The 1105121-nt window shown below is 39.6% G+C and overlaps 28 protein-coding genes and 4 long non-coding RNA genes across 88 annotated transcripts; 14 read left to right on the top strand and 18 right to left on the bottom strand.

Moving 5' to 3' along the window:
- Window positions 1-50108: 50108 nt before the first annotated feature.
- On the bottom strand, window positions 50109-83758 carry LOC148190017 (uncharacterized). Of its 2 annotated transcripts, none has more exons than XR_015776290.1 (4): window positions 83637-83758; window positions 55803-55898; window positions 53737-53872; window positions 50109-52310 (listed from the first exon to the last, which is right to left on the bottom strand). It is a non-coding gene; the product is annotated as an uncharacterized LOC148190017 (long non-coding RNA). The 2 variants fall into 2 exon arrangements; XR_015776291.1 differs by having other exon boundaries at window positions 55799-55898.
- Window positions 83759-92127: 8369 nt separating this feature from the next.
- LOC148190018 (uncharacterized) lies at window positions 92128-225029 on the bottom strand. Of its 3 annotated transcripts, XR_015776295.1 has the most exons (7): window positions 224569-225029; window positions 223800-223883; window positions 169744-169881; window positions 136172-136305; window positions 122350-122433; window positions 100101-100229; window positions 92128-92680 (listed from the first exon to the last, which is right to left on the bottom strand). It is a non-coding gene; the product is annotated as an uncharacterized LOC148190018 (long non-coding RNA). The 3 variants fall into 3 exon arrangements; XR_015776296.1 differs by lacking the exon at window positions 122350-122433 and having other exon boundaries at window positions 224569-225027; XR_015776294.1 differs by lacking the exons at window positions 92128-92680; window positions 100101-100229; window positions 122350-122433; window positions 136172-136305; window positions 169744-169881 and adding an exon at window positions 174396-175155 and having other exon boundaries at window positions 224569-225010.
- On the top strand, window positions 177121-263066 carry neurl1aa (neuralized E3 ubiquitin protein ligase 1Aa). Of its 2 annotated transcripts, none has more exons than XM_088075995.1 (6): window positions 177121-177464; window positions 230818-231068; window positions 231793-232114; window positions 246232-246960; window positions 257356-257505; window positions 259061-263066. In XM_088075995.1, the coding sequence occupies exons 1-6, from the start codon at window positions 177383-177385 to the stop codon at window positions 259300-259302; spliced, it is 1776 nt and encodes a 591-aa protein (XP_087932121.1). In that variant the 5' UTR covers window positions 177121-177382; the 3' UTR covers window positions 259303-263066. The 2 variants fall into 2 exon arrangements, with proteins under 2 accessions (XP_087932121.1, XP_042341812.1); XM_042485878.2 differs by lacking the exon at window positions 177121-177464 and adding an exon at window positions 211023-211281.
- LOC148190019 (uncharacterized) lies at window positions 242701-268916 on the bottom strand. The gene is made up of 4 exons (XR_015776293.1): window positions 268797-268916; window positions 265751-265810; window positions 265516-265630; window positions 242701-243565 (listed from the first exon to the last, which is right to left on the bottom strand). It is a non-coding gene; the product is annotated as an uncharacterized LOC148190019 (long non-coding RNA).
- Window positions 268917-271342: 2426 nt separating this feature from the next.
- On the bottom strand, window positions 271343-404663 carry sh3pxd2aa (SH3 and PX domains 2Aa). 9 transcript variants are annotated; one of them, XM_088075996.1, is made up of 17 exons: window positions 402854-404663; window positions 402375-402784; window positions 384384-384464; window positions 362514-362589; window positions 357935-358011; window positions 356160-356251; window positions 334720-334745; window positions 322778-322822; window positions 317336-317464; window positions 299266-299379; window positions 294132-294215; window positions 286815-286932; window positions 284878-285278; window positions 284724-284738; window positions 283657-283706; window positions 283030-283149; window positions 271343-281428 (listed from the first exon to the last, which is right to left on the bottom strand). In XM_088075996.1, the coding sequence occupies exons 2-17, from the start codon at window positions 402468-402470 to the stop codon at window positions 279347-279349; spliced, it is 3606 nt and encodes a 1201-aa protein (XP_087932122.1). In that variant the 5' UTR covers window positions 402471-402784; window positions 402854-404663; the 3' UTR covers window positions 271343-279346. The 9 variants fall into 9 exon arrangements, with proteins under 9 accessions (XP_087932122.1, XP_042340698.1, XP_042340700.1 ...); XM_042484764.2 differs by having other exon boundaries at window positions 402375-404663; XM_042484766.2 differs by lacking the exon at window positions 322778-322822 and having other exon boundaries at window positions 402375-404663.
- A 140-nt stretch (window positions 404664-404803) lies between these two features.
- stn1 (STN1 subunit of CST complex) lies at window positions 404804-411632 on the bottom strand. Of its 2 annotated transcripts, XM_042484544.2 has the most exons (10): window positions 411499-411632; window positions 411041-411167; window positions 410439-410534; window positions 410019-410096; window positions 409050-409223; window positions 408555-408666; window positions 407829-407979; window positions 407221-407343; window positions 406548-406620; window positions 404804-406110 (listed from the first exon to the last, which is right to left on the bottom strand). In XM_042484544.2, exons 2-10 carry the CDS (start codon window positions 411156-411158, stop codon window positions 405953-405955), a joined length of 1083 nt encoding a protein of 360 aa, XP_042340478.1. In that variant the 5' UTR covers window positions 411159-411167; window positions 411499-411632; the 3' UTR covers window positions 404804-405952. The 2 variants fall into 2 exon arrangements, with proteins under 2 accessions (XP_042340478.1, XP_042340477.1); XM_042484543.2 differs by lacking the exon at window positions 411499-411632 and having other exon boundaries at window positions 411041-411299.
- Window positions 411633-411653: 21 nt separating this feature from the next.
- On the top strand, window positions 411654-438244 carry LOC121941700 (STE20-like serine/threonine-protein kinase). Of its 2 annotated transcripts, none has more exons than XM_042484540.2 (18): window positions 411654-412524; window positions 414726-414890; window positions 417816-417864; window positions 418111-418260; window positions 420879-420951; window positions 421641-421835; window positions 422776-422857; window positions 423894-424025; window positions 425397-426182; window positions 426274-426407; window positions 426554-426677; window positions 428936-429115; window positions 431572-431701; window positions 432635-432759; window positions 433807-433998; window positions 434119-434244; window positions 434389-434502; window positions 435209-438244. In XM_042484540.2, exons 1-18 carry the CDS (start codon window positions 412375-412377, stop codon window positions 435353-435355), a joined length of 3054 nt encoding a protein of 1017 aa, XP_042340474.1. In that variant the 5' UTR covers window positions 411654-412374; the 3' UTR covers window positions 435356-438244. The 2 variants fall into 2 exon arrangements, with proteins under 2 accessions (XP_042340474.1, XP_042340475.1); XM_042484541.2 differs by having other exon boundaries at window positions 426277-426407.
- On the bottom strand, window positions 438232-460637 carry LOC121942593 (uncharacterized). The gene is made up of 52 exons (XM_088076000.1): window positions 460515-460637; window positions 457986-458050; window positions 456654-457097; window positions 456135-456182; window positions 456016-456057; window positions 455499-455546; window positions 455252-455395; window positions 454983-455081; window positions 454044-454106; window positions 453863-453943; window positions 453431-453481; window positions 452974-453135; window positions 452762-452842; window positions 452620-452664; window positions 451126-451260; window positions 450735-451037; window positions 450575-450625; window positions 450467-450493; window positions 450262-450288; window positions 450115-450177; window positions 449923-450027; window positions 449785-449847; window positions 449577-449612; window positions 449430-449483; window positions 448585-448656; window positions 447945-448007; window positions 447687-447758; window positions 447226-447261; window positions 447026-447142; window positions 446815-446922; window positions 446656-446727; window positions 446511-446561; window positions 446332-446394; window positions 446149-446208; window positions 446035-446061; window positions 445898-445948; window positions 445438-445527; window positions 445250-445297; window positions 444358-444564; window positions 444121-444252; window positions 443946-444041; window positions 443698-443823; window positions 443523-443606; window positions 443209-443373; window positions 442963-443103; window positions 442294-442455; window positions 442030-442176; window positions 441579-441728; window positions 441327-441476; window positions 441142-441222; window positions 440036-440089; window positions 438232-439743 (listed from the first exon to the last, which is right to left on the bottom strand). Exons 2-52 carry the CDS (start codon window positions 458038-458040, stop codon window positions 439694-439696), a joined length of 4902 nt encoding a protein of 1633 aa, XP_087932126.1. The 5' UTR covers window positions 458041-458050; window positions 460515-460637; the 3' UTR covers window positions 438232-439693.
- A 2842-nt stretch (window positions 460638-463479) lies between these two features.
- smim26 (small integral membrane protein 26) lies at window positions 463480-465348 on the top strand. Its single transcript, XM_088075286.1, has 2 exons — window positions 463480-463732; window positions 464732-465348. The coding sequence occupies exons 1-2, from the start codon at window positions 463609-463611 to the stop codon at window positions 464884-464886; spliced, it is 279 nt and encodes a 92-aa protein (XP_087931412.1). The 5' UTR covers window positions 463480-463608; the 3' UTR covers window positions 464887-465348.
- An 858-nt stretch (window positions 465349-466206) lies between these two features.
- On the top strand, window positions 466207-483871 carry dtd1 (D-aminoacyl-tRNA deacylase 1). The gene is made up of 6 exons (XM_042485830.2): window positions 466207-466347; window positions 466780-466870; window positions 468019-468254; window positions 471202-471299; window positions 475754-475918; window positions 480227-483871. The coding sequence occupies exons 1-5, from the start codon at window positions 466305-466307 to the stop codon at window positions 475907-475909; spliced, it is 624 nt and encodes a 207-aa protein (XP_042341764.1). The 5' UTR covers window positions 466207-466304; the 3' UTR covers window positions 475910-475918; window positions 480227-483871.
- A 2837-nt stretch (window positions 483872-486708) lies between these two features.
- Window positions 486709-545943, top strand: LOC121942459 (sodium/potassium/calcium exchanger 3-like). Of its 2 annotated transcripts, XM_088072596.1 has the most exons (18): window positions 486719-486873; window positions 487036-487218; window positions 493207-493335; window positions 522661-522737; window positions 529730-529804; window positions 531117-531201; window positions 532278-532381; window positions 534325-534399; window positions 535920-535945; window positions 536023-536076; window positions 536165-536298; window positions 537257-537417; window positions 537984-538254; window positions 538352-538518; window positions 539478-539592; window positions 539766-539878; window positions 540253-540318; window positions 541829-545943. In XM_088072596.1, the coding sequence occupies exons 2-18, from the start codon at window positions 487047-487049 to the stop codon at window positions 541979-541981; spliced, it is 1977 nt and encodes a 658-aa protein (XP_087928722.1). In that variant the 5' UTR covers window positions 486719-486873; window positions 487036-487046; the 3' UTR covers window positions 541982-545943. The 2 variants fall into 2 exon arrangements, with proteins under 2 accessions (XP_042341607.2, XP_087928722.1); XM_042485673.2 differs by having other exon boundaries at window positions 486709-487218.
- A 1507-nt stretch (window positions 545944-547450) lies between these two features.
- On the top strand, window positions 547451-589143 carry rin2b (Ras and Rab interactor 2b). 2 transcript variants are annotated; one of them, XM_042484722.2, is made up of 13 exons: window positions 547451-547653; window positions 557899-558052; window positions 568117-568211; window positions 568459-568657; window positions 569446-569560; window positions 572805-572877; window positions 573523-573614; window positions 576951-578366; window positions 582896-582978; window positions 583303-583528; window positions 583762-583893; window positions 586256-586419; window positions 586795-589143. In XM_042484722.2, exons 2-13 carry the CDS (start codon window positions 557984-557986, stop codon window positions 587119-587121), a joined length of 2991 nt encoding a protein of 996 aa, XP_042340656.2. In that variant the 5' UTR covers window positions 547451-547653; window positions 557899-557983; the 3' UTR covers window positions 587122-589143. The 2 variants fall into 2 exon arrangements, with proteins under 2 accessions (XP_042340656.2, XP_042340657.2); XM_042484723.2 differs by having other exon boundaries at window positions 586256-586459; window positions 586795-586936.
- A 765-nt stretch (window positions 589144-589908) lies between these two features.
- On the top strand, window positions 589909-601010 carry LOC121941551 (NACHT, LRR and PYD domains-containing protein 3-like). 2 transcript variants are annotated; one of them, XM_042484372.2, is made up of 10 exons: window positions 589909-589986; window positions 590085-590146; window positions 594941-596573; window positions 597083-597427; window positions 597700-597867; window positions 597955-598125; window positions 598346-598561; window positions 598649-598822; window positions 599920-600093; window positions 600315-601010. In XM_042484372.2, the coding sequence occupies exons 2-10, from the start codon at window positions 590086-590088 to the stop codon at window positions 600328-600330; spliced, it is 2958 nt and encodes a 985-aa protein (XP_042340306.2). In that variant the 5' UTR covers window positions 589909-589986; window position 590085; the 3' UTR covers window positions 600331-601010. The 2 variants fall into 2 exon arrangements, with proteins under 2 accessions (XP_042340306.2, XP_042340305.2); XM_042484371.2 differs by lacking the exon at window positions 589909-589986 and having other exon boundaries at window positions 589993-590146.
- Window positions 601011-601055: 45 nt separating this feature from the next.
- Window positions 601056-609966, top strand: LOC121941552 (elongation factor 1-alpha 1). Of its 2 annotated transcripts, none has more exons than XM_042484374.2 (8): window positions 601056-601195; window positions 603056-603220; window positions 604753-604932; window positions 605086-605382; window positions 607128-607278; window positions 607621-607877; window positions 607957-608191; window positions 609272-609966. In XM_042484374.2, exons 2-8 carry the CDS (start codon window positions 603077-603079, stop codon window positions 609394-609396), a joined length of 1389 nt encoding a protein of 462 aa, XP_042340308.1. In that variant the 5' UTR covers window positions 601056-601195; window positions 603056-603076; the 3' UTR covers window positions 609397-609966. The 2 variants fall into 2 exon arrangements, with proteins under 2 accessions (XP_042340308.1, XP_042340310.1); XM_042484376.2 differs by having other exon boundaries at window positions 601071-601202.
- Window positions 609967-613993: 4027 nt separating this feature from the next.
- Window positions 613994-777494, bottom strand: kcnq5b (potassium voltage-gated channel, KQT-like subfamily, member 5b). 4 transcript variants are annotated; one of them, XM_088072624.1, is made up of 15 exons: window positions 776763-777494; window positions 675387-675477; window positions 673259-673385; window positions 664447-664622; window positions 663258-663383; window positions 660854-660964; window positions 657515-657610; window positions 656490-656584; window positions 653103-653129; window positions 647954-648177; window positions 643851-643959; window positions 641855-641986; window positions 641497-641604; window positions 638619-638745; window positions 613994-615311 (listed from the first exon to the last, which is right to left on the bottom strand). In XM_088072624.1, exons 1-15 carry the CDS (start codon window positions 777110-777112, stop codon window positions 614040-614042), a joined length of 3171 nt encoding a protein of 1056 aa, XP_087928750.1. In that variant the 5' UTR covers window positions 777113-777494; the 3' UTR covers window positions 613994-614039. The 4 variants fall into 4 exon arrangements, with proteins under 4 accessions (XP_087928750.1, XP_087928755.1, XP_087928740.1 ...); XM_088072629.1 differs by lacking the exon at window positions 641497-641604 and adding an exon at window positions 650900-650956; XM_088072614.1 differs by lacking the exon at window positions 641497-641604.
- Window positions 777495-784046: 6552 nt separating this feature from the next.
- Window positions 784047-870582, bottom strand: LOC121941544 (regulating synaptic membrane exocytosis protein 1). 23 transcript variants are annotated; one of them, XM_088072656.1, is made up of 35 exons: window positions 870151-870577; window positions 847361-847574; window positions 840893-840913; window positions 829488-829789; window positions 826855-827750; window positions 821203-821243; window positions 820903-821013; window positions 820548-820647; window positions 818954-819077; window positions 818798-818854; window positions 818425-818471; window positions 818167-818282; window positions 817470-817600; window positions 817020-817191; window positions 815848-816001; window positions 815571-815627; window positions 813615-813768; window positions 812514-812630; window positions 811038-811100; window positions 810465-810542; window positions 808389-808508; window positions 805921-806010; window positions 804145-804222; window positions 803608-803673; window positions 801791-801904; window positions 799858-799964; window positions 798813-798913; window positions 798502-798662; window positions 798063-798215; window positions 793466-793680; window positions 790230-790374; window positions 788925-789037; window positions 787778-787879; window positions 787384-787523; window positions 784047-786741 (listed from the first exon to the last, which is right to left on the bottom strand). In XM_088072656.1, exons 1-35 carry the CDS (start codon window positions 870315-870317, stop codon window positions 786523-786525), a joined length of 5046 nt encoding a protein of 1681 aa, XP_087928782.1. In that variant the 5' UTR covers window positions 870318-870577; the 3' UTR covers window positions 784047-786522. The 23 variants fall into 23 exon arrangements, with proteins under 23 accessions (XP_087928782.1, XP_087928785.1, XP_087928786.1 ...); XM_088072659.1 differs by lacking the exon at window positions 840893-840913; XM_088072660.1 differs by lacking the exon at window positions 818798-818854.
- A 6160-nt stretch (window positions 870583-876742) lies between these two features.
- krt97 (keratin 97) lies at window positions 876743-883505 on the bottom strand. 2 transcript variants are annotated; one of them, XM_042484367.2, is made up of 9 exons: window positions 883428-883505; window positions 881498-881852; window positions 880469-880551; window positions 880074-880230; window positions 879069-879233; window positions 878812-878937; window positions 877736-877956; window positions 877582-877616; window positions 876743-877477 (listed from the first exon to the last, which is right to left on the bottom strand). In XM_042484367.2, the coding sequence occupies exons 1-9, from the start codon at window positions 883460-883462 to the stop codon at window positions 877371-877373; spliced, it is 1284 nt and encodes a 427-aa protein (XP_042340301.2). In that variant the 5' UTR covers window positions 883463-883505; the 3' UTR covers window positions 876743-877370. The 2 variants fall into 2 exon arrangements, with proteins under 2 accessions (XP_042340301.2, XP_087928900.1); XM_088072774.1 differs by lacking the exons at window positions 876743-877477; window positions 877582-877616; window positions 883428-883505 and adding an exon at window positions 881932-881950 and having other exon boundaries at window positions 877732-877956.
- A 78-nt stretch (window positions 883506-883583) lies between these two features.
- On the top strand, window positions 883584-920765 carry krt222 (keratin 222). Of its 3 annotated transcripts, XM_042484366.2 has the most exons (12): window positions 883584-883723; window positions 883918-883959; window positions 894148-894324; window positions 894587-894790; window positions 899732-899814; window positions 901626-901779; window positions 903089-903367; window positions 907135-907260; window positions 908869-909089; window positions 913527-913747; window positions 913816-913918; window positions 917162-920765. In XM_042484366.2, the coding sequence occupies exons 4-12, from the start codon at window positions 894593-894595 to the stop codon at window positions 917373-917375; spliced, it is 1599 nt and encodes a 532-aa protein (XP_042340300.1). In that variant the 5' UTR covers window positions 883584-883723; window positions 883918-883959; window positions 894148-894324; window positions 894587-894592; the 3' UTR covers window positions 917376-920765. The 3 variants fall into 3 exon arrangements, with proteins under 3 accessions (XP_042340300.1, XP_087928885.1, XP_087928888.1); XM_088072759.1 differs by lacking the exons at window positions 883584-883723; window positions 883918-883959 and having other exon boundaries at window positions 893916-894324; XM_088072762.1 differs by lacking the exons at window positions 883584-883723; window positions 883918-883959; window positions 894148-894324 and having other exon boundaries at window positions 894401-894790.
- Window positions 920766-920900: 135 nt separating this feature from the next.
- LOC121942619 (tensin-4-like) lies at window positions 920901-933577 on the bottom strand. Its single transcript, XM_042485881.2, has 13 exons — window positions 933405-933577; window positions 931495-931777; window positions 928953-929283; window positions 927742-928052; window positions 927555-927650; window positions 927215-927346; window positions 925462-925551; window positions 924760-924837; window positions 924599-924661; window positions 922287-922458; window positions 922078-922146; window positions 921808-921837; window positions 920901-921685 (listed from the first exon to the last, which is right to left on the bottom strand). Exons 2-13 carry the CDS (start codon window positions 931745-931747, stop codon window positions 921553-921555), a joined length of 1758 nt encoding a protein of 585 aa, XP_042341815.2. The 5' UTR covers window positions 931748-931777; window positions 933405-933577; the 3' UTR covers window positions 920901-921552.
- LOC121941541 (zinc finger protein Aiolos-like) lies at window positions 926952-996676 on the top strand. Of its 5 annotated transcripts, XM_088072754.1 has the most exons (10): window positions 926952-927044; window positions 955926-956031; window positions 984290-984369; window positions 985255-985314; window positions 985655-985765; window positions 988817-989227; window positions 992638-992805; window positions 993213-993329; window positions 994131-994241; window positions 995533-996676. In XM_088072754.1, exons 2-10 carry the CDS (start codon window positions 955949-955951, stop codon window positions 996174-996176), a joined length of 1785 nt encoding a protein of 594 aa, XP_087928880.1. In that variant the 5' UTR covers window positions 926952-927044; window positions 955926-955948; the 3' UTR covers window positions 996177-996676. The 5 variants fall into 5 exon arrangements, with proteins under 5 accessions (XP_087928880.1, XP_087928864.1, XP_042340287.1 ...); XM_088072738.1 differs by lacking the exons at window positions 926952-927044; window positions 955926-956031 and adding an exon at window positions 981642-982613 and having other exon boundaries at window positions 984290-984361; window positions 985249-985314; XM_042484353.2 differs by lacking the exons at window positions 926952-927044; window positions 955926-956031 and having other exon boundaries at window positions 984079-984361; window positions 985249-985314.
- On the bottom strand, window positions 934880-939251 carry ccr7 (chemokine (C-C motif) receptor 7). Its single transcript, XM_042485340.2, has 3 exons — window positions 939100-939251; window positions 937546-937598; window positions 934880-937288 (listed from the first exon to the last, which is right to left on the bottom strand). The coding sequence occupies exons 1-3, from the start codon at window positions 939113-939115 to the stop codon at window positions 936203-936205; spliced, it is 1155 nt and encodes a 384-aa protein (XP_042341274.2). The 5' UTR covers window positions 939116-939251; the 3' UTR covers window positions 934880-936202.
- Window positions 942470-954182, bottom strand: LOC121941542 (SWI/SNF-related matrix-associated actin-dependent regulator of chromatin subfamily E member 1-like). 7 transcript variants are annotated; one of them, XM_042484358.2, is made up of 11 exons: window positions 953935-954182; window positions 953138-953191; window positions 951983-952026; window positions 951558-951656; window positions 949994-950074; window positions 949540-949671; window positions 949145-949316; window positions 945884-946056; window positions 945675-945776; window positions 944862-945123; window positions 942470-943704 (listed from the first exon to the last, which is right to left on the bottom strand). In XM_042484358.2, the coding sequence occupies exons 2-11, from the start codon at window positions 953142-953144 to the stop codon at window positions 943502-943504; spliced, it is 1275 nt and encodes a 424-aa protein (XP_042340292.1). In that variant the 5' UTR covers window positions 953145-953191; window positions 953935-954182; the 3' UTR covers window positions 942470-943501. The 7 variants fall into 7 exon arrangements, with proteins under 7 accessions (XP_042340292.1, XP_042340291.1, XP_087928925.1 ...); XM_042484357.2 differs by having other exon boundaries at window positions 951552-951656; window positions 953935-954181; XM_088072799.1 differs by lacking the exon at window positions 949540-949671.
- LOC121941543 (insulin-like growth factor-binding protein 4) lies at window positions 960155-981537 on the bottom strand. Its single transcript, XM_042484360.2, has 4 exons — window positions 980623-981537; window positions 969395-969558; window positions 967560-967685; window positions 960155-964667 (listed from the first exon to the last, which is right to left on the bottom strand). Exons 1-4 carry the CDS (start codon window positions 980978-980980, stop codon window positions 964530-964532), a joined length of 786 nt encoding a protein of 261 aa, XP_042340294.1. The 5' UTR covers window positions 980981-981537; the 3' UTR covers window positions 960155-964529.
- A 4500-nt stretch (window positions 996677-1001176) lies between the features above and the next one.
- LOC121941874 (protein AF-17-like) lies at window positions 1001177-1031601 on the top strand. Its single transcript, XM_042484799.2, has 20 exons — window positions 1001177-1001523; window positions 1003772-1003851; window positions 1004034-1004088; window positions 1005163-1005272; window positions 1009683-1009786; window positions 1010879-1010972; window positions 1011832-1011939; window positions 1013655-1013744; window positions 1013836-1013983; window positions 1014783-1015568; window positions 1016004-1016203; window positions 1017721-1017838; window positions 1018000-1018066; window positions 1018398-1018546; window positions 1020856-1021056; window positions 1022328-1022404; window positions 1024199-1024569; window positions 1024764-1024851; window positions 1027659-1027874; window positions 1028827-1031601. The coding sequence occupies exons 1-20, from the start codon at window positions 1001415-1001417 to the stop codon at window positions 1028860-1028862; spliced, it is 3207 nt and encodes a 1068-aa protein (XP_042340733.2). The 5' UTR covers window positions 1001177-1001414; the 3' UTR covers window positions 1028863-1031601.
- Window positions 1031602-1032773: 1172 nt separating this feature from the next.
- Window positions 1032774-1034727, top strand: LOC121942454 (CDGSH iron-sulfur domain-containing protein 3, mitochondrial-like). The gene is made up of 3 exons (XM_042485669.2): window positions 1032774-1033019; window positions 1033495-1033611; window positions 1034330-1034727. The coding sequence occupies exons 1-3, from the start codon at window positions 1032939-1032941 to the stop codon at window positions 1034516-1034518; spliced, it is 387 nt and encodes a 128-aa protein (XP_042341603.2). The 5' UTR covers window positions 1032774-1032938; the 3' UTR covers window positions 1034519-1034727.
- Window positions 1034728-1035763: 1036 nt separating this feature from the next.
- Window positions 1035764-1037980, top strand: LOC148190021 (uncharacterized). Its single transcript, XM_088072824.1, has 3 exons — window positions 1035764-1036162; window positions 1036806-1036922; window positions 1037010-1037980. The coding sequence occupies exons 1-3, from the start codon at window positions 1036076-1036078 to the stop codon at window positions 1037193-1037195; spliced, it is 390 nt and encodes a 129-aa protein (XP_087928950.1). The 5' UTR covers window positions 1035764-1036075; the 3' UTR covers window positions 1037196-1037980.
- A 1456-nt stretch (window positions 1037981-1039436) lies between these two features.
- Window positions 1039437-1049711, bottom strand: LOC121942453 (polycomb complex protein BMI-1-B-like). The gene is made up of 9 exons (XM_042485668.2): window positions 1049561-1049711; window positions 1048805-1048932; window positions 1048337-1048433; window positions 1047194-1047249; window positions 1046970-1047099; window positions 1046605-1046644; window positions 1046372-1046470; window positions 1043368-1043448; window positions 1039437-1040658 (listed from the first exon to the last, which is right to left on the bottom strand). The coding sequence occupies exons 2-9, from the start codon at window positions 1048920-1048922 to the stop codon at window positions 1040284-1040286; spliced, it is 996 nt and encodes a 331-aa protein (XP_042341602.1). The 5' UTR covers window positions 1048923-1048932; window positions 1049561-1049711; the 3' UTR covers window positions 1039437-1040283.
- A 5131-nt stretch (window positions 1049712-1054842) lies between these two features.
- Window positions 1054843-1055403, bottom strand: LOC148190022 (uncharacterized). The gene is made up of 2 exons (XR_015775554.1): window positions 1055268-1055403; window positions 1054843-1055166 (listed from the first exon to the last, which is right to left on the bottom strand). It is a non-coding gene; the product is annotated as an uncharacterized LOC148190022 (long non-coding RNA).
- Window positions 1055176-1068384, top strand: LOC121942184 (phosphatidylinositol 5-phosphate 4-kinase type-2 beta). The gene is made up of 10 exons (XM_042485321.2): window positions 1055176-1055799; window positions 1061027-1061124; window positions 1062749-1062845; window positions 1062988-1063140; window positions 1063509-1063655; window positions 1064500-1064538; window positions 1065013-1065126; window positions 1065465-1065726; window positions 1065935-1066038; window positions 1067177-1068384. The coding sequence occupies exons 1-10, from the start codon at window positions 1055656-1055658 to the stop codon at window positions 1067255-1067257; spliced, it is 1239 nt and encodes a 412-aa protein (XP_042341255.1). The 5' UTR covers window positions 1055176-1055655; the 3' UTR covers window positions 1067258-1068384.
- A 2047-nt stretch (window positions 1068385-1070431) lies between these two features.
- psmb3 (proteasome 20S subunit beta 3) lies at window positions 1070432-1073160 on the bottom strand. The gene is made up of 6 exons (XM_042485450.2): window positions 1073001-1073160; window positions 1071701-1071885; window positions 1071341-1071448; window positions 1071025-1071202; window positions 1070684-1070778; window positions 1070432-1070588 (listed from the first exon to the last, which is right to left on the bottom strand). The coding sequence occupies exons 1-6, from the start codon at window positions 1073001-1073003 to the stop codon at window positions 1070540-1070542; spliced, it is 618 nt and encodes a 205-aa protein (XP_042341384.1). The 5' UTR covers window positions 1073004-1073160; the 3' UTR covers window positions 1070432-1070539.
- Window positions 1073161-1075105: 1945 nt separating this feature from the next.
- cwc25 (CWC25 spliceosome associated protein) lies at window positions 1075106-1081537 on the bottom strand. The gene is made up of 9 exons (XM_042485355.2): window positions 1081353-1081537; window positions 1080013-1080185; window positions 1079682-1079918; window positions 1079531-1079600; window positions 1079271-1079416; window positions 1079048-1079120; window positions 1076987-1077192; window positions 1076412-1076579; window positions 1075106-1075625 (listed from the first exon to the last, which is right to left on the bottom strand). Exons 1-9 carry the CDS (start codon window positions 1081368-1081370, stop codon window positions 1075514-1075516), a joined length of 1203 nt encoding a protein of 400 aa, XP_042341289.1. The 5' UTR covers window positions 1081371-1081537; the 3' UTR covers window positions 1075106-1075513.
- Window positions 1081538-1083034: 1497 nt separating this feature from the next.
- On the bottom strand, window positions 1083035-1092273 carry sp6 (Sp6 transcription factor). The gene is made up of 2 exons (XM_042484335.2): window positions 1092068-1092273; window positions 1083035-1087223 (listed from the first exon to the last, which is right to left on the bottom strand). Exon 2 carries the CDS (start codon window positions 1087106-1087108, stop codon window positions 1086182-1086184), a length of 927 nt encoding a protein of 308 aa, XP_042340269.2. The 5' UTR covers window positions 1087109-1087223; window positions 1092068-1092273; the 3' UTR covers window positions 1083035-1086181.
- Window positions 1092274-1105121: the final 12848 nt, after the last annotated feature.

Below are 1105121 nucleotides of genomic sequence, written 5' to 3' on the forward strand. Positions count from 1 at the left end.
TTAAATTTAAAAATCCTATATTAATATCTTGATGTTTTTCTCTCTCGCTCCCTCTCTCTCTGCAGTTTTCGAATATAAATTTTTCATCTACCCGATATATACACCCACACATCTTTAATCACATAAAATGACAAAATCTCATATAATATGCAATGCAAGGCAAATTTATTTATATAGCGCATTTACCAAAGGCAACCCGACCTGCTTTACAGATTAGTCAAGTCAAAGTTCATTAGTAATAGTAATTTTAATTAATTTAAAATTGATCCATAAAGTCCAATTTCACAATAACAATTAAAAATATGCAATGCATTCTTACATTGTGTTGAACTTGTTATCATATGTAGGTCCACTGAAAGTTTTTTTGGGAAATAATGGGATCCTTTCTTATGGTATGACCACTGATGACTTGTATTCAGACACCAGTAAAACTATTTTTAATAAACTTTTTTTTCTGTTCGGTAAGCTCTCTTACACTGAAAAATACTGAATAATATGCCTATCTAAAATAAATATATATGCCAGACTGCAGTGTAACCTGTTTCATTTGTTTGTTTGTTTTTGCAAAAAAGTTCATAAAAGCATGCACATCCTGACAACATAAAAAAAACAAAACAGGTGCTGGACAAGAGATCATACAAGCAAAGAACAAACGAAGTCCATACACACGATCATGCTCCTATAAATATATGATACAAATAGCACCAAAGTAATTTTTCACGCTACATGCTTTTCTTCAGACACACAACTTTAAATACTCCCAGGTCACCTCTCAGGTGATCTGTCAGGTGTCCTGACAGATAAAGTTCACTGTACAATTTGACAATTTGATTGTAATTTTAAGCAAATTTAACATTTAGATCTAAAGTAAACATATATTAAGAATAATAGTTATATTTACTTTCCTCCTTCAAAGCAATCAGTTTCCAAGATTATTTTAAGTAAGATCAACTTGTCAGATTTCACAGTGTATTTGGAGATGTGCATCTGCATTGTTAACTTGTCTGATGAAGAGCATGTAGCTTGGACATCATGCTGGTGGTAATTAAATTAAATATCTATGGGAGCGCAATCTAGCGAGCAGACTTTGTTTTTTCCTCTCTTGATTTAAGAACAACATTTTGAGTAAGATTCCACATCATTGAGAGTGCACCATTAAGGGGTAAATTGTTCTAGCGTTACAGCCAAGAATCTCAAAATAATAATAAAGTCAAGTTTTAAATTGCTTAATGATCATAATCTCCATTTACTGATATACAGGCCCCCAGACAAAAGCCACCACCAATGTTGGATTATATTTTATGTTTCGCTTTGTGCTGTTACGACATGCAGCAAGCCAATCTCTCACTGTCACACGAAACTCAACATACAGTAAGAATGAAGCAGAAGCAGCTTCTTCGTTGTAAGAAGACCATACCTACGGTCAGTAGGACGGTATGAGTTTAAAAGAAAAAAAAAACATGGCGCTGCACAGTGCACATGAAGCCCCAGGAGGGCAGAACACTCACTGATGGATTGGGAAGAATTGGCAGGGAGTTGCACCACTCCTCCGGGGAAATAAGGCAGCGCCTTGAGGCATATGAGAGAGAGAGAGAGATGGAGGGAGGGCTGGGATACAGTGTTTCCGCGTTCTGCGTATCAAGGACTTACAGTGCGGATGGCCTGGTGATATAAAAGCAGGAAGTGTGTATGTGTGTGTGTGTGTGTGTGTGTGTGTGTGTGTGTGTGTGTGTGTGTGTGTGTGTGTGTGTGTGTGTGTGTAGGTGCTGTGGGTGTGTGAGAAACAGACACAGAGTTTGTCAGCCTGTGTATGAGTGAAAGCCTATGCCTAAGTGCAGCAGGGTTATTCATTAGTGATGGAGCATGTTGTGCCCTTGTCTATCAACTTGACTGCCCACAAATTGCCCATCAGGGAAAACTCAGGGGGCTGTGTCTGAATTTCAACAAATTTCCAATCATATCAGTGTGAAAAAGGGTTTTTTTTTGTGTGGATCTGTTGATTTCCAAATCCAGCTGCAGAGCAACCACAGACATTTTTCTTGTGTAAAAATATCAGATAGAGGGAATCAGCACAGCATTACATAGACTACAGAGATTGCTCAGTATTCCACAAAGCACATTTCACCCAAAATGTCTGAGTGTAGGGGAACTCAGCTGTCTTTACTGAACTCATAAAGACTTTATAATCTATATTTTTAAAATAACTATGAAATGACAGCATAAAAGCAGTGTGATGATGTGATGCTTGATGAACCTACAGAGAATTATCCATTGAATCTGAATCTCTTCTCAGGGAGTTTTATGTGAGTGTCATCTCAATGTTTAGCTGACCAGCCCCAAATTTACTGTTTTGGTGCACTCCCACCGCTCCCATAGCCATATTTTCAACAGCAGGCAGCTGTTTTCAACAAAAAAGCTCAAAAAGCACTGCAGCCCACCAGTCAGTACTAAACTGAGAGATGCATTTAGAGCTGTTGAACATTTAGCAGCCACAGAGACAGATATTTTTATGTAGAGAAAGAAACAGAGCTAAAAGAGATGGATAAAAACACAACTGCACCACAAACAGGAAGACTATTGTTTGCTGAAGTTTGCCAAAATAAATAGTGCTCTGTAATTGTTGAGTTCTTGTTTCAACTTGTTGCCATGTGGCAGAAAAAAATGAGTGATTGCTGGTTTAAAGGGACATGAGGTGTGATGATAATTTTTATGAATTCTGGTACCCACAAGGCTGGTTTGCCTAAGGCAGATGTTCCCATTCTGGAAGTCAGGCTGCAAGATAACTTTGAAGGGTCAAAACAGGATAGGAAAGCAGAAAAACTAGAATTACTGCCGTGCTGTTGGTTCCGCACATCAGTCAAGTTGCACTTACGGTTCAAATCCATGACTGTGAAAAAAGTTAATGCTTTACACATCTTCCCCCCGGCAGCAAAGAAGATTTACACAATCAGCACAGTTTCAAGGTCCAAGATTAGTGTCATCAATTCAGTATCTGAACAAATGTGTCCCCCTCTGTTCCTGACTTACGACGTTGAATAATGGCCAGAGAAGTGTTGTTTTTTTTCTGAATATTGAGATGTCACAGTGAAGTTGACCTCTGATCTTTTGGATATAAAATTTCATCATATCATATCATTAGACATTTGTTTTTTTTTTATAATTGGTATAAGAATTCTTGAGTTATAGCCAAAAATATGATTTGTAAAGTCCATGTGACCTTGACTTTTAACTTTCAACTTCAAATCAGTTCATTCTTCAGTCCAAGTGGATGTTTGTGCCAAATTTAAGGACACTCCCTCAAAGCCCTCTTGAGATAACCAATTCACAAGAATGAGACTGATGCAACGTCTAATTGCCCTTGACCTTCAACCACCAAATTCTAATAATTTCATTGTTAAGTCCAAGTGGATGTTTGTGCCAAACTAAAGGAAATGACCTGAAGCTTCTTGAGATATAGTGTTCATAAGAATGGGATGGTTGGACAAACCAAAAACAATATGCCTCCGGCCACGGCTATTGCTGGTGCAGAGGCATAAAAATGTCATTATCCATTCATTATCTGTAACTGCTTATCCTGTTAATGGTCACGGGGCACTGTGCAAGAGGCAGAGTACGCCCTGGAAAGGTCTCCAGACTACCACAGGGCTGACACACAGAGACAGACAACCATTCATGCTCACATTCACGGCCAATTTAAAGTCGCAAATTAACCTAGATTGCATGTCTTTGGACTGCTGTAAGAAGCCAGAGAAAACGGACATGTGGAGAACACGCAAATCCCACACAGACGCGCCCCGTGCTATAAGGCAGTACTAACCACCACACCACTGTGCCATCCCACAAAATTTATCACGCAAAACGATTACATTGTTTTTTTACAAGGATATTTTTTCAGACATTCCTGTAATCTATTTTGTTGTAAAATACTGACTGTTGTAGCTCTGTTGGTGTGAAAGTATTTCAATAAACATGCCATGGTCACAAGTAGACATAGCTTCATTTCAAAGGACGACATTTTGGGAATACGCTTAGGCTATTTGCTTCTTTTCCAAGAAACTGATGAGAAAAGCGATCACAATCTCACATCCATCCATCCATAACATTTAAACGCTTGTCCTATTAAGGGGTCGCAGGGGGGCTGGAGCTGATCCCAGCTAAAACTGGACAAAGGCGGTGTACACCCTAGACAGGTTGCCAGACTATCACAAGGCTGATACATAGAGACAGACAACTACACACTCTCATATTTACACCTGTGAGTGATTTAGAGTCACTCTCATGTCTGAAGCTAGAGCAGCAACCAAGCTTAGCATAAAGCTGTAGTCTTGCTGGTCAAGGAAATAGTACCACAGTTAACCCCCTGTAAAACAGTGATTACACCTAGGTTTTTGTTTGGATTAAACAAATGAGATATAATTTGCTAAGTAGTGGCCATAAGACGTGCTGGTAGGAAGATTTTGTTACCTTCAGACAAAGCTAGGCAAGCCATTTCCCCCTGATTCTGGTCCTTGTGCTAAGCTAAGCTAGCCTCTTTCAGGCTCTAGCAACATTTTTGTCACTAATACATAAGAGTGGTTTCATGCTTGTCATCTAACTCACAGCAAGAAAGTAGATAAGGCATTTCCTAAAAGGACTATGACCAAGCAGGCTGTCACCCAAGAAAAACTCGGAGCCACTCAGATCAACACAGAGACAGCGTCTGTGGACTGAATTATTTCAGAGAGGGACATTTAATGACATTTTAATGAAAGTGAATGAAAGTTCTCATCTCTTGTGATGATGCCATTCATCAATTACCGTGGCTTACTAATGGAGTGGAAATTACTAATCCCTTTTAACGATAAATCAGATGGAATTTTTCCAATCAATCCAAGTAAGATGTTACTTGGAGGAGCACTGCACCAAAAAAGGAGCTGGAACATTTTATACCTCAGATAACACTACACACACACGTATCTCACTGCTATAAGGCCATCTTTATAGGCAGGGTGGCCAGGTGCTAGAAGACCACCTTTAACAGAAGAAAGTGTCCTTGAGCAAGACACTTAATTCCTCCCTGAACCAGGGGTGCTGATCTGTAGCTGACCCTGCCCTCTGTCCTCCCTGCAGCCAGGCATCTGGAAATTTTAGCACAGAGACTAAGAAAAATGAGGTATCACGTTATATTATACTGTTACATAAAAACAGATTTTTTAAAATGAAACACTCCAGCTGTGAATGTCATATTTTCCAGTCATGATAGGTTTGTGTTAACATATTTATTGGAGGCGTACAATTGTCAAAACTGAATATGTTGAGTCTGAAATACTCAAATCCCCACCATATGTTGTTTCTTATATTATCTCTAATATTATTTTTCTCATCTTTTATTGCTTTTAGTCTTTTATTTTTTGAAAAATCATTCATTTAGTACTTTAACTGCATTTTGAGATCTTCCTGTTTTATCAGTTTTATTACTTCTATTTGCTTTATTCTTGTTGGACTTTTGGGTTCGGATCTTGGTCTTGCCTTTTATTTGACTTTTCTAGACCTTTCTCAGTTTGGCATGTTTGTTGATGTCAGTTAAAGCACTTTGTAAACATCTGTTTTTAAAGGTGCTATATACAAAAATGTATTATTATTATTATTATTATTATTATTATGTAAGTTTTTTTTAAATTGTTGAATGTAACTCTAGCCAGACTGATTAAAAAAATCCCAGAAAAATGACACAGGACATAACCTTGATATCTTTACATCCCAAGTTGGGTGAATGCATACTGCATGGCATGGTACTATTGTCATGTTGTTTCTTAGAATAACATTTGACTTTTTGTTAAACTTGAAACAAAAAAATAAAAAATAAAATCTTATATCTGACCCAAAACACATTACAGCTGTTTTGGTGTATCAACTTTCTAGATCTGTAGTTACTAGACAAAAAGGGCTAATTTATTCCCAGACGAGAAGTATATATACAGGAGATATACAAAACAATATTTTTCCTTTTTTATTGTAAATTTGTGACAATAATCTCAGAGAATATTCAAGTTTTTATTGCATAAATGTATGGCTTTCATACTTCATTTTCCCTCTCATAGCTCTGTATTTGTTTTTGTTTTGTTTTTTTAAATCTACAATGGCCCTAATATGGCCCTAGTTGTTGTCTTGTCCTGGACTAACTGGGTTTTCACAAGTCAACAAAGAGGAGCAAACATGTAAGTTTTAGTGACTGTCAGCATGTATCTTTACCTCTACATCGCCCTTGTGGGGAAAACAAATTCTTTAGTCAGCAGATCATGCAGTACTTTGTCAAAAAGAGGTGTCTTGTTCTGTGATATCACAAGAGGACAGTTACTGTGAGGTAGCAACACTTCACTCATTTAAGTCGTCATTTTATCGGGGAAATGTTACTGTAGATACACCAGGACATGAGCACAACACACCAGAGGTGTATCTCTTTTTTGTCCTCTGACAGGGAAAATGCCCTCACTCAATGATGGCATGCACACGTTACTATGGTTACCAAATTATCTTGCATTAATCTATACACCTCATACGCAGACAGCTAACAATCAGCAGATTGCTTTAACAGTCGTTTAGCTTTTGAACTGGAGCTGCTTTTTTTTATTTTGCCATCTTTGGACAGAGATAAAGGTTACGACTCTAAACTCCATGTATGACCATCAGCGGTGGCGGAAGTATTCAGTTCCTTTACTGAAGTAAATGTACTAATACCACGCTGTGAAAATATCTTGTTAAGGATAGGTAAAGTTACAGGTAAAGGTAAAGTTCTGCATCAAAAATGTTACTTGTGCAAAAGTAAGTAAGCCAAAGTACAATCAGGAAAATGCATGTGAAGTATTAACAGTACAAAAGTACTAAATTCAGGAAAATCTAAAAAAGAAAAAAAAAAGAAAAAAAACATAAATTGAAAATTTAAAAATTCAAATAGAAAATGACTTTAAAAATCATCATTTGTACAGTAGGTAGTAACTTAAGCTATCAGATAAATGTAGTGAAGCAAAAAATACAAAATTTCCGTCTGAAATTTGGTGAAATAAAAGTATAAAGTGGCATGAAAAAAAATACTCAAGTAAAGTAGCTCAAACTTAAGTACTGTACTTGAGTAAATGTAACATTCCACCACTGATGACCAAGTATTGTCATATGACCAAAATTTCACTCTTGACTAAATAAATGACACCTTAGGAAGTTTTATTTCTGGAAGAGGGTCATCTTGTATTTATGACAAAGAAAGTTACATCTTGATAATCAAAAGTTCCTGAAAGGAAAATTGTTCACACAATACCTAAGGTCCTGTTTTCCCTCTTCTTCTGAAAAATCTTAGTATTTCATAGCCATAAATCACCCCAGCTCTGAGAATGTCATATCTACAATCACAAATACATTATCTGTATGATAAGTGATGTTATTGAGGGTATTGCTGCCAGATTGTTATTACCTAAATTAGTTTTCCTGTTTAACGGTGGCTCCCACACAAACTTCCAAGCAGAACACATTGGCCTACTCAGCGTGTAAAAAAAATAAATAAATAAATTTGGCACTGCTTCCAGCAAAGCTAACAAAGTGCTTTGAAAGCCAATGACTCAATAAGTTGAGGTTCAAAGAGGTGCAAATTCAAATCTGTTTAATGATGAGTAAATGACGCTTAGCTGCTTTGAAGAACGCTCATTTATTACAGAGCGCGATCTCATACAGACAATATATGTGTAAAGTATTTAGGAGAACTATTTCACAGGAATCAAGCCAGAGGGTCATGCTGCTAGTTTTCCTGAGGACAGTTGAGAGGAAATGACTAAAAAGAACAATCTCTGTAATACGTAGATGTGTTTAAGTATTTTGATCCTTTACCGGAGTAAAAGTTCCGGTACTTTTCTAAAAATACTCAATATGCAAATATAAAAGTACTCAATGCAGAGAAATTACCCATATATCATAGGATATATCTAATTAATATTTTCATTATGATTTAATCTGCAGGGTTTATTACAGTCACAATTAAACAGAGCACAGACATTCAAATGTCTTGTTTTGTCCAACGGGTCCTCCAACTAATGCAACCACATATAAGTCATCTATTCATACCTCTGAATACAACTCACAGAAACGTTTCCAAAATTAGCGCACCTACCGCTGCACAACAGCAAAGCTTGTATATGACTGTTAAGACTCCGTTTTGAGCACCTGGGTAACGTTACGAAGCGGTCACATTTGCATCAGAACTACATGGTCAAAGTTTTGGCAACAAAAGTTTTTGTTTGGGTATAGGAAAACCATGAAGATTGGCTTAAAATAAGTATGTACTGTTACATAGTATGTAAAATCACTCATGTGACATTAGTCAACATACTACGTTTCACTATAATAACTCTACATTGATTTTTTTGTTTTCACATGGGACATAAACACTGATCTCCTGGATGAAAGTCTGGTGCTTGTTTGACCCATCCACCTCCCCTTCCTCAGTGCTTCCCAGCCAGACTTTATTGCTCTTTCTGCTATGTCTTCCGACTTCCTCCTTTGCCCCGTAATGTTTACTATGGCCACTAGAGGTCTCCACCAAAAAAGAAAAAGAAATAAATGTAAACGTGTCATAATTTTAAGTAAAACCACCCTGTGAGGTCATATTTATCATATAGACTATTTTATCCCAATAACAACAACCCACCCTCAAATTATTCAGTTAACAGTGACTTTTTTGTAATTTATACCACAGATTTGAATGACTAAATCCATAAAATCTTGGGTATGTTACATTTAAAAAATTACTTAAGTTTGTAGTTGCATATTATTTTTTTGATAACTGACAAATCAACTAATTAAATAAATAAGGAATAATTTATGCACAATTTCTGTATAATGTCAAATCTTGATTTGTAAAGTAATAAGTAACCTTAGCTTTCAGATTAATGTAGGGATGTAGAGGAGTATAAATGTGATAAACTGGAAATGCTCAAGTTTTCAGTTAGAGTAGGCTACTTGAGAAAGTGTTCTTTGCAACATTTCACGGCTATAAGGGACAATTCATCTTTTCAATATAAAATTTCACCTTCTCTCATCATATTGTTTATTTCAATGTTCTGAACACATGATGCTCACTGAAGATCACAGCACATTTAAATTCCATTTGTATCCAAAGAAAGACAGATGGCACATGAGCTGTGTAGTCTTTCAGACAACTTATTTGAGATAGTAAATTAAACGGTGAGACAAGCTTTATAAAATTGCTGGCCAAAAATATCCCAACAGTGACTGTATGGTCATTTCTGAACCAGAAACCATTAATGGATCCATGCTTTTGGCGTGCATGCTGCTGCCTGCAGCTCAGTACTGTCTGCTGGAGATTTGAAGCAAATCAAAGCTTCATCCTACAGGCTGAGACATGCACTTAAAGTTGCTAAGTGAATTCTTATTATTGCAAACAAACCTTTTAGCACAGTGCTTCAGAGCATGTCACCCACACATTACTGCACTTATTGAGAAATATGAATATGTGAAAAATAGATCCTAAATCTACATATATATGTGTGCAGTAGCTGTATTACACTATAAATTGATTATGGTCTTTGTCTATATTATTCATTCATGCCCTTTTTCAGAGATAACTTCTGTCCTCTGGATTTAACATAGCAAAGTCACGCTCAGTCTGATCGGTGGAGGACCTCTCAACCAAGGCATATACAAATAGAAATTAACCAAAGGAGTGGGAAGTTTAATTTCATTATTCTACCTACCACAAAATATGCAAATCCATTAGCATACCGTCTCTGGTGGTCATCCGTAATTTGTAGAAGCGTAGCTACATGAAACTTGTTTGGAGATATGATTTCTAAAAAAAGATGTTGAAAGGGAATTGCAGTTAAGCTTGAGTGGAATGAGACTCATTATTTCGCCAATGATAGCTGGACTGTGTGGGTGTAATTAGGAACAAGTCACGCTGCCTGTGTGTGTGTCGTAATGCGAGCTTTTCTGTATATTTTTGTGGTAAGGTCATCCTGCATGTGTTGTCCCACTGACTAGCTCATTGAAAGTACTCTGCACTGCGCTCATACATTCTTTATCACTAATATTTGGATAATGCTATCGCAGAAGCGTAGTGCTCACCCTCTTCCCCTCCCGGTTAACACTGTTAGCTCTGTCAACACTATTTATCTAGTCAGCATAATAACTGCTACCTGCTGGCCCAACCATCTCCATCTTAAGAACTTTGTCCAGATAATCCATATGCTCTGACTCCCCCCCTTTTAAATACTGTACATCTTCTGAATGTGTGAAACTGAAATTCGGTGTCAAGCGCTTTAAGTACTTCTTAAACAAAAGTACTTGCTTAGGATAAGCCTGATGTTTCATTGTTAAGTTTAAAAGCTCCCGAAAAAGCTAGTAAGTGGACCTTGAGTTTAGACTTTGTTCAAGTAGATTAGGGAAACCTTGTGGTCACTTTTTGCAAAGGTTAGGGGACAATTTTGGTTATGCCAACCACCCAAACTGTAAAAGCCAGATAATTATTATACTACGTCATCAGCCTTGATCTCCTCATTCTAAAGGTTTTGTCACTTTTGAGAGATTATTAACATAACGACAAGAGGCTGCTTTTTTAGGAACATGCAGAAATAAAAATAAAGAAAATAAGTATTTGAACCCCTAGCCACCAATACTGTCATTTTCCTGGAATGGACTGACTTGAAAGACCGACGGCAACACTGACTGATAACAGTGAGCAGCTTTCCAGGGTACGTCTTTTGTTTTTCCAAACTACATCAGATAATACCACGCCCACTTCTGCATGACAAATGCGGGCGACCAGATGTCAACGCCTGATGTATGTCTGCCAGCCTACTGCTGAAAGTAAAACTATGGCAGGCTGGGTGCCCCATGAAACTGCACAGCTTGAGTACATCAGTGGCTTTGAGCAACACATTTTGCAAAAAAACCTTCCCCTCTTATCCCTCTCCTTAAAGGCAGGACGTTGTGTTTTGATGCCCATCTACCTCCTTTACCAGTGGAGGTCCAACTGACTTTTGCCTGCACACACTGCCCTCACTACAATGACAAAGAGCTGGTTGAAAATCAGTAACACTTCCTCTTAACAACCCATATCGAAGTTTTCCAAGCTACTGTAGCTGCCACATTTTGCAGAGACTGAACTTCAATGCCTGAACGCCTTCTGACTCCCCATCAGATCAGCAAACTTTTGGAGGAAGTGAGAGGAATGTGCAATCAGACAGCCAACTTTCGTATGACGTCAAGTCCATCTAAAGTGGGCTAAAATGATAATGGACGCCTCTAAGGTTTATTTTTCCCAGTATGAAGTGTTTGGTCAAAATAACGTCATTTGTCACAAGAAAAAATACTGAACTATGAGTAAAAGATTTCCAAATAAATTGGGATATTTGCTGAAAGAATCAAAATAGGGCAGCTATTTCATAGCCTCTGGCTTTCTAACTAAACACATACATACACAGCCTAAGCAGTAATTGTAGATGTCATTAGAAGGAGGTCACACTTACTGAATCAATACAGACAGGGGACATGGTAAATACTCCAAAGCCTAGGGAATCAAGCACTGTCAGAACCATGTGACATTTGGATGAGGCTCTTGTGGCTTTCCTGGCACATCAAACTGAAAGGTCAGGCTATGATAGAGAGTCCTTGGACACGCAACTGTAATTGACCTTTTCCTTTGATAGTAGGGCATGGATTGACATATGCTTCTATAGGGGCTCGGCTTCATTCACTTCTGTACAAATATAATGAGTTATGTTGCTTGGGGAGTTATTAGGTACAGTAAGTATTAGGCTTAGAGGATGGGTGTTACCAGTGGGAACTGAAGTGAAACACAGGAGCTTTGTATATGATGTGGTGGTGGATAATCTGCCAACAGAAGATCTGAATTTGAAAACAACATACTCATCTTGTCATAGGGTATTTTTGTGTTTTACACTATTGACATGATGACTGCTGTGGCTTGCATACTCCTCTTAATGTTAATCATTTAAATTCTATGATGTAGTGACTGATGCAGGATGAATAGATGCCTTAATTAACACAGATATTTTCCAGTTATATAATTTTATTTTAATACCACACTGATTATATCCCGGTGACTTCCAAACTCACATTGTGACAGCTGACAGGTGTTTTCGAACGACTGCCAGAATCTCATAATCTAGCACTCCTCTGGTATCTCTGTAAGTATTACTCTGCTATATTTACCTTTTTGTACCTGTAACCTAGCAACATGTCAGCATCCATCAGGTAAGCTACACCCGCTAACTGAATTTCAATTGTGTGAAAATGCATCAAAGTAACTTTATTACATCTATTATCATTGAAAATCTGAATAGGGCTCAAGTTTGCTGTGGATGTTGATTAATGGCCGAGTTTGCATCCTCCCCTTAATGCAGAGTCAACCAGCTGTCAGTCATGCTGCTGGCGGGCACACCGTGTGTGTTCATCAGCCACAGCATAGGGACAAATACTATTCAAATCACGCTGACATAAAGGCAGAGAGATCAGACTGTAAGTGGACACAGATCAGTAACACCTCTGCAGACTGGAAGAGCAGGAGGTGATGGCGCGATAATTTTCAGTGCTTTTTAGAGTTGTTGTTTTTTTTTTATCACCAAGCTTTATTGTGTCACAGTTGTCTAAACAGGTTTTCACGAATGTCAGTAATCAAAGTGCAGCGTAATAACAATAATAGGCTTGAGAATGTGTGATACTGTGTGACAATACATGGACATATTATCCTGTTAGGAGGCCCTAGGGCAAAAACTGGCTTTTGGGATGGAGTAGAGACCTGTGAGTTTACTCTGGCAATATTTTCGCTGCATTTTTGAGTCACCCGTTCAATGGAACTAATGCGCTTCAGTCATCACCAGCCATGTAACAGCCTGTTGTACATGTTAAATTCTGACTAGATGTGTATTTTTATGCTTAAAGTGTATTTCTGCTCAAGCACATGAAAGCTTCATTTAAAACTCCCAGACAAGGCACTAAACTACTTCAAAGCTGAATTAATCAATATTCTTATGTTAACAATGGAGCAAATTACTATTTTTGATGTGAAAGGGATCACATGTTGTGATGAACCTGCTGAGAGCGAACATGCTTTGCAGTTGCCTACACCTCTAACAGTTTTTCAGCTCATCGTTTTAGTTTTACCAACAACAACTTTATTGTTTTGGTTCACCCTCCACTCAACCTCTCTTCCAGCTACAGATAAACGCAACGTACAGCAAACTACCTGCTCCACACCAAACGGCAAAGAGACAACTACCTAGCGTTCACAGCGAAGCATTTACTGGCTAAAGAACCAGATATTTCCCCCAGGAGTTGGTGAAGATAAAAAATGAGCTAAAAGCAGGGTGAATATTTGACAACTGATCACTTACCAGAGGCATGACTCAAAAGGAATGCTAATGTGGCATGGTATCTACTAAATGTGTTAATAGTAGGGATCAGCATTTTAAATAAAGTACATATTCAAGAACTTGCATTAACTTATTATAAAGTACTTGAGTACTTGCAAAAAAACAACAACAAACAAACAAAAAAAAACCTGTTAGAACAGAAATGTAAATTGGCCAATATTGGAAATAAAGTGCTATGTGAAATTAATCTATTGAGCGACTAGGATTCTGTTAGCCTACTGAACTATAAACTTATAGTTCTCATGAGAAAAATCAGCTATTTTTTTGTCGCTTCTCTTCTCTTCCTCAGGTCAGTTTAATGTCTGCCTGGTTAGCATGAGCTAACACAGCAGCAGTAGCTAACATCCAAGGCAGAGCTCTTTAATAGCCCAACAAACTTACTCTGACATCAATGGCTCAACTCTGTTATTAAACCTGTTAATAACCAGTAGGTAATGTCAGTAGTGTGATGCTAACACATTAGCTCTGTCACTGAGCGTGTGCAGGCAGACTCTCAACAACTGTTTCTCGGTTCTCCCACAACAGCAGTCTCACGATAAACAGAGAGAAAAAGAGAGAGCGACAGCAGGGCAAAACTGAGCTTAGCAATACACTACAACTGGCTTAACAGTAAAATTAGATCTTCCTCATTTTAAATGGTAAAAAATATAAATTTAAGTCATGTTTACATATATAAGGGGGAGTGGTGAGTAGTATATGTTGAACAAATACTGACATCCAAACGAGTTCTCATGTCTCTCTCTTGGGTAACACAAGTGATATATCTTGCTAAAAAATATGTTCAGACATACGCAGTAGCTTTAGCAATAAAAATGCTGCTGATAATAATAATAATAATAATAATAATAATAATAATAATAATAATAATAATAATAAACCTTTACTTTAGTAAAGAAAACAATTATGACAGGTGTGTTGTAATAAAAACGAGTGGATTCCACTGATTAAATGCAGTCTTTCTGCACTGTGAAGAGGGAAAACCTAGATATTCAAAAAGTGTGTGATTAATGACAGGTTGTCTCTTAATGCAAAATAGATTTGGGATTCAAAATTCAATCAAGCTGCTTTACTTTAGGGTTTTAGTGAAGGTGGGTCATTTTGACCCTTAGGACAAGTGGTGTGTACAGAGTGTCTGACTGTCCACACTTACAATGGTTATCCTCTAACATGGAGGTGAACATGCTGGTTCTGAAAGGGAAGTGTTATTCTATTGGATCCTATCCTATCCTTTCTGAATGGATTCTATTGCCATTCAGCGATCATTTTTGTTTTGTTTGGCCTGATGGTGGTGGGTGCTACGGAAAGGGCTTGTGGGTCATCTAAGATATAGGAATTCACTCATCTTTTTGACAGTAATGATAACAGTAATATTTATTATTATAGTCACTATTTATTCATTTAACCAGTATCAGTTCATCTTTTTATCCTATGTAGTCTCTATCGGCCTGGACAGCAGGCTGGGGGCATGGTTTGGGCAGATATGGGGATATTGGGGACACTATTATTTGGAACTTTTTCAACTGAATTTCCACAACAATTTCACCGAATTCCAGGCAAAAGTTTTTCAACAAAGTTGGTCACAGGGGCATTTTGATATGATGGCGGGGAAGAGGAAAGGGCAGGGTATCACCAGCATCATTAGGAATCATCATGCACTACATACACTATGGTATATCTATACCGAAGTTCATGGTAAATTGAGGAGTTGTTAAGATTATGGTTGAACAGACCACTAACAGTATGCAAAATAATATTGAGTAATTTTATTGTGCAATTGTGTCATTTGAAAACATGTAGGTCAGTTTAAAATAAATCACGAATAAGCTCCCTCAATGATACTGGTGGTTATTGTGGTTTTGACACGTTTGCTCTCACTGTTAGACTGGAAAGGACATAATTTACTGGACTTTTATTTCACACTGCACACTTGTGGAGACCAATACTGCACTGCAGAAAACAAATGTTTCTTTTCCAGTAGATTGAGGAAGACTAGAGTTAGTTAATAATTCAATGTACTCAACAGCTTTTGAGAGTATTGTCTGCAGCACATAGATAGACTAAAAAAAATAATGAGGAGGCACATCAGTTCAGTCGCTACCAGTGTAGTGGCCATGTGTTGGTTGAACTGAGCTAATAACATTTCTGTAAGGATTTTCTGGCACTTATCAGTTGTAACATGCATGGCGGTCTTAAATAGACATGCAACAGTTATAATGAGATTTATTGCCGATTGATCTTGATGGTCACTTTGTACAGCCGATATGAAACAGAAAGTGAAAGTAAATCTCTGCTCTTTGAACATTTAGCCAAGTGTATAGCACCATTGTTCATGTTGTGTTTCTTATACGAGAGCACTTAAATCCATTGCGTTGTGTCTCTCCCTTGTTCGCTTATCACTTGATCAGTCTACCACTAATTGCTTGTTCTTTGCACTATCACATCTGGCAGCCTAATTACTCGTATTGCTTTTGTGAGTTATTTTTCTTCAAGAGGAGCGCAGGTGATAAATCTACCCCTGAACAGTGTATTTTTTATGTGACTAATTGTTGCAGCCTTGAGGCATCGTTGCGGTGGATGTCATTTGTTAATGAGTAAGGATGCAAGAACTTAATAAACAAAGAAGTTTCTCAACATTATAAATTCAGCATTTGTGGATGTTAAGCCTTCCATGTAGTCGCAGACAGCATGAGGGGCAGGGTGAATGCTTGCTGTATCGATTACTGCTTTAATTCTAAATAGAGACTGACAGTTCAGGCAGCTGCTGGATGCTCCAACGGCTGAGTCAGTGCCTTGTCCCTGTCACAGCTGTGCTTGCCACTGGCAGGTTTGTTCCCCTATCAGTGGATAAGGATATCCATCTTCACACCTCAGGGTCCTCAGTAGGCAGCGGCTCTCCCAAACGGCCAACTTTGCTAAATCTAAGCAGGGCATTTCAGGTAACCAGCCTCTCTGGATGTATTATTTAGCCATACTTTGGGGACGTTTTATTGGGCTGGAGCAGGAAACTCTGGGGCAATGCTTTGAACTTTATAATACCTCTTTTTTTGTGTGTGAGAAAAATTTTAGGAGTTAGAAACTATGTCTAGAATCATGTCCTGCCAATACGTGGTGTTTTCAATGTGTTTAAGGAAGAAAGAAAGAGAATGCTGTGACAACGTGATAACAGGAAATCCCTGCTGAAGTATCCTTCAAAGAGTCATTGATCGACCTCAGTTCATTTGAAACAAATAGACAGAAAAGACCTCGACGAGGATTGATGGAAAATATAATGTTAATGGAACTTAGCAACAGTAAATCAGCAAATAAAGACAACTTCAATCATTCTCCCTGACTCCTTCATTCAATACTGCTGCCAAGCCACACCTCTTGGCTCACATCCCCACTTCCTTTATTGTTCCTTCAGTTTAAAATCAAGAAGGCAAGGCCCTCCTGTTAACTTTTTCCAAGCACGTAAGCCTAACAATACCAATCCTCTCGCTTACCCAAATGGGAGCCAATCACTAATCACAAACTTGTTTATCAATCAAATTAAGTGCACACGTTTCATTATGCCTCCAGCTTCTGATCAGGACACCAGATGGAGTCTCCTCTATCAACAATGCATTACATCCTCAAACTTGCCTCTCCTGACTTAATTATTTTTAGTGGTAGATGAAATAGTTGTGAGAGCAAAATGTTCTTACTAAGCACAGGGAGTGCTTAAAAAATTCAAATTTAAGCTGAATTTACTTGCACTGTTCTTCTGTGATGGGGTCCAGACAGATCGTAGCGGATCCCCAAAGTCACCTTGTCAACTTGGCTGGAATAAGATCCCCCGCAATGACGTACTGAATGTGGGAGCGATTTGTAATGCCCCTTGAAAACCAGTTGCAGTTTACATATCCACTGGGAGGGAAATTAGTTTAAGAGAGCAAAACCGGTTTTCATACCAGGCTTAGGGAGTATGCATCTCACACACAGAGCACAAACAACTTTCAATGATAAATATCATTTCATGATAATATCATGATGATTAGGTTATAAAAATAATATGCTGAGGCATTTTGTAAACTGACGCAGATGTTTTCATGCATAAAGTAAAACTTGCGAGATGACTGAAGGAGTTACTGATTATACCTTTTCTTCTCTTCTGTCCATGACAGCTATATGAGATGTGTTATTCAACAGAACGGCATCACATGACAGCAATATGGCTGGAAGTTAATGATATACAGTGAGAAATAACTGCGTGAACGACAGTCATCTGAGCAGCTGACTTTATCCGCAGTCAGTGATAGCATAACAGGCTGGAAAAACTGGCACAATGTTTTTATACAAAGACTAAAATAACAGAACATTTTGACATTTGCTGAATTTACAAGGCAAGATAATGACCAACTGAACAACAAACAATGAGTCTTTTTAGGTAAGTCTGGGGACTTTCTCTCCAGGCAACAAAGGATCAAACTGGTAGGGCTGGGTATTGTCATGAACCTCACAATTCAATTTGATTCTTTAGGCCACGATTCGATTCGATTTCGATTCGATTCAATTCGATATTGATCCAGTTGCTTTCATATCGATTCATATGAATTCAATAAAGTGTGCATTACCTGTATTGATTTAGAACAAACTGACACCAAAGCTTATTTTACCATTACATTATTCTTTATTAAATAAAAATAATTCTAAAATAAATTTAAACTACAGAAAAGTGCAAATTTTTGCCTGAGCCTAACTTAACAATAGTAATAAACTTTTATGCAGGATTTGTCAACCTGCATTTGTTTGTGATCCACAGCTGTAGCGTCAGCAATAGGTTGCAAAACATCTGCGTGGTGTCGGCTCAAACGGTTACGTAGGTTCGTCGTATTGTTGCAGTTTTTTAACACAGACTCACAAAGCTCATACATGATGTAGCTACTATCGACTTGTGTATCCAAACGTTGGCTTTTAAAGTTGTTGCCACTGATTTTAACACACAGCTACCTCCCACCACTGTCGCCATTTTAATGAATAAACAACAGACGTTGTTTGGGGGTCAAGTGGGGCCTCTGAACAACGTCAATCACACTCAGGCAGCACTCACACTGCCCCCAAGGGAGCGGGGCATTACATTACAACAGAAATAATCGATTTCAGGATTTTATGAAATGATGTTAACTTTGCAAAAAAACATATTGCAATGCATTGATGAATCTATTTTTTTTTTACCCAGCCCTACAAACTGGTGTTGATGTTTAGTGTATCTGTTGAACTTGATGTGTTTATTGTCAACAAAATCATGTCTTATACATAAATATAGTGTAATAGTGTAAACTGTTGGACAGTGTGAAACACAGGCTATTTTGCGCTGAATTAAAAGTCAACCCTGGAGCGTGGCGGCAGCAATGTGCCTCTATCATTTTTTCATTGAAAGAAGCGACAATCATCACAGTTAGATAACAGTGTTTACATGGACGGAGTATCCTGGTTGAGGCTTATCCCGTGGCGAGAGCGGTCAAGCGAGTAAGAGAGAGTGACGAGACACGGCTGATGTGCTCAGAGCGGGCAGCTGTTGGCGATCGGAGCAGAGAGGAAATTAGCAGTTAAGTTGTCAAGAGGTAATAAATGTTCTGTGTAGTGTTTTATATTTGCTGTCGCTCTCATATCCCATTGACAGTTTTGTTTTTATAAACATCACAGCTTCTGCGCAAATAGGGGTCATCAGAGTCATCTCTCTCAAAAACCACAGCAGTCATTATGCAAAAGTTTTCATGGGCTTTAGCACTCCTCATAAGGACTAAACAGATTTTCATGCGTAAAACCAGTTGAGTCCTTGTTCTCTTTTTACAGGAAACCTCAACATGAAGCTCCACACATTTGGCCACAATTCTCTAAAAGGCAGAGCTAAATTATCATTAGGGTTTCAGTAAGTGAAGAAATAAGGGTGCTCATCCTCAATGCTGTAATCAGGAAGAAAAGGAGAAAACAGTTTTGATCTGCAGTTGGCTTGCACATTGAGTGAGTGACCTTCATTTTCATCCTCCATTATCGGTGGAAACGATTTATGATTAAGAAAAACAAGACACCACAACAGCTTTTGAAATATAACCCCTTTTTGTTATTATCTATTGGTGGAAAAAATGTATTACACTACACTAACTTTAATCTATTACCAGCTGGGACTGGACTAAAATATAAAATCAGGGAGATATTGGACAATGAACAGACCATAAATTTTGGTCAGAAAGAAAATCCAGTTGATGACATTCACTTTTGTATTTTTTTCTTGTGTGTGTGTGTGTGTGTGTGTGTATGCCCCTTTGCATTATTCTGTGTATGCTGTATTTAGATTCTTGAATGCAGTACAGACAGAACTCTTCATGAGTTCTTTTTTTTCCACAGCAGCAGTTTGTGGATTTTGAGTCGTTGGTTGGATAACTGATCAGTTGATCCAATCAGAGCTGATCAGAGTAGACCAATGGATAAGAGGAGCAGCTGCTGCAGAGGTGAGTGAAATCAAACTTTTAGATTTAGCACAATAAATGTTTAAATATTTTCGCTGTAACTAATTCTCTCCTGCTCTGTGAGTACACTCTGCGCTCCCGGAGTGTGGTACAATGAATAACCGAATGGTAGGCTATAAATATTTCAACAGCACTCTTGATGGACGCTTCAGCTCCAAAAACAAAAATCAATATGTGGTGGCAGATATTGTTATCGTGGCAGGCCACCGCAGATTAATGACTTTGTAGTTTGTGACAGGCTCTAAGGGAAATCATATTTGTTAGTTTTAAACTTAAACCTCAAGGAAGACATGCTACTATAAAGGGAAATCCACCATTTATGTAATGGAGCTTTCCACTGCAGTCCATGACCAGTGGACAAACTGGGGACATATTGACTCCAGTGTTGCAAAGTCATTTCTCAGCATTTCAGTATTATCATTATATAACAGCTGCAGTACCCTTTGCGCTTGTGATGGTGGCTTTAACACCAGCTGATGCATTGATAAGGAGGAAATGAATAATTAATTTCAAGACAAAGTGCAACATGAATAGGAATAATCCAAGTGTTGCATCTGATTTTCTATAAAAGCCAGGAAACAACACTTACTGAGGCTGACTTTTTCCTCTTTTTAAATCTTTTAAAAGTGTTGTTTTTAATTGCACAAGCATTGGAATCGTCACCACTTCTGTGCCTTTTCATTTACGATTCTCTTTCCCCCTTAAAAGATAGAAGAGGCAAACTGCTTTATTTCAGTAGTTCTGAATAATTGATGTGTAATGCTGTTGTGAAGTGGAAAGCACCTCGTAGTGGCTGCTTGAGCGAGCAAGGGAGACACGGTGCACCTTTTCAAGCTTCCTCCTGCTGTCTCAAGAACAGAGAGAAAGTGAGGAGGGGGGGAGAAGAAGGGGCAGACAAACGAGAAAGGTACCAAAATAAAGGAAACAGAAATCTCCCCCATGGCCAGCAATGTCATTGACATGGCTGGCAGTATCCTTCTGCAGGTTCGACAGGAGTTTTTGACAGAGAGAGCAGAAAAACAAAGACTAGAACAAAGGTGGTTCTAGGGTCAGTGGAGATCCGGGACATTAACGTATACACTACTGGCACTTTTTTGGTACACCTATACAATCTAATGCAATCCAACACCACTGATTTGTCACAAAGTCTACTTTTATGATGCGTATAATGTTCAGCACTAATTCACCTGTTGAGGTATTTATTATTGAGGTTTTAGTTAGTTAGTAGTGTTGGTGTTGTGCTGGGCTGGGCTGCATTATATTGAAATATGTATTAAACCATATTTTCATGCTTGTAAATGAGGTGGGCAAAACATCTCTCAATATAGTGCAGGCCGGTTATACACAACTTTAAGTAATCTACAACTTTGTTAATAAAAAATAGAGTTAAATTAATAACTCTGACATTGTCATCCAAATTTGAACATAATTATCTTTGTAAAGTATTCATCACTGAATGTATCTTTAACCATTGAGTGTATTTGATAGAAATCAACGCAAAGTTTTATTTAAAACAAGAAACTCAACCTTGTTTGTAATGTCACTGAATTGCTATTTTTATTTCAGTTCAGTAAAATACTTCAGGTGGTGAGCCCTACACGCAATATATATTCAATAAGAAGAATCAACACAATAAAAAGCTACAAAGGCACACATTAGAATAAGTAAAAATAGCATCTGCCAATATTCACTGCGAAGTTCACATCATGTTCCTTCCAGTTTTGAACAATATTTCAAGCTCAGCCTGTTCCCTAGGTCATCAAATACCGACACTGTCACTCCCATCAGTGAGTGATCTCAAACCCAAAGGTGCCCTTTGGCATCTTTATGAGAAGCTTTAAACCAACTCCAATATAAAGGCATCTCTGGCAATACTTGACGGTGAGAGCAACTGACGTAGTGAAAATGGCAAAAAAAAAAGTCTGTGAAGGGTGATGTGGGGAGGTGGATGGCACAAAACAACATGACTTTCACCCAGTAGCCTGCTGCTCGTGTCTTGTGTGAAACCAAAAGTCAATGTCTTAAACACAGTCCAGTCACCACAAGAAAATGATGGCATTGTACGTTTCTGCAAACCACATAAAATGTTACATTTGTACCTTCTATACATATCATATCAATGTTTCTGAAGTGACGTAATACATGGGCTGATTTTGTCATCAGGAGCTGAAGGGGATGGTGGATTGCATGTAATCTTGGTAAGATGTCTACCGAGCTGCAGACTACTGTTCGAGACCAACAAAACATAGAACCGGTTGTTTTTCAGCAAGTCTTTGCTGTATTTCCAGCAGCTTTTAACGCATCCCCCACATACCCACCTAAAAACAGTTGCTATACACTGACGTTACATGTGCCACATTTAGGTCACGTTACGTTATCGTTACATCGTAAACATACCTATTTTCACCTAAATCTACATCTTTTCCCTCAACCTAACTGCGACTGTTTCAGAACATTAACTGTGTGTTAGTGTGTTTTAACTGTGCATCATACAGAGACACAAAAGGGTGCCCTGTGCATCACTATCACATGCTGATGGGTGTGAAAAATCATCAGCATATGACATCCTGGTGTCATAAACTGGTGTTCTCAACTGCTGTAGGGGGAGGGTAGGGTCTCTATTTTCCAATTCTTTCGTGCTTCGCTGTGACTGTTTTGGGTTTAGCATAAAAAATGCTATGCGTGATGAACTAACAATTTGTGGCTTGAGCTCCATAAGCCCAGCCCTGACGCCGCCTTTAGACTAGAACAACTTCTTTCTTTCCACCTGACTTCCTCCGACAGTTTCTGTTTCTGCCACCCCCGTGACTAGGTGTTCCTGGTGTGAGTAGATCTTATTTAAATGCTACGAGCTGTTTCAACCAGTGGGAGGCCTGAGACTAAGAGGGAGATTAAAGCGGCAATCACTGCTGAGCCAAAGAAGCGTCTGGAGCCGGGGAGCGGGAATTTCCATTTTTCAATTTCTCATCATCCAATATATTTCACAGACCAATTCATCTAAAAGCCCCCGCCCCCTTTGAGGAAGAGAGGAAAGCATTTGGTTCATGGCGGTTCTTAAGAAGAGCCTGTGTATGTGTGTGCATTCACAGAAGCATAGAATGGCAGTGCATGACATGAATGCATACTGCATGCATTTGAGTGTGTGTACAAATTGCGTAACTGTAACTGATCATTAAGAGCAGCAGCAAAATGTGACAGCCTTGGGAAAGAAAGTTTGGAAAAGAAAACATGAGAAAAAATGACATCTCTGAAATCTGCTCCTGCTATTCAAATGCAAGTATAAATATTAATGCAACTGTGCTGCCAACAAGCTTTTAAAAGACCCATACACTGAAACGTGGCACGGACTCCACTGACACACTTGTAGTCGACCGTGTGCTTTTAAGTGATTTGGGCAGACGCTGACAGAAACTATCACAATCATGAACTTTCAACAAGGGGAATCTGTTCGGTTGTCCTCAGTCAACTGTCTGTAGTTAACAATAACTGACTGTATTGTGTGAGCACATTAATGTGAGATTAAAGTACTTCCATTTACCGCTCTAGCCTCCATTCAATATCCAAGTTGAAGTTCAGCTGGTGTTTAGCTTTTGTAATGGCATGAGGGATTTTAAGCTCTTTGTACTGGGCAAATGTGTATGGTGTGTCAGAAACTAACATTTGAAATTCACTTTTTCTGATTACTACTTTTAAAACCTATAAAGCTGCATTATAAGGAGAAGACGCATGCCATCACATAGGAAAACAACACTGTAATTGTTCACAAGGGGGTTAATGGTTTTGGAAAATCTTTCCCCAAAGGAATTTATCACATTTTCCTTGAGCATACATATGAAACGTGACAGTAGCGGTTGTGTAAATAATTAAACTAGAATTACCGCCTCACGGTTGTATGCCTCCACAAACCATTCAAGTTGCGCTTACAGTTTACATCCATGTCTGTCTAGACTCATATGTAGCCATGACAGTTGACACTGTGTCAAATATGGATGTTGCTGCAAGGAGGCCAAAAATTCTACCACATGATACTACTCAAAACTCCTCAGCACAGAAGATCTATAACAAATGATACTCAACTTATGGCCCATGGTCGGGTGCTGGGTGACCCTCCGACCATTTTCTAATTCACATTAAAAATACATACATGAGGTGCCAGAGAGCATAAAACAGCATCAAAGTAGAGCTTGTTTATCAAAAGAAGTGCCATTGGAGGATCCCCCGCACCCCAGACAGAGGACATAGCTAAGCCCATCATGTCCTAAAATTCTGGAAACTACCTCATACAAATATCCTGAAATCCTAGCAACCTGTGAAAATGCTAGAAATGTCCTTAAATCACAAAAAAATGTCCTAAACTCCTAGAACATTCTAAACTAAAATAAAAAGGTCCTAAAATCAGACTGATGGTTTACAACCCCACAAGCATTTATCTAAATAGTTGTGGTATTTATCTTTTTTTTTTAGACTTGCACCTATATAATATATCAAATATTCTAATTTCTTAGGAATTTAGACTAATGAGGACACATATTTCAAATAAAACAAGACAAAAACAAACATTTTGTTTGAACTGTTCATAAATGGAAGGGAAATGCAACCAGTGGCCACTGAGACATCACAACTGTTTTAACCTTCACTCTTTTTGACCTGCAGATGACTAAAACCACACTTGCTGGGAAATGTCATTGTTGCATGGAAATCCAATCTTGGATGTTTCAGTCAGCTGAACACAAACAAATAATGCCAAATCTGAGCTAAACAAGGCTTTAATGTCATCAAATATCATTCACTGGAGCACTTTAGTTGATAAAAAAAAGGCTTTTCAGATAAATAATGGCTTATATCAGATGTCTGGAAAAACATCTCTGGCAATGTCACATTGCTAACTTGTTCCGTCAGCATGCTAACTCATAAAAAACTGACAGTTTACAATAGAAAAGAGATAATTTGCCTTCACAGTTTGATCAAAGACAATTCCCTGTTCTATTCACTGTGAAATCAGCAACTAAAGCTGTCATTGTATACTAGAGTACTTTTTGTTTGCAGAGATTTGCACAATAGATGCCTTTGGAAAAACTGTCTAGATACTGATTACCAGTCACTGCTGACACAAACGAGGGAGGAGTAACTGAGTGATACAATACCAGCGCTGTCACTGCTTCTTCCCTGATATTGTCTCCTTGTTTATAATTCAAGCATCTTACTTCAGATCAGAAATTCACACAATAATTCAGATTTTTAGAAGGAGAAACATAATCAATGTCAATCTTTTGTTTCACCACACTTTTCTGAGCTACTGATAACCACTCCCCCGAGATTTGTGACAGCCTGACAAAATGACACTCCAAAATCAATGTTTGATTGTGGCATTCATAAATTCAGAATGTGAAACTGTAAGGAGAGAGTCTGTGGTGTTTTGCACACAATCTGTACTGACAGACAGTAACAAGAACGCAAACTCTTTAAGCGTTCTGTTCCTCCACCGTCTCACTGGTCTTATACTGTATCGTCTCCACTCCACTCTGTGTCACTAAGCAGCACTGGCTAATTATCGTGGTAAGACGGTAGGTGTCAAGCAGCACAGAGGATTTGGAATGCCCGCTTCCGCCTCACCTTCCTCAGGCAGATTGTGTAATTAACGGCTTTGGATTGCACCTCTGATCTGCCTTTAATTTGGTCTACTGTCGTTTGCAGCAGGGCACTTTACTGTGACACTATTCTTTATATATCCAAGAGTAACTCCCTGTATCTATGCATACCATACTGATTTTGAATCAGTCTTCAACTATTCCTTCAGCCAAAAATGTGCTAAATCAGTAACTTTTATGGGATGTAAATTTATTCTGATTTGGAACAACGTATTAACCAGTTTGCACAACTTCCCTTTCAATATCCCCCCCAAAACTGATTTTAATATGGTCTTTGATAGCAAAGCTCTGTGAGAGTGCACAGCAGGGATTTTCATTGTGGTACAGAAGTGATGGATTCATTTTCACAGGCAGTTGAAGGATCAGTCTTAATTATCTCAGGTTCTGTCCCTTGATCTGATTCCTGCCCACGTCCCGTGGTGCCTCCGCTGTATTTACACATCGTATTGAATGTATTCGTGCGTGTGAGTGTGTGCGTCTTTGTGAGGACCCAAAGTCCTCCCGATTATACAGTAAAATGAGGTGAAACTTTTGTTCGTCCTCAGTAGGTTTTTTGTACAGGGGGAAAAGGGCTTTAGTCACACAAGCACACACTGACATCTGGCTTTTGTATTTAACAGGAAACATTACATTACATTAACAGTGCTCACTCCAATGACAAATGACAAATGACAGGGTTTTAACCATCAATCAGCAGTAATGAAAATATGATACTCAAGTGGATGCGCTCCTTTTAGCCCCAAAATTTGTTCAAAATTTAGTCTGCGCTGAGTATGAAAGTGAGACTGAATAACAAGAGAAATAAGTAAGAACCACCATAACATTTTCACACGCCTCCATGCTGCTTTCTACCGTTTAGTAACCCTTTTTTTCGGCACATCGGTGATGTTGAACATGACACTGGAAAAACTTGCCATGTAAATGGCTCTGGTCTGCTGGCAGTGCATCCACATTCATGCTTTAATTTTGCTTGAAAGTGGGTACAAGTGATATCAGGGTCATTTCTGGCCTGCTGGATAGGTCTAGACCAGTAGTAAAGTGAGATAGATTTTTTGTAAGTACAGAAACTATCTTACTACCCTGTTCTTGGTATTTTTGGCTAACTAACACACTGTCCCTTTAGAGCATTTTTACAGTGTTTTTGATGCAATAATATGCACGTTTTTATGGTTACTGTGCTATTTTTTTACTAAGTTTTAAGTTTGCACTTTATTCTTGCAATACGTTTAATGTTATTATGTTCTAAGCCCAGGTGTTGTTTACATTTTGTGAAATAAAATTGAATATGTGGTGATTTAGCTTATGAATAGACCTTGAACTAATGATTTTGGAGAAATCTGGACCCTATGGCTGGACCAGTCAGAAACCACTGGTTTAGACCTTACATTTGGGTGTAAGGTTAGGGGAGTTAGGGAAAGACTGGGACTGATTTTAGGGAAAGACTGGGACTGATTTTAGGAATCATATTTAGGAAAAGTAAGATCTGACTCAATTCTCATAGTCCTCTTAAGTAGTGATGATTTAACAGCAAGCAAGCGCCTCTATGTCCACACTGAATCTGTCAATAAAGCATTTATGTAACGTCATGTAAACAAACCACATAGGTTATCAGCTGAGCTCACAGGCCCCCACGATCACTTCAAAGATGTGTGAGCACCAGCTTTCTCTCTATATTTGTACTTTTTAAAACAAAATTTACACATTTTATGTTGTGATATATAACCGAAATGACAAACAATATAGCCAACAGCAAGTCAGTCATGACCAGAAACAGCAGCTCCAGTTTGCGGCTTTGCAGATTGGGTTCAAGTCATTGATTAAACGCAAATGTTTGCAAGTCGAGCAGGGCAGGTTGGCTCTCATAATGAGCCAGGATAAAGTGGGTTTTAAAATAAATTCCTTAACACGCGTATTACTGCCTTTAAGTCTATAAAGCAGCAGTGTCCAGAAGGACAGCTGATAAAGGAAGCAGGAGAAGCATATCAATCTCATTCATCAAATACATCAAATCATCATCAAAATACATTAGATAAGTGTATAACGTCTCCTCATCCCTGCCCAAAATCATGATTTGACTGTGCCGAAGCATAGCATGTTTTGTGCCGCTGTGCCTCTCTTTTAAGGGGATACTTTGCCGAATTTCAACCAGCCAATAGAACAAAGCAACACTGATCAAATATAAAACAAATTTCTGTGACTGAGTTGCATATTTCTTGCCTCAAATGTTTTTGGAAACATGTTTTAGCTTACCACTTGACCGTAATACAAGATCCGGCTGGCCGCCATTGTTTCACACGGACCAGTCCATATTACGTCACCCACCAGCGGGAAAGTAGCATTCTGGCAGTTGGAGATTTTCTACTTCTTGAGCAAAAGCACCCTTTTTGTCTTTTTTCTCTGTTCATGTAGCACCAGTTTGACAAGTATTTGCAACTTTCTACTGCAGAGACAGTCTAGTTTTATGTGAGGGCCCTCTTTATATTGGTGAAATACTTCTTTCAGCCAAAAGTGCAGCTACAGTGTCAGCATCAAGTAAACTCAATAGGCTTTTGTTTATCCATCTGCAACAGTAACTTCACTCTGAACACCTTGTTTCTTACAATGTTCAATTTCTCTACAGAGGTGTACTCTGATGGATAACGATCCCCTTGTGGTCGGACACTGCCACTTTTTTGCCACTTTTGAAGTCAGGATTTGGCCCAACTAACCACAGCGCCTTTTGCCCTATCACGTAGAAAAAAAGCTCGACTGCAACTAAGACCAAATCCTAGTTTGCTGGTTAGCTTTGACTGGAGCGTGGGCCCTCCACTTGGCTCCCTCCAATCATGTTTAAACAATGTCTACGACTTTATAATGAAGCATGATGAAGCCTAAGTAATGAGGTGGCAGTGAAAGGGCCTTGTATAGCTTTTCCCCAGCCCTTTAACACAGAGCCCTGACCTTTTTAACTAGCAGAATTAATTGGGCCGGGCTAACCTTTTAGAGGCTAGCTGTGGAATAAGACCAGTGTTCCCGGGTCGGCTCATTATACCACACCAGCTTTGGAGTGTGAGTGCTCCTTTTCGCCTATAGTTTAGGGACACGCAGCAGCCAGTCAGCAGCTCAGATGGGGAATAAATTTCAGGTCAGTCCAATTGAGCCCAGTGCTCTAAACCTGGTCTTTTAGACTCTTTGGTCGAGGGGGTAAGCTACTGTTCGCTCTCAGGGAGTGAATAGCAGTGCATCGAAATTGATTTCATGGGATGTAGCAGTACAGCGACAGTTGTCCTTTCAAGAAAACACATATTGAATAGCATTCTTTTGAAAATAATTATCATGGTTATGAAATGCTAGGTATAATGAGTTCCTATCACCCACAATTAATCAATTAACCCATTGTCCAGAATTATCTGAAAGCACACAAACATTAAGAGAGAGGAGTTCATACATTGTATTCTCAGGTAGAGGGGTTAGATGAAATGTAAACGTAGGAAATAAGCATAACATTTCAAGTGCATATAGCCGATACGCAAGAATGCACTATATGAAGTCATAATGTGATTAGGGATGCCCCAGATCGAATCTCAAACATCGGTATCAGGGCCGATCAAGGCATTGGGAATATTTAGTTAACAGAGCCTGATACATTATTTTATGTCAGCTTTCACACAGATGTTTTATTTTCATGCATAGCAACACGGAGCGCACCCTTTGTCAACATTCATCCACTCAGCTGTCCACTTCTTCTCTGTGTTGAGTTCCATATGTGTGTAAGCTGCACACCACACTGTACACCACAGACCATAAACAAAAAGGCAGAATAACACTGTTATTTACATTATTTACCGGAGTTTGGGCACTCTTTTCATTTCAGCTCAATGTGAGAAACTCACATTTTTACTTTAGAAAAACAGCAATGCTGAGTTTACTGTAACCTCACTCACCACTTGCCACGGCAAGTACATGGGCTTCATGAGCAAAAAATCATCACAGCTTATGTATTAATGAAGTGCAAAAGCTGTGAGGCTAAAGAAAAAAAAGGAGCACAGTATGTTCAGGTAACTGAAACAGAGGGTACACTAAGGCGGTAAACACTGGAGAATAGGCTGTTAACTTAAAGGGATGGACCCCCTAGACAGGCCAAGGGTTTGTCATTTTATATGTTATTTTTATGAAATAAATAAATAATAGTGATAAAATGTAAAATGCATTGCAGAGCTATTCATTCATTCACATTTCCAAGCACAGACTATACACTGGATTGATTTTAATACATTTAAAGAAACCTTGGCCCACTTAAAGTGTGCACAGTACAGCTGTATTATCTGGGAAAATAGAAGTATCTGCAGATACTCAATATTAAAGACTCAGATTGGGAGGCAAAAAACATGATCAGGATATTCCTAAATATGATTGGTGACGTGCTGCTGCAGCAGCCAATAGCTCCCTTAATTTTTTTTACCCTAGTTACTGGAGCTTGTAAGGCCTATAACTGAGATATGCTCATCAACTTTGGAGAAGGAAGCATAGGGACTGGACTGAGAAGAGCCCTGGAGATGATTGCTGCCCATGGCAGCTTCCAACCAACTGGACCAGTCAGACCAAATGCCACCAAGGGTGGTATGACCTCTAGGGCTTTTCCACTACCCTGCCCTCTCCTGGCTGATGTCAGAGGAATAGCAGACTGTATTTTCAACTCACTCTGTTTCCAGCCTGAGTCTGACATTGCGACCACTCTAACCAATTTCCATGAGAGAGGGGGTTTTGATTTTCGCTTACCAATCACTAGAGAACAATGTATGCCCCTGAAGCTTACGTTATTGTAAGTCCATAGTGATGCCTAACCATGCCAACTTCCCTCTTTGGGGGTTTTAAGGGTTGAGTGGAGTTAAGTAAAACAAACTACAATATCTGATAGCAGCCTTGATAGCAGCATCTATGTTGTCTACAGTCATTGTTGTTATAACTCCTAACTGGTTCTGGTGTTACTAACACCCATAGCCCAAGTTGACTAATCGAGAAACCGCTGTTAGAAGTCACAATGCAAACAAAGCTGACTAATCAGCCAGCTCAAACCAAGTGGAATAGGCTCATACAAAAGTCTGGATGAAGGCAAGGGGAAAAGACATCGACAGACAGGCTGTGCTCTACGTGTTCTGCGCCGACAGAGCAAAGGACTCCAGTGGGATGAGGGGAGGAAGACTTTATTCACACCAATGAAGCTTGGTACTCCAACGTAGTCAAAGTTGATGAAAAAAATGTCCCCGGTGTTTTATTTTTTATGTAAAGATGCCGGCTATATTATTTGCCAAGAGAATTCACCATTGTTTTAGCTGATGCTGTTTAGATTCCTCCTGAAAAAAAAGTAATACATAAATGCACAACTTTTTTTTTCTTGTGTAGCAATGGACTAAAACCGCCCTGTGCTGTACAAACGCAATAAATGAACCTTAAACCTCGATCTGCTGTGAAACATCAAGGTTCGGAGGGTAATTACAAAATTGTTTAGCCTGTTGTTTTGATCCTGAAGTGTTGTGGTTGAAACAATTCATTGATATTAGGAAAGCAGCCAAACAGGTTTGTGGCTAACTGCATGGACAGATGGAGTGCAGGAAAAGGAGCCATCCTCCAGGCAATCCCTGATATCTTCAGAGATTGCAGAAGCCACTCACAATCCTCATTTCATGTCTCCAGCATGCCAGCAGTTCAATGCTGGATAAAAACAGTTTAGCCGTCTTTGATGAGTTATGTGAATGGCTCTGCTTGTATATTAATCCTTTAAAACCTGGGCATACCTGCTTGATTTCTTTCAAATATAAGGGGAAAAGGTCACGAGCAACTTAAGAAATGAACCAGAAATTAGCAAGAAGTGAGAGAGAAAATACAAGTAGTTTAAAATTAGGGGGAAAAAAGGGAAGTAAAAAATAAATAGATAAATAAAATAAATATATAGTTAGTCAGAGATGCATTTCCTAGCTTTTATTTAAAAAAACAAAATTATCCACTAATTTCTTACAATTTGCAGGACACTTCATGCTAAATTTCTCATTGCCTTTTTCCCATGTTTCTGAAAGAAACTGCACCAAATTGATTTGGTGTTCAAAGGTTTAAAAACCTGTATAAGGTGTTTCAACACATCACAAGAAGAGTGCAGATGATCCAGCTTTTAAAGGGTTAACATACAAATAGTATAGTGTGCAGTAGTAGTAGTTTAAATATATTTAGCCAGGATTTTGCAGGCTTTTTGCAACATGTTTTTCTGTCATGATAAGGGTGGGTGGTGATGTGAACACAAATCCCAGTAATTACACTTGATGCGTGATTGTTGCTGGCATGAGATGCTGCCTTACAGCCACCAAACCACCCGGAGATTCACAGCAAGTCAAATTACCAAATGAACACGGATGGAAAAAAAAATCCAACATGTAACAAAAAATGTTACTTAAGCCCCTCAGTTGAAAATATTTTGTATCAAACTAAGAGACAAAGCATTCACATTATTGGAAAAAAATCAATCGCGTTGTCAGTGAGTGGGTGACTTTGCCAAGGCCGTCCCTTGTCACCCATTATATTGATGATTTCTGAGGCTATGTTACACTGCTGGAAAAGGATGGATTTCTCCATTGGAAACAAGTCGCTCCCCCAAGTGAGTGAATATCTTGGGGTTTTTTTCATGAGTGGTAAGAGAAGTAAGCTCGAGCATAAGATCAACGTGCGGATTGGCACCACTGCACTGCCAACATTTTACCAGACTCTCATGGTGAGGGGAGGGAGGGAGGAGGGGGCACAATAATGCCCAAGCTATAGATTAACAGCTGATCTATGTTGTAGCCCTCACATATGGTCATGAGTAGGGCTGGATATCCAATACCAGTACTCTTAAAGCGATACTGATACAGGGGTCGACAGATTATTGGCCTGGCTGATATTTGGCATTTGCCAGTTATCTGTATCTGCTTTTTCTTTTAACGATCACCAATATAGAGACCAGACCAGCAAAAACGGGTACTTTGCAAAACATGAAGGCCGTGCTATGTTTTTGGGGATAGATAACCAAACATCCAATCAACTGTCACACAGTGCAACACTAGATTTGAAATGCATCGTGTTTCTCATAATGTTAGACATGTTTGGGGATTTTTATGGACATATTTTAAACAATACCCCAAACAATGTATGTTCATTTTTTTTTCAAAACTTTGTTAATTTGAAAATATTTCTAAGCCTGGGCCCCCCCCCCCCCCCTCTAATTTTATGACTTTTCTGGGAATTTCATGACCATTTGAACCCTGGGATGTTGGTTGCAGCTGCTGTTTTAGCTCATGCTAACTGGGCAGCTTTAGAAACGACTGTTCACCAGAGGAGAACGGGTCCTGAGATGGCAGCAACAGAAAGTTTGCTGATCTGGCAGGGACACTATATGATTGGGATCAGACAGACGGCATAAAAGGATTGAATGCAGGTATGGTTTGATAGGAGATGTTTAAACTACTTGTCTGATACCTGAAAAGGAACCGAGTGCCAAGCCCTAGTCATAATCTTTGTCTGGAAACTGAAAGAGTGAGATTTTGGCTAAAAGTAACTTTTACAGGGTGTCTGGACGCTCCCTTAGGACAGAGGAGTTTGGACATCCGGAAAGAGCTCCAAGTTCACCGCTCCTTCACACTGAAAGAAGACAGTAAGGGTGGTTCAGGCATCTGATTATAATGCCCCTTGGATGCCTTTCTGTGGAGGTATTCCAAGCACATCCAATTGGAAGGAAACCCTGAGGCAGACCCAGAGCACACTGGAGGGATATTATATCCCATCTGGCCTTGGAAAGCCTTTGGGTCCCCCAAGAGAAGCTGAAGGAAGTAGCTATAGAAAATAGCATCTTTCATAGCCTGATACAACTGCAACTCAGATCGGACTGACGTCGGGAAGCAGATGAATCAAAAAACCTAGCTCCAGTTCAGCACACATATACTTATTTATGTCACTCAAAAACCTTTCCCAGGTAGAACTTATAGGGGTCTTTTTTTCACATAATAGAAGCAACTTGGGTAAACCAGACTTCATATTCAATGTTTTTCTGGTGAAAAAGGAATGCGTAACTTTCTAGCAAACAGCACTGTCAGGTGGACCAGGATAAAGTTCCTGTTAAAAACTTAACAGGAACAGACTTTCTGTACAAAAAAAAAATGACATAGCGCGAACTGAAAAAAAAATGTTTCTTTGTCCTTTGTGTCACACAGAGGTAAGAGTAAATACTTCTGCTGTCTGGGAGAAAAGGCACCTTTGCATGACCTTGACTTGTATCAGACTGACTGCATACACAGACTGAAATGTCACAAATATTTTCAAAACAAGCCTTCCAAATCTTGTCTGTGATTTTGGCTACTCACTGAGTGGATCAGGGCTGGAATTCAGCCTCAACCAAAGTGACTACACCAAGTCACTGTATCCATTTCAACATCTGTAAAAAACGACTCTAAAAAGACTCAAGGGAAGACTCTAACACACAACCTGTGTTTTATGTGACAGTTTTCTACTAATTGTAATTTACGCTAAACTGCTATTAACATGTGAGAGATACACTTGTTTACCATTTGTTTATAAGCCTAAATAACGTTAAATAAAGTATGTAACCGTTCACAGGTTATTTTAGAAACCAGGTCAAAAACAGAATTCTCTCTTCACAAAGGTGAAGGTCAGCTCTTACATAAACAGAGGTATATAAGGGATATAAAACAGAGGTCCATAAAGATTGTTTGACATCACATAGTATTCTCTGAAGTACCCCATTCAACAGAGCAGTGCAGGAAGGCAATATTATCTGCACTGTACAAGTCCACTGAGAGCACACCAAACTAAATAAGGGGCTTCTGCTTTGTCTCATGGCCAAGCATGTTGGTGCTGTGCTGGAGCTTGTCTAGAGGTAGTGACTGGGTGCTGAACATCTATTTTTATATTTTGCATGACATTTAATGTTGCTCTGCCCGTAAGCCTTTTTTTTTATCCAGGAAAAAGAACAGTGCAGCTATAGTCAGGAGTGCTAAGTCGACACAACTGAAAAATATGAAATCAGTCTGTGGCATTTATTTTGTGCCAATTGGTTTGCTTTGCAATTTACAAATACATGTGAAATTAAATAGATGTTATGGACTTTTTTGATCAGTGTCTCTCAAATGGGACCTAACATATCCCTACAAAGCTACACTAGATTTTTTTTTTGTGATCAAATTTTTATTTTGTTTTGTTTTTTTGAGCATAATAAATCATATATACATCCCTGCAGCAATTCCATATGTGCTCATATGTTTCCCAAATTTGCTGGTATTGATACTCCAAAAGAAAGGTTAACCTTTTGTCCAACCCTCCCCTCCCCTTCCCATCCCGGATGGCTTAGAATAAACCGTGATGTCTAAGTCATATAATTAAAAAAATAAAATAAAATAAAATAATAATATTAAATATCATAAAAATTTAAAGACAAACAAATAAACAAACAAAAACACAGAAATGAGTATGATGAAAAGCTGAATGATTACTAAAATAAATAAATGAATAAGGTATATTCGTTTTACAAATAAAATGTAAATTCACAAAAATCAGTTATGCAAAAATCCTGAAATAATTGTATTACTAAATTTTAAATGCAACTTCTCAATAAGACACATCAACGCAACTATGATGCTCTCTTTGTGTAACTGCATTGTTCCAAAGATTGGTTTGCCATGAATTTAGTAATGAGTTGTAAACATCTAGGCCTAAGTGTTTTTCAGTCACAAGGTTGTTTTTTTATCAAATATGACACTGACGGTGCCGCGCTGTATTGTGCCCTGGGTTGCAGCAATATATCGGCTTTAAGGTATATCATGATATAAAAGTTTACAATTATAATACCGTGTACATTTGCATATCTAAAGTCTTGAAAAAACAGTGAGAAATTCTCACCTTTATTTTAGTTATTTTAAAAAGGGAGAGTTTTTACACACACTTAAATTAACAGAATGGTTTCAAGGTTATTGCAGCTGATAATAATAACAATTCTGTAAAACCATGATATTTTTTTAAGATGGGTATCCTACCATGAAATCTCATACTGTTGCAACCCTTATTTTTGCCTCTTTTTGTAGGATTTCTTTTAACCAAAAATGTTTTCTTCTGGTTAGTAGGTATGGCTGGAAAAAAAATACTTCAAAGGGAGCACTATTAGATTATCATGAAAAGGGTTTTTTTTGCTACAGTGGCTGCAATGACTCATAGTCAGGTTTTTTCAAGAAAACAGCTCAACAGGTGGAAATTTAGGGTGGGTGGTAACTTTAAATTCTAGTGTCCATTTTAGCTGTTGATAGAAGTCTTTTTCCAGCCGTGTTTACAGTGCCTGATTCACAGCTGAAGTCACAGACGACAAAATGTCGAGGGCTTGTGTTCAAACTATTCCTGACAGTTAAGTCAGAGAAAGTCTCTCCTACCAGACTGCAGAAATGTTTACTTTTACTTTTCTGTCTGACATGAGAGGACAAGGCAACAATGTCACTTCAGCTCTGGTTATTTTACAACTTTTTTTCAAAGTCTTTTAACAAGAACTTTATTCCAGGAGCACCACTTGCCTTAAAGTTACTGTTACAATCTTAGTAATCTGAGAAGTCCTCCACACTTGACATGTGGCTAAGGGAATCAGGGAATCTGTTAGACCTGCAGAAAAATCTGTACACAAGGGCGCGCCAGAAAGAAAAATTGTTTTTCTTATTGTCAGCTGTCGTTGAGCCTCTGTCTATCACCTGCAGCACATATGCCATTTTTTCTAAAATATCTGAAACATTTTTTTTTAAGTGTAGCTACTATATATTTGTTGATTTTGTTATATGTCTGTATTTAGTTTTTTCAACAATTAATAAGAATGAAGTAGAGTATATTAAATGTAAGAATCTGCATTAATGTGCATTTGTTGCATGATTATCTGTATATTAGTCACGAAGCTGCGAAGATTGTATTTGCATTTCAACTCAAAACCCCATAACACTGAACCACCACTCTAACCAACCAGTAATCCCTTTAAGATCACTAATCCATATTTTCATAATAACAATGAACTTACAAACAACTATTTATAATGTGAAAGGGTCACTTGTATAGACAAACAAACAGAGAACCATCACACTACTCTGCAGCCCCCCTCACCTCTGCAGATTTTGGATTTTTTTTTCTGAGCAACTAGATTTGAAAAACATTCAACTTTGAATAAAAACGCTGCACTCGCCACTGTCACTTTTAACCCAGCCATTCAATCACAGTGGAGGAGGACGAATACCACGAAGACCAACTGCCTCTTTTTACATTTACAGCAAAAACAATGACAGATAAATATATCAATATACTGTATTTAAATTATTTGTCTCCTCTCGTGAACCCCCATAGATCGGCTGGTCTGTCTTCTCTCCCTTCGAGTCTCAGCCTTCCCTTTAACCAGAGCAAGAACTTAATCTTGTGCTAACATTTGTACTTCTGCGAATATTTCATATCAACGAAACACAACCAAATAGTCAAATGAAAAACTGTGTACAGCAAGAGGCCAATAAATCCTTCTGCAGGTTTAAAGAATTCACTGAGTGTCAGCTGACAACTGTAATTAATGGTCATACAAGCATTATTACAATATTTTAACTTGGCTCTTTTCTCACTCATTCCTCATTACACTTTTTACGATTAGTAATGAGCTTTGGACATGTCTTGAACGCAATCTGGTGTAAATACACCAGAAGATTAGTATTGTGAATCTCATATTGTCTGCCCACGAGTGTTCAAGATATGCTAATTGGAGACGGAGGTCACACTGAATACCTGAACCTTTAGACTGTTTAAGTTGTTTCTGAACTATTTGGGTTTTTAATACTGTTTAGATATTTCCAGTACATTCTTGTTGTATTTTAGTAAAGGGACTACTGGGAAATAAATATGTATGATCATTATAACCTTGCTAATTAATAAAGTTTAAGGTGGCCTAAGACTTTTGCACAGTACTGTAAGTCATTCAAAAATGAACTCTTTCTTGCCTAAAGTAAAAATCATGTGCAATGCAGATAATTACTGATAGTTTTAGTGTATATAAAGTCTGTATTGAGTGTACTGCATTTGTCTTACTTATGATGAAAAATGGCAATGACCTTTTTAATATTATTTAACACTCATGGGCACAATACGATTTGCGAGCATAATCCGTATAAAATAATTATTTATTTACTTTTCATGATTTTTCTAAGAAGGAAAAAGACTTAAATGTGCAGTCTATTTTAGCACAGGCTGTACTTGTGATGAAAAGATCCAACTACGTGCAGTTTTATGTTTGTGACAGTTTCTCCTGGGTGGCAATTTCCCCATCCCTGGCAGCTGGTAAAATGGCAGTCTGCATTAACAGTGTGATGTTTAGTTCACAGGGTATTAACTAGGCTTATCCCCGCAGTGTCTGATGAGCTACTTATCCCTACTAACCCGCCCAGTGATTTTTTTTTCCCCTCGTTTTAAGAGGACCTGGGAAAAAGCTAAACCAGCAGTAACGGTATCAAACACAGACCTGCATCAAGCTAAATATAGGACTGGCTGCGACTTAAATAAGAGCTTCAAGCTCCCAGAAAGGTGGCTAATATTTGGATGTTCACTGAGTTCCTTTCAGCATGTGAACGAATCCTTCCTCTGCGTGCACTTATTACTTTATTAGATGATTCATGCATGATTCATCCTGGAACAGTAGTATTTATGGGTTGAATTCAGCTTGACTGGGTAATTGCACAGTAGATATTGTCTTTCCAAACAGAGAAAATGCTCCGTTTTTGCATCCTCTTTAAGGCCTAATGAGTATTTGTCATTTGTAATTACATCCTCAAGTGGCACACTGACATTCTTGCCTTGAGTAAATTCCAGCCGCCACCCAAACTTTCAATTCAATTCAACCTCAAATTGTATGCCAGCTTTTGTCAGTATGATTCAGCTTGAAGAAAAATAAGAAGAAAAAAAAAACAACAAAAAAAAAACGTGCAGCTCTACTTTATATGCTAAAGATTTAGTCTAGGTAAGAATGCCTTATCTATATGCAAATGATAAGTTATCAACTTCAATAACTGTTGAACGAGGTGTCTCCAAACATGGTATTGCCTTCATTTGTCAGGCTGCCAGGGTGGCCCAGTTTTTAATGCAAAGCGTTCAATCTTGAGGGAGATGGCAGCAAACACAGACAAATAGCCCATGGAAAAAAGTGGAGAGGATAGGTAAGAGCACGAAATGCCAGCGATGATAATGAGTCCTGTTTGTGTTGCCTACTTCATCTTTATAGCAAATGATAAACCAACTAGTCAAAAGCAAATGAAAAACACCTCTGTAATGCTAATTGAAACAATTTCCCAGCACTGCGTGGGGAATTGTGCCGCTTTAGAAAAGCAGAGAGTCTGTCCTTGACAGGATCCTGAGACGCAACATCGTCCAACAACCGCCTCCAAAGAAGAAAAAAAAGTGTCAGGCATAATTCTAAAATAATGGCTGACATTTTCTTTATATATTGTTGGCCCACTTCATATTGTACAGAAGTTATTTCATGTGGCCCCGGGGCAGCTCCTTTCATAAGACTTATTGCTGGCACAGAACAGGCAATGACATCACTGAAAATATGGAAATACTTAATTTCTGCTCAACCAGCGTCATCAGGGCGAGTAATTGTAGCATTCCTTGATATGGAGTGCAATGTTTCATCATTGTATGTGTAAAAGCTGCATACCTGATGTGCAGCATTTTTCTTAGAATGTTTGTGATTGATATTCAGAATGCATTTTAGTATTTATATATGTTTTTTACTTTTGTGTGGGTTGCAGTATTTTGTAGCATTTTGAGTTTGAAGCGCATTTCTCTTAATGAAGCTTGAAGACAATGGATTGCCTTGTAAGTTTTTACTGGAAGCTGCAGTGGGACAGTAAAAAAAGTACTGGACAACAAATTCAGTGGCAGTAATTACAAATCGGAAAACGATGAGGTTGCATAAACAAGAGTTAAAAAAGAGTAAGTACATTAGCAAGGAAACTGTACAAGTAGAAAGAGTAAAGTATACAATTGTTATCCCAAAAGTAATTCAACAATAAATGGTCACTTTCCCATTGGTAATAAAATGATTCGGCCCTTAATAGGAGTGAGAATCATGACAGCCCCCAAAATTGTATATTATTATATTGTATATTATATTATATTGTATATTATATTATATTGTATATTATCATGACACTTTGTCACGATACAATATTATTGGGATTTGAAAAGTTGTTTTTTTTATATATTGAACATTGCAATAACATATACTGTGATATATTGCGATATATTCAATTTTTTCAACTGTAATATATGGCCCCAAAGGAAAAAATTGTCGACATATGTTTTATCGAATAGGAAACATTTTTAAAGATTAGGTTTCTCATTTGAATCATGTTGTTTTTGTGTTTTCTGGGTTTGTTTTTTTGCAGCAGCAGCAGCAGCAAATCAGCAAATCAGGTGAACGGAGAAACAACTTATTACGCTATTTTCATGGGTTACCAAAAGAGTAATGTACATTGTTATATTAAAAATGTATATTAAAAAAAATTACTGAACACATACTGTATTCACAGAGTCTTCACTCCCTGCTAAACAGCTCCAGGTTACATTAGAAAAATACACAGTTAAAACAGCTAAAGAGCAAAGAGATCAATGGCAAAAAGGACAGGGAGAAGAAAACACTGAAGTTTTTCTGAATATTATTGTTGGGAATTAAAAAATACACACACACATTCTACAGACAGAAATCTGCAAATACATGCACTCAAAATTCATCCAAATCACTCTTTTAACTCAAACATCCTGCAGTTATTGCATTCAAAATTTGCATTTTTGTACTGTGTTGTTAGTATGGATTGACGATGAAATATTCATACAAAAAAGTCACATAGTCTGGAGTTACCAGCGTAGTCAGGTAAAAAAGGGGTCCTTACAGAAAAACGCTGGGAACCACCCCTGCAGTCTAACGCTGCTGTTATAGGTTATTAGCAAAGGCTACTATCAAAATGTCAGCACCTGTAGTTTGTACAGGATTTACGCTGACTAATACAGTCTTTCAACTCAGCATGAAGGATAATATCAGCACCTGTAGATATCTTTTATCATACAGGATTTACATTTTCAAACTACGGCCTGTGATCACTGCATTAAGAGAATATCAACACCTGTAGATTTGCTCTATCGTACAGGATTTACAACAATACTACAACAATATCAATGCACTGGCCTACATTGTGTAGCTACATGGCATACAAAGACACAATCTGTCCCACCTCCACAATGCAGTACTTTGATTCAGATTCTTCCATCACTCTCTCTCACACACACACACACACACACACACACACAATATGAATAATGTGACATGAGAGAAACTGACAAGCAGTATTCTGCTCTTCTGTTGAATTATTTTGCTTTTACGGCTTAAACGGGATACAAACAGACGGGCAGACCTTAGCCAAAGGGGCAGATGCTTTAACCCTTTCAAACCCAAACATCACTTTTCTTGCGCTGCATACAGACGCCTTTCACAAATATTAAAATCTCTAAACTCTGAGCCAATTGGTGCGATTACTTTAAAAAAACATGGTAAAATACACAATGAACAACTTGGAAAGAAATGTTTCACAAACTGTAAGAAATTAGTACAGTTTGAAAATTACTTTGAAAAAGCTAGGGAATTAAATATAAACAAATTATCATTATTACATATATAAAAACATATTACAGAATGTATTATATTTTATTCCAGGTCATATACTTAGATTGTTTTTTTAGGTTTGTAGTTGTTTAATAGGCTAGTTTTCAGGAAATTTTTATTTCTTTTTTTTGTAACTTTTTAAATTTCTTACTAATTTATGGGGCTTTTTTCTTCAAATTTCAATGAAATTGCGCAGGTTTCATTTGGTTAAAGCAGTGAAATGCCACAGAACAGAGAAACAGTAACAGTATTTTGCTGTTATTTGGCCTTTTTGAGACTTTTTGGTTAGGCTCAATGAAATTTTGGAAAAAACAATGCACCCTCACAGTCTTGAACACACCTCTCTGTTCTGGCGGCCTGAATAGTTAAAAAGTCTGACTTCCACAGACAGGTACAGAGTTACGGGTAAACTGGGAGGTAGCCTACCGGTCTCTGGTCTCTGCCATCCGCCTCGGTGTCACCGTGGAGCCGCTGGGTGGCCGCCTCGGTGCCGGTGTCGCAGAGGCCGGCGGTGCAGCAGGTGAACAGGTGTCTGTCGCAGCCGGGCTGTGGTTGTCTGCCTCGGTGTCTCTGGTGCTCAGGTCCACCTGCTCGAGTCCTGGTGAGACAGCTGAACTCCTGGCAGGTAGAAAGTGCTCGTAAGTGTTGCGCAACGGTCCTTTTCGCCCGCAGTTAGCATCGTCCTTACACGACTCTTCACCTGCAAGACGACGTTTGAATAAGTCCACATAGTCGGTATGATTTTCCGAAGCACAGTGCGTCTGCTATCCCTTTCTTTTTGGCTTTTCCTGCCTTTCCGCCGTTTTTTTAAATCCGTGTTTGTTTGTACTCCGTCCGCACGCCGTCCATTCCGACTTCAGACGTTTGCACCACTTCCGGTAGGTAGCAAATTTCCCACGGTCACCTGACTTACGTCACGATACAGACAAAGCCAGCAAACCGATATTTTTCTTAATTGCAAAAAAAGTAACTTTGCACCCCCACACATGCGCGTGTAATTGATAAATTTGTTTGCTTTGATTTAAAAAAAAAAAAAAAAAAAACAGAAAGAAGCCCCTGCAGGGCTGACCCAGACCTTCCACAGCAGACATTTTGGCATTTCATGGCAGGAAACGCACAGGTGTATTTAATTACACATTAGCTGCATTCCACTTAGAGGCGGTTTAAAGGAGACCCTGGTGTTGTCCATGCTAGCTTATTGTAATAGTTTAATTGAAAACATAATGGAACTAAGCCATTGTTCATGTTATTGATTTTTACCTGTGCTTTTCCTACAATAACAAGATAAAATGTTGGCTGTGAGACAGTTAAATCCGTAGGTGAGGGGTGTTTTAACCATGGCCGGATTATGAGCCAGTGGCCTCCTGGGCACAGATATGCAAAAGGCCCCACCACCTGTCCTACAGTGAATCTATGCATATGGATTATGCTGAGCTTTGCCTCTTTTTGTTCTGAGTTCTGTGTGTCTTTTAAGTCATTCTTTGTTTCTTTTAGGTCATTATGTTTGTTTTTCTGCCATTTGGTGTCTCTTTAAAACATCTCTGGTTGTTTTGGGTTTTTTTCGCCCTTTTCGTTGTTATTTTGTGTCCTTTTTTGTTCCTTTTGTGTCTCTTTGTGGTTCTTTGCGCATTTTTGTGTGTCTTTGTGGTCATTTTGTGTGTCTTTGTGCTTGTTTTGCCCTTTTTCATCGTTATTTTGTGTCTCTTTGGATTTCTTTTGCTTCTCTTTGTGGTCTTTTTGTGTCTCTATAAAGTCATTTTGTTTATTTGTTGGTCATTTTGTGTCTCATAGCCATTTTGTGTTTCTTTGTAGTCATTTTGTGTCTCTTTGCAGTTTCTTTGCATCTTTTTGTGGTCTTTTTTGTGCCTCTTTGTCGTCATTTTGAGGGCCTGTGCCTGGTTGTCCCGTTCATTAATGCATCCATAATTAAAGCAGTATTTCCACTGTAAAATATGCTCCCCCTTTACCATCCTATCACCTTGTTTGGGACCTGCAGGTTCAGTGTGAGGGTGCAGGGACCTGGTCGCCAAAATACGCCTGCTGAGAAGAGCCTGGCTACATATTCTTCCATCTGTCTGCCTGCAGAAACTCCATCCATAAAGGCAAATTGTCAGAGAAATCCAAAAGGGAAAGGGTCTCTTTTTTCCAGCCTCTTTGAATGTCAGGCAGTTGCATATATCTAATACACTTGAAGGCAAAACTGTTGAGATCCAACGAGTCTGAGGCAGATGATTTGAGCCTTAGAAGCCCTAAGAGCTATAGTCCTTATCTGGTCCTCTTTCCGCCAGCCGACAGTAACTGTATGAACGTCTCCTCCAATCGTCTGTGCTGCAAATGCTCTTATCTCCGCCGCACTGCATACCTTCTCCCTGCTCTCACAAAATTGAGCCACAATTCATTTAACTGCATGTTAACGGTTTCATCCCAAAATGTGATACGTGATATATCCATCTGGAAGAAAAGGGACTTGATATTTTTCCCATTAACATATAAGATCGCATCGCCGAAAATATGACTACTTTAAGGGTCAAAGGATGGCTGATGACATGAGAAATGTTCTCTCTTTACTCAGTTTGTAAAGTAAGGTTAATTTCAAAATGTTACCATCTCTTTTAAAACCCCTTGATATAATCAATACTGCTAACATAGTTTTGGCATTACACAGCCCTTCAGAACTGTTGTAAGAGCTCAAACAACAACAAAAATCAATAGTATAAGGAAGATTAATACTTCAAAGTATTGCATCAGCTTAAACAATAACTTTGTTACAGTTGAATACTGACTTAAATTCCCTGCATGCCTCCTGCAAGGGTTATTAACAAAGGTAGTGTTTATCATGGTGCTCTCCGGCAAATAAAACAAAGGGAGAAATGTGTTTGTGCTTGTAGCAGTGTAACACTACATCACTGTAATTGAATGTATGCAGGCAGGGCAGGAAAAGATGTTGAGTGGCCACACTCGTGCTTGTGTGAAACGCGTGTACTGTAGACGTGCACACATACACACATGCACAGTTCAATGTAGAAATGATTATGAAGTCAAACTGTGAGACACAGAGGGCTGCACAATTCTTTCTCTCTGTCATTGTGAGCAAATATTATTCTTCTCACAGGTATTTGTTTCTCAGTGCTGCCAGACGTATGTGAGATTTAGGCACTGGAAAGAATGAACTGTACAATGCTGTGTGTCAAAATGTCAGTGCTTTGAGTTAGAAACTCAGCTCACTGTGCTGTAAAACTATAGAATGCTAAACAACAATAAAAAACACAATATGTTGAAGTATGTTTGGGTGAATCAAATTATTTGACAAATACTTTAATTTTTATTTTAGTTTCTATTTTAATATAACAATTAAAACACAGTGGTTTATTTCTGAGGCCATAGTCTGAAGTTACATAACACCTCAATTAATGAATACAGCATATTGTAGCCTATCATAACTGTACCTTAAAGGGATACTTTGCTGATTTTAATCCCAAAGCCAAAGCGTCCTTTCTCTCTCTTTTCTCTTGTCATCTGGTCTTTTCTCTGGTCAGCACCAATTTCCAAAGTATTTGCATCTTTACAGCCCAGTTTTATATGAGGATCCTCTTTATATATATATATATATATATATATATATATATATATATATATATATATATATATATATATATATATATATATATATATATATATACACACATATATACATATATACATATATATATATATATATTAGTGAAATGCAAATCAATCATGCCTCAGACTTCGTTTAAGTCCCGATGCAATGGAAGTTAACATCTTTAGCATCAGTGAGAGGTAAGTCTTGAGAGGGATTTGAATCAAATCCTAAAGATGTGATTTAATCACCCAAAAAATTTGCTTGGCAGATTCAGAGTTGTAGAAAGAAACCAGTCGCTCCAGGATTTTAGGATGTAGCCATCTCAACAAATAGCCTAACAAAAATTAGCCAATCCCCATGAATTGTGCATGACTTTGCAATTTTGTCCAGTCACTGTAACTTTAGCACAAATGTGGCTAAACGGGTAAAATCTCATTTCATTGTAGAGCTGTGTGCAGTGTATTGATTCACTGAGCACCTCTCCTAATATCATGAGACGACTGCTTCAGGACCAAAGTTCTGTGACTTCAGTCAGACACAAAGTGACAGGACTAACTGTTAGCACCACACATCTAACATCACCAAGTGGTAATTAACAGATTTAAGGACAGAGTTGAGTTGTTTCAGTAACGGTGTCAGAATAACGACTAGGTGTGGGATGTTAATCACTACTTTGGCCCAGGTAGCAAAAGTATGACGAGATAACGCAGTGCTGTGTGTCATGCCAACCAGGCAGAGAGGGCAGGAGGAGAGCAGTTTTGCAGTAAGTGTAACAGCAATAACATCTTGCTGCTGTTAAGTATTGATGTATATTGATAAATTAAGGTTTTTGCTCAAGTTCAAAGTGGAAAACAATGCTTTTTCTAATTTGCCATGACCCAAGGTAGAGTACTCTTCAAGAGTACTCTACCTTGGGTCCGAGGTAATTATTATTGTTATCCGAGGTAATTATTATTATCCAATGATTTCACTGAGATGCTTACAAGATTTCAGTTCTTATGTTGAGGATATTTAGTCCACCTTACTTGTTTCATTTCTCTGCTCTCACTGCCATCTGTTAACGTTTTCCTGCATCAGCCCTCCATCACTCCAAGTCACTTCCCATTTATGGCTCCCAGGAGGGGTCTTCAATTGGCTGCAATTTATGGAGGCCTATCCCTATAAATCTATCTAATCGATGGGTCCAAAGCTGAAATCTTTATAGTATGTAAAGCTTCTGCAAGATGTTGTTTTCCAGATAAAACACAGCTAGTAAACAAAGCTTTTTTAATTTAACTAGTTTAGCAGCCCAGCATAACAAAAAGAGATACAGCAAGAGTGCCTGTTAAAATACAATAAGAAAAACGTAACTGAGAAAGAAAGAAATACATCTGACTGATCAGTCTTCAGAGACTTGCATTCTCTTCTATTGTAGTTATACTGTTCATGAAAGAGCTGAAAAGACAACTCAACATGTGCAGTATTTCATTAAAGGAAACTAAATATTCAGAACTCTGACCTGTTTTCCATTTTACTCCATCAACATTTCAGCAGAACTGCCTCCCTTGTGATAAAATGCCAACCTGTTGTCAAAAACAGATTAATGTGAAGATTATATCAAAGTTGAAAGTGTGCTGCATCAGCCATGTCTCCTAGAAATTACTTTTGTATATTAACCAAATGTTTTCACATTAAGTTCTTTTTAGAGCATAATCGCTGCCTGGATTATGTTTAAAGATAACGCCTCTTTGAATTAATGAAACATTACATTTGGGCACCACATGGGAGGTGATTTAGATGGATGGGGACACACACAGTACAGGACTGTTACACTGGGATCATGGGTTCAGGTCCAGATTTTTGTCTGTAAGGTATACAGGCAATGCTTTGCTGATCTGTTCAGTATCAACATTTTTGCAATTTATTGTGCATGTTAATTAGCAACCTTTTCTCAATGAGTTTATTGGAACTGTAATTTGCTCGGCATTATGTTTTCCTTTAAAACATAGGCTGTTTACAGTGTCAAATTAGTTTCGTATAAACATACTTTCTTGAAAAGAACGCTGGAAACTGTATTTAAATAAAGTACAATAGGGCTCTTTGGCTCTGGTTTAAAGTGGATGTATTTCTCGGTTAGAGAGTCCAAAGTCTTTATACTTTAACACAAAGCATCTGTTTTAATAAAACACACCACAGTGAACACACACCTACTCTGCATATACAGTCTGTGTCTGTTGAACACCAAAGAACAAACAAGAACACGTAAAGCTAATGGATTGATCTACAGGGAAGGTCATGGTTGAAAACTGACTCGTACATAAAGCCCACAGACCGCAACTTACAGCTCAGAGCCGAGTCAGTCCCTCTCTGCTCTTCCCAAAGAGGCATATTCACCTTTACTTTTTATTCTGTTTGTTTTAATTGTTTTATTTTGTATTTTTCATGATTGCCTCAAACCCTTCAGTTCACCATAATTTATTTATATAATATTAACTACTAAAAAGACAGATTAACACTCTGTTGTGTAAATTACATAGAAGGAACAAATAGCTGTAGTTTCTAAGGACGATTCCTGCAGAGCGCTTTGTCCTTTGATTCAAAAAGAAATTGAGATGATGCTCAGTTGGCACGCTCTCAAATGAATTACAGTTAATTAGTAAACTTCTTTCACTAAAACGTAATTATCAAAGGATTGGTCAGCGCACAGCTCAGCATGAGAACATGTCAATTCAAATACTATGTAAAATGACATTTCCATTCAATGATGATTAGTTTAAGGCTTTAAAGGAAAAGCTCAACATTTTGGGCTAAGCCATAATTTGAGTTCTTGCTGAGAGCTTCAGGAGATGCAAAGAGTGTTACCAATCTTGTTAAATCTAAAGCTAATGTCAGCTAGCATTTAACAAAGTTTAGTAAACAGACAAAGCAAAGGTAAACAATTCGCCTGGCTCTGACCAAAAGTAGGTCCTTTTAATACCACAAGGTCCCTTTTTTAAATTTTTTTTCTATATCTTTTTTTTCATATACACATAAAACAAATGAGATATAACATTTTAGGAGCTGGATTGTAGATTTGTTTATCTTGGGACAGTCAGTCTTTGAGCTACGGAAAGCTATTTCCAACCCCAAAATAAATACACAAACATTAAGGCAGTATTCATCTTGTTATCCTATATTCTATAGGAAAGCAAATAAGCATGATTTCCCGAAATGTCAAACTAGTCCTTTAATGGTTCATTGGCAGTTTTCCAGTCTTTAATATTTTAACACATCTTTCACTGATATTTCTTAACAACTTCTAATATTATTTACTGGTTCTTTATTTAAAATGCAAAAAGGACAGTAGGAATAAGTATGTGTACTTTTTCAGACAGTTGTTTGCAATTTACCCATGACATAGCAGAGGTGAGGACTCAAATCACATTGTTGTTGTCAGAAACTGGATTACTTTAGACTCAGCTTGACAAATAAAAAAGACTTGCATGTCAACCTGCAACAAATAAGTAGGCTAAGTATTTTAAAAAGAATTCATGATTTTTGTTAATTTTAAATATTGGTATTACAACCGTTATGGAGCGCATCGTGCCTTGTTTTGGACTCAAAACGTAATTTTTAAGACTTGGGAATTATCTTTCTCGACTTGTAATTTGCAAAGCAATGACTTGGTCTCCACTCTGATACACAGGTCTTTAACCCTTTGAAAGCTGGAACTACATCACTTTTCTTGTGCTGCTTTTCGACACCTTTCACAAGTATTAAAACCTTTGAACGCTGAGCAAATTGGTGTTATTTCTTTTAAAAAACTGCAATGAGCAACTTGATAAGAAATGTTTCACAAACTGCAAGAAATCATCAGATTTAGATTTTTTTTTTAATTGGGTAAAAGTGTCTAGGGCTAGGAAGAAAAAAATAGGATTTTTTAAAAACTGATTTTCAGGTTATTTTCTTGTAATTTTTTACTAATTTCTTGGGGTTATTTCTTCTTTCGTTGCTCATTGCATTCTGCCCACCTCTTTGAAAGAAATCAAGCCACTTTTTAAGGGTTAAATTAAAATGATCAGAAAGTTACTGTGAAATGATGGGACCAGTGAAATGCAGCATTACCTAATAAGTATTATATCGTGGTCGTAGGGGCACAAGTTGTTATATTAAAAGTATTAGGCTGATATCTGAAAGGTAACATTTAAACAGAGGGTAATGGTTTTAAAAGGTGCTCTTTCGTTGTATTCAGTGCCTTGGTCCAAAGTTAAAAAAGAGTCTTTTCACTGAGTGAGGTCACAGGAGGATGTGTCATTGAGGAAAGGCCAGTATTGTCCATTAACAAAGAGATAAGAGCACATTATTGTGTTTTCTCTTAATCTTTGTCTAAAGCCCTCCAAAACACAAACACACACACACAGACACACACACACACACACACACACACACACACACACACACACACACACACACACACAGACACACACACACACAGAATGATGCCCGCTTGTAGCTTTTCATTCACCATCAAGGGCATGAAATCAGTCTCAATATTCATACGGAGTCTGGATGAGCTCCCTTCTCAGAGTAAAACATGAATCCCGAGAGATACCATCAAAGTGATGCTCACATGACCAGTAACCGTGGCACGAGCAGAAAAGGGGCTCATTTTACCTGAGACATGTCCTCTTCAATGTACGGAGCTATGCCCCCAGAGGACTCAAGGTTACCCTCTATCACCGGGAGAAATCATTACGGCGAGACGGGGAAACAAATCCACAGAGCCTACTGCCTATTCCCCACCATCACAGCTAACCTGATTGTTGATATTGTTACAATCAACACACGTGAATGTGGTCCCAGCGAGGCGAGCGTTTTCAGACCTCCTCTCTCTGCACAAATGGCTGTTCAGCACATTTATTACTCTAAAATATGCTTGGCAGCTTCCCCGTTGTTGCCCTCTCCTGCACCACATCCAGGGTGATGTCCATCAAAACGCTCACTGTGCTCATGTCTCTCAACGCTACTGCAATATTCACAGCAAAAAAAGTTTCGCGTTTGCTTTTTTCTTGCATTGAAATGCTAAATCGACAAAACTACGGAGTAGTTCCTGAAATACCTGACTCAGTCTACACAGGTCTCATGTGAGCCGGGATGCATATCTCACTGCAGTGTTAGATACTATAGGTAGCCACTTCGCTGTGGAGCATGGTTTAGTAAAGAAAAGAAAAAAAGGGCGAGTTCTTTTTCAAAGGGTTTATTGAATTCTTTAACTTGATCTTTTCTCTGGCATCGAGGCCTTTGCAATTAACAGGTCATTTGTATTTCTTTATTGTCGACTTGGCAGGTGCCTGAAGTCTGTTCATTTCCTCCTGAGAGCTGTAGCTGCGCTCTCCCTGATGCCTCCATTGATTATAGAGGCTGATACGACCGGGCCATCAGGGAGCCCATTCTATAAATGCAGCATGCTGTTTGTTCCCTCGTGTGCTGGCAAGGCTCTGCACTCCCTCAGCTGGAAGGTTATGTGTGGGGCTCATGATGTTTGTGTGTGTGCTGTTTTTGGACATGCAGTCAGACAATATGAGGCAGGAAAACCAAGTCAAGGATAATCTGAGGTGAAAGAAAGATGGCAGGAGAGTGAAATAAAGAGGCAGAAAAAGAGAAAGTCTCTGCTTCTTCAGGGTGCAGCTGCCACCGTCACTGCTGGTGTCAGCTCCGCAGACACACGTTTTCCTTTCTCCTTTCTTCGCTTCATCTTTCCTCAGTTTTTTTCCCTCCTCCTTCTCCTCCTGCCCCCCCCCCCTTCTCCTCCCTTCTCCCTTTTATCCTAGTTTTTCCCCTTCATTGCCTCCCTCGTCTTCTGTCCCATCCTCCATCCTTCCTTTCTTGTGCTATTATTACCAGCCACATTAATGCCAGGTGTGTAATTGTAATGATTCTCCGTCGTTTTGTAACATGGACAAACTCCTCATTATTAAACGCAGTGGAACGTGGCAGATTCAGGTCAGCTGTTGCGGTCATGGTGAATCTGGGAAGAAAAGGATAGCAGTCAACACGTTCTCATCCCAAGTCGTCCCATATTGCAACTTTTGTCAGTCAACTTCCACGTCTAAATAACAGGTTTTAGGTATCCTTATGCGTCTTCTTTTAATGCTACATAATGCCGCTACAGGTATATCAACAAATGCAGATGGTGGTATCACACTGCACGTGGTTATGTTTAGGCAACAACACTACATGGCAACTAACGCCGGGATGTCAACACACACATATTCTGGGCACAGATGGTTAGGATTAGGCAAAGACATCGATAGAAAGGTTTGGGCGAGGAGGCACATGGTAAGATGTAGAAAAAAGCATCACATTCAGACAGGAAGCAAACACCGGACTCCAGCATCAAAGTTCGGGTTTGTTCAATCTATCCACCTTTCTTCCCATCCTATGGGTTTCCTTGCATTCCTTACATGACATCATTACTGACAGCATTTCAACCTGATGCCATCCTGCCGCGTTTCATGTCTACGCAACAGGTTCCTTCCAGCCGCGTTTTTTAAGTGTTGCCCTTGTATGTATTGGGGCAGATGTGGCAGATGACGTCCCACCATTTGCTCATGTGTTTCATGCGCATGTGAAACTCGCCTTATGGCATTGCACTCTTACACCAAAAGCACTGACAAACCAGTGACTAATTCAGATAGAAAGCAAACACCAAACTCCCATATGAAAATCCAGTGTTTTTTGAACCCATACACAGCCCCTTCCTCCTGCCCTTGCACTCCTTATATTATATTATATTACTCGCTCCTTATATTATATTAAAGCACCATCACAGCGGTGATATTTTACAAATTGGTAATGAGAGCGGGCTGGTATAAAATTAATAAAGCAATCTTGGGAACAAGGCTAGTCCATTTGGCGCCCTTTGTATGTATTCCTTTCTTGATAATATTTCCTGTAGCTGTAGCAGAGTAAATAATCTTGCTTCACTCTCATGGTAGTATGGATTCCGTTTAGTTCACCATAACCTGAACTGTTGGCAAGCAATTTCTATTACCTTTGCAATACATTATTTATTACAGAGTATTAGAGTGCAGAATATGTGAAATCAGAAAACACGACACAATAACACACGCAACCACATTCTGAATGGGTTTCTGCGCTGAAAGTTAATGCAAGTCAGCCCCGGTCAGAGCTTCAGCGGAGGGTGGGAGGTCTTGCTCCCTCCCTTGCCGAAGGGATTCAGCAGCGCTTCAGTTGTTCATCTCCGGAGTTGGTCCACTGCACAGCTCCATTTGTAGCATCAACTGTCTGAATGCACAGCTTGTTAGCGGCTCCAGGCCAGCGAGCTCGCCGCAGTGCAATGGGGACGCAAACAGGGAAGCAGCAGGCCCACCGGCACCGCTGGCCCAGCTTTAATGACCATCATGCCAGACAGGTCAGACACTGGTTGAAGAAAGGGAAAGGCATGGGAAGAAATTAGGATACAGAGGGGAGAGCTGAACAGAGAAAGCAAAAACGGTCACGAGGAGATTCATCTTTGATTTTCTTTTTTTTTTAATGCAACCAAAAAAAAAAAAAAAAATTATCACAGGGCTTTCTGTCCATCAAAATACTGCCGTCTGCAGAAAAGGCCAGGAGAACTGTCAAATTAATATGGGCTGGGGGCTAAAGGGTACCACAGAAATGCTGTTAATGCTACAGACTCAGAAGCATGAGGGGCCTTTGTGAACAGTGAGGGTGAGGATTTTCTGCATAAAGCCCAAGATACTGGACCTGTGAATCTCTAAGAAAGTCACAACAGTGCATGACCTGAACAGAAATTCTATGAAATATGAAAAAGAAGTTCTGAAAGACGAACCTCGAGTCTACTCCATTCATTTTGACCCAAAACAAGATTTTTTTCCCCTAACCCTAACCAAGAAATACCTCTCTGGCAGAAAGCAGTCCAGGCAAACTTCTCCCAACAGTGTTTTTTGTGCTAATTTGCAAATTTTAGCATGCTAACAAACAGGAAACACCTACCAACATGGTGAAAATGGTAAGTATTGTACCTGTTTAACACCAAAATGCTGACATTAGCATTAAGCTAAAGGCACCGCTTTGTCACGGTCAAAAAGCAACCTCCTGGGCTGAATAATGAAGCCAATGTGGAAGTGCCAAAAACTGTAGCTCCTCAAGCGGCAACTTCAGCCTGGCTCCAGAGACAAGTCAATCCTCACAGAAACTCTGTTAAAATTTCAAACATTTCAGCAGAAATAAGCATGTTTACAGCCTGGCACAAAAATACTTTTGAACTCTTAGCTAATTTCATCATTCATGACAACTGTATGGGAACTCACCCGTTTACATTTTAATAAGTCTTCACATATTAAGGGCAGGGTCCTTTAGGTGACAACAGGCTGTCTGCAAAGCATTGCTACAGTCTATGAGTCAGGTACCTTTGACAGCTCCACCCCTCAACCAAACTGAATGCTCTAAGAATGAGCCCTAAAACTGGAAATGAGTTAGCATTTCTGCACTCCTGGTTCCTTCTCCTTGAACACAGACTGAGGATTTGTTGTGGAACAAAATATACGTCAGTATATACCCCACGCATGAACTTTGAACCTTGTGTCTTAAAAACCACAGTTGCTAACAAGTGTCTGAATGACACTACAGAACATCATTATACCGAGCTGTGCTGAACACGGCTTTACAGTCTTGTCGTGGTGATGATGTTAAGTCATGCGACTGTAGTGTACTTTTATTTATTGCGTAGTGTTTTACTTCTGTTGATTGCATTAAGGCTTCAAAAATCCTAAAAGCAGTGTTCATTTGTTAAGATTGTCTTGCTAAATGAAATATATAAGTATCGAAAATGTTTGCTTACCACAGAGCTTATTTTCTGCAATTCTCCAAACCCAGTGGAAAAATCCCGTAGGCTTTTTGATGGGCAAAGCTAACTTCTGCATTGGCCTACGGAACAACATCATCACACAGGCACTCTATGTGGTCACTTCTGGCTCCTAAGAGATGGCGAGGGCCGAAATAGCAAACTTTAGGCTTAAAAATGGAGCACCACAAACCAAATGGCAACATCATGATAGCTAAAGCCAATATTTTATAGTTTAAGTACAGCACAGTAAAGCTGCTAGCATGACTGTAGATGCTTACTCTAATTACTGTTTATAGTTATTTATCATTATCCAGCTGCCATGATGTGATGTAAGACCTTGTTAAAAAGTACAACAAACGTAACATTAAAAAAATCCTAAAAAGTACTTTACAGGTCACACATGAAGAGAAAGAATTGCCAGAATTACAGTAGCCAAGAGACAATTAATAGTTTATAAGAACAGAAAATAACTTGATTTACTCCAAAGATGAAAACAGTGATTAAAGTTATCAGCTGCAGCATTAACCAGCAGCGGGTACAGTACTAAACTTTTAATTAACTGCAGCTGCATTTTGGACCAAATAGCCAAGAGAGATCTCTGGATGGCAAATAATAAGTGGAATTACAGAAGAAAAAACAGAAAACTGTAATAACTTTCCTCAGGTCAGCAGTGGATGAAAACACTAAGTTTTTGTTAAGAGAGAAGCTTCTTTCTGAATCAGGGCATTGAAACTCAGGTCTGAGTCGATTAACACTGCCAGGTTTCAAGATACTGGCTGTGAATTGACTGTTTGACCAAGGTTATAGTGCAGGTGGATGGAATGGAGAGGGCCAAATAAAATCACCTCAGATTTAGAGTTTTTTAGTTGCAGGGAACTGATGGACGAAGTAACTGAATCACTGTTAAATATAGTATTAGTAAATGCTTGTCATTTTATGAGAATATTACATTTTTGTCATTGTAATAAAAAAAATGAAATCAACAAAAAATTAACAAAGTTGCAAAACCTTGATATATTTAAATCAGCAAAATTCTCACTGACAGTGTACTTCATTGTTTTTCTCTACAAAATCAGCTCATAGCAACTGGCATAGCAACCAACCTCAAAGCTGGACTAAGGAAAGGAGAGCACACATAAAACTTCATGACGCAGAAACACCAGCCGAGGCTGCCTCGTAATTGACATTTTTGAAAAGTTTTTGAAAGAAGAAGAAAAAATAAGTTTGTGGGTATTTTTGCTGCACTCTCAAAACATGAGATGGATGACGTGCAATTGATCACACAATCTGACATGCCTCAAAACTAATATTGTATTGTCTGTAACAGATTGCATCCAATAATCTTATATACCCATCTCACACAGAATGACATGCAATAAACCTACAAGCTTGCTCCTCTATCACAGTGTATAATGGCCTTTATGCTGAATGCAGCCTATCAGCATGTGTCAGCTATTAACCCTTTAAACCCTGGATCAGCATCTGTTTTCTTGTGCTTTCTTCAGGCCTTTCACAAGCATTTAAATTATGAGCAAATTTAGCTTTCAGAAATATGGGGGAAAAGGCACTCAGTAACTTGGCATGAAATGTCCCACAAATTGAAAAAAACAACACACAAAAAACAGTCAATATACATATATACACAGTATAAAGTAAAATGTGACAAAGAGATGATCTGAAAATTAGCATTAAAAGAGTTGGAGAATCATTAGACAATTATTAAATAACATGGAAAAATATTTATATTCATCATAATTATATATTTAAAATATAATTAGAGTAAAATATATATCATTATTTATTCATATTTATATTTTATTTTAATCATTATTTTACTTTTTTTGTGCTTATTTTTTTAGGTCATTTTCTTGTGACTTTTTAGTAATTTCTTAATAATTTTTTGGTAATTTCTTGTTCAGTTGCTCATTGCCTTTCCATGTCTTTGAAAGAAATCAAGCCAGTTTGCTCAGGTTTCAAAGGGTTAAAGAGGTCTGTCAATCAGTGATTCACGTGAATCCTTTTTTCATTGTTAAGTTAGCAGAAAATATATACTTACTTACTTTTGAGAGTTATTTTGCAAGATAATTTCATTCTTCTCTACTCTGGTGGCGACACAGCCTGCTGACCCTGTGCTCTCACCGGAGGAAATTCCATCTCTGAGGAATAAATAAAGTATTTCAAAATGAATGGAAAAAACATATCGGAGAGCCAGTGTCAGTTTGAAAGACAAAGCAAAGGAAGAAATGATGCTGTTTACAGTCTTTGGGCTGGATCAGATCCACCTCCAGCAGGAATTCAACAAACACTAATGAGTAAATAAAAATGAAGTTCTGGAAAGGAATCCATACCCACAACAGCCCGTGGAGACAAAATAAACCTGTTTGTAACATTGTAATTAACATAAAGTTACTGAGCCATGTTGAAGTCTAAACAGCACATTAGGAGAGAGGACGCAGTGGATGCCAGCGTTTGTTTTCTGAGGAAGGGCGAGACAAAGACTAAAACAAACAGCATCTGATAACAAAGGCAAACTGTACGTCCCACTTAGAGCCGGGCTCCGAATGCGGAGGTCTTCTCCTCGATGCTCTGTGCTCTCTGCACTTCAAAGTTGCTCTCTCATTACTCCCATTTGAACCCGGCCGACAAGACACTCCACTGACTCTCCACTCCGGCTCGACTTGTTTTCCACCGCACGCTCATGCCGTTCCATGTCCAGATGGAGCCGAGCATGGAGCGAGCGTTTGCACTCTCTGCGGGGGTTTAGACATCTGTGCCATGCTTTGAGCTCACTTTGAGCACACTTCCTGGCTTAAGAAAGCTTTGATACTGGAAACAGCAGGCACAGATCCACAAGTACCGACAGTTGTATGTGGAGCAAGAACAATGATGAATTTGTGAAATCAACCAATTAGCATGGAAACAGAACCAGGACAATGGTTGCCCGCAATGGCACTGTGTGGAAAATTGAAAAACGACCCACCTGGAGACGCCCAGCAGCATCCAGGTGGGTCGAATAACCACAGGAAACTCAAACAAATTAAGTCCTATTTGTGGCACGGTTGAGGTTTTGCCGTACCGGTGTTTTGTTGTGGAGACGAGAGAGAGAACACAAGACCGAGCACGGAGGGAGAGAGTGAGAGATACGAAATAGAACAACTCCCAAGGGCACGCACATTCATATTTGCAGGGTACAACACAAACGTAAAAGGGATTGTTGAAGAAATATAACAGCCATTAGCTGAGCAGAAAGTGGCTGCTGACAATGAGGAAAGCGTTTTCCCTCAGAGTGTGACTGTCCCTCAAAAGTGAATGGGATGATCCTTGTGGAGAAAAAATATTCCAGGGTCACAGGAGGAGGTAGGTGTGTGTGTACGGGTGTGTGTGGTTACATACTAAATGGGAGCTCTTCAGCCCTGTTCGTTCGTTTATTTGGCTCACTAAAATAGCCTTAAGGTACAAGTTGTAATAAGGAGCAGTAACAGGCAGTGAGCTTACCTCCCCAAGAAATTATCTTCAATCAATCAACCAATTTGTTTGTCACGTGAAACCCCAAAACTCAAGTGAAATGCAGTCCTGTCATTTTCCTCAATTTAGTTCATTTCGCCTCCTTTGCTGCTCCTCTTAAATTGCAGGCTGCTGTTTTATAATTGTCAATGTTTCCAGTAGAAGTGTACTGAGACATCATTACCTGTGTCTGTACTTGGAGAAAAGAACGGATGTGAGCTTTTAAGTGCTTGAATTGTACATCTTTTTTAAGACATGTATGCTATTAGTTTTCTTTTTTCCATGGTGGTACTTTTTTTTGAGTCTATGTGAGACTATGGTGATGTGTGGCTTCAATTTACTGATCAGGACGAGGAAATGAACTCACTAGTCTGTAAACTCTCTTCCTGATGACTTCTTCTAGCCCAACCAGGTTGCGGCATAGATATGTAAACATTAGTAAACATGGAGGAAAAGATGGTGAGGATGGGCACCTGTTAAAGAATCCTGATAGCCATTGTACAGGGGTTGTGAACTCAACGACCTTTGTGCCACATCAGTTTCCAGCGGGATGTCAGGAACTGTAATATATATATTTGATTGACCTAAACTGGACAGCGCCATTCAAGCAGCTGATTCTTTTTCTATGTGCCAATTTGACAGAGCAGAGGAGTCTGGGTAAGGAGAGATGTGTGGTTTATGGTGATTACGGACTGGTGTGACAGTGGGAATATGAGGTGCTGTCCTGTTCCTGCTGTTGGTCACTGCTATACACTGCTGCCTGTGTTGGGGGAAAACGACAATGTGGCAGACTTTTTGAGGTTGGGATGTGCAACACGTTCTCATCCCAAGTTGTCACATGTTGCCGCTTTTTTCAGTGGATTTCAGCATCTACATTTTATGCTCTAGGTATCTTTCTGCTTCTTTGTCTGCGTCTGCGCCTGTTCCTGCGTCTGCGTTGTGAACATTTGGGTTCATGTGCTGCAACAAAAGCACATGGCAACCAACGCTGGGTTGGCACATGGTGAAGGTCTGGCAACAAAAGCAAGAATGGTTAGGTTTAGGCAAAAAGGCATATGGTTATGTGTCGAAAAAACCCATCACATTCAGACAGAAAGGGGACACCTGCGTCAAAGTTTTGTGGTTTATTGAACCCATTTACAGCCCCTCCTGCCCGCTCCAAGGACCTTCATGCTCCTTATATTTCCTCATGACTGGCAGTGTTTCAACCTGACACCGACCAGCAGTGTATCATGCTGCTAAGGGAGGTGCCGCCTGGCTGTCTGTTAGCGTATCAGAACATCATGAACAGTTCTGTCTAGACGCAGTCTTAGCTCACGCTTCCTGACGCCGTATCATAGAGCAGTGAAAGGTGGCTTTTGACGTCGGGATCCTTCGGTGGTATTTGATGACTTCCGAATGAGAACAGGCTGGGATGTGTGGACAGTTAAATCATCCCACAACCAGAAACTATGGATTACCAGAACCCTCCAGACAAACGGACGACTAAAAAGTAGCCACCAAAGATGTAAGAGGAGACTAAAAAGGATTAAATTACAGTGTACAAGTTAAAGGAACTGACAGGATCCTTGTATAATGTGACATATAAATTACTGATTGATTGATTCATTGATAAAATTGTCATTATTCAGTGATTTAAAAAAAAGAAGTTAAAATGTATAATGGCAGTCTATGGGAGCAGATGGTCATCTGCTCGACTTCTGTCTACTACTTCTAGTCCTATAAATACTACTGTTGCTTCAATACTTCTACTACTACGACAACTACTGCAGCCTTACTGCCTCTTACTCCAATTTTTTTCTGTAGTATTCTTAAATTATCACCGTCTCAAAGAAATATTTCATCTGCTCTTGTTTCTGATGGTTTGGACCTCTCTCTCTCTTCAAATAATCAGACTGCCCTGAAGTGGGTACAGCATGTGCCAGTTGTCTGCATCCTTGTGGGACTGATGATCGGAGGTTCAAATTCTGTCCAATGCACCCATCCAAAAAATGCTAATTATCTAAACCCACACACAGATGATTGGATTATTCATTACACCTGAAGCAGCATCTGATTAGTTTTAAGATATTCTTAACACTTAAGACCTCTTTCTTTTATAATTGTACTTCCACTGAGCAGAATGTTTGGAGGCTCAGCCGGTACAGCTCACGGTGTAAATCAACATAGGAAGCACAGGGTTGACAGTTACAACCTCCACTCAGGAGAGCCTTTTTTGGTGTGTGTGTGTGTGTGTGTGTGTGTGTGTCAAACTCTGAGTCATTTCAACACACACATAGCAAATAATGCTCCAGTTTCTGACCTTGAAGCTTCCAAATCACCAGTAGCCTTATGTTGTCATCGTCTACTCCCACTCACAAAAACCATAACAAATATTTGAAGAAATACATGAGCACACATTTGCATTAGCCCTTTAAAACCTGAGCTAACTGGCCCAATTTCTTTCAAAAACACACATAGAGGGCAATGAGCAACTAAAGAGGAAATGACCCAAAAATTAACCAAAAAATAGTAGTAAAAAAAACAAAAAACAAAGTTATGAAAACCCCACAGAAAGTACTGAAAGTAGTGCTTTAAAAACTACAATATTTTTGTAACATGATTTTAAATATGTAATTATTCTAATATCTTATTTTTTCCTTTGCATTTGTAAAAACAGTTTTCTAGATTTGCTAATTTCTTTATTTATTATCAAGTTGCTCATTGCCTTTTTTTCCCTGTGATTTTCAAAGAAATCACATCGATTTGCTCAGGGTTCAGAGGTTTTTATACTTGTGAAAAGCATCTGAGAGCTGCACATGTGAAGTGATGTTGGCCCTGGTTTAAGGGTTAAGTTTTCACTCTGATGTGTATTACACATCAGGGCCTGTCAGCTGTGGCCAAACATTAAATCAAATGTTTATTCCCATTTTTCCCTGATTAAGACTACCTGAAAGGAGCACACATAGGTCTTATAGAGGAAGAAAAGTTGAGCGTACTTCACTTCTATCACTTCCAAAAGTTTAAATGTACAAAAAATACAAAATGCAAAAACAAATCCTCATCATTGATGCACATGGCCTGCTTTTTCTCAAACATTGTGCGATGTCTTTGTAGATCCTTGGCCTGATTCAGATGATGGATTTCTTTCCAAGCTGTCTGGCATTGATTCATTCTGGTTTCACAAACAGTAAATGCACCCAAGGGGCAAATAAAGTGAGGAGTTAAACAACACAAGTGTGACATGTAACATGATCTCAAATACTTAGAGTTGCATTACTAATGCATTCATGGGGAATAACGTTTTTAAGCACTGTTTGGAAATTAGAAAAATATTTTACAATTGAAATTCAGCTTATTAATGTACATAATTTTTAACCTCCCATTACTGTAGAATTAATGATAATGTAGCAGCATTTAATTCAGGCTTAAACTGTGTTGGAGTTGTTACTGCAATGTTTTCTGGTGAATGGAAAAAGTGACTGGCAGTTATTAAGACCAGCATATAAGGCTGCATTAAATTCAGTTAAGGAGCTGCACGTTTGAAGGACTTGATGAACAGTAAAAATGCATAAAAGTATAAACTACTAAGTCTACAGTAACAACTACGCGTCTTGTACATGGTGAAAGTCATTGTTTTCCTGTTTTGTCTGCAAGTTGGGTACTAGACAGTCTGGACCAGCATGTGTAAAGGGGGAGGATGAGAACCTGCACTTTGCACCTTAATGTCCAAAGTGTCCTATTGTCAAGACTTTTTTTCATGAAGGTCTCCTTGAGGCCCTTATCAAGTAGAACACTGAACAATGAATAAGAATTTTGCTATAAATAAAATTATATGACTGTAATCCTTCATTTTATGTCATATGATGACTTTACACCTCAATTGCAAAACAGGAACTAGCAGAAAGACACTCGACGGTTACGGTTAGATGATGAGTTTCATTTGTGCAATTGATTATCAGGACATATTTACAGTATTAGCAGCATCATCTTCAAATCAATCATCAGTCATCAGTCATCTGCTTCTTACTGTAGTCAAGTGAGCCATTGTTTGTGAACACCTGGAACAGTTTTTTTTTTAAAAATTAGAGGGAAAGTCAGCTTAAATGACATTTTAAAATTCAGAATTTAACTATCATAAACCCCCTCTGAATTCATTGTGCGGGGGACAATGACAGAAGTATACTGTTGTTAGCTGTAAGGATCCATGTTACATTGTTTGAATATGCGTCGCTGTAATTCAACAGGTTATGCTGTAAATTGTTTCATGTGGCCCTTTTTAACTTTGAGCACCTGCCCCTCTAAAGGTCTCTGCACAAACCTGGTCTACACCAGTTTACTGGTCCTCTGAAAGATAAACTGGATTATATATGGTGGAACTGAAAATATGCAGATTCAAATGTATTTGATGATGGTATTTGTTGGAGGCAAGTTCATGGCACAAGTTTCTACTTAAAAAAAATGAGAGCTGTACTAGGCGGAATTGTTGCAAGGTGCAAAGCAAATTCTTGAAAAAAAAACCAAGCCAAAAACATCTCAAAGGTGTACCATGCAGATCCTTTTCTAAAAAACTGTATAGACTCATACCAAAGTTATCCCTCTAAATTAACACATATGACCCACTGTAATGGTGTATTTTTCAGTGAAGACTCTCTCTGTCTGTATTTTCTTATTTTCTGTGTTCAGGACATGTACGGACGTATACCCCCACAGTGCTCAGATGAAGTCGGAGTTTTTTAAAAAGGTAGTAATCAGCTACTAGACTGTAAGCAGCAGGCATCCAAGAGACACAGTGCTGAAAAACGCAAATATAGTGAGTCGAAATGCCAAACGAGAGGAAATCTTGGAATGGTTTAACTTTCATTTTCTCTGGCTCGCATGTTTACAAACAATAACTGACAATCCTGCACAATATACCTTGAAAAATCCTGAAAAATGGGACAGTGCCAACACCTTGTTGAAGCATTTAGCAGCTAAAAAGGCAGCTATTTTAGTCAGTAGTTGGTGAAGATCAAACAGAGCTGACAGGAGTGTGAAGTCAGATTCATCAAGTGGGCAGATGAAACCAAATGAATGCTAATGTTGAGCAATGCTACTGCAACTATCTAACACTTTCACCATAACAACGTTATGAGGAGATGATGTGTAAATGTTTACAGCTTTAACTGCTGCCTTCAAATGAACAAAACATCAGTTCACTCTGCTTTAACTACGGTGACAGCAATGCTCTAAGGCTGGCTGTGATTTACATCCTGAAACTGAACCAGTTGAAAGTTAAAAAAAAAAGTAAGTAAATTATGTTATTTTGTGATTTCTCCCCCCAAATAGCAGAATAGTTGCAAACATTTTTTTGCCTGGGTAGGTTCCTATTCTTAACTGTAGGTTTGTCCAGGTTTGTCATTTGTGGGACGGGTGAGGACAATCTCTTCTCGTCACTCTCTTGATCTCCAGATTGGAAGCAGGCAGGCAATTCCTTTGTGCTGACAGGCAACGGCAGTCCCTCTGAAGAGGAAGAATCACACTTTGTAATGAGCTATCTTCCCCCAAATAGGCTCAGGAGGATGGGCAGAAGGGGGTAGCAGCGTGGGAGCTGACACAGGGGTATGATGGGAATTAAAATACCCTGCTTACGAGAGGAACATCACAAGTATGATAATGCTTCTTCGCTTTGACATAGAGTAGTAACAGTCACCACGACAGACTCAGCTAGAGCACTGTGACAGCCAGGATGAAGTTAATTTTACACTGCTGGCAAATCTCTCCGCAGAAGTATTTAACTTAATGCTCAGTTTGCATCTGATGCCAGGACCCACTGTGTGATTGCATTTGTATACTGCATTTATTTTCTCTGGTTAACACTGTACAGCAGCTTCTAAATATTAGATGTGGAAATGATAGTTGATTTGGAGAAAAACAGTGAATTAGACATGCAAAAATGCCCCTGAGGCAATTTGATTATTCCACAAAATTTAATCCACGCGGGAGCGCTTAAAATTTCACTAATTAATTATTGGCAAACACTATGAGATCCTCTGATGTGGCACAGCAATTAGCCGTTCCGTATTAATTTTTTATGCATTTGTTTTCTCACTTGTGGAGAATGATGGACCTTCATTTTGGTTATTAGGGTATTAGTTAAAGAAAGAGTCTTAAAAAACAAAGTGGACACTATGGCACCCTGCTGACTTTCAGTAGTAAGTTATATTCAAAGGAATAATAATCTAAATATATCAAGCTATGACACATTAACTGTTAATAAAATAATCTTAAGAGTAACAGATTTTAACCTTTTGAAAACTGGAGTGACATCACTTTTCTTGTGCTGCTATAAACGTCTCTCACAAGTAAAGACTATGAACCCAGAGCATGTATATATATATATATATATATACATATACACTTCAGGTAATTTCTTGGATAATTTCTTCTTTTGTTGCTCGTTTCCTTCTACCCATTTTTTCTGAAAGAAATCAAGCCAGTTTGCCCAGGTTTCAAAGGTTTAAACAATATAGTTTGAAGGTAATTCATAGAGTTCTGTACTCAGATTCACCTTTGTCAGAAGTTGCTGTTTGCCTTGTGAGACTTGCAGAACAAAATCCAATTGTGTATGTTTCTTTCTGAACAAGTGGTGGGTGGTTAATTAAAAGAAAATCAAGTTTCAGTCACTTTGCATCATTAGTGAGTAAAATACAAGCCCGTGAAGCTACAGTAATTTAAAAGACGAGCACCTTACAGGTTAAGGACAAACCGCAGGATTCAATTTGATGATAAAAACCTCCCGATTAAAACATGTGAAAGAGAGCACACTGAGAGAACACGTCCTCCTATCTATAATTCTCAATCAGGACTTGACTGTTAATCATGACAATCTAAGTTCCATGTGTTAATCAAATCATGTGGCAATTAGTGTCATTATGTGCACAATGAGTGCTGAGCTAAGTCTTGTGAATAATGAAGAGTTTTCCTTTAACCTTATCGCACACTTACTATTTTGAGCTCCACAAAAAGACAATGTGAGCTATTTAGGTGGAGGACGGGGGCTGAGTAGCACAGAGATCTCATTTTCTGTAATGCAGTTGTTCATTATGTAAAATAGAGTTGATGTAAGGAATTATGATTAGGCAACTGAAACTTGAGGAAAGTCTGCGGTCTTTCACTCAGTTTATTGCTTTTTATACTGCGGTAGGTTGACACGTACAAAATGATTAGCCTATCCAGTTGGGACCTAGGGTGGGTGCTGATAGTGTGGTTCTCTTGGCTTCATGGCACCATGACTTCCAGCATGCAATGGGGCGGTTTGCAGCTAAGTGTGAAGCATTTTGGGATGAGAGTCACACCTCCGAGTTTGAGGCCACGGTTCTCTGCTGGAAAACAATGGATTGTCCCCTCTGTCTTGGAAGAGAGTTGCTGCTCCAGATGAAGGAGTTGGAATATCTCAGGATCTTGTTAACAAGTGAGGATAAAACGTGAGATGAAGCGTGAGATGGATAGGTGGTTTGATGCGAGCGTTGTGCCGGGCTATAGTGGTGAAGAAGGAGCTAAACTGGAAGTAGAGCTCTCAATATACTGGTCCATCTATGTCCCAACCCTCACCTACAATCCTGAGCTTTGCGTAGTGACCGTAGTGATTTACAGTTATGTAAAGTGTAAAAAAAGAAGCAGAACTTCATATTTGTCAAAGCCAGAATGACCATAAACTCAGACTGACCTGAGAGAATGTCTGTTTAAAATAAGAGTAGCCTTACTTCTTTGGTGTTTTGGGACCAACACAGTCCACTCTCTTTGCAGTTGGAAGATTGGTGAAAATATCCTTGAGGTATACAAGTCTATCAAAAAGATTATTCTGTCTGAAGCACTCACGCTCGGCAACTTGCATGTTCAACTCAGTCCAACTGGGAATCCCTCAGCTTAGCAGAAGCCCATATGGAACAGGTCTGCTTGAATGCATTATTGGAGGCTATTTTCTTTTCTGTCATTGGAAGCACTGCTCTGTTGTTATGCAAGGAAAGGTGGACCACATGTGTTACCCCACTGACACTAACTTCATGTGGCATGTTGCCTGTATCCTGCTTATCTCACAGCTTTCTCAGAAAGGCCAAGATGCTTTCCCCTGCCTGTGCACACAGATCAATGGCATCCAAATGCTAGTCCCTAAACAAGTTTTAACCACTACTAAAGAAAAACAACAACAAAACAACACTTAGGCTATCACCTGAGTAGGGCACAAATGGTTTTAGAGGGAAGAAAGGTAGAGCAGGAGGAGGAATTAGATGCAGAATATTCATCAGCAACGTGACCTGCAGCAAGATCCTCTCTGGAGTCCCTGCCAGTCAGTAGTGGAGGGATTAGTGTAAAAGAGACACTACTTCTGCTCTTTTTTCAATGGCCAGTCCCTTTAAAGTACTGTTGGAAATTTTATTCTCAAAAATTAAACCCAATAAACTAGCTTTCACAATGCCTACTAGGCTTTATTATTAAGCTATTAATTACAGTCTGCTCGTGGGCAGACAGCACAATTAAGACAATTTATTGTTACAGCTGTTAAAATAAACTGTTAAAACCAGGTGCACGGCGCTGCACTGCGATGTCGATGAGCCACTCTTGTGTTTTCCATAGAGCAGGAATACTCAAATCACTTTGCTTGGGGGCCACTTTTGCAAAATGACAGGAGGCCAGGGGCCAATCGCAGCAGCCTTATACATGTTTCTAGGATATTAGGATGTTTCTAGAGTTTAAGGACATTTCTGCAATTTTTGACATTTTTAAAGATTTTAGGACACTCTAGGATTCAAGGATGTTTCTAGGATTTCAGGGCGTATTTTGAATTTTAGGGTGTTTCTCAGATTTCAGGACATGTCTAGGACTTCAGAATGTTTCTAGGATTTTGGGACATTTTTGTATTTTAGGACATTTCTAGGATTTTAGGATGTTTAGGATTTCAGGACAGGACATCACTAGAAGCAGATAATCATTATAACCAACTCTTTCTGTGCAAATATCTAAATAAACATATGAAGTAATAAAACTGACAGCTTCATAATTTACAGAATTACAGTACATCTGTTTCTATATGTGGTAAATATGGGTGACTTTTTCAGTGCATGTTCATTTTCTTTCTCTATCACTGGCAGGCAAAATCTTCAAGGAGAAGATGAATGTTTTTTTAATGAGAGAAAATGACTTTCTTTTTCCTGTCATGATTTCAGTGTGCATGCAGCACCAGCCTCATGTCGCCAGCTGGAAACAGACAGGTTGCAGTTTTTATATTTTATTTTTCATATGATGAAAAGCCCCAAAATGAACATTGTAAGTGGACTACTTGATTATAAGTGAATTATTTAAACAGCACTTTAGATGAATAATCCTCTCCAGTTTTTTGATCCATAAATGCGGTTGACCCTTCTAACTGTTATTACTATAAGCAGTTTACACTGTAGTTTCAAGCTGACATGCTGCATTTTTTCTCGTTTTCATCTTCCTCTTCATGTCTTTGCTGTGGTGTCACCGGGCTGGTTGGAATTTTTCTAGCTGGCACTCATCACCTAATTCATCAGTATTTGGGGTCTAGGACTCCACTTGAACTTTATTTTTAAGAAATTGACCTTTCTCTGTATTGCTTTCATATGTCTTTGGAGTTTCCTTTCCTTACATAACCAAGACTGGACGTGTCTGATTTAAATCTTTTTTTTAACTTGATTCATTGCTTTTCTTTTTATTTGATCTAATGGTGTATATGACCTACAATTATAAGCATAATATAAGCTTATAATATAAACATAATTAATAACCATTATTTTAATGTAATTTGCAGGCTGTAATCTAAAGTGTTACCAAAACAATATAATTAAATATGTAAATTTCACACTAAACATGTAAGGCTAAAGGTTTTGTTCTACTTGTGCCATGAGAGGCGACATAATTCATTACACTCTCACATGTAAAGTGTTGCGAATGATATAATGACATACGGACAATTTTAACATTCTATTCTGTTTCATTAAGGTCACTGAATCACCAACTCAGAAGTGTTTATATCCGAGTAGCTGAAATATATTTAGCAAATGTCAGTGAAATCACGCTTTATCTTGAGTAAATGGAAATGTTGCTGCAAGGGCAACACTACAATAAATGCCACATTCAAAAATTTGTGTGATATCTAACAAATTAGTGCCCCATGAATGATGTTTAGTATTTAAAATAATGTTTAGTAGGTTAGGTTTAAGAAAGGAAACATGGTGAGTGGCACACTTTAAAATAACAATAATCAAAGTTGATGAGCCCAAACACCGGTCTCCTGGGGCAAAGTCCTGTGTTTTTTGACCCACCTACAACCTGCAACCTGCCACCCTATGTGAACTTTCATTCTTAAACCCTTTTAAACCTGAACAAATTGATTTGATTTCTTTCAAAACATGAAAGGAATGAGCACCTCAAAAAGACATGGTCCAAAAAATCACAAGAAATGAGTAAAGTTACAAGAACATTAAACAAGCAAAAATAAATAAAATAAATGAAACTACAAACAAATGAAAAAAATAAAGGTTGGAAAAGAGGTGAAAATTTAAAAAAAATATGTATACTTTTTTTCTGTAAAAAAAAAAAAAAAAAAATAATACTTAATGTAGTTTTCTGGAACATTTTTTCCCTTTTTTAAAAAAAAAATCCCTCAATTTCTTAAACTAATTTTCAGGGCATTTTCTTGTCAACTTTTACTAATTTATTGCAATATGTGGGACATTTCTTGCCAAGTTGCTCGTTGCCTTTCCCCCATGATTTTGAAAGATATCAATTTGCTCGGGTTTCAAAGGGTTAAATGGCTTGTAAAAGCATCTGAATGCAGTACAAGAAAACTGATGTCCATCCAGGTTTCAAAGGGTTTATCTACCTACTTATTTACTTATTCAGCACATTGGGCATGCGATTACTGCCTTCCCGATTACATGTGTTATACACAAATTACTTGGCCATGAAAATGTGGAGTATTACTTTTTGTAGGTATGAACAAGGCATGTAAACAGCCTACAGCCAAACAGACAGAAAGACTTGCTTACCAGCATGGCCATCCTCAGGCCCTGCTGCTGGAGGGCAAAAGTGCACATATACTGTTGTGCATTTAGAATAAATGTTATAAATTCTAATGGAAATAAATATGAGTAGGCACGAATGCAATCACAATGTTTGCACGCAAAAACCTGTGTGCAAAATTCACATACACATAAATGTATACGCAACGCTGATGAATCCTGCATACGAAAACACCTCCACAGGCACATACACACATACAAATTCACTGCGTGTTGTTCTCTGAGCAGCTGGTGCTGGCAGAGACAGCTCTTTCAACTCTTCTCCACAGAGACAGGGAACTCATGGCAGTCTGTAAGGCTATCCAGCAGTGACTCCTTGGAGCCCCTCTCCTCAATTCGCCTGTGATAAACTTGTTATGACATGTAATCACACTTAACATTATTAATGTATTGCATCACACAAAGGGCATGGCCACTTGTTTAATCGAGATCCAGACCTCTGTCAAGCAGTCCTTCATTCAAGGCCTATTTGTTTTAACCCTCTAAATTCATTAGGGACATCCTCAGGGCCTATACTGGTATTTTTGCTTATTGTGATGTAATTTTTTGGAGTATTTTCAAATGCTTCATATCCCTAAAATCTGTACAGCCTAAGCTAGATGCATGTGTAAGTCAAAAAACCATAATAATTGATGAAAGTTGTGAAATTGTGCTAAATATAGAATAATTAACTAAATATTTCTCAATACTCAGTATTGTGCAAAGGTATTGTGATGCTTTTATCATTCAGTCCTCTTGCACTACTGACATTTTTGCATCATATTTATCATAACATATTGACGCCATTACAAGCATACAACGTGATGAAACGGACAATGGAAGCCTTAGATTTCTACAGCAAAAAGTATGCAGGTTGTGGCTATTACGGTTTTTGTTTTAGGTTGATATAAATGTATAGGATTATGCAAACAGCAATCTTCTGTGGCCACGACAGGGAATTACCAGGGATATTCCACTGTAATTACAGCAAAATACTATGTATGCACTGCATATAAAGTAAGGTAAGATGAGGTGATGAATTGATGACACGAAGTCTTAGCTCTCTGTTGGAAAAAAAAATCTAGCTATTATGGTTCTTATTTTATATCTGTTTAAACAGAATTATACAAACAGCAGTTAAATAATGAATGCTATTTGACCTCAGTAGGAGGATGGGGCATTTAACAGTGGAACACAAAGGGTTGGTGTTTCAGAGTACTGTAAGACTTTCTGGGTCTGTAGGGGCGGTGGATGTAAAGTGGCGTTTGGAGGGATAAAGTCAGCTGAATGAGGTTACGCTACATTGATGCCCAGTGTGCAGGAGAGATGGACTGGGGTGTTTAGAATTTGACATGGCTAAGTTATGGATCCAACTTGGATCTCGGATCATCCAAGGGTGGATAAGGAATGCAACAAAGTCAAAAGTGAGGTATGAGTCTGGTAGATCAGCACAAGGCAAACCCTGATGCAGTCCTCCCTTCTGGAAGATCGATGCCATGCCTTCAGTCTATCACGTGCACATGTGGCTGGCAAGTTTTTTTAAGGTGAAGACAGAAACTGCAAACCTCCTCCACACCTGACAGCAGCTGGTTAGGTGAGTGGGAGGCACAGTTAGCCAGCAAGTGGCAACAGCAACTACCCTACAATTAATCCTGTCCACTCCAAATGACTTCTTTGCCAGCTCTGAGATAAAAAAAAAAAAAAAAAATTGATGTAGTTGCCTGACCTGAAACAAAGAGCTGTAATTATTTCATGGGTTCTAGGGGGTAAAATTACTGTATTTTCAGCAGACATGTTGACTTGTCATAGAAGAAATGGGCAGACAGAGATTGGGTTTGCATGCACAATTCTAAGAACCTGGCACTGAAATGCACAAATATCAAACAGAGGTGGGAGTAAGTCATACATATGTGAAAGACAAGTTGCTATGGTGAGAATCGAGCAAGTCAGTTCGGGTCTGTGCTTAAAGTCAAGCACAAATCAAGTCATATGAAATTCTGTATAGCTGCTGCTGTACCTTCTCAGCTTTTTGGCCATTTAGACATTAATTAGAAAGCTAACATTTGAATGGCTAAAAGGCTTAGTGGGTATAGCTAAAGCTGAAGCAGTTATATGACTTGCCTACCATACCTACACATCAACTCCCTTTGCCCCTTAGTCTGGAAAATATTAAGTGAGTACATAGCTAGCTATTAAGTTTTAGGTTTTAAAAGAGGCGGTTAAGGTTACTGGTAGGAGGCCCTGTGGCACACCTAGAACATGCTTAAGGAATCATATATCTCATATGGCCTGGGAACACCTTGGGTCCCACAGGAGGAGCTGGAAAGCTCTGTGGGGAGAGGGACCTCTGGAGTACCTTGAGTACCAACCTGCTGCCCCAACGACCTGACCTCTGATACGTGGATAAAACTGGAATGGTGCTTGGTCAAGGTTAGGGTGTACAAAAGGTTTCATCCAGTTCTGTACAAAACTGCTCATAAAGTTAACCGGTCAAAGTCACATATTTATAGTTTCTTTTCATGACAGAGTTACTGAATAAAAAATGTTTGTGGCTTTTTTAAGTATATACATGCTGAATATTATAAAAGATAGTGGCACTTAGTAACCTTTGAAGGGAACTTTAATGCAAAAACTGATACTGATTCAGTCTGTGTAATTGGAGAGTCTGCACACTCACACCCAATTTCCTGTACACTTAGCCACTTCATGTGTCTTGGGCAGATTGGATTGCTGCTCCATATCAAAAACTCCAAGAATAAATGCAACCAAGTAGCCTTAGAGGAGAATTGAAATCCAATTGCCAACCATCTCAAGAGGTGCTTAAAGATACAATCCAGTTAGATGTTAAAAATGCTGTTATAATGCATCCGCCTGACCAAGACATATATGGCCCCATTTACACTTTTTATTTCAAGCGTCTGCTATTCAGACAAATCCCAAAACTTTGCCACATTTATTTGTCATTGTTGGCCAGATCAAGATCCGTCTATGAGGCCTTCATACAAATAGGGGTCGGCGCTACTAAGGGCCCTGACACACCAAACCTGATTCTCATTTTAAAAAAAACATTGCTTTGACAGTGCTTTTGGTGAAAATTCATTACTCCAAAAGCCACCTTTTGCTTCTGCATGAAACATTGTTGAATGGTGCGAGGTGGGAATGCAGCCAGACAGAACCAGTCGAGCTGTAATTATATGCTTACAGACGGCTAAACGGACAAATAGCACATGCTGTGTCATTTGAGAATAACATCACATCCGCATAAAACACGGCAGGACTGTGTCAGGTTGAAATGCTGCCAGTAACAATGTAATATAAGGAACACAAGGATGCTTATGGTGCGAGTGGGAAGGGTGACTGATAGGTCTAACAAACCGAACTTTCATACAGGAGTCCAGAGTTTGAATGTGATGTTTTTTTTCTACACCTTACCATGTGCCTCCTTCCCCTTATGCTAACCATAAGTGCCAGCATGTACATTTGTTGACATCCTGGCATTGGCTGCCATGTGCTTCTGTTGCCCAAACATAACCCGTGCAGCATTATGCCACCATGTGCTTGTGCTGACATGATGTTAGCAGCATCCCGGAGCGTAAAGAGTAGATGCAAAAGGTTGCCTAGGGCATAATATATAGTCGTGGAAGTCCACTGCAAAGTAGCAATATGTTAGGACTTCACCATGGGCCAATATCAGGCCATCAGTGAGCATCTGTTGCCCTTGTTTTTGCAGTGTGTCCCTCACTGTTGGCCCACGTCAGCCCCTGTCAACTTTTTTCTGGATGATTGGATTGAGTTAGCACCGGAGCCAGTGGAGCTGATCGGCAGTGCAACTCAGTGCACAAAAAAAAGAGAAACAGAAGTGAGGAAAGTAAACAAATGGCTAACTTCAAGAAGAAGTAAGACTGAAACAAACTTGTTTTATATGGTAAGATATTTTTTTAGCCATTTTACTCTGATGCAGAAGCAGTTTACAATTGTTAGTAAGAATTGTGACTTCTTTCAAGGATATGGCAACTGCTGACAAGATCGAAGCTATATAGGCTGTTCTAAATGAGCATATCTCCTTATTATTGCCCAACATTATAGCTTGTTTTACTTGGCTCTGCTCCACTCTTAAAATCTGGGCAAAACAGGTTGGCATGGCTACATATCGGTGTGGACTCAAAATAATGTTAGGTTCAGGCTGTTTGTTGGTCATTAATAATTGGTTAGTGTGGTGGTTCTTAATTTTTTTCTGAGATGCACCCCTTATGTCTTGCCGAAAAAAGTTGGTGTGTTGTTCTCATACAGCTGTTCACGGCAGCAGATCACTCTCTGTTCCTACAGGTAAAAGTGATGGCTGTGATAGAAAGTGTCGTGGAAGAGAAACAAAAAAAAAATCAAACATGCTAGAATTTCTGTCGCACACAGCGTTGTCTACAATGACACATTACATAAGATAAAACGATTGACTGTTGCAACGACACTTATTGTCATTCACGATCTGAGTTGACATCATAGGATGGCCGTGTCAGACTTTAATCAGGCTAATATTGTGTAGTCCGAACCTGGCATAAGTGTACAGAAAATCGGGGCATAAGTGTAGTGCGGTATCAGTGTAACTGACTGAATTATTATCAGTTTACAGAGTCCCTCTTAAGGGTGACTTAAATTGCAATTGTCAGCCACGACATGAAAGTGTGAATGACATCTTAGAAAAGACTGCTCCAGTCATATAATAAACATCTATAATGTTTGGTGAGAAACTGGAAGAAATATAAATATAATGAGAACATACAAGTCCTCAATCGATGTATTTAAGTAGGGCGAAGATTAAAACCCACAGCCTCAGTGTGAGGTTGCCTGTCACAAAAATCTCATGCATTTGTTGACAGCTCCACTTACAATTAAATTTAAACATATAGTGACGCAATGTAATTAATCTGATCATTGATTACGATTATTATGCGATAGATTCTTTAGCATTAAATGCTGTGAGTGTGTGTGCACTACTTTTCTACAGTTCCTGCTGTTTGAAGATTTATTTGGAGCCATTTTGCTCTGAAAACATCATAGATGCTAAACAGGAAAATGCGGCCATGGCAAATGAGATTAAGCTAATTGTTTATTCCTTGGGGTTTATATGAATAACATTACACACAAGGTTAATTATCTCAATAAAGTACGCTAACATAATCGACAAAGATCATGTCTTTGATTAGCAAACAAGAGTTCTGTTGCTTTATTCCAATTAAACACATGATAAATGGCGTGTGACAATCTGCTGGCTCCGTTCACTATGTTTACACAGGAACCCTCTGAACCTCTTTTAAAAATCGCAGTTTAGCAGTGACATACAGTATAAGTCACAGGCTTTACAACTGACAATAAAGTCACGGCTCATAAATCATTATGTCACGCCGCAGCTGTTTTGCTGTGTGCTGTGATAATGACTTATATTCTGACAGCGGGCGAGAAAAAAATGTTGGCCATTTACTGACTATTCATTAACATCTCAAAATGTAGTCAACCCTCTGCAGCGGCACTCAAAAACAGATAAAATGTTCTGTCAGTCAGCGTTTGTCAGGAGAGAAACTGAGACACATGACAGTGCGGGAGGATACCTAGATGTCACACACTTCCACCTCTTCCTTGAGTCATTAGCATCGGTTTGTGATGACAGCACCTGACACATGACAGGCAAAGGCCTTCTCTGCCGTTCATCCCAGGAGAGCACATCCGTCAACCAGCTGACTTGACTGACTCACTCACTCATACGCTGACTAACTGGCTGACAGAAGATCCTGCAGTCGAGGGCTGCGGCACTACACAGACGATAAGCGAAGAGGACAAACAAGCCGCAGACTGGAGGCGAAGAGCCGAATGGAAGAAATTGGCACACTGCAAACTGCTCTGTTTGCTTGGAAAGTAGCCTACGCTGCTTCACACCAAAGCTGGAGCCATTTGTGACCCTGGTGACACCCTCCCACACCGCCGCTGCTCCGCTACAATCCCCCTCCAAACTTGGAAAGTCAGAAATAGCAGCAGAAAAGGGTAGAGAGGCAAAGACACTGAAAGACTCAGAGAGACTAGTGGCGCTCTGTGCTAGCCTGCCAAGTGGCACCGGTGCCACTGCGCAGGGAGTTGGGTGCCAAAGCTTGTCAAACACGGGGCACCCATCCAATCCAATCCAGTGGCAGAGGGGAGTGCTGGCTGTCAGTCATGTCACCTATATAAGAGCCGTCACTACTCGCCGCTGCCAGGCCGTAAAAGCACCTGCTATCGAAAAGGTCCCTTTGTGGCATGAAGACACAAATTGCAGGTGCATGTTCACATGGGGGGATTAGATTACACTCACACTGAAGAGGCCGTACGTTTTGGTGGCGAAGAAATACGAGCGCTGAACTTTCAACTTTCTGCACATTCCTTCCGTAACAAACCATACGTCAAGACCGCTGCATTTGTCCTACGCTATAAATAAAAGGAGGCTTCTTGCTGAACCAGTAAATTTCATGGTGCACAAAGTTTATATGACAAATGTGTCTCGTGATTGTAATTGGGGTTGGCTCGCTCGCAAAGGCGCTTTGTTCTGGGTATTTACTGGGAAAAAGCACCTGAGGGATATAAAAGGAGAGTTGTATTCTCAATCGGGCACAGAGTCAAGACAAGAGTGTTTGTGTTCCTGTGTGTGTGTGTGTGCATGCAGATGTTTCTTGATTGGGTTTGGACTGGGCCTACCTGGGCATGATGTGTCTTAATTGTGTGTGAGTGAGTGTGAGTGTGTGTGAGTGTGAGAGTGTGTGTGTGTGTGTGTTTGTGCTCAAGTGCATGTATTTGCATAATCATCTTCAACAATGTTTCTCATTGTCACAGCAAAAGACAATTAACATTCTCCACACGTTTAACACCCCCCCCAGATAAATAAGTGAGATGTCCAAGAGAGATCATTATCGGAGAGGCTCTAAATCGATCCATCCTAATTAATTACCTGCTTGATAGATAGGAGTGAGGCCCGTCACACTCCAACGGCCCAGAGAACAGGACCGGCTGTTCAAATCCCACACGCTATACACACAGACAACTAACAAACTGTACAGACAAATGCACAGAAGTGTTGCAGTCGACAGTAAACTAAAACTATCGATTAAAAAACATTTTGTTAACAGAGAGTCTGTTTACACCTGGCATAAATAACGCATTCATTTGGTGTCTGAAAAATCCTAAAAATGAGTTGCCAAGTGGGAAAATTCACAAGTCGGAACAACAACTCAGAAAGTTTGCAGTTACATACTCACAAACATGGTGGGCAAAAGTAAATGTTTGGTTGAGGGTATGTGTAGAAACGTAACTCCAGCTGGATTATTTTAAAAGCTTCTACATGGGTACACCAGTTCAATCATGAGGACCAGAGATGAGAGCCATTCAACGGTTTAGTGTTCTTTCATAGGATTTCCAATTAAATATTTGATGAACACAGATGATTTAATAGCCAAAGGGCTGATGAAAGTAACACTCAGTTAATGAAGGTACTCTAATAAATCTTGATCAAAGCACTCATTCACCATTAAACAAAGAAACAGCATTAACTACAACAAATATCCATAATTTACTCAAATAATGCATCAGGTGCACAGTCAACTGGAGGAGATGGACCACACCACATGCAAATCAACATGCAACAAACAATGGAAGAGACTGAGAAGGCCCTGACGGTTTAGTTTAAGTCCCACCCTACTAGGACTGGGCAGAAAGACTGATTTTCAACAGTGAACGTTTTAATGATTGTTATATTGCATATCAAACCTGATAACAAGTCAGAAAAAGCAATATTTTAGTGGCTTTAGAGAATGCACTGGTGCAGCAACATCACTTTTCACATGACCACTGGAACGAATATTGTTTTTTTGAGCCAAAAACATCTTCTTTGTAGCATCCATATCGTTGCCACATTACGCCACATTAGAGTATATGAATGCAGCACAAGATGTGGTCTGTATCTGAAAATCTTATCTTTATCTTGTCTCTTATCTTAGCTTTAGATGTCGTCCTCTCAGCGTAATCAATTCAGAAAATAATCTACTCTACACGGTAAAGGCAACCTTACTCAGCCCAGCTAGCTCCAGCCATGTTTAGTCAAGTCAGTCAGATCTGCCTAACTAATATGCATAGGCTATTGATTAAGGAGGTGGAAGAAGTGTGTCCACACACTCCAACCTGACAGGCTGCCTGTCAGGATGTCAAGGATCCAAATGCACAGAGGTGTATAATCCCAGCTCCTTGAGCTTTGTGACCAGCCTGGAGGGAACTATGGTGTTATTCACTGAACTGTAGTCAATGAACAGCAATCTCATTTAGCTTCCAGTGTGCTGGGTACTGAAGAGCAGATGTAATCCTCGACCGGCTCCTCAAAGCTCTTCATCATCATAGAGGTGAGCGTGAATGGGCGTCAGTCATTCAGGCAAGCTGGTCCTGTTTTATTGGACAAAGGAATGATGGTTGACTTCTTGAAGCATGTACATCAGACTGAACCATGGACAAGTTGACATTATTGTGGGCATTTTAGATGTTGCTAGTTGGTCAGCACATAGTCTGAGGACCAGCCCACTGATACCATCTGGTCTTGCTGCTTTCTTGGTGTACATACACTTGAAAGCACCATCTGACTTTACCTGCAGAAGGGGTAATATCTGTGAAATGTGCACCTACCCATACATTAACCTCTGCTTCACCTGTATTTGCTTGTTGGCCTCAAAACAAGTTTACAGTTGTTAAAATTGCTTGCTATAGACACATTAGCACAAGACATAAGGGGTGACTGGCTGTCACCAGTTCAGTGTCTGACCAAATGTCCCCTTCTTTTCCTGAGTGACAGCTTTGAATAATGGCCAGTAAAAAGTTTTTGCAGAGCATTATGATGTCACAGTGAGGTTGATCTTTGACCTTTTGCATATATAATGTCAAGACTTCATCATTTTATCCTGTTAAACATTGGTTTGAAAAAATGTGGACAACCAAAATTTTATCAGTTCATTTTTGGGTCTAAGATTACGTTTGAGCCAAATCTGAAGAAATTCCATCCAGGTGTTCTAAAAAAATGCACTCAGAAGAAGGGGACAGACGAGGTTACGGTGACCGTGACCTATGACAACCAAAACTCATCGTTTGTCCAAGTGGATGTCTATGGCAAATTTGAAGAAATTCTCCCAAGGCATTCCTTAGGTATCGAGTTAACAAGAGTGGGATGGGCGGACAGACAGACAACCTGAAAACAGAATGCCTCCAGCCACAGCTATCGCCAGCACAAAAGCATCCAATTTAAGCCAACAAGTAGCTAAACTAACTCTAAAAAAAACCCCAACCCAATAAGAACAGTTAGACCTGTTTTAAAAAATGAAAAAGTATCATTACACCTCATGCACAAACTCATTCAGGGCACACCTACAGGCAGTCTTGAGTGCCTTTATCGGGGTGTACAATGTGTTCTCAGTGTAGCCGGACACGCTGCCTGTGTGGAGTGAAGGAACCTCCACACCACCTCCAGAGCACACAGACAGAGAGCAGCGAATCCAATAACTTTTCATTTTCCCGCTGAAAAGAACTCCGTTTCTCCTCTGTAATCCTGTCTGTGCAATGATCCCTACCTTTTTTACCCCCTAACACTTCCTTAGCCAAAGACACGTACCTATGAAGAGTATCAGCGGGCTCATCTGGGAGCTATCTGGACGACCAATGTCACATTAAAACCCTGCTAAGCTCTAATTATATAGTGTGTTAAGAGAGTGGCAGATGAAATACGGCCATACTGTAATCTGCTGCTGTACCGGGACACTACGTCAGTGGGAGGAAAAATAAGAGTGCAAATGTGAGACATAAACCAGCTCAAAATGGTTGAGTTCTGCTGGTCACATCCTCTCAGTGTGCTCTCTTGTAAGTGTGTGTGTGTGTGTGTGTTTTGTGTCTCTGGGCTTTTCCTTTGGTTTCTGGTGAGACTATCTATCTGCTGCCCTTGTATGCTCAGTTTCCCCCACCTCACTCGTCCCCTTCATAGACCAAAGCAATAGTTTCAACGTTATTTTCTGGAAAGTGCAAAATAATGCACTAGGCAAAAGTCTCTCTGTGGCTCATCATAAAGACAATAAAGATCAAAGCTTTAAAGTGGAAGTGAAATCTGAATTTTCTTCACATATTATGCATGTTCTCAAAACTGGACACCACCTTTTTTGAACATATTTGTTGAAAAAGTATCTGAGCTTTTTGCCTCTGGGTGGGTATTTCCCAATACAGATGTTATGTTACAAGAGCTGATGTTAGTAGGAGGCACTCACGTTATCTCAAGGCAAGGCCATAGCCATGGAGCCATGGAGCGGGGGTCCCAAAAGTAGAAAATTTCCATAAATATGCCATAAATAAAAGCTACTACTGTCTACATCAATTACACACATGGCACAACATAAATGATTGACATTAATCGACTGAGTAACTAATGGACAAAGGAACCCTGATGTCACCCAATGATTTGTGGACTGCCGTTTTGAAGCCCTGAGTTTGGCATTTTGGCCATTGCCATGTGGTTTTTGTGACCAAATTTGGACAAGATGCTGGTGCTGTGGAGGAATGAGGGGTGAATCTGACTCACAGACAACAAACAGCCCGTCACTAAAGCAGCCCAGCCTTCAACTATCAACATTTAAACAGTTGAGTCACTAATAAGTAAGTAATACTCATACAGTTGTTATGGATGCTGAAAATTAGCTAAATAATTATTTTGTATCAGGCTGTAAACATGCTTACTTTTGCGATAAAGTTGGGCAATTTAATATGCGGTCTGTTACGACCTCAAGTTGACATTTATGGAATTGCATTTTTTTTGCACTGCCAAATTGGTGTCATTTTTCTGCCTTGGAGAATGCCACTCGTTGATACTTTACCAGTTACACTAGGCTTCACGTGGGAAATCTGAAAGATATAACGTAATACATATATTAAAGTTTTTCAATATGCTCGTTCATTGTGTTTTGTTCTGGTATGGCATCACTTAGGAAGACCACATGCAGAACTGCAGCACACAGTAATACTAGAACTGTTGTTGTAATAATGGCAATTTGTTTTATTTATGGCTTTTATTAAAGGAATTTAGCGTGGCTCTAGTCTTTTTGTGACATTACCCACATGGGTCAGTCATTGCTCACTCCTCGAATCTAGTTTAAAAAGTGCAGTGATGAATAAATATGGTTGATCAGCAAATTTGTCAAGCTCCAGATATCATTGCCAAAATGATGCTGATCAATAACCAGGGGTGGCACGGGGGATAGCTTCTGGGATCACAGCCCTGATTGTTTTTTTCAAAAGCCTCAAATCTATGCTATTCCCTAAAGAAATCTAATATATAAATGAGTAAAGTTATGTTGGCATAAAATTCAAGTGCAGATAATTGAGGACTGCATTTACTCTGCATTATTGGAGATCCTTGATTTGCAATTAGAGCAGCTCAGATTATTATGGCATGGATCCAAATGGAGCAGATTTGTCAGCTTAACATTTATTCTGTGAACTCCACTCCGGCAGAGTTGAAAAAAGTAGGTTTCAAGATCAGTAATGTTGTTTACGTCAATTTGCTACCCTGACTATGTTATGCAACTTAAAAATAGTAACATCAGACAATGTTTCGATCTTTTAAGGTGGCAGGAGTGAAAATTAGTCATCCTCAACATTTGTTGTGTTGCAGTTTCAGAATGACGAACACAGTTTGAGAACATAAAAAGAGATACAGATACAAAACAGGATGCAGGGACTACAGGATGATTTTTCCTTGGCAACCATCATGATTTTTATTCAAATGATGAACAGATTTTTAGCCATTGTATTATCTCAAATGGCTTGAAAAATAGCGCATATTGCTGCTGTAAATGGGGGAAAAAAATCTGCCCTTACACTGGTGACTCTCTTTATGGCCATCTGAAGGCAGCAGGTATCCGTTCCATCTGCAGTCGACAGATCCTCTGATTAAATTTTGTGCAACCAGCATCAGACTGTTGTAAAAAAACACACACAACACCCCATGCTTATGTGCACATCAAACATGTCATTTTCATTAATTATTCTACACTGTTTATACTGCATATCAACAGGCGTGTTGGACCCTGACACACTGAGAACCGTTCACACATTTTCACGAAAAACTGTTAATCACTCGCTCCACATATAACTCCCGTCTGGACTGTTTTTTCTGATGCCACTCCGTGCCCAAGTGCCTCACAGGTGCAATAAGGGAGCCTGGCCATTAAACTTCTAAAAGTGTGTTTGGCACGCTCCTGATGCACTTGGCAGAGTGCATGTGACTGTGATTCGGCAGCATTGTTGGGTTTATAAGAATAGAGTCGACTTGTGGAGGTAAAGAATGAAAAGAAAACACATTTTGCAGAGAAATGTTGACAGTTGCTGAGTCTGAGGACAGACCGGATGGAGATCTGAAACAGGATGCATCATACATAACATGTTGAATAAAACACCACAACGAAAGTGGTAATCAGCCCACTCTTGTCATTGTTTTCTATCATTTTTCTTTTTTTGTGTTGGTGATTTGCCATGTAAAGAGGGGAATATTTTTAGGTTTTTAACAATTTTGAGATAGAGGTTATTTTAGTAACCACAGTTCCCTGAAACTTGAGACTACTATATTGGTGGTAGTGGGATTTGACAGTTACTATAAAGTACAATGAGAGACAATATATATATGACCATTCTCATTATTAAGCTGTCAAATAATGCTGCTTTGCTAGTGATTTCGATGTAAGATACCAGCGCCATAAGCCCCCTTTCATGGCTGGATGGAACCTGTTGCAGCTTTATGATACGCCGCTGGACCATGTAAGGTTGAAATGCTGCCGGTAACAATGTGATATAAGGTGCACAATGGTCCCTATAAGCCGGTAGGGAGGGGCAGTGGATGGGTACACCAAACCCCAATTTTCATTCAAAGGCCTGGTGTTCATTTCCTGTATGAATGTCAAGTTAAATCAGGATTTTTTTCTAAACCTAACCATGTGCTTTTGCTGCATAAACCTAACCATCTGTGCCTTTGTTGCATAATCCAAACCACATGCTTGTGTTGACGTCCTGGAGTTGGTTGCTGCATCCTGGAACGCCAACAGAATGCAAGACAATACCCAAAGCATAATAAGGAGACATAGAAGTCCATTGACAAAGTGACCATATGTGACGATTTGGGATGAGAACATGTTTTATATATCCCAGCTTTTATTTTGTGGTGCACTATTCCAGATGAGAAACATGAAGGTGAAGGCAGCAAACCCACTCTGCAGTGCAGTATAATGAACAAATAATACTTCTACAGTGGTACAACACAACTATCAGTTGGATGCATGGACTGAGTTCACATCAATGACAAAGTGACTAAAGGAAATTGGGGTCTAATTAAATCTTGAATCCCACTAGTAGAGGAGAGTCTGGAGGTTCTGGAAAGGTTAGACAGAGCGACCACGCAGTGACACAACACTGTGCCATGCTTGATCAGCTCTCATTACAGTTGTTCTTGCACAGCGGGCTTATAAACATGGCCACAGACGCAGGATCACACACACACACACACACACACACGCACACACGCACACACACACACACACACACACACACACGCACACACGCACACACACACACACTCCTGAACACTCACACCGGCAGATATAATAACCTGTGGCCTCATTTGCATACAGTTTATTGCAGACTTGTCATCCTTCTGCCCGACACCTCCTGCCTCGGCTTCTTTACACAAGAATTGGCGTCAAGCTGCGATCGCTCATCGCACATCATCCAAATCACAGGAAGTACCACAACACACTCACTTGTATACACATAGACAAACAAAGGACAAACCAGGCAGAAGTAAATCAAGCATCGGCTTTTAAATGAGGTAAATAAAAACCAAGAACTGCTTTCATGATAAAATGCATTACAGTAGCTGTCTTAATAGTCAAAATGAGTTCATCTCCTTCATGTTTCTTCATGTTCTTTTTGAATCTTCTGAAAAACAGGCATATGAGTATGATCTCTGCCAAGGATACGTGCTCCACCGAGAACAAGATGCAATCTTGATCCGCGGCTGATGTAGTTTAAAATGTCAATTTTCAGCCGTTATCAAGATAAACACAGAGAGCGCGCGGTATCGTTAAATGATTTAATTTCATGGTCTAATCGGTGTGGATTTCATGGACAACACCAGATCCGTATCTGAACACATCTCGTCTCAGGCTACCTGCTCGGATCAGACAATCGCTGTTTGAATAGTTCTTGATTGATTAAATTGATTTTCTGATTGTCATTAGCAGTTCAACACGTATGAGCCGTGAAAATGGATGACCTTCATTTTGAAGGGAAGAAAATGTTGGATTAGATAAAAACATTGAGGTTAGACTGGCTATCTCCTCCTGCCAACAATCAATAGATGCAGAAAGTGATGGAGGCTTATTACTGATGAAAGTTGAAGGTGGAAAAGAAAGCCAAGATAATCCAAACTTGCATTTGTGTTTGCTCTCTTGCAGAGGAATTTGACAGATCCTCAAAAAAATCTAATCCTTGAGGATGAGTTTAAAGTCTTCTTCTAAGTTCCTGGTTGAGCTTTTTGATGTGAGCATTAGCATTCAGGTGCTGGTGCTGCAATAATGTCAAAGGTCTCCATCTGAACTGCATGACTAATTTAACAGAGGTGCGACTTCACTAAAAAAGACTCTGTGCCATAATAGCTTCCAGTCAGTTTGCTCAAAAGAGACATTGATCTACATTTGATCTACACTCCTGGTGGCCCCAAGGACTTGATTCCTCAATAACTCTGCGCTGATGAACTGCCTAATTGTGTCATAGTTGACCCCAGACTCTATTAAAAAGGCATCCGACCCCAGCATTGAACAGACGCAACCTTCCCTAAGCCTCTGAGGGAAACAGAAGATGAAAATCAAAACCACAGTCCTCCCAGGGGAGATCAGAGCTCTCTAAGAAGTTGTAGATAGCTGTTGTGTTGCTTCTCTTTTCAGGATTGAGATTTTCACCTTTGGAAATAAGCCAGAGGAGTTTCCCATGGCATTAAGAACAGGTGGTAACACACACACACACACACTTGACTGTCAGCACACTCGCACACACTTCCCTTAATATCCCCCACTCTCCAGCACTGTCACCGCCACCACGTCAAAGCCGAAGCATGGGGGACAAGAGACGAGACAAGAAGGGTAATGGAGGGATTGATGAGGAGGGAGAGCAGAGGGCAGGAGGCAGATGGAAAAGGAGGGTGAGGGAGAAAACTGTCAGTCAGGAATTGTGGGAGGTAGGGAAAAAGAGAAATTGAGGAAGACTTACAGCGAGAGTTCTGCTACTTTTTCTTTTTCTTGCACGGTGGTAGCATAAAGCGCAGGATCATCAAGCTTCAAACACTACCAGGAGTCAAATGAGGACAATGAGGTGTGTGCAAATGTTGGGCACTTCAAACACTCAAGAGTGCTAGAAATATCTGTGAGTCTGAAGGTCACTGCATGCCTTTTGCACTGGCTAATGTGCGATAGCGTGTGCCAGTGCAAGCCTCCACAATGGCATCAGTTTGCTCAGCCTGCCAAATGCGATTGGCTCCTGTGTGAGCAACATATCTCATTAGCTGGTGGTTACTCAGAACAATGTTGTTTTATCCAGGTATAGAGAAATATCATTTAATAATGATATTCTCTATCTGCTTCTCAGTGGGTAAAAAAATACTGGGTTCTGTCAGTGAACATAGTATGTAGCCTCCATTTCAACATAAAAAACATGCTGTAGGAAATGTGGATAGACACAATAAGAATGATTACACGTATATATACATCTAACCCAGCTAACTGATTTTATTCCGCGAGTAGCAACTATGTATCTCTAAATCAAAACTAAAAAAAAAAAAAAACTACAAAAAAGTTCTAAGTGTCTTCAGACAGAATGGCAAGTGAACTTAAGAGGCGGTGCGATTACATACAAAGTCAATGGAAATACGCAATTAAAAGGGAATTCATCTGGGGCAGCGTGAGTTGAAAGTGTTTCAACTTGAGCGAAAAAAAAACTCATGCTTATCCTGGGGCTTTATGAATCTGCTTCTTAAATGTACAGAGATGAGAGGAAAAAGGAGAGACTGGAGGGAAATAACAGAAAGAAGCGATGTTTCAAGTGAGTTCAGACAGGCGGAGCTGAACACAAACACACACACACCCACACACACGGTCAGTGCATCGGTTATTACTGTAGCTAGCTCACAGCTCGTGTTTGTACAGTTGGAAGAATGTCTGTTTGTGGACGAATAACATAAATGGTCCAGAGTTCAAATTTTGCTCTCTGTTGAACGACAATGGAGATGTGGGCCTGAAAACCAAAAAAGCATTTCCTCTCACGAAGTCCTCTGTTTGGTCCGAAAACACCTTAGAAATGTGCCAGTTAGCCAAGATTGATGAGCAATTTCTTGCTGAAATTTTAAAAGGGAAATGTCCGCAAAGATGACGATTTTTGTATATTAGTTACATTTACAGTAGACACAGCACTTAACAAAAGTCTAACGACAACATAAAATAGCAAAGAACTCCTATAAAACCACACTCTGCACCACTATGAATCCAAACACAGTCCAGCTCTCCAACCTAATTAGGCATAAAAAACCAAAGGTAACGTCCCTATGGTCCGAAGTCCCACACACAATTTAGAAGTTAAACCTTTGACCTTAGATCTAAGCAGGTGCAGCAAGTCAGCAATATTCATCTTTATTTTATTCACTTTTTGATCCTCTGGCTCTGGTGACCTGATCAGAATCAAAAGCAGTTTTTTTTGTTTTTTCGCCAGCTAGGTTTTTGCATGCGAGAAATTTGCCTTAACTATTACAATACACATTGTAAGAGAAAAGAAACAAGTGCTGTAAGGACAAGAATCATAAATAAAAAGCAGACAATGTACAACAACATGTCAAAAATGTGTTTTAAAATGTCAAGAGCTGTACAGCTTTGTTGTCCTTGTTTTAAGCGGTATGTCTATTCTGTGTACATTGAGAGCAACTAAAAACTATGTCGACGAAGCCGATTCTGATATAGTGCTTAAAAGTTTGTGACATGTCCCCTATGCAGAGATTCTTGCCACACTGCGTGGGTGGGAGCAGCTCCACTGCTTGTTAGGGGGCATAGTTTGAGGTGATATTATGTTTACAGCGAGAGGAACTCCATGCCTCACAGCTCCCTCAGCATCAATGGAGAGGAAGAAGAAGAGGGAAAATGCTTTTCTTTCACTGATAGAACAGGCGATACACTTCATGAGCACAGCCTATAGAGAGGGAATGAAGTAGGAGAAAACAATGTGTCACCATGAGAGGCATAGATGAAATCTATCTTTTTTTTCTAATTTCAAACAAAGGCATATGGGAGGTGTGAAAATAAACAAATGCTTATGTGTGATATATTGGCACACTCTCTTGTTATTTCACACCTCTCATCTCTAATGGTCCCAGCTGTTCGGATAAAGCTGTCTAGACACTTCAACACCGTGAGTGGGATTAGTATCCGCTGCATTGCACAGGTTAACGTCAGGTTCAGAAGCAGCTTCCAGTGAATGTAAGTATTGTCTGTTGGGGTGTTCCGGCTCCGTGCTGAGGGAGCGCTCTGCACAAGGGACACCACAGAGGCCAGCTGGGGTGAACGGCCTGACATAAGCCCGGCTGGATCTGGTGCATCAAACCTCTGTGGCACAGCAATGGAGACAGCGCCCTGGTCTGCGTGCAGCGTCCAGAGAGGAAGCGCTCTCAAATGGAAGCGCTGGCTTTTGGATGCCATTAATTTGCGGTGACAGTTTGGCTTTCGTCGGACACAGTGCTGCATAAGAGAGGTCGACCTTAATATCGCGCTCGGCCTCTTATTTTATGTGCTTGGGAAAAAAAGGAGGGGAGGGAAGTGTCTCTCTTTACATACATTTGGTTAAACAGCAGCTGGCAGTCAGCCGTAATTATACACCTAAGCCCGTGCATTATTTATGCCACCTTTTAAAATCCATTAAAAGTCATTTGGTCTCCTCTAAAACCTGTCATTATCGATTGACTTTACTGTAATTGCTGCTTTAGGCCTTCAAAGATTTTCTGCCGGGTGATTAAGGATGTAGGCACGGCTGCAGGAGTGTGCAGCGGACATACGCTAATCAAGTCACTGTAAAACTCGCAGGCTCAAGTAGTATTTCACCTGGTGGTCTGCAGCCGAGGCAGAGGCCTGGATTCAGTCTCTGATTGGAGTGGATGGAGGTTTTACAACTCCAATCGCTCAGACTTACCGCGGCGCTTCTTCTCGGCTGATGATTTGTACACTAATAAGGCTGTGGTTAACTTCCACAGTATCAGCTACTAAACTTGAATCACATAAATCACCCCTACACTGCAAAAAATGCACAGTGCTGACTTTACACTCTGATTTTTTATTCAAAAAAACAAAATTAGCTGCTCAGATCTCTCTGTCTCACCCTCTCTGTTATGGACCTGCAGAGGAGCTTGAGTGAGAGAGAGTAATCAATACCGACATCATTAGCATGGCCGTGCTAGAGCAGCTGTCTCGACGCTCTGTGTTTAACATTTAACGTCATGAGTCATTGGAAATTGGGGGGGTATATTAATTCAAAAGCAGGTCCAGCAGCACAGTGAGAGGCCACCCGGCAGCTCAGTGATCTAAAGCTAAATGGGCTCTCGATTGCTTTAGTATGGTTTTTAACTGCCAAATGATTGAGTGCGAACTGAGTGCGGTGACGTTTGAGGACAGCTGTAGGTGTGCGGGGTGGTAATGATAACAGATGTGAGAACATCAGACTGCTGAATAGTTCCTGTGTATATAAGTGAGGTGATATATCCACTTTACCAATGTCCTTTGGCACTGAAGAATGATGTCACAAAAAAAATAATTGCACATTCATTGCAAGCCGGAAATAGAGATGCTCTTGATTCATTTTGCCTCTGGTAACTGAAAAAAAAAAATCTACAGCCTCGAGAGCAGGTGTATGAGGATGCAATGCTCAAAGGGATTTTACTTTTTAGTTTTTTGGTCCTTTGTACTCATAGTGACGTGAATGTAAAAACTGGCCTAAATATTTTGACTAAGAGATGTCTTTGGTAAACTTTGTACTTTTTAATAACACAAGACATGTGTGTGGCAGTATGACAGTACCTACAATTACAGACATAGCAACATACTTACAGACATAAAGTTTAATGTGTCTTTGATTATGATGCAAGCAGAAAAGGCAAAATGTTACAGGTTTTGAAATTCACAATGATTTTGTGTAAACAATGCATCCTAAGATGACTGTGGTATGAAATCCAAGAAACATAAAGAGACATAAAGTGATGCACTTTACGTAAAGTTATTGTGGTAAGGTTTACGAAAAGAAACGTGGTTCCAAACACTGGTCTCTTGTTTTGCATCCCATCAACGGTCCCCACCAAATTTCTTACAGGACTGCTTCCTCCTTTATTCTTTACTCCAGTGTGGTCATGTGATTGCAGCCTTCCAAAATATGTTGATTATGACCAAATTACCAGCTCATGTTTATGTGGGATATCTATGAATTTTAGTGCATTCCTTTCCGTAGGAAAATGTACACACAGTGCATTTGAGCAGCCTGTCTGTACTAAATGTTAAGGCAATCCATCCAGCGGTTGTTGGAGCATTCACTTTTAAACCAAAAATATCAACCTCACTGTGGTGCTAAATGAAAAGTTGAAGATGTATTTCACTGCTGGAGAGATGTTCTGTTTACAAAACTGAGCTGTCTATGCACTAGAGAGACGTAAATACTTTTGAAATTGGTGCTAAATGACCAGAGAAAACAGAGGAAAAGGAAAAGGTTTCTGGCATTTGCTTTTGCTCAAGAGGTAGAAAACCCACAACTAAAAGATTGCACTGCTGTAATATGAGTACCCCTCAAAAAACAATGTGGCAGCCGGTTGGTAACAAACAACCTCGTGTTACAGTTAAACAGTAAGCTAAAATATGCTCCTGAAAACATTTGAGGCAAGAAATCAGCAACGCACCAACAGAATCTTGTTTTACCGTTCGATCTTAATTTTAGCAGCCTCCGTTTCTACTATACGGGAAAGAGTAAAGTGCCCACTTCTTGCTCACAAACTCTCGTTTTATGGCCGAAAAGTGCACTAATATGTTTCTTAAAATATTTAGCGCAAGAAATAGGTAATACAGTAACAGAATTTTGGTATATATGTAACCAGTGGTGGTTAGTGATGTCTGTGTTGTGTTTGGATGATGAAGCGACAAGGATATCTTTGGAGGCAGTCTACGTTTATTCTGGCAACTGACATCAGGCGAACAACACAGATCCTCCGTTCAATATGCCCTCAAACTTCAGCTCCGTTTTCATGAAGCACATTAGCAGAAAGGGGGGACATTTTACAACATATCGAAAATATACACTCGCAAAACATACCCGACAACAGGCGAACAACACAGATCCTCCGGTCAATGTGCCCCAAAGCTTCAGCTTCTACACAAATTAAATAATACAGCAATATTTCAGCATGTTCACCACACGACAATATTTTTATCAGCACTGCGTAGTTTAACTTTTTGCTTTGATATGAACTGTGCATGAAATACTTTTTAAAGATCTGCCTTTCTGTCTACATTTAATGTGATTTTTTTTTTTTTGTTAAGTTTTTATTTTCAATAATTTGGATGTAGTAACTTCTTGAACATTGTCTGGATATGCTCCAGTGGTCGAATCGTGACCTAATGTCCATTGTTTTTAACCGAACCAAACAGGCAAAAGAATATGCAATCCAAAACAAACCACGTAGAGAAATCACAACCTCAGTATTTGTCACTATAGGTACCTTGGAATAACTATCAGTGAGAACCCATCTTGGTCATTACACATCACCACCCAGGTTAAAAAAAGCACTGCAAAGGCTCTACTTTCTACCGAATCTTAGGAAGGCGAAATTCCAGAGCAAGATCCTGGTTAACTTCTACAGAGAAGCAATAGAAAGCAAACTGACTCGAAACATTACAAACTGGCATGGTTTGTGCACGGCCAGAGACAGGAAGGCTCTAGAGCGGGTGATTAAAACTGCCCAGAACATCACTGGTTCCCATCTACAGAGCATCAGTGACCTCGGTGAAGTGAGGTGTCTGCACAGAGCCCAAAGGATACTGAAAGACAGCAGCAACCCCAGTCACAGTCTGTTCACCCTGTTGCAATCTGGGAAAAGATACAAAGTATCCTCTGCTGAACCATCAGACTACGAAGCAGCTTCATTCTCCGGGCTGTGAGACTCATCAGCTCCTCTTTCAACTCTAAAAGATGTAGCAGGAGCAAGGACACATTTTAATTTAATTTTTTAAACTATTTAAAAAAATGAGTAATGAATCAACCTTGTACCTTGTAAAATCTTTGCTATGGTCTTTTCAACAATTCTCATAATGAAATACTGGATAGTGAAAACCACTAAAATTTACAGAGAGGGAAACATCCATTTTCTGGTGCACTGCTTGCAACTCCTAGATGCATGCAGCAAGAGACAAGGGGTCTCTCTGAGCAGAGGATTTACTTTTAAGAGTCACAAGCCAAACCAATGGTACACACAGCTCTAGAGTCACGTGTGACCCCTCACAGGCCTCATATGTATCATCTCAGAGTCCAATCTCATACTACTTGTATAAGCAAACTTTCAATCTCGTTCTTCTCCCTCAATTTCCCTTCAAATTCCTGGTTTGGTTCAAACTGCATTGCTCTACAACTGAGAATCAAACTGTGCTTTGTTTCAGGCAGTAAACACATCAGATGAAGCTTAATTGGGCACTGGTTCAGAGATGACAGCATATGTAGCAGCCACCTGAACAGAGTCCAGGCCAGGCCTGGGCTGGGGCGGGTACAGTGGGGGGTCTATACACCAGACTCCCATGGTACCAGCAGATGGCTGAGAGGCTGACCAAGTATGGCGATTCAATCTGCTGCTATTATCCAAGGTGGGCCAACTTCCTCCCGCCAGCAGGTTGTCTCTTTCATCATGCGCTCGCTCTCCAAAACTAATGTCTCCTGTGTGTATCAGCTGTGATGTTGTATAGCTCCTGTGGGTGGAGAAATCTGAGAATTTCTGAGTCATGCTCACAATTGTGGGAATAGCACTTCATTGCAAATGAAAATGAGGCGAGCTAGTAAAATCTTGAAAATGATGAAGAGCACTTGGGAGCCTAGCAACAAGGGCTAATTTCTCCCAAAGATTTCCATATCTGTGTTTGGGGGGGAGATGATGAATTTGAAATGTTGAAAGGAAATAGTGGTTTGATTAAATCATATGTGCAATGGGACCGCATGTGGATCCAATTGTTTATGTGTGTTATTGTGTCTGTATAACTGCAAATGTGTGTGTGAGCAAGTCTGCAGGAAATCTTTCAATTGCTTTCCACAAGCCAAAAACTGAGTATCCTGGCACTGATGCCACAGAGATATGAACTCTTGTTTGGGTATACAATTAACTACAAATTCCCTAATTGCAAGCAAAGGCTAGAAAATACAGTATTGTGATGGTTAGCCTTCAGTTTCATACTTAAAAGTCCAGAGTGTAGGAGGATTTAGGGGGATTTAGTGGCGTCTAGTGGTGAGGGTTGCAGATTGCAACGTGCTTAAGCTTCTCCAGGTTTAGAATCCTTTAGTGTTCATTGTTCAGGTGGTTTTTGGCAGAAGCACATTGATCCACAGAGGTCTCTTCCACTCCATAACAAACAAACCAGGTGATTATACGTGCTAAAAACACTGAATAAAGTAGTTTCACGTTACAAATCAGTGATTCTCTGACACTATTTGGCATGTTGGAGACAGGCCAATAGCCGAACACTGGCCAATCTGTGCTCACCTTTTTCTCTGATAACTTAAGATCTAAAAGTATTTCACTGATTTAAGGAGAGTCCTCACATAAAACCGTCTATGCAGTAGGAAGAAATTGGTGCTACATGAACAGAGAAATAGAGATACAGGAAGGTAGAAAATCAACTACCACAATGCAATACACCACAGCAGACCAATAAATGCTCCGGGGTGAAGTAGTGGCACTTGTCCATTGGACGCAATAAAAAAAACAATACATCTCATATTACAGTTAGTTAAAATATCTTTCTGAAAACATTTTGGGAGAGAAATAGAATGCAGTAACAGAATCTTGGTTTATATTTTATCGGTGGTGTTTGATCTCCAATTTTTCGGCTACTGTTTTCACTGGGCAGGAAGTCATATGAAGACCACTTCCTCTGAACAAACTCACTATTATAGCTAAACAGGGCATAAAAATATGTTACTGAAAACAATTTAGACAAGAAATAGGCAGTGCAGTGACATTATCTTGATTTATATTCGATTTCTGCTGCCTAGTTTTACCCTTTAGAGTTTGAGAGAGACAGAGAGGGGCAGGTAACTCTCTTGGTCTACATCTTTATTCTTTGTCTCCACTGTAGCGGTGGGTGGGGGGACATTATGAAAATGTGGAAGTACAGCCAGTAATTCATTTTTTGAATAATTTAGTGTATTTATTAATAATAATTTTGATTAATGAATGTAATAACTTTTAAGACTTTTTAAGGATCTGTGGGAAACCTGTTATTTTCAGCTGAATATACACTAAAGAAAACTTACTTCTCATCTTATATTCCTGTTCTGCTGATATATCTCCCGAAATCCTACACACTGATTATTGAAGTATTTCCATGGTAGGAGCCACAGGTGATACACACAAGCTCAAGTGGACGTCTTCAGCAGCGCGTTAGCCTGTGTAAGAGCCTGTAATGAGGGCCATCCACATATCACTGTTAAATCTTCCATGGCGCAGTTTCTATTAGACGCCAGACAAATGATGGTAGGAAAAGGAAAAGGAAAGGTCAGCCGATTCTCTGGCTCATTGATTGTCTGATTTCATACCTAAGTTGCCTTCGTGTCCCCTTGTCTGACTTTATGATCTTAAGTATCGTTTGCCACATGTCAGGAGCTGGTGCTGACAGCTGCTGATCACCAAGGTCATCTGCAGTTACAAATGTACGCATACACAAGCGGCAGAAACACGTGTACGACGCTCCAAAAACCCACTGTAATTGTTCCACTGAAGTAATATACAGCACTGCACAGTCTGTCCTCCCCGCTCTCTACTTGGCTCAATCGTTCCTACTCAGTCGTCTCAGTCTCCTGCACAGTTCAAGTTCAGTTCTCGCCCGGGGGGGCTCAAGCACTTACCTAGCGGAGCAATCTCACTTTTCTCTGCAGTTTTTCACTCCTATTTCTTCTCTATGTTCTGCTCATCGGCCAACCTTTCACTCCTTCTTCATACTGCCTCATCTTGGACTCCACCATGTTCAGCTCTGTCGCTTCTCTGCCTGCAGGAAGAAATACATGGCGGTCAAAGAAATGGTGCTCAGAAACACATACGCGCAATGTTTTTTGCCTTTTGGCAATCTCAACATTATCTTTACAAGTAGTGTACATTCTTTATGCTGTAGCAGTACTGCATGATGGGAGCATGAGAACATTTTCAGCATTAGCTTTAAGAGCAGTGGTGATCCATAAAGGGTTAATAGACTCTTTTATAGTACATCCCCAATTCCAAAAAAGCTGGGTGTAAAACGTAAATAAAAACAAAATGTGATTTGCAAATCTTTTTTGACAAATGTTAAATAAAATGCAGTGCAAAGACAAGATATGTGATGTTAAAACTGATTAATGTTACATATTTTTTGTAAATATATACACTCATTCTGAGTTTGACTGAGCAACTGAAATCAAGCAAGAATAGGAAGGAATTTCACTTTCAAAACCACAGCAATTTGTGTCTTTAGTTCCCAAACACTTACTTAGTGTTGTTACAGAAAGGTGATGTAAACATGCCTCTGTCCCAGACTTTTTTGGAATATGGTGGAGGCATCAAATTCAGAACAAGAATATATTTACAAAACAAACAAACAACAATAACAACAACAAAAAAGTAAGTTTATCAGTTTTAACATCAGATATCTTGTCTCTGTACTGTTTTCAGCCCTTTGAAACCCGAGCTAATTGGTTTGGTTTCTTTAAAAAAAATAAAGTGGAGTAAAAAGGGCATTGACCAACTTTGCAAGAAGAAACGTCCCACAAACTGTGACAAATTGGTAAAAGGTGACGGGAAAATGACCTGAAATTTTTTTTTTTTTTTTTTTTACAAAGAGGGGATTACTATTAGAACATGATCTAAATAAATAAATAAATAAATAAATAAGGGAAAATGTCCAGAGAATGATATTTATAATTAAAATGATAAATTTTAAATTATATTGCAGAGCAAAAACATATACATATACACACACACACATATATAATTTTCTCCACTTTTACCAGGTCATTCTATTGTTTGTTTTTGTTTTATAACTTTTAATTTTCCTTTTTTTTTTTTTTTTTTGTTTTTACTTATTTTCATATGATTTTCTGTAACCATCTACTACTTTCTTGTTAATTTTTGAGCCATGTCTTGTTAAGTTGCCAGTTGCTTTTCCCATGTTTTTGGAAGAAATCAAACCAATTTGCTCAGGTTCCAAAGGGTTAATTGAACACAGGTTTAAGTCCTAACTTTTATGGAATAAGGTTGCATATGTGTGATTAACATGACAGCATAGTGTTGAGAAAGTGCCGGGGAACAAAATTACTGAATACATATTTGTATCTTGCAAATCTGAATTTAAATGCAAGGTTGGAATATGCATAAGTGGCAGAGTTCAGCAGGTTAATATGAATGTAGTAACTGTAAGCCTCAGGCATTACCAAACGGCAGACCACAGCCTGGATCCAAATCGAATTACGGCTGTATTTGGACACATTACCAAATTAAATTAATGAAAATAAACTATAATCATCACTGAGTTTTTTTCATCGCTGCAGCTGTAGACTCTGTCTGCGACTAGCACTACAAACCTTGACCATGTTTGGATCGACTTACAGCTGTGAATCAGATTTCACCACCGTGAACATTATTAAAGCAAAGCAAGCTTTCGTTCCGGCCTCAATAGTGGGCACCACACGCGTGCATGAGAATAAATCTTGTCTTGAATGGAGTTAGTGGCAAACTACTAGCAGGGAAGTTACAGGCTCATTTCTCTCTCTGAAAAAAAAGGAGAAAGAAATGAAAAAATAAACCAAGAGAAAAGCGGCTGCTCAAATCTTCATTTTACAGTTTCTCTAAGAGAGGCACTTTTTAAATTTTTTTCAGAAGATTCTGTCATGTTGTCTCTTATTTGAAATGCAGCCCTAAAGTTTGCTGTGCTAAGACTAATTTTAGTCATGGTAAATATAGCCATTAGTTTCCCATACAAATTGAATGTGTTAATGTTAATGTGTTATTGAACGTGTCTTATATAACACGTATCTTACTTTAAAAATGGACAAATATGGGTGAAATGATATAGAAATGCATGTTGTTTTTTTTATTTGATAGATGTAGGGGTAGCCTATGAGATGCAATTTAAAGATAACGAGTTTCTGACCTTAGCAGGGGAGGGAATTTCAGTAACTGAACCTCTTTAAATTGATCCCAGCTATATGGTTAATGTTTGTTTATGGCAGATTATCCCCAGCAGTTTAAATGCTATTAGTTTATAGCTTTTTACTGTGACATGTAGATACTCGTGTGTTTTTAGACTGTGTAAAAGTACAGCAAACGTTTCTAAAGGACAGAGTTAGTTAACAAAGTTTAACCGATTGGCCTGTGTAGACTCTCAAGAAGCATTTAAAGATGTATTATGACAGAGTGTGAAATAGACCTGTGTGGAGCATATAGAGTTTTAGTCAAACAGAAATTAAAATATACATTAAATAATATAAATGACATGTATTGTTCTATATTTGATTTATTGATTTGATTTATCATTGATTTGTAGTGTCTGGAATATTTTCTGTAATGTATTTGAAGTAAAGTCTGCGTTTGAAGTAAAGTGTCGAGTCTTGGGAAGCAAGTAGCAAGATTGGCCCCCGATGCAGACAACAGATGAGCAGCAGCAGGACAAATAAAAAGGTTTAAAAAGCAAAAAAAAAAAAAAAAGAAAAGCTCACAGTTTCTAAAATTAGGCAGATGAAAGCAGGAAAGCACGGGAAAACAGGTAACAGAACTAAACCTGAAGACAAACTGAAAAACAACAAAGGAACCAGAAAGTACAGAACATTAATTGGGGGAGTGAGAACAGGCGAGTAGACTGCAGAACTAGTGACAGACAGGTGAAACTCATCAGCGTGAGGCAGAGAAGCAAAAATGATGAGAAAACACAAGTGCAGGAAGTGATCTGAAATGAGAGAGTTGAATAACAAAATAAAACAAGAAACAATAAGCATGAATGAATAACAGAAGAATCAAACAAAGGGGAAAAATGACCTTAGGAGGAGATCAGGGCAGATGCACATAGACTTCTAGTGTAAATAATAATGTGATCAGCATTATTGATTATTGCCATGTCTGTTTACACTTGTTAAAAATGTGTAGCACCAGTCTGGATCCAGCGATTCATTCTGAGCTTATTTTTTATGCTATTTTGAATAGTTTGCATATAAATAAAGACAGCCTGTTATGTCTGTATGCTGAGCGTATAGCAGTGGCTGTCTCCCTTTTAATTATAGCTCTGTTGATGGTCTGCTATTCTGAATTCCTTTTTATTATATGGGACATTGTTAAAGGGGCATTTCGTCTCTAATGATGTGGTCGTCCGCTAAGTGCTGGCAGTCTCTGTGGTCCATTGAAATTATAACCCCACTGGAGCCATTAGTATTGGCAGGGGGATTGTCAGTGTCTTGCAAAAAGAGCCAGTCTCACAGTGCATGCATGTTTCCCTATGCACTGTAAGGATCACTGTAGTGACTTTCTTAGCTGACTGCTGGCTTGTGTTTGATGTCACGTCAATGTACTGAAAGATAGTTTGCTTCTTTTCTGGCAAATAAAAACATGTGGTGTTACATGTTTTGTTACAGTGGGTGTTTATGTGCAGTTGAAGCGAGCAGGTAAAACACATAGCTGCTCTAATGTTTACTGTCAGCTGTTACATAGGCAGCAATTTACAGTTTATTTCGGGCCGTATAAAACTACAGATTACAGAAACACCCGGTAATCAATGATCCTCTATTTCACATCGGCACTGTTTGTTCTAATCCACATGAGCTTGCACTCTGCTGTGAAATGTCCATGTACATCAACATCTTCATATACGAGCTAAATTTTGTGAGATTTCAGTGAACCCTTTTCACCCTGTTTTGATCAACAGCATGGACTCTGTGCATTTTGCGCCCCAGCACCAAGTACATCAGCACCTTGAGGGATGACAGGCTGAAGTGAGCTGCCAGCAGTTTCCCTATAGAAAGGCGATGGTATAGCACTATCATTATTTCCAGCACTCGAGTTTAGTTCGAGAACAGTCAGTCACCGAGTGGTGGCAACTTCTCAATTCCTAACTTTCTGAATATCACCTGATGATGCTCAACTACGGTTCGCTACTCTCTCACTGCTAAAGCACATGTAGAGCCACACCAGTGCAGACGGCATGTGTTGTCCTGGCGATACATCTGCTGCACAGTTGCCAGGAGATGATGTCGGCATTGTATGTTTCTGCAAACCATGGATACGTTAAGTTTGTATATTTCATACAGGTCTTATCACGATTCTAAAGTAACGCAGTATATGAGCTGACATTCACCCAGACATCCACCATGGTGGACGGCATGTCACCCATAGACCACTGTTTGAGACCAACAAACAAAACCAGTTGTTTATTAGAAAATCATTGCAACATTTTCAACACCTTTTTAATCACCAACCATGGTTTTTTTTTCAAATGTGGGTGTTTTTAAGTGACCCCTTGTTTTGTTTCCAGCAGCCTTTTAGTCAACAGATGTGTTTTTAAGCAACCTATCACTTTGTGTGGGTTTCAAGCCAACAAATGTGAAAGTTTTTCAGTTTAAGTGCCTACAAACATACTTGTTTTTGAGCAGCCTGCCGAGATAGTGACACTAAAGGTGTCTGTTTTTTTACAAAGCCATCACTGCATTTTCTGCAGAAATAGTGGTACAAGAAGTGATTGCTTCTTACGGAGACATTGCTTTTCCAGCTAGGTATGTGCCACTGAAAAATCAGTATTTTGAATCAAAACATGATCTTTTCCTTACCATAACTCAGATTTTGTGCCTAAAGCTATCCGTAGCTTAACCACAGAGTTGCTGAAACATTAAGAAACAAAGTTACCACACACACACTACATAATAACGTACAAATCAAACATATCTGTGCTTCTGTAACAGAAACGTACTATATCAACATTTATTCTGACATTTGGGTTGACATTTGGCACTGCTGCATTTCAGTGGAAGTTGTGTGGAGGTGATTTGAACCTGCCTTAATGCTTTTATTGCTGTATCAGGGTGAGGGTTTCTGAAGCAACTTCACCTACTTCCAAGGTGCATGAAGAGGTGAGATGAATCAAAGGCACCGAAACTCCAGCAACACTTGTATTATATAGAGGAACTTTATTAAAAGATCAACGCATTTCGGCTTGTGACCTTCATCAGGGTGTGGTGTTGCTGGAGTTTCTATGCCTTTGCTTTTCTTGTTGAACAGATCAGATAAAAGAGAAAGCCTTCATACAACCTGCAGTACCAGCATGGATCACATCATTGCCACTCACATAAAAACTTCATTTTGCATCCATAGTGAATCAAAAGATAATGTCCAAATGGTGAGTGTCATTATAATGACGCCGGGGGCTTCTGCCCAATCGTCAAAATATCATGAGTAGGGATGAGATGCCTCTGCTCAGGGACTGTACAGAACAGTTTGGTCCAAAAACACCCACAGAGATCCACTCCACATTGGAGCTCTTCATGTGGGTTGAAGATCTCGCACTAAAAATACATCAATGCCACCCAATTTATGAAAACCGTGCAATTACTCTGTAAAGGTGCTTTCCCTCTATTCTCTTTCCATTTTCTTATCTAAAGTGAAAACATAACTACAACTACAATTTCGGATGATAGCATTGTTCTGTAATTACTGTTCCTCATTCCCTATATTAGTATCCATAAAGTGCCGCAAGCTAAGAGTCAAAAAGGATGGTAGAGAATGAATAAAATAATTATCACAATAATGTGTGAAGGACACTGATAAAAACGTGAACCATTTACAGACTTTGATGGATATGTTTTTAGAAATGCAACAAGCGTCTCTGCAATACAAACTTGTAACGCAGCGAGTTCATTAAATCAGTCGTACAACCTGTTCATTTAACTTTGCAGCACAACAAATTGTTTTTTCAACATTTTTTTTTCCTCCTGTTTGTTTTTCAATTATTGTGGAAATTAGTGTCACGACTGCTGCCGGCGGCCCCGGCTACACAATACAACAATGGAGCTGAAAGGGAAAGGAAAATGTCTCTGTGAGTCTAAAAGTGCTATTTAATCTAATTCCTTCTTTGGCCATGACAGGCATTTATTTACAACTGTGTGCCATTTAATGTCAGGCTCCAAATTCTGTTTGTCCCGGTTTGTAGATAAAGGCTTCAATCTGTGTCAATCATTTTATAATCCCAATGAGCAAACATCAAGAGCACTGCTTTCCATTTGACATTGTATTACTAATATGACCACATCAAAAGGGCCAACAAAGCATATAATAGGGTATTAATTAGCAGCATTACGAATGAATTTCAAAAAAACAGATTCTTCAATTTTGGCTTACTGGAGGTCTAAACGGTGCTTACTTTATATTAGTTTGCCTGGATGCAAACTTGTTTAGCTAAAGCGTCGCCAATAGTACCAGGGGGCCACATTTAATTAAGCCTGGTAATAAATTATCAAATAATTCAGCTCAGAATGTCTTCACCTCTGGGCATGGGTAGGCTTTATATTCAACATGCGTTTAACGGTATCTGAGACTAACTCCAGATCCCTCACACTGTTCTGCACACCTGCAGTACTCTGACAAAATCCCTTTAAACATAGTAAGGCAACTTTTTTTTCACACTCAGCTCTCTTAATGACAACTGTGCGATCACCTACGGCGTCACAGAGAAAAAAATGCTAATGACTTTTTGAATTTGCCTGGCATTCATATGAATGTTTTTTTTTTTAAAAAGATCCCAAATGTGGGTTGCAAACCACCATAATTCTTTATGGTTGAGCTCTTAATTAGGCGATGGTGGTGGAGGTGGTGGTGGCGGTGGAGGGGGGCCTAATTATTCATTTAAGTGAACTGGCCCGAACTCACAACTAGTCTGTGAGGGAGAAATGATTTATGGGAGCCCTGAAAAGCCCTCTGCGGGATGGGCAATGGAGGCGAATGGAGAGGAAAGGCTGCTGGACATGGTGGCAGTGGTACTGTGAGGACAACAGAAGGCGAGGACAGACACACAGAGAGGAAGAGAAAAAAAGGCCCTTTGGGGCTGATGGGAAATACTGCTGCCTTAACATGCACCGCAGGACTACATCCAAACGGGTCTGCTGAGCCGCAAGCAGCATTTCTGTGCCAGTGGTCAGAGAAACCGGAAAAACAAAAAAGATAAAGTGAAGAGATAGAAGGAGAGAAAAGGGAGGGGTGGAGAGAGGTGGGACAGAGAGAGACAAAGAAGTGGAAAACATACAGGACTACAAGAGAAATAAAAATAAAGGTCAAAAAGACAGAAAACAAAAAAACATGTGTCTGTGTGACAGTGTGAGAGATGCTTTGACTGAAAAAAAAGTAGTAGGGTGGAGGAATGATAAAACAGGAGGGGCACAGAGACAGATATGAAAGTCAGTGAAGACCTTGAGCTTTTTGTTCCTCCCTCTGATGGTACTCTGGCACAGCTGGAGCTGTGCTCGGCCGCCTCTGGAATCTTGCAGCCGCACCAAAAATGTGCCTCGGCTCCACACACGCTTTCTCGAGTGGGAGGGCTGCAGAGAGAGAGAGAGAGCGAGAGATAAAACGAGTGAGTGAGCTGACAGTATCGAGCAGTCTTTTCAAAAACATGCCGCACAACATGCTGGCTGCTTTATTACCAGCTACAGGCTCTCACATTTACCCCATCCCTGTAGATCTGAGTAAAGATGTTTTATCGAGACAGACAGGGCTCGAGAGTTGCAGGCGTCAAGCAGACAAGAGCAGCCTTCTTATTTCTAGCTGGTAACCAAAGATGTTGCTAAAATGATGGCAGTTCTATCACGTGCAGCTAGCTTTTTAAGCTAATGTTAGCTCTATGACCTGGTTGAAATTGCTGCATGTATGAATTACTTAATGGGCCTAGCAGGCACAGCACAGGCACCCAAATTTTCAGGGGCCTCCCCTGGCCTTCACCTGCAACATGTTACTCAAATGAACATATACCCATCAGGAAGAAACTCAAAAAGATCACAAAGAGATGCACTGAAACTGCAAAGAGACACAGCTACACAAATTGTCAACCATAAAGACAGAAAGACAGAAATACAGAAAGAAAGGCAGACAGACAGGCTGAATGACTTTGTTGTCCACCTCAGCAGAAATTTGTCTTTGGCTAGGCTGAAACACAGCAAAGGTACATACAAACACAAATCATAATACACGATTAAAAACGCACAAATGTACAGTATAGAAGATATAACAGTGGAAACAGCCAGTGACACAAAACAGCCAAAAATGACACAATATTACCTCATAAGACTCAAAATTATCCCAAGAGAGTTAATTTAAGAGACCCAAACGACAACAGAAAGACGCAATACAACCACAAAGTCTGTGTATCTTGCTCCTATATTGGAGAGGTGGCGGGGCCCCTTGTACATCTGTGCCCAGGGGCCCCTATGTCTCATAATCCGCCTATGCCCAGCTGTCTTTTCAATAATTCCAGCTGAAAAAGAACCCTGCAAAAGGGTCATCAGTATAGATAGCTACATAGATAATATCATGCTAAAGATTGAGGCTGACACTGCATGTCCAAAACTCCTCACTCCCATGTCAATGATGCATGTAGAGGAAACACAAATAAAGAAATAGCGTCGCTCTGGTATTGCAGTGTAGAGCTAGCCCTGTGAGAATAGCAGCATTATGAGGAAAAATGTGAGATCATACTGTTATCGCGATATCATTTTACAGACTTTATATTTTCTAAAAAATATATTTGTTTTCACTTCCACATTACAAGAGAAAGACATATGCAGCGATGGACCTAGCACATTCTGTGCTTCTCCTGGCTTCCCCACACCCCCCCAAAAAAAATATTTTATTAATAGTGATAACTTGTAGTTGTTATTATCTTTTATATGCATTGTATTTATGACTATCAAGGATAAAAGCTAATGATAAATCATCAAAAATAACCAACTTAGCTATGGTGCTCTAGGTGACTGACTTTGTCCCTTAAAGGAACATCTATCAGTCAGCATAGGATGATAAAAATGTATAAACTTCCCCGAATCTTCCACACTGTAGGAAATATTACACATCAGATATGCTAGTAGTGAACATGCAGCTTTTAGACAAACCTGTAACCCACAAACTAATGTGGTTAGTCAATAATTTGCTCCATGGAATATGTGGATAAATGAAAAACTTACAGGATCCAATCTAATAAGAAAATGCGAACAACCATAGAGCAAATGTTTTACATAGTAACTGACGGACTAGTGTTTTCCCCAAAGTATCTCCTGAGTACATACATTGTTGAGTATAAGGCCCACTCATCCCTCTGACATCAGAATAAGAACAAAGTTTTTTGCCGGTATACCTTTTCATTTGCAATCCTGCCACCAAATTAGCATCAACTATTAAAATAAAACAATTTTAAGCTACAGACCAATTTGCAAAGACTATACTGCAGCAAAGAGCTGACCAAGAATTTTTTTATATTATAGCATTTTTTCTAGGGGAAGGTCTGACTCGCTCTCCTCTTTGTCTTTCCACCCAAAAACACTTTTTATAACGCACAGGATTTCTTTGTCGTCTTCAACCAAACAAGTTGCAGTCTCACACATTTTGGCAGAAACGTTGACATGTGCATTGAGACAATTTTGATTTAGGCTGTATCCAAAATCAACTAATCTGCTATTTAATTTGAGAATCTAGATTCTGAGTGTGTAGATGTACCCACTATATAGAGCCCTAAAAAATTCCACACTGGCACAAAAATATAATTAATAACTATAATAACTATAATATAATTAATAACGCCTGTCCATGACAGGCGTTGTTATGACTAGTCATGGCTGCTAAGCTATGATTGGACAGTCGCTGCTTGGAGAGAGATCTGTCAAACAGTCTATTAAACAGTGTCATGTGCTCGCTTACAATGTCAGACTTCCTCCTTCAAAGAATCACTAACAATTAAAACATATCTTTGCAGCCCATACGTGGAAAGGACAGCCCACTAAATTGAAGCAACAGTCTATTAAAAGTGTAATCAGGCACACTGTGGTGGGACTGCAGGCCTAGTTTGACCCCATCAAGTCTTAATGAGGTCCACTGAGTCGTTAACCCCCTCATTTAAATAACATGCATCAATATTAATAGGTTATTAATGACTCAAAGCAATTATGTGTACAGTGTACAGACAGTATCGGACAGAGAAAGAGAGAAAGACATCGCGACTTTTGAGAGGGTGCTAAATTAAGCATAATGTACATTACGTATATTTCCATAGCACTTACTCCATAAATAGAGCCATGTCATACTCACTTGTCTGATGATTTTTCTTTTCCTTTTTTTTAAAAGAGGTTGTTATGGTTCCTCAACACGCTCTCATCAAAATTCCCCAAATACCACACCTCTTTGTCAGTGGACTTAAACATCTAAATATGATGTTCTAGTTACCCTCCTGTATCTGTTGTTAAAGTTTTGGGACGGTGTCAATTAACTCTTGTTGTATCTTTTCAAAATACATCTCCGTTTTCACAGGAAATGTACAGTTTCTGCTCATTACATGCATACAGACTTCATCAAAATACTCTGACAACAAGGGTAAAACACCTTATTTTACGTTTCTTTCCTTGTGTAAAAAAAGTATGTGATTAAGTTTAGAAAAAAACAGCATCATGGGTTGCCACAGTATTCACGTGGGAAGCAAACAGCAGGCTCCTTGGTGAAAGACTGGGGTTGGCTGGACCCGTCTACTTCCCCTCCTGCCTGTCCTATAAGGACTTACAGCTCTGTACATTATGGTAATTTCTGGTGATGTTACAAAGTCCTGCTAACCAGTGTGTATCCCACTGCCACGAGGTGCCTCTTTGTGTTGGAGTCTGACACAGAGATTACTGACAGATCAGCAGTTTTTGATGATTTGGGAGTGAGAATGGCTGCAATCAGCCACAACAGGCAGCAATAAGCCTAATCTTGATAACTTGTGCTAACCACCCTGTTCTCATTCTGAAATCAACAAATACCACCACTTTGTCAGTGATTTTGACATAAGATACCAACGCCAAAGGCCACCTTTCCTGGCGGCATACGCCGGCAGGCATCGTCAATTTGTAATGCGGCCAGACGAAACCTATCTTAGTGTTATGATACATCACTGGTCTGCCAAATGGGACCTGGCACATCCGTTTGATATGCAGACGGGCACTGGTGCAATATAACAAAGTAAAAATACTTAATTGCAGTACTTAAGCATTTTCTTCAACTTAACCCTTTACAACCTGAGCCAAATGTATACTCTTACTCTCCACTACATTTCCCCTAAATATCTTGGTTACGTACTGCATAATAGAAGGAAGTGAGGAAGGGAGGATGGGCCAGACATACAAATGAATAAATGGAAGGAAAGGAAAACTGGATTTTGTTTTTTTAACACTTTAAGTTGTAAAAAAAAAAACAGTTTACCTTTAAGTATAATGTACCCTGCATTTTTAAATTGTTGTATGCTATGAAGAAATAAACTTTGTAATTCTCAAAATTCTGACAGCTTTCTTTTTATTAAAAACATTTAGAATGTAGTACTTGCACTTTTACTTTCTTACTTAATTACATTAAATCTAATACAATTACTTTTAATACTTACAGTAAGTACAGAAAATATGAAGACTTTTTCTCAAGTAATATTCTGATAGGTGACTTTACCTTCTTAACTTCAAAGTCATTTTCTGATAAGATATCTGTATTTTTACTCATGTATGGCTTGCAGGTACTCCATCAACCACTGCGGACGGGAGGGTTCAATTGATAATGCCACCAGACGAAACTTGTCTCGGTTGTATGATACGCTGCTGGACAGCATCAGGTTGAACACTGCTGGTAACAACCTTATATAAGAAGCTGGGAGATCTATATAGTGCAGGTTGTTGGGAGGGCCCAACATACCCCAGACTTTCATCCAGGAGCCTGGTGTTTGCTTCCTGTGTGACTGTAGAGACAAACCTTGATGTTTTTTTCTTGAACCTACCAACCTGCTTTGTTGCCTAACCAAGTGCTTTTGTTGACGTCCCAGCGTTAGTTGCAGCATCTTGGAACATCAACAGCAGATCCATGAGGAGAGTGTAATATGTAGGAAAGTCCACGAAAGTCCACTGACAAAGCAACTTAGGATGAGAATGTGTTGTATTAACTAATCGTGTTTAAGCAGCAGGAAAACAATCCATGTGAGGAGGCAGAACGCATTGGCTGAAATGCAACGCAGAACCCTTTGGCAATCGTCTGACTATGATTTAGCTTTATCTTTGCTTTTCTAAAATCTATCTGCATTAATATGCAAATATCTCTTTATAAAGATTAGTCAAATTGACTGGCAAACAAAAAAGGAAGACAAGATATCTGCTGGCTACACCAGTGTGTTTCAGATATTAAGAGAAAAGACTGTTTAGTTTGAGAAATCCTCTTTGCTAGGGAGCGTCTGGGTTGATAGCATTTTAGCTCATGTTTAATTATCCTCCTCAATGACTCAGGCCAAGTCTCACTGTCCTTGGGTTCTTTTTGGGCTGGGTCTCTTCATTTAAAAAAGTACTTATGAATAAAAGTTTTCGGTCTGTTTTCCACAGGTCTCTTTCAGACCTTTAAAGACCTTTATTCATGTGTTTTGAATTGCTGGGAGGCTTTCAATGTGAGGCATCTTTGCAGGAAGTGCTGAGTTTCATTGACATTCTCTCAATACAAATAGAAAAATGGCAAAGCTTAAGAAACTGCAAATAAATATTATTGAAAACAGTATGTCTCTTCAAATGATTTGAACTCAGAATTCAGAGTTGCAGATTAGTAAGTAAAACAGGACTGTGTTTTCACACTAATGGAATTTGTGCTTAGTTTCTTTTAAACTATATCCTGACAGTTCCTTTATCCTGACAGTAGTACATAAGACACAATCTGTGAAGAACAGTTATATTCCTCCAGCTCCCTCTGGTGCTCCTAATGGCATTTTAAAGAATAAACCATGCCTGAAAGAAAACTACCAATCAGAGCTGGGTGGAGTCTCTAACTCAATCACTACTAATGCACACACAGTGCTGGTAACAAGAGTGACCACGGCAAAGATAAGTAAAAAAAAGGAAGACTGACGGCGAAGAGCAAGCTAAAAAGGAGTCGATCTAAGCCTAAGATAAAATGAGTAAATATAGGAGTGGCTTTGTCGAGATGGAGAAAGCAACAGGACCTAAAGAGGTTTCAAAACCAAAGCTTAAGTAGCGCAAAATAAACTGAGCAATAATAGATACTGCTTTAGAGTCTCCTTCTGGATCTGATTGGTTGTTTATGTTTCCGTGGAATCTTGCAGATGCCATTAGAAGCACTAGAAGGAGCCAGAGGAACCTGTTTTTTTTTTATTTTTCACAGATTATCCGTCTCATGTGCTACTGTCAGGATCAATCTGATCTCATTCCCAAATTGTCAAATACCGATGCTTGCGCAGTAGTTGTAACTGTCACATACTGATGCACCATTTGGTGGCAGTATGAGATGCACCTCGTTACAGCATTTTTTGATGTTTTGAGAAACTGTGATAAGACAAAGAGTGAAAAACGTCAGAAAAAGACAGGTGTGAGAAAGGTGGATACAAATTCTGGACTTTGACCCGGGAGCCCGCTGTTAGAGTCCTATGTGAAACCAAAAGTAGGCACAATGTTTGAATAAAGATATAGTGTGCATAGAGATGCATGTGACATGATATTATGTTAGATGAGCAACAAACAAACTTATTTAAGCCAAACCATGATATTTTTTAAACCTAACTCCACACTATTATTGCGTGAACCTCATGAGGTGAACCTAAAAATTAAGTATTGTACCTACATTTTAAGTTTATTTTGAAAAGACTGTATGCATTGAATGAGTGGAAACTCTACATTACCTGTGAAAACAATTCATGTAACAAGCTTAAAATTACACACCATCCCTGAACATCCAAAACTGATGGTAGAGGGGTACCTAAGGTTTCCTAGTTTGGCATGTAGGGCCAATGATCAAGTGTGGGTATTTGGGAGTGAGAATGTGGATGTAGTGACAGTTTAGAGTGAGTCAGAGTAAGTGTTACATCAAATTAAAATCATCCTATTATAATATGATAAAATATAAAGATATAAAGCAGCAACTAATATCAGCCTGTTTCATTTACAGGTCTGGCTCTCTCTGCAGTTGAGGTAAATGGACCCTGCTACGATAAGAGAATTTACTTTATCTGCTGACTGCATTTGTGACAGCGTACCACTGGATAGACGGTGACCATGAGGTGAGGGATGTTCACTTCGTGCAAACTCATATACTCATGACTGGGGGGCAAACAGCAGTAAGCCCATTCATATGCAGCACCTTCACAGAAATGTGAAGCTGCAGTGAAAATAGCCTGTCTCTAAGTTGTGTATTTGTGCAAGTTTGCATCTCCACAACACAGAGGTGAATGACAGAGTTGCTCGGTTCAGATCAGTCTAAGCCAGGAAGGTTCACAGGGGGGTGAAACACTCCACAGAGGGAGAAAGTTGCAAAAGCTGAAAAGCTGGTCCTAAGCAAAGGCTTAATCCTTTTATGTGAGGCCGTTTTTTTATGTTGTGAGTGACAGATGCATGTGTGAACACCTACTGTAAGCAAATGTTTATTTACAGGTTTCAAATCTGCAGCATCAAAGCTTCAAGATTTGAATGCAGCAGCACGTTTCTCAGTCCAAGAGAATAAATCTAAGTCTGATTTTTTTTCATTTGTACTTTCAGTAAAGTGTAGGAGTAACCTTTAAGGGCAGCTCTCAAGTGATCACATGATTAATTACATGTGCGCTCAGAGCAGGAATCAGGCGCAGCAGCTAACTTACATTTTCTACAATGATACAAATGCATGTGTGATTTTTTTTATTTTCTAAAGTTAAAGAGTTTAACTGTGAGGTCTGTAACATCTCCACCATTGGCCGAAAAGGAAAAAGCAAACTAGTGAATTGAAGAAAAGTCTGTTGCAGGAAGTCAGACAAATATATATAATATCATTATTTTAGTATCAAGGGCAGACATATAATGCATGGAAATTGTAGATTTTCAAGGAACCTACTAAAAGAAGAACAGTCACAACTGATGGAGCAGAAACTGAGATATCCTGACCAGTGAAAAACACGTCCTACACTTCCCATAATTCAACTGCCTGCCCAGTTAATGTCTCATATAAAGCAACATCAAACAGTTTTTACTAAGTAGAACTTGCAGCGATGATTAAACTAATCATCCTCATCAACTAAAACCAACGGAGTGCCCCTCAGCTGTTTGATAAATACAGACCCAAGTAAGTAATTAAAATAAAGCTAATTTGGATCTTTAATGGTGGGAGTGATGTGAACTCCCAATAAGAAGCATCTTAAACCTGCATTCTGAATCAAAATCAGCACCTTGTAGTTTGCATTAAGCATGCATTAAGAACCCTCAAGAGATAACCATAGACTGTAATAATAATGGAATTAGCCACCGTGATGCCATCTCTTGGTTTGTAGACTTTCATCTTAAAGCCTCGAGTTTGGCATTTGGCCATTGCCATCTTGAATTTTTGGAGCCAGAATAGATAAGAAGGAGAGGGTGAATAAAATAATGAAACTAGCTGTTAACCTTTAGTGAGAAAGTGGCTTAAAACCATTTAAACAAAACGTACTTACTGTAAACTGAACATCTGCTTCCTTAGAACATTGATTTTCAATTTATGGACAGAATGCCAGGTGACTCACTGACCATTTTTAATACATAACGAAAATAAATTGATTCAGACTTGGATTATTTTTTTGTACTTTGTATGTAAAAACTTTGCCAAAGTGCATTAAAAAACCCATCAAAATAGAGCCTATTTATCAGAAAAAAAAGTGCCATGAAAGACTCTCCTTTACTGCCCCTGTCTGATATTGAATGGCCCCTGGCCTCCTCTCACCTTACAGAGGTAGCCCTCAGGCAAAGCAATTTGAACATCAGTGCCTTCGAGTTTCTTTTAGAACAACCAAATGCTGAAGATTTTTTTTGGTGGCTAACATGTTACAATTAACTTTCATGCTCTGAAAATACACTAAATGCTGACAGTTAAAGCTAACTCTAGATATGAATCTGAGGTTATGCCATATTTATGGTACTTAACCAATGTTGTTGCCATGTTAATTTATCAACAGATTACACCCACATGTCACTAAAAAGCGGCCACAACTCTCATTAAGTTAAACCCTGATACCATTTAAATGAGTTATATAAAAAAAATCACACCATGCATTTGTCATGGATTGGGAAAACAGCAACAGAGGCCAAAACTAGTTTTTGAACTAGGCTGTAAAAATGTTTATTTCTGTTGTAAAGTTGGGCAGTTTAGCCTGAGGGTCAATGGAGATGGACTTGCTTTTGAAGCCAGCCTCAAGTGGCCATTTAAGGAACTGCAGTTTTTGGCACTATGCATCAGCTTCATTTTTAAGCCCCATGGGCTGCCACTGAGAGGTAACATAAGGCAACATTTTTTTTTTTTACAGAGTATAGGGAGGAATGCATTTTTAATGTAATAAGCAAAAGATGGCCCGCGCATGTTAGATAGCAGCTTGGTGTTGAGGATAAGAGGACTGAGGCAGTCTTTGAATGTGCCATGAAAGCATAAATCTGTGCCTCCATGTGGTGTTTTTCCTCTGCTGTGTCCAGATGTTAATTGTCACAGTGAGCCACAATTACAACAATCAAAGCCCTTGTGTTGTAGCAGCCTTTTGCTGGACACATGAAAACAGTCAGTGTGTTTTCCACTTCAAAAGGAACAGTGTGGATCCTCAGCACATAAAAAAGGACATATGGTCCTTGCAGATTTAGTGTCAATTTTCAAAATGTATGTTTCCTGCTGAACAGAGAGAAAAAGCAGAGACCAACTGGTCTCTTTGCCATCATTATTTCTCCTTGCCGCTCGCCCTGTCTTGATTGAGTCCACATAGTGCATAGGAACAAATGACTGAGCCTTGCTGGCTGTGCCCCGAGCAACTGCAGGAAAATGTTTTCAAAATCCACTCATTTATCTCAGCTCACATGCCCGCTGGACATGAATTGAGAGGGTTTCATAAGGGAAGATCACAACAAGGGACAAAGGAGTGGCACCTGAAATACCACGGAAATGTTTTTAAAGGACTGCTAACAGACAGCATACCATACCTCCCTTGTGAAACAACATTAATGTGACCATGTAGACTGCCAAGCCATGCTGTGTGAGCGATTGGCTAGACGGGGGTGCTGAGGCAATTTGCCAGCTAAGTGACAGTGATCAATATGCATGTTATCAAGTCAAGTGTCCACTGTAGAAATGGCATTGTTATCTTCCCGGGAAGAACAATATTCTCCAAGCAGTTATTCTGGGCACAATGACTTGCTCTTTATTGGAGGCTCATGAAAATCTAAGCTGTCATACTGTCAAAAGGAAGCCAGCTTTTACTAATATATTTCAAAACTGACTGATTGCAATTCTGGTGCTGCAAGAGAGAAGGGAAAAAAAAGTGCAACCAAGAAAATTAAACCAGCGCCAGTATACTGACTGCCACTTTGCAAGAGAAGAAAGAGCAAATGAAAAAAAGGAGACAAATTTTTATGGCTGCATTGTAAATTAGCGGGACACAAATAAATGCAATCTCAATATGAGAGAGGCAAAGACCACGGGCAGACCATGGGACCCTGATGGACCAAAGGGCCAACCAAAGCAATCACAATTATGGCTGTTTATAATCAGCATAATGCATCTGAATGCCACCGCACGCCCAGCAGGGGACTAGCGACATCTACAGGTTGCCATTTTGATTGATATTAACAGGATGGGCTCCCAGTAACCGTGGCAACGGTTGCATATCATGCACAATGCCCGGGTCCGCCTTTGTCCTTTAATAGCGGGCTAATGAGCGGCCCCGGCATCGGAGTCAGAGATGACAGAGACAGAAGGAGCGAGTGAGTGAGTCGTGTGAAACAAGAGAATCACAGGCGGGCAGGATGAGGACCATTACTGCAGACTGAAATCATCTCAATTCCACAACAGCGTTCAGCCTCAGAGTATCTTGGTAACAGTAGCTGTCACCCGCGCTCCCTCCTACAGTTCCATTATCTTTCTCGCAACATAAAAAAATTTCAATCACAGCTGTAACAGTCTGAACCTCTGGAACACAAACTTGGCCAGGCGGTAGCATGTGTGGGAGAGGAGCAGAGAAGCAAGGCTGCTAGAAATAATTTTATAGGATAGACAACTGTGCATTTAAAGCAGAGAGGAGGAAAGCAAATCAATTAGAGCAAGCTGAAAGAAAGAACTAATTTTAAATTTTTAATATGAGAGACATAGATTTTTACCCAAATGAAGGAGCAAAAGCTAACTAATATCCTCTGTGTAATTATCCTGTCCTACCCTGCATTAGCTCTGTTAATAATATTATACAGTGGACCAAAAGTAGTACAGTTTGAAACGCGAAACACGAATGTTTCTTAGTCTTTAAACAATAGATTGTACCACAACCCAAGTGATAACAAAACCAACAAATTACCATCATCTTATAGGGGAAATGAGAGCAGAAATTGTGTCTTTTGAAGCACTTTTAAAGGTATAGTTTAAATCTTTTGGAGTGGGGTTTTATTGAGCTGGTTCTCTTTCAAAGTCAGTAAATACTACCGCTTTGTCAGTGATTTTGGTGTCAGATAGTGTAGCAAAAAGCCACCTTTCATGTTCATATGATATGCCGCTAGGGGACATGATTTTTTAACAAAGCTGGACATAATGTTATGATACACCACTAGACAGCAACAATTTAAAATCCTGCCGGTAAAGCTGTAATATAGGCAGCACAAAGGTCCCTGGAGGGTGGAAGGGATTGGTGGTGGAATCAAACGCTGGACTTTCACCTGGGAGTTCAGCGTGTGCTTCCCATATGAATGTAGAGTCAAACCATGTTGTTTTTTATTGAACCTAACCATGTGCTTTTGTGGGCGTCTCGGCATTGGCTGCGGCACTCTGAAACATGAACAGCAGACGCAGGAGGATACCTGGAGCGTATTAAATAGGCAGGCAGTCCACTGACAAAGCGGCATAATGTGATGACTTTGGATGAGAACATGTTTTTATATCCAGTGGTTATCCATTTGTTAGTCTGTATCCTTTTTGCTGTTTTACAAACAGTATATGTCTGTCAGCACGCCTCCAGTTTGCAGAAGGGAATAACACAACAGAAAGTAAGCAATTTACTTTTTTGACAGGAATTTTGCAACAGATGTTAAGGGCTTCAGTTCCCCACTTATGTGCCGGTCAAAGCCACCAGTCTCCACTGACAAAATCTGTAATGTAGTAAATAAGGGAGCTGCCACGTACCGCTGCTTTGATCAGTTAGTTATTGTTTTTTTGTGACTTTGTTTACTCTAACTTTTTAAAACGCCAAAGTTACACAACAACAACAACTAAATAATAGATTTGTACAGCGGTAGAAGGGCAGCTCTTTCGTTTTGCAAGTTAAATCACTGTTTTTCTCTATGGAATCTGGCTTTGAAGAGAAGAGTATAACCAGCTTCATTTCCCCAGCAGAAATCATGTCTGACGGTGATTAAAATATTCTCCATGTAGCGTACGCTTACACTGATATTGATGATATATTTTTGTTTATTTTCTTGGAGACTATAAAACCTTTTGTTGAGGCCTCCAGCCGAGCAGTTGCAGGTTGGACTCGAGCCTGCTTCTCCAAACTGGAGGTGTGCCGACTGACATCCAAAGTATGTAATACACTGACTATGGCTACGTACCTCATACAATCTCACTTTAAGAAACCAAAACTATCCCTTTAAGTAGTCAAAGGGCATCCTTTACTTATTCTCCAGAAAAAAAAGCCTGCAGACACATGTGTGTATGACATTGGGGTGCCAGAGATGGGTTCATAGACAGAATTTTGACTCTTGCATTCGTCACAAGCCTTTATACAGGATTTACAGGCCCAAACGAACCTGTAGGCCTTTTAGCATGTGACTGACACACGTCAGAGGTCCTCTGATTCACTTGCCAAAACCTGGAGCCATATTCACAACATTTTTTACCCAACTGTACCTCCGAGAGTCCAACTAAATGTCATTATTGGTTTCCTCTATGCATGCATTCACAACTCTCACAACATTTTCCCAAAAAATGGTAGAATGATACCTATAAAGAAAAGCATATTTGACCCCAAAACAACTAATTAGCTACATTTTGTTTTAAACTTACATGTTGGAGCATTTTAACTTATGCTGTGCATGGATGTGGCACGAGGAGCCACAGCCTGCAGGGACAGACACTGTCCCCCACCAAGTGACATCCAGCTGGGACATGATGTCTCTCACACAGCAGCCTCAGGCACAGGAGGATAAAGGAAGCATGAGTGCTGCAGCGCCACCCGATCACATTCACAAACCACATGTGTGTTATTCTAGCCGTCTCCATCTATTAATGGTGTAATTATTTAGGGATATGTTGCATGTGTAATACAAAACACACACGCCGCAACAGATACAGAGTGGGCGGTTTGATGTGATGCAGTCTTACTCTGTTGAGACTGCAGTTCACTACGCTTAACTTTATCAGTGCTTTAAAAAATGGGAATTTAGTTTGTATGTTGTGCTAAATTATAAACAGTGCATTACAAATGACAGTAAAATCCAATGTACAAGCTGAGGCTTTTATTTTGAAAGCCACAGCTAACAAACGCAGCATTTCCTGATTGTCATTTGCTTCGGACATAGTTGATTATATGTAGTGGTGGTATATGTGCTCTAATTTAGAAATCGTACAGTTTGTGACTTAAAAATTATGAAACAACTAAAGATTATCCTTTTAAGTGTTGTGACTGTTTTATTTTCTGAACTGTAGCCCATATGACATAATGATAAAAAACAATTCAAGTGCCCAAAGTGCGCAGGAATGCATGTAGATAGCTATATCATACACTGTAATTATTTAACTGTTTTCCATTTCTGCTCTCTGCCATAAAAATAAAGAAAAAGATGAAGGGGCCAAACAAATATCAACAAAAAAAAAATGTTCCATCTTCCATGGTAAATTGCAACTGGCTTTTGCAGTTTCAACTAAAAATGCCCCCACCCACCTACCACCAAGCGCACACACACACACACACACACACACACACACACACACACACACACACACACACACACACACACACACACACACACACACACACACACACAGGAAGACAGCTGTGAAAGCTTCAGAGAGAGAAGAAAGAAGTACATGCAATCCCATGCTATCAAAAAGCCAAACAAATAATGATGCTGTAATATTGTGAGCATTGGCCTAGAGGTTTCTGTTACAATGAAAATGCAGATTTGCATAAATACTACAGTATGTGTGGGTAGACGGTAACTCATATCTCCTCTGAGATGAATGAAAAAAAAAGATGCATCAAAGTGACTAGATGTGCTTGCATTGCTAAGAAATACAATTTGAGAATATATATTTTTAATTTTTAATGTATATAAAAGCCAGCCCAACTCATGGTAAACCAGACCAGATACCACCCATTTTACCCTACACGATGAAACACCCTACTGGGCGTAAAACTGCCCAATTGAATACTGAGTATACTGAACATCATCATACCCCCACATCCCTTCGCTCCAACTCCATGCTACCCAAAGAAACAATAAAACCCAACAAATAAAAAAGTATACTTAAGTATATGTTTTAAAACCAAACTTTATACCTCAGAATCCCTTGCATCTACTCAACTAAGGTTGTGATATATTGAAACCTCTCAGGTTGTACTTACTGTGTTAAATGTTGTAATTCAGATGTGCTTAAATATAATAAAATTAGACTAGTAATATTTGGTACTAGTATATTTAGTCACTTTTGCCAACCAAAATAGTAGTGCCTCAAATTGCATTAGTGTCTTACATTGCATTATAACCTTTGTTTATACATGTTGAAGTGTCCTCGGAAAAAGGAGTGAGTGTGTGTGTGTACGCGCGTGTGTGTGTGTACGCGCGTGCATACGTGCGTGCATGGAGTGAATGGTGCCTGTTCTGAGAGAGGCTATAAAGGGTTTGCTAAGACTAGAAAAGCACTACATAAATGCAGTTCATTTACCATATTATGACCCCCAAATGACAAAGTTACAGAGCCTTACTGGGATTGGATTCTGTAATGTATTCAGTGAATTTCAAATTGTAATCCCTTACTTTCGCTTAGGGACAGTGAGAAATATAAAAAAAAGAACGATATCTTGATTAATTGATGACAATGAGAAATATTTTAAATAGTATGATTCTCGATTAATTACTTCTGGTAACTAATTTGCTCATTTTGTTTAATTTGAAACATATTGTGCATAGAGGTTTGTTTCTGCCTAAAACAGGACTGGCTTTTTTAACCAGCAGACATTTAAATCTTTGAAAACATGAAAAAATGAAACATAAAAATAAGGTGAGAGATAGATGAAACCATGTATGTCTGAATGTGGATAAATTTAATTCTCAATTTCTACTGCTTTCCTTTTCAATCTATAACTTTCGCCTGATAAAGCCAAACCAATGAATGCTAGGATGATGTCAAAGTAAGTGGAACCCTTGAGGCTTCCTACAGCACTGAACGACGAGCTAATATCCACTGATTTATTTTCCCCATGTAGGTCCTCTGACTCTCCATCTAATGAATTAATGATGAACCTAAAAGCATCAAATGCAAGTCATCAACTAGTGATCAAAAGAGGACACGGAACATTTAGGCCTAAAAACACCCCTGTGAAGTCAAAGTGTGTGTATAATGGCCGGCGTTTGAGGGTATAGGTTCATACAAAATGAAAAATGAAAATATTTTTCTTTATTTCATGCCACGGAAATCCTAATTCTACTTAAATACAAATAGAGCCGCAGTGGCTCAGGAGTTAGAGCTGTTGTCCACTAATCAGAGGGCCGGTGGTTCGATTCTGGTCTCTGGAATCTACATTTGTGGCAAGAAGGCTGTGAATTGTTATCAGACCTTATAAGCCAGTGGCATCTTGCATGGTAGCCTCTGCCAACAATGTACGAATGGGTGAATGCTTGTGTTGTAAATTGCTTTAGATGGTTGCTAAAGCCTGGTTCAAACTGGACAACAATGAGCTGCCAAGCGCACCAATTATTAGCCCGCTTCCTTACAGGTTCATTGGGCTGTTCAAACAGGACGCTCTGCAGCGTTTTTCAGTTTTGGGATCTGATTTACCAAAATTCTCATCATCTCTCCAGTTTGACATTTTGTGGGCACAAACTTTGTTCATGATGGCTGGCAGCCTATAAAGTTCTTATAATGTCTGATCCAACTGATTAGGACATTTGTGTTCTCACATACAGCTCCTTCAGGTAATGTGTAGATAATTTCAGGTTTGCATTGCACGTGTGAAAAGGGGTTAAGGACATTTGATAAGACAAGAGCAGAGGAGCAGAATCGCTTGCTGGCTGGTGTGTAGAAATGCATTTTTGGTATGAACGGCTAGGTGACTGCACACGCGTAAATTCACATATCGGGGTGTTTCTGTGTCCAGTGTGAACGTGCCGTTAGACTAGAAAGTGCTATATAAATGTCTATATAAAAATCATTTACCAAACACTTAAAGAGATGATAATGCCACCAAAATTTACTTTAATGTGGCTCCAAAGCATTTCAGATTACATAAAGCACTGCACTGACATTTGTTTTTCAAATGAAAATCTTGCTTGAACATTAAAAATCACTGCATGCATGACTGGTGAAATTGATTACTTATTGCACATATGCTCACTTCTGCTGCAATATTTTATCATAAATTACTTTAGAAAATATGTTTCACAGGTTCACAAAATTTGTATGGACATTAAAGAGTGAAACTTGTGCAAGTTCCATTTAAACATTACTTAAAATAATAATAATCTTATTCACTATTAGCAGTGATTCCCAGTGAATTTCTCCTGCCAACAGATGCTGTCTCTGTGTCCACAGTCTGATAGCTGAATGGTTTTGTGCCACCAAACTGCATCCAAAACTTCTTCACACATAAAAAAGGCACACTGTTGCAGGTTAAGATTGACATGTTATGGTACTGCATATATAACTAGTCATGGGATTACACTGTTACATACACTGTATGCATCTCTTGGGGAAGCACTGATTCACATACTGTACAGTATTTGTCACCCAGAGGACCATGAAATGGTTGTGTGACATCTGTTTGATTTTGTTTCTTTTAAAGAGAAATTCTCAATTTGCGGGCTCTCTATATAAATACATGTCATGCTTGCTTAATTACTCTGTGTTGCACATTTGTCATAGTTTGTTTGTTTTTCTGTCAGACTTGGCTGCTGCAGCAAGTAGGACATGAACCCTCACTGGCTTCCCGTCACACTTCTGTGTTTGCCACTGGCTTTTATTGAATAAAATTTGAGACTATTTATTCATATTTTGCTCTACACTGTAGCTCCACCCCGAAATGCTATTTATATGTGAGTTTATATAAGTGAAGTCATATATGAGATTATTTTAAGAAATAAAAACAAAAAAATTAAATCCTCTATGATATTAGACCATGGTGTCTGCAGGTATCAGACACTTACATTCAGTGCCTTTTAAGACCATTTTAAGGTCATTTTTATCCAAATTTAAGACTTTTTTTGGACAAATCATCCATTTATTAAATCATTGCGGGACATCTGAGGACGTCATTTTGGGTTTTGGAAAACACTGATCAAACTTGCATTATCCACTGAGTGCTCAGACAACCAGCAGAAGTTGTAGCACTGTGAAAAGGACATGATCCCTCACTGACTTTATATCTACAAATGCTGCTGCTGTGGGTGAGCACTTTACCCTTCTATTATTTACATTTTATGCTTGCTTGTTTGCTGTTTGTTTTTGCGCATTTCTTGCATTTTGCTTTTGGTTCTTCCTGTATTGTACATTTGTGACACAATAACGTTTTTCTTTTTTCCTAAATTTCCTACTATTTTTCCTAGTTTTGATTGTCTATTTCCCTACACATCTTCTCTGTGGAGGCGTCCTGCCCAACCAATACAATTCAGGGACATGATCCCTCAGTGGACTCCCACCCACAAACACAGCAGAGCAGGGTGAGAGTGTTACCCCTCTATTTACATATATGCCTGCTTGTTGGCATTAGGTTGTATACTTTATTTGGTTTCTTCTTTTGCCACAGCATTTCTTTTTTATGTTTTCTTCCTGTTTTCCCATCTCCCAGATGAATACTGAAGTTGTGGGTTTGAACTTTAGTCCTCTATATACTGTACTTTTTATGCCCATCACTGTGCATTTTATGTCAATGTGTGCACCTTCTCCATGTGGGTGCCCAAACCAACATCGAGAAGATGCTCGTTAAATGCACATGATCCCTCACTGGATTCCCACCCACACACATTGCCTATTGTATTAGCTGAAACACAACATACATTTAGAAACCACTGCCAGCAATTCAATCACAGACTGTGTAAAATAATAGATGTAACGTGACTCATTTTGAAGTTTGTAGACTGCTGTTCCGAAGCTTCGTATCAGCATTTATGGTATGGCTATCTTGGGTTTTTGGAGCAAGGAGTGACCATATTCAACACAAACTCATCCTAAGTTGTCTCATATTGTTGCTTTGTCGGTAGACTTCCGGGTCTACATCATATGTTCTAGGTAATCTCCTGCGTCTGCTGCTGACATTCGGAGAAGCTGAAACCAACGCTGGGACGTCAACAAAAGCGCAGGGTTAGGATTACGGTTTGTTGGGCCCATTCACTACCCCTCCCTCCCATCCTATAGGGACCTTCTAGCTCATTTTATGATGTAATTACTGGCAGCATTTCACTTGATGCCATCCAGCGGCGTATCACAAGGCCCGAGGTTCCGTCTGGCCTCGTTATCAACTGCCGCCGCATGTCTGCATATCATACTGCTGCACCAGGTGCCATCTGGCTGAGCAGCGGCATTATAACACTACAAAAGCGGCAGTATTTGATGACTTGGGAATGAGAATAGGCTGCCATATTTGAACAGGATAGTAGGGTTGGAGAGGAGGGAAAGGTGAATCTGACAGCCAGTCACTCAAGTGGGCCCGCCCTTAAATATGCATAACTTTAAGCATTAGTAAAAATGTAAAAGGGTGAGTTAAATAAAAATTCACCCCTTGTACAGTCTTCATGAATGTTGAAATTAGCTATTAAGACCAAGCTATTACATAGCTATATATTATATAGCTATTTTTATATCAGGTTGTAAACATGTAAAGGTGGGCATTTTAACAATGTTGTCTATGGGGGTTGCCTCTCTTTTGGAGCCAGCCTCAAGTGGTCATTCAAGCAATTGCAGTTTTCAGCACTTCTGCATTGACTTCATTTTTAAGCCCTTGAGGTTGCTGCTTGATTTCAAGCTCAGTTCTTTGTTGTGGTGGGTGACAATTTCAACCCAGTGCCACCCATGCATCCTATTTCTACCACTGCATTCCACAGTATTGTACCACATTGTGGTGAACAGTTTCAAAAACAGGCTGTTTGACTTGGAATTGGAATAAATGGATTGTGTCAGCAACAGGGATGTCTGCTCAGCAGCTCTGACTGACGACGTCATCTCAAACGGATGACAGATAATTCACCACAGGACTGAAAAAAGCGACTACTGAAAATCAAGCCAAGCCTGCACACTGTAGCAATGTATTGCAATACTGAATGAGTTAGATAACCTGGACTACAGTTTATTGTGTTGAGCCTCTACGTGGGGCATTGTAAAATTGCACAAAAGAACTCTTCCCTCACTTACTACTCATTCTTAGCTGAGAAAAATCCACTGTGCTCAAAGAGGATCAAGTAAAATTGAGTTTGTGTCCTTTGCATCCTTTCTGCGATACGGTCTCAACAACAGCAAACATGCTGAAGGGCAGCAATGGTTTGTATGTCTGTGTGTGCTTACGTGTGATAGAAGAGGAAGATGATAGGGCATCATGCTCCATCTCTGGTGCCTTTCCATTTTCATTATTTCCATACAGGTAAATAAAACTCCACTTCAATCCTACTACATGCGACAACCTGTAAATAGGTTCATGTCACAACATCTCATACAGGACTTACCCACACACTCACAATCAGTCTGTCGGTCTTATGTCTCTGTGTCTTTCTCTATCACATGCTCTCTCTGTCGCCCCTCTGTTTTCTGATCCGCATAGACTGTATTATCACAGCATTTCTCTCAACGTAGCCAAAAGTATTGTGGTAACAAATCTCCCAGCCTAATCTCACATGGGTTTATGTCAGGGATGATGCTGCTTGTGTTTTCCAATCTCAGCACTGAACATTCGCATGATTAAATTACTGAGGCAAATCGGATATGGACCCGGCTCTCATTTCAGCTTCCTTGCAGATAGAGGGCCTACACGTGGAAGTGTGGAAGTCCACCCAACCCTGAAGAACAGCATTACCAGACAAAATCAGGCAGAGTAAAATAACAACTGACAAACAGAACAATGATTTTGGCAGAAGGGGATGTGGTGGCATTGATGCAATCTGCTGCAAGTCTGGCAACAGGGCGAGCAAAAGCCACGAGTAAAGCCGGGCAAAGCTGCATGGGCTACATCAAGCCGTGGATGTGAAATGATAGTGGAGAGGGGCTATGATGTCCTGCGACCTCAGACATGACATTATGGGGATAAATTCACTTTGATGAGTGAAAAACTATTCTTGTGTGATACGTGACATTTTCATTTTATGTTACAAAGCACAGACAGGACAAAAAAGCAGACACAACGTCTAGTTAATGAACATCACTTTGCAGTTGCAGCCTCTAGCGGGACTCTTCCACAATCTCTGCAAAGTAAAGCAAAACCTTAAGTTATACTTTTTTGTTCTCAGCGGGGAACTTTACTGACCCATGTTAACCTTTTAGGAAGTGGGCAGCCTCAGGGAAGAACCCAGAGAACAAAAAGGGCAATGGAAGAGTATTTCTAATACTTCAAATCCATTCATTATCAACAAAGAGCTCTGCAAATTTAAAGCTGCGACATTCAATATTTTCATATCAACAATGGATGAAATAATCATGACATGTGATAATGTGATAAACCCACAGAGAATCATCACCTGACTGTAGTTTTTCCTCAGCTCTGTAGGGTGTTTTTCACTCCTTTCAATTTTACAGCTGCGACTTAGCTGGTTCAGTCTCACTGCTCTCATTAAGTGCGTTTACATTGACATTAATAACCCAATCATGAACGGGTTTTTGGAGTGTCTGTTTATGTGTTTGAGCATGTAAACATTATATTCCATTTATGAAAAAACTGTATATGTTTATATACCACTATTTTGTAACAGCAAAAAAAAAAAAAAAATGTGTTTTGAATGAAAAAGTCAAAGATGACTGTCTATGTAGCACATGCTTTAATACAAAACACTGTTAATAAATGCAGTGGTGAAGTACTCATTTACTTATGTAAAATTACTAATATCTAATATCACAAAAAATAAAAATAATTTGTTAGTAACAAAGTAACAGTGCTGCATAGAAAACGGTACTTAATTAAAGGTACATAAGTACAATAAGAAAAATTGTATTAAGATATTAAAAGTAAAAATACTCATGCAAAAAATGCAAATCTGCTTAGTAAGTCAAAAAAAATTAAAAGGAAAAGCAGTATTATATATTATTGTATATATGTTGCAAGCTGAAACCATTAAATGTTTTTACATGATAATTGACAAACTATGTAAACAGTTTCCAATTAATTTTCTTATCAACTGACTGAATAATTTCAGTTGTACTTGTATATTTTCATGTGGTTTGTGTACAAAAATCCTAATTCATAAAGTAGGTAGCAATTAAAATGATCAAATAATTGTAGAGTAGTAAAAAGTACAATATTTAGAAAGTGGTGTAGAATAAAATACTCATGCACAGTAAAAGTACTTACAATTTAGTACATCCACACAGTACTTGCGTAAATGTACTTAGTAACATTCCTCCACTGAGTATATGTAATCCATGCAGCAAGAATGCCACAAAAGATTATACACAAAACAAAGTATTATATAAAGGTAACTAATACCGTGAATGTTTCTCCTTGCTGGTACAGTCAACATAAACACTTATGTAGTACATATTGTTAATGTTGAGTTTACTACTTACTACTTACTACTTACTACTAACTAATTTTAAATTAATTTAATGATCATTTTAAACCTTTTCTCTTCAAACTATTGACAAATAATTTTCTGTTGATCAACTGTTTGATTTAAAAACTAATTGTTTCAAAACTACAAAACTTGGGGTGAGCAGAAACTTGAGCAACTGAGGGAACCTTGCAACAATAGAAACAACTCTGCAAATAAAGGATGATCTGAACCAGGTGAGATCCAAAAGCCCTCACTCCAGGGAATGAAAGTTCCCAATGGAATATTATTCTCATGTAAGTAAAGCATGTAAAAAAGAAGCACGACTGAGAGCAGCGGTGTGGAAGAGAAACCTGAGCCTACAGCAGGGCCAAGAGAATGAGTCATGCTCTTAAAGGCTGTGTATATATACTGTATATGGCATACGTGCTTGTCAGGGAGTGTGTGTGTGTGTGTGTGTGTGTGTGTGTGTGTGTGTGTGTGTGTGTGTGTTTGTGTTTGTGTGTGTGTGTATGGCAGTGCATGGAGCACTTACCTTCAGTAAAGGTCCTTTCTACACAGTTCTTAGGTCTTAGAAATCAGGCATCTCGATAATCTTCAAAACCATCTAATCCTGGATCTGCGGGGGATGTGAAAGATGTTAAAAGCTGCTACTGACACACACGTAACCTTTTCCTTTTTACTTATCTCCTATGTATTCTGCTGAGCCTCTGTGAGGGTTATAATTCTTTTTGGAGAGGTAGCTTTGAACTTTGGTGACCAAATCCAAATATTACAAATGCCGGGCTTCACATTGATTTTTTTTTTCTTTTTCAGGACATTGCAGTACTGAAAAAAGATGCAGGACTCATGCCGAGAGGTTATATGAATTCTATTCCATGTTTTAACTCTGATATTTATGTACAAGCATACCATATTATACCAAAATTAAAAACTGTTAAAAATTTAGAAGTGGCATACTGCCCCCTCTTCCTGTTTAGGTGGCTTTGTCAACAGCAGTGGACCCACAATGGGCCACAGTGAAGCTGTCACATTCACCTCCATGCCAAAAAGCATTTGGCTGCCAAGCTTTTAAAAGCAATTTAACCAGAAAAATCCTCTTTTGCCAATCTCCAGTGGTTTCAATTCTCACCTTGCTGACATTATGTACAAAGTGTACCTCAGTATGTGTCAGTACACTATGACATAACTTTTGGGTGTGATTACAGATTCAGACTTTTAATGACATCTAAACCACCACCCTGGGCATGGATGGATTACTGAACAAAAGCAAAAGCATGCGCGCACATCCAATACAAACTTGGAGCTGGTGCTGAACCAAACGTGAGTGAAAAGTAAATAGGCTAAAAATGGTTTGCACACTGCAGTTAACACTTATTTAATGCACCAAAGTGAAGTTTCAGGCAAGACAGCTCTTCATTAGACTAGATTTGCACTGTGATACATAATCTTAAATAGGTATGTGAACAGTCATGTGACCAATCACATGAGCAGGATACACGTCAATGTATACAGAACAATAAATACAGGCATAATCACAAACATCCCTATTGTATCTAGACTCCTAACAGGCCAGGCACACGCCCAAAGTGGCCTTTGACTGCAAAATGCCCCTCACATTAACAAAATAATGACTAGAAACTCAAAAGGACCACAAAGAGACACAACAGAACTGAAAAAAGACACACAATAAATACAAATAGATGCAAAACTACTACAAGGTTACCACAGAGACACTTAACCACAAAAAGATGCATTAGAACTACAAAACCATACAAAACTAAAAAAAAAAACACCTGGCAAATCCTCCACAGTTTGTATGTCTTACGCCTATATAGAAGACGTGGTGGGGCCATTTGCATATCTGAGCCTAAGGGCCCATTGTTCTGTGATCCTGAGTGTGGTGAAACAATGCTTTTCAGCCTTGTATTAAGTCACCTTTTAATTTTTGGACAGGAAGTAGTCCAAGAAGTGTCCCTCACTCAGAGGGTGAGGGCGAGGAAAAAAAAAAACAGGGGGAGGAGGGAAACTTACACATATTTAAGGGCAATAGCTACTGCCATATTTTATACAATCTATGGCTGGTACCAATCGATGCCTCGGGTTGTCTAGTGTCATATAATCAGTATTTTCACTCTGGCTTTGAACCTGAGCCTGAGCCACCATATTTATTAGTCGCCCAGCTCCTCACCTTTGTCACATGTATGTTCTGAGCATCTGACCCCCGCTGTAATAGTGAAAATGGCTGGTCGAGTTGACAATAACTGCGAGGAGTGGAAGATCAGATAACAAGATGTGTTTTAATGGTAAAAGTAAAGTATTGCAAACACATATAACTTGTATTATCAGTAGTATAAGTCAGAAAATGAACTGTTTAATTTAATTTAAACCATTTAAGATCCCATCTGTACCCTTTGACCGTCCCTGGCGACCAACCTGAATGTGAATAATATAAAACAGCAAAACTAAGAACAAAATTAAAACCCTAAGTTCAGTGACGATATGATGGGATGTAAATGGAACTGTTTAAAATGAGAGAGGTGAGGCGGGCTAATGTGTTTGGGACCTCGCCACTCCGTTACTGTCCCCTTTCTTCATCATCGTGCCTCGTGCTGAAACGGAGGTAAGCAGATGAAATTGTGTCTCCGACAGCAGTGGTGGCCGAATCAATTGCTTTTCAGATGCTTGCATTACTGCCCAGGCATTTTAAACACTCGTCTGTGCCTTCATGCTTTTTTTCCAATGCGACATGTTTCTGCCGAGCCTCCTCCTTCTTTCAAATGATGCATCGATGGTGTCAAACCAGCCATATGCTGACCAATTGAGAGGCAAACCACAGACGTATACTGTCACACTTAAATTCAAATGCACAAGAGATTTAACGGTGATAAAAGATGGCTCATTAGGTAAATACAGCCCAAGAACCCAGGTGTTATCCTCAACCAACATTTACTTGATGTCATTAACACAGAAAAATCAAATTGTATTAATGTCTTTAAATAAGGTCACAACTTTGACCTTGATGCACCAAATCAACATCAAAGACATCAGACATTAAAGTCACGAAAGAGAAGCCAGAACAAATTCATAATGCATCTAAATTTGCAACAAGAATGTCAAGATATGAGTCTATCAGACATATCTATAGGGTCTATTCTGTGTCTGCAGTACATGAATGTGTCTGATTTATTCATTGAGATAATGCTGGTAGCCTCCAGCCTCTATGTTTAATCACTACCTTAGACTGGAAGCCAGAGCTGCAGCTATTTTTCTCATGTTTATTTCTACATTTCTATTCATCTTCTGTGTTCTAATACTTGTGCAGGCTCATATAAAGCTGTGTGGTCATGGCCTGCTGTGCATGTCACAGCATGGACACAAGTGTCTGATGAGAAATTGTTTATCAAAACTGTCCCTGATCTGATCCTTTCATCAGGCTGGGAAGACACAAACTATTTTGGGACAGTCTGTTTTGTTGATGACTACTTGTTTTATGAGAGATATAGATTGGACACAGCGAGAGGTCACAGTTGTCTTACAGAAGAGAAAAAGTTTAAGTCTATCATCAACATTCAGTTTCTCACAAAAACACAAAGACAGGAAGCTCTGAGGAAGTACTGAGCCACTATCAAAACACAGCACAAGGTCCAAGAACTATCCTTTATATGTGTCCTTTACAATGGCATGGATAATAGATACAGCCAATAGATGGCACTAGAGGGCGATGTGGAAAGTTTCACACAGCTTGAACGATGGTGGTCTGTGCAGCGATTGTATACGTCCCTACATGCTGACGGAGAATTCTTTTCACTAATTTCATCATATATTACCAATTTGTTCTGCTCTGCCCTGGGGCGTATCTAGGGAGTGGCCTGGGGTGGCACAGACCACCGCCAAAGTCTGATTGGCCACCCCGGGTGCCACCCCATTATGACTGGCTATGTTCTCAGTAAAATTGAAGTGTTTTACAATTAAAATATTTTTTGTTTATTTACTCTTAAACGGAACACTGAACAACTATTAACAAAGTTTGTTCACACAGGCTTACTTATTCAAATTTAGCTGACACTTGCTATTGTACTATTTAGTTTTGGAGAAACAATTTCTTTAATAAAGTTAACTTTTATAAAATAAATTTTATATTTGCATGGTGTGACTCTGTTGTTTTAGGATTGGTAGGTCTATTTATCTATTAAACTAAGCTATAAACAGGAAGAAAGACACTACAATATTAGTAATTCAAGTAGGTATGAAAGTGGAGACAGAAATGGTATATTAAAGCTGTGCTGACGCGCGTACTCGCAGCAGCGCTCATACTTCATGCCACCTCTGCATAGGTCAGTGCCCCATTTGGGCCACCCTCAGTAAAAAAAAGTTTTTCTTCTGGTTCTGCCATTATTTAAATTTCTTCTTCGTCTCCTACGGTCAGATTTCACTTGAACTATGCTACACACTACACTTTTTTTGTTTTGTTTGGTTTGGTTATTATCTTCATTTTGCTTTTTGTTTCTTTTCTTGTGAGGGGGGTCGGGGGGGTTGTTTTGGTATCATTACAATAGGTGTGCTTTTATTTATTTGAATATTATCCTTTTCTTCCTGATTGAAATATGAATGATTCTGTTGTTTTGTTTTAGTGTAAAACTGTTATAAATAACGTAAGAAAAACCAATAACTAGGCTACACTGCCCCACAATCTCCCCATGTACTGCTCCACTTTGTCTGTACAAAGTGCACAAAAATGGATGCAGAGAACAGAAAAAAGGCTCCGTCTGTCGTCATCTCTGAATGTAATTTTAAGCATAAAGACAAAAAACAAAATGCTGAAAAGAGAGTGAATATTGGACTAAAAACTCAACTCCAACTTTAGTTGCTCCCAGTCTGCTAAATCCTTGCTAATCTGTTAGCCTTAGCAACTTTTTCAGGTGATAATATGTTAAGTTTAAATTTTGTGTTTACAGCTTTCTCAAAGCCAGCCAAAAAAATCAGTGTCACACAATCAATATACTGATTTAGATCTCTTCATTTCAGTCTCAGAAAGGAAGGAGCATGATTAAAGTATTTCCAAAAATGCTCAGTTATTCCATCAATGCCATTTTCTCATGCACAAATGCAGAAAACCAAAGAGCCATCACAACACATCACTCCAAAGCCCTTTGAAAAATCAGATGTGTGCAATGGACACAATGGTTCAAAGCGATAGAGTGAGAGACCAGGGCCGAACCTAAGGTTGCACATCACTCTGAGGGGATGAAGTGGTGTGAATCACAGACACTGACAAGGTGATATGGTAATTATGGACCATGAGACCAGGAGGCGCTTAATGCACGCCATAGTTTAAGTGTCTACATATCTGCGTGCGGACAGCAGATTTTACTTTTTGTATGTGTTACTGCGTTTGTGTCTGCACATGTGTGCGTGTTTGTTTGTTTGTGCTTGTGTGAGAGTACAAGATGCATCTGGCTGTCATGATATTTCACATCTCAGGCAGAGACTAAGTAGGCTGGCACCTAATGAGCCGATTACTGCAAGCAGCATATGGTGTGTTCTGTATGGTTCTCTTGGCTCCACCTTTAGCGCTGATGAGAGCGGGGAGAGATGTGAGGAGTGGGTGGGTCAGCTTGGGGAGAAAATGCACAGACATGCGTCTACTTAGACACACAAAGCTGTTTCGTGATTGCACAATCTCTTTGGGATGGAATGTACAAAGACAGAGGATGCAGAAGGAGCTGGAGGGATTGGGAACTTCCTCCATTCATCTAATGTCATTATGAAATTCCTACAAGTCCACTTCACATGACAGCCAAATGTGTCACAGTGTTTAAAGAGCAGTTTTTAATTAATGAGCAAATGCTTCTGGCAGCTGAGATTAATGCATCTGTTCAGAATAGAGTAAAAAATGAAAACATTGACTTGTGTTTGTTTTTAAACCATTTCACATGTTCAGTCCTTGCTTATTAAAACTGTCAACTTTTCTACAGAAACAGGTGCATGTTTGCCCCTGCAAAGTGCAAATTGCTATATGAGTGCATTTACATTCAGTAATAATTAATGAAGTATGAAAGTGTTATCAGGTTACCAAAACACAAAGTCTCCCAACCCATGTTGCCCAGAGTGCCAAAATAACAAGTATTTTGACTCTGGAATTCACTCTTGCCAAAGTTTTGCCATATGTTGGTTGGTTTGTCAAAAATTTAATAAACCAAAATATGTTTAAAGCTGTTATAATCACCATGTTTATATCAACAAATGACTATGTCTATGTAAAAGCCATTACCACTATCAAAAATTGTCCTGTAAAATTATGGTAAACTACTGGCACCTGTATTTGCTGTTATTTTAAATTGTCCCTACCATGAATTACTTCAGCAGTATCTTAGCGTTAAATGTATTACAGTAATCTAAAGTAGGATTGGAGGTTTACTGTGTAATAATAGCGAAAAAAGCATCATCATTTTTGTTGTGTTTTACTGTGTTTTGGAAAAACTGTACATTACCATCAGAATTTGGCTGTATTTTCACATCAATTTCACTGTAACAACTTATCGCCTAAAATTACGGTAAACTAGTGGAAGCTGGAGTTTCAGGCATCCTACCCTTATTTTAAAGTGTCACTACAGATAATTACCTCAACAGTATTTTAACATTCAATTTACTATTGTATTTTATAGTGGAATGTGAGGTTTACAATGTGATATTGGCTCCAAAAAGCATCAAGATTTACAGTGTTTTACTGTTAGTTTGGTTGTTTTTTTTTAATGTATGTACATTATTGTGAGAATGTTGCTGTATTTTGACAACAATTTGTTACAGTGAACAGAGAATTAAGACCAAACTCTTTAGTTCTCTTCAAATCTGTGGAGTATTTCAGAATATTTTTGGTCAGTGTTTCATTTTTTTGGCTTGCACCTTTAGTGCAATTCTGTTCTGTTCTGTCTTCTGACATCCCCTGGAAGCATGTGGCTAGTGACAATATGAGACAAAAGCTCCCTATTACCCTTGGTTAGATAAAACACTAAAAATTGGGGAGAAACTTACAGCAGAATTATTAAACGACTGCCTGTGGGAGGCTATAAGGCTGCACTCTGAAACTGTCGCATGGCCATCAAACAAAGTGGAAAAGAGACAGCTCAAACAAACAAAACTCAGAAGAATGCAGGATGGTACAGCTGCTTCAGAGATTTACGGAAGACATTGCGGACAAATTGAAAAACTTCAGGAAAGACTTTAAATTATACCAGACTGAAATGAAAGAAGCCCTCACTGACCTGAGCACGTCCCATGTAAAAGATATAAAAAAGAGCTAAAAAAAAAAAAAAACAGAGCAGGTGGAGGAGTCAGAATCAGCATTTTGATCAGCAAAAGGTTGCTGTTTTCAGCAAAATGCTAAAAAAAAAAAAAACACCCACTCTATACAGCTTTTTGTCTGAAATCAGCTGCTGCCTGAAACTAGAAATTATATTATGGGAGCAATAAAAATAAACCAAACCATAAAGGTGGCTTCTGTAAAGCCAAAACAAGTAGCTGAAAGACATTAAATCATTAGCAGATTTCATGGGAACTTTAATGGCCAACGTGGATGCCGTTAAAGTATGATAATGGACAGTAAGAATATTTATATATGTTTTATGCTTTTTCCAATCAAAATCGAAAGTTTTTCCACAAGCCATAACTCTCACTACTCTTATAAATAAGACAAACTTTAGAAATGACGACCGGAATATTTTTCTCATCTGCTGAGCTCATTGAACTCGTGGCTCAACTTTTAGCCAGAAAACAAATCTTATGTTAGCAAGATGCAAACATGCTATCCAAACATGTCACTTTCCCCAAATCTGTCAAGATTTCCATGAACAATCGATGTGCCGCAGTCGGCCATAGACTGAAGCGGCGAGTTGGATAGAGAGTAATGAGAGTGAGATGTGGAATGATTGCTTTAGTTCAGAGGGGTGTAGTACCGGCAGCATGTTCTAGTCTCCATTATGTGGTGTTCAGAGGACAAGGTGCTGAAGGACAACATTTTAAATAAAGTCTTTGACTGTGACTCTTAATCATATTAGATACAGGCTGATACTCTTATGTAGCCAGCATATTAATTTGGAAAGATGAACAGACAAGTTTCACCAGAACTACTTAGTAGGTGTCCATTATGATTTTTTAACGGACATCCTGCAGCCACTCAGAACTGGGTAATCACCCAGACCATGGTATAAATTATTCGATACACTGTCATTGTAAAAATACCCCATGCAGTTTTAAGGATATGAACCATTTAAGCATTACCTGAAATATTGAAGGTGGTAAAATTGGGGCCCTTTCAAAAACACTTTTTAATTGTGCTTTAGTGGTGCATAGGACCAGAAAAAATTGTTGATTTACCAAAAACTAATTGCTACACTGCTGCCACTGCCCACTACCTGGGTCCTTTGGGCCCCTTGGGACATTGAAGGCCCCGAGGCAAGTTGTCTGCTTGCCTAACCCATTTTTGATTTAAATAGAAAAAGGTGATCGAAAATTACCAGGTAGCCTTTATGTAATTTTAAAGACCTCATTATCATTTGAATTAATAAAATGAATTAAAGCCATATAACAAACCATAAACCCAATGCCTTATGCTAAATCTGCATGTGCCAAGTGTGGCCATAACATCTCCCACGAGCGCCCGGGAAAACTTTGAAATATCTAAACTTTAATAATAAAATAATCCAAAATGAGAAGCCTTTTTATTAGTGCATAATTCAGGCTCATTGATTATTTATCGAAGCGGCTGGGGGCTGACTGCAGTCTGAAAGGTTATATAGCAATATTCCTGCTACAGAAATAACCCAGAAGTAGGAGGGACGATAGAGTTTTGATTTAAATGAATCCACCACGGGTTTGAGCTGGTGGGCTCTCAGTCTCTCTATCATGTCATCTCATTGTCAACTCAGTCTTTCTTTCATGTTTTTGCTGAATACAAAACCGTTTTTGTCTTCTGTCTCTGCCTCAGTATCTCTGTCTTCCCCTGAATCATTTTTACTGCACTCCCACTCCTATTATCCCATTTTGTCTTTGTCATTTACATGACAAGTGGAACTGGCAGAAAATATGTGTATTGATATTGTTAATGTCACAATAAAAGCAAACTTACAAAAGTGGTCTTTGTGATCTCAAATTATCAAAGTTATTGTAAAAAGCCAGCTTGCCCACGCAACTCAGATTGTCACACGACTGTGTAGAGAATAAGCTTCTCTTTTATGACAAATTGTTTTTTTTATTTTAAATCAATTTCTCAAAAAGAGCACCAAAGATTAGGCTAAATCAACTGTGAATACATGTTCATCTCAGCAACAGGACCACAGTATCTGTTCTCTCACAAGCTTGCAGGAGAGTACACATCTTCTGGCATCACAGGAGAACTGGGACTGACATTCAGCCCTGGACTTTGGGATGGAGAGGCCTTTCGTGCGAGAGTCCAAAGGGCGCGGGCAGAACATTTTCTTGGCATAAGTTTTAACAATACTACAGTTTTGTGATATGAAGAGAATCTGATGTTGCTGTAGACCTTCAAGACACTTTAGCATTTCTTGTTGACACCTGCCTCCTCAGTTTGTATAACACCACTGCCTTGAATCAAAACAAGACCAGTGTGGTAAACTAAGTCACAGTATACTGTATTACTAACCTCTATACCACAATGTGTCCAGTCAGTAAAGTGCAAAAAATAGTTACATATATGTATGCACACTCAGATACCATGTAGAACTATATAAACAGAGCAAATAAAAACTCTGCATATGTAATAAGAAATAATAACAAGCAGGCTATTAACAGCAAATATTTGGAAACAAAAACAACCAAACTCCAAGGTACAGGCTTACATCTTCTCAAAACCACAAAACAAATGTAAACTGTCCTGTTTCACGTCCACAGAAAGCCTAGAAGCAGTCCAACAGTTGTTGGTGACCTGGTTAACTGTGGTTACAGCAACCTTGGCTCTTAAAAGATTTGTCATTTTGACACATTTAGCTGCATCTTGCATCAACAATTTTCATTTTTAGCTTGTAATTTTTCTGCACTACACATTTCTTCCTCGGCTCCTGTTTTCTTTCTTTTCACCACATTTGTGCTTTACGTTTACAACAAAAGCTTCAGATTGAAACTCCTCACATTGGAAATGACTGAGATCAGATGTTAACCATTACCAGGGTAGTCCAAATTATGAGTGACTGCTTGTATCCCTCCTTCAATACTGAAACTATAATATAGGCCCAGTCTGACAGGCCGTTTTCACTCTGTGCTGTTTTGCAGTTGTGGTCCAGGCCAAAATTTGCACTTTGATAATTAAAAAATGAAAAACTTTGACCACTAGCTAAGTTACTCCAGAGTGGACTGGCTATTTGGGAGTCCTACCAATGGCATACTGATGACTAAAATCCCATACTACCTTATTTCAGTCCACACTGCGAGCGTGTTTATTTTTAGTACTCAGGAAGGCCAACCCTGAAAGTCTCTCACGGTTCTTCTAGGATTTGTTCAGACTGTACACTTCAACAGTCACAGGCAGAGTAAAAAACAGTTTAACAGCTGTAGCTACATCAGACACACTTGATAATATGTAGTGGTGCTTTATAAATACACAGAGCGCCAAATATTAAACTGAGCCTTGCTTGATTTTCTTTATTGTGGACACTAATGCGTGTCTAAATGAGAGCAATGGCGAGGTCAAGGAGAATAAAACCTGACTGAAAAGACAGTGATCAACAGGAAGAACACATTATAGATGACACTCCGGTAATGTTACCATCGGATGAGAGACCACCATGCAGCAACAGCGTCAGTCTCAGGTGAGGAAGAGCGCAGAGTAAACCTAATACAAAAACATAACTGTATTCCAAAAATGATCTCTTAAAAGGCCACTGTGAAGGTTTTAGGGGGACATAGTGGCATAAACTGAATAAAATATTCATTAGTTTATTATCAGCTGCAACTATGAGTTGTTGTGTGTTGTGACTGTGGAATAATCCATTTATACCTATACAGGGAGCGGGTCCTCCTCCACGGTGCACCACGATTTCTCCACAGTAGCCCAGAATGGACAAACCAAATCCTGGCTCTAGATAAGGCCTTTAGTATTTTTGCATCAGCTACCATAGTTCTCCTGCACGCTTGGCACACGATAGAAGTATCAATTGGTTGCAATCTGCAACTTCACCGCTAGATGACACATAATCCTTCACACTGGTCCTTCAGCACCCCAATGTCCTTCAAGCTCAAACACCTGTATTGTCAACACTAAATATATAACACTTGCTTTAGAAAGCTAGATGCCATCTACAATGCAGGCATTCAATTCCAGGATCACATTGACATAACATGCCGCAGGATCCAATAAGGATACATTTTCCAACACACACACTGCACACAAAAACAGTCACCTTCATCCCCAAAAACCAAAAAACAGCCTTCAGCCACCTTTGTCCTCACATGATTTTGATCATATTTGTCCCTGCAGTGTCTCGCTTCAGTAAACACAGCAAAGCAGAAATGTTGGAAACAGATTGTACATCTAGATATCAAATATAACACTGCCAGACCAAGGACATGACACTTCTTCTTTTTGTGGAGAAATGGATTTTTTTGTTGAAATTATCTACTGGTTTAATGGAGAATTGCAGACCCTCTCTCTTTCTCATTCTATAACCCTTCATAAGTGTTCAGATCTTCTGCTGCTGGGTTTTTAAATACACATAATTATACACACAAGAAAATAGGCAGCACAGCTTTTGTTAACTATGCTCCAAAATGATGGAATACCCTACCAAGAGCTATAAAAGAAGCAGGCTCTGTGAACATTTTTTTTCTTTTAAGATTTTTTTTGGCCTTTTCCTTTTATTATATAGGACAGGTTGAGTGTGAAAGGGGGAGGGAGAGGTGATGGCATGCAGCAAAGGGCTGCAGGTGGGAGTCAAACCCGTGGCTTCTGCGGCGAGGACACAGCATGAAGTGCTCGCTCTCCTATGTGCGCCCCATCTTTGAACAGTTTTAAAAGACTGCTGAAAACCTATTTATTTAGTCCTGCTTTTACTAATGACATTCTTGTAACATTATTTTATATTAATCCTCCTATTTTACTGTTCTCTGTTTGTTTAACATTGACTTTTATATCTTGTTTATCACTGCCCGTCTTTAAATTATCTAATCTTGTTTTTTTGTTTGATTTTATGTGTTGCTTTTTTTTATTGTGAAGCACTTTGAGCAGCATCCCTTGTATGAGAAGTGCTCTATAAATAAAGTTTATTATTAGTATTATTTTACTATATGTACTTCTTAGATTTTATTTTAATAAAACTTTTTGTAGGCTTACAATGGCTTGAGATGCATGTTGAGCATCATAGTAGCTAAATTTGCCACTATGGATGTTCAAACAACAGCTGGATAACTTGTGATAAGGCGAGGTCTTCAAAGATTCTGTTCAGCGTATCTATGCATGAAGATACAACATGCTCAGAAAAGTCTGCACACATGCAAATATGAGGTGCATCTGTGCATGAAGATACAATACTCGAAAGAAAATGAAGTGTGTGTGCTCTAATTTGACTAAGTTATGCGTTTCAGAAGAGGGGTTGCAAGTCTTTCAACCTTATTGCGTCAATCAGGTTCAAACGGTTAAAAAAAGTCACCGACATTATGACTTGAGATCTTTCTAGGAAAACAATATCCAGTGTTAAAGTCAGGTTCCACATGTGGTTCTGCTGCTACTGTCAGTGCTTAAAGTCACGAGTCATTACCCTGTTAAACAGTGATTCACCTCTCAGGAGGGAAAAATGAAAAGCCTTCATCAACACAATTATCTTTTGCTCTGTATAAAGAGATCGCACAATGAAAGTGGTAGTTGAGAGAAAAATCTTTGTACAGCTCCAAAGAGGTCAGTCACTATTTTTCTCTTTCAGAGAAAAGTTGCAGGCACACCAACAAAGACATAATCTCCAAGTAATTGTCTTGCAACTTTTTACTTATTTCTTGATAATTATTGGACCATTTCTTGCTCAGCTGCTTGACTCCATCTTGCTGAGGTGAAAGGGTTAAAGGTAGGGAATAACCACTTTTTTTGTCTTTGTTATTGAACATTGTGGTAAACGAATTATATTCCCATGCTCATGGTTTTAGTCAAAGAATTATACGACTGAAATGCTGAGATTAAAATCGAGCTAATGATATGTAGCATGTCCATATTGACAAAAATTTAAAGATTTAGACTATTTGTACACACAATTTAAGAAATTAACTAAGATCAGCTCTATAGCAAACTAGTGCTGTTTACTTGATATGTTTATCATTAGAGCAGTGGTTTCTCCTCATGAGGAGATTTTCAAATCATTTGTCAGACAACCTGGTCCTCCACAGTCAGCAGAGACTGCGCAGACTGAAGGCACTGGGTGCACACTGGGTGGCATTGCTATTGTTGGCAACTTTGAATTTTTTTTTCTGTCTGCTTATCATGCAGATACACTGCAAAAAGTGAGCTCTCAAAAAAAAGAAAAAAATGCAATAAAATGGGGCAAATATTATGTAAAATAGGCAAAATTATCTGCCAACATAATAGGAAAAATGTACCAAGATTTTTTGAAACAAGTAAAAAATATCTAGTCCCAAATTACAGCAATACTTAAACAGGTGCAATTTTCTAAATAAAAAGAAAAAAGTTTTTCAGTGTAATTAAGGAATAGCGTAATGAAAATAATGACATTAGTGTTTATTGGTAAACGTTACGTGATTACTGGGGCGGCCTGAGTAGAGCCTTTTTACCTATGTAGCCTGAGACCTCTGCAATGGTCTGGGTTCAGTTCCAACCTGTGGCCCCCTTGCTGCACATCATCCCCATTCTCTCTCCCTATTACCGTTATTAGCACAACTAAGAGTGACGGGAAAGGTCCTCTTCGCTCTTCACTCTTAGCTGCATTAATAAAGGCAATGAATAATCCTAAATATCATACTACTGAATTTAGAACAGTAAACTGCGTTTCACACAAATGAGATGTTATTACAGTAATGCCGTACACCCAATGCTGTGCTACGTCAACTGTTGACACCATCACTTTGTGTTATAAACGTTTCTTTCGGTATGTCCGGCATTTTATTTGTGTGGGTTAGAGAGATTGTGGAGGCCTTTCGGATTCAGTAGGAGAGGCTGGCTCTGTGTTTAATGAGCTTAAAGCGGACCAGACTCTGGTCTCTTTCATCCCTGTAGCAGTCAGTGCAGCCAGTTAGCTCACTGAAGCACGGAAAGACCCCTTTAACAACCCACCCCACCCCCACAGACAGTCCTCTCTTTATTTCTGACTCTCTGTCTCTGTACCTCTCTCATTCTGTTTCTTTACCTGGTCCAGTTGTTTCTTCTGTCGGATCCGCTCAGCATCAGTTATATTCGTGCGTAGTTTTGCTCCTCTGCCTTCTGGCTGTCAATGCAGCGCTTTGGTACTTCCTGCTGCTGCTTCATTAGCTGCGGTTCCGTCTGTATCGGGACACAAGAAAGGGGAGAGACAGTCACACGCAGACACTGGGTTTACACCAGAGCTGTGTCTCTAAAATGTGTCATATATGTGGAACAGAGGTCGCCTTGAGCTTTGAAATGCAGAGCAGTGCTTCTGGAGTTGTCATAGGTTAGATTCACCAGACCGGATGATCTGTTTGGGGGAAAGTAATTACCTGTTCTTTGACAAGCCCTTGACCAAGACATTTAATTGCCAGTAGAGATTCGTTAGCTGCACAGATGCAAAGGGCTATGGTGCCGGACATCTCCTGGGAGTGAATATGTGTTACTCTCTACCTGGTTCGAACCAAATATTTTACTCAAATATGATGTTTGTAGTTTCTACTGTTATATTTTCAGATTGACTTGTGCTAAAATCTGTATGAAATATGAAGATGAATGAGAGCATTTTGAGAAAACTGAAGAAAAGGGATCAGAGAGCAGCAGAGAATAGTGAAGTAATTTTCCTCTGTCTAATATACCCCAACTCCTGTCCTTTTATTCATCTTGGAGAGGCAGCAAGGGCAGGCTGCTGCTTGGAGAATGCCATACTGCTGTAGTTGAAAGGGCTAAAGAGCTTCGTTAATTCCTAGATCAGGTGTTGCTTGCCTGGTGTGTATGGGGGCTGTCCATTGTTTCAGTAGCCCACTATTCGGAGGCCCTGTTAGTTCAAAAAAAGTCCCATTGGACAGAAAGCCCATTACTCTGACGGCTGGTTACTCCTTGCTCTGAAGTCCTCTGAAGATACAAGTCCATTCTCATTCTAAAGTTGTCAAATACTGCCGCTGTGTCAGTGATTTTGGCATAATATAAAGCCACTTTTTGCTGTGGTACAATATGTCACCGGGCAGCGGGTTTATAATGCAGTCAGATAGAACCTTTCGCGGTGTTATAAAACAAGCGGGCCAGCTCATTTTCATTCCAAACTTAAAATACTGCCACTGTGTCAGTGTTTTGGCATAATTACGTGACACCAAAAGAGACCTTTTGCATGTGCATGGAATGCCATTGGACGGCATCAGCTGCCAGACAGAACTGGGTGCAGTGTTATCATACACTGGCAGATGGCTGGATGCCACTTGGTGCAACCACCCAATAAGCGCATGGCAGTTCATTTGACAGCACTGCCAGTTCGAAGCTGTCGTGTGTGCATGAAACATGGCAGGACGGCATAAGGTTGAAACGCTACTCGAAACAACGTAATACAAGAAACACAAGTCACCAATAGAGCGGGGGGTAGGAGAGGTGGATGGGTCGATCAAACCCAGACTTTGATGCAGAAGTCCGGTGTTCACTTCCCATTTGAATGTGATGTTTTTTTCTACCATATGCCTCTTTTTCCCTAATCTTTTCCCTTATCCTGTAGCATGTAGACTCGAAATTTCACAGACAAAGCGGCAACGTGACGAGATGGGATGAGAACGTGTTGTGCAGACAGGAGGGGCAGTGGATGGGTGCAACAAACCCCGGACTTTCACCAGAGAGCCCAGCATTTTAGGCTGTACTGGGGCCCCACCAACTGTGGATGGTGAGGTGGTGGTGAGATTTTCAACATGACATTCACCACTTTTGAAAGAAAATAGGGGGTGGTGGTGAAGTTACTTTCCAATACACTGAAATAGCTTTGGATTAACTGTTTTGTTTGACATTTGCATTTTGCAAAATTTTGCTTGTGCTACCATTTAGAGGTTTCTTTATGCTATGTCTTCACTCTGAGCAACACTGCACTTCACAAAGCACTTTTGTACAACATTACATCACTGCTGATTGTAGTCCAACCATATCGCAAGAGAGTCAGAATAATGGATGATTCTGCAAAGCCTAGACTTAATTAAACATTTTTAAAAAATCATCCTTTCTGCAATATCTACATGCTGCAACAACAGTTTAGGGAAAGATTGTGGTCATGGCAAGAGATTAGGCAACTGAGCACCCAGTTAAAGTTAGGGTACATTTGCTGTGCATTTTGTATTGAAGTCCAACAATGGAATGGGAAGGCCAGAGGGTTGAAAAAAAGAGGTTAATACACTGAAATGAAGTTTTTTTTAACTTGACTGAGGTAAACAAAGTTGATTTATTGATACAAGATGTGATAAATTGAAAAGAAAACAGACTTTGGAAATCGTGACTCATGAAGCATGTGACCTATTTCCCACTTCGCTTCACTTAAGAGAAAAAAAATGTAATCCCTGCTCACATTAAGTAACAGTAGGCATTTTTTACCTGTAAATAACAGCTTCTACATCATATAGATGATACACTGACTTGTAACAGGAAGAATAGTGCCTCTTTCATTCCCACTACTCACCCTGAACACCTGCTCCTGTACTATGCAACTTTGGTGAATTGGTACAATCTCACGAAAAAATATGTATTGCTTTATGGCACACAACAACACTGGGCTATAAAAAACTAGCTAGTTTTTATCTTTTTTGGAACCCAAAAATAGAACAAAATAAATAAAGCACAATTACATAAAATGTTACCATAGCTTTTGTGGGTGTCACAAATATATATAAAAATATGATATATATATATATATATATATATATATATATATACATGCATTTTATTATCAGACAATGTGAGCATGGTGGAGTGCTGAGAATTTCCACTTCTTGCTCACAGAGCTGTTTTTTCTCGTTCTCAAAGCCACCTCAGGCCGCACTGCTCTCAACTCAAATTTCACCCCACTGCACTCTGTTCGCTCACTGCAGCCCCCAAACAGAAAAAGCTTTTTTGTATGTATTTTTTGTTTTAGCTTAAACACCAGTAATCTCGCAAATAAAACCTGAGTGTTATATAAATTTGGAGCAGGAGAAAAATAGATCCTCCAGCTTTAAAAATAAATAAATAAATAAAAAATCCGCTCTGCACTACATCCAAATACCTTCCTTTTGTGCTCCCCAGTCACTTCCTTGGCACTCACATGCTCTGGTATTTGAAATATTTCATACCTTCCTGAAATTTCACTGGGGTATGACTGTAAAAGTGTCCAATGCTAACCCACCACAACCACCACCGTGGCAAGGAGTGCATGACTTACTTTCAGCTTTTTAGTAAAGCTTTTCCCTAATAAATACACAATAGAAACCCACAAAATGTTAAGAAAAGTAACACCTATTTTCCTTATTAAACAAAGAAATACAAATGTACACCTTTGAAATTCCAGTTTCTCTCTGTCACAGAAGACTGACGAGGCTTAATTGCTTTGTTAACTCATCTTGAAACACACTTCATTCAAACTTGACAAAAACAAAATAAAACTCACTCAAACCATCTTGGTTTCTCTTGCGAGTAATCTAGTTAGTAAGTCCACTGTTCCAAAAATCACCTACCGTTTGGTCAAAATAAATTCGTAATTCACCAAGTAAGATGTAAAAAACATGTCGTTACTTCCTACAGTCTCTCCTTGCCGTTGCTGGTCACTGGCTGTTTTCAGTCCTGCAACTTATCCCTCTACCACTGGATGTTGCTGTGTTTTTCAACTCAGCTGCCTGTACAAGTAGAAACTGCAGACTGAGCTCTGGTGGTGCATGCTGTGCACTACATACAATGAGTTTAATAGAAATAGGAGTGCCTCTATTGAAAAACATAGCTTCAGGACTTGTCAGCACCCTGCTATACCGTAATTCTGTACCGCTCAAGCCTAGTACATACTCTAATTTTAACATAAAATCACTTCACTGCTAAATACTTGCAGGTACTGTAATTAGCTGCTTCTGAACCTATAACAAAATCGTCCTAGTGTTACATCCCTTAGAATGTATTAGTGAAAGGTACAACAGCTAAGGGTCTCTTGGATGATAAATAGGCTTCATAAGGCTTAAATGGCACTGTAGGCTTTATGATTAGGACCTCACATAACAACTAAAGTATACATAAATACATACACCTACTAGCATAGGTGAAAGGAAACGATTTTCCTCTGTAGGTAATTAAACTAGAAAGAAAGAGAGAGAAGGAAAATCTTTTTTTTTTTCTTTTGTGTCTCCAACTCAAAGGTTTGGCAAAGAGCAGGCTCACACTTCAAAGAGTGACGGTTGAATCCCTCATTGAGGTAGAGCTGAGCAACCATAGAGCATTTATTGTGCACGGCTTCACAACACAGCATGAACGCAAAATAGAATAGCAGGTGGTCACTGAGAGATAAAGATGTTTAATTTAACATAATTTAACATGTGCCACAGAATGATGGTAAAAGGGCAGATATTACAATGCTGAAACATGAAATAAAGTTAAATTAAGCACATGCAAAATGTAATTATGTTCATGCACAAGTCATTTAAGCCAGTTTAGCGAATGCAAAATGCAATTCTGAGGTATTAACGAGTGCTTTGGTGATTTTGTGTGGTGTTGTTATTCACTGCAGTTCAAAGAGAAGCAGGACAAATCAAATCTTTATTTGCCAACTCTTTCACCTAGTGAACAGAGAAAATCAAAGTAGCGAGACAGTCTCTGACTACAGAAAGGAAGGCAGATGAGAGGAGGCAAAAAGTCAAACATTTAGGATCTATTTCAGCTGCATACATTAAAATCTAACATGGATGAGACAGACGGAGAATTTGCACTGACACCAAATCTTTTCAGGACTACATGATGGTGAGATGTTGGATTTGTTTTTCTGAGGAGAACAGCAAATGCAATCAAAGTGACAGGGTGGCACACGGGTGCTGGGAGGGTTTCAAGGCCACACACATGGGAAACCTGTACGGGGCAGCACTTACTGTGGAGTCATTCAGCTGGCACACTGTGTAGAAACTGACTAGAGCGCTTTCACGCAATTCTGAGGAAAACTTGCTGATGATGACGCTTTTTGACAGGGCAGAAAGTAGGAGCACGCTGGGAATTCAACAGCGATGGTTAAAAGGGGCAGAGTGGAATATGACAGGATGTTTTACCCGTTTTCGTTGGAAGTGTAAGGCTGAGCAGAATTTGTTAGCATCTCCAAAAAAGACCTATTGACATCCTGTCTTAGGACTGCTAGAAAGCTAATTGTTAAATGAGGAATGAAATACGAGAGGTTGACAGCAGCAGAGACTGACACGTGACAAAGTGGTAAGGACGACTTGAGAAGACAAATCATCTTTCTTTAATGGTAAGTCAGGATGTCAAAGAGTCATGCATTAAAAATGTATACTGTCATGCAATTTAAATAGTAACACATCTGTACTGCTTTTATCTCCACAACACATTTGTTTGCAAAGTGCCACCTCACACCCAAACAGATGTAAAGCCAATGACAAGCGATAATGCTGTCAGTCGAGCGCTAAACTCCTCCTTGCTGATCAGCTTTTCAGATAAGCCTTTTCTTTTATTCAGAATCCCTCCCTCCCTCCCTTTTCTTGCTCACTCCCTTCCCTGCCATTTCAAAACCAACTCAGCCAACCTCATCTACACCAATCTCAGCTGGAGACATAGAAAAGACAGAAGGATGGCTTTAAATTGAGCAGAGAAACAAAGCGAAAAATGGTTACCCACAGATCTGTCAGGAGGTAATGGCTTTTTCTAGGAATCACTATGGGAATGTGATTCATGAAATACACGTGGGATTATATCTGTCCTCAAGAGTCAGCAAGCCGTAGACTGTCTTCACCTAATGAATTCATTTAATCTAAAGCTGCACTGATAAACAATGTCTTAAATTTATGATGGACAGAAGCATAGCACCAAACACTGGGCCTTGTGCTTCAGCAATCTCTGTGGCTCCCCTGCCCTTCCTCTCTTGATCCGTGTCTCTGTCATGTACCTTTTAGAAAGCCTGTCAAAATATGTGGGTTATGCACAAATTGCTAGCTCATCATTATGTGGGATATGTCAACAAATTCTCATCCCAAGTTGTCACATATTGCTGCTTTGTCAGTGCCAGTGTCGGTACCAGAAGCGCTCCAACCTTACGCTATCCAGCAGCGTATTATGTGGACACAAAGGGCTCTATCTGGCCCAATTATTAACTGATGCTGTCCAGCCATCTGACCCGAAAATGTTTGATTTGGTTTGCTAAAATGGGTAGCAATCTGTAACAGCAACAGCAACGGCAGTGGTTGCTTTTAACATCCTGCAAAAGCCTCAAACAGACAAAGGCTGAAAAGCCTCAATCAAAGTTGTTCTTCAAGACTAGAAGCACAACTTACTTAAAACTATCCATTGAAGTTGATGACCCTGCTACTGAGATTCATGCACTGTAAATTACTTTTGTCAAAACACTTACAGATAACCTTGTCAAAAAGTTGTGTACTACCTTCACATGAATAGACCTTTCTTGCTAAAGACATCTGACTCATCAAAGGGAGGTGTAACTAAAAGCATGCTGGTGCTCCATTCCTTTTAATTGTGCGACCAAGATATTGTTAGGTTTGTGCGAGATGAACTGCGCCTCGCTATGGAAGTGTCAAGATCAGGCAGCAACAGAACATCCATCTGTAGGCTTCCCTTTGTTTGCAGACAATGTTGAGACAGCTTTGGCTGAAAAATTTGGGTATGTGTTCTTAATTGCTGATGAAGTAGAAGCAGAAGATGATGCCATTCCAGAATGTAATAAATAACCAATAAATTTATCAGATCTGAACTTTTACTCAGTGTAAATAATTATTTTTAGCAGTTACTGTTATGTGATATGTAGCCAGTGAATAATTTCTGCTTTGCTCATAAATTCCAACTTAATCATCCTAATGGGCACCAAACTTTGTACCAGTGAATTGATGATACTTTTTAGGTTCAAGGTTTTGAGACTCCACCTATGAAAAAAAAGAAAAAAAATGAGTCTACTTTTCATAGTGTTCCAAGTTTGTCTCTCAAAAGTTTTATTTGTTTAAATATGCCACTGGTGAAACTCGGCAGAGAATCTGAAAAACTGGGCCGATTTCAGCCTTTAGAAGATATGTTTATTGAATAAGCATGGATTGATAATGAAACAATGGGCCCATGGGCACAAATATGCAATAGACCCCACCACCTCTCCCACATATGAGCAAGAAACCCAGACTTTGTGGTGGTTTTGCATCTCTTTGTAGTCTTTATCAACATGTTTTGCTTTGCAGTGGACTTTCATGTCTACATATTACGCTCTAGGTATTCTTCTCTTCTGCATCTGCTCTTTGGGGGATGCCATTACCGTGATGTCATGATATATATATATATATATCCCCTTTATCTAACCAGGTAAAAGACTCATTGAGATTTAAAATCTCTTTTCCATGAGTGACCTGGCCAAGAGGGCAGCTCAAACAATGGTTACAACAATAATTACAAACAGACAAAAACAACTACCACACAAAGAGTGGCCATAACCTCCAGTTAAAATGCAATACAAAACAATCAAATACATTATTATGTGCAATTATCAATTTTGGTGAACATTAGAGTAGCAGTCACATTGACAAGGAGTGGTATTTTCTCAATCGTTTAAAAGTGACTTAAATTCCCCCAGAGTGATCAGCTCAGACAGTTTCATGTCCCTCTGTAAATTATTCCATGAAGAGGGGGTGGCAAATTTAAAAGCTTTTTTGCCAAGGTCTGTGCGAACCTTGGGGACCAACATCAAGAGAATACTGTGAGAGCTGTAGGATGCTAGCAAGGATGGTTAGGATTAGGCAGCAAAGGCAGGGATGGTTAGGTTTAGGGGAAGGAGGCACATGGTGAGATGCAGAAAAAAATCACATTTAAACCTCCAATATCAAAGTCCAGGGTTAGTTGGACCCATCTACTGCCTCTCCCACCCGCCCTACAGGCACCCTCACACTCTTTATATTGTGTTATTACCAGCAGCCTTCCTTCCTGACGGCATCCTGCCACGTTTCATGCAGACGCGACTGGTTCTCAAGTGACCCTGCCCATCTGCGTATTATGCAGATGCTGAAGGCGCTGTATGGCTATCCAGCAGTTTATAATAACACTGGCTGGTTCTGTGCAGCCAAATTCTTGACTGACGCCATCCAGTAGCTATTCATGCAGAGGCTTTTTGTTTGTTGCGATCTTTTGCCATAAGTACTGTCAAAGCGGTGGTAATTTACAAGTTTGGAATAAGAACAGGCTGTCTTTATGCATGTTTTTGTGGTTTTTAGTGTCCTTGTGTTAATTTCGTGTCAATTTGAGGCCACTTTTGGTTGTTCTGTGTCTCTTTATGGTTGTTATTGTTTTCTTTGAGGTCATTGTGTGTATCTTTGTAGCTATGTTGTGTCCCCTTGTGTTTGTTTCATGTCTCTTTGCAGTTCTCTTTTTTGAACTTATGAATATTAGTGTATCTTTGCGGTTCCTTTGTATCTCATATTGGTCTCTCTGCATCTCTTTGTGGTAGTATTGAATCTTTTCTTGGCCAGTCTTACTCGTTAATTGGAGAGACAATTTGCAGGTGAAGGCCGGGGGGCTACCTGACAATTCCGGCCCTGTGCCTGGTAGGCATGCTCAGTTTTCCATCCATGTGAATATGTATCGCTTACAAAGAAACTAATCAAACAACCCTAAATGAAGAAACTGAACTACTCAATCAATGGTCCAGACATTTTCTCATACATAGGCTACACATGGGGAGGATAAGCAACAATACTGACCACAAAAGATAAGTTTCCTTCAATGATAGACATAATTAGACTCGGTTCCAAAAACCTCTGTAATCCCTTTAATGTTTTCTGTCACTTCACAGCACCTATAACCTATGGACTAAACACACTCCACTTCTCTGGCTAACAAGCATCATCATTAAGTTGTAATGAGGCTTTCCTGTGATCTTTATTTATTTTATTGATTTATTTGTATTGTTTATAATAATATATATATAGATTATATGTGTGTGCATGTGTATGTATCTGACATTGTGTTCTGACCTTGTGTTCTTTTTATGTTCGCCTGGCAAAGCAATTTGTAATTGCTTGTTTTGATAAGTGCAATATAAATAACCTGGCAATAAATAACCTGCAGTGTCTGGCTCTTAAAAGCGAGGTTATGGCCATGTGTGCATGACGTCAGAGCGAGTTGAGATAAGTCAGACACAAATCTAACATAGTGCATTGTAAGGGTTTCACCAGTGATGGATTCAGTGCAGGTCTGGTTCGTCTCTAACAACCATTTACAAAGCCAGCTCCCTGGCATTAACACACCTATATGGAATTCAACCATTCTTAATGTCATTTACACTAAGCTGTGTTTGACAAAACAAAATGTCTGCTCCAACAAAGGTCCTATAGTATAGAGTATATAGTACTGATAAAAAGTAAATAAATCTTGGATCAAATAAATGGATAAATTGGTATGAGTAAATAAAATTAATTGAAAAAATGAGAATACAACTATATTAAATAATGTTAACAACAGTTATAAAAGTTAATAAAATACATATCAATTAAATAAAGGTATATAATAAATCACATGAAAACATAAGGCCATTGATTTGTTATCACAAAGCACTCAAACCAGACTTCCAGTTGCGCAGAAAAAGTCTCCTGGCTACAAATTAGGTAAATGCTATAGACTTGGCTTGGGGCATGGTTAAGATATAGGGAAATTTACCACACTTCGTCTACACATACTACCCAAATTGTTTTGACACAAAGCTGGTTTGAAATAGATGTAGCATCTCTTTAAATTAAAGGGAAAAATAGCTTTCTTTTTGAAAATTGTCTGTGCACTTCATGTTGCTCTAGTTGTAGCTTCATCATGCAGACATTCATGTCCTCTAAAAACTGGAGTAATTCACTCCATTGTAAAAGGAATCTCAAAGGTTTCCTGAATTGAGAAATTGATGTAACCCTCTTTCTGAGCTCACTGGCTACCGTATTTTAACAAAGTAAGGGACTCACCACCCTCCTGTCACACTTACTAAACCTGTCATGTAATGTCTGCATGTGATTAGAAAGATGAAGCCTACCTCTCCGCAGTGCCGCCAGCAAGTGTTACTCTTCATACAGCTCGCTACACACTCATTAATTCAGAGTTCTTAGAGCGGGGCTGGTTTGAGGGGTGGTGGAGAGGGCTCCTCAGGGCCCCTGGATGGTGCATATAGGGCCTGAGGTTGGCCTTCCTGCTGGTTTTATGTCCTCTCTTCCTAAGAGGCTGGACAGATAAAAGTGCAGCAGGCAGCCGCCATGCAAATCAGTTGCTGAGGGCACGAGCAGTCGTCCCTGCGGGTGAACGATAGCTGTTGGCCTCCAATGGATCATGGCGCGTCAGATGAGAGTGGGCACAACTGGACCCTGAAGCATGAAGCTGAAGGGTGGACATACAGTAAGTGCGCCGGGGAAGTTAAGATCGCATGGAAGAGGGTGAAGAGGTCTGGCAGAGATTTTGTGGCTGTAGCCGAGGGACAAGCTGATATTCATTCCACCATCAAACTCAAAAGTCATTGCTTTTTACCAGACAGGATGGATGGCCAGCAGGACTAATTGGTATCAGTTGCCGTGCAGCAGCTGTAGTTGACTGAAAATTAATCATCAGTCCACGCATTGGCTGACATTCCCACATTTTTGTCAGATGTAACTGCTAAAATCTCTCAGACGAACACCTACCTTTTGTGGAGACACACAAACAAACGCACCTCATGAATGATGGAAATATTTGATAGATTTTTGCCTCAAGTTTGGGATTTGCAAACCTGTGCATTTAATAAGCTGCCGTCTTTCCTATAAGTTTGTGCTTGTGTTTAAACTTATACTAAAAAGTACCTACAAAAACCAAATCTTTCACAGTCATAATTAGTCCACTACATTTGATTACACTCAAATAATAAAGCTATTAATTAATCATGTCGTAGTGCATGGTGAGCAATTTACAATTAGTGCTCATGGCACACAACAGGCATTACACATCCATTCTCACTACCCAGAATTCCTGTCAGGATATGATTTACAGTTTATCAAACCAACAGATGAGCCACGCCACACAGAATCCCCAACCAAAAATTTGTCCTTTTTACCGTGATGACCAAGCACACAAAAGCTGAGAGGCACAAAGACAAACTGAGAATTGAAAAACAAATATTAAAAGACGTAAAGCAAAAGACAGGTTATACGTTTCTTTGCATTTTACATTGCAGCTCATCATCATACTTTGGAAAGTTGCCGTTATTATTTCACGTTTATCAAGAACCTGGCAGACCAAAAATATAGTTCTGATCTGATTTTCTGCAATGAGTATAACGTTACAATGGTCAACACTATAATGTTTTATCGAAATTAGCTTAAAGTATTTTTTTAGCCAATACCAGAAATTAGTTTTTAAGGGTGGCAGTGATGGTCCGTCAGTCCACCACTGCAGTTCACATTTAAACATCTTGACGAATACTGAATGGGTGGATTGACATGGAATATTGTAGACAAGCACGGTCCCAAGGACGCTGTGACTTGTTGGTTGTATAACTTTTTACCTAACACCATTTAGTTTAGAATTACCCAATGTTATATCTCTACAACTACGACATAGATTGGCACACATATTGGTATAAATGACTGTGATTTTCAGAGGATGCATTATGGATTTTGGTGGTACTTCAACTTTTGAGTTTGAAATACCTCAGTAAATATTGGCAGGATTGCCACAAATGGTACAGGTTTCAATTTCCCCTCAGAATGAATTGTAATACCTTAGGTAATCCCTTAACTTTTCATCCAGTGCCATCATCAAGTCCAAATTTCCATTTGTCCAATACTTTTGTTTATAACAAAAACTTGTAAAACTATTGACATCATCGGCTTCAGCTTACGTGGGTTAGGAGCTAATTATAGCATATGTTAGCATGTTAACAAACTAAACTAAGATGAAGCCTCTGGTGGTGCTCACCCTAACATTTAGCTCAAAGCACCGCTGTACACAACCTGCCATGATTGCAAGCAGAGGACCTATATTTTTCAATTTAGCCGCAGTCATGTAGTTAAGAGTATGGCCTTTTACAGTACACCACTCTCAGCCAAAGAGCGATTGGAGTATATTGGTAGAGTACTCCCACTTCCTGCTCAGTAACCTACCCACCTTTGGATGTGTGCATGTGTGAAACAAACAAAAGCTGACATGTAAAAGGCATGCACATGGGAGTTGGACACAGTTTGATGCTCTTAATTCATAATCAACATAATTAAGTTCTCCTGTGTCGCTCCTCAAGTAATTAATAATGGCTTTTTATCTGTTTTTTAGTTACAACTGTCACCACAACTGCTAACGAGTGAAACAAAGTGACATGAGGCCCACTCTCCACATGGGAAATCACAGGCTCAATACTTTATACTGTTGCCCACACTTCTATGTACCTTTTGAACAAAATCATGTAATTCCGTCCATATTTTCTCTATCAGTGGCAGCAGCTTTGTTGTGGTGCCACCATCACTGAATGAATGATGGATGTACAGTGAATTTGTGGGGGATTCACATATCCCCTCTTATTATTATGACTAGTGCTGTGTCACTTCCTCCATTTGGACTGGAACTCATTTTGTTGGTTGAGGGCACTTTCAGTGATGTGCTCAGTCAGACAGATCATAATTGCTTTTTTGTAATCGTGGCCTGCTGTTTGACAGCTAAAACATGGAAAACATGAAAAAAAAAACCCAGAAGATCTGACCATTTTACCCTTCATATCACCAATACACAGACAAAAACACACATATTTCCCTTTTTTGAAATGTCCCGAGCTCCTCCGATCTTTTTCTGTAGCAAGCCCCCCAGTGGTTGAGTCAGCTAGCCGTGAACATCAGGACTACTCTCTCCCCCAAAAACCTTCCGGTGCGCCCTACCAGATCCATCTGTTCAGACCTCTGGTGCTGGGCAACCCCACAACGTCTCCACACAGCCGGGGAACTGTTGGACTCACACACCTTCCTGTTTGGCTGGCTGGCTGTTTGCTGTCTCTCACTCTCTCCCACATAGATACATCTCTTTCCTCCCTAGCTTCTCTTAGAGAAACGATGAATATGCATGCCACTGTGTTGTGCACACAAAGGGTAGCATTGGCATGTGTGAATGCATACATATTGTGATGAATATCTCATTTAGATGCCATTCCAAATATCTGTGAAATCATAGTAATGAGATAGCTCACCATAGTGAGCTAAATTTTATAATGATCTATGCTTCCTCCACTGAACACTGAAACATGTATTTCAATGTATCATGCAGAACCAACACACTAGCCTGTTTGAATATAAGGTCCATACAAACACTAAACAAATAAGCAGATTAGCACAAATATTCATTTTAAAGGTCAAGTGTGTAGGATTTAGGGGGATATACTGGCAGACATGGAATAGTGAATGGTGAAATGTACACTCCTGTGAGAACATCTGATGCAAATTTCCTCTGGACAAAATCAGGACAGCATCAAAACATGAGGTGCTCTAGATCTGGATGATGCAGATGCTTCTGTTCTTCCCAATGTTACAGTCCAGTCCTGGCAGCAAATTTAACGCCCCCTGTCCGGCATTATGAGATTGAGCAAGTCTCGCAGTTGCAGTTGAAATGTGTCCATTTTTCTGTCATTTGATTCCTAATCAAGACGATCTCGTAAGAATTGCTTTACTTTGTCAAAATTATTGAAAATATTGATGGATTAAACGCGATTACCCCTTTGAAACCTGGAGCGGCACCACTTTTCTTGTGCTGCTTTCAGGTGCCTTACACAAATATTGACCTTTGAACCCTGAGCAAATTGATGCGATTTCTTTCCAAAACATGGAAAAAAGGCAGTGAGCAACTTGATAAGAAATGTTCCACAATTTGCAAGAAATTACTAGATTTAAGAAAATTAGTTTTTAAAGCTAGGGAAAAATGTATATAAAAGAAAAATGCTGCAGACATTTTATAATTATACTAGTTACATAAGTAAAATTAGGTTACAGAATTAATTATTTAGTTAATTATTAATCATTTTAATTATTTTTTAAGCACGTTCCCCTGGTTTTTTTTTTTTATATTTTCTGTCTCATTTAATGTTATTATTATTATTAACTATTTCCCAGGTGCCAATTTTTGGGTCATTTCTTCTTTTGTTGCTTATTATCCTTTTCCCATATTTTAGAAACAAATTTGCTTAGGTTTCAAAGGGTTAACTATTAGTATTCTGTGATTAATCATGTTTTTAAAAGCGAATCATTTGACAGCCCTACTTTGGACTCTTTTTTTCTTGACCACTGCTGATTAATGAAAGTCATTAGATGATACAGCGCAGCCCTTAGTTTGGGAAGCAATAATATAAACTCAACTCAACTTATTTGATAATTTGCCTCCGGCCCCAATCTATTTATTAGATTTTTTGTTGCATGGCAGCATTCGTCTGCAGCCTCAAAACTGGCAATGACAAACTGACTTAGACTAAAAGGTGGACATGATTTTTGGCGTGTTATTTCTAGAATTTAACCTTGACAGGAAAGAAAAGGACAGAATGCCTGTCTGTCAGTCAGTCACTCAGCTGATTGATTGGTCGGTCAGTCAGACAGATGGTCAGACCAGAGACAGAGAAAGGACCAAAAGAACAAGTAAAGATCCAAGCGTAGATATCGCCGCACATGTAGTGGCAGGGAAAGGCGTGAGGTAGGGTCAGGCCAGGGTACATTGGGCTTCTCATTAAATAATTACAGCCTGTGGTCAAAAAGCTGTGAAAAAAATGTGACAAGGTCACTGTGGTTGTCAGCTGAGGACACTCAGAGAGTAGTGGGAGTCAAGCCTCAGCCTTCTTTTTAGACTATCAAAGATATGTTATAAAAAGATGATGAAACCAGAAAGGGAATCAAAAAAAGACTTTGATATATACTGTATCAGTGCTCTTCCTGTGATATGGCATTTTTTGACATGAAAGCTTTTTTGCAGTCATACTTTTCTGTTTTCCCTAACAGTCGGTGCAGTGCATTAATATTGGCAGCCCCCAATGGCAGCTTGGAAGGGTCCAATTGGATTGGAACAGCACTTTAATGGGGATCAAATGGAACAAGCTCAAACAAACAAACATTAGGCTCTGAGTTAATGAGCTTGGCTGCACAATATAAATGACCTGCAAAAGGCTGTCGCGTCCTTCGCTCTGTATAGTGCAGCTGCACTGTCTACGATGTGAAACACAGCTTTTTGACAAGAGGCAGCATGCAAAATTTAAAGTATGGGTGGGAGTGTGAATGAGTGAGCATGTGAGTGAATGAGAAAACTGCCAGACATTAGATTCAAACACGGGTCACCCACAGGTCTCTGATTAGCTCTGTTTCTTCAGTTTCTTCAGTTATTAGATAGAGTGAAGAATTCTGCAGCCTGACGCATACAGTCCGCCATGGTTTAAGTATAGCTCAACGTGTAGTCAGATGGCATATAGCTGAGATGATTATAGTGGTTTTTCAAGAGTTTTACATGTTTTCACTGCAACAAGGGGAGAAAATCAAATCTGACATGAGAAGCATCTCTTCAGCAACTTAATGCTGGCTCTGTGTTATCATGTGTCATTAAACTGATTTTTTGATATAACATTATTACAGTGTCCTTGAAGACATGGTGAAATGAGAAATATATTGTTCAAGTTCCAATCCTGTGTCTCTATGTGCCTACTGTGGGATCCTGCAGTGTTTCCCAAGCCAGATGAGATACTTAAGGTGCTGTCACACCTGTAGTTCGGTTCATTTTGTCTGGGCCCAAGGAAAAAAATGATAATGATTGTTGAAATTCAGTTCCGTTTCAGTTTCTGTTCACATTGACTTTTTACCAACAAACCAAAAGCAGTAAACATGAAGTTCTACTGACTGAACTAACTTGCTGATTGGACAGTTTTGGTGTTTATCATCCTGCATCATCAGGACTCATGTGAGGAATTCAAAATATGGTGATGGACAGAAGTTTATGCAGCACTTAAACGCTTCTAAAGTATTTATATTTATGTTCAGTGGCATCACAAAGAGCTCATAGAGAAATAAATGGTTGTAAGTATTATTAGTTGGCTATTATAATACTGCAAATCCATTGCATGTTATCAGGGCTCCTGCTGCCCTTGTATGTAGTGGTGTAATTGCTTGCGCACTTAAAAACTGCATATATGTTCCACTACAAAAGAACCACAGGCAGTTTCCAGCAGCTGCTGGAGGCTCTACAGAGGCACACATGTCTGCATTGTGTTCGTGTTGTGGTGCCCCTCCTGCACTTGTGCCCTATGCACAGTGCGTGATACGTGTGCCAGAGTGTCAGCTATAAAGTCTTTTACTGTTAGTAAACAGTATGACATTTTTGGTGGGCGGGGCTTAAGCTGGAGAAAAAACAATATTTTCACAGATTTCAACTAGCAAGTTTTGTTGGCTTGTTTTCGATAATGGAGGAAGATGATACCAGTCTATCTGAATATGTCAGGTACAACAAGTGTAAGTAATGAGCTAAAATTTACAACACTAGGCTGGCTAACCTACAGTATATGCTCTCACTCAGTGGATGGATAGAGACAGGACTGCCGAAGCTGGACTTTACATTTACCTGATAGAAAACAAAGGCATATAAGTATTCAGATGGCTATTACTATTTCTTAAACAGCCATGTGCAGGACTTGAAAAACCAATGAGTTTTGTGTCATTCCATACGAAGTTCAGCCCAGCCAATGGCACGGACAGAAGACAGCCATGTGCCAGGCTTTGGCCACTGTGAACAGAGGAAACAACTACATCTTGATGGCGAACTGCCTCTCACATGGTCAGGTAATTTGTGAACCTGAAGTGAGCGCCACATATGCAAGCACTGTCGATGATCCCCTCCATCCAGTCCTTACGTCTTATCGCATTTAAACATAGTCGTTTTAGTTTTTGATGACAGGAAGTGGCAGCTGTTATGTGGAAAAATTTCCATTTTGACCCATTACTCCTTCTTTTCTGGCACCCATATACATGCAAGACGACATTTGAACAATCTTATGTAGCCTACAACCCTGTGGTGGCGATTCATGTTTCCCTCCAGTTTTCTGTTTTGTTTTGCCTCAAGCGAATACAGCCATCATGATGTCGGCCCTAAAAGGACGTATATTTCTGATGAGCAGACTGTTGCTATAAATAACACATTATTGCTATGAATAACACACTATGAATATCTGTCAGTAGCTGTGTAATAAGCAACATAATGTACAATTAGTTGGTCATTTTTGTGAAATGAAAACCCTTTGGGATAGTTCTGCATCTGCATCACATGCAGTTTTTCAGGGTAAAGAGCTCCAATATATTAGTTTTAGTGGTAATGAGGTAATATTATTTGTTATTAGAATTTCTGTAATATTATCATTACATTTACTATGTCAGATTTACTAGGCTTTAAATACCTCTAACCTCATTGCAGCTATTCAAACTTAAGACTTGAGAAGAAATAAAGTTGCCAGCACCTTTATATTTATTTTCTGTGAAAAAGACCTAAATGACTGACATAATAAGTAATTTGTCACATCACTGACTGACTGGCTGGTGAGCTAATTGGCACAATAGCAGGTCTGTGACAGAAAGAGTGATTCACAAGCAACACCTCAGTTGTGGATGGCGGCACACATCATCTTTATCTGAACCCATAAAAGGTGTTTTTGATGTACAAGTTACTTACGTGCATGAAAGACTCCTGAAGAGACTGATGTTGCTTGAGCTCTTGCTCCGTCACATTTCTTTTATTTACGCTTAAATGCCTTCTTTTGCGCATCAGTGTCAGCCACATGTTGCTGCACATAAAGAGGGAGAGAGGGCGACGCTTATGACCAAGATGATGATTGTGTAATTTATTTTTTTGTTTTGGTCTCTAGTCAAGAGCTACCATCTTGCAGTACTGGGGGGAAATCAAGCAGCAACTGCGTAACACCAGTGTAAACTTAACAGCTCTCACTGCTGATGAAGAGATGATGTGTTCAAGGCTCTTTTTAAAAGCCTGTGCCAATTTCAATTGGTATGGGATCAATACAGCTTTCACATCAGCCTTACTGCTTTATGTTTTTTTTCACCTCTCTTCTGTCCGGCACTAAGAAAGATAAGAAACATCAAATTACATTCCTCGATCCTTTCCAAATCAAATTAGATTTCTGGGCTGTATTATAGCGCTCCCTGTGCATGGGTCTGCTAATCCAATCATGGAGTGCCAAGCTCACTTCACCCTAGTCCAAGATAACATGCAGAGAATCAAATGATTTTATTCAAGAGGGATTTATGAATGAAGCAATCGCAGAACGGTTTCCTATTCTTGTTAGAAACACTCTAAAGTAATTCTTACCCGTGCAGGGACGAATGACTGTGAGTGTTTTTATTTTTTATTATGCTTTCTTTTTTGTGATCAAAATATTCTTTTATTGAGCTTTGTTTTATATAGCGTAACAACGACAAACAGTAACTCTTGAAACAAGTAACAACAATGTGCGGAGTCACTATCAAAAAGATAAAAAAAAAAAAAAATAGATACAAGAGGGAAAAACAAAAACAGCCAAAGGAAACTTTGCTGATTTCCGACCAGATTTGTATCATAACAATGTGGGTATTATGTGTATGTGTAAATCAATTATGTTACACCTCCCTTCATCGCTCAGATCTCCCTGCTCATCTCTCAGCTCAATTTTTTTGGATAGAGCTGACCCGCTACCTGTGTCAAACTCAGACTAAATTGAGATCAAACTGCAAGTCCTGATCCAATATAAACCAAATTCTGTCACTGTATTGCCTATTACTTGTCTTTATGTTTCCAGAAACATATTCTAATGCTGATGTAGAACAACATCTACTCTCGTTAGTCTTGATTTATGTTTAATTACAACACAAATCAGATTCAAAAATTTTTGGTAAAGCACGCACATGAACAGAGACATACCCATAACTTAAAGTAAAAGCACAATGATTCAGCCTTATATAGTGTATCAAATGTGTCATACAGAAGCATATGTAGCCTTGCAATCTCAGGGAATTAAATTAAGTTTGAGTAACCCTTGGTCCAAACTGTTTACAACTGGAGTCAAATAATCTGCAAGGTCTCGATCTTACAGAATCTTAACCTTCAAACACACTGGAGCCTCCTAACATGCCTACATGCGCATGCGGTGAGTAAAAATACGTAAAGATGACCATGGATAAATCATACACTTTTATACAGTTATTGCTATTTATTTTCCACAACAAATGCTCTGTTTGGCCTTTAATATGAGAATCTGTGAACAGAAAGTGGATGCCATACTGTGTCCTGTATTGTAAAAACAGAGGCTGAAAAAAGAAAGAAAACAGTAAAACGGTAAGACTAAGCAATGCTAATCAAGTATGAACCAAGATTCTGTTACTGTCTTGCCTATTTCTTACCTAAAATGTTTTCAGAAACACATTTTAGCTTAGTGTTTTTACTGTAATTTGAGATAGTGTATCACCAGCCAGTCGGCATATTGTTTCCTGTGGAAAGACGTCCAAACTTGCATCGTTACACACACCAGCGGGAGATTTTATCGTACTGATGCATTGCAGAGCATTCTGGTAGTTGTAGGTTTTCTACATCTTGAGTAAAAACGAATGCCACAGTCCTCTCTGTCAGTTTTCTCTCATCATGTAGCAACAATTTTAATTTTCTACTGCATAGACTGTCCAGTTTTATGAAAAGACCATCTTTTAGTGTATTAGTTCTTTAAAAGCCACCCCCACACCACCTACACTTGAGAGACTAGCAGTATGTTGGATCAGATTTGTTCCAATGAAACGCTGTTTCCAGTTCCTGGATATTGGCCCCCTATAAAGCATCTACTGCCAGGAGTCTATAAGAATAATGCGAGATAAACCAATAGAGTTGAGAAAACAGGGCTCTTGTGTCTCTAGTGCTGTGCAGAATTTTTTCAAGTAAGGGTGCTGCTTTTTAACGTAATGCTGTGACTTCCAAAGTGTGCGCCTAAATGCAAGAATGCTCCTTTAATTGCAGCTGCTGCTCTGGATACCAAGTGAGATTAAAAAAAAAAATTGAAAAAAAATCAATTTTTAATATTTTCTGGAGCTCAGCTCAAGCACACAGCTCGTCTACAAAGCGAATAAGGTTAGTAGCACATATTGTTGTTCTCATTCAAGGAAGATCAATCTTCCTTATGAAATACTTGTTCTTGTTCAGCTGCTATGGCAAAACAAAAGGGTTGAACAACCATTTCCTTTCACCTCGCAGGTGACCCCTCAGACTATGAAGAAACAGGAATTAATGCTGCTGGAAGATGATTGATTAATGGAGGAACACTGGATTAAAATCAATAAATGCACTGCAATGTTCAAGTAGAATTTTATTGTTTTAACTCTGTTGACTGCCCCGGCTACAGTTTCAGATTGATTTATCGAGCAGCGTTTTGTGCTCTGGTGGCGGATTTTTAAGCAAGAAAGGAAATATTCATGAATGTTTAAGTGTTTTGGTGACTCAGGGAGTTAGTCAGAGGTAAAGGCACATTCAGAAAACCATTACGAGGACGCTGGCTGCAAATTTGTGCGTGGTGCTCTATGACAGCATTCATTGTGGTGGTTTAGGGTTGTAGTAGATGCTTTTCACCCAGAGCAAGGCATTGCTTTAATAACCAACATGGGAATATTGCCAGTCGGTTTAAAAGTTCAGATTGAAATGCAGAATTGTAACTTAAAAAGGAAATGGAAATAATAAACCCCAAACTCTGACTTACACTGGGTTAAAAATACAGAACTTTGAACATTTTTTCGCTTGAAAGCTGCAGTCAAGCTTTAGAAAGAGTAACTGGTGGTGTTTTTCTTGTGCTATTGTGCGACAGTGTAACACGATGACACAGTAGGAATGAAAGTAGATAATAAGGTGCAGTAACACTAGCCCTTTTATAATAATTAATCAGTGTACTTTGACGACTGTACACTGCCCATTAGAGACTGCAGAGCAGCACTGCGTCACGAGAGATTAATGCGAATGGCTTAGGGAAGTAAAGCTGCCTGCGACTGTAGTGCACTGTAGTACAAAGCCTTTCTGCAGGCTGTTGCTTTGAAGAGTGCCTTTTGGAAACTGTTTTCTACTCTCTTAGCGAGACATGAACCACGATGTCTTCCAGTGGTGGGGGACAGGGAAAATGACTGTAAATGGATACAGGGGCTCTGCTCTGCTGTGATTACCACCTGGATTGCTGGCTGTCCTCTCTCTCCAACATCAGTGTCAGTTCGCAGAAGCGATGTATCCAGCTGACAGAAACACGTTTGAAATTGTGAGACGAATGCGTCGAGCTGAGGATAACCGTCTGTGTTGCAACCAATAATCTGAACAAAGTGCCAGCGTATAGCCAGGAGTCATAGATGATAAATTGCCGTATTTAAATCAAGTTGCTTCCTCGCTCGTTTTTTTCTGCCTCATCAACAACACGTGTAAATGTTTTATGTTCTACGCCCTACATGTTGCAATTTATGGAGCACGTCATTAGAGCGTATGTCAGTGACGGTGAGTGGCTTGAATTCTAATGTCATCCGTGTTCTATCACTTATGCGCGTGTGCACTGAATGATAATAAACTAAATTCATAAATCCCGGAAACTATTCCAAACACAATGCATGGGACAAACGCCAAGTATATAAATTATTACTAATAAGAATCTGCTCATGAAATGAAGATTAATGTCGGCGACAAGCTGACAAACACATTCTGACAAACATTTAAATTTACATTAGAAAAACCTTAAGAGCAAATCTTTTGTATTCTGTGATTTCAGCACCTTTTTAAAATTAAACTAAATTACTTTTTTTTCCGTCTACATCGCATTTCTGTAACTTTTCTTGATTCCTTGGGCCTTTTCTTAACTTATACTGCGACACTGCCAGAAGGAACATTTTAGCCATGTGGGTCAATATCAGGGTGCCAGAAATTTGTGGCATAACAGAAAATATAATAGAGAAAACATATTTCAGTAGAACATTTTGGTTTTTTATTACCATAATTCTACACGGTCGGTGACTTTAAAAGAGTGTTTCAGCTATGTGGGGATAGCCCAACACCTGCTGCGTCAAGTGCCCTGAGTGTGAGAAAGCAACGATATGCATGTCCAAAGCCTTTGGCAATGAAAGCACATATTTGATGCCAACTGAGGCTGACTGAGTGTTGCATTGCTGCTCAGCTATTTGTCAAGTACTTTTGTCATCAGGTTCAGGTTACTTTATTTGTATGCGTAGGTAGATTTGTTTTGCAGTTGCTCATAGCTGGCAGAATTTATTTCTTTTAAAGGAGTCTGTAACTACAGTGAACAATATGAATTATCTCCTAGATCCCAGATTTCAAAACCTTTTTCTTGAAGGAAAAAATTAGATTAAACACCTCAGTGTCTACCACCTGCAGGATAATGTTACAAACCAAACCTCTGGTAAACAATAATCAGATTTAATGTGGAATGGTTCTCAAGAAAAAAAAACAAATAAAATAAAAGATAAGTCATTTTGCCTCCTGTGTGTTATTTGGTGGTAATAGCGTCTTGTCAAGAAGAGGCTTTAAGAATCTCAAGCATCTTTCTGAGATGATATTTGGTAAAATTGGGCTCACTTGGCAGAGCAAGCACCCGTAGCTACACAAATTGACAGCACATATGGTAAAATGGGAGATTAAGCAGTCAAACAGAAAATTGGAGAGAATAGGTAGATTCCCATCGATTACCATCCATATTAAATTGTGTGGAAAATTTGAAAAGCACATTATGTCAAATTGTAAAATTGTGTAATTTTCTGGTTTTGCATCTAAGGTTGTTGTTGACCAACCATTTCGGTCTCAGTGTTTCTGAAATGGTGCTGAACTCTGTCTGTTTCAAACAAAAGCTATAAATTATTAACAGTTTGACACGAATTGTTATGAACTATCTTTGACTGTGAGAGTTCATGACCAGGGCTGCCGACTCATACACACTGAGCGTGAAACTCACGCAATTGACACTTTTGACACGCTGTCACATCTTATGTCCATTTACTCACTACACAAGACAGAGTAGCACAGCGCAACATGAAACACTGTTAGTTGTCTCAGTCAAGTCCAGCGCTGCTTGGATTTGTGCTGCTGTGGTATGTATACTTGGAGCAGCCAAAACGGACTAACAAAGACTCATGTTGTAATAATTTCTCATATTTCAAATACCTAATAAAACCGGCACCAAGGAGTCCCATTTGAAAAAAATGGTTCCATAATTGGTTTGCTGAGAGATGCAATGAAATTCTGCTCAAAATGTTCCTGACCATGAACATAAGAAGTTTCACTGCACTTTACTGTACTGGGAAGGTAAGGTCAAATTATTGTAACACACTGAAAGAGCCCACATTGTTAAAATGTTAATGAAATAAATAGATGTTTTCCTTCAGAGGTTTGTGGAAATTTTCAATGCAACCCTTCTTCAGGATGACCCTGACTATCACCATGTATAATCTTTATATTTTGTTATCTTGTTATTTTTCTGTTAAGCTTTTTAAAAAGAAAATTTGAGTGTGTTGTCTTAACACATTGTGACACAAAGAAAATGTGCTCAATGTGTTCATGTTAAAACTCTTATTAAAGCTTTTTCATTCAGAGGTTTGCTGAAATTTTTTAATACAGTCCTGTTCAGGATGACTGTGATGATATAAAATCTGAAGTTGTTTTACTGTCTCACTCCAAACTAAATTTAAAAGTTGGCAAAAAAACCAAAAACAACAACAAACCTGTTGTGTGCATGACTCAGCTCTTTTGAAACACACACACTATGTCTTATTGTGAAGGTTGGCCAAAGAGCAGCAAGAAATGAAATTACAGAAATGAAGTGTTGGAAAGCTCCTGGTGCTATAGGCTACCTTCACTGGTTTTCAACCAGCCTTGTATCAATACAGCGTAGGTTGTATGCGTAGATGAACTGCAGTAAATGCCGCTCTATCTCACCAGTGCCAAGATATCAACGCCCTGGCAAAACTTGCCATAAGGGAAATTGGTGCAAAAAACATCAACTAGTAGTTTCGCTGGCTCTCCTTACCTGAACTACAAGCTGTACCTCAGCATTTTCTCATAACCCGCCACCCATGCTGCCACCACAACACAACGAGCACAGAAGTGCATCAAGAGACAGAACCACGCCTCTCTCTTTAACTCATACTCAGCCCAAAATCCAGACAAACAGTACAACTAGGTTGTGCTGATGGAATACAAATCAAGATTATGTAACTGCACTGCCTATTCCTCATCTAAATGTTCTTATAAACACATTTTAGTGCTGCTTTAGCTGTGAACAGGATATGAGCATGATACTGATTCCTGCACAGTGAAAACCGTGGCAGTAAAGACTGAGCAGCTCTGGTAGAATATGAACCAGGATTCTGTTAGTGAGTTACATATTACTCGCCTCAAATGTTTTCAGAAACATGTTTTAGATGATAGTTTATCTATAATATGAAATCGTTTCTCGCTGGACGTCATTGTTTCAAACCCACAAGTCATCCTTCCAGCAGTGAAATTCTTCTTTAAACTACAACAACTACCACACGTCCTTTGAAAGCATACAACATGCTGCTCAGAAAAACCTTCCTGCAACCATCAAATAAGTAATATCTACTGTTAAGCAGTGTAATAAACGAATGCATTCATTGTTTTGCAGTGTTCTTAACTACACAACAAAGCAAATTTGCAGCACGTAGTGTAGTAATGAACTACTTTGTGAGAAAAAGTTGCTAGTTTTCAGAAACTTTCAGAACTTGAGCTCATTCAGAAATAGTACCTCTGTTGCATTATTTGTCCAACAGAGAGCACCAGTGAGCACATTTTTGACTTCTACTTAGCGTTATATCTTAATATCTTATTTATACACTTTCCATATATATTAAAAAATGTTTTAGAAAAGGAGATAATACATGGACACTTTTGACTGTTTAAAACTCAAACATTTCAATGTGTCGGAATAAAAAGCCTTGTATAAGTTGGGTGCCTCACAAAAGTTTGATTAGACAAGTCAGATGCTTGTTAGATCTGTATTTTTGAACAGGACAACACAACACACTCAGGGCTACTCACACAATCCGGCCTCTCTCAGCACGCCAGAGTGTGGCGCAATGCTGCCCGGACCAATTAAATATGAATGGGCACTCATCTCCTTATACACAACAATGATACAATATTTAGCACATGATGATCTGTGTCAGGAGTACTCCTCTTTCTCTTGCATCTCATATCAAGAGCCTTGAAGAGCAATTAGGGCCCTTTTCTCAAGAAGAGGAGAGACGGCTGGGACTTTGTTTTAGAAGCAGCAATACTCCAGATCAAAGCCTGCCTGTCAGAGCCTCTTAGAAACCAATTTTGTGCTCCAGCTTGTGTCATATCAATGAAAAGTAGGCCATTGGTCCACACTTCTATGGCAGCTGTATATGTCTGCATATGTTTCTATATTGAGGAAAATGCACTGTTTCTGACTGAATGCTGCATTACATACACAAACACACATGCTGTGGGTTGCAGAGATTTACAGGCTTAATATGTTAGTTAACCAAAATTATAAGAATACATGTTCAACTTCAAGATTTCTGCCTCCATCTCAGTACAATGGAGGTCCATTCAATGCACTGCATTGACTAATTATACTTTTCAAAAAACCAACAATGTATCTTTACCGAAACAATGTCCTCATTACTCTTGGTCATCTACAGAACATGCTGTCAGCAGTTTTCATTGGGACTATTTCTTTGGTGCAAAGAAGTTCTTGTTAACTGGGCCAGTGGATTATGCAGAGTAACCAAAACCTGATAGACTGAACTCCTGTTTATTTTTTTATTCAGTCTGGCATTGTGTTCATGTGTTAGAGTGGATGTTATTTTGTCCTTATCTCCATTAAGAGAGACTCATTTATGCACAAAGAGCAGCGTAATTTCATTGGTTATTTCAGACGCTTAATGTTTAGCTTTGTTTCCCCTGTCACCTTTATAACGACAGCTTTTAGTTTTGCTACTTAAACGTCCCAAAGTGATTGTTGCAGTGACATCACTGCTCTTACTGCATTACTCTCAGCAGGAAACTTGCCAAGTCCTTTTACAAAAACCTAAGTAACTGTGTCTAATTTTTCTATTTTCAGTGCAATTTTCAGTTAACACTTTGGTAGCTCTGGCCTTAAGAATTGATGACCATTTCATTTCTTGAAAACACCTGAGATGTGGGCACTGATGCAGCTGTGTAAAACAAAGCTGTTGATTGGGAGGGACACTGAGAAATACATGTTGCTGCTTTTAGATGCCCCCCCCCCTTCACAGTATGCATGGCTAGATACCACTACAAGAGGTATGTATGTGTTTGTTGTTTCTGTAATTTGCATGAACTGACCCTTTAATAAAGAATCATCTGAACTGTCAGTACAGCACAGAGCAAACACATTTACAGGCACTTTACTGCATGTTAATAAATTCCATATGTGTTCCCGGGAAACAAATTTACTGCCAAGCAACTGGATGATATGACGCATGATGTTGTGCGTGAAATAACATGCCAGGTGGGTCTTATTGTAGCGCGGCAGTTACGTCACGGACCTGCAGGACGTGTGACCTTTACAATGAAACACAAAGGGTCTTCGTATGGGCTCAAACAGGAAGAGGTAAATAGAAGTGACAGGCTTATATACCTCGCACCACTTACTTCAGAAACCTGCGGTTTATTCAACATGTCTCTTGGGCCTCCTTCTCTGTCAGCCTCGGCTTTACTTTTGGGGGTTCTGCTCGGGGAGGGTGACAGGGAGTATGTATTGTAGTCAAAACAATTTGCTAGTGACATTTTGATAACTACTATTTTTCTTGCATGACGAGGAGTGTGCCAGTATGCCATTTGATTTTTGTAGCAGGATGCGGGCTATGAAGTCTGAAAGAAAGCTCACAGTGGTGAGAAAAAGCCTATTATTTTTTATGTCTAACAGAAAATGATGAGAGTATACATAACAGAAACAATACAAAGGGAGAGAGATGGTAAAATCAGGAAGCCAGTTGAAAAAGCACAAATCTTTTGAAAAAGTAAAAAGGTGAGAGGTGTAAAAACAGTCAGGAGCAAAAGGCAACCTGGATAAAAACGAAAAGATCTAAAGTACGACAGGTAGATAGATCAACAAGCAGGTATAGAGGGGAGAGAAAAAGTGAGAAACAGGAGAAAAACAAGCGAGTGATCATGTCTTTGAAAGCAGCAGAGAGCGCAGTGAACATTGCTAAGTGCATACACTGTCAGAAAGCATGAACATCTGCGTTGTCACAAGAAATGGGCATTTCGTGTTCTCCCCTTGGTCGCTGTGCAGTGGATCGTGGCTGTTGACCTCCATGTCAGATCCTGGGCTCTCGTCCATCACCTCAGGGAGACATATTAATGTGGCAGCATGTTTTAGCTCATCCATCACAACATCAGATGGCCCAAACAGTGCTCAGGTAAGGACACAGTCTAGTCACTCAGACAATTGATTAAGCAGACCTCGTCTGACTCTCCTAAAAGGTCTGTTCCTAAGTAGTCAAAGTAGATGAGCTGAAGTGTTGTTTTTTGCACCACAAGGCTAATCTGAATAAAAAATTAATGGGCCAACCAAAACAAACAGAGCATGTAAAGATAGTTCTGCTATGACGATGGCAGCCTACGTAGATGCAGCAGCCTATAGCTCCTCAAATCCTTGCTACTTTTTTCTGTTTTTTTCTGTATTTTTTTATTTTCTCTACACCATGGCCCCTTCTGCTGAAGCACGACTTTTCTAGATAAAGAAGCACCTATCAACATCAGGAAAAGCTGTGTGGGGCTTGGACTGAATGCAGCAGACTGTGAGAGGATCCCCACAAACGGCATATGCCGAGTGGCCAGTCAGACCAGGAGGGGAGAAACCAAACCGAAAGCACAAGACAAAGACAGGGAGGAGAGGAGGTATCAGGGCAAGGCTGACCCGACTTGGATCGAGGCTCACACAGGCTCACTCAGCAATAGGAGTTTGGGGACTGCTTCGCTTGCATCTTCACAGAGACATGGTTAACCCCTAACATCCTGGATCAAGCTGTTGCACTGGATGGGCAGACCTTGTTGGGAGCCATAAGGACACAAGACTCTGATGCAAATTGAAAAAACTGACTGCAGGAACTGAATGATGCCACCAGCAAAAACCTGCCCAAACAACCGGATGGAATCTTCATAGTAGAGGGGCACTGACCTGTGGGGTCACCAAAAGACCCCCAAAACACCTTTGCACCCTTTTTAGACCTGGCATCAACATGTGTTTTGATCTGATCACAACTGAATACAATATAAACAGCCTCTAACATGCATATTTGATCCGATAACTCAAAAAACTTGCTCTGGTGGTCTGAGACGCTTGTGACCACGTATGTTTGTAGTTTGAATGCTAACACCGCCCTGCTGCGTCACCAACAAGGACAACGTCATCAAAGCTTACCCATTTTATGGCAATTGGATGAAGTGTTTCATCCCTCATTTTTTCCTATGGAAGGAGACATTGTGATTTCTGCTGACACTGTTATCGACAGCTGTGCTGTTTTGCTAAAGTTAGTAGCAAGCATGCTACAGAGCGGCTATCATAAGCGTGGATGTAATTACTATATGCGGAGTAGTCCCGAAATCTGATCACAAGTGGTCAGCTGAAGACACAAGATAGACACGGGTATGAACAGCGATGTAGCTCGGCTGTCCACTTACGTTTGATCACCGAAATCAGGTCGAAAGTGTGACTACAGAAGGAAAACCTAAAGTCTGGACTGCAAAACCAGCAGTTCTTGCATCGCGATTCACTCATAAGAGACTTGGCCCTTTTTTATCAGAAGCCTAAGGGAACTCTGGCATCTGCAAATAAAACACAAGAAGACCACTGTTCATGTCATGTGTGAAACCAAAAGTCAACCAAGTTACATTAATAACAACGTAGCGTATCGTTATGTTTGTTCTGACATCCATGTTATATTAGTAACAATAACAAACATTCTAAATTTATGCCAAACAATGTTTTTTGTACAAACCTAATCAAATGCTTTTGTTGCCTAAACCTAAAATGAAGTAAACGTACATGGGAAATTTATTTTGAAAGACTACGGGCATGTACAAGTTGGAACTGTACATTACTTGCTTATTTTGAAAAGTAAGAACATGTAACATGTATGCATTGCATGTAACAATCGTAATTTACATGCTGTCCCTGAGTGTCAAAAAAAGACACTGGAGGGAAACCTTGAGTGTCATAGTTATTTGACTAGTTATTTGACAAGTATGTCTTGATGTAAACACACACTTCTTTTTATGCTGCCTTCTTGGTTGGGTCTGTCTTTAATCACATTTACTAGGCAAAGTAAGAGGAAAATGTAAGAAAAGGAAAATTAACTTCAAAAACTGAATCTATACTTGAGTTAAAGGTGCACTCCCCATATTTTACCTATGAAGATCAATTTGCTCAAAGTGGGTACTACTCAGGCAGTGATACATCTCTTTATTTTCTTCTGTGGCGCTGGGAGAGCTTTGTCAAGTCTGAGAAAAATAACCTTGATGACGTCATCAATGAAAGACAGGACATGCAGTAGCTGCATTACAGATAATGTGGGATTCTGCTTTGGAGTGTTAGGAGTAAAGAGGGGGACTTTGAGTTTCTTAAACATAGGAGAAAGTGGTGTGAAGACAAAGCGGCAGGAGAAATATACTCCAATCTCTGGATGACAGTGAGTTAATACATGCGAAAGATTAGATGGGACAAGGACAATGTTTGTGGTCGACCTCATTAGAGGCACACTCACATCTCCTACACAATGCAATATCGATGTAATGGCAGAAATAAAGTGATCACAACACTTGCAACTGGAAAATGTTGCTATGCAGCAGTGTGATCACACAAAATCCCCTTTCACAATCACATATTGTGACGCAGTTCATTTCATTTTCACTGGGTTTCAACACTTTGCAGGCTCTCAAAAGGGCATGTCTGTGACAACCAATCACATCTGTTAAAAGAACACATCATACATAGATACAGCTGTCAGTCAGTTTCTGTCTCTTCCTTGCTCAGAGATGCTCCAAGACCTTCCCTAAATCGCTACTAATCAAGGGCTCCTTGCTAGAAATGTTTACGCCAAGAGCTCTCTGAGAATATTCTCAGAATGTCTGTGAATATGGCTCCAGATTCTGAAAAAGATCAAACTTATTTACAAAGTATCTTAGCCTTTAAAAGGGTCCCTCAGGTGAAAAACTATTAAGAGGAGAGAGGAGGGCTTTAGTTTCTTAAGCAGAGGAGAAAATGATGGAAAGACAAAGAGGTAGGAGAAATAACGCTGAATGACAGTGAGTTAATGAAATGCTACAGATTGTGCCGGGATAATGTTTATGGTCAATCTTATTGGAGATGCGCTCACATCTTGCACCCAATGCATTAACACAATATTGCCAGCAATGAACGCGATCCTGTTTGGAACGGGAAAAACACCCTTTGATCAGAAGAGTGATCTCACAAACAATTACAGCGCTTTCTCAGTCTCGTATTATGACACAGTTTGTTTCATTTCCACGGGGTGTCCACGCCTTTCAAGGTCCCAAAAGGGCAACCAATCACAGCTTTTAAAAGAATGCATTACACCTAGCATTGGAGTCAAACACACCTCCTCGCTCAGCTAAAAGTTTCTGTCCCTTCTCTCCTAAACTGGGACATCTTTCTAATATTTTTAGTCCAAGGGCTCATTTATGCTCAATGTTATATACTGACACAGAGACAAATGGAGCCTTCTGCCTGTACTCTGCATTCATTCCATAATTGTACACATTATCTGAAAGCATACAGATACGGACAAAACACAGCAGTGCCACCAGAGATCATGGAGGCAGTGTAACGTAGTTCAAGCAAGATATAACTGTAGATTACAATGATGACATTTAAATTATAATGTAACAAAAGAATCAATAGTTTATAATAAAATACAGTAATATATATAATGAATAAGTGAATTCTCCATTCACATGTCTGGATGGCCGCACAGACCTCTGCCCTCTGCAATGCTGCCTCCTTTTAAAGGTACAACACTATGACCTCCGCTACCGTTGCTTTGTTTGTTGTTGACTCTGCCGACTATTGACATCTTTGGCTGTGTCTGTGTGATCATAAGGGACAAATGGAAGAATGCGGACAGTGACACTTACAACATCTGAAACGGACGCATCTATTTTCATACGTAAAGGGAACAAAAATGAGCCTCAAGTAAGGAGCTCTGCGAGAGTGTTTTCATAATGTTTGTGAATACAGCCCCATGGTGTTCAGATATCCTATTCCATTATACATTAGTCCTGTTGCTAAACCAAAATCAGCATGCCTCTAATTAAGATCGGAGTCTGAGGATATTATTTCATGTTTTCTATCATCATGACTGTTTGGTGTGTTTCTTTTGAGTATGTGCTGTTTATGTAATTGTATGTCTAATTTGTGTCTTTCATGAGCATAGCTGTCTGCGGACGCAAAATGAATTTTTGTGTTACCTGACAATTAAGTTATTGTATCATAACGTATCATATCATAGTATTTGCTGCTCATATTTTTACCAATCCTTATTCAGCTGTCTTTCTCAAGTCCCAGAAATGTATGAAAGTTAAATGCTAAATAGCTGGAGTACCCCTTTAATCTTGACATCATTGGCTGAAAAACCTATTAGAATTTTTTTTTGCTTTTTTCTAGAAACAGCTAATGAAGATGCCAGAGAGAGGAGATTGTTCTTGTTGAGACACTTGCAGCCATAACAGAAGGATGGACAAGAGAGAGTGTTAATGTCGTGTTAGCCAAGGTGTGTGTGTGTGTGTGTCCTGTGCCTCTCTGCAGTGTGCTGACCTGGGTTTCAGTGTCTCCCTCCACTGCAGCTCTGTGTGTGCCTAATAGCTCTCCATCTTATGAAACTTTTCTCCCCCTCTGGGTGATTTTTGGTCATTTTCAGCCTGGCAATCTCACGGCACATCTGACAAAACTCTTCTTTTATGTGACACCTGTATGGGAGGGGCAGGGGAAGCACTAAAGAAGAGGAGAAACTTATTAGACTTATCGCTGTATTTCCTTTGTCTCCCTGGTTGACCCCTTCATTTTCAAGAGGATTTGCTCGAGGTCGACAGCCATCACACTGGTTTGGGAAAATGTTATCACCTTTTTTTTTTTCTTCCTGTGTTTCACCACCCTCCCTCGCTTTCTCCTCTCTCTAACCTCTATCTATGTCTCTTATCTTCCTCTTTCTCTCTTTCATAAATTACTACCTCCAGTTCACAGGAAATGACAACAATCCCGCAGCGGTATGAAGAGAGCTTCTCATGTGAAATCAGAATGCACGTCATGTGCCAGCACATCAAAAGCACGCTGTGTTGGCATGCTCGTCCGCCTCACAAGACACATTAACGATGCTTGCTTGTAAAGATTTCCACTGGTCGATGCATCTAAAGAAAATGTTAAGTTAAATAGTAATTTTTTTTTTCATGCTCGAGATAAGAAATGATCTTCCATCTCCTGGTAGTGGAATACAAGTGTTGAAGCAGATGTGGTTGTTTTGTCTGGGGCCATTACATAATGAACTGTGTCCAAGCAGTGCCCCCTTGTGGCTGCATGTGACAGAGTCCCCCCCTCTGACAAATTATCAGTGGAAGCCTTTAGACATGTTTCCATTCAAAGGAGGAAACAAATTTGATCCTGCCTTTCGCACGATCACTGTGAATCCACTGCTGCCTTTATTAAATGAAATTAAGATGACATGTTTTAGAGATTTTCTGCTTCTGGAGATATGGAAAGAGGAATCCAGAGCTCTGCCTCTCGTTATGATTTTAAAGTGTATACCATAAAGTAAAGATGGCAGCAATATTAGACACCTTTAGCTGGGTATAAATGTAAAATCAATGGATGTGGGTGTGGTTGGGTGGGGGGGCTGAGTACGGTTAAGCTCCAGCTAAGCGTGAATCATACCCAACAGAGCAGTTATTTTCAAGCTCGACACGATACGAGCATACAGTGCAGCAGTCGGATGTCTCAGAATGCCAAACCAAAAGCTTTTCTTTTCACCATCCTGTCGCCTCAGGCTTCGAGGAGGCTTTTTTTTCCAATGGAGGTGAGTTGAGATTTTCCCGAAGAGGAATAACATCAGAAGCTCCTCCACCTTTCCAAAAAGGTCAAATATCATTCAGCTCCTGCCTAGCTGAGAGCTAAAGGAGAGGTAGCACCTAAAAAAGCAATACTGGACTCCCAGGACTGCTTAGTTCTCTCTGCTGGCAGCGCCACTGTCCACGCTTTGAAGTGAGAGTGCTCTGTGTGTGTGTGTGTGTGTGTGTGTGTGTGTGTGTGTGTGTGTGCGCGCATGCGTGTGTGTGTCTTTCATCTGTACAGTGTGAACCTATAGTCAGATCTGTTACTCCCGCTCCTCTTTCTCTCCCAGGCTCTCTCATAAACACATGTGCAGGCAAAGAAACACACAGGGAGAACATCAGAGCTGTGGTGTTGCTCCAACACGCAGAACGCCTACGCGCTTACACACCTGAGCAGCCTCAGGTGTGTAGGTGTGTTGGCGGTGGAGAGATTACCTTCAGGTCGTTTGCTGACACTCCACAGAGAGCTGAGCACTGGCCGATGGGAGCAGCTTGCCCCGGCGTTCTCACTCGTACAGTAACTGTTCGCTTTTTGGGTGATTCAAGATCTGTCAGATGCGAGGGAGGGCCGCACTGGAGAGGAGAAACAACAACACAGGACACGTCCAAATGAGATGTCCAAATGGCAGGTTTGTGCAACTTGTGTACTTGAGTGCAGGGGCAAAGCAACAAAGAGTAAATTAGTTTGTTTAACAGTTTTCAGCAGCGAGCTCAGCAGTGACCATTTGCAAAATGTCACTAAACACTTCAAGCTATGGCAAACCGCAAATGTCAACACAAAAATTAACCATGGCACGCTGACTCAGATTGAGTGCAGCCAAACGATGGAGGCAACAGCTGAGCGTTTATCACTCTTCAAGCCAGCAACACATCCGATTGGCACGGTGGGTAAACTTGGCTCGGCTACACCTCGCCACAGCCACGGGAACAGGCGGGAAGAAGCAATCGACTTTGAAAAAGAAGAAGAGGAGTGGGGAAGATTGGGAGACAGACGGGAATAAGACGGAGTGTGATTGCATGAGTCTGATCAGGTTTTATCTGTACTAAGCCAGAGAGTAATTTCCTGTGGTTACAATGTTGATGTGGTAAAGCAGCACACACTATGGACTTCCCAAAGCCTCTCTTAGTACCTGTTGCCAATGGAGACAGTTTAAAGGGAATTCTGGTATTTGTCAACCTGGGTTTTATGCTTGTATTTTGTCCATCTGGCAACATCAATTGGGACAAAAAGAAACACTTCTCTTTGAGTCTGACCAAAAGTAAACCCTGGAAGTAGTCCCCTGACATTCCCTGTAGCTGCAAACTGAGCAAAACAACATTTCCACTTCCAGGTGCACATGCCAGCTGATGTACCTGCTGTATTTGTTCACACATGCTAAAGCTCTGCTACCTGACCCACTGGGCTGTTTCTGTGCTAAGCTTTAAGCTTGGACTGGGTTTGGTCATTTTTCTGTCCTCTCTTTGACTATGCCAGTCGTCTGAATCCATGCATGACATGTATTGCAAGTTGTTACAAAATGATGATGCCTGTGACCATGGATGTTAAATTAAAGAGAAAATCAAAGGGATACTTTAGATTTCTTGAAGTGGAGTTGTATAAGGTTTTTAATCATTGCATTACATACAGGAGATATCAGTCGCCACACAGTTTGAAAACGAGTAACGCCTGAAACCATGGCTGTATTATAGGGAAGCATGGATACAGCCATGAGGGCGGGCCTTGTTCATTCCAATGACAGCTGCTCACTGGCGCATGAGGCAGAAAAAGCACTTTTTCCAGGTTTAGAAATGTGTACAATACCCAGATCCACTGGCCCATAGAGCACGTGTAGTAGAGATTAACAGCACCCCCTTCAAGTGGTCGACAAAAGGCACATTAACAGCACACCCTTCAGTTGTCGACAAAAGGCATTTTATTGTGAAACATTTGCAAGACCATGTTGTTGACAGTACAGGAGCTTGCACATCTTCATAAATGAGTGGAATAATGCCGAAATACTGTTCTCATGGCAGCAGGCAGCCCTGCAGAAGCATCATAGCAAGCGCACATTACGCTGCAGATCGGCTAAGTTTCTGTCACGTGCTGTTCACGCACGCAGTGAGTTCCAGGCGTAAGCAATTTACTACTCTGGAGTGCGGTGTGTTTTCGATTAATGGCAAGAAACATGGGGCATGTATGCAATGTGACATGTCTGCTGCAGCATGCCCACAGCTGAGCGCATCCATTATAATCAAATAGAGCTCCTTCACTGACTACTAAAATCAGTCTATTCACTTCTATTTTCACGCAGCATATCTAAATTTTTCACTCTTTTGTGCAGCTCCGTAGCCCTCAATAAGTCTTCAAGTGACGTTACTCATAGAAGACTACAACTTTGAAAATGAAACAAATCTGATTTGTTATTTTTTATGGAGTTAGTTGCCTAAGGCTAAAGGCTCGAGGCTACATTAGCTGCTGCTAACACACCTGAATCTCTGGCCAAACTGTAAGATAGGTGCCAGGTTTTGAGAAGGAAAAGAAATACTTTCTCTCTGCTTGTACTGCATTGATTTTGATCCTTTTATTTAAAATTGCCCAGTAGGAGTGCAACTACGTTATAGGACTGCAACACTAAATCGGTGAAGCACTCAAAAAGTAGTTTGGACTATTAGCACCAAGTCGAGGGTCTGAGAATAAAGGGTGCCCTTTGTTGTACAAACTGTAAAGACTTTTGAAGAAAATGTGCAATATTGAGCTATATAAATAAAAGCACCCTGACCAAAGTTAAAGTGGACAAAAATATGATATCATAACTCAGTTTGAAAAATATAGAAGTGTCTTTCTAAAGCAGGACAAGGGCCCTGAGTCGCCCCCTGACTTCTTTCTGCTTCTTTCTTCAGTTTGGCAAAGATCAGGCACCATGGCTTCCTGCTGTATAATGCCTAAACACTTCCATGTACGTAGTGAGATGACCATCCCTGCTTGTGCGTCTCTGTGCTTCATTGGCCTATATTCAAGTGTCAGTGTGCTTTTGTGTGTGCGGCTGCTTGTAAGTTTCTGCCCTCTTGTCCCTCTCCTTTATCCACTTTCAGCTCAGCACTGGAGACTCAGTGTTGTGTACTCCTTTTCAGCCCTCTCGGCTCTGTACGCTGTAAAGGCTTTTTATGGCCTTCACATCAGCAGCTGCTTCAGCTCCTCCTCCTTCATTTCTCTGGAGGACCTGACAGACCTGCAGGTCCTGCTAGAGCTGAATTTGGAAACACCAAAGAGCAAAGAGATGAAAAAGATGCCCAGATTCAGTGTGCTTCTCTTCTGGAGTTATATATGCCAGTGATGGCCAGTATGACTGTATCCTGCTGGGGCTTTCTACCTTTGTGAGTGCTGACTCTCTTCAAACAAAGTATCCTTTCTCTGTGCCAGTGTTCGGCAGTTACTCATGTGCAAAGTAACATTTCCCTTATTGATTTTGGGCCGTTTGTTTAGCAGAAAGCCCAGTGGCTCTGTCCTTTATCTACTACCTTTAAAAACATAGTAACAGCAAAGGTAAAAGGCAGTGTAGATGCGGAGTAATGAGCAGAAAATTAAACTCCTGGCAAGTCTGATTTACTGCATCTACAATGCAGTGCTGAGGTCAGGCCTATGCCAATATACTATGATGATTAAACGCCTGCAGCTCAGAGCTTTTGAAACATCTTCACTTTCTAACTTAAAGAATAATCTATGAAAAAGGGAACTCCACTGATTTTACACATGAAAGTCTGCTGGGGAGTACTTCTGCCTATGTGAAGCCTTTTGTGTCCCCAGGGGTAGCTGTGTGGAGCTAATATGATAAATTGCCTCAGGTGATGTCACGTGAGTCAGCAAGTTGGGTGTAAAGGTTAGAAGTTTGAAAATGAAATAAATCTGTGGGGGTATTGAGTTAGAAAAAGAAATAAGCTTACTGGACCTTTGTAGCCCGCTTTTTCTGATTGAGGCCAGCAGCTCGAGGCTACATTAGCCACTGTTGGCTGTTGGGTTGCATTGTGTAGGCACCAGGTTTTGAAAGTGGGATGGAAAAGAGAATACGTCCTGTTCTACTGCATCGGACTTGATCTTCTAATTTAATTTAATGAGCAATATTAGTGTGTCATGAGCAATATTAATGTGTGTATATATATACAATATCGATCATTTCACCCACGTATCTTACATTGTATCTTTTTCAAAATCTTTATTTACTTATTCATTATGTTTTTTATTTTACTTTTTTAATTTTTGTACGCAAGTAGAGCTGTGCTCATAATTTCATTGTATGCTCTGCTAACAATGACAATAATAATAAAGTATTTGTAAAATATTCGTACGGTGAGATTGACCATGTTAGGAGTGTAATGCTAAAATCAATGCTAAATCTTACAATCCCTCCACAGGTGTCAGTGGGTTTTTCCTTTTTCTTCATCAGTACTTAATCATTTTTACTTGATCATCAAAATGAAGATGAAATACAGTAATGCAAAACAGTGATGAAACTGTGATAGAATTAATAACAGTTAGCTTCATCTTTGTGGATGAAACTAGATCATACCAAGGACTCTCTTGACTTGCAATGTTTAACCATTATTCCACTTAACAGTCAACTATTAAAAGCTAAACCGCCAAGAATAATTTGGACCCTGTTTTGCATGTTGGTCAATAGATTCATTTTTCAGTTTTTCTTTGGTTTTCTGCACTTTGCATCAAACGGGTCTCATGGGAGCTCACATTAGCTGACGGCAGTGGTTGAGGGAGTATTCAGATACTTTACTTACTTTACTGAAATTGTAAAAACATGCTGTTTCAAGTAAAAGTCCTGCAATGAAATGTTAATTGAGTTTAAAAAAAAATAAGCAAGTATAATCTGAGATATTTAGTATGTAAAGTAACCAATGCCGTAAAAGTAATCAATGCAAAAAATCTTAAAAAATAAAACAATAAAACATAAAAATAAAAATAAATTACAAAATGACTGAAACATTTAACAAAATTGGTTGCTTATTAGTAAATACTTCACAAATGAAACCTTAGTCATGAACCATTCATTGCAGCTTTACTTGTATAGTTAATTTAAAACAAAACACATTTCATAAACTTTGTTTTTCATACAAAAAAAACTTAATTTGTAAAGTAACAAGTAACTTAAGCTTTTTGATAACCATAGTGAAGTAAAAAGTACAATATCTCACTCTGATATGTAGTGGAGTAGAAGTATAAAGTAGCATGTAAAGAATAGACCTTATGTAAAGCGAAAAGTACCTCACAACCTTACTTCAGTACAGTACTGCTTTTACTGCTTGTAACGCAATCCCAACACAACAGCATTGGTGTACAAACATTGGGCCCACTCTTCTTCCCATCACCAAATAAGTTGGGTCGCTAGCTAGCTCCCACCTGACCGGGTGGTGAGCAGTTCAGAGCAGACAAGGCTAACATCAGCTAACCAGTGGAGACTGGAGGGGGGGCAGTGGACACCATGTGTCCACATGTTGACACGGCTAGCCTGCTGTGTGTCAGCTAAGCAAACAGAAAAAAAGAGCAAGACATTTATATCACACAGCATTTAAACTCTATGGCCTCTAAATGAAGCTCAGAGTCAAAGGAGCACAGAACTAACAGGAAAGCTTGTATTCCACACCACTGTGTTTTACCAATTACCAATTAATAGGTCACAGGCTATCAAAAGCAAAATTAACTAAAACTAGCATCCCTCCACCGGAAACCACCTTATCTTAGGGCATAACGATTGCTTTCCAAGACTTTCTCAGCTCTCTGAATGCAGAGGACAGGGATATCCAGAAGAATAGGCTGGAATCCCTGAGGGATCCAGAGTGTCTTCTCCAGGTTTCTGCCTCCTGAGGATTGAAAAATGGAGTCACAAACTGTCTCTGTCAGAATGTTTTAAGGCTAATTGTGTAGGAAGCACAAACTAAATCACAGGCCTCCAGCGTCGGTCCCTATCCCCATGGATAAAAAAAATCAATCACACACACCTGAAATCCCTATGTAGAGGCGGGTGCTGCCTGTCCACTTGTTTCAGTGCAGCAAAATAACGTGAAGTGAATACCTGCAAGGTCACATGGACTGTTTATCATGAAATGTTTTTCCTCTTTTTCACTTTACCTGATTCTAACAGCTTAAAACACAGTCATTTAGCTGCCAAATGACACCACTGCAGTCATGTCGTTGATCTTACGCTACATCTGCTGAAACATCTGCAGCTTTTATTGTATACTCACACTTTGAATTGCAATCACTCTCATTCGGTATATTGTAGAAAAAAGATGATTACAAACTCTAAATATGATGGAAAAAAGACAGTAAAAGCTTCGTTTTTCACTTTGTATCATACATTAAATTCAACACAACTTGTTTTAGTACATGAAGGGACCATGAATAAAAAGTTCAATGTGAGAATTTTAAACTCCAACAGATTATAGGCCCCTATTTGCAACTAAATTACCCCACGAGTTTAGCCAAGTCTATCAATCAATTCTGAGAGCTGAATTGAATTGGCATTTAAACAGTAGTTGAAGAAATACTGACACCATTTACTTAAGTAAAACTGCCAGTGCAATAATATGAAAGCACTCCTTCACACAAAAGTGTGACGTGGTGTGATCATGATATGTTTAATGAGGTTGGACAGTAAGATAAAAATGATTTTTCTGGTATGGTATTGTTTACTGAATGATTATTTATGTATTATTTCATATTGTTTTTATTTCATTCTCACTGTTTAAAGTTTTCTATGTTTAACTGTAAAGCACATTAAGTTAACCTGTGTATGAAATGAGATATACAATAAAATTTGCTTGCCTTGTTCTGTTACCTCTTTTAGCCTTACATTTTTTACATGAAACATCTTAGAAGTTTAAAAGAAAAATTCCTCCAAAGTGGAACCACTATAAGCTCAAAGACATGTGAAAAGTGACTAGACACAACTAGACACTTATTTTATAAAAGGTCACAAGCCAAAAAAACCCCATGAATCATTATTTTAATCTTTAAAAGCGTTTTTTTTCTATATAAAATCTTTATCTGAGAGGTTACTTGTAAATACAGCTGTCAAATAAATGTAGTGCAGTAGAAAGTCAAGTATTTCCATCTGAAATGATTTATAAGTATAAAGCAGCACAAAATAAAACTAAAGTACAAGTACAATTTAAACTTCATTACAGTATATGAATTTGTACTATAGTTACATGCCCCCACTGGATTTCAACCATGCATGAAATACTTTTTAAACAACTTTACACAATGACACATAATATATGGTGGAGTTATTTGTCATTTTCATTTTAGGAAAATACACAAGGCATAAATGTAATGGATGTAGTTCTGAAGCTCGAAAAAATGTATTGCACTTGAAGGCGGGCAGGTCTAAAAAAGCACTGCTTTTACTCACCATTGTGAGTTTCATCATTCACAGAACGAAGTGAAGGTAAAAAGTGAACCCAAAGTGTCACTGGCTTCTTTTGTTTTTGTTGTTTATTGTTTATTTACACTAGATGGCAGCTTTACACAATTCATGAACCATGATAAAGTGCCCATTAGACATGTGTGTTTTGCATTTGTTTGATATTTAAATGAGACTGCACAGAATGCAGGGGGTCAGGCTGCAGGTCTAAATTTTAAGGTGTTATCTGAAAGCTATAGGCTTACACCTGCTCATTTACCTTTTTCTTTTGTTCCACAAATTACCCAGAATACTGACAGGAAATATTATAATTGATCTACAGATTGCAGCTTGCTATGTCACAAATGCGGTATGATGAACTTTTTTTTTTAAGTAATACAACGGTCTCAGCTGTTGTCCTGAAACACTTGCCGAAGAGGATTATTCAGTACCGCTGATGAAAAAAAAAAAGCCAAAAGCCTCATCCAGGATTCATCATCCTCGTATGATCGCTGCACTGTGACTCCACACACCTGCGCGCCTGTTGCCTCTTCTGCTTTCTCGCGTTTGTTACCGACCGGGACGTCTTTAAAAAAAACAACCTCGCTTTCACTCCGAGTGGCGGGAAAGTGTTTCTCTCTTTACCTCAAACTTCCGTCAAAAGCCGCGGTCAGCGTCTTGTCATGGGCAATAATGTATCGGGCATATCGACGCTGCAGAGAGGACAACAGCAGGGATTTCACAGACTGCGAAACTCTCACAAAGGTCAGTAAGCATCACAAAAAACACATTTCGGTCACCTCCACGCATCATTTGGCACCTTTTTATGAACGTTTATGGTGAAAAAAGAGTAGTTATAAGTTTCATACATCCTCAGGCACAGTACCGGACTTTGAATCGTTTTGCAGAAGCTTAATATGGAAAGGTGTTGAAATCTCGTGTTATCCGCATGGCGCTGCTGCTGATGCTCCTGTGAGAGCTGTGAGGAGGTGCTGAAGAACAGCTCCCGTCTCAGGCTGCAGGAGGCGGGCCTGGCCTGCTGGCTGTTGGGGTGGAAGGTGTTTGTATAGATGTAGAGGTGTGATCTGCACACAGGCACAGCTCATCACAGACACACCGGTATAATAAAAGCATTGCCTGATTGGATTTAGATTTAGTCTAAAAAGTTTGATGAACTGAGTTTGGGACATTAGGTGCGTAGATAACTTTTTTATTATTATTATTATTATTATTATATACAGAAAAATAAAACAGACTGCTTTATCCCTCTTACTTTTTGTATTTGATGTTTAATTATCTCCCTTGACCACTTTCCCTCACTCCGTGTCACCCATGGTTTTGGGCTCCAGTTTTGTTTTGCATGCTCTTTCTTTTGATCAAACACACTTTTATCTATTTTAAAAGATATACACCAACTACTTATGACTATAAAGGACTTAAAGACAAGATTTGGACACAGGGCTCCACTGCAAAATTCGACTATTATGTAAAAATGCAGGAGCTATTGTAGTTTATATACCCTTTGAAAGCTAAGCAGCAAGTTGGCTTTTTATCATGAGAACATGGAAAGAAGGCAATGAGTAACAAAAGACTAACCAAAAATGTGCAAGAAAGTAGTAAAAAAAAAAAAAAGAGAAAGTTTTGTAACTATACAGTATGTGATTGTCCTCATTTTAAATATATTCTTATTTTCTTTTTGCCCCTCTAGTTTTTCCTATTTTTAAAAAATCATTTTCTAATTCTGCTAATGTCTTGTAATTCATGGAACATTTCTTATGAAGTTGCTCAATGCCCTTTTTCCATTTTTTTTAAACAAATTGCACCAATTGGATCTGGGTTCAATGGTTTAAAGACACTTGAATAGATATTTTGGGGTCATCACCTACCCATTACTTTGCTCAGGAACAGTGTTCAAATAATATAAATCCCATTCTAAGCATACAAGCACAATCACAAGAAGAAAATGTTGGCACTGTATGTGTCTGCATACCATAAATACATTGCATTTACAGGTTTCAAATGTATCATATTAACGTTTCTTAAGTGGTGTAGTATATTAGCTGAGTGTCATTGTGAGTTAGAGGGGACAGTAGATGGCGATTCACCTGCCAAGCTACAGACTGCTGCAGACAACTGTTTAAGGCCAACAAATCACAAAACAGTTGGGCTGTAACAAGTCTTCGCTGCATTTCCAGCAGTTTTTTAGGCACCAAGTGTTTTTAGGAAAGCAGTTATGTTTTACTGACACATTGCTGCTTTTCTGGTAAGGATTGTGCCCCCAAAAAATGGGTGTTTTGTGTGAAAACATGATCTTTTCCTAACCTTAACCAAGTGGATTTTTAAGGTGCCTAAACCTAACAACACATTAACCCCATTGTTGCTTATTTACAAAGTATTTTGCAAATGTGAAGTATCCGTGGTTTGCAGAAACATACAATACATGTTTCTCTGGCGCCTAGGTGGGTGCATGTCAGGAATCTCAGTGCTGCAGTCATTCAAGTTAAAAGGTCTTTTACAGCTTTGGTCAAATTTATGCATAATTTAGAAAATGATCTCACTTTCAGGTACAATTAGGAGCTGCTCTGGAGCTTTCTATCACACGATCTTCAGCAGCAAATGGTAGTTTTGTTCCTTAACTGTTCAGAGCTCCATTTTTCCATGCACTTCTCATCCAATTTGGCTTAAAAGTTGATCTTCAAACTTTCATTTCTGTTGACAAAACAAAACTTTGACAAGAAGTGGTCGGAAAAAAATAAAAGTTTCATATCGTCTTCAGCAATTCCACCTGCTAGAGAAGATCATGTGATACAATCTAAAGCTCCAGAACAGCTACGGATTTGAGGTGAGGCTGTCTCAGCTGCTGTTTACGAGGTCAAGAATGAAATTTGAAGATGTCCATAAGTGTGTGGTTTTGAATCAGCATCAGTGACTTTTGTTTGACGGAGTTATTGGAGAAATATCCAATCGACATTGTAACTCGAGTTTTAGTGATGACTCATGGGAGGTTTCCAGCACTGAACTAAAGTCTTCTCTGCTGATTTTATTCATGTATTCTTTTGGAAATCGAAGTTTTAGAAGTTTTAAGTTGAAGGATGATGTTGACTAAGTTCAGTGGCTAGATGATGTAATTATTTAACTTTTCTTTTAATTGTCTTTCAGTCTATTGTGTGGGTTTGTTGATGTTAATTGGATCCTTGAAATAAAATGTGGATTTGTCCACAGCAAAGAGAACAAGACTGGAAACAAATACCTTAAATGCAATCCAGTTAATGATCATGGTCATTATGTGAGTTTCCAGTACATATGGGATTAGTTGGGATGTATGCTAAAAATACATTCATACACATGAGGAAATAATGAAGTCAGGCAGGTGTTTATAAGTACAAAGCCAAGCTAAAGTAACAAAATCCATGTGAGTGGTTTGATGGAAATTTAAACAATAAAATCTGCAGCCAAACTCATTATCACATGCCCACTCTAAAGCTCTTTCCACGACCTTTTGGGCTGACTCCCATGTGTAATACAATCATGTAAAGTACAAAAAAAAGTCCACCTCCACATTCCCCCATCCTGATCCCACTGTTACATCTGGATTACAGAGGGGGAAGATGAGCCTGGGGGAACATTTTAAAAAGGAGCTGTCATCGGCATAATCACCATAAGTACACAGTTTGCCCTTTCACATCCTCTTTCTCTATCTCGAACATGCTCTCTGAGAGCACACGGCTATTTTCACATCGCAGGAACACGGCGCAGAACAAGTGAGTCAGGCGAAGAGAGGCAAGGCGGTGCATGCGAGAAGAGAGACCATTATTCAGCCAGGTTGTCTTGACAACCACCCATAACATGTGCAACAGTTCCCATGGTGATGGTTTCCAGAGTGCATTATCAGCGGGAGATGATGGCTGATTGGGATGAGGACCAGACGACGTCACTGGCAGCCATTCAGTAATGAAAGGACAGGGATGTGTTTGTGCTGCTCTGCATCCCAGTTTATTAGGCTGGCGTTTGGACAGTGCGCAGTGATTGGATGGATACCGAACACAAATCTGCAGATCAATGCTCAGCCGAGGAGATGATGAATGCACTCAGTCACAAATGCAGCTTTTAACCCACACACACACACACACACCTCCAACTCACATCTCAAAGACACACACATCTTCGTTTTCAGCTGGATTAATGACCTTCTCTAAGCTCTGCTGACTCAGCTTTGTGGTGATGACTTTCAATACATTGCCAGCAATCTCATTTCTTACATAAACCACAAAAGTATATTGAAATACTCAATAATATTTGAACTACAGGTACTTCTCTGTAATGTCCTCTTCTGTGTATGATGTAATGGGGTTATGCTCAGGGCCTGATATTGTAAGAGAAATTAGTTTCAACAATCAATTCTTGGACAGAGTGGAGTTCAGTTTAGGGGTGAGCGATATGGACAAAGCTGTGTTTTAGAGAACAGTTTATAGTGAAAAAAGTGAGAGACAGATATTGGGGTTTTAGCGCTACATATTGAGCTCCAATAAACTCCAGAGATATGAAGGGCAAATGTTTGGACTTAGCAACCGCAATTTAGGAGAACATAATAGAGGCACAGCTGACATGATAGGGCCTCAGTTAGGTACAACAATGTTTTGAGAGAATTCTAAGTTTTAGAAAAATATATCCAGACAAAGGCCTCTATCATCTCATAGATTCCCAGGGCACCCTTTAGGGAATCTATGTAACTCACAGCTAAAACATGTTGTCACACATGGTAGCAATTGGGTTATGCAAAAAAACTGACTGAAAAAAATCCTAAAATCCTAGAAAAATCCTTAAATCCTAGTGGAACACCGTAAAATCCTAGAAATGTCCAAAAATCCTAGAAAGGTTTGAAAATCCTAGAATCAACCTAAAATCATAGTAATGTCCGAAAATAATAGAAACATCCTAAAATCATAGAAATGTCTTAAAAATCATAGAAACATGTATGGAGCTGCTGCCACTGGGCCCTGGCCTCCTGTCATTTTGCAAAAGTGCCCCCCAAGCAAACCAAGTTGAGTATCCGTGATACAGAGGAGCATCACCAGACTCTGCATCTCCTCTCAGATTTATGAAGCTTCATAGAGAGTTTCAGCTCATTGTTTTGGTTTTCTGGGACAGAACTTTATACTTTTTTTGGTTCAGTTTTACAGAGACAACATCAGGATCAGACAGCAAGCTGTAGCTATCTCCAGGAAGCGGCGCGTAACTCGAAAAAGACGAGGTATCAAAGATTTCTTTTTTTTTGTTCTTTTTACTTGCGCTATATCATATGGCAGTATATTTTGACCATTGATGTACGAGTCAGCATTGTAATCTATGATGCTTTAAATGCCACTAAGCACAGGTGGTCGTGTGACCGAGAGGTAGTGGGACAGCATTCAGAAAAGAGTCATCCTCAGGGATGCTGCAGCACCAAATGCACTTGAACATGGTGTTCAGTCGCAGCTCCTGACACAAACAGACTGTCTGAAAGTAGGCACCGCCGTATGTTCACACTAGGTGCATGCCGACAGACAAGAAAAACTGAGACACAAACAGATGTAGCTGAAGAAGACGTAGTGAGGCAAAGAGTGTGTGTGTGTGTGTATTCGTGGGTGTCTCCCTGGAAAAACAGAGTGAGTGCTAGACAAAGAGTGCGGCCGACATGGGGAATGCAAATGTACCACCAAACAAGATGTAGAGTAATTCCTCATGGGTAAACAACAGTTTAGTTCCAACCCATTTCTCCATTTTTTTTGTGAAGAGTCCGACCTCGCTCAGTAAAGGTATAACTGTGTAATGCCTGCAAACTGAGAAAGCAAATTCAATTATCTCTGTTAAATAGCTTATATAAATAGAATAAAGTTAATTTATCCAGCCAGGAAAATTAGTTAATTTAATGTCTTCTTCAAGGACACTTAAAACAGTGAGAAGGAGAGAAAAAGCACTTTCAATGCTTTGGAACGGCAGTCGTTACACTGAGAGGTCAAACTTACGCAGTTACCTTTCATCCTGATCAATTCACAGCAACTATGACAGGGCAGGAAATGCGTTTGTGGAAAGTGTTTTATAGGTTGGCATGGTTTGCTTCATTGAGTTGTGACACAGCCCATTTAGACAGAGACGGGAGTGCGGCGTTAAACAGCCAGACTGAGCTGTATATCATCGCTTTTTCATTAGAGCACAACTGACTCCAGCTCAGTTCATTCTACTACATGATACTACTGCGAGGGCACCACAAGGGCATGCTGTCACTTCATACTCACAACCACACACACACACACACACACACGCACGCAAACACACACATTTGCACATCTACAAACAGATGTACTGAGTAGTTTTCACACTGTACAGCAAGTATTAGTGACTAACAGAAGTAACTGTCAAATCAAATCAAAGATCAAGATAGTTTTGTTCATTTGGTCTAAAATCACAAATCAAACCTCCCAAACTAAACTCACTCAGTGATATCGGATGTTTCAGTGACCGCACCAAACTTCCACTCTGCACACTGTGGATAACGAACCCTCACACGTGCTGTCTTCAACCCATTTTTCCTCATCACGACCCCAGTTTCTACATATATCTCAGTTTCTAGAGCGACAAGGTTGATGCTGACATTTTTTTTATAATAAAAGAAATGGGATAATAGCACTGCATTCGCTTAAAGCATTCACTCAGTATATTCATATCAGGAGCAGGTCAAATGATTTGAAATGACGGAGAACAGTTTCCTTAGGTGCTACATAGCTTTTTAGCCTCTTTAAGGTAATTTTTTTTATAACAAAAAGCTTTGATTTTGCTACTTTCACATGATGTCAGAAGAATATGAAGGAAAAAAAAACATCATTCTGGCTTGCATGTATTACAGCATTTTTCCATTATTAATGCTTTAGTTTAAATTACTTTTGATGTAACTACTATGAAGGTCTGTTGAGCTGTGCTGCCCCAACTTCGAATTATGTCAGTTGAATCTGATTGGCAGTTCCACATAAACATTGGACCACTTGTTCTTTTTTTCATATAGATTTTAAAAGTTTGAACATCAGAGGTGACAGCCACTAATATAGGAAACACACCAAGTTAGCTATCTGAGCTAATGCGGGCTAACTATGCTAATGACAGATTGGAAAAGTGTAACATTTTTTGCTGACACTAGATATTAAACAAAAGCCAGAGATTGTGTAGTAATAATTTGCCATGAGCTGTAAATTCAGTTGGTGGAGACAAAACAGAGCTAAAAGGTCGTTCTGGAGACCTTGGTCAGATATGAGTTGTCAGCATGGTGTGGAAACCTTATTGTACATCTCAAAAATAAGCTTGCTCGTTTAGTAAATACAGCCGGGAAAGTGATGGGGATGAATGAATACCAGTCCCTCCAGTCCATATACAAGCAGTCGGTTGTCAGGCAGGTCCAGAGGACAGCAACTGACCCATTGCATGTCCTCTACTCAGAGTATGAGCTCTTGTCTTCTGGCAGACGATATAGAGTCCCACTTTGCAAAATTAACCGTTTTAAAAACCCATTTGTTCCTATCTCTGTCCAGCTTTTGTTGCTTGAGGAACTCTGTGCTATACAGTCTTATGTTTTTTTATTACTGGGTGTGTGCATTATGTGTATTTTATTACTGGGTGAGTGCAATGTGTTATGTCCAACGTATGCGCAATATTGTGTTAGGTGTGACTGGGATTACGTGCAATAGTACATCTGATGTTGTTTTCGTTTAGACTGTTGTATTTTTAATGTAATGGTGTGATTATTGTTTTTATTGTAACTGTGGAGGCATTGTCTGTGCAGCACTGCATCCAAGACAAATTCCCCTACAGGGACAAAAAAGTATATTGTATCATATATTATAAAAGCAGAGTAAATATTCCACTTACATTCATCAGGAGGTCAGAGCCTCAACTCTGAGTGAAGGCTACTGTTGTTCTGTGTTTACTGGATGTGTAAATGAGCAACTGCTTGCTATCAATGTAACAACGTTCATAATAAGTCTTCAGTTTGCTCAGCTGCACCAAAGAGGCCAAAAGATCAATTAACTGAAATCTAGTCTGCAATGCTACTTTTTCCCTCTATGCACATTGTATGTAGTATTTTTCCTATGTGTGGTAGAGTGGTGCTATGCAGTCCTTATTTAGTAGTCTGTGCAAAGTAGGAGCTACATAAGTATAACATAACTCCTTTATAGCATTTCTTAGAAAAAAAAATCCACATCTGGTGAAATGAAAGATTGTCAGAGTCTGGATGTAAAAGGAAACTGTTCGTCATATGAACTCAGGACAAAGCCTAATGAGAACTAAGTGTACTTAATCTTTGGGGAGTCGTCATTAAATGAAATTGCACTGTATTTGTTTTGTAATTAGAGAACCTGAGACCATATTTCAAGCGCTACACAGTCGAGTGGAGTCAGACTACAAAAGGCACTAATAATACACCCCAGGAAATATTCTGAAAACATTTCAACCATTCTCCACACTTCTTGCTGTAGCAGTGACCTCTCTGTTTTTTCTTTATGTGACAGTTGACCCTGCTTATGCAACGTGGCATCGACAGTACAGCTGCCTGCCCGCGGTGTTCTCGAACATCCTTAACACCTGCCTAAATAAGAAACACAAATACAGAGAGGTGATAGAGGCACATTGTCACTCCTGGGAGGATTCGAACTCCTCGGGCACTGTAATGCAGCGTTCACACTTTGTAAACATGAGTTATAAAAAAAACACTGCCTTAATTTTCCAACACAGACAGTTGCTGGTGCTGGATGAGCTCATCAGACATCGCAAAGGCAAGGAGCTACAGCAAGACTGTTATTAATGCATTTTGAAATAGCTTAAGAGTACCTCGGTGACAATGATGCATTGTTTTGCTTTTAAAAAATACAACAACCTGCTATATCCTGCTGTATTCATGTCATGTATTGTCTGAAACATTTGATGAAATTGATAAAAAATTATGCATTTTTGTTCCGAGAGGTTTGACACAGAGAAAAAATATATTCATGTAATGGCTTTATAGTTGATTTCCTTTTGTGCTTCCATAACAATATTTGTGATCCTGCCCCAACAACATGGTAATCAGGACAGAATTATGGCACTTGTAAACTTTGTAACTGTTATCCAAGAGTACAAATGTATTGACTTCCCCTCTATAAAGATGGAAATATTGCCTGTTTGTACGCACAGCAACAGATGTGGGGTTTTAATGGTACTTTCGTACATTGTGTGCTCCGCAAATTTTATATGGGAAGAAGAGGAATAATAAATCTCAGCTTGAATCGCAATCATGTTCCTTTTCTACATGCACAGTGAGTTCTGCAAAAACCCTCAAAATAGATACAGGAAACGGTGTGTTAAATTCAAGATTCAAGTCTTTAAAATGGTGTAAAATGACTGTTTGTCATTTTATGAACCTCTTTCAAATAACAGGATCAAGGTGAATTGTAAAGTCACAGGGGTCAGCAGGAGTGTTTAAGATCCTGATGGTTATGTGGTGTTGTGGTTTTCAAAGGGCACATTTTTAGCATTCTGGGCCTCAGGTGCAGTGGTGATGTTTTGTGGGAATGGAGCCAAAATGTGCTACTCTTTTTCAAAATGAAACTTGGTAAGTAAGGACTTTTTTCCTTTCAAACAATTTGCAAGTGAAGCAATACAAAATCCTTTCACTGATAACCATGAGTTTGGCACTAAATTTTTTTTTTTTTTTGTCAAGGTGAAGAATGACACGCAAACCAAAGAGACCACCTGCCTCTGGGCTAGCTCAAAGGCCCCAGGCTTAATTTGCAACTGAAAATGCCTTGCAAGGACAAGTTATGTCACCTGGGTTGTGTGTTTTTATCAACATGATAAAAACTCATGGCCATTCTGTTCAAGTTGAGGGAAGACCATAGACTTCTAATATTGATAAACTCTATAGCACAACTTTACTTTAATAACATGTCACAAAAAACACATCCTTAAACCTGCAATAACCAGGGTTTTTTTTTTTTTTTTGGCCGCTTAAAGGCAGCTGAAAAACTGTAAACACATCACTAACACACTATCATCTTTATATTAATATGGAAAACTTGTTTGCAAACAAATCTATTTACACATTCAGCAGACATCTAGCAACATTAGCATTTATTCTGATTCTGGTTTATAGTCACCTGATGAATGCAATTCCAATATTCACTCTGTTAGCTCTGGTTTTAGTTTCCTTCATCTCTATAGAAAAATATCAGGCTATTTCGCTGCTAAATGCTCCACGATGTTCACCAGCTATCTGCCAACATCTGCTGTTTGGGTTGGAGAGAGTCAGTTTTTAAAACTGTTTGTGCTCTTTGCTGCTCCTGATGAGAGCGATGTAAGTGAAACCAATCAGTAAAGTTTGGGGCCAGAAAACCAGAATAGTTACAACTGCTTTCTCGTAAAAGAATTCACGTGATTCATTGTTAATATAAAATATTGAAAAAAAAGCAGCCTTGACTGCAGTGCTTTTGAAGCCTTAAAATGAAGCTTTGCAAATGTGTTTGTTTTTTGTAAATAAACTGTAGCACAGCACAGTAACTGATATGATACAGGCCCTGTGGTGTTGGCATGTTTGTCCATATTTTTCCATTTATTGTGTCAAAATCTATTTTTTTTAATACCTTTAGTTTTTCAGTTTCTATTACATTTATATCATGCAAGTTCTTAAAGGAATTTTGTAATAAATAAGCATACCACACATACGTGGTGCCCCTAGAGTGGGATGGGGAGTCAGTGGGGGCACACAGCTAATTTTTGCCGCAGGGACTCCTGGCAGGTTAATGTGCGTCTGCAAGTTATTAGCCTTGTTATGTTTTACTTTTATTTTTGGCTCTCAGGACTTTTTAATTTTAGAAAATAGCTGTTCCATTCAGGTGGGACAATGCTGACAAAATGTTAATTTTCCAGATTTTGAATGTAATGACTTTAATGATTTGTGAAATAGAAATATTTGATGCAGGTTTTTGTTCTGAAATGTGTGTGTGGCACTGATAATAGCTTTACTCATGTAAGATCAACTCTTGCCACTCAACTAGGATCAAATGAAATAGAACATAAAGGCATTTTGTGGTTAGAGGCTCTACAGAGTGGAGCCATTGTGGTTGGAAACTGAACTGCCTAGGAGAGGCCAGTGCATCGTCCTTATGTGAACTTGCGCTTAAAATGTCGAAAAGTGTTGTTTTTCTTTCCGACCAGACCACCAGACAAATAGCTTTTCTATATGGCACCAGATCAAAAGAAGCATATCAACCACACAAATGTTTTTGATTGCACGATTAAAAAAGAGAAGAAGTTGGAATGGGAGTCAGAAATAAGGAAGTAAATGCTGGCTAAATGACAAGTCAGTCAGGATGTGAAGTGATGCTTTGCGTTTTGTTGCATGCTAACATTGAGAACATTGTGACAGGAAGGTGATTAATTTCAGATTAAAAAGGGTGAATAACAACTCATTTAACATTCATTTTGCATGCTGGAAAATAGTAGAGTCTTATTATGGTGTGCTAGTCTTAACAAGGAGTATAAAGTAAAAACAACATCTAAGTTACGTAGTATCTGTAGATAAACAATTTCCATTGTGTGCAGTTCAATGCAATTAAGTTCCAATTTGTGTGAGCTTTTTCTCTGCATGAGAAGAGAAAAGGATTTGGTACTGGATGACTGCATACTGTCAACTGTCATTGTTTTTGCAGAGAAACGGACAGCTTGATGTACTTCAGGCAAAGTCAGTTTTAAAATGTTTAAGATTTAATCAAAGTCTAACTTAGTTTAATATGTGGATCAAGTCTCCATTTAATGCCATACCATGTTTCAACTAACAGGGTTATAGTCATGTTAGCTTAAAGTAATGAGGCTTATCGACTAGTCTAAAAGATAAAAACTTGGGTTTTCTTTATTTAGTAATGCCCATTATTCTAATCAGAAATAATAACATTTGCCACAAAAGCCACACTCATAGAAGAAAGTTTGGAGTCTGTAACAAACTTTAAATTAACAACTTCCTGCTTCAACCAGCTAGCATACGAACCTTCACTGTGGATGCAAACATTTTTCCTCTTCACTGAGGGATATTATTAACATTTTAGGTGCACTCACATCAGTTTTATAGCCAAAACCAAACAGTTGACTTGTTTATTATCTTTTGCCATGACATGTCATTGTAGCAATATTGCTGTGCTCCAAGACCCCAGTGATTTCTGTTAGCCTAAATGTAAGATGATACTTTTAATGTCACCTTTCATACGTGTAACTGCCGCAGCAGCAAACTGTGTTGATGTTAAAATAACATGATTTATTTCTGTTTTCAAATAAGAAACAAACAACAGTCCAGAGTTTGTTTGAACCATCCACCCCACCTCCTGCCCCACATAGGTGGACTTTCTCGCCTTTTTTCCAATAATTGCTCAGAACGTCAATACACGCTGCCACTCAGTGTGTCTCATACAGCCACTAAAGGGCGTCTCTGTGCATCAGTGACTATTTGACTACTTGAGCGTAAGACCAGTTACATTTGACCTATTGTAGTTTCCGTGTTACGTGTTTTGCTGGCACAGAAGAAATATATTCCTAGCAAGGCTTCAAAGGTGAGGACGGAAAACTTCCCAACAGAAGCATGAAAAGTGTTTCTTATCTCCTAAAAGTCTGTCCAAAAGCAGCATACAGTGTTATCGTAACCAAAATGATGTCCAGAATTATTAACATAAGAATCAAATTGTAATAAGCTAGAGTTAGCCTTTAATGTTACTGTATTCATGTAATAATTAGTGCATATTTTGGTGAGCGAGGCAGCTGTTATTCCACTTACTCTCCCGTAATAAATTTTGAGGAGCTGCTGAGTACACAGTGAGCTGTTTGTTCTCATATCACAGAATGGTACCGGTAAAACACATCTGTCACTGTGCGTAAAAGCATGTAATGTTCCCATCTTTATAGAGGGAAGTCACTACATGTTTGTGTTTGGACAACAGGAACAAGTCGATTATAAAAGTGCCACAATTGTATTCTGGTTGCCATACAGGTAAAAAAGTCCCACAGAGAAAATCAAAGAACAAATGCAACTATAAATCACTTAAATTAAACATTTTTAGTGTTATTGGTGTGTGACTCTGCCTTATGTGCTGATAGATGAGAGCTTTTCCTTTCGCTTAATGATGACATAAAAAATAAGTACTCATATAATTTGTGAATGATCTGCCTCTCATCACCTCTGTCACTCAAAAAGCAAAGGCAGCCATTCAAACACACGCAGGCGATGCTTTCACATAATTTTATACACGCACGCATGCACGCACAAACACACACAGACACACACACAGACACACACAGAAAGAGGGATCTCCCCTCCGGCCTGCTGCTCTGCAGAGCTGTGGTAGTGTTTCTGATGGGATAATCTCTGCGTTGTGCTACGGCCCATGTGAGGAAGGGATTACATATTTATTTGGGGAGTTTTCATCCCGCCTTTACCATCTGTCACCAGTAGAGTGGCCATGGGACATTTACAAGAGCTTTATAGTGGAGTGATAGGATGAGAGTGGGTGTGAGAGAGATTGAGTGAGTGTGCATGAGTAAGCCAGAGGGAAAAAGAGGAAGTATATTGGAGTGGGAGCTGTACGGTAGCTTACTTGCATGTTCCAGGTCCCAGCTGTAAACCCTAAGGGCATAAAACCACCCGCACCTGCTGTGGGGGGAATATTCAGTTAAGTGAAAAGTGGTGGCTTTTGCAGCGGCAGTAATGTCTGGGACTTTTCTCATGCTCTCTGTTGGAAGAGAGAAGTCTCTCCATAGATTCTCTTTTTAGTCCCAGGGTGATTAAGAGCCAACTCAGCGCTGATGTCATAATCCACATCCCTGTCGCTTACATTATAGCTGCAACTTGATGGGTGGTCTGGCTTACTTAGCTGGCCCTGACTAACCCGGGAATTTCCATTTATTATGTAACATTTTTTAAAAAGTATTTAGGACTATTGTTTTTTTAGGTTATAATCCTCTGGGTTTTCATTTCAATAATATTCAAATTTCTGTGCTCTGTAATTACCTCACTGTTTGCTTTATCACAGGCAGTTACTGGCAGAGTCCACACATGATGCACGTATTGTATGAAATGTCAGGGCTGCTGCTGGATATATGGATCTCCTATGCATAATTACTTCATTATGCACCCACTACCCCCGCCCCAACTCTCCAAACACACACACACAAAAACACACACACACACACACACACACACACACACACACACACACACACACACAGCAATCTTAATTATCAAAATTATGAAAAATAAGTAAAACAGAACTATCAAACAAAAGCATATACCAGAGTGGGAGTAAGTTGTTGTTTTTCAAGTCACATGCAGACCTTAAATCTTTAAACTCCAAGTTCATAACTTTAACATACTGCACGCGTGAGCGCATGATGTCAACCTTACTGCTGCACCTGGCAAGCTTGTGGTGTTTACACTCACAGTGCCGTTGCTGTGATGCTGCTGCAGAGATGCCTGCTGCTGTAACTACTGTATTTCCAAAATTAAAAGCACATGCTCTACTCATTCATGAAACCCTGCCAGCCACTATATTGTTGACGATATAGCCATGCAAATATTTTCACAATAAAAAGCCTCTTGTCATCAACTGATGGGACTCTGTCAACAGAAACATTGTCAGAGGGCTTTTATTTTGAAAAGGAGACAGGAAAGGTTGAGTAAAACAGATGTGTATCTGTTCATGTCTATGACAGGTAAAGACACTAAAGCTATGGTGAAAGGACATATAAAGTCAGTATGACCATTACGAATTCCTCGTCTTAAGTCATAATACGCTTTTCCTTCACCGAATCTAATGCCATTTTAACAACAAAATAATATTGCATCAAATTTACAAACATTTTTAAAAAAAGGTAGAAAAAGTGCAACTGAGCTCAATTATTTCTAAAGTAGTGTTGACATTACATTTTCTCAACATATTGCGCTGTAAAGCAGTGTCAAAACTGAATGAATTTTGTATGTTTCTGTACTGTCTTGTTGTATTTAACTCAATTTATATCGTAAAAATGACTTGAACTTTTTCTTCCCAAATTGGCTTGGGGGAAGTCATCAAATAGTTAAAGTCAAAAGGATTTAGTGATAGTGAAGGCACAAGCCATTGGTGTTTAAGTCCAAGTCAAGTTAAAGGTCATTTTTTAATTTTGTCAAGTCGGGTCTAAAGTCATCATCAAAACGAGAGTCTGACTGGAGTCCATATTGAATGACTTGAGCCCACCTCTAGTTTGTATTGCACTACACAAGTGTGCTATTTCTGCCCCACAGCAGGGAAATCAAAAAGAGAGGGGGACCCTGAAACAGGCCAGTAACAGCCCATGCTCAGCAGTATGCCTTTGTGGTTAAGGTCACTATGCAGTTCTCACAGCATCACTTTTATCGATTTCAGATCTGTTCTGGCAGCACACGGTGGAGTCCGAACAAAAAGCCTAAGCAATCACACGTCATAAGCAAATATGTGTACCTTTTATTGTAAGTTCCCACTTTTGTCACCTGTGATCAGTGATTCTGCCTCTAGTACAGGATTATTCTCCAATAAAACTTTTATTCTAAATTGCTTTTAGATAAACAACTTATTTTTAATCTCTTTAATGAGATATTCTGTTGTGACTGTGATCTGGCTCAGTGTTGGCAAGTTCAGCCTACTGTGTGTAGTCTCTCTGCCAGACCTAAACTTCTTCAGCCCCTGCAGCACCCCTGGCTACAGTACAGGATAAGCTCATATTCTTAGAAATTGTTTGAAACGCTGCCACTTGCTCTGTGACTCCATTTTTAAGGTGTGACAGCTTCAACAGTCTACTGCAATGATCTCCTGCCTAGAGGCATACCATGTTTAACAAGGACTTTATTAAGGACTTCTCTGGCACAACTTTAACCTTCACATTTCTCTGCTATTCTAGTTGCTTGATGCAAATTTGCCTTGTCAGCTATTCAAACTCTGTATTCCTCTTTGTAGTTTGCATTTTCTTCACACTAAAACAGCCAGGCTATTCATTAACACCTACACATTTCAAGAGAGTCCAACTGCGTACCCTAAATCTGGGTACCTCAGGTCTGTGAGCCAATGGGACAATAGTAATAAGGGGCATCTCTTCATTAGCCTCGTCAGAAATAAGGTGCATTACTTCTGTTTCTGCTACATTATAAAAGCAAAGATGCTACTATTTTCACAATTAATTTAACTATTTTTAGCTCATATGATAAGAGGTGTTCCTCTTTAAGGGCCCTGACGTACCAAAACAAAGGTCAGAAGTTGGTCAATGCACTATTTTTTGCAATGTCTCCTGTACCATTGACACTGGTCAGCCGTTGTTTCCTTACTTTCAACTGATTTAGCATGTTGAATCCACATCGAAGACGGCCCACACATCTGTAAGTGAAGTCACTCTCATTGGCAGTGGACAAGAAGAGAAATAAAAGAGAGGAAAGTGAACAAATGGCTAAAGTCAAGAGGGCCTAAGATCGAAAAAAACGTGTTGTATAAGATGAAGTTGTTGTGTTGCTACTGAGCTCTTTTTTCTCTCTGTTTTCTAGCAGAAACATTACATAATTGTTTGTGTTATTGTCCGTAGGTGCACAATAAACATCCTTTGCTTTTTCATCCTTGAGTTAATGTGCTAACTGGCTAACTAGCATCTTATAGCCATCCTATTACTCTTCCAATTAATGACCAACTCAGACTACCACCACAGTTAGCCATGTTTGCAACCAGTTTTTCGATGTTGGTTTGGTGTGTCTGGGTCTTAAGAGAAAAATCCAAGAAAGCCACACAAAGTTTAACCGTTCAGTTATTACTCAGCAGATCTAATTTAATCTCCAATACGTTTAAGTAAAATGACAGATAAATCTACCTTGCACCTTGTACCTCGTTATGAAGATGTTTGAAGCTAACATTAGCATTTTAACATTAGAAAGGTGTGGAGAAAAATAATGAAGGATTCAACTTAACAATAAATGTTTGTCAGCTTCTAAGTTTAGTCCCAAATAATAACAAAAATCCAATAATAAAAGTACAAGAGATTCACTGAATGTTTTTGTTTGATTATGTATTAAATATAGGCCAAATATATTAAAATGTAGTAGATGCATGTAGTTTTAAAGAACTACTGACATCCACCTCTGATTACAAATCTTGACTTAAATTGCTGAGTTGCAACATGGTCTCTCTTTGAAAAAGCTGTAGGAAATCAGTAGGGAAATGGAAAGAGGGATAATCTCATGAGTCTTATGACTGTCCTCGAAACAGTCTGATTAAATACCACGAGGCTGGGAGAACAGCACAAACAGACCATCTTTCTAGCATCTGTTATTGTTGCTGATTTATACCAAGATTGCATGGGTGGCACTGCAGTTAGCACTGTAGCATCACAGTAAGAGGGTTTGAACCCACTGGCTGGCTAAGGCCGTTTTGTTTGGGGAGAAAATTTGCATGATCTCCTCATGTCAGCGTGGGTTTTTTCCAGGTTCTCCAGCTTTCAAACGCATTTAAAGACATGCAAGTAAGGTTCATGGCAGTTTAGGTTCATTGGTGATTTTAAATTGCTCGTAGGTGTGAATGTGAGTGTACATGGCTGTCTGTCTCTATAGCCTTTTGTGCAGAGACCAAAGCCCAAAGGCCCAATGTCCCTTCTTATCCCGCCTTTGCATTTTTACACAGAACCAAACAACGGTGGCACCATGCTGCCCCGTGAGTAATTTTAGATGCATGTCAGAATCGCAAAAGCAAAAAAAACATTCAACACAACAACGTTGGTGCTTTCATGTGACATATAATTAAGCCTCGACAGTGCATTATTAACATTATCAATTGCATAAAATAGCAATAACAGTCTTTGCCATCGTTGTTATATGGCAGCTGATCTTTTACTCTGCTCTGAGGGTAAAGACCTCCCATATCATATTGTTTTTCCAATTCACAGACAATTTCTGCCACTGTTCTTCTCTTTTGAGTTAGCTGCTAACTGGTGCTAGCTTCTCTAAATATCGTTGCGCTGAGTCGCATACAATACACGTTGCCAAACCCATTCTATCCGGTGTCTTGTGCTGCCAGCTGTTCATTTCACACAGATGTCTATTCAGCATTGTTACTGCCTGCCCTGCCGTCTTAAAAGTGAGACAACTCTGTCCTCCCATTCCACAATGTACCTTTTTATAAAGAACAGCAAAGCGGAATAAAGGTGTGAAATTGAACAGGTAGTGTAAAAAGGGGTTATTATGTCAGCCCTGTGATAGTCTGGCGACTTGTCTAGGGTGTACCCTGCCTCTCGCCCAGTGTCATATGGGATAGACTTCAGACCTCCCGAAACCCTAAATAGCATAAGCGGTTACAGATAATGGATGGAACAAGATTGTAAACATCAAGTCCTCCTTATCTCTGAAATCATTCTATTTATCTCAAGTCCTTCAAAAAGTGGCCTTGGCTCATCTACTGACCTTCTCTGGACAAAACCAGCATGAATGATCACCTACAGTCTCTGTTGAGTGGTCTTCATGTTACATAATCTGCTCTTTTATGAGTGCCAAATGATTATGAGCTGATTGTTGAGTCTCTTAATCACGCCACTCTCGCTGACAGTCTTCAACACTGAGTCGATTTTCAGACAACAGTTAAAAATCTTGGGAATTTCTTCCCCGTTTGTGTTTTTCTCATTTAAATCTGGCAAAGTGTTTATTGCATACGCTCCCCCCAGGATGTATCATTCAAAAACACAATGTCTCCTTTCTTCGCTACTCTGATGATGATGTACTGCAATGACTTTATTTCTCTGTAACCAAAGTGATAAAACACACTGGATGGAAGCACATTTTTTTGATGAATAAAATCATTCTCTGGCTTGTTCCAGTCTTAAAGAGGGAAACCTCAGATTGCAATAGTATTGAGCAATATGCCAAAATTACAGTCACATTTCAACTCCACCCTCCAATTTTTGCAGGGTTGTTCACTTGTGTTGGTTTCTTGTTCTTAGCTGCACCTAAATGTATTACCTCCGGCAGTTATGTTTTTGGTTTGATTTGTTTGTATGTCACCAGGATAATGGAAAAACTATCAGCCTGATTCGTGTGAAACTTGACAGAAAGTTGTAGCATGGGCCAAGGAGGTACACTTTGAAGCAGATCTTAATGATGAGGCGGATAAATAAATTATTTTACATGACTTTAACTCTGCGAGAAAAGGCATTTGACCTTGGTAGAATAAATGCCATACATCTTAAAAAACAGTCAATTTTTAAGTTTAGAAGAGAGAAAACAAAGCCAACTGTAGAACTGTTCCTCTCAAACTAAGGTAAGGCCTGTGGAAGCATAAATACACACATATCATGCAATTAATAATACTCTTTATCATGCGGCCGCATGCAGTGTGTCAAAAAGAAAGCCAGTTATGAAGCGCTTTTTCATGAAACGGTGGGGTGGGCGATACATTGACTATACTCAATGTATGGCAACTTGTTCATGTTCGATATAAAATGGCTTTATTGCAAACATAGAGTATGAACTGCAATGTTTTTTCAGCCACCAGAATAAGACATGCGATGGCGTTTTGGTTTTCTTGCTCTCTCCTATGGCTCTCTGCTTCTCACAGACGCACAAACAGAGCACAGCTTTTGCAGAATTCCAGACCAGGACTTTTTATTCACATCATGCAGCACTACTATGAATTTAAAATACTATTAATACATGGACTGGAGACCTGAATGATTCCAGCTTACAGAGAATAAATTCTCACGTTCACTAGCAGTCCTACTTAATGAGCGGCAATGGTGGTAGAGTGAGAAGGTAAGGCTGTGTGTTTTTGTATCTGCAGAGCTCTGATGGCAACTACATAGTTACATTATGCGACCTTTGTGCACTGATGCAATTTGAAAATCTTTGTAATGTATAAACTGAAGAGCCGTTAGTTTGTTATTAGCTCACAGTGAACAAATCCTCACAGTTAATACTCTGTCTGCTAACGCTAACATCTATGTCTTGACCCGAAGCTTCAAGTCCAGAGGAAAAACATAAACACCTCTGGCCATAGACTGGGTCCTTCAAAACAAAAGCACCATGGGTTCACCTTTGATTTATTTAAATAATGACACTACTTTATTTAACTGTAATGCAGCATTACTTTATTTACCCCTTATAATAAAATTTTATTAAAATCTATCATAACAGTAGTTTAACTCTTTTGTAAGGCAGGAGCTACTTTATTTAAATTTATTGTAACTGTAGTTTATTTAATAACTTTGTATTTTAGCAGTGTACATTAGCTTAGAGAAGATTTGAAAATACTGATTTATATATTTCGTGTATAGCAACATAGTCTAAAAATATTGTGATATTATTTTAAAGCCATATCGCCCAGCCCTAGGTGAGGTGAAGCACTCCCCAGCGCCCTGTCATCGACCATCTAATAGGAAAATGCTATATGGACACATGCCCATATTCTTCATGTGAGCTGATTGAAGCATGACTGGTTAAAAATGCATTGCAGCTTGGGTTAAGATGACCACTTCATTTTAAATGTGATTTAGATGAGGGGACCTTAGACATGACAGTTTAAAAAATAAACACTAAGGTATAGGACACCATCGTGGTCATGGGTAAAACTAGAGAAAATGATCAGCGGCCTCTTGTGTCCATCCACACAACCTCCTCCCGCTGTCAAACTTTGTGACCTTAAGATAACGTCACTCGACTTCATTTCCATTCTGACATTACAACATCGACTTTCCAGGAACAGTGTTGTCATTGCTCCAGATATACAGCTGCCACTGTTAACAGCTTTCTTTGGGACTCTTCCCTTTGTAGATAGTAGTTCTGTTCGAAACAGTCCACGGTAATGTCTGTGGGTTGTTTCTGGTGGAAAATGTTGCTGCAAAAAATTAAATGTAATTTTTCAAAACTTTTAGCACCAAAACCATCACTTTCAGTATCTGTCCATCTTTCTCTCCTCTTTCTGTCACGAGACAATTTTAAACCAGACACCCCAGAAAACTTAGACAAAACTAAACTAGACTAAATTTAGACATGCAACCTGAGGAAATTTTGATACTCTGAAACCATCAAATTAACCATAAAACATCACACATTAGTTGGTGTGATTAATAATCACATACACATAATGCTCCAGTCTCCCTCTTCTTTTTTTTTTTAAATATCTGTGATTCAAAAGCAGTTACTTTCCATATACTGCATTATAAGCGATTCACAAGTTTAACTTTCTACGAATGTTCCCTAACCCTCTATAAATACTGCTGAGCACATATTCCCTTGAAAATGACTATGTTTTTATCGAGCATACTCCAGCATATCTTGCACCCTGCTCCTCATGACTTCCTGATTCTTGTACCCTGAAGCAACCGGATCTCAGCTGAATCCTGTGACTCCTATTTTCTCTCAGTCTTTCTCAGGCTCAGAGAAAAGCATGAGACATCTTCATGTATTTTTTTCATGCTAGAAATGAAACTGAAACTCAGGGTCTGAGCTGTGGGAACCAGAGGAAAAGATGCCCTTAAAACAATCTACTTATCTCTGTTATGGTCCCCAGTGAGACGAGGAACAGATTAGCCCCCGGTAATATCTTTGGTGGCCTCTCCTGTGTCTAATTAAAAAGGCCATTGTTTTAGTGAGTACATATAAAGCAGTGATTGAGGTGATTTTCATTTTGAGGCGTGCCAGCTCTATGGGACAATCACAACACTTTCAAGAACTCCGTTTCTTTTGATCTCGCTCAGCTCAGCAGCTCCTCAAGGATCTAAACGCAGCATAAAAACCTGGAGAGAGAAGACTTACGCAGGTTGTAAATGTGATAAATTGGAGGAAAGATAAAGTGAGGGCCACAGAAATGGATAAAAGAAAGCTCTGGTAATCTGTCTCAGTGTCTGGAAGTATCTGCTTGCCAAACGTGACATGAGCCAGTGGGTGTCAAGAAGGATGCAGTGCGCTGAATCACAGAGGGCATGGTTTGGAAACCACTAAACCAGCAGGCCCACTGATTGATGGCGCCAAAAATCTATGCAAACACATTCATATGTTTCCCCAAGCAGCAGCTGTCCCATATTAATCTAATGTAATGAAGAATAAACACCCCATCATGATCGGAATTGCAATTTAAAAGTCGCAGTGATCTGTTCGGAGAGGAATTACAACCATATGTACTCCTGCCCGTAAGAGAGGGGAGAGCTACAGGAAACAATGAGTTTTCTCATAAAAGTTTTCTTTTTTCGATTTTGGACATATGTTTTTAGCTACAGTGTTTCTCTAGAGGTGACTGGTGGTCAATTGTTCAGTCAGTCAGTCGGTCGGTTAACGCTCTGCTTTGATCCAGACTAAAATATTCCAACAACTACTTTCATGACTTTTTTTTTTTTACAGAAATCAATAGTTTCCAAAGGCTGAATCCTACTGACTTGTGTGATCCCCTGAATGTTGCTCAATAGTGCATCCATAAGGCTGACAATTTTGTTTAAAGGAACATCTTGAAAAGTGAGTTAGTCGATCAGATCAATAGTATCATGCATGTACTGTAAATATGAAGCCAAAAACACTGGGAACCAAAATCCACCAAGCATCACTAATGCTCACTCATTAACATGTTACATCTTGTTGAGACTTTTACATGGTGGTTTTTGTGCAGAATGAACAAACAAAGGTATAGTATGTTGTTGATTAGTGTGCTGTGGAGGTGCTAGCAGGAGGATTTTGGACACAGCCAGGCAGGCTGTTTCCTCCTCTTTTCAGCTTCTCTGTAAAAAATGCATATAAGAGTGGATCAAACTTCTTATCTTAATCTCACCACGAGAGTCAAGCATGTTTTATAAAATGACAAACTTTTCCTTAAACTTTAATGCTGCTTTCGGATGAAAAAATGTTGGCATTGTATGTTTGGATACGGTACAGTTGTATGTTATATAGCGGATATGCTGAAACTTAATGCCTAAACCATCTTGTGGCTAACGTCTATTGTTAGGTTTAAGCACAAAATCCACTTGGTTATAGTTAGGAAAAGATCATGTTTTTTCTTAAAATACCCAGTTCTGGGGGCCCCATTTCTGGCAGCATCTCAGTAAAAAAGAACCGTCCTCTGTGTGGCTATCCTGTGTGGAAAGACAGCAACGATTGGGTAAAGAACACATATATTATTGCTATAAAGCATCTGGAAAAACAGCGCTGACTGGCAGCTCATACTACGTCACTTTAAAAACCTTGATCTTGATCTGATAAGTACAAACACTGTAAACTTAGCTTGTTAACTGGCTAAACATCAAAAATGTAGTACTGTCTGAATATGTTAGCATGCAGATGCCTGCATTTAGTTTAGAGCACAGCCTCACAGAATCACCAGCGTGACTGTAGATCAGTGATACTAAACTTAAGGCCTGCGGGCCAAATATGGTCCCAACATAGGGTGCCATGTGGTCCCTCAACCATTATCTAATTCACAACAAAAATAGTTATTTACACTGGGGAATTGTTTACATAAGGTACCAGAGTGCATGAAACAACAACAAAATAGATCTTGTTTATCAAAAAACAGCATCAGTGGAGGATCCCCACACCACCTAGCAGAGGTCCTACCTAAGCCCCTAATGTCCTGAAATCCTAGAAAAGTCCTAAAATCTGGTAAACATCCCTGAAATCCTAGAAACATCAAAAAGTCCTTGAAATGTCCTAAAATCCAAGAAATGGTCTAAAACCTGAGAAATGTCCTGAAATCCTGCAAACATCTTAAAATCAAAGAAATGCCTAAAATCTGAGACATATCCTAAAATCCAAGAAATGTGCCAAAATCCTAGAAACATCTTATCCTAGAAACATATATGGGGCTGCTGCTACTGGCCCCCAAGCAAAGCTAGTAGAGTATTCCTGCTGTAGACTCTTTTTTGACTCATAATACAGTGAGAATAAAGTACTGTATAGCATCAGCCAACATATAGCCTGTATTTAATTACCAGCGTCATTGATAATTCAAATCCTTTCATATCCACAGTTACCCCACTGAGGCCCATCACTCCACACCAGCACATTTTGGTGAAGTATATCAGACCTGGAAAACGGTATTTTCAGCTCCTGAGCTGTAGAGACAATGAGGCGTTTCTTTGCAACAATCCAGCCCAGAGCCGAGAGGGTCTGAGAGATATTAAAGCAGAGTGACAGATCTAATTATCACTTCCCCACTTCTTCTGCTCCAACTCTGATGAAAAGTACTACATTACACCAGACATCCTATGCCCTCAAACTAACTTTCACCTTTGCTAATAACTAAGAGTGTAGTTATTTGGAATACCTGCTGAGGGCATGTCTCAGAATAGACAGGAAGGGATTTGCAATAAGGCTGGATTTATGAAAGGAGACCATCATTATTCCAATGCTTGCTGTGGTAACTGTGCAAACGCCCCTTATACGCTATCTCTCACCTTTCCCGCCTCTCTTTTTCCATGTTTCTCATTTTCTCTTCTTCAGATTACATAAAGATCCAAAGTGACTTTTGAAAAATGTACATGGTGTCACAGTTCCCTGCAGTTCCTCCTCTTCTCATCGTGCGTCTAGATAATATGAGGTTCCACTGTTACTCGTATTGCAAATGGTCATGTGATGGGGCTCCAGAGGCTATGGTGAATAGGGGGGTTTTGTTTACACACACACCGAGCAGCGCTCTCAGACAATACCAACTGCAGAAGACCCACTCTGCTGACCTCCTTGCCACACAGCATCTGCTGCCAGATTCCCTTTCACTTCCATACAAATCACTTTAAAAGGCCCCATTCTGCTGGCAGGATGTCATGTCGCCCCTGTGGATTGGTATACTCGTGCACAGCTTACACCTCGCTATGCTATTACTCCACTAAACTGATTTCTGTTGTGTTGTTTCTCTTTGTCTCACTGTATGCTTACCATTCATGGACATCATGTTTCATTGGACTAATGGACTGTGTGCGTGTGTCTCCCTGTGTGCTTAAATATGCCCCCTTCTTGCCGTACATTATGCCTTTTGAGCAGTGGTTGTCGTGGAAACCTTGGTCAGGTCTGGTCTCCAGCTGCTGTAAAAGACTGAGGCATGCTGGGACATGTGGTGATGAGGGTTGGTTAATCATCAGCCACCATGTCAGATCAGCAGCCACATGATGTCTGATGGCTACACCCAATTCCAAAACCATGAAACACTTTAATTTGTATGCAGGGACACACAATATGTCAAAATCATACATTTGAATTTGTTTCATCCATTTTTACTGTGTATTAACTAAAGATGGAGGCCTGTGGGTGTGAGGACACCACATACCACTAACTATTCACATTTAGATGTGGATTTGCATTATTCAAAGAATCAGTGATTCAAGTCAAAGAGTGAAGCTGAGCAGCATGCCATCAGCTGGTTGTACTTGAAACTAAGAAGATAATAACACATGTATATGGTGTCATACGATGGCCTTGGTTGCTTTTATTTGTCTTTACTTAACTTGCTTGGACTGTAATAAGCCCCATTATTCTGATAAATGTCCCATTGATATCAGAGCCTATGTGTGCCAGCCAGTTGTTCAAAAAACAAACACCCTTTGCTCCGAAATCCTGTTTTTCCAAAAATACACACTCTCTGGAGTTACATTAAAATTTCCAGCTGCGTTTTAGCCAATTTACGTGGATGTTTTTCAGAGTCATCCCTACTTTTCCAGTGACTTTCGTGCCACCAAACGTGGGTGTTTAAAATAAAACATGAGCTTCTTCCAACCACAACCAAGTGCTTTGTATACCTGAACCTAACCACACATTCACCACAGTGTTGTTGAGAAAAATAAAGATTTAATGTGTCCCATCCGCTCCAAAATAATGTCGACTTGGCTTCAGAATTTTAGGCCTTCGGAGCAGTGGTTAGTCCCAATAAAAGAAGCTGATATCTAATAAAGAGTCAACTTAATTGATAAGGAATTTGACTCCAGTAGTGCTCAATGTTTATTCATAATATCTTCCTACTTGTTCTTTGCACTGTGTGATAAGAGTGAGATACAGAGAGGTCAGCAACAAAATGAAGACAGATAATATCAACAACAAACAAACAACAAAACAGAAATGTCTCATAAGGAGAAGCACATTGTATTGACATTGTTTTAAAATCTTTTGTTCTTTCAGTCAAGACGCTGTCAGACAAACTCAACGCAAATATCAGTGCTGCTGTGAGATCAGCGATATTGACATTTAGAATGAGTGAAACGTTATTTTCATGGACAGCCACAAAGCTCCTGTAACTACATGACTACTAGAATGAGCTGCAAACACGTATTACACAACTCTAAACTCCATAAGAAAAGCTGACGAACTAGACGCTGTGCTTCTGAGACGCTTCCCCTTGACATGAGGATGTGCGTTCCGATCAATTATAAAAGGCGCTAATCAGGCCCGAAACTGACCCTTCCGATCTGCTCGGTACATCTGTATTGGCTTCCATTCAACCTGGACAACAACATCAAGGCAACTTCAGTTTTGCCATCAAAAACCTGAGAAAACTGCTCATGTCATAAAAACCTACGTCACAAATCAACATTATTATACTGTATCCATCCAAACATCTGCAACCTTTGTTCAACAAACTCTAAAACGCATTGCCAGAAAGCTGAAATATCTAATGTTAAGAAAAAACACTCGAAACTTAAACAAAGCAGAAAAGCATCTGTTGGATGCGTAGTACCCTCTGATACTAGTTGACCTGCAGCGAACCATGAGCTCGTCGCATTATCTGAGTTAGTTATGTAATGCAATTTTATGTACAGACGCTCTATGATGCACCTCAAACATGTTGCAGAGAGGACTGCGGGCCAAAGGAGGCTTTCATGTTTAAAGGATCAGGCCGACAGAGTGGCTTCATTATTAAAACAGGAAGCAAATGGTACTGTGAAAAGGAAGGATGTTCTAGCAATGCATTCATGTACAGCACCCACGTCAAGCCAGCTGAGGAAGTGCACTTTACTTCAGGCCTTTCCTCTACTGCGTATCTGCAAGGTTACATGACATAGCTACGGTAAAACCGGGGTCTGATGTTTCTTCCTGAAACTTGTCTGGCTGGCGTCCAGTCACCACTCTTACAGCCGTGTCCCTTGCGTGCCAAAAAGCTGTTATACCTTAGTGCAATGATGTCATCCCTGGGGAGACTTTTTAAGACTGAACCAACTTGCCGATGTGTTTATCGCAGCTTTTTGTCAGGATAAAAGGTCAAGTTAGACCAGAACACTATCTCTTAACTTGCTATTAAAAAATTTATTCCCTAATTTATCGATATTAAATGTAACTGCTTTAAAATTGTGACACAATAGTTTTACCTTGATCTAACATATAAATTTTTATGAATGCATTGGGGAATTTAACTTCAGTTTAGTGATGTCTTCAAAGAATTCCCACATTGGCTTAAGTCAGCCAGGCTACAATTGTCTGCAGAGGTGATACATGAAACCAAATGTGGTTAGCCTCTCATTGTGCTATGAGTGCTTTCCACCAACTGTCTTCACCTCAAATGTGCACACCATGTGTGTGTCTACAGCGTCTCATTTAGCAAACCAAACCTTGAGGTTGTGGTCCTGATTTCATTTTGATCAACATCCCAGGCAGGCAGGACTATTTGTTATGGTTACACAGTCGTAATCGTTAAAAGTGATGGGGAAATGCTGACATGTAAATATTATTACCTGCAGGATTTACTGGGTGATGCTTTAAACATAAACAAGAATGTAGGCTACAGTGTTATGCAGCTAGATGTTTTACACTCATTAGGCTTCTCTGTTCTGTTCACACAAAGATGGTGCCTGAGACATTTCATTATATCCCTAAATGACTTCTGATGATCATGGGGCAACAAAACATCATCACAGTGAAGAGATTCTGTAACATTGTGGATCAACCCTGTCTGTTTATGAAGAACTTTTGGGAAATGTAATGCCAAGCAAGTTATGTTTTCTAGAAAAAAATACTGAAGAAATGCTGATAATTAATGTACGCTGCAAGTCACACAATTGTTGACGCTGAATTTATCAGCAAAGTTTTCACTGACAACATGTTTAAGCCATTTTTTCGCCAAAACAGGCAATCTTGCAGTGCATGATCCACTCATAGTAACCATAGCAGGTTCAGCCTCAGGTTACTATATTTGTAAGAGGAGGCATCGATCCTGACACAATTCAAAATTACCAGTCACTGACGAAAGACAAAACACAAGGAACCATGACATAAAGTGCTCAGATGTTCTACTAGCAATAAAAAATTTAGATAAGGTCAAAATCTAAATATGACACTGAATAAATAAAATAAAAATCTGCAGATGTTGCTAAGACTTGATCAAATGAACGATTGCAGCTGGAACAAAACTATTGCAGTAGTGTTGTGTTTACACCCCGGGACTATAAACCTTTGACCTGAGGGTAGAAGCTAAAATTCCCTCTGCAAAGGATGCGAGTCATCATTAGAAACAGAGCTGGTCATCCTCTGTAGCTGTCTGGTGTTCAGGGACTCTGGGCTCAGCTGGGACTCACCAATCAGCCGACTGGACCATTTCACAATCTGACTCTGTCTGTTCCTGTCCTTCAAAGACGGCTTACCAGACCATGACACTAATAAAAGCATAAAACGGACCCAGCAAAAGCACAATAAAACTGTGTTAGCATGGTTTTGTCAATGTGGAAATAAGACATTTTCCTCATGCAATACAAATGCTGGTGCCCCTTTTTGCACACAGCTTCACTGTTCAGTTTGGAATCAATTATAGTCCCGAGGAATTTATAAGATCGCACACATTCAACAGTTTAACCTTTAGTAATTGTGTCCTCATGTGTGTGGGCATGTCTTCTCAAATCCCTGACCATATCTGTGGTTTTTGATGTGTTTAACTGAAAGAATGACTCGTTGCACCACTTAAAGTGATCAACAATAGGGCCGCGGCTGTTCTCATTCACCCGAGGCAGACTAACGATCACAGAATCATCCGCATACATTAAAATTGTGCAATCTTTAAAAGTGCATCATTTTTTTGCGGTTCTCTTACATTTAACCAAAACCATGATATTTTCCTAACCTTAACAAAGGCGCTTTTGTTGGTTAAACTTAAAATGTCTGGATGGAGTCTGGATATGAACCTGAGGTTCTGCACTTCGTATGCCCACCATCCTCCCAAACAGCCTCCTTGCGAACACATATGTAGGGTTTTGTTAACTAAAATGAACATTTGTGAACGTGATCCAGGGACGAATTATATTGCGACAACAACATAATTAAAAAAGCAGTTAAGTAATATTTAAACATAATTTCTAGGAGACCGAGTTGCCTGGAGTGAATATGTATGAAAACACTGACACACTGTGGAGAGTCAAGCAAAAAGGGTTCGAAATGGATCCAAAACCTTATGAAACCTTATGAAACCTTTCTGCTCATCTTTGCACTGTATGCCTAACCTTTTTCCACTTTTAAACATGAAATATGTCCTTAAGCTCCAAGGAATGTGTGGGTGGGGCAGCTTACTTTCACTTTAAGTTTCTGTGTGTACGATTTAGGGGCATCTATTGGCAGAAATGGTATATTCAAAACTATGTTTCCATTAGTTTATAATCACCTGAAAACAAGGATTGTCTTGTTATGTGACCTTAGGACGAGCTGTTTATATCTACATTGCAAAGAATGTCTATTGCACAGAGTTTGCCATGTTGTTCTACAGTGGCCCAGAACGGACAAAAAAAAACGCATTTCAGCCAACAAGCTGTCTTTAGCATGTTGCGACACTGAGTTTCAAACTCGTCCATGTCCATTATTGCCCCAAATAACTAGGCGAAGTCTTATGAGTGCCGGTGGTATTTCTCTTTTTTGATTTTCACCTCTACTGTACACCTTTTTGACACTGTCAAATATATTTCGGAGCTGTGCACACTGCTATTTTTTTTCTACCAAAATGGACAAACCAAACAGCGGCTGCAGATAGGGCCACTCTCAGCCACCACTGTGGTCTCTTATATGCTTGAAGTTTCAGTTGATCGCAATCTGCAACCTCACCACTAGATGCCACTAAATCATTCACAATGGTATTTTAAGTCAAATTGCACAATGTGCTAAAAAAAGAGGCAAAATCAACAGTTCTACAGTAAAGAGTTACAATTCCTCCGGAAGGAACATAGAGAGCAACATGGAAACTTGGCTTAAGTACCCTCAAAGGGTAAAGGTTATTGACTATTTTTTAGAACAGTAGCTGAATGCATATCAAGTTTAATCCATTAAACAAACACCAGTCCAAAACCAAATTTGTCACGTACTGAGAATAAATAATTCCACACTATCCTATCAAATGTCTTCTCTGCATGCATTCTGGGTTTTCCCGCTTAGCAGAATAGCGTATGTTCAATAGGCAATATAAAAAAGAACGAGTGGCAGTTTTTAATCAACCAGTTCGGTCAGGGGATAAGATATCAGGTCAAGCATCCTCCGGTCTATGGGCCAAGGCTTTAGCTAAATTTATATGGCCTGCAGGAACAAACATTTCTTAGAGGCCTTATCTTTTGTAACCAAAAGGGTGATGCATGCTTGGAAGAGCCCCGTCCTGAAGGGAATCAGAGAGGACATACATAGAAATCAGTATGGGGGGTGAAAAGTGGAGAACTTTTTATAAAACTCAAAACGAAACCAGACAAGATACTGGGGATTTCCCACATTGCATACAAGACATAGCCTCCATTACTTTATTCTAAAAGCTGTTTCCAGCCTGACCCTCAAGTCTGAGGATAAAGAGGGAATATTTAGATTGACGTCGTCAAAAAACTGGATGAAAATTAAGATAAATTCTCAAGATTAATCAGTTAAAACCTGAGCAAATTGGCTTGGTGCTTATAGTACCAGCAAAAATAAGTTCATTTAAGTACATCTGCTGCTATCTGAATGCTCAACTTCTACAATATTTTAGTGGTAGGTGTGATAGAGCAACAATTCATCTGTTGTTTATAAGGCTACAGAACAGACTGTTATAGACGGGAGAGCAGGTAGCAGACGAAGAACACAAACAGATGAAACTGACAGACTGGTGCAGCTCAGTGACTTGTTGTATAAAAATGCTTACAGGCAGGAGCTGGTGGGCGGGCAGGTCACAGGTACTGGTTGACAGACAGGAGCAGAGTAAGAGTCAGGTTCAGGTTGTTTGAAATCCAGAGTACAATGTACACTGCAACGAGGATGAAATGGCAAAAGAACAAAGGAAGCGGGCTGGTATTTGTAGTGAGTGACTGATGAGAGGTGAGAACAGGTGAAGAGGTGAGAGAGCCGGAGGTTAGGTGACTGCAGGGCTGATGGGGAAAGTAAGAATAGTGCTGCTGTCCAATAGTCAAAAAAATTATTTAGCATGTTTGCTTCCTAAACACTTCTCCTTGAGTTTGATGGAAAATGTCATGAGGTCAAGGATTAAAAACGAAAGGCGGAAGTCGTTGTTTGCATGATCCTGTTTGAATCCATCTAACATAAATACCATGATATCAAGTGCTCTCATTCTTCCTGCACCAGAAAGCTGAGGCTTCTGATGTCATCACAAAATTACATTACATTAGGCTCATTCGAGCTGAGCCAGTCCTGTGCAAAATCGATCGCCGGTGATCGCTGCGTAATGCATGCCGGTTACATTTGCGTCCAACCTCATCTCGACTTTCTCTAAAGTCATGCAAAAGTGGATGATGATAATCTCGTGAGATCAAGGCAACCACAGTTTTTTGAGCAAGGCACCACAGTTGCTCTCCACTGACTGCAAGACCCAGGGCATGATGGGAAATACCTGGCTGTCCGCTGATAGAACAGCTGACTGGTTTAGATGTTGACTCAGCAATATGATGTTTTATATAAACGTTTCATTTTTGTTGGATTACAGGTAATTTGATTTTATTTGTATGATCTGAAGCTTTATTATGTTAACAGAACACATGTTGCAGCTGATGGTTAAATACATTCATCATAAACTATACATAGCCCATTGTATATGAACACTGGATTGTTTTCATTATTTTAAGTGGACCCATTAAACAACACAAAGACGTGTGGTAAGTAGATAAAGTGGGATATGAGGATTCTTCAAATAACATCTGTACAGATGTGAAGCCCTGACTGTAGGCTGTCTGACTGATGTTTACTAAAAGCTGTTGTGTGTTTGACTAACAGGCTGATGTTTTTGATTTATTTATGTAGTTTGAGGGGGACAGGTGTGCTCGGCAGATTTATATCCAGCAGCAAACTGATATGATTCTGATTTACATGAGAATTTGTGTGAAATTGAGACTGAACAACTGAAAAAAATATTCCCTGTATAGTATTTTAGAAGGCTAGTGAGTCATAATTACAACAATTGGAGACTGCAAATAAAGTGATATACAGATCTGATAAGATTTTACTGAATCTGAATCCAATCTAACAGGATGTGGGTGCTTCTGTGGCTTCCTGTACAGTGTGAAAGTTGCTGGAAATGCTGAAAACTGTCCATCTTGATCAAAGCTTTTTATCACCACCTCCAGCTGCAGCTGCCTCCTCTTGCCCACTGTACAGGCAAGGCACAGTTCATCTCAAACCAGTCTATGTGGCAACAGTTAACAGTGGTGGCAGTATTTACCCGTAATGGTGGTGGGAGATTGTTCAGTGCATAATCCAGTAAATATCTCTCTAAATTCAAACTAATAATAGCTAAAATATTAATTCTTTTTATAAGAGAATGCAAAGGCTTACTCTTCCATGTCAACACATTTTATCACATCAGTGTGTGATGTGCAGTGCAAAAACGCATAGTGGTGCCAGAGGAATGATTGATAATTATCAAAATGCCTTTGCACTCTGTTCATTAAAAATGAGCATATCTTAAAAACTAAGTAATGTATATAGTTCAAATAACTTTAGTGTTAGGAAATATTTTGTTCTTGTTCCTACATTTACAAATCTTTTTGATCAATATGTTTTGCGTGTTTTTTTAATGTAAAATTGTGTTTTAGGCTATGTAATTATGCTAGTTCGGATGTTATTGACCTGGGTGTGACGTGTTGGAACTTGCTTAAAGCATGGTAGATTTAAGACTTTAAGATTTTTTTAATGCCACTCAGAATAAAGTTTAATACCTCTTTTCTAATAACCAAATCTGAAGGACAATTTTATTTTGCCCCAGTGTTTACTGTAACATAAAATGACTTTTTTTTGTCCACTGAAATGTTAGATTAATTACGTCAAATGTTGAAAAAATAACCTTTTTTAGAGTGAAACACATGGAAGACAATAAAATTATTTAATAAAAGTATTTAGTTTGCCAATGTAAGTGGAAAATATCTGATATTTCTGGCTAATTTCTGGGCAATTGTGTTCCTCAATCTGCATGTGTGACTCCACTGAAATATATTTATTTATTTATTTACTTTACTTTTTTTTTTTTTTTTTACAAAAAAAATGATGTTACTAATTATTTCAAGATTTTACAATACACAGTCAGAAAAAAAAACGATTCATAACATCCTACTTCCCATGTCTGACCATTTTTAAGAGTTTCGAAAGATTAATATCATTCAGTGAAGGCCTTCTATTTAGAATATTGAATTCAACGCCTTTAAAGACTTTCTAAGGAGCCACGGGACCCCTACAGTGTTTCAAAGATAGAAAAGCACTTCTCAGATACTTGGGTGAAAAACAAAAATATGAACACCAGTAAAGGATTAGAAAAAAGATCTCAAAACTGTCCCCCAGTATACCTCTGCTCATATTCCATTAATTCATATATCTAATTTTCCTCACCCTGTCCTTCGCAGCGCCATTATCTAAGCCTCAGGCCCAAAGTAAACACAGTGGTGTCTGAGATTGAGGGCCATGAGGTCACCATGGATATGTGGTGACAGCTCAAGTCAGAGGCCTGACTCCTGAGGGGTCACCCTGTCTGTCTGCCAGGGGCCTGAGGCACATAAGGAAGTACGGAAGGTGAAAGAGTGAGTGCTGAAAGTGAGGAATGTGAGCACTTAGTCTCTGGATCCATACTTAGGCTTAGCTTGTATCTCTTGTATTTTTTTAAACAATGCACTGTATATAATAAAAAAATATTTTATGTATTCATTTAATTGCTTGTAAAAAAAAAAAATTAATACAGGTAAATATATCTTTGCAGTGTAAACAGCCTCATATTTTGTTTATTCCTCTTGGTCCACCTCGTGCTCCATAAATAGGATGCAGCTCAGCGCGGCAGTGACAGCGTTAAAGGCGCTCAGCCAGTCTCCACCTTTTATGTAAATGCCAGTGTGAGTGAGTGGGACCCGAGGCGGAGAGAGCGCTCAGTGAATGGGAGGGGGGGAGTTGCCTTCACGGATGTGTCCCTGCGCTCGCAACAAGGAGGTGTGGGTCTCTGTTTCCAGTGTTTGCATCTATTCGGAGGAAACAAGCGATAGGCTGCCTTTGGATGCGAACGTGCAATCATGTCACGAGCGCCGGACTGTGCAACGGGAGCATCTGAATAATCCATACAGGCGATAACCGGACTCTACAGGAATAAAGCAATGGGTGGCCAGATAACGCGAAATGCCTTTTACGGTAAGTAATTAACATTTGTGCGTGTATGATCTGGGTGTATATTGAAAGTGACGCTCTATTGTTTTGGCCTTTGCGTCAAGCTTTTGGTTGTAAAGAGTGTTTAAGTGTTTAATTCATAGACGGGTAATGCTCGCACTGGCTGTGTTATCACCGTCAGGTACCATATTGCCACTATAGCTTATTATTCAGTCACAATGACGTCACTCCGGTGATTAGAATAGGGGTCTCGAGACGCGCAGCTGTTCACTTTTGATAAGTGCGATGAAACAAACAGGATGTCACCACCTCCACGCGCTCTAACCTATATCCCATATTAAAGTGTTGTCAAGTGTTTATATTGTGTGGGCTCTGCAGCGCCAACAAGTCAGTTTCAGTGAGGGATGGAAAGTTGCGGGGTTTCCCTCTGCCCTGCTCGGTGCGCTGTGTTGTGGTTTCCCCTCATTAATAAAGAGGCACAGTGTGCGCAGCTGTGCTGTAGGAAATCAATACATTGATTACCAATTTCATTATCGGTAACAGACAGGTGGAAGGCATGATTTATTTCTGTAAGCAAAACAGCTGACTGTATTGAAAAATGACAAGTATTTGGTATTGATTTGGTCTTGAAGTGAGGTGATGTTTGATATTTTTTAAAGTGAAGAATGGACCTCAGGGCTTCAGTCATTGCGCATTAAAGTCTGAGGAGCTCCCAGTTCTCTGGAAAACAGTAAAGCTTCTGTGTAGATTCATTAACAAAATGTAGACCAGCTTCAGGCCTCTTATCTGTTGTTTAATGCTCCCTGTGGTGATAAACAGTGATAACTATCACGATGGTTTTAAATATAATTAGCATGCTATAAATATATTCTTGATAAATATATTTAAGTAAACCTATGGGAGTTTAGCCAAGGCCCTGTTCCTACAGCGTCTGCTGGTTTTGACCACCTGATCATTCTAATTAAAGCCTCAACATTAATCCAATTAGTTTAAGAGGGACAGACTAAGACAGCGTGAAGAGGAAGCTATAGCCACTTCCCTTTGTGATAGAGGTCAAACACTTCATAAAAATTCAAACACAATGTTACCCGCTTGATTTACTGTGGGCTCACTGTGGTAATATGAATATTTAACAGGTGAATTTTTCAGTTTATATTAAATCTCTTCAAATATTCCAGTGTAGTTACTATTGTTGTGGTTCAAACATGGTAGTCAGAATTAATATTGTCACCCTGTATTAGCTGGCATATTTATACAAGTTTGGTATAATTTAGGCATAAAATGTGTGTATTTTGCATAAAACCTCTGAACTCTATCCATAAAGTCTATTTTTCAGATACAGAACTGAATTTAGCTTGTGGATCAATAGAATATAGTTTCTATCCTTATTTATTGACAAGGTGAGAATCTGAGTGAGTAAGTTATCCACTTATACAACATAACATCACATTATGCATGGTCTATGTTTTTTCCACTGTTTCAGCGTGTGCTCTACAACATGGAATAAACTTAAGACTCAAGCTGTTTTTACCCTGCAACAAAGTTCTGAATGAATGGAGTTGTGTCAAAATTACCTTGTAACATAAACAAACAAGACACTTCTACATTTGCTACTGCAACTGACCATTCCTCCATGTTCGCAAGTTTAGCGATTTTATTATTTTGTCTATTTGCATATTAGATCCTCTCTGTTCTCCTAGACCCCAAACGTCTATGACAGAGCTGTTACACCTATATTGAAGACTTTGAATGTCTCTGGACTCATCAATTAATGCTAATAATTCAATGTGGACTTCTCCTGCTGTGGCAAGCTATAACACCTGCTTCAAAAACAGTCATTACCTTGCCTTATTGTCAGTCTAACCCACACTGCCGGACTTTCTTCTTGCCAACATTTCCTCAATCTCAGAACCTGTCACTGATTGTCATATTGTCTGACAATAATAAAGCCTCTAGGGGGCAAGGGCCAAAATTTAGGGCTAATTCGGTGCAGCCAAATTTTCTCTTCCATGTGCAGGTCATTTCAGCTATCTACATACAAATGCCGATAAATGAAAACAATAATAGTAATATACATCTAAGTTGTCATCAGACAATGTGATAGCAGATTGCATTTATGATGCATTCAAATTTTGTCGTGTTTACCTTAATCACAAGGAGAGTCCAACTTGTGGCATTCATGACCTTGTAAGTGTAAATTTTTGGAGGGCTGTAGTACACATGAGTTCATGAGTTCCATTTGAGCACAGCATAAAGCCAGTGCAGTCCACCTCTCCAAAATGACTATTTACCTGCTGTTCAAATATGATTGGTCAATATTACAAGGACTAAAAATGGACTGCAAACAGACACCAGAATACTTCTGATACCAAAATCCCATTGGCTGCAAATTCTGCACACATATGCAGAGTCTGTCTACATAAATCAATATTTTCTGAGCCCTCTCCTCTTTAGAATTCGGTCCCCATTGTCCCATGACAATGGTTTTTCCATCAGTGTATCTTTTATTTATTCAGTTACATTGTTTACAGACATGTCAATGCACATGCATTGCTCGAACTTCATCCATAATTCAATTGGCATCGATTATCTGGCTCTTAAGTTCTTCAAACAAAATTCACAGTGAGCTGGTTATTATTGCAAAACAGTTTGCAACAGGCTTTCTGTAAGTCTCACTGATTACATCACTTATTTGAAAAGAAATCAGTAATCTGGTACAATACAGTGAGTCAGAAATCGATTATTAGCCTAACAGAGTATTCCATTAAAAACTGTAATTCAAATTTATATCATAGTAACATAAAAATTAGCCTGCCAGTTACCACAACTAAAACTATTATCCTGAAAACAAACTGAAATTATAACAATTAATGTGTCATTTCTTGAGGTTTTCAATAAAACACTGAGCGGCTGACCTGATTTTTCCTCTACAGAGTGATGTGACCGGATGTGAAATATCCATAGCAACAGCCAGTCATTCATAACTATGCCTAGCTATTCATAAACAACTGCCGCCGACCGCCCTTATGGACCAAATAGAATCAGATATTCACTAAAGATATGGTTTAATCATGGCTAACTTGTGTTGACAAGAGAATGGAAATAGTCTGTTAATCCAGTGAGAAGAGGAGTGGGTTAATATTAAAGTACAAGCGTTGCTATGGTGACTAGCAGCCATTGATAGAAAGCTTCTGAGTGCTGCTTCTGCTTCTTTCTGAAACTGAAAACAGAGCAAAATTGAAGAGACCTGATATCATATTTGAGCCCTTTCGGTGACGTATTCCTCCATACTTGTACTCACTGAAAATGCAGCTGGTGAAGAACTAAAACTACTTAAAGTGAAATCTATTATCTAGAAAACTGCCACTGTTCTTATTACGTACTCACTGTATACATGTAGGTATGAGACAGGTGTGACTTACTGAGGAACAGATTATGCTTTTCTAAAGTTGCACCTCTGCAGGCTGCTGTTCTCAGGTGTGAAGCACCAGAGCACATCCAAACAGTGTTTTGCAGAGTTGGTTGCATAATTGAGTCTGCCGAGTATGTGGGAGCTCCACTTCTGTGCTCCCGATTGACTGAAAGTGGGCCAGTGTCTGAGGCTGCACAGGCTGATTCGATGGAGCGTCTGGCTCCACTCGATTTGAATTGGATTCAGTATCCAAATGCAAAGCGGAGAATGAGCTGAAGAGATGCCATTCAACAATGAAGATCTCTTTGCTTGCTAGAATTAGATCAGATAACAGTAATGTTATGGGATGTGCCTCAGGTTATTGGACGCTAAATAAAAGCAATGGATATTTAAAGGAACAGTAAGATTTAGGGGGATTTAGTGGCATCCAGCCATAACTTCTCCCGGTTATGAGTCTCTTACGCTCCTTGGACCAGGTAATTAAAACTAGTAATAACACTGAATGAAGCAGTTACTTATTAGTGTTTCTCTAATATACATCGTAGGGGCCGCTCTCCTAGCACCTGCTAATGTTAGCTTGCGTACTTTCTGTGATAGCTCAATGGGTGGCCAGATATTATTTTTACTGTGAGCTGAATTATCCGCAGAGGTCTCCTACTCTCAAAAAAAGGCATGCAGTAATTTAACTTGTAAAAAATGTTGAAATAAAAGCATTTTCATGTGACAAATCTATGTTTCTCCTATGGTGTTCAGCTCCTTGCAGACTGGCCATTAGCCTAACACCTGCTAATGTGTGCTCCCCTTTTTTACCTGATAACTTAAAATCCAGACATATAGGAGGTTTTAATCAAGAGCCGAATTCTTCACAGAGGTCTCTTCCTCTACAAAACAAACAGACCCGGTGAATTAAACTGGTCAAAACACTGAATATAGTATTTTTGTGTTAAAAATGCCATGTTTTGTCTCCTTCCTCACAGAGCGGCTGCTACACTGACCAACGCTAAAAGAGCCAGTGTTTGGTTTGTCTGTTCTGGGTTACTGTAGAAACATGGCCATGCAACATAGCAATCTTCGTACACCAAGATCCACTCCCCATGTAGATATTAAGAACTAACTGTAAGGTAACAACAACGATTCTTTTTTTTAGGTAATGCCATACAGTATCGGTCACAATAATACTGGTCTAATTTTTAGTATGATAAGAAAAATTCATCTCATGATACTGACAATATTTTGACTTTACATAATGATTTACTAGTTATAGTTTTAAGGGTACTTTTTTTTATTTGGCGACTTTTTATCCAGAATCTGAACCTTTTTGAGTTACTGTTGTTTACAAACTGAGCAAATGAGAGATCATTTTTGTTTAGTTTTTACTGAATATTTAAAGGCAAACTGTTACATTTGCAATGACATACATAATTATAACACTTATTTTGTTGCAATTGTACATTCTCTGAAAATTGTTATCGCAATAATACTCTCATTTTAGGGCCATATCATCCATCCCTAATACTAATATTCTGTTTCTGCAAATACATCCCCCTAAACCCTACACAGTGGATCTTTAATTCAGCATGCAGACCACCAATAGCCATAAAAAAATCAATTTTCTTCTCCCTCTATTTTTCCTCCCTTTTTCTTTGTGTGTATGAGACCAAAAGCTTGAAAGACAGTTTTAATCAGGCCTGAACAGTTGCTATGGAGTGACAGAAACACATGTCTCAGGGTCAGGTGGCATTGTTAAGAGAGCGTGTCAGTGCCGTCCGTATAATTCTTACTTCCTGCTCCTCAGCAGTTTGTCCTAAGGAAATAGTCTGTCACCTAATCAGGGGGTAGGTATGGTTGCACACATATATATGTACACACATATGTGCAACCCTAACCCTCCTTTGTCCAGCAGGCATGCAAAATCATGTGTGTGTGTGTGTGTGTGTGTGTGTGTGTGTGTTTGTGTGTGTCTGCAACCGGCCCTTTCATCCTCATCCTCATGACAGGTCACCTTCAAGGCAGCGCCCACATAATGACTCCCAGCCAGTACTGAATAGCATCTTGCCTGCTTTCAGTCAATACACACTGCATATCATTACGCCTCTCCATCAGCCTGCTCTCTTTCACTGCCAAAGAAGCATCAGTGGATTACATTGTGCTGCACTGTATGCGGCCTTGCAATATTATTACTTATTGATTGCTGTTGTGTAATCCTGCTCGTGAAGAGAATGCGGTAACAGCGGGAAGACTAGTGGGCCGTAGTGGATGACGTCAGCCAGAATTCATCATCTGCGCTGTCTCACCTTTCACTGCCAGGTCATTGCGGTTTGAATTATTGATAGCAGAGCGTCTCTGCAGTAGGGTTAGCCCAGAGTAGGAGATGAGATAGAGATGGTCCTTTGGGCAGTAAAGATTAGTCAGTCTACTGCTCGTAACCATAACCATATGTAATATTCTATATATTGAGTATAATATGTTTGGTTCTGAGACACTTTTCCATTAGGGGACAATAAAGGTAAAGTTGAGCTAAACTTGTGAAATACTAGAGGTCGGTTACCGGAGTGTTACAGTTGTAGTAAAAGGATGAATAAACAGAAGATTAAAAGGACAAATTTTAATACTATCATATTGACTTCATTCTTTGAAACTTGGACAGCCATCAGTTTTCATGTTCTGCCTTTCTCGCCTCGCCTTTCACAAGCATTTAAATCTTTAAATCATAAGAAAATTGGCTTGACTTCTTTCAAAAACATGAAAAAGATGGCAACCAGCAACTGAAATGTCCAAACTGCAAAAAATTTGTAAAAAGGTGACGAGAGAACAAATCGTTAGAAAATGATGAAATACCTGGGGTAAAATATCAAGAATTTAATTCAATATTCAATTTCAATATTCTTTAATTTTTCTTTTTGGCTAAATTCAGGTAATTTTCTTAAAGTTTAACTTTTTTTTTGCTAATTTAGGGGTAATGGTCTTGTTAAGTTGCTCATTGCTTCTTTCCGTGATTTCGAAAGAAATCAAACCAGTCTACTTGGGTTTCAAAGGGTTAAAGGTCTACTATGCAGCAATTGTTGGTTCCTGTTTGTAAACAAAATTGCCAGTGAAAGTAAAACTAAAAGCCAACTCCAGATTTTTTTTCAGCACTGCGTCCACGATTTTTGTAGGTTCCTCTTGGATGCATGCTGCTATAGTCTACAGTCTGTACTCAATAAAACATCTGAAAAGAAGTGAGAAATGCCCAATGCAACAGCAATCTGATCTAGTGGTTCTTTAGCTTTATCGTGCCAAGGACCTCTAAATACACACATATTAAATCACGGATCTCCATTTGATAGATTCTGCCCTCGGCACCTCCATCTGAAAATATTTTGGTTATGAGATATGATAAAGACCAGGATTCTACACTTGTCAGCTACAGTTGTGGAGGTAACTTTGGAGTAAGCAAAAACCTATGATCAGTATTCCATTATGAATCTGATTCAGATTGAGCTCACTTCTGTAATGAATTAAATAATGGAAATAAGCCATTCCCTATTTTTCTGGAACTCCCACTTGAACCCCAGGGGGTGCTTGGACCCCTCGTTGAGAAAAGCTGATGTAAGACAAGTGAAAGCAGCAAATTCTAACATTTCAGAACTATCAAAAGGACGAGACAATTTACTTTAATTACAGTTGTAAAGTAATTTTCCATGACATTCTAAAGGAATATAGTTCTTGAAACTTAACATTTGAATTTATTCATAATTTCAGGCTAATTTGGTTCCTATTGAGACTTCTTGTGTTTGATCGTTTTTTAGAAGCTTGTCTCATCTCTCTCCCTTTTCTCTCCCTTCTCCTCTCAACTCTCCTTTCTTGCTTCCTCTCTTCTTGCTGCTCATTTGTACCTCAATTAGGTCTCTCATCTTCCATCAACTCTTTGTTCAGTCCATGCCCCCCCTATGTGGCGGCCTTCCAAAGAAACACCACAATCTGAAGATATACTCAGGAAACTTGTCATTGAAAATTGTAAAATTGTGTTTGACCTTTTCACAATCAAAGCCTTTCTATTAACATGCAATTAAAATTTTATCGATGATGAAATATGGGGAAAAAACATCTGAATGATGATCTGATCATTTTTAGTTGCAGTCTTGCGTCACGGAAAGACTCAGATGTTAGCTTAGTTGATGGTGATTCAGACCTCTGATTCACTACCAACAACTTATCTATTCAGCAATTTAGACGTCTGCCGTGCTCAATAACAGATGTGTCTTCAGTCAGAAAAACAACTGACGCAATTAGAACTTAGTAGGCATGATTAAGAATGGGGAAATCATCCTACAGTGATTAAGACAACTAGATTCATTCATAAAATGTAGCAACAGGAAATTACCATAAAAACTGCGACAAGCATGCAATAGCTGCACAGGTTGTTGGAAGTCCACTTGGCAGAATAACAACTTTTAAATCAGCATATTAATGCTACTGTTTGGGGAAAACTGCTCCAAGCAACCGCCAAGACACATTACAGTATAAAGGAAAGTTATATTGGTGGCACTCTGTAAATTACTTTGTGATTTGATCACATAGCTTTTCACACATTAATATCAGAGGAAAAGTTGAGATGTTGTTTGTTTATCTGTAATCCAGCAGCAGGCTGTACCTTTGAAGGTATTCTCATGGTCCTACTGATGTAGCCTCCCTGCCTGGAATCAATAAATCAATTAGTTGTCAACTATCAAATTCATTAGCAACTAATCAGTTTAAGAAATGTTTTGAGAAAACAAGTCCAAATTCTTTTCTAGTGTCTTACTCCTCCATGACAGTTAACTGAATATACCCGGGTTGATGACAAAACAAAACATGTGAGGATCTCACCTTGGAGGAACAGAGATCTACATTTTTCACCCATTACTGACATTTTGTAGACCAAGCGAGTTATCATTGAATCAAGAAAATAACTCACAAAAAAACTGACATTGAAAATAATCCTGAAATGCAGACCTAGTATATAAGCACAAAGTGGTGTGTTGAAATGTTGGGCTTAAATTTTGTCAAGTAGACACCTATGAGTTCATGAAAATTCCTCTGAAGCCCCAATCTGCAGCCGGACAACATATAAAACAGGATAAACACCAAGATAAAGTCAGGATGACTGAATGAAAGAAAAACTAAATGGCTTGTCAGCCTAATGTGTAGGCTGTTGCAATGTCAACAATCATAAGTCAAAAAAAAGCAGCCATAAAACAGCAGCTAATGTAGAATAAACAGCTTAAATTACAGGATCACCTGATGCTGCTCTGACCGGAGTCATTATGGAAACCCCCAACATGCAACATAACCATGGCCATGAATCATCTATCAGTGCATCAACACGTAGGCAATAGATTTGTCATTATGTTGCCTAGCAGCTCGCCCAGCCCTGTGGTTACCACCAACATAATGACTGATGAGTCTAATGAGTTCCTGTGGGTACCTGTCCCCAGGTAGAATAGCAGCTACAGTTACTGCCACAGTGGTAGTCTCCCTGTCAATGAGTCACACACAGACTATTGGGTTTCACACACTCAGTATCTCTAAAGCATCTTTCACACATGTAGAAGTGCACATGTGAGGAACTGGAAGAACAAGAAATCTTGAACACAATGTAAGAAGCCCCGTATATAAACTGTGAGCTTACTGAGCGCATAAATCCATCTCGCCTGAGCTTTATATTCAAGCCTAAATGATAATGTGTGAGATTAATCGTCACTATTATTGCATGATTCATTAACAGTTGGTGCTACATCAGGCTGAAATGCCATTTTGTCATGAGTCAGTGGGATTGAATACATCATTCAGACACTGCTATGTAAACATCATTAAGATGTTGTTTGTCACTGCCCTCCAGGCTTGTTGACTGCGTTGTAAATTAAACCGTCAACAGATCCACAGAGTGCAAAACCAAATTTAAAAAATGAGAGTAACATTTTACCCTGGTAATCTTTGTAAAACAGGATATTCCTGCTTTTATCGCTATGAGACGGTAATGATTGCAATTATTCCAAGAAAACAAAATTAGCGTTAGAGCGTAACAGTCTACATGACCTGAAATGAATGCAAAATATGTTTTTTTAAAAGATTGTTTTGTTGATGGATCCAAAGTACTGCAGTGCATAATAGTAATTTACACTAATGGCTACATATGCACACAGTAATAGATTTACTTGACATGCAAACATTTAGGAATTTGTTATTTTATGTTACACCCAACGCTAGCCTGCATACTTTTATATTCCCAAAATGGCTTAAAGAAATAGGCTGCCTATGCAGCAGAAAGACAGAAACGCTTGAAATTGGAGCTACACAGACAAAACAGAGAAAAGGGCTGTGGGATTTGCTTTTTCCCTTAAAGAGGTAGAAAACCTACAACAATCACAATGAACTGTACTGCAGTGGACCATTAAACACTCCCGTTGGTGGGTGACGTAAAGCGAATTTGTCAGTTTCGACCCTGGGTGTAAAAAGAGAACCGGATACAGTGTGAAGGTGAGCCTCTATTTCTCCCTGTGAGACTTACTAAGTGGCACATGAAGCCAAAACTGCTCAATTTCCACAGTATGAAATTACCCGGATCTTCCTCATTGTGGAGCCCATGGAGGGAGTGCACTAGAGACCCACAGCAGCAGAGCACAGCTGAGTGCAGCAGGGCGGCTAATTTTCAGTATAGTGCTCCGCTATCTTGAATGGGAATGAAATGATTAAATCATGCAGTTCTTCTAGACTTTTTAAATATTATCAGACTGAATACATCAAATCACGATAGTGGAAAAAGTCATTTCAAGGGAGCTGTGGCACTCAAAAAAATGGATCCACTGATTTACAGACATCTCTTTCACAATGTAAGTCTATAGGCAAAAATCTTTTTGAGCCCCATGGCATAACATGACAGGCCTAGCAGTTATTCCACTGCTGGCCAATGCAAAAATAGACTTCAAAACCCATCACACTTCCTGGAAAGTTGGTTTTGACATAGGAGGAAACATATCAGCAGGCTTGTAACGAATGATCTTGAATTACAGTTAAACAGTAAGTTAAAATATGTATTTGGGATGAGAAATAGGCAGCGTAGTAAAAGAATCTTGTTTCATATTCGTTTTTAGCTTCCAATTTTACAATACAGGAAACGGATTGGCACCCATTTCCTGCTGAATTCTCATATTACAGATAAATAGTGCATTAAAGTATGTTTTTGAGGATAGGCAAGAAATACAGCAACAGAATCTTTGCTTAATACTTTAAAAGCACTGTCTAGTTTTACAATTGGATCTGAGTTTGAGCGGGGTGGATTTCTCTTTCGATCTGCTTTTATACTCTTTGTGTCCGTGGTAGCAAGAATATGAAAATACAGAAGGATAGACTGTAGTTCAGGCAACATCCCTAGAGCTAGCAAAAATTTGAGTTGGGTGATGAGCAGAGAGATCTGGGTGCCGATAAATGGAGCAAATTTCACAACCGTTCATTTACACAAACTACCCATTGTTTTGATTCAAAGCTAGTTGAAAATTGCAAAGTATCCCTTTAATTTTTTTAGATAAGAGGCAGAAAGATCACAGATCCACATAGGCTCTGTGTGTGTGTGTGTGTGTGTGTGTGTGTGTGTGTGTGTGTGTGTGTGTGTGTGCGTGTTTTCGCTAAAGTCTCTTAGTATGAGTGTTAAGCCAGGCTTTACATAGCAACAAGCACAGGGAGTGGGTTGGTATGTGGGCTACCTGTGCTTCATAAGTACTGCTGCTGGTGTTGTGACTGAATGTTATAGACTTACCATGTTTCCATGGTGCTAAGTTTAGCATTGATGGTTATCTATGGTGGCGATGTGAGTCAATGGTATTTTCAAGTATTAGTCAATAGAAAAACCTCAGAATAGATTCCTTAAACACAGTTAATTCATTTTGCGTTATCTGTATGTGAATCAGTATCTTTACGCTATTTCATTTACAACTCAAATGTTACAGTACATTCAGACCTCTTGGCACACATTTCAGAAATACTGAGGATTGATCCCCAATTTCTCAGTTTTGAGATCAATAAAGTCTATCTATCTATCTATCTATTAAGTGTGAATATTATTCGACTCAGTTTCATATAATACAGTTTCACTGTTGCCTTACAAAACTTTGTCATTTGGATAACAGCTTTTACAGTTGTTCCCCAGATCCAGGAAGTCATTTGGCAACCAAATGCTGAGCAAATATTTGAATAGTTTTCTCCCCCCTATAAAATCCTATTTGCATTGTAATGGTTGACGAGTAACGACTACACAGCTCCAGATAAAAGAAAATGCACAGGAACACACGCGCACCCCTCAACCCTCAAACACTCAGCCAAATGAAATGGTAAGAGATGAGCTCACTGCTCGACAGAGATGTTCATTGGTGTATGACAGGTATTAGCTGCACACAAGCCCGTGCATTGTTGTTAATAGTGGGATAAAGACCTCCATGCTCGGGGCAGAGGAATACAAGCTTTGCGCCCTGTTTGTTCATAACAAGACATCCTTGACCTTTGGCAAAATGGTTCCTGTGAGGCTGTTAAAGCTGCTTTTTCCCAGATAATACACACATAACACTGTGTGCACAAAGAGAGGTTTTTAAGAGGCAGCTGTCAGACTGATATTAACAGGAGCCATTTTCAAGCTGTTTACATCAAGGGGTCACATCTCAGGCTCTGTGGACAGGAGCATACTACAGGATTTGTGAGACTGAGGTAATTGGAGGGCTGAGAACAGCCGGTGGGCTTGAATGCTGCTTTGGTCTGTCTAATGACTTAAAACTACAACATGAGGTTTAAGAGTGCACACTGAATCTTAATGGTCCGGTGTGTAAGATTTAGGGGGATGTAGCTGGGAGGATTGCAGACTACAACCAGCCGAAGCTTCTCCTGGTTAGAATTCCTTCCATGTACAAATTTTTTGAAGGTCTTTAGAGGGAACAGAATTATCCACAGAGGTCTGTTCCTCTCCAAAACAAACTGACCAGCTGATTAAAACCGGTAAAATCACTGAAAACAGCACTTTCACATAACAAGTCAGTGTTTCTTGGCATGTTGCAGACGGCCTTTTTGCCCAGCACCTGCTAATATGTGCACACTAATTTCCTTTAACAACTTTATGTGTGCTCACCTTTTTTTCCGATCCAGATGTTCAAGAGGTTTTCACCAGGAACCGAAATGTCCACAAAAGTCCATCTCTACAAAACACAGGGACCTGTTGATATAAACCAGTAAAGACAATGAATCAAAATCAGCATAGACTTTATTGTCATTATGCAAAGTAAAACAAAACTTATAATGGCCTCTCTGCAAGGATCAAATAATAAAACAAACAAATAAAAAAAAATTCAAAAGTACATTTGTCATTTGTTGTATCTGCAGAACAGCAGAATAGTGTTGGATTGTGCATTTGAGCGTCCCTGAGGGAAAGTGCAAGACACTTCCTCCACCATGAATAACCATATTTCACAGTTTCTGGCTATGATAAATGGTGAGATTTTGGGAATTTAAAAAAAAAAAAAGCATGGCATTCAAATCTACTTGAGTTTCTGAGGGTATTTAAATAAATACAAAACACAACCATTTAAAGCTGAATGCGCATCCCCTAAGCTGAATTTAAAAACTATCTCAAGTGCCCCCCAACCCCCGTTTTACCCCCCTCATAAATAAGGAACAGTCCCTAATCACATTACTTTCCCGAGTAACAACTTGTGTAACGAATTACATTAAGTAATAAAATTACAGTTACCACCAAACCAAATCCCTCGTTACAACGTTACTTGTGTTATCATCCGGCTACTGACTTGAAATCCAACAATTATCCGCATCCCCAGATTAGGCTAATCGTCACACATGTGCATTACAAGCAACAAACTAGCTCGGAGGATGTAAACACTTACCTTCAGCTGCTGGAAATAATCCCATATCTTTGTTTTGTCCGGGTCGGATGACGGAAACATCGTTACTCCAGGTAGCAGTACTTATCCACTGCGAAAAACGCGTCCTCAAATCTCTGTCAACACCATATCCGACCGACAGCAAAACAACGTGAAGCTCCAGGAAATACACGGTACCGAAGGTGAGCCCTCGGCGGCCGGGATGGATAGCTGTAACCCTTTGCTAGCTAAACAACCCAAACTGGATTTTTGTTGACAGGCTACACGCGTCAGATTACTAATGAAGCGATGGATATCCGGTGGATAAACTGTGCCTAACTCCACATTTACTCAGATACATCCTTGAGAAAAACACCGGTCACCGGTAACAGATGACAGCAAGGTAAAAAATCACTGCAAGCTAGCAGGAGACGCTCAGGTGTATTTAACGATATCAATGATGGCTGCGTTCCATTAAGGGTAGGCCCTGGTATTGTGCATGCTGGCTCATAGGGAGCGTTTGCTGGCACACTTATTGGAACTAAGCCAATGCCTGCCGTGAAAAAAAAGGCAGAATGGACAAAATAAGCAATTATGCGGAGTGTAAAAGAAAAGTAATGTAGACTAACGAGTATTGTTAAAAAGAAATGTTTAAAAAACTTTGGAGAAATATTTAGCCTTATAAAAAATATTTTGAAATGAGTAAAGAGATATTAGTGAAATAAATAAATTTCCTCTCCACCTTAGCATGTTTTAACTAAACAGTATGACTAGCATATTGCTTCAAGCTGCACTGTTTTTTGTTGTTTTGTTTTTTTACCTGGTGTGCACTTGCAAAGCAGCTATCAGCCTGAATATTAATAACTCCCTCAATTTATTTAAGAGTAGAAAATAATTTGCAAAACAAAGCAATATTAATTGATTTGGGACAAGCTGTAAACAGCACTGATGTATTATTATTTTCAGACATGACCAACAAAGCATTCATTGTCTGTCAGTCAAGTGTCTTTTCACCTGACTGAAGGGATAGTTTGGATCCTTTGAAAAGAGGTTGTATGAAGAACTTTTCAGTGCATTACATACAGTAGATGAGAACAATATGAAAGCAATGCACTGCTGTGGAGGGGACAGCAACAAAACATATTTTTGCTTCTTTAAAAAAAAAAATCTTAATATTAATTAAACTGATAGAGCACAGCAGTATGTTGCCTAGCTTCTGTGTCAGCACTCCTGCCACCTCCCCAAACTGGGGGCCTGCTGGCATCTACTGTATGTAATACAATGACTATGGATAAGTACTCTTTATATGTGTAGCCCCACTTCAAAAGTCCAAACTATCCCTTTAACGTGAATCCAATAATGTCTTTCCTTTTAGCTCTGTTTTGCTCTCCACCAACGTAAGGAAGTATCTGTCTGTTTATCTGGTTAATATTCCACTGTGTTCACTAGCGAGTTGCTAAGTTGTCTGCCAATGTTGTGCATTTAGCGCACAACTGGTCTTTCTTTTTTTGTTTTTCTTTGGTTTTTTTGCTAAAAATATGTCAATACTGCAGCTGGAAACAAGGTTAGGTGTGGTGAGAGTTAACCATTAAGGTTGTATTTACTGTCAATGTAATTAAGGTCAAACATAGAAACCACACTCTTCCTTTACCGTACATGTAAACTTGAATAACAGGAAGGGTCAAAATGTCACAAAGCACCTGAAGACACTAGAATTTCTATTGAATCTGATGTAGCTGCTCAGCAGTTGACCCATTCGTCACAGGGTGTGAATCAGTATATCCTGCCATTGAACTACAAACAAATACTATTCGCATTGTTCGTGGAGATATTCTGTAAGAGGAAAGAGGCTTAAAAGAGATCTATCAAAATGATACAAATAAAGAAAGAAGTTAGCTTTGCTCTGTAATCTTATTCTTTTTTTTTTAATGGATTCTCAGAAACACAAGCTCAGTCGCAAAACGCTACAGTCTGAGACTATAAATATCATTTGTCGTGTCTGAGTAAACAAAAGGCATCTGTTGTATCCTCGCTGATAGCCGCAGAGTGAAAGAGTGCGCTGATCAAGACCTTTAGATACGAGGGGTTGCTAAGGAACATGAATTCACACATAGCCTATTTCCCTCCGCAGCAGCTGCGCCTCTTTAGAGCCCGGTAATGCATTCAGCTCAATCTGCCCAGGACCATGTGCACCACATTCAACAACTGCTCTCCTGTGGCTCCGCCTAAGACAAAAGACCACAACAGTGCTCTTAGGTTGGGGCCAGACTGAACGGTAGACACGCGCACGGGGTGAAAAACTGGAAGGGTCATTACACGATAAACACAGATGAGATGGAGAGGACGGAGACAATGAAGAGAGAAAACACAAAGTGTGCTGGTTTAGAGTCTTATCAGGACTCCACGGGACATCTGCTGCTGCTACAGTGTTAGCTTTCATCTGTTTGTCAAACTGTCTACTGTGATTATGACAGTGGGTATAGAGCGAGTCCAAAGCTCCATAAACTGAATATTACCTGTAATTTCACTTTGACATTTTCAAAAATAGATGTTTATTTTTGTAAGTGAGCACCTGACATAAGTAGGAATTAAGAAATCTTTATAACCATTATAATACTTTTAGAAGCAGTCATATACCTTATATATTGATGCTTTTCTTGTCCACTTTCTTATGTTCTTTTTTTCTGTGTACTTTTATTAGTTGTTTATTATCAGTTGTGAACACCAGAAATGCTGGATGTTTGTGTAAAGTGACTTGGATGAATTCTGAGGAGATTATTTTCTCTAAATATTGCATCAGAAATGCAGTTCTCCGTCTTCATCATGTTTTGTTTTGTTTTGTTTACAATCATAAATACATAATAAGCCTCTTATTGACAAATTTAGAGTTTTCTTCTTCCCCGACATTTGTTCTTTCAGCTTTTTGTTTAATATAAGTACAGGAAGAGGCTGTTAGCTGAAAGAAGGTTCAGTGAATATAGCTTGAGTTCAGGCCTTTTTCCTATGAGATTTTTTATTTGTTTATTTACATTTGAATAATAATCTACACTTTGAAAGTGTTTAGTTTTCTTTGCAGATTAGATTAAAATGCAGCTATAAAGGCCTTCTTTTCATTTAAAGAAAAAAAGTTGTCTTGTAATGGTCCAGACACACCAAACCGACATCAGAGAACTACCGGCTGTTAAAGCCGCATGCTGCGTTGTCTCAAATCGCCGTGTTTCAGCTAAAAAGTTGCACAAACATACGTCTCCATACCAGTAAACAATAACACAAACCACCAGGAAACATTTCTACTTAATAGCTAAAGAAAAACAATCTTACCTTATATAACAAGTTTGTTTCGACCTCATTCCCTCATAACTTTAGCCCTTTGTTTACATTTCATCATTTCTATTTCTCCTCTTGTGTGCTGAACTGAACAAACCAATCAGAGTGATTTCATTCACCATGTCCACTGCCAATTCAACATGTTGATTGGCGGGAAAAAGGCCAAAAGAGGGTCAACAAGGGCCAAAAGTGCAGCAACTAAGGCCAGGGACACTCACCAATGCTCCAAAATTGACTGATGGTCCTTGTGACCCATAATGAAGCTTTGGTGACCCCTGTTGGGGGTCGAGACATCCAGGTTGGGAACCACTGATTTGGAAAATAAACCACACCTGCCACCATAGCGCTTGTCAGCCTATTGTTGTGCACTATGTATAAATATAGGTGTGGTTTCCTCTTCTCAAACATTTTGACCTGCCAAAAATACAAGTAGGATCACAACACTGTCTTTATTAATCTTTTGTAGCATGGAATCAATGTGCAGGCGTTACCTTTTGTTCATTACGCTGTTTTTAATAGCTTTTGCACCTACCTGGTGTGCTTATAAAGTCTCCCTTACTCTGTTTTCTTATTCCCATGGATAGGTGGCCAAACATTTGTTGCAGTAATATACGCAGCATAGCTGACTGGAGTTTGATTGGAGAAAAAAAATCAAGTAACTGATACATCAGGGTAAACATCGGGTTTTGCTGATGTTTATGCTGATGTATCAGTTCCCCTGATTGGAAGAGTGTATGGTCTCTTTCTAGCCAGTATATCATAGCAAGAGAAATCAATCAAAGAGGAGACAGACATACCAATTTCTCCTCTGATAGAAGCTTGAATCGCCCATAATGCAACACAGCTGGGAGACATGTAGTGCTCTGAGCCGGGAATGAGACTATCTCTTAACCTGCAATCACTTCGCTATTGCTTGGATGCAGTACTCTGCTGAATATTAAATATCCAGGTGAGATGTGGATCACTAATGTTGTGTTCACATGGATTCAGGCAGACAGTAAAAGGAAGACACTTTCTGAATGGCATGGGAAAAATAAACAGAATGACAGGATGGTAATATCGAGTATACATGACAATGTTGCAATGGTGATTATGTATTGTTTCTAAGAAACTAAATAGAATATATTAAATACAGTTCTCTTTTCTTTATTATTTTATGTAATTTTCTAGTAATGTCTAGTAATTGCCCAGATTGTCTGGGTTTTCTCCTTGTGTGAAGGAGCTACTTAACCTGTGGTTGCAAATTTTGTCAGGTAGGGCAGCAAAAAGGAAAAATAAAGAACTTTGAATGGTAATGTCATCTACTATTCGGGACTGCACTTTTTTTTTTTTTTAATCAGACTTCAGCTCACCCTGGAGCTATATTTGTCCTTGAGCTTCTCTGAGTGACTGGGAGTAAAAATGAATGACCCTCCCTCCGCCATGAAACCGTATTCCACAGTTTCTGGTTATGATGAATGGTGTGATTTTGGAAATTTTTTGAGACAATATTCTAGAATTATTTTGATAAACATTGAAGTCTATTTCTATTTTCTTTTATATAAAATTGAGTTTAAGGGGGAAAGTAGTTGTAATAGATAGTTCTAGAAAGTTTTGGGGGTGTTTTTTTTCTATTTTTTTTTAAATAATTTTGAGTTTTTAGATTTTCCCTCATTGGGTACTTTTACTCTCTGGCTATGGTAAATAATGTGATTTTAGAGATTTCTAAAAGACATTATTCTTGTACAAAGGCGGCCGCTCCATAAATACTAACCAGCCAAATCATTTCTTTCCAACGTGCATAGTACGGCTTGACTGACTTGATAATAAGATGCATGCAAGTACATTTGTCTGAATGGAGTCTGGGTGTGAGTGGCTGAGAGGGGGATGACCACAGCACTTAAGGAGCCACTAGAAACAACACGTATTGAAGTAATTTCACAGATCTTCCAGAGCGGGTTACTGCCAGATTATAATAGCTGATTTAGTAGTCTGAGAGCGAGCTTCAGTCCTTGGCTTTGACAGAGAATCCTAAAAATTCCACCATCTGATACTCCTTCAATTTGTTATATATCATCATTCTGGGATGCTAAATGATTTCCAGAAGTTTTCACTTTTGAGCATTCCAGTACTTTGTGTTGAGATGGTTTAATTTATCTTCCTGTTGTGCCCACTTTCTTTCAACTTGTCAAGTCTAATTTTACATCAGTGATGCAGGATGGTAAAATTAGGTGAAAACTGGCAACATTTAGGGACTGTACGTTATTTAAAAAAAAAAAGGAGGGGGTGGTACAAAATATGGGAGGACTTAGGAGGTTTTATGTTTTAGGATTTAGAGGAAAGACATTCAACTTTAAAAGGTTGTACTTTATATTTATTTCAAATACCTTCAGAACCACCAAACCCAGTTTTAATGGTATGTTTTCTTAATTAATCAATATAGCCAAACAATGGATCATTGAATTAATACGTATGTGGTATGTTAACACTGCCAGTGCAAAGCTTCTCGTACAGATTTTTGTTGACAGATGTCCAACTGAACGGCTCGCAGTCGACGTGGACCATCTTGTCCTTTTGGCTTTCTAAGGGGCTGTTTGTCTGGGAACAGTTCAGCATGTGCAAAACTGAAGAGCCTAATTTCTGTCTTGTGTTGCAATCTGGACCTGCATAGAGATTTGCTATTCACCCTGTAGGGCCCAGTGTGATTATGGCTGATTAGCTCATTACTCCATTGCTCACAAATAATCAACCAAGAACCCCAAATGCAAGAACTCAGAAATCTTAGATTATGCCACAATATCTGATGTTGTTTTCTGCGATGCAGAGCTTTTCATCAAATTTGAAACAAATAACATCAGACACTAATTATAGTGACTAAACCTAACCTCCTGCTCCTAATTAGGACTCATTGTTTCACAGTAAAGCTCAACTCTCTCTGTGCTCTTCATTTCTCTCTCTCCACCACAGACTCCCTCGGTGGCCCATTCCCATCCACGTCACACCGATGCCACCACAAACCCAAGAGGTGCCTGCCTATCCAGTATGGCAGCATGGGCGGGCCCTTTCCCATCAGCCCACTCCTCTTCCACCCAAACGCTAAGGGATCCCAAATCGTCATGGACCTTGCACAGAAGATAGTCAAGAGGCAGGCCAGTTTCTGCAATGCCATCACCTTCAGCAACAGGCCCATAGCGCTCTATGAGCAAGTCCGCCTCAAGGTATTTGATGTCAGAGCTCCTAGAAGTCTGGGAACTATTGCACTGGTTTTATCTTCAGTTTACACTTAAAATGTGGACAGTGGTGGAAAGTACCTTTACACTCTTCCTTTTCTACTTTTTACTCCACTACAGGAAAATATTTTATTTTTTACTTCACTACATTTATTTATCTAACAGCTTTAGTTACTTTACATATTGAGATTTTTGCGTAAAAACATAAGATTTTATAAAATCTGATTCTTGCTAATAATTAAATTGTTTAATTATTTAATAATTGTGTTTTCTATTTTTATTTATACTTTTTAATAATTTTTAGTTCGGGCTGTAATTTTTTTCTATTGTTCTTTAAAATAATTTTCACTTTTTAGACTTTTTCAGCATCAGGTACTTTTACTTCTAATACGTTTGAGAACTTTGTCCTGATTATACTTACTTATTTTTACTTAAGTAACATTTTCAATGTAGCACTTTTACTTGTAACACAGTATTTTTACAGTGTGGTTTTAGTACTTTTACCTAAGTAAAGGAACAGAATTCCACCACTGAATGTAGAGTTCCTCACTAAATATTAAACTAAACTGTTTGTATTGCATGAAAACCATGTGGAGTCAGTGATTTACAGCCTTATGTCAAATGGTAGTCTACACTTTTTGTATCAGTTTTCTAGCAAATAAGCATATATTTTCAAAATATTATAGCCACCTTCCATCCATCTTCTCCCCAGATAACTAAAAAGCAGTGTTGCTGGAGCGGGGCTCTCCGTCTGGGCTTCACCGCCAAAGACCCCTCCAGGATAAACCCTGACAACCTGCCCAAGTATGCCTGCCCTGACTTGGTGTCTCAGAGTGGCTTCTGGGCTAAGGCCTTGCCTGAAGAGTTTGCCAACGAGGGCAATGTTATCGCCTTTTGGGTCGACAAGAAAGGCAGAGTCTTCTACCGCATTAACGAGTCCAGTCCCATGCTGTTCTTCAGTGGAGTCCGCACAGCTGAGCCCCTCTGGGCCCTCATTGATGTTTACGGTCTGACCCGCGGAGTGCAGCTGCTAGGTAAGATGGTTGAAGAAGCATAAAATGCAGAGCTGAATCACCAAACTGGCAAAGTGGCGCGACTGCCTCGGGGACCCAGATCCTCTGGGGACCTGAAAGCACCACATTTACTGTGTGGCATTTAGTTTGTGGTCATTTCATTAACTGACTAATATGAACGGGAAAGGGTTTAGCAGAATAGTATACAAGAGGGTTTATAAAAGAATATGATAAGGTAACTATCTCTTTGCAGTCATTATAGCTAACTACACAGGCATCTACAATGGGGATAACTTTCACTTTCGTTGACATGTGTGAGGCTGTTCACCTACAGCTTACCATTTAGTGATTTTTCATGCTAGAGAGGTAATAGCAACCAAGATGAAATGACTTGAAAGTTTCTGTACTGTATGAATAAAATTGCAAGAAACACACTGTTAAACACAACATTGTTACACACATTTCCACTTACAGAATGATCCGAATTTAGTTGGCAGCAACTGAAAAAGAGACTAAATAAGTACAAGATATTTTCAAATAGTAGCCACCACAACATTTTCACTGGCCTCCATGCTGCTTTCTTCTGATTACTAACCTTTTTTTGTCCTGTCTATGACTTTGAACAGACAGAACACACAAGTGGCTCTAGTCTACTGGCAATGGGAAAGGAGTCTATCTCCTGTTTTAATCAGGTTTTCCTGTATTACATGCTCATTTTGTTGGAATAGGGAAATGAATCTTCTGTGTGATGGCAAAAGCTCATATTCTTCAACTCAACTGTGAGGGGGATCTGACGTAATATTACCAGCCAGACAACATTCTTTTAGTACGCAGCTTGAAAGCTTGCGTCAAGAGTTTGACACATAATCTTTGAGCTAAATAGCAGTCTAGCCAGTTTAGCCTTAAGCTAAATAGAGAGACAACTCACATGCTAACAATCAAACGTTTTGATTTTTTTTAACAGAAGTATTGCCTTCAAATATCTTAATACGTTACAGTCTCTGGCTTTTGTTTGATATATAGTGTCGGTAAAAATGTTTTTATGCACATTTCCAATCTGTCATTAGTAGGGGTGGGACTCATCAGAGGCCCCAAAATCTGATTTTATAATGATACTTCAGCCACAATATAATATTATTGCAATTTAAAATGTGTTGCGACTATTTTGATAACATATATTGCAATAAAACCATTTTACCTTTTAAGATGAACTTGGTCAACATCTATCATAACAAATAAGTAAAACAAAGTTTTGAGTCTGTTCATCTCACTTCAGTCATATTTATAGCAATAAACTGTATCTTTTAGACTGAGAAAGCAATTGTTTGTTTGTTTTATTTCTAGAAGTATAGAAGTATTGTGTAATAAAAAGTAGATTCTTGGCATCTTTTTATATATTGCCATGCAAAAATATCCAGATTTTGTGCTGTACCGATTTTAGCCCTGACTCCTAGGTGTTAAATTAATCAGTTATGTCAGTTTCAAGTATTTTGGCACATGCTACCAAAACATAAACAATTTTGATCCTTTTTGCAGATAGCAAAGCAGGTTTCCTTTTGTCCACATGTTTACTGTAAACAAGCATTATTTCCATGAAGCAATAGAATTACACTGAACAAAGGCTGTCTATATATGATCAATATCTGGCCCTATGTTTACACAAAAGCAATGATGGTGGGGCTGCTGTGCATTATCAAAGTATGCTGGGTAGCTTAGCATGCATACCACAAAGACATAGGCCAGGGTAGTGTAGCCCAGGCTTTGATGTGGGAGAATGTATACACATATTTCTTCTCCGAGGAGATTCAGTGCTGTCATCCCCTCTGCTGTTGTAAAAATAGACCAGGGGTCACATGTCCCATAGATAGCACAATTGATTGTGCGCTGTGTTGATTGATACCTTCAGGGTGGTGGGGGTGGATGTTTGGTGTCTTGAGTACAAGGGAGCCCATATTCTTTGTTTTCCCTCCTCTGTGTTTGTCTTTCCCATCATGACAAATGCGACTTATAGTTCATAACTCAAAGTCTTGTTGCCATATTCAGTAGTCTGTCCTGATAAATTGTGGTTTGCAGATGGGGAAAAAACAAACAAATCAGATAATGGGACATGCATAAAATGGTTCAAATATCAAATAGTAGAGGCCCGCTGGTCGAGCTTACCACCCCGAGGTTTGCTCTGATTGAAGTCTCTGTAATGCATCTTTCTGAGAGATGTCTGACCCCTATGAAACACTGCTCCAAGCGGCATTTCAATCAAAAGCGGGCTTCTCCTTAGCCCTACTTAAGTCATTTCTACTGTCTTTTTTACAGCCAGGCCATATGCAGGGTTGCCTACAGAGCAGTGCTCATGTTCCTCAGGGGGCCAACTGACTGACATCTGCCCCCACAAACAGAGGCCTGTTCAGAGGGCTGGAACGCCACCGAAGGTTGAGATAGAAATACATCACCCAGACTAGACATGGCCGTTTGTGAAGCCGAATGGCCAATTGTGTCAGTTCTGTGCATCATGTTTCTATGTGCAACGCTTCATGAACCTTTCTCTATCCTCAGATAAGCCCCTGGGCTTTCACATCTGAGGCCGTTCCCTCGCTTTCTCTCCTTATTTTATCTGCCATTTGAGGAGCTGTTGTTTTTTTTTTCAGCCTAGGATTCTCAGTTAACCGTTTGAAATCTAAGCAAATTGGCTCGATTTCTTTCAAAAATGTGAAAAGAAGGCAATTAGCAACTTAACAAGAAATGCTTATGAAAAATTGTTAAAAGTTACAAGAGAATTACCTCAAATTCACTTAAGAAAAAGAACAAAAAGAAAAGAACAAAACAGGGAATGACCTCAAAAACAAAATCTAAATAGAATAAAAATAAGAAATATACATTTACATTCTTGTGAAGGGTGTCTTAATTCAACACAAGAAAACTGATGTCAACAACATGTAGCAATAGTGGTAAAAATGCAGCATTTTCTTCATTACTTTTATTAATTTGAAATCTTTCAATACTTATATAGCCATTTTAGTGCAAATTAAGCATGAGCTGCTGCTGAAAATGTTTTTTTAATTACTTTTTTTTTTTTACAATTGTTGTCTTTAAACCCCTTTCTACTTTAACCTAGAGCCTTATCACACTCACATTCAAAACCTCCATTCATCCAGAAACTATACTGCTATTCTTTTCAAACATTTCTATTCTCTCCATTTCAGCATTTTTCAACACAGAGTGAGATTATTCATTGTGCCTTTTTGGAAATACTATAATCCTTGCAACATAAAGATTGAATTAAAATTCTATGGTGGATTAAGTTTCTCGCTCAAAGCAGTACTTCTACAGCTTGTGTATGAAGGCCTTCCGTAATGTAAATTAACAGGGGACCTCTGGTGTTTCTAGTGTCTCCATGCAGCAGGGACAGTGCCACACATAAACTTGCCCACACAAACACGCACACACCTTGTAATCAGATGTTCTACTTGCCTTCATATCACATGATATTCTTCATCCAGCTGTTGCAGTTTGTTGCTCATTTTAGGTCATCCATGTTATTAAATGGACCCTGTGTATTCTCAGCTGTCAGTACAGTATGTGCTCTATTTGGTGCACATTTTTTAATGAGCATGCGGGTGCTTTTCTTTGTTATGACTAATGGTTAGACAAGCAGAAGACAAGTCTTTTCACAGGAGCTCACACACTGTTATTCTGCCATTTCTGCTCTTACAACAGAAAATGTATTGTATTTTTTGTCCTCACTCAGGACAAAATTAATATGGAGCTCAAGACAACTCATACATTAAAAATGCAGACATGGAGCAACATGAGCATTAACTTAGAGTCTAATTGGTGTCCATTTGATAAATGTAAATCCAATATTCACTTTTCTTTTAGCTGCTCTGTTCTCCACCAACTCTTAAAGAACCTTTCCCTCTTTAGCTACTTTTTCATGTAATCCAGTAGGGCTGGGTACCCACTGAAAGGTCCCAAAAAACTGACACCAACACCAAAACAACTCAACTTTGTCATTAAACCTGTTAAAAACCATAAGTTAAGGGCTGTGTGACGCCAACAGTTAGCCCTGTCACTTTGAGTGGGCAGGCTGAATCTCAGCAACTGTCTCCGGCGTGGAGCTCGCACTTCTGCAACAGCAGCAGTATGGGTTGTAGCCTATACAGTTGGTATTTCAGCATGCAGGAATGCCACCAAAACTTTTGAAAGTATTGCTGTACTACACCCCACTCCATTCACATTGTGGGTATTGAAATAAGTACAATATTGGGATCAGTATCACTTAAAGGGAACTGGTACTGTCTGGTACCAGTATTGTAACTTTTTAAACCACCCCGGCCCCATGCACAAGCTAGTCACTAACTTTGTCTGCTCTTTGGTGCTGGATAGAAAGGGTACAGTGGGTACAGGTAGCTTTTTGCTGCTAGTAAGAGCAGTAAGTGTGAGCAAAAATGGTACTTGTGCAAGCAGGACAACCAAAACAAAGGAGAAAATGCTAAAATGTTCCTTAAAACTAGGGAGAACTGCAGATGAGGGTAATAATACTCTATTTGTCTCTATGAATGACCCCATTTTGCATTGCACATTGTCTTTGACCCATTTCAATATAAAAAAATTGATTAGCATCTCTTTAATCAGATGGATAATGCTAATCATGAGCATTTAATCAGAGCTGATAATAACAGTCCCTTGCCCGCCCATACTAAACGAGTAGTCCTATGATCCATTGTTAATATGAAAATATTGATTGTTTCCTCTTTAACACATGTTCAGAGCAACGTCATGCATCTGCTGTTGTATTTTGAGATGTATCATCTGTCCAGCATCCTGAGGCTGTTCTGAGGTCAGAGCAGATGTAGAAAAGCAAAGGATGACTTGGCTTTGATGCAGAAAGATTGAAATAGGAGCCGTGTCATGTGATAATCCCCCCCAAAGGATGCATCAGGGGTATACATGACAAGAACAAGGGGGGCGGGGAAGATTTTGTGGTTTCACACCCCTGTGAGCTTATGACAGCAATTTAAGAGTTTCCCCTCCCACCTTCCAAATTTCTAATGAAGCTGAGATGGAAAAAAAAATGACGTGGCATCGGCAGTGACTCCATAAACAAAAGCGCATAGGCGAGTTTACTTGAGCAAATCCATGGTTATGTGCTTCTGCCACAAAGAAAAGGTGTCAGATGCAGTGGCGCCTTGCTCAGGTGCCCGAGGTAGCAGGTGATTGACTGCACCTGGCCGTGAACTGGGCAAATACAATATTGCAAAGGTTTGGCAGGATAATCTTTGGGGCAGACTGAAGCCGTCCCCATAGGCTTGAAATCCAACAAGCGAGAAAAGGTTGTTTAATATATACCCGTGTCCCAGTTCCTAAGGTTAGCTGTCACTCTCAAATGGACACACACACACATGCACAAAGCAGAACTTTACTTGACACCGGGAAGGAGGCTGAGTTACTGAGTAATTCCAGCTGTTATGAAGCCAGCAGGACTCAGATTGTATGAGTCAGTCACAGTGGAGCTTTAATCAAGAGGGGCCCTGTGGGACTTCCCTGAAGGACAAGAGAATAAAGTCTGATTGCTAAGCCTTGAGGCTGCTAACACCTTTCAACCAGGCTGAATCAGAGACGGGCTTTGCCAATCTTGCTGTCACCCCAAAGAAGCAAAGCAGTTAATTTAGTTCATACAAAACCCGGTGTCCTGGAAGAGAGGCTATCTCTGTAGTCCATCAGGAAGGCTGCGTTAACACGCCACGGCGGGAACACCGGAGAACTTCTGATGTCCGCGGTGTTATGAGAGATTTTGCTCACGTGATGGATTGAATTACACAGTAGCTCTTGTCAGGAGAATAAGGTCCCGTTGCACCATCAGGAAGCAACAATGTTTGCTGTCACTCCAGATGATTGGCAGAGCTGTTGTAGTAATGAGAGGACATTTTTTAAAATTTCAACAGACCAACCAGGAAATACCATGCAGAACTGTGTGCTCTTCCCTCTTGTACCTCCATATGTGATACCTCAATACCTCAATCTCCTCTTTTGTGTTTATTTTGCAGGACAATCTCTTTTGATTGCAGAAATTTGCTTTTGTGTGAAGATGGCAGATGTGTGCTTGGTGAAACTGGAAACTGAAGTGCTTTGGCGAGAGTAAAACAATGTGTGAAGCCTTGATGGATGAAGGCGCAGCAGGCCCAGACGCTTTGTTTACGTCTTTCACAAGATGTGTCAGAAGAGCTGGCTTATCTCTGACAGCGTGTCAGCGCACGAGGCAGGGTCGTCCTGTTTGAACCTTTCACAACATGTCAACGTTGGCAGGGCTAAAGTGAAGGATGCCATCTCTGATAGAAATGACATCCCTCATGTGTTTTCGAGTAGTTTTCCGGCTGGTTCGGTAGACGAGCGGCTTTTACCTGAATGTGTTCAGACTGGTTGCTGATTTTACAGGTGTAGGAAGTGGCGATCAAGCACAATTTGTCTAGGTGTCAAAATAAAATGTAGGCCTTGTCAAGCAGCATTTAGCGTTGAATATTTTGCAGTCTGGAGCCAAGAAATCCAGATATTCAGTACAAAAGAAAAGCAAAGGTAGAAAATTTCAAATGCTACTTATTATCAAAGGTGGAAGAAAAATGCAGATCCTTTATTTTAATAAAAGTACTAATACCACACTGTGAAAATACTCTGTTACAAGTAAATGTGCTGCACTGAAAATGTTAAGTAAAAGTAAGTACATAAGTATAATCAGGAAAAAAGTACTTGTGTATCTAAAGTAAAAGTAACCAGTGCATAGACACTAAAACAAACAAACACACAAATAAACACCTATTAACCTCAAAATGATTCAGAAAAGAAGAAAAAAAAAAACACCCCAAAAATATAAATTGTTAAAATAATGAAAAATGAAAAAAAAACCACCTAAAAAACTATTTTAATTGATTAATTGACTTATCTTTGCAGCTGTACTTATGTAAGGTTTTAGATGATTAAACTAATAACAAAACATCATATTTTATAAACTCTTCGTGCCTTTTGTGCAAAAACATTAATTTGTTAAGTAACTTAAACTGTCTGACAATGGAGTGGAGTAAAAAGTATAATATTTCCCTCCGAAATGTATTGGAGTAAAAGTGTAAATAGGCATGAAAAGAAAATTTACATTCCACCACTGACTGTTAAATATGTGGAGATTCTTGTAGCGACCAATTTTACAACAGCAACTTTACAAACCTCTCAGACTTGATTATTATGCATGAGTAGCAACTCAATCAGGACCGGCTATAGAGCATTATCCTATTAACGTATTAATGACATATGAAATTTTTGGATTAAACCAGTTGGTCTGGTGTTGGCCCACATGTAAATGCGATGTTAGCTGTCGCTCGTTGGTGTGAAGTAAGAGAGAAGTGGGTTGAGTGAACAGGAGAGTGTGTGAGTGGATTAGCACAACCTTCATCAGTGGTATAATTGGGTTTGCTTTTCTCTTCCCACGTCAGTTAGTTGAAAGCATTTTCTGTAGCCCACAGCTACACGGAGACTAATTACCATGAAAAACTTACTGAATATCTAATGACAATTACAAGAACTTAGCAAGGGACGAGATGAGAGAAATCTTAAACCCAACCCTAATTATGAAAGTCCCAAAGTGTTCAGTGAAACAAACACTTCTTAAACGTTACTGGATTCTAGACATTTATAATTAAAGAATATTGCAGGTTTTCTCAGGGAACATTGCAAAGGATATTTGCAAGAAAAGAACAAAACTACTTCTGTTTTTGCACTTTTAGTCTCTGACTGTGCTTTGGCTCTCTCCGTACTCCACTCTGGCTCCGCTCCACTAACATGAAGTCATCTGGACTGACAGAAGTCTATTAGGAACACGTTGTGTTATCCAGCTCGGAGAGATAGACAGACCGGGGTTCCCAAACTTCTGGGAGAAACCGATTACTTTCAGCGAAATGATGATTTGATTATTGCGCGCACTTGACTGGCACTGGTGTTTTACTTGGCAGGACTCAGCCTCCCAGTTAATAGCAGCACTTTACAAATCCTGACGCCTCACATGGACCCTCCAACACAAATACACAAAGCAGAAGAGTTGGTGTAAATCTGACTTTTTTCTTTTACTCATTTAGGAAATGTAGTTCAGTGTTGAAAAGACTTTGCAGCTTCAACCAAAGCAAATTTAGCAGCGTTGTGTTTTTTGGCTTTAGTTTGCTACATATTATTTATGATGGATGTTGGTCAGAGAGCTCAAAAGGCAACAAAGAAAAAAAACTGGATTTGTATGATTTGGTGTTTAGAATTTTAAATTACTGTATGTTGGCTGGAAACTACAGTTCACTTAATCCCTCTTCAAAGAAGCAGATCAGAAGAAATAATTCAGTTTTGAACTTTATCAGTAGGGAAAAACTCAGCAGATAACTTTTTAACGGGGGTAAACTAGAGGTAACTTGTCAAGATTTATGTTGTGAGTTTCCTGTTTTCCTCAGCTTTCTGTGTGTTTCCTCTTCTGAAAAAAATAAGTTATTTTATTAATAGTTCAGAGTGTGATGTTCAGTGAAATCCTCTGAAACATCCAGACATTGCTGCTCTTCTTACAAATTACGGCCAGAGGTATCAGCCATATATTTACTGTTCTGTGCTTATACACTTTTATTGTAGATTGACAACAGCAGTCACATGCTGACACAGTTTAAGCAAGTGGATGACCGTCAGCAATTACGATTCAAAAATAAGGCAGCCATGTTAGGCATGTGCTGTGATTATGCTCCTATTTAAAGGACTTGGGTCATATTTTCTTAGATTTGGCCATCACGCCTCTCCTACTGTTAATAATAACACTGCTCTCACCAGGTTAAGTACTGAATTCTGGGAACACGGCAACAGCAATAGAAAGAACTCTGATGAAACAGGAAATCTGAGTGCGCAAATGATCATACAGGTCTTAAACAAAACCTGAGGTTAGTAAAATGCGTTTTGAAAAGAGAAAAAAAGGCAGGGAATGAATACCTAAATTGTCCATTGTAAATACATTTATATATAATATATATTTATAATTTATATTTATGATATATTTATATACAACACTATTTTTTGTGCACTGAAAAATATCTTTGTGTAGTGTTTTATCTATAAAACAAGCAAGCTTTTGTGAATCATTTTGTGTGCTTTCATTAATATAGAGACTGATCTGACTCCATATCTGCTTGTGTTAGTCACTTCATCGACAGCTTTCATGATACACAGGGATCCATTTTGAAAATAAAAATGTGAATTAGTGCAGCTTTAAGAGTTAACCCAGTTTTCTATAAATATGATTGATAGCAGAGGGCTGGACATGCTTGTGTTGAGGGTGTCAGTAATAAATAATCAACCTCATATCAGCCTTCCTCGGTGCTCGAGCACAGGAATAAAACAGGGGGGCTTTAATGTAAGAACCTTATGATGGAAGTTATTAACACCGCGGCCCTGGCATGCTGATTGGCAGAGGCGGGGCGGCGCATGCTGAATTCTGCCGATGACCTAAGGGACAGGGCTTTTGTGACTTACCGGGCGTTTTGCCTGGCTCTTTGTTATGGCCATGTGTCGCCCCGGGAGCCTGCTGCTCTTTCCAAAAGCCCCGGGTTCAAAGCTGCCCGGCCTGATCAGGGACCGGGGATTGGGCCACCGCCAGGGAATAAAGAACATCCCAAACATCTAGCACAAAGACCCTTCTGACTCCATCTCTCGTTTCTGCAACCCCCTCTCTCTCTCTCTTAGCAGGTTTATATCTCGGCCTCTCACTTGCTCGGCCGGTCAGTTTGCGTTTCTTAATCCCTGGGTCGTTCACTGAGCTATACGCTGCCTCTTTCTCCCTCAAAGACCCTGTGCTGTCTCTGGCTCAGTGCTCTATCTGCTCATTGCAACATCTCTACCCTCTGCCTTCTGAGCTGATCCCAACACTTCCCTTTACACCTTCTGTCCCCCTCTCCCTTTTCATTTTCTCTTCCTATTTGCAGCTCTCTCTTCACCCTTTCCGACATTAGATGAAGCCCTCCAGAGACTATGGATAAAGATAAGCCCTGTGAGATAGATTGTGTGCGTGAGACAGAGTAAATCCTCCACCCCCCGTTCTCTCTCCAACACTGGCTCAAACCCCTTTCACGTTCCGTCTGCTCAGGCTAGCAAAGCCACTAAGCCAGCCTCTGCCTCTATCCACCTCCCCATGCACGGCATTAGCTAACCTGCTTTGCGGCTATTCCCTAATCAAAAACATTTACAGCGCGAGCCAATGCCTGTGCGGGCCAAAATAGACATGCAGCCATGCTCCCTCCTCCCCTTGTCCATGTATTTGCGATGGATTAGCCCAACAGGTGCTTAATTATTCTAATCAAAAAAACACTCCGAGAAGGGAGGGGGAAAAAAAGCTATCCAAATGGGTTTCAATTTTTAAATAGCCCAATGAAAGAGCTGACCCATAACTCTCCCCCTGCATGAATTAATTAATGGTTCAGCCCAACAGGTGCTACATTTGAAATTCAATCAAAAATGAAGAATCAGGTGATGATCGCCCCCCCTCCCCCCCCTTTCCCTCAACCCCTCCAGGGCTCACAGTGTCAGCAGCTGCATCTTCCATGGCCCTATTACAATGTCCTCCTACATGAGAGAAATGAACACTCACACACACACACACACACACACACACACACACACACACAGTCTTTCAAAGTGCAAAATTCTGGCCTGAGCCAATAGGAGAGAGCATCTGTGAGTGGTGGATTTGAAAGGGACCAATGGGACAAAGGGATTGTATCAGCTAAAAAACGCAGGTGCACCATGATTAGCGGGCAGCAGCTGGTGAGGTCACAAACGGATACAGAGTGCACAAACGCACACCCGTGCACACAAACTTTTTCAAATGCATGGTAAATGCTCCACAGTCCTTTCATTCCTCTTTCTGTCCTCCACGCTAAGCATTAGGGGTACATACAGTGCCTCGGTCTCACTAGCGTTTGATGAATAAAGAAGAAAAACGAAGAATACGTGGCACTGAGGCCAATATGGGTTTGAAATGACTACTCTTTGAAAAGCAAGCGAGAAAGAGGAGGATATTAAAAGGAACATAAACCCTCGGAGAAGCTTTTTGAAAATAGCTGATAAAGGATTTTTTTTCAAAGGAATCAATTTACTGTGTGTATGAGTTTGTGTTTGCACATCCCGCGTTTGAGTTGGAGTGACACACATGGAGAAAGCGAGATGATTTGCGGTTCTTTGGATGCCTCCACTGACTCCTTTCAGCATAAATCCAGCATTGTCACTGGCTGCCGTCCCTCCCTTCCTTCCTTGGCTTTACCTCTTCTCTGTGTTCTCTCTCCCATCCGCTGTTATCCCCCCGAGACATGTCATCATCCTCTCAGCAGCTCCACCGTGTCCCGGAGGTCTTGCAACAAAGTCTGTCCCATCGTAATCCAATTTAGGATGGAGTGATGGGCAGCGGAGAAATGGCCGGCTCTGGAAGACACACACAGATACAATTTAGTGTGGTGATGTCATTCAAATCCCTCAATAAGTCGAGTGAGCCGCCGGCGGCTCGCCATCACAATCAGTTTGTGGTTGAGCAGTTAGCATGACTCCGTCTGTGGCCAAAGGAGAGGCCTTCCCTAATCATCTGAAAGTCACATAAAGGTTTCTCTTCTTCATTAAAGGCCTCCCTTCAGCAAATGGCTCTTTGTCTGAAGAAATGGCATAAAATCAGGAAACAGACTGCATGGCAGATTGAGCTGTTCAATTAGAACTTAACAGCCATACATCGTCAGGCTCTGTTCATTTCCACAGCTCTTCCTCTTAAATTCAGATGAGGGTTTTCATGGAGGCCGACAGTCCATCAGGGGATTGATAGCAGAGGAAATAGTAGATGAAGTCCGGGCCGGCATGCTAGTCATCTTCGGCTAGCCTCTGGGACTCGCAGTTAACGGCTGCACACATCTGAGCGGAGAGGTGTTTAATGGTTGATTAGCAGTCTCTGGGAGCTGCCCTGTGCACCAAAGGCACTGTCCTTTCCATTTCATGCCTCTGTGAAAAATCAATTAGCACAATTACAGGGCCTTAGTTCCATTAAACATTAATCACAAAGCGTTGTGCTCTGGGTTAGCAGCTAACATTAATTGACGGCTGAAATGACTTTGAGGGAGCGGTGATAACATCACAGCTTTACGTGTACAAGGGCTCATCAGACAGCGTTTCAGTGATGATGCAGAAAATCAAATGCGTCACTACAAGGGGAACAGATACTGAGGAGACCGCTGTCATCTCTAATTCATTTTAAACTTACAGCATTACACTTGATGTCAGCCACTGTCTTTGTTGACTAAGGTACATATCTCTCAGTCTCTAGAGCTACAGCCCACTTTCCAACGGGTAAAGCGGTCTGTAGCAGCAGGGAATGTGGCGGAGGACACACAGGATTAGCAGCATTTTCTCAACATTGTTAAAACAATTTGCCAAGGTTAATGACATTTTATGTGGTTTATTGCAAGAGTCTCTTTTACACTCTCCTTTACACTGTCTTTTTAATAAGTCTGTCTTTGTTTCTTGTTTCTCTACATGGACCTAAGGGACACATGCATATGCATTTGTAGAACAGCAAATAGGAATGCCCTGTCTCTGCCAGAGAGGTAAACTCCAATCATGTTATTCAGCCATGTTATTATTGTTATATATTATATGTAATCATGTTATTATTTGTTTTTCTTTTCTTTTTTAGATTTTATTTATTGATTGCTATCAAGATATTAAGACATTTTCAAGAAATACAATTTAAAAAAATGCCTCTAAAATAAGTAGCTTTAACTTCACAGATGTGGAGTTTGATCTTTCTGGAATAATTGTAGGGCTCAGTCAAACCGTTTCTGTTTCAGCCAGTATAAAGTTGGCTTTCTTTAGGGCTGTCACAAATCTATCTTCCTTGGCTTGTGTCTCTCTCAGCTGTGGGAGGGCATCATAAGAGGCTTGGCTGCTCTGTTTTCACTGCTACAGCTTACAGTTAGCGGTGGTCCCACAGCCCTGGTAATTGAGGCTGAGAGGTTTATCTGGAGTCAGGCTCTCAGGTCCAGGTCAGATAGAGGGGCCCAGGGCTGACCAGGACTTGAGAGACTCTCCAGAGACAGCCAGCGGCTGCTCTTTGTCTTTTATCCTCCATTCTTCCCCCAGCCTCCCTTTTTTGTCTCAGTTGCTCTCCTCCATCTCTTGCTTTGACTGAGGAGGGTCTCTTGGTATTGTCATAACCTTCTGTGTGGGGGGAGAAGAGGTCATCATTCAGTCTTGTCCACCTTTTATTTTCTCTGTCTTTCACTCCTACAAATACACGTGTGCATACATCACACATAAACCCAGACAGCCCACTCCCACCCAAACCCAGAGTGAGCAGGGTGTCTCTCAGGACGACAGGCTAATTTTACTCCTGCCACTAGGCCCGGAGGGGGGAGGCAAGAGCACGTTTAGAGGTGTTATTTTGAGCCGCCGTGTCGAGGCGCAGGATGGGACTGTAAGCTGACCTGAGGGCAGCTTATCAGAGGTAGAGTCATTTGTGTGTGTATTTGAGTGCATGTGACCACTGTTGCTATTAGAGACATGTATTGGTGATAGAAATGGCTGGCGCTAGAGTGACACTGTACTATGGATTGCAAGGAATGCAGCCAACCCACACGTCCACTCACACATCCACGCCTGTATTACATTTTGTTTCGGGAAAGTAATTTGTTCTTTGCTAATTGACACCATGCAGCATTTTCTTGTCTCAAACTTCTGTAGATGATTCAGTTGCGTGCAGATATAGGAGCATCAGACTACTTTCTTTAATTTCGTTATCTTTAAATACACTTCCTGACACTCTCATTTGCAGCAGTGTTGAGTAATTACAGCTACCCAACATTGCATTCAACTTGTGCAACTGAAGTTAAATTGCTCTCTCTTTTTTATCATTATCTTGTTGTCAGACTAGCTGCAGATTCAGCTCTTCTCAGAACTGTATGCTCACAGTCGGGATTCAGCAGACTGCAAACTTCATCGCTATAGGCCTCGGGCAAATTGCTAATCAAAGCAAAACACAGAAAGAGCGCTATTAACCGCTGTTCTCTCCCTGTCTCAATCCCTCTTCCTTTTCTCTCCCCTCTTTCCAGACAGCGAGATTGTTCCTCCTGACTGCCTGCGCCCACGCTCCTTCACCACAGTGCGCTCCTCCTCCCTCCGCCGTGAAGCTGACGACTCCCGTCTGTCGGTCAGCCTGTGTGACCTCAACCTGCAGCAGGAGGACGGACGTAACGTCCACAATCACTCCCACCGCCACACTCTTCACCTGGCCTCAGCCTCCTCATCCTCCACCTGCCCCATCCCTCAGAACTCCATCAACTCCCAGCAGTCCTCTCTGCTGCCATCTGCCCTGGAGAGCGACCTCCACTTCCACCAGCTGCGCGGCGCCCACATTAAGACGCTGGATGAGCAGACGGTGGCACGATCTGAGCATGCACGAGAGGAACGCACTCTGGTCTTCACCAACCGGCCCCTGCGCACTGGAGAGACCGTCTTTATCAAAGTAACCAAGTCCAGCCCGGCACGCTCGGGGTCATTGTCCTACGGTGTGACGTCCTGTGACCCGGCAGTGCTGCGCCCAAGCGACTTGCCCTACAATCCAGAGGCCCTGGTGGACAGAAAGGAGTTCTGGGCGGTGTGTCGGGTGCCGACACCTCTCCAGAGCAGTGACATCCTGGGATTCTTGGTCAACCAGGAAGGAGAGGTCATTCTCAGCCACAACGGCACCAATGTGGGTATGCAGGTGTGTGTGGACAACTCCCGCCCGCTCTGGATGTTCTTTGGTCTACATGGGGCTGTAACTCAGCTGAGGATTCTGGGTAAGTGAGCACCGCATGAAGTCATTACATATATACTAGTTGGTCAGACAAAAATCATATGTAAAGCGTTTGGAAGAGGACACACAGGAGTACAGGTGCAATTTAGTATTGGACTTCCATACAGTTGGGGACTTGCAACACACAATAATAAATGCTCAAAATCAAAACAATAGAGGCTGAGGTACCCTGACCTTTAGTTCCCATAAATGCCAGATTCTGAACTTCCCGAAAAGCAACCAACAGCTTTTGTTTGGTAGACCAACTCCACCTGGTAAATTCTTACATTTTTTAACACTAAATCAAATGGTACAGTGTCAAAAAATTGCAAAGATGAATGTCCATTAGTCCATTTCTAAAAAAAATTATTATGGTCATCATCACATTGGCATATTGCCTATTTGATATACAAGATGGATTTGGCTTTGTGACATCATCAACAAAGGTTGCTGATGTAGACTACTTTTTAATTTGCTAGAAGCTGTTATGACACATGCTGGTTAAGTAAAATCAGACCAGTTTATGCTCATGCTATGCACTAATCTGAACTGGCAAAACCAGAAATCAACCCAACTCTGTGTGTTAACAATATTTAATCTATATCCTGTAAGTGTCCTAAGTGGAGTAATGAGCTTGCTTTAGTTCTTTGACCACATCCTTTGTCTTGTGAATAATCCCACTTGAAAGAGTAATTTATGGTGGAAATAACCATCCTTTAAGCCCAGCAATGAGTCAGGGTCAGGAACTTACAGATCAGGATATTGATCTTCATTTGGCTTGGCACACCACTGGTGAGACCTCTGAGCTCCACGCTTAATTCACTTGCTCCCAGGGGTTGAAATCTATTCACGCTAAGTGTTGATCGCTCTGACAGTATGCCAATTGAACCAAACCACGTCTACCCATTTGGAAGTTACAACCAAGGTCATGAGCAGCATCAAGGGGTCAAGAGTTTGGGAGCGCACTTTATTACTTTGTAACAATATTTACAGCACAGGAGACAGGAAGCATCTCCATACATTCACAGGATTAGTGAGGAAAATAGATGCTATGTCATGAAAAACAGGAAGCGAGCAAACAGACATGGAGAGAGGCTGCGGGAAGGAGGGCTGTGACCTGCACACAGCAGGGACAACAAGATGTCTCAGCGGGTGGACACTTTGCCTGTCAGAGGTGCGCTGTGACACTTCATTTCACTCTGCCAAGCATATTGCCTTCCCACGAGGAGCAGGCAGCTGTGGGGGGGCTGCACTCATGAGCATGAAAAGTGGAAGACAGCTCGGCAACGTACTATCTGGAATGAATGCCATCCTGAATGGCATTTGTTCCCACATCTGCCAAAGAAAGTCGGCAAAATCCTTTTTGAACGACAGCACCACAGAAAGTTACATGTGCATACGAGACATTCTTAAAACCATAATTTTAGCTATCATTGTATACATTCACACAGTGATAGCAAGGGGCTGACAGTAACGTGGCAACATCTTTGTCAGCTGTATAATGCAAATTGCTGCGTGCAGCAGTGGATGTGTCTTCTACTAATGCAGCTCTTAAAAGGCAGAACAGCCAAAACAGCACTAGCTTTTCAAAGGTGTCACAATTGTTTGTCTGTGGAGGAAAAGGCATCTATAAATATATCCTGCTTTCCTTCAGTGACAGCAGCGGAAAAGGGAAGCAGAGGTTAAAAGAGGTTAAAGAGGAACAACCTGCACTTAAACTAGACATGCAAGAGAGAGAGAAAGTGAAGAAGATGCTTAAACCTTTCTCTTGTCAAAATTCTATAAAACCTAATGTGAAAAGATTTCGCTCTTTGCATTTTACACAAGGGGATTCACCAAGTGGCAACCTTCAAGGGCTGAGAAATAAAGCCACTGGTGATGTGTCAAAAACTGCAGGTCATCGAATGACCACTTGAGGCTGGCTCGAGAACAGAGTAACTCCCATGTAAAAACGTCCAACTTAACAGCAGAAATGAACATGCTTACAGCCTGGTACAGAAATCGTTTTTGGTCTCTATAGTTCCTCCTTCATGATAACTGTATGATTTTGCAAACTGTGGACTTTTATGCAACTCACTGGTTTACATTTTATCAGGGCTTAGAGTTGCGCATAATTAAGGGCAGGCCACTTTGAGTCACCACAGTTTATGAGTCAGATCCACCCCTCGCTCTTCCACAGCTCCATCTCTCCACCTCTCATCCAACTTTGGTCACATCTGGCTCCAATTGCCAAACTTAAGGCTTAAAAACAATAGTCTACAACCCCAGTGGGTGACGTCATGGTGGCTACATCCATTATTTTGTACAATGAATGGGATTTACTGAGACCCCCAGGAAAGCTGCTCAATATTGCCTACAAGTTTTCTCCATTGCCACTCATGCTATTGCAGTGAAAAATCTCCATGCAGCCCAAAAAGACTACTATTACAAAAGACACTGTAAAATGTTGACAGTACACCTCAAACTGCAAATAAGGTCTGTCTATTATAAATTTTTGATCCATGGAGGTTTGATATTTGTTAAACTTTCCTCGAGACAAGAAAAGCAATTTAAAAATCTGTGACCTGAACACAATGTAAAGTCTATGAGTCGTGCACAGACTCGCAGGTGGGGCCAGCAGGTAAAACTCTACTGTGCATATTCAGTGTGCCACATATCCCAGAAGTAAACCCAGAAGCTAGAGACCTTTTTGACATATTCACCAGCTGAGCAATTCTATTTAACTGACTAGGCATTATGTTGGGGTCCAGTATCCATATCTAATAATATATTCAGGCTAATGTTGCCTTCTATTAGCTTGACCCACTCAGTGTATAAGTTATTAATTCAGAGATTGCCAAAAGTTCAGCAATTCAGCTTTTATGTGTTTCTATCTCCTCTTTACCTCCTTCTTTTCCATTGCAACAAAGTTACTTGATGGTACAGTGAGCACTTTTCCTAGATTCAGTGTTTTCACACAGAGAGATTGCCTACTTTATTGTTAAATTGCATTTTGGCTCAGCAACTGTGCATAACAGACCACCTGGTTTTTCTATGTACATCTCTAACAATTGCACTGAAACCAGAGAGCCTTGGCCACACAACAAAACAGGAATAGCATAACAATGAAAGAGGTCAGAGGCACATCTCCTTATCAGAGCAGATCTTGGAATTCCCACTGAGGTGTGAATCATCTCTACTTTCCAGCTGCTTTGAATTAGGAAGCATCTGTTATCTCTCTCTCCCAGCTCTTGATCTATTCCTTTATGTTGACTGGAGAGCAATTTAGCTTTCAGTTAAGCTGAATTCGAGCCATGCCTTCTACTTGGAGTGAGGGATGTTAAACTTGAAAGCTCGACTCTCCCAGTGGGCTTCTGCTTTCAGGATGGCAAGATAAAGCAGTCACCACAGAGGCCTCTCACTTCAAACAAAGCATGAAGCAATGGACCTTTCTAATAAGAACAGGCGTACTCAAACAGATGCATCAGTGGCGCTCAGGTCAGCCAAGAGCGCTTGGACAGGGTAATGATATTGGATGAAACATAGTGGCGCCCCGAAAAATTTTTCCTAGGAGTGGCCCGATGGAGCCACTGAAAATCCTGGGGTGGCACATGAAAACCAAAAGCCATAACTGAACTTCAGGAATTTTCTAATGCTGTTGAAGAGGCTAGCAAGCTTTCCTTTTTTAAATTTTTTTATTCAACTCACTCTGTTTTATCATTCTGTGTCCATTTTCTAAATTCAGTGGTTCTGAATGCTGCACAGGCTGAACTCTTCATCTGTGCTGTTTTTCCTTAGCAGCAGTTTGTACCCACAGAATCCATTTTCTTTCATATCTCGAGGTGAGAATATATGCCAGTCATTCCTTCATCAAAATTTAGCCTAAATTTGGAGCATTATCAACCCCCCTTTCTTTCAAGCTATTCTGACATGGTTGGCACCAATGAATGCTTTATATTGTCTGGTTCCACAATATATCACTGTCTATGCACTAGCTTGAAAAATGAGCGTGCTGCATCCTCTAATATACTTTTTCCACTAAAATTAGCATGTGTAAAGGGGTTTTTCAACATGGTAAAAACCATAAAAGAATTGGCGTTAGATTGTTTTTCCATTGCCAGTAGACCAGAGCTGTGTAGAGTATGCCTTTCTGTTTTTCCACATTCAATGTAACCGACGGGCACAAAAACAAAGTAGTGAACAGTGAAGGGAAGCATGGATGTCATTGAAAAAATAGCATTTTTTTAATTTTGTTATAGCCTCTCTCTTTTACTTATTAAGTCTCTTTCTGAAACTTGGAGGCAACTAATTTTAAACATTGTTGGTGAGCTGCTTGAACGAAGACAGATGGTATCGTGATGTGCCCCGTCATTGAATCACGCAGGAAAAGGGGTTAAAATTAACACGTCTGCCGGGATGAAATCCATAATGCATTCATTCTATCAACAGTAATGGTAGTTGAAGACATATTTATTTCATCTTTTTTAAATATAAATGTCTGCCTTTCTGTTTTAAATCTAGAAATTGTGCGCATCTTTGTGCCATAACAAATGTTTTGAATGATTTTTCTTCTGTCAACCATTTACAGAAGTGAGTTTTGAAAATTTTAATACTGTTTGCTATCATGTTTGCAAGTTTAGTCCTCAACTTCTCTGCCTTGGTTGGCACTTGTTTATGCAGCACTACCACCAACTGTCGACCAGTGGAAAAGAGTGAAACCACCTGCATGCTTTAACACGTGCATGTCTGTTCTTGTTCCATAGTAGTGGTCACATTCTTAAGAATTAAGATTCACTCAAATTAAATTGCAAGTGTGGTGCCAGAGGACAGACAATATTTTTACCAAAATATAAAAGAGTTAGCTTATCATGCTCAAATCAATATTGTCAGACTTAAACTTAAATAAGATCTTCCCCCCTCAGCCCAGCTGTGTTGGAAGCTGAGTGCTAACATTATCACTGTAACATGGCATACATGTTAAATATTGTATGTTAACATGCTGACCCCTAGCATGTCATATAGAATGCAAAAAACACACCCTTTTACGTGGGTGGTTAAGTCTGACACACATAAAAACTGGTGGAATCTGTGTTTTCTAAGCTCTCCATGTCACACTAGCTTATAAACTGCATGCTACACAGTATTTGTCTCTATTGTCCAAATCTCTCCTATTAGTGTGATTATACCAAAGAAATCTGAAATAAGACCAGCTGACAGTTGAACTTTGAGCGAGAGATATTGAGGGGACCTTGTGCCTCACGGCGTGGAAATAGGACACCCATCCAGTGACCCACTTCGCTGTATTATAGATTCCATTAAAATGTCAGCGCGCTCATGCTCAAGTGAAATGTCTCACCACCCACATCCTCATACACTGCAGCTGCCACACTCCTCTCTCCTCCTCTTCTCAACTTCTGTCATCTTTGTTGGCCTCTCCTCTCCTTTTCTCTCCTCTCCTCTCCTCTCCTCTCCTCTCCTCTCCTCTCCTCTCCTCTCCTCTCCCCTCCCTCACACAAGCTCATATGTAAACATATACACACCAACAGGCTCACTAGTCAACTATTGTTTATGATAAAGCACAAAGGGCAGCACTATGATGAGATCTTATAACACTGGGTGTTGTTCTAATAAATCGCTTTGCTCTCTCTCATGCATGCTCCACTTAACTTCATCTGAGTCTATCTTTCCACATTTGTACTAAGCAATGTTGAAGGTTTGGTTTTCAGAAGTGTGGGAAGGACAAATGAAGTCAGAAGTTCTTCAAAAAAAATACGTGAATGCCATTTTCTGCATATTTATCTTGCAAAGATAAATAGATATAATGCTCTCCAAAAGAATAATACTCTAATCTTTTTATAAAAATGCATGTAAATTATTATGTATTATTACTGCAATGCACCAACAACGTATAAACGTTTCCCTTACCCTTTTCCCTTTTTTGTGGCAAATTGACATTGTATTTGCCCACACCTTAGTTGCTGATATTATATACTACATATATACGACAGATAAATACAACAATGATACTGCTGGTTTTATTATTTTTCAGTTCAGTGGTTTGTCAAGGGTTGGTATTGTCTGCTGTGTAGGATAAAATTCATAATGAAGGGCAGATTGAAAAAACTAATTTCCCCAAATGTCAAATTTTAATTTCAGAAACACTGTCTAAACCTTCAAATCTCTATCTTTCTCTGCATACTGCATGCATGTATACATGTGTTTAAACGTGTATGGACGCAACACACTTTCCTCTCAACACTTACTAAAGAGATAAATAACTCAGGGATGTACGACTGTGTCCTCCCACCAAAACAGCTCTTTTGTCTCTCCAGATAATATCTCCACCACAGACAAAAAGAGACTATTAACATTTTATGCAGCAGGGTAAGCCATGACCTTAAACTACAACCCTCTGAGCTGCTTTCCTCTCATCTCATCTAAACACGCACAAAAACTGAGTGCACATTTGTCCTGATACCGCTGAACAAGAGATGCTATGCAATTAAATTAACAGCCATTCTAAAACCGTTTGTACTTTAGAATCTCATTTCACCGACGTTAAAAAACTATTTGAAATGGTCCTTTCTTTCTTTATGCTGCATGTTAGTTTATAAACAGGACTTTAGATTTTCTATATAACCCCTTGTCTGTCTTCAGGTTGTATTGGTAAAAGTGACCATAAGTGACTCACACAACCCTTAAGTCCATCAGGGGTGATCCTTACACACATGCTAAGCCCCCAGCCTTTGCCCTCCACTGTCCTCCTCTTCCCCACCCACCTCCCTTGTCACATATTCTACATACCACCCATGCTTTCAAGGAGGAGGCTCTCTCCATAGAAATACTTGTGCAGTATGTGCTAAAGCTGGATGAATAGTTAAAGTAGTTAGCAGCAGAGATGTGGCCACAGAGAGGCAGCCTGACTCTCACAGCTGTTCACACAGGTCGGTTTAATCTAGTGGTGAACAGGCGGGATCAGGGCTGGGCACCACAGATCCTGCCTCAGCTGCCCTGGATGGGAGGTGCCCGCCTGCCAGAGGGATTAACAGGGAGAGATGGACAGCGAGAAGAAGGGAGGGAGGGCAGGCATGTGGAGAGAAAGAGGATTCAGGTCCACAGGGAACCATTCATGCTACAAGGCTGCAGGGTGATCTTGAACGAGTAATCAGATGAAAGATTAAAACAAATTCAGTAAAACCTTGTAGGGGTGAATTTACTGATCAACACTTTGATTCAGAGCCTTTCTATACACTTGAATTTGACACCCAATCCACTCCCTCATGGGGGCCCCAATCACTAGCAACCAGTGCTACACATGTCTGTGTGTGTTTTGGGCCATAAGCCCCTTTTTCCACAAAGATCATGCTATAAGGCTGCTACAAAGTCCCTTCATTATGTTGCCTTTGTATTTACACACAGAACCAAACAATGGCATCATAATACCATCCAAGTGTGTGGTTTTAGATAGCATGCCAGTGTTCTGGAAGCAAAAGAGGCATGACAGGCATGGCATTTAACACAACAGCATTGGCCAGCAGCTCCGTAGTGCTTTACAATTTCAGCTGTCAGCATTCACACGCATTTTCTGCAGAAAATACATTTGAGTTTTAACTTGTATTTCCTTTTTGTACTTGATGGTATTCCTGTGTAACAAGGGAGTATTGGCATAATAATAGATGTCTTTACCAAATAAATTGGTTTAGACAATACAGCTAAACTGTTGGCTTTTCTTCAACCAGTGTGCTTTTACTTTTGACCTTGCTGAAGCTATTTTTAGTGAGGTTGCCACTAACCACTAACTTACACTTCCTTTCCTTGTGCCCAGTGTATGTTTATTGTACCAGTCTTGTATCTTTACATAGACAATTGGTTGAGCATTTCAAGCATCCTGCCTGGATAAGGAGAGTGATTCTGTTTGGGGTGTCCTGTGCTAAAAATGTATTTAATTATGTTGCTCCAGATGACCTATTACATCATGCTACACACTGCACATACAGTACAAATCATACACACTTTGTGGCGCCAGGAGCACCAGGGCAACCCCCGGTATGCAAACAAAAGAGATTCTTGACCAACTTCCCCCCCCTCAACATGCCACATCAAACAGCTCCTGATATAGAGTCATGGGAGCACAGAGACATGACGACACTACAACTGTGACTAAAACACTGCTGCTGCTTATGACCTGGAAGTGATGGGACATTTTCTCTAAATTCCAATGACCCGTTATTGGCTTGGTGTGACATAGGAGTCGGCCTCTGTTTGTTGGCCCTGGGCATCAGTTGGATTGATCCGACTGCTGGTGCAGATGGAGACAGAGAGATGCAGTCTGGCAGACTGCTGGGACATTCATCAGAGTGGGGCTGCCATCATGATGTTACTGGTCAGTGTTGACGATGACTCTGCCACACCAGATGATTCTCATTTCACTTTTTGGGTTTACTGTCAGTTGTCCTGGAGAACAGACACACTATGAAATGTTCCTCAGTGAGATCCACCACAGTGGAGTGATGCCATTTGAAAAAAGCAGGTCCAGAAATAGGATGGTTAAATATCTAATGCACAGCAGCTGATTTCTGATGCAGTTGTTAGTGTGCTATTTTTTGACAGCAGGCTTCAGGGAAGGTAATTAAGGTAATCTGCATTTATGCTGAGAAGCAGCAAAGCATTTGATGGGAATTCTTTGTTGATGATTACAGGCTTGCTCTGCAAGACAGCTCATTTGCATCTTAATTTGTAGGGTATTTCAGTGTCTCTGTCCTACCTGTGCAATGGTTAACTATTAAAGATATCTTAAATAAAAGAGCATGCCATTCATTTCTTAGACATATGACATCGCCCGCTAGAAACACTCAGCCTATTTGTGTATTTCATTCATTTTCATAAAAGCGCCACATATTGTAAAGCCCTGCTTATACTGCTCTTTTGGGTAAAATGGGAATACATCTTGAAGCTGCCTTAAGGGTTTTTTGTTGTTGTTGTTTTGCCACTTGAAGGCAGAAGAACAAGCTGAAAATACAACATTTCACCCCATATAAAGCTGCTGTGACTAATATGTTGGCAAAGAGTTGCCTTCATACACATCCAACAAACACAGCAATGATAGCACTCATCTGTAACTGCCAAACTTTCCCAACAGCACAGCAGAGGAGAGCGCAATGATATGGCAAACGCAGGTCAAACCTCAAACGAAGGAAAACAATGGATGTATAAAAACAGATAGCACATTGGACATTGTAAAAAGAGTTTTGAAAAACTAACAATATGCTCTTGGAAGAGTTTTTTAACCACCCTGTGTGCATAGACATGTTAAAAACCATCCAGACAGAGAGTTGCCTATGTAATGACAGTACGTAATTACGTCATCATTTATTTGCCCATATCTAATTTTTTCTCTCTCGAATTTTGGTGTTTCCACTCTGGTGTTTTTTGTTTGTTTTTTTTATGTGCAAATTTAAAATCCCTATTTAAAAAAAGCAGATGGAATCACAACTAATGTCCCTGGATAGGACATTATACTTGATATGACATCACATGTTTGAAGCTTACTTCTCTGGTTTCTGGCTTGAAAGAGAGTAGCTCATGATCACAAATATTGATTGAACTTAAGGCCATGGAAATGACATATTGGAGTTCTAAATTTGGGAGTTGCTCTCCTTTAATGACTTTGAATGCAGTCTGTCATGTCAATCACACAGCAGCTTGTAACAGCCTGACTTGTCTTTCTAGGCATCACTGGCATTTCAGCATGTGTTTCCTGAACTTGCTCTTGGTATTCCCATTTGTTTCCCCAACCGCCATGTCGAGACAGAATGTGGAATGAACGGAAGACTGCTTTGAAATACACTTTCCCAAAAAAGAAAGCGGGGGAGAAATCTTCAGTGATGAATGATGTGCACACTTACAAAAAGACTGCTCTCACAAATTGGAGTTCTCTCTGTCATGACTATAAATGTAACGCCTGGATAAAGGCAAAGGTGGATCCTGCTATAGTTCATTGTCTGTACTATTGTGGACAAAAGAGGAAACAAAAGAGGAAACAAAAGAAAAAACAAAAAGATGGGAAAAAAAGAGCAGCCATCTATGAGAAGACTATTTGCTGTAATGTTTTGTGCCTTTATGTCAGTTTAGACCATTGAAAGTCATTTTTAACTTTTTTACAAAAGGATTTTTTATTCTTATTTGGTTTTCTACACCTCTCTGAGACCCCCTCTCCCTCTCTGTGCTATTTCCTGTTGTGTCTTTCACACTGTATATCCGTCCATGTAGGTTAGCCTGTATACCAACTATACTCTGACTACTGTCACCAGTGATGTTGCCAAAACCATTTCCATTACATTTTTTGCAACAAGTGACTGAAGTGATTGGAGTTCTGATTAAAGTAAACATCTAATCCCAGGCCTGTTTCTACTACGAATAGGTTCCACTCATCTCGGAGATCCGCGGGCGACATCGAACCCCAGCTCGCCCTCCTCCTCCCCGCACACCCCCAGCGCCCTGGGCAGCGGCAGCTCTGATCCGGTGCTCAATGGAGGCCTGTGCTCTGCTGCTTACTGCAGCTCAGCAGGGGGTAGGTACACCCAGATAGGGAACTAACACTACAGAAGCTAAGAATCAATCACCCCACAGGGGACTCGGTGGAAACCATTATGCGATAGTGAGCAGATGTCATCCTGCTGTAGTTAGGAACAATGGCCAGCGTTTCATGGTCCCACCGCTGCTGCAGCTGCAGCTGGATGTAGGAAAATGTTTGGCACGTGTTATGTCACAGAGCGCTGTTATGTAAATGGAACTGATGCAATGTGCTTTTTTTTTGGATAGTGAAAGACAAATGTGATGCAAGACTTCCTAACTTCCTACACATAATTGATTTTTCAACCTGATTATCAGACTACATACCAGTTTAGTTTCACTTCATTCATTCAGCTGGATATTGTTTTCATGTGAGATCATTTCTTGATGGATTGAGGGAGGTATATTGTATTTTAAATGTACTTTCTTTTTTTTTTTTACAAAAAAAAAGTTTGAGAAAATACACTGCTCTTGCTCAACATCACAGTTTATTTGGTAAAGTTTTGGTCCCTCTGGAAGTTTGTCAAGAGTTTTTTTTACAAGTGGGACAGTTAAACTGCTGTGAGTGTTTCTTTCAGTAATTGGCAGCGGCATGTGTACCACCTGTCCCATTACAGTCCACATATAACAAATAAAAACATGGGCCAGATTATTTACAGAAATTTTTCACTTCACAAATTAAATTGGATTTGCAGATTGCAGCAAACTTGTGTAAAATATTCCTGAGAAAGGTCCACAGGGACCAGAACGTTAATATAAACAATAAACTGTAATAGCAATTTCAACTGGGGATGTTTTGGTCCCCATATTTAATTGCAGAGCGCTCCTCGCTTTCATGCAGCTCTTCAGTACAGGCAGCTGCAGACACAGAGGCAGCTGTCCACAGCAGGAGAGGCTTAGCCCAGTCAGACTCACACATGACCTTATATTTTACCTGCTGCTTAAAAAGTGGTGAATTTACAGCTCACAGCAACTTAGTGTAATACAGTGGCTTTTGCTTGATATCTAGGGTCTGCAAAAAGTGTTGCGTATTTCCGATTTGTTGTTAACATATCTTGCTTCCTTACTATAAGTTGATGTAACGGTCACCCTAAACCCAATTCAAACTCTCAGACTCTCAGATTTGACTAAAAATTTTCCTAATTAATTAAAACTACTGACTGTACTTTGTGATGCAGAGCAAGAGGAGTGTTGTGGATCTTAAATTTTAAATGTACTAAAAATGTACTGAAAATTAATTTGGCGGTATGGTTAAAGTCCACATTAGCTGCAGTGAGAGAAGCTATTAACTCCTATTAAAACAAGGAAATATTTCAATTTAATTGTCCACACTTAATCCACACTTACCGACCCTTTTATGACTATTTTTCTGTTGCTAATTTGTAATGGATATAGCTGGCTGGACACAGATAACCACAGTTTTTCTCTTTTTTGACTACCATTACATTGGCATCACGCAGTTCAAAAATAAAAGTATATCATATAAAGATGAAATCTGGCTACTTTACTTTTCTCATTTTTTTTAACTTTTTTTTTTTTCAATTTAATCACAGGAACAACCCCAAATTCACCAGTCAGCCTCCCCAAGTCACCTACGTTCCCATCAGGCCGCGGGCCGTGGTCCGACGAATGCTCCATCTGTTATGAGAACACGGTGGACACAGTCATCTACGCCTGTGGACACATGTGTCTGTGCTACACCTGTGGCCTCAAGCTCAAGAAGATGTCCAACGCCTGCTGTCCCATCTGCAGAAGGCAGATCAAAGACATTATCAAGACCTACAGGAGCACGTAAGGAGATGACCACTGACGAACATACGGCCTCCCTAAAAATCCCAGAGCCAGGGGAAGAAATGACTAAGTTCAGGGAATATGAACTCTGGTACTTTAATTTGGTATTTTCATGCAGTTTTTGTTGTTGTCATGCAGTACCTTTTTTCAAAGCCGGTACTGCTTTGCTGGGAAGGTCTCTTGTCACAGCCTTCTCATTTGATAGGAGGTTAAACTGAGAGCTCTTGCCAGAAGTGTTTTCTCTCACCTGGAAGACTTTGACGGAAAAAGACTGAAACAATTCCAAAATTTTTTCATGTGTTGAGCCATGTTGTAAGATTTAGGGACTGTCGCCCATTTGCACTGAAGCAAATGAGTCACTTTGGGGCTGAATGTCTCGATAATAGTTCTGTTAGAGGATGACTGAAGCTCTGAAATACGCTGTCAACCTGATGCGTACTTCGGACTTACACTCTGACAGGTAATCATCTCAGTATGTCACAACTTGTGTCTGTGTGTTACTGAGCATCAGAGAAGGAGTCAGTCTGGCATCGTAATGATGAAGTGATGGATTTCTGTTATTGTCGTGGTAATTATCAGTGTGTGATGTGCTTAGAGATGCAAGGGGGTGCTGGGTATACTAAGTAGGATTGTAACACCTCTTGTACTCGTATAATCTAATGTACCTTTATGGTAGTTTTATTGCAAATGTCGGTGGTAGCTATAATGTTGTGCTAGCTAGCTGCTTGCTCTGCAATGTGGTATGTTGCACTGAAATCAGCATTGTCCTCTCCAAAATGCCCCATAATAGACAGAGAGGATAAAGTTATTAATCTACAAACTTGTGTCCAGCCGACTTAGCAGCTCCGAATCTATGAAACGAAACAGAAAGTGGCAAAAATAAAAAAAAATTGGATTCTCCTCAGGGCCAGCAATCTTTTTTAAAAAGATGTGAACTATTTTCCCAAACTTTACCTAATGCACTGTGAGCAATCATGACGAATTGACAGGTCATCTAAAACAGTTTCCATAACATATTAAGTCAAAGGATTGTTGTCGCTACAGACACAACACAGCCTCCTGCCTTAAACCAGAGAAGGTTCACTCGTTACATGCGGATGTATCATGTTTTCTGACGTTTTCCAAAACCCTCAACACGTTACCAAATAATGCTGTTGTGTGGCGCAAACTGTCACAAAATGTTTACTCAGAGAAGAAAAAAAGCACACACATTTAAAATTATTTTTGTAACATAAATCAATGACATTTCCAATATTTAGGTAAAATGTTTAATAACCTTTGTGACAGGCCTTTCACCAGCAGCAAAGATCCTTTACAGAAATCAGTTCAGGGTAGGGGTGCACCGATTGTGAGATTTTGGACCTATCTGATGTTTATAATAATCATTTGGCCCATAGCCGATACTGATGTTTTTTTTGTTGTTGTTGTTGTTGTTGTTGTTGTTGTTTGTTCCCCCCTTTGTGCCAGGGAAAAAAGAAATCATCATTATAGAAAAAAAAAAAAACTGAATTATTTGGAAGTAATTTAGTTTGACTGAGCACAACTCCAATCATAACAATCTATGAAATAACCTTTAATATAACCTTCCTTCACATTAAAAACTTTTTTAAAAAATTCTTCAGAAGCCTTTTCACTATAAATAAAATATCATTTATATTGCTGTGAAAACAACAAATTTCTGTTTCAAACAACTGTATTTATTCAAGTTTTTCATCAAAAACTACATTTTACAATTTTACATTACAACACACCTTGAGTATGTAATAACTGACCATGGCCCAATACTCCTTTTTACTGAACAGAGCTTAAATGCATTGTAATGTAACTTAACGTGACCTCCGTTAGCTGTTAGTTCCAGCCATCTGCTGCTAAAAGCTAATGTTACTTAGCTCTCCTCCTGATGTCACCATGGATTTATAATTCACAATGTGGTGTTGTTGGGGACACAATAGGCTGTGTCCCCTGATGCGATGATAGTGACTTTACTGTGTCCTTTTGGGTGACAGAGAAGATCTCTGAAACATGTTTTATTATGTCCCCGTGACACCGTTATTTTCAAGATCTGCTTTTTAGTCTTTTTAGATTGATGTGACTCACAGAAAAACACTGGCCCCTGCCATTCATGAATGTTATCTTACTTCTTGATGTGTGGCCGATAAATCGGTGCATCCCTAATTCAGGGGCAGGGAAATTTTTGCAAATATTTCTACGATTCCTATACCCTTATTTCGGTATAAAAAGTCTTGATACATCCCCCAGAAATTTCATTCCTAAATGCAGCAACTCAGCAGTAAGCCATAGCTTATTCCACAACATCACTTGAAGCTGAGAGGTTTTTTGTTTCAATTTTTTTTTTTTAATGATATTTTACTTCATTTTGTAGATAATCACCAAACGGGGCTCAAACCTATGCTGCTATAGTATCTGCCAGCTGTCCTTTCAGGGAAAACGCTGACAGTGATGTTTCACTCAACCCTCCACCCATATTACAGTTTGATTACGCTACTGCTTGAAGTGTTAATTCACATTTGAATGTTAACTTATGTATTTAGAGAGATTTTTATCGGTGTGCTTGAACTGCAAAAAGAAAGAAAAAAAAGTTTTGTCTTTTTTTAATGTTTATTTTGATTGATAATCATAATTCTGAGATTTGTTTTCCTTTAATCCAAAACCATGAGAAGCTAAATTTATTCTAGTTTTCTAGTAGTGAGTATACAGAGAGTCACTTGTACCTTTCGGCAATAAGTGATATTGCAGTACACAATCAAAACCTCATTGTTTTGGGGTGCAAGATATAAACTCTTGGTTTTATGAATTTCAGGCGTTCTTTTTTGTAATTTATCTTCTTGTGTGTGAGCCCCTCTTAGAGAGCCCTGCTACCCATTCTGTATTTATATCTGTTATCATTATATAGTCTCAAAGCCATCTCTGTATGGTAATGATAAATGTCACTTTATAAAGCTACTGATTGTAATCTTGTAAACGTTTAGGCCAGCGTTGATCTCTGAGACTCAACTATGGCATGTTTTACTCTCACACTCCGACCAAATTGAATCTTTTCTTTTTCCTTCTCTTTTTTATACATTGTACAAACACAAATCCCTTGGTGCAAGACCTTGTATTCAGTTTGGGCTTCTTAAATTTTTACATCTATACATTTTTGGACCACATTAATTGCTAAATTACAGTTTATAAGAAGCTAAAACCCTTCGGCTGAATATTTTCACCAGTAAATATTTTGATACATATAATTTAGTGGAAAATATTTTAATTTTTATATTATTTTTTTGCATCCAGAATACTCCACAGGCTCCTTGAATGTTACTAATCCTGTAATGTATTATTTATTTGTCAAGCACTGATGTGCGGACTAATTCCTCCAAACTTGCTTTTCCCGTGTGTTTGCTTTCTTCTACATTGCCACTATATAACTCCTCTGTGTCCGGCCAATCGCAAAGCAGCACATTTAGAGGTTCTTTCTGTAAATCTTAGTACTTTTTGTCATGCATGAGTAATCTGTTCATTCTGCGTGAACATCGGGACCAACCAAGTAGACGAGCATCAGAGTGGAACGCTGTTAGTGTTTGTGTAGACTGGAACCTGCAGTGGCTAGAAATACTCTATATATATGGCCATTGTTGTAACACAGCAGCTGAAGTACTTTGCAAACCTGTATTTCCTTTTTTTTTTCATTTGAAACAAGTGTTTGTTTGTGAACTCTGTTCAGTGTGAGTCGGACGATTGTGGTTAATAAACTTTCCAAATGTGTTTGAGCAAAAATAGTTGGTTTCATAATTGAAATAACATTTACTCAGATACATGCATTATATTATCTTGTTGGGAGGGAGGGGTCTCTGATTTGTTTGCATTAGTGGTCCAATTGTATTGTGCTACAGGAAGTTAGCATTTAAAAAATTAACAAATGGATGAAGGAGTGTAATAAAGCTGCACATTTCCTCTAGAGTCAAAAGTTTGATGGCATGTCAATGCTAGCTGTGTACGATATAGAGTGCCTCTTCATTGAAAAAACAAATGCATCTTCGATGATTTAAACAAAAAAAAGTCTCTTCAATGCTAAACAAATGCTTCTTTGATTATAAACAAATGCCTCTTCAATAATAAATGAATTCCACAGATGATCAAATGTTTTAGTGATAATCAAATGCCTATTCAATGATAAAAACCTTTTCAATGAAAAAATGCTTCTTCGATGATAAACAGAGGTGTAAATGATAAAAAAAAAATGCATCTACAATTATAAACATATGCATAAATGATAAACAAATGTCTTCAATGATAAATGCCTTTTCAATGATAAATGTGTCACTGATAAACAAATGCCTCTTCAATGGCAAACAAATATGTCTTCAATAGTGAACAAGTGCCTCTACGATAATTAACAAATGCCTCTTCAATGCTAAATTGATGCCTAATCGATGACAAACAAATGTGTCCTCAATGATACACAAATGTCTCCTCAGTGATGAACAAATGCGTCTTCAATGAAAAACAAATATGTTTGATAAACAAAGGTGTTTACATATGGGGGTAGTGGTTATATTGTGTTTCAATGAAATAAACTAATGAACAAAATCACTTTAATAAGAACTGTCCTGATGTAGGTGACCTCGTGAAAAGGTGCTCTTTAATACTCCCTCCACTTAGGAGTCAAAATGCACAAAATCACCCTCAAACAGGACAACAAAGAAAAAAAGAGACCAAAGCTTCTAGAGGACAGTGTCTGCTAACGTGACGTCTGCATCAGACTGAAAAGGATCAGCATGTCCTCAGCGTTCATTTCCTCACCTCTCTTAAGCCCTCAGAAAGGATGGCGTCACAACCTGATTGGCCCAGAGGTGAAAAGCACCAAGCTTTCTCAGTTCTCACTCAGGAGTCAGTCTGCTCACCCTGCACAACAGGTGAGCGGAGTCACCCTCCAATCAACTCACAGGACATTCAGCCAAAATCAAGTGAGAAAAGAGAAAACAATGACAGGCTGAAGTAAATTACCAAGGTGTTTTGAACATGTGTTATTGTTATTGTGTTTTGTGCATTTAATGTATTTTCATATTTATCATATAATGTGATTTTAATGGTACTGAAAGTTGTATATTTTAATGACATAATAGCCTACAGAAGACAAGAGCCCAACTAGGGACAAGAGTTAAAAATTAGCAACAGCTATGAACTCTGTGCAGCACATCAGTTTCATGGTCTGATGGAACAATAACAAACTGTGTCATGCTTATCAAATGAATGAATACATTAATATATCAAATAAATAAATAAATACATACACAATAAATAAAAAATACATATTATCACTAGGCATATTTTCTTTTTTTTAAAAGAAGAAAATAATATAATTTAAAAAATTAATTATTAATTAATTAAATTATTTATTTAAAAATATTAATATGTATTAAATTGTGTGTTTGGCTAACAGACATCCAGGAATCCAAAATTTACTTTCCTTTTAGCTCTTCCACTAACTCCTCAGAAAAAAAATAATATCTGGCTTATTAGCTGGTAAACGCTTTATTATTATATAAGCTGGTCATTAATTCTATCTGGGTGCAGGGTTCCCAAACATTTTCATGGATAAAATTCAAAAACATTTCAAAGAAAACCACAATAATTTCAAAGAAACGTACGTGATGGTAAACAAAATATCACAATGTCAATGTCAAATTTGCGGTTATGTGAAATTTTATGTAAAATTATCGACAGGAGATTTTTGCAACAATTCCATGACAAACAACAAAATATCATTTCTTTTCTCACACTTTCAATAATTTTTAGCCATAGCTTTAACCCTTTGAAACCTGAGTAAATTGACTTGACTTTCTTTCAAAAACATGGGAAGAAGGCAATGTGAAGAAATGAATGACACAAAAATTTGCAAAAAGTAGTGAAAGGAAAAGAAAATTACCCGAAATTTTTGTTTTAAAAATTCTTAAGGAACATAGAATTGACCTGGAAATTTTTTTTTGAAATGTTTATTTCCAAGTTGCTCATTCGTGTTTTTGTGAGAAATCATACCAATTTGTTTAGGGTCGGAAGGTTTAAATACTTGTGAAAGGCCTTTGAAAGCAGCACAAGAAGTGACGTTGCTCCAGGTCTTATAGGGTTAACTGAGAGAAGTCCATTTGTTTTTAAGTCCTTGCAGCTTTTGCAATTACTGGTCACACAAAAGGTCATTAGTTGCACTTCTTACCTTTACAAGGTCCAGCTGGAACGATGTCTAATCCAGTCATCTGTAAATATCCAACTCATTTTGAGCTTGGATCATTGGAAGAAGAAATCCAGGTTTATACAGGTTGCTGTGCCATCTGGAATACATAAAAACATGTGAACAGGATAGTTTGCGGTTGTAATATATTGCCAGTTTCCACAATTAAAAATAGAAATACTCACATTGGCAAAAAGGTCACAACTTTAATTCCACTTACTGGCTTTTTCTGGAGCTTTTAATCGCATCAGCAGTCAAAGTTGGCTCAGTTATCATGGAACTGTAGATTAACAACAGCAGACGCTTTAAATTGTCATGGTAGAAAAAGCACAGGTGTTACTAATGATGCTAACGATGGCTCTGTTCTAGTCTAGAGCTCCACTGAGAGAGACAGTCAGCAAGCATGCACAATACCAGGATCCTGAAATCAAAGCAGCTACATGGAATTCAGCCATTATTACTTTTATCATTTACACCTGTGTGGTTCCTACTATGACATGCCAAGATGTCTTCTGTGAAAAATGCCTGTTGGACTGCAGATGCAAATTAAGTTTATAGTTTACCCTGGCTCAACATCTGTGCATGGTCCCTGTTAAGTAAACAAATAAACTAAACTTTTCATTGCTCTCATGTGGTATGAATAAAAGCTGCAGAACAAGTGAGTAAGTAAAACTCGAGTGGAGATTGTTTTTCAACTGCTGTTTGGTCAACAATGATCAGTAAAGATAAACTATCAAGCCAACATTAACAAAAAGTCCTTCAAGTTCTCAGAAAAGGGCAATTTTTTGACAGCGCAACATTATTGTCAGTTAGTTACACTCCATCTTTAGTCTGATATTGCGTCCACTCTAACTGATTTCTGCGGGGGGGAATTTTGGTTTTCCCTAACCAATCACTAGAGACCAACATATCCATCTGAATCTGAAGTCATTTTAAAATCACCCTGATGCTGCCATGCCTGCAGACTGGCTTTGTCAGGAAACCATAATATTGGGTGATATTGAGAAGACATTTCAATTTACAACAGTTTCATTAGCTTTTCTATAGAATTCGCCATTGTTACCCACAGGGAAATTTTGCTCTTCACAATAGTCTTTTTTTGTCTCCCAGAAATGAATCAGCTTCTTACTTAAAGATGACTGAATTCTAATCTGTTTCTCCTAAATTCCTCCATAGGAGAAATGAGGAGCAAAACAATCAATCAGCAGGAGTTCTTTTGCTGTGCTTATAGGCTTCTCAGGGGTTTCTCAACTCGTAGGACAGATAAAATACACAGTGTTGAGACTTGTTTAATTTCTTTTTTGGATCTTACTGTTATCTCAAGAACTTATCACTTCAGACAAATATCACTTCAGATAAATTACTAAAGTGAGAAAAGAAAAAATAGCATTTCAAGATCTTAAAGTAGGATTGGGCTGTGTCAAGACGGGGTAGTTCTTAGGAGCTGAATTTAAGAAAAATGAAAAATGGTCAAAATATCACAGTGGTGTTAAATTTAGCTCGGTTGTGTAGGCTGGACAAAGAAGAAATCTTATTTTGAATTTTCCTGTCCTCTGGGTACTATTCCTCATTGGTTCCGGCAAACTTTGACAATAGGCATTGGTCCCAGCCGTGGCACTGACTGGCCAGGCGAGTCCCCCTGTGGCGCTCTTTGTTCGTTATTTATTTTAAACGAGAAACCACAGTTTCATGTCACAATGCAAGATGAATGCGACAATGCTGACATGTGGATTGTGGACAGATTCCAAGGTCTGGACCCAGGCGCAAACTCCATCTGTTGATGAAGATTGTGTGATACGGTAGAAAGCTCAAGCACAAGCCAGTAAGACCTTGTGTGAAGATTGTTTCGTCAACTATTGATTCTAAGGTCAAGACCTGACCCTGTCAGTCAAGTACCCGAAGAATGAGTCCTAAAACCCAGAAATCCGTAAGCATTCAGCACCTTCGGTTCTCTTGTTTTAAAGTCACTGGGTTTTTTGAATGGGTTTTTGGTGAATATCCTTAAACTAGGTCTGTGGTTAACAAAAGCTTAAGGGACTTTCACATTCTGTTTTACGAAATAAAATGTGTCAGTTAATACCCCATCTGTGAAGCTTTTCTTGCATCTTTAAAAAGGTGGTTGCTAACAAGTGGATAAATCAGACTGCAGAGCGTCATCAGGATGAACCACTCCGAACACGGCTTTGCAGCCTTGCAGTGGTGGGGACGTCAAGTCATTTGACCGTAATGTAGTTTGTTCATAGCCTAAGATTAGCTTTTTACTTCTGGTGATTGCATTTAGGCTTCAAAAATAATAAAATGGTGTTCATTTGTGAAGATTATCTTGTTTGCCACAGAACTTATTTTCTGCAGTGATGTTTAGACTGTATGTATAGCTATGCATGTGACACACCTGTTAACTATAGCATGTTTGCTCCAAACAGATGGTCTTTGCCGGTGAAATAGTGGACATCCTAAATGAAGTGTTAATAGTGTTTGTATGCACTTGACCTCTGACACTGACACCTAAAGAAACTGAAATGTAACAGATGTCGCCAGCCGTGCCCTTTGAGGTTCAGGTGAAACACAATGCCAAGTCATCGGGGGGCCCCGGCCCTCTGTTACATCATGTGTTATACCCTCTGTCCCTGCCACAGCTGCTGGGGGGCTTCAGGGTGACAGGTAGGGGACTGAGGGATCAGTGAAAATACACTGCTGCACCATACTTTGAAACATAAGTTGTGGATGTGCTCCTGCCGAAATGACTGCACTATAAATTCATGAAGCACCTCATCCAGATGTCTCTTCAGAGCTCCCTGATAGCCATCTGTCTGACTCATGACATCTCCATATAAAAGACGCGACTGAGCAATATGAATAAAATGAGTAATAATGTCATGAAAAGAATAATCCAGACGAGTGTATCTAATACTTGTCCTTGTTCAGCTGAGCATTCATAACCCCGCCACAGATCATCATCCTTCAATGTTCACATCGAATGTTATTAGTTATGGTGTATAAAAAAAGGACCGATCATAATAGAATTTCATTTTGAGACTCAATGTCAACGTACATATTGAGTTTGTAATGTGCAGGTCTATTCATATGAAAATCTCTCTGTGCTCGCTGTCTGTCCTATCAGCACTGATGTTGTCTGGAGGGTTCAAAAAGAGACTGGTTCAAGAGAGACATCTAGTGGAGAGATATTGGTATGGTCACCTGAGTGTGTGGAAAAAAATGATAAAAAAATGTAATTAACTAGTTGACAAAAAGAGTGTCCCACTAACCAGCTTTTTCTGCAGAATCAACAGCATCTCAATGTCTTCTTCGGTGGATGGAAATACTTTTTCTTATACAGTGTTTCCCAAATCTCTCCATGAGCACCACTGCTGCATGCTTTAGAGCTGTCCCTGCTCCAACACAGCTGATTCAAATGATCAGCTCGTTTTGAGCTCCTGAAGCAGCTTGAAGATGGGCTGATCGTTTAATTCGGCTGTGTTGCAGCAGGGAGAGATCTAAAACATGCAGGACAAGTGGTACTCGAGGAGAGGTTTGGGAAACGCTGCCCTTCCACATAAAACTACAAGGGCACTTGCAGACAGAGTGAAAATGAGCAGAGAGAAGGATCTGACATGCAACAAAGGTCCCAATGATGGAATCAAACCCGAGACGCTGCAGTAATGAAGCATGTGCTGTAAGCACTCAGCTACCAAGGAACTTGGATTACCCCAAAATTTAATAGGTTCTTCCTTGGCCCTTGCTACTCCCTTACCCCAGCTTTCATGCAAATCAGGCCAGTAGCTTCTGCTCCTCCTTGGCTGAGTAATAAAACCATCTTTGAACAGAGAAAGGGGTTTCATTCTTGGGTTTTATATATATATTCGTTTATATCCTTTTGACATTTTACACCTCTTTTATTATTTATTGTGTTTTTTTCCCTCCTTTTTATGTCTGTACAACAAGCTGCTCTAAAAGCTGAATTTCCCTAACGGATACAGAGTCCTTACCTTTGTCACATGATGACAAATGAAATACTTCTAAAGATAACTCTGGAGACAGTTAATGGGTCTTGAGACAACTTTTATGTTTGTTTGTGTTTTTGACCTTGGAAGATTTCCCAGGTGATAGCTTGACAGTCATGTGATTTTAAATGTTCAACATTTACAAAATCCAAATGATAAAAGCTGCACTTATTTATATTTTACATTATTTTAACAATTTTAAATGTCTATAAGTAGTGGGAAAAGTAGTGCTTGTAGTAAATGGACCTGCACTTGTGCATTGCTTTTCAAGTCATTTTTGACCACTTAAGGCACTTTCACACTACAAGTCACATTCATCATTCACGCACACACACACACACACACACATTTATATACAGGTGGTCGAGGCTACCGCACAAGGTACCACCTGCACACTCACAAACTGATGGAACAGCCATCAGGAACAATTTGGGGCTCAGTATCTTGCACAATGATAGATGTTGACTGGTGGATACAGGGATTGAATCCCCACCCATTAGGGGTCAACCCGCTCTCCCTCTGAGCCTCAGCTGCCCCAAACCTACAGAAAATGATCACCCAGCTCTTGAGTTTCAGTTATATGGAGAGTTTTAGCAATTTTTGCAAACAGTTTAGGTTTTACATCCCACCATTTTACTGTTTTGATTTACTCTCACCACTGCATTTCCAGCATATAAAAAAAGCTCTGATATACTGGCTGTACCTACCTTGCACAAAAGATATTATCGAGCTAATAAAATAGAGCTTTTAGCAGCTGAAGTGATAGATATTTGTGGAAACCGAAACTAAGATAGAGTGAATATTGGACTTAGATCCCTGCAACTGTTTGCTAACATGTATACTGTGCACCCCCAACGTTTAAAAAATGCAACAGCTTAAAGGTCCGGAGGGTCTTAAAGTTGCTAAATCTAGCGAGAAAGTCGCCAAGTTGCCAAAATTGGGTAAAGATAAATTAATGCAGCTCCAAAGTTCCAGTGTTTAGCATTTTGTGGCCTCTAGCAGTGAAGTTGCAGAACTGATAATTCTGCCATGTGCCAAGGGGGTAAGAGCCAATAAAAATGCGAATGACCCGATCTAAAGCCAGTGTTTGGTTTGTCCATTTTGGGCTACTCTAAAAACAACACAGTAGGTCTCAGTCTTAGAGGAAAAGCTGTGTATGGACATGTAAACAGCTCATTCTAAGGTTATGCAAACACAATGAGTCTTACTTTCAGGTGATTATACACTAAAGAAAACATAGTCAATAGATGCCCCTAAATCCTACATGCTGGACCTTTAAGTCATCCAGTAGTCTATATCTCAGTCAGAAAAGCATGAATGATAGCCTGACCTGCCGAAACCTACTGAGAACCTTCAAGATTATTTCTCTTTGAGAGCTGAGGTTTTTGTGGTGCTTTTTGGGGACAGACGTGTAAGCGTATCTTTCATGTAACTTTGGACACAAGTGATAAATCTCTCCACCCACGTTCAGATCCAGGAGAGCAGAAATTCCTGTCTCTTCTCTTTAGTGGGAAACTGGGGCTCCGGGAGCTCGTTCGTCTTCATTCATCGCTCTGAACCTGCTCACACTTTTCTCTCATAACTCATACCTGGCTATATATAACCAGCTGCACAGCTCTGCTCCCACACGCCTAAACTCACTTAATCTGACCGGCACAATAAGGCGAATAAAGATAAATGTCTCAATCTGCAATATTACTGTCACATACTATCTAGCTATATCACGAGCAGGAAGGGGGTTTGCTGCTCTTTATCTGCACGAGAACATTTAACTGGAAGACTTTTGTGAGACAAATGAAAAGGAGCCAGTCTAAAACAACGAAGATAATACATTTAATATTGTTTCTCTTTTGGGCAATGCGAGATACAATGTAAACATGTACAAGATACAAAAGAAAAGGAACAAGACTTGTCAAAATGAAACGGTAGATAAGAAACTGTCCTGTTTTCAAAAGGAATGCACATGTGCAGAATGTCTCCAATCAGAAAAGAATTTGGATGGTATTTGCTCACATTGTCTTTTGTCCTGGTGTACAGTATAATGATGACCAATTAACAGTTTAGCATGTGGCCTCGTCACCATGACTCCTCATAGGATGATTCACTGACATTAACAGTGGAATAAAGCCTCCTTCGTCTCCTCATCATGGCATATCTTTTGAAAACAAGGAGCTTGCAAGAGTTAAACACAATTTGCATTACAACAATGGTAATAAAAAAAGAAAAGAAAAGAATAGCACCTCCTTTGGTCCAACTCGAGGCCTGTAGTTGTGTTTGTTAGTGTGGCTATCATGCTGGTAACGGATTGGTTTTGTCAGATTTTACAGATCAAGAGCTTGATGGCGTCAGGCTTCCAAGTATTTTTTTTGTGTTTTTTTGGCACACTGCTCTCCACAGCAGGGTGGTGACGAAATCTGTCCTACAAAAGGATCATCCAGGCTAAAAACTGGCGCCATCCTCTACCGAATCTACCTCACATCAATCACTTTTGACAGCTCGCCTCTGCCTCAAAAATATGGCGGAGCTCTGACCGCAACCGGAGGCTTCCCACGCTGAATGGCAGCGGTGTTCTTGATTAGGACGCTGTTAGTGCTGGAGTATCGTGTGACTGGCAAAGGTTAATTAAGACACACTGTTGTGCTAATTAGAAACAGGGATTCAAACAGAGACAAAGAGACACAGCTGTGTGCCTCATTCCTCGACACAGCCCCTTTTCGCAGGCTCGGAGACAGCTCCCGCTGATGCCCGCTGGCGCGTCAAACAATTCTGTGAGGAAGTTTTCAGAATGACAAATAATCAGCATTCCCTGATTCACAGGCCTGGGATTTATTCTTTTTTACCCCAAAGTCCCACAGCTTCGCTTATTCTTTTCTTCTCTCATGCTCAAACAAAAACTACATATTAATTAAAACAAAATCAACTCCCTAAATACCTCAAACCTGCTCCCACACACTTACAAAAACTTTCTTATCAAACCTACCCCTCCTTCTATCAAACAACTGCCTTTATTAACTCAGCAATCACTCCGTTCCAGAGCTGGGTGCTGTTGACTTCTGAAGCCCTTTACAAAAAAAGAAAATCTTTACATTATAAATTAAAGCTTGTTTCATTAGATGTGCAAAGAAACCTTCAAATCCTGTGTTACACTTTTACAACATTCAATTATTTTCTCAACAAAAACACTGAGGAATAAGGGAAAAAAAAAATCTTTTTTTTTTTTTTTTTGGCCTTATTCCAAAAAACTTTTTCAACACCAAGCTCAACTCTCACGCCCTCAGGGCTACATAAGATCTGAAGACACTGACAGTAAAAGAAGCTACAATGAGATGTGAGATCGGTTTTTTAAAGTTATTCTACGGACGGAAAGAGAGAAGCTTCTGTAGTTTGAACTTATTTGTCTCTTACTGACTTGCAGTTTCTCGCAGCTTCAAAAACATCAAGTGCTGCAATTAAAACGTTGTTTTAGAGAAATAAGATCACAACTTCAGACGTGGTGAGCTCATTAGGTCTGTTATAGGTGGGTAGACGGATAAAATGGGCTCCCTGTTGCAAGGAATTATTTTTCCGAGTTTTTCAGTAGAAACATTGCCCATAAGCCTTTCATCTCCCTCACTATCAAAGCTCCTCTCACCTCGTCCACGAGAATCCACTGTCTGATCCATCTCGTGTCTCTCTGCATCCTGCTCTCACAAATCTGCTCCTTGACCTCCAAATTCTCTTCTCCTCAGTGCACCTGCAAACACTCCATCTTATCATGCAAACACATATACACACTAACAACCCCCACCCAAACCCTCCTAGATATCTCAATCATTTCAGCGGGAATAGACTGCTCGGCTGTGTCGAGGAAGGAGGGAGATGGGGCTACGTGGCAATGGGGAAGAAATAGAAGTGGGGAGCAGAGAGGAAGTGTAGCCAGAAGGAATAGCTAGTGTTTGGGATTACAGAGCTTAAGATGCTTCACGCCTGAGAGGTGCCGTCCATTTGTTAAAATAAAAAGGAGAGCGAGGAATAGAACCGGGTGCCGGCGTAGTGGAGCCGTCTCACCTGGCTGACCTCCGGGAATATGGCAAAAAAAAATCATATATTTCCTCTGGCGTGAATGAATCCTCATCATCACTGAGTGTATGCTGGCATGTGCACACACGCGGAATGCAAAGATATTACCACCGCCGATTCAATTTCCATCCTGCCGCCCAGATGCACACAGGTTTAAGAGCGTTATAGCTGACATAGGCTGAGCTGGTATGATTAAAGAGGAAGCCTGTGACTTATAGAAACAGTGAGACTTTTTGGGGAATATGCTTATTTGCTTTAGATAAGAAGGTTGACACCACTCTCAAGTCTCTACGCTAAATATAAAGCTAAAGCCAGCAGATAGTTAGCTTAGTTTAACATAAAGACTGGAAAAGGGGTAAACAGCTAGCCTGGTTCTGTCCAAAAAAATGATCCACCTCCCAGCACTTCTAAGTTATTTGTGCTATTTCTCATTTAGCTGATCAATGCAAAAACCAAAGAGTAAATTAGGCAAGTTGTTATTTTATGAATGGGTTATGCACCTATTTCTTGCTACTTCTTGGCCGGGTGCAGTGACTTCCTAGCATCTTGTCGTCGACCATAAACCCTAACTTTTTCATTTACATAAGTAGTAATTATGAAATGCAAAATGACATGAAATACAAGAGGCCCTTCCTTTTAGTCATTGTTCTGGGAACATCATGGCCACCTTTCACACTTATTTCAGGTAGCCCCAGTGAGCAAACTCCTTCATTTTGAGTTGCAAAACTCCTTTAGAATTATTAATATTAGCACCACTAGCCTTGCTGGTACTTATAGTAGCTGATAGTAGCTGGCTAACAATGCTAAAGGAAGTTTGAGGCTAGAAATTGAGCCACTTACTCAGGACCGGAGGGTGGGCACAATGTTTTCACAGCAACACTGTTGTGTTGGGATGGTATTACAAGCAGTAATTGCTGAATGAGCAACACTGTTAGCTAACAATAGCCCCCTTCAGATCCCGAGAGTGTGCAGTGCCATAAACTGAAGACTAGCAAAATTAACCTACAGATGTGTAAGCAGACAAAAATGTTCTCCGCTAAACTGATTAACAGTTAATCGTTGACATGTCTACACTTGAATAAGTTGAACACTGGACCACAATTGTCTATCAGCTGTGATGGCACAGAATCATGCTGGTATGTACATGCTAGGCTTGGGCAGTAATTCCTCACACCTCCATACCTGAAATTTCACCAGGGTATGTGGTATATGACGGTATAAGTGTGTGGTGCTATGAAATAAATCCTTAATTCACTAAGTTAGATGTATAGAAACATGCTGTTATTCCCCACAAACTCTGAAGTTGCAGGCCGCCAGCTGTTTACAGTCCTATAACTTATCCCTCCACCATTACATGTCACGGTTCAGCTGCCTGTTTCACCAGTCAAGACCAGAGACTGAGCTGTGTTGGTGCATGCTGTGCACCACATACAATGAGTTAAGTAATAATAGGAGTGCCTGTATTTATGACGGTATTGAAAGACATACCCATGGGATTTCTAAATTCCCTGGCATACAGTAGTACCGTGGTACCACCCAAGCCTTGTACATGCCCTGAACTCAGCTCGAAACTTTGGAAACTCAAATGAGTGAAAAAAACAAACCTTTAGTGTAAAGCTCCACACATTTTGTACAGTGAAGCTCAAACATTCAAGTGAGCCAACAACAAGCACAAAGTTTGAGCAGAGGGGAATTTTTAGGACTTGTCTTGAAACATGAGAGTGGCATCGACCTTCTCATCTAACCCTCAGCAAGCGAGTAAATGAGAGTATTCCTCCGACTGTTTCTTTAAACTGGAGTTTAACCACAAACTACCCCAACAAAACAATTTTTGGACACAAGCCCTCTAAACAAGAGAGGGAACTCCTTGTTTTGGCCTGTACACGCAGAAAGTCTTTAGCACAAAGACATAATCGCACATGGTGAAGGCCTGCCTGGGGCTAAGCGGAGAGAAAAATAAAGGTTTTTCTATTTTTGGCGTACATCCTGGAAGTTGATGGATTGAACAGAAATGGCCTGAAGGAGGGTTCATCTCCCTGCTGTCGTGTTTACCGCAGAAACTCTCCCATCATCATCTCTTTGCCCGCCGTCTCCGATGGTTCAAAGTGTCACCTTTGCAGTGGTGATTGGTGAAGAAAAGTCTGACTCGATTTTGACAATGATGGGGAAAATGTCAAGAGAGGCATCTGCGTAGGTGCAGAGAGGACACACTCCAGAAAGCAAACAAAAAGAATAAGAAAACAACAACAACACAAAAACAAGAAACTGTTAAAATTCCATTCAGGCACAAACGTGACAGCTCAGAGCAGGGCCAATGAGGCCCCTGATGATGGGCCCATGACTCTCCATCTGTGAAGAAGACCCCAGAAGGCTGTAATGTCAGTACAGAACGGGTCAGCGGGTTTCTGCCATGCCATTCACAAATCGCTGTCCCCTGCTGATCCGGGTCATGAGGAGCAGAGATTCTCATGCTAGTTATTACAAAAGTCCATCACGTCAGGAGATAATGAGATGTCACACATGACTGCTTTGGTCCAATGAGTTTTCCAATGATTTTAGGGCCATTTACATTTGCTCTTTACGATCAATTTAAAATGATACACTTGAAATGACGGTAAAAGCTAATGACTGGCAGTTTGACTGGGAAAAATCTACTCCCAACAGATGAAATGGTGTCATTCAGGTTTTTCTGAACCTGTGACATCTTTCCTCTTGTTGAAGCATGATGTGTTCTTATCTATTGCACATTTCCTCGTGGGTACATTTCAGACTCTGACAAATAGGGCAAAAAAGGGAAATAAGAAAAACAAAAGCATGAATAAAGATAGATGCTACAAAGCTAAATGTATGCTTGACACAGAACGATTCCCTTGCTATTTTAGCCAAATAAATTCAGCTCAATCAAAAGAAGCAATATGCAATAATAATATGTGCTGGAGCGAAATGTACAAAGTGATTTAACACATTTACATAATGCCTTCGTCTGGATGGGAAGGGGCCTTGTTACTGGACATAAAAGACTTAGAATTTTTATTTTTCTATATTGAAATGAATGCAAATACTTGTCCAAATGATGACATGTAAATTTTTTTTTCTATTGGAATTATGCCTATTAAGGTAATTTAAGTCCAATTTGGGTAACAATCTGTATAATGCTGTGCAATTATATTTTGTGTGGGGTAATAAGGTGATTGTCAAACCGTGATAAGATACAAAACTAATCATAAATATATATATAAAATCAGGCATTATGTAAAGCACAATAAAGATGAAGGAAGTGCCCATGATTTGTTAAAGTTGCAGCACACAGCATAGAGAAAAAAAGTATTTTTTTTTTATTGTCAAAAACAAAGAAATAAATTATTACCCAATATAAAACATGTGCTACAAAAATAATTTTAGCTGCACTGAGAAAAAAAAAATAAAAAAAGAATTCTGTACAGTTTTTGGTGAGACTCACTGACCAGCAGTGCATTTCTTATTGCACTGAGGTAGGATGGCTGGTAAGCCTTGTGGGTGAGATTAAAAAAACAAAAAAACAAGCATTTTTGTAGTACCTTTGACCTCCCACCAGAGGTCTCTCTGTCTCTAATTCTACTCAGACTTTGTCATGGTCACTCTCATGTGGAGAACTCATTATAGAGTTCTACCTCTAATTTTGAGGTGAGGGGAAAAAAGTTAAGTAAGAGAAATTAAATAATTACAAAAACAATAAATAATATGCTGAGAATTTACTGCATCTTTACATTAATGCACCAAAAAACAAGTTTAAAGTGCACTAATTCACAAAACAGAACCACTTCATTCCTCATTATTGCCACTGTGTGATCACAGAGTAACAAATAATAACAAATAAAAACAAATATGATTTTGCTAAAATAGATAACTGCAATCTAGCAGGTACTGTACTTTGTTTAATACTGTCCAGCAGAAACATAATAAAACGTTAAGTGTTCAGCCTCACATTGAGAGCCCACACCACTCGTTAGAAAATGTATTTCAGCAGTCTTGAACATCAGCCATGAAAATTTGAAGTTGGATTGAAGCTCAGAATGTAAAATTCTCAAATTTCACCTCTGCATTTGGGGAGAATTATTTCTAAATTTATATCATTTATTTGAAGACCAAATATATATATGTTTGAAAGATGTGAAAAAATACCTTAACTTTGAAACTATTTATTTCATGACAAAACCATACTGCACAGCAATATCTAATATTACAATTTACTTTAATTTAATTTTAGAGAGCTATAATTTTGAGAAAATGTATCAAGTGCTTCCAGGTACTGGTTTCTGTTCAGTTCAGAAAACTCATTTTAGGCATTTTGTCAAATACATTGTATTACTTGTACCACAAATAAATAGTAAAATCACAAAAAATAGCCAATGAAATTACATTTTTTCTTTGGTTTGATCACATTTTGGGATAAATATGTCCCTGGGATTCAATTATTTCACCGCATTTCCAGTACTTATTCAATATATCTCCGCAACAGCGGTATTAATATATGTATACAAAACAAAATATATACAAAATCAATTGTTCCTGGAACTAAAAGCACTACAGTATAACCTAAACCACTGTAAACTAATTGTATTTTTTTTTTTAAAATCTTTTTGAGGTTATAAGCTACACATATGAGGTGGTTTTGTTCTAGAGAGCACTCAAGTTACAAGTTATTCCTTTAATTTTCCAGAAAACTAAATTGTTATTTTCAAGTTTCACAGTTTCTTTAAAAAATACATTTGCTATTCCCAGTAGTTACATCTGGGATTAAAAACATTGATATTAACATGTTTTTCTGGGGCTTGACAATCTACAAAAAAACTATGCCAATTTCTCAAACCTGAGCACATCCTGTATATTCTGCCAGTGTCAGGTGGTACATGACAGGAGGCAGGAGCTTTTCCAATTTTTGGCTGTCGGTGGAAAACAGATGTCGCAAGAAAGCAGAAACAATTCTCTAAGGAAGACTTGCATCAATACACAAGACATCATAACATGAACAATGAAACTAAATAAAATACCGATAACAAGATTTAACTGTTGTTTTAGTTTGCTTGTGTCTTAAAACAAATAAATTCTCTGTTGACTTGAGTCCCTTAATTCTGTTTTTCTTTCTATAATCTATGTTGGACCAGTTAGAGCGCTTTAGACTGAAACTTTGCACTTTGCGCTTTATAGTGGACTTCTCAATTAATTATGGAAATACTCTTGGTGGTGTTCATAGGCCTATGGCACTCTTAAAAGATTTGGTTGATTTAATGTTTTGCCATCCACCATTTAGGACCTCCATTCAGGTGATCAAATACAAAAGGCACTTATCGGCCATCAGAGTCAGTGATGGGCAGGAATAAGCATAACCATTACCCTGCTCAACTTCTGTATGACATGATGCAAACCTCTTTAAGAGATTATCACTCCCATTCATACCATTTTAGATCTCAAAGACACTCTTCTAAATTTCCTTACTTAAGAGTAACCGATCCCACATTTCTGCCTTTCATTCCCAGCCAAAATATTTAAAATCTTTACACTCCTCTTTGTATATATTTTAGTAAACCAGCACTAAAAGTGTCCTTCCTCATCAGATTAAAACATCTCTCTTTTTACACGCAGTCATAAATGTACATTTTCAAGGACATATTGCTTACGGGAGATTGCAGGTAACATTCTTAAGGAGTGATACCACCCACGTCCTTGGAGACATCAAAAGGGGGAGTTGGGGGGAAGAGCATGGGAAGGATGTGGGTTCATTTTTTTCGCTCTAGGTAGTTGGAGGGGACCCAGCCCTTGCGGGGAAGCAGGCTGTCCTGCACCTGGCAGTACCACCATCCATTGGGGTTTCTTTCCAACACCTCCAGACAGGTGCCCTCAGTGAAACCCATTGTTTCCTCATCGCCACGATAGTCAGCAATGGACACGTACACATCCCTGCCAAGGTTGTTGTGGATCAGTTGGCTCTTCTCGATGGGTTTGGGTCGAACTGTGGACACAGGGATGCCGTTGCGTTGGTTAACTCTGCTAAGGGCGTCCTGGACATTACTTGTGCTGAATGCGCTCCCCGAAGACCCCAGGCTGGAGCGCTCGGCAGGCCTCGTCTGACTTTCAACCACTACATGTGGTCGCACGGTACTGAAGGAGGCATTTCGGCGGACACCAAGAGTGGCAGAACCAGAGCCATAGTGATCGCTTCTACCAAGAGAGTCATTTCGCCTCAGAGACCCTGTCATGTAGTGCCCATCCTTGGCTGGCTGTGTTGTGGTCACAAAAACAGACTGAGGCCTCACTGCCACCTGGCGTACCCCGTTCCTCATCCGAACACCTCCGTTAACCATCCCGGACGGCTTTGAGAAGCCACCAGGAGGCTTAGAAGGAATTGGCGGAGAGTTCCTTCTCATGCTTTGATGCTGTTGGCTCAGTCCCTGGATGTTGATGTTATTGAGGGCCAAAACATGCTGCTCATTTTTCTCCAAGCTGTTGGACTTACTGCCCCCACTACCGTGACCATCTAGTTCTAACCCACCAGCATCAACCACTTGTCTGACAGGTTCCAGATAGTATGAAGGAGCCCAGCCCTCCTCTGATCCCCAGCGGATGTACCACCAACCGCTTTCCTGCTTCTCCAGAACCTCAACCTCTACATTGGCTGGAAAGCTGATCTCAGAGTCCTGCACCTTCTTGTAGGCATCGAGGGAGCGGTAAAGATTGGGGCCTTCCACATCTGAGTCGCCACGGCTCCCTTTGGAGTAAACAGAGGACAGATCTGAGGTACTGCGTGAGCACATAGAGTCCTCTGATGAGATGACAGAAGCTGTTTCAGAATCGTCCCCACGAGAAGGTTTAAGGCCATGTCGAAACTGACTTGTGGGCCTCAGCTGCCGTCTCAGAGAACTAATGTCCATCCTCTCAGGACTCTGGGGCTCTGATTTGGTCAGGAGTGGTTTAGGTCTGACCGACGGCTTGGGCCTGGTGGAGGGACTCTGGCCTATTCTCTGTTCCACATCCCTGCTGAAGACAGCGGATTTCCTGGGGCCTCTGCTCAATTCATCTGAAGAAGAGTGGGGGCTGTTGTCCTGCGACCTGAGGCTAATATCTATGTGTCTGCCCAGGGTCTGGCTTCTGCGGTTCATCTCTGGTGTCATGGTCTTCATGGGTCTACCAGCTAAGGGTGAGGATCCGGACGGTTTTCGTGGGACTGTGGAGGAATGGTAGCTCCTCGGGGAATTCGGTTCACTGGAACCTTTGACTGAAGTTCCTTCAACACCACTGGTTGGTCTGAAACCATCATTCTCATAGACACACTCCTCTTTTGCAACTTCCTCTCCAGATCTGAAGGAAGCTCTCCGATGGGTGAAAACAGGGGACGCCTTGCAAACGGGAGGAGAGGCCTTGCAGGAAGGTGGAGAGGCCTTGCAGACGGGAGGAGAGGCCTTACAGGTAGGAGGAGAGGCCTTTGAGGAAGGCGGGGAGTTGCGGTATTTGTCGCTTACCACGCTGCTGATCTTCACATCCAGGGGGCGCTCATCCTTCAGGGAATCTGTATCTGATTCCCCTTCGCAACCGATTGCAGGAACATCATATTCAGGTTCCTCGTACACGGGCCTGCTTGGTGGCTCTGAGACTTTAGAGGCAGAGTTAGGAGGAGGGGGAGCCTCCTCAGACTCTTGTTTTTTGACAGGTGGAGCTGGAGGTGGGACTTTGGGTCGTGTTAGGGTGCTGGTCCGACGACTAAGGTTGGGCTTCTTGCGCTTGTCGATGTAGGAGCAGGGGGCCCAGCCCTCCATCTCACCAATCTGCACATACCACCAGCCTCCAGGGTTCTTCTCTATGACCTGAAAAACAAGACATTGAAGATAAAAGCTATCCAAAAAATAGTTTTCTTTCTTTAGGATTTGTCAAATTCTTAACATGGAGATGGGTTAGGGGTTAGATGATCAGATGATCCAAAACATCCTGTTACCACATCTGCTGTCAAGTGGTGCAGGAAGTGAATTTTCACATCCTAGGATGGCAAAGTAATGGCCCACCTTACTCTGTCTCTGATTAGCTTTCCCTGACACTCTTACCCTAACTCTAAACTATTCAAGGGCTGTACCTACCTCAGAGTTATGCCAGTCAAATTGCATTTGGCTGTTTAATGTGGATATTTGATGATTCTTTTGTTTTCTGTACAAAGTTTTGAAGTTTGAGCAGACATTTAGTATCACAGCAGTATTCATGTCATATAGTAAACAAGCTAACAGCTCGAACGACGGCTCGTAAATGCTCAGAAACATTTTTTTGCCAACACAAGAGCCAGAGACTGTGTCTAATAAGCTTGCTGTAAGCTGTAAATTCACCACTTCGGTGAATCGCGGTCTCATTCTCCTTTCGAGCTGCTGCCTGCATGTCTGCAGCAGCAAAGAGTAACATGAAAGCCAAGTGCACTGCACAAAAAAAAAAAAACAGCTGCTTGACTTAAATCAATCTCAGTTGACTGAGGGTCTCTGACCGATGATTTGAGTCTTTTCTTTAAAAGGGCAGCCCTAAACCAATCCCACTCCTCTTGCCTAAATTTAACTAATCCAACCAACAGAGACAACAAGTACCAGCACTTCATAGGGACAGTACAGCTCGCAGTTCCTTCGATATCCTAGGATTCTCAATTTTTGCAAGCAGAAGTAAAACCTGGAAATTAGTTAGCATTTTTGCAGCCACTGCTGCCTTGTCTCAGACGTCAAGGTGTTTTTAGTAAGATGCCTGAAATAAGGTCTATGGTTAAAATAAGCGCTCGAGATTTTGCTCCATTACATAAAATATGTATATAAATACCCCACTCTCTTAAAAAGGCAGTTGCTAACAAGTGGCTAAATAAGACTACATAACTTCGCCACACTGATCGGGACATTTCAGACCTGTCATGATAATGACGTTGATGTAATGTTCATTTATAGCCTAACATTGGCTTTTTACTTCTGTCAGTTGCATTTACACTTCAGATAAAAAAAGGTGTAAAAAAAGGTGTCCATTAGTGAAGGATATCTTGCTAAACATTTAATGTTTCAAGTTCCATAAGCTTTTGTTGGCCACAGAGTTTATTTTCTGCAATAATCCAAATTATTATGGGCTTTTTGTGGGGAAAATCAGGGCGCTATTAACTTCTATGTTGGCCAACAGATAAACATCATCCCTGCACCACTCTATTACAGTCTTCTTGCTCAGACATTGACAAAAGTTATCAAAAAACCTTGAAGGATTCTATGTTGTTATCTTCATCTCTGAATCTCCACAGAGCAAATTCTGTCTACATCATCACGTTTAAACACAAATCTCAAGGTCGCATCTCTATTGCCTTAGCTTTCCTGTCTGTCTGGGGAGCACTCAGTTTACATACATATTCAATGAGCTCTGACTGTCTAATCTCAGTGACAACAATGTTGATCTGGCCTCTTACATCAGCCTTTTGTCCTCCACGGAAACTGATGCCATCAGAGATCGAGGACTGGAAATCTGCTATTGTGTAATACTCTGCTTCCACAGCAGGGGGCTCTGGTGGCTTTGGTAACTGGAATCCCTGCACAGCAAAGGAGGGAGAGATGTGAGCAGCTTACATCATATCCAGCCATCATTATATTGTATCTGACTGGGTCTTAAGAATGAGTATGACTAAAGACATGATAATGGTGACATCTTCAATTGTCTCAAGATAATGGCTGCACATTATTATAATATATACATATAATAGGATGTATAGTATTTAAGTGTGTGTGGTGGCAGATTCAGATGATCAAAGACATGCTGAAATTATACTAGCGCTGTAACTGTGCTTTAACGGTTGCTATGCCAACTCTCGCAGTAACCTAGAAGCTAGTTAATAATCTTTCTTTTTATGTTGTCATTCTTATTTACTGTATTTAGACTGCATTTGAAAAAATGTCAGCTAGAAACAGTTTTTTGTAAATGAAAATTCTTCATTGTGATCAAGGGTAGTTTTGTGATGCTGACATGTTTCTTTTGAACATACAGTCACTAAAAAGCCCTCTTGGGTATAATTAGGAAGGAGTAGCTTTTGAAGTCTTACCAAGTTGGGTTCTCTTCGTGGGGGAGGTTTTTGTCTCAGATTTGGAGACCCTGATAAAACAAAGAAACATCTCATTATTAGCAATCAGGAATCATAGATTTTTGTTTTGTGCCTCATCCCTGTGTGCAGAAAAGCAGAAATAGTTAATACAATGATATGAGCCCTGAGTCTTCCTTTATATACTGTATGACCGATGCAGTGTCATTCAAAATACGAACACCTCTTGTCACTTCTACAGTCCTGTGTGACATCTCACAAGTAACCTTTAGTGTTACAAGTGTTTGAGGGTTTGCCAGCACACAGTAAAGACATTCAGGGAGAAATAAGTAAAATTGAGTGAAAAACCTTATCACTGCGCACTTCTGTGGATATTAGCAAATATACAAACATATATAGAGCGCAAAATAGATTTTAATATTTTTCTCAAATTAACCCTTTGAAACCTGGAGCTACACCGATTTTCTTATGCTGCTTTCAAATGCCAAGTATTTAAAACTTTGAACCCAGAGAAATATTCCACAAATTGTAATAAATGACTGGATTTGGAAAATAATAAATAATATAAATATAATTATCATGATTACATATTTAAAAATTACATTATAGAATAATTTTAAACCTTCAATATATTTTTTATAATACTGTAATTTCCCTTATTTTTTTAATTTTCCTTTAAAAAAAATCCTGTAATTTTCTTGTACTTTTTACAATTATTTTTATCATGTCTTCTTTCATTGCTCAATGCCCTCCTCCCATGTTATTTTTCAAAAATTAAAGCAAATTCATTCCGGTCTCAAGGGGTTAAAATTTGCTTTGTTTTATGATTTCTGTACAAAATATAATTTATATAAAATCTTTTTCTTGGCTCAGCAGTAATGAGGCACACATAAAGTTCCACAAGGAGTGTTAGCTATTAATCACAAACTGGACATACATTCTTAGTATGTGAGTAAAATGGAAATCCATCCACCAAATATTTAAAACCCCATGTTAAATCACAGGTTAGTGTGATGTTATTACATTGCACCACCATCACCATTAGATACACCATCAGCCATGTAGCTTACCTATAGCATCAAAGCCTACACAAAAGGAAAATGACATGTCTTAATGTCTCATACAGAGACTAAACATCCTCCTCCCCTTAACTGCATTGCATTTACTACACTATTCACTGGTACAGAAAACTCAATTGTGTCCTAACACATGACAAATACTCACCAATTTCCACTCTATGCGGTGCCACTCTCGCAACAGCTGGGGACCCTGGCTCGCCCCTCGCTTTTTCATTTAGAGCGGCACTTGCTGCTATTCCCAGACATGGGCTGTTGGTGTCACGGCCCGCGCTCAGCCTCCTGCCCGTCTCGGCGTTGATTTCAGAGTTATAGGGCATGGGAAGGCTGATCTCGCTCTTGGAGATGTGGCGCTCTGGCGTGGTGCTGCCCTCTCCGTCTGTCTGGATGTCCTTCTCGCTGACAGACTTCTTTTGCAACAGGTTGCTGATCTCCATGATGTTGCCGATGATCTCCACAGGGCCTGTCAGGGTCTTCTTGCGGGGGGAGAAGTCGTCTTTCACCTTTTTCAAGTAGGAGGCAGGGGCCCAGCCCTCTTTTCCTAAGTATCTGCGGGTAGAAAACAAAAAGATTGTTTGAAATTGTATCCTTTAGAATCATACCCAGTCCTCTACCATTTAAAGGGACGGTGCACCAATTTTTCACATGCATGTCTCTAAAACTGCATATATGGCAACATTTTGGATTTAAAGGCTTGAAAAGAAGTTTCCTAAATGGCTGCAAGTGATGCAGTACGCTGTTTAGAGCTGAACTCCTATTGGACACCCTGTTTCTATTGCATTGCTCGCTCTGTAAGCTTAAATACCTAGAATTAATAAATAACTACATTTTCTCATGGTCTGCCATATAAGTATGTCACACGAAAGATCCTGTGTTTTGAAAAACAGACAATATTTTAAGCCTTGTGATGCAGAGGTAGCCAAAGGCAAGTAAACAGACTCAATAATATATGCAAAGAGACATTGCTTCCCCATATTTCAGTATTCATTGTTAATCTAAATGAGTCATTTTAGAGTGCTTTGTGAAACAATACATAATGTTTCCAAATGCAACTCTGACTCATTTGCCTCTAGGTTGGCAATTTTCTGCTCAGCAGAAATGTGATCATCTCTGTTTCCTGTTTCATGACTCAAACTGCGACCACGAGGAGTCCCCATGAAAGAAAAGGCCCCATGCTTGGACTTCCCTGTATAAAAATGTCCCACTGGGAGCAGCATGACTCTGATATACATCCGAAGGATTATTTCTTGTTGGACAGTATGCTCTAAAATGACCTCCTGTGCATTGCATTGAGGTCTGAGAAGTGAACAAGACAAGTTATAGAAAAAATAAATACATTTCCTCTATCTTTGGACGCTTCATTTTGGATATGGAAAAACTCTCCAGAAACTGTTTAACCAAGCAGTTTAAATTTACAACAAATTTCACACAAGCATGCATAAATGCCTCTAATAGGGACTCTGTGTGTATGTTCACGTGTCTATAAGCATGCACACTCTTTCAGTATGTGTGCATGTGTATGTCACATGCCACGAGGCAGCATGTGATAGTAATCAGCTGTGCAGTGGAGCTCCACACTCTTTTACCCCCGGGGGACACAAGGAAACAAACAACTGGCAGGAAATACACACTGGCTGGGTAAACAACACACACATGTGCACACACACACACACACACACACACAAAAACCCAGGCAGCATACACAATTGACCTGTGGAGAGCACCATATGGGAATCTCAATATCATTACGCAAATGAGAGCTGCAGGAAGCCGCCGCCTTGATCACAGCACTGAGCAGTGATGACTACAAATAATGTCACTGTTCTCCGAGAGCTTGCTCAAATCAGAAAGTCTTGGATGAGGGACCATCTGCCAGTTTCAGTTGCTCTTCCAGAGGTTTCAACCATTTTTCCCGTGTGAAAGGGTTTTTTTGGGGAGCTTCTCCTTATCAACTGTAAGGGTCCAAGGACATAGGGATGGAGTATGCTGTATTGTTATAATTGGTTTTAGAAATAAAACTGACTTGACTTGTAGCTGCTGTGCGTTGATCAACTAAGCAGCTTTTACCAATCAGCGTTTACTCACCTGATGTACCACCAGCCCTCCAAGTTCTTCTGGATGACCTCCACGGTGACCCCTTTCTCAAAGCTGACTTCATCCTTCCCTTGACTGGTGTGCGGCTGTATCGTCACGTATTTCTCCTCTACAGGTCAAGAGGGGTAAAGAGAAGAGAAAGAGGGGCAAAGTGAGTGCTATCATTAATCAGTCTTACATTGAGGGGCTAAACCACTGTTTAGTTTACATTTTTCCTGAGGGCCTTATGAGGGGAAAAATGGCGAACATGACCTACTTAAAATGCGCTGACTATTTCCATACCAACACAAACACAACTCTCTCCCCCTTGTCCAACACAATAATAACAACCGGCTCCCTCTACTGGCTGAACCTGCTTTCTTGTCCACACTAGACCTCATTCAAGCTGTTCGGACGGAGATCCAGCGTTGATCTCTCTCCAGAGGGATGTTCGTCTTCTAGCAGCAGCCCTACATCAGAGCCTCCCTTGAGGAGATAAGATATTTGGACCGATCTCTCCTCTCAGATCCCTATCTGACCGCCACTCCTCTCTCACGCTCTGTTAGGCTTCCAAGGCCCTGTAGGGAGGGAAACTCTACAATGAGCTTAGAAGGTAGCAAAAGAAGGTTAGGGGACTTTTAGACACTGAGGCAAAAGATGGGAGCAGAGGAGGAGAAAGAAGATAAGAAACACATCAGACCGAGGTCCCAGCACAGGGAGAGTCATCAGCGGACAGCACATCGGATGATTTCAGGAGCTGCTGAACTGATATGGCACGCAGAGGGAGGAAAATCATCTACATATGGAAGGTAATAACTTAAGTGTTGGATAATACATTCTTAGATTATCATAACACCTATAATTAATTATGGGAGTGGTACATGTTTATACAAGACAAAAGAAATCAATACATAAGTTATATACGATTTATGGTTTATAAATTAAATGATATTTTACAAGCCATATTTGGTTAGAAATGATATATACTTATGTGTTTATGTATGTATTTATGTGTGTATTTGCATTTCATATCTATTTATTTATGTATTTATAAGTTACGTTTCAATAAGGAAGCATATGCAGATTTATTAGCTAATGAATAATGGAGTATAGGTGGGATTAGATAAGTTCACACTTCTTCCCACTCCTTTCCTAACATGTAATTAGAGTTCACTGTTTTCTTACGCTTTTCTTAGATTTCAATCAATCAATCAATAAAAAAGTGGCAGAAAATATGACAGAAGAAAGGAGGAAGAAATGGTGGTAGGAAGGGATGTATAAGGTCTAGGTGCATGTTCAGAAATTCTAGGTACTAATCCGAAAGATTTTGATGGAAACACGGCTAATAGTCTGGGAGCTCCTTAGTCTCCAAGCAAAAGACGATTTCAGTCGCCTCTAACAGAGATGTAAATGACGGCTACTGCCATGTTATGCCATTAATATTGCATAGGAAGTATTGCCTGGCACATATTTTATAAGTCACACTAGATGCTGATGCTGTTGTGTTACACATCACACCTTTATTACTTCTAGCACACTGGCATGCTATCTAAAATCACAAAAAGGGGCAGCCTTATGCCAGCGAAGCTTGGTTCTTTACAAAAAGGAAAGGCAGCATATTACAGGGTCTTTGTAGTGGCAGTATTGCGTGATCTCTGCATAAAACGGGCTAATGTGACCTCAGATTGCTGGAGGTAATAAGATTTTTCAAGACAATGTGTGAGGTGCAGGGATGATATCTCAGAGGTGCTCATTCATCTAAATGCATGATTTCAATAGGTGGGGAGCATCCAGACGGCAGATTCAAGTTCCTCTCCTGCCCGTCACTGCAGAGCAGCTGAGGTCAATAATGTAGAGCAGAGTGGAATGTCTGGCCCTAAACCTCAGCTCGCAAAGCATGTTGAGTGGAGATGTGTGTGTGCACGTGTGTGTGTACGTGTGTGTGTGGAGGTTAGTGCTTGCAGATGGATAGGGAGTAACAAATGGGAAGGCTTACAGAGGAATCTGGAACGTACACATAAATGTGCGTGTTTGTTCTGCGTGTATTGATGTACTACTAACAAACTCTCTGGCACAGTGTGTGTTGTGGTTCATCATGTAGTCGTTTTTATTTCACTGGGGATCAAAATAAAAAATGAAAGTTCTGATTAATCACATATTTTTAATCACATCTGTGTGTCTTTAATGAGCCTTAGTGTCCATTTGTGTGTGTCGGTGCTGGCGTCACACTTCAGGGATCGAACAGTGAGTTGAGAGGGCGGTCAGTGGGTTTCTATAAATCAGATTAGGGACCTGTTGTAAATGATGGTGTTCTGTGAAAGCACAGACCACAGCCAGCAGGGCGGAGGGAGGTAAGCCCGTGTTGAACCTTGGAGTGCGAGACGTCACCCTGCCGAGCACACAATGAGGTCACTCTGCCGTCAGTGGCCAAGTAGCCAATCAACACCCCCAGAGAGGTCAAGACACCCCGACCTGGCTTTGTGTCACAGCACGGGGGAGTCAAAAAGAGATGTGCTGCAATTAAATTTAAGTCCTGAGCCCGCCGTTATTTTATTGTCAGGATCACGGGATCCCCTCCCCGTCTTCTTTCTGAAGCGTAACTTAAAAGGCAAAGAAGCCTGTGTCAGCAAATGGGCCGCAGAGTATACGACTGCTCTCTCCATTAGCAAATTACATCCGGCGAGAACATAAATCCTATGTGATCGCTCTTTGTTTTTGTCCTTTGCCAGCGCCACTAAATCAAACTGTATCTCAAGTGTCGGCGCAGAGCTGTAAAACCTCACTCACACGTTTCTTATCGCTAGCTCAGCAATGCATTATCAGGCAGGGACAGTGGTGCCTCCATTCACAAAGGAAAAAACGGGGGAAATGGGGACGAGAGCAGAGTGGGAAGGATAAAAAAGGTAGAAAAAGTGAAAGTTGGCATGGGTCGAATATTAGCTGCTAGAACTTTCAGGATGAAATACACAGAGTCTTTCTTGTGGTTGTCTTAACTTTCTGGCACTCACATTATTCCCCATAGAAAACCCTAGCCATCTGGTGTGCCGAGCAATTAAATACAAACACAAACCGCGGCTGTGAACGCTCAGGAGGTAGAGCTGCCGTCTACTAATCAGAAGATCAGTGGATTGATCCCTGGCCGCTGCAGTCTACATGTTAAAGTTTCCTTGGGCAAGAAAATGGACCCCACATTGTGAGTGTGAAGGTTTACAGCTTCCAATGTGCAGGTGGCACCTTGTATATTAGCCAGTGTATGAATGTATATGTGATTGGGTGAATGGTGCTTGTGTTGTAAAGCGTTGTGAGTGGTCGCAAACACTTGAAAAGCACTAAATAAGTGCATTTACTGTACCTGCACACAGTGGTTTGAAGCATAGTTGAACCGAGAACAGAGAAAAACAGCAGACAGTAATTGGTCAGACAGTAATACAGACAGAAAGTGAAGAGTGGTCATGAATGAAAAAGCTGGAAAATCCACAAAAGTCTGACATCACTTCAGTCAGCAGTAGCTGCAATTTTTTTTTGTGGAGAGACTATTTTCGCTGGTGGAAAAAGAGCTACTGGCCCGGGAGCCGTTAGCTTGTTTGCAACGGAGCCAGTAATACTCGCTGCCATGTGAAACTCCTCTGTCCTCAGGTTCTCTAAAGTCCTCTGTAACCTCACGTGTGGCTTTGTCAGCATTTCACATTTCGTTCAACTGACAAATCATAACAGTCACACGGCAGGGTTTTAAATTCTCTGAGCTAAACTGGGGCTGTCTTACTGAATATGCTCAAAGCAATATCCTCTGAAACAAAAGGTCCAAAACTTAAATGAACTCCAGTATACACAGCGTGCAAAGTTGTCATCCAACCAATCTTCATATATTTTGACCACCTGTGGGCCAGATGCCAGTGATGAAACACCAAGCGATTTATTTTACATGCAGAGCAGCTGCCTCTGATTTTAGAATATGTGCCTTTCAACTATAAACATGCAGAAACTGGTAACTGCATTAAACTGTCTATGTGCAGATTTGGCCAAATGATTTTTTTTGGTCACCTGTATTGACATTAACAATGTAGCAATGCTAACGCGACAGGCAAAGTGATCAACTGTAAACACTGCAGGTTAGCTATGCTCTGCAAATGCCTCAATGGTCAGTATGTTTGCACTGACATTCAATAGATGTAACTTTGGTATGCAAGAAATGATGATGCCAATGCTTGCAGTGAATGACTGCGAGCAAAACCATATAAATTGTTGTTTTTTTTTCTTGATCTGGCTATCAAAAGGACTGAATACAGGTACGTTTGATTGGAGAAGTTTTGATATTATTACTGGGTTATATCAGTCGATACCTTAAAGGTATTGCGTACCAATACCATGCCTTAAAGTTCATGTACCTGTTATTGGAATTGGATTTAATGGAACGTATTTCACGTGTTGCCGTTGCCTGAAGCAACACACACACCCCAACGCAGCCCTCTGTGTGGTATTAAACAGGCTGATTTTGTCTCAATGATTAATTGATCTCTTTTATTTTTGTGTCATGCACACAATGTGCCCAACCCTCATAGGTTTGTAAGACTGCAAAATTACAGTTGCAGCAATATAATAATTCACTACATTTCATTTCATCACAAAGATTACAGATTATTTTAAAGCTCAGTCTTAAACAAATAATCTGCCCTCTTTCCCAAGCTTGAGCAAGGACATTTGCTACAAAAAGGGTTCCCTTCCTGAAGCACAACTCAAGTTTTTCATATCCATCCATCCAAAAGAAATCAGCATAAATCAATCAGTGTCTGCTAAGCCTGGAGTTTTCAGGGTCCCTGAAATTCTGGGGCCCTGGGCCAGTTGCTGCTCGCCTCATTTGGAAATCCAGTCATGCAAGGTGGTGATTTTTTAAAAGAAAGTGATATGTTTAAGTGTGTACAAATGCGGCCTAAAAAATCAAAGCCCACACACACTGCACAAAAGAAAAAAGATTACAGATAAGAAATATATCTTACATATCTTAAATACAGTAACACCAAAATGTGAAAAAGTAACACTACCCTTTAAAGATAAAAAGCTAAGTGTTTTTTGGGTTGTTTTTTTTTAAAGAGTGCTGGAATTCAAGAACATGGCCTCCAAAAGTGTTTCATGCCCTCATTCTCTGGTGGCGACAACTAGCCGGGTGACTCATCCGTGCTGTGTAGAGGTTGAGGTCTGTGTGATTAAAACCAGTCCACAGATTGGGCTGCTGTCCCACTTTCACACTTTCCATTCTGGCCAAGCCTCACTGTTCGGGGAGACATATCTAGTTTAGTAAGATTCCTGCAGACCTGCGAGACACTGTTCCCTCAACCTGCCATATGCTTCATACAGTATGCTTCGATTCAAATCTCTTAATAATGATAACGGCAACTTACTTAGACTTGTGACAAAAAGTTTGTTAGTTTAAATTCCTAAATCAGCTGTGTGGGGGGAGTGAATGAGTAATGTTCCCCTGTCTGCTGCTATTCTTCCCCACAAAACCAAATAGGATTAACGACATAGGTATGTGGCCATGTGTGTAACTTACACTGCATCAACTACCTGAGGCTGTTGACTCTATAGGAATATTTCCTGTCAGTCAGTGTGTGTTTTAGAAGGAGCAGGGGCCCACGGTGTTTTTACACCAAAGTATTTCTCTCCTCTACAGTATAAGTTACTGCATGCTCTTTAGTAGAGGCACATAGCATTCGACCTGAGTCTGCCCTGTATTCAGTCTCCTCTGATTAATCACTGATGCCCGCTGGTCTGAGGGCAGGTGGTAACACAAGCCACTCCAGCCAGACTACACTAAGATAATGAGAAACAAAGCGTGTTTTAAAGGTTTTACAGACGCTGCACAGGTCCAGGAACAGCTTCCATAAACAAATTATAACTACAAGGCGTCTGTTTGAAGCCCTGACTAAGCCTGGAACCAGACAGGTGCCTGACAGACAGTCTGAGAAAAGTTTGAATTAGAAAGTGCCGACTCGCCCCCGAGTGAAGTGGCAGTTTTCTCAGACATAGACTCATGTCTCTCTTTCAGCATTAAAGCAATAATGACTTGACAAAACCGCAGCTAACTTGCCAAACACTAAAGTTAAAAGCCTATGAGAACATTTTCATGTTTGTCTGGGGTTTTTTTTTTTGTTTTTTAAGGGAGAATTACAAGCGAAATGCTAAAGTCATTAACAGCATTTTAAACCTAGAGGGGGCTTGCTTTAATTAAGAAGCAACACAGTTATACAATCATTTATGTTCACATGGCTCAGTGGTCGTCAAGGTTGTTGCGTTTGTGCTGTGAGAGCCGAGTAGCCTTAATTATCCAAATCTGTTTAATGCAGTCCAATTATTTTGCTGTGCCATGTAACCTGAAGAGCGTTCCAAGTTGATGGAGTGAGATTTTAGATTTTACTGTCAGAACTGACTCATGGCCACCCAATATGCTGCTCCCGGTACATACCCAAGGCCAGTTGTTGTTGGCTGGCTGGTGAGGATGTAAATAAGCTTATTTACCATGTGGCTGCATAATATGTGCGAGTACAGAGGAGTGGGTCCATGTGAGGGGCTCAGCAGTGGTGCTGTATATTTGTGTCTCACAGATTGTAGGAAAGGTGTGTACTGAATGTGTGGGTGAATCTCCGGCACTTGATAATTGTCTTGTTTTGACTATTAGCTTAACTTTTATAACAGAAAATCACATTTTCAGGATTCCTTCAGCTAAAGGCAGGTTAGATTTATGACTTAATCACTTGGAATGAAATTTTAGACCAACTACAAAACCCAACTACAAAAAATCTTTTGAAAGATTGATTAAAGTGATTTTGATAATATTTAAGGGCATTATTTTTAGATGAATGAATTACATGTATTTTAAGACTATTAAAGAATCCACAGGAAGCCTGATTTTCATTACATTACATAGAATAATATTTTATGTTGCATTTTCATAGTGAAAAGATTTAGCTTATAACGTAGCAAAAGTTAGGTCACATAATGACACCTGAGGCAGCTCTATTCAGAGATGAAAGTATGAGATGTGGTTTAAAACGCAGAAATAACTAATAAGTGGACCTTTAAGTTGAGATTGTTTTGCCACACATCATCTTTCCAAGACATCTGTGCACTATATGTGTATGTGTCCATATGCATGAGCTGCTTATCTACCCTATATGAAGAGAGAAAATGACTCAGGGTCTGAATTCTTGTGGGTACATGTGTGGGTTTGTACTGAAGTGTGCATGTGCAGGCCCCCTTCATGTGGTATATATATGCATTTTCCGTAACCGTGTAATGTGTGTGTGTGAGTGTGCAGACTGTCTCCATGTTCACCTCTGCTCTGCTGGCGGTTGACTATACCCCCCAGGGTCCAGCGGCGGTCCAGCCTCTTCAGATGCGCCTTGCGTCTTTTAGTAACTGATGATGATGAGGAGCAACCAAGAAGGAAAACAAAGAAACAAATGTGGAGTTAGTGTAAGAAGCGTAAGTTAGCAATGCTAACAAAGGCAAAAAAGTTGTTGTTAGTAGCATAAAGATAGTTTCCATGGAATATTGGCAAATAAACAATGTCTTCATGTAAAGTCTGAAGCCAGCAGATCATCTTCTGCAACAACTAGCTGGGTTTGTAACTATTTTACCTAAAGATGTGCTAAACGCAAAGTTAGCTGCTGTTCAATGAAAACAACCAAACATTTTTTGCATTTGAATATTACATGCAATTTCCACTACGGAGAGGGTGTGTGCCTAGGTCACAACTTTTAATTCCTGACGTATGGCGTGAATGGAGTCACAAGCAAAAATCCCCTTTCTATCCTTTCTATCTCCTTTTTATTTTGTATGAATTATAGATAACCACCACATGTTACACTGTTTCATTATTTATTGGCACATGTTCAGTGTACCATTTGGTGCATGTTTGTTATGTTATGTATATTATTTAATAAGATATGATGTTTGATTTTATGTTTAGGGAGCTTTTTACGTCTGACTTGTACAACAAACAATATAAGACAACCTGTACTTTGAGCTACAAGTTATTCAGGTAAATTTTTATGTCTTGTGTAGTTTTTAGGGGTCTCATGAACATGGAACCAAAACAAAAATTCCCTAGACATACAACCCATGTTCAAATGAAGTGTGGTGTTTTCGTTGCAACGCTGTAGTTGGTGTGCAGCCTGAGCATAATGTTCTGTAAGAATCCATTTATATATATCTATCTATAATCTATAACTGTGTCTAAAAGCATTACATGCTTAAAATAATCAACTGTGAAGTAAGACAAATCACAGATCATATCGATATTAACTAGGGCTGGCAAATGATTAATTTTTTTAATCGCAGAATTTCAAAAGTTAATTGTAATTAATTGTATTTTTTATCAAGTTCTGATTGCATTATTTTGCATTTCAAAACAGCTTTTTCTTACCACATTGTCTTGATCAGGAATCAAACGAAAGAAAAAAAAAATTGCATGAAGTGTGCATGTCTGTAAAGGGGAGACTCATGGGTATCCAAAGAACCCATTTTCATTCAGATAAGTTGAGGTCAAAGGTTGAGGGACCCCTGTGAAATGGTCATGCTGTTTTTCCAAATTTTAGACTAAATTTGAAGCATTATTTCAACCCCAGTATCCCCCAGTATCTGGTATCATATAATACCAATATCATCACTCTAGCTTTAAAACTCAGCCTGCTACGGCTTCAGCAAAGAATTGACATGAATTTAAAAAAATAATGCATGGACATGCTAATATTAACTGATGAAGTTTACATACGCTTTGCTGCTGTCTGCTGAACTCTTGAACTCTTTCACGACTTATTAGTTCAAAGTCTGTATGATAAAGCATCAGTCATAACATGATGAGTCATAATCCTATCTTAGTGCACTGTCTGAGGCCACATGAAGAGCAAACACATTAATGAGGGGAAGGATAGATGGAAACAGCACTTATCTACTATCTATCTTCCTACTGTGGTAATCGAATTCCTTCTCCATCTTCTGTCCTCTCTTCACCCTCTTGTCTCTCCAACTCTCTTCCTGCTCGACATCTGCCCTCTCTCTCTTTGTGTGCTTCTGCTACTTGTCATTTCCTCTCCCTTTTGATTCCTGTCTGCCTCCCATCCATCCCGCTGAGCACCACCCTACTCCTGTTGACCTCCTAATTGAAATATCAGCTAAGGGAAGGCACAAAGGGAAATGTTATTTCTAGGTAATTTCAGCAGGGCCGGGCTGTGCCTGTCGGTTCCTCTCCAGTGAGCTGAGCTGTCAGTGGAATTAGGTTACAGACCACGCAGAGATAATGAGATGTAAGGGACGACAGGAAACGGGAAGTGGGAGATCAGAAATAAGAAGTGACGATGTGTGCAAACACAAAGACACCAGGCCTAATTGGAAAATTGGAGCCACTGACAGAGGATGGGTAACTGCAGGGGAAAGTGTGTGTGCGTGCGTGCGTGTGTGTGTGGTTACGTATGTGTAGGTGTGAGCTCAGGCACTTTTCATAAATTCACTTGAGTGCATTGGTTAACAGAGGAGGAAGATGGTGAGAAAACCAAATACGATAAGAGTGTGTCACATAATGCCAAATCAAACCCACAGGCTTTAAGGATAATTCTAGTTTATTATAACTTGGGTCTTATTTTGGTGGATGTGGCCATGCTTCCGTTCTTTAAAAAGCCCATTTTACTCATCAAGTTAATTGCTTTGATGTGGTAAAACTTAGATGTTCACGTTCACTTTATTTCCACCTCTAAATAAAGTCCTCTTATAGAGATAGTTCACCCAAAAATGAAAATTCAACCATTATCTACTGACCCTCATGCTGATGGAAAGTCAGTTTAAGATTTATAGTCCACAAAACACTGCTGCAGATTTATAGTGTACTCATCTCCAAAACAATTGAAGCAAATGGTGCCCAAGATTCAAATGTTAAAACAAAAAATACATAAAAAAAACACAGAATGTCTCCATACTGCTCATCCAAAGTAATCCAAGTGTTCCAAAGCCCCAATGTGCCAAGCTGTTTTGAAAAACATCATGTTTTTAGCCTTGTTGTAGCCCTTAGCTGTAAGTGTGGGAGCCACGTTTACGTATGCACGCTCGCACAAAACCAATGACAGCTCACGGTATCTGCACCTGCAGTAGTGTTTACATGCTTCCTAGAAGCCTCACCCACATACAGAGAGAGACTTGTGGAGTTAGCAGTAAACAACAAGTCTATTTGTTGGATTTTAAAATACTGTGTGTTAACACGGCTCCCTCACTAAGAGCTACAGGCTACAAGGTTAAAATCATGGCACCAGTAGCATTTTTAAAATAAACTTGGCATGTCGGGGCTTCAGGACAATTGGAATTACTTTGGACGAGCAGTACAGAGACATTTTGAGGTTTTCTTTATGCATTTATTTTAGGTCTGAAACCTGCTTTGGCTTTGAGTGCAATACTTTTTTAACCATGAACCTCCAGCAGTATTTGTGGACTATAAAACTTAACCTGACTTTCCATCAGCATGAGGGTGAGTAGATAATGACCAAATGACCATTTGTACATCAGTTACTCACCTCATTTTACCCTGATTTCGGGAAGAATTTCTTTGTTTTTTCTTGATGAATAATAGCAAAACTATATCAAAACACCCAGTCATGAACTCTCACACAACTCATTCAGTGTAATCCAATCTAGCACTTATAATGCAGGAAATTCCTGCACATATTTATAGTGATGTATGCTTCATCTGACTTTTGTCCTGGACAACACACCCGGTGCTCTCTGTCTTTCTACGAGCCCCCTCTGCTGTTGCAGCATCTCTCACTACCATATACACACAGGTTTCAATCATGTGAAGGCAAGCAAGGATTGAAGGTATGCAAGCATGTCAGCCTGTTAGTGAATCACATAAGGACAACAGCAGTGCCAATGACTTCATCGTTATCAACGTTAATCCCTTGGGCTCCTCAAACACGTAACAGTATCATTGCAATGGCAAAGCAGAAGTCCAAAGACAACTGTCTCTGAATATATTCGTGGCTCATACTTAACAACGGTGAAATCAGCTGCTCGGTTTATAACATGTACGGTGCCATACATTTTGTTGGGGCTTTATCAAAAAACGCCTGCTGCTTTGACACATAAACATGAGGTGATCTTCCATTGTTGTAACTAAACATAGCCATGTCCCTGTTCCATTGTGTGATGCTGCTTGTTGGGATTGCCTTATATCAGAAGAAAATAGAAAAAACACTGAAAATTTCTCTTGCATTTGCTGTTTCTTTCAGTGATATGCTGACAAACGGCATTCAAGTAGTCGCCCTATAGATCACACTTTATAAAACGGCCGTAACTTGAATTAATGTTATTTTAACTGACAGAAACGATGGCAAAGCTACAAAAATATGACCAATGTTGTAATAAAGTCAAATTATCCTGTAAAGCGATGAATGAAGTCATCCCAATTTAATATTCTATAACACACTAAATTAAATCTAAGTACAAGACAAATTAAAAACCCATTAAAACATCTAATCCACAGGCAACCGACACTTCACATCTATTACGCTGTGATTTCACCTCCAGGATACAGGACTGTAAGAGATTCCACTGTTGCAGGCACTGACAACATCTATTAAGTGTGTGTGAGTATGTGCAAGAGGAAAAAAAAAATCCAAGAAACGAATGAGAGCAGCAAATAACAGTTACTGTGGCAGCTGTGTAGAAGCTGTCATCGTTCGAGCACAGCGTGTTTGTGTGTGTGTCTTGCAGAATGTGCACAGTTCAGTGAAGCATGGAGGTTTTCATGTCTTAACGAGACACAGAAAATGTCTGTTCGATAATCCAGTGGCACAAAACAACATAATAAACTATTGCACCATTTCATGATAACACACCACTGCAGGTAAACTGTGTGCATGTGTGTGCTGCATGCATTTCTAAGCATGCATATGAGCATACTTGTGCTTTATTTATCTCTGTAGGATTCCCCTGGTGTAAAAGCAGCAAGGGGCTTATGACACACTGATGAAATCCTCCATCCCAGCAGTCAGACTAAACATTAGGAAGGAAAGGGTCACAACAAAACGAGACTCCTGCAAGAGTTGCAGCCTCCCGAGGGAGTTGAAAGGAATTTTCTGTGGTGCCAAAATATTGCGAACCCTTTGGCTGCAGTCTGGTACCATTTCACCATGGAGCTGCGACTGTGGTCTTCAAGGTTCCTAATGTGTGACTGGAAATGTGTTTGCGAGTATTTGTTTAGCGCTAAATCTCTGTAAGCTGCTTTTGGTCTAAGATTGAGATGTGAGCACAGAAAAAAAAAAAAAAAATCGCCCACCAAAAACCATTATGGAGAAATCATGGTCTGTTTCATGCAGACGTTTCTCCAATAACGAGTCTGCCAGAATGACGTTTATGTCTTTCTTGTGTTTTATGAATCTAATAATGCTGCGTCTGTGCATGTGCATGTGCCTGCGCTAACCTTCCCCAGTCCTGGAAGTGCCCAGATCCAAATCGTCTCGGGTTACATTCTGGGAGTCCAGGTATGTGGCCGGCACCCAGCCCTGCTCCTCTGCTGTGCTGACAAACCACCAACCTAGAGAGAGAGAGGAGAGAGATGGGAAAAGACAGAAAATTTATTAGTATTATTAACAATACTGAAAGGTGACAGTGAGCATCATTCCCATGTGATGATTTACACCCAACAATGGAAACTGCACATTGTTGTTGCTCATCTCTGAAATGTTGCAAAATGTACTGTGACTGTGCATGAGCCAGTATTTACACTACAGCAGATTCAGGCTGCGTATGCATGGTAGAAGTGTTTTCATTCGATATCTTGGTCTTGTCTGTATCAGCGGGACAGACAAAGATCTGAGGCGGACTCACAATGGCTGGACGTTTCACCTACTTGGAAAGCTCTCATCATTACTAAACCAGACACTGAAAGTAAGGACAGACAGTAGAGGGAGGAAAGCGCTGATCTTCAAGCAACAGATCAACTCAGGTTTAAAAAGTACCTGTTGCATGAAGAAGTTGCCTCACTTTTTTACTATTGCTCAATATGAAATGTGATGTACAGCTGCTGTTTTGGTCAGACCAAACACCTTAAAAAATAAAACTCTAAAGTCACACTAACAGCACTGTGTGGTTGTACTTGAGTGAAGATCAGCATACTGTAGCAACAAGCAAACAAAACTTTATATATACAGCTCATTTCATTCCAGGTGGAAGCACAATGTGCTGATAAAGTGTGAGGTAAAAGTTGCAGGCACAAAACAAAGCCAGCAACCGACCATAAAACTGAATCAAATCTATATAAAATTGGAATATAACCTAATAAAACAATAATAATAAGATGGAGAATAAACCAATAAAAGATACAGTCATGCGAGTCAGAACTGACAAAAAAATGTTAAAATTAAATAAAACAGTAATATTAACAGTAAACCATTAAAAGAGAATAATACATATGAAATAAATTAAATAAAACAACTAAAAACAGATTAGAATAAATAAATGTTAGGTTAATAAATAAACAGACCAGTAAAAGATGTAAAATAAGATAAAATATTAGTCAAACCAACAAACCAATAAAAGAAATTAAAAAGTAAAACAAAATAAAATGATGGTTAAAATAGTCAAAGCAGACCATAGGAATAAGGAACATGCGGCTTAAAGAACAGGCTTGCAATAATAATATTAATATTGCAATGTTTACAACCATTTAAGATGAATGAACTTTGTGCGAGCATGATTACAGTTTTGTATTTCATTCGTTTTTCTTTTGTTTTTAATTGTTGCTTTCAATTCAGTTCACTTTTAATCTCCAGAGTCAGTTTACTGGTTTCAGTTTAGTTTTGAAATTTTAAAAATGTTACGTTTCAGCTTAGTTTTCATTAGTTTGAGTATTAGTTTTTTTATTATAATGTGGGACAGGGGCACTTCATGACAGTGATTGACTCACAGTCATGTCATGTAATGCCTCCTGATGCTTGTTGTGTTGACAGATTTGACCAGATTGACAAAGACAAAAACCTACATATTTCTTATATATTCATTTTATTTCAGTTAGTTTTCTAAGTGAACAACATACTTTCAATTAGAACAAATATTTCTAAATGGGGGGGAAATAAACTGTTGCAAAGAAAATTATTTAGGGTCTTCCAGTTAAGGATCACCGCGAAAAGCTGTACTGTGTGTGTTTTTATATGAATTTATTTGAATATATATATATATATATAAGTTATTGATTATTTGAAATGTATTTGCTGGTCTTGAAGACATTGGTGCTTTGTTGGAGGTGACCTGATTGTGTTCACACTCACTTCATTGATTGCACCTGTGACAATTATCCAGAGCTGCTCTGATTGCCTGCAGCTGACAGTGTCTGAGAATCACCCTCCACCACCTTCACCCAGCCAAAGTAGTTTCCCAGTCTTTGTTGTATCTGCATTTCCTTTTCCATCATATTCTGCTTAAATCTGCATAGCTTGTGACTTTTTAGTGACTCTCAATTTCCCCCATTGGGTGCAGCAGAGCAAAGACAGTGACAGGTTAACCTGCACTTGACCCACGCATACGCAGTCTTATTGATATCAAACACAACTTGTGGGGACAGCCTTCCCTGCTTTCTTTTTATAGCCACTGGATAAAAACTAGATTATAGAAAAGTGTCTATCCTGCAGCCAATGTGCCAGTCAAAATGTGAGACACTGTCTCAAGATGTGGCACGCAAGACAAAATACAAAAGTGCTTTACAGTCCCACATAAACACTTGGTCACACTAGTCTTAAGGGAATCTCAAAAAGCTGGAAAGGTTTCCAATCATGACTGAATAAAACATCATGGTATCACATGACATTACGCTTTGTCTGAATTTAACTTAACTCTTCATCCATACACTGACCAAAGTTGTGAAGCGGAGATCACACTTTGAGTATTACTGACAAATGAGATGTTTGTGGTCACGTGTGCGTTATTCTGTTACAGCGTTCACTGAGCTGACTTGACACAATGACAAAAAACACTTGTCACTTTGGGCGGCAACCAAAATGTAAAAGAACCAGCAGGCATGTCATTTACATTTGGGATTGTGTCAATGGTGCTTAAGAAGTTGAACATGTCACTGAAATGGGGTGATGTGACTTTTTATTGTCGTTGCTTCAGCTTCTGGCAAGAAACTGCAGCATGACACATTCTTCCATTACTGTACAGTGCAAGCTGGCATGACAGCTGACTAAGTCTGAGTAAAAAGTGACATTATGTATCACAGCATTTTACTTTTTAGTTGATAAAAGACATATTTCTACACAACAGACTGTGGCTCTTCTAATAATAACTGTTGCGTACTTTATATTTGCACTTTAATCTGGCAACCCTCTGGTCTTAAACATTAACTGTGGACATCTTATATATATGTATGTATGATTGACTATGTAAGTACATTGGAAGTGACAGAATTTGACAGATGGGTGGTGAAAGAAAGAAAAGTAAAAAGAAAATGGCAACAAACTTTTTTTTTCCTTTTACAAAATGAGTCCAACAATTACCTCATCACTGCTCCAATGTATTTACAGCCATATGGCTCACGCTCTAATGTGGTTGGAGAAGCCTGGGTGAATCAACTCCATCACGCCCTTTTCATTACCCGGCACGACACCAATCACATTAACACATATTTTGAATGATGTGGAAAATATGCCTGTAAAAGAGCTGTATCATAGGGAAAGTAACGGTAATGTTAACAAGGGGAATTTGTTCTACTATATAAAGCAGCTTACAGTATGAATATGGTCGCAGGTAAAACTGAGATTTACTAAATCTAACTTACTTGTGGTAAAAGTACAAATATCAAGAAAAAAAATCAGAAAAATCTGCTGATCAGCTTTGCATTCTATTTATATATAAAACACATCTTGGTAAACTTCCTGGGTATCTTGCATATCTTTTAAACTATAAATAAACATCTCGCATGTCTCTCATGTTTTGTCCATGTAATGTGCTTTTGTTGTTTTTAAATGTGATGTAATCAGGGTGCCCCTTTAAAAGAGCGCTTGCTCTAAATAGCCTTCCCTGTTAAAATAATGGTCAAATAAGCTAAACGCATGGTAATTACTTAATTGTACAACGGATCATCAAAATTGTTGCTAATCATTTTCATGTTAATCCACCTTTTCCCTGAGCTTTCTTCTCTCCTTTTACAAGTAATCTAGTTTACAGGTAATGTGAGTGTATTTAAGAGCATTTGCAACATTCCTCCTACAAAAGTGGTGCTAAGCTTCATTTATCGCAGACTATAACAACAACCACACTAACAGGCATTAATATATTACTGGGTTGACACCTAATAGACCTCAGCAGAGGAGGCAGCAGAGCAGCCCCCTGCATTTGGCCTCATCTCTCCTTATAACCATATAAGCACACTGAGGCCTGAACCACCCCGACTTTGACAGCTTATGTGCTGCATAAAAACACCCTCCTCCAACACACACACACACACACACACACACACACACACACAAAAACTCATACTGAAATACTGTCTGCCCTGAATTTCCCCACAGCGGGTCATGTCTCGTAGTCAACACAGGAGTTAATTCAACCTGAGGGCCTACAGACACACAGGGGGTTATGCACAGTAGCTGCAGTGTAGCTCCTCCAGCCTGAGCTTCCTCACAGTCACACTGTGGATGCTCTCTGCCCGCCTGTCGACTGCTGCAGAGACGTTACAGTGCAGTTTGGCTTCAGGAGGTCAGCGTAGTTCATTTTGACCTGTCAGAGTCAATTTAGGACCCCATTTGGCCTTGACTGGTGGAGGTAGTGGTCTCATATGAAATTGCGTTTGACACCATGGCAGTTATACTATGCTAATTAAATCTTACACCATACCTCCTACTTTAAAAAGCCCAGTGTTATTATGAATAGTGCTCGCCACAGTGTTAGGACTTGTAAACTCAGGAGGGGCTGTCAGGATTTTTCTGTAGGGGGCTCCTCTGCTGGGTAAAGGTTACAGAAGAGGCCAGACAATTTAAATTATGAATTTCACTCTGATTTTCTTTTGTATGTGTTCATGTATGATCTGTTCAAACAGCCCTGAGTGCTTCAGCGTGGAGTTTGTCTTTTGTATTCCTGGAGGTTTTAATTTAATTTCTGCTTTGCTGCAGTGTAAGAGGTCTGACTAGCAGTAAGAATAGCTTGCTCCATGTGAAACACATTAGGGCTTTCATAGGCTGATTCATTGCAACTACTTAAAAAGCTAAAAGAGAATTGGAGCCACCTGTACGGAGGAGAGCAGGAGTTTTCCACAGAGATAAATGCAGGAGTTCTTCCTCTCTTTAGCCCACCTGACATGCGGTAGAAAAACAAAATAATAATTCTCCTGCACTAATAGAGGATTAAGGTGACTGTTTGCCATCAGTAGTGTCGAATGTGAGACCCCCCAGCTGCTGAACACCTTCGGTAAGCACGCTGATAGAAGTGAGTGTTTATGGAGGAATCCTAAAGTGGCAAAACTGAAAAGGTCTGATAATTTGGAGACAGTATTCTTTCACTCCACCATGCAAAAATCAGGAATGATGTGACTTCATTCATGCGTGCTGGTTAGAATCACAGCTGCAGCACTGTCCACAATAAAGACATTTTTTATTGATGCCAGAGTTACTTTAGTTCAAATGTCTGTAATTAAAAACATGAATGGCTATATCTGGACCAGCAAATAATAATTGATTCAATTTTTTAAAGTTGTACATGACTGGAGACAGAAAGACTGTACAAGGTTACACTGGCCAGCAGGATTCATAGTTAATTATAAAACTTCTAGACGTTTGGGGAAAAATTACAGATTTGTCATTTTGCTTTTGCTGCTTCTGTTTCACAATAGTCCTCTGACAACGTCTTCAGTTGCTGACACAAGGCATTTTATTTCAAAACATTTGCAGAGCGTGTTGTCAACAATGCAGGAGCTTGCACAACTTCATAAATGACTTCATAAATTTGGAAATATGGTACTCGTAGCAGCAGGCAGCGACACAGCAGCGACATTGCAACAATGCTGCATGTGTGAACACCACAAGCATGAAACATGCAGCAGTTCGGCAAGGCTGCCGTCACACACTGCTGATGCGTGCTGTGTGAAATGGGCCTAAAAATGTCAGGCTAAGCCAATCAGAGGCTACATTTCCATGGTGACGCTGTCCTGATATCAGCTTCAACCACCATACAAGTACAATGCAAAGTTGAGGTGATGAGGTAACCAGTGGGATACACACATGCACTTACACATGGCTGGACAAGTTTACAACAACAAACCACAGAGAAGCTCTGACTGCAACACACACAAGTTAGCGTGACTTCATATTCTGCTCAGGACACCGTTAATCCGCTATATCTTTACACAGCAAACAGTGGTTTACTACGTTATTAATACCCTGAATGTCACACACAGAACGTTTAAATCATGCTCTGCAATACAATCAGATTTTCAGGGAAAAAATACGTTATACAGAGATGGCAGGACCAGTTGTGCAAATGGCCAAGTGATCTACTGTATATCACTTGGCCGTCACCAGGCTGGCAGATATTTTATTGTTTTTCTGTCTTCTTTACATATGCACACCAACACAAACCATCCCAAAGGCCAGAAACAGTCAAGCAGCCTCTCTCTCTTACTCACACACACCAAGCTTCAGACTCCATCGTGTGCACACATGTTAGGCAAAGTTTTGACAGGGCCCAGTTCCCCTATAAATCCAGCTCTGGAGAAAGTGGGCACAGTAAAAGCAGATAAATGAGGACCAGAAAGAGAGCTGGACCCCCTCAGATATATATATATATACACACACACACACACACACACACACACACACACACACACACGCGCGCACACACACACACACACACACACACACACACACACACACACACACACACACACACACACACACACCCCTCTCAGACTGTAGACAAAGGATAAGAAAAACAAAATGAAGATGCAGATGTGGTATAAGAGACTGACCGAAAAAAGATAGAAAAGCATACACTCTCTCACTGTAAAAGCCAGTTGGAAGCTTGGCAAACCTGGTCCCTGAGAGAACTGGGCTGACCCTCATGTGTGGGAAGACTGTAGTCAGATTACAGCTTTCACAGAAAATCTGTCCCGTAGGAGGAGATCTGGGCCAAAGATTGGCAGCCAGATGGAGAAAAATTACTCAGAGTCAATTAAAGCAAAGCATAACTTGGCTCAGCATATGCGAGGAGTGATGCATAAAGCGACCGGCGCGGTTCTGTGAGGGCGTGGTTGGCCATATGACTGCAACAGTGAACATCACTTGCAAAGAGATTGACTATGGACACTAAACAATTTCTTCATTGTGGTCCCCGTGGTGGCAATGCCAAATGGCCTAGGGAAGCTTTACTGTCCAAAGAGTGCCTCCTTTAAAGCATACTGACCCGTTGGGGCAGTCTTCAGACTAATATAAGAGAAGTTAGTGAAAAAAACACACGATTTTTTCAATAAGACTACACTGCATTGAGTGGAGGTGCCAAAACAGAGGACTCTGGTAAATAAAAAAAAACCACACACAATAGTGATCAACTAAAACATTGCTTGTGGTTTAACTTTTGCAACACAGTGCAACATCATCCAGCAACTATCTTCACTCGCCAATCAAGTACATGCAAGTGTACATTCCTAGCTGGATCATATTTTACCATCTTACTAAAAGATGAATCAACATGCCAAAACCGACTCAATCTCTTGTATCCTTATCTCTACAAAAAGATTCTACATATGTGTTCGGAATCTGTAGGGACAAGATTTTTTTGTTTGTAGTCCATTTGTAGTCTGTAGTTTTGACTAACCTCATCTGAACGGCAAGTAAACAGTCCGTGTGAAGAGGCAGAACACGCTGGTTGAAATGCAATCTCAGAACACAACGCCTTTTGTGTATCGGAATTGATATTGATTAATGCAGATATCTGTTTGCACAGATTAGCCGCTATGACCAACACACAGAACAGGGAGTGTTGGCTCAGATATCTGCAGCCTACACTGGATCAACCCCAAATATTGGCCTCCACTTCCAGAGGCTTTGTGACCGAAAGCCAATGGGTTCTGAGACTAGCGATATCCAAACACTTACCAGAAATCAGACATGCATCCACCCAGAGGATGAATCCCTACATTTTTGGTGACAATGGGACTCTTAAAAAGGTCCACAAAAGCATGCACATCCAGACAATATAAACTAAATGCTGAACAGGAGAACATGTAGAAAATGTAGACAAGACAATTCACACATGAGTTAATGCCCTCATGACACATTAAAGTTAAGTTACAAAAACATTCATGGAGGCGTTAAGTAGTGTGCAGACTCTATCTTAAAGTCTTTGACACTGGCACTTTCCCATAGCACCAATATTAGGCCAAATGTTTTTTTGCACATTCATGCTTCCCAAAGGATCAACCCTTTCCATATTGGACCTGCTGTGAGTTCTTCTTGCATCACCCTCAGGAAAATATCACCACTCAAAGTTTGTCCCTTTATCTGACAGCACATTGCTGTTAACTTTGCTGATCATGCTCCCAATGGGATATACCCTTGAGAGCCAAGACAAGACTTACATTGTTAATTCCATTCCTTGCTGAAAGAAAAACAAAATCACTAGTGTGTTGTTAATTCTGCACATTCACTTCCAACATATGGATGAAAAACAAATGTATTATGCTATTCTTGTCTACTGTGGAGTTTGGTGTGGCTTCAAATAAAGCCAAACTGCACCCTAGAGGGGCCTTAAGTTGTGATCAAAGTCCTACTCAAATAGGAGAAAACATATCACTTTTCCTCTGAAACATGACAAATAACTGCACATGTAAATGTACACGGCCTGCCGTGGAAAAACAAGAGTCTCGCTGGCCAAAGCCAGTTGGTGGGGTGGATGGGTTCGGGAGCAGTGGCAGCTGTGAAAATGTGGAACAGGACAAATAAAAGGTGTTCAGGTAATGAAGTGCATACTGTAGAGCCATCTGTACATACAGCAGAACGAAGGGGTGGACCGTTATTTTAACAGGTTGAAATCATCATACCTTGTTATTGGTGGCTGGATCTGCTCTGTGTGTGTGTGTGTGTGTGTGTGTGTGTGTTTGAGTGAGTCACACCAATGAGCAAGTCCTCTTGATTTGAACCTGAGTTATACCACGTAATATTAGATAGGATGAGAACATGAGTGCTCATTTCCTTTTAGGTGCCAGGTCTTTTTATTGTCCAGGTGCCTGCTGAAGTGGAACCCGGCCTCCTTTTTTACCTAAAGCGCACACTAAAATAGAACAGGTCCAACAATCGTGTTGTTGTTCTTTCTAAATTGATCTACACGCTCCTGCTAGTTTGTCTGACATAACAGACCCAACTATTCTGGAGGATTTATGAGGCGCTCAACAACTAATGACTAATATCCAGAAAGGTTATGCAGCAGCACCTGCTGTCCCCCACACAAACACACACACAGCACAAAATATGAATATGTAAGACAGTAGAGGGGCTGTATTTGACATTTCTTACAGCGTTGAGCTCTAATTGGAGTTTCTAGCTACACCATGTCTTGGCAGACATAATTGGCTGCTTTCTACTGCAAAGGGAAAGTGGAGGTCACGGTGAATACAGCGGTAACAGTAACTGAGCAGAGCGAGATCATCATTGACCGTCACAGGCACTGGAGAAGTACATGCATGAAGTGATGCCGTATCCAAAAAATAATGGTAAAAAAAAGACAATAGCTGAGAAAAAAAAAGCAAAATATTGAGGGGAAGACAGAGATTATAAGAGTGGTATGGGGAAGACAAAAGAGGGAGAGCCAGCAGATGTTTGGCTGGAGCTTCAAAGCTGTAGTATTCCACACTAATCCCCCATCCAAAAACAACACCGCACACTTTCCTTTTGGTTCCTGCTTTTGGGATCGTCAGGAGGGTCAGCAGATAGCTTTGACAATGATGTCTGTGAGAAATGTGACGTTAAGGGGGGACCCACAAGGTCACTGTCATCTTGTGTCCTCCTCTCAGCTTCTAATTAGGAACAGATCCCCTGGAGAGCAGCAAGCACTGGAACGCTGAGCTGCTTTTCAGGGCAACGTATTGAATTGCCGTCTTATCTTTCTGCTGAGTAGGCAGAAAGCAAGATTCAAAGAGTATGTCTAAAATAGCAGCACAACAATTGTTGATGTCTAAAACCAGCTGTGAAACCAGCTACAGTATTATGTTTGGCACAGACTGCACCAACTCCAGTAACAGTATTACACTGCAGTGATGATTTTCTGACATAGATCTTCATCATCATTTCTTAAAAATATTCTTTTGATCTATGCAGCGGACAAATAAAGGATAGTAAAACCATAGTAAAGTGACTGATTCTCATTTCCAACTTATAAATCACAATCCTCTGCAATAACAACAGCTGACACTTAGGAAAGATGGTTGCCAAGCTGCAGACCATACTGACGGTACTGACCAACTGTGCAACTGGGAAACTGTGTTGTGCTTTGGGAAAAACGTCAGATGTCCATGGGTGTGTGCATTAAAAAGTAAAATAATGAGTCAAGTCAACTACGTCTCCCATTAAATGCAACTACTTTGCGTTCTCGGAAAGATGTTGTGAAATACATATTACTTAGCTTACCAATTCTCCTCTTTAACACGCCTTTGATCCATCAATGCCGACAACAAAATATGCTCTTTTTGAACCTTTTTTCATGTAGGAGTTGAGTTGTAAGGAATAAAGTATTGGGGGAAATCCACATTCCTTTCTGAAATTAAGTTTCTTGATTGCCAACAAAAATATTAAACAGTTAGCGAGTGACTAAAATATTTAAAAATGAATACCCTCAACTATTGTATGGTCAAATTATCCAGGAAACCTCATTGTTTCCTCTTGTATTAAGAAATGTTAAGGTCATCAAGATAACCTTTAAATTTCAACTTACCATGGGAAATATCCACACACACTGAGTTTGGAGTTTAGATACACTGAAACTTTTTTCTGCTGTTAAAAACTGTCACTATTGGAACCGACTAATAACTCCTCTTGTAAGACATATTAATAAAAGTTTGGATATTTCGGTGTACCACTATAAAACACTTCAAAGCTTGTCTTAAGTTAAAAATAGGACTTATGATGGGGCACAACATACCTTCCATGCTGTTTCTTCCTAGAAAGTCAGAGCTGATTTCAAGGTTCTGGTCTTTATTGACACTGTAAGATGAAGCATTACATCCCAGTTTGAAGCTCATGTTACCTGGTTGAAGTTTTCATAAAACGCAGGGGTCTTGTTACTGAGCCAGACTTGTTACATGTGAAAGGGGATAGCCGCTGGTGGGGCTGTCAATAAGCAGTGTTGACTGTACATCACGTTCTGAAGGATCAGGCTAAACCTCTGCATTCATACTCCATGTGGTGTGTGTGTGCTACCTTGTAGGTAAAATACTCTCCTCTGACACGCACCCCTCTGTGCTAACACTATCATCATATTCATAAAGAAGACAGAAATTTCAGTTTTTGTATATGTACACATGTCTTTGCTATGCTTATTGAAACATGCAGTTTATAACCTGAACCCCCTGAAGGTGGCTCCCTGGTGGGCTTAGCGTTGACTCCTCTGAGCCTCTGCTATCCCCAGATTGTCTGAGCTCAACTCTAAGGGAAGGGACTGAAGCAGTTGTGAACTGTTTTACTGCCTGAGGCTGCAGCTAGCTAACACTGCTAAGCTCGGGCGGAGTGAGAATGATACTAGACCATCTGTTGGCTTAAGACGTACCACCCTGATTGATGCTGGCTGTCTGTTTTATAGCCTGGAGGCAATGCTAATGCTTGCCTCTGGCCTCCCATGTGAACTCTGTCCAAAACAGTCTCTTCTGGTCCAGATAATTTAAGATGGCTCTCAGTACACCTTGATTAAACACATAGGCTACATCTGACAGCCTAAGGCGAATGGTATGTCAAGATAGCTTTTAGGCAAAACCTTTTAAAGCTCCCTTGAGAGAAGACTTTAAAATGGAAATGATGCATCATTACACATTTCGGCATTTCAGTCATTTTTATGGTCTTTGACAATCCGCTGAATATTATATATAATTTTTAAGTTAATAGTGTCTGAATACATACCAATGATGTTGATTTCATATCTTTAGTCAACATTATTGGATATATTTATTGTATCGGTTGTATTCTCAATTTGGACAATAAGTTTATTAATGGATTAGTAGGTAGAACATGTAGTGGTAGAGGAAGCTGCATCTAATGGGAGACGTAGTTGACTTAACATGTATTTTTACTTTTTAATGCACAATGGCTTGGACATTTGACATTTTTGCCAAAACACCAGGTATTTTGTAACACAGTTGCTCATCTTGAACACTGATGATTTACCTGGACCCCTATTATGAACCCAACTGTCAAAGGAAATGTTCACATTGTACATCTCTGCAAACTATGGATACATAACATTTGTATCTGTAAACATTTATTTATTTCAGATATGTTGAAACTTTTTGTTTCTCAACAATGCTGTGGTTAATGTGTGGTTAGGTTAATGCACAAAAAACTCTTGCTTGTGTTTAGGAACAGATCATGTTTTGGCTTAATATAGTCATTTTTGCTGGCACCTGGATAAAAACACATCAGTGTCTTAGTAGAGGACAACCACTTTTTTGTTGCACTGACCCTTGCAGAAACACAGTTAAGGGTCGCTTTTGTTGTTTGTTTGTTTGTAACAGTGGTCCAAAGTGGACTGCAGCTCCCCTACAACATCCACTATCCCCTCAACCCTCCCGATGACAAAGTCAGCTCATATACTACGTCACTTTAGAAAAGTTTATATATCCGTTGTTTGCAGAAACAACTTCTTCTGGAAACTACTGCTGATAAAAACAGTGAAGCCTTAAGGGACAGGTTGTCCAACATATTGGTAATAATATAGAAAAATTGAACTCATCAATCCTTTAATTCAGAGGGATTTCTTCATTTCCAAGCCACTACAAATGCTGTAATTATTTTGTTGCCTAAAGGTAAGGTTTACCCAAACCTAACTTGTAGTGCAAATGACCAAATGCAATGTGATGTTCTCATATTAAATTTTAGCTCCAGGCGGTTTCCTTATGAAACTGATCCACACAGAGAACAGTGTTGAGCCAGACCAATTGAAGCACCGAGGACAAACCGTTGGAAAGGCGTAATGGGTTAGACTGAGTGCTGCCAGCCTCACCAGATCTCCTGGGCTCTGAGGAAGGTGTGGTGGGAAAATGTTGCCAAAATGCTTGGCATTGATTCTTTCTCAAACAGCACTGTGCCTGCTGACAAGTAACTGCCACATAACGGGAGATGCCTTTTATGTTTCCATGTAGAACACAGACATTTCTGACTGAAGTCCACAGAAACAAAACTGTTATCATTTTCCAAAACAGAGGATTAGTATTGTCCGACAACACAACAGGAGGTCAGACTCTCTGTGAGGTGCAGGGTGAGGTCCAGAGAGAGGTAAGCCAATCTGCCTAATCTCTTTAAATCAACTGTGACAAAATGCCCCTGAAACTTGGCAGCAAGGAGGGCCAAGATATTTGGGCAAATGGCTTCTCCGGCTGGTGTTGTGGTTTGGGCGGTACAGTAACCCAAAGGATCCTGTTTGCAGTTTAGCGTCAAAGTCCTCCTGGCAGATCCATTAGTCTCGGCTGATGAAACAAGGAAAAAAAGAGTATTTTTCCCCACATATATTCCCTCCTCTGTCACTGTGGACAGAGTGGAAGGCTGGTTGCTTAAATTAACAATTTATTCTTTGTGATGATATCAGAAAGTGAAGAAAAGAATTATCTGTAGGGTTACTGCTCATGAGGCCAAACCTTTTACATAACATCAAGAATTTGTTTGTGTCTATTAGCTAGTGGACAGTAGAGAGATAAAAGAAAATTAAGGTAGAAAGGGAGAGATTACGTGCAAAAAAAAGGTCCCCGATCACCAAACATCTGCAGTATAGTGCCCTTATAACCCATATGTAACCTGTTTGGACATTCACCTAAATCTTAGATATGTTGCATTTCCATTGCATACAGTACTCTTAACTATGGGCAGATGATAGCTGTGTAATGGCAACAATGGAAGACATATATATTTTGTGTTCTTTCTATTAGTTATGTGGCTGTTCACTACAAGTTAGAGACAAGATATGTGTGAGAAAAGGCTGCAGGCAGTCGGTAGAATTACTGCAGAAATTAAAAAAAACAACCAAAATCAAGAAAGTTTGGGAAATGCTATGATGCTGCTCTAATGACCAGTCAACGGACTTCAGTGTTTCTAGCTCCACCTTTAAGTATGGGATCAGTGTGCTAGGTGCCTCAACAGACGGGAAAAGAGAAAACAGGATGCAATTGAGTGGTTGGATTGGAACTAACCACAACTTCTGACAACAGAAATCCAAAAATAACCATTATTATGTGCAATGAACTAAACTGAACTGAACTGAACCGACTATTTGGTGGAAACAAGGCTTATGAGACCTGATCTGAAAAGGATCTGAGGGTAGTCTGGTCTATCCAAATAGATCCAATTCAACCAAAATGCGATCAGCCTGTAGACTTATCAAGACCGCCAACTGACAGGCAGTCATTGGTTTAAGGATAGCGTGTGGACAGTGTTCCTAAGGGTGGCAGGGTTTTGATACAGGTATCTATGGTCCCCAGAGGATAAATCCTTAGATAAGATAAAACTTTTTTCATCAGGAGGTATCCTAATGACTTTGGTGATCTAATGACCTTTCCTCTTAAACCACCAAGGTTGACATGTGGTTTTAAGTAGAATGTCTCAACAAGTTCTGGACGATTTGCCTAGAAATTTGATGCATATCAAGAGAGCATAGGGCTTTTTTGCCATCACTAGATATTAAATAAAAGCCAGAGATTGCACTGTATTAACTTGCTGTGAGATGTTATCTCACCACTTCTAAGCAAAAGAGCAGCCACTGTCTCCCACTGTGCCAAGTATCTCCTCTGTATTGCAACAGGCGCAGCTGAAGAAAGAGCAGCATGAAGGTCAAGAGCTCTCACTCCACAGCAAAATCTGGAGACCAGAAAGTCCCCAGAAGTACACTGCACAGCACACTAGTAAAACAAAACAAAAAACCCAAAACAACTGCCCAACTTGGAGCAATCTCAGTCGACAATGGGACTCAAATGTCCAACTTTCAAGGGGCAGTCCTATCAGAGTAAAGATAAATCTGAATGACGTTGATCCTTTGGCATGGATGGTGTGTCATGTAGATGAGATGCATGCCAAGCTGCAATCCCCTGTTTGAAACAAATAAACAACACCAGCAGTTTTCTTCTGGCAACCCTTCAACGCATGTCCAGCGGTGTTAGTGGTACCAGACCTGGCTGTTTTTAGCAGTAAATCATGGCGTTTCCAAGCAGCATTTGTGGTACCGAACCTAAGTGTTTTTTTAACTAACATACTGCTGAGTTTCCCAGCATTGTTTGTAGCACAGAGGCTGGGTGTTTTTTACTGAGACATCACAGCATTTCTCAGCTGAGTTTGAGCCCCTGAACCATTTTTTTTAACCAAACCTAAAAGTATTAAGCCATCCTAGCATTTCCAGCAGCTTTTGTTCAACCAAATATGGGTGTTTTAAACAAAAACTGATCTTTTCCTTACTATCTTACTATAACCAAATGGTTTCTGTGTCTCAACCTAACCACATCCTCACCACATCTCCAAAATAATTTCCAAATGTAACACATCGACTGTTTGCAGAAATGCTAACATTTCTTCTGCTGATTGGGATAGCTTGTTGATGTTAGCATTTAGCTAATATCACCATGCTGTGCTTGTATAGAGCCTCACAGAGCTATTAGCATGGCAGTAGACTCATGTTTTTATCTGCCTGCTCTGCATTATGCATAAGATTCAACATAACAGGACAACCTGGTTTTCATAAGGTAAATTGCTGATCACAGAACAGAAAAATAAACACTTCTTCAAAAACCTTCATCTTAACCTTCTAGTATTACTACCTACGACTCCTTCCAAGAGGCTTCTCAGAATTCTCATCAAGTTTATCGGACACAGGTCTGTGGCCTCTTGTCTCTCGTTAGTCCAACATATCGTTTAACTAGCCACATATGCAGATTTATTTTCTCCAGCTGGGACATTCCTCTCTCCAGATGCTCCATAGTTCCCATGTCCGAGGAGGAACAAGAGGGAGAAAACCGAGACAGTGGCCCAGACGAGGCCTCTACTCTTCTCACAGGGGATGATTCTGGCCTGTCCAACCCCCACCCACTGGGTGCTTCATAAATCACACTTTACTAGATAGCCATTCCTAAATTGCGAGTTCAAGTAAGATGTAAGTTCTGCAAGGAGATGTAGAAACAAAATCACACACACACACACACACACACACACACACACACACACACACACACACACACCGGTCTCACACATACACACACACACCGGTCTCACACACAGCTTATAATTGTATCAGTTTTCACCGTGACAATGGGTCTTCTTGACATTGTGCAGTGACACAGCTGGATCTTAACTTCCAAGGTCAATAACTTCTCACAGCAGCAAAACAATAACATCCTACTCTGGAATTGAACCCATAAATATATCACGTCAAGCCTGCATACACATACAACTGATAAAAATATTCTGTGTTGGAATGAGGAACAGCATATTAATGCATGATACCATTTGTGCTCAATATGTGGAGGGAATAAACAGCATTTGAAGAAAAAAGGAGGCGAAATATGGATTTCAGTCTTGCTTGGAGAGAATTAAAAGACATCACAGTTCTACGTTGGCAAGGACTGACGGGGATGTTTAAGAAAATAAGCTCTAATTAACAGCCGGACTGTCAGTGTCTCTACAGTGACAACGTCAAAGGAAATACTAAGCACGCACAGAACAGGAGGCTGCAGTAAAACCATGGAAGCGGGAAGGGGGCTGAGGGATATTATACTAGCTCTCAGATGTGTTTGTCTTGGCATAGCCTCCGAGTGATGTCATCATCATCATCATCATCATCATCATCATCATGGCTGTTGCTCCACTTCTTTGGCCCACTAAATGACGACAGCACACATATCCACCTCTTGGGCAAAAGTTCCTCTGAGTTCAGGAGTTGCTCATGTTGCCGTAAGTGCACTGATTAATGTTAAATGTTAACATTCGAAATGGAGCTTTCAGATGGGTCTGGTGAGCAGATGCTGTCAGGGCAGATATTTAGAAATGGCATCACAGAAAGAAAATGACTGTGTGGCTATGTCACAATTATGAACATTCACTATACAAAACATTCAATGATGCATGTACCTCAGTCCAAAGAGTTTCTGGTGATAAAAGTTGCATGAGAGAAATGAATGTCCCCTCGAGTCAAGAGCTAACAGGAACACTTGACATTTCGAAACCTCACAAACAACGCTAAAAGGAGAGCTGGATATTAAGACATCCTCGTTCTTGACGTCAGTTTTGAGAAGACGTCAACCAAAAGCCACATCAGAAAAGATATAACTTCCCATGCAACTTCTTCACTCTGTCAAAACTTAATTTAACAATTATCTCATTTCTGCTGACAGAGGACAAATTGGAAACGTACCAACTGCTATGTGAATCATAAAGGACGACACGACAAGCTGGTTCGAGACTGACTCATTAGAGCACATAATCACTCAAAGATGTTCAGGCCAAGATATCTCAAAGGAAATAAATTCACACATGTTTTAAGTATATAGATAAGAGCGAAGGAACCACGGGGACGCGGTGTGTTTGTGCTGAGCTCTCTTGAGTTGTGCAAGCTGCTGGCTGTCAGTGGCTGCTTGCACGGAAAAATCAAATCCAGCTCTGGGATTTCTGAACAGAATTTTCACAGTAGGGGGGAGGCAAGGTGAAAAGTGGAGTGCTGAATCTCTTGTAAATACTATCAGTGTCCAGTTGATCCACATTGTGAGTCAAATATTGTCACTGCAGTTCACAGTAAACATGCTGGATGTTAACATACACTTTTTGCTTCCAGTTCAACCAATCAAACATCTCAACTCTCACTTTCAGAGAGCTGAAACATGACTTCTGAATTTATTTGACATTCTTGTTGCAAAAGGCAACAGACTGGCCTGCAGCCACTGACTCCTGCCAGCCAAACTGCACCTCCAGGTGGTGCCAAGCCCCAGCTAGGAGGCCAGGAGATTGGGAGAAGAGGGGAGACAGCAGAGCAGCGGGAGGGAGGCTGGAGTGTGGGACTCTTGTGGACAAAGGGGTTAGAAAAGAGAGAGACAGAGGTGCTGAGTGAGCATGCCGCTCTGTGTATGTGACGAATATGTTTATGCTACTAATGTGTACTCAAACGGGGGAAGATACAAACAGGAAGAAACAAACCAAATGTCAGGCAGCTGTCTAACAGCAAGTCATTTTTTAAAAACTTATTTACCCAACATACGATAAAAGTCATGTGTGGATCAGATGTGTGTGTGAATCAGGTCAACATGCTTGGCATATAAACAAAAACAGGAATCCACTCACCGCTTTCACTCTTCTCAATCACGTCCACCGTCTCGCCAGCCTTGAGGCTGATCTCCGAGTTCTCCTGCCTCTCGTAGTTGGCCACGGCCACGTACTGCTCCAGCACCATGGGCTCCGAGCTGTCAATCCCTGAGGGAAAGAAACAGGCTGTCAGCCACCTGCCCGCCGTGGCACCCCTCGATCGCCCCCTGCAACCAACTACACTGCTGCTGCCGCTGTGCACCCGGTACGCCGCCATCGGCCAACCCCCGCTCCCTACCGCCGTTCCCCCTCCCTAACCAATCAGAACATGAGCTCACGACTTGGCTGCATAGTTCCAAACGTCTGGCCATATAGCTGAGTTGACCCCCGTCCCCCAGCGAAGGACTGAGGAGCATCGAAAGGAATCAAAACAAAAGGAGGGATGGAAATGTTTGCAGGGGCTGCATCTCGCACCTAAAGTGGATCCATGACCCGAACCAAACTTTAAGATCCAAAAAGAAAGAAACAGAGAAGTTAAAGGAAGAAGTAGAAGAGTTTTGAATGTGTACAGGGGAAGACCGGGGAGCGAATGAGTGGAAGAATGGAGAAGTTTCCCTGTGGAAAATCAACAGTGCGGTTGAGAGGAAAGGCCTCCCCTCCACTGCTTTTGGGAGCCAGCCGTTGGACGGCAAGTCGGGAGGGGGGGTGAACACACCAATCATGGCAGTCGGCACTGCTGGCCTTAAATAGAAACATATGAGTGGACTAGAGAGAGAGAGAAACAGGGAAGGAGGCTGGGTCCATGTTTATGTGAAACAAAAGAAGAAAGCATTTCAGTTGGGGTTAGGCTGCTCTGTTTTCTCTCTCCCCTTCTCCCTGATGTTTAACCTTTTCAGTGCCAGCGGTTTTTCATCTACTGACTTCATGTGGTGGATCTGAACATGAGTCGCAGAAACTCTTACTGGCTTGTTTGGCCAGGGAGAGATGACCCATGCAGATTACGCTTCACATCCTGTTGTGTTTTGTCTCAGTATGTCTGTGTTAGTGATGTGATCAGGAACAGAACACTTGTACAGTTAGAACAAATAAATGGATGTTGTGTGGCCAAACAAAAAAGATGACGAAAAAGCAAGTTTAAAAAGCGATGATGTGCAGTGAGTGGGTCATTACTTTGAAATGAACCCAGACAGGTCTTGAATTTACTGCTGCGCCGGGGACAGAGTAACACGGTGTCAGGGATAAATGTACTGTACTTGTACCAAAACGTTATTCACGGGTTTAATGACAGTCAAGGCGTTTCAGTTTCAGTCTTAGTCTGTTGGGACTGTTTCATAGCTAACTGTCATTTCAAGAAACAAAATATTATACAAAATACTTGGCCAGCAATCCTGGAAGCTATCTTCATGTCATTGTAAAGGTGTCATATAATCCCATGGGGGATGGGACACTAAAGTAAAAGAATATATTAATTCATTTATATTCTTATAGCATTAGTATATGTAATTTGCAGCATGGTTAAGGTTAGGGACATCATCAACAGTGTTAACATGGAACACATTTTTAAACTTTTGATCAGTTTTAATGCCTATATATAACATTTGATATGCACCTGGAATTCATAGATCCATAGTTACTGGAGGTTGACCAACATTGATTTTTCAGGGCTGATACCGATAACGTCTATAAGTACCTAATGAGTCCAATAACTGATATTTGGAACCCATCTGCATTTACAGTAAAAATGAAAATATTTCTGTCGCAATTTAAAATTTGGAATATAACAAACTCCAACATGAAACTTTGTTTAAATGCCTTTAGCAAATATTTAATCAAAACTGAAACTTTCAACATCAGATACATCAAGTTCCCGGCAACTTTCTTTAATAAAGTTCAGAGAAAATTTGTATAAAAAAATGAATATATAAATATGGCTCCCTGAGGTTTTACAAAGGAAACTTTCCTCCCATGCTGGCACTTTCTTTGCATGTATTACTCAAACGACCAAAAGTGTATTCCTTGCTGACAGTGACTTCAGCTTAAATGTGATGTTGCTTCGTAGATCAGAGATGAAGAGTTCCTTTATGTTTGTCATGGAGGTTTTCACTGATTTTTGGGTGGTCTTAACAACTAATTACTGTATTTTCTCTGCTAAAAGGAAACCGGCTGAAAAGAAGATTATAAATAGGAACATGCTGATCACTGATCTGTGAGAAATGTGACTATACATGTAATTTATTGACTCAAAAATGAAGTTAGAGTTATGTTTACTTTTTATATGAATAGTTTAACATTTTGGGAAACAAACTTATTTGTATTCTTTTATTAAGAAAGTGAGTAGGATCGATATGATGTCATTAGCCTAGATAAGCATTAAGACTGGAAGCAAGGGAAAACTGGCCCTTTTAAAAAAGTCAATAAATATGCCTACAAGCACCTCTAAAGCTCAGTAATTAACCTGTGGAATCATATTTGTTTAATCACAAACAGAAAGTGCTGTAACTATTTATTGGTGAACAACAGCAAGGCTCCAGACCGCAAGACCCCTGGAGTTTCCCGCAGGACTTCCAACTCAGAAAGCAGCCCAGTCACCATGAGAAAATGTTGGCATTTAAACATTTCTGCAAACCACTAATTTGTTGCAGTTTCACGTTTCATATGTATAATTTCAACGTTGCTGAAGTACCACTGCATAGAGCTGACTTTGTCATTGGGAGATGGAGGGGAAGGCGAATGGAGTGTCACCCAGGTGAGATGTCCGTCCAGCTGCAGACCATTGTTGAAACCAACAAACAACAAAACTGGTGGTGAGTCACTGCTGTTTCCAAGGAAATTTTAGGCACAAAACGTGGGTGTTAGCAACCTGTTGCTGCATTTCCAGAGGGAACAGTGGCACGAAAAGCAGTTGCTTTTTTACCAAGACATCATTGCATTTCCAGCTAGGACTGTGCTCCCAAAACCAAGTCAAAACACGATCGTTTCCAAACCAAAACCAAGTTGTTTTTGTGCCTATACCTAACCACCTTAACCACACTGTTGTTAAGAAACTTTCAACATGCTCACTAAATGTAAAATATTTGTTGTTTGCAGAAATGTACAGCACCAAAACTTCTTCTGCAACATAAGCAAATAATATTGAAAAGCACCTAAAAAACAGCACTTATCCTTGATCTGAGCCAAGATGTGAACCCCCAGTCTTCGGCGTCAAACAAGAATGTGTTTACACATCCATCGACCAGCTTTAACTCTGACTGCATCAGTATCCACATCATACATAAAGGGAAAAGGCATGTCAGCACCAGCAATGACACAAAGCAGAAATCACATGGAGTCTCTGATGAGCAAAAACACGAGCGCCGGCTAATTACTGCTGCTCAGAGGAAAAGTAAGTCTCCTACTTTGTCAGCAAATCTCTCCATCTCCCCACTTACGACTGCATCTGAGACGGTGAATTCTCTGCTGTCAGCCTCTTTGTCCTTTTGTAAATGGGATTGGACCTTGAACGTTGATTGTATTTGTAAGTGTAAAGCAGTGCAAATCCTTTACATTAGATGCCACTGTCCTTTAAGACCAAAGAGAAGATCTCCCTTGCAAAGAACCTAGTTTGTCTTGTGAAGCTCACAATAAGGAATGTACATCTAAATCCTACATCGTATCTTTACAGTGGCCTTGTAATATATTTATGAGAATGAAACAGGTTGCATTGCACTTATGTATTAAAGCAGCCTGGAAGAATAAAAAGTGGGATGATGCTTTTGCACAGTGCTTAAAACACAATTAAGCATCTCTACATGTTGTTACTCAAATAAACAGGCAGGGAACACCAGGGAACACTCATAACCTCACTTCCCCACTGGGTGAGGCTGGGCATTCATCCCTGTCTTTCTTCAGCGTTCTCCCACGAGGAGAAATAAAGAAAAGAAACATATTGCAGAAAATGCAATGTGGAGGGAGCAATCAAAGTCAGCCTGAGGTAATAAAGCAGCACAGATCCAGCTATTCAAACGTTTTTTACTGTTGTAATGGCAACCACGCCTTGTTGAGAAATGAATCCTTAAGACCTGTTACATTCTGCCTTCAATATTCCAAATCTTTTATTGCACAGGATTTCTTGATTAAATTAGGGGGAGTGGTTTTCTCCAAGTTCTGCAACTTTGAAATACGGTCATTTTTTTGATTTGCTCAAAGGTGATTTGTCTTTGTCGTTCCAAACTCATACTGACACACTGATGGAGGGAAACAACATATCTGCGTCTTTTACCATCAATGCCTCAATTACAGTTAAACGTCTCAAAGAACGTTGGCTAAATGTTCACCAGATGGGCAATGCTGTGATTGTACTTATGTAAAAATGCCTGTTTGTATCTGCAGGACACAGCATTTGTCTTTATGAAACGTTTCGCAGTCTACAATAACCTGTGCTGATAAACAACGTGAATAATATAATATTATGTTTGGAAACGGACTAACAGAGCCACAAGTGTCTGACAGATTGTGTTTAAACACACTGCTGAGACCAGCAACATGAAGATTTCAGAGATTCGATTTCAGTACAGCGCATTATATAAACAATACTTACTTTTTCCACAAAAAAACCCCAAAATAACGTGCCAGATGGATGGAGGGAGATTGCCAAAACGCAAAAAGTTTTTGGTAAACTAATAACAAGCGAGGTTACTTACTGTTGCCTATATTGTATGTAATTTCCAGTAAAAAAAAAAATTTACAAAAATGTGTTTTCTATTTTAAAAAGTAATGTTGCAAACACAGAAAGATGGCAAGTGAGCTACTGACAGATCTTTAAGTGTTAATCTCAAACACAACTGATAGCTTTGTGGTTTGTTTACATGATGTAATGGAAGTGCAAATTTAAAGGATTTGATGTGGATAGAGAGCTTAGATGTTACACATTGCAATACAACACACGGTTGTTTGCTGTTTCGTGAATTCGGTATACTGGTCTGGTCCAGTGTTTGGCATAATATCAGCCAGGTTTAAAAACTATCACACCAGCCCCACCCTTTTTTACTCGGATGTTTATCTGCAATAGCAACAACTAATTCCACTTGTTCCCTCTACACTGATCATTCCTATATGCTCAAAGTTGAATGAGGTCACAGGTGGTGATCTACAGCCATATTGCAGACAAATGTACAGAACCAAACTTGACACCTCATTTCAGTCTAAGGCGCTTCGCCACATGCAGACCTAGGGTCCATGTTAAGGCCCTCTGGCACCGTGCCAAGCTGTTTTTGGCCAACCACATCTGCAGAGATGGATGGATAGACTGCAGAGAAAAGAGAGGCTGACTCTGAGCAGATGGGTGGAAGGAGAAGCCGGTGACAGCGCATGCAAAGCAGATGTCGAGAGAAAGCTGAAGTGTGAAAAGAAATAAACTGAAAAACCAAAAGGGATGCGGCTGGCGTGTCGCTCTCACAGTAGCGCATGCATAATCAACATGTTGACATAGACACACAAGTCTACCTGAGGCCTCTTTCCTCGGGCTGTCTGTAAAGCCGTACATCCATACTGCAGACGAAGAGAAGGAAGGAAGAAGAGAAGGAGAGAGAGATTATTCAGTTGGACAGCATGCAGAAGCAACAGTATGGTAAAGCACACCTTTATCACATCTAATGAACACAAAAAAGAAGCGGCAGAGAAAAAACGTCTGGGCATACTGATTTGGGGACAATACGTAACGGCCTGTTTTTTTAAGCCACTGTTTTTTTCATGCTAAGGAGTATAAAATGCATCTGAGGGCACATAACTGACAAATGTTTCTGTACTGCAAGAACCCAATTCCACCCTCCCCACGATCCCCTTTCCTCCATCTCTTCATATCTTCCCCCATTTCTTCCATCCCTCTATCTGGACCTCCTGGAATGTCTGAGATGGGCGTCAGCCACTTTTTAAAGTCATTCCTAACTCCCCAACCCCCCTTCTTCAAAAACATCTCAGGACCGAACCAGGAAATTAAACTCCATGCATCAGAGAAGACAGGGACAGAGGAGGTGGTGACCAAGATATGGAATCCAGCAGAGCCACCTTGGCATATATGAAGCTTGGTTTGAGGCCAAAATTACACCTTATTGTCAGGGTGTCATCTTGTCCTGGAGGTGACCAGGCATTAGCACTGCAGCACATAGCAAGAATAAAGTTCATAAAAATATGAAGGAACTGGAACAGCACTGGGGCAGGTTACTGAGAACAAGACACAACGTCCTTTACAGGACTAACGGAAATGCCCATCGTCATTTACTATAGGCTTGAATTTGGTCTTAGAATCATGTTTTGCTTAACTTTTGCACAAATAATAAAGTACTTCACTTGTTTGACTGCAGCTAATCTTGTTTTAAGAACTCGTTATAAGAAAATCTTTGCATTAACTTTGTTATATGAGTGGAAATTTTTAGGACTGCCCATTGGAAGTCGCAGGTTCGAAACATCAGTCGTAGACCTGCAGTCGTCTGAGATTACTTCAAGTTAATTTCTTTCTGTGCTAGTGTACTTCAGGGGACAATTTGAGATATTTTTGCTGTGGAGTAAGCACTCTTGACTTTAACACTAATCTTTGCAGTTGCGGACACACAGACAGACGGCACAAAGGGACAGAAAGACCGCACTCTGAGGTGAATGAGTGGTGAATTTACAGCTCACAGCAACTTAATAAGATACAGTCTCTGGCTTTTGTTTGACATCTAGTGTCGGCAAAATATGTTGTTGTGCATTTGTAATCTGTTGTTAGTGCCGTTGGCTTGATTACTACATTACGTGAAGGCTGCTGTCACACTGAAGGTCACACTGAACCCTGTTTAGATAGATAAACAAAATGAGTCATCAAATATTCGTATTGAACAGCCAAATGTAATTTAATGGGTATAATTCTGAGTCGGATACAGCCCTAGAAAGTTTTCTCTGTTTAGGCATTTTCACATAAAAGAAATAGTAACATATGCATAAAGAAACTCTACGACATTCAGAACATTACACAGAAAACCACTATTTGCTATGTAAAGATGTAGCTGATATGTAGTGTCCTGAACAGAGAATGAGGTCACACTCCCGTTGTGTGCGTTGTGAGTCGCGGTCCTCTGTGGGTTGTTGTCGTAGACGGTCCGTTCTCTTTGCATGTTAGTCTATAGTGAGCCCCTGTGAGTCGATTTTACTGGCTAGCTCATTGCCACTGCTTTGCACTGATATTAAGACAGCAATTTGGAAGAAGCGTAGTAACCATTCTCTGTTGCCATTGTTATATCTGTTTATTGAGTTAACACTATGTGCTGCTAGCCATCAGTTCAGCCACCTTCATGTTGAGAACTGTGTACAGATTATCCCGCCCCAGACTCAGACACCCCAGATCCTAGATTTGCTCTGAGTGCTGCATACAGTTCCTTTAAATATCTGAAGATGTATATGGAAACTGCAGTATAAATAAGCAAACCAGGAGGTTCTCCTTCCAACATATTTCAAACTGGAAGCCCCAGGGGCAGGCAGGCTAAACACACCACAACTAAATTATCTCACAAATCTCTATATATTTAACTGTAGATTTTAGGCACCTATTAAAGCTGCAGTGAGTAGAATTACCCTGAAACTTGTCCAAAAAGGGTTTATTTCAAGACAATAAGTGTTTTCAGACCAGAGGACCATAGTTCTATAAACTCTCCTTTTTTTTATTGTGTTTACACAACAAAAACTAGGAATGATTTCTTATGCCAATTTTAGGGCCTTTTCTTTAGCTTCTACTTAAGAGAAGGTACTCTCTCAACACAAAAGTAACCTTAAATGACACATGTGTACATCAGCTGTTCAAAAACATGGGTCATCCCAGCATTGGCATCTGCCATACTTAAAATTACGCTTGCCGTGAAAACAACAGATACGAAAAACAAACAAAAGCTTGTAACGAAAAAAATGGAAGAAAACAAGACACTGACTTTGAAGTCAGAGCTTTACTGAGCATGTGACGGGGGGAATATACAATGTGATTTTGACACGTCATATCAAAATAGGCAAAGGTCTGGTTATGTAACAGCCTCCCTATTTGCGGGGTAAACGCAAAAACAACAACGCCCTTAAAGGTATGTAGTTTTCAGCTCCATGTTAGGCAGCTCCTCTCAGGGAGTAAGCTGTTCGGTTCAAAAATGCTGAATAAAACTCCACAAATTCAGGTGTATCTACTGCTCTTTACTTTCTATGTTGTGTTACATCACTCACTCCCATCCAGCCCTCTCCATCCCAGACAAAAATAAAGATGTAGTCAAACAAAGATGGTGGGGGCAAATGGATAACGTCTCTGAAAAATACCGTCTAACCCCAAGTTTTGTTTTCACTCAAATTAAAGGATTATGGCCTTAAACAAGTGTTTCTCCTTTCATCAGTCTGGGGTCTATGAAAACACTATAAACCCATGGAAAAGGTTCAAAATTTAACAATCTGAAAATAGGGTGGCTCCCTAAACAATCAACTCATCTTTTGAACAGACCGTGTTTGTATACTTCATGATCCTGGCGAGCGCTACCCCTGTTGTGAAGCCGACAGCTCCTCTCCGTTGACTCACGTGAGATAATAAAAGCCAAATCCCCGCTCGCTATCCACCAGAGCCTCAGGAGCTTTGCTGGATTGATGTTGGCCCCAGAGGGAGGGATACAGGCTGGTCCCAGGTCAGCCAGGGTCAAACCCCACTCACTAACGCCCTACCGTGATTATTACCCACCCGGCTGCTCTCAGTGTAGCGCTCAACATCTGATTGATATTAACTCCACTCTTGGCCTCCATGCTAACTCACTCCCCCTCCGTACAAACACACACACACATATATGGAGGCTTAATTCCTTTCAGGTTTCGGTGATGACGCCACAAACCGGCCAAACCAGCAGTGTTTTCTCTGTCCCTTTGCTGCCGAGGGTAATTTTCCTAGAATTCTGACCCCAAACGTCTCCATTACTCTGCAATTGAGGGCCTAGAGATGGTGAAAAATGGCATCTCTGATGTCTGTCTTGCTGGGTTTGGATTGGAGGGGCTTATTAGCCATCTATCTTGTTTTCCTGTGGACATAGTAGATTGTGTATTGAAAGAAAAGTTCCTGTTGCTGACATCACCAGACAAACCACAGTCCATCAACAAGCTGAGACCAGCGGCCTGAAGACTTAATGGAGTTGAAACTGTTCCACATGACTGATATATATCTTTCTGCAGTTTTGGAGATCACACAAACTAGTTGATGCAGAAAACTTTAGAGATGCACTTCCTGTAGGGTTGCCACCCTCTGGCTGGAAAAATAAGGGACAGTTCGCGGTGCATGTGTGGCCAGCTCCACAGTGACAGCGATAGCCTATACTTCAGCAGTTCAACAACCAGGTGCAAATGAATCTACGCATAACTTATAGCCAGCAAGTCAGAGAGCGCTCCCGGTGCTCCTGTCGAGTCACATTAGTTTACCTTGTACTCTTTTCCTCTGATGGGACTGACCCAGCGGTGGTCTGTTTGTCAATCTGTTCTTATAACAGACAGCATTTATCTTTTTATGATTGGAATCTGACATTTTTAAACACCCCGCGTCTTAGTCGCCGCAACCATGGCAACGGTGCAGCTGGGTGACAGGCCTGTCATTCTGTGTCAGTCTCCCCTGCAACTTCTGATTTGATACTTCTCAGCTATGTTGCGTGAAACTCTTTTGGTTCTCTCATTCTCACGTCTTTCAAAGCATGTGAAAACATAGTCTGTGAGTTACAGTAGAGTGTGTACAGATATACGGGACAAATTGCGTCCCGTTTTGATTCAGTATTCCGTATTATCTGGAACGGGTGGCAACACTAACTGATTTTGTTATAGTGCCCCAAAATTTCCTTTCAACTCACTGTCAATGTTTCCAAACCTGAATGTGAGCAGTGTTGGGTCTCTACAGAACCCTCACTATTTCTATCCCTAAAATGACTTAATCATACTCCCAGATTCTTTATCTGTCTCCAACTTTCTCTCTTGTTTATGGCAGCTACATGCCTTCACCATGTCTAATTAAAGGCAATGTCAAAAATAACACCACAGCCAAAACCTAAAGCATCTTTATTAATTTGGAAATATATTTTAGTAAATCAAGTGTATAAATTCCTCCTTCAGGGGAACAAATTCATTTACAGACCCAACTGACTTACCGACAAGACAAAAAATAGTAGTCAATAGCTAGTGCTAAGGCACTGTAGTATTTTGAGCTGAATGCTACTGTCAGCATGCTGACATGATAACAATGTGACAATGTTTACATGTTTAGCAGGTATATTGTTTAGAGCTAGATGATAAACCAGGCTGGGTGTTAAATTGGCAGATACATCATATTAGTGTGCATGTCAGCCGATAAGTAACAAGAATTTGCAGTGAAAACGTAGTCAATGTTTCATCTAGCTGGAGTACAAATGTAAGATAAGTGTTGACAGTCTGTAACCACTGTGTACTCTTCTCTACAAAAGCAAAAAAGCAGGGAAAAAGTCAAATTTGTACCTTATGAATAGGTGAACAAAGTTAATTATAAAACAGCCAGGCTGAATCTTCAGCCTCAGGATGGCACTCCCTGCACACAGCTGAAACTGCTGCCACCACACAATCAGCAGCTTAAATGATAACCCCCTTGTCACCTGCTACCAAGACAAAGGCCACCAATAACAAATTACAGCTAACCAGTATTGATGTGACACTTGTGAAAAAGCACAGTGGCCGAGAGTGACATCAACGCTAACAATGTCAAACCACAGGCAGAAGCTAACTAGTATTGATACAGTGTTTAACAAGGAGAGGAGAGAACAACAGAGACAAGACAATTCATCCCTGACTGTGACACGAACGTTTGCGGTGACAAATGACATTTGTGTGCAGACAGAGCGGCGAGAGTGGGGGAGAAGCGCCGCTTGATGGGCCCTAGCCTTGATGCAGCGCTGGCAAAAATACAGCCGTTAGCAATGACAAACAGTTCCCAAACCAGGCTGGGAGAGTGACACGGTGTGGGTGCTCGCTTCAGGATGGGGTCAAATCACATCACAGGCCACATCTGTTCCACAGTGAGTGCTGTCACATCCCTCCTCTTCCTGTTCTCTTACTTTGTGCTTCACTCACTAATTTTTGCTTTAAACATCACCTCCTTCATATTTAACGGAGACCATCCACAGAGATGCAACACCGTCACCCCCATGGGAGGAACTCTAACTGCTCCGTCATACTGAGATAGCTGCGCCTCGTGGCTATAAAGCTGGAAAAGACAATTATCATTTTTCTGCGTAAATCAATATTCACCTTACTGTATAATTAACAGTGATGTGATATGTGTGTGCTGACATTATTATTGCCACAATTAGTTGCTCAGTGCGATGATGAATGTGTTACGGTCAACAAAAGGGTTTTATTCTTATGGGTTCTTATATGGGGGAAAGTAACGGAGGGTTTTAGTGTCATATAAATGAGTCTGTTGACAGAGGAGTTCCTAATTAGCACAGACAGCCTAACAGAAAAGTACAAACACAAACTGCCCCTGTCCACTAAACCTACACTTGTAAAAACACTGGCACACATTAAGGCACAGCCCTCCTCCGTGTAAACACGAGTGGCCATTCCGATGTCAGCCTGAAATAGTATCCATTGTGCCACGTAAACAAACTAGCGCCTGTCAGACAGTCCTAACCCCTGCGGCCTCCGCAGCCCAAACAGCACCCTCCTCCGTTCCCTCTCAATCTGGCTCTCATATGGAGGAGTACGAGCTCCACTTGCACTCTGCGGAGCAAAGGGGAGGAATACAGAGCTGTGACCCCGGAGACTCCCTGGACCTGACCGTGTGTTTTTAAAAAAACATGTCTGACATCTTTTTCCTCCGCTAACTAGAGGTGAAATGAATCAGTGTTTGGTTTATATTGGGAGGCACCGAAATAAAATAAAAAAAAAAACAGAAAAGTTTATTTTTTTAAGGTTGAAATTATTTTGAAAATTTAGCAATGATTTCAGCTGTTGCAACACCATTTCCAAATCATTTCTTCCCCCCTGTCACGTTCAGTACAGGGAAGTCAAGCTATGGTTATAGCTCAGTTAGGCCATTTATGGGACTACTGTCGTTGTCCCAGTATACAAGCACAAAGGGAGAATGTATTTACTGACAGAAGTGTGTCCGACTCTACCACGGTATGTGGCGATATGCCCCCTTTGAGCTAGTTGCTATGAAAGTGACAGTTAACCTTTCATTGTGTTAAGTCTCAAAGTTTGCTTTCCCTCGCCTCTGCAGCAGCTGCTCCTCTCATCCATCAATCTGATCTGGTCTGATTGGATCAACGGATCAGTTATCCACTCTAAGAGTGGATCACTTATTTTCCTCCAGTTTATATTTCTTGACTCAAATCCCAGTCAACTAAGTTCTTGTGTTCTCCAAATAGGTTAAATAAATGTTGAATCACTCACTGATCTAAGTAGATGTTAGCTTTGCAATGTGTTTTAATAAATTGTAATCCCTGTTGCTATGGTTACTCATTTTAAATACAGGCTGAATGTAAACAGGCAGCTTCACTGGAACTACTAAGTAGGTTGCCATTATCAGGAATTAATAGAGATCCTGCAGCCGAGCAGAATTGAGTATTCACATAGACCACAGTAAACACAAACAGTCACCTGACCCTATCTCAGACAGCTCATCCACCAGGACACCCCAACCACTTTTTCCATTTCGCTACTTTTGCACAGCAGTGAACAACAAAAACCCAGTTTATATGTGCTGTTCCAAACATCCTCTCTTTCTTCAGAAAAATGCTCTGGTGCAATGGAAGTGACACATTTATTTTTCCAGCAGCAACAGAAATTTGTTTGCAATTAACAGGAGAACAGCAGGGTAGACATTGAAAGCACCAACAGTCATCATAGCCCAACAGACAAAACATAAATATGTAAAAACACGATTAAAAGTAACTTAAGGACACAGTTCTTATTCGCTTTCTTTCCATCAGTTGAGTAAAAAGATCTTCATCAAAGTCATGTTTGTTCAGTTTAGTTTAGCATTAAGACTGAAAGTAGGTAAACAGCTAAACTGTCTCTGTCTAAATTTCAAAACTATGCTTCCAGCAGCTCCGTCAGGTTTTGTATTTCATATATGCACCTTACTCTTATCCAGTTTATATGTAGTTATTAATTTGCTATATTTTGTATTTTGTATTTGTTATACATTGCTTTTCTACTGTGCTATGTTAGTCGTTACTGCATTCTTTGTATCTGCACTGCTATCTCTGATTACAACAACAGCACATTTCCCTCAGGATGAATAAAGTTATATCTTATGTCTTATCTTAAAACTATGCTTCCAGAGGACTCACTAGTTGATATGATATGTCTCATTTAATTAATACATGCACTAACGGAGATGTTTGTGTTGTTAGGGGGAGTTAAATATTTTGTGACAAACAGCATCTCTCCACAGTGTGTCCAGCTACAACGTGGGTAGCCAGTTTTGGTATGGATCTCTTTACAGGCAACATAGCACCAAATTTGGCAACCTCACTGTTACAAGACAAGACTGAAGAATGTGCGTGTAGTCACTGTTCTCAGCTATTGGCTACCAAGAAATAGTGACATCAGAGAATTCCCCCTAAAATCACAAAAATTGTCATTTCTACACCTCTGTTTATGCACAAATCAAATAAAGAGGATGCAAAGTGTTAATTAGTGAGCTTTAAAGGTGCTGGAAGAGAGGATTGTTTTGTTTTTTTTGTTTTGTTTTTTAAAGTGGCAGTATCTCATCCCCACTAATAGTAAAAAAAAAAAAAAAGAAAAAACTGGAATTAAATTATTTCTTCTCTGTCTGTGTCCTTGAGTGAACACACAGTTTGTACAACAGTGACAGGAAAAGAAGATTTCACTAAAAGTTGATGGGTAATGTGCTAAAAGCTATGATTATATGAAAGCAAATGAACAGGAAAAACCACGAGTGGACGTTGAGAGGGTTGTAATGGCTCGGAAACACTACACTGGAAATCCCTCAAAAGCCTCTCAGGGATTTACACTGAGAGCAGCAGCAAGAAAAGACCATAAACAAAGGAATGGAACACCAAAATCTTTCCTTTAGGATTTCTGGAGAGTGTGATCTACTTTATGTCACCATATCTTCATATAGTATGTATATAATATACTTAAAAATAACATCCTGATTAAACAAACTCTGAAGTGTATGGAATATGGAAACTTAGATTTGTTCCATAATGTTGACACCATTTTAAGAATAAGCCATACCAGAAAGGAGGGGCAGAGGGCACCTTATTGAGAAAATGTGACACCATTTGTTAATTAAGGCCCCAGGTTAAAAAAAAAAAATCATCCACACGAGCATCATTTTACAAAAATACTTCCATAAAAATGACAAAACCAACTTCATACACTCTTGGGTATTAGGTGTCTTCTGCAGTCTGTGTTACCTTTTTCAAAATGATGACCGGGGATCTCATCACTGTCAATTCCCCCTCGATATAAGGACCAAGAAACTCACTCGACGACAAGAGCGTTTTCCTTCCGCTCCAAGTACAAAGTAGTTATTAGACCAAGAAGCGCTAACGAAACAGACAAACCAGCAGTCCGATGTTGTTGCTATTGTTTCTTGCGCCTTCTCATTACACAAAGCTGTGTGCTCTCTTACAGGCAGGTGCTCGTTAGGGAAACTGGCAACACCTGAGCTGCTCAGGTTATGTCCATTTGCAGCTAGTAATTCTCTGTCTCTCGTCTGTGGCTGAACCTCCACTCTACTGCTGCATCTCCCTGCCCCTTTTTGTTTTGGTTTGGTTTTCTTAGCTCTTTCTTTTGCTTTTATGCACCTTTTCACCTGAACACATTCCAGACTAATACACACACAACTGACACCACTAACTGTAAATATGAAGTCAATGTTATAGCAGTAACAGGGGGCATTTTACTGCAAAACGGGTTCATTTACTTTGACTACAATGCACTGATATTACTTCTTACTTTTACTAAAGGAGGGTTTTGAAGGCACATATTGTTCAACCCTTCAAAACTTAGGGCAACTTCACTTTTCTTGTGCTGCTTTCAGATGCCTTTCACAAGTATTTAAACCTCTGAATTCAAAAACATCGGAAAAAGGTAATCAGCAACATGGTAGAAATGTTCCACAAATTGCAAATTCTATGTGTAATTATCAGAATTGCACAGTTAAAATTATGTTGCAGAATCACTATTTTTTGAAGCACTTTTCTGAAGGTCTTTTCTTGGTTTTGTTTTTAACTTTTTTCTTTCTTTCTTGTAATTTTTTTTTTTACTGATGAAACTTCAAGATTCTGTTGTTGCTCATTGGCTTCTTCACACATTTTTGAAAAAAATCAAGACAGTTTGCTCAGATTTTTAAATGGTCAAAATGTGTTGAAAAATCCCCTTTTCAAAAGTATCCGTACATGAGTGGACAGGGCCTAAGGGACAGTGTTTCCACTCATAGACATATTGCAGATGTTATGTAACCATCCAAAGGTTTAAAAATAGACAGTCTCTTGTCATCCCGACTGACTCTTTTACTTCAGGTCGTAGCAGAGATCACTGGGTCAGTGGAGTGGCTTCCAACTGGGCAAAATCCTAAAGATCTAGCTTTGCTGACACAATAGGTATGAAGACCACCTGTTTCAAAGCATAAACTGACACTGAAGGGATGTAGAGAAGAAAAACACAAGCTGGCTTATCTGCAGCAGCAATCAGCTTCCAAGAAATCAAATCACTTTAAGGAATGTGGATGTAATTGAATTGATATTGAGCTCCCCTCTGGGACTACGACAAACTGATTCCTTGCAGGAGGGTGACACAGCTCCTCTGCTTTCGGTCCAAAAATAAATTCACCATCAATTTTAGGAATTGTTTACTTGAATACCACATCATATGAATTACTTTTTCCATTGCTGTAGCCCCACCGATAACCAAAAGCTATCTCAAGATGTTTCCATTCACAAACACAACCTTTAAGCTACTTAAATAACACAACAGAGCAGTCTTTTAGGGCATCTGTAGCAAGAGAATCATATTCTCCACTAACCACAAGCTATTTCCTGCATTTTCTCCTCAATAATTCATAAGAGGTATGACTGATATTTCCCTAAGTTTCCTCAGTCTACCTCACCATAAACACACAGGGTTCCCAGATCCATATATTAGTGACTCACATGTACCAATGCTTTTGTTAAGCAGCTATACTGCAGTTAATACTCTAAGAGCCATACGTTTGCTAAGATGGATAATAAGGCTAAAAATCCTTGACAGTAAGGAATGGATGAATAGTGTTATAGTGGTTTGTCGGCCTGTGCTAATTCACATGTGGGATACAGTGGAACAAATTCAGGATCTGTCCGTAGTTAAATGTTTTCACTCTATATTCTACTGTATAGCAAGTGTGGCATCTAGTAAAGTATACAGCTACAGTTGTCAGTTTCTGATAGTTTGATTTAGTTTAAGGGATGATGCTCCAGATTTATACTTATTCAGTGGGAAGCGCCACCTCCTAACAGTAGTAGGAAACATAAACAAAAACAAAGAAAAAGCATGTGTATATTTAGAAGAAATATATCAGTTCCCCTGCACTTCCATCTCCACTGGTTAGCAAATTTTATGGCTGTTAAGCATTGTGATTGGGAAAAATACACATGTATTCATTTACTAGCGGATCTTGACCTCCCCAATATGGCGCTGGCGCAGATTCATATTAAACCGGGAATGTGGTATCTATGTTTCTATTTCTACTTTTAAAATGTCTGCCACCGAATGACTTGCATTACTGGTCAAAAGATTCTTGGTAGTTTAACCAATTAACGTTTAACTGTTGACATCCCAAATTACAACTTCTGTTTAAGTCTTTAGTCCAATGAGACCACACAGATGAGGATAAAACCAAAGCCCCTTACAAGCACATTCAAAGGTATCTCTGTGAGAGTGAAGCCAGTCTTCCTTATTGAATTATTTAGAATACTAAACATGTGTCATACAAAAAGCTCTTCCTAGAACTTCAGCTGAAGTCAAACAATCTTTCAAACTGCCACATCAGAGAATAATACTTTCTCTTAACAAAACACACGTTAATGACTTTGTTTTGACATCCCAAAGAACTATCAGGCTGCTCTGAAACCCCACCCCGGACTGCGAGGAAAATCTACAGCCAGAAGGAGAAGGCTTGACAGCTTTTTGATCCCACCCCAAAACACAGTCGACAGCAAGTCAGCGTCCCGCAGCGGGACAAGTAAACAAACCACACATTGCAATCACATGGATAACAGACAAGTCGCAGAGAGAGTTAAACAGTCATACGTCATGCAGCATAACATCCTTTGGATCTGAGGGAGCAGTTCTGTTAGCAGCAACAAGTTGAAAGAAAAAAGAGAATGAATAAGCTTTTGGGGAAGGAAAGTGAAGAAAAACAAATGACTTACCCGACTTGCGCTTGGAGCCATAGTCCCTGAGGGAGAAGCAACACAGGAGGGACATAGTTAGTGACAGCAGATGCCGCTCGGTCAACAACAAAGCATGCGGTCACTGCATATGGATTGTGTCACTCCTAAATAAACTGGCAACTACACTCAGGCAAAAAAAAAAAAACATGCATGCAATCGGCTTTAGCACACTAACAACTGCATGTGTTTGAGGGCGAGGGAGAGACGGAGAGTAAAGGATGGAGAGAGAGGGAGGAACGACTTTGGCCAGCTGCCCGTACTCCCCGCAACAGACACAAATTAGTCATGTGACTCCAAAGCGGCACCACCATCCTCTTCCTATACTCCTTCTCTTCCTCCCTCCCTCCCTTCCTTGCCCTGTCAGAGAAGACGGCGACCTCTCCCCACATTTGTAAGAAGGAGGATCAGTTGCTTAATGGATTCTAATGGGATTATGCCACAAGGCTAAGCTATAGATGGGGGGTGACAGAGAGCTGTGTGTGAGGTTTGCTGTGCTGAGCGTGTCCGCCTCTGTCCTCGTCAATAGTGACTTTCGGACTCGGGCAGCGTGGCAATTGAGTTAAAAAAGATAGAAGGAAGGAGAGATCAGGTGAAGACAGCCTGTGCTATTTATAAAAACGCAGACCTGACAATCTGTCCATCGTCGCTCCTTATTCTTCCTCCCTCCCTCCTCCCGTCCTCTGACTCTACTGCTACTCAGACTCAATGTGTCCTTTCCTGAAGCCTAATCAAATCCCTCGTCTAACCTCAAATTTAGCCACGTCATCCTGCCGCAGTGAAAATCAGACACAGTCAGAACAATAAAACTAAAGCACGATGCTGTAGTGAAGAGCTGGATCCCACTTCTCTCCCATCCCCTCTGTCGTTTAAAATATAACCATATAGGCAGTGTTATCAACCCCCAGACAGCAACACGGGATATAGAGACCAGAAGGTGGAGTGGTTTGTGGATGAGTAACAACAACATGACTCTCATTTCAAGAGGAGCACCAGATTGCAGATAATGGCTGTCGGGGACATCTCAGTATAACAGAGGGATGTGTGTGAGGTAAGTAGTTTATGTATGCATATCAGCGTGGATGCTAATTAAGTCTGCCCGCCAACAGGCGTCAGGTGAAGTGTGCAATCCATCATAGATGTTCTTCTAATGGATTGTTTCCACCAGCAGATGGTTCGGTTCAGTTCAGTTCGGTATGATATTTTTTTTTTTTTTTTTTGCATTTCCTTTGTGAAAAGTTGTGGATTGTTCCTTTAGTGGAACAGTTGGAACCATCCCCATTTTCCACCACCCCTCAGCTTGGGGTACCTAGCACATAGATCCGGTACTAAAAGGTGGAGCTAGAAACACTGCAGTCCATAGTTTAGTCAGTAGTCACTGAACTGAGCTACGGCTGGTTTAACCGCTGTTCATACTGTCACAAGCTTTTCACACAATAGTTAAGTATAACTATAAAATAAAAAGATGTTTCACAGCCTCTAGCAGCAGCTGTAGACTGAGAAAAAATAATTTAATTCACTGCCGGCAACTTTAAAGGTGGAATGTTTACTTATAATGTAATGCATGAGCTGACGATGTGAATCCATTAGTACGCCTTAAATTTCAGTATGACAACTTCGACCAATCCATTTGTTTTTAATCTCTCTGTTAGATGACACATACTCTTAGTAATGAGTGGATTTTCAAGCGTTTAAGAATGTAAACAGCATATGTAAATCTTCACTTGAAGTGTCGTTGTTTCGGTACACTCCAGCGGCACTAAACCACTGCAGTCAACATACAAACCCGCCACTTATAAAGTGGAAGAGAGAGAGAGAAACTCTTGCTCAATAAATGATAAACAGAGGGCAGACTTTACTCTGTATCACCGGTGAACAAGGAAATACAGCGAGAGCTGATGGACAGAGCAATGAGTGACAACAACCCCGCCCACATACAAGAGCACTGTATGCAGTGGACATCTAGGATCTATACCTCTTCGTTGGTGGTACTTTTGGTTCCAAAGGTACGACACCAAAATCTTTTTGTGGAAATGCAAGTAAAGATTCAGGATCACTACCCAGCAGCAGAAGCATTGTTCATTGGGACAGTTGACCTCACTGGCCCTTGTGAAACAGCCCATTTCATTAATGAGGGCGTTCTTATCTTGTCAGGTGTGATGCACAGCAAATAGGCCTGGAAGTTTATACTGCAGTGCCAGGAGAATACATACTGCTCAGGGCAGCGTTGCCAGCAGTCGAGGTAGTGCCCTCTCACTGCATGAGGTTAATGAAAACCTCCTCTTGGCTTTTGCTGCGACCGCATTCAAGCTAATAAAGAGACACAAGTGCTTTACAAGAAGACAGAGAAACGGCAGACAGCACACATGCACGAGCAAAAGTCATGTCAGATACAACAGCTCTGGATTCTTGAGTGTCACTATCCTCGCTCTGTTTTTCTCTATCCGTTCATCCGTTCCCCTGTGATCTGATGTGTCTGTCTCTTTGTGACTGGCCAAAGCAGATGAATAAAGCCTTTATACCGACATCTCCACCATGATCACTGCGTGCTAGCAGCCAGAATATGCTTCATTGTCACCAAAGTGGGACGCAGAGAGAGCGGGACTTAACCCCTCGCCTCACCCCTTCCATTTAAAGCCATGTGGGACATGACCTCTAATACATGGGGAATGGATCATATTCAAGTCAGTGTTCAACAACTTTGAGTATACTGCAGTGTCTGGATGTGTCTCAGTGGAAAGTATGCTGTGGACAGACCGAGCCTCGGAATTGGCAGGGTGTTTGCCAGGATGTTTGCCCTTTTCGCTCCAGGCTTGCCGCAGTGGTATTAAAGATGCTGATTTCCTCTGTTCAGGCGTAAAAGAATGTTTTACATCTCCAGGGAATGTAAATGTGCTTACATTTACCCGGTACTCTTCTCTTGTCGATTCTCAATCATTTGCTGGCTCTATTAAACTCACGTTCAATTTCATTCCAAAATAAAGTCAATATGTAAAGGGACACGGACGAAGCCTTCATGTTGTTGATGTTTGTGCACACATTCCTGAAAGCTTACGGATACTGACGAAGTAGAGCAGTACAATCGCAACTTGTGGAAGGCAGTGAAGCATAGGTCAAGCGAGACACTTCAATAGGACATGACACAGACATTTTAAAAATAGCAAAGAGGAATGAATATGTAATCTATTTTAAAAAATGCCCGCACAGACCCCTGCCTACAATGCCTTCTTGATTAAAAAGTACGTTATTACGACAACCTGCACTGTCACCATATTTCTCATGTTACTGTCATGTCACAAAACAAATACCTCTTTTAGAAATTGGAGGTTGAATTTTGGCACATAACACAGTGGCTATAGATAAAAGCACATCAATATCCCCCTATTATTTCGAATATGACAATACTCATGAACTGCATTTTCCATATAAATATGAAGAATTAGGCCATTTTCATGATTTAGCATATTTCAATTAAGACATGTGGGATATGCCTGTATTATTTGGTTTTTAGGAGCATTATTTGGGCTTATTCAGGAAATGCTTCTCAAGTGGGGTTTTTACTGCAGTTTGAGACACACGGCCTGTTGTCTGTTTATGGTCATCTCTATGCGTTGTCATAGATACATTGTACACAAACCATTGGCCAACAGTTTGCATGGCTGGGGTAGAGATAAATGGACTGCACTTGTTTAGTGTTTTTCTAGTCTCCAATCATCTGTGTTTTGTAACAACTTTTCAGTGGGAATAGTGCCACAAAAATCTGTTGTTTTTTACAGAGCCATTGTCGCCTTTACAGCCAAAGACTGTGCCACCAAAAGCGGGTATTTTTCCCCAAAAAATGCTCTTTTCCTAACCATGACCAAGTAGTTTTTGTTCTTAAACCTAACCACACATTAACCATAGCATTGTTGAAATCTAAAGTTTCTGCAACATGACAACAAGCAAATGTAACATATCTTTGGTTTGCAGAAATTTTGCTAATAAATGAATACAAGGACAAATATAAAATAATTTTGATTTTTCACTCTACTGTATATTTTGTTGTTTTTTCAGCAGTGCAAAAATGGTACACATCTGGTATGAAAAAAGAGAAAAAGCAGCCTGCTCAAAGTATATATACATGACCACAGTACAAGTGACCCAATGTGTAAAAGGATTTCCTCTTCATCAGCAAAACTGCAAAGGTAGTTTTCATATGCATGCGGGATGCCTGCTGGGTTAATTGAACAAGCAAACGGTAAATGATCTACACAGAGTGACAATACAATAGGTGTAAGTGTGGGACCTGGAAATGGCTGGTTGTAACTTATCAAGGAGGTGAGGACAGGGGCCAATGAATGAGTTTTGTTTGATGGAGAACAGCAGCAGCATGAAAAGTACTTTGCTATAGCAAACTCCCAGGGAGCCTGTTAAGCTATTCCTGCTGTGCATGGTTTGAAAGGCAAATACGACCTCGAAGCTCTATAAACAAGTCCCAATCAGGAGAAACGCAGAGGTGTAAGCAGTTTCTGGTCCAACTGTAGATGTCTATACAAATCGCTCAGCTTCCAAGTAAACTGAAGCTGCCCCATATCTGAATCTCCTGGGGTTAATCTTGCTTAATAAATGATCAGATGCAGTTGCAGAAGACACAGCTGTTGAAGCCCTTTGTTAATCCTGACGCTGCTGATTGGATCAATAGCCTGTGCTTCAACTGTTGCTACAGAAAGCAGGTCAAAGTAAAGGTTATCTTGTATCATGTGTAGCATTAAACATTCACAGAGGGATTTAAAACAACATGCCTGCATGACATCTACGCATTATCCCACTGAAACATCTCAGGAGGCAAACATTAGTCAACACAAACACATTAACCATGCTAGCAGCAACTAGTAACAGAAGTGGCTAATTAGCACCAACAATGACCTAGTTTCGACAAAGTGGAGGCATTATTTCCGCAACAAAGAAAAAATAAAGATGTTTATCTTGTTAGCTAAGCAACTAACATTTAACGTTACATTAGGACATGCCAGTGGGAGTGCAGCTGGCTATTTTGGGCTTTATTTTTAGAGGTATCGGTTTGGAGGCATCTGCAAAGCATTAGGGTACAAAGGAGGGGCAGGGGCAGCAAAATGTAGAGAGAGGGTGGGAGGATGAGGAGGGAAAGCAGAAACACAGGGTCCAGGCTCTATCCTGTGACCCGGGTCCCTGAGGCTGAAATCAAACGCTTCCCTCGAGGGCTGAACAACCAGCTCCGGCTGCCAGCTCTTTTTCCTACGTCGGCTGGAGGTACGGAGAGGAGGAAGCGAGGGGTGAAAGGCGACGTGAGGAATACATACTGCGGTGGTAGAGAAAAGGGTGTTTTATGTGGTTAGGTGGAATCTCAAGGCCATTTTTTGTAGCCAGTAGAGAAAAGCTACACTGATTCTGGTGACAGTTTGTTTTTGCAGAGAAGTTACCAAGAATTTACAGTTTTAAGTATGCTTCCAGTATGAGGAGCATACAAAATTTCACAGTCCTGAAGTTATTTGCTGCTGTAGAAGTGAGAAATGATCATGCACATATCAACACAATCCAATTATGTTGAACTGCTATGAGCCAGAGAATCTGCAATGACATGACTAATGTTCACACACCTGATTTCCCATTTCAGAATTGAAGTTAAAAAATGATGGCATCAGAATATTAAATGCGCAGTTTTAATGTTAACTTATCATGCACAAATGTGAAATTAAGAACTGATGTTATTTTGACAGCTGCGATGTTTTAGTGACACTGAGTATAAAACAGAGATGGGCATTTTAGGAATTTCCATATTCAAGCAGCTTACATGCATTTAGGTATATAGAGTACTCAAGTACTCGCAAAAAAAACCCCAGAAACTTAATTTTATAGATATGTACATTGGCCAGCAACAGAAAACAAGTACATCTTGAAATGTATTTATTAAAAAGCCAGGCTCCAATAGGCCTATTAAACCATAAATTCAAAGCTAACATGAGAAAAATCAATACTGAATACCGCATGAATACTGCTGTCCAAATTAAGCATCCGAGTACTCACGGCCACTCCTAGACAAAAGTACATACTAACTGACCAAATGGCAGCTGTATTAATGTGTGTATAAATCTCTCAGGCATAGTAAAGAAAGGTATGTATATCCTGAACAAAAACATCAACAGATGGGCCAGTTGCAAACATGGGACACACACATACACACATTTCGTCACACTTTTCATCACATACTGACATTTCGTCACAGTGTATTCACTGACTACGGCTCCATGAAGCAGGAGCGCCTTCATGCACGTCTTATCAGTTCCAGAGCTTCAACCTCTAGACATTGATTGTCAAGCAAAAACAGATGTGAGAGAGTATGGGAGGTGGGCCATGTGGTCTAAGGGTCAGGCAGGTCAGCTCTGTGGTCAGCTGACTACAGAGGTCTTAGTCAAGGGATTTTCAGCTGTTTGCTCATGAATAAGCATGTGTACAGCAAACTTAGAAATCTGTATTTTTCTGGCGGCTCTCTTGCCTTCTGTTTATCATGACATCACCTCTTTCTTGACTTTTCTCCACAGCACATAGTAGTGCATCTGAACTAGGATTATGTTGATGTTTAATCCTTTGATACCGGAGCAAATTGGCTTGATTTCTTTCAAAAAAATGGGAAAAGGGCGACAAACAACTTAACTAGAAACGGCCTAAAATAGCAAGACTCAAGTAAAAAGTTACAAGAAAATTACCTGAAAAAATGCCAAGAAAAAAGTAACGTAAAATGAAAAACTAACAAAGAAAGGGAAATAAACAAACATGAAAATGACCTCATAAAAAATGTCCCTTTTTTCAGGAATTACTTTTACAAATACATAATCAAGAAAAGTATGAATGTAGTTTTCTGGACATTTTTCCCAACATTCATTTTTATTTATTCATTTATTTTAATATATAATAATTTCCCCAGCTAATTTTTCAGATAGGAGTTTGCATGTTCTCCCTGTGTCAGTGTGGGTTCTCTTTGGGTTCTCTGGCTCCCACAGTCCAAAGACATGCATGTCAGGTTCATTGGTGACTCTAAATTGCCGTAGGTGTGTATGAGAGCGTGAATGGTTGTCTGTCTCTATGAGTCAGCAATATGATAGTCTGGCGACCTGTGTTGGGTGTACCCCACCTTTCAATCAATGACAGCTGGGACAGGCTCCAGCTCCAGCCCCCCCCCACGACCCTCATGAGGACAAGCGGTTACAATGAATGAATGAATGAATAATTTTTAGATAATTTCCTTGTCACACTGAGTACTTTTTTGCATTTCCTGTGTTTTTGAAAGACATCAAACCAATTTTCTCAGGTTTAAGAAATGTAAATGCTAGTGAAAGGCGTCTGAATGAAGCACGTGAAAATGTATGTCAATCCAAGCGTTAAAGGGTTAAGAGCGAATGAAATGAGGTGGTCAAATGTGTTAAGCCTCTTAAAGAAAATGACTAGCTCTGGTTTAAATATCACTAGCATGGTTCAGTTTTTATCCTCCAAAAGAAAAATAAACACTTGAGTTTGCCATTTGTTTTAACAAATACTGTATGACTTAATCCTTCTTGCATAATAAAACTGAATCAATCTGATTGGAAAGGTGAGAAAACTCAATGTTTGCTTTTGGTGCAAAAAGAAAACCTTCAGTGGAAAAAAGAAAAAAAGAATATTTAACAGCACATTATGTCAAGTATGCAGTTTTATCTCCCAATCGCTGCGGGCCGGTCAGCTTTTGGTTCCATACAGTGTTGCGTGCTTGGACCACATTACACTCCCTTGCAAGTGTCGTAGTGTTGTTTTGATTAGATTTGTTTGTGGACAGAATTGAACTCGAACTTCATTTTTTAAATAAACTTTCAGTTGCTTCAAATTGTAAAACAGACTTAAAAAGTGTTCTATGAAGGAAATGGATTTATTCATTAAGCGTATATGAGTGGGTTGGCAGATAAAGGGCTAATCAATGTGTTTACAAGCATTAGCATGTGGCTGCAAGTTAATGGCTCCTAATGGCCCCCTGCTAGGCTACCCTGCAAGACCAGTAAATAAACACTTCCCGAGATTATCGCCTTATCCTGTCTCTCTCTCTCTCTCTCTCTCCCTTCCTTGCCTTGTCCCTGAACGACACACCCCAGTTCATCCCTCAGCGTCACCAAATCCGGACTTCAGCCCTAACCCTCCCACCTACTAAGTCCCTCAAGGGCCCCAAATTACCCTCAGCCGTCCCCTGTCTTTTAGCCCTTATGGCCATGACAAGGCTAAAGCTCAGTGTGGGCATTAGCACTCCAGATGGGGTTCAAGGAATCAATTAACCTCAACACTCCCCTGTACACACCGTGCAGACACACTCATTGTACACACACATACAGGTTGCAGATTTACAAAAGAAAAGGCAGCTGAGGAATGTTTAAGCAAATAAATACACACAGGTTTTCTACCCTTGTGAGAAGTGTCAAGGCCCTGAAATACCTGGCTGACAGAAAAGTGCACAGTTAACAGTTTATTACTACATTTGGTATCTGTATGTGCAGTCGCTACGTACTATCCAGCCTACAATTGGACACACGTGATACATTTTGGTCCGTACATGGACAATCTGCATAGACCAATGCATAAACGAAAAAAATAAATAAATAAATTTACGTCTCGTGGACAGTTGGGGCTTTGTTTGTTTAATTTAATCTTATTTTACTACATTTTTAAATATCCTGACTTTATCCTGCCCAAATGACTGTGTTTATTGCAATTATTTTATTAATAAGAGAAAACAGAGCCCATATCAGCACTGTGTGCAGTACAAACAACTTATATTATATAACGCAACTTGCCACATGTCTGCAATATGTAAATCATGAACAAAGTTAACATAAATCTAAACAAAAATGGGCACTTTAAACAGAATTTCGATGGTACCATCGGCTTTATATAAAGATGGATGAAAGGACTGCTTCACGTTAGCGGGTGGGACATGGGCAAAATAAAATGTCCAAGTACACGCCAAAGAAGTTTTTCTCAAAGATGTTTTCTATCATTTAAGGTAGTTCTTATCACCTTAATGTTTGTCCCAATTTCATTTATATGCTAAGTTTGGTTTTAATTAGTTATTCACTGTTATAAAAAGCGGATTTTATGCACATGATTGACAGCTGTGTGTGCCAATCAGTGTGCTCGTGTTGAATGGCGCAGCTCACAGTTGGGTGGACGGGTGTATAAGTGGGAACTCCACCACTGCAGAGATTGCCAGTGCCCAGACTCTGGCTACAAATGACATCATCAGCGCAAGATGGCAGCAGCCGTATCTGGGATATATTTGGCTGAACTTATGCATAGCAGGGTTAAGTGGCATTGCAACGTTTATGATTTGTAGTTTTACTATTTTCACAATGCTTATCGTACATTCTTAAAGGGATACTTCACTGATTTTCAGCTTTGTATCATAACAATGTGAGTAGTGTGTGTAAATTAACTATGTTGACCTTCCCTCCACCTTACCAGCGTCTAGACGTTCCTGCTCATTCGCCAGTGAAATTCTGCCAGATGATGCAAATTGTCTCATCGCTGGCTCCTGGACTGTTACTCAAACTATAGATTTTACTTCCCTGTTTTTGTATGCCTGGTGCTAGTCTCGTGTAGCCAGACCATTTGCCACAGTGCTGTGCCTAGTCCGCTAACAGTTAACAGCAGATCGCCATGTTGTATCGGACTAGCCGAAACCAATAACCATTATGTCACCCATAAGCAGGAGTGGTTATTGGTCCGGTGCGGCAAAGTGCATTCTGGTAGTTGAATGTTTTCTACCTCTCGAGTAAAGGCGAATGGCACAGCCCTTTTTTCTCTGTTTTCTCAATGAAATACTTGCAATTCAAACAGAACCTAGCACCCATGCCCAGACTGTCATCACAAGGTGATAACAGTAAAGTTGCAAATAGAGTGATGTGTAAACACATGTATATAAGCCTTAATCTAGATCCTGGTTGGTGATGGTTTTCAAAGGTTAATGCAAGACTGTATAACATTAGCTGAGCATGGCTAAAGCCAAGAATTATAGCAAAACTGACAGTACACTGCAACATCCATCTAAAGTTTAAAACATTAAGGAACTAAGCTCTAATAAGACTTCACCCCGTCACCAGGAACAAACCTGCTTTTTAGGCAATCCCCTTAAAGAGCCCAAAAGCTGACCAATCACATGAGTTCATGACTTATCCCACTAATAATCTGATAATCTTGCAGCATCTCTCTCCTCGAGGCACAAGCCAAGGTCGATCCCTATTGTTATTCATGGGGAGGGTTGTGAGGGGGCATGATGAATGATGATAACATCACCCGTGTCTCGCACCACGGTAGCCTATGGGGGCAGTGGCCAATATTTTCATCATGGCTGAAATGTGGTATGCGCATATTAATAGAGAAATTTGTCACTGTTATGGTCTGCAGAGGACAGATAATGCCATTTAGGCTGATAGTTATATGATTGCTAAACCACGGCCCAGACAGATAAAACAAATCACAGCTCACGTCCCATGCAAATCGACTCGGTAAAAATGCAAGATGCTGGGCAAAAAAAAAAAAAATAGCTCAGTAAGAGAGGGAAAAAGTCTCACAAAAGGGAAAGGGGAGATAAATTCCATCCAGTGGAAATAGATCTCACACAGGAAGAGCAGGGTGCCAAAATGGACATAAATACAGAAAGAAAGACAGAAAAAGACTCCAAGAAATGCTTGAGAAGCTGGTCAGACAGGGGATACATTTATAGAGGAGGGGAAGCCCTGGGGAGGGTTGTAAGTGGACAACAGATTAGACCAGTGGCTGAACTGGATACAGCAGCTGAGGGGTGCAGAGGACTCTATTTGCAGCTGTTTGTATTGTGAAGTATGCCACCATGTGGAGAGTTACCAAAGAGTAGAATAATGTAGCTTGATGGAAAGATGCGATTTCATACTTTTCTGACAGTAGTTTGATGGTGCCACTTCACCACCTACGCACTGCCAAGGTGCCCTTGAGAAAGGCACCGAACCCCTGGTGCAGTAAAGAAAAGATGCAGCACTCTGTCACCCCATACACTAAAACATAGGTATTACTCATAGTCATGCACAAGGCACCCTTTAGCATTGCTATTCTGACATACAGCTGAAAAACGTTGTACAAGTGGTTAATGTGGTGAAACAGTTACAGGTTTTGGCAATAAAACTAAGATCATGTTTTCAGGTTAAAATAAGAATGTCATGCTAAATACGGCACCTGACTGACCTCAGTGCCTGTTGACCGTGTGTATGCATACATACATATCTTTAAATTTAAAAAACATTTGGTTTCACATTAGACTTTGGTACGTAAGTGGTCTAATTTTATCTTAAAACAACACACTTTTGGATCCAAATGAGACAAAAACTGCAGTCTCCTACATGAAAATCCGGCTTTGTTTGATGTATCTACCTCCACACCCTTCCAACCCATGTGGACATTCTTGCTCTTTATACTATTTAAGCTTACAAATATTGTCGCAGAAGGTTTGACATTGGAGTTAGCGGAAAGCCTGGCATGTCTCATAAAGTTGTTAATGGACGTCTTTGGCATCAATATCACAGGCCAAGGGGTGTCACAAAGTGGTGGTATTTGCCGCCCTGGAAATTGAAATGTGCTCTCTATTTATACTAATAATTTCGATATTCGTTTAATGTGTTTAATGTGTTCTTAACTAGTGAATATCTTAAAGACAAGACTTAAACAATAAGAGCGATTTCCACTTGACAGACTTTTCATTTAAATAATTTCAAGAGACCTAACAAGATAAAACTACATGTATAAGCATTTACAAAGACAAAAAACAGAAAAATAAACACAGCAGAATATTTTCTCAAACTCTACTCTAACAATCATCTCATGACTCCTTGTGGGGGCCATAACCCACAGGCTGGGAACCACTGAACGAGAGGGTGCCACACAAAAAAGAATCAGCTACAGTAGGCAGTTCCCATGTGTGTGAAAATGCCTAAAAATATCTCCAACTGTGCAAATGTGTGTACACAATGTCCGAGTTTTGACACATAAAAATGTCATGGAGCTGTTATGAGGAAGTCGGCTCTTTGATTTCAGGCTTTTGTACCGCAGGAGAGAAATATCCATGTTTTTGTAGTTCTTTCTACTGCAGGACATCAGAAAGCAAACAAAAAACCCAGAGATCCTGCTGAAGGGTCCACTCAAAATACATTAAACATCAAGGGCACTCGGCTTCAAACAGCAGCAACTGATTGCACAAGAGTGACATCAGATTGGGGTCTCACTTCCCTCTGAGCTGCAGTTCTTTGCTCCGCAGACAGGGGTCGGTGCACCTCAAACGCAAGCAGACAGGAGAGGAAACTGTGGCTGATGGTAGGATCTGCTAGAGGTCTGTGTGCTTTCTGAGCTTTGATTGATGGGATTGATTCCTGTGCTGCATTGTGAGGCACGTGGCTCCTTTTTCTAATCAGATCATAGTCTGAAAATTCAATCTTAGAAGGTAGAGTAGGAGAGGCGCTGGGTATTGTCAAGGCATGACTCATTTAATGAGATTTTATGGAGACGGTATAAAAAATAAGATGTCACAGTTTGATCCGGTCATAAAAAAAAAATGGTGTTAAGGTCAATTCACCTTCTACCCTTTAACCAAAATGTCAATAAATTGCATCCACTGTCTCATGTATATAGTCATGTGCTCCCCTGTTTCTGACCTCCTCATCACCCTTGGGATCTCCCACATTCACTTCATCTCCTCTTTTTCCAGGAAGTGATGAAGTGGACACATTTCATCACCCTGGTAGCTACAGCTGTCCTGGCCCACTCTATTCATCACACTCATGTACAGTCAGGCCCTCCAAGAGCTATTACTGTAGCAAACCGAACCCCACCTTGACAACACCCTGTGAGTAAGTGTGTGAGGACGCACAAGTGAGTCAGACACCGCATCGGGTGGGTGGGTTGGTTTGTGGGTGAATGGGTGCATCCATGTAAGATGATGGCGAGGGAAAAAATAGAACGAAGACAGTAGAGCACAGACGGCAGGTGCTCTGAAATAACCTGATAACAACAAAGCTGCTGTATACAACAAGCACAACCAAATTAGTCCTGGAATAAACAGTCAGCTCTCCGCTGTGTCTCCTGAATGCAAACATTTTGAGATATAATTGCCTGAAGTGTACAACTGCTCCATTTCAGACGGATCAATAAATGCGTACACATGAAAGCGCATACATGTACACACAAAACCTCCCACAGGCCACACGCTCGGCTGACCACTCCTCTCCACTCTGACACACTTAAAGCGTTTAACCCGATCGACGCCGGCACTGTGCACCGCTAGTGTTGTGCTGTGCCGTCTCCAGTGAGTGCTATTGATCCTAATAGTGTGGGAGAATGGAGCAGCTTATCCATTAAGGCTGAGTGAGTCTGTCGCCTGTCTCCTGCTCGCAGCAGACAGAGTGGAACGGACAGATGACTGGGAGGAGAAAGACAGAGGTGGGAGACTGGGAGGAAGGGGAGAGATGCTTCATAACTCCTGGACAGTGAAGAGGATCAGCACAAGATGGGAGAAGAAGGGATAGAAGTGAGGAAAGAGAAAGTAGAAAAATTGCAGCAGGAGAGGAAGTAAGTTTATTTATATTGCATCTTTCAAGTGCAGAACATCACAAAGTGCTTTCCAATAAGGCAGCAGACATAAAATGCAGCCTTAAGAAGAATAAAAACAACATAAAATAGAAACATAAAATATAAATAACACATGGGGCTAATCAGGTGGATCTTGAGCAGCCTTTTAAAGGCGTCCACAGATCTTAGAGTTCCAAACTTTAACAGCCATAAACTCAAAAGCAAAGTCTCCTTCGGTTTTTAAGGGCTGGCCACACAAGGATTGATACCTCTACCAATGTGAGCATCCACACTGATGAACATTAATATTCTGTAAAAAGTGGCACAAATCACGCACTGCGCACTCCAACTGTGTCTGCAGCTTAATAATAACAAAACACTTCCCAATGATTCAGAGGGGAGCCCAATTGCCTTTCTTCTTGATAGCACCCTTACAAAGACTGTTTGTTTGATGAAGTGGGTGTATTTTTTTTTCACCTAAATGAATTAAGCTTAATCTGTAGGGTCCTTTCAGATCCATTTTTTTAGAGTTTATGTATGTAAACAGACAATTTCACTTAGTTTTGAGGTTCAGATAAGTTGTACTGCTTAATATCATCTGCACAGACGTGATAGGAGATACCTTTAAAGTGGCCTGTTATCTGCTCAAGGGGACGCATATACAAGGTGAATAGGATGAGTCCCAGGACAGAACCTTGGGGTACACCACAATAGCAGCAACTGAGAAACTACTAGTAGCTCACCTGGTAGAGCGGGCGCCCCATGTACAAAGCCTTTGTCCTTGCCACAGCGGTTGGATTCCAACCTCTGCTGTTTGCTACATGTCATCCCCTCTCTCTCCCCTTTTCACCCTATCTGTCCTATTAAATAAAGGGGAAAACCCCCTCAAAAAATATTTTTTTTAATTGGGGTACCGTGTGTACGGTGTTAAAAACTCCACAGAGATCTAACAACAACATATCATTTTAGACTGTGAGAAAAGCTGTTTTTTCTTCTTTTTTTTTTAGTATACCTGACAGGAACAGCCCCTTACCCTGCTTACACAAAAAAGAATAAAGGTTTCAGGTTCAATTCTTTGAAAAATTATAATATAACCTGAACCCTAATCAGAGCTTAGAATTGATCAGTGTTAAATAATTGTTATTTAGGACGATCCTATGATGCATTAAGTTTGTTGCATGTTAGAAGTCAGCATCAGATCATTTGGATATAATAGACAAGCTGAAAAGATGCACACTCACACAGCCATGATGGAGTACTATTACTCTACAGCATCCTCCTTGTGGTTTCACATCCCTTTGCTTCCTCTACAACTCTCAGGCCACATTGGTACTTGAACATAAACATAAAAAAACAAACAAACAAACAAACACAACAAACACACACACACACACACACACACACACACACACACACTACTAACACACAATCACCACTTTAAATGAATGGCCAGTCTCATTCCTGAGCACACTCCCCCATGATTCATTTTCATTTAGCAGTTGCATTATGGGTAGGGAATAAAAGGAACTCATCAAATTTAGCCCTGACACAAGTCAAGTCCTGTGGGCCATGACGTCTTACTAACCATTAACTGAGCAGTCTTTTCTTTTTTTTTCCAAACAGAGAGCGGGAAATTCACCCTTCTGTGCATTTTCTTCTTTTAGTGAGGCGAAGTGAGACTCTGCAGGGATACAGAGAAGCCAGAAGAGGTTCTGGCTCAATTTGATCTGAAGCTGACTGGAGTACAGGGCTTCCTCAGGCAGAGGTCACCAGCAGCAACTGAGAAAAGTCCTATCAGTGAGGAAGGAGGAGTACCATAGGTACCCACCTACTGACTTAGTCTGCTGATTAGGATACTCTGGTCTACAGTATCAAACACTGCAGTAAGATTCAACAGCCGCAAACCAGAGTGTTCACCTGATTCACCTGCATCAAGATACCACTTACAGGTACGCAGGAATTATAAATTGCTTTTAAAAACACGCTCTCTAAAGAAAGTGTAAGCAAACCTAAGATACACTCTCGTCTTGGAATGAGCTTTGTTTGCTTGGTATTTCACCTTGCTGTATTTGATTTTTTTTTCAGCAATGTGTCTCTTGTTTTGTATTTTTATAACTTCCTCTTAGATGTGCACTTACAGTCTGACAGTCCACACCAAACAGCAACCTCTGAGGCTGAAAAATTAAGCCAATGCAGGAGTGCCAAAAACTGCAGTTCATCAACTGGCCACTTGAGGCTGGCTCCAAAACAGAGCTAATCCCCATAGACCCCCATGTTAAAATGCCAAACTTTGCACCAGAATAAACATGCTTACAGCCTGGTACAGAAAAAAGTTTTGCCAATAGTGTCCTCAGCTTAAGTCAAATCCTCCTCTCGCTCCTTCACACCTCTAACCTCTCGTCCAAATATGGTCACTAATGGCTAAAAAAAAAAAAACAAGGTAGCAGCCGAAATGCCGAATTCGATGCAGCCCACAAACACATCGGTGATTTCTCAGTCGCTACGCCCGTTATTTATACAGTCTATGTGCCGAGGAACATCCTGGACACCAATAACTTAGAAAAAAGGAGAAAAATACAGGCAGAGGGCAGAGACTTTGCAGATACACCACCACACACGTAGTGGATCATAAGTACAGAAGCTCTGAGAGGCAAGGTAAAAAAAAAAAAAATACATGTTGTGGACAATGTTGGTCAAAACCTAAGTTTATCTCACAAGTAAGTGATATTATCTTCTAAGTACTAGCTATTATCTTGTGGTGCAAGATAGGTCAACTTTAATTATGGTGTTTTGAGACTGAGAAAGTCATGCAGAATGAAATGCTTAATGTGGGGAAAAAACGGAATTGAATGTTCAGCCAATTGCAGCATAAACAAAGGGTTTTACCTTGTCAGTTAACTAACTATAAATGTCTGCTATAAAATGTGAGGGAACTGTGCAGTGGTGATGACAGGATCCTACTTCACATGCACAAGAACTGCCTGCCAGCATTTACGGTACCAAATGCACAAATAAGCAGTCCAATCTGCAAGTGAGGGAGGGAACAAAAAAAAGAGAGTGTTATGGATACAACATCGCCGTAACAACACCTTCTGTGCATGAAATAAACGTATATTTTGGCCAATATTGTCCATAAAAAAAATTATTAATTAATTATTAAAAAAATAGCACTGCCACTCTTCCAGGCTTCTGTTAGTAAGTGATAACTGAGTGAGATTACTTTTTTATGTGTTTATACATTGATTTTAGGAGAATCCTGCATGATATACATGAGACTGTGAGAAGAGTCCCCCAAACTCCATTAATTTCTTGAATAACCAGTCAAACTACACAGTCAACAAGATGAGAATACTTCCCCGCTGCTGGACTTTTTACAGCAAACGTTCTTGTTTTGCTTTCCAGAGCTGCGGTTCAAAGTGGATGAGAGTTTGATGTCATTGAACTGCTTCCTAATTAGCACTTGCTACCAAACTCTGTTGACATGTCAGAACGGTGCACCATTATGAATCATGAGAGGAAAGCAGGAAAGAAGATAAGTATCTGTATCTGTCTTTCACCTGTTTAGTTTCAGCTTGTGATTGTCTGATAATCACCTAAACACCTCCAATTCAGACACAGCTTATTTGGTCTCTTTAAGGCTGTGTTGATTGTCTCATGCTGCTGTGAAAATTCATATCAATGTGTTGATTGCCAGAGCTGTTACTATTTCAACCCATTGTTACCCAACTTTATAGCAGTATTTCTAATTGGAGTGGTGGTGTTCAGATCATTTACATAAGAAATGCAGCAGTGCCATGATGTCCCTAAGTGTGTAAGTATTATCAGAAAACTGAATTTAAGTACCAAAATAAATTCGGCAGAATGGCACTGTTCAGATTGTTCCCTTATTACTTTCCTGTATTAATATTATTGATTCATTAATATGTAAACAGAATCTTGATATTGATACTGCTTGTCAAGTTGGGGGTCATTTTGACTATTTCAACATTTGGCCATTTTTGTCAATAGTTTTAAAATGAACCAGAATCACCATTCCTGGCTTTGTAAGTATTTTTCCCTTTCTTTTGTGTCCAAAGTTATTTTAAATATGTATATATTTTATATTTTGTGTTTTAGTTGTAGTGTTACAATGAAGGATCTTCCTCTGAAACATGGCCAAGGTCTTAAATAATGACGTTAACTTATGTAGAAATGTAATCCATATGAGTACAAAACCTCGAGCCTCTTCTTGTTCTGAGCAACTGTTTTTCTACTCTGGCTACAGTATGATGTCGTCATGTAGTGGATTTCTTCATATGGTCAACTGCTCCAGGGACACTTCTGCTAATGTTTATATTACATTGCTTACACTGCTAAATGAAGCTACATGCTGTTGTCAGGGAAACATGTAGATTTGGTTGCCAATGTGGTTAATTTCTCACCTATTTTTCAGATCATATTCCTCCGAGAACATGTTAAGCTTGGTTTAGAAGATTAATTTCTGATTTTTCACAATAAATAGTGCCACTGTTGTCCAATATACCCATTCTCTTGCTGTAATAATGGTGCAAAGATATGGAACACCTTAAAATGTTGACCTATCAGAGCACACTGGGCTTTTAAAGGAGGGGGGCATTATAGAGACAGACGGTGGGTCCTCTTAGGTCTTCTTTAAAGCCACCTCCAGTCAGATTCTGCTGACGCTACAACTACAGACACATCTCAAAGCTGTGTTTAATTTCTAAAATTTTAGAACAATTTTAGTGCAATTAACTTTTGTTATTTGCAGAGAAATGCACTTGTTTGGTAAGTTCAACAGTGACGTCATGTTGCTGTCCAATCATGACAGAAGTTGCAGTTTGGATTTCTGCTTTAATAAAGCACTGATCATTAAAAGGAGTGGGTTTGGATCTCTGGTAAAGCACTTTCCTCCTATTTATGTAGTCACAATGTGTGAGCGTGCTCTTTTGACCTGTGGAGTTCCTCAAGGGTCAGCCCTTGGACCTCTCTGTTTTTTCCCTCTAAATATTTTCTTTAGGGCACATAATCTGTCTTTTATCACTTCTATGATATGTGCTCAGATATAAGAAGAAAAAACAAAGTTCACACATTCAATTATACTCCCATGAATATTTAAAATAATTACCACTGAGGCGATGTCTCAAGCAAAATACTCTTCTGTTTGTCTTTTGTTTTTCTTCTCTTGTCCAGTACCTAGCCTTTTTGTCATCTGGATGTGCATGCTTTTGTGAATTTTTCAAACATCAGCTTGATTCCAGTGGAAGAAAATTAAATATCCAAAGCATGAACACACATTTATGGTTTATCTCGCACAACAAAATGAATGCTATTTCTTTGTGCACCACGGTGGCAATCTGACATATACAGGACACAGAAAATAGAGTGTGAGAAAAAAGAGAGAGAATGAGATGGAGAGAATAAAAGGGTTTAAAGACATAAAGGGCATAAGTCAGATGAGAAACAGGAGGACAGACAGACAGTAAAAGAGAGATGAGAACACAGGTAAGATGGAAAGCTGAATGGACAGCGAGGAAACAAAAGCTGTTGATCAAAGAATGATTGCGTTGGCGGTGGTAACCTTGAGCTGTCGCGTCAATTAAATGTATCTGAATTTATGAGGCCGAGTGAGATACAAAGAATTAGAGGCGGGAGGAAGGACGATAGGGAGAGATACCACATTATGCTGTGCTGAAAAACACTGGCAGGCAGAGGTCACCAAATCCTGCCTGCTTCACTTCTCTCCTCTCATCCAAGAGACAAAGGTGAGGACAAAACTCTAAAGTACAGATTGACGGCAGAGGAGGAAACGCTGAGAAAAGTAATTAAAATACAAAAAAAGGACATAGCCTGGGTCTAACAAGAGTGCTCGGTTGCAGCGCCTCGGGTGCAGCTGTCTCTGTGCATACAGGAACACATTACAAATGAATAGTGCGATACTGGCATTTGAGGTTTGGAGAGGAGAGTGTGTTCTCTAATTAAAAACTACCCAAAGGGGCTATCTCCTGCTATGAAACAAGTCATTCTCCTCCTCCCACTCTCACATCCATCAAATCCTCTCTCTCCGTACCCCCCCACCCCCCAGCCTGGCCTTGTAGGAGGTTTGTAGAACTCGGAAAGAAAGACCTGATATGGGAATAGACTAGAAAGTGGTAACAGACAGAGAACTAATGAGCGTAGCCACTGTACAATCATGCTGTATATTTGACACAATGACATGCAAAAGATGCTGAAATTCATAACATGATAAACAGGTATTTAAGCATGTGTGTTAAGTGTATTAGTATCTGAGCTACTGTGAGTAACTTTATTAATTTCAAAAGGATTATTTAAACAACATCATGTTTACATTTTGTGCCTGTAATAAGTATGAGCAAGTTTATACATTGTACGCATGCGTTTAAATCTGTGTGTGATTTCATATAATGTATGTCTGTATAGACTAATCCAGGTTATGGGAAAAGTAAATAAGCCATCGTTACTGTGGTGGCAACTCAAGCCCAGTCAACAGAGGAAAATGTTGGCACTGTACATTTTTGCAAACCATGAATATGTTACATATGCATGCTTCAAACGTTTCTTATCAACATCTCTGAAGTGACGTAGTAAATGAGCTGACGTTGTCATCAGGAGTTAGAGGTAATGTTGACAGCTGAGTGCGAGACGCCTGCCAGGCTTTGAGACCAACCAACAACAAAACTGGTTGTTTGTTCGCGACATGTCTCTGTTTTTCTAGCGGCTTTTAAGCCCCCAAATATGGGTGTTTTTTGAAACTCACAGATCTGTTTCCACCAAGGATAGTGCCATAAAAAGGAATAGTATTATACTGTGACATTGCTGCATTTCTAGGTGGGACTATGCTCCAAAAAAATGGGTATTTAAAGCCAAAACAAGATCTTTTACTAGCCATAACCAAAGTAGATTTTATGCATAAACCTAACCCTGAGGTAACCCCAGCATTGTTGAAGTTTTAATGTATGCACTACATAATAACATGTAACATGCAAATGTAAAATATCTGTAGTTTTCAGCAATGTAAAATGCCAAACGTTTTATTGTAATTGGGTTTGGCACCTGTAAGCTGGTGCAATTATGGTTTTTTTTGTAAAGAATTTAAATTCTTAGCCGATTTTGTACAACTTTTGTAAGAAACATATCCAGGAGATCTTGTACAACCTGTGAACAAGCTGAAATACTGTCAGCAAAATGCCATGAATGAAGCTAACTTTACAATAAAAAAAGCTTAGCATATGCATATAAAAAACTCTGTGACCAAATTCAGTCCAATATCTCATTGACAACTAGATGTCTTTTTATCTGCAAATCACCAAAATGAAGATTTTAGATTTTGAATTGAGATTTTATGATGCTCCCTCCGCAATACAATACAGCTATACAATAAAAACAATAAGTTTCATCCACAGACCTCTGCTCTGTGTAGTCATTTTAATTTTAATGAATCTAGCCTAGCCTGTCCACAGTGTCTGCATATGACCTGATCACATAAAATTAGACATTTTTTCTTTTACAATTTTAAGTTCCAGATGTTTATTTCATGATCTGTGTTTAATATGACTAGGATGCAATAAATAATGAATTGTAAGTTTATTTATTTATGTTCATAAGCTCATCACGAGCAGAAAACATCAAAGAGCCTGCTTCTACTTGGTATTAACATGCGTTTTGGTATGTAATGATGCTGTCACTAGAGAGCCTGAGACATAAATCTGGTGATGGATTAGTCTATACACACAGTATGTGTACAGTAACAATGTGTTTGGTGACACGTGTGTGACACTTACTCCACTGGGGGGTTGACGTCCTCGGCTTTAGTCTCAAAGAAGCGCAGCACCTCCTCACTCTGAGAGATCTGAGGGGGGAGTCGCACCAGCGCCTACAGAGAGAGAACAAGGGGTTAAAGAGACTGCAGCTTAATTGCAATTGATTAGTCACGCTCTTTACTTTTTCACTTTCAAGTATCAAGGCAGACATATCTACGGCCGATATCTCCAACACTCAGCAGCTCACACCAAAACAATTGCGACTGATAAATAGCAAGACAGGTAAGAGAAGAAAAGAAGCATTTTTGAGTTTGGGTTGTACAGTCCCTTAACGGTGAAAAACTTTTGGCTTTTTTGGAAAAATAAATGGAGTCCTGGTCTGCAATAGGACTTGATCATGCATCCACCAAAAGGCATTCAACCATCCGTCCTCCACTTTATGCTCATTGACAAAGCCACACTGCAGTCAAAGAGGGGATCATATGTCTGACTTTACATCTATATTTAATGATCCAGCGAGCTCCAACCAAAGTAATAGCTCATGTACAGTACCGGGGTGCTGGACTGTGGAGATATGTGACGACACATGTACAGCATGGACTTTTCATTTGAATCGGCACAGACCGGGGCCACCTTCATATTTCATTCATCGGATCCTATATTATTGAAAGAGCCATGTGGTTGTGATTGAAGTGTCCGTATCTCGCTGTGCACCCACAGCTGACTGGACCCAGCATCCTGCAATCTCCAGAGAGCAGATCCTTTGAGAACACTGGGTAATTACTCTTCCTCTCTGTTGTTTGCCTCATAAACAGGATGTAGGAAGTAAACAGTGCAGCACACTCCAGCATCAGGCAAAAAAAAAAAAAAACAGGCCCACTATGGCAACTGTAAACATTAGAGCCGCTTCAGGTTATTTGGGTAATGAGGAAACCTTTGCCTGTGCTGAGCTAAGGATCAGGTTCATTCAGATGTGTGTAATTGCTTTTGGATTTTAAACTTCTTTGGTCCCAATTACCAAGTTGATACTGTGGGTAACCTTTCCTGATGCAGGCCAGCAATACTGCTTCCTAATTGTGTTTGCAGAGACAATCACAAAATCAGATTTTATGCACCCTCTTCCCTTCTGCTAGTGTGGTTTTGTGCCAAGAGAAGGGAAGGAAGGAAGTGGGGAGGGCAACACCGAGGAAAGAATCTGAAGCGGGTATAAATAAAAAAAACTATTAAGAGAGAGAACAGGAGGTGATAAGGCGAGTCTGCCTTGAACTAAAGAATGACGAAAGGCCGTCGCTTTCAAGGTTTCTTTTTTCCTTTGGGAAGGGGATGTTAATTTGAAGGAGAACTTTCTTTCCTGAGTTTATCAAATGAGGGGATAAGGTCGTTAGCGAGTGTGACTTTGAAATAATGGAAGAGCTCAGAGCCTGTCTCATGGCGTGCAGCGACTGAGAAGTCTGATGTGCAACTAGGTCGCCCCGCTTCTCTGTCTGTGGCACACATGAAAATAAACAACCCTTCAACTGCGGTGGGAAAAGATCATAACATTTCCCCACCAAGCCGAGTCCTTCACAGCCTCAGAATACTCAAGCGTCAGAGCGCATTACAGACTCTTCAAATTTCTCAGAATAGCTTGAATACTCAGCTCTTCACTGCGAGGAAACATTTGCATGACCGCAATTGTGTCTCAGTATGTGAAAGGACGGTATGAGCTGTGATCTTTGACCCCCTCACAGGCTAGGGGACATTCCCCAGAGTCAGATGGGGGGAACTTAAGGATGTTTACAGTGAGGCCTCTTTACCCTGCAGTAGTCGTCGATGAAACGCAGCCGCTTCATGGCCACGTCTCGCACATGACTCCTCCGGAACAGGATTTTGCCTTAAAGGGGAGCAAAAGAAGAAAACAAATTAAATTGCAGTTAGAGGTGAAGTAAAACAGAGAGAAAGTGTGATGACAGATGTAAATGGAGAGGAGGCAGAGAATAGAAATATTTGACAGCTAGACGTTAATAGATACCAAGAAAGCCTGAGAGGTGACATGGATGTGTGGGTTTTTTTTTTTTAAATGTGTGCACAAATTACGCAAACATATTTATTCGTATTTAGATTTGAACAGGTAAAAGGGACTTGGTAGGCTATAATCTGTCAAATATAATCAGTATGAATGAAATCAATTCTGTCTGAGGCAGAAATAGACAAGATAGCAAGATAGGGGCTGCAATAACTTTTTGGCAGGCTGAAAAAGTGCATTTTATGTGTATTGTGGTATTAGTAATTTTACGTGCACATAAAAAAACACACGCACACACACATCTATGTCACCTCCAAGGCTTTGTAGAAAAACCATGATGGGAAGATGTTGATCTTGCAATTCATTTTACCCATCTTTTTGGGTTACTGTGCACTTTATTTATCATTGTGTTCTTGCTGCTAAATTATTCTGTTTGTATGGGATGTTTTTACATTGAAATGTCTGTATTCCAGTGTCCACTGTTGTTTCAGCTCACTGTATTTGCCTCCCCAAATGTTATGTTTGTACATTTTCATGTGTTTTTACTTGCTGTGTATCCAATTGTCCTCCAGGGACGAAACTAAAGTCCAAGATGACACATGTTTATAGCAGCTTTGAGGTGATTTGGTAGTTCTGACTGCTTCATGTAATACCCAAGCTGAGCAGCAGATGTCACTAATGTACACTTTTTATTCTTCATGGCCCAAGCAATCTCAGTCCCTCACTCAAGGCCCCAGCTGCCCCCCTATGGATACCATGACCTCTGCCTGTGACATGGCTTTCAATATAACAAATAGGATTTAGTCATGCATTTTAAGCACTCCTCTCATCCCACCCTGTGGGAACATTAAAGTCACACCACCAAGAATCCCGACCCCCTGCCATCAAAATCTTTGCAATGCATTCTGTTGCAGAAGTATAAAATGATGAGTGTTTCTTGCATAATCAGCTCATCTGTGTATACTATTTAAGGAACTATATATGAAATATGAAAAAAGTTAGTTTTTAGGCACCATCAGGGATTTCTGACATGTAAAAATTTGCAAAGCCTCTGGGAACCCACGGAACAACAAAAACTTTCTTAATATATGTAATTTAATCAAAAATCAAAAATTTCAAGTCAGGTGTCAGTTTATACTTATTTGAAATGCCAAATGAAATCCCTCAATGCTCCTTCAGTACTGTAGATGTAATGTTCCCAGATGTGACAGCGTCATTCTGGCAAGTCTTCAGCTAACGTAACATTACATGTGCAGCACGCAGTGTTTGTGTATGTTACCTGGCTTTTACCATCATTACACAGATCGTCACCAGTGAGTTTGAAAAGCAATAAAATAATAAGAATAAATTAATAATATGACACTGGCATTAGCTAACTCTACAGTGACATAAATTATCACTGGATTCATAGCTTTGGTAAAAAACAGATGCACCTCAGCTCATGGTACATTATGCTAACTGTTTGCTCAATAAGTAATATCGAAAACACTGATTTTGTGCCTGAGTAGAGGAGCACAATGGCACAAACTTGACAGTTCATAGATTTGGAGCGCTGTTGGAATGAACTGTTCTGTTATCCAGAGCAACGCACTCTGGCCACTCTGTCTGGGGAGAAGGAGCAGCAAAGCACCAAACTGAGTGAATGTGTAATGAACTTAACTGTTGGTTAATTCATGGAGAAATGAAACACTCAGTGGCTTTTAGAAACAGTTCTCTCATTTTAGCATAGAGCGTCAGATTGGATTTATGAGCGCACCCAGAGTCAGAGGGCTGGAACAGACAGGGTTGTACCACACCGATTCTTCTTTGCTCCATGGCTGTTGTGGAGACGAGACAGCTGACAAAAGTGGGATCCAAAGAGGCAAAAACTTCATCTGCCACGCCCACACAGTCTAGAGAAATGTTGTTACCCTAAAAATGAGCTGTTTTCTAATATCTGGGAAGATTTATTTTCACTCAAAATTTTTGTTGATACTTAATGTGACACTCAACTTTGATATATGTGCATTCTTACTGTTTCAAGCCAAATTTCCAGAGACTTTAAATGACCATCTAAAATCTGAGCATTTTAAGTGAATATGCTTTCAGTGCATCAGCATCACTGGTCCTAACATTGTTTGCAGCTCACTTTTACTCATGGTGACCAATAATAGAGAGTAACTCAGTACATTCACTTAAGTATTGTATCATTTGCAGGGACGCCGGCATCTTCGCTCGACATTACTGTCCTTCAGAGGCTGTAGTTGGTATTTAAAGCTAGAGTGAAACTAGGACACTTTAGGAATCCATTAGTACCAACCACATCATGCTAGCTTGTCAGGGTGGCTGGTTAAATAACGTTATAAAGTTAGGCTAAATTTTGGTGTGTGAAAGAAAAAACTTGCATTGCCATTTTCACAAGGGTCCCTTGACCTCTCACGTCAAGAGATCTGAATAAAAATGGGTTTTATGGATAGTCAAGAGTCTCACCGTTACAGACATGCCACCTTTATGCTGGCCTCATGTAATTTGTGCAAAAAGATGCAGTTTTTTCCATGCAGAAAAAATGTGCTTTATTTGCTTATTGTATTTGAATATTTCTGCATACAGGGTCCCTAAACAGTCTTGGAATTGCATAAATTGGGTATTACTGGAAAACTGAGACTCTTGTGGATTCAATGAGCCAAATCATATTCATGTGTGATTATGTTAGCCTCCCTAGTAGCCATGTCATTGTAGTGAGACGGACATCGCTGCATTAAATGACCTACTGTGACCTATAGGATAGGTCACAATAGGATAATCACAGCCTCATGAAACTTTACAGCCACAAACTAGAAACATGCTTACCATCTAATCGCTAAGAAATGTAGAAATCTGAATATGTTAAAGTTCCTGATACCAAATCACAGCATGTTTTTTTTAATGGTGTTCTCCAAGGTCTCGTTGTCTTTATGTGGTATTTTGAAGGACTTTTAAAACTATTTTTATTAACTGTCGAGTGCACCAAATCTGTGTTACAAGTGGTATCAACCCAAAAATTGCTACAACTTATGAGATATAATTGAGCACAGCCACCATATACTTTCATCATAATGTTCTAAGCCCCTACACACTCTCAATTTGAAGTTTGAACAGGAGTCTAACAAAACACAATACTTGTTACAGTGTTATGATTATGAAGTCACACACAATACTGAGCTGCATCTCAAATGAATCTTCAGGCTCCCATCTTTCAGATGATGTATACCACTTCTATGTGGCATATATTGTTGATCTGCCATCTCCCCCTAATGATTCCCCATCTCCTTTAAAAAATATTATTATTATGATTCTAGTTATACTTTTGCTCTACAACATGATAGAGGCAATTATTGTACTTTTGAGCTTTAGTTACTTTGCAGATTCAGAATGATGTTACAAAATGTAATAAATAAATAAATCATTATTGTACTTTAAGTATATTTTGATGCTTATACTTTAACCTGAACAGAACTTTAACAGAGTATTTCTACATACTGATAGTTTTATGTGAGTAAAAAGGACTTCCAGAAGTGTCATACAGCCAGAGGAGTTTATACTCAAACAACGCACACAGTCAATAATGTTTGCATCTGGCGCCACTGACTTCATAGACAAGAGGTAGGTGGATCCCTGGTTGGTTTCCAAAATGGTTTTGTGTGAGTGTGTGTCAGCAAAAGAGACTCAGAAGAGGAGGAGGAGGGCTTGAGGGGAGACAGAGAGCATTTACAGTAGATGCTGGGACCATGTGCCTGCCACAGGGCTCAAACAGAGCGTGTACTCAAATAAACTGCTCTAAACAGGCAGGAGCGTGTTACTCACAAATTAATCTGCAGAAATCTGCATCACAGACGTACAGGTGTACACATGCGCACACAACCATCAGTGTGATTAGCGGAGTCACTGTCAGCTCTTCTACCCCGGACACTGAACTGCCGCAAACACCATCATCAATCACTGCCACACTGTAGGTCGCCATGAGCCTGAATGTCAGCCGACGACTTACAGCAGCAGAGACAAGCAGGTGTGGCATGACACAAATCAACATTACAACACACACACATACTGTATATCCATGTTATTAATTGATCAAATATTTTCATAATGTCAGTTAGAAACATACACAGAATTGATCGAAAAATGCCATAAAAACAAAAGAATCTCACAGACATACAGGGATGAAAACACAGCTGAGATCTGAAAGTCACAGAGAGCGCCTCGTCAGCATTACCACAGGAACACACATGCACACACATGCAGCACAGGCAGGCATCAGTAACCAGCTCATATTGGCGCCCCGCGAGTGCCAGCCATACATTATTAATATGGGAGCCTGTTCAGATAACTGGCGCTCTGGAGCAGGCTATTACCTGGGAGAAATGGGATGATCCTCTTCTTTGGGTCTTTCTGCCCTCCCTCAATTGGGAACTTGTCAAGTATCTGCATCTGTAAAAAGGGCAGAAGAGAGAGAACAGTTTAAGACACGTGGCTTCAACATTTTGGTAAATGTGCTTTCTTTGTGAGGGGATAAGAGGACCAATCTCATGTCTCATGTATTATGTGTAGAGCTGAAGCACAGAGGCAGCTAGCTTTAAAAGTATCCCTACCAGCACTTAATACACTATTCTGTTTGTTTAATCCACACACAAAGAGAAATATAAAACAACAGTAAGTGGTTTTACAAGGAGTTACACCCTGTAACTTTTTCTTGCTGGGCAATGGACAAGAGTAGCTTCACTTCAATGGTAAAGTGTGAGGTTGAATAGCAAACAGCAGAAACACTGTACAGGATTTCTGAACAGACAAATAAAACATTTTTGTTAAAGAAAAATGGTTCTGGTAATACCTAAAGCCCAAAACTTGTCATTTTTGAATTTCTGGTTTTGTGCAACCATCTTCAGGGCCTCCAACCGAGCAAAACATCTCCTCCGTGTGAGTGCCGCTGGTGGTTATTGTTCTGATGGTACGTCGATTCCCTGCCTGTCCTTGTTGATCCCGCTGCCTGCTCCTATTGAATTCATCTGCTCTGCTGTCTGTCTGCCTGATGCCAACTCTGCTTCCTCCTTGACCAGGAGTCCTGACTGCCCCTCTCAGGAGTCCCTGCTTTTCCCACAAGCTGCAAGTGTTACTGCAACTTACCTAATACATTCAGCTGTTAGTCCACTCCACGTTCACAATTTCCCCACTCAAACTCTGAACTATCACCTGTGAACGTGAGCTCACCCCAGTCTCTCTACCAACTGCTCGACCCATGAACTCTGCTCCACCCTAGAACTGATAACTGTCGTACCTATGTAACCTACGAACATGCAACCTGATTATACTCACCTTTGCTCCATTCAACCTGACAAACGATTAAATGAAGGCCATTACCAACTACTCACCTGCTCACACCCTGTTACACTTCATACTTGACACACTGACTTGAAACTGATGGCAAAGTTTTCATTTGTCCTTGAAATTTCATTTTTTTCTTAAGACTGATATTAGACAGAGCTGTCAACTTATTACTCTCCATTTCCATCTTCAATATGACACTGTGTCCACTGTAACCAAGGGGGATTTGATTTTCCCTGAGGGACTGTTGTTTACTATCAGAGGAGGGGTGTGACCATCATCCCCGTTCACTCATGACATTAGTCTTTCTAAGGGTTACACATTGCAAGTTTTGTGGTGCCACTGCATGACTGAGGGAGCTTTGTCACTTATCCATTGCTTTAAGATACATCTCCTAGCAAAGACTTTGCTTTGTTTTTTTGTTTTTTTATCTTGACCCTCCCCAGAGCTACAAATATTTTTCCTCAAGCCTTCCTGAGTGACTGGAGGATAACTGAAGGTACTGAAGTAAATGCAATGAGCAAACAGTGAGAGTAATCATCAAAACAAAGCAAAAAGTAAATCCTGCTTACTAATTGCATACTTATCACAAGTTTTTACACTTTCTGTCAATAAGAAATCGTGTGATATTGGCAATTTTAAAGAAAACATGGCGTTTAAGAGTGGAGTGAAGTACAACAAACTTTGATGTCGGGCGATATTGAGAAGACGTGTAAATTTAAAACTGCCTCGATAGCAGGATCTTTAATGTCTATAGATCATGCCATTGTTGTTACTACTCCTCATTGGTTACAGTTCTTCTTGACAACGCATGACAACATTTTTGCCTCATTGGATTGTTAATTCTACTTCAACCAAAAAACTACTGTGTTATGTCACAATGCCAGACGAAGCCGTAGTTTTGGTGGATCGGGCAGATTCAAAGGCCTGGACCCAGGCAAAATATCTTTTTAAATTGTATTTGTATGATTTGATGTTTAACTCATTTCAGGTGGTTTATTATATGCCAAAAAGTCTCCTGTGGAAAAAATAAATAAATTCTTTATTTTTTCTTATTAACTGGTAAACATCAAGTAATACCTTTTTTCCCTTTTCAAGAGGTTGTGCAGCGTTTTGGTATGGCACCCTTCCTATGCACTTCATCCCCACATATCGCACATATTCTAAAAATCAAAGCCTGTCAACGTGTCTTTGGTCCCAAGGGTGCAGAGCAGCGGTGGCTCGGTGAGCTGTGGGGCTCACGGGAGTCAAACGAGCTCCGATTTATTCATAAAGCACGGCGACAGGAACACGGGGAGAGGAGAAGTGCTGACACTAGAGCTGGAGGTGCAGGCGGAGAGAAAGAGAACGGCAGGATGGAGGGAAGGAGAGAAACAGAGAGAAGACAAAGCTGGAAAAGGGAAAGAGACGAGAGAGATGCAACAGAGGTCAAGGGGTGTGGATGAGCATGTCAGCCCTATTGTGTTTACCCAGTTTCACCCTTCAAATAAATCATTCAAAAGAGGGATTAGAGAGAAAGTAAAAGCAAAGCAGAGGAGAGATGCAGACGGCTTGCAAACGTACAGTACAGCAATGCAGCAAACAGTTTCTTATGGGGGTATGCGTAGGGGGTGGGAGTTCAGAAAGGAATATAATTAAAGGGAGAAGAGAGGAACATATGTGATGTATGTGATGGTGGAGGGCTGTAAAAGAGCCCAGGGAACTAATAGAGTTAACAGACAGGTGGGACTTAAAGACGTCTAAATACACACACACACACAGAAATACACACTCAAATCCCCAGTGCCCCTCTCTGACACAACCATCCCCAGATCCAGTTCCTCCTGTCCATCTGTCAATCTGCATGGACCCCTCTAGTGAGCTCCTTTTGTCTTCTTTACACAGTTCCACTTGGGTGGAGAGTTAGAGGACATGAGGAGAGAGAGTCAATGCTACACAGGTCATGATTCAGATTTATGGTCCGTCTCCCAGCCCCCACAAGTCCTATGGTTTGTCTCAATTCAGGTACTTCAGTCAGTACACCTCCATGCTACGCACTGTGGTCGCTAGTGTGTCTCAATTTAGAAAACAGCTGAAGATTGTCAGGAAGGGTGAAAAAGAGAGAGGATGACATGCAGCAAAAGACCACGGATCAGAATAGCATCCTGACCACCGCAAAGTATTCAGCCTAGACGGGGTGCACGCTTTAACAGGTGAGCTAGAGGTCGCCCTCTTCTTCTTTTTAGTGGCAAATCGCAACCAGACAGAGCGCTTTAGCCACCATTTGACCACGATTGTCACCTGCCAAAATTTTAGCCAGTTTGTTTGCTTGTTCACTAGAGAATCAGCAACCACTGCAGCTTCCTCGGCTACCTTTTCACGAGTTTGGTTAGGGATGGGAATCAATGACCAGTTCCAAATCGGAATCGCAATTATTATATCCATAAGTTGCACATTGGAAAACAATGATGTGTCTACGCTCCTGGAAGCTTGCAACAAGGAATTATGACAGAGAGGAAGAAACGGTCCCAATCGTGGCTTCATTTAAAAAAGAAAGATGACAACAGTGCTGCAATAATGTCTATATGCTGAAAAATCTTGACATAGGCTTAAATTCCAGAAATGCCTTGTATTTGGCACTAAGTATCTTCTGTTATGTTATGATAGTATAACACACACACACATCAGGCTTGGCACATTCTTCTTTGACTTAGAAAACAGTTAAACAGTGGAGCTTTTGCACACCTGAGTCACATGCAAGCCCTTTTTCTACTCTCCACACTATGCTCAGACTCAGAGATGATAAAACAGTCACACTGTTGTTGAAGACCTGTGAAAGTCAGGAACAGGAATCAGAAAGGGAATGGATAAAACATCAGATCAATATGCCAGAATTGATAATGGCACTGGTATCAAAGAAATCTTTTCAATTCCTATCCCTAAAGTTTGGTGGTCCTTTCCCTTTTGCTACATAGCCAAGACAGAGACCATCAATGATCTGCACTCAACTTTTTGATCTTCATAAATACACCATACACCATACTGTGACCGCACTTAACACCCAAACACTCAAAAATGTAAGTTTACGTACAGAAGAACACAAACCGAGATACAGCACTGGTCTTTGCAGGAGGATTTTTCTTTTGCTGCCAGGTTCCTGCATCTACACCATAACTTATACCTGCTGCGGCAGCACAAAACTTGCAGCAGCCCCAGCTGTTTGGACCCCTCCACCCATGCTGCCTGGGACAAAAGAAATCCTGCTGAATTCACAAACCAATCTGAAAGACACAGAGGGATGGATGGATGACGGACCGGCGACCAAACATTTAGCAGGGAGGCAGGTGCTGAGTTTGCAGCACAGATTTGAAATGTGACTGCACTCTTTTTTCCACTTTCTTAATAAAACTGAATGATGAGGTGGAGGAAAAGTGAAAACCTGTGAGTGTGTGGTTGTGTGTGTTCAAGTTTACTGTAAAGAACAGAAGCACCTCAAAAGCTTGTCAGCTCTTGACTCATCCTAAATCAGCTGACTTTTTTGCTAGCTTTCTTTTTCCCAGAGTTCCAATTGTTAAGTGAGTCCAACCCCCATTCTCTGTCTTGGACAACCGCTCCGGCTCAAACTGACCCACTTGGATCAAGGTCAAGTCATTAGTCAAAACGCTCTCTGGTTGGTTCAAGCTCGCCCTAAAATAAACGCTTTCCTGATGCTGCTGACAGATTCCTGGCAAGAAGAAGTGAGATCCATCTCGCCAGGAATTGTGGGATCACAGAGAGAGAAAATGGTGAGAACAGGTGGGACGGTGGGAATCGGGTGACAGAGCCTGTGAGACGACTGCTCTTTTACATGCATGTGCACAGGCAGTGCCTTGCTTCCTAAACTTCAAATATGACAGATGCAGTCATTAGTCTGGGTAGTTTAATTCCATTTTCACAGTGTCGAAAGAGAGAGAAAAGAAATGAAATAAATAAAAAATGTACAAAAAAAAAGAAAACACTCATGCCAAACCATTGCTCCACTTCCCAGACTTCACTTCACTGTCTCCTTGGTAACCAGCACAGAGCGAGTGTGAAGAAGAGTTGTGAACGGACGTGATTGGATGATGCTGCGCAGCTCTGGACCACTGGTGTAAATGTTGGGAGTCAGGTAAAAAAAAAAAAAAAAAAGGCAAGAGGATAAGGTTCTTTTATCTCTTGTCAGAGTGAGTAAAGATAACCATGACGTAATGTTTACTCTGCTGTCCAATACATACTTAAGCTTTTCTGCAAAGCTTTTACACATTACGCCTCTGAGGAGATCAGGATTTTGTTGCTGGTTTTTCCTTTTCACACTTATTTCAAGATGGTTTAAATGCTGGTTTACAGAACTCTGGATAAGAACATTAGCTTAAAACAGTGAAAAGGAAATGCAATAAGGGTTAAATATTAGTCAGTAAAAGAGAGACAAATCACTTTCTGTGTGCATAATTGATACTTAAACAGACCCCATCAGTCAGTGTTTTGATGCTTAGTGTTCAAAAACCTGGTCCCACTCCACGGTTTGGGGTCTCCAGGATTCAGACATTTTGGACCTAATCCAAAACGGGCTCATGAAAAAGCCACCAAAACCCAACATTCACGAATTTGTCTTTTCAAAAACGAGCTCAGTCACCAGAGGAAAATGTTGGTATTTGCATTTCTTTAAACCACAGACAAGTTCAAAAAAGCCCTCTCAAGGTGCTGGTTACTTCCTCTTGTTTTTATGCAGACAGCGGTGTGTTTCCAGCTGGGAACGTGCCATACAAAGTAGTTGCATTTCACCCAGACATTGCTGCTTTTCAAGCCAGGATAGTGGAACAAAAAGCATTTTCTTTTCTGAGACATTGCTGCCTTTTACAACCCCAGATTGTGCCGTTAAAAAAAGGTATTTTAAGTGCCTGTGCCTAAACCTAAAAACATGTTAATGGCATTGTTGTTAAAATGTATCACTGAAAACACACCAAGCAGCTGTGAAGTGCAGCTGGTCGCAATATTTACATTTTTCTGTGGACAGGAAGCGTTTTCATGTATTTCAGGCTGGAAGAATTTCTTAGTATCATAGGTCAAATCTCACAGGACTCTGTTTACTGATTGGCTGTCTGTACTCTGGCAGCAATTTGCAGCTAAATGTAAAATTATTCCCAACTTTCATTATGGCCACACTTATTTTCGCATTACCAAGCAGCCACAGTCCAGAGCAGTCGTCACACCATGACAGCACTTTGCCACCGCTGGGTGTGCTTTCTGCGTAAAGGAACATAAAAGTTCACCATATCCACTACATAATAAAGTACAAGTTTAACATATCCATGGTTTGCAGAAAAATACATCGTCAACATTTTTTTGTGGTGGTTGAGTTGGTTTATCACGTCTTAGTAGTGAGGCCTCTGAGATCTGTTCAGGCGGTGATGATATTGACAAAAACCTGAGACTGTGGGATAGCATTTTTTCTCCAACCAACAGTTCAAACTCCAAAGGTATTTCATTTAAATTGATGAGACACAAAAAAAGAAGCATAACCTAGTTTCAGGGAATCTTAAGCTGTATTATATTTGACTTAAAAACAACCGATTTGTCACCAAACCTTTTTAGAACCTATTTTGGGTCATTTTTGAACAATCCCAACAGATCAAGCAACCAAAATGGTTTGAAAATTCAAGTTCTGTACAACAGCTTTTCAACTAATTAACACATAATTCACTTAGAGCAAACAACTTCCCACAAACTGCAATATACAGGATAATACATAGCAATCATTTTCTTAGTTCCAGTCAAAGATACATGTGGAGTTCGAGGAACAACTGACAACAGGGCCGAGGCTGGACTGCAGCAGCTCCGTCTTCATATCATGCATATGTGCTAAGAATAGAGCCTCCATATAAGGAACTGAGTCTGGTGGTATAAACTTGGGGGATGCCATACTGTTATTGTGCGGTGGATTCATGCCTCACTTCCTGTTGGTGGTCATGTGACTGTGAGGGTTTACCCCAGGCTCCGCAGCAGTGGACCAGAATGGAGTGGAAACAAACACACACACATTAAAACTCTGGAACAACTCATGACCAGCACGACAACAAGGCGGCGGCCATGTGATCTTCACGCCAATTCCATGGCAACATGGTGAGAGTCAGCGAGGCCACAGGCTCAGCATGCTTGTTGTCGCTGGTCTCCGGGCATGACATGATAAGGTCATTGCACTTACTGCGCTACAGTTAATTATAAAACCAACACGTATCCTCTCTGCAGGATGTAAACATGTTGTTTTCCTCTGACATTTGAGACCTTTTTTCTTCCTCGGGAGTACAAGTTCTGGAAGGAAATTCTAGCACAAATATTTCACACGTTAAGATCCGCTATGGCCACAACATTTACTTTCTTTATGGTTCACAAATCCTAAAAAAGGAAGGATGGAAAGTAATGGAGCGCATGCATCAAGTCTCAACATGCATTAGCGCCCGGTGGTATTCAGTTTCAGAGAGACAGATGTCTGCGATGGACTCGAGGGGGGGAAGGCGTTCATTTTCCAGCCACAATCACTCACAGTTGTGCCTCTAAATATAAACTGGCACCAGATCTGGACAAATCACTGTCCACGGTTGGCACATTATTTGGATGGAACATGATATCCTGCATGCTTCTATGCAGTGAATGCATGTGTGGGAGTGACATGGGGGGGTTGGCTTTGTCCAAAAAATTTGAGCTCTGTTCCTGTTGTTATGTCCCATGTGGCAATCAGGCTCCCCTAAGTTACAATAAGGCAACAGGTGCAGGGATGTGGTGGCTCGTGTCTGTCCACAGTCGCTCATTTGTCACTCCCAAATCTCAGGCTGCAGAGCCTGCTGTGGCCTTTAGAACGAGGCTCTGGGGAGGGACTTTGACTGCACTATAAAAACCCATGCTGTGGTCTCTTAGTTTGGAGACATGATTATCAGGTAAAAATGTTTAATATATACGAGTAACCATTTACTTACATTGTTTTTACTTTCTCAATAATCAAAAAGACTTAAAAAAAAATCATAGTTAATATTCTTTATTCAATCTTCAGCATTTTTCTTAGGACAGGTTTTAATTATTTAACATGATTTATTAAAATAATTAAACTCAAATCAAAGTCACTCTCCTGCTCTTGTCCTTTCCTTCACCTGCCCATTTGTCATATGCAGACTTATTCATTCCCTCATAACATAACTTACTTACTTACGAACAACATAATTTCAACATGTAAAACCTAATAATATACTCAAAATATAGAAAATTCTTTTGTCGAGTGGATATGAGTAGATACTTAACACTTAACACAATTAAGCTGAAGTTATTTAGTTGGAGTGACACAAATTGGCTTGTATTGTTTACAGGTATGGTACACACTTTAAAGCCAAGTGTACTTGGACCTAGGCCCGGGTCTCTGATGTGGAAGCCCCATAAATTGCTTGTTTTGTCAAACAGTCGAAAACCCAATAACACACAATTTGCATGAAGTAAATCAGAGAAACCAGCAAATACTAAATCAGTTGTCAAAACTGTGGTCAATTCATTTTCCTGTTGACACACTAATAGATCAATTAAATAATTCTTTCCGGACTGTTTGCACTCGCCAATTTAGTGTTGTGCTTCCAACTTTAGGTCAAGGAAGAAAAATAGCAGTGGAAGGTGCTGATGAATGATTTCGGCAAAACAACATAATTAAATTTCACCCAAGTGCTAACACTGAAACAAATTAAAGACTGAGCCAGTTTGCTAATTGTGTCAATTTTGTTAACACTAAACCTCGACTGCTGGAGGAGAACGCTGGCAGGGAAATGCAGAGTTTTCAAACCACTGGAACAATCCATACATCTCTCTCCATCCCCCGAGTTCAGCAGGAGTGGTGGTGCTGAAGTTTGGACAACTGGATGCTTTACTCACACGCACACTCACAGTCATTAAAAATACATTAATCAAAGAGATAAAACTGCATAAGCTGTGAGAAAGCCTAGAGGACGGAACAGGTCCATTGGGCAAACAAGGGTAGTAGAGAATGAAAAACGAGCAGTGCTTGCTTTTCACTTTACATACTGTAATTTACAGGCATTAAGGCGCACATTATTTATATTTGGCTCGTAATAAACTGCAGGTTTAGAGGAATGAGTGAGAGGGACAGCACCAGTGAATTTAAATTTAAACGAAGATCCATTTGAGCTTTGCCCTTCAATCGTGCCCAAAGTTTTTAACCCAACTTCATATTTAATAGAGGCACTGACTATATGTTCCGGTGGCATTTTAAGGCCATTTACCTCCTCGGCTGCTTGGCTCAGTTCTGCCTGAACAACAGCTTCACTTTCCAGAGCAGCCGCAACCTCAATCTGAGGAAAAGAACAGTGTCAGCTTACACAGAGACTGCTTCAGTTCGGGTTAAGTAAGTAGGCCAGCCAACTTACAGTTCACTACAGGCGAAGGCAGGCAGGAAGGGCTCTCACCTGTGCCAGGGTTCAGTGCTAACAGAGTAGCGTAGGACCTAATTTAGCCATGCTGACGGTCTCAAGAGTTTCCATGCTGACAGCCAGGACAAACCTTGGGCAGTGTGGCCAAACCACAGACTCTCCCAGATGGGGTGAATCGGATGGCAGTGCCCTCCCTGTGTGTGTGAGCTCAAAGCTCTCCACGGCCCACATTTACAAGGGCGTGGAAGGGAAACGAGAAATGAGTTTCGGAATATAACCACGAGTGGGCCGAGAGAAGTGAAGAAAGCATGAAAAAGAAAGACAAAAACACTGGAAACTAAATAAGAGGGACCAGAAAGAGGAAAAATGTGAATTTAATTACACTGTTTTTCTTTGTCCAGTCAAGTTACTACATGACAAGAAGACCAGAGTAAAGCTGGAGGTGTTTTATCGATCAAAAAAAAAAAAAAAAAACCACTGCAGTTTGTTATCATTGACTTTTGTTAGCAAATAACTAACTTTGCAGTTTGAAGATTAGGGCTACCTTCACCCGAAACTGGCTAAAGTTTAGCAACACTCTTCTGATAAAAAAGAGGTATTGGATTCATTAGTCTTTGCATTTCATATTTTTGGACTTCATATTCGGCACGTATCATACTCTGTGGTGGTAATTTAGTTTGCTTTTGACCCTTTGGACGCCTTTCACAAGCGTTTAAACCAATGAAATCCAAGCAAATGTCTGTGCAAATCTGACAAGAAAATAAACAGAAAATCAGAAAGACAGAGAGATAGAGAAATATTAGAAAATAGTTATTAAAAAATATTAATAGAAAACAATTATTTAACTATAATTATATATTTAGTGACAAATTTTATGTTTTTTGCATTATTTTCAGGTTCAGGCTAAACTCTGGTTAGGGAAAAAGTGGCATTACTGTTTTGTTTTAAATTGTACTTACATATTTCTGCACATTGGGGTCTCTAAACAGCATTAGAATTGCAGAAATTGAGTATGTCTGGAAAGCGAAGTGGATTCAAGTGGACCCCCCCCCCCGTCTTTATTTTCTAATGGCTGGTCTGGGCCTTAATTTCCTTGTGCTAGAACTACTTTAGTCATGGTAAAGATAGCTTTTTGTGTTAAGTAAGTGTTATACAGGTAAAATGTGTACGTACATTAAAGGTATCCTTCTCTAAAAATTGACAATAAATACTGTTTAAATGCTATGAAAATGCAAGTTGCTGATTTCATTAGACAGGCACTGAGGTCGGCTACAGCAGGCTTAAGAAGAAAATTTTAGTATTATGAGGTTCTGAACTCTGCTGACCTCTTTGAGGTCTATTAAATACCCGTGCTCTAGAGGCTAACTTTCTAACTGTGATGGCACTGCGATGTGTTGAAGGGTTTTTAATTTGGAGGTCTTTTATTGCCTTTAGAGCTCATTCTGTGATTATAGTATATAATGTAATCCGACTGAGATGGAGATGGCCCAGCGGGAGGAAATTGGATCATCAGGTAATAGAAAGACTGCCTGAGTAATCAGGAGAAACAGGCATCTCACACACACACACACACACACACACACACACACACACGCACACACACACACACGCACACACACACACACTAACAAATAAAGTACATGCATGTAAAACAGTCTTACATAGAAAACAGAAACCTCTGTAGCCTGTAGATCAGAAAGCTAATGCACTTGACCCCCAGAACGTGCAGGTCGAGGCGGATTAACCAGGAAACACTCACAACAGACCAGAGGGGGTGAGGGTGGGAAGACAGGGAAGGGTTTCTAAGGAGGGACAGAGACAGATGGAGGAGAGGAGAGAGCTATGTGAGGAGAGTGAGAGAGACGGTGAGAAATTGTGGGAATAACATATGAATAGCGGTGGAGCGAGGCAAAGACAAATAGGGAAAAGACTGATGTGAACAACAGAGCGAGAGATAGACACCTGAGTTTCACTCTGAATTCCAGCGGCAACTCTCACCTCTTATCTCTGAGTGTCTCTATCTCACTTTTGTCTCTCTCTCTTTTTTCAACCTGACCGGGTGGCACTGAAAGCCAGCATGTCTCGTCCTACCTGCTGTTTACCCAATCACTGTTCATTAACCCGCGGACAAACGGGCGAGGCAGGGCATTGGCTGGCTGGACGGGGACTGGCCACTGCCACCGATACTCAGATAAGCAGTCCACAAATTCTGCATATTCAGCAATAAACCTGCAGGGGAGTTTTATTTTACATGTTTGGAAGACTAGATGGTTGAGGTTTCAGGCATAAGGAGAGCACAATGTCAGAATGGTTGATAAACAACAGAAAGTTTTCCTTCAGATACATGGCGTTTTGCCTTTTACTTAGTGCTAACCACTACACTGAAGCTATCAAGTGGTCAGAAGAGGGTAAAAAAGTGGCACTAACGATGTAAGTCATCAACAGACAATAAGTTTAATTAAACTAAAAAAACATTTTTTTCTTTTTTTTTTTCTTTTCCAAAAAACATTTATATTTCATCCAAAATCTAAAGTCACCATTTTTTATATTTTGTGATTTAGCAGCTTTAAAACTTAATGTATGCTAGCCCAATTGGCAGAAAAAATGTTGGCATATTACATTTCTGCAAACCACAGATATGTTACATTTGTACATTATTATTATGTGGTGGATATGTTAAAGTTTGATGTTTCAACAACGCTATAGTTATCGAGTGGTTAGGTTTAGACACAAAAAAAAACCCTAGTTAGCTTTAGGAAAAGATCATGTTTTGGTATAAAATACCCAGTTTTGTTGACACGGTCCTGCCTGAAACACAGCAATGTCTCAGTAAAAAACTAGTGCTTTGTAGGAAACAGGAGGTTAAAAAAAAAAAAAAAAAAAAGTTTTTGTGGCACTATGCCGCCTGGAAATGCAGTGATGTCCCTGTAAAACATTATCACTTTTTGTAGCACCGTTCCCACAGGAAACGCAATGTAGTTTTCTTAAAGACAACCACTTTTCATGGTGCTATCCCACCAGGAAACACAGCGATGTCTCTGTAATAAAAAACTGCTTTTTGTGCCACTATCCTGGCAGGAAATGCATCAGTGTCTCAGTAAAAACCAACCGCTTTTATTGCACAATCCCCACTGGAAACACAGCAACACCCCACTGAAAAAAAATGTTTGGTGACTCGCTGGAAGTCACAACAATGACTTGTAACAAAACACCCACTTTTGGGTCACACCCATCTCAAGCAGTAGTCTGCAGCTTGGCAGCCACTTCAGTGCATCACCATCTACCATCCCCTGCCGATGACAATGACTTCTCATATACCACAAAACATCAAAAACTTAAGAAATGCACACTGAACGAAGTGTACTGTGAAAATTGGCATAGCCTATTTGTCACTAGTTCTCAGTGTTCCCTGGTCAAATTGGTGTGGGACAAAGGGACACCCAAGCAGTTTTGGACTACTAAAAGCACTTTGGACCAATGATTTTGAAAGTGGGCCCGTTTTTTTTGTATGAGGATGCACATAAACGCAGGCGGCACGATACATATTCCTAACATGCTTTTCATGCTACCTTGCTAACTGATAGCTGATGCCTAGAAACATAGCAATGTCCTAAAAATGCAGTAAAGAAAAAGACTGCAAGCTAACAAATTTTAAAAGTTGCTTTTGCAAATGTTTTATGGGAAAAGAAAATATATGTAACACAGACTTTAAGAATACCGAATTTCAGGGAGTATGAACGTGACTTTTGTTTGTTTTTGAAAAAACTCCAAAGGGCACCTTTAGGGCCCAGTATGGCTCAAAGAAAGTTCAACACCCTTGTTTTTGTTACAACCACTACTGGGTGCTAAAGCTGGAAATATTGAAAAGCTACTCACGGTGGTTTTTAAAAGTAACTGTTAAGACAAGGGCCTGTATGTTTGAATGCAAGAGCTATGAATGGCATATAAACATGTTATCATTGATCCAGCAAGCAGGCAGGACTCTATTTTTTCTATGAGTGTCAATATGACATTTCTAATGTTCACTGACTTAATATAAGAGAGGAGAAATGTCAGAAGTCCTCTTATCCCTGACTTGTTCCTACACATCAAGGAATTCACTTCATGCTGTTTTAACATTCCTTTTCATCACATGTCGTTGATAACATAGGTCCTTCAGTCATTCAACAGTGCAAAGTGCTCTGTGCTCAATATCCACATATGCAGAACAAAAACAACCCTGGCCCTCGCCCAAAAAGATACAGTAGGAGTATAAAATGAGTACAGCATGATTTATCAAATGGAGAACAAAGGCAGCGGAGGCTTGGCTAGAAATGCAATGAAAAAGAAAAAACCTTGAGCAGCCCTCTCTCTGTTCAAGGCTCAATGTGAGGCAGAGCTGCCAAATATCCAGGAGCACAAGAGCTCAAAAGTTTTCATTGACTCTCCTCCCCATCCTGTTTGAGCAGAGGAGACCTTGAGCTGAACAGAAACATGAGGGCTGTCCAGCCGAGCAGAGAGAAGAGAAGGAAAGAAAACAAGACGGAGACGGATAGAGAGCAGCGGCGGACGTCTGTCAGCTGCCACATACGTCTCCAGATAACAGGCAGCAGTGTAAACACAGGAAGCAAACAGGGACTATATACTTGGCCGGTTCAGTATATATTGAATGTAAATCATATATGGTGATAACCACCAGCAGAAGTCATGAGAGAAGGAGTCTGACATGGATGTAAGAGAGGAGGGATATACAAAACTTCTAAACTAAGAAATAGATGATTGAACATGCAATGACCTCTTGAGAGTCCTGCTAAAAAAAGATGTGACAATAGGGAATAACTGACAGACACTTCTTCTTCATGAACTCCCAGCGCGTCTTCCTCTGCCTTCATGCTCCTACACGCACTGGGAGGGCCTCTCCGCCTCGACATGAAGAACACAAGCCCAGAGAGGAACAATACTTCCACTCTTCTCCACACACTCCATATAAATATACAGGATCAATGTAGCAAAGGCCTGAGCTTCGAACTTAAGAGTGATAGCTGTATTGATCTACTACAGCACACTGTCTGTTATTTAAGTCTGCTTCTTCACTTAGTGTAAATCATCCTGAATAGGAGGTTTGAGATTTGCTGTTTGGAAAAATAACAGATCTGTATTGATTTATGCATATTGATGTCCAATCAACATCTTCTTCAGGTGATTCAAACGTGACTGCTTTATGAGATGTGATCTGGCAATAGTCTACTCGCCTTTTTCTTGGTGTGTTGTTGACTGCACTTCATGAAACAAGACCCTCACTACATAGCCATGGATGAGGCTAAGTTGAATAAATCCACGAGCGATTATCCACCACTTTCTACATGGCAACATCGAACCAGAATATCTATCTAGAATCTAAATTTCTCAACTAAAACCAAAGCTACTTGCTGCTGAGGTTGATGTGAGCGGGATTTTCAGGCTGGAAAACTGAGGAAATGAACTTAAAGAGGCTAAAGGCTCTTCAGAGCTGAGAGAAATTGCAGATATGGGTGATATTTCACTGTGGGTTTGTCAATATGAGCAACAGCTACCATTTAGAGATAACGTCACTTGTTCTGGACCACCACGGTACCTCACTTTGGAGAAAATATAGGATATTAAAAAGCAAGAGGCAACTACTTTTTTTCAGCCTGGTTGAATAGTGCCAAGAATTACACATTTGTCATTTTGCAAGTCCAGAAAGTTGCAGTTCATTGCAAAACTTCTGAAATATAAGAAATATGTAACTGTAAAAAATACAAAAGTTGCAAGGTGACATCATATTTTTCTCTCATGGTGAAGCTGTGAAGCCTGCAAGTGTCATGCAAGGATGTACTTACACGAGCAACGGGTCTTGCTCGTTCTTTCGAGTCGCTGGTCTTTTTCAAGTAAAAAGACGTTACATTGGTGCGTGGAAAATAGCTAAGTTACCTAACAAGCTAGCCAGCTATTGTTGGTGACATATTCAAGATTCAAGATTCAACAAGGTTTGTTGTCATTCCAGAGAACAGAGGTTCATGAGCGTGAACAAAACTAAGTACTGAGGTCCTGGTGAAGCAACAATAAAATAGGACACTAAAATCTAACACCAGCAGAAACAACAAATAAATACAATAAAATAAAACAATAGTCTTACAAGTAATAAAACATGTCTAAAGGCAGACAAGGGATACAGTTCACTGCGCCGTTTCACACAAAACTAAAAGGTGCAATGACACAACTACAACATTATATATAGAAAGAGTATATCCTCATACCAAAAACACAGGCATCATATGTGCAACTTATGTATATTTTCACATTGTTATATCTCAACAGTTTTATAACAAACTGAATACTTTCAAAAGTATCTTTTCAATTGACAAACACTTAATGTGTAATTCATGGCATTATTCAAATAAGGTCCGATGGGAAGGGGAGGAACTTCATCTCTCTATTATTCAATCCATTGATCCATTGTCAATATAGAATAGTGACTGTTGCTTCAGGTATCTCTTAAGGATGGTTGCTTTTTTTTGCTAATTAGTCATAAACTAAGTCATAAATTAGTTCAAAACATTGCACACATATCCCATTACTGTCTTTTATTCATGCAGACCCAACTCAGCCAAGCCTACCAAATAACATTTTTTAACATTTTCTAATAAATAAACTAATTTAGAGGATTGTGAAGGCCTGTCATGTGCTCTCTAGGTGCTTTGTTGATTAGGTTTATTTAACAAGCTCAGTTTACAAGCCCCTTTATCTTTAGATTAACTAGCCTGCAGCTTTGTATCCAGCATGGCTTGTTTTCAAAACTGTTTTAATCAGAAAATCTCATCTCTTTGTCATCTTTTCAGATATCCCTATTAAAAGTTTTTTTCAATCAAATTTCTGATGGACATCATACATAAAACCTCAAGTTTGCTCTGTCCACTCTGGACACTTCTCTATCTTCTGTCTGTCCCTGAATGTGTCCCAGTCACCTCACAGTCACACTGCTGAGTTTTTTAAGCCGTGGAAATGTCCCACAAACGGCTGAACTGTGCTCATTCATCCTAAATTTAGCCCACTCTCCTGATCCCTTCGCCACGGCTGTGGGAAACACTGCATACTTTCCCCCCTCCGCTCCCAACCCAGCAAGGACCTGGCCAGGGCCGTCCTGTCAAATGAACGATTGTAACTCACAAGAACAGTTCCTGTGTTTGGCGTGTAGGTGTCCTTCCTCCACCTCTCAGACGGGGCTTAAAACTATGTTTCCTACTCCTCTCTCTCTCTCGCACACATAAATTAAATAAAATACTCCTTTATCCTCAACCTGAAACAATGGGCTCCCTCATTCGACTGAGTTACAGTATGTCCACAGAACACCTCAAGGACAAAGAGGCTGAGCTAGTGGCCCCGCTATTCAGCAATTTATCCTCGAGGATGGCATACCGATAATGCCTTGTGGTCTAGACATATGTTTCCATCAGACGGCCCACTTAGAGGTTAGAGATTCCCAATTCAGTGACCTTCCTCTTAAGCGCTTTGACCACAGCTACTGTATAATTTTCTGCGCTGAATAGAAGATGCTGTGTGCCGAAAGCCTGCTGCTAGCATCTGTAAAGCTATTTCCAAACTGAATACTGACCTTGAGAATGATTCTCGGTGCAAATCAATCTAATATCGTCTGTTGGTTCTTCAAAGATTCACTAAACACTGAAAAAAAGAGAAGCTGGAGAGATGTAACATGAAAATCTCCCCGAAACTAAATATTCAGTTGCTTTGGGGAGGCTCATACGAGGGCAGACTTGGAAACAGAAAAGAGAGGGTTTGTGTGAGCGCGTGCGGACAGAATATAAACCGAAATGCCTCGTAAAAAGCTTGAGTCAGAGCGTGTCCTTCTTTCAGATGGTGAGCCACGCCGCAGCTTTAAATATGCCAACTTCGCTCAGGGGCCCAAGGACACCCAGGGCGCATCACCCACTCCTCAGAGGTTCCTCAAACTTATGAAGGCGACTTTGTAACAAGTGACCCTGAAGAAACCCACAATATCACAACATCTTTATTTCCTCCCATCTGCATCATCAGTGTCGTCAGCATCAACAGCCTCAGTCTTAGTCATCTGCACCACTAGTGTTGCTGGCTTTCTCATTACCATCATTGCTTTCATATCTTTCATCACTGCCCTCCTCTGCCTCATTATCACCACAACAATAATCATCATCCTACTCTGACTCCTCATTGCTCCGTTCCTCCCTCAGGCCGACCTGTTTCTCTCCATGTCCCGGTTTCTTCAATGATGGTGAGTAACTTGGGCGGAGACTTCTGACAGAAGGACAAACTGTTTGACTCACTAGTTTGGCTGAGACAAAACCACATCAGTGCACAGCAGAGCAGCCAGGAAGATGACAAGGAAGATGAGCTCAACAGAAAATATGCAAGGGTGTGGAGATGGTGATCGCTAAGGCATGCAGTATTCTGAATATTTAGGTGATGTACAAACTAGGGATGGGCATTACTACTCAATTTGGACATCATAGTTGATTTGATGTGCGGAGAATTTGCTACCCAACCTCTTACGTGTGAACATGGCTTATTTATTTTATTAATTATTTTTTTAAATGTGTAAAAACCTTTTTTTTTTTTAGCTGTGCACAGTGTATTGCTTCACTTAGTGCCTCCCAGCCCTGCTGACACCCTCTCTCTGTTTATTATGAGACAGATAATTACTGCTGCGGGAGTGTGAGTCTCACACACTCTTGACTTTAGCTGTTTGTTTGCTCTACTCACTTCCGTTTCGGTTTTTTGGGATCGTTTAACGGCTCAGTGTCACATGTTAGCTACTGTTTTAGCTTTTCCTAACATGTTGTACTGACCAGGAGGAGAGTAGCTCTGAAGATAGTCTTTCAGTGCTGTGTTTAACCCGTGTAATGGCAGCAACAGAAAGTTTGCTGATTTTTCTTGGGTAAGCTTTTAATTTACGGTTTACTAAGCTAACTCAAGCTCAATGTTCAAAAAATGAATTTAAAATTTCACTTGTTTTTCATTATTGGCCAATTTACATTCCCATTCTGACATTAGATTTTTTATTTAACAAGTACTCAAGTACTCTATATTAATGTGAGTACTTGAATATGAAAATTGATTAAAATGTCCACTCTAGGACATACTGTACTTTTTGATGTGGCTATCATGTGTATGTGAAAGACAATGTTTCTTGACCTGCTTTTGTTTTCCTTGTTTCCTGCCTATAATTGAGTTATGTCAATTGTTCAACTGGTGAAGTATCAGTAATAGCAAAAAAAAAAATCCACCTTTTAGCAGTTCAACTTTAGCCCTCCAAACTTCCGTCAAATAAAGAACTAATAGAAATACTATGGCAAAGGATGGCGGAAAGAGAGATCCTACTTTCTCCCCAAAGAAGTGGACAGTGTGTGATCCAACCCACTCTTAACAGAATAAAAGTACACAGACAAAATGTCTCCCCACAGGGCAATTCTGGCTACATTTTGCATTAATATATTCATTCTATTAGCCGTGAATTACTTCTTTTTCACAGAGGGCCACTAAATAGCGCTTACATGGCTCTGATTATTTTTACCTTAACACATTCTCTACATCTCTGGCTTCAAAATGGCAGAGGCACTTTAAAGCATGACTGGATCCATTAAATTTCATAATTTCTGGGAGGTATTGGCAGACAGCAATCATGTGAAACGCTGATTTAAGGGTGATACAGACTGAGACGAACAGACATTGAATGGTAAGTGCTAAATTCAGTTCATCACACAACTTTTTATGTATGTGTCTGAAGCCCCTTTCCCACTGGACAAAAAAAAACTTTAATCACCCATTAACATCTGGCTTTTTTATTTTAAATAGAAAGGTTACAATCAGCATTTATTCCTGTGTCAAATGACTCTGCAGTAGTCACAGGTAGCCTATATATCAACTCCGGCTCCGATTGGCTCTAATCAGCAGTGATGAAAAAGCAACAGGAAGTTTGCTTAACTTTAAATTTATGCTTTAATATTAATAGGCTGATTGAAATTTAATTGTTCAATAAAGGAATTTAAAACTGCACTTGTTTTCTGTTATTGGCCAATTTACATTCCTATTCTTACTCTTAAGCTTTTATTTTGCAAGTGCACAAAGACTATAACATAGTAAAACAAGTATTCTACAATGGAAATCACTCAAAATGTTTATTCCTAATTTTAGCCACTTTGCCAGCACAATGCAACAACAGTCGAGCACAAAATACCATCCACCTCCATCCAAGCAGCGCTCGAACATTGTTCCAAATGTAGTCGAGTTTGAGAGAGACTGGCTAAGGCAGAGATGTTTAAGAAAAAAAGGAGTGACCATTATATCATTTTCACTGGTCTCCACGCTGCTTTCTACTGTCTACTAACCTGTTTTCTGGACTGTCCATGATATGGAACGTGACATGACAAAAAATAAAAACAGAAAGATGTACTTGTCTCCAGCAAAGTGCTGCGATAGGCTCTGGTCCAATGGCAATGGGAAACGAGTCTATTTCCTATTTTTAGTGGGTTTTCCTGTGAAAATTACGTACGCTCGCCAATTTCAGTGCAGCTTTTATGTTCATGCATTCTACGCATTACATGAAGAGTTGAGTTTGGGTAAAAAAATCTAAACAAAGTCAGTCAAAACAACATCTGTGGCCCCTCTTATTCTTGACGCCAGCCCAGAACCAGGGCCAGTGTGTTTCCAGGAAGACAGCCTGTTCTGGTTATTACTAGGACACAGTCTTGAAATCCCCAGCGATCTTTGCCAAAGCTTCGGTTAAAGCACTCTCCAATGGTTTCAGAGCGGCCATCCATGTTTTTCTCCCCCTAGGGTTAGTGGGGCCGCTGAGAGCAGCGGGTCTCTGCACCAGATAAATGTTTGGACAGGAGAGGCTCCAGGTTGCTCTGAAAACAATAGGATCAAACACGACCATCAAAGGAATCTAGGGAGTTCAAAGGCTGGCAGAGAGGACTTTACTTTCGGCCCATATACCGGCAGAGACAGAGGATTACTGAGCATTAGAAAGCCAGTCTGTCAGTATTGCCAGTGGTAGTTTTATTCATGAGTGTCACAGTGCAAATGGAAACATCAAGGAACCAGGCAAAGTAGGATGTGAGCGATGCAGTTCTGGTGGTGATATATTGCAGTACGCTTTAAAAGGGACATCTGGTAAATCCCATAAATATGTAGCAAGGGGTTTTGCACAATAGAACTCAGTTAACAGCAGCCTGGCCAAACTTTGCCAAACTTTGGCCATGTGAGAGCCGCTGTCTCTGACAACTCAATAAAGCGCAACCAATTTGGGTGACCTTTGCCCCACGCCATCTGACAAAGCTAACAAAATCAATCTTGCCGCTGCTGACTGGGAGTGATTTTGTGCCAAGCCATCCATGAACCATTAAGGTTCATTAGTTTCCTCCCAGGCAATTTAGAGGGGCTGAATATCGGGAGGACGACACACATCCACACCTATGTCTCAGACTTTTCCAGAATGTGTTTATTATTCTACCTCTGTCCTTTATTCTACGTTGGGAGTAATCAGTTGCAGGGGGGCGTCTATTTTCCACCTCACACTGCCCCTCGGCTTATCAATGGGACCTTTCAGAAAGGACCTTTCCTCCACTGATTGAAACATCATTTCCTGCTGGACTTGCACACTGGGGCTATTGAGATGTGCCCCCCGTACCTCTCTCACTACAGCCCTTTCATATTCACTGGTGACCCGGAGACCTCTGGTCCAATATACATATGGTATCAGCTTGCAGTGGGCCGAGGGTGCAAGGCACATAAATGCATACAAACATTGCCTCAGTATGGAATAGTCAATGTGAGAGACACAGGGCAGGGTTTTCACTGCAACTCCTGCTCTGTTCCAAAATAAATAGTCCCGAAGAGAGACCTCGACACTTTAAACATTAGAGTGAAGCATCCGAGCCAAGAAAACAGAAAAAGACCTCCTCCGTATAAGAGTATATTTAAAGAACCCACCAATCAGAGCAGCCTGCGCTGGAGAATCAAACGGCGACCCACTATAAAGCATGGTACATTAAAATGACTTCCATGTGGATTTCTTGCTTGTACTATAAAAAAGGTCTGTCAGCTCCCTGACGTTTTGAGGGTAAGGCAGAGATTAGATGAGAGAGGGGGAGAGCAGAAAGGAGGGGTGGCGATATAAAGAGAGCAGAGAGAGATGCGGCGCATTGCTGCATCTCTACGAGGCTGAGGGATACAAACCATGTCTCCACCGCTCCCCGACCAATTACTAACACACACATTGATTCATTGAGGCGACGAGGTGTGGAGAACACAGGCATAGACACGGCGGCAGTGAACAGTCACAAGGCTTACACATTAATCCATACAAAACAATGCTGCAAGTTCACAGGGTTGACATGTTCAAAATGCATCTGAGTCGATGTAATTAGGGATTTCTCTGCAAACACGCCCCGCAAGGAGCATGCAGGGAAGCATATAATGGCGAAAGATTACCTGTAGGTCAAAGAATTTGCTGTATCTTCTGTAGATGATGTGCGAGGTGTTGTCAGAGTAGGTGACATTGATGAGATATACCTATCAAGAAAAGAAAAGCAGGAGAGAGTTAACATTTGGGCTAAAACTAAATTTTTACATTAGTTTTTAATAGGCTTGTTTTGTCCAGCCAACAGTGCAAAACCAAAAGGTATTAAGCCTTAAACACCTGGATTGATGTCAGTTTTCTTATGCAGGCACTTAAAACTCTGAAATCTGAGAAAATTGGTTTGATTTTTTTTAAATATGGAGAAAAATGCAATGAGCAACTTGGCAAGAAATGGCAAAAACAAAAATTTGTAAAAGGTGACAAAAAGTGACATGAAAGTTAGCTGGGGCAATTATTATATATTATAAAATAGAGAAAAATTCCAGAAAACTATATATTGTGTTCATCTTATAATCATATTTTTAAAATTAGGTTACCTAAAAAAAACAAACATTACAAGAAAATGACAAAATAAAAGTAAAAAACAAAAACAAAAAACAAAATGGCATGAAAAAAGTATAAAATAAGTATAAAAAGATATATATATATATATATATATATATATATATATATATATATATATATATATATATTTTTTTTTTCTGTAACATAATGTCAAATATATAATTAGAATTATTATGAATGTAGTTTTCTGGGCATTTTCCCCTATTTTTGATAATTTTCTAATAATTATTATAAAACAAATTTTCAGGTCGTTCTTCGTAACCTTTTACTAATTTCTTGCAATTTGTGAGACATCTCTTGCCAAGTTGGTCGTTCCTTTTTTGTGCCCATAGTTTGTTTGTTTTTTATAGAAATTAAACCAATTTGATCAGGTTTTAAATGGTTAAATAGCTTGTGAGAGGTGTCTGAACGCAGCACAAGAAAACAGATGTCAAACTAGGTTTTAAAGAATTAACTGACATGTAAAAGTAACCAATCCTCACATTTGAGGAGCTGCAACTCGCGAATGTTTTTCATTTTTGCATGATAAATGACTAACAATCAATAGATTATACTGGCAGTCATTTTCTGTCAATCAACTGATCTATCACTCAACATTATTAGCATTCAAAACAATAAATGCTATGGACTGATTGCAATGGCATGCATCTGTAGTACCAACAAACTCACAAGCAACATGCTTACACAGTCCAGGACCAAATGCCCCGACATGGACCTTCAGTGACACACACTCATAAATCTGTCAGCGGCTGATACTTCGGGATAGATGGTGACATCATCCCTCCTTTGTCAGCACACTGACCTGCTGGCCTTTACCCTTGGCTCCAGCAATGCTGCAGCCCTGGGAGGCCTGATAAGATTGAGACAGAGTCCATTTATCCGTCAAGAGGAGGTAAGTGATGCTGCCATCATTTCTGATCTAATGAAACATAGATAACCAAGGTTATACATCCAGAGGCCAGGAATTTTTCATCAGAGACGTTAAGAGAAGGTGGGATCTTTCATCTGCTGATATACACTTGTTCAGCAAAAGGTTCTGGTTACCAAACTACTCCAACAGGTAAGTTATAATATTATGATACAAGGTCTGGAAGAGGAAATTACACTGAATTTACAGTTTATTGGGTACACCTGTAGTGACTGTTTTAAGGCCTCAATCCCACCAACATGCATCACTTTTGTCTTTCTGGCAAGGACAGACAGAGGTATTATGAGACTCCACAGGTGTACCACATAAACTGGTAACACTGGACATTTTATTCTGACTGGTACTCTACCTTTGCTTTTATCATTACAAACTCATGATTTTTAATTAGGATATGACATAGATTTGCTTTTTTTATTGTTGTTGCCAGATCACAGCAGCCTGTACAAAAAGCATCCATGCTGTTTCCGGATATATTTTGTACTGAGCACTTCAAAGCTGTATAGATCTGGCATGTACTCAACGTACAGCTAAAATAGCCATTATGAAGTGATTTGCAATAAAACAAGATGTTGTCAACCAGCCAAAGAATTCCAGCTAAGTGGCCCAAACACAGCGCAAATAGAAATCCACTTAGCATCAAGCCGCCGTGAACACAGAGAGAATTGACTTTGCCTCTTGTATAGCATTCAGATTAAATAAAGGCAATGTGTTTCCCTGGTGAGGCATTCCTGCTCCTTATTGCAGAAGACTCCATCTTTCTGACTGATCTTACGCTGTCACTCCAACCCCCTGTACCTGCCAAGAGCCTTCGGAGCAGAGCCGAGATGAATGAGGTCGAGTGAAAGACCCTGACGTTGACGTACGAAGGGCAGGAGCTTGAAACAAAAGAGGTTCCACAACAAAGCCGAGGGTTAAAAGGCCTTGTTGCTGCTGGAAGGGGCTCGGCTGCTGCTGGCATGGAGCCACCCCAGTATGTTCACCCCCATGCAAACACAGTTACTGGCATCCAGACGCTGTGACTGTCACACTACACTGACAAACTTGTTCTTAGCACAGTGGGGTGTCAACACAGCGATTAGCGTTGGCATTTATTGCTATGAAAATGTCCTCCCCGGGGTACCAGCAAGTCACAAAAATCACAAAAGTCAAAAACTGGCTTACTGCCACAGTCAGCTATAATTCCAAGTGTCTTTGCAACTTTTATTGCTCATTAACAAAGCATCTCTTAGAGAAAAGAGCGCACATTTTAGAAAACTGAAAGGGCACAAATGGAAGAGTGAATTAACTGGTGGCTAAGGTGACTGGTGGGGCTTCATCCTAGCTTTTAAAGCTTTATGTAAAGGCCAGACTTGACTTCACTGACACAAATACCCAAAATATCTTTATGCTATTAGTGCATACCAGTCAACACTGATGGGACTTATTTAAATGACTCAGAAAGAAATGCCCCAGAGGGAATAGCGGAGCTGCCCCAGCACTTGTCAGAGCTTGTTGGAGTGCATGGAAGTACAATATATACAATTTTGAGGATAATACCAAAATGTATGTTTTAGTGCTTTAAAAAATCCCATAAATATATTGGTTAACATTCAGCATTTATCCACTGTTGTGATGCGGCTTTATGGACGGCAATGCCGATCAGTCGGCCAACTTTGGTGATCTCCTGACTGTTTTTCTCGCCTGACCATGACACCCATGCCACACTGCATGCGTGAGCAGTGCGTGTTCGTCACCAAACCAGATGTTTCTTATTTCGGTACCCATGTTAACAGGTTAGAGCAGCCACACTGCTGGCGTGAGCAGTGCTATTCAGGCACTGCTCAGCTGATTCTCAGCTGCGGCATATCTAGAGAGTCTCACTGGGGTTTTTTTCATGTGATGCTTGCAGTTGTCAGCAAAAACAGACAGTGAAGACTGTGTTTTGATAATTATAATGACAGTGTACCATCTTTTTACTTCAGTTTCAATGTCTGTATCTGTCACAGACATGAGGAAACACAAATATATCTGTTTTACTCAACCTTTCCTGTTTCCGTTTCAAAATCAAAGCCCTCTGAGACCGTTTTTGAACAGACAGAATCCCTGCAGTTGTTAACACAAAGCCTTTTATTGTTAAATATTTCTAGGACCATGTTGTTGCCAATGCAGTAACTTGCATGGCTTTATAATAAAGTGGAGTATGTGCTTCTAATTCTGGTTGTGTTAACCACAGACCTTTTTTCAAGCTACTAAACAAAAGTCCATTCAAAAAACTCACTGACTTAAGACGAGGTGCTGAAATGCTAACTCTTTGCCAGGTTATGAGCCTCCTTACGCGGGCACTCTACAGAGCAGACAGAGGAATATGATTTCTTTGTCTGGTCAGGCTTTAATGTACTGTACACATTAGTCATGAATCTATGTGGAACTTACTCCACTTCCACTATGCGGTTCTATTTGAGTGCTCCACAAACTCCTCCCATAATGCCTCTGGGCTACTGTATTCGACTCAGAAGCAAATCCATGCTGAGCTGAGGTGTAAGATAGCAGCCAGGCTGGAAGATGTGGACTGTCTGACACGATCCAAACCCCAGAAGCAGATGGGTATGTGATGGCAACCGCAGTGGAAAACACAACCAAAAACCATCCACGGTCTGCCCATGCCCAAAATATCAAGCTTAAACCTAATGCCCCCCCAGTCCCCAGAATAGACTCTATTCACTCAACACTCCCAGTAAATTACAACAGTCTGGGCTGCTGCCTCTCACTCTGAATGAAGAGACATCTAGCAGTAAACATCCTCTTATCTGTCCATAATGAAATCTGAGTCTCAGTTTGCGTGTTACATGGTAGCTGTTTTTTTACCTTTTCATGAGGAATGGGACACACTCACGCAACAACTAAAATAAGCCGACATGGACTGACTCAGAGCTCAAGCACATTCAGTCGTGAGTGCTAAGTGCAGCCAAAATGCCCTCAATCAAGCATCTGTTGAACAAAATATGTAACACTGTACCACAATTTAGCATCTACAAGCAGTATATAAACAATTCTAACACACTATAATGTAATATAAGCAGATATAAGGACATTTTTAAGTTTTTATTAATAAAAAGTATTGGTCAACACTTAGAACTTCTACTATGAAGACACATTTTATATTATTATCACTGTTTTTTACTCCATTGGATTGTCATTCATTCAGCTGTGTGCACCCACACATGGCTAGGCACATGAGGAGTTACAGTTGTTGACAAATGCATTAACCCTTTAAAACCTGAGCAAATGTGCTTGATTTCTTTCAAAAACAAGGAAATGACCTGAAAAAAAGTGCTTAAAAGTGATGTTAATTCTGTGACATAATCTTAGACATGTAAAAAATGTTAACTATAAATACAGTTCAGAAGTCGCTCATTGCCTTTATTCCCATGTTTTTGAAAGAAATCGCACCAATTTTCTCAGGGTTCAAATTGTTAATTAACCCTTAGAGCTCCTCACACCTTTGTAATAATGTGCTGTAACCCATTTATTAAATATCTATATACTATTCATGAATGATAAAAAGAGGTAATGTAACAGTTACAAAAACAAATGACTCCCTGACACGTCAGTTAATATATAATCTCTCAATTATGCAATATCCATAATATAAGATTAAATCAAATGAGCCATTTTCACAGCAACAAATCCAGTTATTTGCAAGCATGAAAACGACATTGAAAACAAGTCTCCAATTTATCTTCCTTGTCCTTGTGGCAGCAATCGAACCACAGAAATCAAGATAAGGAAGTCCAAGTTTATCTTATGACTCCTTGCACAGAAGGCAAGTCCGGACCAATAAAGCATTGCAGCCATTCCAACATGAAGGTTGAGATTTGGGCGAGGAGGCAACATCACGTGGAGAAGCATGATGCGTCGATTTCTAACACTCAGCTGTTAATGAACACGCCTCCATTTGGAAACAGGAAGGTGTTGGAAACTGATATGATCATCGAGGGATTTGGGAAACAATGAGGAGGCTGAGCCATAACTCACTGTAGATGACTATAAAGAGCCTAATATGAGTAGGTTTGACCACATGTACCACAGTTTTAGTGCTACTAAAAATGCAACAGCGGCAGCGCTGTGATGAAGGTGGTCTATGAAGTTTCGCTCCATTTCACCTTTTTTAAAAATGTCATCTACTACGGTCATACCTTGCTTAACTATATGCTACACTTCCATCACGTTCTCCAGTATTGATCTGTTTGGTCCATAAGCTTTCAGAAAACGTGCACAAATACGTATGAAATGATCATATACTGTATACATATCTAACACTGAGCCAAAATAAGCCTTCAGGGGGATATACTGGCAGAAATGGAATTATAATATACCTTTTCTTTAGTTTATAATAACCTGAAAATAAGAATAGTTGTGTTTTTGTTTGCTTAGAATGAGATGTTTTCGATCTACGTGGGGAGGAGGAGTCCGCCATGTTGCACCACCATGTTTCAACAGTAGCCCAAATCGGACAAACCCATACTGGCTCTGGATAGCGCCATTCACATTTTTGTATTGGCTACTGTAGTTAGCAGCCTCTTCAAGACTAGCATCATTCTAAAAATACGGATTTTTAAACTGTATTTGTATCAGTTTAAATAACCAGGTCCATTTGTTCTGGAGAGAAGGCAAACTGTAGATATTTCAGCCCCTGGAAAAAACTTCCTGATGGTCTGGAGCTTAAGTTATCAGAGAAAAAGTTGAGCACACAATAACGCCCATCTTTGACATGCCAAAAAGCATCGGAGAAACTTTGATTGGTAATGTGAAACTGCTTCATTCAGTGTTTTTATGAGCTGATCCTTTTGTTTTACTGAGAATAATTCAGCTCCAGGCAAAATCCTCCCAAAAAATTAATACTTAAGGAACTCTAACTGGGAGAAGTTGAGTGCAATCTCCAGTCCTCACTGCTATATGTGACAAAAAAACCCCTAAATCTAACATACTGAGCTTTTGATGAACAATATCTTTCATTTAAGAGACATTTAATAATTCAGTGGAAAACACAAGTCCTGTCTTGATCACAGACTAGTCGAGTTTTTCCTCAGATTCCACAGCAGTCACGTGCCAACACTCCATTTCTGACATGTCAACTTTCTTTTCAAAGGAGTCTAAAAACTCATTCATAAACAGGGAAAACACAAAAAAAGGGGCGGAAAAAACTAAACAATTCAAAGAAGGCTTTGGGGGCTTGAATGTCCCAGATAGCAAGAAAAGACCTTGTACGTCCGTTATTCCCAGGAAGGGAAGCGGGACTTGAAAACAAAAGTTTTATTCATGCTCAGAAGCAGAGAGAGAAACATGAATTCTTACGACAGAACAAATTAGACCTCTGATTATTTCATCATGTTCTTCTGAAATAGCTATGAATATTCATGTCGAGTTTACAGCTTTTCCCCTCTGACTGAAGAATCATTTCTCTAACAACAACATCATAAACATAATTCAGTGACCATAGGAGATAACTTACAGTTTCGGAGAGAAAGCCTGGACCCAGTCTCTCAGTTTTCAAATGAAGAAGGCAAAAGAGAGCAGTGCTCGGAGGGGCAGAGAATGTGGGCCTAGCCACTAAATTGCAGTGAACCCCGCCTAAACTACTATATTTAAATCTAACTATAAAACAGACGCACATCATACGTCCAGACCATAAAAAGTGCAAATGCTCAGACTACAAAAAGTCAGATTGGAAAAAAACTCTTTGCATGGGAGTTAAGTCTTTCCACATGGAACCAAAACCTAAATATACTCTAATACAGTCAGTTATTCTCTCAGTTTAGCCAGAGAGGTTAACAAATGACAATAAAGCCTGACAAATTCTTCTAAGCTGTTTCTCAGCAAAAGCCAACAAAAATGTCACAAGAGTGAAATAAACTGTAGGATGATTCCATTCATAAGCTTTGGCAGGGGGTCTCTGAAAATCCCCTAAAGATGGGGTTTTTGTATCTGCTGCCAAAGCAGTGCCCTTTATTAACCACACACCAGGCCGACGCCGCAACTTTGCCTTAACTGCGGTCACTTCCACTTTGAAATGGACCGATTACGCCTTCTGTGCCTTTGTGGTGGGTGCAAGGAAGTCAGGGGGTGCCGAGGAAAAGTGTCTATTCAGCAGCCACGTCCTGTGCACCTTTGATGGCGTCTTGATACCATTTCTGTTTAACAAAAGAACAATTCTGAAGTGATTCTGTATCAGATCCCAACAAAGGTGAAAGAAGGTCAGAGGCCATGTATTCATGTGAACAGTGTTTACAATCGCAAACACTGCTTCACAGGAAGGCCTTTCTTGAATTAATCCAGTTAACTGCTTTTTAAACAAATATAAGACAACCGACAGACCTCCAAAGAGGACCAAACTGTGTCCATACAGTATTATATAATAACCTGTGCCACACAAAGATAACCTGCATCAGCAGAGGAACTGTGGTAACAACTTTCAGCTAAATAACAGGAATACTATGGACATATGGCTTTTTTTTTTAAGTCTTTTGGCACAAGTCCAATTTAAGTTCAAGTCAAGTTCAAGTGTCAAGTCTGTAAAAGGAAGTTTGAGGTCAAGTCTCAAGTTCTTTGCAGGAAAGCCCAAGTCATAAAGTCTTCATCTTGAGAGATGAATGACTTGCAGTTTGTTTATGAACATTAAAATGATACCAGGACTTTTTTTTCAAAGCTTTTACAAAGTTATTTCAATGTACAGGCCCAATAAGTAAATGCAGTAAGATGTATGCCTGTGTAGTGCCTGCACAGCAATGTCTTATGTGTCTTTTATTGTTACATATAAGATTTTACTAGGTCAAAGATAATACTTTAATGTTTTTGCATTAAAGTCTACAGTCAAACTAAGTCTTCAGGATGAAGCCAAAAAAGTAAAATTACCTGAATCTTTTGCATCGTTTAGCCTTTAAGCAAGTCCATTAACGACTGTCAGACGCACAGCTGACTTTCAAAATGTTATCAGACTAAATAGATCAAATGCTGATAGTGAAAGTCATTCAGCGTTGACTGTGACAGTCAAAGAATGTATCCACTGATGTTTCTTTTACAATGTAAGTCTATGGTTTGGCTACTAAGTCAAACCAAAACCTGGCACAATATTGCAAACTGATCCGCTGTCAACAAATGCTGAAAATAACCGCTATGTTGTTTTGATGAACGATATCAAAGTGCTAACATCACTGACAAACATATTTCATTTCCTGTGGCTACTTCATAATAAAAGTCATTTTTCACCAGTTAAATGTTTTAATGTGAAGCTGCAGCAGTAGGGAAATTTTCTGTTTGCTCTAACAGTAACTTAATTCAACACTACAGATATTAAACTTCATTGACAAATATCGTTTCTCATAAGATAAGAAAGGAATGTCCTCACTGTGGCAACAACACAAAGATATAAAAAATTGGGGCATAGAGTTAAAAAGACATTAGCATTTTCCATCAAAAGACACTATCAAGTTAAATTGTGGGAATTGTGGGATCTGGTGATGTTGGAGCTTGACCTATATTGGGGAGTAGAAGCTGGGACCAAACAGCGAGGGTCCTAACTTAACGCAAGGGCAATACTAAATCACTAAAGTATCCCTTTAAGTTGACGTATTTGTGTAAATATTTTAGTTTCTGGTGGGTATCTTATTATCAAATGTTTCGAATAAATCATTCTTAAATGCTTTGGTGGAGAAAGAATATCTTCTCATGCTAATCAGACAAGTCTGATTCTAATAACTTTTTAGCCAATTTCCCTGACTATCTAGTAATCTCATAAAGAGAGCTGCGAGCAAGACAACTGTGTCTCTTTTTTTCTTTCCATTGCTCTCTTCCTCCTCCTCTGTCTCTCAGTCTTTAACACATATCACACCGCACTAAAACGGCACGACACATCCAGTGATGTTAAGAACGATCAGCTCAGGTCATTTTCCCATGAAAACAAAACCACAGCCTGCCACGTGCCCACACATGCTCTATCTCTCCAAAGTGCATCGCCATATCTGGATGACGTCATCCTAAATTAAGCTGTTGAGAGCAATGCCAGGGAGCTGGAGGCCCATGTGCATTTACCCAGAATGCAGACAGAAGAGTATCAGAGACGTCTTGCTATGAGAAGAGATCTGCCAACTGCTGCAGGAGACAAATAAAACCCTTCACAATCAAAAACAACATCTGGTATAAAGCACATGAAAACAACCCCCAGCATGTGTGAGGTCCCGGTAATAACAGTGCGAAAACATCCGCCACTTTTTTTCAACCACTCGTGTCAGTGCATGAAACACAGATTTTGTTGGTATCGGAGTTGGGGCTCTGCAAACAAAACCTCAAAACCTTTTCATGACTTTTCAAGGACAGATAAGGCAAATTCCAATTTGTGAAACCATGCGCTTCACTATGTCTGCAGCACTTGACGGCCCAGTTGTGATACTTTTCAACACAGACACACACACGGAGGACAGTCTCGCCTCCCATTACAAACACACTCTGTCACATATAACCTGTCTTAAAGGGGTATAACCTTTCTTGAAGGGGAAGGCTTGGTGGGTATTAACCATGGGAAATAAGAACTGTGTACGTTTTCAATGAAATTTGCCTTACTTCACATTGCACGTCCTTTGATGTGACTAATATGAATCGCAATGTTGATGCTGAAACAACATTGTGCGGCCCTAACCGCTGATTCCACCGGATGCATGTCGATTAAGTTATATCTGTGATGCAGTTTTGCTCCATCCTCAATCCCTCAGGGAGCGTTTCAGAAGCAGAGTGTCCTGCCAGCTGATACAGTAGACTCGCTGAGATTGTTCTTATTTTGTCATTTTCCCTTGATTTTGTGGTCATCTTTCCTTGATTTTTGTGATTCTACCGTAGCTGAGTGGGCTGCATATATAAATGCTTTCCTTCTCTGTCTGTTTAAATAGTGTTTACTGATGTTTTTAACCACTTTGTTGTGCTGTAGCCAACAGTCCATCCAGGAACAAAGTGAATCAAAGAATTTTGGCGTTGTTTCAGTCAAAAAACATGCTCATCTTGATAGTTATACAGATCAGTGAAATAGATGTAGGTTTTCCATGACCGTGGGAACCCTGACTTCACTCACAGATGTCAGCAAAGACCCTAACTCACCCTCTGCTCTGTCTTACACACGCATAGCCCTTGAGCACTTCCAGTTAGCCGTCCAACTCACAAACAATGGCCAATCCAAAAAAAAAGCTTCCGTCATAAACCTCTCCACACATCAGCCTCACAGTTAAGGGTGAGCATCTGAAAACAGGGGACCCTTTTCACCGAGATATCACTCGGTGTTTGATAGGCCAATAAATATTTGAGTGGGGAACAGCTCTCTGAAGGGATGTTTTATGGTGCCAAATAACAACACCGTCTTCCAGTCTGTGCCTCTGCGCTGCACAGGAGTCTCTAGAAAATGAAATGTTATGGGACTGGGACTTGTAGGGGGAAACAGAAGCTTAAAGTAAACATGGCCATGCCCAACCTCGCTCTCCCTTTTATCACCTCCTCCTGCAAACACACAAAACCGTTCACAGGAGGACACTGTGTGTGTGCACGATGATGTGTGTTTGCGACTCAGCGGTCCAGCTTTCCCTACGGTCCGACGAGCACTTCCCTTTTGACAAAACCCCGAGTCTCATTCCCCCTCGTCTCACAAGATAAGCATTTCCAGCTGGTTTCACAAACATTACAAATGAGATTCAATGGGTGCCACAGATTGTGTTGTTCTCTCTCCCTCCCTCTCTTTTTCTCTTCTCACAGTGACTAGCCTTGTCTCCAGAGACAGGGTAGCTAGGGAAACTAGGCCACAGACTGGCCCGCTGAGACAGAAGAGCCCAAAACACAGCACAGCTCAGCTCAGCTCAGCTCCGAGAAGCTCATGTTACACTTTAACTGTACTTATAGTAGCCTGGATACTCCTCAACAAGCCTCTCTACAGAGCTGGACTGATTTGGGAATCTCATGTTACACTAAACTACTCTGTGGAAGCAATAGCTGTGCATTAAGAGTCAGAGCTGCATTAAAAACATATTTCAGCATAGCCTGTGTCATGAAAAGCAGATCATTAATTCACTGTCTCTAAGCACTAGAGAATTCTGCCTGCGAGTGTATTTTGTCACTTTAGCTTGCCAAGAAGAAATATTTGTTTTCAGATTGTGGTTTTAAGGAATACTTCAATATCTTTTTAAGAGTATGATGGAGCTAGAGATGCTAACTAGCATAAAAAACAACTAACAGCAGGGGGAAACAGCTAGACTGGCTCTCTCCTAAAAACAAATTACAAAACCTAGGGTTAACCCTTGATACTCGGAGATTCAAATCATCAGTCAGAGTTGACTGAGGTTGCTTCAAGTCAAGTAATCATTTTTTTTCTCCCAACGTTAGCGCAGTTAGTTTGACTTCTATGTCCTATGTTTCTATGTAAGCAAGTCATCAAATATTCATATTGAACAGCCAAATCCTATTTGACTGGCATAATTCTGAATCACACAGCTCTAGTAAAACCATAGCTTCATGTTTTTACATGGCAGATACACCGAGTTGATAATAAGCAAGCCTTAGAGGTGCTTTAGGCATATTTTTGAACGTTGGACCAAACCAGGCTAACTGTTTGCCATGCCTTTATTTTTAATGCTAAGACGGAACAGCTGTCTTTTGCAAGTCATGTTTCCCCCACATATACGATATGCTAACGTTTTTAGCATGACTGTCATTTTACATTACATCAATTAGCTTAGTGGCTAGTGGACTTTTCCTTCACCAGACTACATGTATTATTTATGTTTTCTCTTACTCACCGCTGGTTTAAGTCACAGCATCTCCTGAAAGAACAGCGTGGATGAATTTCAGCCTGCATGCACGTTTTTTTTCCGTCTAACATTGTTGAAACAGAGCAGCTAATGTAACGTTAGCAAGAAGCTAGCGAAGTGCAGTGCCCGGCATGTACATCGTGTTTCCTAAGTATGGCTTTTGTGTACATATGACATGCACTCTGTCTGTTAACCCTGAGTTTCTCCGAAAACAAAACATGTCGACACTGATGATTTACTCCCAAGTAAATACCAATATCCTCATCGTCTTTCTCTTGTCTGCTTGGCGTCATCTGCCTGACACTGTGTTACTGCGACACAGAATTTCAAAAATAAAGGCGCATCTAGAAGAGGATGATATGGATTGATGTTTACACTTTGCATCAATGACAGGTGATCATTGCTCATTTAATATGTATATTAATATATATATCGATGCAGATTGATGAACCCCTACTATAATATTAGTCAGTCAGTTGTTATCACCATGTCCCCAGCAGAAACTATGCTAGGTGATAACTATAATAACAGTAATAGAAACATGACTGATGATAGTTGTATATGACAGCATATGTGAGAGGTATCAACCATCTAATCTTACTCAACACGAGAAAGCCAATAATCATATTTCCCAAAATGTCAAAGTATTCTTTTAATCATTACACAAGGATATGTGTCATTATTCCGCATGGGAGGTTAATGACACTGAATTGAACTTTTGTTTGTGGAGCTCACAGCACTGAAACATGACATTTAAAAACTTCAGCAGCTATGTGTCATCCTGAAACAGCGTCCTGATTACTCTACATAATCCACTGAACACGCTTATTGCTGGTAGAAAATTCTTCCAATGAAACTGTTGACTGTGGATCATCAAGGGCAACCATGATTGTTCTGCAAAGAGATGTATGAAATGTTATTTAACATTACATATAATTGGCAGACGCTTCTGCACGAAGGGGATCACAAGAAGTATATATAGCAAATAATAACAGAGATATTAGTCTCTGTTTCCTACCCAGGGACTACAGGTGTGAATTAGCTTATGGCTAACTCTGGTACAGCTCAAAAGCTGCATATCATCCCAGCCAAATAGACTGGTGCAGGAATGAGTCCTAAAACCCAGAAATAAGTTTTCATATTTGTACTCCTGGACATATTCCACAGGACCAAAGCCAATCTGGAGCTTTTATACTAAACAATATGATTAGTTCGCTGTCATCTGAATACACACATACATACATTTGATTGGCAATATGCACCACTAAAGCACCTTGACACACATTTCACATTATTATCTCATCTTAAAGCCATGTTAACATCTAGTTTTAACCCCGTTATTATTTCGGCTGATATCGTTCTTAGGTGGGGCATAAATAAGTTTGTGTTTAATCAAATAAACACAAACTAATTGGCAGACAGAGAACCTGGGGGCAGGTAGTTCTCCAGTATGGGAGTGCCAATGGGTTTCAAGAGCTCCAGGCGAACTATAATTAAGCTGTCATGTGGAGTCTACTGCGTGCACTGTACTTGATGGGTACTTGAAGGCTACAGAGTACATACACAATACCCACAGAACGAGAGGAAGGGGGGTTGGGATTGTCAATCGGGGCCCAGAGCTCATTTTTGCCCCGGAGCTCTGTATAGTGATGCTTCGACAGTGTCAGAGTTTGGGTATCAGTTTCACGGAGGCCACCCCATGTTAAAAATATATACTGATAGTCCAGTACTGTGTCTGGGTGGTATTAGCTACTCAGTCAAGTTCACAGATGATGTTTTGTTCTGGATGAGAGAATCTATTTCATGTTGAAAATTCAAATCATAATTCCATGTCTTGTAAAGCAGCTACAGTACATCTGATAAAAGGACACATATGGCGAGAGCCCTGTGAATTCCTCCTTTCAAAGCAGAATAAGCGTGCTAATTGTGTGCACATATCGTTAGACTCAAGGGCATGCAGGGCTGAAAGTGCATATGAGCAAGTCATTTATTATGACTTGTTTATGGGCTCAAAATAGGATCTGAACTGGGGCCATGAAGTGCACAGGCCCAACACAGCCTCTCACTTATAACAAGTGCAGTATTGATGAAGATGGCCACAGGAGGGAAAAATCAGAAAGGTAATAATAATCGCTGTGACATACGTCCTTTAAAAATGATTGACACAAGCGTTAAAAACAAAAAACGGCTATCAGATGGAGTTGAAGCTACTAAATAGAAGGTTAGATTATTTGTCAACTGCTGATTCCAACGTCACTTTCAATCTCAACTTTTACCACGGACAAATGAAAAAACGGAAATTTCTAATGTTCAACTGCGCAAACTCCATCTGCTGTTGGAGATCAGGTCATACGATTGAACATTTCCTGAACAGCAACTAGATGGACTTTGTGGTGAGATTATTTTGTCAACTGGATACCAGATAATTCAAGTTTTTTGTTGACTACATCACTTCAGTCTGGTGATTAAGAATACTGAATAAAGCAGGTCCACATGACAAATCAGTGTTTCTCCGATGCTGTTTGGCATGTTAGAGAAGTCCCAGCACACGTGTGTTCACCTTTTTTCTCTGATAACTTATGATTACGCAAGTATTCAGGAGGTTTTTACTGGGAGACGAATTATTAGCAGAGGTCTCCTCCTCTTCAAAACAAACTGACCCAGTGTTGTAACTAGTAAAAACAAAAACACTAAAAAAAAAACATCAAAACACTAATGGCTCATCTCGAGATATTGTTTGTCTGTTCTGGGCTACTGTAGAAACATGGTAGTGCAACAGAGCGACCTCTGTAGTCAAGAACTTACTTTCTATTGAGACATAAACAGCTCATTCTAGATAAAAACACACATTAGTTATTATTTTCAGATAATTATACACTCAAAAAATATACTTATTATATTATATTTTATTTTATATTTAGTTTCTGCCAATATATCCCCCTAAACCCTACACACTGGACCTGGAAAAAATATGGTCTGTTCCTATGTAACGAAACACAAAACTGAAATGTAAATAGTGTCCAAATAACTCTAAATTAAGTATCTTAAACTGAGAATATTTTCATTCTAAAGTGAGGTTTTGATCATAACTTGTACTACTAGTATGACAATTTGTAACCCAACAGAGGCTGCCTCCATTTCACACTTAGTAAATCCATTATTGCACAAAACCTGAACAACTGATGAGGCAGTACATTTTTGATTGATTTCTTGGAAAACTTTTGAGTGGTCTTTCAATAAAGGAGATATTTCTGTGTGTGCTGCCTTCGTTCTTTTAGTGCCGAATGGGAGGAGAACTTGTATATCTCAACAGACCTTCATTTGTTCGAGGTGTAACCAATCATTTAAGAATGGAGAATATATTCTGAAGTAGAGACACTTTGAGTTATGTGGACTCAACTAATTTGTGTTGTTTTACCTAAGAATAGACAATATTAAGTAAGTGTTATTAAGGGAGAATGACTATTCTTGTGTCCACCTTATAAGGCCCAAACTGAGCAAAACAAATTAAGATCGTAAGATATGTGCAACAACTTCCTTACCTACTACCATCAGGTAATAGTTTCATTTTAAGGACCACTAAATTGACACACATTAGGCTCGTCAACTCCCATTTGATAAGATATGGCTTTAAGGACCTCCAAATGAAATTACTTTGGTTGCTGAATGTGGTTAAGACATGAATTCATAGTTGTCCTCTACAGTTAAGGAGTTAACTGTGAAGGAAGTGATCAAAATTTTCTAACTTTCAATCACATTGGGCTCAACTCTATAGTGAATTAAATAGTGAAAATAAACTAGTCCTCATTTTTTCTGGGGACCCCCTTGAACTCCAAGGACCCCTAGTTGAGAACCCTTGAATTAGCCAAACACTGTATATGACCTAACAGTTTTGATTCTAAACGTCACTGATTTGTCTGAAGACTAGTTTTTCATTTAGTTATGATTATATTGACATATTGAAAATAATAACCAGGTTACAGTGCTGATGTTGCTGAGGCTATTTGTTCGACAGTTGGGAGGAACAGGGTTTGCTGTCACATTCATAAGATCTCGTTCCTCGGAGAGCGCTGTTAAACAATGTTGGTACTGACATTTTCAGAGTTGAGGTCATTGGGGTCACCTACACGGTCATTTCAGGAGTGAGACAGTAGAAGTTGAGGTCAGAGGACTTGAGCGTTTTTAATGTCAAAATGTAAATATTTGACTCCTCTGTGTTTCTCTTCTAGGCTTTTACACAATGATTTTATGATTAAAAACTTAAAAATTATACAAAGTATGAAGGGAGAGCTATAGTTTTCATAGTACTGTCTTAGGTTATGACATGTAGTTATTAGTTTGCAGTTGCGGATGTCTGTCACGTTCTCTTTGGGTTTAGTTGACACACGTATTGTAGTTTTGTTCCTTATAAAGTCATATAAGAATGAAAAAATGCACATATAGGAATGATTTTTCCAGCTTATGCTCTCTGCATGATGCATGAGCTGGCTAGGTTGTTGAATTTCAACTAAAGATTTTCATTGAATATAAACTTTTTAAACTGATTTTTTTTAAGATTGCCTCCATCCAGCGACCAATCACTGCTCTCCATTCCACGTACACAGTAAAAAAACCAAAGGTCACCGAGCATTTTCAGTAGTTGGCCATAGTAAACTATGGAGTAGTCTCCCTATGACAATTTGAATTTCCCCGTGCATTGCTACCTTTAAAACCTGTCTTTAAGACCCATCTCTTTTCTTTAGCCAATATGATGATGTATTTTATTTGGCTGTTTGTCAACGTATTTTCTGTGTTATGTTTTCATAAAGATATTGTATGTTTTTATTCATTTAGGCTGCTTACATTCTCTCATTTATGACTGTATGTATTTGATCAAATTGATCTCTGTGAGGCACTTAGGTCAATGTTTGTTGTTTTTAAATGTGCTCTATAAACGAACCTGACTTGGCTTGACTTTTGTTTTCCCCCATTAAAATAAAGTATACATTTATTGGTTTTATTGTTTGTATTCATTTTGTTGACAGTCGAACTAAATGTGTAGATATTCCACTGACATCCTTGGCATATTTCTAGTTTTATTTCTATGCAATGCTAATCTATTTATGCGTCTGCATGTTACTGTATGTGTACACACCAAGCTGCTCAAACAAATTGCCCCTGGCGCCAATTAGTCTTAATCTGATCACATAGGGACAACCAATCCTATAGTGCATGACAAGCAATCAAACGATAAGGATGGTTATGCAAGTATACAAAACATATTTGACAGTCTGTAGTTTCTTATTAGGCTAAGGTTAGGGAGAGTAAGGTCCCTTAACTCCTAACTGACATTTAAGACTTCCATTTGGCTACACGTTGAATGTACTAAATATGCAGCTTTTTTAAGGGGGTTAAATGAAAGTAAAAAGTGTTACTACCAACCCTGTTCCTCCCCACAGGTATGACAGCTCACTTGTGATGATGAACTACGTCTGCTGAAACACCATGAGAAGGTTTAGCTCGGACTTGCTTGGTTTGTTATTTAAAAAATCTTCCTAAATCAGAGTAGCTTAGCCGAGCTGTGGTCTTCACTTAGCAGCTAGGCTACATTAATTGGACTAAATGCAGTGTTTAGGTGTCACGCTGAGACTGGTAACAGGCCAGACACACACACACACACACACACAGAGAGAGAGAAACACACACCGCTGACACATCTGAACGGGACAAGGTGGGATATAAGGTGACATGGATGAAGCATGCAGGCAACTCACGTAGTGCTTAGACGGATTGCGCCTCTTCTCCACGTCCACGACTTTCACGTCCAGCACAGTCCGAAACTGCATCTTGACCCTGCAAAGGCTATGCATAAAAGCGGCAGGCAAGGCGGGCAGGCTGGCAGGCAGCTGCTGCGGCTCCAGATAATGCTATCTTGGTATCACGAGAGGGAGATCACAACATTCATCGCTGTGTCATTTAACAATTCAGCGGTCCATTAAGAGATCAGCTCGCTCGCGGCCAATTTGGCAGCTCTTGCTCCGGCTCCGTTGACGCAACGAGCATCAATCTGATTAGAAACTTATCGATAAGCCTGGTGCTGGTCGCTGACGGTGAAATATCCAAAGCAGAGAGCGATGTTCAGCCACACACCGGTGGCGGGCGGCGCGCTGATGAAGGCGGTCACCTTAAAAATAGAAAAAAAAAGTCAAGAGTTCCTTTGTGTCTGATGCCTACAGAGGAGGCATATGCATACCTGAAGGTTACAAGGGGGGGCTGGATGAATGCAAGGAAGCCGGCAAATCCAGCGCCAAACGCCTCCCGTGCTACAGCAGGCGCAGTGAATTTAGGGAACGGAGTGGGATGGGCTTCACGCACGTCCTCAGGGCTACTTGGAATAAAGCACATACACTGGCAAAAAAAAAAAACATTTGGCTTTTCTTTTCTCGACAAGAAACGTGCTCTTGTGTGGCAAAATTATGAAGCTGCCGAGATCAACATAATCATTTCATCCCCGTAACTTTTCCTCCTTCCTTATAAGAGCACGCAATAATGTTACATAAATGTGCCAAAAAAAAAGCTTTTGATTTCGACACAAACTACATGTTATTCGTTGAAATGTTGCACAACAGCGTGGTAATGAAGCCCCGATCAGTTTGTTCACACTCTCCAGGCTCTGAGTCATGAGCAGCTTTCTGGCCGGAGACACGAGCAACTGGAAATATGGATACAGATGTTTCACAGGCGACCAATCAGCAGCAGCCTGCTCTACATGAGAGAGCCAATTAACGACCAAACACTGCCCCCCTGTGCACACAGCAACATGAGCCCGCACGACTGTAAAGAAGCCCAGTTAGAGACTGGACTTTTTTTTTTCCTTTTGGCCTTTTTATGTATAGTTCATAAAATAAATACAGCTAGGATGCATTATGACCCATCACAGGTTTTTAAAGTGAGATTAGATCTTTCAAGTCACATATGAAAACCAAACTTGTATACTGAACAAACATTTCCCACTGAGCAATTTAACGCTGAAAAGAATCGAAGTATTTTATACCTCTATTTGTCTTTACACATTTAGCTTTTTTTTTGTCTTTAGACGTTTAGATTTTGGTTATTCAAGGCTGAAAAGTGAAAATCTAGTAGATGTTTCAGTCTAAATTCAAGAGTAAACAAAATCTGTGTATATGACAAGAAATAAACTTAAAAATGTATAATGTGAACACAGATATTCAGGACTTTTGTTAATTATTTACAGTTTTTTTTATGCGTTATTAATGTATTTTCAAATACGGTCTAAATTTGGGCTATATGTATCTGAGAAATCCTGCACTACAACAGGGCTAAAGCTAAAGATGGTGTTTAAATGGTGTCTTTTGCTCAGTGGGTTAAATGCAACACTTCTGTAGTGCTCCCATTTTCACAGTTAGACTTTTAATGTATTAAATTTATATATTTTTCACAATTTTTAGTCACAACTTTGTTTAAATCTGTGTTAGTGAGCACTTCACAGGTGTGCCTCGGGATGGTCAAGGCAACCCTAAACTGTGCAGTGAATTCCCCATGCCACCCTCATTTAAAGCTTGCCTGCATGATATTTTGTTAGTCTTAAAAGTGAAAAAAATAAGTTTACACTTAGAGGTTCTGGTATATTTTTTATTACCACTGGAAGCCACTGACTAATTATGCTGTTTGGCTTGCCCCTAATGAAGTGTCAGCTTAGTGACACTACCATAAGACGTCTCGGTGTTGTTTCCCTGAACTTGTTAGAACATCCAACCGGCCTCACAACCGCACAAGTCAGTTACGATGAAGAACTGCTGCCTTGTGAGGATGATGAACATCATTAGCATCACAGCTCATCATTATCTTGGAAAAGGAGAAGTGCTCACTAACACAGATTTGACCAAATTTGCGATCAAAATTGGAGAATAACATATCTATTAACTCTATTAAATGGTCACTTAAAACTGTGAAAAATGGGAGCAAAAACAAATTTGCTGCTTTTACAGTTTTCTGAGTGTTTTTTATTGACTTTTCGATATCCATGAGCCCAAGGCTCCAACTCGGTAACTGCCACAGGACTCCAGGGGCCCTGAAAACTCCAGCCTCAATGTGTGTCAACTGCTTACTTGTAACTGAATATGCATATGGGAATATGCAAGGCTGGATTAACAACTAGACAGAGAGGGCAACCGCCCTGTGGCCCTGTATCTATAGGGGCTCCAAACACCTCTAGTTTATTGTGAGGCAGCTCATTTGTGGATTTCAATTTAATGGATTAAAATAACGTATAATGAAAGAGCTTTCAAGCAAATCATATATTTGTAACTGAAGAGGCACTCCACCAATTTTACGCACAAAGTTTAGTTTAGTTATGGTGATGACTGTAAAAACAGTCGTACTTCTCTATAGCTCTGCTGGGACCTTTCTGAAGTCTCAGAAAACTTTATACTTTTATTTAGAAATGGCCCCAGGAAAGGTCCGGTGAATGGGCCCCAGGCCTTGCAAATCTGACATAGTGGCCAGACCGTGGAATTACAACTGACATGACGTGAAGCCACTGGGCTCAAAAAGACAGGTCCCCATAGACTTTCATTGTAAACAAGACATCTGTAAATCAGTGGATACACTTTTTTGAGCATCACTACCTCTGCAAAATATCTCGTTTCACTATCAGAATTTGAACAGTTCCACTGATAACATTTTATAACATTTTCGCCGCAGGACGAAATCACTTTATCCCCATTCAAGTTAGCGGAGGGCCAAACTGGAAGTTAGCCGCTTGTCCAGCTGAAGTCTATAATACATAGTGCCATGTTTATTGCGGCAAATTGACATATTTCCTGTTGCTCTGTCTAAAGAAAAACACAATATAAAGAAAAGCTATACAAATTGGACATAATGTCAGAGGGATGGGGCCTACAGGGGGGCCAGAAGCTCAATTTTGCCCCAGGGCCCTGTTGCAGATAAACATGGCCATGCATGAGCCTTATCTTTGTTGCCTGGTCTGCCATTAATTTCCTGTTTATTTAAACATTTATATCATAATACATATTTACAAAAGCGGCGTGCACAGTGATCCTGAAAGCTTCCCTGATGCCCATTTTCTTTGGCATGGGCATAAATTTATATTTAACTTAAAATTCAACCTGAAAACACTAACATTAAGTAGTATTTTAAAATTCATATAAAAAAGATGGAGTTGACTACTTTTAGCAAGTGCTACGTTTCACAACAGTCATGATGAAGAAAGGCATGATTTTCGTATTCAGTGCTCACATGTTGGAGCAATAAGCCACATTAGCCATAGTATATACAGTAACACTGGATTCCTGACCGCACCGTGCTCAAGTTAAAACGCAGTGTAGTGACTGTCGCTGGTGCTGACAATGTCACTGTTGCACTCCAGTGATTTGAGGACCAGCTCCAGGGCCACTTTGCTCACATTGAGGCTGTGGCGCTGCCTGACTGCAGACAGGATGTGCAGGATGTGGCAACCCTTCTCTGCATCTGGAGGCACACAGGAAGAAGCAACTGTCAGCACACAGACATGTATGCAGCCATGGACACTAAGGTTATATGGAGACCTTAGAGTATCACTTGAAGAAAGGAATTTATGGAGTTAAGTTTTTCAAATGTTCCATAAGTTATTTAATATTTTCATTGGAATTATTTTTGTATAAATATCCCGCATAACAATGAGAAATTGTTTTTACAAGTTGTTTCACCAAAAGGCATCTGCTCCTCTACATAAAGAGGCGATTACAAAGTGACATGCGGTAGGTGAAATTATTGTACTAATTTGATATTTGACAAGCAGCTAAGAAAAGCTTTCATTCTTGACAACATTCACAAAGGAGATTGTCACTGAGTTAAACTGAAACTACAGTAGGTCCACATTTATAAGTCCGAGACTTAATTTAGAGCAAAACAGTTAGTGCACTTACACTTCTCTCTCTTTGAGTCCTCCCTGATAATGTCCTTGACGGCTATGAGCAGATCTTTATCGTGCGCGGTCACCTGGTGAAGTACAACAGCATCAAACAGACATCCATAATGAATCCTCCCAGTAATAACCTACTCAAGTGGGAGGAAGTTAATGAAAGGGGACCTCTTGTGCTTTTCCATATTTTGTGTCTGATATATAAAGCGAGTTGAACCAACAAGGATTAATTTAATCTGAGATTAGCTCTAATAGTAGTTTAGTTAAACTAGGTTTAAATGAGTACATTTAAAATTAAAATTAAGCAGAACTCTGCAGCACCATTTAATCAATTTATTTATTTAAACAGTGATTCAACTGTGAAAACAGAGATTAAACTGAGTTTAATCAATATATCATATTGAAATTAAAATAATAAATAAATAAAACTTAAATAATTAAATAAATACATAGCATGCTGTCTGCAAGTGTTAAAGAGAGGTGGGGGGGGGCATTAACTGTCCAATCATTGGCTTTTCTATTACAATAAATGTTACAGATGTTCCAGCACAGACAAAATGAGGAAAATAGTGTTTTTGACTATTAAATGATGTAAACATGTTCTAGTACAATACCAAATACAAGTATTTGGCTGAAAATGAGCACAATTGGTCAGTTTTTAAGATATCTCGGCTTACATGATAGATTTCATCCTGGGATTTGACCTTGCGGTACACGACGCCCTCATCCTGTAAAACTTGCAGGGCCTCCTTCAGAAGCTGGCGTAGCTGCTGGCATGCAGATGGACCCGCCACAGGCTCCTAAAACAGCAGCAGAGAACGATGATAACGCAACAGCACTGGAGTGAAGTTAAAAATGGCACAAACATCCACTATGGTTTTATCAAACCACCTTACAGTCAATATTTAAATGTGGAGGTGGGATGAAGCATTAAATAGAAACAGTGGGAAAAAAACTGTGCAACATCTATTACTGTTTTTGTTTCAGTTATAGAAATCTGAATAATTTTCTGCTGTGAAATTGCACTGCAGTGTGGAAATATCTCAGTGTATCCTGTCTAGTTTTGTGAGGAAAAAGTAACACCCAAACATCAAATGAAAGAATACAAATTAGCTTCTGTGCTTGAAATCAAATCATGGCTGTATTTCTTTATTCCATTCGTCAGCCTCACTTTAGAATGACACTTCAAATAAAGTCTGACGTTGGAATACGTTTCATCCCATCACCACCACACGTCTTCAAAAAGAAACAGTTCCCATATTATTATTATTATTCTGGCGTGTACCTGGTCTGCTGATGCTGTTTGAGGCTGGCTGGAGATCAGAGGCTGCAGGAGGTCTTGAACATCATACGGTCTGAACCTGGTCACCGACTTCTGCTTGAAGAACTCCTTGATCATATTTGTTGCCTTGCTGAGGGAACTGATGGTTGAGTCACTGAACAACAGACAAAGAATCGGGCCTCAGTGAAATGTATACTTATCCTTAAGCCCTTGAGACCTCGTTTCTGTCAAAAACATGGGGAAAAAGCAACGAGCAACTTAAGAAGACATGGCTCTAAAAGAAGCAAGAAAATCATAAAAAGTCACGGGAAAAGTATGTATATGTATATTTTTTTTCCTGTAAAATAAATAAATAAATATTTAGAAAAAATATATACTTAGAAAATAAATTCTAACATACATGAAGCATGCGACTTAATAGTCCACCGGAGCTTCCAATGAAGAGGCTAAAAATTGCAGCAGAAGATATCAGATATGTATGGCACAATGCGGTCACATTAATGGATGAAACAAAACACAAAGGCCTTTTTTCCATCATGCTTTCCACCATTGAAGCTTTGACGCTTTTTGAAATTTGTCACGTCACTACATCCCCTTCTTCTGCAATGATTTGGCAGCACCTGACTGAGCATGAGTGCCACTAACTGTTTATCTTGGTGTACCAATTGACATTCATTTGGATGGAAACCTGGCTGTAGTGTTGTTATCTACTGTGATGGATGTTTGTACCCGGTTGCATCGGATTGCAGCTGGAATGGTTTGTCATAGCACTGTCTGTAGAGCTGAGGAACCTCCATCATCCACGCTATCTGGACCGCCATCACTGGGTCGTCCACTTTATCTGGGAACACACACAAACACAGATATACACATGACGAATGGGCAGAGCATATAGATGGTGTGTCCTCTCAAATAAAGAATAAGCTGTGTGTGGTTGTGTGTGTGTGTGCGAGAAAGGGAGACACATGTAGGCTACCATAAAACAGGACCGCAGTGCTCGGAAAAAGAATGACCTTGTAGGCAGGAGGGTGTGGATAAGGACTGCGTGACCGAATACATGTTCTTGTTTTAGCATTTGTAGTTTCTAATGAACCATCGGATTAATGTTGGGCATTTTATTCCAATATTTAAAACATACCTGGTCGCTAGATTAGTAAAAATGAGTGGTAAAATTTGACATTAAACTGCCACTGTGGCTTTTAAAGGACAATTCTCTGCACTCACAGAAGATGGAGGCCATGATTTCTCTCTGTTGTCTCGACGTCTTCACCGGTCCTCTGACTCGCAGCAGCTCCCCGATCTCCAGACGGCAGCGGCTCTGCTGGGCCTCTCTCAGCTTCTTCAGTTCAGCAACCGGGTTGAAACCTCCCTGAGCGCCATCACTGTCCCCCCCCCCTGCTGCAGATGACAAATTGACAAAGGATAATAAACAATGGGTCTCATGTGAGAAACAGGTTCTCTCTTATTTTTGCTTGTATGCACAATTTATTTATTAGTAAGAGGACTGCTTTTCCTTTTAAACATTTAAGTCATCTTGATCTATGAAATGTATTTAAACCTTTTTGCATGCATACTTTTACTACTCCAATACATTTCTCTAAAATCACAATTACTTTAAGTTTATTTGTCACTTTCATTACTGCAGAAGTTCTTCTTATTACAACATTTTTGATGTTGTAATAGTTACAAATATATATCATATCATGTGCTGTTTGAGTCTTTGCACACGGTACAAAACCTGCCCTTATACAGTGTTCAGGGAGTGTTACCTGCGCTAATAAGTGACTTATGATCAAGTGGGATTCATCATTGAGCACACCTGGGTAAGAGCAGCTATGGATGTTTAAGAAGGTTTGGTGCATCTGGAGTTGACATCTGTTATACCTACCCTCCCCGTAATATTAAGACAAAATATGAGAGAAATTTAAGAGATTGTTGCTGGATTAGGCCATATGATTTGTGGATATAAATTAAAGCATTAATAACTAATTTCTGAAGTACATGTAGGTGTAGGGGCCATGCGCACTGTCATAACATCCACACTCTAATTAGCTGCTTGCTGGCCACCTTAGCAGTTGTGTCTGTATCACTGGAGATATCGCTGTCAGTAGAATTGAACACGCTGTCAACAAACTTTAACATGTACAAAACACAACTGTGCTAACAGTGAAATTCATGCAAATGCAGACTCACATTTTGTAGGATCCCCCTCCTCTTTCAGCAGGTCACTTTTCCAGCAAAGGCAGTTTATTACGCCAGTACCATCATCCACTGTGAACAAAAGGACAGATACTCAAAATCAGAAAAGGACTTTTTGCTTGTAAAGAGAATGAGAAGTCAAGGCAATGCTATTTTTAGGCCTTCATATAATAGTTGGGTGTGTTAGTTTGTGAAATGTAAACAAAACTGGTGTATTGTCAAGGATGGAGACTTTGCTAGTGTTTAGCCAACACTGCCATAGTGGATCCCAAAATGACTCCCAAAGACAGCATTTACAGTAAGAATATTGCTAAAAAAACTTATATCAGCACATAACTGTTACATGCATACAAACACACATACTTTATGAAATATGAACAAGCAAAATAGCTTTGCTCCACACAGCAAGAATACCTCCATAACAGAAGAAGTCATCTCTTTCTCTCTTGTAAACAACCGTCCCAAGTACATCGACTTTATAGATTGGATGTGAGTTGTAGAAGTAAATACCTGTGGGACATAAAACGCAGAATAAAAATAATGATCTCAAAGCATCAATTGTTAGCATTAGCATCACTCACTGAGTCTAAAAAACACACACACAACTGAGTCAACTATTAACCATATAAAGACCTTCAATGGTTAAGATAGACTTCAATAGATAGATAAATAGACAGATAGATAGATATAACGCATATAGCCTATAGAATTAAAACCATTTTAAGACACTTTAAGGACCTGTAGACTCAAAGCTGTCAAAGTTGTGACAACGATGTGACAATGATGATATTGATGTAAAAGGGAACATTAAATGAAACAATGACATGATAAGTTAAATATAAACATGACAGAATAAACACTTCGAAACGTCTGATAAAGTTGGCTATGAACTTACAAAGTAGATCATTTGTAGCTAACTTGCTAACATCGCATTTACAGTTGTTGAACTTCAGACCAACAACAACACAAAAAACTTTTTTGTGTTTGTGTCTATATGTCTCTATCGGTGTTATTACCTGGCACCTGTGTGGACTCCGTCATCTGCAGGATGTCTTTGACATAGAGCCTGGCGAAGGCAGAAAAGATCGGGTCCAGTCCCCACAACATCGACGGGGGTTCTTCGGCTGGATCCATCGTAGCAGCCTGCATTTCATCATGGAGAGTGAAAGCACAGGTTTTCGTTATTTATACAAGGAAACGGAGCCAGTTAGCTAACTAACCGTAGAGTCGCGTGGAGTGTCTTGACAGGAACCCAAATATTGGTCACGTGACGTATTCTTAACTAAATATATTATTTATTTTATTTTTGTTATTTACTTTGACTCGGCAACATGCACGCAAACATGCTAGAAAGTATCAAGTTGATTAATAGCGTTAAAATATTTATGTTTTAAAAAAAAATTACTAGTTGGCGCGTTCCTGTTTCGCAATGGTGTATGGGACATGTAGTTTCAGGGACACAAAGAAACCTGACCGTGTTCTGTTTCTTGAGGCGATGGTGGCAGACTGACGCCGCAACGCTGCAATTAACAAGTAACACATGGTCGACTGCTTCTTTTTCTTGAGAAAAGCATGCTAAAATGTCGTCGTGAATGCTTAAATGGTCTGGAAATGGCCGGTTGTGTTTGGTCTCCCGTGCGGACGAGGGCAGCAGAAGACTGAAATTACCCCGCCAACTGCCAAAGCACGAGGAGCACGAAGAGAAAGAAGGGCAGCTGCGCGCAGTCGTGAACGCGCATTGACACTAAATCCGCTAGATTACTAAACCCGTCTCACAGCAAGGGGAAGATGACTGTTTTTTAGCGTTTTAGCGAATGTAAATGTATGGACTAACTGTACCCGGTGTATCCTGGAGGAAATTAATGAATTCTTCTGTGGAATACAACTATTTTGGAGGACGCCTTACTCATCTTCTTTTTCTTTTGGTTTAAAAAGAGACCCGCAGGGTTGTCGGGCCAGTGGGTCGTCAGGAGTTGGAACAACGGCGAGCTTCCCTTACTACTTTGCATTCAAATAAACTCTTCTTTTTAGCGGATACCAGATGGTAGGACACGTCTACGTTTACTGTTAGCTATCAGTTTTGGGGTTATCATGACCCGAAGAGAAAGAGCTATTCTCCGACCTGGCCAAAACAGTGTCAAAAGGCTAGGCTAGGTTTTGATCCGAACTATTATGAAAGCTGTGTTGACCAAGCGGATATTTATAACTAGCGTTAATGGGACACCTACAGTATGTTACTCAAAGGGCTAATGCTAAAGTAAACTGTTCAACTAACTACTGCGACACTACTTTGGTGGTTTAAAGTTTAATTCCTTTCTCAACTTTCTAATTGAATGCCCCTGGATTCAGTATGTCGTTTTTTAATTTCCGTAAAATATTTAAATTGGGAGCAGAGAAGAAGAAGAAACAGTATGAACACGTGCGCAGAGATGAAAATCCGGAGGAAATATGGGAGATAATCGGTGAATTAGGAGATGGAGCCTTTGGGAAAGTGTTCAAGGTAGGTAATGTATCCTGCAGAGCTGTTCTTTGTAGAGAGTAACGTTAGCATTTTCTCTGTTTGTTTGTCATTTAAATGGGTCAAAACTTTAGTCTTGTAGTTCTCCATAACTAAGTCTCTGTTTCTGAATCCTGTCACAAAGTGCTAGCAGTGTCACCTCAGTCTTGTATTGCTTTGACCCACCCATCTTCAAACCAGTGCATTGTGGAAGAGGTGGTGACAATTACGACTGCCGTGTTGTACAATATAAACCAATTTATCTTACCCCTCTCCCTGTAAAGTTTGTTAACATGTGAGAGACTTGCTAAAATGGTCTCAATGGAATTGAGAGGTGAGAACTGGCATTATTTTTATTGTATTCGTATGTAAACAATGACTTGACCTTGTGACATTTTCAGAGCAGGGGCACTTTTATGGTGCTGGTGGTGATGTTTTTGTCCCCTCTGTATGGGAGCAAATAAGCAACATAAACATTTGAATTTGTTAACACCCGGTGAATACTCAATATTGAAGTTTAAACACTACTGAATACATAGCATTGAAATATTTTACATTGAAAACCATGTATCTGATTTTTTTCAGTCTGAATTCACCTCTTTGAAATTATAGCATTATTTTTCTTAGTTTGCAATTTTGAAAGCTACATTTGAGTTTTCTTTGATGTTTACAAATTCAGAGCCAAATATTCAAGATCCATTATTTATAAAAAAAGATTAAGTTTGCTCAAAGACATTCAGGACCAATTCAGATCTAAAAATTCAAGTTAAAATGTTTTCAAATAAAATATTAGTCAAATTTGATTAGTCAAAACATCCAATCTTGATTGCCTGTCCTGTCCTGAGGATTAATTTTAGCCTTTGTAATTGCAAATCAGGAAATTTAATATTTTATTTTCAAAGAGTTGAATTCAGAACAAATAGATTAAGGTGCATGATTCTCAAAGTACTATGTTTAAATGCTATTTATTCAGTGGTGTTTGAATTTCAAGATAAAGTTTCCGGTGGCTGTTAAAATTCAAATACCTACAGTATATCTCTCATTTGCTTCCATATATCTGCTCTTAAGCTGTTTTTGAAGCCCCAGCAAGCCAGCCAAATAACTGCCCCTTTACATTTTGAGAAAGCGGACTTAATGTCAAAACAACCCCCTTGTCATCATTTTAATAGTGCCATTGTTTTGTTTGACCCCAGCGCATAGCTGTACCCCGAAGCTTCATTTGCATGAGTGACAGTAAATTTCATTACACAGGAGGCCTCAACCAAGTCTAATACCATAAGTCTGTGGCTAATGAACGCAGTCTACGTGCTCTGTTTTTGTTCTTTACTGCCAAATGCTATTTTTGGACACTTTGAAATAGTTGGATTTACCCAAGATTTCAAGCCGGTGTTACTTTGTATCATACTTAAATTAAGCCTAATCTTCTTGCACAATGATTTAGTCACAGGTTGCCAGTTTCCCAGCATTCTAGCAGCAAGGCTCACGTGAGCTGGGCCTATGAAAGGAAAAGTACAAAAACAGATCCTTTATTATTGTAATTTCATGGAAGCAGTTCATGTTTGTCCAACTGGCAGTGAATTTCCAGAGTCAAGCTGAAGGAGATCTACAAATAGTAAATTGCAGTGTATGTCTGGGCTTTTGGCCATACCAATTGTTATGCCCCACTGCACTGATGCATCACTGTGATAGTAAATACTTTATTGATTCATAGTGAAATACAAGCTGTCTGCTTTAGTCCTGATGAGTAAATTATGTGGGTTTGTGTTTTTTTAAATGGCGTGTATGGCTGACCACGGAACCCGGGCAGGTCACCAGGAAGTAGCTGCATCCCATATCGCAGCGGCGACTTCATTGAGCACATCCTGCCTGCAGAGGAGCCAAAAAAAACAGGAGAAATTTCCACTTTAGCAAGACATGTCTCATGTTCTGCTAACTTACACAGACCTAAAACAAAGCAGTGTTTATTTGTTGTTTTTAGATGCTCTTAATGTCTGCGTGAGGTGGTTTTTGCTGGTCTTAGGTCAAGACAAGTTAAAGTCCAACATAAATTATAACCAAGTTTGGCCCTAAATGGGTTTTCAGATTGTATGTGTTCATCCAGAGCAGTAAAATAAGAACAAACACATATTATCTGAACTAGATCATAAGACTGTGACCCGAATAACTGCATGAATCCCTTGGCCATAACATTCTCTATCCTACAGGCTCAGAACAAACAGACGGGAATCCTAGCTGCAGCCAAAGTTATTGACACAAAGACTGAGGAGGAGTTGGAGGACTACATGGTGGAGATTGACATCCTGGCCTCCTGCGACCACCAAAACATTGTCAAACTGCTCGACGCTTTCTATTATGAGAGCAAACTTTGGGTGAGTTAAAGGAAGAGCTCTCTGGAGAGACATGTCATCAGTGTTTCCTCTGTATTACCACCCAAAGAGAGGAACATATGGACATAATACGGCAGTTTGATTTAGCAAAGTTTCCCTCTGAAACACAAGTTAGACCAGTTTTTAAATTATGATGGTGCAATGAATGTTTTTAGCAGTGCAGCTTATGCAGCCTTTATCAAACAAAGCGAATGTTGTTATGATAATGGCAATATAGCCTTCAGAGTGTGCCTTCACAATTGTATCTATGCCTTTAGTTTGCATCACTGTACTGCTACTGCAAGGCTTTTGCAGTATTATGCAAGTTCCTCTCCTACTGTAGTATTCTTATCAAAATATGACACCAAAGTTCACAAGCAGCAGAAACGAGAAGCTTTTAGAGCTGTTAATCATCATACCAGTTTATAGTCCATCCGTTTTTGTTTTTTTTTATATGAGCCTCATCTTAAATGCCTTTGGTTGTAGCCCCTATAGCCACAGAAACATGCATATTTGGCAATTTGTTGAATTTGAAAACTACCACAAGTTAGTCCATTCCTTGCAAAACAAAGTAGAATTTTAGGTGTCACACTTTTTGAACATCTCCAGTGCATATTGACTAGTTGTGTGAAATCATGCCTAAATGCCTCCTACCTTGGCCCTGGGGAAAACCTGTGTCAGTAGATATGGATTATACCACCTGAGGCCTAAATGCAAGGGAAGTGTTCATGAATAGATAAACAGTTAGTGAGAGGAACTTAGTGACTGAGGTTGATGACAGGTTGGTCCAACACAGTAATTCAGGCTTTTTCTATTTCACATTCACCATACTAAAGACAGTGTCTGACGCATGTAGAAAGACTGTGCTGTCATTCTAACCTCTGGTGATTATCTGAGTAGTTAATTTCAGTGCATTTTATTGAGCACACAGCCCTTTTCCTCCCCATTGTCCTCTGAACAATGGCCACCGCCTGATTGAGGTTGTCTGTTGATTTTTATCTTGGCCTGTGTGGCACCTGTTCATGCAAAGAAGAGAAAGTGTCCAGAATATTTCCTCCTGGAAATGAAAGTCTTCATTCCACATAATCCCAAGAGGATTGGGAGGCGTGCTAAAATGTGTCACCGATTTTATCTTTGTTTTCCTTTTTGCTATTATGCTACAATTTTGATAGCACAGCAACAGTGTCTAGGCTGTGATGTCACTTATATATTCTGCCTTTTAGGTGTTAAAACATGCAGGTGTGATCATATACAGTCTCACATCCCCTCTGTGTGTGCCACATGAATGGAGTAGAAAATATGTGGGTGCACACTTATGCATGTATTTGTGTGTGTCAAATAAACAAGTGGGAGAGGAAGCCACAGCCCTGGCCTGTGGTTCCTCTCTCACTGCTGCCACTCTGAAAAACCACTGTAGAGGCCATTGTACAGCAGCAGAGCCATTAAAACAACAGCACGCCTACAGAGAAACACTAGAATGGTGTGCGTGTTGAATAGCCAAGACTGTTCTGAGACTCCAGGCATTGTATGTCCTTTAAGGGCTTTGTTGTTGTAAGAACAGTCTTGAAAAGCTCAACTGAATAATGGAATGCCATTGAACTTTGGTGAAAAGTTATTGAGGCTGCGTTCACAACAAATCAGGCGTTGCGGCTGACACACCAGTCCTTCCAGTCATTTGAATGTGGGTAGTGTGGTACAGCCACAGGGGATACCAAAGTTGAAACAGAATCATATTTTGGAGAAATAAAGCCTGATATTACAGCATAATAGACAGTCACATAATCTGCAATTAGACCAAAAGATGCCCGCAGTCCACGGGAATAAGCAATGCACTCTCTTTCTACTGTTAAATATTATAGTGCTGAAAATAAATAAAGTGTTTAATAACAGCTGATGTGTACTATCCAAAAAAAGAGAGCGCTTGCTTCAGTCGCAGCAATGGGGAGATTGGCTTTCTAAAATTGGTCTACACTCCCCCAAAAATGGGCCATTTAAGTGACACTCCCATACCACTGCACAACCCTGCTGTTAATTGCCACAATTTTTTATTTATTTATTTATTTATTTTTAGGAAACAGGCTCTAGAAGATTTTGTCACTTATTAATTTGAATGCAGGTTGACCCTGTCACATAAGCAGGGCCTTAACCAGTGAATCAACTACAAATAGTTTCTCAATGGATACAAAGTTGCAGAACTGTGGCCTAACTTCCTCTTCCTTAATGTGTCACATTTGGCCAAATGTTTCCCAAATTTCAGTGTAGAGGAGAGAGCCTCGTGGCTTTGCTTAAGACACCGCTCCAGATGCTGTACCTTTTCTACTGCCGTTATCATACTCCCCCCTGCCTGAAGTGCTGTGTCCATAGAAACTTTAATCCTATTTACAGAATAAGGCCGAGGTCTGGCAATATAGCTAGCTAGCTACCCAGCAGCTGTGTGAAACCTTTTCCACAATGTGGCCCCAACTGGGCCAATCCTCTTACGTCAACTTCCAACCTGAAAGCTCTTAAATGCCTTTAAGGGCTCAGAGTGTTTCATTCACGCAGGCTGGTTGGAAGTTCATTCTCAAATTGTTTTAGTCAAGTGAGTATTCAGGGTATGCTACGATGATGATGTGGAGTCTCTTTGATATCATGCATGTTGCAGCAGACTAAATGCATGGAGGTGGGCATGTCTCTCTGGACTTGAGAACTTTCCAGGCCCTCACTATAGATTTGACAGGTCACAGGGTTCAGCCGAAGCATTACTGCTCCATGAATGCCCTGCTATCACCTCTGTTAGAAATTTTCATTGCATAGCTCACTGCTAATCTCTAAATAATGAACGCTCAGTGAAGACTATTTGATGCCACGGTTTTACATAAACAAATACCTGTGTTGCCAGTTTTGAAAAACACACTGACTGTGTGTTCCTTTTCCCCTTATCGGCAGATTCTCATCGAGTTCTGTGCAGGAGGGGCTGTGGATGCAGTCATGCTCGGTGAGTCAGCATTTCCACTTTGCATACAGGTTGTCACGTGAAAACAGAAACTGTTCACAGAGCAGCAAAGTGGAAAAAAAGGCCATTTTAAGATATCAAAACACCTCTGTAGACCACCCACACACTACAGTTTTCAATTATTAATACAATGAATGTAGCTAAGCCCATCTTACCATCTACGATTAGGTTGCATGAGTGTTTTCTAAGTAAGGAATTCTAAGCATGTGTTTGTGTGATCCCCGGTAGAACTGGAGAGACCCCTGACAGAGCCTCAGATCCGGGTGGTGTGCAAGCAGACCCTGGAGGCCCTCGTCTACCTCCACGATAACAAAATCATCCACAGAGACCTGAAGGCTGGAAACATCCTCCTCACGCTGGACGGTGATGTCAAGCTGGGTAAGGGCAAAGTCTGTTTTTTGGGGGTTTTTTTTAACAATATTTTGTTGAATTTTTGAAAATACCAAACACACATGACAGCAATAGCACATAAGTTATAAAATGATAATTAAAAACAACAAAAAAACACAATCAAACAAATGAACAAACAAAAGAAACAGCATGGTATACTTACATAGGGCAATACTACATAGGACCTTACATGGACATTTCTTTCAGTGCTCACAGCTTAGATATTTCACATGTATCAGGGAATACTTAGCTAAGGCAGAGAGAAACAATAATCGATACCCAGGAGAAAGTATTAGGCATTCACAGAGGTGCTGGAGGGATGCCATTTAATGTTGCAGCACCCTCTACGTTCTAAGTCCGCTGTGCAGTCCAGTAGGTTATTGTAGGGAAGGTGCCCACATCTTGTAGAAAACCCTCTCGTTCCCCTTTAAAACTGAGCTTTGGTAAAGGCGAAGTTAAATCCAAGTATACTATGCAGGTATTGTTAGTTATTGTTTGTATTCAGCGTTGTCAGCAAAAGTGAAAGCCAACCCCAGATTCACTGTCATTTCGGAACGAGTTTTGTCCACCTGTCGTTTCCCCGAACTTTAGTTGAGTATTTTGTGTAATTTCTTCTTGGATACATGCAGCTTACACTACATTTACACCAAATCCGGTGAGGCTGCTAGGGGATGCATGTTGCACCTAACTGTCCACTCGGCGGGCTCTCCGAGCGACGTACCTTATCGTGAAATGCACCTGATTTGATAAATGCACTACTGGTTGGGCGATCTTATGTTTTCTGCTCGCCATTTTTTATGAGCCGTGTCTTTCTGTTTTTCAGTCTGTCTAAACTATTCATCAAAATCTATTTCTGAAAATAATGAGGTAAGAAATAGGCAATTAAACACAGGTAAATAATGTTTCAGTTTAAAACTACAATGCCTAATTTGACAGTTTAGTCCAGACTCGTTTGGACAGACTCGTTTGAATAAAGTTGAATCTCAAACACCATGCATGGCACAACTGCTTTTTCTGCTCTTCATGGGAAGTGAATAGAGAGCATAGACATGCAGTGTATGGTACCTGGTTGGTACCTTTTTTATCAAACCGCTCTCACCTGCACGCTCCGTCTAGGAATGTCCCGAACACAGCAAAATAAGAAAAAAATACGGGCAGAGAGCAGAGTCTCCAAGTATGAGCAGATAAATACACACACTTCTAACTGGTCATAAGTGACGATTCTTCTTTCACCACCAGAAAGTACATAATTTTTCCCAGCAGGATACCCGAAGACACTGTCTCCTATAATACACAGAATTTATAAGATTATGACTCCAGTCTATAGATGGTTAAATGTTGTAGGCTCTGGGGAGAAAACAGAGAGAGAAAAAGTTAGGAACTATGGTGAATTGTTTTGCTTTAAAAGTACATTTTTTGTGGTTCAGTCATGCAGTTCTTTTTTTTTAAACTTTTTTAGGGAAAAACCATAAATGAGTTCATAGTCTGGCAATGTAGGCTTTGTGCCTTTCACCATAGTCTCCATGTATTTATCTCATGTTTTGGCATGATATAACTCTTGAAAATGGCAGGGGAATGTACTGTTCAATGATACCATCCATTTATAGCCGCTTTCACACATGCAGTTCAAATACATTATTAGGTTCAAGTTATAAAAGGAGGGTATTAGTTGTCATTATTCACACACAGGTCTCTAACAGAAACACTGTGTCAAGTTGAGGTATCACATGGTGTCATATAGATCAGAAAAACAACTTTACTACCTTGTAAAGTTCACATGATCCTGCTCATGACGTTACGCTCCATGAATGTAAAACGGTCTGTCAAAAAATGTGGTGACTATACAACAAGTCACCACATTTTTTGACAGAAGTAAGATTTCCAGAGTGACATCCAAATTCTGTGTAGAATTTAAGAACCATGTTGATGGTACATTTTGAGTTTTAGTGCTGTTTCATAACACAAGATAAGACATTATACAACAGTTATAACAAGATAAATAGATTTATTTGTGATAAGTGTATACTGAACTTGAATGGGTGAAATCAGTGGAAGAGCCTTAAGGAGCTGTAAAAGAAATTTACCAACATATACTGCACAGTCTTAGTGTTGCATTTCTTTTGCAGACATCATAACATGAATTAATTACCAGTATGCACAATAGCAATTGTTTGGACCTGCTGCTTAGTGTGTAAACAAACATGTGTCCACTGCAGATGCAGTAACATAGCTTACTTAGAGGGGCATGAGTCACTGCTGGTGGAAAAGCAAAATAACACACAGCAAGCATTTTGTCCAGGGACATAACACACACAGAGGTGCCTGTGCCGGGACACTGATGAGCCATTACTCACACATGGCACAACAAGGCATGATGTCATCATGTAACTGTAAGAAGAATGTTATGACAGCATATGGTTTCTTTGGCTTGGACTGTGTTATTTTGTGTTCATTTCATGCACTGATGAGATAAGAAGTTGTGCGGCTCAGAGGGACAGTTTTTCATTTTGTTCTTGTTTGGTTTGTGTGGCTGCATTTAGAAAATAAATGATGAGCGTGGTGTTCCTCTGGCAAATCTCTGGTTTGCCTTGTCACATGTCTTTCAGCTGACTTTGGTGTGTCTGCCAAAAACACAAAAACCCTGCAGAGGAGAGACTCTTTTATTGGAACGCCCTACTGGTGAGTGCAGTAAAATAAAACAAAAATGTTTTCATAGTCAATAAAAAACTTTTTTATTGAAGAAATAAAAAAGAACACTGTTAGTCACTGTCAGTGCTGCCTTTCTTGCACAATATTGAATAAAGACACATGCATTTAATATGTAATAGGTGTGTTTCCATCCACCTCTTTATATGGACATTTTCACTTTGAGCATAAAAATATCTCAAAATATCACAAAAAGTAGAAGGTGGAAAAGTTGCTGTATTGATAATAGATAAATACAACCAAGTGCAGTTGAAGCAGATTTAACCAAAAAATGATGATGCACAGTCATTGCAAAGATCACAAGGAGCTCTCTTTGTTGTCTGGATGGCTTTTTACATGCTCTGCACACAGAGCTGTAACCAGAAATCTTCTGAGAGCACATATTTGTCGTTCAAAACTCTATCTTATTTGTTAATTGTGCTCTCTGTTATTGTACATCCATTGTCTTCCTTTGTTTGAGGTTTAGCTGGCACTCTTTTAATTACGTCATCTCATTGTCAGTCTTCTTCAGTGGCACCTGACTGGAGAATTAGCACCTCCTACTGTTTATCTTGATGAACCAACTTCCAATAATTGTATATAACAGGAGTGGATGGATTTCTTTTGCTGCTTTTCTTAGAAAAGCATTGGTTAAAATTTGTGCCACACTTCTTTCCCTCCAGGATGGCTCCCGAGGTGGTGATGTGCGAGACGTCCAAGGACCGTCCATACGACTATAAGGCTGATATCTGGTCCCTTGGGGTCACCTTGATTGAGTTGGCACAGATTGAGCCGCCCAATCATGAGATGAACCCCATGAGAGTCCTGCTGAAAATAGCCAAGTCTGATCCTCCCACTCTGATGCAGCCGTCACGCTGGTGAGTTGTCGCATGGAGCGCTGTGATCCTGTCAGGAACGGGGGAGAAGCTCTGTAGTTTGAATGGCCAAGTATTGGATTAATTTTGCAGAACTATATTGTAGTCCTATTCTTCTGGCTGCTTGCAGGCCAGCTCCGCCCGCTAATTGTTTCTGTTTACAAGGGAATAAAATGTAAAACCTGAAGAAAAAAAGAATCTTACAAATAATGGACATTTTGTTCCAATCAATCCTGCAAACCAGCAGAGCATTTTTTGTGCACTTGGCCTAATTGCCTTTGAACCCACAACCTGCCAGCAGGCTTAAAATATATTTATGATGCCATTTATCATAGGTAGAAACTGTAAAAACAGAAATTATAATCACATTCCCAACACTCCTTCATCATGTGTGACAAATGCTTCCATCAGAAAATGTAACCAAATCTAAGCTTAAAATTGTGATATACATCAAAATCACTTCATTCTACATGTTTTGTTTTAAACTTTGCCCAAAATACAACCATTGCAATAATAAAATCCTGTCAAAAAACATGAAATTCTGCACTTCTCATCGCAACTGGGAAGCCATGAATGACTCAGCAGAGACCACCAGTCATGTGATGAAAATTCACTAAACCTTTGACTGGACTGCAGGCTGTTTAAACAGAGTAGAGGAAGAAAGTGTAAAAAGTAAATGTAAATTGCATTGTAGTGTAATGAACATTTTGAAAATATCGTGGGGTATTGTGCTTAATGTACATACATAATGAGAATAATAGCACAGGGAAATGTTCGGCACCCAGGCCCGCAGCTTTCTGAAAAATGTGGCTCCCTGAACAAAGTCAGTCAGTTGTAATGACTCATTAGCCATGTAGAGATCCTTGATGTTGTAGAGCAATACATTTGTTATTGTGCAAGACAATGTTCAAATGTATCTTCTTTATTATTTCCACCCTTTAAGGTCCCCAGAATTCAGTGACTTCTTAAAGCGGTGTCTGGACAAGCATGTGGACAACAGATGGAATCCAACACAGCTGCTGCAGGTACCTTTTCTCTTCAACATTCACACAACTTTTTCACTAAAGCTCCGAACCCCCATTTCACTGTCCATCAGTTACCTCAGCCCAGTATCTGGCCCCATAAATATAGTGATAATCCTCATGCCCCATCCCATTTCCGTGTAACAGCTGCCATTCAGAGCAAATCAGCAGAGTCCTAGACGACATCTGTGTACCTGCTGGGTGTCACGACAGTGTACTGAACCATGTGTCCCTGGCAGGACTGACACTCATCCCTTTGTGCCTAAGCTGACGTCAGCTGTGCAGGCTTTTCTTTTTCCATAGGGTTTAAGGTGCTCACCAAGTCAGAGCCACTTATTTACAGAGAGGCAGTAAGGACACATCGATATACACACACATACACACACACACACACACAGGAAATATTGTACAGCGCTGCAGGTGAAGGATTATTCTGCGCAGAGGAAGACTAAATGGGCTTGAAAATACAAAATAGCGGCCTGCCACCAATGAAGGTTTTGATATCGAAGAAGCTTCACATTCTCAGGCCAGCGATAGAGTACGTGCAGCAGATTTCTAAACCGAAGAAGGTGAGGTTGTCAAGAGATGTAGATACGGTGTGTGTGTGTGCATGTGTGTGTGTGTGGGGGGGGTCTTATCTTTGTTTGCATTAAAGAAAATGATTGCTGTATTTGTTAATTGTGAGGTCACGAAAGCAAACCAGTGAAAACTTCAGAGGGAGAGTAACAGAGGGACACGGGGGAGAGAGTTTGAAATATCTGCCCAGAATTGTGTTGATGTGTGTGCTGTTTTTCTTCTTTTTTTGTCTGTTTTTTATGTACTTTGTTGTGTCTAATATAGTCAAAATAGAACGGTCTGTTACGCTGTGAGCAATTTATATCAATGGGATTAGTTGTCTGTGGGGTGTTCAGTCTTTGCTGCCAACTTCGTTGAAGTGCTTTTATTGGCAGCAGGTAAATGCTGGGCTTACCACAACAAATGCTATATAAAGGCTGTTAACATAAATTCATTTTTTTTCTTTTATTTGCCCTCTGAACAGCATTCGTTTGTGTCCAGTGTGACAGACAGCAAGCCCCTTAGGGAGCTCATAGCTGAGGCGAAGGCTGAGGTCACAGAGGAGATTGAAGACCACAAGGAGGAAGAAGAGGAGGAAGATACAGAAACACACTTGGTGGGTAAACATTTACAAATCTGTTATTTTGCTAGAGGAATTTACACTGTTGAGGGAAAAATGCTAGCAGTTTATTGGGTACTTTTACATGCACCGTAATATTATTTAGAATATGACAATATTCTTAATTTGATGCAGGTCATGTAAACAGCGTATTTCATTGGGACACTCCAAATTAGGCCTTTTTAAGAACATTATTTGGGTTTTAGGAGCATTCTTTGAACATGTAAATGGTGCATTTGAATTATGCATTTCATGGGTTTTTTTTTTTAAACACAGTTTGTGACACACAGCCTCTTGTCTGTTTACGGTCGGCTCTGTGCACTGTCATAGATATGTTGTACACAAATCAACCCACCAACAGTGTGCAAGGCTGTGATAGAGATGCATGCCCAGAAAAAAATCCCACATTTCTGATTGAAAAAAGAAACACACCTACTCTTGAACATTATGAAAGATTGTGATATTAACAGGATTTTTGATATGTGCAAATACTGCAACACCAAAATTTTTAAGAAGGTGGTTATTGGGATGAAAGATGGAGGCTGTGCGTTCAGTCTGACACATCTGCCGCCGGTGAAAAAACTCTGAGAAATGCTTGTACAAGCAACAGCTGTTCCACTTTTCCATAATTTGACATGATAAACAACATGTCAGTCTGAATATGTACAGCTGCATGTAAATGGGAATATTAATGTAACATTCATTTTAGCTACGTAAACAGCTTGGAAGGGATATTGTCTCTTTCAGAATAAGGGAAAAACCTGGAATGTGTAAATGTTGTCGCTGAGCAGGATGTACTGTAATTGTATATGCAAGATAAATCTGGTAATCAATAGACAGAAATTATGCAGCAGCTATTTTGATAATTGATTAATGATTTTAGTAATTTTCAGCCTCTGAAGTGGAAGAATTTATGTGTTTGAGGTTTTAATCTGGATATCTTTTGGAGTTTTGGTTGGAAAAAAAATTGAATACAGTATTCAATTACACTCTGGGTAATTGTTACGCCTTTCTGACATTTTATAATCATAATGATTAATGATAATTCAATTTAGAAAATAATCCTCAGATTAAGCGATCATTGTAAAACCATTTATTAGGCCCTGCTGCATTCGTGATTTAAGCAATATAAACATTATAGTATTTTGTAACAACAGAAACAGTGATTTGTTTTAAAATTCAGAATTATCAGAACTCAGAATTTTGTTATTCGAATCTGTGCAAAACAATTAATCAAGTATTCGTTCCTTTCTTTCTATGTAAAGTTTGATAATTTAAACAAAGTTTGGCAGGACGTTCAGTGTAACATCAGGGTTAAAACTGTGTAGTTTGAACTAGGCATAACTGTCTCCTCTACCCCTTCCTCAGGGCCACAAACGCGCCCCCTCTGATGTCAGTGTTGCCAGCTCAGAGGACGAGAAGATCCCCCTCTCTCCTTCCATCTTGGAATCAGTCCCTGAGAAAGTTGAGCCAATTGTGTCCGTGCCCGCACCCACTGAGCTCCCTGTGGCCAACCATGTGGTGGAAACTAGCTTTGTTGAGGAGCCTGATGTCCTTACACCTGAGGAGCACAAGGAGGAGACTGCAGTCACTTCAGCTGAGGAAGGAGAGGTAGAGAAGACACCAGTGGAGGAAGCGCCTCCAGAAGTAGGTGAAGATGTTGCCTCCTCAGAACCAGAGACTGAACCCGAGGCACCCGCTAAGGAAATGCAGCAGCTGGAGATTGCAGTTGAGGATGAAAAGGAAGTGGATACAGCTGAGCTTCCAGCCACTCCACAGGCCAGCACAGAGATTTCAGAGGTCACTGAGACTCCTCAGGTAGAAAAGGTGGCTGTTGTGGAGGAATCAAACGTGCCAGCAGAGGAGGAGGAGGAGAATGAGGAGGAGGACAGGTACAAAAATCTCAAGGTGACATTGACACTACCAGGGCAAGAAAAAGTTGTCCCAAAAGAAGAGGATGGAGAGAAGCTCACAGAGAAGGAGAAAATAAATGCAGAAGATGAGAAGACGGTTCCAGACAAAGCTAAGGATGACAAGGAGAGAGACTCAGACTCGGGGAGTGGCTCTGCTGCAGATAACAGCAGCGTAGACCTGAATCTGTCCATCTCAAGCTTTCTGTCCAAAACAAAAGAGCCTGGATCTGTTTCCATACAGGTAACTCGCAACCATAATTATCAGAAACTGTATTACAGACTGCCACAGCTGAACATACATCTATAAACTTTAATTTCTTGTGTTCAACAAGCAGGACAACAAGCGTCAGAAGAAGACGTTGAAAAAGACTCGTAAATTCATCGTGGATGGAGTGGAAGTTAGCGTGACCACATCAAAGATCATCACTGACAATGACACAAAGAACGAGGAGATGAGATTCCTGAGGTAATCACCTGCCTTCATTTGATACACACAGGGCATCAGTTTTATGTAAATACATCCTCCAGGAACCTTAACTGTGTGGACATATGATTAACTTTTATTCTCTGTCACTACCTTCATCTACCTCCTCTCTTCCTCCACCTGTTCAGGCGCCAGGAGCTGAGGGAGCTGCGTCTCCTGCAGAAGGAGGAGCAGAGGGCCCAGCAGCAGCTCAGCAACAAACTGCAGCAGCAGAAAGAACAGATCTACCGGCGCTTTGAACAGGAGACCACAGTGAGTCACTCACTCAGAAGTTTTAGAGGCTGAGACTGCAAACTTTGTTTTAAAACCTGTGGTCTTAAATGCATCCAACCAAACTGCAGTTATGTTTATATTCTCCAGTGGACCATGTGAGCCCAGTCTGGCCAGCAAAAACTCCAAAACAACTACTAAAATTTCACCCTAGTCGGGGAGTTTTATGTGCTAGTCTCAGGTTTTTCTTGGTCCTTTCTAGGCCATGCTTTGTGTCATTATTTCAGTAACTAATTTCTAGTTATGGCAGTAAAATATGGCTATTTTAAGGTCTTAGTTCAGTAACCAGCTGTTACAGTGACTTCTGAAGTGTAAACAAACTAATAATCCAGGTTAAAACCGTCATTACCAGGGCACCCAGTAGCTCAGCTGGTAGAGCAGGAGCCCCATGTACAAAGAGCCCATGTACAGAGCCAAAGAGTCATGCTACCTCTGTTTGTGTTGTAATACACGTTTTACTTAAGTTTGTTGCTGGAAGCTCGTCCGACTATGTGTGCATGTTAGTCCATGTGTGTATCACACTGGCTAGCTCATCACCGCTGCTTAGCTCATCGCTGCTGCTTAGCTCATCGCTGTTGATGTCGGTATGGCGTTGTTGCAGAAGTTTGCTCCCACCTTCTGGTTACCCCTGGTTAGCACTGTTAGCTCTGTTGGCACTGTGGCTGTTGTTTAGCACTGCTTATGAAGTTAGCACTGCCAGCTGCCAGCTCAGTTACCTCGATGTTATGAACCATGTCAGACAACCAGTACGCTCTGTATTTCGCATCAAGTCCTTATAAGGAACAGTCAAAAATAGGCATTTTGGACAAAAATAGATAAAGTGAGAGAGAAAGTGTCAGTCTGTACTGTGTGTCATGTGATGATTGATATATGATAAGAAATAAAGCCACCCCTGTCTGTCAGAGCACCTCACTGAATTGTTCGCTTCACTTCAATGACTAAGAAATGGAAATAACTGTGGCACTCTGCAGTCCAAAACCTCCCATTAACATTCAGTTATGTAATTTTCTTGGAAGGTGGTTCAGTGCTTTTCACCTAATGCTGAGGTCCACAAAACCGCTGTTGAAGTTGCGTTATTGTGCAACAGAACATTACCATCTTAAAGGTATACTAAATAAAATTTTCTTGAAAAAAACAATGTATAGAATCATACACAAGTAATTCCTCAAAATCTTCAATTATGACCCACTAGAAGTGTTTGGTAATTTATTTATCTGCAGAGACTCTGTCATCACTTTTTTCTTATTTCTGGGCATTTACGGGCGTGTAACCCCTCAGAGCTCTGGTGAAGTTGGTATTTTATAAAACGGTAGAGACCAGGTGCCACACTGTTCACAGCAGGCATCCAAGAGACACAGCACTGAAAAAACCCAAACAAAGTGAGGCCAAACACCAAAAAAGAATGAAGAGGTTGGCTTTCACTTTTGCTGGTAAGCGTGTTTACAAACAGTAACTGACAATATACCTTTAAGATTTGGGAACACAAGAGGAAGAAGAAACAGGGATGTGTATAAAAAGAACCCACTCTGTGGTTTGTTAAATGAAGGTTTGCCTTTACCCTCTAAACCCATCCAGATGTAGGAAAAAGTGTGAAAGACGATGAGTCATCTGAGCGTGTTTCTTCCACTGAGCAGAGATCCAGAGTTTGTGGTTCTTACATACTCTCTAAATTCGCCTTGGATACAGGCAGTTTGTGAATGACAAACTGGTCATATTACTTTGTGAATGATGACTAGATTTCCTTCAGTTGTCATTCCTGTGGCTGTCACTAGCAACTGTGCCGTCCACTTTCTGTATATCCCTGTCAGTAAACCTTTTTGACTTTACTGTTACTGTTTTTAATCCATTATATTACATAAAATAATTTGCTGTGTTCATGACAGCACTTGTGTTCATCAGCAATTCATGCAGAGCCCATTAGGCTTCTTTTGAACTATTGGCTGCCTCATACTCCTTTGAAAAGGTGCATAATAGTTACTGTCGGAGCTCTTTTAAGAGTGACATGTACTGCTAATTGCCTCTCAATTTTGTATGACCCTCTCTTGTAACTACTGCTTTCATATTAATTTTGTTATTTCAAAATGTGGTATTTTGTCCTGCTTGTGGAAAAGCATTTTTGGACTTAGTTTATTCTTTCTTTCACATTTACAGCTTCTTCAAAGTGTCTCTAATATGTAATTAAAAGAAAATAATTTGCATCTTTTTGATACTGATATAATGCAACCCTCTCTGTGCTGCAGAGTAAGAAGCGTCAGTACGACCAGGAGGTGGAGAACCTGGAGCGGCAGCAGAAGCAGACCATCGAGAGGCTGGAGCAGGAGCACACCAACCGGCTCAGGGACGAGGCCAAGCGCATCAAAGCCGAGCAGGACAAAGAACTCTCCAAGTACCAGAACATGCTGAAAAACCGCAAGAAAGAGGTTAGACCACAATTTCCTGTCACTTTCTGTGCCCACATGTAGTCCCCTAGGAGGATGGGATAGCTTATAAAGTCGTTATTTATAGCAGTTTGTTTTGATACTTGGACGCACACACACGCCTCTCTGATCTGTCTTATAAGGGTTTAGATAAGCTCTGTTTCGTTTCACAGGGGCTAAATCGGTCTGCGCTGCCACTTCTCATTTATTTGGTCACGTAGTGCTAATCTGTCCACAGCTTTTGTCTCATTTTATATGCATCTATTGCTCATGGCTGCCCCCCTGATACAGGGTAAACAGGAAGTGGGACTTTCTCCAAAGCATGTGACAAACGCTATCATGAAACGTTTTAAAGAAGATATTATCCAAGCTCCACCAGAGGAGGTAACAAGGGCTCGGTTTGCTGTGAATTTTGACACAAACTACCTGTTTCCTTCAGCTCTGTCTTTCTATCTATTGTTGGTAAAAACTTTAAACTGTGAGGGTAGGTGTCTTTCCAAACCTTCCACCTACCTGAGTTTGCAGTGTCTGCCTCTGGTTCAGAGTGTATTTGCAGTGTTCAGTGCAGTGTCTCGAGGTTATGTATTGTGATCCACAGGGAGTGGCCCATGTTATGATTCAGTCCTTTCAGTCGTACACGCTGTGCAGCGCTCCCATTCAGGATGTAAGTGAAACCTCTGTGTGTTTTGATGCCTCCTCTGATTTAGAATCTGGTCTCTTTCTTGGGTTTCATAAAGCATGACTCACTTACTACACACACACCGTCTTTTCTACACAATAGTACATGCCAACACCAAGGCCTAATCCCATTTCTTTTGATCATTATTTATTGCCCCATTTATTATTATTTTTAATTATTTTTATATTTTTACTAACCATCGATGGCATTGAGGTAAATACACGCAGCTATGTCAGTATTGGTATTATCGCCATGACATTTGCCATTTATCTGATGGAGACAGAAAAGCATGGACACTTGTGATTTGTTCACAACTTAAGTTTCATGCTATAAATTCATAAAACAAGTCATCAAATGAACAAAAACACTGGTTCATCACCATACCACGAGCGTTGCTCTTCAGGCTCATTTTCTTGTGTATCCTGCCAGTCTGCACTAATGCAACAGGAGCGGTACCAAGTGCAGCAACTTCACTGTTGAATTAAAATGATGTCTAAATGATGTCTAAATATTAAATATGTCTGACTGTCGTGCACAACATGAGCTAGCTAGTTACAGCATACTACTAGATTTATTTATTTTTTTAAATCAATGATTATAGTTATTTATTAGGAAAGGTATCTCCATAAGCTATTTTTGGCTTATAACCTCTCCAGCACAGTGCTTAAACTTTTTAATTTTCTTTTTTCTGTCTTTTCTATACATATATATGTACAAATTAAACTAAACTAAACTTAACTTATGCTTGTTGTAAAGAAAAGGACCATGGTACATTTAAGTGACATTAAACCAAGTTAATACAATAGTTATCGTAGTTTAAATCTTTACTAACAAAACACAGTTATTGGTTTCTTTTGTTGTTTGTGCAGCCATCTAGACAAAATTTTCTTATAACACACAGTTTGAAGTGTGATTTGAAAATGACTGTTTGGAAGGCCATCAAGTCCTGAAACTTTGGCCTACCCCCTCTATCCCAACAAGAATCTGGACACCCCATCCCTAGACATGAACACACGAAACAGAGGGATAAGGGCAAACTGGTCAGGGGAACGGGGGTATTGGGATTGAGCCGAAGCCTAAAGTGGTGCTGTGCTATCCGCAAAACTCTAAATTTGGGCGCCAAACAATGAATGTTTTCACTGAGAATAAAATGCTGTAAGTTGTAGTTGGTTTTTTTCCCCACAAGTATTGTTCCATAATAAATCACAGCAGTACCAGAAAGTCACCAGTGCTTAAAGTTTATTACTCGGCACTTAACAAGTTTTACAGGTTGTTTCTTTTGTTCTACCCATTCCCTAATGACATGCTAAATTTACAATCTGCAAGGTAAATTTTAGACATTTAGAGGCATTGGATAAAGCTTGAAAGTGCTAACTGTATATCACCAAGCACTATGTGGCGTGTATAATGTCAAGTTCCTCTGTACTGGGTGAGCCAAGTAGGCCGGATTAATGTGACAAGCCGGTGAAACAGTCTTTATAGCCAGTTGTAACTGTCTGGTTCATCAGCTCAAGCTGAGTTTAGCCTGAGGTAAAGTTGGCACAAAGCCTGTAGGCCAGCAAACACACATACTCAGCTGTCCCACTTAATGTAATGATAAAGGTTTTGTGTGCGTAGAAGTGCATCACTAATTAGGCTAAGATTGATCATTTACTGTTGTGGTCGCAGGTTGAGTGATTCTCTGCCTTTGTCCAATTCTTTGTGTATTACAGATTAGGAGATTACCACCAGGACCTGTTTCTCCTCATGTCATTAATAATCTCCGTCTCCCTTCATCTAGGAACAAGAGTTTCTTCAGAAGCAACAGCAGGAACTCGACAGCTCCCTGAAGAAGATTATCCAGCAACACAAACATGAACTCGCTACCATTGAGAGAGACTGCCTCAACCACAAGCAGCAGCTTCTCCGAGGTAAAAATAACAACTGGCTATATTTACTGTTCAAAAAAAAGGTCAAAAAAGGTAATACTGTGTTCAGGTCATGTGGGATGATCGGGTCGTGACGGGACATAGTCCCATGGTTATGACTTGCAAACATCCACTCCATCAGACAACCCATGAAGGTGTAGATAGTTTGTTTGATGGATTGATATGAGGCACACATGTTGCTTTTCAGACTGCAGCCTGCTTCCCTGAACCTGAAGCATGCTGACTGACATCTACTGTATGTAACACACTGACTATGGATAAATACCTCATACAACCCCACTTCAAATAATCCAAACTATGCCTTTATCACAAACAGTATCTCCAAATCCTGTTCTAGTGGTAGCTGCAGGTTTTATTTTTGTCATCTTACTGCAAAACGTTGAACATTGAACCTAACGATCTTATTTATGGTGAGTCAGATTAGCAGTAAACATGCCTGAAATACTCTCAGCCCAACCAGCACTGACTGCGGCACCTTCTGACACGACTGCAGTAACCAGCAGCCTGTTAGCAGTTAGCACTGCATGGGACTTAATCCCATGCTTAATATGCCAGGAGCCGCACAAACAACACTTCTCAGTATTGCTCACTGAACCGAGTCACGGGAGGGTGTAACTGTGCTTCAGGAGCTGCAAAAGTAGCTTTCGCTGTGATTAGAAAATGTGAGATAGTTCAAAGCTGAAACCTCATTAGTAAAGTTGATGTTGGTTGGCTCAAGCATTCAGCTATGTGCTTTTAATGATGTAACTCCAGCCAACAGCCGCTGTCTTCAGCTGCGTCTCCACGGCAGACCATCTAGAGATACAGAATGGTCCTAAAATGAGGTGTCATGTTGATGAGATATTCCCCTCCAATAAACCTGTGAATGGTTCTTCTGTGTAAACATTTAGCTTTGTCTTTTGTTCACTTAAACAGCTCGGGAGGCGGCCATGTGGGAGCTGGAAGAGCGCCATCTGCAGGAGAAACACCAGCTGTTCAAACAGCAGCTCAAAGACCAGTACTTCATGCAAAGACATCAGCTGCTGAAGAGACACGAGAAGGTACCGGCTGGCTCAGGGCCTTATTTTAGCTCTTCTACTAGGGGTGTAAATCACTTGTTTTAACACGATACAATATTATATCGATTTTTTGGACAAAAATTCGATTCGATATTTGCTAGTATCACAAAGTCTGCCTAGACATAATTTCGATTCGATTCAGTTTAGGGGCTGGAGATCGATATGAGCTGAGAATAAATGCTCATTTAACACAGTCGGTTTCAGGAGAGGCTGTAACCCCATTTTTTATTTGCTTTTGGCCAAAAATGGTAAAAACAACATCTAAATAATTGTAAATGATTATTACTGGTACATTCTGTCAGAAAACCCTCTCCAGAAAAAATGTTTTTATTTTAAATCGGACCAGGATTTTTTTCCTTAACTGTCAGGGCTGTCTGACTTGAAGACAAACTTCTCCCAGCAGCCATAAAACGTGCATTATCAACAAGATCTGTTAACAAAAGTATAACAGTCAGCTCAGTAATAACTGTCAAGGTTCATAGACAAAATAACTAGCTTTTTTAAGTCATCTTTCCCCCACATACACTGCAGGCTAATGTTTTAAGCATAAGCCTATGGCATTTAATGTTGCATAAAGTAGCTTAGCAGCCAGCAGACTTTTCCTCTACTCATAACTTCACCAATTTATGTATTATTTATGTTTTCTCTTACTCACCGCTGGTTTAAGTTACTGCATCTACCGACAGTCTGCATGCACATTTTTTCAATCTAACATTGTTGAAACAAAGCAGTTAATGTTGCTATCACAAGAAGTTAGCACAGTGATATGCCCAGCATGTACATTGTGTTTCCTGAGTACAGCTTTTGTTTACACACGGCATGCACTCTGTCCAGTAACCCTGAGTTTCTCCGAAAACAAAAACATTCCACACTGATGATTTAATCCTGAGGAAATAGTGCTATCCTTTTCTCTCGGCTGCTCCCCATTATCTGTCTGACACTGTGTGACGGTGACGCAGAATTTTAAAAAATGTATTTGCTGTGGAAGCTCCTTCATGTTCTGTATCTGCTGATGTATTCACTGTACAGGAAATGGAGCAGATGCAGCGCTACAACCAGCGTCTGATCGAAGAGCTGAAGAACAAGCAGACGCAGGAGAAAACCAGACTGCCCAAGATTCAGCGCAGCGAGGCAAAAACCCGTATGGCCATGTTCAAGAAGAGCCTTCGAATCACCGGAGCTGCCATTACCCCTGAGCAGGAGAGGGAGAAGGTCAAACAGGTGACGAGCAATGTGGAATTAAATATGCCCGAAATTAAATCAGCCTTTTTCTTTTATTCTGTGGACAAATGTGCCCAAATTTGAAGCTTAATTGTGTGTCTCTCTCTCTCTCTCTCCCAGTTTGCAGCCCAAGAAGAGAAGAGGCAGAAGAACGAGAGGCTCCATCAGCACCAGAAACATGAAAACCAGATGAGAGACCTGCAGCTGCAGTGTGACGCCAACATCCGAGAGCTTCAGCAGCTGCAGGTAGAGATCTGAAAATACACTCAAGTTTACTTTTATTAAAAAATCTTAAAATATTTAAATATGTTTTATGGACAGTTATCTTCTACATATAATGAGTTCTTGTATGCTCGGTTTGTAAACACTGCCTCTCTCTGCATATTCCAGAACGAGAAGTGCCACCTGCTCATCGAGCATGAGACCCAGAAGCTGAAGGAGTTGGACGAGGAGCACAGCCTGGAGCTGAAGGAGTGGAGGGAGAAACTACGACCCAGGAAGAAGGTAGAGTAGCTTTTGTTGTTTGGGCTGTCGCTGAAATGATCTGACGATTTCAAGAAATAGCAGCAGACTGGATTGTTCATGATCAAATTATGACCCAGTATTTCCAGGGTTATGGCGGATCTTAAAAAGTCTTAAAAGGCTTTAAATTAATTTATCTAAAAACAAGGCCTCGATTGGCATTAAAACGATCTTTCAAATGTCATAAAAATGCTAAGACACAGGAAGTAGTCTATTACGAATCTTTTTTTTTTCAGATTTTGCATCGTAAAATCTCAAAAATAAAAAATAGTTTTATTTTGTTTTTTTTTTAATAATTTACGTCGTGTACATCAACGTAATGCAGATCAGAATATAAGATTTTTTTCCCCATCATTTGAAGTAGATCGTCTGACTTTTAACTTGACTAAAAATGTCATGCTTTATGTTAAACATTTAGGTAAAATTGTCCCTAACCCTAAATAATTCACGTCAGTTCAGTCAGTATATAAGTAAAAAAATGAAAAAGGGGTAGGGATATACAAGTTTTACTTTTGCAGACTCCTTTTCGAACACTGTACTTTTGCTTTGTTTGTCTATAATATGTTTTAATTTTTAGTTCGAAATAAAGTCACTCATTCATTCATCCATAAAGGATCCAGATTAAACAGTCAAAACAGGTGCTTTGCTAAGTTGTATGAAAGCAGCATGTTTGCGTGTGCACCCTCAGGCCCTGGAGGAGGAGTTTGCCAGGAAGCTGCAGGAACAGGAAGTGTTCTTCAAGATGAGCGGAGAGTCGGAGTGCCTTAACCCCTCCACCCAGAGCCGCATCTCCAAGTTCTACCCGATCCCCAGCGTCCACTCCACAGGTTTCTAGTCGAAGCCTACGTTTATACGCACAGACACACACATAGTCCAAACATGGACATGAGCGCGCGCACAAAACCGACAGTAAAGACCGAGCCTGTGCTGCCTTGACCTCAGCCTCTGAAAAGTGTCGGAGGATGTGAGAAGATTTTCTGTTTCGGACTTTGTTCCTTAGTCTACAGCTCAGCTCTGCACAACTCATCCGTCATATTTTCACACTATTTCAGTTATTTTGAAGGATAATTATGAAGGAGATTTTCAGCTTCAGTGTTTCCGTCATCATCTCAAAACCACTACAGTGAAGTAGCTCTTTGCAAAACCTTCTTTTTCATGATTGAATTGTTCTTATAAAGAATACAGTGCCTGTAGAATTGGACTTTTTTGGCTTTTAATTCCAAGCAGTTTATTATAATTGTTTGCTGCTTAATTTTTCTCATTTAGACATTTGCACTAAAAAAAAAGCATGGTGTTTTTATACCACTTAAACATAGAGCTGATGATGATTTCATTAAATATTAAATAACAACCATATCATTAATAATTGATCATAAAATAGAATGTATTTCTGATAAATGAGACCGCACATTTTTAATATCACTCTTGTTGAATTAATGATGATCCAGTATATTTTTACTAAATCTCACATGTCTTTTAGAAGTTTAGGCTGTGATGAGTTTAAAGTAAAAATAATGCATGATTTCAAAGTAAGCTTTAGGAACTTTTTTCCAGCAGAAATGATTCCTTCTTTCAGGGTTTTTCTTCAGATTGCCTTCCTGTCCGGAGCACAAGACTTGAGATTACTATTTTAGCAACAAGCAGCGGTGAAAACTTTAGTTTCTTAGTACAATAGAGATGGTGTTTACATACAGAGACGAAGGATCACTGTTAACGCGACACTAAGGAAATCACTGTGGTGGCAGAAACAAAGACGTTTGAACTAGCATTTATGTATCTGTGTGTTGGGCTGGTTTTTTTTTGTTTTTGTTTTTTTTTTTAGGTAACACCACTTTATCATTGTACAAGCTAAAGTGTGTCTGTAGGAGTCGTATTCATTGATGTCAATTCTGAAAATTGTATAACGTTTTGAAGAGTTTCTAAGACCCGAGTTTAATGAAACTCATGAAGCGAATTCAAACTTAAAACAGCTTAAGTTAAACTAATTTAAACAAAAACCACTTTGGCTTCGTTCACACTGCAAGCGTAAGTGCTCTTTTCAGATTTGTTTTGTTTTGTTGGCTTTCACAAAACAATTTACACTAAGCTTTTGCTAAATAGTTATCTGTAATGTGGATACAATGACTGGAAAAAAACAGAAAACAGTCAGGTGAATTTTTAAACATTACATCAAATTACTGTAATTCAGCCTTTAAAACCAGAAAAAGGCAACACTTATGATATTAAAATCTTAACTTTTTAAGACATTTGTTCTCTTCACAAAATTGATATATCAATATATTGCCCAGCTCTAGCTGCTACTTCAGACTGAGTTTGCATTGCAAAAGAATTTGTAGGTCTGCCAACTAGCAATTATTTTCATTATTTCACAACTACTTTTGTGGTTAAGTGTTCAGTTGATAAAGTGTCAAAAAAAACTGATAAATGTTCATCACAATTTCCTAGAACCCAAGGTGATATGTTTAATCTGCTTCCAAAACCCTAAAAACTTTTTACTATCACAAATGACGAAGAAAAGCAGAAAATTCTCACATTTAAGAAGCTGGAACCAGCAAATATTTGACCTTATTGCTTGAAAAAATTACCAAAACAAATAATTGATGATTGAAATAGTTGCCGATTCACTTTCTTTCGATCCACTAATCGATAAATTAACAAATAGTTGCATCTCTGAAAATCAGACCTGTATCTGATTAAGGACAGAAATTGATTTGAAAGGTGAGATTTAAGATTTGTGCTGTTGACACTGTTTTAAAAAAACTAATATGAGTCATATATGAGCAAAGAAATAAATTGAATTTGGGCCACTTTTTGCCTGCAGTCTGAACGTAGCTTAAACCTGCAGTTCCAGATGATGCATCCTTTGTTTTTGCTTGTTTTTCGGCTCCTCGTGAGGTATTTTGCTACCAGGTGTATCATGAATGAGTCTGTACGGCTTTTGTTTCTTCTTTTTATTGAAATGATAATACTGTTTTAATTGTCGTGCTAGCTAATAGCCTTAATTCTTCAAAACAGCTGTGTGGATATACTGTGTACCTGATATGACCGCCTTTGAAGATTTTGGTCAAACTCTAGGTTTTATGCCAACTTTAATGTTCTGTTCTTTGACTGTATGAAACATATTAACACTTTCAGAGCAATTGCATGTGTGTTCAGAGAAAGAAAAACAGAACATGAGCTCTTAGCATTTTTTTTATTATTTAGGCTGATGTATTATGAGTGATGTCAAAGAAATCTAATATTCGATGCAGTTGTAAAAACAAAAATGGACCTGACTGGTTTAGGCCATCTTGACTCGTGATTGGTTCATTTTCACATCTAATTTTCTCTATGATTGGCTGAAGTGAGTCAAAAGTATTTAATAACTCAACTGTTATGTACAAAAAAAATGCAACAGAGTGCTGTGCACCTTTTACAAAACGTTCTCAGAAGCTATTTATATGAAAATGTTTCACCCACACTGCAGCGACTGTACTGTAGCTTCTTCATTGGAGGTTTGCAGCGTACAAAAACATAATTACAAAATCGATCCTGTCAGCTCTTGTTCTGTCAGACAGTTAGATTCTACAAAAAAGGAGTAATTTGATGAAATTCTGAATGTTGACTGAAAACAATGATATCCATATCAAAATCAATATGCATTTTTTAAATAAATGTATAGTTTTTAGAATGCCTGTGTAATGTAGATTTTCATTTTGCTGTAAATAAACTTTTTTCCTCTGTACAGTTGTGTTTAGTCCTTTATGTGGATCCACCTCATAATACATTTGTAATTGTAATTATCTGACAGTGATGAAAAGGGGGTGAGTTCAGTGTTTTTCAACCTGGACCCTATTTTCCAACCTTTTTCTATCTATATAAATGACTGAGAGTGCTGCAGGCAGCTGAAAAATAGGCTGCTTCGTACAATGCCTGTATTCAAAAAAGTATTCATCCCACGTGTTGTTTTTGCCATCTTTTTGCATTACAGCCTGTAACTGAAATAGATATTTGTTTGGATTTTTTTGCAGCAGCAGCAGCACCAGAAGCAGACCTTAACAAAACAGTTGAAACTCTCTAAATGAAATGAAAAAAAAAAGTTCAAACAAATTCTACAAAAAAGTGTTGTATCCATATTGTCACAGCTGTGTGTGTCCTGTGCTGTTGTCCCTGGTGTGCTGCATTAACTAACGAGGTGCACTGCAGCTTTCTGAGGAAAGAGCTGATAAAGCTTCTGTGGCGGCAGCAGAGAGGAGAGGTTTCTGGTGTAGGTACTGCTGGTATGTTTGCACAATGTTTGTTAATAAATCTCATGCATTTGATTGTTTTAAGGGTGTCTGATGGGAATATTTTGGGTCAGTGGTGTAATGTGTTTGGTCCCATAGGGACAACCAAGGGTGGGACATAACAATGTATGTTTCCCTTCTCTGTGAAGTCCCTGAACAAGACCTGGTGCTACCAATTAGCTACAAAAGTCACATAATGAGTTCGATAAAAGCCACCTGTGTGTGGTGTCACATCATGTCAGTACAAACACACCTGGGATATGATTAATCTCAGACGACTGTGTACCGCTTTGCTACAGTCCCCGGATTGCAATTGTCCGATACTTAAAATATAAAATATAAATCTGAGTCTTTCAGTTGCAAAAACAAGCACTTTTAGTGAATGTAATTGACAGTGCAAACATGTTCCAGATGATTACATTTTAGCCTGTTTGGCCACAGCAGTCTCACTTAAAATTTCAAAAAGTGTTCTTCAAATCAGTCACTCAGTCTCAAAAACATGGGAAAACAGGGTCCAGGTTGAAAAAGACCAAACTTACCATTTTAAAGCTTCAAAGCTCATACATGAACAACCACATTTCTTTAAAAAAATCTAAGAATTATTTAATTAGTACATGCATTCAATTCATTCAACCCTACACAATAAAAGCCCCCCTCCCCCTGAGTGACACTCATCAATAGAGTACCAAGCTATTCAAAGCTTTTTACAAAGTCCCTGATTTCAGCACAGCAGATATTCAGAAATAAAAAATAAAATCACAAATCATTTATAGAAACAGATAGATTGGTTAAAAAATAAGTAGAAAGAAGAAAAGAAAATAATCATTATATTCACCTCCTTTATACAGACCAGACTCCACATTAAACAGGATTTCACTTAAAGCTCTATGTATTCAGCAGGTTGGCTCTTAAACACCAACGTCCCTCCTCCTTCTTTTAGACGTCTGATTGAATTCTCCTGAAAAACAACACAGAGTTTAATTAAACTGTTGCTTAATGAAAACTACATCTATCATCGGGTCCCTACTTGCTGCAGCACTTTAAATCAAACATTTTAAATCATAACTTGCAAAAATCATGACATGTAAAACTCTGCATGATCATTTCTCATGATCCAGCACTGATGATCCAGCTATAAATGCACTTTTCAAATTAAAATTTGTTACATTGTGATACATTTTATGCCCAGTGTGAATCCAAACCTGTGTCAAATCATCAACCATCAAATCCAGCTGACTTACTATACTGACCTCTGTCTCCTTTTTGTCCTCTGCGTCCATCTCTGCCTGGAAGGCCTCGTTCACCTGCGTCCACACAGAGTGAAATTATTTTCAGGTTTGAGCAGCTCATTAAGAACCAAATGCTGAAGGCAGAATGAACATATAGATTAAGAGTGGAAAAGTGAAAAAATATTCAACAAATTAATGTAGATTTCTATTATTATTTATTAATATTATCGTAGATTTAATGTACAACCCCATTTTTCAGCCAATTCATTTTGAGCTGTTAAAATCACATATGACTGAAAAAAGCAATGAACACACTAATATTGCATAGTAAAAAGTGTCATGTTTAAAGGTCCAATGTGTAGGATTTGGGGGCATCTATTGGTAGAAAAGGTATATAATATTCATAACTATGTTTTCAGTAATTTATAATCATCTGAAACAAAGAATCATCATGTTTTCGTTACCTTAACCCTTTGAAAAATTTAAGCAAGAAAAGAGGAAAAGACTAAAAAAAAGGCAAGAAATTAATAAAATTCACAAGAAAATGACCTGGAAAATAGTTTAAGAAACAACAACAAAAAAATGATTAAAAAAGAAAGTTATGAAAAAAAGGAAGTGTAAAAAGTTCTTAAATGTGTAATTTTGTAACACAATTTTTAAAAGGTAGGTACAGTTTTAACTTGCTTTTTTTTTTTTTAAATCTAAATCTTCTGTTTTCTTGCAATTTGTGGAACATTTATTAGTCGCTCACTGACTTTTTCCCATGTTTTTATAAGATATCAAACATGTTTCAGGGTTCAAAGGTTTAAATACTTGTGAAAGAAATCTGAAGGCAGCTCAAGAAAAGTGATGTTGCTCCAGGATTCAAATGGTTAAAATGAGACATTTATATCTAAACACAGAGCGGGTCCTCTTCCATGGAGTCCACCATGATGTTCTACGGCAGCCCAGAATGGCCAAACCAAACACTGGCTCTAGATAGGACCATTGTGTTTTTATGTTTTGGTGTTGGCAGCTGTAGTTCTCCTACATGCTTGGCACACACCTCACTGCTAGATGCCACTAAATGTTACACACTGAACCTTTAAATCTAAAACACTGTAGCCACTATGAAAACAATGATCTACCTCTTTCTCCTTTTGGCCCTGGGAATCCCATGTCCCCTTTCATTCCTGGTCTCCCAGGCGGTCCTACAATGGCTCCATGTGCTGTGGAGGACAAATTCAGATATCATCCTTGGCAGCCCATCTTATAGCTACTTCATCCTTCTTATGTTTTTAATGTAACATTTTAGAGGTAAATGCTTCTTTACTTTTGATGTATTCCACTAAATCAGTAACATTTGTGTGGGAACCAAACAATCGGCTGTATCCAGGGGGACCTGGAGGGCCAGGTGGTCCCGGTGGTCCTTGGATGGCTCGTTCATTGTGGTTCCGTTCAAAGTCACGTAGCAGACCATGAGCTGGAAAATGCAATCCAAAATGTTTCAACTATTACCTATACAACTTGTGTTTTATTGTAGGTTTTGATTTAAGTTTTGGAACATCATAGTGCATTTGCCTACATTTGATGTATTCCAGCAGATCTGTGGCATTTCCATGGGAACCAAACCACCGGCTGTATCCAGGGGGACCTGCGGGGCCGGGCGGTCCTGGAGGTCCATGGAAGACACGACTGCCGTATTCCCTCACAATGTCATGCAGCACACCTCGGGCTGCGAATGACACAAAACTCTCTGTGATGCATTTTTATCTTATTTTGGTTTCATTCATCACCATAAAAATAATTAAAAGACTTAAAAAACGCTATTCTGTATCATGATGTTTGGCATTAGGGCATTGGAGTACATCTGAGTATGACATCATATGTTTTTACATATGATTTATTCTACCTGATCTGAAACGGATCCTCAGTTGGAAATGTTAGTGACAAAGATGCAGCTTGTAATCATGAGGTTCTTCAATGTAATGGCAGCCGTTCATTTATAAAAGCACCAAAACCTCCTAGTGACTTACATTTGATATATTCCACCACATCCACAACATTTTCACGGGAACTAAGCCATTGGCTTTGTCCAGGCGATCCTGGAAGTCCAGGAGGTCCTGGAGGTCCTTGAACAAGACGTTCAGAGTCTCTCACAACATCACGCAGCAGACCGTGAGCTGCATGTGGAGAACAGTAAACTTTAGTGTATAGTATAGTAACGACACCAAGGTTCAGAGGGTGAAAACCTGTAATTTGTGATGAAGTTCATAACACACTCCCTGTGGATCACCTACATTTGATGTAATCAGTTACTTTGATAGCCATGCTGGAGTAGTCTCCAGTGTCCACAGTCCAGACTCTGGTGCCGGGTATGCCTGGTTCTCCCTTGTGTCCCGGAGGTCCGGGAGGACCTGGCGTACCAGGATTTCCGAACATAGCCCCTCTAACACTGTCACCTGGAGACAAAACAACAGAACTCGATAGCATAAGAAAAAATAACTTAGTTAACATTGGGCCACATTATAAAGGCAGATTTATGAAGTGACATTTTGTGGAGGTCTATGCTGAGACTGTGACTTAATTTAACCTTTAAAGTACTATTTTGTATCATTGTTAAATGCAAGGTCATTTTGTATGCACTGCTTTTTAGCCTATATGCTAAAGTGTAGCAGAAAACACCAAAACCTTCTTAAACCTCACTCATGCCCTTGAACAAGTCAAGCACCATGAATTAGCTCAGTCACAAGTCGTACACTTAAGTGTAAACGCTACATCCCATTGTGCTGTGCTCTATATTTTAATTTATTTGAATTTGACTTACTCATTTATTTTAGTATGTGTGTTTGTGTGGAGCACTTTGTGTGTCTGAAAAGGGCTATATAAAAAAAGCTTTACTTACAAACTCACTTAATTTAAATTTCTTTCTCCAGTTTAAAATTGGTGAAATGTTTCTTTCAACTCACTCTTGACGTATTGTTGTTGCTCTGCTTTGAGTGTCTCTCTGTTGGCATGTTCAGCATAGGAAACCAGTCCGTGGACTTGACCGGGTGGGCCCTCGGGCCCAGGGGGACCAGGGGGGCCTGGTAGACCTCTAAAGGCAACACCTTTGGGAAAATGGAAAGATGCAGAGGCAGACAAAATGCATTTTATAGAAGTATATTTTCACAGATGAATTCCTCAAAAACTGATGATGCTCATTTCAGACTCACTCTGCAGGTACTCATGAATTTCTGGACCGATGTAGTTCCCAAATCCTTGTGGGCTGGGTGGACCTGTTCGCCCAGGTGGACCTGCTGGTCCAGGTGGACCTTGTGGACCAGGGATACCTGGAGAACCAGGAGGCCTCTGAGGACCCACAAGTGCTTGATGCCCAGCTAGTTGGACAATGAAATTGGACTTCTGTTATCTTAGGAATGCTTTGATTCTTATGACTTTAGATCAGACGCGACATGAACATCAACATAATGAGCACTAAAACCAGATTTCACTGAATAGCTATTTGTGTTTTTATTGTGTTTCTTACTTGACAATAAGTTTCCAGGTTGTCCAGGGATTCCAGGGAGTCCAGGAGGTCCAGGAGGTCCAGGGACACCTACCACTCCCCTCTCTGGTAACAGACAAGACCCACAGTCAGTCAATCATCCATGTTCTCTCAACAAAACACCTTTTTGATTGGTAGGTTCATCTGTGATACTCACCATTCATGAGGGAGAGGACTCGTTCAGCCACCTCCTGGGTGCTGAATCTAGAGCTGCCATGGCCTGGAGCTCCAGGAGGTCCTGGTGGACCAGGAGTACCAGAAATGTGTCTCTTCACGTCCTCTCCTTGACACAAATAATCGACACATTTTGGCAAATAGTCTCATGCACTCTGCTCTAAATGCACTTCACGGGTGCCGTTCCTTAATCTCTGCCATCTGCAAGAAACTTTGAGAAATGAGACTTACGCTGTAATAAATTGATGATGTCAATGACAGAGATGGAGCCAGGTGGGCCTGGAGGACCAGGAGGGCCAGGCATCCGGTCATATCCTCTCCCTGGACCTGAACAGGTAGAGGGTATGTAGCTGTAGCTTGTAACTGCAGGTTTTGACATACAGATATCCTGTGTAATGATACATACTCTGGATGTAAGCAATGACACGATTGGCAACATCATCCACCAGACTGTCCCCTGCAGACCCAAGAGCCCCCGGTGTTCCTGGAGGCCCTGGAGGTCCTGGAGGCCCGGCCAGGTACTGCCTGATGTCACTACCTGTTTGCCAAGACAATGTTGTCTCACTCAGATCACTTGACTTAGCTCTTTGTTTCATTCAGTCGTAGTTCTGCATTAATCAAAGCAAATAAATATATAGCTCACTCTGAATGTATTCTGCAATGTACTGTCCCACATCAGTTGATCCAGATCCACTTCCATCTCTTCCTGGAGGACCAGGTGGACCAGGTGGTCCAGGTGGGCCTGGGGTCCACCCATCAGATGATCGAGATCTACTGCCATCCCTTCCTGGTGGACCAGGAGGTCCAGGTGGTCCAGGTGGGCCTGGGGCCCCAGAACTATATGAGACACCTGGTATGAAAACAAAAACTCTCTAATAAAATAACACGCACAAAAAGAAAAAGACTTAAATTGTAAATGAGAACAAGATTTTCAGAGATAGCTATTATTATTGCTACGAAGGTACCAGATTATCAGCACACTCCTATAAAATTGCCAGACTTATAATACACAATGTAAATAAATCAATAAATCAATAAAGGATCAAAATTAATGCAGTAGAGTCAGAGATATATTCCCTGTCAAATCTGGCTGCCCAAATGTTTTACAGCTTGATCAGGCAGAGATTCAGGTGTGTTATGCTATTAGCAGTTTATGTGGTCGCTATCTTCAAACAAAAAAAATGGAGTTCCCCTTTAAAATTAAAATCTTGATCACCCAATTATTTTATATTAACCATTAATGTCAGATGACTTATTGAAATGTGAAAGGGTAAAGGTTGTAGTATATGTCAATATTGCAGGATCCCTCCAGCTCTCACTGAGAATTACCCCTTGTTGTCAAAATGTTCTTAATTGGAAGCTAAAAAGATTTGTATTTTGGACCATGTTTGCATCACTGTCAGGTTTCTTATTTGTCCTCAGTAATTGCAGCTGGCTGCTTGCAACTCTGCTGACCTTCTAAAAACACGGCACTGGAGAAGATTATTATTAAGATAGTCTTAATACATGATATGATTTATTTAGGATGGTTTTACCATCAGAGACCCTGGAGATTCCTGAAGCACTGGGGACTCCTGCATCGCCTGTAAGGTACACATAAACAGTTTAAGAGACAAAATCTAGCATTTGCTGACTACTTAATAAAGACTTAATCCTGTAAATTAACACAAAAACAAAATAATATGATGAGTTACAGAGGATCAAAACATTTGGCTGAGTTTACCTTTAGGTCCTTGTGGTCCCTCTGGGCCCTCTGGCCCCTCTGGGCCTGGCGGACCCTGAGGCCCCCTTGGTCCAGAGTGGCCTGGGAAACCTGACATGAAAACACTGATTTAGCTTCTGGTAAAAGAGTTTGGAGGTTCATTAATGACTCTCGAAATACCTCAAAAACAGCAAAACACACTCCACCTTCTGATGAAGGTCACAAGATGAGTCTGAAAGCTCTGGGAAATTTCCAGTTATTGGACCTTTTTTTTTTCTTTTTGGTCAAACTAACTTAATAAATTCTCTTATATTTAAAGCATACATAGAGCATAGAAAAGTTCAAAGTTATATAATTAGGCTGTGGAAAATTCTTAAAATATTTCTCCTAAAATCTAAACTTATTTTGGACTTGGCAGTGCCCACAAGTAGTGACTGTTACATGAAATAAGACCACCATAGATTCAGACTCATTGACTTACCAGTGCCCGGCGGCCCTGGACTCCCTGGGAGACCTGGTTGACCTGGTTCACCTGAAAACAATGAGGACAACAATTAGGACAGTAGGTTTTTTTTTAATTTTTAAGTCTGTCACTTCTAAACACCAAACACTTCTCACCTTGGTACCCTTGTGGTCCCTGGTCACCTGAGGATAATGAATGATTAGATGAATGAAATATGATTGTAGATATAAACGCATTGTTTTTGGAAGCATTTGATTTGTCACACTTACCTGCTATACCCTGTGGGCCTTGGGGTCCTGGTGGTCCTGGTGGGCCAGCAAAAAAGGTTTCTAAGACAAAATAGGTATCGACATGTCAAACATGTCAAGCAAAGACAGTTGAGACTGAATTTGACAAGTGTCCAGATGTCTTAGGACCTGCAATATATCTGAAGTGAGATTTTGTTCACCTACCTGAGGTAGGCACAAAGCTGCCTGGCTCTCCTTTCTGTCCACGAGGTCCAGGTAAACCAACTCCTGTGAGGTCAGCAGAAGAAGAAAATCTTTTCATTCTGACTCTGTTTAAATCATCCTGTATGCTGATGATCTCGGTATCTATTTGCCAGTCTGTGTAATGCAAAATGCTTGTTTACCTGGCTCTCCCACAGGACCTCTGCGTCCTGGAGGACCCTGTATTGTCTCACCTAAACAAGAGTTACAACAGCTTTTGAAAAATCATTACTTTTACCTAAGCACCAACAAATGTTCTTAATATATTACAAATAGGTTTTGACATACCAGGAGGACCAGGTGCTCCAGGAGGGCCTGGAGGGCCTGGTGGGCCAGAAAATCGAGCAGCTGATGAAAGTCCTGTTAGAAGTAAAATGAAAAGTCTAACTGTTATCCTTGATTAATTTGTGCCAAAGAAAGAAATTAAAGAAACAGAGAGGTACCCACTGTCGGATCGGGTGGAACTGATGGTTTCTGTATCAGTGAAACTACCAGGCTCGCCAGGTTTTCCTGGCTCTCCCTTTTCTCCTTTCTCTCCTCGTTCTCCCTGAGGTCCTATCAGTGTACCATCACAGAAAAAAACAATATGTATCAACAATCCTTAAATCAATCTGTTCTCATCTCAGATGGGTAACATGGGTCAAGAGTCTGGATTTACCAGGTTGTCCTGGAACACCAGCGGGGCCAATGGGACCAGACAGACCATGGGTTCCAGCAGGACCTGGAGGCCCAGGAGGCCCTGGTGGTCCGGGAACAGCCACAGTATTGGAGCCAACTAGAAACAAAATGCAGGAGACAAACATCAGTTACCTTTAACTTGACTTTGTGTTAAAACTTAAGGCCAAACTGGCATCTTACTTGGAGCGATGACTTTACCAGGTGATCCTGGTTCCCCTGAAAGACAGCAGCATGATCGATTACACAATGAATCTTTCCATTATAGACATACACTATAACAACAATTTGATTTAGTAGTTAGGGGTACATTGGCAAGATAATTTGATTCCATTTACATAACTAACACCATTTTTTCTAACGTAGTTCTCATGTATACATGTTTACAAGCTAAGTGTGTATGCAAGCTTTCAATAAGGCATGATAGTGCTTAATTTAATGATGGCAGTGTCAGACAATCTGTTGCTCCAACACTTTGATCCAGACTGAAATATCCTAAAATATCTGAATGGATTTTAATGACATTTTGTACAGGAATTCAAGGTCCACAGAGACTGAATTGTCACAACTTGAGCCATATTTGGGAAACACAACTGATTGCATCATAGCTGTTCATACTGCTGTATCAGACAGTGTAAGGGTACCTGGGGGACCAGCATCTCCAGGAAGTCCAGGTGGTCCTCTAACACCGGGAAGTCCCATTGAACCCGTGTCACCTGCATAGAGCGAGACTCTCAATTACAGCATAATTCTCACCTCAAAACAAACTGTAAATAATTGGGGATTTTTCTTTGGCTGCCATGACAGAACGCATTATGGTTGGCACCAAGAGAGTGAATTAGCTGATGAGGTTTAATGCAGCATTAATACATATTTTTTAATATGTTAAGCTTTCAATTCACCTATAATTCCTCTAGATCCTTTTGGTCCTGCAGGGCCTTGTGGTCCAGGTTGTCCTGGTTCACCTATAACCATTAGATTAAGAACCATCAAAATCAAAACCCTCTTTCAAACACATGACGGTAACACTTTTTAATAAACATCATCAATAAATGAGAAATAATGCTATAATTGATGGTATTTTAACAGTTTATTGTTGATAAATACTGTGTAGTGCATCTATAAACATTGGGTGGCCATTATAAAATATATTATAAATCATTTATTTACAATTGACACAATAAGTTGTAGCAACATGTATACAATATGTTTGCAGCGGCACTTCACAGTATTTATTGACCTTTTGACAGGGTGTTATAGTCCTCAAATGCAGCTTAATAATAGGCATTTTTTTTTGCTGAACAGCAGCTACTGACAAGTGGCATTTACAATATAAAGGTAAAAAATATGTGGTAAAAACTAAATCAATTTAACACTGACACAATTATAAAAGCATCATAAAGTCATTGAGTTATTCATCAGTTACACAATAAAATCTATCCAGGGTTTGCTAACATTAGCCTCAATATCCAAGAATCATGGATGATACCAGACCAATTGTTGTAATTTATGTTGTTCAGGATATGTGAGGCTATAACACACCTGCTGGTCCACGTGACCCCCGTTCTCCCTGATCTCCTTTGATTCCTGGCGGCCCTGGTGTTCCTCGATCACCTGCATTAAAAACAATAAAAAGACATTAAGTAAAGTCCTTAATATCAGTTTTAAACACCGCCCGTTGATAGCTGTCTTTGAGGTATCACCTGCACCTGTCAGTTTCTCTAAGAAACACTCAGATATTGTTGCTTTTGCTTCAGTCATTGCCCGTAGAAGTGTTCTGTCACATTGGAAAAGCCCTAATCCTCCTTTCGCCACATCCTGGTTGTTTGATTTAATGTCCTTTTTATCATTAGAAAAGTTGAAATATTCTCCTGAGAGGCTTATCTGCCAGTTTCTACAAAAGATGGCAGTCTATCATTTCCTAAATACTCTTACCTCTCTGTACCACATCTGATCCACATTGCATCTAATTTCTTGCAGTAAGCATCTTGACTATCTTTCCTATGGTGTCTCTCTGTTAAATTCTATTAAATAGTTATTTATTTTTGTTTTAATTACTTACTGGCGTTTGAGGTGTGTGGGTGGCATTTTAGGACAAGGTGGTGTTTTGTTTTTCTGTTCTACCACGCCCCAAAGAGGGTTGGGAGGGGGGAAAAACAAGCAAAAATGTGTACTTTGCAACTGATTTTTGTATAATATCAACAACAAAAAATGGCGCACTTAAAGTTGGTCTAAACTGATACTGAGACATCTTTACATAATTCATTGATTAATACTGCCATTAATTCAATCAATTAGTGTTTTGCAAAGATAATTCTTTAAGCATCTCTACATAGACTTGTTTGCTGTTACACATCATCAGTTGTTCTGAGCATATTCAAAGGTACCTTTAGCTCCTGGAGCTCCAGCGTCACCCTGGATACCCTTTGGACCTGGAACACCTGCACACAAATTATCACAGGTCTACAACATCACTGCCAATCAAAAGGAAATAATGGACGAAATCAGACATTCATGTGGAACTGAGTCTTTACCGGGGATTCCTGATGCACCGTGCTCTCCCATGGCACCTAAATCAAACAAGCAAATCACAGTGGCCATTGAGTTTGGCTCCTGTATCATAGTGAATTTACCATGTCAGTTTTATTAGTGATTTGTACCTGGCATACAATTATGTTAAAAAACTGGTATGGTCCTTTAAATTTTATTCAAATCTGTCCTTGTAATGACCTTTGACCTTACCTTTCAGTCCCGTAGGTCCAGTAGTGCCAGGAGGACCGGGATGTCCTGCCTCGCCCTGAGATCCTGTCAAAGCCAGGTTTCATGATCAATGACTAAATACTAAACCATGATTCAACATGAGTGATAAACGTTTTCTACCTTTGTCTCCTTTCTCTCCAAAGCCTGGTGGTCCAGCGTCTCCGCGGGGGCCCATTGGTCCATCTCGGCCCCTCTGGCCTGCTGGTCCCTCGGGGCCCAGTTCACCTGGTCACAGAGACGCAGAGATTGAGCCCATGGTTTTCTCTTCATAGTGTCTGCTCAAATAACAAAAAAAGATTATCTATACTCTACCTGCACTTCCTTTTAGTCCCCTTGGTCCATCCAACCCTGGGTGACCCATCGGCCCCGGAGGACCTAAAGAAATAAGATATTATGAGCGGACTGCAGCATGACACTTCTGTGGGGAAAAGGCTACAAAATATTTGCTCTCAGTCTCACCTGGCAAGCCAGGAAAGCCGCTATCACCTGCAAAAGAGAGTAGTAGTATTTTTTAGTAGTTGTAGTACTTTTATTCAGTCATCACACACAACACAGCAAAGACAGAACATACTTAAAATATACACTGTAATGTACAATAAGTATATTGTATATCACGCACTGCTATTCATTACATTTTGAATATATATGCAGGACATTTCCTCACCTTTTTGTCCAAGCAGACCTGGATCACCTGACAAGAGACACACAGCTTTAAGACGGATATCAACAAAATATCAATGTCCAAATTATTTTATGTTTTGTGCAAACATGCCTTTAGGTCCTGGATCTCCTCTCTCCCCTTTAAGTGAGTATGCAAGTGTTTCTAAAAGCAGAAAAAAAGGATCAATCAGATTCAAATGTTCTAGAGGTTGTTTCAAAGACGGATATGAGCTTATGTCAAGATCGTTCATGAGTTTGTTACATTGTCATACCTCTTACAGCATCCGAACGGAGTTCAGCCCTGACCAGCTGCTGAATGGCTCTCTGCAGGGCGGCACTGTCCTGTCCTACACCGCCCCCTACGCCTCCACCTGGTCCAGCAGACCCCAGGTAGATCCCATTGTCAGTGCGGGTCAGGGTGGACCCAGCAGAACTCCTGTCGATGTACGACGGGTCCAGCGGATCGATGATGTTGATGCCAGAGGAGGCCGACAAGCGGCTGGACCTGGCTGACGTGGTGCCAGTGATGGCTTCGAGAGCATCCACGCGGTTCTTGAGGCGTTTCACTTGTTCAGCTGTGAGGTCAGAGAGAAGATGATGGACATGTGTAAGTGGACTCTTATGAAGGTAAAAAACATGCTGCTATGAGACTGCACGTCTTACCCAAAGCAATGAGTCCAAAGAGGAGACCGAGGAGGAGGAGCAGGCTGAGCAGGAGGCCGAGCAGCCACTTCCACCAGCTGCAGCAGGAGCAGAAGCTTAAAGCTGAGTCAAGGCCTGAGTCACCTTTACGGATCTCTGAGAAACCAAAAAGTTGAGACAGGTTCATGTTTTCCTGTTCTGTTTGTATTGTTTCTCTAAGACAGTGAGAAAACTGGACTGGACTAAAGCTGTCAGTTTAATTTTGCTAAAATTGGTGAAAAATCACATAAAATACTTTGAGCATATTGTAATTCAAGTGTTCTAATAGAAAATGTGACTCTTGCTTTAGGAAATCTAGCCCATGATGGGAGATTTTGGCCAATCACAGGCCATTTCTGAGAGAGGGTGTTCCTACTAATGCATGTGGACATCCCTTCAATAAAAGTCTGATTCAGTGGCAGAAAGTCTGGCAGATGACATTGCTTTTCTAGCACGGCAAAAACTGTCCACACTACAAACCCCAACGACGGCGGGGTGAATAATATTATATACTTAAATCTTTGCTCATTCTGATAAACAGAGAGAGAGAGAGAGAGACAGAGGCCGGGGCGAGGAGGGGCTGAGTGAATGTGCATTAAATAACATTAAATTCATCAATATATAGGAAACACTGAGTCACTGTATGTCTGTAGCTGCCTGGTGGGAGATGAGGCTTAAGGCAGAGGGAGGGAGAGCTGCAGGAGGAGGGTGTGTTATCACTTTCTTCCCATTTTTATTGCCTTTTCCAGATTTCTGCCTACCACAACTTTAAAGCTTTAGGACTGTCATAGTGTTTGTTATTCATCTGTGAGGCCATGTTTCTGTTTGTCGATTTCCTGTTTTATTTTGTTAATATCTGTCTCTTAGGGTTTCAGATGATGTTTCAAGTTTCCCTCCTGTGTGATTTTGCTCCTTTGCTGTGTATAAACTGTGTGTTGGCTTGCATCTGTGCCAGTTTGTCTTTGTCTTGTGTAGCAAGCGTTCCATCTGTATTTCTTAAGTAAGCTTTCTTTTGCATGTTTGTGTTGGACTGTTTTTTGAGCCTGCATCAGCTCAGCCGTTTTCACATTTGTTTGCTTCGCTGACTGATCGTTTGTGTGCTTCCTTTAGAGTCATGCAAGTGGGTCTATTCTGTGTTCAGTGTTGAGAATATACTAGTGTATATAACATATTTTTGAGATTAGTCTCTTATTGTATCTAGCTTTTATAGATTTTTACATTTTTCCTAACTTGTACAATTTCTTTAAATAATAGCTGGACATTTTGGGAAGAACATCTTTGCTTTATTGCTGAGAGTTAAATGAGAAAATCAATACCACTCTCAGATAGTGAATAAGCATATTTCCTTAATTGTCAATCGACTGCTTTGATTTGCCACTTGTAGATATTTTTGGTGGGAAGTCTTGCAGGATTTGACTGTAAACCCGATATACAACATATTATAGCAAAAGGAGAAAATGGGAGCATGTACCATACCTGCATAGGTGGCTTTGTCTTTTGTGGCAACTTTAAGGGTTGCAGCTTAAAAGAAAAGAAAAAGAAAATAATGTAATTACATGCCAAACAAGAAACAGTGTATGCGATGAATCCCAAAGCAATTAAGATTTGTTGCATCTACATTTAGCATCTGTTCCATCGTCCGTTGTGCTGGATGATAGCTTCTGTTTTTCTCTCTGAAGTGAATCTCCAGAGTAGGTCGCTACAAGACACAACAGTTACAACAGTATGTGATCAGCGTACAAGTAAAAATCCTCTCAGATGTCAGTAATAATAAAAGTAAGTTAGGCAGTGGGTGAGTATGCATACACAGTAGCACTTAGTAGTATTTACCTGAAGCACTTCCAGGTGTAGCAGATATGAACTGCTTCCCTGTGTCTTTGGTCATCACCAGCCGCTCCGTTTCCTTTGTTACAGGAGTGTTCCCCTTCTCTATCAGCACAAACTTAAAGTCTTTGCCCGAGGCATCGTCAATAATGGGACTTCTAGGTCTCACTAAGAAACAAACAAGACATTAAAAACTCAAATATCATAAAAATGTAAATAATTCGCATGCAGTAATACAGTTGCAGTGGACTAATGTCTGTGTGATGAAGACATTTTGAACAACTAAACGTTCAAAAGGACTTGATTCCAGTCACTTTGATACCTCAAAACTAAAGAATTTTATTTACTATACTATATTTCACTGTATGATGGATGTAAAGCCAATTGTAAAGGCATATAGTGTCTAACAAAAGTGGGTAAAACTCTTTTTTACTAATGACAAACCTACTTTCAAATACAGTACCTGTGGTAGGACTGATTCCAGGGCCAGACACATTTTTCTGCACACCGTACACTGACAGGAGACAAACGCGCACATTTAGACACAAATTCATAATTCCAAAAAACATAACAGTTCTAAAGCTTAAAGAACAGACATCTTTTTTTACATTAACTACTGTGTGGATGAATGACAGTTTCACCAAATATGAAAGAGAAGTTATTTTTTCTAAAAATTGTACTCATAATCATCTGTACTTTTAACTGTAATGTTTCCTTATTGTGCCACTGCATCTCTGACATCACTTTAGTGGCTCATTTACCCATTTTTTGGTGATTCTGACTGACTTTCTTGACAAGTTAAAAATTGACTACACTCAAAAGGTCATTTGACATAGTATCTAAAACATTTTATTTTAGAGGTGATATATTGTCAGGTTAATATTTAATGTTTTACCTATTTGTGTGTTGGTTCCAGTGGAAGAGAGTAGTGTGGGGCTCGTACTGACCAGGTTATTCTGAACACCGTACACAGGAACTGAGGCAGAAGGGGAAATAATACAGTTATCTACTGTCAGTGCCAAACTAACAATGTGAAAAATCCAAAGGGGGCTGTGAGATGACAGGACGAGGCTCACCTGTGGTGCCCAGAGTTAGACTGCTCACAGAGGGAGAGCGGAGCGTCAGGTTGTTCTGAACTCCTGAACAAGCAGAACAGAGTAGAGTCACATATTTCCATCTTCAGACACAGTTGGCAAAGAAAATAAAAATGTATATATAAAGTGAGGGCTTATTCATTAAAACTACATTTTTTCCTCTAAATGCCAAATTAATTGTCACTTGTTTCTACTTTATACTTCTACTTTGCTATAATTCAGATTGGAAATATTATACTTTTTAACACACTACATATTTTTTGATTACTATTTTGCAATTCTGAATAATAATACAAAATATTCTTAGCAAATAAATGATGATGTATCATTACAGATAAATATTATACTTTATTGATCACTGGGTTTAACTTCACAAATGCCAAGTTAAAACAAGAAAGTTTCACCTTTACCAGTAATTAACATTAATGTATCAACTATTATATTTCTTTCATTCATTTAATTCTTTATCTGCATTGATCTATCCCAGCTGACATAATATATATTTATTATTATGAAATGCTTCATTCTGCACATACTTTACTTTGATGCAAATATTTTTTTTTACCTCAGTGAAGTTTTGGATGTATGGCTTTTACTTTAAACTTTTTACAGGAGGTATTTTAGCTATGCAGACAGTTTGAGTTGTTATGAGTTATTAGTTTTATGTGCTGACATTTTGAGATTTTTTTAAACCCAAAATATTTGAAGTAAATGAAACCCCATATGTTCTATTTTTAATGCATTAAATATTGCATTTTCGAAATTTCAACATGAACTTTTTTTCTCAGTAATGATGTCCCTGTTAATTTAAATAATTCATTATAAACAATAATTCATTGAAACTACTGTCTTCTATAGATTTAGCTCAGAGGAAAACTGCAGTTTGTCAGCAGGTTGGGGATGTTATCGTTATTGACTGACCTGTCGGGTAAAGGGCCGAGGTAGGTGAAAGGTTGTTGGGATTTGTGTTGTAACTGTAACCACTGCTCACACCTCCAGACCAAATGCTGTCATACTGGTCTAGTGCGGAAGACAGAAAGATGACAGACAAATAAGTGGAAAATTAAAAAGTGAGGGCACGTGTAAAGCAGAAAATGTACTATAAAATAATCATGCATAACAACTTAAAAACAATATGAATTTTAATAACATCCTTAAAGATAACAGGAATAGTGGCTGATTGGTTGAACCTGCGCTCAAGCTCTCAGACATGGTCCTCGGTTCCACGCTGGCCTTCTGGGGAATGGGCAGTGTGTTGTTGGGGGTCTGAGTCGGGCTGGTGCTGCTGGAGTGGTTTCCTCTCAGCAGACGCTTCACGTCATCCAGCTCAGTCCCTGCACAGCACATTAATGGACATTAATGCACATTAATGCATCATATATTAATTCTTTAGTGTCAGATATGTGGACGTGCATAGCAATAGAGAGTTATACTCACAGCTTGCAGGAGGAGAGGCACTCTGAAGCCTGGCTCTGATCTGACTCTCTAAGCAACGAGAAAAATGATTAATTGAATGTCCTTGTTGCTTTATAACCATCTAAAAATAAAGGTAAAAATGTTATTGATATGTATTGCTTATGCATTATCTCTTTAAAAACCAATGCATGGGATTTTGGAGGATCTAAATGGAATATAACTATGTTTTTTACTAGTGTATAAAATACTGAAACTAAGAAATGAGTTATCGTTAAATTAGAATGAGAATATCTACATAAGAAGCGGGTCCTCTTTCATGGAGCATACCATGTTGCACCGCCGTGTTTTAACAGTAGCCCAGACTGCATAAATGAGACGTTGGTTTTGCCTGAGGCCCACCATAAATTCTGCTACACGTGGAAAGGGAGGGATGACAGGAAGGGTATTCAGTTGGTTGCAAGCTTTTATTTAACCACTAGATGGCACTAAATCCTACACACTGCTCTTTTAAATGTACTGTATCAGACATGCGGTGTACCTCTGCTCGGAGTTCTTCCTCTGGAAGCAGAACTGGAAATGCCTTAAAGAAAAAAAAACAAAACAGAGTTTAATACATGTGCACATTGCAGAGTTCCCTAAGACTCATATTATACTCACCATACTCCTTCCTGTTGTACTCTGGAGAGGAGTTTGAGCTTGAACTTCCTGAAACATGAAGACAAAATAAAGATTAGCCTCCAGTTTATTTTCTTCTCTCCAAATGCTGTAAAGTAGTGCTGCTGCTCCAGTCAAACTACAAACATTGTGAAACAGACCAGACATAAAGGCACACTTTTGTACTCTGTGTAGTAGTATATATAGTACACAGAATATTAGATTTAAAGCTAAAATGTTTCTATTTGGGTTTATATTCTGTCACTTTAGACATACAAAGGAATAAACAAAATGGGGATGTTAATGTTTCAGATAAGCTGCAAAGTGATGATAATGGGAATCCATAAGAGGTGTGGTTAAAAGGTAGGGGATACTTTACAACACACACACACACACACACACACACACACACACACACACACACATATATATATATAGTTTGTCATGTCTTATGAATATGTTGTAGAAAAAGAATAATTAAAAAAAGAAAATCAGTAAAGCAGCGTGAATGAATTGACCAACCATCAAAGACATCTGACAGAGCTGTTGCCATGGCAGTTGTGCTCTTCCTCTCTTTGGGAACAGGTGAGTAAGTGACAGCTGAGGATGATCCTCTCTTCGCTGCTCCAGATCCTCCTGAACTGCTGGTCTTCGTCACTGTCGTAACTGTCACAGCACCGAGACCCCTTTCCCTTTTTCCTTCTCTACCACCAGAAGACATGCCAGAGGACCCCCCTCCAGTGGCCTTAAACTCTGCACCTGAGACCCCCGAAACTCCAGAACTCCCTCCCCCTGAAGATACAGCAGAGGACGCTCCTAGAGAAGTGATGCTGATGCCCCCGGTGCCTTTGTTTGCTCCAGATCCACCAGAGCTGCGGGATGTGATCAGAACCGAGCTGCTTGTTCCAGTAGAGCCTCCTGACACAGCTCTTTCACCTGACCCTCCTGCACCCAGAGAAAGATCACCTAGAGGAAAAAAAGATAAATTACTGTGATCAGTAAGTGCATTTTTTGTTAAAATATCAACATCAAAGCCTTCATCAGAAACTCAAGTGACACTGTCCGCAGGGGCTGAAGACGTCTAACCTAAATTCAGTTTTAACTACACGACTGCACAGGCAACCTTCATATTTAACCTTTGACGTGAATACCTATTTCAACCTTTTTGTCAAAAAAAACATTCCCATGTTAAGCCTCTGCATGCCTTGCAGTGTGCCTGAACATGTTTATATCACTCTTTACCATGAAATCCCTCCATTCTCATATGAGACTGATTTATGACGGGCACATATAAGATAATTGCTACTGCTGGTGCTGCCCAGGGGAGTGAGCTTTCTATTAAACATGATAAGCTGTCACCTGGAAGCTTGATGGCATGCAGCTCCCTCGAGTGGCATAATATTACCAGCATATCACTATATTTCTTTGCCAACTCCAGTGTACTTTAAAACTGCATTAATGGATTTTTTTGACCAACTGAAAGCAGAAAAACCCACTGTAAACAAAACACAGACTTACTTATTTCTGGAAACTATTAATGCATTATATTTATACGTTATAATGTAGGGGATACATTGAAACATTATGCTGGTTTACATTTCAACAAATTTAATTTAATTTAATTTAATTTAATTTAAATGAAATTTTGATCATTTGATCCGTTTTTTATTAAAAAAAAGAATACTGCAGCTTTAAATTGGCAATCTACTGTTCAAAATATGTGTAACAAAATAAGCTAAGCCACCAATATGCATGATATATGTCAGGTGCGAAGATTTCTAATAGCACAGCTTACTTTGCAATTTTATATTTCAGAACAGCCACATTCATAGGCCAAAACCTCTCAGATCTTACCTCCACCACCTCCTCCACCACAGCTCACAGTCCTGGTCGTAACTAGATCATCCATCCAATGCTAGCTGTTGCAATACAAACAGAACACACACTGTTTTTTGTGCTAGAAAGAAATCCCGAGAAAAAGAAAGCTATACTTTGTTCAATATGAAAGACTAAAACTGTGAAAAAGCAGATTTTCATTACATTGAACTGAAAGGTTACTGCACCCTGAGGCAGTGTTTGGACACAGTCCTTTCATCATTTCATACTGTTGCAATTTGTGTGGTCGTATTTCTTTCCTTTGTCTCTTGTGGAAAAGGCTCTTTAGAAACCAACATGCCACTGATTTAAAGCGTTCACCTGGAGATGTATAGAAAGGGCGTAGCTCTAACTCATTTGATGAATGTGGCTTTTCTTTTTAACAAAAGGGACCTACAGTATGAAGGCAGATCACTACAGAAGCTCAGCTGAAACAGGTATGAGGTTTCAGTCATAGCTGGGGGTAATGGCATTAAATCTTTGCCCAGCAGTCATACAGGTGGACTGAAACTAGTGCTTATTACTAAAGGCATGTACAGACTCTGTCAGAGCAGAGGCACACACTGACTCAGGCAATTTGGTCGGATAATAATAAACACTCTATAAAAAGTGACATCCTGAAAGTCAGGTAATTGTTTTCAAAGGATGTAATTATGTGTAGCTGCCTGCCTGTTAATCTCAGTGTCCCCAGGTCAGATCTGTTGGTGGTTTGGGGTGCTTGCGAGCACTGCTGAGTGCTACAGTGTCATTTATCATGCTGCCAACAGGGGGCACCAGAGTCTCACATTTTCAAATGTCACACATGGTGGCTTTCAAAAGTCACATCATTATGTTTTTTTCTGCTGAAGCAGACTACGGTAGTGCCAGCCAAATGTTGGTTAATGTTGCTGTGCCTACCTGCTCTGCCATAATGCAAAATCTTATGTGTCGATATATGTGCAGACTTTCTATTTCAGAAAATTGTATTAATCAGACTTTGGCAAACCCAGAGCTGAGACTGGAGCCACTGGTGGTGTGGTTTGTTTGTGGGTGGGTGGGTGGGTTTTTTAATCATATTTATCTTATCTATTGTATTTTTGCTCAAAGACTATTGTCTGTTTGTTATGTACAATGCTATTGGACGTTTTTGTAACCTAATAACTTACTATTATTCATATTATCATTGTCGTTTTTGTTGTTGTGTGGATTGTGGGCACAGGTTGTTTACTTTAATTCAGAGTATGATAGAGTTTCATAATTGCATAATGGTTCCTTGTGGCTGCAGTAGCTGCTGTTTAGAAGAATGTTACACTGTCATTCTGTGAACATTTTGTCAGGTTTGAGCTGTATCTGTAAAACACGGGGGAAATCAGTAAAAGGCCCAGTGTCTAGGATGTAGTGGTATCTAGTGGTGACATTGCATATTGCAATTTGAAACTTCCCTTGTATGACAAGTGTGCGCCCCCCAATGCAAAAACACAAACGGACCAATTTAGAGGTAGTGTTTGATTTGCCCCTTCTGGCCTACTGTAGAAACAACATGGCAGACTTCATGGAAGATGACCTACTGTTTGTAGATATAAACAGCTCATTCTAAGATAAAAAAAAAAAAAATACTGCTTGTTTTTTTCCTCCAAATCATATACATTAGCCTATATATTTGCTCCCATATATGTGTGTAATATAAAAAACTCTTGGAGAGGTTAAACCATGGCTCTGTTTGGCTCACCAACCATCTTTAATGGGAAACAGTAGTGTTGAGTGACTGGTCTTTATGAAAATAAAGACCAGTCATGTACTGTACATTACCAACTCTGAACCGCCCACACAACCTGCACCTACCTGAAGGTGCTGCAGGCGCAAAACAATGAAAAAGAAACATATCTGACAGATGCAATGAATTTTTTACTTTAACATTTCCCATCTTGCACTTATATGCACAATTTACCGACATTTATCAATTATGTTGCAGACAACTATAGAAAAAACATAAAATCTGGACAAAGCAGACAGTAGATGTGAGCTTTATGTCTGTTTTGCATAATAATAATAATTATTATTATTTGAATTTCTACGTTTCTCACTGTTTGTATTTTTCCTCCTGTAAGTGCAAAACTGCATATCATTTAATCATTCATTGCAGTTTTTTTAAAATCTCCTTTTACTTCATCATATGGCCTTTATTTTTTATTTTAATGCTATATATTGTATTGCATTGGAAACTCATAATATATAACTTGAATTTTAAGTTATCTATATTTACTGCCGTGGTTTTTCCAAAAACAATAACAACAACGACAACAAACAAAACATTATCTTATCTAATCTTGTAAGTGATTAGCCAACTTGTAACAAAATAGGCTGATCATTATAGTTATTAGTGTAATTTCCTACTATTACGCCTACTATGATTCACGCTATTTGTTTGAAGTACAGTAGTAACAGCCTGAAACCATACAAGTTCAATGTAACCTGAAACATGACTAACTAGTAACTATTATTTTATAAAAATGTCCATCCATTGCTTACCTTTGAGATCATTTGTTCAGAAATAATCCCTCCCCCGTTCTGTCCCACACCTGATAGAAACTTAGTCGTTTTATCCTGTTCACAACATTGCATCTGTAAAGTCCAGGTGCTGCAGGAATACGCTGTACTGTGCCAGGGACTTGCATGCGCTTGGAGAGTTTATGTATTGGCTTTGTCTGACTCATAGCTTCAGTCGACAAGTTCCAACAAAGAAGAAGGGGCCGTTACTTCAGCCCGTGACAGCCGCACTGTGTAGATGTTGCAGGAAAAATAGCCCTGGGCCCACTGAGTGGAGAAAACACTAGTGTAAAGGCAGTGAAAGTGATTGAATAGTGTGTTCACTACTGTATTACTAATTAGTTTGCCTCTGCGATTACATGCTTGATTAAGGTGTAACGACAAAAATAGGTGCTTTATGAATCATAAATTTAAAAGAATGTGACCTTGACTCTCAAAAATATAGTTAGAAAGGGAAAGAAAAAAGATTTCCTTTAATGCATGACCAAAAGAAATATATAAAATAAATAATAAATGAAAAAATGTGTTCCTTTGCCACCAGTTGTGACGATAATGATTCAGCAGCAGATTTGTCAATGCATATCTAAGTTTTTATCTGTTTTTTGTGACAGAAAAAACGTGCAAACTACATGGTAAGACAAACAGACAGTCAGATTTATAAAACTGTTTCTTAAAGACGAGTGAAGTTTGTTGTTATGTTGGGAATTTGCTGTCTTTGTTTGCGTGTTTTGAGCTTTACAGCTGCAGTGAGGCCTGGCACTCAGCCTGGCACAACACTCCCACGTCAACCATGACTGACTGTTGTCAGATTTAGATTAATCAGCACTGAAGCTGAGAAATGCATTTTAAAGGGAATCTAACAACAAAAGTTGATGAACGGCACTATAGGTAAGAAGAAAAATGTCTGCTATTTTTAGCTAACATTCAGATTCAGAAAACTTGTCTGTCATGACAGAAAAAAAACATCTTAGACATGGCTCAGCATACAGTGCAAAACAGTCTTGGACAATAAACATATAGCATGTGTTTCTAGAAAATAAAACAGAATACATAACTAATACAATTATTTTGATTAAATAAAAATCACAATATATTACTGTGTGCAAAGTGGCATATTCTGCTGCTTTTTGTTTTTTGTTTGCCCTCTCCAGATTCTGCCAACCCCTGCTTTAAGACTTTTAGCTAAAAAACAACATAAAACTAAATCTAGAATTAGCCTTCTGACACAAACACTTCTCAAATCTTGTGATGGCTGTATGATGTTGGGGACAATCTGTTATTTGAATACGTCTGAAAACATCTTGAATGAAACTTGTGCAGATTGAATTCTTTTGTGACATGTTCAAAATGTCTGTTGATATAACAGCATTAAAAAAACCAACAGCGTGATGTGTTTTTCTTTCTTTCTATTGCATGTTGTCTTTCACTGATTCATTTAACCTTCACTTCACACTAAATATATGGGCGTTGTTTTGATTCTGGATAAGGTAAAGTAGTTAATATACACCCCTGGCATGCAGCAGTTATGAGTCTGCCATGTTTTCCACCTACACACTGCATAGTTCAGAGAGGTAGTGATGAGTGGCATTTACAAACGCCACAGCTGGAGGCTAAACACTATTAGTCAGGTATGTGTCAGTGCAGACAAGTGTGGATCTTGACCTAGTCGTGATAGCTATTACTGTACAAAATGTTCATAACTGCAAAGTGCATCATAGTGAAATTCACACATAACTTTTTAAATGAATTATGCCCTCACCCTCTTGTACAGGCAACCAGCCAGCCAGGTGTGTACTGTAATAGCAGCTGCACCTGAAACATATTTTGTATTTAAAGATTTTAGGGAAGATTGTGTGTGAATCACCATTTGCAGGAATATAAATCCTCCGACACAAGTTACAGGGGTTCGTCATATACCCCAGGTCACATGGATGCTTAAAAATCAACCTTGTCTTGAACTTTTATTAAAGGATAAGTGCGTTGATATGCTATAATTTTATTTATTGTCAAGGAATCCCATGAAAACACCAAACAGTCAAAAATGATCTACTAACAAGCACTGTGTGTGTAGCCAAATCCTTATACATACATACTGTATGTTGTACTGTATACTGTATGTTTTTTATACATATATAGATTTTTTTCTTTGCTGTGTGTGATAGAAAAGCAACTCAAAACACATCAATGAGCCACACTGCTGCACTGAGTGGCCTGTTCCTTCAGTGCCATTAACATGGACACTTTGGTTTATTTTGAGTATACCCTACTAATGTAAATTTTTACCTGAGCAACAAATGTGTATTAATCCACGTCTAGTCTCCAGCAAATGCACACCTGTTTGTTTGAGTATTGCTTGCAAAAGTGCTCCACTGTTTTAAAACAGTGCACAACTGTAATATTGCATATAGATTTGTATAGCACTGTGTAAACTCAAAACAACAAAAAGGAAATTGCAATGTGTCCCATATCCATTATACAATCAAGCTCTCTCAAAGGTTTTTTTTTTTTTTTTAAATAATAATAATAATACATTTTATTTATGGGCGCCTTTCAGGACACTCAAGGTCATCTTACAAAAAACAGTATAAAATCACACCATAAATTTCGCCAAACAAAGTGAACAATATAAAGTGGAAGAAAAACAACAACAATAACAAAAAAAACATTAATCCAAGTTTTAAACAGCTGAGGTTTTGGTCTTTTCATGCATTTCATTTGAATTTATTAATTAATTTTGGATCTGGTTTTGATGAAGACAGAAGTTGTTGTTGATGTTTAATGACTTAGACAGGAAACGTGTCTTGTTTGTTTTTACTAAAAAAATAAAATAAAATAAAACAACAACAACTTTGTTTCCCCATTTATACTGCTTACGCCAACGGTAACACTGTTGAAAAACCATTTGATACTTTAGATTTTAAATTGAAAGAATTTCCCGGAAGTGCTTTTTTGTTAACAGCTGTACTTCCGGAGTGACGGACTGTCATGGCGGCGCCCTGAATGCAGCAGCAACCTATCTTCTGTTATAAATTAAGAGAAAAACCAGCCGGTTTGTCGGATCAGACAGACTGCAGTCATGAATTTCAAAGATCTGGCCAAATGGAACACCAGAGTGTCTGCAGTTTACGCTTTTGGCATCTGGACGATGATCAGTTCATACGCCTATTTCACATACACAGGTCACTATGAAACCAAACCAGGTGAGACAGAAATACATGAAACTAAAGCACAGTCAGTGTCATTATAAAACGCACGCATTTGGCTGTTTGTTCTGCAAGCAAAGAGTCGAAATTATTTTACTAGATGCTGAGATGTTAAAACCGCACTAATATTAAATAATTTGTTTGTTTTTGCAGTTAAACATCTTTTTCAACCGCGTACAGCCTCCATGTCAGTGACGCACTGCAGTTTTTGGTCCTAGCAAAACTATAAACACACTTTAAAGGTCTTTTTACTGTATTTGAGTATTTCCACTTAATACTGCTTTTACTTCTAACGTCAATCTACTACATTGCAGAGAGAAAATACTGGACTTCTTACTGTACTACATTTATGTGACAAAAGTGGTAACTAGCTATCAGGATTGCCTCAGTAAATTTTCTTCTTCCACAGTTGTTAGTTTTGTTTACTCAAGCTGAAAATGTTTATTGCAAATTTAATGAATAAATAAATAGGGACTTCGTTTATCAGAGTATGGGCTTGCTTGGGTACAACAATAAAAAAATAAATAAATAAATAAATAAATAATAATAATAATAATAATATATAACATGACCCTCCCCAGGGTTAAATATTTTTCCTTGAATGACTGGTGGAAAATACTTTACACTCCCTCCATTATAGATAATTATATGTCACAATCTCTGGCTCTAATAAATGTTGTGATTTGTAAGACTTTTAAAACTTGCACGTTTTGGGGTACTGAGGATATTTAAAATAAATACAAAACATGACCATTTAAAGTTGAATGGCCCTCCTCTATGCCAAATTAATAATAATAATAATAATAATAATAATTCTCCCCCAGTGTGCCTTCCTCGTTTTGCACCGCCCTTTCCCCTCTCATCAATAACAGTCTCACTCACATTTATTTAGAAGTGTCTACCTTTAACTGTTATTATAATTTTTATTCTCTCAATACAATTGTTGTTTTAGGTCTAATTTCTAAATCACTCTTTACTTTCCCCCATGAATGAAAGAAAAAGAGGTGCAAGAGCCAGAAGATCCGAATAAGGTCGTCTACCAGTCTGGTCACACTAAAACTGTCATCATCTACAAGAAAGACTTTGTCCCGTACAGCACGAGGATCTACAATTTCATCCAGTCCTTCAGCAGTGCACCTGGAGACAAGTAGCTGCATCAGTGCAGAGGATGAAGGACACTTCTTATGCACTATGAATTCATGCTTTTGTGTGAGGACATTATTATTAGTTGTAAAGAACTTCCAGCACAGTAGTCACCTATCCAGGTCCTTGGGAGCTGCAGTTGTGTTTGGATGCTAATGGACTGCCGTCAGATATATTTTATTATTAATTTGTCAACAAAATTCAGAAATATTACTGTTATCCGCATCATTGTCCACAATATGAAATTTCCACAATCACTGATGATGTATAAATAAAATTTGTCTCTCCATTATAGGCACTATTTAAAAAAAGTGTCTCATGGTTTGTTCTTGAATTAAAAGAGATATTGTCATTATCCCGAGTAAAGACTGATAATATATTAGACGCACCACCACCAAGTTCAGCTTCAACATACACAATAGAATCAAATCTCCAAAATATTTCAAATAAACTTAACTTTTTTAATTGTCTCTATCTTTATTTCATTTCACCTGTCCTCTTTCTAATATGTTTTTGCCTCAGATCTCTTTTCCAATTCTACCTTAAATTTAGTCTGGCCTTAGTTTGGCATTATTGGTTGGCACTAATAATTATGTTGCGTCTGCTTTGCCTTGTTTGTCAAAGCACTTTATAAACACTGTTTTCAAAGGTGCTATATAAATAAAGTAATAACAATAATAATAAAATGATTATTATAGTTGTAAGTGTCAAAAACATTAGGATCAGACACACTTTGTTAATCTTCTGGGGGGGAATTGTGGTACATTACAGTTGCTCTGATGCCAGAATAGAGCAAATATAACAGGAAAAAATACAAGTATGTAAAAATGGAAATTTAAAAATAGAAATACAGTAGTAGTAATCAGTTAGTACAATTTGTAAATATTTAAATGTAAAAAAGAAGTATAGTTAATATGCTGAGTATGTGTCTAAAAATATAAATGTAAGATATACAGCAATAGACAATTAGCACTAATATATGAATATTTAAATTACATTATAAATAATGTGCCAAGTGCGTATAGTGTGTACAATATAAAACTATGCCTTATGTAGCAATACAATGTACAAAACTAGTATTTGAGTTAAAAATATATATAAAAAAAATTGTGTGTACAATGCTACATAACAACAGAGATATACATAAGTAAGATTTCAGTGAGAATATATACATTATGTGTCACAGAATACTACTGAGGTTTTTCTCATAGAAATATGAAGCTTTTTATGGTCCTAAAATAAATAAAAAAATATATTTTTTTAAAATAACTTTGTCAGGAAAGAACTAGACCCCGCCCCCGCCTCCCACGCTGTATCCATTTCTCTTTACACATCCGGAGGGCACGCTCCGCGAGAGGGCGACAACGTGCCGTCCACGTCAGAGGTCTGAAGTTGAGAGAGCGCGTGCCCCAACACAACCAAAACAATGAAAGCTATCGTACAGAGGGTCACCAAGGCGACCGTGACAGGTAAGCGGCTGTTTTAAAGTGAATGTAGGTGTTAAATGTTGACGCCTTTAATAATGTCGCTAAACTGAGGCCAACAGCTTTTATTCATTAACGTCGCTGACTAAGCACGTTAGCTAACCTAGCTGGGTTAGCATTAGCTCTCCCGGCTAATCGACAGAGGCTCCACAGACAGTCAGGCGTGTCTCTGACCGGGACAGCAGACACAGCGCTGTTTGCTGAGTTTTCAAGCTCGGAGGAAAGCAGTTTAAGGTTGTTTCACCGCACAAATGACGAGCGTGTCCCCTGGATGTTGGTGGCAGTGACAGCTGAATGACAGCCCTGTCTGCTGGCTCCTCTCCTCCAAACACACTGATGTCATTCGGTCTGTCACCTGTCAGTTTGCCTGTCGGTGAACAATCACAGCTCACTCAACCTCTCCCTGTTTTCCTGCAGTGGGAGAGGAGCAGATCAGTTCAATAGGACGAGGACTGTGTGTACTGCTGGGTATATCTGTGGAGGACACCCAGAAGGATGCTGAGTACATGTGAGTGTTTGTGGGAGGGACCTGCAGCATCAGAAACACAAGGCTGGCATGGGCTGAAATCACTAAAAAGCATGTTTGTGCCAGGAAAAAAATAGTTTGTGTTAACCCTATTAAATCTGGATGGATATTAGTTTTTCTTGTGCTACATTTAGACCCCTTTCACGAGTATTCAAACCTTTGAAACTTTAGCAAAGAGGTTTAATTTTGTAATTCTCTTAAAAAAAGGCCATGAGCAATTTGGAACACAAAACACGACCTGAAAATTAATATTAAAAACATGTGAGAGAAATATTTGAAAGCTATAAAAAAACTATAATTATGTGTGTATATATATAATAATCTATAGTACCTTTTAAGTAATCTCCTTATTTGTTGTTTTTTACTTTCTGAGTATTAAATGGACTTAAATAAATCTTTCAAAAGTATTGAAAATGTTCAGACATAAAAAAGTAAGATTTTATGAATCATTTTTTTCTGATATGGCATTGTAAAATCTCAAAATGATTGGCAACATCTATTTTTTGTTAAATAGTTTAATTTTTTTTTTTTTAATTCATCATGATGGGAATTCAAATAGTAGAATCTCACATGCATGAGAAACACATAATTGCCCAGAAAACTGTCCAGAAATGCCAGACATTTCCCTCTTCTGTTGCTAAACTACCTTGGAATTTTTTTTGGATAATATAATATGTTAATTGTCTTGATTTTTTTTTTTTTAATGTTTTACACACATCATCTATTTTTTTCTTTTTTTAAATGTAATGTTTTATACTATAATAAATATTTGGGCAAAATAAAATTGTCCTCTGTCAATTATGGTTAATAGAAAATTGGTCTATAATACAATTCCAAGTGGCATTACAAAAGTCGTAAAAAATCTTAAGTCTACCTTGCCTTACGCTGAAGGAACCCCGGTTTCAAGTGAAATTTCAAGTTGTGGCATGAAAAGCAACTAACGTCTGCCTGCAGTATAAAAAACAAGCACACAAACCTGTGTCTACTTTGAAAAATGTTCAACATTAATGGAATTTAATGTGCACAAGCCCAGTAACCCAGTTCTCTGCCAGCATTGTCCATATTAATCAGAATGGCTGTCACAGTTACAGACAGGTTGTTTCCTCACTTAGTTTTCCTCGTGTTTTCAGAGTGCGAAAGATCCTGAACCTGCGGCTGTTTGAAGACGAGAATGGGCGAGCGTGGAGTAAAAGTGTCATGGAGAGGGACTTTGAGGTGCTGTGTGTGAGCCAGTTCACACTGCAGTGTATACTGAAAGGCAACAAGCCAGACTTCCACTCAGCCATGCCTGCAGAGTTGGCCCAGCCCTTCTACAACAGCATCCTGGAGAACATGAGGAGTACCTACAAGCCAGAGCTCATTAAGGGTGAGTGAGCTGATGACTAGCGCCTGATTTATAGTTGTACGCCGTTGTGAGCATTTAGAATTGTGCATGCTGTGTCTACATCGCTTTGCAATTACACCTCTAAAATGGCAGTTGGCAGTTGGGTTTCTATGGCATTTTATTGAGCTTCTGTAAAGTGCAGTGAAGTTCAATATACACCTAAAACACACATAAAACACGGCCTAGCAGAGTGCTCCAGGAGTGAGTCCTAAAACCTGGTAATGAGTTAGCATTTTAGCACTCCTGGTTCCCTCGTCTCAAAGTCAATGGGTTTTTTTCAGTGGATTTTTGGTGAGATGCCTGAAATAAGGTCTGTGGTTAACTCAAGCTGAACAGACCTTCATGTTTTGCTCCAAGACATAAATTATGTCAATAAATACTCCACTTGTGAATATTTAAGCTTTTATGTGTCTTTTAAAAGGAGGTTGCTGACAAGTCGCTACATGAGACAAAAGAGTATCATTACGCTAAACACGACCTCAATGTGTGTGAGTCATGCGACTGTAGTGTAGTTTGTTTATGGCCTAATGTTAGCTTTTAACTTTTGGAGATTGCAATAGGCTTCAAAAATCATAGAAGTGGTGTTTATTTGTAAAGATGATCTAGCTGAACTAGATAATCATAAATGTTTGTTTGCCACAAAGCAAATTTTCAACATTAATCCAAAATCCAATATAAATATCCCATAGGCTTATTGACGAGGGGACCGGGGCAATGCCAAGTTCCACGTCAGCCTACAGAAAAATGTAATCCCTGGAGCACACTATCGCAACAGCATTAAATAAAAGCACAAAACTCACCTCCATTATAACTCACAAGATTCAAAGACAAAACAGTTGTTTTTTACTAGACATGACTTCCCCGCTTCTAGCATAAGCCTGTGAAATTTCCCATAGCAAAAACTGGTGTAGCAGCTAGTGGACTTTCCTTTTCATATATAAAGCCAGGATAAATAATCGACAAGACTTAATCAAAAATCACTGTCCCGCCTCCAACTAGTTCAGGACACAGCAGCTAGGCTTCTGACTGTTTTTTAACAGACACCATCACGTCACCCCAATTCTCGCTTCCCTCCATCAGCTCCCTGTCCATTTTAGAATTGATTTTAATGTTTTACTGATAATTTATAAGCTTGTTGAGGTCTGGCCTCAAGCTGCATAACAGAAATGTTGACCCCTTTTGAGCCGGTTCGCGGCCCTTGAGGCTGTTCCGAAGTCGAGGCTTAAAACCTAAAGTGACCCTGGTTTTTGCCAACAGGGCCCCTCAGCTTTGGAACGACTTGCCCGAGGAGATGAGGCTGGCTTCTTAAAATCCATTTTTATAGACTTGCTTTTATGTGATGTCGTCTGTTTTACTTTGTCTATTTTGATTAATCTATATAAGTTTGTCTTTTAATATATCTCTTCATTCTGTCTTGATCGTGTTTAATTTTATTGTTAGTCCCGTTATTTCTGTGTTTACTGCTAATATTCTTTGAATTCTTTTTACTGTCATTAGTATGGGTTGTTAATTTTATTATTATTATTTTTTTATTGTTTCTCTCTCATTTTATTATACTTTAAAATTTGTCATTATTGTGTGTGTGCTTTGCTTTGTTTGTCAAAGCACTTTGTAAACTTTATGCTGGTTTTAGTTGGTTTTGGTCTAAGATGGTCTTAGATGGTCCTGACCCAGTTCTTGCTAGTCTTAGATGGTTTAGCTGGGTGTGCCAGCTTGTCCAGCTGTGTACATTTATCTTTAAAATAAAGAAGATTTGTTAAAGTAAAGATTTGCTTCCACTGAGGAAAATGGTTTTCAGTTTCTAAAAAACAGGAGTCCTGCGTCACCGCAATGTTTCATTACCATAATGCAGAGCTGCACGTCAGCCTGCGGCGAAGGCTTCAGAGTACGCATCTACGCAGAGCCTATGCCATAGGTATGGTGTCAGTTCAATGCCGAAGTATAAATCCAGTTTACGACGTCCTCCCTGTTTCCCTTTATAGTCCCACAATGACGTGTTCCTGCTGCTTAGAGGAAAGCTAATATAACACTTAATTAATACTTTTTTCAGATTATGTGAAATCAGCTGAATAATTTTCCCATTGCAACAGTTATTTTTAAATATTAAGCGTCAGCTGTAGGTCAGAGTTGAAAAATAGTAAAGATTTAAAGGGTCTTTGTGAAAAGTGGGGTGGTCACAACAAGAGGCCAGTTTCAATCGAGTCCCAAGAGGTTGCAGGACATCTTGGCTTAAAAAGGCTGCGTTGTTTACAGCTTTTGTTTCCGACCTCATTAAAAAACAAAAGTGTTGAGGGTCACATTATCACCATTCACCCAGAAGTTTGGGTCCGTGCCCTGTCGCCCTGCTATTTAATTGCCTGTATTCCCATTTCAGTGTAAGGTTACAGCTTTGTTAGGGGTGGGAGGTGTGGATTATCGGTGCTGTGACGCCGTGGTGGTGACGGTGGCAGTGAATTGGGTCAGCCCACCGGGGAGCAGGTGCGGAGAACACCTTGTCCCAGCAAGGGAGGCATAAGGCTTCCTAATTAGTCCCCCCCTCCAGAGAGGAAATATGATGATGCAGCGCTTTTCCACCGCGGCCCACGGCTTCTTTGTGCAGATGGAGTCATTAATCTCGCGGACCCAGTGGAAGAAAGGAGAACATTTAAGTTGAAACTTCCTGTCCTCCTACAGCCACTTTGTCTTTTGTCCCCAATGTCTCAAGGCTCCACGTTATCCTACATCTTTAGGAAACATCGACTGCCAATGCAAAACAAATTCCACTTGTGTTTATTGCCATTAATATCAGGTTTCTTTTGGAATATACTCAGCTACCTTTAATTAGTAAACTGTGGCAGTGATGCTAATAGATGAAACTTTGGTTTATTGTATGTCTTCCAGGTTCTTTATGGCTTCTAAAATGTCTTTCTGTTTGCTCTTGTGTTTGTAGACGGGAAGTTTGGGGCCTACATGCAGGTCCACATTCAAAACGACGGACCTGTCACCATTGAACTGGTGTCACCTACGGGCCCCACAGACCCCAGACAGGTACGTTATTGAACGTGAAAGTTTGGACAAAACATTTAACTCAAGGACGCCTCCTAGTAGCTCTTTGCCGGAGCTTTCAACAGTATTGCATAGTGGATGGCGTTTTTTTAATTGTCGTGGACATAGCTCAGCAGACAGAAGTGAAGCTCATAAAAAGCTAGTAAACTGTCACTAAATCAAGATTATTTTATGTAAGGTACATTTTTACAAAGTAACAGGTTATATATATTATGAAAAATGAATATATAAAATTAAGTTTGGTCCTTCTTTACTCTGCCACAGTGAGAAACAGAATCAGCTGCAGCTCTCTGCACAACTTGTATTCATGCAGTCATGATATTTCTCATAACGAACCACTAGGTGGTGATATTTACTCTTCTGTTGTGTGCAGTAACTCTGGCTTCTCATGTTACTCTTCATGTAGAGCAGTTTTGTACCGTTAAATGATTTCTGTATCCTGGGGGACAGAGTCATGTGACAGGCTGTGGAGGGACGGGCATTAAGTGGGTGAACTTAATATCATGAGAAATACTGAAGGGAGAGATGGGTCAACTACTGAGATCATGTGACTTCATGCCAACATTCAAAAATATACTCATCATTTATATCAAAATCCAAAATGTAATAATTTGTGGAAGACGATGGCCATGACGTACATGGTTTTGTTTAATGTTTATAATATTTTAGGGGAATTATGTTTTAGAAAATTGTTTTTTTAAGAATGATTTTACATGTTCTTGTTGAAAAATAATAATTTGCATTATCACAAATTTGATGATTAGGTATTCAGTGCCTGTATCATGGAGGATACATTGCCCAGAAAACGCTATAAAATCAGCAATAATCACTCACTGATATACTTAAGTCTTTAGGCCGACTCTCTACAGATAATCAATAACACAAAGGTGTGAAACACTGATTGCTATTTAGTTTTTCTTATTATTATTTTTCTAACTGATGGTTCATCAAATTTAGAGGCAAACCAAAACTATATAGTATATAGTATATAGTATATTGATAGTATATTGATAGTGTGGGAGCACCGCAATGAAGATGACAGGAAAACAGGAATTAAATGTTTTGTTCATGAATTTTAATAGGTCCTTGTTTATTGGAAGACTAGATTTGTGTTGAAACCATACTGTATGTAAATAATCTGTTTTTTTCCACTTTTTAAAAAACAGATTATTATGCAATTTATTGTGCAGAACATAAAAGAAAAAACATGAAACAAATTAGCAAATGAATAGTTGATGTTGATGAAATGTTTTAGAAGTTGGCATATGAACTATTGAATAAAGAGGAAAATATTGAATTTATACCCTAAATGGGCAGTGTATCTCAGGAGGTATAATTTGTGACTTGGAAACTAAAGGTCACATTTTGAAAAAAAAAACAATCTTGAAATCCTGTTTTTTTAGCCTGGATATGTTAGAAAATAGCAATTAACTAATTTTCCAAAATATTTATATGTGCCTGCCCATGTAAGGGTTAATGAAACCCTTACAATTTATCAGTGCTGTGCTTTCAGTTTTTTCTTTATTTCAGTTAACTGTATTTTTACCGCAACAACCAAATTTCCCCTCTTATCTCCCTCTTCGTCTTCACTTTTTTTTTTTTTTTTTTTTTTTAAACCACTTTTTGTATATTTTATTTAATTTTTATTTAACCTTTATTTAACCAAGAAGTCCCTTAGGATTTTTTTTTTTTTTTTTTTTGGGAAACCTGGCCAAGACAGCACGCCATTACAAAAATGATCAAATGATCAAAAAATGATCAAATACAGCATGGCAAGGACAGACAAGGGACAATTTCAGGAACAACTGATAGATAATGCAAAAGGAAGTTTAGGAATAGCAATTTCACTATGGTTTCTAAAAAAAATAAAATAAATAAATCAAAACTTGGAACTGTCCCAGAGAGACAAAATCACGATGCTATTGTGTCATTGAAGGTTATTTCATGTCCAGAGTGCAAAATAGCAAAAAGCTGTTCTACCAAATTTCTAAACCTCTCTGTTATTCCAGCCATTTGAAAGAAGTTCATATATCTGTCATCCTGAATAAATTCTGGTCACTTCCGTGGAATCTGGCCAACGTCCTTATGCTTTGGCTTCGGGCCGGCTTTGGCTGCTCTCCCCTCGGTGGGCTTGGCTTCCTAGCCCAAAGGGAGGGATATTAAGCAGTCCTCAGAATTTTAATCTTGTCTGTTTGGGATGTTTTGCTGTGGGGGCCGAGGAGCCAAAGCCAAGGCTGAACATGAGGGATAAAAGGCCAGCCAATAGGCTAAGCTTGGCACGGGGGGGAAATGAAGCAATGGCCAACAGACACTGTTCCTTTCTTTCCATGAATCAGGGATTTAGTCCACTGCAGGGTCAAGCGGCCAGCAAACAATGGTGTTATCCAGAGCAATGAAAATCATCCTGTTTGGATGTTCTCTTTGGGACGCTGAACAACTGGGGTCGATAGCGGCGGGGTCCTTCTGTGGAGTTATTCTGTTTGTTGACCTAACTGATCTGGTCTGACACCAAACATACACAGAAATTATGTAATGTTGATCATGTTAGGTCACATTTTTATTGAGTTAGGATTCAGAGTTTTGGGTTTGAATTAAAGGAGAACTCAACCTGGACTGTATTTTCCCATGTTTTTGTGTCTAAAGCCCCTTTTACACCGCCTGTTCAAGGCAAGAATATCGTGACGTTTTGCCGCCTCAACAGTCTGTATAAAAGGTACGACCGCGAAATGGGGGGACGTATTTGTCTCTACTTCAAGGATGTAGTAACAGTGCCGAATTGGCCTCTGTATAAAAGCTGGCAGGATAGGACTATGGGCGGAACAGTTGAGACGTTTTCATGATGTCTTATGTGGGAGATTTAAAGAGCAACTAGCAGCAGTTGGCAGCTAACTCAAACATAAGAAAAGCAGCTGAAATGTCTGCAAACTTTGAAAACAGTGAGATTCCTCTTTAACGTTACAGTATGAAATGTGCTTTATGGCACAAAAGGATAACATATGTTTGTTTAGGCCTGGGCCTGGTTTGATACTACACCGTGTTAATGGGTTCAGACGGGGAATAACAGTGATTTTTTTTGTCGTCATTGAATAATGTAATGTCTTATGCAATGCTGTGGATTTTTAAGATGACATTTAGTTCATAAATATTTCCCCAGCAGCCATTAAAGTTTCAGCATCTGTGTTTACAGGCCCTTTTTCAGATGGCGGGAAGCATACCGACTTCATCATTACTGTTGTGGTGTTTTACGGAGCGTGAAGAATACAATGAGAAAGAGAGCGGGTTTTATTGGAGTTGTGACTACTGAGTGGCACTGGGAAGGGTTATTTTGGAGTGAGTGAGAGGCAGTGCATGCAGTCACAACAATAGACTCATTGAAGTGATCATATGACAGCCCAGAATAGCTCTAAATGAGGAGAGAATAGAAGTGGTTGTGCATCCACAAAGACAAGTCAAGTGTGGAGTGCTTCTTCTGTGGTAGTGCTGATGTTGTTCTTCTGCGTTTCTCCTTCTGTGTTTAATTACTTAAACTAATTATCATGCATGTTTGGACCTTTGGGTGAATTCTGAACATACTGCAAAGGTCACGATCTGCAAGTCATGATGCAGCACATTCATGCTGTGAGCCTCAGTCCACTGGGCCACTAGTAACCCCAGACTGATAAGGTTGCAGTTACAGTTCAGCCCAAGAGGGTGTATTTTTAATATATATTGTAGAAATTTACACATCTTGAAGAAGAAGTAAAGATTTGCACACTTAATATGTCACACACTTGTTATTTTGTGACATTTAAAGCCTCCAAAAACTAGAGTTCCAGTCTTAAATATTTTCGAAATGACATAAAATACTCAGGATTACATTAGAAACGTTTTAGAGTTTGGAAAAAAAAATATTCATGAATTTTATTTATTAAGGATTTAACTCTCAAAATTCAGCTAATCTAATTTAGCAGGACTGTGTGGTTTTGGTTCACTCACGTGTCGTTTTAGCGCCCGTATACCGACTTTAAGGTATATCGATTTCAGCTTTTATCCTGGTATAAAGATTGATTAATATCATACCTTGTCCATCTACGATATTAAAAAAAATGCAACTGAGCAGAGATTCTCACCTTTATTTTGTTTATTTGTAAACCTACACTGTTATTGATTTTCTTTAGGTGGCTAAAATACCAACTTCAATCCTGCTAGTTGAGCTAGCAATAGATGCATTTATGTATTTTTGATATGGGATGAACTGTCCCTTTAACTCCTTCCTCTCCAGAGGAACCTTAATGATGTTCGAGGCATTTTTTTAGGCCATTTCCAAGTTTTTATTAATGTTAGTTTATTATTAATGATGTGTCCTATAGAAAACAGTTGTTGTCATCTCCCTTGAGTTGACTGTTCAAGTTAAGGGCACATGGATTAAAGTTTTCCTCTGTTATGCATTTCCTCAGCTGTCGAAGCAGGAGAAGCAGCAGCAGAGGAAAGAGAAGACGCGCTCCAAGGGCCCTTCAGAGTCGAGCAGGGAAAAAGGCGCTCTGCGTTCCCGACCGGACCCCAACGCCAGTAGTGGAGCCGACGGGGATGTGTCATCAGAGAGAGAGCCCTAGGTCATCAAGGTGAGCTCTAGGTCATCAGCCGACGAGATGTACACAAAAATTAACATCCTAAGTATGCAGTCACATTTATTACATGCTTATACACGCACCAGGTACATGTAGGTCCCTTAGACATAAGATGTTTTTTATTTAGTAAATTTCTTGTTGAAGAGTGTAATTTGAGGTCTTCAATAATTAATAATGTTTTAAAGGCTAATCTTCTTTAAAGTAAAATATAGTTTATTTATTATATTTGATCATATTTAGGGTCAATTTGTGGGCAATTTTGGCTCAAATTTTAGTTTATATCCTATTTGTGAGATATTATGTTATACGTATGGGTTGTTTTTTTGGTTTTTCTCCTACATAGGGGATTTTACATCTTACTTACTGTACATCATCTCCTACCTATGGGATAATATTTTCTTTTTTTTGCAACCAATTTTTTAAACAAACATGGAAAACAAATCTATGCCGTAACTTAAGGAGTTGTAAGGTCACATAAACAGGGTTGGCATTTGTACAATAAACAAAACTGAATTGGGCCCAAGAACACAATAATTTCATCATCATCATCATAACTGGAAAAAAAAACAAACAAATGATTAATTATAACAAGAGATAAATAAAGCAAATTAAGAGTGAGTAAGAAAATAGGATTAAAATAAGGGATATTATCTACCTCATATAGGATGTTACCTCTTATTTAGGAAATATTATTTCCTCATAACATCTTGTGCATCAGAACTAGTATCTCATACATAGGAGATGGGGAGGAGGTAGGAGCCAAAATAGCAGCACGCAATTAATGCAAAAAAAAAAAACAACAACAACAAAAGACACGGATTATGTTCTTACCTTAATCGATTAATGTTTAATGCTTACAGCCCTACTGTTTACACATGCGGTGGACACAGAACAACACAAGAGCTCTTTTGAAGGCCTGTTTGTGCCCCCTTTTTAATTTAAGCCCAATATTCACTCTCCTTTTAACTTTACTCTTGTCTCCAACTGCTCCTGAGAGAAATCATAGACTCTTATGCTGCTAAATGCTTCACGATGTTCACCAGCTAGCTGTTTGGTGCCGAGCAGGTTCTGTGTTTATCTTTTTTTGCTGAGAACAGCTGCCCGCTGTAGCTTGAGCAAGGTTGATGAGAGCGGTGAAGCTGAACCAAAACAGTAAACTGGGGTAGAAGACATGTTATATCTCAATGGGACCTTTCTGGTTAAATAGAGGATAAAATAAGTAAATAAATAAAGCGGTCTTAAAGACAGTTTGACTGAAATTTGTGGAAAACCTGTCAGACATGAACACAAATGAAACACTATTTAGAAAATTAGCAGTGCCTTTTTGCAGAAGATTTCACAGGGTTTTTTTTTTTTTTTGCTTAACAAAATAGTTATGTCCCATTTATTTTATCAGTGTTGTTTCAAGCACAATATAGCAGCTTTAATGTGCAGTGAGAAGAGGAAAGCAGTGTCATTCACATTCACCTCACCATCTCTGTTTTCCACTTCTCCTTTTCATGTCTGTGTCCGCTCGCTTTGATATTGTTGACATTGCAGCGAAACTCAGCAACGCTCATGAGAGACAGACCTGTTTGTTTCTTATCCTGTGGCTCATATTGTGCGCATGAGGAGGGTTTGGGGTTGCTCTTATTTGCCTTCAGTATTTGTTTACTAGTGCAAAAAACAACAACAGAGGAGTTCTGGGAGAAAAGAGACGGGGAGGCATTGAGTCAGCTCCCTCCGTGTCCCTTCTGCTGTCCCTGCTGAGGCGGCTGCTGCTGGCTCCTGTGGCACAGCTCCTCTCCCTGAGTGAACTCTCTGGCAGGCACACACATTAACGGATATGCCATCAGACTGGCACTGCAACCACACTTTAACAGCAGCCATACTTCCTGCTCCTCTGTCCACACGCACTGTCTGACAACAGTGTGAGCATCTAAAATTCACCATTGTGGTGTGTTGCAATTTTGTCTTGTGTGGTAAAGTTTTGCCTGTTTTATAATGCCTCTGTAACACACACACACACACACACACACACACACACACTGTCCGATGTGGGACCTTGTAAGCCCGAAGTCCCATCTCATACCCTTCTACTGCAGGGGGCCCATGCACTGTAATCCCCAAGTGCATGTTGGGTAAGACATGGAGGCTTCAGCACCTCGTTACATAACGCCTTTTTGTCTGACAGAGAGCCAGATCGAGGGAGATGGGAGAAAGAGGGGGAAATAAGAAAGAAGAAGAAGCAAATTAAAATAAAGTCTAGAGAGTTATTTGGTTTTTCGTCTCAGCAGGGGAGTGCACACGCAGCACTTCTGGAAATGTGTGCGCTGTGGTGGGAGGCGAGGTGGGAGAGGGAGATTTGGATGTAAGAGAGATGTCAGACAAGGGGCCTGCTTGCTTGTCTTTGTGGCTGTATATTTTAAGAGAGAGAATTGGTGTTCCCTTGGTTTGCTTTGCATGACTTAAACATGAGTAGTGTGCACTTTCCTCCGAATGACTAATTTGTGGTAGTCCTCCATTATCTTCTCTGGTCTTCCTTCCTTCCTGTCTGCAATGTTAGAATGCTGATATTAACAGATTACATGATGGTTTCTGCTGCTTTGCCGGCTGCTGTGAGAATTTCTAGCCCACATTGTCAAATGTGTTTTTAATTGTTTTCAAATCAACTTTTACAGATCTGTCAGAGATACATTCAGAGAGTAGCTGTAACTTTAAATATTTATACAGCTGCTGTCTCCCTTTTTAAATTTTCAATAAACCCCACAGTGACAATGGTTTTTTTAGTTTAGTTTTTTTGTGTGAAAATTTGTTGACAAACAATAAAATGCTCATTACAGATGCCCCTTTGACTAATTTTAATTACTGAATTTGTATTTGTTCACCCTAAAAAGCTCATTAAAACAGCACTTAGGGATTTATTAGGGATGATAATTTTTTAATCATCGGAATCGGCCAACATGTTAATTTCTGCGGATATCACAAACTGATGTCATTTTTTTTTACTGACAGAGTTAACGTGCAAAACATCAGCCTTAAGTTGACGTATTTTTCTTATTTTGCACAATTAAAGAATATAACAGAGACTGAAAAGCATTGTATTTCACGTATCCATCTGCCAATGGGCCAATATGACGCTAAATCCACTACAGAAGAGACTTGATGATCACTAAAATTAGGTGGGGGAAAAAGTGGATAAATCGATATCCGTATTGGTTATGGGCCAAATGAGCTATTTTATTTGCATTTTTCAGCACTGTGTCCATGTTTTTACTGCTTCCTCTTGGATGTATGCAGCCACCACCTGGTCTAGGGCTCCCACAGTCATGAAATTCCTGTAAGAGTTATAAAAGTAGAAAAATAGCTTTCCAGGCCTGGAAATGTTTTGGATTTAACAGAAAGTTTTGGAAAAGTTTGAAATATACATTGTTTTAGGTATTGTTTAAAATATATTCATAAAAATCTCACGACAGTTGATTGGATCTGCAGTTTTCTGTCCTGCGAAAAGGGGCATGGCCTTGACGTTTTGCAAAGTATCTGTTTTTGTCAGTCTGGTCTTTTGGCATATGCAGCTTGTTGGCGGCGGGAATGTCTAATTTGCGAATAAAGACAGCAAGCGCTAGCAGTTTTCTTACTCACAAATGCCTGGGAAGTGCGTCTGTTTAGGCCTACCCCTTTTACAATACTAAAATTAAGTCATAGTAATGGGGAAGATATTACGGAAAAGTTTTGAAAATTCATTGGTAGACGTATGTGGGAACCTCACTGGTGGTTACCTTTTTATAAAATTCTGATCTTATCTATAAGTTAATAGTTGTACTACTGTTGTTACTTTGCATGGCTTGTGTTCTGTCTCAGGAGTTCTTGTTTGTTGTAGCCATCGTCTTTATGGTGTCCCGCTGCTGTTGCTATTTAGTTATTTTCATCATTTTACAGGTTTTAAAACATCTTGCCAAAGGACGGTTGAAAATTAACCCGATGGCTAACACTAGCACCTGTACAGAAATGGTAACTAATGTGTGTTGTTCTTAAAAATAAAATAAAAGAAATTGGCTGAGGGGCTACACATCACTTCCCAAAGGTTGCAGCCCATAAAAAGTCCAAACCACAGCAAAATAAGAGGAAAATAAGAAAACAGATGGAGGGGAAAGGGTCTCTGCAGATAAAAACACACAATTCTAGTGGGTCATGATGGGATTACTTTTGCACGAGTCTATACACTGTTTTTTTAATTATTTTACTGAGGTGGTTATCGATTAATGATAATAGAAATTATAAGAACCTGAGAGCAACATGATTGTGTTCTGTTTTCTCTTGCAGATGTCAAACTGGGGACAGAACAGTGAGCCCAGTTTCCTCAGGAAGACCTTAATCCTCAGTGACTGCTACACCTGAACGTGGACTGTCCTCCTTCCTTTGGAAATCAACAGGATTCTTTTGGCCTGTCGCAGAGCATCATCCCCTAGCTGGTGTCCTTGGCTTCTCTCCTCCAGAATCAGACAGGACTGGCAAGGTGTAAAGTCTAGCAAAGTAAAGTAAAGAAGCAAAGTCTAACCACAAGACGGTGCCCAGTTTTCTTAGATTGATGAGGGGAGATTGAACAAGGGTGCATAGTAAGGAAACACACATCAGCAGCTCTGTATTGTGTGGCGGAGCAGCTTTCTGTGCTCTCGTCTTTTTCCTACTGCCTTTCAGTGTTTCTACCTCCATCTAGCTCTGTCTGTGTCTCTGTCGGTCTTTCTCTTTCAAATTCTCCCTGCCCGTCTTACTCTCGGCCCACAGTTCCCACTTAATCTCTGCTTAGAGACATGGCACTGACCCTGGAGCATAGCTCAAAGTCATTGGCTTATAGTGCAGACACAAGAACATCAGGACAGCGATATCGGTGACATCAGAACATCGGTAACAGCCATGAGACTGCCATATTGATTGCACCCGGGACACCTCATATTTGGTAAACCGTAGTTGCGTGTATAAAGTGTACCGTAAAACTTCAAATATAAGCCTAGTCCCAATTAAAAGCCCAGTCCCTTTTGCTAGCCTGGTGTGGTGACACATTTTGACAAATAAAGGGCTGTCTCAATTAGAGGCCCGGTCTCGTTGCCACGCAGTTCATTTTTCTAGAAGTTCATTGGATGTTTAAAACCAGGATGTTGGCTACCTGCTGGAGATAATTGTAGTTAGCGGCTTAGATCACGTATACAAATATGTATAAATATTTGTCAGTATGGACATGCCCGTTAGCCTGGTAAAATCTGTAAAAAATGTAACCATTCAGTTAATTTAACTGACGCCATCAACACCAAAGAAGACAGCATTATCATCATAGTAAGCAAGAAAGACGGGCAAAAGATATAAGGAGGTGATAGAAGACTACTATGTTGCTCAATATCATCTTCCCATGTTTTTGAATAAAATAAAACCAATTTTTCCAGTTTTCAAAAATAAATAATTTGATTGTATTTCCATCTTTGCAGAGCAACAGTTTTGTGTGAAAGGAATTAAAAGCCTGCCCCATATACACGCCCGTCCCAAATAAAAGTCTGTTGAGTTAAGCAAATAATAACCCGGGCTATTAATTGAAGTTTTACAGTATCTCAAAACATTGCTGTACCCAAATTTTAAAAGGTTGTGTATGCAACATTCAGGGCATTAATGCAGCAGCTCACAACAGCTATGTAAAGATAAAGTGGAGTAATGGCGTCCTGAGCAGAGAACAGAGTCAAGCTCCCTCCTTGTGTGTTGTAATCCGAGCTTCTTTGTGGTTTTGTGGTAAGTCGGTGTATGTTAGCGCATGTGTGTATTCCACCGGCTAGCTTATGGCTGCCATTTTGCACTGCGTTCAACCGGCCGCTAAAATCAAGATGCCGTCCTCGTGAAAGCATAACAACCACTGGTTCCCCATTAGCACCAGCATGTCAGCACTGTTAATGAATTTAGCACCGTTAGCTGCTCGTCATCTCAAACACCTCCATGCTGAGACCCAAGACCAGACAAATCAGACGCTCTGAATTTCACACGGAGCCCCTTTAAAATCAACTGAAATTGCTACAGTGCACAGGTCTGCTCTGTGATTTACATGCCCTGTTCCCTCTGCTCTGTTGAGACAAAAAAAAGTCAGTTAATCAATTCTAATTATTTTTTGGCATCTTTTAAATGCATGTGTGTCCCTTCGTATCATCTCCTTGTCTTGGTTTGTAAATGCAGAAGCGCAGGCAGAGCTCTCCATGAGTTCTTTTTTTTTTTTCTCAGCAGCAGTTTGTCACACTTGTGGGGTCGATGATTGACCTGCCAATCTGTTCACAGCTGGTCAGATCACATGGATAGATAAGAGGAGCAGTTTGTAAGTTATAGTAAACTTTTGGACCGTCAGAATCAACGTTTAAGTTTCTCTGCCTCAAGTGCGCTATATATAACTCAACGGTATATATTTCAGTATCGCTCTTAATAACCAGTACAACTCCAAAAATCTATTTGCCCACCACAAATAAATGAATGTGTGGGAATCCCTGCACTCTATGGCAAGGAGGGACAGTGCCACACTGCTCACTTGAGCTGTAGTCAGTTTAACATCAAGGTTCACGTAGCTTCGTCTCAGTGACCCTGAGTCAGTTTGTCTCAGTTTCATGTCCTCTGGCATCAGAGTGGATGGGCAGACTTTGGCCTCACAAATCTTCTATTTATTAATGTTTTTGATTATGACACTGTCTTGCTGTCACTTGACAGATCTGAATGTACTCCATTTTATAAAAGATGTCAATAGAAAAAGTGATTCATGCTCTTTTCTGTGTTTTTCCACCGTTTTATTCTTCTTGTTTTATGAATGCAAATGCAGGAACGCTTGTCCTTATTTCTCCTTTCAGCATCACCACCTGGCCCGTCCATACTGTCCCAACTTTAGCTTTTTTTTTTTTTTTTTTAGTTCAGCAAGCTATTCCTGGCCAACCATACCATGTTCCCCCACCCCCTTTCTCCTCTCGCTTCCTGCGTTGGTGCTGAGCTGAGGTTTCTCCGTGTTGTGGTGGAAAGCAGCCGGAGAGGGAGAGAAGCTCACGGACTTGGGAGCTCTCGAAGAGGGAAGACATGACCCAAATATGTCTGCTAGCTAGCTAGAACTGCAGCTCTCCTCTGCAGTGACTGCATTGTGATCCCAATGCCAGACAGGCTTTACAGTAATAGAAGAGGAAGTAGAGTGTGGGGCCTTGGATTATTGATGTACTGTACCAAACATCTGAGAGGGCTGCAATTGATTACAGCTGTAACGGGGTGAGAACAGGGAGTGTTGAGCAGGGCAGATGTTCAAGGTTTATCTAACTATGGATTCACCTGTGTGTTTCAAAGCAACGCGGCTGTTTGTGTGTCTTTGTGCGGACACCCTGAGCTGCGAGGCAGGGCAGTGGGTGCGGTGTCAGTCAGACATGGGAAAGTGGGTTAAATTCCAGGCATTCTCTTACATCTAAAGCTGCACTGTTTCTGGTTTGTCTTCTCTACAACTTATCTTACATCTTGTGCGTGTGTGAGAGTCCTTTGCCAAGCCCACTGGCTATGGAAAAACAATTTAACTGGATTTAATTTGTCACCCCCCCACCACCACCACCTCCTCCTCCTCCTCCTTCCTCTTCCCTCCTTCCCCTTGCATTTTTTTTCTTCTTTTGTGTGCCTCTGAGAGGTTGGGAATTCATCTTGTTTGGTAACTCCGTCCACAGTTTGAGCTTGCTTTGCAAGTGAGGCAGGCCAGGTTTCATGGCAGCTTAAACATCTCCAGTCACGTAGAGTTTTCTTGCCATAAGTGAGGGTAAAAATAGTTATCTTATTGAAAAAAAAAATCAGACACAAATGTGGGTTATATTTTATTACATTATGTTGGGAAACTCTGTCACATCTCTTTTTTTGTCTTCTGTCTTTTATCACTCTAACCCCATGCTCCTAAGGGTTAAAAAAGCACAATAAAACCAGTTGCCTAGAGCCCTGACCACTTTTTCCATTCTTGCTGGAAAGTGTCCAGTGCTATTTATATGAAACCTCAGGCCTGACAATCAAGAAACCCACTTGGCCAGGAGAAAGTATTATCCATTATCCTTAAGTTCTGCTTTACTAGAATCATAACAAAGATGACATTGTGAAATCTATGGTCTATGTTTTGTGGACACAAATATGCAGCAAGAACATGTACAAGCAGGCACAAGTGAAATCCGTACCTATGACCTAAACTACTGTTGTGCAGCCAAAAATAATATTACACCTAATCTGTCCTGTTTTGATGAATGATTTGCTGCAGTGAGAGTCCCAGCTCTTATTTTAGACCCAATCTCTGAAAAAAACAGAAACAGTCATCCAGTCATGTTCACTTTTGGCTGAGATGCTGACATATTTTGGAATGATAACATTATTTTTGCTATCATTTGTAGGAGTTGTAGTCGGCCTGGAAGGCATCAGTGTTGTGTTTGGCTGCTGCCCACAGGATTTGGGTGTCTTTGAATGGGTATGTTCTGTTTGTCCAAAACACCTAATCAGATTATTAGACAGTCAATGCAGCTTCTCAGACAAAACTTAATATTATTCAGCCTCCAAGTACAGGCTGCTGCACTGTAAATCAATAAAATACATTCCCAGAAGAGGGCAGTGACACATCTCTTTCACCTTAAGCAAACAATTTTCAATTTTAGTCTCCCTTTACTTTAATTTGATTCTAAAACTCCTTACCGGATTTTGTCAAATTTAGCTAAATCAAAATTAACTACATGAATCAATATCTAAAAGTAGGACAGTTTCTGCTTGGAACATGCTTGAGACACTTCATGTATTCTATATCACAAGGTGAATAATGTGAATATTCACATACATCAATAAAATATACAAATGAGAAGAGAGGCAAAGGGGAGAATAATAAAAAAAACATAAATCTGTAATATTGTACCTTAGTAAAGTGATTTTTTAAAAATAAAATTTGTTTTAAAAAATATATATATAAATGAGAAATAACCCAAAGATTTAAACTAATTACATAGTAAAGAAGTTTACCTGTGTAAAAAGTATATAAAGTAAAGGTACACTGGCACATTCAAGGTTTTGTTATTCAAGGAAGGAGCACTTTTCCAGCATTGCTTCACACACATCTACTACTGTGGGTGGACATGTTTTGTTTATTGGAGGCTTGGAGAGAAAGTTGTCCTGCCCTCTGTGGTAGAAATCCTCATAACCTAAAGAATCTGTGTTTTCACATTCAGCGTCTGTCATAACCACCGGGCTATCACTACTGGCCTATGAATGCGTCCTAGTGCGCTGTACGCCCTTTTAGTCACTACCACATAGCAGACACAGTGAGCTGGTGTGAGCAACAGTGAAGCATTTTGCTAAATATTGAGTGTAAATATTGGCTGCTCAGTCTGATGGCCAGGAACACAACTCTGAAAGAAATAATACATTTTATTGCTAAATAATTTAAGTAAAAAATGTGCTCTGCTTAGACGGGCAACCACACATCACCATCCAAAATTATCATTCGCAAACATAGTCATGATTTAAAAAAAAAAATTAAAAATTGTCATCCATTATCATTAGTACTGTTTCAAGTATTATGGTGTGGTTTGTCCAAGTGGCATTGTTGTATCCCAGCAGAAGTTGTTGCTTGACTGCCGTGGTTAGGTAAAATCAGTGTCAACTCACCTGTCATTACTCTCATAGCTTTCACATTAAAAAATGAACAACTATAACGTTATATAGGTGTGATGTGGGCTGTATCGTCACCTGTGGTAGTTTTTGTAAAGTGTTATGAAAATTACAATTTAATGAACAGTTAATTTCTTGCAATGTTTACACTAAAATCTTGTCAAAACATTGGCAAGTGAACACTCGCTATATTTGCTTAAATATAGGATTCATTTATGTTCAGATGATTTTTGGTAATGGAAAACTTAAACCGTATAAATAATAGCGCCTCACTTCAGCAAGGACACGCGTGAGAAGGTAATGATGACATCAGTGTCATTTTGTGCTGTTATTGGGGAATTAAATATTTTTTTGTTAAAAAAGTGTCAGACCCCCAGATCCCCTTGCAGATTTTGTTACCCCAGGCAGTGGCAGATCAAACTATAGGTGACCTAGGTACCCTGAGGTGACTGGGGACACCAAAATCAAACCTAAGGATAAAATTATCCAAAAATCTAATGCTAGAGCATTAGTGGGCATGGCAAAATGGGTATATGTGGTTTAGAGACTTTAAGTGGGAGAAAATAACAAAAACCAAAAAGGACATGTAAATTTGCATGTCATATATTTTTATTGTTTGATTATTATTATTATTGTTTTTGTTGTTATTTGTTAGCTAAGTTGTTTATTCTTGCTGATTTCTGTTAGTTCTTCTTGATAATAAATACAAAAAAATATATACTTTTTTTGAGGGGTGGGTGGGTGGTTCAGGGGAAACTGGCCAAGGCCACTAAATGTGCTAGGTCCGGCACTGCACCTCAAATATTGACTCTGTGGCTATGGACTTGGTCAGCAGGCAACTGTTTGCAAACATGCTCCCCGTATCAACTTTATGAGGTAATAAAATGCCATTACTGTGTTTGCAGCTTGTCCTAAAGTGGCCAGAAAGTCTACTAATGCAGCTATAATGATGGTCCACCTTTGACTACAATTAATAACAGAAATACCAATTAGTTAAATAGGGCCATGCTGCACTCTGGCGCACACATTTTTTCCCCAGTAGGCTATATGCAAATATACAGATTTCTGACCTGGGTTTCACTTCAATGTGTGTGCGCTCATGCCCGCGCGCACCCTCTCTCGCTCTCTCCTCGTGTCTCCCTCCCTCAGCACTCAGCAGACGGACGCCTCCATGGAGGGCTCGTGCAGCAGTCCTCCGCCTTACTACTTCCAAAACCACATTTCGACATGACTTAAGAAACGAAACCCGGCACCTCCAGCAGCCAGACGCTCACCGAACAGCCCGCAGCATCCCAGCGGTACCAATTTACAACTTTTTTTTCTTTTTTTAACACCCTCCTGATCCTGTCAAACCCCTCCCCTGTACTTTTTACACCCGCTCCGGGGAGATAAGTCAATTCCCAGGGAAATTTAAGGTTTTTTGTTTTTGTTTACTTCGGGGATCTGCATGGATGTGGCAGCCGTAGAGGGGATGTCTCTGCCGGGTATCCGACTCCGGAATCGGCCGACGCAAGTGATGCCGAACCAGAGGAAGGTCAAAGCGAGACGGAAAAGACGAAAGGAGTTGGTTTTAATCCAGATATGCTTGTTCGGCGGTTTGCTGCTGGTCGTCAAGGGGTTTTCCTACTTAGCGGAAAATTCAGGTGAGGATTTAGCTGTTTGTTCAGCTCCTCGGAGCACTGGGATGCCGGAGAAAGGGAGCTGACCCCCCCCCGGCAGTTTACTTGTTTGTGTAATTGCTGTTCATGTCTGCAACATTTCTACAGTTAACTGTCTTTATTTTGTCCGCTTTGTCACCAAACTGCTGTACTGTGCTGCTAAAGAGACATTAACGTGAAGTTTAGGCAGCTACATTTGGAAAACCATCAACTCAAAGGTGTAGCTTTCAGGGGGGTGCGGGGGGCACGTCCCCCCCCAATATATAGAAGATGTGCATTTGTTTCCCCAAATAACTACAAATAAGCACTTTGATTTTGACAAACTTTATGACATTTGGCCATAAATTGAGGCAAAAATGCATGAATTGGTACAGTTGGTCAATATTTTGAATATCTGCACCAGCTGAATACAAACATGACGTTAGAAGAGGATTTGTTTTTGACAAAATTAAGGACTTAATGCCATAAATTGGTGCAAAAATTCACACATTGAAACAGTATTTACTATATTTTGTATATGTGCCCCCCCAGAAGAAGACTTATATGTTGACATTTACACTACAAATGGATGCAGAAAAGGCTAAAATTGGTACATAAAAATAACCAGAATGTAAGAAGTAAAGTGTTTGAGCTCAAAATTTTCTTGCATAGGACCCCCAAACCCCCCAATATTGAATCAAACCTAAGTCCATGCATCTACTTAACAGCATCTTGCTGTTATTGCTTGTTATCCTTAATTTTCCTACATGATGTAAAGAGTTTGGCACCTTTAGTCAACGTCTAACTTAACTATTAACGCTCCATTGCAGCAACAATGCAACATTGTGTCTTTGTAAAAGCCTGTTCCTATCCATATCCCCCCAAATCTTTAAAATATGCATCCCCACCCCCCAATAAAAACATTAAAGTGGTGCAGGACTTTTATTTTGACAAACTTTAACACATTGACACCATAAATTGGTGCAGGAACAGCTCAAATCAGTGCAATTAATTGTTAATGATAAGAATTTTCTTGTCAAGGACCCCAAACCTCCCATCTCATGTGACCCCCACCCCTCCCTCAAATACTCAAATTGGTACAATAGGTCAATATTTTGAATATATGGGTTGCACAGTAAAAACATCAAATTAGACTTTTATTTTGATAAAGTTAAGGACATTTAAACTATAAATTGATACAAGGCACAAATTGGTACGTAAAAATAAACCAGAATGTAGGAAATGAAGTGTTTGATGCTCAAAATTTTCTTGCATAGGACCCCCAATCCAAAATCTTCCTTTAGTTATGTTACCAAGCATTAGCATAACCTACAGTGTGTGTTCCATGCCTTTTAAAATAGTTGTAGATTTTAGCAGAGGGCGCACCCCCCATGAAATTCAGAATGTGCATTTGGAACCTCCAAATAAAACTTGAAATAGCCGAGGACTTTAATTTTGCCAAACTCTAAGGCATTTACATAAAAACTGATGCAGAAAATGCATAAATTGGTGCATAAAAATTTACCAGATTGCAAGTGTTTGATGCTCAACAATTTTTGTTGGATTGATTTTCTGGGCAGACACAGGGGACACGCCCTTCTATATTAAAATATCAAAAATATTCTAAAATATTTAGAACATGTGCATTCATCCCCCCGAATAAAATTAAGCACATTTAATTTGACAGAATTGAAGACCTTTGCAGCGTAAATGGATGCAAGAAGGGAACATATTAGTGCATAAAAAATAAATAAAATGCAGGAAAATAAGTTTTTAATTATCAAAATGTTCTTGCAGAGACCCTCCCAACCCCATGTTCCCTAGCCTGTTCCTATATGGGGACTTTAAGTTTTGTCATATTCTCCCAAAATTTTATTTAAGTTATGCTCCAAACACTACCATAACCTTCAAAAGTGTCTTCCATAACATTTACAAGTCAGCGTTTAGGTTTTGTTTCACTATTGAAAGAAAAGCTTTTACCTTTTTTCCCTAGACATTTTTCTCTAAGCTTTTTAAATACTCATTTTCTAAATTTTAAAAATTGGAAAGAAATAGCACTAATTGGCTCAGAGTTCAAAGGTTTAAATACTCATAATATGCCTCTGAAAGCAGCACTAGAAAAGTGACGTCACTCCAAGTTTTTAAAGGGTTTATTAATTTTGTCAGAATAAAATTCCTCTGCTACTTTCATGCACATTTTCAAAATATTGAGGGGACATGTCCCCTGTGTCCCCCTTGAAATCTACAGCTTATAGGCTAAGTGGTCAATGACTTTATCAAACCACATGCAACCCTGTCTAATTCTGATAAAATATGTCAAAACTGTTAGCCCAGTTTGATCTGAAAGGTCCTCACATGAATGTCAGGGGTGTCAGGATGTCATGCGGGCAGCTAGACAGGAAATTTGAGCTTTAACCATGAGAAACTATTCTAGGCTGATGGATGCAGCGGCTCCTGCGTGTTCAGGTGTTGTTGCTGCAGATTGTTGAAATCAGGGCAATGAGCCCCAGGGTATAGGCCTGCTCCTCTCCAGGTTACCACAAATGTGTCTCTCTCCAACTTTGCTGTTCTGACATGTATGTTAAAAGACTGGTATTGCCAAAGCATTCAAAGGCGATCAGATGAAACCCAGTTAATGAATAACTGCTTCCTAGCAGCAAACATCTGTACCGCTTGACTTGATGTCTTTATGTTCCTCTCGCTCTCTTTTTCTGTGACTGTGCCCCCCAACACTCCGCTTGATTACTGAGTCAGCGTCAGCTTAAGTGAGATGTATTTATCACTTTCTATGGACAGAAGGCCTACATGAATATTCATACACTCAAGATTCGTGCATCATCAGTGGGACTCATTTTTTTCCCCCCGTCTTTCCTCCCCACTACGTATCCTGGTTACATGGAAATGCAACAGTGCTGCTCTCTGCATGTGCTCAAAATTAGAGTTGAACAAGGGACAACACCGGGGCGTTTAATGCATTTCCCTTGTCCCCATTGTGTTCTTGTTAACGATTAATCAGCTTGCCGGAATATCAATTAAAGTTGATTATTTATGATGCGCTTAATGAAGTTCTGCTAAATTGAGCTTGATGTTGTGGAGCTGGAAGCGGAGCACTCAACGCCTCTTCACAGTGGTGCATTAATCATTCCCACACTCCTCTTCTTCTCTCCCGTGTGCAAGATAGCGAAAGATAGAAGGAGGGAGGGAACAGTACAGCGCTGGCACGCAAAGCTCACTGCTGCTGTAGCTGCTGTGTGTGGTGTAGCGAAGGTGAGGCCAGGTGAGAAGTTCAGCCATGCCCTGAGGACTATTGAATAACTGGGCTTTTTAATTCTATTTGAATCCCGCTCTTAGGGCAGACTTGTGGTTGGCAGGGTGGAAAGGGCAGAGTGCTCCTGCTGGGCTCTCTGAAGTATGAAATGAATTCATCGCTGTTGCTGCTTTCTTGAAGAATGTGCAGATGTAGCCACAGTTGGAGCCCCCACTTTGTGCGCTGTGCTGTTGCTTCACCCCCCCCCCCAAAAGGATTTTGTTTTGGAAAATCATGAAATTCCCCTTTAATGTATGAATTGGTGGGGGGGATCAAAGAGACACATCTGTAGTGCTCTCCTCCAGATGTTCACCACTATTACATACACAATCAAACTTTAATGTGTCGGAGAAGAAGAACCGGCACATTAAAAATAAAGCAAATTGCTTTACACGCACTTTTCAACCTGAAACATCGCAGCTACACTAAAATGTAACTTACACACACAGAGAAAAAGCAAATTAATGTCAGTAAAAGCAACTTTGCTCAAAAGATAAATGTTCTGAAATACACTATAGCTAAACCTGTTAATCAATTAGTTGATTAACAGAAAATTAAACAACTATTTCGGTAATCAGGTAGCTGTTTAACTGATTTTTTCACAAAATTTTTTCATGGTGTCATTTTATTCAATGATTTTGTCATCTTAAACTGAATATATTTAGGTCTTAACTGACAGGGTACAACTGACATTTTATGTTTTTCAGCATTTTATCAGCTAAATAATTACGCAAGTAATTGAGAAAATAGTCAAGAGATCAATAAATAATGAAAAAGTAATCCCAGCTGGCACTCACTGTCAATATGATGTAGGAAAGATGTTGGAATCTTACGCCAGACAAATGTGAAACTTTTTTTAGAATGAAAATTGGGTTGAAGATACTTTACATGTCTAACTGTTTCACCTTGCAAATGTTTTTTTTCTCCATACTTTATGACTAAATGTTGTTGTCTATTGCAAGATGTTGTTGGCATGAGGTGTTTTGAAGATATTTGATTTTGGTTACTTAACAACACAACTTAAAACAACAAAATATCATTGTCATCTTTTCAGTATTCTACGTCAAATGAACATTTGCATTAGACACTGAATTTTGGTCACCCGTCACAACTTAAATTAACCAGATATCAAAACCAGATGATGTTGGTTGCCAACTGGGACAATACATCAGAGTTATATATCCCTTTTTAAAGTCCATGCTTTTTATAGAGCTGGATAAAATTAAAAAAGAAAAGTATTTAACTCTTTAATGTAGAAAAGAAAGTAAAATGAAAAATGTAAATAGACTGAATCATATAGTGAATAAAAACATGGATGGGTTTGGGGGGTTACTTGGGCAAGACGAGTTTGGAGAGGAGGGTTTTAGGATCTTTTCTGATGCTATCAGTGTGCAGGCATTTTTGATGTGGTTTGGTACTGAGCTCCACAGAGAGGTGGTCTGGGGACTGAAACTGTCCCATCACCTCTGGTTGATTTTCAGGAGGCTGGCATCAGTAGACCAGTGGCATCTGGATGCTCCACGCTTGTAGAGGAGGTCAAATAATGAAAATGATTATTAGTTGCGGTTCTAAAACATACTGTAAAATACTAATCTGTCTTTACTTGACAAGTTTGTGTGTCCTAGTGGACATAGAGCAGAGCTTTCGGGGTTGACCTCTGTCTCCGGTGACCTCGATGAATGGTGTTTTGTTTTGTCTTCAAGGTTACTTTAACTGACAATGTTAAGCAAGGCGGTCAAAGTTCAAAGTGTAGCGTTATAATGAAGTAGTACGTCCCAGCTTCATCATGTACTGAAAGTAACAGGAGTACGTGATGCAGAACACAGGGACATATTCACCTCAAACTCCATTTGCAAAATTAGCATTTTATGCTGTCCTCTTTTCCCTGACCATGACTGGCTTTAAATCTTCTCCTCCTCTGCTGTGTTGCATAGATGTACCAGCGTACGCTCTAACCTGGTTCATTGTTTTCTTTTTTCATAACATGAGAGTGGCACAGATGCATGGCACAACTTTAAGATACATCTCTACTTGCAGGTTTCTCATTATTAACACTGTAGATCTGCAATTCACCAGACAATCATTACACCAGTTATGACATGCGTCACAACTGGTGTGACACAGATTGGGCCCAAGTCGTTGCACAGTGTGAAATGCAACGAACTTACAAGATTGCTCTCAACATTTATTGCAGTTTATGATATAAATCACAGTTTTGCTTATTTTATTCATGCAGTTTGTTATTTACATATGAAACATTTAGATTAGGTCATTATCTGGAGAAATCATGGGAGATGAGAAAACAAGCTCTTTATCAAGATAAACTGTCGATTTGTAAAATGTATTTGTCATTTTACAGTTAATTTTTTTTGCAAGAATACTGGTCATATATTATCTTAGTTCATTGATGTTTATTTTTTTAATATTTTATTTTTTATTTTGTTTAATTTTTATTTTTTGCTGATATCTGTGAAACAGAAAGATGACGAATGCTTTGTATTGTTTCTTGTGTATTGTGTTTTATTGGTGTCTTGTAATCCCACTAACTAACTAACTAACTAACTATGCATGCTCACATTAAACAAAGTCATTAATTTTTGCATCAGTACTGACTCAAATTTTTGTGTGTGAAAATGCCCTTAAATCTATTTGAATGTGGACTTTTCTCTGTGACAAACATCCTGCAGGTTTCGATGTCTCCAGCCACAGCAGCAGTGATCAGGAGAGATGGGGCGGGAGGAGGCTGCTGCAGGAAATGGACAACAGCAGCCTGGAGGAAACGGAGAGTGAGGGATCTAAGAACTGCACTGCTCCAGGTAAGACGGAGACAGGATGAAAGAAAGAGGACACCCAAGCGTTCTCTCCCTCCCTCCAGAACAAAGGGAGGGAGATGGAAAAAAGAAGGAAACAAATGATCACCCCACATGTTCTGCCTTTCTTTCTGCTCCCCCTGTTTCCTCCTGCTGATGATGGGGTAACCCAGATTGTGAGGTCAGATGATCTCCCATGAGTACAGGCTACAGCAGGCGGTGACATTCTGGCTGCCTCAGCGGTTTCCAGACTCTGTCACATTTTTTTTTAGGATCCTGCAGGTTTTATTCTCACTTCCTCCACCAAGCTTTCCCTCTCTTGTCTCGCACCAATTCAGTTTTCATCTCTCCTATTCCCTTCCTCTGTGTTTCCCTCACGTTTTTCCCCACGGTGGCCGCATGTCAGAGCTGTTTCCATGGCGACCTTTTATCTTATCATCAACTGGCAACTTCAGTTTGAGGCACTCAAGGATGGCATGTGGGGATGCTGAAGGCATTTTGTGCGGCTTCTTGTTTGTGAAGTTGGAAATCACTCCGTCCAGTTAAAAGAAGTGAAAAAGGCCACATATGAAAATGTAATTATGTGATGTCTTCTTGTGTAATCCCCTCAATTGCTCATTGAATCAGTCATTACGCACACATGGACTCTCACCATCACCCGTATCTGTTGCTATTTTTGGACATAGATGGAAGGACGTTTGATCCTGTCATAATGAATGTGTACAAGGTAGGCTGGTGAGAGGTGGCTTCGCTGCAGATCACTGTGACATTTGTCTTTTTTACCTTGAGCGGGAGATGACTGGCCTCCCCTCAGAGGGAGGGGTGGTTCTCTCGTGAGCTCGTTAAGCAAAATGGCCATCATCAATCTCCTCTCTCACCCTCCCAAGGTCGCCGCTCTCATCTATAAAAGGGAGCCGAGGTCAGAGTTCAACTTATTCTCTTATCCTGCTTATTATACAGTCGCTGCCCTTTCCTCCTCTCAGGCTAAATTTAAAGCGCGTGCTCTAGTGGCTTCAGCTCCAGCTCTCTGGAGGACTGCGAGGTTTTCACCAAGTCTCGGCTGGTGACTGCTGCTCCTCTACCTGGTATGAGACGCCTAACGATTACCGTTTTGGGGAGTTAGTGATTGATTTTTATCCAACCTTTGACGGGGAGGAATTTCAGTGTTGTGGATGTTTGAAGTAGGGGTCAACCCATATTGTTTTTTCAGATTTGATACTGATCATTAGTATTTAATAAGACCGATAATAATAAATATAATAATAAACAGATATTTGGAATTAATATGCATTTACAATAAACATTAAAATATTTCTGTTGAAATTTAGAATTTGAAATATAAAAAACTCCAACAGAAGACTTAGTTTAATCAAAACTGAACCTTTCAACATCATATGCAGGAAGCTCCCTCTGTGAAAATTTAAATAGAAAATAAATTCATAAAAATAGCTCTCCAAGGTTCTAAAAAAGTAAAAGTTCCTCCTCTATACTGATACTGTCTTTGCGTGTATTGCAGACTGCTTTCCCGGGTGGTGGTTGAGTGTAATATGCGCACTTTTTTCATTAATTCAGTTAAAACGTAGATACCGATAATGGGCAAAATCCCAAATATCGGCCCTGATAATCTGCCAGGAGGATAATCTGTCGACCCCTAGTGTGAAGGGAAGGATGTTAAAGCAGTATGCATAGGCTGTAAATTGAGAGCAGGTACATTATTATTTAGGGCTGCAACTAGTGATTTTTTTTTTATAACACAAAATTGTTGAGTCAGTCACATGTGAGAGAATAAGAAATAACTCACTTGTTTGATCAACCAGCTGTCTAAAGATCTCCCCCTTGAACATGCCAGTATCCCATGATATTATATCAATTCAGTGCCGATGCAGGAAGTAGTGTGCCCTTCATGTAGTGAGGCAGAAAGTGAGAGTGTGGAGGTGTAATGTGTTTGACTTTCATCTTGGAGACTGCACTTTGCATCCCACCTCGACCTGCTGGTAAAGTTCAGTCTCATTTTTTTCAAACCATTACCATGATGTTTGCCTGACCTTAAAAAGGGACTAATCAAAGTCTGTTTGTACGTGTTGGAGAGTACTGCTGCATACATGAAAAAGTAGGAAAAAAGTCGCTACCAGTATAACACATCGAAATCTCCCACAAAAATGTCGTTGGTAGAGTTTTGTTGTGGGTAATATAGGCACCAGGTATTGACATGGAAAAGAATGTGTGGAATATTGAGACTAAATGTCTGGTTTTGCTGTATTGATTTTTTTCTTTCTTTTTCTTTAATTATACAAAATATTATACATGGATTAGTACGGGTATGTTAGCATAACACAAATTACAGGTGAAAGTTCGCAGGCTGAACTGTTATCAGGTATTGGGTAAAATAAACTATTCAGTAATAGAAATTTTGTTGGTTTCTAGCAGCAGGAACCATCCAAATGCCCTTTGCTGTTTAATTTGAGAATATTGTAATTTCAATTACCTTATATATAAAATATGTCATATACCAACACAAATATTTTGACCTAGTATAAAATGTACATTTTTGGCTAATCGTCTTATCATCTTGTTACGTGTGTAATTATGTTGCACAAGTATTTGTGCACAACAGATTGCACGTGTGTGTGTGTGTGTGTGTGTGTGTGTGTGTATTTCCTCAGCTTGCCAGTCATGGAGTATAGCACAAGCCTGGCTGATGAGGAAGTATCCCAACATGAGCTCTGTGTGCTGGGAGGATGCAGCATGGCGGAGGCACTCACTGATTGTTGCCTGAAATTAGAGCCCTGCTGATCAAGTGCTCGAAAGATGATGGAGAGAGACAGTCGGAGAGCAGAGAGGGAGAGAGAAAGGCCCTCATTTGCTAATTTTCCCCTCCCAGCCACACATGAAACAAGCCATCATACCCATCATTATGTCTCCCTCCCTGATTTTAATTGTGAGGACCCTGCCGCTTCTATGAATTTCAGACACTTGTTTATTCTCTTCACCCCGTTTCTATCACTCTGTCGTGTTTCAGTCAAGGAGATAAAAGGGGAGGCACAGGTAGCGGCTGTGTGTAATGGTTGCGAATGGTTACTTTAAGGGAAATTATCATAATAACAACATGAATGAGGCTCAGGCTTTCACAAAATGACTGCAGCCTTTCATTTTCTGTGGTTATGTCCCTAACTTTGTGAAGTTTTGCTCAAGAAAATAAACACAGAAAATAAAATGCTGAAGTTAATTTGTGAAAGCCAAGCCAGCCATCATATTGATTTACATTCTTGAAGGGGAAGCTTTACCGATTTTCAACCAGCTCTGTGTCACCACAGTGTGGGCAGTTCATTAGATGTAGTTTTTGGCTTCCAGGAGCTCCAGGAGCTTGCAGCCTGCAAGGAGGCTGAGTGCTCAATCATTTGCATTTGACATTAATGGCCATGTTGCAAAGACACAGAGCTGGTTGAAGAAATTGTTTAATTATCCATGATTAATATACATTCTTCACAAGCCTTCATCTCAACTAGCATTCATATTGATTTAGGTTAAATGCTAATGTCACCTTGTGTTGGCTCTGCTCCATGGACTGGATGCTTTCTGTTGAGATGCTGGTGTGTTGCAATAGTACAACTGTGGCAAAAGAGTTAACTTTTTCAATCAATGCTCAGTACAGAGTTTTCACTTTGTTTCAGTGTAAAATGATCGCAAACTTCAAATGCTTTCTGTCTTTTTGTCGGGCTTATCTCTTTTCTTTACCCCTCACTATTTTCTCTCTCTTCCGTCATTTTGCCATCAGATCACATCATTAGGTCACTTGTAAATAGTCCAAGAGGTTTGTGTGACAGTAATAATCATCCCTGCAGCCACAGTGCGCTGTACTTAGTTATGTGAATTAAATGAAGCTTCGATGCAAATAATTTGCGTGAATGATTGTCACTAATTGAGTTATCGTTGATTCAAGGAATCATTTCAGTCTTAGTCACACATTAATCATTATTTTTGTAGCCTCCATCAAAGATTTGAATCATCAGGCAAAGACTCCTGAGTTGATCGAGACTGTTCAAGTCAAGCTGTCAGAATTTTTTTTTTCTTTATAATTTATTTTTTTTCTCAGTCAGTGTGTAGCGTAGTTCTGGGGATGTTTCAGCCCTCGGATAAAGCTGCAGAGTGTGCGTTCTTTGCTTTCATGCTACTCTCCTGTGCAGGGAGCTGCAGACCCAGACTAAGGGTGAGTCTGAGTAAGATGGAGAAAGCTGCCCCATCTTCTACCTTCTGCTTAAAAATGGTGAATTTACCACTCACTGCAACTTAATACAATACAGTCTCTGGCTTTTCATTTGATATCTAGTGTTGGAAAACATCATCTAGCACATCTCCAGTCTGTAGATAGCATAGTTAGTACGCATAAGCTCAGAGGGCTAACTTTGGGTTGTTTATTATATTATGCAAATGTCGCTGTCACCCTGAACATCCTGCCAAACCGTGTTAAAGCTCCAAAACTCTATATGGATCAAAAAGAACAAACAGAACAATAAAACAGCCGAATCCAAATTGACTGACATAATCTCAGTCGTATACAACCTTAATTTTCATGGCCTCTGCCCTTTGAGGTTTACCAGTTGACTGAAATGTCAGAGTTTCCTCGCCAGGAAAGGAAGAAGTGAGTTCACATACTTTATGTATGTAGTTTTGTGAGTCTAACCTTGTCATTGTTTGTATGTTGTAGCTGAGGAGGTTAATACAAGCAATCTTACACAAAACGGACCCTCTCTGTCTTGTGCTTGACCTTCCTCTTTTTAATGGAAAATGGGTATTGTTAAATTTTATGACTTAGCTACCTAAATCTAGTGTGTGAGACCACATTGTACTCTGGTGCCCAATATTAACGGTAGAAAACAAGAAAAATATGTTACTTTTGAAGATGTCTGAGCAATAGGGAGATTAGTTAAACTGTAGTTTTCATCTGCAGTAAGGCTTACAAAATACTTTTTAACACATGCATATACACAAACACACCCAAACACTCTTTCTTCCTCCTCCATCAAATACACATATCGCCGTGGTCCCAGTGCATCTTTTTCTTTCAGCTCTTCTCTCAAACACCATTTACAAACACAGGTGGTTGATGTAACCCCCTGAGCAGCTCCATGTACAGTAGCACTAGCTGTGTGATTAGACAGATAGTGGCCTGGGTACCCCAAACATGTGACTGCTCTCTCCAGGGGTCTTTCCCCGGAGGCTGTCCTACTCCGTTATTAAAGATCCTCTCAGCTCAGCTCAACTCCGCTCCGACGCAACACTCCATTTTAGGAAAGGAGGCTGCAATGACTTAATCAGGGCTTCCCTGTGAGAAATGTGGTGTGTGTGTGCGCATGCGTGCGGCTGAGAGTTGAACCGTTAGGAGGGGAGCCTCGTTAAGAATAGTATTGATTAATGTGAGGGTGCTGGCCCTGGTTTCTGCAGTGAGTAGGAGTGTGTGTTATGTGAGTACCTGTGCATGTCTGTGTGTTTGTTCAGGCTTGCCTTACTTCACGTGGACAACCTCCCAGCTCCTCCCAATGTGCCAGAGGCATGTAAGTTAGCATTGCCATTATACAGCTGATGAATTAATTAACTCAGAAAAAATGATCACTCCCTAATACCTCGACAAGAGACCTCCACTAATCAAATGCAAAATGGACCCAGGGAGCTCCCAGAATGATTTCCTCTGAGAAATCAATTCTGCCATAATACAATATTAGCTCTGAGTGGGCTGCTGCTGCCTTCACAAACCATGACAACTGTATTAACAGTTGTAGATGGTGGCAAAGTTCTTTCATAACTGCCTAACGCGCAGATCGGCAAAGTCATCTTGTTGTGTTATTGCAAGAGCAGGAGCTGTGTGCTCAGGGGAATAAGACCAATCCATCACAGCAATTAGCTCAGTGAGTGCGAGAGTCCTCCCTACATCAGCTCCCGCTGCTTCCTTGCCTGTTCCTCCCTCACTCTCTCTTCTGCACCTAGAACATTTATCCAACATTATTTTTTCCTGTTTGTGTCTTTCCGCTGTTTTCCTTTATTCCCTTGCTCATTTATTGTCGTATTTCCTCTCCGTCTCTCTCTGATGTCTCCCCTCATGAGGAGGAAATGCTTCCAGTTCCCCTGCTGAATTATAGAGCCCAGGTTGTTTGCCAGCAGCAGAAGTGGCTCGACACACGTTTAAAGATTCATCCTGCTGGTATGACTTTGAGCAATGTTGAGGCTGTTTCCTGAGTGCCACACTCATCCCCCTTTACTGCCACTTTCCAAAGAGTTTTGGAGGGGATAAAGGCTCCCACACAAAGTATTGTTATGGACAGCATGCTGAGGATACAGTCACACTGGGTTGTGGGCATTTTGGGCATTTTGCACCTTTATTAGGTTAATAGAGAGCTGACAGGATATGAAGTGGAGAGAGATGCAACAAAGGCTCCTGGCGAACTCGAGGTTTTAATTACATGGTCTTTTTTGACTTGCTTATTCTTCATCATTCTTTGCATTTACCATTCACTTTGAACTTGATGAATATTCTACATTGGTTTTGCAACTTAACATGCTCCTCGTTAATCACTGGCCAGCTATATAAAAAAGTAGTGTCCTTATTGAGATAAAGGGGCTGCTGAAATAAAAACTTCTTCCTTTACATCTGAGATTGGTGTAATAGGTGAAACTAATAAGGACCACAGCTTTAACCTTGATACTTGTTATTTGCAACATGATATTATCCTTATTTGTAATATTTTGTTGCTTGGGCAAAGGCATCAGGCATTACTACGTAATATGACTCTGGGGGCAGCCTGTTGTCTTGGTGCAGAAGGGGTTGGCGTTTTGGTTTTGGCAACAAAACTACTTGGTTATAGTTAGGAAAATTGTGAAAAGATGTCACAACAAAACACCTGGCTTTGAGTTGCACAAACGTGATTGCAAAAGTGGTCGCTTGTCATTCTAAACAAGGAACAAACACTGCAACCAATGTTGTTGTTTGTTGGTCTCAAACAGCACTCTCCTGGTTCAGAGCGCGGTCCCTGGCATCAGTATAATGAGGCCAGTGTTTCCTACAGAGTGAAAGTATACATATGGCGGTCACTGCTGATGTTGGGTGGGGCTTTTGTTTTTTTTTTGTTTGTTTGGTTTTTTTTGGCATCTTCTCAGTGCCTGCGTGTCCCCCTGTAACATTCTGGGTCCCCTCTCTAAATTCTGGTGTTTTTGCAGGGCGCTGAACACATCACAGGTGGAGCTCTTCATGAGTTCTTTGTCACTTGCTCTAGCTCTCGATCTTTCGATCCATTCATAGTTGATCAGATTGCATTGATGAATGAAAAGAGCAGCTTAATGTAAGGGAAACTTTTTGACCTAGAAGAATGAATGGTTAAGTTTCACTTTCAATGCAGCTGACATTTTGGTGCATTGTCTCTTGGTGCCCTATAAATAACCAAATAGTATAGATATATATATTCCAGTGGCGCTCTTAATTAACGGTCCGGCGCCAAAAAATCTAAATGTGGCAGGAGATGTTTTAATTGTAGTGGCCCACCACAAATATATAAATGTGTAGGAAACCTGGAGGTCGGACACCTTGCAAAGAAGCATATTTTGATGCCCTGGGAGTGAGGCCATGCTGTGGATTTAATGGCAGGACATTGTCTTCATGTCACATCTAAAAGAGGAAGGCAGTAGTCATTAGTTTGATAGCTTGAGAAAAGAGTGAAAGAATATATGAATAATATGCATGATGTATTCCATTAAAATCATTACTTCCTCTGCACGTAAATGGTTAAAGTGCAGGGAGCATGTGGCAAGGTGTTTGGTGTGCTTTATGAATACGAATATTTTCAATCTGTCATCTGAGGATAAGTTGCTGACACAAGAAGTCTCACAACTGGAAGGCTTTGAAAATGACTGACAGATCCAAAGCTCTCAAATGTTACACCAGGCAGTTTGAGATGCATCATGGGATATTGGCATGTAAACAGATAAACTGGATTACTGTCCTAATCAGAGTGAGAGAGGTAGTTGCATAATTTGATGACATGTAAACATAACTGATGTTTGTACAGCTGATTACCCAGATCTGTCCATGAACACAGCTGCTACAAGATTAAATTAGTGATATGATATGAGCAAATGTTAGAAAGTGACTCCTGAAACTGACGTGAAGGGCTTAACTCGAGAGAAGAGGTATCTCTCTATTGGAGTTGTTGGCGCTGCAAAAAAAACTCTGTTCACTTTAGGTATGGGCAGTGTCTACTGATGGACAACGGCATTGTAATTTGTGTTGCAAAATTATGCTGAAATGAACTACATGAATTCATACTCAACCTGAAAACTGCCAACTTTATGAATTACAGTAGCGCTATTGTCAGGACTTAAGACAGAGACAAGGACAGGGACAATTATGATTGAGTGTGTGTATGTGTGTGTGTGTGTTTGTGTTTGAGAGACAGAAATACAACTTATAGAACAAGTTAACACTAAACAAGGCCTTAGTAGGTGACCAACATATTACAATTAACTTTCATTAACTGAAAACACACTGACACTAACAACACTCGTTAACACACTAACAACGATGAAGTGTATTCGTTGTGTTGTGTTTCTGACTGCGACTAGCTGCAACTTGGATGTGCTTTGCAGGAGTGGATTAAGTGATTTTTGGGCCCTGGGCTAACGCCATTTTGCCTTACTTTTCATCCTTTCTCTAACTGGGAATGTTGGCATTGGTGGACATAGAAGTACTCAAAGTGGTTCTCAAGAAAACTGCAAGCAGCAAAACCACAGACCAAACAATTGGCCTGTTCTGAACAGCCCTGTTTTTAACAGCCACTGCACTTGTCATACCAGTGGCAGGTTTGTTGTGGCTTTCAAGATGTTAAGGTTGACTTTTCTCCTTCTTGTTTTCTTCTTTTCCAACTTCTTTTTAGGTCACTTTGCTGTTAAATGGTACAAGGTAGAAATATTAGTCATTTTTCAAACATAGTTTGGAAAAATTGAAAGTAAAATTTGTCCTTAAATCCTGCTACATCTTTTGTAGTCGAAGAATGAGTTGAGGAGTCTCACAGCCTGGGGAAAGAAGCTGCTCTGTAGTCTGGTTTAACAGCGAATACTTCTGTATCTTTTTCTAGATGGCAGCAGGGTGAACAGACTATGGTTGGGATGGATGCTGTCTTTCAGTATCCTTTGGGCTCTGTGCAGACACCTCACTTCACTGAGGTCACTGATGCTCGGTAGATGGGAACCAGTGATGTTCTGGGCAGTTTTAATCACCCACTGTAGAGCCTTCCTGTCTCTGGCCGTGCATAAAAACCATGCCAGTTTGTGGTGGTTCCAGTCAGTTTGCTTTCTATTGCTTCTCTGTAGAAGTTAACCAGGATCTTGCTCTAGAATTTAGCCTTCCTAAGTTTGCGTAGGAAGTAGAGCCTTTTCTGTGCTTTTTCTTTAACCTGGGTAGTGATGTGTGATGACCAAGGTAGGTTCTCAGTGAGTTCTCTAAAATCAAAAATCAGCTCCTAATGTTGAGCAGTAGGTTGTTCTCTGTGCACCACTCTGCAAGGTTGTTGATTTCTTCCCAGTATGAACTCTCATCATTGTTTGTAATATGGCCAACAATGGTGGCGTCATCCACAAACTTCACAACAGAGTTCTCCTGATGTCAGGGAGCGCAGTCATGGGTGCAGAGTGTAACCAGGAGGGGGCTGAGCACACAGCCCTGGGGGGCTCCGGTGTTGAGCACTAATGTAGAAGATGTGCAATTGCCAACCCAAACTCAAATAATCCATTTTCACACTAAGCAGGTGAAGCAGATTCATCTCCAGAACTGATATTGTTGCATGATTTGTTTTCTGTACCATTATGTGTTTTACAGACTTTAAACTAGAATCACATAAATGATGTTGAGTGATACACTGTGTGTCACATTACAGCTTTATTCTTTATTAAGAAAATGAATATTACAGAAAATGAAGCAACATATCGCCTTTTGCATTATTAGCTCTACTTTGACCGCTGGACCGTGATTGTTGTTTAGTTGCTTCAAGCAGCCAATGTACTGTACAAGCTGTATGGTAGCTGTAAACTAGAAAGCAACAATCACATTGAGCATGTGTGTGTGAGTGTATCTTTATGTTCTTGTGCAGCCCAGCCTCTGGCTGATCTCAAGAGTTCACCAGTAACGCCAGTTCTGTTATTTTCCTCCAGTCTCTCTTCGTTTCCCTCTGGTCTCTGGATGGATACAGAACTGTGTATCCATCCAGAAGTCAGATTATGGTCTTGACTCAGTTTTGAATAAATGTATACTGTAAAGAGGAAGAAGACTACAAGCTAGCAAACATGGATATAAACAATTCCAATTCTGCCATAAGTTGGTTTTGCAAGTGTTTCATAAGGAAAGTTATCACTTCAACACAGTTATTAGATCCTCAATGGTATACGCTGTTTTAGTGAGAAACACTGAATGTAAACTTATGTGATCATATAAAGTCTATCTTCGTTGGGAAATTAGGTTGTTGCAGTGGCAAAAGTAACAAGAAACATTAGTGGCACACAACTATAATATAAAACAAACGGTAAGATAAAATAATAAAACAGTTTTGATTGTAGGATTATGTAAAAATATGCTACAGTCTGTTTGTGTTTGTAGACAGTCAAAGTGAGGAGATTTGGGGAAAATGTGACAATGAAGATTTATGCTCTCTGAAACATAAGCAAGTCATTAAAATCAATAAAAAAGATAAATACAAAGTTACTGTGACAGCGTTTGCAGAGCATTGAAGGAAAACTGCAGATTGTGTAAAAATGTAAGTTAGTCTTATCAGTGCTGGTCGTTAAGGCACAGTGTTCAGCCCTCTGATGCAGTACTGTGTCACCACACTGCAGATGTGAAAAGACTCTATTCACTAAGCTGGCCTCATGCTGAGGTAATGGGAATGTGGGTGCAATCTATTGCTTCAGTCACTCATATGAAAAAAAAAAATGTCAGCGCAAGACTAACATTCATTCATTATTGATATTCAAATAATGTTCTGTAAGGTACCTGCTGTTTCTTGGTAGCAATATTTTATAGCCAGAGAGGGCAAGTGCTCATGAAATGCTGCAAACATGTATCTCTCCTTCTCTTCTTTAATAAATCACAACATGCTCTCAGTTAATGTAACACTGTAGTTTCTTCTCACAGTTTTTCTAAAATCACTTTTCTCATTCATCTGATATGAATGCAGCATCAACGTCATTTTTCCACAGAGATGAATCATGAGCGGTTGAGCTTTATACGTGGATTCAATAGACTGAACTTAACCTGCTCCACAGTACGCTGTGCTGCCTGGGTTACCATGGTGATGTACACTGTTTAAAAGTGAGTCATCGGCATTATATTGAAAGCTCAGGGTTAGGCCCAAACCTAGCCCCGTAAGTTTCGTCACACTGATTAACTCTGTTGACGAGACACAGGATTTTATGAGTGTAGAAACCTTTACTGACATCTTGTTGACTAGCGAAAGAGAGAGGGCTCTCTGATGTGACCACCTGTTATTGAATAAATGCCAGCACCCGCTTTATCAAGTGGAGAGATGGGTACTTACTGAGTCAGAAGTGACTATTCAGATTACACATTAGTGTCTGTTAGAGAGAGATTCCCTGAAAAAATAACTTATTTTGATTTTGGCAAAATAGCTGTGTCTCAGGATCAAGTGTGTCAGCATGGATTGACATCACTTTTCTTGTGCTGTGTTCAGATGCCTTTCACAAGTAATAAAACCTTTGAACCCTGAGATTATTGGTTTAATTTTCTTTCAAAAACATGGCTGAAAAGGCAATTAGCATCTTGGCAAGAAGTGTCCTGCAAATTGCAAGAAATTAGTAGATTTTGAAAATAACGTTTTTTAAAAAGCAGAGGAAAAATACAGAAAATTGTATTTCTAATTATCATAATTATATATTAAAAATTATTTTTACAGAATTATTGTAATTTTTTAGGCACATTTTCACATCATTTTCTTGTTTTGTTTAGTTTGTTTATGTTTTTTTACTTTCCCATATTTTTTTTCTCTAATTTTTAGGAAATTTTCTTGTACTTTTTACTAATTTCTTGCTCATTTTTGGATTATTTCTTCTTCATTTGCTTATCGCCCGCTCCCCATATTTTTAAAAAAAGAAATCATGTTAATTGCTTGGTTTTCAGAAACAATCAATAAACAATAAACAATCTATAGAGCATGGTCTAAAGTGCGTGGCGCAAGTGCATTTAGGTTGTGAATAATTCCACTTTTGCTGGTTAAACAATTCATAATATGGGTGCAAAGTAAGGCTCAAGGGACAATGGGGCTGTATTTGTTCCCTTAGGTAATCTAAGGTGTACTTTTGGCGTAACAAATTCAACCAATTAGAGTGTCATCTCTCATTAAGATCCCAGATTTGGCAAATTGGAGAAGTGTGCAGTTTTCTTCTGAGAGTAATGCAGTAAGAGCAGTAAATATTGTGGGGCAATTAAGCAGCAGAAATAAAACTGCACTTATAAACTTGACAGAGGAAACAGACCTAAACTTTAATCTTCTGAAATAATCAATGAAGTTGCACTGCTCCTCGTGCATAAACGTGCATCGCCTCTCTTAATGGGGCTGTTCTGCAGCTTTGCTCTGCTCCATGCTATGTTCACAGTTTAGAGAATGTTAATATTTTCCTTAATAAAGATGTTTTATTTCAGCCGACTGCAGTCCATGCTTGCATTCACAGTTTACTTAAATTTCAATATGATCTCATTCCTATTCGTATCCCTAATTATCATGTTTTTGCGGAGAATCCCCGGGTGTTACTAAAATGTCGCCAGGGGCAGCTATTTGCAATGCATCTTTAAGCAGAAAGGATCAGCGGTAAGAAGGGGTCGACTGTTTGGTTTAGCCAACAAAACTACTTGGTTATGGTTAGAAAAAGATTGCAGATTTTTCTACCAAACACCTGGCTTTGAGTGGCACAAATACCACAACCGATGTTGTTGTTTGTCGGTCTTGAACACCGCTCTCCTAATTCAAAGTCTGGCATTTCTTGACCCTATCGACTTCCTCTTTTGCCCCCTGGGCCGACTTTCATGTTCTTAATTGCATCTGTTGCTCTGAGCATCTACTAATGATGTGAATGGGTTTTCATTTGAGTTATTGAAAAGCCTGGTACATCTCACAGAGATGCTAAATGCCACACTGCTACACCGCCCAAGCAGCGTATTTCTGCATATTTGACCTACTGTGCTTATTTTATCTGTGAGAACACAAAGTTCTTCCGTACAATGAGGAATTATTACCAAGGATTTGGATATGCTTAGTTTCAGTTTTACCTACAAAGAGGTTTAGTTAAACGATTTACTTGTTTCAAACCTGTCTGATCATCTGACTGTAGTTGTTACTTGCACCATTATAAACCATTTTCAACTGTAAAATCTGACTTGAAACAGGTTGCATCATTATTCCTGCCTAGATTATTCTCAGCCCACTGTTAACTCACAATCCATTCTGCAACCCTACTTGCAGCTGTGCATTCATAAATAATGATTCTTTTCTTATGTGAGTGTTCATACACATTCATGTGAGATTATGTGATTTCTGTGGCGGCATTAAAACTGTTAGAAGTGGACATCGTTACATGTTGTCACAGTCCCCACCAAGAAATCCTGGATGATACAAGAGGAAGAAAGAGGATAAGTGTGGTAGAATAAACACAGAGTCATGAAATAGAGATTGATGTGTCATTCTCAAACCATGCAGAAACACTCCTCTCAGTCTCCTCAGCTGAGAGGAGCTCATGATATATGTGTATGCGTGCATGTGATCGTATCCATGTATGTGTATGTATAGATGTTTGTTTGGCCACAGTGTGTGCGTGCTACAAACTGTGCAAGGAAGGGAAAAAGCGGGAGTCCTTAAATGTCACATTACTCAGCACGGTAACTACGCTCACGACATGCGATGTGTCAGCCTTCATCATCATCGCCCACTGAGCATGTGCAGAACAGGCCCCCAGCCCTCCACGTGCGCTCAGAATATGCACGAGATGTACACAGGGATGAGCTTGTACAGATCCCCGAGGGTGGGAAATGCAACTTTAATCACCTTTTTTCTTTTTCTTTTTTTTTGTTATGCTGAGCACCGTCATCCCCCTGGTTGTTTTTGTTATTGTCCTCAGTGTTTGCTCTTTGTTGTCGCAGCGCCATTAAATGTGTGCTTTGCAGGATGGCTGCACTTCCAAGGGGCAGCCGTGACTTCGTGTGACATCAGCGTGAATGAAACCTGTTTATTATCTGTGTGAGAGTGTGTCACTCTCTTTGGTCTACCTCCCAATTCCAGGATGCTTTGCTTCCAGCCATATGGGGAAGAAATTTAGCAGCTAGTGTTTTGGTACTGCAGTATTTGCCATGCCCAAGATGTTTTCACCTGCGTCACCTATGTTGATAATAAAATAAACAAATATTAAAGGAGCAGAATAATGTGTTAGCACGCTGCTCTCATGCAGACTGGTTCAAGGTGTCTCTGTCTTATAGCTCAGAGCTGTATGGATTTTATTTTTTCCAAAATGTGCAGGATGTTCATGTTTGTTCGCCCTGCAGCTGAGCGGCTGTTCATCTCACAGCTTTAGGGAGGCAAATATTTTTCTGTTTTCTAAATCTGGGGGAAAGTCAGATTTTTTTTTCCAGGGCGATTATCCTGCGCTTCAGTGAACTTATTCCCTTTGACTAGATACAAAATAAGTGTACATGCCAGCTGTGGCATCTCTTTTTTTACACATTATCTAGAGATTTAGATCTTGGTTAAATGTGTCTCCAGACAGACACTGATCCATTAACAAAACAGAGCAGTTAAATGAATATGCATATATTGAAGTACTGGAATTTACCTGTCTGATCAACTCTTTCCCTGTTTTTATTTGAAAGCTGAGGTGGGCAGATTATTTTTGGTTTTATTTGGCAAAGTCCCATTATAAACAAAATTACATATTGTGGCTTACATATTCTCTGAGAGAAAACTATACTAGCAGCTGCAGAGACAGATCTCAGTCAGCAGCATCCTGAATCCAGCCACTATAAAACCTCCAGGACAGCCTCAAATTACCGTCCCATCAGCATGCTTTTATTTATTTATTTTTGTCTTTTGCCTTTATTATAAAGGACATCTTAAGTATAAAAAAAGGGAGAGAGAGCAGTTGACATGCAGCAAAAGGCCGCAGTTTAAAGTCGAACCAGCTGCCGCTGCGGCGAGGACATAGCCTCAGTACATGGGTCGCCTGCTCTACCAGGTGAGGTGCGCCCAATCTAATCGGATTGGATCAAACTTTCTGTTGCTGCTGTCACAGGGGTGAGACCCGACGCTAATGCTGGCCACCAGCCTGCTGTGACACACAGCCGTGCTGGGTTTGTGCTAAACAAAGCCACAGATCCGAGCCGCTGCCCACTGTCTTCCCAGTTAAGCAGTCGACATCGAGCAAGGTTGAGGGACCATAAGGTGCTCATGTGCAACTTTTCGTCTCATTTTTGATTTGATAAACAGAGAGCGAGAGAGCAAGAGAGCGAGAGAGCGAGAGAGCGAGAGAGCGAGAGAGCGTGAGAGCGAGGCGCTGAGCAAGGGTTATGATTGAGAGCTGCAAGAAGAGGGTCTATCTTCTTATTCTGCTGTGTTTTTTGGCTATTCCAGATTTCTACCCACCCTAGCTTCTAGTCTAAATATCTAAACCCAACTCTGACAACATCACAGTTTTTCACCACCTTAACCTCGCTACCGAACAAAACTTCACCAGCATGTAATTACAGTCGAACACTTTTAGAAAAGGATAAGGAGATCTTCTCTGTGTTTTTTTCCACAGAGGGAAAGCACACGGTGACTACACACACAGACACCGAAGAAAAAAACATTTCCCACTGTGCATAATTAGCCAGAAGTGTGAGATGCAGAATCATTGCATTCATAATGGGCTGGATAGCTTCCAGTTGATGGTTGTTTGACGAGGGAGAGCAGAGGGAGCTGTGTGGAGCCAGTTAGCTGGGAATTCATTAATGGCATATTTAACTGTTATTCATCACCCATAGATCTGCTAATAGAGCTCCACTGTGGTTGTTAACTGTTTAAAACTGACCCCTTGTTTATTTCTATCAACTTATCATCTTATCTATCTATCTATCTATCTATACACACATACATGCATACATACACACATACATGCATATATACTTACATACACATATACATACATACATATTACCAGTGTATACACTTTTGTAGGTTTTAATGTCAGAAACTAGGGCTGTATTCAGCCAAAGAAAATCTTAGTCGACTGAAAATCGACCTACTCTTCAGCCAATCGATTGGTCAATGGGGGTAAAAAATATCTGCTTGTCAGAGGCGTCTTTAGGCCTGGGTGTCCAACGCTTCAGCTCGGAATAATTTATTGATCAGATCTAAATATATTGGCTCTATTTTGTCATTCCATTCATACTTGAACTTGTACTTAGTCACATTCTACCACTGTTAACTTAAATACATATATTTAGCTATTTTCCCAACTCTAGTCAATACATTTTCAATGATAGCAGTTGTATTCTGTACTCAATACTAATTTGAAATTAATAATTTATCTTGAAAGTTAAAAAAATGTTTTTCAGGATAACTGAAGTGCATTATAAAAGCTAAAAAATAGAGCTTGTTAGTTGAAAAACAAATCCTGGTAAAGGATCCCCCTGGACCCTCCTATTGAGGTCCAGGCTAAGCCCCCCAATGTCCTCAAATCCTAGAAACGCCCCGCTGCACGTTATCTCGAGATTAGCTAAAGCGTCACGGTTCACAGAGTGCACTCTACCTGGTAGCCTTGTGTGTTCACCAAAGCGTTTTTTTCCCTGCTCGACATCAACACTTGCCCAGGGCATGTAAGCTCCTTCATGTGTGCGTGGAAAGACTTGAGTGAAAAATAAATGTGCCTCACCAATTGAATATTATCTCAAAATAACCTGCGCACTGTAACTCCTTTCCTCTTTTCCTCTTTCCTCTGTGTTGAATGTTATTTAATTTTTTAAAGTTGTTTTTCTTTTTTTATACTTATTTCAGGTATTTTTCTCTTAATATTTCTAATTCCTTGCCATTGGGATAATGTCTTCTTTCACTGCTCATTCCCTTCCTCCCATGTTTTTGAAAGAAATCATTTGCTAAGTTTTCAAAGGATTAAAAAAACCCATGTTTGGAGACACAAAAGCCACTGGAAACACATCCACCAGTTTGTTAAAAAACAACCATTGTTGTTTGTTTTTTCTTGCACACAGTATATAGTATCATAGCCCAAGACAAATTTCCCTTAGGGTACAATAAATTTTATGTTGATCATAATCACATTGGCCTGCAGCTCCACCATCCCCTCCACCCTCCAATGACAAATCCAGCCCACGCTCACTTTAAAAAAGTTGATATGATGTTTCTTCTGGCTTGACAGTGGTATCATAACCAATGAAAAATTACTATAAAAGTAAAAGACTGAGGTGTAATAAACTGGAACTGTCCTTTAACATAATTGCGATGTTTTCCAGTCAGGGGGAACCGAGTAGCCTGAATTTCATTCGGATTTCATGATAAAATCAAACTGTCCTCATGAGGGACTCACCTACAGACTAGCTCGATTCGTAATAATGTTTCGTCAAATGGTTTCAAACATCAGATCACAGTGTGTTTGTACTGCTCTGTCTCTCACTGTGTTACTGTCTGTTTATCTCTCTCTCTCACACATACACACACACACACAGAGTAAAATCCTCTCTTGAGCCTTTACTCCAGAGGTCGGGTCTGGTCTGTACCAAACTGTAATATAATATGCTTAGTCATCAGAACAGCAAAACAGAAATGGCCACACACACACACACACACACACACACACACACATGCACACACACAAACAGTGCAATCCAAATAAGAGCCTGCCATCCAAATCTCCAAATGCAGTTAGACAACCCCCTCCCCTCGTCATCTTACCCCCCAATGCCAAATCCAGCCAGTGGTGGCTGTTCGTTTCCATGACAACAGCCTGAAAGTATTATATCATCAGTGAGAAGGGAGCAGGGCAAAATTTTGCACGCATGCACACACACCACACCACACACGCACACACACACACACACACACACACACACATAAACACAGACATACACACACTTGCATTCCCTCACTGTCTTTTGCTTTTGCTCTGTCACACACACACACACACACACACACACACACACACACACACACACACACACACACACACACACACACACTTAAGTGCCTTCACCCTACCTCCCCGTTCAGAGCATACGGAGCCTTGCTCTGTTGTTACGCAAGACTCCCTGGCTCTTACTCGGAAGAGGTGACATCATCACCAGTATTTTTTGGGGAGCATCGTTACTTTTTATTGCTCTTATGTACAGTCAAACCTTACGGTTCTTCCTCCTGATTTTCTGCTTCTGTGTTCACAATGAGGCGATTGTCAGTTTTAAATTATCTTTGGATTAACATTAATGAAGCATCAACAGCGGCAGCTCTCATTAGGAGTTTAAGCTGGCAGGACAACCTGCTTATGGAGAAAATTTGCCAGCTTTTATGTGGACGTCCAGTCAGTGTTGATATTTCATTTTGTCAGTGAAAGCAATCAATTCGTCAGTGTGTTCTATATTGACAAAGAAAGCTGATCCTGCTGCTCGTGAAGCCGTGTCTGCATCTACATGTATGAGGATGCTCTGCATGTGATGTTATTGTGTATGTGCAGAGCACCCTTCCCTGGCTGATGGAGGCTAGAAATCAAAGCTGAAATAGCCAGTAGATCTTATATGGCTCCAACTACATCACTGGATGCATTTCCATCCACTTATAATCTTATCATTGGGTTGTGCTCTCTTGTGCATTGACTGGTGAATTAGTACCACCTACTATCTTGATGAATTAACTCCTAATATTTGCATGACAGTGGATGGAAAATAACATAAATTCATATTTTCTTTCGCTGATTTTATGAAAAGTCAGTAGAAATTTATGCTACATTTGGATATAAACCCAACTTTCACATCAGCTGACGGCGCTGGATGTAGGAAAAACAACAGATTTTGCAGCTGCTAACTCTGCTTTCTCGGTCAACGTAGCACACTGAGGAATTTATTGCTTCAGTTGTCTACATTTACCATCAACACTGACTGGACAGCCACATACCCTGGTGAGTGTCCCCTTTAAGATACTCTGAATAATTTGCTTATTAGCTTATCAATACATTATGCCCCCTAATAAAACCATTAACATCGATGTAGCTGGTTGTTTGTTTGGCCTTTAGAGAGGGTAACGCCATGATGGTACCTTTGCTGAGATTGCAGTGATGCAGTGATTGCCTGCATTGTAATTTTCCCCTTATTTTCTTGGATATGACGTAAGCATCCAGATATTACTTGTGCTTATTTTGAACATGCAACCATATATGCAGCATTCAGCGGTTTTAGTCTTCTTGCTGGTCATGGCAGGGGATCAGCAAGGCGGAAGCACTGGGTAGAAAGTGGTAAGGGGGGAACATAGCTGGGGCAGAGGGCTTCTTCCTGGCTCCATATTTTATATTTAAACAGCAGAGATTGCAGGAAATCCCCAAAGTATTACTCCACCTTTTCACCCCCATCTCTTTGATGGTTATAAATAGATGGGAAAGATGGAGGGAGTGGGGGAGCATTAGGTAAAGATGACGAGAGTGGTTCTCCACTGGGATTTGTACAGTAGATGTGTGAAGGAGAGTTCCAGGCCAAGAGCAAATGTAACACCACCATATGCATGTGCACAGTCCTCCCTCTTCTCTCCTCTATTTCTCTCCCTATAAATAAACCCATACCCTCGCCCACATACACGATGTTTTACCTGATGTGACGCTCTCATCATCTGTAACCTCACTGGTGCTGAAAGGACGAGTCAATTGAAAGAAAATGTATCAACATTTCAAGTGTTCTGATAGCTCGCCATCTTTTACGACTTGTGTGACATACATGAGTTGCTTTAGTTTTATGAATGAAAGTGAACTTGGAGTCATTCATTGTCACTCTGCAGAGAGAGTGGGCTCTGTCGCCTGCTTCTCGACTTAATAAAAAGAGGGTTACATACATCCAGTACATGTGGAGAGGGTGGCAGTGCACCTACAGATGGAATGAATCTGTTATCATGCTCCTGACCTGATTGTTACTTGGCAGGTTTCCATTTAAGATTTACGCTAAAGTTAAGCAGTATTTTCAAAATGTTGATAAAACATAATTGCGAGATGACTGTGTTTCCATTGAATGTTATGCGACTTTTCTCGCAATGGTATAAACTTCTCCTCTGGCGATAACATTCTTAGAAGCAAGTCGATGGATGTCCAAAATATTAGCAGGTTTATTTCTATTGTAGCTACCGCACCAGCTGTCATCATTTCCGTTCTAAGGTGACGTAGAGAGCGATGATTGAAAGGAAAGCCCCTTATGCGAGGAAGCGGCCTCAAATGGGGGATTTCTGGGGGATGATAGTCCTTGATTTCACAGAGGAATTGTGGATAGAAAGCTTCCAGATGATCCGCTCAACTATTGAAGACTTACGCAGTGCATTATCTCCTCTTACAGTGCCTGCTGCATCATGTCCGAGGGAGCAATTTCCTACCGACAAGCGCATAGTCATAGCATCATGTGACCTTTAAAAGTAAAAAAATTGTTTCCATTGCAGTTTTATGAAAAATAGCTTTTTCAAATCGCCTAAAATACCACCTCATGCGAGCGTAAAAACCTTTGCGATAAATGGGAGTTTTTTTTAAATTGAGGTGTTTCCATTAGGCGTATTTTATATTCGCGATTTCAGTTTGCGCATTTTAAGGGTTAATGGAACTCCTCCTATTATCTCTTTTGCTTGATTATGTTAACATTTGCGCACAGATAAGTGTCCTGTGCTTGTGAGTCAGCATTACAGAAAAAGTCATAGACCATTTCCAACTAGGAGATACATGAAGTCCAAAAGAGATTTTTTTTTGTTTAGATGTCATGAGCTGTCCCAGATACCATATTGGCTGTCTGGACACACTGGAAGAGATTAAATGAGATACCCAGTATCTTTTGGGTTGGGCCATTATTGAAGTAAGAAGATGCTAATGGCTATTGGCATTCATTGGGTGCATAACGAATATCAACTCTGATTTATCTGCCACATGAAGTGTAGGGGGAAGTAGTGCCCTTTTAGCAAACAACTTTGTCGCTGCCATTGTGCAGTTTTGCCACTGTCACTGATCAGTTTTCAATCACATCCGCTGGGCCGTCTGTTTTTTTTTATTTTTTTAACAACTTCCTTCCCCTTCTCTTTCTCTCTCTCTCTCAAACACACACATACACACCATGGAGAGGGCCATGGCACTTAATTCTAATTGTCTCAGTCCTTAGTCCAGACAATTGTGCTAATGTAATACATAAAGCTGGCAGTTTGCAGACTGGGTCTGGTTCGATGCTTAAGTAAAGCATTTTTATTTGATTAATGTGTGTGGGGAGCCAGCCAGAAGTCAGCCACTGATCCACATACATCGATTGTCCAATAAAGTTTTTTTAATACAGTAGCCAACAGGTATTAAAACCAAACATTGTAACCATTCCTGTCAGTGAAAAATAGTAATCCAATGTTGAAATCCAAGTTGAAATCAGCAGGATAAGAGCTAATTAGCTAAATAAACAAGGTTGCATAACGTTTTATTTTGATGTGTTCAGGGTCGGCTTAGTAAAATGACTATAAGGCAAAGATAAAGAATGATGATCTCAAATGTAAGAAAAAAAGAAAATTTAGTTTTTGTCAAGAAACTTGAAAAATACAGTTGTTTGGGTGAGAAACTTGTTTTTTTCAGCAATATGAATTAGATAGTAGAGATGGAGTTACAACCTGTTTACCGTCCAATCATGAGCTCTAATCATTTTATAATACATAATTAAAACTACTGAGGCCAAGATTTTTCAAAGTAAATATTTGGATCAAAATATTAAAAATTCCACTAAATAGTAGAGAAGCTTTGCATACTGGTATCGATAAAGACTCGGATTGTTAAGGAGTCTCAATAACTGTATCAATATCAGTATATAATAACAATCCACATCCCTATGCAAGGTACTGCAATGTTATCATGTTATCCCTGTTAGTTTTGTCTCACCTAGTGTTTCTGCTGACCTCGACACCAGTAATGAAGCTGAAGTTAACATGACATAATTGTTTTGTTCATGAGACAAATCAAATGTTAGATGCGAGACAGTCCACACAGTCTAGCGCACCATACTGTTAGCAGACGAGGCCAGAAGGAGTAAATAAGAGTCTGAGGAGGATACATTTAGTAAGCAAAAGAGATTTGGCAAAAATGTTACAACACGGCAGCTAGCGTGACAGTCTTGAGCATTTGAACATGTTCAGTGGAGCATAAAAGAAAAGCAAAGGTGTCACAGAGCTCCGGCACAAGAAAAACAAGCCACAAAGAAGCCGTGCTACATCTCGATGCAGAGTCCCTCAGTGGCTCAGTGACTCCTTCCAAATTGCCTGGTAAATAAGACGGGCATGGGATAGTGCAGGTAGGTGGGCGAGCAGGCGGGCGGGCAGCTCCAACAGTAGAATGAAGCAAAATATGTTGCAGAGCAAGCTGAAGCCTGATTGCTGATTGATACATTGACTGCCACTGATTGTGCATGGTGAAGAAGAACTGGGAGACCGCGATGATTGCAGAGAGGGAAACAATGGAAACTCAGTGGCTGTGTGTGTGTGTGTGTGTGTGTGTGTGTGTGTGTGTGTGTGTGTGTGTGTGTGTGTGTGTGTGTGTGTGTGTGTGTGTGTGTGTGTGTGTGTGTGTGTGTGTGTGTGTGTGTGTGTGTGTGTACGTACACAGCCAGCAGGGGTAGTCGGGGCCGGAGCACCATCAGCAGCTGTTGAGGGTGCATCCCAGCGACCTCACTTACAACTGCTGCGCTAATTACCAAACCGACCACATCACTGTTTGTCTTTCTCTCCTGCACACTCGGTACACTTCAGTTTCCCCACATTCTGCTTCATCAGCATGGCTTTCAAGAATTATTGCCTGAGCTGTCAGGTTCAGGTATCTTTCACACTGAGAGTTTCCCCTCAGCCCTCCCTCACTTAACTGTTTACCACCCCCACCACACCTAAACCTGTCCCATTGTACATGAGGCCACATGTATTTTTTTTCCTATCCCCAAACATCATGCATAATGCACTGCGTCTCAACCTGTGCTCTGCATGGTTTACTTCAAACCTCATCACTAATGGCAAGTGTACCACGGAGCAGCAGCAGCGGAGAGACTCCCTTCAGGTTAAAGCTAGCAGTCTATTATTTTTGCCCACTTCTTCCTGCTGCCACTTAAACACACTCCGCCTCAAGGAGACACTCTGTTGCTATGGAGTTTGTGTTCAGATGGATACAGTCGAACACGTTTTACAGGCAGCCAGGCAGGAGTGCTGCTATTGATGAAAACGATCAAAGTGGATTGATGTGAGCGTGCTAGTCATACGATTTGTTCTGCTCTGTAGGCATACTGTTTTAATTAACTTCAACAGATGTGTCACTGAAACAGGTATTGTGATCTAACACCTGTTTGGGATGTTCAGAGAACTAATACTTTTGCACCAAGTCGATGGCAAAGTTTTGAAAACGTGATGGTACTTGTTTTTGTCCAATACTGTTGGTACAGAAGATGCTATTCTCCTAGAAGTGATGGGGCTGCATTTACACTTAACAGGTGTTCTAGTCTGCAGTTAAATGCCTAAAGAGGAAAAAGAACTCCATGGTATTAGTATCAACTACTAAATTTTTGGTGACATGCCTGATACCTGCAGTATTTAAAAAATGCTTTCAGAAACTGCTATTCAAGCAGACTGAACCAGAAGCAGCAGCATTACTGCCTTTGCTCTGTATCAGCTGAAATTGTGATCTCTGTTAGTGTTAACTGTACTTTGGTTATGAACTAGGGTATTTTTAGTGTAATTGGACCTTGACAGTTTTCGCTTGACGTAGAGTTTTCTTCTCCTGGCAGCTCTGAAAAGACAAAGAGGGTGAGTCATTCAGATGCACAAGTTGTGTAAGAGGTGAACTATATACAGTCATATGTTGAGGATCATTTGCCCTTGTGTTAATGAATGTTGAATTGTTGTAAGACGTTCAGCGTACTGTGCTTTGGTCATGGCTCCCAGCAAGACTGTAACCAAAATAAGCATTGATAAAAAACAACCCAGGAATGGTTCATTAAATGTTTCCTTGAGTGCTTGAATGTGATATGACCACTTCTGTTATGCCAGTAGACGTACCGATGACATCGGCAGAAAGTCGCAACAGCAAATTGACACAATTATCCCAACTATATGATACTCCATTAACCCTTTGAAACCTGAGCAAATTGGTCTGGTTCCTCGAAAAATGTGGGGATAAGGTAATGAACAACTTAACAAGAAATGGCCCATAAAAATAGTAAAAAAGTTACAAGAAATTCACCTGGAAATAATCACAAAAAAGGAAGAAAATGACCTCCCAGAAAGTGCTGGAAATTGACAAAAAATATATGTAATGTACATAATTTTAAATATCTAATTAGAATTATTATGAATATAATTTTCTTTTTTACCTCCCTTTTTTTCAGATAAATTTCTTGTTTCTTTTACTAATTGCTTGTGATTTGTAGGACGTTTATTGAAAAGTCGCTTACTGTCTTTTTCCCTATATTTTGGAAATAAATAAAACCAATTTGCTCAGGTTTCAAAGGGTTAAACAGCTTGTAAAAGGCATCTGAACAGAGCACAAGAAAACTTATGCCAATCCAGGCTTTGAAGGGTTAATGTAAAAATCTGTTTTTAGATTGGAAACAGATTGTCCACTGTGTTGTTTGCACAATTTTGACCTCTGTTTTTCAGTTTATGTTAATTTGCCCCTAGAAGTTGTGACTTTATTTGTAACAGCGCCGCCTTTGACTGGTAATTAGACTTAACCAGTAGGTCCTGCTCATTCTGTTGTTTCTATGTTTTCTGCCAAACTCTCATTTTTTTCTTATCTCATAGTGCCTGAAATTTAAACCCATTTTTGTACAGGTTGGAACATTTTTGGATTGGGAGTTCTAAAATTTCCTTTGTTTTTAGTTTGAACTCATTTTTAAAAGGAAAATACAAAAAGATGGGACCACTGCCATCTTATGTCAGCACACTGGCAGGAACACAGTTTCAGGCAGAGTGTGTGAGGACAGTAACTGCTGTCAGTGTGTTTGAATTGCTCAACCCTCAGTGACCAGCTGTAGATCATGAATAGGCAGCTCCCACGAGACTCTGTGTGTGTGTGTGTGTGTGTGTGTGTGTGTGTGTGTGTGTGTGTGTGTGTGCGTGTGCGTATGTGTGTGTGTGTGTGTGTAGCCCCCTCTCCACTGGACAAACATTCCACTAACACACGACTTTTATATTATGGAAATGGTTGCAATCAGCATCAGCGTTTTCCTGGGACAAATGACTCTACAGTGGTCACTGGAATTTATCAGCTTCAGATCGGCTCCGATCAGCAGTGATGGAAATACAACACCTCGGTACAAATTTGCGTTTCCTAGGAAAGCAAAGGCGAGACCCACCTTACTCTCCTTCTAATTGGTCAGTGCTCGTTGCCTTTGTTGGATGGATTGGTCAGGTTTAGGCCAAAGAGTGAGATTGGTGAGGGTTAGGGTAACCATGTCAGGGCAAGAAATGCGTGAAATGAGACAAAAGACGAAGAAAGTGAGCTCAGTCAACTGTATCTACGTGAAGAAAAACGTTTGTTGTATGTGTCCAAGTGTGTGGGGAAAATGTAAATGCGTATCAGTTCAGTTTATCTGGAGAATTCTCACATTAAAAACTAGAAATCTCTATAAAGAACTGCATACATGTATAAACACAATAATTTGACTTTAAGACTCAGTAAACTAAGGTCCTGAGCATCCACCCTTGACACATGGCGACATTTGGAGCATGGATATAGCATGCATCAGTATCCAAGTGCTTGATGTGTATCTATGCATCCTCGTTGGTGTAAACCACACGAGGCAATGACGATAAGTGCATCTGCTGCCCGTATCTCCCCCTGGCACAGCAAGTGTCAGTCTGGGCGAGGTAAATGTTGGCTGCACGTCCTCTCGTCTCCATCACTGTGTCCACTTGACAGGACTCAGCTGCTGAGCTCTTGGTCTCACCTGCTCATGTAGAGCACCATCCACCTCAATCTGGCTGCTCTCCAGCTGTCCACTTCTCTATTAGTTGTTGTTAGGTTTCCATTTCAGGTTGACTGCAGTTGTTCAGGTTATTAAAATTGTGTTATGAGACCACACATCTGTTTACTTTATTTCTGCTACTCTAGTCAGTGCACACAACCAAAGACTAGTCAGTGCGTTAAGTCACTGTACAAACAGTAAATTCTCTTCTGTAGTGATACTGAATTTACGACCTGTGGGCCAAATCTGGCCCCCGATTATTCCTTAATTCACAATAAAAATAAAGTGATTCACACTGGACATTGTTTTTGTATTTTTAGTACTATACATACGGTGCCAGAGAGTATAAAACAGCATTAAAATTGAGCTTGTTTATTAAAAAAAGGTGCCAGAGGACATCCATCGCACCAGACAGAGGTCCTCGCTTATCCTCTTATCCTAGAAATGTCCTAAAATCCTAGAAACATCTGTAATCCTAGAGATGCCCTGAAATCTTAGAATTGTCCCAAAATCCTAAAGTTACCCCAAAGTTTGAGTAATGTCCTAAATTCCTAGAAACATCACAAAATCCGAGAAATTTACCCAATATTAGATAAATGTCCTAAAATGCTAGAAACAGAAAATCGTAGAAAAATCCTGAAGTCCTAGAAACATCATGAAATCCCAGAAATGTCCTTAAATCTCAGTCTCCCATTTAGGTGTATATAATTCTGTATGTGTAAGCATGTTTTTCAATATATCCACATAGCAGTCTGACATGGTGAGCATGTGTTTCTGATTCACATTTAGAAAAAGCTAGGTGCTGTGAAGTGGAACTTTTCAGTGTTGTGTATAAAACACCTTGTTTACATGAAGGTTCAGTGGGTTTCTTGTGGGAGTGTGCGGTTCTGCATCACGTCCGCACATGTACTTACTTCTCGTGGGAAATTGGGCTTCATGCTTCTTGGAACAGTAATTAGCACTATGGGTTTTTATCTGCAGGCTCTTTGAAGACTTTCAGGAGACAGTCGGCTTCAGCATTTGTTTTTCAATTTTTCAGTCTTGTCTTTCACTTTAATGATTAATCACGATATGTGGAGATTCTTCTCATTTATTCTTTTTGGCATATCAGCTTCAGATAAGACCATTGTCTTTTCTTCATCCACATTAATTCCTGTCATGAGAGCTGATTGTTGTTTTCCTCCACATACTAACTAGCCTGGCATTTTGGCTGGATTGAGTTTGAGCTAGCTAACACCGGCTTGTAACAGTAAATATTAAACACATCCAGCTGTCGCAGTGAGATGGCCGTCTGCTCTGTGGCTTTTTACAGGCTGCTCTGCATTGTGTTAGGCTTAAAAAGTTATAGCAGTGGAACATAGTGCAGAGGAGGACTGCAGCCACTCAAACACAGCAAGATACTGGAGATGCAAATTGGTCAACAAAGTACAAAAACGGGTGGGGAGTGGGAGAAAACAGTGGGAAAGTAGTGAACTATTCTTTCTGCTCTCATTCTCTCTCTGCAACATGTTGTGAGGAAGTAAAATAAGACTAAATGTAGGCGGAATGATAAACAACTCAACCACTACTAACTCACTTTCATTCAGTCCCTAACCCACTTATGTTTAGCCCACCTGTCTCTCGAGTGGGTGTGAATGATGCAGAAGGCATTTGGTGCTCTGTTAGATGCAATCCATGAAACCTCATTCAAACCTTTGTCTTATGTCATCATCTCTCTGTCCCTGTTTCCTGTTTCTCGTCATTGTCAGATGTTTTACTCAGTCCATTTCATCAGAGATGTAGTCTCGTAGAAGTAATAACACTTAGGCCTGGGCAATATGTTTTATTTCATACTTTTATACCTCCCTGAAATTTCACCGGGGTATACGTTATATGACAGTAGAATTGTGCAGCGCTATAACCACCCCTACCAACAGCAAATGCACTACTTACTGTAAGCTTTTCAGATTAATAAATACACAATTGAAACCCACAATATGTTAAGAAGACAGAGAAATACAACTGTACGCATTTCTCTTGGTCACAGAAGACTTACGAGGCTTAATTGCCTCATTAACTCACCATAAGACACACTTCATCCAAACTTGACAGAAACAAAACAAAAAATCACTGTTGCTAGTAATGTAGTTAATAAGTCTGCTGTTCCGACAATCACCAGCTCCACTTGTTTTATTTTTACACTGTTGATGCCCTTATAATTCCTCTGTTTGCTGTGCTGGTCAGTAAAATATTTCTGATTCTGACTGAGCTCAGCTCTCCTGCCTGATGCCTGGCTGACCTTTCCTGTGTCGGTGCTGAAATATGTAACAGGTGTTAGCAGTGGCCTGTGAATGGGCTCCTGATTTGTGTGGGAGGGAATGATGACAGGGGTGACTTGATGCTGGAGGGGTGAGAGGCAAAGGTTGTCGACACTCTGCGGCAGCCAAGCGCCTGTCACTGGTCTTGGCATTCACAGAGGGACTGTGAGGCTGAGAGAGAGGAGGAAGTCAAGAAGCCATGGAGAGAGGAGTAAAATAACTCAGGCCACCATTTAAATCCAAACTCCTTCTCTTTCACCTCTTTCTTTTTTTTTCATGCCCTCTCTGTCTGCCAACTTTCCACTTTTCCCTCAATCTTGCTTTCTCCATCTTTTGCTCACACACAGTAGCTCGCTCTTTCTCAACACATTCCCGTGCAGAGAAGTTTGCACATTGCGGTTACACTCCCACCACCCTATCTCTCTCCTCTGCTCTCCATCCTACTTGCCATACCCTAAATATCCTTCGCTCTATTTTTACAATCTCTCCTCTTTGCCCTCACTTTGTCCTCCTGGTGCTCTCTTTTTCCATTTTCCTTTTCGCCTCTTGTCGCTCATTGACGAACCATGCTCGTGCTCAGTCCATGGCAGGGCAGTTACACAGTCACACACATTTGGGTGATGTGCTCTGTCAGCAGGGCTTCTTGTCAATACACAAGTTCAGTGGATTTCTTTGCTCTTAAGGTTGACCTCTCTGCTTTGCATTGGAAATATGTTCCCTGTACCATGCTCTGCGGAAAAACACACATACATAAACACATACTCAAACACTGTGTATGAACTGTTCTGACTCTTTGTTGTCTGTGTCTTCCAGCTCTGCACGAATTCCCTACAGACCTGTTCACAAACAAAGAGAGAGCAGAAGGAGCTGTGGCCCTGCATGTCCTATGTGTAAGTTTACCTTCACCTATAAATCTCTGCATTTATGTATTTTTGTGTGTGTGGACATTATGGGACTGTGAATAAATTGCCTATGTTACCTTTAACATCACATTTTAAAGGATAAAACTGGTAATATTCAACTTTTTTCTTCTTATCAACTTGGGATGTCAGTTTTGGGTCACTTAGCCTGTGAAAGCCAAAAAAAATCTGAAATACTAAACACTACAGAAGTTAAATCTGTGGTTGAAAGTGTGATTGTATCCCTCCCAGAAACTTATTAATCCAGCCTTGAACTGCTGTGTCTTCCTGGAGACTTTGTCAGCCATCCTTGATGCCTTTGTTGAACCAATCAGGCTGTGTTTCTGACTGTGTCTGTCTGTGACTATCAGAAGAGTAATGAACAAGTGTCTGAGATGTGCTGAGTTGTAGTAGTCCCCTCCCACAAGTTGCCAGAAGCAGGGTTGGGCACTTCTCGAGCTCTCTGTCCAAACTGAATATAATAAATACGCACTTCTGCTTCTTCAAGTGAACAAACTGTGTAGCTGTCAGCTCTGCGCTCAAGATCAGACTGTAGACATAACCATTCAAAAGATGAGCGATTAATGTACTTAGTAGATTAGTTACTTTTTAAATAAGAAAACACACGTCTCAGTGTGTGATATTTACTGGAAATTACCTGCAAGATAGCAAACAGCAAGTAACCCTAGCCGAATTTGTTTTTGTCAGTGGTGATTATTTCAGCAGAAACATTCAGTTTCCCAGTGATTTCCCTTCAGCGAGCTAACACTGTGTTTAGATTTTCTTAGTGAAATAAGGAGGTTTCATATAAATAAGTCCTCATTTCATGACTTCATGAATCAGCTGGTCCTCGTCCACTGCGGCACTGTCAAAGCGAGCATCAGATATAATTACTAACACAGTTCATACACCTGCAGCCAGTTCTCTTTTGTCTGCTTTTTGTCAGCCAGTTTGCATAAATCAAACCAGTTTAAGCTTGTACACTGGACTGAACCAGCAAAACTCGAAATCAACCCAACTCTAGCCAGAAGTTGACTGGTGTAACACCAACATCTCTCTGGTATGCCGTTAGTGGATTGTATGTGTGTGTATGCAACCAGTCAACAGTTGACCAGTGGCATCCCCATTATCAACAAATCCCATTTAAAAAATTTTATATACGTATATAAAGCCAACAATAAAAAGGTCCAAGTCTTGTCTAACCAAAGCAGCCTCTCCTCTCCTCTCCCCTTCTCTTCCTCTCCAGCTGCATTCGTTCAGCACACACATGACCAGTCCCACTGGCCGCATGTTCCCACAGGGGTTAATATGCAGGGTCAGGGCTACGATGGAGCCCCTCTGCCGTCACTCTTATATGACGGGCACATGGCAGGCACAATGTTCCAGTAGATGATGACACATGTTGTACTGTCTCTGGGGGACTGACTGTGATGGAAGCTCATGCCAGCAGAGCAGCGTCTCCAGGGAACTTCGTTGTGCATAAACAGAGCACTAAGAGCGACCGAATGGATCATTTTGCGGGTACATTCTGACTTTATAGGCGATGTCACTACTTACAGTGCACCCACCCTCTGAGTTAGCCTTTTCCTGCTGCAGAAGGGCAAATGGAAGTAACCTTTTCTAGGATGCTCAGGGATTAAAATAACAAAAAGCCAAAAATACAGTATATCATCACAAACTATTTCCCCGTGATGCCTAACCTTTAAAATAATGTACTCTATGTCATTTCACAGCAGGTGTTATCGTACTAGGCTTTGTGGAGAGAACACGGTTCAGTGTTTTTCAGGACGGACAATCAGGGCTTATACCTGCAGAGTTTGTTGTAATGCTGTTGTACTTTTCCACCTTTCCATTTTTGGAAAATGAGAGTCAGAATCAAATGCAAACTGGGCCAGAGGAGAAAGTCTGCCCACTGCAACTGCATGCATTTAAACTGTAGCATGTAATAGATCCACTAAAATGTCCTTAATCAAGTTTGGAAAATTCTGTGTAGAGAGTGAGCCAGGGGACAAGCTATATGAGCACAGTGATAGTCCCCTCATGCTGAGCAGTATATGCAATGTAAAGCAAATGTATTTAAACAAGGAATTAAACTTAAGACTAATTAACCAATAACAGTATTCGGAAGGTTACTTTTGAAATGTAATGTGTTACTTATTACTAGTTACCCTGTTAAAAATGTAATAAGTTATGTAACTATTTTAATTACTTTATCAAAGTCATGTAACTTTTTGCATTTGATTACTTTTGGACTACTTTTCTAACATATTTTTTAAACAGGTCAATAAAACTGAAAAGACCTAAAAACATAAATGCATAAATGTGCTCAAATAGGTCTCAACAGCTTTGCTGACCTGGGTTGTCCAAACGTATGCCAAAATAGAGGCATTCCTGCACTGCAAAAAGATGAAAAGCAGAAGAATGAGTGTTTTATTCAGCATATCAACTTTATACTGAAAATTTAAAAAAAAAAATCATTTGTACCCTTGTGTTATCACCAACATTTTGATTACTAACTGTAAGTTAATTTCAACTACATTCATTTTGTAATCTAATCACTGTAACTAGTTACATGTAACTTATAACTCATTGACCTTGGAAACAGTTAATACTCTTAATTTAAAGTCCATGTGCTAGCCAATACTTGACCGCATGTGTCGTGAGTGAGCACCTGTGATCGGATCTCACTTCCCCGCTCTATATGTAAATAAATATGTATATCACATCCGTTTGCAAAGACTAAATATGTTCTTGCTTTTAACCAGCAGGTTTGTCGTGCTATACTTCCAGTCATTAATATTTAATTTGAGCTGAAGCTTATTACATTGTAGAACTGTGCACAGCTTATTTCTTTGGCAACCTCTCCTTACCCAGCTCTCTCTCTCACGTGATCAGATCTCAAGATGCGTTGAGGACACATTGGGTGCATTCTAGGGCTGAACCCGAATATTTGGTTAATCAAATATTCATTAATTGAGTAGGTATTCGGTTTTCAATTTAGAATTTGGATATTTGGGGTTTTTGTTTTGTTTTTCAGAGGATTAATGTCATTTCAATGTTTATGACATCTTATATCTAAGATTTGTTGGAGTTTATATGCTCTGCCTCTGTTTCACAGGGCTTTGTCAGGTTGTTATGAGTAGTTTGTAGGTCTATCATAATTTGTCCATGATAGTAAAAATTCACAAGCTGTGTAACATCACAAAAAGTGCATGGAAAGGTTATTAAACCCAGCACCTCTGCAGATTGAGTCGATCTGGTCAGCCCCTCTCTTTCTCTCTCTGTTTATAATGATGCTGCTACTGCGTCTGTCACACACGCAGTGACAGGAATGATCATTTTACCGAACAGATATTAATGGGTTTATTAGTGGAGCCATTTCAGTGTTGGTGTGAGCAGCACCAGAACGTAAACACATGAATCCCCCACAGATCACCGAGTTGAACCATTTGCTGCAGTACAGAGTGGAAAAAAAGGTTAATATCTTCCATAGTGATGACACACAAGAAAATTTAACAGACTAATTTAGAACACTGGACACAGATTATTGTTCCGAGTAACTGTCAGAGTTTAACTTTACAAACTGTCACAACCGCTGTCAGTCTTTGTCACCTAATGCTGAAGCTCCAGGGCGCACGGTGTCTCTCTCAGCTGAGATTATTTGCTGTTTATCAGTGCCGAAGGTCATGAGCCCAGAAAATGGTATTCACAGACAGCCCTTGTGCATTCACACCTTTACTTAAAGCTGCGCACTTGTGATTCAGTTGCCTAAGAGGGATGTTATTACCAGGTGTAAACAGGGCCTTACAGTCTTTATTTGCAGTCAGAATGGTCTTCGTTAACTCATAAAGAATATTTTTATGACTGTATTTTTATTGGATTATTTACAATGCAGTTGATTTTATGGCCAGTGGCAGAAAATACTGTTGCGTGAGCAGAATCGACAGGTACATTTAGCATTGCAGCACCAGCAGACTGACACCAGATGATACCTCAGATTATCTCATGGATGTAGAGAAATCATTTTGCTTTTGAATGCATAGTGACTTGTTTAGGATCCTTACGACAAAGTTAGTATTCGGACTTTGTAAAGGTCTTGCTGTGACTTGATGTGGGACCTAATGGTCAAGACTTGAGACCTAATATTGACTTGCAAAACAAGACTTGCAAAGCAATGGCGTTGTCCCGTGTACCTCAGCTTTTTACTGAACAGCCAGAATACATAAAGAGTAGTATAAATGTGTTGGCAGTCCTCTCTCCACCTGCAACCATCCCCATTCACACTCCCACCATGTCTTTCTTCCTGCTGCTGTGCAGGTTAAAGAATAAAATGTTCTTTGAGGTAAAGCCATTAACAGCTTAATGGGACAGTCCACCCTCAAATCAAAAATACATATTTTTCCTTCTACCTGTACCTCTACCACAATCTGGGTGCCTGATAGTTCCATTATATTGGAAAGAAAGAAGACCTCTCTGTGGTTGATATCTCCAGCACTCTGCATCTCACACCAAAACAATGTAGACTGATAAATAGCACTATAGGTAGAAGGAAAAATATGTATTTTCAATGTGGGATAATCTGTCCCTTTAAAATCTGAAAATGCTTTCCATAAATAACTTAAATTTCACAACACATGTCATGTCACTCTGTCGCTCCTGCTGTTTGCACTATGTTGCTCTTGTAGCAGCATATGGTCCTTAGAGATGTTTATTTAAACACTGGAATATATCTTGTCATCTTTTTCTTGTATTATTCTATATTTGATAGAGCCACAAGTGAAGCTGCTTATTGCACTGTCAGTCATATGTAGATTGTCATTGATCATGTATATTTCTGGTATTGGATTTAGCTTAAGAACAGCAAAGTGCAAAATGCTTTGTGTTTGAGCTGAATTTTAATATCACGGTATGTTACTTCCAGCTGCTGTTCCCTTGACAGCTGTACTGTGCTGACCCCCCTCCGATTCTGCACAGCTCATTAATGCCAGCATCGTCACTTCTCAGAAAAGATTTGCTCTCAAAAACACAAACAGAACTCCAGATTTAAGGACTTCTCTGTCTGCACGCAACATAGAACATGCACACAGATTTACAGTCTGTGTGCACACTCGCAGCCACAGTGGGCTTGTGACAGATGACGGCCTCAAATCTAAATCAGGATTAAACCCAGTTATCAGGATTACATGTGACTTTTGACTTTTTGCCTGCTGTAAATTAACAAATCTTTACACCTCAGTGACCAATGACCTTGTGTTAATAGTATTTCTCTTCTTCACACATGCACACACACACACACACACAGTAGAGTCATTCAGTGTGTGGGCTCAGTCGTAGCTCTCATGCAGGCGTTGCGTAGTTCAGCTCACTCTCATCTGATTTCTGAAAGTGGAAATAGAAAAGCTTCTGGTGCAAAGTAAAAATGTGACTCTGTAACTGAGCACAAAAAGGAATATTCTCTCCACACGCTATTCTCACTGTAAGCAGGATTTTTTGAAAGGCTTCATTATTTTAGAGTGTAAGGATATTCATGCTTTTCCTTTGTTCACACATTCCCCGTCAGTCTGTCGTCACCACCTGACATTTTCTCTCTTGATCAGCGCTATCTGTCTTTCATCTCCAATCTGTCTCTGCTTCTCTCCGTGCCACGTGTGTTATTTTGTATTACATGATGCCAAAGAAAGGTTGTATGTGAAAGGTGTTTATGCCGTACATCAGGGGAAAAACACACCAACAATGTACAGCATCAAAAGTATTTCATGCAGGAGATTATTTACAGTCATAATGAATCCCGTGAGACTTTTCAGGAGACATTTGGAAGGATTTTTATTGAAGGTAGCTTTAAGTTGCCCAGGAACATACAGCTAATTGTGGTTTTGTACGCATATGAAATTTGCTTCCAAGGTTTTCAAAACATGAAAGATACATGATAGAGGATTCTCCTGTGAACCTATGTACGGACTAATACAGAGGTAATCCCTCTCAAACATCACTTATGACCCATGGCGTTGTTTTTATTTACAGATTTTGCCCTTATTTTCTTATTTTCTATGTTTGGGATGTTTGTGACTTACAAAAAAGGTAGCAACCAGTTGCCAAACTGTGAGCAGCAGGTATCCAAGAGACACAGCACCAAAATATACAAATATAGTGAGGCAAAACGCCAAACGAGAGTGAATCTGGAGATGGCTTTTACTTTCACTTTGCTGGTGAGCGGGTTTACGAACAGTAAACAACAATCCTGTATAGTAAACCTTAAAGAGTTTATTTGCAATTGGGACATTTTTTTGTGGTTAGAATAAGTAATTCAAAACTTTAAGGAGCTGGCTTGGTTCAGACTCATTAAGCACTAAACAAATTCAGCAAACTTTGTATACATTTTGAAACTGAGAGTATCAAAAAATAGATATACAGTAAAATACAATAAAATAGATCTTTTGGGGCAGGTGATAGATAATAAATTATTAGGGTTTCTAAAGTTAAAAAAAAAAATTAACCTTGTCTTTTTCCCATAAAATGTGGCTATTGTGGCTCTGTAGGCACAGATGTAGATTGAAGGGGTGGCACAGGGGACACACCCTCAATATCAAGGACATGTGCATTTGTTCCCCAATAAAGATAAGAAAGAGGACTTTATTTTTGATAAAATTAAAGATATTTACACCACAAATTGATGCAGAAAAGACACAAATGGTGCATAAAAACCCACCATCCTGGTACATACACAGATTTGTTTAACACAGAATAAAAAGCTGGACAAGATGTGAAAGGTGGCAAACAATCCTCTGTTTCTGCCAAGTTTGATAAATCAATGGATAAATCATAGCTGGCTATACTTTATGACAGTTAATAGAGCAGCTGGGACCTGCTTTCGTGTGGACTTTTCAGCCGATCGTTCCATATTTTCACATCACATTAAGCCACATGTTTATACTTCATTGATGTATATATATGTAATATTTATCTCCCTCTCTCTCTCTTCACAGACTATTTACATGTTCTGTGCTCTGGCCCTCGTCTGTGATGACTACTTCGTCCCCTCCCTGGAGAAGTTGTGTGAGGTATGAATGTGAGGTATTAAAGGTCCTGAGAGCATGTTTCAAATCTTAAATCTGCCTTTATTACATTACATATTAATGACTAAATAAGCAAAGTTAAATTACGTGGGATAAACAGCTCTTCGGTATTATTTATTTTGAGATTAAAACTCAAAAACAGTGTGGGTGTTCATCATGAAATAATTTAAATCAATAAACATAGGATTATGTTTTGGAACAACACCTTCTGCCACCACTGCAGTGTTTGATTACGTCCACAAGATATGCATCTTAATTATCAGGCAGAAAATACCATAGCTTTCACATCTCCTTTGGTAATACAAAGTTGTACTACTTAAATGAAGGAAAAACTTCTCCCCAACCTTCAAACTACAGATTATAGACCCTTTATATATATAAAAAAAACCTGTCTATTTGTAAGTTTTACCTAACTAAATTTTACTTACTTCAATTTATTTATTTATGGTAGGATTTTCTAATGACTCACTTATGTATTATATTTTATCTTCATTTTCTATTGTATTCTATTTCTATTCAATTTTCAAGTCTATTGCATTTATTACTTATTTACTCATTTATTACTTTAATTTTTGTGTCTTATCTATGCACTTTGTCACATTACATTTGTTTTACAAATAGTTACTTGTAATTGTTGTTGGATTAATGGTACAAAAAGAATAAGGTTCTGTTAGAAACATGGAGGGATTTTGTATGACTTTTGAGCATTGATTTTGAATGACATGGGGGGCAAGACTTTTAATACAATAAAAAAGACCTTGAGCAAAAAGCAAAACAAAACATGGGAATGAAATACACCGCAAACAACAGAAACACAGCAAGACATCCTCCGCTAATATATATACAAATCCAAAAGAAAAACCTTGATCATAAATGACAAATGCATCTACATCATTTCAGGTAAAACATGTTTATGCAAATGTCAAATACATTTTGGGCTACACAGCGGAAGAAAGAAAGAATCTACTTATGCCACAAGACAAGTGTTTATCCATATAAAGTGCTTGTTCTTGTCTCCCAGGCTTTCTTAAGTAACTGAATACTTAAATGTGACCTATTTGAATAGCTAACTAAGTCTTTGCATATCTGCTTATTGTATATCTTAATGTAGTTCTGTGTTTTTCTAAATGAACAAGGCGTAGGGGAGTAGAAAAGAAAAAAGTAGTGTTTCTGTATGACCGGCTAAGGTCGAGGCTCTGATCTCCTGTGTCTCGGACTGGTCTGGAGTTTCTAATTGTGGCTATTATTTCCTGTTCAAATATAAACTTTTTATATGCCTTGTGCTACTTTGTTGCAGCGTCTCCATCTCAGTGAGGACGTAGCAGGTGCCACCTTCATGGCCGCTGGCAGCTCAGCTCCCGAACTCTTCACATCCATCATAGGTATTCACCACAAGCACCCCTGCATCTCTTTACCTCCTCGTTTATAACTGGAGCTCATATAACAGTACTGTGGCTGAGTTAGGCAATCCCACCAGGATTTTGCTGGCTTTTTGGGTGTAAAATGCCAATTTTCAAAAAAAGTGCAATACATGTTGCAATATTTTTAGGGGTTTTTTTTGCAGTTGAATTATAGGAGCAAATTAAAATTAAGCTGTACATTTCATTTTTTTGGTATAATTCATTAAAAATGAAAGCCAGAAAGCCAAAACCAGAAACAAGAAGGTGAGTCTGATGACATTTTTTAACAGCACGGCTATGACTGGTGAAACTCATCGGAAACAATGATTATATGTCAAATTTGCAGAAAAGTTGCATTGTTTGGACAAAACTACAAAGTCATGCAGAATTCACAGGGCTTGGTTTGATTTGCTGGATAGTTGTAATCACAACATTGCAACATCCTGAAAGGGCTGGTGAGGGAGGCAGTATGTCTTTTAATGGATGCTCTACAGTAATGCTTTCATCCCAAGACACATGCAGAAAGCAAACATGGCTTTTAATGTACTGAATCACATTAAATGTATGCACTACACACTAGAGAATTGCTGCTGAGGAGTAACAGCCACATGTGTTTTCTTTGATCTTGGTTATGTTCGGTGTTGTAGATCTGTTTGAACCAACAGAATAAAAAGCATTCACTTTAAAACAGGGACGGTTACATTACCTAACTGTCTTTTTGATACAGAATTTAGTATTTAGTATTTAAAACAAAATTTGCTTCCTTCATGTTGTGTTTGTGTGTGTATGTTTGTGTGTCTGTGAGTGAGTGAGAGGTCCAGACAAACTGGGCAGAATCATTTACGAATGTTTTGACAGTTGTGTGACATCTGTTTGTCAGCACTGCAGATGCTGTGCTGCAACCAGAAATGTCAAGTACAGTGTACAGCACATCATCTGTGCTTTCTATAGTCATAACACGGTGTGTGTGTGTGTGTGTGTGTGTGTGTGTGTGTGTGTGTGTGTGTGTGTGTGTGTGTGTGTGTGCGCGCGTGTGTACTGGCTCATTCTCTCCCCAGGCGTGTTCATCACCAAAGGTGACGTTGGTGTCGGGACCATCGTGGGTTCAGCTGTCTTCAACATCCTCTGCATCATCGGTGTGTGTGGCTTCTTCGCTGGCCAGGTATGACATGTCATTGCAGCGTTACACTGCTGCTGACCCAATGGCATTTTCACAGAGTACAACTCACAGCTTAATGTCACCTTTAGATATGAAGCACCATAAACACAAAGAGGGAGAAAGTACTCATGCATGCATGCACAATGTTTATGCATAAAGATTTAGGACACAATGTAGATTTATGCATGCATGAGCACATATGCCTGAATGCCCCAAAATACAGCTTCAGAGGAAATTTGATAAGTATGAGCCACATACGTAGATTTTATTTAGATGTTTTTATATCCCGTGGAATTAGATTTATCTAACCAGTTAGATTATTATTATTATTATTATTATTATTGTTATTATTATGATTATTATTATTATCATTATTATTATTATTATTATTATTATTATTAAGAATGTTTAATGTTTTTATTTTTTCCTAATTTTTTAATTTAAATATTTATTTATAATTTTATTATTTTATCTTCCTGTTCTGTCTATTTTTAGGATTTGTAACTCCACTATTACTATGTCATATAATTTCTTAAAATACAAAAAAAAATTAGAAGTAAATTAATATACCCCTGTTAAAAAAGACCAAAAAATGAAAAACTGAAAATTGATTTCAATATTTTTATATGCCAAGAAACAAAATTTAAAACTTCAATTATATCCCATGAAATGAATTTATATGGTTAAGTTATTTATTAATAAAGATTTTTACATTTTTATTTTAGATGTTTTTTTCCTTTTTAAATTTTTTTTATGCTTCTTCATTACCCTTTTTCCTGTTCTGTCTTTTTTATGATTTGTAACTCCAGTATTTCTATGTCATTCTTAAAATAACAATTAAAAAGAAGAGCAAATCCACATACCCCTGAGGAAAAAAAAGATATTTTATTCAGGTATTTCATGCCTTTTTTTTCTTGTGTCTGACATATACCTGTATTCCCAGCCTCTGCAATTTTCATCTTTTCGTGATTGCCAGTATAGACAGATTTTTCTCAGCTCTCATGTGACGTTGTGCTCACAGTCCTGAATACACACTGGCACACATTGAAAACTTTTCTTTTGATGTTTTCCCTTTATATTCTCCTCTGTGCATGATTTGCCTAACCAGCCACACATACAACCTCCCATCAGTCTGAACACGATAGATCATTTGTATCTCTTTTCTGCTTTGCATCCTCAATGCTGTGTGCTGCAGGAGATACAGAGATAAGAATGCAGCCTCTCTCTGATGCCATCTGACATGCCAGGGACATGGAAATGAGCAGAGTACAAGGATAAGCTCTTTGCTCTGAAAAATATATGCACTGGACCTCAAACAGTGATGCAATCCCAGATTGTGCATTACATAATCATAGTGAGATAATGAGGGAGAAAGGGCGGGTGCTGTGATGGGGCTTGGAAGGACGGGGTGCAATAATAGTGCTGCCGTTGCACCTCACTACTGTTTGTTACCTTTGGCTGGCTGTTCATAGCAGGCTCTCCAGTTAAAACAGAGTCCAAGCAAACACTTTAAAGCTTTGTTATTCTCTGACTGTGCGCTCTGCCTCGCAAAACGATTCCACAGCTGGGAGTGGCACTTTCAAGATGTGACTTCTAACCTTCCACTTACATATATACAGTGTGAGCGTTGTGTGGGAGAGTGTTACAGAGTTACTCATTGCATTGTGGGCTCCTGCATTGATTACATAAAGTCGATAAACACACCAGCACCTTTCTCACGTAGGATGGGACCTTGCAATTGGCTTTTTCAATGAGTGTGGTTCAGGAGGTCAACTCAAGAGCTCCTGTGTTTACTTCAGTATGATAATGATGTCAGAGGCGTTTCTGTAGCACAGTGCTGCATAAACTCCAGCAAGGAGAAGTGTTACTATAAGAGTGTGTGCGAACTGAAGCTGCATACATATTTTTGTGAGTTTTCTTATATCTGCTTTATTTTTTCCTTGCAGGCAGTGAAGCTATCTTACTGGGCTCTACTCCGAGATTCAATTTATTACATCTTTTCCATCACCGCCCTCATCGTGGTAAGAGCTCATATACTCACTTGCAAATAAACATGATCAAGTGTGTGGTGATTGCAGAAATACTTACTACAAAGCATAAAAGGCCAAATTGAATGTGCGGTTTATGGTTCACAGCTCTTGTATTAATACCTAATGAGCACACTTTGCACTAAGTCAATAAAATATACAGATACGGTGCATTAACTGTGAATGTGGATATTTTTAGTGTGTCTTTGGTTATACAGAACATGTATGTACAGAGATGTATGGAGACAGTATGGGATGTATTCACACAGGAAAAATGATGATCATGTATACTCAGAAGTGTTGATGTGCATACTGAAATACACAATGCAATGCACCAAGAAAATAAAACAGTGCTAGAAAGTAAGACCCTAATCCCAGGTGTACACCGGGACCCCAGGAAGTGTACAGGACTTTAAAGCCAATTTGATATAGTGGCCAAACTCTGTAACTACAACTCCCAGACGCACTGCCTTCTAATATGGTGGCGTTTGATTCAGCTCAGTTTAAAGGGGCTTAAACATGAGCTGACATTACCAAAACAAGTGAGAAACATGTTAGGAAGACTATCATTTTATTTTACGTTATTTAATTAACGTCACTCAAAGGGACACTGATGTATGATTATGTGCTATTGTTTGCTTGTTGTTATTATTTTTTAAAGATAATTGTATTGTTTATATTGAATCGTTGTTGTTTTTTTCCTCACATGATGTTTGAGTAATCCAAAAATTTTAATAAAAACTTAAGAGTGAAATGTAAACAAAATATGTAAGTATACTAAGTAAAGATCTACCGGACATTTATTTATATACATGCTGATTGGGGAAGATATTTTTTCACACCAGAAACACCAGAAACCAGAGTTAAGCGGTGCACACAGAATAAACGTACACCAGTTCTCTTTATACAGCCACCAAAAACCTTTAAAATACTAGCTGTGTACAGGCCCTAAGAGCCTTGATTGACTGTTGACTAAGTAAAGGATGTGGATACTTATGCCACTGCTGAAATGAAGCCTTTGCTTACAGTTTTTTTTAAACATCTAATAAATTCCAGGGGGGCCTTGTACTAAATGTTAAGAAAAACAAATGTTTCCTTTCTCTTTGTTGAGTTTAATTGTTTAGCTTATGTGTTCTGCACAAAAATGAATAAATCAGCAGCACTGTTTCACTGAAAAATAACAGAGATTCACAGCGGGATCCATGACTTCACATTTTAAGTGTGCGGCTACTAAGAATCAGAACCCAGTTTATTGACGAACAGTTTTCACATAGCAGGAATTTGCTTCTGTTTGTTGGTGCAGAACATAAACATAGTGACAGAAAATTAAATTAAATCTCATTAGTCGTTTCAAAATAAAACCCAATGAACCAAAAGGTCATGCTTTGACCTTTTTTTCTGGCTGTCTGAGCTCTGGATTGGTCATGCCCTCTAGTGGAGTAGATGCTGAGATGCAGAATTAATTTCAATTATTGCTTCACCTAATGCCCTCTTGTGTCCTCTTTGTCTTTTAGTTCATCTACGATGAGAAGGTGTGCTGGTGAGTCAGGATGTTTTCTTTTATGCACTCTCTCTCACTGACTGTATAGATTTTACTGACCTTGTGTTTGTGTGCAGGTGGGAGTCTCTTGTTCTGATTCTCATGTATGCAGTTTACATCCTCATCATGAAGTGAGTGTCATCACGCCTTCAGTTAACTGATCATCTGCATGAAGCTGAAAGAAATTGTGGCCCACTCTTATTCGTTTGTCATTGTCAGGTTTAACAACAGGGCACATCGCTACTTTGACCGTCGAAAGAAGAGCTCTGTGAATCTGTCCAACGGTCTGACAGGAAGCACTGATCTGGAGGACAACGTCACGTGTGATGCCACTGCAGTCCTGCTCAAGAAAGGTAGCATAATCTGCTCTACTTTACACACAGGCTTTGCCCTCTAACAGGACTCTGTAGGCTTTAGCTGCTCATCTCTGCACACTGAAATTTACATAAATATGCTGTAAAGGCAGCTGGGGCACCACTCCTCGTCTATTTTTGTTTGGCTCCAGGATAAGATGGTCAAGTATGACTTTATCGACAAAGTTTGTCTATTTTGTCCTGGGATGGTTGCCAGCATAGATCCTCAGCGCTAAAGTTTTGGCTGTGTAGACAATGGTTGATACTTGACCCCTTTCTCAGTGAAGAACTTCCTCTACTTAATGGGGCCCACTGCTGAGCTCCCACCGCCTGCCCCTCAACAGAAGCTCTTAGGCTGGAGAAATCCTTACTGTGTCCCCTGCATAGGATATGCACGTCCTCAAAAAATAACTAGAAATGAGATGCAGTATGTATATAAAAAGCTGGGGTATCGTAGCACGAGCGAATGTACTGGTGGTGGTTTTCTTCATCGTCAACCTCTTGCATCGGTAGCACGAGAGACACGTACTCCCCATTGTCCCCCACAGGCAAGTCAAACAGGTAGAACACTGTAGTTCAGAAAATTACGTCACTTTACTTTAATGCAGCCTTTAAAAAACAGGGAAACACAACACTTTTATTATGAAATCCAATCTAAGATGCTATCTAGTCTCATATTACAATATCAGTATAATGCTGATCTATTGCCCAGTCCTAGTCTGGACAGACATTGATGTAAACTGCAACTTGATTTGTTAGCAAAGGATTGCATCCATGAGGCGCCAATTCAAGCAGTTTCTTTCAATAATAAAACAATGTTAGCAACATAATTCAAAATCACTTTCACATGATTTTTGACTGATGACTAATTGTGCTTTCAGTTGGATTAAGCAGTAAACACTCAGCAGTGCAGTCAGATGAAAGTGTGTGTGTGCGTTTGTGTGTTATCTCTTTTTAGCTAACTTCCACTGTAAGCCGTCTGTGCTGATGGTGGATGAGCTGCTGTCTGCGTACCCCCACCAGCTGTCTTTCTCCGAGGCCGGCATGAGGATCATGATCACCAGTCACTTCTCCCCCAGAACCCGCCTTACCATGGCTTCTCGGATGCTCATCAATGAGGTGAACTAAACTATAGATGGATTCACATACACTGTATTGGACTCTGTGTTGAGTTGTGTATCTTTATATGCTATAAGCTATTTTAAATTGAGAAAAGTTGAACATCAGCAAAGCTACCCTCTAGAAAAAAAAGTTTTGTCAACTTAAGTTACTTTGAAAAATCCCTGCCAAACCAGAGTCTTAACATAAATACAAACTAAATAACTCTGTCTGGGTTCAGCAGAAGAAGGAGTGGAATGAATGTTAATTTTCTTTGGATATTACAGCCAACATTTTCTCTCAGGCACCTGTCTGCTGCAGACTACAGTCTGGATGTTAATCCAAACCAAATAGCCAAATTTGGGCTTTCAACTGAAAAACAGAGAAAAGAACATTAACTTCTGCTTCAGACAAATATAAGAGGCATTTTCTGATTTTCCTCTTATATAAATAAATGAAAACAAACTTTACTAGTTAACGGGGTTCAACTGGGACACACTAACATACACAACAATACAAAATGTGTTAATGGAAGTATCGTTGTCATAGCTTTATGCTGTCTAATTATTTTCTCTAATCACTTTCAGAGGCAAAGACTGATCAACACAACTGAGACTCGAGTCAACCGCATCACTAACGGCGACTCTGACTCCGCCGCCAGGGCTCAGGGGAGGCGGGGCTTAGAGAACGGGATGGGTGGAGCTGAGCAGGGTCTGAATGGGAGGTGCAGACTTCAGCGACTGGAGTCTGGGAACGAGACAGAGAACGAAAATGAAGATAACGAGAACAATGAGAACGATGAGGAAGGAGAGGGAGAAGATGACAATAATGGCCCTCTGGTGCCGTTCAAAATTCCAGGTAAAGTATAGATGACATTTAATGATTACTGTCAATAAATGTTCAGTTCTTGGCGCTGTCACTGAGGCCATCATCATTCATCATCATCTTCCTCCAGCTGGGGTGTGTAACAAGCTGAAGTGGCTTTTGATGTGGCCTCTGTCACTACTTCTGTTCTTCACCGTGCCCAACTGTGCCAAGCGGCGCTGGGAGAGATGGTTCATGGTCTCCTTCTTCACCGCCACCATCTGGATCGCTGGCCTCTCCTACATCATGGTCTGGATGGTCAGTCTAATTTGTCTCCCAATCTGACACTGTTTACATTACATCACCAACGTTTTATTCAGTATGTTGAGATGAAATAATACAAGTATAGGAAGCACTTAGTTTAACTTCTCTTTGTTCAGAGATGTTTGACAGAGGAAAAAGTCCAACTGTCTGTGTAGGAGTGTGGACTGAACAGCCACAGTGGGTAAATGCTGAAGGCTGGCTATCAGTACTCAGCTGTCTGATATGGTCTGAGAAATCCAGTGTTGGGTAGTAAATAGTTACATGTAAATAGTTACACCTTCTTGCTATGCAAGAATGTCTTCTTTAGTCATATTTCTGGATAGGATGAGGTACTAGAAGCTGTCTCTATGTCAAGACAGACTCTATTTATTTGGCAGCAAAAGTTTGAATGTTTTTTTTTTTGGTTCACTTATTTGAATGTGCACTACCTCTCATTTGCTAGTCAAATAAATGTCCATAGCTTTAAGCAACCTGAGTTTCCTGAGACTGCTACCAGCTGACTACGACAAGGTGGGTGGCCACGTTGTTGGACAAGAACGCCTTTCATTGTTGTATATTCAACAATATTTTTCTTTAAAATTAGAAACGGGCTTCAACATTTTAGAGAGAAGTAGAGTGCATTTTTTTTATAAGCTGTGAAAAGGCTATCAGCAACAACATAAATTATGTTTTTAGGACGACTTAGCTTTATTGCCTAGTTTAAAACCTCTGCTAGAAAAGTAGTCACATTTAATAGTTACGTTACTCTGATAAAGTAATGAAAATGATTGCATTATTACATTTTTAATGGGGTAATTATCAGTCGGTAATCTATGACATTTGTAAAATGAAACCTCCCAACAGTGGAAAAATCTACAGAGAAGTCTGAAAGTTTGAGTCCAGAAAAGTATTTGAAATGAAAATGTCCAAGAACCCTGAGAGACAATATTGAAACAAAGTCTTTTTGGTTTCAGGTGACTGTGATCGGCTTCACTTTGGGCATTCCTGACGTTATCATGGGCATCACCTTCCTCGCAGCAGGCACCAGTGTCCCGGACTGCATGGCGAGTGTTATAGTCGCACGGCAAGGTACACACACACACACACACACACACACACCGTAATATAAAATCAATATTTGTTTCGAGTAAAACAAAGCTAAAATGCTGTTAGAAGAAGGAGTAGGCTGAATATTGCTTGTCATAATTGACTCGTCTCCTGACTGTATACAGACCTTGACAGTGTTGCTCTCCTTGCCTCAGGTCTGGGAGACATGGCCATCTCCAACTCCATAGGCAGTAATGTGTTTGACATCCTGGTAGGCCTGGGCCTGCCCTGGGCGCTGCAAACACTCTGCATCGACTACGGCTCCATCGTGAGTGCTTCTCAGCTCAGCCAGAGGAGATTCTGCTGGACTTAGACAAGAATAGAACAGAGAGCTGTGCTCGTGAAGGACGGGAACAATCGTCTGTAATATTCAGTGCAGAGCAGTAATACACAAATACATCCACACAGTATTTGTTGGGGCACTGCACAGTTAATCACCATACACCGAGATGATATTATGTGTTAATTGGCCTGCTGATTACTCTTGTTATGGGAAAAAGACATTTGGAAAAGGTGTAATAAAAGTCAGGATGTTATTGTGTGTGTATCAGGACAGAGCTGCCCTCTCTTTATAATTTTAAGGCCATTTAGGAAACCTGACAGTCTGACAAAATACTGTAATCTCTGTGTTTGTCTCCTCAGATCCATCTCAACAGCAGAGGACTCATATTCTCTGTTGGACTCCTTCTAGCCTCAGTATTCGTCACAGTAAGTACTGATTTTTTAAATTTACCTTATCGGGCTGTCATGGTGATACTTTGGGCTAAAGTGCTTTCATCTAACATCTTTGTAGTTTTGAGCAGGGTGTTTGCACGTCTTTTAAAAGTTTTTAAATGTCTTAACTTTGAACTTTGACCCTCTTTTTCATATATATGTTACCATGGAGATGAAACAAATTGCAATTTGCCAAAGTCAGCACAGACAGAGGTCAGCCCGGGGGGCTCTGCTGCTGTTATTTTGCAGTGTTTATCTTTTAAGTTATAACTGCATACACTGTGGAACATTTTCTATCCATTAAATTAGTCTACATATGCATTTCTCTGCCATTGTTATTTTCTTTTTCTTTTTTTTGTTATTGATAATCTCTGTGATTATTTTGTTCACTTAAATAACTCATATTCCTAATTTTACCATCGGACTGGTCATTAGTCACTTGAATGCGCTGTCATTAAATAGCCAGAAAAGCATGTTGGTTAACATACATCAAAATCTGACCAGATATAGTAGAACATCCTGGTATTTTTGGCATACTGCATTTGACATACTATGTATAGGGACATACTAAATCATTTTTAGCCATATTACATAGTAAGGTAGAGTGGGTATTTGAACACAGTCTATTGCCATTCCTTGAACCTTTTTCTTTAAAGCAAGAGCAACATCTAGTGGGCATAGGAAATAAAAACAAATGGTTAGTGCAGCCCATGACGACTGGACAATGTTATTGGTTTAAAAAAATACAAACAACCCAGAGCATTTTTCCCCTATAGCAGAATAATGAGCGTGCTTTCAGACTTTTCTCATGTTCTGTAACTGTGGAGAAAGGTCTCGCAATGTGAAACAAGGCCATCACTACACTAAACATACTGTATGTACAAATGACTCATATCGTACTCTGATGAAACTGCAACCTTTTCCATATTCCAACCCGTCCTCATGTGGCAAGGCTTCGGCAGGCTCTCCCAGACTCCGGTCACTTTAAAAATGCTCATAAAGTAGGAATTGTTTCGATACAATGTTGCCAATCTCTCTGTATTTTGATTAGGGGTTGACCGATATTACTGATCATTAGTACTTAGACTGATACCAGATATTTGGAACCGGTATGCATTTACAATAAAAATTAAAAGCTTTATGTTGAAATTTTAAATTTATAAATATAATAAACTTCAACACAAAACTTAGTTTAAATGCCTTTAGCAAATGTTTAATCAAAACTGAAACTTTCAACATCACGCACAGCAAGTTCCCAGCAAGTTTTTAAAAAAAAAAAAAAAAAGAAGTTCAGTGCAAATTTAAATAAGACTTTACGTGCATTTCATTAATTAATTTTATCGGCTATCATTAAAATAAAACACAGATACAGATAATCGGCAAAATGCCAAATATTGGCCCCAATAATTGGCCAGGCCGTTCATCTGTAGACCTTTAATTTTAATTCATATTGTACTATAGCAAAGATTTGTTCTTTTACTAATGCTTTGTCTTCTCTCTGCAGGTTCTCGGTGTCCATTTAAACAAATGGACTCTGGACTGGCGGCTTGGCTTGGCCTGCCTCATCATGTATGCCATCTTTCTATGCTTCTCCGTCCTTATCGAGTTCAACGTCTTCATCTTCGTCAACCTCCCCATGTGCTCAGACATCCACTGACCTCCCCCCTCTTCTGTTTCTTTGTCTTCTTCTTCTTCCTCTGGTTCATGGAGGAAATCTCACCTGGCTTCCAGTTTCTCTGCGCCTTGAAACCAAGTCTTACCTTTGATTTTTTTCAAATAGAAAAAGTAGAGCTCTATGATTTATCTTTGGTGCAATACACACAAGACAGAAGACACCGGAAGTTTTTTTGGGGACCGGATCGAAGGCGCGATAGAGAGTCCCAGCAGCCAAGATTGCTGCCAATCGTCTCATGAACCGAAAGGTTGGCTGGAGTTAACTGTATTAACACCAACAGTTAGGCTACTGTTGGTGAAGAAGCTGCTACTGTAACTGACTGGTGGAAAAAGAGAGAAATCCTGCGCTCACAGCGATTTTAAGCTGGATTGTTTGTTACTCTTTGTACAAGTTTGGATATAAGCACACGATTAAGGTATTTTTAAGTACTTTCTCTGTATATATTTGAGGATTATATAAGTACTAACATTAGCTGATACATGGGATTCTCTTATGCACAACTGGATCAGTCTCGCCAAGCTGAATGATCCAACCACAGTAACAATATTGTTACGTTTTCCTTTAGGGATTTGGTCTGCCAGTAATACACTCAAAACGCTTCAACATGTCTCTCATGCTCAGTACCAGCCTACACAGCATGCTGTGCTAGACACAACTTTAGCTTTGCACTGAAGGAGAGAATCTAGATATTTAACACTATTTCACATATAGAGTCTATTCTTGTTTGTTTGTCTCTCTGCGGGCATATCTGTGTAGATCTGGGCTTTATTTCTCTGACGTAGGAAAGGGATCTGCCTGCAAGGGACATCCAGCACTGTCACTTTATTGATTAGAGATTTTATTCTGTCATTGCAAAGCGTCTACAGGTACTCTAAATATATAACTACTGAATTAAAGTTCCCTCTAGACAGTAGACCTCTTGTACATATGAAATTAGTCTCTGAGTTGAGTATAACATTGTTACTTCTTAAAGCCAAAAGTATTTTTAGAATAGGAGTAAGAGTCTTAGATTTGGACTTAAGAGTCAGCTCGAGTGCACAGTGTGTGTGGGTGTGTGCGTGCATGTGTGTGTGAGACAGTCTCGAGGGGAACCAAGGACATCACTGTTACTGGGAAGACATAATCATGATTTATTTATGAATTAATTTATTCAAAGATCATGTCTAACCACCAGTTTCAGCCCTTTGGATCATGTACAGTGTATTAAATGGAACGCCCTCCGCTCTTTGATGACGGAGCTGTACAATGTACTGTACCTAATATATAATCTAAGTACTGGAAACTGACTTGATGTTGTTTATATTTAAGATTAGAACTTTATAATTTATAAGTTTTGTATAGTTTGGAAAGATATTGCAACATTTGTATATTGGTACAAACACGGTGTTTTTTGCCAATGATGCACGGCAGGGTTGAGTTGCCGTGGAAATGTTCTGATTTGAAGAGATGGACTGAAAATGCAATCTTTGACTCTGTTTACACCTGGTATTAACACGTCTCAGGTGATCCCTTTGCAAGCGGACAGTTTTAAGTCCATCTGCTTACACCTTGCATTAGCATGTGTCTCCACATGTGTCTTGAGTGTCCACTTGTGATCAGATGTCACGTCCCCCTTCTACTTGCAAGCCAAGACCTAAGTCATTTCCTTTGCAAAGACCAAATGCATTCTCATAAATTGCCAAATTGTGATATGATTCATCAGGCTTCCATTATACAAACTCTTTGACCCAAATGGAAACCAGACAATGTGGCTGAATCCAAATGTCCACCCCTGGCGGACTTAGTTGTTTGTTCTGTGATGTGTTTACTGTCATCACGTAAAGTCTGCGAAGGCAAAAAACTTCAAGCCGCTGATAGACAGTCCCGAAGTCTGTTTCACTCATTGCTGTGGAAATGTTTGAGCAAAAGCTACAGTCATGTGAGCTGTGATTGCTTTTGTCATATTCTGTCTGCTTATCTGGACCTGCAGATAACAAGATATGAATCCCATGTAGACTATAGGCTTTTATTGAGACTGAACTGAATGATATTTTTACAGCTCTATAGAGCATAGAGGCTACACACATTCAACTGCAGAAATGTTGGTGAATAATGACTAGACTAAATAAATTGTTCTTACATTGGAAGACCTTTTATTGTTTTGGGCTAATTTTTTTGCCCGTGTATTTGGCATTATACTGCCTTTAGGGTAGGTTGCACTAATATAATACATTTTGATGACTTTCATAGCCTGTAATTCTACATATTTCTGTGTCAGAATGTGGTTGAAAATTATCTCTGGCCTTCATGATTCAAGTGTAATACAATAATTACATTAAATGTTGTTTTTTTGGTTTTTTTAAGTCAGTCATTGGAAAACAAAACAGTGTGGGTAATTAACCACAATCTTGTGAAGTCTGCACCTCACACTGACTACCTGGAAGTCTACAGAGTTTGCTTGAGGACCCTTGTGAACTGGGCGAATATGAATTTGGACAGCCATCAGCACTCCCAAACTTCCTGGGAATGCACCCGCAAAGTCCACATGTCTAGTGAAGTCCAGACATTTGGATTCAGCATGTTTCTTCTGGTATTAATGTGGCCTTTTTTTGTCATTTCGCTCTTTAAAACAACACAATCGATTCAGGAATTAATACCTACTCTCACCTATGCAGAGGACATCATCTTATTAGGCGGTTGATGTGGCACAGGACAGATTAGCGTACACCAAGATGAAAGAATATGGTCATATGCCGCCCAGACCACCTCTAAATGTGGTCTAAGCGATTGGATCTCAAGATGCATTGAGGACCCATTAGGTGCATTCGCACCTGTACTTAGAGCTGTCCACTTGTGATCTGATCACCCAGGATGCATGTTAATATCAGGCGTAAACACAGCTTTTGTCACTGGTCCTTACACGAGTGGAAGATGTTATGAATCCCCTCGCATGTTGAGCTAGTGATAACTCATGGATGTGAAAGATTCACTTTCAGATAAACGTAAGTGCGTACTGATGGCACACCACCCTTTGAACTCTCACAACATATTGTTTCTCAAACACAGTGCTTTAACTCTTGTGCCATCCCTTGTATTTGAGGCTTCAAAACCAACGCCTGTGGCCATTCTCCTGCTTGTCTTTGAGCCAAAAAAAAACACCTTTGTCAACAGTATTGCCACTCTGTTTCAGCATGTGTTCAAACAAAATGTGGAAGATATGTTTTTTATTTTTACCTTGAAGGATTCTCATTGAGAATTCTCCTGTTAATAGAGTTGCTGATTAATAACAAAGCTGTCCTCTGTAGGTGGTCCTCCTGCAGCCACAAGAGAGCGCTGTAGAGCTGGGTTACAGCTTCGCAGATGGCTGATATTTTACACTCAGTAGGAATTGGTTGGGGGTATATTTTCAGGTAGACTACGTAGAGATAAATACTGGTCGGTGTGCATGCCTCTCTCATAATTCAGATTATTTTGTGTGTAATTTTAATGCATTTCCAAGATCAAAAAGGCACTGTCTTGATTATGCTGTACATATCAAAGGGGTATGCTATTAGAAACACAGATGTTGGAATAACTTCTGATGAGCAGTTATACTGGAGATATATACTGTATTTAGAATGTAGGTCTACAACAGTTAGTTTTCAGCTAATTAATGTCGTTTTATGCTCATGTCTTCTCGATTGTTTGTAAATCCTCATTTTTGTTGATGAGGACCTCTGGGCAGAGCTCAGAGCCACAGAGAGATGAAGATGTTGGCCTTGTTCCCAGTGGTCTTCTTGCAATAAACTGATTTACATACACAAATTACTTTCCCATGTCTTTATGAGCTGTTCACTACATCATTAACCTCCTTATTTTGACAGAAAGTTATCATGAAAATAAACAGTTTAATATTTTTCAACATCTTTTTGGAGAAACTGAAAACTCCTGTGTTATCTACACAGTGTTGTATTTACATTATCTGGCAAAAATTGCCATTATTAAATAATATGACCTCAAATATGCTGACAAACATGGTGTGCATGTTTTGAAAACATACACTGTAAAAATATTGGACATAACTACCGTGACGTTACTTATTGCTTTGTGGGCGCTCATTTTGAAGCCTCGAGCTTTGCATTAAAACTTATAAGAGCAAACACTTGAATAAAAGTCAGGATAAGAACTAGCTAAAGTGATTGTAACCATTTTTTGGGGGGAAAAAATGTTGGTGTGTAGCCTACTTTGAGTTTAGTTTAGCCTATGTCCTGTTTACCAACATGGAGGGGCGGGCTTTATGGCCTATACTGCAGACAGACACCAGGGGGTGATTTTTGAAATTCAAAGGTTTTCCGTGTCTTAAAAAGGTGGTTGCTAACAAGTGGCTAAATCAGACTACAGTGTTTATCGGGGACGTTAAACGTCATCACACCTGACACAGAAACTATTAGCGAGACTTTCAATTGACATAGCCATGATGATTAGCTAGATCAGGTCACGCTAACAGGAGAGAGTTTTGTAGAAAATTAAGCATGCTAAATCAAATCAGAAGTTGAACAATTCAGGATGGTGATGTTTAAGTTGTGTGACCAGGATGTAGTTCGTTTATAGCCTAACAATAGCTTTTTGCTTCAGGCAATTTCATTTACGCTTCAAAACTCACAAAAGTGGTGTTCATCTGTGAAGATTATCATGCTGAAAAAACGTGTAAGTATCATAAACTTGTGTTCATCACATATTATTCTAATATTATCTATATACAAAACATTTCTATAGAAGGCATAGCATGAAACTTTCATACTTATAGTTTATGTTTTCTATGTGGCAACTCTGTAGTAATAGGCTTGTGCATCTCTCTTAATGGTTTGGGACCGGCCTAGATTGCAGACTCTCTAATCCTTCAGGAGCTCTTAGATCCTTTACTGCTGGGTTTTTAAATACACACAAACATATGCACAAAAAATAGGCAGAGCAGTTTTTGTTCAGTATGCTCCAAAACTATGGAACACCCTTCCAAAGGACATGAGAAAGTGGGCTCTGTGAACATTTTTAAATGACAACTGAAAACCTATCTATTCAGTCTAGCTTTTAATAAACAGAACTCTTCTATTCATTATTTTAAATTTCAATTCCAATGTTCAGTTCTGCTATGTGCACTGTTTTAACTGGTCTCTGTACTTTTTACTTTGACTTTTCTATTTTGGGCTCACCACATGCCTTTTGACTGTTTATTCTTGTTTTTTTCTGTTGCACTTCTTTTAATTGTGAAGCACTTTTAGCTGCTTTCCTTGTATGAAAAGTGGTCCATAAATAAACTCTATTATCATTAATATAATTAGTTTAACGAGTTTCCAGATATCTAATGAAATAAACTTCTCATGACAGAATGAAAAATGTAGATGAAAGTCGACATTAGTTCCTCAGCCAATCAGGAGGAGGCGTCATGTTACCGCAGCTCTCCTCCTCCTCCTCCTCCTGCTGCTGCGTCAATCTCACCTCAGTGCTGGGATCCAAACCCGGTCACTCTGTCTCAGTCCGACATTAAACCATGTAACCCACCGAGTCCGGGGACAGTGAGACTCCTCGGTGTCACCCGAAAACAAAAGAAAACAAACTGCGCAGCGAACATGATTTTCCTGCATGGAGCATAACCGGACAAAAACACCGACTGAGTGGTGAAGGAGGTCGACTTTAAGGTGAGCAAAGTTGTCTTTGTTGTCAAAAGTTGTTAGCGGTAGACTGGTTAACTGTGGACCATGATTCCTGGTTCCAAGTGTTTACATACAGATACCAACTTTTGGGAAAGTTTTCTGGAGAGTTTGGATTGTGTGTCTGGCGTGCAGAGAGTGAAATACCTGGTTATTAAAGCAATGTGATGTGCAAAAAAAAGAAAGAAAGAAAGAAAGAAATTAGCCTGTAGCCAGATATATGAGAGGGTAATGTGCAGCTCCATATGGTTGGGAAAAAAAAGCTCTGCTATGTGACAAAAGTTGATGAAATCAAAGTCAGTTTTGCTTCCAGTTGCCTAATCTTTTAGCTGCAATTTCCTGAAGGCAGCTTTGGGACTTTTCTGCCTTTTGAGTAATAGTTCAGATAATAAAAACCCTCTTATCTGTGGTATGTATTTATTTAGTGGTGTTTGGAAACGGTCAATCTAGTAGTTCTTCAGAAACATAGTTGAATTTCCAGCATCTTGTAACACTGGCAGCATTTTTGAAAGTTTACAAGGTCAATTAGATTGTGCTACTTATTTGAAGTATTTACTGATACAAAAGCTTTAAGAAAAAGTACACACACGACCACATATAAGAGGACAATATATTGATATTATTGTGAAATGACTGTAAATATCATAGATTTTGGATTTGAAAAATGTAACTGTCATTCCAGTGCTTTATTTAATTTTACTTCCACAGTACTTTATTTAAATTTGCTATAACAGTACTTTATTTAACACTGGTATAACAGTTCTTGAGTTAACTTATTTGGACAGTACTATGTTTAAGTTTGACATATCAGTACTTTGTTAAACTTGTTTTAACAGTAAATTATTTGACTTTACTAAACAATCACTCTAGTTTTATCATACCGGTACTTTATTTAACTTAGTTACAACAGTAATTTGTTTAACATTGTTGTAACAGTAGTTTATTTGTTTATTACTTTACAGTAGATTAGAGAAGATTTCAAAATATGAAGCTATGTATTGTCCATCGAGGTGTAGTCTAAAAATCACGATGTTATTTATAGGTAATATTGCCCAGGCCCGATCCATAACCACGGCTATACATCACACACATTTTCACAGGGACCTCAATATTGAATTTTTTCTTGGAAATACAACTTCCATGTGGTTGCACCAGCCCCAGGCCTAATACTGCAGTTTTATATATGTATATATATATATATATAGGCACTATATATAAAAATTATCAGGTAAGTTGGGGCTAAATTTTAAGTTTTACTTTTAAATAAAGCAAGAACCTCCCAGACATTAATAGTATTTCATTTATACCCTTCCCATAGAAGGAAACTGTAACTGCCTCCACCCAGCACAATAAAGGTTCTGTATTACTTTTTTTCCATACACATAGGCTGGCTTTGCTTGACTCGGTTTGACTTGGTACGTTAGCCCGGCATGGCAGAGATCTGCATCTCCACTACAACAAGGCTACCTGTTTGAAGGTGTGTCTTTAACTGATGACGGCTTGTCGATTCCATTTAAATTGTGTTTCTCCATTGCACAGCAGATGGATGTTTATGTGTATCTGTTGGAGGTGAGCTGTGTGCAGAGCTTCATCTAACATCTCACTGTGGCTGTTTGTGCTCGTACTCTTCCTCCCTGGGAGAAGGAGGGTCGTCAGGGTTTGGTTTATGGTTGGCGATATGTCACCACTGCCCAATTCGACCTGATCAGGCGCACATCTGGCCCAACTCTGGAGATGGTCTATCCTGTGAGCAGCTTGGCGTAGCTCGGCATGTCTAAACTGATCATTTGAATACAATCAGCACAGCATGGTTTGACTCAGTACAGCCAGAAGTGCCAGTGGAAAAGCCCCGTATGTGACATATTCATGCTACCTTTGTGTGTGCTGTAATCTGAGCTACTCTGTTTTTTGTTGTGGTTGTTGTTCTAGCCACGTGTATGTGCTAGTGCATGTGTTTATCCCACTGGCTAGCTCACAGCTGCTTTGCAGTGCGGTCATACTGCAGTTACCGGTACTGATGTTGGGATGGCATCTTTACCTAAGTTCTGTAAGCACTGTTGCTATTGTTTAGCACTGTTTATGGAGTAAGCACTGTTAGCTGCTAGCCACTGGCTCAGCCATGTCCAAGTTGATAACCACTTCCAGACAACTCATACACTCTGAATTTCTCATAGAGCCTGTTTTAAAAAAAATAAAGCTGAATATTCAAATTTAAAAAATATGTTTTATTATTAATAACTAAAAGAGCCAATGCATACATAATTGCAAAATGTTTTATTACCCCAACTTAAACATTAATTATCTAGGGCGCCCAAGAGCTCACCTAATAGAGCAGGTGCCCCATTTGCAAAGGCTAAGTCCCCACCGCAGCAGCTGACCTCTGTTCATTTTCCTACAGTCCCTTACTCATTTATTTCACAGCTCTTATTACTTACTATGAAAGTATGTAGTGGCAACGTGTTGCAGCATCTCCCCGTTACCTTCCACTGCTCTGAGAGATGATCTGTTTTCCTTCAGAAATATGTAAGACCCGTCTGAACCTGACTGAACACAACTCTGTGGCCCTCTCTGTTTTTCTAAATGAGCAGTGAGCTGATGATTATCGATGTAATAAAGGGGCCAGTTTCCTCATTTAAGCTGCTTTGGAATTTTTTAAAGAGATTAGCTTCACTGCAAAACCAAGGGTTTTTGGCACAAAGAGCTCTGGTTAGATGCTGCTCAGCAGTAAGGTATTTTATTGAAAAATAACCTGTCAGTAGAGTTATGGAGAGTGTTTTTCATATTTTGATTTAAAAGAAACTCTCCTCAAACCACTTATGTCTGCAAATTCAAGACAGAGCCGAGAACTTCACAGGTTTATAAAAAGTGATGTCATCTTGGCTGGACGAGGAAGCAGCCACTCGAGTTGCCGGTGTGAGAGGAAACTGTCCCTGTGGGGGATGTTAACACTAAACGCTTTCACAGGAGCAACACTGATGTCTGCTGTAATCCTGCAGCGCGGCATGAAACCAAACACTCCGTTTAGCTGCAGAAAGCCCAGACTGGAGCTCTGGTTTTCCTATTTCTGCAAACTGAGCCGAATATCTGCTGTATGCATGACTTTATATTATGCTGGTGAGTGATATATCTGCCAAAATCCTTCATGAAATTTATAGTTGAATTGGACAGCAGCTTATTTCATCCTTTTAACATAGGATTTAAAATGAGAGTTAGTTACAGGCAGGGTCAGACTAACAAGCTAGGGGACCTTGGGGCAAAAATGAGATGTGGACCCCTATTGACCCTCCATTCTATGTTTACTGACCATGTATCCTGTTGCCTGTAACAAGCCATCAGGCTCAGTGCACAAACTGCATAAAAGGTTTATCTCACTCTGTCCCGAGCTCCAGAAACCAACATGAATACTACTCCACCCGAGGTTTGCTTGTCAGTGTCAGTTTAAGTATAGACATTGTAAGAGTAATATAAACAGAAATAATAAAGAATATAAAAATGTAGGAGTATCTGAAATAAATATCACTGACAGCTACTCTGAAGGCATTTGCAGAAACCTAAAAATTCTTCTAACCATGTGGATGAAAAATATTCCATCCACTGCACGATAAAAAACTATTCCAAGTTGCATTTCTATTTTCTGACCTAAACAAACTTGAAAGCCAGAATAATAAACCCAAAGATTGACCTGCTTCTGTATATTTGCCACAGTTTGTTGAGTCAGTTCAGTCTTTGGGGCCCCTGCAGCTCCTGAGCAGTGTATTAGCCCACTAGCATTAGCTATGTTAGCTTAGCAGTGATAAGCTCACTGATATCACTTGTTTCACCATGTTTTGTTTCGTTTTTTTCTAAAAATTGAATGTCATCACTACAGTAAAAGCAGCTGAGAACTGCACAGGGGACACACCTCTGAGGACGGCTTGAATCCAAAAGTGCGTATTGTAGGAAAATGCCACTGTGGAAATGGCGACTTGTTTACTTTGGTTCTTCCCTGGATCCATCTATAGGAGCTGCAACTGGAAAGTAGGTCAGAAATCCTCTTCGTTGTTCAGCATCCGGGATATTTTTCAATGTATGTATTTTGAAACTTGGCTCTCTGGCTTGAATGTAATAATAACAATGCATGAGAGCCACAAAATGGGGCACGGAGGCCCATTGAAGACCCTATCATTTAGTTGATTTTATGCTTTAGTGGTTCTTATTTAAAATAAATCGGAACACCACAATGTAATTGCGACACAGTGAGGATGAGGACTGGGGCCCCTGAGGGTCGGGGGCCGCAGGGCACTTGGCATGGTTGATAATCCAGTCTAGGTTACAGCCAGTTTTGGGTTGAAGCAATTTAAATCCACTTTCCAGTGTCTGTTTACCCTTTGCTTGTCTTTTGATATCTCCTCCATGACTCAACAATAACAAGCACCGGTGTAATCACGCTAATTAGACGACTCTGTTTATTTGGAAGCTATCTGCTCATCTTCTTTCCTCTCTCTCTTCTGTTTTTATCTCAAGAAATAGAAGTTATGTAGAGACATTCCCCACCTTTCTGGGCTGGCTGGATGCTTGGCTTGTTTCTGGGACTAATTTAAAGGGGAGTAGCCCCAAAAACAGCCCAGGCTTTTCTAGGCTGACCTTTAGTGTGGAAAGTTTCGGCTGGGCGGTGCTGGTGCCTGTTTCTCACCAAGTTTTAGTCCAGTGGCGTTCTTATTAAAAGTGAAGTTTGATTTGTTTGAAGGGATTTCCAGCGTTTGCATGTTGCTATTACGAGCCTCTTAAAGCTGTGATTAGAGGTTAGGCTGTTGGTCAGGTTGGTGTTTGACTGACAGAAGGTCTATAAACATTTCATGGAAAAAAAAGTGAAAGTAATCCTGACCTTCTATCCTCGCGTAAGAAAAGCTGTGAGTGATCAGATTCCTTTGCTAACCAACACAACATGGGCCAGTCAGTTCAGCTGAACTTACAGAGAACCACTGACCCAAATTCTGCTCTGCGGCCGCGCACCCGTGCACACACATGCACACACACATACGCACACACCACACAAACATAGATTTGTGGAGCTGTTTTTAAGGAAATGCGTTGGCATTTTAAGTAAAGTAAATAGCCAAATCCAGTGTATTTAAATCAAATACACTCAGTCGATCCCTTCCTCACATGTAAACATGCGCAAACACACACACACGCGCGCACACACACACACACACACACACACACACACACACACACACACACACACACACACACACACACACACACACACACACACACTCATCTGGTTTGCCTCAGGGCAATAACATGACCCACGTGTGGGAGTTGCAGTGGGTTTATTCAGCTGCCTGCAGCTCCCTCCTCGTGCTCTGCTGCTCTGACAGCAGCATGGAGTCCTGATAGCTCTTAATGAGATCTCACTGCTGACACATGAAGCAACACTTCATGTTTTTCTGACAGTTTAAAAAAAATACAGGTTAAGTTTGTTGGATCGGATTTTACAGGGTTGGACAGATAGACTGCAGGGGAATAGCAACAAACAGCGGTCAGGTCACATCTGGGTTTCTGTTTGCTGTTTTAAAAGGCAATGTTGCTCAGTCTAATAATTTTAAGAACAATGCATGATAGAAACTTACAGTATATTTACAACACAAGTGTCTCCAATGGGGTCGACTATCTAGTTAGGTTGAATGTCCACATTAAAACAGTGATCCAGATCATAGCTATCAGCAAAAGAAGAGGACAACTGCATGACTTTTTAATGTTTGCTTTTTTTTAATGTGAAGTGCTGCCAACTGAGAATTGTGTGCAGTCAGCAGTCAAATAATTAATTAATGTGACATTCATAATGAAAAGAAGGGGTGCTTTTTTATTGCAGTCTTAATAGGTTACATGCATCGTGCTACAAACTAGTAAAATGTTTCTTGCATCTGCCTATAAATAACTCCATAAAAGGGATAAATCACAATTTAAAGACACATGCTTTTTGGCTTTCTTGGCTAGTGTGTGATGAAATTGATATCAATCTTCTCTTGGTAAGAGAGCCAACAAGTGCATTTCCTAAAATGCTGAACCACCGCTTTAATTAGTGCCACTGTCATAGGCACGTGTTATCAAGGATAAAGAAGCTTAGATGAGTTGCAGGCCCCCAGTAAGAAAAAGAAATTAATTAAATAGATTATTAATCAAAATTAAATTAGATCTTGTTAATGTTAACATCAGTGATACAAAAGAAGAGCTGCTAACAATACACACGTCTGTGTTCACCGCCGTCAAACACTGAAGCTATTCATTAGTGCTGATATAGGACAGCACAGCCTCACTAGCATGACACCCACTGTGAGAAAATTAGGGTCCCGCAATCAGTGGGCTTTAAAACAACAATAACACAAAGCGTAATGAAGTCCTGCTGTCTCTCTTTTATTGTTATTATGCAAAACAGAATGAAGTCTGTGTATGTATGGGGGCGTAGGGGCTTGGTATTGTGTCTGTTTTTGAACTGAAGTTATTTACTTGTGTTTACATGTCTTGATGATTAACTTTGTCTGTGTGTCTCTTATGTGCTGGTTTTAATGTGTGAATATATGCGTGCATCTGTGTGTGTTTACCTTATGAACAGTGTGTCTCTGTACTGCAGAGCTGGGGCGGGGGGGCTGGTCTGTGGTTCCAGGAGGGAGGGGTGCATGCTCAGATGTGTCTTTTACAGATGTTTACTTGCAGCTGAGGCTACACACACACACACACACACACACACACACACACACACACACACAGTGATGAAGTACCTGATAAAAAAGCTACATTAGTTGAAAGTTTGATGGGATGTCAGTGTTTTGGTGGTGGTTTAGGGGGTTTCAGGACATTTCCACAGTTGGTTTTGCCAAGCGGACCTAGTGAGAGGTTGTCTTGTTTCCTATAATACCCAGCATGCTCTCTGATTCATCTGAGGCTCTGATGTTTATGCATGTGGATATATTATTCACCTCGCTGTCAGAGCTTTCATTGGCACGGTCACTAGTATCAGCTCTTTTACAGAATCAACAGCAGAAGGACACAGAATCATCACCTACTGATTTCCAGGAAACATCCTGAGTGGGAAAGTTTTTGTAAAGTTCATCTCTTAATTTTTCCCTTATTCTGTTCAACTCTTTGTGTTGTAGCTTCTTCCACTCATTTGTTTGTGGAATTGAAACCATTACGCCAGACACAGATCAGGTCTGTGAGACAGTTAGGAAACGATACAGTCTCTCTGTAGGTCACTAGATATGTTGCAAAGTCAGAATTTATTTGACTTCAGTTTTATTGCACTTTGTTTGAGATGTAAAAGATAATTATAATTCTTATTGCTGATTAATCCGTCATTCATCATAATTGTTTCTGTTGAATTATTCATTGTATTAAATGTCAGAAAATTGTGAGAAATATCCATTGCACATGTTTTAAGTTCCTTGTATTATCTGTTGAAAGGAACAAAACTATTATATATAAATAATAATATATTATAATTATCTGAGATAGCAACTCAAATCCAACAAGTGAACAGATAAGCACAGGGGAGGCATAAACATGTTAACAAGACACATAGATGCATAAAGGAAGCAGAAGTGCGTTAATAGTAGAAACACAGTGACCTGCCTCAAAAACCACTGATGAACTCTTGCAGCAGCAGACTGGCAGCCAAAAATCGGACCTTGACGTCATGCAAAAGTTGGTGTGGTTTAATCTCAAGCTGGTTGGATAGAAGCCTACATTTCAGATTCAGTTTTTTTTTGTGAAAATATTGATTAATGCAGCTTTGATTGTTACTGTGTAAATAAACTTGACTTCTTTTCTATAGAGAATATACCTAAACAGTAATAATAATAATAATAATAATAATGAAGTAATAATAATAATAATAAAATAATAATAATACACTTTATATATAGAGCACTTTATACAAGGAGTGCAGCTTGAAGTTCTTCACAATAAAAAATGCAACACTAAAAGCTCTGACAATCAAAAGACAGGTGGTGATAATCAAGATATAAAAGTCAAAGTAAAAAGTACGGAGACCAGTAATAAAAGTAAAAATAAAAGAATTGATATAAAATAATATTTACAAGAATTTCACCAATTGAAGCCAGACTAAGTAAACAGTTTTCCAGCTGTCGTTTAAAAATGTTCACAGGGCCCGCCTCTCTTATAGCTTTTGGAAGGTATTCCATCATTTTGTAACATAGCTAACAAAAGCTGCGCTGCCTATTTTCCCGTGCATAATTTCGGCCAGACACTCTTGTCTGTTGTTTAATGAGACAATAAAAACAGCCAGTGGATCAGGATTTATTGCTGAAGTTAAAATTCCACAATAGTACAACTTTAATTCAGTGACGATGGCACTTTTGCGATTGTTGCAGACATGACCCAGTTATTGTCTTTACTGCGGCTTGTTAAACACTCACCACAGTGGGCAGTTTTCAGTTTTACTGGCATTTCCATTTTGCTAAATGTGTGAACAAAAACATTCTGTGCGTTTCGAAATAGTTTCACATTTGATAGTCTGAAATTGTTCTATCCTGATCCAACCCTCTTTGTCAGTGTGTTTTTCTTTCCTCCCCCTCAGCCGGCAATGGTAGGGGGCGATGGCTTCCTTCCTGTTTGAGATAAAAGGGCATATGGGGGCTGATGGACGAATGGAGCATCTCCCTGGTCTGAGAGGACTGTGAACCTCTGCCAGGAGGGGAAGGGCGGCCCTAACAGTTGTTGCCAGGCCAGAGAGAAAGGGGTGAGACAGAGATGAAGAGAGGGGAGGGACGGATTATGATAGAGAAACAGACAGAGACGTAAACAGAGGCCCTAAAACCTTCTGTTCTGGTGGGAAAGATGGACAACTGAGCAGCAACTGAGGACAAGATTAAAAGTTAATAATGTACTGCCATTACTACGTCTACTACTATTACTACTACTACTGCTGTTACTATACTACTACTGCTACTGCTGCTACTATACTACTACTTCTACTTCTACTACTGCTGGTACTACTGCTGCTACTATACTACTACTACTGCTACTGCTGCTACTACTACGACTACTGGTGCTACTATACTACTACTACAGTTACTTCTACTAGTACTACTACTTCTACTACTACTGCTGCTACTACTACTTCTACTGCTACTGCTATTACTTCGACCACGACTACTGGTGCTACTATACTGCTACTACCTATTACTAGTACTACTTCTACTACTACTGATACTACCACTACAACTGCTACGACTTCTACTCCTGCAACTACTACTACTACTGCTACTTTTGCTGCTACCACTGCTAGCACTGCTATTATTACTGCTGCTACTGCTACTACAACTACGACTATTACAGCAGCAATATTACTCCTACTTCTACTACTGCTGCTACTACTGCTGTTGCTACTACTACTACTACTACTACTTTTGCTGCTGCCACTAGTACTGCTGTTACTGCTGCTGCTGCTACTGCTAGTACCACTACTTCCACTACTATGACTACTACTAATATTAATATACTTCTGTACCTTTTTTGGTTGACTACTATTTATTTTTAGCTAAAAAAAAGCCCCATTAAAACGTCCAAAAAATGTTGCCCTTTAAAGATGTTAAAGCTTCTATTCAATGTTTTCCTTTTTTGCTGTTTAAAGTATGAAGGATTTATCTTTGAACTTTTAAACTAATTTTAACTTCCACCTCTGACAGTATTTCAGTTTAGCTTTCAGCTTTTCTAGCAATGTATTTCAGCCATTAGCTTTATGAGTAGCTGCAGTTCAACTTCAATTTCTGACAGATTTTCAGAGATTTTATGCATTATTTTGCATTTCTGCATCTTTAGCAATGGTTTTGAATTCATTTCAGCTTTCAGCATTGTCAGCATTTTCCACAGGACATGGGAAGAAAATATAGGAAAAAGAAGAAAGAAATGTGAGAGAGGGAGGAAACAGGAGAGACAGGTAATGAGAGGACGGAGGTTCAGGCCAAAACTGAGGATTGGAATGAGATTAAAAGGACTGAGGCAATTATCGGAAATGAAGGGGCGAGGGAAAGGGGGAACAAACACAGAGGAGAAAGAAAATGAAAGAAGAAGAGGTGAATGTGTAGAAAGCCAGAGAAGAGAGTGGGGGGAGGAGAAGTATTCCTGCAGACCAGCACCTTCGAATTACTGACTGTGGCCAAAGCAGGAATTTCCTCTGGTTGCACCACAGCTGAAGTGTCTGGGCTGAAGCTTATTTTTGACCCACAGAGCTCTGGTCCCTGCTGACGCCGTCTCAGACGTAAACACACACTCAGACGCACGAGTAACCCTACTCAGCGGACAGGAAGACAACATGGCCTCCAGCTCAATGAACCAGAATCCTCCCAGCGGCCTCACAGACAGGAGCGGCAGCTTCTTTAAGGTAAAGATGGATGGATGGATGAGTGGATGGATGGATGGATGGATGGATGGACGGATGGCTTTACAAAGATCACTTAAAAGACAAAACACATCACTTCCTGTATACCAACTGTTTTTGTGGGAAAGGCTGACTCAGCGCTTAGTGTTTAGAACAGGAAAAAAACTCAAAAGTTTGGTTGAATCATGAGCATTCAGATTATACCACTTCACAAAACCAAAGTCTAGTGACCACATCTCTGGTCAAATTGTAGTTAAGACCAGAATCTAACTGTCTGACATCTTCTGCTATATAAAGAAATGTATCATTTTCACCAACAGCATGTGAAACTTTAATTGAAGCTAACTGGTGAAATGGCCACATCTAACTTTGGCTAAAATTAAATGTACTTGCCCACTTTTTTCCCCTAGGTGTTTTAGTTAAAGTGGAAACAGACAACGTTTTCCTTTGAGCCTAGCAAGTACTACAGTTACTTCAGTTGTTCCATCGTCTGCCATTTCCACTACTGCGATACTTTATTCAGAGAACTTGTATTGCGATCTCTTTGGTAACTGCGGATAGCTACTGATAGCTACCAGGTAAAACAAAACCACTGTCCTTTTCCTGTTTTAGCTGCGCAACAATTGAAGCACTTTGTTTGTACTGTAAAGTGGGGATTTATTTTTCCAGGAGTTTGTACCAAGTGGCCATACGGCATAGATTGGGCCCAAAAAATCAGGCCTGTCCCATATGAACCTGCACAGTTTCTGTCCAAGCCGGACCCGAGCCAGCTCCTGTGCATTGTCAACACTTAATTTATTGATTAGCCAAATTCAGGTGCAGTGACCATCTTCAGTCATTTCATATACAGTTGTTTTCCAACAAAAACATTAACAAATAACGCGTTTAGGATTCTGAGGATTTTAGTTTTATCAGTTTTGATTTAGTAAAAAACATTCCTGTTGATATTGTACAGTACATTTGAATTACAAAAATAACAGTCTGGTCTCTCGGGAACTTTTCTTAAAGAAAACAGAGAGAGAGAGAAAATTGATGGATTTATCCACTCAGGGACTATTTTACCCTGTTGGCTTGCTTCAAACTCTCACATTATTTCCTCTGACTGAACACTTTCCTTCACATATTCAGGAAATATAATAAAGTATTGATTGATGAAACATAAAAGTGGAGTTGCTTGTCCACAGTTTTCCTTCTCTTTCTGCCATATATTGAAGGAGTGCTGAAGTGAAGAATGCCAGCTGCACTTGTTGGCAGTCTGACAAACACACTCACAAGAGTAATAAAACTCCCTCTCTGTCTCAGTGTCTCTCTGCCCTCCCTCTCTGTTCCTCTCTTTTATCGCAGTCTGTTCCCTCTTGTTTTCTTTCTCTTCTACAGTCACTCACAATACATGCTGTTATACCTGCTGCTAAGCATCTCTCACTCACATACCAAAATAACACTTACTAACACTTTATTTAATGCAGTCCCAGATGTCTGTATTATTGTTTTAATAAAACGCTCAGTTTCTGGAGAACAGTCTATTTTTGGACAAATAATGAGCTGCATCTGTTTCCTCTCTGCTGCTGCTGCTGCTGCTGCTGCTGTTTAAATCAGCCTTTTTTAAATAATCCATGTCCCGCAATGGACAGATGATAGATAAATATCATAGTCCATGTACTTAACAGTGTGAGCCCAGGTCACTATTGCCCTGTGTGGGGAAGCTTACTGATAATAAGGCGGACTGTTCATCCTCTTTAAAACCCAGATTCAGCCTCCATGATGGTTAGTGTCCACCCAGAGGAAGTATTCTTGAGCAACACGCTCTCTAAATTTGACCTTACAGCTGCTTACTGTAAGACTCTCTTCTTTTATCAAAAGTTTTCCTGTTGCTTTCATATGCATCATTTAGTGGAAGACGAACAGAAACCAACCGGCAAAACCGAGACTCACTTGAGGGATTCTACATCATATTATTTCATTATTGCGAAGCAATCAGTGCTTATAAAAAGTCTAAACACCACTGAACAGTATTTAGCATACTGTAGGTAGGGGCAGCTACTAACTAACTGTTGCATGGTTTGCCTCAAATCGCCAGAGTCAGAGGTTTTTTTTTTTGTCTGTCTTTCTCATCACCGTAAATGCGACACCTCAAGAATGCAATTGCTATAGCTGCAGCTGGACTGAATCGCTCGGTGGTAATTGTTGTTTCCAAACAAAAAACCTGATGCTGAGCAGCACATGATTGGCAAGATAACGTTACTATTTCGCTAATTACTAGTTATAAGTCAGCTGAGACACTAGACACTAAATGTACTGCAGTTGTATCAAAAAGAATATAGAAAACATACAAAAATAATAAATAATAATAAAAAATAAAACACAACAACAAAACCTCAATATTATTAAAAAGTATATATATGACAAAAAGTTTTTAAAAAATAAAAAAAATGGAATTTCTTTAAAAAAAATTTTAAAAAGACCCCCAAAACTCAAAAGTATATAAAAATTAGGAGGAAAAAACCCTAAAAAACACAAAATTATTCAAGAAATAACTTTAATGTTTGTCAAAATAGCCAATTACTTTTCTGAAAATCAGATAATTGAGTAATATACTTCTCTTTCAGCTGTACTTACATTAACTGTTTAATAATCTAATTTATAACAAAACATCATATTTTATAAAGTCATGAGGTTTTAATGGAAAAATCTCAATTTGTAAAGTAACTAAAGCTGTTGGATATATGTAGTGAAGTATATGTACAATGTTTCTCCATTTTTCAGGTTTTCGTTATGTGTTATATAGAACAGGCGCGCATAAGACCCTGGGAACAAAGAGCCATTTTCTTGCTCCTAATATGTGCCTTATAAATTTGGGTGAACAGAGGATCCTGGGAACACATAAATAACACCATCCACCCCTTTCTCAGGGCTAATCTGGATTATATAGGCATAAAGAAGTAAACATGGAACATATAAATTTCAGCATATACGTAAAGGATCTACTGCCGCGCTCACTGCATATACACAGACAAAATATGTAATTTTAGAGAAAGGATCTTGCTCTTCTGTAAAATTTTAGCAATCAATGAACCTAACACTTGTGACGCACACCGTGTCTCAGCAGAAGTTTACAAAGTTCACCTGGCTGCATCTTCTTTGTTAATTCAGGTTGTTTGACAAATTAAATGTTTTGCACGGATGAATAAATGAAACCCAGAAGCTAAAAAAAAAAAAAGGAACAGATTTGGACCAGGGTCAACAGTGAGCCAAGAGACAAACACTTGAAGTTGTCGCGCTTTGTAATTTCCTTTGCAGTTTTTTTCCGTCCTCACTCACCCTGTGAAAGTGCCCTCTGTATGTGTCTGTGTGTCAAAACCAAACACATAGTTTCCCATTGACTCCATCCGTGGCTTTCACAGCAGTCCATGCAGAGAATCACTTACCTACACACACACCCGCACACCCGCACACACACACACACACACACACACACACACACACACACACACACACACACACACACACACACACACACACTGCATCTCTGTGTTAAGCAGATTGAATGAAATCAAGAAGTGAAAGTGGTGATCAAAATCGGACTTTTGTTGTTTAGTGCCCTTAAAGTCATCAGTGTTAAATAAGGTCTGCACAGCGCCGCCATAAGAGCTCCACAAGGCACTCTGCCGAGAGACATTCACTCAGCAACTCTCGTTTTCACTGACCTTCATTTCTCAAGAATTTCCCACATCTTCTGCTCTGGCTCTAGTCCCCCATTTTCATTCATAGAATTCTCCTAACAGAAGATAATAACTATTCTTCTTCTTTCCATAGTCAGATTAAAAACCCTTTATATGGCCCAGGGACAAAAATAAGCTCTCGTTTTGTGCATCCCCTGTGTGCAATATTTCTGTGCTGAAAATGAGGTCCTGAAGTGACGTTGCCATCTACCTGTGCCATAAAAAAAAAAAAAAGTCAAATGCCATTTAAAATGCAAATGTAATGGTTTGTGAATCAGTTATCGGATGGTGCCAATGACCAATTGTTTCAACTAAGCTTTAAATTAAGAGAGAATTAGCCATAAATGAGGAAAATACAAATACAGGATGTGACAGTAGGCGGGGTTCCATTAACCATCATTGGGCAAATTGAAATGAATATAAAATGGAAACACATTCATTTTGAAAAAACTCCCATTTATCCCTTACAAGATTTTACACTTGCATGTAAAAAGCTATATTTTGCAAACCTGCAATGGGAACACATTTTTTTTTGCTTTTATGGGTCACATGATGCTATGGCTACGTGCTTATTGGTAGGAACTGGTTCCCTCATGATGCAGCAGGCACTACAAGAGGTGTTATTGCATCACATAACTTTAAAATTTGAGCGGATCATCTGGAAGTTTAGAATCCACAAATCCTCTGTGACATTGTGGACTATCACCTTCCAGGAATCCCTCATACGTGGCCACTTCCATGTGTAAGGAGCTTTCCATTATCGCTCACACAACACGCTTACGTCACCTTTCATTGGAAATAATGACGGCTAGTACGGTGGCTACAATAGAAATAAACCTGCTGATGTTTTGAACATCCATCACCATGCTACATGTAATAGTAGTGTGTGTTTGCATGAAAATATCATCTGAACTTTAGCAACATCTGAATGCTGGTGAACAACCCCTGTTACAGAACACTGAGCACATAATGCAAATAATAATTAATCATGAATAAAATGAGCAGCTATGTATTGCATATGTACAGTATATACTTAACTTATTGTAACAACTTCATAATTAGGTCAATATCAAAAGTTTAGCAGAATTAATTTCACGTCTGCAGAAAAATTAAGTAATGAAGGTCTTAAAGGGGCAGTTATATTTCAACACTTTACAGCTCACACCAAAACAATCTAGATTGATAAAGAGCACTACAGGTGAACTATCCCTTAAAATTACATTTTATTTATTTATTTATTTAAAAGGACCCCCATTAGCTGATGCCTGTGACACCAGCTCATCTTCCTGGTGTCCAAAATTCAGTACATCATATTCATATCATCTTATCATGTACATAGGTGTGTGTGTGATGTACATTAGATTAATCACAAAAGACACTGTGAACAACATTACATCTATTCCACCTTAATTCCATCACACGTGCCTCAGTTTTTGTTACAGTAAGTGGTCATTAAGTTCACTGAAGCAGCAATAGTGATAAACATTCAATAACATTCACATAATCAGTCTCATGATCACGATTACGGCACAGGAACACTTGTATATCACATGGACCCACCTTTTAAGGTCATGTCAGATGATACTGTTTTAGTTGTGCATATTCTCAAAAAAATGTTCAATTCATCAAATGATTGCAAACAGGGTGACACGTGGTGAACCTGGAGTTTGAGGTAGTAGTTGCCAGTTTTGCCTGTTAGGTAATGCAGCCTTGCCTTTATCCCTAAATTGACTCCAGCTCCAGCAGTCTTCATTTTAACTTGTTTATACCTGTAGACACCCTGTTAGCACTTTTTCCCAAAAACAAGTCTCTGTAGGATTGCTGTAGTTTAAACTGATGCTTCAGCTGTTTGTAGTTTCTTATTTTAGGGTTCTTGCTGCTTTTGAAAGGAGAAATGACACTGCGGTGTGAGGGTGCTGGCTGTCTCTCCAGCTGGGCTCTAACAGTTATTCCTGTCTGTTTTCCCCATGGTTCAAATTGAGCATCCTCAGTCTGTGTTTAAACTGTACATTTCTCAGTGCTCCTGTAACATTGGAGCTAACTTGTTGACTCATGTTGTATAATCCAGTTTAGACTTGACATAAAGCTGAGAGAGTCTGAGGCTTGAACAGAGCTGGCTCCTCTCCGTCCTGTGAGGGGGGAATTAGAGGGCCCTGTGGTAACTGCGGTCGGGCCTGGAGCCCAGCTGTTGGAGGAAAGTTTGGAAAAGGATGCCTCCTACTGGATGAAATGTATAATGACAACATTGCTTCAGGTGCAGAAGCGATTCAGTTATAGAGCAGTATTTCTGTGTAATAATTTGTGTTTACACTACATGGGTGGAGTGTTATGAAAACTTATTGCTGCCATGCCAGAAAAAAATATCTGTATCTTTTTAGAACAAGAAACTTTTCTAGTTCTAACAAGATAGATACTTAATTAATCCTTCACAGGAAATCCCATTTGTTACAGCGGTTCATTCACAGCTAACCACACACAACCACACAGAACACAAAGGCACATCTGTAATTATCCACAGAAAAAATAAAAACTCCTAAAAATAAACACTAAATAATAAATACTAAAAAAACAATACAATTCTAAAAATATATACAATAATAATAAATACTATGAAGTGTATCAAATTTCAATGTATAAACATGCAGTAGTTAAAAACAATGGTTATTTTAGGTCAGTAAAAAGTCTAATGGCAGCAGGCGGGAAATTCACCCTGCAGCGTTCAGTCCTGCATCTTGGTGGGATCAACCTGGAACAAAAAACTTATTGTGTTATAACTTGATAACTCGACATATTGTTAAAATGTGAAAGCCATGGTTAAATGAGAAAACATGAATATTAAGGAATATGGTTCATCTACAGGTCTTGATTAAGTTCTGCTTCATGCATTTGTTGAAATATTGCAAGATTTTTCAGTTACTGATTGTAATGGATGATATTGTGATATGTGTGTGTACTGTAGGCCTACACTATAAAGGATTTTAACAATTCTCTGTTAAAATAAGTTGTTCATTGTTAGAACGTGTAAATAATTTGTTAGAACAAGAAACTTTTCTTGTCAGACATCAAAAAAGCTCATATTTTCCATGTATTGATAATGACATACTTTTCTTGATTGTCTTAAAATATCTGGTCTTCATTATGTTGTGCTCTGTGGCCAGATGCAACAATATAATACCTAAATAGGCCTTAGAAAACCATCTTGTTTGCACAGTTTGACCCAGATTATCAGTGTAAAGCATCCAAATTTCAACATCTGCTTGGATGGTTGAGGCTCTGAATCCTGGGAGTGTTCTAAAATGTGGAATGAGGGAATGTGGAAACGGGTCAAAAAAACCAAAACAACATGAAAGCAATTAACTGCTAGAAGTCTTTTTGCAGCTGAGTAGTTTTTCAGCTCTTATTTTTGAGGAGTCATTTTGGAGGGAGGATTTGCATATAACTGTGCTGATAAGGAAATACATTCTGTCAGATTGTATTCTCATATCTTCTTTACTCTGCACCAAAGGTTGTCAGATTGTGAGCAGGAGGGTTGAAGGGGGGGCGTGAAGTCGGAGAGGCAGAGATGCTGCATGAGGTGAAAGGGACAGGTCCATGCAGGTGTTTTAGAAAACAACAGGAAGTTGGTTGTTGTTTGTTTGGCCCGCTGATTTGGCTGCGCAGTCATCAGTTCCAGCAGCAGCATAGATTTTGACACGCAGCTCATGGAGGCAATTAAATACTTAAACCAAATTGCTGCAATTTGTGTCAAAACTATTGATCTGAACACAGAGATATCATACACATAGTTTTAGATTTGGTGAGACTTAGGTTTCCCATGACATCCAGGGTTCCCACTGTCATGAAATTCCAGGAAAAATTAAGAAATGAGAGAAAACAGCGTTTAGGTCTGGAAATAATTTGGAATTACTTGAAAGTTTTAAAAAAAGTTTAAAATTCATGTTGTTTTGGCCAATGTTTGAAAAGCTGGTTCCCAACCTAGGGGTCCTGACCTCCTCTAGGGGTCGCCAAAGCTTGATGGAGAGGTTGCGAGGTCTTCTTGAGTATAAGGGGTGTAAAAACTTTAGGCTATATCTCAGTATTTCTTTAATTTAGAATCCTATATTAACTAACTAAAAAATACCAGTGACCCTCGTCTTTTATGCAGTTTTCACATGAAATAATTTGCTCAAAATTCATTCAAATTTTGCATCTTACACAAACTTTGTGCAGTTATTGTGTTCTCTATTTGGGATAATTGTATAGTTTTGTATATTATCTGTAGTGTTATGTATTGAATATAATATCATATATACACAAAACATGTCAAAATCTGTGGTCATCGGTTAGGAATCTCTCATTTAAAATATATTCACTAGAATCCTAATACATGTCAAATGTTAAGCAAAATACATTGTACTGTATTTACACCTGTACCCAGACCCAATAACATTATGGTTTTGTTTCTGCTGAATGCATAGTCCAAACAAAGGTGTTCCATTTCATATGCCATGCTAAAATTTTGCTACAATGCCCATCTTTTTTTGGCTTAGCACACTGACGTAAGAGCCTCATTATGGTGCCATATGATCGATATATAGGCTCACCTATTTCTATTCACCCACAGAATAAAACTTTGTATGCGTGCAATTTTGCTAAAACGTAACTAGTTCAAACGGAAATGAAAGTGAAACTGTTCTTTTCAAAACCAGATTCCAATAACAAGTTTTTTTTTTAGTAAAATGAATGTGTTTGGGAAGTAATGAGTATATTACTGGAATTATACTGCACAAGTTGTTAGTTTTTAAACTGATTTGATATAGTTTTGCTGTTGTTAAATGATGTCCTGAATCAATCAGTAAATCTGTATGTTCACCATTGTCTGTGGAAGCATGGGAGAAGAACCAGATTTTCTTTTCTTTTTTTAAATTTAAGGGAACACAGCATAACTCATTCATATACAAATGGTCGTTGTATGGGTAAAGTATTGCTTTAAACTACTTACCCTTTGAAACCTGATCAAATAAACGTAACACAAAAATTTGCAAAAAAAAAAAAAAAATGTGAAAAGTACAAGTAAATTACCTGAAAGTTTGTTTTAATACATAAATATAAAAATATTTTAAAAAAGAAGAAAATGACCTGTAAAAAGTGCTTAAAAAATGTAACATTATTGTCATCATTATAAATATTCATAATCATTATAAATCATTATAAATAGAGTTTTCCCATGACATTTTCCTCAAGCTTAAAAGAAATTATTCTCTAAATCTACGAATTTCTTGTCATTTGTAGACTATTTCTTACTAAGTTGTTAAGTTAAATACCTGTGAAAGGCATCTGAAAACAGCACAAGAAAAGTGATGTTACTCCAAGTTTCAAATTGTTAAAAAGATTTACTGGTAAAAATATGTGGGAACCCTGTACATTATTATATCAAAAGCGTCCAGAAGTTGCCTAAGAATCATCATGTTTTTATGTTTTCTTCAATTTCAAAGTAATTCACTGATAGCCTTCTGTACACCCATGGACACATTGCAGACAGAAACTGCTAATAGCTAATTTGGCATACTTTTAATGGTGCCAATTTGCCAAAATGTAAACAAAAATAGGCACCAAAAAAGCCAAGTTGTAGCCCCAAAGCCATGATAACATTCACCCCCTGTTCATGTTCTCCTCTGTCCTTAAAAACAGAAATGAATGTCAGTGGGATAGGACAGCCAACCACAGGAGTTTGTGTTATGCTTTGTGTGGTTGGTATAAGAAATTGTGAAACATAACTATGTCATCAGTATTTCAAGCCCGAAATAGTTGTGGGCTAAAACGAAATACAGTACAAAGACATGATCCTGCATTGTCAAGATTAGATGTACTTTCATTTCAACTGTGTTGAATGATTATTGCTAAACATAGATTTAGATGATGACCGTTATTTCTGTCACACTGAAACTGTCCAGCATGATATGAGAGTTACAGTCTTTTAAGCCCTGCCGCACAGAGTTCTCCAGATATTTATGTATCATACAAGTGACGACACATTTGGCAAAGAGCTGAATGAGCATCTCTGCAGTACGACAGAATATTTCATCTTGCTTTCTTCTTTTATTTTTTTCTTCTTTTTTTTTAGGGGAAAATGCTTTGTCTCCTTGTTTCCTGCTTATAGGAAATGAACTCCACACACAGGAAAAATGACTAACGGTTATCCTGCCTCTTTGTTCTGGATGTGACCAGTAAAGTCCCTCCGTCCTCCAGTCTCTGTTTCTTAACTTACGCTTGAGCAATGCTGTCGGTTTCGTTTACTGCTGTTCCCCCTTCTCTTCTCCTTCTTTTATTCCTGCATCAGTCAAAATCTCTCATTCTGTCCTCTGCCAGCTGATTGACACATTTGCGCTGGAGATTGGGGAACTGAAGAGAGAGATGGTTCAGACCTCCCCAGCAGTTGACAAGGAGCCCATTGATCTACAAGGGTACGTTTTCAACACATCTTTTTACCTTTAAAATGTTCAGCAGTCTGCCTAGTTTTTTTATTCCCTATAATTTCTAGACATGTTACCTTGCTGAGCGTCGTCACGTGTTGCAGCTTGTTGTGCATTGTTTTGCATTCTCTTAAATTCCTTCAACAGTATTTGTAAATGCCTCCACACACATTGGTGCTTATCTCCACCAGCAGATGGCAAAAGTGTTTGACTCTCCATCTCTGTGTTGCTCTGCCAGGCTGGAGAGTGAAGTGAGTGGTGTCTACCTGCAGGCCTCCCACTGTGGCGGGGTGGGGGGTGAAAGGGATTCTGGGTACGACTCCTTGCGAAGGAGGATGAGCGTGTTGGACAGGCTGACTCAAACCCACCCGGTGTGGCTGCTGCTGGCAGTCAGTGAAGAGGAGGCCAGTCACATCCTGCTCACACAGCCGCCTGGGGTGAGAGCGTCACCATCCTTTTTTTTCTTTCTTTGTTTGGATCCCCATTATCACCGGCATAAGCACTGGCTATTCCCTCCGGGGGCCAAAATACATACATTACATACATACAAATTTAGCTAAAAAACAGGATTACGGTTTAATCACATTTCAGAATCAGAATCAGAAATACTTTATTGATCAGATTAACAGAATTTTGGAAATGATCCTAAATAATCTCTTGAACGATACACACCGTCAGTGCTTTCCAGCTGACCATGGCTCTGTACACAACTGTTCTCCTCATCATACTTGTTTACGGCCAGCAAGTCGTGTTGTAGTCAGGTCTATACTAACCGAGACCAAGACTTGACTGAGCTGTAATTGGCTGGATTTGAAGACGGAAGTTTTACCTCCAATCACAGTCATTATGATAACAAATAAATCCGTTGTGGTCTCGACCGGTCTCGGTTAAAAACCCGGAGTCCGCTATGTCTGAGCCCAAGACAAGACCGAGTCAAAATGCATGCAGTTCTGAGACGAGACCGAGACCTTCTAAAAGTGTTCTCCAGACCAAGACCGATCTTGAGTACTACAACACTAGTGGCAAGAACCTTTCTTCTGATGCTTGTCGTGTTTGATAATTGTGAATTGTGTTGAAAAAATTAAGAGAATAACCTTCCAAATAATATTTTTTGTGAGTGTGTCACTAAAACATTTCTGACAAAATTTAACAAAGTATAGGTCGATGCTGGGAAGCAAATAGCTGCTATCTAAGATTGCATTTTATTTCTGATTGTATGTTGCAGGTGTTCTTGGTCAGTAAGTCAGCCGCTCTGCAGAGAAAGGTTCTGTCTGTGCGTCTAAAGGAGGATCAGTCAGGAACTCCCATCAGCCACTTCCCTGTCAGAGAAAGCCAGTACAGTAAGTAACATGTTTGTTTTTAAGAAGTTTTTCAGCGCTCGAAAGATGGTCTTTTCATAAATATAGGCTGCCCATGCAATAGAAAGACACAAATTCTTTTGACTTTGGTGCTACATGTCCAGAGAGAACAGAGGTTTAGAGCTGTGGCATTTTCTGTTGCTCAAGAGGTAGAAAGCATGTAAGTAGGGTTTCTGCAGATCCTTAAAAAGTCTTGAAAAACTTTGAATTCATTAATCAAAAGATATGGCCTTAATTAGTATTAAAATGTCCTAAATTGATCTGTCAAAAGTCTCAAAAATGCTAAAAAAAACCAAACAAAAAACAACAGGATTTTCTTAATTGTTTTTTTTCTGACTGTGTTATGAAATCTAAAAATTACTAGAATTGATTAACTTTTAAATAATAACTGGAATCCCTCTCAAAAAACTATCATGCACATAAGGATAGAGGAACCAGCAACACACGTACCAATCCAATCAGATGATTTGTTTTTTCCAGGCAAACCCAATGGACACTTTTATAATAATATGTTCTCCATGTGTTACACTTGAGGTTTTAATTTTTTAATATTATTATTATTATTATTATTTTACATTTTAAGTGGATCATCCAACTTTTTAACTTCACCAGAAAAGTTGCATTTATGATACTATAAACATTTGGACAAAATTGTTCCTAAATAAAAGGAATTGATGTGGGTTTGTTTTTTTTCTTAAATTTTCGTTATTGTGAAATTGGTATTAAATTTGACTCCCATTGGCATTAAATTCCATCTACCAGAATGCACTGCACAGCACCACATTAATGAACACTCCCACTGGTGGATGATGTAACGCAAGCCTGTTTTTTTTGACACAGGAAAGCTAAATTGTGTTTATGAAAACATTTTAGGGGAAAAATGGACTGCACAGTAAAATTATCTTGGTTCATATTTTATCAGCATTGCTTTGTTTCACTGTTTCAGCCACTGTTTAACAATACAGGATGGCGCTCAGTTCACAAATTCTTGTACTACCAAACACTGCTCTAAAATATGTTACTAAAGGTATTTTAAACAACAGAAAAAGAAAAATAGACAGTATAATAACAGAATCTTTATTCATATTTTATATTTGGCATAAGAAAATGCAGAAGTATAATATGTAGTTTGAGCAACAGCCCTAGCACCAGCTAAAATCTGCTGGATAACATGTTCTGTGGGAGCTGGGAGATGCGTGGGGAGATCTGAGCTCTGGTTAGATGGAGGGAAGTTTACCACAGTACATTTACACATATTACCCACATTGTTATATTACAAAGCTGGTTGAAAATCAGCAAAGAATCCCTTAATGGCCGTACTTGGAGTACCGGATGGTTTGGGATCTCAGTATCAAGATAAAAATAATTACTGAAGATTTTGTCAAATAAATTGAGAATCACATATAATTTTAAATTGATGGTCAGATAATCTGAAAAACTTTGCCAATTTTTGGTATTTGCTGCAGAATCTGGCACCATACATAATATGTTCAATAAGCAATAGTTCAGTTAGCCATGTGCTTTTTTGAAAACGTAAATTCTTGTTGACTCAGAAGTTGTAATGGCACAAATTGGGGTATTTAATTAGTTAGTTTCCTTTTTGGTCCCCTGATGATGTCCTATTAACCCACAACCGCCTCTTCAGTTACACTGTACTTTAAATCAGAGAATTAAAGATGTCATTTCCTGTCATGTTGTGTACTAAGATAAACCCACACAAATGAGAAATGAGAGTTTGTGACCTGAGAGATGTCACATTGACCTGTGTGTGTGTGTGTGTGTGTGTGTGTGTGTGTGTGTGTGTGTGTGTGTGTGTGTGTGTGTGTGTGTGTGTGTGTGTGTGTGTGTGTGTGTGTGAGGACTACTCAAATCAAAATCGCAATATGGCCAGGTGCAACATTCAAATCACAACAGGTGAATTTTTTGGATAATGGCAAAATGTGTCATATTATCAAATGAAGGGAACATGCTTGCTTGGTACAGAACCCAATTCATATATGTTTTTACAGTTAAAATGCAAAACAGGGGCATTACACTAAAATTGCGACTCACATAGCAATATCTGTCAAAATATTGTGCAGCCTCAGTGTGGATTTCAAAGATTCCTACTGTTAATTAGCTGTGAATGTCTCACTAAATTGCTGGTATAAAGCAATAACGTGTTGATCCGTTGACGTAATGTGGCTGCAGGAACTCAGCCCCAGATCTTTTGACATCTCCATGACTTCTGAAAAGTTTGCTGATAATGCATTTATCTTCAGCTAATGTCCACAGCCAACGTTTAGTCACAGTCACATGTTTGTTTGCACTGCCTCGGGAGTCACATTGAACAGATATCAAACTTTAGCCAGCTATGAATGTGTGACTTAAGTTACACTGGACAAGCAGTAGAATGACTTGTTTTTCTAGTGGTGAACAATATTACTCAGTATTGTAAATTTGTGTGCTTGTAAGCTTACAGTAATTAGTCATATTCTGAAAATCTGTGTTTCAGTGTCGGGAGTTAGTCATGGAGCTGTGACATTGCCAAAGTATGATGACATACCAGCTGTGGATTTTCCCTGCTGAAATGACAGGACGCATGGTGGGGGGGGGGGACTTTAGATGTGGGTCAGCTGCTCTCTAATTGCTATTTAAGTAATGCACAGTTTGAACTTAACTTTCAAAAAAATGCTTTTCTCTGAAGGTACAAATCATCAGTCCTTTATTTACTTGATAAAATTAAGACAAAATGAAAAATGCCTTTATAGCACACCTCCAGTCAAACTGTGCACGCATTTGACAATATATGCAAACTTTAGCAAAAACATCAATGTCTTTGTATTTTTCTATCAAAATCCAATCATGTTTCCTTCCTGTAAAACGAAATAGAATCTTTGCTTACGTTAGCTATTACCAACCGATTTCAGAAAGTAATATCAAAAGATCCACCTATCAGCCAACCTGCAACTTCAAGCATAGAGCTAAGATTAGGTTAGCTTGCAACAGTATGCTAAGTCGGTGTCTTTATGTCCCCAAAATACTGGGGGTTATAATATATTTAGTTTGAGGTAAGTGTGACAGCTCCAGGTTGTGTGTGGTTTTATTTGTTGAAGTACCAAAGCTCACCTGTGATGTGTTTCCATCGTAAGTAAAATCAATAAAACTTCCTTGTAAGAAATGACATCTCATTGAGTTTCGTTTTATGATTTGTAACTCAGTCTGTGCGCATTTCATTTGTTTGCAGCGTTTTCTCTTGAGGGATCTGGGATCAGCTTTGCAGATCTGTTTCGCCTGGTGGCTTTCTACTGTATCAGCAGGTAAACAAACCACCATTTGTTTTATGCATCCATCACACCCCCGGCTTCTCTGTGTTTTGCTCTGTGATGAGAGGGTGAGTTGAGGATGGAAACTCCGTGGATGAAAATAATGTTTGTTGACTAAGCAAGCAGCTCTCAGTGCCCAAGGCTCTCACTTCTTGTTTTAGCTCAGGAGACCCAGACATACAAAGAACTTAACACAACAGACAAAGGAAATAGAGGGAATTTGTGCTGCAAGCAACACCCACCACAACACTTGTTTTGGCTAAAGAGATGACTGCAAACATCTTCATATCCATGGCTTTCTAGTGCAAACAAAATTCTGGTCAGCATGTTTATATTAGTGATGATTGAAAGCGTTTTCACTTCTCTGTATGCCAGTGTGTGGAATTACGGTATCATGACTTTTGTTAGTGCATATCGCTGTCAAATGAGGACAATGTGCAATATAACCTGATCATAAAGCAGAGTTAACGAGACAGAATCATTAACTTGAACACAGATTTACCATTTTAGAGCTAAACCCAAGCAGGCAAATTCATCTGACTGCTGCAGCACCTTTTAGGTTTTGATCCTTTCTTATAGTGTATTTCTAATGCTTTTTTTTTTGCTGTCACATTTATTGTCTGTCGATCTCTCACTTAGGGATGTCCTGCCTTTCACACTCAAACTCCCAGAGGCCATTGCATCTGCAAAGACCCAGAAAGATCTGGAGGAGGTGGCTCAGCTCGGAGCAGGTAGTCTCATTTATTATGTCATTGTTTGAAATTCTGTGGTAAAACACTTCTTGAGAAGCTATACTGGCAGTTTTGCAAGTTTGACTTATAAACCCACATCAAGGAACTAGAGACTACAAATGCTGATGGTTTTGCACCTCACGTCGCCCACGCCTTTCCAGAAAGTTGCTGCTGAAGAGCTCAATGGCTAAAAAAATAATTGTACCTGGTATAACGAGTTTGTTATGATCTCATGCCCTCTTGACTTTAGCTATTTGTTTACATTCCTCACTTCAGGTTCTCCCATTGTGCATTAAGCTGCACTGCCAAACAGATTAATATCATTTACTGACAGGCTCCGCCTTCTCTGATGCCGATATAACATGCTGAATTGCGCAAAAAAATCATAGGTTTATAGGTTTATTGGACAAGATGAACTATTTCTTAGACATTACCATTTAGTATTGTGGCTGAAGTGTACAAGAGTGGACCGTAAAAGACTTTTATTGTAGTTTAACACCACATTCTCTTAAAGCTAGTGTTGCCATTGTGCCTTATTTTAAGTGCCCCACCTGCTATATCATGCAAACAGTCAGGCATGCAAAGAGAGAAAAACAGCACTGGTTTTATTTATTTTTCTATGTCAATTCACACTGACCACTCAGCTCTGGTTTCACAGCACATTAAGTCACTACGTCTCTGTCAAGTTATTCTCGGCTCAGCTGCTGTGAATCTGCAGTGAGTCAGCTCCCTACAGTGGAAGCCTACTACATAGCTCAGTGCTTAGTGTGGGGGAGAAGGGAGTGGCCAGTGGAAAGCTTCGGTAGGCCGTGCACTGTCTAAACACACATACACACACACACACATACCATCACACCAGGTTCAGACATATATGAAAGCACACAAAGCTTTCAAGTATGAGTTCTAACATAATTTGTGGAGTAAATTGTGTCACAGCTACTGACAGACATGAAGCTGCTTTTTGTATTTGCATGTTGACATTCCTGTGAGTAGAAGTGGGTGTCAGCCTGCACTGTAATGGCTTTTGCACTGCAGTTCTTATATTTGATGAGAGGAGAGAGAGAAGCAGCTTGTGAGCCCCTCCTAGCTTACCCTGACAGTCCTAAAGGGAAACTCCCCTCTCCACTGGAAAGCTTCTATTTAAAGATAAAAAGCAGACTGTTATATTATATGTTGTGGAATCCTAGCACGCGCATGTGAAACCCTAACACATGTTACAAACAGAACCAGAGACATCTGAATATTGCAGTGACTTTGAAACTCATTTTAGAGTGGGACTTTGTGTCTTTAGTTGAACTAACAGCGTGACTCTAGGAATAGAAAAGTTGGTTGATGGGACATTCTACCACTTCTGTCTAGACCAACATACTATGTCAGGACTGTTGGATGGATTGCCATCAAGTTTGCACAGATATTTATGTCCCCTTCAGGATTAGTAACTTAATTCTAGCACAATAATCAGGTCAATGTTTGAATTTTTCTAGGGCTGTCAAACGATTAATTTTTCATTGTGTTAATGCAGATATTTCAATAGTTATTCGCAGTTAATAACATTTTTTAACTGCAGGTTTTTTAATAATATTATTTTAAACTGTATGCTTTTAATTAAATTATTTTGCATTACAAAACAAGTATGAAGTCCATATTGAAAAGGTAAAGCAATTCTCAGCAGAATATCTTGATTAGGAATCAAATGACAGTAAAAAAAAAAAAAAACCCTGCATGGGGCTACTATAAGGTGGACCGATCTGTAAAGGGGAGACTCATGGATACCCACAGAACCCATTTTTATTATCATATCTTGAGGTCAGAGTCCAAGCGACCCCTGTGAAATGACCATGCAGTTTTTCCGTCGCTAAAATTTAGCCAAACGTTGGCGTATTATTCGGCTCCCTGAATGAGAAGCTACCATGACATGCTTGGTATCACTGGATCACTTAGGTCCATTTTCACATGATACCAGTATCATCACTCTAGCCTTAAGACTCAGTCCAGTACAGCCTCCTAAAGACAGGAAGGTTGGCTGGCGAGTAACGCAATTAAAACAAAAACAAAAACACTTTTCGACGGACTTTAATCCCATCGCAATTAACACGTTAACACTCACAGCCCTATATGTTTCGTATATTTACGTTGGCTTATGACTAAATATCTGAGAAACTACTGCTGTAAATAAGCAAACGTTAGCATGCTTACACACCAGCATGCACTCATTTAGCGGCTAAACATCGATATTGACCGATATTTGCCTTGTTGACTTGGCAGCCTGTCAGCAAATACGATGGCAGAGTTTGCTCAGTGCTGTTTGTCAGCTACTTGACACAACAGTTTTCAGACAGACTCTGCAGTGTCAGGTGATCATTGCTCACATGAACCAGCACAAACTCCACAGACACACTAAAGTTTGAAGCAGGCCTGTTATAAGACATATGAAACCGTTAGACCTGGCTTCTTTTATTGCTGCAGAAATGCAAGAGTAACATTTCCATTTTTAGCCTGAGGCAACAGTTGAGCTTATGCTACAGTCCCTGAAAAGATATTTTGAAGTGGCATAATTTGTTGCCTTGCTCTATTCGGTTTGGTTGAATCATTGCGCTGTAACTTCATATTAATGCTTGAAGATAGTAGAATCTTTCTTTTCAAGTGGCTTTTAAAGCTGAGTGTGTTTGCATCTTGCCAAATAGTTGAAAACAATGGAGTGATTCAGTGGAAAACAGCACACAGGACCATCAAAATGGGAGCACATGTCCTCCACTGTAATGGGACACTTGCACTCTCAGTATGAAGAAAAAGAAGAGTCAGAAAGTCGTGTATATAAGATTTGCTTTTAGTGATAGCTTCATTTAACAACAGAAAATTGTCCTGAAACCACTCGGTTAGGGGAGCTACAGGAAAGCAGCATGAGAGAGGAAAACGGAGCAGGAAGAAGGAGTGGAGGAACTGGAACTGAGTGCCGTGTGTTGTGTTTAGTGCCCTCCCACTAAGTGATTAGCATGGGTGACTCCCTCTCTGTGTCTCTGGGTGTGTGCCGGCACTCAGTGAATCGGAGCCAAGACACACGGGGCTGAACTCGCAACGCTTTTGCCACCAGCAAGACGAAGAAAGACACAACGAGGCAGAAAGAAAGGCAAAGAGAAAACTTAGGAAAACTTCAAGGGACTGTCTGTACTGTTGGTGAGAAATAGTTGAGAATTTTGTCTTTTTTTCCAGCTTTTCTTTAACTGATCTTTTAATTCTCAAGGACATACCCTTTCTCTGAACCTTGTCCAAGGAGAAGTGTGTGTCTAAAGTTAGTTAATGTTTGCCTCTTAATGTTTCTGTGTCTGTATGTTACAGGTTTCTGGGACTCTGCCCTGTGTAGTAGGCGTCGCACTTCTCCTCGTCCGTGTCGCCCTCTGAGCCGTACCCTCAGCCCCCAGCGGACTAACAGGAACAGGGAGGTCGAGGGGTCACAGCAGAGACACACCGGTGCTCACTGTGACAGCGCTCCCCCGACCCTACGCTCTCACGCGCCTCCACCTTGCTTTCATCTGGAGAGAAGACATTCCAGTGGTCCCTTGTGCTTCGTCAACCCCCTGTTTCTCCAGACTCATCAGCACCGCCGCTGTGAGGACGACCCGCCTTCACATGCTGCCAAGTCCGATAACAACATAGAGAATGTTGGGCCGTCGTCAGAGAAGCCTTTAACTAGCAGTCAAGGTAGCGAGCAGCACGTGGATAAAACCAAACTGAACGGCAAATCTCGTCCTCCTCCCCCCCGTCCCCCCCCTCCCCGCTCCATGCCGCGCCGGCGCCCTGCCCCACCTCCACCTGGACCTCCAGCAGCCACTGCCAGACCCAAGAGCATGCCAGAGGCTGTCGTTGTGTCTGCAAGGCAACAACAGTCCTCAAGCAGGCGCCCTGCACCCGCTCGACCTTCAATGGGTGCGAAAAACAGCAGCCCGTCTAAAACTGCCAGCTCGCCGATTCCTGTGCCTTCAAACCGACCACCTCCAAGGCCGAAGAAGCCTGATCTGGAAGCTCACCGCTGCCACATCGCGCTGGATGATGAGACCATCGCCAGAGCTCTGTCCCGTGCCAAGCTTCCACCCTGCCAGCCTCCACCTGCTGTCCCTGCTGATGTACTACTGGAGAATAACGCTGGGAGTCCGTCCACTCCCAATGAGAGGGGACGCCAGCGGCTCAGTGACATGAGCATGTCTACTTCTTCCTCTGACTCACTGGAATATTCCCAGTCTCCTGGATTCTCCCTGGGACTGGCCCCTAGTCCGTCCAGACACCTTAATCATCAAGACCCAGTGGAGGACAGCAGTGACGACGATGAGGATGGGGAAGAAGACGAGGAAGAAGACTACGGGGTCGGTTTAGAGACAGACTTAGAGATGCGCCTCCGTCCATCCTTAAAAGCTCGGAGGCGAAAGGTCGGCGTGAGCTTAGGTGGTGGCTCTTTCATCCTCCCCAGGGCCCTGAAGGGGCGCTTCCGCAAAGTGAGCGGCATGCTGAGCTCCCTCATGACCCCGGAGAGACGGGCGGTAAAAAGGATCGCTGAGCTGTCCAGGGACAAAAGCTCATATTTTGGTTCCCTGGTCCAAGACTACATCAGCTTTGTTCAGGAGAACCGAGGCTGTCACACCTCAGGGATGGATTTTCTGCAGACTCTCAGGCAGTTTATGACACAGATGAAGGCTTACCTTCGCCAGAGCTCCGAACTGGACCCCCCGATAGAGTCACTCATACCTGAGGACCAGATTGGTAAGTCTGCCAAGATTCATTTTCAAAACCATGAATGTTTTTTTGAGGTTTGTTGTTTGTGTGGTGGGATTGCATGTCCTGACTTAATGATGCATCTGCTCATGCTTGCGTGGGCACATTTGTGATGTTTTAGTCATATCCCATCTCTGACAGCATTCACTTCTCTACATGTTTCCTTCTAGTATAAATTGAGAAGTAAAACCTCCTTAGTGTTACCTCAGAAATGGATTTCAAAATGACTTCATTCATTGAAAATGTTCAGTGAGTGCCCAGGCAGGCCAATGTCTTGGGAATCAGACATACTAGTTGAAGTTTTCCATATTAGTCTTCCACATTACTGGGGTTGAGTTACAGAAATGCCGACATGCTGTGCCCCAATGAGTTATTCTTGGCTGCTGTTGGTTGGCAAAAGCTCACAGTGCAGTTGAAGCTCACTTTGAAAGGCAGAAGTTTTATTTCATTGCATTTTAGATTGGGATACAGTGATTCTGGGGCAACACCAATACAGATATATAAATTAACAGTTTGGTTGATAGCCTGTACCAATGGGTTTTTTTATGTTGCTGTTTATTATATTCATTTTTTTTGCTATTTATTTCAACTGTTATGCCAGGGAAATAAAGAAATCTTCATTATAAAAAAAATAACTAAACTTTTTACAGTAATTAAAGCTGTTATTACACTATCTTTGAATGAGCTCAAGTTCAATCATATACATTTATGAAATAACCTTAGAAGTAATCTTCTTTCACATAAAAACTTTTTTTAAATGCCTCAAAAGCCTTTTCACTGTATATAATATATCAATACATCGTCCTTCTGTAAAATCTATTTTACATTGCTGTGCAAACATCAAGAAACTTCTCCTTTTACTGTACTACTACCCAAGTTTTTATTGCCAAAAACTTTTACAATATTACCTCAGAGTATATTATGAGAACGTCACGATCTACCGTCGCCCAACGCTCATTTTTACTAAATAGAGCTTGAATGCATCATAATGTAACTCAAAGCAACATGTTAGCTGTTAGTTTCTGGCCACCAGCCGCAAAGAGATAACGTTAACTAGGTCGCTGATTTCAACTTACATTTTTCATACACAATGTAGCATTATCAGATAAACAATAGGATGCATCCCCTGGTGTGTTGATAGTGAGTTTCCAGCTTCCTTTCTTCCCAAAGGAGTCCCAGAAAAAACTTGTCCCAAACTAATTTTCTGTTGTCCCTAGGACGACGGGACGACGTTAGTCTTTAGCCCTGCTGTTTAGCCTGTGCAAAAATATTGTGACACAATGGAAAAACATCGGCCACTGCCATCGCTGTCATTTTAATTGCCAGTAGGTCAATGGCAGTTAAAAAAGCGAATTTCAGAAAATACCAGTGTTTGGCTGTGAAATTGGTGCATCCCTAATTTTAGGCCTGCTTGGTATTCAACTACAAGTTGGTACCCCTTAAAATGTGAGTACTGACAGCTGGCATTGAATTTTTTTCTCCAGATACTGGTCTCTTTTACTTTTTTACTGGTGCGAAATTCTCATATGGCTTCTTGCATTAAACATTTGATAACATTAGGTTCTTTAGTTAATGGATAAAAGGGTTTTGTAGTAAAACATGGAATCAAAAAAACTTTATTTGCTATAAGTCAGGTACCTAATTGGCAATAGTATTAAAAAGGTCTAATGAGCGCTCTTTCTAATGCCACTGGTTAGTATTAGAGTTGCTGATAAACTCTTTCGAGGTCACAATGATTGTAAAAATAGTCTGCAGGCATGAACAGCTCTATGAAAGGGACATTTCACTCCAAATAGATTATTGTGGAAGAGTATTTGCATGAATATGTAAGTATGTCTTTGCACTCATCTCACTTCCCTTGTTCATTGTAAACAATAACAGCAAAGCCTTGTTCAGAGACAGAGAAGTGATCCATTCTGGTTGTGCTAACAGACCACAGATCCGCACACAAAGCGCCTCACGCTCACAAACGTTCTCTTTGGAGAGGGGAAATGTGAAGAAGTGTTTTTTATACAGTACAGCGACCGTGGAAGTAAACATGAAGTTTAATAGTCGTATCTGAGCTGGAATTCTATGTTGTGTCTGAGATCGAGAGAAATCTTAAGAGAAATCTAAAGCTTAAGTAGATTTTTAGATGGCAGAAGCTGGAAGGTTTGTCCAAAGTACAGCAAAACACAAAACAAAACTGAGTCCTACAAGCGGGCAGTCTGTCTGACGTCATGCTACAATCCCACAGAATATGTTTAAAAGAAAGGAGAAGTGCAGTTAAGCTGATGTGTGTGCTCCAATTCAGAGTGTTTACAGAAAGAACGAGAGGAGTGCATTACGTTATGGCTGAAAGTCTGACATCTTGAGAAGAAAATATTTGTGTTTAAGGGGAGCTGTGTTAAAGTCCAAACTTTATTCTTTATTGAAACTATACTTTGTAACGTCAAGGGAGAATGATCAACAATTTTTTGTTTGTAAAGGGAGTGTACACAACTATCAACACGCCCTAACTTATGGCCGTGACTGGATAAGAACAAATGCAGGGAGGAAAAGGAAAAGGCTGTCAATTCTGGGATGTAAATCAGAAAACTGCACATATTTTTTAAGTTTGCTTTCATGTACATTGAGTGTTTCCTTTAGTTTCTAGTGTATATGCGTGTTGGTGTGTATGTTGTGTATATGCACAGACTTTTGAACAGTTTATTGCAGCTGAGGGAAGCCTTTGACCAGGCTGTCGTCTAGATAATGCCCAACAACAAACATTGCTCAATATACAACGGAAATTAGCCTTTCTGGAGGACATCAGGAAGTCAGCAGTCAGAAAATGCCTGTGTGTGTGTGTATGTGTCTACACACATGTACTACAGTGCGTCCTGAACAGTACCCCTCCTTGTGTACACACAAGGATCATCCAGCTTCTGTAAACACCTTGGGCCTCCCCTTGTTCTTGACTTCAGATTTATTTTTCTGAGCCGTGTCCAATAGAGAGCTGCCAAACCCTTTCCCTCAGGTGACCCACAACACTCATCTCTCACTCATCAGACGTAGTGCAGAGGCTTGTACCGTAGTGTAAGTGAAGCGCATTCACCCCTGTGCTCCTCTGGTATTTCTGTGACTCACCACAAAGCCAGAAATATTTCCACAAGAGCAGAATTCTTGTATGTGCATGCTCACTTGTTGATGCTGTTAGAAAACATGCATTTGGTTCTGTGCTGCTTACTGCAAAAACACTGCCCGGAGGCCGGGGATACTTGTGCATGGAAAGCTGCGTCAGTGCTGCCAGTGAACAAAAAGGCACGATTGTGCATGCAGCATGCTGTACATAGTTGAGGGAGGCAGAGAATTATTTGAAGCCTATAGACGTAGGTTCGAGGTACAAATGAAGCTATTGTCAAGGTCCAAGTGCAACTTTTTTATTGCATGTTAGCTGAATTAATGGTGTACTTATGAATCTGGTTCCAACTTGGATTTGTCAAGGTCAGACTTAACCTGAGAAAGAAATATGCCAGTCTTTAACTCTTTTAAGAGCAAAGATATCTAGGTGGCTCTTTAGCTAAATAGCAAATATGTAATCTAGTAAAACCTTGTTGAATGTCAGACTTTGAGGTTAGTTAATTATTAGTTTTGTTACCTAAAGCTGTTGAATGGCAGGTATTAGAAAGGATTTAGATCTGATTTGCTTCTTTTTAATGAAATACTGTACTGTATGTACACCATTCAAGAAACAGATGCTGGGTTTACGCATGCCAGAAACTATCTGTGACTAATACTGTTAATCTCATGCAGGAATGGGGGGTTGGTTTACTCCTGCTTGAGTAGGATTTGATAAATAATGGCTTGGCCTCGTTGAATATTTTAATGTTGATTTTTCTACCTCCTCAGCAAGAACAAATGGGCCTGAGGCTGACAGACAGAGACATTAACAGTGTAGGGAATTTGGAAAGCACTGAATGAATTGTTCTGATTTTTGGGGTTGTATTAGATACTTATCCATAGTCAGTGTATTACCTACAGTAGATGGTGGTCAGCATGCCCCCAGTTTATAGAGGCAAACAGGAGTACCAACACAGAAGCTAAGCAATTTATGTTGTGCTTTAGTGTGACTTGTTTTGGCTACAGTTAAACAGTTCAAATTCACTTCATTACTTTAGCTGCAGTAGCTGTACAGTGCATGTGTAGTTGACTCATCTAATGCTAATGGTAAGTTAGCAAGTTAACATTAGCTAAACATTACATGAATAAAACTTAAATCCATTAACAAGAATTCTATCTGGGTCACGTCAGATACATCACTATCAGCAATTGTGGTTGTTTGATTACTACATTTCAAGCAGCATAAAGAACAGTGTCCATTTCCTGAGATGAATGGCCTCACTCAAAAGGCAATGACGTCCTTTCAGTTGTAAAACTTGACTCATTTGTTTGCTTTATTGCTTTATTGATGTATTGCTAATCAAATATGTCTGTTTCTCATTTAGTTGCCTTTGTCTCTGTGTTTTTATGTTTGTATGTGCTACTGTCACCTATAGACCAGGTGTTGGAGAAGGCCATGCACAAGTGTGTCCTGAAACCTCTGAGGAGTGTGATTGAGACAGTTTTGCACGACTTCCAGGTAAGAGATAAGTGGAGTCATTGTATCATGCAAGGTTACTGGTTGGATGTTGATGGTTTTAATTCGGGTCTCTACTACCCTATTTCACAATTTTATAAGAAAAGGATACATTTTTGGCTAGATAAGGACCTGTAATTGAAAATATATGTGGCATTGTGCACTGTGGAAGAAAATTGACTCATACTGTCTCGCAATCCTAATTTTTAAGGATGAACAGACCTCTTACAAAGAAATTAGAAACATTTAAGACAAAGACGCACTATTAATCATCTTTTAATGCTCGACTGGGTAAATTAACCATACCAATCTTTCTGATGTCTGCAGGTGAGCAGCGGAGCTTTGCAGCAACTGAAGGAGAACCTGGCCCTGGCTAAGGCCAAGAGGCCCCAGGAGTTAGGGGTGGACGGAGCTGTGCCCCCTGACCCCATGGCTATTGAGAAGATCCGCCACAAGTTCCTCAACATGAGCAAGATGTACTCCCCTGAGAAAAAGGTGTCACTGCTGCTGCGTGTGTGTAAACTCATCTACACCATCATGCAGGATAACTCAGGTAGGCAGAAGAGTTAGATGAAACTATTTTTTCTACCTAAGTCTGAAACTAATATTAAAAGTAAAGGAGCTCTGGTTTGATTTGAATTGTTTTCCACAGTCTAGTCTCCTTTTTGGGAATATAATACGTTTTATGAAACAGTCCTATTCAGTCCTATTTTCAGATTATTGACCTTCGTGTGTCCTGCGTGGCAATCACACCTACCTGTCTCACTGCTTTCTGCTTCCTACCAGGGAGGATGTACGGTGCAGATGACTTCCTGCCCATGCTGACTTATGTGGTGGCTCAGTGTGACATGCCTCAGCTGGACACAGAGATCCAGTACATGATGGAGCTGCTGGACCCCTCTCTGCTCCAAGGAGAGGGTAGGTCCTGTTGGTTTGCTTGTCATCAGTCTTCGATGACCTTGTTGGTTTTATTATGTCTCTGCACCGGCAATAGCTGAGGCCAGAGGCATTATATTTTCAGGTTGTCTGTCCGTACATCTGTTTGTCCGGCACGTTCTTGTGAAGGCGATATCTCAAAGGTGCCTTGAAGGAATATCTTCAAATTTTACACAAACCTTCACTTGCGTTCAACATTGTGCTGATTAGATTTTGCTGGTCATAGGTCAAAGGCCAAGTTCACTGTGACCTCATCAGTCTCATTCTTGTAAACGCAACACCTCAAGAACACCTAGAGGGAATTTATTCAAATTTTTCACAAACAGTCACTTGGACTCAACAATGAGCTAATTGAATTTGGTGGTAAAAGGTCAAGGTCACTGTGACCTTGCATCAGTCTCATTTTCTTGAATTTAATATCTGAAGATTGCCTTGAGGAAGTTTACTCTAGTTTGGTGATAATGTCAACTTGGACTTAAGAATGAACTGATTACAATCTAGTGGTTGAAGGTCAAAGGTCAAGGTCATGTGACCTCAAACAACATGTGCTTGGCCATAACTCAAGAACCTTAGGTGTCCACCTTGAAACTGTGCTGACTAAGTATATCTCTTGTGCGTGAAGCATCCATGTTTTCACAGATATAAATGTAAACTGTAAGTGCAACTTGACTGGTGATTTGGGGCATACAACCATGTGGCGGTATATCTCCTTTTATTTCTTTGAATTATTTCTTTTAAAACTTTCAGTGAGGCCCAACCCTAATAAGCAAAGAGTGCAAAGGGAAAACCTAGAAACACTCCTCTTACCTGTGCAGCTTAAGTGAAACTGGAGGGCAAAAACAATCCATAAATACCAAATGTTCTCCTCCCCTTCTGGTTATATAGTGTTGGATATGTCCCTCTTGGGGTTAGTCAGGTGACAGTGTGTTGTGAGGTTAGCGGGCAGCCTGTTGTATAACTCAACTGAAGGTCTGTCTGGGAGGAAGCACTTAACAGTGTGGCACACCTTCAGCTGAATGTTTGAAAATGGTTCGTATCAATAGAGATCTAGGGCAGGTCACACCATCCCCTGTCACAGTATATGGCTTTCACATCAGATCTGAGTATATTTGACACAAAATTCGAGTTCCTTTAACTGAACGCTGTGTACTGTACGGTGCCCTGGTCCACTTGAAAAGGTGGTCTCGAATACGGTTCATATATACTTGGATACAGTGGTGATGAAGTACCGGAGAGCCACACATGAATGGAGTACTGATATCTTACATCCCGATTTCAGATCAGGTTCCTGGTGCATATGTGGTTATATTTAGAGGCTTTTATTTGAGATTTTTCACAGTAGTAAGTGCCATTACATTCTGCCTCAGTTATTCCCCCAGCAGCAGGCAGCTAATGTACATGTAGCTATATGCTAAACATGGAAACGTAATCTTGGTTGCTGGTGCTGTTAATTTTGTTCAGATTTTGGAGCATATTCCTACTGGAACATGTCCAGTTGTGTTTAGAAGTTTTTATTGTTTACAGTAAAAAAAATGCACAATTACAGTCATTCCCTGGTTGCAGCACCGAGATCCTGAAGAGTGGAAATGTTGACAAATCAGGTCAGACTGGGCTTTTATATGAGACTGGGCTTTTTTAAAGAGACAGGCACTAAAATGGAGTGTTTAAGACAGAGGGTGAGTACAGATGTTCTAGCACAGATAGTATGAGGAAAATAAAGTGTTTTTGGCTATTAAAGTTTGTAAATCGGCTCTTTTCAAAACCGTGGATACAAATATTAACATAAAAATGAGTGTAAAATAGATCCTCTTTAAATTTCCATTATCAAGTTTTTTGTTTTTTGTTTTGTTTTTTTTACTGGCAGAGTATTTTTGCGGGAGATGAAGCAATTACACTTGCTGTGCTGAGTTAAGTTCACCAGGAAGGTTCTGTTAGAAAGCTTGTGAAATGTAGACATAGGAAGGAAAGTCCTTTTGACATTGGTAGGAAATTCCATTCGGTGTTTGATTTGAATGGGCTGGAGCAGGTTCAGAGGAAAAAGGAGGCGGAACCCTCCCAAAGTTAAATATTTTCCTATCAGCGTCAACCTGTCTGGCACACAGAGTAAGATCATTGTTGAATTGCTCAGATGTAGAAGATGTTTATCGTAAAGCTTCACTTTTAAAAATGCCTATTCTTGTTCTGATAATTTTTTATTACAAAGGAGGAAGTGTCCCTTCCTTGTTTTTGTTTTTTTACATGACTCATTAATGTCAGCTTGTTTCATTTCTAGATAACGGGCTCTGTTCTGTTTCTTTTTCTTTACAAATCCTCAAGCATCTCTTTTTCCTTTTTACCCATGCAGGGGGCTACTACCTGACCAGCGCGTACGGAGCCTTGGCCCTCATCAAGAACTTCCAGGAAGAGCAGGCAGCCCGGGTGCTGAGCTCTGAGGCCAGGAACACCCTACACCAGTGGCACAGACGGCGCACTGCTCAGCGTTCAGCGCCGACTGTGGACGACTTTCAGGTATCACGCCTGACCTGAATCCACCTTGAACATCCAGGCAGTGAGTCTAAGTTGTACCAATTCCAAAAAAAAAAAAATCCCAAATTCACCTTTAGCATTGGAAAGGTGCATGAAAGGTGCTGTGTTCTGGTCCTTGTTGGTGAAAAGGAACATATTTACAGTTTCTACTAACATCAAAGCATGTGGATCTGGAGATCAGTTCTTTGCAGAAAGCACCCTCTAGTGGAACATTTAACAACTGCATGTGGTTTCTGTATATACCAATAACTGCATGATTTTTCTACTTGCATGCTTGATTCAAAAGTAATACCTCTTTCATTGTTTTGTGTCTGTACTGCCAAATATTAACGCAGGATTTTTTATGTCTCTCTGCAGAACTATCTCCGTGTCGCCCTGCAGGATTTGGACACAGGCTGCACGGCCAAAACCCTGATTGTCCACCCTTACACGACCACAGAGGAGGTCTGCTCGCTCTGTGCTTACAAGTTCAAGATCCTGGACCCTGACACCTACGCACTGTTTTTGGTCACTGAAGACACCAGCCAGCAGCTCGCCCCGGACACACACCCTCAACGAATCAAAGCTGAGCTCCATAGCCGGCCCCGTGCACAGATCTTCCACTTTGTCTACCGAAGGGTGCCTAACCTGAACCTATGTATCCCTGCCATCATGCACAATGGGAACTGCCTTCAAGTTGAATAGAGCAGGAGAAAATAACAGCTTTTTGCACTTGATCCTAAATGCTTAGTACTGGTAGTGCTTGCAGATGTTTGTTTTGTAGATAGACATGAGGACATCTGAATGGAAAAACAGGCTGTACATTGGCATTTTGATATTGATATAAAAATTCTTTGCTCAAAAATTATGCTATCCAAATGATACAGTGATTAATTTTCAAGAAGAGCAACCAAGATGTAGGATGGACTCTAGAAAGTGCTGGTGTTTCACTCAAACACCTCAAGACCGTGACTCATATTTGGGTTGAAAAGAATAACAATGGTAAGCTGTAAGTTTAGTTTAAGCTCTCTACAATTAAAACATTTAGGGACCAACTATCTGGTTTGGTTTGTCATGCCGAGTAGAAATCATCAGATTGTAGATAGAGGCTGGTTTGCAGGAATTGTATGTTAAGTATTAGAAGGAGGTGAAAAGTTCTTAAGATTGTTGGACATGTACCATCCTTAAAGGTCCAGTGTGTAGGATTTAGGGGGATATATTGAAAGAAATGAAAGATAATATATTGAGTATGTTTTTGTTTTAGTGTATAAGCACCTGAGAGTAAGAATTATGTTTTTTGTTTCCTTTGAATGAGCAGTTTATATCTACAGATGGAGCAGATCCTTGTCTACAGAGATTACCATGTTTACAGTAGCCCAGAAAGGACAAACAAACACTGGCTTTGGATAGGACCGTTCACATTTTTGTTTGGGCCACTAGGGTAAGCATTTCCTTTCCAACAAGCAATGTTGGAAAAACACAGTTTGTTTAAAAGTGAACTGCTTTATTCAGTGTTTTTATTGGTTTAAATCACCACGTATGTTTGTTTTTGACAGATAGACACCTCTGCGTATATTTTGGCTTCAGGTATAAACCTCCTGAATGTTTGGAAAAATGATGAGCACACCATAGCAGGTCCTGGGCTAGCGGCCCTTCTGCGACAAGCCAAATAGCGTCAGAGAAACACTGATTTGTAATGTGAAACTGCTTTATTCAGAATTTTTTATTGATCTTAATAACTGGGTCCGTTTGTTTTGGGAAGGAAGAGACCAGATGTTTATGACTTCTGATAAAAACCTTCAACAATGAACACTGAAGAGACTCCAGCCGGGAAAAGTTTTAGCTGGTTGCATTGTGCAATCCTCACCACTAGGTGCCTCTAAATCCCCCGTAATCTTACACACTGTTCACTTATAGCAGGGGTCATACAGTTTAATATTGCATTTTATGTAACTAACATTTGCCTTAACTGCTGTTATCCCAGGTGCCTTCAAAAGGAATTAAACATCCTGTATGCTACTGAAAGCTTTCAGCTGTCATCCAGTGATGAGTCAGCTTTCACTAGTGACCCAGAAAATAAACAAACTTTATGCTAAAATGGTGGCTTAATAAGTAAAATGAACTCTTGTAAAAGTTATGATTGTTTTTTTAAATTGCTCTTATTTTTATTTTCTGCAATTGCTGGTCAATTGTAGATTGTATGCCTATGTAGAAATATTTTTATATCAATTGTTTAATTTTTATCACTAAAGATTTGTATTCTGATTGAATAATATCTGTACTGGACTCGATAGTGGACTTGGATGTATGCCAGTTATTTCTCAAAAGTCAATTTAAAACAACACTGTTTCTACTATTTCTCACAGAAAGCTCAAAGCTGACTGTCAAAATATATAAAATTATCTTAAAACAAGGCTACTTGCTGACTGAATTTTTGCTACGGTATTTTTGAGAGTAAGTGTCAATTCTTAGGCATACTGTTGCATTTCTTTGCAGCACAATGATACCCTGACAAAACAGGATTTTACTTGATCTCTGAGATAAAAATTACATTCAACAACCTAAAAATGGCAAAATTAATCACACATATTTCAATCCACAAACACAAATTAAACTGAAAAATGATTTGCAAACCTGGTCTAAACAGAAGGTGGTCAGATAGGGGAATATTTATGAAGCATTTTTGTGGTTTGATGTATAAAGTCAAATAAAGTATTTGTTGCTATGGTTTTTCGTCTTTCTGTCCTGAAACTCTGGGCGGCTGGGTCTGTACTCGGTAGGCCTGTTCAGTAATCCACCCGTGCATATATGGCTTCCTCACTGACTACAGAAATCAGTGTAAGTCTACCAATGTGAAACCGGGTGAAGCATCTTAAATTCACACATTTGGTCATTTTTAAGGTCAGCTCCAAGAGTGTGATGTTGGACAAGGAAATCAATACTAAGAGTTAAAAAAAAGTGAAAAATTTAAAAATACGGCATTGCCATTACAACTCATGCAGATTGCAAACTGATAGGACAGTACATTGCAATTCATGGAGGTTTGCGCTGAAGTCTTTCCTGGTGATCTTTCAGGATTTAACTCAAGTGTTATCTCTGGAAATATGTATGAAACCTGAGCAAAAAGGCTTGGAAGATGACAATGAGCAGCTAAAGAAGAAATGACTAAAAAAAAAACCCATCTAAAAATAATTTAAAAGTATAAGACAATCACCCAAAGATTAGTTAAAAATATATATTTCTTTTTTCTTTTCTTTTTTAAAGCAAGGCAATGACATGGAAAAATCCTAAAATATTATAATGGTTCTACATTTAAAATATGTAATTATAATTACGAAGTTTTTTTTCTCGACCCCCCCCCTTTTTTTTAAATGTGTTTCTAAATCTAATTTTGCAACATGTGGAACATATATCTTACCAAGTTGCTTATTGCACACTGTTCACCAAGTATAAATAAACAAATAGACAAATAAATAGGAACGGAAGGTGGATGTTGAACCGTGAAGATGACGTATGACGTAGTAATAATGCGCATGCGTTATCCGCCAACTTTACACAGGTGTAGTGCTAGTGAGTGTCTAGTCAGCAAACAGATTACGAACTTTTGAGCTATGCGCTCTCTAGTCAGCCTATCTTGTATTTATTTATCATGTATCTTGTTTCTCCAGCATGTGGGCCCAGCACAGCGCCGAGAAACCTTTTCCATTTCACCGAGCTTCTCCTAATATCGGTAAGTTAACAGCTAGCTAAACACTACAACACGGTATAAGCTAACGGAAAGCATCCACTAACGTTAGCTGGAAACTAGCAAAGTAAATCCCGCTGGTTGATCGAGATCCCAAAGTTACAGCCTTATTTCTTATAAAAGATAAACACCAGTGATGTGAAGTTAGAGTTTCTCATAAACGTCTTAGCGTTACGGAAACTAGCAAACAAGTAGCATGAGCTCATATCAACTGCTCGTTAAGCTAACTGTCGTCTTTTAGAAGTAACTGAATTCAAGCTAATTTTAGAGTCATGTTTAATATTTATTTCAAGTGAAATTGGTGGCGAAAAATCATCCACATCACAATGTGTGATAGTTATGCTGGTCTCACGGGTATAATCGCTCTTTCAGGAAAAATCGTTTACCGAAAAACTACATGTACGTTAACACTGGCTGGAGTGGAGTGGGCCTTAAATGTCAATGAACGGTGGAAGTAAATAAAGCGGAGTGACACATCCAATGTTAAACCTCTCAAACCTGGAGCCACATCACCTCTCTTGTGTTGCTCTCAGACTCTTTTCACAAGTATTTAAACCTTTGAACCTTGAGAAAATTGGTGCAATTTATTTCAAAACCATGGGGGAAAAGGCAATGAGCTACTGTTCCAAAAATTGCAAGACACTGGTATATTTAGAAAATTATTTATTGTGAAAATTGTGTTTTTTTATGTTAAAAAGGTAGGGGAAACTATTTCAATGGTTTTCATAATTAAATATTTCCGAATGTTTTTTTAGCACTGTTTTTCAGGTCTTCTCCATTTTATTGTTTTGTAAAGTTTGTGTTTTGACTTTGCCTTTTTTTTTGTTTGTTTGTTTGGGGGTTTGTTTACTAATTTTCAGGGGATGTTCTTTTGCGCTTTATGATTGTTTTGCAATTTTTTTGGATCATTTATTCTTTCGTTGCTCATTGCCCTCCATATGTTTTGGAAAGTCATCGAGACACTTTGCTCAGGTTTCAAGGGGTTAAAACTCACAATGATGTTATACTCTTCTTATGATATGAAGACTTTTATGAACTTCCTGTTAAATCAAATAACTTGGATGAGACTTACTTGTCAACAGCATTTAGCTTTCTGCACATCACTTGTTTCATGTATGACATTAAATATTATGTTATTTTAATATTGCCACATAATACATATTGACCAGAAGGGGGCAGTCCAAAGAGGCCCTGTTTTTTGCCCTTTGTTCCATTTTCATAAATAGAATATAGTTTTCACAAATCTGAAACTGTGGCTTAAATATTATTTAGCCACCTCCTGGGACAATCTAGTTCAGGTTTTACACGTCTGAGTAAAATGTTTTTTGAGAGGGACTTGGTTCAGTATGGTGTAGGTGTGAAACATACAGTAAAAATGAATCTAGATTTCACAAATCTGAAACTATTTTTTAAGTAATTCTTAGCCTCTCTGGAACAATCTAGTTTAGTTTTGACCCCTGTAAGTATAGGGGTTTTTCAGAGACCTGGTTCAATGTAGTCAAGATGCTGCGAAAAAAAACCCCGTTGTAAAATCTCCTTTTTTTGCATTTTCACAAATAGAATATAGGCTTCACAAATCTAAAAACTGTGTTTTAACTCATCTCTAGCCTCTCTGGGATAATCTAGTCTGGATAAGACCCATTTTAATATGGTGGTTTTTGATCTGGATCTGTTCCAGTGTGGTCTATTTGTGAAAATCTCACCTTTTATGCATTTTCACAGAGAAAAATGAAGGTTTCACAAATTTGAAAGTGCGTTTCAGGCGGCGTTGAGGAGTATGAGGCGCAAAAGCCAATGATCGGTCGTTTTGCAGCGTCTCCCCTCAACTGCTGCTTCGGAAGCGAGCTTCAGCGTATAAGCGCACCCACCCCATCTTCCTGAGTAGTCGTTGTCACATCCGTGCCCAGCCAGCTGCTCGGATGCTCGACTTAAAGATAAACTTCTGGCCCCACTTTACCGATCTAAAAAGTGTTACACGGATTCTGGTGTGATTTTTGTTTTCTTCGACGTGTCACCGACGGTAACGTTACCACCACTGCCCGGTCGTCGTTTCTGCACAGAGGGTTTACTCACCCACATTTTTTGGTAAGTGTGTTACACGAAGTAACGCCGTGCGCAGCTACAATATAAACACATAAATATTAGCGTAACACTTTTAACTAACTATGCGAGTTGAGTCTGTTTTTTTAGACAACAGCAGTTCTCAGGAAAAGCCGTACTGTATCTTAACTTTCGTTTTCTTCAAATTTACGTCACGTAATGACGCAGGAAGCATGTCACATCATTGTAGTTACAGTGTATCTCCGTCTATTACCATATATCCTTTTTCGATTTAGAATAAAATGGCCCATTTCAGATAATGTTGCCAACAGTATCCTTGATTGAACAAAGTCTGCGGTGGTCATTTCCTCAAGATTATACATATAGCAGTGAACAATGTGTAACGTATGCAGACATCAGAAAATGACACACTGCAGAGAGAGTCAGGAAGTTGTCTTCACAGTTGATTGCCTTCTGATTGTATTTCACTGCACCAGTTTAATGTTTCTGTTCTGTCTCAAATACAAAGTATGTTTCTCCAGCCACCAAACTGATTTTAATTTTCCAACAACTGAAATGAATCACAGGGTTTACGTATCAGGTATGCTGCTATTCTGACTTTACTGATATTTTCGTCAGGGTAAATGCTTGCATATATGTCTCATTTATTCACTTAGATTCAGTTCTAAGCAGTGAAATGTATATATACATGCAGTTTTTGTAATCTGAATTTGTTATTTAGTAATTGTGATTTTTTTTTAACAATTTAGTGCATACATACAAACAAATACAATGTCAACAAAGCAATAATATGGGGTTCAATATTGGGTAGAAGTAAGAAAGAAATAACAATTATGAATGTAAATATGTTTAAAGAAAAAAGTTATAAAATAAAATAATAAAAAAAGACAAATAGTTACACGAAAAACAATGTAAACAAATAAACAACTGTGTAGATCGCTTGGGTTTAGTTATATTTCATAAAAGAGTTTGCAGTATGAGTTTGTTACAGTGTTACTAATTCTTTCTACTTGTGTCTATCTACGCACACTTTTTTTTAAATAAATGAATTTAAACCCTCTTTTTTTTCAGCCCTCTTTGCCTTTTCCTTTCCAGCTTTCCTCCTTTTCCCTCCTCGTATTGCACTCACTTCCACAGCCACACAGTGTATTGTATTGTGGCATCAGCTCACCGGCAGTGTGATGGAGCTGAGAATTGTTGAATGTATTTTTTCGAATTGTTCAGGTTGGTTTGATTGTAGAGATGTAATTGTTTGATTTTGTCTTCCAATTTCCTTTCTGCTTCTTCTTCTTTCTTTTTTTTATATGTTGAGTATGAGATGATTTCTCCTCTTAGTACTGCTTCAGCTGTTTCCCAAATGAGTGTTGGTGATGCATTTGCTGAGTCATTTGTTTCCATAAATAATGTTGATTCTTTCTTGAGGTGTGAGTCGAATTCTGGGTTGGTTTCGGTTTCTGTTTTTTGTGCATTATGAAGCTAATTGGGGCGTGATGGGATATGATTATTGAATGAGTTGGTTGGGGTCAGAGAGATCCGCTATTAAGGAGTTACTTGTTAGGAAATAATCTATTCGTGAAGTGATTGATGGATGAGGGAGATGTAGATGTATTCCTTAGCTGATGGGTTTTGTAGCCTCCAACTATCGCCAAGACCAAGGTAGGTCTGTCATGTATTGTTTGATTATCTGTGTTGAATGCCAGTTTTTGGTGTGATGAGAGGTTGTTGAACTGTCTTCTGTTGGGTTGATACCTGTTGGAGTTGTCACCTATGATTATGCTTGATGTTGAAAAGTTGTGTAATGATGTAAAGAAGTTATGAAAAAATGTTGGATGTTCCTTGTTTGGGCCATAGATACTTGTGATTGTTATATTGATGATATTGATTGTCCCATTGATAATGATAAAATGTCCTTCTGGGCTCTGGTACAGTATGTTTGTGGATTATTGATGTGTTTTTATTAATCAGGATTGAGATACCTTTTTTTGGAATTATATCATGCAAAGTATATTTCGTTGAAATTTTGTGTTTTTTAAGATATGGTGTTCACTGACTGATAATTTGATTTTAATTTGATTAATTTTAGCTATTTTCCACCTCATTCCACCTTTTTTTCCATATTTGACATATTGTGAAAATACATGCTATTTCCAGAGGTGCACTGTAACAAACAATTTTGCTGCAAACCACTGACATATTCTAGGCTGTTAAAAAAATCTACTTTGTATGTAATATATTGAAAATTGTTCATTTTTTGTTGCAGTTTTTTCCATCTAAAATAGTCGCATTGTGGACTGATGTTTGTTAAAAATGAGCTCAATGAATGTAGAAAATAATATTAATGTATAATATTTTTTAAAGCTTGATCTTGAAAAGCACATTTTGTGGGCCCTAACAGTTAAATTTATCCCCTGCTATGTTTTTTTTATGTTGATAATGTTACAATTCAGGTTAATCTTGTTGTTTCTTCAGGGGATGGAAAAGTCACCATAACACTCAGTTAGTGAAAGTGTATTTCGATATCCTGGAAGCTGAGTTTGGATTGCAATCCGGAGGAGTTTAACAGTTGTTTCTTTGGTATGCTCTAAGCTGTCTCTTTACTGCAGACACACTTAAACTTCCTTATCTGATAACAAAATAAGATTTTTGCAAATGTTGCTGTACTGTGTAGTCAAGTAATAGCTTTTGTTTTTTCCACTCATCACCTTTATATCTTTTCAGGAACCACTGCCTATGTGATGGATCTCCAAAATTCTCTCAAAGCCACACTGAAGAACAAATATCAGACACTGAATGAAGGGTACTCTGAAAAGTCATTACTTCCTTCAAGACTTTGCTATCGGGAACTCAAGCGTGACTACAAATCTGCTGAATTGCACCAGCATGAGTTTAGACACATTGACAAATCTGACCTTAATTCTTGGACATTTTTTGAAACCGTCCCTCTCGCAGATATTTTATCATGTGACTGCAAACACAACAGCAGCAAAAGAACAGTCATCACTTCAGGAGTGTGTGGAGTTGGAAAAACCACAACAGTGCAGAGCTGTGCTCTGGAGTGGGCAGAGGGTAAAGGGTACCATGACATCCAGCTCATGTTTCCTCTCACATTCTGGGAGTTAAGTTTGCTTAAGTGCAAACTGAGCCTCATTGAACTTCTGCTGATGTTTTACCCTGATTTGAAGGAGCTAGACGTTTCCAGCCTAAACAAAAACAATGTGTGGTTTGTCCTTGATGGACTGGATGAGTATCATTGCCAGCTAAACTTCCACTGTCCAACTGTGAGTGACGTTTCTGAGGTATCCACAGTGGATACTCTGGTGACAAATCTGATCAGGGGGAATTTACTTCCCAGCGCTCATATATGGCTAACGACCCGATATGCAGCAGCAACGCAAATCCCTGATTGCTTTTTGCTTAAAGAGACCGAGGTTCAAGGGTTCAGTGATGAACAGAAGGAGCAGCACTTCCGGACAGTTATCGGTAATGATGATCTCGCCAACAAAGCCATCGACCACGTGAATGTATCAAGGAATCTGGAAGGCCTATGTCAGATACCTCCAATCTGCACCATCATGGCATATGTGTTAAATAATCATCTAAAATCACAAGATGGGTTTAGAATGAGTCCTCTGAGTTTAACCCAGATTTACACAAAACTGGTCAAATCCTCAAACTCAGACACTTTTGCCAAGCTGAAAAATCTGGCACTGCTTCAGATGGAAGAAGAGGGTAATGTGCTGTATGAGCATCATCTTCGAGGCAGTGACATAAGTGTTGAGGAAGCGTCAGCTTTCTCCAAAGAGTGTCCGCTTGTGTTGAGAGAAGAGAAGGGGCTGCATAACACCACAGTGTTTCGATTTGCTCACCTGAGCATTCTGGAGTTCTTTGCTGCGTCAGCTGAAATGGACAAGATGGATAGCGCCGCGGACCAGTCTGTGTTTTGTCAGTTAATGGTGGACGAGTTGTTGCAGAATGTCGAGGGGAAATTGGATGTCTTCCTTCGCTTTATCTTTGGCCTCATTAAGGAACGCGGCATGTTGGAACCCTGGGATCCAATGATTGAGTACATCAAGAGGAAGATCCTGGAGAACATTGTGTCACAGAGCGCTGTGAGTCTGTTTCACTGTCTGAGGGAGTACGACAACCAGGCTCTACAGGAAGAGGTCAAGATCTTTCTTAAGTTTGGCAGCTCTCCAATCCTTTACATCTCACCAGTCTGTTGGCAAATCTTGATACAAAGAACTGGTGTTTTTGAAGGGATGGAAGAGAGTTTTGAGATGCAGGTATCCACTGGAAGTGATGAAAGACTCCTCAAGCAGCTACCAGCTATTCTGAAATCCAAGAAAGCCATGTAAGTTCATTCTCACTGGATACAGCCTCTACCGTTTATACACATTTCTTAAATATTAGGACATTTATACATTGTTTTGTTTTGTATTCTGTTCCAGCAGAATTGGTTTGAAAAAGATTTTTGTTTTAATGGTCCACCATCCCCAAATCACACGCAATGTTGGTGGTCATCTCAAAACTGTCAGAAAAAAACCCAAAAAAATTTGTATGGCTATGTAACAATACTAATGACGAACAAAATACTTGTGTATTTTGGGTTTACTGACCCTTTAACCTAGCTGCATTTACACCTATATTGGGTCAACAGTCTGATTGCCCTTCTTGGCAGTCCAAATTCGAGGACTAAGAATAAAATACAGTACAATACAATTCCTATGCTTTAACTCCGCATGGATCTAAAAATTCGCAAACTACCCTCAAACTGAAAATCTATGTTATACTGTGATTTGTGTTGTTTATTGCTCATTAAACGATAAAGCATGTTTTCTCTCAATTTTCATCTCCTTTAAGGCTGCGATTCTCCAACCTGACAGACAAGTGTTGTCCAGCCTTAGCAGCAATCCTGAGCACGAGACAGTCATACCTGAGAGAGCTTGACCTGGGATACAACAGCATCAATGACAGTGGAGTCAGGAAGCTCGTGGAGGGGCTGAGCAATAAAAACTGCAGACTGAAAACAATCAGGTTGCAAGCCTGCGGAGTGACCTCGCATGCCTGTGAATACCTTGCCACAGCCCTGAGACAGTCCCAGAAACTGCTGGAGTTGGATCTCAGCATGAATGAAATAGGAGATGACGGCCTCACACACCTCGCAAAAGGTCTAAGATCTCCCGACTGCCAGTTAGAAACACTCAAGTAAGTGTTGGAAATAAACAGAGCTGTTCACTATGTTCCTTATTTTGCATTACATGTTTAATTTCACATGAAATTACACAGATATAATTATTTTTATGTGTGAAAGAAAAAGTTGATATCTAATTACAAAATTGGACACCAAAGTCTCCTTAAAATAATCAGTGGGAAAAAATAAAACTAAGAATAAATATGTTAATTACAGGCAGTTTTTTTTTAACTCTTCAAACTTAGAAAATCTGTTAGGTTGCTGTCATTTTTGTCCTTTTCCGTAGACTATCGCAGTGCAACATTGAGCAAAGAGGCTGCTGTGACCTGGCCTCGGCTCTTCAGAAGAACTCCGACCACCTGAAAGTGTTGGATCTGAGCATCAATATGATCAGAGACAGAGGGGCCATGGAGCTCTTCAAAAAATTTGACATATGGAAGCTGACAAAGCTGGAGTGAGTGTGACTTCATAGAGATGCTTGGCCTGTCAGCATAAATAAATAGATATCAACAGTCCAGTAACATTTTGTGTCTCTTGGCAGGATGTGTCACTGTGGCCTCACTGCATTGAGCTGTGGAGGTATCGGGGAAGCTCTAAAGTATGAATCCAGCACTCTGGTAGAACTCAATGTGAGCAACAACAACTTGAAGGATGCAGGCTTTGCGCTCATCTGCGAAGGCATGTATGCATGGTGTAGTCTGAAGAAACTCAAGTAAGGATGCCTTGCTCTTATACTTCTTTGATTACTTGCTGACTAAACTTAAATTCTGGTATTGAATAATTTTAATTTTTCACTTCTAACTTATCCAAATTCAAATGAATGTGAGATTTTTTTCTGCACTATTCAGCGAAAAAAACGTACTGATAACTTTATATCCTTAAACCATTAATTAAATATATTTTCCTATTCCTATTTCCTATTATCCCTTCAGTGTGTCAAGATGTGGAATCACCGGTGAGGGTTGCTTTTATTTGGCAAAAGTGCTGTGTTCAATCTCCCAGCTCTACAGTGGGCACATTCAACAAACAGACTGGCAGGCAGTCGAGCTGCAAGACCTTGACCTCAGCATGAACAGCCTCGGAGACAAGGGAGTCAAAGAAATGTCAGCCGGATTGACTAATCCATACAGCCATCTGAAAACTCTCAAGTGAATAATTTTTAAAATATTCTTCATCAAACAACTGTGATGTTAAAGAGATCAGTGTGCTATAATGTGATTTTTGTTCCATTTTAGCCTGAGCCACTGCAGCCTGACTGACGGCTGTTGTGCAGAGCTTGCATCAGGATTTGCGTGTAAGGGGAGCATTATCAGAGAGCTGGACCTGTCTGGCAATGACCTTCAGGATAAGGGAGTGGAGAAACTCTGTGAAGGACTCAGAAGCCCTCAAACTAAACTTGAGACACTGTCGTAAGTCTTTGCTTTTTTATTTCTCCTTAAAGTATTATGAAAATAAAAATGAATATTATTTGTCAGTCAAAACATGGGTTCATGGGGCGCTCAGTAGCTCATTTGGTAGTGTGGGCGCCCCATGTACAGAGGCTGTGTCCTCCCTGTGGCAGCTGCGGGTTCAACTCCTGCCTCAACCCTTTGCTGCATGTCATCCCCCAAAATCCCCAAAAAATTATTTAAAAAAACAGGAGTCCACATAACTCATAACCACGTAATCATTGCTACTATTCAAAGTAACAGTTACTTTATTGATGATTACCATAACTCCACAGGCTGTGGTGTTGAGTTTATCAATAACCTATATCAACATCTTTTGCATCATTTTGCTCTGATCTCGTCTTTTAAGTTATTCAACACAATACATTATTTCAATGATATGTACTTAGACAAATGTATATGTGAAACAAAAAAGGCAATTTATTATTTTGGTAAGTAAAAAATTTTAAAAAATTTAAAATTTTAATTAAAAGAAATTTTGCTTGGCCAGTGGATTTTCCCATCTACCTGCCACCTTGGCCGGTGCATTAAAAAATGAATTTCCAACACTGGCAGGGCTGTCTTAGTGACAGGCTGTCTGCAACGTGGCGCTACAGAAAAAAAATCAACATGGCGATAGTCAAAATACCAAACTTGGAAACGGGACTCAACAAACCAGGGAGTGACATCACGGCAGCTACGTCCATTAGTTATAGAGTCTATGGTGAAGGGTTTTATTCAGAATATGTGAGACAAGCTGTATGTGGCAGAGGGTGGCAGGGTTACGAGATGAACAGTAGGCTGTAGACTTCTGCATGAATAGAGGTCACTTCTGAAGCAGTGAGGTTTGATTGCCAGCCCTGCGGAACAGTCTGTTTTTAAAAGGCACTAAAATTATGTCAGTTTTTAACCTTACTATCACATTTATTCAATACTGGATTATACAATAGCCTCATTGACTACAGTTTTAGTAATAATGTGTTAGGATATCTCCAAATATTTCTTTGAGCCTCAGTTATTTACATGTTGTAGTAGTACAGTGAACGGGTATCATCTCAAGAACTTCTGTTTCTCTCCAGACTGAGGGCCTGTGGCTTGAGCTCGAGGAGCATTCAGTTCCTGACCACTGCCTTGAAGTCAAACTCCCAACATCTGACAGAGCTGCATCTGATGGGCAACAATCTGGGGAACTCAGGAGTCAGAGTGCTGCAGGAGTTAACAAACAACCAGAAATATGCCTTGCATACCATAGAGTGAGTACTAATATTGATAATAAGAAAATTAAAGTTCACAACAGGCACCTCTTTTCCTTTGCCCTTTTTGTTACGAAGCAGTACATTAGGCTAATTTATATGTATTTTTTCCTATTAAGTCTAAAATGTCTGTTACAGTTCTGACTGCACATGAAGTGTGACTCACTCTCAGACTTCATCAGAAGCTTTCATGTAACCTGTTTCTACATTTTATCTTTCAGCGTCTCAACAGATTGAAGAGACTGAGAGAAAACAGACTCAAGGACGCAATCTGGTCAAACTGACTCACATTTGTCATTTCATACACTGACTTGATAGTGGGATGGTTCTTGTATTTCAGTGCATATTGTACCTACAATATTGAATTTAATCTGTTAAAAGAATAATTTAAGAAATTATGTGACATACCAAACATGCATCTAAAAGGCAAAATCTATTAGCATTTCAAAATATTGTGATTTTTTTTTCATTTCTGCATTCTAAAAGGCATGAATGCATGTTTTTCTACAGTGCTTTAGTTTGAAACCACATTTTCTTGGGTTGCAGTACACAGCACTTGAAAGGAAGATTATCTGAGAAAAGTGACGTGAATATATTCACTGAAATAATGTATGTACTTATAAAATATATGTCTTAAGAATTTTGTTTCTACACTATTACTATTTTATTTTTTGTGATGTATTTATTTCTTTTCTACGCTGTAAGGTGATGTTTTATGCACTGCCTTAGCTCAATGTTTTCTTGGGTTGCAGTGCACAGCCCCTCAAGGGAGATTATCTGTGAAAGTGTTTTAGGTAATATATCCTCTCAAAATATGTGCCTGCAGCATTGTTATGTACAATTACCTGTGAATCTGATGCAGAAACTGAAATGAATGTAATCTCTGATTACAAAATAAACTCTTTATTTTTCTTCAATGCTGCTTCATTTCAGTGTCATTGCAGCACTCCACCTAGTGGCCAAACGTCGTCATTTCAGAAAGTGACGCGTTTGACGACAGTTGACATAGCGATACCTCGGCTGCATCTGTGTCAGTGCAACACAGCAGGCAGCATCTCCCGTGTCATCGCAGTGAACCAGTGAACGCACCACTGAAGCAAAGGTACGACGTATGTATCTTTACAGTGTAATATATTTACTGTGTATCCTGTCAGCATCCAGGAACAGGCATTTTGCAAAGGGCTGGTATTTTTTAGGAACGTTTCTAATAGCTCTTATGTAGGTGCATTATATTGAGAGTTGAAATAGATAGTTGAGAGCTTTGTGGCTTCGATGTCATGGTAGTTTGATCAAGGCGAGCGGTGCCAAAAAAAGTGCAGAGGGGTGCGGGTTGTCATCATAGCTGGCTGTTTGCTGGGTAGGCCTGTATGGCGCAGTTTCAACGGAGAAATATCCCACCTGACATCATGCTGGAATCTTCTCTGTCGATCATTCTGCCACCTCAGACAAATAAACGTGCTGCGTTGATCGTCTGCGAGGTGGATGCTGAGACATGCAGACATTTCTGCTCAGCTCTGCAGCTTAGTGTTCACTGCCTGCTCATTGTGGCACTGTCACGCAGTAGTGTCTTCCTGACATTTTTATCACTCACGCAACTTATTGATTGAGATCAACTGAAGGAGACTTATGTGGGATAAAAAGTCACTGAATCCTGTCGTGTCACAGACATGGGTTAACTTGTCATCATAAGTTTAGCAGGTGTAGGGTTGTTCTGTGATGAGTCTGTGGTGCGATTGTCTGGAAATGTGATTACAAAAATGTGTGTGGTTTGGGTGTTTTTTAATATCTCGTTATATCAGCAGAGCGTTACTTCCACTGCTGCCATTAGAGATTATGATTTTGCAGTTTTTATCTCACTATTTTTAAACATGCACATATTGTCTTTAACTGTGTATATAAATTAAAAAAAAATCATTTATGTTGTCCTTGTTCCAAGTTGGCGTCTATTGCTGTGCAATGCAGAAAACAAACAACAAAAACACCCCGAGTACTTTTATGTTTTGCTACACAGGTTATTTGGTTCTAAAAATCCAAGATCACCTCTTTTTCTAATTCCTTAGTCACTTTGAGGGTCCAAGGACAGAGGGATGTCCTATTCTTTAAAGCCCTCTGAGTCAAGTTGTGGTTTGTGATAATGGGTAATCAAACGTGAAATAATCATCAGTAATGCAGATAAAATGACTAATGAGGTATAGACAAATAACAGAACAAGTTCATAAAGTTACATCGTTTACAATGCAGCCTTTAAAACCAGGACAGGACAACACTTTAAGTATTATGATGTGCAAAATCTAAGAGGACAATAATCTCCTATCACCATATCAATGTAATACTGATATATTGCCCAGCCCTTTTGTTATATCTGCCTCACACTTGGCACATGGGAGAAGATTCAGTTATCACAAGCTGCAACCAAACCACAATATGCCACAAAGTCTGAAACACTGGACCTTAAAGGCAGCGATACCCAACTGATTTGAACAGAGCCAAATGTTTGTTTGTTTTGTTTTGTTTTGTTTTTTTGTTAAGATTTAAAGTCACCTTTGTTCAGTGACAGATTTTTAGAACCTCACCTTTTCTCCTCATGGTTTTAGCCACTGCAAATACAAACTACCGTGCTGTTTTACAAGCTCAGTGGTTTGACTGACAGGACTTTAGCTTTTGAACAAATAAATACCATCTCTGCACGTATTAATTACTTTGCTGTTATTCAGTGTGTAGCTTACAATGGAAGTTTTAAGTTACCTAGTCTGTAATTCTATTATGGTAGTCCTCTCTCTGCACTCTAACAACAGTTACTATAGCATCCAACTCTTATTAGATAACTGTTAATGTTTTATGGAAACAAACTGCAAGTGCATGCAGGTGTAGCTGTCCGTTAAGGAGTGATTGTTCTCCCAGATCAGGGTTCTTTGTCTCATTTGCTTAATGTTTTTGATTCTTGCTTTCTGTGATATCACAGTATATTCCAGGGTGAACTGCAATGGGGAAGGAGAAGCTCCATATAAACATTGTGGTAATAGGACATGTTGACTCAGGCAAGTCCACCACCACCGGCCACCTCATCTACAAGTGTGGGGGCATTGATAAGAGAACAATCGAGAAGTTTGAGAAGGAAGCTGCTGAGGTATGACTCATATTGTTCTTGCTCCAATTCAGATTTCAACTGTGTAACTGCACTTTGCAACACAGGTGTCGAAGTGCAACATTATCCTGTTCTGTCCAAGTGGGTGTCTAACAATTATATTAACCATTTTTGTCTTGTCCTATGTATTTTATGGCCTGTTACTGTACTATTAGGTGGTTGAGTAATAATTCTGTCAGAATTTAGCACAAAAGAAGCTTTTATTGGATTGCTAAAACATAGAACACAACACAAACAGAATGAATGAATTGCCCAGTTTTATTAATCTGTTGATTTCTGGGTGTTTAAAGATTTTTTTCTAAAACATTTGATAGCTGCAGTCCTCATGATGTGTACTTGATTACTCTTTTCACAAACATGTTTTCATTATCTCAGGGGGCTGTCTCATCAGGGATCCGGGCCCAGATCAGAGCACATTTGACCCTTCAGTCCAGTTCATTTGAATAGTAGAAACAGGGAATCAGGCCACTGCCCAAATGCACTTGAAAAAGTGGTGTCTCAGTACAGTTCATGAATACTCTAGTGTGGTGCTCATTAGATGTGAACACCAACTGTATCAAAACACAGAATTGGACTGCTGTTTAAGCAAGACGCTTTTAACTGATCATGAAACAATCTTAATCTAATACAAATGCCTCCATATCAGACAGCAGCGCAGCTCTCTGTGGACATACCCAAATCCAGCTTTGCTGCCGCCTTTGACCTAAAGTCACAGCTGCAGCGGGAGGCAGAGAGCTCTGCGCCTGACAGCAGCAGCTCCCCCTCCAGCCAGGAGCAGAGCTTCTCCTCTCTGGTCCGCCATTTCCCGCTGATGATGATCCCCGGGGTAGCGGTGTATGTCTGCACCGCCCTTTTCTACACAGTAGAACAACAAAAATGTCATGGACATTATGATGCAAGTGCACTCGGTTACGTAACAACAATACTAATGTGAAAGCTGAGAGGGGGGGCAATTGTACTTGGATGTTCCTTGATCCTTTTTAAAAACTAGAGGAGATCAAGCCTTCGTAGTTGTGGCTCCCACTCTGTGGAACGCATTACCTCTCACTGTGAGGACTGCGAATTGCCCTCCACTTTTAAAACACTGCTTAAGACACACTTGTTCACTTTGGCCTTTGGCAGACTATAGTTGATTTTATTCTGTCTTTATTTGTTGTATTTCTCTCTTTCATTTTGTTATTATTGCTTTTATTATTTTTATTATTTCTGCTTATTTTACTGTAAAGCACTTTGGTAGGCCACTGGCTGTGTTAAATGTGCTATATAAATAAAGTCGACATTGACATTGACCTTGACCTAATATGAAAATACCCTTAGCAGTCTTGACCATCCGGTAATCCTTAAAGATTGTTTGCAATGCACAGTACTTTTTTTTGTTTTGCAGATACAGAATCATTTGAAGCTTTTGAGAAAAGCATCTACCAAAGACAAAATATGTACAAATTCAATTGACTGTTACTCTTATTTTTATTAAACATTTCTATTAAAATTGACATGTCTGTATTTTCCCCTAGATGGGAAAGGGTTCCTTCAAATACGCCTGGGTTCTGGACAAGCTGAAGGCAGAGCGTGAGCGTGGCATCACCATCGACATCTCTCTTTGGAAGTTTGAAACCAGCAAGTACTATGTCACCATCATTGACGCTCCAGGACATAGGGACTTCATCAAGAACATGATCACTGGAACATCTCAGGTAGAGGGAGACTGGGAAGAAAAGTAGAAATTGCATGACAAAGAAAGTGGAGGGAGCAAGAAATGTGAAGTAAAGATGTGACAGCATACTTGCAAGGATTGTGTTTGCTGATTGAAAGACTTCTTAATATCTCCCTCTTCTCAATCCTTTCAGGCCGACTGTGCTGTGCTGATTGTGGCTGCAGGTGTTGGTGAGTTTGAAGCCGGCATCTCAAAGAACGGTCAAACTCGTGAACACGCCCTCCTTGCCTACACCCTAGGAGTGAAGCAGCTCATTGTGGGCATCAATAAGATGGATTCCACTGAGCCCAACTACAGCCAGAAACGCTACGAGGAGATTGTGAAGGAAGTCAGTACTTACATCAAGAAAATTGGTTACAATCCTGACACTGTGGCCTTTGTGCCCATCTCTGGCTGGAACGGAGACAACATGCTGGAACCCAGCCCTAATGTGAGTCCTCACCCAAAGTATTTGTATATGTTGACAGTTTTTACAGATACATTAGGAATGAGGATTGAATGTTGTCACATAAACCCCATATGTTTAGAATGGTATCTAAAGTGAGGGCAGGGAATTTAGATATAAAATGGCAACTCCATGATGATTCCATGAGTCTTCTGTTTTTTTGGCCCTCTGATAAGTTTAGAAGCTCTACATCTGATTTCGGAGTGAACGGTTGTAGCTGGCACCTTCACTGTATTCAGTGGAAACAGTGGCAGCCATTTTGCTCCTGTGAAAGTGCACAGCTCTCTGCTACTGAGTTCATGATGATTCAGCCGCTTGGTTCCAGTCGCAGAAATGATGCAGGACCTGATTTTAGTGGTATCTAAGTTCCCTGAATGATACACTTCTTCACCAGCAGAGAAGGGATGGATATATGAAGGGATTTTCTTTTTTAATTGGCATTGGAGTGTTGTGTACTGTAGGCTCTGAACAAGGTCCGCCCATCCAGTGCAATAGCTTGATCCCGATTATTAGGGGTTAACCATGCCTCTGAGAGGATGTGCGCAAAACAGTCTCTGATTTCTTGTTGCTGAGTGATCATCCGATTAAGTCTCCTGTGACCAGACATTAGTCAGAAGAAGGCTTGGTAGAGGAACAGCTCTCCCTTTAAGATGGGCTAGCCTCGCCCTGATGCTAGCTCTCCTCCCTCTCTTCATCTGGCACTTTCAGTTTCTTTTCTCCCTTCTGGTTGGACTGGCCGCTCGGTATATACCGTTGGTGTGTATCCTCTAGTGGTGCATTCAATCCAAGACCCACACAACTTTTCCCATGTTGATAAATGCTTCTCTATCATAGAAAAGTCGTGCTCCAGCAGAAGGGGCCATGGAGTCTAAAAAAATAGCTAAAAAGTAGCAAGGATTTGAGGAGCTACTGGCTGCTGCATCTACATGCGCTGCCGTCGTCACATAACCCCATTCTATTCATTGTAGCTGTGTGATGAACTTATGCTATGTGAATAGTATTTGCTGTACAGGTGGGTAGGATCTGAGGTGTGAGCAGGTGGAGTTGTGTCCTGTAACAGCTAATCTATAATATAAAACATTGATGCAGCTTAGGTGATAACTGCTCACTGTCTGAGAGTACCTTCATTGACAGCTGTTGCCGGAGGCCTTATGTTTTTCAGTTTGTCTGTCTGTACCATTTCTGGAACGCGGTATCTTAGAAACCTTTTAAGGGAATTTCTTCAAATTTGGCGTTGGCGTCCACTTTCACTCAAGGATGAACCGATTAAAATTTGATGGTCAAAGGTCCATGTGACCTTATATAACAGGTTTTTGGCTACAACTCATATGCTAGTCAGGTCAAAGGTCAACTTTACTGTGGCATCATAATGATCTGCTAAAACTCTTTTCTGGCCCTTATTCAGCGCCATAACTCAGGAACAGAGAAGATATTTGGTCGGATACTGAATTGGGAACACTACTCTTAAAACTGTGCTGATTGTATACATCTTCTGTGCTGTGGGGTTGAAGATGTGTAGGAAGCATCCAGGTTTTAGAATTTGTAGATTCCTTGATGTAGCATCCATATTTTTCAGAATTGCCTAATGTCATGGCTACATTTGAGTCTGGACAGACTTGGATGTCAACTGTTGATGGCGGAGGCATACAACAGTGAGGCAGTAGTTTTAGTTTATCATGGCAGTCACGTATTTGTAAGCCGTGTTACTCTAAGCACCTGTCTTTCTACAGATGACCTGGTTCAAGGGCTGGAAGATTAACCGTAAAGATGGAAATGCCTCAGGCACCACACTGCTGGAGGCTTTGGATGCCATCCAGCCTCCCACACGCCCCACTGACAAGCCCCTCCGTCTGCCTCTGCAAGATGTCTACAAGATTGGAGGTGGGGGCAGTTTTTGTGTACGTGTCTGTAAAGCTAATAGTTGTGTGATTTGTATTTGGGAGAACAAACTTGAAAGTTGTTAGTGCCCCAATTATAAAGTTCTTAAAGTGATACTAGATCATATGTTGAATGTATTTTAGGAATCAGAACACCATGTGACAAAAAGAGCAGACCGTAATTAGGTCTGGAAAGAGTTCACACTTGTTCTTTTTATCCAGTCAGTGTCTGTCCTTTTTTTCCAAGTATCGTCTCATAAAAATGCTCAGGCATGTCATTAAAGCTTGAAGTATCAGTTTAATTCATGCAGTTGTTTTAAAAGCTGCTCATCCTCCTCTTTGCCAGGCATTGGGACTGTACCAGTGGGTAGAGTTGAGACAGGAATCCTAAAACCTGGCATGGTGGTGACCTTTGCTCCTGTCAACGTCACCACTGAGGTCAAGTCTGTGGAGATGCACCATGAGGCCCTGAACGAAGCGCTGCCTGGTGATAACGTGGGCTTTAACGTCAAGAATGTGTCTGTCAAAGATATTCGCCGTGGAAACGTAGCTGGAGACAGCAGGAATGACCCACCACAGGAGGCAGCTGGCTTCACTTCTCAGGTCAGCATACAAAGGTTATCTACTGACTTAAACAACTGTACTTCGATGCATGCCTTAACCTGTCTCTGTTGCTCTCCAGGTGATTATCCTGAACCACCCTGGTCAGATCAGTGCTGGCTATGCTCCTGTGCTGGACTGCCACACTGCACACATTGCATGCAAGTTTGCAGAGCTCAAGGAAAAAATTGACCGTCGCTCTGGTAAGAAGCTTGAAGACAACCCCAAGACCCTGAAGTCTGGTGATGCTGCCATTGTGGACATGATCCCCGGCAAGCCCATGTGTGTGGAGAGCTTCTCTGAGTACCCACCACTGGGTAAGTTACCCGCAGGATATCTGTTCATTTGTCAGGCTACAACTCTAATATACTTTGGTATTTCACTCAAGGTGATTCTGAATTAAAATTAAACATTAAAGGGACAATTCACTCCAAAATCAAAAAGTAATATTTTTCCTCTTACCTATAGAACTATCTACCCATCTAGATTGTTTTGGTGTGAGGTGCAGAGTGTTGGAAATACTGGCTGTAGAGATGTGTGCCATCTTTGCATCATAATCGGACTAGATGAACTAGATGGAACTAGACAAAAGCTAACTTTCCTTTTTTTCTTCTTTTAAATGGATTTTTGTCTCTTTGTATCATTCTGAGTCACGTCTCTAATTTCGGAGGGTTTTGCGGGACCGTGAATACAGCGCAGACAGAGCTCTCCATGAGTTCTTTTTTCCTTAGATGCAGTTTCTGAGTCATAGGGTGGATAATGGATCCGTCTATCCATTAAGCGCTGATCAGATTAATGGATGAGGGGAGCAGCTGCTGTGACCGAATGTGAACTGTTTGAACCAGCAAAATGAACAAAGTTTCTTTTTCTGTGTCCCTGACATTCTGCTGCTCCATCTTTTCTTAAAGTACACGCTGCCATCCGAGATGGTGATGCAGTGAATAATCAAAAGATGTATATATTACAACAACGCTCGTTATTAGTGGTCCAACTCCAGAAATAGAAAATCAAATTGTGGTGAAAGATGTGGTTGGCTGCCAAAAATAATGAATGTGTGGGTAACCCTGGGTCACAAAGTCTGAAAAGAGACGTTGCTGCTGAGTTTGTCAAATGTATTTTATCAGCACTTAAAGCACTACAAGCCAAGTGCCATCTAGTTCCATTATATTTAAGAGAAGGCAGACATTTCTATTGTCGATAATTCAACACTTGGCAACGCACACCAAAACAGCCAAGACTGATAAATAGTACTAATTGTAAGAGGAAAAATATGAATTTTTGATGTTGGGGTGAACTGTTCCTTCAAACCTTATGTTAACTTCACTGATAACGTGAACTTAAGTTTAATATAATAGATATATTAGATACTAAATGTATTTTTCATCATCTCTCCTCAGGGAGGTTTGCTGTCCGTGACATGCGTCAGACTGTAGCTGTGGGAGTGATTAAGGGCGTGGAAAAGAAAGCCCCCACCAGCGGTAAGATCACTAAGTCCGCACAGAAGGCGCAGAAGGTGAAATGAACGTTGTGCTGGGCTGCTGCCCCAAACGCTCACCATGGCTGGCGACACACTAACACCTTGCACCTTCTGCACACCATAGTCAGCATCTGGTCTATTATCACAATGCATCGCAAAAGCAGGAGAAGGAAAAAAATAACTACCATACTGTTAGTAATAAACACATTACCACACTGTTGTATGCAGAACAACACAATACATTTGCATTACAGCTCTCTGGTTGTGTGCTGTTGTAATTAGAATTCTGCTGCTTGTTGATCTTAGCTGCTTAGCACCAATAATAAGGCCGAGTTGTTCTTTTGCTGTTAAAGTAGTGCTCTGTGTTCTAGCTTTAAAAAATATATATGCAACTAGCCAGAAATAGATTGGTTTGCATGTTTGCTATTTGCACCTTAGAGAAAGAAGCTTCAGAAACTCTGTCTGATACATGCAATCTTCATGCCTTGTACTTTGCTTGACTTAAGCTCCCACGCAGTAGCTCTGTTAAATGTTAGAGTTACTGTTTAATTCATGCACTTTAATCACTGTAATTCATGAGCACATGATCATAAAAGTAAAGATGTTTAAAGTGAACATTTATGTCCCTGGTGTCACTGAACCCAAACCACTGACGATCCTCACTGTTTTTAGTGAATGATGGTGACAGAGCAAAAATCAAACTCTTCATAGAATTTCCTTTATTGATGAATGAGAGTAAAAGTTCACTTGCATTTTCATTACATTACAGGCTTGATAAATCTAATTGATATTATTACTAGTGTGTAAATATGTGCACATAATTTAAATAAATTAAAAGACACAAGACAGAATGTTAACATGTCAAAGGCCCATTTTATGCCCAGTAGCAAACTGATCTCTGAATTAAAAAAAAACAGAACAACTAAAATGCCTCGGGTGAGAACATTAATAAGGAGAGAAAATGAAAAACCACCTCTCTTTGGAGGAACCTAATGCACTTTTCAGTAAATTGTAGATATGGAGATGATTATGTACCACAAAAGCAAGGCACCAATATACTGTATGTACTGCACATTTTGTAGACTTCATATCAGAGCTGAGGTCTTCTTTTTTTTTATTTATACCTCTGATGCAATCAGGTTTAACTATAAATAGTGATTTGTCTTAATGACATGGCATTCATTCTGTTATAGATAGGTTTGGATATGACAACCTCTTCATGCAAAATATATTTCAATATCTGAAAGAAAGTAAAATTCACTTCTGACCTCCTTCACATATATTCTGGTCTTTGATATCTTCATTGAGGTACTGCGAAGTTAGGGTGATTAATCACCGCTGAGGCTTTGGATGCTTTATGGGTAGTATTTACCTGCAGCTTGAGGCGCAACAATTATTTTCCTACACCTTGAAAAGAGCCATATAACCTTACCTGATGCACCTGATTCTGTACCATGCAACAGGAATACATTCTGCAGCGAGTCACTTTTAAGGAAGCAAAAATAATCCCATGACACTTTATGAAAAAAGCAAACACTGACCCTGATTTAAATAAGATATCTTCCTTTCATGTAAAAACAGGGTGGCAAAAAGCCAAATGCAGCACAAAGTTAGATTTCTGAACATTGCTTTCAGTGTATCTGTTTCTGAACCAAAACAAAGTGCTTTGCTAAAACACACATATTCTGACAAAACAAACTGTTTTTAAAGTAAGAAATGACATTCAAGATGTGTTTCAATACATGGCTGTCATCAGCTGAAAACCAACTTGCCGGTGCATAATTTATTAGCAACTCCTCTTTGCTGTACCTAAGAACTTCCTCAGTACAATGGATATGCAGAGTCACAGTTGACTGTGTGCGTATACAGGTGTCTACATGCACGTGTGTGCTTTGAAGTGGTGCATGTCATAATACAGCTGACTGTTGGTAGAGGTGACATAACTAGATACTTGGCAGTTACAGCAACATTGTAATTTCTCTTTTTAATCTGGGCTTTCCAGGTTATGGTTGTCAGAGTTCCAAAATACACCAGTTCAGAGTTAACCTAAAAGAAAAAAATAAATAGGACCCATCCTCCTATTTACATCAAATCACTTGGACAATACATGCTGTGTTGTGGAAATGTTGACGCATGTTGGTAGTATGATGCAAATCAGTTAGCAGACTTTTCAAACTTGCTTACTCAAACTAATTTTAGTAAAGTATTTTACAGTGACTTTTCAAAACTATCTGTACTTAAACGCCATAACCACACTAGGGCTGTCATTAGTTGGAGGATTGAGATTCTTTAGGTTAAGAAGTGTTTTGTTGGGTTTTTTTTGTCAATGTCATAGAAAAGTTGAAAAAAGTACACATGGGGTGTAACAAAAGCCATAGTATGTCAAAAACTCATAGTATAATATGTCTAAAATGAATCGTACTTTAGTATGTCATAAAAATCATAGTATGGTATGTCATAAAATGTCAGTCATTGTATAGTATGTTCAAAAAAGTAGCAGTATAGTATGTCATTGAAAAAAGTCATATGTGTCATTTAAAAGACATAGTACAGTAAACAGTAATTGTATAGTATGTCTAGAAAAGTCATAGTATAGTATATCCAACAAAGAATGGTATAGTATGTCAAAAAAGTCAAAGTATGTAAATATGCCATCGCATGGAAGTAAAAAAAAAAGTCATATACTATGTCAAAAGTAAAAGTCATAGTATAGTTTGTCCAAAAAGTTTGTATGTGTTGTATGTCAAAGAAAGTCATCATATAGTGTGTCATAAAAAGTCATAGTACAGTATGTCATAAAATATGGAATAGTCAAAGTATAGTATGTCAAAAAAAGGTTTAGTACAGCATGTCAAAAAGGTCATTGTATAGTATGTTATAAAAAAGTCATAAAAGGGTACAGTATAGTTCACCTTAAAAAGTCATAGCATGTCAGAAAGGTCATAGTATGGTACGTTCAAAATGAGTCACACTATGTCAAAGAATTCATAGTATTGGTATAAAATCATCCAACCATAGCTAAGAAATGTCATAGTATTTCAAAAGTCAGTATGTTAAAAAAATAAGTCATAGTACCACCACAAAAAAATCATAGTATAGTATATAAAAACAACATAGCACAGTATGTCATGGAAATTATAGTATAGTTATGTAATAAAAAGTGTCTAAAAAAGTCAAAGTATAGTATGCCAAAAAAAGCATTTGAACAGTATGTTATAAAAAAGACTTAGTATAGTATGTTATAGTAAGTCATAGTATGGTATGTCCAGAAAGAGTCACAAAAAATCATTGCATATATAAAAGTGATAGTACAGTATGTCAGAAAGTCGATTAGAAGTAAAAAAAGAAAAAAAAAAGAAAAAAGCAAAAAGCTGTATTGTATGCAATACAGTCATAAAAAGTAATAGTATAGTATGTCCAAAAAAGTCATAGTATAGTATGTCATAAAATGTCATAATTCAGAATGTCAAAAAAGTCATGGTATGTAAAAAAGTCATTGTATAGTATGTCAAAAAGTCTACGTACAATATGTCCAAAAGAGTCATTGTATAGTATACCATAAAAAGTCAATAATAATTTCATAAAAATCATAATATACTGTGTCAAAAAAGTCAAACAGTATGTTTAAAAAGTCATTACATGTCATCAAATGTTATAGCAAAGTATGTAAAAAAAAAAAAAAAAAGTCCCTGTACCGCCTTCAACGACACAATGATCATATAACACTGACAAAAATAACCTGATGTTCACTGTGACTGTAGCCTGTTTCAGGAGTCTGCTATTTGATTTACTGTGCTGGCATTGTTGCAAACCAATGGTTGCCTAAAACTTTTGACAGAATACACTTTAAACCATTTTAAACTGTATTGACTTTGTTTTTAATTGGACAGCAGAAATTGTAAGTATTATAGACCTGTACTTTAGAAGTTAATACCTGTATATACCCCGTTCTGGTCCCTGTGTGGTATTTTTAGACAGAATGTGGGTAAATAAAGTCATTATTTGAGGATAGTTAATCATATAATTCAAGAATTTAGACTTCAGGAGGTTGATTGATTTTCTTAAATTGACAATGTTATTGAAATAAAAAAGAAAAAAGAAATAGTGACAAGAACTAAGAATGAAAAGTTTGGCGATGGTGATGTAACATTCACTTAAATATAGAGGCCTGTCATGTGACTGGAGAGACAGGAAATAGATCTTGTATATGTGGACACATTTAAGTATTAAGTTCAATATTTGTCATATTCCCTACAAAAGTTGTGTAGTACTCAAAATGATTTTGAATACTACACAGTGTAAACTGTATCTTAAACTGTATCTTATGAATCTCAGTATCTTTGACTGAAAACATGCAATGCTCATGCTGTCACAAGGTTACTATTTGACCAACTGTAGTGACCATAGTGACCAAGTGTAGTTGGCTTTGCCTTAAAGCAAAGTCTCAGATTTTGGGGTTCTGACTCCGTCTTTTATCTCAGATTTGTCAGTAACACAAAACCAAGAGTAACTCATGCAATGATATGCCATAGGTGATCAGCCTGTATGAAAATACTGTGATTCTTATCAAATGGATCAACATGAAAATAAACGAAATAAAGGTCCCACTGTTATATTCCCTCCCTCCCACTCCCATCCAAAAAGGATAAAAAACCATGTGAGGTGAGTTTGCCAACATGAAGGCCAGTTTATTTTAGCCGCACATGCGGCATGTTCAGCAATTCGGTGTTGCCAGCCGAAGGTGAGGACGTGTGACCACTAGCCAGGCTATGGTTAGAGCCTTGGGACCCTGCCCCTGCTCTACTCCCTGTCCTCAGGAGCTCCGTGGAGTAGTTGTGGGCCTCAGCAGTCCCCAGAGACAGGAAGTCAAATCCCTGCGTCTCTATGTCTCTGTCGCTGATAAAGAGGTCCTCCTCACCCCATCCTCCTCCACCACTCCTGCCTATACCACCTCCTCCGCCATGGTCTTGGCTGCAACTATGGAAGCCAATAGGGGAGTCACTGCTTGTACTGGGGCTTGGAGATGAGAGGCTCTGGCTGTGGTGGGCGTCCTGAACAGTGCCTTGGGCTCCCTGCATCAGGTCCTGCACTGACATTGATTTGCCCAAGCCCCGGTCCATCTGGCTTGGACCAGAGCAGCAGCCCACGGCTGGCGGCACCAAGGGCTGCAGCTCCAGACTCATATGTCTCCTCCAGGAGGTCTCCTCCTTAGTATTTAGACTGCCATTACCGTTGGTGCTGCTGTGTAGTTTCTGACCCCGGCTGCCCAGTCCCAACCCAAGGCTAACGTCCTCTCCAGCACTGCTGCCCTCCATCTGCATCCCTAAACCTCCACAAAAGTCCTCCATGTCTGTGGAAGTCGTTCGTGGCAAGTTGCCGGGGCGCTCACTTCGGCTTGGAGGGGGTGGTGGTGGAAGCCTTGCCAAAAGAGGAAAGCCTCTATCTCCAACTCCTCCACCCCCACCACTGCTGATACTATTCGGGGTGAGGATGGGTGGAGAACTCCCCACAGCCTCATCTGTGCCACTTTCAGGTGTGGTGGTCTGAGCCTGGGGATGATGATGGTGATGAGGATAAGGATGGTGGTGATGATGATGATGATGATGATGAGGCAGCGGGGAAGGACTGAAAGAGGATGATGCAAGACCAGTAGAAGAAGAGGCATTTAGATTGAGGTTGAGCTCGTTGGGTGGCGCCAGGATGAGATGGAGTCCTCCCTGGGACAGGTGGGAGTTGGTGGAGGAGCGTGTAATGCAACTACTAGGAGGAAGCGCCCCGCTGTTGCTGACCTGTGTAGAGCAGGAATGGTCCTTGCTGAAGACGGAGGAGTGGTAGTCAGAAGTTTGTTCTAACTCGAAGAGTGGTAGAGAGGAAAGCGTGAGGGCTGAGGACGAGCCTTTGCGCAAAACCTGACGATAGATGTCAAGAAGGGAGTCAAGCTTTGACTCAATTGACTGGACCTGTGAAGAGAGAAAGTGAGAATGGGAGTGAGCGGTACCAAGACAAGAAATAACAAGAACAACAAACAAACTATAATGATTGTCACACCTGGAACAGACTGCATGCGTAAGTAGCGCAGAATCTGTTTTTTGTTTTGTTTCCGGGACCCATGTTATTAAGTCAAAGCAGCCACAGTTCTTGTGTCAGCAGCGCTGGTCGGGTGCTTCTCGGGTGCCTCTCAGCCGCTTGTCAGCCGCAGCACATCTAGAGGAATTGTGGCTAGCCATTTTTTTCTGCGTAATTTTTGGATGATGTACCATACCATAATGTTTTGGGTGATTTTCAGATGACATACTATGATGTTTTTTCGACAGCATACTGTACTAGGACATTTAAATTGATTTTGGATGAATGATTTCACTATCACGTTTCCTGTGTGTTTTTGGACGACATACTATACTATGATGTTTTTTGGTGATTTTTGAGTGACATAGTATACTATGACCAAAGAGCTAGCTTTTGCAGCCAAGGATCAAACCGCCAAGGTCCCCGCCTTCAGCTGTCGCCCAACTCACATTGCACCCGACCCCTGCGGCCCCTCCTATGGGTGGTGAGCCCACGGGAAGGAGGTCCCAAGCTGCCTTTTCGGGCCAAAAAATGGCCAAAAACACCATCAAAATGCATGTCCAAAAAATGACCAAAAAGGCAAGGCTATAGTATGGCAAAAATGTCAAAATATGACATGTCTTAAAAACAGCTGAAAACACCTCAAAACAGCATAACATAGCGTGCCAAGATACGCCATAGAATAGACTGATGCAAAAATGTCCAAAAACACCATAATAATGCATGTTGAAAAAATGCCAAAAAAGGCAAGGCTATAGTGTGGCAAAAATGTCAAAATATGACATGTCATAAAAACAGCAGAAAACACCTCAAAACAGTGTAAAATAGTGTGCTATGACACACAATAGCATAGACTGCTGCAAAAATGGCCAACAACAACATAATAATGTATGTTGAAAAAATGATTGCATGCCAGACCGTGGGGGGAGGGAGGGCACAGTGCAGTTGTGTTTGTGTGTGTGTTTTCCCTCCTGGTTTTCTCTCTCTCCTTCTCTGCTCTCAGGTGCCATCAACCTGATTAGCCTGCATGTCTGTAGCGTGGGGACTCCCAGAGTGGCCAATTACACATAGGGCTCTCTTATAAAAGGACCTTGCTAGCAGTGATCGGGTCTCTGCCTGCTGGAGCTGCCGGGTGTGGTGTTGAATGCTGCCGTTCAACTGGAGTTTCCTTCATGAACTAGATTGGTGGAGTGAGGGTGTGGATAGGTAAGATGGGGTACCCCATACATTTTTCACTCACTTAGGTCACATTGTCTAAAAACACTAGGTTTTAGGGGTTGGTGCCACCTCTGTATTTTTTTTTTTGTTAAGCTTCTTTTTAGATAAGAAGGTCAGGTTTTGTTTGAGTGTGTTTTCAAGACCAGATTCAGTTTAGGCCCTGTTTTATTGTAATTTTTTAAGTTTATTTGGCAAAACCTCTCATCCCACCCTCTTCCTCCACAATTGTGAATTTTTTGTTAGTAGAAGCTTCCAGTAAATCATTTTCTTTTTCCCACACATACTTTGACTCCATCTTCTCTTTGATTGTCATGTTGATGTCTCCTTTCCACCCAGCCATCGTAGGAGACGTAACAAAGACCAAAAATGCAAGGCTATAGTATGGCAAAAATGTCAAAATATGACATGTCGCAAAAACAGCTGAAAACACCTCAAAATGGCATTAAATAGTGTGCCAAGACACGCCAGAGTATTGACTGTTTCAAAAATGGCCAAAAAAGGCATAATGATGCATGTCCAAAAAATGACCAAAAAAGGCAAGGCTATAGTATGGCAAAAATATCATAATATGATATGTCTTAAAAACAACTGAAAACACCTCAAAAAAGCATAAAATAGCGTGTCAAGACACACCGTTGCTTTGAACTATAAAAAAATGGTCAAAATCAACATAATAATGCACGGTGAAAAAATGTCCAAAACACCAAGGCTATAGTATGGCAAAAATGTCAAAATATGACATGTCTTAAAAACAGTTGAAAACACCTCACAACAGCATAAAATAGCGTGCCAAGACACGCCATAGAATAGACTGTTGCAAAAATGGCCAAAAACACCATAATAATGCATGTCCAAAAAATGACCAAAAAGGCAAGGCTATAGTATGGCAAAAATGTCAAAGTATGACATGTCTTAAAAAAGCTGAAAACACCCCAAAACAGCATAAAATAGTGTGCCAAGACACACCATAGCTTTGAATTATAAAAAAAAGGTCAAAATCAACATAACTATGTTGAGTGCACAAAAAATGACCCAAAACACCAAGGCTATAGTATGGCAAAAATGTCAAAATATGACATGTCTTAAAAACAGCTGAAAACACCTCAAAACAGCATAAAATAGCGTGCCAAGATACGCCATAGAATAGACTGATGCAAAAATGTCCAAAAACACCATAATAATGCATGTTGAAAAAATGCCAAAAAAGGCAAGGCTATAGTGTGGCAAAAATGTCAAAATATGACATGTCATAAAAACAGCAGAAAACACCTCAAAACAGTGTAAAATAGTGTGCTATGACACACAATAGCATAGACTGCTGCAAAAATGGCCAACAACAACATAATAATGTATGTTGAAAAAATGATTGCATGCCAGACCGTGGGGGGAGGGAGGGCACAGTGCAGTTGTGTTTGTGTGTGTGTTTTCCCTCCTGGTTTTCTCTCTCTCCTTCTCTGCTCTCAGGTGCCATCAACCTGATTAGCCTGCATGTCTGTAGCGTGGGGACTCCCAGAGTGGCCAATTACACATAGGGCTCTCTTATAAAAGGACCTTGCTAGCAGTGATCGGGTCTCTGCCTGCTGGAGCTGCCGGGTGTGGTGTTGAATGCTGCCGTTCAACTGGAGTTTCCTTCATGAACTAGATTGGTGGAGTGAGGGTGTGGATAGGTAAGATGGGGTACCCCATACATTTTTCGGTTTTTTTTTGAGGTTGGTGCCACCTCTGTATTTTTTTTTTTTGTTAAGCTTCTTTTTAGATAAGAAGGTCAGGTTTTGTTTGAGTGTGTTTTCAAGACCAGATTCAGTTTAGGCCCTGTTTTATTGTAATTTTTTAAGTTTATTTGGCAAAACCTCTCATCCCACCCTCTTCCTCCACAATTGTGAATTTTTTGTTAGTAGAAGCTTCCAGTAAATCATTTTCTTTTTCCCACACATACTTTGACTCCATCTTCTCTTTGATTGTCATGTTGATGTCTCCTTTCCACCCAGCCATCGTAGGAGACGTAACAAAGACCAAAAATGCAAGGCTATAGTATGGCAAAAATGTCAAAATATGACATGTCGCAAAAACAGCTGAAAACACCTCAAAATGGCATTAAATAGTGTGCCAAGACACGCCAGAGTATTGACTGTTTCAAAAATGGCCAAAAACAGCATAATGATGCATGTCCAAAAAATGACCAAAAAAGGCAAGGCTATAGTATGGCAAAAATATCATAATATGATATGTCTTAAAAACAACTGAAAACACCTCAAAAAAGCATAAAATAGCGTGTCAAGACACGCCGTTGCTTTGAACTATAAAAAAATGGTCAAAATCAACATAATAATGCACGGTGAAAAAATGTCCAAAACACCAAGGCTATAGTATGGCAAAAATGTCAAAATATGACATGTCTTAAAAACAGTTGAAAACACCTCACAACAGCATAAAATAGCGTGCCAAGACACGCCATAGAATAGACTGTTGCAAAAATGGCCAAAAACACCATAATAATGCATGTCCAAAAAATGACCAAAAAAGGCAAGGCTATAGTATGGCAAAAATGTCAAAATATTACATGTCTTAAAAAAGCTGAAAACACCCCAAAACAGCATAAAATAGTGTGCCAAGACACACCATAGCTTTGAATTATAAAAAAAATGGTCAAAATCAACATAATAATGCATGTCCAAAAAATGACCCAAAACACCAAGGCTATAGTATGGCGAAAATGTCAAAATATGACATGTCTTAAAAACCGCTGAAAACACCTCACAACAGCATAAAATAGCATGCCAAGACATGCCATAGTATAGACTGTTGCAAAAATGGCCAAAAACACGATAATAATGCATGTCCAAAAAATGACCCAAAATGGCAAGGCTATAGTATGGTGAAAATGTCAAAATATGACATGTCTTAAAAACAGTTGAAAACACCTCAAAACAGCATAAAATAGTGTGCCAAGTCACGGCATAGCATAGACTGTTGCAAAAACAGCCAAAAACATCATAAAACTTCATGTCCAAAAAATGACCAAAAAGGCAAGGCTATAGTATGGCAAAAATGTCAAAATATGACATGTCTTAAAAACAGCTGAAAACACCTCAAAACAGCATAAAATAGCATGCCAAGACACGCCATAGAATAAACTGTTGCAAAAATGGCCAAAAACACCATAATAATGCATGTCCAAAAAATGACCAAAAAGGCAAGGCTATAGTATGGCGAAAATGTCAAAATATGACATGTCTTAAAAACAGCTGAAAACACCTCAAAACAGCATAAAATAGCATGCCAAGACACGGCGTTGCTTTGAACTATAAAAAAATGGTCAAAATCAACATAATAATGCACGGTGAAAAAATGACCAAAACACCAAGGCTATAGTATGGCAAAAATGTCAAAATATGACATGTCTTAAAAACAGTTGAAAACACATCAAAACAGCATAAAATAGCATGTCAAGACACGCCATAGCTTTGAACTATGAAAAAATGGTCAAAATCAACATAATAATGCATGTCTAAAAAATGACCAAAACACCAAGGCTATAGTATGGCGAAAATGTCAAAATATGACATGTCTTAAAAACAGTTGAAAACACCTCAAAACAGCATAAAATAGTGTGCCAAGTCACGGCATAGCATAGACTGTTGCAAAAACAGCCAAAAACATCATAAAACTTCATGTCCAAAAAATGACCAAAACACCAAGGCTATAGTATGGCGAAAATGTCAAAATATGACATGTCTTAAAAACAGCTGAAAACACCTCAAAACAGCATAAAATAGCATGCCAAGACACGCCATAGTATAGACTATTGCAAAAACAGCCAAAAACATCATAAAACTTCATGTCCAAAAAATGACCAAAACACCAAGGCTATAGTATGGCAAAAATGTCAAAATATGACATGTCTTAAAAACAGTTGAAAACACCTCAAAACAGCATAAAATAGCATGTCAAGACACGCCATAGCTTTGAACTATGAAAAAATGGTCAAAATCAACATAATAATGCACGGTGAAAAAATGACCAAAACACCAAGGCTATAGTATGGCAAAAATGTCAAAATATGACATGTCTGAAAAACAGCTGAAAACACCTCAAAACAGCATAAAATAGCATGCCAAGACAAGCCATAGTATAGACTGTTGCAAAAATGGCCAAAAACAACATAATAATGCATGTCCAAAAAATGACCAAAAATGGAAAGGCTATAGTATGGCGAAAATGGCAAAATATGACATGTCTTAAAAACAGCTGAAAACACCTCAAAACAGCATAAAATAGTGTGCCAAGTCACGGCATAGCATAGACTGTTGCAAAAACAGCCAAAAACACCATAATAATGCATGTCCAAAAAATGACCAAAAAGGCAAGGCTATAGTATGGCGAAAACGTCAAAATATGACATGTCTGAAAAACAGCTGAAAGCACCTCAAAACAGCATAAAAACGCGTGCCAAGACACGCCATAGCTTTGAACTATAAAAAAATGATCAAAATCAACATAATAATGCACGGTGAAAAAATGAACCACAACACCAAGGCTACAGTATGGCAAAAATGTCAAAATATGACATGTCTTAAAAACAGCTGAAAACACCTCAAAACAGCATAAAATAGTGTGCCAAGTCACGGCATAGCATAGAATGTTGCAAAAACAGCCAAAAACATCATAAAACTTCATGTCCAAAAAATGACCAAAACACCAAGGCTATAGTATGGCAAAAATGTCAAAATATGACATGTCTTAAAAACAGCTGAAAGCACCTCAAAACAGCATAAAATCGAGTGCCAAGACACACCATAGCTTTGAACTATAAAAAAATGATCAAAATCAACATAATAATGCACGGTGAAAAAATGACCCAAAACACCAAGGCTATAGTATGGCAAAAATGTCAAAATATGACATGTCTGAAAAACAGCTGAAAACACCTCAAAACAGCATAAAATAGCATGCCAAGACAAGCCATAGCATAGACTGTTGCAAAAATGGCCAAAAACAACATAATAATGCATGTCCAAAAAATGACCAAAAAGGCAAGGCTATAGTATGGCGAAAACGTCAAAATATGACATGTCTGAAAAACAGCTGAAAACACCTCAAAACAGCATAAAAACGCGTGCCAAGACACGCCATAGCTTTGAATTATAAAAAAAATGGTCAAAATCAACATAATAATGCATGTCCAAAAAATGACCCAAAACACCAAGGCTATAGTAAGGCGAAAATGTCAAAATATGACATGTCTTAAAAACCGCTGAAAACACCTCAAAACAGCATAAAATAGCATGCCAAGACACGCCATAGCATAGACTGTTGCAAAAATGGCCAAAAACACGATAATAATGCATGTCCAAAAAATGACCAAAAATGGCAAGGCTATTGTATGGCAAAAATGTCAAAATAGGATATGTCTTAAAAACAGCTGAAAACACCTCAAAACAGCATAAAATAGTGTGCCAAGTCACGGCATAGCATAGACTGTTGCAAAAACAGCCAAAAACATCATAAAACTTCATGTCCAAAAAATGACCAAAACACCAAGGCTATAGTATGGCAAAAATGTCAAAATATGACATGTCTTAAAAACAGCTGAAAGCACCTCAAAACAGCATAAAATCAAGTGCCAAGACACACCATAGCATAGACTATAAAAATGATCAAAATCAACATAATAATGCATGTCCAAAAATGACCCAAAACACCAAGGCTATAGTATGGCAAAAATGTCAAAATATGACATGTCTGAAAAACAGCTGAAAACACCTCAAAACAGCATAAAATAGCATGCCAAGACAAGCCATAGTATAGACTGTTGCAAAAATGGCCAAAAACAACATAATAATGCATGTCCAAAAAATGACCAAAAATGGAAAGGCTATAGTATGGCGAAAACGTCAAAATATGACATGTCTGAAAAACAGCTGAAAGCACCTCAAAACAGCATAAAAACGCGTGCCAAGACACGCCATAGCTTTGAACTATAAAAAAATGATCAAAATCAACATAATAATGCACGGTTGAAAAAATGAACCAAAACACCAAGGCTATAGTATGGCAAAAATGTCAAAATATGACATGTCTGAAAAACAGCTGAAAACACCTCAAAACAGCATAAAATAGCATGCCAAGACAAGCCATAGCATAGACTGTTGCAAAAATGGCCAAAAACAACATAATAATGCATGTCCAAAAATGACCAAAAAGGCAAGGCTATAGTATGGCGAAAATGTCAAAATATGACATGTCTTAAAAACAGCTGAAAACACCTCAAAACAGCATAAAATAGCGTGTCAAGACACGCCATAACTTTGAACTATAAAAAAACAGTCAAAATCAACATAATAATGCATGTTGAAGAAATGACCAAAACACCAAGGCTATAGTATGGCAAACATGTCAAAATATGACATGTCTTAAAAACAGTTGAAAACACCTGAAAATGGCATTAAATAGTGTGCCAAGACACGCCATAGTATTGACTGTTTCAAAAATAGCCAAAAACAGCATAATGATTCATGTCCAAAAAATGAACAAAAAGGCAAGGCTATAGTATGGCAAAAATGTCAAAGTATGACATGTCATAAAAAGGGCAGAAAACACCCCAAAACAGCATAAAATAGTGTGCCAAGACACGCCATAGAATAGACTGTTGCAAAAATGGCCAAAAACACCATAAAACTTCATGTTGAAAAAATGACCAAAGAGGCAAGGCTATAGTATGGTAAAAATTTCGAAATACGATGTTACGACTGAGGTCGTTGTGTGTGTTATTTGTTGTATGTTCTTTGTGGCATGGCTGTGTTGGATGTGTGCGTATCGCTCTTTGGCTGCTCGTATGTATATGTCAATTCAGGTGCGTCATCGTTCGGAGCTGATTGGTGGATCGAATTCCCGCGTCAACAGGTGATAGGCATTGACGGAGGTCCAGCCCTATTTAACGAGCACGATGACGTCGCCGCAACGCAGGTGGAACCCCATCTCTCTCCTCTTCCAACCAGTCGCGCCACGCATCTCTTTGTTTAAGAGCTTGTGTTTAGTTGAATTTATTTTTGGGTTACAGTTGGTTATACAAAGGCAAACTTCTGTTTTGTTATCTTCTTTTTGTTCTGGTTTTGATACGTTAAATCACATGTTGTAAAATAAATCACGTCTTTTCTTGAATCTCGACACACTTGTCCATGTGGCTGCTTGGGACTTGAGGGAAATGGGTTCATCATGTTGTGTCCTGGTCACCCCGAGACAGGGCATACGATATGACATGTCTTGAAAACAGATGAAACACCTCAAAACAGCATGAAATAGTGTGCCAAGACAAGGAATAGCACAGACTGTTGCAAAAAAGGCAAAAAACCCCCACAAAACTTCATGTTGAAAAATGACCAAAACACCAAGGCTATAGTATGGCAAAAACGTCAAAATATGACATGTCTGAAAAACAGCTGAAAACACCTCAAAACAGCATAAAATAGCATGCCAAGACAAGCCATTGCATAGACTGTTGCAAAACTGACCAAAAACACGATAATAATGAATGTTGAAAAAATGACCAAAAAGGCAAGGCTATAGTATGGCGAAAATGTCAAAATATGACATGTCTTAAAAACAGTTGAAAACACCTCAAAACAGCATAAAATAGTGTGCCAAGTCACGGCATAGCATAGACTGTTGCAAAAACAGCCAAAAACACCATAATAATGCATGTCCAAAAAATGACCAAAACACCAAGGCTATAGTATGGCAAAAATGTCAAAATATGACATGTCTGAAAAACAGCTGAAAACACCTCAAAACAGCATAAAATAGCATGCCAAGACAAGCCATAGCATAGACTGTTGCAAAACAGCCAAAAACACCATAATAATGAATGTCCAAAAATGACCAAAAGGCAAGGCTATAGTATGGCGAAAATGTCAAAATATGACATGTCTTAAAAACAGTTGAAAACACCTCAAAAGGGCATAAAATAGTGTGCCAAGTCACGGCATAGCATAGACTGTTGCAAAAACAGCCAAAAACATCATAAAACTTCATGTCCAAAAAATGACCAAAACACCAAGGCTATAGTATGGCAAAAACGTCAAAATATGACATGTCTGAAAAACAGCTGAAAACACCTCAAAACAGCATAAAATAGTGTGCCAAGTCACGGCATAGCATAGACTGTTGCAAAAACAGCCAAAAACATCATAAAACTTCATGTCCAAAAAATGACCAAAACACCAAGGCTATAGTATGGCAAAAACGTCAAAATATGACATGTCTGAAAAACAGCTGAAAACACCTCAAAACAGCATAAAATAGCATGCCAAGACAAGCCATAGCATAGACTGTTGCAAAAACAGCCAAAAATATCATAAAACTTCATGTCCAAAAAATGACCAAAACACCAAGGCTATAGTATGGCAAAAACGGCAAAATATGACATGTCTGAAAAACAGCTGAAAACACCTCAAAACAGCATAAAATAGCATGCCAAGACACGCCATAGCATAGACTGTTGCAAAAATGACCAAAAACATCATAATAATGCATGTCCAAAAAGTGACCAAAAAGGCAAGGCTATAGTATGGCGAAAATGTCAAAATATGACATGTCTTAAAAACAGTTGAAAACACCTCAAAACAGCATAAAATAGTGTGCCAAGTCACGGCATAGCATAGACTGTTGCAAAAACAGCCAAAAACATCATAAAACTTCATGTCCAAAAAATGACCAAAACACCAAGGCTATAGTATGGCAAAAACGTCAAAATATGACATGTCTGAAAAACAGCTGAAAACACCTCAAAACAGCATAAAATAGCATGCCAAGACAAGCCATAGCATAGACTGTTGCAAAAACAGCCAAAAATATCATAAAACTTCATGTCCAAAAAATGACCAAAACACCAAGGCTATAGTATGGCAAAAATGGCAAAATATGACATGTCTGAAAAACAGCTGAAAACACCTCAAAACAGCATAAAATAGCATGCCAAGACACGCCATAGCATAGACTGTTGCAAAAACAGCCAAAAACACCATAATAATGCATGTCTAAAAAATGACCAAAAAGGCAAGGCTATAGTATGGCAAAAATGTCAAAATATGACATGTCTTAAAAACAGTTGAAAACCCCTCAAAAGGGCATAAAATAGTGTGCCAAGTCACGGCATAGCATAGACTGTTGCAAAAACAGCCAAAAACACCATAATAATGCATGTCCAAAAAATGACCAAAAAGGCAAGGCTATAGTATGGCGAAAATGTCAAAATATGACATGTCTTAAAAACAGTTGAAAACACCTCAAAACAGCATAAAATAGTGTGCCAAGTCACGGCATAGCATAGACTGTTGCAAAAACAGCCAAAAACACCATAATAATGCATGTCCAAAAAATGACCAAAACACCAAGGCTATAGTATGGCAAAAATGTCAAAATATGACATGTCTGAAAAACAGCTGAAAACACCTCAAAACAGCATAAAATAGCATGCCAAGACAAGCCATAGCATAGACTGTTGCAAAAACAGCCAAAAACATCATAAAACTTCATGTCCAAAAAATGACCAAAACACCAAGGCTATAGTATGGCAAAAACGTCAAAATATGACATGTCTGAAAAACAGCTGAAAACACCTCAAAACAGCATAAAATAGCATGCCAAGACAAGCCATAGCATAGACTGTTGCAAAAACAGCCAAAAATATCATAAAACTTCATGTCCAAAAAATGACCAAAACACCAAGGCTATAGTATGGCAAAAATGGCAAAATATGACATGTCTGAAAAACAGCTGAAAACACCTCAAAACAGCATAAAATAGCATGCCAAGACACGCCATAGCATAGACTGTTGCAAAAATGACCAAAAACACCATAATAATGCATGTCCAAAAAGTGACCAAAAAGGCAAGGCTATAGTATGGCGAAAATGTCAAAATATGACATGTCTTAAAAACAGTTGAAAACACCTCAAAACAGCATAAAATAGTGTGCCAAGTCACGGCATAGCATAGACTGTTGCAAAAACAGCCAAAAACATCATAAAACTTCATGTCCAAAAAATGACCAAAACACCAAGGCTATAGTATGGCAAAAACGTCAAAATATGACATGTCTGAAAAACAGCTGAAAACACCTCAAAACAGCATAAAATAGCATGCCAAGACAAGCCATAGCATAGACTGTTGCAAAAATGACCAAAAACACCATAATAATGCATGTCCAAAAAATGACCAAAAAGGCAAGGCTATAATATGGCGAAAATGTCAAAATATGACATGTCTTAAAAACAGCTGAAAACACCTCAAAACAGCATAAAATAGCATGCCAAGACACGCCATAGCATAGACTGTTGCAAAAACAGCCAAAAACACCATAATAATGCATGTCCAAAAAATGACCAAAAAGGCAAGGCTATAGTATGGCGAAAATGTCAAAATATGACATGTCTGAAAAACAGCTGAAAACACCTCAAAACAGCATAAAATAGCATGCCAAGACAAGCCATAGCATAGACTGTTGCAAAAACAGCCAAAAACACCATAATAATGCATGTCCAAAAAATGACCAAAACACCAAGGCTATAGTATGGCAAAAACGGCAAAATATGACATGTCTTAAAAACAGTTGAAAACACCTCAAAACAGCATAAAATAGTGTGCCAAGTCACGACATAGCATAGACTGTTGCAAAAACAGCCAAAAACACCATAATAATGCATGTCCAAAAAATGACCAAAACACCAAGGCTATAGTATGGCAAAAACGTCAAAATATGACATGTCTGAAAAACAGCTGAAAACACCTCAAAACAGCATAAAATAGCATGCCAAGACAAGCCATAGCATAGACTGTTGCAAAAACAGCCAAAAACACCATAATAATGCATGTCCAAAAAATGACCAAAACACCAAGGCTATAGTATGGCAAAAATGTCAAAATATGACATGTCTTAAAAACAGCTGAAAACACCTCAAAACAGCATAAAATAGTGTGCCAAGTCACGGCATAGCATAGACTGTTGCAAAAACAGCCAAAAACATCATAAAACTTCATGTCCAAAAAATGACCAAAACACCAAGGCTATAGTATGGCAAAAACGTCAAAATATGACATGTCTGAAAAACAGCTGAAAACACCTCAAAACAGCATAAAATAGCATGCCAAGACAAGCCATAGCATAGACTGTTGCAAAAATGACCAAAAACACCATAATAATGCATGTCCAAAAAATGACCAAAACACCAAGGCTATAGTATGGCAAAAATGTCAAAATATGACATGTCTGAAAAACAGCTGAAAACACCTCAAAACAGCATAAAATAGCATGCCAAGACAAGCCATAGCATAGACTGTTGCAAAAATGACCAAAAACACCATAATAATGCATGTCCAAAAAATGACCAAAAAGGCAAGGCTATAGTATGGCGAAAATGTCAAAATATGACATGTCTTAAAAACAGTTGAAAACACCTCAAAACAGCATAAAATAGTGTGCCAAGTCACGGCATAGCATAGACTGTTGCAAAAACAGCCAAAAACACCATAATAATGCATGTCCAAAAAATGACCAAAAAGGCAAGGCTATAGTATGGCAAAAATGTCAAAATATGACATGTCTTAAAAACAGCTGAAAACACCTCAAAACAGCATAAAATAGTGTGCCAAGTCACGGCATAGCATAGACTGTTGCAAAAACAGCCAAAAACACCATAATAATGCATGTCCAAAAAATGACCAAAAAGGCAAGGCTATAGTATGGCGAAAATGTCAAAATATGACATGTCTTAAAAACAGTTGAAAACACCTCAAAACAGCATAAAATAGTGTGCCAAGACAAGCCATAGCATAGACTGTTGCAAAAACAGCCAAAAACACCATAATAATGCATGTCCAAAAAATGACCAAAAAGGCAAGGCTATAGTATGGCAAAAATGTCAAAATATGACATGTCTTAAAAACAGCTGAAAACACCTCAAAACAGCATAAAATAGCATGCCAAGACACGCCATAGCATAGACTGTTGCAAAAACAGCCAAAAACACCATAATAATGCATGTCCAAAAAATGACCAAAAAGGCAAGGCTATAGTATGGCGAAAATGTCAAAATATGACATGTCTTAAAAACAGCTGAAAACACCTCAAAACAGCATAAAATAGCATGCCAAGACACGCCATAGCATAGACTGTTGCAAAATCAGCCAAAAACACCATAATAATACATGTCCAAAAAATGACCAAAAAGGCAAGACTATAGTATGGCGAACATGTCAAAATATGACATGTCTTAAAAACAGTTGAAAACACCTCAAAACAGCATAAAATAGTGTGCCAAGTCACGGCATAGCATAGACTGTTGCAAAAACAGCCAAAAACACCATAATAATGCATGTCCAAAAAATTAACAAAAAGGCAAGGCTATAGTATGGCAAAAATGTCAAAATATGACATGTCTTAAAAACAGTTGAAAACACCTCAAAACAGCATAAAATAGTGTGCCAAGTCACGGCATAGCATAGACTGTTGCAAAAATGACCAAAAACACCATAATAATGCATGTCCAAAAAATGACCAAAAAGGCAAGGCTATAGTATGGCAAAAATGTCAAAATATGACATGTCTTAAAAACAGCTGAAAACACCTCAAAACAGCATAAAATAGTGTGCCAAGTCACGGCATAGCATAGACTGTTGCAAAAACAGCCAAAAACACCATAATAATGCATGTCCAAAAAATGACCAAAACACCAAGGCTATAGTATGGCAAAAATGTCAAAATATGACATGTCTTAAAAACAGCTGAAAACACCTCAAAACAGCATAAAATAGTGTGCCAAGTCACGGCATAGCATAGACTGTTGCAAAAACAGCCAAAACATCATAAAACTTCATGTCCAAAAAATGACCAAAACACCAAGGCTATAGTATGGCAAAAACGTCAAAATATGACATGTCTGAAAAACAGCTGAAAACACCTCAAAACAGCATAAAATAGCATGCCAAGACAAGCCATAGCATAGACTGTTGCAAAAATGACCAAAAACACCATAATAATGCATGTCCAAAAAATGACCAAAAAGGCAAGGCTATAATATGGCGAAAATGTCAAAATATGACATGTCTTAAAAACAGTTGAAAACACCTCAAAACAGCATAAAATAGTGTGCCAAGTCACGGTATAGCATAGACTGTTGCAAAAACAGCCAAAAACACCATAATAATGCATGTCCAAAAAATGACCAAAAAGGCAAGGCTATAGTATGGCGAAAATGTCAAAATATGACATGTCTTAAAAACAGTTGAAAACACCTCAAAACAGCATAAAATAGTGTGCCAAGACAAGCCATAGCATAGACTGTTGCAAAAACAGCCAAAAACACCATAATAATGCATGTCCAAAAAATGACCAAAAAGGCAAGGCTATAGTATGGCAAAAATGTCAAAATATGACATGTCTTAAAAACAGCTGAAAACACCTCAAAACAGCATAAAATAGCATGCCAAGACACGCTATTGAATAGACTGTTGCAAAAACGGCCAAAAACACCATAATAATGCATGTCCAAAAAATGACCAAAAAGGCAAGGCTATAGTATGGCAAAAATGTCAAAATATGACATGTCTTAAAAACAGCTGAAAACACCTCAAAACAGCATAAAATAGCATGCCAAGACACGCCATAGCATAGACTGTTGCAAAATCAGCCAAAAACACCATAATAATACATGTCCAAAAAATGACCAAAAAGGCAAGACTATAGTATGGCGAAAATGTCAAAATAGTCTTAAAAACAGTTGAAAACACCTCAAAACAGCATAAAATAGTGTGCCAAGTCACGGCATAGCATAGACTGTTGCAAAAACAGCCAAAAACACCGTAATAATGCATGTCCAAAAAATGAACAAAAAGGCAAGGCTATAGTATGGCAAAAATGTCAAAATATGACATGTCTTAAAAACAGTTGAAAACACCTCAAAACAGCATAAAATAGTGTGCCAAGTCACGGCATAGCATAGACTGTTGCAAAAACAGCCAAAAACACCATAATAATGCATGTCCAAAAAATGACCAAAAAGGCAAGGCTATAGTATGGCGAAAATGTCAAAATAGTCTTAAAAACAGTTGAAAACACCTCAAAACAGCATAAAATAGTGTGCCAAGTCACGGCATAGCATAGACTGTTGCAAAAACAGCCAAAAACACCATAATAATGCATGTCCAAAAAATGACTAAAACACCAAGGCTATAGTATGGCAAAAATGTCAAAATATGACATGTCTTAAAAACAGCTGAAAACACCTCAAAACAGCATAAAATAGCATGCCAAGACAAGCCATAGCATAGACTGTTGCAAAAATGACCAAAAACACCATAATAATGCATGTCCAAAAAATGAACAAAAAGGCAAGGCTATAGTATGGCAAAAATGTCAAAATATGACATGTCTTAAAAACAGCTGAAAACACCTCAAAACAGCATAAAATAGCATGCCAAGACACGGTATAGCATAGACTGTTTCAAAAACAGCCAAAAACACAATAATAATGCATGTCCAAAAAAATGACCAAAAAGGCAAGGCTATAGTATGGCAAAAATGTCAAAATATGACATGTCTTAAAAACAGCTGAAAACACCTCAAAACAGCATAAAATAGTGTGCCAAGTCACGGCATAGCATAGACTGTTTCAAAAACAGCCAAAAACACAATAATAATGCATGTACAAAAAATGACCAAAACACCAAGGCTATAGTATGGCAAAAATGTCAAAATATGACATGTCTTAAAAACAGCTGAAAACACCTCAAAACAGGATAAAATAGTGTGCCAAGTCACGGCATAGCACAGACTGTTGCAAAAACAGCCAAAAACATCATAAAACTTCATCTCCATAAAATGACCAAAAAAGGCAAGGCTATAGTATGGCAAAAATGTCAAAATATGACATGTCTTAAAAACAGCTGAAAACACCTCAAAACAGCATAAAATAGCATGCCAAGACACGCCATAGAATAGACTGTTGCAAAAATGGCCAAAAACACCATAATAATGCATGTCCAAAAAATGACCAAAAAGGCAAGGCTATAGTATGGCAAAAATGTCAAAATATGACGTCTTAAAAACAGTTGAAAACACCTCAAAACAGGATAAAATAGTGTGCCAAGTCACGGCATAGCATAGACTGTTGCAAAAACAGCCAAAAACACCATAATAATGCATGTCCAAAAAATGACCAAAAAGGCAAGGCTATAGTATGGCGAAAATGTCAAAATATGACATGTCTTAAAAACAGCTGAAAACACCTCAAAACAGCATAAAATAGTGTGCCAAGTCACGGCATAGCATAGACTGTTGCAAAAACAGCCGAAGACATCATAAAACTTCATGTCCAAAAAATGACCAAAACACCAAGGCTATAGTATGGCAAAAATGTCAAAATATGACATGTCTTAAAAACAGCTGAAAACACCTCAAAACAGCATAAAATAGCATGCCAAGACACGCCATAGCATAGACTGTTGCAAAAATGACCAAAAACACCATAATAATGCATGTCCAAAAAATGAACAAAAAGGCAAGGCTATAGTATGGCGAAAATGTCAAAATATGACATGTCTTAAAAACAGTTGAAAACACCTCAAAACAGCATAAAATAGTGTGCCAAGTCACGGCATAGCATAGACTGTTGCAAAAACAGCCAAAAACACCGTAATAATGCATGTCCAAAAAATGACCAAAAAGGCAAGGCTATAGTATGGCAAAAATGTCAAAATATGACGTCTTAAAAACAGTTGAAAACACCTCAAAACAGGATAAAATAGTGTGCCAAGTCACGGCATAGCATAGACTGTTGCAAAAACAGCCAAAAACACCATAATAATGCATGTCCAAAAAATGACTAAAACACCAAGGCTATAGTATGGCAAAAATGTCAAAATATGACATGTCTTAAAAACAGCTGAAAACACCTCAAAACAGCATAAAATAGCATGCCAAGACAAGCCATAGCATAGACTGTTGCAAAAATGACCAAAAACACCATAATAATGCATGTCCAAAAAATGACCAAAAAGGCAAGGCTATAGTATGGCAAAAATGTCAAAATATGACATGTCTGAAAAACAGCTGAAAACACCTCAAAACAACATAAAATAGCATGCCAAGACACGCCATTGAATAGACTGTTGCAAAAATGTCCAAAAAATGACCAAAAAGGCAAGGCTATAGTATGGCGAAAATGTCAAAATATGACATGTCTTAAAAACAGTTGAAAACACCTCAAAACAGCATAAAATAGTGTGCCAAGTCACGGCATAGCATAGACTGTTTCAAAAACAGCCAAAAACACAATAATAATGCATGTACAAAAAATGACCAAAACACCAAGGCTATAGTATGGCAAAAATGTCAAAATATGACATGTCTTAAAAACAGCTGAAAACACCTCAAAACAGCATAAAATAGCATGCCAAGACACGCCATAGCATAGACTGTTGCAAAAATGACCAAAAACACCATAATAATGCATGTCCAAAAAATGAACAAAAAGGCAAGGCTATAGTATGGCGAAAATATCATAATATGACATGTCTTAAAAACAGTTGAAAACACCTCAAAACAGCATAAAATAGTGTGCCAAGTCACGGCATAGCATAGACTGTTGCAAAAACAGCCAAAAACACCGTAATAATGCATGTCCAAAAAATGACCAAAAAGGCAAGGCTATAGTATGGCAAAAATGTCAAAATATGACGTCTTAAAAACAGTTGAAAACACCTCAAAACAGGATAAAATAGTGTGCCAAGTCACGGCATAGCATAGACTGTTGCAAAAACAGCCAAAAACACCATAATAATGCATGTCCAAAAAATGACTAAAACACCAAGGCTATAGTATGGCAAAAATGTCAAAGTATGACATGTCTTAAAAACAGCTGAAAACACCTCAAAACAGCATAAAATAGCATGCCAAGACAAGCCATAGCATAGACTGTTGCAAAAATGACCAAAAACACCATAATAATGCATGTCCAAAAAATGAACAAAAAGGCAAGGCTATAGTATGGCAAAAATGTCAAAATATGACATGTCTGAAAAACAGCTGAAAACACCTCAAAACAACATAAAATAGCATGCCAAGACACGCCATTGAATAGACTGTTGCAAAAATGTCCAAAAAATGACCAAAAAGGCAAGGCTATAGTATGGCGAAAATGTCAAAATATGACATGTCTTAAAAACAGTTGAAAACACCTCAAAACAGCATAAAATAGTGTGCCAAGTCACGGCATAGCATAGACTGTTTCAAAAACAGTCAAAAACACAATAATAATGCATGTACAAAAAATGACCAAAACACCAAGGCTATAGTATGGCAAAAATGTCAAAATATGACATGTCTTAAAAACAGCTGAAAACACCTCAAAACAGGATAAAATAGTGTGCCAAGTCACGGCATAGCATAGACTGTTGCAAAAACAGCCAAAAACATCATAAAACTTCATCTCCATAAAATGACCAAAAAAGGCAAGGCTATAGTATGGCGAAAATGTCAAAATATGACATGTCTTAAAAACAGTTGAAAACACCTCAAAACAGCATAAAATAGTGTGCCAAGTCACGGCATAGCATAGACTGTTTCAAAAACAGCCAAAAACACAATAATAATGCATGTACAAAAAATGACCAAAACACCAAGGCTATAGTATGGCAAAAATGTCAAAATATGACATGTCTTAAAAACAGCTGAAAACACCTCAAAACAGCATAAAATAGTGTGCCAAGTCACGGCATAGCACAGACTGTTGCAAAAACAGCCAAAAACATCATAAAACTTCATCTCCATAAAATGACCAAAAAAGGCAAGGCTATAGTATGGCGAAAATGTCAAAATATGACATGTCTTAAAAACAGTTGAAAACACCTCAAAACAGCATAAAATAGTGTGCCAAGTCACGGCATAGCATAGACTGTTTCAAAAACAGCCAAAAACACAATAATAATGCATGTACAAAAAATGACCAAAACACCAAGGCTATAGTATGGCAAAAATGTCAAAATATGACATGTCTTAAAAACAGCTGAAAACACCTCAAAACAGGATAAAATAGTGTGCCAAGTCACGGCATAGCACAGACTGTTGCAAAAACAGCCAAAAACATCATAAAACTTCATCTCCATAAAATGACCAAAAAAGGCAAGGCTATAGTATGGCAAAAATGTCAAAATATGACATGTCTTAAAAACAGCTGAAAACACCTCAAAACAGCATAAAATAGCATGCCAAGACACGCCATAGCATAGACTGTTGCAAAATCAGCCAAAAACACCATAATAATGCATGTCCAAAAAATGACCAAAAAGGCAAGGCTATAGTATGGCGAAAATGTCAAAATAGTCTTAAAAACAGTTGAAAACACCTCAAAACAGCATAAAATAGTGTGCCAAGTCACGGCATAGCATAGACTGTTGCAAAAACAGCCAAAAACACCGTAATAATGCATGTCCAAAAAATGAACAAAAAGGCAAGGCTATAGTATGGCAAAAATGTCAAAATATGACATGTCTTAAAAACAGCTGAAAACACCTCAAAACAGCATAAAATAGCATGCCAAGACACGGCATAGCATAGACTGTTGCAAAATCAGCCAAAAACACCATAATAATACATGTCCAAACAATGACCAAAAAGGCAAGGCTATAGTATGGCGAAAATGTCAAAATAGTCTTAAAAACAGTTGAAAACACCTCAAAACAGCATAAAATAGTGTGCCAAGTCACGGCATAGCATAGACTGTTGCAAAAACAGCCAAAAACATCATAAAACTTCATGTCCAAAAAATGACCAAAACACCAAGGCTATAGTATGGCGAAAATGTGAAAATATGACATGTCTTAAAAAAGCTGAAAACACCTCAAAACAGCATAAAATAGTGTGCCAAGTCACGGCATAGCATAGACTGTTGCAAAAACAGCCAAAAACACCGTAATAATGCATGTACAAAAAATGACCAAAACACCAAGGCTATAGTATGGCAAAAATGTCAAAATATGACATGTCTGAAAAACAGCTGAAAACACCTCAAAACAGCATAAAATAGCATGCCAAGACACGCCATAGAATAGACTGTTGCAAAAATGGCCAAAAACATCATAATAATGCATGTCCAAAAAATGACCAAAAAGGCAAGGCTATAGTATGGCGAAAATGTCAAAATATGACATGTCTTAAAAACAGTTGAAAACACCTCAAAACAGCATAAAATAGTGTGCCAAGTCACGGCATAGCATAGACTGCTGCAAAAACAGCCAAAAACACCGTAATAATGCATGTCCAAAAAATGACCAAAACACCAAGGCTGTAGTATGGCAAAAATGTCAAAATATGACATGTCTGAAAAACAGCTGAAAACACCTCAAAACAGCATAAAATAGCATGCCAAGACACGCCATAGCTTTGAACTATAAAAAAATGATCAAAATCAACATAATAATGCACGGTGAAAAAATGACCAAAATACCAAGGCTATAGTATGGCAAAAATGTCAAAATATGACATGTCTTAAAAACAGCTGAAAACGCCTCAAAACAGCATAAAATAGCATGCCAAGACAAGCCATTGCATAGACTGTTGCAAAAATGACCAAAAACATCATAAAACTTCATGTCCAAAAAATGACCAAAAAAGGCAAGGCTATACTATGGTGAAAATGTCAAAATATGACATGTCTTAAAAAAGCTGAAAACACCTCAAAACAGCATAAAATAGTGTGCCAAGACACGCCATAGTATTGACTGTTTCAAAAATAGCCAAAAACAGCATAATGATTCATGTCCAAAAAATGAACAAAAAGGCAAGGCTATGGTATGGCAAAAATGTCAAAATATAACATGTCTTAAAAACAGCTGAAAACACCTCAAAACAGCATAAAATAGTGTGCCAAGACACGCCATAGAATAGACTGTTGCAAAAATGGCTAAAAACATCATAAAACTTCATGTTGAAAAAATGACCAAAGAGGCAAGGCTATAGTATGGTAAAAATTTCGAAATACGATGTTACGACTGAGGTCGTTGTGTGTGTTATTTGTTGTATTTTCTTTGTGGCATGGCTGTGTTGGATGTGTGCGTATCGCTCTTTGGCTGCTCGTATGTATATGTCAATTCAGGTGCGTCATCGTTCGGAGCTGATTGGTGGATCGAATTCCCGCGTCGACAGGTGATAGGCATTGACGGAGGTCCAGCCCTATTTAACGAGCAAGATGACGTCGCCGCAACGCAGGTGGAACCCCATCTCTGTCCTCTTCCAACCAGTCGCGCCACGCATCTCTTTGTTTAAGAGCTTGTGTTTAGTTGAATTTATTTTTGGGTTACGGTTGGTTATACAAAGGCAAACTTCTGTTTTGTTATCTTCTTTTTGTTCTGGTTTTGATACGTTAAATCACATGTTGTAAAATAAATCACGTCTTTTCTTGAATCTCGACACACTTGTCCATGTGGCTGCTTGGGACTTGAGGAAAATGGGTTCATCATGTTGTATCCTGGTCACCCCTAGACAGGGCATACGATATGACATGTCTTGAAAACAGATGAAACACCTCAAAACAGCATAAAATAGTGTGCCAAGACAAGGAATAGCACAGACTGTTGCAAAAAAGGCCAAAAAACCCACAAAACTTCATGTTGAAAAATGACCAAAACACCAAGGCTATAGTATGGCAAAAATGTCAAAATATGACATGTCTTAAAAACATCTGAAAACACCTCAAAACAGATTAAAAATATTGTGCCAAGACAAGCCATAGAATAGACTGTTGCAAAAATGAACAAAAAGGCAAGGCTATAGTATGGCAAAAATGTCAAAATATGACATGTCTGAAAAACAGCTGAAAACACCTCAAAACAGCATAAAATAGCATGCCAAGACACGGCATAGCATAGACTGTTGCAAAATCAGCCAAAAACACCATAATAATACATGTCCAAAAAATGACCAAAAAGGCAAGGCTATAGTATGGCGAAAATGTCAAAATATGACATGTCTTGAAAACAGTTGAAAACACCACAAAACGGCATTAAATCGTGTGCCACGTCACGGCATAGCATAGACTGTAGCAAAAACAGCCAAAAACATCATAAAACTTCATGTTGAAGAAATTACCAAAGAGGCAAGGCTATAGTATGGCAAAAATCAAAATATAACATGTCTTAAAAACAGCTGAAAACACCTCAAAACAGCATACAATAGTGTGCCAAGACACGCCATAGAATAGACTGTTGCAAAAATGGCCAAAAACACCATAATAATGCATGTCCAAAAAATGACCAAAAAGGCAAGGCTATAGTATGGCAAAAATGTCAAAATATGACATGTCATAAAAAGGGCAGAAAACACCCCAAAACAGCATAAAATAGCGTGCCAAGACACGCCATAGCTTTGAACTATAAAAAAAATGGTCAAAATCAACATAATAATGCACGGTGAAAAAATCACCAAAACACCAAGGCTATAGTATGGCAAAAATGTCAAAATATGACATGTCTTAAAAACAGCTGAAAACACCTCAAAACAGCGTAAAATAGCATGCCAAGACACGCCATAGCATAGACTTTTGCAAAAACAGCCAAAAACAAGATAATAATGTATGTTCAAAAAATTACCAAAGAAGCAAGGCTATAGTATGGCAAAAATCAAAATATGACATGTCAGAAAAACAGCTGAAAACACTGTAAAACAACCGAAAACAGAGTGCCCAGACACGCCATAGCATCAAAACTAAAACTTTTATTTCCCCAGATCCCTTTGGAGAGTTGTTTCGCAGAAGGTGTCGACTGAATATGGTCTCCCTAAATGGGGTTTCTAGCGGGCTTATTTGACTCCACTATGAGAAGGTCAGTGCACTTCAAGATGTATGAGTGTGCCCCAGAAAGAGATGAAATGCATAACGGTTCCCTATTATTTACTATTCACTATCAGAGAACAAAACAAGAAGCATAACACTCACCTGCCGCTCCACTTTACAGACACGACCCAGCATGCTCATGTCCTCTAAAAGATCTCCATCTGACAGCAACTTTTCCCGAATCTTCTTATCTAGAGGGATCTGGCCTTTCCCGAGGATTTGGTCCACTCTGAAACAACCACACACACACAGACACAGACACAGACACAGACACACACACACACACACACACAAGCACATGCAAACACAATAAGACAATTATAGATAGACGAAGTAGAAATCCACGAGGCAGCCCACAGAAAGGAGGAAAGGCTAAATGTGCTACACAGTCATAGATCACTGCAAACGTTGTCCTTGTTCCTTTCCAACAAATATAGCCAAATGAACGATTTCCTCACTGGATGAGACAACATTACTAAACATATAAGGATGACATATTATGCTATGTTTCTTCATTTGTATCAAACAAATGTTTGCTTTATATGGTTTTGGAAAATATATTGTATTTCTTTAGTTTTACAGCAGAAATTTAGCACTTTCAGAAAAACTGCTTGATCCAGTGAGGTTCAGTAGAATCTGCTTAATAAAGTCCCTTTGTTAGTGAAAAGGCTTAAATTCAACAGAGACCCAGGATAAGCCAAGAACAATGTCATGCAATCATAAGACCACCAACAATTTAGAGAAATTAATAACAAAGCTTTGACAAGAGCTTCCAACACCAAACCAGACTTATTACTAAGGGTCTTTTCTTTGAATGTGCTTTTATAAAGTTCTTGGAATATGTGTGGTTTGCCACTTGATGTGGTCAAATGCAATGACTGAAAAAACATGTTTTAACTGAGCAAATAATTAAGAGATTCAAAACCAAAAATTTGCTTTATGTAGTGGTGCAAATTTGAGCCACATTTCCAGAAAATCAGCAAAAGAAAATGCTAATTAATGTACGCATCCATTCACTACAATTACGCCAATGTTAAGAGTTGGGTGCAATGAGATAAACAGTTGGGGCCGCTAATCGTCCAATCGGGTGCCTTTACACCTTTGTAGACAAAGAGGACACAAGCAGATGATGTAATTACACAAGCTCTAGAGCAGTTGTCGTGGAGAAAGCGGGGGTTACAATCTCAGTGTGCATGCACGTTAACTGGTATCATCACTTTGGTCATGTGGTGACAACTGGTTAATCACCTTGACAATTACTTTAGAGGACACAGTACGAACTGCATGCAGCAGTTTAAGTTAACACTCAGTAACAGCAGGGGTCAGTATTGCTGTAGCAGTAGCAGGTATGCACAGTCTATGGCAGGCATGTCAAACTGGTCCACAGGGGGGCCGGTGTGGCTGCAGGTTTTTGTGCCAACCAACCAAGAGCACACAGTTTGACCAATCAACTGTCTGAAGATGGAGATCAGTTGATTAAATGAGTCAAGTCTGGTGTGCTGCTACTTGGTTGGAAACAAAACCTGCAGCCACACCGGCCCCCCTGTGGACCGGTTTGACATGCCTGGTCTATGGTAAGTATACATAGTTGTGCTTCGAGAATTTTGTTTGTGTGATGTGTGTTGCAGCAAGGATCCCAGAATTTCCCACAAAGCATCAGACAAAAACAAAGCAAATACTCAAACCACAATCAATATCTTGCATTTTTGTTGAGTTGTGTTAGTGGATGACCTCATACCCGGGACAAGAGTGTGTGAGAAAAGAACAGTGTATGTATTGAGAAACAACTCAGTCCGCAGAAATACTTGAAAAGGACACAACATCTTAACAGCACAGTACATGGCGGTGGGCACAAAATGTGTCAGATTATATGCTGGCAACATGAAAACAACGGCAATGCAAACAGTTGCATTCTGGTTGTGACACGAGCGCAGATTAGTTAGGTTTAAGGAAAGAAAAAATACTTAAGTTCATGAAGAGATTATGATTTAAGTTTAAATAACTATGTATGTGATGTAAATGGCCACACTTTATGTAATTACATTAAGTCAACTGAATTTTGGTTTCACACGTGACATGAACAGCAGTCTCCTGGATGAAAGTCCATGTTTGTTTGACCCATCCACCACCCCTTTTATTCACTTTATGCTGACCTTCTCACTCTTTATACTTCATTCATCTAACCAATGCAACAAAGACTGTCATTGATTTTTTATTGGCGTTTATTAGCGTTTTTGTATTGCTGCCACATAACTTTTACACATTTCGTGCCCACCACCACAAAATGCCAAGGTAAAGGTATTCTGTACAGGATTATTGGTTACTGTTTTTAAACACACTTGCCAGCAAAAGTTAAAGTTAAAGTCAACATAAAATTCACTCTTGCTTGGTGTTTTGCCTCATTATGTATAAGTGTATGTGAATGTATGTGTTGGTATTTGAGCATCTATTTGTGTGTATATATATATATATATATGTGTACATAAAACTGGAAAAAAGGGGGTAGGATTTGATTGAGTATTTACTTCCTCCTGCTCCTTTTGGGACATGAAATACTTATGTTTGCTTACTGAATATGTTTTTTGCCCATGTTATTATTTATTTTTTATTTATTGTCCAAAAAAAAGATCTAACCAACTTTGTTTCCATATTTTAGGGTGCTGTGTCTCTCAGATGCCTGCTGCTTACAATCTGGCACCTGGTTGCTACCTTTTTATGAAGCTCCAAACTGAACTGAGCACTGTGGGGAAGAACACCCATAAACATCCCATACACAGAAAATAAGTAAACGACGGCAGAGAGCGGAGTCTCTGCAGAATAAAACACAGCCACACTTCTGGTGGGCCAGAAATTTGAGACTGTTTTTTTTTTTTTTTTTTTCAGAAAATCCTGTGTAGTATACCTTTTAGAGTGACCATTCAATTTCTGTAAGACTAGGCTGTGAAAAAAGTTTAATTTCAGGAATGGGGGGCATTCTGACCCCTGAATGGAGCTCTTTCTCCCCCGACTGTAATAGAAAGGCAGGGAGGGGGAGGAAAAGGTCTTGGCTCGGCTGCTCAGTGGCTGTGGGCCTACTATCATGTCCAGTCTGTGGGAGAAGCAAAACAAACACACACACATGCGGAGGTGCACACATACAAAATCACAAAATGCAAAGACAAAAACAAGGATGTCCACATATATACCCATGCATGTATAAGGTATGAGTTCAGGACACATATTCACACATACACACCATGATACAGATGAATCAGTTACAGTGTGGCCAAACAGCTTTTGTTAGACAGGAACAAAGTCTATTAGCTATTGTTGTCATGTAGTGTGTGCCATCTGTCTACCTGGTCTGCAGGCTCTTGATACGACACAGCATGTCCAAGTGACCGGCAGAGTACTGTTCGATCACATCCTTGACATCATAAGGACGCAGAGTCTCCTTAAACTTCTTCTTGGCTACATGGAACTTCATTATCCTGCACAAACAGCGGAGAGACTCATAAATTAGCCACAAGGGGGAGCTCTTACATAGTTAGTACACATTACCTGCAGTGACTCCCTGAAGTGATGATATTTTAGACTTTAGACAGCGAATAAAAACATCAAACTGTACCTTTATTTTTCTTGTATTTTAAAAATGTTTCTTGACACCAATGCAAACAGTCTGAACACCTGAACAATCAGCTCTCTGAATGTTAGAAAAACATCCAGTGAGGTTGTGGCTAGCAACTCTCTTAATTTATGCACCTGTGGAGCCTCAAGTTAAAACTCAAGAGAATTTCACTAAATATGTGAGTTTCTGAGTGGAGAGAGAAAGGACTCAAAGAGGACACAGAAATAAACTGAGCATGGCTTCAAATCTTTCTCCTTAACACCAAACGTTAGGATTAATTAATTGTAGAAACATCAGCAGTTATCTTTTAACAGTCTGAACAGCTCAGCAAATCTGCTTCATCAGGACTGTGTCGGTGAGGTTTGACTGATCAGACAGCCCACCAATCATCAGATTCAACACTGATATCTTTGAAAATGTTTTGGCCTCTCATCCACATGCAAACAGAGTGTTAAATCATATTAAAAGACATTTTTGAAAATGCTTTCTAAAGTGCAAATTTTTCAAAACTAAAGTAACTTTGTAGCCAGGTGTATACGTAAAATGAAGCATTTGAAAAACAATCGCACTCAGCACAAATGTGTTGCACCCTCATATTAAATACTTGAATGTCTGTGCTAAAATGTATGCTGCTTTTGTATTGTTACTCAATTTTCTTAACTTGTGTTTTACATCTAGTTTTAGTAAAGCTGTTTTTCACATGAAGTTTCTAGATATGCACACTTATTTTAACATATATACATATACACATTTTGTTCTTTTCTGTTGCACAGCTGTTACCTGAGATAACAGCATTTTGTCTTTTTTACGTATGCCGATACATAAGAAAAATGACAGAATCCTGAGTCATCTTATCAATTCTGACATGCCCATTGTTGCTTTGTGTAAAAAGCATATGATAGAAACAACAAAAATAATGGCTGACTACTGGTTTGCTTTTGCTTTGGGCACACTGCTTGGTCAAATGACCACTTTACAGCTTAACTCTGTATTGCTGCACCACTTCACAGACAGTCAGAGGCGTCTGCAGCACATAGTACTATTTGCTCCACCTCAGCATCCTTGCCAATGTCTTTTGGCAAAATGAAGATCATGTGGACAGATTTTGTTTTTTAATATGAAGGGGGAAATAGCCACATATCTGTATATGTGTCGACAGGATCTTTAACTCAAATGTTGCTAGAAATTAAATTAAATAACCAAAATAGTTCTTACTGGAAGCAAACTGCATGAAAAAGGGCAAAGAAAAAATAAGGAGTTAAGCTTTTAAACAAATCTATTATTACTTCTTTGATCCATGATTAATATTATGTTAGTCACCATACTGAACTGAGTCACTATGACCAAAAAGGTGTTGGTTGGTTGTAGTTTTGAGTAGGCAGCTTTAATTACAGTAAGAATTCAGGCGATCTCGGAGATCAGATTAACTCACACAGGACATGAGGACTCCAAAAACATTACTGAAAGTTGTTTGCAAGCGCCCACTAATATCTCATGGGAATAAGATATTAAAGCATTGGTAGAACACAATATATAACTTTTTGTGTGCTTTAATTAAGACTCATGCATGTTCATTCCTCCCACGGGTAGTTCAAAACGGCGTGTTCAATCAGGAGAGCTGCTAAAAGGCTGTGGGTTGCAATCAGTTTGTTTGCATGCAACTTTGATTGCAGAAAAACACAGTTTTAGTTGGACTGAAGGAGATGGTTCAATTTCTTTTGACTCACCTGACAGCTCTAATGACAGACTTGACTGAGGGCAGCAAGTCTTCCACTGAAATGTCACAGTGGCAGCCTTTCTCATCGAAACCATCCTCTGTGGCCATGTTGGAGTCTGCTGCTTGAGAAAGAGGATAAAGAAAAGGACCATTTGGATTTTGTTCACTGATTAGGATATCTTAGGCTATTTTTACACTGAATGTATACAAACAGTTAACTGTGAGACAATGCATTTATTGTGCATGTGTAGTATTCGTCTTACTACTAAAACCTCTGTTGAGACAAAGGCAAAGTACAGATTCCTCACACTGAGCTTCTTAAAGCATCCTCATTTTATCAGTCTGCCCTGCATGGGTGCAGAGCAGGGAGTCTTTATTTTCCCAGTCACTGTTTTATTTGCAAACAACCTTAGCAACATTTCAGTATCACAACTTTTTTTTGCCAAAAGGAATCGCATTCCTTCCTACACATCACTTGCTGACACAGCATTATGTGATGCTAATAAAGACTAGAGCTTCCCACCATCGTTAAGATATTAAAATTTGGACAAATATAGGTTGTAACATCGCATGACCAAAATTCACTGTCAGGACATCTAACGCCAATGTCAGTTTTACATACGACACAGACCACAGGCAACATTGATTATTTTTGGGGTTGCAGGAACAAAGCAAAAAATACAACATTGACATAATGTCACCTTATTTAATCATTACAGTACAACAGACGTAAGCATGTCATGTTTAGATACATCCTAGGAATGCAAATCCCATATTCACTCTCCTTTTAGGTTTTTAGTTCTCCACCATCTCCCGCTAAATGCCCTCTTATGTTCACCAGCTAGTTGCTAACTTCATCTGTCTGCCGTTTGGTGTCTTGAGCGGTGTACTGTGGGTTTACCAGAGATTCACCTAAAACTGCTGCCTGCTGCTGTGAACAAAGTCTGATGAAAGCAGAGTTTGTGTGACAAAAATCCCAAAACAATGAGGTAAAAGACATGAAAATGCTCTGTAGCACTGCAGAGTTGGTAGATATTTCTTGATGGATTTGTCACTACAAGCATCACATTTCACAGTAGCTATTAATACCACTCTTAATATAAAAATATATAGAAGCCTGAAATAAGGGAATCCTAGAGCAAAAATCTAGCAGCATTTACTGTGGTTGTTTGTTTTTGATTTTGTAAAGTAAAAATGAAAGCCAAAATTTGGGTTCACATGGATTTTTAGTCAAAATCTGATATTGTGTTATTGATGATTTATCAGGTGACAACACTAGATGCAGACAGGCTAACTGAAAAGGAGTGGAATCAAGTGAACTGATTTAACAGTTAAAAAGATCGTTCTTATAGAGACGAAACAGTGTAGCAGTCTAGTATTAAAGAACAAGTCTCTGGTGTGCGTGGAGATATACTGCTAATAATGCAACTTTGTGACAGTGCAGCTCTGTTTATGGGCCTCCTGAGTTACGACACCCTGCGGAGGTGAACAGAGGGTTACAGTGCAAGAGCTGGACTGCAGCGTTGAGCTATTTAAGTGTTTTTATGTTTGACAATAATTAGAAATTACTGATTTTTAAGATTGTGTGTCACCTGATGACAATATTAAGCAGCACTGATTTAAGATTTGGTCCAATAAACAAAACACAGATTTGCTCCAATTAAGCTGGGCAGTTTTATTTTGGTCCCATGATAAACTTTGAGCATATTGTAAATAAAGTGCACTGACAAAAAAAAAAAAAACAACTAGTATTCTGCACCTCCTTTTGGCAGTTTTCAGGCTTCAGAAAATCTAGCCTGCGACAGGAGACTGGCCAATCACTGGTCATTTCAGGGAGAGGATGTTCCTATTGGCTGTTCTACAAATGCAGATGCGCATGCATGTCATTTTGGAGAAAGTCTGATTCAATGGCAGAGTCCTGCAGAGAAAACTGCTATTCCAGTATTTTTTCAGCAGTCAAAAACTGGCTACACTGCAAAGAAACCCCCCAAAATTAGACAGACTTATCAAAAAGAGAGTCAAAAGAGAGACTGACAATAAATTAAAACAACTGTCAACTGTCAAATTCAAGCTGCTACAGCAGCTGACTGAAGCTCTGAGCTGCTTCCCACCGTCCTCCCTAGAGGAGCCGTCCACTGTGGTGCAGAGCAAGATGGAAAAACCATGGGGTGGCTAGCTAGCTAATTCTTGTCTCATTTGTGGTCTGATAAATAGAGAGAGCTCTACAATAAAATAAGATTAAATAAATGAATGTATGGGAAACACTGGGTTACTGAAATGACCTTGTGCATGGGTCAATGGTCGTCTTGGGGGAGGGGCTTAGGACAGAGAAAGGAAGAGCTGCAGTAGAAGGGTGTGTTTTCATACTCCGCCATTTTTTGCCTTTACAGATTTCTGCCTAACCCAGCTTCAAAATAACTTCTTACTTCACTTCAAATGAAGTTATAATGAAAAGGAAATATTTCTCTTCTTTTAACATCTCAGTTAGCCAACATGTCAGTGACGGTGAATGATCAGACGGACTGTGGTAAACCAGCCAACCAGTTTGGTTTTGGCCAGCTTGGTTATTGATTTCTGTCCACTACTCCACCTCAGCCAGCTGGCCGGCTCTGACACCCCATGCGGCTGCTGGAGCTCAGCACTCCCACCTTCCATCAATCCATCAGTCCACCCACCACAAACACCAACTGGCTGTTATCCAGGAGGGCTTGCCAGGCCAGCACTGCTAGGCCAAAGGAAGGAAGTGCAAACAACCATTAGCAATCCTCCTGCCTGAATTAGTGGGCAAATCCAGCTCTGGTGGGTTGACTGGTAGGTCAGCTGGTCGGGGATTCAGTTAACTCCATGCTTGTACATAAAGGAACAATTCAGCTTTTTTATTAGCTTATTTCTGTTTGTTAAATATGAAGCTACAGCCAGAAAACAGTTAGCTTCGCATAAAGACTGGAAACACTGGAAAAAAACAAGCTTGGCTCAGTCATAAGGTAATAAAAACCTCTCTGTAGCTTACTATTTAATTTCTTGGCATCCTCACAGGGTCAGCAAGACCCCAGGGGCCATATTCACAAAGCTTTCTAGTACTAAGAGTTGCTCCTAATGACAAAATTCTAAGAAAATTCTTAGAATTATGACTTTTTCTAAGAATTTCCCCTTAAAGTTAAGACGAGATCCTGGTAAGGATAAACATTATTAATAAAGTGTCTTCGCCCTTAAGAGAGCTCCTAAAGTGAAAGTAGGGAAGATGACTTTTAAGAGGCTTAAACGTTTCTTAAGTAGAGGGCAAAATGTCAGAAACACAAAGGAGTCTGACTAAAACTCCCCAAACGCTGACAGTGGGTAAATAAAATGCTACAGACTGGATGGTGCAGGGATAATGTTTGTGGTCACTCTCATTAGAGTTACACTCACATCTCTGACCCAAGGCAATAATGCTAGAAAGCCAAAAATGAAAATGATCACAACATGAAGATATTTGCAAATGGCAAAGTGCATCAGTCACAATAACAGCAGTTTTACAGTCACATATTGTGAATTTCACATTTGTTAATTTCCACTCTGCACTTTGCAGGCTCACAAAAAGATAAGTCTGTGAAAACCACTCAGTCACACCTCATCACTAAGGTCAAAGTTTCTGACCCTTCCTTGCTCAGAGTTTCTCAGAAAGCTTTCTCATAATGTTTGTGAATATGACCCCAGGAGTGAATTTTGGAGACTCTGAAAGGTGATTTTAGCTGTTTCCCTCTGTATCCAGTCTTTATGCTAAAAAAAGCGAACCATGCTCAGGTTTTAGTTTCATATTGAGCATGTTAATGACCTTCCTATCTCCTAACTCTAGACAAGAAAGTGAACCTGCATCCTTTTTTAAAAAACATGTATACCATTTCTTTAAGATATTTTCAGCATTTGGCATATGATGATGGTTGCATGTTGTAACTATTCAAAAACTATCAACTATCAAAACAATATTTTTAATCTAATTTAATGGCAGTACTGTGCAGACTATTGAACGTAGAATCGATTCTACCTCGAATTTGTACCAATCTCATTCCAACCTACTGACAGTTGATAGTTTAACATTGTCTGAAAGTGGAATAATGGGACAGAGTCACTCACCATCAGTGGTGGAGCGTGACTGGCTCTTTAGGCGCAGCGAGGGTCTGAAGCGCGTGCGGTCGTTGAAGCTCCAACTCTTCTGTACCTTGGCAGGGCTGGTGCCGTCTGTCCCAGCCTCAGCCACCGGAGAGCGGCGGTCGTTCATTGAAGATGTCTGCCTGTTCTTGATGCTCTGACCTCGGGGGCTCGCCATCCTCACACGCTCCTTGAAGCTCAGCTTCTGACTGTAGGGTGAAACACGGGATGGAGAGTAGCACAGAGGGGAGTTGGAGTGAGGAGAAGAGTAAGAGGGGAATGATATTGTAAAAAGGTGGGATGACAGATGAAGGCATGTTAGTGACATAAGTTTTAACAACATAGATTACCCAAGACCTTCGGCAAAATACTGTTCTTTTACATGAACTCAACATTCAGATCATCATTCTTTATCTACTGATATGAAGATGAAGTACTGCAGGACAAGATGGAGAAAGACTAGCATGCATTGCAGCATTGCAGCAGGTGTTTTACACAAAATGCAAGGTCAAGTTCAGTATGATGCTTCAACTGTGTGGTGTAGTTTGTGGCTTGATGTGTCGCCCTATATTTGCTACAGCACGGTATTCTATGCAACCAATTAGTTAACATGTTACTAAAAGGGACAGTCAATGTCACATTATTATATGAGATGGTTAAATGTTGTTATACTTTTATTTGTGTTAATGATATGTTATGTACTATTACCTACAAAAAATCAACATTTAAAGGTCCAATGTGTAGTATTTAGGGAGATATATCGGCAGAAATGGAATATAATATTCATGACAATATTTTATTTAGTGTATAATCATCTGAAACTAAGAATCATTATGTTTTTGTAAGTTAGAATGGGTCGTTTTTAGAAGTCTGGGTAATGGAGTTCATCCAGGGGCAAAGGCACAGAAAAGGTATTGCGGTTTTACAATAAAAGTCCATTTTAAGTCACACAAATGAACCAAAGCATGTTCTCCTTGGTCAGTCATGTAATATCATTGGTTCCAAAAGAGATATTTTCCAATAGAGTTACATGGTGATAGGTATAGTTTTAAATCAGAGGATACATTTTTGGAGTGACACAACCCTGCGAAATGACTTGTTTCACTATCAGGATTTGATCCAGTCCATCTGATTGCTGAGTGCTGATGAAATTTCAGAAGTCTAGCAGACTAGCCACAAGATTGAATAATCCCAACACCATTTAAATTAGCAAAATCGGTGCTGAACATTAGTTTTATACCACCAGAAAACAAGCTTTATTTGGTCGTGCACCACTGAGCAACTTTCCTAGGGATAACTGGGACCCCACCTTTAACCCTGTTTCCAGCCCTTTTTATAAATCCAGGGGAACGGGTCGGCCAGGTTGTTTCTACAGTGGCTCAAAACAGATAAACCAAACACTGGCTCTACATAGGGCCAGTCGCCATTTTTGCGTCAGCCACCGCAGTTCTTCCACTTAGTGCATGGGAGAAGTTTCAGTTGACTGCAATCTGTAACCTCACCACTAGATGCCACAAAATCCTACACAGTGGACCTTTAAAACAAAAAGATGTATTGCACATAAGGTCCATGTAAGGTGTCATGAGAGGGTGAGGTTGTGGAAGAAAATAAATGAAAATGACTTATGGAAAGTGAAGAAAGAGGACAATGAGATGTAGAGACAGAAAAGGAGTGGCTGATTTGTGCAGCTACATATATTGACTGCATGCATAGACAGTGCACAAGCTTCAGGCATGGCTCATTTAAAAGGGGTACTGTTTATTGGATTGAACATGAGTAGTTATACATCAAAGGATAAGAGTCTTATCTATATTTTTCTTATTGTCAACATATCGAAGAACAAAACCAACAATGTGCTCAACACATCTGCTTCAGAGCTCATTGGTCCCTGCTAAAGATGTAAACCTTTAAAAATAGGTCAAAGATATGTTTTGTTTTCTTTTTTTAAAAAGGGCTAAGTCAGTTCCTAAAAGTGGTGGGCACAAATGATTCTGAAACAGGGGTAAATAGTGCTTTCGTAGGGGACTGCTTACATCTGCTGATTAATACACATTTGATGCTCTAGTGAGGATTTACATCAATTTATTGTTAATGCTGGAGTCCGAGCACTTTTTTTTTTATTTGTAAAAGATTTGTGGCTGAGATGTTTAAGTAATCTACTGAGCATTTGCTCTGTTGAAAATTCTAAGATAAAGGTTTTAAAAAATAATTCCAATATTTGCATCATAGTTGTAGATGGAAAAACACATAAATGTGCATTTTCTTTTGTGTACTTTCAGAAAAATATTTTTAAATTTGCGCTAAAGTTTGGCTGGAAACCTGAGTAGCGTGGCTCACTGATCTTTTTAAATAAATTTTGTTAGGACTAATTCATTGCTGATTTTGGTCTTCTTGTTGAATTTGTTAGAAAAACATAGAATATCACCAGACTTATCCTGTGATTATGGATATAGAGGCAAGTGATGTGTGTGAATGACTGCAGCCATATAACTATAGAGTTAAAAGTTTGTATCTGCGATGTGGGGAGTACAGTGTGATGTTGGTTGTGATGTAACACCAGGAGCTGTGTGGAGGACAAAAATATGGTAGTCTATGACGTAAAATAATTTGGGTCCCTCTACAGTCAAGAAAAAGTGTCCATTATTTCTCAGGATCTGCAGCTGAGAATGAAACCTGGTGAAAAAAATATTCTGAAAGCAAATGTTGTTAAAACCAAAATCACAACAGGCAGAAGTAGCGCATTGCTCAGGCAAAGACCAAACAAAGGCAGACAGTGTATTACTATAAAGGCGACTGATGTCTCCCTGCAATATTTAATTACTCTGCCCTCTCTGAGGCCGCACAGCCTCCTACAGATACCCATGCACCAAGAATTAGTCAGCATTCCCAAATAAAAATGTCACGTAACAGGGGAGCAGAAACGCTGTGTACCTATGTTTCCGAGTGGTACGCCTCCTCAGTAGCTTCTGTTTATTACTATGAATTTTACTAAAAAACCAAGGGGAGATAGACATACGTTGTTGTGTTACATGATGCAGAAACAGAGGAAAAAATGGTTTTACCTCTGCATGTTTTTTGAAGGTTAAACAGAGCGCTTCTTATTTCCTATTTTCCCCTTGCCCTTTTTACTTTGACCCTTTCACAACTAATTTCTTGTTTCATGTTGCATTAACGTGAATAACCCAATATCAGTTAAGTGCCTGACATGTAAATGCAATGATCCTTTATAAAGACTGTATGCATGAATGCTATGAAGTTTAAAGTACTACAGCAGAGTTTCTGTTGCTGCTCAGATTGACGTCCGCTGACATTTGCAAGCAGCAGAACGGAGGCAATTGAGCTTAGTAGAGGAAAATGAACATCCACAGCACCATCTGAAAAAGGCTGCAATTTGGTGACTCACGCACTTCACGTCGATATCCCCCATTTAACTGTGTGAATTCAGCTGGGCCATGGCAACAAGTGCCTGAGTCACCACTGTGAGGCCAGTAACCTTTAGACACACTTGTGGGTTCACTGAGGGCATTAAGATGCAGCGCTTCAGTTCTAATTTATCATTTCAGTTTTTGTCCTTCACCTGTTTCATCACTGTACTCCTGTATTTAATAAATCTAGCTCATAAATAAAATGAGGCAGATCAGTTGGACTGCACAAAGTGGCTTTAAAATTGTCCTCTCCAGCTCTGCAGTGATGTAAATAGAGTGGGGACTAACTGAAGACAAGCTTAAGATTGTGTAGGACGAATTCTGCTCTTGTGTGCGTGCAAAGCCAATTCTTTTCAATTTCAGTTTCCCTAATTTATTTTATTGACTTCTCTCATGTTTTTGGCTTCTCCTGCAATGTGGTGCAGTTTATATATGACACCGGGCTCAAGGGAAAAACAGTACGGCTGCCTTCAGTTTGTCGTGGTGGTTTACAGTTTACTCAGTGTTTCATAACTGCAAACACAACATATTACATCACTCAGCCCTCACTGCCCTGGACGCTGTCCTTCTCTTGTGCTTCTAAAAATGCATTAGCTAAAAGACTACCATCAGGACACCATTAGAACATTTGGCAATATGAAGAGAGACTCACACAAAACACAATTTCTAATGAGATAATAGATATCTAAAGTAAGAGGATGTTTAAAAAATAGAGAAAATATGCATTTGCTTGACTGCTATTATTTGAGAGCATCAGCAAGTGTATGTATGTGTGTTTTTTTGGAGAGGAGAACAAGTGATGTAAAAGAAAGGTAGACAATAGTGCCAAAGGAAAGATTAAAAAAAAAGAGTCATACACAGCACTAGTGTTAAAGTTCGTGTTTCATCATCTGTAGCCTTAAAATCTGTGTTCTTTACTCTCTCTGAGACAGTGCAGTTCATAAAATATGATAAATGACATACAAATTTATTGGATCTGGATTTTGCTGGATACATTTGCAAAAAATAAAAAAAGCAATTAAATAGCAAAATACATTGCTACCTTACTATAAAGCTGGACTATTCTGCATTTTTATATTGTGAATGGAAGTAATGATTCTGGTTCTAAAACTGTACAATATACAATGCGGAGTGTGGTGCAATGTACTGCTTTGGATTGCTCTCAACCTAAAAACTGTTAAAAAGCTCTGCTAAACAATCTGTGTGCTGCCTGCCCTGCATCAGCAGGTTGACAAAATTAGTGCTCGCAGGTGAAAACAGCAGCTTAAATTTAGCAAATCAGATGTGCCAAAAACACAAGTTAATTACTGTAATGCTCATGTTGCTCCAATACTAACCTAATTTTATAAGACGATAATATGTAAATGTTGTGTTTACAGCTTCTTGCACTGCCCCCTTGTCACCAAAAAAAGTGGTATTTTAAGATAGATTTTTCAATAAACATGGTTTCTGCAAAATCATGTCTTTCTTTTCACGCCAAACTTCTCAAATGATGAGTGTCAAGCAGCCATATACGAGCTTTACTCAAATAAAATCTAATACTGAAAAAACAGATAAACAAAAAATGTTATTCAGGAACTGTCCAGCAATTTAAAGATAGCTGTTTGATCTCTCAGTTTTTTAGTCAGTCCCAAAAATATCGGTTTGATACCCAGTATGACCCTTGAATGATGAAGCTACAACATAACAGTGAAGCAGCAGTTACAAACCTTGTGGTCGACTCTCCCTGCTCCTTCCTGAAGTCGACAGAAAAGAGTAAAAAATATATTAGAAAGGATCTTTTCATAATGCATCAGTATCAATTGTGCTTAAAAGACCATATGTGCTTTTGTATGTTTTAAGCATTTTTTTAACAAATAATATAGACTTAACATTTAAATTGTTGTTTGAATTTAACACTTCAGAAATTAATGGAAATCAATGGATGCCTGAAACTGAAGGAATTTATTGTGCAAAAATCAGAAGAGGTGGGCTAAATTTTGATCTATAGATGATTCTTAATTAAGGACGTAAAACATGCAAACACACTGGTATGGTCGACTAAATTGGCATGATAGGAAGATTTTTGCAGTTAGAGCTTTGTCAACGACTGTTACAGAGGATTTAAAGGTAGTAACACATCGATCAATTATAAGAAGTCAAAGGAAAATATAGCACTACACACATGCAAGTCAATGCAGAATATCCAGGCAAACTAAGGAAGCACCAAGAGATGATAGTGACTGAGTGACAGAAGGACTTTCCACTTAATGATTTTAAGCAGTGTCTTTTTTACGTAAAGTTCATTCTGACTGCATAACTACAAGATAAGTGTCTCACAGATGGTTTTCCCAATATTTCCAGGCTCCGCAGACGGGTTTCTGAGGGAGGTCATACTGACTTGCCCGCACACACAGGGTATAAAACAAAAAAGAATGAATGCTTGATTGGATGATCAACATGAATAATTGCTTTTTGTGGCGTTAATTGAACAAATTAGGAAAACAATGTTTGGAAAATACCCCAACTTTGTTTTAACAAAAATAAGAACATTGTAAAAGTGCGCAACAATACACTCAGGCATGTTTATGTATGCCACTTTTGGCGGCATTAAATATACCTCTATCAATTAACCTAATATTAATAATAATAATAATAACAAGAAACCTAATAATAAATAACCTTATTTTAAATATATATTAATCATTTATACAAAAAAACTACTATAAAACTACTTCTCTTGATATTTTTCCTTTGTTAATTGATATTTTCTGATGATTTTCAGCAAATTTTTAGGTCTTTTTTTGTCACCTTTTATTAATTTTTTTGTAATTTGCAGGACACCTCTTGCAAAGCTGCTTATTGACTTTTTTTAGAATGTTTTTGGTAAGAAATTAAACCAATTTGCTCAGGTTTCAAAGTTTAAATTCTTGTGAAAGGCGCCTGAATGCAGCACAAGAGAACTGATGTTTATTCAGGTTACAAAAGGTTAATTGGCCCCTAGCCTCCTGTCATTTTGCAAAACTGGCCCCAGGCAAAGCAATTTGAGTATCTTTGTTCTATTTAGTAGTGTGCCGACATTGAGAAGATAACCTGTTGGACCTGATCTCGCAGAAAAAAATCCCTGATCCAGTAACATCTGAGGAGCAGAATGATCATCTAATAAATAGATTCTAATTCTGAGTTCAATGTTCCTCACAGCAGTGAATAAGAGAGAATCTGACATTATTTTGATAAGATTAATATGTCAGCAATTCATTTTTATATTTTTGGATAAGGTTTAAATGATAAGATTAATATTTTGAAATTAATTTATATCTTGTAATATAAAGATAATGGGTAGTTAAGATAATATATTAGAATAAGTCTAGAGAATTAATTATTGTATAGTTTTATATTGATGTGGAAGCTAAATAATTGACTATTATTGAGTTATGGATAAGGGGTGGGATTAAATAAGTAAGTACTTCTTCCCACTCCTTTTCGGATATGTGAATCAAACCATGATGTCTTGTTTACATTTTTTCATGTTTTCTTTTGTAATGTATTTTTATGTCTGACCACTATTTTGTAATTTTGTGTTTTTTGTTTTTTTTTTATATGTGTGGAATAAACAACTACCACTACTACTTCTAAGCTGAGTCAGAGCCCTTCAGATGCAGATGGTATTTGCAGTACTCAAACCTCATCCCAACCATGACCTAACTCTTACCGCTGACCCAAAAATCTGCTTTTCTTATGTGAGGAGTGTCCTCGAAGGCACAGCAAGCGAGTGCTGACAGATGATTAAAGTGGGGCATTTAGTTAAAAAAGTTAAGGAAATGTGAGGATGAGAAAAATGAGAAATGGTAACTTTACTGGTTTTTAGCAAGTTGCTGTATTAGCAATAGATAAATCCATATCAAGACATAATGGCAACAAGTTTTATATCCCTGTGCTGCATGCACATATTCGATTGTTTGTAGTAGGAAACAGGCTTGGGCGTAATTACAGAATACCAGGGTATTTAGAAATCCCGAAGGTATGTTTTTCAATACCGTCATAAATACAGGCACTCTTTCTATTAAACATACTGCATGACCAGAGCTCAGTCTCCAGTCTCTACACAGTGACACCTAGTGGTGGAGGGAGAAGTAACAAGACTGTGAACAGCCCGCGTCCAGCAACTGCAGAGCGAGATCTTGGGGAATTATAGCAATGGTTTTATTTTAAATCTAACTCGTTGAATTAATGACTTATTTCAACCAAACCAGAGCTGGTGATTGTTGGAACAATAGACTTACGAACTAAATCACTAGCAAGAGTAATCAAAATGGTGTGGGGGAGTTTATTTTGTTTCTGTTAAGTTTGAATAAAGTGTGTTTTATGATGAGTTAACAAGGCAGATAGGCCTCATCAGTCTTCTGGGGGTTAGTGGTTAGCGCCATCCTCCTACACTATATACTTTGATGAAATTAAAGAAAGTTATTAAATATAACATACTGCCCAAGCCTTTGTCACTGTATATAGATGTGCCAACTTCCAAAGCCACTGACAAACTGAAATATATGCAATATAAGAGTGCTGCAAATTTAAAAAAAAAAAGCTTCATCGGCTCATTGAGGCCACAATTGCCGTCATAAACAGATACAGAGATAATGCTAAAATTGCTGCCTCAGACCCTCAAAGTGACATCAGTGATAATGCCTGGCCCACTGAGCACTCAACTGACTTTAGACATATACAGAGAGTCTGACTCAGTGTGAATTCTGCAAAGGGGTCAAATGCTCAGTTATATAATAGCAGCAAAAATTAGGGTTGTTTAGAGATATATTTGAAGTCAGCATTTTTCTGTTTATTCAAGCAAGCTGAAAATTAACGGAGCCTGGAAATTATCAGTGTTTTTGATGGCCGTGAACCAATTTCTCTTTAAGAAAAAGAAATGTATAAAATCAATGCATTTATACTGAATGTTCAATAAAGAGAGCAACGCAGACACATTAAACAATAAGACAGAGCAGGAGAAAAAGTGCTGAATCTTTTTAAAACTTCAAATGAACAGAATTGAAGTTAAGGAAAAGATGGCTTGAGTGGCACAGACACCGAATACAGACACCAGCTGCCATAGTTGTACCTACTTTGTAGGGCTGCAGGTATGTAACGCCTTCAAATGAGGCTTCCAGGTAGCAATGGAAACCGAGTTCTCATCAGCCGCATAACTACGCCAAACACACTGCATGCAGAATACACAAAACCAGGAGGGAGAAAAAATACAAAGAAGAGACCCACCCCATCCCGAAATAAATAAAAAAATAAATGGGAAGGATTAAAGAAAGGATATATAACAAAAACAAGGCAGAGGAGGGAGTCAGAAGGAAGAGAAAGAGAGAGGAGAATAAAAAAACAAATAAAAAAGCTAATTAGTGAAAACCAAAAAACAGGTGTGTTTTGTGGCTGGGCGGAGGTCAGGCATGGATACATGCCTGTGGGAAGGCAGGAGGCTCTCATAGTGCCGCCAAGTGGCATCCAGGTAGGGCCTGGTGCTGTCGGTGGAGTAATAACGCCACGCAGCCTGGTACAACATGGGGACAGACGGGATGACGAGGAAAAGAAGATGAGGGGAGGTGGAGGGAGATGGGAGCATAAGATGGGAGAGACAGGTGGGAGGGGGGAGCAAAAGAGGAAGAAAATGGAGAAGCACGTGGGAGGAAAGTAGGTGAGAGAGCAGAAGAAGAAGAGGAAGCTTTTGAAGAAAAACAAGAGGTCCGCTCCGCTAAAAGTCTGGATAGAAACGGAAGGTGTGTGTGAAGATCAGGCTGGAAAAGAAGGAAATGTGTGAAGCAGATGAGAGGGGGATGGGTTTGCAAAACGGGTGTTTCTGGGTTTGGACACATGAGAGTTTGGAGGGGGCAAAAGAAAAACTCTGGGGGGGCACAGGGCTGGACAGAGTGACGCGACATGCTAAGTGCTTTTTACTGGGTAATATCAGTTCAGTTTTGGAGAAAAAAAGACAAGCTGAAGAATCATGAAACCATTTAAACACATTATATTGTACAGGCCTTCAGCTGATGCTGAGGTGTATTGTTTTGAACAACAGCAACATTTCAAAATAAAAAGTAATGTGTGTCTGAGAAACAGAAAGAGAGCGAGCTCTCTGCTTTACCTGGATGAGGTAGGCGGCTGGATTTCTCCTCTTCTCAAAGTGCTTCTGTCTGTGCTGCTCCTGGACCTTCAGGGCAAAGCCTGAACCCAGAATACCCTGGTATGATATTAATAGGATTAAATACTGTATGTATGAGTACAGCAAAGACTCTTAAGTATCACTAAGCTTCTCAAAAAAGGGCCACATACTGATTTTCCTATTTTTTGTTTTTTACTATCCAAAATCTGATAGCCGATGTAATAAATTCAATTTGTGTTTCCCTTCGAGTCATTCTTGTAATATTCTGTTCCCCCTCTCTAAACTTTGAGGGGTTGATTTGGCAATCCAATCAGAGCTGATCAGATCGGATCAATAGATGAGAGGAGCAGCTGCAGCAGAGGTGAGTGAAAGCAAACTTTAAGACCCAGCGCTGTACATCTGAGTTTAACTTTCACTGTGCCTGCCAACAATGCCAACAATAACCCAAGAGTATGTATGTATATATATATATATATACAGTCATGGAAAAATTATTAGACCACCCTTGTTTTCTTCAATTTCTTGTTCATTCTAATATCTGGTACCACTAAACGTATAATACAATGAACACAACAAAAAATGCAGCTGGTCACATAATACTTTATGTCCTATTTGACATTCTTAAGCTTAATTGATTCCCAGGGTATATAAGAGGCCATTTCATGTCACAAGCAGCACTGCACATGCAAAGGCCTAGAGTGGTTTCCTGCTTACATTCAAGCCGTAGCACAACTCAGAAGTTGTCAGCTCTCACATAATGCCTAAAACAAAAGAATTATGTGAAGCCACAAAGGCAGCCATCTTGGCACTGCTGGAAATTGGCATGAGTGAGAGACAGGTAGCGAAAAAACTGAAGATCTCCAAGACAGCCGTTCATTACAACAAAAAAAAAACAAGCTGAACATGGCACTACCAAATTGCTACCTGGCCGTGGCAGGAAACGTCTTTCTACCCCACGAGATGACCGTGCACTCATCCGTTCCTGTGTCAGGAATCGTTGTCAGACCTCCAGGGACCTTAAAAATGAGTGGGCACTGTCGAGAAATGTGACTTGTTCGGCAAGGACAGTTCGAAACCGACTTGTTGAAGCTGGTTTGAAGTCACACAGAGCACGCAAGAAGCCCTTCATCAATGAAAGGCAGAGGAAGGCCCGGTTACTCTTTGCTCGAGACCACAAGGATTGGACTGTTGATGATTGGGCTAAGGTTCTCTTCAGTGATGAATCCAATTTTGAATTGATGCCCACTCCAGCCAACTTACTGGTTAGGAGGAAGCCTGGAGAAGCTTACAACCCAGACTGTCTTGCCCCTACAGTAAAACATGGGGTGGATCAGTCATGATCTGGGGTTGTTTCAGTCTGAGTGGAACAGGGCAAATGCAATTGTGTGAAGGCCGAATGAACCAGGTCATGTACAGGACTACCCTTGAAAACAGTCTTCTTCCATCAGCTGGAAAACTCTTTCCTGCCTCGAATGACTGGATTTTCCAACAAGACAATGCCCCTTGCCACACGGCAAGGTCAGTTAAAGCCTGGATGGAGAACCACAACATTCGCACCATGCCTTGGCCTGCTCAATCACCAGATCTTAATCCAATTGAAAACCTGTGGAAAATCATCAAACTCAAAATGGAGAACCACAAGCCCAAAAACAAAGAAAATTTGTTTGAATTTGTCCAACAGGAATGGGCTGCTGTGACAGCAGAACAATGTCAGAAGCTGGTGGAGAGCATGCCAAGACGCATGGCTGCAGTCATCAAAAACAATGGTTATGCAATCAAGTATTAACTCTTGTGTGTATCATGTGTTTAAAGCAAACAGAAAAGAAAACATGGAATGCTTAAAAGTAGTGTTTTTGGCGGTACAATGCCATAGCTATTGATGTAAGAATTTAAGTAATTTTGGTTATTATCAAGAAAACCATGGAAAATGAATAGTTCTTAGTTCTTAAATTAAACTCTCATGAGCTATTTTTGTTGTTATCATTATAATTGTCCAAACAAATGTACCTTTAGTTGAGCCAGGCATTAAAATTAACAAGAAATTGAAGAAAACAAGGGTGGTCTAATAATTTTTTCCATGACTGTATATATATATATATTCCACCAGTCCTAATGAATGGCCAAGCTCCAAAAACATAAAATGTTATGATTATTATAAATACATTTTTTTCTACACTAACTGACTGATTGCAAACACTGTCTTGCAATATCGTGGAACATTTCTCATTACACACTGCCTTTTTCCCAATGTTTTTGAAAAAGGAAGTAAAAACCAATTTTCTCAGGCTTTAAAGGTTTAAAGGCATTTGAAAGCAGCATTTGAAGAGTGATGTCAATGCAGGTTTCAAAGGGTTAATCATGTCGGGCTGCCACAAATAAATGAATGTGTGGGAAACCCTTTGATTACTGGATCTAACTTCATCAGTACCAGAACAGCAAAGAGAAAAACAGTACAGCCCCACTACACGCAACCAATTTACATAAACCTGCGTCTGCCCGGCCCTGCTGGCCTCAGCTTGAGTGGCTGTCTTGACGTGAGCACCGTTTGAATTTTTCAAATAGTCATGCCCTCCCATTGCACCGCCAGTTTGTCCTCATTGCAGGTATATACATACTTTGTGCAGCTAATAAGTTGCCTACAATACACAATGAATGGGAGCCAATTTCTGTTTGCGTGTAGTGGGGCTACACAGAAAGAGGGAAGAGATGATGCCTTGACCAGATTATTCTAGTTTTAGTAAAAAAGCAACGCAGTGACGACACAGACATTTCCTATACCAACACCAGTACAGGATATGACACAAACCCGTTCAAATGAGCCAATTATCGCTCTATTTGTCACTACTAGAGAGTTCAATCTGCATTGTGGTTCAAACACTTCACTGATAAACCAGAAAATTAAACAGTAACATTTGGCTTCACGATCAAATAAAGATTTTGTATTGCACCAAACCAATTAACAATATCGCACAATAACTTTAATCAAAGTCAGAGTTACACAAATTAAACTGAGTTGCTTCAATCCTCATATCAAAGGCCCCTCACATACAAAGAGAAAGAAAAAATTGAATATTGTCCTAATTTCAATCAATTAAATGTTACTTCTTTAGAGAAGATTTTCCTTTTAGGTGAATCTCAAAGGCCTGCAATCATCTATTAGGCAAAAATAATAATAAATCAAGTGACACCACTTGCTGTGTAAATAAGTTGGTTGCAGCCAATTAAATCTTCACAAGCTGATCTGTCAGAAAAGCACCGAAAACTCTGAAGAGAGTGAAGAGAGGAAAAAAGAAAGTTTTTCCTTGAAGAATAAAGACTTACAGCTGGCAAGGCAAAGAAGGAGATGCCCAGGAGGGCAAACCCTGCAGACAGCATCCGTCCTGTCCACGTCTTTGGTGTCTTGTCCCCATAACCAATGGTCGTCAGCGTAATCTGTGAAAACAAATGACTTATTATTAGGTCCTAAATAATGCTCACATTCAGGCTCCATCCGTATCCGTACGGATGATATATATATATATATATATATATATATATATATATATATATATAAAACATACAACACAAACCACTGTATAAGATCAGCCATGAGACCAGCTCAGAAAACTATTTCTTTGATCAAAACAAGTTTCACTACAACAGGTGACTTGACAAGAGGTTATTTCTTGGAGCACATGCTGCTTTTTGGAAACATTGTCTAATTACACAACCTTTATTCAGGCTACATAAGCTATAACTAATTAATGTTAAGAAACTGTTTATCAGTGTTGTATAGATCAGTTACTATCAATAAATATGACATACTTCTGGGTTTTCAGGTTATCAAAAATGCCTTTTGCTGGTGTGTGACCCAACACATAGTATGTCAAATGCAGTAACATATTAGTATGTCCTATTACATGCTTTTCTGGCTATTCTGACCCACAATCCTCTGCCCAGCAGAAGCTATGTAAAGTATCACTGACTGAGTTGCCAACAGATAACCAAAGACAAAATGACTTAACTATGACAATAAAAAATAAATCCATGTGTAATTTTACTGTCGTTTACTGTCATACTGCTTGAGTTTGCCACACAGACGCATAATTTGAAATGATGCCTTCAGGCAGTGTGAGTGATCAGACTTTGGTGCTGTGAGTCTGTATGGCCTTGGTATCAAGAACAACAACACATTTCTGAGGCTGAATGTTTATTCTGCCTTCAAAAATGATTTCTGAAACACATTATTTGGTTTCTTGTCATCTTAAAGAGTGCAGGCCAACTTAAATCTATAAGATTACTCTGCAGAGACACTGAGGGGCTGTTCTGAAAAGGTTATACCTTTAACTGACTGCATTGAATCAAAAAGAGGACTTAAGAAGGGGAGCTAATGAATTATGTTTTTAATAAAAGACAAAATAAAGGTAATTGTGATGATGAGTCATAGTGATGGCACTTAGCACATCCAAATACGACCACTGAAGGGAGCTTTTTACATGTGTTTGGCTGAAAGGAGCATTAATGCAGTGTAATCATTATGTAATGACAGGAGCAAATAAACCCGGCTGTGGACTGAATGTGGCACTGCCTCCTGTTCTCTGTTTGTTTTATCTGTTTCTCTGCACATACTGTATATCCATCCATCTATCTATCGCTCTGTTTGGCAGACAGGTCAGTCTGGATTATCTTTCATTCAGGCTCTGCTTCCCTTGCATGACAAAGGCAGCTGCAGCCATTTGGCATCATTATGACTTTTTTAAGCCGGTATGAAAATGGTGGTTAATGGAGCCGTGCAGAGCTAATGTTTATGGAGGAGCTGTCAACGTTCAAAAGGCAACAAGAAACCAAAGAGGAGAAAATATCACCCTCCGATGCAGGTCGCATTTATGTGAAAAGGTAAAAGTGACAAACTGCAACATAAACCAGACTTCATGAAAATAAATTAAAAATCAATCTTTGGATGTCTGTTCTAACTTGTAAGAAAATGTCCTATTTCAACTTGTTCTGTTCTACAGAAAACAGAGTAGACTGCAAAAATCACAGTAAATACAATTTTGAACTAAACTGCAAACTGCAGCTAATGTAGTTATTGTGCTCTGACTTGAGTTCCCAAAGTTTGGTAATTCTACTGGGCCTGGGAAAACTGTAACAGGTGTTTAAAAACAGATGGTGAACGTGAGAATAAGGACAATTACAATGAGAAAACTACTGATATTGTTACTATGACAATAGAGAGATTTGTGATGAACATGATGACAATGATTTCAAGCAATCTTGACCTAAAGTCAAACTATATGAAGTAATTATTACAATGACTTAATATTTCTGGGTTGCTTAAAATGTGACATCTATAAATGAAACAAATACAAACTGAATCGATTAAGAAATGAAAACAGTTTTCCTCATACTGAAAATGATCATGATATACACCTTGCCTTTGTATTACCATAGTGCAGTAACAACAATTTTAGTGCAATTTTGGGGTCATAGGCTGATTCACCGGTCATGGTTTTTAGGCATAAATATTACTTTATGAATACCTATTTATTAAGTGCATTGCGACAGTCAAAAAAGCTATTTTTCTTCAATGCTAGTGTTAGCGTAGTTACTGTGACTAGCCTTTGTAGAGCAGCATAGATAGTGGAGGTGGAGTGAAAATTTGTCTGGCAGCTGTTGAAATCATCCTTCCCACTTTCATTTCACTAAATCCTCACAAGCAGAGCGAGAAATATTCTTCCAAACTCACCGTGCCCCACCACAAAGCATCAGCATAAGTAGCAAACTCCTTGTTGAACTTGTTCTCCACAAGGTAGACGAGGAACGAAGAGAAGATGAGAACCAAGAAGCCAATGTACCAGGCCGTCACCAGTTCCTACAGACAGGGGTCAAAAGTCACTCATAAAATGAGTATTGTGTGAAAGCACAATCACTTTGGCATATGAACATTCACAGCTGATCAACCTAAATCGGCTTTTCTATGAAGCTTAAGGACAAAATGTTCTGTGTAATAGAATGAGGAGGTGATAAAGTTTTAAATCTACATCAATCACTGCAGATTGTTTTGTAACATGCAGGGACTGTGTGGCCCTTTTGCTTTTACAGTGCAGGGTTAGAGCTTTGCATAGAAACCCAAACGCAAACCCTTTGTAAACTGTTGTTGTATGCAGACCACAAATGAAATTCTTTTTATTCCATTGTATAGGAGGACATAATTTCTCAGGGACATATATATCAAAGCCAAAACTCTCTACATGGCTGCATTCAACTAGCAGCTGTGGCCTTTTGTATTTGTACTTTATATGAACTAATTATTCAAGCTGACTCCGCTGTGCCTGATCTTCTTTGATTTCTGGCTGCACAATTAGCTGTTTCAGATTGTATTTTTCTCGACTAAGAACAAGATAAAAAAAAAAACCTGGTGAGAAACTTTCACGAAGCATCTGCAGTGGCTCGAAAAGCATTTCAGACAATCCTTTACAAAGCTTATCCTCCCAACACAGTCTTACAGTACTTGACCCTTTCATTAACCCTTTTCAGTATGAATGTGCAGCAAAAAAAAGAAAAACTATGTCAGCAACAATGACCTGTCCTGGCTTCTGTGTCCATGGGTGTCATAACAATCTGAGAGAGAAGTAAAAAGAGGTTTTGTGTGGGCTGATCGCAGTGGAGCACAGAGAGGTGAGAGTTAGTTGACATAAAAAAGAAAGAAAGTAAATGCCTGAAAAGAATAAGTCAAGGTGTAAAAGCTGTGTTTATTTCAACACCAACTCTAAGTCTAATAGTTCAAGGTTTAAAACGCTACAACTTTTTTTCAGTACCAGAGGCCTTGTTCTACAACAAACAACAGCAACAACATGTGTGTATGTGTGTGCGTGCGTGCGTGCGTGTGTGAGTGTGTGTGTGAGCAAATTGACCATTTATCAGTGCCAGCCCACCTTGCTGTGTGCGTAGACCACAGAGCCTAGCAGCTTCCAGGTGCCTCCTCTTCGATCCATTCTCACCATGCGTAGGATCTGCAGGAAACGCAAGCTCCGCAGGACCGAGGTGGCAAAGATGTTTCCCTGGCTACCTGCTGACACCACCGCCACAGACGCTATCAGCACTATGATGTCTGGAAGGCGGAGAGGAAACACACACAGTGGCTCAGAGAAATGAAACAGTAACTTATTATGAGTCAAGCATGGAAACAATATGAAGTTTATCTGGTGGCATGTGCGAGATTTCAGTTTTATAAATGTCCTACATTTAACTTAATTCTTTTAACCAGCAGTGGCAATGTCACAATGACTGGTATTGCTTTCACCGTGTGAGACTGTGTGTGTGTGTGTGTGTGTGTCATCATGGCAAAATGTGGTCCTGGAGACACATACGATGGCGGCAACTGCCATACAAGTTGTTTAAGGTACTTTGATTGTCTGTGAAACGCCGTCACGAAACTTTACAGGTGTGGAGTTGAGATCACAATGAAGGCCGAGTTCAAAGATGGATGCAGTTTGAACAAATGAGCTGGGAGTAGGGGGGCAGAAAGTATGAAAGGCCCCTCCACCCTACACTCCTGGCCCACATTTTTTTTCAGACGTGAACTGCTGTATTGCATCTTGAGTGATCTCTAGTTTAATTATATTTCTTGCATTATTTATGAACACTCATGTAATCAAGTGAGCTGAGTTCATTAAATCTGAGCATAGACTCAAATTTGTCTAAGACTTTTTGATGCAAAAGCAATATTTGTATGATCCAAATACTGGAAAACAACAGCGATTCATCCAAAGCTGCAGTTCTTTTTATAGAGGACACATTTATGCTCATGAGAACAACAAGAAATAGAAGAGACTTGTCATGGAAGCTGAAAAATGTTCATCCCCATAGCTTAAAAACCCAACCCAAAGGCGAGTATATCTCACTAATATTGATCTTAAAATTAAAACTGTCCCTTTAAACAGACAGGCAGGATGGCTCATCCGAGCCTGGAGGTCAGAATATGTGGGGCTGGCTTGATGTCTATCATGTTGCTGTAATAACAGCAACTCACTGTTGTCACCTCACTCTTGCCCCTCTGCGAGACAAATTAACCCAACAAAGGCTCCATAATACTGGAGCTGACATAATCTGCCACAAGCATCAACAGCACAATAATGTACTGCAGTGTGTACTCTTCCTATACACACTATATGTTTATATAAGTCGCCTGGCTACCATATGAATCTGCTGTGGACACAAAGAGGACGGTGGGGGAGGAGTAACTGTTCCACACAGAACATATTTTCATGTAAGGCAGCACAATTATGGCCAACATTATAGAAATAGAAAGCCTTTATTATCATTATATTGTGCACGATACAATGCGTGCCACTCCTGGTTGGCACATAAAAAATAATCACAATTATTTGGAGCAATATTTAGATCACGGTTATGGGTTATTATTACTCAATGATATTCGCCACAGACATTTGTCATTGCACTTTCACATTTAAATAAACAAGGCACTGTTTTCACTTCCATGTTGTGCCACATTCCTCTGATGTATAAATCTGTGCATCAAAAGAAACCTGGTCCTTTTCCATGGTGCATCTCCTAGAAACAAAAATACAATTGAAATTATACTCTGTAACAAAACTTAAATAAACAGAGAACTGAACTGCTTTTAATGTCATGTTGTACTGCTGATCAATAAATATTTGCATCAAATATGATTTAAAATATGTTTTTTTTTCAGATTAGTTCAGTGCCTTTCCTAGTTGCAAAAAACAGTAAATATAACTGTTTATTGGACACATACATTTGGCCAAATGCACTTATTTCAGTCTGTCTTTGAGAGCTGGATGGATATGGTGAAGCACAATGCTGCAACACTGTAATGGTTGTATGAGTTGATGCTGGTTAAAAACTGAGATTCAGTGAGGTAACATTCTCCAAGTTATTCTCCTTGGCCTTAATGCATTCATCGTGACGGGGTTTTTATGGGGTTTTTCAGGTGGTTAAACAACTTAGTCGTGTTGGTTGCAGCACAGATACAAGTCTAATGCACTCCTTGCATATGATTTACATGCTTAGCATCACTGGGCCTAAATCCAAAATATTTCAAAACACTGGATGATGATCCATGCCAAGCTACTATTTCTACCAATGCAGGACGCATTTTAATTGTTTATATCGAAGATCATTTAATAATGGGAAGCCAAAATCTTAAGTGTGATTTATATTCGATTAATTGTGCAGCCCTACACAGTATATTTGAAATAACTAAAATCTCTACACTGCATGTCACTCAGATTCTAAAAGTCTGGGTTTCAAATTAGTTTCCCATGTGTCCAAGTGAACTGCATTAGTGTGTGTGTGCTGCAAATTGACAGATACACCAACAAACAAGTCACACAGGGACACACAGGCAGATTTAAACACACACAAACACACAAATCTGACACTGTTCAGAGGAAGTTCACACAGAAACCACACTTAACAAATAAATCAAATTAAACCCACAAAGAACACAGAGAGCTAAAGTAACAAGCTCCTGTGGCTCAAGAAATCATATTTTTCTCCTCTTTCCCTCTTTGCTCTTTTCTCAAACAGATCTTCCATTTCAGCAAAGCACCACGTGAAACTTTTCCCTTCAGCAGTGTTATGTGGTTCACTCAGTGCAAGAGGTTGTCCCTCATATAGACCCATCCCGTCAGCTCCTGTCCTTCTGCCGAACCCGTTTCGTGAGAGAAAATGCTGACCAAGGTGTGTCTAATGGCCTCTCTCACAGAATAAACCACAAACCAGTTGAGCCATAGTGGGGAAATGGAAAAGGGGAAAAGTCACTGGCAGCAGCAGCATTAAAAATACATTAATGACACCCAGGGGGTGAGAGTCTGTGGAGCACCCACAGGGCTGCAGCAGGTTCACTCCCTTTGAAGGTACACTGTAAAAAAACGTAAGAAAAATGAATGACAGGATGAATGTGTGTGTGACTTTTAGTGACAGTGTGTTTGTGGTCGTGGTGTGTGTGTGCCCACATCAGTAAAAGTGCACAGGTCAAAAAACCATCAGTCAAAGGGAGGTAAAGTACAGTGTAAACCTCATCACGTCTATGTGGGTCAAATTGAACATCATAAACAGATTATTCTTATAACTGATTTTATTGCCCTTTTTCTATACTCCTCATGTAGATAACCAATTAACTGACATTTGTATGATTATTACATTTACTGAATTTTATTGATGGTTTCAGAATGTGTTACAGCTTTTTCATTATGGAGGTTATGTGACCAGGCATTATTAATCCACAGGGCCAGCTTAATTCACAAGTGCTGTCCCCATACGCATGCATTTTCTGTCTCCATCTCTCGCAACCATTACAAGCAGCCACAAGTTTCAATGAGACTAAGTTTTTCATAGAGAAAATGACTTCTTTTTTTCCGCTCATAATTTCAATCTGCATGCAGAACCAGCTTCAGGTAGCCAGCTGGAAGCAGAAGAATTACTGCAAGGCAAAGAATCATGGGAGTAAGGCTTTTTGAAAAAGAAAGAAAATAGAGAACCCCAGTAATTAGTCCTAAAACCAGGAAATGAATTAGCATTTCAGCATCTCCACTTCCTTTGTCCCAAAGTCAGTGGGTTTGTTTTAAATGGGTTTTTGGTGAGATGCCCGGAATAATGTCTGTTGTTAACAAATGCTGAAGAGACTTTCACGTTTTGTTGTACAACATAAAATACGTTAGTAAATACCCAACTCGCAAACTTTGAAGCTTTTATGCTAAATAAGACTTCAGAACATTGTCAAACCAAACCAAGCCATGCCTAACACAGCCTTACAGCCTTGTAGTGGTGGCGAGACGACTGGAGTGTAGTTCGTTTATGGCCTAACGTTAACTTTTTACTTTTGGCAATTACATTTTGGCTTTAAAAATGCTGAAAGTGGTGTTCATTTGTTCTGAGTATCTCGCAGAACAAAACCTGTAAGTATCATAAACATTTGTTCACCACAGAGCTTATTTTGTGCAATGATTGAAAATCCAATGGAAAAATCCCATATACTTTTTTTTATCAGAATACAGGGCAAAGCTAACTTCCTGCGTTGGCCTACAGAAATACGTCATCCTTGGGGCACTGCATTACCATAGTCTTAAATTACTTCGTCATATTTGAAAAGTTCCAAAATAAACACTGTAAGTGCACTACTTGATTACTGTGAATTATCTAGACAGCATTTGCAGAGAATTGAGTCTGTCCAAAGCTTTTCAAATAATATAAGCAGTTGATCACTGTAACTGTGATCACAAAACAGAATAATGGGACTTGATAACATCTCTAAACTCAAAGAAACAATATGCAAGATTTGGTTTATTTGCAATTTGGTGCCCCAACAGTTTTGGAGTGGTACACCACTGTCGTAAATATGGACTTTAACTTAGCGGCTGTAGCAACTCGAAATCAGCTAGTGCAAACCCTACTAACAACAGACTTTCTGTTGCTACTGTTACACAGGTTAGACCACTGTAAACTCCAGTGCTGGGGTTTGCGCTGCCTGAATTCGAGTTGCTATAGCCACTAACTGAAGGATATTTTGCAGCGCTAAGCCAAGTAGTGTCTTTGCAGCAGGGAGAAAGGCACAGAGACCATGGGGTAGTAAATTAGGTTTTATTTGGGTTTAGATTTGTACCACAATGGTTCTTCACTTCTGCTATGATGTCCTTACAGAGATTACCAAGCTTTTTGTTAAAGCTAGCTGGTGGTGTGTGCCATAGCTCCATAAAGTGCTGCGTTCTTCACCCAATACGGTTACACTGTGCAAGAACAGCAATTTTCGGGGCAGAAAGGGGATGAAAGAGGCCTCCTTCCTCCTATTTCAATAAAAAATGATTTTGAAGCTGTTATTTTGATGATAAAGTAGCATAATGACTGATAATAACTTGTTCTGTCAGTCGCATGCTGCATCTGCTGCATTTGCTGAAACATCACTAAAATAACTGCAGCAGTTAAAGCAGTTAGCTGCTATCAGCTGCTCCAGCAAGGAACTTTAACTTTGCAAAGAACAGACAGTGAAAACCACAAGCCTCTGCTCCATGAAACCAATCTTACTTTCATTAATCCCCATTAAAATCCCTATGTATTTGTCACGGGGGTGTGTTCAAGCTAAAACAAGATGCCAAATTGCTCTTTAAGTTGCAGTCATATAGTGTTTTGCTGAGCGACATTTTTCAGAGGAGGTGATGGTGATGAGCGATGACTAAATGTATTAAAAGGGCAGAGGCAAACTATAGAACATAAGTATATGCATGTAAACCTTCTGCCTACAACAACAAACAGAACGAAGAAAATGAAACTGTGGTGCACACACAGACACACTAAAAACATGCACAATATGTCATTGCCTTGATTTGGTCAAAAAAGTAATATATTCTGATACTCTGTAATGTAGCCAGTGGCAAAAATAGAAGAAATAAATCTGTATAAAGCAAACTAACAGCAATTTGGCCCTCTAATCTCTCAAGCACCCAAATCAATAGATTTTCATTGTAGGTTTTGCACTGATTTCCCAAGCTGCCCCCAAAGCACAGTGTTATTATTTCTGCAATGTTTTTTTTTTGTTGTTTTTTTTTAAATTGAGATAATCACCAATTGAAAAAAACACTAATAGCTATGGGAATTTAAGACAGTAGCAGAAAATAAAGAAATCTTTTTTGTATCTCAGAAATATTCTATGGTAACTCAAAGTCATTATTCATCTTTCCAGAATGGATATATGGATATAATGGATATATAAAATGCAGGAAGAGAAGCAGTAAACTACAACCCTTAGCAAGCTTTATTTTGGCAGAACTATGAGTCTGCATGATTCCAGCCAAGTTTTGTATATGCATGTTTGATACTGTGTAACTGCCACAAATTAACTGTTAACAGAATACAGTCATCTGGCAGCATCCACCAGCAAAATGCAAATAAATAAATAAAATTCTATTTGAACACAATTTCACAGATGAGTTAGCCAAATGATATAACTCCATGGCAAAATCATCACAACAGGAAGAAATACTTTTAAAAGTAATGTTCAGCTGGAGGAAAGAAAAATATTTGCTTTAAGGTTTCCTTATTACAAAAGTAAATCAGGGGAGTGACTCATTCTGGCTCATTATTTTCAAAAGGGCATATCAAAAAGACATTGATTCATACCAAGTGGTAACAAATAATATTCCCAGTTGAAATGATTCTATATTTTCTTGTACTGTATGTTCTGATGTTAAACAAATTAATAAGACAAGAACAATATGTGCTGTCCATTGACAAGCTACCATGGCAACAATGTAGGAAAGGTAACACAACCATGGCATAACCCCAGAATACAGCTGTTGCTATTTTAGTTGGTTTTCAGTTCATGACACTTAACTGTAACATTTTAGTTGCCTGAAAGGTCTTGTGCTGTGTTTGGTTAAAATAAATAACCCTCTAAGTATTGAGATGGTGTATTTTTTGGTAAGAAGTCTACATTTTGTTTTGATTTTTTTACAGCTTTTTCCTCACTTTTAAAGCCTCTGTGAACCCAAATCACTAAAAACTTTCTGAATTTGTAGCTGAGGGTCTTGTATGTACAACAAAAAAAAGCATAAAAAATGATCAAAATATTGAAATTTGAAAAAATTTGAAATATTGTCATTTTAGTTTTTTCACAGTTTCCTGAAGCTGGGTTGATTTGGGCATGGTTATCCCCAATCTATATTCCATAATCTGGATGAAGCCAATCTAAAAGTCAGATGTCAGTTGATACTACTTTAACATGCCAATTCAAAATCCCTCAACACTTTTTTCAATAGGATGTATTTGGAAACACTCACTGTGAGTGCCAGAGTGCATTCTGGCACAAACTGGACCATCTGTAAATTTGGAGAACTGTTGGGATGTACCATTCGATTATTCAGAGCAATGCAATCTGAAAGTGTCAGAGAGCACTCTGGGCACTCTGTCTTGGGAGAAGGAGCAGCAAAGTGCCAAACGGAGTGAAAGTGTAATGAACTTAACTGCTCCTTAATTTACGGAGAAGCACAACACTGTGTCTTCTCTCATTTTAGCGTAGAGCGCCAGATTGGATTTACAAACGCACCCAGAGTCAGAGGGCTCGAACAGATAGGGCTGTACCTCGCCGACTCTGCTTTGCTCCATGGCTGTCATGGAGAAGGGAGGGACTTGACAAAAGTGTGATCCAAGGATATGTCAATCAAAACGTGATCTGCCACGCCCCCACAGTCTTGATAAATGCTGTCCTCAAAATGAGCTGTTTTGAACTCAGTTTTCTACTATCTGAAAACATTTATTTTCACTCAGATTTTTGTAGATACAAAGAGAAGAGCAGATGAGCCATCAAAAGATGCATTTGGTTTTTGCTCTGACAACCTCAAGGTCTCTCATTTGTATGCACATATTGTGTGATGCCAAATACAGAAAACTAACTCTAAAAGATTTTTGTTGATACTTAATGAGACATTAAACTTTGAAAAAATATGTGCATTCCTATTATTTCAAGCCCGTTTCCAGAAACTTTAAAAAGTTACATTAACATTATCACATTTAAAGATAGCTGACTGCACCGTGCCAACCAACTTAGCAGCTAGTGTCAGGGTTATCTCCACCCTCTTGTCCAAATATGGTCACTTTTAGCTCCAAAAATACAAGATGCTGACAGCCAGTGCTTTAAAACGAGAGTCCACAAACCAATAGGTGACATAAAAGTGGCTATGTCCATTACTTTATACAGGCAATGAATGAAATGATGTATACATTTACTCACAGTTTTCGCAACAGTATCATAATCTTCTGAAGCCAAATTCATATTAGTGCATCAATAAAGATCACAGTTTTGACAGTTTTGTGATTTTACTTTGGGGTTTTATTGCCCTTTTTAAACAATTTGTTTTTTTGTCCTTTTATGATAATTATGCATGTTTTATTTTCTTTCTTTATTATTATTATTATTATTATTATTATTATTATTATTATTAATAGTAGTAGTAGTAGTAGTAGTAATAGCATTTTATTTATTAATTAATTAATTTAATCTATTTACCAATGTATAGCACTTTGGTCTCTGTTGTTTTTAAATGTCCTTGATAAATAAATTTGGATTACACTGGATTGGATTGGAAAGACGCAAACCCATGATGGGACCGATCATCACCTGCATTTGTCTCTCCAATGCTCAGGTCCTCTGACTTGTACTCATTTTCTGGCTTCATCCCATTATGTCTCATTTTCTCACACTCTCTGTGACACTGAGTTTTGTTTTGCTCATATTCCCTCAGTGCTGGCAAACTACAGTACGCAGTATAGTGTATGATGTGTGATGTGTGACGACGGGAGCTCACGGCCCCCTGTGTGAGCTTTAAGATGTGCTCTCCCTCCCCTCGAGCACCCTACTGTAGTTTCCAAGACGGAGCAGAAAGATCCATGTCTAAACAGTGGAAAGAATAAAAGTAAGTTAATGCAACCTCATTACGTAAATGCGCTCTGCTCTTATGAGCTCTGACCACAACTGAAAATGACACGAGCAAACTATGGTCAATAGCGTGCCGTGGAGCCGTGCTTACGTCTAACATCAGACTGTGTTCACAGAGAGCTCAGCTGCGGTCCACTAGAGGACAAGTGGAGGGCAACTGAAATGTGAAACAATGAAGGAGATGAAATAATGATCCTGCTGTTAAAGATGACTTTTTTCTACGTCTTTTTCCACAAAAAAGACTCAAGCCAAAAAGGCGTGCTCCTACAGCTCACCTATGACGCAGAAAGGCTTCCTTGCGAAGCGGAGTCGTCCCTGCCATCCTCTGTAGCGACAGCAGCATCCCGCCGACCAGATGCGGATGATGTACTCCAGCCCAAACACCACAATCATCACAAACTCCTGTTCAGAAAGACAGAAACAGTAATTGTTTCGGCAGCATGTTAACAGAGGATAGTGATGTTACAAGGGCTACAAATACATCATTGTATAGGATTATACATATCATCAATATAATGTTTATGTCAAAAAATGGACAACAGATTGATAAAGAATCTAATACTGACTGTGACGGATGGACTGTTAATGTGCACACATTGATTCAGCTCCCTTTAGATAATAACACTGACGCAATTGTATGAAAGAATGGATCTCCATTTTCGGTTAGCACCTTTTGAATTCACAAGTATTTTCAAAAGCATGTTTGCTCTTTGACCCAACACTAGCTCGTTCTATCCTTCCTGGCTTTTTTTTTGAGGAAAAGCTTGAACTCCATTTATCGTTAGTAGTACTTAATGTTCCCAGTTTGGGGGAAGACACTTAAACAAATGAGCCACTGTGGAAATCTAGGTTTACTATCTATTAAAGAGGAGGTACTCTTTGTAATCATCAATATTCAATATTCAATATTTAAAGATATACTGTGCAGGAATTTTCTAAAAAAAAAAATGTATAGACTAAGACAGAAATAATCCCTTTAAATCATCACTTATGACACACTACAAGTGTGGCGGTGTATTAATTTGCAGAGCCTTATTATTTTCTTGTAATTATGCTGTGGTGGGGATCTTCGGGGGCGAGCACTTAGGTCAAGGACTTTGTGAAACAACATATTCTCACTCCCAACTCTTTAAATACTGACACTTGGTAACTGGCCCTACAAGTCAGACTATGTCCCTCTAGAAATATCCAAAACAATTTTGGTTGTTACTTGTGTCTTGTCAAAATAAACATCCATTTTCACAGGAAATGTACAGTATCTACTTGTTAAATGCATACAGACTCTTCGAAATAAATCTAGAACACAGGTGAATAATGTTGAATTTAGGTTTACTTCCTAGGCAACAAAAGCACGTGGTTAGGTTCAGAGAAAAACATGGTTTAGCTAAAAATAAGTATGTTTGTTACTTACATTATAATGTCGCATAATATGCATCACTAGCACATTACATCTGGAATTTGTTTAACCCATGCAACACCCCCTTTCACCCACCCTATGCATACTGTCTCACTCTTTATACTACGTCAGTTGCTTAGAGCGTCATAATGCCGCTGCCCGGTGCATCTCATACCACAGCTAAAGGGGGCCTCCGTGTGGTTTCTGACATCGTGGGCCATCTAGCAAATGTCAGTGTGGATGAGTTTGGGAATGAGACCGGTTTGTATTAAAAGGTCCTGACCAGGTGCCAGACCGTAACAATCAGGCCTCAAAGAGGACGCTATGACAATTGCTGACACAGCGTCACAAAAAAAAAGCAAATATTGTAATGCAAAACACAAAGCGGACAAAAGTCGTTCCAAAATGAGGTTGAGGTTGAATTTTACTTTTACGTCCAATGTCAAAACCTAAAAAACAGTGCCAAACAATTCCTGCATAGTGTACCGTTAACATTTCTGCTCTAAACTGTTAAATCACAATTAACACTAATCACACAGCTCAGTTTCTAAATGCATGAAATCCAACAGTTTTAATTCTGTGCATGCACCAAGCTTTGGCTGCTTGTCTCTTGAGGACACTGAGGTCATATCAGGTCTAAAGTTGAAGACATGGTGGGTTTTTACAGGCTGATTTCAGTCACTGGGAACTAGTTTTACTACATTTACTTCCTGGTAATGTGGAGGAGGCCAAATACATTTTATCAGAAAGTACAATTCAACAGTTAATTGCATTGGTAAAAATGTAATGTTAAAACAGACTCATGGATGTATGAAGAGATTGCTTCTGTAATACAAATTTCTGTTCCTGATAAGTTCATCCAATTTATTATTGAGGCTTGAAGTGGGTAAGGGAATATGGTGAAAGGTTGGGAAAAACAGCAAAAACTGAGGGGAAAAGGTATCATCACTTAATAAAAAAAGCATTAATTGGGGGTTAATTGAGCTGATGGTTGTCCAGTTTCTTACCAGAATGAGGAGACAGTAAGAGGAGAAGTCCTGATGAGCTGGGATGGTTGAGAACACAGAGAGGACGAGGCAGCTGAAGACCAAGATGAACCTAAACAGAACAACAGAAAAACAAAGGAGAGAATCATAAACACAACGTAAAATTGGCGTCAAACAGGATGACATCAATGGCCTGACCTCTTAAACCACCGCACTGACCAGCAGATCAAATCTCAAATTCCAAAACATCGTTTCCAATGGTCACAAATATGCTGTTGATCATTGAAATGTGCACTAAAGTGGAACTGCCGGCTGTATTTTCCTCTGTGAAAAACTCTTGAACCCCTTCTGGCACCGACAGAGGAGCAGAACACGAACAACCTGGCAGCACAATCACAGAACTTATTTCCTCTCTGCAGTGAACCATGAGGCGGACTATTATTCAATTTCCTGAGATATCAAGTTAATCATGCTTGTTTGTGTAACATGATTTGCAAGAAACAAGCAGTGAAACTGCGGCTATTGGAAAACAAGCAACATCCGACCATTTCCACACTCCGACTGTCGCTCCCTCCGCCAGGAAACCGTAGCCTTCCATCTTCATAAGCATAACATGCTTTTTTTCCATCACACAAATCTTCCAAAAACACGTCGTCGTCTGAAATAAGAGCATGGGGTTTGGAGTTACGGTGGCTCTTGATGCTAAACAGTGAGAGCACATCTGTGTTTTATCATCTCAGATCTCATCTTAAGCCCGCTGGAGAAAGACCGGTCGACACGCTGTGTGTCTAGTTTCTTCTTCAAGGAGAGACTTAAGTAGAGCAGATATGGCTCCATGTTTGCACAGTTACACATGAATAATTCAAACTGGAGACCTTTTTCTAATCTTTAGCCTTTATGCCTTTAAATATGCGGAAAAAAACCCTTTCATTTCAAAAGGGGGTACTCGGGTATGGAAAGCCCTAGTGGTGGGTGAGTAAAGAGAAGGGCATGTAGTAATCAATTGTGCCTATTATGAAAAGGCCCTTAGTCATTCTATCCATATTACTGATAATTATTAATCAAAAATCTCATTGTGTAAATATTTTGTGAAAGCACCAATAGTCAACTCTTCAATATTGTTGCAATATTGACAAAGGAATTTGTTTAAATAAAATACTGTGATATTTGATCTTCTCTATACTGCCCAGCCTTGATTATATAGGCTGTTGATGGTGATTTAGGAGTGAACAAGATTTGCTCTGTAATCTTAAAATAAGGAAATGTGTCCATTCGATTAAACCTGAAATAAATTTTGTTTGTTTGTTTGTTTTTTATGGCTTGGGGGCTATAGAAATTAAAATTTAGCTTTTAAAATTAAAGCTTATATGGCCCACAATACAAAACTACTGCTTGTTTAACTGCACATCCAGAAGTTACGGAGCAATATATCATTTACTGGAGTCGTGTTTCAGGCCTCCTGATGATTGTAGGGATGTCAACTCTCTTGTAAGCTCTATTTTTGGTCTCTACCAACTCCTGAGGGAAATATCTGTCTCTTTAGCTGCTAAATGCGCCATTATGTTCTCCAGCTTGTCATGATTTGTATCAAGGAGTTCAATAAAAGTCTTTCAGGACTGGAAATCTAGGGGCCATCAGGATTACATCCAGTGTTTGAAAGGAGTCTGTGTTGAAATGGTGAATGAGCAGAGTGCTCCAGTGTCCCATTATAGCCCACAGGACAGTACAGGACTGTGCTGCTCTGACCCCAGATGGGCCCTCCTTGATATCCACAGAGCCAAAATGGAGGTCAAAATTTTCCACAGCCATGAGAACGATTATGTCATTAATTCTCGACCCATATGTTCTCCACTTTCTCTGTCACAATGCTCAGAGAGCTGCCGGCAATTCAAAGAGAAATAAAAGCATTAAGTATCGAAAGTTTGAGGTTTGCTCTGTTGACATTTCCAAAGATTTGAATAATGTGATTTTGATTGGAGGAAAACATCTAGTGACAAGCATTGTGGCGCTGTCATATGAAAAGCAAGCTCCCTGTCACCGGCACACCTACGCCTGTCGCACTTACAAGGTTGTCAGACCGAAAATTACAGAGTGACAATCAACTCCCTTCATCCATAGCCAAAACTCGTGTTTCCATTTTGAATATTTTTACTTTAAAATGGGGCTAGAATATTACTCAAAAGCACCCTGACAGCATCATTAAGCTCTCAGAGAAGTTCACTAATTAATCCCACAAACCAGTGTTCTCAACCAGCCTCGGTCCCCGCGTATCATGATGCCCTGCGCTCATAAGCGACAGAATTAATCTGGAGTGTCTCGCTCTGCACTTCCAGCAGAGTGATCACTCTTAACCTTCCAAACAGCAGCGCCTGAAAATTAAGCTGGCCTTACACACACACACACACACACACACACACACACACACACACACACACACACACACGTACCATTACAATGGCAGTATAAAGACATCTGTCCTTCCACCCACTCACCCAATCACCTCTTTAAAATGCATCCTCCACCCCTCAAACAGAACAGACAGAGAGTGGTACCGCTGAGTGAGTGGTAAGTGCTGCTCTGATTTGCATAATTTAATTGATTTGTTTAGAAAATGGATTGTATTTGTAAGGCTGGAGACAAATGTCCACACACTGAAACAGTGTATTACAGAGTGTCGTCTGTCATCCTTTTAAATTTGGCCATAAAATAATATGTACCTACAGCCACTGTGTGTACAGAAGCAGGGCCGCAGGTGTGTTTAAGGGGGAATCAAATTGCCAGAAAAAAATGTTGGCACCAAACATTTCTGCAAACCAACAGATATGTAATATTTGCACATTATTATGTTGTATATATGTTCAATGCTGGAGTGAAGGTGTGGTTAGGTTTAGGCACAAAAACAACTTGGTAATGTTGAGTAAAAATCATGTTTTGACTTAAAATACTCAGTTTTGGAGTACAGTCCCAGCGGGAAAAGCAGCCATATCTCCAAAAACAAACAATTGCTTTTTGTGGCACTATCCCTGTTGACAGGTGGCTACAAAAGACCAACATCTGGAGCCTAAAAAGCCAATGGAAACACACCAGTGGGTTGTTACAAAATATCCAAGTCTGAAACCTTAAAAGCTGAAAGAAAACACAGGTGGGTTGCGACAAAATATCCACGTAAGATCCTAAAAAGCCAATGGAAAAAATCAACTGGTTGCTACAAAATACCACGTTTTATTCTAAAAAGCTGCAGGAAAAACACCAGTTCGTAAAAAGCCACTAGAAACACTGCAAGGACTCGCAAAACATGACCGTTTTTGTTGTTTGTTGGTCTCTTACAGTGCTCTGCAGTTGCATGCAAAGCTGGACTGAGATGGCCCCTTCCACCATCCCCTCCACCACCAAATGAGAGAGTCAGCTCTAAGGTCCCCAGTTTCTAAATCTACCTGTCTGCATACGGTATGGATTTGATTTGTGTCTTAGTTGAAGGAGGTCTCTACTCATTTCTACAAATGAAGCAACTTATATACTATGGAAGGAGAAAATCAATGCAACCTCCAGACCCAAACACTGACAAAGTGTATGGAGACTTAACTCTGACAGTCATGAAAAAGGCAGCCCTGTGGACCCCTGGTTGTTAAGTGGGTCACAGCACACTTAAAGAATAATGCTGCTGTATTGATCAGATCTGATTGGGTTTTTTACATCAGGTGGTCACAGAAGAAGCTCTCACTCACATGACATGTGGATCTGTCCTCTGATGCTGTCCATGGTCCTGAAACCAAATTCTCTGCTTGTTGTTGACTCATCACAGTTCATGGTAATTAATTTGGGTTATTATGAAAGCAGATATTTAATCATTAATATCTTCATAGCTAATAAGTGTCTTTTCCTATTAGCTTGCCATTTTAACTGAACTTCGTGTTGGTTCAAAACCACTTTAAACCTTCTTTTCCTGCTAGTATTCCAGAAAGGGATATAACTTCCTAAGCTGTACAAAAAGGAGACAGAAAATCTTGGTAACAAACTGAGGGCTGGTATTTGAAAGGATGTAAGAATTAATTAGGAAATTAATGTGAAACAAATGAGAGTTGCATTATGGGAATCGTAGGATCCAGTTTGGAGTGTGGGCCATACTACTGTAGGGACTAATTATCAGGATAATTGGACCTCTGCTGCCTCGGTTTTTATCATAACAATACACAACCCCCCAGACTTTATGAGGATGCAAAGATAAATTGCCACCATCAAGTCAAAACTCCAGTACTTCAAATTCTTTAATACCAAAGACCATTGAAATTGACATTCCCATCAGCCTCAGCTGCACTGTGTGTTTTGCTATTTAGCATTTGTAAGTAAATGCTAAACTAAGATAGTGAAATTGGTATAAACATTAGAATTGCTCATCATTAGCATTAAGCATCGTGGCATTAGCACTTAACTCAAAGCAGAGCCTCACAGTGCTGCTAGCATGGCTGTAGACTTCAGCCCCTTTGCTTGTACAGGGCAGAAATGTTGCACTGTTATAGGTAAGATCCCAGGAGGGGGTGACAGAGTTTTTAAGCTGTCAGCATAGGCAGTAACAGCATTCAATCAATGTCCATATGAAAGGGACAGCTGACAGGATGGAACATTTTGACAACATGTCTTGTGTGCAACTGGGAGATTTTAAAAAACAGCTAGAGGCAGTAAGCGGATAACTCAAAGAAGAACAGTTGCAAGAAATGTCTACAAATTGGGGAGACATTGACGTCAATGAGGACATGTGCAGAGATCAATTGACATATGACAGGATCGATTAATATTGTTATTGCCATGTTATGCCTTTGTTATTGCTCAGAAAGTGCGACCGATGCATATGTTAAATGTCACACTGGAGCTGTTTATTTTTTCATTGACTAATAGATTAGTAAATTTGTGCTGAAGCGTTAATCTGTTTAAAAACAAACTTTCAAAATAATTAAGTCCTAGTGGGATTTAGCATAGTACTGTATGGAACACAGTTTGTCTTATACTATGTCATCAGATTCAGATTAATTGTCTGTTGAGGGGGTCAGTGCTCTCGCATGCTAGGCAGATGATAATTTTCTCAAATGCCACAGCTAGGGTGGAAGACATAACATTAAAAAATAGAGCGTTTTTTCACTTCACCTCTTAAACAAAGGTAAGCCGGGTAACGAGAGGAAGTGTGTGTCACGTTAATGTCAGCTCTGTGTTATCCTAAGTCACTTTATGAGGAGACGAGAATATAAAGGGAAACCTAAAACCTAATAAAAGACTTGTTCAGGGTCACGAAAGTAGTCGCGCCTGTCAGTCTTTCGGATGTCAGTCTGTCTACACTTGTGGAGTGTGTCTGCTATTGTTTATTTGTCCAGGATCTGCTTGGATTATTGAAATTTTGGTTGTTATGAGAGTCATGTAGTTTTAACGTTGTTTTTTTTAACATAGACATTGAAAATTGTTTCAAATTCTGGCAGATTTCTTCAAAAAATATAAGGTAGTTTATTTAAATGATCTTGAGGATAATGTTTTCCCTCTAAAATTAAGTGACAGAGTTATCACTAGGTCCAAATAGTAAAACATCATTCATAAAAATGTCATCAACATAATTACCCACAGTCGTCTGTCTGCCTCCTTTTATGGCGCCTGTGACCCAGAGACATGACCTTCCCTGTGAGTTCATGCAGTTACATTCCTCCCACAGTCAGCCAAGCATTTCATCTCTCAAAGCGTTCTTTGCATTCTGCCTGACAAAGTTTTGGTCTGTTCCAGCAGTCAGTGTACTCAGCACAGAGGCTTACATGTCTGAGGAGTAGATTTAGGAGTTGTGTCATACACTGTTGGATTGTTATTAGGTGCTTAATAGTGGAATCACATCCCCTGTCTTTACTCTGTTTCAGCAGTCACACACATAAGTAAAAACACAGGACAAACGAGACAGCATGTGTGTGCATGTGTCCTGTGCATCAGCCGCTGCATGTTATAAGCTACATAGCTGACAGTGAGCCGTGGAAATTAGTGTGACTTTCAAGCTCAGAAGACACCGAAATGAGACCTCGGACGATAGAACAATTTCCATAATGCACCTGGCTCTATGAAAGCCTAAGCCAGAGATGCACTCTGTATTTTGTCAAGCTGCTGGGGGAGGTGGTATTGTGTCTCTCCTTCCCCATTACGCTGATGTTATGCATCTCAGTCTGCAAGAGGCATTGAAAGAGAGAGCAGAACGAGCAGAATGTGTTTGGGAGATTAGACGAGTGCAAATGAACTTGCAAAGTTGGCTCAAAGAGGGACCGACAGCGAGGATTTTCATGACATCTCTACAGCGAGGTGTTTAGGAGGAGTCCTGTGGGTGCATTTGTTGGTGTGTGTGAGGTTTTTTGCTGTGCACAGTGTTTATGAGAATGACATAGTTTCGATAACAACACAGTAGCCTACTGAGGAAACAAGGCACGCAGAATCTGTTGGTGCTCAGTGCATCCACAAAACAGAAATCATAGCATGAGGATTTCCAAACAGTTGTGGCTACATCATGAAAAAAGAACACACACACACACTACAACTTGAATACATACTTTCAATGACGTCCTGTTTTGTGGTGGGGCCACCATGCTGTTTATATTTGGGTTAAGGAAGGGAAGTTCTCTGGAGGAGGTGGTTTGAAATATTTGGAAAGGATTGCAAGGACAACAAATGACAGGCATTTTGTTGTTTGCCAAGATTTCCAATTTCAATGTTCTATTCATTATCTACTTTTCAAAAAGAGAGCTTCCTTTAAATGTCATTCATTTTCATTTTTTGTTGTTCCAGATTCCGGATGTTTTGAGAGTAACTAGGCACATGTTTGCTATTTCCATTATATCCATAATACTCGCCAATTCTGTCTGTATTGCTGCTGAGCCAAGTTTACCTTCACTATATCTCTGGATGTAGGAAAGACAACAGGAAGTGTTTGGCTGCGATAAGATTAATTTCCTTCTCTCTGTGTGGGGGCGTCACTATATCTTCATGTGCTTCTAGAGGTGAGAGCCTTCACAGGATAGCTCAACAGTGCAAACAGTAGGGTTTAAAGGTAAACTTTACATAAGGATAGAGGCTCTTGCAGCAGCGAAAACTGCCACCATGCCCAAAATCAGCAGCCGCAGGACTGACTCACAGCATCAACCTTAATGTAGAATTTTCTTAGTTTGTTTTTAAACCTGCTGTTATGTCAAACTTGTTGGCAAAAAGTGGGTTTTTTACACATACAGCAGTCACAGAGCATCATTATCATTCATTTGGTGTCTAAGTTTAATATTCACTCTCTTTTAGTTCTGTTTTTGGAATTTCAGAGAAAAATATCTAATTCTATAGCTGCTAAATGCTCGACTATGTCTGTCTGATGTTTGTTGCCAACACGATAACTGAGGTTAATGTTAGTGGAGGTATCTACTTCGTCTGTGATTCTGGAGAGAGACTGTTGATATTTGAACTCAACAGCAAAAGAAATAGCCCCCTCCCCTATGTCCTCCTGTCAGCCTCCCTCTTGCTCCCACTGCCTTTCTCTTTCTACATCCATGGCTTTTCCATCCATCTAGCCATCCATCCATCCAGAAATCTTTTGCTTGGGGCAGAAACTCTCTTTCCACCTAGAGGGGGCAATTCACTGTTTTCTAGAGAGTTGCCCAGAGAATGATTGCGTGTTTTGACACAGGGACAAGGGGACAAGCCTTAAAGACCCTGATAGGTCATCAGAGCGGTCGATGGCATTATGTAAACAGACATGACTATGGCGATAATGTAATCATCAAAATGACATTCACAATTTATCTGATGAAGTTAGAAAACTGTAGATGTTTCTGATTTGTTCACAACTTAAGTTTCACACTATCACTCACTCAAACAAGTCATCAAATAGCAAAGAACATGAGCTAAGATTAGCAACTTGTGCTCCTGACAATCATGTAACTAGCCTATATCCAGCTAATTTATTGCTGACAAGTGTTACAAGGATTTGTGACTGTAATGTAATTCGAGCATTTCAAATGCAAATCCCTGACAGCTCATAACTGAAAAAAAGCAATACCATTATTTTAAAGCATTAAAAAGCAATTTGTTACTGACAAGCACTGCATGATACTAGAGATTTTTATAGATTGCAGTCCCAGGAATTGCTGAGAATACAGGATGAGTGTGAAATGGTACATTTGCTCTGCATGAACATGATGTAGCTGTAGCATGAAGAAGATGATGAATTTATGTTTAATGACGGGGAGCTGATGTGGTGCTGTGATATGCGGCTGTCATGTGAAATGGGCGTACATTACGCTTCAGTCTGCTGCTAGATGAACCTGTCAGCATCTTTTTGATACCTTTACTTGCTCCCCTATAAAACATAAAGTCTAGGCTACGTTCAAGTGGTGCACTTTCTGCTGGCTTCAGTCTTTGAACCCCTTCATTAAGTTCAATTCAATGTTCCCAATATATGAAGCAATGCTTTGTAAGAAGCTTTTTTTACTGCTGCAAGTGCTGATGTTCCTTTTTTTTCTTAATAATGTAACAGAAAGCATCTAGACCCTCAAAGACCGAAAATACACAATCTTTAGCTCACTGTCATTATTTAAATTTTTCAGGATTCTTGCATTTACAGTGCAATTAAAGTCTTTTTACTTGTACTCTTCCTGACAAGATGATAACTATCTTAAGGTGGTACTGCAGGTTGAGACAAAAAGGCATGACAGCTACGCTTACTTTCAAACAGCATTTAAATTAAATACTTCAAGTCAAGTCAAATATTTTTTTCTTTTTGATGTTTAGAAATATATTGCAACAATAGACATCCAGTTGAAACCAGAGCTTTGCAGTGTTTATTTTGCAATGATTACAATATTTTGCACCTCTTTTTTTTAAAAAAAACGGAATGTTTTGTGGTATAACCAATTACTCTTATCATCTTACCTCGTTCCCTACTAAGCCCGCCAAAAGATGATTAGTGCAAAAAGCAGATGAACAGGGTGCATCATCCTGTAATGCTCCCCCATCACAGCAGCACTGGATTTACAAGAGGAAAACAAGAGGAGCCTGTGTGAGGACACGCACAATCCTCTGTGCTGTGGATTGATGTTCTGTTACTAAAGCAAAATGTGAAGGCCCCACGAGGAGATAAAGCCACAGGGACCACCCAAAGTGCATGACTATTTCACGCTCTTTCTTTGTTTGAAAACAGCAAAGAGGCCGTAATGAAAATCCAGCAAAAACTGCCCTGGGTGCATAATGAAAAGTTAAGGGCCTTTAACACGCTTGGTAGAGGAAAAGAGAAATACATCTGGATAAAACCACAAGTGTGCAAACCCGTAAAGCAGCCTCACTCCAGTTTAATGTGTTCTCTTCTCTCATGTCGAGGCACGTAAAGAGGCTGTGCAGATTAAAACTCCATCAGCAGAGCTGTAGGAGGACTTGTAATGGAAAGAAAAATGGAGGAACTGAACAATTCTGACTTCATAAATGAGACAGACTCTGACTGCGCGGCCTCCCACGGATCATGAAGCTCCGCTGTGTGTGAACACCACCTGCGACTAGGACTGAATGATCAATTGTTTCCATATCAGAACTGCCAAATGTGCTATTTTAATTAGAGCTGCACTTCCAATTACAAATTATATAAAAAGTGTCTTAAAGGGACAATTCAACCCAAATCAAAATCAAGTATCTTTCATCTTACTTGTTGTGCTATTAATCAGTCACCATTATTTTGGTGTGAGTTACCAAAAGTGTTGGAGATATTGACTCTCTCTAATATAATGGGACTAAATGTCACTCGGCTTGTGCTGCTGAAAGCGTAAAAAAAAAAAGCATTTAAAAAAAACTCAACAGTATTGTCTCATTGCAAGTTCAATTGCAATTTCTGTCAGCAAAACACTCAATAAAATAATTTTCCTAAAATGTAATTAATGATCATAAGCATCTTTTTTTCTATTAATTAACTGTCTATTAAATGTATATAAACATTGAGGAAAAAATACCACATTAAAGTTCCTGAAGAAAAAACAAAAGCAGCAAAGTCTGTTTGAGAAGCAAAACGCTGAAAAGGTTTGACACTTTTGCTTAACAAATGCCAATCAACGAAAAACAGCTTCTAATTTTTTGTCATCTGACAAATTGTTTGATCACAATACTCTGATGTTGGCAGTGAGGGTGTGCATCTGCTATAAAAATGAACATGTGACTGAAGTGCAGCTGAAAAGAGCCACCTGTTTTTGCACAGACACACTCTCACATCTGGGGTCGAACCAGAACACATTTCACAGACACACCTCCTCCCACCAAACAGATTCCCATCTGCTAATTTGGCCGCTCTAAATCACACAGAATATTTCATGCAGCGTCATGTGTTGGGCTGAAACAGAGATGTTAGGTGTGCCGATGTGCAGCATCTTGGAACAGAGTTTGGCAACATGATGAAATTGATGTAATTATCTGGTGGAAGCACTCAAGTAGAGAGCCACTGTGGCTGCTGTTTGTGGCAGAGTGTCAGTGGTGTTATCATATTATCTCACTGCGTATCAATATCTTCTTATTGATAAACCCTCTCTCTCTTTTATAACCCAGCTTCAGAAGAACCCTGCTGCCAATTACGACTGATGTGACAACAAGAAAAAGGGCCTGTTCGGACGAGACTGACACAACGATTCATCCTCACTACTTTAATTTGAGTATTTCTCACACACTGCTCCCATTATTCTTGTTATGGGAGAGGATATTACCCAAAGCAATCATGGTCAGGGATTGATCTGTGTCATTTGCAAACTTATTGATCCTATCCTGCAGCTCAAAGTGTCCACACCAACTCTTTTGTACCGTCTCATCTGCTCGGCTGTGATGTGCTCAGTCCATTGGCGTCCCACTTTTCTGTGACTCTCTCCATCGATCAACACCGGAGAAAATAGTCTACTCACTCCAGCCAATGACGGGTCAATACTTGGACCTGCGAGCCCCGCCCCACTTCTACCTCCACTCTCCCTTGAGACAAACAAGTATAAATGGTGCCAGGTGAGGGGATAATGAGGCACCCACACATGGACTCACTGAGCACGAGGAGTGGCAGAGACACACACACAGCTCTCACTGTCACACGGTAATGAGAGGCAGACACGGAAGAGCGTCCTGGACTAACCCCGCAGAGTTTGGAAAACTAATACCGTCATGTGTTGCATAAAGGCATCACGTGTCCAGATGGCGTGCTGACCAACAGCCACTGGAACCACCACGCCCACGCTCCCCTGTGGCGTGCACAAGCCACCTACTCAAAGGTCAGATTCATAGATAAATACTGTATGTGTGGAAGATGAATCAGCAGAGGGAGAAAAAATAAAGTTAGTGGCTTCAATTCATTCAGGGCGGCTGCGGCAGAAAACAAGAATCTCCAAGGTCAGCAGAGTTTAAATCAAAAGAGTTCAGCAGAGGTGGTCAGCGCTAAAACGAAGGCCATCGTCAAGACAAATCGACCCTGTGCTTCAAACTTCAGAGCTTTAAACAAGATCAAAAACCACTCTCTCTGGAAAACTCAGGGGGGTAAACCACCACACACATTACTTTTTCCTCTGAGTTTGGAGGAGACCAGCGCAGCGCTGCAAATTCATTCACTGCGATATCCGCTCAGGCAAACCCTTATGACCTCAAAATAGCAAGGACCCCATTAATCAATGCAGGAGTGGCCTCGTCGATGGGCTGACGTCTCACATCCATCTCCATGCAGTCTATATTTGGGTGATAACGAAGGATGAAGCCGATGGCTGAGAACATTAAAATGGGCTGCGCTGCTGTGCCAGAGCAAAATTATTAACCCAGATGTACGTTGTGACGACAGCTTTTCAATCAACAGGCAATCTTTACTTTTTAATCTTCAGCTCCTCTCTTTCGCCTGTTTTCTTTGGCAGTTACTGATGCTGGAGTTTGGCATTTCATATAATTAATTTTGTTGCCACAGACTGCAAGAAATCTCTTTCTAAAGCATTACATCAGTGAACCTAAAACAATCTGAACTGGGCTGGGCCCGACTTGTTTTCTTTGGCGGTAAGTGACGCTAGAGTTTGGCATTTGATATAATCAATTTTGTCACCACAGACTTTAAGAAATCTCTCTCTAAAGCGTTACATCAGTGATGCTAAAATAATCTGAATTGGGCTGGGCCTGTCCGATCACAGAGTATGTACCATTTTTTTCTTTTTAGTGGTGATATACATGCAGTACATTTAGACACTTCTTTCCAGAAGCCATATGAAGCTGCACAAAATCAATGTTTTTATATTAAGATTGGAAAAATAAGTTGTGAAATGTCAGGTGTACACAGTGGAGCAATTAGCAGCTAAATAGTTTTTCTGTCACATAGCTAGAGAAAAGGGTAGAGGATAGGAGTGTAGTGCATCTGACTCTCATGCAGGACATTGGAATTTGCATTCTGTCATTATTAAAGATAACATATGTTACTTTTCTGCATTAAAATGTCTAAAAACAACTAAATCAATGTTATACTATACTGTACATTGTATTTCTTGCCTTGTATATTTACATTATCCTAAACATTTCAAACAAAACCCACAGAAATCTTTACTTTTAATGAAGTACAGGATCCATGTCATTTGGTCACTGTCGCCTGTCAGTGGCATCATATGTAACCATCAAGGTTGTAGTTATCTGCCAGAAGCTGTCAAAAATAAAAATGTATCCAGTTTTAAGCCACATTTTGTGATGTACTTTTCAGGTCATATTTAACTATATGTTTGGTCCAAATGAAGGATCTTAGTCATCTGATGTCTGTCTCTTAAGTTATCAGAGAAACAAGCTGTGCAAACATTAACAGCACTTTAGCTACAGTCCGTGGTGTAGCAAACACTGATTTTTATTGTGAAACTGCATTATTCAGTGTTTCTAATGGTTAAAATGTTTCTTTTTGGACTTGTTTTGGAAAGGACCTCTGCGGCTCCAGGAGAAAGAGAGACCCCTAGTGACACAAAATGACGCATCCCTGCTGTCGAGCACAAACCTCAAATCTCCAAAAACTGCATCTTTCAGGAATTAGAAAAAAGCACTGTGTTTTTAAAAGGATCCAATGGTGGTATAAGGTTTAGTTAAATACATTTAATTGGTTAAGAAAAGGTAAAACTCACTGATAGACGTACAGGGGATCCAGTGGAATAAATGTATGAAAAAAGAACAACTACAATATTATATGTTTAATGCTGGCTTGGCTGAAACCTTGATATTTCTTGACTCTTATATCAAATACTGGAGTTGCCATGCACAATTACTGTAGAAGTAAAACACATAAAAAAACACTGCCATTATACATATTCAAGGGTACACACACACACACACACACACACACACACACACACACACAGTACAAACACATTTGATGTATTAACATATAACCTTGCTGGATGGCATTAATACCCACAATACAGTATGTACAGTTCATGAACATCAGTAGGGAGAGAAAAAACAGCTTGAAGGCCTGAGTTATCTGCGAATATCTCAAGATCCATTCACAAGGCCGGTGTTTCCCAGAGGAGCAGGAAACCTCGAGCAAGGCCATGAATGCACGAAAAGCAGGAAGGAAAAAAAAAGGGCAGTGGAGCGGGAAGGGAGACAGACAAGACGGCTATCAGAAATTGAAAAGTGAGATATCTGTGGTTGTACTGGATGATTAAGAAGCATGAAAAAGACAGAATGGAGGAGAGCGTTAGCTTTCTCAATTTCTGCTTCAAATGTTGGGCTTTTTACCTATGACAATGTGACAAGTCATTAACAGGTTCTGAAAATGGAATAACCTTCCTTTTTCTTCTTGTACTCTTGTATTTCATACCTGTCTCATTCCATTTTAGCTTGTTTTTTTATTTCTGTACTGTTGCTCTTTAACGGATGTATTAAATCATATTTAAATGTTCCTCTTATGTTTCTTTTGCACTTTGTCTTGATGTTTTTGATGTGTGTATAAAGCAATTTGCATTGCCTTGTTGCTGAAATGTGCCATAGAAATAAACTTGCATTTCTTGGAGGGCAAAGCATTTCTGTCAAGAGACAAATTTGTCTTGCACATGTCTGATGATAGAATGTCTCATAAGCTACCCAGAAATGCAACATATATTTCAGCTGTTAAAACACGTTTTGGAGAGAGACTACCACTTAAATTCCATTCAGTTCTTTAGTGGTGGACTGGGAGCACAATCATCGGAAATGCGATAATGCCGTGATGAATGACCTCTGGATGACATGACAAATGACCTGAAAGGGAGCACTAAAGACTCTACAGTGAGCCCATAACTCCACCACTCATACGATATCGTAAAAAATACACAGAGGACTACAAGCAGGGCTGTGAGATGAGGCCTTAATGACTCTCAGCTGATATCTGATATAACAAGGGAAATGTAGGAGTGTCAGCATCTGTAATGGCAGTCGCCATTAATCACCTCTTTTAACATGAAAGATCTTCCATCATCTTATATCAAACTGTCACTGCTAGCCATGTAACGATTAGGGCTGTAACGATCTATTGATCTGCATTGATATATCAATTAAATGAGCAATGATCACGTGTCATTGATGCAAAGTGTAAACATCAATCCATATCAACCTCTTTCAGATGCGCCTTTATTTTGAAACTCTGTTGCACCGTTACACAGCGTCAGGCAGATGATGGCAAGCAGACAAGAGAATGTTATTTACTCGAGAAAAAATCATCAGTGTGGAAATGTTTTGTTTTCGGCGAAACTCAGGGTTAACAGACAGAGCGCATGTCATATATAAACAAAAGCCGTACCCAGGAAACAAGACGTACATGCCGGGCATCTCACTTTGCTAACTTCTTGCAACAGCAACACTAGCTGCTCTGTTTCAACAATGTTAGGCTGAAAAAAAACGTACATGCAGGCTGAAATTTATCTGTGCTGTTCTGTCAGAAGATGCAGTGACTTAAACCAACACTAAGTTGGAGAAAACATAAATAATACATGAAAACTGGTAAAGGTATGAGTAAAGGAAAAGTATGCTAGCCTCTAAGCTAATTTATGCAATGTAAAAAGTCATAGGCTTATGCTAATATTGTTAGCATGTTGTGTATGTGGGGGGAAATGACTTAAAAAAGACAGTTGTTTTGTCTATGCTCCTTAAAAGTTATTATTAAGCTGAATTTTATACTTTTGTTAAAAGATCTTGTTGTTTTTGCATGTTTTGAGGATGTTGGGAGAAGTTCGTCGAGATAGCCCTGAAGTTTTAGGAAAAAGATCATGGCTTGAGCTAAAAGCATTTTCGAACAGCATAGTCCAGTTAAAATGATTTCCAAATATTTCTATGTTGTTTTTATCTTGTCTTGCCAAAAGCAAAAAACAGTGCTTAACCGACTGTGTTAATTAAGCATAAAACATCAGCTCGACTGCTGGCCACTAAATTGAATCCAATCTAAATCATATTGTGCCAGACTTTGACAGCAGCAAATGTGTCCAACTTATCGATATAATATAGTATCGTGATAAAACCAATGATTCACACCTCTAGAAACAATACCAGAAATTCAATAGTTCAATCTTTTGTCTTGTCTTTTGTCTTTTGTCATTTTCACCACTTGGCTCATTTGGGATTGAAACCATTTAAATAATCTAGATCCAGAGTTTTTTCCATCATGTGAGTGAGAACAAACCGTCTCTCCAGCATCACGTCACCTCACCCACTTGTAATCTTATCCCAGATCCTGGTGATAGTGTCATATCCCATCAACACAGTCTCGCAGAAGCAGCTGAGCAGCACATATTACCTCTGGTACAGTTAGTGTGAAACATGGAAAAAAAACTGGGAGCAGCCAGGCTGTCTGCAAACCCCAGCATGCATGTGGACTGTTTAATAGAAACAGCTAGCAAAACCAGAGGTCTGCTCCATTCGCATTTACATTATTTGCTGTCTCAGCACTTTTGTTTACTAAAATAGCTGCTGCTCTGTTTGGTTGAGCATCTGTGTCAAAAAAGGTTCTTATAAGTGTAGATACCAGAATGTGTCAAACCACACGCGGCAAAACACACTTTAATTAAATGCCCGCCACTTGTTGACAGTAACACACACCAAACATGAATTGTTTTACTAATATCCACCAGGGGCGGCTTGAGGGGATCCTGCCTTTGGTCGTGTGTGTGTGTGTGTGTGTTTACAAGTGTGTATTTGTCTGTTCGCGGCAAATCTCACAAACTACTAAATCAGTCTCAAATTTTGTGTGCACATTGATGACTGTATGCTGTATGGTTTCAGTGATTCACAATAGCTGAAAAACCTGTTTTATTGATTGTTTTCTATCATTATTGACCGCTCACTGTTCACTACTCTTAACTGGCTGCTAGGGACTGCAAGTTTTTTAAATCTGCTTAAAACAAGTCTCATTGTCTACTGTGGGCCACATTTTGGACTTTGCCATGGCTCAAAAGTGACATTCATAGAAAGGTTTTGTCTTATTTTTTTCCATATTCCATATCTGATATGTTATGATCCACTAGAGTTTCGTTTGAAACAAAATAAACTAGTCACCGTTTCTGATATCTTCACTGCCATCTTGACTATAAGGGGGCCGGGAAGGGCTAATCCACCAGGTGCAGCTGCACCCTGTTTCTGCTGTGACACAGTTTTATTCTTTCCAACACACAGCAGCACGCCACACCAGGGGTGTTTAAGAAGTGGAGTATGTTGCCTGCTCCATTTGACTTGCAGATTTTGTTGATTTGGTCATTTTTTCTTCAGATTTGTGCTTCTACCAAAAGTGCATGAGCAGGCAAGTTTCTTTTTAGTCAAATTTAATGGTGTTTATTATTTCCTACTTTGTGGTAATGTAGCCTGTAGACAAATTCAATAACATTCCAAGTCCAGTTACGAACGACATGGATCAAAGATTTCTGTGTGTTTAAGCCATTAAAAATACCTTTATCCTCACGTTTTATCTATACTTCACGTGTGTCTGTTAGGAGGAATACTCCATCTGCTCTGTGCAACATGCCACAGTTCTGTCAAAAATAGACGGCATGTATTTTTCTTAGCTTCTGAGATGCATCTGAAACACGCTGCGCCATGTCTGCTGGAATTGTCTACAGTGGCCACGATCACTTGGCCACCTGGCAGAGAACTGCGCTCTCCTCAGTGCACTTTTGTAGTTTGTGAATGCGTTTTTTTTCTTCTGACTCTTATTTGCAGCATCACTTTCAAATGTTTTCATATTCTTGTGTTTTCTTTTCATTTATGTTGTGTTTTATTGAACTCTCTTTGCTAAGTTTGCAGTATGAAATAGTGTATTTTTGTCATTACACTTGTTTTACCCTGGGAAAATATAATTCAATTTTACACCATGTGTGTTTGTGTGTGTGTGTGTCTATGTGTGTCTGTATCTGTTCAGTTTGTACTGAGTACATTAAAAACATGTGAACCTTAAGATAGCTAAGAGGTTTTGTGTTATAAATACACTCCACAGATGTGTCTGTGTCATGCAACAGCAGAACTGCTGCTGGGCTAAATATAGTGCTGCTATGTTGACAGGTTGATTTTTCAGATTTTACAAAATATTTTCAGACTGTGCAAATAAACTGAAGCTGTCAGTGCACAAGAAACAGTCTCTACAGATATAATTTTTTTTACAAGTGCTGATGAAACAAAACACTAACCTCCACTAAAGCTGACAGAAGACAAAATGACACGGCGTTAACGTTAGATTCACATTTGTCCTGTTGTCAACAACATATGCTATTTACACAATTATTACAACAAGCAACAACACACTGAGTCATTCGAACACTTGCATCACACTGACATGCTGTGGTTATTAAGCAGGTGGTTGGAAAGTAAACATCAGCACATTTCCACTCACGCTCCACATTTATTTCTCTTTATACTTGGCTGCATGCAGAGATCATAAAACACAATTACTGAACAAACCTCCCAGTCAGGGACTTGGGAGTGTTTTGTATATATATTGTTGTTTTGTATATATATTGTTTAAACCACATGCGTAGACTCTTTCATTATAAATCATTGCAGAGGAAGAAAGAAATTCACACAATGGCCTTCAAAAGCACATTTAACGCCAAGCTATAACATCAGGCTGCATTATTAAGCTACAATATGACGAGATGAGACCCAGCCCGTGCTCATCCCTTTGCTTTCGACTCAGCAGGATAAATGCAGTCATATAAAAGCAATTACAACAATGTCTGACTATGATGAATAGGCGGAAGAAACAAAGGAGTGACGCTGCAGCAGAGTGATGACAGTGTGTCCTCAGCTGCTGATGCTTCCCGCCGTCAAAAAATTTTTGTCTCGTCACCACACAAAGGTGGAAGGCTGCTGCAACATTCAAAGCCGTTTTCAGCATCTTTCTTGCACCACAGAGACATGATGTGATTGATGGCAGTGTAACTCAGTGGGTCCCAACTGGTCCAGCCACTGGGTCCAGATTTCTCTTCAGTCATTAGTTCAAGGTTAGTACATAAAAGAAATTACCACATATTCAATATGTTGGACAAAATGTAAAAAATGTGGGCTTAAAACTAAATTAATTAAAACATCTTGCAAGAATTAAGGACAATTAGTTAAAACTACAGGTATTTCTAGGATTTGAGCACATTGGAAGCTTGGACCAGAGCTCTGTATAAAAATAACTCACCACAATTTTTTAAAGACAACATGCTGTGCAGGTTTGGATGGCATGTCAATCTTTTTAATCTTTTTTTTTATTATTTAAACACTTTTTTAAAACATTTTCTTTTAAACTTTAAAAAACTTTAGTACAAAAAAAGTTTATTTTTTTTCTTTAAAATCTCTGCAGATTTTTTTATTCAAACGTTTTTGGCTATTTTTTTTTTTCTTTTGGTGATTTTTAAAGAAAACATGCTTCCACACCTAAAAAAAATGCCAAAATGACATCATCACAGCCAAAAGCTATAAAAACAGAAATTATTGTTGGATTTGCGACATTCTTTTAACACATCATGTGGAATGAAACACTTCATGCATTTTCCCCAGGTCACTCAGGGAGGCTTAAGGGAAAATATTGGGAGCTTTGGGGAGGGTAACCCCCCTCCCCTCATAAATAAAGAACAATCCCTTAGCATTAACTGCAGTTCAAAATAAAAGCTCTGTGCTGCAAATTCACTGCACTTCAAAATAAAGTATGTTTTTCACAAACTTGACATGGTCACGAGTCACAATGGACTCGCAACCTACTTTTGGACCTGCGACCCACCAGTTGGAAACCACACAACTCATCCTTGACTCTGCTCTATTGATCTCTTTGGCTTGACTGACAGCGGATATTACGGCCAAGAAAACACATGCACCTGATTGCATGCCACCACTCATGGGAAAATCATTTTCTGTGGAGTCCTGTGGAAAAGCAGTACACTTCCTGTTCAGTCGCAGAGTGGTGAACAGCACATTCTTTGGCGGGCTCTCAGTGTCTCTGTTAAAGGGATTTGTTATGGTGTTTTTACAGAGTGGGTACTCTTCAGACTGATGCGTGCGACTGAGCGAGCGGCTCCGTTTTTGTGGAAACAATAATTGAGGTGCCATATAATCCCGCTCGCTGTTTTCTGGAAAAACTGTTGACTTTTCTGTTCAAGGTAATTTGAACTTCAAGCCACCGTGGTGTAACACAGAAATCAAAAACAGAAATCAAGAGGCAAATAAAAAAAAAAGGCATTCCAATATTTCAGAGCGACAGGAAAATGGTTCCACAGCAAGACATTTTCTGGGGTAAGATTGGTTTTTAATAACCAGGCGCATTTTTCAAATGAGGGGCATTCACAGGGTCAGGAAGATAAAACACATAAATACAGGAGCCGGTTGGCTGTTTTTGTTACAGTAACGATAACAACCTCACAGTAAATTACAACCGGGCTCAAGCCGTGGCCATGATGAGAGACAGCCCGAGAGAGCCAAATGGAAAGATGATATAAATCTGAGATGCTAAATCTATTCACTTTAGAATGCACAAGTTGGAAATTATGAGAAGTTTTTCTGGTTAAAGGGTGTGGGGAGGATGAGGTCGGAGATGGAGGTATTTTCCATCCATTAGTGGCATAGCATGAGATACACACATAATTCACTTTCCACATCTTCACCCAATTAACTAATCGCATCATAATCGAGCGAGCTCTGGCTGGATGTTTCACATCAGTGAGAAGTTATCGAGCCCCGAAAGCCAAGCAAAAGCTGTCCCCCCCTCTCACACACACACACACACACACACACACACACACACACACACACACACATCAGTATTGTACTCTAAAATGATAAAAATGAACACAGCTGATGCAACCAAATACACTGTTTCCAAACACTATTTGGCAGACCTTAGCTTTTCAGCTCAAATATTTTTATAAACCAAAAATCTGAATAAAGAATGACTGATGCGTGGTGTGAACGGTCACGGCTCTGGCAGCTGCTGTGGCTAGCGTAGCAAATTCTTTGTAAAACTGATATGTTCATAAAATGTCAGTAAAATGCTGAGAATAAGAGTAGAAGCCAGGAGTCACAGAAGCACACTGATGTAATGGGGGAAATTCAGATCAGGTTGTCTTCAGGTATCAGACAATCATTTGAAGCCTGTGCAAATTAGCTTAGTATCTTTCAAAAACATGGGAAGACAGTAATGAGCAACTTAACAAGAAATGGCCCCCAAAATTGGCCCCAAAAATATTTTTATGCGATTTGCCGGGCATTTCTTGCCAAGTTGCTCTTTGCCTATTTCTCGTGTCAAACCAATTTTCTCAGGTTTTAATGCTTTTCAAAGGCATCTGAACAAAACTGATGCTAATACAGGCTCTAAAGGGTTAAATGTAATGCTTTATGGGGCAAAATGGTGATTAGGGTGAGCTAGGCTAATCTATATTTTGTCAATAGGGAAGTGAAGGAGTAAAGTGGTATTAAGTTCATTGATAGGTTTAAAGATTTGTAACACCAAATATGTGGACTTTTCACGCAGAAGAGCTAAAACATTTTGTCAAATTAAGTCAAAGATCGATAAATTAAATTAGATAAATAAATGTAGCAATTAAGACCTTTCGAATTCAAATTGAGACTATTTCGTGACCTAACACTTGATATTACTGTTATTGAGTTTAAGACATTTTAAGATTTGGAAAAAACCCTGCAGACTCCCTGTCAAATGCAGGTGAAAAGCAAACTTGATCACTGAGATGTAACCCAGCAATTTGAGATTTATGTTTTCTTCATGAGTGAGGAGATGTAGTCTGCAGCTTAGTTTGAAAAGGTCACCACAAGCCCTTCAGTGAGTAAGAAGGTGTGAGTGGATTTAGTGGATCTTCAGCGACTCTGCAGAGAGTCAGCATTACTGAGAAGGAATAATTTATCTATTATTATGTAAACGCTACTGGAGGAATAAACATCATCCCTACAGATCACGTCATCCCTGCAGATCTTTTCTCATTCTGAATTTTGATGATGTGGGTGAAGAGCTCTGTCTAGTAAAAATGCTAAAAATGTTACATTGACAGCTTACAATTGTAGCAATTGTAACCAAATTATGTCCAACATCAATTGGGTCCAGATCAATGTAGATTCATGACTAAAAACTGTGTACATATAAAGGTAAAAAAAAATGTGCATAGGCATTCTTTTCTTCAGATTTATAAGGTAACTCATATGTTTTATAAAAAAAAAAAAAATCACTGCGGAATCAGGTGCACATATAAAAGCCTCAATTCTACACCCACAATTTGCTATAAATTGACTTAGAAGAAAGAGCTGCAAAGGACTATATTACGTCACGAAGTTCTCCAACAGTGCCGGAGCAGCTGTCATTATGAACGTCATCCGCAGCATCCGTACCACGAATAGATCACATTTCTGCAAACCATCATTGCAATAAAATCTCAATTGGAAGGCTGATCGATGGATTATCTATACTGCTCATAGTGAAACTGACTTCACAAAATGCTTTGCAATACAGGATAAAATTAAATAATCATTAATGGAGAAAATGGCTTAAATGTAAAATTTATCATCATAAATAATTTAACATTGACTCTATAAACATGCCTTTAATTGACATTTTATAGAATGCTGTATAGCCTGCAAAAATAATAACAAGACCAGTGGAACTAGAAAACATCCATCAAAACTATGTTACCCTTCTCTAAAATTATAATTAAATACATCCTTTGCATATCACCTGCAGCTATCCCAGCTTATGCATGCATTACTTATACATCTGAGTCCTGGTGTTTTTGAAGGCCACAGCATATAATCTACAATATTTTCATTCTCATTATTCTTTCAGTGACCTTTCTTTTGCTTGGTGTCTATATCAGAACAATTAAGTCTGGTGTTTTGCACATTTAACGCCATTTTGCGGGTTGGAGAAACAATCCACCATTGTGAGCTTTTTATTATAGATTTGGAGCACCGTCTTTCTGTGCCAAAGCCAGACAAAACTGCTACATCCTTTAAATATAACCGAAAAAAAGAGGGGGAAAATGACACAGCTGCACAAGTTTTATTCAGTCAACTAACAGACATAATAACTCTTACACTGTCATATTTCTGTCTTTGTTGTATCTTTCTCTCCATTTGTTTAACATCTCTCCATTGTTGCTATCTTATAAAGGCATAAAATGTTGTATTTTTCTAATTGCGACAAATTTTAAGATAACTGCTCCTTGCAAACACATCATGTTAAATGAAAATGGTGCTGATGGGACAGATGCATCAGTGACTACTTAAAATTAACACGATGTACCAAGAAAGAGAGAACCAAATAATATTTCAACCTCACCTAAACGTTGTTCTTGTGTCTTTGTCCTATGTCCACAATAAGTTTTTATAATATATATATATATTTTTTTTTAATCTTGAAGCTTTTTCAACCTATGCCTGCATTTAACTCATGATCTAGTTATTTTGACCTCTGGTTCTGAACAAAGTGCTTGATCTTACAAAACCACAGAAGAAAAATGTCCTCAGAGTAATTTTTGATCAAATCAATCAGGATCAAAGAAGGTAGTGAGTGTAAAAGAGAAGCTAAGATGACTTTATTGCAGGCTGTATTTGGGTAAAAGCAGCCGAGCAGACATTTCAAGCAGCAGAGACGACCCAACAATGGCACTGAACAAAATCGTGCCCAGGCTGCACAGCTGAATGCTTGGTAATGTTACATTTGAAAATGACATTCAGTATTAGAAAATGGCCTACAGTTCTTTCTTTTGTCCCGGTGACAATGACATTCTCGTTCCCATCTCCTGTGTCATTGACCTTGAATTAAGAATCAGACATCCATTCAGCCGGTCTCTCCATATCAAAGCCGAACAGCTCTCAAAGCAGACATTTGACAACAATGTTCACTCATAGTCATATTTGTAGTAGGACAATACAAATAATAAGCCTTTCTTCGCCCATGTCTGGATGGCCAGTTATGCAAACAGGGGCCACAAAAGCTGCAAACAGCATTTTTTGTCTTCAGTTTCACGTTCAGAGGTATCGGGCATTAAAAAGAAGAATCTATCAGTGCATAAAACAATTAGCAATGATTTCTTTCAGCAAACACAGAGCAATATAGTCCTGTGTTTGTTGAAAGCCAGCATCAAGAATAATGGAGTGGACAGAACAAATGGCCCTCAGCGATTCGACAGATGTGGAAGGTCTGCGGCCAGAGGAGACTGGATCATTTCCATTAAGCCTCAAAGCACCTATGATAAAGTTAGCTCAGCTAACAGGTCTGTAGCTCCTTTCACAAATGAAATAACTGAGAACTTAACCAGAGGAGCCGTATGTGAGAATACATGTCAGAATCTGTTGGCTCGGACATTAAATGGACTTAATCCAGCCAGTTCCCTCATGCAAAGTCTGTGTAATGCCCAAATGAGCCCAAGTACAACAGGTAAGTGTCAAGATCAATCACAGCGAGCAAGTGGGCGTTTTGCTGATGTGTCTATTATGAGGCTCGCGCAAATCCAGAAGAGAACTAGAAAAACACCCACTCGGTTGTATGCCTCCACGCCCATCTGTACAATCAGCACAGTTTCAAGGGATCTGACCAAATTTCTCACCTTCTGTGCCTGAGTTACAATGTTGAGTAATGACCAAAAAAGTGTCTTTGCAGAACTTTATGATGTCATACATATGATGTTTGTGCCAAATTAGAGGAAACTCCCTCAAGGCCTTCCTGAGATTTTTTGTTCATGTGAGTCAGATAAATGCAAGGTCACAATGACCAATGACCTTGACCTATGACGATCAAAATCTAATCAGTTCACACTTAAGTCCAAGTGGACATTTGTGCTAAATTTGAAGAAATTACCGTCAAGGGGTTCTTGAGATATTGCGGCCTGAAAATTGGACGGACAACTCAAAAACATAATGCCTCCCACCAACATTATTGCCAGCACAGTGCCTAAAAAAAGGGTGAAGAAAAAGGGTTATTTGCTTAAAAACCACAACAAGATTGTCAAACTGAAGAGATGTCAAGTTTCAGAAACTTTTGCCAGTAAGTGCTGAAGCTGAAATTGTCATGACAAATTAAATGAATGGCAAGAGACGGTTGTTTTTGACTGTATTACAAACCAGCTATGACTGATGTAATCCACATCATGTTCTGCCTCCTACACGCTCTACCCAGGTGCCAGCCCTCGCCTAAACCAAACGGAGTATCTCCAGTAGCTGAGTAAACTTCTGAAACAGACAACCTCCTGTTGTGTGCGACAAGTGTGAAAAATAACTCCGGACATTGTCCATAGTTGATATGAGAAAACGGCTTTTGTGTTGTGAGGCAGAGTATCACTGATACAAACTCCTCTTTCTTACTTGTCTTTTCCTCTCCGTCTCTGTTGTTTTCCTGTTTTCCATCGTCTGCAGACTGCTTATTATGCTTAATTATTCCCACTGATTGGCTGTTGTCCCCCGTCAGGCCCAGGTGCTGTGTGTTTGTGTGTGTATATGTGTGTACTGTAATGTGGGTCTAACTATCAGAAAAAATCTCACATTGCACGCAAAGATTTTATTCGGTTAATATGTTTGTCTGTTGTTCAAATTTGTCCATTAAATACACATGCTGTTTCATTTCAAAGTTGGATATTTATTTTTGCAACACCATGGTGCCAACACACACTGCTTGGAGAGTAATTAAAATAATCTCATCCTTAAAATAAAATCCTATCTAGTCGGCCATTATGTTCCCTTATTCATGTTCAAAATCATTTTTTATTTTTAGCACATTTTAGCTGTTACCTACATGGTGTGTACAGTTTAAAGCAAGTGTTTTTTTTAAGACTTTTTAAGGATCCATGGGAACCCTGAACCTGAATCTGTTTTAAAAGAGCTACTTAAATCTCTGCCACCTGACAAACATCACACATTATTTTCCATCGATTTGATTTTCACAGTTTGTTTTCTTCTCTCTGCAGCAGGTGTGAAAGCACCTGCATCCAGTAGATACTTGGCCTGGGCCTGTGCAGCTCAGCTACTTCACACTACAATACAAGTGTAAGAGAGTTTACATCTGGAAGCCATTGCCTCACAATCTCATTATCAAATTACCGGGCCGAAAACACACTGGAGGCTGAACAGTGAGAAACTGCCAACATTACTCTGTACTACTGTATTAGACAGATAAGTTTGGGCACTTTGGTTAAATTTCCTGACAAAACCATGTCCGGGGCCAAATGCAATACTCAGAGGAAAATTATGCTTTGAATGGATTTATTCTTTTTACACTTTTTACCCAAAATGCATGAAGATATTGTGCTTTATCTGAAAACTTGTGTCAAAAAAGGTTATTGATATATATGGATTCAGATTATTTGAAAAGGTTTCAACACTCATTTGAGTGAGAGAATGATATCAGCTGCACTGTCTTGCTCCCTGTTATTGTTAATGTTCACGACAGTCATTGTGTTGTTCTCTGCTGCTAACCAGGAAAAGAAAAGCTGTTGTCATGTTATAGCTTTGTTGTTCAGTGAGGTCAAAGTGACCTTTACTGATGACCTTTGACCACCAAATTCTGATCAGTTCATTTTTGACTCAAATGGGCTCTTTGTGCCAAATTTGAGGAGACCCCATCATGGCTTACTTGAAATATTGCATTTACAATAATGAGAAGGACACAAGGTCACATTATCTTCTACCTGGGATCACCAAAATCTGATCAGTCCATTGCTGAATCCAGGTGGACGTTTGTGCCAAATTTAAAGAAATTCCCCCTCTGTGTTTCTGAGATATGTTGCTCGCGAGAATAAGACAGACGTATGGCGCAAAGGCATGAAAAAGCCTATAAAACGCCAATTAGCTATGAGACGATAACTGATGGGTTCCCGGATCGCATGTGTTCCACGTCTTTACTCAATCAAAACCCACTCAAGTGTGATTAGTCAATACTGCTTGGACAACAAACAGAATTCTTTCAGTGCCAAAATCTTGTACCGTCATCTACAGGTATCTGCAAATATATGCCAATATCTGTAGTCAGAGAATAGTTCTTCCTCTGCTTCAAGTCTTTTCGTTATGCTGTTCTTAACATGTCCCAGCTTCATTTCAACACAGACATGAGATTTATATTACACTTCTGTAATCCACTTATTTTGAAAAAAGAAAGAAAGAAAGAAAAAGCACACGCAAGAATAATTCTGGTTAATTACAACTACGGCCTTATTTTTGAAGTTATTTTCTTTCAGCTCTTGATGGAAAAACATCACAGTGAGATCTGCACGTCTGTTGAGCACCACAGTACCAGACTACTCAAGTTCTGTTGTCACTGGAATATTGTACGATTTCCAATAAATGGGGACACTCGCATAAAATCAGAAAGATTTTCTTCCAAAATGCGTTTTTTCTCAACTTTCAGGCCAGCAATAATTTGAGAGCTGACAACAGAAGAGTCTGTGAGTCTGGCAGGAAAAAAATAAAGACTGCACTTGATCATTTCCTGCTGAAGTGGCAGGAGGGTAGAGTCCTGCTAACCTCTCCTGATCTCTTTTTGCTTCCAGCTATCGGAGAAATTGCTGCCTGTCAAACTCAGTCTAACCCCCCCTGTGGATAAACAATGGCCGAAGCCTTCACTTGCTGCTGTCAAATCTCTTTGTTTGTCAAACTAGAGATGATGCCACTGAAATGTAAAAAACAGCGTGCTACAGTGTACGGGAGAGTGCAGACGAAGGCATCATAGCTCATGGTAATTTACTGACAAGGCAGTTTGGATGTGTTTGAGTGATCGCTCCTCTCCTGTTGAGATTGTTGACACAGAGGAAATGATACGGCACTTGTCAGCTCATGAGTTCTGTTTTTCTGCATTGTTGGTCTGATGATCAAGTACCATATTGATGCTCTTCATGATGGTCACGCTGTAAATTAACTGCTACGTATGGGATGACGTACGACCACATCTGAAGGCCAAAGTAATTATGGGCACACTCCACGGCTGAATCACAATGCATCCCTGATCTCTCACTAAAAACTGAGGTGTCTTTGTAGTCTCGATGCTATGCACTGTAAAGATGGAGATAAGGACACACACTGTAGTCAGTCTTTTCTGCACACAAAAACATGGCTAATTGCTGCTTGAGATAGTAATGTTTGAAGACTGTCTGTTTTGGAGAGTTTTAAAAATTTATCAGAATTAAGTACCACTGATTTACCATTTCTTTCATTTCTGATTTACCATTTCTGTCTGTTGACATTTTCTGCCACTCGGACTTTTGATTTTTTCCCACCAATTTGCAACAAGTCACGTCCCAGTGACTGTCCATCAACCTGACCAGACATAGTCACTGGTTGCTACGTCACATGTAGATTACCTGGTTAATTACGCCAACTGGATATCAAAGATGAATTGAGAGATTCCAGACCAATTTTCTATTGTGATTTGGTTTTAGCGATTTGAGGCTACTGTAGGGAATTAAGTGCCAACAAAATGCAGTGCTGCCTCTCAGGCTGATGTTGCTGTTCTGTGAAGCATGCGCAACAGTATTTTAAGGTAAACATCTGTAAGCTAGCATGCACTCAACAGAAATGTTCAGCAGGTAATGTCAGCATTTAATTTAGCATAATTGCATTTGATAATTAGCATGAAACGCAAAACAGGCTACAGCTGTGGCTGACGGAATCAATGCCATTAGTTTAACAGCTTTTTCAAGTTTAAATAAATTACAACACAACAAATATAAGTAATTATTTTGACCTGAAAAAAAGTTATCATCAATAATCCTGGAAGTCCATCCCACTTTTTATTGTCCCATCAGAGCTGTTGACATTTCAGTCTGAACCAGAAAAACCCAAAGGTAAGACAAAAGGATTAGTTAGGGCATTACAAAATTCATTGGATTTGTTTGTTTGTTCTTTGGGAACCTTGAAAAACTATTTTATGGTAATCCTAAAAATATTTATTGATATTTTTCACTCTGGAACTAAGTGGTGGACTGAGACTGAGTCTCTCATATAACTCATCTTTCAGAGCTTAAAACTCATGAACACATTCTGGAGACCTAACAGAATGAAATGAGGAAATGTGCCATCTGTTGGTATAGTTAATTTGACAAATCGTCTTTTCATTTGTTTTCATTCATGTGAATGAATGCGCAGTGTCTGTAGCAACAGAACTGTAGGGAAGAGACCAGAATCGGTTTTCAGGAACAAACGATGTCTGTACTTTATCTATAATTACATAAACTTTAAATGAAATAGACAGAAATAATGCATAAACTCACAAACAAATGCAGTAAAATGTGTCCGCATTGTCAGAGCACCTGCATGAGTAGAAACTCTTACAAAGAAGTAATAAAAGTTTAGGGACAAAAACTTGTGGGGTCCGCATCCATTCTGTTATACAATCCTTTCTGCTCTACGCGCACAAAGATCAGACACACAAGTAGCTGAATATCTGTCTGACATTTCGGAGCCATTAGACATTCAGAACTCGGAATTGCTTCCTCTCAAACTCAACGTGAAAATGGACCCGCAACAAAAAAGCGGGAGACAAGAGGGTGAAATCCCTCAAAAAATCAAGGCACTGAAAATGAATCGCTGTGAAAATTCGCCTCCAGTCAAGAGAGCGCAGAAAGACATCTGGTCCTGATTACACTACTCGCTGACAGCAGGATGTCTCCTCTCCTCTTTTTGTCTCTGCCTCATCAGTCCTCCTCTATCTGCCGTTTCAGTACGCCCTCTGCTTTTCTCAGCATCACTCTGTCTCCGTCTTTTTTTGGCTTTTCTCTCTCGCTCTCTGTCTCAGTTTTCTCTGGCTCATTTCCAGGAGTTTTGCTAACCCTTTGGCACTGTCTGCAGCTCTGCAGAGTAGTAGCAGTTATTGTAGTTTGTCCCGCTTATCAACACACACAGCTCACAGAGGCAATTAAGGTACTTTAAAACCCTTAGCATCTGACTACTGCAATTTGCATCAAAAATCGTACTGCCTCTTTGAGTCACGACTCAGTTAAATCTGAAAACAGACCTATTACAGATTTTTAAATTTAGTATGACTTGTCTTGATTTTGTAGAAGGTAGGGGAGGTTACGGTAAGCGGGGCTGTAATTGAGAAAATATTTAGAGGCCGCAACACTGAAAATGCATAAGATAAAGCGAGATATTATCACAAATAGAAATGGGTCCTAAGTAGCAAAAGCTTTGTCCACCGCACAAATAAAACTTTACAACACACACACACACACACACACACACACACACACAAACACACACATACTGTATACGCACACACAGGCCGGCTGGGGGGTGACAGATTGTGCCCTTAAAAAGCAAACATGTTAAATAATTCAGGAGCAGCTGAAATGCTCGCTAACATTAAACAGTTTTATTTAACCAAATGACACCATAGTGTCCTTTTATAAAGTGCTTTGGAGCCACAGAGAGATAGGAAATGGATTTTAAGAGTAGCAGCTTTAAATCTTTAATGAACATCCATCATAATGATTGTATGAGACAGAAGTGAGCCGTTTTCTAACAGCAACACGGTCGGAGAAAGGGTAGAGGTACCCACGCCTTTTTTTTTCCCCACATACGTGTCTAGAAATAAAGAGTTGACATGACAGCAGATCAGACTGGTTGGCCAAAGTGCGTCTACTGTAAGACAATTCTCGCTGTCATTCATCAAGAAAAGTCTCTGTACTGCACTTTTGCTAATAAAAAACATACTGTTTCAGTCAGAATGAAAAGCACTGTTGGGGAAAAGCTCTGCGATCAAATGTAAACTTTAAGGTGTGCAGGATTCAGGGGGATACATTGGCAGTTATGGCATATCATATAATAAGTATATTTTCTTGAGTAATCACCTGAAAATCAAAATTGTGTTTTTGTTACCTTAGAATGAACCGTTTATAGCTCTATAGGGAGCAGGTCCTCAACCAAGGAGATTGCCATCTTGCTCAGACATGTTTCTACAGTAGCCCAGAATGGACAAGCCAAACGCTGGCTTTACAGGGTTTCTCACATATTCATGTTTTTATGGAGCCCCCCAAAGTAAAGTGAAACTGAAACTTAACCGTTCATTCTGCTGCGTCATTCATCGACCTGATATCTGATGAGCTCTAAATGGATCAACAGATCAGTTATCCAATCCACCACAAAATCACAAATTGCTGCTGAGGAAAAAAAGAACTCACTATTACACGACTCAGCCTGATCTGCATACACGGACACACACACACATTTTTTTTTTTTTTTAAAAAGCCAGACTGTTTTTGTCTGTCATCTTAGTGACCTCTGCAGATAAGTTAGGTTGGTAGGTAAAAAAAACTCCTCAACAGAAGCGCCCCGGTACAAAGGCTGTGTCCTTGTAGCAGCGGCCACGGGTTTAACTCCAGCCTGCAGCCCTTTGTTGCATGCTATCCCCTATCTCCCCCTTTGGGTCAAAACCTGTCCTAATAACGGGAAAAGCTCAAAAATAATCTTCAGAAAACAAACTCTTGAACGTCTGGATCTTAAGCTATCAGAAAAAAAAGGTGAGCACACATTAGCAGGTGCTGGGCTACCGGCCTGTTTCCAACATGCCAACCAATGTCTGAGAAACACTGATTTGTGATGTCAAACTGCTTTATCCGGAACTTTTAATGGTTAAACCACCAGGTTCTTTTGTTTAAGAGAGGAAAAGACCTCTGTGGATAATTTGGATCCCTGTAAAACCTCCCAAACAACGAACACTGAAGGAATTCAAACTAAGAGAGAAGTTTCAGCTGGTTGCAATCTGCAATCCTCACCACTAGACGCCACTAAGTCTCTTTTAAATAACGAAACAAAACACTGAACTTTAACGCTGGAATCAGTAGACGTTTGAAGGTGAATCAGCCTGAAGGCTTGTTCAGACCACTAGATGAAAAAAAAGATCTATTCCTCTTCTTTCATTAGCTATTACTTCACTCATGGAGTTTCCAGGCTTTGGTGCCTTGTTGCATTAATCTAAAAATATTGTTGTCTTTTAACAGCCCACCGACCAACACACTTCTTATTGTTGACGTCTTGATTTTGGAGACTTCAGCTTCCTAAGCCCGATAAGGCTGTCAGTTAAAAGTCAAACAGCATGATGTAAAGTGGATGTGGGGGTCCCGTCTCTTCGGTGGCGCTCCACATCGCTGCTCCAGACAGCATGAACTCACCAGAACAGCATGGTAAGCTCATGAGACGCAGGCCATAGTGGCTTTGGAAAACCTATCCCCTGACATTTTCCATTCATAAAATTCCTGGAATTGAGATGGAAGGAAAATAAATCAGTCTGCAGCCTGGTGTCTGTGTTTTTTCATGTATGTTTTTTTTTTCATGTTGCTGTGATTGGCAGAATGAGGGTTTAGCCATATGTTTCCTCCTGCTGCCATTCTCCACAGCCTCCTTTTGTTTTTTCTATTGACATTAAATAGACATAAAGAAGGGATTTGCTGAGTGTGCCCTCCAAGTGAAGTGGTTAGAATTGAGAGGCTTTTACGACATGGAAAGGTCTTCATTACTCTGCATATTACTAGGAGCCATCTATTGATGGAAATTTCCGCATCCCTTCACTTTTCCAAAAAACACGACTATAATTCCAAAAATGCCTCTTTAATCTGTCCCCCAAATACCCTTGGTTTTGTTTTAGTTCTTAAACACTCAGTCTCTGTGATGTACAGTGTGTGTACCACAATGCGGCTTATTTGGTTCTCATATTTATTGAACAAAATTGGTGAGCTGGATTGAATAAGGCAATTCAATTACCTTTTCTAATCTGCAATCCTTTAAGGTGGTTTTTCATTCAGTTTTTTAAGGGCCCTCCCACTAACATGCCACCCCTGTTGCACCAAAAGCTGTGCACTGTGAAGATAAAAGGATCGACTTTGAAGTACATGTAAAAGAGAAATCTGTCATTTTATCAAACAGACAGAAGCAATCCTTTCCTCTGATTCCTTACAAACCAGACCAAACCAGAGGCCAGAGCAGATGACCTGGTCAAGGTTGGAAAAGCAAACCGGATGACTTTAGGGCTGCTCCATGAACGGTGAAGATTCAAATCATTAGTCGAAAACCCCTCAGTCCCACAGGATGGGATTCACTTTATTAATCCCCATGAGGGAAACTGGTTTGCCACCATGGACATAAAACAAAAACAACACACGCAGCATTTAAACAAAAACAAAGACAGAATCCACACATTAGATCAGCAGGCAGAGGCATAAAACAGAGGAACAACAACATCAAGAGAACCCCTAAAAACCACAACAGTCAAAGAGGAGGGGCATCATACAGAGTGCAAAAGTGCTAAATACTATCATATAAACAGTAAGCAGACAATGCCAACAAAAACCACACCTGCATTCAGTGAATAAATAAATACCATAAATAAATGGATGATTAAGAAAAGATGTAGAAAAAAGATGTTGTTGCAGCTGCAGGCACAAATGATGTCCTGAACCTTTCTGTGGAGCACTTTGGCAGCAGGAGCCAGTTGCTCCTGCTGCTACTTATGAAGGCCCTGTGCAGGGGATGGTCATCCCATGACACAACACTTCTCTGCTCAGTGATGGCACCACAGATTGTTAAGTTCCCGCAGGCTGCAGGAGCAGGTCAAACGTAGGGTTGTAACCACTCCATGGGCCGGCAAAGTCGAGCAAACAATTCCAAAAAACAACCATAAGCACAGGCCAAGCGCAATTTCCTTCAGCCGCAACATTTTACGCATTAGGTTGGTGTACTCTGATCAAAAGCACAGAACTGTTGACATCAAAAACAAACAGACAAAACACTCTGAACACACACAGGCAGCTGAGTCGCCGACAGGGCTGACAGTAAGGGTAAACTGTAGTTCACTTTTTTTTAACTGCAAACTTTTGTTCTGTTCTTACAATTATTTTTTAATACAAAAAAAGCATGGGCCAATTATTAATGACTACTGCTTGTCTTTTTTCCCCAAAGATTTCTCACTTGATGTCTTCATTGTTGTGTTCTTTTCTGCTTTTCTTCCCATCCTGTAGAATATGACACGCCCATTGATGTCATAACGGTTCACATTTCAGGTTACAACAAAAAAAAAAGTTTTTGGGTACCAGCAAGGAACCAACTTTTCAGGTTCTGAACCAACTTATTTTTGTTGAAATGTGCCAAACAGTTAAAAATTAGGTTCCACAACAGGAACAGAACCTGATACATGTTGGTGGAAAAAAGATATATGTGAGACTGTGAGGTAGCTGCCTGGAGGAGAAGAGGCTTTCATCTGGTCATGCTCTGAGATAACGTTATCTTCTTCTGCTGAGATGTGTTGAATTTAAAGCTGTTTGTTTTGTTGTTTTTATATCCGGTCTTTCCCAGAAAAAGAAAAAGTTGCACATTTCTGATCCATCGTTACATAGTTAGCACATATTAGCTTGGAAGGCTTTCTTTGCTTCACAACTATACTACATGATTGTCACTATCAGCCTGAAGTTCAAACTCTACATGGAAAAAAGGAACAAGTACTCACATATTTGTATTGAACAGCTACATCCAATTCGTCTGACATCATTGAGTCGAGCACCGCCCTAGAAGACTTGTGTAATATCATTGCATGCACAAGGATCCAAGCATTTGGATCCTGTTGTGCTCAAGTGTCAATTGTGGTCCTTTTCATGGTTGATTGTGCTTAAAATGCTGAGCTGATCCTCAAGTGTAGCTGGTCATTACCTCCGGAAAGAGCTCATTAATCACATTGTTCATTAGTTTATTCATCATTTCATACAATAGCTCTGCTGCATAAAGTTCCTCCTCATCCCTTAACTCATTTATTTTTGGCACATTTGAGCCAAAAGGTGGGAAGCATCAAGTCGCAGAAGGGAAATTAGATGCAAATTGAGATGCAAAAATCAAAGCTGTGTATAAAAATCTGCATGCCCACATGTGTGCGCTGACACAAAGGAACACAGACATATTCACACATACAGTCCAACAGATATAAATCAGTCTGTGGTATTCAATACACCACACACTGGGCCCATATTGAAGGAACATACCGAGTTCACTTGAGACACACAATAACCTATAAATCAGGCTGTCCGTGATGGAAGGCGGTCAAGCTAAGAGAGCTGTCCATTTCTGAAAAGAGATTAAATTAATTTTATTCTAGCGCCAGTTTAACTAAAGTGCTCCACAGGGAACATTAAAATGAAATTAAATGGACTGAATTGATTCTGGAGGCTTTGATACCATGCCCTGAATTTAAAATTGGCATTTACAGATTTAAGAGTTTTCTAATGCAGTCACATTTATTCTTGAGGCCATGAGCAAAATTAAGTTTTATTGCTATTATATTAATATTATTATTATATTCTAAGAAACATCTAAGTGGTCTCAGATGCATATTAAAAATAAAGAAAAAACATCCAGTGAGCCTCTACTTTATTAACTTTCAGCACAACAAAGTTCTGATCAAATCAAATCATTTGTCTTCTTTGTGCCTTGTTACTCCACTGCCAAAATAAAAACTTAACTTGGTTTTCAATTTGTGTTTTCCAAACACAGGGTTTAGAAACTTTTATTTGGTTTTGCTATGCCAAACTCACCCTGTAGTGACGCGTAACTCACGGCTTTTTAAAACCCGCACCAACCCGGCCCTTTTTGCAAACCAATCCACCCACCCTGACCAACAAACATATGCATCAATCAGTCACCTGAACCTGACCCATAAGCCCACATCTGATGTCCAACGCGGTTTGTTTACATGAAGTAAAGAGAAATGCATATTTAAAGGATTCAGTGTGGACAGAGAGATGCTTGCTTGCTGTTAGAACATGTTGTTATGACATTATGGTATAACCTCAGGACATTATGACTGGAGAGATTTTTAAATATGTCAGACCTAAACGGATATTCCTGGTCAAAAACTGGATAATGTAAACCCTGAGCAGAGCAGCGCTGATGATAAAGTTGCTGCTGTGTATAGAGTGAGACAGAGCAAGGGGAAAAGAGCGTGGAAGGTGGGCTATTGCACATTGTTTCTGTAAGGGGATGTATCACTATTACCCAGGAAGCAGTTTGTGGTCTGGACAGAAGGAAAACTGTAAAATCATCTTTTTTACTCGCTTCATAATGGTTGTACTGATCTGACGAGTCTGACAATATAAGGGGTGTAAAAACTGTGATACTAGAAATGTTTTCCTTTAACTTAAAAATCAGAAACCAACTTCAGATTTTTAAAGACAAATACAAAGGTATGTGGGATTGTCCTCCGCCTTTATCCCCTGACTTTAGAGGATTAAATCCTTCAGTTGTCACGGTATAAACAGCTTTCCTCTCCACAAGCATATTATTTATGCAAAAATATGTGTGGTGGGACTGTGATGTGTCTTTTTGTCTGCTTTTTGTAAAAAGCCAACTGGCTTTTATTTTTCCCTCCACTCTCTGAATGTGTTGCGAGCGTTGTCAAGGTGTTGGTTATCTGGGAAATTTAAGACTACAGGGCCACTCGAGCCTGCGGAGAGGTTGCTGTCCTAAACTATTTCCTCACACTTTCACATTTCCAGAGGCCTTCTCCTGTGTGACTCATGTGGACTTGTGGTATGTGACGTCCCTTGCTGCACTCTCCTTCTAATTGGGATTAGCATATTACCCACCAAAACAATGCTGCGGTGATACGGGCCTGCTGGGTCCGGTGGCCTTTATTCACCACAGACCCAATAATCCCTCTGTCTCTGGGAGCAAAGCTCATTAAATCTGCGGAATGGAGCCCATTATGAGCGCCCGCCGGCTCTGGCACCTCCTGCAAATCCTATCATGGCACAGATATGGAGCTGTGGCTAGTGTGGGGCGAGTGGACGGCTAATCGCAGTAACAGTGTTTGGACTAGCCAATTAGCACTCCTCACTGATCCCTGATGCCCTGGGATTAAACTCAAACGGCAGCAGAGCTCAACAGTACGAACAAAATAGGAACACGCTAGTGTGTGAACACACAAGCACATTTATCTATAAAACAGGTTGGGCTCCAGATTAGTAGTATAGTATATTACATAAAACTTTAGAAACAGGCAATCCTCATTCCTTACATCTTTTATCCCAGTACAAACACTAGAGGGTAAAAGAAGAATGAATTGGAACGTCTTCACAGGTGAAATGATTTAGCAACTTCCACCAAAAACAGTTTGTATGTTGTGCAGACAAGTGGCTTTTATGGCAACACACTGAGCTGTTTACTGTTTTACTTCATGTCTCCATTATCAAATCATGTTTGTCTGCACAGCTTTGGTTGTGGCAACTTCTTGTGTGCCTTTTTTTTATCTTAAGTACTTTTATTCTGTTCATTGTGTTTTTTCTTCCTTTAATTGTGTGTTTTATTGTGCACTTTTATTGTGACATGTCTCCAAACCAAATTTCCCCTTATGAGACACTAAAGTTTGAACTACATTCAGTATTTGATCCACAGTGTATCCTTCTTGGAGACTCTAATGGGAAGCAGAAAACAAGAAATTGACTGTATAGCAACACCCTACTGTATGTCTAAGAAGGTTTTACTTGATCTGTGACTGTTGCCAAAGCAGTAAAACCTCTCCAGATAAAGGATGTCACTTCTTAAAAATGCAAAGTTTGAACAAATTAAAACTACAACTGAACTGTACTAGCAGTGACATTTCTTCTGATATAATTAGAGGCAACATAGTCTAATCCTAAATTCTGTCATAGAATTTACATAGCTCTGTTAATTTATGCTGCCTCACTTCAGGCCCCCAGGAACAGTGCTGGGCTTTGAAGCCAATTTGGCATAATGGACAAACCTTGCACTGACAACTTCCAGGTCATGTGAGGCCATTAGGGCCAAGAAAAACTTTCTCCATGGACTTACATGGAAAGAGACATCTGTAAGTCAGTGGATATATTTTTTATTACAACAACCCCCTTGGGGTTTGATCCATTCGGTCTGATAACATTTTGAAAGTTTAGAGAAGCCACATACTTAAAGCATTTCATTTTGTAGTTAGTGGAGGTATAAACTGTAAATTAGCCACAAAAGTCTCTAATGCACCTGCTCAATGGGTCCGACAATGCGGGAGTCTAACATTTGATACCATGTCACTGTTGTGACAGCCCAAAATTATGAAGCCCCAATTGTCTGAAGTGTCCTACTAAAACAGACGCCTATTCCACCAAGTCCTGTTTCTCCAAAATACACACAGTTTTAGTTTTTCAGCAGTTTTTGAGCCTTGTTTTTCACCTACCCATTCCTGCTTTTCCAGCACCTTTTGTGCCACTAAACGTGGGTGTTTTAAGCCACAACATGAACTTTTCCTAACCATAACCAGAGATTTTTGTGCCTGAACCTAACCACACATTGACCACAGCATTGTTGACAAATGTATCTGTGGTGCACAGCAGCCAAAAGGGTTGTGTAGGGAGTCTGTTTTCTGATTGTTTTGGGATAATGGGCCATAACAGACCATTTTTGGACTAACAGGGCTTTGGAAATTTGGACCATTTGAATAGCAATCCATCCCCATTTATTGGAATGAACAGGATCCCACCTCCAATGCTATTTCCACTTATCTTTATACATCCATAAACATATCTGTAGGTGTGCTCTAGAAAACCAGCAAACAGCCCACTTTAATCCAAAATTAACCTCTGTGGTTTTGAATCCCAATTGTTACTTTGTTACCTCTCAGATGCTTTTGGTTTTGTGATTATCCATTCAGTACAGCTGGCTAGTTTTTCATTTTGTGTTAAAAATAAAAAAAACATGGTCACCTGAGGGCAACAAAGCCCTACAATAGCTCAGTGATTTTAGGAACATTCAGTACTGGAGTACAAGGCCCAGCTCATTGTGCTGTAAATCTTTGAATTCCAAGTGATACAATATGTTATTAGTCCTGTTTGCACAGCCTTTCACATTTTTGTATAAAACTGACAAACCAACAACGCATTTCTCAGATTTCTGACAGAGAATCACCACCTATTGATGTTCAAGTTTTTAGCAAAATAATGCAAAATCGGGGCATTGGTAACCTATCATACTACACTAAAATGCTTTGATGCTGCTGGCTGCTTGCCCTCAAACAGTAAAAAGCTCTCACACTTGCACTGATGGAAGGCTACATGCTCTCATAATCTCTGCTTGAGTCTAATGTGAGTCTCCTGCAGGGAAACTCACATAATAATGACATTATAATTACACAGCCTAACAGAAAATGCATTGTCAAAAGATTGGTACTGCACAGTTGAATGCAATAGAGCTTGTGCCTTCCTTTTTATTGCTGTATGATGTACAACATGAAAAAATGTCATATGGACATATATAATGTCATGCATGCAACAGGTTCTGGTTAATCCTATCCTCCACAAGATGAATCATACTCAATGTGCACATCTGTGAGTAAAGATGGAATATTTATGTGCATGACTGCATATTCTTGTACATTACCCAAATATGGAGATGAACACTATATTCAGGCACCCAAATAACTGGAGGCGTTAGCTGTTAATCTGAAAACGTGTAATTTATTGCTCCATTTTCACAGTTGATATGTTGATGACAGCTGGGAAGATAGTCCCTGATCAAATTTAGAGAACATAGTTAAAATGAAAATTGTTGAAATTAAATTTGCATTTAGTGCCTCAATGATACTGCAGAAAAAGAAAAAAATTAAATTGCTTGGTCTGTAAAGTCTCTATACCTGTAAGACTGAGACAGTAACTAATCTGCATGCTGCATTATTTATTTTCCCTCTGGTTCTAGTAACAGTTTCAAGATGGGTCAATAGCTGTAGAGCTGTCTCAAAGCTCTTGGTGCACTGTATGAAACTGCTTGAGGCAGAAGAACCTGGTATGTCTGCTGATTATGTATCAGGTGCGTTAGTGCACTCGATCAGCCTTTCTGTTTATCAGGCTGAAAGCTCTGATAATATCTGTGGACTTCCTTTTAAGCCGAGGGGATCGTCAAAGCGCCCTAACCAAGGCCTTGAGCTGTGATCAGCAGGGAGAGCGATGGAAGCAGAGAGAAGGAGCAAGGGAGAAAAACATGTAATGAAGTGTAATGATAGGCAATGGTTACTGATCAAAACTGGGACTGCGTCAAGGGCACCCTTAAGGGGAGGTTGATGGTGTTACACCCCCCACTCTACATCCCACTCTCAAAACAACCTTGAATAAATCTGATGCTAAATTAAGAAGAGGTAAAGAGGAAAGACATAAGAAGGAGGCTGAAGAAGGGAAAGGGGGACAAGTATTAAATTGTCAGTAATCAAAGCTTTATCATAACATAGTTATTTAGCTTTATTATTGCCTTGTTCCTGCTTGCCCAGCAGCCATTGCTTTTAATCCATTTCAGTGCTGTATAACAATCTGCATGCAGAGACTCGAAAATGAATGCCTTGTTTTATTCTAAAGAAAGTTGCATTTTTTTGTGCTGATGAAATGCTGTAAAATCTGGCCTCACTTGAGATTTGAGAATACGTTAATCAGATCAGAATGAAGATAATTTCTAGTTTAGGCTATTTTATTTTACCAGAGGATTCCTCTAGACGAAAAACCAGAGAATACAGACATTTAAGCATGCCCAGATTTGCATAATGGAAGCAAACATGGTGACACCCAGATTACTGTTAATTCTGAGATCACTGCAAACTACAACAGAAAAAGCAATGGCGAATCGTAAATGGTATGTATCAAGCACATCGTGACAATTACCAGTCTGTTTCTCTTATTCTGCCAGCACCTCTTGCAGACTCGCTGCATTAATTTCTGAGGATGTGCACAACCAATGCCCCAAATGGATGGAGGATAGGCCACCATCATGCAACCTCAACATGTTGTCAAAAGCAAGTATATATCCTGCTTAAGTTTGCACAATGTAAAGCTTTCTGTAAACCAACCCATGACCGTATTATAAAGATGGACAACACGTCGCCACTTCTTCTCACTTTACAAAAATGAAGCCCATTATCCCAGATACGACCACTGCTATCTTTCACTGGTGGCATCATTTGGAGCCAGAGTATGGGCAGTAGCGATCTCCCCGGAATGGAGCTCCTGCCGTCCAACCAATCACCATCAATGCCATTGATCACAAGCACTTGATTGGCACACTTGTCAATAATTATATCACATCTCCTTTTTAGAGCATCAAATAACTGATTAAAACAAAACTTAGCAGAGAAAGCAATACTTTAATATAAACCAATGTGATAACAATTGCTTAAAATGACAGAAACCATCTTTTGAGGTGTTTTGGCTTTACTTTGGGGGAGCTGTCATGTTGTTCTTCTTTATTATACAGTCTAGAAACCAATCCAATAAAATAGCAAACCCACCTGCCGGACACCACATCTGAATTTTAAGAAATGCTTCAGAATTTTTACCTCAGTCCTGGAAGGATCGGAGAGTGAGGTTACATCATGTCAGTAAGTCTCCTCCATTCTTACAGTGAATTTAGCACCATGCAAACTTTTGCCTCCTGTAAATGCCAAAATACCACTGGACACAGGGGGTGGAGGTCAGCATATTTCGGGGTCAGTTTGGTTGAACTTTAGCCCAAAACCTGTGAGAGGCAAGGGTAATGTGCACTACATGGTTTATGCAGCTGTTTAGAAGAACACTGCTTTAACATTTGTTGAAAACAACTTCTTGTTCTTGGTGTGAAAGCAGGGTTGTCGTAATTTCTTTACAATTCTGTTTAAAAATAGTAGAAATTGTAGGGTTCCAAGCTTTTTTAAAATGATTTTCATTAGCTACATCTGCTTAACTATAGCCACAAGCCACAACTACAAAGACTGAATAATGCTGGGAATGACAGAAGGGAATGCTATCAGTAACCCAACTCTACCTGACTTGATACCCTGTAGAAGCCCTCAGATCACTCACCTCAAGGTCTTGTCAGTAATGAGTTATTGATAGACTGTAAACTGCCGTATCCTTACATGGCAAGGCATCTCAGCTCTTGTGTAAGGAGTTGATCCAATCCATCACTATCAGCCATGCCTTATTGGCAACAACAACAGCCTGAGGACCATGTAAGTGTGTCAATTAGTAAACGGAGAGAAAAATTCTGGATATTTATTGGAAACCCAACAAACAGCACCACAAAAAAAATAAAGAGTTTTACTTTGTGTCAAATCCAAGCCAGACCTGTAAATGGTTGGTGAGTCATGAGAAGGGAGGAAACACCACATAGTGACTCAGGGGGCTGAGATCCATCTGTCATGTCTGTCCATTTTTAACAGCTTCAAACACTGAGGAGCGCTAAGTCGTCCCACAGGGCTCATGGCTTGTCTCTTTTCTATGTTCAAGCATGTGGAGTTTTCTGGAACATAAGGAGATTTCTCCAATTTCACACAATCTGTGCAATCAGCGGTATACAGTGTCTCTTTTTTAGGAAAGTCTGCTGTTCAAACAATTTAAATCCATGTGGAGAAAATTATTAATAATATTTCCCAATGGCAACTGCCTGAAATCAGACAGAACTGACAACTCCTTATGCTCCATGTCCATCTTTAGTCTGACAATGCATCTGCTCTAACTGATTTCCTTGGTGGAAGAGCCAACATATCCCACTGAATCTAACGTTTTGTAACATAATCCACACTGATGCATAGGCATGTTCATGCAGTTGTTTTGCAGAATTTTTAAGAGCTAAGTGGAGCAAAGTAAAACAAATTACCATATCAGGCAATATTGAGGAAACATGCTGTTTTAAATAGCCTTAATAGCAGTGTCTATCTCCTCTATAGCAGTCACCATTGTTGTTATTAATTGTATTTGGTTCTTGTGCAGTGCTTGACATAAGTGTTATAGTCACGCGGCAGCACTCATTGGACGATTTTTTATTTTAACTTGGAATTTGCTGTTTCATGTCAATCAGTCATCTCATGGGAGTGGGTTAAGTCTGGAACCAAGCAACAACACTGACTCAATTTGCAACCTCTGTAAACACGAAGCCAACACAAAGTGCCAAAAACTGCAGTTCCTCAAATGGCCACTTGAGGCTGGATTCAAAAATGGAGTAAATTCCCATAGACTCTCATGTTAAAATGCCCAACTTTACAGCATAAATAAACAAGTTTAAAGCCTGGTACAAAACCTTTTTGGGTCCCTGTAACTAATTTCCTTGTTAGTGAAAACTAAACTGGAGGTGAATTTTTATAAAGCTCACCCATTTTAATGTTAATAATGCTTAGAATTAAGCATAAGGGTGTGGCAGCTTTAAGTGACAGCTGTTAAAATCCATCCATCGCTTCTCCACAGCTCCACCCTGTCCTCCAAATATGGTCATTTTTGGCTCCAAAAACAAAGATGGCGACATGCTAAACTCAAGGTTTTGAAACTGGATTCCACTGTGGCTACATCCATTATTTTTATACAGTCTTTGGTTTAACTACACGCACAGAAGGATGACACCCTGATGTGTGTCTGGGTAAACTGTAGGACGATTAAAAGGTCACATGTGGTGTATAAGTAAGACGAGATAACATTAGCCGGCTTTAATTTTAGAACAAATGACAACACAATGATGTCCTCATTATTCATTTTCACTCCATTTTGTCGCAAATTAATCCAGCCGCTCCTTTGTTTCCGGGCTACTCCAGCTAAAGACTGGACTGTAAATAGCATTACAGCAACGCACCCTGGTGTCTATGATGGAGGAGGAAGGAGCTAAGGAAATGAGGCCAATTTCCCTGTGGGGCCCCCTGTAACCAGGAACGGCCAAACTGGTCCCACACTCAGAAGAGCTATTAGACTACAACCTAATAGCAGCCCAGACCCACCTACTTCCCATCAGGTGTCCCCCAAGGGTGTGTTCTTGGACCTCTGAGTTTCTGTCTGGGGGTCTTCCTCTCAGTCTTTCTACACTTCATTACATTTAGTCTGGCTTTAATCGGCTGTTTGGCTCTGCATGTCTGTCTGTTCCTGAGTGACCTCATCATGCTCCTTCTACACCCTTTTTTTAGATTAAAGGCTAAACAAACAGTATGCTTTGTAGCAGAGTTCAAATTGGAGTGATGACCTCAGGATGGGGAAAAAAAAAGAAAAACATTGGAAGTGAAATGTCACAGAACGGCTACTGTGTAGGAAGAGAGGATGCTTTGGCCAGATGACTGGAGCCGCTGAGGGAGGCTCACTGTGTTTCCAGTGGCAGTAAAAGGGAGCAGGCCTGATCTGTGAGCACAAAGTGTGCAGGGCAGACTGGAAGTTGAAGAATTTCCGTCCCAGCGTATGTGAGAGAAGGAGAGAGAGAAAGGGGGCTAGTGTCTGCCAGCAAGAGCAGCACTCTTTTTCCACAAGGGAGAAGTTATGGCGTGATTTGCATGTCATCCAAACCACTCCATTTGGCGGGAAATTGGTGTGTGTGTGTGTGTGTGTGTGTGTGTGTGTGTGTGTGTGTGTGTGTGTGTCCGCAGATGTGTGTGTGTGTGAGGCCACATCTAGTTAGTGAGATCTACCCAACTGCACAGACACACACAGTCACACGCACATCACTCAATTTACCACCTAAACAAGTGTGCCGTCATGCCAAACACAGAGGAAGCAAGGCTGGGTGCAGCACTTGACATATTCAGCCGCAGAGTCCAAATTGCTGCAGAACTGATGCACATTCCACGGTCAATCAAACACTAATAATAGCTTTGCCTCGGCTCAAAATTACAGCTGCAAAGGGTCATTTTGTGTCAGTCAGCTCTGATGTCTTTATTTCATATCTACACAGCTCGCAAGTGTATCTGGAACCTCATAGGTTGTATTTCAAAATCACACCTTTCTGGTACACACTGCGGTCACCATGCAGGGGTGCAGGGTCGCACCGGTAATCAGGTTCAGCGTCACAACAGCAAAAAAAATTACTTTGTCTGAGGTCCATCATTATGCTCCACATTCTATTAGCTACACTAATATGGCCGCTAATGAGGAGGCAGTACAGTGGCCAAAAATAACCTGGCAGGGTACGGAGGTTGCATCGCAGCCCTGGGTGCCGTCAGTTATAAGAATATATGGACTGTGGCTGTAGCCAGCTCTCCCTCTCCTGTTCACCGAGCCTCATTATCGCACGATCACGCCTCACTTGCTACGGAGCTGCCTCTGTCTGCCTGGCTGCCAGTCCAGACAGGTGGGAGGGAAAAAGACTAACAGAAAGAGGGAGAGAGTAGGACTGAGAGGATAGAGTAAATGTGAGAGAGTAGTGAAAGGGTGGAGATTAAGGCTATACAGGTCACAACAATGAAGAGGTGGCAAGAGACAAGTGAGACAAAAAAGGCTCAACTCAGGAGCAGAAGGGATATGAAAAAAAAATAAAATCAGAAGGTAAAGGAGAGGGTAACTGAGAGGGAAGCCAAGAGAGAGTGAGGGGGTGCAAGAGTTCGTGGACGGCTGTGGCAATGTTTCTCTTTTTCCTCCCCCTCCTTATTTTCCGTCTGAGTTACACGGTCATTTGGCGGCACTGGCTGAGACCACCAGCGTGTTTCCACTTGGCCGTCTGGTCGTCTGTCGGCCTGTTTATCTGTCTGTCTGTCTGACTACAGGTTCTCACTGTCTTCCTGGTCGTCGACTCAATGTCTCTTCCTGCCTGTCTTTCATCCAGTCCGACTGTTTGTCTGTCTGTTTGGCCGGCTGACAGTTTCTCACTATGGTCAACGAAAGAAAGCAGAGTCCTCATTTCCCCTCCACCACAGAGTCAGGCGACTGAGTGTAGCAATGAACACACACATACGCAGGTTATTTGAAACAGCCTGACACATGACATGCATATGGAATATCACTGTGCATTTTCCAGTGACTTCCTGAGATGCAGACTGTGTATCAGACTCCTCTCTTTCACAATTATTGTTTTTTTTTCTTCCCCTTGAACAGTCTATCTGCATCTAAGTTTGAGCCTAAGTGTCATTTTAAAAAATCTGATAAGACATTCTGGAGATTTTGATTGTCTTAAATTATTGATGCCTAGAAAAGCTAAAATGGAAGATTCCTCGGAAATTGGTTTGATGTAGTCAGCGAGATCATTTCCCAACAGAGAACTCACCAATCAGTTCATGTTTTTGAACTGCAAATACAAACAGCACACTGATTGTACAGGAATGTTACCAGTAGGGATGCATGATATTGTATTTTTAGACAATAACCAGTGCTGATATTGACAAATCTACTTTTTTCTCCACTTTATTTTTAGTGATCATCAGGTCTCTTCTGTAGTGGAATTAATATCATATTATGCATACTCTTATCGTGACGGCCCACCAGCAGATGGAGACACAAAACACAATGCTTGTTAATGTATTTAATAGACAAATACCTTAACTTATGCTGGATTTTTGTACATGTTAAGTTGGTGAGGTAGTATATACTTAGTCCTGTGCAGAGGTAAGTTTTATGCAAGAATATGGTTATTAGAAATTTTTTATATCAGAAATGTGGACATTCACACAAAGAATCTTGACTAATTTTGACAAATAAATTAGAAGATGGATAAATTAAATAAGATTAAAAAGATTTTTTTGGCTTTTAAGACCTCACAAATATAAACTTAAGACTACTGAATTACTTTTAGGTTCTGATATTTATAAAATTAAATTTAAGACATTTTCAGACTTTTAAGGACCTGCAGACTCTCTGAAAAAAAACTGCATTCTGCCTCAAGTTTTTGTCAGTCAGCAGCACATCTGCGCTCTTGTGAAGCTGTTGCGCATATGTTGTGTACATATATTATCTGTGCGAGGACTCCAAGAACACATTGACAGTGGAGACGCTACATTTTTTGACATGCACAAAAAAACACACACAAACCCAAAGGTGACATGCATGTCGAAGCCTGTGTGCATTTGTATGTGTGTTTCTCTCATGTGCAGCAGCACGCCTCTTTACATCTGACTTCAGGTTTCTCTTGAGAGAATGAAAACAGAGCAAATACAGCAACTGCAAGCCAAAGCAATCAATTATTAATGTGTTTTTATTATGTGTGGTTATGTATGTGCGGTTTTTATCTTGTTTGTCCAGCCCTTGTTGTTTTTTTTACTGCTACTGCAGCAAAACCAGTTGCCCCTCTGGGACAAATAAAGGCTCTGCATTTGTGGAACCTCAGGCTTTGAGTCTGTTGCACATTATTATAATGAAAGGTGTTGTGTTCAGTTATTTAAAGAGACATCTTTAATAACAGCAGAGCAAACAACACACTAATGTCTGATTTGTGATGGGGAAAAAAATGTGTAGAAGTTGCTATCCACCAGGAGCAAGCTTTTTTGTGTCTCTATTAATAGTTATGTTTTGGATTTTTGGAAGTAGGAAGACACATGCCAAGTCAGAACACATGTTTCAACACCTAATCTGCAAGACTCAACACCCAAAACTCTTAAGCATCTGGAAACACCACCCAGATGTTTAAATTTGGCTTATTGTAGCCTCATATCATCACAAAGAGAAGAAATTTGAACTCTGACACACAGATGAGTAAGATTTTCTGAATCATTAATCATGCATTATATTGGCTTTATATTACCAAGAATCCATTCAACAGTGTCAAGGCCTTCAGTTTTTAAGGTAAATGTTTCTGCATAAACTGTGGTGACATCACTCTGGATCGCACCAGACAGAGCAACAGCAGCACATTTTACAGTAGCATCTGTGCATTATATTTGGCATCAGACGCAGTGTAATGTGACTTTTTGGTTCCACAGCATTTCCATTAGCCAAAACTCTGGCTGAGCGGAAAATGAGAGACGGAGAGAGACACGCAAAAGAAAAATCTGCTGGAGGTTTTTTTTGTTGTTTTTATAGTGGAAAACAACTAAAGCACCCAAAATCAACCGCAGAGCATAAAAATTTACAACCACCAGAGAGGCGTTAAAGGAGGGTCAAAAGGATAACGAGGAAATGGTCAACAGTTCTCTGGCAACCCTGTCTCCCAGAAATGATGTTTGTATATTGCTAAATTGATTTCATAATTATGTTGTGGTGACAAAATAAATGCTGCCTGGTTTATGCTCAGATACAAGGTTTCTAATGAAACACTACAATTATGTGTGGCAGGGAGGCGGTTGGTGGTTGGAGTGGATGGTGGACACAGAAAACGCAGGAATGCGGCACCAGATCTCTGGCTTCATGTTAAGATTCATGCTTGTGCTTTCAGGCAACAAAAGCATTTTGGTAAAGACTAGAGAAAGACCTTGATGTTAGTTAACAGGGTTTTGCATGCATTAAGAATAACAGGGTGGCTGCTTTCTTAAACTTTCACTCTTGACAAAACTCTGACTATTCTAACAAGTGTTGCACTTTCTTCTCTCATTTTAACTGTGCTTGCAACAGTAAGCCGATGTGGTGTCACTGTAATGTGATTAGCACGGTTTATAAGTAAAGGTGCTGCTGAAACTGCACGAAAAGGAAGAAAAGAGCCACCTGTTTACATTGGACTGCAGCAAAAAAAATAAAAATAAAAGAGTACCAGTCCTATAAATGCAAAAGAAAGCCAAAAAGATCATTATTAGTTAATTTCATCATTCTCATTCATATGAGTCAGCTGTCACTCTTTTTGTCAATGACAGAAGAGACTTCAGTCTGCAGTGTGGCACTTCATTGATAAACCAAAGAATTACTCAATAACATTTGTTTTCATAGTCAAAGAAAGTTTTTGTATCGCATCTGGACTGCTGGGAAACATTGACTCACCCTGTGATTCAGTTCTGATTAAAGGACTTACAATGCAAAGATAAAACTTCTCAAACACAGGGGTGAATTTGATTTCTGATCAGAGGTAACATTTTCTTGCTTTCCAGCCTTCTCTCTCCTCCTGAGCTGCACTCCCTGCCATTTGTATTTGGCTTCTCCTCCACATTCTCCATCAACTTGATATACTATTTTTATTTCCATTTCCCCACTCTGTCACCAGGCTTTCAGAAGATGATGGAGGGAACATAATGAGAAGAAATACAGGCACAAGTGAGAGAGATCAGAGTGATGGGAGCAGGCAGTGATTAGCACAGTGGCCAGCTGACACCTCGCCAGGCTCCGCTAGGTACCACACTGTTAGCAAAATACTGCATTCATCCTGCTTTAGCACTGCAATGGTCAGAAACTTTTCCTTTATGATGCAGAAATGACCATCAGGAAATGACCCATATTGATCGCATGTACAAATATGAGTACTATTAATTAATGACCTGGAGCAAAGTCCTGTGGACTGCATACAGTGACATTCAGGGTAAAACATCTTTCATGTCTTAAGTTAAGAGTAGTCTGACTCACAGATGTGGACTGTGGCAACAAACCTGCCACTGGCCGCCATTCTCTTCCCCTTCTGCTATCTGTTAATGTTTTCAAACCTCAAACCTTTCAAACAACCTCCAAGCTAACAACTTACATGCTAAAATGGTGAGTTTTGACATAGATTTGGACTGTTTGATAAGGCATGTCTGTTTTGTTCTTTTAGTGAATTGCTATAAAGATCTACAACAAATAAAATAACCAGTGAACGCACCTCGGAAAAGCCTAGACTCCATCCCACAGGACTCTTTCAGTCCGTTTTCTGAGTCAGAGCTGCAACATCTCATTTATACTCCCTTTACATCTGAAAACAGATACTTCCGTTTCTCACGTTGTAAACGTTGCTGCCCTAATACTTGTATTCTTAATGATGGCATAGATACCACCAATAGATAGCACTAAAGCACTTTCTGACAACAAGAAATACACATACAGCTAGCAAATCATCAGTTGTTTTAATGGTGCCAGTGAGCTCCTGTAGAGCTGAAGTAGAGTCATGCTTCACCTCTACAGAAATGAGTTATAAACTATGTTTGACTTTTTTATCACTAGAAGTTGAATCACTCAGTCAACATACAACTGTCACTGTTTTTGTGGCGTTTTCTTTTCCAATGCCATTTTAATGACAGTGCTCACCTCCCCACATGCAAACGTTCCACCAAATCAAAGTTCCCCCATGAGTCTGTATAGCAGGGCACCATCACTGCATCCTTGGGTTAGTGCCACTCACTGTGATTGGTTAAAAGAAATACAAAATTGCCAGAACATTTTTCCCAGAATAGCAGAAAGATAATGGGTGCTTCCTGACCTGTCTCTAGCGCTGCCACAGTGCTATGGAGATAGGTCTGGCTATGAGACATTGAGGTGAGAGTAATGCTTTGACAGCAAAGCCCCTTTTTCGGTACTGAAGTTTGTCACATCTTTCACACTTAAGCTCTCCATTCAGTGTTAGTTTGAGTCACACTGTGATCTTTCAGTAACCCCTCCGGGCTGCACCAAAGCTGCGTTCTAAAACAAACACAGGAGAAGTAGTTATGGATGGTTAGAAACAAAACAGGGAGAGAAGAGGAGAAAAAAAAGCCGATAGAGATGTCAACAACTACTTTAAAGGAAGAATCTTTTTAGTTTGAGTTGGGTTAAAGTGCAAATTGGTTAATTTAGTATTAAGAGGAGAACTGATATCAGTGATAAACTGACCCGGGAAGTGGATCGTGGGGCTGTTTTGGTTGGGTGCTTCAGGATAAAACAGATATGTTACTGAAATAACAGCAACAGCGGTAGCAGAGAACAGCTTGTTTTAATTGTCTCTGAAGTGGAACAGCTGGCTGCGACTGCTGGGCCTCCCAGCATAACACAGAGAGAGAGAGAGAAGAGCGGAGAGAGTGAGACTGCGAGAGAAATAGAGAGAAAGTGAGAGAGAAGGGGATTGGCGTCCATGGTCATTGAGGCTCAGGCCAAAACTTTTATTGTGCAATTCAAAACTTAAGAGGTTGACATTAAGATGACTTAGGCCGATCAACCAAACTCAACACAGTTTCCACTGAATGTGTGATTCAATGAAAAATACAGCTGAAAACACTTTAGCTACACACAACAACTGTTTACCAGTTTCAAGTAACACCAGACATCATACTGAATACCTTGGACAGAGCCCATTGCTACTGGAAAATTGACCAAAGCTGTAAATTGAGTCTGACACCCAGCTACCTGCTCATTTTGGGAGAACAGCCAGTGGAGAGGCTGAACTCATTTCCTCTTACACCCCTTTGCTTGCGCAATTTTCCAGTTGCTTTTCACTGAGCCGCAGCAATTGCAGGCATCTCCTTGATTAGGGGCAATTGTTGAAAAATTATCTTTAATAATGCTATTGAGAAATAAGTCTCTGTGCGATCCCTCCTCAACTTTAATAGTGTTAATAAACTCTAAGTATTCTTAAGGCTGCTGACTTCAACTACTTCAAAAGGTCAAAGTCATCACATATTCTCCACAGAGGCAAAGCTTCCTCATTTTTCTCTGCACCACACTTTGCTATCAGCGGTGCACAGATCAGCGGTGCACAGGAGTTGCACAAGGTGCCACGACTCATTCCAGATATTTGGGTTCGCATAAGACATTCATTTTGTCACTCAAATGGCACGTCTTTTGAAAGGATGTGCTGAGATCTGGTGCTCTTCAAGGTGCAGGTAAAGAGGTTGTTTTTATCGAACTGTCAAAAATGGTACTGATGGTACAGCTGTGTGTGTGTGTTTCCGGCAGTCAGCAGAAGATGATCGTAAACATGCATATAATATCAGTGTGAGCATAGTGGGGGTGATAATGACAGTGAGTGACAATGTCACAGAGTTTGAAGATGTGATGAGAAGGAGCACTAATTTTATTCATAAATTACATTATTAACAAAGTCTTCATAGGCTGTGAAAATGTTTAGTCAAGCCCAGTTCAAAACAAAGATTCGCGGCGAGATGAGTTGTGGATTTGCAACGTTATGAAAACCTGCCAGTTTACAAAAATGAGATGGTTGTTTTAATAGCAACAAATGCACTGATTTCCTGCTTTTCAGGCTGATTTTGTAGCTGAATGTAATTTGTAGCTCCTGGTGAAAATAGTAGGGCTGTACCCAAATTATGTCCATCGAATCAGATTCAGCAGCTAAATACAAATACTTAAAAATTCATTTTGCTTTTCCATGTAGAGTTTTACAGTTTGAACAGGGCTCAGCTGGATGTTCATCGTAACAGTGGCATCCATGTGATATATTAAAACAACAGATCGCAAATGCACAACAATATTTTCTGCAGACAGCATATATCACACCAAAGTCAGAGACTGTGTCAAATTAAGTTGCTGTGGGCTGTAAGTTCACGACTTCTAAGCAGAAGAGAGAAAATAATATTACCCTTACAGTGCAGAGTCCCTCTTCCTCTGTGCTGCTGCATCGTATCTGCTGCAGCCTCTGCGAAAGAGTAGCGACTGAGGGGTCTTTGACTAACGATTAGAATCTTGATCTGATCAGCTCTGACTAGATCAACTGATCAACTATCTACATTGCAACTCAAACTGCTGCTGAGAGACAACCCATGAAGAGGAGTTTGCCTGCGCTGTGTCCATGGACCTGCAAAATCACCCCTGAGTGCAGGATGAGTCATCAAATATTTGAAACCATTTTGCCTTGTTTGCAGAAAGAGATAAAACAAGGATTTTAATATGAAAGTACTCCAATACTATCTTTTTACATGTATATTTTGGACATATAACAAAAGATAAATGATCAGTTGGCAGCATGTCCGTCATCTGGCAATATTTTGGATAAGGGAGAGACAATGTGACACAGGCACTGAGCAAGTCTGACTCAAGAACTGAATTAAGTTTAATATCTTGTTATTTATTGCAAGTTTTATTGTTTGCGCTATATTCATCAGCCTTATCGCATACCCCATTTTCCTCATATCGTGCAGCTGTAGTTGGTTGCCTTTAGAGCCGCTGCCGATGGGACCTTATGAAAGAGAACATAAAAAACACAAACTCGCAACATAGTTTGTTTCCTGCCACATCTGAAATTAATCTAAATGTTTACAATGCCTTGGAACCTAAGCGATAAAACTCTGTTGTATATAAACCAGCAGAAAACAAATTATGTTCTTGCAACAAGGCACTTCTACCAAGTGTTTAACTTGATATATTGCAAAAAGATGCTGGCAAGACCAAAGGCCTCTCTGTTTCCCCAGTCATGAATATTCAAATGAGATGTTCAATTTGTGTTGGGGAGATTATTGGAAAGCTACAGAAGCATGCTGGATTCTCCCTAAAGCCTGGTTGAAACCATGTTATGCAGAAGACTGAATGACTTGCTGAAATTAAAGTGGGATCTCCTTCCTGCACCCTTAGAAAAAAAAATCCAAGTCAGCCTGTTGGCATTTTAAGCCTTTGGCAAAATCCAATATGTCTGCTGAGTAAGACTTTCTGAATTCTGCTCAGCATGACAGAGCATTACACAACTGCTGAAGTCTGAACTTAAAAAAAAAAAAAAAAAGAAAGAAAAAAGAGGGGACAAGGAAGTAGAGCGGAAGTTGAAGACAGCAAAAATATCCCTTTTTTAAACATGAGATATGTTTAAGACAGTAAGTAATCTTTGCACAGCCGCTGACATCATAAAGGACTATATGGATAGGATATCACTCATAACACCATGCTGATATGTTTCAGTAAACCAAAGATAAGACATCGACAGGGCAACATATGGTGTGTTTCTTTCATCCAATCGTTATGTGGTAACGATATTTACGAATGACTTAAAAAATGAACACATTTTTTGCATGTTTTCCATGTTTCTTGACCCTTGCTATATATTCAATGCATTAATGAACTGAAGGGCCAAACAGTGACCTACAACAACATGCATCTTCATGTACCTGACATAACACACACCTGTAAAGACAATGGTCAGCAGGTAAAAGATCTGCTGTCACATGAACGAATAAATTATATATCAGAATGTGCAGCTTTGAGAGGGCCAGGTCATAAACAACCATGAAAAATGTGGGATTTCTCATCTGGAAACTTCACACATTTAAATCGTGACATTCACACACATGAAAGCATTCCCCCGCATCTGCACACTGCAGCACACACTGAGATTTAAGTGGTAATAACCTGTGCTTGTGACTCACCAGCACCCAGACATGCTGCGCTTCAGTATGAGAGACCATTAAAAAGGCAACAACAGCCGCTCCCTGCTCCCTGGATGATTTAGTACATATTATATGTAGCTGGTCTCTCTGTGTGTGTGCATGTGTGTGTGCGTGTGTGTGTGTGTGTACATTTGCATCAAAGTCTGTACATGCCAGTCACTTAGAGGTCTCTTCTCCCCCCCTCACATGCCTGCAGACATCACTTCACACAGAGCACTGCTAAAGGGTCACACACATCTTTCTCGCTTGCAGCCCTTTGGTGACTCACTGAACTCCGGCTGGAGAAAAGGGTCTTGTGCATTTATTATCAGCTGTACAGTACGCCTACACTCTCACTGTAGAGCTGGATCGAGGGCAAGACAGCCAGAGCAATACAAGAAGAAGAAAAGACAGGGTGAATACAGATATGGTGGTGAATAGAGCTCAGATGTTGAGGTATGGCGGGAGTAAGAAAAATGAAGGTAAACTGTTAGATACTAGAAGTTCTTTGGAGAAAAAGTCACTTTCAATGTATTCAAAGATGAAGCCATGCAATATACGTACAGTGTTAAAGCACTCTTTAAGATGCACCAGCCACAGTTCAGTTGAGGTAAGCCTCGGCCCTAAGAGCTGCAGAAGAGGAAGGAAAGAAATAGTAGGCTCGGAGGCTACTCGCAGAGAAGATGCGTGCAGAGGCATTGCAGCGAGGCTCTGAGGCGAATGGGAGAGCTCATTTACTGAAATAAAACTACACCCCAAAGACGGACCATTACACTGAACAATGCTACTGTGCATGTCGCAGACAAGAGCAAACCTGGCATGATGCTGCTGTTATGTTCAATACTGTAATGTTTACAGAGGGATGACGTTATATAGAGGCATATACAGAGATATAAAGCAGATGGAGAGCAGAAAAGAAACTAGGCATGACACTAAAGTGAGACCTTTAATGTCCTTTTGTTCACATCTGACACATTAAAGATATGAAAACTTAGGTACGTTACTTTTCATAAGCCAGTTGCTTGAAATACAAGAGGACCCAAGGCATAACTATAGATTAATTATCTTAAAATGAAACTCCAAGGACATATGAAATAGATATTACGCGATAAGTTAGATCATTTCACTGGAGAAAATGAAAATCAAAAATCTGATATCAGCTGAACATTTGTTGAGAGATTGTTAAATCTTAGTGAACTATATTCAGATACAAATGAAAACCAGCTAATGAGTCCCAAACCTAGTGTCTATATATTGCTAGCCTATGATATGTTATCTCCAGTGACTATAAATTAACACATTTAGGCATTTTTTTCAGCTGCACAACAGTAACTTACAGTTGTGTATTTTAATGCAGCCCCTAATTTAAGTTTAATGTTTCTAAACACTATTCTTTTCCACTATTTCTAAAAAAAACTGGTCTAGATATGAAATATAAAGATTTCAATGTGCGGCACTTTTTTCTGGCTGGTCTTAAAACAAACACACACACACACACTAACACACACACACACACACACACACACACATAATTTATCTTTGGCCTTTGTTCCTGATATCAAAGAAAACCCTGATAAGAAAATGTCCTTTTACCTATTTTAATTAGATTCTTTCCCCATCAGTACTGAAATATCACTGACAAAGTGCAGCTGCTTTGCACAGAAGGCTCTTTCTGTAGTACAGTGGATGGTGCATGTCCAAGTCTAATCATATTTCAAAGGTGCACTGTGTTAGGACAAGACAGGTGAGCTTTTTGATCTTATTTGGTTAGGCTGGACTGCAGAGCTTTTGAAAACCTAACTTGCATTCAAAAGACACCACTATTACTACAACATGATGGCTACATTATTGTCCAGTTTTTTTAGTGCATCTGAAAATTTCTTAAAAGCATTTCTTAACACAGATGAGCTGCTGCACCTGCAGAAAATGTATGACATGCTTTTATTAGAGTTTTTGGATATTACTGACATTGTCTATTTTAGCTGTTCTGATCCAAATCCAGATGTGTTATGTCACAAGTGAATGTGCTGCAAAGCCTCACATTTGTACTCTTTTATAGCACTGATGGCCGATGGATGATGGATGATGCTCCTTTTTCTGTAAGCTCACTGCCTTGTTTAACTACACCTCCTCTAACTGTATATTTTCTTCTGTGATCTTGTAACTATTCCAATGAATACAGAGAGACTAACTGAGATACAAATACCTGAACCTTAATGACTCATTAGAAGGACAATATTATAATAAAGCTGTAGAGACTGGCTCTTTATTTAGGGAAAATGTCATTGAATTAACACCTAAAAGAGTCCAGAAACCAGGGCAGCACTCCATATTCACTTGATATTGCTATTTGCTGCATGACTTCCCGCAGTAAGGCCTATGGCTGTCAAATAACATGCGCCATAGGACGTCACTATGCTGCAATGTGCTCTCAGCCTCACCCTTGAATAGAATCCACTATATGCACTCTGGATAGTCAGCAGCAACTGAAGTCAACAATGGAAAAATTGTTATTCAATTAAGCCAACTCTAAACAACCCCCTTTTTAAAACTGTGAATTACACTCTAGAGATGTTGTCATCAAATCCAAGCAGCTGCAGGCCACCACATGACTCCTCAAATGGTTATTACTTCAACACAAAGACGCACTCAGTGTTGCAGTGTGAATTTCTCCATCTATCAGAACACACTGTAACTCCCACACTCATTTATCCATTACTCCCAGTTTAACAAACACTCGATAGTTTATTCAATAGTGAGCAGTAATTGAAATTCAAGACACCCATTAATCACCTCATCCCTGACAAGTATAGATACATGCTGTGGTAATTTGAGAAATGAGGCGCATTGCATTGTGGGATTGTTTGCAGACAGAAGCGTAAATGTCAAGGACATTACTTTTTTTTTGTGCCTTTGTGGAATTCAGAGAATGATATATATGAGAATTGGGACCCTCAAAAAATAAAGAACAGGAAATTAAGTGCACTCTATTGCATAATAAATAGGGAGTGATTTTCTGACACAGAGAGGTTATTATAGTTAACTCAAACTATGCTTAAAAAATTAAAGAGTTGTGAAAAAACATTTTAGTTTACTGAAATAAAAACTAAAAACTAGAGATCAGAAAAAAAGGAAATGTCTTCAGTTTTTGTCTTTGTCAATTTGGTAAAATTTGACAACAGAGGAATGAGAAGGCATCAGTGCATATGTTTGTCAAGACTGGGATTTCTACATAACTGAGTCACCTGCCTTCACAAAGTGTTGTGTTTGCACTGTAATACCTATTCTGAACGTATTAAATCTTACCCCTGACAAATACCCCCATATTATACTAAAAATACAAAAAGTAATACTGAAAATAATCAAAATTAAACTAAAAATAGAAAAAAATATTTAATCAATAAAAGGTAAACTAAAACGAGCAAACCCACCATGGAAATCATATGAAACAAAAAAAATTAAAACAAAAATTGAAAATGAAATAGAAGTTTTCAAAAACAATGAAGAAGAAAACAAATCTCAGATGAATCTGACACAAAAAAGTTTGCTGTTATTCACATAAACAACATAAACAACCATGAGCAATGTAGATTCCTGCCTGAATGCCACTTTTTGAATGAACAGAGCCATTCTTAAACCAGTCAACACAAACTGCACCCTCACCTTAATCCCTTTCACCATCGCTCATTATTCCAGCTAATGATTTAATCCTCAAACGTGTCCAGAACGACCATACTTCAGCCTTGACAAGCTGCTTGACTGAATTTGGATTTGCAGCAATAGTGTTGATCGTGAAGCCCTCCAGCCTCGGTTCAGGGTTACCGAGGTTTATCCATGTGGGCTGAAAGTTAGAAAACACTCAAAGTGGTCTGTTAAACAAACAAAGAGTCTCTGTTGGAGCTGGCACTTTGCATTAAAATCAGATTGAGTGACTTGAGTTATCATTCCACGAGTGTCAAAACGGAGTGCTTTAGAGACGTGCACATGATGAAGTGTGGGTTTGTTGAAATCTGTGAGGAGTGACAATGATGCTTCTCTTCTGATAACTCAAACTGGGTTCAGAAACTGCCTGGTTGCAAGAAGATTAACATGTGTCCGTCTTTATTCTAATTATTTTATTCCATTTGAGATCTGAAAACACTACTTTCATTCACATTCATACTCATACCCGTCTGTCACACTTCATGCTCCTTTATCTTCTCTGTCTTGAGGCCACACACACTCTGTATTGTGTTACAGACTCTGTCCCCTCAGTTTCCACCTCTGTCAAATCATCTCTTTGTCCTGCTGAGCTCTGTCTCTGTGTCCCTCCCTCTGTTTCTCTTCTCCTTCTTTCCATTTGTTGAACTATGCTCCAATTAGTTTGGCCCCACAAGGCAGCAGTGTACCAGTGAGGACACTTTATAAGGACATCTCCACACGCATGCTCCACGCATACAGTGCTTCATATACTGACCACCTTATCGTTAAACACATATTGCACACTCATATGAATATTTCTGTTGCACTGCCATCACAAGACTATTATCATTAAACAGCAGCAGTTTAAACTTTTTCATTGATATGTACTTTATAAACAACTTATTATACTTATTTATGTTTTTTTAATCCAATACATCTTATGATGATAATTAAAATATGACACGACTTATGCTACACAAACTACACTAAAATCAATGTCAGAAGGAGCCTGTCACCATGTGCTCTATTTTCAGATTGACATAAATAGGACATAAGCCTGGTATAGTCGGTTACAGATTACATAACTACGTTTTCATCTGCCTGGAAAACATGTGCTGCTGTGATATAAATGTGACTCATATGTCACATCCTCTGTACCACTGACAGGAAAGGAGTCATTGTTTTAGGTTAGCCACCTCAGCAAAGCATAAGTAGGCCTACGCTGTCACAACCACAACCACACGCAGTAAAATTGCCTCTTTTTTAGTCAATTTCTTTTTAAAAAGCTCAAGTGTTGGTCAAATAAAAAAGTGAAGGGCCGAATGATGGGGAGAAAAACAATTATTTTTGACCAAATGCCTCGATATCAATGTTGTGAAAATGCTGTAAGGTTGACTATTGGTGCTTTCACAAAATAATACAAAATATTACAAAAGAAATGTGTAAAACCGTTGCCAGGATGCCTAAACGTGCAAACCAGGTCAAACATGATTCTATATTTGTAAAACGTTCCTCAAGCCAAGACAGGTAATATAAAAATTGCTGCCGGGATTAAAACTGAAGCAGAAAACCCATCTAAACCGAGGTGTAACAACACATCAGATGGTGTAAAAGGGCTTGTTTAGCACCTCAGATGTTATGGTGACATTTAGTGGCATCTATCCTCATGCAGAATTTCAGCAGCTGCCTCTCTCAGGTCCAATCAACCCGGCTGAAAAGGCTGCAGAGGCTGCACATTAGCAAATCCTCATGTTTGCTGAGTGCTACACACAATGCATTTATTTTGCTCTCACTGACACTTTCCATTTTGCTCTCTCATCTTCCTGAATAGTACCAATTCCTGAGCAGTGGAAGGGAGAGGAGAGAGATAAATGCACTTGCAGAGAAGAGGATGAAAAGACAAATCGCAGTATGAGGGCTGAATTGTTTGCATGGTTATTTGCATTTCAGCCATGCATCTATGTCCATCTTTGTTATCAGTTCAATGATTTCCCTACAGGTTTGGCACTACTGGTCAAAATCAGTTGCCTCCCAGTGTATAGCAGCTGCCTTAACCGAGACTTTAACGCCTCTGCAGCACACTTCAGCCGGCATTTCACATTTCCATATTTCTTGCGGTGATTTCCAGGTCCATCAGTATGAACGGCTTTGCAGACTTGAATCTCACAGGAGGCATTTTTGTAGGCGTTTAATAACAGGTACACCTCGAAGTAGCTCTGCCACCTGTGTCCATACATGCACTCATTTGTGGTTGTTAGAGGTGACATCATATTGCTAAAGGGTGACACCCCATGCATGGCAGACAGTGACATCATCACTGCAGGAAACTAGAGGCGTCGCTGCTTTTCCCTGGCGTTCAAACCCCACTAATCCTGTCTGGCAGCACAGTCATTTTGAAGTCAAAACTGTAACAGAGAGGCAGCAAAAACAACGAGCATGGCATCAGTGTCAGCCAGTTTCAAGCCTTGAAGAATCTCCACCTGAACAATCCTAAAAATCTGCTATTTTAGTGGAAAAAAATGGTTGGAGATGTTTAATCTGAATTCAATTATGCATGAAAAGGAACTATGCATTTCAGACGCATAACCACTTATTCACGGTGATTACATTGATCATGTTGCTGTAGTGCCAACTAGAGGTACAAAAGCCAACAAATTAAACTGCAATTTAACTGCATGGTGCCTCATGGAGGTGTAGGTAGGTAGGTAGGTGACTTTATTTGTACTCATAGGTAGATTTGTTTTACAGAATAACAGAGAGAGCATCCATGTTAGTTTACAACATTTAACAAGAGAAACACTGACAGAGGACACATGCATAACAGACAGGGCAAACACCTGGTACTCACAAGCTTACGAGTGTGGTAATTTATACCAAACAGGACATAGCCATAAAAAATGCAACCAATTAATCTGCAACCAGACCTGAAAAGAGACCTGTAAAACTGTTGGCAGGACACCCAGAATGTTACAAAATGCAGATTTATTACTCTTTATACTATGATATTTTTAAAAACTAAGATTTACATTGCTAAAAACTCTCAGAGCATAGAAAAGCTGAATGACATCTTCATCAATATCTAGTAAATGGTACAAGCCAGTAGGGCTGTTCCATTCTATTGGTTGATCAATATAGTTTTGTACGACCAAATTCAAAATGGTCAATAATTGGTGTTATTTTGATAAGGCCGTGTGTCCACCAAAGTGTCTCTTTTCCCACCTGGACATGACTATCGTTGGTGTTGAGCACTTGCATTTGTCCTCTGTGAAAGTTTGCTGCGTTTGTTCCACTCCCTCTTCACTGTGATGGTGACAGTGACAAGAACAGCATTAAACTAAAAGTTAAACACTACAGATATATTCATACAAGACATTCAGTGTCAGATATATGACTATGATATGACTATGTGACTATACATCACTATGGATTTATTTTACTAAGCCTCCATAAAGACACAGTAGTTCAAGGCTGGATTATAAAGCTTCTGAAAAACACTTTGGTGGTCACATAATGCTACCGAATGGAGGTGCAGATATTTTGCTCCCAGTGGCAAATCGATTATTTGAAAAGCAGGTAGAATTTCAGTCGACCAAGATTTCTCTGGTTGAATACAGCCCTACAAGCCAGTGGGCTCAAGGAAAAAATACACCAACATGCATATGCAGAGCAACATGGAAAAGAAAAACTTTTTCGGCATATGCAGGGGGGTGAGCAACTTTTATGGCAATAAATGTGCACCATCTTGAAACATAATGTGCAGTCCTCTTAATAAGGCCATTGTTATGAGCCAAAAGTAAATTGGTTTAGAAATGCCAGAGGCACAATCTGTATCAGATGCTTATGAATTCCTCCTTGGCCCAAAACTTCTCACCAGATTTCACTTAAATGTGTTCACCAGATTTTGAAATATCCTGCTAACCAAAAAAACACTCTGAACCAAATGACAATATTTCTACCTACAACCTTCTTCTTAAACACCCAGCGGGATAAACTGAGTCAGGATTGCCTAAATGACTAAATGACAAGGTACCTGAAATGACCAAAATAACATTTTAACTACATTAGTTAAATGTTAAAAGCTAAAAACATGTTTCTCACAGGTGCACAGTAATAACGCTAATGTAATCCTGAATCACCGGTTAGTCTGCCTGAGCAGTTCTACTCAGGCAATAACAGCATTTAAAAGTTTTGAAAAAATAGTAATTTGTTTTGGAGCAGTGTGTGCGTGCATGTGTGCGTGCATGTGTGTGTGCGTGCGTGCCTGCAACAGAGACTGAAGCTTTCAGCCGAGCACCAGTGGCTCCAGCTGTCAGAGCACCACACAAACACTGGGAGAGGGTTATCATTCATCACCTCATCAGACTCAAATGGAAACACATTTCCGGAAAAAAAATAATCCTCCATTGTTATGCTTCCATACAGAGGATATTTGGCGTTCCTTGGCATGCTGTAAGCCAGAGGGCAGAGGCAGAAGTTTCTATAGGTGCGTGTGAGAAACATTATTTTTTCGGAACTAAAGTGGTCATGGTTGTTTTCATAATATTTGTATTGCAAAGAAATATTTAAATAATGATCGTTTTCAAGTTAAATTATAAAAATTTGAAAGGAACAAAGAAAGTCATTCACTTAAAGTAAAGTCAGGAGCTCATTAGGTGAAAAATGAATTCCACTACAGTATGTTATGTATGCAAGACCCCTCTTGGTAATTTCTTAAAAGAAATAATCAAAATGCAAATTTTCAGCAATATTATGGGGAAAGAACCTTAATGTAAATTGTGTGTGTGTGTGTTTGTGTGTTTGTTTGTTTGTTTGTTTGTTTGTTTGTTTGTTTGTTTGTTTGTTCTGATGTTTAGTCCAGAAACAGAGGTCCACACTTGGCCAGTGTATGATACAGGTCCACTTTTGGTAAGAGAGGAATGTATGTTTGTATTTTTGGAATAGGCAGAGTACTGTATGTGAGTTTTAGTGTGTTAAATATCTTAAGTCCATCTCTATCATATTCTCTTTAAAGCAAAACAGACAAAAAAAACATATTTTATCAGCTCAAAATTGGATTTAAACTGAATGTATCGCCAGGTATAATTCCCATTAGTTGCAGCTTTTGTTTGCTTAAATGTACAAACCTTTTGTTCTGAAACTGCAGTTTTTTTTATCATATTTTCAGTGCACTACAGGTTGTCGTTTGTAGAAAATTGTAGAAAAAAATGTATTTTGGTCTACTCTTGTTTTATTTCCAAAGAGTAATTCCAATTCCAGTGATAAAAAAGTCAGTCACTTCGATTAGGTCATTTAAAATTACTGTATGTAACTCTGGAGAGATATAGATAATAGTTTAGTCTCATTCGACCATCAATGATCTTTCTTCAGAGTAACACAGCGCATTAAATGTGAACAAATTCTTAACATTTAGGTCATCTTATTTACTGACAGCACTGGCAGCTGGCATATGATGGCAACAGTAAGTACTAATGGCACAATATTCTCAGTTTTATCAGACTCACTGCAGCATTCTCATCAATGTCTCAGATCAGCAGAAGCAAAAAGAATGACCAACAGGTGAGGAGCTGTTTCTGACAGCACCATCAGCGCGCCCTAAGAAGGACGGACGGACGGACACGCACGCACGCACGCACGCACGCACGCACGCACGCACGCACGCACGCACGCACGCACGCACGCACGCACGCACGCGCGCACACACACACACACACACACACACACACACACACACACACACACACACACACACACACACTGAGCCACAAACAGTAATGATGAAGATATGTCAGGCTTTTAAGGCTCCAGACCCAAGGCTTCCATTAATGTCAATAATCAAGCGATGACTGCTTTGGGAAAAAAGCTCTGCTGTGCAGCTGAGAGGTGAGGGAGAGTAAAGGGACTGAGAGGTGAGACGGAGGTGAGAGAAATGGAAAGCTACAGCGGTGACAGCTTTAAAGAGAGGAAGAGTAAGTGAAAGAGAGAGAGAGGATACTGTCTGATAAGAAACATGTCACATCCAAGAAACAGATGATGGACAGTGTAATAGCAGGGACTTAAATCCCACTGGGGCTGGGATAACGGCGTGTCCCTCTAGCTTTTCAAAATCCAATTTTTGTCCCCATCACTTTTATTGTTTCAGGTTCATTTTTTCACTTAATTTAATTTGAACACTGTTCAGATATGAGAAGATACGCTGAAAAAGAAAGATTCAGGTGATGATTCTCTGCAGGTTCATCCACCTTTTCACATTTCTACATTGTTTCCATTATCATCTGATACACTGTTACAATAAAAATATTGATTAGCCTACAGCCAAGTTGCTTGGGATAATAAGTCAAATTTTTCAGTGTCAGTCTGTGTCAGCTGGTGTCTCAGGTCTTGGTTATATGCAGAGGGATGCAGACTGTGTTTTTTTAATCAGATAATAATATGATAAAATCTTAAGTGAAATAAGTTTACCTAAAATAACAAAATGTTTGGTTTTGGCTTGACTAGGTTGACCAAAATGTTCCATTTAATCTGATGATGAAAAAAGACAAAAATTATCACACTTTTCATTGACCAAAACCATACTAAAATAATTACACCTTTTTTTGACTAAGACTTTACATCGAATAAAGCTTGGCTAAAAAAAAATGTATGCAGATGACTGAATATAATAAATACTTACAGGGACATTTGGCACAAGACTAAAACAAAATCATTAAAAAACTAAAATTAAAAAAAGAAGAATATTTGACTAGTTGCTTCAGTATAACTTATTGGTCCAACTTGGTGTGTTGTACACATTAAGCTTTTATCCCACTTTTTAATTTAATTCATTTTATTACACAGGAAAGCAGACTGCGGCTGGAAGTACTTTCGCAGTAAAAACTGTCGTTATAAGGACTGTTATAAGTACTGTCGCTGTAAATACTATTGCTATTAAGACTGTCACTGTAAATGCTGTCTTTTTATGTACTATCGCTGTAAGTACTGCCATCAGTAACGTCGCTGTCAGTACTGTTGTAAGTGCTGTCGCTGTAAGTACTTTCACTGTAAGTATTGTTGTATGTAATGTCGTTCTAAGTGCTGTCTTCGTAAGTACGGCTGCTTTACGTACTGTCACATTAAGTACCGTCGCTGTAAATACTATCGCTATAAACACTGCCACTGTAAGTACTGTCATTGTAAGAATTGCTGTTGTATGTACTTTTGCTGTAAGTACTGTCGTTGTAAGTATTGTTGTTCCATGTAAGTGCTGTCTCTCTAAGTAACGTCGCTGTATGTACTGTCACAGTAAATACTATTGCTATAAGTACTGATACAAGTATTGTAAGTACTATCACTGTAGGTTTTGTCGCTGTAAGTACTGGTGCTGTAAGTACTGTTGCTGTGTACTGTCACTGGAAGTACTGTCACTGCAATGACCGCTGCTGGGAAATAATTGGTTATGGTACAGAATTCATGACGATAAGTAACTACTTCATCTATCTCAGCAGACTTAAGAGACATGGAGAACTTTCAACAGCAATTAAGTTTGCAGGTATAACTGGGAACAGAGGAGGCTCCTGAGGGGCGAGGGCCCCATAAGAGGGGTTGACTCAGGCGTGTGGGCCGCTTCAGCAGCCTGTGCAGCTGCTGTGTTTTGGTCCCCTGGCAGGTCACATGGTGCAGATGACGAGATGTGAGGTGGTGGTGGGGAAGTTAGAGGGCGGGGGTCTATTTTTGAGCACTGCCATTCTGAAGCATGAATCCCCCACCACCACCTCCTCACCATCTCTCCTCTCTTGCCTCCTCCATCCCTCCCTCTTTTCTCCCCTAGCATCCCATTTCCCTGTGTAATTAGGCTTCTAATTAAGGCTGTAGATGTTTAGAGGATGAATGCCCACTGTCGGCTCTGCCTCCCTCTCTCTCCTGCTCCGCATGGAGCCTGTGAGCTGCACCATAACTCTGCAACACAAAGACCCCGAGCTGGCTTCTCTGACAAATTCTGCTTTTGTGTGTTTAATATTTAGCTGTGGTTTGGTACATTCAGCCTGCTCATGAAATGGTATTGTCGTAAAATGCAAATGTGTGCAGTTTAATTCCCCACCACCAAAGGATTACATGGAGGAGGCACAACTACAAACACACAGCAGTGGTATTAAAATAGCACAATGAAAAGAATATGGAGGTCACGGTGGTGGATGGATGCCTTGGGTTGCCATTCAGTCCAGCAGCCTCCAGTTTAAGTCCCAAATCAAAGGACTTCTTTGAGTGCATTTACAGATTTTATTTTAAACATGATTAAATGAGCCCAACTGTTTCATCTGCCTTAACAATAATCCTGTCTTTTAAGACAAGCTTAACCACAGCTGGCCTTTCACATCACAGGTGGAAATGGCCTGTCCTTTTCTAAATAGTGACACGTAATATACAAAAGAAGTTCACTCTCAAAGTCTTTTCTCTAAACCAGTAAACCTACCTGCTCCTAAAGCTAATGGCAAGTATGATGCAGGCAAATATCCAAAACTTTCAGTAACATTTTTTAAGTTTCTATACTATAGTTATTCTTTATAAGATTGTTTTTTTATTTCAGTTCGTACCAAACATCTCTACGTACCATCTTTTCTCAAACATAAGGAACATTTTGAACGCCACCAATATTACAGTCACTTGTTACATAAAAATGAATGAATTGCAATAAAAAAGGATTACACCTCAGTAATCACAGGATGTTTGTACAAAATGTCCAGATAATCAGGCAAAAAAACAGGTGGTGGCATGTTGTTTCATGCACTGGAGAGATATGCAAAGGCTCCAGATTGAGTAACAGATGCATAAATCTGAAGGCTCATCAAACCACAATGCTCAGCAGAGAAATACAGGATTTTACAACTCTGGCAAGTTATTAATAGCAATAGTTTTATTAATTTGTCCCAATGACTCCTGGGTAAACAGTGCAAATACAGCACTCAAATTATAAAGTAATCGATGAACACGTGATTGGCCAAACGGAGTCTACAGTTGGGAGTTTACAGGAATCCACATGCCACAAGGGTGCCCGGTCAGCAGTTTTGTTGCATGGCAGACAGATGAAAACGGCTTTTTTTCATTTTAGATATTGCGACATGTAAAATTGTCCAAGCATCCAAAATGTTGCATATCTTCACATTTTTCGAACACATTCTCACTCTCAACTTGTCAAATACAGACCCTTGGTCAGTTGCCCTCTGCGTCAAGATATGAAACGCAAGGTACCCCTCCTGCGTCAATTTTGGACGCACACAGAAGGCATGTGGCACTTCCTTGCTCTTTAGACCATTTTAAATAATCTTATTTTATCTTAGCATCTCTTGTCTGTACATTTGCACCTTTTGGTGATTTAAAAAAAAAATAATAATAATAATTTAGTAATTAATTTTATCTTTTATATCTTATCCCTTTACTTTTTTGTAAATCAGTATCTGTTTTTATATTTTATTACTCTGTAGAGCACTTTGAATTGCCATGTTGTATGAAATGTGCTTTACAATTAAAGGCTGCCTTGCCTTGCCTTGCCTAGACTATACTAGTTGCCTCGAACGTCAAAAAATGCCCCCACCCTAGTGCATCTCATACTGCCGCTAGAGAATACCTTGCTGTCTGATGCTGAGGTCCTGAGACCAAGCATCAGGATCTGATGAGTTGTGAGTGAAACCAGGTTGATTATTTATGCCTGCAACATATAAACTGTTTATTAATGTTTTTTCTTGTTACAAAATGTATGTGATGCAAAGTATTAGTATAGTATATAGTAGTAATTTTATACGATATGTGTATGGAGGAAATTATAGTATTTGATGATGGTCAGAAAAAATGAAGACAAGGTGTCGAGATCTGCATATATTACATGTAGCTGTGAAGAGTTGAAAGACTGGGCTTAAACCAGATGACCCAACAGAGTCCAGTTCCTGCGTTGGCCCCTGCTGACATGTCCTTGAGCAAGACACCGCAACCCTGCTAACTCCAGCAGCACTTTTCAATAGCTGACTCTGCACTCTGACCTGAGGATACCAAAAACAGAAACACACCATCTACACCAAAACAAAAGCAGCTTTGAGACTCTGAATGGTTTTGTGCCTTACAACGTATGACGTGAATGAATATGTCTCAATTCTAGGGTTGTACCCGACTCAGAACTATGTCAGTCGAATCCGTTAAATTTGAATATTCACCAATTTGTTTTGTTTTTCCATCTAAAGTTTTACAGAACGGGCTCAGTGGGAGGTTCTGAGTGACAGTGCCATTCATGTGATATAGTAAGTGATTTTCAGGTTACTTATTAATCTTTTTATCTGCTTCCTTATCTATTTACTTTTTTAATCTTTCATCCATTGGTTTTATCGTGCCTCTGGTGTTTCCTCACTGTCTTACAGTTCATCTGTATGAAAAGTGCTATACAAATAAATTCTGATTGACTTGATTGATCAGATATTTACTGAACCTTTCTACTATAAATCCTTAGAAAGAAGAGGAGGTTGCTGGGTTTTTTATGCTCTCCTCACACAATTCTGATTCATCAGGCAGTAAATAGCTCTAAAAAGATGTAAATGGCATACACCTTGTTTATTGCTGCTTGATTTCTTCTTGCTTTCCTACACATCTAGATCTTCAAGGACAGGGCTGAGGATGGCAGGTATGTGGAGCATGGTAGGTGGAGGTTATCCATCCATCAATTAGTTCAAAGGCCCAATATGCAAAATGCCACTGTCAGTCACACGGGAGCTGACCTGGTGACCAGTGACAACACACACAGGGAATGTGCATGCAGAGCGGATGCATATGTATAGACCGTAGGTGAGGATGTGGAGTGTGAACAGATGGATGAATAGACGGACATGCATATGGATTAGATGATGTGTGGGCTTTAGGGTGCACGTGAGTGTTTGAGTGGTCATTGGGTAAGTATTTGTGTTCATGTATTAGATGATACATTTGTCGTGTGCATGTGTGTATGTGTGTGTGTGTGTGTGTGTGTGTATTAATGTGGTACAGGGTGTGAAACAGCTGATGGGTTCATATTTAAAGCGTGACAGTGAGTGTGTGGGAGTAGCAATGAAGGCTAAGTGGCCTGCCAACACTAGCAGCTGCCTTTCACATTCAAATCACATACATCAACATGATCCACTCATTAATTCTATACTGGGAACAAAAATGATGTACCCTTTATGCTTCCACGGTTTTGCCAGTGTTTTTTAAATTAAAGGTCCAGTGTGTAGGATTTAGGGGGATATATTGGCAGAAACTGAATATATTTTTTCTGTATTGTATAATCACCTGAAAATAAGAATCGCTGTGTTTTTGTTACCTTGGAATGAACCATTTTTATCTACATAGTGGAGGTCGACCAATATTGTTTTTTCAGGGCCGATGGCAATACAGATTATTAGTAGTTAATGAGACTAATAACCGACGTGGAACCCATATGCATTTACAATAAAAACAAAAATATTTCTGTCCAAATTTAGAATTTGGAATAAAGCAAACTCCAACATAAAACTTTGGTTAAATGCCTTTAGCAAATGTTTAATAAAAACTGAAATGTTCAACATCATATACAGCAGGTTCCCAACAACTTCTTTTTATAAAGTCAAGTGAAATTTGAAATAAAAAACAAATAAATAAAAATAGCTCCCTGAGGTTTTACACAGTAAAAGTTCCTCTCATGCTGACACTTTCCTTGCACTTTGTAATTAATTATTTTAACTGTGGTCATTAAAACAAAACATCAATACAGATAATCTGCAAAATGCCAATAATAATCGGCCAGGCTGATAATATGTTGAGCCCTACTACATAGGGAGTGGGTCCTCATCTAAAGAGATCACCATGTTGTTCTGCCATGTTTCTACGGTAGCCCAAAATGGAAAAAAAAACAAAAAACAATACACTGGCTCTAGATACGGCCTTACATATTTTTACTTTAGCCACAGAAGTTCACAGCCCCTCCACAATGTGTCGAGAAAGATTGATTTTTTTCTTTTTCTTTTTTTTTTTTTTTTTTTTTTTTTTTAAAGGACACTGCTTTATTCAGTGTTTTTACTGGTTCAAATCACCTGAGCTGTTTGTTTTGGAGAGGAAGAGACCTCTATGGAGAATCTGGCTCCCAGTAAAAACATCCTGAACATCTGGATTTTAAATGATCTGAGAAAAAAGGTGCGCACACACTAACAGGTGCAGGTCTAGTTGCCCGTCTGCAGCCTGCCAAATAGTGTCGGAGAAACACTGATTTGTAGTATAAAGATTCTTTATTCAGTGATTTCACTGACTGAAAATGGCAAGAACAATCTGCAGCTGTGGGGTTCATTATAAAACAATGTATATCCATTACAACCATCAAACACTGCCCTCTCTGCTATATCATAAAAAACAGTCATGACTAGACTGCTAATTATGACTATTAACTAAGACTATTTTTTGCAGCTCATGTACCTTTACAGCCTTAAAACCCCCAAACCCTCTTTTGATCTCTGTAGGTTAGCTGGGGTTTCATGGCTTTTAATCAACAATGGTGCTTGTTCTTTTAGGTGCAGATTTGCGAAAGTGTAAAGGCACTCTATGACCTCTGTTCCTTATGTGCATCATGTATGATCATACCAATATTGTTTTACTCTTTCACTATTTTGAGATTCCTCACCATGACTTGAAAGACTAGCAGATGTCTGTCTCAGTAGGAACCTGGCAAATGTTTTTGGAATGCAGGCAGTTCTTGTGACAGTGTCAAGGTCCCTTTTGAACTCTGTCACTGCTGTCCCCTAAAATTTCTGCTCTACACAGACATGGCATTTACAGCTTCAGTTTCAAGATTCCCTAAAAACACAATTCTCTTTGATTTGGCCCACATTGGTAGATCTAAAGTCAATTTCAATAAATCAAATTTAACCCCGAACAGCCTAAATGTGCAAAAATTTGTAGCATCTGTACAAAGGATAAAATTTAAGATAATTTAATTTAAGAGAATAGCATTTAGCAAGTTTTGACTGCTTTCAAAAGCCAAAACAGGTGAAATCTGACAGTATGTAAAGGAGAGAGGCTGAGGTGATAAAATAATGCTGTTAGGAGACTATTGCAAGGTTAACAATAGAAATACTTTACTTGCATTACATAATTAATCTACAAGGAATTTGCCTGTATTTAATCGGCAAAAGTAGACAGTCATTGCCTGATGACATAACGTCTAAGGCTGCAGATTTTTTTATTGTAAAAAAAAAAAAACTGAAATTACTCAGAAGCTTGAGCAAAGAACACTGTATCCTCAACATGCTACAAGCTTCTGAGACTGTCTCCACATCTTGGAAAAGACTAAGTGGTCCATTATACTATATGTGAAATCTAAGTGACTTTACCTCGGGACAAAAAAATAACTGCACACCAGTGAGCACACGAGCATCTCACATCATAAGGTAGGGTGAGTTATAACAGTTGATAGGTGTTATTCTTTTCATAGTATCAATCAAACGCAGCCCTGAAATGGCCGTCTCTCTGGTGTCCTCCAGCACTCAGCCCATGATGACAACATGGACCATGCAGAGCGGATACAATGTGTTTAGTGTGTGTCTGTTTGTCTCAAGGCAGTAGTGGCAGTGGAGCTGCTGCCACCCTCTATGATTTACCGTGGCCCCACATAATGATCATGTGGAGCAGATGTGAGCCGGGTACAGCTGAGCCTCTGGATATACTGAGCACTGAGGGAGGAAGGAACACACTGCAGGTGGGTGAGGAACTTCTGCTCGCAGCCCTCTGAAACTTTCACATTTCCATTCATCACTCCTTGAGTTCTGTCACTGACTACTTTACATGCACGCAACTATTCAACTGTTATTCCAAAATATGACAATATTCTGAATTTGATATGGGTCATTTAAACAGCTCGTTCCATTTGGATATTTCTAATTAGGCCTTCTCGTGACTGAAGCATTTTCTGATTAAGCCATGTGGGATGTAACAGTTTTGTTTGGGTTTTAATAGCATTCTTTGGGCATGAATACAGTGCATTGGGAACATGCTTCTTAATCTGGCTTTTTGCTGTAGTTTGTTACACATACCCTCTTGTCTGTTTGCAGTCAGCTTGTCGGTATCATTGATGCGTTGTATAGAAACCAACTTGCCTACAGTTAGCAGCTGCATGCTCAAAAGTAAGTAAGTCCACATTTCTGGTCAGAAGGAGAAACACACCTACTATTAAATGTAGAAAACTTGGATATCAACAGGTTTTTGGATATGTACAAACATCGCAACACCAGTGTTTTCTCTGAGGTGGGAGAAGGAATGACAGTTGGAGGTTATGTTTGCGCAACCTAAACAAGACAGCCACCAGTGGAAAACTTCTTCAAAGATACTATTTTAAAGGGAAAAAAAACAAACAGCAGGATTACCTCTACATTCATTTATTTGTGGCGGCCCGCCATGATAAAGACATCTGGTCCTATATATTGATTATATTTTTGGAGCTGAAGTGTTCATTAGGAGAACTACTGGAATACATACACCATTCAGATATAAACTGCACCACACTCTTGGAGCGCAGAGTGTACTCTGGGTACAGATGGAGCAGCAGAGCCCCAGATGCAGGAAAAGTTAAACTTAATTGTTAATTGTGCTGGGTCTAAAAGTTTACACTTACTTGCCTCTGCAGTAGCAGCTCCTCTGATCCATAGATCAGATCAGCTCTGACCAGATCAATACATGAACTATCCAGCCTGCGACTTAAACTCCGAAAACTGCTGCAGAGGCCAAAAGGAACTCATGAAGAATGAATAAGTACATGTAAACATAGTTACTCATTGAGCCAGGCTGGGTGTGAGATTCAACCACAAATGCAGAGTAAAATGCAGTTCATGAATATTCAAAATTGATTAAATATACCTATCAGCCATGACATTTATGTTACACCAACAAATATTAGTTAAAAACTGAACATCTATTTCATGGCATTTCTCAAAGTCCTAACTTCATACTCATACTCATTAACTCGTATTTTCTGTCAATGCTGCTCTCAAATTGAGAACACGCCGCCTCCAACAAAAAATCTTGTGACGTCTGTCGTGGAATATTAACATGGCTGCTGTCTGTAGAGCTTACACGACCACATTTGAGGCCTGTTTTTAACTAGTCCTCTGTGTCCCAGCTTAATTAGAGATAAGCCAATAAGCATGCAACTTCACACTGCGTTTACAGCACCATAATAGACAAAGCCTTTTCTCTCTGTCGCTGATGGGTCCACTTGTAATGAGTCCTGCTTCACATATATGCTCACATGGAGGAATCAGCATTACACGCACACTCGTCAGACACATTTTCTCTCCCATTTAATAACCAAACCTTGGAGTTCCAAAGAAACAGTAGACACCACAACAATGGAAAAGTTTACAACAGCAAATTACTTAACTGTAGAGAAAGCCAGTCTGGAGGGCTGGAATACATGTACGAGGAAAACAGTGTGTAAAACAGTGCATTAAACAGCTCTCAGCGGTAGTTTTACAGCCCGAGTTGCCCATGACAGACAAGTCTTCTAGACATTTGCCCACAAAGACGCTTCGGTCCTTGTAAACGCCTATAAGAGCAGTGGGTGGGCCCAGTAAAAAAGGGCGAGTGTGTGATAGAGCATGGAGCATCATTAAGTTACAGAGGGGGAGGGCATGATATGATGCAATTTTATTCATTAGTGGTCTGGTGGGTGTTCAGCTGCCTGTGATTAAGAGGGGTAAACAGCAGCTGTTCACTGGAGTGAAAGTTGTTCTGCCAGAGAAGGTCATAACTCTGTCGACACTGAAGAAAAATAGAGACTGTAGCTCAGGACAGGATTCAGCTCATTCATGGGTAGAAAGAAGAGTCCAACTGCCTGACCGGACGAGATTCATCAGTTCAGTAAAGATTCCCAAACAGCCGTACTTGTGACCCAGAGGGGAGCTACTTCTGCAGTTGCCGAGGGGAAATGTGAAAAGTTGATTTTTTAAAAAGAAAAAGGGGGGCTGAGGCAGATGCTATTTGCACCCAGGTGTCTATATTACAATACTATGAAGTGCAATATATTGCAATTTATAACATTTTTTTCTTGGGCTGTCACACAATCACAAGTAATCGCAGAACTGCAATTGTTAATCATGATTAATCACATTTTATTATAGGTATAGGTATTATAGGTATCAATTTCATTCTTTTACATTATAAAACAAGGTAAACAATTCTTAACAGACGGTCTTGATTAGGATTCAAATGATGGCAAAAAAACTGCATGGGACTAGCATGAAGTCAAGTCAAGTCAATTTTATTTATTCAGTTTGCCTCAGAGGGCTTTACAGCATACGACATCCCTCTGCCCTTAGACCCTTACATCGCCTGAGGAAAAACTCCCCAAAAGTGAGCAAGTCTGTGAAGGGAAACACATGGGTTAGCCACCGAACCCATTTAATTCAGATATCTTGAGGTCAGAGGTCAAGGGACCCAGTGAAACAGCCATGCCTTTTTTTTCATCGCCAAAATTTAGCCTAGATTTGGAGCGTTATTCAGACATAATTGGTATCACTGGTTTCCTCACGTCTTCTAGTTTCATATACCAGTATCATAACACAACTCAGACTGGTACAGCCAAAGATGGAAATGCTGCCAGCGATTTAGATTAAAAAAATAAAAATAAACGTGTTATGTTCAGACTTTAATCACATCGGAATTAACACATTAATGCTGACAGCCCTAATTATTCAACTGCAAATTATGTCCCCAAAGGAAAACTTTTTTATTTTCCGTCTTATCTAATTAGATAAAGTTGAATTAATCTATTTATAATTTATTAATTTTAGTTGTCATTTGCACTAATTTTTATTTATTACTTTTATTTCAACTTGACTCCATTTATCTTTTTTAACTGTGTATTGATCAACTGTAGCAAATTTTTACAACTGTTTATTCATCACATTTAGTTATCTATCACAAATACATTCATTACCCTTTTAGCCAACTGACCTGTTGACACAGAAATTTCAGGTGTTACTGTGGACTAAATATGTGAATGTAGTTTTAAATAAAATTGTCATTTAAATTTTTTGGAGTGTCTTTTTGCACCCAAGTGAGAATAGTCACACTGCAGCTATCTGGCAATACACCCTAAGAGCTGTAATTTGGAAGCCCACTGCGTGCTGTGATTGGCTAGTATTCGTCACATTGATGTGTCCATGTTGGAAGCAGGTAGGGTTACAGCAGAGAGGTCATGGTAAGGGCTAGTACAGTACTAGGCAATCAGGGATATTCTCTGAGATTAAAGTGGTAGATTTACGAGAAAAAACTCAAATGTACTGACAGAAAGTCAGGTGATGCAGTATCGAGAGCAATACAGTCCATGGAGGGAGGAAGATGTGGTGGCAGAGCACAGGACTTATACACAGGAAACAGGAGTTTGAGTCCCACGTAAATCAATGCAGGCTTAATATTTTCGACTAAGTTCACTTATTTTCAGTTTTTAGGGTATATGAAGCTGCTGAATGCACGTTGTGTACATAGACTTTAGCAGAATAGCTGAATAGACCTGTTTGTGTTAAAACATTTGCAGCAATGAATTACAATTACATGACCGAAAGCTTACATGAAGGCGTACATGAGTTCATCTGACTGGTTGTGACAAAAAAGGTCAAGAAACACTGCATTGGGGGCTTGATCATGCATTGATCAAAAGGTTTGATCTCAGCTCTTTCTCTACAGTTCTGTGGGGATTTGGAGCTTGATCTGAGGCTGAACTTTGCACTAAATGGCCCAAGTATGTTCAGGTCAGCGTACAAAGGAAAGGTCACTGAAGGAAGCCCCGGAGGGAAGGCGGACAGGTTGGTGGTTCAAGCGGACGCAGCATAAAGCCGAGGATCAGAGGCCTTTCAGGATGAAGCAGCAGATGGTTGATGAGGAAGCTGCTTGGCATGCATTAACGTTCATCCAGGTGCAAAGAGAACAAGACAGAGCGACAATATATGCGTAAGCAGTGCAATCTGTTCAAAAGTCATTATATTCTTCTATTCATGATCAGCCGGGCAGAAGCCAAGATACAGGATTACAGAGTGTCTCAGGCTGAAAGAATATATTCATTGTGACAGAGACGGTGTGTTTACTGTTTGCAAACACTGCAAATGCCAGCTTATATCTTTCAAAACACTTAATATTTCACCTTCTTAAGCATTAATGACTGTCAGTGAAATAATCTACAAACATAAAAACTGCAGTTACATTCCACCCAGGGCTGCCACAAACAAAAAATATTCTCATTATCTGATAACTATTCATTTTCAACTTTATTAGTCAACTCAATCTTGGTCCCAAAAACTGTCAGAAAACAGTGAAAAACATGCATCAAAGCCAAAAGAGACTTCCTCAAATGGTTTGAGAACCCATGTTTTTTTTCAGATTTAATCACTGCTACTACTGTTGCATTAAGATTAGCTTAAAAATAACAAAATATTTTTTTAACAATGCTTTAAATGAACAGTTCGCACCAAAAATCTAGATTGTTTTGGTGCGAGTTCCCGAGTGTTGGAGATATCAGCTGTAGAGATGTCTGTCTTCTCTACAATATAATAAAACTGGATGTCACTCAGCTCGTGATGCTCAAAGCACCAACAAAACACCACAAGCTGAGTATCATCTATTTCTATTATATTGGAGAAAAGGCAGACATCTTTAAATCCGATATCTCCAACATGCAGCAATTTACATCAAAAAAGTCGGATTGACAAACAGCGCTGGAGATAACAGGAAAAAATATGTATTTTTGACTTTGGGGTGAACAGTTCCTTTAAAAGATAATTATGATCGTATTTTAAAAATTATGGTGAACAAAGTGGTGTCTTAAATCATCAAACAACAAACAAAATGTCATAATCTTCATATCAAATGAACACCTTGACAGTCTTGCAAGATGCAAAATATATTCACCATTTTAAATTATCTCTGTCCTGACTACTGTGTTTCTGGAAGATGTAATAGTTTTCAAATTCAGGATTCAGTAATGAGGGAAAAACACAGAGTAAAACAATGTGGAACCAAAGTTGGAATATGAATCAAAGCAGCCATAGATGCATAGTGTCAACAGAAAATCAATATCTTGTCTAGGCCAAATTAGACAGAGTGCATAAATACTTGTAAGAGCTATAATACCCAAAAATAAGTAACAGCTGTGTAAATGATGAAACCATTCATTGTGCGTCCACTAATGAACCGAAAACATCAAATTCACACTAAAACAAGACACTGGCTCCAGGCATGAATGAAGGAGGCAAAACAACAAGTTGAGCCAGACTTTGGCAAGTGTGTTTGCCAAAGTCACAAAGGAACAGAACTGGTCAAAACAACCTAACCCTGTAAGAGGTTCTCTGTAATCCCGCGTCATAACAAGGCCGGGGAAAAATCGACTCAATTAGTAACAAAAACAACAAAAAATAGATTTCGAAAGAACTAGGACGATGTGGGATTTTAATACATGCCAGCTGGGAGGGAGCTTTTTCTATTTTCCACTGTGTGAAGGTTTCATTTGGCTCAATGGGTGTTTTTCAAAGGGCAAACGGCCATTCTAAAACCAGAATAGACGTGTGAAGATGCTATGTTTTGGGTTGAGTAAAGACTTGTATTGACACTTCACATCTGACAACATATTCCAGAGTCCTCCGTGTTACATAGAGGACTTGCTGACCATACTGGTTGCACAACAGAGACGCACTGTTTTTGAAAAAGTTATTCCAAAGGGACAGCGAGCTGAATCCCGAGAACAGGATGACTAAAAAATGAGCAACCTTACTTTGGATGACGCTAAAAATTACCAGTGGCTGTGTGCAAAGGTGTCACAGAGAAGCCCCACAGCGTCTTTGCCGGTGGAAGCACCTATAAGAGATCCTTTACATGTCAGGAAAGTTGGGATGAGACATTGGAAACAACATTTCTTGCTTTTTTTTTTAGATTGACCTTAGAGAACAGCCCAGTTGCCAGAAGAAAATGCTGGCATTGTACATTTCTGTAACCCACAAACATCTTATATTTGTACATTTCATAAAAATCTCATCTGTGATTCTAAAGGGAGGTAGTGTATGAGCTGACTTCTTCATCGGGAGGGCACCAGGGTTGGAGCTGACAAACTGCGGACCACTGTTAGATACCAACAAACCAAAAATGGTTTTGTTTAGGCGAGTCGTTGCTGTGTTTCCAGCGGCTTTTTAACCACCGAATGTGGATTTTTTTTAGCAACCCGTGAATGTATTTCCAACAAGAAAAGTGCCGTGAAAGTGGTTCTTTTCAGCAGAGACAATGATGGCTTCTCATGCTGTGATTATGCCACGAAAAAAAAAGTTTGTATTTTTACCAAACATGATCTTTTCCTAACAACAACCAAGATATTTAATGTCAAAACCTAATAACCTTTAAGCACAGTGTTGTTATAATGTAACAAAACTTCAATATTTCTGCTGCATAATAATGCACAAAGGTACCGTATATCTGGTTTGAAGAAACATACAATAACAGCATTTTTTCTAGTGACTGGGTTTTTGAGAAACCTGTAACAGACTGTTTAGCCATAAACATATTAGAAAAATCCTATTTCACACAGTCTCTGTAATAGCTTGGTCCAGCTCTGAATTTAAATTATGATGTTGATGCTCAGAGAATATTTAAGGCTCCATGTTTTTATGGGGGTAAAATAGAGTTTCCAAAAAATTAAGCCTCATATAATTATTCTCGGAGTAAAATTCTGTTGGTTTTTACGATCCTTGTTTGGCAGCATTTTTCTTTTCTTCTGGACGTAACAGGAAAAACAAACAGCCAGATGGAATGGCAGGAGCATGAAACCAAACATGAGTGACCATATGTTCAATGACGATGGTGATATTGTATTATTTACAAAAACATTTAATAAAATAAATTAAGTAATATTATGTTGTGTTCATTGTGTTGTGTACATTTTTTAAATCACTATTTTGGAGGATAGCAGAAAGATTTCAACACTGAATACCAGTAATATCTGCAGTTCCCACCTAATTTTACCATCCTGCTCTCACCCACTAAAATGATATCCATCATCTCCCTGATTCCACGTGAACGCAGCGTAAGTGTTAAGGGTTTATAAGCATACTGAAAAGTAATATACAGGGGTGAAAAATGAAAAAAAAAACATCATCAACAAAAATATTATCTTCAGTCCTGTATGTTCAAAACAGATTATCATAATAAGCATCTGATTGAGCATATTGATTTTAGAGCAAACCTATCTGAAAATCTTTCCATTTTCAGCGTCACTATAACATTCGAAAATACCTCGAGGAACTCAAAATGGTATTGCAGTAATGTTAAATAGGTCATATTTCTAAATGACCTTCACCATACTGTTGTGGGACTGTTTGATTTGTACAGTAGTGCAGCCTTCCTTTATTTCACAAGCTCAGTCCCTGCAGCCCCTCTGCAGATCCACCCAATAAAAGGAAGAGGGATTGTTTGCCACTTGGCTGTCACAGGTGGTAATGCACTGGTCAGACTGTCCGGGGAATTCTTATAACACACACACACACACACACACACACACACACACACACACACACACACACACACACACACACACACGGGACACAACACCAAATGCAATAGAACAGTAGTGACAGGTGGCAAAGGTAGAGAACAATAAGATTCAGAGTCCAGAGAAATACTGTATGTAGACATGAAGCACTTTTACAGTAACTTATGATTTACTTTAACAATTTAAAGTGAGATTATATGGAAATGCCTGTGGTTTTGGGGTATTTACAAAGTACACGACTGCTTAATCGTGACAGGAAATTGGTTAAAGCTGAGTGTGTGCTAAACAACTGGTCGTGTCTTTAATTTCAATTTTCCGCAAAGGAGAAAACGGATAAACCCTCGCAGAGCCACTGAGAGCACATGGGAGCTGCGGAGCACAAATATGCAGAACTTATAGTTTGAGGATTAGATCTAAATATAAGTTATGAATAAAATCTCTCATTAAAATATATTTAATTTTCCCATAAAACCAATAACGACGGTCGGTTTTCCATCTCCCTGCAAACTGCCAAGAGCAATAATTCTACTTCACAATCCTCTCCACCGCAGCCAGGCTAAAATATAAATTACTTTGACAAATATTTTTCCAAAAACCTCAGTAGCCATATGTAGAATCGAGCTCCAGTGGAGCGGGAGCATGACTTAATCGCTGTGACAAGCCAGTCTGATGGAGATTCCAACAGAGAGCTGAAACCCAGAGGATTTCATCAATGAAGTATCAATATACATCAAAGTACTGTACAGCGCATACTCCAAACTAGGAAATATGTTGGGGGAGAACATATCTGGAAAAGAGCTCCACTGAAAGCCTCTCAGCTCACAATGCACCTTTACAAAGAACACACTAAGGCGATATATTCTTCTGTCAACACACCTTTCCAAACGCTTTCATCTGTGATATGTGATCAGGCTACTGTACTCCATACTAATCTGTTCTCTCTGCAGTCAAGCTAGCCTATTAAAAGCCCGTGTGGGTAATATGACCCATGTGGTGCAGTCATTTCAGCCACTCTGTTATTCCAACAAGCAGCTGTTCTGTGTTCCTGCTCAGCTTGATTTCCAAAACCCCACCACCCATCCTCCTCCTCCTCCTCCTTCTCCTCTTCCCCAGACAGACACACGAACCGCCATGCTGTGGGGTCAAGCTTATTTTGTAAAGACAAACACTTATGAGTTGATTTGTCGAGCTACGGGCAGACATGACTTGGCGAACAAAAGTAACGGGCAGCAGCTCAGAGTCAATTTAACAGACTTATGTTGGGATAGTAACTGACACTCAAGCTGCTGTCTGGGATTCCTCATGATTTAGGGGCCTGGATACAAGGTTTCTCACGCACACTGTAACAGTCGATTATGCTGGATTTTGAACGGACATGATTTGACCCCAGATTTCAGAACATTAAGTACAGCGCAGTTGAAATATTGTAAAAATACGAGCGTTGAACCCCCGTGGCCTCATCCTCCCTTACAGTCTTTGAGACCCTGATTGAAAATGACACAGAAGAAACACACAGCACACTGAGAGATTACCAGCTCTCTGTCTCTGTCACACACACACACAAACACACACACATGCACACACTCCTCTCTATCCTTCAAAGCAGCAACTGTCTCTATTACTAGAACACACACACACACTGGTTTTAGCTACCCATGCGATCGTATCTCTAGTCGGGAGCTCCTGTCAGAGCTCATAAAGAGAGAAGGAACCGTGCCAGAGTAAACACAGCAGTTTAAGAGAGGGGCGTCCGCTCAGCTGTGATGAAAAGGTGAGAATAACAACGACTATTATTTTACTCATGAGGTAGCCTGCAATAAACATGGAAGAATCTGTTGTGGTGATATATGATGCAAATAACAAATGTGTAAACGACTACAGACATTTCAAGAAGTTCAGTCATCAGGGAGACCTGGATAAAAGCCAATTTCATTTCCCTTCAACTCCGAGCTACAGACTTCAGACTTGAGTCACTCAAGTCAGACTTAAAACTTCTCTAGATATGTTTGACAGAATAGTTTGATAGTTTGGAAATACATTTTTGGCCTTCTGCCAAGAGTTTGATAGATTATGATAGATATTTATTTTGAATATGTAAAAACAAACAAAACAGAAAAAAAATATTAAAAATTAAACAAAATGGCAGAATAACAGAAATGGATGATGGCCTATACGCACATTTAATGAATAGGTTCTGATAAAAATAAAAAAACAAGGAACTGAAACTTACATGTTCAAAAGGAGTAGGAGGAAATATAAACTTATTTCCTACTTCTCTGCTATTTATTTAATTAATTAATAAACTTCTTCTCGGAAACATATATACATGCATACACTCACATATTTATACACACACATACATACAAGCATACACAAACACACACACACACACATCTGGATATCTGGATATGTACATTAAATACATATATACATTTGCATATATGCATTTGAAGAGATTGATACCACTCTCATATCTGCAGGAGTGGGTTGTACACTTTAAAAAAAAAAATAGAAAGTAGAAAAACAATTATTCCCATTAAAAAATGAATCAAATAAAGGTGAAAATTACAATTTGAGACACCTACTCAAGTTTTTTTTTTAAGTACAAAAGGACCGGGTTAATATAAATTACTCAAACTACATATCATTTTCCATTTTAATATCTTTAGGGTGTGTGGGCCAGTGCAAAATAATGGAAAAAACAGCACTTTCTCAGACTGTATTAACAAAAGCATCCACTCTATGCCAGTTGTAGCAAAAATATAAATGGCTAATGTGGCAAACTAAAAAGTATATTAGCCTACTGGCTGAAAACTAAAGACTATCTGAGTAAAGAGTAAAAGTACAGTTTAATAAAAGGAAAATGAAAAGTGCTCATTCCTTGCAAAATTATTACATTTTTACCAATTCGTAAATGGACAGGTAAGGATTCCTCTGGCTGTGCTATGTGCTAATTTTGCCCACATTTGTGCATGTTTAGTGAAAACTTACAGATATGGACAAAGCAGAGCAGTGCCACATACATACACTTGTTTTAATTTCTTGTTATGACACTGTTATTAAAAGCTCAATCCTAATTCCTTGATTGGCCTTGGCTATGGAAGAAAATCCACTACTGTGCTACATTATTAATGTTCCTCTTTGCCATTGCAGTTTGCTTATATTGAAAAAATGATTCTCAGTTTTTTAGGGAAAGTTTTTGCAACATATAAAACAATTTGGCCCCTTCTGATGCACCTGTAATTTAGGCACAGATGGTTTTAGCCTCCGTGGAGCTCTTTCATTTCTCTCATATTGCCAAAGCTCCTCTTCAGCTGCAATATGTTGAATTGTCATTCTAATGTGACCCAGCGTTTGGATGTTTGTGTATGTGATTAATTTCTCTTCAGAGTTTAAGTCCTTTTATAAAAGATGCTGACATTATGTGCGCTCATCACATTTCAAATACTGTACATGCAACAGCGTTATGAAAGGCAGAGATGCTGCAGCTGTAGGAGCTGACATAACACTGCTGGAGGAAACACGTTGCACACACACACACACACACACACACACACACACACACACACACACACACACACACACACACACCGCCAGAGGCCTGGAAAAAAAACTTCACAGAAGTGAGGGCGCATGAAGACCTCCTCATGTCAGCAGCATGTGTGTGTTCACTTCCTCCTCCAGCCCCCCACCTCCAACACACACACATATAACGCTCTCTGTATCTAGATGACAGAGGATTTTAGCCTGAGGTGACCTCGGGGCCAAACTCACCACTAATGTGTTCTGACAAGTAAGATACAAGAAAGTGCTAACAGAGCAATGTAATGGTTAAAATCAGCCTGGCGCTCATCCATACCTCAGCACTTTAACCCAGCTGACCATTTTCCAGTACACATTGTCTGATTTTGAGAGGACAAGTAAGAGAGTGCACTGGCCGGGCCGTGGCTGTGTACGGATAGAATATTTCTGAGGACTCTCACTGGTTCAGTGCGCCTCAGAGAGGAGGCAGAGCTATGGGAAAAAAATGTAGCCGAGTAGAAAACATGGCTCCCTCTCACAGAATTCAGACTCAGAAATGAGTTGACCCCTGACACTTGTGACTTGCAGCCATAAAACACTAACCTAAGAGAATGTAGGCTATGGCACAATCACATAATATCACAAAAAAATGACTGATTTCATCAAATTTAAACACAGCATTATCCTATAGAAGTCTATTTTAATATTACCTGATGATCATGACAAACACATACTGTATTCTAGTTTGCCTCCAAGCTGGCCGTTAGTTTTGGAGCTGAGGGAGGTTGCCCTTCACAGAGGTTCCCACACTAAGCTTTTTATGTTCCCAAACAGAGAGGCTGTGTACAGGCTCGCTGCTGCATGGGGTAACAGGGGATGGGGCTGATGTTACATAAGCCGCGTATACACCAAAAACTTTTGGTATAGTACCTTTAGAACCGCACGCAACACTGTACAAACATGCACCTGAACTCTAGATCTGTTTTGCATTTCCACCTTAGAAAGCACTCTTAAATGTAGGCAGGGTTGTTATTTCGCACTGCTCTGTCCAGCTCTATTTCCTCTTTACTGATGAGGCAGAGGACTGTCTGCATGCCATTCAACTTCCACTGAACACGGTTGCACAAGGACATTTTCAGAACAAAAAAGAACAGGCTGGAATGAGTCTCTCTCTCAGGAATATTTAAAAATTACAAGTTTTTGCATTGAATCAACGTTACGACACATTTTTCTCCAACTGAGGAAATATTATGTATGCACTTTACATAAACTTGTTAAAAATTGTATACATTTTTTGAGCTCTTGAAGATATAATCATTACAAAAGCACCAGTCATACAAGAGATGACTGGTGGTCAGTGTGTTGTCATATTGGCATTTAAGGCGTGTTGATTCAGATCTTCAATTTATGCACTGAGTAACATGCAGGCCAGCATTCCACCTTAAAAGTCAGTGAGTGAGTGAGTTTATATTTTTCTCAGTCTATAGCTGCTAACTTAAGATGAAATGGCAGGAAATCATCCTTTCTTTTTTGTTATGTTTACTGATGTATGAAAAACATTTATGAGTATGAACAGTAGATACATATAAGCTTTAAAACTAGTCTCGACTCCCTGAACGCACCTTTCAGTAGCTGATCAGTGTGCTTTGTACCTCGACAGAGGGGTAACGCAAAATGGGGATGAAACTGAACTGACTTTGTGGTGGAAACAAGGCTATATTTTCTGTATGTGTGAGTGTAAACATGAAGACATGGCTACAGGAGTGAGAGGAGAGAGAGGAGAAGGAAATAAAGGCCACAGAGCTGTAGTGTATTTGCAGAAGGGGGAACAGGAGGCAAAATCTCATGATATTTTTTCTCATAACATATAATGCAAGCAAGCCTCTCATGTGTACACAGATTGTACTAGTATGTGAGCACACATGGAAAAAGGCAATTTCGCTGTCCCACAGTGGAAGAGAAGCCGATTCTGACTGTCATTTAGGGGTAAATTCACTTTTTTGCAGCAGCTGAAGAATTCGAGAAGATCTGCTTTAATGCAATAGGAAACAGGAAGTACTGATAACATCACATGGCAGACAGACACCAGAAAAAAAACAACTTTCTTTACATCATGTATTTCAGTTGTATCACCATTCTGTCTGCCTGTCTTCCTCTACAGTTCTCTCTTCCACTTTTTCCCAGCATGGAGACACAATACACACTGGGTTGGGGGGGTGGGGGGTGGGTTGTCTGCACTGCTACCCAGCTGCAGCACTGCCCCTGCGGGTAAGACAGGGAGGTCAGAGGGCCTCTGGCCTGTCACCAACAACGCTGCAGCATTACCAGACTCGTGCCAAGCAGAGTGCCGAGAGCATTGCCCGGTGCTGCATCCCCCTGATGTGCTGCCTTCCCAACCCCCCTCCACCACGGTCAGGGTTAGTCGTCAGCATGAATGTGAATGGTGGTAAATCCTTTGTCCTTGCATAGAACCCCCGACCCCCTCGCATTATGACTACTGTAGTGTGTAGCCTACGTCACACTAGAACAAGCTTCAGCGGTGCTATTTTTGTGTCTCTCCGGAGGCATTTTGATGCTGTGGGTCTTATGATGCTAGCTGCAGCATCAGTTTAAGTTGTGTGGTCTTTCAAATGGGGCGATGTGTTAGGCGGATTTTTTTTTCTCATGCAAAATAAGCTACAAAAGTGAAAAAAGTCACATCCTGCATCCGAAGTCCATACTGGAGAGTGATGCAAAACAAAGAAAGCGGGAAGAACATGCACTGTTAAATAAAAGACCATAAGACTTATGTTAGGTCAAGATACAAAATATATAAATTGGATAAATAAATTATTGTTCAATAATGGGCAATTTGCATTATTATGTATTATTCTGATAATGAAATTACATTTGCTAAAAAGTGCTGATAATACAAATCCAAATAGCTTTCCCTGACTTAACAAGGGCAGCATCTTTACACCCCAATACTTAAGGTGGAGGAACACTTTAAAAGTTAGTTTGCAGGCTGCCAATTATTCGTTCATTGTGCAAAATAAGAAAAATACTTCAACTAGGGGTTAATGTTTTGTATACGTTCACCAAAAAAAAGGCTTGTGATATCGTCAGAAATTAGCTTATTGGTCGATTCTGATATTTCATTTTAAAGCCAATATCGGCCGATATTGATGATATGCCAATATTATCAAGCATCCCTATTCGGGGCCATGGAATATTAGATCATCCATTATTTTTACAATATATTATTTTTTCTTACCCTCAGGTTGCATAATCTTCATGTTATAAATTTATTTTTAAGAGACAAAAATGTATTTTTGGGTTATCAGCCATGAGAGGCAGGTAATTATCGGTTCACTGAAAAAAATCCACATTGTGCATCCCTAAAATTAGGTATCAGATGGCTGTGAGGGCAGTGGTGGGTGTTCAGGGTTAGCTGTGTTGCTCCCACAGGGACATAACAGGCCCACAGACCCCCGAACGCTAAACCGGTTGCTGCATACCTAAATATAGTATGTTAGGACGAGCTCTGTAACAGCCATGACTAACTGCTAACCATAGTGGCACAGCAGTGACAGCATGGCCAGTAGGGCCAAACACACACGCCGGCAGGAGCGCTCACTCTGACTAATTTCTATTTGCTTACTGAAACCCATCCAGGACGTCTTATTTCCAGTCTTGAGAGAGCTCAAGATGGCAGCATCAATTGCTATGGCAACTCAAAATTCCCGTTTTCCACTTTGGGATCTCTCCGACGCTTTGAGGGGTTTGCTGGCGTTGTTTGAATAAAAACATATTAGGAGGCAGGCTGGCTGCGTGGGTGTGAGTTCTGCACTGCGCTCTGAAGCACCTCAGCAGTCGTCAGATAAACCCAGTTATTAGGCCTCAATCTGCCTGCGTAACCCTCCATATCAGATGAACTATTACACTCACATCTCCAAATTTGTCAAGCGGCCTGCCTTTCTCCGTATCGCTCCCCTCAAGGCAAACATCTGCTGGCACATTCGTGATTAAAGCTCAGACATGAGGAACGACTGAAACAACAAAAAAATTTTAAAAATAGGCTAAGAGGAGAGGACAGAGTGAGGAGAGGTCATGCTTTTTGCTCCTTTCTTTGACCTTCAGACTGACTTCAGCCACGGCGCTAACATCAGCAAAGTGACGATGGAAATGCAAACAAGCAGCACTGTCTGCACCGGCCGCAGGGGAGAGACAGGAGGGGACAGTAAGTGTGATGAAGACCCTGAAGAGATGTACGTTCAACACTTGAACACCACTCACGGCTGATGGTATGGGTCATTCTGATTTAATGCTGCTGTGAGATAAGGTTTCTCTCTGAAGTGAGAGAAGAGCAGATGAGAGGACTCTAAAGAATAACATGAAATCACTGGAGGCATCTCTGAAAATATGAACAGGTGCGAGACAGAAGAGGCAATAAGGAGAAATGATATGAGCAGATGAGAAAAGGGTTATTTGCTCACACTGAAGGTGACTCATTTAGCGCTCTGACACACAGACTGCTACCTGCGAAATGACTGGCTGGACCATCAGCCACAAAACCTTCTCATCAGGCAGTAAAATTTCAATAACCCTCACCCACGATCGCAGGTTCAGTTCCCAGCTGCAGCCAGGAGGACGCTCCATCTGACACTGGTGGGAGGCCATTTGATAAGGGACTGTTTGTTATTTTTGAGGGGGGAGGGGGTGGTGCAAAACAGGGCAGGCACGTCAAATAACTTTTTAAGCACCGGGGAAGGACTTGTATGTTTTTATTTTGCCTTAACCCTTTGAAACCTGAAGCGACATCCCTTTTCTTATGCTGCTTGCTTTCAGACGCCTTTCACAAGTATTTAAACCTTTTCATCCTGAGAAAACTGGGACAATTTCGTTCAAAAACATAGGCAGAAAGACAATGAGCAACATGGTGCGAAATGTCTCAAAAATTGCTACAAATAGGTAGATACAGGAAATAATTTTTAAAAAGCAAGGGAAAAAAGATGAAAAACTATGGAGAAATTTTCTAATTATCACAATTCCATATTTCAAAAAATGTTCCAAAATTATAATAATTTCTTTTTTTTTTTTTTTTGCTTTAAAAAAATAATAATTTCCAGGAAATTTTCTTGTACTTTTCACCAATTTCTTGGAAAATTTGGTGGGGTCATTTCTCTTTTTGTTGCTTGCTCATTGTTTTTGAAATAATCACGCAAATTTGCTCATGTTTCAAAGGGTTTAAAGGAGGGTCAACTTTAAATGGCTGTATTTTTAATAAGCCCTGAGTCCCAAATCCTGATGGTGGGTTTAAGAGCCATGATTTCTGTAACAATAGCCAGAATTAAACCATTTATATCATAGCCAGAAATTGTAAAAACATGAACTTTTGTCAGATTTTCACATTTCTACTGTTAAAAATCACTTCATGCCATTCTGTGTCATTCTAAATTTCCCAAAAAATAAAGTTTACAAGAGCCTGTGAAAAACATTCAATTCTGCGCTTCTGCTTGCGTGACAAAAGTGAAAAACAAGTCTTGGGGTGCTCCAAGACTTGTTTTTCAAAGGCTATGTCCTTGCCGCAGCAGCCACTGGTTCGATTCCAACCCACAACCCTTTGCTGCATGTCATCCCCTCTTTGTCTTCCTTTCACACTGTAGCTGTGCTGTTAAATAAAGCCAAAAAAAGCCAAACATAATAATATTAAAAAAGGGTGAAAAACAATTCTTTTCAACTCAAGGACTCTGTTTTCAACTTTTAACTCTAAACATCAAAGAATATGTTTTTAAATTCCAGATATTGACTGTTTTTGTACAGTTTTTCACTCTCGTATTGTTTGCTCATTGTATTGCCCTACAGTCACAAATTGTAAGCACTTTCCTTAATCGATTATTGGTCAAATTAACGATCAATTAATTGATTAATTATTTTTTTTGGGGGGGCTTATTTCAAACAATACCAAATGTGGTTTTTTTTCCCTCAATCGAAGCTCACACAAACATTTTTGATTACATTCTTAACGACAGATTAATGTCGATTAATTGTTATCATCCCTAGTTGGTGTGCTTATTTATATATATATATATATATATATATATATATGTTTTGTTTTGGTTTTGTTTTTTTTGGTGAAGGGAGCATCCTGCATTTTCCCCCACTCAATCAGAGAGGTACACTAAAAAATATATGTAGCTTCAGGGAGGGTTGAGATTTTTTTTTTACACAAAAACAAAAGGTCACACCTAAACCGCCCCTCTCCTCTAATAAATGAAGTACAGTCCCTAATGATGTCTACTGGTTGGTCTTGGGACAAATATCATATTTGGAAGAACAGATACATAAAAAGCAGCAAAATGAGTCTCGTTTTGCTACAAGTGAATAACCTCTGATATCCCCCTGCCTGCTCGTGTGGGAGGCGTTAAAGCGCGTCCGCCTGTCATAGGAGGCAACAGGTGCTGTTTAGGTAAATGATGTTTCTCTTAGCTGGAACACCCACAATGCATGTGTGCAGGCGTGCCCTGTGCCAAGGCCTTGTCTCTGTGTTTACAGAAAGGCCATCTCTGAAAGCAGAGTGAGGGAAACTCCCTCTGAGTAAACGCAGGACTGAAACATGAGACCACAGCAGGCAATCCCCATCAGCTGGGCCCCGTCCTCAGGCACAGTGATTTGCATATACATACACTGACACAATACGCACGTGATTGGCTGGATTTATTCATGACTGGAAATCTGAATTTGTTTAAAATAACAAAAAATATTAAGAACAAGAAGTCCGGTTGTGACTTGGTAAAAATGAAAGTTTGACAGTGTGACCACTTAATGTGAAGGACTAAAGAGATTATTGCTGAACACATCTTCACAGCTCAAGGATCTAATTTCTACACATCGATCCCTCAAATATGCGTGTGTGTAACCGAAGCCTCATACAGTATCTTATCCCTCAGTGCCATCGAGCTCCATTGTTTTCCAAAATTAATAAAAACACATCAATAAGCTGCACTGTTGCACTGACACGTTCCTTCAGTTCGATGAACACACACATTGTAGTTTATTCTGACTCACTCCCACACACACTGTCCTGCTGCTGAGACTGGCACACAGAGGGCCCTATTTAACCCTTTGAAACCTGGATAAACATCACTTCTCTTACACTGCATTCAGACACCTTTCACAAGTATTCAAACCTTTGATCGCTCTGAGGAAAACTGATTTGATTTCTTTCAAAATCGGGGGGGGGGGGCAACATCCCACAAATTAGAAGAAAGTAGTAGATTCTAGTAATTATCTTTTTAAAAGCGAGGGAAAAAAGTTATTATTATTTGTAGTAGTAGTACTATGATATTGTTGGTTCTGGCCTTTCATGTTTGCTTTTTTTCCTAAGACTCATCTTTTAAGGATATCACTGTGTTTTCCTAGTTACAATTTTTAAATTGATTTCATGCATCTATTGGCTTCAATGGATATAAGTAAGTGCACTATGAAGAGCAGTTTGATGTTACTTATTACTTGGCTGAGACAGAAAATGTATCAAGACTAATATTTTATGGTTTTTTGCCAGAAGTCAAATGTTTGTGTAAAGCTGCTGTTTGGTAACTGACTCTAACATTTGGGATGTGGACGCATCCTTAAAACCATTAAGGGGAAGAGTTTTTCGAGAAGGCCTGCAACCACCAACAATCAGCCACAACAGTAGTTTCTTATCACACTGTAGTGACACGAAGGGAAAACAGCTAAAAGGAGGAACTTCATATTTAAATTTATGATGTCACCGCAACAAAAACTGCAGTCAGCAATATAAAATATACAGTTAAGAAGTAGGTTTTTTTTAATGCCAAAAGCACATTACTTCATTCCCAAACACAGAATGACATTATACAACATGACACAAACACAATTAAAAGCATCAACTTCCACAGAAACAGTTTATAATAAACACATTTACTCTGCCCTTCCACATCTGAATCAGACTTTCACTTTTTGTCAAGCTGTCACAAGTTTACACCACAAACAGTCATGCAAATGCAATTCCTAAAACCATCTGTACACAGGTTCTGTTCCTCACCAGGGTTAGATACAAGCAACAGCCAAATGCTGGTGGCTGCCATATTTGCTTCACTGGGCCAAAAAGCCACTGTTTATTTATCGAGTGGCTGGTGCAGTTTGGAAAACAACAGTCACATTGGCAGGTGGACAAAAACGTTGATTTCCATTGCTGTTCCTCTGACACAGTGTCAAGCCCTATCTGGACAAAGACATCACGCCTCTGCTTCATGTCTTCATTGCACTCATGAAACCAGCCAGTTTCTCATCAACACTTGTACTGAAGTGAACCGTCTGTTTATAAGAAGCTTCTCTTTCCACTGAGTCACACTCTCAAAGGTGACAGTGGGCCCCGTCTATGTGCTGACGCAAAACGCCCGTATGGGTCACACACCTTCAGAATATATGCAGTAGATGAATGCAAAATCCTGTTCCTCAATCCACGTGCAACAACACCTGTCACGATACTTATGTTATCGACTTATCACATGATACATCCACATAACCTCGATCATCTTGCAGACCTGGACATTGACAGGTTTTAGCAAACAGATGCCAGATAAACACCACAGGCTACCTGCACAAGTCCGAAGAACACGTGCTAACAAAGATGACAGCTCAGGTGGTTCTCTTACCTTAACCTGCAGCTGCACTTCTGGAGTAGTCCAGGAAGCAAAGCAAGCTTGCAAGCTCCTTGCAACAAGCCTTCGGTAGTTTTATCCTCCGACAACTTCATCCTCCTCTCCGTAAATTCACCAGTAAATCACCCAGCGTCAGGCCGTCCATTCCCGGCGGCTAACCGCAGCACACCTGCCGGAGGTAACTGAGCGTCGCTGCGCTTGTCTGTTAGCAGCAAGAAGCATCACTTGGTTTTATTTTTGATGGACAAATGTAGTGTTAACCCTGCATTTACGCGATGTCGAAAAAAATCGCGTAAAAATGAGTTCCAAAATGGGAAAATTCACGCGGACGCCCCCCTCGAGTCACAGAGACGACTGCCAAAGTGCAGAGTTGACGTCATAATTGCGTGTCATGTTTTTGCTCACGTGTTCCCTAAAACTTCAAGTATTAGCTCTGGCTATTATTTGTTTACAAATTACACATCAGGCTTATATTCAGGACAGGTGTCTATATGAAATGGGCTTTTAATTTCTTAAAAAAAAAACAACAAAATAAAAAAGTTGCTCAACAAAGATGGAGATACAAATTATTTACTTAACCCTTTGAAACCTGGGAAAATTGGTTTTATTTTATTCAAAAACATGGGAAAAAGGTAAAGTGAGGTTAAAAGTACAAGAAATTAACTGAATATTTGACAAAAAATCCAAACAAACTAAAACAAAACAAGAAAGTAAAACAAAACAAAAACCAAAGCAAGAAATAACCTGGGGAAAAATGCTTTAAAAAATATCGTAATTTTGTACAATAATTTTAAATATAATCCTAATAATTAATAATATAGTTCACTGAACATTTTTCCTTAGCTTTTCTGAAAAAAGTCTTCTACATCTACTAATCTCTTGTTTTGTGTCTCTCTTGTTTACTTAATAATAATGTTTTCTCAGCAAAAGTAACTGAATTGAATGGTAGAGAATCTTGCCAAGCTAACCAGGCTAGTGAAAGGGACTGGGCGTTTAATTGGGACTAGGTTTTTATTTAAAGTTTTACGGTAATTTGAAACTATGGTAGCCTGTTTGGTTGTAACCATAAGTTGTGGCCATAGAGTGACCTAGATTAGTTTGAAAAGTTATTTATTAGCATGAGTCAGTTCCATATTTTAGGGGCCAAGTTTTAGGCATGCACCGTTGCAGCAAGAAGTCTGGGACCAAATAACTTTGTTATATAAAGCGCCAAACTGTTATCAACTGCTCTTTGAAAGAGCAGTCTCTAACACTCAGGGGGCTTCGGTGGCATCTAACGATGAGAATTCCAGATTACAGCAAACTGAAACTTCTCGTCTGACTTAATTCAGTGTTCATTGTTCAGGAGCTTTTACTGAGAAGTGATTAATCTGCAGAGGTCTCTGCCTCTCCAAAACAAATGGATCCAGTGATTAACAGCAGCAAAACACTGAATAAATCAGTTTCACGTTGCAAATCAGTGTTTTTCCCATGCTGTTAGGCAGGTTGCAAACAGGCTGTTAGTCCAGCAGCATCTAATATGTGCTCACTTTTTTCTTATCCAGACGTTCAGGAAGTTTTTACCAGGAGCCAAATTATTGCCAGAGAAAACAAACAGACCTAGTGATTTAAACAGGTAAAAACACTGAATATAACAGTGTCACATGACCAAAAAAAGCTGTTTTTTTTCTGAAGTTGCTTGTTGTGAGGGCTCCAGTTTTTTCCATTCTGGGGGACATGCTCCCTATGAAAATATAAACGACTCATTAGTTGACTATATAAGATAGGACAGTGGGAGAGAAGTGGACGACATGCAGCAAAGGGTCGCAGGGTCGCCAAACTCCACCAGTGAGCCACTGGGTGCTCCAGATATTCTAATTTTTAATTTTTAGGTAATTATAAACTAAATAAACATATTTAAATTAGACTCTATTACATTTCTGCTAATATATCATCCTTTTACACACTGCACCTTCAAATGCTCTGGCTAATAAAATATAACACATCTTCTTTGTAGCTTCCAGACTAAGACTAAAAGCTCAGGAACGACTTCCCAACTTGGATACTGGGGCCATCCGAGGAGCATGTGAATGCAGCATTAAATCTCACAGTAATTTTGGGCTACTCCTATATATCCTTTCTTGCATATATTAACAGGTTTAAATTGCTCTTTTAAAATATGTAACTTTTTTCATATCCCAATTATATAGAGATTATATATATATAAATGTATTTATATCTGTACATCTGTACATAGTGGTCAATTGTTTATGTTCACCTTTGTTTTCCCTGTTTAAACTGTGATTCTATTTTTGTGTTTGTACATCTGGCACAAAAAATGGAGTCAAATTCCACATATGTGTACTGACTTACTTGGCCATTAAAGGGGATAGTGATTTAGACACTGACATGCATATGTACGCCAGCATATACGAAAAGGGCTTTCAGAGTTGCATCTGCAGCAGTGCTGAGACTTATTTTACACCAGAGGGCATAAGCTCCTCAAAGAGATAATGAAGACCGGACTCACAGAAAAACAGATATTTCTAAGTGACAGAATTTCAATGGCTGGACCGTAAACAATAGCTCAAACTTTAATACATAACAGCTCTGGGATTCAAGCAGCGTCTGATTAGTCATTCAGATGTCTACTAAACATTTTATTGTGTCTGTTGGCCTCAAGTACCCAGCACTGCCTATCAAACACAGCTTTCAGGATGAGCCAGCATCCTTTACTGCGGTCTATAAATTCAAGTATTCCTAACAATAAACCGAATGATAGATATTTAACAAGTGAGAGCAGCGAGTTCATGTCACCACTTGGTGCCCCTCGATAGCTCAGCGTGCCATTTCAGAAACCTGAGGTGGAGGAACACTGTATCCTTTTCCCCCACACTTTCCTGCCCCTGAACATACTTGTGAGGATAAGAGCTTGTTAATCCAGAGGTGAGATGAATGGCAGCACTGTGTATGTGTGCGCGCGAGCAGGAAGGAGGGCAGGCTGGGACCCTGGGCGCAACACAGCTCAGCACAAGGACTGGCTCAGTGCTGCTGCTGTCACACATAGGGAGAGGATAAAAATATACATGTATGCTATAGCCGTACAGTACATATGTAAAGGCAAAAGCCAGGAGTTACAGGGCACATATGAGCAAGATATCAGTACCTACTATAAAAGTTACATCACAACTGGCTTTTATTTTGAAAATCTAACACTATTATGCAGCTGACACACACAAAACAGTTCACTCTGATTTTGTTAAGTTCTTTGTGTTACAAATTTTAAGAAGCAATTTCACCTTGTGTTAGAAAGTGGAACAAAGCGGATGGTGAAATATCACTTAACCCTTTGAAACCTGGGCAAATTGTCTTGATTTCTTTAAAATTCTTTTTTCTTCTTTATTCTCATAGGCAATGAGCAACTTAACAAGTAATGACCTGAAAAATAGCAAGAAAGTAGTAAAAACTTATAAGAAAATGACCGAAATAAGCCCAAAAATAAATAATTAATTTGCTAAAATAAAATTATAAATACAAATTAATAATAATGTAGATATTACTATTACCTAATTTTAAATATATAATCATAATAAACAGAACCATAGTTTTCTTAATATTATTCTCTGGTTATTTGACCATTTTCAAATGATTCTCCTGCTCTGCTTTTTTAAAGATCTAGATAAAGATTTAAAGCATCGAAGCCAATGTGGATGCACTGTGTGAGCATGTCAAGCAGACGATAGCTGGATGCTGCAAGGACAGGCTCCTATTGGCTCCTCTGACCTGCTCCTAATGTGTCAGCTCAGACGAGGCAGATAAGGAAGGAGCATGCCTTTTTTTATTGCCTCCTGAAAGCAGTGGAAGGTGAAATTGAACTTGTGCGAGTTATCCAAACAGTGCCTCAACTGCTCAGGCAGAACAGCTCAGCCAAATTAGTATCAATAACAGTGATCCTCATGAGGAAGCATGTGAACACACAGACAAACAAGAGGAAGAAATGACACTGTTGTATTTTCAACACAGGAGGACTTTAACCACAGAAGCTTTGATTGACTAAAAAAAAGGACGAGGAGCAGCCCAGTCACCAGAAGTAATGATGGCATTGTACATTTCTGCAAACCACTAACACGTTATATTTGTAAGTTTCATACATATCATATCAAAGTTGCTAAAGTGATGTAGTATATCAGCTGACTTTATCATCAAATCAATGAACATCAATATCAATGGTGGATGGCATGACACCTCAGCAATTCGAAACCCAACAAAAACAGCAAATCATCACTGTGTTTCCAGCTGCTTTTTAGCCACCAGAACTGGGTGTTTTTTGGAGACAGATAGCATTTTTTTCACCAGGGATGGTCCTTAAAAAAAGCAATTGTTTTATTGCTGTGAAATTGTGACATTGCTGCATTTCCAGCCAGGATTGTGCCACCAAAAACAGTTGTGTATTTTACATGGTCGTCTTATGAGAGAAGTTTAGGACAGAGCGGGGAGAGTTGCAGGAAAGGGGTGTATTTTAAAAATTTACTATTTACAGTAGCACTCTTTCAAATGGCAATAAGAAATTGGTCTCTGATAGTGACGAACCTTCAGTAGAGACATTGCATTTCATTCTGCAGCTCTTTCTTATATTTTCTTTTAAAAACAACCGTATAAAATCAATCAAGTCTTTATCTTCTTCATCGAGCACTGTGATTGGATGTTGAACACTATGATGTCACCACTAAAATAGAAAATTAATCTCTCTGTTGCAGCTACACAAATAAAACCGCCGTCCTCTGTAACTGCTGAATGAACTGTTTGCTAACTGTTTGGTTTAACTAACATATCATCTTAAAAAGTGATGATATGCTAATGCTGTGTACACAGCTTGTTTAATGTGCCCCCAAGTGGCCAAAAATTACCTAATTGCAGGTTTAAAAATCGTTACAGTCTCTTAGTATTCGGATACAAACTGAACTATACAACAGAGAAACGCACAAGTTTTTTTTTTGTAATAATTTTTTACCTGCACCCTGGTGACAAAAGGTAAAGGAGTGTTTTGCATTTGTTCCATGGAAAGCAAATCTTGGCTCTCACGTATGCAAGACATGTAAAAGTTCAAAACCAGTAAAGCAGCAGAAGAGACAATGTGCTAAGAACCTTGGTTATGAAACAATAAATCAATGCTTACATAATATTTCAAAAAATATTAAGTTCATAATTTTTCAGAAAATCAAAGAACTGCTATTCTTGATTGCACAGTTTATCTTCCTGATTGTCAGCCTACCTCTCATGATTATTATCCTCATGCCCTCACACTGAAATAATGACAGAGCATTTAAAGATACAGTTGGCTCGAGTTTTATGTAAAAAATCATTTTTACATCTCAAAGCAGCTCAGCAGGAGAGAAAAACAGCCATTTCTTCTTAACTGAGACAATGCAAATTTGCTAATGTCCTCAGGGATATTCTAGTATCGGATATCAATCGTGTAGCAACAGCAGTAAAGTTTTCATGTAATGTGGGTATCAGGGACGGCCTGTGGCAAAAGCAAACAAGGCAGCATAATAAAACAGGTTTTTAAACATTTTTTTACCACCTGTTTCACTGCATTTAACACTTGGGAGGTTACATATGGGGGGGGGTAAATATCTGTAAATCAGTATATACCCCAACTGCAAACTTTAAAGCTTTTATGTATTTTTAAAACAAACGGTTGCTAACAAGTGGCTAAATGAGACAACAGAATGTCACCATGCCGAAACGCACCAAACATGGCTTTACAACCTTGTAGGGGTGGCGACGCAGCTGTTGTGTATTTCATTTTAACCTTACAGTGTTTTACTTCTGGCGATTATGATTATTATCATGATTATCATATGCAAAATGTGTAAATGTCATAAACATTTGTTTGCCACAGAGCTTACTTTCTGCAATAATCCAATAGAAAAATCCCACAAGCTTTTTGACGAAGGAACCATGGCAACATTATCATCCTGGGCAACGTAGAGAAAAACACCATCCGTAAAAGAAATGTAAAAAAATGTACATGATTGTTAACAAAATGTCTTCACACAGGACACATATTACGTCGTCAGCTACAAAAAATAAATTGGCCATTATGTACATTATCCACGAAAGATTACTGCAACAATTTTCATGACACAAAAAAATGAATTTCCATGACTTTTTCAAAACTTTCAATGATTTTAACTAACTCCTTGACTTTTCCAGACCTGGAAAATGTGATTGTGATACTACATGACTTTACCAGGTTTTCCATGACTGTGGGAACCCTCATCTCAGTAGATTTTAGTTTCCTTTGTGCAAAGTAGCTCCTAAACAGAAGTTCTTGAGCACTCCATTTACAGAAAGCTGGTTTAACACAACGATAAATATCCTACTTATATCAGGAAATGTGAACCACAGCGAGTTTGCCATCAGCTGCCAGTTAAACATATCGCTAAACATCTCATCTTGTAGCTAAACGCTGAGACAGCAAAGCTCTCAACTGCAACAATTGTCATATCAGCAGACCAGAGCCACTTTCAAGGCCACTGACCATCATAGCGGCATTCATCAGAGGAGAGAGAGCAAAGGCCTGAGAAGGAGTTCACTACCTCCATTTCTCCAGTTCAAGCTCGCTGCCACAGGGATGAAAGAAATCTTTCACCAACTTCCCGGTCACCCGACTGTGCATTCCTAACGTTCATGAGCGCTCATGTGAGGAGAGAGTGAGTCCAAGAATCCTCGTGGGTGTGCATGAGTCAACAGTTTCATAAGATATGCAAATTAGCATTTTTTGACTCAATCTTTTAGCTAAAGTAGTAGACCAAACTGCAATTTCAATGGAATCTCTTTGAGTTATGGCCATAATAAAAAAGGATCAGGAAAGCCATCATTGAGCCAGATGACAACATAGTCGTTACAAAACCTCTCTGACCACCAAGACCGGACACACCTCATAAAGCACAGGGAGTGAATTGATGTCTGAAACACAATAAATGTAATCCTCCACTGTAAGGAATTACGACATGACAGTAGATATAATGGAAAGACGATAAATCAGTAAATTCCAGCCCCGTTGCCAGAAGTATATATATATATATATATATATATATACACATACATACATTTTTCAAGGCAATCCGTTACCTAGATTTTTTGAAAGTAAAATCAACCCGTCAAATTCTACAGTGCACAAAAAGTAATTGTTTTCGATGTGTCCCAAGATGGGATTTTCTCACAAAATGCTATTTTTTTCTTACCCAGACATCGCTGTATTTCTAGCCACGACTGTGCCAAAAAAATAGGTATTTAAGCCAAAACATGATGTTTTCTTAATCATAAACAAGAGTTTTTGTGCCTAAGCATACATTAACCACAGTGTTATTGAAACACAAAGAAACACAAAGGTAAAAAGTATCTGCTACATAATAATGTACAAATGTAACATATCTGTGGTTTGCAGAATGCCAACATTTACTCTGGTCACTGGGCTGCTATAGCAGCAAAAGGACATTGTGTAAAACGCTGAAGGATACCCATATTTATAGTATATGATAAACAACCATGTTCCTGAATGTAGGTTACAGCTGTAGATAAGAAAATGTTATCCATTATGCAGAGCAGTTTGGATAAAGGACTGTTTATCAGATGAAAATCTTGGATGTAAAACAAACTCCTCGTGCAAATACTGGACCCTGACTGGCCAGAAATACCAGCTCCTCTAATTCGGTCAATGCAAATAATTCAATTTGTCCAGTTCCTGTGCAAACTGGGCTGATTGGAATGACTTGTTGGAGTGAAGCCTGGTTACACACAGTCCAGCAGTTAAAACAGCAACATTCAATTTCAGCTATTGCAATCGGTGGATTCACTAAAAATAAATCTGCCCATATCGCTGACAGGAATTCAACTGTGGTGAACTTTGACTCACAAATTAGCAACGCTCACTAAAAGCAAACTTTGTGATCAGTGCTAACCTTTAAGGGAGCACGTCTTGAATGGAGGATGCTGTTGTAGTTTATTAGCTGAGTTGTGTCATCCGCTTTCATCTTTCAACTGTCCTCTGTTGGTGTATTTATAAACTGCTACATTAAGGAGACAAGTGGACAGTTGTTAGAGTTCTTGGTACAAATATGTTGTTTGAATATAGTGAATAAACTTACTGTTCCCTTCGCAACAGGCCTGCAAAAAGCTATTATGCAGTAATGTTACCCATGACTTAAGCCCCACCACCACCTGTAGCCTACATCAGCAAAAGTACTAACATTAATAGTGTTACTACACGGTTCATTGCGCGAGGAGATTGTACTATCCCGATGTGCAAAGGTGCTTCTAGCCAGTCAGCCTGGTCTGTCACAGACTCATGAGACTGAAACGTAAATTAATACCTATAAATCTTTCAGTAACCATAGACAAAATTTCATAACGTTTCCATGACTTTTCAAGGACCCGTAATACTTGTTTTTTTTCTCACATCATTTGTCCACCATTTTTCAAACATACATGATTCATACTGTCTTCACACATAATTTGTGCTGGCACACATGACGGGAGAGACGGTACACGAGAGAAAATGAAGAAACATACGTAACGGTCAACAAAACGATGTCACACATCGACGCATATTAGAGCTATGATACTACGAAAACTTCAAACAAGAAATTTGATGTTTTGTTACATCATGTGAAAGGTTATCCATTGGAGATAAATGCACAATACAAAATTCCATGATATTTCCAAAATTTTCAAGGATTTTTTCCCCAGTATTTTCATGACTTTTCCAGGCCTGAAAAATGTGATTGTGAAATTTCGTGACTTTTCTAGTTTTTTATGACCTAAGGAGCCCTGAGTAACCAATTTAAAAAATGGAAGATTAATATCAACACGTCAGCAATAATCTCTTATTTTAAGCTGTTTTTTACATGTCCTGCTAGTTTTGCAATACCATTCTATATGTATATATGTCACGACCACTTCTAGTGATTTTTAAAAACTGAATATTGCTTTCTAGTACTTAAATTGCATATGTTTCCCTTTTTTATTTTGTTTTGTTTGTTTTTTATATATTTCCTTTGTTGGTGAGTTTAAAGTAGTCTTTCAAACAGTGTGACCCATTTCTTTGATAGTTTGCTTTGTGGTATTTTAGGAAGCCTTGTGTAACACCTTGGTTATGGGACTACAGATGAAAATTAACCTCCTAATTCTGGCATTTTAATACCCTGTGTATTCATTTGCACTAAACCTGAATAGAATTACAGTGAATTCCACAAAAAATCCAATTTCAAAAGTGTCTTACCTGAACATCACTGAACATAACACACATAAAATGACACACAGTGCACATATCAGGCACATAAACTCTAAGTGTAGTCCTGTGCAACATCTGATACACAAGCTGCTTCAAGGATGCTTTAAAAAGAAAAAGTTATCAGTTTCATGAGCTGTTTGGGCAAAGTGCAATTTCAAGCAGCTCAGTGCGCCACCACCCCTCTTCTAGTTCCAACCACTCCTCCGGCTGCATGCACGCACACACACACACACCACCCACACACCAAAATAAAAGATGGTGCTCTACAGTCTGCATGTGTCTCAACTTCCTTCCTCTCAAGAGACCGTTCATGATGCCACAACAAGTCGCGCGCGGGAAATCAAATGCAGCTGGTGGGGAGGCCAAGAATGATGGCGAGCAGACAGGAAGGCTGAAGATGTTCCCAACTCTTGACCTTGGAGAGCCAACAGACTCTGAGTTTGTTTTTAACTGTGTAAATGTGAAACTTGCTTAACTGCCGAGGGCCTCAAAAATGCAGAAGTCCAAAAAACCCTAGTGGAGGGTGTTCACTACATATTCATTGTGAATCTGCAACTGTAACCCAGTTAACCCTTTGAAACCTGGATCAACATCACATTTCTTGTGCTGCTTTCACAAGTATTTAAAACATTCAAACGTAAGCAAATCAGTGTGATTTATTTCAAAAAACGTGGGAAAAAAGGCAAAGTGCAACTTGGTAAGGAATTTCTAAGAAAAAAAAGGGGGGGGGGACTATGTATAATTATGATACTTTCAGATTTAAAATTTTTTAAAAAAAAAAAAAAAAAAAAACCTTACAACTTTACAAGCTGTTTCTTTTCTTTCCTTTTTTTTTTTGCTTTTTTTGTGTTTGGGGTTCTTTTTTTCGTTTTTGTTTTGTTTTACTATTTTTCAAATATTTTTCTTGTACTTTGTACTCATTTCTTGCCAATTTTGGGACATTTCTTACTTAGTTGCTGATTACCTTCTTCCCATGTTTTGAAAGAAATGTAGCCAATTTGTTTAGGTTTTAAGGATCAAGTCTAAAATTTAAGGTGCACTGCAAAGTTAAGACTAATGTGCAGTCATCAAGGAATACAATGTATAAATAATCATAATCATAATCTTTATATCATAACACCTGTACGTGGATTTCACAGCAGAAACAGGATTTTCTTTGTAAGCTTTGAAACTGTCTCTAATGAGAAGGTAATCCTGCTGTGGTAGGATGATCTCTGCATTTACTGTTTAACCACATGTCACCTATCGTATACAAAAGTGACAGAAGATTCAAGCAGCTTGTTGGATTCAATGTTTGTGTTCTGCAGCATCAACAGGTGTGCAACTCCAAAGCTCCACAACACACTATCCCACACGCAAATGATGAAGATAAACTTACACAAACGCGTGGTAGATGAACGCCCAGGCTCTCGGTCTCTCAAGCACGTTGTACAGGTAGTTTTGGAGCCGCCGGTAGCGCACGTTTCTCCGGCCGCTCTGCGCGCTGTATATGAGCGGCTTCCCCAGCAGGCTGAGCCGGGCTCCCTGCTTCCCCCTCAGGCTCTCGGAGCCGCCAGCACCTGCTGCTCCTGCTGCGGTGGAAGCTGACAGCAAACCGTCTCCCGCGTTGTTCATCATCCTTCGTCCGGACTCCACATCTTTCAAGCCGTAGCCCTCGGTACGGTGCCCCGGCGACGTCCTCATCCAGAGCCCGGTGCCGCCTTCGTCTCCGCTGTGGTTCCGGGGCATGGCATCACCAAAGCGGGCATCAAGTGCGCGGAGGTCTTTTCAAGCATGCGTGTCCTGCGCCGGGAGCTGCGGACGAACAATACATTTACACGTGCGAGACGCAGTCTAAGAGGCGCTGGGAGTGAGACCGTTGCCAGAGAAAGGCACGCTGTTTACCGTCACACTTTGACCGCCCTCTTTCCTTTTGCATCAACCTCTTCACGAGTAATCTACACAGCCGCGCGTAAAGGTATCCAGGCGCCCGTCTGCTGTCCAAAAGTGACAAAATAACAACAGAGAGATGCAGTGAGTGTCCGGTGGAGCTGGAGGGAAGATATTTTTAGCATACTTTTTCAGGCTCTCTTCCCAGTGCGCTTTACCGCCTGTTGCTTCAACACAAAGCTGCGCGTCCACGGCAGATGCGCATCTAGGCTGGTCGTGCCCGCGAGGGGACTTTCTCTTGAACCTCCAAGCAAAAAGCTTGATTTTATCTTACCTCTACACCACATAAGAATACATCTTCCAGCCCCAGGGAGCTGTTTGGTTTATATTTATATTTGTTTAAGGTGGTGGTACTGCGCAGAGGCAGCAGAAATGTAACCGTCGCTCTTGGTGTAATTTAATTTCCCGAAAAAGTTCCAAATTACACCACGTATTTTTGAAAAGCCTATCAGGTAACATAGATTCTGATGAATTTTCCACTTGGTCGGCTGGAAAAGTAACCACCGAGGACGGCGCGCTGAACATCTGCAGAAAATATCATGCCGCAACCAAATGCAGCCTTAAAAACGAATAGTGTGTGTCATGTAAATACTATAAAGGTTCGTGTTTTATCACATTTGTACAAGAAATGCGTCATTCTTTCAGGCTGGTGTGTCACCTGCTTCGCTACTCCTGCACGTATCATGTGAGAGCTGCATTTCTCTGGTGAACTTTATTTATGGTGCCTACTGATGCTGCTGTTAACAAAACAGTATGCTCAAAGTAAAATGGGTCGTTGAGAATAAACATACTGCTTCCTTTGTGTCGCTGCAGCCTAAAGTGAAAGTGGTTTAAGAAATGTGATGTCAGTTATGGCTCCGCATGGACCTCCCCTGCAGAGGCGCACAGTGCACACTCTTTTATTTTCAACATTCATTTCAACAAGCTTCTTCATCACCAACCTGCCCGGCTGCATCAAAGCGCTGACCACATGAACGAAGAAAACACTTGAACAGTGAAGTTATTGTGAATGAGGAGGGGAGGCCGCGTGGCTGACATCAGCAGGAGTCAGCATCCTGTCACAAATACTCAGTGTGAGAGTAACACAGGGGCCGGAGAGCACGGAAGAAGTGTGTGTTCTCATATTTAATCTGTGGAGGCTGAGGGTGTGCAGGATTTTGCTGCAAGGATTAAACAGCAGCCTCAGAGCTCTGACTGCCTCTGTCTTCCAACAAAACTACGCCATCTACTGGTGCTTCAGCGCCAGACAGCCTTTTGCAGACCCACTGACAGGTATACTCAAAATGACAGGAGGCCAGGAGCCAGTCTCAGCAGCCCCATACACGTTTCTAGGATTTGAGGATGTTTCTAGGATTTTGGAAAATGTATGGGATTTTAGTACGTTTACAGAACTTTTGGTAATTTCTAGGATTTCTGGACATTTCTATGATTTTAGGATATTTTTCAGATTATAGGATGTTTCTAGGACTTAAAGACAATTCCAGGATTTTAGTACATTTCTCGGGTTATAGGATGTTTCTAGGATTTCAGGACATGTTTAGGTCTTCTCTAAATTTCGAACATTTCTCAGATTTTAGGTAATTTCTGTGATTTGGGATTTTAGGGCATTTATAGGACTGTAGGACATTTCTAGGATTTTAGCAAGTTTCTAGGATTTTAGGACACTTCTCGGATCTTAGGATGTTAAGATTTCTGGATATTTTTAGGATTTTAATATGTTACTTGGAATTTAGGATGTTTCAAGATTTTAGGACATTGCTAGGACTACAGGACATTTCTAGGATTTTAGCAAATTTCCAGGATTTTGAGATATTTCTCGGATGATAAGTTTAGTTTAGTTGCACATAAATAAGTATAAAAAAGACAAAAAAAGAAGATTAAAAAGTATGCAGGAGAAGTTAGAAGCCAACAAATGACTTATAGATACCTCCACACTGCCATAAATGACTATAATCACTCATAAAAAGAAAAAGATAGAAATAAACATTGCATAACTGATAAAACTTTCAATATTTAACAGTATTACAAAACTGATTAAAAAGGACAAATGACAGAAAGTTTGTATTTACAAAGTGAACTGCATAACAAATCAATCAATGAAGTGCTATGGGTGTGCAATAGAGTCCTTTTCAGATGTTTTTTTAAATAAAAAAAACGACAGTGTAGATGTTGATGGTCCTCTGTATTTCAATAAATTGAAAGTCTGATTAAGTCTGACAATACGGAAGATAAAAGTTCTTAGAGTGACTTGTGGGATATGAGTGAATGTCTGAGGAAATCTTTAAACAGCTCTGGAAAACACTCTGCAAGTCATGAGTTTGGTATATGTTCACATTACAAATTGATAGAAGGTGATATTTTCTTAAGACAGGAGCAGACGAGTTGCATCCTTTAGCAATACTGATCACTGTAAAACATTTCTTTTGAATTAGAAAACATTTATTGTGATAAGTTGGATATTGCGGCCCAAGCAGTATTACAAGACATAATATGAGGATAAATTAAACTGTAATAAAAGTTAAAATACAAGAATGATTCATCAGTGAACATATTCTATTTAAGATACCAGTTGACTGTAATACTGGTGATTGGGGTGTGGGATTTTGGCCAGTAAATGACTCAGTTGTGATGCTACTCTACCAGAAATTGCTTGGTTTTTTATCAGCACTGATTTCATTATTCATCCTCTACATTTTGTAAACACTGCACCCTTTTCTCATAAATTCGAAGCAAATATACAACCTGATGGGTCAGTCATTACAAACTCATGCTGTGCAGCTGAACATCGTCCAAATCCACAGAGATTCATTTTAAAGGTCCATATGCAGGATTTGGCAGAAGTGGAATATAATCTGAACAACTATGTTTTCATTAGTTTTTAGTCACCTGAAACTAGGAATTGTTGTGCTGTAGTTACCTTAGAAAGAGCTGTTTATATTTACATACAGAGCGGGTCCTCTTCCCCAGGGTCCACCATGTTTCTACAGTAAACAGAACAGATAAATCAAACTCTGCCTCTAGATAGGGACATTCACATCTTTGTGTCGGTCACCATAATTCTCCTTCACACTTGGCACACAGGAGAAGTTTGAGTTGGCTATTTGCAACTTCATTGCCAGATAGCACTAAATCCTACAAACTGGACTTTAGAGTTTTAGTGGAGATCCCGACTTTTTCAAAAATACTAAAAATGTTTGTCTGTATATCAGAAAAATGTATATTAACCCTTTGAAACCTAACCAAATTGGCTTAGTTTCTGTCAAACACAAAGGATGATGTTACAAGTTATGAGATACAAACAAAATCCTGAAATTTAGCTCGGAAATAAAAGCAAAGAGAAAAAAATGAAAAAACAACTTTAAAAAATGGATATAATAAATGGGTAAATAAATAAAAGTTAATGTATTAGAATAATTTCTCTCTTGCTCTCTCTCTTTAAGATAAAACAAACTAATTTTTAGGTCATTTACTTGTCAACTTTTCCAAATTTCTTGCATATTGTGGGCAATCTCTTGCCAAGGTGCTCCTTGCCTTGTTAGTCATGTTTTTAAAAGAAATTGAACCTTTTTTCTCATAATCTCAAAGGTTCAAATGCATGTGAAAGGCATCTGAATGTAACACAAGAAAAGTGATGTTGTTCCAGGTTTCAAAGGGTTAAATTCCTGGAGTTAAGCATATATATTTCTTTATTTACACAGGGAGGGCCTTGAGAGCAAGCTCTCATTTGCAAGGACGCCCGGTTAACAAGATAAAATCATTACAAAATCATTACAAACTTAGTCATATATAAGCATGCTTACATGTGTGCATACATGCAAACATACAAACATATTTACATACACACATGCATACAGACATAACATATAAAAGACAGTGAAACAAAGACAATTTATGCAATCTATGTAAAATGTTTCTAAGGGGACTAGTTTGTGCAGTCTAAGTGAGTCCTGGCATGGTGTGTCACTGCTTCTTCTATGTCCTTTAATGACATTTTCAACATCTTTCAAAATATTTGGCTCACTTTACTCACAGTTGGGCTGACTTGTTTGGTTTTGTCAGGCTGGCTTCAGGTCTGATGGCTCGTGTGTTAATCAACATAAATCAGTATTGTTCAAACATTTGTTCATCAAAAGAAAAATAGGCCTTTAAAACACTTAAAACCACATCAGGCCCCAAGAGGCAAAACTCAAAAGAAATGATAAGCAAACTCATAGGTTTACTTCAAACCATCAACCACAAACAGTTGAGTCTTTAGTTGTTGTCTTCCAGTTTCAAAACTGAGCACACCTGCATCTGTTAATCGGCTGGGGTGCCAAGGGAATTGTAGTCCTATTCACATTGTTGTACAGAGGCCACCACTCCATGCCAATGTTCTGTCACTATTCACACAAAATAAACTGACAAAACGCACTTCACTCAAGGTCAACTTATTAGCTTTTGCCAGAGCTTTCAACCACATCAGCACATGAAGTTTGCTCACTTCAGCCAGGAGAGACAGGTGAAACTTAACTTTCGCTATACTTAAATGTATTTGCTACATGATAATGTAATGTGGTTTGCAGAAACGTACAATGCCAGCATTTATTGTGGGGATGGGGGTTGCAGCATAATGCAGCACACCACCACCGTTAAGTATGACGTCAGAGCTTAAACACAAAGTTGACCCCTTGGAGCGACATCACTTTTCTTGTGCTGCTTTCAGATGCGCTTCCTCGAGTATTTAAACTTTTGAACTGAGAGCAAATTAGTGTGATTTGTACCCGAAAACATGGGGGAAAAGACACTGAGTGAACTGGTAAGATGTACCACAAATTGCAAAAAATTACATTATTTCTTCATAAAAAGAAAAAAGATAAGGAAAAACTATATTAATAATGATCATAACTCTATATCTAAAATGATGTGGATTTTTTAATTATTTTTAAGCACCTTTTCAGGTCATTTCCTTATGAGTTTGTCTTTTAGTTTGTTTTTATTTTGCTTATTTTCAGGTAATTTTTTTTTTTTTTTTTTTTTTTTTTAAAAATTTTGTGCTAATTTTAGGGTCGTTTCTTCTTTAGTTGCTCATTGCTTTCTTCCCATGTTTTTGAAAGAAAAAAAAGCCTATTTGCATAGGTTTCAAAGTGTTAAATGGACATTTCAGTGACAGTGTCAATAAAAACGGATTAGAAGGTGTACCTGATAAAGAGGGTTCAGTGGAGAGCTGTATGCTGTGTGGAATAAAATAATTTTAACTACCTTAAAGATACTCCAATGTGAAAAATAAGGATAATGTGAAAATAGGATCCTATAGGGTAAAAATAATTTCTCATGCAAACTCAAACCTTAAGAGGTCAATGGATAAATGTAGAAACTCATGCAAATTGTGTATAACTTCCGATACATAATGCAGTTTTTCTTCCGAAAAAAAACCCACAAGAACCAAGGACACAGCTGCTATTGTCACTACACATGTTGAAATGGAACCCAACATTTCCTCTTGTTCCTCTTGAGAGAAAGTAGTGGTGGTAAACTTACACACTACAATTATCATGTAATCTGGTCACATGATGAGTGGACTTCCTGCAACGAGCACATGCATCCTGCCATCATCTTCGACGAGCAACAACATGAGAATGAAAAACTACAGGCTCACGTTGAACGCTTCTCAATATAAACAGTCGTTTTCATGACAGGAGACATAATTCAGCTTTTTCCCAAAGTTTTTGTTTGTTTACTTTTTTAAAACCAGTTTCTTTGGAAAGCAGTGGATAATATTAAAAATGAGCTTTATTATGTTTGTATTCCACCCCGAGTCAAAATCCCTGTTTCCAAAGATGTGTGACCTTTGACCTGATTGGATAGATCGGCTCATTTCCTGGGAGCAGCGTGGAAATTTCACCGTGGCCTCTGACATGTATGATCTGCAGTTCTCTTTTCCACTATGATCTGTATCCACGCTTTGTACACAGCGGTCGTGACCCCTGATGCTGTGACGGGGGGAGCTGGGGGGCCCGGCTGGCATGGGGGGGCTGAGGGGTGGGTTAGTCAAGATTGCCTGCAGATGTTGTTTCGGGGGGCCCTCTGCTTATTTAACAAGAGGATGTGGAACATAAATCTCCCAAGCCCTCTGCTGCACTGTATCATAAGTGAGGTCACACATGAGGCCGTTTTAGTTCAACTTCCTCTTCAGTGAGACACCCTGTCGCAACCGAGACAGACTTCTGTTGTTATATTGTAGAAGTGAAGAACTGCCATGTGCTTTTATTAACAAATAATAAAACTCCCCAGAAATCTACCTCTTCTATATGAGATTCTCTTTTTCTTAGAATTTTCTTTTGCAAAAGCTAAATAGAGACAGAAGAGTGTCTAGTTTAACCCTTTGAAACCTGGACAAATTGGCTTTTTCGCTTGGCAATGAACATCACAAATTAGCAAGAAATTAGTAAAAAGTAGGAGAAAATTAGCTAAAAATTCACACACAAAAAAAAAACCAAAAGAAAAACAAAAGAAATCAAATAAATGGCTTGAAAAAAGTGCATCAAATGTAGTTGTAATTAAACATATATTGGAATTAAATAATTATTTTCCAATCTATTTCTTTCTCTTTCTTGTTTTTTCTTGCATTTTTCAAATGTCTTGCAGTTGTAAACAGCAACTGAGGGAATAATACAAATAAAAACAGAAAAAAAAAAAAATCATTTGGAGATTTGAGGGAGATACTGAAGTGAAGGTGAGCCGAAAAACATTTTTTTCTTCCACACATTCTTTTTATTTGTAAATAATAAAAATGAACTTTTTTTTAAATATAAAACATACACATCATTTGAGCCACATCTGTTATACAAACAAGTAATGTTGCAGTGAATGCTTTACTTTTTTCTAATTTTCTTTTTGTTTCAGTGGAACACAGAAGTTGTAAACAATCAGCAATTCTTTTTTCCTGTTAATACTGACAAAGAAAAAAAAAGGTAAACCAGCTTCACCGGACGATGAAAAGAAAAGTCAACTCTTCTGAAGTGGGACTGAACATGGCCGGGGTTCAGACATTTGGGTTTGAAGCACAAAGAAGTGTTCAGATGACGACTTCTAGAGTAGCGGTACACCTGTAGTTTTGAAGTTTAAGTTCGGCCAGTTCGTGACCCAAGTCCATCGTCTTGTGTCGCCCCGCTGCATGGTCCCTAATGACGTGTTAATCGCTCCTCATTACGTAACTTGGCCCCTTTGCAAATATCACTGAACCCACTGAAAACCCAGTGAATGGCTGTTGAGTATTTACAGTGTTTTACTCTCTGTGCATTTATTCTTTATATAACTTAACAGTGTTAGTATATCTGAAATCATTATGTTGAAACATAATTCATATTTCCATATAAGCGGATCTGATTTGTACATATTTATTCATACATCATCTCAGCCCCTTGGAGGTATACTATGATGTGGAATAACAGTAAGAGGGGCTGTGAGGTCTGCTCAGTACCACTGTACAGTACTGTACATCTTCCAGAGGGTCAAGGAGAGACATCAAGGTAATCTTGGGATTTCGTTTGAGACATTCAGCACCGGACTGGGGGATGTGGAACTGACTGCAGCTGAGTTCTTTGCGTAATGGGAATGGCTTCGGTTTCTTGGTTTTATCTCTTTAATATTCAAGTACGAGCAAACTGTACAACTGCATGCAACATACAAGCGGCCCTACAGTATGTGGAACTAACACACGTATCTAGTTCAGTTATCTTTTTTTCTGTATCTGTTTTTGTTTTACAAAAATGTGCATGCAGCTTGGAACAGGTTCCAAAGTCATGCTGGCCGCCGCCTTTTTTTCCCTCCGCTGGGAGGAGACTGCAGGCCGAACGGAGGATGAGCATTGGTTTTGGAGTCCCGACAGATCAGTCTGATTGGTTACTTTCACATTCACAGAGATGCACAAGGGAAAGTGTGAGAGTTTATTCTTTTTCTGTTTGTCTGACCAGACAAAGAAATGAACGTGACGGGATTGTTGCTTTTTTTCTTTTTTTGACTACGTGTTTTTTTCAAAAAGTTAAACTTTTTGTTGTAAAAAAATCAAGCTCTTGTGCTTGTGTTTAAATTTGAAAAGAATGTAAACTAAGGGTTGGATAGAAACGTGCTGGGGTGAGGGAACGCGCTCCCCAAAAAATGTGAAAAATTAGACAGTCCTATCTTGCTCTTGCTTTACTCTTTTTTTTTTTTTTTTTACAGTGATGTTGTACCCTTGTGATATTTCAAAGTGACATAAATTTTATTTATTGGTCAACCTCCTTGGAGGCCTAATATACATCTATACAAAGACGACTGGACGTTTGCCAGCGGTGGAACAAGGAAAACAACGCCGCACGCTAATCTCACTGTCAAGTGTAAAAATCTAAGCTGTGTCATCATCACCAGTCCCCCCCCTGCATAACAGACATTTAATAGTTTTTATATCCTTTTTTATCTCTTGTGTTTTGTTTTTTCTCTCCATGCACACACCAGACTGACAACATTATCATGAGCATTTTACGCACTGTAAAAACATCTTGTGCCAGTAGTAACAAAGGGAAAGAAATGAACGACAAAGCAAACACGCTAAAACAGTGTGGCCTTAGAGCAGCCATGGTAAACATACTGAAAAGAGGATTTTTTTTGACAGAGAGAGGGACCAGTGATGCGGCTCCAAGGTCTAGGCACCAGAAGAAGGCCCTGTGCTTCCAGACTGAATACCCATGCTGGGGCACCCTGCCTGGGGGGGCGGGGGCAGGAGTACCGGCAGTCTGTTGGGGTTCTGGAGGAGGCCACTGCAGAAAGGACTGCGCCCCCTGCAGGCGCGGAGGGTGATTACCTCTGTCTCGAGTCCATACATTCCGATGCTTAACGTACATTTCTTTGCTATTGTTGATTCAGTTAAAAATCACCCTGCTTCATTTGATTCTCTGACACTTTTTTGTTTTTATCTCCCGTGTCGAGAGCTACTGCGTGTTGTCTGTTCGACAAGCCCTGCTTCTTCAGAGAAAAACTGAATGGATATGAAACACTGAAATGTGGCGCTCCGTACAACAGACAAAATTAACCGCGACAGGAGTGATTGTCAGATCTCAACAAAGCTTTCTCATTGTGACTGTTTCTGATTGTTGTTGTTCTACATTTCCGCCATTTTTTTTTTTTTTTAGTTTCTCTCTACAGTACGGTTCGTGAGTTTGTTACTCGTCGAGCGATGTAGAGCTGTTGGTCCACTAGGATCGGACCCCGGGAGGTCCGGAGGAGCTGTCGAGTGACGACTGGGAAGCCCGCCGCGTTAAGGAGGCAAGTGTCGGATCCACCAAAGAGGATGGTGGGAACAACTTGTACCAACCAATGACTGTGCTTGATAAGTCCAGTTCCTCCAATAGGATTTGTGCAACTCCCATGAAGCTTTTATGGTCCATACGGCCGTAGTCGCCCCATACAATCACCTGAAGGGAAATCGGCAAATTACACAGCAGTCTAGTAGGCATGGGCATCATCATGGTATTATGGTCTACCAGTGTATTTAAAAATCCTGCAGTGTGCATCACCTGCCCTGGAGGTTACGCCCAGGCCACACTGCATGTGTGAGCAGTGTTTTTCACATTGGCTGTGTTTGCTGTTGCGGCAATGCTGCAGAGCTTCCTACTGTTATAACTACTGCATTTACACAACTAAAATCTCATACTCCACTCATTTATGAAGCCGTGTAAGCTACTGCATCGTCAACTACACGTTCATGCAAATGTTTCACAGTAAAATGCCTTCTGTCAAAAACTCAGGGGGCTTTTATTTCGAAACAGAAACAGGAAAGGTTAAGCAAAACAGATATATTTGTATTTCCTCATGTCTGTGGCAGATAAAGACATTGAAACCATAGCAAAAGGTGGTATGGAGTTAATATAATTATGAAAAGACCATTTTCACTGCCTGTTTCTGCTGAAAAGCACCCCGATGAAATTCCAGGAAGGTATAAAGGTATGAAAAAATAGATACCGCTCAAGCCTAAAGTCTAGTTCCTCCTGCTAAAACTTTTTTTGTCAGTATGGATTTTAAAACTTTGTAATGAATGAAATAGATCTTCAGCTCACCTGTAAGACTTTACCCTGTGGGCTCTCTTCGAATAGCAGTGCTTGCTGGTACAGTGGGTCAAGTGTTTTCCGTGCAATCTTGGTTTTCTTTTTGGCTACGTACGCTCCATTATTCAGCAGATAGACCTTGACATATGGAGCTGAAAGCAGAGACAAAGCAATAAAAAGGCCATTAGTGAGGAACACAGCAACTCTTCGATATAATCTAGATCAGATCTCACAGCTGGCTCTATATTTATGAGAAGAGAAAACACAGTAAGCTTCGGCTGTGTCTGGATTTCGCTGGATGTCGCGGGTATATAATGTAATGATGGGAAGAGTATTTGACTGATGTTTTGAGAGGGAGGGAGGGATTAGTTGCTCTTTGGTATCTCAACATTGGTCAGGTTCTCACCAGGGAGGGATTTGGATCCTGGCTTTTGTACGAGTCCTCGTGCTCTGATAACTTCCACCTCCAGCTGACCCTTCTTCTCCATCATGCCGATCTGGATGTCACCTGAGAAACACAGAAAAAAGTGGAAAGATGATGATGATGAACATGTAGTCAGAAAAAATAAATCACAAGGGCACAGTCAGCCTCAAAATACACAATAAGGGATCTTTTGATTAATACTGATGAAAGCAACAATAATACACTATTTATATAATATTATTTACAATTAAATTCAATATTGCATAATTAATGTGATATTTTATCATATTACACTAAATCATTTATTATATTCTGTATTATGTTAAACTATACCATACTATACTATACTGTACTATACTATGCTATACTATACTACACTATACTATATTAAGGTACACCATAGTGTATTGTTACATTATGTACTGTACTCCACAATATAATTACTATATTAATGTAGTTCTAGTTGCATAGTATTACTTATTTTATATTCAGTTCTACTATCTGTATCACAGTACTCTTACAAATTCATATAAATACAATAAAACTTTACCTACACACCACAATATACTGGATATAATAACCCAAACAGATCCTCTATCATACTACAGTACATATGGTGCTCGTAAATGTTATCTTGCCTACTTAGTGCTTATGTTATTATTATTTATTTATTTATTTATTCATTTATGTATTTTTTTCCAAATCAAAAACAAATTATTTTCTCTTATTGTAACACAAATGTGTTGAGTCTTCAAATCAAACATTATGCAAGTAAACAAATTATTTATAAAAATACTGAAAAAAGAACAAATACTAGAAATAATTAATAACAATCAAGAAAATGATGAATGAAAAACAAACAACAATCACAAATACTACTACTACTAATAATAATGCAAAAATAACACAAAAGCTTCACATGCATGTTTAAGTAATATCCAATAAATATTATGAATGTAAGTACACAGATGACTAAAAGTTATTTGTAAAAATACTGAAAAAAAAAAATTAATTATTGAAAAATACACTCAAACATACACATAAGAGAAAAAGAAAACCCAAAGAAATGCTTGAAAATGGGGAGAGGAGAGGAGAGGAGAGGAGAGGAGCAGTATCATCAGGATGTTACCTATGGCTGGAGTTGCCAGTGTTTGCCTCCCCACTAACTGAGCCGGTCCGAGGCCGTCCAGGAAGTCACTGAACTGACTGCTTGCACCCAGATTGACTCCAGAGAAGATCAAACTACCACAGAAAAAAACAAACATTAATTGATTACATCAAAACCGACCAATATCACCACAGTCAGCGCAGAGCTCGTTTTGCTGCCTTCAGGAGAACCAATTTGCTGCCAGTCATTATTTACAGCACGAAAACATCTTGAAAACTGCCCAAGTAAGATAATCCATCAGAAAAAACACAAGGCCTTAATTTGATTCATTCAGAGTTTGTGTTTTATCATCGCCTCACTGAGCCTGAGATTTTTTTTAACAGTGTGCCCATTATAATACACTCTGTTTACTGTCAGTCAGCTGACACATTCATGCAGAAATTGAAGTGTGTGTCTGGATATGACCCGTCAGAACATGATGGCAAACAAACTTTACTGTCATATCCAGGGGGAAATGTAAAGTAGACTAATAGACTATCATATCATGTTGCTCCTTTAACCGCTTAATACCTAAGCAAATTGGCTTGATCTCTTTCAAAATATGGGAAAAGGGGGACTAACAACTTAACAAAAAATGGTCCAGAAAATAGCAAAGAAATTAAAAAAGTTACAAGAATATTACTTGAGAATAAGCTACAAAGAAAGACAAATAAAATAAAAAAACAAACAAAAATATGACCTCAAGAAAGTGCCCAAAATGTAACATATATTTTCTTCTTTTTTTCTGTATCATAATTTTAAATCTTATTAAAACAGTTATGATTTTTTTTGATACAGGGATACATAAACAGAAAATAAAGCAATGTTAATTTTGTTCTGTTTTTTCTTCATTTTTTTGCCCTTAAAAACCACCAAAAGAACTAATATGTTTTTACCATTACAGTACTAATCAATAAGCAGTATCGGCGAGACTAGAAGTACCATTAAAAACTTGAAGATACACAAGCCTATCTTAACATCTTTCCCCCATTTTTTATATCTAATAAACCCCCCCAGCTATTTTTCTGATATTTTTTATGTCACCTTTTACTAATTTTCTTCTGCCTTCTGCCTTTACTAATTTTCTTCTGCTCATTACGTTTTTTTTCCATATTTTTGAAAGAAATCAAATCATTTTTCTCAGGTTTCAGGGGTTGAAATGCTGGTGAAGGTGGTCTGAATGCAGTAAAAGAAACTGATGTTGATCCAGGTGCTAAAGGGTTCAGAAAGAAGAGTGATGTAGAAGTTGAGAGTGTGAGCGGTGCAGGAAGTGTGTGGTTTACTGACTTCCCCTCAGAGTTGTAGCTGTTCATGCTGCCGTTGTTGGACTCTCTGCTGGGCTGCCGGCTCATGTTCCTGGTCAGCTCCACTGCCATGCCGGTCTCTGTGCTCCTCTGGATAGGTGCACCCTTCTCCTTCTTACTCTTCCCCTCTGCAGAAAAGAGGAGAGACAGGAATAATCACAATGTTGTGTTCAAAGATTTTTTTTTTTGTCACAAGAAGTTTGAACAACGTTTTCTGAGTGGCTTTCGTTAACCAAAACAGATTTTTTTTCCTTCGGGTAGCTTTCTTTAGTGCAACTTCTTCCATGTATAAATTGCTAGCTTGTAAAGCGATGCTTTCAACACAAAATTGACGTTTAAAGGATTAAAAACATGTTTTCCTTTAACATTAATTGTGGTTTCTGAAGATAATATATCCTGACCTTTCATCACTATTATGGGTCAAGCGGGAATGCTGAATCCTATAGTCCCCCAAAATCCAACTAAAAAGCATTGTTTAGACACCCTCTGCCTTGTAAATAACAAACAGGAAACACAACGGAGCTGAAAATGAAGTCAGAGTCTAGAGCAAATTTATCAGTGGGGTAAAGCTTTGTTTCATATCATCAATTCACTATCGGAAAGAAAATCACAAGATACCCTACAGGTCCAGTTGGGGACTCCCTGATCTGTCTTTCTGAAGCCCTGCCAAAGTCAGACCCATGTCCTGCTGAATCTGGTAATCAGTAGTAAACAGGAAATTGTTGGGCAGAAAAACAACCCAAACAACACTGTGGCATCTCGAAGTGCGCTGCGTCCACCTTCTGACTCATAATATTGGCACATTATGGTGCAAAAAAAAAAATGCAGCTGCATTTCTAAACCTGCAGTTATCCCTTGTGTGTGCAGAGGATGAGATCAATCTTTAAATCAGCAACACATAAACAGCCTATATATAACGTACCATTAAATGGTAATGAATAATGACAATTCTAAAGGTTAAAAACTCAGACAAAAGCTTCTTCATCTGCTTCTGCTCTCATTAAAAGGATGTTTCAACTGAAGGTTTATCTTTGTGCTATCTTTACTTCCTCTTTCTCTCTACAACAGGGAGAGAGGGCGAGAGACCCCCCTTAGGCTTAATGTCCTCTAATAGCTTTTTATGTCCACTACAAAGACGGGGAGTACAGCGTTTGGCTTTCATCATGAGTCTTACACCCCCCCCCCGTGGTAAAAGTGCCTGCTGGACTCAGACCAGCCAGAGTCTGTTGTGACTGAGAGCTGAGCTGCGAGGGGCTCTCAGCTGGCCACGACGCTCACAGACTCCACACAACACATTATTTTGTTGTTTGTCTTCATGAGTGCGAGGGCAGCAGAGGTTTGTCTCTTACAGAACAAAAGGACACTGCAAATTTGTGGTGATTCGGTACAGTCTGCTCCTCTGGGCAGATCTGCTGGGTTGTCTCATAGAGAGTCTCATAATTTAGTGCAGATTCTAAAAAGCAGATTACACGCTGTGCACTTAGGTAAATGCTTTTGGGTTTGAATGTAGAAGGGTGCTTGTGTCGGGATTCAGAAAGAGTTTTGGAGAGGCAAACTATAGGTTTGTAAACCTCTGTTGCATGTTACAGTAAAAGTTTCAATCTAATAAAACAACCAGTTCACCAGAACAGATGTTGGTTTTGTACGTTTCTGCAAACCGCGGATACATTACATCTCATTTGTTATTATGTAGCAGATACGTTGACATTTTATGAACACAGTGTGGTTAGTTTGAAGCACAAAAACCACTTGGTGGTAGGTTAAGAAAAGAAAGATTTTTTGGGTCAAAAGACACACATGATATAAAGCTGCTGCGGGCTCTTTTGGCGGCAAGCAAAAGAATCAATCACTAGAAAGTGGCTAAACCCAGTACCGCCCACTTTGGAAAACTGTTATGGAATAATTTCGGAAATATCTAAAATGGAAAAGCTGATATTCTCTTTGAGGATCCAAAAGAATACATTTTATCAAATCTGGAATAAAATGAATCAAATTTATAACCCCACTACAAGCAGACTTTGCATGACCCACCACAGTTTCAACTTCCTGTCCTGTTTTTGACAGGAAGTGTAACAATGTGCACTCCCTCAGTTTCAGCGTGTGTAGTTAAGTTAGCTTACTGAGCTTGTGGTGGACAGATGTACACAAGTATGTGCCCTTAAGTGTACGTATGTATATGTAAAGTAAGTGAGTATATGTGGATATGGAAGTATTATATATATATATATATATATATATATATATATATATATATATTTTTTTTTTTTTTTTGAACGAAAATGAGGAAAAAAGAAATCAAAGTAGAGGAAAGAAAAGAAATGCAATTATCCTGTAAACTGTACTATATCTGTATTACACAGGCTTTATGACTGTAAAGACTGGAAAATAAATATTTTTGAAGCTGTGGATGTCAAAGTCACAAATTAAAAGAAAACATGAAAATAAAATGCTTTTTGTAGCACTATCCTCAGTGGAGATGCAGCCATGGCTCGCTAAAACAACAGCCAGTTTTGTTTTTTGTGGGTGGTCTGCAGCTTTGCAGGCTGCTTAAGTGACAAGTAATCTACCATCCTTTTCACATCCCGATGACAAAATAAGGTTAGAACTAAATCACTTTAGCAACACTGGTATAATAGCATAAAACGTACATATGAAATACATGCATGTTTTGCAGAAATGTACAATGACAATATATTGTTCTGGCGCCTGGGTTGGATCAAAATTGGTCTGACCTTAAGTTAATGTTGACAAACTGCAAGGTTTGGCACAAAAAAATAAAGCCATTTTTTATGCTATGCCTGCTAAAAAATTGATAACTGATTTAAAATGTGTTTGTGGGCCAGACTTAATGAATTACTCTGAACAAGTGGTTTCTGAACGGATGTTTTAAAGATTTAGGTGTGATGGACTGAGACATTCGAGCAAATAAATGCACAAACATACCCTTCTTTGAGTCTTAATACAATCTCAATAAACAATTACTTTTTAAATCATCACTGACATTATCAAAGAAGTGGATGAGATCTCTGCAGTGTCAGGAACATCAGTTTCCCATTTCAGAAAATGAAATATTTTTATGTGTTATATTGTTGCCAAAGTTTATAATAATATTAACTGTCCAACCTATTATTGTGAGGAAATTTGCCACATTCATATCATGCATTACTAGTGAGATCTACAGTCGCCACTGACTATTTTAGGGTTGCCATGGCAACTCACCAGGGCCGCTGATCTGTGAAGTGCTGCGACTGCGGCGGTTGCCAACGATGGCCACCACTCGTGCACTGAGGCTGGAGCGTCTCTTCTTGCTGCCGCCACCCACAGTGCCCAGCGCCGTGTCTGATTGGCTGCCGTCGGTGCGTTCCTGGGTGTAGATCTCCCCGCTCACACTGGAGCTCTTCAGCATGCTGCGGCCCACCGATCGCATGTGCCGACTACAGAGAGAAGACATCGAGTGACATTTTGGTCCAGTTTAATGGCGAGTGGATGCTGTTAAGATATCTTCTTCCATACTCTACCTTCAAAAACAGCACACTGGACAAGAGGTGGATGATGATAATAACAGCAAAGGCTTCACTATGGAGGACAGCCAATATGTCCGGTTTGACCGAACTGAACTTCATATCCCATATTACAAAACTCATTCAGTCTTGTTTCTTCCAGTTAAGAAATTTTGAAAAATCAAACCAATAATATATATTAACTTAAAATGGTACAAAAGACAGCAGCCAGGCTGTTGACCAAAACTAGTTGTCAGTCCCACATTACCCCAATTCTTGCCTCTCCTCGCTGGCTTCCAGTTAAACACATAGTTGATTTTAAAATTTTACTCATCACCTACATGGCTTTGCACGGCCTGGCCCCTGCATCTATAGAAGAGATATTGAGCCCCTATTCTACTGGTTGGCCATTTCAATCATCAGATCAAGACCTCCTATCTATTTCCCGCTCTTATTCTTAGTTTTTCCAAACTCTGGAACAGCTTTCCCTTTGTAATCAGAAGAGCTGAATCTGTGCCTTTTTGTTTTTTCTGCCGCTGAAAACTCATTTCTATAGCCACCCCTGTTTATGCATGTATGTACTGTATGTATGTATTTGTGTGTGCATGTATGTGTACTTTAATTTTTATGTGTATATTTTATCTAAATCTGAAGCGCTTTGTAACTGTGTTGTACAAATAAAACATTATTATTATTATTATCATTGTTACATTTAAACTGACTGTGGTTGAGGAAAGATGTTGAATCAAACAATATGTGAATTATATAACAGATGAGCAAACACCTGGGAAGGGAAAATGGAAGGGAAATGTTTATGACAGACCCTACATATCTAAAACTTCATAATTTTGCTATCATCTGTGCCCCAGCTCCCTAGAAAAAGAGATTTAGTGTTCTAGCAGTAGGAAGCTGATACTAAAATCACATATTAAAGTTCATTTTTCTCAAACGAGCCACTACACGCGGGCAGAGGCTGCACAGCGCTCGATGCTGCCTTCTAGGGGTTTGGAGGAGCCGCCGCATGTCCATCCCCTCAGAGGGGGTCAAAGTGCTGCAGGAGATCCCAGCTATGCTGCCCCTATCACCCATAGCCCTCACTCCCTGTGGGCCCCTGACAGCCAGGGACTCGAGTGAACGACTGGGAAAGGGGAGGCTGGTTTGAGGCCTCTCCTCCGCCCCCTGCAGGGGGGTTAGGGAAGGGCGTGCAGCAGAGAGAGAGGATGGGAGGGGAGGGTCCAGGTCTGGAGGGTGGAGGGGGTCCTGGCAGTCACAACACAGGATGCATGCAAGGAGGGATCTAAAACATGCAGAGGGGATTGCGCAGACACACACACACACAGACACAGGAAACAAGGGCCACATAAAACCAAAATGACAAACAATACTGTGCAAAACACTTATTGATATTCATCTACGTACACTTTTGGATATATATCTAACATACACAAATGTTAGTTCAGCAATAGGTCAACTGATGTAAGCAAATCCACTTTCATGTCTGCTTGGAAATATTCCAGTATTCCAAGAAATAATTTTACTCAATTTTAGCAAAAAAAAACAACAAAAAAACAAGCAGCATCCAGTGACATAAGAAGTCAATAAGGAGCAGTGCATGAAAAATAAAGGCATATGAAGCAGGGGGAAATGTTGAAGAACGGCGGTTATAAGAAGGAGGGTGTCAGCCTAACGTGCCACTGTTTGCATTCATCTGTATGTACTCAGTCACTTTCATAAGCTATCATCAGACTGGCCGGAAGCAGATGTGAGACGACCCACTGAATACAGATATTAATATCCCACTCTGAGTGAAAACTGACCTGAGGCCAGCCATCCTTGTACATCACTGGATTACTAATTCCTTCCTCTTGTCTCTAAAAACTGACCCCTTGTCTGAATTATAGATAAGCCACATTACAAGCCTCCTGAAACTGACCGACCGTTTTCTATAAATGACTGCTGACTCCATTGTCTGCTTTTCTTTTAATTCAAAAGCGAGTTTTACAGTTTGTCTGATCACAGCATTAAAAACATGGTGATATTTGAGTGTCCACATACTTTTGGAGATATTTTGTGATAGTGCTTATTTTTAAATTGACAAATGTTCAATCAAGAAGAAGATGTCTGTATTTCTTACATTTATGCGACAACCTACAGTCTCCTCCTTATCTCTTTCTTTCTTTTGCTCTTTCTCCCTCTCTCTGTCTCCCTTTCCTTCTGTCTGTCTCTCACCTCCGACTCTGGAAAGTGTGTCAAAGGCCGTGGGGCTGAGCTTTTATAACGCTCTATTTGGATTGATCTGTGGTAAGGCCATAAAGGCCGGGCCCTCTCTCTCCTCCTCCCAGACCTCAATACATTAGCCAGCTAATAAGCTGCACTACATCAACCCTCGGCCCACTGAGGGCCACTGGGATAGGGTCGTTTGTCCCTGTCAGCACACCGCTACTGGTCGTGTGTGTGTGTGTGTCCTCACATGGGAGTGTGTGTGCACATACAGAAAATGTTGACATTTTCATTTTTATTTTTATGTAGTTTGAATTATCAATTTCAGCTCATCTTGACTTGTTTTTAATTTTTTAGCATTTTTTTATATTTTTATCGCCAATTTTTTCAAAGATGTGTGTTTTTTTTAAAAAATCCACATGGATTTTGTGATACAATCTTCAACATATATAAACAACAAACAATTTGCAAAATTGATTCTCATTTTCTGCTGCATAAACAAAAGATCAATATGAAAATAATTCATGCACATTTAAGAGTTAAATTTAGTTATTTAGTATTTTGACTTATTTAACTAGGTTTTAACTTAAGTCTTGTTCAGACATCAATTGATAAAAAATGTTGTTTAACACCCAAGGTCCATAGCCATTTCGTGGTTCCCCTCCTTGATGACTTTGATGACATCATCAAGGCTATTTTCTCAAATCTTGACTGAGACTTCAGTCTGTCAGAGTTCATCATAACTCAGTCGAGATTTGAGAAAATAGCCACAAAAGAAAATATTTTCACCAGACAATTCTAATTCCCACATTATCAAATACCTACATTTTTATTATTCCACTTGGTGTGTGATACTTACAGCTTTTGGTGTCTTTTGAGACACACCAGACTTTAGACCAACTCCAAAGTAAATCTACCTGCAGCAATACTTGACGCTGAGAGCAACCGATGTAGTATAAACAGCGAGAAAGTCTGCGATGAGGAGGCGGGGTCAAAGAAAATTAAAATTACATCCAGATGAACCACAGTTCATGACCCATGTGAAACCAAAAGTCAGTGTTGTTTAATTTGATGTCACATAATTTATGTACGGTCGTCGTAACGTAACTCGTGATTTATTTATGTCACCTTATGTTATACAAAAAAAATTTACTTATTTTAACCCAAAATATGATCTTTTATCTAAACACAACCAAGTAGTTTTGCTTCCTTACCACGACTGTTTCAAAATGTTAACCACGTGTTGCAATGTGTGTCAGCAGTGCGTCTCATAGATTCAAAGTGCACGTGCCAACGTGCATGCAGCCTGTTGCAGTCGCTCCTGCTCATTTTCTCACTTTCTCTTAATTTTAGCTCTTTTATTTAAGAGTACTTGCTCTATATTTTATTTATCCACAATTTCCCCCTGCGGATCAATAAAGTATTTCAAATTCTGATTCGCAAAAAGGGTGCTGTGTGTGTCGCTATCAGACGATGAGGGGCGTGACAAAGTGTGGGATCTTAACCACCTGTGAAAAAGAATGGGCTGTTTTCAAAGGCTGAGGACTCCTCATGATGTGTAAATTTATGTTTATATGTAAAATTGGTGGAGAGCCTTGTACTTTCACTGCAGTGAGAGGTACATGATGACTTTGAGAGTGGGTAAGATAGTGAGGACAATGTAAAGGAAGGTGTGGAGTCGTGAAAAATGCAAAGTCAGATATTCAATGAAATACTTCCATTTATCCAGATATTTCCATGTAAATAAGTGCAGCTCAAAGAACATCTCTGTGCTGAAAGATCCAAGTTTAACCTCATGTGTTAGTGAGTTTCCACCCTGCGTAAGTGTCCTTGAGCAGAACATTGTATCCCTACCAGACCAAGCTGACCTTTGACCTCCCTTTGGAGTTAGCAAGCAAAAAAAATAACTCCCCTAAAGAGATCAATTGGGAATTGTCTATAATTGGAGTCATTAAAAAGTTTCTGCTTGCGTTTTGTCTTTAGCGAACGGGGATTTAGGGATTCTGTCTTGAGGGTGAAGAACTGTTTGAACAGTGAGAAGATGGATCGTCTGCAATCATTGGTGAATTTACCTTTTGGGATCTATTGATCTTTACCTGGAATCCCTTGTGTCTCCAGCTACTGTGTGTCTCCTGCGCTTCAACTCCTCAGAGAAACGTCTCTTTCCTGCTGCCCTCCTCCTGTCCTCCTCTCCATCCACCCCCCATGAGATCCTCCTGTCCTTCTTCTCCTCCTCTAATGACTTGGATCTGAGTTCCAATCAGCGTATGTTTCCGTACATTTGTGTGTGTGTGTGTGTGTGTGAGAGAGAGGAGAGCGGAGATATCATGCAGAAGGACAGAAACATGCAGCAGTTGGCAGGCAGAAATAAAACAGAAAGACACACAATAATTAGCATGCAAGTAACATAAAACCTCCAATTACCCAAACTTCAAGGCTTATTTCAGGAAGGGTGAATCGACCATGTGTAGACGAATGAATTGACTAAAAACCATCTTTTCATTTAAACTGAACAGCTGACCAACGAGGACTGACCTGAGTCGTCCTCCGGGTCGTTCTGATTGGATAGACATGTAGCTGGTGCTACTGAGGCGGGAGGCACTGCTGGCACGGGAGAGGGCCGACACATCGCTTATATCGCTTTCTGACGATCTGGCCGACATGTTGTCGCTGCTTCGCCCCTTTTCTGCGTACATCTACAGACAGAGACGAAGGGGTGGGCAAAAAAAAAAACAGATTTTCCTTAAGTTGAAGATAAAGAAATAGACATGCTGTATATATTATTTATAGAGTGCATGAGGAGAAGAAGCGGATCGGAGGAATGACTGTAAAACGTAGATGCTGACCTCCCGTTTGGTCTTGAGGTCCGTCTCAGGGTCGTGGGAGGCTGAAGGCCGGTAGGAATGTACTTTCTGCAGCTGTCGGGCTCGCTCCTCTACCGCAAGGGCTGAGACAAAAAGAGAGCAAGAAAAAAGGTGAGATAAAAACAGGGTTCAAACAGCTTAGGGCAAGTTAGATTTAAAAGTTTTTAAGGGTTTTTTAATGCCACTTAAGTTTAATTTAACGGAATTAAATTTAAGACCAATTTCCCAAAAAAACATAAGCATCATCAATTACTCAAGGTTAGGCACAATTTTGCCTAAATATTTACTGCAACATAAAACATGACTGAGGACTATGGCAGATTTTTATATATTTAAAATAATAGTCATAATGATAATAAAATATGTTATCAGTTATCTAGAAATTTCACAATGCAACATCTGAAAAAATGATTCATAAAATCCAATTTCCCATGTCTGAGCATTTTTAAGACTTCTTAAAGTTCTATTTAAAACATTTTACTACCAATTAAGGCCTTATTTTTAGATTCACGAGTTCAATGCCTTTTAGGACTCTGTTAAAAACATAAAAACAAAAAGAGATAGGTGGTGAAAGAAAACTAGGAAAAAGAAATCCCTAATTTCCAATAAAAGAGAATACAGGATGAATCTTGAGGGTGCAGGATCTGGTTTCTGACACTAGGTGGAGCATAATGTGTACTCATTACACATCAAGTGCCCTCATGATGGATGCTACTGTAGGAGGGTCAGACAAAAAATGTGTTGGCCAAATTTTCTTTTTTTTTGCCTTTAGTTTTGCACCTTGTTGTGCATTTGCATACTGATAGGCTGCCCTGCCAAACACTGACAGACTACTCAGAGGAAAAAAAATATAGACCTCTCCTCTTGGCACGTTGTATCTATTTTTGAGGTTCGTGTCTCTTTCAGTTGAACTAAATGAAAATTTCAGTGACTAACATGGCATTACACTGTTATGTGCTGACACGATCCATCACCCATGACTCTATTGCCTCCTGAGGTCAAACCTTCATCACTAAAGACAACATACCTTGCTCAATACTGCTGCTTTTTGCAGGGAGCTGAGGCAGCTGCCTGCCCCTGCGACCTGATGAGGGAGTCCCCGTTGGAGAGGAGGGGCTGCCATGAGGGTGTGCTCTGACAGGCAGGAACATAAAGACACAAGAAGACAGGAGAGGAGGTAAAAAAAAGGACATAATTATAACTGTGTTCATCACTAATTGGTCTGATTTGCAGAATGTATACAGCTGGTATAAGAACCACTGGCTGCTTACTTCAGAAAGAAGTCTGCTTTCACTATCTGCATGTTACAGTTGTCAAAATCTGTTGCTGCGTTTAACTGCTCTTGCATAGCCAGACCTGTCTCCACAATTTGTTTTATCACTGTGTGTGAAATAACTGCCCAGCTGGCAGCCTGCACACAAAAACATCTCTGCAGTAAAAAGACGCAAACACTTTTGAAATTGGTGCTACATGACCAGACAAAAACTGAGAAGTAGGACATTTTTGCTCAAAACCTACAACTACCAGAATGCATCCCCCCTTAACAGATGTTCCCGCTGGTGGGTGACGTCTTAGTGAAACGATGGCAGCTGGCATTCTCGTATTACAGTTAAACAGTAAGCTAAAACATGTTTCTAAAAAATACGTGAAGCGAGGAAAATGCAGTAACAGAATCTTGGTTTATACTTGATCAGCACTGGTTAGTTTTACCGTTTGATCTGTGTTTTTTCGGGATTTATTTTTACTGTGAAAGAAGCAGTGTTGCGCCTACTTCCTGTTTACCAACCCTCACCATTATGGCAAAATGAGGCATTAAAATACGCTTCTGGAAAACATTTTAGGCGAGAAATACGCAGTGCAGTAACGTGACCTTGATTTATATTCAATCAGCACAGCCTAGTTTTACTGTTTGATAGGATTTCAGTCAGAGTTTGAGAGAGAGAGAGAGACAGAGAGAAGGGCAGGTGTGTCTCTCAATGAGCTGTATATTTTGAGGCGGCAGCTGGAGGCGGGCAATACGAAAATGCATTGACATAATTTATATCATTTGGGGGAGTTTTGCCAGGGGTCGAGGAGAGATATCCAGGCTAGATGGATGAAAGTTTATCACAATTTATCTGCACATGCTACCGACATTGTTTTGGTTCAAAGCTGGTTGAAAATTGACAAAGTATCACTTTAAATGTTTTAATCCCTTTTGCAGGGATTTAGCCATTTCAATGGCAGGGCTCGCTTTCCCACAAGCAAATGTTCCTCAAAAACAAGTTACCTCTCGACATTATCTTACAAGAGCACCATCACTGCATCCTGAGTCTATCGCCACCCAAGACGATTGTGATTAGTTTAAAGATGCACATACCATCCTGACAGTTTTCTTCACTTAGTGCAAATTCATGATGGGTTCGGCCAGACGTTCCTCCAGTGCTGGCACGGTGCAAGATAAGTCTGGCTATTGAAGATGAATCACTAATTGAAGTGAAACCCAAAACTGCATCACAGAGAAAAATTGACTAATGAAGTGATGGCCAGCATTAAAGGTCAAAGGTCACATTAGGAAGGGAATTGGTCAGAATCACCAGTAAAGGAGAAATAGAGGAAGAAACACTGAGCGTGTCTACAAACCGTATGCACAGTATCTCAGTATTTCCATATATCCCAGTTGATACGTTTATACAACAAATTCTTACTAACACACAGCTTCATACCCGATGGTACACTGAATTTACTACATACACACTTAACTACAAAAACACAGTTGAACAATAAGTTATTAACATGTCTTCCTCAGCTATTGTGATGCTGTTGCTGTTAATAGTTAATTCTTGGAAGAAACTATAACATTATTTAGACGTCTTGAATCCATGAGATTTACATGTGGGACCTGTGCATACGGTTCCCATTTCCACAGAGGAAATCAACACACAGGGGAGTGGAAGTGTATCGCTGACAGTAGCATGCACCTGTCTAGCCGTGGTGAGTTTGGGCAGGACCCAGCCAGGACTGTCTGGCCAAAGGGCCTCAGCGGGCCCCCTCTCCCCCTACTGCCCCTCAGGATTGAGGTGGGCTGGATTCGACTGCCATCAGCAAATAAAAAGAAATAAAAACATAAAACCTTAAAATGTAGCAAAATTGAACAAAATGAAAATAATCTTACATATGATGCTCATTTTACGGCTCTGTGTGTATGAGGTCCATAATGAAAAGAGTGTGCAGACGGTGTACGCCAGGTACTATGGTAAATTTAAACAATCATTAATGAAATACAGCTGCTGCACTTACATACAAGGAAATATATCAAGCTTTGTTGCAACCCAAATGCCAGAATAAATGTTGGTAATGCACGTTTCTGCAAACCACGGATATGTTTGTCCGTTATCCAGAATCGTTACATTTCAACAATACTGTGGTCAAAGTGCGTTAATGCTTAGGCACAAAAACGACTTGGTTATAGTTAGGAAAAAGATCAACCTTTGGCTTAAAATGCCCATTTTTCATGGCACTATTCCTGCTGGAAAACCAGCGACTGGTTGCTACAAAACACCCACGTTTAGTACCTAAAAAGTAGCTGAAAACAAAGCAATGACTCACTAAAACACAACTAGTTTTGTTGTTTTTTGGTCTTGAACAGTGATCTGTAGCTTGGCAGGCATCTGGCGTGGGTGTCACATCATCCACCATCTCCTCCACCTCCGCTCATGTACCACGTCACTTAAGAAACACTGATATGGAGGAAATGTGCAAATATAACGTATCGATGATTCATGAAGCATACAATCATACAATGCCAACATTTTCTTCTGGCAACAGGGCTGGTCTTGCTGTGGTTGAAGTTTATGTCTAAATGCTTTAATATTAGGGTGGATCAATGTTACAACTGCATCTTCTGCGCTATGATTCCTAGAAATGTACAAAGTGTCAGCTGATGGTCATAAACACGGGGAAAAAAACAGTTTTTAAAAGTAAAGAAGAAGTAAGAAGAGTAAGAAATCCAATGGAACGGACTAATACGACAGGATTTCAGTACATGGCGTGACCGTCATCCCGTCGCCCACACGACAATTGCGGCTACAAGCTAGCAGCAACAGGCACGCCAGGTACATTACGTTTTTGATAACTAGCTAACAAGACAATAATATAATGCTAGCTACAGCTTATACAGCACTAATGTTAGACCTCTGGTGACCAAGTAGAGCACGGATGAGATGTACTAAAATCTTGTCACGGGTTACTCCGTTCCATTAGATATCTCAGCTCTGAATGCATGAACTATAACGCCTGGAAGACAGAAGACAGATTGGACAAAGTTTCCCTGTCTTATAAGTGTTCAATGTTGACATATAATCACTTGTGAAAGTGACAGCATGTTTATTTATATTGCAAATGTTTTAAATATGTACTTTATTCAAATTGCCACTGGAAGGCAGCTTCTTTTTACCGTGATGACGCTGCCACCTAGTGGTTACACGGCACGCTCTGGCAAAATGTGCATTGATGAGAAGGTTGTAGTACATTTCCTATCATGTCATATAGCCTCCTGAATATAATCTGTGTATGTATATATATGTATATATTTTAAAGGCCTTTGTTTGCCTTTAAGGTAGTATTTTTTTAATATGTATTACACAAGCCATGACTTCACAAAATGTAAGAAAAATCAAGCTTTGACACGCAGTCACAACTGACAGATATCATCTGACCAGAGAGCAAAAAAGAAGTGACAGTAATGAGAAGAGATTAAATAAGGTGAGTGAGTAAATGAATGGATGAATGATCTTACCTGTCCCCCTCCAGGCTTTTTTTGCTGCCCCTTTGACAGTTTGGACTTGATGAATTGCTACACTGCCTGTTTCGGCAAACAGCCACCACAGAGAGAGAGAGAGAGGAAGAAAAACAAACAGGATATGGAGAATGACGACCCACAGAATGGCAAAAATGAACATTGACTGATGTGTTGGGCAGAATGTAAAAGCTGAAGCTGAGATTTTATGGGTTTTGTGGTTTGTAAAAGCCATATAGTTGAGAATTGCACACACTGTGTGCTGTTTTCTCACCAGCAGCAGTGTTAAAGAGAAGAAAGCACTTTAAAGCCATAGAGGTGGGGAAATTCAGAGCAGGCGCTCAGCAGAAAGGGCAGGTGAAGGGATTACACAGCCTAAGACACAAATATTTACAGGAAAAGGGAAAGACCCAAGATCTATGCAATGCTACAGAACGAGCTTTAGGCTATAGGATAGGCTTCAAAGCAGGCAAGCAGAGCTGTAGCGTTCAGGGTTTTAGGAGTTGAGGACAGCAGGAGGGGGCAGGCCTGGTATACCTGTCTTCCTCAGGGACCACATGTTCTACTAAGATCCTGGGGCTGGGGAGAGTCTTTCGGGGCAAAGAGTTGGAGCACCTAGAGGGGCGGAGGGATGGATGGAGGAGCAACGCAAGGTAGGAACACCAGGAGAGGTTGTTAGTGAGTAAAGGGACATTAAAGGCTTTGAAACAGTGAATTCTCTGTAAATTTTATAGCAAAGTAACAGTCAAAAGATTCAGTTTGATTTGATTCATCGTTCATTTCAGGTTTCCGTTAGAAATCTGAGCATTACAATCACTTACTGTACAAAGTGGTGACTATACTGGCATTTAATTAACGTAATGGTAACGTAATCTCGAGTTAGTTTAGCTAAGCATATAAATGTAAAAAAAAGGGGGGACCTGGTTTTGTCTGAGGGTAACAAAATCCGCCTTCAAGCATATCTATGTTTTAAGTGTAAAATTACAAGCTTTTTTCTGTTACTTTTGGACAGAGACAGGCTCGCTGTTTTCCTTTGTCACCAGTCTTTGTGCTAAGCTAACTAGCAGTTGGCTGCAGTTTGATATTTTCTGCGCAAACTTGAGGAGTATTAAACTTTTCATTTAACAGCCCTGTCACCAAAATAAAATGTTGGCATTACAAGTTTCTGCAGAAAACTGATGTTTCATTTGTACTCTTCATACGCATCAGATCGACATTTCTAAAGTGGCACAGTTCCAAGTTTTTCAATCAAGATGAGGGGAAATGGTCGACGGCACGACACCTTGGCGAGCAGCTGCCAAACAGCCAACCACCGTTGGAAAACAGTGACATTCCCAGCCATGTTTGCGATGGCAAAACATGGTAGTTTTTAACAAGATTTTGGGACATTCCAAACCATGTTTGTCGAGACAAAAATAGGTCTTTAAAATAAATAAATAAACATATGGGAAATTTCCACTCATTTGTGCCAAAAAAAAAAAAAAATCTTTAATGTGTGGTGAGAAAGTATTTCTAACTGGAGACAATTCCAGCCATGTTTGTGGTGACTAAACCAGGTATTTTTAAAAAGACGTCAAGCCATTTCCAGCTGTGTTTGTGGCAAGAAAATGTGTTTTTGGGTTTCTTTTTTCAAAGAGACGTCAGAACATTTGAAGCTGTGTTTGCGGCAACAAAGAAAGGTATTTTTTAACAAGACATTGGTATATTTCCAGCCATATTTGAGGTGACCATGTTTGAAAAACATGTTTTCCTAGCCCTAACCAAGTGGGTTTTGTGCCTAAACTTAACCACAAGTCAAATGCAGTGGTGTCACAACAGAAAATTGTTATGTAAAATACCAACATATCTGCTACTTATGAAACATATGTATTTTACATATTAAATTTAGAAATTTAAAATATATGTGGTTTGCAGAAACATACAATGCAAACATTTATTTTGGCTATTGGCTTACATCTAAGACTATACACATTTCTGGCTCTAACTTTTCTGTCTCTGCTAAGTATTCTGTGCAGAATGCTAAGATAATGAAAGACTCTTCAAAACAACTCAATTTAAACAGCAGTTGTGCAATATCAAATTCCTTTATGTATGAAAGGGACACATGGCATGAACTGGCATGAAGACATGCAGCGTCTTAAACCCAAATGTTGGATGATTAAATCATGCAGTCCAGAAAAACTGATGCGAAAGCTGTCACTGATGAGTACGATGATCCTTTCTGTATTTATCTTTGGAAAAAAAAATAGAATAATCTTGTGCAAACTAAATTCAAAATGTGTGGTTTAATGTGTGTTCAGTTTCTTTCTATACCTGTCTCTTTCAGGGGAGTGAAAGTTGTTATCTGGTCTCAGACAAGTGGTGCTGGCACTCCTCACTCTGTCCAACGACGGCTGCAGGTCGCTGCACCGCCACAACATGGCAGCAGAGAGAGACACAAAGAAGAGAAAGAAATAGAGATGGAGACAAGATGTACAAGGACAGAGGATGTGAGCAGAGGCGTCGGGAAGGAGAGATTGTGAAAAATGTGAAAGAACAAAAGGGTGATGAGTCGGAGGCAGACAAAAGACAGAGAAAGTGAGAGAAAGGAGGAAAATGTGAAGAAAAGTTGAGAAAAAGGAAATGCAGGGAAGGAGGGTGAGACAGAGAGAATAAGAAAGGCCATCAGACAGTGCAGTAACATGTAATGGCTCTGATGCTGTATCTCCATTTATCATAGCCAGTCATTCCTCGCGGCCATACACTGTGAGACCACTCAGATGGAAGGTTGGTGAGTTGCCATGGGAACCAGGTCTAAGTGGGATCGGGGACTGCTCGCAGTGTGTTTGTGTGAGGGGGTGAATGAGTGAGGAGGAGAGAAGCAGCCAGTGTTCACGTTTACACGGCGCTGCATACGCTCACAGCTGTATGTTTGTCACGTCATGCTGCACCGTGACAACTTTCAACAGATGGTTGGCTCCGTGTCATCGCATGACATTGCACATAATGTTTTCAGGCCAAATGCCTCACACGGATGGCAACAAGGGCTTAGGAGTTTAGTGTTTGTTTAATGCTCTGCCAGGACATGCTTAAGCCTCTGCTATGCGTTGTCATCCGAAAAAAAAGGGAAAAAGAAAAGGTTATGAGTGGAGGGAGGAGATAGTGTAGTAAGACCATGCTGATGATGTGAGCTCGACTTTCTGTTTCGCTTTCTGGATCAGTCACTGCCGCCATAGATATACCTGATAGACCTGGATACAGCATTAAAGGCTGCTCAGTGGTGCATGAAGCCAAAAAAGCGCTATTTCAGTGGTATAGTATAACCTGGATGATCAGTGCTGCTTCTGCATCATTGTGCCATTAGAGCAGGTGCACTTTGGCCAAGTTGGCAGAGTGGCTAACTTCCGGTTTAGCATTCTGCTAACTTGAATGGGAATAAAATACTTTTTCAAATGTTATCAGTCCAAATAGATTAAATTCTGGGAAATGAGTCATTGTGCGGGCACTCTAAAAAAACATTATCCACTTCTCACAATGTAAGGCAATGTGAAAAGACTTTTTGGGTTCAATGGCATTATGTGACAAAACCTGGAAATGGCAGTACCACTGTTTGGCCACTGCAAAAACTGGCTTCAAAGCTTGGTGCGCTACCTGGGGGCCTGGCTGCCGACCAAAACACTTTCAGTGGGCAGGAGCATTAGACTCTACTACAAAAATACATTGTTATGTTAGACCAGGGGTATCCAAACTTTTTTGAATGGGGGCCAGTTTAAATAATATGAAAAATACCTCGGGGCCAGCGGTTTCTTGCATGAAATGGGTTATTTTAAAATAAAAATGAAAAAAATCTCATATAAATGAGACAAATTCAACTGTTTGAAGTTAGTGAAAAAGTATCAACCTTTCACTGTGCCTGAAAGCCTGAGTCCTCACTGTCGATTTTACGGCTCTTTGCTGTGGCCATGTCTGCTACTTAGCAGAAAATGTCTACTGTAACCATAACCAGGTAAAATACTCCTCAAGTTTACTTGTTTACTATTCATGAAAAACACATCATCTGCCTGCGTAGTTACCTACTTGACGCTTGTCTACAAACTGTGCGATCGTTCTACCATTGTGAGGTACAGGAAAAAAAATGCAGTGATATAGCTTGATTAATCAGTATTGCATACTTTGAAATTTAAGCCAAGGGCGATTTTAAATTGGTGTTAGGGACACAATTGACTCCGGGGCAAACTTTGGACATGCCGGCCCTCAGCAGTAACAGTAGATCTAAAAAATACTATTTATTTATATTTACCATTTGTATGTGACATGTACGTCGTCGGCAACAATCTCCATAAGGTTTTTTACAATACAATAGCGTTATTTATATTTTGCCAATTCTCATTCAGCAACCAGCTACCTCTGGACTGCCAAATACCAGCTGGCAGTGTCTAAGTTGTATGTCTGATCATTGTGAACACCGACCTGCATGGCCGTGATCCACAGCTTTGACGCCTCTTGTATCTGGTCCTTCAGTAGCGCAATCAGTGGTGAAACAACAGTGCACATATTGGCAAATCCTGTCGGGGAAGATTCTGCCTGAATTTACTTCATCAGCGAAAACGCAGTCCCTGTTTGGCTGCTTATGTTGTCAACTACGGTGTGAAACCCTGATTGGCCCAGATTGGATTTTTAATTTCTGGAAAGTGTTTTGGGCAGCAGAGAGTCCAGACTGATACAGAGAGTGAAACATAATGTTGACGTCATCAGGACGGCCTCACCAGGCAGGGAGGAGATGGTGTGTTAAGTGTTCTTACCTAACCGTGACCTCATCAGTGAACCTGAGCACACGGTGTGTAAGGATGCTACGAGGCATGGTGCTGCCCCCTTCCTGCCTGTGGGGCGGCTTGCTCTTTAGGCATGCGGGGAGGGTGGAGCTGTACGTCAGAGCCAAGCCCACGAAAAGGTGGGGAAAGACCCGCGTGAAAAGGAAGGCAAAGCAAAAGAAAAATGACACATGCAACTGACAGAAATAAGCAAAGACAAAAAAAAGTGAGGGAGGAGACAGCACAAGTGTCTTGCAAATGAGAAGGACACAAAGAAGCAGCATCACATTGTGGTGCAACATAAAATATGATTTCCTTCTCAACTCCCAGTTCACAGTTAATGCTTTTAAAAAGGAGTATTCTCAGAAAATAGCCCGGAAACACCACACAAAGCAAATCACCCAACAAACACAAGATGAACTGCATCCTCCTGTCTCTGACCTCAGAGAGAGAAATTCATTATGTAAGAGTGTCGAGATAGTTCCTCGTGCCCTCCCTGTGGATTGACCCCACACACATATATGTGGAGATTACATGTAATGCTGATTATATAACACAATCTACGGATCTTAAGCCGTCGAGGCGGCACGTGGCGAGGAAACCAAGCCACAGTAGATCTATAAAATGCATAGGATTGCCATGAAAAGGATTAGAGCAGAAAAGAGAGAAATAGAGGAAACTGCTTACACCGGAGATCTGTCTGTCTACTAGTTATGAGGCATTACAATAAATATAATGATTACGTGTTTATAATGCTGGTTTAGAGATAGAAAAAAACACGAGTAGGAGTATGCAACACATTAATATTTACTAATGTGCCAGGATCAACATCTGATAAATATATTAAAGCACAATACTGGTGGTTCTGCATGTTTTAGCCCATTAACTGCAACTCGTATATTTCTCACATTATGCTGACCATTTGCAAACAATTCCATATGTTCTGAATAATTAAAATCGGCGTAGCAGAGGCTGAGGTCTTCTAAACTTTGGTCCCTAGAGGAATAACTCCCCATAATCCAACTAGAATAATGCTAAAGTTATACTAATAAACATCTTTCAAACGCCATGACTGTAGTTTTTAACTCTTTCTGCTGTGAATAAAGAATGGGTAGTGTCCAAGCCAAAGCCAAGATAACCCTAATAACATAATCTGAGGTAGTTTCCTCAGATGTGTGAAACCAAAGACATTAAACTTTACAAGCTTTTTGGGCTGGCCCCTGAAAGTCAGAGATTCGAATCATCAGTCAGCATCATCTCAGTCAAATGAAACTGCTCCAGTTGTTCTTTTTTTTTTTTTTGCAAGTCAGTGTGCCGTAACGTAATAATGCCATACCATTACACATGGCAACAACAACCACGGCAGAGAGCAAATTTGCTCATTTTTGTTGATTTTTTTTACAGAATGTGGGAAGACAAACTATTATGTTTAATTGAACAAATCAAACTATAATTTTTTTTTCCAATTTTAAGTTCTTGTAAAAATAACAAAATATTTTTTATATTTTTTGTATTTTTCTTTTATAATTAAGAATATAATTATTGCAAAAATACCCAGTAATATTGTGAAATTATTTTAAGGCCATATTGCCCACCCCAAGGAGTACACATTGGGTACAAATATGTTTTCCTTCTAGAATTAATAACGTCTTTCTCGACAATGCTATGAGCTCAAGAAGAAGCTCTATACTTATGCTGATTTCTCCCTTGATTTGATGTGAGATCATGTTTTTTGTTGTTTGGTCTGAATGGTCAGAAGTTTACAGTTAATGGTCTACAACATAAAATAGTACCAGCACAGTTCTTTAAAGGATTGCATAATACAGAGGGAAAAGCAACACATACCATTTAATTAGCTAAAGCGGCACCATGACAAAGCTTCTTGGCACACACTGAGACCAAAGCAAGCACAAGCAGCACAGTGGTCTGGGAGACATATGGGCATTTATTGCACTGAGAGAAAACGGCTGCAACTAAATGACCCACCAACTCCACAAATGAGTCTGGGAAAGCTGGAGAGGCACAGAGAAGGGTATGCAAGACTACCTTTCACGTTCAAACGCTTACCTGTAAATGTCTTTATGGATACCGTTTACTAACAGGGGCATTTTGGGGGGTAGTGTGTTGCTGTATCTACCTATGCCCCTGGTTGTACAAGTGAAGATCATGCACCGTAAAGCAAGACAAGAAAAAAAAAGTGGAAAAAATACACAACTGCTGTGAGTGAACACATCAAATGCAAAAAAAAGAAAGAAATTAATCAAAAGAGCTTTGCAGTCTTTGAGGTCAGCCACCGAGCAGGTCTGTAATCCTCTCACGCAGTGATCAGTGTGTTGTGTGTGTTTTTATGAGTGTGTGTTGTAGTGATAGACAATAGTCAGGCATGGTTTTATGAGTGTTCTACTACTACTTGATCCTGATGTGGCATGTTGTATTCATGCGGTTTCATAAAAGCAAACATACAATAGCTACAGTCCATAACCAACCAACACACTGTTTGCATTGGTAATATCAACATTAAATGTGTTAAAATGGGATTGTTAAAGTATAGTGAGGATGGAAATGATGATAAAATGGCATCTTTTGCTCAAATAAAGCTGGATGGTGGTTGTTGTCTTTTTTTTTTTCTTTAATTTTTACCTGTTTGTGTGCAGGCACTCAGCACTCCCGCCTCGGATAGACCTGTGCATCTCCAGGACCTCACTGTCATTGCCATGACGATGGGTGAACAAATGAGAAACAACCCGAGAAAAACACAACAGAAGAGGATGGCAACTCAGACAGGCAAAGTGAATTTATGAATGAGAGAAACCAGGAAATCATAATTCTGAGATTTCAATTAAGTCTGCATTCATGTTGCAATGACTAGTTTCACACTGTTAGTAGGATTAGTAGAAATCAGTTTCACATTACACACATTGATTTAAGCTGTATTGGTAACTTTTACGGGAAAGTTTTGTCATATTTGCATAAACTATTGCAATATCCACACAGTAGCACAAGACAGATAATCTGCGGAAAAAAATATCACATCCTCCTCCTCGACATTGGCAGAAATCAATTGCTTGTGAATGAAAACAACCAATCAGAGCCGAGGAGACTCTAACACAGCTGTCAATCATCCAGATGTCAATCATCCAGCTCAAGTCTCAAGAGAGACATTGGACTCTTACATCAGACAGGATTAATTTTGTTTAGAATGAAAATCAGGATGATGATATTTTAAACATCTAACGACGTTGTGTGGACATTAATATTACATGTTATTATGTTACATGTTACATCTTATGTTTGGAGGACACTGGTTTTGGTAACTTTAGACAACACAACTCAATATCAGCAGAATTTGTTGTCCAGTATTCTACGTCAAATTTTGGTGGCATTTGATGTTGTTCTGAAATTGAATTTCTCTCACTTGGTGTCACAACCCAAGTCTAATTAAATATCAACATCTGATGACTGACCAGGCCAGTCCGTGACCAGGCCGGATGTGAATCAGTGCTTGTGAACTGCAGCCAAATTGTCAAACTCGGCGGCGCTGATCAAATATGAATCAAGATTCTGTTACTATATTGCCTATTTCTTGTCTAAATGTTTCTGGTAATATATTATAGTGTGCTGTTTAGCTGTAAAATTAGAAAGTATGTGATTAACATGCCATGTTGAAAACTGTCAAATCAAAACAAAGCATCGCCCACCAGCTGGAGAAAACTTCTGAGAGGGGAGACAAGATGTTTTTTTTAAAGACTATAGTCTCATGTACTACTGTGTGGATACAGGGACAGTTTGCACAAATACTGTATGACAAAATTTTTTTTTGTTTTTTTAAGTTACCAACTGTAGCTTTAACTGAAACATGAGTCAACCTCTATAGAATTCAAGTAAATATAAGCGTGTCAAGGCTGCATGAGCACATTTTGGAACTTCATCTCTTCATGATGAGACCAAAGCTGCTTTTGAATCATTGCTCATTTACTGCGTATAAGCACTAATCCGATGTGTGTGCATTTTGTTCTTCAACATAATTTTTATATGTAAGAAGTTTAATAAAACACACTGTTATAACCCCCCCACACACACCCGCGATGATCCCCACAGATCCCAGCAACAGGTTACCTGTCCTCAGAGTACTCGTAGTCCGAGTCCCCAGAGCGTTGGTGCTCTAAGTGGGAGTCGTGGTAGCGGGACGGGGAGTGGGAGTGGTGACGGTTCTGGTGAATCTCATCCAGACTCCTGATAACATCAAAAACATGAATTTATGGTTTTTATTTAGTAATGATAAGAATCTTTGTCACAGTTATTGATTCTGATGACTCTGTAAGTCCACCCTCACTCCTGGTCTGATCTGATACAGAACTGATGGGTGCAGGATGCTGTCTAAGGTACATGTCATCTTGGAAAATGTCTCCCATCCATCCCATGATGTGCTGGCCAGACTCAGAGGTACATTCAGTGACAGACTGATTCCTCTGAGATGCATGACAGAGCACATGGACTTAATTCACCCATCTTCAATTATAATTCCATAGTTTATTTATAATATTTCAAATGTGCAATGGGCTTTTTAAGGTGCTGTATGCTATATATAACATGTTACACATATTATTTTATATTATATATATTCTGATTATTATTCTTACTTGTGTGTGTGTGTGTGTGTGTGTGTGTGTGTATATATATATTCTTGTTTACATTCTTCTTTTATACATTGAATTGTAGCATAAGATTCATGGTTTTATATTCTTACACACTTTACACACTCAGCACATTATACATATTAATCATTTTAAATATTCGCATACTAGTGCTAATTGTTTCTTGTTATTACTGTATTCCTAATTAATAATTTTACTTATTTCATGCTTGTACTGGTATCTACTTTCTATTATTCTCCATGCTTGGCATCAGAGCGACTGTAGCGAACCACAACTTCACCCCAGGGATCAATAAAGTATTTCTGATTCTGACTGTGATATGAATGAATACAAAACAACGCAATTTGATTCAGAGGAATGAAGGTCAATGTGGATGCCCTGGTGCTCCTGTCTGCACTCTGGTTAAAAACATGATTTTCAACAAGAATAAGACTGCAAAGTCTGTGTGACAATATTATTAGAATAAAAACATCTGAGTAACCTACTGACTACCTTTCAGATACTGACTGATGCTGAATAGTGTCACCACAAGTAACAAGTCACTCTGGCAGGTGTTGCTGACCTTTGCATGGGCACATGTGCGGGCCGTGACCGAGCCCTGCAGGAGTCCTCTCTGTGAGGAGACACTGAACGGGAGCGGTGCTGGACGGGCCGCTGCTGCTCAGGCACAGCCAACGTGCTGCCCCGCTCTCTGTCCCTGGAGTTTCGCTCGGCACCTACACAAACACACAGATACATCCCACACACGAGGGCAAAAAGTTCACACACACGCCCACATTCATACAAATATTTTTGTTGGTTCATGGATACACACATAGAAACACACAGAAACACACACACATCCAGGCATTAGTTGTGTGTCCTTAGATAAGGATGCACCAGTTGTCTACCGCTACAGAAACCATTCTCTGACAGACTGTAGAACATCACGTCAGGATGTTTTACAGGAAATGGACCAGCTAGCAAACAGGTTAGCTGGTCTCGTGAGCTAGCCTGAGGAGATGACTGTTTCTGTAACGTCTCTGTCAGACCTGAGATCAGTGAGATTTGCATCTCTTAGTTTTTGTTTTAACCTGCATGGAGTGCCATATGAGATGAGAGTTAAGAGTTTTAACCCCCCAGAAATACTTAATCACTACAGCTACAGAAAACAGGTCATATATATTCAACAAGATATATAACAATACAGATAATACAACAAATTAATCTATATTTAAATAACTTGTCTTTACTTTATTTTCATCTGACATATAAATCTACAGACATGTAGACTTAGCTACATAAAAATGCAGTAGAACTGCAAAGTGTGAGAAGATATTTTAGGTTTTCGGGTTTTCCAGTGTCAATGCGCAATTTGTTGTCCGCAAAGACAAAGTTAGAAACACTTCCAAGGCTTGGACCCACATTAAACTGTCTGAAAATGTACAAAAGATGAGCACAACTACACCTCCCAGGATACAATATGGTGAGACACATACATTTCCCAAGTCAAAATTCTGTCACACACATCGAGCAGAATATATAGTTTACATTTTTTAGAAAAGTGCGAACATAATCTGCAGCTACAATGAACTCCAATTTGGATTCATGGTCAGTTATGGATGAACTGAGCAACTATGGCATGTTTTGTCCTGCAACAGCAATTAGTAAGTGTTTTGATTTTGTAGTTTTGCAAAGAGTAGAGTCACCTTTTGCAAGATCCCCAGTTTTTGCAAAAAATCTCAATACTGTGTGACTCACATTGTCTTTATATGTGAGAATGTGAGAGGAAGTCTTTTCAATGTCTTTTAATATATGGTAGTCATAAGTCCGAGGTATTGTGGCTCTCTCTTACACTCACTTAACTTCCTCATGTGGCAAACCATCTGGCACTTAAGAAAGGCCAAAATAAACCAAAAAAGGTTAATATTTACACCAAGTCCATATTTATCTGACAGGAAGTTAAGCCACAGCAGAAACAGTCAACAACAAAGCAGTTGTAGCGAATCTATTGGCCAAAATAACACAAATTCAGCTTCTACTGTGCATGTTCAGTGTCCTTTCAGTGAAGTCTGGGCAGGACTCGAAGCATGCAGGAGAATGGCGGATACTCAGTGGAATGGCAGTGAACAACTGTAGCTCTACGGTCTAACATGCACTCTGTGCTCCGGTGTTTCTACGGCCCAGCAGAAGAGGAGAAACTGTTCACTGCAGCCTCAGCGAAGTACAGTATGCTGCTAAACTGCAGCACTACAAAGGCTGCACACTGAAAAACTGCAATCCAAAATCTGCAGTCCAGTAGCAATATGATGAATTGCAAAAGTTTTTGGAGTGTTGCCTTTTGCTGATACAGCAAAGATTAATTACTTTAATTTGGGGTGCAATTTGTACTAAAACATACAGTGGAGCCAAACGGAGGCTGGAAGGTTTTTGGGAAGAATAGATGGAGCGAGGATGCAAAGAAGATGCTCTCTCACCCAGTGCTGGACGCCTTCAGGCTAATACAAGGAAATTCTCAGTAACCATGCCCCCCACCCACCTTTAGTCACTACCATCAAACCATCATCAAACTCTGTATCAATGATGCGATGAGACCCTGCACATGTGCACACACACACACACACAACACACACAGACAGGACAGAGTAAGGTTGAGAGGTTCTGTTGTCAGTTTCCCACACTGAGAGACACAAAAGAGAAAGCTCAGTAAAGGAAAGGTTAGCAACCACACACTCAGGCACACAAACAGGGATTAAATCACACACACATATTTATATACACACAGCCTGAAATATACTGAATATAAGCGGACATACTCTGTAGCTTCTTGCTGGGGCTGTCTCCATGGACATGTCTGCGTGGGAGGTACGGGGAGGGCTGGGGCAGAGGTATTGAAGACATGTCATGTGTTTGGAGTTTATACCAATGAGGAATGTCATCCAGCAAAGCCGTCTCCAACTCGATCAGGATCTGAGAGAAGACAGAGACGGAAAAGGATGGAAGAGGCAGATGAGTGAGCAAAAGACAAACCGTCTGAGTTGAAATAGACAGTGTAGAGGGCACAGTTCAAGAAAAAACAGGAGTAAAAAACAACTGCTTTTTGTGCTCAAAAAGCCATTGGAAACAGGAAACAGCTCACTGCAAAACACCTATGTTTGGTGCCTAAAAAGCAGCTGGAAAACCAGCAATGACTCACTAAATCATAAATAGCTATGTTTTTCACTAGTCGTAAACAGTAGTCCAAAGCTTGGCAGGCGTCTCACCTGATGATGCCCCATCCACCACCCCCCCCACCTCCCGATGACAGAGTCACCTTTAACACTACGTCACCCAAGAAACATTGATATATGTTTAAAATATAAAATTTTAACCCCTTGAAACATGAGCTAATGGGCTTTATTTCTTTCAAAAATGTGAAAAAAGGCAATGAGCAACAAAAAAAGAAATGAGCCAAAAATTGGCAGAAAAAGTACAAGGAAATTACCTGAAAATGAGTAAACATGAAACAAAAAAGAAAGCTTAAAAATAACCTTTGAAAAAGTGCTTAAAAAAATGTTGATTCTCCAACATAACGTTAAATATCTAATTATGATAATAATCAAAATTGTTTTTCTCTAGCTTTAATCTTTTTTACTCTTTTCCCCAGCTTTAAAAAAAATATTTTTCTAAATTTATTAATTTCCTGTAATTTGTGGAACATTTCTTATCAAGTTGCTCATTACCTCTTTATTTCATGTTTTTGAAAGAAATCAAACCAATTTGCTTAATTTGCTTGTTCAAAGAGTTAAACACTTGTTTAACAGTAAAACAAGAAAAGTGATGTTGCTTCAGGTTTCAAAGGGTTAATGTAGCAGAAATGTACAGTGACAACATTGTCTTCTGGCGACTGGGCTGAAATGTCACATACAACACAGGTAATTTAGCAGCAAAATATCTTGAAATTGTTAGTTCATTATATATTATAGTAAAGATATTACGTGTGTCCCACCTCTCCCAGGAATTCACTCTCCTCCTCCTGGACTCGGGGCTGGTCCCAAACTGTGATCTCCAGCATGCGCTCTCTGAAATCCCGTCGGTGAACGTGGGAATATATGAAGGTCTGGTTCCACTTGGGCTCAGCGCTCTTCTTCACTGTTTTAGTCCGTCGTTTACTCTTATCACTAGAACGAAGGCGTGAACACACAGAGTTTAGATCACAGGAGGAAAGCATGTCTCTGAAAATGACATTAAAAGACAACAGCGAGGGTGGACGATGGCAAATTTAGCATTAAATACTTGGAAAATCTTTATGCTGCACACTAAAATTATAAGATAAAGCAGATGGATATTTATTTAATTATATTCCTTACTGCTGGTTTGATGCTCATTTGTCATGTGTGAAATTACTAATGTACTGTATTTTTGAGATGGACCTTCAAAACGGATACAATGACCTCACCTCCTATCGGGAAGGAAGTACATCTTGACATATGGGTTACGAGGTCGTCCGTCTGGTCGGGGTGGCAGGTCTATGGCTTGAAGGACGTTGACGATCAACTGATGGCCCACTTTGTCGTACCACAGCTTCACCTGTAATAATGTGAGGACAGTTAGCTTCTTTCCATTTCTATATTAGACTGGTCGGGCTGGGCTCAGACAAATATTTATAAATGACGTTCAGGTCCGGTTCTGCCTAAAAATGATGGACTTACTGTCTGTGTTGAGCTACTACTTTTTCAGTGCTCAGGTTTGTTACACATATCCACCTGCTATTTCAGCAGCTGATGTAAGTTAATGGTAGCTAGCTAATAATGGAGGATGTCACCTAACATTACTTGAGGCTCGGGACATTCTGGCCTTTCCAGCTTGTAGCTGCAGCGAACAGAACTTTTGAGTTGTACGCAGACCATAGTAACATAGTAACCATAGAAACAACATAAGGGTGACAGGGAAAAACTGAGTGTTTCGGTAATGTTATATTAATAGCGTTGGGCTCTGGTGAGCTTTGGACATAAAAAACTGAATGTGTATCCCGTTCAGGCCGGATTCAGTTACTGCTCTTTGGGTTCGGAAAAAATATGTAGCCAGAGAAGCACTCCAACCTATATAAGAATGTACATGAACCCGATACTGTAGCTTATCTTTCAGATACTCACAGAGAGCTGTCCAGGCAGTACCAGAGGAAGGTCTCGGAGAGTCCCGGGGCTGGTAGGGGACATCACTGATATAGAGGGACGGTCCATCTTTTGTGACTCAAAAGAACTGGAGCCTGCTGTTGAAGAGAACAACAGTTGCAATTATAAATAATCTAAAACACAACAATCAACTTGGAATTTTGAAATGTAAAATTGTATTTCTCTCTCTCCAAATTACAACAGCAGTAAACAATGGTAACAACATCTGTAGACACTTACTAGATTCTAGAGGAGGGTGGGATGACTCTGGAATTCTGGGGATGTCTCTGTAAAAAGCAAAAAAGAGTCAGTGAACTCTTTAACTTCAAATATACAGAATACACACTAAAGATACTTGTCATGTAACTACACAGTCAGGACTTAAGTGTACATTCATCTTTTAAAAATGAATGAGTAAAAGACTTTTGTCAACAGACAGTTGCACGGTAGAAGAAGAGCGAGCAGTCAACCAGATACACATTTACATGTTGAACATGTTGGGTATCAGAGGAGAGAAAAAGGAGCTGGAAGAAGGGATCTTTCTCTCGGATCTCAGGATTTCGGGGAAGACATGAGGGGAAGGGGCTCCACCCATTAAATCATCTCTACTTACTGATATGCTCTATACACTTTTCTCAAGAAGTTTTTGGACATAATTCGGTGGATAGAGCTTTAAAATAAAGGAAGGAGACATACCAAAAGTATCTGTCAATTCCATCACTCAAGTACTTTAATGATCATTATCACATGTTGATGATGATAATCTTACCCTATAGGTCTTGAAACAACTATTTCCACTTGGGGTTCAGCCTTGGATTCAAGGATAATGTTGTACACTTCTTTCTTAGTTGCTCCCGGCAACGACTTCCCATTCCACTGCAGCACCTCGTCACCTGGAACCAAGACGACCGACATACATAATGATGATCAGCCTGAGGCTCATCTCAAAGTACATTCAACTAGAACAGCAGGTACTAACACAGAATCAAACTGAATTTTTAAAGGCTCATTTTAAGTTTTATATTTCTATTTGGAGTATCTACTAGTGCTAACCTATTTACACGCTTTAAAGTTCAAAAAGTTCTTTATTTTTCTTGTATGGTGTTCTTAAACATGCTATTATTCACACTGTCTGAAATGCTCTGTTTTAGCAGCTGTTTCATTAAGCTCTCCTCCAAAACAAGCCTGCTCTGATTGGTTCTTGTTTCTGGGTCTTTCACATCTGTGCTTTTGGTGCCCTTGCACCATCATCATAGTTGGGAAACGACTGTAACAGCACTGTAAAAGCAGTTTATACCTTCCAATAGTATAGTATAGCGTGGGAGATTCATCACTCTTACTCAACTACGACTCAATGCACAAACCACTATTTTTAAATATCACATCGATTGTGAAAGAAACTCTAGTCACTTCTTTTTTTTAAAATATTGGCATGCAGCCTCGTTCCGTTGATGATCAGTAAGGTGCCGACGTTCCTCTGCATTGCTGGTGAAGAACCCAGCCTTCAGAGTACTGTCTTCGGTGGAAACACGAAACAAATCTACAGTTTAGGTACTTAGGCTGGACCCAAATATTCAGCTATTTGTGTATTTCTTGAATGGGCAGGTACTCAGTTTTCAACACATTTAGACATTCAGATATTCTTTTTTTTTTTCTCAGTGTCTGTATCAGTGTGAGCAGCACCAGAGCGCATGAGCCCCCCTGCAGCTCACTCTGAATGGAGCTCAGTCCTGCAGCACAGAGCAGGTGAACACTCACCATTTCAGACCCACAACGAAATTTAACAGACCAGTTTAGAACACTGAACACATTATTGTCCTGATAACTGTCAGAGTTTTAACTTTACCATCTATAAAGTATCACATCTGCTGACAAGCAGTCAGAGGCTTACAGGGCTCTCATGTAATACTGACGCTCCGTGGAGCATGGCGTCTCTCTCTCTCTCCTGAAACGCTGTTGGAGGTCTGAATCGCATCTCTCCCTCATCCCTGAAGTGCATGGTCTCTTCACAGCGCACGGTCTCTCCCTCACTCACCTTATGGTTTGGCGAAGCACCAATAATTCGCTGTTAATTAATGACGAACCTCAAGAGCCCAAAAAACAGTATTTGGGACAGCCCTATTAGGTACGTGTTCGTATGGCTTCCGAGGGTACTACACTAAAAGTGTTTGGTGGAAACCCGGCTCTGTAACTTCACCACTCCATGGAGCAATGGCTGACAGTGTCGGTCCACAGCTGGTTAACTGCCCTTGTCTGCTGGAAATACACTATTTCTTAATTTTAGCTTGACTTATAAAACCAGCCTCTTTATTAAACCAAAATCAACCAAGTGAAGAGCAGTAGCTCCATCATAGAAACAATACCTGCTCGTAGGTGACCCACAACATCTGCAAGGCTGCCTTTCTTGACTTTGGTGATGAAGGCCCCGAGTCTCCCTGTCTCTGTCATCTTCCCTCCTACCACCTGCACACAGAGGAGAAAGAGCAGGACAGAGGTTCACGTTGCCATGCCTGCTCTGTTGTTCAATATTTCCCACATTTGTGTTATGTGTGAACTTCTAAGTGTTTGTTACAGTACGCCACAGCCGTCACAGAAATTTCATAGCATCAATATTTCCAATGTGAGCTCATTTGACACTCAAATGAAGTTAAAACAAAAAACAAATAATTTACGAATTAAGTGTGATCCAGGTCTGAATGTGAGTGACTCCTCGCTTACTTTCAGGCCGAGGAGGGAGCCGGCCTCGCGTGGCATCGCCGACCTCTTGCTTAGCGTGATGCGTCCGATTAGGTGGTCACCCTCTTTGGACGGCTGCCATGTAACTGGATGCTACAGAAAAAGTTATAAGGGGAGTTATCAAGCAATGTGAAGGACAGTAGGGAAGAATGAAGGTAAACAGAGAGGGGAGAAGAGAAGGAAATGGTAAATGTCCTGAATGTGTATGTATGTTGCTGTAAGTAAAAAAGGTGGAGGCAGCACACTGATGCTCTGAATCTTTCATGTTCTGCTGAAACTTACATGCCACACTGTAGGATCTAGAGAATGACAGTCCCAGTCACCTGCACATAAAGAGAGAAAGAGGGTTACTGAGCCTTCAAATTAGATGACAGACTTTCCACTTTTTTTGTTTTTGTTTATTTTGTATTTTGGCAAATATGCCACCTACTGCAATAAATGTATGCAAATCTAAATATACACATTAAATGTATTTCAGAAAAGCAATTCATAAAATGTATTTATAAAATCCCCTGATTTGGAGCCCCTTAGATATATCCACACAAGGATAAATCTATCATCTTTCAAGACTTCTGGGGCTCCTTAGTTAAATATTATGGATAATATTTAAAACCCTTGCTTTACTTGTTTGGAATATAACGTGTTAAAATGATGTGCTTTTGGAAACTGCATGTTAAATAGAAAGATACACAATCACAAAGACATAAAAGTTATACAATAATGGTGCTGAAAAAAGCCAATTGTTACAACAGAACCGCAGCTAAAAAATAATTCGGAGTTAAACTGATTCACTGTGCTGGCCAGAAACAAAGACACCAGTGACTGTCAGCGGCTCGTATTATCACTGACAGATGGTCAGCTCAAGCAGGAGAACTAACTGGCCCAGCAACAGACCAGAGAAGCCTGCAAGATCTGTGGCCACTTTCCCACCACAGGAATAAAACAACAGCAAGACAACATCAGATGTGGATTTAAAAGACTTTGAGGAACTTCAGTTTCAAGGTAAGTGAATGTTTGAGCCTGGCACACAGAGAGATGAATGACCCAATGGGAGAAGAGAGGATAAACTAAGTGAAAATAGGTTAGACTTTATGGGGAAAAAAATGTAACACATGAATTGCTGTTTGTCAAAAACATTGTTGGTCATATTCACAGAGAAATAAATGGAAAACGACTGCTCTGGAGATCAGAAAATCAAAAAAAAAAAAAAGTCTTAGTAGACATGACTCCAGTGCTTCTAATCTGAAATCGGAAAGTCCACTGAGAATGCTTGAGAGGATAAATGCTGACTCCACAGAGTTGAAGTGCTGAGTACGGCTTTTTGGTTTTGGAGAATGAACACGCTGGGCAGATTACAAAATCTGGGCTGCTCTTCTATCTGATGCTACATCAAAGCATCAGCTCTTTGCAGGTATTAACGTAGTATTGTTCTTGATAAACAGCGTGTGTGTGTGTGTTCGTGAGAACCTCTCCTCCTCTTCCACTCCATCTGCTATTTTACCAACTGCAGCCACTAAAACTAACAAGCCCTACAACTGAATATATATATATATATATATATATATATATATATATATATATATATATATATATATATATATATATATATATATATATATACATAATGTATAGAAATGTGCATGATGGTAAACAAATCATCACACAGACACATATTAGAGCTACTTTACCTCAAGGGCTACATAAAATAAATGTGCTGTTAGATTACTTGGAAGGTTATCAGCATCCGACAATTTCATCACACACACAATAGAAATTCCATGACTTTTCCAAAACTTTTAATTTTTTTTTTTTTTTACTAATTTCATGACTTTTCCAGGCCTGGAAAATGTGATTGTGAAATTCCATGTTTTTTTTTCAGGTTTTCCATGACTGTGGGAACTCTATATATTGGTAATATTGGTAAGTAATGGAATATCATTTTGCATTTTCTCCCTTCAACTCACAACGGCAGGACAATCACAACATTTTTAGATATGTATCAAGTAGAAGCTATGCACGCGGAACTGATGTGTTTTCATAAAATGACAATAATCAAGCAAACAGAATGGTGTCAACAAGCAGACATTTCCTGCTAGGTAGCGGACATGGCCACAGCAAAGAGGTGTAAAGTCAATATGAGGACTGCTGCTTTCAGAAGCTTTGGAAACAACAACGTAGTAGTCACGTTTGTATGGGATTTTTCTTTCTTAAATAACCTATTTGATGCAAGACACAGCTGGCCTCCAAGAATTTTTTATATGATCTAATCTGGCCCCCATTCAAAAAAGTGTGGACACTCCTGCTCTACATTATGAAAAGACAGACAAACAAATCCTTCAGTGAGTCAACAGGCTATGTGATAATGTATGTCATTTACACATAATGTGATGCCTTATGATTGTGCAGTGACTGTTAAAGAAAATCTCTTTCCACATCATCGCAAATGCTCCCAGCGGCAGCACATACAGTACAGTAGTACAGTACAACAAGTTCATGCTTGTCCTCTGGGCACTTTTGAAGTAATTTTGGTAAATGTAGGAATAGCTCACACACACACACACACACACACACACACACACACACACACACACACACACACACACACACACACAGACAGACACACTACACACAAAAGTGGCTAAAGTGCACTGGGACGTAGTGTCATCCCAACAGCAGACTTCCCCTTCCATTTCCTCGGCACCATTATCACCTTGGTTTTCTTCTTTACACTACAGAAGTAACCCAATTACATTGAATCACTCCCTGCTTCCACTTTACATCAAACACCGAGTCAAACCTGCTGCGTCATTAAAGCCTCAGTCCCGGAGATACACTTATATATCCGGTGGGATCTAATTTATGGAGCTGAATGGGAAACTAAGAGGATTCTTGGAACATATACATAATGACGTTTCTGCATGAAAATTACATAACATCCTCTTATACGTCATGTCTGCTTTGTGATGAGTGTTGAAAAAATAAATAAATAAAGCTTGTAATCCGAGCTGTGTGCATGCATTGCCTCAATGCTTGTGGTCTGCATTAAACTAAATACATTTTTACTTTTCAGGAAGATCTGCAAAGGTTTTTGTTTTGTCCCTTTGTATCCTTCTGTGTCCCCTCTCTAAATTCAAAGATATGTGAGCACAGCGCAAATGGAACTGTGCATCTACTGCAGCTTTTACTTTTTGGTGGAGGACCTGATCAAATTAATGGACATGAGCAGGAGCTGCTGCAGGGAAAAGGTGAAAGCAAATTTTTGGACCTACTGCAATGAACAATTAAGTTTCACTTTCCTTGGGCCTGGTGTTCTGCTGCTCTGTCTGTGCCCAGAGTATGCTCTGCAGCCTGAGAGTGGTTCAGTGTATATATTCCAACAGTGCTCCTAATGAACAGTCCAGCTCCAAAAAATAGAAAATCAATGTGTGGCGCCAGGTGTTGGTTTTGTGGCAGGTTGCCAAAAATACATGATGTGTATTGTTATGCAAATATCAGGTGTCAGGCGCACTGAGATAAACGATTGATGGCACTAATCCTCCAAGCGGGGCCTATTGAGATTAAAAGAACAGTTCACCCCAAAATCCAGAAATACATATTTTTCTTCTTACCTGTAGTATTTGGTGTGAGTTGCCGAGTGTTAGAGATATCGGCAATAGAGACGTCTGCCTTCTCTCCAGTTTAATGGAACTACATGGCACCTTTCTTGTTATGCTCAAAGCTCCAAAATGAGAGACTTGTGCTCATGACCACGCAAAATGTAAAGATTAATGGCGTCCTCCTCGTGGTCCTCCTTGGCTGAGTTGTAACATTAGCTAGCTCAGTGGCGCTAGATAAACTAGCAGTAGATGCACAGTTTCTTTTGAGCAGTGATATAGTTGGCAGGTGTTGTTCAGTAGAAAGAAAATCGTTTCTAAATGAAACTGCTCACAGTTCCAATAATATTGGAGATAACAGACATCTCTACAGCTGATTTCTCCGACACTCGGCAACTCAGACCAAAACAATCTAGACCTCGGGTACTCAACTTGCTTTGCTTGTGGGCAACTTTTGCAAAATGACAGGGGGCCGGTTGCAGCAGCCCCATACATGTTTCTAGTATTTCAGGACATTTTTAGGGTTTTAGGACATTTCTAGGATTTTAAGGGTTTCTGGGATTTTAGCATGTCTCTAGGATTTCAGGACATCTTGAGGATTTTAGGACATTTGGGGGATTCAATGGGGGCCAGCTTTGGCTTGAGGGCAGTAAGTTGAGTATCACCCTTCTAGACTGATAAAGAGCACTACAAGTAAGAAGAAACATGTAACAAGTAAGATTAAGTGCCAATTAAACAAACAAAACAATGTAGAAAATGTGATGGAAAAAGGGGTATTCAGTTTTTGTTTCAAATATTAATTGGAGGCGGGTTACAGCCTAAAAGATGCCCATCTGTTAACTGTGAGGCCCTTAAAGATTAATTATGAGGCATTTTTACTGCAGGCACATAACATGAGGCCGTTCATCACATCACATAAACCCACAGTAACACCCAGACCGTCGCTTGACACCAAAGCCTCTCTTGCCAAGACTCTCATGTGGAGACTTAATCATGTTATCAGCTGACACCGGCCCCAGCGCAATGACATTCCTCCAAATGCCATTTCCTCTAAAAACAGAAAAGACACTTGAGCGTGTGTTACCACCTCACTTAACCCTAATGCATCTATGTAGGGAAACATACTGCACATTATCCGGGAAAACTTGCTTCACGCCACCGATGAGAGTAAAAGGAGGCATCCTGTTTTGAGGCCTGGCTAGCTAAAGAGTGTTTAAAACAGCTAATAATCCCCATCCACACCATCTACCCATTACCAGTCCCTGAGTTATAGTAATCTGGATTAAAACATCTGGAACAGGCCCCTTCTGTGACCGGTGAGAGAGATAAGCTGATAGAGCACAGCTAACTCTACCTACTGCCTCTTGAACTTAGACGCACTCCCGTGGCTTATAGCATGACCCAGCATCACTCCTGCAACAGCAGTGAAAATACATAGGTATAGAGAAGCCAGCGGTTAGCATGCAGCATGCAGTCACAGCCAGCCTTGACTTTAGCTGGTGGTCCGTGGTTGGCTGGTGCAGCTGGCTGTTTGCGAAGCATTACGTAGCATGCGAGCCACTGACCTAATTCCACAAATCTGCTGGCCTAAATCACAGGGACTCTCCAAATAAATGAGAGCTGTCCTGGGAGCAGCAGGGTTTAGCCACAGCACAGAGGTGTAGATGACACACAGGGATAGTAATTCACTGTATGCTGGGTGGGTGCTTCATCCTGTCACTTATCGTATAGTTTCACAGTCCAAAATTAGAATGTGCCGGTATTAGAGTAATCTTACAAGCCAAAATATCTCTCTGCTCTTATTGCACATTATCCTACTTCTACTACCGAGGCTATTTTAGATGCTAAGGTGAGGGAAATATGGTCACAAAGTGTGGGAAGAGGGGAAACGTTGCAAACATTGCAATGCCGATCATTTGTCAATTGGGATCTTTTTATCTCTCTGAAAATTAGCTGCACGTCAATTAGCGGCAACAATTAGCCTTCAAACCTCTGACTAATCCTGCCCACACCACACTGTGTATACAGTAGAGGCAAAGTCTAGTGCTCTCAAAAATGATGAGAATACAACAAAGAGGTCAAAATTAAGGTTGAGTCAGGTGGGCAAAATGACAGCGTGCAGTTTAAGGGTAAGCATGTAAACTGGCTGAGAGCTGGCAAAGCTCATTAACAAGTTTTGGAGAGTGGAAAAAGACGGCTGAGATTTTAAAAATAGTTTCAGCAAAAAACTCTAAGGAGGAAAGTCAAATGTAAAGAAATAGATGACAGCTAACGGTGCAAGGTAAGTGTGGCTAGATTTAGCTTAGTAAGCTAGTGTAGTGAGCACATCTGTCTGACTGACCTTTCTCGCTGACGCTTTCCATGTCCACGTCCTCACAGCTGGTGTACTCGGGCGTGGAGCCGCCTTCCTCCTCTGAGCTGCTGATGGACATCTGCCTCTTGTTGACTCCGCGCTTGCTCTTGTATGACCGTGGAGGGGGCGGCCGCAAAGACTCCGACTGGTCCGAGCTCTGAGAGTCCTTCCTCAGCAGGTTGTCCCCACCCTTGTCCCTTGGTGTCCGTGTTATGCCGGGCTCTAGGCGGCCTTTGCTCGGGCCCCAATCTGGAGGCGCCGGTCCCCCAGGTTGGGGACCTGATCTAACTCCACCTCCTGCAGGTGGACCTCCCCCGCCAACCCCCACGGTCCTATCCACAGAGTAGGCTCGGTGGTTCTCTAAGAGGGCCTTGTGGTCTCCCTCCCCAACTCCTCCCCTCCTGGCCAGACGGTTTTCGGGCACCTCCCCTCCTCCCCCACCTCCTCCTTCAGGACCCAGTCCGACCTCGTTGATCGCCAGATCACTGTGGCGCCGTTCGTGGCGGACCTTGGACACCTTAGCGTGCATGCGCATCTCCTGCTCCTCCTTCTGCGGCTTCACCGGGTATCGAGCCAGGTTGGGATCACTACGGTAACGATTCTGGAACTCCTCCTCGCGGCGCTGGCGCTCCCTCTGCTCCTCATCCTCTGGGCGTCTCCGGTGTGTTTCTGAACGACCCAAGTTGCCCTCCCCATCCTCGTAGTCCTGAGAGTGGATCTTCTCCAGTCTCCGTCCGTCTCCTAAGCGTCTCTCTCCTCTTTCCCCAGGAACCACTCGCTCATCCAGCGATGACTGAGATGGCAACTTCCCAGCAGGTCTCCGGCCGCTTCCACGCCCCATGCCTCCCTTACCATTCTGTTCATGGAGGGAAACTGGCCTTTTCCTGTATGAGAAGAGGACACATTATGTCAATATGTCATAAAATCTATAGACAAAGACAACAACCTGGTCTCACTCCCAACTTGTCAAATACTGGCATTTGGTCAGTGGCCCTTGGTGTCCGACACAGACACACACAGGTGTCCTTTAGCAGCAGTATGGGACACACTGGGCAGCGGCATTTTTTGACGCTCTGAGTAACTAGCGTAGTATAAAGAGAGGGAGTCTGCACAGGGCAGGCGAAGCAAAGGTGGATGGGTCAGAAAAACAAAAGACTTTCACCCAGATGACAACTGTTAAAAAAACAAAAGTAAATGGAGTTATTTTTGAACCAATGTAGTTCGCTCATATGTGCAGCATACTCTGCTTGTGGCAAATGTCAAATGGCGTATGATGATTTTTTTTTCCAAAACATAACCACATACTTTTGCAGCCTAAACCCAATGAAGTAAATTTAAAAGGGAAATAATTTTACCCACGTTCTGTGTACATTTTAAGAAAACACTGTGTGCTTTTTACGAGTGGGGACTGTGCATTTCTTGTAAAAATGGAAGTTTATTTTGACAACCAAAACTGATGTAGAAGGGTTCATAGCGTGTTATATTTTGACACGTGGGGCCACTGACCAAGTGTATTTGAGGAGTTGGGAATGAGGATGTGTGTAAATACAGAAACATCTTTGCCGTTGTCCATAGCCATTTGTAAAATAAAAAAAAGGCTCAGATTTTTTTGTACAGAAGTATCCCGTTCTAAAAGCATTCCTTTCAACATTCGCAAAACCTTGGTCACTTTAACAAGAACAGATTAAGAATTCTACCAACACATAAGTCTTACCTTACTCTCCCACTGCACTGTAAAATCTGACAAGTTGATTTTACTTTAAAAACATCTAGGAAACCTTAACAAAAATGAACATACATATAACTATTAATCTTAAATTAATGTTTACCTTATATCGAATTGTTAAATTTACTTAAAATTTAGTTATACGTACTTAGTTTTGTGACATTATAGCAACTTAAAATTGACAACTTTAATGAAATCAATCTCTTCATGTTTGAGCTGCTTCAGTAAACCATGTTTACTAGTTGCAAACTAGTCAATCATCTTTGTATTTTCTTAGACATGTTAAGAAAACAGAACTTACAGATCTCCTAACTTCATCATTGCCAAAACCCTCATTGTCATAATCAAGTAAAGTCAAACTGACTTGGTTTAAAGAAGTTGCCAAACACTCAGAAAACTAGAAAAGTGCTATACAAGTACAGTCCGTTTACGCAGAAATTTACTCAGAAAAAAGGTTATTTCACTTGTCATTTTTAAGTTGCAACAACTTCACAAAATTAAGTAAATGCAGGTGAATTTCAAGTTAACTTAACACTTAGATAAAAAGTATACAAAAATGAAGAATTATAGTTAGATTTACTTTCATTTTTCAAGGAAATTTAAGTACAATCAACTTGATAGATTTTACAGTGTGGATGAAAACAAAGGGATTGAATCAAGGACCTCTCAAAAGCTGACCCAGCTGCTCCACTGGTTAAGCTGAAACAGACACACATCTATTCTTTTCTTTTCTTTATTTTTTACCCAAGGGATTAAAAAAACAACAAGAACTTAAGCCAGCTTTCAGAGGTTTTGAAAAGATATGGTTCCCATTCTCCCAATCCTATCATGTTAATGACTAAAGGTAAAACATCTTCTAGAAGTTGTGTTTAATGTGTGTTTCTTAATGCCTTACTTTTCTCTTGGTGGTTCACTTTGGGAGCGGGAGCCGGGCATGGTGTCAGCACCCTTGGCACCGATGACACCAGTGGGCGGCTGCGTCCCGTCCGGCGGCCCTGCGTTGGTGTTGGTGCCGGAGGTTGGGGCTTGGGACCTGGAGCGGAGTAGCTTCCTGTCCCGTTGGGCCTCACCTCCAGTGGCTGAGCTGTTCATGGAGGTGCCCAGGCTCCCAGGCCGCACCCCTGACCCCGAAAACCATTCTCCTGATTTAGTGAGAATCTCCTGCTGTTTACGGCACAGGTTGCATACCCACATTACCTGCAGGGGTTGAAAGGACAAACATGATTGCAAGCTGGGTTCAGCAGCATTGAAGAAAAGCATTAAAGATATACTATGCAGAATATTTAAAAAAAAACAAATCTATAGACTCATTTGGAAGTAATTCCTCCCAATCATCACTTATGACCAATTTGAAATGTGTAGCGTATTTTTCTACAGAGACTCTGATCTTAATTTCTATGCTCAGGACTTTTTATGGGCATGCACCCCAACAGCACTCAGGCAAGTCTGAGGCTTTATAAAAGGGTAGCGACCAGATGCCACACTGTAAGCAGCAGGCATTCAAGAAACACAGCACAGAAAAACGCAAATATTTAGAGACAAAATGCAAAACTAAATTATAACTGGGATTGACTTTTTCTTTAACTTTTGCTAGCAAGAGTGTTTTCAAACTGCATAGTATACCTTTAAATAAATGGAATACCTAAGAAAAGGTGGTTAGGCATGCCTGTGACACAAAACACGCACAAATTACATGTAAGACAACACAAATTAAATCATTTAACATATAGCTTAGCACCAAACAAATGCAGCATTGTTAACTTTACAGAAGCAGATACAAGTTCTCCTAGACATTCAAAAGTCTTGTCTGCAACTTTCACAAACACCTTTTATAGCATCTTTCAGCCACCTTCAAAAAAAAAAGAGGGTATTCCCCCACAAGCTCTCCCCTCCTTCCTTTGCTACAGCTAATCAAACATTAGAGAGCGCTCAGACATGACAGGCTGTGTTGTTTCAACATATCCATTATCTATGAGCGCAGCATGGTGGAGGCTATGGTAAATTCTGCACTGCTGTTTAAAAAAAGAAGCAGTCATGTTTCACCTGCTCTGAGCTTCTATTGCTGTGAATTTTCTATATCTTTTTACATTGTAACCCATTAACAAAATGCATTAGTTTTTAGATTGATCCATCATGCTCATGTTGGTGATATAATAAAAAAATCACACTTTAAAGGGCTATAAAGAGGACCGTAGAGGGAGAAAAAGAAGGAAAAATGAACTCTGAAGGATACTGTAATGTATACTTATTGCTTTCATCCAAAAGGAGAAAGAGTAAAGCTGCTCTAGAAAGTGCATCAGCTTTGGATATGCAGGAAATGATTTGCTGTTATTTAATCTCAACATTACAAGGTAAGATTGATGTCCACAGTCATGTACATTATCCATAATAACATTTTATTCTCCATTCTCTAAATTAAACATTATAGACAACATCAAATACTCACATGTAGCCATGGCTACTGAATATCACCTCACTCCGACAGCACAAAAACAGGATTCATCTCACTCCGTCTTTATAATCCCAACATAAAGAATAAATCCAAAGCAAAGAGGAAACACGGTTGTTCCTGGTACTCCACTGCAGGACCTTGGTACAGGTTGAAAACAAAACACCTCTGGGACCTCTGGAAATCCCAAAATGTTACTCCTTGACGGCCACGGGGCTGGACCGTTAGCAGTCAGTTTAGCAGTTAGCAGTTAGCTTTCAGCGCGCCAAAGCACATTCATCATGGCCTGATTGAATCCTAGTTGGCGCATGTCCAGACTAATCTAAAGTAAATCAGCTGCCCGCACGGCCCACAGCTGTCGGGCAGCCGCCCAGCCACACACTACAGACTCTTTCTCTCTCTGTCTTTCTCCATCTCTTTACCTCAGCTGAGGGGCCACAGATTAGCAGTGGCCGGTAATCCTTTCAGCCCCTCACCATTATTCAACTCATCATCTGATGACAATACCAGCTCACAATTCACAACTTCTAACCTACAGTAAACCCGTCCTCCCGCCTCCATCCTTCCCCTGAGGCAGAACTACACAGGTTTGAGATTAAGCCCAGATGCCCCAACCCGCTGCCTTCTTTCCCAGTGCATGATGGGATGTGAGCTACTTTATGTAGAGGAAAAAGTGCAGAAACAAATGCATCTATTGTACTCCTTAAATTCTCAGACAAATCAGTCTTGAGACATCCACCCTGCAAGAAGGAGCGCTACCGCAGGTCATTCATCCCATCTGCAATAAGACTCTATAACATCAGCATCACTGGCTGATGGGAACAAAACTGGCTTCATCCAAAATTCATCCCAGAGTAATTTGCACAACAAATTTTTTGTACTATTCTCTAATCCATCTTTTGTGTACATACTATTCTATTACTTAATTATTATTATGTGTACATACCTTATTTCCTCTATGTACATACTTATTTTATTACTTATTTATTGTTATTGTTATTGTTATTTTCTTTGTTACATTTCACTTTTCTTTTTTCATGCTGCTGTAACATTTGGAATTTCCCCCAATGGGGGATCAATAAAGGAATATTCTATTCTATTCTATTCTATTCTATTCAAATCTGGACACCTATTCAATTTTAAACTGTCATTTTCAACTCTCCACTTTCGGTTATTGGAACTTCCGATTCCGCTGACAATATGATACATTTTTATAAAAACCTTACCTTTAATTTTATCCAAAATGTTGATATTTGAAAGTTTTCAATGATTTGGCCCAATTCAGATGGCACATTTGCAGTAGTGAGTAGGACTGGTATCAAACTTCACCAGCTGTAAGGATGTGGACAAAACGGATTAACTGAAACGTGTCTGTAAGACTAACTATCAAAAAATGTTAAGTACTAAAACTTAAATATCTGGACAGTTGATCCTAAGTAGATCCTGATGTTCGTATTATGCAAATTTCAGGCAATTTCTTTTTTCTTGTTCAGCTGCTCATGTTTAGACCGATGACTGGTTATGTCTTGAAGAAGGTCTCTGATCGAAAGCTTGCACAGTAACATGATTTTTGCATGGATTTGAGTGTGCGGATGTGCTTTTTTCACTGTAGAGCGACGACAGTAAAATAAAGATGGACAATATAATGGCTCACCAAACGTGAAGCCAAGACGTATCGATCGCCCCCTGGTGGCTGGCTGCAGTATAGGTCATGAAACCCCACACCCTCTGTTAGCTGATGGGACATGAGCCAAACAAAAAACTCAATGTACACATCAAATTATCTTTCCCAGAGATGGTTTCTGTCCTTTAAGTAGTTCTCATCATGCTGATACATGCTCAGTTGTTCATTTTTCCAAGTTCTAAGTTTGGTTTTAAATACTTATTTAGTGCTATAAAAAGGGGATGCGATTGTCATGATTGACAACCAAGTGTGCCAATTGGAGTGCTCACTATCAATGGCGCTGCTCGCGATTGGTTGTACAGGTGTATGGGTGGGAAGTGGAAACCGTGGCTCTACTTCCTGATCGCTATTGTGCAGATTCTGGCTCCAAATTATATCACCAGCACAAGATGGCAACAACTATATCCTGGAAATTTTGGCTTCATTTTTGTATAGTGGGGGGAGGTGGAAGTGGTTTAGAACACATCTAACATTTGTAAGTTTGGCTACATTCTCAAGAGCCAAAAAATAAGTAACCACATAAAGACACCAGATATGGACACAAAGATTTCTCAAAGTACAATATTATTTTAGTAATGATATATAAATTAAAATTTCACATCAGCACTAGAAAACCCTTTAATTGAGGTTCATTTGGCACGTGGATGGCCTATGAGTATCTATAAGTTGCTTTACTGGTTGTTGCCAAAAAAGAGGAGTATATGCTTTAATCCAAAACCTAATCCTTGAATAAGAGCATCATATAGAACAACGCACATCACAGGACGACTGTTCGTGGCCGTGTGTGTTCTCAAATGAAAGAGAGACATTAAAAACACATCTCATTTTCTAATGGCACGCCTCCATGTGTTTGATATGTGCTTTAAAGATAATACTGCAGATGGGGGAGGGCAGTAAACAATAAAGAAGTTATAGAGCACGCGCACACACAGACACACACACACACGCGCAGGATATAATACATATAATCCTTCACTGAAGTGATTGTGCTCTGTGTTCCTGGATAGCGTGACAGATATTGTAGGGGGAATTAATTGTGTGTGTGGGAATGTCAGTGTGTGTGTGAGAGAGTAAGAGTGTGTGTGTCTGTGTGTGTTTATGCACATAAGATGCAAAACCCCCAACCTATAGTGTGTATGACACATGCGTTTGCAGCAGTGCTCGCTGCGGGACCAGCCGGGGCGTGATGTCAGACCCTCAGCTTCGTCGACCAATCGGCTCCGTCCGTCCAGAGGCAGCCCACTCTAGTGTCACCTCGAGTTCATCTCTTCACTGCACGCTGTGAAGCTCGATGTGCTGCAAGAATGTGTCTGTGTGTGTATGCAGATATGTGTACAGTATGTATATATGTAGGACAATTGTGAAACCTTCTTGCCTAGAAGAGTGTGGTGTGGGTGACTGCCTGTAGGCGAAGTGTGTGTGTTTGTGTGTGTGTAATAAGCAGTGCCATCTCGCTCATGTAATAATGTCATCCTCCTTCTGCCTAAAAAAAATGTGCTTCTCCATGGAAACCAAATCACGGAGAGCCAGTGAGAGAAAGGGGGAGAGCACAGTGTGTGTGTGTGTGTGTTTGTGTGTCTGTAAAACTGAGAAACAGAGAGTGTGTGTCAGAAGGACAATAACAGCAGAGGAAACACACACAAAAAAAACTGCACAAATGCCATTTAGACTGCCTCGAGTTGCATTTGCTATCTGATATGAACATTAGCATGGATTTCCTCTCTCTCCCTTTCCTTTGCTCACCTTATTTCCTTATAGCCCCTTTTACACTGTCTGTTCAATGCGGGAATTTCACATCATTATTCTGCCTTGCCATTCTTTATAAAAGGTACAGTCATGGAGGGACAGAGTTGTCTCGCCTTTGAGCCAACAGCGGAGGTAGTAACAGCGCAGAATCTACATCTGCAAAAAGGGACAGCCGGCAGGAAAGGTTCAGGAGCGGTACGGGTATGATTTAATGTTTTCACATTGTCTTATGTGTGCAATCCACCGCCATGAGATTCAAAATGCAGCTAGCAGCAGTTAGCAGCTAACTCAATGACAAAGAACAGCACCCAAAAATGTCCGCAAAATGGGTAAAAAATTAGGTCCAGGAGCTCCTTACCCTCCAAGCAGAGGGCGAGATAAGCCGCCATGTAACAGGGCCAGTAAAAGATGGTTATTGCCATGTTATGCTGTTATTGTTTATAAAGCCTTGCTGATAGATATGTCACACTAGATAGGGTTCATACATATCTTCAGGGACAAACTTAAAAACTTTTCCACCACTTTTCAAGAAACCATAACCATTTTCCACGTGCCCCACTTGCCTGGCATTTTTCAAAACATATCAGATTCAAATTCTAATTTAAAATGTGATTGGGAAATTCCATGACTTTTTGAAGCTTTCCATGACATCTTGTTTTTAATGACGCGCTGCATGTGAGTTTTGTTTCTATGGCAGCGATATGTCAACATTAGCTAGTAAGCTAACAACAAGCTTGCAATGGTACAGTGACAAAAGCACAACATTTACCAATAACATCCAGAGTCCGCTGGCCAATTTGCTCCCACAAATGGGTTTTTCTGTCTTTGTTGTGATAGTAGCATAGCTAAAAAGCAGCAGCGACATCACCAGTGCCTTTCTGAAAAGTTCAGAGAATTTCAACTACAACCGCCAGGAACAGCCACACAAAAATAAAGGTGGAGTGCTCTGAAAATAGATGCTGGTTGCAGTGTTTTTTCTTCGGGCAGCAGCATGCAGCCGTAGACGCCCATTCCTCTTAGGAAACAACTGAAAAAAGACGCTGGCACACAGGCCCTAAATATAGACGTACGCTGTTATTTTACATATCACGCCCATCGCGCCACTTTTGCTTCCAAGATGCCTGCATGCTATCTAAAGTCACACACTGGAGCAGTATAATGCCGCCGTTGTTCAGTCTTGTGTAAAAATGCAAAAGGAAGCATAAAGAAGGGACTTTGTAGTGGCCCTAGTGCAATTTTTGTGTTAAAAGGGCTCTTGTCTCTCTCTTCCTTCCGTGCTCAATCCTCCTTTCCTTTCCTAGATCCTTTATTTCTTTCAGTTCAGTCTCCTTTCCTTCCTCTCCTTTGTTCATTTCCATCCATTTTCTCCACTGAGTTATCCTCTCTCATCTCCTTTTCTTTCCTTTCAAATGTTCTCTTTCCCTCTCTTATCAACCATTTCCTCCTTTCTGTCCTTTCTCTTCCACTTCCTTCACTCTCCTCTTTTAATTTCCTCTTTTATTTTCTTTCATCTCTCCTCACACTCTAGCTCAGCTGACACACCTGGCTGACTTGACAAATGAAGACACCACACACCTGTCACTCATACTTCTCTATCCTGTACCCCTTACCCTTCATCTCCCGCCCCCAGCGCTGCTCCATCCATCTGCTGACAAAATGGTGAAGGCGTGCGAATGCAGCTCTGCCAACAGCAGCAGCTCACGGCGAGAACAGCATTCATTTAGGCCCGAATTGTGTGAACATCAGCTTTTCCTTAAATGGGCAGAATAAATGGGAGCCTTGGGGGCGGCGAGGCAGTTGGTAGGGTGTGGTTGGCTTTCAGTGAGCGTGTGCAGTGACCCTGCCCTCAGCACACACATACACACAAACCCACACCTCGACAGAATGACATATGAGGCAGGGCTGGGTGTAAACTGCCATCGTTCAGGGAATGGTAAATCCTGAGTGGTGGGAAGAAAGACGACCGCAAAAGACATAATGCTCCATTTCCTCTAATAAGGTAGTAGATCAACTCTGCAAGCAGGCTGAATGCATTCAGTGGTGAGGAGGGCTGAGAGGAAAACAGCTGAAGATCGCAGAGAAGATGCTCCCAGTGCTCCACACCCAACAAGTCCTCTAAATTTAACAACAAATACGATACACTGAACTGTCTACCAAAAGGACACATATTAGCATTTCCTGATCTGACGACCCCATCAGAAGTATGACATCATTTACCGTTATGAAAATTTTTACCAAGTGACAATGCAGTGGTTAAGATTTTGTTAGGTTTAAGGAAAAACACAACTCGGCTAGGTTCAGTGAAAGATTTGATTTAGCTCAAAATGTCACTTTTAAGGTTTGAAAATCACAGTCAGGTCATCAGAAGGAAATGATGAAATTTACATATCATATCAATGTTTCTAAAGTGACGTAGTGTATGAGCTGCCTTTGTCATTGGGAGGTAGTGGGGACAGTGGATGTCGAGACACCTAGATGCCTGTTAAGCTGAAGACTACAGTTCGAGATCAATAAACAACAAAGTGTTTATTTTTAAGAAGTCATTGCTGCATTTCCAGCAGCTTTTCAGCCTCCAAACATAGGAGTTTTTTAGTAAAGCGCTGCTATATTTCAACAAACAAACACTGCATTTAATGTGTTGAAATAACACAATGGCATTGTTTCCATGTTGCCATCGAATTATTTCAACACATTACATGACACCACTACATGTCATGACTGATCCCTGCTTAAACAACATCAAGCCATGGGCCATGGTTAAAATTACAACCAAATAGGCAGTATACAGTGCCAGAAATTTAGCATAGGGAGGATATGGGGGTGATGGATGGGTCAAAAAAACAAAAAAACAAACAAAAGAAAGACAGCACTTTTACCATGGAGACCACCGTTTGTGTCTTCTGTAAGACAAAAAGTCGTATATACGTCCCACTATGTAAAACACGGGAATTTTAATGGAAAAAATGACCTTTATTTAAACCTAACCAAGAAGTTTGGTGCCTAAACCAAAACCATGTTGATTTTGGATTATGAATTGTAAACCTGAGAAGCAGATCTATTTTTTTTTTTGATGAGACAAATGAGAGAAAAATGTTACATGAAATCCTGTGTCGAGTTATGGAAGCTAGTGGATCTGCAGTATCTGCAGTGTGCATAATGGTGATGCCAAGACTTTCTATAAATCAAGCTAAACTGGGGCATTGTTAAAGAAAGTGCATTGTGTGACTATGTTTTTTGTCTCATCAGACTTCTTTTTAGTGATGTCGCCACTTTGTTATAGTTATTAACCTGGTGATTACAATGTCATCTTTATGTGATGTAATTTGACAGGAATCATGGCCAAAATTATGGGACTTTCACTTTTCACTCATGACTTCTCAGTAAGGGTGATAATAATAGCATCTGTAATAGTATTACAAATCACTCTGCAAACATTAAAGACTTGTCTTGAGTTTATTGCTATTGGCTTTCGCCAGATCCAGTCAGAGAGGTCCTATTATTAGACACACAGGCCGTGGCTGTGAAGGGATATTGTCAGCTCTAAAATCAGGCTCATATTTGTGTCTAGCCCAAGAAATGTGTGCAGTTGCATGATTGTTTGAGGATAAATATAAAGGGGGCAGACAGTGAAATAGGGGGACAAGAGTTAAATGTAGATGCATTCGACTAGACAGACAAAGGGAACAAAGAGTGTTACAGAGGCTACTACAGATAGAGTGGTGTATGAGAAGAGAGGAGTGAAGTGTGAGGAGGAGGCAGAGGAGGAGGAGAGAGCAGCGGGTTAGTCATCTAGTACTGAGGAACATGATTGAGATTATGCAGTGCATCCTCCCTTCCGGTAAAAAGTGCAGTGTCAGCTTGATGCAGTAAGTGAGCAAGACTGTGTGGCTGTATCAGTGTGAATCTGAGTGTGTGTGTGTGTGTGTGTGTGTGTGTGTGTGTGTGTGTGTGTGTTAGTGGTAAATTTTAGGCCATGAAGTAATTCAAACCAAACAGGGTACCAAATATTTTTAAATCAACATAATAAACAGGTGCAGACAGACTCCTAAAAAGCAAAAATGTATCATGTGCATGTACATCACATAAAAATAGTAATATAATATGTTTAAATTGCATAAGCAGTGTTTTAGCACTTTAATGTGTATGTTTCAGTGCTGTATGTATGCTGTGTTTTTGTCAAAAGACAATAAAAAGGTGTTCTGGTGTAAGTTGTGCCTTGAAGTATAACTGATTCACACATTTGCTTCTCTAATATGAGATATTTCTACACAGCATTTATAGGTCATTCTGAAACTAGTAAATCACAGTTGTGTGTGTGCGTGTGTGTGTGTGTGCGTGTGCCAGGAGCCAGCGCCTGCATGCTATCCACTGGGAGGCAGTGCTTCTCTACAAAGGAGACAGATTGTCAGCGGTTTGTTCAGTTTCTGGAAGCCATCTGGAGCTGACATTAAACACACATAAACAAACACTCAGCCATTAACAAGCTATAGCACCAGCAGCAGCAGGGCAGCTTGACAGAGAGGGCTATGAAATACACATCAGCTTCTTCACACACTTCAGAGCTAGCTTAGCCGTTCTATCACACACTGGAACTGATTGAAACCACTGCGATTTAATGATGAGCTCTGTTTACAAAGAAATCCAATGAGTGACCTTTAGTTCCCAAACTGATACTATAATTATGGCTGAAACATTAAGTAACTGCAATCACATTAAGTATTGCACGTCATGTCTTAAGACAGCCCAGTTGCCAGAAGAAAATGTTGGCATTGTATGTTTCTGCAAACCATGCATATGTTACATTTGCATCATATAAACATTTTTATACTATATGAACTGACTCGGTAGGTGAAGGGCATGGTAGCATGTCACCTAGGTGAGATGACTGCCAAGCTGCAAACCACTGTTTGAGACCAACAAACATCAAAACTGGAAGTGTTTTACAAGTCATTACTGTGTTTCCAGTGGCTTCTCGGCCTGCTAACGTGGGTGTTTTGTAGCAAGCCGTCGCTGTCTTTCCAGCAGGGATAGTGTCACGAAAAGCTGAGTTCTTTTTTTTTTTTTTTACAGAGACATCACTGAGTTTCAAGTCAGGATTGTTTCCCCTAAAACAAATATTTTAAGCAAAAGCATTTTGTTTCTAACCATAACCAAGTGTTTTTTGTGCCCAAACCTAATGACATGTTAACCACAGTGTTGTTGAAACATAACATGTCAATGTATATGCTTTTTAGGGGGTTTTTCCTTATCCACTGTGAGGGACTAGGAAATTGTGATTTCCCTTTGTGATAATGGGCCTTAGAAATAAAACTGCCTTGACTTAATGTATTGGTGGTTTGTATAAATGTACAATTTCAGCATTTTTTCATGCAACTGGGTTGTTTAAGAGCCAGGTAAGACACGATGTAGGGACAATTGGGCCTGCCAGTGGCAAAATGAAGCACTTCTAGCAGACCTGAATTGACGGTGCACAATTGCCCATGGAATTTGTTTTGCTCACTCTCTCTCTCTGGTCAAATTTCAAAAAGTGTTGTTTTCCCAACCAAATTATCACCTGTGTTAAGATGTGTAAGTTTTTGTTTTGAATCCTTGCAAAGTAGTTGTTGCCCCAACATTTCGCCACCTAAAAGTGCCATTGCCTCCAGGTATTTACCATAAGCAGCACATCAAAAGCCTGCAAGAAGGACAACTTTTCCCTTTTCTACTTCCGACTTATTTTCTGCTTTATCTGGATGCATAAGCACAAACAATGAATCCTCTTTCTGACAATTCTTGGGCTCAGCGACATCCCAAACTAAAATTCACTGCCGTTCTCCTCACCATTCCTGTCTTCGTCTGAGCTCGGCAGTAACAACACTGTGGTGACATCTTGCAGCGACCAAGCATTAAAAGGGAAGTGGACAAAGTGGAACATATACCTGGGCCCCTCCCGTCTCCCCATGGCAAGGCTGGACTGGTCTCAAACACACAGGCAGGGAGAGCATGCACAGGCATTCATTATGCATTCAGATAAATGGTCTGTAGGGTAGAGTGCTTTCTTATATGCATGCCATCTGAAGTTCCAATCTCCCGTCCCCATTTTTGTCAAGGATTTAGAACAGTATCCACTGGCCCCATTTCAGCACAGCCATGCCTACAGCCATAGGAAGAGGGGTCAGGATGGGTCAGAGGGGTCAGACGCCCTATGTTCATGCTCGCTCTGCCAACCCGTTGATTTTCAGGGTCTGCATTCATTCTCAGAATTAGAGTACTAATGCAGGATCACCGGCCCGCTGCCCTGGGGACCGTTTAACCACAATTATAACTAAAACTGGGTCTGAATTCCTGTTCTGATGCTGTGAATGAGCACAGACCCAAGTGTGAAGGGAGAGACATTAGAAGTGACCCATGCAGCAAAAATCCATCACCCAGCAAGCCTTACCCTGTCCTTCACTATGAGACACTTTGCAAGGGGAGGAGACAGACAACGGACACAGAGTTAGTCAGGGTTTACACTGGAGAGAAAATCCTCAGAGGACACAACAGCTCCACCCCAAACAGTACAGTAAACGCTCTGAGAAATCAGAGTTAACAAAAACCGTGACCTATCAGGGACTCCCTCTGTTCAGTTAAGTCAGTAATCCATAAGTGGATTTGTACACACACACTGGCTCCGTTCCAATCCGATAGCTCGCTCTCTTGCATCTGATATTGTTGGTTTCTTTCTCTTTTTAGCCGGTATGTCCGGCCAATATGGAGGAAACTAACCTTTCAGGGATAGAAATCAAGCTGCTGTGAACAAACAAGAGAGGTCTCAGCTCCAGATTTGAATACAGCCAGCGTTTTTACCTTCAGGTGTCACAAACATCACATTTACAGCACAGAGAGAACACAAAAAAAGATGCTAACCACTTTGTCCTCCTTTGTGGCATGCAGTCCAGGTAGCAGTGAGCATTGAGAAAAGTGATGGTGGAAGTGGAGCAAGAGAGGAAAGGAGAGAGAGAAATGAAACATAAAAGATATATAAGAATAAAGATGCAGAGAGGGTGAGTTTGTGAAATGGGATAGAGGACAGATTGTGCGTAAAAAGGGGGAAAAGAACAAACAGGAGAAAGAGGATGTGGTGCAAACATTTGTTAATTACATTCTGCAGAATTGATACTTCATATTCAGTGACATTGTGTGAGACGGTGGGGACAACAGTATGTGAATGTATGTGAGCACTGACATGTTAGGCTGCAGCAACATGCATGACCCAGCTTGGCATGACCTTGGCGTGACTCATGACCTGTGACGATATTGGGATGTATCACACAGCTCCTCAGCACAGAGGAAACTGGGAAACCGAAAGCAACATGGAGCACATTCTTCCGCTTTCTTTTACTAAACCTGTGTCAACACACCACCGGAGAAATCCCAGTCTTTTCATTTTCAAAATATTTTTTTCATGGCTAATGCTATAATGTAAGCACTTTATATGTTGGTGTTTCAGCAAATTAAAAAAAGTTTTTGAATTACCATTAGGGTATAATATTTGATCATGTTGACTTCGGGATACAAACTAAGTTCAACAAGTTGTTGTTTTTACTTCATATTTAACACTGACTGCTTAAAAAGACAGTTCAAAATTAAAAATACATATTTTTCTTCTCATCTGTAGTGCTATTTATCATCTAGATTGCTTTGATGTGAGTTGCTAAGTATTGGAGATATCTGCCGTGGAGACGTCTGCCCTCTCGCCAATATAATGGAACCAGACTCCACTCAGCTTGTGGTGCTCAAAGCGCCAAAAACTACATATTAAAAAGCAATGTCTCCTTCCAGAAATCATGAACCCATTACTCAAGATAATCCACGGATGTTGTTTCTTTCTCCCGAACCTCACCTGCCAACCATATCACCGCACAGAAGGAAGTGTGCATCTACTCATGGACGAGAGACGCGTGCTTGTGACTCCGCAAAATGAAAACACTAATGGCGTCCTAATGGCGACCTTAGCTAGCTCAGTGGTTCTAGGTGAGTTAGCAGTAGATACACTAAAGTTTTTTTTCAACATTTACATACATATTTTTTTTTTGAAAGTGCTACTTTACTGTTTTTCAAAGCACGTTCTTAATAGTGAGTTGGATGTAAGTAGCACTGCAGACGAGGGGGAGAAATATGCATCTTTGATTTTGGGGTGAACTGTCCCTTTAATGAATATTGTGAATAAATGTAAATACAGTGTGATGAATGAATTAATCTATTATTTCAGCTCCCTCTTTAATAATACAGTGTATTCATGGTAATGTCGGGCAGGGGCGAGGTTCTGTGGCCTAATCAGTGTTTGGATGGCATTTACTCAGCATGTTGCTGGGATGCCTTCTGCAGGGCACAGGGCAGCACTGCACAGCCATGTCATCAGTAATTGATGAATTACTCCAGTAAGCTGCTTAGAAACAAATATAGCTTTATTGCCTACATTTTAAAGCCAGTTATTTTTGGTTTTTGCAGTTTAACAGAGCCTTTTTAGCGCTGTCGTGATCTAAAGTATGTCAATGACAACTGATATTAAAGTTTCTTTCAAAACTTAATAGTTTTAAAAAAGGCTTTCATAGGAGTTTATTCTATACGCTCAAATAAGGCTCAGTAAGACTTTTGAGGTGTTCACAAATGTAGATGTTCAGAAATTACTTCTGAATGTTTGGTCCTTTTGTAAATCTGTGGAAAACTCAGATTTGTCCTGGTTACAGAGAGCAAAAAAAGGTGATGACTACAGATTCCCTTCTCATGGGTTTCTCACATCATAACTAGGAATGATAACCATTATTTAATCTTCACATTTTCGGACAAGAAATCTAAATATCTGATTGACCTTTGCTTTTTTTGTGGTAATACAGCATTCTTTCTAAATGACATTTGTTACTTTTTGGGATACTCAAGTACCATTACTAAATGTAAGGTTGTGTGTCCAAATAGGTTCTTTTTTTTCTGAATGCCTGGATCTTTTTTCAGTTTCCTCCAATGAGAAGAGAGGGTAAGGCACTGTCGTCATCACTTTGGATGCCACTAACCATTAATATCATTATAGATTAATCTGATATTATTTTCACGATTAATCAATTAATCGTTTAGTCCTTACAGTGTCAGAAAAAGTAAAAAAAAAATGCTCATCACAATTTTCCAGAGCACAATGTGATGACTTCAGATTACTTCTTTTGCCCAGCCCACAGTCTAAAGCCCTGAGACTCAGAGAAAAGCAGTTCATTCTCACATTTAAAAAGTTGAAACCAGAAAAGTTTTGCTTAAAAAATGACAGAAACTATTAATTTATTATCAAAATAGTTGCCGATAATTTTCTTTTGATTGACTAATAAATAAATTGCCGAATTGTTGCAGCTCTAGTTGTCACTGTCACTCTTTTACAAGCAATAAATCATATGTTGCAGGACATGTCACCCTGGTAACCAAGGAAACGTAGGAGAAGCTTGCTCTCGCCATGTGTATCTGAGCTATATGATATGTTGGACAAAAACCATCACCATCAACCAAATCATCCAAATATGGTAATATCTTGTACAAGCTTGTTGTAGTCAAGAACAACATCTCAAAACCTGGACAAATGAAAGCTTAACCACCTGTATGGCTATATACTACCCATACCTCTGCCTCTAGATACTACTAGATAAGAAAATACACCTGTTTTAGGGTGGCTAGATTTATGTTCAAAAGTTTAAAAGCCTCTGTAGCTCTGGCTTGCCTCTTTACCGACTGTATGTAGCTCAGTCATATGTAACTTGCACCTGATAAAGCAAGCTGTTGTTCACACACACTGAATTTATATTTTATACCTCTGAACAAAAGCACACAGTGTTTTTTAATACAGTGTTAATGTCTTTATAAAAGGCAAACTGCTAACCAGAGGAAAACACAGTGTGCTGCTGATGCGGGCTAAATGAGCACACTGTAAGCAGGAGAAGGTTTTTATGTAATGAAACAAAGCTCACACTTTCCTAACCCTGTTATTCTGCTCGGCCGGCCTGGACAACCGGGGACAGAGGCGAGCATCGCAGAGACCAAAAGAGCTTCACTTCCCTCCCACACATTATAGTACACACAAAAACAAAAAGGAAAGACTGTTTACATGTTATGTTCTCTTATTCCTGTAAGGATTTATGAATTAAACTGCTCAGTGAGTGGAGAAAGTCAGATCAGTTTGGGTTGAGTGGCGCGGTAAAATGGAGCTTTGATAGATAAAGTAGAAGTCAAAGTGTGATATTATTTCACTATCTAATTACGCCCCCCTTTGCTCGTAAATGACAATTATATATGATGTAAAGCAGAGATGAAGCTCGAATCACATGATTTGGATTCGAGACAAATCACAAATTTGATGACTTTAGACTCCACTTAAAAAAATAAAAAGACTTGCAACTAACACCAATGACTCATGCCTTCAGCCCTTTGACTTGAAAATAGTTGATATCTTCCCCTGAGCACGAAGATTATAACGCATGTTATTTGAAAAGTGTGCCACGAATCAATTTATATCCCTTTATTTCCTCAATCAGTTCGTTCCCAGCAAGTCAGCACTTAATTCCCCAGATCCACTTTGTTTGAACCAATCCGACAGCATCCAATCAAGTTGCAGAGAGAGCCATAAAGAACTAACATTAGGTTACTGAGCGCCAGTTAGAAAAAGAGATACCAAAGATAATTTTGTTCACAAACAAAAACTATATGGTGGTCAAAAAATGAATGCAAAGTTAAAAACAACAGATGAAGACTTCCAACAAACCTGTTTTAACAAATAAATGTAATTTTTAAAAAGTAATCATGATTGAAATTTTGTCAATTTATTATACGTCACTCCACTGGTAAAACTGCATTACATCTGGGGAAGGACGCAAGACGTCTTGTTAGGACTCAAAATGTAAAATTCAGGACTTAAGGACTGTGGACTTGAATGCAAAGACTTCAGACTTGTCACTTGCAAAACAATGACTTGGTCCAACCTCTGGAACCAGGTACTGAATATGTTTGGTACTTGGTGTCTTAGAAATCCAGTTAATTGACAGGACACAAGCTTATTCATTGATTAATTGATTCTTTGTGTCAAAGTGACAGTTGTGCAGACTCACAGACAATGCACTCTTACATAAACACATACACATACACATAAAATCCAAGAGGAGAGTGAAGCTTGGGCTTATGTAATATACATGAAACAATAACTGACATACAGTGTATACGGATATTGCCTCTACACTACATCTCTCCTTATTTTTACTGGGTTAAATTATTTTGGTCCCTGAAATTCCACTTATAAGAGAGGCTAAGTATCATCTCCAGGAATTAAAATCCATATTAAAACACTCATTATTTTTTCATTAGATAAAAGGCTATATTGATTGATGTTATTTTGAGTGCAATTTCCCTTCAAATAAAAGCTCTTCTTAATTTGTTTTATTTATAGTTTGCATTTGCATCGTGTTAGTCTCTTCTCTGTATTTCCACGTAACAGCCTGCCTTCTGTTAAAGTCATATTAATGGCCTCACCAGCACGGATACTATCTTTATCCTCTGTTTCTCACTGGTCTTTGAGCTCTACATACGTGTGCTGCCAGTGTGACTTCAGGCCCAGCTGGGCGAGGCGGATCCTGAACAGATTGGGGACCAGCAGGCCAAGGGTGGATGGTCCACAGTCAGGTATGATACTCAGGAGGAGGTCTTCTCTCTTGGGTTGGAGCCCGTTAAATGTTTGGCTGAAAGAAGGCTGGGTCTTAAAATAGCCCTAACATGTTTAGTTCACAGATGGATGCCACACCGATCCAATCTGGATCAAATGAATGGTTGTAATTTGGTGATTTGGTGTGGGCCTTTGTTTTTAAAGTACTGTTGTTACGACTTACGTCTACTGACCAACCAACAGAAATGCAGCTGATCAGCACCACTCTGCTAAATGGTAGTAAATGTTAATAAATACTTTAAGCTTTTGTTGCAACAATGGCATGCCAAATTGGCCTTTTTCCCACCCAACTCTTTGTTATGCCAGATGAATAAGATTTGGCTGTTCAATTCGAAAATTTGATGATCTGTTTTCCATACCAAGTCTGACCGGGGCTCCGCGGGATGTTCAGTGTGACAGCGGCATTCACGTCATATAGTAAACAAGCTAATGGTGCGAGATCGCAAATGCCAACACTAGATATCAACAAAAGTCAAAGACTTCATCGTATTAACGTGATTTGAGCTGCAAATTCATAATTCAACTTACAGCGCAGTGACTCTCTACCTCCTCGCTGCCGCCTGCATGTCGCAGCTGCAAACAGTAGCGTGAAAGTCAAAAGCACTCAGTCTGCAGCAAACTCTAGGGACCAAAACCTCAAGAAGTACACTGCACAGAAAAAAAAACTTGACTTGAAGAAATCTTAGTCGACTTTGGGTCTCCGACTTTCAAGGGTCAGCTCTAATTAGAACCCACTCCATCTGTTGCAAACCTGAAGCTTTCGTCCTTCACTATAAACCTATCTGAACCTTGTTACCCTCTTTTATCACTTTGTTTAGACATGTTGCTTGAGTAAGTCAGTGCTATCACTGTCCGACATGCTCGCTCGATGGCTGCAGTGCAGTAACAGGAGACAAAGGACACAGATGCTGTCACTGGTATGTTTTTGTGTTCAAGTGAGCTAAATAACCATTCCACAACACTACAGCCTCAGACTTGAAATGAGCCTTGAAGGGCCTATGACTGGTGCCAAGCCATTCTTCCAATACACTTTGGTCTCATCAAAGTGTGACCGGGAAGCAACAAAGCAGACGGTAACAGACACAGAAGCAGAGGGACCAACCGTACATCAGCTACAGCAGGAATGAGGTGAGTGTGAGAGGGAGAAAGTAAAAGGGGGAGGTCATAGGTCAGGTTTCTCACATTGTTGGAGCGCAGAGAGACCCGCCCTCCACAGCGAGCGCAGAATTTGGTCTGGCAGTAGGAGCAGAGGTGGCCACAGCCGTCGGCAAACTTGGTCTTGCGGCAGATCCCGCAGGTGGGCGCGTCGTCCTTCTGCTGGGTCTGCTGACGCCGCGTCTCCGCCCCGATGCGACGCACCTCCTGTTTGTAGCTCTCAAACTGCTGGTGCAGTGTTCTGAAAAAAGAGGAGAGGAAAGTTGCCCATTAGTTGTACATCAGGCATTCAAAAACTTTTTGTGCTCGATGCACTTTACCCTCCAACGCTGTTCAGACAGACCTTCCTGTCTAAATATCCCCACATTCACAAAAACAAAAACAGAAAAGGATGTGGGGGGGATTTCTGAATAACTGAATAATTTTCAAAATAAATAAATCTAACAGAAACAAAAGTGATGCTATGCCTGCACATGTTTGAGAACAACATTTCAGTTCCTGCAAAATAACTGCCAATTAGAGCACCACTTGAAAGGTGCCTTTCAAAAAAAAAAAAAAAAAAAATCATACACGCAATTAAACGAAACTTCAGCTCAGTTTTGCTCTCTGCGGCTCACAGCCTTTCCCCTCCCTGCTTCCCAGGATGCCTACGATGGAAATAACCCGAGTGTGAATTGCAAATCAGGCCATGTGAAAACACCCACAATGTTGTCTCAACAGAACTGTCAAAGGAATACTGCATTAGCATACCATGGCTCATATAGGGGATCCAAACAGGCGCTTTAATTACCTCACTGAGTTAGAGAGATAGAGAGGAAGGAGATGGCTTCATTCACAGCTTTGCAGCCAATTTGCCTATTTATGGAGGCAGACATACTCCGGTTAAATCTCTGGGAGCACACTGACTTTCCAGTCGCGTCTGTGAGTTATTTGTTGAAAGACATTCATCAAGACAATGCAGTATACCGGCATTCACACTTTTGCACATTTGCTGAGGCAAAAATGAGAAACTCAAAGTAAGTCTGTTTACCCTAAAAAATCCAGATGAATGAGTGGAAGGTCTACTGGTTAGCAGGACACTGAAAGCTTCCTGCACACTGACTAATGGTTCAGAGTGAGAAAATACACAAAATTCCTAAAACGTAAGTGTAACAGAGCATTTCATTCATTTTTTTATTAATTATGACATCTGTAAAATGTCTGAAAATAGTAACGTGGTTCCTTCAGCTAAAAGCAAGTTAGATTTAAGACTTTTAATACTACTGGAATGGAATTCAAGACCAATTTTACAATTACTGAGTGAAGAAAAAAATGAACTGACATCAATAGAGGTTAGGGACAATTTTACCCAAAAGTTTATTGTAATATAAACCATGACCTTTTCTGTCTTGAGGCAAAAACGAGGGTAGAGTGGAATTAGCCTTTGACCAAGAAATTCTTATCATTTTATTCTTGAGACTAAGTGGACATTAGTGCTAAATTTAAACAAATTTCCTCAAGGTATCTTTTGAAATATCTATTCACTTCTTTGTGAATGGTCATGGTGACCTTTGACCACCAAATTCGAATCAGTTCATTGTTGAGTCCAAGTAAATGTTTGTGCCAAATTTGAAGAAACTTCCTTGATTTGTTCTTGAGACATTGCGAATGAGACAGATGAGGTTCCAGTGACCTTTGAATTTGACCTTTGACCACCAAAATTGAATCAGTTCATTGTTGAGTCCAAGTGAACATTTGTGCCACATTTTTAAGAAATTCCCTCCAGGCGTTGAGATATTGCGTCCACGAGAATGGACAGGATGGGCAGACAGGCGAACTTACGAATGTACAGCCAAACCGAAAACATAATTAATTATGATTCATAAAACTGTATTTCCCATTTCTTTGCAATTTTAAGCCTTTTGACAGATTGATTGAATACATTTTAATACCATTTAATGCCTTATTTTTAGATTCATTTATTCAATGACATTGAGGACTTTTAAGAAACTGTGGAAAAATCTATCAAAGTAATATTCCAATCCTTTGTTCGGTCAGATCAACAGCTCGAAACCCCCGAAGACATTCACACACTGATGTCCAATCACCTCGATCTATTGAAAGCAGCCATGTCCTCCTGTCTGTAGCGCTCAGCCGCTGAGTAGGAAACGGGTAGAAGACATAACACCTGATCTGTTGTCAGCAGCTCTTTGTGGCCAAAAAAGTCAAACTGATGACAATCCTCCACCATGACCATCCAGGAACAATGCTGCGCCTTTACAGAATACTTCTGAGTGTGAAAAAAGGTTTGTCTCTGTCAGTCTTCACTGCAAAACAAGCCATCCAAACAAAACATTATGTAATTTCCACAAAGTAAACAGTCTTCCTGAGAAAATACTTCATAAATTGCCAAAAAGAAACTTTCCAAGCCGAGGAAATAAGTTGACAGAAGCCAACTGCACATTCCTCTTCACTCGTCCCTTTGTAGCGGTCTCTGTTATAGAGCAAGAGCGGAGACAGCAGGCTGACACCATACAGAGAGGCGACGGGTGGACTGGGACGTGTTCGGCCAATCAGAAGACACAGGGACAGGCACAGCAATTTTACGACACGGAACATTCAATGAAATGTGGAAAAAAATGTTACATACACATTGAATGTCGAGGTTAGAAAATGAAACACCCTTTTAACAAATAGTCTCAGCACCTTCAGGCTGATACTTGGAATATCATCACATCTTGGATGCATTTTTCTCAAATATTTGGTATGTAATGTTTAAGTTCAAATTCTAAAGTTTTGTATTGCCTGAAGGGGAATTTACAGCTATCTGTAATAACCCCTGGGAATCAACATCAAAGCATCTGTGCCATCTATAATGCAGAGCCAGGACACTTTAAAGTTTATTCAAATAAGTTAACACAATGAAGATCATCACTGTACCACGAGAGCAAGGTTTTATGCCATTACACCCAGTCTGATCTCTTTATCCGACACCAATTTTGGCTGCGCTTGACTGAGAAAGACACCCTTTGCTTTGAACATATAACATAGATATTGCAATGATGAGTCCTGTAAGTGTTGTCCTCCACACAGACACACAAACAAAGGTTTTAAGTGAAAGCACTTGCACATATTCTCCAGAGAATTTGAGCTTCATGTTTTCCCTCAAAAATGTTTCAAGTGTGTTTTGATTTAACTAATAAATGATGATGAATGGACACTGGACAAACAAACTGCAGCTAAACAGATCCATACATAACTCACATGAAAAAACAACATGACACCGCCGCGGCAGCAGCAACGTCACAAACATGACCCCTGACCCCGAGAAGCTATCCATCCTGCCAATGGGAGTCCAGAGGCTGAGCCAAGCCCAGGCACCATGGGAACAGCTGTCAGAAGCAGAGGGTGCACAGCCGGTTGTCATGGTAACGTGGTGGCGTCAAGCGCTGGGTGTCAGTGGGTGTCAGTGCACCAGCTGTTCCTGTTCTTAGAGCCATCAGTATTTCTACCGCTTGCATACATTCGGCAGACATGCACTGTTACAGCTGTGCGAGGCGACTTTTTAATTTTTTTTATTTAATATAAAAACAAATCTGTGTTTTCGGCCTAAATCACAAAGGAGCTCCACGGCAGAGAGTCACGTCTCTATCATCTATCTATCATCTTCGGCTGAAAATCTCCAGATACAGCAGAGTGACATTCTAATGTCAGAGTCTGGCGAATTTCCTGTCCATTTGTGATAAAACACAAAAATATCTCTTAAATGTTAGCAAGTTAGAGCCATTCAGTGAAATGTGGACACCAGAACATTAGATCTTTTTATATAGGGTTCGTGCAGACAGGGGCAAGTCAGATTTAAGGACTTTCACGCACTTTTTCAAGCTATTATTTTCAAGGATCAATTTGTTTTCTCCACAACCATCAGAAGAAATAATATTGTTCAAATTCTTTAACGGAGCAAACATGCTACCAGGGCCCAAAATCATTTTATCATTAATTAACTGGCTAAATTCTCCTGGCATGGAGCTAGCAAAGGACGAAAAAACAGGAACATATCGAAAGCCCATAGCACAAAAAAGAAGCGCTGAGTCCCTTTCAACCAATAAACTCAAAAAATCCATTCAACAGCTTCACCATCGACAGCCAGACACACAGCTGCTTATTTACTTCTCAATTACAGCTCAAAATGTGTCTGTTGCTGCAGAAGTGTGATTGTTTTGCAGGCTAGTGAAACATCCTGCCGCCGAATATTTACTAGTGTTCACCTACCAATCGGCATTCACACAGCATTAGCAAGTAACTGTAAACACAGACTTTCTTTGCTTCCCAATTTAAAACATATATCTAATACATTTCATAAAATATTTATCATTCTGTTTTTCTCTCAATCATATTCAAATACTTTTTCAATGTCCACGTTTTTGGTTTTTTTTTAAGTGTGATTTTCAAGGTATTCCAGGACTTACAATTCTGAGTGTCACATTCAAGTACTTCAAGCACCTCAAGTACTTTGCAAAAACCCTGTTGATATTATCTTTTCATATGTAAATATACTCATGTGATTTCTGGATACTCCAGCTTTATTAAATCATTCAATCATCATATTAAGTCACCTCTTCCCACAACTCTTAGATACCCAAACCTGTTGACGTGTTGCTCACCTGGTGGCAGCACAATAAGCTGAGAACAAACATTATAACACCTGTTTTTTCTCCTAATTTGATAACTGACAGAGTTGCACAGTGCATGATCACAGACGTCAATGACTCAGAATGTGTGAACGTTACATGCTCTTTTAAACAGTAAAAAGAGAAGACAGACACGTTCGAGGAAAGCAATCTGCTGTATGCAGAATTAACAACGAATGTAATACGCAGAATACACCAAACGTGTAATCTCTCAGTCACGCAAACAGTAAAAAGACTGGTCAAAAATGTTAATCGTTTGAGACCTGAACAAAGTGGCTTGATGTCTTTCACAAACTGAGGTAAAAGACAATGAGCGGGGCGGGTTCAACTCCGACCTCAGCCCTTTGCTGCACATTGTCCCCTTTCTCTCCCCCTTTCACACGTAAACTCTGTCCAATCAAATAAAGGCAAAAAAAGCCCTTAAATATCTTTTTAAAAAAGGCAACGAACAATTTAGGAAGAAGTGGACAAAAAAAATTGCAAAAATAATTTAAAAGAAAATTACCATAAATTTATGAATAAAAAAACAAAAGAAAACAAAACAAAAAACATGGAAATGACCTGAAAAGTGCTTAAAAAATATTAGTAGTTCTACAAAATAATTTAAAATGTCTAACTACGATAAAAGTTATTTGGACATTTTTACATTTTTCTTTACAAGTAATTTTTCAGATCTACTCATTTCTTGCTGTTTGCGAAGCAGCTCTTGCTAAGTTGCTCATTGCCTCTTGTCCCATGTTTTGAAAAGAAAGCAAACTAATTTGCTCAGATTTCAAAGACTTAAATACTTGTAAAGGGGTCTGAACACAGCACAAGAAAAGTGATGTCGATCCAGCTTTCAAAGGGTTAAATTCACACCCTATTAATAGACAATGTGACGGTCCAGATTCATGCCCTCTGAGTCAGCAGCACTTATTCATATTCATCATAATTTCTACCTAAAAGTACATCATGCACACTGCCTTTGTGTTGATCTTAACCTTGACTCAGCAGGGGATACATGAGAGAGCCAAACCAAACGAATGAAAACATTATAACTCAGTGAAGACACAAGGAAAGACGTCCTCTCAGGTAAGGACATGCTCTCTGTGTTCACTCTACTGTGTGTTCATCGATTACAGGCCTGAGCCTGCTGCCTCCCCGGGGGTCAGCCACCATGCCTGAGATCACAGGTGGTGAAGGAGCACTAAAGTATTTCAGTGTAGCAGACAGACTCTTTCTTCAGTCGATTTCACTCAAAAACGGACTGACAATATCTGCAATGCAATTGCCAGGAGGAATTTACAACACAGCTACAGAAAAGGCTAATGTCCATTTTGTGTGTTCTCCCTAAATTAAGTACAAGTTCACTAATTAACACACAAAGCCTAATCGTGTTATTATATTATATTATTATATAAATTATAACAATACTTATTTATTTATCAAACGTTATTATAACAGAAGTGTATTCAACTTTATTATATGACAGCTACTTTATCTAAATTTATTTTAATTGCAGTACATCCAAAAATATTGTATTTTAGTAGTTAACATTGTATTGTGATATAGCATTAAAATATCGCATACAAATCGAGACCAAGACTTGACCGAGACCAGAGTGTGCCGAGACTGAGTCAAGACCAAGACCAAAGTATATATATATATATATTGACTATATAAATATATACAAATTCTGAGATGAGACCAAGACTCTATAAAAGTTGTCTCGAGACCTTGACTGATCTCTAATACTACAACAATTGTGAAAATGTAAATAAATAAATTACACAATATTAGCAGTAGGTTAACTTGATACAGAGTTACATTTCCAACATATTACCTTACGTGTCAAAGATACTTTTCAACAATTGTGAATCCTCAACACCCAAGTCGCATCTTCTTTAACTCTCAAAAAACAGAAAACGAAATACTGGTTTTCGTTAGCGGCCGGCCTGTACCATCTATCGACCTCTAACCTAAGCAAACCTCGAAGATAACTGAGCTCAGATAACCTAACTAACTGAGCAAAAAGCTAAAACACCAAAGTTCACACAAAACCTGGAAACCTGCTGCTAGCTAGATAGCTAAGAAGACACACCGTGTGAAAAAAATTACTTTGAAATTAGCAAAAGCTGTTAATGCCTTCTTGCAGCAGCCGTACTCTCACCACCTCCACCATGTCCTGACCAGGACCAATGTACATGCAAAACAAAATATCTGCTGCACTACTCATTACTGATAAAAAAGCAGCCTATTGGCACAGCTGTAATGTGTTACTATCCACGGTGTTAGCATGTGGTCGTGGCAGACAGTGACCAGCGGGGTCCGCGTGGTGTGAACTGGCTGAACTGCGGCTGTCTCCTCTCTGCAGGTCAACACAGTGGGCCAGCAGGGACAGCCAGAGAGCAAGATGTGGGTTAACCCTGCTTCGGTCTTGTCAAAACAAATTCGCAAATTAACATACAATTATATACACTCCCATACACAAACAAATATAAACAATGACGCAGACAGAAAACCCACATAAACACACGTATGGGTTTGCCTTCGCCTCGGGCCTCAGATTCAGCTCAGCATGTCCAAGGACTCCCTCCCTCTTCCTCCCCGACTCTCTCGTGTTCTCTTTATCTCTCCCTCTTGTGTCTCCGCTCTCCTCACCAGTCATTGGTGTGGAGTTGTTAATTAGCATGAATACATTGCCCAAGGATGGGGAGGGGAGAGGGGGAAAGCTGTGAGTGTGTGTTTGTGTGTATCTGTAGGGCAGTACTATTTCTGTCTCATCAGCTGATTCCTGGCGATGCCTTGCAGAAGAGTCTTCCTCAGTTGGACGAGTCACAAGATATTAGAAAAGAAGCAGCCTGTATACACCAGACCGGCACATACTCGTAGGCTGCGTCGCAAAACGTCAAGTCCGCATCCCTATGGGGAGATAAACAAAACGAAGATCCTATAGATGTAGAATCAATGCAATTTAATGTGTGTTTGAATTATAGTTTTGACATGTTTGTATGCATTTATATCTTGTTAAACAAATGTTTGTTATTAATAATTTTGCAACCTTGCCTCAACCTGAGCCTTTGCAATACCTTAATAAATAAATAAATTACTTTTATACGGTTTATGATGGTATAAGTGTGCGGCTCTCAGTTTCCTGTTCCACCAGTAGAGAACAGAGGCTGAGTTTAGGTGGTGCGTGCTGTGCACTCACAATGAGTTTAATAGAAAGAGGAGTGACTGTACTTATGATAGAATTGAAAAACACACCTTCTGAATTTCTATATATCTTGGTTTATAATAACACCGTGATACCGACAAAGCTTACCGGCCATTTGTGGTTTGGCACTCCACTAATTTGAATGGGGATAAAAAGATACAATGGTGCGGTTCTTCTAGTCTTTCCAAATGTTATTAGATCAAATCCTGAGTCAATTCATTGCAACGCACAATAACATGTATTCACTGATTTTAAGGTGTCTTTTTTTACGATGGAATACCATGAAAAAAAGTCTATTTGGGCCACATTGCATAGAGCCTCATACAAACACTTTCAACATGTGGAGACTTCCTTAGCTCAACAGACCTGCGGCACCTCGTTAGGGTTTCTACTCTGTGATTGGTCAGTCGCTGGTCAGGGGCAGGATTCAGTGACCAGTCAACTTACACAAAGGGTTGTAACAACATTTTTCAGAGGTTTGGATCTTTTCGTTGAAAGAACAAAACAAAGATGCTGGATCAATAGTCCTAGCGCTCTGAGAGGGCGCTGAAGGAAAAAACATCTCCACTTCTGATGGAGCTAGAGATGGTGAAGACGACAGACATGTTGACACATGCTGTGAGGAGGCGAGGAAAGGAGGAGTCAGGGGTGGAGGCGGAGGGATCAGAGGAAGTAAATGAAAGGGAGCAGACACATACAGGGAGAAGACACAGTGGGTGTAAAAAAAAAAAGTAAACAGGAAGAACAGGTGCGGAGTGATTTAATACACAGTCCCAGAAGTCTTCCAGAGAGACATGACTGTCTGCAGAGAGGAGGAGATGGAAGGGGAATAAGTGGAAAAGCAAAGGATGAACAAAGAGAGCCAAGACGGAAACAAGCGTGGGCCAGAGACCAGCGGAGGAGAGAAACCAATGCATCCGGAGCCACTATAAATACCACTTGAGGAGAGGAGCGGATGATGGGAAGAGGTTGGAGACAGGATGATGGAAAGAGGAAGGGGGAGTAAGAAGAGAAAAGGAAAAGAATAGATCTACCTCAGAACAGTTTGTAAAAACAGGAACATAAGTCATTTATTGGAAATGAAGATATGTGTCAAAAAATCTCAACATTACTGCTGGAGACTGGCGTGTGAAAGAGGGAAGGAGGCTGGGAAGGGAGAGAGAGAGAGAAAGGAGCAACAGATGGGTGCTCAACCAAATGCAAACATCTTCTTTGTTTTCTTGTTTGCCTGCCGTGATGTTATCCATGACGACTTTTACACATTTGGTTCCCTTCACTGTCAAAGGGCTATAAAATGGTACCAACGTCATAATGCAAGCAAAAATAAAGCACCCAGATGGCCGGTGTGTGTCTAACTATAGGGCAGCAATTTCTCAAACAATCTGGTCAATCCTCCCTGGCTTTGATAGGGTTTGATTCCCAGCTGTCAATTTTTCCCAATGTTACAAACACACCTGACTGCTGCATAAACCTGCTGGTTTAGTGCACAGCTTTAGGGGAGCAGCGTTTAATAGCAAAATCTAAACTGCTGTGGTCTATATCAAAGTTATCCACCACACCAATTCCATATTAGATATATGGATAATTGGATAGTTTTTGTTCTAGATGAGGAAATCTTTTCCAAAACAGGTGCATACAAATCAGACCGGTAAGATATACAAAATGCATATCATAAACATGTAAGCCAAACAGAATTAATACACAAGAGACAATAACATGACTCAGTATTTGACACACCAAAGATTGAATTTGGTCAATTTTGGTGGGGAAAAAAGAGGCCCCTCTGCACATAGTCTATACCTACAGTACAGTGCAACTAATGCTTTTGCTCAAGGGACTGTACTTAATTTGTCAGAGAAGGGGGATGGCAGGAGTGTGCTATATTTCTTTTTTCTTTTTTTTATCAAGACCCTCCCTTTAGCTACAAGTATTCACTACTATTCCTTCACTATAAATAATATTTTACAGTTTGTGGCTATGTTAAATGGTGTGACTTTGGGAGACTTTATGCATTTAAATCCCACTTGCTGGTTCTGGGGGTTCTTAAGGTATTTGGGACTATGAAAACACAAAAGACAAGCATTTATAAACAACAAACAGTCCCCTATTGGAGGGTAGTAGGAAATATACAAACGACACAATGAGACCAGTCTCCTAAATGAACAACTAATAGGTTTCCTTTTTTGAAACATGAAAAAAAAAAATTAAATTGCATTCAATATGAAGCTCCAATTGCGTCTTAAACCAAGTGATTTTTAGATTGCACTGCAGTGTGTGTGTGTGTGTGTGTGTGTGTGTAACTGTCATAATAAAAGACTTTCCCATGTTAACTGCAGCATTAGCTAACCATAAGTTTTGTCTAATAAAATAAACACAAAAAATTAAAATGCTGCAGTCAATTAGAGAAAGCCTATTCCGTCTCCATAGTGATTAAGTCCCATAAAAGGGACACTTTGGATTTTATAACCGCCTTATGTCACCTCAGTGTGGGCAGTTTGTGCAGATACCTTGTGTCGGTCCTCTGTGAACTGGATGCTTTCTGAAGAAATGCTGAAGAATTGACGTCGTGCTGTTGTTGTACCGTTTAACTACTTTGGTTTTTACAACAGAGGCACTTTTAGAGTTTTTGTTTTGTTTCAGAAATGATCCCAAACTTTGGACACTTCCGGTCGTTTTCTCTGACCCGTGTCTTCTCTTTTCCCCTCGCTATTTTCTCTCTCCTCCATCATTTTGCAGTTCACGCCATCGAATAATTTCTTCTGTTTCATTCAATAATTTCAGGTGTTTTCTTCGCCTCACTTGTGCGTTCAACAGCGCGTTGTGCCACAGTGATAATCATCCGTGCGAAACATGTGGATTGAAGTAAACTGTTGACTTTCAGTAAGGGACTGTTCGTTATTTATGAGAGGGGAGGAGGTGGTGCAAAAAGGGAGAGGCACTTTAGATAAATATTTAAAGCACTGGGGAGGGAGTTATGTTTTTTTTTATTTGGTTTAGGAAAGGGAAATTTAACTTTAAATAGTTGTATTTTGTATTATAGGCTATATAATACCCTCAGAACCCCCAAACCAGCAGTTATGCATGTTTTCTTTAAAAAAATCACTAAAATCACAACATTTATCATAATCAAAAACTGGAAAATATAATACTTTATTACAGTATGGACCTCTCTTTTAGCTAAGTCTTTAAATAAAGTTTTGAATTGAATTGAGTAATTAGTATTTTTTGGGAGTATTTGTACTTCACTTGAGTTTTTTATATTCTGTCAACTGTCACTTTTACTCCATGGCATTTCTAAAAAAAAAATATGTATACTGCTTCACTACATTTACCTAGTAAGTATTTTAGGAAAGGAAGGGAACAAGGGAGGAGGGGACAGATGGATGCATGAAGGCATGAAAACTAGATTTTGCTCTGTAACTTCTTGAAGTTGCAAAAAAGATCTTGTTTTCCTTTAAGTGTAGTGTTTGCTCCACTTGCTCCAAGGTGGTCTGCGTTATTAACAAGTAAACTTCATAATTCTCAAAATTCTGACCGCTTGCTTTTTTTTAAAAGCATATTTTTACTTTCAATACTTAATATTACTAACATTGTAAAATTACACTTGATACTTACGTACAGAAAATATCCTTTATCCTGATATACTTTAGGAATAAAATAATATTCTAATAGGTGACTTGAACTTCCACCAAAGTCATTTTCTGGTGAGATATCTTACTCAAGAGTGGCTTTCAGGTACTTCATACCCCACTAGAAATATGGTTATTTATGCTGAAGTGAGGGTTGTGCCTTTTCCAAGGCACCCAGGGACACTTCAGGAAAAAAAATATTTATAGCTCCAGGGAGGGACATGATATTAATAACAAAAAACATAGTCACACCCCAGCCACTTCCCTACTCAAATCAAGTACAGTCTGGTCCTTAAGTTACTCGGGTTTCTTGATAAATCGATTAAGTCGTAATGTAGGCTTCAAAATTGTCCACACACAACATGCATTTGTAATGACTGAATCACTGAAGGGTCTGAAAAGGTTAAACCAGCAGACTTGATGTTGTGCCTCGAACCAAAGTCCAGTCTGCTCTCTGTACGAGTCAATCACTGCACAGACAGAGTCCTTCTGCAGCCTGTCTTCAGCGTCAGACTAAGCAGCCCCTCCTATAGCCGGTGCTTAAATGTTGATAACTCTTTTTATTGATGTTGTGAGTGTTTTACCCGTATTTATGGAGCAGAGTGCTTTTTTGGCATGGACTCCTCAGTGTGTGTGTGTGTGTGTGTGTGTGTGTGTGTGTGTGTGTGTGTGTGTGTGTGTGTGTGTGTGTGTGTGTGTGTGTGTGTGTGTGTGTGCGTGCGTGCGTGTGTGCGTGTGTGTGTGCCTATCACTCTATCGCTCTCCTCCTCACATATTTATTTTTTCTTTCTTTTCCATTTATATCCTTCCAGCTCTATCGCCATGTCCTTTATTTCTTTTCCTCTTATACCTCACTCTTATCTCATATCTTCAGCACTGTACATTGGATTCCACTCCGTCAAAGCCAATTAATTGATAAAAATGTTCTCTTTCACATCACTGTGTATATAAAATTCACTTTGCACTCTGCCCTCTTCTTCTATTTCTTTCTTTTTTAAATACTGACACACACATACAGGGAGGCTCTGACCTCACACAGCCTGCCGGGTGACGTAAGCTGTGAATCTTGTTGGTGGAGTGGTAGAGCAGTAGTTATTTGCGACCTCTAATCCCCTCACTCTATCCGAGCAGCCTGGGCTAGCAGCCCACTCTACCATTGCCCATCTCCTTCTTTTTCTCTTGTTGTGCTGGATTGTTATTGTTGCACAAGATCCACTGTTGGCGTGTTTTGTTTTGTTTTTTACATTTGAAATGTTGTGTATGCTGATTCATGTTCAGTGATTGATTTGTTCCTGCCATAAATGCAGTTTATAATTGTTTGCTGGTTACTAGTCTAGTTATACACACATACACAATTATTATGTATTGCATTGGGGTATCTGGTGATTTAAACCAGTAAAAACAAGGAATAAAGCAGTTTCACGTTACAAATTGTTTTCCGATGCTGTTTGGCATGTTTGGCAGAGCATCATTTCGACCACAGCCATCAATGACGATGTGATGTTTGTAAAGTGCAACATTCTTTTCACCAAAGAAGGCAGCAAAACAGTGGTTTCAGCCTGCCGTTAAAGGTCCAGCGTGTAGGATTTAGTGGCAGGTTGAAGAACTGAAACTTCTCCTGTGTGCCAAGCGTGAAGGAGAACTACAATAACTGAAAATGTGGATGACCCTATTTAGAGCCAGTGTTTATTGGTCTGTTGTGGGCTACTGTAGAAACAACATGGCAGACTGTGAGGGAGAGGACCTGCTCTGTATATAGATATGACCTGCTCATTCTAATGTAGCAAACACACAATTATTCTTAGTTTCAGGTGATACATCCCCCTAAATCCCACAGCTTTACATAAGCATACAGAGACACTTTTCGGGCAGTTACTGGTGTTACCAAACGGTACAAAATTGAGTCCCGTACATTGTTGTGTGTGGCCACTCATGATATAATCCCATCACTTCCTCTGACCGCAAACACAGACAGAGATGGAAGGAGAGAGGCAGAGAGATGTAGCGAGCCTGGTCAGCCCAAGTAGAATGCATTCTCATTAAACTTTAATGCCGGGGAGGTCTGAGAGCACTAAAGAGGCTACTCACCGAGGCTCGCTCAGGTCTCTCACTCTCAGCACTCTCAGAGTCCCACCCAGCCACACCATCTCTTCCCATCCTCTGTGAGGGAGAGAGGCCATGTGCTGGTTCTCTGTCACATTGTGTCCCCAATGTCTCTGCTACTGTAGCTAATGATTAACCAGATCAGCACAGCTGTATAAACACACACAATGCAGGGCTGTTTCCCAAATTGCATGAGATAATAAAAGAGCAAAGATAGCCCAGAGGGGTTAAGAACACGTTCAAAACAAGAGCGGCTCAAGAATAGGCAGTGAACATGGCCAAAAGCACATGGACACTCAAATATTACAACCACATACGATGGTTGGACACACTGATGCAAGTGATCAGTCAGTCTTTCAGTTGGTTAGTGATCTTGTCCCTCATACATAGAATTAGCTACAGTCCTGTAATACAAAATACCAGTACTGCAAAACATCCTCTGATCTTTTGGTTTCAGGTTCTTAACAGATTTGGGTACCTGGCTGCTGGGATTTGGTCATATTCAGAAACAAGAGCATAAGTCACGTCCGACACTGATATCGGGCAATAAAATTTTGTTTGACGAGATAGACGATGCGCCTCTGTGCATACCAGTCAAGTTCTTCCACACCAAATACGATATCTGTTCGGATCTGGCTATAAATGACACCACTCGGGGCCGCCATGTTTACAAAATTTTGGGCCCAGTATTCTTAAAATTTCAATCATACTGGACGAATCTGACATGTAAAATCTAAGGCAAGATCAAATGCAGGAAGTAGTGTGCACTTCACATAACAAAGCAGAAAATGGAAAAGGGTGTGGAGGTCTAGCCCGTCGTCATTCCTTGGGCATCAAATAGGGCAGTCTCATTGGCCCTTAGCTTTGGTTACAGGCACACAAGGAACCTTACAGCGTCTGTATGAGACGTCCCAGGCTTTCAACCAAACCCAGGCTTTCGACTGTTACTGCTGCGAACAGGATTACAATGTAAGCAGTAACATTGTAGAAAGAGTGAGAAGGTCCCTGTTGGTTGAGAGGGAAGTGGTGGTGGATGGGTCAAACACACACTAGACTTTTACCCAGGAGACGAGTGTTCATGTCCCGTGTGACACTGAACGCGGATATGATAAAAACTTTATGTTAAACAAGGTTAATGTGTGGTTTTGTCGAGGTGCAAAAACCATGATCATGTGTTGGCTTAAAATTGGCTTGTGGTGGCGAAATTTCAGTAAGAAATATGTTGCTGTCCTTGTAAAAATCTTTTAGTGGCACTATTTCAAGTGGAAATGCAGTGATGTCTTGGTAAAAACAACAGCCCCTTTTTGTGGTACTATCCCAGCTGGAATGCTGAGATGTGTTGGCTAAAAAAAAAAAAAAACAATCACCCTTTTCATAGCATTATCCCAGCTGGAAATGCAACAATGTATTGGTAAAAATAGAACAGCTTGTCCGTGGCACTATCCTGGCAGGAAACACAGTGGTGTCTTGCTAAAAACTGACGCTTTTGGTGGTACAATTCCAGCTGGAAATGCTGCAATGCCTTGTTAAAAAAACCAGCCTCTTTTCGGAGCACTATCCCCGGTGGTAACACAGCGACGAACGCTTAATATTTATCATTTTTGCTGACTTAAAAGCCGTCAGGGATGACTTGCTAAAAAAAAGAACCAACAGGAAACATACAGTGCCAACATTCTTCCATCAACTGGGCTGTAGTTTGTAACATGGGGTAAAAAAGACGGGTGCACAAAAAGAGAGTGGTTGTTAAGGAGTGTTAATACATATACTGCAAATATATTTACTTCCATGAGTACTGAGCTTTAAAGCTTGCAAACTCACTTTCTTAGAGTGTGAAGGAGTGTGTACATCAGTGAATGCATACACAAGCACACAGGTGCACATACATGTTAAGGTAAACCCAAAAGTGAACCAGTGAGTCTTTTCTTTTGAGGGTTTCATTTGACAGCAAACACAAGATGCAGCTTTTTCAGACACTTAGCAGAGATGACAGATGTGTAGACAAACTCACAAGAAAAAAGCATCAAATCATGCACACACACATGCAGACACCGTTACCCACTGCCCCCCACCGGTTTCCAGTCCTCCAGGTGTTGCAGACACACCCGACTGCTTTTGAGTTCTTTTAATTAAGCGCAAAGTGTGAAGATCCGATCCAGCACACTCTGAATACACACACACACATATGGAGCACATGGATTCACATTCTCTCCAGCTGTCTGGAGGAAGAGTGGAGGCTGGCTGCAAATCAACAGGACAAACTGTACAGTAACAAAAGCATTCTGTCTTTGCAAGAGCGTACTTTCCTCCTGCAAGCTTTCATCCACAGACTGAGAAAACAGAAACGCCATCTGGGTTTGCGGTGCATTTTGTGTGCTGCCTCTCGCAAGTACTGCAGTACCACATGCTCTCAGACGTGCTGTATAGATAGAGTGTGTATGCAAGGGTAGGTATGTGTGTGAGAGGTAGTCTATATGATGCTGTATGAGTGCATGTGTTTACCTAAATAGGAATGAAGATACTTTCTCACTTACGTAAAAATATATGATCAAATTTACACACACACACACACACACACACACACACACACACACACAAACATACTATATCTGCATTTCACACTGCAATTAGTTGAATTCCACAGTGGGCCAAAACTGAAACAGGTTAACAAGAAAAAACAAGGTTCAGAACATCAACAGCAGCCAGTGAACTGAATATTTAAATATTTCAGGAACTGCTTCCAAGTGTGTGCTATTTTCAGACCTGATCCATAATTCAACATTAGCATTTTTCTCACAGAAACCTTGAAACTCTTAAGTCTGCTTGGGAAAATGTTTCTCTTTATCTCAGCTGAAAGGATGAGATTGTGTTTAGTGGGAATCCTTTTTTTTTTTATTTATAACTCACGAGATAATATTTTGTAACTTGACATAATGCTAGCTGCTACTGTTTGCACCTAGCCACTGTGCAAACAAGCTAAAACTATTCTAGTAAGAAGGATATACTTTAAACAGACTAGAAAGATACAAATCACACAGGAATCTTACAGGACTGATGTAAACAACAAACTTAAAGGACACAATAGACAATTTGAGGCTGGTAAAACCGTATCTACGACAACAATAAGACACATTAGTCAAGTGTTATTTTTAAGAGTTGACTTTAGGTGTCATGATACGATTTTGTTAAAATAACAGTTTTAAACTTTCCGTCTAAAACAATTAGCTCTGTTATGAATTGAAATTGATGCCGCTATAGAAATCTAAAATCTAGTTTATCAATCTATAAAGGTAATTAATAAGTCTTTATAACATATGACAAAATAAACATAAATCTTACTGAGGCTCTATGTGAAATTCAGAGCGTACCCTGCACACGGTTGTCAAAATGGAAATGACTATGCTGGCACTCAGTGTGCTGACCGTGCCAGTGCTAACTACACAAATGGCGCTAAACAACAGCAACAGTGCTGCCAGAGCTAGTGGTGTTAAGCTTGGGGAAACTAGAGAGAGGGTGCTATATCTCTGCAACAACCCTATACCAATATCAGTGTGGATCACCATATGAGCGCATTGCACGGCACTAGTGATGAGCTAGCCATTGTGATAAATACATACACTAACACACATGCAAACCACAGAGAAGCTGAGTCAGATGGGAATTAAAGCAGCAGTGATTAGCTAGCCAGTGGGACACGAAGGGAGGGACTCAAATATATATATATTTGTAGATATATATATATATATATATATATATAAATATTATATTTCGCATGAGATATTGATGCTGTTAAACATCACACCATCACGACTCTTTTGGTTCCACGATAATGGCATGCTATTTAAAAATCACACACTGAAGCAGGATGTCACCGCGGTTCTGTATAAAGATGCAAAGGACACACAGAAAATGGACTTCATAGCAGCTCTATGCCGCACTCTCTGTGTAAAAAGGGCTATAAGTTTGATACATAAGGCCACTGACCAAGCGTAGGTATTTGATGAGCTGGAAGTGAGAATGTGTTCACTTTCAAATATCTTCACATCAAAATAGAAGTCAAGTTGTCCTATAAATTAAAGCCCACTCTTGACCTTGACCACAAAACTAAAGTTGTCCTCTTGGTGGACAGTAGCAGCCATATCAGACAGCAGGCAGGGACAGGGGCTTCGCTGCCCTCCAGATGCACCCTGTAGCCTGCAGCCTTGGGGAGCCCTGGTAAAGAGATTAGCAGTGAGTGTATGTGTGTGTGTGTATGTGGGACCCTTACAGAAGCTCTTCCCACTCTTTCTGTCTCCCCCTTTTCTCTCTCTTTCCACTGCTCTAATCCTTAAAACCTCTCTAAATCCTCCCTCCTCTCCCTCCTTCTGTGCCCTAGGTCCTTATTTCTTCTGTCCATCTGCTGGGAAGGAACAAACTCCAGTCAATCAGCACCTTGTATTGAGCCACAAATCAGAAAAGCATTTAAAAATGTGATAAATATTACTAAAAAAACATCAAGGCTTACTACTACTAAAAGTGTTTACTTGTACTTTATCTCTGACTTAACAGTAACACAAGTGGGTGCCCCCATTAACTACACCCGCCACTCCGACCTTAAGGCCCTGTGTTGTGCATCCGCCCCCGTCTGAAATGTCTACAACCTCTCTGCTGAGCACATAAATATTTTACACATTATTTCTATATTTACATTTTGGAAACCTCAACAGCTCCCAGGGGTGGTCAGGAACTCGAAGGTGTTGGGTTGCAGAGAAAAGATTTCCTGTTGTGCTTGGAGGATTTTTAACGTCACAGCATCGACGAGGTTGGTCACTGCTGCGTTCAGCATTTCGCTCACTCCACACAGCGTGACAGCTCCCCCTCCACTAACATCCTCTGGATTAGGAAGTCAATGGAGGTTTAGCAAGTCAATGGAGAGAGTCTCTGAAGTCTATAGTGTATTAGACGTGGACAGAGTGTTCGTTAGCGCTGTGAATCAGTGACGCAGAGCGCAGGTGCTGACTTCTCACAGAGCAAACCCCAGAACCAGGTGTTCTGGCTCAAAGGCAGATCAGGACGCTTCAGTTTCTCTCGTGCTGGGGCTTAAACTCATGACAGATAAAGTCCAGTATCAGTATAACCTTATCACTGCCAGCTGCTCAAGTCTCAGGCAATGCCGAAACCTGATTGGACAGTGCTGACCAGGTGAATAGTCTTGACGTTAGGTACAGGATGTTCTCTTGGAAGTGAATTTTCACTGCTGGAGGAAAGCAGCTGTTTTTTATGTCCATCTCTGCCAATGACGATGAATTTGTTCTGGAAGTGTTAGGGAGGTTGATTTGATTTGTATTGCTTACAAGAAACTAACAAATGGTGTCAAACTACATGTTTTTGGCTGTAGAAAAATGATACATTAATCAAGACCTTGTAAGACATCATAAATAGAACAGAAAAAGATTAATAAATCTGATGAAACACACTTTTGGTAATCAAAATGCAAGAAAAGGAGCTCTTCCTGGACTCAAAAGTCTGTTCGAGGTGCTCTTTTGGTGGGGATATACTGGGATAAATAATCACAAAGAAAATTCCAAGGCACTCTGTTGAAATGTTAAAATGCCTGTATTTCTATAGCATGGTCATGATGAACCTTTAAAACACCTCTACGCATTTCGGCAGATACATCTGTATCTGGGGGCTGGGGGGCCCCAGATACAGGTGTAAGTTTCCTATTGGTGTTTAACCAATATAAAAGGACCTTTTTGTTGTCCTGACATCTGTTTGACTCCCTGACGAAGGCTTGTTTGCCAAAACGCGTGTTTTGAAGGTTCATCATGACCATGTTGTAGAAATAAAGGCATTTTAGCATTTCAACAGAGTGCCTTGGAATTGTCTTTTTGATTGTTTACACATTTTTGGGTAGTTTTAGTGATTCGCCTGGAATTTCAACCCATTTGCCATAACACATGTTGGCACTGTATGTTTCTACAAATCAAAAATGTGTTACATTTGCATGTTTATTTGCAGCAGATACACTAAAATTTTACATTTCAGCAACATTGCTAAATGTGTGGTTACAGGAGCTTTAGGCACAAAAACCCACTGTAACGTTGTGTAACAGGGTTTGGTCGGACCCAATTGCAGCACAACAGCGCACATGAGTAGTTTGTAATGACTTTTATTTAATCTTTTGGTTGAATGGAGCAAAGGTGAGTATAATCAGGTTGCAGGTAAATCAGAACAGTTACCAGTTCTGAGGTCGAGCAGAGTTCAAGGGTCAAGCAGAGTTTGTAGAGAGACGGGGGTGAGCTCACCTTCACAGGTGATACTTCAGAGTTCGAGTGAGGAAATTGTGAACGTGGAGCGGACTGGCAGGTGTGTGTCAGGTAAGGTGCAGAAACACTTACAGGAGGGAGCTTGTGGGAAAAGCAGGGACTCCAGAGAGGGGCAGGCAGGACTCGTGTTTAACAAGGAAGCAGAGTTGGCGTCGGGCAGGCAGACAGCGGAGCAGACGAATCCAGTAGGAGCAGGCAGCATGCTCCACAGAGATGTCATGAATGCTCACACTGCTGGTCATACCCTTACCTAACCATTAGATGCCATTTACCACAGTGCCATTACGTTCAGCACTTAATATACTGTAGAGAGAAGCAGAATGCTTTTATTTATGTGGCACGGAGGTCATAAAATGCAGATTTTCGTTCCTGAGACATTGCTGTTTCCTTCCGGGATTGTGCATACACAACTTGCCAAAACATGATCTTTTCCCAACCATACATTAACCACAGTGTTGCTGAAATGTAATGCCACATAAAGTTTGAACATAACTGCTTCATTATAACATACAAACATGCCAACATTTAGTCTGACCGTGGTTTGAATAACATGACACCAGACCCCAGCGAGGGTTAAGCTTCTCACATCTACTGTGACCTCGGAAAACGAAGACGCTTCTATGAGGGATTAGAGTTGCTGATATTTCTTATAGTAGTTCTTTTAATACGTGTGTCTGTGTGTGATGATACCGGGTCTCTGACTTTGATTTCTTCATGATCTGTTCTGCTATGTGCATGTGCCGTTTTTTTTTGCAAATACATTACCATTGTGTGAGACTTAGTAAAATAAAAGAAATTGAGAGTAGATTAACTGTGGTAAACTTTCCCCTCTAACCAGTGCCAAGATATCCTTCTTCCTTCCACGACAAAACACTACCAAATAATGAAATTTACACCAGTGAAATACCGCTAAATTATGTAATTTGCATTATTTGGAAGGGTTGGCTGGTGCTCAAAGTATAGGCTGTACTTCTGCACTTTGATATTGCCCTCAGACGTACCGCTGCCGCCACCACAGACACAAAGACTAGATCAGGAGATGGACTCGCCCCTCTCTCTGTCTCTCAAACTCGGATCAAAATCCCATCAAATAATATAATGAGGCAGTGCTGATCAAATATGAATAAAGACTATGTCACTGAACTGCCTATTTCTTGCCTAGAATGCTTTCAGAAATGCATTTTAATGCCTCATTTTGCCATAATAAAGTTTATTAAAAGGAAGTGAGCACCACACTGCTTCCTGCACAGTAAAAACAAAGGCGTAAAAAACAGACATCAAACAGTAACATTAAGCAGCGTTGATCAAATATAAACTAAGATTCTGTAACTGAGTTGCATATTTCTTGCCTCAAATGTTTCAGAAACATGTTTCAGCTTAACGTTCAACTGTAATATGGGATGCGGCAGCCATTGTTTTACAAGGACCATTCCACATTAGGCCCACAGCATTCTGGTAGTTGTAGGTTTTCTTCCTCTCCTCTGTTTTCTCCAGTCATGTAGCACCAGTTAAAAAAGTGTTTGCGTCTTTCTGCTGCAGAGACGCCCTAGTTTTATGTCTTTTTATCAGTGAAATACTTCTTTAAGGACTGCCTCACTGCTGCTCACTAGACGTTATCTGCATATTCCCCATTCCTTTTTGGTCCATGGTGTGCTGGCCCCATCAATGGTTAGCCAGATGATGAAGCCATTATTAACTGAACCTGAGCCCCTGCCTCATGGAACATTAAATACATCACTTCCTCTCCCGATGCGGCTCTCACAGCTTCCCTTTAGGCTGCAGTCAGGAAATGAAAACAGCCATTAGAACTGAAGCAAGCCAGAGTGCTGTGGGATGCTGCACGCCTGCTACACGGCAACATCCTTCATTATGAAGCCAGAGAGAGAAAGAGAGAGAAAGAGAGAGAAAGAGGGCCCTCACATGTTCCAGTGCAGGTGTGGATATGGCTGTGCTGCCTCAGATTGCCATAGCTTGTGGTAAAAACCCCTGAGGCATCAAACTGCAATGTAACCAAGGCAGCTGTAGTGAGTTTAAACGGAGCTATCTGCTGTCATTCTCCTATAATGCTCATTTAGTGCACTTTATGGCATCCTTGAATGGTTATTCTCACTCAGCTGTGATTATTTGGCGATGGATTTGCTCAATACATAAAGGCTTTTCAAAGGTGCAACAATATATCCGGTCTCTTTTTCTAATCTACATCGCGTCCACTTCAGGGCTGCTAAGATTTCCAACCACACCCCATCTTCTTCTCTCCGCCACAAACGATCGTACACACACCGTCCGTCTGTCGGGCTTATGAAACGGTTTGTGTCGCTCCAGGCCTATGAGCTATAATGTCATTGTTGTTGCCATTATTGTCAAAGCGATCTCTCTCTCCCTCTCTCTCTCCCCCTCTCTCTCTCTCTCACACACACACACACACACACACACACAATCGCGGCTGCAAAAAAATCTACAAAGCCACTCCAGTCTGCCTGCATGCGTGCGTAAAAAGGAAAATCAGTGTGTAAACTGAGGGATGGGTTGCAGTCCCCATTGATGAAAACGAGTGGGTGAAGGATGGATAATGCTATGATTCATCTCACCACCCCTCCCCACCACCACCACCACCACCACCACCATCTCCACCACCAGCACTGTCACACCCCGTCCTCACGGCCCCATCTACACCTGTAACACGTTTGACCCTGTTTCGGGTCATCCCCATTGAGTGTATATTAATTTATCGATTGATCCCAACAGCATCTGTCTCTCTGAGGACTTCTATTGGACACAGAGCTCTTACACTGCTGTTATGTTGGTGGGAGCACAACACCTCTTCAAGACAAGCTGCTGGTTACTGGATGTGATGGAAACACTGGGTTATAATGCATAACTTCCTCGCAAAAGAGGGGAGGAAATGTTGCCTTACTTTAGCATGGCTTGTTCTTTATCCTCTTCCTCCTTCTGCCGAGCCATCACAGCCATGATGATCTTCCTCTCCTCCTCGGTGAGATGGCTGAGGTCCGGCAGATCCGGCATGGATGGCGGCACGGTGGGTGGGCGAGGGCCACCCTGGGGCCCCACCGAGGCGGACATCTTTTCCACCACCACCACCCCACCACCTCCACCTCCTCCTCCTCCTCCTCCTCCTCCTCGGCGAGTCGTTTCGGCTGACAGGTTCCCCGGAGCGTTTCCGAGCCACACCTCACGACATGGTCCGCGGGCAGAGCGGCAGCGGCAGCCGCAGCTCTGGCGAATAGTGCAAGCCGCTCATGGCCGCAGGCACCCTCGGTTGTGCTTTTGTTTGTCCTCTCTGGGTGTTTCTCCCACCACCACCACCAATCTCTCTTCGTCGTGGTACCCCCCACCCCCGCCTGCCCGCCTCTGCCCTCCACCGCCCGGATTTTTCACGAGGATCCCATTTTTCAGTCGAGCTGAGGGGCCCCTGGATCACACGGCTGGTCTGTGGTGCCGTCGTCGGACTGGAGCTGGATGTTAGGGCGGTATAGGCGGAGTCCGTGCTCTCTCTCTCCCTCTCCCTCTCTCTCTCTCTCAGTCAATGGGAATGCAGCCCTCCTCTTCCTCTCCTTTTTTTTTTTTTTTTTGCGGAGGCGCGCTTACTCATGTGAGAATGGGGTCCTCACCATCATCACATGGAGGCAGCCTCTACTGGGGCTTCACACACCCTAGTGTTTTATTCACACACACTCACTCACACACACACACACACACACACACACACACACACACACACACACACACACACACACACACACACACACACACACACTTGGCACACAAAGTTCAGAAGAGCACGGGGGGCTACCGTTTAACAGCAATATTTATCGTGTTTAACCCTTTGAAACCTGAGCAAATAGGCTGGATTTCTTTCAAACACATTGGGAGAAGGCGGCGAGAAACGGAAAAATAAAATAACCCGAAAAAAAGAATTTGGTTAAAAGTGCAAGAAAATTACCTGCAAATTAGTTGTCATTTTAAAAGAAGAAAAAAAGTTAAAAAAAAAAAATAAATAAATAAAAAAAAAAAGCGAACAAGACTTGGAAAAAAGTGCCTAAAGAAAATTATAATGACTTTAAAATTATTTTACATTTGTAATTATGAATATTATAAATATATATATTTAACCTTGCTTTTTCCTTAGCTTTTTAAAAATCTTTATTTCTAAACCTACACATTTCTTGCAATTTATGGAGTATTTCTTGTCGAGTTGCCTATTGCGTTTTCCCCAGGAAAAACGGGAAATTACCCAGAAAAAGTGCCTAAAACTACAATTTTGTAATCTAATTTTAAATATGTGATTATGGTAATTAATAGGCCTAGTTTTTTGTTATTTGTTCCCGAAGACATTTTCCCTACTTTTTTAAATCTACTAATTAGTGAAACACTTTTTTTTACCAAGTTGTTCATTGCCCTTTCTGCTTGTTTTTGACAGAAATCGCACCATGTTGCTCAGGATTCAAAGGTTTAAATACTTGTGAAAGGCACCTGAAAGCAGCACAACGAAAGTGATATCCCTCCAGGTTAGAAATGGTTAACAGACGATTCTCGCAATACTTTTTAGTATTTTGTCATTCAATTAGCCTAAATCACATTTTATAAACCATGTGCAGCCCATGATGCAGTTCTGTAGTTCTGTTCGTTCGTTTCAGCACCATGGACAGCAGTTCAGCACCTCTCTCTCTTTCTCTCTCTCTCTCTCTCTCTCACACACACACACACACACACACACACACATACACAGAGAGAGAGAGGGAGCGAAAGAGAGAGATCTCATTTTCTAGTTCTTTCCGTGGTTGTCTGAGATAGTTTGAACATCCAGGCTATCTCCGAGGTTTTTGGTTTTTGAATGTATCCATACCATAGAAACAGATAAGTCATGATCATCTTTTTTTATCAAACACATTTTGTATGTTTTATGCATATGAATTCTGCATATGCAGCTTTATTAATTTTTTCTAGTCTACATCTAACCTTTGTCTTGTCACTTGATGTATATTGTATTGTATGTGCTATGTATATTATTTTGTAAAATGTATCTTATGTATATTAGGCTATGTTTTATGTATCCTGTGTTGTGTAGGTATATTACTATGTTATATATATCATTATGTATATTAATTTATTCTATGTATCTAATGATGTGTAGGTATGTGTTATTTATCTTATGTGTATTACTTTTTTTATCAGTCTTATGTTATGTGTATAATGTAACTTATTATATGTATTTACTTTGTTTTATTTATCTTATGTAATGTAGGCCTATATTACTTGGTTTTATGTATATTATGTTACGCATATTACTCTGTTCTGTGTATGTTATTTTATATATATTACTTTGTTTTATGTATCTTATTTTATGCATCTGACTTTGTTTTCTGTATTTTGTTATGTATATTACCTTGTTTGATGCAGGCTGTCTTATCCATAGCCTAAGTATGTGTTGTTAAAGCTAAAATTGTGTTTTGCACCATAAGAAGAGCTCAAATACGACATGTGTTACCTGTTTTTTTTGTGTTTTTTTTTTTTTGTTTATTAGGTTTTTTTGTTGTTTTTTACACTTTTGTAATTTCAGCAGGGACTATGTACATTAATCGATATTAGTGCTGACAATGTTAGCCAAAGGGCAAAGACTATATTGTTTTCCTTTATTATCTTATCTGATACTTTCTTGTATTTATCTTATTTTTTTATTTCTCTGATAGATTAACTGTTTTTTAAATGTAATTCCACAATTTTATATTCCCCATTTGCTACTTTGCATAAGCCAAATAAACTGTAACTATAAGTTATAAGAGTTTACTTTGCCTGTTTTAGATGAGTGTTTTTTTTAGTGTTGTCAGCTAATCTTAGAGAGGTTGAAGCTCCTGTCCAAAAACAGCCTCGGTCAGACTGATTTCTCTCTCGGCTCGTTTTGCATTCAGATCCAGACTCCCAGGCTATACCGATCCAGAGCTGGCACCGGTTTCTCCCCGATGACGTAATGCCGGGTGAGTGGCTGAGTCCATCCAGCAGATGGCATTAACCCCAGCTGCTGCCACAGAGCCTCCGTCACGTGACGTCACCGAGGAGGTGACTGTACCGCGGTGACGTCAGCTTCCCGTGGTGCAAAATTTTGTCATCATTTCGGTCGTGACTAGGGACCACCGGCCCGGAGTGACAGAGTCGTGCTTCAGCACGAGCAGATCTTTTGCTGCAGACCTCAGACTATAAATAAACCCTGAGTGGAGTCTGCAGGACAGAGAGGCCCTGCTTCAGTGGCTCTTTGCTCCACATGTAGGATCTGTTCAGTCTGCTCTGTCAGAGTTAATAAAGCCTGCTGGTAAACATGTAGTAAACAGGATAACACCTATGCGTAATTGTGAAACTATAAATGAAATGGCTTGATTATGAAATTCAGGTTTTTAATAGTTTTAATGCAGCTGACGGAGTGGAACCACACGTTTCAAAACTTGTTTTCCACATCCATGTGTCTCCTCAGAAACAGAAAATTACAGACATTAAGATATAGGCAAGTTCAGTACAAATACCCAGGGTTGGGATGTAACTATGTGCATTTACTCCAACAATTTTACTTGAGTATTTTTATTTCATGCTACTTTTACTTCACTACAGAGGGAAATATGATACTTTTTATTCCACTACATTTTTCTTGATAGCTTTAGTTACTTTGCTGTTTCAAATTATTAATACAAAATCTTAATTTAATAATACATTATGATAAACTATTACAGGTTAACATACTAAGCCAGAGGTATAAAATAATTTAAATGAGCTCCACATTTATCGAACGCAACATTGAAGTGATGAACACACTAATGCATCAATAATTATGATCCAATATTATATATTTTTCTGAAATGTATACTGCATAATAGTGACTTTTACTTTTGGTACTTTAAGTATATATTGATACTAATACTTCTGCACTTTCACATGCAGTAAGTAAGCTCTGCAATGCAGGACTTGTAGCAGAGTATTCTTACACGTCAGTACTGCTACTTTTCTGAATACTTCTGCTACTACTGCAAACACCCTGCAGCCTTTTTTTCATTGTCTCACCTTCAGTGTCTCATTCTCTCAGGGGATGTCGAGAAATACAAAAAGTTCCTTGCTGTGCAAAACAACAATGAAATAGATAAGAAGTGAGGATTGTTAGTAACGGCAATGTACTTTTGGTGTAAGAGCTTGTTGCTGGATATCAGGGGCTGTGTTATGAATCCTATTACATAACAATCAAGCTATATTTATTAGTGTTACACCGATGTACATCGGCAGCAGTTTTGACTAAAACGTCTGATTAAGGAACTCGCTATTGAACAAAGTTATTTTTGAAGGTGGCAGGTTAACAGCATTCTTTGCAGAGAAGTTAAACTGATTTGCAATTTTTTAAAGTTTTGAAGTAGTACAGAAGAATGAATAATATTCCATTTGAAAAAGGCATATCAAAGTAATGTCAAAATGGTGCAACAGCAGGAGAAAAACAGTGATTATTTGATCAAAAGGGGAAAAAATAGCTATATTACAAATAACACTAATGCTGAAAAATCTGTCATTTGACCCCAGATTAATTTTAAATAAGGTTTCTTTTGTTATCATTTTAAAATAGAACTAAGCTAAGCATTAAATATAAAAGTAGCTACCATATGGGGGAACCCTGAACCCCTCCCCTGCTGCTGCAAACGATAATATTGCAAACATTTGCCTCTATACGGTTGTCTTGAAACTTGTCATGAAACTTGTCTTGAAACATTTAGGTAAGATAATGGAAAAATGATCTCTGCTGGAACTATTTTCTATAATATTCAGTAATGATAGAAAAAAATTCTGTTAGTTAAGTTACACTGATGAGAAAGTAACTACACTGCCTCTGTGTGAAGAAGACATTCTCACAGAAACTGATCATCTTCATATCCAAGACTGCTATAAAGAGTAAACATACCGACATCTAGTGGACAAATGAAAACACTGCATGTACAAGGAGAAAATAGTCTAAACTTTTTCACTATTTAACTGTTACATTTAATTATGTTTGAGGTCAGTTAAAGCAAAACATTTAACTATATCCAATGTTGCTATAAGTGACAATAATGAGAAAATGCTAAAACACAGCAGAGAAATCATAAAGTCTGCAAACTGGTTCAATGGTGTCTGTTGTAGTGCAAAAAGTTAAGTTAAATTTGCACACACACACACATTTTGCATAAAATTTGCATTATTTTTTTCTAGAGCAAATCTCAAATTAAAAGCGTCAAATTTAAGTTCATTTCCAATCTGGCAAATGGAAAAATTAAAGACCCTAACCTCGTATTGAAAAACAAAAACAATATACAGCCACCTCCCTTTCCTGACCCCACCCATGAGCTACCAAACAGCCCTGAAGATGTAGTTACTGCAGGGACCGTATCCTTACATGACAAAGAGCCATGAATTGATTCAAATGTAAGATTAAAACTGACAAATAAGATCACGTTTGAAGGTTTCAGACCCCATTATGAAGACTTTTTTTCTTCACCTCAACCTGTTTGGAGATAGGGAACAGTTATGGATGTTTTACCTTATCCTGACTTTAACCTGCTAATAAATGTAAATCAAACCTGGCCCGAGACCTCTTCTCTCTTCCTTAGCTAGTCCTTTTCATTCCTTAATTGAGATTTTCTTTTTCTTTCTTCAATAATTAATTCTTTTTTTATCATTATTATTTGGTATGCAATTGGTAACTATATTTAGATGATTTCATCACTCTCAGAGTTTTGATTTTTTTTTTTTTTTTTTGCCCTTGCCTAACTCATGTCACATTGAACGAATACAGAACTGACAATCATCTTTTTCAAGTTCAAATTATATGCTATGGAGAGCTGGGGAACATAAGACATTGGTTCCCCTGACAAATCAGAGTGTTTTAAATCTAGCAGTGGCAAGTTTTATTCCTTATGAATTTAACTTATTATTTGTTAGAGAAGAAATGTATTATTTTGTCTTAGTCTAAAAGTTACAAGTCTCAGTCAAGATCATAAATTTTACTGATCCAGTTGTAAATACTCCTTTGAGGGAGATGGACCATTGCAGCAAAGTAAACAACTCATTGAAGAAAGTAATACACAGAAAGCTCTTAATGGTTACAATGACTCTCTCCCTGTAGGCTTTTATAAATATTTGCACATAGCATGAAGGTAAGCAGAGAAAGCAAATACTCTGAGTGTTGAAATAGTTGTGTAGCCACATAAGAAGTCTTATTAGCTTTGTGTTAGCTTCTTAAAAAATGTAACATTTAGACAAAGAGAGAAACAAGTGCAGTTGGACACAATAGCTTCTATATAGCCTGGTTTATAATTTCTTATCTTTGTGCAAATGGAGATGAAACAAGTGGAAGTTAGAGGTTTATTCTTTTCATAAGAAACATAAATAATTTAAAGTCTCCTTTCACTGCAGGTTTTACACAAGATTTATGGAAAGTGTTGACTTAATTTTGAGAAAAAAACAAAAAGAGAACAACAACCATCTTGAGAATGGTGCGATTTATTCATGGTTATTGTATTTGAACAAGCACTTTTATTTGATTTCACACACAGTATTTAACGCAAAAACATTTCTATTATCTCTTACACTGACATGCTCAGAAAAATTGCAAAAAAAGATACCATCTTTCTTTTATATCTCCACATTTTTATTCAATCCAGTGGCCAGAGAAGAAATAGCCTCAATTCTTAAAAATGTGTTTATCTTTTCCAGGGCTCACAGTGCCACCTGTTGTCTAAATTTGGTATTTCAGGAGATTAGAGGATGGTCTAAAGTTTTCATTGACTCGGCTAAATGGGGTTTTAAAAATCAAAGGAAAACGAAAAAAACGAAAAAAGTAAATTATAAAATATGGTTGTCTCCAACATTTACACATTGTTGTCATTTAAAGCATGTTTTTGGTTTTGTTTATTTTAAATATTTTCTGTCAGTAAATCCAAATATTTGGAGAGTGAAATAAACAGACAGAGACAGATTTTAGACCTGAGTGAAATAATAAAATGTTTTCACATGGGTGTCAGAAAACAGAAAAAATACAGGAGGACCTCTTGGGGCTAGTTTCTTCTACTACTGATTCATCATTTGACTGAGATATGTTGGGACCCAGTCTGTCTACTTATTGATAACCTCTGTGTCCACATCCTCCGTGCGGGATACCACTTGTCCATCAACGATCTGCTCAACCACTGTCCTTGTTCTTGTGGTTACGACTGGTTTAGCTGCAGATGAAATCAAAACAAAGTTTAACTTGTAGCATGATTATTTTTTACAAGCAAAAAGCAAAAAAAAAAATATATATATATCTGTGGTTATGTGAGCTTACGTTTGACCACTTCCACGGTTTTGACAACAGTTGTCCTAGAAGACAGACAAATGTTAATTGTGTAATTGTGCCTGCCTTATTCAGCTATCATACATCAAGTTGGACTTTTCTTTTTGTTTTTCACAAACTAATTTAAAAAAAAAAATCCCCTTACTTAACATCCCCTCCATCCAGCAGTCTTCTGTACTCGGCTATCTCCAGCTCCAGCCTGGTCTTGATATCGAGCAGGATCTGGTATTCGCGGGCCTGCCTCTCGATGTCATTCCTCACCTGTGAGAGCTCTGTCTCTAGGCTGTTGACCATGGCCTGAAGCTGGCTCAGCTGCAGGCTGTAGCGAGACTCAGTCTCTGCCAGCTGGCCCTCCAAGGCAGCTTTCTGCACGGGAGGAAACACAGGAGGAGATATGAGGGTTTATGGAGTGCTAATTGCTTGTCTTCTAACTTTACATTGCCTCAAGTGTAAATAAACAAACAAAACAAAACTGGGTGAGGAAGTTTTTACAAAGCTGACTGACAGGTTTACTGACCTACTGACTATTTATGGTGTGTAATAAGTGCTGCAGGAATGAGTCCTAAAACATGGAAATGAGCAAGTCTTTCTGCACTTCCAGTTCCCTTGAGACAAAGCAATTTTTCAACGGCTTTAGGTTAGATGGCTGAAATAAGGTCTGTGGTTAACACAAATACTTTTACGTTTTGTTGTACGACATAGGTGCTTTTATGGGTCTTAAAAAAGGCAGCTGCTAACAAGCGGCTAAAGGAAATTACAGCACATCATCACTCTGAAATTGGCTTAAAACCCTTGTTGTAGCGTGACAGTGAAGTCATGCAACCATAGTGTTGTCTGTTTATAGCCTAACGTTAGCTTTTTTCCCTCTGGCGATTATATTTTTGCTTCCAAAATCGTAACAGTGGTGTTCATTTTTGAAGATTATCCCACTGAACAAAATGTGGAAGTATCAATTTTTTGTTTTCCACAGAGCTTATTTTATGCAATAATCTAAAACCCAGTGACGACTGGCAAATAAATTAATTCCTGCAGCACTCTATAGCCAAACATGTTGTAAAATATGTAACTAAGGTGTGTTATACAAATCAAAGATGACAGATTTGGTGTTGGTGTTGGTATTGGTGATGTTGAAGCGCTATAATACGGTGAAAAAAATGATTGCATGAAAATGTATATTTGCAGTATGGACTGGTGAATCTGCTAATATAGGATGTGAATTACCAGGCTGAGCTGAGACTGCAGCTCGATCTGCAGGGACTGCAGGGTCTTCTTGAGCTCATTGATCTCAGTACGGGAGGTCTGGAGGGTCTCTGTGCTGGACGCCACCTCCTTGCTCAGGGCATCAAACTGGAAGACGTGACAAATTGTAAAAATGCTATTCAGGCTGTTTGGTAATCACTTGGAATTTAGGACACATTTTCAGTTAAATGCAGGCATGCCATGACATGTAATGGGCATATTCTCTGGTTTCCCCTCACCTTGGCCTGGTACCAGGCCTCCATTTCACGGCGATTCTTCTCAGCAATGCCCTCATACTGCAGTCTGATCTGTTCCATGGTACTGGCGAGGTTTTCCTGAGGTTTGGCATCCACCTCCACATTCACAGAGTTGCTGGTAACTTGGCCACGCAGGGCCGCCATCTCCTACAGGCAGCATAACAAAGTCAAAGGTCAGATGAGTTTAAAAATAAAACCCACATTTAGCTCATGCGAACTTTAAATGGATACATGTTGTTTAACTCAGTTACTTAGTCAGTTCACTGTCTTTATTACTCTTTTAAGATGTGCTGCTGTTTCACATTTTAGAATTCTGTAGTTACCGCTTGTGGTCATAAGGGCCGCTGTTCAGCAAAAGTTACATTGGCTCATTCGTCATTTCAACAGTTTTTGAAAAAAATCAAACCAGTTTGCTTCAAATGGTGAAATAGCTTGTAAAGGTATCTGAATGCAGCACAATAAAACTGATTTCAAAGGGTTAATTAAAGTGATGATGCCAAACATTTGTCATAATGAACCCTTATCTGATGTATCTAATTATCTTCATTGATGATCATGTAGAAGAGCTTTTATAGCATTTATAAATGAAACTAACATCTGTCATGTTATTTGCGTCACTGTTTTTGACAGCACCCTGGGGCCGGCAGCAGTGCCTATCGGTACACATCCTGAAGGCGCAGCCGACAATCCAACAAGTTCTGCATAAGCTGTTGTTTGTACAAGCCAAAGATAACACTGGGAGACATTAAGCAAATAGCTGACAAACTGTCTCATGAGAAACTATTTTAAGATTGTTTTAACCTTCAACTTTCTGGCACTGTGCCCAAAAGACTTTCCAAAAACTATGAGAGGAATGGCTCACTAATATTTCCTTTTGATCATGTCGGGAAACTATTTTAACACTGAACAAGGCTGACGTTTTGTTATGTCGTGCAAAAGGAGTCTACTGAGATACTGTGATGCAATTCCTAAGAGTAGATCTTTCACCTCTGCATGGTTCTTCTTCAGGTAGACCAGCTCCTCCTTCAGGCCCTCCACCTGCACCTCCAGGTCGGAGCGGACTACGGTCAGGTCATCCAGAACCTTGCGCAGTCCGGCGATGTCCTGCTCCACTGACATGCGCACTGCCATTTCATTCTCAAACCTGTCAAGAACAAACAAACAAAGGCATAGAGGTTCATGTTGCTGCACCTGCTTAATTAGTGTTACCACCAACAACAAAAAAGACAAAGTGGAGCTCCACCAAAACCAGTCACACCAGTTTTATTACTCTGTTGACCGTTACACCCCTGTGACAGTAAGTCCACATAGCCTGGAACTGCCTTACGAATGTCATGTCAAGTTATCGCATCTGTCAAGTCTTCTGATAAACCTCCACTCACTTGATTCTGAAATCCTCAGCTGCCAGTCTGGCATTATCGATCTGCAGCATCAGCCTGGCATTGTCCTGTGTGGCAACACTGATCTAAAAAAATAAAAAATAAGAGAAACATTGTCAGTAGTGTCTTACACAAATATAATACAACCATCCATGTGTGTCCGTGAATTATTTCTAGAATGTGGGCCACCAGGGTGTATTGAAAATAGTTTAACACCTGACTTACATTTCATTGTAGTTGCTTTAAACTGGAATAACATTGTACAATTATCACATTTGCTCATCAATTGAGAGCAATGTAGTGAGAAACAATAATAAGATAAGACAGGATAAGACAAGACAGGATAAGATAAGACAGGATAAGAATTGCAATACAAAGTTGAAGTGGAGATACAGCATGCAAATACAAGGACTAAAATAGCAAAGTAGAAAATGTATAGCACACATAAAATACCATATATAGAAAATATAAAACTTAATATAAACTACATAAAAGTATGGTTATAAGAACTAGCTAACTGTAAGTTTCAAAATATAAAAATAAAAATATTAAACAATCAAATGAAAAAAAAAATGAAGCCATAAAATAAAAACAAATATGAAGATATAAAATAACATAAAAACCAGCTGACACTAATAAAGGGCTTGGAGATACATATAACTAACTAAAAATTATTCTGCTGACTAGAATTTAATAGTGAATCTGCAATAAATAAATAAAAGATTTTCTACAATGGTTTGTGTTGAGTTTTAACACACTACACATGAGAAAATTCATCTTTAATCAGTGATTGTATTAGAGTTGTTTAATTGCATTTATCGAAATTATTTTGTAATTTAATCTTAATATAAGTTTAACCAGGGGAATCAACAAATAACAGCATGCCAACAAATGATGTAGGTAAATTTGGGAACAGGGGATAAAAACATTAAAAACCTTATTTATGGATAAAATATATTTTTTTTCACGGGGGTGAATTTGAGCTTATAGAGACATTTTGGTTCATGTGTCTGTGGGGAGGAGGAAGCTCACCTTCTTGCGCAGGTCCTCAATGATGACCAGGTACTTGCTGTAGTCCCTGACTGTGGGGGTCTGCTTCTCGTACCACTCGCGGATCTGACACTCCAGCTTGGTATTGGCAGCCTCCAGAGAGCGCACCTTCTCCAGGTAGGAAGCCAGACGGTCATTGAGGTTCTGCATGGTCGCTTTCTCGCCGCCTGCGACGCCGAAATTGATCCCCGCACCTCCGTAACCCCCTCCGAAGTCATAGCCTGCGCCGATGCCGTTGGAGGCGTAGGACATCAAGACTGTTTTACCACCTGCACCGCCATGGACGCTCGGAGTCCGCCTGGATTTTGACAGCACGGGCGCAGCGGAGACGGAGGAGCTGGAAAACGAATAGCGAGTGGCGCTCATGGTGACTTATGTTCTGGCTCGCGTACAGAGTTCACGTAAACTTGTCTAACCTCAGGAGGTCTGGAGGAGCTGGTGCTGAGGCGGCCCGCAGGACGCATTTTATACCCTTCTTCCTGGGGGTGGGAGCAGCCCAACAGGTAGCAGGAAAGATGCTGCTGGCCACCATCACAGGTGTGACCACACAGGGCGTGGTGGCTAGCGTTAGGCATTCAGGTTTACTTCCCGATTTCAACGACTCATAGGCGTGTGATGCATTCTTCAGCGAGCCTGTCAACTTTGATTAAGCCTGTCTGATACCCCTAATCTCAGGCGGAAATGATTAACCCTGTGAAACCTCAGCAAATTGGCTTCATTTAAAATAAAAAAAAATAAAAACATGGGAAGGCGAAGAGCAACTCAAACATGAAAAATTAGTTTTAAAAAAAGGGAAAAAGAATTATATGAAATTTAGCAACAAAAAAGATTTTTTTTTAAATCAACAAACAATATAATGCATTAAAATAAGTGCTTAGAATGATCATTTTCTGTACCATATATGAAAATATGAAAATATGTAAGTAGGTTCATTATAAATATGGTTATAGTTGCAATAATTTCCCCTGGCTTTTTTTTCCACGTTTTCACCCCTTTCCTAGACATTTTCCCCAGCTTTTTTTCCTGATTTATACATTTCTCTAAATCCACTAATTTCGTAAAATTTGTTTGTTTGTTTGATTGATTTAAGATTTATCAGCACTGGTTACTTTTATTTTTGACACTTTTTTCTAATTATACCTAGCGTACTTCCACTAAAGTGAAATTTCCACTGCTGAACATTTACCTGTAACAGAATATTTTTTACAATGTCATATTAGTACTTTACTAATGTAAACCACTGATTTTGATGACAAACAACAAGGGCTGTGGATGATATAAAAAAAAAAGATGATATTTTTACAGTTTCTAGTTATAATAAATTGTGTTGTTTTGGTGGAAACCGGTCTTTCAAACCCCCCAGCGCGATTTCGGGTTCAAAGTGTATGTAAAATAAACACAAAATAGCCTACAACCATTAAAATCTTTATGTCTTTTTCCTAAGAAAAATAAAAAACACAAGTCCCTCCACAGTGCTTAAAAATGGCATGCCTCCAATGTTTTGCACCACCCCTACCCTGATAAATAATGAACAGTCCCTTACCAGCGGCCGGCTCTTCCTGCTCATCTCATCTTAAATCCTTCCTGACATTACAGTGGATCCAGAGACCAAACTCCTATCAAGCGGTAAAACTAGGCAATCCCGGTCAAATATAAACCGAGATTATGTTACTACTGTTCTATTTCTTGCTTAAAATATTTTCCGAATCATATTTTAATGCGCTGTTTGTCTGTACTACCAGAATTTATGCACAAGAGGCAGCCGCCTTAATGTTTATGTTTTCTATATTGTAAAACCGAGGCTGAAAATGTTGACACCAAGCGGTAAAACTAAGCCGTAATTTAACCCCAATCCATGTAACTGTGTTGCCTATTTTTCGCCTGAAATGTTTTCTGACACATTTTAGCTTACCGTTTTGCGGTCGTCTGTTTTATGCCGGCTGCCATGTTGTTTTCTGGTTTGAAACGGCCGAGTTCCGCCGAGCTCGCGTTACGTCCGTGGTACGTCACCCAGGAGCGGGAGCATTCGCGCTTTGCATTCTGGTAATTGTAGTTTTGTACCGCTTGAGGAAAAGCCGAAAAGCTAATGGCGCGACATTTTCCCTCGGTTTCCTGGTTTTCTCTAGTAATGTAACACCTATTTCAAGTAATCCGTGTCTGTCTACAGCATATACAACAAGTTTTATTAAAGGACACGTTATTTATGCTGTAAGTATTCTCCCACACTCGCATTTGAAACTGTTTACACGTTACTACACTGTGTTGCTAAGGTGCTTGAACATTTGCCCCAGACCCCTTTTGTTTTCGAAATGACTTTAATTAAAATGACATGATCTTATTACCCTGGACATTGGCACAACTCTCAGCGATCACACAGGTAATTGACAACTTCTTTGTTGTAGTGTTCCTGCCTCAGGATGCTGCTGTTGCATCAGCTGTTACAGGTGAGCTTTTTTGCATGGCCTACTCTCAGTTGTATGTCTCCAGTAGCCTATTATTTCTTGCTTACACATGGGTTTTTATAAACTCCAGAGGCAGTGAGGATATTGTTAGTTTTAGATATTTAAGGCAATTGCCCTGTTATGTATTATTCACTTCTTTAAACTAACTTATACAGAATGTAATGCAGATCAGCTAACATCAGTTGTTCTTATATAGTGGCCTTGTGTGAACAATTGTTTTTTAAAGACTGCTTTTACTGATAGCAAAAATATGTTTTCCCACATCTGCAGTCACTTGTGTGTACAGTGTTTCTTATTTGTGCTGTAATAACAACCCATGAGATAAAATGTTGGCATTGTGCACTTCTGCAAACTACCAATACAGTGTTTCCCGTAGATTTAGAGTTGATGTGTGGTGATAGCTGACAGTTCTTTTAAATGCGTTTGTGTCCCTTTTCATCACCTCTTTAAAGGAAGAGGTGTGTTTTGCGGGTTAGTGAAGGCAACACAGGTGGAGTTATCCATGCTTTATTTTTTAGTTTTTCCTCAGCAGTTTGTGACTTGCAGGGGGAACAGTTGATCCGTCGATCCGTTCACAATTGATCAGATCAGGTCAGTGGGTGACAGGAGCAGCTGCTGCAAGTAAATGCAAACTTTTAGACCCTGCAGAATGAACGGTAACGTTTCATTTTTAATGCACCTGATGTTCTGTTGGTCTGCGCTCTGAGAGGTGCAATGCATAACTGAAGGGTGTATATATTTCAACAGCGCTCTTGATAAATGGTCCAGCTCTAAAAATAGAAAATCTATTTCTGGCAGCAGATGTTTCAGATTCATGTATTTGTTGTGGGCTGCCACAAATAAATGAATGTTTGGGAAACCTTAACAACTATGTTACATTTGCATGTTATTATGTAGTTGATATATCAACAATGTGTGGTTAGGGTTAGACACAAAAACCACTTGGTTACGGTTAGAAAAAGATAATGTTTTGGCTTTAAATACCCAGTTTGGGGGCACAATTTCAACAGGAAATGCAGAGATGTCATGTTGAAAAAAAAACATCTGCACTTTTTGTGCAACTATGAGAATGAGGAAAACCCACGTGAGAAAACCCAAGTTTGGAGCCTAAAATCACAACCGGTTTTGTTGTTTGTTAATCTCAAACGGTCGTTTGCAGATACGCTATCAATCATTTCCTCCACCCGTGGATGACAAAGCCAGCTGTCACTTACAAAACATTGATTTGATACATGTGAAACTATTAAATATGCAAATGTAGCAAATTTGTGGTTTGCAGGCATGTACAGTTTCAACATTTTCTTTTTGTGACTGGGGAGATAGTGATAGAGTTAAACCCCTGATGAGACTTTAAAAAAATTCACTTTTCAACTAACATCTGATGTAGGACTTGACTAAAAACACAAATATTTTCAGTGCTTCTTCCACAATCCCCTTTAACAGAAAGCAGAGGTCTTCAATCGCCTTTGGATAATAATCATTTTGTGCAATGTTGTGGTTTGATGATATCCAGGCAGGTCTGTGTTGGTTTGTCTGTCAGCATGATTTAATTCAAGTGACCTCAATTTGCAACAGGTGTATCACAGAAGCTAGTCACAAAACACAGCATGTTGTCTGATCCCTCCTTTGGTAGTTGCACAAGACTGGGAGAATGACTATGACAGTGTTTTGAAATTCTGATAAGGAATAACTCACTTTCTGTCTGCTACCAAGCGTGTAATGGCCTGTGCAAGAAACTGTTTTGCAGCACAGTTAAAATGTATCTTGGCAGCATTAATGGTAAACTCCGGATTCATCAAGGTAGCTCAGATCATATTATCATTTTTTCCATAGCAGTCAAACAACCTTGTTTTCATTTCTGATAATCACTTTGAAAATGAATAGGCTCTAATGCTCATGAAACAGGTCCATTTATCACTTTTATTATTTATAACTACCAGTATGGACGATGTGAAATGGATCAATTACAAGAGACTGGGTGGTGTTCTACTGTAATTAATGGGTGGATGAGCAGGTGCTGTGCTTTAATCAGGTTTCCTTTAGCTGTTGGGATTTTTAACTACCTTTTAATTTGCTTTCAGTTAATGGGAATTTTTTCACCTTCAGTAAACCAGTCCTCTGAGGCAGTTTTTCCAGTATGTAGCAACATTTCCCTGTAAGCATTTCGTAAGAACTGATGGAAGTACTGACATGTAAATACATCTTAAGGCAAATAAAAAAGTCTTCAGATAAGCTTTTCTATACACAGAATAACCTAACAACACAGATGTTTAAACTAAAGTTAAACTGACGAAGGAGATTAAACCAGCGTTAAAATGGCAAGGATGATTAATGTCACATTAGTGTGTGCCAGTGGCTGGGCTCCATAAAGCTATATATTTTAAATTTAACGCTTAATAAAGCTAACAAAAAACTTGTAACAGGGTAAATCAAAGTAAATCAAGTAATTAACATAATGCTTCCAGTCACATGATGTTTGATGAAGTAGCAGAAAAAAGATATTAAATGAAGTATTCTGTTGGTATTGCTATCACTTAAAAGGCTCTGCTATTGTTACTGAATTTGTTTTTTTTATTTTTACCATACACAACAATACCCAGTGCAAATTTAGAGGGGAGTTGACTCGTTAATGAGCAAAGTAGAATGTTTTGAATTTAACAACTTTAATGAACCCCTGTGACCTATGTGTAATGTCGGCCTAACTATTATAACTATACTATTTTTTTTTGTACATTTTGTTTATTGGAACAATATTTTATTATATAATGAATCACTCTTTTACTAACTATAGATATAAGCTATAATGGCATATGCCAGATCAAAAAACTATAACTTAAGTTCAGCTCAGTTTTCTGTGTCACACTACACCACCTTGCTGTCCCTGAATGCCTTTTTTATTGACAGGCTTTTCTCATAGTCTAATTTAGGTTAATCATCTTGTCACATTATCACGAGAGGTTAGATCAAACAGAGAAGTTCCTCTTCTCAGTTTACTATATCACCTCGCCAGACATAAGTACAACTGTCATCGACCTCTGACCAACATGGTGATTTTTTTAAACATTAACTGGAATATAAAAATCACAAATTTTGGTGGGGGTCAAGAAGTGATAAAGCAGTGATGATTACAGATTTACCGGTACCACTGCTTGAAATAGTCCACCTTCCACCTTCTCTTCCCCTCTTTCTGGCTGTCCCTCTCTCTCTCTCTCTTAAACATGCACTCCCACACTCCCACACTCCCACACACACACACACACACACACACACACACACACACACACACACACACACACACACGCACACACCAATACACATGCGGCACTCTGTCCATGTCTCAGTCCTCATTCCTGACAATAGTGTCACTTTAATGATATGAAGTTGGGAGTTTATGGGTCAGGTTCTGATGGTTGATCATTACATATTTTTGCGGGTTGGGTGGTGCACCACCCCCCAACGGCCCTAACTTGTTTGTCTGATTGAAACATTTGCCCATCCTTGTTCTGCATCAGAATGATTGACAACTGAGTGATGTACTCCTATTGTAATTGTTTTCTGAGGAGCAGGTATGATGTCACCCTGGGGCGTTGGCAAATGTCAAACAAATTATGATGAAGATAATTATTTCTCAAGCCCTTGTCGCATTACTTTTTCCTTGTAATGTAAATATTTAATGGGTCGTGTTTGATGTTAACCACCTAAGTTCCTCAGGGGTTTAACATTAACATTAACATTAACCAACAAAATGTGTTAACACCCAGTGTGTTTAAAATCAGCTGATCCTTTACAGCCTTTAGGGAAGACAGAAACTTAGGTTTTTTGATGCTTTTTGATACTTGTATAAGAACCAGCGTGGGATGGCAAAAAGCAGCTTTGATGATGGACGATAATTACACATTGTTTTCGAGGTGGCATTGTCTTCAACCATCTTTCCCAGACAATCAGGAGGAACCTCCCTGCTGGTTCATGCATGAAGAAACAAGCTGCTTCATTGTGTAAAACCTTCAAAGTTATTTCTTTCATCTGTGTGCCATCTTTGTCTTTTTGACGGTAAACTTTGAAATGTATGGAATGATGCGTGTCAGGTTGTCTATTTAGACAGCAACCACATAATTCACCACTGGCACGATCAGCATCGGAGCCTGAGGTGTGGAGGATTTGTTCGATAGAATTAGGGTGTAAGGGAAAGTTGCTGGCTGAAAATGTGCACCTTCTGGTTCTGATACTGTGAAAAACAAGGATGGGCTTGTTGATTCTGTGTCTGTAAAGTTACTAATTGGCTTACGTAAAAGTGATAAACAGCACTAAATGATAGAGCCTTAAAGTCTGGCGTTTGTTATAATGCAAAAATCTCCATTATGTTCCAAAACACTACATACAGAGAAACACTACATGGTCAAATGTATGTTGACACTGAACATTACAAAGCATTGGTGACTCTTTGGACCTCTTTTGCAATTTATTATTTAATAAAAAGAAAATTTATGAGATATGGTGCCTAATGAAAACTTTAGATGATTTCTTTTGGCAGATCTTAGCTCTTTTCTGTGTTCAGTGAGTGGAGGAAAACAGCAGCCAATCATCAGCCACACAGAAATGCGAGTGTACCCAACAACCAATCACTGTTCCCCATTGTTTTTCTGGGGAACTCTTTGATTTTGTTTTAAAAAAAAAAAAAAAAAAAACTACATTTTTCTCAAAAGAGTTCACGAGTGAGTTTATAATGTCTGAATCCTCTCTGTTCATAATACCTCAGTTCTGCAGTCTGTACTGCTTTCATAAAAAGGCAGCTTTTAAAAAAAGATAATGCTAGATTTAGTCAGAGTCAGTTAAGTTTCGTATGACTTAATTTAAAAGTTCATTTTTTAAAAATCTTGTTAATATTTGAATAGTTACTTATGATGTTGCAAATGTGCAAATGAGTTTGTAATGTAATCGTGTGACATGTAGTGACTATTTGAGTAGGCTTTATTAGACTTGGGTGGTATCATTGTGTTATGGTATACCAGGGTGTTTTGAAATCCCAACCATATGATTTTTTACTGTATGTAGTGCACAGTACATGCCACTAGAGGTCAGTTTCTGGTGGAACGGTCAGATAATGGTCAGGGGATAACTTTAGATGTCTGTAAACAGCCAGCTAGCAAAAGCAGTGAGAGAAAGCTGGAGAAAACAGCATATTTTCACATTTAAGTGGGTGAATTATAGAGTTATTTCGACCAAACCAGAACTGACAGCAGAAAGACTTAACATGGCGATTTTGGTGAGTTTTATTTTGATTTTGTGGACTTTTTGTATAGTGTGCTTTGTGAGGCGTTAACAAGGCAGTTGAGCTCCTAGTTTGGTGAAAAAGAGAAACTTGAATTCAGAAGGTGTACCGTTGTACTTCTCTGTTTAATAAGGAAAGTAGTGCCTTCCGTACATGGGAAAGTCACTGGTCAGGGTAAGGGAATGTGAGGGGGGGAAGTTGGGGGGTAGATCGCTTCGCAGACAAATACCATCATTTGCCATATACCCCTGTGAAAATTCAGGAAGGTATGGAATAATGAAAAATATATAATTCCAAAGCCTGCGCAGTTATACTCTCCACTGACATTGGTTGGCAACAGTGAGTTATTCACAAACTTTTTCTGTCCACCATGAATTTCTATAAACATACCAGCATATGTATGAGGAATCTGTTGGCAACAGGACCCAGGTATCAGAAGTGCTCTGGTTTCGGTTTGTAATCCGAGTTGTCTTTATCAATCATAGTTTGAACAGCAGGTAAACAGTCAGTGGTGAGAAGTGTTAAGCATTTGTTTAAATGCAATCTCTGAACCCGCTGTCTATCGGCTGACACTGTCAGCTTTATATTAGCCTTTATCAAATTTATCTGCATTCATATCACTTTATAGAGATAAGCTGATGTGTCTGGCTCCGCTGGCTTCCTCTGTTTAACCACAAAAATATGATCTTAGGCCCCATGTGGCTTTAAACAATAGCCAATGGGTTCCAAGATTGATTTACAGTTTGATGCTGGGCAAATATCACACAGTGGGTGTATCTTAGCTTTTTTGCTTAAAAATGTACTCTAATCAGATGTAAGACTGAATCAAAACAGTAAAGTTTAGGGCTAGAAAACCAAAACAATTAGCAGAAAGATGCTAGAACTGTCCACAGAGTTGACGAAAACAGTAGAGTTGGCAGATAATTTCTCTTTAGTTACCAACTACCAGCGGTCCCTTTTACGTTACACATTTGAGTGGTCAAATGGTACAATGATGATTATTGTAATGATTATTTCCAGTAGAAGTATAAATAATGAGTGACTGAAAGGGCACTTGGTTGAGTGATGTGGTCTTCTTAAGACTATTATTGGGGCTTCTTAACTTTTGACAGCCAGCAGAAGCACATGAGACATACTGTAGCTGAACATAGCCCCAACAGAACAGTCTGTTAAACAGTTTATGTGGACATAATCCCTCCTGTGGTTTTGGATTTAAACCACAATACCTTCCAATCCAAAACTCAAGAGGCTTTTGTAATGATATCATGTTCAGACAAAACCTTCTGGCATGGAGTTTGTTTTATAAATGTCAGAGAATGGATCAAAGTGTAGCATGTTTTCATAATGGGTATTTCTTTTTCTTTTTTCCGTCAAACGGCTGTAGTAAAATGGCCCTTGTACAGAAACGAGTGGTCACATGAGAAACGATCAAAGAGCTCCTTGGCGCCCACCCTCGCGGGAAACAGAGGCAGAGGAATGAAAGGTCACAAAGGTCAGGTACAGGAGGGAGCGCATGAGACTGTTAAACCCGTAATCTGAGGCTGACTTGTTTGTTTTCATCCTCTTGAAGGCATTGTCCACCTCTGCAGCCTTCACCTCTGCTCTGAACTTACTAACAAGTCACTACCTGCTTTTCCATGTAGCCCTCAGTATCGTGATTCCTCTTGCCAAACCCTTTTCCAAATGGCGTGCGACAGAGTGAGAGATTTCTTTGATCTTTGTGGGAGCAACATGACAACTAAAAACCGGCTCGATGACATTCCCTGTTTGTAGTCACAGCAGACATCATTTGTCCCAGACACTTAGACTAGAGCTGCGTGCAGCGCCCTGACAAGTGTCACTTTTCCAGGATTTTAACTAACAACCTTGTTAATCATCATCATCGCTGCCCTCTTGCCAACAGCAGGCCACCTCGCTGAGAGGTTGTGGGAGGGTGATGATGGTAAGTGTCCGAGCAGTCCTGTCTGGCACTGTTTGGTTAGTCAGCATGCTTTGTGTGTATGTGTGTGTGTTTAATTAAAAATTGCATCAACATTTCCCTCTTCCCACACGTTTCCCTGCTTTACTGTCTCATAATGGACATTTTCTCCTGTTTCTCTCTGTCAGTAAATCAGCTCTTTTTCAGACCATACAAATAAGTGAAACCACAACTTTGGCGAACTGTTAGCAAAACCACATGAGAAAGTCAGCTGGTTTCTCCTCGTCTGTCCTTTCTCTGCGCAAAGAATAAAAGACGAGACTGAGACAATATTTGCACAATGGTTGTAGCAGATAAAAGTGAACGCTTACCTTTAATAATCCCCACATCCTGTCTCTCAGCAGGGCAGGCTTGTTTACCATCTTCAAGTCGTCTGATAAGCAAATCCTCAGATACATTGTTTGCAAATTTACAAAAGCGTCTCCTAGAAGACGAATTAGGAACAGAGTAACACATTATAAAAGGGAGAATCTCCTAACAGTGAAACCTTGTATCAAAAGTCTTCATCATTCACAGTTCATTCATTTTTGTGATGTGAGCAAGCCGTTATTTTGATGCTCTTTGACTTTTGAAAGATGATTTTTTTTAACACATAAGAAATAAGAGGTAATATTGCTAAATTTGTACACATTTTTTTATGCATGCGGGTCAACAAAAGTCGTGGCCAGAGGCAATATAGTTTTGGGTCATCCATCTGTCCATCCGTCCATCTGTCCATCTGTCCATCTGTCCATCCGTCCATCCATCTTTCCCGCTCTCATGAACTTGATGACTCGGGAATGCCTTGAGGGAGTTTCCCTAAAATTTGGCACAAACGTCCACTTGTACTCATGGATAAACTGGTGATCAAAGGTCGAGGAGGTCATTGCGACGTTTTTCGAATTCATTCGCTATTTATGTGAAAAAAACTTTCACACAAATGTCTAATAAGATAAAATGACGAAGTGATAACATTTTATATCCAAAAGGTCAAAGGTCAACTTCAGTCTGACGTCAAAATATTCTTCAAAGACACTTTTGTTGTAATTATTCAAGCCCATAACTTGTGAACAGAAGGGAAGACACTGGTGACACTAATCTCAAAAACTCTGCTGATTGAATCGATCTTCATCTGCTGGGTTGAAAATGTGTATGAAGCTTCCATGTTTTAGAATTTGTCGCTTATTTGTTACAACATCCATATCTGAAGCTTTGTCTGCTGTCATGGCTTCATATGTGTCTCTGAACGGACATGTAAACTGTAAATTGACTGCTTGTGGAGGCATAAATATGCAAGGTGGTAATTCAGTTCTTTTTATTTTGCTTTGTTTTTTGGTGTGTGTGTGTATGCAGCTTCAGTTTTTTTCTTGGTCTTGTAAAACTAGTAGCATAAGGTGGCTACGGTTGGCTAATGTTAGCCAACTCCAGATGAATATTGTTGTGAAGTTAACAACACTCATGTCAAACCAGCATTTAAAAAGCTTACATTTTTCAGCAGTAAATTTTTGTGACAAGTTTTGGTGGACAACAGATTTGTGTTGTGACCAATAGCAAACTGCTGCTGGTGACCTTTGTGGTGAGAGGAAGCTGGAGGAAGCTTTTATGAGCTGTGTTGCATCATCCACTTTTATTGAACCTCCTCAGGAGGATAATGATCTACTTCACGAAAGAGGACTGGTATGCAGACAGTGATGAGACAGCAATCAGTGGCACTAAAACATCTCTTTAATAAACTGTCAGCTGGCTTTATGACAGTTTGCAAAGTTGTTAGTGTGGAAAGCTATTCGCATGGTTTCATCTGGTCACCAATAAGCTTTGCGAGTTCTTTACGTTATCAAGCTTCTAGCACAGGTTTTTCCCAAAGATGCACAAATACACTTTGTTGTGACATTTTTTGGCATGGCATGGCCATTATGCTATATTTTAGCATTTAGCCTGTGATTTCCACCTAAAGCCACAGTGGCCACTGTTTAGCAAGCTACAGTCTGACATTATTGTCAGAAAGAGTTAATACATACCGTTGTTGTATAGCCTTGTGTTATTCTCTGCATTGAATGCCAGTCAATTGGAGATCAATGCCACGTTACAGTCTTTTTCCATTTGTTTACATTTGGATCACTGATTGGCCTTTTAACATTCAGTGAAATCTTAATACCACACTCAAGCTTAATCAAACATACGTCTTATACTAAAGCCGAAAATAATTTCAGCACAGTATGATATCTGTGATCCTGCCATCTGTTGGTGGTACAAGAAAGCTATGAAAATATATACACACGCTAAAAACATAATGTTGCTTTGCTGAAACAAAATTGTGGAATATCTGTCACCATTGTATCCAAGGAAACATTGATGGGCACATCATAATATTAAGAAGATGAAACTTTTGGCCTAGACAGATTTTTTAAAAAAAAGCTCACTTTAATCTAAAACCAGCCAACACTGTTATTGAGAAACAGTGTAACTCTGCACAAAGTGTTACTTGACTTCAGAACAGTGCACAGGGACACATATTTCACAGTAATTACAGTACATGTATTGGTAACCTCTTATTAAAGCACCACTCAAATACACACACACACACACACACACACACACACACACACACACACACACACACACACACACACACACACACACACACACACACAGGTCCTGTCACTGTGTCTCCCTGAACATTCCCTCCACAGCTTGTGTTGCTGCCTGTTTGAAAGCGGCTCAGTAATCCTGGATCAGAGAGTACAAAGGGCCCCAGAGTGCTGGTGATGTAAGCACAGTGTCCAGTGCTTACCCCCACTGCTCTCCCCTCTCCCACATGCTGCCTGGGGGGGGGTGAGGTGGGACAGGGAGGAACATCCCTGTTGTGGATGAACCTGAAGACTACGATCTGAGAAGTAAACGGTGATATCGGCAGGTTAACAGCAGCCTGTCTGCTCTGTCTCAGGGGCCTGCTGCTGATGACCTGGGACACAGTGGGAAGCAGAAAGTGTTGACCAGATCGCTGTAGAGGAATGTGGCTAAGCTGTGGGGAGTGGTGGATCAGCTCAGTGTGACCAGGAGAACAGACTGCCTCGTTACTACAGTTTCTGTGCCTTATTCCTGGAAGGCCACGTCGCCTCAGGTGAGTATCACTGGGTAAACATTTACCTAGTTAACGCCTTGGCAGCGTGTGATCGGAAACAGATGGTGGAGTGTTTGCTGTTAAAGTTATAGTAGCTTTGTATGACTGTGTATGCATCCTGCAAGAAACAGAAGTCCGTCAGTCGCGTCCTATCTGAATGTTTTAGCCATCGCAGGCACTACCGGCCATGTCATTTGACTGTATGGAAATGTCAGCGCCTCGTTGTGTGAGCCTGTAAACATCTAGGTGTGCGCTCTCTCAGGTCTCCATGGACTTGCTGCAGGACTCCAGTCACACCATGTGGGGTCTAAATGCCCGCTTAAAGGGCTTCCTGGAGCAGGTGAACAGGCTGCAGGAGGCTAACCAGCGGCTGGAGGCTCAGATAGCCGAATGGGGCGTCAGGAGCACCTCCCGCTCTCGGGATTGGTCCCAGCAGGAACAGACTGTCAAGGAGCTCCGTGCCCAGGTTAGACTCTGTTTGTGTGGAGAGATTTTAAGCTGTTAGATGATTATTTGGAATCGCTTAGACTATTAAAAAGTGTTGCATATTGCACAGCTGTTTGCCAGACAAAGATATGACAGTGTTGTTTAATGATTATACTCCATTACATCGGCTCAAGGCCATATTGGCTGGCAGACAACAGGAGCAGGTGTGTATAATCAGACAGCAATGACTGCAGTCAAAACAGAGACACGGCGGATTACTAGTGTTGCTGACAGCTGCATGCAACATCATGTGAACAGTCTCAAATGCATGTTCACTTAAAGGCTGGGCAAAGTGGCTTAAGGACAGTGGCAGGTCCGGTTTGAAGACAGCCACCTCCGTGCTGGTGGTGTTACATTACATTGATGTAAACCAGCATGTAACATTAACCCTTTGAACACTCGCAAAGTTGTTGATAGAGGGACTGACAATGTGTGATGGTTAAGCATGCATTTTAGGCTATGAAAGTTATAAAATTGCTGTTGATTATTGGTAAACTTCATGTTTTCACACCTTCAGAAACAGCACCCTCTTATCTTTTTACGTAAAAACATTTTCAAAACCAACTAGATAAAACTCATTTGGCATCAAACTAAAAGAAATCTCTCATAATTATGTAAAAAATTACCTTCTGAGAAAATACTTCTAAACCAAGAGCAACAAAATACTCATTAGTGATGTTTAAAAACAGGTCAAATACAGTAGATCAGTCTTTGAAGGATCAAAAATGATTTCTCACAACCCACAACAGAGGAACCGTGGCTCCTTAAAAAGTCTTGAAATGTTCTAAATCATGGAGGCTTGACCTATACAAAGATCCCGTAATACTGAGATAATGTTAATACAGTTGTTGAAAAATATTTTTGGATGTGAAATCCCAAATACCTGCTCTATGATGTATCTCGGGAACATTAAAGGTGTGATGAGGAAAGATATCTACTTGACTGAAGTTTTCCTTGTAGCAAATAAGAACGATATTGGCTTTTAGGTCCAGTATGTATGATTTAGGGGGATATATTGGCAAAAATGAAAAATAATATAATACTTTTTTTCTGTAGTGTATAATGACCTGAAAATGGGAATCGTAATTTTTTTGTTACCTTAGAATGAGCCGTTTATATAAAAACAGGGAGGGAGGCCTTGTCCATGGATGTCGCCATGCTGCAGCGCCATATTTCTACAGTAGCCCAGAATGGACAAACTAAACACTGGCTCTAGAAAGGTCCATTCATGTTTTCATGTCGTCCACTGCAGCTAGCAACCACTCTGCAAAGAGCAGCGTCATAATAAGACTGATTTTGACGTCAGTCTGCTTACATCAGTGTTTTAAGTGGTCTAAATCACTGTTTGTTTGGAGAGAAGGAGACCCCTAAAGATAATTTTGCTCCTGGTCAAAACCTCCTGAACATCTGGATCTTAAATGATCAGAAAACAAAGGTGAGCTGACCTTAGCAGGTGCTGTGTTAGCGGGCCATCTGTGACATGCCGAGCAGTATTGTAGAAACACTGATTTGTAATGTGAAACAGCTCCATTCAGTGTTTTTACCAGGTTTAATAACAGGGTTTGTTTGTTTTGGAGAAAAAAAGACCTCTGTGGATTATTCAGCTCCTGGTGAAAATCTCCTGAGCAGTGAACACTTAAAAGATATCTAACCAGGAGAAGTTTCAGCAGATTGCAGTTTTTTTTCCTTTTTATCTTTTTTGTCATGTCTTTATTCAAACAAGGAACATGCGTAAAAAAACATTGATCTCAAAATGAGAAGAGATGATTCATGCCAGATTTAGCTATTAGCTAAATTACATCTGAAGTTCCTGGGCAGGTACAAACAGGACAAATACCTCACACTTAAAAAACACTTACCACACATGATAAAAAAACAAACAGATAAAGTCAGGAATCAGCAATCCTTACTGCTAGATGACACTAAATCCTACACAGTGTTCCTTTAAAGCACTTAAAATGTCTTAAATACACATTAACAAATAAAAGGCATTAAAAAGTATTAAAGTGTCCAAAATTCAGATTGAATGGGTCTTAAATTTTTTTTAGAATGAATGAGTGACTTTATTTCAAACCAAAAATGACAACATATTATAAACAAACTAACAAAAGTACAGTGTCTGAAAAGGAGTAGGTAGAAGTAAATTCTAAAAGTATATTCCTACCCCTTTCTCATTTTTTTTAATTTTAACTCATATATTATTTCAACAAATTCCCATATTTATTTATTATTTCTTTATCTAGTACACAAACAACCATCCCTAGTTTACTTGCCACCAAATTAAATACATAAATGACTATCCCAGGTTTATTTACAATCCAGATATCCACTATTGTTACAAAATAAACAGAAACACTCCTGACACTGCTTTCCTCATCTATATACCTGCCAAAAATATCTTTTTGTATAGTTTGTTGACCTGTCGCCCAACCCATTCCACAAGTCCACTCTGTGCACTGAAACACACACACTTCTACTAATGTCAAGTGAGAATTTCTCTTGTTGGTGCCAGGGGAAACATAATTTTAACAGGAGGAAAACACTATTTGACAGAGAAACAGACTTCAATACAACACCTGCATGTGTGCAATGCCCCAGTTTTTGCCCCTCTCAGCATTTAGATCACGCAGTGAGTCTGCAGCATTAAACTACGTCCTTGCCAGCCAGCTAATTTTTTCTGTGCAGGGAGGCAAACACAGAGCGTGTCATCAGTGTCGCTTCACCTAAATTTTTCTTTTGAACTGACATCAATGCGTTTACTTGGAAAGAGCACGCTTTCAGTCCTGGTGTGTAATTCCATATCAAGTCTTAAGTGTTATTTACCGGTATGGTGATCTCACATGACCTGACTTAACAGTTTTTAACTGCTCCCTGGTGTTTGCGTCACATTGTGCATGAGTCAGTGTCACTGACAGACATTTTAATGGCTCTCATTTTCTTGCTGAGCGCCACGTCACCCAGCTCGTCTCCAGAGTTTGGCTGATGTTCCCATGACTGTGACGGACAACAGAGCAAACTTTGCATTGTTCGGTGATCCAGGGGATGCTTCCATGACAACATATAGGATTACTTTATATTTATCCTCCTAAGAACAGCTTTATATTCTCTGATTTACAGAAGAGACTTAATGAAGGCCACTTAGCTCGTAAGACTAAGTATCTTGTCACTGTGTTGATTCAGTCATCTCACTTGGGCTCAAGAATGGGGTGGTGCACTCAAAAATCCACATAATGGGTGTGTTGATGGTTTAATGTTGTGGAATATTCCAGGATATCTTTGGCTTCCATTCAACATGGGTGTGTGTCTGAAAGTGTTGGACTCAACAAGTGGAAATAAGGTGTGTTATCATCTTTGTGTGGGTGATAAGAGTAAAGGTGACACCTTCTTGTGCAAATGAACAGGGAGAGTCAATTGAAATTCAATAAAAATGTTCATTTTTGGAGAATTTTTACACAAGTCTCTGAACATAGTAGTCACTGGTATTGCTAAACAAATAAATTCAGTCATTTGTTGGCTGTGTTGAAGTTAGATGTTGGTTTTATTCCATTTACAGTATGTATACATTATGTACACACTGATAGATAAACACTGTGCACAACTCTGATTTGTGTGTTACTTGTTATTTTATTCTCCTGTGACCGGACATTAGCCAGAGGAAGGCTTGGTAGAGGAACAGCTCTCGGTCCAAGTCGGTTCTGCCTCCCCCTGATGCCGGCTCTCCTCCTGCTTTTCATCTGGAGCTTTCGGTTTTGTTTTTCCCTCTGGTCTGACTGGCCGCTCTTCGTATGCTGTTGGTGGGGATCCTCTCGCGGTCTGCTGCATTCAGTCCAGACTCCACACAACTTTTCCAGATGTTGATAAGTGCTTCTCTGTCGTAGAAAAGTCATGCTTCAGCAGAAGGGGCCATGTACTCGGAAAAATAGAAAAATTTAGCGAAATATATCAAAAACGTAGCAAGGATTTGAAGAGCTACAGGCTGCTGTATCTACATGCGCTGCCGTCACTATAGCAAATAATCATCATAGCATATTAAACTAGTATTAAATGTTTTATTCAGAATAAAACAAAAAGACACCAAATATAATGAATAGGACTTAGCAATTTTGCATTGGTTTGTGGTTAGCTTGTTTATTATTGTCACATTAATGCACTCAATTACCAAAATAAGATGTAATGCATTTAAAGGGTCTCGACGGAGCCCCCAGGAACAGCACTTGGCTTTCAGTTTGACATAGTGGCCAAAGCAGGGAATTACAACTTCCAGCTCTGTCACATGATGTCATTTGGCCGCTAAATGAGTTTATCCTTATAAACTGGAATTGTGAAACAGGTTTTTGTAAATCAGTAGATGCATTTTTCAAGCATTACCACCCCCACAAAATGGCTCATTTCACTATCAGGTTTTGATCAATTTGATCAAACTGGAAGCCGGCAGAAGTCTCTTGTGCGCCTGCACTATGGGCCAAACGATGCGGAGGATCCAAGTAATTTTACACCTGGGAGGTTGAACATTTTTAGCTCCATGTGTCATTGAGCAACTTTAATGAATGGGACCCCACCTCCAACGCTGTATCCAGTTTTTTTCATACATCAGTTTTTCGTTTTTTCATTTATTTTATTCATGAGGACAACACACATTAATTAACATTTCTGTGAATGTGCCAGTGTTTGCCATCAGGCTCATTTTCAACTGTAGTCCTTTGGCAAGATGTTTTAAAACTTGTAAAATCCATTTTGAGATCAAATTTCAACTGACACAATCTACATGTACTGATGTAAAGAAATAGTACTTGTAAAAGCTAGAAATATTTAAACCTTGAAAAGTTCTCTGTTTTAGTAGACTTTAGCTCAGCTGTAGAACTGCATATTGTTTGCACTTTCCTTCTAATCTTATGTTATTGTATCTTTTTGTTTTTGACAGGTTGGTAACCTGCTGATGGAGAATGCCCAGCTGGCATTACAGTCTGACAGCATGAAGTCCAGAGCTGCTGCCATCCAGGCCAGGTCAGCTGTATTTGGCTGCAGTTTTCCTGAAAGCTCTAACGCTCCTCTCCCTCAATCAATACAGCCCAGGGCTTATTGATGAGAATATTAGTCAGGACGCATTAACATGTTACGCACATTTATACAATTCATGTATGTACCCACTAATTATGGCTGTGGAAGAACGACCAAAGACGTCCTGTTTTCATCCTGCTGCAATGCTTTTCCATCCCTCTGTTATCTAACTCAGGCCAGTTCCCGCTCCTGTGAGCCAACCTGCATACAAATCCAGGCCGGGCTTTGTGCCGCGTCGGCACTTTCACTTATGTATTGATGCAGAGTGACACCGAGCCCCCCCACCACCCCCAACACACACACACACACACACACACACACACACACACACACACACAGAAACACACAACACCATCCCTCCACTGTCAGCCATTAACCCCTGAAGGACAGTGGCGATACGCTGCAGCTTGAAATAAATACACCTGTTCTATTTATAGCTCCACCTGACGTGTCTCCTGACCGGCTGAGTGTCTGTGAGACTCTGGACTCTGTTTATGACACAGTTAAATCATGTCAAGGTCTTTTTACTTGTAGTTATGATTTTCACAACATCCTCCGTCATTGTCATGCACCACAAAGGAGCTCTAAATCACAAATCTTTAACCCCTTAGTGGATACTCAGTAGCTGTTGTCTGAAATCCACTTTTAAAGAAGTTAAGGAGAGACACTACAGGATGAAAGTTTTGGGCTACTTTGCTTCCATACGATGTCTTCTTTCAGACAAGTGGAAAGAAAATGTCAAATTCACATTTAGGATTTTATTTTAGTTTAGATTCCTGTTCTGGAAATGTGTGCAAAAAGCCTTAGACAATGCATAATTTTAATATTTAAACGTTAAATTTCAGAAAACCTGTAATAGAAAAAATAATTGTCTTAATGTAATTGATCAACTGGTGTCATGGTGATATGTGTTAGTTAAACTTTTTTTAGCCTATTCACCTGTATTGTCCTATTTTTTCCCCTAAAAATGTATTGAATTTTACAGTATATATTTATAAAGGTAATTTTCTCTAAGTTAATTTCTTTCATGCTTTGAGCCAGAAATCTCCACATCAGTAGCACATGCATTAACCAACTTAATGCAAACTTATTCCCAATGATATTCTGTGTATTTTTATAGAGGGGTTTAGTTTATACAGTATATCATTCATAGCCTGATTTTTAATACTATGAACATGGCAAATTCTTTTAGTTTATTTTTCTATTTTTATGGCTGTTAACAACACTTTCTGATTTATGGAGTAATAAAAGGAAATTTTATTACTTTACTAATTTTATCAAGAGGAAACTCCCTTTGTAAAAACCTTTGACTCTAATGTGTCAACAAAATGAAACACATATTTTGAAATTGGCTTTAAAGTCCAGATATCTGTCCTGGAAATGTATGTAAATTTGCACTTAGGTCGACTTAGGTCGCACGACTTAGGTCGTGACTCATATGCATAGTTAAGCATATAATTTAGGCAAACTTTTCAATGAAAAAAATAATTATGTTAATGAGTGTAATACTATCTATTAGTTAAAATGTTTTTACCCTCTACATCTGCATTGTCTCCCCTTTAACAGGGTCTTTGGCAACACTGAGGAATGTGTCAATATTTCATGGAAATAAAAACTTTCCCCTTGACTTTGCTCTGCTGCACTCTGTTTAAATAAATGTGTTTTCTCTGTATTTCTATAGTGTTTTCGTGTAATTAATGTATTCCATGGTTAAATGATTAACACTGAATGAAAAGCTTTGTCTGTTGAAATCACAGGTGTGAGACGGAGGAGGTGAACACCAGGCGTCTGGAGCAACAGGTGGCTCTGCTCAGGGAGTCAAAGAGGAAGGTGGATCAGAACAGCGTGGCGCTGCAGGCAGACCTTCGCCACTCCATGACCGAGCTGCAGGAGATGAACCAGGAATTTGAGGTCAATAAATGTACTGCCTGCAAATGATTTACATCTGTTTCTTTTTTATCTTTCTAACTCATCTGCCTGCCTGTTTCACTGTTCCTGTCAGCATCTCCGGTTCCTCATCTCAAAGTCAATGGGTTTCTTGAATGTTTTTTTGGGGAGAAGCCTGAAAAAAGTTCTATGGTTAACACAAGCTGAAGAGACTTTCATGTTTTGTTCCACAATATAAAACCAACCAGTAAACACCACACTCACAAGCTCTTATGTGAGGCTTTTATGTGTCTTAAAAAAAGTGGTTGCTAATACGTGGTTAAATAAAATTACAGAACATCGTCACTTTGAGCCACAGCGCACATGGCTTTAGAGCCTCGTCGCGGTGGTGACATGACATGGTAGTTCGTTTTAACCAAGCAACAGCTTTTTACTTCTAGTGGCTACATTTAGGCTTCAGAAAGCATAAAAGTGAGTTCATTTGTGGAGATAATCTTGCTGAACAAAATCTCCATTGTATCATAAAGGTTTGTTTGCCACAGAGCTTATTTTATGCAATGATCCAAAATCCAATGGAAAAATCCCACAGGCGACATTAGCTTCCAGGTTGGTGCACTCCATTATCTATCATTGGAGCACTCTATTAGGGGGAGGACTTTGTGATGCTGACCAGGATGACTTGTTGAAATAGAAGAGTAGATACAGTGATAAGTAGTGTTTTATACTCCATAGTTAGTATTGTTGTTATAACAGGTATATTATATGTACATTGTTGTACTTTCACTATCCTGAAATTATCATCCTGTCACGTGTGTGTGTGTGTGTGTGTGTGTGTGTGTGTGTGTGTGTGTGTGTGTGTGTGTGTGTGTGTGTGTGTGTGTGTGTATTCGCTACATTTCACACCATCTAACAATTCTTCGTGCCTTCACTCTGACCTCATCCACCCCTCCTCTCTGCCTCCTTTCTCCCTCCTCCTCTTCATTTGCTCATTCCTGCTGACTAATGCACCCTCACCTCAAATGTCGTGTCCACACATGTACTGTATATCTCAATAACTGGCTGTTATCTTTCCTCTTGCCTCTGCATTGCGTGGACTCACAAAGCTCTCTGCCCACACACACTCTTACACACACATCACTCTTGCCCTCTTTTTCTCCTTTGCATTGATTCAAATATAATAAGTTTCATCTCTGTCTTTGTTTTGTGCTTCTCCTCTCACTCTTTACATCACTCTCTTGTCATCCTTCCTCTGTCTTTCTCTCTCTCTCGCTCTCTCTCTCGTTCTCTCTCTCCCTCCCTCCCCCTCCTGCTCCATCTGGTTGGCTGTTTGCAGGCAGCCCGGGCTCTGCAGCTGCAGCGGGCCGGCTCCTGCGATGCTCTGTTAGCAACGGCCACAGCAGCAAGAGGGGAGGAGGAGGATGGCACAGGGATGGAGCTCACCCAGCTCCTCGACCGAATCAGAGCGCAGTGCGACCAGGGCAGACTCCCCGGCCTGGGCGAGAGACACCATGGCCTGGGGGCCACGTCAAATCCACTCCCCGGCCTGGTGGGGCCCAGCCGCTCTGGAGCAGCAGCAGCAGCATCCAGAACACACGGAGGAGTTCTCAGTGAGGTACGCATCCACTCCTGCATCTTCACTCATCTTTTTTTTTTTCTATGCCTCTCTCATGTTGTCCTGGCCCGCTGCCAGGCAGACACACCCTCAAGACCAACTCCAGGCTGTCCCACAGGCGACACTGAGTGATGTATGTGGAAATAAATGATTAGCAGAGTGTTTGTTTGTTGTCCTGAAAGGCCGGAGGGTTAAGACTCACCGTGCCTCTTTGCTCTTTGCTTGTATTTGTGTGTCTGTGTTTGCCTTTTTTGCAGGTTTGTGTATGTTTTTGTGTGATTGTCTCCTGGCTAACTTTGCCTTTTCTACTGTTACACACAATTACAGTATTGTGTTTCATCGTCTACAACTCTGGGTGAATGATCCCTGATCTTCATTAAATATTTATGAGGGAAATTACAACCTCAGCATTCAGATCGACTTATCTTTCAAACATTTGCCTCTTTTATCGAGTAACAGCAGCGTTTTTCATTTCAAAGTAGGAGCTTTTCTATTTTTTTTTTTTTAGCCTTACTGTCCTCCTTTTTGTTGTTACTGGAGAGAGCGCAGACAGGAAGCCTTTTCTTACCCCAGTGTTCCTCTGCCACAGGGCAATGACTTTGGTTTGACAGCGACAATAAAGTGCCTTGGCCAAAGGCTAAAGCTACCTCAGTGCTAAAATGGAGCAGGTTTTATAAGAATGCTGTTGTTTACATCAGAGCATTTCTGCCTTACGGTTACACAATACTGCAGTCAAAAGCCTGCATGATGTCCATGATTATTAACGGGGAGTATTTACCTTCAAATGATGCTGTGTCTTTTTGACAAAAAAGTGCCATACCGGGGATATGGACGTGCAGTCAGCTGGATATGATATTATTATGATACTGAATAGGCAAAACCGTGCTTTCTGGGGAGAGTTGCATTGTTTACTTCATGAGTTGGCAGAGTTGGAGTCCAAACTATGGCAGAGAGTCAAAACCTGATGCAGCCTACAAAACTACATGACATCATGGGTCTACTGGCTAATAATTTATGTTGGAAATATCAGACAGAAACAGGAACATTTCTACATGCAATCTGGGAATGTAAACCTAGAAGTTGTGGGTCACATAGAGAAGTGGTTAGGTACGACGATACCTAAATCACCAAGGATATGCCTTATGGGGGACCGAACAGAAGTGCCAAATGTATCAAAATATGACTTTGTTGTGATAAAAGTAGGGTTCTTCACAGCTGCTTGAGTGATCCTCAGATTTTGGAAAACAAATACAAACCCCCTGCAGATTTTGAAAAATGGAGGGAAGCTATGTCAGAAATTGTGTCATATGAACACATGTTAGCTTGGGTTAATGATGAAGTTGAAAGCTTTAAGAGGTCATGGGCAGACCTTTTCATTTGTAATATCTTTTCTGCATTGTAATGATTTGGGGTTTAGTTGTGTTTTTTTTAACACACTAAAGTTATATCCCTTTTGATTTGATCTGTCCTCTGTAATTGTCGTCATTTTATTGTTTGTTCTGATCATCTGCTTATGCTTTGTCTTTTGAAATGTGACTTCATGTTGCAATGTTTAAACTCTTTGTGTTGATTGTTTGCTTAACAAAGTTTTGTATTATTGTGCGCTTTTTACGTGTCCTACTTTGCATGCTGCTCCCTTACCTCTCTAAGCTTTTTATCATGTTTTGCTTTTTATGTTTTTATTTCTCCTGTTCTAATTTTGTCTTGGGCTTTATTTGCTGTTTTAATGGCCAACACAACATCAGGCCGAGGAGGGACAACAGCTGAAAATTAGCCCTTTGGCGAACACACATCACATTTACAGTGATGTTGATCAATGTGCACTGTCCCTGAGAGTAATTTAATGAATAAATTAATTAAAAAAAACATTGTTTGTATCCTTGAGGTCATGAATGGTTGAATGTATTTCCTTCATTAGGAAACACTAGCAAAAAGTTGGGATTTTTTTGTAATTCTTTCATCCATGTTTTCTAGCTTGTGGACTTCTTTCTTGGCCTGTTGGCACTTTGCTGTGTTTCCCAGCGTGTTAAAAATAGCAACTGCCAATCAGGAGAACAGTGTGAAGCCAGCGGCAGCAATGTATGTTGTGTTGTAAATGTGGATCCTGAGGCATGTGCGGGCTACAAACTACACACTGCTAAAGAAAACATTGCTCTCTAGCACCACTAGTGGTCAAAAACTCCACAGAGGTCCTTTATATGTGCTGAGTTAGAATCTCTGTCATGGTTTATAATCAACAACCAAGGTTTCATTTCAACATTGGGGGTTTTTGAGCATCTGACACTTAGTTTCCTAAATTCTTCTGGATTTTTGCATCAATCTGTACCTTTTCTGCATCAATTTATGGTGTAAATGTCTTTCGATTTGTCCAAATAAAAGTCTCTACTGAGAGTCACTACTTTTGCGTGATGTGACCCCTATGTCACCCCAAAATCTACACTTCTGTTAATAATAGAAACTTTAAATCAGTAACAGTATGTGCAGAGGTACAGAAACCAGTACTCTGTCGAAATCAGGCCTAAATGTCATTTACTTATACTTTACTTAGTATTTATAATCCTTTTGAAGCTACTTAATACTTCTATTTAATTTCCATGAGAAATATAGCAACTCTTTAATTTTTCTAGCTTTTTACTACATTTATTTGACGGCAATAGTTTTTACTTCATTCAAAACAACATCTGTGGCCTGTGGCATTATGTTCTCTGGTAGTCCATCCATCCATCCGTCTGTCTTTCCATCCATCAGTTCATCCATCTGTCTGTCCTATTCTTGCGAATGTGACATCCATAAACGCCTGAGGAGAATTTCATTATATACAAACGTCCTCAGATGGATGGACTGATTAGATTTTGGTCGTCAAAGGTCACTGTGACCTCACAAGACACAATTTGGGTAATAACTAATTGTTAATTCTGTAATATAATATATAATAGTTTAACACTGTGATAGAAGCCACATAATGAGTGCTTGGACTTTTCAGTTTCTGTAAGTAAGACGCCTCTCTATCACTGCCTGAGATGACTGATGGAATAATAATTCCCTTTCTTCAACATCCAACTTTATCCCAGTGTTATCAGCAATTAAGAGCTGATATAAGACAACCTCTGCCCAATTTTGCTTGTCATAGAATTTTTCCTATTAATTAAAATATACTTTATTCATTGAAACAGAAAATGGGAATCACTGGAGTAATAAATGACACAGAATAACTTGAGTCATCGTCTTTTGTTTTAACTGTCAAAATATTTTCACAACTGTGCTGAGACAGCTTCACCGCTTCACTGCGTTTGAACGCAGGCGAGGACGGAGGGTGTGAGACGCCTAACAGCAGACTCCCGGGCCTGCGTGTACACACAGCTGCACAAGCTGTGTGTACACGCAGGCCGGGAGTCTGCTCAGCATCAGTTTACTTAAACTGAAACTCACACTACCAACAGCACCACCTGTGGCTGCTCCTCTGACCGTCTGACTGAGTGCAAATGGGAAACAACTGTTACCTACAAGGTGTGTGTGTCAGGTGGTTGTACGTGCTCCTTATCAGGCCTGATTTTATTAATCGCACAAAAATCAACACGCCATCATTTACTGCATATTTGGTGAAAGTTTCTTTAGGGATAGAAAAACACTTCCTCCATTTTATCACATGAGGCTGAAGTTTACTGTTGAAGAGCACTTAAAATTAGACGGTGTATGAGATAGAAGCAGTGGTGGTGTGGTTCTGGTTCTTGTGACTCCTCTAACATTTAAACTGTCACCTCACCTAGGAGGAGGCAGCATGGACGCAGGTGAGCCTCGGCGGCGCTGCCCTGAGGGAGGCCCGGGCCGAGCTCGCTGAGGCCCGGAAGCAGTGGCACTCCCTGCAGGTTGAGATTGAGACCCTACATGCCTTGGTAAGAAAACACACGTCATCTCGTATCAGCATGGCCACTCCCCAACTGTCCCACTGATAACACTCCTTTCATGGCAAATTGCGTGTGTTTATTATAAAGAAATGATAAGATAGTGATATTGACAAGTTAAGAAAACAGAATACATACATGTTGGTAGCATAGTATATAGCATTTATACTGTAAAGCTATACAAGCGAGTTGGGAAATTGGTTGATTTGCATATTTCCCCCATTAACTACAAATTGTTTGTATTTTACATTTTTGCCAACCATTATCCAGACCTTTCCATAGGTTTTTTAACTACCCCTTGATTCTTATTGTTTCCTTGATTCCAGGAATTTATGTATTCATTTAATGCTATAAGTTTGGTAGGACTGCAGCTGCAAGCTGCCACTGGAAAATACTCTTCAATAATGTATGTGCAATTTATAATTTATTAAAACATGTAAAACCACCAGTATGGTCTGTTAAAACACATAATGTAATAAATGCATATAATGTCATATAAAATATGACAACAAGACTTCAATGAGTCTGCAGCCATGCTAGTGGCTCTGTGACTAATTATGGTTAATATTAACGAATGACCTTTTTGAACGACTCTTTTTCTGCCTTTCAAACATCTGAGTGCTCATGAATCCTCGACTCTTCCCACTCTCTTTAATTATAGCATACAGCTCACGCTGCCTACTAAAGTGAGTAAACAAGGACTGATTAGCCAAGACTCCAGCTCTGCTTGGTCATTTTTCTGACGTTGACTGGTTCTTGAGCTGTACGTTGTAATACAGAAACAGCATGGATACAACAAGAAAAGAAGAAAATGTGTTGTATTATGTTACCCAGTGTGTTTAAACAACACTTTGATAACAAAGAGTAAAGGAAACTGATTAGGTAAGGCATGAAATATGTTCAGGAAATCATTTTTCAGGTTGTGACACCACAAAAATGCCCCAAAAGGCTGTGGAGACAACTGAGATGTATACTTGCCCCTCAAAGAACAACAGATTGTTGGTCAGTGACATTTCTGAAGCATCGTATTGAGCTCACATAACTTACCTACATAGAAGAGAAGTGCTGAATCAGTGCATTAAAATGAATATTTTATTTTTACTAATGAAAACTTTAATAAACATTAAGACTGTTTATGCACCGAATAGAAGGTTTGTGGAGCAGGCAGCACTAGCTGTTGCACGTGTAAATTTTCTCATAGTGTCACAGAGAAACCAACACCATATTTGCAAAAAGTATGAAACCTTGAAAGGTTCGATACATTTATCAACTCAAAGAGCTGATGCTGTGAAAAGAATCTGCCCGCTCATCACTATCTGTGGGGCTGTGCCTAGCTCTGCTTTGAACTTTATGCTAACAGTAGCTAGCATACATAAAAATATGCAAAAAAACATGACTCTGTATGCTTCAAACCATGGCAGTATCCTTGTGGCTCAGCACAGCAGAGACCTCGCAAAAAACTTTTTTTTACTTTTATACTATGTACAGAATATTATTAGTTTCTACACACTTATTTGAAGTCCATTTTGACTTTTTCAAAGACATAAAGGTAACTATGTAGTCATCATCCTTACAGCTCCTTGCCTCTTGCTTTCTCAGGAGAAAGGCCTGGAGAGCTCCTTACAGAACACCCAGCGTATGTACTCCACCCAGCTGCAGGACCTTTCCCAGGTGATCGCTGGGCTGGAGAACGAGCTGGAGCAGGTGAGGAGCGGGCTGGCCACCCAGCGACAGCGCCACAGCCAGCTCCTCAACACCAAGATGAGGCTGGAGCGAGAGATCTCCACCTACCGACGTTTGCTGGAGCGTGAGGAGGGCAGGTGAGGGCAAGAATCAGGAATGAAAAAAAATTAGAGGAAGCAAAAAGTCCTTTATCTGGAATTTTGTGGTTTCCACGTCAGCCAGGAAACAAATTAGTACCTGAGAAGTTTTTTCCCAGACCGCTGAAGCAGCTACCTCTTCTTGAGAAATGTGAAAAGGAGAGGACATACTTGTTTACTGACATGAGTAAGACAGGAACTTAAGAAAAAAGTAAACAAAGTAATGTCTTAATCGTTCTTTCATATAGCTGTCAAACAGATCATTTCATGTGTTGTTATCTTCAATCTAGCTAAAGCCGACTATTCTACTAGGGATTATGTCGAATCCACCTGTACAGAAACTGACACCCACAACAGTAATCCCTTGTTGAGACATGGGAGGCTGTAGAGAACAGCCAGGCACAACAGTGACAATTAGGCCTAACAACAGCAATTAAAGATTTAACAGAAATTCCATTTGTTTTATATATAGAAAAACAGCATGTAAGATAAATTAAAGGAGATCTATTGGGCTTTTATTTTGTGTCATATGTAAATTGTTACAATAAAGGATGGTCATGGGCTATTACACGAGCCAAAGTTTCAAATAATAAGGTAAACAAATGGAAAAGTAAGCCCTGCAAGCAAAACCCTCAGGTCTTAAACTGCTTTGAATACTCTGTTCATGTGTTTGCTCCTCTGTCTAGAGTGTGACCTCAATGAGGGCCAAATTTCTTTGTATAGAGATCTGCTCCAGGCACACTGCTGCAAGTGTCTACATTATGTCACCTACACTGCTATATTAAGCTACATGCTGACATCTGGAAAACATGTAAACTTGGTTGCAGATGTGGTAAATTTCTCCCTGATTTTGGATCATATTCCTGCTGTTTAGAAGCTTTTACTGGTGATTTTTCATCGTAGAAAGTGCTGATGTTCTCCGTTACAGGCATTTCCCAACTGCAAGTACAGTGCTACATGTTGCTAAGTGTCAGGGAAATGTGTAAACTTGGCTGCCAATGTTGTAAATTTCTCTACAGTTTCGGATTGTATTCCTGCTGAAGTATGACTGATTGTGTATAGAAGCTTTTTTTGGTGATTTTTAAAGGTAAAAAGTGCTGCGTACCTGTGATGTGAAGTCACAGTCATTCCCCAACTGCAAGTACACTGCTACATGTAGCTACTGTCAGGGGTATACCTGAGTCGCTGAATTTTGTTAATATACCCCTGATTTTGGATTATATTCCTGCTGGAACATGTCCAGTCATGTTTAGAAAGCTTTTATTTGGGGATTTTTTATGGCAAACAGGGCAGTGATTCTTCATTACAGTCATTACCTGGCTGCAAGCTGCATTTAGCCACTTGTTAGCAACCTTCTTCAAAAAAAAAAAAAAAAACACACAAAAGCTCCAAAGTTTGGGAGTGGGTTATTTACTGACATATTTTATGTCACAGATCAAAGCATGAAAGTCTCTTAAGGTTGTGTTAACCACGGACCTTTTTTATGCTAAAAACTATTCTAAAAAGCCATATACTTAGAGAGGAAGAAACCTGAGGTGCTGAAATGCTAACAGATATCTGGGTTCAAGGACTCATTACTGGGGATCTCTGAAGTTCCTTACAGTCATTCCCCGACAGCAAGTAGGCTGTACTGCTATATGTAGCTACATGCTAGCATCAGGGAGACATTGGTTGCTGATTTTTTTTTTTTATAACTCTGCTGGTACATGTCTTGTGGTGTTTAGGAGCTTTAATTTGTGAGTCTTCACTGTAAAAGTGCTGCTGCTCTCAGGTACAGTCATTCTCCACCTGCAATGTCAGAGATGCAGAGATGTAAAAGACCTGCAAACGCCAGAGCAGAATGGACTGTTTTCATGAGGGTAGCTTAGAGATAGAGGCACTAAATGGAGCGTTTTAGACTGAGGGTGAATATAGCATAACATGTTCTAATAGAAACCTTAAATACAAGTAAGAATCTGAGATTGAGCATAATAGGTCCACTTTAATTGGAGTTGACTCTTGCATTTTCCCTCAGTGATTCAAAGCCTAGAAATCTAGCGCTGTCTTGAAGGAGACAAGATGATAGAATCCAGACAGTCAAGCCGTCTTTGTCTGCTCTCTTAACTTATTCCCTGCCAGCGTCAAGCTGTTTTATTAGGGAATATTTCATTCTCTTGGCGTGGCCTTTAATTATCGTTGACATCTCACATCTAGCTCCTTTGCAATTTAACGCTTTGGCTGCATCAGCCATGTTATTGTCATTTTAGAGTTCAAGGAAGCTAATTTGGTTTTATGACTCTTGTTGAGGTTGCAGATCGTTTGGAGTGCTGCCTTTGGTTTCTTTAGACTGCAGACGCTTTTCATTCAGGATCTGACTTTGACTGATGCCATTGAAGCAAGGAGAGACAGGACGTGGCGTCTAGAATTCGCATTGTTTCTTCATATTTGAGGAGGGTGGCGCCTGAGTGGGTATCAAGTGGAGGCTCAAAGGGCTGTGTCTCACTTAAACATCTGCTCACATAAAGTAGGGTAGGGCTGCAAATTACCCAAATAAAGAACACAAAAGATAATACTGAAAGGTCGGCGCACAATACTATCATCTTTTAACCATCCAGGGTCTTGTTCAGGCAGCGTAAAGAGAGTTCATAAATGAGACGTAGAGGAGGGAGAGAAGACACATAACACACACAAGAACATGAACATCTGAGCCTGACCTCTTTGAAATCCACCTAATGTTTATCAAGCCATTTCACTAAAAACCACAAATGTCAACTTCATGGGAAAGCCAGCAGATTATCGAAGTCCATGGGTTTCATCCTTTGAGGAGCATCAGTGTCTGTAGATATTTTATTTTTTGTTGTTCTGTCCTTGTTTCTTGAACACCTAGTGTGCTAGTGAACATGGATGGATTAATAAATGGGCCTATACTGGGCACAGGCTCAGGGGCGCCTGAAGTCCCTGGCCTTCACCAGCAAAATGTCACTCAAATTAACATGCAAGACTCAAAATGACCACAAAGAAAGATAAAATGACCACAAAGAGACAGAAAATGACTACAAAGAGACACAAAAAGGTTACAAAGAGGTACAAAATGACTACAAAGAGACTCAAAAAAGCTGCAAAGAGATTCAAAATGACTCCAAAAAGGGGAAAAAATAACCACTGACCAAAAAAAAAAATTACAAAGAACACAAAATAAGTTGAAGTCTGTTTGTGTGTTGCTCCTATGGAGGGGAGGTGGTGGGTCCTTCTGCATCTGCCCATGCTGGTAAAGTAACAACAGCACATTTCTCTCATCAGCCGCAAATAATGAAAGTATTTGCAGAAGAGCGTGATTCTAGTTTTTCACTTGTACTCTTTTGGTTACCATCACGTAGTTTACCAGTGAAACAACAGAAAACAAAACCCAGCACACTGCAACACACAGCTGTGTTGGCATCGGTGTGTTGGTGTGATCCTGCCACCACGTGTCTGTAGAGATGTTCTCCAGGTTCTTGGATGGAGTCTTACGTTTCTCCACCTATTTGTCTTTTTACGTAGTAGTTTTGACAACTTTAGACTTGACTTGGCAAAATCAAAAAGGACTTGCAACCTGACTTGGACTTTAACACCAATGACACGTGACTTTAATGATAATAATAACTTTATTTATAAAGCACCTTTAAAAACAGAGTTTACAAAGTGCTTTGAGAACCAAAGCAAAGCAGAAATGGGATACATAGACGGCGATACAACAACGGAAAGCCAAACAGTCCTACTGAACACAAGCAAGAAGAAACTAGGGTAGAGTTAGGATAAAATTAAAACCAGAGGACAAATATTGCAAGATGCGGGACACATAATGTCAAAAAAAATAAAAAGAGAAATAAAAAGATGGCATCACATAAGCACATCTATAAAAGTGGGTTTTGAGAAGTAATCTTAAAAGTCTTTAAAACCACTGATTCTGCGAGCCTTATCTCCTTGACTTTCTAGGATAAAACAATGTTGCCAGCTGATATTTTGGGCTGTTTTGTATTATTCTTGGCAATGGTACGATATGTTATGTTACGATACATTGTGTTGCAATGCGATTTGTTGCGATACGATACGATATGATGCAAATGATACAACTTTATTGCCAGTTTACACTGACTGTCTACTCTGCTCAAGAAGTTCACAAACAAATAAGACATATATTTACACAAACATCACACACCCAAAGAGCCACACCAAACAACCATGACCACTGAACACATCACATTATATCCTCAGAATCAGATCTTAATTAGCAGAACACTGATTTGGGTTTAACAGCACAGGGATGTAAATCCTGGCAGGTAAAATATCAGTACTGCCAAATAATGCGTGCACCTTTTAAGCTCCTTGTCAGACATGTCTGTCACTTTAATTAACCACCCAGGCATGCATAGACATACAGTCAACATGCCTGTCATCACTCTGGCCTTCTGGCTGCAGGTACATGGGCCGTAATGGGCGCCCAATGGGTCTGCGACCATGGAGGACTTCCGTGGAGGAACCTAAGGAGAACGGGCTGGAGAACGGCTTCAGCGACCCGGCTGTTACTCCGGATGAACCCAAGTCTGAGCCCCTGCCTGAAATACCTCCACTTCTCCCAGCAGACAGTGGGCCAAAGAAAAGCATACTGCATAGACAGCAAAGCCTTGTGATACTTACAGGTAAGACACACACATACATTTACTACAGTCATATCTTGTTATGATTTGTCATTAATGTCTTCTCACAGAGCCAGAGCAAGATAAAGACTTGCCAATCTCGACTGTGAAGACTCAGGAGATTCTTCAGGGCAATGTGGTGCGTGAGAGCGCAGAGGGTCACGGCACCATTGAGTAAGTATTGATCTTTTTGCCCCCCGTTGACCTGTCGTCAGCACCTTTAGTTCAGATATGTAGGCATTTTCAAGCAGCAAGTACCAACGGCATCCCTTCAGAACGCACTGTTCTACATTACTCAGATACAGCAAGTGCCTCTTTGACTGTGACACAACATAGTTTCTCGCTCGTTTAATCTCCTGAAGCCTTCACAACCTTTAGGCTTTGACTCAGTGAGGTTTTTATTGACTCATTAGTTCATGATTACACAACCATTCGTGTCCTACCCGCCCCGGCGACGTCTGGTCCAACAGACAAGATGTGAAAATTCAAAGGCATTCCCTTTACACGTCAAACAAGTTAGGAGGCGTAAAACGTTAAGTTGGCTGTGCAGGTTCCCATGAGTAAGTCATCAGAGCGCTGCATGGGAACTTTCTTCCTTTACTGGCTTGTGTTTGATGTGGATGCTGGCCTGGTGTGGAGATTTTCAGGGTGTGGCACCTGTTATTATTGGACAAGACATGGGCGGAATTCTTTAGACAGGTTTTACCGTCCGCATGCACACGACCAAAACACACATGCACGCATACATTATGTCCAACGAGAGCACAGTCACTCTGACAGAATAATTGCTTTGCTTGTGCGAAGCCGATTGCAGTATAATTCACTCTTTCACTTGACTGATTCTTTACTGATGGTGGTTATCCCATTAAAAGCAGTTTACCGGAATGTTCCTTGAATACTTACCCTTATCATTTCTGTCACTGACGGGAGGCGTTATCTAAGCGCTATCTGATAACAAATTTGTTACATTTGCATGTTTCATACTTATCAAATTAACATTTCTAAAGTGACAGCATATGAGCTAACATTGACATCAGGAGGTAGAGGCGATGGTGGATGACATGTCAATCTGCAGACCACTGTTCAAGACCAACAGACAACAAAACTGATTGTGTTTTAGTGATCCTTGGCCAGAGACATGTCACCAAATGAAAATTAATCTTGCTCTGTGTTTGCTAAACGTGCGAAAACCGTTTGCTAACAACCTCATCATATCAACTTTGTATGATGATAAAATGCCAATGTGCTGTTTACAGTTTTGTCTCACTGCCCCCCCAGGTGGTCTAAAATGCAATTATTAGTCCTTTTATGGCCACAGCATTCATTATTTCAATGCCAAATTTAACATGGCAAATTTTGTGTTTTGGCACATTTATTAGACAATTCTTCCTCTAAAAGCACCACAAATATATAATACAGATTCTCCAACCGTCCATTTTCACAGACACAATTATCTATTAAGGCTTACTGTCCTCCTACTGCCATTGTGTCCAGAGTGAATGCTTTTCGAATATCTTCACTACTTTAAACCAACTTCAGAGGGATGCAGTGACTGCAGTTGGCTTGACTCTTTGAAATGGAAATCGACTTTTCTTGTGATGCCACCTTGTGTGACACCTTTCCTAAGTATTCAAACCTTTGAACCTTAAGCAAATTGGTTTGGTTTCTTTAACAAACATGGAAAAAAGCCATGACTAACTTGGCAAGAGATGTCCAGCAAATTGCAAGAAATTAGTTCATTTCAATTTTTTTTTTAAAGCAAGGGAAAAATATCCAGACAACTATTTTTAAAGTATTATAATTAATTATAATTATAATTATTAATTATATATTTGAAAAATATTTTTCTTGATTATAAATTTTAAGCAGGTCATTGCCTTTTTTTGTTGGCTTGTATTTTAATTTTATATACGTATTATGGGTTATTTTCTTGTACTTTTTTACTGATTTCTTGATCATTTCTGGGGAATTTCTTCTATAGTTGCTTATTGCCTTTTCCCCTGTGTTTTTGAAAGAAATCAAGTCTTTCAAAGGGTTAACCACAGCTTTTTTGATTGGATCTGAGAGTGGAACAGGATATTGGAGAATGCACAGTTGCTGTGCTTGTTATGTTCACAGTCCACGCTATCACAAATAAATTGGCTGTATCTGGATGTCCACACAGGCGTCCCTGCAGAACCTGAAGGACATGGGTGGATGACGATATTATGTCCATAGCAGATGCGTAACCTCTGAATCTGCCTTTTGTTTGTTAGGTTACTGTGTTTATTTAGAGACACACTTGCATTTACAATGCTTGTCTCCTCTGCAGTGGGTGAGTCTCTTTTTTACTATAAGACAGACATTCTGTATTTAGTTTGGTTGAAATGACAAAGATCTCAGACCCTGATCCTCAGTGAATCTATTCAGTGCCAGACTGGTTGCATGTTGGTACACAGGAGGTGCCTATTCTATCATAGCTCTTACACCAGTCACATCTAAGGCAGCTGAAGTGTTCTTGCTGCCCTCTGGTGTCACTGTGCAAGCAGGTGTATCATACACACATAAATGAAGGATTTTTCTTTTTTTTTGTTCTTGGCACCATTGGAACGGCCCGTCCCACATCGGATTACATGATGCAAAGTCACATTGTAGATGAATAAAAAGACGTCTGACAGTGGACATTCACATTCAAAGAAAGACAAATCCTTGCTGCATAGATTATAATATACATAATCCTGAACAAAAAATGTAATGCCACAATATCAATCAGAAACACAATATCAATCAGTCAGTCAGACTTAATTTGTATAGCTCTTTTCATACAAGCAAAAACTGGAAAACACAGTGTTTTATACAATAAAACAGAAGCTCTCACCCACTACACACACACACACACACACACACACACACACACACACACACACACACACACACACACACACACAGGTACACAGGCTGATGGGTAAAAAGCAAGACTTGGTAATAAATAAAATCACTAAAATAAGAATACTCATTAAAACCAGAAACTGAGGAAACGCTATCATAAGTGAGGAAACACCAGAGGCATGATAAAACCTATACTTAAAAGATAAAATTAATAAATAAATATTAATAATAAGTAAAATAAACAAATAAATAAAATACTCTTAATAGTAAATAAAAGGGTGATAGAGCAAATAATAATAGATGTTAAAAAATAATCAGATAAAATAAAATTATATACCATCTAGTAAAACATTAAAACAGACTAAAATGTATAAATAAATAGTCAATAAATAAATTGGTAAGTTAAATTAAAAGCCAAATGAAAAAGGTTGGTCTTGAATCTGCTCTTAAAATAGAGATGTAAAAAAAAATTCAAATAATGTTATTAGACATTTATCATCTATCATCATCACTTCTCATTGCCATGACCTTTAACCTCTTTCCTACCAGGACAGAAAAGATTGACAAGGTGATAAAGCAGTGGGAGGGCTCCTTCTTCAGAGGGAATCCCAAGCTGCGGAAGAAGTCGGTGTCGCTCCGCTTCGACCTGCACATGGCCACAGCAGACGAGGGGTGCGCCCAGACTAAACAGGACAGCCTCCCCGACGTGGAGGTGCGTCTCATCATGAAGAGATCTCGCAGCATCCCGACTATCACTCCATAACTCGGAGTCCGCACCGCTTCACAGCTTGTTTGTGGTAAATCAGGTGATGTTGAAGTTACAGAAATAACAGCTGTGTCATTGACAGCCAGGATGTTGCCATCCATTGCCGCTTAGTATGAGTTCCAAATCACATCATTTGTTGAACTTTGCTGATGACTGAAACTGAGATTTCTCTCATCAAATCTCGACTCTGGCAGGATAAGCATCACCCATCAGGCTTCTGTGCTGATCTAATGGGGCCATTTTTATAGTGTCAGAAAACCGCATCACATATATCAGACCCACATTCATTACTTTACAGCGGATAATGATTTCATATGTAAACATATTTCTTTGTCATCATTTCTAGATCTAAAAAGTGTCTCTCAATACTGCCACTATTTCAGTATGAGGTCACTGGACAAAAGAGATTATATCGAGCGTATGACTCTGCTTAACCACAGCATTTAATTCCAATGAACGCCTGGTACGGGAGGCTGAGAGCACAGATAGATGGAGATAAATAGAGGCGTGGAGTCACAGATAACGATGACCTGCGGTGAACTATCTAAAGGTGGATTTTTTTGTATTCTTTTTAAGAGACTGTACGGAAATTATTGGGGTGGGTGTGGCAAAAAAGGGGGAGTGTTATGATGTATTGCTTTTTAAGTAATCTCTCCGTTTAGCACTTAATTTGTCGCCATCCAATAGCAGCTCCCACCTTCACTTTGTTCTGCAGAATAACATGGCGAGAATATTCAGTAAACAGGACGCGTTATTTTATGTTTGCCATACGCGCAATTCTTCATGCACTTATAAATAGGAAAATGAATAGTAAGAATTCAGTCAGACCAAAGTGCATTGTGGGTTTAATCGCCACTTTTGAGGTGGTTTGCATTTTCTTTGCCTCTGTTTTTAAGTTAAATTTATAACGATAAATAAGTTATGGATGCTTAAATAATTCTATGAAAAAAGGGGGCAGGATGAGATCATTTTACTTCTTCCCACTCTTTTTTGAACATGTACTGATTTGCTCATCATGGGTTGAATGAATTGGTTGTAGAGCTGCAATGATTCCTTGATTATTTCTCAACTATTAGATTAATCCACAACTAACTTGCTAATCGATTTGAGACAGCATAAAAAAGTCACAAATTACTAATCCCAGTTTCTGAAACGTTTTATGGTTTATTTACTCCTGACATTGACAATAAACTGAATATCTTGAGATTAGGGTGAAAACAAGAAATATGAGGATGTCATTTTGGGATTACAAAGAAACAAACATTGATTTTTTTACAATTTTCTGACACTTGATAACCAAACAACTAATCTAATAATTGAGAGAACAGTTGACAGATTAATTAACAAAGACATAATTATTAGTTGCAGCCCCTTATTGATTGTTTTCTTTCCTTGACCAATAGCATTAGAGGTTAACTTGCCTTGCTTGAACATAGTGAATTGCTTACTCCTTCTAAAAAATCATTTAGGATTTTTTGGCTCCCTCAATCGTGTGTCAGGATAAGTGGTGCATGAATGAATAAACAGAAACTTAATGATTTGGCGAACATTTAACATAATTTACTATTAAATTAAGCTTTATGTATAGTGAATACATGTGATGTTTCCCGATAATGCTCTTCTGCCTTAATGCAGTTCACACATTTTTATAATTGTTGACTTATTAAAAGGTCCAGTGTGTGGGTTTTGGGGCTTCTAATGGCAGAAATTGAATATAATATTCATAACTATGTTTTCATCAGCTTATAATCACCTGAAAATAAGAATAATTTTGTTTTCATTACTTTAGAATGAACTGTTTATATCAACATACGGAGCGGGTCCTCTTCCACGGAGTCCGCCCTGTTGTTCTACAGTATCCCTGAATGGACAAACCAAACACTTACTCTACATAGGGCCATTTGCGTTTTCTTATCGGTCACCGTAGGCTTGACACACGGGAGATGTTTGTTGTTTTTCAGCCTTGCTTGATGCCGCGAAATCCTACACACTTGACCTTTAAATTGGAGTTCCTAATGAGTGAAACGTGACACTGAATTTGGCAGAACTCAATTATATCAGCACTAAAAAGTAGTAAAAATATTATTGACTTAAGGCATTCATTTCCATATAATGTGAAAGAAATAAAGTATATAAGTAACACATCTTAGCCCAGGTTGAAATGTGAACAGGTCCTGCACCAAGTCATTAATGAATGTCCATGGACTTCAAGGTAGATATAGTTTCTAGACTGTTTACAGGTGAACGTACTTATACCGTGAACAGGATTGTTGGCAATATTCAAGTACTAGGTTGGAGGCAGCAGTCCAACTTTCTGCCGTCGGATCATATGGATCAATGTGGTTAATAGATAATTTAGCCAAATAACGTCCCCTGGCATCCTTGCTAAGCTTGTCACAGCACGTTATATTCTCTTTCTTTGCTTCTGTTTCTCCAGTTTGACCATTTAATCGGCTGAATAACTTATTTGCTGGTGTTGTTTACTGTACCACTCACCATAGCTAAACTTTTGGCGCCTCAGCGACATCACACGTAATTCACACACGTGAGTGACAAAGACCAATAGAGCTACAGCACTTAAAGATTTTGTGTGGAGGGCGTTGCAGCTTTTGCTTAGTCAAAGGGAGGGTCCGAAAAAATTTAAATAAAAGGCTGAAAAGGCCCTAATAATTTCCCTACAGTCCCTATATGCTTGCACTGCAGACACATACAGCACTTAGAAGAACATCAGCACTGAGAGATATCCAGATTGTGTGTACTTTGAGGGTCTTTTGTCTTTGCAGTTCACTCTCTATGTTGATAAAAAAAATCTTGCAACACAAAGTGATAATGTAGATACATTTTATGATGCATTATCTTGAAAAAAAAAAATGCTCACTGTGATCTTAACAGCAGTGAGGCTCTCAACACTCACCATGTGTCTCAGAGAATTTAGATTCCCCGTCTCAACCAGAGGAGGGCAGTATTTGTAAATAGTTACTGCAGTGTATCTTCAACGCTCAACTCGGGTTGTGTAGCACATGCTATCTGTTACACCTTAGATTAAGAGTTTTTATGCTAAAGTTTGAGTTGGCACCAAAGATATATTTAAAAAAAGAGAATAATAAAAGGACCATTGTGCATTGCATTTGGGTGCCTCAGAATATATTGAGAATATTTAAAGATATTATCTATGCAGTTCTGTGCTTGATTTTGCTTTGCTTCGTGAAGCACACTTCATTTTGGGAGCTCTGTAACTTCAGAATGAAGCATTATGCTTTTATCTAACAATTTATCATTTAAAATTAAAAAAATAGATATGTGCAGACTGTTGTGTGTTTTCTGTCAGATGTTTATCATCATAAATCTGTTCAATTAACTAGAAGACATAAAAGCCATTAACCACAATGTCTTGCTTTATGTTTACAGGCTTTGATAATGCGGTTCAAGGAAAAGATAAAGCTGTTTTTCACGCTTTCACACATGCCATCTCTCTCTCTCTCAGACATAAACATCTATAAGAATGCAGAAGTACACAAGTACAACAGTTTAACATGTTTATTTCTCGTCATAACAACATGAATATACAGAGAGGGAAATGTTTACCGTGCAGCATAATAAATATATTCAGAAATATACAACTAGGGTATATGCAGAGTTTCTGCTCTGAAGTGAAAGAACATGAAAATATGTAAGTTTTTTCCTTATAATCTGTAAATAGAACCTTCAAAATCCCCCGTCACTATATTTGATAACAGTGCAACATTTTCTACAATCACATTTTACATTGAAATAATCAGGTATTACAAAAATATTGTTTGCTTTTGTTATAGCATTTTTACAAGCTGGTTAGAAATTATTTTAACAGTTGTAGTGCCATTTGATTACAATCATATGTAGCTGGATTTTTGTCCATCAAAGCAGTTCAGTCTTGTATATCTTCATATATGCAGCAGTTACACTCGTCTTTTTAATACGACTTTAATAATGTCACCGTGATATGAGTCTGAGTCATCCTAAGCACTTTTAAATCAGATTTTTTTTTCTCTTGTAATCGGTAAAAACAATCACTTGTCCAGTAGTGACTTATGATTACCACTCTACGGGTCAGGTTACATGAGAAAAGTGCAGTGTAAGATAGACAGTGTATGTAGGGCCTTAAGACCATTTGTTGTGTCATATTTTCTCAGTGTGTCTATGGCTTGGCTACAGCAGCCTGAATAACCTTGACAACTTTGTTGCAAGGCTGCAGGGGGTCATATTCTGCAAAAACGTGGCATACATTCTCCATGCCGGCTTCCACACCTTTTGCCACAAAGCCAAACATCCTGTTGAAATAAAGAAATATTAGAATTATTAATATTCGATGGATCCACGCATGAGCATGAGCATAATTTACAGTTAAATACAAAACATTCTGATTTTGTAAGTAATTAAAGTTCAAAATTACCTTGCACCAAAACTGGAACCTCTCAACCACCTGTAGGAGATTTTAAAAAAAGCTATTAAAAGAGGTGACCAACATATTCATATTCTGTGTTAACAAAAATGTAAGCCTTTTGTAAACAACAACAACAACAACAACAACAACAACAACAACAACAACAACAACAACTGGTATTCAACACTGCTAATAACATATTAAAAAAATATATATATTTTTTGTTAGTGTATCATTGTCAAAGTAATTTCATTTAACAACTCGTTGCTGTATACTCACAGTCGATTGTCTGGATCTTCTCCACTGTAGCTGAGCAGGTGAGCAGGGTAATGGCGCCTGAAGAAGAGCCTGTGAAGACAATATTATGGTAGTTAGAAATGATCAGTCTTAAAAATTGTGTGCAACAAGTGTTGCACAAGAAGCACCGTGGTTTTGTTAAGTACTGTAAGTAAAATCACAGCAGCAGGATGACAGGATGTTTTTCTTACTTCCTGTTGATGTCTGTGAGCGTAATACCCTTCGACGACACCTTCATGTTGACTATGCTTGGTGTGAAGGAACCCGGGACCTTCTCAAATGTTGAGGACACTGCCTTCTGCACGGCATGAGGGCCCGTCAGCATCTCAGTGGGGACAGCATTCAGATAGACGAAATTGGAAGCTGTGAAGAAGGCAAACGTTGCAATAGCTCGATTAGAAATTTGAACATGTTGTACATGTTAAATAGTAAATTAAGTGGAAGTCCCTCCTGGATTGTGTCACTTATCCTTTCTTTCATTCTCATAGGCAACATAGACATATTGTGAATAGATAATTTTTTTTAATGATTTGGCCGAGATTTACTATATTTATTGCTGGTATAAACAGATTTTGACCCAGGCTGCCAATGTACAGACCTATTTTTAATTTTCTTCAAAACACGAGAATATAAAGAACATATAGAAATAAGAATAAATGTATTTTATTACTTGGTTGGGTGCTTAGTTGGCAGTGGTAAAGAGTAACTTAGTACTCAAGAACTATACCCTACATAACACAATTTTGAGGCACCTGTAATGTACTTGAGTATTTCCGGTTTTGAACTTAAAACTCCATCACATTTCAAATGTAAATATTGTAAAATAAATTCTTTACATTGGTTCTACTACCCCACTATTAGTTATTTTGCAGATTTTACATACAAAATGTAGGCTTCTATCATAACAATCGATAATAAAATATGTACCAATTTTCTCGAAAAGACTACATAACTCAGTATAAGCTTCACCTCAACCAGCGACAATAGAGTGTTTTGCTTAAACTGCCTGGTGATAATGAGGATGATCCAGTAATATGATAGAGACCACAGTTTCCTAATGAGTACTTAAAATGTTACTGCTGATACTTATGAACAACTACTTGATTACAGGACTTAAGTTTTGGGGAGTATTTTATTTATTTATCTACTTATTTTAATTTTTTTTTTAGCTTTGTCAACTTTATTTACTTTTTTTATTTTTTATGTTTTTACCTTTATGCATCTGCCAGGCCCTTTTATTGAAAGTTTTCGTTAGCTCCGACCGAGTTATGTGATTGGACAAGAGGCGTCCCATGAACGTTCGAAAGAGGCAACGTCACTGGGACTTTTCGCCGTGCTTGTATCACTCCGCTTTACAGGTGTCCACCTTTTTACTCCGTAATTACGTTAGGCTAAATTACCCACCTTAACGTCCATCATTATAAACACCGCTCGACAAAGATGAAGATAATACTTTAATAAATAATATTTGAGTGAAATTACGAATGAATGGACGAAAGAAGCCTGGATGAATCACTGCAAACCTGGAGTGTTCCTATGACATCAGCTGATGTGGCAAGGTACGTCAGGTTGCTATGCTGATTAAGCTGTTAACTCATTGAAATTCACACATACCAACAAAGTGAGTGTCAGCAGACTAATTTCTAAAGTGATTACGCAATAAATGGAAACATGCAGCTTAATGTACATGATACAGAGTTGCTGGCCTGCAGCTGCCTGTTCAGTCCAAATCCTGTTGCAATAGCGGCACTATTTCTGTTGGCGGAGCCAAATGAGTAATAAAACAAACAAATCATAACTTGTCACTTTTCGCTGATTAATGGCGCCGTAGAATTGTTATATAAGGACAATTTTACACTCTAAGTCTTAAACAGCTATTTTCAGCATGAGCACTGTTGATACTCACTTAATTAGAAGTTTGTTTGAGAGACACAACTGTTAGTATTTCCTACACAACTACAAAACAATCATGTTTATAACTACAGAGGAAGAAAAGGTAAGATATCTATATGGAGATATATATAGTACTGTACATGCTATTTTAATGTTTTTTTGTCGACAAAAATGTAAATGCTTTGTATTTTGCTCCCATTTTCCACAGGTTTAAGTTAAATACGTATTTTTATCCACTCAATAGATGAATTTCTCTCAAAATTTGGTCACAAACTTTTAAAATTTGTGTTATTGAACACTTCTACTTTCCCAAGATAATTTGTTCGCCTGTCAGGTGGTAAACAGCATTATTACTAGATTCCAAGGCACACCTGTGTAGCAGCCATGCTGTTTAATCACCAAAAACAAGGGTTGCATTTAAATTTTTGTTCAGCGTATAAAGGAATATAATGCAGTATAGCTATCAGGAGTTCTGTGAGCTCTTTAAATGTGCATGTGGCACCTATTCACATCAATAATAAATGAATTTGTTTAGTATGTACCATAGTACATGCTGATCACGCATGTTGAGTTAATTTGTTTCTATTCTTTACTGTTATTTTTCTCCCACCTGTTTTATTGTCCTCTGGTGCTGCTTTGTCATTCGCCCTCTCTTGTTCTGCTGTGCCCAGATCTGTTACGGCAAAGAAGAGAATAGGTTTCCATTTTTTTAATCTTCTCACGTGCATGCCAACACACACACACAAACTGTGTCCTGCCACAATGGCCTACCTTGGGAGTGGAGCAGTAATCTGCAGGGCAAAGCGTATGCAGAAACAGTGTGCTGGTAGACGAGGGCAGAGAGACTACCTGCAATGATAACACAAAATCATACCTTTGGTTAATGACAAGTACTGTCTTATTCTCGACCACAAAGGGTAATAATAAGTGAAATATTTCACTGAATTTTTTAAAAAGTGCAGCAGATTAGGGGGACTTCACATGACTTCTTGTGTATTGTAGTGTTTTCTTGATGTGCAAAGTAATTTTGCTTTTTAAATGCATCTTAATCCATTAGCCTATATAGATCAAATCTAGCTTTAAAACCTGGACATTTTGGCATGATATCAAGACTTTTTGGGGAAAATGTGAGGTTTATTTTGTAGTGTGGGGAAATACAGAGTTAGCTTTACAACCCAGAGTTTTTGGAAGATAAAAAAGAAAGAGACAGACCGCAATACCTGATAATAGCTCCGTGGGTGTGAGAACACACCCTGTCAACTCATACCTATTGAACAAAGAATAAGATCCACCCACCGATGCCCACCCACATCCTTATAGGCTAGACACGGCTGACTCAGGTCTGGTGGGGCATCATGAGCCAGACCACGATGTGTACTCAGACTGAGTGGGCGAGTGAATTTTTGAGTGAGTTTTAAAGAAAATGATCGCTTCTAGATCAGCAACAAAGTGGTATTGTTTCCCTTTACTTACCAAAGTATGGTTCCTGAGAAGAGCCTCTGATGCGTACTCCCTTTGCTGATGATTCAATGAGGAAGTGTCTGACGACATCTGAATTGCTCTCTGTCGGAAAAAAACATATTACGTGCAGTCAGTGGAGTAAAACTACAATGAATGATAGTTATACATGAAAGCCGTGGCACTGGCAGTTATTTTATATGTTGTGTGACTGGTCCTCATAATAATTTAGTGATTTGGTTTATTAGAAAGAGAAAAATGATTATGAAGAAAAAACATGACGATTACGCAGCCAATCATAATGCAAACTAAGGGTGGGAGAAAAAAAAATTGATAAAGTGTAGTATCATGATATTATCGATACACAAACTCCAAGTTTAAATTTTTGTATTATATAAAAGATATTATGCATATACAAATTAAACTTTTGGTAACCTACTACAGTAATAAAAACAACTGATTTTTCAGTCCACTAGATACATTTTGCTGCATTAAAAATTAATTAAATTAAAAATTATTGAGGGGAGATGAACAGATGAAAGACTTTATTGTTATTGATTAAACAGATGCTTCCTTAGGGGACATAATTTGCAGTTTTGCAGATGTTTCCTTAGGGGACATAATTTACTAAAATAAGGTAACAAATCACAATATATATTAACGCAGTACTTCACAAAACGCCGAAAATTGCAATAATATTGTATTGTAACTTGAGTATTGTGATAATGTGGAGTAGCTGGGCCTCTGCTGATTCCCACCCCTTGTGCATACATTGACAAAATAAAAAATAGACATTAAAATATTTCAGAATATTCACTTTACATAACAGGAATATCCTGTAACATGATACCCTGTTACCTATATATGTTTTACCTCATGTCAACTATAATAAATCAGTACTTTTTAACTGATTTTGGGTTTTTTGGGTTGTTTTTTTTTTTTCAAATAAAACTTAAAAATACTGCTCTTTAGGAATGCATCTGTCTGTGTCTGCTCCATCAGTCAGGCTTAGCAGTTTGTAATAGGCGCATCCAGTAAAGACCTCTGTCCTCCTCTCTGCATATAAGCTTTGACTTATTTTAGACTTTCTTTCAATGTCTCTCTTAAATCTTACATTTTGTATAATCTTAAGGAATAATAATTTTGTTCGACAATATTTATATTACACTACAAGTAGTTCCTCAAAATAACACTGATGTCGGAAGGAAAAAGAAGATTGTAGCGACATCCTTTGACCAAGCATAATTATGTTTTCTAATTATAAATCAGGTCTAATTCAGCAGAGAAATATTGTAACAGTGAACGCACTGCACACTGAAATGGTCTCAGTGCCTGACACAGTGCTCACATGTCTTTCATATCCTGTATCACTAAAAAAGTTGAAAAATAGAAATCTACAGATGAGGAGAACTTTAAAACTTTCGTGAGTGAGGTCCATTTTTTCCTCTGGGATTGCTTACAGTGCCGTAAACAGCTGGTTTTCTTTTCTGTTTACACAGCGTATACTGTGGATGGAAAAAATAACAGCGCTGTCTCCTGGCTCGCCGCAGATAGAACTGGATATCATCAGACATGCCCGTTCACATCAGCAGAGTTCGGTAAGTGACTCGCTGTGCCTTTCAGTTCTCTGGTTTAAACAAATGACGTCAGCAGCACCGAGCTGAACTGCGTTCTTGCTGTTTGTCTGTGGTAGTTGTGGCGTTCGTCTTTCTTGTATCTGACTAAACACAAGTCATTCAGAAGGAGTCACTGACTGCTAAGAGTTTACCTGGGTAGGGGATAGCAGTGAAGTTGGCAGCTGTCTGTTCCACCTTCATAGCCAAACCAAAACTGCCTCTGTAGGAGGTGCTGTCTCTCACCACAAATGTCCCTGGGTCTCTGTCCTTTATCAGGGCTTCAGCTAGAATAAAATCAAACACTTGAAGTTACAAATGTGTGTTTATTTATCTGTACTGCTGAAAAATCATTCATCCCTGAATGAAAAAAACACTAGATCCAACATGATGACATATGATAATGGGCTATATAAATAAAACTGACTTGACTTGACATATTGTCAGAGCGTGAGTAAAGCTGCTGTGTCTTTACTGAGGTTCTTAGATTCTCACCTTGTGCTCTGCTGATATGTGGACGAAACCAAAACTTTGAAGTGTCCATGACAAACTTCATTGAAGGCTGGCTGCCACTAAAACGGGCTTGGAAACCTAAATGATAAAAACATGGCACTCGGGTCAAATACTGTTTGAAATATGATAGATGCAGGAAAAACACACTACTATAAGATGTGTGACTCACTGTGAGGAGACGATGGCTTTGAGCTGGACACAAGGATGTTCTGCATCAGGTCAGGTTCTGGTGCAGGAGACTGCATGTGCAGATCTGACTGTGGTGCGCCGTTGACTAGCACAACTGGAATATCACTGAAAGACCCAGAGAGCGAAGCAGGACTGCTCTGTACTCCTCTGCTGTGAAGCTCGTGTCCTCGCCTCAGCAGCGGAGGCTTTTCTGGGCTGTGCCTGTTATCAAGTGGCCTTACTCTGGCAGCATCTGTGAAGGTGCCGATAGTCTCTGGAGAGTCAGGGTCTTCACTGGTCAGCGACAAGTTGCTGTGAAGGGAGAGAGAGGACATATTGCAAATTAACCGATCAATACACTGTATCAGTAAACGTTAACTTCACAGTCCTTTAAATTGTAATGGCATTAATGTATTCCATTTTCTTTCATAAAGAGAAAAGGAAACATATTTTAAAATTTGGCAACGCATTGCTTTTGGTGATATGGTTAGAGCTGGTTTTTAATTTAAGACTGTTATTACAGCTCTCAAACTTTTGTTCATGTCACACAAGATTAAGTCGAGTGAACTGGCCCTGCTTACTGAGGAGCAGGGCAGGAAAAGGTCCTAAAAATAGGGAGACTCCCGCAGAAATTGGGAGGTTTGCTCATATTACACTGAAATGGTAGGCTAAAACGTGGTTTTTAGAACATTTGATGGGAGAAATTGGCAACGCTGTAACAGAATCTTGGTTTATTTTTAATCTGCACTACTTAGTTCGTAGTTTTTTGGCCTCTGTTTTCACTGTGCATGAAGCAGTATGGCTCCTGTTTACAAACTCTTGCTGTTAAGCTAAACTAAACATTTAAACATGCTTCTGAAATATTTTAGGACAAAATAGGAAGCGCAGTAACATTATCTTCTACATTATTTTATATTTGATCGTTTTTTACTATTTGGATTTTGGTCTGAGTTTGAGAGAAAGAGAGAGAGGGAGGTGGGTCTGTCTCTTGATCTGTTTTTACTCTCTTTGTGTCCATGGTCACTGGTTAGATAGAGAAACATTTACCACAGTTCATCTACACACACTACCCTCATTGTTTTCAAACAAAGCCGGTTGGAAAACTGGCAAAGTGTCCCATTAATGCAGCACATTCAAGGTTGTTAGCATATTTAAAAGATGCATCCTGTAGATTTGTTTGATGGAAGGCCTTGCTTTGATCGTGAGTTTTACCTGCCGAGGATGTAGCTGGTGTCTGAACATGTTGACATGGAGTGAAGCGAGGCAACGCTGTTTCTGTTGGAGCATGACAAGCGCAGGCATCCTTGGCTCCCCTCTGGTTTCGGTGACTGATTTCGTCGGGGTGCGCTTCCAAATGGCAGCGGAGGCAGTGAGGACGACGGGGAGCTGGAGAACACCACTGTGCCGTGGGGACTGCAGCTGGATGTAGGGATGGGTATACTGGGCGACACAGGTGGGACTACAGTGGGCTGGGTGCAGGGATAACATCCTCGAGGGACCAACACGCACTGGGGGACATCTTCGTCTGAGTCGTCTGAGTCGTCTGAGAACGGAGAGGAAAGTGTTTGCAAAAGCTCAGAAAACTGATAATGAAATGTCACTGACACACTGAGTGGAAAAACCCTTTGTGTTCCATGATTTCTCTGACTTCAGGCTGTGGTTTTCTGTTAGCGAAAAGGGCTTGGCCTCCGTATGTAAACACATAGTTGCCGAAGCTCACCTGATAAAGGCATCAATATTTCTCATGCATGTACTTGCTCGCACAGCTCAGGCTGTTCCTTCCAGTCTAAATGCTTTGAATTGTGCATTTCTGCTGTTGCGATGAAACCAAATCACTTAGAGGAGTCCCGACATGTTCTTGTGCACCGTATGATGTATCTGCCTCGATGTGTTGAGGGTAACTGAGTGAATCTATGCCCTCAGGGACAAACTGCAGCTTGTGGTCAATGTGTTATAGGTGCCGTCTGCCGCCAAAGTTGCAAAATAATGACTAATGTTGAAATTGAAATAGCAAAATGTGTCTGAGACTACGTGCAGGTGCTGTGGTGTGTCATGTTTCCAAGGGAAATACTTTATTTTGCAACAATAGCATACAAGTCATCAACACAGTGCATGGAGTTTGTCTGACCTTGTAAAAAAGATTTCCCCAACTTAAATCCATGCAATCTTTTGGCAGGTCTGACTTGCCTTTCATTGTTATTCATGAATGCTCTGATGAAGGTCTGACAGATCGAAAGCTCAGATTAAAGTGAAACACTGCATAGATGTAAATGTGCTGTAATCTTCTTTTACAAGTTTAGACTTTTTTTAGTGTTTCCAGCACCTTGCCAAAACAAAAAAAGCTGTGTTGAGCAATGGCCATACTGTACTGTCTTTTTAATGAAAATGAACTTTATCTTGCCTTCTCACCACTGTTGCTTGGTTTCCTTCAACACACATAGCTCTTTCATAAAATAGAGCCAAACACCTGCAAAGAAAAGATGAGCAACAGGAAATCCATATATACGCTTAGTTGACTGTTGTGCACACATTCTGATCGGAGCACATCTGAGTGAAGACAAAGCTGTATGTCCCACCCTCATGTGTGTGTACCTCAGTGTGCTTCACCCTGTCTGCAGTCTGATATGTGCAGGGTGTGGTGCTAACATTGGCAGTAATCCCAGAACAGCTGAAGTGGTGTAATTACCCCATGATATTTTTTTTAACTACCTCAGAAAGGGCGGGTAAATTTCCAAAGTCCCAGACTATGTGTACTATTTCTTTTTATACGGGTGACTGTAGTTTTACTGTCGTCTGTGTCAGGCCTCTGCATGTTGGAGGCTGTCATGTGTTGCACTTCAGCTCAGTTGCATAGAGAAAATATTTCCATTCTATGTTTCTGAAAACCACAAATACATTAGATTTGTGTGTTTAATGTGTATCATATCAACATTTCTAAAGTGATGTAATATTTGAGCTGACTTTGTGTTCGTAAATAGTCACTCTCAGTGCCAGAGCACACTCTGATACAAACTTTACTTTAAGTAAATTCAAAGCGCTGTTGGAATATACCATGTGGTTATCCAGAGCACTACACTCTCAGAGTGGCTGAGCCCGCTCTGGACACTCTGTCTGAGAAGATGGAGCAGCGGAGTGAATGTGTGATGAATTTGAAATGTGAATGAAAAGATTCTTAAACTCTAATTTGCAAAGACTCATAGCTTTTCTTTGATTCTTTTGTATTTCATTTCACTTTGTAAATACAAACTTTTTGTCATTTGTTCATTTTTATAAATGTATGCAATCTTTGTTTTTCTTTTTTTCATTTTTTTTTATGAATGATTATAGTTGTTTAATAGGGGAGTTACTGCTTAGGCCATTTTTGGCTTCTTACCTCTCCTGCAGTGTTTAAACTTTTTTAAAATTTTCTTCTTCTGTCTTTTCTATACATAAGTATGTGCAAATAAAAGTAAAATAATACAATTTTTCATTAATTAATTGACAATTTCATTAATTTTCCTTCATTTTAGCATATAGCATCAGATTGGATTTACAAACGCACCCTTAGTCATTGGTAGGTGGAGGGGATGGGGATGGATGATGGAAGTTTTGCCGATCTGCAGATCACTGCTGCACAATGTTCGAGACCAACAAACAACAAAATTGGTTGTTTTGTAGCAACTCACTGCTGCGTGCAACACATGTTTTGATTGTGGTGGCCAGCTACAAATAAATGAATGTGTTGGAAACCCTGCAAAGAAACCAAAGAACGTACCTGTAGGTGGGCTGATGCACATGGGACTTTTGTTGACCTCAATGGGTCTAAATGTCGGATCCATTTCCATGATGAGCTGGTTGAGATTATCCAGGGAAATATCAAGCTCAGGGTTGCCATGGTTGTTGCTGGGCTCTGTGACAATGGGATGCTGATTGACTGTCTGCTGCGCTGAGTCCAGGCGGATAGTTTGACCCACTCTCAGGACGTGTTTGGGTATCATTGGGGACATGCCTTTAGCTGCAGGCATCATGTTAGGAGAGCTCACTGTCTTCTGGGACTTCTGCAGACCAAGATACAATGGAGAGAGATCGGTTACACGGTCTTCACTGGAATGAAAGCCTCGCTTTTGTCCTCTTCGTAAAACAAACCCATCAATAGCTTTTTCCCAGACACTCATATTCATAGAAAATAGTACATTTGGCCGTGGTTACTTACTATACTTAAACACCTATCTCAAATTTCTTAAAGTTTCTTCTAAAGCAAAAATTCAAGGTACCTGTACCCCAACTTGAGTACTGCCATTTCATGCTACTCTGTACTTCTATTTCTCAGAAGAAAATATTGTACTTTTTACCTCACTGCATTTTCCTGACAGCTTTAGTAACTGTCAGTTTACAGGTTTCCATCCCCTTCCCGTCCAGTGAAAACCATTTATCTCCAGATGTGTTGATTTTAAATGTTTGTGATAAACTGAAGGATAAAGTTGCTTATCTACCTGAGCATGCACATCTACTTTACTCCTTGACTGCCTGTCAGACTTTAACACATACTTCCATAATATAACATAGACAGCAGCAATATTAATCCATGTGCATCATATAATCAAACACTGATAGGGAACACTTTACCGCGCAATGAATACATTAACATTTCATGCTTTAAGTACTTTTTGATGATAAACTTCCTTCACTTAAGTTAGGTTTTGAATGAAGGAGTTTTATTTAAAGTTGATGAAAAGTGTGGTATTTGTACTTTTACTTAAGTAAAGGATCTAAATACTTCTCCCACCACTGTAGTGATTAAAACACAGCTTGCCAACATTTGCAGTGATATTTTAAGATTTGTGTTCTTTATAAAGGTTTGGTTAGTTTATTCACTGGAGTTATGAAGTAAATAACTTAAAAGCTGTGGTTGAAGTTAACAAAGAAAATAAACAGTATGTGTGTGACAGTGCGTAAGTCAGTATTTGAGGGCCTCCCCATGTTTCTCAACTCTGATGAATAATGACACAGTCTAATAAAAGCCTTACTCCAGCGCTGATATCAGCATGAATCTGTTCAGGAAGGGCGTGTCATTTAGGGGATGATCAGAGTGTCTCCCTCGCCTTGTTTGAGATGAGGAGTGGTGCTCAGTGAGTCACAGAAGTGACCAGTGGTAACCATGACAACACTATTGTTTTCCTACAACAGCCGTAACATATTTTAAAGTGCTCTACAAATAATATTTCAGATCATGTAGAATGTATTTTACTTTAACAAGCACCCATTAAGTTTCGCAATGCCATACGTTGGTCTATAACTCAATATGCCATGAAATATCATTGGTATATAAGCTGCAGTGCTACTTTTTAACTATTTAGCATTTCTCATCTTAGGAAATGAGATCATACATGTCATGTATGTTTTGCTTTAATGTCACTTTTTATGCTCTTGCTAAGATCTGCTGAAATACTACTACTACTACTACTACTACTACTACTAATAATAATAATAATAATAATAATAATAATAATAATAATTTAAATAATACTAATAAAAACACAGTCTAAAGACTACATTGATAATGAACAGGGAGCAATTCAAGTAAAATTAAGCATTGTTGACATATTTGTTCAAAGCTTGCTAATATGTAGACCGGTCATGCACTGATTATCTGTCTTTAGTTAAAGTAAAGAAATCTCATCTTACCTTGTTTTCTTCTGGCCAACACTCAGTGGTTGTAAAGCTGTGTTTCTCTCAGGCTGCTCACTCTTTTACTGTGACGTTTCTCATGTTGCCTGCTTTTATTAATGAATTCCCAGCCCTTTTTCCTGTGAGCCAATCAGCAGTGAGGATCACTGATCCCTGCGGTTCCAACTGATGACGAAATCTCAGCAGTGTTAAGTTTATGCCTGGAGGGGTGTTTTTTTTTTTTTTTTTTTATTATACAAGGCTGTGGCTTAATTCTTAGGAAAGCTATCAGAAGAGATTCATTTTATTTCCACGAAGCAGGCAGACACCTTTGCCTATTTTTAAATGACTTTTTTACAGTAAGCGCCCCCTCCTTTTTTAATCATCGTTTTACCGAATATGAATACAGTCGGAATTACAGTTAGCGCTTCAGCTTGTTCGGCTTAACTGATGAAAGCCCATTTGTCTGTACCTGACCGTGTTCACAGGAAGTCCCACTTTCCACTTTACGTGTTATCTTTGTGATTCTGTGTGGTAGGCCATAAACATCACTGGCCCAGCTTATTATTGTGATGATATTTTCTCTGTTGTGAAATTCTGAACCTCTTTTTTAAAATTTTAATTAGTTTAAATCTTGACTGAACAATCTTGTCTCGTAGAAATTACATTTGTATGTTATTTAACAGATTTCTCAATTACGCTGATGGAATCGCTGCCTGGATAGAGTACCCCAGGAATAAGTCCTTATTGGATATTTTTTAGAAGTGAGGATTTTTTTTAGCATCTGTTATTTAGTATTTATTTTTAAGATTTTTTATTACACATGTGCTTTTATGTATTCGGGGTGGATGATTAATCTGTGGATTCGATCAGAGCTAATCAGATCATATTGATGGATGAGAGGAGATGCTGCTTTACAGGCGGTGAATGCAAACTTTTGGACCCAGCTCTATGAATGGTGTCACGTTAAGTGTGCGCCCACCGTTCTGCTGACTCGTCTGTGCCCAGAGTACGCTCTGTGCTCAGAGACTGTGGTGCAATGCATAACCAAATGGTATACATATTTCAGTTACTCCCCTAATGAACAGTCAAGCTTCAAAAATATAAAATCAGTATGTGGCTGTAGATGCTTTGATCATGGTTAGCCACTACAAATGAATGTGTGGGAATCCCTGCTATGCCTGGTTGCACTCTGTGTCCCACTTAGAAAAGTATGAGTGATCAAAACTGTGACATGGTCACACCTCAAGAGCTTTTTTTATTGCTTCTGTAAATTTAAAATGTCTGTGTTATTAATCCACATTAATTGGGTGAATGCAACATTTTAATACTGGTGTGTAATCTGTAGTCCAGTTTCAGTAAATTAAATCTAATGTAATCCTCTTATTATATTGCACATAGGTCATAATTTAGAAAAGAGACTGTGATTTGTTTAGTGAGTCTATTCTACATGATTTGGTGTTCTCCAAAATGTTTAGTTAAACCACTGTAGATTTTTTTAATCAATACCATTGGTTTATTAAAATACTGAACACTGTAGCCAATACAAACAATAACAAAGCCCTTTTTTACAAAAAAAAAGTGAAAGATTGGATATGATCCACAGGAGAGGGAGAAAAAAAAGTACAGAAGACTAAACAATAGAGTCAGCTCAGATTCCAATACGTAACACCAGATGTTACAATGATAATGTGCAAAAAGTACGATCAAAAAAAATCCCCGCAGCATGATGGCAAAAACACTACACCCCGCCTACTTCAGGAAGGGTTTCCAAATATGTACATAATTGGGCTGCTATTGAATGTGATAAAATCAGAAAGTACTCAAATGGCCCTAAATCAAACAGATCTATCTGCCAACCTTGAGCAGTTGGTATTTTATCATTAATCTACTGCAGTAAAATAGTCTTCCTTGCAGCATAAGTAAGAATAGTTTCTGTGATGTTACATGTCTGCTTTGGAGGCTCAGGATAAGGGACACCGGGTCCATCTCCAATTCTGAACCCAATATTTTCTTTCAATAGTTTCAGGTAGCACATTAGACCAGTACCTCTGCAGCTTACAGCATGACCAGAGCCAATTTCTGTCTTTCATTTACAGCACGTGTGAAAGAGAAGGGCTAAAATTATGTCTTTAGTTGGGGGATATATGCAATGACTCAAGGGCACAGGCACATGTGAAACCAAGGGTTCAGCAGTCCTTTGCCATGTTTCACATCAAATGCTTAATTTCTTGCTTTCTGGCTAATTTTTATGCACCAATTTATGCATTTCCTGAATCAGTTTATGGTGTGAATGTCTTGAATTTTGTCAAAACGAAATCCTCTGCTATTTTTATGTTTTCATTGGGCAGGATAAATTCACATGTTCTAAATATAAAGGGGGACGTGTGCCCTGAGGTCATCCCAAAATCGACACCTGGGCATTCACCTGTAGATCCCGTAAACATACACATTATTTTAGCCCAAAAAGAAAAACAAAATAGGGGCAGCCTGGTCGAGCGTGCTCTAGAGTGCTAAATGGTCCCTACAGTTTGATTCTGAGTATCAGCCCTTGTCTGCATGTTGCCCCCCTCTCTCTGCATTTTCGTATTTATTTGTCCAATACAATAAAAGCAATAGCCGAAAAAAAAATCTGAAAAAAAGACATAAACAAACAGCTAAAACAGCTAAAAAAAAGCATTAAATTGTAATTTATGTTAACCTCTGTTATGTACATGTAACTTTTTTTTTTTTTAATTTAACTTTTATTTTAATGTTCAACAATCCACTGCGTGGTCTGCAGGCGTGAAAAGGTAATTTTCCACATTGAAACGGCTTTAAGGAGAGAATGTGGTGGTGGTCTCTGTGTCGGTGGCGCCTGAGCTCCTCCTCCTGTCACAGGTATACTTGAAGAACCTCTCCTGGCTCATGCAACCCAATTTCTTCAGTAGCTTTAAGACATCGTTACGAAACTTCACACCGATAAAGGCGTAGACGAAGGGGTTCAGGCAACACCGCAGGAAAGCCAGGCACTGGGTGACATCCTCGGCATAAAGGAGTCTGTTCTCGAAGTTGCAGTCTAAGCTTCCTCCTTTTGCTGTGACAACTGTGTTTAAGAATAACACCAGGTTATAAGGCACTTGGCAGATGAGGAAGACGGCCACCACAGCGAGAATCACCTTGATGGCCTTATTCCGTTCAAAGCCACGAGCCTGGTAGAGTTTTTGGACAATGCTGCTGTAGCAGACGCTCATGACCAGGAGCGGGAGGGCAAAAGCCAAAACAATCTGGCTCGCCTGGATGCTGATGCGGAGCTTATCAGAACTGCTGGAGTAAGGGGTGCAGGTGCGGTTATTGATCGTGGTGTACCTCATTTCTGGTATGGAGAAGAGTAGTGCCATCACCCAGATGACCGCCGATGACACTTTGCTGAGAAACACTGCTTGGGTGCGGTAGCGGTGAGCGGATACGGCCTTGGCGATGACGAAGTAGCGTTCCACACTGATGAAGGAAAGAATGAACATGCTGCTGTAGAAGCTGACCTTGTAAATCGTGTGTATGACTTTGCACACCAGCAGGCCCAGTAGCCATTCTGTCATTGAGTTGGCTGCCCAAAAGGGGAGCGACAGAGCAAAGAGCAGGTCTGCAAAGGACAGGTTGAGCAGGAACACATCTGTCATGGTCTTGAGACGCTTGAAGTAGAAGAAAGTAAGGATGACCAGGAGGTTCCCTGTCAGCCCCAGGAAGCAGATGACGAAGTAGAAAGTGGGCATGAACCAGCGGCGGAACTGGCGGTTGGATTCTTTCACACAGAGCTCAGGATAGCCGTCATAATCCCAAGTGAAGCTGTAGTCGCTGTAGCTCTCGTTAGCCATGTAATAGCCCGCATTGGTTGTATTTAAATCACCCTCAGACAGGCAAGACTGAAATCAAAGACAAATCAAATGATCAAATATAAGAAAGTAAAGCAACTTTCACATAATTAATCAGAGAAAAAAACAAGTCACCTGCTTTACACCTTCACAAACCACTTCCTTAGAGGAAATGGTGTTCATGAGTGGAAGATTGTGGTTAGTTGCCTGCTGCTTAAACCTCTAAGTGGGTACAAATCGCTACAAACATGTTAACATTTTAATCTTCATGTTTAAGGCTGTAATAAGAAGGTGATTTTTTTTCTTACCGTAAAGTTCATCAACCATATCAGCAGCACAGAAGGCAGAAGGTTTTGAAGATCTAAAAAACACGTGGAGTGAAATTTTAAAAGATCAAGAGCAGTAATTGTATGATTTAACATATCCTCAATAAGCATAGCACAGTGTAGATGACCATAATTATGATCATTTTGATGTAAGAGTGCCCTCCAGGCAAGGAAACACTTGATTTTGGCAATTTTTTTTTTTTTTTTACCTTTTTTAGAATACAGTGATCTGCTCTTTATGAATGCACATCTCCATTACCTAAAGAAGCTGGATATTGTATACCATCGCACTTTATTTTTTATTACTGGCCGTGGAAACGACTGTGCTCTTAATGCTACTATGTAGCCTTGTCTGTGTGTCTGCAGACTTGTACATTGGTTGCTTTTTACACATAAATCTCAGCTTGCACTAGTCCTTGAAATCTGTGAACTTGCGTAAAAACTAAAGTCAGTATGGCCTGTGGTCTCACAAAATCGTGCAGGTGTTGGTTCCCATGATTTGAACTGAACTATGGAAAGAAAGCCTTTAAATATGCTGACCTGTCTCCCTGGGATAATTTACAGAAGGACCTTTAATTGTCGTAATGCAGCCAATAGCATTTTTATCAGACCCTCTCTCCCTGGTGCATGCCTACATCTTTTATACATGTGTAGTCTCCCCGCCAACATTTAGATAATGAGGCACAGAGAACTACCATTATCACTGTGAATTTATTGAACAAAAGCAACCCTTATCATTAGGACCTTTGTGTGGAAAATTGGTGGAATTCCCCTTTAAATGCCAGCCTCCTGTTCATGTTTTCTGTTTTGCATGTGTTTTGAGATTACTGGTGAGATTGTCATGCTTATTATTGGAAGTAAAAGGCTTCCTGTGCAGGCAGTGTTAAAGTGGTTTTAAACTAGCTCATTGAAAAAAAAAGGACCTAGTTCCGTATTTTTACAAAAGCTACTCATAAAGTGTGCAGTCAATGACAGATACATAACATATGATTTACTACACTTACTACACAATACAGACTGTGCTTTAGCCAGATAACATGTTTTTAAAACACCTATTTGCGTTTTCTTTAATGAAAAATTCCCATTATGCTGCTACTACAGAGGCGGAAACAATTATAGCACTGATACAGCTTCGAATCATTTTACACTTTTCACTTGTTAAATGTAGTTTAAATGAACGGAAAAAGAATCAGATTGACTGGAATGGCCAAGTATGTTAGCACATACAAGCAATACATATACATACATGTGTGTATATATATGTGTGTGTGTGTGTGTGTGTACACAGAACACACTGTCCCTGGGAGACAAAATAACACTGATTAATTTGATACCAGAAAAGTTTATACAACCTCAAATTACAGGTTATATGTTTCAGATTTGCTTTAAACATTGCTAGGATTAACATTTCAGTGTTACTTGAGATTATCTTTCAAATGAAAAACTTTGGATGTTTTTTTTGTACATGTATTAATTTACTACAGCAAACACATAACCTTGTAACTAACATTATTTTAGCTTTGAGAAGGTACTTACCGCTGACACAGGTCATGTTGGCTGAGAATAGCACGCTGTCGATAAAGCCACTAACAAAGATGAGTGAGTGTCTGTTTGATGGTGGTTTCCCTTTGTTGAAATGAAGCAAAGACTGCTGCGCCCAAGCTTTTCTTCACAGCTCTGCAGGTACCATGTGAGAGAACTCACAAAACCACAGTCTTGATTTGAAATGGGAACAAAAACTTTTTTTTTTTTACAGTAATTGAAGTCTTTATTTCAAACATGTAGTGTAATATAAAGTATAATGCCACAAAATTAGAAAATAAAATATAAATAAAAAACCTAAATACCAACAAAGTACAACAAGAAAAACAACAAAAAGGTGGCGCAACAATGTACTGCTATATGTTGACTGACCACTGTGTCTCAAAAATATCCACTAACTGTAAAGCTCAACAGGCTTTACAGTCATATATTACAGAGCATTTTCTGTTATTTGTGAAGATTGAAGGGCTTGATCAGTTTTCAGTTATAACTCATGTTTCCATGAAAGGAAAAATACCTGAGAAGTAGCAAAGGCCTATTCATTACACAAATCTTATGCAAATTTGTTAAATCAGGGAAAACCTGTGGCTTTCTGTCGTAGAGCGACAGTTTGATCTCTGAACCCCAAACGCTGCCGTCAGTAGATAATTATCTGATAGTGCTCAGAAACTGTTTTCCATCATGTAATTATGATTATTATTGTTTCTGTTAGTATTGCTATATTACTCTCATAATTATACTCAGCATCTGCCTTACTTATTGCCTAACCTATCTGACTTATCACCATTGTTTGAAATAAGAGTAGCTGTGCACACATGCAAACACATTATCCTCACACTCATATATGACAAAGTCAGCAGCATCAAATTGATTTATGCCTGACTCGCTCTTGTACTCACCCCCTCACTCTGTTTATTCCATCATGTCATCTCTGTTTTTTTTATCATTATTGTATTTTTTTATTTTTTTTATTTATTCTTAAAAAATCAGAAGAAAATGTTTAAAAAACACCAATAATATCACAGATCTGACTTAGATGACACCTGTCTGCTCATGTCCAGACATGCCATAGCCAGTGTCCCTCCCCTAACATTTTTACAAATTTATATATTTATTTATTTATTTATTGTCATTATTTATTTTTCTGTCACACGGATACAGTGATCTACCTAACCCTTTGAAACCGGGACACTTGGCTCGATGTCTTTGAAAAAAATGGGAAGAAGGCAATGAAGCTAAAGAAGAAATGACCCAAAAATCAGCATGTAAAAAATACAAGAAAATTACCTGAAAATTAGCAAACGAACAAATAAAGGAGGAAATGATATGAAAAAGTAATTAAAAGTAAAATATATTTTTTATTTAAAAACTACAAAAGTATTTATAGGTTTAAAAAACAAATAAAATTTTCTTTATCTACTATTTTTTTCTACTACTACTACCTTTTTCTCCATGTTTTCGAAAGAAATCAAACCAATTTGCTCAGGGTCCAAAGAAAATACTTGTGAAAAGTGTTTGAATGCATCACAAGAGAAGTAATGAGGATCTGGGCAGCACTTAAAGTTCAGTGTTACTTTGTGGTCTCAAGAGGAAATATTAAGTCAACATATAGTTTTTTTATGGTATTTACAAAGATATAAATGTTGAGACAGTTTGATTTTTATTTAGATAATTCAGATCAAAAGGATATTTTTGTTCATACTGGAAGTTATTTAGTTTTATTTCCAACAGCATTTCTTTTTGTACCACTGTGAATACAGTATATAGTATTATGGAAACAAGTCCATAACAATAACAGTTGTTGCTCTGGGCGGTACATAAGGCCTTACAAAACTACCCTTTTGCCCACTAACTCATAAGTTTTGCACAGGCTCCTGCACACCTGTATCTCTGTGGTTGTGGTTTCTAGCTTTCACTCAAGGCTGTGCTAACCGCATGGTACAAAACGTGGCAAGCTGCAATGGAGGGGAAGTGTTTCACATTTTAATTAGAGCACTATGAAATCTTATCAGCCGATCTTACAAGAAGCTGAAACCATTGACAGCACCACACATAAAGCTTAAATCTCCTGTCAGGACATTGTTTTAAGCTGTAATGCTGAACTTTGTCACAGCTCACCGCACAGTAGGATTGCTAGTTCTGCACAGAAAACAGGAAATCTGTACAATTCCCTCTCATCTTACCCACTTCCCTTACCTATACTTTGCAAAGGACAAATAGCTGTATGCAAGCACACTCTGCATCTATGAAGGTTTAAACACCTCCGCATACCTGCACACAGGGTACTTTTCTGATCATTTATGCACAGCTGCTTACAGTAATGTTAGGCAGTTTGCAGTCCACCCTTAAAATAGCTTTATACTTTTTATAGGTTCTATATAAAGATGATATTGAATACTAAAATAGCAACAAACAACTATCTGCTTTGTAAAGACATAGTGGAGTAATGGTGGTCTGATCAGAGTATGAAGTCACACTTCCTCTGTGTGTGCTTTGAGGTTTTGAAATTTGACATGGAGGCCAAACAGTGGAATTTCAACTTCATTTTCCGTCATGTGATGCCATGAGTCCCAAAAAATACATTTTCACTATACACTTACATTTTGAGATGTCTGTAGACCAACAGATAAAGTGCGTGAGCATCACAACCTCTGTGTAATGACTAGTTTCACTGGATCAGAATGTTTTTGGTCCATTAACATTTGTTAAGCTTTGAAGAATCACGTGATTAAATAATTGTATCCCCAACCAAGTTAGTCAAGCGCTAAACTGCAAGTTAGTCTCCTGTGTGTTTGGCTCTATAGGGACAATGATTTGGAAGATCTGGGTAATTTTGCATCTGGAAAGTCAAACTTTTTTTTGTACATGTGCCACAGAGCAACGTTCATAGGAATGAACAGGACGCCACCTCTAAAGCTCTTTCCAGTTATCTTAATACATCCATCGGCCATGTATGCAAGTTAGTACATACCAGTCCCTCCCTTTGTTACCAACAGGCTAGCTAATGGTCATTACTGTGCACTGCGCTCATACAGAGCTTACTGCTGATAATTGTGACCCACCCCCCAAGTTAACTGTGGGCAGGTTTCCATTACAGATTTGTGCAAAACTCAAACATTATTTTCGAAATGTCCATAAAACGCAATAGATCACCACGTTTCCATTACGCAATATTATGTAACTTCTCTTGCAGTAACATTCCAAGAAGCATGGCGATGAAAACATTAGCAGGTTTATTTCTATTGCAGCCATCGCACCAGCAGTCATTATGTCTAATCAAATGTACATCACTATTTATTTATACAAAAGGATAGTCGGCTTGTATCTAATGGTTTTTTTTTAAAACAACTGTAATGAGAGCTGGTTCAGGGTAGAAAAGTTTATTGGTATAAATATGCAAAAGGAAATTCATTTTAAGACTGCAAGTTTATGACTGTTCTTCAAGCTGTTTCACGACATGAAAAACCATGTTTAAGCAAACATCGTTACACTGTGTACACAATTACGGTACATTTAAAAGTTTTATGCAGAAAATTGCAATATTGAGCATAACACAGATATGTTCTAAGCGTACTGCTTTTGATTTGATTGACAGCGAGCAAACTTGAGAACACTGGTAGTTGAGCATTGTACAGCATCGATGATCATGTGATATACTTATGGACAGGCTGGGACAACCAATACACAAGTATGATAAAAATGCTGATAATAAATAACAAATAACTACTACTAATGACTACAAACTCCTGAGACAATACTGTCACTGTAATACTGATACAGAGAGTAAACAAATGTTCTCCTGTCAAGGAGATGGTCACCCAGCTCCACTCTTCACAAGTATGCCAACTTATTTTTAAAAAATTGCAACATGCAAACATAATAAAAGCAACAAGGACACTACAATACAAAGGACAAAGTTAAATATAACACTGAACAATGTTTGTTTAATGTGACAGCTTTTTTTCATATAGCTAGTCTTAATCTGCGACGATCTGGGATCTGCCAGACATAGCGCGAGAGATATGTATCATTATGTGCGGAAGAGGGCTTGTATGGGTTCTTCCAAATGGCAATGAGGCCAATGAAGGAAATATAGTGCTTTCACGCTGGCTTTTGTGGCACTTAACAGCCATTGATTTTAAACAGGACCATTGCTTTGTCGGCTTCAAGTGCTTTATATTTTTCATTTATTTGTATTCAGCTCATGTCTGTGAGGCTCGGTTGTTTTTTTAAAACTCAACTAATACATCATCTCTGCCTCAGGCCCTCCTGAACGTTCTTCATATGCTTTAACAAACTGAGATGATACTGTGCAATATATGTTATTGTAGGGTGATAACATAGGCCAACAGACGTGATGTAAGCCTTACAGTTCACAGACAGTCAGGTGTTGGACTCAGTGGGCTGGTCTTGCCCTGCCGGGCCCCTCTGGTGGCTCACTGGTTGGGGCATCTTCTGTCTGAGCAGATGTGGTCTCTGAGCCTGTGTTGCTGTCGCTGGTTCCCTCCTCCATGGCTCCCTCGGGAACACTCTCCTTGTCCTCTGTCCCCTCCTCGCTGCCTGGATGAGCCTCAAGCTCCTCGGAGGCTTTTGGCTTCCCTGAGAAAAAAAAAACAAGTTAAAAAGTATTTCACTGCTGGAAAAAAATGGTCTTTTCACAAAAGTAGAAAGATGCACATCATTTTGAAATTGGAGCTACATGACCAGAGAAACCTGAGAAAAAGGGCTGTGGCATTTGCTTTTGCTCAAGATATATCAAACCTACAATTCCCAGAATGCACTGCGCCGCACCGGACCAGTTTACACTTTTTGTGTCTGTGGTAGTGGTGGGCATACAAAAATTTGGGGGGTAAAATCTCTAGTTGGAGCAAATACCCAATGGCCACTGATAATCCGCTTGAGGACCAAAAACATGAATGAGCAGGAAGCTCTTGGACGTCAATATTAATTCAATGTAGTACTCGCCGCCATCCTATTCATGTGTAAACAGGACTTACATTATATATATATATTACAAATACAGATTGCTAAAAATCTTATTTGTTGTAGAGCTGCGAGCAGGATGTAGCTTCCCAGTGCCTCGTTGCCCAGCTGTCCCTCTCTTGCTCTGTGTATTTTGAGACTGCTGCTGCAGTACTGTGAGTTCCACACCAGGAAACAGTTAGTGAGTCTCCCCCTGCACACACGACAGGACTAACTGTTCATACTGCATCACAGGGCTGGTGTTACAAAACAATTATTAATGAGTGTAACAACAACAGAGTCGAGCCATTTCACGGTCTGTGTGAGTTTGTTTGAACGGCTTGGTGTTGTATGTTAGCTGCTGCTACTGTGTTAGCGTTTGCTAACCAGGCAGACAGTGAACTGACTCAGAAGAGAGCAGCTCAGAGACGGTCCTTTACTGTTGCCTTTAATCTATGTAATGCTAACGGCAGTGCCAAAAGGTTTGCAGATTTTTTCATGTTAACTTTTAATTTATGGTTTAACAGGCTAATTGAGGGCTGGTTATTAAATAAATGAATTTTAAATTGAGCTTGACAATTTACATTCCTATTCTAAAGTTGAGGAGTAGTAGTCAAGTGCTCTAGAATATTTTAATGCAAGTAATCAAATTTTAAAAGTACTTAAAATGCCCATCCCTAATACGGAGCTGGTTGAAAATGAGTTGAGTATCCCTTTAAATGCCGATAAAAACGGAAGCATTGCAATTCCACCAGATAGCAACAAAGCCACAAATAAACACCAGTGTGGCTCACCTGGTGTCTCTGTGGTGTTGGATTCTCCGTCCTCGCCCTCCTTGTTGCTGCTTTCACTTTGAGAATTTTGCTGGGACTTGTTGCCATGCGTTGCACAAATGTGTTTTTCTTCTTCTGCTAAGACACAGGTGGGGGCCTCTCTTGCACCTCGGTCTCCTGCATCTTTCTCACGTTCTGCCAAGCGTTTGCGGGCTGCCTCTTCTGCTGCAGCAATCTCTGCAGAAATCTTCTCCATGTCCACTTCCACTTTCATACAGCAGAGCTTTAAAGTACAGTAATGATGGATTTAGTGTTGAAAAGTGAAAATAATTGCTGCATTCTTGATCATGCTGTACATGCTTATTAGAATAATGTTAATTTTTACTTTCCAAAGTTCAGTCTTGGCTGATCATGTATATACAGGCTGGATACAAAGCAACAACTAAACGCTGCTAAATTGTGAAACTGAAAGAGCACAGAGGTCTTTTCTTTACAACAACATTGTTTTAGTGCAAGTTCTGTCTTGAAAATGCCAATGCTCAGTCTGTGAATAGATGCTGTAAGAAGCTGTAAAGGATAAATGGCGCCGCCTGTTGTGAACAGTGGAAAGTGCATCCAGCAGCACAGTCCTGCATCTCATTTCAGAGCAAAGTTGTTATTATGGGGGCTACAAATTGTAAATGATGACAGATATATGATCGCCAGAACATGTGGATGGAGTTAGCAGCAGCTGGTGGCTGTAAGGAATGCAGGTCAGCGCACAAGAAAAAACATGCCAAATGAAGCTTGTGTGCGAGTGAGCGATGACCAAGCTCCATGTGAAAGACGCCGTACCCTTTTGAGCTCGTTTGTGAAAGACTCTGTGGCTTCGATGAATTTTCTTTTCTTGTCCTGGTGGCGGTCTTCAATCTGAAGCAGCTCTGCCTCCAACTTTCTCTGTGACACAAGACACACAGGCGCCACTGTTATTACATTATTAACCCATAAAAAATAAAGTTGTCTGTGACATGCCAGCATTATATGAATATTAGACTTTACCATACCTGGTGAACCATCAAAGACTGGACCTGGCGTTTGAGGACCTGCATGCGAGCAGTGGTGACAACTGACCGCACATCTGGGACTACGCTCTCGCTAAGGATCTCGCTGATGAGACGGTGGTTGCGTTGGAAACGAGCTGCGGCTAAGTGCTTTATAGAAAACCCGTCGTCGTAATCTAAGGACACAAAAAAACATTTAAGTTGGAACAATTGTCTTTAAGAAACTGATTTTAATACACCTGTCAAAAGGCAAAAAGTAGATGTGTTACACAGTCACCATCCATAAGTACAAGAGGCTTCGGCAAATTACAGCACACATGATGCAAAACAAAAAGATGCAAATTCTGCTGCATCAGGACACTGTAAACATGAGGAGGATACTGCTCAGTATTTATACAGAGTTGGAGTTAAGTATAGGCAATTATGTCAAAATACATCCTTAAGCAAAGCAGAATCGTTATTGTTAAGCGAATGGGACTAGTGGTTAATTATAACCCACTGTATGTGGACATTTTCAAAATGTAGTCTGCAATTTTCATTCGTCAGCAAATGTTCTTTGTCTTAAATGTATACCCCATTTTCATTTAAAAACAGGATCATAGTACAAGAATGTAAAGACATTTAAGACAATAATCATCCCTTGTTACTTTTTCCACATGGCAGTGACAAAGTATTGATTCGAGATGGAATGAAAATGGATTTTTTTTGTGTTAGTGCAAATGCAGGATAAAAAACAGCTACAGTACTTTCAGAAGTATCTTTGAACTGTGACATGCACATTAAAAATTACACTTTTATTCCAAATATAACAGTATTCTGAATTTGATGCTGGTCATGTAAACAGCAATTCCACTGAAAATGCTACATTCAGAACAAGGCCTAATTCTGAATATTTAAGATTACAACATGTGGAATATGTCGTTACTATTCGGGTTTTAGGAGCATTCTTTGAACATGTATACAGACCATTCAGAATATACATCTCTTTGGTCTCTTTGGTTTTCATCAGTTTGCAACACGCATTCGCTGTTTATGGTCGGTTCTGTGTGTTGTTATGGATGTGTTGTACACAAACCAACAAGCCACAAGGCTGTGGGGTAAAGATGAATGCCTGAAAGAAAAATCCTCAGCTCTGGTCAGAAGGAGAAACACCCACTTTTTAAACATTATGAAAGACTTGAATATCAAACAGGTGTTTTGGTATGCTTAAATATCGCAGCACGGACCTTTTCAAGAAGGTGGTTGAAGAAATGAAAGAGGGAGGCTGTATTCGCATGACTGAAAAAGTCCGCCAGCGGTGGAAAAAATGCAGAAAACCTATCATGATGCAAAGAAGCAAATGGCACGAGCGACAGCCATTCCATATCTGCACATTTTAACATAAACAACATGTTTGGGCATACTAATTATTTGAATGCACAGCTGCATGTAAACAGGAATTTTAGTGGGATATTCATTTTCATTCAGGAATATTGTCGTTTTCGGAATAAGGGCATAATATTTTTGTGCATGTAAATGTAATTAGTGATTACAACCATTGCTCCTTGTTTTGGCTTTGTAAGGATGTCTGTCCACAGCTATGTGCAAGTCAGTGAAGAGATTTTCAATAGTATTCAAGACCAAATCCTTGAGGGCATTATATCTAAAACTGACTTTCTTTGTGAAACAACAAAAATAAAATTTGTGTTACTCTTCAACAAAAGATCTGCAAATGACAACAATGAAAACATGATTCACCAACAGCATGGAGGTTGGGAAACATATTAGGCTTGTTTGGTAGAGTGACCATGAAAGTATTATTAATTGATACTTGACTCCAACACAGTGAATTAATTGCTAATAATCTGGACATTTAAGGAAAGGATAAACGGACCAAATGAGTCAATCTAAACCATCTATGCACTGGATTAAAAAAATCTTGTATTTCAAAAAAATGAGGTAACTCTAGAGCTGAATTTACAAATTAAAACATTAAAAAATAATCTTTGGAATTATTATTTTCTCAATCTGCATATTTATTTACCAATTGGTTTCTCTCTTCTAATTTCATTTGACCGCACTGTTCAACACTATCATATACAAGGCTGTGCTGAACTTCTGTGTGATGAAACAAGAGCTGTGATCACCTGAACCTGCTGCTGATGTGCACCCGTGTGTGCACCCGTGTGTGCACCCTTGAAACTTTCCAGAGTGCAGAAAGAAATCTCATTTGCCAGGCTGAAAGTTTCAAAAGTGCTCACATAGAGTCTGACGCCACAACAGGAAACAGTCAAATGAGGTAATAGATTTTGAAGGTAGTGTTTGAGAAGTAAGATTCTCTTATGGTCACAAATTCAGTAGAGGTCGGTCTCAATAATGTGTGAAACTTGATATTTTGGGTTACTTTTGCAGATCATAAAACCATTACTGAATACCAAATATTGTCTTGGATATATTTTAACAAACATAGCATAACAGTGCATGATGGATTCAACCTTTGCTTTATATTTTATGTGTCTAACAGGTGTTAATCTCCCAGCTATTTTGTTGCTGTTGGGAACAGAACAGGGGAGAACAGTATAAGGCAGCTTAAAGTAGAATTTCTTTAAGACTATTTATTAATAGAGCACAATCTCTGAGTACATAACCACCCGCAGAGCTAAATCTTATTTAATCTTTGATGTACGTGCAGTCTATTGAGAACACAACCCACTGGGATACCAGCGCTGATGTTTTTTATGGTCTGAGGTATTTCTAAATAGCAAATGGTTTTATCTGTAGTTTTCCTGTACATCATTATCTTCTACTGTAACCCAGCCAGACCCAAGACAAGCATCATTTCCTTGAGGTGGGTGTAACTCAAACTTCTTCTGGCTTGTGTGTATAAAGTAAGTAAGTGTGTGTGTGTGTGTGTGTGTGTGTGCGCGTGTGTGTGCGTGTGCACGCGTGTGCGTGTGTGTCAGTTTTTAAAACAACACAGAAAAGAATGTAAATTTTGCAATTATGTCTGAACCAATGCCAATAATACCTACAAAATATAAACAGTTGTGCAAAACAAAGACAAACATTATTCCATTTTGGAGCTTAAAGGCAGAAATTACATTTCAAAGGTAGCATTACCAAAAGTGTGGATGGTTGTAGCAGTGTAGGAGGAGGGGGGTAAAGATAACACAGTCTCTGGGTTGTGTGGACTGGCAACTCTGTGTGGTCGTGCTGTGGTAATTACAGCTCTGTCACAGTGCTCTACAACCTTGGGAGACAAAGCATTTAGCCAACTGGCCTTACCATCTGGATCTTCCGCTGGCTGAATGCTCATGTAAGGCTCGCCCTTGTCCAATCTTGACTGCCTCTGGCGGCTCTCCTCTTCCAGAGCTGCCTCGGCTCGGCTTTTTGCATTGACGTAGGCCAGGTAGGCTGGCGAGTTGTGATAGGCCTTCATGCTCTCATTATACTCAATCTACGGTGGAAAAGATGACAGGAATGTCGAGGAAACAGAGATGGCAAGCAGACACAACGTGGGCCCTCGTTTCTATCAACTACGACAAGATAAGGAAAGAGGATTAATCACGGACTGTTAGAAGGAAGGAATGATGACAGGAGGGACCCACAACTGTTGGAGACACATCTACTGGTCACCCATCAGAAAAAAACCCATAAACACCCCTTGTAAAACAACCAACCTTCTCTGCTTCGTAGTCATTCAAATAATCCTGTTTCTCCTCATCAGTGAGGTCCCTCCACATGCCACCGATTATCTTCCCAATTTCCCATAGCTTCAGATCAGGATTGGAGGCTTTTACTTGATCCCAAACCTGGTGATGAGAACCAGACATGGGTGTGGGGTTGGGTTGGGTTGGAGGGGCTATAAGTGGTTATCTCTTTGCAGAGAGGTCACAAACCAGAGGAGGCCGTGTGCTTTAAACTCCATCTCCAAGGTGACAAATCCCACTAAGTGATATGGACAGTCCTAGCTAAGACCTGTCTTACTTTGCTTCACACCTACCTCGAATAACAACTACTTATGTCTAAAACAAAATGTAAATCTTACTCTGAGCTGATAAAACATCATAAAAGCATCCCTATCTTCCAGCAAAGCACATGACAAAAGGAAGCAATTACATACTGTGTACTTACCTTACGACTATATCTCATGTATGGCATCAGTGGCTTATCGGGTGGCTTGGGTGGTTTTGGGATATTTATTCCAGAGGAGTTCTGGTAAAGACAGAAAAAGAGTCACCTTAAGGCAGGATGTGTTTGAGTGAACAGGGATCCATTTAAACACGCTGTTCAACTTAGTGTGAGCACATCTTATAAAGCTATGTGTAGGTGCATATTTGTTGGGATTTCCTGATCATGATTTTTTGCCCCCTGATTCAATCTAAGTGATTTTAACACTTTAAGGTCACAAACCAGAGGAGGCATAAAAAAATTGTTGGAACAGTTTTTATTTTTTTTTATTTTTTATGAATAATTAACCTAAAAATTGTGTTAATTAATATGGTTATTCAGTACATTACACCTCAGAATTTCTTTTAGATAATGTGGAAACTTAGCTGAAACAAAGTGGTTTGTATGGGTTATTAACTTAAACACAAGTTGATTCCTCATAGCCATAATAAGCCATCATAAGCCATGTGCAAAAGCTATGTGTCATAACTAAAGGCAGACAAGAGACTTTCACACTGAGCTGATATGAAACAAGTACTCAAAAGTTCGGTAAATAACATAATCAGTCTAATACTGTGTTTTCAGTCATGGTGTGAGGTGTGGTTTGCGGAAACAGAGACAGCTGAGTGGAGCAGAGGTGACAAAGACTGCACTCCTTGTTGCTCTGCATGAAAGTAAAAGCATCTGTGTGACAGCTGACATTTAAAAAAAATGGTCGCACACGCAACAATTTAAATATTCCTGATCCTGATCAGTCAAAAAATGCCTTGACAAGCTCCTGATCCAGTGTTTGAGATTGGATCGAGACATCCTTTCTTTTTTTGACATAAAACTATAAAAACAAGACTTGGATTCAAATACAAGATGCTTCTATGTAATTCTTTATCATTTCAATTAACTTGATTTAATGAACGACAGTTTGAGACCAAACACAAGCCAGGAACCCCACAGAGTACAATGGAATATTGCTGACTGTGGGAAAAAAAATGCAAAAGATCTCACTTATACTGAGATTTGCCCATAATGTCATTATTAGCGTCAGGCAACCACAGCTTGCATGCAGCGACTAAATTACTGATCAGCAGCCAGAGCCATGCAGCGAGTCTGTAATACCATGGCAACACTGATGGCATGGGTTACTTTACATGGCTGTCAGAAAACGCAGACTTTGAAAGGCAGGTGGTATTTGAATACACACAGATGGACTCTTAGCCAGCCTGCACTGTGATGGAGACAGCAAAGGGAGGTCGGAATGAATTTCAGATTCATTCTCAGTTGTAGAATGAGTGAGGCTCGTCTACTGACTAATCTGCAGCATCTGCTCTTTGGATAGTGGAAATGCAAAAATATATCTAATGTCATTTGCTCTGAACAAAGCAAAGGCTGAACTTGCAACACTCACAGAGGCTTCTGCAGTGTCTTTCCTTTAAAAAAGCAAGCTGAAGTGAACTGTTGCATGTTGTAATTTCTCCACTGCCTGACATTTTTGGCCACCTTGTTTTCTCTATGTTAATATTCATACCGTTACCCGACTGTTGCTGCTTTGGCTCCCTCCCAGTCTGTAGTTGTTGTAGGCCAGATGGCTGTATGGGTTGTACCCCACAAACCCGGGAGTGTTGGGCATTTGCTGATGGAAATAAATGAGACAGAAATATGAATGAGAGAAATGACATAAAAGAAGGGGGAGGGGAGCTGGGAGAGGGTCCCAAGACAAAAAAAAAAAAAATAAACCAATGAAAGAAGCTGGGAAAATGCAAAAGAAAGAAATCTGCATTCATGCTGAGGCTATAAGGAAATAATCTTTTCAGAAGCAGTGGTGTATCAGCACATCAGGTGGATTCAACAAAAAAAGCTAAAAGGTATATTTTAAAGCCTATGCTAAATTAAGTCTAACAGAAACATCTTGGGATACCCAGACAATATTTGGTGTTACGCTTAGTTAGAAATACTTACTGTTGTAGGGGCAGGGGGAGGGGGAGGGGCGTAGGAGGGTCTCTCTGTTGTGGGGGAAAAAAAAGTCCAAATGAAACAGCAGATTATCTCCAATGCTCACTATTTCCAAGTGATTTCTTCTGAGGGACTGTTCGTTATTTATGGGAGATGGGGGGTCAAATATTTTTTAAGTACTGCGGAGGGATTTTCAGATTTTCTTTAACTTTCCAACATTTTCTTTAACTTTCCTACATCTTTTTTGTGACGCATATCTTAGTATCACCCTAGTTCCCTTGTTAAAAAGCTCATTTGGATTATTGCAGAAAATAAGGTCTATGGTAAACAAATGTTTATGATACATGTTTTGTTGTTCAGCAAGATAATCTTCACAAATGAACAACACTTTAAGGATTTTTGAGGCCTAAATGCAATCGCCAAGAGAAAAAGCTACTGTATGGCTATAGATGAACTACCCCACTGTGGCAATATTTAAGGTTGTCACCACATTAAGTCTGTAAAGCTGTGTTCAGCACAGTTTAGCTTGATGATGTTCTGTCTCATTTAGCCACTTGTTAGCAACTGCCTTTTTTCACACACATAAAAGCCATAAAGTTTGCAAGTGGGTATTTTCTGATTTATTTTATGTCATAGAACAAAATCTGAAAGTCTCTTCAGCTTTTCTTTACAACAGTCCTTAATTCAGGCTTCTAACAAAAAAAAAAACAAAAAAATCAAAAAACTAATTGACTTTGCGACGAGGAAACCAGAGGAGCTAAAATCTATTGCGGTTCGCTATACCTACATTTGATGTGAATATATATAAAAAACGGTTATTTGAGTTGGACAGAGGGTCATGCATTTTCTCCCTGTCAATCAGGAAGGCTCACAAAAAATTTTTTTAAAGAAAAAAACAAAACAGTCGCACCCAAGCTACCCCCTCCTCTGATAAATAAAGTACAGTCCCTTAAAATCCTTTTATTTCTATACGAAATAAAACCAATAACAAATCAGACATCAATTCGCTATTAATCATTAATACATTTGTAATATTTAAGTATTATGGTTGTGTCATTTAACATGGATTTACGAAAACTGAGGATCTTATCTGTCTGATGCGTTTTAACATCATCACCTACAAAGAGCTTCATATCACATCTGGCTAAACCAGGTCCTTACTTGACATATCTGCAGAGGGGAGTAGGTGTCACTCTATCATTCCAGTCATTGGCTCTGTAATAAACACATTATGGAGCAGGAAAGCATTGTATATGTCACTGATGCGCTGAGCTATGTTGACAGGGTGGTTCATACATAGCACAAAACAAAGAGATGCCGATGATGACGCTGGCTAGCAACGACGTTAGCTTCAGGTTAGCTTAATGTCACTGTGAACACTGACAGGCAAGAAAAAATGTTGTAACTTGAACGCCATTTTCGTTAGAAAAACAAATTGTATCAATAACAGCGTTCGCATGAAATGTCAAAGACGTTATGACAGTTAAGGTATGGTAATCGGTGAAATAACACTGGTAGTGACGACTGGTTTTCACCGTTCATCTGACTGCTAACGCTACATCTCTGCGGAGCTAGCAAGCTAACGTTAGCATGCTAATAGCTTGTGATGTAGTTACTGTAATTTGTTTCTCATTAACTAGGCTAGCAGCCGGCGCCAGCAATCAATACAGCGTTAGTTAACGTGCCCAACTTTAACTGTAATTATAATGTTATAAAAACAGCTAAGTGTTTAATTCTATGCCTTTAGTCTGGCCCATTAGCTTAATTAGCCGGTCTAAACAGTCAGTAGGCTAACGGATAGCTGCCTAGCTACCTTCATGAAAAGGAAAATGACATCTCTGAGCTATTATTAGCATGCATCGTCAAGTCAGACCAACACATCTACAGATATACAAATTCCCATAGATCTTGATGGTGACAAGCAAGCATGTATACTAAAATAATGGCCAAAAACTCACCATAAAACCTTTAGTCCCCACCACAGCTGTGGCTTTGACAGGGAAGGCTAACCCACCTAGCTCAGAGAAACAGTACCCACAATAAACGAATGAAATGGGGTCCACTCGTAAGATTCCTGCAGAATCTTCCAGAATTGCACCCCCACCCTCTCCTCATTACAGCTGTGCCTTTGCCTCAGTGCTGATGCTCGTCGCCCTCAGCTGTCACTGCTGCAGATTTCACTTATTGATATGACACCAGAAACATCTTTCTCCTCAAGAACTGTCATTCTGGGAAAAAAAGAAGGTATCATAACAGCGCAGCTACATGAGTTCACATTTGACCTAGCTTTATCATGAAGGTGCAGATGTTGCATTGTCACTAGACATGACAGAAACATTATGTAGCAAGTTGTCTCTTTAGGTAAATAGAAGCAAAAACAAAAAAGATCTGCATTGCCATATTTACTGCTAAATACATTACATTCATTGTCAAAAAGTGTGCCAGTGCAGGTGCTCTTCATTGTACACCCTTTTTTTCCTAGAAGGTACTCTCAGGCTATATTAACATATTTTTAGGGTTGCATGATAATTGGCACACAGATATTTAATTTAAGATGAAATATTGAAATCTGCCAACAAAGTTATGACATCAAAATGTGCTGATAGCACAAATGTGTATGTATATATATATTTGACAAAGTGAACATGTACAAAACATCAACCTTAAGCTGAAGTATTTTTCTTATTTTGTACAACAAAATAATACTATAGTCTGCTAATAGACCATCACAATAAGAGTATGGTTGTTAAATGATTTTTTTTTTTTTTTTTTTTTACCTATGATTAATCACAGAATTTCAATAGTTAATTGCAATTAATTGCATTTTTGAAATCACATTTTCAATTCCACTATTTTGCATTTCAAAACAGATTTGAAGTCCAAGTTAACAAGGTAAAGCAATTCTTATCACATTGTCTTGATTAGAAATGAAATGGCAGCAAAAAACTGCATGGGACAAGCACAAAATGGGCGTATCGGTAAAGGGGGGACTCATGGGTATCCACAGAACCCATTTTCATTCAGATAGCTTGAGGTCAGAGGTCAAGGGACCCCTGTGAAATGGGCATGCTGTGGTTTTTCCATTGCCAAATTTTAGCCCAACTTTGAAGCGTTATTCAGCCTCCCTCCTGAGAAGCATGATATGGTTGATATCACTGGATTCCCAGTGATATCACAGGTCATCTAGTTACATATCAGTATCATCACTCTAGCTTTAAAACTAGCGCGGTACAGCCTCCTAAAGACAGGAATGTCGGCCAGTAATTAACACGATTTAAAAAAAAAACCCACAAAAAAAAACCCTTATGTACAAACTTAAATAGCCCCAACAGCCCTAATAATGAGATTTTAATGCCACTACTGAAGGGACGTGATGGTCACTAAAATTAGGTGGGGAAAAAGGTGGATACCGGTATATCATTATCGCTATCAGCCAAATGAGTTGTTATATATCAATATGTTGGATAACAAAAAATCAATATCGTGCATCCTAATTTATTATAAAAAGTAAGAATAATGTGACATGATTAATATTATGTCACCATAGCGTAAATTGCATTATGGAGGCTTCACAGGCCACTAAGCTTTTGAGAAAATCAAGGTTGCCCTATTCACTGCTCCCTCTTTGTTAGAACTGAAATACTTTGCATTCTTGTTCACATTGTTTGAGAGCCGCCCAGGTCAGTAGTTGTAATAGTGTGTTCCCTAAAAATAACAATCCAAAGCCTGTAGGATTTAGCCTACATCTCTGTCCATTCAACCTGAATAGTACTTGTTTTGGATTTGTTAATTGATTGTGTTCATTGTGACCCCGTTTCTTTCTGTTTACACTGCACACTTGAGAGCTTATTCTATTTCTGCTTGACCTGCATCCTGTATAATATGCATGCAGACACTGTTGTGATCTCATCTGCAGGTGTGGTGCCTTATGTTATTTTTCATTCACCAGGCAATGGTCTGAAAGCTGTGCGGATGGGACGGGGAGCAGATTCCACACAAGGCATCAGCAGGACCTTGTTTAGCGTTGGGACACCTGCGATGGAGTACGTCAGGAGGTAGGGTGGAGGTCACATGCCTCTTATAAGCTACTGTGCAGGTTTAACAGACACTCACACAGGGCCTCCCAGGCACAGCTGTGGGGTTGTGGATGCCCAGAGGCGGAACGAGGCCTGTGACATTTTCAATCAATCAGAGGAAAACCCGTAAAGCTGTTCTAGTAATGCAGCAGTTCTTAAGCCTGCAGAGCTCCCCAAAATAGACTCAGGCAGTGGAACTAAGCAGACTTGAAAGTTTACTCTGGTGGTGGATGGTGGAGGTATTTTTAGAAGCTGGTGCACTCAGATATTATGATGTATCATAACATTATGATGTAACCTGTCTATCAAACCAGCATTCAGTATATATTCAGGGAAACATACATTACAGCGTCCTGCTAACTTGTCTAATGCACTAAATATCTGTAGGTTCACTTTAAAAAAAGTTTTTGTTGACTTAGCGCCAGTTTGGGGAGCCCACTTGTGATTGAGGGCTGCACAGGAAAGGTGCCATTGGGAGTTATCCACTGAAGTCACCAACTGTGGTGAAGATCTCTAGCATTGATTTTTTTTTCTTTCTTTTTTTTATTAGCTTTTCAACTTTATTTGATTTGGAATTCAACCTCAGCCACTGTGGCAAGGGCTTAATCTTTATATGTAGGGCGCCCGCTCAACCTGGTGAGTTACTGGGGGCCCTTAGATCTCTAGCGTTGATGTCAGAATTTATTTCCTGTGACATTCATGAGGTGTTACTATTTGCCATGTAACCAGTAGCTTTCTACAAGTTATCATCCCTACCCTGACAGATGCTTGTTACGGCCCTGGCACACCAAATCACGGTCGGCTGTTAGTCAGTGTTGGGCAGCACCCATAGGACGGAAGGGGTGGTGGATGGGTCCAACAAACCAGGACTTTCATGTTTGGTATTCGCTTTTTTCTACACCTTACCATGTGCCTCCTTCCTCAAATCCAAACTATTTGTGGCAGCATTTGCGTTTGTCAACGTCCTGGTGGTGGTTGCCAAGTGCTTTTGTCGCCTTAAACATAACCACGTGCAGCGTAATCCAACCATGTGCTTGTGTTGACATCCTGTGTCAGTAGCAGACACAGAAGGACACCTAACATATAATATATATGTAATATGATGTGGAAGTTGACTGCAAAGTGGCAATAGGTGACGACTGAGGATGAGAATGTGTTAGTGTGTCCCGTGCTATTGGCCCCCGTTGACACTCATCAGCTTTTTTCACACCGATTCAGCATGTTGATTCAACTTCAGTGATGTTGGAGCCCATTGGTGAATGAAATAACTCTGATTGGCCGTTTAGCTAAGCCTATGACAAGAGAAACGAAAGTGAGGATGGTAAACAAAAGGCTAAACTCAAGAGGGTGTGAGATCAAAACAAACTTGTCATGTAAGGTAAGATTCTTTAACTCTTTAGCATAAATATTTCCTGATGGTTTGTGTTAATGTCCACTGACAGCAACATTGCATTGTGTTGTTCATGTGCTAACTGGCTTTCCTTTTTGAATGACGCTTAAAGACTAACGCACTTTGCTGGTGTGGAGAGTTATTTCCTCTTACACAGGCGCAGAACATATTTGCTGTTGCCCGTTGTTTGCAGTCTTTGCGGTGTGTTCACGTGCAACTCTTTGGCCGAGACACTGAGGCAACGCACCAGCTGGGTTTGTAGCCTCCAGTTCTCAGATGTCGGTTTGGTGTGTCTAGGCCCTTACGGAGACACAGTTTGTTGCAGTTCCTGAGTAGTGTATTAAATGGCAGCTATTGAAATTTCCCACAAATGATAAAAATTTAATTCATGCATTCCATATCATATTCAGGGCTCCACAAAATGTTTCTAATAGCAGCTATTGTCCTGCAGGTCGCACTTTGATCAACAATGCTGTGAAAGTTTAGTTTTCTTCTTCTGTCCTGGAGGCAACAATTTGATCTTTTCTACCGTGTGATGAAAGAGGCAAGAAAACTGATAAGCTTAGGAGTTTTCTTTCACATGCCAATCGTTGTACATTTTGATGTGAAGTGCATCCTGGGACACAACTCAATATATAGTCATGCACCTGCAACCTTTTGTCCAAAGGTTTGTTTCCTGTTTGATTGTGTCAGAGTATCTACAGCTGCTTTGGTTACGTTTTGCTGATTTGGAGCTCAAAGGTGGACAAAGCTGTACTTCACACTCACCCAGCAAATCCCATCATTAAGAAGTAGTCACATATCCTTACCTCTTCTGATAACACCACTGCTGTCTCGGCATCAGTATCCATATAAAATCTGATTAACAACATGTTCTTGTATATTTGCATATGTCGTCAAATATTCTTTTTAAAGAACACCACCTAAATTAGGAATTCCAATATGTTTTTTTTTAAATCAGTATATGTGAACATGAGTCACTCTTTCTCACAGTAAGAAACAGAAACAAAGTAAGTCTCAAACTTGTGACGTCACAGGGTATAAAGTCTGGAGCTGATCTATATACAGTGAATGGGAGCCTGATTTTGAGAACCCACAGAATGTTTGTTTTCTTTTTTAAACCCAAACGAATTTTATTCTGCTGTTGTGTTCTCAGGTCTGAAACAGAAAATGTACCCATATACCCAGAACATTACCCTGAGTCTTCTCAGCATCATGTAAAACATCTTTCACAGTTTATTGTCTGTGAAGCAGCCGTTACACTTTATGATATCACAAATGTGAGTTTTACTAATATTTTTGCACTGTCTTAGACCGTAGGATTGATGTGTATGGGTTATAGGTATAGTTCTCCTTTAACACAAACACATTACATAAACCACCATTTTTTACCTAACTTAGATATTTTATGAAAATTGTGTGGAAAAAAAAGAAAACACCTATCAGTTAACAAATATTAAGTAAGTTTTAAAACATCAATGGTAGTTACATTTGTATTAGTTATAACTGAAAACAACAATGCAAACACATAAAAATGCATTACATTTGAAACTGAATAAAGAAGACACAAACACTCCCAAAAAGGACCAAAACCTTTGGACAGTTGTGGATAGCCTTATTACAGATATTGAATGCATTTTTGATAGAATAACCTGTCTATGGCTAGTCCATCTAAAGTTCATTTTTTAAATTTATTTGTGCTTTTAGTATTTTGTGTATGTAATACAAGCTAAAGTATAGGAAAACTTGTTCCAGCCAGTTTTGAAGTCATTAAAATCTATTAAAATTTCAGCATGACATTTCAATATGTGCTGTATGACATCCATCTTTTAAAGGTGCTGCTAAGTGCCTTTGTCAAACAATGCTACAGAACTAGAAGTATAGAGCTTTAAAGGTTCTCCCACTGGTTCTTCAGCTTGCTTTAGTTTAGTCTGATGTAGAGAACCTCTAAAGAAAACAATACAGGGGCTGAAAAGGTTCTTTACTGTTTCTTTAACTTTCGTTTGGTTTAGTTTACTGGAGAAAAGGGCTGGTAGAGAACTTGTTAAGAAACATGAGAGGTTGTTTTGAATGGCAGTGGTGCTACATAGCACCTTAACCCACACCTAAAAAAACGCTAAGGAACCAACATTTTTCTGTTTTGGCCAACATTTTGTATCTGCTGGGATCAGTATATCTGTGACGGGGTCGACAGATTATCGTCCTGGCCGCTTTTTGGGGACAATATTTGGTGTATTGTTGATTATCTGTATCGGCATTTTATCTTAAAAATCGCAGATAAAATGAATTAATTAAAAAGTGCGAAAAAGTGTCATCATGGGAGGAGCTTTTACTTTGAAAAAACTAGGGGAGCTATTTTATCTTTTAATTTTTATTTAAATTTTTACTTGACTTAATAAAAAAAGTTGCAGGGAACTTACTGTATATGATGTTGAACGTTTCAGTTTTGATTTAACCTTTGCTAAAGGCACTAAAAAACAGTTTTGTGTGGGAGTTTGTTGTATTGCAGATTCTAAATATTGACAGGAAGATTTTCATTGTAATTCTAAATGCATATTGGTTCCAATTATCGGTAATCGGTCTCATTAACTGCTAATAATCGGTATCGGCCCTGAAAAAACAATATTGGTCGACCCCTAATTTGTGATAAGCTAAAATCTAACAGTGCTATTACTAATATTACAGCTGCTACTAATAATAACAGCAACATAATTATAGTTTCTAAAGTGTTTTAATTGATGTATTACAATGTGTACATTTTCATCAGGTAAACATTTACAATGTGACTGATCATTTAATTGGTTGAAACTCTATATTTCAGTTCTTTGATCATTTCAGTGTTTTAGTATAACAGTCTAGTTCTGGACAAGATACACAAACCTTCGCTGTTTCCAACTCCAGTCCAATTGTATGCATGCAAACGTTACTTTATATCTTCTACACATTAATAGATAATATCAAAGGCAAACAGGAACAGTCTATTCTCGAGAAATGCAATTACAGTTCAGTACAGCAAAGTTAGAGATCAAGCAACATACTATAGCTTAAATACACCGTTTATGTAGTTAGAAGGCCTTTAAAAAGCCATGACCCTTTGCCATCTCTCTGCAAGATTACAAAAAACAGAAAAATGTGTTTAGTAACACATCATTAGTTGATGAATGATAAAATAGGGTTTTGCTGGAACCTTTTTTTATGTGCATGCAGTTCACTGAATGAGTATTGACGTCTGCAGATACTTCACTTGCAGTCTTTGGAATGAGTTTTAGGATATTTGGTTTTTGACATTTTTAAGCTGTAGCAATGATTCTCCACCCTTGCCATGTCTGTGTTTTGGTAAACTACCTTTGGATACATTTCTTCCTTTAATGACAAGTAAAAGTGGTCATCAGGTGGTGATACACTGTTTCCAGCAAACTAATCATTCATCAGTGATCAGATTGAATGCCTTACTGTTTGTTTTGTTTGTATCTGGGAACCAAAAGCATATGACAGAAAACTTGGCCAACACAGAGACCAGAAAAGACGTTACCTTAGACTATTTTTCAGTAGTTTATTATGACTAACCTTGTCGACTTATTAATGCTCCACACTTTTTTTTGTAGAAAAATGATAGAAGACAAAGGTCAGGTGGGTTGAGATTGCTGCTCTTGAACGTTTTCTCTCGCTACTTTGTACGAGGGGTCGACAGATTCTTGCCCTAGCTAAATCCTGGGGCCGATATTTGGCATTTTGCTGATTATCTGTATCATCATTTTATTTTAATGATCACTGATAATACATTGATAAATTAAAAAGTGCAAAGAAAGTGTCAGCATGGGTGAAACTTTTACTTTGTAAAACTCAGGCAGCTTCTTTATTCTTTTATTTATACTTTTTTTTTCATTTAAATTTTCACTTGACTTTATAAAAAAAAGTTGCCGGGAACTTGCTGTATGATGTTTAAAGTTTCAGTTTTGATTACACATTTGCTAAAGGCATTTAAACAAAGTTTGTGTTGGATTTGTCATATTCCAAATTCTAAATATTGACAGAAATATTTTTATTGTAAATGCATATGTTCCAAATATCGCTTGTCAGTCTCATTAGCTAATCGGTATCGGCCCCGAAAAAACAATATCGGCTGACCCCTACTTTGTACAATAACCAAAAGAGAGAAGCACCAAAACTAGAGGATTTTTATTTTTCTCAGACCCACTATTATGTATACCACTGTATTTTGGAAAAAATTGCCCAAATTCAATACAGAAAATGTGCAAAAAATGCATAATAAAAATAATAATAGTTTACATGGCACTTTTTATAATGTCTGTGTGGAACTTAATGAATCTTGCTTCAGTGTGTTACAGAGGTGGGGCCAAGTCATTGTTTTGCAAGTCACAAGTAGGTTTCAAGTCTAAATCCTAAGTCAAGCCCCAAGTCCTAAACTTTGAGTTCTGAGTGTTAAACAAGTCATGGTTCAGTCTTTTACAGATGTCATGTCATTCTAACAACAGATAAATAAGACGCTAATTGTACAAAAGTTTTTTTAAATTTTGCATTTATTTGATAATACGTTTATTGGAAGTTGGTGCATCTCTGTCCATAATTTTAACCCATGTTTTGCATTCTGCAAGTTATTCTTTGTTGACCACCACATTTTTGTAAATTTAGTAAAATTATCTTAGCAGTCATTTTTTCCAGATGGCACTCAGTAATGTAATGTTAGTTATTCGTGGTTCTCTCCTGCAACATGATTGGATTGGTTTAAATTCAGTGGATCTGGGGAATTACGTGTCGACTTGCTGGGAATGAATTACGTTTCATTGAAATGTTGATAGTTGAAATGAACTGATCAGTGGCACACTTTTAAAAGAACATACTTTAAAATCTTTGGGCGTGAGGCAAGGGGTCATATATTACAGCTTAAAGGGCTGGAGTCAAAGTGAAGTCACAAGTCAGTGGTGTGAAAAAGTCTGATTCAAATTTCAAGTCTTTTTTGGTTTTATCTAGTCGAGTTTAAAGTCATCAAATTTGTGACTCAAGTCCACATCTCTGGTGTGTTGTGTTCAAATCCTCTTATTTAAAGCTCACCTGACATTGAGGCAAAATCAGAGGGTGGACAGGAAAAAAGAACCATTATAAAAATCCATTATTTGACAGTAGCTGTAATTATCTGTCAAAATATCTGACAGTACTGCACTGTAATCTACACACCGACAATTTGTTAGGTGGAAATTTATGCTGATATGCTGTTTTGTCACATAATGACTGTTCATCCACACAGGGTGAATTGTGCTTGAGTTAATAATAACCAAAGTGTCCCAGGGGACAGATAGAGCAGGCTGTCCATATCTGGTGCTGACAAACACCAGCATTAGCTTAAACCTGCTACTCTGCCCTAAACTCATAGTGCATGCCACCAGTACAATCAAATAGCTATAAGAATATCACCAGTCTCGTCTCCGGTATCTGAAAAATCTGATGAGTAGCTACGTCTCTTGCACTGGTAATACACTCCTTTAATGATTAGTGTGATGACCTATAGACGATATGAAAGTTGTTGTGAGATTAACAGAGGAAGTTCTGGTTTCCACATAGCTATCTTTACTGCTACACATCCTCCATTCAAAGTTCCATGTTAACTAGGTGTTGCTATGCTGATAAGAGCTTATTATGCTTTGCTTGTATATTTAAAGACACATCACGCCTGCAATTTTCAACACTGGCCAATGTTCAGCCAGTCCGCTGCAGTGATAGTGCAGCGCCAACGTGGGATGTTGCTTTTACATTTTAACAATTACATTGAAAACAAACATGGAACACAGCCATTTCCAATAGCTTGTGCAGATGGCCACACATTTAGGTGATCCTCACACTTGCCGATGCTAATTGCTCCATTTCCTGAAAATCCCAGTCTTCTGTTCCAATCTTAAACAATGCCCAAAAAGTGCAGAAGCCATGTTTTTGTGTGTTTTGTATTTTGGCACAATCAGTATATAGCACCACCAAAGTTCTGCCAAGCAGTCTGTTTGGAGAGAAATCCTGTATGTTGAAGCATATTCACACAAACATGAAAGTCACACTGGCATCTTAGCACCAGCTGGAGAAATAAGATTATCCTATCAGCAGTGTACAGAGTTTCTAGTCCTGCTATGCTGCCAGTCCCTCTGGACCGCGAGAGCTCGTCGGCATAAAGAGGAGGCAGAGTTAACCACGGGGTGATGAAGCAAATCTACTCTGGCCTTTCAGAGATACAGTTGTTCGGACTAATCTCACTTTTCACTTTGGTCTTGATGTTGTGAAAAGCTATGGCTTATCATTTGGTAACTCAAAGCAGGGGATTGTTGCATCGCTTTGTTTCCCCTGTTTGTTTGTTTTTCACTTTATCTGTTGTGCTCATCCCATCTTGTATTGCTGCTACTCTTGTGTCGACGCCTAACTGGACTTGTGTTTGTTTTAACCTACTTAACAGTTGGGTGAGGTTTACAACATATAGGACAGTAGAATAAGAGCCACATGTTACAACTAACTACACAAATTGTGTGAAAATTTTAGAACGCTATCCTTTAATTGTCAATCTTTCTGGATTGTCCTGATGCAGTGAGTCCAACTGATGTACTGCTCCAGAGAGAATAATACAAACAGCTCCCGTTGTATCTCAGGTCTGCCTGTCTGATGGGGGTCGATGCATTTTCTTACTTTTCAAGAATACCCTACTGAAGTTAGACTCGAGAAAACAACACATTCTGCGCTCTAACAAAGATCACAACTACAACTGTTATTGGAAGGGTTTTTTTCTGCCACCTGTAACTTTTAAAGCGCATGTGTCTAAAGACTGTCAGTCTTAAGTTCACATAGTAGAAACAATACACAACAAGTGCTCAAAAGACTCAGAGATCACATACTCTCACACACAGAAACAAAATAGCAAAAGAACTCAATTCAATGGTTTCCTTTTTTGTTGCGCAGGCTCGAGTACCATTGGCCTCAGGTGAAGCAAGGCTTCAGAGCCAAGTCCTTTCATTGTGTAGTTCTACTAATAAGCACCAGTAGATTCAGCTGGTCCTGCACCCCCCCACCCCACCCCCCACGGCCACTCCACTCCTCAATCCCTCAGGGTAGCAGTCATTAACTGATGGCAGTCCAGATCTCCTCGCAGCTCCAACGGGCCCGGCAGTCTCATGCCCGTCTTCTGATCCACACACCAGCACTTTCCACGCTGGCCGTCACGTGCAGGATGACACTGTGGGCAGAAAACATAGCTAAGATATTGTAGTTATATTAAACAGCTTTTTTAAGTAGAGGTTCAAATATCAGAGCTGCTATTATATATATTTTATATTAACAATTGATAAAATTACTGTGTGTAATGTGAAAGATGTTACTCATAATGGTAAACGTACAGACAGTTATTGCACGACTCTCCGCTCCCTTTACCCCTTTGAAACCAACTTAAAAGAAATGGCCCAGAAATTAGTAAGAAGTACAAGCAAATCATTTTAAATAAATAACTGTAATAATTAGAAATATAGTTCTCTGGAAAACACTCCCTATCTTTTTAAAAATCATTTTCTAAATCTACTAATTTCATGCACTTTGCAGGATATTTCATGCTAAATTGCTCATTTCCTTTTTTTTCTTTGATCTTGAAAAAAATAAAACCAATTTGTTCACAGTTCAAAGGTTTAAATACTTGTCAAAGGTGTCTGAGTGCAGCACAAGACGCGTGGTGTTGAAAGGGTTAAGCGTCACTGAGCTTTAGCATTTTTTTTTTCAATCATTTCTTTCAACTTTACTGATTTGGTCTTGATGTTCTCTTCATTGTATTTTTGACTGCAGTGGGCTTCACCAACAGCACCAACAACACACTGACAACATGATCGACTAAAGCCGGCCTTACACAGAATGACTTCTCAAGTAATTTCACTGTAACAGAAAACGTTTAAATATCTAAATTTAAGTTGTAACACTCTCGTGATCTCGATCGTTTGGTTTAAGGTGGTCATAAAACTCAACTTGAGCTGTCTCAAATCAGTCTTTCTCTCATCTTGATGTTCTGACAAAATCAAATATGTTTAACAATATCATAGTTTTTAGTCTTGGCTCATGCAAATACTGAAGTTCAATGATAAATAAGTATAATTAAGTTCATTGTCAACAACTGCTAGATGTGCTATCTCCTGAGAGAAAGCAGCAAATTGGGCGAACGGTACAAAAGGCATAAAAATATCTTCGCTCCCCTGAACTATGGAAAAGGAGAAGCTGGTGGACCTATGCAGTGAACACAAGTCTGTGTTTAATTTGACATACTGATCTACCAACTAACACTTATTTTAGTGAAAAAACATTTTTTTAAACAGTTTGCCTCTTATTCCCATTGTCTCTTCCCACTAAAATAATGCAGATAACCAATGGAGGCTGGTAGCCAGCTAAGGTGAAAAAATCCTAAAGTTTGTACAGAGATCCAGTTTATTTTAATATGGATTTTATGGATGCTGAATTGACAAGAATACTTTTGACACATGACACTTTTTGTTATCTTGTGTTTCTAAAGTTATGTGTTTTTGGGGACATGTAAGGAATTGCTAATATATCATATTTCTTAAAGGGAGTTTGGGGGAAAAGTTTTCACCAGGCGCAGGATGGGAAATAATCTCAAAAGGAATCTAGTTGTGGTCAAAGTTGAGAGATGGTGTTAGACTTTAATCTTAAAAAAGTGTTTCCAATGTCTTTTGGTGTATGGTAGGCATAACTGGTGAGCACAGTGCAGCATGGAGCAGCTAAAGAGACAGATGTTTCCTTGGAGAGTTGGTTAAGAGACAAACAAAGTTGAAAGAGACTGAATATTGGACTTAAACTTGCCTGGTGGACCCAAATTCAACTCTCAGTGAATGCTACCGTTGCTCCATCTCTGTTGTATGTGAAAATAGGAAACTGCTTGGTAATGTGTTCGGTTAAGGTGATAATTTATCATTTTGTTTGGGTTTTGTTTACATCCTGTTGCGCTGCCCCCAAGAATCAATTAATGCAGGTTTATATAAAACTAAGCACTAGGTAAGAGGTTACAGACTAGTTTGTTTGTCTTGAGAGAGCAGTCAATGCTCTGTCGGCAGGGCCATAATCCTCCAAGATGATGTCAGACCTGATTTCTAAGCTTTTAAAGATGTTTTCATTGTTTTGCAGCACTTGGACTTGTCCTGCATAAATTATCAAATGAAGTTTTGTCGAGTGTAACAATAAGAATTTCAAGTAAATAAATTATTGGACTCCTTCTGTGAATTTTTACAGTTCCTGTAATACAGAACTTATTGGGTGATTTTGCACTTTTCCTGTATTGATTTAGAGTTTTAAAAAAGCCTCCAAGACCTGTTAACAATCTCAGAGGAACCCTGCCATGAAGTGATTGCCAGTTGTCCCTGACGACATTTGCTTTACTGCCCAATAGGGTTTTTATCACACTGCAGTTTTTAGTTAAACAGTAAACAGATGCTTGTGAATCCAAACAGGCAGAGATACTTTAACCACGTTACACAATCAGCAGAACTCAGACTGTTGATGACTGTTGCCTTAGCAGAGCTTTGCTTTTATCACTGACTCTGCGTCTGCTGCTTTGATTGCACTTTCACGTCAGAGCACTCTTATCTCTGGTTTTATGTTCAGTGATTCTCTCACTCTTATCTGCATAGTTGCCCAATCTTGCAAAGACAGAATAGCAAAAAAAGTAACTGCATCCAAAAGCTAATTGCATCCATCACAGCAATAAAGTGATTATTGTTAACAGTTTACAGGAAACCACGTTACACATGCAGTTCAACCCTTGATTCCTGAAAAAGAAACTTTTCAAAACACTTTTCATGTGAGCTTAGGAAAATAAGGTCTTGGCATCGCCATGACAGTCTGCTTGGAGACACTTTTTTGTTGATCTTGAACTACTAAGACCACATTTCATCGGCTGCAGGCATGTTTTGTGTTTTGGCCCACAGTTTGGAAGGAACAGTTTGAAGTATGACGATAGGCATTTTTATTTGTTTTGGCTTCATAATAGAGATTCACAGTTCACCAGTAGACACGGCCAAATAGTGGTCGGCTCAGTAATTCAATCAAGCTCATAACGAGTGTGTTTGATGTCACAGACCTGTTTGGGGTGGAAGTCTCCGTTCTTGTCACAGTTGGGTATGGGGATTGTAAAGAGATCATCGTGTGTGCGGCTGTTTGATGCTAATCTGTCCAAGGCTCTCTGTAGCTCAGCACGGCATGGAGCCTGTGGGAGAAATCAGTTTTGATATAATGGTTATAAACATCATCACTGTTCCAGATGTAGACATGTGTATATTCAGCCAAGTCCCATTCTAAAGTCGTCAAATACTGCTGCTTTGTCAGTCATTTCAGCGTAAGATACCAACGCCAACGGACAGTGCCCAGTGGTTGCTTCTCGAATGAATGTAGAGCCAAACTGTGATGTTCATTTTTTTTTTTTTTTTCCTAATCATGTGCTTTTGTTGACATCCCAACGATGGTCGGGGCATCCAGGAACATCAACAGCAGACGCAGGAGGATGCCCAGAGTGTAATATGTAGATGCAAAAGTCCACTGACAGAGCGGCGATTTTGTGACGCCTTATAATGAGAATGTGTTTGTATGTTTGCATCTTCATAGCTTTTCAAAAGAGAGACAAAGTTGAGGTACTAAAATCTAAAAATCAGCCACCAGGCAAACTGGAAAAACAGGAAATGTTTTTGGATTCCCAACTTAAATTTTCCCAACCTTCATGTTTTTGAAATAACACATTTTAATTTATTAATTGAAGGGTATTGGCCAGAGTCACAAAAGTTTTAATTTTACACTATGAAATTTTAGGACCCTTACATCAACCCATTCGCCATTAAAAAAATATTGACATTGTTCATTTCTGCAAACCACGATCGTGTTATATTTGCATGCTTCATATGTGTCACATTTAATGTGTCTGAAGAGACTTAATATGTGAGCTAACTTTGTCATCAGATGGTGGAGGGGATGGTGGATAGAGTGTCACCCAGACAAGATGTTTCCAAGCTGCAGACCACTGCTCAAAACCAGCAAACAACAAAACTAATATTGTTTTAGCAAGTCATTGCTGTCTTTCCAGCATATTTTCATGCACCAAACATTGGTGTTTTGCAGTGACTTGTTGGTGGGGATAGTGTTACAAGAATGTTTTCTTTTTTAGAGATTGCTGTGTTTCCAGTGGGGATTCTGCCACCTAAACCGAATTTATTAAGCCCAGACATGAACCTTCCTTATCCATAACCAAGTTGTAATTGTACCGAAACCTAACCACACATTAAACACAGCTTTGTTGAAACATAACCTTTCAATGTATCCATTAAATAATAGCATGCAAATGTAATGTATCCATGGTTTGCATAAACGTACAATGCCAACATCCTCTCTGTCTATTTGGTTCCTTCAATTGTAAGTCCATGTAGATGTAACTAGGACTAAGGATCAGCTGCATAGAAACCACAAGCCAACTAATGACTGCATGTGACTGGCACATTTTTCAATCAATCTGCGCAGCCAGTCCAACTGCATTTTCACAAAGTCTTTAAAAACATAAAAAAATCTATAAGTGGGAGGCTGTGGCATAGCTGTGCATTCGTGTAACACATTCCTGTGTTAAATGAATGCACTGAAATGTGGTAAAACCCAACCTGTTAGTGATTAATGTGGATGTTATAATCCTGCTCTTGCCAATGTTAAAACGGCAAATTGCATGTTAATGTCAGTGTACACCTGTACTTTATTTTGCAAGACCGCAATTAAAGGTTACGGTCTGTAAATAACTAATTTTTACATTTATAACCTCACTGTTGCGCTTGTGGCTTTGGAACTATAAAGCTGTAATGTGAAACACCTGCTGGGGTTTGAGGCATGTGCTGCAGAGTTTTCTGTTTAACTGATAAGATGTTAGACGATTATTTCTCTCACCAGTGCCGCCTTGGTCTCCTCTCTGGCTGTGTTGCTTCTCTGATTTGTGGACTTTGGAGGGTGTCGTGCCAGAGTCTTCTGTATGCAGCGCTTGTCCTGTGGACTGCACCGGATATTGCTGTTGTTTGGGTGCTCAGGGATGATCTCATCCTGCCTGTCCATAGCTAAAGGATGAGAATAATGCTTTAGTTCCTTAAAGGGACAGTTCACTCCAAAACCTAAAAAACATAAATTTTCCTCTCACCTGTAGTGCTATTTAGCAATAGTAGATTGTTTTGGTGTGTGTTGCTGAGTGTTGGAGATATCCACAGAGACGTCTGTCTTCTCTCTAATGTAATGGAAATAGATGGCACTCGGCTTGTGGTACCAAAAAACTCAACAGCAATGTTTCTTTCCAGAAATGATGACCCAGTTATTAAGGATAATCCACAGATCTTGTTGTGAGCAGTTTCATGTAGGAACTATTTTCTTTCTAGCAAGTAACACCTCCCAACCGCATAATCACACAGAACGAAGTGTGCGTCTACCGCAAGCTCACCTAGCACCACTGAGCTAGTTAACATTACTGCTTGGCGACGGAGGACCCCATAAATGTTTACATCTGGTGCTGTCACAAGCGCGAGCCTCTCGTCCATGAGTAGATGCACGCTTCCTTCTGCACAGTGCTACTGTTGGCATGCATAGTTCATTAGAAAGAAATAGTTCCTACATGAAACTGCTCACAGCAAGGTTTGTGGATTATCTTGAGTAACCGGGTCATGATTTCTGGAAAGAGACATTACTGTTGAGTTTTTGAAATGTATTCTTGGCACTTTGAGCACCACAAGCTGAGTGCCAGATAGTTCCATTATATTTAAGAGAAGGCAGACAACCCAACCCTAGCTTATATCTTCAACCAGAAACTCACGCCCAAACAATTTAGATTAAGAAATAGCACTACAGGAAATATTGAAAATATGTATTTTTGATTTTGGGGTGAATTTTCCCTTAAAATTCAACAACAAGATGGACACTGCAATGTCAAATTTATTACAAAAACAGTTTATTGCAAACATCCATAGTGCTTGTGTAGGGCATGATTGTTAATGCAACACAATAATATCACATTTTAATGATGTAAGCATAATTTAGGGCAACCTTCATTTATGTTAATGATTAGTTTGGGTGTCAGATATAGAGCAGGAACAGCTCTGCCTTTCCTCCTTGTCCTTCCACATAACATCCCATACAGCTGAACATGGTGAGATGTAGGCTAAAAATGAGGCCAGGTTAACCTCAAGGACACAGAGCCGTGTTCCCGCTCTGGGGGGTTATCTGTACCTCAGCTCTCACCCTCAACTGCTGCACCACAGCCATGCCACGAGTTTTGAGGTTTTTTAAACGATACCACCCCTGTTCTGCCACCCTCCGTACATTGTGGTCTGTGCCACATTCACCTTTGCATCCCTATAATCCTGCAGCTCTGTGGCCCTGCAGGCAGCCAGCTGCTTCCTCAGGAAATGCCCCCCTCCCTCTCCATTCTCCACCCCTCCACAACAACCTCACTCAGTGCCAGATGGAGGTTGTTAGAAGGTATTTGCACTGTCACAAGTGGGCACAACTGCGATCTTGTGTGTGTGTGTGTGTGTGTGTGTGTGTGTGTGTGTGTGTGTGTGTGTGTGTGTGTGTGCGTGCGCGCACTAGTTGGTGGCTGGGGGACACAAGATGGGCAAAATGAGGAATAAAGGTTGTGTGAGCCTTTCTCTGTGCACATGCATGCTGTTTTTTCACCTATGGCTTGTAAGACTTGGCAGAATCTTGTTCTTTGTGCTCATAACCCATGGCATTTTACAGACTGGCACCGGAATCAAAGCACTTCAAACTGGAGTTTTACCGTTTTGAAGCTGTTCTCGCTCTGATCATTGAACCAGATCTGAGCTCTGGTTAATATCTGAGGTCACTGCCAGGCATTCGGTTAATTGCTGTTGGCAAAGAGACAATGAAGGTGGCCCAGTAGCCCCCTTGATCATGTGCAATGTGCAGTTTTTTCTCAGGTCTATAGTGCAATGCACGAAGGCACACATGCACACAATCCAAACCAATGCAAGCTTGTTTTTTGCAGGACTAGTTCTCGAGCCAGTGCTTTCAGGATATTGATCCTGCGCCATTTTCTGGTGAAGATTTAAAAAAAAAAATTTACAGCTCAGTGACAGGATTTTGAAGCCGTCCGTGCTTCTCTAAACTTCATAGACAGTCATCTTGCTTGGCTCGGCTTGTCTGGGGGGGAAGTGTCTCTTGGCTGTTTGTATTTTTAGTCTTGTTGCTGTTAAGGGCCAGCTCATCAGCACTTTCTTCCACAAGAGCCCAACAGGGTTTCAGCTGTTTCCTTTGTTCCAAGTTGTTCTTTCTCCTCTTTCGCCAGTTCACACTTTTCCGATTCCACGCTCTTTTCGTAGTGCGAGCCAAAGTGATTTATAAGTGGGTCAGGGGTGGCATGTCCTGTTTGCTACCACTGCTGTTTTCAATGGAGGAAGTTGCCACTTCTCTGTGTGGTTTCATTCGATTTGGATCAGCAGCTCTTGGCTTTTGAAATATAATTCCTGCAGTGCATTATCAGCCCGAGAGCTGGTACACTGCGGTGCATTGGCAGTCACAGGTGCACAGCTAAGATAAGGGTATATCTTGAGTAAACATACTGTAATCATACGCAGAATCAGGAACAGCCTTTACCTGTCTTTTCTATCTTTTGATGCATTTTAATAAGCTGAAACTAGGACAACAAGATCCACTGAAGACATAAAGAAATACCACTGCTTATTAATCCACAGGTTAATTTGATCATCAAATTCATTTTTGAAATCTTCTTTAAGTCTTATTTTAATAGCCTCTAGTGAGGACAGTACAGCATGTGATTAGCACATAGCCAGTGCTGTTACGTATAATTACTGTGATACAGCAGTGATCAATACAGCAGCGTGAACACAAAGCTCCATTATGTTAGCACTTAACTGACAAATTCCAAATCTATTACACAATAAGCTGCATTTCTGGCTCATTCTAGTTCTTAGTTAAGTATTTGTTGTCACATATCAGCTGCCGCACTTGCAAATGTATTTGTCACACTGTCCACCAGACGTGTGAGCATCATTCGCTGTGGGATGAGAGAGAGAGAGCAGTCTGACTGGCAGGCTCTCTCCTCGAGATGAACACATCACTTTACAAGTTCATTACACTTACATGATCTCATGTACATTATGACAAGTCAAAAATACCTCTACTTTTTAAATATTTGCCTTTTCTTTGCACAACAGTGACCTAAGGAACTAAAGCAGTTGTCAGATTTCAAATTCCACAGTTTGTGGCTTTAAAGCTGAACTTGTAAACCCCAAAGACAAATATCCTCCTTAAATAAATATTTAGTTACGCGCAGCGAGATTGGCGAGTAGTTTCCGATAGTTTATACTTCCACTAACTTCAGTGTTGGATCTAAGCCAACAGGGAGTCTGCTATGTGAGACCTTTGTACAAAAACCTGAGATGCACCCTTTTGTTGCATATCATTTGTGCTGCATTTAGCACAGACACACTAAGGATAGTGACAGCGGGATCATGAAGTGAGGAAGATAAATTAGACTTTCTAATTTGAGTTTGAAAACACTAAGAGGAGCTGCTGTACGACTTCCTTACAGGGCATAGCCAACTGGAGTACCAGCCAATATTAGCTTATCACAGACATATATGTATTAGCATATGTTATAGCCAATAAGTAACAAGATATATGAGAACATGTTTTAGAGCACCAGTTCTTCAACTGTAAAATGTCCCACTCAGTTCATATTTTGGTTAAAATAAAAAATTAAAAAATAAAATCCTGATGTAAAAGATGGATATAAGATAGCTAAACCTCAAGTGGTTGAAACTTTTCATTTTGCAGCAGTGAATGTTTTTAAAGGATTTTGTGAAGTGAGGTTATGTGTGGCGTATGAAGCGCAGTACATGGTGTTTGGTGTGCCCTAAGTTTGAAAAAGTGGCAGGAGTACTGACACAGAAGCGAAGCGATGTACTGCTGCAAAATGGATTTTGGCCACGTAAAAAACGGTCCACCGAAAGTAATCAACATCGCTTTAAGTGTAAACCAGATTGAGCATATTTTCTCGGCTTTACCTCTCTGTCAGACAGTTTTTTCCTTTGGCACTACATTTCCTCGACCATAGAACTTCCATATTCCTACGCATAAGCACAACTGTGCCGCGCACTGTATTACACTGCAGATCGGCTGTTTGGGTCAGATGTTCAGCAGTTTATGGAGGTGACAAAAAATACAAGAAAATAGTGATTATGACAGTGACAAAGAAATGCCGTTCTCTGGGGAGCCAAGAGGACCCCTTTGTGGACCAGAGTAAACAGATGGAGAATTTTTGCAGTGGGAGATTGTATTAACCCAAAGAGAGAGGGAATATAGGAATAGGAAATAATAAAGAAGTTTTACGGTTGAAAAAAGGTAGTATCAAAGGAAAGGGCTGTCTGGACGCAAGGTAAAGTGCTAAATATATTATCAATATAGTGTACACTTAAACTGATATTGATATTTTCATGTGGGACTTTTTGTGGGACTAAAGTTTTTTAAAATACATTTTGCTGCTGACCCCAGTCCACATTGGCAACTGGGGGTGTGCCGACTGCCATCTACTGTAGGTAATACATTGATTGTGGATAAAAACTTTATACAACCCAACTTAAAAAAAATCCAAACTGTCCTTTTAATGGTGTGTAAGACCACAGTGACATCACTGTTGGGAGTGGTTGCGGGTGCAACTGGTATGATTATATATGTAACCAGTCACAGTGAAAAGGGAAGTAAACACATTGATTTTCCACTTGGTGTTAAATTACACTTTAAGATATTTGTTTCTGTTAAATAAGATCAGATATCTAAAATACAAAGAATGAGAAATGCAATAGCAGAGCAATGATGCAGTCAGTATTGTTAAGATTTACACTTCTAATACATCTAATATATGCTATTTAGATATTTATTTGTCCTTTCAGTTATTGTGTGCCGTACATCAGTCGTCAGATAAACACGCAACTATAATAACACCAACAAGAACACCAAAACACAAACACATCAACACATTAAAATGTGTCTTACGCATTGTCTTACTGCTCAATGCACAGGCATCAACTCCATTACTGAGGCCTTAGTCTTTGGTCATTTCTGCGCCCTCGTTTTATTCATTTATGTTTTACAAACAATGGGATTAGCCTGATTTTGGCTCAATATCAGTCCACAAAACTCGCTCTTTACGGCTTAAAATGTAACTTTTTACATTCACAGTTTCACAAGAGACAGAAAAACATTTTTCCTCTCCCTACTACACTAAATAGAATAGATTAGATTATATTGACAGCAACTAATCCCCTAAAAAATGAATACTCTTTTGAGAGGCTTCTCCTCCAAAATGCACTTTGTGTTTTGTGTCACACCGTGGGGTTTTTTTTTTTCATCAGTTTCTGGAAGGGAGCTCAAAAGTCAACTAGGCTTACTACCAAAAAACTGTTCTCTCCAGTCAACACTGGATCCTGGTTTCCAGGCAGAGGATTTCTTTGAATCAGTTAATCATCAGAGGTTATGTCTAGTGCAGTCGTAAGAACACTACCAGCATGTGTTGTTAGAGGGCCAATGGAAATGTTGTGACTCTTTACAGTGTCATGTGTCAGAAGAAAGATAGAAGGTTAAATCGACACTGAATCACAAAGGCAACTTTGTGAAACGGAAACCTGCTGCTGCACTGACTGATGCTGCTTTGGCGACTTCCCATCCAACTTATGTCAAAACAGACATGGAGAAATATGACATGTTTGTGAGTTTAAATCCAACCACAGCAGAGTAGCAGCAGTTTACTGTCGCCTTTGATTTAGTCCTGATTTACCCTTTTAGGGGAAGAAAATAATTAGCAGCTGCAAATCTGAAAATAATTACAAGCACACGTGCCTACTTTCAAACCTAATCTACAGAATATATTGTTTGAATTTCACAAGTATTATTTATTATATTTAGGAGAATATCCAATTTATTATTGCTGCTGTAGAGTTCACAGAAACTAAAGCCAAAAACAAAACTATCATAACTATGATTTAGCCAAAGCAGCTTTCTAGCAACTGATTTATTTTCAACAATTTGGATGACTATACTTTGAAGAAATGTGTAATATTTCAGCTTGAAAGACTTGAAACGGTTATTGTGTTTAATAAGCCAGACATAACACACGCAGGTGTGGATCAGAGAGAAAAAAAAATATGAATAAAGGGTTGAGCAGAAACTCATCCAGATGGATCATCATCAGAACAAACATTATTCTTTATCCTGACAAAAATCTTTTGGATCAAAACATGCATGATTAAAATAAAACATGTTTTGGGAACTTGAGTGCAGTGTGAGGTTTTTCCCACATTCACTGCCTCCCCTGAGATTCATGGTTTCTTCAGTCTTTAGGAAGCAATCCTGTTTTTCATCAAGATAAAACGTGTTGAAAGACATTCGCATTTGTGTCACTTATTCAACAATATACACTGAACTGAGATATATATCATCTTTAACTCTTTAGGGTTTTAACTCAATAGGGCAGACTCCATCACTACTTGTTTTGTAGATTTTCTGTATTGCAGATCTGTAAGTAAATGCTGTCATAGTGAGATTGGGTCATCTTAGCCATAAATCACTTGTTGATGCACTCATGGTACAACTGCTGCATGTGATGAAAAGGTCTATGAATAGAGAGAAACTTGGAGCTGCAGTGAATTAGGTCAAACTATTCTGAGTTACATCATTAACTTAATTTTGAATGGATTGTTCTTTTATTATATGTGCAAGATTAGGGTCTTTACTGGAGGTGCATGGAGAGGAAGTCAGTTCTGCAGTGTTTGTATGGGCCAGTGAAGGGGTGTTGCACCTTTGCAGCCCAGTGGCCAGATGAAAATGTTTGCATTGTACATTTCTGTAAACCACAAACATGTTACATTTGCATGTTTTTTATGTATCATATCAACATTGTGGAGGGAATGGTGAACGCCACTGTCCGAGACAAATAACAAAACCGGCTGTTTTTAAGCGAGTCACTGCTGTCTCCTCCAGCAGCGTTTTAGCCGCCAAACGTTAGTGTTTTACAGCAACCCGCCACCATGTTTTCATCGAGGACAGTGCCACTGAAAGCAGTTGGTTTTTTACCAAGGCATTATTATGTTTCAAGTTGTGTTTTAGCCCCCAAGAAATGGTATTTTATGCCAAAATATGATCTTTTCTTCACTAAAACTAAGTGATTCTGTGCCTAATCCTAACCAAACATTAACCACAGGGTTGTTGAAATGAAAAGTCATCTGCTAGATAATAACATACAAATGCAATGCGCCTGTGCTGCCAAAGTGCAGGCCACTTTTCGAGACCATCAAACAACAAAACCAGTTGTTTCTTAACGAGTCCCTGCTGCCTGTTCCAGCTGCTTTTCAGGCAGCAAGACGAGGATGTTTTGTAGCGAGCCATTGCTCTTTTTTACTGGGACATGGCTGCGTTTCCTGTTGGGATAATCTAATGAAAAGCTGTCATTTATACGAAGACATAGCTGCTTTTCCAGCTCTGATAGTGTGTCCAAAACCGGGTACTGAAATTTTTTTTCCTAACCATAACCAATCTAACCACGTTAGCCATATAAAGTTTTAACGTATCTAATTTAATGTGTAATGCCAACACTTTTTCCTGTAGATTAGACTTGACCTTTGCTCTGTTACCCATTACTAACAGATACAATATTCAATCTTTATTTAAAGGCATAAGTGACAACTGCTCCAAAAATACACTTACAAAGAAAATCTCAATTATTATGACATGTAAATGACTGCTTGATTTTATTACTACATTAAATCTCAGCTCTTAAGGATTCACCGTCCTGCTTAGATCAGGCTTGTTTCATGGCCAACACATTGTTGGATTGTTTATGTATCTCCCGGCTCCAACACTCGGAGGGGCCTAATCACATTTACTCCTGCACGAGAGCCCCAGCTGTACAAATGTGCTGTACAACCCAAAGAAAGCAAATACACAACATTAAGGGACATCTGCTTTAAAGAGGGAAAATCCTCACACAGCATCCCGAAAATGCATACACATCTCTTCACAACTCCCAAAACGTGCTGAGGACTCCTTGCTCGTAGGAGGGAAAGGAAAATCTAGGTTAGCATGCTGCTTTCATAAAGACCTGCGTGCGTCACAGTAAATTGGGCGTAGTTGGACAGAGCCGGGCTCCATCGACAGCTTCATTCATGCAGCTCCTTCGGTGCCTGTTGGTGTAAGACTTTTCATATCTGACATCTGTATCAGTTTGTAAATAATATCCGTTTCACTGTCGGAGGGACGCATTTGAATACGACTCCGGGGCAGACTCGGCAGGAATGCGGGAACGTATGCCAACACATGCACGATGATTTATTCTAAGAATTAAGATAGAGAGGGGTTTCTAAGAATGAGATATTAGGATGCACTAAAGCTGTCTTAGACCTTGACATAAGATGCAGGGTAGTGCTTGTTGTTGCTATGGAAATTTGGTTCAAGAATAGCCTTAAGGTTGATGCTTTTTTGAGAGAGAAATACATAGTTTTGGACCAAAGGAAATGGACTGATAACTCTTGCCAGCCCGATTTCCTGAGTAACCTCACCTTAGCTAATTCTTTTCCTTGGCAGTTAGAAGACAACCTTAAAATGAAGTGACAAACAAGTGCTATGTTGCAGAATCTAGACCCAGAGCTGTAATTATTAGCCTGAACACCCTAAATTCCCTTCAACCAGCTGAGATCTGCCTCTATCCTCAGGTCCTTTTCATTATGAATTCTCTTGGTTTTTAAAAACCCTCTTCTATTTTTATCTAGTATGTTCACTGTTGCTAGGAGTGGGGCAGTGTCAGACATGTATTCAGGAGATGCACCCCCTTGTTTAATAATGCATAAGTACGGTGAATGCGCCACAAAGGAAATCTCTTGCTTGTGACTGGAGTTGCTCTTCGCCTCTCCCCCATGCCTCTCTGATTGTCTCTCCGCTGCCATGGTTTACATTGAACATTCTTATACGGCGAATCTGAGCTGCTGCCCAGAAGAATTGATTTACAGTGAGATTTATTGGGCAGAGCTTCCTCGCTTTGTTATGACAGGCTCCAGGGGTGAGAAGGAGTGCGGAGGCAAACAGAACTCAGCACTCAGATTACAGAACACCAGAAGCAAAAACTTATGAACTTTCCAAAAAAATATTCCATTTACTGCCGCCCCGCCCTGAAGAAAAAGACCCAAGACTCTCCCCAGTGCACTATAACCCAGTTCCGGGCCAGTGGATCGGACACACGCAGGATCAAAGACCAGAAATAATATTCGGGGAGTGCATTCTGCAAGATAAACCAGTGTGGATCGACTGAGTCGGGCCAAGCTGAGACAGCCCTCCGTTTTTATCACGCTCTGAACAGCTTTCCTCTTCTTTCTGATTCCATTTAGTCATGCTATGTGCCGGCCTAACCTATGCTGGCCCTGCACAGAGAGCAGAAGGCTCTCATTTCAGCTCTGGCAGTAAGAGTGCCGATGAGCTCATCCTCATGAAGGAGCTGGACGCGGTGGGCGATGCGCTCGAAGGCTTGTTGTGTGAGGGGGGGGTTGCACCCAGGGCCAGGGGAAACAGATGCTGCAGTGAAGATGAGAGTCCTGGGAGTTTTATATTGGCTAAGTTCATCCAAATCTTTGGTGTTCTGGCACTAGCTGATAGCCTACTGCGATTACCAGTAACTGTCTGGGAGCCTCAGTGGGAGCAACGCCGGGCCAGTTAGTTGATAATCTGGAACAAATGGAAGAACCACCTTGTCTGCGACACATTTTAACAATTGTCTCATATGGCATAATGGAAATCAACACCACTCCCTTTGTGAAGAGCGGAGGAAGACAAACAGTAGAGGCTGTTTCATCAGGAGAAAGAACGTCAGAGCAGTGAACTGGATGTGCAGATAAGACATGCAATATTAGAAGTCCCACTGTGTGAAAGTGGAAACAGACTTTCTTCTTTGCAAGAGGAATGCAGCAACAAGGAGGAGAATGAGGAGCCGTCCCAAAAGAGTGTGATCGACAGAAGAAGAGTTAGATATCTGCTGCAGCAGCAGGAGGAGGAGGAGGAGAAGGAGGAGGAATGGGGGCGTCCATGAAAGAGCACCAAGTGAATTACTGATTGCAGAGAGCTCTAATAGCCCCAGACTGGCCACACTCCATTACAGTCATTTCATACAGCAGCTTTTATTACCTCCTCCCATTACAAACACATATACACACACACACACAAACACACACACATACACACACACACACACCCGCACACACCCCACACTCACACACTCACACACACACGCACACACACACCCACACACGCACACACACGCACACACACACACACACACACACACACACACACACACACACACACACACTCTCTCTCTCACATTCCCACCACAATGCATTGCACTGCACGACTACCTGCAGGGTCTCAGTTTAACATGGGCATGGTAATTGCACACCCAAGAGTTGCTGGGAAAGGGAAATTGTTAATGTCACCATATGCATTAACCAAATTTCCTGCACTAAAACAGGCAGCTAACTTGCACGCCATACAGAGTGCAGACACATGCAGCAGAAACTCCTCACACACACATACACACACACACACACACACACACACACACACTCACATGCTCACACGCCCACCTCAGCTATCACCACAGCGCTCTCTTCTCTGAAGCCTGCTCTGCGTCTTACAGCAGGGCCCCTTTCACAGCGAGCGGCCGCAAGACAGCAGAGGGACTGTGTGCGCTCTCCCATCAGGCCATGCGTGAGGAGCTGGTGTGTGTGCACGCTCTGGTTCAGGGCTTAGCCGAGATTAGGGTAAACAAGCAGCACATTGTCACACCCCCCCCCCCAACTCTGACCCTGCCCGGCTCAGGTAAGGCCCAGCGAGCGGAGACAGAAAATATTCTGGTCCGCAGGGCGAGAGGGACGCCAGTCCAGGTCTAGAGAGGCCTGCTGAGCTATGATTGACAGTTGCATCTTGACATTTGCAGATTTCAAATGTCTTGTAATGGCATTGGTGATTTTTTAAGTGTAATTGACAACAACGAAGAGGAAGAAGACGTGTATTATCATCAGTTCACACACATTCTCTGACCCCTTCCCTCTCACCTGAGTTCTCCTCCACTTCCCTCTCATCAGTGCACACCCCCTGGCCGTGCATCAGCGAGTGCAGTGGTCTCTCCACACCACGCGGTGGGTAGCAGCGGAGGCCCGTGCCACAGCGGGGCGAGTAGACGCCACAGTGAGCCCCTTTTGGCAGGGCGCAGGTGGGGCAGCAACCGCAGCCGGGCTCTCGCACCGTCTCCTCGCAGCCCTCTGGCAGACGGCAGCTGGCCAGCCTCTCCTCGGAGCACACCGGGCAACGTATGGCCTGGTCCGACAAGCCCAGTGCCACCAGCGACAGGGCGCCAAATACCCAAAGGCTCCAGCAGGACGGAGCTACTGCCACGCCACCTCCACGCACCATGGCAGCCCCGGCACCTGCACGCAATCCTTTGCCCTCGTGCGTATGCTCCCCCTTTTTTTGCTTCCCTCTCCTCTGAGTGTTGTGCAGCTTTTGATCACTTTCAACTTCAAAAGCAGATTTTAGAGCAACAAGGGAGGTTTGAGAGGAACGCTTTGTCCAGGATAGTCTTTGATATTTTCAGCTGGTTAGTGTTTCAATTGCAGAGACACAATGCCTCTGCTGTATTGCCTCTCCGTTCCTCTGATTCAATTTCACAGCGCCGAAATTGGAGCCTGCTCGTGATCTGCTCGTCTGGCAAATGTAGTGGTGATAAGAACTAGTTTTTGTTGTGTTGGAATGAAACAGTTGCAGGAAGGTATATCCACCACTGTGTTCAGGTGAGTCTTGCTCTCTCCTTTAAGTCCAGAGGCTCGCCCGCCCTCTAATGAAACACCCAAAAAAATCTGGTCTACAAGTGTCCAAAGCAGGTCATCAAAAGCCAGCGTTTTTTAAGTAACAGCTGCAGTTTCCTCCTCTTGCTGGTGTGCAGTGTAAAGGACTCGCTCCTGAGAATGGCTCAACATGAGTGGCTCTCCTTGGACTTTATACTGGTCCATGGACACGCCTCTTTCTACAGTGAGAGAGGAGCTGAAAGGCACAGCAGAGAAAAGCCAGGCAAAAGCTCTCTCCCTCTGTCTTACTCTCTAGCTCTCTACTACTCAGACACACAAGCTAATATACACTCTCCCTCACTTGTCCTTTCTCAATCCTGAGTGCACGCTGAGGAAAAAAAAAGAAACGCTGAATCGCCCTCTCACTTGTTCACACACAGATTACACTTCTGTCCCTCCCCACTCTCTGATAATTATTCTTTTCAGTCATACTTATTGCATGCGACAATCACTTGGTGTATTGATTTGCACTGATGAAACATTTACGCCCATAATAAAAACAACAACTAAAAAACACATCAGTGCTGCTCCACTTTAATCAACCCCAAATGCCCAATTCACATGTTTGTGCCTCTGGGGCGAAACATTGTTCAAACAACAAAACAACGTCATGCGTGCTCCCTCACCAAGGTCCCAGCGTGTGTTTGCATACGTGTGCGTCCAGCGGTCAGTCCATTCTGTACCGTTGCCCCCCCACCCCTCATTATGTCGGCCCCCAGATCTCTCTTTCTCTCTCTTGCTACTAACTGGAGTGGGCAGCTATAAAAGGCAAATGGACAGTCTAACCCCCCCTAGTCTCTGCTGCCCTGCCCCCACCGGTCCTAAAAAAGCCTCCCACCAGTGGGATCGCAGGATAAGTTTTAACAACGCTGTAAACCGGGACAGTTTATTCTACATGTGTGTGTTTCTGATCATGAAGGAGTCTGTAAATCAGCGTGTTACTTTGTTCTTGTTTGCCTGTGTGTGCAGATATGCCCCACACCCAGCCTTTAAGGTTTTGAATCATGGCTTTTATTGGTCGACGTCTCTCTTTTTTTTCTTTCCTGTGTTCCTTTGCCTCCGTTTTGCCATGGAAACCCAGCATGTATTGTAATGCCTTTGTGAGTGTGCTTTCTTTCAGCTTTTTTCCTCCGCCTGGTAGCTGGTTGCCATAGGCGGGCCATGGGCCGGAGCCAAGCCTTACAAGGCCGTGCACCACTCAGGTGGGTGCCGCTGTGTGTGTTGTTAGTTACACGGCACCGAGATTCCTCATCGGTCTCTGCTCGGTATACAGTCAGAATCAAGATATCAGTGGCCTTGCTGTGATGTAGCCACTTTCTGCTTAAACACTTGAAGGAGAAAATACATCTGCTCAGTTTCAAGTAAATAGTTCAAACGAGTGTAATGACAATGTAGTAATGCAGTTGGTAGTAAGTGGAGGTGCTTGCTGGTCCGGTGAGAGAGCCAGCAGTTTCATTATGTGTCATTTATGAGGTGTTTTACCATGAGAGTGATTCAAGGATTCGAGGATTTATTGTTGTCATTATGCAATACTATTGCAAAATGAAGTGTGTGTGTGTGTGTGTGTGTGTGTGTGTGTGTGTGTGTGTGTGTATTTTTTTTTTGGGGCGGGTCATTCAGGATGTTACTCAGAGGTTAACACTAGTTAGTAATGCTGTTTTTTGGTATTTGCCAATATATTCAGCATGTACATCTGTAGTTCGGTGTTCCACCACCAATCTTTGTAACAGACTAAAAGATGGATCTTTTGATATGATACAATATACAATATACTTTTCATTAGGTTTAATCTGTTTTCCTTATTTTTCAGGGCGTTTCACGTCTGTATTATTTATCTAAAGTGAAACGAAATTACAGGATATGAGGGGAAAGAAAGATAGGAAATGATCTGCATCGAAAGTCTCTGGCCAGAGACAAACCGAGGACATTGCTGTTTGTTGTTGCTGCCTTTAATGAACAGTTTAACTCAAAATCAAAAACACACATTTCTCCTCTTACCAGTAGTGCCATTTATCAATCAAGATTGTTTTGGTGTGAGTTGCCGAGTGTTGGAAATATCGGCTGTTGAGATGTCTGCTTTCTCTCAAAAGTAATGAAACTAGATGGCACTCAGCTTATGGTGCTCAAAGTGCCAAAAGAAATTGCGTGATGTTAATTTGCTATTATTGGGAAGTTTTTTTGTAGTGAGTTACAGAGTTGATTTATTTATGTCCTTAAAATTAATGTCTGAAATTTAAAGTTGGGGTCTAACTTAAATAATAGCATTTTTTGTACATTACATTATTACATTACACTAATATGGCAGATGATTTTGTCCAAAACAACTTTAGTACATTCACACTTGGCAGGAACAAGAGCTAAATATCATCAAAACTGGACATGCAACCCACCCAAATTAAAAACAAAAAAATTTAAAAATGTGTTTAAGGAGCTACAGTACAAGTGTTTGGGGTTTTTTTTGTTTGTTTGTTTTAATCATTCTAGTTTGTACAGACTTATTTTATTGATTGGGCTGAGAGAGGTTGGATAGAGAAGTAGCTTTCTAGTTTGTCCACAAGATGGAGTGATAGCTCCTTAAATGGAAACAAGTCACAAACCATGTGGACGCCTGAGATGATATATAACCCCTATAATCAGGTCTTTGTTTCACTCATGAACGTAAAGTGTTACAGACTCAACATGTTTAAGTTCAGTAAATGAGTATTTATGTTATGATCATGGAAACTGTAAGAAGTAATCTGAACCACTGGTGTTGCTACTCTGCTGCGTGAACACGCTTTGGTCTTTGTTGCTCGACCTTGTTCAAAATAAGTTCCTGTTCCTTTAAGGGATCTCTCCAAAATTTACCGTAGTGACGTTGCGTATATTCCATATTCAGAGAAAGTCCAGTGGCGGAGTGTGGATTCTCCTACTGCCAGAGCAGTCTCCTCCGGGTGCTGAGCAAAAGCAGGTCAGTTCATTTCATCTTTCCTCAAACATACTGCTATCTAACAAAAAACTGTAAAACGTACTTTGGGATTAGTTGTGACTTGTAGACATGCGCTTTTTGATTTCATTTTGGCCGTGTGAGAAAGTTTGTCACTGCTGTATTGTCCTCACTGAATGTGATGTTTGAGTAGTCACAGCTGTCTGAATGATGAATCATCTTCTTAGTAACTACAGTTTTTATTATTGATTAACTTGTAGTATAAACTGTAAATAAAAAATAAATTAAAAAAATATATATATACATATATACTGTAGGGGGGTTTTAGTAGTTCAATTAAAGCGGATACATGTTATCTAAAGCTGCATTTAAAAAGTTGCACAACTGCATCTTTTATTCCTTAATTCATTTTCAAACTAAAAGTGTTGGAGTCTCAATGTCTGTTAGCGTTGAGGGCACTTTTACACTTGCTCCTGTGTAGAGATCTGGCAGGAAGTACATGTGCAGTGAACATCATCTCTTTCTCATCAGGCTAAATGTAGTGACAGGGTAGAGCAGTCAACCGTGGGCTTTTACCCCCATTATTTTCTTTTTTTATAAACTTCTTTTTATGCCGTCCAACCAACAGGAACAGTGAGATGCAGAGTGTTGCGTCTATTTCTTCACATGCTTTGTAGAAATAGTAACAGAGCTTTTTAATGGTGTCAAGAACTTTAAGAAAGGTATATTAGTATTAATGTGTCAAAGAAAATGTCACGTCTTGAATGTGTGCAACAAACACTTTTTTATTGCGTAAGAGTTCTCGTTTGTGTCGCTCTGTTAATGTATCTACTTCTGAAGGATTGTTACCTGGCTGCATGCATTTAGAAACAATCTCTCATGGACTAAATATTGTAATTTTCTCACCGCAGAACATTTTTTCATCATGAACACAGACAAAGATCCTGAGTTTAGTACCCCAGAGGGAGACAGGATGGGTGAGTATCTTATTCCTTGTCTTTAATGTGAAAGTGTACGTGATCAGGCTGTTCACATTCCTCCACAGCTGCCACCATCCGGCGTAGTGCACTGCCTGAGCACACATGACTGTAGTACTGAAAGCTGTATATGTGGAGGGGTTTGTGCAGTTGATAGCATACCACAAGTTGTCCCTCCACAGCGACATGAAAAAGTTTTCCTGCACATTAACTGTTCATGAAGGCATTTCAGTACTCCATATTTATGACAGATAGCTGTGCTTTTTACTGCTTTGAAGTTCTTCAGTGAAACAAAAACTAACACAAAGTATCTGCACATGCACAACGTGTCACTTTTCAGACGTTTGCAGTGGGGTTGGAGATGTGAAGCCACAGGAGGAAGAAGAAGAGAAGGAAGACAACTCATTCAGTGAGAGTGGAATGCAGAGTGCTGAAGGTGTGAAGGATCCACGTATGTACCCTCCTCACACGCACACACATACGTGCTTGACGTCTTTCCATTACGCTTTGCATTTTAGCCATCACACTCTCTACAGCATCTTAGAATTGCTTTTTTTTGTCCATGGACATCACAAACAGTTGGAGAGAGTGTGAGTGATGCTGCTATGATCCCTGAGATTCAGTGGTGGGTGGACTACTGAAAATCTATATCCAATTCAAAGTACACTTCCTCCTTAAAACACGAGTCAAGTAAAAGTGGAAATTACCTTTTGAGAGACTCACTCAAGTAAAAGTAAAAAAGCACTGAGAAGTGTGAACCTGTGCAAAAACACAGCTCTTGTTTTGATGAGCAAGTAAAGTAATCAAACATAAGGGTTGCCTATACAACTGCGATATAAACATCTCCGACTCACTCTTCATCTTTTCCTGTCACTATTGTCCTTTTTAGATTCCAGGATAAAGCATCACATTAATTTAGGCTGAATAATAAGTTGTCATGTGCTGAAAAGCCCTTTGTGAGTATCCTTATAATAAGAGTAGTGCCAGCAGGTGTTGACTACATGCATTAAAAAAAAAAAGGTTATTTTACATTTTTACCAGGTAGCCAGTTATTGCTGCTGGAAGCTGCCTCTTGTTCTGGGTTTTACTCCATCGTTGCATTGTGGTCAAAAGACAGGTGGTGCTTCTTTTTCTTCCAGGCAGCTGGCAACTTAGCACCTGCAATACCGGCGTGCCTGTGTGCTCTCTCTCCCATAAACTCAATCCCTGCACTTAGAGCAAACCCGTCAGGAAGGTATGAATTGCAAATGCAGTGAAGTGGAAGAAGAATACAGGTTCAAAAATATACTTGAGGAAAGAGTAGGAGTACCGTTAGAGAATGAAAAGTACTTGTTTCTTTAAAAAACTTACTTTTTTACTTGTGTGTTATTAAAAATACGTTAACACCTACCCTCTGATGTCATATAAAATAATGAAATGCTGCTATCTGAAAACAAAGGCAATTCTCCCAAAGTTAATATAATAACTTCCTTGTTTTTTGCATGGTCACTGTTCATTCTTTTGTTTATCTTAGTGGTTTCATATACCAAACAATGTGAGATTTTTCTCAACCCACATGCATGAGGAGGAGAGTTTTATTCTTTGACTTTAGGAGAAATGTTTAAAAATGCAAGGTGGAAGTAGTCAAATATCAGCTAGAGAGGCATAACATATGATGGACAAGTGCTTCTAGTAAGAGCCATTTGTATGTTTTGCAACTGAAAGGCTTCATGGAGTCTTGGGTGCTTCAGTTATCCTGCAGTTCAGTGAAATGCAGCTTTTCATGTGTCTCCTGCTTTGATGCTCATCATAACATTTCATTTAGTGCAGAAGCCATCGCAAATACTTCTCAGAATTAGATTATTATCTACTTTTGTCACTGTTAAGAAAGAGTCAGAGCGGTAACATGAGTGCCAGCTCATCCCCAGTCTGGCACTGTTGCATCATGTTTAACATGATAAAACTTACATCTGAAATATATAGAGGGAAATGTTAACATTGTCAGTGGGGATTTACTGGTATTGCTAGTCTGAAATCATTTCTGTTTCTTTCCGCACTTACTTTGTCTCCTTTTCCCAACGCCATCCGGTTGACTTTTCACCATCCATTAAGAGTAATTGCTCTTTTTGTACCGATTCGTACAGTTGTGGCGACAGACTCTCTCTCCACTACACTCGTATTAAGAGTGTTGTTAGTTTGCCAACACAGAGATAAAACGCACAATAAACAAGCTAAAAAAAGTATTTGATACCTTTTTTTTCCAAATTTTATATAGATTGTTGAACTCCTTTGGCCACTAACATTGTACTCAGCCTGCTTGTCAGATGTACAGGGTATTTCTTCAAATTTATCCTCACACGAAGCATTTTTCAAATTTCTAAACTGTGACCATCTTGTTTCAAACATGATATTTCAGTGCGGAAATGTGTTCAATAAGACTTGCCTCCTTCGTCCCTCTTTCGTCATGTAAAATAAAAAGAACACGGTGGTGCAGATAGCTCTCCTATTTATTTCTGCCTGCCACCCATCTGCCCCACTGGGTGCACTTCCTAAACTGCATCTGATGCACAGCCTGCGGTTTACTGCTCTGAGACCATGGACTCTATATCAGGCCTCTCGGAGCTCTGCGTGTGCAAAGTTTCCATAGCACCTCTGTGCGCTTTCCACAAGACAAGGCGCTGCTCTTCAGCTCATCACCAGCCACCGCCAAGACCACAGTGTGGTTTCTGGATGGAACTGAGTATGCAAGAGATTGGTTGACACTGAGCAAGAGGCTAGGTGAGAGGTCCTGAAAACCTGGCCTCGCTTGGCACTTGCGCATCAGCAGTCATGGTGTTGAGAAATTAGCATCTTTTATGGTGTGGAAATTTGACCTACAGCGGGTAAGGAGTTGTGGCTTAGAAAATGGTCAAGACCAGCTCAAGGAAAATCTTGGATATGCTAGAAAAAAACCTTGAATTTGTGCTCTGGTGGCTGATGGAGAAAATTAAGAAGGATCTTTGGTGCAGATTAACACTGGATTTGCAGCACTTGTGATACGAGCAACAAAAAATCAATCTGAAATCTTGTTTTAGTAGCAGCTGTGGAATTGGTGTTGTCTGTATGAGGTGCCTGCTGCCTCTCTATCCTGCCCTGGTTCTAGTTTCTGTGTTTTCAGAGGAAATGCCTTTCTCTAATCTCAAATACACATCTTCTGAATCTCTTTGTGACAATATTCATCGGCCTAAATTAAGCTACCCACACTTTGGAGATGTGCTAGTGCTAATATCAAAACGTCAACTATAAATACAAATGTAGAAGTGACAATGTTTCACATTCTGGTCGGAGTGGAGTCTCAGGTTTATTTAGTGCCTTATTTGGAAATGAGAGCACATATCAACTGTCGTGTGTGGGTTATACATCACTCCATATGTCTTATCTCTGTAAATGGGTGCTTTCTTATCACGTTTCAGTCATGCGTGTTCATCAAATGTCCAATCTCCAAATATATTCTTTGCTTCTCCTTTGCTTCCTCCTTTCTTAGATGTGATAAAAACAGAGGCAGAGGAGATGGAAGAAAGCGAGCCGTACCCCAAGGCTGAAAAAGAGAGAGAGATTGTGCTAAAAGAGGAGGCAGAGGGGGCAAGTGAGGACGGGACGGAGGAAGGATTTGACGAGGAGAGGACAGAGGAGGACGATGATGATGAGAGGGACAGGGATGACGAGGGAGATACCCTGAATGAGCCACAGGACCTGTCGCTGGTGGACTACTCCCGTTATGACAGCACCGCCCTGCCAGACGCCCACGCTGCAGCGGGGGCTGATGCAGATGGGACCTTTGTGCCTGGAGCTGTGGCCCCTCGCATCCAGGCGACAGGCAAGCTCAACTGTGACATCTGTGGCCTGTCCTGCGTCAGCATCAACGTACTACTGGTGCACAAGCGCAGCCACACGGGTAAGCACAGGAACACAGCGCGAGCACCTGACCTCAAACACGACAGTTGCGCAATCATCAAGCTGTTGATAGCATGGATAGATAGTTCCTTGTGTTGACTAGGTCAAGATGTTTGTTTGAGTAACTACAATTAAAAATGCACATCTGCATCATATATGACGCACGTGTCCTAACCAGTGCTACAGCGACAGCAGAAGGTTGTGAAATATCCTATTGTTGCTCAGATATGAAGCACATGCAATAACTTGATTTGTGAACAGATAGGTCAACACATCATAGAACGTCTACAGTCATTATTTTTCCGTGAATTATGCAATAATTCCTGTAATAACTCACTTATGTGTATGATGCACGCTTAGAGCAGAGTGACACTCTGGAAAATACTGTTCACTTACTACACATGAAGCTCACATTTTCTTTTAATAGTCAGCCTGTTGTCTATCCAGGGACATCATTTACAGAGAGAACACACACACTTTTTACAGTCTGAAAATGATCTTTTTTTAAGAAGAAACTGCACTGACTAGGACTTTTTTAAAATGTATTTAAAAGATTTGAATCAATTTATTTTATTGCTATTTGCACAAGTACAGGACCGTACAGCTACACTGGATTTTTTTTGTGAATGGCTCTCAAGTCAGCTTGTAAGAAAAAGTCAAAAGATAGATAGTTAAATTAGCAACAATTAACACGAGATACACTTTATAAAAAGGGGACACACTATATATCATATACAAATGAAAACACACACTATTGCACAATGAAATTCTTCCACTGTGAATTATTGCACAAGTCAGATGGCTGGGAAGAGACTCTGTATGACAGAGATAAGACTGTAGGCTGAGGGGGGGTGAAGGTGGGTTTAAATACAGAAACACACTCAGTAAAGTGTATGTGTTTGTATGTGTTGCATGTCCATAGTGTGAAAGAAATGAGGGATGCAGTATTTCCTTCCAGCCCTAATGTGGTTACAGTATCTGTTAAAGTCGAGCTGGGATTGTCGAGCATAAACATTGTGAGAGGAGATACATTTTAAAATATGAGCTCCATAGGGTTAATACAAATTAAAATTAGAGTTATAAATATATATGTATAAAAGTATTAAAGAACAGACTTAAAAAAAAAAAAAAAATTATTGGTAACACATTTTTTGGACAGTCTGCCTACAGATAGTTTATATTTGAGTATTTGTAATATCTCAACAGCGTATTAGTTGAGATTTAACAATTCAGCTTTCCCTTTATTCTGTAGATGTTTAACAGATTACTTGAAAGTATGTGATAATTCATGATCACGCATATTTTTAGAACAATTTAGTTGAAGTTGAACTATTCACTCAACGTATGCAGCATAGGACGGGATGGTAATGTATAAGGAGGGCCTGCCCAGCGTTTATATTTAAATAATTTTTTCCACAGATGATGTTTCACTGGTTCAGAAACAGAGATAAGTAACATTAATGTGCTTTTATCATGGTGTGTCAAATTTTAATGACACCTTTAATCCCATTAGAAATCCATGTTGTGCTCTTTGTACTGATCCATCAAATTTTACTCAAAAACCTTTCAACTGACAAACCAATGGTTGTTTACGTTCACAATCAAAATTCGGCTCCGAGCCTTCGTGACCCCAGAAACCACCAGGGAACTAAACCAAGTGATCCTTTCCAAATTAAAGTGTACTGCCTGCAGGCCTTGCAGAGTTGGCCGCTCGTAATATAAACCAGTTGCCAAGTGTTTCCTGCAGGCTTCTTTTGACCACTGTGACTGTCCAGTGACCGTTTTTTTTCTGTATGCAACATTTGTTGAGTGAATAGTTTAAGTTAGTTTAAGTAGCTTAAGTAAATTATTTTGAGAATATGTCGTGTATTGTGCCATATATTCTATAGATAAACATCTCCAGACAAAAAAAAAAACAGATAAATGTTTTATTGTTAACCAATAAGCTATTGAGATGTTAGATTCTCAATAAAACTTTCCATATGTGGTCAATCCAAATAAAGTGCATTTAATATTTGCATACTTTGTCACGTTAAAAAAAAAAAAGCATTTAATTTAGCGTTTGATTACATTATCGTTTTTGCGCAAAGACTATTAATGAAACTGTGCCAACATACCATCATATATTACCTAAAGTAAAACAAATGTACTTTTATTCAAGCCTAGTCATTTTTGTAACTGGGGAGAAATGTAGAGGCACATCTGCACACATCATCTGTTAGCAGAAAACTACTCATAGTTGCACCGAGGAGTAAAGTTGACTCTGTGAATAAAGCCGCCTTCAGATGGAACCCATGAGGCTGTGTTTTCGACATGGGAAGTCAAGTGCACAATGAGCTTGGCGCTCGTGTGGTTTGAGTCGTGAGAACGGCATTTCTAGGTTTCTGACAATCAATGTGGATGTTGCCCTCTTCCCTTTTCAAAGATGGTGAATGATTTGGTGTTCTTTTGCAATTCACTGTAAAACCGGGAACAAGAAAAGAGCTTACTGGTAAAGATAATCTTTTAAAAAAAAAACTGTTTATTGATTTAAAAATCTAAAAATTCAAAATTTCCACATATGATGTTGTAAACACCACATCAATGTGTTTTTCAGCAGGCATATACAGTCGAACAAGCAACCCAACACAGTAATCTGAAGCATCAGAATTAAATTAAGCATTAAAAATGATCACGTTTTTTAAAAAATAAATAATTTTCCTGATCAATAAGTCACATGTCATGTTCAGGGTTCCCACAATCATTAAAAACCTCCCAAATCTCTTTCCAGGCCTGAAAAATTCAAGTAAAATTGTCTGATGACGAGCATATAGCTCGAAATGTCTCTTCAGTGGTAATTGTATAAAATATTTATGGCAGAATAAGCTACAGTGCAGACTTTGTTTTTTCTTCTCTTGTATTATCTCTTTTTTCCAGCACCTTGGTTTTGGTTGTCTGGATGTGCATGCTTTTGTGAACTTTTTGTACAAGTAAAATCCTTTAAAGATTAGTAAAAAAAAATAATTAAATGTTGCTATTAATAGAATTAACTGTTACATTTATCCTCCATAGATAATAATCATAATCACAATCATATTCATAACGTCCTTATGTGTCAGTTCTAAAAAGGCAAATTCACACAAGGCCGTTGAAATGTGTCTCTTTGCATACAGCCCTCAACATAACGTGAAAACGTAACTCTAATATGTGTCACACTTAACATTTTCTTTACTATATGCAATAACTGTCATACAATAACTAGTGTTTGGATTTCAGTGGACTGTGTAGTTTGTGTACTTATAGGTTTGACAGGTCATGGAAATTGTTTAATTAGTCCTTGAAAAGTCATGGAAAAGTTTCAAACTTTTTCCATGAAAATGTGCAGGAGTTTTGCATGTGAAACAGTTTTGTTGGTGTGTTTTCATCCGTCAGGTGAGAGGCCATTCCACTGCAACCAGTGCGGGGCCTCCTTCACCCAGAAGGGAAACCTGCTGCGCCACATCAAACTGCACTCTGGGGAGAAGCCTTTCAAATGCCCCATGTGCAGCTACGCCTGCCGTCGACGCGATGCTCTGAGTGGGCACCTGCGCACCCATTCTGGTACCAGCGAGCCACACACTCACTCACATGTGTAGCTGATACTGTATGCACCTGTGTACAGTATCATGTTGGTTGGTTTCTCACTCCTGCATGTCGGTTTCTCACTCCTTTTTAATCTTAACACATGAGGTCTGCTGAGCCTGCATTGCTTTTCCAGTAACACCCTTCCACGCACGCTCATACGGTTACACACATCACATAAAGACATCTTACTCATTTTACCTCTGGAAACTTACTCATTCACTTTCAGTTCACGTGATTTACCTGCAGAAACGCCACATGGTATCTAATGTGTGCATCATCAGTTCTGTATGAAACCACTTACCTAAGGAAATAGTGCTCGCTGTACCACTTACACAGTGTTGATGTTTCGTCTGTTGGTGATTAACTGAAACTCCTGCTCACAGTAGAGAAACCCTTCAAGTGCAACCACTGCAGTCGCAGCTACAAGCAGCGAAGCTCCCTCGAAGAGCACAGAGAGAGGTGCCATGTGTACATTCAGAGCAAAGGTGCCGCTGACAGAGGTGAGCAGAAAGTACACACTCGTCTCAACACCACTTTCTGATACTTTCAGCATCTCTGAACCTTCAACACATCTTCACACAAAGACACACTTCACACATTTAACGTGATTGGGCTGCTGCAGTCTACAAAAACTCACTTGCACGTAAGGAGCGCGTGCAGTTATAGCTGTTATTGCAAACAGATTCTGTTTTTATAGCCTCATTAAATTAATGAGCTAACGGCTGTTACCCCATCATTACAGCTAAATAGGTTATGGCTGCTGTGGTGTGGAGGCACAGCGTACAAAGACCGCTTCTAAAGTCTGCAGCGGCAAAGGGGAAGCCAAATATGTAGGCCGAAAGTCTAAGCCCTAAACACACACACACACACACACACACACATACACCCCCTATGCCTCTATAACTTCCCCCCCCAAAAAAGGCTTCGCATACTGACAGGACAGTTGCACCGTTGCAACACACAGACAATGCTCTGCTGGTGTGGTCACCGAATGTCGTAAGTTTAGTCTGATAGTGCCGTAGTGGTGAGGAAGTACATCCTCATCCTGTGGTCTCCCCTCCTGAACTGGTGAAGTCAAACCCCACAAGGAAGTGAGGTCAAAGGAGGTTCTGATCTCAAATTAATATCTCATTCCTCCCAGTTTGACTCAGCTATGAGCAGCTGGTGTGTTTTGCAGGATTGTTTTTATAAGCTCAAAAGCTTTGACAGCTACACCCGTTTTACCTGTAATACTACTTGATCATAAAGAGGTCCTCTCGGTTTTTGTTGCACTCATTCTCACGTTCATTGCTGTCACGCAGAAGACAACCAGACACCCAGGACTCAGATGGGCACTGAGCGTGCTCTGCTGCTCGACAGGCTCGCCAGCAACGTTGCCAAACGGAAGAGCTCGATGCCACAGAAGTTTACCGGTAAGAGCAGCGACACAGACAAAAAGGGGCTGAGGAGAGGCACTGACCTCAAGCAGAGGAAAGAGAGTTGTGTTGTAATTTTAAATCAGCTTCTCGCATTACTTTGAATTTAAAGAAAAGATTAGAATAGTCTGCCTTCTGATAGTTTGATTGATGTGCTTATCTGTTCACTTGCTACTTTAATGACTCCTATTTTGTGCAGCTGTAATATGCTATGTTTTGTTATAAACGTTTACATCATTTGTGCTTTTTGCTGTGCATTATGCTTTACATAATACAGAAGTAGAAGAAGAAGTCACGTTTTGCAGATGATTTCACGCTGTCCGTCTAAGCTACTTGTTTGTCTGTCTTTGCTGGCCTCCATCTTTCGCCAAACAGGAATTGAGGGCAGAGCACCTGCCTCATACCTGCACACACCGCAGAGTGGTCGCCACTGTCCTAAATTCTCTGCGAGAAATGTGTCATAGGTGGGTATTGGTAACCACGCATGGTTAAATAAATGGATACATATTTAAAAAAGAGAGAGAAATGTATGTAAAACTCCATTTAATTACTCACTTTATATGTTTAAATTCAAGCTCAGAGTCTGAGTGATGAATGATCAAAAGATAGTTTCAGTAAATGGCTGACTTTAGGGGTGTGCGCACACACACAATGATTTTCAATAGTTGGCTCTCACACTTCTGGTTAAGCCTAACATTGTGTTGTAGTTTCATAATCAACCCTCAAGCTGCTCGCAAAACGAGGGTGTATTGGCAAAAAAAAAAAACAACCTACATCTCTCTATCAGCTTGACAAATGAAGTGAGATCTTTCAATATGACAACCACAGGGGGAAAAGAGAAGTGTCTGCAACCGCAGAGAGAGAGAACAGGCGGGAGGCGAGAAACGTGAGCAGGTGTCTGTCTGTACTCCTGCGTTGCAGCTGCAGTAGCGGCCTTTGTCTGCGTCGTCTGCTTCCTCTCAGCCCTCTGTCCTCTCATGCCTCCAAGTTCAACTGCTGGCTCGGGATGCTTTAAAGCTTCGTCTGTGCTGTGAACCTGGCCTGATCCAGTTCACTGTGTAAGTTTTGTTTTGTGTTGCCCTGCTGGGGGTGCACGTTTTTCTCTTTGCCTCTACTCAACACCAAAGTGAGGACCTCACAGGATCTCTATTAGATCTTTTTCCATCTGTGAGCAATAAGTGTTTTAACTGCTGCTTGCTGCCTGTGGTATTTCTCTCATCGTGCTGTTGGATCAAGAATGTGAAACCTCCTACCGCTGAGTCTTGAGTGCTCTTTCTTCTCGGTCTAGGCGACAACGGTGTCTGCCTGGACCTGAGCTTCAACAGGGAGCTGGTCTACCGGACTGACGTCAAGGAGCCTCCGCCAGGCTCCCCAGGGCCTGACACTCACCCACATCAGCAACAACCCATCCTCACAGGGCCAGACGGCGACATAGCTCCCTCTCGCAGGCCCTACCCGATCCAGTTGACCCGCAACGACGTCAACCCCATGGGCCTCACTAACGGCCACAAGATGGGCATGCCGCTTATAGGTGTTCCTCACGCCACCCAGCCGCCCCCCAGCATGGACTCGTTCCACACTGACAGCTCCCAGATGCCCCAGCCTGTTATGTACAGCTTAGGGCACCTGCTGGGAGGGCTTAACCATCAGAACGGGATCCCCCACCCGCACGCCCAGCCCATCCCCTTGTCACCGCTGGAGGCTTTACGGGTTGTACGGGCTGATGGGGAGACCGGAGCCCTGCCGGGGGCAGTGTACCCCTGCGGCCACTGCAGGGTGATCTTCCTGGACTATGTCATGTTCACGATCCACATGGGGTGCCACGGCTTCCGCGACCCACTCGAGTGCAACGTGTGTGGCCACCGCAGCAGAGACCGTTACGAGTTCTCTTCCCACATAGCCCGCGGCGAGCACCGCCTAGAACTGAAGTAGCTTTCATTCATTGCTTACACACACATGTGCTCATTCAGATAACCTTGTATGAGCGTGCGCACACACACACACACACACACACACACACACACACACAGATTTACTCATATAAGTAGCTAGTGGTATCAGAAATGAAAGCATGAAGTAGCAGCTATCTCTCTCTCTCTCTGTCTTTTGTGTATGAGTGTGTGTGTGTGTGTGTGTGTGTTTAAGAGAGAGAGACTGAGAGAGACGTTGGAGGAGTGTGATGTGTGTCTGAGTGTTTTTAGTCATGCCTTTTTCATCTGAAAAGATGGCCTGTAAAGTGTTTATGCAGGAGAAATTCTACTTCCTTTCATCCCTGCTGTAACCACTGTTAATATCTTAAAGCCATTTATACATTCAAATGTTCAACAAAGTAGCAAAATGAATGCATTTTTGTATATCTGCTGTTGTTTTTTATTCCTGTTATTTGTTGAAAGGTGTAAAAAATAAAAGATAACCTCTCTTTTTACTCTTCACACATATTTGACCTGTACCTTGTTGAGAGAAGTTTGGCTTCTCTTAAAAACACTTGCCAATTCAAGACTGCAGAAGAAAAAAAAAAAGATCCTATTATCTACAAGGTCACATGTCTCCCTTTTAGGCTGTGGTTTTGAGAGAAGTGCAGTTCACGGCTTCAAAGGACATCACTTCGCTCTGCACCATGTGTTGGTTTCTCACTCCTGAATATTATACACTGCCACAAGTTAGAAATGGCTCACAGTGTTGCAGAGACATTTTTGTCTCACGACAATAGAGGTGCATATATAGAAAGCATAGATAAGTCTATCTAAAAAGGACAGAGGTGATGTGGATATAAATGTAAGTAGAAGTAGGTCTAAATTAAATGTGAGGTGCTGCTGAACAGCTAAAGATTTCTCTGAGAGCATGTTAAAGCTGTTATGTTACATTAAATTAGGAACAAAGAGGACGAGCCTCTGCAGAATCTAAAAATGTCGTGATCTGAAAATGATCAAGTGGCTGTAAAATCTTAAATGACATTTGTCTTTATTGTGGGATTGTCTCCTAATTTCATCACAGGATTTTCACCGTTTCTTCCCCGGATGCCGAGGAGATGAATGTCAGTGGATCAAGAGTCTCTTCCCACCAGCATCCATCTGCTGGGGGAAGTGTGTTATTGCATGACTGTAAAATGTGAGTTTTCTCTATACGCTGTCGCTCCACAGCAGTGGGTCCCAAAGTGGTTTAATTGGAGTCCATAAAACTGGTGCAGGAGGGCCCAAACTAAATGAAGAATAGCTTAAAGGGTAACTTTGGCATTTTTCAACCTGGATCCTATTTCCTTATGTTTTTGTGCCTAAGTGACTGATGTGAACACGTTTTGAAATTGTTCCAGTATCGAGAGAGAGAGAGCTGCAGCCAGCAGCTGTGCAAAACCTGCAATATAACCAAATGGGGTAATTGTGCACCATCACTGAACTTCCATTTAAAATGTTTATTTTTTTGCCGCAGTAAGGCTCAGATCTTTAGTGTCTGAAGTTGTCTCTTTACCTTTTGCTTGATCCAAGTCAGTTGTGCAAAGTGTAGCACGACATTTCGCTGGTACATTAGTATAACCATTGTTTTTTTCTTTTCTTTTTTTTTCAGTCTTTTAGATAACTATATTTTCTGCATCTGATGCAACAAACTATTCCCAGCACTACTTTCTCCAACTGAGTCACATCTAGTGAGATCTCAGAACGAGACCTGTTGCAATGCACCAGTCTGCAACGTTCTAAAATCCTGCCGTTTCACACCAATGCAGGTAGATGATATGGTTTATCATCTCTGTGCAGCAATTCTCTGTACTAACATTCTGATTTCCGGCCTTTCAGGGTTATTTTGTCACTGAAAATAATTTGTAGCCTCTGAAAATATGAATAGGGATAGTGACAATGAGATGCTTGCTACAGTTGCATTTCTAGGAATGATAAAATGATAAAAAACATAAAAAGACCTGGGCATCTGATGGACCCTGTTCATATTGAATATGCCACAATTATTTAAATGACCGGTGCTAAATAATCAGTCAGTGAGAATGTGTGTGTGACATAAGCACATGCAGCGAGGAGCAGCATCGACCCACCATACGACACTGACACACCAGGATGAGGATGGAGACGGAGGGCTGTTGGCAGAGAGCAGCACACACGCTGTCTGTGGTTTTCTTGAGAGACTTTTGCTGCAGGTGGATTGGTTGTTGAAACACACGACATCTTCGCTTCTAAAAACTAGCTGCTGGTGATTTGATAAACTGAGTTGCAGGTGACACCATCAGCCAGCTTAGGTCGAGCTTTGTCTTGTTGCAAATCTTTGGTGTGAAAAATCTTTGGTCTTTTGACACAATAACAAAGAGTTTGAATCAAAAAAGACACTTCTATTAACAATCTGAGCCTGTCTGTGGCAAAAATAACCACTTTAAATGGATGTTCAGTGATGATGCGCAAGTGTCCCATCTGGTTACATTGCCGGCTTTCATCAGCTGACGGCTGCAACACTAACTGTCAGTCCTGGACCAATTTTAAAAATGGTTGTTAACATCAGTCAGTTAAGCACACAAACCTTGAAAAATAGGGTGAAGTCACCGTTTAATGTAGGCTTTTTAGTCTTTATTTTACTGGAAGGAGTCTCCACGAGAAACTGCAAAACTGATCATAATCAATAGTTTCAGTCTCTTCCCACCTAACTTTCACTTCACCCACAGTAAAGATAATAATAAATGTCTGCCAGTAAAACTCCTCATGTGGGAATTTATCTGTGAGAGGGAAACATTTAGGCTTAAATTTGGGGGTTTGTGGGAATTTTGACATGACAAACTTCAGGAACAGTCACTGACGGCGAAATCTGTTTCTTCTGGGGAAGTTTAGGTGAACACGCAGAGATAAGTTCTGACTAGTCAGTGTGTACGCTGTGTTGTGAACGTGGATGTTCTTCGCCCACATGTCAGAGCAGGGACTTGGGTTACGCCTTGCTGCCTTCAGACCAGAACAGGGTGTTAGCTTCTTCCAGCTGCTGCTGCGCTATCTGTCCTCTCCATCAGTGCCAGTTCCCTTTTTTCTGTCTTTGGGTTTGCAGAGAAGTGACACTTGTGAGACAAACTGTCATCGCAGCTTCGTGTCCATACAAGAGATTAAAAAGCCCAGTCATGCTTCTCGTTTTCCAATTATAAGACTTCAGGGTATTTTTCTTCTGAGTAGTTTGTTGAGTCAGAATGTGTTTGTACGAAGAAGTTTAAAATTGAAGTCTGGGTGGTTTGTGTTGATGTGGGAGGATAAAAAAACAGCTTAAGGACTCAAAGAGGATATTTTTGGCATATCACCTCTGAACATAAAAACATATACGGAAGATTGAATATAGAAAGCCCTATTTCTGCCAAAACTGTGTGTCTGAAGTCCCATTTCCACCATAAAACCACCCATCCAGACAGAGTTTACTCAGCCAGTCGAGACAGGAGTCATAAAGCAACAGTGACGCGAGTCCAGTCGAAAGGAGAGTCTTCTGGTGACATCTGCTGACTGAGCTATAGGAGTCAATTTGACAGCCAAAAAATCGAAATGAAGTCCATGCTGATGTATTTTAAGGGGATCGACAACATGGTCAAATGGGCGGATTTTAAGACAATGGGCAAAGACGTGAAACACACACACACAGAGAGAGACTTTGTGGTGATTGTGCCTCATTTGAGTTCATTTAGTGTCTCTTAATGGTAATTTTGTGTCTTCTTTAGTCATCTTGTGTGTTCTTGTCACTTTTTGTTGTTTTGCCCCATTTTTTAGGCATTTTGTGTCTTTTTTTGTCTTATGTCTCTTTGTAATTATGTTTGATCATTCAGTTTTTTTTGTTGTTGCTCATTTTGTGTCTTTATGCCATTTTTATAGTTATTTTGAGTTTCTTCAGTTATCTTGTGTCTCTTTGAGGTATTTTTTTAAGGTAACGTGATTTTTTGTCTTGTTCTTATAATTTGTGTCTCTTTTTGGTTTTACATCTTTTATTGTTATGTCTCTTTGTAGCTGTTTTGTGCCTCTTTGAGGTCATTTTGTGGGGTTTTTGTGTCTTTCTTTGGTTGTTTCATGTCTGACATTTTGTGCCCATTTGTGGTTGTTTTGCCCTTTGTTATATATATATATTTTTTAAATTGTGGGTTTCTTTTTTTTTATTTTTTATTTTTAGCTAATTACTCAAATTTGAACACTTTGGGCCTCTGGCCTGTGCCCTTTAGACCTGTTCAATAATCCATCCCTGACGGGATACTGACCTCAAGGGCAACCTCAATACAGTTAAATTGGAAACTGAATTTGAATTTTATGTATATTTGATTTTTATTGTTTTACCTAAATACTCTTGATGAAAGTCTAGAGGGATTGAAGCATTAGTATAATCAACAGATTACGGTGCTGAGCAAGAGCAGTGTTTGGGATCTTTTTTTCAAGACTCAAGTGATATTTTCCAACTCTCCTGCATTTGAGATAGCTGGATACGTGAAAGTCTCAATTTAAACTGATTATTTTTGGCTGCAACCAGAGAGTGCTTAGTCTAAAAACCAGCTGCTGGTAGCAAAATTGAATAAATCAGAGAAAATCTAAATAAAATGTGAAAGCAGTGATATACACACAGGTACATCATTCACACTGTGGATGTTTTTTATTTCAGGTCAGGACGCTGGATGGTGAAATCGCTTGTAATTGTTGCGTCGTTGTTCTGTGTATATCCTGAAGATGGTGCTGTTGAAACAAAATTGATCGAGAAAAGAGTGCAGCCAGCGGTTTTGACTGATTGATCCACATGTTTTACTAATCTAATATATAAACCTATACAGCACACCAGCCGCCTTAAGTCACAATCTTCCCACATTTGTAACAATTTAAAAAAAAACACATCAGCGTCCTAATACACGCGGTGAAAATGACATTTCGCGTTAAAAATAACAATAACTTGCTACCTCTGCTGTGACTTATGCCGAAGCAGAGGAGCAGATCTGAGCATGCGCACTGCATCGGCTCTATGGGGACGAGGAGGACATCACGGAAAAAACGTAGCAGCAGCACCACAAACCCCACGCCGAGATTTCGTCTCTCCGCTGCGCTAAAAGTGCGCGACGAAAGCGGCCCACGACTATGCCCGGTGCGGCGTTAAAGTGCGGGACGACCACTTGACAGGCCTGGGCGAGGTCTGAGCCATTGCCGGGAGGTGAAATACATTTCTTCGTATGGGAGCAGCATGCGGGAAATGGTTGGAGGTTGCTGCGTGTGTTCTGACGAGCGAGGCTGGGCTGAAAACCCTCTGGTTTACTGTGATGGACACGGCTGCAGCGTCGCCGTTCACCAAGGTAACATTAGCCGCTGTTAGCGTGTAATTACCGGGCAGCTGCGGCGGCTGCAGGCAGCCAGAGGTGCTGGTGGGTCGGTAGGTTTCTGGGTAGGTCTGTCGCTGTCTACGTGCGTGTTAGTGTGTGTGGGAGGGGTAGGTAGGCGTGCTGTTTGTTGTTTCCTCTCTGCACACATGATTTAACACACAGGGCCAAGCAGGGTGACACCGAGCCTGGATGGCGCCTTGATGGCACCCTCAGGTTCGTGCGTGTGTGTTTGTGTGTGTGTGTGTGTGTGTGTGTGTGTGTGTGTGTCTGGATCCACGACACACTGCAAGAGGCGTGTTTTTGCGACAAAACAGCCCCGGCGAGGCCCGCCGGTTTGGACATTATGTTACCTTGTGTCCACTTGCTTTGTTGCTTTTGATGAAATAGTTAACTTATTGCGGGATCATATTTCTGATCAGAAATCAGTCCTGTGATTGATTGTTGCAGCAACTCTCTCACTCGGCCCTCATCTGTAGGTTTTTTTCTAAGCAGAGATGAATTTTGTTGCTTAAAGTCAGCAAAAGTGCTACAAAATGTAATAAAGACAGATTAGTTTGCAGCTGATACAGCAGGTTGAGTTCACTGGCTCAGTTTCATTCAGATTCAGTGTTAACCCTTTGAAACCGGGAGTGACATATTTTTTTCGTGCTGCTTTCAGATTCCCTCACAATGTTTAACCCTTTCAACCTTGAGCAAATTGGTGCCACTTTTGTCAAAATGAGGGGGTGGGGGGCGGGGTTGGTAAGAAATGCCCTGCAAATTGCAAGAAATTTGTTTATTTAGAAAATTATTCTTGAAAAAGCTGAGGGGAAACATAGGTTAAAAAAAACTATTTACAGTTGATTGTCATGGTTACATATTTAAAATTTTGTTATAGAATTATGTTTTTGCATGTCATGTCCTTTCTCCATTTAAAAAAAAAAATATTTATTACAAATTTTAAGGTCATTTTCTTGGACTTTATACTAATTTCTCATTAATATTTTTGTGCCATTTCTAATTTTGTTGCCTATCAGCATCTTCCCATCTTCCCATTCTTAATAGTAATCAAGGCAATTTGCTGAGGTTTCAAAGGGTTAAATGTCCCATATTTCAAAAGTCATTTCCACATCTTTTTTCGTTTTAAAGTAGTTGTAGGTGCTAAATAAATACTGTGAAAGTATTAAAATGTTCAGTACACAGAGCGATGCGCACAGTCCATATTCAGAAACTGTGTCTTTAAATGACCCGTCAGGACTTTCATGAAGTTGTGATGTCATAACTATGGTTGCAGCAGTATACTGGTTTTAAAGTTTACCATGGTGTGAAAATGAACGGTTATCATACTGTCTACATTTACTTTTGGAAGCTATTGAAAAAAATGCAACTGGATGGGGAATCTCACCTTTATTTGAGCTATTTTTCTTTCTTTTTTTCTGACGCATATTGACATTTTAAAAATGTTCAAAGTTTCAATTACAGTAATAAAACATTTATTCAATCAAAAAAAAGAAACTCTTCTGTTTACCTTAATTTAAGGATCACAACTAATGATAATTTTTTATTGCTGTGATACAGCAAAACCACAATATTTTCATAGATGGTTGTCATATTGTGAAAATGTTATACTGCTGCAACTGTAGTCACAGTTATGCTATATAAAGTTAGAAGCTCCAGCTACAGCTCTGTTACAGTCATTCACGGCTGAAGTGATGGTACAGAGACGCATTGGCGCAAATATGGAGGATCCAGAAACGCTGACCAATCAAAGCAGGCGGGGAGTTTTTGGGAGATATGCTTAAATTGAAAGGCGCTAAAACAGGGCGTTTCAGACGGGGGGTGAATACAGGAGTATTCAGCCAGACAGTATGAGAAAAATAATGTGTTTTTTAAAAATGAACATGTAAACACGTTATAGTAGAAACCCCCCAAAAAAGAAATATGGACCTGAAAATTAGCATAATATGGGACCTTTAAATTTTAGTTCCAAGTAGATTCAAAATTACTTCTTAAATATTATATAACTTTAAATATTATCTGACCAATGATAGCCGCAGTTAAAGTAACTGACACAACGACACTCTATCGGAGATATTTGTAAACTATGTATTGTAGCAATTGAAAATGGTAAAGACAAGAATGTAAAAGAAAAAAACTGCAATAAATATGTAATATGTGTTGGAAAATTTCTGAAATAGAATCATTACCTGGTTTTGTTTGTGTCTCTGCGTGTCTGTCCCAGCATGTTATGGCATCGTCCAGGTTCCCACCGGCCCGTGGTTCTGTCGGAAGTGTGAATCACAGGAGAGGGCGGCACGTGTGGTGAGTATGCCAGCCCACAACATGACACACACACACACATACACACACATACACACACACACACACACACACACACACACACACACACACACACACACACACATATCCATTCATTCCTGCGTCACCTGGTATGATTAATGCCGCACCCACAATCGGCTCTGCTCTCTCCTGTCCTGCTCCAGAGGTGTGAGCTGTGTCCCCACAAAGATGGTGCCCTCAAGAGGACCGACAGCGGAGGTAAACCTCACCCTCTGTCCCGCTGTCCCGCTGTTTCCCTGCGAAACACAGCGAGTGAACCAAACAGCAGGAACGCCTCAGTGCCCCAAAGGAATACTTTACCCACAAACTGATCACTTGTGTGTCAGTTACTCACTCTGTGTTTTATTCAGTTCAGGAAGAAAACTTTGTTTCTCGCTCTCTTCCACTCTGAATGGAGAATCCAAAAACAGCAAAACTATATCAAATATCTGTTTACAAACCCTCACACAACCCCATGCAGTACAATCCCACTCTCATTTATCCAGTCGTATGGTCATTTCCACCCAAACACATGCATTTTCACTAAAAATGTAATATTACAAACACCTCCACATAAACAGCACACAGCAAGGTGCCCTGCTCATCTGTAATTCAATATTTTAAAAGTAGCGATTTATAGACTTGTACAAAAGTAATCACAATCATCAATTATGACCCACTACAAGTGTGTGCAGAGACTCTCTGTGCTCTGCCTCTGTATTTTTTTTCACACTTTTTTGCTGTCGACGGGACGTTCCTGGGCACAGCACGTGGATGATTTCAGGACTAAAAAGGGTCGTGACCATGTGCCAGACTGTAAACAGCCCGGTTTCAAAAAGAAGCTATGTTGCAGATACAGTCCCAAAAAAACTTTCACCATCACTGGCAATACTGTTTATAAATAGTAACTGACAATTCCTGTTTAATGTAGCTTTAAATATTATGGTTTTAGCAAAAATGCACGTGTTTAAGGATTACTGATCATACAACTGGATAAATGAGATTTGGATTATACCGCACAAATTGTGTAAGAGTTTGTAAAGGGTTGTTTTGATATAGTTATGCTTTTGTTAGACGTGTTCCCTTTAATTCATCAAGAATTTTCTCCGTTTTTTGGATTTTTCATTTACCTTGGAGGCACACAAGAAAATGTCTTCTTCATAAATTTAAGGTTTTGACATACAAATTGGATGAGGGGGGATTGAAGTGTTCCTTTAAATAGACCTGCAGATTTCAGCATCAATCATAAGGAATCTTGTCATGTCATTGATCTGCTGCCGATCTCTCCGTCAGGCTGGGCCCACGTTGTGTGTGCGCTGTACATCCCTGAGGTGCAGTTCGCCAACGTCCTCACCATGGAGCCCATCATCCTGCAGTACGTCCCGCATGAGAGATACATCAAGGTACCGACACACACACTGCTGACTGCATAAAACCTGTAACACACTAAGATGCAGTCAAGTGTTATTCTACAGGCCTTCCATCAGAGACCTAAATGAAGGATATACAGTATGTTTTTTTCAGTATTAATGGCCAGTGAATGATATTACCATAGCTAATCTGATCTGAAAAGCATCATTTTTTTTCCTTCAGAGTGATAGAAAGACATAAAAATGATCTCAGGTGACTGCAGATGTTGCAATAAATTTTTTACTCTCCCAATACAGATCTGAACTTGTGTGTTAGCAGATACTGAGTACTTATCTGATAGCATTGTGTGAATAATTGGCTACATATAACATTAACGTTGTAAACTGATGTTTTATGGTATGGCTCAGCTTAAACCCTTTGTGCATCATGAACAAATACAGGGAATAAATGTCATGTAACTTTATTTATTATTTAATTTGACTGTCAGTTGTAGAAATGATAAGAATAACAGTGGGACTTACTAGTGTAAAATACAGTTCTTTGCCACTCTTACACGCTGGTTGCCGGTGTGTAGGGCACTGTTTTAGAGCGCTAAAGAAATATTGATATCGGGAAAAAAAGTGCAGTTCTATCCCAGTGTGAAATTACTTAAAAGTTTATTAATAAATTAAGTGGTATCTGATTGGATCCTGCATCGACTATACAGACCGATACCTGATTCAGCGTTTTATGCAATAACAGAGGGGTTAACGTTATTGATATCGGTATCGGAACAACTGAGGTGATAAGGCGCCTAAGGTGTCAAACGTCAGCTCTCTTTAATTGCATATGTATGTAATAGTGTTACATCTAAAAAAAACTGCATCAAATGACTGGTCATATTTATATTTTCTGCACCCATCCTTTCTTGCATTTTATTTAGACCCATATGTTAAGATTATGGGTTTTTTTGGCATAGAGCATATGTTTAGAAGTAATGTATTAGCAAAAAAATGTTATGGGGACTGTACTTAAATTCGGGTTTTATATTGGCTCTTGTATTTCAAATTATGAGGTGCCCACCCCCATTGGTGTCACAAAAAATCAGTTTAGATGTCAGTCTTTGTTTTAGAAAATACTTTTTTTCCCACTGAGAGAAATCCATCATAAAAGAAAATAACAGCAAAGTCTCCACTGACAGTAGCTTCAGCAAACCATGATGCAATGCAGCTATAAGACATCTGGGAAACAGCACATCTCTTTGTTTCTCCCTTAACGGGAAAAAAAACTCTCTCCACCTACACGTACCGTATGAAGCCAGAGCAGAATGAGGCAAGGTCACGCCTGCTCTCTGGAGGTTGGTAAAAGTCATTCAGGGAAACGTGGGAGATTACCATCGTAAGAAAAAAGAGATGAGGCAAGTTCAGGGAACATCAAAAAAAAGGAGGTTTACCACAGTTTATCACAAAATGCATATTGTCTTGTACTGAATTGTGGTGAAGCGATTAGTCATGCAAAAATTCCCAGTAGTCAGCTTCTTCAATCAGAGCCTCCTGCTGAACTTCCTGGTTTTTTTTTATCATAAAAAAGTGAATCTCTTTTTTTTGGACTGTTGGTCAGACAAAAAAAGGAAAATAAAGATATCACCCAGTGGACTTAGTTGATTACTGAAGAAAAAGTTGGGAATAATCATTAGTGAGGTCGTACTAAGCACCATAAATCTGTAATATATAACAACAACAAAATACAAAAACATTTCGACCTTACACAGTCCAAACATGCACACTTAAAAATAAGAGCTATGAAATGGTTCTTCATGACGGGCTGAAGTTCTACCCAAAACCATCTGCTCCTGAAGAACTTTATTTTGAACTATTCAAATGTTTTTTTTAAATGTAGATGTATCTGGAACAGAGATTAGTACGCTATTTAATTGATTATTGCTACCCATGCTGGTGGGCACCAAATATATGTCGATTAAGCTTATTATTAAAATTATATTATTTTATGTGATTGTGTTCACCCAGTGAAATGCTGTTGAAATAATCAAGAAAGTTTCCTGATGATTTAATTTCCCAAACAATATGTTATTTGTTAAATATTATTCAGGGTGGTGTTTGTCATGTTACACATGGTGCAAAATGCCACACATTTAGATATTTAAATACAACCTGGTTATTGAAAAAATGTGATTGACAATCTCAAATGCTTCTATGCAATATTTTTTCAGACTATTTTTACTCCTGTAGATGAAACTGTGCTAAATTTGGACTGTTTTCCAAGTGTTTTCTTACGTGTAGTCAGCCGACTAGTCTGTCAGAGTTTAAACATCAGGAAAATAAGTTGTTGGGAATTTTATTAATGATTTTCTGTTGATTAGCTAATTTCGATCAATCACTTCAGCTGTACTTGTTCTGGGTAGATTAATTTGTAACGAAAGTCATATTTTATACTCTCTTGTTATGCTTTTTATGAAAATAATCTTAATTTGTAAAATAAGTAGTAACGGAAGCTTTCAGGTAAATGTAGTGAAGTAAAGGTACAATATTTCCCTCTGAAATGTTGTGGAGTAAAAGTATAAAGATGGATGTAAAGAAAAGACTCTAATAATAATAATGCATTTTATTTATAGAGCGCTTTTCAAGGAACTCAAAGATGCTGTGTAAAAGTCAAAAAAAGATCATAAAATAGAATATATTAAAATACGACATAAAACTACACACAACATTAAAAGTATAAGTACCTGAAATTTATACTCAAGTACATTACTTGAGTAAATGTACTTAGTTACAGTCCATCACTGGGAATCAAAAAGTGTTCTCCTATGGGCTCAGAGAACTGTATATAGTTGTACTCAGCCTCTTTATTTCTACGAGTGCAGAGTAAAAGCTTTGGTAAACACACCGAACATAACCTTCATCATATAAACAGTCATGTTCAGACATTCAGAGGCGCCTCCGAAATATCTGCTCATGTCCTTTTTTCCCCTTTTTAAAGCGAACCGTTTAACCACAGGCTACGTTCCTTCCATTAAAGCTTTATCATACATCAGCTGCGTTGTAACTTTATCCATTTGTACCTTTTTTCTTGTCTGCGGAGTCTTTGATAGTTGGCAGACTGTGTAAAGCTGAAGCAGTGCGCAGCGTATCCAGCGTGCAGCAGAGCAGCCTTTTTACAGCAATGCACATCACAAAGAAATCAATATTTGACGCATGGACTCATTAGACTGAGCAGCCAGTGGCAGACGTGCTGTGTGTGTGTAATGTGTGTGTGTGTGTGTGTGTGTGTGTCTGCATATAAATGTACACATGTGAGTGTTTGAGTGCCTGGTTTCATATTACTGTGTCAGCTACAGTAAATTGCATGCAGCTTTCCTCCGTCAGAGCCATTCATCCACATTTTGCTGCCCGCATTCCTAGACAGCGTTACAATGGACAGTGAAAACTTGAGAAGCCACTCTTCCTTTTACGCGCTCGGTGTAGTTATGTCTCCGGCCTTTCATTACACAGCCGACATCCTCTGAGGGGAGAAAAGAGCAGAGCAGGATGTTGTGAGTAGAGGAAGACAGAGGAAAGAGGAGAGAAAAGGCAAAACAGAGAGGGCTGAAGCAAAAAGGTAAAGAGCCCGCTGTTCCTTTGTCCCGCACCTGTTGCTAGGCCTCTTCTGCCCCCCCCCACCAGACAGCCCCACTCACGGGGGAAAAGCTGCAAAAAAGTACAAAAGCTTTGTGTGCATGCATGTGTTCGTCTGCTTTTGTTTGCTAACATAATTTGTTGACGTGTCAGTGATGATGCTGTTATGCAGGATGCAAGGATTCCAGCCTTGAGCTCTAAAATCAATTATTTCCGAAATCTTGGCTGCACATGATTTTATTTTATTTTTTGCAAGTGCCCTGCGGTAGTTTATGCAACTTTTCAAATAAGAAATGACAAGGAAAGGGAAATATACTTTAGTCGCAACAGAATGCAAAAAAAAAAAAAACCTTCAAAGTAAAAGCTCCCCTTTGAAAACAACTCGCCACAAGCCCTTCAGTGTCAGCTTTTTTTTCTACAGCATTTCCAAACATCTGGTTAACAGTTTTGCAGTACAAAGCGGCGGCGAGCACAGAGCAAAGTGCGATCTGTTTGAAAGCCCCATCTGTTGTCCTGACAAGCAAAACTTTCTAATCTTTTACAGTATAGCTGTGGCTGCACTCAAATTAAGGAGCATTTAACTTCCCCACACTGTAAACGCAGCGGTTCACATTAATGGCCAAATAACATGAATATACGAGTTTTCCCGGGAAACGCTGGTCTTTCAAACAATACTCAGCTTTCCACATTAATGAACTTTTTTTTTGAAAGGGCTTTGTGTGAACTTTTTTCGTCGATAGGGCAATGTAACACCAATTAATCATACTAATAACTGCTGATTTGTATCTGTTCTGTTGTCTCATTTTCTCTCCATCGTTGCTGTTTCCTCAGACTTGTTATATCTGCGAGGACCACGGGAGGGAGAGCAAGGCTGCTTGCGGAGCCTGCATGACCTGCAACAGACAGGGCTGCAGACAAGCTTTCCATGTAACCTGGTAAGCTGTGTGTGTGTGTGTGTGTGTGTGTGTGTGTGTGTGCGTGTGTGCGTGTGTGCGTGTGTGTGTGTAATGTATGTGTCATCTACAGTTTGGTGGAGATGTCTAAATCAAGTTAGGTTTTTTTTTTACCTCAGACTTGAGTCATTTAACCCTTTGAAACCTGGGCAAATTGCTTTAATTTCTTTTAAAAACATAAGGAAAAGGCAATGAGAAACTTACCAAAAGAAATAACTAAAAAGTTACAAGAAAATACCTGAAATTAAGCACAAGAAAAGAAGAAAAAAACAAACTTGAAAATGACCAAATAACACTGATGAAAATTGAAATGTGTATATATACGTGTTTGTATATATGTGTATATATATATATATATATATAAGAAAGAAAAAGAAAAACTTTAGACAGCTGAAAAGACACCAGAGCCTATAACTTTGTAACATAAATAAACAGTCTTAAACTGCCTGAGATATTTTTTTCAAACTTCCAGCAAGCTGGTCAGCAAGAAATCTGATCATGAAATAGCTGCAGCAAAGATTTTCCAGGAATTCTTTCAGAGATTTTACTTTCAGACAATGTGCCATAAATAAGACATGACATTGTTTTGGAACGTGGCTCAAGACCTAATCTGATTTCAGATACACATGATTGATTTTACATGTTGACTGATGCAATTAGTTGTGAAACAGCCGCCAGTCATCAGAATCACTGGCATGTTGCGGTCCACAATTGGCCTCAATTTGCTGATCTTTTTTTTTTTTTTACTATAGCTGTATTGGTTTCACCCTGTCTTCATTATTTTTTATCCAATCCACTTTTTTTTCATTTTTTATTTCTTTTGCTTTGTAATTTTTCTGAGCTGCAAGTGATTTCTACCACAATGCAGAATATGACAAATCAAGCCCAAAAGACTTTATGGCACAGATTTTTGTCTGCAGAGATCTGACATTTGATCCATCGTGTCTTCATCGGTGACAAAAGCTCTCAGGTGACTCGGGCGACATCCAGGTGTCGTTGTCAGGGTCTGCATGTGTGTTTGTGTGTGTGCTCTCCTGTTTCCTCCCGTCTGACCCTGTGACACCCTGTGTTCAGCGCTCAGATGGCAGGTCTGCTGTGTGAGGAGGAAGGTCCAGAAGCTGACAACGTGAAATATTGTGGCTACTGCAAACACCACTACAACAAGATGGTAAGATGAACAAAAGTCAGCAGACTGCAAACCAAGATACTTTCACCAAATACAACAGAACAACAAGTTACAAACATCTTAAACTCATCATTGATGAACACGGTCGCAGCTGCAAACATCAGAGATAAACGCCCTTACCCAGAATTCTCCCCTAAATGGATTGTGAAGTGTTAACCCTGTTAACAGTTAACAGTGTTAACCCTTCACTGTGGAGGCATGCAGGAAAAACAGAATTTTTGTTCCCGAATTTAATATAATCAGTGGTGGAATGTAACTAAGTACATTTACTCAAGTATAGTACTTAAGTTTGAATTTGAGATACCTGAGTATTTTATTTTCATGCTACCTTATACTTTTAATCCACTACATTTCAGGGAATCATTGTAAATTTTACTTCACTGCATTTATCTGAAAGCTTAAGTTACCTTAGAATTTGATATTTTCCATAAAAAAATAAAGGACTTATATATAAATGTTATTATAAATAACCAGTCTATTCAAGTACTGCTGTAACAATTAGTTGATTAATCAGTCGATTCACAGAAAATTAAAAAAAAAAAAAACTTTTCATACCTTAAGTACTTTTTCCTGATTATACTTACTCACTTTTAAGTGCCATTTTCAATGCAAGACCTTAACTTGTACCGGAGTATTTTCACAGGGTGGTATCAGTACTTTTACTTCTGATCTGAATACTTTCTCCACCACTGAATATAACACATGATAAGTAATTGATATACAAATGGTAATTTTGCTGGTTAAGTTTAATTCAAGCATTATTTGAATATACAATGCCTCGCTGCTTTTATGGTTTCATTTGTTCGTGAGAGAAGCTCACTTTCTCCTTTGGTTCTTATAGCAGAAGAAGTTGCGCTCGAGTGAAAATACAAGTAGTTCCTTCAGTCATACCAGGGGCCGCTCAAGCTCTCCACCACAAGACAAACATCACCACCACAGACAGAGGAAGGTAAGCACAACTACAGGGTTTCCCACACATTCATTTATTTGTGACACTTAAAACATCTGCTTCTACAAATTGATTTTATATTTTCTGCTGCTGGACTGTTCATCAGGAGCACTACTGGAATATATTTACTGTTTGGTTATTGGTAGCACCACGCTCTCAGAGCGCAGAGTGCACTCTTGGCAGAAACGAAGCAGCAGAACACCAAGCGCAGTGCAAGTCAAACCTAAAGAAGTATTTCACCGATACAAAGAGAGTCCTCACATAAAACTAGGCTGTCTCTGCAGTAGCGAGATGCAAGTACTTTTAAAATTAGTGCTACATGACCAGAGAAACAGGATGCTTTTGCTCAGGAGTTAGAAAACCTACAACTACCAGAATGCATCACGCCCCACCAGACACTCCCACTGGTGGGTGATGTAACATCGACTGGAACAAGTGAAACAGTGGCGGCCAGTGATCTCATATTCCAGTCATACAAAAAGCTAAAACATGTTTCTGAAAACAGTTGAGGCAAAAAATATGCAATTCAGTAACAGAATTTCGGGTTATATTTGATCAGCGCTGCTTAGATTTACTCTCTGATTTCCATGTTTCCGTCCTCTGTTTTCAATATGCAGGAAGCAGTATGACGCCCACCTCCTGTTCACAAACTCTCGCTCTTACAGCTAAACACAGTGTTTAATATGTTTCTGGAAACATTTCAGGATAGACATAAGCAGTGCAGTAACATACTTTGGATAAATATTCAATATGATTATTCAGTACTGCCTAGTTTTACCATTTGAGCAGTCCCTGTTTGAGAGAAAAAGAGAGGCGTGGGTAACTCTCTTGATCAGCTTTATACTCTTTGTCCGTGCTGTTTGCGGCACTGGTGGCGGAAAATGTGGAAGTGCAGCCTGTAGTTTGAGCAACAGCCTAAGAGCAAATGACATAAAATGCATTATTTTGAGGAATTTTGCTGTGGGGTGAGGAGGGATATTTCGGCACTGGTTATCCGGAAGACAGTCCACAACAGTTCATCTGTAAATGTTACCCACATTGTTTTGATACAAAGCTCGTTGAAAATCAGCTAAATATCCCTTAAATTTAGAAGTTTGTTTCTGCCGGATCAACTGATCAGTTATCCACTCCGTGTCTCAAGCTGCTGCTCAGGAAAACTCATGAGTAATTCCACCTGCGCTGCGTTCACAGACTTGCAAAAATGTCCAAATTCAGAGAGGGTGCAGAGAATGTAAAAAAGGGATACAAACACACACAAGATAAAAAATTGTTAAAGTTAAATTGTTGTTAAAGTTTGCTGACAGATGCCGTATTTGCACCAAGGAAAGGCAAGGCAGCTTTATTTGTGTAGCAAGTTTCTTAAAACAGGGCAACTCAAAGTGCTTTATAGAGCAATAAAACAACAAAACATAGTAAAGGATACAGATTTACAATAAAAGGGTAAAGAGATCAAATATAAAAGGTAAAATTAATTACTAAATGTTTTAATTTTTTAAAAATAAAAATCACCATTGAAAAAAGAGGCACAGATATAAAAGCTAATTTATAATGATTTAAAATCAGGTTTAAAATAAGTTTATCAGTATAAAACAAATCAGCTCCAGTAATTACGTGTGTCTGCATCCATGCTTGTTGTCTGTGCATGTTAGAGGGCGGTCAGTGTATACCCGGTTTGACTCCTGACATACCTCAGCCCTGTTTTCCCGTCTGTTCAGAGTCATAAGGACAAGATTCGACAAAAAGAACGCCACAAGAAGTCCTCTGACAGCCTGGGCTCTTCAGTGACGACCAGCAGCATAGAAAAGGTATGAAAAGACGACCCGCAGGATGACTCGCGACATGCTGGACACTTTGACGAGTTGCTTATCTTGTGATGACCTGTGTATTTTTGTTCAGATATCCTCCAGTCACCACAGCAGCAAAGACAGCGAGGGAAAGTCCAAGAAGCTGAGCTCACACAGTCATGGTCATCGCAGCAAGAAGACGGGAAGCACGGGAAAGAGCTGCTCGTCCTCCTCCTGTTCCTCCAGTCCCTTCAACACAGGTACGACTCCTCTTTTGAAGAATGAAACGTCCCCCCCCCCCCGACAAAGTAAAGAAAACAATGCGATTCATATCTGATTTAAAAGAATCCGTACAGATAGAAAACATACTTAGCGTAACGTTTTAACACACTGTGTGAAGCTGGTGTCAAGAACATGGAAAAGTTTAATCACACCCAAACTAAATTTACGGATTACAACAACAATAAAAAATATTCTTGAAATGGAAAAAATAACTTTCTCAATGAGAGACCAAATTAACAAATGGAATAAATTATATCCCAACAGCAGAGTACACACACACACACACACACACACACACTTTTTTCTTTATTATACCTATTGTTGTTGTTGTTTTTGTTATTATTAAAAAGCATGACTGCAGAACTAAAACAGTTAGTTTATTTATAATAACAGTTAGTTAATTTTTAATAATCTGCAGCTATTTTAAAAAACAATAAATTGTTTCGGTTATTTTGCAGGCAAAAATCTGAATCAGAAATGCTTTATTGATCCCTGGAGGGACACTGTGAATGGTGCAGATTATGCCAAGAGTAGAGAATAATAGAAAAAAAATAGGAAGTAATAATGAAAATGAGGGTGATAAACTTTTTTGTGTTATTGCACTTAGTCCTTTCTTTATTTATATGGTTGTTTGCTTCTCTGTATTAAACTATAATTTACAGAAAAAGCATAAAAATGCGTACGGGATTTGTATTATAAAAAGAGGAATGAGACAGGAGGCAGAGAGACATGTTGACGAGCTGTTTAACGGCCGTTGACTTTGTTTTTCTCTTGCAGGTGGCTCCCTGTCCTCAGCTCAGGATTTCCATCAGTTCTCATCATCCTCCCGCCTGGAGCGTGACCACGACCAGGGGGGCGACGACCACAGTGGCGAAGAGCGTAAGGAGCGCCACAGGAGGCCAGCAGTCCAGGAGGAGGAAGACGAAGAGGAAGATGAAAAGGAGGAGGACAAAGATGATGAGGAAGAAGAGGAGGAGGACAGTAAATACCACAAGCCGCCAGCTTTGACTCCTGCGGACGGCCCACTGGCAGGGTCGCAGGGTCACGACAGGTCGGAGGGCAACTCGAGCCCTTTTGAGAACAAGGTCACTATCTCCACCTTTGGCTCCATCATGCGCATCACCTCCTCGTCGGGGCTCGGCAGCAGTAGCAAGATCCGGAAGATCTCCTCGGGGGACTACAAGCCCTCCAAGTCTCTTTGTAAGCCGTCTCAGCTGAGCACGCCGCCCATCCTGGAGGAGGCGGCGCTGGAGGACAAAGCTACACCTCCACCGCTACCCAGAGAGAGGAGGCACCGCGGCAACAAGAAGAGCAGCCACGGTCCAGGGCGGCCGCGGGGCAGCAAGAACCGAGAGAGGAGGGAGGAGGAGCATCACCACCACCATCACCACGCAGCGCCTCCTCCTCCGGCCTTAACCTCCTCGGTCTACCCGAGCCCATCCACCATCCCCCACTCCGCCTTCCCCTCCTCGCTGCCTCCCGCCGTTGTCTCCTCCTCCTCTTTCTCCTCCTCCTCTGCAGGCAGTTTTTCCACGAGCCGTGGCAACTCTCTGCTCAGCTCCGGTGAGTCTGAGCGTGTGGGCGTGTGTGTGTGGTAGCCCTCGAGCTTCCTGTGCGAGAGAGCGCAAAGAGAAAAACTCCTCGATGTGTTTATTTGCCGTTTGTTTCTGAAGTGTTGAAATGTTTCCATGACATGTGTGACATGTCAGCATGTCAGCACGACATCAGCAGTTTATCTGTAAATCAGAACCTCAGAGTGTTTCGTAATTAGCCATCAGATACTGATTTTGTTTTTCATACACGGGGTTTTAAAATTCACAATTTTGTCCTAGATAGTGGTTTGTGTGTGTGCTAGATTTCCTGCCCTACTTACAGATTGAGTCTCTGGTGTGTACAAACACTCAGATGCCATTTGTTGTTGTCTTTTGGGATCTTTTGAGATGAAAATGGAGATGAAAAGTATCTTTTTTACCTCACTCCATCTTTTTGAGCCCTCAGGTATCTACTCCAGCCTCAAGGACCCTCTTACACTGGGCGGGGGTGTCTGCAGTACCCCTCTCTCACTGGGTGGAGGGGTGTGTAGCACCTCCTTGTCCCTGGGAGGGGGCATGTGTAGCACCCCTCTCTCCTCAGGACTCCTAACATCCCACGTCTCCTCACTCTCGCTTCCGTCAGTCAACGCCGTCTCAAACACGCAGGTATTTCAGAGAGATTGAAAATGAGGCTGTTTGTATCAGTCAGCATGGAGGCTCTCAGCATGAGATATCTCTTTTTTTTTTTTTAAATTTTTGTTGTATTATTAGCATTACATGACTACAGAGCTCAAACAACAAGTCAGTTATATAATTAGTTGACTGACAGAAAAGTGATCTGCAGCTATTTTGACCAACGATAAATCATTTGTTATTTTGCAAACAAAAATCAAACTTGTGCAGTAACTCTGATAGCAGCATAGAGAATAAGAGGAGTAGAAATAAAAAGTATTAAATTAAAATATAAATTGAAATAAAGATATAAAAAATAGAAAATAGAAAAAGGACAAATAATAGATAAAAACAGACAGGACAGATAAAAATATCAAATAAAAACATGCATTATGTTTCAATTTCACATTAGTATGTAAAGAATTTAAAGATGTAAATTATGTATAATATACTGAGTAGTGAAGTGTGTAAAAGTACATCATTACAAAAAATATGTATTTGTATTTTAAAATAAAATAAAATGTCAATCATTTATAGCTTCCAGCCTATTAGATGTGAGGAGTGCTTGTCTTTGTCTTATATGACAGTAAACTAAATATCTTCAGTCTCGTCTATTTGGGCCCTGACACACCAACATTACAGTCGGACATCAGTCAATGTCGAACTGTCAGTGAGCGACTGCAGCCCTAGTTTGCCCTAGTTGCTGTGTATCCGGTTTTGCAATAGTCGCCCTTGCAGTCTGTTTTTCAGTCACCTCAGCATGTTAAATCACATCGGAGACGGCAGAACCCGTCGCTGAGCGAAATCACTGTGATTGGCAGTTTATTTCAGTTCACAGTAAAAGAAACGAATCAAAGTCCGGAAAGTAAACAGCTCAAGTCAAGAGTGCATGAGTGAGGTCAAAACAAATTTTGTTATGTAAGATAATATTGTTTTTTGTAAGCCATTGATTTGTTGTTTTGTTTTTTTGGCCATCATGGTATGCTCGAAGCTGAAGTAACTAACTTTTGGAATAAGAAGCACTGTGATCACTAAGCAAATGTCACTGTAGAGTTAACAGAAATTAAACAGATGTGTAGTTTATAAAACGGATACATGTCACACCACATTGTGCAAGTATCGATACAATAATCAGCAGACTCGTCCGTAATGGAAATCATTTTTAGTTGCAGCCATACATGATTACATGTAGTGCTGAAACAGTTTGTCAAATCTCTTTAATGAGGCAAAAAGCTGCTTTTTTCTTCTGTTTTTGATAGTTGCAGCCTTCATTACGTCATTAAATGATTTCGCTTGCAAAATGCACTTCTTTGATAAAATTGTCAGTAAGTATTATTAATTAATTTAAGTTAATTCATTCAAATTCAAGTCACATTCTGTTTTTAAATTAACTCTTTTGTGCACCTGCTGTACTTATTGTAACTTCACTTATTTTGCCAGGAGACGAGAGTTTCAGTTGCATGAAGACAGCTTTTATTGACAGCCAGATGTTATTGTTCATTGTCTCGCAGGTCCATCCAGGTTCCAGCACCTCCTACAGTCTGACCTCCTCTCAGCCTTTTGCCAGCTGTCTCTCCACAGCCCCGACACTGCCGCCACTACTGACCCAAGGACAGACCTCACTGCCAGGTGAGAGGAGTTCAAGATCAATATGATTTTTTTTTGTATTTGCTGAGAAACTGAGGGTAGTTATAGATATCTGATGCAGATAATCTTCGCTTTTTTAGAGTCTTATTCAATTACTGAATAAAATAAATAAAATAAATAAAACTGTTTTTCCCTGTTCTCAGAGTCCGACCTCGATGACTGTCGCTTCCCGTGTCAGGGGAACTCACCGAGAGAGAGTCTTTCGTCACAGTATGTCTCATTTCATCTTTCATGTTTTTCTTAATGTTAAGTCTGGGGCGCTCCTGCTGCTGAAAATGATCTCACATCCATCACATGAAACAGCAATTTGGATAAAGTTTCCCTGCACTTTAGCTGTCGTCAGATCAGTTTCTATTTCTGTAACCAGCCTCAGAAAACAGGAAGTAAATAGCAGCGGGCTCACGACCAAAGTGACTGTGTGGATTAGAAAAAATAATAACCACAGCCACGGGGATTCTTTGGTAGTTTCCCAGCTCAGCTGCAGCGCTGACTTTTTACCTCTCTCTGACTCCTCATTGGTTTTCTCCTCCTCCACACCCAGGTCTCCTATGAGCTGTCTTCCTCTCCTGTTTGACCAGAGGGACGGGTTGGGTGCCGGAGTCAGAGCCCGTCCTGAGAACGTCCCTCCAGCCAGCTCCCACATCGAGCTGCTGCTGGAGAAACACGGGAATGGAGAGATGGGAGTCAACAGTGAGTGAGACTGAAAAAACAAGGACACCATTAGTCCCCATAAGGTTTCAAGATAAAACCAAGGGTTACTGCACGATTTTTTTTTTTGTGAAATACCACATACTCATACCTCAGAACACTTCCTAAAAATCTTTTAAATGAAACAATCTGTGAAAGAGAAGTCACCTTTTGGTTGAACTGCTCGCAGCTAGTGATCACGCCAAGCTTGGATGAAGAGTAACACGTAGCTTCATTTCAATCAAATCAATCAATCAGATTTTATTTAGACAGCACCTTTTAAACAAATCAAATGCAAATCAAAGTGATTTACTGTTTGATTGATTGACGACATGAAATAAGCAAAAATCGATCTTGAAAAATAGAAAAAGTAAAAACCACAAACTTGTGATGGCAGGACACTACATAAAAGCCAGATTAAAACGTTTTTTGGTTTATGTTTAAAAGTATCAGCATTTTCAAGAGCAACAGCAAAGTTTGAACAGGCACCCAACCAAAAATAATGTTTATAAATGTACGAGTAGAAAAGCGTGATACACAGTGCTTGGCTGAGTCTTTATTATTATTATCTATTATTCTTAATACTTCAAATTAATCTTCAGGTTCCCAGCTTTCAGATGATGTATAATACCACTGTTATATGGCATTTGCTGTTGACCTGCTGTCTCTCCCTAAAGATCCTCTATCTACCTAAAAAAAAAGATAAAAATGGGTTTGTGGCAGTTAGAGGGAGAGTGGAAGGGGTTAAGGGTTTATAAGCCAAAGCAGTTGGAAACCACTGCAGTACACAGTACAAAATACTATTTGTAAAGTGCACATGATTCTGTTTACCTGCACTCTGCAGTCGCTCAGTGAGAACATGACCTGGTACTATTTAGAGATGACGAATGTGCCTGTGGACGCTGTTAGGAACAAAAAATAGCACAGCAAGAGACAGCATGCTGCGACAATATTAAAAGCAGCTCTAACAGCTTTGTTTTTTGTGTTCCTTCTCTATATTTAATTTCTCTTGTGCTCTTTCCTCAACCAGGCTGCTCTGACTCACTTTTGCTCATACTTCTTTGAGCTCTCTTCTTCTACTGTTTCTACCATTGCCTTTCTGTTGCCTTATTGTCTCTTAATCTCACCTTTCTTTCCTCCCCAGCCTGCGAGATATCGCTTTGTTTTTTCATTTTTACACATCATAGCGTCCTGCCCTCTGTAAATGGAACAGCCCCATGTTCCCTCCACCTTAAATATGTTTCTGTGTGCTCCGGGGAGAGTTCACTTTGGACTAATGAGTGTTTCTGCTGTTGCAGAAATGAGAGAGAAGTGTGTTTGTTCTCCCGGTCTGTGATGCAGGGCACGCTGCACGGACAGCTCCATAGAAAATCAATTAGAAAGCTTTCAGAGGATGGGCTTGAATTGCTCGTTCAGACCTGATGGCACTGTTGTAAAATAACACCAGATATAAAAAATAAGTCCAGGAAACAGCAGTTAACATCAACACTGTATTATTATTATTTTTTTATTAGTGAGTGCAAAAGGGCAGAAACAGGATACTGATACACAACACATAAAAGGAGGTAGACAGAGACGGACATTTAGACAAGACTGGACAAAATAGGACAAAAAAGGACAAATGAACAAAAGGCAACAGCAAACATACAAAGAAATGATCGGGCATGGTGGTATTCTTACTGTTGATATGCAAACCAGTTATTTTACTATACTATGTGTGGTTATTAAGGTCATTTGTTTATGTGTTTATGTGCATACGTGTCAGCAGCTGAGAGAAAAGAGAACATGGACTGAATAAATAATATTTAGGGGAAAATATAGGGTATGAAAAATGATAAGAGGGATATATATATGGTTATATACAAAATATTGCATATATAATGGTGAATATGATAAAAAATAAAAATGATTTTAAAAAAATTAAAAAATAGAAATAATCAAATTTGAGAGTAACAGTGTTTAATTATTACTATTATCATTATTATTATTACTTTTTTGAAAAACTTTTATTTTTCCTATCGTTCATTTTATTTTTATTTTTTTTATTTTATTTTATTATTATTCAATACAAGATTCTTTATTTCTGATTGTCTAACTGCTCAGTTGTACAGATATGACAATCTTTTTTGGAAAGATGTGTTTGAATTACAAATTTCAGGAACATTTTAGTTAGGACACGTGTAGTTCAGCTTATTTGAACACTTCCTCTCTGCATCACTTTTCACCACAAACACAGTCAAATAATAGAAACAGACCTCCACTGAAACACTCTTTCAGTGCGATGACATGTCTGTCCTCCGTGTCTCTTGTAGTTGTGGAGATGCTCCAGTCGCTCCACTCCCTGCAGCAGGAGAACCAGCGCCTCCAGGACCAGATCCTCAGCCTTACGGCCAAGAAGGAGCGGCTGCAGCTGCTCAACACGGAGCTGGCCGTGTCTTTCCCTCCGCACGTTCATTCCGCCCACGGCTCCATGCACACCTCTGCCCAGATCAACTTCCTCTCATCCTCCCAAGGTCAGATTTCGTATCTTCTCCACTGACTTTAATATCAAAACAAAAAAGGACACACTATTATCACGAAGTATGCTCCCCATCTACTTTTCAAGTTCTCGTGCAATGATCGTGCATCTGCTGTTTTAGCCCCAACCCTCCGGAACAATCTTCCCCAGTCCATCAGATTTGCTGAATTCTTGTTTGAAGCGTTTTACTAAAATCCCACTTATATAGTCAAGCCTTTCTATAGAGAAACTACATGTGTTATGTGTTTGTTTGTTTGTTCTTGGCTTGTCCATCTCTCATTGTGCTGTGCTCTGTGTTGTCATTTATTTGTACTTGGTTTAGTCACTTACTTTTGTTGTGTGTGTGAGTGTGTGTGTGTGTGTGTGTGAGAAGCATTTTGTAGCTGTGTGTTTTAATCGTCAAGACAGCCCCCAGCGGCTAAAAAAAGCTACCATTCTAAAATGTTTAATAACCTTTGAACCCCTAATCTGATCGATATCTCTGGGTCTTTAAGGGTTAAAAAGAGCTATATAAATAAAGCTTGACTTACTTAGTTACTTATTCCTCGACTCATAACAGTCCGCCTGCATTTTGACATTGATATTGTTGTGTTGTCAGGTCAGTTGTAATTCCTTATAATGAAGTCATTAGATGAGATCAACAATCGTCTCCATCTCAACTGCACTGTTAGTCACATCTTTTTCTACAGAATAACTCAGTGTAAACTCAGAGTCGTTACAGCTTGCACCGAAAATTAGCACCTGTTCTCTGGTTTTGTTATATAAGGCAATATCGCTCAGCGCCACGAATCAATGCAGCAGATTTCCCCCAAATACATAACGTTTTGTTTTGTTTTGTTTTGTTTTGTTTTGTTTTGTTTTGTTTTGTTTTGTTTTGTTTTGTTTTGGGGCATTTTTGCCTTTATTAGATAGGATAGACAATCGATAGCTTGAAAGGGGAGAGAAAGCGGATGACATGCAGCAAAGGGCCGCGAGCTGGAATCGAACCCGTGGCCGCTGCAGCAAGGACACTGCCTTCATTTATGGGGCAACTGCTGAAGTGCCATAACATGTTTTACGTGTAAAAACGCAGTGCAGGGGCTCCAGGTCATTTTGACAATGGCCTCGCACAGAGATCATAATACAAACAGAACATGAAATAACTTATTGGTATGAAAATGCTAAACGTGGGGCAATTTATTATCAATAATTTAAGAAAAACAAACATGGTGTTTAGTGTAAATCTTTGTAGTTTTCACCTTGTGTTTGTGCCTCTCTTTTCCTTAGACCCCCTGAGCACCAATAAGAGTCCCCTGTCCAAAAGCTGCTTCCTGAATGACACCTCCTTTGTTACCTCGTCTGAGGTGAGAACCTGTAGATCCTGTCTTACCTAAAGGCCGTGACACACCAAGCTGACATCAGAGAACTAGCAGCGACCAAAGCGCCCTGCTGTGTCGCCCTCATGGTTTGGCTTTGGTTTTGGTTTTGGCTTAAAGGTTGCACAGGAACACACCAAACTGATGGGCAACAAGCTTGTATGTTCTGTGTTTGCGTGAGAGGAAATACCCCTCCCTATCAGCAGATGAGGTCGTCTGTAATCATCATTCAAAACAGGAAGTCAGACTGTCGCCATGATGCTATTTAGCCAGTTAGCACATTAAACACAACAATATAATGTTGAAAGAACAAAGCATGTTTACCGTGCGCCAGTGAACAAAAAGACAACCACCCAAAAAAGAAGAAGTAAAACACTCTTGCCTCATAGAAAAAAAATTTCAACCTCGGTCCCTCTTGACTTTAGCTCTTTGTTTACATTTTTCTCTTCTGTTCCTCTTCTCGTGCGCTGAGGTAAATAACCAATCAGAGTGATTTCATTCACCGACAGCTGCCACCGCCGATTCAACGTGCTGAATCAGTTGATAAAAAGCTTACGGTGCGGGATACACCACGGTGAGGGCCGCAGCCGCTCACCGTCGGCCCAACGTGGGCAGATGGACGACCATTGTCTTGGTGTGGCACGGCCTTCATACAGTATTAGCGAGCACATTCCTGCCTTTTAAACGTCTTTGTCAAAGTGTTGTTAGAAAACTGGAACTTCTAACATTGATATAGTACCTTAGAAATATCAATATATGATACCGTTTTCAATATTATGGGGGAAAATTAATATTGAGGGCTTACCAATTAGATTTATTAATCAATGGTAAGTATAACAAGGCTATAACATGACAACGATGACTTTTCTGTTCTTGGTTAGCTGCAGAGAACAGCAGAATGACTGTAGTAAACATTAACAATAAGAGAGCGAGGAATTACCGCTTTAACCGATGTGAGTGTTGAAACTGTTTCAAATAATCATTCAGTATGTACTGATGAATCTATATTTTTGACAACACTTTTATAACAAGAAATGTGCAGGTTAAACCATCAACATTGTAAACTGAGGTGCAGAGTTTGTTTATTAAGATCTCCATTGACTTCTGTGCTAAACAGTATCTACTCTTCCTGGGGTCTCCATTATTTTCATTAAAATTATTTCACTTCTCAAATTACATAAATACAGATCTATAACATTCATAAACACAGTTACAACATCAGTGCAACACACGGCAATTAACACAAACTCAAAAACTGTCTGATACATACAGTAGCTCTACATAATGATTTATCTCATCAATAGATGATAAAATAAAGTACCTGGAAATCGATGAAATCACAAGAAAAACTAGACAGATAGCCGAAAATCCATTTCATACCATACACATTAAACGTTTATATCATATATATTCATCTACACTATTCCTGGTGTAAATAACTATAATCTAAACCTTTTGTGAAATCATATCACATTATTTTTAGAAATGGAAAAACTAACTTGATAACGCACTGTCCTCTGTGTTAAAACAGTTCCACAGGGAGGCAACAGAAATCGACTCTCTGACGACTGTCGAGTTGAGTAATGTCCGAAAAAAATGGCAGTTGATCAAGTACTTCCTGAGTTTAAGTTGTGATGATATTTCTAATAAAACTCACTAAAGAATAACGCAACCACTTGTTATCCATTAGACTTGCTTTTGTTCTGGTGACGTGCAAAGTCAATGAGTGCACAACAAAAACAAGCTAAATGGCTAAAAGGATTTTTTGTGTCTTTGTTGTAGGAGCTCCACTCTGGTAGTCCGTCCCGCAGTAGCTCCTCCCTCTCTTTCCAGAGCACTCCTCCTCCTCAGCAGAGCCCCGCCTCCTTCGGCCAGCCCCTGCTGAACGGCCTGAGTCGCGGTTTGGGCGACGGCTTGGGGACCATCAGTCAGGCTGGCAGCTCGTCTTTGCCCGTGGTGGGCGGGCTCATGTCGTCCCTCGCAGGAAGTCCTCAGCTGAATATGAACGGCGTGCTGGGCAGCCTGAACGGTGTGATTCAGTCTCCTGTGCAGAACGCTCCTCAGCCCACGCTCCCCGCTCTGCGCCCGCAGCCTCCACCTCTCAACCCCCAGGCACTGGCACAGGGCTTTCAGCTTCCCAAGAGTGTGAGCCCGTACGTACCCAGTCTGTCTTTAAATCAGCCTCTTCAGATGAATCGCTGTTTTGTTTAAAGATGTTGACATTATGCCAGGCGGCTGACAGATATTACATCAACCAGGGACGAGCCTTTAATTGTGTGGACTGATCAGACTGCGTGCTGCGTTTTCGGGTGTGTAACGTGACCGTGTGTCGCTGCTTGTGTCTCAGGTCGTCTCTCCTGTCAGAACAACAGAAGCAGCATCAGCAGCAGCAGCAGCAGCTCCAGCAGTTCCTCACCTCACAGAACTTCACTCCGGTAATGACACACTTTCTTTGACCTTTTCTCACTGGTGTTTTCGATGTGTACAGTACTGTGCAAAAATCTTAGGCCACCATAGATGTTTTGTTTTAGAAAAGTTAAAGGAGGACATAATATATACATTTATTGCTTAGTCTCTTTATGAAGATACAAAGAAAAAGTTTTAAAACAGCAAGAAAGTCAAAACAAAATGGCTTTTTTTGACTGAAGTCAATATTTAGTGTGAAACATAACAAACCATAACAAAAGGTAGCTCAAACAATCAATACTGAGCTTTGGTTATGTCTTGAATGCTACCAGGTGTAAATACACCACAAGATTAGTACTGGAAATCTCATATTGCCTAAGCGAGTTCAAAACATGCTGAGTGGAAATGGAGGTCACAGTAAATATTTGCATTATTATTATGAAATATTTGCATTTTTAATACTGTGTACTGGTTGTATTTTTGTAAACAGAATACTGAGAAATAAATATGTATGATCATTTTAAAGTTCAAAGTGGCCTAAGACTTTTGCACAATACTGTACATTTTCTCTTTTTTTGTGATCAAATGTTTTTATTCACATCAAAGAAGAAACAATTGATAATAGTACACAGTGTCAGTGAGATATTATTATTATTATTACCCTCAAAATAGGACAAAACAACAAGTTTTCAGTTCACTTTAGTTTCCCAATTTGGCTTTAATTTTCTCAGCTGCCACATGCTAAGACATTACATTGTCTTATTTTGCCTTGTTGATGTGAGCTGTGGATATTTAGGAATAAATAACATCGAGGAATGTAAGATGCTTAGTGTGTGAGGTGGCTTTTATCTTACTGCAAGTTTTTTTATTTTACCACTGTTAGGCCAGTAGTGTGAAATCTTAATCCTGGACACATTAATGTACATTTTCTCATAGTGTTGAGGGGATGACATTTTTTTGTAGGCCAATTCAGAAGCTAGCGTCACCCTGGAACAAAAAGTCTGGGATTTTTCCATCTGATTTTCTATTACTAATATAGAAAATCAGCGTTTATAGTGCTTACACATTTTCTTCAGCAAGACAATCTTCACAGTTTAACACCACGTTTTTTCACAGCTTAAATGCAGTCACTACAAGTAAAAAGCTAATGTAAGGCTGTAAATTAACACCACCACAGTCGCAAGACGTCAGCATCGCCATTACAATGAGGCATGAAGACATTCTGTAGTCTCATTTAGCCACTTTTTAGCAACCACCAAGCCACAGAATTCACAAGTGGAGTATTTACTGACGTATTTTATGTCCTAGAACAAATCATGAAAGTCTCTTGAACTTGTGTCAATCATAGACGTTATTTCAGGCATCTAACCAAAAACCTGGTGACTGTGAACTGGAAGATAAAAAATGCTAACTCATTTCCCACATTAGGACTCATTCCTGCACAAGAATCTGCAGTAACTTGTGACTAACTTGCCGCTGAGGTTATGAGTCACTTTGTGACCCATTTTCAACTACAGGAAACCAGCCACCATGACTATTTCGATTTGACTTGCAAACTGGTGAAAAACAGGTGGAGTATGGAACCAGTCGGACACCGTGGAGGTCTTGTAGCTGCAGAACTTTCCCTGGGTGAAGGAGGGGTTTTAGGGTTCATTTGTCACGGTGTTCTGATACTTTCAGTGAACTCATCATTTCCATTTTTCCAATGCAAATGTTGAAAGAAGAGAGAAGGGTACAAAAGTCCTGTGGAAAGTCGCATTTGTTTAGCTGCCCTCAGAGCAGAGCTTTGGGCCAGTCATTGGATGTCTCTCATTAACATGTTGAGGAGAAGAAACACTTTGAAAAGCTGTTTTTAGTCCTTCAGATTCACAGTGATTTACAGCAGGTAACATCAAAACTGTCCACACAAATATGCACTTCTGTTACATCATGTAAACAAACCACATAAAAATCAGCTGTGTGTTCAAAATCAGACTGGAGGTAACCCCGTGATTGTCCTACATTTGCACTTCTTAAAAATAACACCTACATTTTATATTATGATATTTACTGAAAATGGCATACAATATAGCCAAAAGCAAGTAGGTTGTTATGAGTGCTGGTCATTTACCAGAAACGTTCAGCTCCCTGGCGGATCTCCCTCCAGCCAGCTTACACTTCATGTTTTTGTAGTTAAATAAAGAATTGTCTTGATAAGTCCTTGTTTCAACTTAAATAATCTCTTCCTTGTTTATTGCGGAGCTTTCAAAGTGAGCGACAGGATTTAAACAAAACAGGTCATCCGACAAAACTTTAGCTGAAAGCATCACTTGCAGACAGCTTTAAATCCAAAATGTTGCCATAATGGTGCAGTTTTACTCTTGAGAGATGCTGTCATGTTTCGTATTACCACCTCAAAAAACGCATGAACTTTCTAGTAAACAAGCACAACGTGTGCCGCTCTTCCCCCTCGACTGAAAAGTGATCTCCTTTATGTTGCCATGTTTGGCTCACAGCCCGTCAAACACCCGTTTATAAACACAATATTATAAAATCAAGCTGTCATATTGCTTGTTACTAATACAATACCAGTTGGATTTAGCACCGTGATGGCACAGGACACAGACTTAGGCTACTTTTTAATGTACCAGAATGTGTCATAATAACCAATGTTGTTTCAGCCGGTTTGCATAAAATGAAACCAATTTAAGCTCGTGCACCAGAAATCGATCTAACTGCGGTATTCATGTGTAAGTTTGCGATGCAAAAATAGGAACTTATTTAAGTGTAGACACTTTCCCAGTTCATGTGTTTCCTGAATGTCCCATAAACTGTCTGTTTCCTCCCCCTCCTCCAGGAGCAGCAGGTGATGGTGTGCCAAATGCTGCTGCAGCAGCAGAGACAGAGCGAGCTGCAGCGCCTCACGCTGACAGGAGCACTCACCTCCACCCCAAACTCGCCCATGATCGCCCAGTCACCCAACCTGCTGTCCTCAGCTACAGCCTCACCGCTGCAGGGCGGCCAGGGAGGCAGCCTCTTCGGCCTGCAGGACAATGCACTTCACAAGCCCGGGGTGAGTCACACTGCAGGGTTTCTCATTATGACTGTATATGTTTTAGAAAATTAAGCAAGGTACCCACAGTCATGGAAAACCAGGAAAAGTTGTGGAATTTCCCAATCTTATTTTCTCGGCTTGGAAAAGTCATGAACGTAGTCTAAAATTTAATTTAAAGTTTTGGAAAAGTCATGAATTTTTTTTGTTTAGTGAATTTAATTGTTACAGTAGTCCTCTGTGGAAAACCTTCCTCATAATGTAACATAACAGCAAATTTATTTTCTGGCGTGTGTCGACCCAACGTTGCTTTCGTGTTGATTTGTGATACTTTCTCGACCGTCATGCATGTGTCTTCATTTTCTCCCCTACATGTGTGGACACTAATGAAATTGTGTTTGAATGAAGTTTTATTTTAATGGAAAACATCAAATGCTCAGCTGGGTTCAGCTGACCTCACTCTCCCCAGAATGACTACCTGGGTGAGATGATGGTACGTAAAGCAGTTTGAGCCTTCACTCTGGCAGAACTTTGAAAATTTAGCTTACTAGAGTCCAGCGACCTATTTTATTTTATTTTATCTTAATTTATTGATTATTTTATTTTAATGTCTTTATCCCCCTTTTTTCATTTTTTTCTCTGTTTTACTCAAACTTACGTCAGTCATTATTCTTATTATTCACTGGTATGTGTTGTTATGTGGTTGTGACATTTGTTATTAATTCTCTCTCCTCGGATGAGAAGGGCAGGGGGGTGGGGTTGGGTTGGTGCGAGTTCATTGTTGAAATGACTTGTAATGACTCTTAAAATAATGATAAAATATGTTCATAAAAAAAGAATTTAATATGTTTAAAATTAGCTCTGAAAAAAAATCGTATGGGTCCTTGAAAAGTCAGGGAAAACGTTTGTAATTTTGTCAATGAAAATGCGTGGGAACCCTGAATTAATAAACACCGCGTGGCTGTGTTTTCAGGCTGCAGGAGAGAAGGGCGGAGACAAGAACGGGTGACGTGTCTTGATTTCACAGGAGCAGCTCAAATGAAGATTCGGGGCGCCGCAGCCCCCTTGAAGAACTGAGGTCAACTTTCATGACTTTTGAACATCTTTCCTTCTCTGTCATCTTTATCTTACACCCTCTTTTATGAATGTATAACAGGATGGACTTTAACGTCAAGGTGAAGTTTTTGGTGTTTTGAAATTCTTTATATCAGAGGTTCTTCTCATAGGTTTTTGTGTAGGCAGCTTTCAGAGAGCATGGATACAGTGGTCTCTTCTTAAATTGCACTAATTTGTTAGCTAGACCAATGGGGCTGCTCATGAAGGCAGAGTTCCTGCTCATCCCTGCAGGCGCTGTACAGGCTTTCGGGTTGAAGCGTGAACTCAAGGTCGGAGCGTCTCTCTCTTCTGACTTCTCAAGCACTGACCGTTCACGATTCCCCCGCCGTGGCTTGAACCAATTTCCATTCAGTCGGTGAGAATCACAGACGTCTGCCACTTCTCGCAACCTCAACTGTCTTCCTTGATATTTTGTCTTCCCTTTGTGTTCACCCCCACCCAGATTTCATCCAGATCTTCTATATGTTACGGCCTCTCACAGGCACTTATGATGTAAAGGATAAATATACTGTCATATCCGATGTGTGATTAGTGGCATTTCAACATTAAGCTAGTTATTACCTCAGATCTTTCCACCTATTTTCCATTGTTGAGATTTTGTGCTGACTCTTTACCGCAATAGCCTTCACTGGATATAAATGCCCACCAAAAATCTTGATGTTAACTCCAAGTTATTAACTCTTAATGTAAACGTTTAAAAAAAAATGGCACGGTACCCATGTGTCGAAAGGGGAGCCACGTCCACCAGAGACGTTGAGCAGCAGACTTTATCCCAGTTTCTAAAGACTTTTATATCCTTCCAGTTGCTATCGAGATTAAGCAGACAAAACCAAACATTTGGAAATTGTAAGTAAGAAATTGTTTTTCCTAAACAAGTGTGCACTTTGCATGTTAGTAACTAACAGAGCAAATTAGCCATCAACACCTTATAAAGGATGCTCGGTACTTATAGGCCACTAGGGACTGACAGGTTTTTTTGATTTTATGTGAGTATTTTGCACTCCTCCTCCTGAAGTGTCAGTTTTTTTATGTTCCTTTCATGCATAGATATTCCTTTCATGTTCACCAACTAGTCGTTCTTTTAGCAATACTGGATAGATAATGCCTTAATGATGCTAGATTTACAGAGAAAACCACAAGCCCAAAGGCTTAACTCTCTTGTCGTCTTTCTTTGATAGTGTTTTTTATCTGGGGTACAAGGAGGGTTAGTAAAGTGAAAGCACTCTTCCTAAACCCATTTATACTTTTGATAGCTGACTGATGATTTCAAGAGTTCAAATGTGTGAATAACCGTATAGTGGTAACTAAAGTGTCAAATCATTTTTCTATTGTAATTTTTGTGTTCAGATGCAATGTTCTTTAGTTGTTTGTGCTTCAGAGAACTGAGAAACAAGGACTTATTGAGTAAAGCCTGCACAGAGGTGTCACAGGAGACGGCCGAGGTAAACTAATATTAAACTATTATTAAAGTGCTGTCGCAACAGTGTGTGATACAGCGTGTTATCAGCCGCTGTCCACACTGAGAAAGGATGAATTGTTAGTGTCGTTAACTGCAGGGCCGTTTGAGTCCAGTCCCTGACTTAAGCAGATGTAGAGATAAGCTCGTCTTTCCTTTCACTCCACTTTATCATACGATGTCTCCGTTTTACTAACAAAGGCTCCTCGCAATGTAAGGGATTATTTTAATCACGTTTTCTCCTGTGTTCTTTAACAATATTGTCATTTTTTTAAAACTATTTTCTCACTTCTGTTTGCAATCTTGAACATGATTTCCCATACATGTGATATCTTGAGTGCTAGTTTATTTTGTTAGCAGCTAATGTAGACGTCAGAAAGGAACTCCAATCAGCTCACGAGTCTGTGATAAATACTGTAGCAATGACAGAAGGAGAATGTTGATTATGTTGATAAAGACATGAGCCAACGCATTGACATGACTCCAAGTGGGAGGTCTGCAATTTACCAAGTATGTCCTTAAGAGTCGCCTCTCAGCCGAGGCAAAGTCCAGACAGACGACCGTGTCCAAGAGATTGACTGAAGAGTGTTGCGAAGGATTTCTGAAGCGGTTTCTTTCTCATGTTGCACTGGGGCGCTTTGGGCCCAATTGTAAATCGTTTTTTAGTACCTTTTTCAATTTTGTTGGAATACGAGTTGTATACTTTAATATGTTTGTGTAAAAACACATTCATTCTTTTAAGCTTTGAAGTTTGGGTAACCAAGATAATCCATGTTCTGAATGTCGTACTGTGTATCTTTTATGTATTACAACATTTAAGCACCTAGCTCTGAATGAGGTTTGATGGAGAGCGAGTTACCTATTGGGATATGAATTGCATGAAATGCAGTGACGTCTCTCAAATGTGTTGCTAAATACCAAGTAATAACTATGCATAATTTTAAATGCATTGTTCCCTGAAGAAGAAAAAAGAAAGAAATTAAATGAAATGAGCACTGAATTTTAAAAAGGACAAGCATGTTGTCATTGTACAGTGTATTTGTTTGAGAGAATTGATCAAAACAAATTTGACAATATTCAGATTAAAAGCCCTGTAAAGTATTTTGATATTTTTGTGTGTAAAATTAAAAGGACGGATTAAGACAACTTTTTTTGTCAATAAATGTATTTTACTGAGTTGTTTTACATTTTCTCTCTGGTCTTGAATGACTTATCTGCTGTTAGTCTGCGTACATGAAGAGGGAGGAAAGAGCGAGTTAACTGGTTTCAGGTCAACGGAAATAAATATAGGTTGCACACTTACTAATATTAGAAGCAAATATTTCATGTTACAGAAGTTTAGGAAGTGGATTCTGTCATATTTCACTCCATTTAGATATATCATTATATTTAAAAAATGCTAGTCTACACTGGATGTTTATTCTGGTATAGTCGCTCAAAAGTAAACATATTTTTGTCTAAAATATTGTGTTTTATATGTATTCAAACAACATTAAAAGCAGAAAGAAAGTTTGAATATATTTACAGTCTTTGTCTGTAACAAAGACTGTATAGGAAAAATGTGCAACACATCCCCACTTACCCCTGCTATTCTTAAGTGAGGCTAAAATATCCAAAATACGGGCGCTGCTTACACGGGTGATGTCATTGAGAGCTGGCGTCTGCACAGTTGCGATATCTGCGGTTGGGGAGCTCACGCCAGAACCCCCGTCTGACCAATCGTGAGCAGCTTCACTGAATGCAAGCGCATGGATTGGCTGTCACAGCTGTCAATTATGGTGGCAAATCCCCCTTTTGTGTAATTTAATAACTAATTAAAACCAAACTTATTATTAAAACAAACACTTTAACAAACATTAGTGAGAACTACCTTCAGTGACAGAAACCATCTTTGGGAAAAATTTATTTGGCATGTACTTTGAGTTTTTAGTTTGGGCTATGTCTCATTCACTAACATGGAGGGGCGGGCTTTATGACCTATACTGCAGACAGACACCAGGGGGCGATCGAGATTGAAAAGTTACACTTTGGGGGAGGTGTCATGTTGTCCATCTTTATATACAGTCTGGTCAGCAAAAGCAAATTGTTGTCAGTATATATATATATATATATATATATATATAAATATATATATATATATATATGAACCTTTGTGACACGCTGACCTCTTTTATGAAATTTAACATAATAGTCTTATTGTTATAATCGAAAACCGCCAATTCTATAAAGGGGTAAAATAAAAATACTTCAAGTAGTATGGGAGTGAAAAATGTTACACCTGTCCCCGGTCTCCCCTATTGAATGACTCACGGAGTGAGGAGGAGGAAGAGGAGGAGGAGGAGCGGTGAGGTAGAAACTATGAAGGAGTGGCGTCAGCACGCGAGCTGTTTACAGTCATCAACCAACCTCCTGGTCCGCGGCAGAGCAGAGGCCATGTTGTAACTTTAACTGAAGTCCGTCCAGGTTTTTTGAGGCAACCTTTTCTAAAATCCCGGGAGTCCTTTGACCTTAAAATGAACACGAGCAGATTTTTAGTGGTCGCTCTGCGCAGAGGATGCGTGCAGAGCTTCAGACGACCCATTTCCTCTTCAGCGGTGAGCCTTCATCACCGTCTACACGCTCAAAGTTTCACTCTGTGTTGTTTATGTTAGTCATTTCCCCTTTACCTTTACACTGATGCATGGCACATTTAGAAAACACCAACACAAGAAAGCTGCATTGTAGGAACTCTGTGACCCTGTGAATAAAAGTATTTTCCATGCAAATGCAAACACATCAGCCAGAACACCGTCCTCCATTCATTTTTAGCACCTCTGAGTTTTGCCAACAGGCCTGCATGTAAAACAAAGTAACCAACAGCTACAGGGCTCAGTCACTTTGGTTATCAGTGATCTGCAAATTCGTCATAAAGTAACAATTTTCTTTCCTTGTTTATGGTTATATGTAGTTAAAATGTATTTTCAATTGTTTTATAGCTGTCTTTTTGTCTGCCCATAGACTGTGTATTCTGAAATATTTTACTGATCTTCCACTTGTTTCTGTGTCATATTCGCTTCATTGTGTGTGCAGGTTCAGTGCTGCCTGCAGTCCACAAAGGCCGTCCCTGCAGCCCGGATGCCCTACAGAGTGAAGGTGTCTGCTGGGAAACGCTACGCCTGGTGTGCTTGTGGACACAGTAAGAAACAGGTGAGTATGAATGGTGTGCTGGGTGACTTTAACTTTAAGAGGCACCTGGGCCTAAAGCAGGATGCTTAGAGTCACGGCTCATTTAATGCTTCAAATGTCCGTTGAGTTTCCTCCTGTGACTGACAGTAAAGAACATGCATACTGGAAACTGAAGGGAAATTGCACTCTTTGTTCGCAGGACTTTTTGCAGCTTATTGTGCCCAAAAGTCTTCTCAGTTTATCCTCAAGTTTCAACTCAACTCCACAGAACACACATGAGAAGCATCTCTCATATCACTCTGCAGAAAGTGCACCACATTAAATAGTTCCTTATTTTAACTTAAAGTAGGAGCAACGTAAGTGTATGAATTTAGCATATATGAAATTAACTTGTCTATTTCTATTTCAGTAAATCAGAGAATAAGATAAGATTATCTACCAAATTAAATAAGACTTAGCAAAAATAAATCTCATCTTACAATATCATCATTAAGATATGCCTTTATATTACAATTACAATTCAAATCTCTCCTCAGTTGCTTTTTCTGATGTAAAGAGTGAAGAGAAATTCAAGAAATCAGTAAAAAGTAGTAGATGTGAAGTAAAATCACATCACATCAACCAAAAAAGTTATCCAAAAGTGTGATAAACTTACCCACTGAAACAATTTTAAGTATGTAAAAGCAGCCTTATGTGTTCACGGTTTATGTCCTCACACCTTTTTCTCTCTCTCCATCAGCCTTTCTGTGACGGAGCTCACAAGTCCAAAGCTCCGAGTATCTCTCCTCTGCGCTTCACCCCGGACACAGACAGGACCGTCATGCTGTGTGCCTGTAAGCAAACCAAAAACGCACCGTACTGCGACGGCTCACACTTTAAGGTCATCTTCTGGGATTTAGTTAAGTCGGTGAAAGGCGTCTTTAAATGATGCATTCAAGATCTCTGCCCTTTGGTGTAGGAGGAGCAAATGAAACAGTCACTCACTGGCATCTTTAAAAATACAGAATCCATGGAGAGGTGATGTTTGCATAATTTTGCAATCTTCATTCATTGTCATACTGATATTTGTGTAGATTGTTAAATATTATCCCGTGTTGTACACAATGCATAACGTATTAAAACATGCTTGAAAACAAATTTGTGTTGCATCAAAGACGTGCAGAGACATTTCCTCACATTTTAAAGCAAGATTAGCTTTTATTTTAATTTTTTACCATTTCTAAATAATAATAAAAAAGGAAAAAGGCCTATCCCCTTTGGATTACTCTTTGTTAACTTTGATGACACTGATTAGGTCCAGATCCAGGTGATTTACTCATCAGTGCTCAATGAGTCAGGTGAATATAATTACAGCCCACTTAAGTTTGTAGCTGCAGTGGCTGATCTGTCAGACAGCAAATGTCACATAGAAAATCTGTGGAGAGATTTCAGACATACTGTGCATGCGAGGAGGCTGAAGAATAATACTGAGCTAGAGGTGTTCTTCCATGACGAATGGGGGGAAATTTAAAAAAGAAATTAAAAAGTGAGAAATTCAAGATACTTAGCGGGATAGTTAGTTTAAAGATAGATATAAGTTTTTAGTTGCCAGGAGAAGAATCACAAAGTACGACATTTCTCTCAAAATATGTTTGTGTATGTATATGCATATATATATATTTATATATATATACTTGCCATTTTTTGAACATGACTGTAGCAAGCAAGCTACATAAGTGACAAGTTCAAAGCAGAACAAAGCTGTCTAATATTTTAAATATATTTTTTCAATTCAATTTGCTTTATTGGTATGAATGTTTGTAAAACAATATTGCCAAAGCCTCAGATACAATTAAATGATGATATAACAAGAAAAAATCAAACAAGACAAGTATATATTATTATACACATATATTTATACATTTTGTGGTTATTTTTATTATTGATTTAAAAAGCCACTTGTTGTGTAGTCATCTCCCAGAGTCACATGATCATAAAAAAAATATTGATTTATTTGTATTATGATTTCACAATTTGCCTCAGCTGTGGACACTACATCTAAAAAATATTGGTAACTACTCTGTCAGAATATTTTATCCACATTTATGGGGGGAAAAGGCCAGAAATAGAACTACATTTTTTTTTTTGTTACAAAATCAATACAGTCCGGTCTCCAGCTGACCGATATCCGCCTCCTGATTGGTTTAGCCTCGAACACGTGACTTGAGAGGAAGTGATTTCGCCAATCGTGTACCCTTGGATAGCTGTTAGACTCTCATATCAGTCATATCGTGCACTATTTGCCAGGTTTTTGTTTCAGTTTGCTGTCTCTGGCCTTTTTGTCTGTTTCCTGCTGCTGTGACGTGTTTACGTCGTCGCCGAGTTACGTTCACCTCCGTTTGTTTCAGCAGCGCGCGACTTGAGCTGCAGCACCTGGCTGAAGTTGCTCTAAGGTTGCTCTGAGGTTGCTCTGAGGTTGCTCTGAGGTTTGAGTGTCGCTGCAAACATGAACACGTTGGTGACAAAATTAGACTACAAATGGATTATTGTCACCTTGAGGCAACCTTGGACAGCAGCTCTGGCAGTTTCTAAGGTAAATCACGTGGTTTTATTACCACCTGCGTTTTGTAATTATGACAGTGTCAGTGCCAGCGTTTCTGAACTAGCTCGGTTGTTGCATCATATTTCATATTTTATCTTTATATGTTCCCGCGGATCCTTAAAGTCTTAAAATGCATTGAATTCATTCATTTAAAAGTTAGTCATTAATTAGTATTAAATGATTTCTTCAAAAGTCCTAAAAATGCTCAGACATATGCAGTGGGATTTTATGAATCCTTGTTTTCTGACACTGCACTGTAAAATCTCAAAAAAATATTCATAATAATTGATATTATTAATGTATATTATTAATGTTTATAATTATTATAATTAATACTTTTATATATATATCCATTTTCCATGGGTAAACTAAATAGACACTGTTATGATACAATATGTTTATTTTCCATGTGCTCCACTCAACAAATGTTTTTTTTTTTGTTTTGTTTTGTTTTTAACAGACCACTTGAATTACAATATGCTCAAAGTTTAATATGAAAACTATGCCAGCTTTAATATACTTTTACTATAACCAAGTTTTGCAGTATAGAATTTGTAACTATGGTGGAGTATTTGTACCTCAAAGTATTACCATTTATCTTTCAAACAAACTGAGTACTCTGATGTGTCCTCAGGTCCAACTCTCCACAATTCCTCCTGAACCTGTCATCCCCTCTAAGAAGCCCTTCAAAGTGGAGCTGGTTGGTGGAAAGCGTTACGCGTGGTGCACTTGCGGACACAGCAAAAAACAGGTACAACCATTTTTTGATCTCATGTTGCATCACTCCTGTCTGAAGTACACGCTCTGTATATTCTCTGATCACATCATTATTTTTCAGCCTTTCTGCGATGGAGCCCACAAAACCAAAGCCAAAGGCCTGTCCCCGCTACGCTTTGTCCCAGAGAAAGACGCCACAGTTTGGTTGTGTGGTTGTAAGTACACAAACAACCCACCATACTGCGACGGCACACACAAGCAGGATTTCATTGTATCTGCCCCGCTGCACGACCCGGCCGACCCTTGATAAGGAAGGTAGTCTCTGAAGTGAGCATTAATGCTGCTATTGAGTTCACTTTTCTGTAAATCAGTGCACTCAAGAAAGCAGCACAAACTGATCAATCATGACAATTGTTTGAATCTTTCGTCTTGTCACTATTTCTCTCAGTACTTTACAGAGAAGAGAGTGGCAATGAAAAAGTTAACACCACAGCCCTCATTTGTCCTGCTGTCTGTCTTTTCTATGAATAAGACAATGCTGCTTTAACAACAGGGCTGGATGTTATGATTATATACTGTGATATAATAGAGGTTTTTGCACATTTTACCTGCTGTTTATATGGAGGTGGCTAAAAGATGTTTGTTATATCAGCCCACTGTGGGCGATGTTGCTAATAAACAGCAATGGAAGTCCATATAAAAAGCTGTTAAAGATGAGATGTACTTGTATTATGTTTGTCGAGGTTTTACACTGTGAAATGTGTTCATGATGCAATATTTATTTTCATCTCATAGTCAGCATTAAGGTGTCATAGTGCAAAAAACTGAAGCTCACTCCATGAAGTCTTTTTTGAGATATATTTATATGCATTTAATTTATATAAAGATATAAACAGTATATGGAATTTTGTTGGGTTGACCTAATTATTTATAATAATGCTGTAAAAATAAGAAAAAAACTAAAAAAAAACAAAACCCTGACCTGGTTGAGTTGTTGGCTGAGTGCAGACTGGTAACACCCCATAATGTACACAAACTCTTCTCTAGTGGACAAATCTTTAATACTGGGAATGTGTTATACTATGTAAAAATGGTTTAAAAAATGGATAAACATAACTAGAGACCATCTTGCATTGGCACCAGCTGTTTATGTTGCAATGGAAGACATGAGAGACGTGAGTTTGGTGAAACAGGTTAATTATTAGGTATTATTTGCCCTAGATTGTGCTCAGTCAGTGGACAGGTTTATTGAAATGGGGACAACTGATCTGCAACTTCAGATAAATGTCGGGCAGCCCCCCCCGTGCTCGAACCACGCCCATCCTCCATCTCTGCCCTCATTGTGATTTCAGCTACACATCTTTAAAGCAGCCGAGGCGAATCACAGTAACTACGCAAGTTTAGCAAAAAAAAGTTCTGACTGTCCAGACAAGTGTTATAGGTAGAAAAGTGGTAATGCATTTATTAAATAAGTATTCATAAAGTCAATTTTACATTTAAAAATCATGATCACTGATTTATCCTATGACCCTGAAAATGCACAAAACTGTAGTCACTGTACTCTGCCTCTGTATTATTTTAAACAACTATGCAAAAGTTTAAAGTGCAGTAACTACAGTTTTAGTGTTTTTTTTTCCTTCTTTTTCAACATGAAGAAAACTGTTTTCATTTCTTACAAAATTAAATTATTCATTAATGATGCCTGTGTTAAAAGTAGTACAAGAGAACATTTTAAGCAACCCTCAAACAAGATTCTGTCAAATATTCACTTCATCAGGTTTGACCTAAATTTAGATTGCATATCTCTCTATTGCCATTGTCACGTAATCAGTTATTTTGCATTGGCGTCATCCTTGTTCTCTCTGTCCTAATATGCGTACTACAATTTTACTTTATCACAGAAGAATCCCAAAACTCTGGGTACCCAAAGCAGAGCATAGTAACTATTTTTACTGCAGTTTGTCTTGGATTTATTTGTAGTTTATGCAATTTTTAATCCCCTTTTTCTCCAGCACAAAAACAAGATCAAACCAGGACATTTTATCACAAGATAGAATACATCCAAAAGTTTAATAAAAGTCCCAACTCAGTTTTGACTAAAACTGTAGTCACTGCAGTTAGACTTTGTTTGGCACCTGTAACGGTTTCTGACTGCTTCTTGCACATTTGTGACTCTTTATTGCATCAAAATCTGTCATCAGGTACTCACCGAGCACTTTATCATGGGCCGTATCTGGACCGCGAGCCACAAATTGAATATCAGTAAAGAGAAGACACTGAGTGTATGTATCATCCACCGGGTCGCTTTCTACTTGAGCTACTATCACTTTGTAAATGCCTGAACAGTGAATATCTGCCAGAATCACAAGTGTGTAGATTCGAATAGTTTTAACTTAATTCCAGATTTTTTTAAATGGGAGACGAGATGTTTGTTTGCCGGCTGATTTTTCATCTCCAGACACCGTCACTGTTTCACATTCATCCTGATGCTGACAGAGAATATATATATATATATAGAATCATAAACAGGAGAGTCAGGTCAGAAAAACCTAGTAAGTAAACATTTTTATTGACCTAAAACATGCACATATGGCTGATAAAAAAGTATCATTGTTTGTTGAAAAGAAACAAAAGGAATGTTGAAATTGATGGAACTACAACATACATGGCCAAATATTCAAATCCCTTTTGAGTTCTTCGACTGCCACGAGAGAAAGATCACGGTCTGCTGACAAACGTCTGCTCGGGAGAGTTGCGGTAGTGCTTGAACATTTTGTAAATATAAATGCTTCTCCTCTTGGAAAATACCTGCGGTATGGATTGTGTGATCTGACCTTAACAAAGTGCATCAACAGTTTAATGTACCTGTGTTACCTGATGAGCTGTTGGCTTTTACTGAACACTTATACAGCAGTTATTAACATGACTGTTCAAAGGCAAGGATTCGATTTTTTTTCTTTACATCCGACTCGTGCAGCGATCACCACTGCGACGCCTTTCAGCATTTAGTCTTGTGTGTTACGGAGCCAAATCGATGTTGATGGAGCTACAGTATGGAAATGAAACAGACCCACTGCATATACAATACAAAACGATTACAATATCTTGTATAAAAGATAAGTTTATACATATGTATGCACACATGCTCACATTTGATACATACTGTACAGTTTGTATGTGTGCACTGTTCTAGTCTAACACACATAAACACACACACTCACTTACATACATACAAGTGTCTATTTGGCTGCACTTTTCAGTCCTTCCTGCTGAAAGAAAACTGTAATCTGCCTCCTGTTTGTCCGAAGAGAAGAAGAAGGTTCAAACTCGTCTTTTTGTAGAAATCAAGAAGGGAGCAATTCAAACACTGTCCTCCCTGCTGCCCCGTATGCACGTTAGGTCGTCGGGGGCAAACCGCTTTTGTCGCCTCCCCTCGCCTCCTCTTTGCCGGCCCCAGAGCTCGTGCCGTTGACAGTCACCTTCCGGGCGTTGGCGCCCTGTTTGGAGGCGAGGGTGTGTCGCTGAGAGTTGTTGGGCACAGTGGTACCGTTGGAGCTTTGGATGGCGGGGTTGTGGGACGCGGGGCTGGACTGTGAGGAGGCTCGGGGCGGCTGGGCTGCAGCAGGACTGTGGACTTTGTCGCTCTGGGAGTCGCTCTCCGACGTCGGGCTGGTGTTGACGCCGTCAGAGTGGCCCGGGGCGGCAGACTGGGACGGCCTCCTGCGCTTCCGATTGGGTTTGACCAGATACTGCAGAGGGATGGGTCCAGTCTGCACAGAGACACGGGGAGGAATGTAACGGAGTACATTTACTCAAGTGTGACATTTAAGTACACATTTGAGTATTTTCTTTTCATGCTATTTTGTATTTTAACATTTTAGAGGGAATTACTGGATTTTTTTTAACTACATTTGTCTGACAGCTTTAGTTACTTTACAGAATAAGAGTTTTGCGCTAAAAACTTAAACATTTAGAAAATATGTTTTGTTAGATATAAATGACAAAGTAAAACTGAAACAATTAGTAGATTAATCAGTTAGCTGATTAAGAAAATTTTAATTGCCAACTATTTTGATAAACATTTTGTTTTTTCCCCTTTTTTTATTATTATTTTTTGTTATATTTCATTTATATTTATTTTCAGTTTTTCTAAAATAATTTTGAGTTTTGGAGTTTTTTTTCTCTATTTTGAACTGACCTACTTTTTCTTTTTTTTTAAAGAGATATTTTTTGGCTTTTTTGGCCTTTATTGGATAGGACAGAGAGTAAGTGTGAAAGGGGGAGAGAGAAGGATGAAATGCAGCAAAAGGCTGGAGTCGACCCTGCGACCGCTATGACGAGGACTCAGCCTCCGTAGATGGGGCGCCTGCTCTATCCACTGATCCACCGATGCCTCAAACTGTACTACTTTTGTTTTAAAACACACTATCTAAAGGCTGACCCAAATTAAAGATTTTTCAGACCTTAAAAAATGTTGAAAATGGTAGAGACCCCACACATAGTGACAAATCAAACAGCAAAAACAGCACATCACACACCAACACAGCGTTTCCCAAACCTCTGCTGGAGCACCACTAGTCCTGCACGGCTGAATTAAATGACCAGCTTGTTGCCAAACAGCTTCAGGAGTTTGTAACGAGCTGATCGTTTGAATCAGCTGTGCTGGAGCACAGAGAGATCATGCAGGACAAGTGATACTCAGGAGAAGTTAGGGAGACACTGCACTCACAGATTTCATTCACAGACAACCAGAGTCCCGACTCTCACAACCGTGAATCTAGCAAATCTCTCACAGTCGGATGGGACTTCAGAGTAAACAAACACGGCGGACGACGAGCATGTGGAGCCAGATGACCAGAAGCAGCTACTTCTTACAAAAAATTCACAAAGAAAGGAAAGAAATGTGGATGAAGTCATGGAGGAGGTGTGACCAAAGACTGTACATGTTACAGTGGGTGCTGAAGGTGAGTACATTTTTAATGAAATCATATTTGATATTAAATCAAAACCTTCTGAGTTTCACAGGAGCGGTCTATTCTGGGGTTCCCTCCTCACAACAAAACATCTAATCTTAAATACTGAACATGTTGAATTTTTCTGCAGACCTGGAAAATCAGACCAGTGCAGGACTAATTCTGTTCTATTATTTCTGTGCAGAAAATATTCCCAAACAAAGCTGCAATTTAATCCAGTCAAAGTAACACTGGCTAAAATCTATAGGCATATATACTACACTGCAGGGCGCCAGTTATCAATTATTTCATGCAGCAAAGTGACGTTTCGAGCAAGACGGCTCTTCTTCAGGGTAGATTTACACTGCGAGACACCACATTAAATATGTACGTGAACAGTCATGTGACCAATCACATGAACATGATGTTTCAAAATACACGTCAATAAGTACATACCAATAAACAATTACACACAAAATACATGTGTAAATGTGTGGAAATATTGTATATACATATTGTACCTGTTAGTTCATTTATTATCTGATGAAAAAATATATACAGTTGACATTCAATCGCTGTCTATAACTATGTATATATATATATGTATATATATTTATTAAGATTTTAATCAATTAATGAAACAGTAAAAAAAATAATAAATCTAGTCTGATAAAGGGCTGTCTTGCTTGAAACGTCACTTGGTGCATTAAATAAGGGATAACTTTTTTTGCCTTTTTACTATTTACTAATGTTTGGTTCAGGACCTGCTCCGAATTTGGATTGAATGTGCGAGCATACACTTGCTTCTAATAACTATGGTGCCCATGTGTTTTAAGACATTCGAAATTATGGAGCATTCTTTAAAAACTGATGGAAAATGTGGAGAGTATTTTGACTTTGGTCTTTTCATGAGATTTGTTAACAATAACAAATACAAAGTACATCACCAGCCTCATCCTTTAACATACCCTTGTCCAAATATCAATTATTTCTATTTACCAAAACATAATCAACAAAGAGGGAGTTTGAAATCAGCGAGAGTTGACATCACATATCCTGACATCAGTCTCAGTTAAAAAGGATTATGAGCTCACTTCACGATATTGCGATGTCTACAAGAAAGTCAACATAAAATGGGAGTTTACAGCAAATGGTCAACCACGTTAATGTATACACCTCCAATACAATCAATAAGATGAATGACTGATGATTTTTGTTGGAGGATCGGGCCACTGTAGCAGCAGCATGAAATATAAAACATACAACTTAAACAAAATTAGCAGAAATGAAAAAAAGCAACAAAAATAAAGTATTGTGTGGAAATCTGTAACAATGTGTGTTACATCCTGTTTTAATACTGACACAAATTGTGTTTGAGTTTCTCTGTCTAAAACCAAAGACCACAGGACCATCTATATGTTAACAGGAGCAGCTCCCATTGGCTGTCTGTTACATAAATCTATTCTATAATTCAGGTTTGTTTAATATTTGCGGTCAACAGTGGAAGGTATGAAAGCTGTGACTCACTCTTCTCCACTCATAGAAGTAGGCGATATCCATTAGTGTGTAGTAGTCCTTCAAGGGCTCATCTCCATACAACACCTCCACCTGTAACACACAGTCCAAAACCACTTAACACAATGTGACCAGCAGAAAAACAGCCATCTGACAGAGCTTTACTTTCAAATGTTTACTGTCTTCTTTCACAGGTTTGGATCTGCTGTACTGCAGTTTGTCCTGACGGGTGATGAAGGATTCAGTTCAACCAGCGTGGGTTTTTCCGAGGCTGATACCAGTGATTTAGGCTAAAGCTCGGGTAAGAAAAATGTAACAATATTTTTTTCTTGTTTAAAATCAAACCACTACTTATTTGCTGAATTACATTCCATGCTCGAAAAGGAGGAGAATACCTGATTTTACCAGCCCCTTCCTCAAAAATAAATCAACAAATAGAAATGGCTGGTCTGTCTGTCAGTTACTTAGCAGTAAACAAAAAAAAAAAAATCACCATTAAAAAAAAAAAAAAGCATTACATGGTGACTTCAAATTGTGTAATTATTTGTACATATTTTTGAACTGAAAGATAATGATATTACCATTTAAATCTAATAAATTCCACAGTTTGACACCACATAATTAAATACACATTCGCTCTAAAGTAGTTTGTGCATACTGATGTTTAGAATTAAATTTCCTTGTATGATATAACATAAAGCCACCATTGAAATCAGCGTGGTGCACGGTGAAAGACTGTTATCACAGCTTTACTTTGCAGTTTTGGTGAAACTAAAGCGAGCGCCGACGTCCCATCCTGCTTCCAGACACGCGTTTGTTCTAGTGGCCTCAATTACTTTTGCATAAAAGCTGAAAACATGGCTCTGAGTTTTGTGATTGTATCTCAAGGTAAGTGGTCCTGCTGTGCTTTGAGTACGCCATCATTTGAACAAAGATGAGACTGTCAGCGTGCAGTAACATCACTTCCAAAAAGGTTTTCATTAAGGGGCATTAAAAAGGGAAGCAGAGACAATTTGTGAGTGTTGTAAAAGCAGCACTGGAGCCAATTCTGTTTCTCAGGTCGACAGGTGCAAAAATAAATACCATTTTTAAATAATTCCCATTATTGTGAAGGTCCCTTTGTACCTTAAAGGAGCAGTGTGTAGGATTTTGGGGATCTATTTGATTTGTCATAGCAATTAAAGCACAGGTGTAATTAATAACATCAGTATGACTCTATTCCACGGAGCTGAGCGAGTCCAAGGTCCCTGCATTTATGCCTCATTTTCACTACATGATTCGGCTCGACTCAACTTTTGGTGCGAGGTCATTTGTCAATTTTATTATCCAGTGCAGACAGAACTTCCTCAGTGTAGGCGGCATTGACAGCTGACTGTTATCATCAACTCGCTGGATCCCTTCACCAGCAACAATGTCTGCACTTAGACAATTTTACAGCATAGTGAACAATGTTTATCACATAGATTTGCGGGCTTCTATTTTTCAAAAATGGGGTGGAGTTAATAAAAAACGGCGATCTCTTTTGACGGTAGTGTGATTATCTGAAAGTGGCAGGTTTGTGCAGATATCGCATGTCATATAAGTGATGATTCTAGTGACAATCAATCGCAAAATTTTTTTTTAAAAAATCCCCCCCCAAAAAAATCACAGGTAGTATCCACAACTTTTGTGGATGGAAAATCGAAAAAACAAACACACACACAAAAAAATGGTGAGTCCAGTTGATTAGTCATGCCGTATCATGCAGTCGAAATACAACATTAATGAAACAGAGCCATTATTTTGAAGTGCTTTTCCTGCTATGACCCATCAAAATCTCTCCCTCTTTCTCTTGCGTTTTAAAGCAGTATTATGTGATTTTTTTGGCAACCTATGGGTAGCAGCACAACCTGTAAACAGAACAATAAGATAACATTTGCTGTTATTATTATTATGCTGAAGGTGTTGGCAAAGAGTTGCCTTTTCACTCGTCAAACAGATACAGAGTGACGTAAGCATTCATTTAGAGGCTTGTTTGCGTCAAACTGATGAAAACAAGCTCAATATTTACCCTTTTGCTATGTTTTTGATCTAACAACTCCTGAGAATAATCTGGTTCTTTAGCTGCTTTTGCGCCACCATGTTTACCAGTTAGAAGCTAACTTTGTCTTCCATATGATGCTGGGAAGTTGGTGCTCAATGAGTTTATCAGCTTTTTCACTAAAAACAGCTGTTTGCCGCTGCTGAAAAGTGCAGTAAAAAAGTTTTGTGCAGCCAAAGATACTCTACAGTAGATACCTTATTACAAGCTGCACGAATGATTAAAAATGCTTCCAGTCTTTCAAGTGTACGTGATCGTCTCTTCCCCACATACCCAAACCTCATTTGGAAATGTTGTAGGGTCAATGTGAAATAGTAATAGTAAGACTAATTTTGCAGCTCCTTTTTTTCTGCTAGCTTGATTTCTGATATCAACCGACGTCAGTTGTTGCCAAATCTTGTGAGAGTATGTTGCAAAAACTAATGTTTTTGTACATCCATCGCCATGCTTCTTGGAATGTAATCGCAAGAAAAGTCGCATAACATCACTCAATGGTAATGCAGTCATCTCGCAATTCAGTTTCATCGAAATTTGAAAATATTGCTTACATTTTGCGCAAATCTGTGTTGGAAACCCACACACAGATACAGGAAATTAATCTAAAGTGGGCTGCCTCGGTTTATCAAAGGTCTCTGGTGTAGCTTTAATGATTTGCACTTTTTTGCAGTTTGTGCACACAGGATGTGTCTCTGTTATGTGCACTGACAGCTCACATATCAAAGTACTGATTGCCAAATCTCTTTTAAAGCTGACAAATGCATGCAACATAATATGATCCACTTTTGTGGCCGTGTTTGCTACTGTGATTAAGTTACTTTACAGTTAAAAGTCCTTTTTACATGAGACACATTTATATTACCGTGGCTAACCTCTAAAGCTTGTCATGCAATCAATTCAGTGAGAGTTGTTGTGTTTAGGTACAAAGTGTCCAATTACCCGATAGTTGTTGGGAATATCCATCTTGCTTCGGAGGAACTTTGCTAAGTGCATGACGGACATGGCTGCTGGGCACTGCAGGAACCGTTTACCGTTGGACTGAGAACAAAGAAGAGTGCAGAGAGGGGGGGGGGGCACATAAATCCAGGCTGAAGACCAGAAAACCACATTAAACGTGAAGTGTGTAGGCTTCAACTACTGATTTCACCCCACAGCTAAAAATCAGGCTTTACCTTGTCTCCCTCCATCTCTGAATGCTGCCTCTCGTTATTTCTGCAGGCAAATATTAAAAAACAAAAGAAAAGGTGTTAAAAAATAATTGACAGGTCTTTCCACAAAAACAGAAAACCAAATTCAGAGAGACATAACGCAGGTGTGTGAGTGTTCATGGAGTTCTTGCTCTCTCTTATTAATTTCTCTACATAATTCCTGGGGCTTCAGTTGTATATTTAAGTTATTTGACTCCTTTTTGCATGATCAGATAATTACATTTCATTGTTTTTACACCTGTTTCAGCATGGACTTTCCAGTAAACAGACCCAAGATTAAGAATTCTCACCGCTCTTTTTTTGTAAAAAACGGGAAATGATTGACTCACTTGTTCCTCTCGTAGAACTGTATGGACAGACTGATGATTTCATCCTCAGCTATGTTAAACGTCTCCACCACTTCCCCTGGTTCCAGCACACGATTCTCTGCGTAGAAGTCCCGCCTCCGTTTCATCTCATCTGGGATCAGAAAACAGAAGTGTCAGCTGGCAAAGAAATTCTTCATAAAATGGGTAATAATGATGAAAGAATGAGAGCTTGCTTCTGGTCTTACCTTTGAATAACCCTGGAACAAGCTTATATACAATATCTTGTAGAGTTTTGTCTGCTCTGGAAAAGGAAAGACAAATTTCACGTAAATAAGCATGATACTCATTGCATTCAGATGTGTCTGAAGAATCAAAATACATACATTTCCTCTTGTCTGTTCTGCTTTTTCACAATCTAGACTGTTTTGCTGTGAGTTGCCGAGTGTTGGACATATCCCAGTAGAGACGTCTGCCTTCTCTTCAAAGCGATGGAATTAGATGTCACTCGCCAAAAATACATTTTAAAACAACTTAACAGCAATGTCTCTTTCCAGAAATCATAACCCTCAAGATAACCTTGTTTTGAGCAGTTTCACGTGGGAACTATTTTCTCTCTACCAAACTACACTTGGGAACCACAACACCTCACAGAAGGAAGCGTGCCTCAGTGTGAGACAGACTCACTGAGATGTAAACATTAATGGCGTCCTCCTCGGCTGAGCTGTAACGTTAGCCATCTCAGTGGCGCTTTGCGAGCTCGCAGTAAATGCACGCCTCCTCCTAAATGATGATGCTGTTGGCAGTTTGGTAGAAAGAAAAGAGTTCCTACATGAAACTGCTCTCCATAAGGTCTGTGGATTATCTTGAGTAACCGGGTCAGGATTTCTGGAAAGAGACATTGCTGTTGAGTTTTGAGCACTACAAGCAGAGTGCCATCTGGTTCCATTAAGCCCTGTTCCCACTGGACAAAAATCCCACTAGCATCTGGTTTTTGTATTTAATTAAAGGTTAAGATCCGCATTTACTACCAAGGAAAACAATTCTGCGGTAGTCACACTTTTGTCGGCTTCAGCTCCGATCGGTTCTGATCAGCAGTGATGGACATGCAAAACCCAGGCAGACGCGCTGATTTTAGCCCCTTTACTGGCATGATCCAAAGACAGGATAGTTTTTGTGTTTAAAAACCCATATACGCATGCTATTTTTTGGTACAAGAAGGACCTCATTGGAGAACGAGGCAGATATCTCCAACACTCAACAACTCACACCAAACTACCTTCGTAAACAGTTTTATAGTAGGTAAGAGGAAAAATATGCATTTTTGATTTTTGGGTGAATTGTTGCTCCAAAACAAAAAAAAATACCTGATAAAATCCCTCCAAACTTACCTGATGCTGAGCTGCGGACACGTCTTGTGAACCTGAACGTCACATCGAGGGCAGAACTTATTTGTCTCCAGGAAGGCAACAATGCAAGTTTTACAAACTGAACAGAGAGAGAAGACAGACTGAAAAACTGCTCTGAATCACACACAGTGTCAGTGTGACGTTCATGAACACATACAACATAGAATAATACTATTTAAGATTCTACAACAGAGTTAAATCTACATCTCAGACACAGCATTAACCAAAACATACATACTACGCATGCATAACATTATTATTGTGCACACAGATGCTCCCATAAGTTCATATAAAGCTGATTTCAAACACTGAGGTGGGGTCAAAGTGGACGCTCACCTCCCTACAACCACAACATGAGCAGCAGCTCAGCTAAATGTGCATTCAGCTGTGCAGTCTGTGCTAATTTCATGCTTATGGAAAACACTTTGCATGCATGTGAGGTGAACTTACAGGAGTGCAGGCACTCTACGATGGTTGTAGCATCAATTAAGTAACCAGCGCACAGTGGGCATGTGAGGTGTGGATTCAGATCTGTGATTTTAATCCGGTTGGGCTGCATTTTATCCATCTGGACAGATCTGCAGAGGAAACACACAGCAACATGAGAGGTTTGCTATTCACCAGGAGCCTATGTGGATGTGCTTGCTAAGACTATTAGGTTTTTCCCATATGGTGAATGAGTGGCTGCCACAGTGCTCCCTCAGACAATGTCTGCAGCTCGCCCTTGGGACAGCAGGTTGTGAAACCACAACAAAGAGAGCTGCTGGCCAACAAAAACAACTATAATGACATGTTGTAGCGGTGAATAACGTGTGCGGAGCAGCAGCCGTGCAGCTAAATGCAGGCTGTGTGCTGGTACACAGCAGCCGACTATTGAATCGCCCCTGTGTGGCCTCATCTTGTGCATCAGCTCCGCTCCTCGAGCAGCGGACCAACAAAAGAGCGTTTCCATTTCCCCGGAGCTCCGCCGTCCGACCGGGCACCACCACCCAACACATCCCGACAAAACACCTCCACTGAGGGGGGTGCACAGCCACAGAAAATCACCCTGGTACACAAAGCAGCCATCTTAAATTCACTGACAGGGCTGTATCAGGAGGCGAACAAGAGAGACTCAAAATGTGACACCGTGCACTTTGTGTGCGCCTCAGCAAACAGCGGCGCGAGGAGCCCGATAAAGAGCGATCACCGATGCTTCGGTCCTACCTGATCAGACATAAAAGTTTCCCTCTCCTCCCAACGAGGATCCAGGTAAATTATTTGGACTTGGCCAGAATTTGCAGCAGCGCCAGAAAATGGCTTTTTTCAGCACCGTCAGAGGACTGCCCATTTTGGATCACGTGATATTATTTTGTCGCCTCGTTCACGGGGCATACAGGGGTATCCTCTGCAGGCTGCAGGCCCTGCTCACTTTTTTACACACTCATCTCTTCTGCACCGGCCCGCCATTATATTTATCTTTCCTTTTTATAATTTTATCTTTGTTTATAAATTAATTTAAACGAGCTGCACGGGAGATGGATCAGCCACGCCCTCTGCTTGTCTCTCTTATATTGTATATAATTTGGTCTGCATTATTCAGAGAGGCCCTGCAGGCCTCACATCCCGGGGCCCGAGCTGTGGGTTGGCCCACAAAGACGTGTGGAATTTAATTGGGTATTTGCAAGTCTTGTTGCATTTCAGCAATTTTTTTCAAACGTAAAAAAAATCGTATATTAATATCAGAAGTGATAGATAGATTTCCTGGGACACGTTATAGTTGTTTGATCATCCATTTGAAACCTTAGCAAATTGACTTTTTTTTTTTTCAAAAAACATGGGAGGAAGGCAATGAGCAACTTAAGAAATGGCCCAAAAATTTGCAAAAAAAGTTAAAAGAAAACTGCCTGAAAAGAAGTGGAAAAAAAGAAAAGTAAGAACAATCAAATAAGAAAATGACTTGGAAAAAAGTGGTACATTTAAATTAAATGGCTTGGATTTTTTTTGTAACATAATTTAAAATAAAGTTTTCTCAACATCATTTTTTTGTAAAAAGAACAAACAAACAAAAAACAATTTGATACATGATACAAGTTATTATTTGGATCATGTATCAAATTAACCTTTTAACTCTGAGATTAGAAATCTATTTTTGCAGCTACCAATAAAAGCAGCCATAGGTGTCGATTTCAGAGGGGGGCAAGAGAGACATGCTCCCCTAAATATTTAGAACATGTGCTATAGAGGCTTTTTCAACATACCAAAGTTCCCAGGCCACTCAGTCTGCAAGGTATCTCTGTTTTGACTTATGATCCGATTCAATTTATGAAATCCAAGTACTCACGTGAGACAGGAAAAACTATTTGAAAATAAAAAACAAAAACACAGCAAGCTAAATCCTTCCAAAATCACATCTTGTCTGTTTCACTACCAACTTGATGTCCTATTCCTAGGTAATCTCACATATCACTTGTTATTGTGCACTATAGCACTGCATGACACAATACAGCACAGTCAAAACTTGTAACCTCATGAGGGCTTCTTCAACCACAGTGTCATGACATTTTCCTTTGTCATGCGCACTGAACTCACAGCACCATACCTTTGGTAAATAATTTCTATGATAGATAATGTTAATATAAACATAACCTTAACTACTATGCACACTATTCAAAATATAAAGAAACTGTTAGGTAAATTAAAATAATATCAGAACCTATGTCATATGTAAGATACCAAAACAAACATTTTTACCAAGTATAAATATGTGATAAAGTGACTCTTACATGTGGATTTTGCCTCCTCAAATTAACATGACAGTAGCTGAGGACTTTTATTTTGACAATATTTAAGACATTTACACCATAAATTGGTGCAAATAAGGCAGCACAAATTGATGCATAAAATATCTAAAATTCAGGAAATTAAGTGTTTGATGCTCAACATTTTCTGGCAGCGGAAAACACACAAAAATCCCTTTTCATATGTGCCTCCCTAATATTGAAACAAAACATATGCCCTTAAAAGTATCACAAATTTACAGACAGATAGCAAAAACTACAGTATAATGGGATAATATCATACTAATTAACGATACAGTAAACTAATGAAGAGTCAGCAGTTCCCAGAGGAAACAAGCAATCATCAAAGCTTCTCAAACCCTGTGAGAGCCCTCTGGGGTCAGCTTACAAAAATTAATATTTAATGAAAACTATAGGCCTACTGACTCCCACATTTATGAGTGATGTAAACATACTATATGATGAAAGCTTTCTTTGAACACTCAGTCATAACATTACTGATGCAGTGGAAATCTGAGTGGAGATTTGATAAGGCAAATACCTGAAAAGCAAAATATATTTTTACCGAATAGTTATTCTAGAATTAGAAAACAAGAAAAAAATGTATGAAGGGGAAGAAGAAATCAGGCTAAAGGAAATTTTATTCTATTCCGGGATGCCACCTTTACCCAGTGGAGGTGCTGGGAGAAAGAAAAATAATGGCGAGACTATTATCCCTAATGGAAAACATGCACGTCATGCAGGACACTGACAGCACAGGGCAGCTCCTTCAGTGACAGGCGGATTCTCCTGTCGTGTGTGAGAGAGAGATACCACAGGTCCTTCCTTCCTGCTGCTGTCAGACTTTACAACCAACACTCCTCCCAGCAGCCCACATATACTAAGACTGACAGTCATCACTCATGTGCGATATCAGTATACACTAATCTGTGCAATATCTATACTTATTATGTGCGATAATGTCAATTTATCCATTCCACCTGTCTATGTATTATATTTTGTTGGTTTAATGTTTTTTTTTTGCTTTGTGTTTTTCTTCTTTTGCACTATTTGCTACTGTAATGACACAAATTTCTTTGCTGTTGGACTAATATCTTAGCTCATCTCTTACAATTACAGAGAAAAAAAAATCTGGTTGCCTAAAAAAAAAAAAAAAAAACTTTCACAACTAAATTATTACAAGTGAATACATCCTACAGCATAGTTGTTCATTTATGTTGTTTTTGCTTGTAAAAAAAACCCAAAACTCTAATATTTAATAATTTAATTTAAGCCTTTTCCCTAAAATGGGTCCAGCTAATGAAAACATGGATTCTGCATCTCACACAAACAGCCAGAAAATAATGTCTGCACTTCCTGCAAACCTCTGATATGTTAAATTTATACGTTTCATACATATCATCAATCTTTGTGTTGGTAATTTAATTAGATCTAACTGTTAACAGCTAATAAATAAAACCTGAAAAATCCTACGTGTTGGTCGGACTGTTAAATGTATCTTACACAAAGGTTAAAACAAAGATTAAAAGGAGATCTGTGTAGACTGTTGGGGTTAAACTGTGGGACAATGCCAACTTACATTTGAAAATGTGCAATAAGTTTTTTGGTATTCAAAAGAATACTTTACAAAGCTATTTTTGAGGGTTGCAAGTGTGGAGATTTTTCTTCTAATCATATTCTTAGCTTAATGTGATAAGAATGTCAGACAGGCAGAAGTTGGACCAAGTCATTTTTTTGCACGTCACAAATAAGTCTCAAGTCTTTTACTTTAATCACAATTAAAAGCCCAATTTAGGTTGGGCAAGTCCCAAGTCATGACCCACTAAACTTTTAATTTTGAGTTCTGAACAAGTCATAATGCACTTTTCACCAAAGAATCATTTTAAATTCACAAAATCACAAATGTTTTTGAAATTTATATTAATTTGTTAAAATAGTGCAACTGAGCTTAATCATGAAAAAGTGGCTTTGATAGCATAAAGGGATTTTAACTAACTGCTTCTCTTCTGCAACTTTGGCTGCTGTCACATTGGTTCAAAGAAAGTTCAAGTATGGAATTTAGTGTTGATTTGCAGGGAATGAATAATAATTAGTGTTAACATTAGTAAATTCACTTCTTAAATAACATAGAAGATGAAGGTTTCAAGCTGAAGTCCAAAATCAAGCACCAAGACATTTTTAATACTGTCAAGTCGAGTTTAAAGTCAACACATTTGAAATTTGAGTCTGACTCAAGTCCAAGTCATGTGACTCATGTCCACACCTCTTATATATTTATATAATTTTTATATTGTTTTTAGATAAACTATGTATGGATGTCTCCTGTTTGTGAATGTAGCTGCCCTATGAAGCAATTTACTGAAACTACAGTATATATATTATATCTAAACATCTATAATCTCTATATGTGAAACATCAGTTTCTACAGCTTGTTTGTAACAGGCTGAAGTTGTACTATGTTAATTTGCAATGTCCCTAACAGATGAACATAATCAAAACTCTGAGCCAAATTAGCATATAAGGTTCAGCACAACACCTTAGCTCATCCACAAAAGGTCAGATCTCACCTGAAAGAGTTAACTCGTGCATCAGGACTAAATCATTTTCTCAGGAAAAGTCAATGCCCCCAAAATGAAAATTCCTCTGACACTGTGAAAACAGTGCTAGTCAAAATGTTAAGATATTTTGTCAGTGGACCCTGGAAATATCCCTGACATCCACATGTCACTCTTTTTGACCCATTTCTTCATTGGCACTGAATGGTTACTGCACTAAAATGTAACTGAATACCAAAAGATTTCAACATCACATCACACATGCACACACACTGCCATGGAAACTGTTACTGTAATCTCATTTATGTAAAGTAACTGCTGTACATCACAATAAACAGAAAACATTCAGGGCACAATATACTGTGAAATACAAGAAGACATCAATACAAAAACAAGGAAAAGAGTACATAACCTGCAAGGTAAAGATACCTGGCCAGGTTCCTCCATGCTCAGATGTGACAGATTCTGCTGTGGTCAAGCTCTATACTTACATGTTTGCCAGCACCTGTCAGCTAACTTGACATAATGTGTGATTGGTGATCTGAGATGTAGGAAAATCCCCCTGCATCTGTCAAGTTCAAGTTTCACCCGTCAGACTAGTTACCAATTTGGCAGATGCTCCAGGATGTTAATCATGGTATACCTGAAAGATTTTGACAATTGCCTGAACGAGGGAACAACTATTTAACTGAGAAGCAACATAATCAGTTTTGATCAGTGAGATATAGTTAATTGGTAATTGTGCAAACTGTTGACAATTGTTCTTATTCATTTGCAAAGATGTGCAAAGGCATTTTCCAATTAGTTGGGAAGAATGAGAAATTCAAATGTGTTGTGAACAAGTGCCGAGTGGTTTAGGGGGGTTGCACATGTTGTTTTGAGAATGTTTATTCCTTCTGGAGAAATTATTACAAAAAAACTGTAAAATGAACTAAACAAATACAGCTGCCTTGCCTAATACATAGACTGCAGCAAGGTATGTGCATGTAACAGCCTATGGGACAACCTGAACAACCTGACATGATTTATATACTTCATTTCTCCTGCACGTCTCACTTTTTGTTTAAATTTTTTTTTTAATTATTGTTACGTCTATATACAGTAGATATCCCACACACACACACACACACACACACACGGAAACGCAAAAAAAAAAAGTTCTTGCACTTTTTATTTATTCATCTGTTTTTGCTGTTGATTTAAATATCATCATCTGATTTTTTCCTTGTATTTATTTATATAATCATTTAATTGTATCTGAGGCTTTGGCAACCAATAAAGCAAATTGAATCGACTGCTGATTTCGTTCAAACTGTTTGCATTATGCATTATGTGTGATAGTGAATAAAGACACTGCTGTCTCCCAGTCTACAGCCCATGTGTCCTCCTCGCCCTGCGTGTCGTCCAGGTGGTGGTCACAAGGTAAGGTGTGGGAATCCCTGCAGTTCCGCCGGCGGCCTGCTGGGGGCGCTGTTGACTGTGAAGTACAAACACAGACGCCATCTTGAGGAGACCCCGAACGCAGCGCTGGTTGGTAACTGACAACAATCTCTGGCGCATCATGAGGGGATCACTCACCGACGAGTAAAACAGCAACACACCGGCTCTGCGTTACAGACGTGCCCGGGAGAGCAGAGGAGCTGCCCGGCGTGTGTTCACCTCTCCCGGTTGTTTTTTCTTTGAAGAGAGAGGCTGCGCTGCTGCCTGATGGCCGGCTAGCTGCTCTCTGGACTCCGCCGCGGCCTGCTCGGGAGGAGGAAGGGTGGTGACGGCGCAAAATGCTCTACCGCTGACTCCCAACGAGACACTTACCTTACCCAGAGACTCCCCTGCGAGTTGGGCGACGACCACGATGCACTTATAGATCTTTTTAAACGCTCTTAACTTTACGATTTTGTTGTTGTTGTTGTGTGTGGGGGCTGTGAACGAGTGGCGTCTTGCGTACCCTGAATCCCCAGCCTGAGACATGTCATCCAACTGCACCAGCGCAGCGCCTGTCAGCGCTAGCAAAACCAAGACGAAAAAGAAGCATTTTATAGGACAGAAAGTGAAATTATTCCGTGCAAGTGAGCCCATTCTCAGCGTTTTAATGTGGGGTGTCAACCATACGGTGAGTACACGTTCAGCGCCTGTGAGCGGTTTGTTTATGCTGCTGTTTTGATGTAGCTCTCGTGCTAACATGTTAGCCAGCTGCACTCATCTGTCAAGACAGCTTTGGTGCTTTAAGTCGGTCATGTAATTGGTCTGTTTCATAGCTTATCGCCAAGTATTTAGTTTTGACGTTAACGTGTTGGCTGACTCTGTAGTGAGCTGGTCACTCAGTTTGAAGCTAACCGATGGTAGCTAGCCGCGGTTTGCTGCGCCTGAAACGTGCGTTTTGCAGAGATTTCAAGTGTCTGTTAAACTCGCTGCAGCCGAGAGTGATGATCGTTTGTTGTGCATTTCCTCTCAAACCACAGCGTTACCAGTCTGGCATCATAAATCATAGAGTGTTTTGGAGCCAAGTCGTGAGCTGCGGCTGCTGTAGTGCTGTAGGAGTGGGAGGGGTGTGACAGGCAGCCGGAGCAGCAGGTTACACAGATTTTCTGCCACACAGCTGCAGACAGCAGCCTGCCTATTGTTTAAATAAACCTGCTCCGAGCTTGCATATGCAGCCCCAGTGCCCGGTGCATGCACCCAAGTGCTGCAGCTTATTCCATCACATCATTTCACTATTAATAGAGCAGAAAATATATCACATTCACTTTTGGCCGAGGCTGCCCATGGCTATGAAAAGCACAGTGAGGGGCAGATTCGGCACCAGTGATGGATGAATGGATGGAGTGGGTCTGCACCAGTAGTTTGCTCTCGTTGCCAAATTTGCAATACACCCAATACCTGTTCGGTCACACTCCCTTTCTGTCACAGTTTAAATTATTGCTTGAAAAGCAGCTTCTCACGGTGTAGGAAAAAGTCACAGGACTGAAACTTTGTGAGTGAAAAGTGACCTTGTATGTGCAGTGTGAGTTCATGGCCACAGTCAGGTGTAATTTTGTTTTCACATCTTTTATTTTTGGTGCTCTCATGACATGTTAAAGTACATTACTGTCTGGCTGTTGGGGTCAAATGAAAGTAAAGAGTGTCTGCAGTCAAGTCTTTTTAAAAGTCTTTTTATAAATATGAGAACTTAAAAGTTATTAGTCTTATATTTGAATGTTGTAGGTCTTAATGGTCACAAACACATAATTTTATTTAAGAGGATTTTGTGGTATCGAGCAGTGAGGATTGCTGATTGCAACCAGCTGGAACTGTATTACTTTGGCGTTCATTGTTCAGGAGGTTTTCACCAGGAGCCGAATTATCAGCAGAGGTCTCTGTCTATTAAAAATAAATGCATTCAGGCGATTTAAACCAATCTAAATCCAGAGTAAAGCAGTTTCAGAGTTTCTTCGACACTGTTCGGTATGTCATAGATGCTCTGCTAGCCCAGCACCTCCTAATCTGTGCTCACTTTTTTCTTTGATAACTTGAGATCCAGACATTTAGGAGGTTTTTACCGTGAGCCGAATTATCCGCAAAGGTCTCTTCCTCTCCAAAACAAACCAGGTGAAAACTGGTTAAAACAATGAATTAAGTAGTCTCAAGTAAAAGTTACCTTTTTTCTGGTTTATTTTTCCTGTGCTGTCATTGCAGAGGAGCTGTTAACTACGGTGGCCACTATGAAAATGTGACTGGCCCGTAGAGCCAGTGTTTGATCTGTCCTTTCTGGGCTACTGTAGAAATACGGCGGTGCAACATGGCGCTCTCCGTAGATGAGGACCCGTTTCCTATGTAGATATAAACATTTCTTTTTGAGTTAACTAAGACATGATTCTTATTTTCAGGTGATTATATGCCAAAGAAAACATACTTATTAAATTATATTCAATTTCTGCCAAAATATCCCTTTAAATTCTGCACACTGAACCTTTAAGCTCTTCTGCATTTAAGTCCACATTTGTGATGTTACAAACCTTTAACTGAAACTAATACTGTCAAAATATACTGAAAATACATGCCAAAATGTAGATTATCCTAACTCACACTAATAAAATCAACCTCTGCATGGGACCACTGTAACCCGTAGTCTTACCTGAAATGCTTGAATAAAAAAGTGTTATATGTCAAATTTGGTTAAAAATATCTTGGAAAAGGTCTTAAAAGCATTAAATTGAAGTGTCTGATGTCTGTAGACACCCTGCAGTACTGGGTGCAAAACTGCCTTTTCTTCTCAACAGAAATGCTGTCATTAGTAGTAGCTAAAAGGGGGTTAACTGCCAAAAGAGCAGATAGTGATAACAGCATTTGTGTGTCTGTATCAAACTACCATAATATCTACAAGACTTAACATAAAACAACCAACTGCTATAGTCTGTTTAATTAAATGATAATATAATGCATGCATCCTCAGAATTAAGAAAGCGTCTAATGATATGGTTATCACTGCAGCATCTCCAGTATTCAGTGGGTGAACTTTGTCAGTGGGCGTGTGGGCGCAGCACACAAGCCTGGATTTGAGCTGTGGGTGGGAAGCCGATTCAAGACATCAAACAGACTTCTCATCAAAGTCCTCCTCTTCCAGTCAGGAGTTGTATGCATTTTTAATAGTGCCCTACCTGTGATGCTGGACGACTTCACTTCCACACAGTGTCAGTTGGTGTTTAGATGATGTACTACACCACCTGTTTGATGCTGTTAATCCTTCAAATGCTTTGTAACGTCAAGTCAGCAAATAATTGCCCACGGAGGTTTATCAGAGCCTCAAGTTAAAGAAGTGTTTGTATTTTACGGCACTACTTTGTCAGTGAGCCCATTCAGCATTTTTAAATGACACCTTTACAATAACAGCGCCTAACGTTCATATAGGACACGGGGTGTTCGTCTATAAACTTGCTCTTAAAACTCAGTAGCTGCATGTGCATACTTCTTAAAGTTAGGTCACACGTTTTGATATGCTGAACTCGATTGTACACGTTTGAGTTTATAATCTGGTGAGAAAAAAAAGGTTCTCCTTCTCATAGTGCTTCTGATAGCATTTACAAGAATGTACTGCGTGATGATGAAAACAGACAATCAGCGCAAAGGAGTCTGTAACGCATCTGTCAAAATCATGTCAATCACTGCCCGTGATCTGTGGTTAAACTGTCAAACTAGGCAGCGCTGATCAAATATCAGTCAAGATTCTGTCATCGCACTGCTTATATCTAGCCTCAGATGTTTTCTGTATCATATCTTGGTGTACTGTTTATCTATAAAATGATAAAATTTGCTTTGGATAATGAGCAAGTGCTTTGTTTAGGCTCAACTTTTTTTTATCACAGCAGCCAGGTCAGAAATGTTCTCATCAGCTAAACAGTACACTAAAACATGTTTCTGAAAACATATGAGGCGAGAAATAGGCAACGCAGTAACATCTTTATTCATATTTGCTCAGTGCTTCTTAGTTTGACATTTGACTGCAGTGATTAACATGACTGACAGCTGCGTTAGAGACTCCTCGACTCTGATTGGTTGTTTTCATTCATCCGTGGTGGATTTTAGCAAATGCCATTAGAAGCACTAAGAGGATGGTGTGGAGCATGTTTTTTTTCACTGATCATTTGTCTCGTGTACTACTGTGTGCAGGTAGTGACAGTTTAAGTTAACACGAACAAAAACTGTTTTTATAAAAGTTAATAACTGTAGCATAAACAGGCCACTGCTAGGAAACTACTTGACTTGACTTTTTCAGTTGGCTGTTTGCTAATTTATTTTTTTGTGTGTGTGTGCTTACTGATTATTGTTCTAAGCCACCTTTGCACTGTAATAACAGCAGCATATTTTCATTACATTAACATTTATGCACCATCAGTAGTTTTAGTTGACTTTCAAAATGAAAAGAACGTGCAGTAAATGACCAAACAGCAGTGTCAGGACTGTGTGCTGCCCCTTTGCCCCCCTAATCGAGTAAACACCCATACAAGGGAAATAGGGCAGAAAGACTGAAGAGATATAACTACTCCAGGGAGGAAATGGAGTCAAACAGCCTTTAAAAGAACAGTTCACCCCCAAATCAAAAATGCACATATTTCCTATCTGTAGTGCTATTTATTTTCATGTGAGTTGCTGAATATGGGACATACCGTCCATAGAGATGTCTGTCTTCTCTCGAATATAATAGAATTACATGGCAGTCTGCTTGTGGTGCTCAAAGCGCCAAAAAACAACATTTGAAAAACAGCATTGTCTCTTTCAATAGATGTCATGACACAGTTACTGAAGATAATCCACAGATTTTGTTGTGAGCAGTTTCGCATAGGAACTATTTTCTTTCTATCTGTCGAACTACACCCACCAATCCTGTCACTGTACAGTAGGAAGTGTGTCTCTTACTAGCATGGACTCTTGTCAGTAAGTAGATGTATGCTTCCGTCTTTGTGTTTATATTGTGCGGGTGTAGTTTTGTAGACAGAAAATTGTTCCTAAAGTCAAACTGTCTGTGGATTATCTTCAGTAACCGGGTCATGATTTCGTTTTTCTGCAAGCCGAGTGCCATTTACTTCCATTATATTCAAGAGAAGGCAGAAGTCTCTACAGCCGATATTTCCAAAACTCAACAGCTTACACCAAAACATCTAGATTGATAAATAGCACTACAGGTCAAAGGAAAAATATGTATTTTTTATTTTAGGGTGAACTGGCCCTTTAAATGCTGCAGGACTGAACTTTCGCCCTGCGGTAGTTTTATCTTTTCAGTCTTTCCCCCTAATTTCCCTTGTGTGGCTGTTTACTAGAGGATCTGCAAGGAGTTTTCCGAAGTCCGTCAGCGTGAGCTTTTAACCTGGATGTGTGTCAGCAGATAAGATCAGAGCTGGTGGGTTCAGCAGCAGTAGCAAGAAAAACTGTCAGCCTGCTCTTTGGTCCCAGAGTTAATGATTGGTGCTGGTAAACACTCGCAGAGATTTGGCAGAACGCGTTTGGATCGCATGGAAACGACATCTCATATTGTTTTTTAATACTGAGGCATGTTATAGCTCTGTTTTACTGATCAGCGTGCAGTTGAGGGTGTAATAAGAGGCTTATACATGTTTTCTAAATTTTATTTTAACGTAATGTTTAAAGCACATCTTCATTTGTTTGAGTGGAACTGCACAACAGTGAAGTGCTTTGTGGGGGAGTCTGTTTCAAGCATAATTTCAAACTGTGCCCTCATTGAAATTGCATATTGCAGCTTTCTCAAATTCCTAAAATAATTACACAGTCTGTAAGTGTGCATATCAGCTTTTTCCTCACTTCTTCAGGCTCCCGTCTGATCTCCGTTTCTCACTTCTCTCCCTCAGATTAACGAGTTAAGTAATGTGCCTGTACCAGTAATGCTGATGCCAGATGACTTTAAAGCCTACAGTAAGATCAAAGTGGACAACCACCTATTTAACAAGTAGGTACATCACAGATTATGCGCCGTCAGCGCAGTCTGTTGAAGGCCCAATCTGTAATCCACGTGTAAACAAAAAAGGTCAACCCGCCACAGGAGCTCAAAACACCTGCTGTCACTTCAAAATGACAGATATTATAGTAAAGTGACGACTTTCTATCATTTTTCATTTATCAGATATTTTCACAGTCACATACAATTGATGTGGTCAAAAATGTCAGATTGTGCCTTCAACAATGTTTCGTACTTATCAGATCGAGGGATGCATGGCTGGATTCTTTTCAGCCGATAACGATAACTGATGATAACCTGCTTCTCAATGCTGATAAGATAATTGACAATGTCACATTTTTTATTTTGAAAAGAAGTTTCTAACCTGAAGTTTATGCACCCCTGAGGGTTAAAAAGGGCTTAAATATAGTGAGAAATATGTATGATGTAATATTCCTTAGCCCTGACCTAACCAATATTTATATTACAACAAATAACAACAGTTCTTACTAGGGTTGCAAATCGTAAGTGTTTTCTTTAATCAATTATCTGTAATATTAACAATTGGTGATTAGATTAATTATTTGGGAAAAAAAGTGAGAACTAAACTTCTTTCGAACAATACCAAATATTTTTTTACTCAGTCAAAGCTCACAGCAACGTAATGCATATACTTTGACAGAAATGCATAGTCTGTCGATTAGTTGATTAAATTTCACCTGTTTGATTAAATTCTTAACAACCGATTAATCAGTCGTCAATTAATGGTTATCATCCCTAGTTCTGACTCTTTAATTGTTCATTTATTTTACTAGTAAATGCATTTATTTATTTAATTATTTTTATTTGTTATTATTTCATTATTTTAAAATGTATTTCACACATGAAAAATATACAGAGCAAGCAGGGAATACATATTCAAAACATAGAGATAAGCAGCTGTGGTGGAAATGAAGCTACAACACAATCAAATACAAAAAGAAAAACAATAGCAGCAGCATTATAATGGAAAATCAAAAGAGAAATGGATTTTTTTTTTAAACAAAAAAAAAGCAGCAAATACAACAAAAAGGAGAAACAATAAGGTAATGAAATAAGGAGCACAAAAGAATAATGTAGGCCACATCAGTAGAGCAAAGACTTAGATATAGATGTACAAGGTTTTTTGGCTTTACTTTTTAATTTTTCCATACGTTTTAGTAACTTGAAGTAACTGGTAAAGTTATTTTTGAACACACTTACGCATATGAATGTGATATAATAATCACAAGATTAACAGCATCAGAAATGTTTGCCTCCAGGTTGTCCATAAAATAAACGATATCCGAGTAACTAAATGACGTTATATTATACATTTTTAATGAAATCCAGTTGCATATTGAGATTAAATGCTTCATTAATGCAAATCCATTATCAGTCTTCCTCTAGTTCACAGCAGAACAAATGCATATAGAAAAAAAGCAAAAAGCTGTAAATGTCAACTCTGAATGAATTGTATGATTGTCTGTCTGAGAATAGCAGAAATAAATCTAACAATCAGCAGCATCAGTCAGTCTTCTCCCCCACGTTCAGTGATGAGCGCCTGAGCTCCTGCTTGCTGCACTGACTCTGTGACTCTGCATCTCTTCTCCGTCAGAGAAAACCTGCCTAGTCGCTTTAAGTTCAAAGAGTACTGTCCCATGGTGTTCAGAAACCTGCGGGAGAGGTTCTGCATCGATGACCAGGACTATCAGGTGAGTCACCTCTGGTTAGACGATACAAACAAACTCTGATGAATAAAATGAAAATTATTTTAAGGCAACAGAAGTCTTGGGAGGTTTAAATTCTCTACTTTGAAGTAGGAATGTAATTGGATGTCTTTTTTTTTTGTTGCAGAACTCTCTGACGAGGAGCGCCCCACTCAACAGCGACTCCCAGGGTCGCTTCGGCAACCGCTTCCTGTCCAGCTACGACCACCGTTTTGTAATTAAAACAGTGTCCAGTGAGGACATCGCTGAGATGCACAACATCCTAAAGAAATATCACCAGGTAGAAGCTCCGCGCACCACCACACGGGACATACAGAGACAGACGGCTGTTTTTCACTCAGTACCTCTGTATCTAATCTGTATGTGCTTAAATGTTTGGCACGAGTATTAGTGCTTTCATATAGTATTTAATATAAATCTTCACTGTTAATGTGGATGGAGTATAGGAATATAGGAGCATCAGTCTGTTAATATAATTTCAGATCTGCTTCCTTCACTCATGCGTGGAGACGATGCAGAGCTGTTGATGCGAGATGACTGTAGAGTCGTGCTGTGTCCAGTTTTAATCAGTTTTCATACTGTATATTTGATTCCTCACTCCCACACTTTCCGTTACACTCTCTGCTCTCCTCCTCTGATTGTCTCCAGTTTATAGTGGAGTGTCATGGCAACACGCTGCTCCCTCAGTTCCTGGGCATGTACAGGCTAACGGTGGACGGGGTGGAGACGTACATGGTGGTGACCCGGAATGTATTCAGCCATCGCCTCACTGTACACCGCAAATACGACCTGAAGGTAAAACATGCGCCACGCCAACATGTATCGACCGCACACAAACACTTCTCAGGATAAAACACGCACACACACAAATGAATGATATAAGTACCAGAGGTGGAAGGAGTACTAGAATATTGCGCTTGAGTTAAAGTGTCGATACTTGAAAGATGTTACAGTCAGGTAGAAGTATTTGTGTAAAAAATTACAAGTAAAAGTAAGTCAAATAAGATGAACTAGGAACTTTTAGAGAGGGGGTGGGTTGGCATTTTTAGGCTACAAAATATATCGCATTAAATGTCAGTGTACTCAATAGTGGAACAACATGAGCAGCATGACTCCTTTTGTCCAAATCAACAGTGAATTCCATCTTTATAGACGTCATTTTGCAGCCTGCACATGACACTGATGATCAGTCATTTTAGCCTCACTAGAATTAACCAGAAGAGAGACAAAACAGACAAAAATGCCGATTAATAAAAAGCCGATGGACACCGCCGGGGGAGATGCTCATTGTCTCCCGTTATAATTTGCCGGAGATTAGAAATCCAGCTCACTCAATCAATCAAGAATTCAGTGTTTGTGCTGAATATTTCGGAGCATTTTCCCCACCGACGGTTGTGAACACAGTGTGCCAGCTGCTTCTTTACTGTCTCTTTTAAAAAGAAAAAAAAACCTTCGTAGCGTAAGCTTCTACTCCTGCCAAGTATTCTCTGGAGAAAACAAACCTTGCTTCGTCAATATTGACAGTTTCAGAAGAAGCTGTCTGAGTTAAAGCGAGTAATATGCTAACAATGCCTCTGATGTGTCTCGAGCTGCTTTCAATTAATTCTATTTTTAATTCTTATTTTTTCCTCATTTTTAGGGGTCTACGGTCTCAAGGGAAGCCAGCGACAAGGAGAAGGTACGTTTTATTTCTGTGCAGTGATGACTGCCGACGTGATGGGACTAAAATAAACGCCCTCAGCTCACCTCAGAGGCAAACTTGTCAAATGACAGCTAAATTAAGTAGGTTTTAAATAAGACGATGTATTCTAGAAAGCAGGCAGATGTATTCTAGCAGAACTTTTGCATTGGACTCGTGTTCAGTGTGTAAAAGTCTGTTTCACTTATTTGTTTGTTAGTACTCGTTGTAAACAGTCATTCCCTCTGGTGTTGGAACGGGACTTCCTGTGTCCCGTGAGACCAAAAATCATTGCAGGACCTTATCTCTATTTATGTATCATAATCTGACATTTATGAATGTGTAAATGTCTCATCATCCTGCTTCTTTACAATCTGAGATTTTCAATTTAGGAAAACTTCTATATGAAAGTGAACGCAGAAAACCAACATTCCTGCGACTTATTGATACCAGAAAAATGTTCCCTCTCTCCAGGCTAAAGAGCTCCCCACTTTTAAAGACAACGACTTCCTGAATGAAGGCCAGAAGCTGCAGATAGGAGATGACAACAAGAAGTACTTTTTGGAGAAGCTAAAACGGGACGTAGAGGTGAGAGATGCAGAGTAACTGCAGGGGGTCCACCATGTCTGAAAATACACATTAATATGAATCCAATATATTTTGCCTAAATTCACCTAATTAAGAAACAAACACAGGTCAAGACCACAGTCTGAGGCTGACATTCACCCAGACTAATACAATATGCAACTCAACTTTAGCTTTAACTGTAATGATACAGTTTATTACCAAGTTCAAAGTGCAGATATGACAACAGAGGCGTTTCTCAGTCATACCGTTTTTTTTTTTTTTTTTAATTTTTGAAATGCTAAACAATATGGCGAATGTATTCACAGTAACACTGTGTGTATTTTGTATGTGTGCGTCAGTTCCTGGCCACCCTAAAGATCATGGACTACAGTCTCCTGGTGGGAATCCATGACGTGGACCGTGCAGAGCAGGAGGAGATGGACGTGGAGGGTGTGGGAGAGGAGGAAGAGTACGAGAACGACGGGATGGGAGGAGGCGTGCTCACCGGCTCCTTCGGGACGCCTCCCGACAGCCCTGGAAACCCTCTCAACTGTGGAGGATTCTTCGGCCCCGGGGAGTTCGACCCCTCTGTGGACGTTTACGCAATCAAGAGCCACGACAGTGAGAGACGTCTTTGACATCCGTCCGACTTACTGGCTTAGCTGTCGCTATAGCTATTTGATAGCTATTTGTCTACCAAGACCGAGAAATAAGATTTTATGATGTTTTAAAATTGAATCAGCTTTACATGCGCCTTGAATTCCAGACTATCGTCATCCTTTATTTTCAGCTGACATTAAAACCTTGTGATGTGTTGTTCTTGCGCTAGGTGCTGTGAAGAAGGAAGTTTACTTCATGGCTATCATCGACATCCTCACGCACTATGACGCAAAGAAAAAAGCTGCACATGCTGCCAAAACTGTGAAACACGGGGTGAGTGTCAAGACTATGTCCTGATGGGGGCGCCCCGTAGCTAACCTGGTAGAGCGCGCGCCCCATCTACAAAGGCTATGTCCTTGATGCAGCGGCTGCAGGTTTGAGTCCAACCTTGGCCGTTTGCTGCATGTCTTCTCTTCTGTCCCCCCTTTCACTCTTAAGTCTGTCCTAATCAATAAAGCTGAAAAAGCCAAAAAAAATCTTTAAAAAAATAAAGATGACGTCCTGATCCATCGGTGTATAAGAAACCCCAAATTGTTGTGTAACATTTTAATAAATCAATAAGACATTATGATACATCATGTAAAAGTCCTTAAAAAAAAAGATAATTTCATATTTATTTAATCATTATTAAAACTCAACTCAGTATATAATTCAATGTTTTTTTTCATCATCCTTTTTTTATATTTTAAAATATTAATACATTTTATTCATGGCCGCCTGTCAGGACACTTAAGGTCACCTTACAGAAACAACAATAATAAAACACAATATCATTGGAGTTCATAATTATTTCAAAATAACTCTTTTCATAAGTCTGTTTTTATTTCATCAGGTCACTTTTGATGACAGTGGGTGTTTTCACCAGTGTCCTGTAACCTTTCCAGTCCTTCCAGGCTGGCTTTTTTTTGGATTGTTGCACTGAAACACCTGATATTATGGCAGCTTTTTTTAAAAATTGCATTGCATGTTGCAGTGAAATTTCAGCGGCAGGTGAAATTTGTAAAGAGAGTTTCAGTGCTAGCTCAGACTTTGAACCGGTCTCAGAGCCTTTTATTATGATTATAGTGTTTCCCACAGAGTTAGAATCTGTGAAGCTGATTGTTGGCGACCTGTTTTAAGTTTGTCAAAGTTGTGTTACAGTTGCAACAACTGGACACAATTCCAAGGTTGTGCAGAATTCACTGGGATTGGCTGAATTTGCATTGATTGTTGTGATCACAGCCTCTCAGCCAATCAAATGTGCCCTCAGCCACCCAGCAGGCTGACCAGCCGTCAGCCTGACATATAGGGCCTTAGAAGTGCATTTTAACTCCATGTAATACAAAGAATAATGGAAACCAAAAGTATTAATGTTTTTGAACTGCAATCGTGTTGCTCCATCTATCTAATTTTCTGCCTTTTCGTTTTTTAGGCGGGGGCCGAGATCTCGACGGTGAACCCGGAGCAGTACTCCAAACGATTCTATGAGTTCATGTCCAACATCTTATCATAGACTCATCTCCCATCTCCCAGTTGAGCCAGTCACTTCCTGTCATAGATCTGTCAAATGCCACACACTTATTTCTCTTCTCCTTCACCTCAGTGTAGGTCCATCTCCGCCTGCCTCTCTGCGCCCATCAAAAACATAACAAAAACAACAAAAAACCCCCAACACTCTGAAAGCCAGCACCAGTCTGGTGCAGGAGGGATGCACCGAGCCTGTTACACTGTCCCACACACCACCGCCGCCGCCGCCTCCCCGGCTCCCTCATCCACTGCAAGGAAAAACTTGTGAAACCACTTACTGAATTTGGAACTACATCCCGATAATCTCCCTGTTCTTTTAAAAAAAAAAAAAAAAATTCTGCTTCCCAGTCCTCTTCAGCCACTTTGTTACTCCTCACGCCAGCACGGAAACTGTCTCACTAATGCCTTGAACGAGTGTGTCAGCTTCAGCAGTTAACAGTCCGTTAGTACAGTCTCTTTGGTTTCTGTTCACGTCGTTGTTGTTCCTATGATTTCTATTAGACACAAACACACACACGCACACAGACACAGACACACAGACACAGATGTAAACAACTTGCACAGATGCTGAATGGTCCGATTGCATGACAAACTCTTTGACAGTCACCATCAGGCTTCTCTCTCAGTAACAACAAAAGAATTAAACCTTCTGCTGACAAATTCGAACGACGGGATAAACTCATTAATATATAATGGTGTATTAAGTAAACGAATGCAATATCAAAAAATGCATGGCTGATGTGTACATGAGACTCCACCAGTAAGTTGAAACATCAAACCACTGAACTTAGCATCTGAGTGTTATGACTTAAACAACAAAAAAAGGAAAAAAAAATTGGTGTTTGAATGTTACGTTGCCATATTGTTTTTGAATATTTTTGAAATTTTAACCGTGAGCTTGGTGGAGGTTGGTCTAAGAAAAAAAATTCACATAAAAAAGGGGAATTCTGCAGCAAATACTTGTTTTATTACCATAAGGATCATTTTTATATCTTGTTTACATTAATGTAGCAATTTTGTGTTTGTATACAGTATTGTTTTGTTACCAACAGACATTAGAAAAAAAGGTTACTTGAAAATGATTCATTGCATATTAAAGGGAGTTTTATCTTGTTTTTGTTGTTTGGCTATGCTTATTTCTGCAGTGACTTTCCTAAAAACGTTTGTTGAGCAGTTGTTTAACAAAATTGTTTTTATTTAGGTCAGGGTAACAAACAACTGGGCTATCTCCGTGGCAACTGACCAAACTTCATCCATGAAGGAAGACCGTGAGATGTGGTAGAAAACTCCAGATAACTAGTAAGTGGACCCTGAGTTATACTTTATGTCAAAACATCTGATTATGCAGTATTTTTTTTCTCTAAACAGGTAAATGCCATATTTTTAAGAAATTTTCAATCCCCTTTTCCACCAAATTTATGACATTTTTTTAATTAATGAGCTTTTTTGTGTTCAAGCATTGAAGGTTAGTCTAAAGGTCAGTAGTATGTATGTAGTCACGTGCAGGGGTAGGTTTTATATGGGAATAGGGTTCCTAGTGTGAGTTAGTTTGATTTACATTTTTCCGGACTAAAAGGTAAATATGAAGGAAAAACACAGTATTCGGTTCAGTGTAAGGTTTAAAGATTTGTACCAGCAGAAATGTGGACTTGAACTCAAAGAAACTTGTTTCATATTGATATTAAATTACTTAAAATATAACATTCATGGCCTCAAGCATTGAAATTTAAGATTACATTATGGCTTTAAAAGCCTGAAGTTTTTACAGTTTATTTCTTATACTTTTTAGGGGCTGCAGTCACCCTTTTTGAGGTTATTGTGGCAGGTTACAATAAAGGGTAGCTAAATTAAGAGATTTTTTATTGCACCTCCAAAGATTCTGGAGACTCACAAGAGACTTTGCGAGATTTTGCAAAGATAGATAAAAATTGAAACAGCAGAGGCCAAAATATCCTGACTTTTGGTCCCTATGGCAGTATCCAAAAATGCTCTATCCTACATTTCCTGTTAATGGAGCTTGGTAGACTATTTTTGTTGGACCAATGGATTTTCATCACCTGCATGGTCTATTAGGGTTCAGAATTGATATTATGGCTGAATCCGAATGTCCACAGGGGCCCAAAGTCGAGTTTCTGCAGACTTTTAGAGAGTCTGCTTTGTTGTTGTTTAATTACCCGGATATGTGAGAGTTTTTCCAATTGCTTACTAAAAAAACAAAAATGTTTTATGAAAGTGTTAAACAGTTACTATAGTTGAAAGCTACTTGAATTGTAAAGTCTGGATATAATATTCAACCACATCATGAATCAGAAATATAAGTAGGAAGTAGCCAAATCAAAAAGTATTTTAATGTAACAGCCAAACCTAACAGGCCAAAAGCTGTCTAGTGCTATGTAAAATGTACAGGCTAAAAAAAATGGTCAAAAAACAACAAATGAATGCCTTTTAATTTAAGTAATACTCATTGTAATGTAGTCACAGTCCTTATTTACACACATTTCTGTGTGTAGCCTTTATGTTATCTTGAAAATATTTAAAATAATTTTGCTTGGTCACAAAAAAGACCTATAGCCTATATGGGGTTTATTTCATCTACAGGGACAGATGAGCGGACAAAATGTCAGCAGCGATCACATAACTGTAGTTGTTGCTCAGACATTACAATAGCAACGAGTGAAACAGACTTGAGTCCTTTCTGTCAGCTGCTTACAGTCTTTTCTGTCAAAGAATTTCCGTGCTAACAGTGAACACGTAGTTTGTACAACTAAAGTCTACAAGGGCTCAGTAAGACTAGAAGGTGGAGATTTGGATTCAACCTAATACTGTCCCCTACAGGTCTTTTTCTGACAATGTCAAAGATGATGGCGTGCATTCTTAAAGAAAAGTGTTAGGGAATGAGTCTGCAGTGTCATTAGTCTGATGCTTCTTGCAACGTGTCACATGCTTGAAAGCTTATAGTCTGTAATCTCTCTACCTCTGATTTTTTTTCTTCAAACTGCTGCATAGTCAAAACTAGCCATTGTATAGAGTATGAATAATGATTTTTCTGTGTTGCCCCCTTTAGGTTTTTATTTTAATTAAAGTTGCTTAGCATATCTTGGTTTGGTGCCATTACATACAAACTTCTTCTCAGAGATCTGAGAAGTGACAAAAACATCAGTCAAGTTCAATGTTTAACTTTATTGAAGAAAAAAAGACAGTACAAGCATTGTTTAATATTTTTATACAAAACGTGTGATGGTGAAGTGTGCGCGTAGAAACAGAAGCTCTAATCCATCCTGGCTTTCAGGGTTCGTGTGGTGATCTTGTCTTTCTCACTGCCAGAGGAAACAAAACACTGTCAATCTCTAAAAACCTGTCGTTCCACCTTAACTGTGCACGCTGTACTTTTACCATGGATGTATGTACTTACATGACATGTACAACAACGCCCATACCAGACACTGCATCCCTGTCAACCGCATTCAGCATAGCCTGGGAAATGGTCTCAAACAGGTCCTCTGGTTCCTGCACGATCAAACACATTTCTAAAATAAATACTTGTAACTGTTTAAAGAACTCCTGAGGCCAAACACACACACACACACAAACACAGTGGTTCTTATTATCATGTAGAATCTTGCAAATATTATATACTTGCAAGATTAAAGGAATGCTAATTTTTACATAAACAAATTGGTAATAACTGTCACTTAGCATCCAGCAAGCAGCCTTCAGGCTTTAAATTGACTTCAAACTTCACACGCGACTTACCATGTCTGGCTCCCACAAAGATTCACACATGCCGTACATCTGCTCCGAACAGGTGCCGCTCACAACAAAGTCCTCCGTCACCATGGGGCAGCCAATCAGATCCAAGGAGCAGATGAATGGCTCTGAGGTTTTGGGATCTAGTCCGGCAATCACAGGCTCAATGTAGTACGGGCCAAACCTAATGAGAGCATCGCACATTAACCAGGTATTCTTTTACGTTCAATGCAAGAATTGATCCCTACAGTGTGTGGCTTTTAAGTTGGTCGTGGGTCTTGTTTACACTAAATCAGGTCTAAATTATGTTCAGTGGACTCACCTCCTTTCGTACAACAGGTTGGACACCATGCTCATGAAGGTCTTGGGTTTGATTTGGCGACCCTCCTTCAGCTCGTACAGGTTTAGTCTGAATTTAAGCCTCTGGGCTCTAAACACATAGAGACATCTGTCATTCCTGAGACATAAATCCTATTTTCTTAGCTTTGACTAACAGCATAACGGACACCACAGTTTACCCTTAAAAGAAACAAATAGTAAACTGGAGCAGGTTTTAACAATACATAAGATCTGAAAGTTGTCAGTCATTTTGAAGAGCTTCAAAGAAAACTTGTCATCATGCCATCGTGAAAAAACGGCTTTGCCACTTTGAGAGAAAGACATAGGGGCTAAACACACTCACACTGTCTGAACATCAGTGGCCAGTCCAGCCAGCCCGATGTACAGCTTCTCTCCCATTGGGAACACCTTCTGGAAGTCTGTGGTGACCATCTGAGCCTGAATGCCAAATCTCCGGTCTGAGGCTATCGCCACACAGTTTTTCCCCCGCATGGCCATGACGGCCCCTCCATTATAGGACATAATAGACTGGACAAAAGAAATTGAATGATTAGTTAGTCAGAGCTGAAATTATAAGTGGATCAATTGATATGTCAAGAGACAGAAAATGTTTAGTATTTGATAATCTTGTATAGCACTATTATAAAGTGCTTCCTGGTTAAATATGTTTTTCCTGTATTCACTGTTAACCCCCCTGTTTTGGCTTTCATTTGTATGCCACACAGTGCTCCATTCAGTCCTTCAAAACTACAATTCCCAGGAGGTGCAGCTTCTACAGCAGGTGTTGTGTACAGGTATGTTGCATGCTGCTAATTATTTGACTGGGACTGGTTACTTTCACCTGCCTGTCCAGTGTTGATTCATGTATGCTCTGTTGAAGGTTTGAAAGACCGAAAGCTCAAGAATAGAGTGAAACACTGCTTTGATGTAAGTGTGCGAAAATCTTTTAAACCAGCTTTAATCCATACGTGTAAACATGGAGCAGTACATTAAAATAACTCAAACTGTCAAAATAAATAACACTTAAAACAAATAGAACATAAACACTGGACAAATGTCTGAAATGTCACAACTAATATACTGCAATAATGTTGGGGAAAAACACTTTTTTTTCTGCTGTCAGTAGCTTCATTATATATTATAGTGCTAATTAACTAATACGTTGAAGCTTCAGCCAACAAAGCTGACACTGTCTGTTATGTTAGATAATGACACAAACCAAACTAACTTACAATTTAAGGTTAACTCAGTTATAGCAGCAAAATGTCAATAAAGTGGATTCCGGAAAAGACAATAAGCCAGCGAATAAAACACAACGTCAGCTAACGTTAGCTCATGTCCAGCTAAATAAGCTAAACTATTTAGCTTTCCGGCTAGCGCCTGCTACTATCGCAGTCTACTCCTCTGTGTCGTTAGCTGAAACTTTTTATTTATCTTAAAATTCATCTAATGACATCGTGGCATTAAATTTGTGAAATGAGAATAGTAGCTAACTTAAAAAGCTAATGAGCATGCTAAAGATGTCAATGAGCTAACGTACATTAGCTTAGCCAAGCTCTTGCAACTGTTAGCCCTATGTACAATTTTTTAAACCATTTTATCTCACAAACCACTCTCATGCGATCTATGTATGATTTTCTTACCATTCTGAAGGTGTTGTGGTGTTTTCCTAAACAAAAAAACTTGCAAACTCCACTTCTTGTTAGCTATAATGAGAGACTGTTTCCCACAGTGACTACACGATTTAGAAACACAAAGGTTCAGCCTAGCATGATTCCACTACGTCATAATTTGCGCAGAGGCCATTGGCTGAGTGAGCGGCACGCGGTGCAAAGCACTGCTGTCATTGGAGGATATGAGGCAGTAAAAACGGTGCGTGCATAGTTTGTTCGAGGCGTGTTAAAGTGAAATTAAAACCGGTAAGTTTCTCCTAAATGTTAAAGATGCTTCCGAAACTGTTTTTCACTGTCAGGTTCAGGCAGGGGCGTCGCCAGGAATTCTGGGCCCCATGAAAACATATCTCATTGGGCCCCATCACTACGGCCCAAGCCAACCCTGTACAATTGTTATAACCACACCTGCATTACCCGATGACCCATTAAAAGCAATAAACAACTATAACTTTGTTTTACACTCCTGAAAAATGTGAGAGGGGCCTCTGAGAGAGACTCCACATTTTTTCTAGAAAGGAATTCTGAATGTTTGTTCATTAACTCAGACAATTTTAGTTAACTTATTGCAGTCACTACGTAAAAATGAAAATAAAAAAATAATTTTTATTTCAGGCCCAATAAGGGCCCCCTCCCCACTTGGGCCCTGGGTAGTCAGTCCCAGTTTTCCCCCCACTATGACGCCCCTGGGTTCAGGTCTGCGGGCTGTTGTTTCTAGTAGTTGAATGATAATGGCACGACAATTAAAAATAATAATAATAATAATAAAAGGTAATTTCTGGCCAACTAACCAGATTTGCTCAACTGTAACCACCAAACTCGATAAACAATTTAAGAAATTATCAGAATTATCACCATTAATCCTCTGAGCCTTGAACAAATTGGTGCAATTTCTTTAAAAAAAAGGAAAAAGTTAATAAGCAACGTAATGAATGTTTCACAAATTGCAGGAAATTTAGTATATAAGAACGTTATTTTAAAAACTTGTTTATTGTTTGACTTTAGTGACTCTGAACTAACCCCTATAGATGCCAAAGTTACACAAAAACACAAATAAAATAACTGATCCAGGCAGCGGTAGACCAGCTGCTCCTGTGTTCAGCGATGTTAAATCACAGTTTTTCTCAGTGGAGTCTGGCCTTAGAGCAATACAACAGCTTTATTCCCTGTTGGAAAACACTTTCTGACATTAAGCTAAAGCAGTGAAATACTTTAAATACTTTTTATTCTTTTTAAGTGACTAAAATATGTTATGTTGCTGACCCTGTCTGGGGCAGTACATTGCTTAGCTTCCATATCAGTCTCCAGTCTGCTGCTCCAAACTGGGGGCATGCTGTGTGTAATATATAATATTTATAGATAAATACCACATATGTACAACCACAAAAATCTAAAATTTCTCTTTAAAGTACCACAAGTAGAAACTCATGTAGAACTGACCATTTCAGGATTTAAAATTTTAAAAATAACCTTCAATAATATGATGTTATTGATATTTTGTTGTGATTATCTGACTTAATTAGTAGGGTAAATGTAGTAACATAAAAGGAAAATATTTATCTTTGAATTGCAGTGTTTTTGTATTTGTCTACATCTGTATGTATGTGCATTTTAAATGTGCCTGTTCCAGTGTGTGTGTGGGAGTGCATTTATTTATTTTATTGTGCATGCACCCACCTTTGTATTGGTTTCTTGCACATTTTGTGTGTGTGTGTTTGTGTATCATCACAATGTGAAACGAAACTCTCAACCTAGTAGCATGTCATCCTCCAGCTGATCTGAAATCTGGAAAACGGCTAATGTTGGTAATTTAATTTTTTCACAGACTGCCCAAATATGGCATCTTCAAGACTCTGTCAAGAATTTAAACACTTAGTAAGAACCTATATTCCTCACAAGTACTTTGAATTTTTCCCCTGTGGTGCATTTTAAAGATTACAGTTGTATACGTTACATATTCTCTGTCCTTCAGAACACGTTGAGCCTAGTGTAGCCAGGTTTATGTTTTATCGAGCAGTATGTGAATGAATGAGTATCCCCAATTACAACATACATTTATTTTAAAAAGCAAAACAAACTAATGTGGAAATATGTTTTTATTACATCTTCCACTCACAGGAGTACACTAAGTAACATATATTACAAAAAACATATCAGGTAAAATCAGGTTCTCTAACACTGTAAAAACAAAAACAATATACTGTACAAAATTCAGATGGCATGGACCTATTGGTTTTTAAGAAAGTAAATAGAAGGGTTCAGTCATGATAGTTTGAAATATAAATTATGTTACCATTGTAGAAACTACTTTTCAAAATAAAACCACGGGTAGGCATGGAGCCACGTAGGTCCTTGTTTGAGCTCATGGCAGACTCCCGCCACGCCAGCCATCTTTAATACATTAAAGGGACAGATAAAGGAGTGGGTGACGTACTCTTGCCGAGCTTTTTCAATCAGTTTAGTTTATCTGTGTGATAAATGTGTTTTCATCTCTTCATGAAGTTGTCCAGCGAGGCTGCCGTCCTCTGAATGGAGTGGATGTTCCTCTTCACTCTGTCCTCCAACGACGAGCTGGCAGCGCTCTCCAGCTTCATGTTACTGCGAGAGGGAAAGGTGAGTGTTACTGAACTAAAAGTTAAGGTGCATGCAAGGTGGAAAATGACCTAAGGAGGACATTATTTATAGGTTCAAAGAGATGCTTTGACTATTTTCAACCAGCTTTGTATAAAAACAGTGTGGGTCGAATGTGTAGGTGAACTGTGGTAAACTTCCCTTTATCAAACCAGTGCCTAGATATTCGCTGGAGGACTTATTTTATGTCAGCTGACGGAGTTTTGCAGGCTCTCAGGCTTTTGTTTTAACTACAGGCTGTACTTCCACATCTTTATATTGCCCACCATTTTCACATACAGAAGTGGATCAAGAGACAGAGCCGCCCCTTTGTCTCTCTCTCTCAAACTCTGGCCAAAATCTGATCAAACAGAGATTAAGTATTAATAAAGATTATGATGCTGCACTGCCTCTCCTAAAATGTTATCGAAACATTTTAATGCTCTGTTCAGCTCAGCTGAAAAACTGAGATCAAATATAAACCAAAATTACGTTGATGCGTTGTATATTCTTGCCTCAAATGTTTCATAAACATGTTTGAGCTTTCTGTATAATTATAATATGAGATTGTTTGTTACCAGTTGGCATCACTGTATGACATGCTCATGTTATGCTCCTTTTTTTGCTGCTTTCTTTAGTCGTGTAATTCAAAAGTATTTGCGTCTTTCTACTGCAGAAGTTACCTGGTTTTATGTGAGGAACACCTTTATATCAGTGAAATACAAAATAATATTAATGTCACACTGTGATTATCTCCATGCCCATGTTACTTACTGAATGAAGCCAGCATGGCGGTCATGCTTGACATTTTGTTCCCTCTGCTTTTCCTGCTCGTCTTGCCTCTTGTATCTCTTCACATTATTCTCCCTGTCCTCCTCCCTCTGCTTGGCCTGGTCCATCATCTCCCGCCTCTTACGCTCCAGCTCTTCTGCAGAAAGCTTCCTACATACAACAGAAAAAACATGGAAAATAATATTACTGGAATCCACTCAGTGTGGGTGGTGATTAGGTCAATGCTCTGAAAAACAAATTATTATTTTAAAAAACTCAAATATCAAAGTCAGAGTAAGCAGAATAAAATAACATGGAAGTGGCGTAATTTGAAACAGACATGATACAGAAACCAAACTGTTTGATAGCAAATATTCAGACATATTTAATCTACTTGCACAAATGAGAGGAACAAGCCCAAGCAGTTATTCTGTAAATATTTAAAAAGAAAGACGCCATGGCAGTAACACGCCAGAGAGGATTTAAGATGTCTAAATTAGAATAATGTCAGTATTTGGATTATAGACATTATTTGAAAGTACAGTTTCTACACTTTCTGGAATCCCGCAAAGTCTTACTTGGACACATGGTGCCTCTGTCTCTGGTGTCGCTCTCTCTGTGGGCTGGAAGCTCTGGGCTCAACCTTGCGGTCGCCTCTGTGCGAGGAGGAAGAGTAGGCATGACTTTCTCTGCTGCTCCTGTGAGGAGATCGGGAGCGGCTCCTCTCATGTCGCCCTGAGTGATTTGAGGTAGATGAGGACTGGTGATGTCTGCCAGCGGGGAACTGAGAGGGAAGAGTGAATTGTTACCACTTAAAGTTTCTGGTTCAGTGTGAGATTAATACTTGAAACTGAAGAATACATCATATGTGCACTGCAGTTCAAAGGTTTGCAGTCAGATGGCTGAGAGGACTCCTCGTTTTGTACATGGGAAACAAAACGCTGTGCAATGGTTCAGCGAGACTGACAAGATACCGCTGAGCAGCAGGTCATTAAGAATAGAGGAAATCCTCACTCGTGTGCAGATTAAGATAGAAACAGGTTCCTGTTTAAGTGCCAAGTGAACCCAAATGCTTGTAACAAACTGGAATTAACAACTACATGTTAAAAAAGTATTCCTCAAATTTCACAAGTTAGTCTCGGGTTAAAAATATTGGAATTGGATCAGGAAATACCAGCTGAACATACGATAAAATGACAAATTACAGTTTAAACCTTTTCAATCTAACCACTGAGTAGACTGCAGAGTAAAGTTGTCACAATGCTATAATTTCTATCTTCAATACGATACCTAAAATATAAATTTTCCATTCCATTTTCAATGTCATGGGGAAAAACTGACAATGACGGCATAAAAAGTTAAATCTATATTAAAAGACAAATATAATGAGACAGACAACAGAACGACTGAAGTAAACATTAACAACAAGAGTGAGTGGGAGAGAACAGCTGGTATCGCTGTATAGTTACTGCAGAAAATCAGTATTAAAGAGAGTATAGTATATAATACTCAGTATCGAGATGGTCATGACACAGTGGCTGAGCTCCATTTCTGTGCACAGCTCGACACACAACAGCGACGGCCAGGAGAACTGTAACCACATAACTGTCAGCTGACAAAACAAATATTAGCTGGAGGAAAACTACCACGACTTTTGTCCTGTAGACCGACATTATTTGCCTACATGGACACGAATGTTCACAACATGATTTAAGCCTGCTATGATACCCGTAACATGGTGTGCAGACTCTGCCTACTCAGCGCACCACAGGCGTACGCCAGTGTGGAAATGTCGCGCAGCCACTGTCTTTACTGGCTGCTGGAACGTGTTGAAGAAATAAAGACACGATTTGGACCAGATGTGGGACTGCAACTTATGACAAATGTTTCCGAATGCTGTGAGGAAGACGGATGGTGGAGTTCTCCTTTTTTTGCTGATGAAGATTTTGTTTCAAGTTATTGTCTGTTTCTTTAACATCTACAGATAAACTGTCAATGAAGGACCAACGCTAAGCAGAGAATGAGCTGACTAAGTGACGGCCAAAGGATCAGTGCTGGGAAACAAGGCGACAGGTAGGACCACATCCCTTACCTTCAGCCCTGCAGCTGAACGCTCACTCTCTGCTTATGTGTGTACGAGCAGGCAAGTCGTGGAAGCCCTAGATGAGTGTTTGTCCTAAGTAATAGTGTCAAGTGTCCAGGGTTGTGTTTGCAGGGAAATATGTATCGATAAATGGATATTCTTGACAATAATGCTGCAGAGAGCCAAAAGAAAAACAGAAAAACTAAATATTTAGAGCACATTTGTACCGATATGCTTCAATAATGATCGAGAGTCATTTATGATTTCAAAATCCAAATTACAACAGCATCTCTCCTACCACGCAAAACTGTGGGGACAGCGAGTAAATGGAAGTTTGAATCATTTACTTCTTCTCTTTTTGGGGCCAAACCTACCTAAAATGTAGAGAATACATTTGGTGTCTACATTGCACATTTTATTTCTAGCAAAAATAGACATTACTGAGGAAAACAAGAACAACATTAATATAACAGGTGATTCCAAACTTTTAAATGGCAGTTTATGTCTGATCTTAATAACAGTGGTGTAATAAAATACTGCTTCAGTGCTTACTGACCTGTAGACCGTAGCCCGGAAGATGGTGGGAACGAGATTTGGTGTCTGCTGAAGATTCATCTCGTGAACGTGACCTAAAAAAAAAACAAAGCTGATATTTAAACAGCTTGCTTAATTGCACTAATTGATTGAAGATCCCCCGTGTGATATCTTAGTGTTGTAAGTGTGTTTTGCCTGTTGAGCACAAACAAATCAAATGGAGAAGAAAAAATCTCCTCACATACCTGTGTTTTTTTTCATCTTCTTCATCTGAGCTTGAACTCCTCCTCTTATGCTTCTTCTCCTCCTTTCTTCTCTCCTTGTCTTTCTTCTCCTTTTTGTCCTTCTTCCTCTTCTTCTTCTTGTCCTTCTTGTCGAGATTTTGACGCAGCTGTGATAGAACCATAATAATATAATAATTTAGTCAGACGTAAGTGAGTTGGTTAATTACAGTAAAATAACCAAAATCCTACACCAAACATCAAATGTTACTCAGCAGTTTTACCATTTCTTTAATTTTCTTCATCTTCACTGGATTAGTCAAGACTTCTCTCTTCTTTTCTTCCTCACGTTTCCTTCAGAAAACAAGCAAAACATAAATCAAACAACTTGCAGCTTTTAGCACAATCTCCGGACAAAGGATTAAGGGGACTAACCTGATTTCAAACAGGGGATCTTCCCTGATTTTGGCAGCCAGGTCGAGGCTGGAGGCAGGAGTGGTTGGGTTGAAAATGGACCCAGGCAGGAGGCCGGTCTCAGCCGATGGACCGCTCTCGGGCTCCTCGTATTGGTCGGTGATCTGCTTGTCAATGGCACGTCCCAGCAGATACTCATCTCTGGACACCTGACCTGCAGGGCCCTGGTACATCCAGTCCAGCCGATCATCCTTCTTTCTGTCATCATCATAAAAAGAGACATGGCATGGCTTAGACACAACTTTTTTCTTAAACCTCAAAACAACTTTAATAACAGTATTGAAGAACTAACTTGATGGATCCGGCTTCCTCTGCAAATCTTGTTATCTCTTCTCGGGCCCGTTCCTCTTTCAGCTCTTTTTGGAGCTCCTCAATCTTCTTGCGTTCAGCTTCATGTTTCTGCTCAGCTTTCCAGACACGCTCAATATTTTTCATAGTCTGGGGATGCCAGCTCTTTTTCAAGTTCTGGAAGAAGAAAACATGAAGACATTTAGAAAGGCCATTAACATTACCTGCCCTCTTATTTATGTTCTCTGTTGACTCCTAAAACTGTCAGTAGTTGCAAACTTCGGTCACATGGACAACTTTTGTATGTCGTTCCTCAAGCCTGCACTGTCTTTGGTCAAAGTGCTTTTTGAGTTTTTGCTCCGTCATCTTGGTGCCACCTTAAACTAAACTCTCATAATCCGGGGGGATTTTTAAAAATGGATTAAGAACCTTTTGGACACTGGATGCACATGTATGGTCTCTCAACACTGAGAATTGGCTATGCTTGCTTGCTTGTGTGTGAATTGTATTGTTGTTTGTTTTTAACTTTTTTGTCTTTTTAGTCAACTTGTTCTCTTAATTAAAATTTGTTATGCTGCTGTCTTGGCGAGGACTCCTTTGGAAAAGAGATTTTGAATCTCAGTTGGTCTATTCCTGGTTAAATAAAGGTTAAATAAAAATAAAAAAATAAAAATAGTGTCTCTAACTGTGGAAACAATAAAGTACAAGCGTTAGTGTATACGTTTGACTTTGAATGGTTTAACTTAGTTACAAGCAAAATTATTCACGTACACAGAATGAGTATAATACTACCAATGATAATAATAAATAACGCTTTAATTTATTGAGGGGATTTCATGGTACTTAAAGACACTTTAACGTGACATAAGTTAAAACGATCATGAAGAGTATACACTCAAAATATTTTACACACTTTATTACATTATATCTGACAGCAAAGATACAAACACATACAATTCTTAATGATCTACTAAGAATAAATAACATCTTCAGCTATATTAGGCATGAAAATATAGATTTTAAAGCTGAATATTTCAAAACAGATCTCAAATTTGACAATTTACTCTCATGTCTAACTGCTATTTGCTAACGAAAACTAGCTGCTACGTTGCTAGCGATTAGCTAATAGCGATTAAAATATATGAATAAGATAAAACCAGAGTTAAAATGAGTATTGCCGAACTGAACTGTGGCTCGTAAAATCTAGCACTGGGAATTAGATAATGTTGTAATATTTGTATTGACGGCAATAAGAAAAGGACTACTTTAAAACACCCATATTTTGGATGGAGTTTGGTCTCTGAAGGTAGAGCGCGGATTCTGGATGAGGAAGGACGTACTTACCAGATCGCCGCCCCCCATCTTTAAATTTTCGTCGTTTCAATCCAACAAAAAATGAAAACAGACAAATCTGTCCAAACAGCTGTAAACTGTGGAACAACGAAAGTTCAACACTAGCTAGAAAATGGAGCCACTGAGGCTTGTGTGTGATGTGTTTTGTACATTTCCTGTTTTGTATGATTCACTTTCCGGCTCCAGCTGATGGTGCATTCAGGTGCCCTCAGGTCTTTTCAAAACCACCGTGCTATAACTTAAATTAATAGACCAGGCTACTATTTGCTTGAACTCCACAGGCTTGAATTTGGGACAAATCGACCCATTGAGACTTGGACAAATTGTCTTTATTTTATTCAAAAACACGGGAAGAAAGTAATGACCAACAGAAGAAGAAATCATCCAAAAGTTAGCAGGAAAATATGTGAAAAGTACAAGAAAACTACCTGAAAACTTGCCCCAAAAATCCAAACAAATAAAACAAAAACCTAAAACAACTACCACAACAACCATAACAAATAATAAACAAAAAAAATGAGAAAGTAAAAAACAAAAAACAAAGCTAGAAATGATCTCGAAAAAAAATCTTTACATCTAGAATCTGTAAAATCTCTAAAAAAAAAAAAAAAATTTAAATATGTAATTATGAATGTAGTTCATTGGAAATTTTCCCTTTTAAAAAATAGTCTTCTACATCTAACCTACTAATATCTTTTTTTCCATCTCTCTTGTTTACTATGCTGATAATACTGTCTTATTTAATGCTCATGGTAGTAGTTTAGTTTTACTGTTAAACACAGACTTCCATGACTTTACTTCATCTAGACGTTTCTCTGTTTTTGGATTACTTGTCCACTGTGTAGGCCTTCAAAAACAAAACTAAGTTGTTTTCCTGAATTCAACTTAGCATGGTGAAGTAATGATATAGGTAGCCTACAAATTATGAAGTATTCCTTTAACAAAGCAATTCAAAGCAGTCGTTTCCATTTTCTAGCCTTAGTGTGGACAAGTTTGTCCATTCTTGTTTTCACTGAAAAATTTAGGCTTGAAAAGATGAAAGTATCCAATATTTCAAAAGTAAAAAACGTACGTATAAATTGCTGTAAATTCACTATATTCCCTTATTGCTCTAAACTGAACAGGCCTATCCTGCAATGACAAAGTGAAAACAGGATTGTAGATGTTTTTGTAATGTATTAAAAATAAAATGCTGATACCTCGCATTGACATTCAGACCCTTTACTTTGACACGTGAAATTTAGCTCAGGGCCTTTCATTTCTCTTGATCGTCTTTGAGCTGTATCTACACCTTGATTGAAGTGCACCTGTGTATTCAATTAAATTGACACGATTTGGAAAGACACATACCTGTCTTATATATTCAAAATCACATATAATTCAGAAGAAAAGTTCTTTTATTATTAAGATCATCAACAGTGTAATAGGCCTGCCTGATATTAACATCAAAAAATGTACGTGCTCAAAAACTTCCTCTTCTTCCTTTGCTACTACTAGTACTACTAGTAATACTACTATTGCAAAAAAAACCCTAAAAAAAAAATACCCCAAAAACTCAAAATTGTAAAAATAAATAAATAAATAAACAATAAAGTTGTTTGCAGTTGTACTTGAATGAAAATTAAACTGCACAGAATAACTGAAATCTTTTGTAAATAAAGGTTCAACATGGGCACAGAATATAGTTTTTTATTTAAAGGACAATAATAGATTAAATACAAGTTATTACACCATGATAATTAACTTATTAAAAGTTTTAGAACTCAATTTTATTACAGTCAACTAAAACATTTACTACAGCAACCATTTAAAACACAAGTTGTCCATCTCGCTCTACTGACCAACATAAAAGAAGGCTATCAAAAATGACATCAAAAGGAAAATAATAATAATAGTCAATACACAATAATTGACTGTTTAAGAACGGTCTCCCATTTCTTATCTTCTATACATAAATACAGAAATCATGAGCCTCCAACAATGTAAGCTCCCTAATATATAGAAATCTCAGCCTAACATCTGTGATGGGTTACATACATCCTAATAGTGTTTTAAACTGTAAAGCTGCTCACACTGCTCGCTACAGAACTATTGATCACATAATATTGATTATGAAACTATTCCAAACAAGTAACCTAAACAACCTGCGATGTTTACGTTGTTCAACTGCATTTTATTTCATGTACTAGACTGCTAACACAGTCTCTCTCTGCATGTGAATTCTGAGTCAAATTGTTGAAAAAAAAGTGTTAAGTGAGTTTCGGTTGTCAGTGAACATGGAAAAACTGCAGACACACCTTCAGCTGTTAATAAAATGTGTTGAGGGATGAGCCCGTCACACCGTGTTTGTTGATGATCGGGGCTATAGCTTGATCTGACATGCAAATGGTTATCGAGCTGACGGTATTTGGAAGAACTGTATAAACCTACTTAAATGAGGTCCACCTGGAGCATTGGTAGGACAACCTCCTTCTCACACCACCTCCCGAACCTCATGAGGTATGAAATTTGTAAAATTGTTTTTAACATTTTGACATGTTGGTGAGACTGGACCAAAATTGTAAAGTTGTGGGCCAGAAGCTCAAATTTGCTACAACATAGCATACTAAGTAGAGCTGCAGAGTTAAGTGGTAATTCACTGAGTTTATCACGACAAGTCAGTAATTAGTTGAACTGTTAAAGGGATAGTTCAGATTTTTTTGAGAGAGTTTGTATGGCCTTCTTATCCACAATCAGAGTATTATTATTAATATTATTATTACATACAGAAAGAGGCAGTCAGCACAGCCCCACTTTACAGAAGCAGCAGCCGTAAAGACCCAGAAGCTAAGCAATGTACTGCTGTGGACGGGGGCAATAGCAAAGTGTATTTTAGCCACAAAAAAATGCTCTCAATATAACAAAAAAGATCACAACAGTTGAATCAAAGAATATTTTCACAGCTTTACCTTGCCATCAGACAGCAACTTCAACTCCTCATCTGTGCTCTGTTGAAGCCACCAGATTTCATTGGGAAAAAAGTAATTTTGGCTCACTGAAAAAAGGAGCTGCTGGTTTACTACTGCCTCGATCAGTTGGTCAGTTTGTGTTATTGTGTGACTTTGGTTATTCTGAACTAACATTTTTAAATGCCAAAGTCACACTAAAACACAAACTCATTACTTAACTGAGTCAGAAGTAGAGCAGCAGCTCCTGTGTTCAGTGATGTTAAATCACTGTTTTTCTCAATGGAGTCTGGCTTCATTGTCTCTCAATAGAGCGATATTACATCAATTCACCGTCGTCCCCATCACTGTGTGATGACAAGGTAAAGCGGTGAAAATATATACCCTGCATTTAATCTGAGATTGATTTTTTCTTTTTAGGTGGGATTTGTTTAGGTGGCTAAAATACATGTTTTTACAGACTGCTTCACAGCAGCTCACTGCTCAGCTGCTTTGATGGTACTCCTGCCATTTCTCCAAACGGGGCTGTGCAGACTGATGTACGTAACACAATGACTATGGATAAGCACCTCATACAACCCCACTTCAAAATATACAAGCCATCCCTTTAATATTGAAATATTGAGTACCCCTGCAGTACTACCTATGCACCAGCATCCTGTAGTGTTGATACTGGGCGGACTGGTTAAATCATGCTTATACCAAATTTGATTGGCTGTTATAAGTGTGTAACTTTATGGCAGCATTTTCCCTCCATGTCCATCTTTGGTGATCATAAGCTCAGCTTCATCTCCTTCCTCAGAGGCTCTCACCTCTTTACATTTTTTAAGGTTCAGTTAGTTTTCTTTTTGACCTTTTTCACATCTTTGTCACACTTTTCTTTGCGTTGTTGTGTTTCATCTGATAACCTGAACCAGTGTTCACATTCTCCTACTGCATAATAATCAGCAAATGTTTCGCCAACATACCTAAGTTGGCAACAGAAGAGCACCATTTTTGGTGCCTTTGTAGTGCATGGATTTCCCTTTTTTTTGTATGACATTATACTATATTATGTTATATAATATTATTATCAACATTATAGCATGCTGCCTCAGCACAGTGTTATTGATGTTTTTCTTTCAATTCATGTTCCATTTTAATTACTCACATACCGATTACACACACACACACACACACACACACACACACACACACACACACACACACACACACACACACACACACAGTTAGTTTAACGGCATGTACTGTCCACCACCCAAAATGTTTTCTGACCTTTTTAAAAAGACAAAAGGCTGTATTATATTCCAGTGTCTTATCACAACTTGCACAGTAGGCTACACACAGACAGTGTAGTTAAAACAAGATTGTCTCCTTTTCTCCGTTCAAAAGCATGCTGCCTTTGAAACTGGTAATATTAAACTGTGTTAGAGACAAACTTTTCTCTAAATCTTCCAGTAACACATTTGATTAATTTCATTGTAAACATGTTAACAAACCACCTTCAGTTAGTCTCGTTCCAGGCTCGTGGTCTACTCGTGGCTCTAGCAGCAATGGAAGTCCGGCAACAAGCTGTGGCTTTAGCTCGGTTGCCTCCTTAGCCACGTTTTTAGTATACAGAGCAAGGTTTCCACAGAATCAGTAAAATTCCTGTTTTTTTTCTGTGTGCTATAACATTTAGATTATCACTGAGTAAGCTCAGTCGATAAATTCACAGGACCACAGACAGACACTTTCTCTTCCATCCAACTTTCACAAGAAAAAGTTTCTCCCAACCTTTTTTCTATTCTCTATTCTATCGTAACTCTATAACACCTCTATGACAGAGCGATGTCAACCTTTAACTGCAAAAAAACCCCTCTGAAAGTGATGAATTTAGCCGGACTGCCCTGTGACGCTGGACACTGAGGGGTCTGTCTCACATTTCAGCTTCAGCGGAGGCTCTGAGGTGTCGGACGCAGCGACATTTGAGGACGATTGAGGGGGTGTAGCTGTATCAAAGCCCTTATCCATCCTCCCGTCTCCATTCACCCTCTCCTCCCCGTGTCCTGGCGGCGACTCGTGTGTGCGCATGTGCTTGGCCAGGTGATCATTGCGCATAAACACTCTCGGGCACAACGCGCAGCTAAACTTCTTAGCACCAGTGTGCGTCTGAAGGTGGCGCTGCAGTTCATCAGAGCGTGTGAACCTCTTGCCACAGAAGAGCCAGTTGCAGACGAACGGCCGGTCCCCGCTGTGCCACCGCAGGTGAGCCTTCAGATGGGAGGTCTTGGCGTAGGCTTTGCCGCAGCCAGGGATGTGGCAGTTGTGCATGTGCTTCCTCCTGCTGTCGTCAGTGCTCTGGCCCAGCTGTTCGGCATGGACACAGTTGGGGCAGCGGCATGCAGCCTGGCCGGCGCCTCTGGAAGAGGACCGGCGCTGCGGTTTAGGCCGGGCTGAGACGGTGCTCTCCTGTGGTTCCTCCAGGGAGAACGGTTCTTGCTGCAGCATTTCAGGTGCCATCGGCTCCATCTTGAAGCCATCCTGGGGGAAGAGATGGGATGAGTGCGAGGCTGGGGTGAGTTGAGCTGGAGGCAGGGTGCACAACTGCGGGTCGGATCCGTACGGCCCTAAAGAGTGCTGCAAGCCCATGGAGCTCCCCGGACTCACTGGAGGCAAACCAACACCCTGCCCCGTCTGCAGGTCAATCCAGCTCCCTGGTTGGACGTCCCTGTGGAGGTCCCACCAGGAGGGGATGTTCATGTCTTCTGAGCTGCCACTTGGTGGTGCTGTCCGTAACCAAGGCTCGTAAGGGTGGGCCATGAGAGACGCTGGTGTAGGTGACTGTTGATGAGGTCGTCCGCTCAAAATATTCACTATCTTTTGGTTAATGCTGAGAAGATTAGCACATGGTGGGATGGCGATGCACTGAAAAAACCTGCAGAAAGAAAGAACAAACTCTTTTTAAATCAGGTATCAGCTCGGCCTTCCTCACTCAGCTGCATTTTCTCAGTGACTTCACTGAACCACATGACTTTGAAGTCTTGAGGTCATTTTTTTCATGTCTGAAAGGCTTTGAAAATACTCAGCTTCTGCTGATCTAACGTTTCTGAACTTCAGAGGTGCAGACTTTCAGGTCTAAATCCTCCTGTCTACAACATTTAAACCCAGAGCACACCTCCTTCATTGCCATGGATACTGCAGTTCTCACGCTGCGTGGCCGAGGAGACAGAAGAGAGGGGGAGACAGACGTGTCCAGGCAGAAGCCTGCCACATGCATCCGCTGCCAGGTACTTCCCATGGAGGACAGTCAAAGACAAGCGCAAAGAAAACAACATCATCAGCCCTGTGCAGAGGCAGAGGCAGCGGCGAGGGGGGAGATAAATGCTGGTGAGATGGGGGGAGGGACGAGAGTGAAGGGGAGTGTTGACAGGCGAGCAGTTTGGTAAAGGAAGAAGTTCCAGGGAGGTATGGCTGCAGGCCAAAGTCTATTTGTACGTCTCTGAGGTTTGTGGAGATGAAACCTGGCAGACAGGAGAACCAGTTTTTTTATGAATCACACATGATTTACAACAACAGCCCTCCAGGCAAGTTACAAAAGGAGCCCCGTAAAACAGCCCGCTTCTTACACACTGGCGGCAGAACGCATCAACAGTTGCAGACTGACGGCATTCAGGAGCCTGAGAATGGGAGAACAACAATGACATGAGAACAATTAACTTTATGTATATAATTACGGGCACACGCTCTGAAACAGCATCCTGTCCCTCTCTTCAGGTATGTACACCTCAACGTCGTCAGTCAGCAGGGGGAGGGGTGCTGGTTTCAAAAAAAGGTGGCACAAAGCTTGTTAAAGTTGGACAAGCCTGTGGAAATTTATGACAAGAAGCTGCCAGCCTGCAGGACCTGTGCTCGTCTCCAAACATGTCCTAGCCCCAAACAATCTTGTTGACTTCCACCACACCCCCATCCTCGAACATCTACAATTATCTTTACGGCAGGAAACAGTAAAGACGACTGAAGCTCGAGAGGCTGGTATCTTGAGATCACTTGTCTTCAAACCATATCTGACAAGCAAGGTCGCCAAGAAACGAGAGGTCAAGCGCCAGTGGAAGACATACATCCTGTCTGATATGTAGCGGAGTGGGGAGTGCATGTGTTTCAGCACACAGGTGGTGTCAGACTGACTGACAGTGAAGGATCCCCTCAGTAGATCTCAATTTGTTGAGTCAATACGGTCAAACCAAGAGGATTACACGTCTTTCTCAATGGTTCAGTCAAACTCACTCGGAGATGCTTTTTAGTCACAATGAAATCGTAAAGCAATTAGTTTGGAATTCCCTAATGAAAGGTCTGGTGTTAAAGGTCAAGCTGATTTATTTCATGTCGGCCTGGAGCCAGAGCTTCTGCTCTGTAATTTTTTGGGAATGCGACTCATGACGGAACGGTCCCCCCAACTCCGCTGTTACTGACACAGCCGTAAACAAATGAAGACAGCGGCATCCTCCTCCGTTCACAAAAGTGCTGGGAGCGCTACGAGCTCCAGAGGGAAACAGCTGGCACAAGGGGGCCTCAAGGGGGGCGGCAGAGGAGGATGGTGCAGAGCAATGACAGAGCTTTGGTCATAAAACCTGCCCGTCCAAGACCCAGCACAGCCCACGGTTTACAAGTCTGCCATCGGGAAGAGGCGCAGAGAGGGAGCAAAGTTTACTCTTGATTTTTAACATGAAAACACTACAATAGGTGCAGTTTTCTGGAGTTTTAACAATCATTTATTATACTTTTTGGTCTGATTTGAGGAACTAATGATGAGGATATTCTCACATAATAACCATCCTTTTTTCAGACTGCTAATCTGCTATCTTAGTCTATTGCATGATTACATTTTAAGTCCATTTTCCTGCATACTTCATGAGTCCAGTTTAATCCTCCTAGCTCATCCCAGACGTAGAACAACACAGTTAAAACAGTAATGCTGACTGTCTGTGGACACTCTAAACAAGCCACTTTGGGTCAAATGGCACTTAGGAGTAGTTTGTTTTAACCTGTTTGGAGTACAAGATGGATGCAGTGGAGCCCATCAATAGGGCAGGGGTCAGGTCAGTTGTCAGGAGAGCGTACCACAATGAACTTCAATTGCCTTTTCAGTTAAAATCAAAACTTTCTGGCCTTTCCTCAGTGCCCATGTATAGAAAAGATGCTTGACATTGTCAAAAACTTTAAAATAAACACAAAGAACTGGTGCAATGCCAAATGCCTGACCCCAGACCGATAAAGATCTGGATAAGTAGGAGCAAAACAACTGACTATATTAGAATTTATAAAACACTTTGACTGGATGTTAAATTAAAATGTCATCTGCACACCTGAGTGAGGGGTGAAGTTAATGAGATACAGAGCAGGAGATGGAGAGCTGCTCTCTAACTGCGCTTTAACTGTATGATTAAGAGCCGAGATAGTTTAGATATGTTTGACAGCTTTACGTCCTCAGTGATTTAGGAGTGTCTGTGTGACACTTGTTCATACAAAAGTGCACCAAAAGCATTCTCTGTCACATATTTTAAGACAGTTTATACTGCATTTCTTGTGACAGCAGCTTTTTCGTATCCTCCTTCTGCTTCTGAGCGGACACCCTCAGTGACGGCGGGTTCGATGCTCCTGATTTTCTACTAAAAATACAAGTTTCAAAAGCAGCCTACAATCACACGCTGTCCTGAAACAGGAATTCTTTGGATACAATTTAATGTATTTAAGTATTTTTGTTTTCATGGACATTGAGATTATATATATCCCCATACTGACAGGATTTTATTTAAAACCCGATGTACAAAATGTGACACGTGTTTTGGCTTGCAAAGCAGTTAAAGTCTTATTTATTGTCAAAACTGTCAAGATATTATTGTGGTGGAAAGTTACTAAAAACATGTACTTCAATTCAAGTTCAATTTTGAGGTAATTGTATACTTCACTTGAGTATTTCAATTTTAATGCTACTTTATACAGTATATACACTGTATAATATAGTACCTTTTACTTTTTTTTACAGTTATTGTTACTATTCTCATTATAACCAACAGAACAAATGTAATCAGTTCATAAAAAAATAGACATTGTTTTAGATAAATCTATCCAGCATAAGTATATTCAAGTAGCCAAAATTAGCTTCACCCCGACCAATTCCAACATTATTTTCCACTTAGTAAATGTAAAAACAATCCAATAATATGATAATATAACACTGATACGAGCCATTCTGCAAATTTCTTTTTCATACTTTAAATACATTTTGTTGCTATTACTTCCGTGCTTAGTCAAATTTATAATGCACTACTTGTATTTTACGTTTTGGTATTGCTGCTTTGATTGAAGTAAATTATTTGAATACTTCTTTCACCACTGTGCATACAGTATATCTTATAGAGACTTGCATTTGATCAATCATCAGTTTAATCACATTTTTTTTAAGAAAACCCTTTCAGAGTTAATTAAAACTCTAATCAGACAGGTCCAGATTGTTGTACAAACACACTAATTTAATGGATATTATCAAGTTTTGTGCAATTATGTGCACTTTTTTTGAAAACTTTGTCCTAAATAATCTGAATTGAGAATCTTCTCCCTCTATTGCATTTACGATTTACTATTACATAATTGTCTTTTACTGTAAATTCAAGTTATTCTTTTCTTTCTTCAGGAGTTTTCATCAGTTTCACAGGGTCTCTGTGGATTGTTCCCATTGCAGACATGAAAACTTTATAGCACACTACTTTAGAAGAAAAAAATAATAGTATTGACATTAGACCACAATTTAAAATAAACAGCAACAATAAGTGGTGGTTCTCAGCAGCATTAATGTTCAGATTTGACTCATTTTCAAAAATAAGTAAATAAATATGCAGGTATAAATCCTAATGAATCTTTATCACTTCCTTGTGCGACATTAGCTATTAAAACTAAGATTTTAAGACAGAACATCTGAATAATAGTGTGTATCCAAGTAAACAACACACATCACACTAAAACTGACCCTCCACACCCACAGATCAGCCTGTTGACTTTTTACTGCCGAAAACTGTTAAGTTAAATATAAACCGCACTTTGTACCTGAAAATCTGGACTTTATGTTTTTATATTCTACACAGATTTTTGTTTTATGCAGGTGGCTAACACTGAACTTTATTAATGAAATTAATGCTTTAATCTTGAACTCTTGGGCTGTCTTTTAATAATTTGGATGTTGCCTCTATATAGCACATAAAACTGTTTACCATACCCTTTTTCAGCACAAAATCATCTATATGAAGTGACAATTATTTTTTCACTTTAACAAAGGCTACTATATCAACTTATTTGACGTCAGAACACAAACTAAAATACAGCAAACAGGACAGGAATTAATACCAATTTGTAAAAAATAAATTACAATTTTAGGTTTTGTGGTGGCTCTTATGATTTCTTGATGGGAAATTCATATCTTTTTAATTAATGTTCAAGGCTAAGGAGTTATGGTGCATATTTGTATGTTCCACTTACTGAAACTTACCTTTGTGTTTCCTCTTTAGTGTTCAATGTGAAATTAATTTTTTCAAACAAGGACTTACAGTTCTCTCTAGATAACTCGAAGCCTACAGGATATTCCTACAGTTTAATAAATGATCAATATCATAATTCCCGGTAATGTTACTGAAGATGAGTTCATTTGTAATCCAGATCATGTAAACAGATGAGATTGTAACGCTTACTGTAGGTCGCAGTGATGGAAAATTCAAAGTCCCGAGTTACCTGTTTGTCCTTGGAGCTGCTGCTGTTGTTATTTTCTTCCTGAAATAAATGCACCCTGGTTGGAGAAGCTTTGTCTCAGCTCAGCTCTGCTTCTTCTTCCCTTCGTCGAAAAGCAGAAAAATAGTATCCTAATCATATTTCAGCTGGTTTTCTCCATCGCGAGCGGTCCAAGTCAGGCAATATCGGCGTCTTGGCGCACAGGTACGCAGCGCTCTCAGTAGTGACAAACTTTATGATAGGCTGTGCGTCTTAGTCCCCGCAGGCTCCGCCCCCTGCTGGTGAGCCGGCTGCTCCTCTGAAGATGCGCCCTCCTCGGCTCGAGCTCAGGAAGCGGCTCGCGCTGTGAAAACACGCGGATCAATCAGGACTTTTCAGTCAGAGCTGCCCAAAATCAGATTGTTTTCATATTCTGGGTCCCTATCAAAAGAGGTTCCAAATTGAGGATGCAATTACATGTTTCATTTTAAATTTAATATGTGTTATTTCTACGAAGCAAAATAAGATTATTAATTTATGTTATATTAAGTTTAATTCTGCTCTTTTATCCCCTCAACTACAGTGCAGACAGATGTGTGATTCTGTATGATCTTCAACACCATTTTTAGGAACCTTCACTGTATACTTGTACTACACAATAGGAAAATATTGCACTTTTTAAGTAACTTCAAGACATTTTTTTGAAAGCCATAGTTTCGTGTCCCTTTTTTAGACTAAGATTTTAAAGACATAACATGAAACCTCATAACAAAGGTGGGACCAAGTCATTGTTTTGCAAGTCACAAGTAAGTCTCAAGTCTTAGCACTCAGGTCCAAAGTCAAGACTGATAAGTCCCAAGACTGAAACTTTGAGTTTCAAGTCCTAAAGAAGTCATAATACACCCTTCACCGAACATATTGCCATTTTAACATCAGAGTAGTAGGCCTATATTAAATTTACAAAAATCATAAATGCTTTTAAAAATATTTACTCATTTGTTAAAGAAAATAAGTTTGTTGGAAGTTGTTGTGTCTCATCAGTAATTTTTGATCACATGTTTTGCACTGCAATTTTTCATTGACCAGCGTGTAGTTTATGTATGTTTACAAAAAATTATCTTTGGTGTCAATTTTTCAACGGGCACCCAGTAACGTAAAGTTATTTTGTCAGGGTTCTCTCCTGCAACTAGATTAGATGTTGTTGGATTTGGCTTAAACAAAGTGGATCTGGGGAATTAAGTGTAGACTTGCTGGGAATGAATAGTATTCACATTAGATGAATCACGAAATGAAATGTTTTCAGGCACATACATTTTAATCTTTAGGCCTGAAGTCCAATTGAAGTCTTTTTACCTTTATCAAGTCTGGTCTAAAGTCATCAAATTTGTGGTTTGAGTCTGACTCGAGCCCAAGTCACCTCTGACTCATAACATATACATATTTTTATATATTCAACAAACCAACAGTTCAAATTAGTTCCACCATACCAGTGGCAACATTAGTCAACACTTAAAAAGATTCAACAATAACAAGGGCGTAGATTTCATTTAAATACTCACGGGAAACATACATTACAGGGGGTTTGGGGGGGTCCTTCACCACAAAATTTGAGCATCAAACACTTAATTTCCTGCTCTCTGTTGAATATTTTTACACCAATGTGTGCCTTTTCTGCATCAGCTTACAGTTGAAATATCTTTGATTTTGTCAAACTAAAACTACCCTGCTACTTTTATGTTTTTATTGAGGGGGGGTACATCTTTGATCTTAAAACAGACGACGCACCACTGAGATCTGCTGCTGTGGGTCTGCCGGAAAATTTGACCACTCAATTCTTTTATTTTATCAGTATTTACATCTGCGGAAATAAAATGATTTAGATGTTAGAAAAAAAATTGCAACAGCTTTTATTTCTTTACAATTTTAAGTCAACTTACTGGATTAATCCAGAAAGTTCCATTTAATATACCTTGTCAATATGAGGAAACAATATTTTGGGTATTAAAATAACTTCTTTACCACAGCACTTTGGATTCAAAACTACTAATATTTAATACTTTTCATAAATATAAAGACAAACATGAAACATTTGGCATATCATTGTGATGCCTTATGTGACACTTTATCATAGTATTGGTGATGTACCAAATAAAAATCAACTTTTACACACTGCACGGCGTCGGTTCAGTAGCCTGGTCTGTGCAGTGACTGCAGCCTGTGAATCAGACCTGGAAATCCTTTGATTGCGGACACTCCTCAGAGGTGGTTTAGCTCGGACCAAAACACAGACACAATCTGGAAATCTTACTTTGCAGAAAACAGTTCTGCTTATAAAACGACTTCAACCATTCAGAGAAACATTATCTCATAAATATTACTGTGTTTAACATGACGACTGAACTGCAACAAAAGACTCCTCGTACGTGCCATGTTGCACGTCTTGTAATATGTCAGAGTTTAATTGACTGTGGCTTCGAATGTGCATCACACCTTTAATAGTTTTTAACATCATCTTCCTTTGAGGGCTTTTTTTTTTTTTTTTTTAAATTTTGTCTCCTCGCTGAGTTAATTCCTTTCCTGTCAGAGCATGTTGGTGGAGCAGCTTCAAATCAACTGACAAACACAGACCACAGACAGGCCGGCGGGAAGTGACTTCCTACCCTCTCTGAAGCAGCATTTTACAAACGTTGAGTTTGAACCCATTACATGAGCATCTCACCAGTGTTGGGAAGGTTACTTTTTAAAAGAAATAGGTTACAGATTACTAGTTACCCTGTTAACAATGTTATAAATCACCTAAATATTTTAACTACTTAATCAAAGTACTGCAACTTTTTACATTTGATTACTTTTCTGACAAATGTTTTAAACAGTTTAATAAAGCTGAGAAGACCTAAAAACATAAGTGCAAGTGTACTCACTTTGTTGACCAATGTTGTCCAAAAATATGGTAAAACGAGGTATTCCTGCATGGCAAAAAGATTTCAAGCAACATAATTAATGTTTTATTCAACATATAAACTTTTTGCTGACATTTTTTCTTCATTTGTAACACCTTTGTGATCACCACCATTTTGATTAGTATCAGTAATTCAATTACATTTTTCTCAGTAGCTGTAACTGACAATTGCATTTATTTTATAATTTAATTACTGTAGCCTGTTATATGTAACTAGTTGCTCCCCAACACTGCATCTTTTAATGAAACCACAAGGCAATCAGCAAATATTGAGAAAGTCTTGAACCAGTGCGTGCCATGATAGATTTATACACACCTTGAAGCCATGTCTTTAACATAAGCACATTACCTGACAGGACCTCTGCTTAGACTACAGTACATCAGTGAGCATTCTGATATAATTGCAAGGATATTCACACATTGAAAGTTTAAACATGACAAAATTGTTGCTGACACATCTAAAACTTAGTCGAAATTAACTTGGTATAATGTCTCTGTATCTCATATCTTTCAGTATAATACTTCTACACATAGAGAAGATCAGGGCGCTGAATTCAAGACCACACACCTCGTCTAAATGGTGTTTACAGACATCTTTAAATAGTCAAGCATATTTCCTCATGAATACAATGCAGCACAATCAGACAGAGGCTTCTTAATAACATTTAATTACAGTGCAAATTCAAGCAGGGGCTTACAAATTCGCCTAATGATTTAGATGTGTTTAGATAGCTTGTTTGACAGTTTTTATGTCTGTCACTGCTTACAGATTTTTTGTCTATAAGAGTTTATTTTGAGTGTACATGAAAATGTTTGTGGTTCTTTAAATGCTCTTGCGAGGAGGCTTTTCCTCGAAGTAGCGACATTTACTCTTGTCATCGATCCAGCAAAAATCCCTGTGAATTTCAGTGTGTTGAAGTAACATCTATTTATAAAACTGCAGCACCTTTGACCTTTACGGTTTAACACTGTTGATGTCTCAAGACCAAACCCATCCAACCACGTTAGTTCTCACTAATCAGACTAGAAAGCAGAATATGCTAATGTCAGTATCAGTGTTTGGCATGCAGTATTAAGATTGAAATGCTCTATACAGTTTTGCACTAAGCGGAAATTATGCAAGGTGTGTACTTACAGCACATGGAAGAGGTTTGCCTCGATGGCTGTCTGTCAGAAATCTGTTAATTGTAGACCAAACCATGACTTTTCTTAACCAAGAAATATCTTTCTGACAGAGAGCCATCACAGCAGTTTTTTCCTAACAGTGTACTTACAAATCAAGCTGATAATTTGTAAAATAATGTCAAATAACAATTTTGAAAAAAACAACAACAGCTTAATTTTGAGTGAATTTAGTAAATGCATTTTAGTCAGTTTTTTGCAAAGGATTCATTTAGCCTGGTGCTTTATTTTTGGGTTTTGCAAGCAACTACTTCATATTTGATAAAATAAGAAAAAAATAGGGAGTGCTGAAGTGGGTCTAGAAACTAGATAGTAAAAAATGATGTGCTTTTTAAGGATATGGCAATCAGTCGAATACAAATTGAAAAAACAGGAACAGAAGCAGAGAAATTTGGTCAGATATTGAATTGGTGACTCTAATATCAGATCAGATTCCCACCTTGAAAGTTGCTGATTGTATAGATCTTCTGTGCTGGGTTTTAGAAAGTTTTAGAAGTTTTAGAAAAACTTTTTGGCTTCTTTGCAGCAACATCCATATTTGTCTACTGTCATGGCTTCATATGAGCCTGGACAGATATGGATGTAAACTGCAACTTAACTGTGTTCTGTTAGAGGTGATGTACTGTTGGTAGATTTTGTTACCATTGAACACAGACAGGTCAGCTGTTTCCTTGTTTCCTGTCTTTTGGCTAAGCTAAGCTAACTGGCTGCTGGATGTAGCTTCATAATGAATGTACACACATTAGAGTGGTATCAATCTTTTTGCAGAAAGCAAACAAGCGTCTTTCCAGAAATGTAAAACTATTCATTTAATGGCTATAGATAACTAGGAAAACCGTTGCGTGAATGAGTCTCAAAAGCATTTTGTTTTTTGAATGGATTTTTGGTAAGATGCCTGAAAGAAGGTCTGTGGTTAACACAAGCTTAAGAGACTTTCACGTTTTGTTCTACAACATAAAATACATCAAACATAAATGATAAATCAAAGCTTTCCTGGATCATGGCAAGTAAAATAGCTGGTACAACCCAAACTCCATTGTCAGCACATCATACCCAAGCAGCTGAAAGGAAAGCCGATCACATTATAAAAGATCCCACTCAACTTCTACATAAGTCTCTCCAGCTACTACCATCACCTGACCTCACCAGCGACCTCGCTGCTATAACGTCCCCTTAGCCAAGAAGAAAAACAGGTATAAAAACGTCTTCATTAAACATCTTAAATTAAAAGCAATGATCCATACATCTACATAAAGACAATGCTATTGTGCACACAGTGGTAAATTGTGATTTTTATTCTGTCTAAATTATTGTATTATGTATTTATTCTGTTTTGTTTTTTTAGGAACACATGCTGTTTATTGTTTATTGTCCGAGTTTGTTTTGCACTGTATGTTGAGCCACATCTAAGATGATTTTCTGTTACGACAGACAATAACGTTTTCTGAATCTGAATCTGAAGTGGCTTAAATGAGACTACAAAATGTCACCTTGTATAACACAGCTTTACAGCCTCGTTGTGGTTCTGACGTTAAAGTCATGCGACCGTGGTGTAGTTCATTTACTTTTTAATTCTGGCGACTGCATTTAGGCTTAAAAAGTCATAAAAGTAGTGTTTATTTTAAGGGTTACCTTGCTGATCAAAACTTGTAAGTATCACATAAAATTCTGATTGCCTCAAAACTTATTCTGCAATAATCCAGAATCTAATGGAAAAACACTATTGTCTTTTTGGTGAGGGAACCAGTGTGACGCTAACTTCCGAGTTGGCCTGCCAATAAATGTCATCCTTGCTGCATCACTCTATATAACACTTTTTATTGCTGGAATATTGCCCATGTCTTACACACCCTAAACATGCTGTATCATTGCTTGTTAGTAGCTATTGTATTTTTAATTACAGTAATTAGTCAGGAACAAGTTTTTGAAGCTTTTCGCTGAAGGTCAAAATAGTTTATGTGAGACATAAGTCTGATTTCTCAAGCTTTCAGTTTGTGTGTGACCGCATTTCTGTGTGTACAATGTGGGACTTTCCTTAAAGGACATGTGTTTTGTATACAAATTTCCCCCCATATAAAGTCGGTTCTGATTCTGATTCAGTGGCCTCTGGCTGGTTTGACTTGTCTCTAGTCCCACGGGAACCACATCGCTGTCCCAGACAAATCCTCCTGCCAACACGCCAGCCTCCAGGGAGCTAGGCCGGCTAAAGCCTCACTTCCCCTCCAGAGGCAGAAAAAAATCCAAACAAAGTAAACAGTAAGCACCTAGTAGTCAACTTCCTTATCCTTGTTAATTATTCAAAATCCCGGAGGAGAGACCGGCCCACAGTTGTCTTCTGAGTCACTTTTTTTTTCTCATACAGGCACTCACTCACCACAGCGGCCCCCCTCTCCTCCTGCCTCCCCTTTCAACTTCAAACCCAGTCATTTCTGCAAGCTGCGCTTTGATTGTACCAAACACCTGTATTTTTCGAGGAGAGACTTCCTTGCGAGCTCCCGCCTCCCATCTTTGATTGTTAAACAGCAGTGGCGCCGTCATTACTGTCTGTGCGACTGATGCCGCCCAGCTTCCCCTCCCATCTTCCACCTCTGCCTTTTAACCGGAACTTTAATTGCTCAGAGAAAATTTGGATTGCTTTATTTTATCTAATTTTCAAAAACCCCTTTTTGTGTGTGAAGGGTTGTAAAACTTGAAATGTGCCTTGCTAGATTTATCGGATGAACTTGAGATGATTACAGATTTCCTAAAACAGCTCTAGCACACATCCAAAATGTCCTTAGATTTGTTACAAGATGTGGGAACTTTTTAAACTTCGGGCATAAAGTTGGTTGTGGCCAGATGGACACAGAGTCCAAACATTTTCTCTAGCTCGCCAGTAATCCTCCTGGAAGACAGACAGACATGCACACACACCTTTGCAGCAGTAATACCATGCTTTATTAGACAGCCTCTCCTGCCATCCTGTCTCCCCCCTCAGATTAATATCCTCTGGGCTTCTCACCAGCTGTTTCCGTCCCATAACACCCCTCATCTTCCTCTGGCCGGCCCTCTGCTTCACATGGCAGGGCTTACAAACTGGGCTGCAGTGCCTGCGTGGCTCTAGGAGAGGTCTTTGACTTAGCACTCTGTGTGTGTGTGTGTGTGTGTGTGTGTGTGTTTGTGTGTGTGTGTGTGTGTGCGCGTGTGTGTCTGTGTGAGTTCACTAAGTGAGCTGCTGGATCTCTTGTCCACACCACTGAAAACAGCCACTTAAAGAAGGACAGACACAGACAGATGTAATTTTATACACTATCTGGATTAGTCTTCGGTCTAGCCACTTCTCCACATTAGAATTGAGGTGAAATTTCAAAAAGTAACTTGTATTTTTACAAGTAAAGCAAAGACAGTGGCGTCATTAGGCCTGGAAATAGCCTCGGATCTAAATATATGGCCAACATATTTTTAAAAAATGAAAAGGCCGAATAATAATATTAATATTAACCTAGCATCTAATAAATCTGTCATTTCATTCATACCTGAACTTAAATAAATGTACTTAATTATAATCCATCTCTGTTAACATAAATTAATCTGTTTTTTCCAACTTTAGTCAATACATTCATAATGGCAATATCTTTCCTATTGTTCCTACATAATAATGAATGCTCTCTTTTTTGTTTTTTATTTTAGATTGATATATATACAGGAATAAGCAAACAGTGATCTCTGACAGTCATTGCTGGGAAATACTGGTGTAATTAAAGCAAAAAAAAACATGTTTGTATGGCACATATGACAAATAAACATTAGGTCATGATATCTTTAAACAGAGTCATGCAAACAGCGACTGCAGCCATCTGCTGGAGGTCAGTTTTTGAAGGGTTAAGGGTAAATGAGTCAGGGTGCATCAAAAAAAGCATAAAAATTTAGCTTGTTCATCAAAAAACAAGCAACAACAAAAAAAAACCCCAGTACACTGTAAAAAATAACTCAACTTTCAACATAAAAGGGCTAATTTCTGGGATGCCCTAAATTTTTAAGTTGAATGAATTTGAGAAGACAAGTCGACTTAATACAAAATTACCTCAACTTTTCTTCTCAAATTTAGTCATCTTAAAATTTTGAGGCAGCATGGACATAATCTTTTTTTAAACAAAAAGTTCATTTTTACAGTGTAAGGATCCCCCTGGACCCCCTTATTTAGGTCTGCGCAAAGCCCGCAATGTCTTCAAATCCCAGATTCACCTGAGCAAAGGCCAACAAATCTACAGCCAATCGTGTTTTTGGCATTACCTGATTAAATCAATGCTCTAAAATCTTTTTCCATCAATCAATCATTCAACACGACTGTTTGTGTCGTGATTTGATCTATTGGTGTATTTACAAGCTTTTTTTCCCCCTACCTGTCTGTTTAGTTTCACTATGTCTGTGCTTGTTTCTGAGCGTGTGTGTGAGTGTGTGCGCACTGTATGGTCTCGCTTGGGTGTGTCTGCCTTTGGCTCAGGTGGGTGTTTACCTCTCATGATGTTTTTACTGTTTGTGTGCGAGGGCAGACAGGATGTGCGGTGCTTGTCAGCATGCTCCAGGAGATGAAAGGCCGGAGAGGGTGTGGAAGTAGCCGAGTGCCGTTCAGGTAACAGGTTGTCTTCTCAGAAATCTCTCTCAAGAATTCAGCCTTGTTGCCTTCAGCATTCCTGCTGAGCACCACTCACCACCGAGCTGCTTCAGAAAATAACTCAACACCTCCTGCAAATTTGGCCATAACTGAGCGCCAGTAGAGTCCAGGTGCTCAATCTCAAAACACAGCCATTAGTGAAACCAGCTCTTGTGGCGCTCCTTGTTTCCTTCGAGCTCAGGTGTGCGTGTGAACTGTTATCAACACTTCTGCCATAAAACTGATTGCGTCACCAAAAGACACAACGTGAGTCAGTTTTAAGAATTGGGCCTCCTGACGTGCATATTGATGAGCAATAGTTACTGACACGACAGCAGTCTTCTGTGGATGTTGACATACTGAGAATGTCGTCAGTCACTGCAATGCAGTTCAGCAAGTTTGCCTTAATAGAATTTACAGCAACCACATCCATCACGTTCTCTATTGTCTCATCTATTGTTAGCGCAGGTGAAGTTATTAGTGTGACTCCATGTTGTCAGTTTACTGCTCATTGGGTGGAATTATTGTGAACAGAGAGGCGGTTGACCTAAATTACCCCAAAACATGTTATTGATTTCCTTTAGCGATATGTAACCATGCAGTTTTCTGACTCCACCCCAATACAATGGAAATTCTATTATAAGTGATCACAGCATTAAACAATTGGCCAAAAAATCAGACTGAATTTGCTTTCACTTTGTTATTCAGTCTAACATGATGTTTATATTTGCTTATATCTGTTAGGGGATGGGTTTGCCCTAAGCAGTCAGTAAGAGTTATAAAAATAGCAAACAAAGTCATGGAGATCAATATCTGCGGACACATCAGCACTTTAGATTGCAGTTGTTAGGAGCAGTTAATTTAAAGCTTGACTAAGTAATTTTTGACTAACTGGGGACAGGTCAATAAGCTGTAAATACAAAACATAATCACATCATAAAGCTGATATGACTTTTTTGCAAAGAGTTGCCTATTTATTAACCCAATCAACAGATACAAGTTGGTATTGGAAGCTATGTTCTGCAAACCACAGACATGGTTTATAAAGGAGATCGTTTGAAACTTTACATGTCTGTATTTTTTCCTTTTTTAATATTATTTTCAGAATATTGCACTATGAAATTGCCAGTTTTTCTTTTTGCTGTCAATCACAAAAAGTTATACTCATGATACAATTGAAACGGTTTTAAACCAGCATTACATCAATAATCCTCTTTTTGTTGTTGTTTTTTCCTTTACATTTCTGTATGTTTCAACAATGCTGTCATTAATGTTTGCTGAGATTTAGGCTCAAAAAAACACTTGATTTTGGTTAGAAAAATGTCTGAGAGCATAAAGAACCCAGTTTTGTTGGGCCTATCAGGACTGGAAACACAGTGATGTTTGTGGCACTATACCCAATGGACAAACAGTGACAAGTTGCTTAAAAACTTCCACATTCGGTGCCTACAAAGCCGCCTATAAATCATGAGTCACTAAAACAAAACCAGTTTTGTTTGTTACACGGTATAATAATATTTATTTGGAATCCTGTTTCTGCCACATAGGTTAGGGTTAAGTCTAATATTCATTTTTTTAGCTCAGTTTTGATCTCCACCAGCTTCTGAGTGAAATACTAGCAGCTAAATGCTGAGGTTCAGTGCTTCAGGTGGTGCACAGTAGTTTATTAAAGCTTTTTCAAAACACTGCCCCTTCCTGCTGTGTTGAAAGTGGTGATAATAAACTAAAACTGTGGTTGTTGTATTAATATAAAAAATATTGATTAGCGGAGTTTTAACCTTTGCCATTATTTCTATAATTAACTTAAAACTTCCAGTATGGCACTTGTCACTATTTTTCACAGGAAGATGAAATAATGCCTCTTTAAAGCTCTGATTGGCTGAGTTGTTTTTTCAATCTGTAAAGAAACAAGCATATGATCACAACACCAGATGCATCTGAATCACTGGAAATGGATAAATTGGAGGCATGAGCAGAAATTTGGAGGACTGGACACTAGAAAGACTAAAAAATGGCATTTAAAAGAATCCCATGTGTCTCTCCAAAAACTGTATCCAGAGCCAGTTTGACCTTCTTTTTACTGAAAAATGTTCTCTGTTAAAACTCATTCGAAGTAGCAGGGACTCTGCTTTTGAGAGAAAAGTTGCTAAATGTTTAAAATGTTATTTTTCCATGCAGTTTTCACCACAAAGTAACTTCTACTAACCTCCACTGTATTTGGGTGGAGACTGAAATCTCAGACAGATATCACAAAACCTGGATAAATCTGTATCTGCATCACTGAATACCACCAGAAGTAAACTAGAAAATATGTCTTCTCATAATTTGGGGTGATTTCACCCTTTAAAATCACTGCAGGATGAAGTGGAGTTTAGGTTGATGCAATGGGCAGGTGGAGTGTGTTTGGAAGTGTGTGTGTGTCTGGAAAAAGACTGAGCCCACAGACAGGAAGTGTCAGCTGCATAATTCAGTGAAACACCAGCGATGGGAGACACCCACTCGATAACCCTCTGACATACAGGAATTCACCCAACTTTAATTACACTGATTAACCAGCATGTGATCCAGAGTACTGGTAAGGAGCAGTAGTGTGTAGTCTGGTTGCAAAAACGGTGACTTCTCAGAAAAGACAAGACTCTTTACACTACAAAAGAAACATCTAATGCTTTGTTTTTGTTTTGTTTTTCCAAGTTTAAGTTCCCTTATTGCAAACTACTAGGAAATAGCACGCCGAGAGTTTCATTAATTGCTTGAATGTAGTAAAACTTGACTTATTGAATGACAACTTTCAGCAGTAACTATCTGGCCATTCTGCAGAATTATAGATGTTTAACCCCACAACAGAATGAAAAGTAGGTCAGATAGGACAGTAGTTCTGGGAGGAGATGAAAACTGGGATTTTTCAGCTTTAGTCTGGCTTTTATGTAGCATTTTAGAATTTTAGTTTCATTATTTATTCATACTTATTTCCAAGGTACAAGGTAGATTCATTATTTATTTTTTAAACATGGTTTAAAAAATAGATTAAAATTTGTCCTTATTTATTTTTCTCTTTTTTGGGGGGCATTTTTGTTTTTCATTAGATAGGACAGATCAATAGTGTGAAAGGGGGAGAGAAAGGGGTGGACATGCAGCAAAGGGCCACTTGCTGGAATCGAACTCTTTTATTGCTGATAATTGTGATTTAATTTATTCTATTTTATTTTACAAGCTGACTTTTTACTATGTGTATGTGCTACATACTACTAGGCATACAACTACAACGTGCACTATTGCTATGTGCTACATTTTATGCACTACTATTACTACTGCAATGTGGAGCCTACTATTACTTATTACTATTTACTATGTGTAATATTATTTACATGTTTTTAGACATCCTTTTTGTCAGTCTCTTGTAAAAAAAAACTTGGAAGTGCATTCATTTATTTGAAAAGTGCTATATAATTTAAGATTGATTATTAATGCTTCTTCACAGTCAAAACCATGATGACATCAAACTTTCTAAAGTGCCACAAAACACATGAAAAGGCACTTTTTACAGGTTGAGTGGTACTCTGTGTGACTGAGAATTGAACTTCATTTGTAAAAATGTCTCTGCCCCTTGAACTCTGGCAGTTTGTGATGTTTCTCATGAAAATGTAAATGCAAGGTGAGACGTTTTGTCCAGCTCATCATTTTGAGTCACACAGACATGAACTCATGCTGATAATCAGCAACTATGATGGAACAAATATTTTTCATTTAATTACAGTTTTATGCACTCTTATTTTAATATACAGCAACATATTTTTTTTCTTTAATCAGCAAATCTTTTTGCTGGCTTTGCTTGTTTAATTGCCCTTCAGTGTATTTTTTCTTTCTCATTTTTCTCTCTCTTCTTAAATTTTCACACACTTTATAATTCTACAATGTTTTCTTAATGTATTAGCTTATATTTACCATATTTCTTTGCCCCGGTAAATCACTTTGAAGTGCCATGTGTCTAAATGGTGATATGGGCTAAATAAATAAGGTGAAAGGGCATAAATGAAGAAAAAACAACTGTATTTACTTCCTTAGTAGCATCGCTGGATTACAGTGGTGGAATGTAAGAAAGTACATTTAGTACTCTAGTACTCTACTTTAGTACAAATATGAGGTACTTGTACATGAGTATTTTTGTTTCATGTCACTTTAAACTTTAACTCCACTACATATAAGAGGAATATATTGTAGTTTCTACTTCACTGCATTTATCTGAAGACTTTAGTTACTTTACATATTAAGATTTTTGAATGAAAAACATAAGAAGAGTTAGAAGA

The sequence above is a fragment of the Plectropomus leopardus genome, chromosome 3, assembly GCF_026936395.1.
Source record: "Plectropomus leopardus strain MGB_pleo_1.0 chromosome 3, ASM2693639v1, whole genome shotgun sequence".
Lineage (NCBI taxonomy): Eukaryota > Metazoa > Chordata > Actinopteri > Perciformes > Serranidae > Plectropomus > Plectropomus leopardus.

What these genes read in the sequence shown, in the direction of transcription:
- stn1 (XM_042484543.2), bottom strand. Translation starts at nt 411,173, where the DNA reads ATGCAGGCTGCTACGATGGATCCAGCCGAAGAACCCCCGTCGATGTTG. An exon ending in GGAGGGGGATCCTACAAAAT is followed by an intron (nt 409,224 to 410,018) that starts GTGAGTCTGCAT and finishes TGTCATCTGCAG; the next exon opens with CAGGGGGGGGGGACAGTGAT. An exon ending in AATCATGGCCTCCATCTTCT is followed by an intron (nt 408,667 to 409,049) that starts GTGAGTGCAGAG and finishes GTGTGTTCCCAG; the next exon opens with ATAAAGTGGACGACCCAGTG.
- LOC121942454 (XM_042485669.2), top strand. Translation starts at nt 1,032,939, where the DNA reads ATGAACACGAGCAGATTTTTAGTGGTCGCTCTGCGCAGAGGATGCGTG. An exon ending in GACCCATTTCCTCTTCAGCG is followed by an intron (nt 1,033,020 to 1,033,494) that starts GTGAGCCTTCAT and finishes TTGTGTGTGCAG; the next exon opens with GTTCAGTGCTGCCTGCAGTC. An exon ending in GTGGACACAGTAAGAAACAG is followed by an intron (nt 1,033,612 to 1,034,329) that starts GTGAGTATGAAT and finishes TCTCTCCATCAG; the next exon opens with CCTTTCTGTGACGGAGCTCA.
- krt97 (XM_042484367.2), bottom strand. Translation starts at nt 883,462, where the DNA reads ATGGCAGCCGGCATAAAACAGACGACCGCAAAACG. An exon ending in AGGCCTGGTACCAGGCCAAG is followed by an intron (nt 878,938 to 879,068) that starts GTGAGGGGAAAC and finishes CACGTCTTCCAG; the next exon opens with TTTGATGCCCTGAGCAAGGA. An exon ending in CTGGATGGAGGGGATGTTAA is followed by an intron (nt 877,617 to 877,735) that starts GTAAGGGGATTT and finishes TCTGTCTTCTAG; the next exon opens with GACAACTGTTGTCAAAACCG.
- LOC121941700 (XM_042484540.2), top strand. Translation starts at nt 412,375, where the DNA reads ATGTCGTTTTTTAATTTCCGTAAAATATTTAAATTGGGAGCAGAGAAG. An exon ending in CTGATGCAGCCGTCACGCTG is followed by an intron (nt 421,836 to 422,775) that starts GTGAGTTGTCGC and finishes CCACCCTTTAAG; the next exon opens with GTCCCCAGAATTCAGTGACT. An exon ending in AAGATACAGAAACACACTTG is followed by an intron (nt 424,026 to 425,396) that starts GTGGGTAAACAT and finishes CCCCTTCCTCAG; the next exon opens with GGCCACAAACGCGCCCCCTC.
- LOC121941552 (XM_042484374.2), top strand. Translation starts at nt 603,077, where the DNA reads ATGGGGAAGGAGAAGCTCCATATAAACATTGTGGTAATAGGACATGTT. An exon ending in TGCTGGAACCCAGCCCTAAT is followed by an intron (nt 605,383 to 607,127) that starts GTGAGTCCTCAC and finishes GTCTTTCTACAG; the next exon opens with ATGACCTGGTTCAAGGGCTG. An exon ending in CTCTGAGTACCCACCACTGG is followed by an intron (nt 608,192 to 609,271) that starts GTAAGTTACCCG and finishes ATCTCTCCTCAG; the next exon opens with GGAGGTTTGCTGTCCGTGAC.
- LOC121942453 (XM_042485668.2), bottom strand. Translation starts at nt 1,048,922, where the DNA reads ATGGATAAAATGCAGCCCAACCGGATTAAAATCACAGATCTGAATCCA. An exon ending in CAGTTCTACGAGAGGAACAA is followed by an intron (nt 1,046,645 to 1,046,969) that starts GTGAGTCAATCA and finishes ATTTGCCTGCAG; the next exon opens with AAATAACGAGAGGCAGCATT. An exon ending in ATATTCCCAACAACTATCGG is followed by an intron (nt 1,043,449 to 1,046,371) that starts GTAATTGGACAC and finishes TGTGTGTTACAG; the next exon opens with GTGGAGGTGTTGTATGGAGA.
- LOC121941543 (XM_042484360.2), bottom strand. Translation starts at nt 980,980, where the DNA reads ATGGTGCGTGGAGGTGGCGTGGCAGTAGCTCCGTCCTGCTGGAGCCTT. An exon ending in GGAAGTGGAGGAGAACTCAG is followed by an intron (nt 969,559 to 980,622) that starts GTGAGAGGGAAG and finishes CTCATCCTTTAG; the next exon opens with CTATGGACAGGCAGGATGAG. An exon ending in AGGAGACCAAGGCGGCACTG is followed by an intron (nt 967,686 to 969,394) that starts GTGAGAGAAATA and finishes TTTCTCCCACAG; the next exon opens with GCTCCATGCCGTGCTGAGCT.
- LOC121942619 (XM_042485881.2), bottom strand. Translation starts at nt 931,747, where the DNA reads ATGATGCCTGCAGCTAAAGGCATGTCCCCAATGATACCCAAACACGTC. An exon ending in ACCAGCTACATCCTCGGCAG is followed by an intron (nt 928,053 to 928,952) that starts GTAAAACTCACG and finishes CTCCCTTCACAG; the next exon opens with CAACTTGTCGCTGACCAGTG. An exon ending in AAAGCCATCGTCTCCTCACA is followed by an intron (nt 927,651 to 927,741) that starts GTGAGTCACACA and finishes TTTATCATTTAG; the next exon opens with GTTTCCAAGCCCGTTTTAGT.
- sh3pxd2aa (XM_088075996.1), bottom strand. Translation starts at nt 402,470, where the DNA reads ATGCATAGCCTTTGCAGGGTCAAGATGCAGTTTCGGACTGTGCTGGAC. An exon ending in GCAAATTCTTTGACCTACAG is followed by an intron (nt 362,590 to 384,383) that starts GTAATCTTTCGC and finishes CCCTTTTTACAG; the next exon opens with ATGCAGATACTTGACAAGTT. An exon ending in CACGAAGAGAACCCAACTTG is followed by an intron (nt 283,150 to 283,656) that starts GTAAGACTTCAA and finishes TTTGCTGTGCAG; the next exon opens with GGATTCCAGTTACCAAAGCC.
- LOC121941541 (XM_088072754.1), top strand. Translation starts at nt 955,949, where the DNA reads ATGGGACGGGGAGCAGATTCCACACAAGGCATCAGCAGGACCTTGTTT. An exon ending in GCGATGGAGTACGTCAGGAG is followed by an intron (nt 956,032 to 984,289) that starts GTAGGGTGGAGG and finishes TTCCATATTCAG; the next exon opens with AGAAAGTCCAGTGGCGGAGT. An exon ending in GATGCCACAGAAGTTTACCG is followed by an intron (nt 994,242 to 995,532) that starts GTAAGAGCAGCG and finishes TTCTCGGTCTAG; the next exon opens with GCGACAACGGTGTCTGCCTG.
- LOC121942459 (XM_042485673.2), top strand. Translation starts at nt 487,023, where the DNA reads ATGGATGTGGCAGCCGTAGAGGGGATGTCTCTGCCGGGTATCCGACTC. An exon ending in GTTTACATCCTCATCATGAA is followed by an intron (nt 536,077 to 536,164) that starts GTGAGTGTCATC and finishes TGTCATTGTCAG; the next exon opens with GTTTAACAACAGGGCACATC. An exon ending in CTCGGATGCTCATCAATGAG is followed by an intron (nt 537,418 to 537,983) that starts GTGAACTAAACT and finishes AATCACTTTCAG; the next exon opens with AGGCAAAGACTGATCAACAC.
- neurl1aa (XM_088075995.1), top strand. Translation starts at nt 177,383, where the DNA reads ATGGGCAATAATGTATCGGGCATATCGACGCTGCAGAGAGGACAACAG. An exon ending in ACTGCGAAACTCTCACAAAG is followed by an intron (nt 177,465 to 230,817) that starts GTCAGTAAGCAT and finishes TCTCCACCACAG; the next exon opens with ACTCCCTCGGTGGCCCATTC. An exon ending in TTACTGCAGCTCAGCAGGGG is followed by an intron (nt 257,506 to 259,060) that starts GTAGGTACACCC and finishes ATTTAATCACAG; the next exon opens with GAACAACCCCAAATTCACCA.
- LOC121942184 (XM_042485321.2), top strand. Translation starts at nt 1,055,656, where the DNA reads ATGTCATCCAACTGCACCAGCGCAGCGCCTGTCAGCGCTAGCAAAACC. An exon ending in TCCTAAAGAAATATCACCAG is followed by an intron (nt 1,063,141 to 1,063,508) that starts GTAGAAGCTCCG and finishes GATTGTCTCCAG; the next exon opens with TTTATAGTGGAGTGTCATGG. An exon ending in CCAAAACTGTGAAACACGGG is followed by an intron (nt 1,066,039 to 1,067,176) that starts GTGAGTGTCAAG and finishes TTCGTTTTTTAG; the next exon opens with GCGGGGGCCGAGATCTCGAC.
- dtd1 (XM_042485830.2), top strand. Translation starts at nt 466,305, where the DNA reads ATGAAAGCTATCGTACAGAGGGTCACCAAGGCGACCGTGACAG. An exon ending in CACCAAGGCGACCGTGACAG is followed by an intron (nt 466,348 to 466,779) that starts GTAAGCGGCTGT and finishes GTTTTCCTGCAG; the next exon opens with TGGGAGAGGAGCAGATCAGT. An exon ending in GCCCCACAGACCCCAGACAG is followed by an intron (nt 471,300 to 475,753) that starts GTACGTTATTGA and finishes GCATTTCCTCAG; the next exon opens with CTGTCGAAGCAGGAGAAGCA.
- cwc25 (XM_042485355.2), bottom strand. An exon ending in CAGAGGCACCATGTGTCCAA is followed by an intron (nt 1,076,580 to 1,076,986) that starts GTAAGACTTTGC and finishes TGTTGTATGTAG; the next exon opens with GAAGCTTTCTGCAGAAGAGC. An exon ending in CGCCATGCTGGCTTCATTCA is followed by an intron (nt 1,075,626 to 1,076,411) that starts GTAAGTAACATG and finishes TCCCTCTCGCAG; the next exon opens with TAACATGAAGCTGGAGAGCG.
- LOC121942593 (XM_088076000.1), bottom strand. Translation starts at nt 458,040, where the DNA reads ATGGATGATCTAGTTACGACCAGGACTGTGAGCTGTGGTGGAGGAGGT. An exon ending in TGGTGTTCCAGGACAACCTG is followed by an intron (nt 446,923 to 447,025) that starts GTAAATCCAGAC and finishes GTACACTGATAG; the next exon opens with GACCTCAGGGAGAACGAGGA. An exon ending in TCCAGGGCCGCCGGGCACTG is followed by an intron (nt 445,528 to 445,897) that starts GTAAGTCAATGA and finishes TTTTCATGTCAG; the next exon opens with GTTTCCCAGGCCACTCTGGA.
- krt222 (XM_042484366.2), top strand. Translation starts at nt 894,593, where the DNA reads ATGGACTTGCTGCAGGACTCCAGTCACACCATGTGGGGTCTAAATGCC. An exon ending in TTGAGACCCTACATGCCTTG is followed by an intron (nt 907,261 to 908,868) that starts GTAAGAAAACAC and finishes TTGCTTTCTCAG; the next exon opens with GAGAAAGGCCTGGAGAGCTC. An exon ending in GAGGGTCACGGCACCATTGA is followed by an intron (nt 913,919 to 917,161) that starts GTAAGTATTGAT and finishes CTTTCCTACCAG; the next exon opens with GACAGAAAAGATTGACAAGG.
- rin2b (XM_042484722.2), top strand. Translation starts at nt 557,984, where the DNA reads ATGGCCTCCAGCTCAATGAACCAGAATCCTCCCAGCGGCCTCACAGAC. An exon ending in GAGCCCATTGATCTACAAGG is followed by an intron (nt 568,212 to 568,458) that starts GTACGTTTTCAA and finishes TTGCTCTGCCAG; the next exon opens with GCTGGAGAGTGAAGTGAGTG. An exon ending in CATACCTGAGGACCAGATTG is followed by an intron (nt 578,367 to 582,895) that starts GTAAGTCTGCCA and finishes TGTCACCTATAG; the next exon opens with ACCAGGTGTTGGAGAAGGCC.
- smim26 (XM_088075286.1), top strand. Translation starts at nt 463,609, where the DNA reads ATGAATTTCAAAGATCTGGCCAAATGGAACACCAGAGTGTCTGCAGTT. An exon ending in TCACTATGAAACCAAACCAG is followed by an intron (nt 463,733 to 464,731) that starts GTGAGACAGAAA and finishes CATGAATGAAAG; the next exon opens with AAAAAGAGGTGCAAGAGCCA.
- kcnq5b (XM_088072624.1), bottom strand. Translation starts at nt 777,112, where the DNA reads ATGCCCCGGAACCACAGCGGAGACGAAGGCGGCACCGGGCTCTGGATG. An exon ending in TGGTCTACGCACACAGCAAG is followed by an intron (nt 663,384 to 664,446) that starts GTGGGCTGGCAC and finishes CCCTGTCTGTAG; the next exon opens with GAACTGGTGACGGCCTGGTA. An exon ending in AGAAAGAGCTCCATTCAGGG is followed by an intron (nt 638,746 to 641,496) that starts GTCAGAATGCCC and finishes TGGTTGTTTCAG; the next exon opens with AGTGGACCAAATCCTCGGGA.
- psmb3 (XM_042485450.2), bottom strand. An exon ending in GCCACTGATGTTCAGACAGT is followed by an intron (nt 1,071,449 to 1,071,700) that starts GTGAGTGTGTTT and finishes CTATGTGTTTAG; the next exon opens with AGCCCAGAGGCTTAAATTCA. An exon ending in GGCGTTGTTGTACATGTCAT is followed by an intron (nt 1,070,589 to 1,070,683) that starts GTAAGTACATAC and finishes TTCCTCTGGCAG; the next exon opens with TGAGAAAGACAAGATCACCA.
- sp6 (XM_042484335.2), bottom strand. Translation starts at nt 1,087,108, where the DNA reads ATGGCCCACCCTTACGAGCCTTGGTTACGGACAGCACCACCAAGTGGC.
- LOC121941542 (XM_042484357.2), bottom strand. An exon ending in ACATGAGATATAGTCGTAAG is followed by an intron (nt 949,672 to 949,993) that starts GTAAGTACACAG and finishes TCTCATCACCAG; the next exon opens with GTTTGGGATCAAGTAAAAGC. An exon ending in CAACACCACAGAGACACCAG is followed by an intron (nt 943,705 to 944,861) that starts GTGAGCCACACT and finishes TTTTTTTCTCAG; the next exon opens with GGAAGCCAAAAGCCTCCGAG.
- LOC121941551 (XM_042484372.2), top strand. Translation starts at nt 590,086, where the DNA reads ATGTGGGCCCAGCACAGCGCCGAGAAACCTTTTCCATTTCACCGAGCT. An exon ending in AGCCATCTGAAAACTCTCAA is followed by an intron (nt 598,562 to 598,648) that starts GTGAATAATTTT and finishes GTTCCATTTTAG; the next exon opens with CCTGAGCCACTGCAGCCTGA. An exon ending in ACTAAACTTGAGACACTGTC is followed by an intron (nt 598,823 to 599,919) that starts GTAAGTCTTTGC and finishes GTTTCTCTCCAG; the next exon opens with ACTGAGGGCCTGTGGCTTGA.
- LOC121941544 (XM_088072656.1), bottom strand. Translation starts at nt 870,317, where the DNA reads ATGTCCGCCTCGGTGGGGCCCCAGGGTGGCCCTCGCCCACCCACCGTG. An exon ending in TTTGATGGTAGTGACTAAAG is followed by an intron (nt 813,769 to 815,570) that starts GTGGGTGGGGGG and finishes GTGTTTGTGTAG; the next exon opens with GTGCCGAGCGAAACTCCAGG. An exon ending in ACTGATGAGGTCACGGTTAG is followed by an intron (nt 806,011 to 808,388) that starts GTAAGAACACTT and finishes GTGGCGGTGCAG; the next exon opens with CGACCTGCAGCCGTCGTTGG.
- ccr7 (XM_042485340.2), bottom strand. An exon ending in TATGGTTGATGAACTTTACG is followed by an intron (nt 937,289 to 937,545) that starts GTAAGAAAAAAA and finishes CTTTGATTTCAG; the next exon opens with TCTTGCCTGTCTGAGGGTGA.
- LOC121941874 (XM_042484799.2), top strand. Translation starts at nt 1,001,415, where the DNA reads ATGCGGGAAATGGTTGGAGGTTGCTGCGTGTGTTCTGACGAGCGAGGC. An exon ending in CAAGAGGACCGACAGCGGAG is followed by an intron (nt 1,004,089 to 1,005,162) that starts GTAAACCTCACC and finishes TCTCTCCGTCAG; the next exon opens with GCTGGGCCCACGTTGTGTGT. An exon ending in CTTCCTCTCATCCTCCCAAG is followed by an intron (nt 1,021,057 to 1,022,327) that starts GTCAGATTTCGT and finishes TCTTTTCCTTAG; the next exon opens with ACCCCCTGAGCACCAATAAG.
- LOC148190021 (XM_088072824.1), top strand. Translation starts at nt 1,036,076, where the DNA reads ATGAACACGTTGGTGACAAAATTAGACTACAAATGGATTATTGTCACC. An exon ending in CAGCTCTGGCAGTTTCTAAG is followed by an intron (nt 1,036,163 to 1,036,805) that starts GTAAATCACGTG and finishes ATGTGTCCTCAG; the next exon opens with GTCCAACTCTCCACAATTCC. An exon ending in GCGGACACAGCAAAAAACAG is followed by an intron (nt 1,036,923 to 1,037,009) that starts GTACAACCATTT and finishes ATTATTTTTCAG; the next exon opens with CCTTTCTGCGATGGAGCCCA.